Consider the following 1,054,525-nt stretch of genomic DNA (forward strand, 5'->3'; position numbering starts at 1 on the left):
TCACTGATACAGAGTGAACTGGATCACGTGATTAACTGGGTGCAAACAAACAATATGCATTTTAATACAGCTAAATGTGAAGTCATACATCTAGGAACAAAGAATGCAGGCCATACTTACAGGATGGGATGCGAGGGTGGGGGGAATTATTCTGGGAAGTGGTGACTCTGAAAAAGATTTGGGAATCATGGGGGATAATCAGTTAAACATGAGCTCCCAGTGCAATGCTGGGGACAAAAGGGCTAATACAATCCTAGATGCGTAAATGGGGGAATCTTGAGTAGGAGTAGTAGAGAGGTTCTTTTATCTCTGTTTTTGGCACTGGTTGGAATGCTGTTGGAGTACTGTGTCCAGTTATGGTATCCACAATTCAAAAAAGACGTTGACAAATTGGAGAGGGTTCAGAGAAGAGCCATGGGAAACGATTAAAGGATTGGAAAAGATGTCTTAAAACTAGTGATAGACTCAAGGAGCGCAATCTGTTTAGTTTAACAAACAGAAACATATAAGCAAAAAGAACAGGAGTACTTGTGGCACTTTAGAGACTAACAAATTTATTACAGCATAAGCTTTCATGGGCTACAGCCCAAGGAGTGACAAGTGCCTACTTGGAGAACAAATATTTGCTATTGGGCTCTTTAATTTAGTAGACAAAGATAGAACGAGATCCAATGACTGGAAGTTGAAGCTGGATAAATTTGGACCAGAAATAAAGTGCACATTTTTACAGATTACCATTTACCAAGGGTTGTGGTGGATTCTCTGTCACTGGCAATTTTTAAATCAGAAATGGATAGTCTTCTAAAAGATCTGCTCTAGTTCAAACAGGAGATAATTCAGGGAATTTTTATGTCCCATCTTATGCAGGGGGGCAGACTAGAATAGATGATCACACTGGTTACTTCTGGCCTTAGAATCTATAAATACATTCCGAGAGTCCTAATCCCCAAGCCCTTGCTCTCAGCAGCAGACAACACCATCTCTAGATAGAGATCTACACACACAGCACTGTGCATTGTAGCAGCACTGCTCATGCTGCTATAATTAAGCGTTTCCTCACTAGCTTTTATCTAACTTCTCTGACCTTAAAGGATCATAGTAGTTCTCTATTGCTGCCTTCACACGCACATGTATACCACCAATGAGAAATGCTGAAAATAGGTTCTGTCTTGTAATAATTTTAGTGGAGCATGAGCCACAGTGCTGCCTAAACCCATATGGACCATAATGAACAGGTGGCATATTTGGGGACCTATAACCCCTTTAGAGCCAAATGCTTCCCTTAAAAATATTGGGCCTGTTTCTGCTCTCACTTGCATTGGATTTACATCATTGTCCTCAGGCCTTCTTTGTTTAGTGGCACCTTCTCCTCTTGCCCAAAGGGAAAGGGCTGAATTTAAGGTAAGTTCACGAAGTGTAGGTATTTTAAAAGCCTGGGCCAATCAGGCTTATGACTGGGAGTTCTACAACTCTTCAAGCAGACAAGTCTAGGAGTATAATGGAATGCTAAACTGTATAGTGCTGTTCAGCCACTGGATAGTGCTGTGTGTAAAATACCTTATTTAAACTAACCTCAGCCACACCTAGCAGAGCACTAAAGAATCTTATGATGAACACAGCTGATGCATATCTCCCTCAGAAGTAAGCTCTGTAGTAAGTCTGTATCTGACACAAGAACATGGCATGGTGTCAAAAGTAAACTAAGAAGAGAAACAGAAGGAAAACAGCAACAAAGGTTGCAAACAGGAGGAACAAAGCAACAAAGGTTGCAGGATCTCATCAGCATGCCATTCTTCTATGACCCAGGGAATTTCGGCTTTGACAAACCTTCCCAACAGACATACTGGAAGCAATATTTTGCAAGGTTTCACATTGCAAATAAGCTCCACAAAGAAACTGGAAATATATGACTGTATTCTTCAATTTATGCTATGCAGAAGCAGGCAGTGCATATCTTTGAATTCTTTGACTTTTGAAGATAGTCACAGAGATGACTGTGAAAGGGTTCTGGTTGTGTTTGATGCATGCTTTATACTTCAAAGAAATTTGGCTTGTGAAAAAGCATGTTTTCACCAGAAAATTCAAGAAATGGGGGAAATATTGAATGTTTATAAGAGCTCTGCATCCATTGGCTGAAAATTGATTTTTTGGGGAATGCAAATTATGAAAAGATAAGAGACAGGCTAGTTATTGGGTTAACATAAAAATCTTTCACAGCAGTTACAACTGAAGTCAGACCTAATCCTAGCCACAGATGTACAGAAAGCAAAGCAGTCTGAATTAGTCAAACAACAGAACAAAAGGCGGGAGCAACTTGAAAAACCTGAAACTAGCTTAGACGCTATAGACAGATACTTGAGTGTTAAAAGACATTATCGTAAAACCCCTGAGGCCAGAAGAGAGAATGCCCAGACTAAGAGGGACAAATTTCAGCCTACGTGCACAAGTATGGAAGAAGTCATGTCCCCAGAGATGATGCATGTTCTACCAGAGACACACAGTATAATAAATGAATGAAATATGGACATTTTCTAGCTGTTTGCTTTACCAAAGCAGTCAGGAAGTTGACTCATATTACAGACAACCAGGAGCCAGTGTTTCTGGAATCTGTCACTTGCAGTGACACAGAGCTTGCTGGAGAGTGAAACTGAATATTCATGGCAAGATTATTGACTTTAAAATTGGCTCAGGAGCAAATTTCACAGCCATCTCGGACGGGATTTACAATAATCATCAACCCCTCCTAGAGCTGAAGTCACCTAACACAGCTCTGACTAGCCCTGGAGGTATTCTGAACTGTGTGGGCCAGTTCATCATAGAAACAACTTGCAAAAGCTATGCATTTAGAGTGTACATGATCAAAGGATTACACACCAACAGCCTTCTCAGCCACAGTGTGGTAGCCATGATGGGCTTAGTGAGAAAGGTGGAAGAACTTTATGAAATATTCAGTGATATTGAACTTTTGAAAGAAAATCCAGTACAAATAACCTAAAGAGGCAATGCTGAACCATATAATGTACATACACCTCACATGATTCCAATCCCAGTACTTCATAAAACAGAAACTGAGTTAAAGAGAATGGAATGGATTGGCATAATCGAGAAAATCTCTGCCAACAGCATGGAGCGCCACAGTGGTACCATTTATGAAGACAAATGGGAAAATACAAATCTGTGTGGATCTTAAAAGACTTAATGAAGCAGTTGTGAGAGAAAGCTATATCCTCCCAAGACTGGATGACTTCCTCCCCAAAGTGAAAGGAGCTACAGTATTCTCCAAGCTGGATGCCTCGAGCGGATTCTGAGAAATTCCTTTAGCCAAAGAAAGCACTAAACTGACTGCATTTATCACATCCTTTGGGAGAGTTTGCTTTCAAAGATCACCATTTGGGATTACCAGTGCACCTGATATTTTCCAAAGTATGTCAAAGAATATCGGAGTTGCAGTTTTCATGAATGATATTTTGATATATGGATCTTCGATGGAAAAACATAACAAAACCCTCAACAAAGTCCTAAGACTAATCAGTCATTGTGGACTGAAGCTAAACAAGGAAAAATGCATTTTTCACCTACCCCAAAGCGAGTTTTGGGGACAGACAATAAACAAAGATGAAATCAGTCCTAGCCCTGAAAAAGTAAAAGCAATTTGAGAATTGAATGCACCAACTAATGTACCAGAACTGAGACAGCTCACGAAAGCTTATGCTCAAATAAATTTGTTAGTCTCTAAGATGCCACAAGTACTCCTTTTCTTTTTATCCTGGGGATGGTAAATTACCTTTGTCAATGCTCACAAGACCTTTCTACAGTGATAAAACCATTGAGGTAAACAAAATTATCTCAATAACTCCAGTTCTCAAGTACTATGTTGTGAACAAACCCACCATGGTCAGTGTGAGTGCAAGCAGCTATGGCCTAGGGCAGTGGTTCTCAAACTTTTGTACTGGTGACCCCTTTTGCATAGCAAGCCCATGAGTGCAACCCCCCCCTTATAAATTAAAAACAATTTTTTATATATTTAACACCATTATAAATGCTGGAGGTATTGGGGTGAAGGCTGACCGCTTGCAACCCCCCTTGTAATAACCTTGTGACCCCCTGAGGGGTCCCAACCCCCAGTTTGAGAACTTCTGGCCTAGGTGGTGTATTGTTGCAACAATATGGGTCTGAGTGGAAGCCAATTGCATTTTGCTCTCGCATACTCACAGAAGCAGAAAAATGATATGCACAGACTGAAGAGGGGTGCCTGGCAAGCGTATGGGCATTAATTACAGATATCTGTGTGGATTGGATTCATTTATACTGATGATAGACCACTAACCGCTTGTAACCCTCAACAATGGAAAAGACTTGAATCAAACACCACTGAGATGATAACATCTATTTTTCGGGTTAATGTGATTTAACCCTGTTGCTAAATATGATCCTGGGAAAAAACTGGTAGTAGCAGATACTCTGTCATGGAGCCCTGTGTCAGAAAAGAGACTACACCAGTTATAGAAAGCAACCTTGACAGACACACTACTTCAGGAAGTTCTAAGTTACATTAGAGCCAGCTGGTCCAACTATCTAAAGGACAACAAGGAAGTGACAAGAGACTGCTTTGCAAAGCATGGACAATTAAGTGAATCAAAATGGACTTACAATTAAAGGCAATTGCATCTTAATTCCAAACAAAATGAGAGGAGAAATCCTAAACCTTATCCATGAAGGACGTCAAGAATTAACTAAATGCTGCTAATGGACCAACTAGTCAGTGTAGTAGCTAGGAACCAGCAAAAACATAAAGAATAAAGTATCTGCATGTGAACACTGCAGAACTAACAGACAAATACAACACAAAGAAACTTTAATAACAACTTCTCTACCAGAGAGATCGTTAAAGAGACTAGCTGCAGATTTATGCAGATTCAGAGAACACCATTACCTGATCGTCGTGGACTATTTTTCCAGGTATATAGAAATAATGTGCTTGAAAAACATAACATGTCATAATGTTATTGAGAAACTGAAGTGCGCTTCATTATTCCAGAACAACTAGTGACGGATCTTATGATGAACATGCCTGGTGTGTATCTTCCTCAGAAGTAAAAGCTCTTTAGTCAGTCTGTGTCTGATGCAGGAGCATGACAGGGGAGGGGACTGGATTTCTCTTGGGTTCTTGAAGCAAGCCTTTAACTCTTGTTCTGACATGCCTTTGGGCTGTGCATGTTCCAAGCCTAATTCAGAGCTTTGCACACCACCGTCCCCCACCTTACTTCTGCCTGGTTTTCATTTGGGTGGCGTCATCCAAGTGGTTGTTTTTTTTGTGTGTGTCATGCTACACAGAAGCCAGGTCCTGAGAAAAAGCAAAGAGCTTCTTTTTTTTCAAACTAGTTTCCTCTTTAAAATCTCCTCACCCTGCTGTGTGATTGGGCGGCTGGTAGAGGAGTGACTCGGCTTTTGTCTTGTCTGATTTCCTGGAAGATTCCAGCTATTGGCTAAAATGACTACGGGGAGAAGAGGGGAGGCACAGGATGTTCTGCAGAAAGCTGATGGCAGAGCGGGGAGATATTTCTTAGAGCTCATTATGTTATATTGCCACAGTCTAATGGAGAAAGGGGAAAGAATGATAGGAGATATTTCTTAGAGCTCATTATGTTATATTGCCACAGTCTGATGGAGAAAGGGGAAAGAATGCTGCACATAGGCTGTGCCAGGTCACTCGTCATCACACTGTTAGAGCCCCTACAGCCTCCCCAGATAGGCTCTAGCTTAGTGCTTCCAAGTCTCATTTAAGAAACTATATCAGAGCATCCTCACAACGGAGACACTCCAGTCTGGCTCTTAAAGGCATCAGCTCTGGGCATCTTTCAACACTGTAGGTCACATACCCATTACCCCTCTGCCTCCCATTTCATTTTCACCATGTTTTCTCTGCTCCACATATTTTATTCTTGTCTTTTGAACCCATTCCCCAGTGATGTGACTCAGACCATATTGCCATCAAGGAAGGGGGGACATCCAAATGTTTTGGCAGCTGGATAGGGTACAGTTGGGGCTTTTGGCACCTGGGGACGTAGTTCAGGATTGGAAGATGAACACATGAGCTGGCTGTTTAAACCATCAGCAGTGAGATATTTACCACTGACATTTACATTGTCATTTTTAAGTTTCAGTGTGAACACTGCAGTTTACAACACTATTGCTTCAGGCTCCCTGCAGACTCAGACAAACAGCATTGCATCAGATTATGCTTAGCTCATGGTTTTTGAGGTTTTCTTCTCAGCCGTAGGGGCTAGTAACACTTTTATTTTAATAAATGCTTAAATCTGGGTGCATAGTTCTGTGGGAAGGGGTGCATTGTGTGGCAAATTCTGTGGCTGCAGGGTCATGGTATACACAGGCCTTGAATAAAGTCAAGAGAGGATGAAGACTAAGCTGTGAAAGGGAAACAGAATCTCTGAGTGGTAGTAAAGGCAATCTTGGTGGCGAAAAACAGCTTCCTGAGAAATTATTTTGAACTTTATTTTAAGTGTTCAGTCACTAGCACTGGTGCGGGTACTAAGCCGTATGAGGTTCACCAGTGGCTCACGTGGTATGTAGAAAAAGGAGGTGATAGTTTTTTTTAGAACATGGGGTAATTGAGGAGGGACTGTACACATAGGGAGGGAATTGAGAGACAGGACTGGAAGGCTGCAAAGAATAAGAGGGAAGAAGATACTGCTTTCCAGAGAAAGAGAAAACAGTACAGAGAGTGGTAAACGAAGAAAGAAAAAAGAAACAGTGAAAGGAGAGAATGAAAGTGGGAGAGGGATAGAAAAAACAGCCTTTGCCTAAAACATGGCAGCTCTGTGCAGTGCTGGGTTAGGGCTGAATATTCCCACACTCTCCCTTTGGCCATGAGATCTTGGCTATCGCTTCTACAATTCATTGTGTGATCTTTAAAGCCCACTATAAACCTTAAACACCGGCTCTCCTATCACCATACTGCTGGGAATCTTACTCCCATAGGAATGGTATAAAATGTAAGTTTCTGGTTGACCCAACCATGTGGTAGCAGATGGGCAGTGCTGTCACCACCATGTAGATTGGAATTAAATATTGATCCCGGGCTGGGAGTGTTGCAGAAGCAGCACATGCAGTGCCAGCTGGTAGGAAGCGGGGATCTCACCCAGTGCCTCAGAATGAAGTGCACAGGCTAAGAATGGAAGCCCGTTAAGTTGTGTGAGGCTGGAAGGAGTGTTGCCACCACCACGGTTATAAGAAGGAATAAAGGCCAGAAATAGGGGATTATGGAGGACTGCAGCTTCCACAAAAACTTGAGTTGATTGGGTGAACTGGCATTGGCAATGGGCTGTACAGACCATATTAGGAGCTCTTTACAGAAAGGTCAGATTTCAATTTTGTTTGTGCAATTTGCTTCCTATGAAAAAAAATCTGTTTTGTATTTCTGAGCCTTTTACAGCTGGGGCTCAGTACATAAGCCAAATCTGAGCAAAGAGTGAGAAAAATATCTGTTTTCTGCAATGGATGAATAATAATTTCTGGGCTGCCCCATCCATCCTCTTTCTCCTCAGTCAGCCAACCTGATGAAACCATTTTGCTGAGATCTGGTTCGTTTTCCTCTTACATTTTTAATTTGTATCTAGTTTGTAGATGTATAACAATCAGGAAAACCCTGGAAGAAGGCAGGTTCAAGGATGTGGTCTTAAAGAGGCAATGTCAGTCTGAATCTGTGGCGGAACCAAGCAAGGAGTACCTGCTATGTAAGGGTGACCAATCATAGAGAAAAAAAGAAAAGGAGTTTTGTGGCACCTTAGAGACTAACAAATTTATTTGAGCATAAGCTTTCGTGAGCTACAGCTCACGTCATGGGATGCAGCTCACAAAAGCTTATGCTCAAATAAATTTGTTAGTCTCTAAGGTGCCACAAGTACTCCTCTTCTTTTTTGCGAATACAGTCTAACACGGCTGCTACTCTGAAACCAATCATAGAGAGAACAGCATATGTAAGGAGAGCTGATCACTGCCAATTGCAATACCCTGTAGAGTAAAGGAACTTCATAACACTGTAGATCAGCCCTCCTGATAATCTTCTCTTGCTGCCCCAGAAAAGGGTTGTTTATATCATTCTGTCTTATTGTAAGATGATGAGGATGTGCTAAGCCCTCCCCTCCTGGAAATCCAGCACTAGCACTGTGGGCATAGACTATAGGAGGTCCTGTCTTGCTCCATCATCTAGCAGAACATGTGAGAGAGGCTACAGAAAGGGGGATGCTCATTCCTTCTGACACTGCCTCTGGTGACATCAGCGTGACTTTTTACTGTTTCCTGTCCCCCTTCCCTTTTGCACTCTTCCATTTTGTGTCAAGAGAGGGGATTGGCTGCTAGGGAGTAGGTGACTCAGTCTCCAGAACTTTGTCTGCATCACATCCTGATAGTGACCTCAGTGGCCTGTGTTAGGTGGAAGTGCCGTTCTACCCAGAGATGACATGACTCAAGTTCTAGGACCAGCATGTGGCTACATGTTCTTCCCTTACACGAAGTCACGTGATACTGGCCTCTAGAGGCAGCCCAAGGGTACAGGCTTTTCCATCTGTTGGTTTAAACTCACTTTGCATTGGTTTCCATAGGAAGAGTGGGGACTAGATGTGGAGCAATGCCAGGTTCCTAATCCTGCTTCTCATGGCCGACTACCCCAGTGGTCACTCCAAATGGGCAAAGGACTATAGCTAAACTGACAGTGGGAGTCTAGTGGAGGGGAGCAGAGTACCTTTCTTTTGGACTTAAAAGGCTTTAGGATATTGGCATACCCAAAATAATCTTGAAGCCTCTTGTTATTATTGCCATTGGATTTCTGTCTTTAAAAATGTATATTTATTTTCGAAAGCCTAAAATGCATTTACAACGGTTCAGCATTTGTCAGTATTTGACAGTGGATAATGGCATCTCCCAGTGCAAAGGGGAACTGGGGACCAGAATGAGACTGTCTGAGTTACTATCTGGTTCCTGATCTACACTAAGAGTAATGAAACTAAGTACTACTCCTTGCCCAGCACTTGTGTCAAAGCCACAATTTAGCCTTTTAGGTACATAATAATTCATACTGCTGACTACTTCCCTGTTGTCTATGACACCAGTGGCTGGATAGGCTCAGTGGCATGGCCTGAAAATATTCTCAGGCTATAGGTCTGAATAATTTCCTCTTCTTTTTTTTCATTTCCCTGTCCCTGCAGAAACCAAATGGCTAGGACCCACATAGGAGAGCAGTTAGAGAGAGAATGAGAGATCTCCTCCCTATTCCCTTTCATAGCTCCCGTTCAATGTACTTGAGCAACAATAAATATTTTTCCTGGACACTGGCACAGTCAGTTGGAGATCCTGAGGGTGAAAGTCCATAGTAATTTCTCTCTGCTACACAAACTTCCTCTCTCAACCTTTTGTAAACCAAATAAACACACAGGATTGTGACCTTGGGGACAGGATAGGAAATGGAACCAAGTTGTCACCTTCCACCACCATGCACACAATTGGAAAGAGAAATTGGTAAAGGAGGAGCAAGGAAATCCATTTAGCTTATTACCATCTTTCCCAGTCTACTTTCCTCCTGGCTCCTCCCACATCTTTTGCTTTTATTTTTCAGTCAGTTAATTATTTTAAGAGCTCTTCCCTTCCAACACTACCTTTTTCTGGTAACCCCAAACCCATCAGCAGGTGTGTCAACTCTTTTGTATTAATATATATATATATTAATACAATGGGATATACATGCAACTTCTATGAGTAGGACTAAGAGGAGGCAGCTCCCATTTGAATGTATTGGAAAGCATTTATATATATGTATAAATACTTTCCAATACATTCAAATGGGAGCTGCTTCCTCTTAGCCCTACTCCTAGAAGTTGTATGTATATCCCATTATACATTTGGCTGTAAAGTGCATTTCTAGGGAATGAATGTCTACAACGTTAGCCAGTCACATCTGGGGACAAATTCTTTTCTTAGCTCTCACGTGCTTCCTCCCTCATTTCCATGAAGTTGTACCAGTATAGTGGAGAAGAGAATTTGGCCCACAGTCCAGTTTATTTACCAGCATTCCATTTGGTTGGTTTCTGATTCACACACATGCATTCTATGTCACAATCTCAGGGCAACTGCACCTGTTTTCCCCGTCCATGGTCCCAAAGGGCACCCTGTTTACTCCTCTGGCTCCCAGCTCTCACCTCTCTTGGGTGGAATAAATCCATGTCTCCCTCCCTCTTGATTTGGGATTTTAAGTCTGCACAGCTCCCTGCCTTATACTGTGATATCCCCAGCAAGCCAGACTGCCTAAAATGGCTAGCACCTGTACTTTGCTTTCTCTCCAAGGGCTATGACTAGTGTATGACCTGTAGTTATATGTTACCACACTGCTCCTTCTAATATTCTTAAGGTAAAAGTATTATAGAGAAAAACATTAAAACAATAAAAGATCCTGCACACATGCTAGAAGGCTTATCAGAGGTCACTTTCAACTCCAAGCTAGGGCTCTGGTAGGTTTTAGTCCTTCAGAACCCCCAGCTGGGTTTTCGCCATGGTTACAAATTCATCTGTTTTAGATCCACAATCAGAACAAAGGCTGGGCAGATCAACCATTATTTTATACTGCTCGGGCCTTTGATTTTGGCCTCTTGTGACAGGTAAATCAGAAGATAGTGACCCTCTCCTGATGGCATAGCTTCAAAAGGCTAGGTTTTTTCATCACCAGAATTGGGGAATTTGCATTAACCTCTCCCTGGGGATTCCCCAGGAAATCCACTTAACACTTATTGTCCCAGAAGTCCATACCTGTCTGGCACACTTTCAGAAAAGTTTTTTGAGCTCCTTTACACTTCCCAGGTCTCACATCTGTCACATTTCCCCCCAGGGAAGTTACATACAATCCTGACCGACCTTAATACATAAACTTCATACAGTATGGTCTTCTGAGGATATTTCAGGAAATTGCCCTATCTGTCACAATAGAGACACAAAATATGGGAAACTGGTTACTTTAAAAAGCCAGGAAGTTTGTTCTATAAAACAGTTTATTTTCAATGTGTTAATCACAGGTTTCCTTTAACACACATCACAGGCATTAGCCATGAAATCTGCCAGCAAGTGAAAGCTTATAAAGGATATAATCCCTTGGGGGAAATCCATCCCAGCACAGATCTTCCTCACAGGGCCCAACACACAGTTTAAACCCTGCTGCATTGGGGTCCCTTTCACCCTAAACTATTCATACCCAAGACAACACTTTGCATAATGTTCTTTGAACACTGAGAATAAAATCCAGTTTGAGAGACCATCAACACCCAGATATTGCTGCCTCCTGTCCCTGAGTCATTCTTAAATTTGAGAGACGTGATTACTGAAAGCAAGCTCCAAGACATGCCAGCAGTGGGGAGTAGAGCCAGCTGGGAGAATTCCTTCCAGCATGGGAAGAGTGGGAATGGGTGGCAGCCTGCATGAGTGGATGGCCCAGACAGGCTGCAGCTGGGCTCACAGCTCAGGTTCATGCACTTTCTGATATTTAAAAATAAAATGAAAATAATCCTGCTGAATAAAAGAGGAGGGACAGATTCTGGTATCCTTGGAACATGGGTGGTGAAGGGGTAAGGCAAATGCTGCCTGTTTTCTGTGATTCTTCTCTCTCCACTTGCACCCCCTTCACCCCTGACTTCTAAAATGTTTTCTCGTTTTCTTCCCTCCTTTAGAATGAGTTCCCCAGCCCTGGGAGGTGACCAGAGGCCCAGCTGTTCTAGGAAAGCTCAAGCCAAGTCAGCAGCTGTGAATTCCAGTTCTAGGAATTGCAGTTGTGGGTCCTGGCGGAAACTTCCTAGAATTCTCTCTGCTGTTCGAAGGAAAGCAAAATAACTATTTCAGTGACCTTAAACTTTCGAAGACTTAGGAGCAAGAGTTTGGAGGCAGCAGAGATAGAAGGGGTTAATATTTTTCTCCTGTAATTCAGTAGGTTGTTTGGTTTTTGCACTTTATGTAACGTCAGGGCAACTGGCATGAAAAAGCGAGCAAGAGAACTTGCTACACAGACAGAAGGAGATAGCTGTACTGACCACAGGAATTTTTAAAAGGGAGGTACGGTAAAAAGGTCAGAGTTTTCAGACATCAGCCACAACCTCTTTGTGAAAGGTCAGTGTCAGTGTCAGACCTGGGAGACACCCATAACCAACCTCACACAACCACATGGCCATGAATAAAAGGACCCAGAAAGCCTCCAACAGAAAATGGTCCTGTTGTTTAAGCTATAACTCATGACAGCAGGTGCCACCTGGCACTAAGTTGCCTCTGTTAATTCTCCACCCATTCTCAGCCCAGTCAGGGATTTGTCACTTGCTCTCTCCAAACCAGAAATGATGGGGAGATTTCTCCAGTCAACCTGCAAAGCAGTTAAGGAAACAGACTCAGCATGGCATGTACAAAGTAACCCTGTTTTGCTCACTGAGCAGCCATATGCACATCTGCTCCACAGTATGGGGGAAGAGTGGTCTCACCATCCTAAGTTATTTTAATAGTCCATCTCCCTTCTGTGCAGCACCACTTAGGTACCCTGGGGTGACTTAAAATCAGCAGCGGCATTACGGGAAAATTTTTTTACAAGTGGGCATTCAGCTCAAAAGCACTGTCATAGGTTATGTGCAGCCCTGTTACAAGTATACACATTAGTACCTATTTTTCTTCTCTTACAAGTTTTAACTCCCAGATGATCGGGCAGCCCCTCTTAATGGATTCTGAAAGAGATATTCTAGCTCTGCCATAAGTTATTGAGCTTGAGGCAGGAATCACGGTTTGAAATTCTCTGGCCTATGTTATGCAAGAGGTCAAGCTAGATGCTCAGAATAGTCTCTTCCAGCCTTAATGTCAAAGGATCTATTCATTTAACCTGGCTGTTTCCACTCAGCACTTGTTCCTTAGTTTAGATTTACCCCCAGTCACTCTCTGAGGGTCAGATGACAGATTTTGGAGACTTCACATCCAAACCACGACCTTAACCCCCTTCTTGCATTTCACTGTGTGTCTGTACATAATGGGATGGATTTGCTATGAGATGGCAACTGACGCTAGGCAGATGCAGGCTTGAAATAAGGTATACATTTATAACAATGAAGGTAATTAACCATTGGAACAACTTAACTAGGATTGTGGTGGATTCTCCATCACTGGCAATTTTTAAATTAAGATTGGATTTTTCAAAAAAAAGATCTGCTCTAGTTTGAAATTATTTATTCTGGGGAAGTCGTGTGGGCTTTGCTATACAGAAGGTCAGACTGGATGATCACAGTGGTCCCTTCTGGCCTTGGGATTGCATTTCACTGCAGCTGAATGAGAACCAAGGCTCCTTGTGGCATCCTAGGCAGCAGTTCTACTACGTGAACCAAAGGACACCTTCCCATTGGCCAAGCCAGCAGGAGCCATGCTGAGCTACTGTCAGGAGAAGCAGAAGTAGGTATGTTTAAAATAATTTGCTTTTGCTGCTTGTTTCTTTCCTTTCGAGAAAAGAACAGGATGGAGATTAGGGGAGCCAGACAATTTCATACTGAGTTTAAAAGCAAACCAAGCCCAGGATTCTTTGTGTTTCAGTTCCTTTCGCTGGTGTAAGTAGCTACAGGTCTCACATTTTACAAATTTGCTCAGTAGTATGCAAAGTTATTAGCAGCTAATGCTCATGTTGGTGAAGAACCAATCAAGGCTTCAGATATTATTTACATGCAAGAAAGTCTCCAATAGTGATATGTTTAAAGGAAAACTTTTTGCCTTTATGGCAAACTAAAAACAGACAGAAGCTACGAAGTGGCAGTCAGTGTGATGAATTCATATATTCCAAGGCTGGAAGGAACCAGTGTGATCATCTAGTCTGACCTCCTGTATAACACAGGCCAGAGAACTCCCCCAAAATAATTCCTAGAGCAGATCTTTTAGGAAATCATTCGATCTTGATTTCCTAAAAGTTATCAGTGATGGAAAATCCACTACAACTCTTGATAAATTGTTCCAGTGCTAATTACCCTTGCTGTTAAAAATTTACACCTTATTTCCAGTCTGAATTTGGCTAGCTTCAACTTCCAGGCATTGAGTCATGTTATACCTTTCTCTGCTAGATTGAAGAGCACATTATTAAATCCTTGTTCCCCATGTAGGTACTGTGACAAAGTTCCTCCTCTACCTGGTGGGTCTTGTGCTTATTGGCGGATTTGCTCGCCTCGGAGATTCACAGAAGCCCTCAGTTTGGCCGTTTTCGTGAACCCACAGTCCAGGTCAACTCCTCCTGTGTCTGATCAGGAGTTGGGAGGTTTGGGGGAAACCCGGCCCCGCCCTCTACTCAGGGTTCCAGCCCAGGGCCCTGTGGAATGCAGCTGTCTAGAGTGCCTCCTGGAACAGCTGTGCGACAGCTACAACTCCCTGGGCTACTTCCCCATGGCCTCCTCCCAACACCTTCTTTATCCTCACCATAGGACCTTCCTCCTGATGTCTAATAATGCTTGTACTCCTCAGTTCTCCAGCAGTATGCCTTCTCGCTCTCAGCTCCAAGTGCCTCTTGCTCCCAGTTCCTCACACGCACACCACAAACTGAAGTGAGCTCCTTTTTAAACCCAGGTGCCCTGATTAGCCTGCCTTAACTGATTCTAGCAGCTTCTTGGTTGGCTGCAGGTGTTCTAATCAGCCTATCTGTCTTAATTGTTTCCAGAAAGTTCCTGATTGTTCTGGAACCTTCCCTGTTACCTTACTCAGGGAAAAGGAACCTACTTAACCTGGGGCTAATATACATGCCTTCTATCACTCTCCTGTAGCCATCTGGCCAGACCCTGTCACAGTACGTGTAGCCTGTAATCAAGTCACCCCTTAACCTTCTTTTTGTTAACCCAAATTGAGCTCTTAGAGTGTGTCACTATAAGGCATGTTTTCTAATCCTTTAATCATTCTCATGGCTCTTCTCTGAAACCTCTCCAGTTTACCAGTGTCCTTGAACTGTGTCCAGTTCTGCTGCCCACTGAAGATTCCCCTGTTTATATGTCCACAGATTGCATTAGCCCTTTTGGCTGCAGCGTCGCATTGGGAGCTTGTGTTCAGCTGATAATCCACCACAACTCCCAATCTTTTTCAGAGTCACTGCTTCCCAGGATAGAGTTCCCTATCTTGGAAGTATAACCTACATTCTTTGTTTCTAAATGTACACATGTACATTTAGCCATATTAAAATGCATATTGTTTGCTTGTGCCAAGTTTACCAAGAAATTGAGATAGCTCTGAATCAGTGAACTTCCTATTTACCATTTCCCCAATTTTTGTGTCATCTGCAACCTTTATCAGTGTTGATTTTATGTTTTCTTCCAGATCATTAATAAAAATGTTAAATAGCCTAGGACCAAGAACTGATATCTGTGGAACCCCATTAGAAACACACTCATTCTATGCTGATTCCACATTTACAATTATATTTTGAGATCCATCAGTTAGCCAGCTTTTAATCCATATAATGTCTGCCATGTTTATTTTATCTTACTAGGTTCTTAATCAAAACGGCATGTGGTACCAAGTCTAACACCTTACAGAAATCTAAGTATATTATGTCAACACTATAACTTTTATCAGACAAATTTGTAATCTCATCAAAAAAAGATATCAAATCAGTTTGACAGGATCTATTTTCCATAAACCCATGTTGATTGGCATTAATTATATTACCTTCCTTTAATTCTTTTTGAATCGAGTGTGCTAAATCCTGGGCATGGCATTGGTGAAATTGTTCTAAATGGTTGGCTCTTAACTGAAAGAATGGTGGTTTGGCCCCCTCAGGGATGAAGACCGGGATGGGTACCTGAACCTGGCATATGGCTCGCACTCAGGTGAGGGAAAACTGGGATTGTTCTTATGATTACCATATATCACCACATGCATGAGTCCCTCATAGGAAGGATACAGTATGAAGGATATATGTAGCCTGCTTTGGGAGGTGATGATGTGCAAAGCACTTAGCAAAACTCAGCTCTTTCTGCAGGTAAATCTCCAAAGTAAGTGGCTTAATCTCAGAGAAAGCAGAGGAGAGCTTGCATCCTTTCCTACAAGGAACAGATGTTCTAATGGCAAGGATTTACCTCTCTACACTGTTATAAAAGCCGCTTGGGCAGCAAAAGGAGCATTCCTCTTTCACTGGCATTGCATTGAATAGGGGATGGGCACTGTAACATTCCATAGGGAACCTGGATTGAGCTACATAACTCAGAGGAGCCCCTTGAGCTGACTAAAGGATTCCATGGACCCTCTCAGTCCCTGGAGCAGCCTGGAATTTGGGTCGCACAGGGATCAAATGTGGAGTGACACTGCCTTGCCCCGCTTCCTGCTATGCTCTGAGTTCTGCTCTGAGCATAGCAGGGACGCAACACAGAATCTCACCCAATGTGTGTAATGGCACTTGCACACTGGTGACAGGACCCCTTGACAATGTGAACATGGTGGTGGTACAGGGAGGAATTTTGGCAGTTAGAAAGAAGTGAATATTGGTGGCAGCACAACACTGAAAAGCCTTCTGTCTTTGTTGTGACCTATGCCAGGAGCAAGGAACATGAGCTTCCCCATCCGTTCTGCCATATGAAGCTTCCATCTCCTCTTAAATTAGCACAAAATAAGGAAGTGGCTCATCCCCTGCATGCACATTCTAAATTCTTTTGCAATGTTCTTGCTTGGTAGTTATTGGAAATTATAAAAGATGCTGGCTGTTGCACCACCCAGGGAATAAACTGGTGGGTTACCCTTGGTTGCCAGTGAAGTCCCTTAGTTTCACCCACTTCTTTATGGGGCCGATGTGACAGATGTTGCAAGCCCATGCAATGTCTTTAGGGACCAACTATATTGCTGTTATGAATGGTTTAAAGTGATTTAAATGGATTCAAAACTGGCTGATGGGTCTCAGTGTGTAATTGTAAATGGGGAATCATCATCTTGTGGGTATGTTGCCAGTGTGGTCCCTCAGGGATCAATTCTTGGGGATATTCTATGGTCTGTGTGATATGAGAGGTCACAATGGTCCCTTCTGTCCTTGGAATCTATGAATATGTGATTGCATTCTGTTCCATGGAGGGCGGGTTATCATAGCAGTGGGGCGCGTTAAGGTGAGTCACTGAGACTAAACAGTGCTAGAGAGGTGCCACCCCCTGAACTGGTTGGCTGGGTCATTCAAACTATGGAGGAGTTACATTAAGGATGAATTTGGCACATATTTTATGAAGCCTTTTGAGATCCTCAGCTGAAAGGCTCTATAGAAGGACAGAATATTATAAGTACATGGGAATTCGGCAAGCTACCTCCCCCTACTAAAATGAACTATGTGATGTGTATTGTAGCTATGACCATATGCCCTATCTACTGTATCTTTATCTCCAGCAGGCATCTGCTGTTTTGTTTTGAGTCCAGATGCATTATGCTACAGAGGGGAGAGATGCACTCTTTGTTCTCTCAGGGAGATTTTCCTTTGTTGGTTTTTCCTTAGTGTCAAATAAGAAGTCATTGAAACTGAAAGTATACGGTGGCTTTTTCTGTCTGGCAAAATATTAGGAGTGCGATTCTGTGCTGTGGCTCTAAGCCCAGGGAAAGTGAGGGCTGAGATGTGCTCATTACTGCCAAATGAGGTGTATGTGCAACAGAAACCCTTCTCCCAGTGTGAACTCAAGGAGTTATTTCCACCCCGAAAGTCCACAATGAAGCCTACAAGTAAAACTCCACCACTGTTTTCCCAGGTCTTCAACTGAGACCCAACAGATGAGCTGTAAAGTGAAGGCCAAGAATATGTCCCTATTCCCCGTTCCGAAAGAGAGAGCACAGTTGTTCATCAGAACAACGCCCGCAGTACCCTCATGCCCAGGCATTTCCCTGTATTGTGTTTGTTTCTCATGCATCACCTAATTCATTCATAAAACCAGAGGTTTTTTAATAAAACATATTTATTTAGCTTCCTTTCAAAAATCTCCACTCCCTGCAATCTGATGCGCTGCTGGCAGAGGAATAACTCGGCCTGCTGCACGTCTAGGTCCCTGGAAGAAGCCGAGTGCCAGTGAAAATGACTTCAGGGAGGAATGGGCGGGAGCAGAAGGAGCTGACTGAGAGGAGATAGGTCTTGAAGCTCATTTTGCTTCCTTTCTGCAACCTGACAGAGAAAGGGAGAGAAGGGGAGAGCTGCACACAACGTCTGCCAGGTCACTCATCATCTGAGTCCTGGAGCTCCCAGCCTCCTGCTTGCCAAAGGCAACAGCTAACCACTCCGTGTTTCAGTAAAGACGTTGTATCAGGGGTATTCTTGGGGGGGATCAAGCAATACTTCAGCCTAGCTCTGACCATCTTAAATCCTATAGGTCAGACATTCCTTACCCCACTCCACATTTTCTCTTTCTTACCTACACCATAGATTTTGTTCCTGTCTTTGGGATATTTCTCTTCACGTGTTTATTTTTGGTTCGTTAACAGACAGACTTTGAGTTGCAACTTTCAGCCCCTACTGTCCTTATACTTTTGAGGTTTTCTGATCATGGGGTTGGGTTAAGATGGTTCCATGGCCCATTATGGAAAGAGGATTTTGTTTCCACCTTCACCAGCACGCAGACTTTGACGAATGGTGGGATATGGGGGGTAAGGGGTGGTTCAGGCTCATATCAAGTTTCTTGCCTCTAAAATCTAAATGTCTCTTAACTGGTGGGTGGAGACAAATTCCACCTGTCATTTCAGAGAATGGAGAAATAGCCCCTCATCTGAGGGCTGGGCAGGTACATGAAATGTAACATTAAATAGCAAAGCAATATACACTCTGGTTTTGGAATTACAGGCAGATGGAATTGGGGAGCTGAAACCTGATCTCTAGCCCACATGCTGTCTCTTTATCTTCTTGCGAAGTGCATCTTTATCTTCTCTAGTCCCTGTGGGAAGGATGGAAGCCGTTCTCTTCTCCTGCTTCCAAAGCAAACGCCTATCATTTTTGAGTCATGACTCAGAATGCTGTGTGGCTTATGAGGAAGTGATCAAACAGCTGGCACCTACAATTTGGGCTCCCTTACTTAGACTCACAGACCAGTCCTTGCTTACAGACAGCCCCCCAATCTGAAGCAAATACTCACCAGCAACCACACACCACACAACAGAACCACTAACCCAGGAACCTATCCTTGCAACAAAGCTCGTTGCCAACTCTGTCCACATATCTATTCAGGGGATACCATCATAGGGCCTAATCACATCAGCCACACTATCAGAGGCTCGTTCACCTGCGCATCTACCAATGTGATATATGCCATCATGTGCCAGCAATGCCCCTCTGCCATGTACATTGGCCAAACTGGACAGTCTCTACGTAAAAGAATGAATGGACACAAATCAGACGTCAAGAATTATAACATTCAAAAACCAGTTGGAGAACACTTCAATCTCTCTGGTCACTCGATCACAGACCTAAGAGTGGCTATACTTCAACAAAAAAGCTTCAAAAACAGACTCCAACGAGAGACTGCTGAATTGGAATTAATTTGCAAACTGGATACAATTAACTTAGGCTTGAATAGAGACTGGGAATGGATGAGTCATTACACAAAGTAAAACTATTTCCCCATGGTATTTCTCCCTCCCACCCCACCCCCCACTGTTCCTCTGATATTCTTGTTAACTGCTGGAATTAGCCTACCTGCTTGTCACCATGAAAGGTTTTCCTCCTTTCCCCCCCCTGCTGTTGGTGATGGCTTATCTTAAGTGATCACTCTCCTTACAGTGTGTATGATAAACCCATTGTTTCATGTTCTCTGTGTGTGTGTATATAAATCTCTCCTCTGTTTTTTCCACCAAATGCATCCGATGAAGTGAGCTGTAGCTCACGAAAGCTTATGCTCTAATAAATTTGTTAGTCTCTAAGGTGCCACAAGTACTCCTTTTCTTTTTGCGAATACAGACTAACACGGCTGCTACTCTGAAATTTAGGAATCCAGTTGGAGTCTAAATACAGCAGGTCGTATGCATCCCTGGTGAACCTCCCATTGACATCAGTGAAGTTATATCAGGGATTAATTTGGCTCACTGACTGTACAGTATTTTAAAACCAAAACTGGGGCCCTCTCTGGCTCTGAGGCTATGGTGCATGAAGTTTTTTTCCTGGAGAGCACCGCTAGACTGGTAGTGACTGAAAGCTATCGCTACCCGAGCAAAGACTGTTTCAGAAATTACTTGGTGAGCTCATTCCTGTTCCTAGCAATCTGGTGTCAGTGTCATCACTGTTAGTCTCTGGTCAAGGACTAAATGGGATAAAAGATGAAATTATCTTCTTGACTCCAGAGGTGTTCCCTTCAGATTTAGCATAAGCAACATGCCGATACTTACGTTATACTTCCTTTGTGGATAAAGAGCTTCAGGGCTGGCAAGCCAAAACTTTTTCTCAATACCAAATTGCAAATATTTAATTCTCCACTTAGCCACTGAGAAATCTGAAAAAGGTACACACTTCTTTTTCCCATAGATTACACGAGCAACCCAGCAACGCATGAGTTCACCCTGCTGGCTCTCCAGTTCCCAGTCATTGTTGATTGTGGTGCATACTCAGAGGATTGACTCGCCTCTCACTCAGCTTGTTTCATATCCGTGAAGCTCCACCATCTTCTGTGGAGTCCCTTCTGATTTACACTGGTAAACATGAGAGGGGATTGAGGTTCAAAGTATTCAATAGGGGATTAAAATAGGTAACATAAAACAGCAGGAGGAAGACACTCTAGTGTAACTGACTACCTTCCAGTGATGCCAGTTAGCAGTTAAAGTCATGTTGGAATAGGCATTCTCTGTCACATATAAAAAGGGTGTAGCTAGGACCAAAGGGTGTAGCTAGGATCAGTTTTCCACGAAAAGCTCATTAACCAGCATAGGTATTAACCCTGTTCAGGAATTCTGTTGCTGTAAATAGGGAGTGCTACTCCAGCCACGTCGTGTAATAATGGATTACCAACCAGCAATTATGTTGTATTGTATTCGGCTCCTGGCTGCCAAAAGATTGGGGATTGCAGGGCTGAGTTTAAGACTCAATCAAGAAAAAAGCTCATGAAGTAATCATAGCAACTCATGATCTGATTCCCTAGTGGAGGGGAGGCACTGCCTGATTTTCCTCCCCATTCTAGGGGAAAGAACCAGAGGGAAACCCTGTGCTTAAGGAAGCCATTGTGGCAGCTTTACTGCCTGAATATTCTAAAGCCATCGCTGGAGAGAGTGACTTTTTCTCCTTGTGATATGTAGCAGATTTCTTCAGCAAGAACGGAGGACAACATTTAGCAAAGTCCCCTTTGCTCTCTCTTTTCTCTTCTATCCCTTTGCTCCCTTGTTGCCCTTCAGTGGGCTTGGACCAGGTGTAACCAAGGATAGAAAGGGGGTCCAGAGGGTCTACAATGAATAGTCCCCACTAGGACTTGAGCCAGTGGCCCTACTGTTGGTTTGGTAGAGGGATACAGAGGTATTCACCTTCATGTAGAATGCTTTGTGCCTGACTCTAGATCCTGTTGCCCTGTCCTTTGCCCATTTGATGTCAGTGGAGTTCCACTGCCATAAAACAAATGGAACAAGGTGGAAAATTGGGCCCTCTGTTTTACTCTGCTAGACAGAATCCTTCCTTAAGAATTAGATTATTTTTAGGTTGCACTGGACCAGACCTTGAGCTGATGTACATTGATGTAGCTTCAGTGACTTCACAGGAGCCATACTGGTTTATGCCAGCTAGAGATCTGGACCAGTGTGTCCAGAAAGTGTCCCAGTTGCTTCAGTTCTTACCTTGTTCCCAGCCCAAATTTCTGGCTGGGATGCTGTACTGAGCTTCTTAGGGTACGTCTATATAGCAAAAACCAAAAACCAAACAAACCTGCAGCAGGGAATCTCAGAGTCTGGGTCAACTGACTTGGGTTCACGGGACTTGAGCTGCAGGGCTAAAAATAGCAGTGTAGCAGTTCAGGCTTGGCCTGGGGCCCAAGCTTTGAAACCTGGTGTAGGGGGTCGGTCTCAGAATCCAGGCTCCAGCCCGAGTGGAATCTCTACACTGCTCTACTTAGTCTCATAGCTCAAGCCCCACATGCCTGAGTCAGCTGACCCAGGCTGCTGCAGGGTTTGTTTTTTATTTGCTGCATAAACGTACCCTTAGACTCAGAACAGCACAGAACTCATAGCCCAGGGGTAAGGGTATAGGGAACCTTCAAGCCACCCTTGACTTCTCCCAGACCTGAGCTGCTGCAGGGGCTGGAGATGCCCCCATATATTTTAGTCATCCCCGGGCCCCTTCCATCCATTTGTTTGGTGGCTGACAAACGTGCAATATATCAAGAATCTGGAGGTTCCTGGCCTTTCAGCCGGTAGTGATTAGTGTAGGATATGAAATGTGCTGGTTGTAATCCTTTCACTGGCCTTAGTCTATGTTCTGTGTTATATTAAATAGATGAAATATGAATAGCCAGCTTAGACGTATGTTACCTCTTTAAGTAAAGGAGTGATTTAACCACACCCTTTGCTCCAGGATTATTCACTGCAAAGGATTATTTTGTTTAAAACAAACCGGAATTGCCTAGTAACTGGAATAACCGGTTAAAACAAACATAGCTATGCTCTGCATCGCACTGAAATTGATGTTGAAGAAATGACCTACTTTCTGCAGAGAGAGCTGTCATTTTAAAGCAAACATGTTGTTAAATTGATACTTCGTAATATTCCTGCTTCCTTCTCAGTTGCTCAATTTTATAACATCTCAAGGTCAGGCTGAAATGAAGCAGGTCACCAGATGAGGAATTTGGATGGGTAAATCTCTCAGATCATTTTCTAAAGATTCAGAGACAGATTACCAGTACAGGAGACGCAGACAATGCTCACCCCATCTCTTCATCTCTTCATATTAGTACATAGGAGATGTTCATTCAAGCCTCATATTGGTTTTTATCTCCCCAACTGAAGCTCCTGCATCACTCTGACTCTGATGAATAATGGAACAAGCTTTTGTTATCTACTGGTAATCCTGAGTTCCAGGACATGCAAAGGGATGCAGTGTGTACCCTGCTCAGTTGTAGAAGGTCCAAGCACCACTCATCTGTGCAGAAATGAAAGCTTATTTTTGCTGGTATTTTTATTTATTTACTTATTTAATCTATTTTTAAAAATATTTTTTGTTCAAAGACCAAAGCTAGGTTCTTCTTTATGCAAATAGCACCTCTTTAACAGTAGCAGACGCAGTTGCCCCGCTACTTATCGCTCATCAACCATACCCTAGATTTATAGACTATAAAGTCAGAAGACACTATTGTGATCATCTTGACTGACCTCCTGCATAACACAGGTCATAGAACTTCCCTGAATTAATTCCTGGATGAACTAGAGAATACCCTCCTCTTTCTCCTCTTTGCTGCTAAGAGGAGAGACAATCACTTATATATTCTGATGGTTTATTTAGTTCAGTAAGGATGTCTGCCTTTCTCGACTAGACCATAAGAAGCTTAATTGTATTTCGTCAGTCACACTCAGGCTAGGTGAGATCCCTACTTACTTCTCAGCAGGGATTCTGCTCACACGGACCCAAGAGAACATTAGGGCCTGGACTGGAAGGTATACTCAAGCCAAAGAGATCCTCCAGGAAGAGTAGCTGGTTTCCTAGATCCATACTGGTGGTTTGGATGGAGGTCTTCCACATTAAGAAGCTAGGTTCTGTCAGCTAGAGAAGGTTGACCCCGCAGAGTCTGGACACCCTGTTGCCACAATGCTGATGGAGCTGGAAAAGGACATGATCTTATCCTGTTAAATTTTTTTTTAGTTTTTCAACTGTTTGTAGCTAAAAGGAGTCAATCATATAATTCCAGGCCCCTCTACCCCCCAAACACAGCTGTGTCAGGCGAACCCACTTGCCAGATAGGATTGATTTAAAACATAGTTGGTTGAAACTATAGTAAAGAACATGATTATGGGCCATATATATGAACATGATATGTTGGGGAAGAGTCAACATGGCTTTTATAAAGGGAAATCATGCTTCACCAAGCCATTAGAAGTCTTTGAGGGTATCAGCAAACGTGGACAAGGTTGATCCAGTGGATATAGTGTACTAGGATTTTCAGAAAGCTGTTGACAGGATCCCACATCAAAGGCTCTTAAGCAAACTAAGCAGTCATGGGACAAGAGGGAAAGCCCTCTCATGGATCAGTAACTGACTAAAAGACAGGAAACAAAGGGTAGGACTAAATGGTCAGCTTCCACAATGGAGAGAGGTAAATAGCAGGATCCCCTAAGGAACTATACTGGGACCTGTGCTGTTCAACATATTCATAAATGATATTATGAAGGGGGTGAACTGTGAGCTGGCAAAATTTGCTGACCATACACAATTACTCAATCTAGTTAAGTCCAAAGCTGACTGCGAAGACTTACAAAGGGATCTCACTAAACTGGGTGACTGGGCAACAAAATGGCAGATGAAATTCAGTGTTGATAAGTACAAAGTAATAATGCACATTGGAAAACATAATCCCAACTATAGGTACAAAATGATGAGGTCTAAATTAGCCATTACCAGTCAAGAAAGAGATGTTGGAGTCATCAGAGATAGTTCTCTGAAAACATCAGCTCATATTAGAAGAGATCAAAAAGCCTGGGACTGTTCATCTTAGAACAGAGACGATTAAGGGGGGAGATGATAGAGGGCTATAAAATCATGTATGGTATGGGACAAGTGAGTAGAGAAGTGTTATTTGCCCGTTGACATAACACATGAACTAGGTATCACCTGATTAAATTAAAAGGTAGCTGATTTAAAACAAAAGTATTTGTTCACATATCACACAGTCAACCTGTGGAACTCATTGCCATGGTATGTTGTGAAGGCCAAAGCTATAACTGGGTTCAATTAGCCAAGATGGTCAGGAATGCAACCCCATTCTCTAGGTGTCCCTAAACCCCCCACTGCCAGAAGCTGGGATTGAGCAACAGGGGCTGGATCACCTGATAATTGCCCTGTTCTGTTCATTCCCTCTGAACCCTGTCAGAAGACAGAATACTGGGCTATATGGACCAGTGGTCTGACCCAGTATGGCCGTTGCTACATTCTTATGACTCGTGGTATTCAGGATCTGATAAAAATGTTCTCTTTACCATGTGTAGTTTATTCTTTACTCTGGGTTCATTTGCCAGGAGCACAGAGGTGGCTACACAAATACATATACTGAAGTGTACAGCATGCACATCAGAATAAACATATATCAGTCTGGCACCAGAGATACATCGATTATTAGTGACTGGTTGCAATAAAGATTAGTGGGTATTTTACCCCCATTTGAATTTGTGAGAGTTTAGGGTGGGTGAAAGGTGCTGGATTGCCAGTCCTCGATACTAAGACCTCAGTTCCCAGAATAGGTACAAAACCAGCCGGGACAGGGCAACACATTGGCCCCCCCCAATGTGCACAATCCCTGATCTGGAGGGACCATCACTAAAGGAGAAAGAGGCACTCGTTGCACATTGTCTGTTTAATTTTTGGCCCTTCTGCTGAAACTGCCCACAAAGATGCCAATTAGCACTACATTTAATGTCAGTTCTTGATGTGGACATTTGCCCACTGGGAATTAGATCGACAGGACTGAGCACTGGGCCATCCTAATCAAGCTCATTTCATAGGCCAGTAAAGAACAATTTGATGGTGACACAACTGACTTGGGCTATATTTGCACTAGTGACCTGTGGCCTAAGACACATTCTAAAGCTCCTGGGGCATCCCCCCCATTTTCTTATTTGTTGGACCTTTGTTGCTAGCTCTGTGTAGACTCACTGATTGGGACCCCTTACCTGATTGGGAAGATTTAATATTCTCAATCATAAGGATCGTCTTGTGAGAATTGAATGCTCACTTCCTCTGTCACAGCAGCATGATTCAAAATCAAGTTGAGAGCTGGCAGTGCCGTCGGGATATGGTGCTTGTCAGAAGTTATTCAGCTTGGTCATGATCCCTCCCATCATATAAACGTCTTAACATTCATTGCTAAACCTTGGAGAGACAGAGTTCAAAGTGCTACGTGTAAGCCCATATGCACTTGTTTTCTGGCACTTTGCACAGCAGATGTGGTGTGTGTTAGAGAGCATGTGTGTGAAATACTTAACTATTAGCAAACACGCTGTTGTGGTACCTATCAGACTGGGACACTGCCCTTGTGGGAAAACCTAAACTGTGACTGACTTTCGTTATTTTCTTGTCTCTTTTTTTGCAAAATCCAGGTAACACTTTATATGAAGGTATGTGAAAGATGCACAAGGGGCAGAGCATAGTTTCAAAACAAATGCTTCAACACTCTTGTCTTCAGATTGTTGTTCACATGCCTCCCAGACCCCAAGGATTCCTTTGTCCTTCACCCACCTCCCATTTGTTTGTAGCTTATTGCCCACCCTGTGTCATGGCGCAGCGGGGCTGGGTAGAATACCCCTAAGAAGTGTGAAGTTCTCACCAGGAGCTGAGTATGCTGCTTCCACACTACCTTTTAGACACGGAGGAATAAGCTAACAGAGGGCACCTAAGTCCTTCCTCAGTATGGAAGGACCTATCATGCAGTCCTTACTACAGAAGGGCAGAGTATTACAGAGTGACTTGACAGGCTTTTGACCCAGGGGCGCTCACATACTCCAGTTCCGAGCTGATGTAATAACCTCAGTGCCTCAGGGTGTGCGAACTAGCTGGGAAGAGTAGATTGGTCAATAAAGTAGCAGGGAAGCACCCTGTTGCAGTGATGTTGTTGTAAAGTACACAGCTGAAAAGATGCACCGTATTTATTTTACTTTTCACATTCTGTAACGATTATTCTGGTGGCACAGACCAGATCTAATTACTTCCACAAACTGCTCTGCACTGTCTATTATCCAGCTTTACCCAGCTCTCACCCATCTGACACATGTTGAATCCTTCATGCACCTCCAGGCAGCAATCCAGATGCAGTCTGCTGGCTTGGCTCTGCTTTAAGAGCAGGGTTTTGCTGTACGTTGATAATCTGTGTGCCAGATAATCACAGAACATAGCCAGATGATCTTCACATATAGTTGCATGCAGTACTTTTTATTTTTTTGATATGCCACTGGGAGAGGATATTGCTATTTTTAAACCTTCATTCTGATCATTTATCCCTACTCTTTGTTTCATGTCTTTTAACCAGTTGCTGATTCATGAGAGGCCCTTCTCTCTTAGCCCAAGACTACTTCCTTTGCTTAAGAGCTTTTGGTGAAGGACCTTGTCAAAGGCTTTCTGAAAGTCTAAGAACACTATACCCACTGGATACCTTGTCCACATATTTGTTGACCCCATCAAAGAATTCTAAAAGGTTGATGAGGCATGATTTCCCTTTACAAAACCCCTGTTGACTCTTCCCCAACATATCGTGTTCATATATGTTGTTTCAACCAGTTTGCCTGTTAGTGAGGTTAGGCTTACCAGCCTGTAACTGCCAGGATTGGCTCTTTTTTTTTAAATTAGGTGTTACATTAGTTATCCTTCAGTCCTCTGGTGCAGAGGCTGATTTAAGTGATTGGTTACATACCACAGTTAATAGGTCTACAGTTTCATATTTGCAAAAAGAAAAGGAGTACTTGTGGCACCTTAGAGACTAACAAATTTATTAGAGCATAAGCTTTTGTGAGCTACAGCTCAATTCAAGTGAGCTGTAGCTCACGAAAGCTTATGCTCTAATAAATTTGTTAGTCTCTAAGGTGCCACAAGTACTCCTTTTCTTTTTGCGAATACAGACTAACACGGCTGCTACTCTGAAAAGTTTCATATTTGAGTTCCTTCAGAACTCTTGGGTGAATGCCATCTGGTCCTGGTGATGTGTTACTGTTGAATTGATCAATTTGCTCCCAAACCTCCTCTATTGACACTTCAGTCTGGGATAGTTCCTCAGATTTCTCACCTAAAAAGAATGGCTCAAGTGGGATCTCCCTCACATCCTCTGCATTGAAGACTGATGCAAATAATTCATTTAGTTTCTCTGCAATTGCCTGTCTCCCTGAATGCTCCCTTAGCACCTTAATCATCCAGCGGCCACACTGATTGTCAGGCTTCCTGCTTCTAATGTACTTAAAATTTGTTTTTGCTGTTAGTTTTTGTGTCTTTTGGTAGTTGCTCTTCAAATTCATTCTTGGCCTGCCCAATTATACTTTTACACTTGACTTGCCAGCGTTTATGCTTCTTTCTATTTTCTTCAGTAGGATTTGACTTCCAGTTTTTAAGAGATGCCTTTCTGCCTCCCACCACCTTTTTCACTCTACCATTCAGCCAGGGTGGCATTTTTTTTATCCTTTTCCTGTTTTTGCTTTTTTAACTTGGGGTATACATTCAGTTTAAGTTCTTGTAATATTGTTTTTAAATAGCCTCCGTGCAGGTTCCAGGTATTTCACTTTTGTAAATGTTACTTTTAATTTCTATTTAACTAGTTTCCTCATTTTTGTGTAGTTCCCCTTTTTGAAGTTAAATGCTACTGCGGTGGGTTTCATTGACATTTTCCCCTACAAGGATGTTGAATTTAATTAAATTAGGGTCACTGTTTCTGAGCTGTTCAGCTATATTCACCTCGTGGACCAGATCCTGTATGCCATTTAGGACAAAATCAAGAGTTGCCTCGCCCCTTGTGGGTTCCAAGACAAGCTGCTCCAAGAAGCAGTCATTGATGGTATCTAGAAATTGTATCTCTGCATCCAGTCCTAAGGTGATATATATCCAGTGAATGTGAGGATAGTTGAAATCCCCCATTACTATTGCATTTTCTGCCTTTGTAGCCTTTCTAATTTTCTTGAGTCTTGTTTTGGGGTGTCTGAGAAGCGTGGTTGTTGCTGTAACATTTCATTTCCTACACTGTGTTACCTGCTTTTACAAGATTTTTAAACATAATTTAGAAATAGGTTAAAGGAACGTAAAAATATTTGCGTAATAAGAAGATAAGACTGCATTCAACCCCCGCATAATAGGTGCATCTTCCATTAAATTTGATGGGAATGTATCCAATTTGATGGGAATGGTAGCCGTGTTAGTCTGTATCCACAAAAACAATGAGAAGTCTGGTGGCACCTTAAAGACTAACAGATTTATTTGGGCATAAGCTTTCGTGGGTAAAAAACCCACTTCTGCATTTGAAGAGGTGGGTTTTTTACCCACGAAAGCTTGTGACCAAATAAATCTACTAATCTTTAAGGTGCCACTGGACTCCTCATCGTTTTGATGGGAATGTGTTTACTTGAGGGCTGAATATAATTTGTTTAGTTTTGCAGATTTCACAGGTAGGGATGCTTCAGGAAGAGCATCACCCAGTTTAGATTCATAGATACTAAGGTCAGAAGGGACCATTCTGATCATCTAGTCCGACCTCCTGCACAGCGCAGGCCACAGAATCTCACCCACCCACTCCTACGAAAAACCTCACCTATGTCTGAGCTATTGAAGTCCTCAAATCGTGGTTTAAAGACTTCAAGGAGCAGAGAAGCCTCCCTCAAGTGACCCGTGCCCCATGCTACAAAGGAAGGCGAAAAACCTCCAGGGCATCTCCAATCTGCCCTGGAGGAAAATTCCTTCCCGACCCCAAATATGGCGATCAGCTAAACCCTGAGCATATGGGCAAGATTCACCAGCCAGATACTACAGAAAATTCTTTCCTGGGTAAGTTTTTTTTCTTTTTCAGTTCTGGTGGATGCTCACCCACCAGCAGCTGCACCCAGAAAAGTTCAACAGGTGAGAGGTTGTGCTGTGTGCCCTGCTTCACAGGCGTGTGGTGTGGTTCAGTGAATAGGGCACTTGCCAGGGACCTATGAGCCTTGGGTCCTATCCCCTGCTCTGCCATAACCTGTTGGGTGAATTTGGGCAGAGTGACTGCAACTCTCTTTGCCCTCTGTCTCTCTTGTCTGATTAGATCACCAGCTTTCTTAGGCAAGGCATGTCTCTTACATTGTGTTTGTACAGCATTTTGCAACGCCAGTGCCCCGGACTTGGCTGGAGACTTTAGGTGCTACTGCAAGACAAATAATAACAGTGATAATTGTCTGGGGCAGAGCGATGGAGCAAGTGAGTTACCTGCATAGATGGAATCCTCTCTTAAAATGCCTGTGATATAAAAAATGAAAATCACAGACATAAGGGACGCCTCCTGAATCACATCCATTTGTGCATACTCTGTCACAGAGCTTGCGCTGCTACAGGCCCCAGCTTCTTCACCATAGTCAGGCACTTCAGGGCCTAGCACAAAAGGTCATTAGTAAGGGTCAGAGGGGCACCTTAAAGCACTGAAGTCCATGTGTCTGGTATATGTGCCAGTGATTGGAAACCGCACCGACCTAACCCAATCCTTTGTTGAGGTGGGACTGTTCCCTATATTATATCCTCCAGTGCTTTGCCCTGCCCTATTTTAAATTGGTCAAGTGACGGGGCTTTCCTAGGAACATTGGAATTGCCAGACTGGCTCAGACCCAAGGTGCACCTAGTCCTTGACAGGGCCCTGCACCAGATGCTACAGAGGAAGATGTTAGAACTCCACGGCAGCATATGTGGGATAATCTTCCCCCACCCCCATCATGTAAAGTATCATCCAGATCTCTAGTAGTTAGAGATTGGTTTATGCCTTGCAGAGTGAGGTTTAATTTCCCTTCCCAAATGTTTATTAACATTAATGTAATATTGGATATTATTGTTATACATACAAATGTCTGATCCCTTTCATGGATTTCCTCTGGAGATTATTTCACAGTCTAATGTACTTTAACATTAGGCAGATTTTTCTTTTATCCAGTCTAAATTTTCTTCTACCAGTGCCTCCCCTGACCAATAATGTAATAACCCATTTTGACTTTTAAAGCTGCAGTCAGTCTGTGGAATAAGCCTCATTCACTTACGCGCACACACACCCTTGCCAGTAATAGATGCTTTTAATCTAATTTTCTTCCTATTCCCAGCTTGTGTTTTTTCTTTAAGCCTTTTTTGCCTTACACCACAGGAGACTTTGGCCTATTTGCTTTATCAGATGCATAGACTTTAATGCCAGAAGGGACCATTATGATCATCTAGTTTGACCTCCTGCACATCACAGGCCACAGAACCTCACCAACTCCCTCCTGTAATAGATCCCTAACTTCTGGCTGAGTTACTTAAGTCCTCAACTCATGATTTAAAGTCGTCAAGTGACAGAGAATCCACCATTTACATTAGTTTAAACCCGCAAGTGACTCATGGCCTCTGGCAATCTGACCCCAGGGAAAATTCCTTCCCAACCCCAATATGGTGATCAGTTGGACCCTGAGCATGTGGCCAAGACCCTCCAGCCAGACACCTGGGAAAGAAATCTCTGTAGTAACTCAGAGCCCTCCCCACCTAGTGCTCCATCTATGGCCAGTGGGATATTGCTACAAACAGTCACAGATAAGCCACATGCCATCAGAGGCAGTCCCATCGTACCATCCCCTCCATAAATTTATCAAGCTCAGTCTTGAAGCCAGTTAGTTCCCACCCCCTCCCTCCCCCGCCCCCGCTCCACTGGTAAGGCTGTTCCAGAACTTCACTCCTCTGATGGTTACAAACCGTCATCTAATTTCAAGCCTAAACTTTCTGATGGCCAGTTTATATCCATTTGTTCTTGTGTCAGCATTGGCACTTAACATAAATAACTCCTCATCCCTCCTTGTGATGTTTCTATAGAGAGCATCATATCTCCCGTCAGCCTTTGTTTTGTTAGGCTAAACAAGCCAAGCTCCTTGAGTCTCCTCTCATAAGCTAGGTTCTCCATTCCTCTGATCATCCTAGTAGTCCTTCTCTGCACGTGTTCCAGTCTGAATTCATCTTTCTTAAACAGAGGAGACCAGAATTGCACAAGTATTCCAGATGAAGTTTCACCAGTGCCTTGTATAATGGTACTAACACTTCCCTGTCTCTACTGGAAATACCTTGCCTGAAGCATCCTAGGATCGCATTAGCCTTTTTCACAGCCACATCACACTGGCGGCTCATAGTCATCTTCTGATCAACCAATACACCCAGGTCTTTCTTCTCCTCTGTCTCTTCCAGCTGTTTTGCAACTTCACACCTACTCCCAATGGCCTCTTTCCCTGCCTAGCATGCAGCATGAGGGACAAGGTTTGTTATCTTCCAGTATAGTTCTGAGTGGAGAATCCACGTGAGGCTCAAGTGAGGTTAACCATGATGTTCTACAGCGACTGAGAGTATGTTTTGAGCCTCCTTTAATTCCTGCTTCCCCACACTCAAGTGCACTTGGAAAAAAGGTGTGGGACTGGGGTGTGGGTGGAGAATGGATGTGTCTGAGAAAAAATGGTTTTGAGCAGGATCCTTAGCATATTATCAAGACCTTTAGCTCCTGTCAGGGTTCCTTCCCCACTCTGAACTCTAGGATACAGATGTGGGGACCCGCATGAAGACCCCCTAAGCTTATTCTTACCAGCTTAGGTTAAAAACTTCCTTTCCTACAAACTTTGCCTTGTCCTTGAACAGTATGCTGCCACTGCCAAGTGTTTTAAACAAAGAACAGGGAAAGAGACCACTTGGAGACGTCTTCCCCAAAAATATCTCCCCAAGCCCTATACACCCCCTTTCCTGGGGAGGCTTGAAAATAATATCCTAACCAATTTGTTACAAAATCATCAAAGACCCAAACCCCTGGATCTTGGAACAATGGAAAAATCAGTCAGGTTCTTAAAAGAAGGATTTTATTAAAAAAAAAGAAAGGTAAAAATCATCTGTAAAATCAGGATGGAAAATACTTTACAGGGTATTCAGATTCAAAACACACAGGATCCCCCTCTGGGCAAAACCTTAAAGTTACGGAAAACAGGAATAAACCTCCCTCTTAACACAGGGAAAATTCACATAAAACAAAAGATAAACTAATCCGCCTTGCCTGGTTTATCTATACTGGTTGCAGTATTGGAGACTTGGATTAGGATGGGTTGGAGAAGATGGATTTCTGTCTGGCCTCTCTCAGTCCCAAGAGAGAACAACCATGTAAACAAAGAGCACAAACAAAAAAGCCTTCCCCCCCACCAAGATTTGTAAGTATCTTGTCCCCTTATTGGTCCTTTGGGTCAGGTGCCAGCCAGGTTAGCTGAGCTTCTTAACCCTTTACAGGTAACAGGAAGTTGCCTCTGGCCAGGAGGGATTTTATAACACTGTATACAGAAAGGTGGGTACCCTTCCCTTTATAGTTATAACAGCTCCATTGCCCCATTTTCTGGTATCCTGCTATGGGGGAAAAGTTACTTGGTGCAGGACAGTAGCATCAGGTGGCCCTGCTTTCCCTGTGCTGCAAATCTAACTGGCTTCTGTCTGGCTCTTATACATGAAACACTCTGCTGCTGCTAATCTAACAAACCAAGAGGTGCCCAGGTGCTCTGCAGAATGGCAGGGCATACTCTGGGAATGTAGCCCTGGGAATGAAGGATGGGCAAGGAGCTGTGATGGGAAGGCTCCATTCCCTGGATAATTACACATTCAGGAAGATTTGATCTTATTTTTTTATTATCTCTCATTTTTCACTCTTGGCTGGTTCTCTAATTATGGGCTGCCAAGTTTAATGGTTTTAAAAATTTCCCACCTGTGGAGCTAGGGGCAGGGCTTGCTAAAGTTGATGCATAAAACGTTTTAACTTTGCAATTAGGAATGGGGATGAGATGCAAAATTCTGATCTGCATCCAAAACTGGGGGTTGTTCAGACCATCTCTACTCTCTATTCCCCTCCCACATATTCCAGTCCCTTGGACAGCAGGTGAGGTGGGGGAGGGAGACATTAATGGTGGTACCATCCATTGTATATGCGCCAGTGATCGCTAAGGAGATATAGGAAGCAGTAGATAGACAGGCTTTCCACGGACTTGACCATTAGTAAACTGCTGGGCCGAGTGGAAGAACTGTATGTGGAGTATCCAGTTATTTTGCTTTTTGAGTCTCCATTTCCTCTGATAACTGGTGAAAATAGCAATGGATGGTGGCCCAGAAATGCAGTGTAACAGGCCAGCGGGGTTTGCTAGAAACATCTCACCGCATCTGTGGGTGTTGGTTCTGCCTCAGAAGGGTTAAGTGGATTGTAGTGATTCATTGAGAGTTTTGCTGACTAATTAACCGATCTGACTATAAGGGACTGCATCTTCAGAGAGACGATCCTGGGAATGGGCTGAGCAGTCCAGGGGAAGGAACCCTTGAGCAGCGAAACCCGGAAAGAAGGTTGAAACTAAACCATGTTAATGTATAATTGGTTCCCTGGTTAATAATAAAGCTAAGCCCCAGGAGAAGGGGTGAGATTTTCCTGTGTTTGAGAGCAGGGTGGGAAAGATGTCTGTGCTTGCGCTCACGTGCACACACGCACACGCACACACACACACAGTCTGCTCAGAAGGGTGATTTCTTAAGGCATGAAGTGAGACCATAGAGCTAGTGTGGAACATAGTTTACCTGCTTATTTCATTTTGAAGCACTGCAGGGCATCTCTGTAGCACATTTTCAGACATGGATTGGAGGATCTGTCACATATCCTTCCAGCCTGCTTAGAGATCTGCTTCAAATGCTCTGTGTGCATTTGTATGCATCTAGCCAGAAATAATATGCATGCAGAAAAGAATGCCATGCGCTGGCCCGACAGCAACGATACTTAGCACACTACATAAGCATCGCAGGGAGAGATATTAAAGCAGCAATTTTCATGATGTTATAATTAACGTGCTGTCTGGGTTTTCATTCACACCCCTATTTTCAGAGATGTATAACTCAGCTGTAAAAATAAATTAAATCTGGGTCAAAACTTGGCACCTGGGCTCTCAGAGCATGAACACATTTTCCTTGGCAAAATGTCCTGAAGATGCAGGAGTGAGAAATAGTAATTACAATAACATAGGGTATCAGTAAAACCACCTGTGAGCAAAACCACCCATGACTACCTTTGTGTGTTAGTGGGCCATATGCATATCCCAGATGACCTACCTCCAACTTCAAGGGGTTGCATACCTGTAAATGAGGGAAGAATTTGACTTCAGAGTATTTAAAATCATATTCAAGTAATTTCTTAGTGCTTTTCTTCTTTCTTTTTAATGCTCTCCATTGTTTGCAAATATTTCTTCCAAGTCTGGTCACAACTTCCCTCCTGATTTTATTTTTCCATTAGACTTGCCTTAATTTCACCACCCCTCCATCCCTCCAATGGAACCAATAGAGACATATCTGTTTATGTTTAACAACTTCAGCTTGAGCAGCAGCATTGCCCTGCCCACATATCCTCAGTGTGCAGTGGAAGTTTCCTCATGCGTGTGGTACTGGCAGGAGTGTTCTTTAGTGAATGACCATTCCAGGGCCAGTGTAGCAAGAACAAAGTGTGGATTTTTGGGGGCCCCATGAAAACAGAAGCTAATATTCTTGGCTTTCAGACAGTGGATTTTAAAAAGAAAAAAAATCCCAGATTGGGATCCAAATTCTACTCCCTTACACGGGTGAATCTGGAATACAGTAGAACCTCAGAGTTATGTGCACCAGAGTTGCGAACTGACCAGTCAACCACACACCTCATTTGGAACTGCAAGTACACCATCAGGCAGCAGCAAAGACCAAAAAAAAAAAAGTTTAAAAAATGCAAATACAGTACAGTACTGCATTAAACGTAAACTACTAAAAAAAAAAAAAAGGGAAAGCAGCATTTTTCTTCTGCATAGTAGAGTTTCAAAGCTGTATTAAGTCAATGTTCAGTAGTAAACTTTTGAAAGAACAACCCTAACATTTTGTCAGAATTACAAACAACCTACATTCTGAGGTGTTGCGAGGTTCTACTGCAACTCCATTTAAGTGCATGCAGCTATTCCAGATCAGTATCAATGTAACTGAGAGCAGAGTTTTATCCTTGGGGCCTGTGGTGGGGCAGGTCCCCACCCTCAGCAGGAAGGAGTTAAAGAGCTCCTCTGGGCACAGTCAGCCTCAGCCTGGCATGCCTGTGAAGCTTGTCAAGCCTGGAGATGGGCAGGTCCTGAAGCGTTGGTGTGCACTGCAGCTGGAAGATGTGATTCCCAGCAGAGGCAGGCAGATGTGTGCCATTTCAGTTCAAGGTAGTGCACTGAGAAGAGCAGTGTGGACATTGTGGTAAGGGCTGTGGCTCAGGATAGCCTGGCCAGCCTCCTGGGTCCACACCTGGGCAACTAGCCTGAGCCAACACTCGCACTGCAACATCCCCACTGCTATTTTTAGTGAGCTAGCGTGAGTCTGTTTACCCATGCTGTGAACGAAACCACACAGCTGCAATATAGACATACCCTAAAAGGAAGGGTCCCTGCTTGGTGCAGGGTAGCTCTCTGGAGCAGGACTGCAAGTCAGAGCTCCCGCTGCCACTGGAATCAGGGGTTGCTGACCAGGGAAACACCTTGAGAGTATTGGCCACCCAGGCCCTCTCAGAAAGAAGAAGAGCTGGTACTTTTTCTTTTCTCTTTGGCTTCCCTAAGGCCTAGGATTCTGCTCTCTGTGGGCTGCGAAAGCATGATGACTTTTTGTTTGGATTAATTTAGGTCCCCCTGCAAGGGAGCAGAGACCCTGAACAGCATGGCCAGAGGGCTATGCCCCAGACTCCAGTACAGAAGAGGAGCCTACCATCTCCCCAAGGGAGTGCTAGAGGTGTATAGCCTACAGTAGGGCCAAATTCAAAACTGGTGTAAAAAGGTGCACTTCAAAAGACTTCTAGTTGCATTGCACCTACTTACACCCAGATTTTAGACTCTGGAGGGTTTTCTCTCCCAGATACTAGCAATATTAAGATGGGTCAGATGCTTTCATAAAGTATTTGAGAGCGTTCCTTCCATCCCTGGCAACTGGAGACCTGTGATTTTGCTGCCCGTAAGTATTGAGTATGGAGTGGCAATCAGATTCTTATTCACCTTGTGATGTTCAGATCAGAATTTTCTAAAACTCTGAACTCTCCTGATATCTACAAAATAAAAACTTGGGTTTGTGTGTATTTGGCAGGACAGGGAGGCTGGCTAAGAGCTTGTTCCGTGTTCTCAGACTCGGTTTTTGAAAAGATTAAATGAAGAGTCACTGTTTGATGATCCTACTTGGATATGACCAGAGATTTTTAGATTGAACGGCTTTAAAATATCAGACTTTTATTTAAAATCCAGTCAAATGATTTAAAAAAACTGTTTCAAGGTAGAAGAAAGTGACTTTTTGGAGTCTATGTATATTATTATTTATATTGCAATAGAACCCAGAGGCCCCATGTGCTAGGTGCTGTACAAACATCACAGAGAGCACCCTTGCCCATAAGAGCCTCCAGCCTCCAGTTGTCCCTGTGCATCCACTCACTTTCAGATGGATCAAGCATGCCACATTGTTACCCTCTTCTCCCACCCACTCTTCCTACCCAGGAGCCCTTTGGGCAAGAGCTCCGAAACCTGCAGGCTCGATTCCCGCACCAGCCCCACAAAGGAAAAAGGTCGACTGTTGGGACACAGCTGAATGGGAGTCACCAGGGGTTGGTTCAGAAAGCAGAACCACCTACCCGCACCCTACTGTAGTGACTGAGTCTCTCCCAGAGAGCTGCCACATATGCAGCTTAGCTTGGCAAGTCATACGGGTTTCCCAAGATCATTATTGTGAATTCCATAGCTGGAGTTTCCCGATCTCCAACCCCCCCACCCCCTCCTCCACCCAGCAGACAGATGAGCTTGTCTAAAAGGAAGCCTTGTTCAGTGGTCTTATGGGGTTTTTTTAAATGTATTTTCTATTTGTTTTTAATTTTCTATTCTCATTTGATTGCCTTTCCACAGCCCCTACGTGGGGGCAGAGGTGCAGTAACAGAGAAACCTGACCTCACACACGCATGCTGTCAATCATCAAAGTATGGAAAACAAAGCCAGCAATACTACCAGTGTGCAAAAATGTGACAAGAAATGAATGTTGACTAAATACACTGTGCCGTGTTGCCCCTTAGGTAGGATGCTCCTATCGAGTGGAGAGGAAACTCCACAGGTTTCCTTCAGACTATTATCCCCTGGGGTGTTGTCCCATCTCTTCCTCCCCTTCCAGCTCTGTGAACAAGCTGGGATTTCTCTCCCCAAATACACCCAGCCCTGGGACCTATGGAGGTCAGGGCCTACTGCCTGCTAAAGTCCTGAGGGTTCAGAGGTGAGGGAAGATGCTGTGGAGAGGAGCAGCCCCCCTAGACCTATGTGTCCCTTTCCTAGCTGCATCTTCCTCACACACACACCCCCCCCACCCCCACACCCCTGTAGACTGGTCTCCATGAGGTTGGGCAAGTGGTGGGAGATAATGATGGTTCCGAGGAGGCAGTCTGCCCCCTTCCATGTTCATTGCTGTGCAGAATCCACTCACTCTGTGCCCCCTCCTTCTGCAGGGGATGATACGGCCCTTTGTGACCGATTTGCTGTGTGGGGGCGGAGGCAGAGGGCTGGGGTCAATAGCTTCATTTTGGAACCCAAGGGTCAGAACAGACATTGATCAAAGATTCCACAGATAGAGATCTGGGGGAGGGAGAAGGCAGGGCTGTAGGGTGTGGATACTGGCAAAGGGAGGAAGCTCAACTGCTGTGTCTATTATGGGATGCAAAAGCAATACTGGCATCAGAGTAAGTCTCTTTCAAGTGAGAAGATGCTACCAGCAAATTAGACAGGGGATAACAAAATCATTGAATTGATTGAAGCTGCCTGGTGATGGTTGGCTAGTTATTTAGTGCTGAATGGGGCAGAGGGGCTGGTTATTTGGCAACATGGTGATGATGAAGCAGGGACAGGTGTTTTTTTTTTCTCCCTTTGCCACTGAAATAATAAATAAATAAATAACCTCAAACCATGTGTCATCAGTGCAGCTCAGCAGAGCCAGCTTTGAGCCAGGACCAGGATGCCACCACTCTTCTCCCTGCTTCACCAAGGCAAGGGCAGTGCCAAGAGATTGACACTGATGGGAAGAAAACACAAGTCATGCGGGATAGATGCCCACGACCCGCAATGCCTGAAGATAATCAGCTGGGGACTTGGGTTGCCAAGGACTTGATTTAAAAGTGTTACTTGGAACTTCCTTTTGAAATGGGAAAGAGGATGGGGGTAGGGAGGGGAACAGAGTGGGGCCTCCTTGTCCCAAACTCAATATCCAGAACCTGTGAACTTGCAGGGGAGAGGTGTTTTTGTCCAAAAATTCTTCCAACCTTGGGCCATCTTCCAACCTTGGTGACATCCCAGTGAAATATATAGATGCCTGCCATACATACACTCTGAGGTCACAGCATTTCCAGCCCTTTCTTAGTTTGTGAAGAAAGGAAATAGACCATATGTTTCAGAGATAGGGCCCAGGTGCCAAAGTTTGGATCCAGACTTTCATCTGAATCTCAGTTTCCCCCATGGTTCCAGGGGTGTTTGGATGTGGAATTTAGAGTGGCCTACTACAAAGACAGGGTCAAAGAGGTGACACTCAAATCCAGATCTGAATCCAGATCCAAACTTCCCTGGAGTTTTGGGTTTGGTCTGGGTTGAGATCCTTTATTCCAGCCCAGGTCCATCCCTAATTCCTTGAAAGGAAAAGAAACAAAAACGGACTAAAAGGTGCCTTAAAATATCAGGAGAGAGGCTAACAAGGAAATAAATAGTGATAAGAACAATGGTAATACTCCTAACATCATGGCAGCTCTGAAATTCAAGTAGTGTGCACGTGTCAAGAGCACTTCCTTCAAGCCTCTGAGGCTCGGAGGTGAGATTGTGTCCCACAGTTCACTGGTACAATCAACCCTCTCCCTGGTGTAGGCATGGAATTGGGGGAGGGGAGAGAAAAAGTGGATGCAGTAACTGCTGATAACCATGTCTTTACTGTACCCCCTTGATGCCATGCTTCAGCAAGATAAAAAGACATCAAGATTCTAGTCTGTTGGTCAGAGGCCCGTCAGCTGCACCTCAGAGGTGGAAGGGATATTGCTTCAAATAGTACCCCATCCTCCTGGGCAGTGGCAGCTGGTCCACCTCCATTGTTGACTTGTTGATCTGTAGCCGGCACAGGTGCTGTAGGCTGGGGGCACTGTCATTGCGGCTGAGCGGCCGTATCAGCTTCAAGTGCACTGCCGCAGCCACTATCTCCTTTTGCACGGGGGACAGGGGTGAGGGCGGTGGATAAGGGGCCTCATTCTTGTTCTCCACTGTGCAGGACATGACATAGTGCTGGATAAGGCTGACCACATCTGGGAAGGCCAGGATGCGGGGTTTGGACAGGCAATTCGAGTCGAGCCGGAACTTGCTGTCAGCGTATTCAATGCGCACGTTGGTGGGACCCCGGTTGGTCTTGACAGAGAGTGTGAACAGGTAGCTGGGGTGGGTGCTGTCCCGTACCAGGAAGGTACCCTCAGGCATCTTCTGAAGATGCTGCTTGGCCTCGCTGGCTGTGATAGATCCCCAATACCAGCCTGGAAAGGAATCCCAGAAAGAGAGAGTTAATTTAGGAAGAAAGAAAGAAAGAATCATCACTAGACTGAAAACACAGGCTGCTCATAACAGGGAGGCAGGAGCAGGCTATATGGGAAATACAGTAGAGATGGCATAGCCAAGCCCTGCAGGGTTTCCAGCGTATGTTTTTCATCAGTGTGCTCAGGCTGGAGGAGGCCATGCTGCAGTGTTTGGGGCTTACAGAGACAGAGGAGCCAGTTCCCCTTTCTGTCGATGGAGCAATTAAAGGCAAAGCTCCCGTGTATGCTAGTGGTGGGCTACTTTGTGATACAAACACTGGCTGTGTGGTGGCTGAGACTGGGACCACTCATTGCACTGATAAGTTTCCGCTGTAACAGTTTGTGGGGCAAGACACTTACAGCAGACCAACCTTATTGCCCAGCAACCTTCCTAGGAGAGGAGTTTCTTCTTGGAGGTGGCTCACAGAGAGTTCTTCCCCACACCCTGTGGCCTCCTCACCCAGTGACCTCATGTTGGTGGGTAGAGCCTTACCGGATTCTCGCAGGTAGGAGAAGGTTTTTGCAATGCATAGCAGGTCTTCTTCAGGATCTCGCATCTGAGGCAGGTTATTCTCAGGAGCAGGTGCCATGAAGGCAGGAACAGAGTCTCCTTGGAAGACCGTAACGGAGCGAGGTTGCATGATCTGCTCTGACAAATCCACTGCAATGCCTCTGAATGACTGTCTCCTGATCTTCTCCTCTGCGAGCAAAGGATGGGGTCTAAAACAAAGGACACATTGTATGATTTTTAGCTTGCCTTGCCTAGGGCTGCATTATCAGCTCAGAGACTGCTACGCGTGCTACAGCACGTGTTCTGTAAACAGATCCTCACTACGGTTATGTTTCCAACAGAAGTAGAAAAGGGAAAAAACAAACATCACAGAGCTAAAGATGAGCCCCTCGATGCAGGGAGGGATGGGTGGCTTTTTCCACAAATCAGATTCCTGAAAGGGGTACAGTAGTCTGGAACGGTTGAGAGACACTGCTCTAATATATAGGATATTGCATTTTTAATAAGGCTGTGGGGAGGAGATACATATAGGGTTCCTGATGACATACAGTGGGCCTGATTCTGTTTCACTGGTGTAAACTTCACTGGAGTTACTACAGATTTATGACAGTGTGTCTGAGAGGAGAATCAGCTCCCCCACGTTATCCTCCTGTCACTGCAGGTTGGCCTGATCTTGTCATGCCTCTTAGAAGCTAAGCGTGTGCTGATATTGAAATGCCATCACAGAGGAATAACTAGCCAGTCCCTGGGATCAAATGGCATGAAGGAAACATAGTGTAAAGTGTAACTACCCAGCCCCTGGCATATTTATAATGGTAGAAGGGTTCCAACAAGGTAGTGCCATGGTGAGCATTGTTCAGTGTGGTTATAAATCTTCAAAGGGAGCAGTATTGTAGCCTTCTAGCAATTAGCTGTAATGTGTCCCATTGCCCTGTGGTCTGTGGCAAGTCCTTCTGTGCACCACGGGGAATGCTAAAAGAAGGTGTGACCTCTGGTGAGAGTACAGGATGATGGAGTGTGAGGAGGGAGCTCTCATTCCCAATCAGACTTCTAAGTCTCAGGAATCAGCCCAGAGTTTTCACTGCCAAGGGAATGTACAAAGCTGCGTGTCCTGCAGAAGGAGTCTGAAAATAAGCAGCACGTGTCTCGGTGCTCTAGGTGAGCAGCACCCCACATGCATTGCTCCTGCATGTTAAAATCCTACAGAGCTGGCAAGAATGAAATGCAAAATTAAAGGAAAGAGAACAAAAAGAGAGCAGCTGATGGGAGGATCTGACTGGGCCTGGCTTGGGCCTTCCATCTTGTGGCACTCTTCACCCTCACTCAACCCTGTGCCACAGCATATCTCAAATGTTTATCTCTACTGCACCTGGCACCAAGGTGACCTCTCTAGGGTAAAAAAATATAAGGTAAATGTGTTCCCAAGGAAATGCAATACAATCCCCAACTTGAGACTAGGGACTGACTGAAGCTAATGGAGATTAAAAAGGCAGCTGCAGCATTCTCCACGTCATAGGAAAAAGAGGGGGAGAGAGGACGGATGTCCCTGGCATTTCTTCTCCAATCTTATCAACTTTGTCCTTTGTATAGACAGTGACATTTAATGGGCACACAAACGTGGATGAGGCAGGGGATAAGGTTACAGACTGATCTTCCTCACCCTACCCTGACTTGGCCCACTCCTCTCTCCAGCCCTCTCGCCAAGCTGTGTCCTAATTGTGGGACAAGGACCCAAAAGGAGAGACATATGAAGAACAATAGCACGGAGGAGATTGAAGGGGAGTTTTTCCTTTAAGAGAGAGAGCAAGCTGCAGCCAGAGTTCCATGGTTTTGCATTTCGAATGTAGCTACGTAGAGAGTTTTTATGGGGCCATAGGTAAATCTGGCTCTAAAGTGAGGGACGCTCAGTGTTCTCAAACAATGAAGGGCAGTCAAGGAGGACACACTGATCCCGCAAAATCAAATGCTCCACAGACTTTCAGAAGAGACTGTTATGAGTTAAAACATCAGCCAAATACATCGCTGGTCTTCTTCAGCCAATCCCTACTTTAGAAAAAGCAAGTTATGACATACATGGATTTTGAATCCTGCCTATTAATTTCTATCCTAGAAGACCTCACCTGCTAAATTTTTGTTCTAGCCCCTAGTCTTCACCAGTATTCTCTGATAACTAGTATACAAAGCGTTTCTCTGTGGTTCTTGTCTTGCAGGCAATGTCTCTGGATAAGATTCCCTTCCATGGTAGCACTGTCATGAAGGAAGCCCAGACACTTTCTCCAAGGAGAGTCTCACCTGGGTATTATTCAGTAGCTTTTGGGCACTACCTGTGCTCTTTCAAAAAGAAGCAATACAGGCCTGATCCTCCATTGCCTTGCACCTTGTGTAATCACTGTACAAAGTGGATGTCAAATGCAACTCTCAGTGGAGGATTCAGATTTGGTAGCTTTCAACACCAGCAGTTTGTGTTGCACAGGTATAAATGACTGCACAAGGTGAAAAGTAAAGGAGAAGGAGTCCCATGGTGCATAGGCCCCATTCCCAGCTCGAGAACAATAACACTGCAGCTTGGATTCCAAAATTGAGCTTGCTTCTTCTTGGAAATGTTTCTGCTATGCCCTCAGGCAAAGTCTTGTGTTTAAAGAAATGTTTTCTTGTTGCTAGCATGAAAACCATTTTGCTTTTTAGACACCTGATTTGGGACAGGTATTAAGATTTGTCTGAGGGAGATGGAGAGATCAGGAAGCGGTTTTGAATGGAATCTTTAGACAATCATTAGGTACCTTAACTGATCATTTATTAGAAAGTTCTGCTCCTGCTTTCACTATGCTGCTTCTGTATCTTCCATTGTCTCGTGGAATGCTGTCTCTGAACCTCCAGAACTCATCTTGAAGCCACCCTGGGGAAGCACTTTCACTAAAGGAAGCAGTGAATCCATTCACATTTCACTTCAGAGATGTAGAAAGGACTCAAGTCTTTAAACTCTATGTAAAATCATAGGTGCTGGAACTAGGAGTGCGGGAGGTGCTGGCGCACCCTCTGGCTTGAAGTGGTTTCCATTATATACAAGGTTTACAGTTTGATTCAATGGCTCTCAGCACCCCTACTATAAAAATTGTTCCAGCACCACTGTGTACAGTCTCCTCTCTGTAGTCACAAGGGCTCTTGTGAACTGGGGCCAGTGTGAATTGGAGAAAGATGAGTTCACCTACAGTGCTCATCCTCTGGCTCCCATATGCTCCCTGACTATCCTGCCACCTAAAACCCATGGAGCCCAACCCCCATGCATTTCCAGTGGGGGTTCTTCCACAATATCCAGGGAAAGGTCACAGGGGATGCTGCGTGGATTTTGCTCCCCTGTCCCCTTCCATACATATAAAAAAGCCTGGGGTGACACAACCTCTAGTGAGCACAGTGCAGTGAAAGAAAGTTTTAAAATCCATGTGTGGCAGGAACGTGGACCCATTAATGGAGTCTAATTAATGATGAATCAAAGGTGGCTGAGCTACTAAACAAGACAAAAAGAAAAGAGGTCAAGGATCAGGAATGAACAGAATACACTGTGACTATAGCTGCTATTATGAACCAGATAAAGAACTATGTGGAAGAAACTGTATTTATAAAAATCAGCAGGTCCAGTTGATATGCATCTTTTTGTCCTAAAAGAAGTAGCAAACAAACTTTTTCTGACACCTTGAGAAAAGCCCTGGAGAACTGAGAAGATACAATAGTGCAGAAACAGACGGTACCAATTAGAGTGATCTTTGCCATTCCCTCTGTGATAAGTCAAACTTCATAATAACACGCACAGTGAAACAGTACATGAAGAAGGGTCCGGTCCTACACTCCTTATATTGGCAAACTCCCATCAACTCCCACAAGACTTTTGCCTGAGTAAGAAGGGCAGGATTGGATCCAAAATGCATACAATTTTAGAGGACAATGGAACTTAGAGCAATAAACAAGCAGCTTTATAAAGACAAACAGTGGCCAAACCTCCCCCATTTGAATGAAGTACAGGTTATTAATGGATGATAGATATACTGTAGATATGATATATTTGCACTTCAGTAAAGCATCTGATACTGTCCTGCAAAGCTTAACCTGAAACATTAATTTCAAACAGCTTGACTATGAGCACTGTCATGTGGGCTGAAAACATGGGAGAAATCAAGCAAAGGAAGACATAGGTTGAGCAGCAGGAAAATATTTGTAATAGTGAGCTCTATGAGACATCGGAGGCTCATAGGAGAAATGGTGGAAATCCCCACACTTGAGTCACTTAAAAGTAGACAGAGCAGAAATATAACACTGTGAGGAAAATCTTCTAGTGGCAGACAGGATGGTTAAAATGACATCATGGCCAGACATTAATGAAGGTAGGAGCTTGCAAATATTTCCAAGTGCACAAATGCCTGATATATTCATGCAGATCGTACGCACATATGTAGATGACCCATGTAGTGCCTAACTCGCCATGTGAGCATGCAAATGCCAATATGCATGCACCAGACAGGGGTACTTATATGATAAAATTAGGCATGCACAAGAATTTATTTGCACCTTATTGGATATCTGGGGCACTAGGGCTTTTCCCCATCTTAAATTTTTCTAATGCACTGTATGTATACACATGTATGTGTACATACACACAATCTTGTATAGAAAAGCTATGCAAGAAGAAATATGCATTCATTCTATATATTCATTTGGAATTAGACAGAGACAGTTTTAAAAAAAATTCCTGAAAAGCTTTTCCCTGTAAGTAGTTTGTTTCTATGGCGAAATCGGATAGCTCCTATTATTCTGTACTTCTGTCCTCTGTAGTTTTACATATGATACATTGTATAGCATAGTCAGAATTTTCCCCTAGCTAATTTTTACCCTGTAAGGACCTTGAGTGCCATGTGATTTCTCAGCTATAGAGAGAGGATGGATATCAGGATGTCTTTTTTCAGAGTAGCAGCCGAGTTAGTGTGTATTCGCAAAAAGAAAAGGAGTCTGTTCATGCCCTTCTTGGACAAAAGATATAAAAACCAGAAACACAAGACACTCACATGTACTGAGTGCCAGATACTCAGCTGGTGCAAATCAGCATAGCCCCATTAACTTGAATAGAGCAACGCCAGTTTATACCAGCTGAGGATCTGCCCCAGAGTCTGTTATTGACAATTCTCAAATCAAGCGTTTAAAATGAAGGCTGCAAGGAATCTTACCCCTGAACACAGAGGATCATGTCACTCCAGGACCAGGAAAAACGCATTAAGTCTTCAATAGGATGGGAAAACGGTCTTCCCCTTTTTCTTGCCTTCTTCTTTTTTGTTCCCCAGAGGAGCTAGGACAAGTCTTTAGTTAGGAATTCACAGGAAGAAAAGACTGGACTGCTCCCAACAAACCTCTCCCACGGCACTCTGGAGTTCACACACCGGGAGAAGCCAAGCAGAAAGCAAATCAGGCTGCCCAGAGAAAGACTTTACTGATTTTTCAGCAACTTTAGCTAGGAAAATATGCGCAGTCTTGGTACTTTTGAAGATAAGAAAATATATTCTTGCTCTGATTAAAAAGAAAAAAAATTAAAAATGACCAGAGAAAAGGAAAAACGATTTTAAAAGAAGGAATGAAATCTCCTTCAGAACGACCTTTCAAGTCAGGATAAAGCACCTCCAAAATAGCAATAAATAAGTATCAATAAATAATCTCCCTGAATGTAGAACTGGGAGAGCTGCAACCTACTTGAACGCTGGCTCCAGGAGTAATGAAGCTCTGGGAAAAAACACAACTAAGTAATCTTTTGTTTGCCCCTTTTAATCTGTTCCAGGAAGTGACGGATTCCTGGAATTGTATTGTATTCACATCACTGTTCTGACATTAAAAAACAAAAAGTATAAATAGACGTGTCCATAATGGACATCTTGATATCAGCACTGCACTCCAGAGAATTGCCGGGGAAGGGGAAGGGAAGAGCCTCCAAAATATACCAAAATCCCCAAGGAAAAAGGCAGGATCAGCTGAAAAGTTGTAAACTGTTTTCTGTTTTATAAAGCATTTGGCTTCTGTCCCTCTATGTGTTCAAAGAAATACCTTTGATAGATTTCCAAGAACTTTCCAGGAAAGCTGGGCTGGACCACAGAGCTCTGCCAATCAGAGCAAACCGAGGCTGGGCTGGACCTCAGAGCTCTGCCAATCAGAGGCGAATGAGGCTGGGCTGACGCTGGAGGCTGCAACGAGCCCAGCCCCACAGTCACAGAGAAACGCACGCACACAGCAGAAAAGAGGGAGGGAAATGCAGGCAGCAGTTGCAATCACCAGGGTCCCTTTATTCTCTGGAGTGCATGTGACTAGGAAAAAGCGAGATTAGAAACCTCGCTGACCATTCCCAGATGGCTATGTTAAAACAGAGAGCCGCTGTAATGCACCCCCTGCTGCAAATATCAGCAAGTAACCTCCTTGTTAGGCTGGTATGTACCACAAGGCTGTGATCGAGAAATTTCCCCTCCCCTAGCTTTAACTTGAAGCATCAACCTTGCCAATACCCCCTGCTTTCTCATAAAAACAAACAACCTTTCCCTTTCCTCAGTAACCTGGCAGTGTCTGGCCAGACAGGCTGAGATTTCAACACTGAGATTCATGTTTTCCAAGTGGATTTGGTGAAGGTGAAAGGTGCTGAGTTGAGAGCCCCAGAGATAATTCCTCTTTAATTCACAACACAAGGACAGCAGGGGCAACAGCTAAGCAAACACCTTCTAAGGAATATAGAAGGTAAGACTGGAAGGAACTTCCTGGGTCATTGACTCCAGTTCCTGCTATTGCAGGCAAGCCCATCCTATAATCCCATTCATAAAGTTATCATGTTCCCTCTTCAAACTAGTTAGTTTGTTTGCCCCCATTCCTCCTACTAGGAGGCTGTTCCAGAACCTCACTCCTCTGATGGTTAGAAACCTTTTTCTGTTTTCCCTCTTAGATTTATTAATGGATAAATGAATAAATTCAATACCACCCAGGCCAATGCATCTCTGTCACTGACCCATGGGGACCACCTTAAGGGATAAGACAGTAAGCAGGTTGAGCTCTAGAGCAGTAGTCAAACTCGTTACCTCACACTCCCCTTTACTCCTGTCCGTGCCCCTCCCGGCCGCTCTGGGTGGGGGGTGGGGGGCGGCGGAGGCAGACAGGAGTAAGGGGGCCAAGGCTGGGGCCACAGCTGAGGGTGGAAGAGGGGGCATAGCCTCAGGCATAGGCCAGGGCCAGGACCAGAGTTGGGTGGTGCTCCCTTCCCACCCTTTGTAAGGGCTGGCCTGGCCCTAGCCACACCTCCCCCCCAAAAAATGTTCCTCCATGCCCCCCTGGGAGAGTGCGCCCCATAGTTTGGGGACCTCTGCTCTAGAGAAATTGAATCCTTGGAACCTCCACTGGGACTGTCTACAAGAATGCCAGTGAACAGTCTCTTATAGTCAGAAAGACAGCTGAACACTAGACACTGGGCTATATAGGGTGGCCAAGTGCCCTTGTAACCTGGGAATTTCCTAGTCTTTGAAGGCCATCCTAGCCTCTGGGTAAGGTTTATAAAACCAGTGATTCCCCCTACCTTCAGAGACACTTTTAACATAGCCGTGTGGCCTCAGGAAAAGGGAGGGGGGAAGAGAACAGAGCAGGTCCCCTACAAGCTGCCAAAAAATTCCATTTGCACCTTCCTGACTTTCCAGGTAGTAGTCTCTGGCAATGACTAATTAACCTTTACATTCACAGTGCATCTTCCTCTTCAGTTATGAAGGGGAGTTAAGAGCATAAGAATGGCCATACTGGGTCAGACCAAAGGTCCATCCAGCCCAGTATCCTATCTACCGACAGTGGCCAATGCCAGATGCCCCAGAAGGAGTGAACGTAACAGCTAATGATCAAGTGATCTCTCTCCTGCCATCCATGTCCACCCTCTGACAAACAGAGGTTAGGAACACCATTCCTTACCCATCCTGGCTAATAGCCATTAATGGACTTAACCTCCATGAATTTATCCAGTTCTCTTTTAAACCCTTTTATAGTCCTAGCCTTCACAACCTCTTCAGGCAAGGAGTTCCACAGGTTGACTGTGCGCTCAGTGAAGAAGAACTTCCTTTTATTTGTTTTAAACCTGCTACCAATTAATTTCATTTGCTGGCCCCTAGTTCTTATATTATGGGAACAAGTAAATAACTTTTCCTTATTCACTTTCTCCACACCACTCAAGATTTTATAGGTTTCAGAGTAGCAGCCATGTTAGTCTGTATTCGCAAAAAGAAAAGGAGTACTTGTGGCACCTTAGAGACTAACAAATTTATTTGAGCATAAGCTTTCGTGAGCTACAGCTCATTTCACCAAATGCATCCGATGAAGTGAGCTGTAGCTCACGAAAGCTTATGCTCAAATAAATTTGTTAGTCTCTAAGGTGCCACAAGTACTCCTTTTCTTTTCATGATTTTATATACCTCTATCATATCCCCCCTTAGTCTCCTCTTTTCCAAGATGAAAAGCCCTACCCTCTTTAATCTCTCCTCATAGCCTCTAATCTCTCCTCATCGAGATTATAGAGTTATTATATTTTAGGCAGGAGCACTGCAGCTCCAGAAGGACATGGAAAAGGCATCTTCACAGATTTCTTAGGTTTGTAATCAGGCTCTATCTAGTGGCCATTTTCTGAAAAAAACACTTCTCTCTCTCTCTCTCTCTCTCTCTCTCTCTCTCCCCGAGGAGTAGGAGTACATAACTAAGTACTGAGGGCAAATGCCCCAAAATCAACAAATGCACTCAATTTGATAACTCAGTTCTTTGGTGCTGTGGGAGTGGTGGTATGTGGGTGTGCACATCAGTAAAGAAGTGTACTGGTATGTGTATATATAACTCAGTTTGGTAATCCCCTGAGAGGTGGTGGGTAAATCTGTTCCAGTGAATGTCCTGTTTCTAAGTACTGGATCTATTACTAAATCCTGTCACCGAAATATGGAAGGAGAATAGCCACATTTTAGTCAGATCTACACACACTCCCTCTTCTGTCTGTATTTAACTTACAGATGGTGAGGCAGATCCTCAAAGTTCCATTGACTTCAGTAGCTCTACATCATGATACATCAGCTGAGAATCTTGCCTCTCATTCCGCTCTTGACATACCTGATGCTTGCACCAATGCACAAAAAACAGTAATAAACAAAACAGAGAGCCTGATTCACCATTGTCCTTCACCTTGTGTAGTCATCTACTCCTGTGCAAAGCCAGTGTAACCCACTGCCATTCTGATTAGGTAGGATTCTATACCCTCTTTGCGCTCACTGGTGTAAATGTCTGCAAAAGATACAAGTCAATGGAGAAGAAGGACTTTGAATTGGGACTTAAAAGACACAGCATTACTTACTGCTGACCAAATGGAAGAGAATTTGTTTAAGAGAGAATTTCAAAGGATATCAAAGCTCTGGGAGGGTTTATAATAATGATAATGGGAAGTAAAAAATATAAAAGTGAATAAGATGATAAGATGACAACCTCCCTTAAAAAGAAAAGGAGTACTTGTGGCACTGACATCTCCCTTAGGAAATTCCACCAACACACTATCACCATCTACTGGTAAATGCCTGTATATACAAAAAGATAAATGGGCCTGACTCTTCTTTTCACTGACACTTTACACGACTCTAGTTGTGCAAATGGCTCTTAAAGTGGGTTTAAATATAATTGTTGCCCACTTTAAAGTTGCTTCACTCTGCCAGAGAGGTGTAAAGTGGCCTTACTGTAAATGAGAATCAGGCCCAGAAATGTTTCACGTGCAAGATTTACCCCTAAATGTAAAATGTTATACCCACAAAGGACAGAAAATTCATAGGTCAGGTTTTCACAACAGCCTTAAATCTAACCCAGCTGCTCAAGTCTGCTATCATTTGATCCCTAATCCCTGTAGGATCCCTTGACAAGGGGGCAGAGCTAACTGCAAGTTTAACAAGCCACCTCCTAAGCCACCAGAGGAGCTAGTGAACAGGAGCATGAAACATCGGAGTTTTGCAAGGGAGTGTGAGAGCCAGTCACGCCTAACAAACACACTAAATTTAGGCCAATAATCCCCCCCAAAACTAAGAATGAAAAAAAAAATAGTAAAAATAATGCAGGCAGAAATGCAACATCAGATGGGGGCTATCCAATTCATTGCACTGAATGCAGCATGTACAATTTCCTGCCTTGTGAGCAGGTGGCATGTGTGTACATTTGGTGCGATCAACTCATGGCCCTCAGAGACTGAGTACTGGCTCTTGAGAACAGTGGCTGAACGGGAGGAGCTAAGGGAGACAGAGATGCACATAGACGAGACCAGGGGTCGGCAACCTATGGCACACGAGCCAAAGGTGGCACGCAAGCTGATTTTCAGCGGCACTCACACTGCCCGGGTCCTGGCCGCCAGTCTCTGGGCTCTGCTGCTGACCTGGGGTTCCATCCGCCAGCCCCCTGCCAGCCAGAGTCCCGGGCACCAGCCCCACTCAGCCTGCTGCTGGCCTGGGGTTCCGTCTGCCGGCCTCCTGCCAGCCGGGGTCCCGGCCATTGGCTCCGGGGGCTCCCCTGCCAGCCGGGATCCTGGCCACCAGCCACACTCAGCCCGCTGCCGGCGTTGGATTCCAGCCGCCGGCCCCCTGCCAGCCGGGGACCCGGCCGCCGGCCTTGCTCAGCGTGCTGCTGGCCTGGGGCAGGGCCAGCCCACAACATTTTGGCACCTGAGGCAGGGAGCTCAAATGACACCCCATGCCCCCTCGCTTGGGCCAAAACTTTGAAAGGTCTCTAGTCTGCCCTCTTCCTGTTCTACTCCTCTCATGGTACTGCTTTGCTACCTACCCCAATAAAGAAGAACTAGTAACTTAAAATGCCTTGTTCAAAAATGTTAAGGAACACTTAACTTTCAAATACCTAAACAGCAAATGTAACTTTTCTTGTCTGAATAGTAAACACTGGCATTGAATAATCAAAGTGGTGCTTTCCGTACGTTCTTGGTTGCAAAGTTTTGAACGGCTTTCTGAAGGTCCACAGTCTGGGCCAGCTCATGCTTGATTGAGATGGTTGCAAGGTTGACCAGCCTCTCCTGTGTCATTGTGGAGCGTAGATATGTTTTTATTAACTTCAGCTTGAAGAAGCTGCGTTCTCCACTGGCAACTGTTACAGGAAGTGTTAGAAGTATGCGCAGAGCAACAAAAGCATTTGGAAAGAGGGTGGTCATCTTATTGTGCACATATATTCCAGAACAGCCTTTGGAGTTGATCCTGCTGAAATGTATCTTGAAAAAGAGCTTTCAGTTCATCACCTAAATCACTCTCATCAATATCGCGCATGTCATCACTGTCTCTAGTGCCCTGCATTGCTGGTGTAGGTTTTCTTCAGGTATAGTGAGGAGTTTTGAAATAAGCATACAACATCCCAAATATACTGCTGTGTTTCTTGAGCTGCATGAAACGTTCAACTGACTATATTGCACAATCTAGCAGCTGGTTAAAGAATTCAACTTTGAATTGTTGTTTGGGTCTCTTATGGGATTATCCCATGCCTCGTAATCAAAATGTCTTCTTCTTCAGTGACTCTTGAATTGTTGAATGGGTGGGAAAATAGCTTCAGTGTCAAGTTCTTCTGCCAACTTCTGTGCACTCTTCAAAATGTTTTGAAATCCCTCATCTGACCGGTAAGACTGTAGGTATGACTTTGCTTTATCCAGTTGTTCCATTGCTCCAGATATATTAAGGTCAACACCTTGGAGTCTCTTGCTTACAACATTTATTTCAAACAGTACGTCATGCCACAACACTAAGACATACAGGAATTTGAAGTTATGTATATTTCTGGTTATTCCATTTCCCACTGCCACTGTTCTCCCATGAACAGTTCCTGTCGTAGCATTTTCCTCCATAATGTCAACTATGGCATCAGCTGTCTTCCCTATTTGGTGTTTGATAGGCTTTATCGCCTCCACTCAACTTTCCCATTGTGTGGCACTCAATAGTTTCAGTGTCAAAGAGGATATCCCCAGATGTTGCTTCAAAATTTGCCATTGATGCAGAGAAAAATACACAGGTGCTTTGAATTATGTTAAAAAATTCAGCAGCCGCACTAGAAGCTGATGCTGCATCACTGACCACCAAGTTCAATGAATGAGAACTGCATGGGACAAAAAAAGCTTGAGGGTTTAACTCTCTGATCTGTGTCTGCACTCCTCTGTTCTTTCCTCTCACATTGGCACCATTATCGTAGCCCTGACCTCTCATGTCAGCTATTGCAATTCCCATGTCTTCCAGCTTTTTAAGAAGCACATTTGTCATATCAGCCCCTTTAGTATCATCAATGTCAATAAATTCTAGAAAATACTCTCTGACAGTCACCATTGCAGGGACATTTTCACTAGGTTCTGTTGTAGTTACAAAACGCACCATTAAAGTCATTTGTTCCATATGGCTGATGTCAGGTGTGCAGTCCAGAATAACAGAGTAATATCTTGCTGACTTCAGATCTGCCACAATCTTCTGTTTGACTTTTGTTGCCAGTAACTGTATGATCTCATTTTGAATTGTTTTTCCAAGATAGTGGTGTGTGTACATTTCTTGGGTGGTGACTCTTCTTAGATGCTCCTGGAATACAGCATCAAACTCAGTCATCGACTCCACAGTTTTAAGGAAGTTTCCATTGTTTGGCACATACAGCTGATCTGAAGTGCCACGCAGTGCTAGGTTTTGGGTAGCAAGCATTCTCACAATGGCAATGAGACTTTTCAGAACATTTTGCCAGTAAAGAGACTCTGATGCAATCTTCTCTTGATGCTGATCATCTATGGTGGCCTTTAACCTTAGTCTCACCTCAAGCTCTTTCCATCTAAGGAATGTTCTCTGGTGATTTGCTGACTTCTCGTGGCATGCCAGATTTCTAGACAGATTTTTCCAGTCCTTTGTTCCTGTCGAACCCAATGTGGCTGGAACATTAGACTGGAAGAGTTTGCAACAAAAACAGTATGCAGCATTCTGGGTTTTTGAGTACATAAGCCATGGTCTCTCCACTTTGTCACCATTGGGGATTTCACACCACTAATGTGTTGGATGGAAACTTCTATTTTCATTGTCTTTGGGGAACATGAAGTTTTTCACTTGCTGTGGCCCATGCAGTACAAGGAAGTCCCTCAGGCTACTGCTCAAGTGGGTCCACAGTCCTGGATCATCTAGACTTAAGGAATTCAGCCTCAGCTGTTTCTTGTGCCTCCACTACACTCTTCTCTGATCTACACTTTTCTTCAGGAGTGTGCAGGGTTACATCCATTTGAGATGGAGATATGAATGCTGCAGTAGCTGCCAGGTCACCTGCACTCTGACTAACTGGAAGATCAGGCATCTCCTCACCATTCACATCCTTACTGGGGCCAGAAGGATCACCACGAATATTTGTGTCTATGTATCTCAGGAGAGCTCCTTCCTGCTTCGATAGAAAAGCTTCCTTTGCTTTCTTTCTTTTTCTGAATGCTGCCCCAGAGGGGCATTTTCTTCTTTCACTCATGACTGCTGTTGTGTGCCAGCTATAGTGGCTCTCAACACTCAGTTGAAAGGGACAAATAAGCAGGCTGGTAGCCGGGCCTGAATGAGGGAAGATATCAGCGTTTTAAGAACACAATTATCAGACACATAGATGAACATAATATGTTGGGGAAGAGTCAATCCAGCTTTTGTAAAAGGGAAATCATGCCTCACCAATCTATTAGACTTCTTTGAGGGTGTCAACAAACATGTGGACTAAGATGATCCAGTGGATATAGTGTACTTGGACTTCCAGACAGCCTTTGACAAGGTCCCTCACCAAACAGAGTAAGGAGTCATGGGCTAAGAGGGAACATCTTCTTGTGGACCAGTAACTGGTTAAAAGACAGGAAACATAGGGTAGGAATAAATGGTCAGTTTTCACATTGAAGAGAGGTATATAGCAGGGTCCTTACTGGGACCTGTGCTGTTCCATCTATTCATAAATGATCTGGAAAAGGGTGTGAACAGTGAGGGGGCAAAGTTTGCAGACAATACAAAATAAGATAGTTAAGTCCAAGCTGATTGCAAGGAGTTACAAAGAGATCTCACAAAACTGGGTGACTGGGCAACAAAATGGCTGATAAAATTCAATGTTGATAAGTGCACACTGGAAAACATAATCCCAACTATACATACCAAATGATGGGATGTAAATTATCTGTTACCATTCAAGAAACAGATCTTGGAGTCATCATGGATAGTTCTCTGAAAACATCTGCTTAGTGTGCAGCAGCAGCCAGAAAAACTAACAGAATGTTAGGAACCACTTGGAAAGATACAGATAATAAGTAAGGCTACAGTTTAGTCATGGGTATTTCTAGTAAAAGTCATGGATAGGTCACAGGCATTAAACAAAAATTCAAGGCCTGTAACTGGTCCATGACCTTTACTATAAATACCCCTGACTAAATCTTAGTTGGGGGGCCCCTGGGTGCCACTGCTCTTAGGGCCCCCGAAGGCCAGCCCCACTGGCTGCTGCTTGGACGGTCCCCGGGGCCAGGAGAAAGGGGCTGCCGAGCAGCAGCTGGTGCAGCCGCCCTCAGGGTCACTGCTCTGTCCGCCTCCAGGACCGCTACTCAGGCGGTCCCCGGGGGCCAATCACCCTGGCTGCTGCTTGGGCGATCCCCAGGGCCAGCTGCCTGGGGCCGCCTGAGTGGCTGGCTGCGAGGCTGCTCCAGCAGCAGCTTTTGTGGCTGTTCCAGTGGGGTCAGCCACACTGGCCGCTGAAGAAGTCACGGAGGTCACAGAAAGTCATGGAATCCATGAGTTCTGCGACTCCTGTGACAGACATGCAGCCTTAATGATAAGACAGTAAATATCATAATGCCATTGTATAAATGCATGGTACACCCACACCTTGAATGCTGCATGCAGTTCTAGTCATCCCATCTCATAAAAGAAATATTAGAACTAGAAAAGGTACAGAGAAGGACAACAAAAATTATCAGGGTTATGGAACAGCTTCCATAAGGAGAGATATTAAAAAGACTTGGACTATTCGGCTTAGAGAAGAGATGACTAAGTGGGGATATGATAGAGGACTATAAAATCATGACTGCTGTGGAGAAAGTGAATAAGGATGTGTTATTTACTCTTTCTCATAACACAAGAAGTAGGGGTCACCAAATGAAATTAATAGGCAGCAGGTTTAAAACAAACAAAAGGAAATATTTCTTCACACAATCCACAGTTAACCTGTGGAACTTGTTGCCAGGGGATGTTGTGAAAGCCAAAACTATAACTGGATTAAAAAAAGAATTAGGTAAGTTCACAGAGGATAGGTCCATCAATGGCTGTTAGCCAAGATGGTCTGGGATGCAACCCCACCTTCAACTGCCAAAAGCTGGGACTGGACGACAGGGGATCACTCAAAATTGTCCTGTTCTGTTCAGTCCCTCTAAAGTATCTGGCACTAGCCATTGCTGGAAGACCATTCTTATGCTTGAGCTGTGATGGATTGTTTCAATAATAAGGCCACAGAACACTGGGGAAGCTGACCTCCTTGTCAGCAAATGTTTATTTTACAGATATGGGTGAACAATGAGCAGGTACAGAAATATGTCATACTGCACCCAGTTAGACTATCTGGATTATATGACACAGGAAAAGTTGCCCCGTCCCTTCACCTGACTCCTACTCCCTTCCTCTGCTCCTGCCCCTCTCCCCACCTTATACCTGTATTCATTGGCACCGACTTCCTTTCTACTGGGGGAAGGGGTACTCAACCCACCCTCTGCCCCAGACCCTCCCCCCACTCCATCCCTTCTCCTAAGCTCCTGTCCCGCCCCACCCCACCTCTCCCATCCCCGCTCTGCCACCACCCTGCCTCTTTCCACTCTCTCCACCGCGCATGCCCCGTCCCTGCTCCTTTCCCTCTCTCCCAGCGCCTCTTGCACAACACAGAACAGCTGATCATGTGGGCCAGCAGGCACTTGGAGGGTGGGGGAGGAGTTGATCAGCAGGGCCATGGGTGGGCGAGAGGTGCTGCGGAGAAAGGGAGTGGGGGGGACCTTGGCTTAGCACCCACTCATTTCTGTCCCTGCCTCCAGCTCCTAACTCCCTTTCCCCGGATTCCTATCATCCTTCCCCCCCACACACACACGGGGTTCCTGTTCCTGCCCCCCTCCCATTTCTTCCCCCTTGCCACAGTCTTTCTCATTCCTGTGCATTAGAGAATCAGGCTGAATTCCCCTTCTCCAGGCCACCTAGGTGCCAGCAGGGGGAGCATTAAGAGCACAGAAGAGATTTGCAAAAAGAAAAGGAGTACTTGTGGCACCTTAGAGACTAACAAATTTATTAGAGCATAAGCTTTCGTGAGCTACAGCTCACTTCATCGGATGCATTGTTTCCCTGCTCTCAGTTCTGATGCCTGATGCCACAGCAGGCCTGGCAGCTTGCAGGATCAATTGCAGGGAAAGCCCTGCTAAGTTTCTGCAGCCCCAGGATGGAGCACACTCAGTTGCTGTGTAAGGACGGCACTTTTGGCACATGTGCAGTCCAGCTGGTATGCAAGAGATGCAAGGGGAGGGAGGATGTTCCGTGCAGATGGAATCTTTAGAGAATTTAACTGCCAAGCTAATGAGTCTCTACTGAGCATGTGCAAACTGAGATCTTTCAGAGGCAGATAACTTGGCTAAATGTAATGAATTTTAATGGAGGTGACAAAAGGCATATAACTGACAGCATGCCAAATATCAAGTCCCTCCAACAAAGGATAGAGGTGGTAGATCTTCTCAACTAAACAGTTGTAAGGATATTTTCATGTGGGCAAAATAATGTATTTTTCCCTAACTTCAGTTTCAGGTATAGCAGAACCATTTTAGCTTAAAATTTCCCCAAAAATTCAGCCTTAGGCAGATACCTGGCATAGAAACTTTAAGACTGAATGGTTTGAATTTAACAAAATTATAAGGATTTGAAAAATGGGGTCTTAAAATGGAAAGCGTCAGGTAACCTTAACTATAGGCATTACTAATTGCACCACATATTATATCGTTCTTATATACAGTAGAACCGCAGAGTTATGAACACCTTGGGAATGGAGGTTTTTCATATCTCTGAAATGTTCATAACTTTGAATAAATTATTAGGGTTGTTCTTTCCAAAGTTTACAACTGAACATTGACTTAATACAGCTTTGAAACTTTACTATGCAGAAGAAAAATGCTGCTTTTAACCACATTTAAATGAAACAAGCACAGAAACAGTTTCCTTACTGTGTCAAATCTTTTTTCCAAACTTTTTCTTTCCTTTTTTTCAGTAGTTTTCATTTAACACAGTACTGTATTATATTTGCTTTTGTTTTTTGTTTTTGTTTTGTCTCTGCTGCTGCCTGATTGCATGCTTTCGGATCCAAATGAGATGTGTGGTTGACTGGTCAGTTTGTAACTCTGGTGTTTGTAACTCTGAGGTTCTACTGTATATATAGTCTGTTATATTCTCCAGTCACTACTCACTTATTTGCAACATGACTAAGGAAAAGTACGAAGATCAGGCTGAGGGATGGATAATAGTTGGGGAGACTTTCAATGACATTATCTTCACAGACTGGGGAGATGGAGACACACAGAAAAATGTCCAAAGCTCCTGCAGGTAAGGGTTCTGTTCCCTTGCCCTGGCAACACTAATGGTGGGCAAAGTATCCATGCCCTCATGTACTCATTCATTACCCTTTCCCTTCCTTATTCCTGCTGGTTTCCCCTCCCTCCTCAAACATCCTTCCGTCATCGCTGTTAATCCCTCGAGGTCAAGGATGATCTCTTTCACAGGTTTTATTTTTTATGGGTCCTTTGGTGCCTGAGGAGTCTGATCCTTGAGCCGCAGGCTTATTGGCAGATGTTACAGGTAGCGTTGGAAGTCAGGGTTGGGCCACAATTGCTGCTTGATGGTGGTCTGTCCTTTCTTTTCTGGCATTTTTCTGTGACCAGGGCAGGGAAATTGCCCTCAAAAGTGGACATTTCTTCTCTGACAAGTCTTCACCAGTTATCCCTGTCCTGGGCTGCTGTCTCCCACCGTGTTGTGTTGATGCCACATCTCTTGATGTTTATCTTGAAGATGATTTTAAAGCATTTCTTTTGGCCTCCTGTTTCCTTTCTCCTTTGTTGAATCGGGCATACAGCAGTTGTTTTGGTAAGCATACCTCAGGCATGCACACACAGTGCCCGCTCCACCTCAGTTGGTGCTGGATAATCAGGGCCTCAACACTGAAGATGTTGGCCTCTCTGAGGACCCTGACATTAGTGTGGCGATCCTCCCACTTTATGTTGAGGAACTTCCAAAGAAAGTGCTGGTGCTGGCTTTCCAGGTTTTTCAGATATTTTCTGTAGGTCACCCAAGTCTCACAGCTGTAAAGGAGAGTTGGGATTACTGCTGCTTTATAAACTAAAAGTCTAGTGTGTGTTCTGATGTTGTGATCATTGAACACCCGGCGAGACAGTCTGCCACAGCATAGAAGGAATCAACTCTGCCCTCTAGCATTCTTTTTCTCCCCATGCAGCCACCACAGAAATGCCCCCTGGCCTCAAGGGACGTGATTTCCCTCCTCCTCAGGTAGTGCCTTTCTGATGAGCTTCCTTTTGGCTTGTCAGACCAATAGTCTCCCTGGTTGATTATCCTGCAGAAGGCCTGCCTGTTGAGGAAGCTGTGTAAGGAGCTACGGTAGCCCCAGAACTACTGTGACAGCCCCAGGGATAAGGCCTCTTCCTGCCTCCACACTAGCAGCCTTGCTCCTCAGGTAGCTTGCTGCAGCTGGAGCTGCAGGATAAGCTGAGCTATTAGCTATTCTCCTGACAGAGTTCCAGTACTGCTCCTTCCCTCTCCATGCTCCCTGTCTGGTTTGGAGATTGCAGAGAGAGGGAGGAGCCTCAGGATGCAGAGTACTAGCAGGCTGTGGATTACCAGCAGTCTGTCATAAGAACATAAGAACGGCCATACTGGGTCAGATCAAAGATGGACCTATCCAAAAGAGCTAGAGGATAGGTCCATCAATGGCTATTAGCTGAGATGGACAGGGATGGTGTCCCTAGCCTCTGTTTGCCAGAAGCTGGGAATGGCGACGGGATGGATCACTTGATGATTACCAGTTCTGTTCATTCCCTCTGGGCACTTAGCATTGGCCACTGTCAGAAGACAGGATACTGGGCTAGATGGACCTTTGGTCTGACCCAGTATGGCTGTTTTTATGTTCTGGCAAAAAGTTCCACAGGTTGTGTGAAAAATTACGTCCTTTTGTTTGTTTTAAACCTGCTGCCTGTTAATTTTATTTGGTCACCCTTAGTTCTTGTATTGTGAGAAGGAGTAAATAACACTTTGTTATTTACTTTCTCCACACCAAACTATGATTTTATAGACCTCTATCATATCCCCCTTAGTCATCTCTTTTCCAAACCGAATAGTCCCAGTTTTATTAATCTCTCCTCTTATGGCAGCCGTTCCATACCCCTAATCATTTTTGTTGCCCTTTTCTGAACCTTTTCCAATTCCAATATATCTTTTTTGAGATGGGGCAACCACATCTACACACAGTATTCAAGATGTGGGCCTACCATGGATTTATATAGTGGCATCATAATATTTTGGGTATTATTCTCTATCCCTTTCCTAATGATTCCCAACATTCTATTAGCTTTTTTCACTGCCACTGCACATTGAGTGGATGTTTTCAGAGAACTATCCACAATGACTCCAAGATCTCTTTCTTGAGTGGTAACAGCCAGTTTAGACCCCATCATTTTATTTATATACTTGGGATTATGTTTTCCAATGTACATTACTTTGCATTTATCAACATTGAATTTCATCTGCCATTTTGTTTCCCTATCACCAAATTTTGCCACCTCACTGTTTACCCCTTTTTCCAGATAATTCTGGAATATATATTGAAAAGGACTGGGCCCAGTACAGATCCCTCTGGGACACCACTATTTACCTCTCTCCATTCTGAAAACTGACCGTTTATTCCTACCCTTTGTTTCCTATTTTTTAACCAGTTACTGATCCATGAGAGGATCTTCCCTCTTATCCCAAGGCAGCTTACTTTCTTAAGAGCCTTTGGCGAGGGACCTTGTCAAAGGCTTTCTGAAAATCTAAGTACACTATATCTGCTGGATTCCCCTTGTCCACATGCTTGTTGACCCCCCTCGAATAATTCTAGTAGATTGAGGCATGATTTCCCTTTACAAAAACCATGTTGGTTCTTCCCCAACAAATTATGTTCATCTATGTGTCTGACAATTTTGTTCTTTACTATCGTTTCAACCAGTTTGCCCGCTACCGAAGTCAGGCTTACTGGCCTGTAATTGCCGGGGTCACCTGTGGAGCCCTTTTTAAAAATTGGCTTCATGTTATTCATCCTCCAGTCATTTGGTACAGAAGCTGATTTAAATGATAGATTACAGACTACAGGTAGTAGTTCTGCAATTTCATGTTTGAGTTCCTTCAGAACTGTTGGGTGAATACCTTCAGGTCCTGGTAACTTATTACTGTTTAGTAGGGCTGTTGATTAATCACAATTAACTCATTTTGTTAACTCAAAAAAATTAACTGCGATTAAAAAAATTTATTGTGATTAATCGCACTGTTAAACAATAGAATACCAATTTAAATTTATTAAATATTTTGAACGTTTTTCTACATTTTCAAAAATATTGATTTCTATTACAACACAGAATACAAAGTATACACTACTCACTTTATATTATTTTTATTACAAATATTTGCACTGTAAAAATGATAAACAAAAGAAATTGTATCTTTCAGTTCACCTCATACAAGTACTGTAATGCAATCTCTTTATCGTGAAAGTGTAACTTACAAATGTAGATTTTTTTTGTTACCTAACTGCATTCAAAAACAAAACAATGTAAAACTTTAGAGCCTACAAGTCTACTTAGTCCTTCTTCTTGTTCAGCCAATTGCGAAGACAAACAAGTTTGTTTACATTTATGGGAGATACTGCTGACTGCTTCTTATTTACAATGTCACCTGAAAGTGAGAACAGGTGTTCCTATGGCACTTTTGTAGCCAGCGTTGCAAGGTATTTATGTGCCAGACATGCTAAAAATTCATATGCGCCTTCATGCTTCGGCCACCATTCCAGAGGACATGCTTCCATGCTGATGATGCTTATTAAAAAAATAATGTGTTAATTAAATTTGTAACTGAACTCCTTGGGGGAGAATTGTATGTCTCCTATTCTGTTTTACCCGCATTCTGCCATATATTTCATGTTATAGCAGTCTCGGATGATGACCCAGCACATGTTCGTTTTAAGAACACTTTCACAGCAGATTTGACAAAACGCAAAAAAGGTACCAATGTGAGATTTCTAAGGATAGATACAGCTCTTGACCCAAGGTTTAAGAATCTGAAGTGCATTCCAAAATCTGAGAGTGACGAGGTGTGGAGAATGCTTTCAGATGTCTTAAAAGAGCAACACTTCGATGCAGAAACTACAGAACCTGAACTACCAAAAAAGAAAATCAACCTTCTCGTGGTGGCATCTGACTCAAATGGTGAAAATGAATATGCGTTGGTCCGCTCTGCTTTGGATCGTTATCGAGCAGAATCTGTCATCAGCATGGACGTATGTATTCTGGTGGTTGAAGCACGAAGGGACATACGAATCTTTAGTGCATCTGGCACATAAATATCTTGCAATGCTGGCTACAACAGTGCCCTGCGAACACCATGCGAAAGATGTGGGCAGCATTATCTCCTGCAAATATAAAGAAACTTGTTTGTCTGAGTGATTGGCTGAAGTAGGACTGAGTGGACTTGTAGGTTCTGAAGTTTTACATTGTTTTATTTTTTAATGCAGTTTTTTTCCTACATAATTCTACATTTGTAAGTTCCACTTTCATTATAAAGAGATTGCACTACAGTACTTGTATTAGGTGAATTGAAATATACTATTTTTTTTGTTTTTTAATCAAAAATAAATATAAAGTGAGCACTGTACACCTTGTATTCTGTGTTATAATTGAAATCAATATATTTGAAAATGTAAAAAAATCCAAAAATATTTAAATAAATGGTATTCTGTTATGGTTTAACAGTGCGATTAATTATGATAATTTTTTTTAATCGCTTGACAGCCCCACTGTTTAGTTTATCAATTTGTTCCAAAACCTCCTCTAATGACACCTCAATCTGAGACAGTTCCTCAGATTTGTCACCTAAAAAGAATGGCTCAGGTTTGGAAATCTCCCTCACATCCTCAGCCGTGAAGACCGAGGCAAAGAATTCATTTTGTTTTTCCACAATGGCCTTATCATCCTTGAGTGCTCCTTTAGCATCTCGATCGTCCAGTGGCCCCACTGGTTGTTTAGCAAGCTTCCTGCTTCTGATGTACTTAAAAAATGTTTGCTATACTTTGAGTCTTTGGCTAGCTGTTCTTCAAATTCTTTTTTGGCCTTCCTAATTATATTTTTACACTTCATTTGCCAGAGTTTATGCGCCTTTCTATTTTCCTCACTAGGATTTAACTTCCACTTTTTAAAGGATGCCTTTTTGCCTCTCACTGCATCTTTTATTTTGTTGTTTAGCCACAGTGACACTTTTTTGGTTCTCTTACTATGTTTTTTAATTTGGGGCATACATTTAAGTTGAGCCTCTATTATGGGGTCTTTAAACAGTTTCCATGAAGCTTGCAGGGATTTCACTTTTAATTTCTGTTTCACTAACCTCCTCCTTTTTGTGTAGTTCCTGTAGTTATGCTGCTTTTTACTTCCAAAACCAAGATCTGATACGTTTTTATATTTCAAATGTTAGACCTTGCTTTTGCAACCACACACTGGATCTTATCAAGGGGAATCTAATGAGATATGTTTGCTGTGTTCCTACTTATTGTTTTTTCCGTAGCTGTTCACAAAAAGTGTTCAAAGAATTTTGTACCTTTAAAACAGCTGATTTTTAGGGTGCCTTATCTTGGGAACCTCTTGATCAAAGGAATTCAAAGTTTCCCTCGCTCCAGATCCGACCTACTAATTTTCAAGCTGATTTTAAATTTCCTGTGGATTTTAGAGAGGATGCAAAAATTCAGCTTTAAACAGAAACTTAGCTGCAACCGTAACTGTGGAGTGAATAGCAGTCACTCCGTCATAATTGTCCTGTGAGAGGATGAGAACAGAATCCCATTTGTTTGAGTTTCTTGCCTGTCCAGTGGCTCTTCAGATGATGATGTGAGACAGCCACTACACTGAGGCTAGCTGGAGCCAGCACAAAAGTCCTGCAGGCTAAGTGTGGCAGATGGCAAAAGTCTCAGCTGGCTCTCTAGGTCAGCACATTTGCCATGTGGACTAGCAGTGTGAGGTGGCAAAGAGATGGAAGCCTCTGCACGTTAGCACAGCTCTGGACACGATAGATGCATATACGTGTTTGGCAACCTGCTTGCAGATGTCTCTCTGTGATGCAGGGCATCCCTGCAGGTTATGAGTGTGAGATCTCAGTCACGGGAACTGGGTCATTTCAGCCTACTGGATTGCGATACAGCCATCCGTGCAGAACTTACATTCAGTTCCTCTGGGTGAGCTTGGCATACAATGTGATTTGAGAGACGACTGCAGTGTGCTGCTACTGTCTGCTGTTAAAAACACCACTAATATTATATGGCAGGGGGGCCAAACTGCGACTTGCGATCTGCATGCGGCTCTTTTACAGTTAAAGTGTGGCTCGCGGAGGTCCCCCCTCCCCCAATACTCCACCTACCAGACTTGCAGGGAAGGGAGCTCAGGACCTCTGCGTTGCAGCAGGGTGGTGAAGTAGGGGCTTCTGCCCAGCAGGGAGTGGGATATCAGGGCTTCAGCCCCATGGGGCATGCCCCAGAAGGTGTGCCCGAGCTCTCGAACTTCTGAAGATTGTTTTATGCGGCTTGGAGGGTCAGTAAGTTTGGCCACCCCTGTTATATGGGTTGGAGACAAGGTAGTGAGGTGGAGTGGCAATTGGAGGAGGAGATAAGAGAGGACAGATTGAAGCAAGAAAAAAAAAAGGTTAGAGGCAAAGTAAAATCCAAGGAGACAGAAATTGGGAGAGATGCTGCTAGTGACACAAGAAATGACAGAATCCATCCCTTCAGAAACTTTTCCTCTTGTTAATCCCATACAAGAAACACAGTTTCTAAAGAAATCAATTCAGGAGTGATGCAGAAGGCCATGCCAAGCCTGTTCAGACAGTGCTGCCATACCTGCAGTTGTACAGTCCCCTGGAGCCACATAGTCCCACTCCATCAGGGGCAGGTGATGCTGCTGTGAGTCACTGCTCATTCTCTATTGGTGTGTGGTATGGCGCACAAGCTGCTACGGTTTGACTGGGAGCTTTGTGAGGATCACTTGAGACCCCTGGGGAATGTTTCCCCTTTATTGCTGGTTTCCCAGCTGCTCCTCCTTTTTAACTGGAACAGTATAATGACCCCACCTCTACCCCAGCTCGCTCCATGAACACACATACACAGTTTGCTAAGGTAGCACCCACCTGAGATTGGGGCCTTAGCATACTAGGTGCTGTACACACATTGTGAGACAGTCCTTGCCCCAAAGAGGTTTGAGTTTAAATAGACAAGATAGAGTGAAGGGAAAGAGAAGCAATGATTTGCTAAAGGTTAGACAGTACCATGGAGCAGAGGCAGGCTGGTCTCCTGATTTATAATCCAGGGCCCTTTCCTCTAGAAATGCTGCTGGACATGTATTGCAGCTTGTCTCCCCCTGTTCCTGTCCCCATGGGATTAAAGCTCCTCAGTTGGCATTGGTATTTAGGGCAAGTGGGTGAAGGATAGAGGCATATCAAATTGTATGTTTAAATCTTGATCCTGGTAACAGGAGGCCAAGTTTGCTTGCATTAAGCCTTGGGACACCTCAGGCAGGAAAACAGGAGGCAATGGAGAGTTATGACCCTTACTTTCAATTCCTGACCCCCATTTTTCTTCACCCATGTACTCTATCATGGAGTGGCACTGTAAGAGAGAGCAGGGCCATTGCACCTGTGCCTGGCCAGCTGACCCCTGGTGGGCTATAAGAGAAGGCATCTGGGCCTTGCAGAGGGGAAGTGTGGGTGAATTATATCTGAGAGAGTGGACGAAGGGCTGCTCATTGCCAGCTCCCTGGGAATTGGGAGACAGGCCTGAAAAATTCCCTGAAGTGACTGCCAGAGTCCTCTGGGAGATGAAGCAGCAAGAGCCTGTTGAGAGAGACGTGGAGAATCAGGTTGCTGCAAGAAGCAGGAAGCTTCCTGGGAGATGAGGCAATGGGAACCTCCTGGGGGAAAGGAGCTTCTAGGGAGAGAAGCCTGGGGATTGTGCTGTGTGAACAGAACATCAAAATTTCCTGCAGGAAGGGCTGAGTGGTACAGGGGAAAACCCCGTGGGAGCCGTAGTGCAGGGTGGACTGAGGAACTGGTTTTGTTAATTTTGTCTGTATTGGGGAAAATAAAACTGCCAGGAAAGAGACTCTGGGTATGGTAGTGGGCCCTTTGCCAGCGGCGCAGAAGGCCAGCTGGTTACGCTGTCCTCCTTGGTGATATTTCTAAACTGAACACTCAGGCCTCCTCCTATGCCGAGTACTGGAATTTCCATTACCAGTACTGCTGGCTAGATGTGTGTGACTGCCATGGCACAGGTGCCTTTCCAGGACCCACAACATTTGCGGCAAGGTGTGAATACTAGCATGATCACAGGCACAAGCCCAGGTCAGCACAGTAGCCCCACAACCCAACCACATGAGATAGCTACCCTCACAAATATTGCAGTTTGTGTGAGACATCTCTGACCTCAGAATGGGGTAGCTATCAATAGAGGAGCAAGAGTGGGAAATAGTAGAGCCTTCTGGATGACTAGTGGGCCTGCCTTTAATAGACAGGTTTCAGAGTAGCAGCCGTGTTAGTCTGTATTCGCAAAAAGAAAAAGAGTACTTGTGGCACCTTAGAGACTAACAAATTTATTTGAGCATAAGCTTTCATGAGCTACAGCTCACTTCACCAAATGCATCCGATGAAGTGAGCTGTAGCTCACGAAAGCTTATGCTCAAATAAATTTGTTAGTCTCTAAGGTGCCATAAGTACTCCTTTTCTTTTTGCCTTTAATAGAGTGTATGAGCCCAGGGTTATAAAGGGAAATCTCCTATAGTAGCTTAGACAGCTACCACCCTGTCCTAGGTTTTCCTAGAATAATATTTTGATGGCATGTACCAGGTGACTTTCCTCCCCTTCATGCATCCTACCCAAAAGGAGTCCTTGAAGGGGAACAACTCCCTGAGTTTAGGAACTGCTTAGGAAGGCCACCCAGGACAGATGTAGGTGGAACCAATGAGAATTGGTCCTCCAGGGACTAGAAGGACTGGGAGCAGGCAGAGGCCAATCAAGACCCACATGCAGGATAAAAACGGCTGGCTGCTTCTTCTAAGGGATGAATTCTCAGCAAAGCTAGGACCAGGGAGGAAGGTTTGCCACCCATTAGCCAAAGAAGCCTGGCCTAGTCAGGGCTAAATCTCTGACTGCACCTTTGTTTCAATCACTGAAAGACTACTTTGCGGAAGGAAAGGCCTAGGTGTGCCATGCTGAGTTAATATTCATTTGACTGTTGTACAACTAAGGAAGCATACTTTGGGAGATGGTCCACTGGCTCAGGCAAGTCTGTGACAAATAGCTGTGTGAATGTGAATATGGACACTGATGGGGAGGAAGCAGTGTGGTGTTCATAAAACAGCTCATGCTGTTCATTTGTTTTTAGGACAAAAGGGTAATTCAGTAGGCTGGCACTCCTGACTCTCCTCAGTTTCCAGTTAGTGTCTTCCCTGAGATCCCAGGAAACAGTCCTTGTCCAGGGCCAGGCATGCTGAGAAGGGTATACATTTTACAATTAGCTAAGATTTTTGCATCAGATCAACCTCAGCAGCTATGTTATTGCAACTGAACAGAAGTGGAGTAAGGCTCTGCTGATAGGTTTTCCTGGAAGCTGTGGGTAAGAGAAACTACTCACTTTGGTTTTTTTGTTTTATTTTTTCTTGTCTTTGTAAAGGGTTTGAGGCAAATGCAGAAAATTCTTCTATATAGGATAGACTGGAAAAGAAGATCCCAGGCAGCAAAATACTTTTTTCCTGTTTTTATAAATTCTACAAATGTGCCTTCCCCTATACCTCCCTCCCCCCAAACCCCATAAAACCTTGGTCTCTAAGAAAGCCTCTCCTGCATTAGGAGTGGATAGCAACAGGCCTATTGTCTGGCCTCTCTGAAGACAAGAGGAGGATAGATTGGTTCCTAAAGGCATCAGAACTGAAGGGGGTTGTAGACCATCAGGCTGTCCTGCCCCTTCTTCTGGAAGGTTGTGTCATAGTTTCAAGATAACTACATCTGTATCGCTCTTCTCCCCCTCCCCCTGGCTCCACCCCAGGAAGGCCCAGTCAGGTCTCCAGCACCTGTTTTTCTCATTCCTTTCTGAACGGGAAGTTTTAAAGCTTCTGTAATATCCCCAACAAGCCAGTCTGCCTAAAGGCCAGCGCCTATCTGTTGCTTTCTCACTCAGTGAGCAGTGTATTGCCAGTAGTTGCAAGTTCCCATACAGCTCTTTCTAAGCAAGCACATTTATTCTTGAGGTAAAAGCATTACAGAGAAAACAAACAGATTTAACCACACACTAAACATATTAGGAGTCACCCATCAGGTCAAAGTTTTTCCATCGCTTCTGCAGGGGTTGGGTCCTGTCCGTTTGTCCGAGTCCATTTAAAACTAGCTTTGTATACCAAAATAACTGTTCTTTGTGTGTTGGTCTCTGGAAAACCCACTTTGAACCAGTATATGCAAGCTGGGCCAGGAGGGGCACCTCTCTGGAGGTGGTTACAACCTAAGTGACTCACATTAATCACTCCCTAACATGCTGGGTTTTTTTGGTTCCTGGAAGAGCTGTGATAACCATTTCTCCCTTCCCCGCATCGAGTTGCATACAATTCCTGACTCACAGAGATGCAGAAATTTAATACAATATAGTCCCCCAAGATAGTGCATGGGATTGAAATACTTGGCACAGGGTGTCTAACGTATGGATTAGGATACAGAGTATATGAAAATGCACAGACCTTAGGGATCTGCACTTAAGAGGACTTCCAAAAGGCAATATCCCATTTTAAAATATACTCATGATTTCCAGTACACATTTTTTGCCATTGAGTTGGCATCTCAGTTTAGTGAGGCAACTGACTTTTGTTGGTCCTAAGGATAGGTGCAGAAGATTTCATTGTATTAGATCACATGGCCTCTGACTGGCTAAATCTTTAGCAAGTCATGTGGAGGATGCTGATGCGGTAGATAGTATAGTTTTGAAAATTTGCTGCTTTTTCAAATCCTAGATTTAAAATATTTTGTGAATTGATTAATGATCCAATGACTGAGGGCTTGTCTTTACCACTGCGCTAAATCGGTGCCACAGTGATTGATGCAATGGTGTCGATTAGCGCACCTGATGAAGACAGGACAGGAACATGCTCTGCTATCGATGTAATTAATCCACCTCAACGAGAGTCAGAAGCTGGCAGGGACCGTCTCCCGCCAACTTAGCGTGCTGTAGACACCACATTAAGTCGATGTGAGTTATGTTGCTCAGAGGGGTGGTTTTTTCACACCCCTGAGCAATGTAACTTACATCAACTTAAGTGGTAGTGTAGACAAAGCCTGAAATGTTCCTCCTCCTCCATGGGGATGCTTCTGTCAACCTTCATAGGAAAAAAACCCACCCATTTTTGCAGAGAGAGAATTTCTGTCACTATCTACAACCATCACAGATACATCGCTTCCCGAAGAACCTCCTGGGAAAGTTTAACAAGGATATAGTAATTGCCCAGTCAGCTAAAGATCTGTCCTCACTTGATCCCAGAAAACAGAGTGCATCAGCTGCCTAGTGACAGCCTACATCACGCAGCCTGGATAGTGGATTTCCCACAAGACAAGAAAAAAAAATACAGAGATTGCTCAGAGGAGGTGATATTCGAAAGAAACAAGTCAATATGTTTTCTTCCGTTGGTGTTTTCTTTACTGAAACTACCATTATCCCCTCAGGAAGTTGCCACTGAAGGATAAATTTCTGAATAATTCACCATTTGTAGACATAAAGACCTAGATGACTTCAGAGTTTGCATAAGAGAAGGAAGACATGATGACTTTAGATCTTCTGGCTTTCCAGATGATTGTGGGATGAGAAATCTTATTGCTTTTCTTGAAAAGAACACAGTGTCTGAACAGGTGCAGAGTACAGATGTTTCTCAATAATCACTGAATGGATATTGCCTAGTGAAAGGGACATGCAATGTGTGATAGCCAAAGTTAGCCCCCCCCTTCTGTTTAAATATTATTGCCTCCCTATAAACCTAGATGAACTCTAATTGGACACTCCCACACCAATTCCTGTATCCAATCACTCACCCATCTACAATAGCAATCAACTCAGAAGTGCACAAAACAGAGCACTCAGATATTTTAAAAAAACAACTTGTGAAAAAATGTAAATAGCGGGCCATATTTAGAGGGGAATTTAAGAAAATCTAGAGGAGAACTAAGTTGGTGTAATGTATGCTGTCTTCTGCTCTTCTCAGTGTGTATGCTACACTAATTTAGGACCCCTCTAGAAGCCTATAAACTGACTTAAATTCCCATAGGTTTACCGGTCCTGATAAATGTAGAACTTACTCTGCTCTTACTCCTTATGCAGCACCTATAAATTTGGCTTACTGAGTCCAGGCTGCTGTAACAGACATGCTGAGGTGCCAAAATGTTTGGCTTGTTAAATGGTGTGAGGTCACAGACCTTTCTAGTTAAACACAGACTCTGCTGCTACCACTCCAAAGCATGCTGAGGAGAGCACAGCAACCTGCCAGGCTGAGACACTGAGGATTGCCCGATATAAGAACACCACCACTCCAGAATATGAGCCAAATTCAGAAGTGGTGTTCAAAGAGCTGTAAACTAGATTCCATTACAAGAGTTAGACTCAGAGTTCTTCAGTCTCACTGGCACCCATTCACCAATGCATAACTGTAAGGGGATCTAAACTGGTGTAATGTAACTTGTGGGGGAGCCAGAAGAAAGTGGAAGTTTAAGTGCACTTTCTTATACTCTTGTTTTGTTTCTTCTTCTCCTGACAATGTTTCTTCCTTCAGGTGTTGAAATTTTAATTACCCATTTAGACTCCCTTGCCCTCTGAGTTAGTGGGCCAGATACAGAGATGATGTGTAAGGTGGGATACAAGTTATGCTCTGGAAATTGAAAGTCAAGTCTGGTAAGAACCAGTTATTACCAGTTGCGATGGAAGTTTTTTGACATGGAAAGTGCACTTAAACTTATACCTTCTTCTTGCTCCTCAGTGAGTAATTAGGAAGCCATCTTGTTGCCTACATTGTATGCCATCAGAATTTTGACTTCTTAATAATAAATGCTTTGCCTCGTGTTTTAAAATCATGTGTATTATTCATTTTTAGTTTGGGATGATAAAAAAAATCTAAAATGGCAGCAAATGTAAAATAGTATAAACATGACAAAATTCCAGTATGAGAGGAATTTGGTCATAGAGACCCCCTTGGGGCTGTCACCTGATGTGCCAAGACTACCTCGGAGTCCATTTTCTCTGCCAGTTTGGGCCTCCAGAACCCTGTCTTATTGAGCCAGATAAACTCATCTGCTGCAACACATACCCAGGGTCTGACCTATGCCCCCAAAGCTGCAGACATAACTGAAAATGGCTCACCAAGTGCTCCTGTCTCTAGCACCCAGTTCCCAATGGGATGCAAACCCCAAATAAATCTGTTTTACTCTGTATAAAGCTTATACAGGGTTGTGACGGTGTTGGGACTCACCACCGTGGCACCTCCTGTTGGTAACTCTGGGAATTAGCTCAGTCCATGTGGAGTGCCCTCCACTGGTGGTGTCCCATCCATCTCTTGCCCTCTGTTGGCATCCAGACTCGCATTGCTCCCTTCCCGCAGCATCCACTTCAGGACTCAGCCCTCTGGCAGTGCCCCCTAGTCCATGCTCACCCCCTTCTGGGGAAGGGGGGCATTAACATCAGTCTTTTTGCTTCACCCCAGCCACAGTGACCAACCACATCCCCAAAGTCTAACTCCTTCTATCAGGGGGTCAGGTGCAGTCCACTAGAGCCACTTCTAGTGGCCGGGCATAGTACAAGGGGGAAGTGGGGGACCCAGGCCCACCCTCTACTCTGGGTCACAACCCAGGGACCCTTTGGCAGCAGCCTTCCTGCCTTCCTTCTCTCCCTTTGTCCATCTCTGTCCCTGGGTCATTTCCCCTTCAACCCCTTTGCACCAGCTAGGCCCTTTCCTCAGGGCATGCAGCCTGGCAGGTACCAGGCTGGAGTTCCCATCTGCTCCCTCCGGCTGCGCTGGTCTCCTCACACAGGAGACAGACCTTCACCCTCTGAAACCCTAGGAGAAACTCCCTGCCTCTTACCTGGGCAGCCTTTATATAGGGCCTAGCCTGGCCCTGATTGGCTGCCTCTTGCTCAGCCCTGATTGGCTGGCTATCTGCGCAGTCACTCTGGCCTGCTGTAGCCCAATCTGGCCTGGGGGTGGGGCACCACCCCACCACAAGGGTAAACTCATAAATTGTCCCCCCTCTATAACACAGAGAGAGAGATGCACAGCTGTTTGCTCCCCCAGGTATTAGTCACTAACTCTGGGTTAATTAATAAGCAAAAGTGATTTTATTAAGTATAAAAAGTAGGATTTAAGTGGTTCCAAGTAATAACAGACAGAACAAAGTAAATTACCAAGCAAAATAAAACAAAAGATGCAAGTCTAAGCCTAATACAGCAGGAAACTGAATACAGGTAAATCTCACCCTCAGAGATGTCCCAATAAGCTTCTTTCACAGACTAGACACCTTCCTAGTCTGGGCCCAATCTTTTTCAGACCAATCTGGTTGCTTATGGCCTGGACCCAGCAATCACTCACACCTCCATAGTTATTGTCCTTTGCTCCAGTTTCTTTCAGTCATCTCTTTGGGGTGGAGAGGCCATCTCTTGAGCCAGCTGAAGACCAAAATGGAGAGGCTTCCAGGGCCTTTTATATTCTCTCTCTTGTGAGTGGAAACCCCTTTGTTCTTCTGTGCAAAGTCACAGCAAGAAGATGGATTTTGTACCCACCTGGGCAAGTCACATGTCCATGAATGATTCAGCTTTTTGCAGGCCAATGCCGTTGTTTACATGTTAGTTTGAATGTTCCCAGGAAAGCTCAGATGTGAATTGGTATCTCCCAAAGTCCATTTCAGTTAAATGTTTCTTGACTGGGCACTTACTGAGAGTAGTCCTTTCTCAAGAAACTGACCAAATGTTTCACTGAGGCTACTTAGAATAAAACACATTGAGATACAAGTACATAGCCAATATTCATAACTTCAAATACAAAAATGATACACACAGCATAATCATAACCTTTCCATAGACACTTTACTTGACCTCCTTTGTACAAGATTTGGTGCAACTATAGGACCTGGGTTGCAACAATGATCTATATGGTCACAGTTCATGTCAATAATGTCACAAAGAGTACCACTAAATATCCAACAGGAAAAATCTAGAGCCTCACTGGGATTTCATGCAGGCTGAGGGATCTGCTGGCACATAGCTCATTGCAGGATTGGGACCTATACTTGCTCACCACCACCCACGGACTGCAAGTTTTGAGGCAATAGCAGAAACAGGCTGACTTTTAAATTCTGTGATTAAAATCTGTGGTTTATTTTGAGTAAAACCTGGATTAATATTTAACGTGCAAGCTTAGGTTTGTTCTGTTTAAATAAGGATGAAAGGACTCTTGCCCCTGCTGGGCTCTTATCCAACAACAGTAATGCTCTTCAGAGAGCAATAAAAAAAATGCTATCCAAAAGAAAAATGCTCCCATTTTCTCTGCCTCTGAGCTGCAGTGGGCCTGTCAGCATCCCCTTCATTAGTATCTCAAAAGGATTCTAAGCCACTAGACCTGCCAGAAGCACAAGGGAAGCAGTAGGATCCACAGTGCAATTTCTCAAAAAGAAAAGGAGTACTTGTGGCACCTTAGAGACTAACAAATTTATTTGAGCATAAGCTTTCATGAGCTACAGCTCACTTCATCAGATTAGCTCACGAAAGCTTATACTCAAATAAATTTGTTAGTCTCTAAGGTGCCACAAGTACTCCTTTTCTTTTTGCAAATACAGACTAACACGGCTGCTACTCTGAAACCAGTGCAATTTCTGGATCACATTTAATATCATCAGTCCCCAGGAAATCTAAGACTAATATTTGAGGGCGGGCACAGCACAGCACATATTGTAGAGGTTTCTACAGCCTAAGGTGCAGAGAACATGATGGTACAAAAGTTCCATTCTCTTCTCTTGCCCCAAATGTGTGGGGTGGGGTTAAACTGCATCCTCAGGTATTTATTGACCCAACATGCTTGCTCCTTCAGAAAGCTTGGCAGAGAAATTATAAAATGTTAACTGGCTCAAGAGAAGAATATTGCACATATGAATATCTGTACTTAGATTGGAGAAGTGAGGATTTTATGATCAAAAGAATTCCAGAATGGTCATTCCAGCACAGAGAGCTGCATGGATTATAACCTTAAAAAGCATGAATTATTCAGTATGGCTGAATCATTGTAACACTGTTATGCCTAAAACAAATGATTATTGGTTCTGCTTCATTTTGGCCAAACTAACACGAAATGAAAAGCACTAAGTGGGAAGGGAAATCAGGTTGAATAAGCTGCTGTTCTGGAGGAAAAGGAGTTTTAAGGAGTTAATAGGAGAGGATTCAGTCTATGAGCAACAGGTGTCTGTAGCTGTCATGAGTTGCTCATTAGAGACAAGTAGCTACACTCCACAAGTGCTTAAAAACAGCCTGCTGAAGAAGGAGGTTAGAGGAACTTTTGATTTAACAGTATTAAGGAAAGAACATTATTGCAACCAATTGTAAGGACTTTGTACTAACTGGGTGAACTATTTGTGTTTGGAAACCTGCCTAAAAAGAGCAATTTCTGTGCAGAGCAAGATAACAAGTGTCTTATCTGTTCTCTGGCAACAAATTTGGGCACAATAGCCCCAAGTGGTGAGGCTATTAAATACTTGTGCTGATGCTGGAAGGGATTCTTCAGAGTATACAAAAGGTGAAACTCACTCCTGTGAAGAGGACTGCTATAAAGCCCTCTTACTAAGCACCACTCAAGGCTGCACGAGATGCAGCCGGTCTGCTTTCAAACCGCGCCCAGAAAACATCTCTACACGCTTGTGCTCCACACCCTTCACGCCCGCACCCTCGTGTCCCACCCCGATACAAAATGGCAGGACCTCCTGCCACCTTTGGAGGGTGAGGAGCCCCGGTGGGCCAGCCTATATTCCACCTTAGTCCCAAGGCCTGGGGATGTCAGTTGGCGGCTCCTTCACAGAGCCGTGAGCACGGGCGTGTACTTGGCGCGGTTCACTTCAATCCCAGACACCTGCCCCTTTTGTGGCGTGAGGGATACCTTGGCACATGTATACCTGGAGTGTGCCAGGCTGCAGCCCCTATTCCGGCTCCTCACCAATATTTTATTACGTTTTTGGTTGCACTTCTCCCCTCACCTTCTCATTTATGCACTCCCTATCCGTGGCCCCACAAAGTCACGGGATCTCCTGGTCAACCTCCTCCTGGCCCTAGCTAAAATGGCCATCTACAAAACCAGAGTGAGGAGGTTGGCCGATGGAGTCTCCTGTGACTGTGGGGCCTATTTCCTATCCTCGGTCCGTTCACATATCCGGGCAGAGTTCCTCTGGGCGGCGTCCTCTGACTCCCTTGACGCCTTTGAGGAGCCGTGGGCGCTGTCCGGGGTTCTCTGCTCGGTGTCCCCGTCCGGTTCCCTTCGTTTGACCCTTTGACCGCACTCCTGTCCCTGTTATTTTATTAGTTGTCCCCCGGAATTTTTTGGGTATCTAGGTCCTTTGGATCCCCCTTTTAGGCTGGGGGGATCCTTTAGCGGTGGACGGGCTTCGCCCCCCCACTTTCCGGATCCCAATAAGACTAAGCATCACTCAAGCCCTATGTTGAAGATGTAAGTGGTGCATAGCCTCTATTCTGGCTCTCAGCAGAAGGACATGTTTTACCCGCTAAGAATATATCCTTCTAACATCCAGCCATGAACTCAAACCAGTGCTTGAGAGCTATTTCTGTGATACAGCACTTCAAATAGTGACGTCATAACACCTGCCTATAAGGGACTGCTATTTAAATTTGTCCTGTTGAGAAACTATTTGTTTGCCACTTATGAAAAGACTGTTCCTCTCTAGTTTGTTTAGAACCAGGAAACATCAGAGAGTGGAAGACAACAATCTCATTCCATCATTTTATTTTGTATGGGCAACTCTGTACTGTGTGCATTTATTAGTCTCTCATAATACTTGGTTAGAAGAAATGGTGACTTGTTAATTAACTTTTTGGCTGAAGATTCACCTTATGGGTACCTTAACACCAGTGATTTCCTAGGGAGGTTCCAGTTTTGGATTCATGCCTTCTCTTGTGATTGACATTGTGCTGGGCAGGGTACAGATCATCTTGTGCTAGCATTAAACAGGGTTAGCTGCCTGGGCTTTGATCAGGTTGAACCTTTCAGCACTTTTTGATATGACTGACCATGTGGTTTTACTTTGGTAATGAAGGGAAGTTTGTGGCTGGAATCACTCTCCAGTGGCTCTAGTTGCACCTTTCAACATAGTGATGGTAGACAACTCATTGCTGAGGGAGTTCAGATCTAGTAATCCATCAGTTCTCCTTCATCTCTCATGCTTCCCAACATGTGAGCCTCATGGCAAGGTCATTTCTCTGCATCAAATATGGCTGTATGGCTCATATTTTGAGATTGGAGCTGTGACTAGACAGTCCCTCTTTGTCCCACCAGTGGGACTGATGGTATAGAAAGGCTTCCGGGCAGTAGTCTGCATTTAAACACCATGTCACTTAATTCTGTACAGGATGGTCTTCATGACATGATACTTCAAATACTAGCATTTGTCAGCACATTGTCTATGGATAGTGAGAGCTGCACTGGTTGGAAAAATCAGGAAAAACTTCTTAGTGTACACATTATTGTAAATGCTTCTGCAACAAAATGGGGGATTGAGGGGCCCACAGAGGGAGAGAAAACTAACCATGTAGGAATACTCTGCTTCTGGTTGCTCCAAGGCATGGCTCTGAACTTGTTTAAATCCAACTTCTATTTTGATCCTGAAAATCACTTTAAAAACAAAACAAAAACTTACTGTACACACCCCTGCATACTGCAGGAATGCTCAAAAGCAAAGTGAGGCAGAACAATGTGGTTCTTACTATCCAAGTTAGACCTTTGATACAAAGAAGAGACAGCTGTAATAAATTTAACACATGAACACTGTGATACAGTTGTGATCACAGCTAAATGTTAATGCCTGTCAGAGGATGCTGATTTCAGTGATTACTGTTACCACATTTGCTTTTCATGAGGTATACATAGCTTTCTCTTTGTGTACAAAAGGTAACTTTTGGGGAGGACTGAGAGGGCAAGTAATGAACTGGCTAAATAAAATACTTAAATTAATTTGATCCACAGTGAAGTGTGTGCACTCAAAATTAGACCAGCTTGTAGTTGGGAGTGGATAGTTTGGAGGCACAGATGAATGAATTGTGCACAGAATGACACTGTAACTGCAGCCCGTACTCTACACTTTTGAACTAGTTAATGACCTATGCACTCAAAATTATTGAAACCTCTTTCTTGTGGGGCATGATCTCATTGAAGTCAATGGAAACAGGCCCACAGATCTCTGGATGCTCCTAACCAATGCGTTCCCAACATTAGCATTTTGGTGGAATAACTCACTGTGGCTAAGGGAGACCACCTCAGACAATACGAGAATCCAGACTCCTCATCACGTTAAAAGCATGTTGGAAAAGTGAAAAATGTCATGCTTTGAGTCTAAATCTGTCCATGTGCCCAAGAGGAGGTGAAGGAGGATGGGCTGTCTAATGGATAGGGTGCTATCCTGGGACTTGGGAGACCAAGATGAATTCCATGCTCCACCACAGACTTCTCTCCATCTGTAAAATGCGGATAATAGTACTTTCCTATCTCCCAGGCACTGAGGATAAATGCATCAGACAATGACGTGCTCAGATCATACAGTAATGGGATCTATATAAACACCTTAGACAGAAAATGGAAGGCATATTAGAACAGAGATGATATATCTAATAGTACACACTACCCCGATAGTTGACAATGCTTCAGAGGAAGGTATATAACCACTATGGTGCACCTAAATGTCTACAGCCAAATGCAAAGGATTCTTCCTAACTGTAACAATGTGTAACTGTCTCTTTTAAGGGGTGTCAGGCCCAGGGGCCTGCCAAACCCCTGTGCCAAGATAAACCTCTTTAATGGCAAGTATTTCATTGGAATGGGGGCCAGGTCTTTTAATAACATGCCTACAGTTCTTAGCAGGTAAAAAGACGGGGGCAGGGAAGAGTCTGGAGAGAGGTTCCCTGTAACCTGATAAGGGTAAACTAGGGAAGCCTGTGAGGATTACAGCACAGTCTCTGTGGGGGGAGGGGGCTGTGATAATCTTGTCTCAAGACAGAAGGAAGTTTGGGCTGAGGAGGCGGCGCTGGGAAGGAGAAACAGGACAACTTGAGGGGCAGAAAGACTGATTATTTAGGATTTCCAGGTCTGGGAATTCATGGCAGAGGGAGGGTGTGGATTCTCCCTAGGCTACCAGCCTGGTAGAGAGTGCAGCAACAGCTGCTGCTAAGAGGAGGTAGAAGGAACTAACCAGAGCCCAGGAGGGCTGAAATTTGAGCCTGGGAATAGAAAGCCAAAGCCTGTTATGTGACCGGTGCAGGTCCAAGATAGAAGACAGATTTTTTTTGGACTTTGATTACCCCAGAAGGGTTGGACTTAGCCAGAAGGCCAAGCCACCTCAGAAACTGAGTCACTGAAAACCCAGGAGGGAAACTGAGGCAGGTTGACTGCAGTGCCAAACCACACAGGAGCCTGCTCTGGAACTGTGCCCTGCTATGTTAATCCCATCTTATACCCTGGGGGATTCATGAACCACTGTAACTGTTATCCTACTCACTATAATTGCAGATGCTGTTATTTTATGTAAAATGTGAAATCTCCCTTTTAATCCATAAGGAATGGATACATGGAGATCCTTGCATTGAAACAAATACAGCTACTTTTCAATGGAATGATTAATATCTTCACATGTACAAAAAGCTCAGCATCTCACATCTACATAACAGCACTCTGTGCAACAGTCATGAGTGATGGTGTGAGAAGTATCATATTTTTAATATCCTGATTGATCATTCAGATGTGTAATGAAACATTGCACAGCTGAGGAGGGTTGTGTGTGAATTGGAGGGAGTATGTGAATTGGATATCAATGTTGAATATTCCAGTAAGCTGTGTATCCATGGAGATAAAGCCTGTCCAAATCGCTTTACTGATTCCTTTTGCTTAGCTGTGTAGAAGAAATGTTACAGGTTAATAAACAGACTTTATTTAGACTGAATGTGACAATCCTTTCTCACTTTTAAAATAACAGGTGCAGGATACAAATTTGATGCAGGCTTTGAGAAGATTGCTTCAATCTTCCCTGTTATGCTTTACCAGTTTGCTGTTGGACTTGTTCTAGAGATATGCCCATTATCACCAGAAGGTGTCATACTGCTACCATATCAGAAGTGGTGTGATTCCAAAATTCAAAGAAGGCTAATGCAGCTGTGTTTTGTAAGTGGTTTCCTCCCCTTTACTGATCAATCTGTGCCTCAAGGAAGAGTAAAAAGAAAAGGAGTACTTGTGGCACCTGATAGACTAACAAATTTATTAGAGCATAAGCTTTCGTGAGCTACAGCTCACTTCATCGGATGCACCAAATGCATCCGATGAAGTGAGCTGTAGCTCACGAAAGCTTATGCTCTAATAAATTTGTTAGTCTCTAAGGTGCCACAAGTAGTCCTTTTCTTTTTGCGAATACAGACTAACACGGCTGCTACTCTGAAACCTGTCAAGGAAGAGTGTTACTGCCGGTGGTACTTGGAATTCTACTCCTCCCCCCATTTTTTTTCCCTTTTTTTGGAATATAGTTTTTCTTCCCAGGACCTATTGCACTGATACAGCTACTGACTCATCTGTTAAGGGAACAGGGCAAAAGCATCTGTAAGCTGGGCTTCTTTGCCATTAGTAAGCCTTCTCTGCAGCTGAGGGTGCCCTAAGAAAGGAGTGACAATTCCTTTGCTGCTGTTATAGGGTCTCAGGTTTTGTCACAGTTCCTTCTAGTTTTGGTCTGCTGCTCATTGGTCTTCTAACAGCTTCATCATGCATGCATGGTATCCCCATCGTGTAACTACCGTGACACCTGTCTTAAAAGACCATCCCAAATTATCTCCAGCTATACTGAACACATCTTCCTTCCCCTTGCATCCCAAAGAGTGGGCCATAGAGCTGTTGCTGGAGCCTTTCATCTCAGAGTATGCAATGCAAGCCTGAGTGCCTGCTGCTGGAGAAGCATGTCTTTGGCTTTCTTAGTGAGGAAGAAATACAGCTCTTTTGTTATTGCCTCTCTCGTACATGTTGCCTGCAGCTGCATACAGGCACTGAAGTGACAACTGGGTCTTGTCCACCCAAGGGTCACTTTGCAAAAAATCCACCGAGTTCAGCTACACTGCTGTGAACAATATTGGGATGCCTATAAGGATGGGCTGCTGCAGTGTCTGAACATATTGATTAGAGCTGGTCTGAACTGGGTTACTGGACACAGTGGTAAAAATACTCCAGGTGTGTCTGTTCCCTACTCTCTACTATCGTATCCTCTGGGGAAGCTGCAACAGCAGAGAATACAGTACCTCAATTTCCCATTGTAGAAGAAAGCAAAAGAGAATTGAGTCATAATGCTCCCCATGGAAAATTATAGCTTGATCAGTTCTGTGAGCAATACTTTATTGGCATTACAAGTGTTGCCAAAAAAAAAAAAAAGAAGCAAACACAATTTTAAGGAAGAACCCTCGTGAAATTTGTCAGTGCTACATTACAGCAGGCACGGGGGCCTTCAGCGTGGGTTTGTGTCTTTATTTTTATTCCCCTGTCCCTACTAGTCATTCCTGCCTCACTCACCAGTGATAAGGTTCTCCCTGCCCTCTGACTCACCCTTTTGCTCTCTACCAGGAGGAGATTTCACTTCAGTGCTTTTTGCCTCAAAGCTGATTTCTGCCTGTTCCCCCATCCAACTAATTAACCCATAATCCTTGTGTCACTTCCTACCACAACCCAGGCAATGTGTCCCTCCTTCCAGGAGGAAGGTACATGTACCCCTTCATGATACCACCTCTTCTTCTGCTATCTTGTGTGTCTGACCTGGCAATGCCCCTGTGGCTAATGCCCCCTGCCCTTTGCATGTATCCTAGTGAAGAGGCTGGTGCTTGGTCCCTGCTCTCCCTCCTAGGCTGGCGGGTACCCTGTGTGGTTCCCCCTCTCCCCACCTGGCAGGTATACTGTGTCCCCCCACCTGCCTGCCTGGCTCATACCATGTGCATTCCCCCCTTGGCTAGGGGGTACCCTATGCTTCTCACCCCTGGCTTGCTGGTACACTGTGCACCCCACCCTTCTCAGTTAGCTGGTACTCTGTGCATCTCCCCCCATCAGTCCACTCCCCATGGTTGGCTGGTACCCTGTGCACCCCCCCATCCTGGCTGGCTGGTACCCTGTGCGCCCCACTCCCCCCTGGCTGGCTGGTACCCTGTGCATCTCCGACCCTCCCCCCCCGCACACTCCCCCCTCATGGATGGCTGGTCACTGTGCATCCCCCCCACTACCCATGGCTTTCTGGAACCCTGTGCCCCCCCCCCCGACACACACACACACTTTGCATAGCTGGCTGGCACCCTGTGCATCTCCCCCCTCCACAGCCCACTCTTCATGGTTGGCTGGTATCCTGTGTATCCCCCCTGCCCCGGCTGGCTGGCACCCTGTGGCCCCCCACTTCTCCCCACGGCTGGCTGGCACCCTGTGCCCCCCGCCCCGCCTGGCTAGTACCCTGTGCATTCCCTCCCCTTCCCCGACAGCGGGCGCAGCACGTGCTCCTGCCACTCCCCTGGGCCGCGTGTCTCCGCCCGGACCGGCTGTGGCAGGAAGGCGGGACCGGGACGTCACATGAACAGCCGCCGCTCCTGGCTGCTGGGGGCACAGACCGCGCCGGACCCTGTGCGGGAGGCGGCCCGGGGCTGCACCAGCCCCGCCCCCCCAACTCACACGCGGCGGGCACATCAAGGTAACCCCTCCCCCCCCACAGTGCGGCGGGCAGGCTCACCTGGGCCCGTCCCGCCCCTAGCTCTGCGCGGGGCAGCCAGGTAACCTGCCCGGCTCTGCCCCCCCGCCTGTGTCCTGCGGGAAGCCCAGATGGGCCCTCCCCCTCCCGCGTCCTAGGGGAAACCCAAGTGGGGCCTCACCTGGGCCCCTCCTTTCCCCCTGGCTGGGCCCACGCCTGTGTCCTTCCCCCCCACCTCTGTGACCTGGCCTAGAGGAAGCCCAGAGGGGCCCTCACCTGCCACCCAACTGTGCCCCAGGGGAAGCCCAGGTTAATCTCCCCTCCTCCCCCTATGCCCCAGGGTGCTCTAATTGTGGTAACTAGGTAACACCTCACCTGAGGTCTCCTCTCCTCCAGTCTGCTGTAGGTTAGCCAGGTAACTTCTTACTTTGGGGCTCTCACCCATGATTCTTCACCAGGGCAGTCATTACCACCTCATCTTGGGGCCAGCTTTTCCACACACACACACACATATATAAATATATATACACACACACACACACACACACACACCCCAGCCTTTGATGCTGAATTGGGGGTAGTCATTCGTCTAGGGCCTTCACCCCCTTGAATTCTACAATAAAGCAGCTGGGTAAACCCACACTTGAAGGCCTTCTTCCCCCATACCCTTGACCTGTGCACCAGGATGGCCACATAACTCCTCACATGTTTTACCCCTAGCCCTGAATTCTTCACCAGGGCAGCCAAGTATATCCTTAGGTGAAATGAAATACATGGATATCACCTGCCCCTCTTCTTGACCCAGCACTGGAGTGGCCAGGTGATTCTTCACCTAAGGTCCTTCTCCCCCCAATCTGACTTCCCCTAGGGACTACTCTTGCACTGGAATTATCACGTAACCCCTCAGCTGGGGGCTTCCTTCTCCCAGCAACTTGTTCAATCCTATATCTTGGGACTTTCTTTCTTTTGACCTGTGCATTGGGATAGCCAAATTGCCCCTCAGTGGGGACACCCTCCCCCCTGCTTTTTCTCCAGCTTATGTACCAGGGCAACTAGGCAACCTCTTATTTAGGGCTTCCTTCTATCTCTCTACCAAGTCCTGTTCCTGAGTCGGTGATCAGTGACTCATTTGAAACCAGGTTCACTTAGGCCTGTAATTAATTGGGTGATTTTGAACCTTTCAGTCATGGTTCAGTCCTGTAAGGCTGATATTCAGATCATAGGTACAACTGTCTTCAACATTTGTTATTAGAGATTGTACGCTCCTTGGGGTATAGGGACTAGGGTGACCAGATGTCCCGATTTTATAGGGACAGTCCCAATTTTGGGGACTTTTTCTTATATAGGCACCTATTACCCCCCACCCTATGTCCTGATTTTTCACACTTGCCCTCTGGTCATCCTAATAGGGACCATCTTTTTGTTGTGTTTGTACAGCACGTGGCACAGTGGGGTCTGGGTACATGGCTCAGGCCCCAGGCTCTGCCACAGCGTAGATAAATAGTGATTGACTGTTACCTGTGAATAAATGATTCAAGAGAACTTGGTCAAGTTCTTTATGCTGATAGGCGAAAGTTACTTTTCTGATGTGAACAGCCATCTTCAGTCATTTGTAAGTCTGGTATTGCCAAATGTCTAAATAAGAAGAAGGGAGGAGAGAGAGGAGTTTGTGTAGGAGCGGAGTTTGATTCTACTAAATAAATTGCTAATATTTATTTGCGTTCTTGTTTAGGAAAACTGAGTGAAATACAACCAAATGGACTCCTCGAAGCACTTGCTTTGATCTGCTGAGTTGGGGGGAAATCGTACTGAGGATCTGGTGTCTACCTCTGTAACCTCTAACTTCTCAGTGCAATGGAACAAAGTGAGGGCAAGCAGGCACCCCAGCCAGAGAGTCATGAGGACAGCAAGAGCAATGTGAAATCCTTGCCTGGGGGAGCTGTCCATGTCTGGGGAGAAATAAAAAAACATGCAGTTACAGATGACTACAAGCTCTCCAAACGGGTGCTAGGTTTGGGTGTTAATGGCAAAGTACTGGAATGTTTTAACAAGGTGACAGAGCAGAAATGTGCTTTAAAGGTACGTAGACATTTCCTTGTATACATTGTTGAGGCCAAAGCTCATCTCTCAAAATCCCATAGAAGGCCATCTTTTCTGTTGATGCCTAGGTAAAACAGGGTTGGATGCATTAGAGATTCTTGGATATGTAGAGAGACAGTCTAGTGTAGCAGTATGTTGGTCCAAACTCGAGAGGTCTTTTTCAGACTGTTCCTGAGTGAGTTTCTGTAACAATTATCATTTATATAACTGACTGTGCTTTTCTACCTGGACTGAAAAACCCCAACCCCAGAGTGGTTTAGCCAGGGTTTTTAATATGGATACTATGCAATCAACAGTCAGGAATCTGTTGCAATAGGTCTAGGGCCTGATGCCTTTATGTGTATTGCCAGTCTTCTGGTTTTTCGTCTTCAAAAAAAGTACTAAAGGGCAATTTGGATCCTGGAGTCCAAGACTTACAGTTCTGATGGAAAGGAGTCCCTGACAAATATGTCTTTTTTTCTTATAAAATATTTCTTAGGACTTTAAGGAGATTTTCTAGTTGTTGAATAAAAATTGCAGGGTGAGTGAGTAACTCCATTTTCTTATCTACTTCCAAAAGAGTAGGGTATCTGAAAACAGATCAGAGATATCAGGTTTGGGCAGATGTGTTTACCCACTTACCAATGATGATCCAATATTAGGGTAATAAGTGTCGTTTATATAAATAGAGCAGGAAACCTGCACTAATAAGTATAGGGCTTACCTATTGGTTTGTGCAGTATTTAAGATTTCTTTTTTAATTATAAATTTAACCCTAATAGTGACAAAGTTAATCTTCACTTAGTCTGTAAACAAGCATAAGCAACAAAATTCTGTGAACTGCCTCAGAATGCACTACTGCTTCTTTTGCATTAAGTGGGATAACTAGAGTATCTAGAAGACTTCAGATACCCTTTTCTGTCCCCACCCTCAAACCCTGAATGCATTGGCAGAGAGTAGGACAAATCTGCTAGTGATCTTCTGGATGACTTGTCGAGGTATAGACAAGACCTTGTCTCTAGCAGGCTGGACCTGAATTCTACAGCAAGGTTCTTGCATTCTGTAGTATGCTGGTTGGACAGTTTCATTTAAATTTTAAAAAAGAGACTTTTAATTGATTAAACATGAAAACATCAATTTGTACAGAAATGTGGCCTCAAAATAACAAAGGGACTAATTAATGCATTCCTCGCATTTTCAGTTTTCCTACTGATTTCTGTATTGACAATGCATGGTTGAATTGCAGAAGTTTATTAGGATGGAGTTGCAGGTTTTGGCAAGTGGGTGGGAGACTGTTGAGGCTTCTGGCACACAGGAAGGCATAGGAGGGTGTTTGAGATTGTCAAATAAGTACATTAGCTTGTTGTTTCTGATTAAAATGACCAGCAGTGAATCATGGAGTGTAGTTGTAGCCATGTCTGTCATAGTGAATTAGTTAATATTGACACTTATTTAATTTTCAGACCTAACTCATTAAAATGAAGGGAACAATTTAACATTCAAAGCTGTTTCATCATGTCTGCAGACTCAGGCAGGCCTCATTATATAAGTTTATGCTTGGTTCATATTTTCAAGGTTTTCATTGCAGCTCTAAGAGTTAGACATTTTTAAAATGTGAGCTTACTTTCTAGAGCAGTGGTTCTCGACCAGAGGTACACGTACCTCTGTGGGTGCGCAGAGGTCTACCATGGGGTACATCAACTCATCTAGATATTTGCCTAGTTTTACAACAGGCTACATATAAAGCACTAATGAAGTCAGTACAAACTAAAATTTCATACAGACATTGACTTGTTTATACTGCTCTATATACTATACACTGAATTGTAAGTACAATATTTATATTCTAATTGATTTATTTTATAATTATATGGTAAACATGGAAAGTCAGCAAGTTTTCAGTAATAGTGTACTGAGACACTTTTGTATTTTTATGTCTGATTTTGTAAGCAAGTAGTTTTTAAGTGAGGTGTAAAGTGGGGTATGTGAGACAGATCAGACTTCTGAAAAGGGTACAGTAGTCTGGAAGGGTTGAGAGTCTCTGTTTTAGAGCATGGTTCTGTGGTAATAGATGAATTTCAAAGCAAATTCTGTGACTCTGGAATCATGTAATAAACTGCGTCCTGGATATAGATGTAATATTAAAAAGCTAATTCAATACTGATGAAGCTACAAAGAAGAATGTCAGAAATTAAAGGTAATGTGCTTTTTAACAGGCTTCCCTCTTCCTAATGAGCAGGAAGAACTAATGATGGAGGAAGGGATCTGAGGCATCCAATTTAGAGGTTCTCTGTAATCAAAAATGAGGCTGAAAAATCAGTTAATCCCTTCAGTGCTAACATACTTAGGGCACAAAAAACCCCATCCCCTATCTCACCTCCCACATACACATACACAACCAAAACTATATTCTCTGTGATGTACCTGGTATATCACTGAAATCCTGTTGTTATGTTCCAGTGGAATGTCTGCACTTCAGGGAGTGCTCCCTTGTTCTGCTGAAATGGCCAGAAAGGTGTTAAGATGTGTGTAAAGGCCATGGGGAGCTAAAACAGCAGCTGATGCCTTATTCTGTGTATACAGTTTTCACCACTATGGATCAGACTGCTGAATACAAAATGAAATATGCAATTAGGTAAAACTGCCAGTGGCTCAGAGTGCAGCCACTCCCAAAAATGGCAAAGAAAAAAAATAACCATGGAAGGAGAGACAAAATGGTTTAATTGTCCTGAACAGAAGAATCTTGTATTGAGCCCTGAAGATACTTACAGAGGTGGCAATGTTCAGGGAGATGTTGTCATTGTTTCACGGGGATCCTGAACCAAGCAGTACAAGTCCCTCTCCTGCTCCTCATGGGACCTCAGAACAGCCCATCCAGACAAAATAGCTGTGTAAAACCTTCTGGAAATATGTTCTGTTCAGAAACTCTGCGTTTATATTGTACAGTGTAGGGCTTGTCCTCCTTTTGGAAGAAAATAGGCTCAAGAGTTCTGAGTTTACATTGCTTTCTATTCCCAATCTGCATGTGATTGTTTTACATTGGTGGGGTTAAACAGTAGGTGCGGATGAATTATTATAAAAAGACTCCCTATTTGACATGTAAATGTCAAAAGTAGAGAAATGCAAACGTTACCTTGTGTGTAAATAGTACATACTTTTTTGTATAAGGAGCCAAAAGCTGCAAAGAGGGACAGAGGTGGGTATTTTTAAGGCTTTATTTGTGCATGTTGTATAATACATAGTGTTTTATACATATGCATGTGCACGCGCGCACCCACTTCCTCCATTACTTCTTTGCTCCCTGTAACCAAGTCCCATGAACAAAATCAAAACATTGTCTTGCTGCTGAAGGTAGAGCTTATCAACAGTAGGTTCTCTTTACCACCAACCTCTCCCATCAAAGCTGCCCCTGACTTGGCAGATGGCACTGCTTTCTGCCTGCAGGTTTTCTTTCACAAGGGAACAAAGCCAGCACAGAGCTTACTCAATGGAAGGAATTTTTACGGAAGTACTCAAGAGAAAAACTCTTGAAGAGGCAGAAACATTCATCCACAGAGCCATGTGTCAGTCAAGCACTACATATTGTAATTGGGAGGTCTCTGTTGTCTCCTTTAGTCCATGCCTGTGATTGCAACTAGTTAGAATTTCACTCATCATTTTAGACTGGGAAAACATAAGGCATCCTCCCAGGATGCTGCAGGGGCTCTAACTATGGCGTTACTTATTTTTCCGAAGTGTTATGTGGCTTCGTTTACTCTGCTTGGCATAGTGTTCTGTTATATGCTTTTTAAAAGTGCTGTCACCTTTGTTTCCATTGGATTGAAATGCCACCCACACTGCTGCCACAGTTCAGAAAATCTAATCTGGCTACTTGCTTATATATGTAATGACGTGTTGGCTGTACAGCAATGTTTCCAAACAATAAGGGTGGAGGAGTAAACAAACTGGTCTGCAGGACAGTGGTGTTCTAGAAGGCAATTTTGAGTAGTCCACATATCTGTTGTTTTTCTACCGGGTAGGCAACCAACCCTAGATTCACTTCCATAATTTACAAGTTATGTTGTTACAAGCCCTCCTGCATTTTTGTCCCTTCCTTTGTGTCCTGACCCCATTCTTCATAGTTCTACTTCCCTGTGGAGCTAGACTTGGAGAAAATGCTGATACTTAACTTCCCTTCTCCTCAGAAGCTCTCTATTATGTCCCTTCCTTATGGGGATAAAGAAATCTGGGCCAGCTTTCTACCTGGGACAAAGATGATAAACCTGAGGGTTACTGACAGTTACCTTCTTGAAAAAGGCCAGTGGTTCTCAACGCTTCTTTTTTTCTTCTTCTGTGGAATGAGACTCACAAAGTGGTCAAAAAATCATCCCATGACCACCCTATCCCACAAAGCTCTGTGGAACTGAGTATGATGTGATTTAGGTTTATAGGATGGAGATTGTGGATCAAAAAAGGTGAGGAGGCTGGAGGGACTTCTGGGTCATGGAGACTTTTCTGTGTTTGCACAGTGCTCAGTTCCAGAGTGGTGACGAACTGCTGCTAGTGGATGAGAAGCTGGTCAGACAGATCGTTAGAGCACTGCTTCCTCTTGCCCTGGAGCCTAGCACTGTGTGGAGGGAGAAAACAGCTTTCCTCAGACTGTGGGGAGGCTGTGCAGGGATAGCATCAGCAGGAGTGAGCCTCTTCTTTCCTTTTGTCACTGGGCTCTCACTGTATCCTAGTGAGTTTGAACATTTTAATACACTACGAAAAAAGGACTGAAATGGCAGAGTGGCTGCCTGTGACTTCCTGCACACACACGCGCGCACACACAATACGCTAACAGCCTCCTCATCTTGGTTAGGGCAACGTGAGTTGGGTGTATGTATGGGCCTGCTCCCTCAGGTCTTCTAGCCTAGAACAAACTAGGCTGTCACCTTCTGGCTGCTGGAAAAGTTAAGAGTTAGAGATTATGGCTCCCCATATGCTAATGGCCAGATATCCTGCCCTGAGAATATAAGGACATATAAAAATATGAGAGGCCATACTGAGTTAGACCAAAGGTGCATCTAGCCCAGTATCCTGTCTTCTGACAGTGGCCAATGCCAGGTGCTCCAGAGGGAATGAACAGAAAAGGTAATCATCAAGTGATCCATCCCCTGTTGCCCATTCATAGCTTCTGGGAAAGCAGGCCTGGAATTCACATCAGAACAGCTCAGCAACAGGAAACTTACCTATATTGCAGGTAACCTTTGCTTTCTTAAGTCCTTTTTTATTATTACCTGAGAGGGTAATAAGTTTGAGAGAGAGAATACAAAGTTCATATGAGGGCAGCATTTACAGTGTGCAAAAAATGTGCAGTTTTACATGCAGTGAATCAACATTTTTAAAGTGCAGATGTAGGCAACGGTTATGATTGTAGTGCATAAAATCATTGCCATTTTCCTGAGATGTTTGGGCTGGCATTTTCCTGTGAAGGATCAATACCTTTGCTTCTTGAAGAATGTGGAAGTGATTTTCAGCTGATGAATTGCTACAGAACGAGAAATGTTAGCAAGTTTCCTGGTTGATAGAAGTTGGTATTAAATCATCCTTTAGAGTGAAGAATTCTAACTGCGTAACAGTGCAAAACAACACTGTGCAACATTTTAGGACAGGAAATAAGAATGCTGTGTCATACTGAAACTGCAGGGGAATTCAGGGTGTCAGAATATAGTTATCAGAGTTGGAATTTTGTGAAAGGTGTAAGAGTGATTGTGTTTTGTAGGTGGAATTTTAGGACTTCTGACTACAGGACGCTTCATCGTAATCTCATCTTTTTTTTTTTTTTTTTTTAACCCTTGCCATCTGTTTAAACCAGTCTGTCTCATTGGTACAGGACTCCTAGAATCATTATCACAAACGATAACATGTAATGAGCTCCAGCTCCAAGGAGCTAATGGGATGAGGGAGAAGGCAGATGCTGGGTGAAACAAGCATACTTCAGGAAGATTCCACCTGAACTGGAGCAGAACCTAAAATATGGATAGGTTTCAGAGTAGCAGCCATGTTAGTCTGTATTCGCAAAAAGAAAAGGAGTACCGGTGGCACCTTAGAGACTAACAAATTTATTAGAGCATAAGCTTTCGTGAGCTACAGCTCACTTCATCGGATGCATCCGATGAAGTGAGCTGTAGCTCACGAAAGCTTATGCTCTAATAAATTTGTTAGTCTCTAAGGTGCCACCGGTACTCCTTTTCTTTTTGTAAAATATGGATAGTGTGAGACAGGTACCCTTTGTTCTTAGGTGCCAAGCCCAGAACATGTGTGAAATACCTAAAATAAACATCCACTGGGTGGATAGTGGATTATTTTATCAGTTCCAAGAAACTTTTTTGCAAATCAATGGGTTACTTGAAAGACCAGGATCATTCAATCACTTACCTGTCTGCAATTGTTCTAGAACTGCTGCATCTTATGGGCCAGTTGTTTTGGTTTGGTTTGGTTATCAATGGAGTTTGTCAATTGGCTTGCACTTTACAGATGTAAATAAGTGGTTAGTCTAGTGGTCTCTTGTGCTTATTGCCAGCTTGGGCTGATTTCTAATCATAGAAGAGTTGTATAATAGGGGTATAGCAGGTGGATGCTAACTCATCAAGCCTGTAAAGTGGAAATGCAGAAAGGAAGGGGATGCTATAAAATGATTAAGGTCTCTGAAAAGCAAGCTATATTGCTGCTTCCTCTGTGCTTGTTATGTTCTCTTCTAGTGTGCCAACAAGCTGAAACATGTTCCATCCATACATGTGTAGTAACAAAGCTTAGGAAGATCAAGGCGTGTCCCTGTGGTTTCAAACAGATTTGAAGATCTGAAAAACTGTTACAGATACAAATCTTATCGTGTGCATCTGTCTGTCTGTCCATCAGACCTGACTAAGATCTCTCTGTTTTAGGAATAGATGACCCTTTCTCCCCATCTCTCCGCCTTTATAGTCTAAATCCTTCTGTTCCATTTAACGACAGTAGAACCTCACTAATTCACACTGACTGGGCGTCTCATTACAGATAACTGGATTTTCATATCAGCTTTAATGTAAGCACCCAGTAAGCTAGAATAACAAAATGTTCATTTATTTAGCAAGTCTGCTTCAGTTTTAATTACATCTGGTAATACGTCGCAGCAGAGGGATGCCTGAACAGGAACATCTGATCCAGCCTTCTGCAATTTGAGGAAAATCACATCCTCCTTTGAATGTCAAGGCTCAGGCCCATTTCTCCTTCATAGTGCACTAGTAAACGTGGTACAGTATCTTGTGTACAAGTAATGCAGTCTTAGAAAAATGAGAAGTCCTGCTAGCCCTCTGCTATTAAATCTCTGCCCAAACAATGGGGAGAGAGCCCAATTTTCCTGTGTTAAAGTGATAGGGAGCACAGATTAGCAACATTCTGCGGTAATTGGGACCGACATGCACCTAAGGCACTTAAAAGTGCTTAGCATACATAGAATGTTTAATATTTTAATTGTATATTAAGTGAACCAATTTTAAAGCAGATGTAAATTGATCAGTTCACATCTGTACAACACTCCATTCTAAAATATTTTGCGAACTACATTTCATTCACTCTTGAAAAGCAGCCATTGTTAGCATGAAATGTTTGTTGTTCCATATTATGGGATAATAGCTACACTCCCATTTTTTTTCTTGATTTTCCTGACTTAAAGATGTATTTAATTTAAAAAGTCAAACTGTTTAGGACTGTGTGTAACGTGGCAATGGTAATGATTGCTGTTTAGCAGTCCTTATTTCTTTTGCCACAATAAGAGTTTGTTGAACTGCTCAGCTTCATGGTTTTAATACTGCACGTATCCACATGGAAACCTTCTTGAACAGCAATGTGTTGTACATGTGTCCAGTGATGGGACTAGAGTAGAAACCTATTTGACTGGAAAACTGTGAGAACGTCTCTCTTTTCTAACCAATGGAACCAACAGCCTCTCAGGATTAGAGCATATAAATTGTCTGGATTCTGATACTTTTACACAGACTTCCTAAGTATTTAAGATGATTCAGAGCTCTCTTAATGAGATTAAGCTATAACTCCCTTGCATTTTAATACCTCTAAACTGAAAGGAGGAAAGAATTCTAGTTCAGCCTGCTAATCGGCTCCGGGCTTCCTATTTTCTGAATCTTTACAATATGGCATTTCATGCTGAGGCGTTTGAAAACTGCTTTGAGAGAAATAGCAAACACAAAATGTTAAAAATTAATTTATTCCAAAGCAACTTTAACAATGCCAAACTTTTGATAAAATAGTCTGAATGTTTCATCTTTAAAATGTAATTTCAGACACCAACCAAGCTGGCCAAAGAGCCAAAGCTTATTAAAGTTGCACTGTTCTCGGGTCTGACCTATTGTCAGTTCAAAATCTGGCTCTTCTCCACAGGCCTTTTCCCAAAAATATTAGTTCTTCCCAATTCCTGTTTTGAGTGTGCTAATGGTTAAGTAAAAGGCCCTCGAGCAGCTTGTGGCATTTGAGTCAGCTACTGTCTGGGACAGATTTATTACGCCTATTTCAAGAGTGGAGTTGAGAAGTGCAGAATTCTGTTGGAATGCACTGCTAAAACATATAAACTCAGGGCCCCCATCTCTGGAAGCCACAGAGAGTAGCTAGAATGGTACCGTTTGGTTGCTCTCCATTGAGATTTTGGCTACTGAGAGTGATTTGCCTTGTGAACTAGCTGTGATGCCCCTTATAGTCAGTATCTCCGTTATCCCTTACAAACACGTGAGTAGGTAAGGTAACTTAGAACCCTTTTTCAGTTAAATATTTTTTTGAGGGAGAGGAGAGAGGGAAATGCCTGGATGGTGAACTACTAGTGTCTTTCTTGCACACTGTGCTGTGCCTATATATCCTGAAAATCTAGGATCTCTCTAAGGTTTATGGCAGATTGGATATTACTGTTGTGGGATATTTAAAGCCCTGTTCACAATACCATAGGGTTTAGTGCACAATAGAAGCCCTGCTACCAAAACATTCTCCTCGTTTGCAAGTCTGTGTGTCTGTTTGGGGGCTTTATTGTTGTTTTTACCAAAAACTTAAAATCCTAATTTTTTTCTTTTAAGAATTCATTTCTCACAGGGCTTTATAACGATTCCGGTTTCCCACATGTTGCTTTCAGTCAATGTGGCTTTGTCAAAAGCCGTCTGGTTGCCACAGCAACAGAGTTGTTAATAGCAAAGATGTCATTGCCTGAAGGTGGGGAGAGGGGGAGGGTGGGTTTCTCTGGCTCAGCTGCCTCTCCACAGTAGAAGCTCCGGCTGGAGCCACACTACAGTACAAGGTCTCCATTGTTTTTGTGAGGAGTAAAAGCCTTTTATTTTGTTCTCTTCCCTTTCCAATCAATTTACAATCAAAATTTGACACATGGGAGGGTGACGGGGCTTGACATTGGCTTGATACTCTGAAGCGTTCCTGTTCTTTCACACTCTCCAGTCTCAAGGATACTGCTGTTGTCCTCTGTGTTTAAAAGAAAGTTTCTGTGAACAACAAAGCACTTGCATACATACAGAACCTGCAGCATTCAGTTTGTGTTTATAACTAAAATAACACACAGATGCGCCATCCTCTTTCACTTTAGCTAACAGCCTTTTTATGAAGGTAGTGTGAAAAATGATCTATCCCTTCACCCCATGCTGTAATATGAAACCAAGAGGACGCTTAAAGGGCATTGGGCTTTCAAAGGAACCTAATGATGGGACTTGGACACCTAACTCCCTTAGGAAAATCCCATTCTTAAACAGCGTGTTATTTTATTAATATTTAGTGAACCTGTAGAATTCTCTGCTCCAATAAGCCATTGAGACCAACGCTATGAGGATTTTAAATGGGATTGGGTCATGTTTATGAACCTTAATGAAATGTGTATCTCTGCAAGAAAGTTGTACAAACTTTTGTGTTTTGAAACTAATAAAGTGCTATGAAAGTCCTTTGTGTTAGCTTGCAGTGATATTACCCATGCTTCAGGGAAGTAGCTGATTCTCTGTCTTTCCCTGCTGCTAAATATATCACATCAGCAAGTATAGCATTCTGCTAGCCAAGGAAAGAGAAGGAAGCTAGGCTCTGATTTTGCAAGTGCTTATGGACATGAGTAATGTCATTCACATGCATAAAGTTATGCACGTGTAAGAGCTTGTCCACAGGGAGAAGTTATTCTGTACTGTAGGAATCCTCCAGTTATGTACACAATAATCTGGGTAGCAAAAGGGAAAATCTGTGCATTGTCTGCATCTGTTATGCTGGAATTTGTTGTTTTACAAGGTAAACCTCTTGCAGGATTAACTGGGTTGTGTCTCATTAGGTTCTTCACTTTACAGTATTTGGAAATTGACAGGATTTCCAGCACCAGACAGAGAGCGAGAGCTGGGGAACGGTTGATTAATGTAGAAACCGTCTCAGTTGTGTAGTTGTGGCTATGTCAGTCACAAGAGCTGTGTGTGGCTGGAAAACTTGTCTCTCTCACCAACAGAAGTTGGTCCAATAAAATATATTACCTCACCTCCTTGTCTTTCTAGAATTGTACTAGGTAATTTGCCTTAACCATTTTGTAGTGTTCAGTCTTTTACAGATTTTTTTAAAATATATTTGCCAAGAAATTGTGTGTATCCTGTAATGTGGGGTGGAGTGCCTAGGAGAAATTTTAGGAAGGACATGAAGACTTGAAGAGGAACAGTGGTCCAAGACTGGACCCTAGGAAGAGGGTATTAGTATAAAGTGAGAATAGACTGGGTGGAAGTTCATTAACAATAGGAGGTGAAAGTATTGATAATAGCTGCTGAGTGTGTTGTTTCTCACATGTCAGTTTTTGCACGATTAATGGTACGAGTGCTGTGATCTCCAAATGCAGATGATGTTGGTATTGGAAGGATTGAGGGGAATTATGTGTGTTTGTTTTGCTTTTTATTTTTTATATTGCAGTATACCATTTTAATTCAAGCCTATGGGGACATTCAGTGTATATATTCTAAACAACTTTATTTTGTTACAAAACAACAACATTGTGTATGTTCTGCGTATGCCTACTTCACCCCACTGCAGCTTCTCTGTGGAAACCTTAATCAACTAGAGACAAGGTGGGGGAGGTAATATCTTTTATTGAACCAACTTCTGTGGATGATAGACAAGCTGCTCCTCAGGTCTGGGAAAACTACATGAAGTGAATTTAAGACACTCCTTTCTCCCTTCTAGGATTAGTCTAGTGACCTGTATTTGAGCATTCTTAGACAGGGGTTTCACCATCATTCCTCTCTTGAGCTTCTGTTAGTCGGTAGCCTGTCCTATACTGATAGCCAGTCAGGCTCCTCCTTTCTCTGTTGCTTAATGAAATGCTAATTGTCTGGTATTGGGAAGGAGAGGGAAATCAGTTATTACGCTCTGACTTGCACTGTGGTTCAAATGGTTCTTCATTTGAACAAACTGAACCAGAACTTCAGGTAACTTGTTTCAGTTACATGCAGTTTCTTTTACATATGCTGTTGTGTGCAAGTGATGGGTATGGCAAATATCCAACATGCAGTTGGTTAGAAGTAAAATAGTAATGGCTGTGTTTTTAATTAGAAAGTTTAGTGCCATGTGTATGACAACCTAGCCATGTAAGGGAATATTTAAGTGTGTGAAAAATCCCAGAACAGATTTTACAGCATTTTAAGAGATAGAACTTCAGAATCTGAACAAAGTGAAGACAGCTATTTTACTCATGGTGTGGGAATGGGTGCTTCTGACTATGCTGCTTTAGTCACAAAGGGAAGAGTATAAATATGTTCGTGGAGTAAGTGGGGGAAATGGAGAGGGAGACACTCTTAAATACATTTCCTAGAGCTGTGCAACATGTCTAGTTTCTTCCTTGCAGTAGGTTGGGACTGAAGAGATTGGAAAAATGTTCCGTATTCTTTGAGATTTTGTTTTACTGCCACTACCTTTTTGGACTTGTTTGCAAAGTGGTGCAATGGAGAGGGCATTGGACACCCTGGCAACAGACACCCTTAAAATATTTTAAATTTTAAATAATTGCTGCATCTCAGATTGCGAGAAAGCAGCATTTAGTAATTCTTTAGGGTAGCATTTTAAAATATGATTTATTGGCAGAGCTGTTAGTCTACTGTGTTTACTGTAATGAAACGGAAACAGTTGATGCACATGGGATTCTGAGATTAGGTTTAAATGTAAAATACACAGAGGCTGAGGACAATAGGCTTTTAAATGTTGAAGACAGTAGAAAACCTGAGATGGTAACAAAATTTGGTGGCTAGAAGTAGTATACAAGAGGGCAAGAGATCAGACCAGGAATAAAATTGACTGGAGGTAGTGGGAGACGGGATAGGCAGCAGTGGAAGATTTGGCTAGCCAAGGGCAATGCTCATCTAGGATGGCCTAGTCTAGGTTTCATAGCATGAAGAGTGGACCATAGTGTACTGCATGGATACTTAGGCCCCAGTGTTTCAGATTTACATACATGCTCAAGTTTAGTGACATGAGTACTCCCACTGAAGTAGACTCAAATACTAATGTCTAAAGATAAGTATATTGTGTATATCTTTGCAGGACTGGGGCTTTAGTTTACATTTTCCTGTTGGTTCTATTGAGTATTATTATTCTTCACAACTCAGATAGATGTAGATTTCATTTTTAGAAGGTACACAATATACATTTTTAAGTGATTTATTTTGAAAACTTTTCAGATTAGTTTTACAGCTATATCAGAAAATGAATGATTGTTTGGTTATTTTATTTACCACAGGTAATTTGAAGAAGATATTTATGAAGTCATTGGGAGGTGAACTATCTCCAATTCAACAGGTTAATCATTAATATTTGGAGGATTTTCTTGCCATGCTGTATTAGGAGGAGAACATCACCACACAGACATTTAAATTTGTTTTATTTAACTAAAACAACATCATTATGTATTCTGGACTTTTTTTCTTCAACAGCAAACATAATATTTTAACAAAACAAGCATATGAATTTTTGAATGTAGTGTGACAAAGTTCCTCCTCTATCTTGGTGGGTCTTGCGCTTGTTGGCGAATTTGCTCACCTCAGAGATTCACGGCAGCCCTCAGTTTGGCTGTTTTCATGAACCCACAGTCCAGGTCAACTTCTCCTGTGTCTGATCAGGAGTTGGGAGGTTTGGGGGGAACCCGGGCTCGCCCTCTACTCTGGGTTCCAGCTCAGGGCCCTGTGGAATGTAGCTGTCTAGAGTGGCTCCTGGAACAGCTACAATTCCCTGGTCTACTTCCCCATGGCCTCCTCCCAACACCTTCTTTTTCCTCACCATAGGACCTTCCTCCTGGTGTCTGATAACGCTTGTATTCCTCAGTCCTCCAACAGTATGCGTTCTCACTCTCAGCTCCTAGTGCCTCTTGCTCCCAGATCCTCTCACGCACCACAAACTGAAGTGAGCTTCTTTTGAAACTCACATGCCCTGATTAGCCTGCCTTAATTGATTCTAGCAGCTTCTTGATTGGCTGCAGGTGTTCTAATCAGCTTGTCTGCCTTAATTGTTTCCAGAAAGTTCCTGATTGTTCTGGAACCTTCCCTGTTACCTTACCCAGGGAAAAGGGACCTACTTAACCTGGGGCTATATATCTGCCTTCTGTCACTCTCCTGTAGCCATCTGGCCAGAACCTGTCACAGTAGTTAAACATTCAGGTTTTTTAAAATCAGGTTTATTTTTGTTAAAATTGCTTCTAACTGAAATAGTTAAATGAAATATTTATTTAAAAAAAATTAAATTGACTGTTAGCCAGGTCAACATGAGAAATTTAAAATATTGACTTCTGCAGCTAACTCAGTCATTTTCACCTTCATTTTCCTGTTTGTTCATAGTCTGGAAAAGAAAATAAGCTTTCCTGCTTTTTCAGGTCCCAAAAGATTTCTCCATTTGGAATGAATTAGTCCAAAGGAAGAAAATTATTCTTTCTACACCAGCAGAAGAAGCTACTGCTGTTAAAAGTGAGATTATCCCTTCAACAGTCTCTGAATCCAAGTGCTTAAGTGACTTCCATCAGCTCACTGGTGTGATTGTCTTTAAAACATCATCGGCAAAGATATTTCTTGAATGGTTCACCCTTAGCTCTGAAGTTTATTATAGTTGGCATTATGGAGGGATGATTGCTGGATGTCCATGTCACAGCCAACTCCTCTTCTTCAGCAGTTAAGGTTTGACCCTGGTACTGAGTATTGAGAATATGTGCAAGAAAATGAGCTGAAGATAGTGCTTGTCCCATTTGTTTTTTTAATGCTTGTAATGTAACACTGTCATTGCATATTTCTCTTTTTAAGATCTCACTCAGTTCCTTCCAAATTTCAGCAGCATCAGCAATAAAACAGCTATTTCCCTGCATTTTGTTCAAGGCTACAGAAATAGGCTTCAGGGTACTCGGCATGTGTTCAACATTTCTCTTAAGCCCAATGTTGAGAACTCTGGCTGTGACAGTGCCATCTATTTTTTCACAATTTTGTTCACAAAGTGTCATCAGATTAGGCCAGTTCTTGATCTAGTGCTCAAAACAGTCCACTCCTGAGTTCCATCACACATCTTGTGGGAGAGTTAGCTTGGTTCCTCCTACTGTTTTCAGAGCAGCTGCAGCAAAGTGGTTGTTAACGGAAGTATTTTGCAATTTCAACAACATTAGCCTTTATTTCTGGAACACTGAAGCCTTTGGCTAGGAGGAGCATCAAATGAGCACTGCAACTGTATGTTGTTAGCTTGGGACTCTCTTCACTCCTAAACCATTTCTTTTCATCTTGGATACATTTGCAGTATTGTCTGTGACCAAGCTGCATACTAGACACTTGCATTTTTTTCCCACAGTTTGTTATAGCTTTTGATGCTGCTACTTGTAAGTATTCTGCTGCGTATGCATTTCCTGATGTATCAATTGTTTCTGTAAGGAAGACATTCCCTTCTTCTGTTGTCACACAGGCACATACATCAGGATCATTGTGGACATTGCTCCACCCATCAAGACTTAGGTTAACAATTTCACCCTCTAAACCTTTTGCACGCTGCTCAATTTCTCTTTTATACAGTTTATCCAGCAATTTGCTTGTGACATCTGTTCTGTTGGGTGCACTGTATCCTGGTCTTAATGACTGAACCATATTAATGAATGTGGGTTCTCAATCATATGGAAAGGAGAGTTTGTTGCATAAACAAACGAGGCAATTTTTTCATTAATTACCTCTTTTAGTAATCTGCTGGTTCTTATCACAAACTTATCGATGGTTGTTTCTGGATGATGGAAGTTTTTTTTGTCTTTGCTAGAGGTGATATACTGTGGCTATGTGACATACATGGTGTGACTGAAACACTATCATTGGCAGATAACTCTGAAACTATAGAAAATGATGGTGATCTGGAAGGTAGGTAGTCTTCAGAATCCTGTATGTTGAGGATGGATTCTTCTAAAGAAAATAAGTCAGTGCAGTTATTTAATTATTATTACCATACTGCTCATTTAGTATTATTTAGTCATTGAATTCACTGACACTCAATACTACTTTAAAGGTGAAATTGTAAAAGGAAGATCTACCTATTTCAGCTTTTTTTTTTTTTTAATCACAACTGCATCTAAATGATAGTACCATAGAGTAACAACTATATTTTTTTGCTCAAACATGAGAATTCAAGAATAGTTCAGAAGGAAGACAGGTGGTCCTTAAGAAAGAAGTATGAAATAAAAAAGTTTTGCCAACCTGAAGAGCCTGTATGATCAGACATGTTCCTTTCATCGTCTTTCAACACAGCTTCCTCCTGAGGGGGAACACTTCTCATGATGATGATTCATTTGGGCAATCAGGCCTTGCATTTCTTTATTCACTGTTTACATTTTGCATACATGCCTGTCTTACCCACAGGCAGAGGAACTTCATTAAAATATTCCCAAACTGGGTTTCTTTTATGGCCTGCTGCCATTATAGATTTTCCCTTCTAGTGAGAGAATGGTATGGTAGATCTCACATCAATGAAGGCTGCACTCAGAAAGACCTCAAGACTTCTGGAATATGCTGCTCAAACAGTTTCACTTTTGTTACTATTGCCTGTCCCTGCCTTCTCACATTTATCTCCAGACTTCTTCTCCTTGTCCAGATCTATTCCTCCCCCATTCATTGAACTTTTTGAAACTTTGCACTTTTAGAGAGAGGTAAGGGATTGACTCTATATACACAAATTTGCAGAGGGACAATGGGGTCGAGGTCTGTTATTTCTCATCTCTATGTATTTATTTATTTATTTAATAACATTTTTACTGTTAACAAGCATGTTATCTCTGGAGACACAAATTCCCAGTTTGAGAACTGCAAAACTAATGATCTCTGATGGTATCTTCTAGACTGAGCACTGAGTCCCATTGGGTAGGTAGAAAGATTAACCTAAATAATCTATATAGAAGCCCCTGGAACCCCATAAGATTGGGTCCCTAATCCATGAACTATTGGAACTCATTTAGAAAACTTTTCTTAAACATTAAATGAATATATTGTCTCATACTATAGAATTAGAATTTATAATCCATGATCTCATCTATTCCATGATGAGATATCTTTGAGCTATAATGAATCTTCAGATTGGTTTTTTCGTTAAAAAGCATTTTACCAAAAAAATCCGATTTAAATAAAAAAAATTGGATTTTTTTTAAGCTCATTGATTTTTATCCACCCAGGTATTATCATTAAATTCTGGCACTCAAATTATTCAGTGCTCATCTACCGCCTTCCACCGCCAATACTTGAAATTTCTGAGTATTCTTATTCATGAAACCCTAGTTTGAGTTTTTAATACATATACGTGTATTTCTAAGGCACTTATCATTGTATCTATATTAGACAATATAGTCTAGATACATACAGTTGTTAACCCTGCCTGGAAGAGGCAAATTGAACTTTTTTTTTTCTTAAGACTGCAGTAGAGTGCAGAAAGGCCAGTGAAGAGGTCTGCAGAGTTGATTTGCATTGGCTTCCCATGTTGTTCCTGCTGGTTTCTAGATGATATTTACACGCCTCTTTATTTTGCCATGGATACTTTTCAGGTGCTGGTGGTATGTGAGGCTTTGGTCTAATATCATGTCACAACAGTTCAAGTTCGGATAACAAAAAGCTCCTAGCCACCAAAGTGCATGTGCAGCTCCATCCTAGCATCTCTATTGCTTATATGAAATGCTGACATGACATTCTTAGTAAGTTTTGGTTTTAGCCTCCAATATAAGAAATATTCTGTGTTTTTAATGCCCTTTGGTTAGAGTTTGTGCTATAGTAGGTAGATTTCATGCCTGTGTAGTCAGAGCAATTTTATCAGCATAGACTGATTTCCATGATGTTTGGGGAAGGTCAGTGGTGCAGATATCAAGATTGGTGCTAAACCGGTTGCTGAGGTAGGCCATCATTGTGAGTGCATTGCCTGCTGATCTGGTCACCAATAAAAAAGCAAAAACTATAGCTGGCCAAAACATCTTGGAGGAGTTTTATCATAGCAAAATTATCTCAATCAGCGCAGGCTTTCAAGAGAAGGACATTCCCTATGGTGTCATAGGCATCAGATAAGTCTAAGAAAACTGCCCCAGTCTTGTGTTTTCACTGGAACTGCGCCTCAGTGTGTGGTGGTCAAGCTAATACTTGGTCAGTATAGCTGTGGCCTGATCAGAAACCTACTTGTTTATTTAGTAACATTGCTTCTACAAGCAGCATAATCTTTGCCAATAATAGTCTCTCCATGACTTTGTGTAACATGCAGAGGAGTGACATGGGCCACTACATTGGTTGGCTTGTCAATGGTTATGACCACAGCCTCACACTAGATCCCTCGGACAAGTCATGAGGAATGGATATTGGAGAATAGTGCTTCCAGCCATTTCTCTCCTTTAACTCTGAGGTTTTTAAGAAATTCTGGAAAGAAGCCATCAGGCCCTGCAGCTTTCCTAGCTTTTTTGAGTGAGAGAGTCGTCTTCACCTTTTCAGTGTTGAAGGGCAATGATGCGGGGAGGAGGTGGATAGTGTTTGTCAGTGCTCTCTGAACACGTTGTGCTTATTGGACTTGTCCCCTAAGCTTACCATTCAGAAGGTCTTCAAGAGGCACCAGTCTGTCTCTACTCCACCTCCCTGCTTTCCTCTGCTTCCCCACCACACCTCAAAAAAGAGGAAACAAGTAGGGAAACATTCTATATCTAAAGTGCTAGGGGTTATGGGGTGCTATTTGATACTGGTTTAATAGAATACTTTGTTCTTCACCCTATCCCTTAAGGAAAGATGAAGCTTAGGGTGTAGTGATTACCCAGTGGCTGGAATTTTATCTTGAGGTTCAGGTACTGTGGAACCCAGATCCTCCAGTGAACTTGCGGGAGCTGAACTGGCACCCACACAGGCCTTGTAGATATCAATCCTATTGTTCACGTGAACCAAATACTGCAGGATCCGTTTGAGGCTCATGAGTGCCCCCACTTAGTGCCAAGAGTAGTTAACTGGCTGGTCAGGATTGTGCCTGTGAGTTTGGATAAGAAAATTCAGTCTCTCTCTCTCTCTTTTACTCCCTTTTATGAAAGGGTGAGGATAAACCAACTGATGCTCTCTCTGTTTAAAAATGGGGGTAGTTTTGTGTGTGTGTGTGTGTGTGTGCACCCATATATGTACCTAACAGTCAGTGTAAATAAAGAAGGAGATTTTTACAAGATGTGGAACATATGAGAGTTGAAAATGACCACCACCATTTAGATCCAGGGAGAGAGAACCTGCAATGGGTAGATAATGTACTGAGTCTCATGAAAGCTGTACAGTGATAGATCAGACTCTTCTTCCCCAACTTGACTTGTCTCTGTGATCCTTCTCTTGCACAGATGGAATAAACATCACTGGCAGCTTCCTCCTCCTCCTCCTGCCACTTGTCTGGTGTGAAATGTTAGCTCAGCTCTGTAGAGAGGGACTTGCAGCTGCACCAGTCGGACAATCTGCCTTTCTGTTAACATGGCTTTAGTGTGGGTGTTTCCCTGATTCCCCGGCACATCATGTCCAGGAGAATGATAGTGGATGGCACATCATGTCAGTGAAATCCATCTCTTCAAAAAGCATTTTACAATTTCATGAAGCTGCTGCTGCTGCAGCTCCCCCTGCTAGGTTTAGAATAAGAGAGGTGACTTTTGATCATACTCTAAGCAAATCAGTGCTATTTCTCCCTTTCCCCCACCTCCCTGCTCCTCTTTCTCCTTCTCCTAAACCCACAGTTTTATCTTAGAAACACACTGACTTTTGGAAATGAGCCAGCATTGCAGGCTGACACAGAAAGAAACTGCTGCAGGGAGAGGAGGAGAAGGGCAGGGTCCTGTAAGAGGCAATTGGAGGTGTGTTTCACAGCTTGCTTAAGAAAGGGTTGAAACTCCTAGAATGGCATTTGTTTTCCACCTTTGCGATGTCTTACTTTTCTTCCCTCTGTTTTATCCCCAGTTTAATGAAGGAATGAACATTAGTCTTCCAAATATTCTTGGATTTTTTCCCTTTCCTCTAATGTGCATGGTCATCGAGTAGGCATCCAGTGGCAATACTATAGAGCAGTGGTTTTCAACCATATCTCATTTGCAGACTCCTAATACATTTCAACTGGAGGTGCGGACCCCTTTGGAAATCTTAGACATGGTCTGTGGATGCCCAGATATCCTCGAACCACCGGTAGAAAACCACTGCTGTAGAGGAATGGAGAGGAAATCTATTTAGGAACATTAAGAAACCTCTTTTGATTATAGCAACATATTCTTTTCCATTTGAATTGCCCTGTTCAGACTTCGCTGTGTTTGACTCTCTGCAGCCCTATAATCCAATAGCAGGGAGTGCAAGGGAGATTGCTTTCTTTCTAATGCCTGGAAAATTGGATCACAGATCTTGGAGTGGGCGGAAATCACTGCCTCCCCTCCCTCCTCCACAGCATGATCTTGGCTAGGGAGAGACTTCAGAAGAAGGTCACAAGGATGGAAACTGCAATAAGGTGGGGAGGGGAGTCAAAATTACATTTCCTTCCTGTGGGGTTTGAAAACTGCTCACCGCAGGGCAAGTGGAAAAGGAGACTGGGGATCTGAGGGGTACTCTGTATGTCTACATTCCTATGGATGATGAGCATTTGATTCAAGGCCAGAAGGATCCATTTTGATCATCTAGTCTGACCTCTTGTCTACCACCGGTCATATAACTTCCCCAAAATAACTCCTAGAGTAGATACTTCAGCAAAACATGCAGTCTTGATTTAAATATTGCCAGTGGTGGAGATCCTCCATGACTCTTGATAAGTTGTTCCAATGGTTAAGTACCCTCACTGGTAAAAATGTATACCTTATTTCCAGTCTGAATTTGTCTAGCTTCAACTTCCAACCATTGGATCATGTTGCATCTTTTTCTGCTAGATTGAAGAGCCCATTATCAAATATTTGTTCCCCATGTGGGTACTTACAAACTGTGATCAAGTCACCCCTTAACCTCTTTGGGTACGTCTACACTATGGAGACTATACCAACGTAGCTATGTCACTGTAGCTATGCTGACATAACCCCATAGTGTAGACATAGCCTATACTGACAGAAGATGTTTTTCCCGTCAGCATAGGAACACCATTCCCTCAAGCAATGGCAGCTACATTGACAGAAACATTCTTCTGTTGGTCAGGGACATGCATTTTTCATACTCCTGACCAACATAGCTATGTCAACCTAACTTTTAAATGTAGACTCATACCTTTGTTAAGCTAAATAATTGAGCTCCTTGAGTGTGTCATTATAAGACATGTTTTCTAATCCTTTAATTATACTTGTGGCTTTTCTCTGAATCCTTTCTATTTTATCAGCATGCTTTTTAATTGTTGTCACCAACACTTAAGAACATGCATAAGAATGGCCATACTGGGTCAGATCAATGATCCATCTAGCCCAGTATCCTGTCTTCTGACAGTGGTCAATGCCAGATGATTCAAAGGGAATGAACAGAACAGGGCAATCATCAAGTGATCCATCCCTTGTCGGCCAGTCCCAGCATCTGGCAATCAGAGGCCTAGGGACACCCAGAGCATGGGGTTACACCCTGACCATCTTGACTAATAGCCATTGATGGACCTATCCTCCATGAACTTATTTAATTCTTTTTTGAATCCAGTTATACTTCTGGCCTTCACAACATCCCCTGGCAAGAAGTTCCACAGGTTGACTGTGCGTTGTGTAAAGAAGTACTTCTTTTGTTTTAAACAGGCTGCCTTTTAATTTTATGGGGGACCCCTGATTCTTCTGTTATGTAAAAGGGAAAATAACACTTCCTTAGGCCTGGGCTACGCAGGCGGGGGGGGCGGGGGTTCAAACTAAGATATGCAACTTCAGGTACGCTATTTGCGTAGCTAAAGTCAAAGTATCTTAGTTCGACTTACCTGGCCGTCCTCACGGCGACGAGTCGACCGCGGCGGCTCCCCCATCGACTCCAATTACTCCTCCTGCTGAGGTGGAGTACAGGTGTTTATTTGGGGATCGATTTATCATGTCTAGACAAGACGAGATAAATCAATCCCTGATAGATCGATTACTACCCGCCGATCCTGCGGGTAGTGAAGACGTACCCTTATTCACTTTCTCCATATCATTTCATGATTTTATAGCCCTCTATCTTATTCTCCGTTAGTAGCCTTTTTTCCAAACTGTCCCAGTGTTTATTATTTCTTATTTATTATATGGAAGCTGTTCCATACCCCTAATCATGTTGCCCTTTTCTGTACCTTTTAAATTTCTAATATATCTTTTCTGAGATAGGGTGACCAGAACTGTATGCAATATTCCAGGTGTGAGCGCACCATGGATGTATATAGTGGCATTATATTATTTTCTGTCTTATTAACTATCCCTTTCCTAATGGTTTCTACCATTCTGTTAACTTTTTTTGACTGCACATTGAGCAGATGTTTTCAGAGAACTATCCACAATGACTCCCAAGATCTCTTTCGTGAGTGATACTGGCTAATTTAGATCCCATCATTTTGTGTGTATAGTTGGGATTATGTTTTCCAGTGTGCATTACTTTGAATTTATCAACACTGAATTTCATCTGCCATTCTGTTGCCCAGTCACCCAGTTTAGTGAGACCCCTTTGTAGCTCTTTGCAGTCTGCAGTGGACTTAATTGAGTAAATATCCCATCTTGTGCTTTATCTGTTAGGACATTAATCATAATTATTCAAGATCGTGTTCTGCCAAGTTGTGAGTGACTCTGAAACAGGTAATGCCATTTTTGACAGAGTATCACTCTCCCTCCCCTTTGGATCAGCTGGATCTTGAGAGGTATCTTTTGCAATTTCCACTTTGAGGACCTGGTATTGACTGGAAATTCTAGCTGTGTGGAATTCCTCCTGGTCATCTTCTCTTTGGTGGCCTCAGCCTTCCCATTCTTAACCGTCTCCCACTGTGCAGAACTTGTTGCAGTTCATAGTCACAACACTATGTGCTGTTTCTCAATCACTCCTGGCTTCCTCCCTCTTTCATGCCCCATTACCTGACTTGGAGTGATGGAGAGATAGCTGAGGAGCAGCAGCATAGAGAAAGCTAAGCTCCAGAGAGCAGCAAATTGGCAGGAGACCAGCAGGAAGTAGGCAACTGAAGGGAGCAGAACAGAGCACTGGACAATTAACCATCTAGAGAAGGGAACGAAGCAGTGGGGAAGCCCTGAGCCTGTAAGGACCCAATCGGTGAGAGAGATGGGCCAGTGGAGCTCTAGACAGTTGGAACCCACCCGGCAAAGAAATCAAGTTCTTCTCCTTTTCCACTCTTTGTTCTCTCCACTCCTTTTCTGAGAAAGATGCTTTCTAGGCTACTTACTGCAGGGACCTATTTCAAATGCTTTCATTGTCTGTCTGTCTCTGGAAATCCTGAGCTGTAGATAATGTCCTGAATGCTACTGTGACGAATCTGCTGAGTGGTTTTAAGTCAGGAAAGTGCATTGTTATGAATCTGCTGCTGCTCTTTTCCTCCTGCTTGTGAAGGTTTTAGGCCAGGAGTGCAAGATGGTTATGTGGCAGCTGGTGAGGAGAGGGTCATAGAGACATGGTATCTGGGGACCTTGCTGGAGTATGGTGTTTCTGGAGGCAGTTGGTGAAGGTGTCCGGAGGACCTGCCAGTTGTTAGACCCTATCAGGCTTACCAGTTGAAGCAGCTAGAACACTTCCTAGAGTCATGGTGTACAGAGCATGGTGTGACATCCTGTTCAGGACACCCAGAATTATGAGCTGCTGTGTTACCCCTCTCTGCCTCAGGAAGGGAGAGTGTTTTTCTGTTGCTAAGCTGTGTCAGCCCCCTGACACACCAGCCTGTCTGTTTTGCTGGGAAACTCTTCTGGACTCTGCCAGTCCAAACCTTGCCTTGCAGGTAACAATCAGTGAACCCAAATTCCCCAGAGATGTGTCTCTGCTGTGTCCAGTCCCTCTCACTGTGACATTCTCAGAAATGATCAAGTTTGCTGCCTCCAAAAGAGATAGAACATGCACAAGTGTCAGTTTTGCTGAGGACTCGCATAATACACAGCAATGAGGTGGTTTTGTAATAAAACAAGAATAAGTTTGTTAGCAAAGAATAGAGATTGAAGTGATACTAAGTATGATGTTCCCCTCTGGTGTTATCTGGACCGGTGACCTGCTAGGCCACTCCAATCCTTGACTCTGGAAGCCAACCTTACCCTCCTCTGCTTTGAGAACCCCCACTCCTGGGCTGTTCATGCACAGCCTCTGGCATGTAAGCTGCTCCCAGCTACTTGCGAGTGAATGACACTAGCCAATATCTCTGGTCCCAGACACAACTCTGGGAACCTCCATCTTGCAGTGTCCAGTTATACCTGCAGGACGCTGCAAGCTTATAGAAGTTCATCAGTTTAACAAAGAAATTGATATGTACTAGGCTTATTCTCCCAAGGGGAGTCTTTGACATACTGCAAACCAAATGCACTGCTTCAGGTAGAATAAGCAAACAGATTTATTAACTTTAAAGGTAGATTTAAGTGATTATAAGTCAAAGCATAACAAGTCAGATTTGGTCAAATGAAATAAAAGCAAAATGCATTCTAAGCTGATCTTAACACTTTCAGTATCCTTACAAACTTAGATGCTTCTCACCACAGGCTGGGTGCTCTTCAGCCAGGCTCTCCCCTTTGATCAGCTCTTCAGTTGATTGGTGGTGTTGGAGTCTGTAGATGTAGGTGGAAGAGAGAGAACATGGCAAAATGTCTCTCCCTTTTATCATGTCCTTTCTTTCCTCCTGGCTTTCCCCCCCCCCACCTTCAGAGTCAGGTGAGCATTACCTCATCGCAGTCCCAAACTGCCCAAAGGAAGGAGGATGGCTCCCTCAAGGATCTAACAGATTCTTTTGTTGCTACCTAAGCCAGTGTCCATTGTTCCTGTGAGGCTGTGCTGGGTTTGTCCCATCCATGCCCTGACGAGTGTGAACTGCCTCTCTGTTCTTGGAGATTTTGCATGGGCTTGCTTTAAGCCATGAGGATACATTTTCAGCCTCATAACTATGTAAATGAAATTATAAACTATAACCTCACTATAACATTACTGTAACAATTACCATAACATCACTATCCCAACTATGCTCAGTGCATTATGAGCCTTCTGAAGACACCCCACATGACACACTTTGCATTGGATACCACACAATCATTTTATAAAGATGAACATGGGGGTTTAGGGTGTTCCCCAAGGTACAGAACGTCACACTAAGTAAGAATATAAAAGACAGGTATGGTTATAAGCAAAACAAAGCATTCTTTTTATTGACGAAAATGTAATTTCAGCAAATTACGATAGTTGGTTAAGCAGATTTCTCACTTGCATGAGTTTCCAGTAGCTCTTCTCTTTTAGGCTAAGAGGATCCAGGTTCAAAGGCACAAAGGGTTCTGTACCGTATTGTCCCCTCAGTGATGGATCCCTAAAAGGTCTTTTTGCTCCCCTTATATTACTCAGAGTCCATTGTTTCTGCCTCAAGAGCTAGGATGTCTTCCTTGGATTCTGTTCTCCAGCATGAAGGGATTGGGCCAAAAGAAATCTGATGAGGTTCAACAAGGACAAGTGCAGAGTCCTGCACTTAGGACGGAAGAACCCCTTGCACCGTTACAGGCTGGGGACTGACCAGCTAAGCAGCAGTTCTGCAGAAAAGGACCTGGGGATTACAGTGGATGAGAAGCTAGATATGGGTCAGCAGTGTGCCCTTGTTGCCAAGAAGGCTAACAGCATATTGGGCTGCATTAACAGGAGCATTGCCAGCAGATTGAGGGAAGTGATTATTTCCCTCTGTTTGACACTGGTGAGGCCATATCTGGAGTATTGCATCCAGTTTTGGGCCCCCCACTACAAAAAGGATGTGGACAAATTGGAGAGAGTCCAGCGGAGAGCAACGAAAATGATTAGTGGGCTGGGGCACATGACTTATGAGGAGAGGCTGAGGGAACTGGGCTTGTTTAGTCTGAAGAAGAGAAGAGTAAGGGGGGATTTGATAGCAGTCTTCAACTACCTGAAGGGGGGTTCCAAAGAGGATGGAGCTCAGCTGTTCTCAGTGGTGGCAGATGACAGAAAAAGGAGTAATGGTCTCAAGTTGCAGTGGGGGAGGTCTAGGTTGGATATTAGGAAACACTATTTCACTATGAGGGTGGGGAAGCACTGGAATGGGTTACCTAGGGAGGTGGTGGAATCTCCATCTTTAGAGGTTTTTAAGGCCCGGCTTGACAAAGCCCTGGCTGGGATGATTTGGTTGGTGTTGGTCCTGCTTTGAGCAGGGGGTTGGACTAGTTGACCTCCTGAGGTCCCTTACAACCCTAATCTTCTATGATTCTATTGTAAATAGTCTTCTCCCCTGTTCATTTAGCTTGATGACTTTATTTACCTTATATATGTAAATGTACTTCTATTGTCCTCTGCCTGTAACTAAGCCGGTCAGATGGGTAAATACACATTCCTTTGTCTAGGGCAGGCTGAGCTCATGCTCTGCCTGCCAAACACATTTTAAGAACATATTCCTGGCACACATTTATATCACTTTGTACACAACCCATACATACATCAAATAATGATTTTTGGGACCAGCTTGTCAGCAGTTTACACATATCTTGCCCAATGCCTATGATTATCTATCAGAATATTACGACAACAGTGTATTGGGGCAATGAGTGTCAGGCCTGATGTGAGTTACGGTATGGGAGGGGGGCCCTTTGCCTTTGGCACTGATGTGCTCCCAAGGTCATAAGAGAAAGATTGACAATCACTAATGTGTTCTGCTTCTCCAGGATAACTAGGGTTTTGGAGATGAATACTGGCAAACCAAACAAATATCAAAGTTAAAATCTGACACCTCCTTAGAGATAAAGTGTGTGTGTGTGTGTGTTTGTGGATTTAGAGCCACTTTTGGGAATATAGTGAATAAAGTATCTGCTGCAAGAACACGTGGCTTGTGTTGTTGCTGTGAGAAATGTAGGATTAATAATCTAAGTGAAACAGTGAAAACTGCAACAGGGGTTCACATGGATAGTCCCAACAGCATTCTATTTAAATTTAGATTTCAAATTTCACACTGCTTGCAAAGAATCCTTTAGAAATCTCTTCAGTATTGGATGAGTGAAGAGAATATCCCTTTCAGAGATACATGGTAATCTCATGTTGCTCCTGTGCACTTTGAGCAAAAGACATTGAGGAAACAGAATCTTTCAACTGAAGTAGATAATCTTGAAGATATCTGGAACCGACTATGAAACAAGATAGAATTATTTTCTCTCTTCCCTATTTGGATGAATTGTAGCCATTTGGAAGAAGCTATGGATGGAGGAAAAGGCAGTGCAGGCTGGACTAGCCTGGAGAATGCTCTTTTCCCTGACAGCAAAGGCAGTAACTGACATGGGCTTGCAGTTGTTGTACTGTTAGTAAGCTCAGATGCTTCTCTGGTTTAGCCATACTCAAATCCAATGCTGCATAAAAGCCCCAACAGGCTTCTAGGCCTAGAATTTGAAGGGGGTATGTGTGTGAGAAGAATCCTAAAGCTACTTTCAGCTAAAACGAACTGAATATCTAGGACTATACAGTACTACAGTGCAGTTAATCACAAGAATACTTTAAGCCTAGATCCCCAATTTTGGAGCAAAATTAGTTGGACTGTCTAGCTTGCTCCAAGCCTCCGAGCTTTTGCAGTAGTTGGCTGTGAAAAGGAAACAAGGTGACTACAGGAGCTACACCTCGTTTATAGCATCTCATAAATTCCATGCACAAGGAACTCATGGCTTCAACAGCCACTGTCAGCAAAGGGTTCCAGACACATGGCTAACGGCATATGCATCCTAAATGTAAATGTGGGGATTTTTGTGATGCAATTCTCAAAGCATCTGTTGCCTTGTAATACAGGTTAACTGTTAAAATGCATTTGCAAGGCAAGTTCATATTGTGTAATATATGTGCAAGAAATAAAATATGATTAAGAAATGTTTTGACCTTCTTACAGGAGGGTGAAGGGTTTGTTGCTTTAACCTAAAAAACAGATGACTGCTTATGTTCATAGTTAAACACCAACCCCAATGAATGGATTATTGCATGTGTGAATGATTTGATAGTGTATTAACACACCAGAACATGGGTTTGTTTGTTTTTTAGTACTATTGGGCACACAGTCATCTTCTGAAGTGCGTGTTTGCAAATTGCTGTCCTGTAAATCTGAGCTTATTTCCCATATCTGCACTTTCTTCTCTACACTTCAGGTTAGCATAGGTTCTGACTGACCACGTAAATGTCATGCTTTCCAGGCCTAGTTAAGACTTCCAAGCCTGGGCTTTGAGAGAGTGGGAAGTATGGGAAGGGACTGTGCATTGAAACCTATGCTAATAGTTACCTCATAACCATCTCTTCTGTCCTAATAGTAAAACCTTATGCCGTGCAAGATGCTTCATATTAATTGCATTCTTGGGTGATTGCCTATTAAAAACAGCCCCTTGGACATGATTAATAGTCTTACTGTACTGTCATCCATGTGAACTGAGTCCACCTTTGACTTTTCTTTGAAATTTTGTTTTCTTCTCTTTGAATTTATTAATATTCTTGGCTCTAGAAGCTGCATACTCAGAAAAGCAAGCAAAAGCAGAGGTTTGGAGAGAGTTATTTTCACCAAAGGCATTCCTACTTTTCGTGTTTGCTCTCTTGAGTAGCGATACAGAAATGGCACCTGCATTTGGACTAGTTCTGATTTTCACCCCTTGCTGTGTCAAGTGTGCCATGTACAAGATGTGCAGATCCTGGTGATCCTCTTGATCTGTTGCTCTAATGCAATGGTTTTCAACCTATTTACCATTTTGGTACCTCTCATATGCAGCTCTCTCTGTGTTATGTGGGCTGCATCCACACAATATATATACTACATGTATGACCCTGAGGATATCACATGGGCCACAGCTCTGTGCTGACTGGGCTGCGGGTTGAGAACCACTGTTCTAATGTATTACTCTAGCTGTAGGCTGGGTTGTGACTTAGAGATAGGCATGATCTCTGCTTTAAAGCACTTACAATCTAGTTCACTAGAACACAATTCTGCAAACACATACAGTGCACATCAGATGATGGTATGGGCTCAAAGTGATGGAGAAATGTGAATAGTCCCATTGTTGAAAGATTTTTGCAGACGAGACTTGATGCAAGAGAGGTAGTTCACACATATGACACATTGCAAGAGAAAATGGTGCTGCACTGCACTGGATCCAGTTGGACAGATACCAGAGAGTAATGGTGGGCAGCTGTTCCACGTTTCCTGGATTACATGGAGTCCTACAAGATTCTGCACCTCTCCTGTTAGAGATTGTGAGATTCCACGGACCACCAGGCCACCAATATTTGGACTGCATTCAGCTGTATATCTCCTCTTCCACCAATGGAGCCTCTGGCATAGACATCCCAATGCCTGGAAGAAATAAATGGATGGATGAAGAGCAGGTGGTTCAAGCTCCATCCAGGAGAGAGGAGACATTTCAAGGAAGTTGATGGTAATCTATCCTCCCCATTGACTGAGAGCATCAGGTCATAGACAGTCAACATTTTGTTAAGCCACAGACTCATGCAGAATTCCTTGCTCCTCCTGGACATGCACATTGCTCTAGTAATGAAGAACAGTGTTTTCTTCAACTATCCACTAAACTGCTCCCTTTCTGCTCAGAAATCTACCCACTGGGCTTGAACATAACTATCACACAGGCCCCACTTAAACTGATGCATGATAGCATCATGTCATCAGTAATAAAGGAATAATATCTCACAAATACCACTGCTCTGTCCATTTTGAAAGCCCTGATCTAAGACAGAAACCACTTATTTTGGTCCCAATCTGTAATCTTAGTGACTGCCTCATTCTCTGCAGCCATCTCAGACAGCTGCAATACACAGGGATAATGCAGCTTGTCAGCTCTAGGTTTAGATTAACAAACATCATGCTGGGGGCAGAGTATCCTCCCTGAAGATAAGGACCAAGACCTTGAACTTGATTTACTGGGTAGCCAGTGAAAAGAGTGGAGGGCAAGTTTGATGTGTTTGTAGTAACCTATGTTGCTGAGGAGACATGCTGCAATATATGGTACTTATGGAGTTTCGTAAGCCTTCATGGCCAGGTATATTGCATTGATTTAGTCCATCTGCAAGGAGAATAACAGAGGACAGGTCATTGCTTGTCAGGGATGGCATGATTCCTTATTATCAGGGATTTATAAATTGGCAGTAGTGATATTTTTTTTCTCCTATGAGGAAACTTTTATTTCAATTTCCAGAGTAGGACCATAAGTGAAAAGTGTAATTATTTCAGATGCGATTTTAAACTTGAATAGCAGTGGTGGAGCTGCATTTGAGGTCATTTCATTGAGAAGCCCAATTTACTGCACATAGGCACTCACTTTCCCCCTGCAGTAAATATCCTTGGAAGGTTTACCACCAGCAATTAGGTCGAATATGCTGCAGTCAGAACAGTAATGGTCTTGCAGGTGAAACAGGCCAGGATTTCAGGTGGCTCGGTTGTCTAACACACTAGACTTTTATCTCTAGATGCTAGTTCAAATCCTGGCTTTGGTCAGGTGGAAATGAATTTGGTCATCTCCAAACAACCTAATTTATGCACACAGCTGGAGCTGGCTGAGATCCCCCCCAGTGATGAAAGACCAGGGGCATCCTTACCCAGACACAAACTATGCGGCTGCATAGGGCATTCTGCATCCTGTCTGTTGGTGGAGATGAGGGAGACTAGAGAAGCCTCGGATTACTTTGGTGACAGGCAGCCAGTCTTTGTCTACTACTGTGTTAATGGAAAGAAGCTTGTCCGTGGCAGGGCTTTGAGACAGAGGATTCTACCTGGGTGATGACTGTTGAGCCTAGAGTTATGATAGTACTGTGTGCATACATCATCAGTAGCATATCTTGCTAATAGTACTTGAGAAGCAAGTCCATCCTTAGGCATAAACAGCATATGTGGCTGCATAGGATACCTGAAAATTTGGGGCACCACCAGGACCATAGGCGCCAACTTCTCATCTTGCCGGGGGTGCTCGACACCCCCCCCGTCCACTCCAGGGCCTTCCCCCCCACTCCACCCCTTCCCCAAGCCCCCGCCCCATCTCAGTGTGTGAGAGGCATGGGCGGAGGGGGTCGGGGAGCTTGGCGCCAGTGCGTGCTCTGCACCCACTAAATTTTCCCCATGGGTGCTCCAGTCCCACAGCATCCACCCACAGTGTCCATACCTATGACAGGGACAGCAGGTAAGAGTGGGTTTGCTCCCACACATCCAGCGCATGCTGCAGCCTCCTTACTAGGCAGAAGGCAGGGGCCATACTCACAGAGCCAAATGTGCTGGCGTAGGGGCACCAGTTGCACTCATAAGGAAACCAGTATTGGGGCACCCGTATTCACAGAGCCGAATGTACCGGCGTAGGGGCACCAGTTTAATAATAATGCGTAGGGCCCCATAAATCCTAAGGGTGGCCCTGAGAGAAGTAAAAGTGGACTGGGAAATGGAGCCCTAGACCTTCCTGAACAAATTGTCAGTCTAAGAATTTTGTGGGAGAAAAAAATTTGTGGCTGTGGCTTTTTAAACTACAGTGTTTAGAATAACATAGAAACCATTAGAGTTTCATAGAAACCGTCTGTGGGCAGCTTGTAGCTTAAATCTTATTCTGTTCTAAAATGCTAAGAAAAGTGGTGGAGGAGGTGGAACAAGATTATTCTATGCAAACAGCACTAGAACGCCACTTTCTTTTTGGCTTATGGAAAATTGGAAGCTTTTCAACAAAGGGCTAATATTTATCAACATTTGAATTTTTTAATGTTGAGAAATGAGAGAGCCTGAGCTGTGAAGTCGCCTTCCTTCATTCTTTCCTATCCCACCACCACCTCCCTCTTGACCCACCTTTCCTCTCTCACCACTACAAATGAATGTAACTTTTATTCTTATGGCACCTATCAGATGTCTTTATCCAACTTGCAAAGCAAGTATAGTGCTAAAACGCAAATATACAGTACTTAACAAAAAATTAAATGGAGATGAGACTTTTAAATCAAATTATATATGCAGTGTGGTATAAAACATAAACCTGAATAGTTGGGTCATCCTACTTCAATGAGGAAAACACACTCATACTATTAAATATAACAGCTCATTGGTTTGTGTTAATATAAATTATGGTTTTTTTGCTTTACTCTATGCTAACCTCATGTGCAGAAGATACCTTTGAAATATATATTCAGCTGTTATTTTGCCATTTCAGTTGCCCTTGCCCCATCTCTGCTGATGTTATGAGCAGAGCCACTTTACCTTTGTAGAGTGGCTAGCGGTATGTCTAATTAGAGTTAATAGCTGTACGTTTATTTATTTATTTATTTATTTATTTTATTTGTACAATCATATTGCTGGGCACCCAGGCCATCTTCTGGGTACCTCAACAATAAAGTATACTGTGACATACATTAAATAGATATATTTGAAGCGACTGCCCAAAATTACCCACCAAGGAAACCAGTTATACTCAGAGGACTCCTTAATTCCTCATACCAAATCCAACCTAACTCCCAAATGCTTGGGAAAACAGTTGGACTTTTGTAGTGTGTCCAGAAGGCTAATAAATCATCCTCTCCGTAAATGCACAGAGATCCTTGCATTATTCTAAAAATAGAGGAATCTTGACATACAACTTCTGTCCCTCCCATCTCTGCTGCTGCTGAAACATGTGAGTGTTCCTTACTGTGCACCTCATAAATTGACCCCATCTGGTCTCAAGCAAGTTTTACAAAGGGTCAGATTTATAAAGGATCATACCTCTTTCTGCTTGTCTGTCGTCTTCCCCTCTTTGCCTCTTTTTGTTTTTCTCTTAAATGTGCTCTTTAAAACTTCTTATGGAACAGAGTCCAAGGTTTGAGTATCCACATCTAAGCGAGTTCAGTCTTCTTCTGACACCACATGCAAATACTTCTCTTTAGCCCCCTTCACTCTGGCTCATTCTGGCAGGACACTGAATAGCAGTCTTCCAGCTTTTGCCTTTAGAGTGATTAGCTCGGTATAAATTGGAAAAACAGAGACAGGAGGAGGAGGAGGGATTCCTAAAAATGATTTATGGCGGGGTGATTTAAAAATGACTGCATCCAAACAACCAACCCCGTTTCGTCGAACTAAAAGGCTCTTAAAATTGACTTCTGTACTCCTCCCCGACAAGGGGAGTAGCGCTAAAATCAACCTTGCTGGGTCGAAGTTGGGGTAGTGCGGATGCAAATCGACAGTATTGGCCTCCAGGAGCTATCCCAGAGTGCTCCATTGTGCCTGCTCTGGACAGCACTTTGAACTCCGATGCACTAGCCAGGTACACAGGAAAAGCCCCAGGAACTTTTGAATTTCATTTCCTGTTTGGTCAGCGAGGCGAACTCAGCAGCACAGGTTACTATGCAGTCCCCCCAGAATTGTAGAGCGTAGAATGTTCTACGCTCCCCCTATCATCTCCGTCCCTGAGGTTATTGCAGATTAGAAGGCAAAAAAACCGCACTTGTGATGACATGTTTTCCGAGCTCATGCAGTCCTCCTGCACTGATAGGGCACAGCTTAATGGATGAAGGCATTCAGTGGCAGAGGCCAAGAAATAATTAAGTGAGCATGAAGAGTGGAGGCAGGATGTGATGCTGAGGCTAAGGGGGAGCAAATGGACATGCTGAAGCGTCTGTTGTGGGAGCAAATGGGCATGATGAAGCGTCTGTTTGAGCTGCAGGAAAGCCAACAAGAGCACAGACCCCCTGCTTCATCCACTGTATAATGGCTTACTCTCCTCCCCATGTTCCATAGCCTCCTCACCCAGATGCCCAAGAATGTGGGGCGGGCCTCCGGGCACTCAGCCACTCCCCTCCAGAGGATGGCCCAAGCACCACAAGGCTGTCATTCAAACAGTTTGATTTTTAGTGTGGCTACAATTAAACAATGTGGCCTTGTCCTTCCCTACCCCATTCGGCCTAGCTTGTCTGTTATCTTTTTTTTTTTTTAATTAATAAAGAAAAAATGCCTGGTTTCAAAACAATAGTTACTTTATTTCGAAGTGGGGAGGGTGGTTGGCTTACAGGGAATTAAAATCAACAAAGGGGACGGGTTTTTATCAAGGAGAAACGCACACAACTGTCACACCAAAGCCTGTCCAGTCATGAAACTGATTTTCAAAGCCTCTCTGATGCTCAGCACGCCTTGCTGTGCTCTTCTAATCACCCTGGTGTCTGGCTGCTCAAAATCGGACACCAGGTGATTTGCCTCAACCTCCCACCCCGACATAAATGTCTGCCCCCTTACTCTCACAGATATTATGGAGCACACAGCAAGCAGCAATAACAATGGGAATGTTGGTTGTGCTGAGGTCTCACCTAGTCAGCAAACAGCGCCAGCAAGCTTTTAAACATCCAAAGGCACATTCTACCACCATTCTGCACTTGCTCAGCCTATAGTTGAACTGCTCCTCACTACTGTCCAGGCTTCATGAACCATAGGAGCAAGGGGTAGGCTAGGGTAGGTGCCACCGTGCGGTGCTGCTGGGAGAGCAGCCTGAAGCAGAAGCCTCTAGCTCTCATGATATTCCAGGCAGGACTGAATCTCCATAAAACGAAACTTAAAGAGGAGAATGACCTGGAGTCTCTGGCTCCTATTTGGTGCTCTAAGAGGAGAATAGCCATGTCTGTCCAGGTGCCCCTGATCGACCTCACCGAGGTCTGCCAGGAGCACCCAGGAGACGTACAACAGCTATCAGTCTTACTGCACTGTCTGCCATGAAGTGGGGAGGGATAGCTTGGTGGTTTGAGCATTGGCCTGCTAAACCCAGGGTTGTGCGTTCAATCCTTGAGGGGGCCATTTAGGGATCTGGGGCAAAAATTGGGGATTGGTCCTGCTTTGAGAAGGAGGTTGGACTAGATGACCTCCTGAGGTCCCTTCCAACCCTGATATTCTATGAAGGCAAGGAGCTCATGCTGTGTAGCAATGCAGTACCACATCTGCCAGCAGCACCCAGGAGACTTACCGTGATGGTGAGCTGAGTAGGCTCCATGCTTGCCATGGTATGGCATGTGCATGGGTAACCCAGGAAAAAAGGCAAGGAATGATTGTCTGCCGTTGCTTTCACGGAGGGTGCGGGGGCCTCACAACAACCACCTGCGACAATGTTTTTGCCCTATCAGGCATTTGGAGCTTAACCCAGAATTCCAGTGGGCAGCGGAGACTGCGGGAACTGTGGGATAGCTACCTACAGTGCACCACTCTGTAAATTGATGCTAGCCACGGTAGTGAGGATGCGCTCTGCTGACTTAATGCGCTTAGTGTGGACATACGCAATTGACTGTATAAAATCAGTTTCTAAAAATCGACTTCTATAAAATCGACCTAGTTTTGTAGTGTAGACATACCCAAAGAAAACCCTTGATTTTTGTGCTTAGAGGCATTGAGTAGGTTAGGTACAAAACCAGAGCCATCTTCTAAACCTGTTCTAGATACCTTGGCATTGTTCAGGTTTTTAATGACTTTATCCCTGTGTAGGCTTACGAAAGGTGAATGACAGCTCTTGACCAAACTCCCCTGTGTAAAAGTATAGCACAGGCAGGAGCGATGCAAGCTTGTTTACTGCACAGCACTTCTTTACTAACCTAGAGGGACCACCTATTGGGTTGGTCTTTCCACTAAGGGTATCCATTAGTGCCGACTGCAATGGTAGCTTTGGTAACGTGGACAGTTCCTCTGGAATTGGACTAGAGGTTCATTACACTTAGGCCACCAAACAGTTTTGGTTACTAAAACACCCTGGTTTAGAGACCTAGAAGTGAAAGGCTTTGTGAGCCACTACCAATCCCCTGATCCATCCAATCCACCTGGTTATTTTTAAATATCCCACAGTCACTGAAAGATTTTTAAAAACCCACTTCTTTGGGGGTTTGCCGGCATGTGTTGTCTGCTGGTTTAACTGCCACAGCTAACATGCCTTTGCTAGATCTCTTCTGGCTGATGCTGATGCACAAACAAGGAAGTAAACATTCTTGTTAACATCAGCTCCATTAGGAATGTAGCACAAAGGAATACTTTCACCATCCTAATGGACTGTTAGAAATCATGATGAAATTTTGGGTGGTGGTTTTGTTTTGTTCCCGCCGAGAGTGGAAGAGAAACGTATTCAGAGGGATATGTTCAACTACTGCGTTTTTCCCCTTTCCCCTCTGTTTAAGGGAGAATATGGACACTTCACCACCAGCTGAGGCTCTTCTCCTATAAGGATTTTTTCACCTCTATGGGTAACTGTCTTGCTTCCATCTACCTAGCACTAAGGCTATGTTTTAGTCATGAGTATTTTTAGTAAAAGTCATAGACAGGTGACAGACAGTAAAGAAAAATTCACTGCCCATGATCTGTCCATGACTTGTACTATATACCCCTGACTAAATCTTGGGGGCAGGGGTACCGCAGGTGCTTGTGGGGAGTGGCCCAGGACCCCCACTGGAGTAGGCAGGACTGGCAGGCTTCCTTCCTGGCTCCTTCTGGCTCCCCAGAAGCAGCAACATGTCTCTCCCTTAGCTCCATGCACTGCCCTTGCCCTAAGCACCAGCTCCACAGCTCCCATTGGCCATGGTTTCTGGTCAGTTGGAGCCGCAGAGGTGGTGCCTGCGGGCAGAGGCAGCGAGTGGAGCTAGGAGCTGAAGGAGGGACATGTTGCTGCTTCCGGGGAGCCCACCAAGATAAGCACCGTCCAGAACCCTCACCTCCTCCTGCGCTCCAACCCCCAGCCCTGAGCCCCCTCCCACATACATGCAAACTCCTTCTGCTGGGGGAGGGGGACAGTGGCCCAGGACTGACCCAGCAGCAGCTGGTGCGGCTGGCCAGGGGTGCCCGAGCTGCTCAGGTGGCCCCTGGGCCAGCCGTACTGGCTGCTGCAGAAGTCATGGAGGTCCCGGAAAGTCATGGAATCTGTGACCCCTGTGAGAAACTTGCGGCCTTACCTGTCGCTGTCTGTTCCTCACCACCTCTCCAGTTGAGAAGTGTCTTGAAAAAATAGTGAGTGAAACAGCATCTCACTGATACCTGAGTTTCCCAATAGAGTTTTCTGTTTTCAAGGTCAAAAAGCTGTTAATGTTAAGAGCAAGCAGTAAAGCAAAATGCAAAACACTATCCTCTTTGGGGAGTTACAGCACTTAGAGAAAGACAGTGCGGTATCTCTTAGTGAATGGCATTAATCAATGGTCTCTCCTCCATTCCCTTTCCCTGCTGTACCTTTTAGGCACCAGATTTCACAGTCTTTGCAAAAACCTTTTCAAGGTTTCCTGAATGAATAAAAATATAATTTAACAACCAGTGAAGTAAAGCTATCAGAACATGCCTTTGCTGAAATTGAGGTGCAATCATCTTGTTAAAAACCTTTATGGTTGATTCAGTGTCTTTTTCTCTTTCCACTCTAATGGCACACAAGTGATCTCCCCAGCATGTTCACATTCATTATGCATTAGACCATCCACATGTACCTTTTATAGAGGTAGTGTAGAAATAAGGAATTGACTGCAAGACAACATGTGGTCCAAAGCCATGGTGGTAGAGACATTTTGTGGGTGGGGGTAGAGGAAAGGGACAAGTAAAAGGTGCATTAATCATACATAACTATACAGGCCTCTTTGTGACAACAGCAGCTCTTGAATAGAAAATGAATGGAAGAGCAGCTGTGGAGCAACTGGTGTTAGTTCATGCACTTGAACAAAGCCCTGATTTTGAGGCATGTTTCTTTAATCCACGCTCATAAAAGCACATGCAAAGAGGAAAAGAAGTAAATTGGGGTAGACATATGTCCATCATTTGCACGTGGTGGGTGACTTTGTCTGACTGCTAAAATATAAATTGCTGCAAACAAAGTTTGGATCTGGATTCAGGTTTCCCCCAATTGAGTGTTAGGATCTGGACATTTAGTTCAGGCCCATCTCTACTAATCTTACAGCCCTATCTCTGACTGAAATGAACCACAGAAAGGTGAGGACACTTAGTTTCTGTTTGCAGGCGAGACTAGATGCTGGGGATGGGAGTAAATGAGTGAACCTAGAGAGGACCACTTGTAAAATCAGATGTTACTGTGACAACTAAATTCAAGTGCAGATGCCTAAAGTAGTAGTCAGTGAGTCTGCTAGAGGTCTAACACAAGTCCCAGAACTTGGTGGCATCACAGGGACTTGAGAAAGAGGAAGATTTTTCTTAATGTACTATAGAGGGACAATGTCAATGGATATGTCTACCCTGCAAAAGAAGACCCACAGCAGCTACTCTCAGTTGACTTATGTTCATGCTATGAGTTCAACTTCGGTCTGAAGCTCGGGCTTCAAAACCTGGCGAGGGGGGAGGGTCTCGGAGCCTAGGTTCCAGCCTGTACAGGAACGTCTACACTGCTATTTTTAGACCCTTAGCGTGAGTCCCAATCAGTTGACCCAGTCGCAATGAGTTTTTGCAATGTAACTGTATCTTTAAGCCCCAGAAATCAGATGAAATAGTAAAATCACTTTCCATGGAAATGTTACACACCAATCACCTAGTAGTTCTTAGTATACATTGATGGGAAATCACACGGTTGTCATAGTATGCTGTCCGATGCTCCATTTCCTACTGCACCAGCCTACGGATTCCATTACTACCACTCATTGCACAGAATGCTGCATATGTTTGTACCTGTATATAGTATGCAAAGGGCTTATTTTTGGTATCTGTGTACCAAATAAATACAAAGGATATTTTCCAGAGTTTAACCCTCACCCTCTAAAAAAGGCTTTTGGCAGGCACTTTGACATGTAATGATTGCTACATCTCCTCCTTTCTTCACTTCTGGCCAACAGCCTAGGTGTGATCCCTAGTGCCAGACTTGACTGTGGTAATGTCAAGATGATAGCTGGAGGGAGTGGGAGAGGGAGAGAGAACACAGAAAAATCGAGAACAAAAATGTGGGGACTTGATTCACATTTCAGGGGTGGTTTGATTTATATTAACTCTTCATGGTCAAATCTTTACTGGTAAGAGTGCTACAAAAAATAAATTCATCTTTGGTTTCAAACATAAAATGAGATGACCTTATCATACCTTGGAATAGGACTTGGAAAAACCACTCACCTGTGCCAAGAGGGAAACTTTCCTTGGTGAGTGCGGGGGCTACAAACGATTTCTGCAACATTTAGGCTGTCATTTAAAACCACTGTTAGGATTCTAGCTCTTATGGGTGCAAAGAAAATTTTCCAGATTTGCACTAACTATAAACTGGAGCAGTGTCATCTTCCTGAGTCTGTAGAAAGATGACATTGGGCCTCCTGCTGCTAATAGCCTCATTAAACAACAGCAAAGCAAACATGATAAGACTGGAAATCAATTTCACTGATGATTTTCAGAGCTCTGAAGACATCAAGGAAACTAAAGTATCATGTTGGTTTTTTCATGCTGTTGGTTCAGAGAGGCAGCTGAAACAAGAACCAGAGTTCTTCATGGGAAGACCCAAAAATGGAGGCTAAGAGAAGTGTAAAGTAATAGAAATCTATTTCCTTGGCCTCCCCTCAGCTCTTTGCAGCAGCCAGGAAGGCTCTGAGGGAGAGGGAGAGGTTCAGTGTATATGACAGGAACAAGGCCAGGACCCTGGTAGAAATTCTAGCACACATTCCTATTCCAGTAGCTGGTGGTGGAGACAAGGCTGAGCTTCTCCCAAGGGCATTGTCCCTAGGACCTTGCTTGTCATCTTTTGTGTCTTCTACCTCTGGCTAGCAATTATGTGCTTAAAAAAATAATTGAGCCCTGCCTCAGAATGCCTGTTCTAGCCTTGCTCTGTGAAATTTCTTTTGATCATTTCTGCTGGAAAAAAAAAAGGAGACTGGGAAATTACACTGTATCTGCATTTGCTAATTGAACTTGCATTGATTTAGCGTTGTGTAAAAGGGAAGAATGGCAGGAACTCTCACACCTTAATCGTCTGATCTTTTCCGGAAATAGCCTTCTAAGAACTCCAGTGAGAGGCAAGTTTCAGAGAGGTAGCTGCGTTAGTCTGTATCAGCAAAAACAACGAGGAGTCCTTGTGGCACCTTAGAGACTAACAAATTTATTTGGGCATAAGCTTTTGTGGGCTAAAACCCTGTCATCAGATTCATGGAGTGAAAAATACAGTAAGCAGTATATATATATACAGCACGTGAAAAGATGGGAGTTGCCTTACCGAGTGAGGGGGTCAGTGCTAATGAGGCCAATTCAGTTAAGGTGGAAGTGGCCTGTTCTCAACAGTTGACAAAAAGAGGTGAATATCAAGAGAGGGAAAATTACTTTTGTTGTGCTAATGAGGCCAATGCAATCAAGGTGGATGTTGGCCATTTCCAACTGTTGACAAGAAGGTGTGAGTATCAGCAGAGGGAAAATAACTTTTTGTAGTGACACATTGTGATGTTCCCCTCTGGTGTTATCTGGACCAGTGATCTACTAGGCCTCTCCAATCCTTGATTCTGGGAGCCAGCCTTACCCTGCTCTGCTGTGAGAACCCCCACTTCTGGGCTGTTTATGCACAGCCTCTGGCATATCAGATAATCCCAGCTACTTGCAAGCGAATGACACTAGCCAATATCTCTGGTCCCAGACACAACCCTTGGAACTTCCATCTTGCAGTGTCCAGTTATGCCCACTGGACGCAGAAAGCTTATATGAGTTTGTCAGTTTGTCAGTTTAAGAAAGAAATTGATATGTACCAGGCTTGTTATCCCAAGGAGAGTCTCTGCCATACTTCAAACAAAATGCACTACTTCAGGTAGATTAAACAACCGGATTTATTAACTATAAAGATAGATTTTAAGTGATTATAAGTCAAAGCATAACAAGTCAGATTTGGTCAAATGAAATAAAAGCAAAACGCATTCTAAGCTGATTTTAACACTTTCAGTGTCCTTACAAATTTAGATGCTTCTCACCATAGGCTGGCTGGTTACTTTTCAGTCAAGCCAGTGTCCATTGTTCCTGTGAGGCTGTGCTGGGTTTGTCCTATCCATGCCATGACGAGTGTGAACTGCCTCTCTTTTTTTTGGAGAGTTTTTGCATGGGCTTGCTTTAAGCTATGAGGACACATTTTCAGCTCATAACTATGTACATGAAATTATAACCGATAAGCTTACTATAACATTACTGTAACAGTTACTATAACATCACTATAACAACCATGCTCAGTGCATTATGAACCTTCCGAAGGCACGCAAAAGATGAACATGGGGGTGCTGGGTGTTCCCCCAAGGTACAGAACATCACACATCCCCTCTCAGTTTACTGCAGGAGGGTTAGTCACTGACTAGCTTGAAGGCAATTTTTTGTTATAGTTCTCTTGGCATCCAGCCATTAAGCCATGAGGCTGTGTTCCTCAGTTTCCCCATTCACACACAGCAAACCAGTTTTTTTTATGGTTTCTCTGCTGTGATAAGCTTTAAACCTGTTTATAGGTATTAATTGAAAAGTAGTATTATCATAAGGTTTAACATCCATGTCGAAATTCTTATCCCCAAAACTTAACATTAATACCAACATTTTTATCACAGATGGATGTTTACAAGTATCTTTATGATACCATGCCCTCTGTTCAGTTAGTGTAATTTGAGGTTAGTTTGTTCATTATCCGTGGTGTCCTTTGACTCTCTCCCATGTAATCAGTCACTGGCTTCTCTTTCCCTCCAGTGTTTCCCTTTTTGTTGGCTCTTAATTTAATCATGTTTCTGGCATTTTGATGTCTCAGGGTCTGGTAAGATAAGGGTCCAGGGGGATCCTGCACATTGGCTGGCCCTTTGGGGAGCAGTCTCCCAACCCCAGGACTGTACATATGTAGAAAATCCAGCTCCCCTTTTGGGGTTACCCTGTGTTTCCCCCTCCCAGCACTAAGTCTTTCCCTGCCCCCTAGAGGGCTGTGATCTGTGCTCTCTGGGCAAGGTATGTTTACCTTTTGATCAGATTCACCTTTTCCCAGCTGCTTTCCCATAACTCCTCTCTGTGTCTCACCAGCCTGGGGAAAAACACTCCCTTCTCTGTCATTTGGGTTATTTGTATTCTGGCAGACTACCACCTGGCAATTTTCTGGTCCCAACTCCTCTGTTATCACAAGCATGGGAGCTGCATCTTGATTTAAAGAGACTCGGTTACTTTCATAGATTCATAGATACTAAGGTCAGAAGGGACCATCTGATCATCTAGTCCGACCTCCTGCACAGCGCAGGCCACAGAATCTCACCCACCCACTCCTATGAAAAACCTCACCCATGTCTGAGCTATTGAAGTCCTTAAATCATGGTTCAAAGACTTCAAGGAGCAGAGAAGCCTCCCTCAAGTCAACCATGCCCCATGCTACAGAGGAAGGCGAAAAACCTCCAGGGCCTCTCCAATCTGCCCTGGAGGAAAATTCCTTCCCGACCCCAAATATGGCAATCAGCTAAACCCTGAGCATATGGGCAAGATTCACCAGCCAGATACCTAGGAAAGAATTTTCTATAGTAACTCAGATCCCATCCATCTAATATCCCATCTCAGGGGATTTGGCCTATTTACCCTGAATATTTAAAGATTACTTTCCAAAACCTTATCAGAAATAGCATTCTGAAAAACTGGGACCTGGATTGGGGTACCCTCCATCACCCCTTTCTCTGTCCCCAAGAAGTCAGCTGTGTGACTGCTTCCCTCTAGGAGGTCAGTTACAGTTCCTCCTCAAAACTTGGGTCACAGGCAGAGTGCCCTCGTGCACAGATGCTGACACAGCTATCTTCCTAGTGTCCTAGGTATCCTGCCCCAAGTGACTAGTGAGGAGACATTCCTGTACCCCCACTATTCCTTCCCCAGTTTCCTCCTCTGGGCCCCCTCCTAAGACACAGTTCTTTGGGCTGCCTAAGAAGGGTTCTGTCTTTTGTTCAGCTGCAGAACTCTGCCAGCTAACAACTGGGACAGTTTCCGTAATCACCGATAACACCTCTCCTGCCCCTGCGCCTGAGATCATGTTGCCTTGTGCTGGAAAGGAGCCAGTCTCAGCCCCTTCCATACGTGGAAGCACCCTGCTTCCCTGTGTTACGGAGTCACAGGAATCCTCACCCACCTCAGTGGTTTCTGAGATACCCTGCCCCTTCTCTGGGCTCTCCTCTGGGACACATTGCTCTATGCTCCCTAGAGCCGGTTTTGCCGCTGTTTCAGCTGTGATCTGCTGGCAGCTAACAACCAGGACAGTTCTTTCATAGATTCATAGATACTAAGGTCAGAAGGGACCACTCTGATCATCTAGTCCGACCTCCTGAACAGCGCAGGCCACAGAATGTCACCCACCACTCCTATGAAAAACCTCACCCATGTCTGAGCTATTGAAGTCCTCAAATCATGGTTCAAAACTTCAAGGAGCAGAGAAGCCTCCCTCCAGTCAACCATGCCCCATGCTACAGAGGAAGGCAAAAAACCTCCAGGGCCTCTCCAATCTGCCCTGGAGGAAAACTCCCTCCCGACCCCAAACATGGCAATCAGCCAAACCCTGAGCACATGGGCAAGATTCACCAGCCAGATACCCAGGAAAGAGTTTTCTATAGTAAATCAGATCCCATCCATCTAATATCCCATCTCAGGGGATTTGGCCTATTTACCCTGAATATTTAAAGATCAATTACTTACCAAAATCCCATTATCCCATCATACCATCTCCTCCATAAACTTATCGAGTAGAATCTTAAAACCAGATAGATCTTTTGCCCCCACTGCTTCCCTTGGAAGGTTATTCCAAAACTTCACTCCTCTGATGGTTAAAAACCTTCGTCTGATTTCAAGTCTAAACTTCCTGGTGGCCAGTTTATACCCATTTGTTCTTGTGTCCACATTGGTGCTGAGCTTAAATAATTCCTCTCCCTCTCCTATATTTATCCCTCTGATATATTTAGAGAGAGCAATCATATCTCCCCTCAACCTTCTTTTAGTTAGGCTAAACAAGCCAAGCTCCTTAAGTCTCCTTTCATAAGACAAGTTTTCCATTCCTCGGATCATCCTAGTAGCCCTTCTCTGTACCTGCTCCAGTTTGAATTCATCCTTTTTAAACATGGGAGACCAGAACTGCACACAGTATTCTAGGTGAGGTCTCACCAGTGCCTTGTATAACGGTACTAAAACCTCCTTATCCCTACTGGAAATGCCTCTCCTGATGCATCCCAAAACCGCATTAGCTTTTTTCACAGCCATATCACATTGGCAGCTCATAGTCATCCTATGATCAACCAATACTCCAAGGTCCTTCTCTTCCGTTACTTCTAATTGATGCATCCCCAATTTATAACTAAAATTCTTGTTATTAATCCCTAAATGCATAACCTTACACTTCTCACTATTAAATTTCATCCTATTACTATTACTCCAGTTTACAAGGTCATCCAGATCCTCCTGTATAATATCCCGATCCTTCTCCGAATTGGCAATACCTCCCAGCTTTGTATCATCTGCAAACTTTATTAGCACACTCCCACTTTTTGTGCCAAGGTCAGTAACAAAAAGATTAAATAAGATTGGTCCCAAAACCGATCCCTGAGGAACTCCACTGGTAACCTCCCTCCAACCTGACAGTTCGCCTTTCAGTAGGACCCGTTGCAGTCTCCCTTTAACCAATTCCTTATCCACCTTCTGATGTTCATATTGATCCCCATCTTCTCCAATTTAACTAATAATTCCCCATGTGGCACGGTATCAAATGCCTTACTGAAATCTAGGTAAATTAGATCCACTGCATTTCCTTTATCTAAAAAATCTGTTACTTTTTCAAAAAAGGAGATTAGGTTGGTTTGGCACGATCTACCTTTTGTAAAACCATGTTGTATTTTGTCCCATTTACCATTGACTTCAATGTCCTTAACTAATTTCTCCTTCAAAATTTTTTCCAGGACCTTGCATACTACAGATGTCAAACTAACTGGCCTGTAGTTACCTGGATCACTTTTTTTTCCTTTCTTAAAAATAGGAACTATATTAGCAATTCTCCAATCATTTGGTACTATTCCTGAGTTTACAGTTCTTTCCTGGCAGGCATTACACCCCCATCCCTTCCTGATATGGTGCTGCTGCCAGCTGCAGTGTAGGAGTTGGTCTCAACCATCCTCCCACCTGGAAGCATGTGACTTCCCCCAGCTGCAGAAGAATCAAGGAGACTCTCTCCCATTCTCTCAGCAGTTCCTGAAACCTTACCCTTTCCCTCGGAGGTCCCAGTATAACACTCCCGCCTGCTGCAGGCAAATACTTTAACCTGAGCTACACAGAAAAAATCATTACCAAGGAGCAGGTCGAATAGGAAGTGATCCATCACCCCCACAGTCAAAACACTTTCCAAACCTTCCCAAACCACATGGATTTTTAGCTAGTGGTATGAGGAATCTGCTTTTGCCCATCCCCACAATCTCTGCCATTTGGCCAGGCAACATACTGGCCTTTGGGACCACACTCTGCTTAACCAGAGAGATCTGGGCCCCTGTATCCCTCTGCCCCAAGTATTCCCTGTTATCAATTTGGATAGCCTTAACATGCTCCATATCTGGTTCTGCAGAGGCTGACCTCACAGAACCAATATGATAGGTTTCAATTGGTTGGGGGGCTTCTGTGTTGAGGACAGCAGAACTAACATGAGCTATTGGTTGCCCGCTTCCTCCTAGCACAGGGCAGCTATTCCTCATGTGATCAGTGGAATTACACTGATGGCACCTTTTGGGCTCTTCTACTTTTACAGATTTGGGATAGGAGTTACCAGTAGAGGAATGTTTTTGGATAAGAGAATGTTTAGGCTCCCAGGCCTCTTCCCAGGGGCAAAATGGGATCCTCCCTTCCCACCAGTTCTAAACCCCTCTTTCTGTGGCCTGCCTTCAATAGAGGCTGGATTCTGTTCGAAGGCATCAGCTAAAAAAGCCATCTCATCCACAGACTTTAGATCTTTGACCCATAGATACTGCTTTACCTTAGCCTTACATATGCTTAGGAAATGCTCTTCAGCAACAAGATCCAACATTCCCTCAAAACTTGCCACCTCTCTACCCCTCACCCATTTTCCCAACAAATCTTTCATTTTGTTTACATATTCCCCATTACTCATACCAATATCCCTCTTAAGATTCCTACATTTAACTCTGTATGTTTCAGGGGTAATCTGAAAACTTCACAAAACAGTATCTTTAAATTTACAATAGTCTAAACTAAAGCATCTTCAATAGGCATTCCATTGAATACATTTCGAGCTTTGCAAGTTAATTTCGCAATCAGGGTAGGGACTCTCTTATCAGGGATTTCATGAATTACACACAGCCTTTTGAAGGTAGTCAGCTATTTAGCAATATCATCAGTCTCACTATATGCAGGACATAAGTGTTTTCATTTGTGTGTAAGGGGACTGTTGCCCCCTTACTAACATTCAGTGGGGGTGTTTTAGTTGCTAGCTCCCAGTACTCAAAGGGGAAGGGTCGATGGGGAATCATGATGCTGAGACTGACAGTCCCCAGGAACAATGGGGAGAGGCCAATGCTCCAGGTCAGCCTGAATGACAGGGCAGGCAGGCTAATCAGGGAGTCAGGAGGCCAGGGAGGTCCTGTTCTCCATGTGAGCTGGAATTGCCGGGGTCAGACAGAGTGGGGCCGAGCTAAGGAGAAAGCAGGGGTCTGAGCAGAGCTGTGCCAGATCCGATGTCTCCCTCCTCCCTGCATCCAGAACAGGGGCTGCTGCCATGGAGAAAGGGGCGATGGCTAAGGATCTCAAAGTACTTCACAAATATTTAATTGATTTATGCATAACAAGGCCCCGTGAAGTAGTTTTGTATTGCTGCCCCCATTTTACAGAAGGGAGAACTGAAGCACAGAGGGTAAATGGCTGGCCCAGTGTCACATGGAGAGTCAGTATCAGCGCCTGGAAAAGAAACCAGAACTGCTGCTATCAGTTCCTTGCTCCAACCTTTAGAGCATGCTTCTTTCTCTAAGTGCCTAGTGTATTAATGACAGAATACATATCGATACTTGTTCTCAACAAGTGTCTTCAGTTCCGTTTTGATCTAATATAATAAATGAATGAGACATGAGGTACGCTGTCGCCTCATAAAGCCAATGATAATGATGTTGCCAATTTTTCTGAAAATATTTCACCTCCTATTGCTATACTTAACTTCTAAGGCCCCAGTGACTGAAAGAAATTAGAAAAAATTATTTTCTTTTTCCTTTTTTTACTTTGTGCATTTGAAAGTAGTGTGTGAAGAGCCAGTTTCATTATTTCTCCAGTCCTGTTAATGCTAATATTACATTAGCACTGAAAGGCATCAACCAATATCAAGACCCCATTATGCTAATCACTGTACTGATGCACTGTATGAGACAATCCTTGCCCTACAGAGTTTACAATGTCTAAATAGACAAAACAGGGGGAAGGAGTGGAAGAGGAGTCAAAACTGAAGGTTTGTCTATATGGGGCTATCCAGTAAAGTTAATCTGAATTAACTAAAGGTATGAATTTGAAGGGGATTAATCAAACTGCATTAAATCCCTGTGTGGATGCTGTTATTCATAATTAAAGTGGTCTTAATTCAGTTTATCTTAATTCACTTTGGAAGTGAATTAAGGTAAACAGAATTAAAGCCACTTCAGTTCTGAACAAGGGTGTTCACACAGCACTTTAATGCGGGAGTTTCACTAATCTACTTCAAACGCACCTTTAATTAATTTAGATACGTTTTCCTGGATGCCCCAGTGTAGACAAGCCCAAGTGAAGTGACTTGCCCCACGTCACGCCACAGGTCAGTAGAAGAGTCTGGAATATAACTCAGGTCTCCTGCCTGCAGTATACAGTTGTGTTTCATGCAGAACACTGGGCATTGGATCTGGCTCGCACAGTTCATTTTCAGTCATGGTGTTTTCTGGCAGATGAATAATAAGAATAGTAATATCAGAAAGCTTCTCAGAATATTTTTGGGGAGGGAGGGAATATATTTCTTATTGTGCAGAGCTCCCTGTGGTCAGGAAAGCTAATCTCTAACCTAATTTACCTTCTGAGGGGGTTATAATATTATATGTCACCGCATATAATAGAGAAGAAGCTTGAGTATCTAGCCAGCCCTGGGAACATTATAGGTTTGTTAATACTCAAGGAGCATACTCACAAATGGAGGACTGTATACACAGTCACTCCACACTTTTAAAATCTCACTACATTTTAGGGCTCTGTAGTGCACCTTGTATTTTCCAGGCTCTATGGTGGCTGGATTGGGGAGGAGGCTAACCTTCAAAATCATCTGGACAGCTGTGGCCTCCTCCTTCATTCACGCTACCAATTGTTTCTATTATGAGAAGCCCAAGAGCAGTGCTAGCCTCTCACTGCTATTAGATGCTAATGCTTTAACCCTTAGATCCCTAAGGATAGGTTTCAGAATAGCAGCCGTGTTAGTCTGTATTCACAAAAAGAAAAGGAGTACTTGTGGCACCTTAGAGACTAACAAATTTAGTAGAGCATAAGCTTTCGTGAGCTACAGCTCACTTCATCGGATGCATTTGGTGGAAAAAAATATGTATCTCCCTTCTGTTTTTTCCACCAAATGCATCCGATGAAGTGAGCTGTAGCTCACGAAAGCTTATGCTCTACTAAATTTGTTAGTCTCTAAGGTGCCACAAGTACTCCTTTTCTTTATCCCTAAGGCTGTGTCTGTTTTTCTTAAGGTGAGGGACAGGAAACAAGTCAATGCTGCTCCAGCTCCCTCAGCAGACCTGGATCGCTTACCCTGCCAGCTACACGAAACTACTTCCTGCCCCTCTGTTGCCCCCACTCCCTCCAGCCTGTGAACAGCATCACATTCTTTCCCCACCTGTCCTACTTCACTGGCTGACTAGCCTCTCTGCATGGTGCCTCTTCTGGGCTCATGCCAAGAAGTCCCTTCTCACAGCTGCTGCTCTGAGCAGAGTCGCTTCTCTATGTGTGTGGCAGAGTTAGGATCGCACACAAGCCAGTGAGGAAGGGAACGTTCCTAGCAAGGAGTGGGTAGGGTAGGACTGCCTCCATCTAGGAATCCCAATGGTGCCCCTCCTCCTTGCAGCCACAGACCCTTTCTTCTCCAAGGAACAATAGCCCTTTATAGCCTTCCCACTAGTCTAGGAAGCTTGTCGGTCCTGATAGCATAAAACATCTCAGGATGAGCTAGCATCCTATGGGCTGAGAGGACAGCCAAAGAGGATTCCTGCCACAGTCTTGAGTGCAGCTGCTGTTTGAACCCTAGGTACTAGATTTAAGCAGAATAGCTTAGACCAATGGTTCTCATATTTACTTGATCGGGCCCCCCCTTCTTTTTGTCTGTAGTCGTTTGCGCCCCTCTCCCACAAGTACATATACTGCCACCCAGCTCTGAAGGCAGCACCACACCAGTAGCAGCACAGAAGTAAGGGAGGCAATGTCAAAAGTGACATTTGTCAATATCACTTTTCACAGCGGACTTAGCACCCCATTGCCACCCTTACTTGTGTGCTGCTGCTGCCAACCGGAGCCCCACCGCATTTTCTCTGTTCCCAGTGTTATGGGTGAGGGATTGTGGGGCTGGGAGGAGAGCCCAGGAGCTATGGCTGTCCTGTTCATCCCCACATCCAGGGTGTGTACGCCTGGGGCTGACAGAGCTCTTAAAGCAGGGTGGGGGAGAGAGGGGAGCACACAGTTCACACCTGCCATGACACATTCCCATGTCTCCCTTGGGAGGCCTGCCGCATAGTTTGAGAACACCTGGCTTGGACTGATAGCATTGCTCTCTCCTGTCTCCTTACAGCTCCTGTATGACAGTCCGAAAGCACGACAGGAGGTGGATCATCACTGGAGGGCGTCAGGGTGTCCCCATATTGTCCACATTCTGGATGTATATGAGAACATACATCAGGGGAAAAGATGCCTCCTCATCATCATGGAATGGTACGAACCAGGGAAGTCCCTTCCACCTGATCCACATTCCGGAGAGTAGAGGGAATGTGACCGCTGGATGTAAGAGCTGGGAGCAGTCCTGGCTGCACAGCCTTGCCATGCAGTAGCCTAGTGCATCTCTCTCTTTATAGGATTTATGGGGAAACCTGCAGCTGCTCCAAACAGCCGCTCTGTGGGAGGAACAAGAAAACTAATCATGAAACTAACCTTCCTTTGCACTCAGAAAAAAGTATCTTTATGGAAACATGGGTGTATTTAATACATATATTCAAACATGCATCTGTCACTTTCCTCAATACATTCTCGTGGGGGCTGACTGTCCTTATAAGGTCATTTGGCTCCCCTCAGGCTATAACTATACCTAAATCTTCCCACTGTCCTCTACCCTCTTGGTGCCACTGTTGCAATGGTGACTTCCTCTGGGGGGGAGGGAAGTTTAATATCTCTTAACAGTTCCTTATTTGCTTGCTTCGTTTGTTTTTCTCATCCCCAAATCTTAAAGAACTTTTTTGCAGTGCAGTAAGACCACAAGAATTGCTATCCGCCTTCTGAACCAGCATCTGACCTGTCATTTCTGGTCTCCCAGCAGAGATGAGTGGCATGTTGCCAATGTCAGTGATTCTGTTTTCTGGGAAATGCCTCACTACATATTAATTCACAGGCCTCAAAACTTCTGTTTTGTTGTTGTTGTTGTTTGTTTTTTAATTTAATGGTAGAGCAGGACAGCAATCTTCACTGGACCTATCAGGAACAGATTATTTAGCAAGTTCAAGTCTCAGAGACAGGCAGGCAGGTTACCTAGATTACATAAAACCATAGTTGCTGCAAGTCCATGCACACAAGATGATGCACACTCTGATGGAGATTTTCTTTGGCTCATTCCCCTGATTTTGTTTTGTATGTGTTCTCTGTTTCAGCATGGAGGGAGGGGAGCTGTTCAGTAGGATCCAGGAGAGAGGAGATCAAGCTTTCACGGAGAAAGGTAGAATGTCATGAGAAAGTCTGTGAGGTTTTATTTCCTTCACCCTCCCTCCCTACTCAAAATAAACGGAAAATGTTTGCGTAGTTTCTGCAGGAACTTTACTGGGTTCAGTTTTGTTTCCTGTTGTTTTAAATTTCTATTTTTTTATATTTAAAAAAATTTAATGTCACAGCTCAAGAAAATGAGAAGCTACCAGAATTGGCTAGATTTAGGCATAATGTGGAAAGCTAGACAAAAACTTCCTGACATACATCTGCTTATACACTTCAGTACTAAACTGCAGCAGCCCCTGATGTTCTAATTCCTGGTCCTCACACAGCTCTGCCAGCATACCCCCATCCTGACATGCAGTCCCTCCCTTGAGTAGCATCAGTTGTGTTCAGCTGTGTTGTGAATAAATGGCTATAACAAACACTTAGTACAGAAAGGCAACATGACTTGTTTAAGGTCCCACAGTGAATCAGTAAGAGGGCCTGGAACACAACAGGTTTGTTGTTGTTTATTAATTATTATTATTAGTTATTATTTGGACAGTACCATAAATGCACATGACTGCAAAATTCTACTTGCCCACTCACTGCTGGAGAAGTGGCTTACTTTTATTGAAGAGTAAAATATTATTAGAGTTGTTTCATTATTGTCCTCACGAAATGGGTAGGTGAGTGGAATTTATACCTGGGTTGTAAATTATCATGACCATTGTGCAAGGCTGGTATAGACGCCAGGTTTTCTGATTCCCAGTTTCCTATGCTAATCTCTAGTCTATGATGAATCTCTCAAGAGGCATGAGTGATTCATGTGGAGCACATGAACTGGATGCAGTTCTAAGGAGTGTACTGTGTAGTTCTGTCAGATACAAGACTCCAGAGGGAAAGAATGGTGCTGTGACTGTAGGTGATTCTACCCTGATAACAACACGACTTTTATGCATTATATACCTAGAGTGTTTTCTCCCAGATACCCATTCACAAACCTTTGGGGGACTACAAGAGAAAAATACTCCACTTGCGCAACAGGTGTGAGAAATTAATATCCCTCCTTCTTTGAGAGACCTCCCAAGATCCCACTCTCCACCCACCTAGCAGTTAGCTTCACAGTGCTCAGGGCCTAGGTAGTAAAGGAGAAGGGTATGCAAGGTTTTAACCTCACAGCTTCCAAATGGGATGCATTTTTCCCCCCTTTGATGTTTCTGCCTGACAAGGCACAGTTTGTGCCCTCAAGCAAGACATTTCTATCAGTCCAGACCTGGATATTCCAGCCAAAGCAGGAGACTTGCTTTATACCCAGATGGGTCTATATAAACTAGGTTTGCCTGGTTACAGTAAAATAATCTTGGCTTTCCCCTCCCAGCCTCTGAAGCTGAGAGCATCACTTTATTTATGCTCCTACCTGTGCAGAAAACGAACAGCCAAGTTAAAGATATTAACTCTGACCTCTGTTAATTCAGACAATGTTGAATAATATAGATATTTATGTAGTCTTGTGAATTTAAGATAGTGTTGACCCATAACAGTGGGAACAGAGAAAATGAGAGAGAGACTGCAGGTGAAGTACCTTAGGGGGTTGAAGCCAAAACCAGCACTTGCTCTAGAATAGCTGTTCAGCACACAGAACTGGGGGTGGCCACAACCCTCTTTCTCTGAAATGACCTCCCACATAAAGCTCTTCTGGCTGCCGCAAGTTGATGAACTCTTCCAGGCTCCACTTCACAAAATCTGTTGCTGGGGGGACAGTCAGCTCACTGGCCACTAGAATTTCCTGCTGGAGTATGTATCAAGTGCAGAAATTAGACATAAAAATAAAGTGGTGAAAAAATATACTAGGATAGGCGGTGCAGCATGAAATGGCTAATTCACTTTAATTTTTATATGAGGAGACACTGTTAAGGCTGCTGAGGACCAAAAATGTAACCTACCATGCTATTATTATATTATGATGTTGATCTGATGCTAAAAGAATTTTTAGCCCCTGCAGAAGTAGGTGTGCACTGTTAGTTAAGCTTCTCTGCTGGGCAACCCAAAAATATATCCAGGGGCACTTTCTTCATGATCTTGCACATTGCTCCATGCTCTGCTATGCCCTTAGTACTCTGTTCTGATGAGCACAGCAAAGCATTAATTTACAAGTACACACTGAGCAGGAGTCTCACCTATTTAAGTTACTGTGCCTGCTCATGAGAATGGCTGAGCTGCCGGGGGATTGTGGGGTATGATTGCCTTCAAAACAAAAACACAGCTGTTGAGGCTAATTTTAGGTTTTTCTGCACTGACGCTAGCCCTGTATACAGACAAGCTGGATGTAACTCAGAAACATTCCCAAGCACGTCTCTGAGCTACGGTGGGAATGTTAATATGACCTTTCTCTAAAATTATATTTATAGAGGCCTCTGAGATAATGAGAGACATCGGAACAGCCATCCAGTATCTGCATGCAATGAACATTGCCCATAGAGATGTCAAGGTGAGGCCTGAATGTGCCTATGCAGGGGAGAAAAGTTAAACTAAAAACAAGTGGATGGTGGTGATCTATATAACATTTACGAATACAGTACAGCATAGGTGCTGGAAGTAGGGGTGCTGCCACACCCCCTGGCTTGAAGTGGTTTCCTTTTTATACAGGATTTACAGTTTCGTTCAATGGCTCTCAGCAGCCCCTCTGTACAAATTGTTCCAGCACCCCTGCAGTAAGGTGGCCAAAGTGTTCCTGTTTCACGCCAATGCGGGGAGGATCTGTTCATACCCAATCAGTTCAGGGTCTGAATACCTACCCACATCAAGGCCAATGGTTTTCAGTTACATATGCAACACAGAAAGATCTAGGTAGTCATAACTGGTATTAAAGAGACATTCAACTTGAAGTCTAGTTAATTTAAAAAATATATTAAATTGTTTCAGATACTGCACCCGCACCTGAAGTCCCCTTGTCAGTTTTTGTAGTTTCAGAATCATATTTTCCTATTTTATGTTTTCAAAAGACCACAAAAAAAGGAGAAAACTGCCTGTGTAGAGGAAAGTATGAAACCAGTTCCACACAAAATAAACAAAACGGGGAGGCGGAAGAGAAATTAATATTAGACTTGATCCTAACAGGGAGGTATTGGTTGCAAATCTGAAGGAGGAAGGCAACTTGGGTGAAACTGATCATGAAATGACCGATTTCATGATTCTAAGGAAAGGAAGGAACGAGAACAGCGGAATAAGGACAATGGGCTTTGAAAAAGCAGATTCAGAAAACTCAGAACTAGTAGGTAAGGTCTCAAGGGAAGAAAATCTAAGGAAAAAAGAATTCAGAAGAGCTGGCAATTTCTCAGTGACAATATTAAAGGCACAACATGTAAACTATCCTGTTGCGAAGAAGAGACAGTAGGACCAGCAAGAAATCAGTATGGCTGCTTTAATGACCTGAAGATCAAAACGGAATGCTACAGGGAAACATGGACAAATTGCTAAGGATGAATACAAAAGAACAGTGCAAATCTGTAGGGACAAAATCAGAAAGGCTAAGGTACAAAATGAGTTACATCAAACAAAGAATATAAAAGAGAGTAAGACGAGGTTTTATAAATATAGTAGGAGCAAGAAAAAGATGAAGGAAAGCATAGGTACACTACTTAGTGGGAAAAGAGAGCTAATGATGGAAGAAATGAAGAAGATTGGGGTGTTTTGTTTTGTTTTAGTCGTCACTAAAAAAGGTTTCAATGTAACCAGATGCTTAACACAATATTAACAACAAGGGGAAGGAACACAAGCCAGAATAGGAAAAAAATAGGTTAAAGAATATTTAGATATTTAAGATGTATTCAGATTGGCAGGGCCTGATTAAATGCACCCTGAGGTACTTAAGGAACTCGCTGAAGCATTCTGAGAACTGTTAGCAATTACCTTTGGGACCTCACCTGTCCCCCATGAGTTCTCAGAGGACTGGAGAAGGGAAAATCTTTAAAAAGGGGAACAAGAGGAGCTGGGGAATTATAACCAGTCAGCTTAACTTTGATACCTGGAAAGATACCGGAATAAATTAGTGAACAATCAGTTTAGAAGCAACTAGAGAATAATAAGGTGCTAAATAGCAGCAAATATAGATTTGTGAAGAACAAATCATGCCAAGCCAACCTAATTTCCTTCTTTGACAGGGTTACTGACCTAGGAGACAGGGGAAAGCAGTAGATGTGATATATCTTGATTTTAGTAAGGCTTTTAACACATTCCCACATGACATTCTCATAAGCAAACTAGGAAAATGTGGCCCACACTATAAAGTGGGTGCACAGCTTGTTGAAAGGTCGTACTCAAAGAGCTATTGAGTTATCAATGGTTCGCTGTCAAACTGGGAGGGTATTAGGGGTCAGTCCTGGGTCTGGTACTGTTCAACATTTTCATTAATGACTTGGAAAACAGAGTGGAGAGTATGCTTATAAAATTTACAGCTGATACCAAACTGGGAGGGGTTGCAAGCACTTTGGAGGACAGGATTAGAATTCAAAATTACCTTGACAGATTTGAGAATTGGCCTTGTATTGAATTTCGTCTTATTGATTTCAGACAAAGTACTACAAAGTACTAAACTTAGGAAAGAAAAATCAAATGTGCAACTACAAAATGAGGAACAACTGCTAGACACAGTACAGATGAAAAATATCTGGTGCTTATAGTGGATCACAAATTGAATATGAGTCATCAATATGATGTAATTATAAAAAAAGGCTAATATAATTCTGGGTTGTATTAACAGGATTGTTATATGTAAGACAAGGGAGTAGATTGTCCTGTTCTATTCAGCACAGGTGACGCTCCAGCTGAATATTGTATCCACTTTTGGGCAACACACTTTAGGAAAGATGTAGACAAATTGGAGAGAATCTAGAGGAGAGCAACAAAAATTTTAAAAGGTCTAAAATACTAACCTATGAGGAAATATTAAAATAACTGGGTATGTTTTGTCCTGAGAAAAGAAAACTGAGGGGAACCTGATAAATCTTCATATATGTTAAGGAATGTTATAAAAAGGACAGTGATCAATAGTTCTTTATGTCCACTGAAGGTAGGCCAAGAAATAATGGGCTTAATCTTCAGTAAGGGAGATTTAGGTTAGATATTAGGAAAAGTTTTCTATCTATAAGGAAGTTGAGTAGTGGGATGGGTTACCAAGGGAGGTTGTGGAATCCCTGTCACTGGAGGTATAGGAGAACAGGTAAGAGAAACACCTGTCAGGCTTGGTTCTGCTTCAGGGTGTGGGGGCTGGACTAGATGACCTCTCAAGGTCCCTTCCAGTCCTACATTACTATGATTCTATGATTTTTTTAAAATCTAACCACTTTTCATTGGCAATCTGAGGTGTTGTAACAACAGCAGGTAAAAAAATTTTTTTGCACTCCTGTCTGAATATTTCTTAAGTTGTCTGTCTCTCTTCAAGAATGTTTTAAAATTGCTAATGAAAATGAGGATGATGTTGGAAGGTCTGGCTGTGCTTGAGCATCATGTATTGCTAGTACCTGGTAATTATTTGTGGCACAATACTGAAGAGAATCATTCCAGAAAGCAGGTCTGGATTTCAGACCCTGATTTAGAATAGTGGTAAGAACCTCAGGCTATTCCAGAGAAGAAAGAATGCCTGGCTTGCATAGAGTATACACACTTGCAAAACAGGTGTTGGTGCACTCAGCCATCCTCTCCATAAGGCCATGTAGAACTATACTCCTGGCTATTTAGTGTTCCTCAGCATCAATGAAATGCCTCAGTCCCATTCAGCAGAGGACATACAGCCTGTCCTGAAATAGACGTTTGACACACTTGTACCATTTCTATGCAAGCCCACTTTATATGTAGGATGTGTTTTATAGTTATGGCAGTGGCACTGCTTACAGCTCTTGCAAACTCAGCTCTGAGGTAGTCCAGATGTAAATTCAACTTTTCAAATATTCGTAATGTTATTGCCGAGTTCAGAATCAGGAGGAGTAGGAAGAGCTCATTCAACACTACCATGCAGAACTGAATTAAGGTACTAGGTAATATTTGCCAGCCTCTTTAGTGGGGGAGATTTGGCAGGCTTTTGCTATTAAATTACTGTATTTACATAGTATTTGTAGTTTGCTAAGCACTTTACAGACAAAATAAAGACAAGACACATGCCCCCAAAGAGCTTACAATCTAAATACTCAGTGTACATATGAGGGATGGGATGTAACAAAGAACAAGTGATTTAGTGGTGGGGGTTAGTACCTATCCTATTCTCATTCCACAACTTATTTATGTGTGTGTTTTCTAGCATGTATTTCTGTTCACATTTAGTTGAGAGGAGGACTAGGGTTTATAGGGCTCATGGAAGGAGTGTGTTTTAAAGAGGGACTTGGAGGATGATTTACAAGTTAAGGGACTAAATTCCATGTACTTTGGCATGACTGAGTTTGTGCCAATGCCAAACATAAACATGAGAACTAGATGCTGGCTGGCTACACAACACGTGCCAATGCACAGCAGGCTAATGCAGAAATAGTACAAACTGGTTAGCTATCCCTCAATTCCTTCCTCCCTCAAGTCCTTCCTCAAAACATGTTTCTTCCATCCTAATAACCCCAGTGTGTAAGAGGGCATATCTGTGTACAGAACTCAGGTATCAGAGGGGTAGCCGTGTTAGTCTGTATCCACAAAAACAATGAGGAGTCCGGTGGCACCTTAAAGACTAACACATTTATTTGGGCATAAGCTTTCGTGGGTAAAAACCCACTTCTTCAGATGCATGGAATGAAAATTACAGAAGCAGGCATTATTATACTGACACATGAAGAGAAGGGAGTTACCTTACAAGTGGAGAACTAGTGCTGACAGGGCTAATTCAGTCAGGTTGGATGTGTTCCACTCCCAATAATTGATGAGGAGGTGTCAATACCAAGGGGGAGAAAGTTGCTTTTGTAGTGAGCCAGACAAATGAATTTTAGTTCTGCAGTTTCTCTTTGAAGTCTGTTTTTGTTGTTGTAGTATGGCTACTTTAAAGTCTGTTATAGAATTGTGATCACAGAAAACCCCTTGGGAACTGCCAGCTGATATGCTGGGACTACCCCTAAGCCTGTTTTCCCCTCTGCCAGCTTGGGACTTCAGAATGCTGCCTGATTTGAGCCAGACACACTAGCCTGCTACAAACCCAGACCCAGGTCTGAACCACTTCCCGCAAATGCTGCAGGCTTAACTGAAAACAGCTTAAGAAGTGTTCCTGTCTCCAACACTCAGGTATCCAGCTCCCAATGGGGTCCAAACCCCAAATAAATCCGTTTACCCTGTATAAAGCTTATACAGTATAAACTCATAAATTGTTCTCCCTCTATAACACTGATAGAGAGATATGCACAGCTGTTTGCCCTCTGAGGTATTAATACATACTCTGGGCTAATTAATAAGTAAAAAGTGATTTTATTAAATACAAAAATTAGGATTTAAGTGGTTCCAAGTAATAACAGACAGAACAAAGGGAATTATCAAGAAAAATAAAATAAAACACGCAAGTCTGAACCTAATACAGTAAGAAAGTGATTACACATGAAATCTCACCTTCAGAGATGTTCCAATAATCTTCTTTTACAGACTAGCCTCCTTCTGGTCTGGGTCCAGCAATCACTCACACTCCTGTGGTTACTGTTCTTTGTTCCACTCTCTTTCAGGTATCCTTTGGGGTGGAAAGGCTATCTCTTGAACCAGCTGAAGACAAAATGGAGGGGTCTCCCAGGGGCTTAAATAGACTTTCTCTTGTAGGTGGAAACCCACTCCTCTCTCCTATGCAAAATCCAGCTCCAAGATGGAGTTTTGGAGTCACATGGGCAAGTCACATGTCCATGGATGACTCAGTTTTTACAGGCAGCAGCGCTTGCCTACATGCTATCTTGAATGTCTCCAGGAAGACTTCTTATGTGGATTGGAATCTTCCAAGATCCATTGTCAGTTAAGTGTTTTCTTGATTGGGCACTTAACTTGCACATTCCTTTCTCAAGAGCTGACCAAATGCTTTACTAAGGCTACTTTAACTCAAACAAGTACACAGACAATTCATACCTTTGAATACAAAAATGACACATACATACAAATAGGATGAATATATTCAGTAGATCATAACCTTTGCAGAGATATTACATGGCATATGTAGCATAAATCATTACAGTTATGTCATATATACATTCATAAGCTATTTCCATAAAATTGTTGGTTGCAACGTCATAAGAATGTCCAGGGAGATGGAAGTATTCTCCTACTGGCTTTTGTATGTTACCATTCCTGATGTCTGATTTGTGTCCATTTATTCTTTTCTGTAGACTGTTCAGTTTGACCTATGTACATGGAAGAGGGGCATTGCTGGCACAAGAAAGCATATATCACATTAGTAGATGTGCAGGTGAATGAGTCCTGATGGTGTGGCTCATGCGGTCCTCTGATGGTGTCGCTAGAGTAGATATGGGGACAGAGTAGGCAACAGGGTTTGTTACGGGGATTGGTTCCTGGGTTAGTGTTTCTGTGGTGTGGTGTGTAGTTGCTGGTGAGTATTTGTTTCAGGTTGGGGGGCTGTCTGTAAGTGAGGACTGGCTTGCCTCTCAAGATCTGTGAGAGTGAGGGATCGTTTTCCAGGATAGGTTGTAGATTGTTGATGATGTGCTGGAGAGGTTTAAGCTGGGGGCTGTACATGATGGCCAGTAGTGTTCTGTTGTTTTCCTTGTTGGGCCTGTCCTGTAGTAGGACTTCTGGGTACCCGTTTCGCTCTGTCAGTTTGTTTCCTCTCTTCCCCAGGTGGGTATTGTAGTTTTAAGAATGCTTGATAAAGATCTTGTAGGTGTTTGTCTCTGTCTGAGGGATTGGAGCAAATTCGGTTGTATTTTCGGGCTTGGTTGTAGACAATGGATGATGTGATGTGTCCTGGATGGAAGCTGGAGGCATGTAGGTAAGTATAGCGGTCAGTAGGTTTCCGGTATAGGGTGGTGTTTATGTGACCATCACTTATTGGAACTGTAGTGTCCAGGAAGTGGATCTCTTGTGTGGACTGGTCCAGGCTGAGGTTGGTGGTGGGGTGGAAATTGTTGAAATCCAGGTGGAATTTTTCAAGGGCCTCCTTCCCATCTTCATCATATGGACCCACGGGTTAAAATGAAGAGGAACAGCGCAGCAACTACACACCCCGCCAGAGAAACTCTAATCCAGGAACCAATCCCTGTAATAAACCCCGTTGCCTACTCTGTCCCCATATCTACTTTAGCGACACCATCAGAGGACCCAACCACATGAGTCACACCATCAGGGACTCATTCACCTGCACATCTACTAATGTGATATATGCCTTCTTGTGCCAGCAATGCCCCTCTGCCATGTACATTGGCCAGATTGGACAGTCTCTATGTAAAAGAATAAATGGACACAAATCAGAAATGGTAACATACAAAAGCCAGTAGGAGAGCACTTCAGTCTCTCTGGACATTCAATAACAAGACTTCAAGTAGCCATACTACAATGAAAAAACTTCAGAAACAGACTTCAAAGAGAAACTGCAGAACAAAAATTCTTTTACAAATTTAACACCATTAATTTGGACTTGAATAGGGACTGGGAGTGTCTGGTTCACTACAAAAGCAACTTTCCCTCTCTTGGTATTGACACTTCCTCATCAGTTATTGGGAGTGGACTACATCCAGCCTGATTGAATTGGTCCTGTCAGCACTAGTTCTCTACTTGTTAGGCAATTCCCTTCTTTTCATGTGTCAGTATAATAATGCCTGCATCTGTAATTTTCACTCCATGCATCTGAAGAAGTGGGGTTTTTACCCACGAAAGCTTATGCTCAAATAAATCTGTTAGTTTTTAAGGTGCCACCGGAATCCTCATTGTTTTTGTGTACAGAACTGTAATTTCAGAGTGTTTTCTTCTCCCTCCCAGTGAAGTTAAATAAAGTCCTTACTTACTAATACTTGAACTCCCAGTTCCCTTTGACTCAGTGCTTAAGAACCTTCCTCCTCTTCTCTCAGAGTGCACTGTGCAATGATGCTAGTACACAGATTGGAAGGGCAGAATTAGTTCAGTTTTGGGGGAAAAGCTGTATCTTGGTGTTAGTTTTAATAGAGTAGTATCAGACACTGGCCATGGATCTAGATTTTAAGATGAGCTGTTACCAGTACCCTGGTTCTTAGCTCCTACTGCCTCATGGAAACACAAAGCATGGATTGATATCTTCATCAGCTTAGATGCCATGTAGGTCAGAAAGAATAATCCCCCAAAGTGTAATGTTCTAAAGAGGAGTTCATAGAAAGCCTGTTCCTGCACCCATTGAAGTCAATGGGAGTTTTGTCATTGACTCCAGTGGGTGCAGGACTGAGCCCATTTTTCTGTGATTATTGGGTTGGGAAAGATTTTGATGCCTGCTGTAGGCAAAGATGCTGTCAACTGTGAAACAGGAATGATCCTAACTATGGGGTGGGGAAGTGAGGAGAGAGAGAATGCAGCAGTTTGTGGCCGTGTGGATGAATTAGGAGTATAGCCCAATAGAATTTATTTTGAGACCCTTCTCCTGTGTTGTTGCAATTACCTTTTCTCTTGGTGCCATTCCAGCCTGAAAACCTACTTTACACATCCAAAGAAAAGAACGCAGTGCTCAAGCTCACAGACTTCGGGTTTGCCAAAGAGACCACTGTACAGAATGCACTGCAGACGCCCTGTTACACTCCATATTATGTGGGTGAGTCTTCTGGGGGGCCCTCCTCCACATGTATAATCATCCCAGCAAGCCTGGAGACCTCGGGAAAGCTCCCCATGCTGTGAAGGGCACCTCTTCTCTCCCACAGAGATGAAAAGGAGGAACCAAGAATTTTAATTGAGGTCATACTTGGAAACTAACCTAGTCCCAACACAGAGTTCAAGCCCTTTTACGTGGGAAGGAGAGAGAAAATGTAATGGCACACTTAGCTACACAGAAGTAATGTTGGCTTTTTCACTGTGGTTTGATGTGATAAAATCCATAATCCGAACCCAGCCTTCACAACCATTGGATGTTTTCTTGCAAAACTTCGCTTAATATAAAAACATGGTGAGAGAAAACAGGGTGATTGATCATTCCCCTAACTATAAAGGTGCATTTTTAAACTAGGAAAATGGAGGAATTAGTAATCCAAGAACAAAATTTAGTCTTGGTTGAAATGTTGCCGTCCTTGCATCCAGCAATGTGTACAAACGTACTGAATGTCTCATTATGCTGTACTTGTACTAATTCTAGGGTACACCCGCTGCAATCTTTAGGATAGTGATTTCCTCAAGATAGGATGAAAAGTCACTCTCCCTTGTATGGCTGAGTCAATTTGCACTCATAACACCTCTTTGGGGATGAGAAGGGATAATAAAAAGCCTTCACTATTTTGGCAGAACTGGTCCCCTTTGCTATACAGATGAAAGCCTATTTGATGTTTTTAATGGGGTAAGTATCTTCGGGGGGAGAGAGGGAACTAAAGTGATAATGGCAAAAACCATGTAAAGAAAAACAGCACTAGGAAAACAACATTGGACTGTACTCACCATGCATAGGATCAGCACACTGATGTGTTAAAGGAATTAATATCCACATATTTTAATGTCCTATATATTTGCACATGACCAGACTGACACTTCCCTTTCCATACCTCTATAAACCAGCATGAATTGCTCATTTACCCAGAGAATCTTTTTCTTACTAAGCAAACCTAAAAACAATTTGTTTTGCCTAAGAAAAAAAAATTTCCCCATCTCCTGAGTCCCTGACATCTTTTTTCTCATTTTTGTACTTTTGTAAGAATTAGATGCTGTGGAATATAATAATTCTGGCTGGAGCCAACCACAATCCAGGCAGGTGCTGTTCACGACTTCCCCACATAGCTCTGTCAGTGCGCTTCAGTTCCAATCTCTGCAATATGCATTCCTGTTTATTCCAATCCTGGATCCCCATAAAGTCCTCAGCTGCAGCACCCTCTGCTACTTTAGCTCAGGACTTCTCTTGAGCAGAGATTTGCCAATCAGGAATTGTGCGGTTTTTCAAATTGACACCTGCACATTTGGAGCTCCATAGAGACCACACGGCAGTCTGTAAATAGAAAAGATTACCCAGTGATAGCAATCGCTTATTTTTTTCCTGCAACAAATATTTGTTGTCATTTTATACTACTACTTGCTTTTTAGAGGTGAGGAAAATATCTGGCAATCAATTGTTTCTAATTTTTCCCTTCTTCAGCCCCAGAAGTCCTCGGTCCTGAGAAATATGACAAATCATGTGACATGTGGTCTCTTGGTGTCATCACATATATTCTGTAAGTATAAGATATGGGGACAGATGAATAAACAAGAGTAGGCCAGCTATTAGCAGACTTTCGACCCATATGTCCTGCCCTACCTCCATCCCAGACACCATTGCTGCATTAATAACTTTTTCATGATATTTGCACTACTCATCCCATCTTTGGAAGAATCATAGGCTGTTGGATTTTATATGGGAGAAAGGAATGTGTGGATTTCCTAGGTATAACCATTCCATGCACCTCTCTTACAGCCTGTGTGGGTTTCCTCCATTTTACTCCAACACCGGACAAGCCATTTCCCCAGGGATGAAAAGGAGAATTCGGATGGGGCAATATGGGTTTCCCAATCCAGAATGGTCTGAAGTATCAGAAGAAGGTAACTGAACTAGCCTGTGTCTCTGTTGCTCACACATACACACTGGATGGTGAGAGGGGTATGTGTTTACATTTCAGACTGTTTCTAAGGAATCTTTCTTTTGTGATGCTCTTTAAATCAAGACTTTATGAAATGATACAGGGAAGGACTAGGGATTGATGCATTTCCTGAGCAGTGTCGAACATAAACAACAGAAAACTTTTATTGAAGGGCACTTAGTGCTGGTGAGAGGTGTTAGATAAGCATCCCTGGAAACTGAAGACCTTAATCCATAGAACAGTGTGATGCAAGGTGAGCTGCAGGGGAGAACTCAGACATTGGCCTCCTAATTGATACTGCCAACTTCTCAAAATAATTTTTGTGATGTGGATGCTTATCATCCAGGTATTAGACTGAGGTAAATGATCTATTTCAGCTAAACTAGTGACCAAAGTCAGCTGTTGAGTGGTGACCTGGAATGAATTAAAATCAGTGTACTAGAAGTGGAAGGCTCTGGTTCCCTATTACTACACCAATTTCCTAGATCACCTACTCTCACTTGCCAGACCATGAAATAAGGAAAGGGAAATAAGTTCAGCAGCTTCTGATCATACTTCTAATGATAGAATGGCTTGTTAGAAAAGAAGTGGGTTATGCTGTGATAACACCCTTTAATTTTTACTTACTGAGTGAAAACCAGGTATCATCACTGTGTCACACTGTGAGATGTGGTACAGCTGTCCATTAATGGGATCTAATGGATGTGCATGCGGAGTGGGCCACTGTACATTTAATGTGAAGGAGGATGCATCAGTTGTTTGTCCCTATGTGAATACTCATTCTCCCCTGGATTCTGTTCCTATCCTGTCCCAGGATAGCAGTTATTAAAATGCTAGAGGAAGGTGGAGAGAGATAATTTATTTGGAAAACTTGTTTTCATATGATGATGAGGAGTTGCCTCCTAATTTGAACCTACTCAGTGCTGTCTACAAACCAAATTTAGCAGTGGGTCCCCTTGAACCAGTGCTGAAAATTGTTTAACTGCTAGTATGGATGGGACAAAACTGATTACAGAAAGAATGACTGATACTCCAACAGTGCTGAGGACAATTTTGTCTGGTATATGCCATGGTCATTAAAGGTTTAGATATTATGTTGATGTAGAGCTACAGAAAACCTTGTGTTAGACAACAGCCAAGGTGTACGGTTTTCAACATGGGACCCACTGCTGACTACCCACCTGTAGTCAGCAACAGGTTAGTTTCAGGGTGTAGACTGGCTCATAGAATCCCTAACCCTCTTGTCTCCTCTTCCTACTACCTTTCCTCTGTGTGTGTGTTTGTGTGTACACGTATGTATGTTCTCTCTCTGTCTCTCCCATCTCCTCTGCTTTTCAACATGAGAGCAGACACAGGTAGGTGTCCTGAGCTGTATACAATTACCCTTCTTAATGCAGGTTCCTTGTTCTGAAGATTGTGCTGGATATAGCTGAATACAGTGTGCCATGTTGGTCCTTGTCTTTCAGCCAAGCAGCTGATTCGTCACTTGCTTAAGACAGACCCGACTGAGAGAATGACGATTTCTCAGTTTATGAATCATCCTTGGATTAATGTGAGTCCTGCATGATTTTTACAAAGGAGAGGGATGGATTCTTATATGCAGAGCCCAAAATGCTGCTCTGCCTGGCACAGGAAGAGAGGGCACTGTTATTGTTATTACTCATTTTTAATTAGCAAAGACTCTACCCAATGTGCTCTCTGTAAAAGGACGCCTGTCTGCAAGGACACAGTTCCTTATTGTGGTACCAGAGGACACACCTTACAGTTTTTGTGAGCAAGAACCAAGTACATCCCTACCTACTCTCAGCCAGACGTTGCTACTGACTGTAGCATGCGCTATCCTCCTCCCTTTAAAAAAAGCCATGGTTATCCTATACAATAACCTATACAATCCTTTCTCCAGGGATGGCTGTTCTAAGGAACTTCCCGTCTGTGCTTATCCCAGGAGGAAGAGACACAAACAGCAACTAACTTTCATATAGTGTCTTATTTTATGTATTCATTGCTGAAGATAAGTCTGCACTTTTGCAATGCCTTTCATCTGAAGATCTCAAAGCCCTTTACAAACATGAAGGAATGTAGCCTTATTAGTCCCCTGTGAATCAGCTGGGTGTCCTCATTTTGTGTTTGAAGCATGGATGAGGGCACCATTATTGCAGCTCATGCATCTAGTCAAGAGGATGTGGTTTGTAGTTTAGAAGGAGCATGTTGTCCTCCAGTCAGTTGGTATGGAAATGGCAGTCAGCAAGCAGTAACTGTCAGCTGGTGGGGGCATGCTCAGCTCCTGCTCAGAGGAACTAAAATGCACTCCATGGTTGCCAGTTTTCCATTCCTCCTCCCCAGCCTATCCTTGACCAAATCATGCCTTGGTCAGCAGGGGACTTTTTCCAGAGAAGGCATCAGCCTAGCTTTTGGCTTCCTCTCGCCTATTAACTAGAGCAGGATTAATGTTATGGCACCCTGACCTGGGTGGTCTATTAGGCACTACTACAATCTAAACGTTAAATGATGATAAACATGCACAGGGATCTTTTCACCCTTTCGCTGAAATGCAGCCTGCTTTGGTATGGAATGCAACAGCACTTCATACCATTGTGGACAGAAAGTGAAGGAGAATTCTGTGCCCAGCTGAGACTACAGATGTAGAGCTGTAGACAGGCACAATGTCATTGCTCAGCTGGAATTTAGCAAGGGAATTGAGCTACAAACCCTACTCTACCAAAAGATCTAAAAGACCTTCTTGACAAGAGATCATGGGCCCTCAGTCTTATATCTTATCTGAAAGAGCATCTCAAGCAAAACAGTTGTTGGGGCATTGAATGTGTACTTACTCAAGATAATAAAAACTATTCATTGCTCTTCTGTAGCACCTTGCAGCCAAGAATCTCAACTATTTTCAAGCATAATTGAGCCTCCCAACCTTTTCCTGTGAGTTATTTTGTACCTATTTTACATTTGGATGAATAATAATCCCTACTCATATATAGCCACTTTTCATCAGTAGATCTCAAAGTGCTTTACAAAAGGAGGTCAGTATCATTGTTCTCATTTTACAGATGGGAAACTGAGGCACAAAGTAACCTTGGTTATTTGCCCAGCATCACGCTGCAAATACTGAGCAGAGCTGGGAATAGAACCCAAGTGACCAAATTCTCAATCACCTGTTCCAAACATTGGATTGTGTTTCCACCTGCCAATTCATCCAGACCTGACCTTTTCCTGAAAGGTTTTCTATGGGTGTATTACTGTGTCCCTCCCTACATTTAAGGTCTGATGAGATCATACCAAGTAGTACTATATGTGCAGAATGAAATTTCCTCTATCACCAAATGCTAAAGAAAATAATGAACTGCTTTGAATGGGATACTTAATGAATGAATGGGTTGTTAAAACAAAGTATAATAAGAATACACAATATATGGTTAAAAAAACCTAGAAAAGAATAAAATAACAAATGAATGCCAGATTGTGGCTTCTACATCCTCTTTGCCTTAGTGATATTATTTTAGGGGGATAATAGTACTTCTCTACCTTACAGGGTGAAAAAGAATAATGCATTTGATTGTTGGGCATTCAGATTCTAAGGTAATGGGAGGCCAAGTATCTTAGATAGGTCTTCTGCCTCACATACATTCATGAAAGTAAGTGATCATTTCACACAGCTAGCTTTGCAGAATGTTTTTTTCTGGTTTTATTTCTCTCCTTAGAAATCAATGGTGGTACCACCAACCCCACTTCATACTGCACGGGTCCTGCAGGAGGATAAAGACCACTGGGATGAAGTGAAGGTCAGCCAAAGAACAGCTGCATGAATATTAGTTTTGTGGTTATTGGGGATTCTTCCCAGAATGGGGTTGAGAAGTGATGGAGAGGCCTTTCTTTGCTTGGAATGAAAGAAAGCCAAACTGTTAAGGTATGGAAATGCACATTATGGGCACCTAAACAACCTTAACTCTGCCCTGAGACACATGAGGGAAAAAAGTGAAAGATCTAATTTGTCTTTTTAAAAAAAATCATTTTAATCTTATCTGGGACTCCAAACACTGTTGTGCATTGATCATAACTGTATGGTTATTACACTGTCTTTATAGGGCAGACTTAAGGTTGTTTGGATTCTCTAACTCTGTTTCCATACTTTAACATATTTGCATTTCTTTTAAGGTTAACTGTATTTTATAATATTTGGGTTTGGGATAATTGCAACATCCCTGTAATGTATTTACCCTAAATTACTCATACATTCTCCCAATCTTTAAACTACATTAAGATGGAGTTTTGTCTGCGAAATGAGTTAAGGCAAGGCCAAGACTCACATATAAAATGTCATTAAAGGGACTGAGATGATAGTTTAGTTTATGATTTTTCAGTCCCATGTCTCTATTTGATTGTATGTATTTTGTTCAGGCCTCTTGGTTGTTCTCTGATCACTTGACCACTAGTCTGGTGCATTCTCCTGTAAACTTGAACTATTTTCTGTTTGCAAAATTCATTGACATTCACATAGGCAGCCTACAGTGAGTGGGAGTACGATTTTTGCTCCCTTACCTTGTTAGCAGGCAATAACACTTTTAGTCTTGCCCAGGCAACAGAAAGGTCTAATTTATTATTGATTCTAATATAACCTACAACAGGGCTCTATTCTGTCAGATAGTCACTCACCAGTAGGATGGAATGGCTGTTTTGCCTATGTCTGAGTTTTCACAATTGTTCAGTGTGGTTTCAGGAAGAGATGACGAGTGCTTTGGCTACCATGAGAGTGGACTACGACCAAGTGAAAATCAAAGACTTGAAAACATCCAACAATCGCCTCCTCAACAAACGCCGCAAGAAACAGAAACAGGCAGGCACCTCCTCCGCAGCCCCAGGATGTAACAATCAATGAGAATAAAGGAGAGGAGGCTGAGGACTTGAGGGTTAAAATTAAAAGGAACAAATAAAAATGAGCAGGGTCAGCTTACCCTATGCCACAAAGGGGCTGGCCTTGAGAAAAAGAGGAACCTGGTCTGCAAAGGGGGGAAGTGTTAAAGACTACATCATTCTAGAATGTTATCTGGGCTTTGCTTTTTAAGGGGGATTTGTTCTTGTCATATGATTTTTGCATTTTGCCAGGGGTACCTAGCAGTACCAGAAATTGGGGACTTTTGACACAGCTTTAGCTGTTTTGGGGCTGCAGAGGGTACAGGAGATCAAGTCTTAGAATACAGATACAGGAAAGTTTTAACCACAGCCTGTGAGAGTGACTTCTACTGTGATTTTAAGCTTGTGAAGGGGAAGACCAAAATGTTCTGGTAGGTTCAAGACTTCAAACACAGGCACAGGGAATGGAGTGAAATGTCACTGCTCTCTTTACACATGCAGCACAGTCTCAACTCTTGGTGTTGCTGGCGCATCTGAATCGCAGCTCATGCTGGCATTGGTGAGAACAGTGAGTGTTTTCCAGGTTTAACTCCTACAGCTGCACATCATCTGAACAGGGAAGCACTGTCCTTGATTTAGGAAAACCTTCCTGTGCCGCTAATGGATGGAGTAAGGGTTTCTTCTTGCATTTCCTTATTCACACAGATCCTTAGACTCATGTGAAATTCAGGTTTTGTAGCACTTTTCTAATTCAGTAGTTTGTTCATTTTCTACAGTTACAATGATGCCATGTCTGTTCTACTGGCATATCTCTCTTGCATTTTTTGTTTTTGTGATCTATGTCAGTATTTTACATAAAGCTGTTTGTTTTTAATTAGGACTCAGAACACGTCATTAATCCTTCTGAGTCTGTGAACCTTCAATGAACGCAAGTGGATAACTATCATATACACACCTCTGCTCTAAAGGGAGGTATCTGAAGTCCACAAAGAAATGGAAACGGTTGTTCTCTGTAGGAAATCCCATTGTCTGACTTCATCCAGTCTGTTACATGCAGGTCTTATGCCTGGTGTAAGGTGCTCATTTCTGTTAGGTTTTACCTGCTGTGCTTTAACAATCAAACTTTAAACCTTGGGGAGTATTTTGACCCATTCTGACACTAGAAAGTGTAAACCTATGTCAACAATACTGCTGGATCCAGAGTCCCAACATGGATACGCACCTATTTTTTTTTCCTAACTCAAACTTCTGGTTTAGATATTCTGGCTGTGGTTTGTTAATTTGTTCTTCTACTTTGTGTTCAGATTGTTTCTTCTTACTACATTACGGGTTTTATTTGAGGTGAACAAAATATCAGTGAGAATGTTGAGAGTTTTTAAGGTGAAATTAAATGCTTCCAATGCTGCAAATAAACACATTATAACATGGGAAATGAGGGGCTGAAAGGGTCATACAAGAGGACAGCAGTGTACAGGAGGCAAAGCAATCCTGCCAAACATGGTCTCGATCTTCCAATTTATTTGAAAACCACACTGAATTTGTTACCTCTCCACTGAAAGATACGCTTGATGCTTCAACCTTACAGATGGGCTCTGGTCCCATGTAAGAAGCACTGGCTATCCCTACAACCATCCACTTTTCTTTGTGTAATCTTTGGATTTTACAAAATGATTTTAATAAATCATGATGTTCCAGCATTTCTTCCTACAGTAGTCCCTGTTTTCATTGAAATGTTGTGTGGTTTCATGATACAGTACCAGGTACAGTCATCTTTGAGGATTTTAGCAGGAAAGGAAAAGTTTAAAAAGGAAAAATACCACCTGCACTCAAAGGCTGGCCAGCTTAAGTTATCTGAACACCTTTTTGCTCTCAAAGCTTGGTTTTTGAATAGAAATCTTAGTGTAAATGCAAGCACTGAATGGTTATTTCATGTTATCAATCTAGGTACTCCCATGAACATAGTTCATCTCACATTAATTGATTTAGCCTCATAAGGGTCTGGTATGATAGGGAGACATTACTCCCCTAGCTATAAAATGGGATAATAAGGCAGAGAGCGATTAAGTGACAAACATGGTCACAAGGATGGGGGTCTGTGTTAGAGCTAGGAATTGATCTCCTTAGTCCCAGTTTAGTGCCTTTACCACAAGAGCATCCATCCTTCCTCCCAAAAGTTCATCTGTTTTCAGAGGGTAGCTACCACATCATTCCAGCCATCTGAGTTGTACACCTCTTCAAGTTGAAATTTGTTCTCCCATATCCCAGCTAGTAGGGTAAGAAGTGCAAAGGTTGACTTTCTAGTAATCTGCCTCTTTTTGATTATATAGAAATATGACAGCCATCATGGTCCCAGTGTTATTCATCCTGTGCAGTGGGTTTCCCATCATCTAAAGATTAAAAGTCTGAGCCGTTGGTCTCCTGAAAAGCAATGGCTCATGTTTTCTCTTAACTTGTCAGTTCAAGCAGTCTAGAGCTCTTTAATGCAGTGGTTCTCAACCAGGGGTACATGTACCACTGCGGGTATCCTGAGGTCTTCCTGGGGGTACATCGACTCATCTAGATATTTGCCTATTTTTACAATTGGCTACATAAAAAGCACTAGTGAAGTCAGTACAAACTAAAATTTCATACGACTTGTTTATACTGCTCTATATACTATACATTAAAATATAAGTACAATATTTATATTATAATTGATTCTATAATTGTATGGTAAAAACGAGAACTTAAGCAATCTTTCACAGATAGTGTGCTGTGACACTTTTGTATGTTTGATTTTGTAAGCAAGTAGTTTTTAAGTGAGGTGAAACTTGAGGGTGTGCAAGACATATCAGACTCCTGAAAGGAAGGGGTACAGTCGTCTGGAATGGTTGAGAGCCACTGGTTTAAGGCATGTGCTTAAGCACTGGTCATTTCTGATGGAGAACTCCAAAGTATACTAAGGGCCCAATTCATCACGACATTACCCCAAGTTTACAGCAGTGTAATTCCCTCAAAATCAATGGAGTTACGCTACTGGAAAACTGGAGTGACAAAATGGTGAGTCAGGCCCTCAGGTACTCAAATTCCAGTCCCTGGACAGTGGAAGCTGTGACATATTATTTTTCTGATTAATGCCATCACATTCTGTTGTACTGTGACACCTAGGAATGGACTAAGTTAAACCACAAGGGGCAGCTCCAGGAAGGTCTCCAAAGTACAGTGTGAAAATGGGGAGGGGAGGCACGAGGGAATATTTCTCCGTAACTTCTTTTAATGAGGGAAGAAGAACATGTGAGATAAATACCATGTAATATATGTCAAGCCTTCAGGCCCAAATGTGCTACAACTTCAGCCATATAGGGGAAACTGGCTACAGCATGGTTGTGTTACAACCTGGTTCCATTTACAATATAGACAAGATTTGTTTTAACCATGTTGCTGAGCCACACCAAAGCCTTGGATACATCAAAGATTTCAGCAGGGTTTGGGCATGTAGTTAACGTGCCATCCTCACTGAAATATGCAAGTATTTTGTAACTGAATCTGGGGAATCTTATGTTGTAACCCTTCCTCCCTCTTCCCCTCCCCCACCACATGGCTAAAGACGTAGATTAGACAAAACCTTGGAAAATGAAGACTTTTCATTTCAAAGTTTTTTTTGTGGATGTGGAGCTACCTGCTGGTCCTTCAGCATCATTGCACTTGTTACAGCAAAAAGAAGTGGTGAGTATTAAGAGTCTCAACATCAGTAAGAAGCAAGTAGGGGATTAACATGAACAAAGTGAAACAAAATTGCTTTTAGTAGGTAACAGCCACACCCTAAAGATTTTTGTTAACGATACTGAAATGTTGCAACTTTTTGAAGCTCTTTTGTGTTTGTGTGTGCCTACCTTAATGTAGGTTACTCTGCCATGGAAGAGGTTTGCAAGACAAGGCATGAATGGTGCTCTGCATTCTATACATTCTCATGTTTCACAGAAAACCTTTCCCTTGTGGTTTTTAGCTCAGTTATACAAAATACCCATCACAACACTCTCACACATCATAAAGTGCTCCCATTATTAGCTATGGTACTTTGATCTTACCTCCATGAACCCTACCCTCATCCCCATGCAGTCCTCCCACTTGGTATAATAATAGCTTCTTTGGAACATACTGCTTGGGAGTCCAAATTTATCGCCTGTTTTTAAAGAGGATAGAGGATTATAAAACTGGTTCATTTGTATATTCATCAAGCACATGGATGAGGTGACACAGCCAGGAAGAGAAAGAAGTGAATGGCCATTAGGACAGTCTGCAAAGAAAACATAGATTCAAAAAAACAAAAACCTTTTAGGCAGAAACTGAATAAGAACTGTATGCACAATTCCTTGCCCGTTTCTTTTAATGATTACTTATGGGCTGCCGCTTCCCTTGTGCGTGTCTCCTGCCCATCTCTCCCTCTCATGTGCACACTCTCACACACACATACAGTAATTCCCTCCCACAGCTTTTCTCTGCGTGTTACACATCTGACTCCCTCCTTGTCTTTGATCAAATGTACATTGTGATGAACCTTTTCTGACACACTACATTTCAAAACTAATTTTAATTGTAAGCCATTGTTCTACTTCTGTGTCTTCTAATTGAGAAAACACAGCATGCAGTCTTGGGATTGCATGTCTTAACTCTTCATTGGCTGGGGTTTGGAAGCCTACTTTTATTGCAGCTCCTGACTTGCCTGAAATTGGGGAAAAATAAGGTGCTATATACTCAGTTTGATCTAATTTTCTGTTCTCATTTCAATTAACTTGAGGCTTTTTGCCAGTGTATGACCAAGTTCTGATTTCAGAGTAGCAGCCGTGTTAGTCTGTATTCGCAAAAAGAAAAGGAGTACTTGTGGCACCTTAGAGACTAACAAATTTATTAGAGCATAAGCTTTCGTGAGCTACAGCTCACTTCATCAGATGCATTTGGTGGAAAAAACAGAGGGGAGATTTATATACACATACAGAGAACATGAAACAATGGGTTTATCATAAACACTGTAAGGAGAGTGATCACTTAAGATAAGCCATCACCAGCAGCAGGGGGGGGAAAGGAGGAAAACCTTTCATGGTGACAAGCAAGGTAGGCTAATTCCAGCAGTTAAGAATATCTGAGGAACAGTGGGGGGTGGGGTGGGGGGGAGAAATAACATGGGGAAATAGTTTATATATATGGGGATATAGTTTGTATATCACCCCTTCTACTTTTCTGCCAGACTCAGACTTGCGATATGCCTCCCTTCCCTGTAATACAGGTTTGTTTCATCTTTGCTTCTGCATCTTCCTTCCCATGCCTTTGTCTTCTTTCACTTTGGCTATTGCAATTCCATCATGTAAAGCTTCCCTGTGTCCTGGTTCCATAGACACCATCATATGCTGGATACCCCCTGTGTTTTTTCACAGGTGGAAAGAAGCATTGCCCCATCACTCCCCTACATACACACACACACCATTCCCCAACTCTGTGAATTCCCCATTCATGTCAAGAGCCAGATCAACCTGTGACGTTGCACCCCATAAGGCTTTATGGAAATATGCTTATTAATGTATATATGATATAACTGGAATATGTTTTATGCTACATATGCCATGTAGCGTATCTCTGTAAAGGTTATGATCTACTGAATCTATTAATCCTATTTGTATGCATGTGTCATTTTTGTACTCGAAGTTATAAATATTGGCTTGTAGTGGTTTAATTTTATATTGCCTTAGTAAGGCATTTGGGCAACTTCTTTAGAAAGGAATTTGCAAGTTAAGGGCCCAGTCAAGAAACACTTAACCGACAATGGATCTTGGAATGCTCCAATCCACATAAGAAGTCTACTTGAGGACGTTCAAGGTAGCATGTGAACCATGGCTGTTACCTGTAAGTTCTGAGTCATACATGGACATGTGACTTGCCCATGCGACTCCAAAACTCCATCTTGTAGCTGGGATTCTACACGGGGAGGGATGGGTGTCCACCCACAAGAGAAAGTCTATTTAAATCCCTGGGAGACCCCCTCCATTAGGTCTTCAGCTGGCTCAAGAGATAGCCTCTCCACCCCCAAAGGATACCTGAAAGAAAGTGGAACAAAGGACAGTAACCATGGAGATGTGAGTGATTGCTGGACCCAGACTAGAAGGCGACTAGTCTGTAAAAGGAAGCTTACTGGGACACCCCTGAGGGTGAGGTTTTATCTGTATTCAGTTTTCTTACTGTATTAGACATAGACTCGTGTGTTCTATTTTATTTTGCTTGGTAATTCACTTTGTTCTGTCTGTTACTACTTAATAAAATCTATTTTTACTTTTACTACTTTTTACTAAATACTATTTAATAAAATCACTTTTTACTTATTATTTAACCCAGAGTATCTATTAATCTGGGGGGGGGGGCAAATAGCTGTGCATCTCTCTTTATCAGTGTTATAGAGGGCAAACAATTTATGAGTTTACCCTGTATAAGCTTTATACAGGGTAAAACGGATTTATTTGGGGTTTGGACCCCATTGGGAGTTAGGTATCTGGGTGTTAGAGTCCGGAACATTTCTTAAGATGCTTTCAGTTAAACCTGCAGTTTGTGGGACATGGTTCAGACCTGGGGTTGTGTTTGTGGCCAGCAAGTGTATTTAGCACAACCAGACAGGGTTCTGGAGACCCAAGCTGGCAGGGAAGGCAGGGGCAGAAGTAGTCTTGGCACATCAGTTGGCAGCCCCAAGGGGGTTTCTGTGATCAAACCCGTCACACAATCTCTACCCTCTTTTTACTAAAATCTCTATGAACTTGCTGCCACTGACTTCCCTTACTTACCAACCCCTGTTCATTCGTTAAACCACAGTGGGGTTAAGAGAGAAAGGAAAAGAATAATTATGCACTTAGAAAATGGACCTAACTCCCTCAAAAAACCCATACTTTTTTCCTCTGATCAGAACCAGGGTCCTCTTTCTCCTAAACTCTTGTTCTATCTCCTCTCACCTTGCTATTTTTAGTGGTCTAGTCTGCAGGCTCCTTGCTTAAGCTGCTTGAAGAAGAACCATCACAGGATATCTATCCTGCTAAGGGGAATCAGGCTCAACCTTGCCTGTGACCTACCAGTTAACCCCCAGCTGATCCTGCTCTGATGGCTTAATTACCATTAGTGACCCCAGCTGTGAAAGGGTCAGGGAGGACTATGTGCAGAAAGAGGAAGGAAATCTAGGAGAGCAGTACAAGGTGTATTTCCTCTCTCTCTCTCTCTAGGGAAGGTAATCTGGAGAGATCTACAGGGAACAGGTCAAGCTCTTGTGGAAGGCCCTGAGGTAGGGATTATAAGAAGCTGAGATGTCCTTGGGAGAAGGTACTGGAGTCCCCAGGGAAGGAGGTTAGTGGGAAAATCTAATAGGAAGATGTGCTTGTAGGTAAAAAGCCCTGAGGGATAGTGGTTAGCCAAAGGAGCAAATGTTGAAACAGTTGAAACAGTAGAGTTAATCTCAGCTATTAAAATAAATTGATGAAATGTGTTTTTCATTAGAAAGAAAAACACTTTCTGTGACTGAAATGCAGCCTTAATAATGAGATTATCTTTTATGCAGTGGGCTGTTAAGAAAAGGTAATATGAGGTGGGGGAGGTGGAAACACCTCATGGTGAAAAGGGAGTGAGAATTGAAAAATGGCTAGTGTCATGAGTGCTGTGCTATACCCCAGATATGCTTTATTTATCTTGTTTTAGTGCAAATATCTAGAGCTGCACACTGCAGCTGACTGGCTTGGTCATCCTGAGAATGCTGCCCCTAGGATCTAAATGTATCCATAGCTGTGGACAATTAAGCAAGAAATGTGAAAGTCAAAGTTCAAGACTCAAGCAAGTGGAGGTTAACACAAGCGCTACGATATAACCGCATTTGCTCCAACCCCTCAGACAGAGACAAACACCTACAAGATCTCTATCATGCATTCCTACAACTACAGTACCCACCTGCTGAAGTGAAGAAACAGATTGACAGAGCCAGAAGAGTACCCAGAAGTCACCTACTACAGGACAGGCCCAACAAAGAAAACAACAGAACGCCACTAGCCATCACCTTCAGCCCCCAACTAAAACCCCTCCAACGCATCATCAAGGATCTACAACCTATCCTGAAGGACGAGCCATCGCTCTCTCAGATCTTGGGAGACAGACCAGTCCTTGCTTACAGACAGCCCCCCAATCTGAAGCAAATACTCACCAGCAACCACACACCACACAACAGAACCACTAACCCAGGAACCTATTCTTGCAACAAAGCCCGTTGTCAACTCTGTCCACATATCTATTCAGGGGATACCATCATAGGGCCTAATCACATCAGCCACACTATCAGAGGCTCGTTCACCTGCGCATCTACCAATGTGATATATGCCATCATGTGCCAGCAATGCCCCTCTGCCATGTACATTGGCCAAACTGGACAGTCTCTACGTAAAAGAATGAATGGACACAAATCAGACGTAAAGAATTATAACATTCAAAAACCAGTTGGAGAACACTTCAATCTCTCTGGTCACTCGATCACAGACCTAAGAGTGGCTATACTTCAACAAAAAAGCTTCAAAAACAGACTCCAACGAGAGACTGCTGAATTGGAATTAATTTGCAAACTGGATACAATTAACTTAGGCTTGAATAGAGACTGGGAATGGATGAGTCATTACACAAAGTAAAACTATTTCCCCATGGTATTTCTCCCTCCCACCCCACCCCCCACTGTTCCTCTGATATTCTTGTTAACTTCTGGAATTAGCCTACCTGCTTGTCACCATGAAAGGTTTTCCTCCTTCCCCCCCCTGCTGTTGGTGATGGCTTATCTTAAGTGATCACTCTCCTTACAGTGTGTATGATAAACCCATTGTTTCATGTTCTCTGTGTGTGTATATATAAATCTCTCCTCTGTTTTTTCCACCAAATGCATCCGATGAAGTGAGCTGTAGCTCACGAAAGCTTATGCTCTAATAAATTTGTTAGTCTCTAAGGTGCCACAAGTACTCCTTTTCTTTATGGTTGCTATGGTCATCTTTATGTGGCATAGTTATAATTTCTTTAAAAGATTGAAGATTTAGAAAATGGACAGAGATGTAATAGCCACCGGAATACTGGCCTCCTTGAAGGTAGCTAGGGATCTGATGAAACAATTTCCCCCTCAAGAAATAGGACCCTGAGTCCTGAAGAACCTCATCAAGCAAAATCCTAATTTACTATGTGCAATGCTCTGTATGTGCAACCTTACTAATGGAACAAGACCCCTGCACACATGTGGGTACATCCCTATCATGACAAGTGATGTTATAAGCCCCTTTCCAGCAGAAATGTTCTGACTGGCTAAATCTAACTTTATTTCCAAACCTGTCCAGCAACTTCCAGATGCAGAGAACTTTCAGATCCATTCAAGAAATTCACCTTGCATTCATGCACCGATCATTCCTCAAGAGTTTGGAATCTAACTGTACTAACCACTTCCAAATCCAAAAGTATACTCTAAATATATCAGTGGAGAAAGATTACAGGTGCAGTTGTATTATGAAGCACTATTGTTCTTTGTTTCAGAGCAGCAGCCGTGTTAGTCTGTATCTGCAAAAAGAAAAGGAGTACTTTTGGCACCTTAAAGACTAACAAATTTATTTGAGCATAAGCTTTCGTGAGCTTCAGCTCACTTCATCATTCATCATTCCACTGAATGCATCCGATGAAGTGAGCTGTAGCTCACGAAAGCTTATGCTCAAATAAATTTGTTAGTCTCTAAGGTGCCACAAGTACTCCTTTTCTTTTTATTGTTCTTCGGTGAAGTTTCCTTCTGAGAGTCTTTCTTGTGTCTGGCTGAGACATTCCTTGGGGTCCCAATTCAGGTGCCAGTGTCCTTGCCCAGAGCAGTCCTGCTTGTCTTTCCAATCTTCCCCTATCTAGCAGAAGAAAGTTTTAATTTTTTTATTATTCTGTTTTCCCCTTGTTACCTCATGTTTTCTGATCATTGGCTGTGCTGTGGTGTCCTTTACATGCTCCAGTAGCGTAAATGGGCTATAAAGCCAACTTAGCCATCCAACTGTGGATTCCCCTGGCATAAGGGAATCTCCAGGCAGCACTGATAGCATTCTCCTCACCACATCCTATGTCGTAGGGGTAGAGACAAACAAGGTGGGAGTGCTACTGAATTCTAGCAATCCCTGGCTGCTGGAAAGGCCCCTTGGAGCTATAGTCTGTCAGGCATAGAGAGTAGCCCTGAAACAGCTGTAAGTATCACAATGAGCCAATGTATCCCCTACCTGACCAAAGGAGAAGTGGAACTCAAAGATGGTATAGGTACCTCTGCCATGTCACCTCCTCTACCTTCTAAGTCTGGCATGAAGCAAAGCATTGTTAGTAATGTCCGTCAAGTGGATGGGGTATTATTTTTCATTGTTAGCTTGGGCAATACAATTGAACTCCATAAAATAACTGCCAATCATGGACTGTGTGGAACATAAAGAATCCAAAAAGTGGGAGTTGCATGGTTTTCTTATGGTTTTCCTTGGCTTGTGCTGAATTCCAACGTGTTGAAGTTAATTACAAATGTTTTTTGTTTCACAACCATTTCTGATCACTTTATTCATTAACAGGAATTATAGATGCTCCTTCCTTTTTTGCTGCATCAGTTTTATTCGGGTCCTTGCAATTAAATGGAATGGTTATTTGGACTATAATTGCTCTCCTGAAATTTCCTTGCATAGCACTTTGAGAAGCTTGGAAAACTGTTCTTGGGAGACATTTCTTATTGCTTAACTACTGAAACACCTGCTAAAACTGAGCTCTCTGAAACTGAAAATTATTTAAATGTGAAAAGGGTGGGTAGATCTGGAAGAGAAACTTCTTAAAACACTAAAATTAGAATAAAATGTGTTGGTGGAGAAACACTGGTGGGTGGGTGGGGAACTCAGATTTTTAAATCTAAAATGTATTGCTTCACTAATGAACCAGGAAAATTCTGGTTCGGATATTAGCTGTTGCCCCATCTCAGAGCAGTTCCTGAATTCAGAAGTAATTAAATCTCCCTAAAGACAAGTACAAAATGGTATTCTACCTATTTCTGGAGAATTCTAATTCTCCAGAAGGCTGTGCCTTATGGATATGAATGAGTCATTTGAGTAAATACCTTCATTTACCTAATAATCAGGCTCAATTTTTAGAGCAGCTGATAACACATGGACAGTGCATTTGTTCAGTTATCAGATACAGTCCCACTCTCCCAAAGTTACTTGGCTGATCTCGCTCTTTGTTTTTAAAGAAAGATGTATGATCAGGCAAAGTAGACCTTCCCTTTTTAATGATCCTTTGTCAATCTTACAAATTTCTGACCTGGATGAAGATTTATTTAGTTTGTCTCAAGCCTGAGACCTATTCCATGATGTTTCTTCCTTTGTTTTGACTCAAGAGACTGCCTGCTGCTCCATCTCTTACAATCACATAGGGCAGGGGGAAATATTATCATTATATTGTTGCCTGGCAGGAAACTTTCAAAATAGGAACCTATATTATGTGCAAAGCAGTGAGGAGGAAAAGTTTAAAATACCTATGAATGGAAGGTGTATCCCTGTGCCATGCCAAACTCCTGAGACCTCCCCTGCATTTGCACGCCAAACCCAGAGACAATGGATGACTCTCCCAATGAAATTAGCCTAGTTAGAGCTCTGGGTATTGCAAGTGTGAGGGATGGTTCCTCTGTGGCAGCTTCCTCCGGGTCACCCTGAAAGAATGTTGCCCCCATCAGCAACCATCTTACTCTAAAAAAACCCAAGATTATGGGACACAAGGATTGGTTGCTTTCAGCTGCACAGCATTACCTATGGTCTGTGGAGGCAAGGAGAGGTCAAGAAACAGTGGAAGCACAAGGCCTCTGTATGAAAGGTGCTGGTGAGCATCCCAGATCTATGGTTTTACAGAGGTGGATCTATTTCACGAGAGGACAAGCAATTGCTATAACTGTATAAATGTATAAAGTGTATAAATCAGTAGACCTGGTTGAAAACTTTGTCAGAACAGTTTTCTGTCAGAAAGTGCTGCTTCATCAAAATGTTTCATAGGAACATGACTACTTCAATGGAAAAGTTGACATGATTTGAATGATAATGGAGTATTTTGTTTAACTTTATCATTTCAGTATGACTTTCTCATTCTGTTTGTTTGGAGTTTCTTGTTCCATTTTTAATTTCATTTTATTGTTGCATTTTGACTTGATGTGGAAAAATTTCATTTGAGGGATTGTGTACTGGGATTGACCTGTCACATATTGCTGTGTGTCGTCTTTCACTGGATCTGACTGCACATTGCTTCAGATTTTTTTTCAGCTGACCCATGTGATGTCAGTGTGAGCAGCAACTTTCTGTTTAGTGCCAGGCTCAGCCTTTGAGTGAGGCTGTGACATTTGCATGACATTTTTGCTGAAAGGAAGCAATAATTGCCAGCTATTACGCATCTCTGCCCTTCCCCTCCTCCCAGGTGCTCTGGGCTTCTGTGAAACATATTTTCAGTGATTTCACCTCAGAAAGCCTGCCCCCCTACTCTGAAAGATTTAAAGAGGGAGTGGAAGCAGTTCAGGTCACACTCAGCAATTGTCTGACTCTCAAATAATAAAAAGGTCTCTTTGACACTGCTTCCACTATAAATGACAGTGCCACATCCCCTGTCACTTCTAAGAACATAAGAATGCCCATATTAGGTCAGAGCCATGGTCCTTCTAACTCAATATCCTGTCTTCTGACAGTGGCCAGTGCCAGATGCTTCAGAGGGAATGAACAGAACAGGACAATTATTGAGTAATCCATCCCCTGTTGTCCAGTTCTAGCATCTGGCAGTCAGAGGTTTAGGGACCCCCAGAACATAGGGTTGCGCCCCAGACCACCTTGGGGGGTAATAGTAATTGAACTTTAGTTCTCTTTTGAACCCAGTTATGCTTCTGGCCTTCACCACATCCCCTGGCAATGAATTCCATAGGTTGACTGTGTGTGTGAAGAGGTGCTTCCTTATGTTTGTTTTTAAACCTGATACCAGTTAATTTCATTGAGTGACCCCTGGTTCTTGTGTTATGTGAAGGCATAAATAACTTTCTCCACACCATTCATGATTTTATAGACCTTTATCATACAACCTCTAGTCGTCTCCTTTCTAAAATGGACAGTCCCAGTCCTTTTAATCTCTTATATGGAAACTGTTCCATACTACTAATAATTTTGGTTGCTAATCTCTGTACTTTTTCCAATTCTAATATATCTTTGAGATAAGGCAACCAGAACTGCATGCAGTAGTCAAGGTGTGGGTGTACCATGGATTTAGACAGAAAATATCATAATGCCACTCTATATCTATCCATTTCCTAATGGTTCCTACCATTCTGTAGGCTTTTTGGACTGCTACTGCACATTGAGCAAAGATTTTCGGACAACTATCCAGTGACTCAAAGATCTTCCTGAGTGGTAACAGCTACTTTAGACCCCATCATTTTGTATGTATAGTAGGGATTATGTTGTGCATTACTTTGCACTTATCAACATTCTATGTCATCTGCCATTATGTTCCCAGTCACTCAGTTTTGTGGAATCCCTTTGGAACTCTTTGCAGTCAACTTTAGACTTAACTGTCTTGAGTAATTTTGTATTGTCTGCAAATTTTGCCACCCCACTGTTTACCCCTTTTTCCAGATCATTTATAAATGTATTGTACAGCACAGGTCCCAGTACAGCTCCTTGGGGGATCTGCTATTTACGTCTCTCCATTGTGAAAACTGACCACTTATCCTATCCTGTGTTTCCTATCTTTTAATCAGTTACTGATCCATGAGAGGACCTTCCCTGTTATCTCATGACTGCTTACTTTGCTTTAAGAGCCTTTGGTGAGGGACCTTTTCAAAGGCTTTCTGAAAGTCCAAGTACACTACATTCATTGAGTCAGTGTAAGTGGAACTAGCAGACCCCAGCATGAGGCTGCCCAGAAGCTGCCATCTTTAATGGAACAATTTAGGGTGGAAAAATGACTTGCTCTTGAGTCTTGGGCTTGTGCAGTAGAGAAGCTGTTGTGGATGCTCTGCACCATGCTCTGCACCAAGCACAGGGGGGACCCAGGTTGCCAAGAGGAGGGGTCAACAGAATCCATTTTGCCTGAGTCAGGCAGCTCTTCCAGAGAGGAATATTTCCCTGGGAGTACACTTGACCAGACTGAGTGCATGGGGTGGGGAGAGCAGTGAGTAGGAAGTTACTGTAGCTCCAGCTAGTCCAGCCACCTATATTGTTGTTTCTTCTCTAGAGGATGATTTCTAGCATACATCAGCTACAGCTCCCTCTAAAACTTTGTTCCACTAGTCACTTCTGGCAGGATGTAGTTGTCAGTCACAGCTCCCAGCAGGGGCAATCCAACGCTGCTGTGCATAGTTCTGGTGGGAACACTGTGTGGGGGAGGGGAAGGTAGTGCTCCCACGTAGCATCTCTCTCGGCAACAATACTCCCCAGTTAAAATTGCCCACCCCACCCCTGCAAAACACATTAAAGCAGACATCCTCCTGGGGATGGCAACATTTCCAAATTGATTCTGGGGATGTAGCAGTGCCAGCTTTCCATCAGTAAGGTCTGTCTGGGCCCTGAACCCTAAAAAGACTGGATACAGCAGGTTCACAGCGCACACATGCAACAGCAGGCTCGATCAGCAGAAAAGCAAACAAGCACTGGGTGTACTATAGAACAGAGGCTGACACAACCAGGGGTTTCCATGATATTGTCAGTTAAGTCCACCAGAGCATAGCAAGGTGTATTCACATGGGCCAAAAGTATCACAGCCCCTCTAAGGCCATGTTACTGAGCACAAAGGGTTTATGACTGCAGCTGCTCCCAGGTGGCAGATACCTAGCCACTCCTATATTGCTAAAAAGGCAGTGCCAGATCTGTGGCAGTACAGTGTGCCCTGGGTAACTGTGAAGGTAGGAGGGTGCACCTGACCACAGACGTGGACCAGCTGTCGGACAACTTGTCTGTTATGGCCCACTGAGTGAGCAGCAGCAGACAGACAAGCAGTGGCACTGACACCACATGCACACTCAGTTGACAGCATGCCATTCTGTCCAGGTGTAGGTTTGAAAAACACCTCCAGGAACATCCTGGACAAACTGCATGCTGTCCGGGGAGTAGCTAAGGCCCCTCGCTCTGCTGGATTTGTGCAATGAACAATGAGCTGAACAGGAAGATCTGTGCCCATTTCAGCTGGTGCAGTGCAGCACACTGAGACATGTTCAGGACATGCATTCTTTGCCACACCACCAGATGAAGAATGAGGTGGTGACCAAGTCAAGGTCCTGCTTTTACATGCTGGATCATCTGTATGAGTGGAGAGCAGCAGTGCAAGTATGGTGCATCATGGCTCCATATGAGCACAGACACAAGACGAAAGTGAAAGATGAAAGTGCGCAATGCAAATTGTTCTCGACATCCAGTCGATTCCTGTTTCATTTTTATTACGACTAAACTTGAAAAGCTTTTTTCACAGAGGTATGATGACAAAAACGGAAGAATAATAAGTAGTGCTACTTCTCCAACTTTCGGGTAAATTGGGAAATATTTTATCCAAAATTCCTCCAGGCTTAAGTTTTCGAAAATATCTTTCGCACTTGAATCGTATTTCATTTCAAGTGCTTGTTCTTGCAATACTTCTGGCAATGAATCAACGTCAACGTTGAACGGATTACGTGCTAATTTATGAATGGGGTTGCCAGAAAAGTTGTCTGGAAAATAGCAGATGAATTCATCAGCAAGGCAGTCCAGATGAAACACAATTTTGTTCTTCGCATCCTCTTGACAAAGTTCTCGGAAACCTTCATTTTCAGCGAGTGATGAAAATGTTGGAAAAGACTAAAAGTTAGAAGTCTGAGCTTGCATTCGACTTTTCCAAAGCTTGATTTTTTTTCTGTAAATGCTTTGATGGCATTGTGGTGTACTATAATGTTTGCAGCATTGTTTCCTTGAAGCTTCAAATTGAGATTGTTCAAAGATTCAAAAATGTCCACGAGGTATGCCAGTGGAAACTTTTGGTCCGTAAATGCACGATATAACTCTTTTTTCTGTTTCAGGAAAATTTCCACTTAATCTTTCAGTTCGAATAATTTCGAAAGCATGTTCCCTTTTGGAAACCCATCATACCTCTGTGTGAAACAAAATAATTTTATGATCCACTCCCAAATCCATGCAAAGAGCTGCAAAAAGTCTTGTATTTAAAGCAATGGTCTTCACAAAATTGACAACTTTGATGGCCAAATTCAACGAATCACGTAGGTCATCTGTAAAGGTTTTAGCAGCCAATGCTTGTCTGTGTATGACGCAGTGAGTCGTGGTTATGGCTGGATTTTTTTTCTTTCACCAGTGTCACAAATCCAGAGCGAGAGCCAAGCATTGCTGTGCACACACCAACCAGTTTTTCCCATGAAAGTCCATTTTCTTCAAAAAAGTCGGAAACCATTTTCATAACATCAGAAGCCTTTGATGTAATCGTCAATTCCTTCGAAAAAAGCAGTTTTTTCACAGTTCCATCGTTAATTAATCGAATGTAGACGAGCAACTGACAGCATTGTGCTACATCAATGGTATCATCGCGCTAAATTGCGAAAAAAGAAACTTTCACTGCCTTCACAACTTGAAGTTTTAGATCTTTCGCCGTGTCATCGATGCGACATTTCACGGAATTGTCGAAAAGCAAAATTTCTGATGGTTTTTTTTTCTTGCTTTTGGCACCAAGCACAATATCAGTTGCTTTCAACAAGCAAGGCTTCACAAGAGTTTCTCATATTATGTGCACTTTCTTGGCTTTAGCAATGAGCAATGACAGGTCATAAGACACTTCTACCACTTTGCCCGACGCTTCATGAAAAGCTCCAGTACAGTCCAGCTTCATGCGTTTTAAATTTTGAAATTTAGCAGCAAAAAACTCTTTTTTGATTTGTCTTTCAAAGGGCTGTGGTTCTTTGTCAAGTGTCACTCAACACGACTAGGTCTCCAAGACATCATTGCTGAGAACTGCATGGCATGCTACGCATTGACGTTGATCGATCCTGTTTTTTTCCATGACAATGAAACCATACTTAATGTAGTCTTCATCGTACTTCCTTTTCTTAATCGAGGCCATAATATACTAATAAAAAAAATCTATAAAAATTTTCCTGATTCATGAATAATAGCGGATGCAAGTTAATTTGAGCTATCACAAATGTTTATTTACTACTACTACTATTATGTACGGACATGTGCTGCCCTATATATACCCCACCACCAGTCCAGCAAGTAGCTGGTATTGCGTGGTGAGTGGTGGAGGTAATCACTCCCATGATAGAACAGTCTCAAACACTCTCACAAGCGAGGTAGAAAGCTTAAAGTTCCATCACTTTCTACATCTTTATTCGGCCTTCCCACCGACTGAAACGGCACACATACACTTTGAAAGGTAAAAAAATAAAAAATATTTGCATTTCATGGTATGAAATTTGATAACATTGCAGTTATATATTTTTATTTATAGTTGTATTTTTATTATTGTACTTATACCTTTATTCTTGTCTACATATATTCATAATAAAAAATGAGAATATTGTTAATACTTTATTGTCGTTAAATAATGTAGGCCTGTAATTGGACAATTTTATGAATAGTTATTATTACGTATACAGAATATGTATAATTTATTGTCTGGTCTATTTAATTTAAAAAAATTATGCTGATAATTTTTTTTTTGTTATGAAAATTTCACAGCCTCGTGCCCCCCTTGGAATTTCTTCATGCCCCTCAAGTTGGGAACCGATCATTTAGTCCTTTTGGGGGTAGAGGGTTAAGAGGATTTGTATGAGCAATTGCACTTTTTTAACCCCTATTTAATTGTGGATTATTTTTTCTGTTTGTTTAATAAAATCAAAGTAGCAGTTGGGTACTCTGAAGATTTTGGATCAGCTATAACCTAAATAAAACTTATATTGATTTATGGGCTACAATTTTTTTTATCTATAACAAATTTTGTTTAAAATGAGAAATTGACTCTAGAACATTTTAAATTGTCTGTCTTTAGGAGCCTAACAAAGGAGTGTCCCTGACCATCACTCCCACCCACCCACCCACCTGCAAAATAGGAAGAGTAGATCCTAAGCAAAGCATAGTTGTTATGTTGTAGGTGCCAGTAGTATAACGCATGCAAGTGCACAGTATGTGCATGGTTGGGAATGAGCATCATCATAATGCAACTTTAGGTATCAGCTCTATAAATCAGTGCTCTAGGGGTGTGTGTGTGTTTTTCTAAATCTCTAGTTCCCCTCCCCCACTTCTCTCCAACTGGCAAGCGTTCTCCAGTGTCACCTCTTTAGATCTTCATATAAAATGTTTCCCACCCTATCTCATTGGGGAAATCAGACCGGGTAGGGGTAAAACTTTCACTGATGTCATTCTCTCTTTTACACTAACAAACTTTGTCTAGCCATGATATCTCTTGTTTTACTAAATGAGTCCATTCCTTTTCTCTGTAAATGATAGGATCATTTCTATCAAAGGCTTAGTTTTATTTTTGTGGATGTGTAAAGGTCCCATAGTAAAATACATACACCATACCTAACAGGAGGGAAGGATTACATTTCCTGATTTAAAGTGACTCTTTTAGGTCTAAATCCTTATTACACAATAGACTAGCTTTACCCCAAACATATCCTTAGCTGGCTCTAGGTAGAGCCATCAAATGTTTTCCTGGTTAATTTGTCATTCTTGCTTACAATCAATTGCTAAACCATTCCTTAAGGGTCCAAGAACAACTAGCCATTTAGCACTCCTCAGATTCTGGAGGCAAATGCTTTCTTGTCATAGGGTATCTGGAGATATTTGAGACCTTCCTCACCTCAAATTATGAAACTATGTTTTCCTAACAGGGGTGTTAGCAGCTGAGTTCCTAGCGCACCCCCCCACACACACACACAAAAGCCTGCCTCCCCACAATTCCAGACTTAAATCAAAAGTTGCATTATTGCTATGAGAACTCTATCATTGTTATAAGAAAGTAATTTGGTCTTGTACTCCAGGCTAAAAAGCATCCCCCCCCCAATAGGGTTCTTCCAAACACTTAATATTTCACTATACAGCACTCTGTACTCCCCAATTCAGAAAACTACTTCCACCCATTTTAAGGTTAAAGGGAAAGTTGGTCTGCAAACAATACTTGATTAAACACACTGAAAAAGATGTGTTGCTGAATATGCAACTCCTGTCCAAGCAGCCAAGTGCATTGTTATACTAGGTCTGGTTTGTTAAATTAAATGCCACCTCCTATTAACACAAAATTTAGTCCTAAAGCAAATCTCTATTGCCCAAAAGTGTTGTTCTGCTCTGCATTGTGACTTTGTGAAAATGACACACAAACATAGGATCTCAGGGTATCAGTGATTGCCATGTAAGCACATGTGAAACACTGTGCAGGAATGTGGCCCAAATGTATTCGGTTTAGAAGCAGAAAGTGTGGTTTGGGGTTTTGAGAGAGGATGTGGAGTTCCAACTGTCAAGATTTTTTTTTTTTTAAAGGAACCTGGACTCTCAAAGTGAGGATCAGTCTTCTTTTTTCCTGCATCAACACTAATAACAAAGGTTTTGTGGAGCAATTTAGGCTTTCACTTCTGTATAGTCCCATTGCCTTTAAATTATGCCCACCAATGTCCCTGCAGTTCCATTGCCTTTAGTGAGTTTTCACAGATATAACTATTGGAACTTAGAACAAATGCTGATGATGATGCATGTGAAAGAGTAGAACTCCTCTCACTTTCACTTAGCTAAGTTAGCTCTGCAGTGCAGGGAGGCAATAAACAAAGCAGATTACTGCACTAAGTGCATACAGAAAGCAAATCTATTGAATAAAAAGATTCATTTCAGAATATGTGTGCTAAAATGTAAAAATTTTAAGCCCACATTCATCCTTACTCTTCTAATATATTCTCGGAGGGGCAGAATGTACTAGATGTGGGGAGGTGAAAAGTTGGCTAGATATGTTGCATTTTGCTAGTAGTTCCTTTGCAACTGCCTCTCTTGAGGAATAAATAGTAGGGGTGAGTGTTTCAAATCTTTCAGGATATTCATATTAATCAGAACAGTAGAATCTAGTGTTTTTAAAAGACTTGCTAGGTCATACAGGCCATCTTTTTGCCAATGCAAGATTGTTCTCCATTGTATTGAATGGTTTTTACCTCAGCTCTTCAGATAGTTACCGTCTAGCTCATTATACAAGATGTATCATCTCATACTTCTTTGGAAACATGGTTTCAATAATTCCTCAGGATTTATTATGGTGGTGACATTGCAAATCTCTCACTATGGAGTTCTCTTAATAGGAATTAAACCTCTTTGTTGTGTATAGTTTCTACTCCCCAAAGTTACAGCAATTACTCCAAGTATAGAATGAATTTTCTGGAAATTTACAAGTAAATCTGTTAAGCATTAAATGTGACCCCTTATTTTTTTCTTTTAAGAATTGTTACTTGTAGACTATTCAAAACATCTAAGCAACAGGCTATTAAGATTATTACTGTGCATACTTATCTATGAACACTTAGTCATAACCATTTTAAGTATGCTGATTTTTTAAATCAAATTTGTCATAAATATATTTAACAGTGACTACTGGGTGCATACAACTGACTTTTGTACTGGTCACTTGTGTTTGGAGAAGAGGTTATATAATATACTTTTACAGGCTATTTCCTAAAAGGAAGCTGACAGTAAAGAAGCATTCTTTGTCAAAAGGACTGTCTTGCAGATCATTATGCATCCAATGAAGTGAGCTGTAGCTCACGAAAGCTTATGCTCAGATAAATTTGTTAGTCTCTAAGTACTCTAAGTACTCCTTTTCTTTTTGCAGATCATTGAGGTAGAGCTTCAGCAATCTACTTTCTGAGTAATATCCAAAGAATCTTCTTGTCTCCTGGACTTCCTCATCCTTTGTAAATCTTCTAGGAGGGAAACTACCCTCCTGCAGGCTTCCTATCATACTCAGGTGAAGAGCTTCTCTTCTGTTCATTACCTACGGAGCTCTTCTAGAGAATTTGGAAAGAGCCTTGCCCATTGCACCACTCCTCTGATCAGCATCTCACCCAATCCAATGCCTACTGCTACCACCCCTCCTCCTCCTCTGCCTCATCCAGTGTACTTGTAAACTGTTAGCACCTTACATTTTAACATATAAAAGTTACACTTGCAATATATATGCCAAAATATTTATTTTGCATAAGTGTTTATAGTTCATAGGAAGAAAACTGGATGAAGCAGTGGACATGTAGCAATGGGGATGGCAAAAGATATCTACTTAGGTCTGAGAGCATAGGATGGAGACAAATACAGGGTTCCAACGCTATCAACACTTAAGAGCTGGTAGGGTAAAAAAATCATATCCACTTCTCACATTCGGTGGAGAAAGCTTTAAATAACATCCCCAGCACCAATCTTGACTTGGACTACAGCCAGGGAAGACTGAAGTGATGCTGATGGAAGGGGGAAAACACTGCATCCTCTGCTCCCACACTTATGCATGTAATAGACAATCTTAAGTTAATGATATTTTGCATGGAAATTTGTTTGTCTAGTTTCTCACAACAATACACACACCAAACTACAAGGAATCATAAGTTAAGACAATATATACCCAGTGCAGTACCCTTCTCCAAGCACAAGAAGACCTTCAACCACAACATGCCCCCCACAATGTCTCTAATATGTTGAAGAACTGACAGCCACAGTACAGCTTATGACATATATATCTTGCATATAAAAAAGTTGAAAGAATTTTAAGTTGCAAAGTTTAACACACCAAAGTTAGAAAATTCCTGTTTTATGGCTATCTCTATACATTTTCCCCATATCATGTGCAGCCGGTGTCCTGAACTAGGCAGGGGTCCTTTGGGGAAAAAAATAGTATGTGATCATACAGTGTAATGACTGTATTGTAACGCATAGAAACATGAGGGCAGTATTCAAGTTTCACAGTCAACTGTAGATCTGGCACTTCCTAGCATGTGTTCTTGACTTTGCAACCTTATATAATGTTCTTTTAATATATTTTGTATGTAATTTCCTAAGGGTTTTTTAATGGAAAAGAATAAAAACAAGTTCTACTTTTACACAACTATACCACCCTCCCAGTCATGCATTATCAGCAGAGCTCAGACCCTGCACATTCAACATTGCAACAAAGACTGCTACCACTTGAGCTACAGGATTAAATATGTTATCTATCACCAAGAGAAGTGTATTATTCCAGGGCATGGGCCATCCCACCCTGATGTGTGCTTGCTCTCCTTCACTCTGGACTTGGGAGAGCTCCTGCCCCATGTGGTACCTTCAGAGACGGGGAGAGACTGCTGGCACCATGTGCTGGGTCTGTTGGATGGTTGTAGGGAACCTGGTCTAGCTATTTCTTGGCACTCCCCCACTACCCTTGGGAAGTGGGGGAGTGCCACCTCCATGTAGTGCCCTAAGGAATGGGGGGGAATGTGCTGCTGGGGTGAAACAGCATGCTGAGTCTGTGGGGATAAGGTGGAGAGAGAAGTCTGGCCCATTTCCTGCTGTATGTTGTGCCCCAAGGGAAACATAAGCCACTGTGACCATGTGAGGGGAGTCCAGCCTGGCTATCTTCCTTCTGCCCATAGTTGCTCTGGCAGTTCCCAGCTGTTCCAGAACATAGTCTCATCTGCTGCTGTTGCGGTGGTACAAACCCCGTGTTCAGATGTCTGCACGTTTAGTTGGTATTTTGGTAGGCACCTCAACCCTCTGTCCCAGCCCAGAGCCTGCACTCAGCACCCAAACTCTCTCCCAGAGCCTGCAACCCAAACCCCCTCCTTTTAACAAATCCCCCTCCTGGATCCTGCACCCCTAAACCCCTTCCTGCACCCAAACCCTCTGTCCCAGCCCACAGCCTGCTCCCAGCACCCAAACTCTTTCCCAAAGCCTGTACCCTGCCTGCACCCCAATTCCCTCCCAGACCCTTAGCCAGGTGCGTGTGTGTGTTGGTGGTATGGGGGCAGGGGTGGCAGCGGTGGGACTTGGACCCATTCTGGGCACGACCAAAAATTAGACAAACCTGCCACCTCTTCTGTAATCTGGCAATCTGTGCCAGTATAGTGGCCTCTTTTGGGCAGGAGGAGGTGGAGTCTAAGAGGAGAGAAATACATGCCATTGTAGTTCAGAGTACAGAGGATGGAGACACTGGAAAACAAGCCCCGGGACTGGGAGTGTCAAACACGCAACTTGTGGGAGGTGAATGAAGGGTCAAGTGCTACTCTTGCAGGGTCAAGTGCTCTCAGCAGTCAGCCTGGGCTGGGAGAGGAAGGGTCAAGGCCAGAGCCGGAAGGGAAGAGGTGGGGCCAGAGCCTCTCCTCTTCCAGCCATGGTGCCTGGGATGCTGCCCAGTGTAGTGCAGCGGCTGACTGGGAGAGCTCCTGGTTGCAGCAGTAGCAGGCTGCCCCCCACCTAGACTCGTCTTCTGGGGACAGTGGCTGAGACAGCCAGAGCCCCCTGCCCCTCCAGCAAGCTCAGAGTTGGCTCCTGAGCCTGGGCTGGGAGCAGGCTGAGCCTGGGGACAGGAGCCAACTCTGAGCATGCCAAGGGGGCGGGGGTACTCCAATTCGCTCAGCCCATGTCCCAGAAGTTAAGCCCAGGCAGGAGGCAGCCCACTGCTGCTGCAGCCAGGCACTCTCCCAGGCAGCAGCTGTGCTGCATGAGGTAGCATCTGGGCATGGTTCCGAAGCCTGGTTGCCAGGAAGAGCAGCTGAACATGCCAGGGGAAGCCAGCGCACTGGGAGGACAGAGTGTGTCTTCATCCTCACCCTGTGTCCCGTCTGTCAGAGGTTGCTAGCACATAGCTCATTAGGAATCTCTTCTTTGCTGAAGACTCAGCTGTTTACATGTTTCAGATTGGCAGCCGTGTTAGTCTGTATTCGCAGAAAGAAAAGGAGTACTTGTGGCACCTTAGAGACTAACAAATTTATTAGAGCATAAGCTTTCGTGAGCTACAGCTCACTTCATCGGATGCATTTGGTGGAAAAAACAGAGGAGAGATTTATATACACACACACACACACACACACACACACACAGAGAACATGAAACAATGGGTTTATCATACACACTGTAAGCTGTTTACATAGTCATTAAGATGGTTTGGCCTTCACACCAGTAGTGACCCCTCCCTGTCTTTGAGTCTAGCAAACTCTCTCTCTGTGAAGCTCTCTATGAAACTCTTTCTGTGCAGCTGGCCTCTGGATGGTTCTCTCTCTGTTCTGTGATGGTCTCTATATCTCTCTAGTCTCTCTGGGTGTTGAAGTATCTTCTGTTCCTTCAGATCACTTGTCCCTCTTGTGTAATCACCTTGTATGACCTGGGTGCCACTTTACCCCTTAGACCTCCTTTAGTCCACTCCTTCTAGTGTCTCTCTAATGGCTGCATCCTCAAGGAGTACCTGTCTCCAGGACCAGCAGGTCCTTGGCTGACCTGTCATATTCTAGTGCCTTCTTTTTCTGATTGTTGGCCAAGGCTCTAGGTGGTAGCTTCATCTTTCTGGCTGTAGCAGGTCTCCCCTCCCTGATAGCAGCGTTGCTGATTGCATCTTACCATTACTCTGTGAGAATGCCAGGCAGAAAGTGTGGTGGTCAAACTTCCATTTGTATGCAAATTCCTTAAATTTTTCCAAGCCAAATTGGGATCCATTGGTGGTGAATACAGAATCTGGAATGCCATATCTTGTTAAGTGGGCCCTCAGTTTGCCAATCCCTGACTTGCTTCTTGTATCAGGCAGGGCTCAACCTCCCAAACGTTAGAATAGCAGTCCACTTTAATCAAGTACTGCTTTTCCTTGAAATTAAACAAGTCCATTCCCACCTTTTCTCACGGTCGGATGGGCAGCTCATGTGGTAAGATTTTCTTTCTGATGGCAGTAATCACATGACCTAGAGGTGTCAGATTCATAGATACTAAGGTCAGAAGGGACCATTCTGATCTAGTCCGACCTCCTGCACAGCGCAGGCCACAGAATCTCACCCACCCACTCCTATGAAAGACCTCACCCATGTCTGAGCTATTGAAGTCCTTAAATCATGGTTCAAAGACTTCAAGGAGCAGAGAAGCGTCCCTCAAGTCAACCATGTCCCATGCTACAGAGAAAGGTGAAAGACCTCCAGGGCCTCTCCAATCTGCCCTGGAGGAAAATTCCTTCCCGACCCCAAATATGGCAATCAGCTAAACCCTGAGCATATGAGCAAGATTCACCAGCCAGATACTACAGAAAATTCTTTCCTGGGTAACTCAGATCCCATCCATCTAATATCCCATCTCAGGGGATTAGTCCTATTTAACCTGAATATTTAAAGATCAATTACTTACCAAAATCCCATTATCCCATCATACCATCTCCTCCATAAACTTATCAAGTAGAATCTTAAAACCAGATAGATATTTTGCCCCCACTGCTTCCCTTGGAAGGCTATTCCAAAACTTCACTCCTCTGATTGTTAAAAACCTTCGTCTGATTTCAAGTCTAAACTTCCTGGTGGCCAGTTTATACCCATTTGTTCTTGTGTCCACATTGGTGCTGAGCTTAAATAATTCCTCTCCCTCTCCTATATTTATCCCTCTGATATATTTATAGAGAGCAATCATATCTCCCCTCAACCTTCTTTTAGTTAGGCTAAACAAGCCAAGCTCCTTAAGTCTCCTTTCATAAGACAAGTTTTCCATTCCTCATCCCAGATCATTCCTTCCATCCCAGATCATCCTAGTAGCCCTTCTCTGTACCTGCTCCAGTTTGAATTCATCCTTTTTAAACATGGGAGACCAGAACTGCACACAGTATTCTAGGTGAGGTCTCACCAGTGCCTTGTATAACGGTACTAAAACCTCCTTATCCCTACTGGAAATGCCTTTCCTGATGCATCCCAAAACCGCATTAGCTTTTTTCACAGCCATATCACATTGGCAGCTCATAGTCATCCTATGATCAACCAATACTCCAAGGTCCTTCTCCTCTTCCGTTACTTCTAATTGATGCGTCCCCAATTTATAACTAAAATTCTTGTTATTAATCCCTAAATGCATAACCTTACACTTCTCACTATTAAATTTCATCCTATTACTATTACTCCAGTTTACAAGGTCATCCAGATCCTCCTGTATAATATCTTGATCCTTCTCCGAATTGGCAATACCTCCCAGCTTTGTATCATCTGCAAACTTTATTAGCACACTCCCACTTTTTGTGCCAAGGTCAGTAACAAAAAGATTAAATAAGATTGGTCCCAAAACCGATCCCTGAGGAACTCCACTGGTAACCTCCCTCCAACCTGACAGTTCGCCTTTCAGTAGGACCCGTTGCAGTCTCCCCTTTAACCAATTCCTTATCCACCTTCTGATGTTCATATTGATCCCCATCTTCTCCAATTGAACTAATAATTCCCCATGTGGCACGGTATCAAATGCCTTACTGAAATCTAGGTAAATTAGATCCACTGCATTTCCTTTATCTAAAAAGTCTGTTACCTTTTCAAAAAGGGAGATTAGGTTGGTTTGGCACGATCTACCTTTTGTAAAACCATGTTGTATTTTGTCCCATTTACCATTGACTTCAATGTCCTTAACTAATTTCTCCTTCAAAATTTTTTCCAGGACCTTGCATACTACAGATGTCAAACTAACTGGCCTGTAGTTACCCGGATCACTTTTTTTTCCTTTCTTAAAAATAGGAACTATATTAGCAATTCTCCAATCATTCGGTACTATTCCTGAGTTTACAGATTGATTAAAAATTCTTGCTAATGGGCTTGCAATTTCAGGTGCCAATTCCTTTAATATTCTTGGATGAAGATTATCTGGGCCCCCCGATTTAGTCCCATTAAGCTGTTTCAGTTTCGCTTCTACCTCTGATATGGTAATATCTACCGCTATATCCTCCTTCCCATTTGTCATGCTACCATTATCCCCAAGATCCTCTTTAGCCTTATTAAAGACTGAGGCAAAGTATTTGTTTAGATATTGGGCCATGCCTAGATTATCTTTAACCTCCACTCCATCCTCAGTGTTAAGCGGCCCCACTTCTTCCTTCTTAGTTTTCTTCTTATTTATATGGCTATAGAACCTTTTACTATTGGTTTTAATTCCCTTTGCAAGGTCCAACTCTACTCGACTTTTAGCCTGTCTCACTTGATCCCTACATGTTCTGACCTCAATTAGGTAGCTTTCCTTGCTGATCCCTCCCATCTTCCACTCCCTGTATGCTTTCTGCTTCTTCTTAATCACCTCTCTAAGATGCTTGCTCATCCATCTTGGTCTACAACTCCTTCCTATGAATTTTTTCCCCTTTCTTGGGATACAGGCTTCCGATAGCATCTACAGCTTTGATTTAAAGTAATCCCAGGCCTCCTCTACCTTTAGATCCATAAGTTCTTCAGTTCAATCCACTTCCCTAACTAATTGCCTTAATTTTTGAAAGTCAGCCCTTTTGAAATCAAAAACCCTACTTGCAGATTTATTTTTGTTAATCCTTCCATTTAGTTTGAACTGAATTAGCTCATGATCACTTGAGCCAAGATTGTCTCCTACAACCATTTCTTCTATGAGGTCCTCGCTACTCACCAAAATTAAATCTAAAATGGCATCCCCTCTAGTCGGTTCAGCAACTACTTGATGAAGGAATCCATCAGCCATCGCATCTAGGAAAATCTGAGCCCTATTATTATTACTAGCACTGGTCCTCCAGTCTATATCTGGGAAGTTAAAGTCTCCCATGATCACGCAGTTTCTATTAGTATTTACTTTAATAAAGACATAAAAAAGGGCTTTATCCATATCCAGATTAGATCCCGGAGGTCTATAGCACACCCCAAGCACTATCGTAGGAGAGGCTTTACTAGTTATCTTCACCAATGTAATTTTTGCCCACACGGACTCTGTCTTATCCATTGCATCGCTTCTTATTTCTTTACATTCTACCTCATCATTGATATACAATGCTACTCCACCCCCTTTACCTTTTTTTCTGTCTTTCCTAAAGAGCACATACCCTTCAATACCTGTAGTCCAGTCATGACTACTATTCCACCATGTTTCTGTTATCCCTATAATATCTGGTTTCACTTCCTGTACCAGTAGCTCTAGTTCCTCCATTTTGTTACCTAGACTCCTCGCATTGGTGTACAAACATCTTAATTTTTGCTGTTTGGCCTCGCTCACATTTTGTACCCTATTAGGCACAGTCATTCTACAGCCAGTATAACCTATTAGACTAGTATCCACACCGCCCTCGCTCCTTATATACATTCTCCTACCCACGGCTGTATCCTTTCTTACTTCATCTTCTTCCCTCTCAATGCTAAAATCTGGCGTGGAGATTTTCTGGACATCTCCCATCCATCTCCCCCCAATTCCTAGTTTAAAGCTCTCTTTATCAGTTGTGTCAGCCTCCATCCTAGAAGTCTATTTCCTTCCTTACTCAGATGAAGTCCATCCTGAGAGAACTGTCCTCTGTCCGTGAATGCCTCCCAGTGGTCATACATCCCAAAGCCCTCCTTATAGCACCACTGCCTAAGCCATCTGTTGACAGTCATAATCTTGTCAGACCTTTGTTGCCCTTCTCTAGGAACAGGAAGGATCCCGCTAAAGATCACCTGAGCCTCAATTTCCTTAAGCATCTTCCCCAGCCTAGCATAGTCTCCCTTAATACTTTCCAGCGAGAATCTAGCCATATCATTTGTTCCCACATGAAGGATAATTAGGGGATTCTTTCCCGCTCCCTTTAGGATCCTTTTCAACCTCAGGTCTACATCCCGTATCTTAGCACCCGGAAGACAGCACACCCTTCTATTCTCTGGATCAGCTCTAGTTACAGGCCTGTCTATTCTTCTCAATAAAGAGTCCACGATCACATAGACCTGCCTTTTCCTGGTGACAGTGCTATTCTCCAGTCTTTCCCCTGTTCCCTCTGGCTGCAAGTTCTTTCCATTCCTATTTTCCCTTACAATCTTCTTCAACCCATCCTGTATCCTCCTGGGGCTCATATTTGATGTAGTCTCCCTTGACTCTTCCCCTTTTTCTATAGGGCTAGCCTCTCTTCTCTTCTTCCTTACCCTTCCACCTTCAACAAGTACCTGCTGAGCCCCTTCTTCATTTTCCAACTCTGCAAACCTGTTCCTAAGCTCTATTTCTCCTTCACTAGCCTGTCTTTTTCTCTGCCTGGTTCTTTGAGTCACATGTTTCCACTGACCACTTTCCTCATCCAGTCTCTCCTCAAAATTCCCCAGCCCTGCTTCCATCTGTGAGTCTGACCTTTTCCCTTCAGATACCTCATATCTTTGCTCCATCATCTGCTCAAACCCCTTCCTAAACTCAACCAGACTTTCCACCTGCATCTCCAAACCTCGGATCTTTTCCTCCATCAGACGACATTTCATGCAGAAAAAACTCTTACCGGTTTCCCCCCTCCAGGATCATGTACATACCACAGCTTCCACATCCAGTCATCCTTAATGTGTCTTTCACTACAGGAGTCACTCCCACAGCTGCCTCTGTATCTGTCATCTCCTTCCCACCTAAATCCTGTTAATCTGGGAAACAGGAGCCACACCAAAAAGACCACCCCCCCAGCAAAAACAAACCCCAAACAAGCACTACAATACAAACTCCTCCAACAGAACTCCCACTCAAACTCCCCTGTTTAGAGCTCTGTTTGCTAGCTCCTGTGCCACTACAGCTGTCTGTGCTGCTGCCTGACTGGCTGGCTACCTTTATAGGGCCCCTAGTCAGAAGCCCCACCCCCTAGGCAGGGCTCAGCTGCTCTCTCAGCACAAAGCCCCACCCCCTAATCAGGCTCAGCTGCTCTCCCAGCACAAAACCCCTACACACACACACACACAAATACTAAAAATACAAAACCAAGTACAACTACCTTCTCCTCCAACAGAACTCCCACTCAAACTCCCCTGTTTAGAGCTCTGTTTGCTAGCTCCTGTGCCGCTGCAGCTGTCTGGAGTGTCACATCCTTCCATCAAGGAGTGGACTCGTATATTCATTCTTGGCCTATAAACACAGGTGAGCCCATCTAAGACAGCTGTCAGGACCCAGGTGTGAGGCATGTATTTTCTTCAAGACATCCTTACATAATGTGGTGGAAAAAGAGCTCTCTGTCCTCAAAATAGGATTCCGTCCTGCACACTCAGCTCATCTTTAAATTGAAAATATCGTTTTGTTCCTACTTACTTGGCTTTTGTCTTCTGGCCATCCTGCTAGTATTGCTCTCTTGATGCCCATAGCTGGACATCCTTTTCCATAGCCTCTTTGATTTCCATCAGCTTCACTGTTGACTACTACTAAGAGTGTTAGCTAACAACAGTAATCATCCTGGACAATATCTGATCTCTATCTGGTAGTACTGGAGGCACATCACCATATGCTGCCATGTCTTTGGCGCACTAAGGAATTTTGCCATGATTGTCTCTAGGGGTGTGTGGTCTGATTGCTCTATTATTGGGTGGCTGCAGATGTGCTGCTGGAATTGCTACACCCCAAATACCACAACCAGAAGCTCTGTTTCTATTTGGGCCTACCTCTGATCAATCTCTGACTGGCATAAGTGACTGACTGCTCCTGCAAAAGAACTACACTCAATCCTTTTTCCCATGCATCACACTGGAGTGTCAATGGCTCACCAGGCTGATTGTACTTCAGGACAGGGGCATGTCATCATTTGTTTCAGCATGTCAGATGCTTGCTGTTGGGGATCTACCCAATCCCAATGCACATTCTACCTTATGAGCTGATATATGGGTTCCATTACTGCAGCCAGTGGGGATAGAACTTAGACAGAAAATATATCCTAGTTTTGCAAGAATTAGGTTCCAAGCAGTTGTTGTTGTTAACTTGGACTCTGGCTATACCATGTGAGTTCATAAAGGGATCCCCTCTATTTCTTTCTCCACCTCATCCCTAAATGCAATTTGCAAATAAAAAAAATTAAAATCTAACTATGGAATCTGCTGCTGTGAGAATTAAGCCAGACATGCAGCTAAATAATAAATGAAACTTTTGTAAGGCAGTTGGGATAAAGTTTATTATACATGATTCCTCAGGATAGCCATATATCTTTCTCTTCATCCATCCAGGAACAGACTTATGTTTGCAGGCTTCAGGTAAGAATGGGTTCCAATATTCTGGCATGAGGGAATCAGATCATGAGTTCCTTCCCCTCCTGTTGTTATGGAGGGCAAAACTGAATTTTCTTTTTCCTCTCCATTTCTGCTGCTAGAGCTAGGATCAGTCTTCCTGTAGTAAAGTAGTCATAACTGGGTTACCCAGAGTATTAAGGGCTGGAGCCACGTTCCACTCCTCCCTTACTTTCTGTTTTGTGAGTCATCCTCTTCCCCTCCGCTCCAATACACTGTGAGGTATTACGCCATAAAATAAAGCAGCAAGTTCCCAGCCTGCAGTACTGTGAGTAGAGCTTGGTTTGTGTTGTCCTGAGCCTTCCCTTAACTATCACTTGCAAAATTTTCATGAGAGCATGGAAAGTTTCAAGCAACTGCTTGAATAATTTGTTGAAGAAATGTCTCACTCCACCATGTTCCTCTCCCGTCCCCCTCTATATCCAAAAAAATGTACTGAGGGCCTCTGTTTAATCACATGATTTACTATATGCTAACTAAAAAACCTGATCTTGCCACGAGTTCAGGCTTGATCCTGGGCCTGACAATATTAGAGCTCTATCTCTAATTTCGTCATGTGTGTCATTGTTCAATGGTATTTGTAAAGAAAAGATGCAGTTATAGGTGCCAACTCTGTGGGTGCTCTGGGGCTGGAGTACCCATGGGAAAAAAATGCTGGGTGCTCAGCACCCACTGGCAGCCTCACGGATCCACTCCTTCCCCTACCTCCTCCAGCCATCCCACCTGCTGGTGGGCCTTCCCGATCAGCTCCTCCCTAGCCCTCCCAGCACCTGCCATGATCACCTGTTCAGCAGCATTCAGGAGGCACTGGGGGGGAGGGGGCAGGAAGAGGTGGGGAGGGGGTAGGGCAGGAAGGGGAAGGGGTGGAGCGGGGGCAAGAAGAGGTGCGGTAGGGGCTTGGGGGATCTGGGGCAGAGCAGGGGTCGAGCACCCCCCAGGAACTGGACAGTCAGTGCCTCTGGATGCAATCATTTTGGAAGCCTTATTATCTACCCTCTATTCCTTGACTTGTAGATACGTTTCCTCTGTTTTTTACACCAAATGCATCCGATGAAGTGAGCTGTAGCTCACGAAAGCTTATGCTCTAATAAATTTGTTAGTCTTTAAGGTGCCACAAGTACTTCTTTTCTTTTTGCGAATACAGACTAACACGGCTGCTACTCTGATTCCTCAAACTGTTTTCCTTGGAAAAATTTCAGAGTTATACTGCCTTTGGTTGTGAGCCATTAAATATCATCTTCTGACAATACAGTGTAATCCTTGGCAGGACCCATGCAGCAGCTTTTGACAAAGAGCAAACAATGCCCTTTGAAGCTGCTGCCAATTTGAATAATTTTGTTTTAGCTGTTCATTCATTAGCAGAGAAGTAAATAGTGCAGGCAGACGGTTGTGAAACAGGGTGTTTGTTCACTTGTTTTCTGTCCTTCTCTGGATTAATAAAATGACTCATAGGTACAATTATATGCTTGGAGGAAAAAAACCTGTAGGTGGGATGTGTATTGAGGCTACTGTTTTTTTTTGCCAAAACACCCCCATTCCACCATGCCCACACTTGTGAGGTGATTCCTCTTAGAATGGCTACATGATGGAGCAGTTTGTTGCTAAGGGGACCAGAACACCAAAGCTGACAGAATCAAAGAGCATCTACCAGGATTTGGGTGGTTCACATTCATTTGAAAGGAATGGCTGGTAGTTGAGCAGTGAAGAGCACAGAGTTGCCTATGAATGTCTGCATCCTGCAGAAACACTTGGAAAGAAGCACTATAACAAGTTTTATGTCTTAACTTCTCTGTTGTGCCAAAATGGGGGTGCCAATAGAAGGAGCTGAGGGGAGACAGAGAGGTTTTCACAAGAACATATCTGCTAGCTCTCTTTCTTCTGCAGTGGCCTCCATCACTGTAGTAACCAAGCACTTCAGTGTAGTTATCTGCATAACACCCCTGTGAGGTAAAAAAAAATATTCTGTTTTACACATGAGAAATGGGGGCATAGAGAGACTAATGTTTATATCCACAAAAGGACTTAGGTGCTTAACTTCCATTTCTATGGGTGTTAGGCACCTAATACCTTTGCGGGTCTGGGCCTAAGTGACTCGCTCACGGTCACATATGGAATCTGTGACAGAGCAGGGACTTGCCCTGGTACTCGGCAGACTGAGATTCAACACCTTAACTATTGGAGCATCCTTCCTTTCTATATAAACATACATCATCTCTATGGCAGGCCAGGTATTTGCTGTAAAGTAAGAGAGGATTACTTAGCAAGATCCCTATACTACAAATGAAACTCTAATTACAAAGAGGATTCACAAAAAGAAAAGGAGTACTTGTGGCACCTTAGAGACTAACAAATTTATTAGAGCATAAGCTTTCGTGAGCTACAGCTCACTTCATCGGATGCATTTCCACCAAATGCATCCGATGAAGTGAGCTGTAGCTCACGAAAGCTTATGCTCTAATAAATTTGTTAGTCTCTAAGGTGCCACAAGTACTCCTTTTCTTTATGAGAAAAGCAGGAAACTGACTGATTTTTCTTTTTCTTTTTTTAAAAAAAGACTATAATATAATTATGAAAAAAGAAACCAGTGACTACAATGCAGCCACCGAGTTTTCAAACAGCAAATTACATATTCAAAAAGTGTTATCCACATAGATAGGAGTACATTTCATAGCAACAACTCCCCCAATAAACCAGCTCATACTTTACTCCTATAACCACTCAATTCATGAGTGGTCCTAACATTAGAATTTACCTAAGAGATCCTAAATATATTATTTAGTTATTTAAGACTGCTGATGTTGGCAACTGCTCTCTTTTAATCACGTGCCATTCACTCTTAAAGAGGAGCCTGTGTTGCTAGAGAAGATGCTTGGGTCTAAATCCACAAAGGGACTTAGGCATTGAAATGCCTCTTTTCCCCTGGCCCAATGACTATTTAAATATTTATCCCAGTCAAATGGTCACTGGGCCAGAGCAAAGGAAGGGAATGATGCTGTAGCCTGGTGGCTAGGGCATCTACTTTGGAGGTGAGAGACCCAGAGTCCAGTCCAATTGCTCCAATGACTCTTTTTTTATATTTATCCACAGTGAAACAGCTTCAGATACTGAGGAAGACTGAGGGAGCCTCACATCATACTCTCCCATAGCTCTGTGGTTAGCGAACTCTCCTGAGAGGTGGGAGACCCTAGTTCAAGTCTTTTCTCCCCCTCAGACAAAGGGGGGAATTCAACCTGCATCTCCCACATACTAGGCAAGCACGCTAGCCACTGGGTTAAAACTTATAAAATGGGAAGTGACAGTATACTTCCTCATCCTCCTGCCAGATTTTGAATGGGACCTGATCCAGTAAATGACCTCTGATTGGGCTCCACATGTGGGGGCATTTGTCTGCCTATCTTCCCCAGTTGGTGGATCGCTCTTAGGCTTATGTGAGAGCTAGGCAGCTGGATGCCTAGAAGGAGACAACAGTGGATGTGCCTGGTAGCAGAAATTTAGGTATCAAGGAAACTTTCTCCCTGAAAACTTAAGCACCAAGTAAGTTTAGGCACCTACAGTGTTCAGCGAGAGTTTTGTGGATCACAGTGGAGCCTAAAACTGGGGCCTAAGTATCTTTCTGGATCACGGCCTAGGGCTGTAGGAAGCAAAGAAGTGAAGGAGCAGGCTGGATCTAGAGCCAGGAAAGGGAAGAGTGGAATGGGATCCAGGAGTTTGATCAAAGATTGAGGATAATTAACAAGGCAAAGAGACTCAAAAAAGGGTGGAGAACTGGTATGCCCAGGGAAAGGTATAAAGGAATATAAGGTCAAGGAATCAGAAATGTATGGATGGGAGGGGTCTCAGGAGGTCATCTAATATGTCTTGCTTATGCTGAGGCAGGCCCAAGTAAATTTAGACCATCCCTGAAAGGTATTTGTCTAACCTGTTCTTAAAAACCTCCAATGATGGGGATTCCACAACCTCCCCTGGAAGCCTACTCCATAACTTAATTAGGTAAGTAAGATAGAAAACTTTAAAACAAGAGAAACAACAATAACAGGGCAATGTATACATAAGATGAGGGGGAAAACCCCAAACTGAGTCATTATACAACTAGCTCTACAAAGAGAGAAATCAAAACAAGACAGCAGTAAAATGCTTAGGCTTGAATGGTGCAAGGTTCATTAACAAATAGACCCAATGGCAGTTGCTAAAAATAGCAGACAATGATGATCCCTCACAAGTATAGGAATTAAATAATCAAAATAGATGATGTGATTGAAGAGTCCAGATAGTGCTGTTAAAAATGGATATGTATAGAAAACATTACATTAGGGGAGAAAAATATACATTCCTCTGCTTTGTTCGCAACATAAACATTGTAACATTTGGGTTACTAAAGGAGAACCCATGGAAAAAAATAGACTGAACCTCAGTTTATAAACAAAAGTGAAACTGATTTGCTTAGTCTTCTTTTCCAAGCAGAGGGCCTTCTAAGGCTGCTGGGGGAATGAGCCCCATTTTCTTGCTTCAAGAGAACCTCTAGCTACAGGCCACTGTCCTTGCCAAATCCAGAAGAGTCTTTGAGGGGCTGGAAGCTGAATGACACCCCTAAAAAAAACCTGGAGCAGCAGAATTGTGCGGAGTATCCACTAATTTTTCCCCATGGGCGCTCCAGCCCTGCAGCACCCACAGTCAGTGCCTATGGCCTTACTACACCAACATAAGCCCTGTGCCTCTTGACAAGAAAGCCAGACTGTCACCAGGGTGGGTGGAAGGGTCTGGTTAGATCTGGGTGACCCCAAGCTCCCGGAGGGGACTGCATGAGGAGCTGAGAGCCCAGGCTTTCATCCCCCAACACTATCCCTCTTAAGTCAGTGGAAGCGCTTCTGGTGAGGACACTCACCACTGACAGAATAACGGTACTGTGGACATCAACCACCTTATAGGTAGACTTAAGATTTTAGTGTCCTGAATCATTCAGCTCCCATCATGCTTATAGACCTGGGCTGATTGTTTGTGGATAGGGCTAAAACCAATACCCACTATCATTTTTGCAGCTGATCATGGTTCTAGCTGAACTGTTCTGGCTTAGACTTAACAGCAATATGTCTGGAAAAACTAGCAACCACCTAACTGAAATAATTTAATTTAAAAATAGCACCTAAGTCTATTCTCTGATCCTTAGAACAGCAGCAACAAAAAGATTCAGATTGTGCTTCATTAGGACAGGGGATATAGTTAGCACTAAGTAAACCCATGGAGCCAATTTTGGCCCCAGTATGCATTTTTTTTGGCTCAAGACACCTATACCAGACATTCTAAATTGGCTCCAGCAGAGACAAATGTGTATTTTGAGCCAATGAAATGTCCGTGTCTAGTAATTGATATTAAATAACTCTATTTATCATGGCCACAAAGGCATTAGCAGCCGATTAAGATGGTCCACAGGTGTCCCCATCCCTGTATACAAGGAAAATGTTTTATACAGTTGTCTAATGCATCCATCTTATTTTAAGAATATTAGCATCTTTACACTAATTAGGAGCCAGCCTTTCAGGTAGGAAATCAAACACTAATCTCTCTTCAGGTGTTACCTTGGAATGTGCTATTTAATTGTGCTTTTTAGAAGTGGAATAAGCAAATTACCTAAAACATTAGATCATTGTTCAGCCTCTTTTTCTCAGGAAGGGAATTATATTTGGCTGTTTCATCTTTCTGGTACTGTCCTGAGTTTAGAGTTCTTCAGCTACCAATCCAATTTCTATCTGTAAACTAAGTCTGCAAGGTGGATTTTTCTTTGGCACCACAGTCTCCCATCTGTCTTTGTGGAGCTAACTCAAGGTATGTTTGAAGTTCCTGCCTCACCTCAGGTAGTAGGAGACAGGTGTGGAATTATGTACAGGATATTTGCAGTGGCTCACCTCTCCCCTAAAGTTCAATCCAGGCATGGGAAGAGAGGGCAGAAAATACCCATTACTTCTCAGAGTAGAGACTAGAATAGGTTAACCAAGGGAAATTTATTTTTGTGCATTAGTCCCTAGCTGAATTCTTTCTCTTGTAGCTGCTTTGAAAGCTTTGTGGTCCCTCATTGGCTAGTGACCAGGGGCCAGATTTTTAAAGGTATTTAAGCATTGCTGCACTCAGGAGCTTAAATCTTATTTTCAAAAGGGATTTAGGCACATAGGAGCCAAAATCCCACTAACAGTTGATGGAATTTAGGTGCCCTAGGTGCCTAAATCACTTTTCTAAATGAGAATTAGATGCTTCAATCAGTTAGGTGTTGCAACTAAGTGCAGCAATGTCTAAATACCTTTAAAAATCTGGGCACTGCTATATATAGTACATGGGGAAATAAAACCATCATTCTGCTGTGTCCTACATTCCCCTTATGGCAGATAAGCACTAAACTATATCATGTCTAATCATGAACCTAAAACTTTACTGTTGATCTTCCTAATTTTTCTTTTAATTCTTCTACTTTTTAACCTATTTATTCCCAAAAATTGTAGAGTTATTGTCCCTACTGACAAGCATGCTGTGTTGATGGACAAGCTTCCACCCCTGAGATCACATCAACCTCCATTAATGCAGAAGTCCAGGATCTTGTCTATACCTTTTTTTCATATGAATTTAGTACTGGTAAAAAGAGCAGACTTGAAAAGCCTTGGAGACAAAGATGCTCTGCTTAACCATAGAATAGGAAAAGCACAAACAGGAGCAGTACACGGTTCCTCCGCCTCACAAATGTGCTTCAACCCTGACTTGCAAAGACTGCCATTCAAGAGGTCAGAGTGCACTTTGAATTCCATACCCAGTCAATCCTTAGCATCTATGATGACACTATCAATAAGGTGCTAATTATAGTGGTGGCTTTAGTGATGTGACTGCCTATCCAATGGGCATTGAACTAACACAATTAAAGCCATTTCATATAGGAGTCGCTGCCCTGAAAGTAATAAATTCTGATCACTTTCAACCTGCACTATATTTGAATGGCAATCTAGAAGTGAGTCCAGTATCTTTTAAATTACCTTTCTCCCTTCATGAGCAACCTTTCAAGTGGGCTCTACAGTTCAAATTCATAAGGGCAAAAAAAGCCATTATATACTAATAGTTTTTAGGCTATCACCTTTATGTCCAGATTGTTACCAATACTCAAAGTGTGACAATCTTTTTTTTTCCCCCTTCAAGGGAAGTTGTAAGCCCTTTATCACCATGTTAAATTATCAATGCAGAAGATTTAAAGCAGTCATGAACCATTAATTTGCTTTAAAATGAACCCCCAGAACTATCAAAATAATGCATATATGAGAAAAATCACTTCCAGAAGGGAGTAGCTTATCTGTCTCTGTTCATCTAATAAATTTTCTCGTCACTTGCTTCTAGTTTGAAGCACTCCACAAATGATGCAATTATGCCCTACAGAACGTCAAAGATCTCAGAAGATGGACCAACACTTTGCAAACAATGGCTATAAATTTTTTGGGTCAAACAGGTTTTCTAGAGAAGGTTCAGCCTTAGTCATATACAGGCTAATGTTTTACACTCATAGTTCACTTCCCCCTCCCCCCCAATACAAACTTTCCTTTCTATATGAAATATTGAGCAAACACATACTACTAGCTTTTTGTAAGGAGCTAGGAATTCTAGCCTTGGGCCAGGGAACACTGAGCAGTGATCTTACAGCATCACCTAGAAACCAGAAGTATAAGTTGCAAAGTCATCTTTTACAGGCTTACGCTTACCTTGCTGACAGAGATCTGGTGAAGATTGCCTTTCAGACAAAAGATGTGCTACAACTCACAGGAGCAATGAAAGGATTTTTGTACAGGAAGAATGAGGACTGAAAATGGGAATAATAGTATTTCTCTACCTTATAAGGGTATTGTGAGGATATATACATTAAAGATTGTGAAGTGCTTTGAGATATACTGAGGAAAGGCACTCTGTAAGAGCCAGATATTTATTATTATTGTTAGGTGGAGAAATGGCATCCCAAGTTGCACAAATCTTCCTGTGATCCCACCAGAAAGGAAATTATTCCCAAAATGTCAGTTAGTCTACCCTGAAGGTGACTATTGGAGTCCAGATCATCTCTGCAAACATGCTGGGGGAGAACTTTATGGTGCACTGAGGGCACATCTGCACTGCAGCAGGAGGTATAATTTCCAGCTTTAACTGAGCTCCAATGTAGCCAAAGCAGCACAGGCAGTCAAGTGACTGGAATGGCTAGCCTGTGCTGCTGCCCACTATGCCATGGCTACACTGGTGTTGTTATCAGATGTTTGTCTACCCAAGCTGGAAATTGCACTTCCAGATGCAGTACAGATGTACTCTGAGTCTATTGTTGCTGTGTATTGTTTAGATTTAGTAAATGACCAGTAAATGGTAGCTTACAATATGATGATTTTCACATATATTCCAACTGCTCCCATCTGTAATAAGGAAAAATAATTCTCTCAGTATGTCTCATGTTTACTTCATGTGACAGTTGGAAGTGAAAGGATCACTTCATTTTCCCACTTCACTTATATGATAGAGTTTGAATTCTGCAGGAGCTCAGTTTCAATATTGAGCTGCCTGACTTGAAAGCTGCATTTGAGGTAGCATGTGTGTACTAGGTAGAGCAAACTGAGACGCCAATCCTGAAAGCACTTGTGTAATATGCTTAATTTTAAGCACACAAGTAGTCCATTAACTTCAGTGTCACTACTCAAGTACGTTAAAGCATATGTATAAGCATTTGCAAGACAGGGACCTGAGTCAACAGTTTCCCTTACAATATATTCTGGGATATCAATAAAAGATCACAGCAGCTCAGCAGCAGCAGACAGTTGAGAGGAAGCTTAGAGAAATAGTGTAAAGCCTGTAAGAGTGAACTCAATAGACTACTTTTTGTTTTTTTTTGTCAAGTTTTATTTATTTCTTGTTAAAACAACTGCATTGTAGCTAAAATATTCTAGCCACTTTCTGTGTCAGCATTCCACATCTCACCCATCAGAGTGTTAAAAAGAAAGGATGATTACTATTCTTTTTCCTCCTCCTTTGTGATTATTCAAAGCTAGGGAAGATTACCCTGAAGATTTAGCCTGAGTTATCCATTCTTGGTAATGTGCTGCTCTTAGAATTAAAGTGAGAAAGATCAGGGAAATAACCCCTTTCCCTAAGTAATAAGGACCCTATTAGGCATTTGTTGGCAACATTTAAACTCACTTGACAACCCTCCAATTACTTCTTACAGGCAGTTTTGGCTGTGACATCCTATTAATGGATTTTACCTTTTTTATTTTATTTTATTTTAATTTTTTTATTATTGCTGCACTAGAGCTTACATCAGCTGGGAAACTTTCACACATTACCCTAAATTAACCCTAAATGCATCCGATGAAGTGAGCTGTAGCTCACGAAAGCTTATGCTCTAATAAATTTGTTAGTCTCTAAGGTGCCACAAGTACTCCTTTTCTTTTTGCGAATACAGACTAACACGGCTGCTACTCTGTACCCTAAATTAGTTATTCTTTGAAGTGCCTCTTTTACCCTTGCTGTTTTCTTTCTTCTTTCTATATCTTACCTTTATTAATATTTAAAAAATCACTTTTAGAACTTTTTAACTTCAAAACACTGTAAGTTGTCTAAAATTTCGGTGAGGAATACACATATGAGTAAAACTCAATTAGAGAAGTTAAGTGACTTGCCTGGGTGGATTTGGTATTAGTGCCAGGATTAGTAATCAGGAGTCCCTAACTCTCAGTCTTGTGTTTGAACCACAGCTTTATCCTCTTTCCTTTCCTGTCTTCATCTCCTTTTCCCTCCACCCTGTGTCTTTTTCATAACTCTTCACCCCACAAACAATTCTTTTACTTCCTTTTCTTGTGTGAGTAGTTTGATTAATTCAGACAGCAGCACTCCTGTGCAGGGACTTTGCCAGCTACCTTCATGAACTAAAGAGATGCTAGTGCTGGAACTCCTGATTTAATGCAGCAGGAAAGGGATGGCCTAGCAGCAGCAATAATATTCAGTTAAAATGGGTGGGAAATCTGCTTGAACTGGAAAATCACAAAACACCGTAATTGCACAGCTCCAATTCTTATCAAGCCACTGATTCTTTCCAGTGGTCTTGCTTAATGAAGATATTCGCTTTCAAAAGGAAACGTTTTTTTGCATATGCTGAGGTTCCACTGTGTTTCTTCTTAAATCTAAAAAAGGTCAGTTTCTGTATCCAAACTGTCAAGAGCTCTCAGAAAAGGGATCCAAAGGACTAAAGAACATGATTAGACTACATGTTAACCTACAGTTCAGCTATGTGCCCACAGACAAGTCTTCAGCTTTTTGTCTCCCTGCTGTGCACTGCATGGAGTTTTTACAATCAATTTCCTTTTGGCTACAGCTAGCAACCTTTTTATTTAGAATTAATGCTCCTATTACCTACTGAAATCAAACAGATGCCCTCTCTTTCCCCATAAGAAATTAGGTTAGTGGATAAAGAGTTCCTCTCAATTTTTGTTTGTTATCACAAAAGGTTTCTTTCAGCTCCAATCTGGGAGAGGAAGGTTTGCATATTTCTGAGCTCCTTTGTGCTTACTGACTTTATTAATTAGTTAAACTGACCTAAACATGGAGGCTTGCATTAAAAGGAGTTTCCCCAGTAGCTTATAGTATTTCCTGGGAAATGCACTATTGCAAAGTAGGGTAAAAATAAAATACTGTGTTTAAAAAAAAGAAAAGAAAGCACAGTAGAACCTTGTTGTCTCCCACCATGTATCATTTGTATCAGAAAATTTTCTCTGACTTTTCTGAATAAATTTCATAACTCAAATTTGACTTGATTAAACTCAAGGACCTTGTGAAGGGAAAAACTGTCAAGATTCTGCCCCTGCTACTGTAAGAAGGTCATGTCTACACTATAAAGTTTGGTTGACAAGTTACATCAGCATAAAACTGATGACTTTTGTATATTGTTCAGGCAAGGGCACGCTTGGCTACTTGCATTGGGGCTGCGCATACTCGTCACAAATTGCTATGTGGATGGAAAATGGACCATTGGCAGGTATCCCAGCTTGGCCCTGCTGCTGTCCAGAGCAATGCCTTATGGGACATTTTCACAGTGCTTTATGGGATAGCAGTTATTTGCCAGGGATTTCTGGGAACTGGGTGTCAAGTTCCCACAATGTTGTTGTCTCCATCCCATAATTTTAATGCCTTATTTTAAAACTTCCACAGTCCAATGTGTCACCCTTCAGTTTCTGTCATCTCTCTGGCAGAAGCCTGGATCCTGAAGAACTCAGTGCAATTTTAATGACTACTGGCTAGTACAGGACACATGATTCTCCAGTATTTGCAGTACTTCAACAAGTACTACTACAGCAGGATGTGTACGAGGAGAAAGAAGAGGTATTCAGCAACGATGACTGTATGCTGATGGACACAGCGAATAAAAATGCCAGGTTGTGCTGGCATTCCCAGAGCAGCTCTACATGGTGGCTTCCTGCTTCTGGGTTTGAAAAACAAGCACTGATTGGTGTGATCACATTGTAATGCATGATTGGAATGATAAACAGTGATCGGCAGAATTTGTGGATGCAAAAGGCCACATTCCAGGTTCTGTGCACTGAGCTTGTTTCAGTGCAGGGACACCAGAATAAGAGCTGCATTGGCAGTGGAGAAGCAAATGGTGATCACGCTGTGGAAACTTGCACTGCCAGATTGTTACAACTCAGTGATCAAACAGTCTGGAGCTGGAAAATCCACAGTGGGGGCCATCTAAATCTCATCCAAGTATGCAAGGCCATTAAGCATATCCTGCTACAGATGACTGTGACTCAGCAATGTGCAAGAAATAGTGGATGGACTGGCAACAGTGGGGTGCCCAAGTTGTGCTGGTGTGACAAGTGGCACTATTATCCTTATTCTGGCACCACCCCACCTCATCAGTGATTATATAAACAGAAAGGGATACTTTCTCCATGGCTATGCAAGTGCTAGTGGATCACTGGGGATGCTTCACTGATGTAAATGTGGGCTTGTCAGGGAAGGAGCATGATGCTCATCTTTAAGAACACAGGACTTTTCCAAAAGCTGCAAACTAGGACATTATTTGCTAACTGGTGGATTACCATTGGTGATGTTGAAATGCCAGCAATGATTCTGAGAGACACAGATTACCCTGGTTCATGAAGCCTCAACAGTGCCAAATAAAGATTAAACTAGTGACTCAGCACTGCAGGATGGCTGTTGAATGCACTTTTGGTAGACTAAAAGGTTGCTGGCACGTGTTCCCTTTATAATAGTGATGGGATGGTATTAACAGTGGTCTCTAAGACCACAGTGACCTGTGTCTAAGGTTCAAACTCCTAAATGACAGCAGTATCAGGACTGGCAAGTTGAGAACCACCATTAGAAATATCCTTAGCTTTGGAGGCTTTAGGGGCACGAGGAAGAGTGACCACAACATGTTCACAAGTCATCAAACATCCTTTTTATTAACAATTTTATTAAGAAGACTAACAATGCCACAACTACAGTAACTCCTTGCTTAACATTGTAGTTATGTTCCTGAAAAATGCGACTTTAAGCAAAATGATGTTAAGTGAATCCAATTTCCCCATAAGAATTAATGTAAATAGGGGGGGTTAGGTTCCAGGGAAATTTTCACCAGACAAAAGACTATATTTTACACACACACACACACAGAGTATAAGTTTTAAACAAACAATTTAATACTAGTACACAGCAATGATGATTGTGAAGCTTGGTTGAGGTGGTGAAGTGAGAGGATGGGATATTTCCCAGGGAATGCCTTAGTGCTAAATGATGAACTAGCAATTGGCTGAGCCCTCAAGGGTTAACTCATTGTTGTTAATGTAGCCTCACACTCTACAAAGCAGCACTAATGGAGGAAGGGGAGACAGCATGGCAGACGGAGACACACACCCTGTGTGTGAGAGAGATGCACATTGCTCCTTTAAGTACACTGACCCCACTCTTAAATACACTGCCTTATTAAGTTAATCAGCAAGCTGAGATGGCAGCTGCCAGAAAAGAGTAATGGAGAGGGTCCTCCAACCTGCCTAGAGTGGCTGCATGCTACACAGCCAATCAGAAGGAGCTGCAAGGAGCCCAGCGGACTAGTATAAAAAGAGGTGCAGGGCCAGAATGAGTTTAGTTACTTGCTGGAGCTGAAGGAGTGTGAAAAGTGTGCTATGGATGGCTGAAGGAGCTACTGGACCTTGTACAAAGCAGTGCTGGCAGAGACAGGGGTGGGGATGAAGAAGGAGCTGCTGGCTGGCTACCAGGACAAACCCCTGAGGTAAGAGTGAAGAATGTGCTGGGGCTGTGGAGAAATAGCTCAGGGAATTGTAGCAGTGATGCACTTTGTTTAAAGGAATGCAGTGGATGGCTGCTAACTATAGGGTTGACTACCTGGGATCCAGAGTAGTGGGCAGGCCTGGATTCCCTCCCATACCCCTGGCACAACAGCCACTGGGGAAGTTGCCTAGACGTTGTTGCACCCTAGAAGGGGAACTGAACTCTGTGGCCCAGCAGGAGAGTGGGGGCTAGAAAGGTCAAGAGGGAGTGAAGACATTGCCTCCAGGGAGGGCGTCCTTAGGCACTGCTTCATACCAGAGCAGTGACAATTTGAGAGAGCCCAGAAGGGTTTGAGGGACAGTTTGAATGAGGGTACTATGATAGATCCTGTTGGACTGATTTGAGGATCAAGCCCAGGGATAGGGCTGGAGATAAAGTGACATTACAGTGGGCACTGAGAGAAACCCTCTATTGGACTTGTACTGTGGAAGGGATTTTTATTTCACATACAGACTGTGTGTGACTCAGCTGGAGGGCTGAGTCATCAAAGACCCACCACAGAGAGAGAGAGAGAGAGTGCAGGCACATGCACTTGGACAGTGGGCACTTGCCATAGGCATTGGCTTCCTCTGGGCCTAGTGGGGGGGTGCTCAACCCCCCACTCTGCCCCAGGCCCCACACCACCTCTTCCCCCAAGTCCCCAACCCTGCCCCACCTCTTCCCTGCCCAGTTTTGCTCTCTCCCCCAAGCGTGCCCCATCCCCACTCCTCCCCAGTGACTCCTGCACACCGCAAAACAGCTGATTGCGGTGGGCAGTAGGCGCTAGGAGGGAGGGGGAGGAGTTGATCCTTGGGGCCACTGGTGCAGGGGAAGTCCTGGGGGGGGTGGGGGGAGCTTGCTGCCAGTAGGTGCTAAGCACTCGCTAATTTTTTTCCATGGGTGCTCCAGCCCTGGAGCACCCACGGAGTTGGTGCCTATGGCACTCGCGAGACGTGAGTGCAACCCTATTACAACCCTGTTACTGTTTTGGCCTTCACAACATCCATTGGCAACAAAGGTCCACAGCTTGACTGTGTGTTTGAAGCCTGCTGCCTATTAATTTCCCTGGGCTCTTGTGTTATCTGAAGAGGTAAATAACACTTCCTTATTCACTTTCTACATTCACGATTTTATAGACCTCTATTATACCACAGAATCATAGAATATCAGGGTTGGAAGGGACCTCAGGAAGTCATCTAGTCCAACCTCCTGCTCAAAGCAGGACCAATCCCCAACTAAATCATCCCAGCCAGGACTTTGTCAAGCCTGACCTTGAAAACCTCTAAGGAAGGAGATTCCACCATCTCCCTAGGTAACCCATTCCAATGCTTCACCACCCTCCTAGTGAAAAAGTTTTTCCTAATATCCAACCTAAACCTCCCCTACTGCAACTTGAGACCATTACTCCTTGTTCTGTCATCTGGTACCACTGAGAACAGTCTAGATCCATCCTCTTTGGAACCCCCATTCAGGTAGCTGAAAGCAGCTATCAAATCCCCCCCCCCATTCGTCTCTTCTGCAGACTAAACAATCCCAGTTCCCTCATCCTCTCTTCATAAGTCATGTGCTCCAGCCCCCTAATCATTTTTGTTGCCCTTCGCTGGACTCTTTCCATTTTTCCACATCCTTCTTGTAGTGTGGGGCCCAAAACGGGACACAGTACTGCAGATGAGGCCTCACCAATGTTGAATAGAGGGGAATGATCATGTCCCTTGATCTGCTGTCCTCTTAGTTACCTCTCTTCCAAGCTGAAAAGTCCTAGTCTTTTTAATCTCTCCTCGTATGGAAGTTGTTCCATACCCTTAATCATTTTTGTTGCCCTTCTTTGTATCTTTTCCAAGTCTAATAATCTCTTTTGAGATGGGGCAACCAGAACTGCATGCGGTATTCAAAGTGTGGGGGTACCATGGATTTATACAGTTGCATGATATTTTCTGTCCTATCTGTACCTTTCCTAATGGTTCTTAATATTCTGTTAGCTGTTTTGACTGCTGCTGCACACTGAACAGATATCTTCAGAGAACTAGTCACAATGACTCCAAGATCTTTCTTGAGTGGTAATAGCTAATTTATACCTCATTATTTTGCATGTATAGTTGAGATGATTTTTCCCAGTGTGCATTACTTTGCACTTATCAACACTGAATTTAATTTGCCATTTTGTTGCCTAGTCACCCAGTTTTGTGAGATTTCTTTTAACTTTTTGCAGTCTGGTTCAGACTTAGCTATCCAGGGTAATTCTATATTGACTGCAAATTTTGACACCTCACTGTTTACCCCTTTTTCCAAATCATTTACTAATATGTTGACTAGCACTGGTCCCATTAGAGACCTCTGTGGGACACCACTATTTACCTCCTTCCATTCTGAAAACTGACCATTTTGTTTCCTTTCTTTTTACCAGTTACTGATCTATGAGAGCCTTCCCTCTTTTATCCCATGACTGCTTATTTTGACAAGGTCCCTCATCAAAGGCTCTTAAGCAAAGGCTTTCTGAAAGTCCGAATACACTGTATCTACTGGGTCACCCTTGTCCACATGTTTGTTTGACCCTTTCAAACAATTCTAGTAGATTAGTGAGGCATGACTTTCCTTTACAAAGCCATGTTGACGCTTACTCAACAAACTGTCTTCATCTAAGTGTCTGATCATTCTGTTCGTTACTATAGTTTCAAGCAGTTTCCTTGGTACTGAAGTTAGGAGTGCCAGGATCTCTTCTGGAGCTATTTTAAAAAATTGGTGTCACATTAGCTATCCTCTGCTCATCTGGCACAGAGGCTGATTTAATCGATAGGTTACATACCAGAGTTAGCAGTTCTGAAATTTCATATTTGAGTTTCTTCAGAACTCTTAGGTGAATCCCATCTGGTCCTGGTGATTTATTACTGTTTAACATATCAATTTATCCTAAAACCTCCCCCCCCCCCGACATCTCAATCTGGCCAGTTACTCAGATTTGTGACCTAAAAAGAATGGCTCAGGTGTGAGAATCTCCCTTGCATCCTCTGCAGTGAAGACAGATGCAAATAATTCATTTACTTCTCTGCAATGGCTCTATCTTCCTTGTGTGCTCCTGTAGCACCTCAGTCATCTAGCAGCCCCTCTGAGTGTTTGGTAGGCTTTGTGCTTATGATGTACTTAATGTAGTATAGCAACTTGAGGTTATTGCAGAATCTCCTCGAATCATAGGACAGGAAGGGACCTTGAGAGGTCATCTAGTCCAGTCCCCTGCACTCATGGCAGCACTAAGTGTTATCTAGACCATCCCTGACAGGTATTTGTCTAATCTGCTCTTAAAAATCTCTAATGATGGAGATTGCCTCACCTCCCTAGGCAACTGACTCCAGTGCTTAACCACTGTGACAGTTAGGAAGTTTTTCCTAATGTCCAACCTAAACCACCCTTACTGCAATTTAAGCCCATTGCTTCCTGTCCTATCCTCAGAGGTTAAGGAGAATATATTTTCTCCCTCCTCCTTGTAACAACCTTCTATATATTTGAAAATTTATCATGTCCCCCTCCCCCCCCCCCCGCCACTCTTCTCTTCACCAGACTAGACAAACCTAGGGTTTTTTCAACCTTTCCTCAGAGGGCATGTTTTCTAGACCTTTAATCATTTTTGTTGCTCTCTGGACTTTCTCCAATTTGTCCACATCTTTCCTGAAATGTGGCGCCCAGAACTGGACACAGTACTACAGTTGAGGCCTAATCAGCACAGAGTAGAGCAGAAGAATTAATTCTCTTGTCTTGCTTACCACACTCTGGCTAATACATCCTGGAATTATATTTGCGTGGCTTTTTTTTGTTTTTTGCAACCGTGTTACACTATTCACTCCTTTTTAAGCTTGTGATTCACTATGACCCCCAAATGCCTTTCTGAAGTACTCCTTCCTAGGCAGTCATTTCCCATTTTATGTGTGTGCAACTGATTTGTTCCTTCCAAAGTGGAGTACTTTCATAGAATCATAGAATATCAGGGTTGGAAGGGACCCCAGAAGGTCATCTAGTCCAACCCCCTGCTCAAAGCAGGACCAAGTCCCAGTTAAATCATCCTAGCCAGGGCTTTGTCAAGCCTGACCTTAAAAACCTCTAAGGAAGGAGATTCTACCACCTCCCTAGGTAACGCATTCCAGTGTTTCACCACCCTCTTAGTGAAAAAGTTTTTCCTAATATCCAATCTAAACCTCCCCCATTGCAACTTGAGACCATTACTCCTCGTTCTGTCATCTGCTACCATTGAGAACAGTCTAGAGCCATCCTCTTTGAAACCCCCTTTCAGGTAGTTGAAAGCAGCTATCAAATCCCCCCTCATTCTTCTCTTCTGCAGACTAAACAATCCCAGCTCCCTCAGCCTCTCCTCATAAGTCATGTGCTCTAGACCCCTAATCATTTTTGTTGCCCTTCGCTGTACTCTTTCCAATTTATCCACATCCTTCTTGTAGTGTGGGGCCCAAAACTGGACACAGTACTCCAGATGAGGCCTCACCAGTGTCGAATAGAGGGGAACGATCACATCCCTCGATCTGCTCGCTATGCCCCTACTTATACATCCCAAAATGCCATTGGCCTTCTTGGCAACAAGGGCACACTGCTGACTCATATCCAGCTTCTCGTCCACTGTCACCCCTAGGTCCTTTTCCGCAGAACTGCTGCCGAGCCATTCGGTCCCTAGTCTGTAGCGGTGCATTGGATTCTTCCATCCTAAGTGCAGGACCCTGCACTTATCCTTATTGAACCTCATTAGATTTCTTTTGGCCCAATCTTCCAATTTGTCTAGGTCCTTCTGTATCCTATCCCTCCCCTCCAGCGTATCTACCACTCCTCCCAGTTTAGTATCATCCGCAAATTTGCTGAGAGTGCAATCCACACCATCCTCCAGATCATTTATGAAGATATTGAACAAAACGGGCCCCAGGACCGACCCCTGGGGCACTCCACTTGACACCGGCTGCCAACTAGACATGGAGCCATTGATCACTACCCATTGAGCCCGACAATCTAGCCAGCTTTCTACCCACCTTATAGTGCATTCATCCAGCCCATACTTCCTTAACTTGCTGACAAGAATGCTGTGGGAGACCGTGTCAAAAGCTTTGCTAAAGTCAAGAAACAATACATCCACTGCTTTCCCTTCATCCACAGAACCAGTAATCTCATCATAAAAGGCGATTAGATTAGTCAGGCATGACCTTCCCTTGGTGAATCCATGCTGACTGTTCCTGATCACTTTCCTCTCCTCTAAGTGCTTCAGGATTGATTCTTTGAGGACCTGCTCCATGATTTTTCCAGGGACTGAGGTGAGGCTGACCGGCCTGTAGTTCCCAGGATCCTCCTCCTTCCCTTTTTTAAAGATGGGCACTACATTAGCCTTTTTCCAGTCATCCGGGACTTCCCCCGTTCGCCACGAGTTTTCAAAGATAATGGCCAAGGGCTCTGCAATCACAGCCGCCAATTCCCTCAGCACTCTCGGATGCAATTCGTCCAGCCCCATGGACTTGTGCACGTCCAGCTTTTCTAAATAGTCCCTAACCACCTCTATCTCTACAGAGGGCTGGCCATCTCTTCCCCATTTTGTGATGCCCAGCACAGCAGTCTGGGAGCTGACCTTGTTAGTGAAAACAGAGGCAAAAAAAGCATTGAGTACATTAGCTTTTTCCACATCCTCTGTCACTAGCTTGCCTCCCTCATTCAGTAAGGGGCCCACACTTTCCTTGGCTTTCTTCTTGTTGCCAACATACCTGAAGAAACCCTTCTTGTTACTCTTGACATCTCTTGCTAGCTGCAGCTCCAGGTGCGATTTGGCCCTCCTGATATCTTTCCTACATGCCCGAGCAATATTTTTATACTCTTCCCTGGTCATATGTCCAAGCTTCACTTCTTGTAAGCTTCTTTTTTATGTTTAAGATCCGCTAGGATTTCACCATTAAGCCAAGCTGGTCGCCTGCCATATTTACTATTCTTTCGACTCATCGGGATGGTTTGTCCCTGTAACCTCAACAGGGATTCCTTGAAATACAGCCAGCTCTCCTGGACTCCCTTCCCTTTCATGTTAGTCCCCCAGGGGATCCTGGCCATCTGTTCCCTGAGGGAGTCAAAGTCTGCTTTCCTGAAGTCCAGGGTCCGTATCCTGCTGCTTACCTTTCTTCCCTGCGTCAGGATCCTGAACTCAACCAACTCATGGTCACTGCCTCCCAGATTCCCATCCACTTTTGCTTCCCCCACTAATTCTACCCGGTTTGTGAGCAGCAGGTCAAGAAAAGCGCTCCCCCTAGTTGGCTCCCCTAGCACTTGCACCAGGAAATTGTCCCCTACGCTTTCCAAAAACTTCCTGGATTGTCTATGCACCGCTGTATTGCTCTCCCAGCAGATATCAGGAAAATTAAAGTCACCCATGAGAATCAGGGCATGCGATCTAGTAGCTTCCGTGAGTTGCCGGAAGAAAGCCTCATCCACCTCATCCCCCTGGTCCGGTGGTCTATAGCAGACTCCCACCATGACATCACTCTTGTTGCACACACTTCTAAACTTAATCCAGAGACACTCAGGTTTTTCCACAGTTTCATACCGGAGCTCTGAGCAGTCATACTGCTCCCTTACATACAGTGCTACTCCCCCACCTTTTCTGCCCTGCCTGTCCTTCCTGAACAGTTTATAACCATCCATGACTGTACTCCAGTCATGTGAGTTATCCCACCAAGTCTGTTATTCCAATCACGTCATAATTCCTTGACATCACCAGGACCTCCAGTTCTCCCTGCTTGTTTCCAAGGCTTTGTGCATTTGTATATAAGCACTTGAGAACCTGTTGATCGCCCCTCATTCCCAGTATGAGGCAGGAGCCCTCCCCTCACAGACATTCCTGCCTGTGCTTCCTCCCGGTATCCCGCTTTCCCACTTACCTCAGGGCTTTGGTCTCCTTCCCCCGGTGAACCTAGTTTAAAGCCCTCCTCACTAAGTTAGCCAGCCTGCTGGCAAAGATGTTCTTCCCTCTCTTCGTAAGATGGAGCCCGTCTCTGCCCAGCACTCCTCCTTCATGGAACACCATCCCATGGTCAAAGAATCCAAAGCCTTCTCTCCGACACCACCTGCGTAGCCATTCGTTGACCTCCACGATTCGACGGTCCCTACCCAGGCCTTTTCCTTCCACGGGGAGGATGGACGAGAACACCACTTGCGCCTCCAACTCCTTTATCCTTCTTCCCAGAGCCACGTAGTCCGCAGTGATCCGCTCAAGGTCATTCTTGGCAGTATCATTGGTGCCCACGTGGAGAAGCAGGAAGGGGTAGCGATCCGAGGGCTTGATGAGTCTCGGCAGTCTCTCCGTCACATCACGAATCTTAGCCCCTGGCAAGCAGCAGACTTCTCGGTTTTCCCGGTCAGGGCGGCAGATAGATGACTCAGTCCCGCGGAGGAGAGAGTCCCCGACCACCACCACCCGCCTTCTCCTCTTGGGAGTGGTGGTCGTGGAACCCCCAACCTCAGGACATCGCATCTCATGCCTCCCAACCAGCGGAGTCTCCTTCTGCTTTCTCCCCCCAGACATATCATCTGGTCCACTCTCCGCATTGGTACCTGTGGAGAGAACATGAAAGCAGTTAGTTACCTGTGTCTGTGTTACTGGAACCCGGACATTCCGCTTACCTCTTCTGGAGGTCACATGTTGCCAAGCTTCTTCACTGGCCTCTTGGCTCCTCTGTGCAACCTGCTCTATATCTTTAGAGCTTTGTGCCCCTAGAAGGCTATCCTGAGTTTGGTCCAGAAAATCCTCAGTCTCTCGTATACAACGCAGGGTCGTTACCTGTTGCTCCAGACCTTCAATCTTCTCTTCCAATATGGAGACCAGCTTGCACTTTGTACAGACAAAGTCGCTTCTGTCCTGTGGAAGAAAGACAAACATGGCACATCCAGTGCAGGTCACAACAGCTGAACCCCCCCTTCCATATCACCTACCTACTATGAGCTTCCTCAGAGACGTTGGCAAGATGTAAGCCTCACTGGGCTCACTCCAGGCGAACTCCCAGGCAAACTCCTGCTGTGAGCTGCTCTGCTGTCCCCGCTGCTCCGCTGCTCCGCTGCCGCTCAGCTGGTTCGCGAGGCTCCGGCTATTTTTAAACAGCCAGGCTTCCCTGACGCAAACACACAGACACCCTAATGCCCGCCCCCTGCAGGCTAGCAGCCAATCAGACACTCACTCAGGCTCCCTCCCAGCAAACACACGCTCGGATACTTCCTCAGCAAGCAAACACACACACTCGGATACTTACCAGTCCCAGGCAAACTCCTGCTGTGAGCTGCTCTGCTGTCCCCGCTGCTCCGCTGCCGCTCAGCTGGTTCGCGAGGCTCCGGCTATTTTTAAACAGCCAGGCTTCCCTGACGCAAACACACAGACACCCTAATGCCCGCCCCCTGCAGGCTAGCAGCCAATCAGACACTCACTCAGGCTCTCTCCCTGCCCTCCCAGCAAACACACGCTCGGATACTTCCTCAGCAAGCAAACACACACACTCAGATACTTACCAGTCCCAGGCAAACTCCTGCTGTGAGCTGCTCTGCTGTCCCCGCTGCTCCACTGCCGCTCCCCGCTGGTTCACTGCTACTTTGCATTTGTCCTTATTGAATTTCATCCTGTTTACTTCAGACCATTTCTCCAGTTTGAATTTTAATCCTATCCTCCAAAGCACTTGCTCCCAGCTTGGTATCGCCTGCAAACTTTATATGTGTACTCTCTATGCCATTAACTAAATCACTGATGAAGATATTGACCAGAACTGGACCCAGAACTTATCCCTGTGGGACCCCACTTGATATGCCCTTCCAGCTTGACTGTGAGCCACTGATAAATACTCTCTGGGAACAGTTATGTACCCACATTTATAGTAACTCCATTTAGGTTCACAAAAAGAAAAGGAGTACTTGGCACCTTAGAGACTAACAAATTTATTTCAGCATAAGCTTTCATGAGCTTCAGACTGACACGGCTGCTACTCTGAAATCCATCTAGGTTGTATTTTCCTAGTTAAGTTGCTATCCAGCATCTTGAGGTATTAACTGGTATATTGCAGCATACTGTCTAGTCTATTATTGCACAGTTGCCAGAACATCAGCACTTAACACATCTTACTGTAATCTTACAATTGACTAATACAGGGTCATCTCTCAATCAACTATTCGTACCAACCTGTTTCAGGCCTGAGGCCTTCCATGGCCAGACTACATATCTTACAGACCTAAATCCTGTTTGCAGTGTTGTACCCATGTTGGTACCAGTATATTGGAGGGAGACAGTGGGTGAGGTAATATCTTTTATTGGACCAACTTCTGTTGGTGAAAGAGAACCTTTCAAGCCACAAAAATGTCTTCTTCAGGGAAGGTGCTCTCCAGTTTGTTTAGAAGGGTATGTATACACCCCAAATTCATAATATTTCCCAGAAGCTACAGCATAGAGCTCTTCTCACAAACCATATTTTGTCCCATTGAAGTAAATGAGATTGCACATCTGTATAAATAAGGATGGAAGTTTGGTTCAAGGGCTTTCGTGGGAAGAAGGGGAACGAGGGTTCCCTTTCCTCACATTCCCATTTAACACCCAAATAATGGTTAAATTGGATTGATTCTGCACAGATTGTGAGATTCATATGGCCAACATATTTTCTTTTCCTTTGTGTGTAAATTTGAACCTGTTTTACAAGCATCCCAGAATCTTTCCCTGAAACAGTGTATTAAAGATGCACAGACACCTTACCTTTGTTCCTAAGTTTCCCCTCCTGTTTAGCAGATAACACAACAGTAAAAGTAGTTCCTTGGAGCTACATCCTCAGAAAATTCCAATTTAACATTAGTATGGAATAAACTAAACTAGCTACTCTATAAAATACCCATCACAGCCCTGATAAAGCTTCCCCTCCTGGCACTTATCAGGGCTGCTGTGTTTTGCACCTATGCACTCCATATTGCCTCTGGTTTTTAAGTGTCTATGCACACTCTTGTGGTGCAGATCTTCTGTCTTGCACTTCCTTCTTGAGCTAAGACTCCACAATCCAGCTACTTAAGACGAGTGTCTAGTACTGTCTCTCCCAGGCTCCACAGAACTTTAGCACCCAATCTCAGAACTCCAAACTTGTGGGCACAGCAGCTTACTGTTTACTTCTTCAGGAGGGACATGTGATAGTTGAAGCACATAACAGAGCCTTTGGAAAAGTTCCAAAACCAATCATTCTACTTTAGATAGCACAAGAAACAGATCCAGACTGGAAAGGGATGTTCACTCCACACCAGCCCTGAAATTGTTAAAAGTGGCTCAGAAGGGGCCAATTAACCTTTAGGCTGGACCTGGGGGGGAGTCAGGCTTCATTTTTATTCAGTAAATAAAAATGAATATCAGCTGGGCAGGAGCAGGCTGAGCTCATAAGCTAGGAAGTTGAGTACAAAAAGCAGCTCCAGGGAGGATATGAGCAGTTGCTCTCTGGGTACAGAGGTGGGTAAGAATAAACCCAGGGGAGAGCAAAAGCTCTGGGATCCTAGGTCTGTGGGAAGATTTACTCAGAGGTGTTGTAGGGAAGAGTCTGTGGAAGGCAGCATAGGAAGAAGCCCAAGGAAAGCACAACAAGGGCTAAGACGATGTAGACCTTGGCTGCTGATTATAGGGGCCATCAGCTTGAATCCAGAGCAAAGATAAACCCAGGTTCCCCTACCAGCCAATGGGGAAGTGGCACATCCTGGGAACTGGCATAGAGGACTGAATGGGAGAGCACATGGGCATATTATCTGGTGGGACTTGGCTTCCCCTGAAGAGGACACTACAGTGACCTGACCTGAGTGCTAAGTCTGGAGAATGAGAGGCCATAAGGTGAAGGGGTGTTTCTCTCCCCCCCCCAAAGTGGTGAGTGAAACCCCATTACAGAAACAAGAAAAATCCTTATGCCATTCGCAGCTTCAATTTCCGTACTATACTTGAGTGCTCAGGAGTTGTCAGTATCTCTTGAAGTTCCAGGTACCTTCTCTAGGACTCCACTTATCCAGGTTGGGCTTCTCTGAATCATGGAGTCTGTGCTCAATCCTCTAGCCAGCTTCTTTTGACCATGGCTGATTGTCACTATCAAAAACATTCCCCTCTCCTTCTAAAAGCCTATGTCTTTGTTCCTCCAGTGAGTCCTTCCTCTTAGCCCCACCCAGATGCTCTGTGGTTTTTAATAACCAGCACTAAAACTTGATCGGCTTCTTGGGAAACTCCACTCCTTCAAACCCCATCCCCCTGCAGAAAAATTGGTGAAAACTGGTACTACTAGCTTCACTCAGCCCATCCACTGTCTTAAGGTGCTTCCCTTGAATGGGCAACCATCGACGTTTAAAAACTCTCTATTGTCCCTGATCTGGAAGATATATGCCACAGCCCTGAGAGCATTGGTGGAATCCATATACACTGAGGCTATCAATGCAGCAATTTCTTAAAATTAACCAGAATTCATAAGTTGTATTCAGAGCGGTCCCCCTGCCAAATCATCACAATATTTTCTTTAAAAGTTGACAAAAATATGCTAATTTACTCCACTAAACCATTTCCATTGGCTCCCAGTCTCCTGCACAGTATGCTATAGAACTTTGACACATGTCAAAGTAAAATCACCTACTGATGCACCTCTCTGAAAAACAGTTTCTGGGGTGGGATGCTATTATTACATTGACTTCCTTTAGTAATATGTTATCTCTCATGCTGCTACAGCAAAAGCAATAAATTATGTATTTCTGCAGAAATTAAACTATGGTTGCCTATATACTATGCAAATGCCTGAAGCATGCCAATGGCATTTCATGCATATATAAGAATACATGTAAAGCATATTTTTCAGCAAAACTACTCTGTGCTGAAGCACAAAATAAAACCCCACCACCTTCCATCAAGCTTTCATAATTTGAGTAGAATTTGGGGTTTTTTGGATTGATAACCTTAAATTAATTAGTTAATAGTGAATAGCTGATTTATTGTCCTAGTGACTGGGAAACTCTAGATAAGATAGACTAAAGCATTTCACATGTGCCAAGCAGGAAACTGCATTTATTTTGGTTGAAGTCCCTTTTTATTTCTACAGCTTATTTTGAAATGATGATCCTTTTCAAGGATCAAGAAAAGGATATGTTTATCCTTTTGTAACACTTGTATTCATCTGGCCTCTCTATCTCCCTTGGAAATCATATTCTCTGCTGAATAGATCTGGATGTACAATAAACCAATCAAAAGTTCCTATGCTGTATGTTAAAAGTGGCCTTGGTTTTTCAAAGTGGGTCAACTGGTGACCAACTGAGCAAGGGGTTCATGGGCTCCTACTGGAACATAATTACTCTGTGCAGCTTCCCTGAACACTTTTGCTTCATTTAAAAAAAAAAATGATGTAGATGGCAACCAGAAGAGTTTAGCAAGTGTAATTTTGTGTTTGATTCCTTTGTTTGGAAGAGAGATTAAATTTATTTCTCTTGTAGGTATTATGAAATTAGAATAACTTTCAAATCAAATTTTTGAGGAGGTGGAAAGGTGCAACATCGCAAGCACTCGATACTGAAATATAGAAATTTGATAGAGAGGAAAAACATAACTGGTACATGACTTTTTGGTTGCATCCCATCACAGAATGGACTAATTTAATCGTATCACTTTTTGCAGAGCCTTCACTTGAAGGTTCGCAAAGCACTTTGCAAACTGTGCAACAAACTATAGTTAAGGATCACTTCATTTTCCATTCAAATGCCAACTTCTGTGATAGGAAGTAAAGACTAACTGCAGGGGGAATTTAGGGACAAAAAATGTAGTTGGCTAAGTTGGAATCTGGCCAGAGCACTAATCACAGCGGTCTGATTGAATGCTCATGTAGTTAATAGAAGATACTGTGCTTTCTCTCAACTAACCTGACCCCAGAGTGGTTTTAAACCGTAAGCTTTGATTTTTAAAAGGAGCCTAACACTCCTAGGCTCCTTCTAAAATTCCTATTTATAATTGATTCCAGTTTTGTGTCCTATAATAGTACTTCAGTAGCACAATGCTCCTGCTTGACAAAATGCTAGGGCATTGATCCTGTGCTGACCCTGAGGAAAGACTGCTCCTTACTGAATTTCCAACCCCACTTCCTGGAGCATGTAGGTGTTCCTGGATACCCATTCAGATACAGAATGGTATGATCTTGCATTGGTTGCACAATCTCCTGGTATCAAAGGAAAGATAGTATTGCTACAAGTCATAATTACTCATCCTTCTCTAAAACACCCTAATGCAGATTTAACACTTAGTCATTCTATTTGGAGGAAGATTAACAATCTAAAATACAGTAATAAATTGAACAGTATATGCTGAAGAATTAAAGTATAGAGGAGCAGTTATTTCAGAAGTAGATAATTGGGGTAGCTTTAGAATAAATCCTTGAGGTTTTACAGTTCTAGCTTCTGAAAGAGCAACATTAAAAGAAGTTCCTATACTTGATGGGAAGGGAATATACTTCACTTTTCTCCCAATACATGCACATAACTTCTATTAACACTAATTGGAATGCTGTGTGCATTTCAAGGAGGGGATAGACCCAGAAGTGGTGTTTTCAGGCAATGGTGGTGGCAGCATCATAGCAGATTCTGCAACAATTATGTATTTGTAATTGCAGCACTATGAGCCCTGAAGCAAGCAAAAGCAGTTCAAGAATTCCTTTACTGTAGCAATTTTTCTCACCCATGGTGCTATGCTGGGAAGTACAGCCGCTTAGCTGCATACTGCTTTCAGAATAAGGTGTATGCACTGGCAGGGAGGAAGCCATGATAATAAAATGCCCACTTCACTTCAAGGATTTATATGTAACCCTTCTGTGAGGAGTCAATAGCAGTAACAAGGGTTCAATATGACATTTCAGGATCCCCTTTAATAACAATAATTTGACTCAAGTCTCCATTGTACTCAGATTCTAGTTCTAGGAATATAAAATCTAAATACCTTGGGTCACCTTTAATAGTAATTTTCTTTCCCTCATGCAAATCCACACAATCTTATTAACCTGGGAGCACAATTAATTTTATTGGGAAGAAATTAACAAGTTGGCTTAAACTCTGGCTCCTAGCAGAAGACCAACTTAAGTCTTATCTACAAATCCAGTCTGACCCCACTTCAGTCAAGCAGATACAGGGGCTTTCCTCAGCTGTGGTCTTTCACTAACTTACTGAAATTGCCTCCATCCAGTCTGCCACTGCCTGATCAGGCCTTCTCTAAACCTCTGGGGGCAGCTCCCATCCAGTTCACTGCCACCATTCAACCAGGTCAGATCCAGTCCAGTGCTGCCAGCTCTTACCTAACCAATGAAGTCCACTATGTTTGGTTAGAACTAGGGGTGTTGATTGATTGCAGTTAACTCAAACGATTAACTCAAACTTAACTGCAGTTTAAATTGCATTGTTAAACAACAGAATACCAATTGAAAATTATAAAATATTTTGGACATTTTTCTACATTTCATATATATTCTGTGTTGTAATTGAAATCAGTGTATTTTTATTACAAATATTTGCACTGTAAAATGATAAACAAAAGAAATAGTATCTTTCAATTCACCTCATACAAGTACTGTAATGCCATCTCATTGTTGTGAAAATGCAACTTACAAATAGAAGGGTAGGTGTGGTGATGCAAATGGCAGGAGGAGCTAGCCACCTCAAGTTACATATCTGTCCAAGCCATACCTCATGTTCAGTTTGTGACCCCATTCCTTATTTAGTGCACACTATTCAAATGCTGCAATGAAGACTGAATTATTCACGTCTTCATGGGCTTTTCTGTGGTGATCATCACTATAGTATGGGGTTCTCAAACTGGGGGTTGTGACCCCTTGGGGGTTGCAAGGTTATTACATGGGGGGGGTCCACGAGCTGTCAGCTCCCACCCCCAAATCCCACTCTGCCTCCAGCATTTATAATGGTGTTAAATAAAAAACACCTTTTTATATATTTATAAGGGGGTCACACTCAGAGGCTTGCTATATGAAAGGGGTCACCAGCACAAGATTTTGAGAATCACTGCTATAGTACCTGAGTATTTCACAAACATTAATGAACTTCTTTTGATGCCCCTAAGAAATGAAGGGTTGTTGTTATCCTGATTTCACAGATGAGGAACTGAGGCACAGAGAGTAAGTTGAATCTAGCAGATATTTTACCTATCTTAACCAGGAGACCTTCATTTCTCTTCCTGCTATTCCTTGCCATATTCGCTACAAACCTTCCAGCTTCTGCAAGAAATGAAGCAGAGGTCCTACAGCCACTAGTCATTGTCACTACAGTCTTGATTTATCCCCAGAGCAGGTCTAGCCTGTAGACTCAATGAGCCAGGGTCCCATGGAGAAAATAGTATGTAATCATGTAATTAAAGACTGTATCATAGTGCATATACACAAGTGTCAAGGCTAATTCCCCACTCTAGCACTTCGCGTGCAGAAGGTGGGGGGCCCGCAATGATTCTAAAAATTAATACTGCCCACTCTAGGTTTGTATCAAACTCCCAAGGTTACAGCTTTTCTCTGACCTTGGATTGGTAGATGCTGCCACCACCCACGTGCAAAACCCCTTTGAGAGCTCAGGAAGATGCACTTGGGAATTCTTTCCTATGGGGTACCCTCAAGCCCTTTCACCCCCACCCTGGGGAAGAGCTGAGAAAGGAGGAAAATGGGAAATGAGCTGTTGCCACCAGCTAATTAAACATGTGCACAAACCTCAAGACACAAATCCAATTCCGTTCTTAAAGGTAAATTTTATTAATAAAGAAAGTAAATACATCTGCGAACTCAGGCTATTGCTAAACTTTAAAAGAACAATTACAAGGATTAAGCACCAAGAATAGCTTTCCTGAGGTCCAGTTTAAAGGTTACAAGCTAAACAAAAGCACCTGGGGTTAGCACAGAAGAATCCACAAGCCATAACAAAATAAAAGGGATAAACCTAATCACATCTTTCTAGACACTTCCTGATCTACTTACATATTTGGGATTTTAAATGAGTAGTTTTTAGGCATGATACTGATTTTTTTTCCATATATGGACCAAGCTTCTTACAGCATAGCTGCTGTCCTGTCCATCTCTCCCTGGGAGAACAACAGACAAACAAAAGGGAAGTCCCCCCCCCCCCCCCCATTTAAAAAAGTTCTAGCCTTCCCATTGGCTCTTTTGTTCAGGTGCCATAGGCACTGACTCCGTGGGTGCTCCAGGACTCTTAAGACACAAAGGACTGGAGCACCCACAGGAAAAAATTAGTGGGTGCTCTGCACCCACTGACAGCCAAGCTCTCCTTACCCTGCTCCCCCTGAGCACTCTGCATCCCTGCTCCTCTGCCTACCTCCCAGTGCTTCCTACCCAGCCGCTGCCAAACACCTGTTTGACAGCGTTAGCTTGCTCTGGGAGCAAGGGAGAGGAGCAGGAATGTTTACTAAGCTGGCATTGTTAAAGCAGCACCATTTTTAAGTAGTGTGGATTTGATTTAAATCAAATTGATTTAAAAAATTAGTCAGGAAGACTCTATTTAATCATGGATTTCTACATAAAAGTAAAAAGAAAAGGAGTACTTGTGGCACCTTAGAGACTAACAAACTTATTAGAGCATAAGCTTTCGTGAGCTACAGCTCACTTCATCGGATGCATTTGGTGGCTACCAAATGCATCCGATGAAGTGAGCTGTAGCTCACGAAAGCTTATGCTCTAATAAATTTGTTAGTCTAAGGTGCCACAAGTACTCCTTTTCTTTTTGCGAATACAGACTAACACGGCTGCTACTCTGAAATACATAAAAGTACATTCTTGTTGATTGGTATAACCTTAAAACTTATTCTTCAGAAAGAGATGTAGATTTTATTTTTAGAAGGTACGCACTATACATTTTTAAAGTGATTTATTTTGAAAACTTTTCAGATTAGTTTTACAGCTATATCAGAGAATAACTGATTGTTTGGTTATTTTATTTACCAAAGGTAATTGAAGCAGATAGTTCACCTCCCAGTGACTTCATAAATATCTCCAATTCAACAGGTTAATCATATTAATATTTGGCAATAAATCACTGCAGGCAATGAATCACTGAGTTCCCCTATTCTTCTGCAACACTTTGACTCTAATATTGTATTTTGCACAAGTTCTACTAATAAAGGGTTTTGAATTTTCTGCTTATGTAGCATCCATATGTTTCTTCTATGAAATTCTTCCCACAGGGAAGTCTTCCCTTACTGTCAGCCTATTACACATCCAAATTTCTCACTGTAGAGTGGTGCCTTGCTTTATAATTTTGCTTTTTCATTTAAGCTTCTCTGAGAAAAGATTCTCTATGTATTTTTAACATTTTATTTACACTTTCATTTACAAACATCAATAATTGTATACTTAAACTGGTAACGCAAACTAGAAAAAAATTATATAATAAAAACAAGTTGCAATCTATATAATATTCCAGGATTCTTGTTCTGTGTGTTACTCTGAAGCCTAGAATGTCAGAGTGAGTGGGGAAGCAATGGAAACAGCTACAAGCATGGTGGAGAGTTCTTTTGGTTCAGAATAGCATCAGGTTGAATCATAACTGGGTTTTGCAGTCTGTTCCTGTCGAAAGTTTATTGATATCATTGCTTATTCCCATACCACTATGATCCCAATTCAACCATAAATTCCTTTATTCATTGTAAAGGCTGAATGGTATTTGTACAATTGCTCAAAGCATGTCTAAATAAGCAATTGCTACATCCATACAGTAACAAACATTCCTAAGCATTTGATCAGAATACTCATGAAAGGATTAGTATTGGGGATAGCTCTCTCATCCTGACCTGCTCAAGCATAATCAGGTAGGATCTGATAAGTACCCATTGCAAGTCTGGTTCTTTTTACACAGTGCAACAAACAAGTGATGCCATACTGACTCTTACTATTTTAGCTAAAAACCAGGTTTTGGCTAGTTTGGGATTACTACAGGTTAAACACTACATTGTTCAAAGTAGTAAGAATGATTTCTGAGTGTGACCTTTTTTCCCCAAGCACTTTTCCTCCTACCTTATCAGTTACTTTTCAAATTCAGTTTTTCCACTTAAGCCACTGTGAAATTACCCAGGGTACAATCTGGACTGATAACACTCCCCCCTCAATTCCCCAACCTGGGGTGCCTTTTACACTGCTTTGCTGCAAGACCAACCACTGCTAGTCTGCTCTCAAACAGCCTCCACTATGTAACTCATTGCCAGCTATACTGTATGAGTGCTATCATGACCCACTCATGTATTACACTTCAGAGCAACACCAGCAAACTCCCAAGTTCCAGATTTCCCCCCAGAAATTGTACCGCCCAGCACCCTCTTGGACAACACAAGCTCATATAAAGTTATCATTTTCTGTTAATAATGACATGCACAAATCTTGTTATCCCAAATGGAGTTTCCCAAACACTTCAATCCAAACACACTTTTAGATAAAACAACAAAATACTTTTTATTAACTACAGGAAGATAAACTTTAAGTGACTACACGTAATGAGGCATATAAGTCAGAATCAGTTTCAAGGAAATAAACAGCAAAACACAGCTAACACCTGACTTAACAAGCCAAATTAATATAAAGCAAAGGTGTGTCTCTCTCACCACACGTTCCAGCAGTCTTACTGGTTGAACCTCTTTCAGTCAGGCTCTCTCCTCTAGTCCAATACTGCTTCCTTTGTTCTCTAGGTATTGATGATGCTGTGGGGAGAGAGAAAGGGAGAGATGATGTGGGGGTATCTGCCCTCTCCTCTTTATAGCCCTTTCTCTTGCACAAGAATATTTCCAGCTGATCAGGAGACAGAAAATCTGTGTGGTCAGAAACCTTAAACTGCTTCTTTGTCACTATGTAGATTTGGTTGGGTGTTTTTTTGGGCACCACCCTTACCTTTACCCTTACCCAAGAGTGGCCACTTAATCAGGTGATGGTCCATTTGAGCATGTTGACAGCTGGCAGAGGGGTTGGCTAGCCTTTTGTCTCTGGGGAACTTGTTTGTGACTGCCCTCCCAAAAATGTTGGAACATGTCTTGGTAAAATCATAGAGTAGAATCTTCCATCTTTACACAATGTTGTCACACATACTTTACCACAACAATAATCAGCAAATCTTGAGTTTTCAAATAACATTTTCCAGTCTGCTTTGTACATAGTCTTATAAAAGGGGTGAACATAGGGGTACAGCCTGTCACAGCCACATTCCAAGTCCACAATTTCTAATCAAGCCTACCATCTTTCAAGACCTCTCCACAACTAACTGCAAACAAAGCCATATATTTTTTCCAACTAAGCTAATTTAACCCTTTTATATCTATCTAATCCTACAGTTACGATCCAGTTTTTAAGTTCTTACAGCTGGGTGACAGAAAGGCATGTAGCTATACTATATATAATATGTGTGTGTGTGTATCTATACAGCAAGGATTCTAGTCCATTGTGACATCAGAAGTAATGCAATCAATCATCACCCTCACTCTACTGCTAAAGTTTCGTTGGTCATATGAGGGAGATGGCACATCTGGTGGATTACATGGCCCAGCTGCCCAACCCATACGACAGCATGGAACTTTGGTAACTAGTTTTAAGCAATTTGAAAAGAAAGTACAAAATTTTACATGATACAGTGAACACAAACAATAACTAGACATTAGACAAAGGCATTAAAACAAAAGCAGTATTGCTTGTTGGGATATTCCTTTTTTATAAATAGAATTATCCAGTATAGTTAATTGAATTCGGGTACAATAGAATGTCATTAGATCTTATTCTGATGTATTATGGACCTAATCCTGTTCTCATTAACATCAATGGACCTGACTCCCATGTTTCCAGTGTTGTCGTAGTGTGTCCCATGGGCCTTGAACCAGGCTCTAAAGTGCTCCATCCTCATGTCTTCCACCTTATTTGCATAAATGAAAAGAGATTTGGCATCATTGTAATCCATAAAATGTTAATTGCTTTCAATCAAAGCATAATCGCATGTTAACAGGTTAAAGTGCCAGTTTAGATATAGCTACAGAAGCAAATTCTTACCTTTAAATTCAGCAATATTCTCCACTGTAACTAAGTTGCTCCGGAGACAGCCAAACTTGAAGTCATAGCTCTATTCTTAAATACAGAAAGAAATGTAATAAAAGTGAGCTACACTATAAGGAAAAGTCAGAAATAACTGGTGAAAGAGGCTTACTGGGCATTCTAAAAGCTTTGCCTATTTGTTAAAAATTGATCCTTTTTTCTTTTGTGCATGTGTGGCTTCCAATAATGAAGAGACTGTGGGGCAAATCAATTTACATAGCTTTCTAAAATTCTAATATTACGTGACTTGATCCTATTTTCAATTTCAATTTTGCAATGAAGCAAATCATTATCCTGTATGAAGACTCCATCCAGTGAGTAATTTAAATTTCATACTGTGATTGCAATTCAGATGTCTTCCCTCTGATTTTTGTAATGTTTTGATTAAAAAAAATCTTAGAACTAAATAAGCTGATTCAGTTTCAGACTCAGTGCAACAAGACTCTGAAGCTTGTATTAAAGGAAACACAGATGAATGATATCTTTGAAGATAGAAGACAATGTATATACAGAACACACTGGGCCAGATTCTCAGCTAGTATTGTCTTCAATGGAGCTATACTGATTTACAGGCGCTAAGGAGCTGACTTGCTGCATTCAGTGCTGCTCTGGCCAAAGAAGAATATGATGGGGGGCAAATTCCCATTTTTTTTTTTTTGTCTGGATGTCTCCTATAACTGTCCATTATTTTTTAAATACCTCAAGAATCAAAAGGGGAAAAGATGTATTCAAAAAGGACCTCAGCAAAGAAAAGCAAGACATATAAATAACTATCTAGCTAATTACAGAAAACATTCAACAAAATGGTCCTTGCGGTACTGGGTGAAGAGAGTTCCAACACGGAATGTGTGGGCCATTAGCAAAGGCATAGAAGCAGCATCAGCAAGAACAGCAATCTGTCAAGGGAGAGAAGCTTTAGGGAAATCTTCTCTCCTAATATCGCTTTTTGATATTTCACTGTAACTCTGCATCCACTCCCAACTTTTACAACATATATATCAGAAGATTTGTGCACCCAAGTCAGGCCCATACAAAAGTATATCTATTTTGAAAATGTGTTCCACCTGCCCTCTCAAACTAAAAAATCAAATGGTGCAGAAGGGAGGAAGGAAGAAACAAAACATTTATTCTTTGGAGTTATCCAGAACCAGGGGACCTTTGTGCATCCACTTACATGATCATGGCTAGTTTAAGGTCTGGAGTGCTGTGTAGCTCCTTGGCTCAGCATCCTTCTCACTTTTGTACATACACTGGGTACAATTCTGTGCTGCACCTCGTGGAAACTGGCTGCTCCAAGCACTGGCATAGCCCCTGTTGGTATATTACAACACCCAGTGGCTAATCTAATGTATGGCAGCCCTCTAAAGACTGCCTATGGGCTGTATCACAGCCCAGAATCTCTGTGAATTCATGCACTCCAAAGAGACCATCAAAATCCCCCTTGCCCCTGCAACATGCTCACTGTGCCAGAGCTTGTAAGTGGAGCAGCACAGCACCATTTCTACTGGCTACTGCTCCAATTGGGGGAATATTCCCTAGGATTATCTTCATTTCTTCTGAAACCTCAAATTGATTAAATTAGATCACTGAAAAGCCACTAAGGACATGTTTTGTAGGGCAGCAGCATGTTAATTTCCTTGGATTTGGAGTCTGAGTTTGAATCCCAGAGTAGCTGGTAGTTCAAAGGAGCAAAATGTCAAGGTCTACACATGCCAGTTCAGTGAGGCTTCTATCTACAGCTATTAAGAGACAAAACAAAGATGGGAAGTAAAGACCTATGATCCTCCTGCATAATCATATATGTAGTCATGTAAGTGTTTTTTTTTAATTAAAATAATTTTCCTAAGTAGTGCTAACTGGAAATTCATTGACCTGCTAAGATTTGTAATTCTGATGCACTGTTTCTCAAGAGTCATTGTAGTGACTCCTCTAAAATTTGAAAAATATACCTATGTGAGACTGCACTTTTAGGATAAATTCAAGGTAAATTGATAATCATTGTATGATGAACATAATGGCCATACTGGATCAGACCAAAGGTCCATTTAGCTCAGTATCTTGTCTTCCAACAGTGGCCAATGCCAGGTGCCTTAAAGGGAATGAACAGAACAGATAATAATCATCAATGATCCATCCCTAGTTGCCCATTTCCAGCTTCTGAGAAACAGAGGCTAGGGACACCATCCCTGCCTCCATGAATTTATCTAGTTTGTTTAATTTTTTTGATGACAAACAGAATTTTTTTTTATTTTAGATTTTTTTCAAACAATAGATTATACACACACACACACACACACACACACGACATATTTTCACAGCTGCCTGTGAACAGGCAGGGGACTCATGCCATAGCCTTTGAGTGGAATCACCACATGTCTAAGATATCCCTCCTCCTCCCTCACAATCTTTTCACTTCAGCTTCACTCCACACCTGCCCTTCTTTCCCTCGCTCTGCCCTGTCCCTCTTATTCCCTTCCCTTCAATGTCTCCTCTCCCTTCACTTTTTTTTCTTTCAGTTTAGCTTATCCCCTCCTACCTAAACCTGCCCCCCCAAATAACAGCAGCCGTGGAACTAACATGATGTTTGATGCCATTACATGATTCACTCTGCTTGGTTATTATATATTCTTTTCAGCAACCCTTTTCAGCAACCTTTTCAACGTCTGCTCTTTCTTTAGATTGTAAGCTCTTTGCAGCAGTGACTGTCTATTACTCTATGTTCATGAATTGTATAGCACAATGGGACCTCAGGCTTGGTTGGTTCTTAACCACTACTGTAGTAAATATTATTAATATTGTGACAGGGTCGTACCGGATGGCTACAGGAGAGCAATCCTATTGGGATCCGGGAAGTGGGCGGGCAAAGCCCATCCACTGTTAAAGGATCCCCCCCAGTCTAAAAGGGCGATCCACAGGACCTAGATACCACATAATTCCAGGGGACAACTAAAGAAATAACAAGGACAGGAGTGTGGTCAAAGGGTCAAATGAAAGGAACTGGACAGGGATTCCGAGCAGAGAACCCTGAACAGCGCCCACTGCTCCTCAAAGGCGTCAAGGGAGTCAGAGGACGCCGCCCAGAGGAACTCTGCCTGGATACGTGAACGGATCGAGGATCGGAAATAGGCCCCACAGTCACAGGAGACTCCATCGGCCAACCTCCTCACCCTGGTTTTATAGATGGCCATTTTAGCTAGGCCCAGGAGGAGGTTGACCAGGAGATCCCGTGACTTTGTGGGGCCACGGACAGGGAGTGCATAAATAAGAAGGTGAGGGGAAAAGTGCAACCAAAAACGTAATAAAATATTGGTGAGGAGCCGGAATAGGGGTTGCAGCCTGGCACACTCCAGGTATGTGTGTGCCAGGGTTTCCCTCATGCTGCAAAAGGGGCAGGTGTCTGGCATTGAGGTGAACCGCGCCAAGTACACGCCCGTGCTCACGGCTCCGTGAAGGAGCCGCCAACTGACATCCCCGGCAGGCCTCAGGATTAAGGTGGAATATAGGCTGGCCCACGAGGACGACAGGAGAGCAATCAAAGAGAGAGCTACTGGTCCCCGATTAACCAGGTCCCTTTTCCCTGGATAAGGGAACAGGGAAGGTTTCAGATCAATCAGGAACCTTCTGGAGACAATTAAGACAGACAGGCTGATTAGAACACCTGCCACCAATCAAGAAGGTGCTAGAATCAATTAAGGCAGGCTAATCAGGACACCTGGGTTTAAAAAGGAGCTCGCTTCAGTTTGTGGTGTGCTTGTGAGGAGCTGGAAGCAAGAGGCGCTAGGAGCTGAGAGTGAGAATGCATACTGTTGGAAGACTGAGGAGTATAAGCATTATCAGACACCAGGAGGAAGGTCCTATGGTGAGGATAAAGAATGTGTTGGGAGGAAGCCATGGAGAAGTAGCCCAGGGAGCTGTAGCAGCGCACAGCTGTTCCAGGAGGCACTCCAGACAGCTGCATTCCACAGGGCCCTGGGCTGGAACCTGGAGTAGAGGGCAGGCGTGGGTTCCCCCCAAACCTCCCAACTCCTGGTCAGACCCAGGAGGAGTTGACCTGGACTGTGGGTTCATGAAAACGGCCAAACTGAGTGCTGCCGTGGAGCTCCAATGCAAGCAAATCTGCCAATAAGCGCAAGACCCACCAAGGTAGAGGAGGAACTTTGTCACAATATCTACTACAGATTTTTCAAATATGCCATGCTGAGTAAAATTTCAAAACTTTTCATCCTAGCGGGTATAATGAGCCATTTAATTTTTTTTAATATATATAGGAGCAGGCAAAAAGGGCAGTGAGCACCCAACTCCCATTGATTTTTGGTGGCATTTGGGCAACTAACTTCCATTAGAACCTTTGCAAATCTCCCCATATCTTTCATATCTCTTTTCATCTCCAAACATTTTTGGAATAAGGCCAAATTCAGAGATGAATCTAAACTAAGGCTGTCAAGTGATTAAAAATTAATCACAATTAATTGCACTCTTGTTAATATAATACCATTTATTTAAATATTTTGGATGTTTTTGCATTTTCAAATATGTTGATTTCAATTACAACACAGAAAAGTGTACAATGCTCACTTTATATTTTTTTATTACAAATATTTGCACTGTAAAAAACAAAAGAAATTTTTTCAAATCACCTCATACAAGTACTGTAGTGCAATCTCTTTATCATGAAAGTTCAATTTACAAATATAGAATTATGTACCAGAAAATTACTGCATTCAAAAATAAAACAACGTAAAACTTTAAAGCCTACAAGTCCACTCAGTCTGACTTCTTGTTCAGCCAGTCACTCAGACAAACAAGTTTGTTTACATTTACAGGAGATAATGCTGCCCGCTTGTTTACAATATCGCCTGAAAGTGAGAACAAACGTTCGCATGGCACTGTTGTAGCAGGCGTTGCAAGATATTTACATGCCTGATGTGCTAAAGATTCATATGTCCCTTCATCTTCAACCATCATTCCAGAGGACATGCGTCCATGCTAATGTTGGGTTCAGCTCGATAATGATCCAAAGCAGTGCAGACCGACGCATGTTCACTTTCATCATCTGAGTCAGATGCCACCAGCAGAAGGTTGATTTTCTTTTTTGATGGTTCAGGTTCTGTAGTTTCCACATCAGAGTGTTGCTTTTTAAGATTTCTGAAAGCATGCTTCACACCTCGTCCCTCTCAGATTTTGGAAAACACTTCCGATTCTTAAACTTTGGGTCGAGTGCTGTAGCTATCTTTAGAAATCTCACATTGGTACTTTCTTTGCATTTTGTCAGATCTGTAGTGAAATTGTTCTTAAAACGAACATGTGCTTGGTCATCATCCGAGGCTGCTATAATATGAAATACATGGCAGAATGCGGGTAAAACAGAGCAGGAGACATACTATTCTCCCCCAAGGTGTTCAGTCAAAATATAATTAATTTTTTTTAAGCATCATCAGCATGGAAGCATGTCCTCTGGAATGGTGGCCGAAGCATGAAGGGGCATACGAATGTTTAGCATATCTGGAACGTAAAAACGTTGCAATGCTGGCTACAAAAGTGCCATGTGAACTCCTGTTCTCACTTTCAGGTGACATTGTAAATAAGAAGCATTCAGGATTATCTCCTGTAAATGTAAACAAACTTGTTGTCTTAGTGATTGGCTGAATAAGAAGTAGGACTGAATGGACTTGTGGGCTCTAAAGTTTTACATTGTTTTGTTTTTGGGAGCAGTTATGTAACAAAAAAAATCTACATTTATAAGTTGCACTTTCATGATAAAGAGATTGCACTATGGTACTTGTATGAGGTGAACTGAAATACTATTATCTTTTTTTATAGTGCAAATATTTGTAATAAAAATAATATAAAGTGAGCACAGTGCACTTCGTATTTTGTCTTGTAATTTAAGTCCAATTATATTTGAAAGTTAATAAACTTCTATTGGTATTCTATTAACAGTGCAATTAAAACTGCGATTAATCCCGATTAATTTTTTCAGTTAATCGCGTGAGTTAACTGTGATTAATCGACAGCCCTAGCCTAAACTAATACATTTTACATTTTCTTGCAACCAACCCCATATAAATTACACTAATTTAGACTGATATGTAAATTACATCTCTATATGCACCACAATTGCCATTTAATTTAACTAATCCTGACAATAGCTTGAGAGGGTAGGTCCATTTTATAGATTGAAAAATTGAGGAACAAAAAAGTGAAGGCCATAATTCTCAAAAGCATTCACTAATTTTGTGTGCCCAGTTTTAGAAACGTAGAGGCTAGAGTTTCACTTTGCATATAGGCACAATATGTGGGCCAATACTTTTAAAGATTTTGACTTAAGTGACTTTCTAAAGACAGATAACAAATGCATGACTGTGCTAGAATTAGAATTAATGAGTGTTTGTTTTTTTGATGATACATTTATAAGATTATTCACATCTACTTTTCCAAATTCAACAGCAACAATATAACAAAAATAGCTTAAACATTTTAAAAAAATTAAATTATGAAAAGCAACTCTGGCATTTTTAAAACTGTTGATATTAAAACTCAAAATATTTAACGGGTCACTCATTTGTATCCACATCGGTTTCTGAACAAGACTGTGTAGCAGATCTAGCCTTTTTTTTTTTTTTTTTTTTTTTTTGTTCTATATGATCTTTCATGGCAAATGTGGAATTTAAGTAAGTACAGGCCCAAAGCCTCCACAAATTATCTTTTTATGGGAACTTCTTCCTGATGCTTCTCATGTCATGGAATTGATATCTATAAACACAAACACTTATTCACCCTTAAATAAATCACACTTCTTTCTAGCCATGGGAATGATTCTCTGTCACTAATAATAAAGATCAGATTGCTTCCTTGAGGATTCCTTTGTATCTACTTTTCTGTCCTTTTTATCAAACTCCTGAAGGCCATTTTTCATATAAATTAGCTCCTTGCTTTCAAACAGCAGAGCTATAGAAAACCAGGACTCCAGAAATCCTGCATGGTCCTCCCACTCTGCACTGCCTGGCAAGCCAATTAGCTTGATATTTTTATCACTAATCTGATTTGGAACTAATTATAAATCAGTATTTTACCAATCTCTTTTCTGTGATAAATGCCTCAGTCAACTATTATTAGATCTGTTCCTAGGACAGCTAAGTAGCCTCACATCCACTCCAAATCTTAGCTTTTCTTTATTCCCTATCCTGACCTCGAAGGTAGAGGGGGGAAACACACACATGCACAAACAAAAACAAACTCAGGGCTGGCCAGAAGTCTTATGGGTTCTTCTATATTCATGGCTGTAGTATCTGAGTGCTTTCTAGTAGTGCATTAAGTAATATGACTAGCATCACACACTTGTACTCTCAGCCTCCCTCGGGGAGAAGTGCATGCAGTGGATTGTTGCTTTTTGGAAATTTGTGTGTGTGTGTGTGTGTGTGTGTGTGTGTGTGTGTTTATAAAATACACGTTTTGCTAGTAAATCTGTGGCTACCTAGTACTTCATGGTCATCAAGCCCTATGAAATGCATGGTCATAAGTGGAGATAAAATGTAGGTGCTTCTTTTTGCTCCAAAATCATAGACTCATACCATTAGAAGGGGGAATGTAATGGGGTTTACAGACCCCAAACTAAGGTTATAGGAATGATGGAGTAATATTGGGCCAAGAACGCCCCACCTCTCAGCAGCTGCTGGGCATGTTCCCTATGGAGGACCTGCTTAAAAGGGAGCTCTGGAAGTTAGGTGGTGTGGGAGGAAAGGAGAGACTGGCTTCAATAAGGCTGGCTATAGTTGCTCAGACAGAGTGATTGACAGGAGAAGGCCTGAGACTGTGAGTAAGACTCAGGAGGAGCCCTGACCCCTCTCCACTTCTCCCTGACAAGGAGGAACAACTGGACTATGTGAATGAGCTGGGGAGCTTCCCCCTCACTCCCACTCAGCTGAGAATTGGGGTAATGAATTGTGACTTGGCTGACAGGCCTCCTGGACTGCCTGGAAGATCTATCCCATGACACAGAGAGACTGTTTGGCCGTGGCTTGACCACTAGGCCTGCTGTCACTCAAGCAAAACCTACTACAGAGAGATTTCCAGTTGGCCAGTAATTAAAGCACTTGTTTCTAGCTTTGAAAGTTCCTAAGATATCCAGCTTTATAGTCACAATATTTTCAGATACAGAAAGGCTATTTTAAGGTCACTATCAGAGTCCTGTACAACTGGACTTTGGCTTCATAGGTGGAAGGATGCAAAAAAGTCACCAAAATGTGTTTGAAGTCTTTCCAACATTTCTAAAACTGTTTCCCCTGAAAAATGTGTGTATTATTATTAATTATTATTATTTATTATTATTGAAGTAACTAGGGGTCTCAGTCATGGACCAGGACCCCATTGTGCTAGGTCAGGGGTGGGCAAACTTTTTGGACCGAGGGCCACATCTGGGTGGGGAAATTGTATGCAAGGCTGGGGCAGGGGGTTGGGGTGCGGGAGGGAGTGTGGGAGAGGGTGAGGTGTGCAGGAACGGCCTCAGGGCAAGAGATTGGGGCAGAGGAAGGGTGCAGGGTGTATGAGGGGTCTCAGGGAAGGGGGTGGGAGTGCAGGAGGGGTGTGGAGTGCAGGAGGGGTCTCAAGGCAGGGGTGCAGGAGGGGGTGTGGACTGCGGGAGGGAGCTCAGGGCAGGGGTTGGGGTGCAGCAGGGGGCTTAGAGCAGGGAGTTGGGGGGCGGGGTGCAGGAGGGGTTCGGGCTCTGGCCTGGCGCCGCTTACCTAAAGCGGCTCTGCGGTGGCAATCGTGTGCATTGGGGCCAGGCTCCCTGCCTGCCCTGGCCCCATGCCGCACCACTCCGGGAAGCAGCCGGCACCATGTCCCTGCACGGCCCCTGGGGAAGAGGGGGCACAGGGCCCCCGTGTGCTGCCCTTGCCGCGCCTCCAGGTATCTCCCCTGAAGCTCCCATTGGCTGCGGTTCCCTGTTCCTGGCCAATGGGAACTGTGGGGGGCGGTGCCTGGAGGCAAGGGCAACGCACGGAGCCCTCTGCCCGTCCCCCACCCGGGGCCGCAGGGACGTGGTGCCGGCCACTTCTGAGAGCGGTGCGGGGCCTGCGGCATCACTGGGGGCAATCCCGCAGGCCGGATCCAAAGCCCTGATGGGCCATAGTTTGCCCACCCTGTGCTAGGTGCTACACATACAAAATACATGATGTGTAGGTTGATACAATTTTTAAAAACACCTCTTTTTATTAATATAATGAAAATATGTATATATACTTTTTTTTTAAATAACAAATGTAAATCTAAGTGAGGGTGATACTATACTTATATAATCTCTGGCTTCATTAAATTTAAGGCGATAGGGCAGTGGCTATCAACCTTTTTTTTTTTTTTTTTTCATTTGCAGACTCCTACAAAATTTTGAATGGAGGTGCAGACCCCTTTGGAAATCTTAGGGGGTCCACAAACCACAGATTGAAAACCACAGCCATAAGGGGATGATTGTGATTATCTAGTTTGACTTCCTCCAAAACACAGGGCATAGAATATCTCCCAGTAATTCCTGCATCAAATCCATAATGTCTGGTTGAGCTAAAGCATATCGTTTTAGAAAAAACACCCACATTTGAGTTAGACTGCAAGTGATGGATAATCCACCACATCTCTTGGTAAATTGTTCCAATGGTCCTCTTGATTAAAAGTTTTACTTTATTTCCAGTCTGAACATGTCTCACTTCAACTTCCATCCATTTGATCTTGTTATGCCTTTGTCCACTAGATTAAAGTGCTATCAGAAATCTCCCCATGTAGGTACTTACACACTGTAATCAAGTCATGCTTTAACCTCCTCTTTGATAAAGCTAAATAGATTGAGCTTCTTAAATCTCTCACAGTTAGGGAGATTTTTCAGACCTCAAATCATTCTTGTAGCTCTTTTCTGAAGCCTTTCCAAGTTTGTAGGATCCTTTTTGAAAGTGTGGATACCAGAACTGGATACAGTATTCTACAATATCAAAGGGACACCAAGCTGTATGGTAAGATTAGGTCTTTGTAATTTTGTTTTTAAATAATTGATTATTTCCTATTTCCTTTTGAACTGGTCCATGTTCTGGGTTGCTTTTACTGAGGCTTGCTCCATTATGAAGGGTTTCTGAGTAGCAGCCGTGTTAGTCTGTATTCGCAAAAAGAAAAGAAGTTCTTGTGGCACCTTAGAGACTAACAAATTTCTTTGAGCATAAGCTTTCGTGAGCTACAGCTCCCTTCATCGGATGCATTCAGTGGAAAATACAGTGGGAGATTTATATACATAGAGAACATGAAACAATGGGTGTTACCATACACACTGTAACGAGACTGATCATCCGATGAAGTGAACTGTAACTCACGAAAGCTTATGCTCTAATAAATTTGTTAGTCTCTAAGGTGCCACAAGTACTCTTTTTCTTTTTGCGAATACAGATTAAGCACGGCTGCTACTATGAAACCTGATCACTTTCGGTGATTATTACCAGCAGGAGAGCGGGGTGGGGGGAAACCTTTTGTAATGATAATCAAGGTGGGCCATTTCCAGCAGTTGACAAGAAGTCTGAGGAACAGTGGGGGGAAAATGAACATGGGGAATTAGTTTTACTTTGGGTAATGACCCATCCACTCCCAGTCTTTATTCAAGCCTAAGTTAATTGTTTCCAGTTTGCAAATTAATTCCAATTCAGCAGTCTCTCGTTGGAGCCTGTTTTGAAGTTTTTTTGTTGTAGAATTGCAACTTTTAAGTCTGTAATCGAGTGACCAAAGAGATTGAAGTGTTCTCCGACTGGTTTTTGAATGTTACAATTCTTGATGTCTGATTTGTGTCCATTTATTCTTTTACGTAGAGACTGTCCAGTTTGACCAATGTACATGGCAGAGGGGCATTGCTGGCACATGATGGCATATATCACATTGGTAGATGCGCAGGTGAACGAGCCTCTGATAGTGTGGCTGATGTGATTAGGCCCTATGATCGTGTCCCCTGAATAGAAATGTGGACACAGTTGGCAACGGGCTTTGTTGCAAGGATAGGTTCCTGAGTTAGTGGTTCTGTTGTGTGGTGTGTGGTTGCCGGTGAGTATTTGCTTCAGGTTGGGGGGCTGTCTGTAAACAAGGACTGGCCTGTCTCCCAAGATCTGTGAGAGTGATAGGTCGTCCTTCAGGATAGGTTGTAGATCCCTGATGATGCGTTGGAGAGGTTTTAGTTGGGGGCTGAAGGTGATGGCTAGTGGCGTTCTGTTATTTTCTTTGTTGGGCCTGTCCTGTAGTAGGTGACTTCTGGGTACTCTTCTGGCTCTGCCAATCTGTTTCTTCACTTCAGCAGGTGGGTACTGTAGTTTAGAAGAATGCTTGATAGAGATCTTGTAGGTGTTTGTGTCTGTCTGAGGGATTGGAGCAAATGCGATTGTAACGTAGAGCTTGGCTGTAGACAACGGATCGTGTGGTGTGGTCTTGATGAAAGCTGGAGGCATGTAGGTAGGAATAGTGGTCAGTAGGTTTCCGGTATAGGGTGGTGTTTATGTGACCATCACTTATTAGCACTGTAGTGTCCAGGAAATGGAACTCTTGTGTGGACTGGTCCAGGCTGAGGTTGATGGTGGGATGGAAATGGTGGAAATCATGGTGGAATTCCTCAAGGGCTACTTTTCCATGAGTCCAGACGATGAAGATGTCATCAATGTAGCGCAAGTAGATTAGGGGCATTGGGGGACGAGAGCTGAGGAAGCATTGTTCTAAGTCAGCCATAAAAATGTTGGCACACTGTGGGGCCATGTGGGTACCCATAGCAGTGCCACTGATTTGAAAGTATACATTGTCCCCAAATGAGAAATAGTTACAACCTATCCTTGCAACAAAGCCTGTTGCCAACTCTGTCCACATATCTCTGTCCACATAGGACATACTCAAAGATCCAAAGCAGTGCGGACTGACACATGTTCATTTTTGTCATCTGAATCAGATACCACCAGCAGAAGGTTGATTTTCTCTTTTGGTGTTTTGGGTTCTCTAGTTTCCACATCAGAGTGTTGCTCTTTTAAGACTTATAAAAGCATGCCCCACACCTCATCCTTCTCAGATTTGGGAAAGCACTTCAGATTCTTAAACCTTGGGTCAAGAGCTGTAGCTATCTTTAAAAATCTCACATTGGTACCTTCTTTGCTTATTATCAAATCTGCAGTGAAAGTGTTCTTATATCGAAAAATATGTGCTCGGTCATCATCCGAGACTGCTATAACATGAAATATATAGTAGAATGCGGGTAAAACAGAGCGCGAGACACACAATTCTCCCCCAAGGAGTCGTCACAAATTTAATTAACACTTTTTTTTTAAATCAAGTGTCCTCAGGAATGGAGGCCAAAGCATGAAGGGGCATACAAATGTTTAGCATATCTGGTACGTAAATACCTTGTAATACCTGCTACAAAAGTGGCATGCGAAAACCTGTTCTCACAGTTAGTTCACATTGTAAATAAGAAGCGGGCAGCATTATCTTCTATAAATGTAAACAAAATTCTTTGTCTTAGCAATTGGTTGAACAAGAAGTAGGACTGAATGCACTTGTAGGCTCTAAGGTTTTACATCGTTTTGTTTTTGAGTGCAGTTATGTAACAAGTCTACATTTGTAAGTTGCACTTTTACGTTAAAGAGATTGCATTATGGTACTTGTATGAGGTGAATTGAAAAATATTATTTCTTTTGTTTATCTTTTTTATAGTGCAAATATTTGTAATATAAAGTGAGCACTGTACACTTTGTATTCTGTGCTCCCCTCAAACTGCAGCACAAGAGCAGGGCCGTCCCGTATTCTGTAATTGAAATCAATATATTTGAAAATGTAGAAAAACATCCAAAAAATGTAATAAATTTTAATTGGTATTCTATTGTTTAACAGTATGATTAAAACTGAGAATAATCGTGATTTTTAATCGTGGTTAATTTTTTGAGTTAATCGCATGAATGAGTTAACTGCAATTAATCGACAGCCCTAGTTCTTTTTATTCACTAAATTCTAGTGCCATATAATCAGTTTCTGTAACTCTCTATAGCAGTTGGTAGTGATATTAACAGCAGTCTGTTTCTTTACTGTTTTCAACCAAGTAACTATTTTCTACAAAAAAAAAACCAGGAGTACTTGTGGCACCTTAGAGACTAACAAATTTATTAGAGCATAAGCTTTCATGGGCTACAGTCCACTTCATCAGATGCATTGAATGGAACATATAGTAAGAAGATATATAATATCACAAATACAGAGAAGATGGAATTTGCCATAAAAACTGTAAAAGACTAATTAAGATGAGCTGTTATCAGAAGGAGAAAAAAAACTTTTGTAGTGATAATCAAGATGGCCCATTTAGACAGTTGACAAGAAGGTGTGAGGATACTTAACATGTGGAAATAGATTCAATATGTGTAATAACCCAGCCACTCTCAGTCTCTATTCAAACCCAAGTTAATGGTATCTCATTTGCATATTCATTCAAGCTCAGCAGTTTCTCATTGGAGTCTGTTTCTGAAGCTTTTCTGTTGCAGAATTGCCACCCTTAAGTCTTTTACTGAGTAGCCAGAGAGGTTGAAGTGTTCTCCTACTGGTTTTTGAATGTTATGATTCCTGATGTCAGATTTGTGTCCATTTATTCTTTTGCATAGAGACTGTCTGGTTTGGCTAATGTACATGGCAGAGGGGCATTGCTGGCACATTACTCTACAGAACCTCTGCAAATTGTGACAATTGACATGAACTCCAGACTAACCACTGAAGCCGGGAGCAGCGGAGCTGAGTCTCAAAGCCCTAAGTCCTGTTGCTCCCTGAGCCCATGGGCAGAGTTGGGAGGCATAGAGGGTGTTGCCCCCCTCAAACTGCAGCACAAGAGCAGGGCTGTCCTAGAGGCAGCTCCACCCCCCACCCCAACTCCTTCTCTCCCTGCCCTCTGACCAGGTAATAGGTGGGAAGCCGGAGCTGGGCAGAGCGGGGCAGCTGCTGCGGCTGGTGCCATGGAGCAGGCAGCTACAATAGTCCCTCGTCTCCCGCTGTTGCTCGTGCTCAGGGTTGAAGCTGCTGCTCAGCTCCCAACCCCCTTTGCTCTCGCAGAGGCAGCTGATAAGAGCCACCAAGGTGTGGGGATCCTGCTCTGAGGCTGGCAGAGTCCTCCGGGAACAGGGACTGCAGGGGAGTCCTCCTGGCACACAATCCCTAGTATCTTCTGTGACGGGTTGGATAATAGAAACCCCTTTGGGACTGCCACCTGATGTGTCTAGACTACCTCTGAGCCTGTTTTCCGTGCCAGCGACTTCATTACCTTGCCTTGTTTGAGCCAGACACGCCTGCCTACTGCAAACACAGATCCAAGTCTAAACCACATCCTCCACAAGCTGCAGGCTTAACTGAAAACAGCTTAAGAAGTATTCCTGTCTCCAGCACTCAGATACCCAGCTCCCAATGGGGTCTAAACCCTAAATAGTTCCATTTTCCCCTGTATAAAGCTTATACAGGGTAAACTCATAAATTGTTCACCCTCTATAACACTGATAGAGATATGCACAGCTGTTTGCCCCCCTTCCAGGTATTAATACTTACTCTGGGTTAATTAATAAGTAAACATTGATTTTATTAAATATAAAAAGTAGGATTTAAGTGGTTCCAAATAATGACAGACAGAATAAAGTGAATTACCAAGCAAAATAAAATAAAACATGCAAGTCTAAGCCTAATACAGTAGAAAACTGAATATCGAGAAAATCTCACCCTCAGAGAGGTTTCAGTAAGCTTCCTTCACAAACTGGACTCCTTTCTAGTCTGGGCACAATCCTTTCCCTTGGTACAGTCTTTGTTCCAGCTCAGGTGGTAGCTAGGGGATTTCTCATGACTGCAGCCTCCTTTGTTCTGTTCCACCCCCTTATACATCTTTTGCACAAGGCAGGAATCCTTTGTCCCTCTCTGGGTTCCCAGCCCTCCTTCTAAATGGAAAAGCACCAGGTTTAAGATGGATTCCAGTACCAGGTGACAAGATCACATGTCACTGTAAGACTTCATTACCCACTTGTCAGCACACAGGTATACAGGAAAACTTACAAGTAAACAGAGCCATTTACAACCAGTTGTCGTGGTTAATGGGAGCCATCAAGATTCCAAGCCAAGATTAATGCTCACACTTTGCATAATTACAATAGGACCTCAGAGTTATATTTCATATTTCTAGTTTCAGATACAAGAGTGATACATTTATACAAATAGGATGACTACACTCAGTAGATTATAAGCTTTGTAATGATATCTTATAAGAGACCTTTTGTATGAAGCATATTCCAGTTACATTATATTCACACTTATTAGCATATTTTCATAAAATCATATGGAGTGCGTCACACCTTCTTCCTACACCCTGAGCTACCCCCCTGCCCTCACACAGCCCCTAGACACTCCTCTTCCAGCTCCCTGAGCTACCTCCCTGTCTGCACACAGCCCCTAGCTATCCCCTTCCTACACCTTGAGCTACCCCCTTCCTGCATGCAGCCCCTAGTTACCTCCTTCCTGCACCCTAAGCTGTTTTCAAACTTTTTGAGCTGAGCCCACCACCTTTGAATTATAATTTTTGATTGCACTCCCCCCAACTCAGACAGGCTGGATGGCCTGCTAAGGTGAGTCAGGGGATGGAAGTGGCACCCCTCCCTGGACTCCACCGTGCGGAGCTAGCTCAAGCCCTGCTGGCCTCTGCTCCCCCTAAAATAGAAGCCAAACTACGCCTATGCCCCAGGCCCCTGCCCCGAGGGCCCCCCCCCATGCTGGGTCCTGGAGTTTTTATAGCATGTTGGGTGAGGGGGGGAGGCTCGGAAAGAAAAAGGTTGAGAACCCCTGCTCTAAGTGTCCCTACACTCTGTTTGCCAGAAACTGGGAGTGGCCAACAGGGGATGAATCACTCGATGATCGCCTGTTCTATTAATTCCCTCTAAAGCACCTGGCATTGACCACTGTCAGAAGACAGGATATTGGGCTAGATCAGAGATTCTCAAATGCGGACACTGTGGCCGCATGTGGCTACCAGGGGCTTTTCTTGCGGCCACAATAGCCTCCTGGAAGTCGGGGGAGGAGCAAAGCAATGGAGCCTCCCCTAGGGCCACAAGCAGGGCCCAGCCCCCCTCTGGAGCCACAAACGCCAGAGGAGCAGGCAGCAGTGAGTTCCCTACCTTCCTGGGGGTGGTGAGGTGCAGGCTTCTGATGTCAGCCCTGGGGTGAGAGGCAGCAGGATCCAGTCATGGGTCTTTGGATTCTGGCCCTGGACCAGGTCCTCGGCTCACCCGCCCCTGGCCCCTGCTGTCTCCCTACCCACCTCCCCATCCAGGGCTTAATTTGTCCACTGGTTTGCCAGGGCTGAGTAAGTCTGCTGTGGAAATTGATATTTGTATGTTTGTTCATATCACTTTTCACTGCAGACTTACTAGCTAGCTGGGAGGCTGTGAAAAGCGATATTAATATACAAATATTACTTTTGGCAGCACCAGACTTACTAACAGTCAAGTCTTTTTTTTAAAAAAAGCAACCAAATAGCAAAGAAACAACAAAAAGAGATACGAATGTGCAAAGCACCTTATTGGTTTTCTATCTGTTTAGGTCCAATAGAGAATAGAGACAACTGTACATTATTTTTATTATTGAATCTGAAAAAACCCTACATAAATAACTTACACTGATTTGGACATGTATATGTGCTATTTGTTTGTTTGTTTTTCTAAAGTTAATTAAGTATTTTAGGAAAATTGTCAGAGCAGCCTCCAGAAAGAGTTGTTAGCCGCACTTGAGGCCACCCAAGATTTGTTGAGAGAATCCCATGGTTAGATGGACCATTGGTCTGACCCCAGTATGGCTCTTCTTATATTATACTAGCTGAGTGTGAACTCCTGGCCCCCACTGAAGTCAATGAAGATTATTGACTGCATGAGGCCAGGCTTTCATCTTAAATGTTTAAAAGTATACAGGGGATTAACAGACAAAACTGGTACAGTTTAACAAAATAAAACACAAGAATGAATACTTTTGACAAGCATGTGTATTAAATGTACATTATATCCAATACTATTTTTATGGGTCCCCTGCCTCATTCAGTGAACAGAGTGGACAGTGCTCTGGGAATGAATAGTAATTAATGATGCTGTGGAAAAAATAATATGTGAACATGTAATTAAAAAGTGTATCATAATGCATACGCATAAAGGGGGGTGAATTAAGAATGCATTGGCATTTCCTAATGTTTGAGTGCTGGTCTTTTCAGTTTCAATGTTCTTTTAACATAGTTTTTTAAAATGAAATTTCGTAGATTTTTTAAAAAAAGTATACCGGAAAAAATAAAAAAATTCCACCACGTGGAAACACATTGACTCCCACATGGTCCATCAGCAAGGTTAGAACCGTTAGGTCCACAGCACAGACCTCTGCCACTTGAGATAACAGAGTAACTGTTAGCAACAGCAGGTTGTCATAATTTAAAGGGGTCAGCCACTAGTGGAAGATAAGGCATTTTGCTAGTGGGTTTCACAGCTATTTGCTGACAGCACAGGAATGTTGAAACTCAGCAATCCTGGGTTCTATTCAGGTTCTGAGGGGAGTGTACTGTATGCCCCTCCCCAGCTGACTCCTTCTGTCCAGGCACATCTAGCTTTTCCTTGTCCCAGTCTTCCCTGATTCCCTTGGCTCCTTGTCACAGTCCCAGCCTCACACCAACTCTCCCCTTGGCTCATTGTTCCACTCTCAGTCCCCCTACCTCATCTCCATCCTCCCACCCCAAGTTCCACATCCCCAGTCCTTACTCTGCTTCCTCATCACCAGTCCTCCTCACCCTCTGGATCCCGCAAGCTTGGATCTTTCACTCGTATGCATTTCAGACTTGCAACATCCTCATTCGTCTCCTCATGGCAGGGCACCAGCATTAGGACTATGGCAGCACAGGAGAGACAGGACTCCTGCTGTCCACCCCATGCTCAGAGCCAGTGGCCCTGTGCTCTGCCCAGCTGCCATTACAGGGAGTCCTGCTATCCCCTGAAGCCTTCGGCGGCACATGCTCAGTGCAGATTGAATCTTTGGAGCATTTAGAGCCAACTTTGGAGGCTCCAATGAGCAGTTGTAAACTAAAACTTTCAGATATTTATAACTTTACCATTTTGTGCAGATTCTGATGGAAAAGACACATTCTTGACACAAGGTACCCCATATGCCAAATTACAAGTCCCTGTTCCAAAGCATGACACAGTGGAGCTTTTCAATTAAATGTACAAATCTGCAACATTGGCAATGTATTTTACCCTATCCTTGTTCTCAGGAATGCTGAAACTATATGTGTGCTGAAATCAAAAAAAAATCAACATCTGGCATGGAAAAATTCAGTTAAATTTTGGCAAAATTATAAGTAACCGAGAAATACAAAGAGAACTAACTTAACTATAGGCATTGCTACCCATGCCATCTATAATTTGTGTGTGTGTGTGTTCGGATCTGCTGCTTACGTTGGAATTGGAGAGCTAGATACTGTACCAATCATTGCCCTGCAGTACTTTATAACTGGGGAAGCACCTCTTCGGTGAGGCAAGGGACTTTTTAATGGTCTGCTCTTGGTGATGAAGCATTTCAGAGGGATTCATGGAAACTGGTGCTTCTGATGGACCATTACTTTGATGGATGGTGTAGTACTCTTTCTTTTGTTTTTCATCATCAATTAGTTGGCTCCCTGTCATCTTCTTCCTTTGTTTCATTGTCACAGGTCTTCTTGGCTTTTTGATTATGTGCAAACTGCTGGAACTTATGGTGGACATTCAGTGCGGAAGGTAATTGACTACACAAGAATTCTTAAGATTTTATTAGAAGATTCTGTTCGAGAAAAAAGGGTTTTTTTCCTTTAACACAGCATATGCAATATCTTGGACAATAGATTTTTTTCCCCCGTTTTTGCCCTCAGGGATTGATTCAAGCATCGCCCATCATGAAGAAATTTGTTATTTTTTGTAGAGAAATAATTTTAATTTTGACTGAGCTGTCTGCATCCAGGGCAGCCGAGCAGCATATTGAGGTAACTGCTTGAGTTTGCACCAGTGTTGGTCACTGAGGTTCTGAATGTTCTGGGATAAATTAATTCTACAACCCATATTTTGAGCCCATCTCCCCCTTGCTGGAGAAAACTATTAGGATTGTTAGCTAGTGGAGATTGTCAATAACCCCTTTAAGAAAGGCAGAGTACTGAGCACTCTTAAGAACATGTGTGATGAGCTTTCCTCAAGAAAACATCATTTCATGACTATAATTTGGCCAACTATAGACCAATATATAATCTTGTACTTTTGATTAAGAACATGGAGCGAAGACAATTATGGTGGGACAGTTCCGAGTATCTAGATGTGTTAAATGGCCTTGTCAATCTGGTTTTATACTAAATTTTAGCATTGAGACTGCGCTCATTGATTATCTTGTCCTGATGACAGACGAAGATGAGGTGTCCATGCTATTATTGTTAGATCAATCAGTTGCCTTTGATAATGTTTTTCGTGTGCCTTTGATGCTGTTGGTCACAATGTGTTGACTCATTTATAGAGCGGATCAGGAGTAGATGGGATTGTTTTCTAGAGGCTTCATCTTTTTCTCTCAGATTCCAAAGGACAGTTTAAGGTAATTGCTGCTGTGTCTGTGGGTTCTTTATGTTATGTTCCAGAAGGTTCTACTTATCTTCCCTCTGGTGAACATGGGATCATTAGGAAGGTTACTGAGGAGGCACAGATTGAGGTGCTTTTGATATAATATCGCTGTATGCTATCTTTCCATTTCAACTGACTCTAAGGGCGCAGCTAATTTTCTTCCTCAGTGTCTATTGGTGATTAGGACATGGATGAGAGCAAACTGGCTGAAGCTCAATCCAGAGAAGACTGAATGGTGTTGACAGGTTGGGAGAAAAAAACTAGGAGATAAGGTAAAGGTTAGATTGGCTCTTCTTATTGAAGATGTGTGACCAACTTTTCAGTCAAGCTTTCAATTTGTGGGTCTTATTAAGTCTCACATCTGTAGCAGGATACTACTGCCCAGCAACCTGTGTTGGCTAGCTTGTAGGATTCCAAGTGGGGCTTACATTTTCTTATTTCTTCATTTTAAATTATAAACTTAATGTTATTTCTATTACATTTTTAGTGTTCATATCAGGTATGTATTGTCTGGTTTTTATTTTGACAAGTACTTATATCTGCACCTATTTGAAAAAATTGAGAGGATTTTAAATTTAAACCGGGGTCTTTTTGCTTGTCAAGTTTTGTGTCTAAAATGTCTCATAAAATCTGTGACTAATACTATAAATATAGTAACTATGATTGAATACAGTAGGTCACTGGTAACAGCACAACAGAGAAGGAACAGTGTGCAAACATGACATCATCATAATATAAATGTCACAGTTCTTCATATAGGGATAATTTACTAGCGCACACTAGCACCATGGATAGCTCCTTGCCATTTATTCTCTCTCTTTGAAGAAGTATGCTGTATTTTGGAGGGATTTATGCAAGCAACATAGCTTTGTTCTGATCTATTATATGTCTTACAAAATCGAAGGTGCCCAAACATTTACTGCACTAGCTAGGGTAAGGAAGAATTCTTCTAAAAATAACTACATGAATATTTAATTTGATAGTAAGCGTGCTGTGACTAACCTGTGGAACAAAGAGGCTGTGAGATAAGTGACAGCACAATAATAAGAAGGTATTCTTGTTTGACCTTTAAACGAATGCAAAATGAAATAAATTTGCTGTATCCTTGTTGTACAGCTGAACATTAATAAAGGTATATAATAAATATTATTCTACAGCCACTAGTTCCAGGAGGTGTATTGATTCACTGTAGGGAAAAAAACCTAACATTCAATTTTCCGTGAAACAAGGCAATATCATTAGAGAAAGCACTTTTAGAAATGAATTACTCTGTGTTAAATTGTAGAGAGTTATGCTAGTAATGGGCTAAGTGACTACTAGTGTCAATTAAGACAAGCTCTGGAATGCTAATCTGGTTGCATTTTCAGATGCAATGAAAGCAGCTCTCAAAGGCTTGCTTCAAATGGAACAAAATTAATGGAATGAAAGGAAATATATCCTTTAAAAATAAATAAGTACATGGTAGAAGTAACCAAAAAAGATTTCTGAACCCTGCCACTTGAAAAAACTAAATGCTAACAGTTTGCCATGATCTCTCAAGAATGCAGAAAATCACTCATATCCTAAAACATTACAAGAAATAAAAAGTAAATAGTATCTATTTGTCAGAAAATTGCTAATCTATCTTTTATGATTTCTCTTTTTATCACCATGCAATCTGCTGCAGTGAGAACTCTAGAGTTCCAAAGAGGAAAAGCAAAAATAAGGCCAGAGTAGCATTTCCCAGAATTTCTCCATTATTTATGGAACACACATGAAAATTTGGAAGAATCTTCTTTAGTAGTAATTGGAGAACAAAATATTCTAAATTTCTTAGTATCATAAAATGTATTTGTTTAGCGTAATCTTTGATATTTTTCAAATCAACGTCTAACAGACTAAAGAATCCTAGGCTATACTATGCATTTATATACTTGCATTTGATGATGTTCGCTTTGTATTAAAGTAGTAAACTGAAATAATTTTAAATTTGTAATTTAATGTAATGCTCATAAAAGTGAAGAGTGGATAGCCATCATTTGATTCCAGGCATAGGAGAAGCAAGCATCATGCAAACTTTCCATGAACAGCTGTGCCAAGGCACCCCAAGCTTGACCCATAACAGCTCTTCCTATCTGAGTCCTGATCCTCTCTCATTTTATTTTCATTGGAGATAAATTTTATTACATGATGACAAAAACAACATTGCAAATATAGTACATGAAATTTTTGATATTTGAATATAGTTATATTAGTTTTATTATTTTTTTAATTAATCTTCTAATGTAGTGTTGAAATTCAACTATATAGTGCTTTCCCAAAAATGAAAAAAACAAACCAAAAAAACCCAACAAAACACTCAGATATTTTAAATCTCGGTTGGAACATTTTTATTCTGACCTCACTTGGTATAAAGCGAGAATTGTGTTGCTAGATAAATATTGGTATTTTTAGAAAATGATTATTTTAATGTAGGTGTTTTGGGGACTTCTAAGAGCCCCTCTTCTTTTTCATTTGGGTGAAAACAGGTAAGTTTGAGCCTATTTCCAGCTGTATCTCCCCCCCCTTGAATCATGAGTCTGGGGCTCCCACATAAAGCCCCTGATCAGAAGGTGCATATGATGGCAGAGTCATGTGACTTCTATAAGAAGTGGCTGCCTTTCTCACCTTCAGAGACCAGGATTGGGATGTAAGTGGAATAGGAGTCAACTTTATCACTGTGCCACAGTGCCAGTTAGATTTTAAAGCTGAAATCTAATAAACTAGATTTGTCAATTGATAAGTATTATAACCAATATTTGAATGAAATTTAATTAAAATAATTTTTTTTATTGAATCCAGAGAGTGCTAGCTTATAACTTTTAGCACTAGGTTCTTTTCAGGTCTACTTTTACCTTGGACAGTATTTCTCAGATCAAGACATTTGGTTATTCTTAATGAATCAACAGCTTACTAACTCACCCAGAACAATCAAAAGTTCATCAATCAAATGTAGATACAACCAACTATCTTGGCATGTACTGAACAGAAAATATACATGCAGTCTTGTAAGCAATTAACACAGGTCAGTGCTGGGGCCCAGCAGCTATACCAAGGAACACTACAAATCTCCAAGATTTCTTAAAACATTTATTTATAATCATCAGATATCAATTCTTTAGTTGCTCTAATACATTTATTACTCTTCCAGGAATTCTCCAATGAGAAAGGATGCATATGTCTATTTTAATGGCATGTTACAAAAGGGAGTACTTTAAAACATCAAGAGCAATTGCTTAAAGTTATTGGTTAATTCTCCCTTAGGCCAATTTGCTTGTGTGTATAAAGAAGAAACATACGTTAGTTGGTTAAAATCCAAAGTATGGTTACTTGAGGTCTCACTTGAAAGAGTAGACTCAACAAGATAACTCTTATTTATATTAAAGAACACAAAGAAAAATACAATCTCTGAAATGAAATTTCTCTGCTGCTGCTTCTTCTTTTGTCTTATTAACCCTGGAAGAGGGGAGAGCTATCCATGAGGCTGGTCTAAGTGTCTGATAGCACTTCTGGATTCTGCAGCTTATTTGTGTGTTTAGTTAACTCTTTTCTTAGTATTTTACCCTGGAGGAAGGGAGAACCATGTGGTTCAGCTAGTTCTGGGGTCCCACATAGTGACTTCAGTTTTACAGGTTTCAGAGTAGCAGCCGTGTTAGTCGTATTCGCAAAAGAAAAGGAGTACTTGTGGCACCTTAGAGACTAACAAATTTATTAGAGCATAAGCTTTCGTGAGCTACAGCTCACTGCATCGGATGCAGTGAGCTGTAGCTCACGAAAGCTTATGCTCTAATAAATTGTTAGTCTCTAAGGTGCCACAAGTACTCCTTTTCTTTTTTCAGTTTTACATACATTGCCTGGGATTTTGTCAGAGTGGGGCCACCTTCTTGTTTTTATCAGACATTTATCAACTCAGAGCTCAGATTTCCTCTCTCTCTCTCTGCTGCTCTTGTCGGTATATAACAAATGTCTTCAATAATTTTCTTAGTCAGGGATTTTTTGTTTGTTTGTTTAATTTCAAGGATTGTATTTCAGTAATAGCCTGGACTATGAACTGGAATATCACTTTTTAAGCAATTTCTTTCAACATTTCCCAGTTATACCCTGGTTATGTGCTTATATCTTTCAACATTCCTTTTTTTCCTTCTTGTGCTGTACCATTCATTCTACTTCCGCAGTACATCAATCATTTAGAATTAAAACAAAAATCCCTTAAATTTCCTCTCAATTTAGCTGATGTAGTCTGTGCATTGTTTGGTTATATCTTTTACCTTTCTTTTCACATGGTTAGGGCTTAAATAACATGAGACATTATTGACATACATAGAGATGGTTTATCTGATTCATAAGGAAGAGAAACTTACTGCTTCTAATTTGGGGTGAAAGACATACTGAAGGAACAAAACAGATTATTCACCTATGGAAAGATGGTGCTTTTGAGTCAGAAAGCAAACACATGTAGTTTCACATTTGGGTGAAAGCTAGGTTGGTTTGGACTTCTTAATTTTTCCAGTTCCCACAGTAAAGTTATTTCTAGTTGGATTAACTCCTACAGTTTCTTTACTCATCTCTGGTGCTTGGTTAACACATATACTCTGCACAGTAAAAAAGGGCGGTTATTGTTGTCTGTCACCCTGTAGCTAGACCAAGGAAGAGATGGAATATTCATCCACCAGTAAATTATTAGTCTTTGGTCTGAGGATCTAACAATAGTTGGAAGACTCGTTATCAAACTTTCTCTTCATGGGGAATGTGTACTTCAGCTTCAGTTTAACTGATATTCCCCAGACAAGATGACCCACCTGTTGGATGTGAATATTGGTTCCCAGTGCCTTTAGCTCCAACAAGAAGCTAGTTTTGGATAATCCATAGGGGCGTGTGGTTGTAATGTTGGCTAACACAGATAGATAGTTTCCTGATGAAAAGGGGCAGAAAGAAAAGGGGCTGTTAATCTTTTCAGGGCATATTTGACAACTATACTTCTTCCAGGCGAAAGGTCATGGAAAAGGCTTGTTTGTGAAGGTCTTAGCTAGAAAAGGCCTAGGAAGATATGTGTAGAGGAGCTGAAGGAAGTCCTGGGGTAAAGACCTAATATAAAAGGCAACCTAAGCAATGTCAAAAGTAGCTCTGATGGAACAATGACATAGATGCATGAGCTTAGAGCAGATGGCTATTTCACTAGTTAGGGCCTTAGAGGGAGGGTCTGAGCTACCTTGTATCTTTTTGCAGTGTCCATTGTAAGAGATGAGTAGATAACTCTCTTACCAAAGGTGATGGATTGATTGCAGTCCTAGGGAGAAGTCTGTGAGGAGCACCTGTAGTAAGAGGAGAAAGATTACTGTGGATTGAGGCCATAAGAGCTGAGGAACTCTTTTTAAACATGGGGAAAAGGGCTTACTTCAGCACAGGGAAGGGTTATGGGGAGTAGCATTCCCTGAAGCTGGGACAAGGGCCCAGCCATTGAAACAAGGTTAACAGATTCATAGATTCCAAAGCCAGAAAGGACCATTCTGATCATCTTGTCTGACCTCCTGTATAACACTGTCAAGGTTCCTTCCCCACTCTGAACTCTAGGGTACAGATGTGGGGACCTGCATGAAAGACCCCCTAAGCTTATTCTTACCAGCTTAGGTTAAAAACTTCCTCAAGGTACAAACTTTGTCTTGTCCTTGAACCTATGCTGCCACCACCAAGCGGGTTAAACAAAGAACAGGGAAAGAGCCCACTTGGAGACGTCTTTCCCCAAAATATCTCCCCAAGCCCTACACCCCCTTTCCTGAGGAAGGCTTGTTAAAAATCCTCACCAATTTGCATACGTGAACACATACCCAAACCCTTGGATCTTAAGAACAATGAAAAAGCAATCAGGATCTCAAAAGAAGAATTTTAATTAAGGAAAAAGTAAAAGAATCACCTCTGTAAAATCAGGATGGTAAATACCTTACAGGGTAATCAGATTCAAAACATAGAGAATCCCTCTAGGCAAAACCTTAAGTTACAAAAAGACCCCAAAACAGGAATATACATTCCAGAACCTATTTTACCAGCCATTAACGCAAGGAAATAACACATTTCTAGCTAGATTACTTACTAACAAGTTCTAATACTCCATTCCTGTTCAGCTCCCAGCAAAAATATCACATAGACAGATAGACAGAACCCTTTGTCCCCCCCACCCCGCTTTGAAAGTATCTTGTCTCCTCATTGGTCGTTTTTGTCAGGTGCCAGTGAGGTTATCTTAGCTTCTTAACCCTTTACAGGTGAAAGGGTTTTGCCTCTGGCCAGGAGGGATTTTATAGTTCTATATACAGAAAGGTGGTTACCCTTCCCTTTATATTTATGACATCTCCTCATTGGTCATTTTGGTCAGGTGCCAGTGAGGTTACCTAAGCTTCTTAACCCTTTACAGGTGAAAGGGTTTTGCCTCTGGCAGGAGGGATTTAAAGGTGGTTACCCTTCCCTTTATATTCATGACAAACACATACCATAGAACTTCCCCAGAATAATCTTGATTTAAAAATTGTCAGTGATGGAGAATCTACAACAACAATTGGCAAGTTGTTCCAATGGTTAATTATTCAGTTAAAAATGTATGCCTTAGTTCAGTGGTTCCCAAACTTATTCTGCTGCTTGTCCAGGGAAAGCCCCTGGTGGGCCGGGCCGGTTTGGTTACCTGCTGCGTCTGCAGGTTCGGCCAATCGCGGCCCCCAGTGGTTGCGGTTCGCTGCTCCAGGCAATGGGAGCTGCTGAATTTGTCTAGCTTCAACTTGAAGAGTCTCTGCATTTAGCGGCCCAGGGGAAGACCTCTGTCACAAACAGGAGAATACTTTGGGCATGAAGACAACCATTGTGGCTGTGAAAAAGAGTGGACTTGTTTTGTTTATTTGCTTAGATCCTTTGATTTTCCCTGGAAGGGGAGATTTATAATTTAGCTGGAGAACCAAGCTGCCTCAACAGACCAGACCAACCTACAAATAGGGAGAGACTGTGTACTTGAAGGGAAACAGAGATGCAGAGTGTGGGAAACTGAAGCACGGACAACTTGCTTATCCTATTCTGGGATCTGATTTATAGGGGAGAAACAAAATCAACCTCTTGTTTACTATGTTAGCAGGGGTAGGCCAGTAGCAGCCTGTCTTGAACACAGACTTTAATCACTGATGCCTTCATTTAGTACCATCACCAACCTTAAGGACTGAAGGGATTTGTGTTGGGCTGGTAGAGGACTCATTCAGTTTGTGAATGCATATCAATGAAACAGGTGTAAATAAATTTGATAACTTTAAATTATGTAAAATTGCATTCCATCTACTGTGCTATAGAGGATAGTGATTTCTTAATCAGGATATCTGCCCCTCATGTCACTCTTCGGGAAGTACAAATGTACTAACTAACAAGATAACTGTATCTGAGGAGATAATTGGGGATTAAATATCTAATCTGCAGAATATTGCAAATAAATCTTAAAACGTTTCAATACTTAAAGAATCACTGGAACGGCTGATGCCACCTTTTTATATAATGGTCAAGATATACAAATGACCAATCTGTCTTTAAAACAAAATATTTTGGTCCTCTGAAGGCTTTGTCTGTCCCCACTTCTAATTACTAGCCCCACCATCTCTTTAGAGTTTGTTTTCATCTCATCTTGTGTGGTGTTATACACCCTCAATCTGTATTGTCTTCAGAGGGTGAGGGTCCTCAGAACCGCCCTGCATATAGCATCATCATCCTGCTGAATTCTCCCTCAAAGAGAAGCAGCACTGGGGCTGTGAGAAGGATTTGTCACCTCTGTAAAGAACAGGGCAACTAGGAGAGGGCTAGGAAGAATCTCTGAGAGCAGAGAATAGAGAGATGGCCATAGCAGAGGGACTGTCTCTTGTCTTTAAAAAATATAGGATCAGTAAAATGTCTAATATTTAAAATTCAGCTGGTACAGTTAAAAATTAAAGATTAAGTGTTATATTATGAATGTTAAAGTGACAGAAAAATCCTAAAAGCTAGTAGCATCCTATCCGTAAGAACAGAAATCTCATGATTTCTCAATTTTTGTTACGACTAAAAGCTACTCTTGCACGCTATGAGAGTTCTTAGGAAGATAAGTAACAAAACTAATGCAAAATATGTATGCTTACATTTATGTATAGAGTAAGGTTTGATAAAATAACTGCAGTTTTCTAAATCAAGAATGTAAGAGCACATTCCTGCCTATTGGCCTTTGTATTTGTACTCTTATAAAATGCTGTCAGTACATCAATGTTAAAAATTTAATTGCACAAAAGTCAGAAAATTCATAATAAAGGTTTCTATGGCAACCTCAGCTCAGTAGCTCAATTCAGCAACCTTTATTATTTCATTACATAATTGCAGAACACATATTTAGTAAAACAATGTTATATTACAAAAGTACTATGTAACCATAAAGTTGTACATATATCACATCTTATTGATAGATTTTCTGGAAGGGCTGTACAAAAAGAGCAGTTCTCTTCAATTATATTAGGGACAGTATGTATTAAAAAAATAGTTAAATTATCAGGACATTGAAGTGATAAATCCAATACCAAACTAACTGAAATCCTGGGAAACATCTAGACTGACACATCCTTCAACTTCTAAGGCTCTGTGAAGAATTCATATCTGATATCTTGACATCAGAGATAAAGTAGAAGTCATAAGTGAAGTCTAACACTTAATACAAATGATAGATATTTGCTTTTCCAATGATTTGCATAAACACCCGTTACTTCTAGTTAGAAACTTGTCAAACTGTTCACAATCTCCACATTATAGGATTACATAACTTCCAGAAGAGTGTCACATTAGCTAGTGTTAGCTGAATATATTGTGAAAGCCCCTATTGTAATGCATTAAAATCGAAAATTTACCTATGCAACTACAATCTCAGGCTTAATGGTGCAACACCATGTTTACTTTTTTAAAGAAAAACAGACTGGAGAAATAATGATTTTCACTAAATACTCATCAAACAAAGCAAAAATTACAGTAAAATCTGCCTTAGAGACTACCTCTGAAGAGAGGTCCCTGTCACGACCGACTACTTGCAGAGGCCACAGAACACAGCTGCTCTCTGGTCTGCAAACCTTTGAAGAGGACCATCTCTTACAAGAGGCCACTTTTGCTAACTCCCATGCGTGGTAGCTCTTGGAAGGTTTTACTGTACTTGGAAAACTTTCCACTAGTCCCTGGGCTAAAAATCTTTGAAGTTCCATCCTGAAAGGTCTCTCATTGAGAATAGGAGTGCAAAACGGAAATACTATTTCAATTTGTAAAGCCACTGAATAGGATGGAATATCAATGTTAAAGTTCATATCAGGAGAATAATAATCCAAATTGTTAGTTTTTTCCCCTCATATAATCTGTATTAGGCATTTGTACCAGGACTGAAATACTGAATATGAATTTGAACTTAACTCCTATGATGCCTGCATACTGAAAGAGTATGCCTTTCCTAGACCACGAATATTCATATGGTACTCACTGTACCACACGGACGTTCTATAGTATATGACCTGAGGAGACTGAAATTCCTACACCCCTGGGAGCAACAACTTTGAATCCTAGTAGTCATCTTGGTTTATTCTTCTGAAATAGATACATTGAATATGATGAAGTTTCCTGTGAAGTTTTTCAGATGAGATATAAACAAAAATCTAAGATTCTAAATAACCCTCTTATTCTTTCAAGTAAGCATTTGTCCTTGTGTGTGTGGCCAAAATTCCCTTCGCTGTGTGTCCTGTCTGCTGTTCATTTGCCACATACCTGCAATCTGAAGGAGCTTTTATTATGGATTTAGTTAGGGAAGCACTTTGAGATGCTGTAAGAAGAAATCAGCAATATAAATGTGAGTTAATAAAGGCCATACAGTGTATGTGCCTATTAAAAAGTGTCATAAACTAAAGGTTAGAGCAAGGGTTGGTTTATCACTTCACTGTTAGTTGAGGTACACACTTGTGTACCGCTTCTCCTGGGCAGTACTGGTGGAAGAAATCAGGTTAAGTACTCAGCATGGACAAACACAATACTGATTATCAAACAGCAGCCGTGTAATAGTGACACACACACACACACTGTTCTGAATGAAACAATAGCTTTGTTTACAAACAAAATGTTAAAGTTCACACATTCAAATTACATAACTTAGACATCTCTAGACATATCCGTGCTCCCCACTACCTGGCAGAGCCCTGGTTCAAAAGAGGTAGAAGGAAAAACAAAAACTCACAGCTCTAGTTTGGTGGCTGTCCACAGAGGCGGCTGCTGGCGGGGGTAACCTTTGGCACCTCCAAACCTGCAGTTTTCGCTGTTGCCAGATCTTGCCATTTGTTTTAGCAGAAGAGGTGTGATAGACGGAGTGTGTCTTTTCTCCATGCAGCCCCAGCTCCTGGAGGCATTTTTCCTTATTTCCCCTCAGCATCTGCTGTGGCGCAGGACCACTAACACCTCGCGCGTGTGCCCCCATTTCCCGCCCTTTTCGTTCCCCTCTGCGGGTACCGTGCGGCCCCGGGAGCGCTGGAAGGCCGGGGAGGTGTCTGCGTCTGCGCGCGATGTGGAGGGGGCGGCGGGCGGCGGCGCCAGTCCTTCGGCGACGGCGTCGGCAGTGAGGAGGCTGGAGCTCATGATAGTGACCCGAGGGAGGGCGGGCAGTGGGGACCCCTACAGCCGAGGGGCTGGACTGTGAGAAGCCGAGAGCCGCCGGTACCATTCTCATCACCGCGGGCCATTCGCAGCTCCGTGCTGGGTGCTGCCGAGCCCGGAGGGATCCCGCACCTGGCGCGGCGGCTCCCCGGGGTGTGGACCCCCCCTCCCCGCACCTGCGCCTGGCCTGAGAGAGAGCGAGGAGGAGACGCTGCCGTACCCGGGGGACTGTGCGGAGCAGCGGCCCCGCTGTCAGCTGGGGAAACCGCCTCCGCTCCATGAGCGGGGCTCGGCTGCTGCGCTCCGTGAGGGGGGCACCGCGGCCGCCGCCGGCACCAGCATGTGGACCCCGACCGAGGAGGAGAAATACGGCGTGGGTAGGTGCCGAGCCCCCTTTTCCCTTCCCCTGCTCCCCTGCCATTGGCAGCACGGCGGCCCCCCTTTACTGCCTCAGTGGGCTGGGGAGCGCCTCACTGGGTACGGCGCACTCCGTACTGTATCCTTGAGGTCCGGGGGTGGCGATGGGGCTGCCCCTCTTCCGAGCAGCCCCAGCTCTTGTGCCGCGGGCGGGCTTTGCACACTGAACCCAAAGTTGCTGTAGCGGGAAGGGTCGCGGTGGGCCGCAGGTGGAGGGATGCGGGGGCGGGGCGGCTGCTGCTGCTGCATGGCAGCGGTCGTCTCTCCGCCTTTTGAAAACAGTAACGTGTGCAGCAGTGTTCGCATCCCACTGTTCCCAACTGCACCACAGGCCTAGGCATCCCCCCACCCCCATCGCCTTGCAGGTACAGTAGGGAACGAAGGGGGCCATGTTTTGGGGCTGGCCCCATTTCCCATGTGCGTTGAAGGGCTGCCCGCTAAAAATAAGATTAATATCGTGAGGTCTGGGTGTGAGGTGAAACATCTGTTTGGGACTTTAGTCCTTTCGGTTTTTTGAGCCTGGAGTCCAGTGTTTATATGAATTGGAAGTCCAATTGAACTGTGCATGTTTGGTTTTTGTGTGTGTGTGTGTGTGTGTGTGTGTGTTTTTTTTTTTTAGGCGGTAAGGAAGTGGAAGGAGAGGAGTAGGCTTCCAGGATCTACTTATAGGTTCTGTTTGCGGAAATAATCAGTGAACAAGTCTCTCAACCTTAGTCTATTTATCTGCTATTCTTTTTTCTCTCTATTTTAATCTGTGGTCTGTGGTGTTCTTGTTTATATGGTTGAGTTTAGAGAAAGGGAAGGATTATGATGGTATGTCATTAGGGGGCGCCAGCGATGCACCTGCTCTGAGTCCTGGTATCCTTCCAGGAAAAGAGATACAAGATGTAACATATAGATAAATGTTAAAACCTGGTATTGTACTAAGCCCTGGCCACGATATTGAAAGCTGATGAGCATTTTTGGATTCTGGCAGCACTTAACAGTAGTAACCCAGAGCTAGTAAAAAACCAAAATGAATGAAAAAAACCCCAACCCTTTAATGGTGAAACTAAGTATGGTGTTATGTATAATATGAAGGGGCTATATATACTCAGGTGACCATTTCAAAATTTGTAAAAAATTCACATCTTGTGTAATATCCCTGAAAATGTCAGTAAAAATACATTATACTTTCTGCTAATGTTATTTTCCTGGGTGTTTGATATCGCTTATTGTACATTGTTAATAGTAGATGCGGTTTTGGTCAGATGCCATAATGCACATCGAATAACACATACTTGTTATAGTCAACATTCATTATATTTTTACAAACATGTCTTGTTTCTTGTAAACTTGGTATATTTTAAATACTTTTTGTCAAAACTTGATATTTTATCATGAAAATTGGTATCTCTAGGATGTGGGGAAACTGCACCTTCTGAAGTGACAGTTCACTTCTGCTCAATTATAAAGTTTAAAATGTTAATGATTTAGCATAGGTGGCAAGTTATATGGACCCATGGTGCCCCTGCTCCACCAATATTCAGGAACATGGGCCCAGCTCCACCAATGTTTGGGCTGATATTTTCAGAGCCATCCCATCCATAGGGTGGACCTGGGCAACCGAGTCGCTTGCTGGTGCCAGGCCCCCTGCTAACCCCCCAGGCTGCCCTGGACCCCATGTCCCCCTGAAGTGCGGGGGCCCCCCGAAGCGCTGGGCCCAGGGCAGTTGCCCTGGTCCGTCCTATGGATGGGATGGCTCTGCTTGGACTTGTTCTGGGCACCACCAAAAATTTTATAAACCTGGCACCCATGTGATTTAGAGCAATTTTTGAGCGGTGTAGAGGACCAGTAACATGACAAAGAATTCTCAATTAATTTATCGTGTTATGCAGCTGTGTAGTAGTTTTATTACAGCTAGATTTATACATGTGGTAAAAACAAATTTTATGTGCTTAGAACAAGCATCATAGAACTTATTAATGTATAGACACATAAGGAATGCAGCTTTATAAGAAAAGCAATTAAATCTGGTGTATGTTACTACCAGAGATGCATGTATTAAATGCAAAAACCTATGATAATGGATGTAAATTTACTACTAATTAATTAAAAACCCAGGGGAAAATTCAGTTTAGGTACCTGCAGCAGTATTGTTACCACAATGTGTATACTGTGTAAAATACACATTTTAACCTCTAAGAAGAGCCTATATTGTAATCGGTAATATTATATATGGTTTTTGTGTTGAGAACCTTAAGTGAATCTTCTGATATGTTTAACTTCATATTAGCAACTGCAATGTTGTATTAAATTAAGCTTTTTGTATTTTAAGTTTATATATAAAAATTGGATAGCAGAGGTACCATGTTTGTTTGTTAGTTTGTTAATGTTTTTTGGGTAACTGTTTAACTTTGCTTTAAATTGACTGTAAATGCAGGAAAATCCCAGCTGCAGAACTATGAAGTTCCACAATGTGGCAATAATGTAACTAAAACCTTTTCTTACTCTAATGTGAAAGTGAATTTTTAATCATTTTCCTGAATTGTCATTCTATCCCATTTATAAACTGGTTCTTCCTCACTGTGGACTAACAGCACATGAAGTTTGATGGTTTTAATACTTTCTCTTTTGAGCATTGTATGTAGTCATGGTGATCTTTGGGGAAAAAAAGGTTTCAGAGTAGCAGCCGTGTTAGTCTGTATCTGCAAAAAGAACAGGAGTACGTGTGGCACCTTAGAGGCTAACAAATTTATTAGAGCATAAGCTTTCGTGGGCTACAGCCCACTTCATTGGATGCATATAATGGAACATATACACACACACATACCGATAGGTTGGAAATTACCATACAAACTGTGAGAGGCTAATTAGTTAAGATGAGCTATTATCAGCAGGAGAAAAAAAAACTTTTGTAGTGATAATCAAGATGGCCCATTTAGACAGTTGACAAGAAGGTGTGAGGATACTTAACTTAAGGAAATAGATTCAATATGTGTAATGAGCCAGCCACTCCCAGTCTCTATTCAAACCCAAGTTAATGGTATCTGGTTTGCATATTAATTCAAGCTCAGCAGTTTCTCATTGGAGTCTGTTTTTGAAGCTTTTCTGTTGCAGAATTGCCACCCTTAAGTCTTTTACTGAGTGGACAGAAAGGTTGAAGTGTTCTCCTACCGGCTTTTGAAAGTTATGATTGCTGATGTCGGATTTGTGTCCATTTATTCTTTTGCATAGAGACTGTCCGGTTTGGCCAGTGTACATGGCAGAGGGGCATTGCTGGCACATGATGGCATATATCACATTGGTAGATGTGCAGGTGAATGAGCCCCTGATGGCATGGCTAATGTGATTAGGTCCTATGATGGTGTCACTTGAATAAATATGTGGACAGAGTTGGCATCGGGCTTTGTTGCAAGGATAGGTTCCTGGATTAGTGTTTTTGTTGTGTGGTGTGTGGTTGCTGGTGAGTATTTGCTTCAGGTTGGGGGGCTGTCTGTAAGCAAGGACTGGTCTGTCTCCCAAGATCTGTGAGAGTGATGGGTCGTCCTTCAGGATAGGTTGTAGATCCTTGATGATGCGTTGGAGAGGTTTTAGTTGGGGGCTGAAGGAGATAGCTAGTGGCATTCTGTTAATTTCTTTGTTGGGCCTGTCCTGTAGTAGGTGACTTCTGGGTACTTTTCTGGCTCTGTCAATCTGTTTTTTCTGCAGGTGTGTATTGTAGTTGTCAGAATGCTTGATAGAGACCTTGTAGGTGTTCGTCTTTGTCTGAGAGATTGGAGCAAATGCGGTTGTATCTTAGAGCTTTGCTGTAGACAATGGATCGTGTGGTGTATTCTGGATGGAAGCTGGAGGCATGTAGGTAAGTATAGCAGTCAGTAGGTTTCCGGTATGGGTGGTGTTTATCTGACTATCCCTTATTAGCACAGTAGTGTCCAGAAAATGGACCGCTTGTGTGGATTGGTCTAGGCTGAGGTTGATGGTGGGATGGAAATTGTTGAAATCATGGTGGAATTCCTCAAGGGCTTCTTTTTCATGGGTCCAGATGATGAAGATGTCATCAATGTAGCGCAAGTAGAGTAGGGGTGTTAGGGGACGAGAGCTAAGGAAGCGTTGTTCTAAGTCAACCATAAAATATTGGCATACTGTGGGGCCATGCGGGTACGCATAGCAGTGCCGCTGACTTGAAGATATATATTGTCCCCAAATGTTAAATAGTTGTGGGTGAGGACAAAGTCACAAACGTCAGCCACCAGGTTTGTTGTGACATTATTGGGGATACTGTTCCTGATAGCTTGTAGTCCATCTTTGTGTGGAATGTTGGTGTAGAGAGCTTCTACATCCATAGTGGCCAGGAGGGTGTTTTCTGGAAGGTCAGCGATGGATTGTAGTTTCCTCAGGAAGTCAGTGGTGTCTCGAAGATAGATGGGAGTGCTGGTAGCAGAGGGCATGAGGAGGGAGTCCACATATCCAGACAATCCTGCTGTCAGGGTGCCAATGCCTGAGATGATGGGGCGTCCAGGATTCCCAGGTTTATGGATCTTGGGAAGCAGATAGAATACCCCTGGCCAGGGTTCTAGGCAAAAAAGAGTATATGTGTGTTCTGCCGCCTTAACTCAAAAGCAACTGTATTGATTTTGCTTAATCTGAGGCAGAGAGGGATCACTGTTGGGCTCTAAACAAGCCTGTAAAAGTCAACCTAAAGTGAGAAATGAGTAAGTGACAACAAGGGGGAATATAATGAAAGTTTCTGGAGTCTTGGACATCTTCCTGTAACACCTGTTCTCTTATCTGGGCTATAAAGACAGAGGGTATGAACCTCAAATGATAAACAATTGAATTAAATGATTGTATACAAAATTACTGTAATTATAAAAGTTTATCAAGTGAGGTGTTTTATGAAAGCCTGTTACACGCTGGTGATTAAACCTGTAAAATGTATGTTTTAACACTGTATAAAGAATTATGGATACTCATTGGCTTTTCAATCTGTCCTCAAACAAAGAGAAAAACAAATCTCTTCCAGACAGGAAGGAATATCACAGCAATTTACCAGTCTCCTATGTAAATTAAGCATGGTGGAATCAAAACAATGGAAGCCCCATTTACATTGAGGAGGGTGGGAAGCCTACGGGAAGGGAAAAATGGAAGAAGGTCATTCTAACAAGTGAATTGAACTTTGGAAGATAGATTTTTTTCTTTGCATATATTTTTGTCATCTTTCACTAGATGTACACAAGGGGTGAGAGCTTTTGCAAGCTGAAAAAGATGTGTACGTTAACCAAGGAGGGACTGAAGTCTTTATGAACGTAGTATAGGTGAGAAACCTGCTAAGGCATAGATCTTTCACCTTGGAAGACAAGGGAAGCTAGCATCTTGTACTCCTGTGGAAGGTCCTGACTGAGAGAAAGTCAGCTATGGTTGAAAAGAATGATTGAGTGATTAAGAGAAATCATTTTCAACAAAGCCAGTACCATGGTTAAGATTAAGTTTTAGACGTTTAGATGCATTCTCACTTTCATTTGCTTATAATCCTTTCTAACTTTATTCCATTTATTTAACCTATATCCTGTTGTTAAATTTGTTTTATTTTTACTATAGACCTACTTAGTGCTGTGTTTGAAGGGAAGGGTATGTTTACCCCAGTTAAGTTAATAAGCTGTAATGTGCTTTCCTGTCTTTAAAGGAACAACTGACATTATTTCTCTGAGTGATCCAGGTGAGGTCTGGATACTTAGGGCACATTGTTTCAAATACATTTGGGACTAGAAGTATGTTGGGGTCATCTTGCTAGTTGTAGTGAAGACTGGTAGAAGCCAGAGTAGGACTGTGGGTCTGTAAGCAGGCTGCTGAGATCAGAGCTGCTGAACCAGGGCCATCTATCATCCGGACACTCAGCGTGTGACGTGCATGATTATAGGCTGGCTGTGAGCTATAGCAGCAAAGCATTGTAAGGCACACAGAATTGCAAGGCCAGTGGTTGCACAATCTCTTTCTGGTCTGAATTGCAACCCAAAGTGTGCCTGTGTTGTTCCTAGCTACCTCATTTGGTCCCATTGATCAGATTAGAGGGGCCAATTTTCTTCATTAGCTAACTCTCTCAGGTGTTCTTGAAGCCTCTTTGTGCAGCAGACTCACTTTTGGACAGGTCTTATTTTTTGGTGTTGGGTTCCATTATCCTGTTGATGACCCATTGCAAGGAATCATAGGCTTTTCTTGAAGTCACATGGCGTCTGGAGCTATGATATTTTGGACAATGATATTGAATTACCTTCTGCTATCAGTTTTAAGGATTCTCAGGTACTTCTCTGGAGTACTTGAATAAACCACCATCTCTTATTAAAATCAAAACATTTTCCCCCTAACTGGGTGGATGTATTCTGGAAAAATCCAGCAGACTCAAACTAATCTGTAATTAGGCAATTGAAAGTCAGCATTTTCCTTTAAGATTTCCAAAATATGTATCTGCCTAGGTGGATTATGTCACTTGAAACTGGATCACAAGATCTTTCCACCATAAACTTGATGAAAGCTTGACCAATAAAAATTGTTGGCATTTTATAAAAGCTCTAATTTAAAATAAGAAAAAATAAACATTTTAAAATTAAAAAATTGAAACTGAATTCTGTGGCTTAATTATAAATATTCAAAACTCCAATTATATTTTACTTCCTTTAATCTCAGGGCTAGCAAATGAGCAAGGCTCTTGTGTCAAGCAGTGACTTATCTTCATTTTCATCTAACCCAGGGAGAAATCAAAATAGCTATTTAAAATATTTTTATTTTTTTTAAAAAAGGGATGGGGGAAAGGGTTTTTTTTTAGAAAGTTGACATTTTAAATCTTCACACAGTGTACTCATTTGAATAGTCATCACAACAGAAAGATTGATTATGCTTTGGAAAAGATGTTGACTTCCTAAATTAATCTTTGGTTCATTCCTTGTAAGCAACCAGAGCCCTTGTTGAATGGGATGCTAATATTCAGAATGGAGAGTTCCATTCTTCCTGTAGATCTGGAGTCAGGGTTTCTTTGAGAATGCTAGACAAGAATTTCTTCATATTAGCCAACATCCATGATGCTGCCCAAAACTTCTTTAGACTATTAGTTAAACATATAACATGCATTTTAGTGGCCCAACAGACTCCTTGGCTTTTTCTCTGATCTGATGAACTGACTATAAGATTATAGCTAATATTTCCTCCTTTGCAAGAGAAAGAGATTGTCATTTTAAGACCCTGTCTCACTTCTTGAAGAAAATACTTTTAAAACAGAGTTTCACTTTTCTACCATGCTAAAAGCTGGGCCAGCATAGTCTTCTAGAAGACATTTCAAAAACTACTACTCTTAAAAGTTTCCCTCCAGTCTCAGAGTCATGATTTCTTGCTTGGAGGAAGCTCTTTTGAGGCTGAACATCATATCAGAATGCCTGTGCTTTCTCTCCTACAACAGAGATCCATAGTGTTTTGTTTGTTATGGGTTGGTAGAGATCAGCATGACAGTTTCATGGAGATGCAATAAAATAACATTGCCATGTGATAGTTTGTTGCTATGGAATGTAGGGTACTTGCTACAGAATTTGGTCCCATTGTGCTGAAGAATACTTCTCATACTTTCCAGAGCCATCCATGCTGGGGAAGTTATGGGAAGGAGCCACTGGTGCCATTAGTGCAACCTTTGTTCTCTCCAAGGGAAGAGTCACTCAGAATGGGCAACTGTTTGAAGAGAGGCAAACAGCCATTTTCTCCCTTACCATCCCTGATTTGTGGTATGCTGCCTGTCTTCCTCCATCAGCCTGGACACACTGCTTAAAAGAGAGTCACTGACTGCTTTCCGGGTTGCAGTTTGAACAGGTACTAGTGAGTGCTTTTGTAATGGTGACAGGAGTATGGCAGTCTTCCCACCTCTGCCATTTTGTCCTTCAGACTTTACTATCATTTTTGTCAGTTTTCTTTAACTTGTCATTCATTGTCAGTACTGCAAACTGAGTGCTGCTGATGGGCATTTGGAGCTAGAATATTGCATACCTTGATGTGGATGAACACTCTGCTTTATAGTTAAATACATGAAAACTCATATTTTTCTCAAAGAATCAATCAGTATCCTATATGGCTGCCTCACAACACCATTTCTCCTTTCACCAACTCCCTGGCCTTTAATCTATTGGTTGGTAGCAGGAGCGAAAGTAATATGCACCCTGGCTGAACAGCACAGAGGTGCAAAGGAAAACGAAGTCCGAGACTCAGTTTTAGCAGCAGCTCCTGGCCCTGTTGGGACGGGGTTTCGTAACAGACGCTGATGAGGGAGATGGTGTTAGGGGAAATTAGAGAAAAGAGCTAACAGGAGAAAAGTCAAGCTTTGCAGCATGGATTAGAGGGAAGTAGAAATAATGGCAGTATGTCCCAGCTATTGAATTAGCCATCTGGCTAGTGAGTGTAAAGTTGTGAAGCTCTGCACATAGCTTCTGGTGTGAAGTAGAGAACCTATATTGTTTTGAACTCTATCTTTTATATTCTGTTTAATCTTTTCCTGTGATATTTCTACTGCATATGTGAACCAATATCATTGCTATCAGTGGCACTTGTGAATTTCCATTAATATTAACTAGGATTGTATACTTAAAATCTAGTTTATTTGTCTTACATGTCAAAGGAATAATGTTCAAATCATTTGGATGTGGTGTGTTAGTCAGAATTTGACAGAACTGTCAAATGCTTACAACAACTTCTACGCAGTGAGGCTTTCTTTTTTTTTTTACCAGCCCTTCACCTTGGAAAAAATTAGGGTCCGGGTCAGTTATCCAATCTGATTGCATTACATTTCTTTTAAGAACCAGAGGCTTTTCTCCTTAAGTCAAATCAAGTAGATGCTTTTATAAATAAAATTTGAGTTTTCAACTAACTGTCTCACAGTGGAGGGATTTCAGAGCAAAATAAAAACCCATAGATTTGTAGGTTTCAAAACCAGAAGGAACCATTGTAATAATCTGGTCTGACCTCCTGTACAATACAGGCCATAGTACTTCCCCAAAATAATTCACAGATCATGTCTCTTACAAAAACATCCAATCTTGATTTAAAATGATGATTTCCCCATTTGTAGTTGTATTTTGAGACCTATCAGTTAGCTAGTTTTTAATCCATTTAATGCCATGTTAATTTTATATCATTCTGGTTTTTTAGTCAAAATATTGCATGGTACCAAGTCAAATGCCCCACAAAAATCTAAGTATATTACATCAACACTATTAGCTTTATCAACCAAACATTTAATCTCATTTAAAACAAAAGTTAATTGACAGGATTTATTTTCCATAAATCCATATTGATTGGCATTATTTATGTTGCCCTTCTTTAATTCTCTATTAATTGAGTCTGATATCAGCTGCTCCATTATCTTGTCCAGGATCAATTTCAGACTGACAAGTCTATAATTACCTGGATCATTCCTTCTACCCTTTTTAAAAATTGGCACAACATTAACTTTCTTCCAGTCTTCTGGAACTTCCCTAGTGTTCAAAGACTTATTAGAAAATCAGTATTAAAAGCTCAGGGAGTACACCAACCAGCAGTGTAAAAACTCTTGGAAAAAGTTATCTGGACCTGCTGATTTAAAGATATCTAACTATTGTAGCTGCTGTTTAACATCCTCCCAAGTTTCTAGGCAAATAAAGAGTTGTCGTCATAATATAATATGTATTTTCCCAAATGTAGAACAAAATATTTATTGAACACTTTGGCCTTTTCTGCATTATTATTGATAATTAAACCATGTCCATCTAGTTATGGACAAATAAAAATTTGTAAAAAGTATATTGGGAACAAAAAGAATCCTCTCTCTTATTCTTAATTCTGCGGGTCATTGAGAAATCTGTGTCTCCCTTTGCTTCCCATATACATTTTTCTACAATTCCTAGCTTGTATTCATTACTATCAACTTCCCTTTCCTTTCATTTGTTATATATTTTTTTATAGCTGCTTTCACTTCCCTCTTCCTTGATTGTGACTTTTTTGGCATCTAGTAACATGTTCTTAAGCAATTCTCAGTTACTCACATTTTTCTGATTAAGTTCTTCCTCCCAGCTGATTTGGTTCATGATGGTTTTCAGCTTTGTGAAACTGGCCCTTTTAAAACACCAAGTATATCTATTACTGGTTTGGACTTTATTCTGTTGGCACATTATAAATGCGATCAAGTCAGTATCACTTGTACCTAAGCTACCATTAATTTTTACTTCTGTGGTCAGTTCCTCTTTATCTGTCAAGACTAGGTCTAATGTAAAATTCCCGTGTTGGATGAAATACTTTTTGAGTAAGGAAATTGTCATCTATAATGTTAAGAAAGTCTTTGGATGTTTTAGTACTGGCAGCATGAGATCTCCAAAATATGTCACTCAAATTGAAGCCCCTCATGATCGTGTGTCTTTTTAACTTAAATATTACACATACTGTGTAAGGAGCTGGTTATCCCATTCCTTAGTATAATTTGGTGGTCTATAGCAGACACCGACTAATACCCGATCTTATGCTTTGTCTGTTAGGACATTGATCCATAAGCATCAGTGTCATTTTTTTTCCAAATTATCAGAGACTCAGAAACAGGTTATGCCATTTTTGACATAAAGTGCCACTCCCTCTCTCCTTTGGCCCATTCAATCCTTCCTACATAGGTTATAACCATTTATTTTTTTAATATATATAACTTAGTTACAACTTATAGTTACTAGAAGTAGAAAGGTTTCAGAGTAGCAGCTGTGTTGTTCTGTATCCGCAAAAAGAAAAGGAGTACTTGTGGCACCTTAGCGACTAACAAATTTATTTGAGCATAAGCTTTTGTGAAGTGAGCTGTAGATCATGTAAGCTTATGCTCAAATGAATTTGTTAATCTCTAAGGTGCAACAAGTACTCCTTTTCTTTTTGTAGAAGTAGAAAATATCAGTTTGTCAGAAAGGATTGATACATTCTGCTATTGAAGTAGCAGTGCATTCTGCATGCGTATATAGACTTTCTGTGATGGTAGGTGGTGACTGGGGAAAAGCAGCCTTCCAAAGGATAAGGTAACTTTGTCAGCTCAACAGTTCCTAAATGTAGACAATAGATCAAACACTTGCTTTTCTCCATCTGGATTGATTCCACTTCCGGCAGCTAGGTTTTAAATGTCATATAAAAGAGGGCACCTTAGAGAATTTAAAGAGATCGTTCTTATTCTTTCTCTCCTCTGATAAAGAAATCATATTGATGATTTAAAAACTTTACCAAATATCCATTACATATTAGTATACATGAAGGACAGCTGTTTTCAGGAGCAACCCATGCAGTGTTGTGAACTCTCATGATTGTATCTCCATTTCTTTAAAGCCCTAGCTTCTGAAGGCATGTGATGAGGTGGAAATCTCAGCTTTTATTTAAAACTGTATTATTTTTTTAAGCCCTCATGATTGTAAAAATATTTAAAATGTGACACATGCACTCTAAAGACTCAAAGCAGAAGGAAAATAAAAAACACCAAATGTATTACCTGATTAAAATATCATTATTTTCAGTGCCCCTCGGTGATGGGAATGTGTATGGGAAACTGATGGGAATGAGTATGGTGTTGAGATTTTTACTAGAGTGCTGTCTTTGGATTCTGATACAAGAATCTGCCTCTGGCTATGAAGTCTTTTTTTATAAATTTGAAGATCAACCCCTTTCTACTTGCTTAAGGATGAAAGGAGCTCCCACTGGAGCTTCTTAGACTTCAAGGCCAGAAGGGGATACTAGGGTAATCTAGTTTGATCTCCTGCATAATACGGGCCATACAATGGCTATTATGAGAGAGGGATAATTTCCATTATTCTAAATACATAAATTGCCAGAGTGGAATAAACAGCATTACTCAGAATCCTCTCATTGGGAAATTGGGGATTGTCTATTTGAGGAGCATGTTCCAAGACAAGATAAACTTCAAAGCCATTGACTCAGTTGTGCTCTGGCAGCGGGCAAGTGGGAGATGAACCAAGGTATCAGCAATAATCTGTCCACTAAGTGGTCTCTCCACAATGTAGTCTTATTTGTAAACTGCAACAACAGAAAGATGCCAAGAGTTTGCTCTTGATGCTGAAATCTCTGAACCTGGAAGACAGACTGTCTTTTCACCACGAAAAAAACCCATCAGTGGCCTACAAAACAGGCCAAATGTAATTCTGAAGACCTGTTGTTTGCCATGCGGACTGTCATAAATATAAAGGGAAGGGTAACCACCTTTCTGTATACAGTGCTATAAAATCCCTCCTGGCCAGAGGCAAAACCCTTTCACCTGTAAAGGTTAAGAAGCTAAGATAACCTCGCTGGCATCTGACCCAAAATGACCAATGAGGGGACAAGATACTTTCAAAGCTGGAGCGGGGGGGATGGGGACAAAGGGCCTGTCTGTCTGTGTGATGCTTTTGCCAGGAACAGATCAGGAATGCAGCCTTACAACTCCTGTTGAGTTAGTACGTAATCTAGCTAGAAATGTGTTAGTTCCTTTTGTTTAATGGCTGGTAAAATAAGCTGTGCTGGATGGAATGTATATTCCTGTTTTTGGGTCTTTTTGTAACTTAAGGTTTTGCCAGAGGGATTCTCTATGTTTTGAATCTGATTACCCTGTAAAGTATTTACCATCCTGATTTTACAGAGGTGATTCTTTTAACTTTTCTTTAATTAAAATTCTTCTTTTAAGAACCTGATTGTTGTTTCATTGTTCTTAAGATCCAAGGGTTTGGGTCTGTGTTCACCTGTACAAATTGGTATGGATTTTTATCAAGCCTTCCCCAGGAAAGGGGGTGTAGGGCTTGGGAGGATCTTTTGGGGAAGACGCCTCCAAGTGGGCTCTTTCCCTGTTCTTTGTTTAAAACGCTTGGTGGTGGCAGCATACTATTCAAGGACAAGGCAAAGTTTGTACCTTGAGGAAGTTTTTAACCCAAACTGGTAAGAATAAGCTTAGGGGTTCTTTCATGCAGGTCCCCACATCTGTACCCTAGAGTTCAGAGTGGGAAAGAAACCTTGACATGGACTATGGGTCTCCAGGTTCACAAAAATGGAAGTCTAAAATCCCCAGAAGATTGCAGTTTTCAGTGATTGCTTTCAGGTACCTTAAAGTTAATAGTGAATGAACATGTGTAGCATAACTACAGATGAGAAGAAGGCTCCTGTTATCCATCCAAATAACTTGTTGTGTTGTTCGTGTAAACGCTGTTGTTTACGTCGACTGTTACTGCTTTTAGAAGCTGTCCCTCAATGCCCTCCACTGACAGTACAGTTGGTGCAAGCACTTCTGGTGAGGATGTGCACTGTCAACCCAAGGAGTGTAGTGTGGATATGCATAAGTGATTTAATGGTAATGTAAATTAGATTGATGTAATTTTGTAGTGTAGACATGGCCCCAGGGTCAGAGCTAAAAACAAGATGAAACGGATAGTTTGGCACATATTCTATCTAAGGGAACATTCAAGGTGAAGTGGCCTGTTAACGCTCCTGTCATAGGACAAAAAGGGGGGTCAGTAGATTACAGATGGTTATTTAGACCATGATTTTTAGTGTCCAGCAAAATTATCAGTTTAAGCTCCCAGGCTTGTCTTTTGAAAGTGTTGTGCAGGTTTCCTTTGAGGATGAGGACTGATAGGTCAGATATAGATTGATCGTTTTAAGAAAAGTGTTCACCCAGAGGGAAATGGCATTCAGGGTGGATAAAAATCAATGACTTTATCAAAAAAATCGGATTTTTTTGATAAAATGGTTTTTGAGGGAAAAACCTATCTAAAGATAGTTTTAATTAAGATACATTATAGCTCAAAGATATCTCATCATGGAATAGGGATTATACATTCTAATTCTATAGTATGAGACAATATATTCATGTAATGTTTAAGAAAAATTTTGTAAATGAGTTCCAATAGTTCATTGAATATGGACCCAATCTTCTGGGGTTCCAGGGGTTTCTGTATAGATTATTTAGGTTAATATTTCTAGCTACCCAATGGGACTCAGTGCTCAGTCTAGAACGGGGTGGCCAACCTGAGCCTGATAAGGAACCAGAATTTATCAATGTACATTCCCAAAGAGCCACACTAATACATCAGCAGTCCCCCATCAGCTGCCCCACCCTGCTCCCAGTGCCTCCCACCCACCAGCAGCCCCACCGATCAGCGATTCCCCCTCTCTCCCCGCACCCTGATCAGTTGTTTCATGGCATGCAAGAGGTTCAGGGAGCACGGGGAGGAGCGAGGGCACAGCAGGCTCAGGGCAGGGGGCGGGAAGGGGTGGAGTTGGGGCAGGGCCTGTGGCAGAGCCAGGGGTTGAGGAGTGAGCACCCCACAGCATATTGGAAAGTTGGCGCATATAGCTCCAGCCCCATAATATGGTGCCTATACAAGGAGCCGCATATTAACTTCTGAAGAGCCGCATGTGGCTCTGGAGCCACAGATTGGCCATCCCGATCTAGAAGATACCATCAGAGATGCTTAGTTTTGCAGTCTCAAACTGTGGATTTGTGTCTCCAGAGATAACATGCTTGTTAACAGCAAAAATGTTTTAAATAAATAAATAATATATAGAGGTAAGAAATTACAGACCTCAACCCTATTGTCCCTCTGCAAATTTGTGTACAAGTCAACATGGAGAAGAAGTCTGGAGATAAATGTGAGAAGGAAGGGACAGGCAGTAGAAACAAAAGTAAAACTTTTTGAACAGCATATTCCAGAAGTCTTGAGGTCTTTCTGAGTGTAGCATTCATTGATTTGAGATCTACCATATCATTCTCTCACTAGAAGGGAAAACCTATAATGGCAGCAGGCCGTAAAAGAGACCCAGTTTGGGAATATTATAATGAAGTTCCTCTACCTGTGGGTAAGACAGGCATGCGTGCAAAATGCGAACTGTGCAACAAAGAAATGCAAGGCGTGTTAGCCTGAATGAAACAACATCATGAGAAGTGTTCCTTCTCAGGAGGAAGCTTTATTGAAGATGATGAAAGGATTATTTCTTTTTTTTATTTCATACTTCTTTCTTAAGGACTGCCTCTCTTCCTTCTGGACTATTCTGAAATTCTCGAGTTTGAGCAAAAAATATAGTTGTTACTCTATGGTACTATCATTTTACATGCAGTTGTGATAAAAACAAAGAGTTGAAAAAGGTCGATCTTCCTTTTACAATTTCACTTTTAAAGTAGTCCCGAGTGTCAGTGAATGCAATGAGTAATACTACATGAGCAGTATCTTAATAATAATTAAATAACTGCACTGACTTATTTTGTTTAGGAGAATCCATCCTCAACATACAGGATTCTGAAGACTATCCACCTTCAAGAACACTATCATTTTCTATAGTTTCAGAGTTATCTGTCAATGATAGTGTTTTAGTCACATCATGTTTGTGAGTTCAATCCTTGAGGGGACCATTTAGGGATCTGGGGGCAAAAATTGGGGATTGGTCCTGCTTTGAGCAAGAGGTTGGATTAGATGATCTCCTGAGGTCCCTTCCAACCCTGATATTCTATGATTCTATGTCACATAGCCACAGTATATCACCTATAGCAAAAAAAAAATCTCCATCATCCAGAAACAACCATTGATAAGTTTGTGATAAGAACCAGCAGAGTACAATAAAGAGGTAATTGATGAAAAAATTGCCCGGTTTGTTTATACAACAAACTCTCTCCTTTCTCTCTGATTGAGAACCCACACTTAATTAATATGGTTCAGTCATTAAGACCAGGATACAGTAGTAGATGTCACAGGCAAATTGCTGGATAAACTATATGAAAGAGAAATTGAGCAGTGTGCAAAAGGTCTAGAGGGTGAAGTTGTTAACCTGAGTCTTGATGGGTGGAGCAATGTCCACAATGATCCTGTTGTATGTGCCTGTGTGACAACAGAAGAAGGGAATGTCTTCCTTACAGAAACAATTGATACATCAGGAAATGCACACGCAGCAGAATGCTTACAAGAAGTAGCAATAAAAGCTATAACAAACTGTGGGGAAAAAATGCAAGTGTCTAGTACGCAGCTTGGTCACAGACAATGCTGCAAATGTGTCCGAGATGAGAAGAAATTATTTAGAAGAGAGTGAAGAGAGTCCCAAGCTAATAACATACAGTTGCAGTGCTCATTTGATGCACCTCCTAGCCAAAGGCTTCAGTGTTCCAGAAATAAAGGCTAATGTTGTTGAAATTTCAAAATACTTCTGTTAACAACCACTTTGCTGCAGCTGCTCTGAAAACAGTGGGAGGAACCAAGCTAACTCTCCCACAAGATGTGTGATGGAACTCGGGAGTGGACTGTTTTGAGCACTAGATCAAGAACTGGCCTAATCTGATGACAGTTTGTGAACAAAATTGTGAAAAATAGGTGGCACTGTCACAGCCAAAGTTCTCAACATTGGGCTTAAGAGACATGTTGAACACATGCCGAGTACCCTGAAGCCTATTTCTGTAGCCTTGAACAAAATGCAGGGAAATAGCTGTTTTATTGCTGATGCTGTTGAAATTTGGAAGGAACCGAGTGAGATCTTAAAAAGAGAAATATGCAATGACAGAGTTAAATTACAAGCATTAAAAAAACGAATCGGACAAGCACTATCTTCAGCTCATTTTCTAGCAGATATTCTCAATGCTTGGTACCAGGGTCAAACCTTAACTGCTGAAGAAGAGGAGTTGGCTATGACATGGAGATCCACCAATCATTCCTCCATAATGCCAACTATAATAAACTTCAGAGCTAAGGGTGAACCATTCAAGAAATATATGTTTGCTGATGATGTTTTAAAGAAAGTCATACCAGTGAGCTGGTGGAAGTCACGTAAGCACTTGGTTTCAGAAACTGTTGAAGTGATAATCTCACTTTTAACAGCAGTAGCTTCTTCTGCTGGTGTAGAAAGAATATTTTCTTCCTTTGGACTAATTCATTCCAAATTGAGAAATCGTTTGGGACCTGAAAAATCAGGAAAGCTTGTTTTTGTTTTCCAGATTATGAACAAACAGGAAAATAAAGGTGAAGACGACTGAGTTAGCTGAAGAAGCCAGGGGTCTGTCGGTGTTACTCTTGCTTCTGATTATAAGCTTTGAGAGGTTGGTGGGGTATTTGAAGATCAGAAGAGGGGGTTTAGGAAAGCTTTCTTTTGGGATGGGGGTCCCCATCAAGTATGGGTGGTTGTTGTTTGATACCTTGTATGGGTTCTAGCATGAGGTGACAGGTGACAACTGTGGGTGTGCAGTCAGAAGATTTTATTTCTGTATTGAAGCAGGTTCTCTCACCATCCAAATACCCTGAGAGAACCTGCTTCTATACAGAAACAAACCCTCTGATAACCTGATCACGCCCTGAGGGAGGTACTCCCCTCACTTTGAAAACTTATGAACTAAACTATTTGAGGTTAATTCAGTGTAATGAGAGAAAAATGAAGGGTCATACAATGGACTTTCACACAAAGTTAGCAGACTGACTGTGCATATGATATCAGCGAGCTATTTCATATCCTTAGAGACATGCAAGCCAAAACAAATGATCTCCATACTTATGTAGATAATTATATCCTGCCTGAGTCAAAATAGTGAATTCAGCCTGTGCTGAGTGCAGTTTACTGGGTTTTTATCTACAGCTAATCAGGGATTGGAGCGACTTTGGAGAGGGACTGTGACATAAAACAAATCAAGCTTTTACTTATTTCTCAAAAACCATCATATTTTCTCCATGTTTCCTCCTCTTGGCAGATGCAAAATTGATATTACTATTCTACCTCTCAAACGGGCCTTTAGTATATCCGAGAATTGCCTGCTAGAAAATGTTGAGGGTGGCTTCTTTTTTCAATACAGTTTTTGAAATGAGGATCTAATAAAAGCAAAGAATTAAATCTTCATCAACACGGCTTTTCTGACCAGCATCTGTTGCTATTTGAAGAGTTGTAGGGTCATGATCAGAGACTAGATTGGCATCATTGGAGGAGTCAGTTACAGAATTAACCAAGTCTCTGGAGATCAAAAAGAAATCCACACAGGAATAGGACCCATGTATTGGGTCAAAGTTTGAATGAGTATGGGTATGGATATATGAGTCACCAAATATCACATAGTCTTAGACCTTCAATATGCAATTCCAGGGCCATTCTAGTTTCGGTCGGTTTATGACACTGAGTATGAGATTTATTCACAAAAGAATCAAGCACTTCATTCATAGCCTTAGGAATCACAACAGGAATATGAGGTTCTCTGTATAATTTAGTAAAAAAACCTCTGAAAGGTTTCAGGATCATCAAGGCTTCATGCCTATTAGCAGTAATTAATTCAGATTTATTTATGGCAACTTTAAGGATTAAAAATCTGCCCTGATAGTGTGAAATTGACTTAGACTGTCACTACCAGTGATTTATGGAGTAGAATGGCTACCTCTATGGATTTGGATGAGAAGTGGCAAGACGCTGCTTTTCCTACCCAGTCTCATTCTAAATGAGCAGTCTGATCTGTGGTCAAGTGTGCCTGCTGCAAAAGCACTACATCTTTTCCGTTTTTTAGTAATTGGTATACTTTGTTTCTTTTAATATTGGTTTAGAATCTTTTTACATTCCAGGAAATAAAATTGAGATTCAGGACCATTGGCTATGTTAAGAATTTTTGTCTTCTCTGACCTTATAAATGAGGGTGACGGAATATTTGTTTGTGTCATTTGCTCTACTGCCTCCCATCCTACTCACCTCATAGAATCCCTTGGGGAGCAGAGTGTCGTCTATGAATGAAATACTTCAGATGCTTACTCCACAGACTTTTGGATTACCTTGCCACGTGCTTGCCACTTGCCAGACGGTGAAGTACTGGAGTCAGGTGGAGTACTGGAGTTCACTGGAGAGCGCTCTGCCATCAATTTAGCGGATCTTCACTAGACCCGCTAAATCAACACCTGCTGCATCGATTGCAGCAGCGCCAATCTACCAGTAAGTGTAGATATGGCCTTAGTTGCAGCCACCTGCAGAAGCTTGATGCAATTCACTGTCATGTATGGTGCAATTTTCCTGAGTGATGTTGGTCTAGAGAGAGGTGGAAAGGGGTGGGCAAGAGTGGGGGTGATAAGGAGAATATAGGAGAGGGCTCTGAAGAGGGAAAGGGAAAAGCACAAAAAGACATTAAAGCAAAAACATAAAAACACCCTAAGTTGACATATTGCAAAGTATGATTTGCTGGTTTTGGGATGTGGTATTGGGCATCATGGGCCCACTTTAAAGGTAAATCTGAGTGGAAAAAGCAAGAATTGTCAAGTACTTAAAACTATAAACAAAGCTAACCCAACTGTAAATTCCAGAGGGCGGACTGGCAAGGCACACCCATGCAGGCTGGTAGTTTCACCAAATACCTACTATTTAAATTATATTTTCCAACAGGCATCCTATATTTCCCATACTGCAACAAAGTAAGTACACATTAAAGAGATAGAAAGGGATCACATGCTCTGCAAACATGACTTTTCTTAATCTGGTATGTCAAGGATATGCCTGAGTATATTGTACCACCTGAAAGTCCAACCCTTTCTCCAAGTAGTGGGACAGTGGAAATGGGGCAAGTAGGGGATTGCTTTGTAGGGTGAAGTATTATGTTGAACTCTGTTACAGTAGCCATTAAGGTGTACAGGGATTTACCCTGAAACACCCTGGCTAACGTGGCTTTGGTCGAGCAGATTAGGCTCATTAGTATGGGCAGCTGAGCAGCTGGTCTAAGAGAAGCTCACTCTGAAAATAAACCTGCTGCCAGCAAGTCCTTCAGTTGTTTTGGTTTACCTTGCCACTGGAAATGGTCTTGTTGGTCAAGAGAGTGTGTGAGTTGGTACGCAACTGCTAATCCATTTTTAAAAAAATTCTCACACAGCCTTTGAAAATCCAACAAGTCTGGCAGCGATGGAACAATGGTGAAAGTGACATGCAGTGGATATTGCTGGCAGTCATAGATGTGAACCTGCATGAAGGGAAGGTCAAGGCTTTGGTTACTCTGCATTGACCTGGGGTGATACTGAAGTCCAGCAGAATCTTGATCAACTTGGCTGCTCTGTTCAGGGACAACACAGCTGCCCTCAGTCTGAGGAGCCCTAACCAGCTTACCCTGGCTGGAGGGTGTCCCATAATATGGTCAAAATTCAATCGAGCCTTGAAAAGTTTCCTTTTATTTCAGTGTTGTGACATGGAATGTTTGTACGCTCCTTGAACTCCCAACCAAACCAATCATCTTGCCTGGTGTACTACTCTAGTTGTGTGAGGGTTTGGAAGATATTGTATAGACCAGTGGTCTCCAACCTTTTTACGCCCAAGATCACTTTTTGAATTTAAAGGCAACCCAGGATCTACCCCGCCCCTTCCTTGAGGTCCCACTCCCCTCACTCCATCCCCTCCTCTCTCCGTTGCTCACTTTCCCCCTTCCTCCCTCACTTTCACTTCTGGGGGTTTGGGGTTTGGGAGGAGGTGTGGCCTCTGGGCTGGGGCTGAAGGGTTCTCAGTGTGGGAGGGGACTCTGGGCTGGGGCTGGGGGTTGGGGTACAAGGGTGGGTGAGAGGTCAAGCTCTCAGAGGGAGTTTGGATGCAGGAGCGAGTTCCAGACTGGGGCAGAGTGTTGGTGCAGGAGGGGGTGTGGGAGGGAGTATGGGTGCAGGAGGGGGCTCTGGGCTGGGTCTTGGGGTGCAGGCTCCCACCGGGGGGCACTTACCTCTGGGGCTCCCGGTTGACAGTGTAGCGGGACTAAGGCAGGCCTGCCTGCCTGCCTCGGCCCCACTCAGGCACATCAGCATCTACTCCCCATCATGAGCACCCCACCACTCTGCCAGCCAGTTGTGCACTATGTGGCTATGCTGCTCCTGGAAGGGGCCAACACATGCTGCCCCTCTCTGCAGGCACTGCTACCATAGCTCCCATTGGCCACAGCTCCCTGTTCCCAGCCAGGGGGAGCTGCGGGGGCGGTGCTTGCAGGCAGCCCTGCTGCACCACCGCAGCCAGAGATTGTGATAGACTGGGAGAGTCCCCAGGATCGACCAGCTGATCACGATCGACGGGTTGGTGACCACTGGTATAGACATTACAGTGCTGAGTGAGATGCAACTTGCTGAGGAGGGTCAACTAACTGAGGAGAATGCTGGGTACCTGGTTTTTCTGGAAGAGACACCTACAAAACAAGCCATGCGTCCCAGGAGTCGGCTTTCTTATCAGCAAGACTCTTGTCTCATTTGTAGATCCTACCCGTCAGGATAAATGATAGACCGATGAAGCTCTGCCTGCCCCAAGAGATGTACATTATGCTTCACTAATCAGTACTTAGGCACTGACGATGACTAACTGAGAGTAAGGAGGAGTTTTGTTCGAATTAAATGACCTGATCTGATTGATTCCCCATGAAAAGCTGATTATTTTAGGTGACTTTAGTGGTCATGCTGACTGTAATGATTCTACATGGTGTGGGATAGTTGGCAAATGTGGTGTCAGCAAAATGAACCTCAATGGCCTACTTTTGCTGATGACTTGTTGAGCCCCACTCTCTTCCAACTCCCTGACAAATATAAAACTACTTGGATGCACTCTTGCTCATATCACTAGCCTCTGATCGAGTGTGCGTTGGTCCAACAGCCTAACATACGAAATGTGTTCGCAACTTAGGTATTACACGGAGCTGATTGTTTGACTCATCACCATCTTGTTCAATCAAAGCTTTCCCTATTTATTTGGCCAAAAATCGGGGGAAAAGTCAGTTAAGCACATAAATACTGCCTGGTTGAAAGATTTGATGATCGTTGAACAACTTTCAACACAGCTAACGACTGTTTTTAGAAACTCTTCCAACAGCTAGTGATGATGCATCTGCCAAATGGCTTTTCCTGCATGACACACTCTCTATAATGCTGTTGTGGACTGTGTTGGGTATATGAAATGCTGTTATCCAGACTGGTGATCCTGAACTATCAAATTGCCTTGATATCAAATGACTAGCACAGTTGCGCTCTTAGATGAGCCTTTCTGAGTCAGAAAAGGCTACATACTGGGTATATTGTAGCACGCTCCAATGCACACTCTGCCAAATGCAAAATATGTGGTTTGACTGTAAAGCAGATGGAACCATAGGCTCTTGCTGATAAACATGACTCCAAAGGTTTCTGTGATAGGATCAGTGCTGTGTGGCCCTGCCCAATCTGCCTTGTCACTGCTGACAAATGCTAATGTTGCATCTCTCATCACAGATTGCACTGTCATCAATCAATGGTGCTGTGAACATGTTCATTGTTTATCTGCTGTTTCTGATGAATCATTGGACAGTGTCCACAAATTGTCCACATCTAAGATGCTTGGCAATCCACCCACATGAGCCGAGGTGTTGGACAGAGATCAAAGTCAGAGGTGGTGTGTGTGTGTGTGTGTGTGGGGGGGGGGGGGGTGCATGTGGGGTCAAATGCCCCCCCTCCCAGATTGCTCGGTCATATGTTGTGGCCAGGCCCCCTCCCTGTGGAGCAGCTGACCTGGGGAGCTGCATCAGACATGGAGAGGCTGCCACTTTAACTCTGCTGGGAGAGGTGGAGGAACAGCTGGGAACTGCACGGAGAGGCCGTCGCTCTCCAGAAGCGGGAGGGGAGTACGTAAATCAGGCTGTTATGGGATTGTGCCCCCCCCTCCACTGTCAGTAGGCACAGGTCATCTATGGTTCAAGTAAGAAAGAATAGTAAGTCTTCTGGTCCCAATGCTATTCCAAACTCAAGCTTTCAAACATGGAGAAACTCTTATTGATGGGTTTGTTGAATTTTTCTTACATGTCTGGCTTCAAAAAATCATACCACAACAACCGAAAAATATCAACTTCAGCAACATCTCTGAGCATAAAGACTCAAAAAGCAACTGTGGTAATTACAGCGGTATCTCTTTGCTGACTGGGGCCAGCAAGATTCTTGCCCAGATATGCCTGAAATGACTCCTGACCCACATCATCAGCAATGTTCTATCTGAGTCACAGTGCTACTTTTGTGCTCAGAGGAGTACTATTGACACTATTTTCTTCATTCAACAGTTACAGGAAAAATGATGTGAACAGCACCAACCTTCGCACATCATGTTTTTCAAGCTAACCAAAGCATTCATAGAATCATAGAATATCAGGGTTTGAAGGGACCTCAGGAGGTCATCTAGTCGAACCCCCTGCTCATAACAGGACCAACCTCCAACTAAATCATCCCAGTCAGGGTTTTGTCAAGCCGGGCCTTAAAAACCTCTAAGGAAGGAGATTCCACCATCTCCCTAGGTAACCCATTCCAATGCTTCACCACCCTCCTAGTGAAAAAGTTTTTCCTAATATCCAACCTAAACCTCCCCCACTGCAACTTGAGTCCATTATTCCTTGTTCTGTTATCTGCTACCACTGACAACAGTCTTTGGAACGCCCTTTCAGGTAGTTGAAAGCAGCTGTCAAATCCTCCCTCATTCTTCTCTTCTGCACACTACATAATCCCAGTTCCCTCAGCCTCTGCTCATAAGTCATGTGCTCCAGCCCCCTAATAATTTTTGTTGCCCTCCGCTGAACTCTTTCCAATTTTTCCACATCCTTCTTGTAGTGTGGGACTCAAAACTGGACACAGTTCTCCAGCTAAATGTGGAGGGGAATGCCAAATAGAGGGGAATGATTACGTCCCTCGATCTGCTGGCAATGCTTCTACTTATACATCCCAAAATGCCATTAGCCTTCTTGGCAATAAGGGCACACTGTTGATTCATATCCAGCTTCTCGTTCACTGGAACCCCTTGGTCCTTTTCTGCAGAACTGCTGCCTAGCCACTCCCTCACTAGTCTGTAGCAGTGTATGGGATTCTTCCGTCCTACGTGCAGGACTCTGCACTTGTCCTTGTTGAACCTCATCAGATTTCTTTTGGCCCAATCCTCCAATTTGTCTAGGTCCCTCTGTATCCTCTCCCAACCTTCCAGTGTATCTCCTTCCGGTTTAGTGTCCTCTGCAAACTTGCTGAGGGTGCAATCCACACCATCCTCCAGATCATTAATGAAGATATTGAACAAAACCAGCCCCAGGACTGACCCTTGGGGCACTCCTCTTGATACTGGCTGCCAACTAGACATGGAGCCATTGATCACTACCCATTGAGCCCGATGATCTAGCCGGCTTTCTGTCCACCTTATAGTCCATTCATCGAGCCCATACTTCTTTAACTTGCTGGCCAGAATACTGTGGGAGACCATATCAAAAGCTTTGTTAAAGTCAAGGAATAACTCATCCACTGCTTTCCGTTCATCCACAGAGCCAGTTGTCTCATCATAGAAGGCTATTAAGTTAGTCAGGCATGACTTGCCCTTGGTGAATCCATGCTGACTGTTCCTGATGACATTCTTCTCCTTGAAGTGCTTCAAAATTGATTCCTTTAGGACCTGCTCCATGATTTTTCAGGTGAGGCTGACTGGTCTGTAGTTCCCCGGATCCTCCTCCTTCCTTTCAACGTGGTCAACCACAGTGCTCTCTGGAAATTACTTGCTAAATTTGGATGATCAGAGAAATTTATTAACATTTTTGGCAGTTCCATGAATGCATGGCTGGAAGAGTTAGCATTGATGGTGATCTAACAGACTCATTTCCAGTCATGAACAGGGTGAAGCAAGGATGTGTCCTTGCTCCTAGACTTTTTGGTCTATTCTTTGCTAAGATGCTAGAGGAAGCCCTTCGTGGCTCTTCAAATGGTTTCTTTATGCACTTCTGCAGTGGTGAACTCTTCATTCTACGTTTACGTGGAACAGCAAGGTGATAGAAGTGTTGATCCAGGAACTGCTTTACTCTGATGGTTGTGCCTTGATGGCACACTCTGATGCAGCACTACAAGATCTTATAACCTGCTTTGTTGTGGTGGCTAAAAACTTTGGCCTCAGCCGAATGAAAATCACTCCTCAACAACGCTACTAAGATCTGTCAATACGCTTGAAAGATTTCATGCTCCAGGCTTGAAAACAGTTCACTTATCTCAGCAGCATGTTGAACAATGAAGTGACAATTGACCACAACATAGATACATGAATTAAGAAAGTTGCAATGGGGGAGGTTTAGATTGGATATTAGGAAAAACTTTTTCACTAAGAGGGTGGTGAAACACTGGAATGCGTTACCTAGGGAGGTGGTAGAATCTCCTTCCTTAGAGGTTTTTAAGGTCAGGCTTGACAAAGCCCTGGCTAGGATGATTTAACTGGGACTTGGTCCTGCTTTGAGCAGGGGGTTGGACTAGATGACCTTCTGGGGTCCCTTCCAACCCTGATATTCTATGATTCTATGAAAGCCAGTGCTGCATATGGTAGCCTCCATCACCAAATCTGGAAGCAACGTGGAATTTTTCTGCAGCCAAAAGTCAAAGACTGTAATGCTGTTGTCCTCATGACATTGCTTTACGAGTGTGAAACATGGACCTTTTTATCAACAGCACATAAAAAACCTTCCGTTTCCATTTGTGACACCTACGATGATTTCTGGGCATCATGGAAGTCCTGGTGACAGCTTGTTTGATTGGGATTGAGTCTGATTTGATCTTCACCCATTTGAGATGTACTGGCTATGTAATTAGGATGCCTGAGACCCATTTAACAAAACAACTCATATTCCGAATTAAGCACTGGCAGTTGTAAATGTGGAGGGCAGATAAAATGCTTCAGACACCCTGAAACAAAATCTGCACAAAACTAATATTTCTGACTTGATCTTTGAACAACTGGCTATTGAGCGTATTGCATGGTACCGCTCTGTAAGTGTGGGCATCCCTGACTTTGAGAAGAATGGTGTTGAACAGCTGGATACACGGCGCCGGGCACAGAAAGAACGTGCAGCTCAATCAATGGAACTTGGCAATGGGCTCTATGGCCAGTGCGGTAAACGTTCTTCCTGAATTGGGTGTATGGAGTCACACACAGACCCATGAACACAATCTATGATTGTTGGTGTTGTCATCCTTGAAATGGAGGTGACAATCACCATCATTCCTTAACTGTAATATGTTTAATTTGTCAAATTGAACCCCAGAGTATTGGTAATATAGGTTGGTGCACTGAGTGAGATATATGTTGGGTTATTTTTCCAGATCCACATGCCCCCCTCCCTTTTGTTTACAACCAAACATTCAGTTTCCTTTCCTCATATTAAATGAACTTATAACTGACAGGGAAGAAATCTGACTGCTCCCTTTAAATTGTAAATTGCTGCAGCAGAGAATGCAAACAATCCAATCCGGCAACTGAATTTTCTGTACAAATGTCATACTCCATGTACTCAAGGTCTGAGTTTGTAGAAGATGTTAGGTTGGGGAAAGGAAGCTAGTCACAGTTACTAGATAAGTTTTTATGTGCAAGTAGGGCAGAAATAACTTTGATGTAAAGCAGAAAAGGTACTGAGTACATTGCAGGCTGTTTTGTTTTTGTGTTTTTAAAAATCTTTTGGCTTCTTTTGGTTTTTGGAAGACATGCACTTCCTCACCAACTCTGACATGGAATTGAGCTAGAAACTTCATAAAATATTTCAACCCTTGCTGCATGGCAAGTTCCCTAGTTCTTCTAAAGGCTGATGTCTGTTTAACCGCATATTTTGCAAAATCATGAAAAATCATTATCTTAGTACATGACCTCCCTTTAAATGGTATTAATCACCACATTTTGGAAGGGTCTGCCGTCTTTTTGGATAAGGGTAGAAGCATTGTGATCTTGTTAGAGAACTTTTTTTTTTGTTTCATGCTTTAGTAGATGTAGTACTCAGACTTATTTAACTTTGTTGTATATAACAGTACAGTCAATAGTAAAATGTTACATTTGTGATAAATAGGTTCTATGAATACATACAATGCTGTTGTCTTTATTATGTGTAATTGAGTACAAAATTAACACTATATTCATCTTCAGTAGATGGGAAGATAAAGTAGTGTTCTTGTTTTAAAAACATTCTAGCATCAAGGTCCACTTACCTTTACACTTCCTATTATATCAAAAACTATACATAATTTGTTTCATAGTTAATTTTATTAAGTGTATTGATTCAATTATTTATTAAATTTATTTACTGTATGTGGACATTTTTTGCAATAGCTAATATAATACATATTTCCATGTGATAATACCTCTTTTTTTTATCATCCCATTTCTTCCCAAATACACTCAACTTTTTACCCTGAGGAAAAAACGCTTGAAAGATATATCTAAGTCTCATTCCTGTTTATGATCACCATAAGTGGGTAGGGATACTGCCAGGTTGAGTGTTCTAGTATCTGAATTAACCTTCTTGCATATATTGGGTGTAGCTCAATGAAAACATTAAAGGCCTAAATAAAGGTATTATAGGGGAACCTATAACAATCTTTTTTTAGTTTTCTAAGTTTCTATTATAAAAGACTTGTGTGCTTTTTTTAATACCTCCATTTGAACCAAGCATTTAAAATTTTGGCAGGGGAAAGGCTTCTGGCTAGAAAGGTGTCTTTTTTCCCCTTTGTCCTGTGAAATTCCAGTCAGGCTTTGCTGAGTTATAAACTGTTGAAAATTGCTATTTTCTTTTTATTACTTGCATTCCCCAGGAAAACTTTGGAGCCTAGCAAAGTAACCACTGAACAATAACGTTCTAAGGCTGGTTTCACACCACTGCGCTAGGAATGCCTGGGAACAGCCAGAGCAGCTGAAGAGTGTAGGGAGAGCCAGGCACCCAGCACAGGGCCCGCCTCTTCGTCTGGGAACACTATGTGGGGAAGGGGAAGGGTGGGCTGGTCTGAGCTCCACTCCCCATGTCTATCCTCTGAACAGAGCACCTAGTCCCATTCTCCCTGACCTCACAGTATCCGTATTCTCCTATTGCCATCTAACTGTTAGTCCTGTAGGTTAAGTGATTGTCTACAGTATTGAAGTTTCAGGGTTCATTTTAAACCACGGTTATGTTGTTTGGGGGGAGGGGGTCAAGAGTGGGGTTGTTGGTTTTACATAATATAATTTACTTTTTTCTTTAAACAACAAAACCTAAAACAGGGCATTAGTTACAAAAACTGTTAGTTATTTAGGTAGCAAAAGCAAAGACTACAAAGATAGGATATGCCAGTTTGTGATAACACAGGTAACTTTAAGGGCTTTAAACTAGGTTCACCGGGGGAAGGAGACCAAAGCCCTGAGGTAAGTGGGAAAGCGGGATACCGGGAGGAAGCACAGGCAGGAATGTCTGTGAGGGGAGGGCTCCTGCCTCATACTGGGAATGAGGGGCGATCAACAGGTTATCTCAAGTGCTTATATACAAATGCACAAAGCCTTGGAAACAAGCAGGGAGAACTGGAGGTCCTGGTGATGTCAAGGAATTATGACGTGATTGGAATAACAGACTTGGTGGGATAACTCACATGACTGGAGTACAGTCATGGATAGTTATAAACTGTTCAGGAAGGACAGGCAGGGCAGAAAAGGTGGGGGAGTAGCACTGTATGTAAGGGAGCAGTATGACTGCTCAGAGCTCCGGTACGAAACTGTGGAAAAACCTGAGTGTCTCTGGATTAAGTTTAGAAGTGTGTGCAACAAGAGTGATGTCATGGTGGGAGTCTGCTATAGACCACCGGACCAGGGGGATGAGGTGGATGAGGCTTTCTTCCGGCAACTCACGGAAGCTACTAGATCGCATGCCCTGATTCTCATGGGTGACTTTAATTTTCCTGATATCTGCTGGGAGAGCAATACAGCGGTGCATAGACAATCCAGGAAGTTTTTGGAAAGCGTAGGGGACAATTTCCTGGTGCAAGTGCTAGGGGAGCCAACTAGGGGGAGCGCTTTTCTTGACCTGCTGCTCACAAACCGGGTAGAATTAGTGGGGGAAGCAAAAGTGGATGGGAATCTGGGAGGCAGTGACCATGAGTTGGTTGAGTTCAGGATCCTGACGCAGGGAAGAAAGGTAAGCAGCAGGATACGGACCCTGGACTTCAGAAAAGCAGACTTTGACTCCCTCAGGGAACAGATGGCCAGGATCCCCTGGGGGACTAACATGAAAGGGAAGGGAGTCCAGGAGAGCTGGCTGTATTTCAAGGAATCCCTGTTGAGGTTACAGGGACAAACCATCCCGATGAGTCGAAAGAATAGTAAATATGGCAGGCGACCAGCTTGGCTTAATGGTGAAATCTTAGCGGATCTTAAACATAAAAAAGAAGCTTACAAGAAGTGGAAGGTTGGACATATGACCAGGGAAGAGTATAAAAATATTGCTCGGGCATGTAGGAAAGATATCAGGAGGGCCAAATCGCACCTGGAGCTGCAGCTAGCAAGAGATGTCAAGAGTAACAAGAAGGGTTTCTTCAGGTATGTTGGCAACAAGAAGAAAGCCAAGGAAAGTGTGGGCCCCTTACTGAATGAGGGAGGCAAGCTAGTGACAGAGGATGTGGAAAAAGCTAATGTACTCAATGCTTTTTTTGCCTCTGTTTTCACTAACAAGGTCAGCTCCCAGACTGCTGTGCTGGGCATCACAAAATGGGGAAGAGATGGCCAGCCCTCTGTAGAGATAGAGGTGGTTAGGGACTATTTAGAAAAGCTGGACGTGCACAAGTCCATGGGGCCGGACGAATTGCATCCGAGAGTGCTGAGGGAATTGGCGGCTGTGATTGCAGAGCCCTTGGCCATTATCTTTGAAAACTCGTGGCGAACGGGGGAAGTCCCGGATGACTGGAAAAAGGCTAATGTAGTGCCCATCTTTAAAAAAGGGAAGAAGGAGGATCCTGGGAACTACAGGCCGGTCAGCCTCACCTCAGTCCCTGGAAAAATCATGGAGCAGGTCCTCAAAGAATCAATCCTGAAGCACTTAGAGGAGAGGAAAGTGATCAGGAACAGTCAGCATGGATTCACCAAGGGAAGGTCATGCCTGACTAATCTAATCGCCTTTTATGATGAGATTACTGGTTCTGTGGATGAAGGGAAAGCAGTGGATGTATTGTTTCTTGACTTTAGCAAAGCTTTTGACACGGTCTCCCACAGCATTCTTGTCAGCAAGTTAAGGAAGTATGGGCTGGATGAATGCACTATAAGGTGGGTAGAAAGCTGGCTAGATTGTCGGGCTCAACGGGTAGTGATCAATGGCTCCATGTCTAGTTGGCAGCCGGTGTCAAGTGGAGTGCCCCAGGGGTCGGTCCTGGGGCCCGTTTTGTTCAATATCTTCATAAATGATCTGGAGGATGGTGTGGATTGCACTCTCAGCAAATTTGCGGATGATACTAAACTGGGAGGAGTGGTAGATACGCTGGAGGGGAGGGATAGGATACAGAAGGACCTAGACAAATTGGAAGATTGGGCCAAAAGAAATCTAATGAGGTTCAATAAGGATAAGTGCAGGGTCCTGCACTTAGGATGGAAGAATCCAATGCACCGCTACAGACTAGGGACCGAATGGCTCGGCAGCAGTTCTGCGGAAAAGGACCTAGGGGTGACAGTGGACGAGAAGCTGGATATGAGTCAGCAGTGTGCCCTTGTTGCCAAGAAGGCCAATGGCATTTTGGGATGTATAAGTAGGGGCATAGCGAGCAGATCGAGGGACGTGATCGTTCCCCTCTATTCGACACTGGTGAGGCCTCATCTGGAGTACTGTGTCCAGTTTTGGGCCCCACACTACAAGAAGGATGTGGATAAATTGGAAAGAGTACAGCGAAGGGCAACAAAAATGATTAGGGGTCTAGAGCACATGACTTATGAGGAGAGGCTGAGGGAGCTGGGATTGTTTAGTCTGCAGAAGAGAAGAATGAGGGGGGATTTGATAGCTGCTTTCAACTACCTGAAAGGGGGTTTCAAAGAGGATGGCTCTAGACTGTTCTCAATGGTAGCAGATGACAGAACGAGGAGTAATGGTCTCAAGTTGCAATGGGGGAGGTTTAGATTGGATATTAGGAAAAACTTTTTCACTAAGAGGGTGGTGAAACACTGGAATGCGTTACCTAGGGAGGTGGTAGAATCTCCTTCCTTAGAGGTTTTTAAGGTCAGGCTTGACAAAGCCCTGGCTAGGATGATTTAACTGGGACTTGGTCCTGCTTTGAGCAGGGGGTTGGACTAGATGACCTTCTGGGGTCCCTTCCAACCCTGATATTCTATGATTCTATGATTCTATGAACTTCGATTCTGCCACCTTGTGCATATGCATTATGATACAGACTTTAATAACAAGACCTGAATGTGTGCTTTCTACAGGACCCCACCTCATTTAGTGTATAGGTTGGACACACAAGAGGGTGCACAGGCAACTGTAAATCTGCCTGTTACGGGGGGCTCTACTGATTAGCTTTGTGTGGTCGAAGCCCTTCCTGTGGTAGCACTCCATCTCTCCCTCCTTCTGCGGCCCCTCTCTTGCTCCAGGAACTGCAGTGTCCTCTTAGTGATTTGGCCCTCCTCTTCCAGGGTGGTGTATCAAAGTCCCTGCTCACCAGCTGTCTCAGGCAGTCCTTCCATTCACTGCACCAGGTGCCACTCCCTCAGTGGCTGATGGGGGACCTGGATCCACCTTCTACTCCGAGTTCCTGATCAGGAATCCTTTAAACAGCAGCCAAGACATAGTTCCTTCTGGCGCTTTGCTGCCTTTTCTTGAGCCTTTTCCTTATCTCCTGGTTCTCCCCACTCCTCTGGGTTTGCCAGCCTCTCAACTCCCTTCTCCCAGGGAGTGATTGCAGACTACCTTCCTGGAGCCCCCTCTGCTTCTAATTTCCTTTTAGCTAAGCCCCACCTGTTCTCTTACAAGTGAGCCTCCCTCCAATTAACTTCCTCCAGCCTAAATGTCTTATTTGTCCAGCATCGAGGGCTGATTGGGCCTACTTGTCTTAATTCAGGTCTTGGAGGGCCAGTGTGGGGAGTACACCCCCATCACACTGCCATTTGCTAATTTTGGAGTGCCTGATTTTACAGTCTAAGTAATTTAATGTTATTTATGGATGTTATAGCCTATGGATCTTAAATGTTTGCCATACTTGATTTTACAAGTGTGTGTTTCAATGACTTTGCTCAACTTGTCTTGGATTCTTGATACAATTGGATTTTTTTCCGTTTTTGATTAAGCTTATGAACTGATTCAGGGTTAGATTATGAGTTAATGATTTTCCCTGAACAGGAAGCAGCATGTTGTTGTGCTGTCTATGAAGCTATCTAGAAGGGAGATTGTTATTTTGCTGAATCACAAATCTGCTTCCCAGTCAACCCATTGCACCAACAAGGAAGTAAACTGTGCAAGGTCTATATCGGGTGTAGTGTATGTCTGGGGCAGGATTGGCTCACAGTGGCTATATGGAGAGTGCTTCACCTTCTATGCTGTGGGTAGTTGGGACAAGGCAGTAAGCAGGCTTTGTAAAGAGGCATGGATGCATGATTGTGTAAGCCAGGTCAAAAGTTTATTCCTTAGTAATTGCTATTTTTAATATCCTTTAACATAATGAAATGTAATTTCTCCCCAATTCCTACACCCTTTTTTCTTTGTGGTTTGGTTATATGTGTGTATTTTATTTGATAAAATACTTTGCTAGTTATATAATAGCATTCTCAGGTTGTGGTCTAATTGATTTTTCTACTGACATAGGTTGGGGGCGAAGGGAGCTATATTTTTCCTTGTCAGAAAATCTTTATAATAGAATGGATTCTTCTGTGTCCATTCCTCAAATATTTTCCATTCCTGTAGGGAAGTTGGGATCATTAAATAGAGTTGATACTTAAGAAACAAATTTATCTTAAATTTTCTTTTGTAAATGGCTTTCCATACTTGTAGACATCCTCAAAGTACTGTGTGGGTAAATTTTATCCGAGCAGTTTACTTTTTGTATGCAGTGTAGTTGTAGCTGTGTTGGTCACAGGATATTAGAGTGACACGAAGAAGAGCTGTGTGGCTTGAAATCTTGTGTCTCTCACCAACAGAAGTTGGTTCAGTAAAAGATATTCCCTCAACCACCTTGTGTCTCAGTTTAGTTTTTATTTTACTAAACATAATCCAAAGGACGATGGGAAGCAGTCCTTACACGTACTTGTTCATTAGGCTAAAAATGTTAATTGCTAAGATGAAGTTTACCAGTACAGTATAGTTCTGTTTTAGTTCAGGTGGAATTGTTTTCCTGTTGTCCATCTAGTAAGATTTCATAAGGGCTAAGCAGAAATATAAATAAAATTTGGAAAACCAAGGTCTCCTTTGATTTACCTGTATCTTACCACCTGCTTTTTTATTATGTTTTTTTTCATTTGGTTTGTTTTTAGGTGAGCAAGGGTTTTATTTCACAAAGTATGTGGTCTTAAATCTATATGAGAACACTTTATATTTGATGTGAAATCTGGGGAAGAATGTTCACTTTTATTTGGAACCTCTTTTCATAAATGTTATACTGATTGTCACCCATCTTTTACTGAGCATGGAGGGAGAGTGATAGAATGGCATTCTTCACCGCAGAGGTATGGGGAGAGAGAACTGTAAACTTTCCAACATCTGTAGGAGTAAAGAGGGGATAAGTGGCACCCTTCTCTAAGTAGCTAGTTCGAGTCTTATATTTTGCCTTCACATGTAAGGTTGAATTTTGAACTTGAAGTAATTTCAAAATAATTGGGGGGTATGTGTCAGTGGTTTCTCCCTAAAAACTCAACGATCAGAAGACAGACAAATGTCATTCATAAGTTTTAAATATAAATAATTTAACAGCCAGTCATGGGGTCTGATTCATGATCTTTGAATGCTGGGGGTAGGCAATACTGCTTTTCTTGGCCTTCCTCGTTCTTCCCTTCCACCCACCACCATAATCCATTGCATCTCTCCAGTGCTTGAACTCCTCCAACCACAAAACAATGGCAGTCTTTGGCTGATTAATTTAACATGATACATCAATTATTATGGATTAAGAACTGATGACAGATCTCAAAAAGTAGCTGTCAGTGGGAAATAATCATCAAATAGGGGTATGGTAGTAGTGGTGTTCCCCAGAGTTCATTTATAGGCACAACACTATTCAGTCTTTGTATCAGTCTGCAGAAGAAAAGAGTGAGGGAGGATTTGATAGCAGCCTTCAACTACCTGAAGGGGGGTTCCAAAGAGGATGGAGCTTGACTGTTCTCAGTGGTGGCAGATGACAAAACAAGGAGCAATGGTCTCAAATTGCAGTGGGAGAGATCTAGGTTGGATATTAGGAAATACTATTTCACTAGGAGGGTGGTAAAGCACTGGAATGGGTTACCTAGGAAGGTGGTGGAATCTCCTTCCTTAAAGGTTTTTAAGACCTGGCTTGACAAAGCCCTGACTGGGATGATTTAGTTGGTGTTGGTCCTGCTGCAAGCAGGGGGTTCGGACTAGATGACCTCCTGGGGTCTCTTCCAACTCTAATCTTCTATGATCTGGAAGTAGATATAAAATCATTGCTGATAGAATTTGAGGGTGACACAGATTGGCAGAATGGTAGGTGAAGACAGGACAGTCATACAGATCAATTGGGATCACTTGTTAAGGTGGGCCTGTTCAAACAAAATTCTTTTTAATACAGCCAAATGCAAGGTCATATATAGGAACAAAGAATGTAGGTCACACCTACACAATGGGGGACTGTATCTGAGACAGCTGTAACTGAAGCAGTCTCATTCAGAATGCAAAAATAACATCTTTTGTCAGAAATTGAAAGTAATTGGGAATGCCATGAAATTTCTCATCCCCTTCTCAACCTCTTTATTCTTCCTGCTACTGCAATTGTATGGTCAGACTTTATCTTACCAGCAGGGGAAGCAAACATTCAGTTTACTGTTGAGAATGGAATCCCTTAAAATTCTTATCTGGGCAGAAGTCATAATTTTAGTTCCATATGTTCAAGACAAGCTCAACATTCAAATCAACTGGTTGAATTGTCAAACAATGCCTTCAGAAGAGGATTTAAATAGCAAAGTGTTTCAAAAATTACTTGAAGTAGGGAACTCTGTAAATGGATTTGTTTCCAATACAAATGACGATATGAATGTCTGTTGTCTCAGATATTGTGAAAGGCAAGCATGGAGGACAAAATATCTTCTGATTTAGCTGGTCAGACCATCTGATATATGCTGTCTTTCCTTTCTTGCTTTTAACTTGAATGGCCAAGAAGACTGAGGAGGATAAGGCCAGCGTACTTCTAATAGGTCCTTTCTGGCAGCTCAGACTAGTTTTTATATCAGAAGGAAATGTTTGGTGTCCTTTTCTCTGGGAGTTTCTCTTCATCGAAGATTTTCTGAGACTGAGTTTTTTATGCCACCAAGATCCAGACATATTTCATTTGCCAGACTGGAACTTGAGAGGATAAATCTTCTAGATTTGGCTATTTGGAGCAAATGGTAGATGCCTTGATTCAGTGCAGCAAGGACAATACATCAGAGCTGCTATCATATTTGGAAAGTCTTCAGATCCTGGGTGCTTTAAACATAGTCTTAATTCAAAATTAACTTCAGTCAGGACCTGGGTTAATTTATTTTTTGATGGATTCAGTAATAGTACTTGGCCTCAGCACATTTGAGATCCATGTGTTGGCTTTGAGAGTCATTTGAGTATTTTTTTTGGAAATAGTTTTGCTTCACATTTTCATGTTGCCAGATTTATTAAAACAGTAGTGATGTTTTGTCTCCTGTCAAGACTCCTATTGCCAGCTGGAAGCTAAATCTAGTCCTGGAATAATTGATGGGGCAGCCTTTTTGAACTGGTGGCTCCAGCATCTGTTTTTCTATTTCTGTTAAAGTGGCCTCTCTTGTAGCAATTATTCTGTAAAAAGGGTCAGTGATTTGAGTGCTCTTTTAGTTAATACTAATTTTACTCCTCTCTTCAGTTTTTCTTTGACACAATAGTACTTCACACTACACAAGAATTCCTGTCTAAGGTAGTCTCTCCATACTGTCTGAATAATTACTTCACCTTTATTTTTGTCTTTATTTGTCTCGGAGAGAAGTGAGATGGCATTACCTGAATATTTGTAGAGTCATAGGACAGTATCCTTCAGGAAGTCTGATAGCAAAATCTGAAGGCTTTAAAAGCAATTAAAGGAAGGCTCCTTTTTATTTTGTTTGGTTTGGACTGCTTCCTAAGTCCCAATGGCCCTTTCCCCTGCAAATTAATTTGACTGTATGTGAATAGACCATCTTGTTCTTTTTTGTTAATTTCTCATACCAGGAAATCTATTAATCTGAAATTTCTCTCTCTCTTGTAAAATATGTGTGTAATTATTTCTCTCTGTCTTGTAAATTATGTGTATAATTAGTATTCTGAACATGGGAAGATGGCTACTGGAGCTGTGATACAGTGAACAGACATAGATAGGAAATTTGTTTTCATGCAAAAATCATCACCACTGAGCTGCCTCTGTGGGTACAGATGGACATGGTCAACCGAATAGTCTGCTTGCCATGAGAAGACAAATTTGAAATAATAAAATTTAATTTTGTGCTGCACTGGCCACCATTTTTATTGGAAAACCTGAATACGCAAAATTAAACATGATGCTAAGACTTCTTTTCCTTGGCTACTATCTCTCATGTAGGTGGTTTTATTATGCCTATGAGAGAGCTCTGTCCCATCTGTCTTCACCAGAGGCACTACAGTGGCACATCTGCATCAGTGCAGCTTCGCTGCTGTAGTGCTTCTAATGTAGACTAGCCCTAAGTCTTGTTGGAAGCCTGCTCCAAGTGGGTTTTCCTTGAGCATGGAGGTGTAGGACACAACCACCTCCAGCACTGGGCAAAAAAAAAAAAAGAAAAGACCTGATAGACCCTCCCATCACAACTTCACTTCTGCTTTCCTCCTATCAATTCTTTCCTACTTTTTTTCTAGAAAGCTCAAATCCCTTTTTCCTAGACTGACTGTGCAACTGTAAACCTATCTAAAATCAAATGTGTATTTGAAAATAAATATATAAAAATTAAAAATAAAATAAATAAGATCTATACCAGAAGGAATTTCCCCTTTCTCAGAAATACAAGACATGTCCAAATGAAGATTTAGGAGGACCAAAACTTGCAAAAATATTCCTTTGAATGGAAATCAGGTAGTACACTTAAGGTAATACATTACTCTTTGTTTCCAGTGCACCTATAAAAAAAAATTCAAAATAAATTGCAATAAAGTTTAGAGTCTCTTCAAAAAGCTTATTTTTTTTCCTGTTTAAAAAAATCCCACTCAAACAGACCTAATCCACACCTCCATTTAGAAGACAAGTAAACCATCACTGCAGTATGAACAATTATAATTATGGCTCCAAAGAACTACCTGTGTAGGTTTTTGATGCAGAAATAAAAGTTATTAAATGGAAATTCCTCTTTATTAAAAGGATAACTATTTTGTTTTATGTATTAAGCACTGAAGTAATGAACATATACTGCAGTGAACTGTACAGTCAACAGTTGAAGTTAACCATACAATATTTCTTTTACTGAAGATACACAATACTTGGAAATTTTACCAGTGATATATTTTTATGGAGTGTCCAGTTACTCAAGTAAATTACATTATAACTATATCAATACACTTATTAGGTAATCAAATACTATATAGAATATTTTTTCAAACTATCATTTCCAAAAGTTGTCTTGCAGTGTTATGTATTGATGAAAATAAATGTATTCTACAAAAGACTGTGTTTAAGGTAGTTTACTATGTAACAAATTATAAAAACATCTTTTTTATTCTTCACTTCTGAATCATCTTGGACAATGCCCCTTAGACTGGACTTGAAATTTGCTTAAGTTCATATTTTCAAAATATGTCAGCACAGCCAACTTTTAAGTTTTTATAAACTTTACTGACTTCTTGATAGTAAAAGTACTCCCTGGCAACACATTTAAATCATACCAAAACCAACAGAACTCATTGTCGTAGAAGCAGAACAGGCAATGCACCTTCTCAGGGTGAGTATGCAAAACAAACAAACCCAGAAAGGAAGGAAACAAGGATAGGAGGAGTCCCAGAACACAGAAGAGAGGCTTTTAAAAAAACAAAAAACAACAACAAAAAGAGGGACGATGACCAAAAGAGAAGGGCACAAAGTGAGAGTAAAGGGAACTAGAGGAGGCATTGAATAAAGAAGGCCAAAGTAAAAAATATAACTGAAAAATCCAAACTTGAAAAGACTAAGAAATGTGCACTTTTCAAAAATCAGCATTTTTCTAGAGAATACAAGAGATACATGAGAATACACAAGAACCTATATACAGAGAAACTGAGCCTAGAGAGAATGTGAACAGGGAATGAAACAATAAAGCCTATAAAGGAGAGATGCATTTTAAGTCAGGGTAATATAATACTTTCTGTTTATCCTATGTTGGTGGGAGAAGCTCTCCTGCCGACATAGCTCTGTCCACACTGGCTTATTCGCACCCCTGAGCAACATAATTTAAACCAACATAAATGGTAGTACGTACAAAGCCCTCAGTCCTCCAGAGGCATAGAAGTGCCAGGAGGAGATGCTGACCAATCAGGAGCCAGCAGGCCAGTTAAAAAGGCTTGTTTGCTTCTCAGGAGCATTGCTGGATGAGACTGGGACAGAAGAGGAGCTCATCAGTACCAGCTCAGGGCCTTCCCTTCAAGCAGTGCAACTAAATGCTTGCCTTTCAAGTTGTGCTTATTTACTGGAGGGAACGTAGGCCTGACACAGGACAGTTTGGGATTACCAGGGACTGGCTGATTATTATTAAGCCATGCCGTGGCAGAGGGTTGGAGAGCTGGGTCCTAAGAGTGCGCAGATGAATAACCTCAGAGAGGCTGAGTAATGAGCCCAGCTGGAATAAAGTCATCTTTATTTTTCCTTATTTTTGGATTGTTATTTTGGACTCTGCTGCCCCAAAAGTGAGGATTGAATTTTTATAGTGACTGGCAAGCCAGCTAAGCCATCAGTCCCCAAAGCGGGCTGGAAACTCTGTCAGGGAAGCTGAGGCAGAGAGGCTGCAATGCTGGGTCAGTGATCATGGGGACAGTGATCTGGTGACAGGAGAGGAGTGTTCCCACAGGGTGTTCAATGAATAAAGAGAAGTAGTAAAAGTAGTAGCATCATGTAGATGTTTATACATATAACAATGGATCACTGATATTAATCAGTATCAAAGAGCAAAATTCATATGCCTTCTAATGTTTTTGAGTCTCAAATTTGTATTTCCCCCCTTCTGAATGAAGTGGTTTTAAAGTTCACAGTCTCTATCATCTACGTGTGGGGGCATTTGAGACCTTTTCTCTGTAGCACTGGTTTTAGATATTAGTGGCATGGATAAACCAGCGTTCTTCATAAATATGAGATCTAGAGACCTTGGAATTGCCCTCAATCTGAATAGCTTGGGCCTGAATGAGACACTCTCGGTGGATGATGGAAATCCTGGAATGCAACACCACTCAAAATCCTTTAATCATGGAATATTCTCAAGAGCATATATGGCAGGATTCTTGGAGCCTAACATCATCATCAGATATTACTCTCCTTTAGTGTTTTGGTGGGAGGCCAATGGAGGAAAAACTGTATTTTCTGTTTGAGTCTGTGATGGAAGTGTTAGAAAGACCTTTCAGTTTAAAAACAAGGCTAATTATAGACTACAGTTAATTTTAAATAAAGGTCTGTACTTTTGTGTTTTTAAAGGCTCTTGGGTGATTTCTGTGGTAATCATAATGGAGTTGATGGCAGAGCCATCTTGATTAAAACTTAGAATAGGTTCAGAAATTTCCTTCTCTGATGTCATGTTTCTTCTCAATTTTATTTTTAAAATAAGAATCCATTAATGATGGTCCTACATAACACACACAGCCGTTATATTTCTGTTATAAATGTCCTTCGTTTTTTTAACAGAGAGGATGAGACCAGTCATAGTTAAAATGGTCAAACCACGTAATTTAGAAGCATTTCAGAAAGGTGACCTACCTCTCCCGTAAATCTTTCTAGCTATTTATTAATTAGAAATAAATCTAACAATGAAGAACAGACCATCAGTGCTTAAGTAATTATTAACCTCTTGATGAGGTATTAAAAAACAAAGTATTAGACTGCTAGTTGCCTAGAAATAAATGGGTTAAGATGTGTGACTTGTAGGTTGCGGTAAATCTGGATGACCTGTTGTTTCAGACTGACGATCATTGTAGGATCTAGTTCTGTACACATTTTCTGAGCAGATGCCAGGCTAAAGGGCATCAGCTGGAGTCAGTAGTGGCCATCTCCCACTGGAAAGCATAAAAGCATTTGACAGGCTCCTTGGCACATAGGGATCTCTCCTGGAGGTTGTTGAAACATAAGAAGTCTTGGGGGACTCTTTCTTGGATCAGAGAGAACAGTGTTTTAATCTTGAAATGAATCTTGCATATTGAGAAATTGAGGATAGACTGGTCCAGAATAAGATGAGAATTTCTAGATGTTTTGAATATTAGAAGGAACCTGGATTAGATAATACTGGAATGATTGCCCTGAGCCAGAGAAGTTTTGTTACACTGTCTAGAATAGTTTGCTTTTTATTAGGTCAGGAAATTATTAGGAAAAAGGATGACAAAGATGATGGGGAGAGAGGGTTGATAAAAATATATGAGGTGGCTTTGCTTCAGGTGCAAGAAGGATGACTCTTGGGTCAGAGAAAAACTTGATAGATCTTTCCTTTATTCGATATAGTTTCTGGATACCCTTGTTTATATTTCTTTTCTGTTGCTGTAGAATCATTCAGAGTCTGCAGTCTCTACCAAAGATTTTCCTTTCCTATGTCTCATTTTGAGGGGGACCTGAGTGGGAGTGGGGAAGATAGACCATTGATTGTGCTTGGATCAACTGAGATTTCCATGTCCTTATTTAGGAAAAAAAAAGTGACATGTTTGACTTAGAATGGGAAGAGTTCCGCATCCTTAAATATGAGAAAGTGTTACCTGTGCTGTCTGGAGAACCTTTGAAGGAAAAGGCTGGCTTGCTTCCCTGGAAGTGGATGCCTTGGGGAGCAATTACCTTGCTACCTGTAGTGATCAGATTGCAGGGGATCAGAGCAAACTATCTGAGGAGAATGAAAATACCCATAACTGGAGTGTACGCTTAGCTTGATGACTGAGAGGATTGTGGGATCAGACAATGTTGTGTATGAAGAGTTTGGATCTTAGAGGTTTTTTGGGAGGGGATGGGGTATAACCAATTAGTTCATTTTATCATTTAATTGTTGTTGTTAATTCATGTGCTATTTCATATGTAATCAATGTGTGATGAATAGATGAGTAGAGTAGGATTATAGGAGTTTGACAAGTGTCTATTAGGGATATTAGCTCGTGAACAGGGGGCCGCAAACTGGAATTTGAGAGGGGGAGAAGGAGATTCCCCTGCTGAACGAACATGGTGCGAGTACTAATCATGGGGTGAGTGAATCTGTTTGGCTGTTTTGGGTTTTTCTTTCTCTTTCAGGTTATTTCAGTTACAGGGTCAGTTGGGATTGTGTGTCTGGGGACTGTTTGAGCCTTTGTTCCCGGGATCATCCTTGATCATCTTTGATCAGCTTCAGTCAGCCTTGTGATCACCCTCCCCCTGTGTGACTAACGAGGGTTAGGGCTGACCTAGGAGAAAAGGCCTTAAATGCCAGAGACTAAGCAACCAATGGGAGCTAGTGAACTGGGGACTGCAAAAGAGGGAGTTTGGAAGGGAGATGTAATATAATCACTATGGTTAGGAAGGGCTGCGTAGTAAGTGCCAACACTGCTCTTATCTCCTCCACCCGTGCATGTATCTAGACAGACAACCTAACCATGGATGCCTCTACCCAGATGCTGGTGTGGATTTGCAGAGACTGTGGCCTGCATTTCCCATTCACAGAAAGCCATGCTGTGGGGACCATCCAGTGTGAATGGTGCCTGCTGGTGGAATTTCTCAGGAAGCAGGTGGGAGAGCTACAGGAGGAAGTGGCTAGATTTTGAAGTATCCAGGCCCAAGAGGATTTCCTCAAGAGTATTCATATGGAGACATCCAAGGCTGAGGAAGCTATCCAGCTACAGAGGACTGCTTTCACACCACTGGGGGAGGAGGATATGGCTCAGTCACAGGGAGGACACTGGCTGCTGGTTACTTCTGGCAGCAGGCAGTGCTCCAGCCCTACTCCCAACCCACCCACCATGGTAATGAAAAACAGTTATGCTGCCCTGGCAACGAGTGATGACGAATCACCCCCAAAGGTGGAGGAGGAGAAGCTATGTGCCCCCAAAGCTGGGATGATCACAGTCACCACTCCCAGGAGGAAATATAGGGTAGTGGTGGTTGGTGACTCTCTTTTGACAGGGACGGAGGCACCCATTTGTCATGCTGACATGGCATCCCAGGAGGTATGCTACCTGTCTGGGGCCTGTAGCCGAGACGTTAAGGAGGGACAGTCGAGGGTCATCCAGCCCTCTGACTACTATTCCATGCTACTCATCCATGTGGGTACTAATGATACCACAAGGTATGACCCATAGCAGATCAGAAGTGACTACAGAGCTCTGGGAGTAAGGGTGAAGGAGTTGGGGGCATAGGTGGTGGTCTCTTCAATCCTTCTGGTCAAAGGTAGGGGCCCAGGCAGAGACAGATGCATCCTGGAGGTGAATGACTGGCTGCAAGGATGGTGTTGCCAGGAGGGCTTTGGCTTACTTGACCACAGGATGCTGTTCCAAGAAGGAGGACTGCTAAGCAGAGATGGGGTCCACCTATCTAGGAAGGTATCATAAATATAAAGGGAAGGGTAACCACCTTTCTGTATACAGTGCTATAAAATCCCTCCTGGCCAGAGGCAACATCCTGTTAACTGTAAAGAGTTAGGAAGCTCAGTTAACCTGGCTGGCACCTGACCCAAAGGACCAATAAGGGGCAAGATACTTTCAAATCTTGGTGGGGGGGAAGACTTTTGTTTGTGCTCTTTGTTTACGTGTTTGTTCTCTCTTGGGACTGAGAGAGGCCAGACAGAAATCCATCTTCTCCACCCCATCCTAATCCAAGTCTCCAATGTTGCAACCAGTATAGAAAGCCAGGCAAGGCGGATTAGTTTATCTTTTGTTTTATGTGAATTTTCCCTGTGTTAAGAGGGAGGTTTATTCCTGTTTTCTGTAACTTTAAGGTTTTGCCCAGAGGGGGATCCTCTGTATTTTGAATCTGAATTCCCTGTAAAGTATTTTCCATCCTGATGTTACAGAGGTGATTCTTCTACCTTTTTTTTAATTACAATTCTTCTTTTAAGAACCTGATTGCTTTTTCATTATTGTTAAGATCCACGGGTTTGGGTCTGAACAAATTGGTGAGGATTCTTATCAAGCCTTCCCCAGGAAAGGGGGTGTAGGGCTTGGGGGGATCTTTTGGGGGAAGAAGTCTCCAAGTGGTCTCTTTCCCTGTTCTTTGTTTACAACGCTTGGTGGTGGCAGCATACTGTTCAAAGACAAGGTAAAGTTTGTACCTTGGGGAAGTTTTAACCTAAGCTGGTTAGAATAAGCTTAGGGGGTCTTTCATGCAGGTCCCCACATCTGTACCCTAGAGTTCAGAGTGGGGAAGGAACCCTGTCAGAAGGGGAAGAGCATATTTGGATACAGACTGACCTAGTGAGGAGGGCTTTAAACTAGGTTCGAAGTGGGCAGGTGACCAAAGCCCACAAGTAAGTCAAAGACATGGAGAGCTGGAAGAAAGGTCGGAATTTGGGGGGAGCATGGGCTGTTATAGCAGGGCTAAAGGAGGGACGAGACAGAATGTGTGTGTGGGGGGATCAAATCAGTATCTTAGATGTTTGGATACTAATGCAAGAAGTATGGGGAATAAGCAGGAAGAACTCGAAATACAACTAATAAACACAACTGAAATTGCTGGCATCGCAGAGGACTCAGTGGAATAATAAAGGTGACTGGAATATTGGTATAGGAGAGTACAGCTTGCTCAGGAAGGACAGGCAGGGAAAAAGGGAGGAGATGTTGCCTTATATATTAAATGTATACACTTGGACTGAGGTGGAGATGGAACTAGGAGATAGACTTGTTGAAAGTCTCTGGGTAAGGATAAAAGGGGTAAAAAACAAGGGTGATGTCATGGTAGGGGGTCTACTACAGACCACCTAACCAGGAAGAAGAGGTGGATAAGGCTTTTTTTTTAAACGATTAACAAAGTCATCCAAAGCACAGGACTTGGAAAAGGACAAATATAGTGCCCATCTATAAAAAGGGAAATAAGGACAACCCAGGGAATTACAGACCGGTCAGCTTAACTTCTGTACCCAGAAAGATAATTAAGCAATCAATTAGCAAACACCTAGAAGATAATAAGGTGATAACAGTCAGCATGGATGTGTCAAGAACAAATCGTGTCAAACTAACCTGATAGCTTTCTTTGACAGGCTAACAAGCCTTGTGGATAGGGGGGAAGAGGTAGATGTGGTATATCTTGACTTTAGTAAGGCTTTTGATACTGTCTTGCATGACCTTCTCATAAACAAACTAGGGAAATGCAACCTACGTTAAACTATTATAAAGTGCGTGCATAACTGGTTGGAGAACCATTCCCAGAGAGTAGTTATCAGTGGTTCACAGTCACAATGGAAGGGCATAACAAGTGGGGTCCCACAGGGATCAGTTCTGGGTCCGGTTCTGTTGAATATCTTCATCAATGATTTAGATAACGGCATAGAGATTACACTTACAAAGTTTGTGGAGGATACCAAGCTGGGAAGGGTTGTAAGTGCTTTGGAAGATAAGATTATCATTCAAAATGATCTGGACAAACTGGAGAAATGGTTTTAAGTAAATAGGATGAAATTCAATACGGACAAAGTACTCCGCTTAAGAAGGAACAATCAGTTGCACACATACAAAATGGGAAATGACTGCCTAGGAAGGAGTATTGCGGAAAGGGATCTGGGGATCATAATGGATCACAAGCTAAATATGAGTCAACAGTGTAACACTGTTGCAAAAAAGCAAACATCATTCACGGATGTATTAGCAGGAATGTTGTAAGCAAGACACAAGAAGTAATTCTTCCACTCTACTGTGTGTTGATTAGGCCTCAACTGGAGTACTGGTGTTCAGCTCTGGGCACCGCATTTCAGGAAAGATATGGACAAATTGGAGAAAGTCCAGACAAGGGCAACAAAAATCATTAAAGATCTAGAACAGGCGTTCTCAAACTTCATTGCACCGCGACACCCTTCTGACAGTGTAAATTACTACATGACCCCGGGGGGGGGGGCAAAAGCTGAAGCCCCGCTGCAGTGGGCGAGGGGGGCCAAAGTTTGAGCCGCACTGTCCTGGGCGGGGAAGCCGAAGCACAACGGGTTCAGCTCCAGGCTGGGGGCCTGTAACCTGAGCCCTGCCACCCATGGCTAAAATCCTAGGGCTTCGGCTTCAGTCCTGGGCAGTGGGGCGCGGTCTTTGGCTTCGGCCCCTGGCCCAGCAAGTCTAACGCCATCCCTGGTGACCCCATTAAAATGGGGTCATGACCCACTTTGGAGTCCCGACCCACAGTTTGAGAATCACTGGTTTAGAAAACATGACCTATGAATGATGCATCCGATGAAGTGAGCTGTAGCTCACGAAAGCTTATGCTCTAATAAATTTGTTAGTCTCTAAGGTGCCACAAGTACTCCTTTTCTTTTTATGACCTATGAAGGGAGATAGAAAAAAAAATTAGGTTTTTTATTCTGGAAAAAAGAAGACTGAGAGGGCACATAACAGTTTTCAAGTACATAAAAGGTTGTTACAAAGAGGAGGGAGAAAAATTGTTCTTAATTTCTGAGGATAGGACAAGAAGCAATGAACTTAAATTGCAGCAAGGGAGGTTTAGGCTGGACATTAGGAAAAACTTCCTAACTGTCAGGGTGGGTAAGCACTGGAATAAATTGCGTAGGGAGGTGGTGGAATCTCCATCATTGGCAATTTTTAAAAGCAGGTTGGACAAACATCTGTCAGGGATGGTCTAGATAATACTTAGTCCTGTCATGAATGCAGGGGACTGGACTAGATAACCTCTTGAGGTCCCTTCCAGTCCTATGAGTCTATGATTATTAAGGTAAAACAGTAATGCAAGACCTGCAGGCTAACACCTGTGAGATTTCAGCTTAATGACACTAGGCCACGGGCTTAAAGAGACTTGACATAAGTGGATGACCTAAGACTGACCTATGTAAATAAGACTGTAGAAGATGTGCCAGTTGTTGATATTATGGAAAAATAGACTGCAGTAGATCACAAAACACCTGATTGTAACATCACGGAAAGTTGTGTTCTGATCGCAGGTTATCCGGGAAACAGGTTGACATAAATGTTACTTAGATGCTGATAAGGAAAAGGGGAACTAAGAGTACAACCTATGGAGTATAGGGCATCCCAAAATTTAAGGAGTTAGGCATGATCAGAACAATAGTATATGAGGATCCCTGATTGGGCAAAAGTGGGAAGACCCCAGCAGGAATCACCCCTATATCAATGATCACCTGTTGAGAGATTCACCAAACTCTCAAATATCTTTGGGGATGTGAGTATGAGTACAGCTTTAGGTATTGCTTGGGCTCTCTCGGGTTAGACAGAAATTTATGGGAGTGTAATGACTTACTTTTAATACAAACAAGACAGTTTACTTGTAACTGTTTGTGGTCCACTATATTCATTCTGTGTGTGCTCCTAAGAATCTCAAAATCTAAGAGAATCATAAATGGTAACTTTTGCCATATTGAATTGGAAACTAGCAACAGGAGCTGAATCCATTGTAAGTTAACACAGAACTGTCTATCAATTCAATTTAAAATAGAGGGTATGCGGGTGGGGAGGGAGGAGAATCTGTGAATCATTCTTTGAGTCAAGTAAGTTATTGAAGTCATGGATCACTTGAGCTTTAACCGCCCAATTGGGGTGAGGGAGGCTGTGTTGGGCACTCAACCAAACTGGGCACAGAACATTGGGAGGAGCTCAGGAAAAAAACAAGATTTAGCCTTTAAACAAGCCAAAAAGACATGAACTGGCTGAAATGCAGCCCCCCAGACTGCTGATATGCAGCCCCCCAGGAGATGAGAAAATGGGATGAGAAGTGCAGGAAATTGGAAGTAGACTTGGGTAGACTTCTCTGGATTATATCCACATGGTTCTTGTGTGGTTGTGCTGTCATAAAGACCATGGGTAAAATTTTCAAAAGCATCTAAATTATTTAAGCATTTAAATCACTTTAGAAAATGGGACTCAGGATCCTCAGTCACTTAGACACCTTTGAAAAGTTTACTCTTTGAAAATTGTCCCTCAGTATCCTAAAACTGTGTATGGCCTGTTAAGGGTAGAAATGTGAACATCTGGAAAGAACTCGGAAACTTTCAGGAAAAAAAACTGTTTTCTCACCCTCATTTTTTTCCTGAGGCCTGGTGTGGGAAAATTGGAAATTTTGGGCAAAATTTGAAAAAACTTATATGTGGAATATTTTCTCTCAGAATGAACGGTGAAAGAATTTTTAGGCTAATGTTTAAAATGATATTAATACCGCTGCACTTCAGTCCTTCAAAATGCTTTCTAATAATTAATAAGTAATTCAAATGAAGTTACTTTATTTCAAAAACTTATAGTATTAGGCAGTTGCAGTTCCTATATGCTGAAGGCCTTTCTACCATAAATATCAGTTCTGTTAGCATACACATTTATGCTTGAAACCAGCACACTGGTAAAATAGTAAAGAGTGAATTTACACAATTTCAAAAATTTCCTCAAGTAAATTGTAAATCTTGATAGTAAGTATGCCCATAATCTCTCATAAGGGTCTGATCCTGTGACATGCTGAACTGATTTGGAGCTGAAGATGTTCAGCACCTCTGCTGGTTAGCCTCAGTATATAGTCGGTGCTGTTGAAATACCTTATCGAGTGTAGCTTATTGGTCTCTTGTGGGAAAATACGGTTTGGGGAGAGGACTGAGACTTTTTTGTTTCTCTGGTATTGTCCCTGATAGTTGACATTGTCTACTTGTACTACATATAGGAGTATGGAGAGATGGCCCACTTTGAAAATTATTTTGCTAGAATGGTGTTAAATTTCTAAGCTTGTAGAAATTCAGAATCATAAACTTAACTTCATATTCAGTTTGTGGAACAGAAGTGGAAGCAGCTAGTGATCAGGGAAAGCTCTGCTTGCAATTTTTAGGCCTCTTGCATTCCCCACAGAGCCTAAATCCTAAACTAGCACGTTAATGATGACTTCGATTTCTGTGGACAAAAAAATATTTTAGTCAGATGAAGTGATGACAGTAAAGAGGTTGTAGTAGTTTAGAGCTGCCTGGTTACTTTTTAAATCTTTCTAAAGGATGAATCAAGCACAGAAGGAAAAGTAGCCACCATGTCTGTCTGCCTTAAAATTTTCTGTGCCCTCCATCATCATAACTATTGATTAATATGATAATTGCTCAATTATCTGCATTACTCAGCAGTTTCCCTTCTTAGCTTTCACTCCCTTGTTCCTGATCAGCAGTTTTCCCTCTTGACCTCAGATCAGGTTAGGAGCCCTCCTCCTTTCTCTTATCCTTCATCCTGCCTGCACTTGAAAGAAAGAGATCACTGGCTATAGGAGCTGCCATCAGCACATCTCTTCTATCTAGAAACTCCTCAGCCTTGCCAACCTTTGGAATCCAAGTCTTTGAGGAGGCGCTAGGTGTCATCTTCTCAGTTGCTGCTAAGCCCTTTCTGCGGCTTTGCTGGTTTCAATTTCCTTTGCTCGTTAAGGAGGAACAGAGGAAAAGGGGTTAAAATAAAATGTGTTGTTTCCAAATAAAAGTTCAGAAATATTTCTTTTACTTCCCAGGGGGGTTCCCAAATCTGCAGAGTGCTATTAGGAAGTAGAACCACAGTAACATTACTTACATTTTAGTTTTGGAAGTCTTGGGACATGCAGCATGTGGTGGGAGGGCTGGAGAGGGGAACAACTGCATTTTGCTAAGCCTTAGATTGACAGCTCTGATTGGCCTTCATTTTTTATAACTGTTTGTTTAGAAGGTATAAACAGCTTTACAAATAATCAGATAGGAACCAAAATGAAATATTAAAAATTACACAAATGAGTATATTTTGCTTTAAAAAAATACAGTGACAGTCAAGTGTCTGTTGGGCAGTGTGTTACCATTTTACAGGATAACTTTCTTTACAATACTTACTGCATGCTGTTTTGTGAGGATTTCCTTATACTGAAAAAAAATTCTTTACTCATTAACCAACCACAGTAAATCTTTTATAGTTATTAATATTAACTGTCAAATGTCATGGCATTTTTGTTGGCACTCTGGGTATTTAATAATGGGTAATCCAATATCAGTGTCTTTTCTGCTGTGTTCATTTTTCTATAACAATTATCTTTCATATTATTTGAAATTATTCCTTTAATTTGGGGGGAATTTTTCTTCTCCAGCGAGACACATGAAAGATCAGTTCTTTATCTTTTTGACTGTAATAGTTTTCACTAGGAATCCCCATGAGGATTATCAATGGATGATTTGGGAATAAATGTCTAATAGTTTGTAATATTTGGTTATCACATCCCATTAATCGTCAATAATTTGACATCTGCCCTGTATGCATAAAATCACTTTTACACAGTTTCTCCAACACTTGTTCCCCCCCGACTGTCTTCGTGTTTTATATAAGTTGGAGCGACTCATTTGAAGTGATTCCTTGACCTATACATTTGTTGAAAATAAATGATCAGCTAAAAGCATATCACGAAGAACACTTAATTATTAATTCCAGGAGATGAATCGGTTTAGGCTAAACATGAATACAATATGTAACAGCTTTTTGTCCTCTGTTTTTCATGCATTCTGATATTTGGCCTTTTCAAAATGTTAAAATTACAGTTGGAGTGTATATTTTAAAATCACTACTATGGTAAATGAATAGACTAACTGGAGTAATTTGTTTTATTGGATCAGATGGACTGATATAAATGAATATACGCTAATTATCATTAATTATTTGGTACCTATCAGTTTGATTTTCTAAATACTGGATTTAGTGCATTTTGTGTGAACAGTACAATCTCTTTCCATTTTTCCAGAATTTTCAATGCATGAATAACGAAAGAATGTCAGGAATGTACAGTCATGAAAATTTAGTGCTAAAATCCGTTGAATCAAATGCCAGAATCAAATGGAATGAATAACAGGTACTTGAAGAGACTATTTAAACTGATTAAGAATGTAGTGAATGAAATCATGCAATCTGTTAAGTGTAAGATATATAGCATGAAAATATAAACCATTTTCAAAGCCTGTATTCTGCTAGAAAATGGCTCTACCAGATACCTCCTCACATAAAAAAGCATATGGAAAGAGATTACCTGATTAATTTTTTTTATTTTTTCTTTCCATATAAGTGTTACACTACCTTTTCTAGGTAAAGTATAAAACTGCTTTTGGAACTGTTCTGGAATAAATACCTGATGGTTTTGAAGAATAAAAACCTGCAGTTGTTTGGATTAGATCTTTTGAGCAATGGGTATTCTTTCTAGCCCTGAATACAGGTGGATGGGCCAAAGGGTGTAAATCCATTGGGACATATAACAGTTATAGGTGAGCTCAGTTTACAATCTGAGCATTTAAATTCCCATTTAAATGTTTTCCTAATGTTGGACAGAAAATATCTTTTTGTAGTTAGTACCCAGCAACCAGTGGAGGTTGGACCTTACGAGGGAGGTTTATTTCCCATCAGATCAGAAGGACACCTCTGCCTCCATTCAATACTTCCTCCACATCCGCTGATGAGGCAGCTTGTTGCCTTGAGGAGGTGGCAGTGTGTGACTTGATGAGATCATACAGGCTACATGCACATATGGTGGAGTGGAGACAGCTGATGCATTTTTAATAGCTGCAATCCCACTATGCTGACCTATGATTCTGGAGTAGGAGCAGAAGCACAGAATGGGACTACATTGTCATCCTGACCTGGGATGAACAGCGGTGGCTCCAGAATTTCTGTTGATGGACACCTTCATGAAGCTATGTGAGGAGCTTGCCCTGACCCTTCAGTGCCAAGGCATGCAAATGAGAGAAGCCATACATTTCCCCAGAAGCAGGTAGCTATTGCTATCTGGAAGCAGGCTACCTTAGACGGCAGTAGGTTGGTGGCTAATCAATCTGGCGTTCATCAGTCAATTGCTGGTGCTGTAGTGATGGAGGTTTGTGGGGCAGTTATTGCTGTGATTTTACCTATGGGTGGTGAAGATTGCTAATGTTCCCAAAATAAATGGCTTTGAGAGAAAGAGGCACCTGAACTGTGCTGGGGCCATTGATGGCACAAATGCACATTAGCTGCCCCCACAAGATGCACATGAGTGTCAGCTGGAAAGGATACTTGCTCGCTCATTGTGCGGGCCTTGGTTGAACACAGAAAGAGGTTCATCAATGCCAACATGGGATACAGATGCAATGTATGATGCCAGGGGATTCTGAAGGTCTGGTGTTTATATATTTGGACAACAAGGGACTTTATTCCTTCCCAATAACAATTATGAATGTGGTGTTTTTGTGCCAACTTATTTTAGGGGACCCAGCCTATCCTCTGCTGTCCTGGCTTATGAATCCCTACCTAGATCAAGAAATCATAGAACTGGAAGGGACCTTGAGAAGTCATCTAGTCCAGTCCCTTGCACTCAAGGCACAACTATGTATTATCTAGACCATCCCTGACAGATGTTTGTCCAACCTGCTCTTAAAAATTGCCAATGATGGAGATTCCACCACCTCCGTAGGCAATTTATTCAGTGCTTAACCACTCTGACAGTTAAGAAGTTTTTCCTAATGTCCAACATAAAACGCCCTTGCTGCAATTTAAGACCATTGCTTCTTGTCCTATCCTCAGAGGTTAAGAAGAACAATTTTCTTTCTCCCTTCTTGTAACAACCTTTTATGTACTTGAAAACTGTTATCATGTCCCCTCTGTCTTCTCTTCTCCAGACTAAACAATCCCAATTGTTCAGTCTTCCCTCATAGCTCATGTTTTCTATACCTTTAATCATTTTTGTTGCGCTTCTCTGGAGTTTCTCCAATTTGTCCACATCTTTCCTCAAATGTGGTGCACAGAACTGGACACAATATTCCAGTTGAAGCTTAATCAGCATGGAGTAGAGTGAAAGAAATTACTACTTGTGTCTTGCTTACAACACTCCTGTTAATACATCCCAGAATTATGTTTGCTTTTTTTGCAACAGCGTTACACTGTTGACTCATATTTATGATCCACTATGACCCCCAGATCTCTTTCAGCAGTACTCCTTCCTTGGCAGTCATTTCCCATTTTGTATGTGTGCAACTGATTGATTGTTCCTTTCTAAGTGGAGTACTTTATTGAATTTCATCCTATTTCCTTCAGACCATTTCTCCAGTTTGTCCAGCTCATTTTGAATTATAATCCTATCTTCCAAAGCACTTGCAACCCCTCCCATCTTGGTCCACAAACTTTATAAGTGTACTCTCTGTGCTGTTTTCTAAGTCATTGATGAAGATACTGAACAGAACCGGACCCAGAACCAAACCCTGTGGGATCCCACTTGTTATGCCCTTCCATTGTGACTGTGAACCACTGATAACTACTCTCTGGGAATGATTCTCCAACCAGTTATGCACCCACTTTATAGTAGTTTCATGTAGGTTGCATTTCTCTAGTTTGTTTATGAGAAGGTCATGCAAGACAGTATCAAAAGCCTTACTAAAGTCAAGGTATACCACATCTACCACTTCCCCTCATCCACAAGGCTTGTTAGCCTGTCAAAGAAAGCTATCAGATTGTTTTTGACACGATTTGTTCTTGACAAATCCATGCTGACTGTTGTTTATCACCTTATTATCTTCTAGGTGTTTGCAAATTGATTGCTTAATTATTTGCTCCATTATCTTTCTGGGTACAGAAGTTAAGCTGACCGGTCTGTAATTCCCTGGGTTGTCCTTATTTCCCCTTTTATAGATGGGCAGAATATTTGCTCTTTTCCAGTCTTCTGGAATGTCTCCCGTCTTCCATGACTTTTCAAAGATAATTGCTAAAGGCTCAGATATCTCCTCAGTCAGCTCTTTTTGAGTATTCTAGGATGCATTTCATCAGACACTGATGATCTGAAGACATCTAACTTGTCTAAGTAATTTTGACTTGTTCTTTCCCTATTTTAGACTTTGATCCTACCTCATTATCACTGGCATTCGCTATTTTAGACGTCCAGTTGCCACCACCTTCTTGGTGAAAACCGAAACAAAGAAGTCATTAAGCACCTCTGACGTTTCCACATTTTCTTTTACTGTCTTTCCTCCCTCATGAGTAATAGGCCTACTCTGTCCTTGATCTTTCTCTTGCTTCTAATGTATTTGTATAATGTTTTCTTGCTTTCTTTTATGTCCCTAGCTAGTTTGATCTCGTTCTGTGCCTTGGCTTTTCTAATTTTGTCCCTACATAATTGAGTTATTTGTTTATATGCATCCTTTGTAATTTGACAGAGTTTCCACTTTTTTGAATTTTTGATCATTGAAGATCTCCTGGTTAAGCCAGCATCGTCTCTTGCCATACTTCTTATCTTTCCTACGCAGTGGGATAGTTTGCTCTTGTGCCCTTAATAATGTCTCTTTGAAAAACTGCCAACTGTCTTCAATTGTTTTTCCCCTTAGACTTGCTTCCCTTAGGATTTTACCTACTGTGACAGGGTTGGGCCAGATGGTTACAGGAGAGTGATAGAAGGCAGGTATATTAGCCCCAGGCTAAGTAGGTCTCTTTTCTCTGGGTAAGGTAACAGGGAAGGTTCCAGAGCAATCAGGAAATTTCTGGAAACATTTAAGGCAGACAGGCTGATTAGAACACCTGCAGCCAATCAAGAAACTGCAGGACCCACCAAGGCAGAGGAGGAACTTTGTCACAACTGGTGTCAGCTGTGGGATTTGGTGTGCACAGCGCGGCAGAAGAAGAAGTGTGGTGTTTTTGTTTAAAAAAAAAAGAGGGGTCTTCCCCCCCCCCCCCACAATAGGTAGGTAGTGCGGGCACTGATACAAGCCACGGCTGCCCAGCAGGAGGCTACCCGTGTCTAGGCAGCCGCCCAACAGGAGGACTAACTGCCTGCTGATGAACCAGGCTGCTCAAGGCTGTGCTATGTTGGGGGAATTGGTAAATCAAGTGAAGGCCCTTGCGGAGATGAACCACGGCCATGATGGGACGCGGATCCTATGGGCCAGCAATTGCCTGCAGAAAATGACGGGGAGGATGACATAGAGGCATATCTCCTGGCCTTTTGAGAGGACAGGGCTACGGAAGGCCTGGCGTCGAGATCAGTGATCTGGCATCTTCACCCCATTCCTGTGTGGGGAGACCCAGAAGGCCTACTATGATCTGCCTGAAGAAGCTGCAGCAGCCTACCCCCGGCTGAAAGCAGAGATCCTGGCCAGATCTGGGGTAACGACCGCAGTGCGGGCCCAGCGGTATCACAAGTGGAGGTACCAGGAAAACAAAACCCAATAGTCCCAAATGTTTGACCACATCCATCTCACATGAAAGTGGTTGCGAACTGAGTCCCGGAGTCCGGAAGAGATACTAGAAGTTTTGGTCATCGACCGGTACATGAGGGGACTACCGCCAGACCTTCGTGCTTGGGTAAGCCAGAACGAACCCTCCACCTACGATGAGGTTGTTGCACTGGTAGAAGGGCAAAGGACAGCGAGGGAGCTGAGCCGACCAGTTAAGGAAGAAGCACCCTGGGTTAAACTAGCAGCACCAAGCCCTAGAGCTTGGGTGACTGGGTCGGAAGGAGAGTCCAGGTGGAAAAAGAGAGGGGCTGAAGACCCACCAGAAGCCACAAAGAGTCGGAGCACTGAGAGGGAAGAGGATTGTGATGTTAGACTGCCGAAACCAAGAGAGTGGGGAATGCCTAGGGCTCCATACAGATGTGACACCTGTGGGGAGTGGGGACACATAGCTGCACAGTGTCCCAATGCCGAGGAGCATATGCAGTGTAACCTGGGGAACTGGGCAGACCCATGCTCCCTAATCCACCTTGTAGGGGTCTCACTAACCCCACATATGTACACCAGACCAGTGAAGCTAAAAGGGGTAGAGACCACGGCACTGGTTGATTCGGGGAGTGCTATTGCACTTGTCTTGGGGAAGCTCGTGAAGCATAGTCAGCTGCTGTGGGCTAAGCGTACAGGGATAACATGCGTCCATAGGACAGTTGGTTATTACTCCACCATCCCAGTAAAAATCGAGATTCAGGGGAACACTACTGAGGTAGCAGCAGGTATAGTCCCTAAACTCCCATACCTGGTGCTCATAGGGAGGGACTTCCCAGGGTTTGGCGACTTACTCCTGGTAGGGGAATTGAAACCCTGAAGTCAGTGAGACATCAACCCCGAATATTCTCTGAAATATCCCCAGATTTGTTTTCCATTCCAGACAGGGTAGAAAGTCAGCAAGGGAAAGGAAGGCAGCTAAGGCCTTGGGAACCCGAATACTGGCCCAAAGCCAGAAGGTCGCTCTCATAGGTAGGCAGACCCGAGCAGCTGAAAATGAGGCCACCCAGGAGGGAGAAGCACCTGAGTCTGACCCACACCCTAACACCTCTGAACCAGTAGAGGCAACAGAGACTGACTCACTGGATCTCAGGCAGATTAGCTCCGGGAGAGGAAATTTTGGATGGGATCAGGCTGAAGACCCAAGGTACGACAAGATTAGGAAGGAGGTGACTGAAATAAATGGGGCCCCGTGGAAGGGAAAACCCAGGGACCAGGACCCTACTTCATAACGAAGAAGAATCTCTTATACTGGGTTGCACCAGTACAGGGGCTGAAGGTACAGCAGATCCTAGTACCTCAAAAACACCATAATGCTGTATTAAGTCTGGCCCATAGTCATCTTTTTGGGGGGCATTTGATGGTAGAGAAGACCCTGACATGGGTTCTGTGACGATTCTTCTGGCCTGAGTAAATGAAGAAGTGCGGAGGTACTACGTGTCCTGCCCAGAGTGCCAGCTGCACAGTCCTCGTCCCCACTTGAGGGCACCTTTAGTACCCCTTCCTATCATAGAGGTCTCCTTTGAGTGAATAGTCATGGACCTAATGGGATCCCTGTAGAAGACAGTTCGGGGCCACCAATATATACTTGTCGTTCTGGATTTTGCTACTCGCTACCCAGAAGCCATCCCCCTGTGGAACACGGCCTTTAAAATGATAGCTAAAGAGTTGGTGGGGATCTTTGCCTGAGTCGTGCTACCAAAGGAGATACTAACAGACCAACGTACCCCATTTATGTCAAAGCTAGTGAAGGACCTCTGTACGCTGCTCCATATCCATACCCTGAGAACTTCAGTCTATCATCCGTAGACCGATGGGCTGGTAGAAAGGTTTAACTGAACCCTCAAGGCAATGATAAGGAAAGTGGTAAGTCGAGACGGGAAGGATTGGGACACCCTACTACCCTATCTTGTGTTCGCAATCCGGGATGTACCTTAGGCCTCAACTGGGTTTTCCTCCTTTGAGTTATTATACAGACGCCACCCCTGTGGCATACTAGATATCGCAAAAGAAATCTGGGAAGAGGAACCCAATGAGGGGAGAAATATAACTGACCACGGCAATGCAGATGGCTTGTCACGGATACACTGCCTGATGTCCCAAGTTGCCCAAGCCCGTGGTGTTGAGCGGGGGGAGATATGTAACAGGGTCGGGCCAGATGGCTACAGGAGCGTGATAGAAGGCAGATATATTAGCCCCAGTTTAAGTAGGTCCCTTTTTCCTGAGTAAGGTAACAGGGAAGATTTCACAACAATCAGGAACTTTCTGGAAACAATTAAGGCAGACAGGCTGATTAGAACACTTGCAGCCAATCAAGAAGCTGCTAGTATCAATTAAGGCAGGTTAATCAGGGCACCTGGGTTTAAAAAGGAGCTCACTTCAGTTTGTGGTGTATGTGCGAGGAACTGGGAGCAAGAGGTGCAAGAAGCTGAGAGTGAGAAGGCGTACTGCTGGAAGACTGAGAAGTACAAGCATTATCAGACATCAGGAGGAAGGTCCTGTGGTGAGAATAAAGAAGGTTTTGGGAGGAGGCCATGGGGAAGTAGCCCAGGGAGCTGTAGCTGTCATGCAGCTGTTACAGGAGCCACTGCAGAGAGCTGCAATCCACAGTGTCCTGGGCTGGAATCCAGAGAAGAGGGCGGGCCTGGGTTCCCTCCATTCCCCCAACTCCCTACTTGATACCGGAGGAGTTGAACTGGACTGTGGGTTCCACAAGAGGGGAAGGTCTCTGGCCTGTTCCTCGATACACTAGGTGGATCAGCAGAGACTGTGGGGATTGTTTTTCCTTTCCCCATGCTGGCCAGTGATGAGGCTAACTTAGTGAACGGCAGATTTGAGCCACGAAAGTGGCCAAATGAGGGCTGCTGTGAACCTCTGAGGTGAGAAAATCCGCCAATAAGTGTAGGACCTACCAAGGCAGAGGAGGAACTTTGTCACACTACCAATGCCCTGAGTTTGCTGAAGTCTTCCTTCTGGAAATCCATTGTCTTTATTGTGCTGTTTTCTCTCCTACCATTCCTTAGAATCATGAATTATACCATTTCATGATCACTTTCACCCAAGTTGCCTTCCACTTTCAAATTCTCAACCAGTTCTTCCCTATTTGTCAAAATCAAATCTAGAACAGCCTCCCCCCTAGTAGCTTTCTCCACCTTCTGAAAGAAAAAATTGTCTCCAGTACATTCCAAGAACTTGGATAATTTGTGCCCTGCTGTGTTGTTTTCCCAGCAGATGTCTGGGTAGTTGAAGTCCCCCATCACCACCAAGTCCTATGCTTTGGATGATTTTGTTAGTTTTAAAAAAAACCTCATCCACCTCTTCTTTCTGGTTAGGTGGTCTGTAGTAGACCCCTATAGTGACATTACCCTTGTTTTTTATCCTTACCCAGAAATGTGAAAGGACATGGTGAAAGAAGTTTTAATTACACACTGAGCAATTGTAGAATGGTGGTGGAATGTGCAGCTGGCTGACCATGCAAAATGATGCTGCTTATAAACCCATTTGGATGCCAGAGTATAAAATAGCATTTGTGTTATTGGGGCATGCTAAATACTGAACAGCCTATTTGAGGATAAGGGGGAGGACTTTCACCAGAAGTGGTTCACAGACATTGCTGGCATACAGGCCAGGTACAGGCAACTAGAAAGAGTGCCTCTGATAACTGGGGCTGGGACCAGGTGAGTGAGGGGAGCAAGGGATGTTTGTGTGCCCACATCCTTGCTTTGCAGGGAGAAAATGCTCATGGAATTGTGCTACTGTGGAGTTATGTGGTTCACCTGTACTGTACATATGAATAATACATATCAATTTGTCTTTTGTTAGTCTGACTGTATTAAAAGCTTTGCCTTGAATTTCATGTGTCTTTGTTTCCCAGGTACTCACACCAATTGATTGTGCAACCATATATTTCAGTTAGCAAAAACAAATCAAAACAACAACAAAAAAACTATATTCCAGCTGACGCTGCATTATGCAAAGTGCTGTCAAAATCTATAGTGAGGTGTAAACAGAACTGACAGTTAAGCTAATTAGTGCAATATGGTGGGAAATGGAATTGCACATTGCCAGTATACCTGTTCTCCTTTCCCCGTGGGTACATGGAGATAGAGGAACAGAATACGTCTACTCACGTATACTCAGGCCCTCTCAGAGGTCCAGAAAGGACTGGGCCACTTCCAGCTTTTGAGGACGGTAGCCATAATAAAAATAAAAAATGACAACACATGGAAACAAAATAAGACACCAAAAATAGTGGCACATATTTGACTATTTTTTTTATTTAAAAAAATGCTTTTCTAGCCTTTTTCTGTGGAAATGCACTAATTGAGGAAAAATCTAGCTTTCGTGCACATAAAAACAAGTTGTGAAACTTATCAAATGCCAAAAGATTAACAAGTGTCTAAATTTGAAGCCTCCTTTGAGCTTGAGGCACAGGCCAAATGGCCCTCCTGCCCTCCCTGCCCCCGTGATTGGCCCTGCGTATACTTCTTCTCCAGGAGGACTTTGATTGGCTCATTCCCCAGCCAGAATTTTCCCATAGCTGCAGTGACTCCATGACATGATAGTGTGAAGGGGTGTCTGTCTAAATTATTACAGTGGGGCATGATGTAATGGCTTACATAGGTGCAGCTATTAGAACTGGGGTCTGCTGCCTGCTAGCCATCAGGGGTTCTCAAACTGGGGGTCAGGACCCCTTAGGGGTTTGCAAGGTTATTACGTGGAGGATTCTGAGCTGTCAGCCTCCACCCCAAACACCACTTTGCATCCAGTAGTTATAATGGTGTTAAATTAAACACAATTTTATATATTTATAAGGCGGGGTTGCACTCAGAGGCTTGTTATGTGAAAGTGGTCACCAGTACAAAATTTTGAGAACCACTGGGCTAAGCATCTCTTGTCAGTCCTGCTCCTTTATCATGCTTCATGTACTCCACAGCTATTCCTGTCCTGCATCTTCCTCTGCATTTCCTGGAGTTGATATGAACTTTAGGTAAAGTCATTATGCATGTGCTGCAGTAGGTTACCTCTGACCCTTTTTTTTGCCCTCTGTTTAAGGGTCCTTGGCCGAAGAAGCCTGGATAGGTGCCTTTTTCCAGCTGAAGTAGAAGGTACTGCAAAGGCAATGAAAAATCATATGTTGTTTTTTTTGTTAGAGAGAGAGAAAAAAAGCTTTCCCTTTTTAATGTTCTGTGTCACAACAAGGCCAACATTCGCAATACATTTTCCTGCTCAGAATCTGCTACAACCGAGGTTACCAGCCCATCAGGACAGGGATAAATATTTCATATTTATTTTACTAAAAATGCCCCAAAATATTTTTTGGCCTGGGTGGGGATGTTGGGTGATGGGGGGAACAGACCAGGGTCATTATTTCAGGCAGTGGTGGCACTGGAAGATGTAAATTTTCTCAAGATTACAAATTGGAAGAGTGAACAACTTTTCCTTGCTTGCAATAGAATTCCTGCTGTCTATATCAAGGAAATATTGTGTTGCCTTGTGATTTAGCAGTAAATTAATGGCTAAATTAAGTAAATTAAGGTCTAGTAAGCTACAGTCTTGAGTTTCTTGTCTCTGAAAAGTTCTCAAGCATCAATATCCAGGAGTGGACTAAACTTCAGACAAACATAAGCAAGCTTCTGCATCCTGTTTATAACAGATGTGCCTTTGCAATACCTCCTCCTCCTCCTCACTTTTCCACTTGCGGCCAACAGATAGCAGGATGGCAGCACCAAGAGATTTTCCAAGTGCTCTGGACTTTCTACATCTTCAGGTCATACAATGGGACTTAAAATCTAGGCAGCTTCAGACAATTCTCTAATGCTAGAACCAGTGTAAGGAAGAACTGTGTGTGTGTGTGTGTGTGTGTATATATATATATATATATATATATATATATATAAAGCATATAGGTATCCTTGTGGTGTACATATTCCTTCTCCTGCAGGCATTGCTAGGCTTGTACGAATAATCCCTACTTTGCATACCTAAAACAGTGTATTCTATAATAAATTAGTAGTTGCATTCTTAATTTTTCTGTCCTGCTAGGAATCCATCTTGGATTGCATGTAGCGGGGAAAGGAGATGGTCCAGGGAAATGGCATTTCTTCTATCCTGTGGAGGATAGAGGAGTTTAGACTAAAACCTGGATAAAAGCCTGGGTTGTTCTTTGAGTGATGGTCCCTATTGTATTCCACTGTCGGTTATGCATGTGCCCTTAGAGAATTTGAAAGTAATTTCTGTTGGTCTGTACATGTGCCCTGGTTCACCTCAGGCTCCCAACCAAGGCGACAAAGGGCAGGACAGACCATCTGCTTCTTCATCTCACTAAGATGAAGTTCATCTCACTTAACCCCTGGGCTTCCCCTGCCCGAGCACCTGGGACGCCCCCCATAAGCACCGATGGCACTCCCAAGATTTAGTCAGGGGTACAGTACAAATCATGGACAGGTCATGGGCTGTGAATTTTTGTTTACTGCCCATGACTTTTACTAAAAATACCCATGACTAAAATGTAGCCTTATTTATAACATTTCATCTGAACTCTGGCTCACTTACATCTCTTGCTGAGGATGTGTAGGACGTGCAGAAGTGGTAGTTTTTGTTAAAGCTGTACAGAAAGCATCTGAGTATATTCAGCAACTACCACATCCTCCTTCTGGATGTCTGTGAGCACTTCTGAGTCTCCTACTCTGCTCTTTGCACATGTGCAGAGACGGATGATTCAGACAAATCCATTCCTCTTTCCTACTTATTTTTTCTCTTTCTTGGACTTAAAAAGCACTATAAAAATGCTGCTGTTAGAGTGGCTGACCCTTTTTGGGAGGTTGGACCCATCCTCACTTGTGATTGCTTGGCGACCTCCCAGCTGAGTCTGATCCAAGTGATTATTAAAGCCAGCAAGTGGCTGAGTTCAGAAGGAAGGAAATTGGTTTCTGTGGCAGGAGCTGGAGTAGGGGGACTCCCAGGGAGACTGCATGTAGGAGGACTGGGGAATAGCTTTGTTTTGGTTTACTATGTGAGTTTAGTGTTTGAATAATAAATTAAGCCCTGAGGAAAACGCCCTGATTCAGACTCTGGGAGTAATGTTAATCATTCCAGGGCTGGGGAGATTGGCAGCAGCCTACAGCTGCATTGTAAAGTATGTGAGTTACACTGATTGAAATAGCTTTCTTCGGACAGCAGTGAGTACCTGTTTATCCATATTTGGACAAATGGCTCATGAGAGCACTTTCTTTGCAATAAATTTTATCAGCCCTCAAGCCTGTATGCGCTGTATTTTAATCTTGGGAGTTACAAATAGATTATGAAAAGTCTCACTTTCAACTTGTCTCAGATGGCATAGTTTGTAGAGGAATTGGAGTTGCTCATTTATGAGCATAAATTTGACCTACTTGGCATTACTGAAATCTGATGGGAAGATTTGCATGTTTGGAATGTTAAATAGGTTATAACCATTTTTTTTAAAGGGAGGATTGAGAGGGCAAAAGGGAAGTGATGATACCACTGTCAAAATGGCATTATCTGTTTCCAACTTGCTGACAGCTGGGAAGCAGATCATTTTTAATGCTTATGGATCAAAGTCCTAACAAGTAAAGCACATGATGGGGCTCTAGTGGCTATCTGCTGTAGTCCACCAAGTGACGCTTGAAAACAGCCTGTCTGGCTCTTGAAATTCCTATCTGTAACATTAAGCATAAGGCAGAAGTGCCAAAGGGACACATTAGAGTTAAAAATTACAATTGTGTTTTAAAATTTTTGTGAAGTAGTGTTACGAGTAATACCTAATATGAGAATTATGGTAATGGACGGTATGAACCACACTCCTAGGTGGGTTATTAGATTCTTTTTGTTTTATATCACTTGTTCTCAGTTCTAGAGAGCCCTGACATCTGGGGAAGAAACATTGCCAATTTCCAATTTTATATAAATAAGTAACAATAAACCTACATAAAACATGTTACAAAATGAATGAATATATAAAAAAAATAAAAATTCCTAACTTAAAAATGCAAATCAAACTAAATAAGTTAGATTAATTTGATTTTAACTTTATCAAGTTAATTAAATGATTCCAAATAAGCCAATAGGTAAAGCTTTTGAGGAAACTAATAATTAACCAGAAAATAATGTCACATTATCAATGTCAATCAATATGAATTTATATTCTAGCCAGATGGTTAATGCATGAAGGGTTGAATAATTGAATAAAGCCAATAATTAAACCACACTTTGATGCCATTTGAAGCTGCCTGCCCTAATTTTAGTGGTTAGGTGCTAGCTAATTTTTGTTCTCCATATATAATTATATAAAATATTTTCGTACAAATAAAGATAATACAGCTTATTATATTTAACAAATGTTTTTAGGTGAACATGGCAATTTCTTAAGATTTAAGCATATAATCTCTAACCTGTGAAATGTACTTGTATAATCTCCCAGTACAGTGACATTATCCAATTTAGACCTTTCTTAAATGTTTGAGAAAGTAATTCCTTTGGTGTCATTTTCAGATGCATTGAAGGTTTTAACCACACGCACTTGCCCATACATACATGCTCACTACCTGTCACTTAGTGGGATTAAAAAAAAAAGCAAGAATGCTGACTCAGAGGTATCCTCTGCTGGCAAAAAGAAAAGTTTTATACTTTTACAAGTTTATTTTGTGATACTTGTGGTTTCCTGCAGCTTTTTAAGAAGCTGACCTGTGGAAAAGACTAGTTGGTTGTTTTTATTTTCTCAGCTAGTTCACATTGAATCATAGAATCATAGAATATCAGGGTTGGAAGGGACCCCAGAAGGTCATCTAGTCCAACCCCCTGCTCAAAGCAGGACCAAGTCCCAGTTAAATCATCCTAGCCAGGGCTTTGTCAAGCCTGACCTTAAAAACCTCTAAGGAAGGAGATTCTACCACCTCCCTAGGTAACGCATTCCAGTGTTTCACCACCCTCTTAGTGAAAAAGTTTTTCCTAATATCCAATCTAAACCTCCCCCATTGCAACTTGAGACCATTACTCCTCGTTCTGTCATCTGCTACCATTGAGAACAGTCTAGAGCCATCCTCTTTGAAACCCCCTTTCAGGTAGTTGAAAGCAGCTATCAAATCCCCCCTCATTCTTCTCTTCTGCAGACTAAACAATCCCAGCTCCCTCAGCCTCTCCTCATAAGTCATGTGCTCTAGACCCCTAATCATTTTTGTTGCCCTTCGCTGTACTCTTTCCAATTTATCCACATCCTTCTTGTAGTGTGGGGCCCAAAACTGGACACGGTACTCCAGATGAGGCCTCACCAGTGTCGAATAGAGGGGAACGATCACGTCCCTCGATCTGCTCGCTATGCCCCTACTTATACATCCCAAAATGCCATTGGCCTTCTTGGCAACAAGGGTACACTGCTGACTCGTATCCAGCTTCTCTTGACAGACTTCTTGGTTGGCTAGAGACTGTTTGCTTGTGAAGACTTAGATATTGCAGGTTGCTGGAATCTTCTTGATGACCAAGCAGTGTCTGGAGAAAACACAGGCTGCTTGTCAACCATAATAATACATTACCAGAAACCAGAAGCAAGAATTTTCACTTTTCATCCAGATTTTAAAGATGTCGACTTTACTGGCTCCTCCCTCTTGTCAAGATGCCTCAAGAATTTCTTGACAAACCAGATTAGGGTATCGTCCAATGGGGTTCAAATAGATCATCTTATTCATTTCAGTAAATATTAGCTTGGAAAGTTTTGCAGTATCAGCATTTTACAAATGCATGGTGAGACAATCACTCAGCAAATAAATTAGTGGTGACAGTCTGGACCCTTATGTTCATCCCTTTCACAGGTCTATGATAATTTTTGAACAAAGTATGGCTTGTGAAGTATCATTTTAAAACTCATAATTTGCTGATCATTATTGTCCCAATAAAATATATGTGGCAACATTGTATGTAAAGTTAAGATTCTACTGTATAACATTACTGAGACATGTTCCAAGTTTAGAAAAGCAGGCACAAACCAGTTCCGCAAAGACAAAAGGCAAACTGATGCCTCAGCCAGGGTCAGCAAAATCAGATGGACTATCATCTGGTTAAGTGGCCATTCTTTGGCAGGGAAAAGGGTGTGATAGAAAAATATACATTTTGGCAAAGAAGCAGGTGAAGGTTCCTGGACCCTCAGACTTCCTGTCTCTTGAACCTCAGCTCGAGGTGATTTTCAAAGGGAAAAAAGAACTATAAGAAAGGGGAACAGACACCCCAAAAGACTCCTTCTTTTCTCTCTGCCCATAGCATCAACAACATACGAAGGATAAGGAAATTAACACTGAACTGGAGGAGAGGTTCTGGCTTATAGGAACCCAGGCGGTAAGATTGCTAAAGCATGTGGTGAGAGAAACCTTTGCTTTGAATTAATTTAGTTTGTTAAATTAGGTGCTAGTTGTGGTTTACCTTTTATTCCTTTGTAACCAATTCTGACTTTTATGCCTCATTACTTGTAATCATTTAAAATTCTTCTTTTTGTAATTAATAAACTTGTTCCATCCAAGCACACTGGTTTAGATAAGTGTTGGGGAAACTCCATTTGAGGTGCAGATCATTTTCTATTAATAAATTGAAGGACTTTATATGAGCTTGTGTTGTCCCAAAGAGGGCTGGGCAGTACAAGAGACATGTTTCTGGGTGAAAGTCTGGGACTGGGAATTTGCTGGTGTTGCTCTGCAGTGTAATTCAAGAGTGGCTGGCCATAAGCACTCCTACAGTATAGCTGGGAGTAATTTACATGTTGGAGGCTGTGTGTGAGCTGACCAGGAGTGGTTGCTCTCACAGTGAAGCAGTGTAAAAGTCACCCCAGGTTGGATAATTGAGACGACACAGCTGTTCGGCCATCTAGATTGTGCCATGGGGAATGTCACACTGTCTGAGAATAATTTTTATAATTTGCCAATTTGGAGAAACTGTCATAAGTTTTTCTTGGTAATCAGGATTTGCATCATCTTGCACAAACTTGCAAAAGTATTTTAAAAAAACCCCAAACTTAAAAATACAACGCAAGTATAAAAGTTGGAACTGCAATAATTCCACACTCAACCTCACATTCACTCAATATTACATTTGCCCAGCAAACACATGGGATGAACTTCCATATTGTAAAATTATAGGCACTGTGTGTTCTGCATAAAAATGCATAAGCTACCCTTTTATAATTTGATGCATAGTTGAACTTTAAACAATATTTCTGGCAGAAATGTCAGTGAAAAATTAAGTATATTTTACTTGATATGTGACTCTCACTTTAATTATTGTAACTAAAATAGAAATACTAGACAGAAAATATTTTTCTATATTTTTCACTTTGTGCATCTGATAGCACTTTCTGGATTGTCAGTTTCCCTTAATGTTTTTGTAGGGCTTTAAATGCTTTTCTCTTGTTGCTTGTGTTTAAAAAAAGAAAAAGAGAGAGCAAAATATAATTGTAGGACTACACAAATATGGGCACAAAAAATCAGGAGCTATATAAGGGACATAGGGGGGAAGAGAGCTCCTAACCACCTGTATTCTAGATACTCTCTTGACATTACTTTAACGCTTTTTTGAGCGATACTAAATTTCAAGCTGACCTCATCCCTTTTAAAAGAGATAAGAAACTACAGGCAGACAAGGAAAAAGCTTTTTTGCCAAAGCAAATTCTCATTTTGGCAATTAAATTCTAATGCACCATTGTATAAGCTTACCTTGGGAGCTAGTTCTTAAGTCCTTCAGGAATCCAGTTTATGAACTATTATTTCTGAGCACCTCACCATAGAAAATAATTCAGTCTTGAAGGTGTCAAACCGATTTAGGGATTTGGCTTATTTTATGATGTATATTCTTGTAGTATGTATAATAAATAAAATCCAAGCCTGTGTTGATGAGAGATCATTCAGTGGTGACAGGTCATTAGGGAGTCTGTTTTTGGATTATTTTTCTCTGAGAAAATAATGAACTTGTGTATTTTTGAAAATATTTTGTCTCTCTAACTTTGTTCTTTATGTACAGTAGTTCCTATTGAATGTGGAAATAGCAACTGATTACAGCAGTACCAGAATAGAACTTCTGCAGCCTCTCAGAATTGTACAAAAGACCTATCGAGTCTGTGTTTTGAGTTAGAGGATGATTACTATACTTTATGAAGAATTTGAAATTTCTGTGACAGTTTGAACATAAGAACGGCCATACTGGGTCAGACCAAAGGTACATCTACCCCAGTATCCTGTCTTCTTAAAGTGGCCAATGGCAGGTGTGCCAGAGGGAATGAACAGAACAGGTAATCCATCAAGTGATCCATCCCCTGTTGCCCATTCCCAGCTTCTGGCAAACAGAGGCTAGGGGTACTATCCCTGCCCATCCTGGCTAATAGCCATTAATGGACTTATCCTTCATGAATTTATCTAGTTCTTTTTGGAACCCTGTTATAGTAGTGATAAAATGTATTGTAGGATTAGTTGACTGTTTTTAAAAAGTGTCATTTGACAAAAATGTTTCTACTGTTTGAAGTGTTCTTTAAAAATTAGGGCTGTCAAGTGATTAAAACAATTGCGATTAATCGCGCAATTAAAAAAAATTAATCGTGCTGTTTAAACAATGATAGAATACCATTTATTTAAATATTTTTGATGTTTTCTACATTTTAAAAGATATTGATTTCAATTACAGCACAGAATACAAAGTGTACAGTGCTGACTTTCTATTTATTTTAATACAAATATTCGCACTGTAAAAAATAAAAAAGGATATTTCAATTCACCTAATATAAGTACTGTAGTGCAATCTCTTTATCATGAAAGTTGAACTTACAAATGTAGAATTATATAGAGAAAAACTGCATTCAAAAATAAAACCATGTAAAACTTTAGAGTCTACAAGTCCACTCAGTCCTACTTTAGCCAATCTCTCAGGCAGACAAATTTGGTTACATTTGCAGAAGACAACGGTGCCTGCTTCTTGTTTACAGTGTCACCTGAAAACGAGAACAGGCATTCGGATGGCACTGTAGTAGCCTGCGTCGCAAGATAGTTACATGCCAGATGAGCTAAAGATTCATATGTCCCTTCATTCTTCAACCACTATTCCAGAGGATATGCATCCATGCTGATGATGGGTTTTGCTCGATAACAATTCAAAGCAGAGCAGACGACTCATGTTCATTTTCATCATCTGAGTCAGATGCTACCAGCATAAGGTTGATTTTTTTTCCCTCTGTAATTTCTGCTTCAGAATGTTGCTCTTTTAAGACTTCTGAAAGCATGCACCACTCACCATCCCAAAACAGATATTTATGAAGTTATTAGGAGGTGAACTATCTCCAATTCAACAGGTTAATCATTAATATTTGGAGGATTTTCTTGCCATGCTCTATTGGGAGAGAACATCACCAGACAGACATTTAAATTGTTTTATTTAACTAAAACAACAACATTATGTGTTCTGTTTTTTTTCTTCAACAGCAAACATAATATTTTAACAAAACAAGCATATGAATTTTTGTATTTAGTTAAAGTATTCCAGTTTTTTAAAATCAGGTTTGTTTTTGTTTAATTGTTTTAAACTAAAATAGTTAAATAAAATATATTTTTTAAAAAAACAGAAATTAAATAGACTGTGTCAGCCAGGTCAACATGAGAAATTTAAAATATTGGCTTCTGCCGCTAACTTGGTCATCTTTACCTTCATTTTCCTGTTTGTTCATAATCTGGAAAACAAAAACAAGCTTTCCTGATTTTTCAGGTCCCAAACAATTTCTCCACTTGGAATGAATTAGTCCAAAGGAAGAAAATATTCTTTCTACACCGGCAGAAGAAGCTACTGCTGTTAAAAGTGAGATTATCACTTCAACAGTCTCTAAATCATAGAATCATAGAATATCAGGGTTGGAAGGGACCCCAGAAGGTCATCTAGTCCAACCCCCTGCTCAAAGCAGGACCAAGTCCCAGTTAAATCATCCCAGCCAGGGCTTTGTCAAGCCTGACCTTAAAAACCTCTAAGGAAGGAGATTCTACCACCTCCCTAGGTAACGCATTCCAGTGTTTCACCACCCTCTTAGTGAAAAAGTTTTTCCTAATATCCAATCTAAACCTCCCCCATTGCAACTTGAGACCATTACTCCTCGTTCTGTCATCTGCTACCATTGAGAACAGTCTAGAGCCATCCTCTTTGAAACCCCCTTTCAGGTAGTTGAAAGCAGCTATCAAATCCCCCCTCATTCTTCTCTTCTGCAGACTAAACAATCCCAGCTCCCTCAGCCTCTCCTCATAAGTCATGTGCTCTAGACCCCTAATCATTTTTGTTGCCCTTCGTTGTACTCTTTCCAATTTATCCACATCCTTCCTGTAGTGTGGGGCCCAAAACTGGACACAGTACTCCAGATGAGGCCTCACCAGTGTCGAATAGAGGGGAACGATCACGTCCCTCGATCTGCTCGCTATGCCCCTACTTATACATCCCAAATGCCATTGGCCTTCTTGGCAACAAGGGCACACTGCTGACTCATATCCAGCTTCTCGTCCACTGTCACCCCTAGGTCCTTTTCCGCAGAACTGCTGCCGAGCCATTCGGTCCCTAGTCTGTAGCGGTGCATTGGATTCTTCCATCCTAAGTGCAGGACCCTGCACTTATCCTTATTGAACCTCATTAGATTTCTTTTGGCCCAATCCTCCAATTTGTCTAGGTCCTTCTGTATCCTATCCCTCCCCTCCAGCGTATCTACCACTCCTCCCAGTTTAGTATCATCCGCAAATTTGCTGAGAGTGCAATCCACACCATCCTCCAGATCATTTATGAAGATATTGAACAAAACGGGCCCCAGGACCGACCCCTGGGGCACTCCACTTGACACCGGCTGCCAACTAGACATGGAGCCATTGATCACTATCCAAGTGCTTACGTGACTTCCATCAGTTCACTGGTGTGACTTTATTTAAAACATCATCAGCAAACATATATTTCTTAAATGGTTCTTATTCCCAAAATGGGTCTCTTTTACGGCCTGCTGCCATTATAGGTTTTCCCTTCTAATCGAGAGGATGGTATGGTAGATCTCAAATCAATGAAGGCTATACTCAGAAAGACCTCAAGACTTCTGGAATATGCTGTTCAAACAGTTTCACTTTTGTTTCTACTGCCTGTCCCTCCTTTCTCACATTTATCTCCAGATGTCTTCTCCTTGTCCAGATCTATTCCGCCCCCAACTATCTTCTATTCATTGAACTTTTTGAAACTTTGCACTTGTAGAGAGAGGTAAAGGATTGACTCTGTGTACACAAATTTGCAGAGGGACAATGGGATTCAGGTCTGTTATTTCTCACCTCTCTATATTTATTTATTTATTTAAAACATTTTTGCTGTTAACAAGGATTTTATCTCTGGAGACACAAATCCACAGTATGAGAACTGAAAAACTAAGCATCTCTGTTGGTATCTTCTAGACTGGGTAGATAGGAAGATTAACCTAAATAATCTATACAGAAGCCCCAGAAACTCCATAAAATTGGGTCCCTAATCCATGAACTATTGGAACTCATTTATAAAACTTTTCTTAAACATTACATGAATATATTGTCTCATACTATAGAATTAGAATGTATAATCCCTATTCCATGATGAGATATCTTTGAGCTATAATGTATATTAATTAAAACTATCTTTAGATAGATTTTTTTTTTCCTCAAAAAGCATTTTATCAAAAAAATCTGATTTTTTGATTTTTTTTTAAATCATTGATTTTTATCCACCCTGGTCACAAATTTAATTAACGCACTATTTTTTTAATGAACAGCAGCAGCATGGAAGCATGTCCTCTGGAATGGTGGCTGAAGCATGAAGGGGCACATAAACGTTTAGCATATCTAGCACGTAAATACCTTGCAACACCGGTTACAAAAGTGCCTGTTCTCACTTTCAGGTGACACTGTAAATAAGAAGCAGGCAGGAGTATCTCCCGTAAATGTAAACCAACTTATTAGTCTTAGCAATAGGCTGAACAAGAAGTAGGACTGAGTGGACTTGTAGGCTCTAAAGTTGTACATTGCTTTGTTTTTGAGTACAGTTATGTAAGAAAAAAATCTACATTTGTAAGTTACACTTTCACAATAGAGATTTCACTGCAATACTTGTATGAGGTGAATTTAAAAGTACTATTTCTTTTATCATTTTTACAGTGCAAATATTTGTAATAAAAATAATATAAAGTGAGCACTGTACACTTTGTATTCAGTGTTGTAACAGAAATTAATATATTTGAAAATGTAGAAAGACATCCAAAATATTTAATACGTTTCAATTGGTATTCTATTGTTCAAGTGTGATTAATTGTGATTAATTTTTTTAATTGCAGTTAATTTTTGAGTTAAGTGCATGAGTTTACTGTGATTAATTGACAGCCCTAATAATTAGTTACTTAAGGTATAAAAAAGATACTGTTTTGAATGTGAACATTGATGACACAAGGTATAATGGTGGCTTGAGTGTTTGTTGACATGTTATTGAAGACTGAAGCTATGATGATAGCACTGCCCTCATCTGAACATGACAGATTATTTAGACACAAAATGTGTCAGATACACTATTTACTATCATGCTACAGGACTAAAGACATTGCAGTTGTAACTCACCCTAATGCGAAGAGGTTCTTTGTCCTCCTCTGTGGGCTAGAGTACAGATAATGGTTTGAGCATGTTCCTTTCTTTGAGCTGGTTTTTTATCTTAAGCACCTACAGGGTCATGGTTTTAGATCCAGAGGAACTAATTTCAGCCCCCACAGATGCATGTAGGTGACTTAAATTTCTGGGGAGAAGGAGAAGGTTTAGGAGAAGGTTTCCTGGCCAGGGTGAGTGTGCAACTTATACTAACATTAACAACGAGGAGTCCTTGTAGCACCCCAAGGACTCCTCATTGTTTTTGCTAATACAGACTAACACGGCTACCCCCTGAAACCTTATACTAACATTTGGCTTTTTCACTGCTCTTATGGCTTGATAATATGTAACATTGCTCCTAGTTGGGTGATCTGTGGACCTCTGATTTTAAAAGCATGAACTGCTACTGTTTGAAATAAAGGACAGAGGCCATTAGTTTAAAGGCAGGAACAGACTCAGGAATCTTAATATGTGGTGTAATCAACATGTGGATTACAGTGTTTTCAGTGGAGAAGGAAGTTCAGGGCATTCTGGAGTAACTTATTATGTTTGACCCCATTTTGTGCTTCATGTGTTAAACTCTGACAATACTTTGGAAACACATTTGCTAATGTCTTTCACTGCAGAATGTCCGCAGTGGGAGGCACAGCCTCCTCTGTAAGAGTTGCCCATCCATGTGGGGAAGAGTTCTTCCTCCAACCCCTGTCTCTACAGGCAGATTGACTAGCTTCATTAAGCTCACTGGTGATCCAAAAGAAGGATGCCAGCAGAAGTTACGTTTATATTCTGTTTGTGTCAGTTAGGACCTTTACAAATGTAAGTATTATACTTAATCCACACAAATAGCTGCAGAAGCTGAAGATGATGATATAACATTCTGGGAATTTTCTTCTTTGGAGTGCTGATGTCAAAATTGGCAAATTCAAAGGTGGAGAGGTATGTTTTTTGTGCTGGCAGAGATTGGGGGTGGGGTGGGGAGGAGGAGAGATCCAGATGGAGAGTGATTGTTGTAGGCACACCTGCTACTGCAGCTGTTCTTGGCTGTATCCACATAGAGTCCAGTCCCCTGTTATTTCAACCAGTCTAGTCACATAATCACTTTAATAAACTTTATCGAGTTCTATCATGAAACCAGTTTAGCTTCTTGCCCCCACTACTCCTACTTGGAAGGCCATTGTAGAACATCGTTCCTCTGAGAGTTAGAAACATTTTTCTAATTTCCAGCCTAAGTTTACTCATGGCCAGTTTATCCCCATTTCGTTCTTGTCCCAACATTGTCCTTTAGCTTAAATAGCTCTTCTCCCTCCTTGGCGTTTACCCCCAAATGTATTTATAAAGAACTGTCATACTTCTCCCCCACCCCCCGCCTTCATTTTGCTAGGCTAAACAAACCAAGCTCTTTTAGTCTTCCCTCATAAGATAAGCTCTTCAGTCTCCTGATCAACCTAGTAAGCCCTTTTCTGCACCTGTTTTAGTTTGAATTAATCTTTCTTATAGGTTGGTGACCAGAATTTTACACTGTATTCCAAGTAAGGTCTTATCAGTGCCTTGTACGATGGTATTACTGTACTTCTCTATCTCTACTGGAAATGCTTTTTCTGATACATCCTAGAATGGCATGTGCCTTTTCATAGCTGTACCATATAGGTGTAATAGTTGATCACAAGATGACTGTAGGCCACCAAAGTCTCTCTCTTCCTCTCTAATTTCCAACTGATGAGCCCTCAGTTTATAGAAGAAATTCTTCTTAGTTCCTAAGTGCATGACCTTGCACTTTGTGGTGTTAAATTTCATCCCATTTCTGTTACTGCAGTCCTTAAGGTCATCCAGCTCTTCCTGTATGATGATCTGTGTTGATAATGCCTCCTAACTTGGGTCATCAGCAAATTTCATACATTTTTGTGTCAAGGTCATCCAATGAAAATATTTTCATAAGATTAGTCCCAAAATTGACCAGTGGAGTTCAAGAATAACTTGCAATTGTTTTTCTAATCCACATTTTCTCCATCCTAACTCATAATTTCCTATGTGGCACTGTATCAAATGCTTTACTGAAGGACATCTAAATTAGATTTATTGCATTTCTCTGGCCTACAAATTATTTTAATCCTAATTGAAAACATTAACCAAACTGCATGGTGTGGCTAGCTGATATATATAATTATTTCAGTGTGAAAATGGTGCACCCAGATATAAGTTACCGTAGCAGTTCATTGGTTGGTCAGCATTCTGTCAGAACTCTGGAACATAAGAGTTAGTTAATTTCAGGAGCTGCAATACAGCATTCTGATAGGAATGAGTTTAGGCCCAGAACTCAGGCTGGACAAAGAGGTTCTGAAAATGACAAAAGTGTAATTAGTGAACTTCAGATATCCAGACCTATGTTCAAAATCAGATTACAATTTTCTCCATTACTTAGATCAAGTCAGTCACTTCCACTGTGTTTTATTAAGTCTAAAAATGCTGCAGTCTCCTTTTCTTAAGGTCGTTCTTTGGTAAGCATCATTCTGGATCATTCAAAGCAGTAAGTTACCTAGCATGGTTAAATAACACCTTGTCATTGAAAAAAGAATAGAATTTTTTCCTCCGATATATTAATGTCTTTTTGTAACCCAGCTGGGCACCCATTTGCCAAATAAGGAAATAGGGATTTTAATTTCTGTATTTCAGTCTCCTAGAAAATTATAATGACTGCAACTGATTTCTCCACAGCTGTTCTTTCTGAGACATTACTTGACTTGCCTAGAAGCAATTTGCTGAGCCTGACTAGCGTAATGCAAATGTTTTGTTCCTGGATGGAAACAAAAGACAAATGCAATTAATTTTGCTCATCTACAATTTGAAGTCTTGTTTTAACAGAAAGGGGAGACATTGATTTGAAACAATTTGCTCTTATTATTAATGAACTCCCCTTAGGCACCTAAGGAGAAAGCTAAATCATTCACCTTAGCACCAAAGGCTAATCTGAATGCAGATGTCTGAGGAAGTCTTTGTGAAATCTGTGTCTGTGAAAAAATATATCTTACCTTTCATTATGTGCATGTGTAATGCCTCTGCACGCTTTCAAATTCTCAGGCTACTTCAGAATCAAAATCTGATTTGTTACATTATGTATTTCATTAGAAATATAAATACTAACTACATATTATTCTGGAGCTTGTTTATTGTAAGCAATATAGGATGGATAATGGATAGGGCGTTGAGACCTGGGAGAACTTTTTTAATTTTTTGTTTAGCCACAGACTTCCTCTGTGACCTTGGGCAAGTCACTTAATCTACCCTGTGCTTCAGTAGTTCTTCTGTATAAAATGTTGATAATGCTTCTCTACCTCTTGGGTATATTGTGATTAAAATCCATTAGTGATTCTGAGGGGCATAGATATCACAGTAGTCTAAGTACCTAGATAGATATGTATAAATTATTTTTTTCTGTTTGTTTTGACCTGGGATATTTCCCTGGAGTAGTTCCATTAAATGCACATGCTTGTGTATGATTTTGTGAAATAGATTTATATCAAGAGTTTTGAATGAAATTGAAAATAAAAAAAACATATAATACACACGTCAAGGTAGAGAAAAAGTCTTTACTGTTTTAACTCAGGAGGTTCTCATTATCCATGTAACTGTCCAGTCCTTTTAAAAATTCTGCTATATTCTTGGCCTAATTGGCAACGAGTTCTACATTGCAATTGTAAAAACTTGTTTCCTTTTCTCTGTTTTAAATGTGCTGTCTTTCACTTCCATAAAATGTAGTTTTGTTCTTGAATTATGGTAATGGCTGCTTCTAGTCACCTTATCCACCTTACCTATTCAAGTCCTTATTTTGTATGCCTTTATCAGTCTGCTCTGAAATGAGCTGTCTGAATCTTTTCAGTCTCTTTGTATGGAAGTTTTTCTTGTTGTTATTGTCTATCTCTGAACCTCCTCTATTTCTGATGTATACTTTTTTAGGTAGGATGAGCATAACTGAACACAGCATTTCAGATGAGTATGTACCATTTATTTTTATAATGGCAAGATATTTTTAGTAGTATTTTCTATCCCACTCTATATACATTCTAACACGTTGGATTTTGACTGCTGCTGCACATTGAGTAGAGGACTTGATTTAGCTCTGTACCATGACAGGTGTTTTTCTTGAATTGGTATGGTTAATTTACATTTTCTGCATCAATTTTGATGGTTTTGAGGATTGGCTAGATAACATTTTTTCAAGGAGATTGGAAGATTGGAATGAGGCATTGAGCATTTCTGTTGTGAATGGGCTTACTTGTTCTCTGCTGGCATTCATCAGCCAAGAGGGGCACAGATGTAACACTTCAGGATTTCTTGTTCTTATTTCATGGTATGGGACAGAACCAAATTTATGTGGAGGTTATCTATGCCACCAGTTTAATGTTTTCTAACTCAGCAATGTCATTAATTATTTGTGTTGATCTTTTTCTGAACAGTAGCATGAGAGCTTTAAAGCAGTGCTTGATGTTCAGGTCTAGTATTTTGGAGTGTACGTTCGTTATGAATGGCCTAACTACAATGGGCATGGTTTCGCTTCTACAAGTGAGGCTACACCTTAGTTTCCTTTTTTGGAGAGCTGAGTGGATAAAAATCAATGACTTAAAAAAATAAAAACAAGTTTTTAAAATTTAAATCAGATTTTAAGATTACGTACAGGTTTATATTTTAAAAATAAACCAATTTGAAATTGATATCGTATGTTACAATCTATTACAGTCATATACATTAAATACAAAAAATAATATTAAGCAGTACATATCTTCTGACAACTTTTAAAGAAAGTCAGACCGCTGAGCTGGTGGAAGTTAGTGGCTAAGCAACAGGAACCAGAGTTTGTTGAAGTGCTAAACTAGATTTTGACAGCAGTAGCCTTTTTTTCAGGTATAAATAGAATATTTTCTTAATTTCAGTTTATTCAACTAATTCAGTTTGATGATTAGTTCATTTAAAGTTAAGAAGCCAACTGGGAGTTGAAAGAAAAGGAAAGCTTGTTTTCTTCTTCCAGTCTATGAATAAAAACTATGTTGAGAGGGTGAGATCTATTAGTTCAAAAATCTTGAAGGACTGTTAATAATCATTAACTACAAATTGCAAAAAAAAAAAAAAAAAAAGGGCTGCCGCTTGCGTGCCGCCAAAGACGGAGCGGGGAGAGCTGGGCTGCCGCCTGCATGCTGCCGAAGAATCAAAGGTCCAGGAGCACTGCTGCCCCCATGCCGGTGGCGCTCCTTCTGCGCACCCCCAAGGATGGTCTTGCGCACCCCCGGGTGTGCGTGCACCCCACTTTGGAGACCACTGTCTTAAAGTAAAATGATTGTGAAAGGCAAAGCTTGCAAGATTGAAGATAAATACCAATGAAAGACAGTTCATTACTCAAGTCGTCTACTAGGCTGCAATAGTTTAAAATAAGATGTGATCTGATTCACCTGTTGTATTTGGTGTCATAAGAAAATATTTAACTTATGAGTTCATAGTTTCACTTTTATTTCTATGGTTAATATTCAAATGAAGCAGGTTTGTGTGCAGATGCTTAGGTCAAAGCTAATCCCTTTTCAATCAACTGATTGTTTCCTTGAACGATATCTTCCTTTCCATCTCTTTTATTCCCAGTATGGTGAAGAAAAGTCAGCTAGGCTCAAGACAGGACTGTATTAGCAATCTTATGAGCCCTTTTATCTGAGGCTTCTAAATTGTCTGTTTTTGTGAAAAACACAATTCTGGAAATTACTTTTCCTTGGTCAAATTTTATTATGTAGCCTAAACATACCAGAGCTAAAACCACAGCATTGGAATCTTGATTAATTAGAAGAAATCTAGGCGGATGATTACAACTGCAGTACTTTATCTACAGTTTAATTAAAAAGTAATTTAAACTATCGTTTGTTTGGTGTAGAGAATAATAGATAAAAAATAAAATTGGGGGATGGCGGAGGAGTTGGCACCTGACACAGGACTCTCTACAGTGGCTCTTTTGTCATATGAAAATGCCTGTATGAAGTAAAGAAGTGAGAAGCAGCTCAACTGAATAGGAGAATTAGGCCCATAGTCTTGTTTAATTTTAAAGGAAAAGATATTTGCTTACTTATGGGCAAACGTCTGAACTTTTAGCCTAAGTACATTATTCCCCACTGGAGGTCACTATTTCAACTCACGGTTTCCCATTATAAATCTCAGCTGTGTGTGTGTAAATATATATACAAGATGTGTTTATTGTGAGTATATATATAAATCATGTTAAAGTTAGTTCTCCAGGAGAAAGTGGGTTTTCTGTTTTCTCCATTTTTTAATAAACAAATCTCTGATGTGTCCATAATGACAATAATAGATACAAAGGTTTTTAAAAGAATGATTATATTTATATTTAATCCTAGTTACTGCTGACATGACGTATTAATGTTAAAAATAAAAAATACAACCATTCCCCCTGCAAAAAAACCCGCCAAACAAAGAGTAGCCATACCACTATGGTATTAACAAGTTTCAGAGTAGCAGCTGTGTTAGTCTGTATTTCCAAAAAGAAAAGGAGTACTTGTGGCACCTTAGAGACTTACAAATTTATTTGAGCATAAGCTTTTGTGAGCTACAGCTCACTTCATCGGATGCATTTGGTGGAAAATACAGTGGGGAGATTTATATACACACACAGAAAACATGAAACAATGGGTTTTATCATACACACTGTAAGGAGAGTGATCACTTAAGATGAGCTATTACCAGCAGGAAGGGGGGGCGGAGGAGGAAAACCTTTTATAGTGATAATCAAGGTGGGCCATTTCCAGCAGTTAACAAGAACGTCTGAGGAACAGTGGGGGGTGGAGTGCGGGGAAAAATAACATGGGGAAATAGTTTTACTTTGTGTAATGACCCATCCACTCCCAGTCTCTATTCAAGGCTAAGTTAATTGTAACCAGTTTGCAAATTAATTCCAATTCAGCAGTCTCTCGTTGGAGTCTGTTTTTGAAGTTTTTTTGTTGAAGAATTGCCACTTTTAGGTCTGTAATCGAGTGACCAGAGAGACTGAAGTGTTCTCCGACTGGTTTTTGAATGTTATAATTCTTGACGTCTGATTTGTGTCCATTTATTCTTTTACGTAGAGACTGTCCAGTTTGGCCAATGTACATGGCAGAGGGGCATTGCTGGCACATGATGGCATATATCACATTGGTAGATGCGCAGGTGAACGAGCCTCTGATAGTGTGGCTGATGTGATTAGGCCCTATGATGGTGTCCCCTGAATAGATATGTGGACAGAGTTGGCAACGGGGTTTGTTGCAAGGATAGGTTCCTGGGTTAGTGGTTCTGTTGTGTGGTGTGTGGTTGCTGGTGAGTATTTGCTTCAGGTTGTGGGGGCTGTCTGTAAGCAAGGATTGACCTGTCTCCCAAGATCTGTGAGAGTGACGGGTCATCCTTCAGGATAGGTTGTAGATCCTTGATGATGCGTTGGAGAGGATTTAGTTGGGGGCTGAAGGTGATGGCTAGTGGCATTCTGATATTTTCTTTGTTGAGCCTGTGCTGTAGTAGGTGACTTCTGGCTCTGCCAATCTGTTTCTTCACTTCAGCAAGTGGGTATTGTAGTTGTAAGAATGCATGATAGAGATCTTGTAGGTGTTTGTCTCTGTCTGAGGAGTTGGAGCAAATGCGGTTATATTGTAGAGCTTGGCAGTAGACAATGGATCGTGTGGTGCGATCTGGATGAAAGCTAGAGGCATGTAGGTAAGTATAATGGTCAGTAGGTTTCCGGTATAGAGTGGTGTTTGTGACCATCGCTTATTAGCACCGTAGTGTCCAGGAAGTGGATGTCTTGTGAGGACTGGTCCATGCTGAGGTTGATGGTGGGATGGAAATTGTTGAAATCCTAGTGGAATACCTTAAGGGCTTCTTTTCCATGGGTCCAGATGATGAGGATGTCATCAATGTAGCGCAAATAGAGTAGGGGCATCAGGGGACGAGAGCTGAGAAAGCGTTGTTCTAAGTCAGCCATCAAAATGTTGGCATACTGTGGGGCCATGCGGGTATGCATAGCAGTGCTGCTGATTTCAAGGTATACATTGACCCCAAATGTGAAATAGTTATGGGTGAGGACAAAGTCACAAAGTTCAGCCATCAGGTTTGCCGTGACATTATTGGGGATACTGTTCCTGACGGCTTATAGTCCATCTTTGTGTGGAATGTTGGTGTAGAGGGCTTCTACATCCATAGTGGCTAGGATGGTGTTTTTAGGAAGATCACCGATGGATTGTAGTTTCCTCAGGAAATCAGTGGTGTCTCGAAGATAGCTGAGAGTGTTGGTAGCGTAGGGCCTGAGGAGGGAGTCTACATAGCCAGACAATCCTGTTGTCAGGGTTCCAGTGCCTGAAATGATGGGGCGTCCAGGATTTCCAGGTTTATGGATCTTGGGTGGCAGATAGAATACCCCAGGTCGGGGCTCCAGGGGTGTTTTTGTGCTTTTTCAGGGAGTTTCTTGAGCAAATGGTGTAGTTTCTTTTGGTAACCCTCAGTGGGATCAGAGGGTAATGGCTTGTAGAAAGTGGTGTTGGAGAGCTGCCATATTCCGATCTATTCATGATGACGGCAGCACCTCCTTTGTCAGCCTTTTTGATTATGATGTCCGAGTTGTTTCTGAGGCTGTGGATGGCATTGTGTTCTGCACGGCTGAGGTTATGGGGCAAGTGATGCTGCTTTTCCACAATTTCAGTCCGTGCATGTCGGCAGAAGCACTCTATGTAGAAGTCCAGTCTGTTGTTTCGACCTTCAGGAGGAGTCCACCTAGAATCCTTCTTTTTGTAGTGTTGGTAGGAAGGTCTCTGTGGGTTAATATGTTGGTCAGAGGTGTGTTAGAAATATTTCTTGAATCGGAGACATCGAAAATAGGATTCTAGGTCACCATAGAACTGTGTCATATTCGTGGGGGTAGAGGGGCAAAAGGAGAGGCCCCGAGATAGGACAGATTCTTCTGCTGGGCTAAGAGTATAGTTGGATAGATTAATAATATTGCTGGGTGGGTTAAGGGAACCACTGTTGTGGCCCCTTGCGGCATGTAGTAGTTTAGATAGTTTAGTGTCCTTTTTCTTTTGTATAGAAGCAAAGTGTGTGATGTAGATGGCTTGTCTAGTTTTTGTAAAGTCCAGCCACGAGGAAGGTTGTGAGGAAGGTTGGTTCTTTATGAGAGTATCCAGTTTTGAGAGCTCATTCTTAATCTTTCCCTGTTTGCTGTAGAGGATGTTGATCAGGTGGTTCCGCAGTTTCTTTCAAAGTTGTGGCACAAGCTGTCAGCATAGTCTCTGTGGTATGTAGATTGTAATGGATTTTTTACCTTCAGTCCTTTTGGTATGATGTCCATCTGTTTGCATTTGGAGAGGAAGATGATGTCTGACTGTATCTGTACGAGTTTTTTCATGAAGTTGATAGATTTCCACTCCATACGGCTAAATTCAGTGCCTTGCATAATGACAGGTTTGAGAGTAGCAGCTGTGTTAGTCTGTATTCGCAAAAAGAAAAGGAGTATTTGTGGCACACCTAACCCCTGTAGTGTAGACCAGGGCTGAATTACAAATACTCACTGCACTAATTCAGGAGGAATGAAACTATGTAATCTCACTTTAATATGTTGCACAGTTGGAGGACACTGGAGTTGTACAGTTGTATTTAGCTTGCAGACTCTTGATTACTGATAAGGATGCATGAGCAGGTAAGAACTTGGTTTGCTGTAGGATCCCAGGCCAAGTTTGCAGAGATGGCAATTATGAAAAACATTTCTGTACTTATAAACAAAACAAAATTGATAGGGAAAGCATTACTACAACACACGGAATCAGACGTCAAGAATTATAACATTCAAAAACCAGTCAGAGAACACTTCAGTCTCTCCGATTACTCGATTACAGACCTGAGAGTGGCTATCCTTCAACAAAAAAACTTCAAAAACAGACTCCAACGAGAGACTGCTGAATTGGAATTAATTTGCAAACTGGATACAATTAACTTAGCTTGAATAGAGACTGGGAGTGGATGGGTCATTACACAAAGTAAAACTATTTCCCCATGTTATTTCTCCCCCCCCACCCCACCCCCCACTGTTCCTCAGAAGTTCTTGTTAACTGCTGGAAATGGCCCATCTTGATTATCACTATAAAAGGTTTTCCTCCCCCCCCCACTCCTGCTGGTAATAGCTCATCTTAAGTGATCACTCTCGTTAAGGTGTATATGATAAAAACCCATTGTTTTATGTTCTTTGTGGGTATATAAATCTCCCCACTTTATTTTCCACCGAATGCATCCGATGAAGTGAGCTGTAGCTCACGAAAGCTTATGCTCAAATAAATTTGTTAGTCTCTAAGGTACCACAAGTACTTCTTTTTTAACAAGTATCATGGGTAAGGAAGACTGTTACGCATTTCCAACAAATAATTCCTTTCTTGTTAGATTTGATGTTCTGAGTGGTGATTTATTTTATTTATATTTTCCTATGTTCATTTTTAAGATAGGACATTTCCTAAAGTGATTTTTCTTAATTCAGTTCTACAGTAATTAACCAATAAAAAACCTGGAAGAAAAGACACAACAATTAAAGCTGTCATCTCTAAATTATTAAAGCTGTATAACATATTCAATATTTCTAAACAAAAAACATTCTCTAATAGCCTTAAATCATAAGTATCTAAAAATAACAGCTTTCCTATATTAAATTAGTGCCAGACCATGTCTGAACATGAATAGAAATGTTGGAGAAGAGTAATCTCTGCAATCTACCTCCCTTTTATGTACATTAATGCTCAAGAAGAATAATCCTGATCCAAATAAAATCAGTGCTGTTTCTTGCACTTGGTAAATTGTATAGATGAAGTAAATCTTGGTATATAGCATGAGTTCATCTGGGATCAATTATTAAAAATGGTTGAGGTCTTCTCGAACTAGATTTTCCCCCCACCCCCAAGAGTATGGATAATTTTTAAACATAATAGAGTTGAAGGTTGTGGTAAGAGGGAGAAGGATGTACAAGAGGAAGTAATAGTGAAATGGTAAAGGTTTTTTTTGAGCAGATATGTAACAGCTCTTTGTGTATAAATAAATTAAGCTAATGTGAGTCTCCTTTGTTTTAAGAATAAAACAAGACAATATGTAACCTTTATCTTTTGTTTTTTCTAGTAATATGCAGCTTCCGAGGATCTATACCACAAGGCTTAGTCTTGGAACTAGGAGAAACTGTTCAGATCTTGGAAAAATGTGAAGGTTAGTATGATGGATTGGAATGTGGGTGTGTTTCCCAAAGATGAATCTTATTTGCAGTAGAAATAGATAAACAAATTGACAGTTCTGGATTTTAATTAATTATTTTGGGACCATGATGTATCAGATCATCACAATACTCTGATAAAACCTCATTTGACCCACTTTCCATAGGAAAGACTAGAGCATTAGTGGCAGTAATCCATTCTGATAGGAGGTCAGCGTGTTTAAGTAAACCATCTGTCCAGAAAATGTTCGAACTCTGACTTGAGAGTTTTATAATTATTGAGTTCAGTGGTAAATTTTCATCATGTTGGCTTTTGAACAAATATCTAGATTTCCAATTATATTTTGTAGTTTTTATCCCCTTCCTATTAAATTTGTTAGTCTCTAAGGAGCCACAAGTATTCCTTCCTATTAAGTTGAGCTTACCACTATTATTTATTTTCCATAAGTATTTGAAAATGTGCTTAATGAAATATATTAGTGATTTGGTTGGGACCAAGACTGAAAAAGAATAGTTTGTGGAAGTTATTGATTTATGTAGGAGAGTGTTTTATAGTTAACCTTCTTTACCTTCTTTTTACCCTTAAAAGTAAATGCCATTTCCAGTAAATTACAGCAATAGCAGTTGTTCTCTCTCTTTGAATGCATACATATAGGGTCCAATCCGGTTGCTTTTTTACTCATGGGAATAAACCAGTTGAAGTCAGTGCTGCTAATCACATGTGAAAAGGATTTGTCTCCTATCATACAGAAAAAGTTAGCAACTGTAAATTATTTGTTTGTAATACCATTGAGGCATACTTTTGACAACATAAAACATGAGAGGACATGTTTCACTAAAACCTCTGAGATGGAATTATAGATCCTTAATCCAAACATGTCTTCAAAAAAATTAATCCAGGTCCCAGATCTAGTTATGAATCTGAGCTGCAGATCCATAGGCCATGCAGTCTTTGGTTTTGTCTCTACCTTTCAGGAATAGGAATGTAATTCGTGAATGTTGCATCACAGCAAAGAACAATTAGGATTTTTTTAAAAAATATAGATTGCAGTGCATTAAAATTTGCTCAGTCAGTAGTTTAGCATAGTTTAACAATATACCATTTTAGCCATAAACCACTGAGCATACTACAGTAAATACAAATTTTAAATTGATAACTCCAAAAAAAAAATTAGAATTTTAAAAACACAAGATTTAACCTTCCCCCATATCAATTATACCTTTAAAATTGCTACTCCTAAAACATTGTAAGAAAATAAGATGAAAAAAATTAGGAGTACAATATTTCATTTTGGTTTAGTGGCCTCTCTCTCACATATTTGTTCTTATGTTATGGCCAACCAGGCAAATAAGGTAACACTCTTGTATAACTGAAATCTTTTCAGTGCATAACAAGTATACTGATTTCTGAGCTGATGCAGTAAAAGGCATCTAAGCCAAGAATGGAAATAGCCATTTATTTCTCAGGTGGCAGTATAGGTTACAAGACTATAAATAGATTTCAGAGTAGCAGCCGTGTTAGTCTGTATCTGCAAAAAGAAAAGGAGGACTTGTGGCACCTTAGAGACTAACAAATTTATTTGAGCATAAGCTTTTGTGAGCTACAGCTCCCTTCATCAGATGCATTCAGTGGAAAATACAGTGGGGATATTTATATACACAGAGAACATGAAACAATAGGTGTTACCATACACACTGTAATGAAAGTAATCAGGTAAGGGGAGCTATTACCAGCAGGAAAGCGGGGGACGGGGTAAACCTTTTGTAATGATGATCAAGGTGGACCATTTCCAGCAGTTGACAAGAACGTCTGAGGAACAGCGGGGAGGGGGGCCAGCGGGGAGAGCGAGAATAAATATGTGGAAATAGTTTGACTTTGTGTAATGACCCATCCACTCCCAGTCTTTATTCAAGCTAAGTTAATTGTATCCAGTTTGCAAATTAAGTCCAATTCAGCAGTCTCTCGTTGGAGTCTGTTTTTGAAGCTTTTTTTTGTTGATGAAGAATTGCCAATTTTAGGTCTGTAATCGAGTGACCAAAGAGATTGAAGTGTTGTCCGACTGGTTTTTGAATGTTATAATTCTTGATGTCTGATTTGTGTCCATTTATTCTTTTATGTTGAGACTGTCCAGTTTGACCAATGACCATGGCAGAGGGGCATTGCTGGCACATGATGGTATATATCACGTTGGTAGATGTGCAGGTGAATGAGCCTCTAATAGTGTGGTGTGGCTCATGGGATTAGGCCCTATGATGGTGTCCCCTGAATAGATATGTGGACAGAGTTGGCAACGGGCTTTGTTGCAAGGATAGGTTCCTGGGTTAGTGGTTCTGTTGTGTGGTGTGTGGTTGCTGGTGAGTATTTGCTTCAGGTTGGGGGGCTGTCTGTAAGCAAGGACTGGCCTGTCTCCCAAGATCTGTGAGAGTGATGGGTCATTCTTCAGGATAGGTTGTAGATCCTTGATGATGCGTTGGAGAGGTTTTAGTTGGGGGCTGAAGGTGATAGCTAGTGGCGTTCTGTTATTTTCTTTGTGGCGCCTGTCCTGTAGTAGGTAACTTCTGGGTACTCTTCTGGCTCTGTCAGTCTGTTTCTTCACTTCAGCAGGTGGGTACTGTAGTTGTAAGAATGCATGATAGAGATCTTGTAGGTGTTTGTCTCTGTCTGAGGGGCTGGAGCAAATGCGGTTGTATCGTAGAGCTTGGCTGTAGACACAACAGCAGTTCCCTTAATCCACCCAGCAATAGTGTTAATATAGCCAACTATACTCTTAGCCCAGCAGAAGAATCTGTCCTATCTCGGGGCCTCTCCTTTTGCCCCTCCACTTCCACGAATATGGTACAGTTCTGTGGTGACCTAGAATCCTATTTTCAACATCTCTGACTCAAGGAATATTTCCAACACACCTCTGACCAACATATTAACCCACAGAGACCTTCCTACCAACACTACAAAAAGAAGGATTCTGGGTGGACTCCTCCTGAAGGTCGAAACAACAGACTGGACTTCTACATAGAGTGCGTCCGCCGACGTGCACGGGCTGAAATTGTGGAAAAGCAGCATCACTTGCCCCATAACCTCAGCCATGCAGAACACAATGCCATCCACAGCCTCAGAAACAACTTGGACATCATAATCAAAAAGGCTGACAAAGGAGGTGCTGTCGTCATCGTGTATAGGTCGGAATATGAACAAGAGGCTGCTAGGCAGCTCTCCAACACCACTTTCTGCAAGCCATTACCCTCTGATCCCACTGAGGGTTACCAAAAGAAACTACACCATTTGCTCAAGAAACTCCCTGAAAAAGCACAAGAACAAATCCGCACAGACACACCCGTGGAACCCCAACCAGGGGTATTCTATCTGCTCCCCAAGAACCATAAACCTGGAAAACCTGGATGCCCCATCATCTCAGGCATTGGCACCCTGACAACAGGATTGTCTGGCTATGTAGACTCCCTCCTCAGGCCCTACGCTACCAGGACTCCCAGCTATCTTTGAGGCATCACTGATTTCCTGAGGAAACTACAATCCATCGGTGATCTCCCTGAAAACACCATCCTAGCCACTATGGCTGTAGAAGCCCTCTACACCAACATTCAACACAAAGATGAACTATAAGCCGTTAGGAACAGTATCCCCAATAATGTCACGGCAAACCTGATGGCTGAACTTTGTGACTTTGTCCTCACCCATAACTATTTCACATTTGGGGTCAATGTATACCTTGAAATCAGCAGCACTGCTATGCATACCCGCATGGCCCCATAGTATGCTAACATTTTGATGGCTGACTTAGAACAATGCTTCCTCAGCTCTCGTCCCCTGATGCCCCTACTCTACTTGCGCTACATTGATGACATCCTCATCATCTGGACCCATGGGAAAGAAGCCCTTGAGGAATTCCACCATGATTTCAACAATTTCCATCCCACCATCAACCTCAATCTGGACCAGTCTACACAAAAGATCCACTTCCTGGATACTACAGTGCTAATAAGCGATTGTCACATAAACACCACCCTATACCGGAAACCTACTGACCGCTATACTTACCTACATGCCTCTAGCTTTCATCCAGACCACACTACACGATCCGTTGTCTACAGCCAAGCTCTACGATATAACCGCATTTGCTCCAACCCCTCAGACAGAGACAAATACCTCTAAGATATCTATCAAGCGTTCTTACAAGTACAATACCCACCTGCTGAAGTGAAGAAACAGATTGACAGAGCCAGAAGAGTACCCAGAAGTCACCTACTACAGGACAGGCCCAACAAAGAAAAGAACGGAACGCCACTAGCCATCACCTTCAGCCCCCAACTAAAACCTCTCCAACGCATCATCAGGGATCTACAACCTATCCTGAAGGACGACCCATCGCTCTCACAGATCTTGGGAGACAGGCCAGTCCTTGCTTACAGACAGCCCCCCAACCTGAAGCAAATACTCACCAGCAACCACACACCACACAACAGAACCACTAAATAAGGAACCTATCCTTGCAAAAAACCCCGTTGCCAACTGTGTCCACATATCTATTCAGGGGACACCATCAAGGGCCTAATCGCATGAGCCACACTATTAGAGGCTCATTCACCTGCAATCTACCAATGTGATATATGCCCTCATGTGCTATCAATGCCCCTCTGCCATGTACATGGGTCAAACTGGACAGTCTCTACATAAAAGAATAAATGGAGACAAATCAGACGTCAGGAATTATAACATTCAAAAACCAGTCGGAGAACACTTCAGTCTCTCCGGTCACTTGATTACAGACCTGAGAGTGGCTATCCTTCAACAAAAAAAACTTCAAAAACAGACTCCAACGAGAGACAGCTGAATTGGAATTAATTTGCAAACTGGATACAATTAACTTAGCTTGAATAAAGACTGGGAGTGGATGGGTCATTACACAAAGTAAAACTATTTCTCCATGTTTATTCCCACCCCCCTCCCCCCGCTGTTCCTCAGACGTTCTTGTCAACTGCTGGAAAGGGCCTACCTTGATTATCACTAGAAAAGGTTTACCCACTCCCTCACCCCTGCTCTTCTGCTGGTAATAGCTCCCCTTACCTGATCACTCTCGTTAGAGTGTATATGGTAACATCCAATTTTTCATGTTTCTGTGTATATAAATATCCCCACTGTATTTTCCACTGAATGCATCTGATGAAGTGAGCTGTAGCTCACAAAAGCTTATGCTCAAATAAATTTGTTTAGTCTCTAAGGTGCCACAAGTCCTCCTCCTTTTCTTTCTAAGTCTATAAATAGTGTGTTAAGTCTGCAGCCTGGCCAAACCTACATGGACAAAGATGATGGTCTCTCAAAACCAGCATAACTCCCTTCCTTCCAAATAAGCCCTTTGCAAAGTTTGAAACAGATACCTCTAAACATAGAGTTTGAAATACTCACAATTTCTCATAACTATAGATATTTTTTGTTGGAAAGTCAAGGAGACATTTGTTCTATGAACAACTGCCATCCAATTGTTTACAGTTATATTCTGCTCTGAGATTATTAAGTTTTTCTCACTTTTGCCGACAGTGCTAACCGAGACAAATTCCAAAAAGCCCAAATAATGGAGGGATAGCAAAAGCCAAGGGAATGTCAGAAGTTATACCTTGCTGAGCTTTTCTTCCACACATAACTATGGCAGGTACTGTCCATTCGTATGCTGCATACAGAGCCAATAAATATTAAGGCATTTGGCTTTTTTTGAAATAGCATATTCTTCTTCAAGTGCTGTCCCTGTGGGTGCTCCACTCCAGGTGACGGTGTGTCCTGGCACCGTTGATTGGAGATCTTTTGTAGCAGTGCCTGGTTGGGAGGCACGCGCTCAGCTTCTGTCTTGCGGTGTCATTAGGGTGCGCATCCTGCACCCCCCTCAGTTCCTTCTCAACCGTCCTTGGCTGAAGACGGGACTCGGGGCAGTGCTCCTCTCTTCCCTGGTTGCTGTAGAAAATAAGTAGAGAAAAATAGAAATAGTTAGCTAGCGATTTCCCAGTTCTCCCTTTCCTTTAGCATAGTTTGTTAGTTTCCAAAAAAAAAAAAATCCTCAAGTTAGGCCTTGTCTACACTATGAAATTAGGTTGAATTTATAGAAGTCGGTTTTGTAGAAAGCGTTTTTATACAGTCGATTGTGTGTGTCCCCACACAAATGCTCTAAGTGCGTGTAGTTGGCGGAGTGCGTCCACAGTACTGAGGCAACCGTCAACTTCCGGAGTGTTGCACTGTGGATAGCTATCACACAGTTCCCGCAGTCTCTCCCGCTCATTTGAATTCTGGGTAGAAATACCAATGCCTGATGGGGCTAAAGCATTGTTGCAGGTGGTTCTGGGTACATATCATCAGGCCCCCATTCCCTCCCTCCCTCCATGAAAGCAACGGCAGACAATCGTTTTGCGCCTTTTTTCCTGGGTTACCTGTACAGACGCCATAGCATGGCAAGCATGGAGCCCGCTTAGCTTACCGTCACCATACGTCTTCTGGATGCTGGCAGACATGCTACTGCATTGCTATATAGCAACAGCTTATTGCCTTTTGGCAGCAGACAGTGCAGTATGGCTGGTAGCCGTTGTCGATGTAGTCCAGGATGCTCTTTTACCTGACCTCGATGAGGTCAGGGGTGCCTGGGCAAACATGGGAGTGACTCAGCCAGGTCATTTCCCTTTGAAGTTTCATCTCATGGTGATTCAGTCCTGCCGCCAGTTCTACTGCACTGTCTTCTAATGAGCAGCCAGGAGACGACTATGGCCAGCAGTCGTACTGCACCGTCTTCTGCCGAGCACCCAGGAGATGACGATGGCTAGCGGTCGTACTGCACAGTCTGCTGCCAGCAAGATGTATAAAGATAGATGAAATGGATCAAAACAAGAAATAGACCAGATATGTTTTGCATTAATTTTCTCCTCCCTTCCTCCGTGAAATCAATGGCCTGCTAAACCCAATTTTGAGTTCTATCCTTGAGGGGGCCATTCTGTTTCTCGCAAAGCCACCCCCTTTGTTGATTTTAATTCCCTGTAAGCCAACTCTGTAAGCCACGTTGTCAGTCGCCCCTCCCTCGGTCAGAGCAATGGCAAACAATCGTTTCGGGCCCTTTTCCCTCGATTGCCCGAGCAAGAGCAGACGCCATAGCACAGCAAGCGTGGAGCCCGTTCAGCTCACCACTGCAGTTGTGACCATTGTAAACACCTTGCCCATTATCGTGCAGTGTATGCAGAACCAGCACCTGAAAAAGTAGGTGAGGAGGCAATGGCAGCACAGTGATGAGGACATGAACACATATTTCTCTAAAACTGCGTTCCCCCGCAATTTGGAGATCATGATGTTACTGGGGCAGGCTCATGCCGTGGAATGCTGATTGTGGGCCCAGGAAACAAGCACAGAGTGGTGGGACTGCGTGGTGTTGCAGGTCTGGGATGATTCCCAGTGGCTGCAAAATTTTCACGTGTAAGGGTACTTTCATGGAACTTTGTGACTTGCTTTCCCCTGCCCTGAAGCGCAAGAATACCAAGATGAGAGCAACCCTCACAGTTGAGAAGCGAGTGGCAATAGCCCTGTGGAAGCTTGCAATGCCAGACAGCTACCGGTCAGTCGGTAATCAATTTGGAGTGGGCAAATCTACTGTGGGGGTTGCTATGATGCAAGTAGCCATCACAATCATTGAGCTGCTGCTATCAAAGGTAGTGACTCTGGGAAATGTGCAGGTCATAGTGGATGGCTTTGCTGCAATGGGGTTCCCTAACTGTGGTGAGGATATAGACGGTCCCAAGATAGGGATATGCGTTCCGGACCACCAGGGCAGCCAGTACATAAACCGCAAAGGGTACTTTTCAATGGTGCTGCAAGCATTGGTGGATCACAAAGGACATTTCACCAACATCAACGTGGGATGGCCGGGAAAGGTGCATGATGCTTGCGTCTTCAGGAACTCTGGTCTGTTTAAACGACTGCAGGAAGGGATTTACTTCCCAGACCAGAAATGACTGTTGGGGATGTTGAAATGCCTATAGTTACCTTGGGGACCCAGCCTCGCCCCTAAATGCCTTAGCTCATGAAGCCGTACACAGGCACCCTGGACAGTAGTCAGGAGCTGTTCAACTATAGGCTGAGCAAGTGCAGAATGGTTGTAGTGTGTGCATTTGGACGTTTAAAGGGTCACTGGCGCAGTTTACTGACTCGCTCAGACCTCAGCAAAACCAATATTCCCATTGTTATTGCTACTTGCTGTGTGCTCCACAATCTCTGTGAGAGTAAGGGGGAGATGTTTATGGCGGGGTGGGAGGTTGAGGCAAATCACCTGGCCGCTGAATACGTGCAGCCAGACACTAGGGCGGTTAGAAGAGCACAGCAGGAAGCTCTGCGCATCAGAGAAGTTTTGAAAACCAGTTTCATGACTGGCCAGGGTACTGTGTGACACTTCTGTTTGTTTCTCCTTGATGAAGACCCGCCCGCCTGGTTGCCTATAAATTCCCTGCCCGCCCTCCCCCCTTTGATCACAGCTTGCTTGCAAAGGAAATAAAGTCACTATCATTTAAAAAAAACATGTATTCTTTATTAATTGATTATAAAAATAGGGAGATAACTCACAAGATGGCCCAGGTGGGGTGTGGAAGGAGGGTAGGAGGGAAAGAAAAGGCAACTTTAAAACTTGTTGAATGCCAGACTTCTGTTGCTTGGGCTGTCCACTGACGTGGAGTGGTTGGGTACCCGGAGCCTCCCATCCCGCGTTCTTGGGCATCTCGGTGAGGAGGCTATGGAACTTGGGGAGGATGGAGGGTGGTTAAGCAGGGGTTGCAGCAGCAATCTGTGATCCTGCAGTTGTTCATGAACCTCCACCAGACGCTGGAGCATGTCCATTTGATCCCGTAGTAGCCCCAGCGTTACCTCATGCCTCCTCTGATCTTCCTGCTGCCACCTCTCCTCACATTCATCGGCCACTGTCGTGTACTTTGCTATTGTGTCCCTCCACACAGCTCTGTCACTGCCGAATGACTGCATGAGCTCAGCGAACATGTCATCGCACGAGCGTTTTTTTCACCGCCTTATCTGAGATAGCCTTTGGGACAGTGGAGGGAAGCTTGAAACATTTTCAGCTGCTGGAAGAAAAAAGGGAGTGAAGTATTTTAAAAGATACATTTTACAGAACAATGGCTATACTCTTTCACAGTGAACAACACTATTCACATTATGTAGCACATGTGATTTTGATAGAAAGTCGCATTTTGCATCTTATATTGAGTGCCTGCGACTTTGCTGTTAGAGATCACACACGCAGTGCCGGGTAACAGAATTCGGCTTGCAGGCGGCCATGGTAAGCCATAGTCTTTCAGCTTCTGCAGCCTTCATAACAGCAGCGCCCTCCTATCCCATACCAAGCAAAGCATGTTGAGTTGGCCATTTAGTGCTGTGGTTTTCCTGTTAACGTGCAACAGCAGAAACCAAACTAACCCCCGCCCCCATCCAATTCTCTGGGATGATCACTTTACCCCTCCCCCCACCGCATGGATGTTGTCCGGGAAGATCCCTGCTAGTTAAAAGCAAACAGCTCGGTGCCAATGCCCCCCCCCCGCCAACCGTGTGGCTAACTGTGGGGAGGATTTCTTTTCAGCCATAGGCAAACAGCCTAGTAGAACGGCCACCTCTGCATGTCCCCTTAATTAAATTCCCCTATTTCAACCAGGTTACCATGAACAATATCACTCTCCTGAGGATAACTCAGAGAGATAAAGAATGGATGTTGCTTGAATGCCAGCAAACACTGGGACCATACGCTGTCAGGCTTTGTCATGCAATGATACCAGATTACTTGCTACTATCATGGCATGGTAAAGTGCCCTACCGTGGAAGACGGAATAAGCCTGCTCTCCCCAGAAACCTTCTGCAAAGGCTTTTAGAGTACCTCCAGGAGAGCTTCATGGAGATGTCCCTGGAGGATTTCTGCTCCATCCCCAGACACATTAACAGACTTTTCCAGTAGCTGTACTGGCCATGAATGCATCCGAAGTCCTCAGGGCTACTTAATCATTAAAAAATGCTTGCTTTTATAACAGTCATTATATTTAAAAAGGTACACTCACCAGAGGTCCCTTCTCCGGCTTCGTTGGGTTGGGAGGGTATTTCAGTCAGGGTGATAAAAAGATCCTGGCTGTCAGGGAGAACGGTGTACTGTGTGCTCTCCCCAAGCTTGTCCTTCTCCTCATCTTCCCCGACTGCAAAATCCTCAGTCACGGCGGAGAGTACCCCATCATCGGAATCCACGGACAAGGGTGGGGTAGTGGTGACAGCGGCCCCCCCTAGAATTGTATGCAGCTCAGCATAGAAGCGGCATGTCTCAGGCTCTGTCCTGGAACTTCTGTTTGATTCTTTGGTTTTCTAGTATGCTTGTCTGAGCTCCTTAAGTTTCACGCGGCACTGTGTTGCGTCCCTGCTGTAGCCTCTGTCCCTCATGGCCTCGGAGATTTTTTTGAAATGTTTTGGCATTTCATCTTTTGGAACATAGTTCTGATAGCATGGATTCCTCTCCCAATACAGCGATCAGATCCAGTACCTCCCGTTCGGTCCATGCTGGAGCTCATTTTCGATTCTGGGACTGCATGGTCACCTGTGCTGATGAGCTCGCCTGGCCAAACAGGAAATGAGATTTAAAAGTTCCCGGAGCTTTTCCTGTACACCTGGCCAGTGCATCTGATTTCAGAGTGCTGTCCTGAGCGGTCACAATGGTGCATTGTGGGATAGCTCCCGGAGGCCAATACCTTCGAATTGCGTCCACACTAACCCTAATTCGAAACTGCGATGTCGATTTCAGCACTAATCCCGTTGGGGAGGAGTATAGAAATCGGTTTTAAGAGCCCTTTATCTCGAAAAAATGGCGTTGTTGTGTGGACGGGTGCAGGGTTAATTCGGATTTAATGCTGCTAAATCTGACATAAACTCGTAGTGTAGATCAGGCCTAAGTCTCTTGTTGAGACTTCCCCAGCTGCTCATACTTTCATTATGCCAGGGTTGCCAGGCTTTAAGAAATGTGGCTCCTGCAAGGAGTTTATGCCACGGTCTGACGGGCACTCACTCTGCGTTAAATGCCTTGGCGAGACACACGTCCCTGCCAAGTGTCTCCACTGCACCAACTTAAAAACTAGAGCTCGCTGTGACAGAGACTTGCGGCTAAAAATGCTCCTCATGGAGAAAGCTCTGCAGCCATCAACGGAGAAGGGCGGTAAACCCTCTCCCTCATGCTTCGCTGCCAAGTCAGAACCAACCAGGAGCACGGCTCCACCCTCTCATGCGAAAAGGCAGGGAGCCCTCATGTTTCCTCTCAGAGACACTCAAAAGGGTAAAGGATCTCCCGCAAGGTCTTTACCCTGGGTGCTGACAGAGCCGAGATCAGGCAATTCAGACCATCCCAGCACTTCAGCAGCAACTCACATGGGGTGCAAAAGCAGGGACCCGACTTCCTGCAGGAGAAAGCTCTCCTTGGCAACGGTCCTTCCGGCATCGACAATGGTGCTGGCAACACATTCCACCCTGGTGCTGACAAGAACATCGGCACCGAGCCTGCCTGCCACCGCCGGAGCAGATTCAGACCCCCTGTGGAGCTCTCACAAATGTCTCATGGTTCTTACAAAAGTGAAACTCTGGGCTGCCACTCACACTTCATGCTCTCCAGCACACCAGTCTAGGGAGCAGCAACAATTCTTGCAGAATATCTCTATGGCCCCTGAGCCTGACTCTCCGCTCCTCGACATGGAGCACTCACTGTTTGAACAGCAGCTCTCATTATCTGACCTGGCTACTTTCACTGATTAGTGAGAACGACACACAATAGCAGGCAGAGTTCTCCCTGCCTGAGTCTCCCCCTCCATTGGAACCATACATACCCCAAGATATGGCGCATCATAAGAATCAGCCTCAGTTCCCCTATTTTATCCCCCAGTGGCCGGGACCCAACTTTTCCTACCTGGTGCCCTGGCCTCAGTGGTTGGCTTCTACCCCCGCTCCTCCTTGCGCCCCTTCTACCAGACCGCAAGCTTGTCCCACATCTATATCCCCGGCTCCATCAACATCTAGAGCTCCTGAACCCCCTCTTGAGGAGGTGGGCTATCGCCATCACCTGCAGAGCACGCCCTCATGCCTTCACATCCACAAAACATGGATGACATTAAGCAATTCCAGTGGAACTTTTCAAGAGAGTGGCACTCAGCCAGGACATCCCTTTGGAGGAAGTCCAGGAGACGCAACATAGACTGCTCAAAATCCTCCAACCCTCTGCACCCTCAAAGATCGCACTACCCATAAATGAAGCTCTCCTATAATGAGGTGATGCTCTCTGCCAGACCCCTGCCTCCATCCCACCAACATGCAAGAAAGCTGAACATAAAACTACGTGCCTGAGAGGGACATTGGGTTGTGGGTGGGAAAATAAGAAATCAGTTATCTTCTGGTGGATGCAGCGATGCAGAGAACAAAGCAGCCACACTACCGGCCCACTCCACAGGACAAGGACCTCAAACCCCTTGACATCCTGGGCCGCAAGGTTTATACCTCTTCTACTCTACAATTTAGAATTGTAAATTATTCTGCCCTTGCAAGCTATGACTATGACAACTTCAACAAGCTCTTTGATTTTGCCTCCCATATACTGGAGGACACGAGAGCAGACTTCAAGGAAGTCCTCTTCCAAGGTCAATTTGTGTCTAGTATGGCACTACAAGCATCCATGGACATGGCTGATACAGCAGCCCGCACCACTGCTACTGCAGTGATGATGTGCTGGTCTTCCTGGCTCTCTGCATCCGGTATCCCCAAAGATTTGCAGACCAAAGTGGAGGATCTCCCCTTTGACAAAGATAAACTCTTTTCCAAAAAAACCAATGAAGTCCTTCACACTATGAAAGACTCTAGAGGCACTTTGCGCACATTGGGCATATACCCATCCATCCCCAGGAGACCACGATATCAACCTTATCAGAGGTCCCAAGCACAACAATATCACCGACCCCAGTCTAGACTGTATGACACTAGGTGAAACTGCAACAGACCTCCTAGGCGCAGGCAAAACCAGGTGCAACCAACTACTTCCCACCCATCAGGTAACAAACAACAATTTTGAAGTGCTGGTTGGGGGTCTGCGCGGCCACCCCTTGACTCTGCCTCCTATTTGCCCATTTGGCTACTGCCTGCAGGCTTTCCACCATGTCTGGCAACAGATCATGCAGGACTGCTGGGTCCTGGAAATAGTTCAGTCAGGTTACTCCATCCCTTTCTTATCTTTCCCATCCACCCTTCCCCATCCCTCTTCATGAACCTCTCTCACGAGTACCTTCTCCATGTGGAGGTGGCTCATCTCCGCCTAGGTGCAGTTGAACATGTACTGACGCAACATCGAGGAAAAGGGTTCTACTCCCACCACTTTCTAACCCAAAAGAAAGGGGAGGGGGTGGAGACCTATATTAGACCTACGCCGACTGAACAAGTTTGTATGTATACAAAAATTCAAGATGGTCACATTGGGCACAATAATACTCACGCCTGAACAAGGGGACTGGTTCACAGCCCTTGACCTGCAAGACACCTATTTCCATATATCCATTCATGCAGCACACAGACGCTTCCTGTGATTCACACTCGGACACGACCACTTTCAATACAGAGTACTTCCATTCGGTCTCTCCACAGCACCGCAGGTATTTTCCAAGAACCTTGCTGTAATTGTAGCCCACCTCCGCAAACACGGGATTATACTTTCCCCTACTTAGACGACCTCCTTATTAAAGCCAGCTCCTATAACGAGACTTTAAAAGTGACAAACTTTACCATCATCCTTTTCCACAGTCTAGGCTTGCAAATAACTTTCCAAAAATCCACTCTAATACCTACACAGCAGATAGAATTCATTGGAGCTCACCTGGACTTTAGTTCAGATGATCTCTGTAAGTAGACTCCACAGCTGATTTCATGTTGACAAAAGCTGCATACATTTTTTCCTGGGAACTGGTTTTGAAGGCTAATAAAATACTCTGGTCAGATGTCTGAGATAAATCTTAATTATCTGATGTGACAAAAAGTGTCTAGTCCGAAACTACATAGTTCTTGGGCTAGAAGGCAAAATAATGTACATATTTATCATTTTGTGAATGGTTACAGTGCACATCTTTGTAGGCCAGATTCTTGAATACTGCAAGTGCAATATAAGGTTATTAGGCCATTAACACTATGGACTTAAAGGAAAGAGTTGCTTACTGGAATTTCTCTGCTCAAATGTAGATAATTTTTCCTGAGATGGCATATATTAATGATGGTACCTGTTTTAAGAGTCTTTGTTCTATGCAACTAAAAGATACTATCTGACCCACTTTTTCTCTCTACTATCCTGGGACCTGCATGGCTACAAAAACGCTTCAAATGCAGTGGCTTGTAATTAAAAGCTAATACTCCAATTCCATGGTATATATCTACCTCTCTTCAAAGGCCAGGTTAAACAAATGGGCCCTTTTGCAACATGTCTTGAAAGTTGACTAGTCTAATCTGTTTTGAACCACAGATGGTGGGAATTCTAGAGTCATATCAGCTGGCCCCTATTTGTAATGTCAAGGAGGATCTAGAGTAGCAGCCGTGTTAGTCTGTATTCGCAAAAAGAAAAGGAGTACTTGTGGCACCTTAGAGACTAACAAATTTATTAGAGCATAAGCTTTCGTGAGCTACAGCATAAGCTTTCGTGAGCTACAGCTCACTTCATCGGATGCATCAGTACATCTGCTGTTCATATTTGTCGGTGTATGGCAGGAAGAGACACAGGCGCAGAGTTTCTAATCTGCTGGGGGTGGGCATGCTCCTCCCTGGCCCTGCCCCCACTCCATACCTTCCCCAATGCCCCACTCCTGTCCCGCCTCTTCCTCACCCAGTTCTTCCCCTTCCCCCGAGCGTACTGCACCCTCGCTCCTCCCCCCACACCAGCGCCTCCAGATGCCACAAAACAGCTGATCCATGGCAGGTGGTAGGTGCTGGGAGGGAAGGGGAGGCACTGATTGGCGGATCCTGCCAGCGGGCAGGAGGCTCTGGGGGAAGAGGGAGGCATTGATAGGGGGGCTGCTGGTGGGTGCTAAGCACCCACCGTAGTTGTTGTTATAGACTTTTATGTTCCCAAATCTAGAACAAATCCTCATTACTTAGGACTTGCCAGTTTATTTCTATTTTATTTCTGGAACTTTTCCAGGAATGAAGGCAGATAAAGAAAATAGACTTTAGACTCAGTTAACCTAATTTGATGGTTTATATCCTGGATTAACAAGGACAGTACATATCAATTGCTTGATCCACACTTAACATAACGACATAGATTATGTGTGTATGTTTAGAGATCTGTAAAACTGTAGAATCCCATTTTGGGTTCATCCAGAAATTTTCGGTGGCTGACCACTGAATGTGTCTGTGTCGTTTAAACATTGATAGCTATCAGTTATTGGAAAGATTGTCAATGGCAGCTTTTAGCTGTTCTTGAAAACATTCCTCAATAAGCATTGCACCATCTATATATATTTAAGTACTTCAAAAGCTATTTCAAATAATTATTAGATTTAAAAGTGGAATTCTTTTCAAAAGACATTTCTTCTCCATTGGAGTTTTGCAGACACTTTTATGTAAACACTTACTCTTTCTGTATCTTTCAAAAGAAATTATTAGAGATTAACCAAAGATTTTAACCAGTGAAGATTTCAATCATTAGTATGATCAGTATGAAAAATCAACTGTTTTTTTTAATGGGAAAAACCAGCCCAGGGCATTTTGTTGAATTTTCTGGATTTTTCACCTGTTTACTTTTTTACTTTCTATTTCTGAAGAATTCAATATTATGTAAATTTACACATATGTATACAAATATGTAAAACAGAACCTGTAGTTTTTTGCTAGCAAATGTTGACAGGTTTGTAATTGCATATTCCTACCATACATATGTTAAAATGTGCAATGAACATAATGAGGACTTTTTATCACATATAGTAAAGTGTGTATATAACAACTTTACAAAGAGGCACAAAACTTACAAAAGTAATTGCAGGAAATTTAAAGGGAAATTAGGAATTACAGTTGAAACTACTGTTCCAGTCTCAGTGGAAATCTGATTTGATTTAATTAATAAAGAAGTGGAACCACAGAAGAAAAACATAAAAAAATGAGAGAAATTATGAAACTTTTCCATTACTTAGCCAACTTGAATGATCCCACATAAAAAATGTCATTTGGTGAGCCCAGAACAAGAAGATGCTGAAATATGACTGATGGAACACATTTCATCATCTTTGCTGTCTTCTATTCTGCTATTTAAAATTCAAAGTCCAACTTCTCTCCCAAATCTTTGTCACATTTTGTTGGGAGGAAATTGTGGCAGTCGCAGGAGAAAGGACAGGAAAATTAATTTTTTCTTCAGTATTTAAAAGCCTGGCACACCTATCGACCAATAGCAAAGACTTTTCAAGTATATATTATGTTCATAGTAATGCTTTACAATGATGAAGAAAATTTAAACAAAAAAAAAAAAGAAAAAAAAATTAGCGTGAGAGCCTCATTCCTGCGCTGGCTCCTTTTCTTGGAGTAAATTAGACTGAGAGGTGTATATGGGCCTTTAAAGCCCTAATTCTGTCCAGGGAAGGATTTCCCCCAGTGCAGGAAATGAGGAAGATAACCGTAAAGTTGTCAAGTAGTGTCCCTATGGTTGCTCCACTGTAGGTGTGCTTGCATCCCTGTGTTGCTGATTGGAGAACTTTGGTAAGTATCCATTGTCTCTCCTCATGCTGCGCCATGAGGCAAGTCAGTGCCCATGCTAACCCCTCTCAGTTCCTTCTCAACCGCCTCAGCTAGAGATGGAGCTGTTTGCAGTCCGTTAGGATCTTTACTTTCTATTTGCATTTCTATAGTTAGTTAGTCTCTAAATTCGGATAGTTGTAGCTTTTTCTTTACCCTGTTTTTTCTCTTAAAATAAAAAGAACTTCACCTCCCCTGCTTTTTCTTTGTTGTTGGAGACTCTTTACCCTACTGGGTATGTCCAGTTCACCAGGCTTCAAAAAGTGCCTCACTTGCAAGGACGCAATCCTGGTTGAAGACAAGCACTCCCAGTGCATTTGCTGCATTGTGGAAGGCCACATCCAGCAGAAGTGTGGTCTCTGCTAGCAGCTCAGGCCAAGTTCATGTAGGGTCAGAGAGCTCTAGCAAAAGATTATCTGCATGGAAGCGGCTTTCAGACCCTCTGAGGACCTGCAGTATGAGTCACTTGGCAGACATGAGTCTTCTCCACAGTCCTCTACATCTAAAGGCTGTGAGTCGAAGAAGCAAGCTGCTGACCCTTTTCACAAATCATCAGAGAAGAAAGCGGGAAGCCCCTATAGTGAGCCACGAGATACCGTGCACGATGGGGATCTCTTATGGCTATCTTTGGCACTGTTGGCACAGAGACCTTCCCAGTCAGGTACCCATGGCTTACAGAAACCGACAGCAGCAAGTACCTGTTGACATTTCCACCGAGTCATTGGCACTGAGGGACAGGAGTAAGCACTCCACTAAAAAGGCTCTCCCATTATGTGAGTCTGTTTCAGTACTGTTATCGATGCCTCATCCAGCACCAGTGCAACCAGAACAGGCAAGATCCCCAGCACCACCATCAGCATCGAGCCATTTGGTACCGGCGGAATTCCACCACTCTAGAGTCTTTCGCATATTGGATGTACCAGAGTCTTCGCTTCTCGGTATCGGAACCTCTACACCAAGCCTCTGGGTAACATGGTAGTCATCTCCACTACCATGCCACACTCCCCTGCTCTCTAGCAAGGGTTCAGATAGTGAGCCAGAGGAGGTGGCATGACACTACTCCTCCCAGGCTTTGTATGGTGCCCAATATCAACAGGCCCCTAGAGTATGCCCTCAGATGGCCTCACCAACACCATCGTGGCATGAGCACCACTGCCGGGCTCTAGGCCACCACAACCCCAGTGGCCATATTGGGACCCTTGGGTGGCATATCGCCAGCATGCCTCTCAAGCTTCAGGCCTTACCTGAGAACTCTTAAGGCATACCCCCTTGGCTGTAGCATCTGGAGCTTCGGCGCCTCCAAAAGATATCCATTGAGGAACATGAGGGCAGTGCCAAGGAAGAAGTGACCCTGAGGACCATATCCTCCTCCTTGCCAGACAAAGCCATCATGCCATCCCCACCATTTCTGGCTGATGTGGTAAAGAGAGTTACAGACACTCTTCAGATACAACTGGAAGTTGTCAAGGACACCCACCATTGTCTCCTTGGCATTCTCCATTCATCCTCTTCCTCAAAGATCGTCTTTCCTATTAACAAGGCTATCTTGGACCCGGGAAGAACCATCTGGCAAACCCCCGCTTTGGTAGTGCCTACCTGCAAGCAGGTGGACAAAAATACTTTGTCCCAGCTAAGGAATCTGAATTCCTCTTCTCCCACCCTCCACCCAACTCCATTGTGATGGACACTGTCAACTCCTGCGGCCATCAACACCAGATGAGATCCACTCCCTATGATAGGGACTGGAAGCACCTGGACCTTTTCAGAAGAAAAGTGTACTCCTCAGCCACGCTTCATTTACGTATAGCCAACTACCAAGCCCTCATGGCAAAATATGATTATATAAATTATTCAAAACTGAATGATTTTATTGAATGGCTGCTGGAATCACATCGTGAACAATTTAAGGCCATTATCCAGGAGGACCAGTTAGAGGCAAAGACTACACTGCAGTCTGCCCTCAATGCTGCTGACACAACAGCTAGGTCCATCTCCACAGTAGTGGTGGTGTGACGAACATTGTGGCTCCATCTATTGGGCTTCCTGAAGGAGGTATAGTTGACTGTTAAAGACTTTCCTTTTTGAGGGCACAAAGCTCTTCTTAGAAAATATTGATGCCTCCCTTCACGCTCCGAAGAATTCTAGGGCCACTCTCCGTTTTCTGGGCATCTATATGCCAGGATAAAAAAGGAGATTCAGTCCCCAATCCCAGCATAGATCACACACATCCCAATATCTGACTCAATGCCACTACAAGCTACAGAGAAAGAAAAGTAAATTTTTTAGGTGTAAACCATCTGGTCAGCAATCTTTCTCATCCCAGCCATCTGCTTCCAAACACCAATTTTGAAAGGCTGATTGAGATGTCGATAGACCACTTTCCCCCAACCACTACAGCTGAAAATGCTATACACCCATTTCGCCACTGATTGGCAGCGTTCTGCAGTGTCTGGGAATGCATAACTTCAGATCAATGAGTGTTAGATATCGTTCACATTGGGTACTCCATCCATTTTACCTTCATACCCTGGACCCTTCTCATGAGAGTTTACTATAACAAGAAAGAGATCACCTCTTCCAGTTAGGAGCCATAGAACTGGTACTTCAACATCTACAAGGCAAAGGGTTCTACTCTCAGTATTTCTCAATATCCAAGAGGAAGGGAGGCTGGAGACCCATGTTTGACAAACTTGTTGAGAGCTCTGAAGTCTAAGGTCAAAAATTCAAGATGGTCACTCTAGCAACAATCATTCCATTGTTGGAACAGGGAGACTGGTTTTCAGCCCTTGACCTTAAGGATAACTACTTTCATATCTTAATCCTATCGGCTGTGATTTCTTAGATTCACTCTAGGATAAGAGCACTACCAATACACAGTGCTCCCCTTCAGACTATCATTGGCCCTGAGAGTATTTTCCAAGGTTCTCTCAAGAATTATAACATTAAAAAACCTGTCGGAGAACACTTCAATCTCCCTGGACTCTCAATAATAGACTTAAAAGTGGCAATTCTTCAACAAAAAAACCTTCAAAAACAGGCTCCAACAAGAAACCGCAGAACTGGAATTAATTTGAAAACTAGACACCATCAAATTAGGCCTGAATAAAGACTGGGAGTGGATGGGTCACTACAAAATCTAATTTCCCCACACTAATTTTCCCCTACTGTTACTCACACCTTCTTGTCAACTGTTTGAAATGGGCCACCCTGATTACATTGTCCTCATTACCACTACAAAAGTGATTTTTCCTCTCTTGGTATTCTATCATTGAGAATAGCCCACTTCCACTTCAATTGAATTGTCTCATTAGCACTGACCCCCAACTTGGTAAGGCTACTCCCATCTTTTCATGTACTGTGTACATATACATTCCTACTGTATTTTCCACTCCATGCATCTGATGAAGTGGGTTTTAGTCCACGAAATCTTATGCCCAAATAAATGTGTTAATCTCTAAGGTGCCACAAATACTCCTCGTTGTTTTTTCAATAGTAGCTGTGCACTTAAACTCCCAAGGAATCCTCATTTACCCTTATCTGGACGATTGTGTCCTGAGAACCCCATCGCTCCTGGAGGCTCAGCAAGTCACCAAGGCTACAATATGCCTTTTTACAGAATTGGGCTTACAGATCAATGCCCAGAATTCAACCCTTGTTCCAGTAGAGTGCCATGAATTCATAGGTGCAGACCTCGACTCGCCACAGGCCAGAGCTCTTCTACCTCAACAAAGATTTCTCTTCCTGGTTACACTCAGAGATCCCACAAATATCAGCCAGATACTGCCTCCAACTCTTGGGGCATATGGCAGTGAACACAGCAATAATACCACATCCCCGGCTTCATGTGTGATGCCTTCAGATGTGATTCAGCTCAGTTTACAGACCAAACAGGGACAGGTTAGAGAAACCCCTGTCACTATCATCCAGGATCAAAAACTCCTTAGACTGGTGGAAAGACCCGGACAATGTTTGCAGAGGGATTCCCTTCTCGCAACTTCACCTGTTGTTGCTTCTCATCACTGATTCATCACTCAGAGTGGGGTGCACATCTAAAGACCTCACCACACAAGGCAAGTGGTCACCCACAGAGATGTCCCTTCACATCAATCTTCTTAAGCTCAGAGCAGTTGGGAATGCCTGCACCCACTTCCTGCCATTGATGAAAGGATCTGTTGGGCCAAAGGGAGCTCGGATACGCTCAGTGAAGCCACACCAGGTGCATAAGTATAACCGGTTTTATTGCCAAAGTATAATAAGCTTCCCAGCCTTCACGTGTTACTAAATATGTGCTTTCCAGCAAGCAAGCAAGCATCAATGCTTACACCCCTTCTGCTATGGACGGTCCCGGACCCTCCAGCCATGTCCTTGAGGGCTCGTAGCAGGCACTGCTCCAGCATGGGGAATTCCTGGGCCACCCACAAGGCCTAGGTCCGCAGGTGAGATTGTTCATCTAAAGTAATTCTCATAGCCGTTTTTTATCATCATGTCTTTCTAAGGGGGGCGTATACATCGACAAGCAGGCTCTGGCAGGAAACACTACTGCTTTCTATTCCCACACTTAACACTCTGAGGCCCTTATTATCTCTTTACTTGTTTATCCAGTCGAGTAGCTGCAAGCCAGCCCGGCCGGTCAAAGCCAGTTCACTACTAGCCTCCCCCCCCCCCCCCCCCCGAACTATTCTGTAACAGGCCAAGGTAACTTGCGGTCAGTCCCAACAGGATCACACATGAGAGTTCCAACAGACAACATAGTCTGCATGTACTACATAAATCAACAAGAGGGAGCCATGGCACCCTGCCTTTGTACAGAATCAATTAGACTATGGTACTGGTGTATCTCCCATGACATCACAATGTCAGCAGCCTATCTGCTAGGCACACACAACTCCATAGTGGACAGCCTCAGTCACAAATTCCCACATGACCACGAATGGGAGCTAGACCCAGTCCCAGCTAGACCTATGATCTATTCAGGCGGTGCAGGGGCGCTGATCAGAGATTTGTTCACTACAGTACTTAACTGAACAAGAAATGTCCACAGTGCTGCTCCAGAATGGGGATAGGGCAACACTTCTTGGACAATGGTTTCCTCCTCCCCCTGGGAGGAGGACTGCCTTTGCACCTTTCATCCTTCTCCCCTGCTATCGACGGTCCTGCTGAAAATAAAAAGGGAGAGAGCACGTCATTCTAATTGCTCTTTCTTGTCCATGACAGATCTGGTACCCTTACCTGTTACCTCTCTCTCCCAGTCACTCTGGACCTCCTCTCTCAGGACTGAGGATGTACCCTACATCCCAACTTGGGAGTTCTCTGCCTCAAGGCTTGGCTCCTTCTTGGTTCAAACACCTAGAAAACTCCTGTTTGAAGGAGGTGTAAGAGGAGGTAGTACACAGTAGAAAGTCCTCGACACAACATACCTATCTGCAAAAATGATCCAGGTTTCAGATTTGGTGTACTTCCCATCAAATCTCCCCGAAATCCTCTACTCTTCCACATATTTTAGACTACGTTCTTTCCATAATAAAAAAAAATCAGGGCTACCTCTAAGCTCTGTGAGTCCACCTAGTGGTGGTAACAGCCATCGACCTACCAGTAGAGGGATACTTGGTGCTGTCACACCCAACTACTAAACGGTTCCTCAAGGGTATAGTAAACCTCTTCCCATAACCTCGACCTCCTACTCCCACATGGGACCTAACCCTGGTACCGAAAGGACTGACTAGGCCTCTCTTCAAACCTATGGCCACCTGTTCGCTTATGTACCTCTCAGTGAAAAACACCTTCCTGATAGCAATCACCTCGGCTAGGAGAACAGGAGAAATAACAGCTCTAATGGCACATCTCCCCTACATGATATTCTTTTGGGACAAGATTACGCTCAAGCCACATCTGAAATTCATTCCTAACATAATCTCCCCATTTCACATGAACCAATTGATTCATCTTCCAACCTTCTATTCCAAGCCTCACTGAGACAATAGAGGCTATCTTACACTCTCTAGATATCAGGAGTGCCCTAGCCTTTTACCTGGACAGGATGAAGGTTTTCCTCCCACTTGTGGAAAGATCCAAGGGCTCAGCAATATCAGCACAAAGACTCTTCAAGTGGGTGTCAAACTTTATCAGACACTGTTACCAAGTTCGCATACTATTCATACATACTGCACCAGGTTGATTTCCTCATTTGTCGCCTTCTTCAAGAGTGTCCCTCTCTCAGATCTGGAGAGAGGCAGCATAGGCATCAGTTCACACTGTCGCAGAACATTATGCTATCACTGGGGATTCTGCCACTCATGCCATCTTCAGCTTCACAGTGCTGTCATCTGTGACTGACCTGACTCTGAAGTCCCAGTCCTCCAGAGGGAGTCACCTACAATAGACCACCTATAGGGACACTACTCGAAGAAGAATGATGGTTGTTCCACAACCTAGCCTCCTCCCCTCTACTTTGGAGGTCAATAACTCTGCGATAGAGAAGGGACTGAGTGGGGTTAGCCCACACGCGCTGACTAGCCTCTTGGTGCAGCACGAAGAGTGACGGCACATGCGTGGGCCCAACGGACACTATTACTGAAATTCTCCGATCAGCAGTGCAGGGACACTTACACTGGAGCATCCATAGGGTCACACATCTTGAAGAATCATCGTTACTGTACAAGGTGATTAACTTAGTCTGAGGATTGCCTCACAAGCCCTGATGTATGGGGTTTGGTGGGAGCAGGGCTTCAACATGCAGTGTTGCAGAGATTCTAGGCAATACTTGGTATCTAATGGTAGTTCTAAGTAGATTGTAAGTTGGGGAATCTACTAGCATGGTCTTGTTTTTTATTTAGAGAATTGCAAGCTTTACATTTTGGAAAGTGTGTGTTGTCTTGTGTTTGAGGAATAATTATGCTTATGAAGTGTATTTTTGTGTATTATTTGATAAAACCTAATAATTCTGAGGCCTGTTTTTTTTTTAGTGGGAGTTTTCAGTAACATAAACAGTCTTCCTTCCCCACTTTTCAGGTTGAGAAAAACCACAATTTGTAGCTTCAGAAGCCGGATTGTATACAACTGACTTAATGTGCAAGGAAATATCTTTTTGATAATTAAATAAATATTTATATATTTATATTTTTCATATTTTCTATGCCATTTATTTTTAAAACATTAAAACACTTATTTTACAACATCACTTGGTTATTGAATATTTTAGTGCCATTATGGGTTGTATGTAACCTTAATGCTACTTACGATCTTGATTAAAATATATAGTGCAGTTTTTTTGTTGCACTCTAAAAGTGGTCTTCTCAACCTCCTTGGGAATTTAGTTGTGATAATAAGATTCAAGAACACCATAAACTTTGAAATTTTCATTAAACCTTAAAATGGACAGCATTTAAAAAAGAAACCCTTGTATAGAATATACATAAAGCAAAAAGATAAAGAGGATTAGAATTGAAAAATATAAAGATCGTATTGCATGGACTATTAACATTTTTGTTATAGTAGGTTATTGAATGTAATTGCTATTTTCAGGCAATGCCTGCAAACAGAAAATGTATCTAAATGTCATTAGATTTAAATAATTAAACAGCATCAGGTAAAACGATTACTGTATCTTCTAGCCTTGTGATATTTTTGTACTTCTGCCACATGGAATATTAGGAGTGTTTTCTGTTAAGTCATCATGTAACTGATAGTATTAGCTGGATAGTGTTGGTTCATATTTTGTGTTTGTGCTTCTAGAGGTGCAATTTTTGTAGTTTATAGACTATCACCCTTACAATAAAGTAAGTTTAGCACATCTAATATATTAGCCTTACAGTTTAGAACAGTGTTAATAAAGCACACAACATTTTATTGTAAGACGCACAGATGACAATTTCAGACCTCTGAACAGATTTTTTTTTAAACAAAACATTAAATTAAAGCAACACTTTATGTAAGTGAAGGAAGACTGAGGCTTCAACAGACATTTCTCAGTAAAACTCAGAATTTGAATTTATAGTAAAAAGAAAAGGAGTACTTGTGGCACCTTAGAGACTAACAAATTTATTTGAGCATAAGCTTTCATGAGCTTAAGCTCATTTCATTGGCTGCATGCTGTAGCTCACAAAAGCTTATGCTCAAATAAACTTGTTAGTCTCTAAGGTGCCATAAGTACTCCTTTTCTTTTCGTGAATATAGACTAACACGGCTGCTACTCTGAAACCTGAATTTATAGTGTTTCTCCAGATATGAAATGTCATTGGCCCATCTAATTATGACCTCATCACTGGGAGAGGAAGTAAAAAATGCTGCTGCTTGGGTATGTGCGTAGCTGTTGCTCTTGGACTTCTTTTCTTTTTAATATAGTGATGCAGTTGTTTTATTCCCATTGGTCTTATCATTTGAGAATTTGGAAGTGATTTCAAGGAAATTAGGGGCTTTGTCTCCTGCTGCAGTGGTTTTTTATCTTTCATTGTAAATCACTACTGAATTTACATCATATTCTTTTCCTTATTTATCTTGAGCGGATTTCCCAATGCGGCCTACCATAATTTTCTTATTCTATTTAAGTGGTTTTATTTCCTTTATATTGTTAGCATTGTAATCTCAAATTTGTGTTTTATGCCTTTTCGCAAGACTTCTTTGCTCCTTGTCATGATTGTATCTCGATATAAAGGGAGAAAATTGAGGGAGGTATAAGAGAAAAATGAGTATAAACTGACTTTATTATTACACTTAAGTGGGTCTAGTGATGTGTGACGCATGTTTGTTTCTCTCCTTCCAATCCTTTTCACACTCTCCAACTACTTGTTACTGCTTTTGAGGCAATCCAGTTAGTGGATCAGAGACCTACTCCTGTACAGATGAAAAAATGAGTCACTTAAAAAGTCTCACTAGAAACCTATGGACACCAGGGCCCATCAAGACCTACTCAGGAGGGTGGCCCAGAACTTGAACTTGCAGGCAGAGGAGGTCTCTAAGGAAACACATGGTGGATATTCTGGTCCTAGAAGAACCCTTGAGGGTGGCTCTGCCCCTCATCAAAACTATACAAAATACTACCAAAGTGCTGTGGCACACGCCTGCCTCTATCCCACTGGTAGCCAAGGGAGTAGAGCACAAGTACTTTGTGCCTTCTAAGGGTATGAGCACCCACACCCAACCCGGACCATGGTGGTGGAGACAGCAAACCACAAAGAATGCTGGAGGCAACAGGCCTCTCCCCAAATCGAAGGATGCTAAGAAGCTGGACCTCTTTGGTTGGAAAGTCCACTCCACCAGGGGGCTCCAGCTTCATATAGCAAATCAGAAGTGGCACGGAGCCTCTGTGCTTATAACTCCTGGAACTCTTTGGCCAAATTCCAAGAATTGCTTCCAGCGGTCTCCCGTTCGGAATTTGGAGTGGTTCTGGAGGAGGGAAAGGTGGTGGCCAGGACCTCTCTTCAGGCCGCCCTGGACTCAGTTGACTCGACCACCTGTTGTGGCCATGAGACGCAGCTCTTGACTAGAGATCTCAGGGCTCCTGCACAAGGTTCAGAATACAATTCAGGACCTGCCCTTCGACTGCTCCGGGGCTTCATACACCAGCCCTGCAAAGAAAGACATTCAAGCCCCTGGCCACCCAATGTTTCTACCCTGCCCTTCCTAGACAAGACTACAAAAGGAAGCAGGGCAGAAGCAACAGGAGGTGCCCATATCAGTCCTCCTCCAGCCAAGGGCAGGACTCAGCTAAGCAGCCCTCGGGCTCGAAGCCAAACTTTTGAAAGTGTGACCGAGGACGGAGTACCAGTTCAATACTGGATCCTTCCCCTCCCTTTGTGAACTACCATGCCTGGGCTCAAATAACCTCAGATCTATGGGTCCTGAGCATGGTAGAATTGGGATATTCCCTCCCATCCTCTTACCCCCCTCCCTTCTCACGAGCAACTTCTAGTGCATGAGATGTAAATGCTTCTACAGCTGAGTAGGGTAGAGGAGGTTCCTCTGGAGTTCTGGGGCAGGAGTTTCTAATCCCCTTACTAATTAATCCCCAAAGCCAAGGGGGAGGGAGGGCGCTCAGGCCCATTTTAGACCTGTGAAACATCAACAAATTCATGAAGAAACTGAAGTTGCGCATGGTCTACCTGGCCTCCATCATTCCCTCTCTGGATCTGGGGAACTGGTATGCCATCCTCGATTTGAAGGACGTGTACTTCCACGACTCCATAATCCCGTCCCACAGATGGTTTCTGCAATTTGTGGTCACCAACACCAATGAGTTCATGGTCTTCCCCTTCGGCCTATCAGCAGCCCCTCAGGTGTTCATCAAGTGCATGGCGGTCATGGTGGCCTGCCTTCAGAAGCATCAGTCCATACCTAGACGACTGGCTCATCAAGGACTGCATCTAAAACGATAGTACCATAGAGTAACAACTATATTTTTTGCTCAAACATGAGAATTCAAGAATAGTTCAGAAGGAAGAGAGTCAGTTCTTAATAAAGAAGTGTGAAATAAAAAAGTTTACCAACCTGAAGATCCCGCATGTTCAGACATCTTTCATCATCTTCAATGCAGCTTCCTTCTGAGAAGGAACACTTTTCATGATATTGTTTCATTGGGGCTATCAGGCTTTGCATTTCTTTCACTGTTTGCATTTTCACACATGCCTGTCTTACCCACACGTAGAGGAACTTCGTTAAAATATTCCCAAACTGGGTCTCTTTTACAGCCTGCTGCCATTATAGGTTTTCCCTTATAGTGAGAGAATGGTATGGTGGATCTCAAATCAATGAAGGCTACACTCAGAAAGACCTCAAGACTTCTGGAATATGCTGTTCAAACAGTTTCACTTTTATTTCTACTGCCTGTCCCTCCCGTCTCACATTTATCACCAGACTTCTTCTCCTTGTCCAAATTTGTTCCTCCCCAAACAATCTTCTATTCATTGAACTTTTTGAAACTTTGTACTTCTGAGTGGTAAGGGATTGACTCTGTGTACACAAATTTGCAGAAGGACAATGGGGTTGAGGTCTGTTACGTCTCACCTCTATTTATTTATTTATTTATTTAAAAACATTTTTGCTGATAACAAGCATGTTATCTCTGGAAACACAAATCCACAGTTTGAGAACTGCAAAACTGAGGGTATATCTACACTATGAAATTAGGTCAATCTTATAGAAGTCAATTTTTAGAAATCAATTTTATGCAGTCGATTGCGTATGTCCACACTAAGCGCATTAAGTTGATGTAGTGCATCCTCATTACCTTGGCTAGCGTCGACTTTTGGAGTGTTGCACTGTGGGTAGCTATCCCACAGTTCCTCCAATCTCCGCTACCCATTGGGAATTCTGGTTGAGCTCCCAATGCCTGATGGGGCAACAACATTGTCACGTGTGGTTTTGAGTACATGTCATCAGTTGCCCCACCCTCTGTGAAAGCAACGGCAGACAATCGTTTCGCACCTTTTTTCCGTGCAGATGCCATACTGCTGTCAGTAGGTGTTGCAGTAGGACTGCTAACCGTTGTCATCATCCACCGCTTCCGCTGCAACTCTCTGGCAAGCATGGAGCCTGCTCAGATCACCACTGCTGTTGTGAGCATTGCAAACACCTTGTGCATTATCCTGCAGTAGGTGCAGAACCTGCAAAAGCAGGCGAGGAGGCGACGACAGCGCGATCACGATAGTGATGAGGACATGGACACAGACTTCTCTCAAAGCACGGGCCCTGGCAATTTGGACATCATGGTGGTAATGGGACAGGTTCATGCTGTGGAACACCGATTCTGGGCCTGGGAAAAAAGCACAGAGTGGTGGGATCGCATAGTGTTGCAGGTCTGGGATGTTTCCCAGTGGCTGCAAAACTTTCGCATGCATAAGGGCACTTTCATGGAACTTTGTGACTTGCTTTCCCCTGCCCTGAAGCGCAAGACTACCAAGATGAGAGCAGCCCTCATAGTTCACAAGCGTGTGGCGATAGCCCTCTGGAAGCTTTCAACGCCAGACAGCTACTGATCAGTCGGTAATCAATTTGGAGTGGGTAAATTTACTGTGTGGGCTGCTGTGATCCAAGTAGCCAACGCAATCACTGAGCAGCTACTACCAAGGGTAGTGACGCTGGGAAATGTGCAGGTCATAGTGGATGGCTTTGCTGCAATGGGGTTCCCTAACTGTGGTGGGGCAATAGACGGAATACGTATCCCTATCTTGGGACCAGATGACCTTGCCAGCCAGTTCGTAAAGCGCAAGGAGTACTTTTCAATGGTGCTGCAAGCACTGGTGGATCACAAGGGACGTGGCTAGAGGCAAAACCCTTTCACCCGTAAAGGGTTAAGAATCTAGGATAACCTTGCTGGCACCTGACCAAAATGACCAATGAGGAGACAAGTTACTTTCAAAGCTGGAGTGGGGGGGAAACAAAAGGTCTGTCTGTGTGATGCTTTTGCCGGGAACAGAAAAGGAATGGAGTCTTAGAACTTAGTAAGTAATCTAGCTAGATATGCGTTAGATTTCTGTTTTGTTTAAATGGCTGGTAAAATAGCTGTGCTGAATGGAATGTATATTCCTGTTTTTGTGTCTTTTTGTAACTTAAGGTTTTGCCTAGAGGGATTTCTCTGTTTTGAATCTGATTACCCTGTAAGGTATTTACCATCCTGATTTTACAGAGATGATTTTTACTTTTTCTTTAATTAAAATTCTTCTTTTAAGAACCTGATTGCTTTTTCATTGTTCTTAAGATCCAAGGGTTTGGTTCTGTGTTCACCTATGCAAATTGGTGAGGATTTTTATCAAGCCTTTCCCAGGAAAGGAGGTGTAGGGCTTGGGGGGATATTTTTGTGGGGAAGACATCTCCAAGTGGGCTCTTTCCCTGTTCTTTGTTTAATACGCATGATGGTGGCAGCATAGGGTTCAAGGACAAGGCAAAGTTTGTACCTTGAGGAAGTTTTAACCTAAGCCAGTAAGAATAAGCTTAGGGCATCTTTCATGCAGGTCCCCACACCTGTACTCTAGAGTTCAGAGTAGGGAAGGAACCTTGACAACTGCAATAATTTTAAAGAGGATATGCTTTGTTTTTCTGTCCCTAACAAACCTGTGTATGCCTCCTTTATGTGCTAGAATCAATTGAGTCTCAACTATGGAGTCAGTATTGATGCCCTCATTAGTTCTGTAATATTTTACTTTTTTTGGCCAGAGGAACTGGGTATGAATATTTATTTTTGATTCTTTAACATACTATAGTATGTTATAGTATAGTAACATACATAAGAAAGCCAAGGAAAGTGTGGGCCCCTTACTGAATGAGGGAGGCAAGCTAGTGACAGAGGATGTGGAAAAAGCTAATGTACTCAATGCTTTTTTTGCCTCTGTTTTCACTAACAAGGTCAGCTCCCAGACTGCTGTGCTGGGCAACACAAAATGGGGAAGAGATGGCCAGCCCTCTGTAGAGATAGAGGTGGTTAGGGACTATTTAGAAAAGCTGGACGTGCACAAGTCCATGGGGCCGGACGAATTGCATCCGAGAGTGCTGAAGGAATTGGCGGCTGTGATTGCAGAGCCCTTGGCCATTATCTTTGAAAACTCGTGGCGAACGGGGGAAGTCCCGGATGACTGGAAAAAGGCTAATGTAGTGCCCATCTTTAAAAAAGGGAAGAAGGAGGATCCTGGGAACTACAGGCCGGTCAGCCTCACCTCAGTCCCTGGAAAAATCATGGAGCAGGTCCTCAAAGAATCAATCCTGAAGCACTTAGAGGAGAGGAAAGTGATCAGGAACAGTCAGCATGGATTCACCAAGGGAAGGTCATGCCTGACTAATCTAATCGCCTTTTATGATGAGATTACTGGTTCTGTGGATGAAGGGAAAGCAGTGGATGTATTGTTTCTTGACTTTAGCAAAGCTTTTGACACGGTCTCCCACAGCATTCTTGTCAGCAAGTTAAGGAAGTATGGGCTGGATGAATGCACTATAAGGTGGGTAGAAAGCTGGCTAGATTGTCGGGCTCAACGGGTAGTGATCAATGGCTCCATGTCTAGTTGGCAGCCGGTGTCAAGTGGAGTGCCCCAGGGGTCGGTCCTGGGGCCCGTTTTGTTCAATATCTTCATAAATGATCTGGAGGATGGTGTGGATTGCACTCTCAGCAAATTTGCGGATGATACTAAACTGGGAGGAGTGGTAGATACGCTGGAGGGGAGGGATAGGATACAGAAGGACCTAGACAAATTGGAGGATTGGGCCAAAAGAAATCTAATGAGGTTCAATAAGGATAAATGCAGGGTCCTGCACTTAGGATGGAAGAATCCAATGCACCGCTACAGACTAGGGACCGAATGGCTCGGCAGCAGTTCTGCGGAAAAGGACCTAGGGGTGACAGTGGACGAGAAGCTGGATATGAGTCAGCAGTGTGCCCTTGTTGCCAAGAAGGCCAATGGCATTTTGGGTTGTATAAGTAGGGGCATAGCGAGCAGATCGAGGGACGTGATCGTTCCCCTCTATTCGACACTGGTGAGGCCTCATCTGGAGTACTGTGTCCAGTTTTGGGCCCCACACTACAGGAAGGATGTGGATAAATTGGAAAGAGTACAACGAAGGGCAACGAAAATGATTAGGGGTCTAGAGCACATGACTTATGAGGAGAGGCTGAGGGAGCTGGGATTGTTTAGTCTGCAGAAGAGAAGAATGAGGGGGGATTTGATAGCTGCTTTCAACTACCTGAAAGGGAGTTTCAAAGAGGATGGCTCTAGACTGTTCTCAATGGTAGCAGATGACAGAACGAGGAGTAATGGTCTCAAGTTGCAATGGGGGAGGTTTAGATTGGATATTAGGAAAAACTTTTTCACTAAGAGGGTGGTGAAACACTGGAATGCGTTACCTAGGGAGGTGGTAGAATCTCCTTCCTTAGAGGTTTTTAAGGTCAGGCTTGACAAAGCCCTAGCTGGGATGATTTAACTGGGACTTGGTCCTGCTTTGAGCAGGGGGTTGGACTAGATGACCTTCTGGGGTCCCTTCCAACCCTGATATTCTATGATTCTATGATTCTATCATAGTAGAGACTGGGAACATTTTATAATCCAGGGCAGGGATCTCCTCTTTATTGGTGTTTGTTTGTAAAATGCCAAGCAGTAATATTATATTAGAATTGCTGATTATTTAAAAAATTGCTATGTGTACATTTTTATAAGAAGAGATTATTTTAAAAAGAAAAAACCTCAGTACTATAGTAGTAATAATATACAAAAACAACAGTAAAAGAATCTTAAGGTTGCAATGTCAAGACCTCCGTATTTAGGAAATGCCAGAATTAAGGTTATCTGTGATTCATTAATTTACTCGTTGTGCATATCCATTATGATAGTCTGCAGTTACACCACCTCATTCGCAATACACCTTCTGATTTCTACAACATTGAGGCATGAGTCCTACAGACAACAGCCTTATTCACTACACATCCATGATTCGTTCCCTGAGCACTGTCCATTCTGTGCACTGAATGAGGCAGAGGTCTTATGGAAACAACAGTAGATGATCATATAATTAAAGACTTTATCATAATGGATATGTACAAAACCACAGGTTAACAAGTAACTGTTGAAGACGGTTATCTGTGTAGACTTACCTTCTAGAGGGGTATGAGACACAAACTTTGGGTTTTATAATTATTTGCTAGACAGCAGAGAAAAGTTGAGACTCAGGAATCCTGGGTTCAATTCGAGTTCTGGAGAGGAGTGTGCTCTTGTGTTTACAAACCCTCCTGTCTCTCTCCCCTCCCCCCCATCTGGTTCCATCGCTGCTTCACCTCAGAGCTCTTAACCTTGTCTCCAATTCCCACGGCTCCTGTCCTCATCCTCTGCTCCTGCTCCTATCCCTGCCTTCTTTAGTTCCTGCTCCTATATCCTTAGTCCCTATGCTCCCCCATGCTCCTATCCCTTCCTCCCTGGCTCCTATCTCGTCCCCCAGTCTGCTCCTCTTCCTCTTCCTCAGCCCCCATACCTCTGCATGTCAATCAAGCTGCTTAATACTTTTCCACACTGCCTTTTTGCCAGCAAGGAACATTGAGAACACAGGAGAGGTCTCCCTGTTGTCAGTTCTGGTGCCTGATGCCACAGTGTTCCCCAGCAATGAGGAGGAGTAATTGCAGTAAAAGTTCTGATCAGCCCAGGTTTCCTGGGGTGGAGCATGCTCAGTGCAGATGGATTCTTTGGAGAATTGAGCTGCTGAACTGTAAGAAATCTCTTCTGAATATGTGTAAATATGTGAAACTTTTAATTCAGAGGTTTATAACTCAGTCAAATTTGGGCAGCTTTCCTTGGGATAACAAAAGGCATGTGTCTGACACCAGAGCAATCCCAATTGCCAATTTTCTGCTCCAGAGCATGGAGATACTAGAATTTCTCAATGAAGTGATTGAGAAAAATTTTTACATAGGCAAAACACATTTTTTCTAATCTTGTTCTCAGAAACGGCTAACCCATTTTGGTTGATTACCCTGAGGCAAATACCTGGCATATAAAATTTCAGCCTGAATGGTTGAAGTTTGAGAAAATTTAAGCAGCTGAAAACAGGGTCTTAAAATGGAAAAGGTTAAACAACTTTAACTGTAGGCATAGCTACCAGTTCTGCCTATAATAATAAATGGTAACAACCAAAATATATTACATTTGTGGCACAAAAAGGGAAAAAAGAAAAGGAATCTGTGCTTCACTTCCCTTGGCTAGATATATTTCCTAGGGTTGACTGTTTTCTCATAGTCTCTGTCCATTTGTTTCTCTCACTCAGCTCTCCAGTATCAACCTTGTTGGTCTTTCAGCACCATCAGTTTTGATTTTTTCCTGTTTTTGTTGCTGATGCTAGCTTACATAAGGTGAAATTATTTTCACCTGTTGGTGAAGCTCAGGTAGCTTGTGGAGAATGAAATTTGAACCCCTTGTAGCCCTTACTGCAGGCTGTTGTTGGAATACTACTATCTGGAGCTCTTGTGTGACACTTGAATGGGATTTAAGAGTAATAATTGGATTTGTGCATTTGTAGATCCTGAGGTCCATTCCTTGACTTGTTTCCATCACTGTCCTTTAGAGACACTGCCACTGAGTACCCCATCCAAGCATAGTGCAACTGCAGTGTTTAAGTAGTGTGAATGGCCTTGCTGACTCCTGTCATTGAAGATACAGCTCCTGGTGTTCCCATTGTGACCTTTGGCATTGTTTGTGCAACTTAACTGATCCCACACCAGAGAAACCGTGACAGGGCAGTGTTTACACAGTATACATCCTTTCCATAAGTTTGTTTTCCTGATTAAATGTTGAACCTATAAAATTCAAGTGTGTTAGAAATGTACTGGAATGTCTTCTACCATGTAGGAAAGATAATCAGGCTGAATTATTGCATGTGTGCTGAATGTGTACTCACCACAGCTGCCAATGGTTCCAAGTAGTTTAAAGAGACTACAAACACTAAGCTGTTTCTGTCCTTCATGGGAATAAGCAGGAGTACAAGATTCTTATGGCTTGTGGTCACGGCAGAGTAAAAATCTTTCAAGAGTTAATAACCTATGTGAGCTATAGTGACTGTTTCAAAGATTAGTCCTGGGGGAATTCTGTGCCACTGTGCATGCACAGAATTTATGTCCCCCGCAGATTTTTGATTCTCCGCAGAAGAATGACTTTCTGCTGAGGAAGCAAAGGGAAGTGTCAAGAGCGGTCACGCAACCTTCCCCAGCAGTATGTTTTGGGTGCCCAAGGCAGCCGGCAGAGTGGTAAATCACTGTGGGCAAGAGGTGGGACTGGGGAAGTCCTGGTTGGTATCTCCTACCCTGTGCTGGACTCGGCTGCTAGTCCGGGCTGGGCTGGGGAGGACGGGACTTAGGCTTCCCCTGCATGGCATCTGGGGCTGGGTCAGACCCACCCCCAGATTTCTCCCCTGGCTGCAGGAAGCTCTGCAAACCCCATCTCTCCCCCCGCTTCCTGCACCCATTGCTCCTCAGCTGCAGGGGGAGGGATCCATGTACAAGGAGCTGCTCTGCCATCCACCCTACCTCTGTGAATCCAGACCCCCACCCAGTCTTACCCAGACTCTCTCACCGAGCCTAACCCCCCTGCACTCAGAACCCACCTTGATGGGCCCGACTACCCTGATGAGCCACCCGTATCCCCACCTCACTGAGCCCCAACCAGTTGCACTTGGATCCCCACCCCACTGAGCTCCACTCCCCCCAGCATCTGGACCCCACCACTGAGCCCACACACCCAGACCCCCCCCGCCAAGCTCTATACGCCCACACCCAGAAACTCCCCACTGCTGAGCCTCAACCACCTTCACCTGGACCCCCCAACAAGCCCCCGGGCATCCAGATCCCCCACTGAGCCACCTGCACCCAGATTGCCCCACACAAAACCCTCTCAACCCACACATGGATCCCTCCCCCCACACACTAAGCCCGCCCACACTTGGATCCTGTCTTGTTGAGCCTGCCTGCTCACATCTGGTGCACTGGCACGAAGGCGCAGGCCCAGTCCTTGCACTGTGTTAGGGTTGGGTGCAGCCTCCCTGCTGAGTCCGTGTCCTGGGGTGGAGGAGCTGTACTGTGATATCCCACCTCTGTGCAGCTAGTGGCCTATGCTCCCCAATGCTATGCTGGAGCCTCCACATTTATTTGACAAATAATAATTGCAGAATTTTGCAGAATTTTAAAATATTGTGTGAGAATTTTAATTTTTTTGGTGCATAATTTTTTGGCACAAAATACCCTCAGGAGTAAAAGATGACCTGAGCATTTGGACGGTTTTGCCAGTGGCAGTCAGATTATGTCAGTATAAAGAAATGCAATGCCACAATTTAATACAGTATATTTTGTCCTGTTTTAGGCTGGTACAGAGGAGTTTCCATTAAGAAGCCAAATGTAAAGGTAAGTGTAAATATAGTCTCTATTTTTAACAATTATTTGAGAATGAAGGTTTTCCACCTTGCTGTTGCAGCCCTAACCCATATTCTCCCTCACTCTTAAGACTCCACTTCCCTTTACAATTATTTTGGCATACATAATTGTACTGAATTTTCTTCTGAATTGCTTCTTAGTCATCCCAAAGGTTCAGAGACCTTTTCCATCTGCATACATGTAGGCTGGATCCATTTTGACTTTTTTTTTTTTTTTCCAAAAAAGCCCAAATGCCTAAATAAGCCTGTTCGATCTTAATTCAGGATTTTTTAAACAAATTTAAATAATTCACTTTATCAAAATATAAATATGAGAATTTTTAAAATAAAGCTAATTGGGGAAAAATATGGTTAATGTTTTATATTTCACAGATTTTATAGTCTAATCAAGGAAATTTTGCAACAGGAGGGCTCTGTATGCTGGCTGTGAATTTTTGTGTGTGTTCGTGTACGCTTAAGCATACAAAGACACCAGCTATTTCCAACATTCAACTGGCTTTTGTTTAAAATACTGTAATTTTCAATGTAATTTATAAAAATATATTAATGAACATTAGTGTCTAATGAATGTTGTTTTTTCAAAAATATAACCTACATAATCAATTAATTATATTTTTCTTCTAATAAAACTTCCCTAAGTTGTTGAGCATTTCATTCATTTGTGCATTTGTTGTTACATTGTACACTGCATAAATCTGTGTTCACAGTTCTGACACAAGAGCCATTCAAATCTACCAGTTTCCTAGGTAACCAACACAGTGCCTCAGAAACAGACTGCATAAAGTGGGAGTAAATCAGATGAAGTAAATCCAAGTTGCATTTCCACCTTTCCAGTATTTCTGTATGGTTAAAATGTGTGTGTTTGCTATTGACTTTCTTGGTGAATTCACTCTTGTTGGGAAAACCTATGGAAGAATCTGCTTCAAGTTTATATTTCAATGGAAAGCGATTTTTCTTCCTCATTTTTTTCCTTGAAAATACTTCATTTTAGTACTTCAGTGAGTGTTTAAGAATTGTTGAACTAGTTTATTGTTTAGCTCCTGTGTGTATTGCCTGTTTACTAGCTTTTGATCTCTATGTGGATGGCTTGTATATTTTCTTGATGCTGAGCAACTGTGTATTTTGAATCTTGGCATCTTTTCTAGGGATACTGTGAAAAGTAGGTTTCAGAGTAGCAGCCGTTTGGTATGACTGGATTTAAAATTGTGTGTGTACAACTTATTGTAGGCAAAGCTGGTAGCTGTGCTTGTCGTTAAAGATGCAATGCTTTCCATTATGAGACCTTGTTTTCAGTTACTTATAACTTTGCCAAACATAAGCCGTTCAGATTTCCTGTGTCAGTTGTTTCTCTCAGGATGAATGTTTTTGGAAAGTTTCAGTTAAAATGTTTCAACCATTTCTTACAGCAAGGTGCTCACATTAAAAAAAATTCTCAACCCTTTCTTTGAGATACTCTAGCACAGGGATTCTCAAACTTTTGTACTGGAGGCTCCTTTCACATAGCAAGCTTCTGAGTGTGACCCTTCCCTTATAAATTAAAAACATTTAAAAACATATTTAACACCATTATAAATTCTGGAGGCAAAGTGGGGTTTGGGGTGGAAGCTGAAAGCTTGCGACCCCCCCCGCCCTGTGTAAGAACCTCATGACCGCCTGTGGGGTCTTGACCCCCAGTTTGAGAACCGCTCCTCTAGCACTTCCATGCTTTGCAGCAGACATTTGAAATTTGCAAAGGGGTCAGAGATGTCGTTTGTCCCAGTGAAAATCTTCTCAAATTTGGCCAAGTTTACAAATCCCTGGAAAATCACAGTTTGGACATGATTAGTAGAGTTTTGTTAAAGGTTAGCAGCATTATTTTCTGAAGATTCAGTCTGTACAAAATGTGCTCCACCACTACAGAGCTCCTATGTACTGGCAAGGTTGTCTGTGCCGTCCTGACAGAGCAACTGAGCATGCTGTATCCTAGGACTGCAGGAGCCATGCAGGACTTTATCTGCAATTGCTCCTGCTGGCAGCAAAGGGACACTGGCACCAGACTCTCTCCTTTGCTCTCAATACTTCTGCTTCTATAGTGGCAGAATGGAAGAGAATGAGAAAGCAAGTTGACTTGAAAGTAGAGGCTGAGGAGCAGAGGGGAAGTGTGGAAGTCAGGATGTTGAGTAGCAGGGGTGAAGATGGGAGAGAGAGGAACAGAGAACAGAAGAAGGGAGTGAGAAGGTGAGCAGACTGGGACAGACGAAGTGAATCCAAGTGGACAAAGTAAACAAAATATAAAGTGCCTGCTTAATGAGCAGCTATTTGATATTGTTTTCTCTATTTTTTGTTGTGTGGTCCCATGGCTTATTTACTACACATAGAATCATAGAATATCAGGATTAGAAGAGACCTCAGGAGGTCATCTAGTCCAGCCCCTTGCTCAAAGCAGGACCAATCCCCAACTAAATCATCCCAGCCAGGGCTTTCTCAAGCCTGAACTTAAAAACCTCTAAGGAAGGAGATTCCACCACCTCCCTAGGTAACCCATTCCAGTACTTCACCACCCTTCTAATGGAAAAGTTTTTCCTAATATCCAACCTAAACCTCCCGCATTGCAACTTGAGACCATTACTTCTCGTTCTGTCATCTGGTACTACTGAGAACAGTCTAGATCCTTTGGAACCCCCTTTCAGGTAGTTGAAAGCAGCTATCAAATCCCCCTTCATTCTTCTCTTCTGCAGACTAAATAATCCCATTTCCCTCAGCCGCTCTTCATAAGTCATGTGCTCCAGGCCCCTAATCATTTTTGTTGCCCTCCGCTGGACTCTTTCCAATTTTTCCACATCCTTCTTGTAGTGTGGGGCCCAAAACAGGACACAGTATCCAGATGAGGCCTCACCAATGCCAAATAGAGGAGAATAATCACTTCCCTTGATCTGCTGGCAGTGCTGCTACTAATGCAGCCCAATATGCCGTTAGCCTTCCTGGCAACAAGGGCACGCTATTGACTCATATCCAGCTTCTCGTCCCTGTAATCCCCAGGTTCTTTTCTGTAGAACTGCCTCTTATCCAGTCGGTACCCAGACTGTAGTAGTGAATGGGATTCTTCCATCGTAAGTGCAGTATTCTGCACTTGTCCTTATTGAACCTTGCTGAACCTCATCAGATTTTCTTTTTTTTTTTTCTATAATATACCTCCTGTTGGATGTTCATATTTAAGGGATGATCCTGCTTCCTATCCTGGGGGCAAACTGTTGTACAAATCCCATTGTAATGGATCTCTGGATCTTATTACTCAAAGAATAAGATTTTTCTTTATCTGTGCTTTCAGGTAAGCATAGATACATTTTCCCTAATTTTTGGTGACATGTTCTTTGAAAAATTAAGAGCTGCTAGCTAAAAGACCTGTGAGAGTCTGTGAAAGGTTTTTGGAAGGTAATACAGAAGAGTTGCTCTCCTATAGTTGGAGTTCTTTGAATAGATTAACTGTATATATTCATGGTCTTGGTTTTCACCTGCACACTACCACCCCAATGCTGGGCTCTCTAAAAAGCTGATCATTGCCAGGCTATGAGGATCCTGTTTGAAGATGTGGAGTCCTTCAGGTAAGGTTATGTAAGGAGGCATGGCCTCCACGTACTTTAATTTCTTTCTACTTCCTCAGAGGCTAATATGGACTCCAAAGAAGTCAGGCGGGAGGAGGAGGAGGAAGTCTAGATCTATTGTCAGTCTATGTGAATTCCAGTCAGAAGTGTGTATCTTTTCTTTTGAGTATTGCCTATATAGATTTCGGCTCTTGGTTATTGCTTGCACATCTTCCAATCATTAGGAGGTATGAATGAGAGGGATATTTAATTGAACAACGATTGCAGAATTGCAATGTTCTACAATTTGGACTTCTTTACATCAGTCATCTGTTTTTCTTTGTGCTGCTTTGCATTAGTTAATATCTGATACATTGACTCCTTTTAAGTCACTGCCTACTCGCTACACTAAGTACTGCCTTACTCAATTGCTATTGTGTTACCTAAAATTTATCACCCAATTAATTGCAATACTCTCTGCAAAAGTCTCTCTCACTTATTGAGATGACTCCTCCAGATCAAAATCTTTTCAAGGCCTTCTTTCAGGGCATAGTTTATTCTTTGAAAGCCACCCCCCCCCCCGGTTTAACACAAGTTTCACATATAAACCTTGTCTTTCCCCTCAACCTGGGGTCTTCTGCAAGGCCCAGAGACTTTTTCCCTTGCATCTCTATCCCCTTGTTCAGGGCCTGCCACAAGAGCCAGTCTCGAATCTGCAGACCTACTTCCAACTGAGCCACTTGCTGGCTTTTAGCTGATCAATCACAGGTGAAGCTAGGCCTAACTTCCCTTCAAGAGCCAACCACTCTGACAAACGCTAATGGCAATAAATATATAGGTAATTTTCTCTGAAAATATAACAAATCTTAACATGACTTCTTTAAAGGCTTTTAAAAATTACCTGAAGAAGCATTCCAAAGAAATGTCTCTGAAAAGGATATCCTAGTCACATGGAGCATATTCTACATATGGACTGTTACTGATAGGTCTTCAAAAAAAATCTGTTGTTTCACATTTTTTCCCACTTTCCTGATGACCTACAATAGCAAACTGGGACCACAAAATATTATATCAGAGAGAAAGATACCACAAGTTATTAGGGCCCCAAACATGCAAACATTTAAGCATGTGGAGAAAGCTACTAGGGGAGAGGCTGTTCTAGATTTGATTTTGACAAATAGGGAGGAACTGGTTGAGAATTTGAAAGTGGAAGGAGACTTGGATGAAAGTGATCATGAATGGTAAAAACAAGGAAATGGCACCTTAAAGACTAACAGATTTATTTGGGCATAAGCTTTCATTGGTTAAAAAAAAACCCACTTGTTCAGGTGCATAGAGTGAAAATTACAGATGCAGGCATAGATATACTGACACGTGAAGAGAAGGGAGTTACCTTACAAGTGGAGAAACAGTGTTGACGGGGCCAGTTCAATCAGGGTGGATGTGGCCCACTCCCAATAAATAAACCCAGTAAGGAGGGCTTTAAACTAGGTCCACTGGGAGAAGGAGACCAAAGCTCTGAGGTAAGTGGGGAACTTGGATACTGGGAGGAAGCACAAAAAGGAAAGCATGAGAGGGAAGGACTCCTGCCTCATACTGAGAAAGCGGAATGATCAGCGAGTTATCTTAAGTGCCTAAACACAAATGCAAGAAGCCTGAGAAACAAGCAGGGATAACTGGAAGTCCTGGCACAGTCAAGGAATTATGATGTGATTGGAATAACAGAGATTTGGTGGGATAACTCACATGACTACAGTACTGTCATGGATGGATATAAACTGTTCAGGAAAGACAGGCAGGGCAGAAAAGGTGGGGGAGTTGCATGGTATGTAAGAGAGCAGTATGACTGCTCAGAGCTCCGGTATGAAACTGCAGAAAAACCTGAGAGTTTAAGTTTAGAAGTGTGAGCAATACGGGTGATGTCGTGGTGGGAGTCTGCTATAGACCACCAGACCAGGGGGATGAGGTGGACAAGGCTTTCTTCTGGCAACTAACAAAAGTTACTAGATCACAGGTCCTGATTCTCATGGGGAACATCAATCACCCTGATATCTGCTGGGAGAGCAATACAGCAGTGCACAGATAATCCAGGAAGTTTTTTGAAAGTATAGGGGACAATTGCCTGGTGCAAGTGCTGGAGGAACCAACTATGGGCAGGTTTCAGAGTAGCAGCCGTGTTAGTCTGTATTCGCAAAAAGAAAAGGAGTACTTGTGGCACCTTAGAGACTAACAAATTTATTAGAGCATAAGCTTTCGTGAGCTACAGCTCACTTCATCGGATGCATTTGGTGGAAAAATGGGCAGAGAGCTGTTCTTGACCTGCTGCTCAGAAACAGGGAAGCATTAGTAGGGGAAGCAAAAGTGGATGGGAACTTGGGAGGCAGTGACCATGAGGTGGTCGAGTTCAGGATCCTGACACAAGGAAGACAGGAGAGCAGCAGAATACGGATCACAAAAGCAGACTTTGACTCCCTCAGGGAACTGATGGGCAGGATCCCCTTGGAGAATAACAGGAAAGGGATAGGAGGCCAGGAGAGCTGGTTGTATTTTAAAGAATCCTTATTGAGGTTGCAGGAACAAACCATCCCAATGTGTAGAAAGAATAGTAAATATGGCAGGTGACCAGCTTGGCTTCACAGTGAAATCCTTGCTGATCTTAAACACAAAAAAGAAGCTTACAAGAAGTAGAAGCTTGGACGAATGACCAGGGAGGAGTATTAAAATATTGCTCAGGCATGCAGGAGTGAAATCAGGAAGGCCAAATCATACTTGGAGTTGCAGCTAGCAAGGGATGTTAAGAGTAACAAGAAGGGTTTCTTCAGGTATGTTAGCAACAAGAAGAAAGTCAAGGAAAGTGGCCCTTACGGAATGAGGGAGGCAACCTAGTGACAGAGAATGTAGAAAAAGCTAATGTACTCAATGTTTTTTTTTGCCTCTGTCTTCACGAACAAGGTCAGCTCCAAGACTGTTGCACTGGGCAGCACAGCATGGGGAGGAGGTGACCAGCCCTCTGTGGAGAAAGAAGTGGTTCAGGACTATTTAGAAAAGCTGGGCGAGCATAAGTCCGTGGGGCTGGATGCACTGCATCCAAGGGTGCTAAAGGAGTTGGTGGATGTGATTGCAGAGCCATTGGCCATTATCTTTGAAAACTCATGGCGATTGGGGGAGGTCCCGAATGACTGGAAAAAGGCTAATGTAGTGCCATCTTTAAAAAATTGAAGGAGGAGGATCCGGGGAACTACAGGCCAGTCAGCCTTAGCTTAGTCCCTGGAAAAATCATGGAGCAGGTCCTCAAGGAATCAATTCTGAAGCCCTTAGAGGAGAGGAAAGTGATCAGGAACAGTCAGCATGGATTCACCAAGGGCAAGTCATGCCTGACTAATCTAATTTCCTTCTATGATGAGATAACTGGCTCTGTGGATGAGGGGAAAGTAGTGGATGTGTTATTCCTTGACTTTAGCAAAGACTTTGATACGGTCTCCCATAGTGTTCTTGCCCGCAAGTTAAAGAAGTATGGGCTGGATTAATGGACTATAAGGTGGATAGAAAGCTGGCTAGATTGTCAGGCTCAATGGGTAGTGATCAATGGGCTCCATGTCTAATTGGCAGCCGGTATCAAGAGGAGTGCCCCAAGGGTCTGTCCTGGGGCTGGTTTTGTTCAATATCTTCATTAATGATCTGGAGGATGGTGTGGACTGCACCCTCAACAAGTTTTCAGATTACATTAAACTGGGAGGAGTGGTAGATATGCTGGAGGGTAGGGATAGGATACAGAGGGACCTAGACAAATTAGAGGTTTGGGCCAAAAGAAATCTGATGAGGTTCAACAAGGACAAGTGCAGAGTCCTGCACCTAGGACGGAAGAATCCCATGCACTGCTACAGACTAGGAACCGAATGGCTAGGCAGCAGTTCTGCAGAAAAGGACTAGGGATTACAGTGGACGAGAAGGTGGATATGCGTCAGCAGTCTGTCTTTGTTGCCAAGAAGGCTAATGGCATTTTGGGATGTATAAGTAGGGGCATTGCCAGCAGATCGAGGGACGTGATCATTCCCCTCTGTTCGACATTGGTGAGGCCTCATCTGGAGTACTGTGTCCAGTTTTGGGCCCCACACTACAAGAAGGATGTGGAAAAATGGAAAGAGTCCAGCGAAGGGCAACAAAAATGATTAGGGGCCTGGAGCAGATGACTTATGAGGAGAGGCCAAGGGAACTGGGATTGTTTAGTCTGCAGAAGAGAAGAATGAGGGGGGATTTGATAGTTGCTCTCAACTGCCTGAAAGGGGATTCCAAAGAGGAAGGATCTAGACTGTTCTCAGTGGTACCAGATGACAGAATGATGAGTAATGGTCTCAAGTTGCAATGCGGGAGGTTTAGGTTGGATGTTAGGAAAAAAGTTTTCACTAGGAGGGTGGCGAAGCACTGGAATGGCTTACCTAGGGAGGTGGTGGAATCTCCTTCCTTAGAGGTTTTTAAGGTCAGGCTTGACAAAGCCCTGGCTGGGATGATTTAGTTGGGGATTGATTCTGCTTTGAGCAGGAGGTTGGACTAGATGACCTCCTGAGGTCTCTTCCAACCCCAATATTCTATGATGAGAAGGTCTCAGTACCAAGAGAGGGAAAATGTGCTTTTGTAGTGAGCCAGCCACTCCCAGTCCCTATTCAAGCACAAATTAATGGTGTTAAATTTGCAAATCAATTGTAGCTCTGCAGTTTTTCTTTGAAGTCTGTTTTTGACTTTTTTTTTTGTTTGAAGTATGGCTGCTTTTAAATCTGTTATAGAATGTCCAGGGAGATTGAAGTGTTCCCCTACTAACATGAAATGGTAGAGTTCATGATTCTAAGGAATGGTAGGAGGGAGAACAGCAAAATAAAGATAATGGATTTCAAGAAGACAGACTTTAGCAAACTCTGGGAGTTGGTAGGTAAGATCCCATTGGAAGCAAGTCTAAGGGGACAAACAATTGAAGACAGTTGGCATTTTTTCCCAACAGACATTATTAAGTGTAGGCACTGACTCCGTGGGTACTCTGCACCCATCGGCAGCTCCCCGCCCTGCCTCCCCACCCAAGCTTGCTTCCACCTCCGCTCTGCCTCCTCCCCTTAGCACGCTGCTGCGTCCTGCTTCTCCCGCCTCCCTCGCAGTGCTTGCGCCGCGGAACAGCTGTTTTGCGCCACAGGTACTCAGAGGGAGGGGTGAGGAGGAGGAACATGACATGCTCAGGGAAGAGGCAGGGCCGGAGCAGGAATTTGGGGAGGGGTCCAATAGGGGCAGGGAGGGAGTGGAGTTGGGCCGGGGGCTGGGGGCGCTAGCACCCACCGGTGCCAAGGAAAGTTGGTGCCTCTATTATTAAGGGCAAAAGAGAAAACTATCCCACTGCTTAGGAAAGATAAGAAGTGTGGCAAGTGACCACCCTGGCTTAACCAGGAGATCTTCAGTGATCTAAAAATCAAAAAAGAGTGGTACAAAAAGTGGAAACTGTCATATTACAAAGGATGAATGTAAAAAAATAACAAGTATGTAGGGACAAAATTAGAAAGGCCAAAGCACAAAAGGAGATGAAACTAGCTAGAGACATAAAGGGTAACGAGAAAACATTCTACAGATACATTAGAAGCAAGAAGAAGACCAAGGAGAGGATAGGCCCATTACTCAATGAGGGGGGAAAAACAATAACATGGAAATGTGGAAATGGCAGGGGTGCTTAATGACGTCTTTGTTTCGCTTTTCACCAAGAATGTTGGTGGTGATTGGATGTCTAACATAGTGAATGCCAGTGAGAATGAAGTAGGATCAGAAGAGGCTAAAATAGGGAAAGAACAAGTTAAAAATTACTTAGACAAAGTAGATATTTTCAAGTCACCAGGGCCTGATGAAATGCATCTTTGAATACTTAAGGAACTGACTGAGGAGATATTGAGCCATTAGCGATTATCTTTTAAAAGTCATGGAAGACAAGAGTGAGTCCAGAAGACTGGAAAAGGGCAAATATAGTGCCAATCTATAAAAAGGGAAATAAGGACAACCCGGGGAATTACTGACCAGTCATCTTAACTTCTGTACCCGGAAAGGTAATGGAGCAAATAATTAAGCAATCAGTTTGCAAACATCTAGAAGATAATAAGATGAAAAGTAACCGTCAGCATGAATTTGTCAAGAACAAATCGTGTCAAACCAGCCAGATAGCTTTCTTTGACAGGGTAACGAGCCTTGTGGATAGGGCAGAAGTGGTAGACGTGGTATATCTTGACTTTAGTAGAGCTTTTGATACTGTCTCACATGACTGTCTCATAAACGAACTAGGGAAATGCAGCCTAGATGGAGCTACTATAAGGTGGGTGCAAAACTGGTCAGAAAACCGTTCCCAGAGAGTAGTTATCAGTGGTTCACAGTCATGCTGGAAGTTTTTGGTCTGGTTCTGTTCAATATCTTCATCAATGCTTTAGTTAATGACCTAGAGCAGAGGTGGACAAACTATGGCCCACGGGCCAGATCCGGCCTGTCGGGGCTTTGGATCTGGCCTGTAGGATTGCCACCTCCATGGTGCTGAGGGCCTCGCGCCACTCTCAGAAGCATCCAGCACCATGTCCCTGCGGCCCCTGGGGACAGGGGGCAGAGGGCTCTGTGTGCTGCCCTCGTCTGCAGGCACCGCCCCCTGCAGCTCCTGTTGGCCAGGAATGGGCAACAGCAGCCAATGGGAGCTTCGGGGGAGGTACCCACAGGCAAGGGCAGTGCGTGGAGACCTCTGCTCTCCCTCCCCCAGTGGCCGCAGGGACGTGGTGCTGGCTGCTTCCGGGAGTGGCACGGGGCCAGGGCAGGCAGGCAGGGAGCCTGCCCTGACCCCAGTGCGTGCCACTGCCACCCCGGAGCTGTTCCAGGTAAATGGCACCGGGCTGGAGCCTGGGCCCTGAACCCCTCCTGCACCCCAACCCTCTTCCTTGAGCCCCCTCATATACCCCGCACCCCTCCTCTGCCCCAGTCCCTTGCCCTGAGCCCTTTCCTGCACACCGCACCACATCCCACACTCTCTCCCACACCCCTGCCCTAGCCCTACATTCATGGCCCTGCATGCAATTTCCCCACACAGATGTGGCCCTCGGGCCAAAACGTTTGCCCACCCCTGACATAGAGAGTACACTTACAAAGTTTGCAGACGATACCAAGCTGGGAGGGGTTGCAAGTGCTTTGAAGGATAAGATTAAAATTCAAAACGATCTGGACAAACTGGAGAAATGGTCTGAAGTAAATACGATGGAATTCAATAAGGACAAATGCAAAGTACTCCATTTAGGAAGAGTAAAGATCAGAGGAGAAAAAGAGGGATGATACATTTTCAGGGGTGGAGTGTGAAGGAAAGCAGTTTAATTCTGAGGATTAAGTCCACAATTTGACAGTCAGAGAAACCACAACAGATAACAGCATAAATATGCTTTGAATTAACTCAACAGCAAAAATTGAAACTCTTGTAAAGAGCAAAGAGGAAAAAATAGGAAGTATTGTTGGAGCCCAGAATTCTATTTCAAACTAGAAAGTTAATGATTTTAAAAGCTGCTTTTTAGAGTTATAGTGCTTTCAGATGTTTTGATCTGTTTGCTGTGATATTTTTGTTTGATACATACACAAAACTTCCCCATAATGAAGTTATTTTCCCCAAGAATGAACGGTTATATGTTACATTATTGTCAAATCAACATACTGTCCTATTCTGAGATAAATTGAAGCCATCTGGTGTTACTATCATTTGAATATTGATTTTGACAGTGATAGCTTATTTCGCACTATAGATGAAATTGGAAAGTTGGCAATTATCAAATGTTTGCTAATTTTGTTAGAATGAAAACTGTTCAGAACTATAATTGTATTTTTCTGACAAGTAGAATTATTATTCTCTCTTGCAGGGGATCTTTCCTGCTAACTATATTCACTTGAAAAAGGCAATCGTCAGTAACAGAGGGTGAGTATTTTTCTTGATTTATTAAGAAGTTGCCTCATTTGTGTAAATGGAGAGGATCTGAGAAATGATCTGGTTGGAATTTTGAAAGGATATTGTCAAAAACTCCCCCCCCCAATTTATTATTTTTCTTTCTTGTATATGATACGTAGGGCTCTACCAAATTGACAGCCATGAAAAACGCATCACAGACTTTGAAATCTGGTCTCCCCCAGTGAAATCCAGTCTTTTGTGTGCTTTTACCCTATACTATACAGATTTCATACAGAGACACCAGCCTTTCCCAAATTGGGGGTCCTGACCCAAAAGGAAGTTGCAGGGAGGTTGGAAGCTTATTTTAGGGGGGTTGCGGTATTGCCACCCTTACTTCTGCACTGTCTTTAGAGCTGGGTGGCTGGAGAGCAACAGCTGTTTGCAGGGGGCCCAGCTCTGAAGGTAGCATCCCGCCAGGAGCGATGTAGAAGTAAGGGTGGCAATACCATGCCACCCTCATTTCTGCTTTGCTGCCTTCAGAGCTGGGTGGCTGGAGTGTGGCAACTGCTGACTGAGGACCCAGCTCTGCAGGCAGCAGCACAGAAGTAAGGGTGTCAATATCATACCATGCCATCCTTACTTCTGTGCTGTTGCTGGTGGTGGCTCTGCCTTCAAATGTGGGCTCCCAGCTAGCAGCTGCCACGCTCCAGCTGCCCAGCTTTGAAGGCAGCACTGCCGCCACCTGCAGCAGCACAAAAGTAAGAGTAGCAGTATCGCAACCCCCCATACAATAACCTTGTGACCGCCCCCCATACTCCTTTTTGGGTCAGGACCCCTACAATTACAACACCATGAAATTTCAGATTTAAATAGCTGAAATCATGAAATTTATGATTTTAAAAATCCTGTGAGAGTGAAATTGATCAAAATGGACTGTAAATTTGGTAGGGTCCTAATGATACTCTTTGAACTGTTTTTTCCACCAAATGCATCCGATGAAGTGATCTGTAGCTCACGAAAGCTTATGCTCTAATAAATTTGTTAGTCTTTAAGGTGCCACAAGTACTCCTTTTCTTTTTGCGAATACAGACTAACACGGCTGCTACTCTGAAATCTTTGAACCTTGAAAATCAAATGTCATTCTGTGGGGTTCTGTCCTCCATTTATCAAATGTCCCAATTGTATTTTTAATATTGGAAGAACAAAAATGGCTCTGTTTACACTCCTCTGGTTGTGCACTGGAAAAATAACATATGGATGATGTCATCAGTAATATGTACACTTTTAAGAAACCATTCACACTCCCACACTTCTCTAACTTACATGGGCTCACTATTTTATTCATTATAGTATGCTAAGGGAGCACAGATATGCAGCTAGCACCTCTTATTTTGCTATGATCAGACCTTCAATTACTTCTAATGATTCTTAGCCTCCTAAGTGCTTAAGTTACTTTTGAAAATTGAACTAGGAGTTTAATTTTCAAAAGCATCAAAGATCCAAAGTCCCCCTTTTTTTCAAAAGGGACTTAGTCAGGCACTTTTGAAAATTTTACTTTGTGTGTGTAAAAAGAGTGTCCTGATGATGAAGTCAAGGTATTGTCATCTAGGAGCAGAGTTTGATATTAATATACAATAACTCAGGGCACATCTTTAAAAACTTGATCAGCTGTACACAGTCAAAACTTGGGAATAGAAGGCCTTGCTGTTCTGTGATCCCTTTCATGCAATATTTTGTTTCAAAAAGAAAAGGAGTACTTGTGGCACCTTAGAGACTAACAAATTTATTAGAGCATAAGCTTTCGTGAGCTACAGCTCACTTCATCGGATGCATTTGGTGGAAAAAACAGAGGGGAGATTGATATATACACACACAGAGAACATGAAACAATGGGCTTATCATACACACTGTAAGGAGAATGATCACTTAAGATAAGCCATCACCAGCAGCGGGGGGGGGGAGGAGGAAAACCTTTCATGGTGACAAGCAAGGTAGGCTATTTCCAGCAGTTAACAAGAATATCTGAGGAACAGTGGGGGGTGGGGTGGGAGGGAGAAATAACATGGGGAAATAGTTTTGCTTTGTGTAATGACTCATCCATTCCCAGTCTCTATTCAAGTCTAAATTAATTGTATCCAGTTTGCAAATTAATTCCAATTCAGCAGTCTCTCGTTGGAGTCTGTTTTTGAAGCTTTTTTGTTGAAGGATAGCCACTCTTAGGTCTGTGATCGAGTGACCAGAGAGATGAAGTGTTCTCCAACTGGTTTTTGAATGTTATAATTCTTGACGTCTAATTTGTGTCCATTCATTCTTTTACGTAGAGACTGTCCAGTTTGGCCAATGTACATGGGACAGGGGCATTGCTGGCACATGATGGCATATATCACATTGGTAGATGCACAGGTGAAGGAGCCTCTGATAGTGTGGCTGATGTGATTAGGCCCTATGATGGTGTCCCCTGAATAGATATGTGGACAGAGTTGGCAACGGGGTTTGTTGCAAGGATAGGTTTGTGGGTTAGTGGTTCTGTTGTGTGGTGTGTGATTGCTGGTGAGTATTTGCTTCAGACTGGGGGGCTGTCTGTAAGCAAGGACTGGCCTGTCTCCCAAGATCTGTGAGAGCGATGGGTCGTCCTTCAGGATAGGTTGTAGATCCTTGATGATGCGTTGGAGAGGTTTTAGTTGGGGGCTGAAGGTGATGGCTAGTGGCGTTCTGTTATTTTCTTTGTTGGGCCTGTCCTGTAGTAGGTGATTTCTGGGTACTCTTCTGGCTCTGTCAGTCTGTTTCTTCACTTCAGCAGGTGGGTATTGTAGTTGTAGGAATGCATGATAGAGATCTTGTAGGTCTCTATCATGCATTCCTACAACTACTGGTACTTCAGATCGTTGAGATCTAGGGGAGTTCTAGCCTTTCTTATGCTAGGGAGTTGAGATCCAAGAGTAGGAATCTAGTTACTATTCACAGACAAAAACCTATATTAAACTAAAGTGAAAGTTGAGAGTACACATCAGGTAACATGGGATAAAAAAAATTCAAAGAATGTTGTAATTATCCCCAAAATAAACATTGCAAACCCAGGACCACAACCACTAAAATGTCTTAATCATGATTGAATGGTTGCTCCATGGTATCACTTTTCTGTCAACGTACATGCCTATATTGTATGTAGCATTTTGATTGTGTATAGACGTGCCATCATATAATCTAAAACCTTACTGTAATGCAGAGATGTTAAGTGATTGAGGCTGATATCCTCAAAAGATATTTAGGCACCTAACTCCCACTGATTTCAATGGGAATTAGGTGCCTAAATGCCTTTGAGGATCTGGGCCTCAGTGTTAGATGTGCTGTGGAAATATTGGCCAAGATTTTCGGAAGTGTCTAGTGATTTGGGGTGCTTCCAAGTTTTCAGTGACCAATTTGAGACACCATAAAATGGCCTGATTTCAGAGGGCAGGTGCTCAACACTTTCTGAAAAGAGATTCAAATTGAGCACCAAAATCTTGAGGCACCGAAAGTCGCAATGTTTCTGAATTTATAATTCTGCATTGTACACTCCTTAATCATCAGAATTGCTCCCAGCCAGCCAAGAAGATATTATGGGGAGATGTAGGAAGGATCTGATAGAGGGAGGGATCCTATTCCTGCATTCCAAACCAGTGCACTGATATCCTAGTTCAGCGGTTCTCAAACTGGGGTCCGCGAGGGTACTCCAGGGGATCCGTGGGCCCCACTGATCAACTACTCCGCATCCCTCCCTCAGTTCCTCCTGCTCCCTCCCAGGACCTCCTGCATGCCAGAGAACAGCTGTTCAGCGGCTTGCAGGAGGTGCTGGGAGAGAGTGGGAGGAGCAGGGACAGAGTGCTCTCAGGGGAAGGGGTGAAATCATGTTTGGAACTGCCAGCCCTGCTGATCAACTCCTCCCCCTCCCTCCCAGTGCCTCCTGCATGCCGGGGAACAGCTGTTCAGCAGCGTGCAGGAAGCACGGGGATGGGGCATGCTTGGGGGGTGGGGGCAGAAAGAGGCAGGGAAGAGGAGGGACGGGTGGGGCAGGAGCAGGAAGACGTGGGGCAGGGGTGGGGTCTTGGGGGAAGGGGTGGAGTGGGAACGGGTCATTGGGCTGAGCGGGTGTCCGCAAAAATATTTAAATCAAAATGGGGGTCCTCGGGTTGCTAAAGTTTGAGAACTGCTGTCCTAGTTCATTGTGTGTATGGTTTGGAGCTAGGCAGTTCTAAGATGAGTTCTCACTTCTTTCCCATCAGTCTTGATAATTCATCGCACTTCAAAATCCTTATTTAGAGAGGCTTCACATCAATACATCTAAAAGACTCAGCTGTTGTTCTTTTTCAGGTACTGGTCCCTCTGGGTATTCTCTGTGGGGTATGCATGCACTCTGTTCACTTGGGACCAAAAGTTCGTCAGTAGCAGTGTCTGTTAATGTATACCTACATGCCGCCTCATGTTGAAAACCATAGGTGTAGATGGCATTGTGGACCAAGTACCTCTTCAGTTCCTTTTCTACAGCTCACGGTCTGGGATGAGATACTCCTGTGTCTGTATTCTCTTCTTTCACTTGACATTTATCTTTAAATAATTGTAAATAATTATTTCATTTTTACTTTGTTATCTTAAGTCTAGTTTATTAGGGTTAAGGTGGGTTGCGGGTTCCTTTCTCACTGTGTCCCTCCACGACAATGGGGCCTTATCCTTCAGGATTCTGCCAGTTCAAAGCTTGCCTTGCAAGTAACAAACAGTGAACCCCAACACCCGAGTCCCCCAGAGATGTCTCCCTATTGTGTCTAGCCCTTTCCTGAAACATTCGTAATAGTTATTAAGTTTGTTGCTTTTTTAAAGACACAATATACTGTAGCCTGTTTGCTTAACTGGTGCACTGAATTGGTTTATAGTAAAAGTTTATTTAACAAAAAGATGTAGGATTAAGAGATACCAAGTATAAGGAATAAAGGGCTACAAACAAAAAGAGTAAAAATACCCTTCTAAGACTGAAATTTAATTTCAGCAAGTTACAATCTTTCCCTAATCAGGTTTCTCATCTAAATTGAGTTCCCAGAGACTTCAACCTCCTTAGTTGAAGGATTCACTTTTCTTAGATATACAAGAACTCTGGCCTCTCATATCTGCCCAGTAATGCGTACCAAAATGGCTTTCTGTTTCTGCTGATGTCTCCCAAAGTTTATTGACCCTGTTACAAAAGAAAGGAAGGCTTCTTGCTGTTCTTCCCTTCCTGTTGACTTCCCATGCCCCTGCTGATTCTTATGTGAATAGGGCTTCCATTATTTTGATTCCATAATGTTTAATTTACATTGGAGACAGAGCCCTTCTGTGCAGGAGAAAACTAGTTTTTTCTTGTGTTTGGTCACAGACTTTGAAGCATAATATCAGTAAGTATCCATAATTCCTCATATAGTGTTAATGTGTACATTTCACCATGATATGCATCACCATTGAGTCATAGGCTTTCTTAAAAGACCTTAACTGATGCACTTTTATTTCATATAAAATCAGTATATTTAATTGCTTATCATTTGAGGTTCAGACTCCCTGTCTTTATAGACCAGTAAACCTGTGAAATGTATTCTCAGATTAAGTTGTTCTCTCCTAGTGGGGTATAGATGACATGCTGTCTTCCCTCCACTTGTTAGCTTATATGTAAATGTATTTGCATTGTCTTTTCCTGATGACCAAGATGGTCAGACAAGCATATACACATTCTTTTGTCTAAAGCAGACTGGGATTATGCAATGCTTGCCAAACACATTTTAATAACATAATTCTAGCACATATTTATAAATTTGCACATGCCCCATACATACATCATGCAAGAATATTGATGATCAGTGAGTTAGTAGTTTTCCAGTGAGATACTGCATACCATGTTTTGAGTATCTATCATGACAACAGTGCGTTAGGTGTAGTGAATATGTCAGCTCTGACAAGAGTTGCTAACACACAGTAGTACAGTAACTCCTTGCTTAACATTGTAGTTATGTTCCTGAAAAATGCAACTTTAAGTGAAACAATGTTAAGCAAATCCAATTTCCCCATAAGAATTAATGTAAATCGGGGGGGGGGGTTAGGTTCCAGGGAAATTTTTTTCACCATACAAAAGACTACACACACAGAGTCAGTATACGTTTTAAACAAACAATTTAATACTGGTACACAGTGATGAAGCTTGGTTGAGGTGGTGAAGTCAGAGGGTGGGATATTTCCCAGGGAATGCTTTATTGCTAAATGATGAACTAGCAATCAGCTGAGCCTTCAAGGGTTAACCCATTGTTGTTAATGTAGCCTCACACTCTACAAGGCAGCATGAATGGAGGGAGGGGAAACAGCATGGCAGACAGAGACGCACACCGAGAGAGAGATGCGCATTGCCCCTTTAAGTACGCTGATCCCACTCTAAGTACACTACCTTTTTAAGTAGATCAGCAATTAGAGACAGAAGCTGCTGCCAGGAAGCTCCCTCCATCCTGAGCCCTGTCGTGCCCACCCCCCACTCTATGGCAATGGGGTAAGCAGGGTGCAGGAGTCGGGGGGAGGGGAACACCCTGACATTAGCCTTCCTCTTGCCCCCCTTCCCTCCCCTGCACAGCAAGCAGGAAGCTCTGGGGAGTAGCTCCAAGGCAGAGGGCAGGAGCAGCACATGGTGCGGGGTGGGGGCGCATCTGAACTGTTGGCAACTGATAGCCTGCTGGGTGGCTGCTGCACAGGGAACTTAGGGAAACGGGGAGCTGCCGGTCCACCCTGGTTCCAAGCACCCACCAGCTAGCTGCAACGGGCTGCTCTTCCTGCAAGCAGTGGACAAAGCAGGCAGCTGCCAAACGACAGGGAGCATTGCGCAACTTTAAACGAGAATGTTCTCTAATTGATCAGCAACGAAACAATGTTAACCGGGAAGACTTTAAGTGAGGAGTTACTGTAAACCACTAATGGGTCTTTGTGTCACAGAGACATCTGGGGCCAGATTTACACAATTGCTGAGCACTCTCAATTGCAACCAAAGTTGATTGGAGCTGTGCTTTGAACATATAAAGTGCTCTAAAGTGCTAAGTGCTTTTGAAAATCAGGCCTTAGTTGCCTGTAGTTGGACACCCAATATTATTGGACAGTTTTAACAGTTCTGGCCTTAATCATTTTGTGCCTCAGTTTCTCATCTGTAAAATGTAGATGATTATACTATCTAATCTCACAGAGGTGTTGCAAAGACAAATTCATTAATGTTTGAGAAGCACTCAGTTACTGTGATGAGAATACTACAGAAATGCCCATTAGTAAATACATTTTGTGTTCAGTGCAGGATTTGGATAGTATCTGTTAAATAAGGCCTGGGGCTCTACACTGAATATGGAGACTAAAAAGAAGTGTTGAATAAGTACCCATTCACTGAAGGAGGCAGGGGTCCTATGTGGGTGTGTAATTAAAGATTGTATTGTAATGCATTGTTACAAGGGGGCAGAATTAAGATTGCATGGGTGGCTTTAATACTGGCATTTCCTAACTTTTGAAGGGTTGATATTGCTATCTTAATATTCTTTTAATGTACTTTGAGGATGGAATATAATATATATAGTACACTGAATTCCTATCTGTGTTTTTTTCCTCTAGGAGGCTGCAAGTCTCTTATAATCCTTAGTTGTTACAGCTTTACTGCTTATTTGCAAATTATTAATTTAGTTTTAAATCTGTAAAAGGCATCCAGTTTAATATCTCTAGGTTTTTTGTATAATATATAATGTAGTATGGATTTTTAAAACAATGTCTTCCAAAAATATGCTCACTAACTGATCCAATACCCATAATTATAGTTATCACTTATTAATGCCCTGTTTCTGATAAACATTTGTAAACCGAGTAGAAAGGGTCTTGGAGGGAATCCCAACAATATCTAAAGACAGACACAGTATATCGTAACTTACAGTTTCTGGATAAAAGTTCCCTTTAACTAATCTTTAGTGAGAACTATTTCTTTTTGTACCCAGTTTTATTTTAGCTTAGTTTCTTTCAATGCCCAGCTTGTAAGTGTATTTCATTAGAAACATTCTGGCATTCAAGGCTGGGGAAGCTAAAGGGAGCCTCAAGACAACCTGCATTGGAATTTAAACATTAGTTACTCATGCTTATTCAAGTGTGACGTACATGAAAACCTATCTATTTAGAGTCTGACCTTGTCCATTGAAGAAATGCAATTTACAGGTTAAAAAAAATGTTCATGATGTTATAAAGTAGACCAGTGAAGACCTTTATTAAATTGTACAGTAGGACATTTGACCAATTTAAGATTTAGACAGACACAACATGACATTTCATTGAAAGTGTAGGTGTAGCGTAGAGAAGAATGCAAGCTTATAGGAATCTGAGCCATGATGCTTAAATGGTTTAACTGTAATCCTGTTATGCACTCTCTTTAAATTCAACCACATACTTGAAGGTTAGATTTAATCTAGCAGAATGTACTTTCTTGTCAGTAATGAAAGAAGCTTGCAAACCATTTTCTAAAAAGAATCTTTAGGAAAAGTTTTCTTTAGATACAGTGAAATTATTATTTACCTATTCTCATGTAAGACATATTGTCTGGGGTTTTTTCTACCTCCAGAAGATTTTTTTAATGTATACTGGGTTATTTTTCAACCCCTCTTTTGTAGTTCGGTGACATTTTACGAAGAGCCCAGCAGAAACTAGATGATTTTCAGCTTTCCTGATTCCCAGTTCTCAAGTTGTTGCCAACAGGCAATCCTTTTGTTTCTCCATTTGGTGTACATTTTCAGTGCAAGCCACTGATATGGTCTTTGACTTACTGTTTAAGATCTCGGTTCCATGTAAAAAGCAACATTAGTCTAAGTGTTTTATAGGCTGATAAAGAAACTTCTTTAACAGGGATCCTGAAGGCACACTAAAATGATAAATGGACTACAGAAAATAATTTGTCAGAGGCAAATATGAACTTTTCAAACACATTAAGAATGGGATTATTAATTACAAGACTCTCAGGTCCCTGTTCTTCCTTCAGATATACCCATGTAAGCGGCGGAACTTTCCTGACTTCTGCACCAGTGAAGTGGTCTAGCGAAAGGATCTGAGTCCTCGCTTCCACTTCCTTTACCCAATGGCCTCCCTGCCCTTGATGACTCCCCTTCCACTCTCCTCTCTGGTAGAGTCCTCGTAACCCCAACAAGGCTGGGCCCAGGATTCCTGGGGGGCTCGACCCCCAACCCTGCTGCGGTCACCTAGGACAGGGGCTAGGGTGTCCCCACTCAGGGATACTCTCTCTGCACTGGGCACTTCTCTGACCCACTGACCATTACATACAAGTTAAAGCAAATGCAAGTTATTCAATCAACAATTAATTTTAAAAAGAATAAGGAAAAATAGGAAAGGCTAAAGGAAACACAACAACCCCGCTCTGTGGCAGGGAACATCACAAACAGTGTCTCTGGAATGTCAGGGCAGTTCACAGTCTGTTCTTGTAAGTCCCAGGCCTTCTTCTCAGGCCTTGGCTGTGCTGTAGGGATGCTGTGGGTTGGACACTTGCTCTGGTGGTGGCCATACGCTCTCAGGCTCTAAGTGGTAGGACCCTTCTTTCCAGTGTCGCTCCCGCCCTGTCGGGATTATGATCCAGGCCTGGCCTGCAGAGCTTCTTGGCTGAGGCGTCTCCCTGTGCTGGGCCCATTGCCCAGGGTCCCCTTCGCTCTCCCCAGCTGCTCATCGCACCCAGCTCCAGACTGCTCGAGCCCCAGCTCCACCACTCTGTCTCTGCACTGCTGCTGCTCTCCCTCCAGCTCCCTGGGTTGCTTCTTTGGCCCCTCTGGCTCTGGTTGCTGCAGCTCTGCTCCCAGGACAGGTCTGCTTCCTGGGCTGCTTTTCTGGTCCCTCTGGCCCTGGTTGCTGCAACTGTCCTCCCAGGGCAAATCTGCTCTCTCTGGGCTGTGCCTCTGGCTTTGGGGCTGCAGCTCTGCTCCCAGGACAGGGTCTGCTCTCTCTGGGCTGCTTTTCTGGTCCCTCTGGATCTGGCACAGCTCCCCAGCTTAGCTTGGACCCTGCTTTCTCCTTAGCTCAGCCCAATTCTGTCTGACCCAGGCAATTCCAGCTCACACGGAGGACGGGACCTCCCTGGCCTCCTGACTCCCTGCTTTGCCTGCTCACCCTGTCATTCAGGCTGACCTGGAGCATTGGCCTCTCCCCATTGTTCCTAGGGGCTGTCAGTCTCAGGGTCCTGATTCCCCATTGACCCTTCCCCCTTTTTAGTACTGAGAGCTAGCAACTAAAAGACCCCCACTGAATATTAGTAAGGGGGCAACAGTCCCCTTACACATGCAAACCTTTAAAATCAAGGAGTTCATACAAAAACCAGTGCATAGTTATGCACATTATTTACCTGGGCCATGATCACCACTGATACAGATAGATGGAGTTTGTGTATTTGGTCCATCAGACACATGGTGTCCAATTAGGATACGGGAATTTTTGTTCCCAGTTCCTCCCTTTCTAGGCTCCCCCATCATTCCTTGACTCGGGACCAAAGAAACAGCTAGTGTATCATGCTGAAATGCCATTTTGGATCCTCTACTGCCTTAATCTACAGAATGTAAAACAGGTAAAAGACAAGCCAGCTGGGAGCTACAAGCACTGTGCTGGATGAAAGTCTACTCTTTAGTTCCCTGTTGTGGGTTCCTTGTACATGAGTTCTCAGATACAGAGATTTTGCTCCTTTGTCTTCTCCATGTGGAGCCTCCTGTGGGGGAAAAGCCAAGTAAAATGCCACTGTGCTTCATCTCCCCCTGCAGACAGGCAGTTTCTTTCAGGCCACGCCACAGCAGAAGGAAAATGGGGAGAGTTCCTGTGAGGTGCCAGTGATTCAAGAGGAGGCAGTCATGATAACTGAGTGGTCTTTTCCTCACGCTGAATTCCATGACCCCTTCCAGGACTGATATGTTCACAAGAGATAGGCAGAAGATGCATGAATGGTGCACGGTGTGAAATGGAGTCAGTGAGGGCAAGCTTTGAAGAGGGGGACAGAAATGGAAGAGGTGTGGATTTACAGTGCTGTACACCAGCACCCCCTGAAATTCTCCCTCTTTTTCCAAGTCTGCGCCAAAAAGTTATGAGAATCTGAAAACGTGATGAGCAGTTCATGTTAGAAGGGCTATGTATAATTTAACCCCTTGACCAGTTGACCCAGTGACTTGCTTTGCTTTGATCTCACTAAGTCACACAGGAAATGGTTGAACATGAATAAGGCTGCAATTTAGTCATGGAGGTCATGGAAGTCACAGATTTTGTGATTTCCAAAGACCGCCGTGACTTCAGTCAGCACAGGCTGGGAGCTGCAGGGTTCTCTGCTGCCTGCAAAGGCATGGAGCTGTGGGATACCCCCACCGCTGTGGTGGCAGGGGGACCCGCGGAGGCAGGAGGGGACCCCACAGCTTGAAGCTTCCAGTGGAGGGGGACCCTGGAGCTCCCAGCCTGCCCACAGCTTCCCAGGTGCCTCATTTTGTCATGGATATTTTTAGAAAAGTCAGAGACAGGTCACAGGCTTCCATGAATTTTTCATTGTTGCCTGTGACCTGTCCATGACTTTTAGTAAAAATAGCTGTGACAAAATCTTAGCCTTAAACATGAGTCATGATTGTATTACCTTGTTTACTAGTCTTTCATCTCCCCTGTATTTAATCACAGCTATTTTCCTTGATAATTCTATTAAAGTAAAAATAAATAAATAAAATCTAAAATCAGGGTGTGCATGTTGCATGTTGATTTTTGAGCATTTTAAAATATTGCTCTTAAACCAAAACTTTTGATCTCAGATCAAAGTATCCAAAAGCAGCCCCTTCAGGCAATGAACAAGTAAAACACACATTCCATGAAAGCTGCCAAGGGTAGAGCTCAAACTTATAGTACTTCAGTGTAGCTCAGTTTCAGTGGCCACAGTATGTCACCATGTACATTTCACTCTTAGTTAATCCTTTTACTCCATGTTGGAGTAACAGATTCTGTCCTCAGTATCTTTTCACTATTACTTCCTCAAAGGGGCAGTGGTTGCTGATCAATAGCTGAGATAAATCCCAAGGGATGATACCAATTTGGGGGGAACAGAGCCATAGTTTTATTAAAAAAAAAGTTATAAGAACCATGTGGTGTTCTCGTCCATCCTCCCCGTGGAAGGAAAAGGCCTGGGTAGGGACCGTCGAATCGTGGAGGTCAACGAATGGCTACGCAGGTGGTGTCGGAGAGAAGGCTTTGGATTCTTTGACCATGGGATGGTGTTCCATGAAGGAGGAGTGCTGGGCAGAGACGGGCTCCATCTTACGAAGAGAGGGAAGAACGTCTTTGCCAGCAGGCTGGCTAACCTAGTGAGGAGGGCTTTAAACTAGGTTCACCGGGGGAAGGAGACCAAAGCCCTGAGGTAAGTGGGAAAGCGGGATACCGGGAGGAAGCACAGGCAGGAATGTCTGTGAGGGGAGGGCTCCTGCCTGATTCTGGGAATGAGGGGCGATCAACAGGTTATCTCAAGTGCTTATATACAAATGCACAAAGCCTTGGAAACAAGCAGGGAGAACTGGAGGTCCTGGTGATGTCAAGGAATTATGACGTGATTGGAATAACAGAGACTTGGTGGGATAACTCACATGACTGGAGTACAGTCATGGATGGTTATAAACTGTTCAGGAAGGACAGGCAGGGCAGAAAAGGTGGGGGAGTAGCACTGTATGTAAGGGAGCAGTATGACTGCTCAGAGCTCCGGTACGAAACTGTGGAAAAACCTGAGTGTCTCTGGCTTAAGTTTAGAAGTGTGTGCAACAAGAGTGATGTCATGGTGGGAGTCTGCTATAGACCACCGGACCAGGGGGATGAGGTGGATGAGGCTTTCTTCCGGCAACTCACGGAAGCTACTAGATCGCATGCCCTGATTCTCATGGGTGACTTTAATTTTCCTGATATCTGCTGGGAGAGCAATACAGCGTGCATAGACAATCCAGGAAGTTTTTGGAAAGCGTAGGGGACAATTTCCTGGTGCAAGTGCTAGGGGAGCCAACTAGGGGGAGCGCTTTTCTTGACCTGCTGCTCACAAACCGGGTAGAATTAGTGGGGGAAGCAAAAGTGGATGGGAATCTGGGAGGCAGTGACCATGAGTTGGTTGAGTTCAGGATCCTGACGCAGGGAAGAAAGGTAAGCAGCAGGATACGGACCCTGGACTTCAGGAAAGCAGACTTTGACTCCCTCAGGAACAGATGGCCAGGATCCCCTGGGGGACTAACATGAAAGGGAAGGGAGTCCAGGAGTGCTGGCTGTATTTCAAGGAATCCCTGTTGAGGTTACAGGACAAACCATCCCGATGAGTCGAAAGAATAGTAAATATGGCAGGCGACCAGCTTGGCTTAATGGTGAAATCCTAGCGGATCTTAAACATAAAAAAGAAGCTTACAAGAAGTGGAAGGTTGGACATATGACCAGGGAAGAGTATAAAAATATTGCTCGGGCATGTAGGAAAGATATCAGGAGGGCCAAATCGCACCTGGAGCTGCAGCTAGCAAGAGATGTCAAGAGTAACAAGAAGGGTTTCTTCAGGTATGTTGGCAACAAGAAGAAAGCCAAGGAAAGTGTGGGCCCCTTACTGAATGAGGGAGGCAAGCTAGTGACAGAGGATGTGGAAAAAGCTAATGTACTCAATGCTTTTTTTGCCTCTGTTTTCACTAACAAGGTCAGCTCCCAGACTGCTGTGCTGGGCATCACAAAATGGGGAAGAGATGGCCAGCCCTCTGTAGAGATAGAAGTGGTTAGGGACTATTTAGAAAAGCTGGACGTGCACAAGTCCATGGGGCCGGACGAATTGCATCCGAGAGTGCTGAAGGAATTGGCGGCTGTGATTGCAGAGCCCTTGGCCATTATCTTTGAAAACTCGTGGCGAACGGGGGAAGTCCCGGATGACTGGAAAAAGGCTAATGTAGTGCCCATCTTTAAAAAAGGGAAGAAGGAGGATCCTGGGAACTACAGGCCGGTCAGCCTCACCTCAGTCCCTGGAAAAATCATGGAGCAGGTCCTCAAAGAATCAATCCTGAAGCACTTAGAGGAGAGGAAAGTGATCAGGAACAGTCAGCATGGATTCACCAAGGGAAGGTCATGCCTGACTAATCTAATCGCCTTTTATGATGAGATTACTGGTTCTGTGGATGAAGGGAAAGCAGTGGATGTATTGTTTCTTGACTTTAGCAAAGCTTTGACACGGTCTCCCACAGCATTCTTGTCAGCAAGTTAAGGAAGTATGGGCTGGATGAATGCACTATAAGGTGGGTAGAAAGCTGGCTAGATTGTCGGGCTCAACGGATAGTGATCAATGGCTCCATGTCTAGTTGGCAGCCGGTGTCAAGTGGAGTGCCCCAGGGGTCGGTCCTGGGGCCCGTTTTGTTCAATATCTTCATAAATGATCTGGAGGATGGTGTGGATTGCACTCTCAGCAAATTTGCGGATGATACTAAACTGGGAGGAGTGGTAGATACGCTGGAGGGGAGGGATAGGATACAGAAGGACCTAGACAAATTGGAGGATTGGGCCAAAAGAAATCTAATGAGGTTCAATAAGGATAAGTGCAGGGTCCTGCACTTAGGATGGAAGAATCCAATGCACCGCTACAGACTAGGGACCGAATGGCTCGGCAGCAGTTCTGCGGAAAAGGACCTAGGGGTGACAGTGGACGAGAAGCTGGATATGAGTCAGCAGTGTGCCCTTGTTGCCAAGAAGGCCAATGGCATTTTGGGATGTATAAGTAGGGGCATAGCGAGCAGATCGAGGGACGTGATCGTTCCCCTCTATTCGACACTGGTGAGGCCTCATCTGGAGTACTGTGTCCAGTTTTGGGCCCCACACTACAGGAAGGATGTGGATAAATTGGAAAGAGTACAACGAAGGGCAACGAAAATGATTAGGGGTCTAGAGCACATGACTTATGAGGAGAGGCTGAGGTAGCTGGGATTGTTTAGTCTGCAGAAGAGAAGAATGAGGGGGGATTTGATAGCTGCTTTCAACTACCTGAAAGGGGGTTTCAAAGAGGATGGCTCTAGACTGTTCTCAATGGTAGCAGATGACAGAACGAGGAGTAATGGTCTCAAGTTGCAATGGGGGAGGTTTAGATTGGATATTAGGAAAAACTTTTTCACTAAGAGGGTGGTGAAACACTGGAATGCGTTACCTAGGGAGGTGGTAGAATCTCCTTCCTTAGAGGTTTTTAAGGTCAGGCTTGACAAAGCCCTGGCTGGGATGATTTAACTGGGACTTGGTCCTGCTTTGAGCAGGGGGTTGGACTAGATGACCTTCTGGGGTCCCTTCCAACCCTGATATTCTATGATTCTATGATTCTATGTTTTATAAAAAGAAAAGGAGTATTGTGACACCTTAGAGACTAACAAATTTATTTGAGCATAAGCTTTCGTGAGCTACAGCTCACTTCATCGGATGCATTCGGTGGAAAATACAGTGGGGAGATTTATATACACACACACAGAGAACATGAAACAATGGGTTTTATCATACACACTGTAAGGAGAGTGATCATTTAAGATGAGCCATCACCAGCGGGGGGGGGGGGGAGAGAGGAGGAGGAAAACCTTTCATAGTGACAAGCAAGATGGGCCATTTCGAGCAGTTAACGTCTGAGGAACAGTGAGGGGTGGGGGTGGGGGGGAAATAACATGGGGAAATAGTACTCCTTTTCGTTTTGCGAATACAGACTAACACAGCTGCTACTCTGAAACTTGTCATTATGTTTTATAAACACATTTTTTTAGGTGGAGTTGTACCTCAAAAAGCCCTCTCTCAAATGACCTCATAATTGTACCACTAACCCTGTGCTCCTTGCACCCCCTATGATTTATGACAAACTGCAAGACAAACTGAACCAGCATGTGGATTTTTAGAGTACTTACTATAGTCATCTTTTAAACAGTAAGCCACTCTCCACTTTAACTGTAGGAAAGCTGCCACTCCACTATAATGACTAGGCCAAATGGCCACATCCAAAATTGTTAAATGCCATCAAATAAGAGGTTGACAACTTCTTGGATCGTAAGGCATAAGCATCTGCCTCAGAAATTTGTGAGGTGACTACCTGGTCATCTCACACCTTCATCTGGCATTAAAAATTGTATCAGTCTTTGCTGACATTTGTTGATCATTGTGTGCACCAACCACTGCTGTAAGGTACATCGGCCTCCTTTAGCTCATTGGTGACAAAATCTGCAGTGAGAACCCCTACTCCTGTGCTGTTCACACACAGCCTCTGGCATGTAAGCTGCTCCCAGCTACTTGCAAGTGAATGACACTGGCCAATATCTCCGGTCCCAGAAACAATCCTAGGAGCCTTCATCTTGCAGTGTCCAGTTATGCCAACTGGACGCTGCAAGCTTATATAAGTTCGTCAATTTAACAAAGAAATTGATATGTACCAGGCTTGTTCTCCCAAGGGGAGTCTTTTACACACTGCAAACCAAATGCACTGCTTCAGGTAGAATAAACAAACAGATTTATTAACTATAAAGGTAGATTTAAGTGATTATAAGTCAAAGTATAACAAGTCAGATTTGGTCAAATGAAATAAAAGCAAAATGCATTCTAAGCTGATCTTAACACTTTCAGTATCCTTAAAACTTAGATGCTTCTCACCACAGTTTGGGTCTTCAGCCAGGCTCTCCCCTTTGATCAGTGGTTCAGTCAGTCGTGGTGGTGTCTGTAGACGTAGGTGGAAGAGAGAGAGCATGGCAAAACGTCTCTCCCTTTTATCATGTCCTTTCTTTCCTCTTGACTTTGTTTCCTGCCCTCCTCTTCAGGGAGCATTACCTCATTGCAGTGCCAAATGCCCAAAGGAAGGGGGTGACTCCCTCAAGGGTTTAACAGATTCTTTTGTTGCTGCCTAAGCCAGTGTCCATTGTCCCTGTGAGGCTGTGCTGGGTTTGTACCATCCATGCCCTGACAAGGTGTGAACTGCCTCTCTGTTCTTGGAGAGTTTTTGCATGGGCTTGCTTTAAGCCATGAGGATACATTTTCAGTCTCATAACTATATACATGAAATTATAATCTATAACTTTACTATAACATTACAGTAACAATTACTATAACATCACTATAACAACCATGCTCAGTGCATTATGAGCCTTCCGAAGACACCCAACATGACAAACTTTGCATTGGATACCACACAATCATTTTATAAGATGAACATGTTCCTTCGAGGTACAGAGCATCACACTGGGTATTTAGAGAAATACAAATTGACTAATTATTGTAACCATTTTTTAACATTAGCTTTAGTTTGTAGTGAGGCACAATTATAAAACTCTTGGATAAATGGATTAAAATTAAATGTTGCAAGGATGGTGGGAAAACCAAATGAAAGTTTGTTTTGAGAATTTGGTTTTATATGTAAAAAATGCAGTCTTTTATTTAAATAAATCTTCAATTTCTGTTATTTATTAGGAGCTAGCATGAGTACACAAGGGGAAGGTGAGGGGGAAAATGACTGCTTTCTTTCTCTCTCTCTTTCCCACCCTGCATAAGGGGGAGACAGCAAATAGCCTATATTTGGTGAGGAGTAGGTGAAACCATGGCCCTACCTGTCGCAAAAGTTCACAGAGCTGGCTAGGTGCAGAGAGCAGGGAGAAATGTGTATCCTCCAAGAGGAAGGGCAGTGAGTGCATGCCTCTAGTGTTCTTTGCAGTGCTGGGATTGTGCCTCCTGAAGCAGTTTCTCCTGGAGCTTCTTTAGAGTCAGTGTAGCTCTTACATTAGTCCTCTACTCAGATCTGTGAATAAATTCCACAGTCTAGCACTTGATATTTCAAAAACACTGATGCCTGTCACAGATTTTTTGTTTTTTGTTTTTTAATTTCTAGAATAGTAGAAGCTTGAGATACACTTTACTTTCATAGTTCTTGCTAGTTGTTGTACAATACCTAACATTTGTATTTGTTCCATTTAAAAGGCCAAGTAAAGGAACTGATGGCTCCGATAATATAAAAAACAGATTATTATACTAAATCACATTATATTATTACCATACCTTGTGCTCAGATGGTGTGGAGGAATCCTGCTTCTCCTTCTATGGGTGCGGAAGACCCTGAACACAGTGGAACTAGTGTGATTCTTCTCCTTAGTTGGTGGACAGGAAGCCCACACAGAGACTTTGTAACCCACTGCATTAAAGGGTCTCGGGGCTGAGGAAGGAACATAGCTAGTGGATCCATAGAGTAATGGATTCGTTTGCCAGAGTGCTGAACATAGGGGAGAGGATCAGCATAGTCTTGAGGAGAAACCTTATTCCTGTGGAACTCCCCAGGCACAACCTGGTTACTTTGGCTGTGGGATGGGCATAGGATGGCGCATAAGGGATATTAGCACATCATAATCAGGAAGACTCTAATATTGAACTTTACTAGAATGATAATTAAATAGTGCCCTCATATAATTAGGAAATATTCCCTCTCTTTGCAGGTTCCTTGCAGGGAGATAATGGAGTGACAGTTGTGCTACTTCCTGAAGATGATATGTAATGGTGTTCAGCATAATAGAGGGCTATTGCTAGAATATTATGTTTAAAAATTCTTAGAAGTGTTTAACATTTAATGGACTAAATCTATAGAGATTAGAAATGCAAAGTGCCTATTTTTCTTTAATTGGCTGTAATATAAATAATAATAATGTCTTTGTATCACAAAGTAAATTTGATTAAAAAAAAAGAAAACAATGTAAACATTCCTATGGGCTTCAGAGCTCAATTTACAGTCCCTGGAAAGGCAGGCTGATTGCCAGTTTTTGGAGAGCATGTTGTAATAATTGTTCTTTTCTCTATATATTGCTTACATGGATTTCAGGTCATTTTTGTTGTTTTCTACCTTTTCATGAGAGCCTTTGTAAACAGTATTTTTCTCTGTTTTACAGACAATATGAAACAGTAGTTCCACTTGAAGATTCTGTTGTGACTGAAGTCACAGCAACGCTCCAGGAATGGGCTATCCTCTGGAAACAGCTGTATGTGGTAGGTACAGCAAGAACATTGTTTTTTTATTCCACCATGTGTAGAAACAAGTGTTGTGTTTCACACCATTTACTCCATCTAAGAAATGATTGTGTGACATGTTGGGAACCTGTGGAATAATGTTAGCAAATTATTCTGGGAGTGACTTTTAGAGGTAGTGAGCATTTGCGGCTGCTATTGACTACATCTGAAATTGTGGATGGTCTCAACTCTTCTGTTGTCTAAAATTTCCATTGCCAAAAACTGATGGTGATTTTTATAGATTAATCATTCGACATTTTAAGGATCCTTATGGTATCTCTGTGTGAATAACTCTGTTTAATAACACATGAACTTCAAGGACTACCTTTAAGAACTTTTCCATAAATGACTCTGAAGGATTATTCAAAACAGTTTGTAAATGTAAATATTTCCTATAGCATAGCATCAGCTTTGTCAAAACTTACCTAATTGATGCTCGAAAACAGAGAGAGCCCTAGCAAAATAAATTCTGAGTTAGATCATTGTTTCCCTTCAGAAATAAAAATGTGTTAAATAAATTAAGAGGAGGCTTGTTGAGTTGATTTTCTTTTAAAATTAACTTTCTTGGTAACGTTCTTGTTTTCATTTGATGCTACATTTGGTTCAAGTTTTCTGGCCACACACAATTTTGAGAAATGACTGGCCTGATCCCATTGTCAAGAAAGGCAGCTTGCATATTTGAAAATTTCTTTTCCTTTTCTTTTATTGTCTATTTATCTATGATTACTGTATCTGCTGCATTAGGGCCAGAGACACCAGGTGAGCCATGCATGAAACTTCCCTTGACTTAAAAGGAATTTCTCCATCTGTTGCTGGTATGGCTTTGCTCCTTTATTAAGCCTGAATACTAGTAGTCTGTTTTCCATCTACAGTACATAGAACGCATCCGATGAAGTGAGCTGTAGCTCACAAAAGCGTATGCTCAAATAAATTTGCTAGTCTCTAAGGTGCCACAAGTACTCCTTTCCTTTTGACAGTACATAGTGTTACTCCTGGGGGAATTCTGCATCACTGCGCATGTGCAGAATTTATGTCCCCTGCAGATTTCTTTGATTTCCCACAGAAAAATGACTTTCTGATGGGAAAGCAAAGGGAAGCCCCAGGAACAGTCATGCGACCCTGCCCAGCAGTATGTTATGGGTGCCCAGGGCAGCCAGAAGAGAGGTAAATCACTGAGGGGCAAGGGATGGGTTTGGGGAAGACCTGGCTGATGGCTCCTTCCCTGCTTCGGGCTCAGCTGCTGACAAGACTTCCTCTTAACCTGCATGGCATCTGGTGCCGGGTCAGACCCACCTCCAGATTTTTTCCCCAACTGCAGGAAGCTTTGCAAACTCCCCCTTCCCTTGCCAGTGGCCTGTGCTGCCTAATGCCATGCTGGAGCCTCCAAATTTATTTGACAAATAAAATTTGCAGAATTTTGCAGAATTTTAAAATATTGTGTGCAGATTTTTATTTTTGGCGCAGAATTTTTTATTTTCTGCATAGAATGCCCTCACGAGTAATAGTGTAAAGCTTGAAGAAATAGGCTAGGTAGGAAAGTACTAGCTGGGACTAACCACCTGCTGCACAAGGACCTGCAGCTACAGAGCTGTACCCAGACATATTGAGTCTCTGGATTCTAAAAGTCTTAACATAAAAAAAAAGAAAGATTAGTATTGAATAAACAGAACAGAAGAACAAATTACCCAAAGTATTAAAACATACTACAGAGTAAATAAAGAAACAATAGCAGATGGCTCTCTTCTTCAGTCATAACCACTCAGAGATGACAGGTTTCAGAGATGAGAGGTCTACAGTCAGTCAGGTTAGCTTCCAACATCTGGCATCTCATGCCTCAGCTATGAGTGTGAGAATGGTTGGTGCACAGGACCATGTTTCCTTTCTGTAAATGATCTCTCATCTAGTCTGCCCTGTGTACCATTAACTAAGACATTATTATGTCACGATTAATCTGTCAGTAAGAACTTAGTGTTTTTGTATAGCTTTGGAAGTAATCATCTAGTACAGGCGTAGAAACAAAATAATTAGTGGGGGTCTCACAGACAATCCAATTTGTCTCTGGTAGTTGTAGAAAGTGAGGCACTGCCTAGTTATCTTGGATTGAGAGGTTATTCTTAAAAAGGAAATAATCAGGTAACAGACTTTTCAAATTAATATTAATGTATCACTATATCTCTTCATATATGTAAGAAGCATTATCAAAGCTGCACAACACTTGTGTATAGGTTCAGAAGTGAGTATTATCCCCATTTTACATATGGTGAAACTGAAGCATGGAGAAGTTAAGTCATGGCTAAATTGGTTAAGGGCACACATTGAATCAGTGACAGAGCCAAGACTAGAATTCAGGAGCTCCTGGCTTTCAGGCCCACATCCACACCACAGGGCCACATTGGCACTCAATTATCTTGAAATGTTCATTGTAAACGCTAGAGTGCCATTAGGTCTGGCTCTAAAGAGGGCCGGCAGAAATATTTAATTATACAAAAACTGTAACTTGAGCATTTAAAAATCTCATTTAATTAATGTACTATTTAGCTTCCTTAGTAATGAGATATATTGTTGCTCTACTGGGTCAGCCTTGTAGGAAAGTCCCATACCATGGGTGTCATTAAAAAGCTAAGTTTACCATTCAGTTATTCTAAGGATTTGTCTATTCCTGTGATACTCAGATGTCAATTGTTCAGAGCCAAAATTAGCAATCAACATTATCCAAAAGAGCAACAGTAGTGTGAATTCATTGTTTCATTTATTATAGTACTATATATTCTTATTTAAACAGTATGACGGGAAATATTTAGTGTGTATATATGTATAAAATATAAAATTCTCACTGCAAAACTACAATTGGTTATTAACATAGTAAAAGCATCCTGATTGATTAAAAACTTAGATTGGGTAATAATTAAATCACACAGTGTTTTAATATCATGTGCTGCAGAGAGCCACAGGAGACACATTAAAGCGCCACTTGCGGCTTGCAAGCCTCAATCTGAGTATCACTGGTCTACACAATGAAAGCTATGTACAGGCTAGCCTACTTGAATCTAGCTAGGGCAGGTGATAATAGCAGTGAAGACATTGCAATGTGGGCTTCAGAGTATGCTCATGAGTAGGGCCCTACCAAATTCACAGTTCATTTTGGTCAATTTCATGGTCATAGGATTTATAAAATCATAAATTTCATGATTTCAGCTATAAAAAGCTGAAAATCCACAGTGTTGTAATTGTAAGGATCCTGAGAGCAATACAGCGGTGCATAGACAATCCAGGAAGTTTTTGGAAAGCGTAGGGGACAATTTCCTGGTGCAAGTGCTAGGGGAGCCAACTAGGGGGAGCGCTTTTCTTGACCTGCTGCTCACAAACCGGGTAGAATTAGTGGGGGAAGCAAAAGTGGATGGGAATCTGGGAGGCAGTGACCATGAGTTGGTTGAGTTCAGGATCCTGACGCAGGGAAGAAAGGTAAGCAGCAGGATACGGACCCTGGACTTCAGGAAAGCAGACTTTGACTCCCTCAGGGAACAGATGGCCAGGATCCCCTGGGGACTAACATGAAGGGAAGGGAGTCCAGGAGAGCTGGCTGTATTTCAAGGAATCCCTGTTGAGGTTACAGGGACAAACCATCCCGATGAGTCGAAAGAATAGTAAATATGGCAGGCGACCAGCTTGGCTTAATGGTGAAATCCTAGCGGATCTTAAACATAAAAAGAAGCTTACAAGAAGTGGAAGCTTGGACATATGACCAGGGAAGAGTATAAAAATATTGCTCGGGCATGTAGGAAAGATATCAGGAGGGCCAAATCGCACCTGGAGCTGCAGCTAGCAAGAGATGTCAAGAGTAACAAGAAGGGTTTCTTCAGGTATGTTGGCAACAAGAAGAAAGCCAAGGAAAGTGTGGGCCCCTTACTGAATGAGGGAGGCAAGCTAGTGACAGAGGATGTGGAAAAAGCTAATGTACTCAATGCTTTTTTTGCCTCTGTTTTCACTAACAAGGTCAGCTCCCAGACTGCTGTGCTGGGCAACACAAAATGGGGAAGAGATGGCCAGCCCTCTGTAGAGATAGAGGTGGTTAGGGACTATTTAGAAAAGCTGGACGTGCACAAGTCCATGGGGCCGGACGAATTGCATCCGAGAGTGCTGAAGGAATTGGCGGCTGTGATTGCAGAGCCCTTGGCCATTATCTTTGAAAACTCGTGGCGAACGGGGGAAGTCCCGGATGACTGGAAAAAGGCTAATGTAGTGCCCATCTTTAAAAAAGGGAAGAAGGAGGATCCTGGGAACTACAGGCCGGTCAGCCTAACCTCAGTCCCTGGAAAAATCATGGAGCAGGTCCTCAAAGAATCAATCCTGAAGCACTTAGAGGAGAGGAAAGTGATCAGGAACAGTCAGCATGGATTCACCAAGGGAAGGTCATGCCTGACTAATCTAATCGCCTTTTATGATGAGATTACTGGTTCTGTGGATGAAGGGAAAGCAGTGGATGTATTGTTTCTTGACTTTAGCAAAGCTTTTGACACGGTCTCCCACAGCATTCTTGTCAGCAAGTTAAGGAAGTATGGGCTGGATGAATGCACTATAAGGTGGGTAGAAAGCTGGCTAGATTGTCGGGCTCAACGGGTAGTGATCAATGGCTCCATGTCTAGTTGGCAGCCGGTGTCAAGTGGAGTGCCCCAGGGGTCGGTCCTGGGGCCCGTTTTGTTCAATATCTTCATAAATGATCTGGAGGATGGTGTGGATTGCACTCTCAGCAAATTTGCGGATGATACTAAACTGGGAGGAGTGGTAGATACGCTGGAGGGGAGGGATAGGATACAGAAGGACCTAGACAAATTGGAGGATTGGGCCAAAAGAAATCTAATGAGGTTCAATAAGGATAAATGCAGGGTCCTGCACTTAGGATGGAAGAATCCAATGAACCGCTACAGACTAGGGACCGAATGGCTCGGCAGCAGTTCTGCGGAAAAGGACCTAGGGGTGACAGTGGACGAGAAGCTGGATATGAGTCAGCAGTGTGCCCTTGTTGCCAAGAAGGCCAATGGCATTTTGGGTTGTATAAGTAGGGGCATAGCGAGCAGATCGAGGGACGTGATCGTTCCCCTCTATTCGACACTGGTGAGGCCTCATCTGGAGTACTGTGTCCAGTTTTGGGCCCCACACTACAGGAAGGATGTGGATAAATTGGAAAGAGTACAACGAAGGGCAACAAAAATGATTAGGGGTCTAGAGCACATGACTTATGAGGAGAGGCTGAGGGAGCTGGGATTGTTTAGTCTGCAGAAGAGAAGAATGAGGGGGGATTTGATAGCTGCTTTCAACTACCTGAAAGGGGGTTTCAAAGAGGATGGCTCTAGACTGTTCTCAATGGTAGCAGATGACAGAACGAGGAGTAATGGTCTCAAGTTGCAATGGGGGAGGTTTAGATTGGATATTAGGAAAAACTTTTTCACTAAGAGGGTGGTGAAACACTGGAATGCGTTACCTAGGGAGGTGGTAGAATCTCCTTCCTTAGAGGTTTTTAAGGTCAGGCTTGACAAAGCCCTAGCTGGGATGATTTAACTGGGACTTGGTCCTGCTTTGAGCAGGGGGTTGGACTAGATGACCTTCTGGGGTCCCTTCCAACCCTGATATTCTATGATTCTATGATTCTATGACCCACAAAGGAGTTTGGGTGTGGAGGTGTCACAAGGTTATTGTAGGAGGGTTGAAGTACTGTCATCCTTACTTCTGTGCTGCTGCTGTTAAGGCACTGCCTTCAGAGGTGGGCACCTGGCCAATAGCTGCTGCTTTCCAGTTGCCCAACTCTGAAGGCAGTGCAGAATTAAGGGTGGCAATATCGTGACCTGCCTTAAAATAACAGTGGGTCCCCTCTGCAACTACCTTTTGGGTCAGGACCACCAATTTGAGAAACGCTGGTTTCCCCTGTGAAATCTGTATAATATAGGATAAAAGCACACAAAAGACCAGAGTTCATGGAGAAAGACCAGATTTCATGGTCTGTGACATGTTTTTCATGGCTGTTAATTTGGTAGGGCCCTACTCATGAGTCAGGATCTGTGTTGCATTTTTAATACCTGTGTTGAAGCATGTGCTGTGGTGTCTTCACTGATGTTTTTACTTGTGCTAGCTGGATTCAGTCTACATCAGACAGGCTAGCCTATGCACAGCTTTTGCTGTACAGACATACCGCAAGTATGAGGAAAAAACTGTTGTGTATCACGTACCTGTGTGTGATAACTATTAGCAAATTATTACTTGATGATGATAGTGATCGTGGTTCTTAGAGACATGCAAAGCAAAATATGTAGTATCTCTCAGGCTCTATGAATAGGCTCAGCATTTTTAATAGTGTTCTTTACATAGATTTTGATTTGAAAGGCCAAGTGCATATTAATTTAAGAAGTCCTCGAACAATTAGGATGCATTGTAAGATTTGGATCTGTCTTCTGGATTTGTGAGTTAAACAATAGGAATAAAGATGTGACCTTCCATGTAAAATTCTCTCGGTCAAAGTTGCTTGCCTTCAAATGTGTTGATTCATTTTTATATATATATAATATATATATATATTTTTTTCTGGAAAAAATATTTTTGGTATAATGCAGAAATATGTAAATACTCATATTTTGAGTTAATTAGGTCGTTGGTGAGAAAAAAATCTTCATAGAAAAGCTAAGAGGCTCCTCTGTTTAAATAACTAAATGCATATTATATCTGTACTTTTTCATTTTTCTTTGGTTAAAAGACTGTTTTCTTGAATCAACACCAGGCTGAAATGTTTGAAATACTATGAGGTAAATTTTCTTTCTAGATATAGTATTTTTGCTATTGTGAGAAGCAGCAATGGATATTGGGTTTTAAGAGAACTCACTCTTGCTTCTTTGAAAACATGCCATTCTAACAATAGTGTTTGAAGAACATAATTTAATGTGCCATGGCTTCTCATAGAAATATCATCTCCCTTCACAAAACATTTTCCTGATATTCTTCTTAGAATTCTATAAACCTTGGCTGTGAATCCTGAAGAGTACTTAGTGCACTAACATGCTTCCCTTCAAAAAGCAGCCCCCACCTGTGTCTATTTGAACTCATAGCTTCTAGCTGCAGCCCTATTAACTTATAGTGAGCCCATATGACTAGCCACTTTACTGACAACAGAAGAATTTTAACAGCTAGAGGGACACTTATAACATCTATGGAAGTAGTTATTAAACTCTATCCATCAAAATATATGGAGTCAGGGAAATTTTCTACTTGTTTTCATAAAATCTTAACTGTTCTCTTCTTTCCCTGTGCCCCTTCCCCACACACAATGTTGACCCCATGTAGTCCGTTATGGGGAGTGGCTCTGTGACATTGCACTCTATATTTTTATAAAAATATGTTTATAAGTGTGGAAATGATATAACTGGAATATGCTTTATGCAAAAGGTCCCTTGTAAGGTATCATTACAAAGCTTATAATCTGAGTGTGGTCATCCTATTTGTATGAATGTATCATTCTTGTATCTGAAACTAGGAATATAAAATACAACTCTAAGGTCCTATTGTCATTATGCAAAGTGTGGGCCATTAATGGTGGTTTGAAATCTTGATGGCTTCTATTAACCAGGACAATTGGTTGTAAATGGCTCTGTTTACTTGTAAGACTTTCTGTACACATGTGTGCCAGTGAGTGGGGTAATAAAGTCTAACAGAACGTGATCATATAACCCGAACTGGAATCCATCTTTAACTTGGTGCTTTTCCATTTAGAAGGAGGGGTGAGAACCCAGAGAGAGACAAAGCATTCCCACCATGTGCCAAAGCTATTAAAGGGGGTGGAACAGAACAAAGGGGGTCCCATTCATGTTGAATCCCCTGCTTTTCACCTGAGATGCCTGCTGGAACTAAGAAGGTCTGTACCAGGGGAAAGGACTAGGAAGGAGTCTAGTCTGTGAAAGAAGCTTATTGGAACATCTCTGAGGGTGAGATTTATCTGTATTCAGTCTCTTAATGTATTAGGCTTAGACTTGAGTGTTTTTGCTTTATTTTACTTGGTGACTTAATTTGTTCTGTCTGTTATTACATGGAACCACTTAAATCCTAATTTTTAGTCTCAGTAAAATCACTATTGTTTATTATTGAACGCAGAGTAAGTGATTAATATCTGGGGGAGCAAACATCTGTGCATATCTCTCTATCAGTGTTATAGAGGGTGGACAATGTATGAGTTTACCCTGTATAAGCTTTATACAGAGGAAAATGGATTTATTTGGGGTTTGGATCCCATCGGGAGCTGGATGTCTGGGTGCTGGAGACAGGAGTACCTGCTGAGTGGTTTTGAGTTAAAGCCTTAGCTTTGAGGATGTGGTTCAGACCCTAGGTCTGTGTTGCAGCAGGCTTGTGTGTCTAGCTTAACAAGACAGGGTTCTGGAGTCCCAAACTGACAGGGAAAACAGGCTCAGAGGTAGTTTCAGTACATCAGGTGACAGTCCCAAGGACGTCTCTGTGACTGAATCCGTCACAGGCTCCTCTGCCTCTGGGTCAGTGGGTGGCCAATCCTACGTCTCTGGGGGTTGCCTGACATGAGGAATCAGTGGGGCAACGGGAGATGTGAGCTCAGGCCTGTGATCAGGGCCAAACAACAAACCCAGTTACGGAGCCCCAGCCCCAGGTCAGGGCAGGACAACAAAGGGTCTCGGGTTTAGGCCTATACTCAGGCTGGGCAGCAAACAGCCAGTTAGCCCAGGCCCTTGATCAGGGCAGGGCAGTAGAGAATCTGAGGGCACAGGCCTGCACTCAGGCTAAGCAGCAAACAGTCGGGTCTCCTAACTCTGGTGGAGGCCGACAAGTGCAAGCTTCTTGCCTAGGAAAGGGGGAGACTGCCACCCATGGATTGGGGTGGCAGGGGGAGGATGCAGGTCCACCCACTCCACTGCTTCCCGGCCCAGGGCCCTAACAGTGACAGTGCGGTCTGCCACTGGGTCAGTGGGGATCCTGACGGCAACACGCTGATGTGCGTTGCCGCCAGAAAGGGATTGGCTACCCTTGGGCCACTTCCCAACTCCCCCTCAGGGTGTACCTTGCTCTGTAGAGGGTCGTCCTGAGTTGTTGGGGAAGAAGGCCTCTGTCTGTGCTTGCAGCTTCTCCGTGCTTGGGTCCGTAAATGGCCCTGGTGGTCCTGGCCAGTCCTCGGCTCCCTCAGGGTCTGCAGCGGCCTCCTAGTTTGAGAGCTCGCAGGAGACGTCTGGCTCCTTCAGTGGCTGCCTCCCAACTGAGTTCTCCGGCATGTCTTTTGTACTTCCAGTCCCGCCCCACTGACTTCCAACAGGAGGGTTGAGCGTGGCATAGCTCCGCCCACTGGGGTTCAATGAGGGGTTCCTCCCCCTCCGGGTCTGTGAGCGGGCAATCCGCCCCACTACACCCTGTTATAGAGAAACAATCCTGCAATGAAGTCTTGGTGGCCGAGTAAAAATTTACAAATACTTTGTTTTAAAGAGTAAATCGATTAGTAACATTTCCCCTACATGTAGTTTGTTTTTTATTTTGGATTTTCAAAGTTTATTTTTTTAATAAAATATTTTCAATTCATCTCTAAAGGAATTAACTATGAGACAAGTGAAAAGAATACATTTGCATTAGAACAATGAACTGCTAAAGGTCCTAATCTGTTAAATAGATTTTCCTTGTATAAAATGAAACTATATTTTCTTCTTTGAGTGCTGGTCTCTATGTGACTGTGCTCCATGTGCTTGGAGTCAGAGAATTTTTGCAAACCATGTCTGGTCCATGCATACATCCTTGCTTTTCTCATATTTCCAACCAAAGGCATGAAGTGCAGAGCGGACCAACCCCCTCTCCAGTTTCTTCTTACCGCTGCATGGCCTGGGTTGGAACCTACAGTGTCCAGAGCTTTCCTTCAATTACTCCTATCTGTAAATATTTCAAAGATTTCCTCAGCGTCTTATATATAGTTCTTTATAATGAGCAAGTTTGTAATAGTTTTTATAGCCATTTAGCAGAGTTTTTTCTAGTTAGATTCCTTGCCTTGGGGACTGCCTACCTCCCCTATTACGGGTATTGGATGGTGCCCAGAGCTCCAGGCTTCAGAAATTGTGTGTCCTGCCCCTGTTGCATCTTGGTCAGCGATGATCACCAGCACTGTTTATACTGTTTCAGGAAGGCACAGAGCATGGCTAGGTGAAATATCTGCCACTATTTCCCCTGAAATATCTGCCACTTTTTCCCCTAGCCAGACCTGTGAGATGAGGGAACTCTGGCTTAGAAAACACCTCATGGAGAAGGCCATGCAGCTACAATCAGACCCAGGCCGAGAACCACCCCCCTCCCATAGTATGTTGGCCTGAATTGATGTGGAGCATGCCTCCTGCCACGAGGTCCAACTCTGTTTCAGGCAAATCCATACCTATGGATCCCTCCCCCTATTGTGCAAGCGTCCTCTGCCTTTCCAAGCATAAAAGCAGGTCTCTCCCTAAGTCTGCTTTGAAGATGTCTGATACGGACATACTACATCCAAGGGTCATGACTTTAAAGTCCTTAAGACCAGGGCTCACCAGTAGCAGATCCCCATACCAGCCAAGTCTACTCCACCAGTACGGTCCAAGTCAAAAAGCCAGGATCCGTCAGTTCTGGCATGATCAGAGCTTCTACCACTGATGGTATTATCATGTCTTAACACTCCAGCCTCATGAAGCCCCCCTCCTCCAACCCATTTGACATGAGTGGATTGGACCCCTCACACACCAGGGATATCAGAGACTTATGCTATACCAAAGCCTCAGTTTCCACCATCATCGGGCCCTTCTCTCACTAGGGAGACTTTGACTCCACCAGGGGATGCTACCTTTGACAGAAGCCTATCCCCTCTTCTATCTGCCAGCTGTGCCTTTCTTTTGTTCGAACTGTTGGTACCACCATTGGATCCGGACCCTTTCTTCTCTTCCTTGGGAGAATCAGAAACACCAAAGGAGCAATTTTCTTCTCCTCTGAGACGTGTTAGTCCAGACAGGAGAGCCAGAGCCTCCTGGTACCAACCTCCGTCTCAACATTTATCACTTTGGGGATTCCCTCCTGAACCATCATACAGGCCATAATGGGAAACAGGGTTCTGTATGACCATTCCCTTTTGAGGGAACTGTCAGAGCCTCTTCCTGACCCTATAGAAGAGGAAGAATATGAACTGGTTCTGTCAGTGCAGAAAAGATTCTTCGTTTCCCAAAGAAGCTCTCACCCCAGCATCCCAGTCCCCTCCAGATGACCACACACAGTTTCTGGATTTATTGTGAAGGTTGCAGAGGAACTCCAGATCTCCCTAGAGGAGGTCTAGGACCCTCAGCACAAACTCCAGGATATCCTACAAACCACTAGATACAGTCAAATACAATTCCAGTTCATGAAGCTGTTCTGGAACCTCCAAGCACAGTCTGGCATACACCAGCCTCAGGTACCTCTATTCCCAAGAGGGCAGAGAAATGCTGTTTCATTCCAGCTAAGGGAGCAGAATCTTTCTTTACCTACTCTGCATCAAACTTTCTGGTCATCCAGGCTTCCACATAGAGATCTAGATATCTCAAATCCACTCCTCCTTCTTTGAGGAGTGTCCCTGTTGGTGCTCCACTTTAGGTGTTTTGGTACCCTGCACTTATAATCAGAGATTTGTAGTAGCAGTGCCCTGGTTGGCTGCACATGCACGAGATGGCTGCTACCTAGCATGTGCAGCCAATTGGCCCCCAGTTCCTTCTCTACTGCCCTTGGTTTGAGTTGGAGCGACAGCAACGCCCCTTCAACTTCATAGAAAGTTTATATTCCTTCCTTTTTCTTTTATCCCCTCTGTTCTAGTTAACTTCGGTTACCATTACCTTTAATTTCTTCCATATTTAAAAAACAACAACAACTTTTTAGGGTAGTTTTTCCCCGCCCGCCCCTGGCGGGCCTCTGCGAACAACAGCAGCTTAAACACGGGCTGCCTCATTTTTCTCCAAAGATGGACCTTCCTCAGATCGCATACCTCTTCAACACCAAGGACAAGATTTTTACTCTGCCTACTTCATAATCCCCCAAAGAAGGGAGGTTGGAGACGTATCCTTGATTTGTGCATTCTCAACCACTTTATTTGCAAGCTTGAGATTTTACATGGTCCCTCTGGCATCAATAATCCTCATGGGATGGGGAGCTCACCTGGGCAACAACAAGATCCAGGATCATTGGCCAGCAGCGGAAGCAAACATATATAAACATACTAGAACTAAGAGCAGTCAGAAACACATGCGAGCATTTCCTTCCTCTAATCCACAACACTGCTATCAAAGTCCTTATAGACAGCACAGCATGCATGTTCTACGTAAACTGCCAAGGGGAAGCCCAATCATACCCTCTGTGCATGGAGACAATATGTCTCTGGAATCTGTGCATCACCCATAATGTAGCATCTCAGCATCCTACCTGCCAGGACACCAGAACACCACAGCAGACCAATTGAGGAGAGACTTCTTACAAACCCACGAGTGGGAGATGGACTGCGCAACCCTCACCACCATCTTCAACCTTTGGGGGTTCCCTGCTATAGACCTATTTGCCACAGCTCACAATGCAAAGTGCCCTCAATACTGTTCCCAGGCGGGGCTGGGACGCCACTCCCTGGGCGACACCCTCCTTATGAAATGGGAGGTGACGCTAATGTTTGCATTCCCTCCAATTCCACTTCTGAGTCAGGTTATACACAAGATCAGGCAAGACAAGTCCAGGGTCATTCTCATTGCCCCTACATGGCTCAGACAAACATGGTTCCCACGTCTTCGACAGATGGCAGTGAAACCACCTCGAACCCTCCCTTTAATACGTCACCTCTTGATAAAGGACTCAGGACATGTTAGTCACCCCAACCTAGCTCTTCTCCATCTCAAGGCCTGGGTTCTCCATGGCTGACAGGTATTGACAAAGAATATTCCAACAAAATTAAAGACATACTCTTGAATAGCTGCAGACTAAGCACACGGAAAACATATACATAGAAGTAGACATGATTTCACACCTGGTGCGAGATTACCCATATTTCTCCATAGTCAGCTCCACTGCCCAGGGTCCTTGAATATATACTGGGTCTTAAAAAATGGGGACTATCCAGCAGGTCCATCAGAGTACATCTCGCTGCAGTCACCTTGTTCCATGATAAGCATTATCTTTCCTCATCCAATGACTACATTTTCTAAAAGACATGATGAATACTTACCCAATGCTAAAAGACCCTATACGCATGTGGGATCTTAACTCTGTCCTCCATAGCCTCATGGAGAAACCATTTGAACGCTTAGCGACTTGTTTATTGCTACATCTATTGATGAAAGTGGCCTTCCTCATTGTCATCACGTCGGCGAGAAGGGTAGGACAGCTAGGTGCCTTAATGGCACTCCCACCTTATACCACATTCTATAAAGACAAAGTGATCCTACAGCCGCAAATTCATACCACACCTCAAATTCATAGCCTCGCTCTTTCATCTAAATCAACCGATATACTTACCTGTGTTTTTTTCCAAAACCACATGCCAACAACAGGGAGGCTTCTCTTCACATGCTTGACGTCTGCAGAGCACTAGCCTTTTACCTAGAAAAGAACAATCACTGGGAAAAGACAGGTTTCAGAGTAGCAGCCGTGTTAGTCTGTATTCGCAAAAAGAAAAGGAGTACTTGTGGCACCTTAGAGACTAACAAATTTATTAGAGCATAAGCTTTCGTGAGCTACAGCTCACTTCATCGGATGCATTTGGTGGAAAAAACAGAGGAGAGATTTATATACACACACACAGAGAACATAAAACAATGGGTTTATCATACACACTGTAAGGAGAGTGATCACTTAAGATAAGCCATCACCAACAGCAGGGGGGGGAAGGAGGAAAACCTTTCATGGTGACAAGCAGGTAGGCTAATTCCAGCAGTTAACAAGAATATCAGAGGAACAGTGGGGGGTGGGGTGGGAGGGAGAAATACCATGGGGAAATAGTTTTACTTTGTGTAATGACTCATCCATTCCCAGTCTCTATTCAAGCCTAAGTTAATTGTATCCAGTTTGCAAATTAATTCCAATTCAGCAGTCTCTCGTTGGAGTCTGTTTTTGAAGCTTTTTTGTTGAAGGATAGCCACTCTTAGGTCTGTGATCGAGTGACCAGAGAGATTGAAGTGTTCTCCAACTGGTTTTTGAATATTATAATTCTTGACGTCTGATTTGTGTCCATTCATTCTTTTACGTAGAGACTGTCCAGTTTGGCCAATGTACATGGCAGAGGGGCATTGCTGGCACATGATGGCATATATCACATTGGTAGATGCGCAGGTGAACGAGCCTCTGATAGTGTGGCTGATGTGATTAGGCCCTATGATGGTATCCCCTGAATAGATATGTGGACAGAGTTGGCAACGGGCTTTGTTGCAAGGATAGGTTCCTGGGTTAGTGGTTCTATTGTGTGGTGTGTGGTTGCTGGTGAGTATTTGCTTCAGATTGGGGGGCTGTCTGTAAGCAAGGACTGGTCTGTCTCCCAAGATCTGAGAGAGCGATGGCTCGTCCTTCAGGGTAGGTTGTAGATCCTTGATGATGCGTTGGAGGGGTTTTAGTTGGGGGCTGAAGGTGATGGCTAGTGGCGTTCTGTTATTTTCCTTGTTGGGCCTGGTAGTGTAGTAGGTGACTTCTGGGTACTCTTCTGGCTCTGTCACAGTATGGATTATGCTAAATAAGACACTTGGACAAAATCTCCTCTGGCTGGCTCAGTGAAAGAGAACAGAAATGCAGTCCTTTATGCCTTCTGCCTTTAGAGATCTTGCTGACCATATCATGATTTCTTAATGAAGGTTGGTGACACTGCATTTGTGGTGTATTTTGCTGTTAAAAAGCAACATGCACAAACACCACTTTCTCCTAGTGGCTGAATGCATGCTAGCAGGCTTGTGTGCTTGGTCACATCTCTTAAGCCATATTACACATCCCTTTGGGGATGTGGTGAGCTAGAGGGCATATTGGGCTAATTTTTAGTGCACTGTTTTCTGCTAAGGAGTGATCGTGACCTGTTGATTCCATGAAGGGAGGAAGAGGGTTCCTGCATTCTCTTCTCCCCCACACCTTATGTCTCTAAGCATGGCACAGTAGAGGTTTAGTATATTTCTCTTTCTGCATAACTAGTTTTCTTCATGTTGATTGAAACCAAAGATGCCCATGGAGGCTCTCATGACACTGGATAATGACCTCAGAGTGAGGCTCTAATTCTTTTGAAAACTATATCTGCCAAATAAATGTACAGTATTTATTGAGGTTTGTGTGACTTTTATTTGGGACTGAGATTTTGTTTCATGGGACCATAATATATACAGTCTTCAGAAACTATTCTAGGGGTCACAGGGACGGTATTTGGAATTTACTTGGAGCATGAGTCTGTGTAACACCAGTATACTCTGTTTTGTTGTTTTGACTAAGAAATTTTTCTGATCATACAAGCTCAAGGTGTTCATGTTATTTTTCTCTTAGATGAAGTTCAGAATGAGGAAATGTGTAATCTTATGAAATATTAAGACACAGCATGTGAATTCACACTATGTCATGCCTGCTTTTTGCAACTGGAAGTTGTTTTGTCATAGCAAGCAGGAGCCACTAAACAGAGGTGGTCATGTTTCTGTTATTGTTTTATTGTGATAATGTGTAATTTAATGAATTTCACTCTTGTAATATCCTTTTTATAAAATAATTTCTATGAGGTATAAAGGCGGCGAACTAAAAGTAGACCATTATTAACCATTAAAAATCGAGGAGAGGGAAGAAGTATGCAGATGGTAACAATACCATCCCCTCCACCACGCACACACAAATTAACTCGGTAAATTTGGTGCATTTCTCTAAGTACAGTTTCTGTATTTCAGAAAATTAAGCACCGAGTGATGTCAGCTGCTTTAGTAACAATTACTGCACCTCTTCAATAATTACACAAGGCTCACACAGCTTTAAGATCTAAATTACAGTTGCTCTATTGCTGCATTAGCTTACACACATGCACGTGCCCTCTTCTACCCTAAAGAAGTTTTTGCCTAAGGGCTGTCAAGCCATTAAAAAATTAATCACGATTAATCGCATGATTCATTGCGCTGTTAAACAATAATAAAATACTATTTATATAAATATTTTTGGATGATTTCCACCTTTTCAAATATATTGATTTCAATCACAACAAAAAATACAAAGTGTACAGTGCTCGCTTTATATTTACTTTTTATTATAAATGTTTGCACTGTAAAAATAAAATAGTATTTTTCAATTCACTTAATACAAGTACTGTAGTGTAATCTCTTTATCATGAAAGTTGAACTTACACATGTAGAATTATATACAAAAAAACTGCATTCAAAAATAAAACAATGTAAAACTTTAGTGCCTACAAGTCCACTCAGTCCTACTTCTTGTTCAGCCAGTCGCTCAGACAAACAAATTTGTTTACATTTGCAGGAGATAATGCTGCCCGCTTCTTGTTTACAATGTCACCTGAAAGTGAGAACAGGCATTCACATGGCAGTGTTGTAGCTAGCGTCGTAAGATATTTACAGGCCAGATGCGCTAAAGATTCATATGTGCCTTGATGCTTCAACCAGCATTCCAGAGGACATGCGTCCATGCTAATGATGGGTTCTGCTTGATAATGATCCGAAGCAGTGCAAACCAACGTATATTCATGTTCATCATCTGAGTCAGATGCCACCAGCAGAAGGATTGTTTTCTTTTTTCGTGGTTTGGGTTCTGTAGTTTCTGCATCGGAGAGTTGCTCTTTTAGAACTACTGAAAGCATGCTTCACACCCTGTCCCGATCAAATTTTGGAAGGCACTTTTTGGGTCGCGTGCTGTAGCTATCTTTAGAAACCTCACATTGGTACCTTCTTTGTATTTTGTCAAATCTGCAGTGAAAGTGTTCTTAAAATGAATAACATGCTGGGTTATCATCTGAGACTGCAATAACATGAAATATATGGCAGAATGTGGGTAAAACATAAAGCAGGAGACATACAATTCTCCCCCAAGGAGTTGAGTCACAAATTTAATCAACGCATCCTTTTTTTTAATGAGCATCATCAGCATGGAAGCATGACCTCTGGAATGGTGGCCAAAGCATGAAGAGGCATATGAATGTTTAGCATACTGGCACATAAATACCTTGCAATGCCAGCTACAAAAGTGCCAGGTGAACCTCACTTTCAGGTGACATTGTAAATAAGAAGTGGGCAGCATTATCTCCTGTAAATATAAACAAACTTGTTTGTCTTTGTGACTGGCTGAACAAGAAATAGGACTGAGTGGATTTGTAGGCTCTAAAGTTTTACATTGTTTTGTTTTTGAGAGTAGTTATGTAAAAAAGAAAAAAAATCTACATTTGTAAATTGCTCTTTCACGATAAAGAGATTGCAATCTGGTGCTTGTATGAGGTGAATTGAAAAATACATATCTCATTCACCCATTTTGAACTGAGCATCTTCCCTGTGATATGTAAATGAGAGGTGAGCAGTTGTTGCATATGGAGAGAAAAGAGGATTGATGAGTACAGAAAACAATCTCTTAGCTAATTACGTTTTATAATTTTTTGCACACAGTTGACATTACATTATCATTGCAATCCAGCAAACTTTTTAAAAATAAATTGGAATGGTTATATGTTTAGCATAAATACATGTGCCCTACTGGTAAATAAGGAGATTAGTTTTCAGTGTCACAGATGTTACATTATTTTTCATTATCAGTTTAAATGTATGAGAGCTAACATTTGTTGGAAGACAAATGATTCTATGGAACACCTTTACTAAAGTATATAATCTGAACAAGAAAATGATAACCACCTTGGTAAATCTCTAGACAATATTTCTTTTTTTGAGTGACAAACTCCAAGTGGAATTCTCGTAGAAAATACTTCCATAAATATAGGAGCAATAAGTTTCCTATATTTTTAAAATGTTCATCTCTTTCTTCGTTCGGGGAAGAAACTCTTCTCAGTTGCTGGCTTACACAGCACTGTAGACTTTCCAAGATGAGAGTTCAGGAATTTTGAATGTTTCCCTCTTTGGCTGATCCGATTTTCCCCCTTCCACCACAAAACCCATAGGTCTGCCCAGCCTGCCAATGTCACTAGGTACTCCTTGAGCATACAAAGTGGACTCATACAGATATCATTGGCTGTTGTTTGATTGCCATACAGAGCTTTGACCTGGTATAATTAATGTTCTCTTTAACCTTTATTTTAAATGTTGACTTTTTAAACTCCTTTGTGTGTGAGGGAATGACACTTGCCTTACAAAACTATCAGAGGTAGGTAGAGATGTGTGTAATATGTATAGACAAATGTGCAAGTCTTAAGATACCACAGTAGTTGGTGCATGAAGAGTAACTTAGATAGATAGGCCTTGTAATAGAGTGGCTTGCTCCTTAAGGGCTGGAGGGCCTGGTGCTGGCCAACCCTGATTACTGAAGAGTTACACCTGGGTTGGATCAGGGACTGCCCTGTAAAGGTTGCAGAGAAGGTGAAAGCTCAGGAAACAAGAAAGGCTTCTGCAGAGAAGAGCCTGCTAGGAGGGGGTTTGGAAATCAGAAGTAGAAACTGAGAGTCCAGCCAGGTAGGGCCTGGGAGTGGCCAACCACAGAAGGTAAAGCCTGGGGGTAGGATGAACTGAAGACTGCTGGGAATGAACAGGCTCCAGGAGAAGGACCCATGACATGAGGCCTCCTTACTGAGACTACAGGCAGGAAAAGCCTGGGAGTGACCTGACAAGAGGGTAAAAATGATGGACTGTGATTTGCAACTTTTATTATGAGTTTTATGTAGAGTTTTATTTGTATTAATAAAGTTAGAGGCCCTTCCCCCCCTCCCCCCGCCCCAATCCAAGAAGGGATGGGGAATGGACAAGAAAAGTCTTTGTGGAATTTGTTTTAAAAAGCCTGTGAGGGAGAAATTGTTACCAGGGCACTGCAAAGGCACCCCTGGCCACAAAGGGCCACATGGGAGGTGTCTGACTCTGCTACAGGTCTCTTCTCAGTTCAGTCATTCACCTATATCTGCCTTTTCAAAGGAAATAATATAACAGCAAGGTGAAGAAAAAACCCATTTTGTAAGATTCAGCATGCTCTTATTGATGCAGGTCATCTAGGGACACAAATACTTGTTGGTTATTTTAGGCTGAGCTGATTTTACACATCAGAGGCTCCTGGCACCCTTGCAGTCTCTCTCTTAGATTTTATTTGTGTTACTCTCCCATCCCTGTATTTCATGGACTTCCTATAGCCCTTCACCACCTCACACTTCATGCCAGGGGCTCTGTGTGCATCCTTTTCCCTATATGATAGTGGTCTCATTCTTTCCCCTATCCAAGGGGGGAGGCCTCTGTGTTGTACCCTAATTCCCCCTTACTCCCTCCATACCAATATCCCCATTGTCCTCTGCATCAGAGGTTCTGTGTGCTTCCCCATCTCCCATTCTACCTCCTACCAGAATGCTGTGTGCTCCCCATGACAGGGTTCTTCATTCTTACCCTTCCGCCACCGCCCGCGCGCGCACACACACACACGCATTAGAGCTTCTGTGTTCACCTTCATTCCTCCATGACAGGATCCTACAATTCACCCTCCCCTCCAAAGTTTTTGGGTCACCCCTACTTCCCCATCTCCCCCGTCAAGGTTCCTTCCCCACTCTGAACTCTAGGGTACAGATGTGGGGACCTGCATGAAAACTCCCTAAGCTTACTTTTACCAGCTTAGGTTAAAACTTCCCCAAGGTACAAACTATTTTACCGTTTGCCCTTGGACTTTTGCTGCCACCACCAAACGTCTAACACCGGTTACTGGAAAAGAGTTTGTTTGGAAATGTCTTTCCCCCCCAAAATCCTCCCAAATCTTACCCCCCTTTTCCTGGGGAAGGTTTGATAAAAACTCTCACCAATTTGCATAGGTGAACACAGACCCAAACTCTTGGATCTTAAGAACAATGAAAAAGTATTCAGTTTCTTAAAAGAAGAATTTTAATAGAAGTAAAAAGAATCACCTCTGTAAAATCAGGATGCTAAATACCTTACAGGGTAATTAGATTCAAAACATAGAGAATCCCTCTAGGCAAAACCTTAAGTTACAAAAAAAGACACAACACAGGAATATCCATTCCATTCAGCACAGCTTATTTTCTCAGCCATTTAAAGAAAACAGAATCTAACGCATATCTGGCAAGATTACTTACTAAGTTCTAAGACTCCATTCCTATTCTGTCCCTGGCAAAAGCATCACCCAGACCCTTTGTTTCTCCCCCCCTCCAGCTTTGAAAGCATCTTGTCTCCTCATTGGTCATTGTGGTCAGGTGCCAGCGAGGTATCCTAGCTTCTTAACCCTTTACAGGTGAAAGGGTTTTTCCTCTGGCCAGGAGGGATTTTAAAGGTGTTTACCCTTCCCTTTATATTTATGACACCCCCCATACTAAACTCCTCCATTCTTTCCTTCATGCCAGGAGCTCTGTATGTACCCCATTGTGATGTTATTGACATAATCTGTGACCATATAGATTATTGTTGCAACCAAAGTACTATAGTTGCACCAAATCTTGTACAAAGAAGGTCCAGTAAGGTGTCAATGGAAAGGTTATCTGCTGGTTATGATTATGCTATCAGTGTGCATGTAACAATTTTGTAGTTGAAATTATGAATATTGGCTATGTACTTGTATCTCAATGTGTTTGATTCTAAAAGTGGCATTAGTGAAGCATTTGGTCAGCTTCTTGAGAAAGGAATTTGCAGATTAAGTGCCCAATCAAGAAACACTTAACTGACAATGGATCTTGGGAGACTCCAAACACTTAAAGTGGCAAAGAGTCCTGTGGCACCTTATAGACTAACAGACGTATTGGAGCATAAGCTTTCGTGGGGGAATACCCACTTTGTCGATGCACATAGGGGAAATTTCCAGAGGCAGGTATAAATATGCAAGCAAGAATTAGGCTAGGGATAACTAGGTTAGTTCAATCACGGAGGATAAGGCCCTCTTCTAGCCGTTGAGCTGTGAACACCAAGGGAGGAGAAACTGCTGTTGTAGTTGGCTAGCAATTCACAGTCTTTGTTTAATCCTGAGCTGATGGTGTCAAATTTGCAAATGAACTGAAGCTCGGCAGTTTCTCTGAAGTCTGGTCCTGAAGTTTTTTTGCTGCAGGATGGCTACCTTTAAATCTGCTATTGTGTGTCCAGGGAAGTTGAAGTGTTCGCCTACAGGTTTTTGAATATTGCCATTCCTAATATCTGATTTGTGTCCATTTATCCTTCTATGCAGGGACTGTCCATGTCGATGTACAGAGCAGAGGGGCATTGCTGGCACATGATGGCGTATATCACATTGGTGGACGTGCAGGTGAATGAACCTGTGATGGTGTGACTGATCTGGTTAGGTCTGTGATGGTGTCGCTGGTGTAGATATGTGAGCAGAGTTGGCATCAAGGTTTGTTGCATGGATTGGTTCCTGAATTAGAGTTACTGTGGTGCGGTGTGTAGTTGCTGGTGAGAATATGCTTCAAGTTGGCAGGCTGTCTGTGGGCGAGGACTGGCCTGCCTCCCAAGGCCTGTGAAAGTGAGGGAATGTTGTCCAGGATGGGTTGTAGATCACTGATGATGCGTTGGAGAGGTTTTAGCTGAGGACTGTATGTGATGGCCAGTGGAGTTCTGTTGGTTTCTTTCCTGGGCTTGTCTTGCAGCAGGAGGCTTCTGGGTACATGTCTGGCTCTGTTGATCCGTTTCCTTATTTTCTCGTGTGGGTATTGTAGTTTGAGAATGCTTGGTGAAGATCTTGTAGGTGTTAGTTTGTGTCTGAGGGGTTGGAGCAAATGCGGTTGTACCTCAGCGCTTGGCTGTAGACAATGGATCGTGTGGCGTGTCCAGCATGGAAGCTGGAGGCATGAAGGTAGGCATAAGTCGGTGGTTTTTCGGTATAGGGTGGTGTTAAAGTGACAGTCACTTATTTGCACCATGGTGTCTAGGAAGTGGACCTCCTGTGTAGATTGGTCCAGGCTGAGATTGATGGTGGGGTGGAAGCTATTGAAATCATGGTGGAATTCTTCCAGGGTTTCCTTTCCATGGGTCCAGATGATGATGTCATCAGTGTAGCATAGGTAGAGAAGGGGCATGAGTGGACGAGCTGAGGAAGCGTTGTTCCAGGTCAGCCATAAAAATCTTGGCATATTGTGGGGCCATCCAGGTGCCCATAGCGGTGCCACTGGTCTGGAGGTATATATTGTCACTAAATTTGAAATAATTGTGCGTAAGGATAAAGTCACAGAGCTCAGCAACCAGTTGTGCTGTGGCATCATCAGGGATACTGTTCCCGACAGCTTGTATTCCATCTGTGTGTGAGATGTTTGTGTAGAGAGCCTCTACATCCATGGTGGCTAGGATGGTGTTTTCTGGAAGATCACTAATGCATTGTAGTTTTCTCAAGAAACTAGTGGTGTCACAGAGATAGCTGGGAGTGCTGGTCGTAGGGTCTGAGTAGAGAATCCCCATATCCGGACAGTCCTTCAGTGAATGTGCTAATGCCCAAGATGATGGGGTGTCCAGGATTTCCGGGTTTGTGGATCTTGGGTAGTAGATAGAATAACCCCAGTCGGGGCTCTAAGGGTATGTTGATTTGTTTCTGTGTTAATGTAGGGAGTGTCCTGAGTAGATGGTGCAGTTTCTTAGTGTATTCCTCAGTGGGATCTGAGGAAAGTGGCCTGTAGAATTTGGTATTGGAGAGTTGTCTGGCAGCCTCCTTTTGGTAGTCAGACCTGTTCATGATGACAACAGCACCTCCTTTATCAGCCTCTTTGAGTATAATGTCAGGGTTGTTTCTGAGGCTGTGGATGGCATTGTGTTCTGCACAACTTAGGTTATGAGGCAAGCTATGTTGTTTTTCCACAATTTCTGCCTGTGCACGTCAGCTGAAGCATCCTATGTATAGGGCCAGACTGTCATTTCGACCCTCAGGAGGAGTTCATGTGGAGTTCTTCTTGTGCTGTTGGTGGAAGGGTATCTGTGTATCAGTGTGCTGTTCAGTGTTATCTTGAATGTATTTTTTGAGTCGGAGACAGTGAAAGTAGGCTTCCAGATCACTGCAGAACTGTATCATGTTTGTGGCAGGGCAGAAAGAGAGTCCCCGAGATAGGACAGACTCTTCTGCCAGGCTGAGTGTGTATTTGGATAGATTGACGATATTGCTGGGTGAGTTAGGGGTACAACTGTTGTGGCCTCATGTGGCAGGTAGGATTTTAGACAGCTTACGGTCCTTTTTCCTTTGTAGAGAGGTGAAGTGTGTAATGTAGATCTCCTGTCTTATTTTAGTAAAGTCAGTTTGTATGTAAGGTTGGTTATTTATGAGAGTCTCCAGGTTGGAGAGCTCTTTTTTTGATGTTTTCCTGTTTGCAATATAGGATGCTGATCAGATGGTTCCTCAGTTTCTTTGGTAGCGTGTGGCATAATCTCTCACTGTGGCCTGTGCAGTATATAGATAGCAATGGATTTTTCACCTTCAGTCCATTTGGTATGATGTCCATCTGTTTTGCATTTGGAAAAGAAGACAATATCTGTCTGTCTGTGCAAGTTTCTTCATGAGGTTTATGGATTTCCACTCCATACGGCTAAATGCAGTGCCTTGCATGGTGTCAAGTATCAGAGGGGTAGCCATGTTAGTCCAAACACTTAACTGACAGTGGACCTTGGGAAACTCCAATCCACATGAGAAGTCTTCCTGGGAATGTTCAAGGTAGCATGTGAGCAATGGCTGCTCTCACTGCAAAGAGCCGAGTCTTGCATGGACATGTGACTTGCCCATATGACTCCAAACTCCATCTTGCTGCTGTGATTTTCCACAGTAAGAACAAAGGGTTGTCCTTCCACATGGCAGAGGATATAAAAGGCCCTGGAAACCCCTCAATTTTGTCTTCAATCCTGCTTCTTACCTCTGGAGGAACTTTGCTACAGTAAATTTCTGAACAGAGGACTGAATGACCTATCCAAGCTGTGGATGTACTCCAGAGACTTGATTTGAACTGTAGTTTACTCCATCACTGCTACAAGCCTGAACCAAGAACTTTGCCATTACTGTATGTAATTGATTCCATTTAACCAATTTTAACTCATCTATATTTCTTTCTTTTTATGAATAATCCTTTAGGTTTAGATTCTAAAGGATTGGCAACAGCGTGATTTGTGGGTAAGATCTGACTTGTATATTGACCTGGGTCTGGGGCTTGGTCCTTTGGGATCGGGAGAACCTTTTTTGGCAGAGCTCTGACCTTGTCCCCCTGGGTCCCGCGCTTCCAGGCAGTTTCTGCTTGCCTCAGAGGCTCACTGCGACCCCCCACGTAGCCCTTCTCTCTCTAGGGACAGGGTTACAGTCTGCTGAGCCCTTTTCATCATAAGCCAGCAAGGAGGTTAGTGAGAGAACTCCCACAGTCTCTGTTGTCTCTACAGGCTTATTCCATAATAGTTTAGCCTCCTGTCCTGACAGGGGCCTATCTTCCCCTCCCAGGAGGTGTTTCTGTAGTGGCGGGTTGGGGGGAACACGGGCCCGCCCTATATTCCGGGTTCCGGCCCAGGGACCCTAATGGCAAAAGCTGTTGGCAGCTGACCTTTCACTGCCAGAGTTGCTACTTTTCCCTGGGCCACGTCCCCACAGCTCTCCCGCTTCTCTCTTCTTCACCCTTACCAATGATTTGAGGGTGTCTTCATTAACCTGCCCTTCAGCCACACTTCCTCTCCTCTGGCTTCCCTCAGCCTGACTGGAGTGAGTCCTTTTATAGTATCAGAAGGGCCTTAATTAGAGTCAGGTGTTCACATTAACTTAATGGCTTCACCTGACTTTGCAGATTAATTGGAATCAGGTGTTCTCATTATCCTGGTGCTGGTGGTGATACAAGGGAACTGGAGTATCTGAGGGAATTGCTTGTATGACTTCTGGTTAGCCAGTAGCGTAAAACCGAAGTCTTCTCTGTTTGGCTGGTTTGGTGTGCCTCAATAGTGGAGGAACCGCAGCCTTGGGCTGTGACTGCCCTGTAGTCTAATCAGTTTGTCCTGAATTGATACTCAGTTGTGTCCCCACCAGAAGCCGCTTCATTACACCCATAGTCACCTTTCCTCCCATGCCTTCCCCTTCCTCTTGCCATTCTTATTCTCCTTTTCTTTTTTAAATAGCTTCAAGAGGATGGGCAGAGATAAGATGGGAGGTATCACTTACAAATTTTAGACAAATCGCTCACTTTTTCATTCATTGTTTCCAAATTTTGAAAAGGAAATGCAGTCCTTATATGCTGCTTCTGATGGTGGTGGTGGTGGTATGTGGATCCAGCTGGAGCGGATTCCTTGATTTGCTTACTACCATGGCAAAACACCATTCAAAATGTTTTAAACCTTTCATTAAAGGTACAGGGTAGTCTGGGATGGGGTTGGGGGAAGAAAAATAGTTCAAGCATTTGAAATATAAAGTATTAAGTAAGATTTTCCATTATTCCTTTTCCCTTTAGGTATATGGGAAAAAAAGGGGAAAAACCCTACCTGACAGTCTTTAGATGGTGTTTAAAGATGGTAATGACTGTCTTTTTTTGTGGGGGCAAGGACAGAAACAGTTGAGAAGGGATGGAGCTATTGTTATTGCTGTTCAAGTCTGATCCCATTTCGTAGAAGACAAACACATACAAAAGGGGGAAAGAAAAGATCAGCAAGGTAGAGAGAATGCAGCTTCAGTCTTTGGTGCTGACTCTTGCAACCTCACTGCTAGAGAAATTGAGAGTATGTCTACATTGCATTTGAACACCCACGACAGTCCCATGCCAGCTGACTCAGGCTCATGGGGCTCAGGCTAAGTGGCTGTTTAATTGTGGTGTAGACGTTCAGGCTTGGGCTGCAGCCCAAGCTCCAGGACCCTCCCACCTAGATCCTGGGCTCCAGCCTGAGCCTGAATGTCTGCACTGCAATTAAATAGCCCCTTAGCCCGAGCTCCTTAGTCCAAGTCAGTTGGCACAGGCCAGCCGTGGGTTTTGAATTGCAGTGTAAACATACCCATAGGGTATGTCTTCACAGGGATAAAAACCTGTGGTTGGCCCAAGTCAGCTGACTTAGGCTCGCAGGACTTGGGCTCTGGGACTGAAGGACATAGAACGTCAGGGTTACGGACATCTCGGAAATGGAGATGTCTGTAGCTCTGAAATGTTCGTAACTCTGAACAAGACTTTATGGGATGCTCCTCAGGGCGGACTGCTTGGAGCGGGGGCTCACAGCTGTGCCTGCGAACTTCAACATCTTCACCTCCTACCAGTGAGTGGCTGCCCACTGGGTGGGGGTGGGGACAGGCAGCTGGTTCTAGCCCCCTGGCTTCAAAGGTGATGAGTGAGGCATCCTGGAGCACTGTGGCATCAGTGGGCGCATGGTGCAGGCTGTGGCCCTTTAAAACTGAGCTGCTCTTCCAGAGTGCAATGTGCAGGCAGGAGCTCGGGCTCGGGCTCCAGCTCCAGCAGCTTCTGCCTCAGCAAGGGCAGCTTCCTTGCAGCATCTACATCTGGGCGGGGAAGCTTCTTTCCCTGGCTCTGTCAGAGCTTGCAAGCTTGTTCCCTTCCCAGCCGGGGGGAGCATGGGGAGGGAAACAGTGCCCGTGTCTTACAGGAAAGCAGTGCAGATCCCTGCGCTGGTCCTGCTCGGGGATCGCAGCTTGGCCTGTGAAACTCAGTGTCTTCACCTCCTACCTGTAAGTGGCTGCCTCGCGCATGGCGAGTAGAGGGTGAAAGTGGGGACAAGGCAGACCAGATGTGCCTCCCTTTAAGATGCAATACAGGTACAATACAGTACAGTATTTGCTTTTTTTTTTGTCGTCTCCGCTGCTGCATGATTGCTTACTTCTGGTTCCATATGGTGTCCGGTTGAAGAGTTGGTCTGTAACTCTGGTGTTTGTAACTTTGAGGTTCTATTGTACTAATCTAAGTGACAGAGATTCTCACTTGAGAGCAGCCTGACATAGTCTGGACCTGGCCCAAGCCTTGATACCTAACATCCTCGACTATTTGTTGCACTTGAAACAGACTGGCCTTTCATTAAGCTCTATTAAAGGTCCACATCACAGGATCTCAGCTTGTCATCCACCTGTACAGTCATGCTAAGTCTTTTCTTACCACACAGTACTGAAGTTTCTCAAGAGGCTATTACAGGCTCTCACCTATCAGAGAAACTGCTCCTACTTGAGGCTTCAGTTTAGTCTTCTTGGGCTCATGGATCCTCCATTTGATCCTCTCTCAGGATATTCTTTAGACCACTTCATGCAGAAGATTGTCTTCCTGGTGGCTACCACTTCAGCCAGGAGGGTGAGTGAGCTACAGGCCCTCACGGCCAAACCTCAATTTGTGACATTCCATAGTGAAAAGAGGGTGCTCAGAACTCATCCAAAGTTCATTCCTAAATTGGTCTCAGATTTTCATCTAACCAATCAATCAACCTATCTGTTTTCCTCCCAAAGCCCCACTCATTACTGGGGAAAAGAAATTCTTCAAATGATTGCACGTCATTTCCACTGCAGGTGTGGGCATGCTTTGTGCACAGATGTCAGATTTTTTTTTTATCAGAAACATACACACTTGAAGAAAGAATGATTACTTTTCTACAGTAACTCTGGTTCTTGAAGAAGAGGTGGTCAGTATGAATCCTGTGATTTGCCCTACATCCCTGCTTTTCAAAGTCCTCAGATACAAGCTTTGAGGGAACCAAGAGAACGTTGTGGTTGCTCCATCTATATGCCCTCACATGGGAGCCTAAGGAGGTGCAGGACATATGCATGTTGTTTTAAATATCTATATATCTATATCTCCTCACTTGCCTGAGGCATATGCACGCCCAACGATGGACTCTACAGTTGGATCCATACTGTCTACAACATATCAGAGAAGCAGAGTTAGTATAGGGTAAGTAACCATTTTCTTTCTGGCCAAGGGCTGCCTCCGTGAAGAGATTCTAGAAGCTTCCTATTTTGCTCTGTAGGATCTGCCAGTTCTGGACTAGATTTTAACAAGTGTCAGGTATTTTAAAAAAATATTATGGGAAGATCTATATCTCTATGTTCTGACAGAGCATATCACTAATATCTGAGTATTCTTCATTCTCTTCCTCCACATCTTCTGTTACAAATTATACAGCTTGAACACAGTACTATACTATCAGTACAATCAGTGTAGTGTTTAGGAACAAAATGTAATCACTCCCACCAGTTGAGCTTAATGTAAGTTTGCCCAATGATATTGCCTTTGTGCTTGGTTATGTTATAAGAAGGTAGTTTTATTTAGTATACTTGCCCTTTCTGTGTGAAAGCATACATACATCTGAGTTTCTCATACAGTAAGTGGGAAATTTTTGTTGGAGCCCCTTGTTAATGTATTGGTATCACATCTGCTCACTATAGTGTCACAAGGCATTGATATAGCAGTTGGCCTCAAGCATAGGTTAGATTGTAATTCTCTTTGCCTATGTGTCTCAGCTTATATTTGCAGGTAAACTTGGAGAAAGCATTGTTTAGGTGTTCAGTTTTAATTGGGAAATGCTCCAGTTCCAGTTACCTACTTGCTTCTATTTTGAAACAAAAAACTGATGAATTCCAGTGGCATAACATTTGCTAGCTAGGTAGCAAAGCAGAGGAGTGCACAAATCAGGCATGTGAAAATTAAATGTTTGCTGAGAAAGAAGAGCTAGCAGTTCCTCTAGAAATCATTTTAATAGATTGTTATGGCTGAGAAATTCTGAATGAGGATTATGTGTTGCAAGCTGCCATAATGTTACTATCCCTCTGTGTGACCTAATTTTTAGACAGTGGTATCCAACAAAAGAAGAGTTCTCAGTATTACTGGTTTTTATTGTGCAGTGATATTAATATATTTAAACACCAAGAAGACTTTGCAGAAAATATTCATGGTCTTCACATGTGAGTCTTAATGGTTTTTATCTGACTGACACCCTGGCACCCCAATATTCACCTCTGTCATGTAATTATGATATGTTTTTCACGAAGTATGCCTTGCGAGGTATCATTCTAAAAGTCTTGGTATTCTAGACATTAATATCTTGTTGGATTTTATGTGCTATTGTCATATGTGAAGTTATGAACTTTGGCTGTGTATGTGTTACTGAAACATGTTGGGAGGTTGAAAAAACCCACAAGCAGCCTTTCAGGTACAACAGTAAAAAGGCCCAACAATGTTAATGGCTTATTGAGGAAATGCACACAAGGGTTACCCCAGGACCTGTGTGCAACAGAAACCTCTCAGAGATAGCGTTACACAATGGGAACTGTTTGAGCCAGGTCACAGCAAAAAAAGCTTTCCAGCAAGTGGGAAGAAGATATAAAAGAGGGAAATGACATGATGATACCTCACACTCCCTACAACAACCCCCCTGGAAATACCTGAGGAACAAAGACTGAACTGGGGGAAGTGATGACCCCAGGCTAAAGGGATTTCTAGCCTGTGTATGAAAACCTGGGAAACCCAAGCTGCAAAAGAAAGGCAGCTTGTGCCTTAAGAATCTGCCAGCCTGTTTATCACTCAGGGTGAGAATTTGCTAATTTATATCCTTCCTATCTAGTATGTTAAGCTCAGTTTGCTGATTTATTTATTTATTAGATAATCTGCTTTGATCTGTTCACTATTACTTATAATCACTTTAAAATCTATATTTTTGTAGTTAATAAACTTATTTTATGTTTTAATCCAAACCAGTGTGCATTTGACTAAGGTCTGGGGAAAATCTCAGCTTGGTTATCACAAGTGTGCATGGTCCTTTTCACATTGAGGGAGAGGCAGACTGGGTGTTAAACCCATATACGGGTCAGATTTGGCCAGGGCAGGACAGTACTGCTCTGGGGTCCTAGGCTGGGAGGCTGGTTGTTAGTGAGCCTGCATGTAACTGCAGTTGGGTATGTTTCTACCTGTGTGAATGCTGGTGAAAGTGCAAGCTTGGAGGGCTTTTCAGCTTGTCACAGCAGCATGGTGTGAGAGGTAGCCCAGGCTGGTGGATCAGAAGGCTCAGTGGTATCCCAGTTCCAGGTTGCACCCCGGAGGGAACCCGTCACACTGACATAATTGGTAACATCTATAGAATCATAAATCTAATTAATCACAGAACAGAAACAATGGCCAGAGTCAATAGGGCTGCCCTTCTGCTCAGGGCAGCGTAGCCCAATTTTTCAGAGTCTATACGGCCACCCTTCTCTTCATGGTAGCAGGGCCCAATGGCCACAGTCTGTATGGTAGCCCTTTTCTTAAGGGCAGCATGGCCCATAGAGTCAATAGAGCTAGAATCTAAGAGGCCACCCTTCTCTTTTTTCAAATCTATGAATCTGTGAATTGACCTTTGTTCTCTTGGTATCTTGGTTGGGCACCTCCATGCTCGGGTGGCGAATCAGTCTTGACAGCTTGGCACGACCCAGATACACTTGTGCTGCTGCAGCTTATCCTGGTGTGTCCGGGCCTCTGAAGCTGGATCCCGAGGCTCACATACTTCCAGGATCTCTCTCTGCAGAAAAGGACCTAGGGGTTACAGTGGACGAGAAGCTGGATATGAGTCAGTGTGCCCTTGTTGCCAAGAAGGCCAATGGCAAGTAGGGGCATTGCCAGCAGATCGAGGGATGTGATCGTTCCCCTCTATTCGACATTGGTGAGGCCTCCTCTGGAGTACTGTGTCCAGTTTTGGGCCCCACACTACAAGAAGGATGTGGAAAAATTGGAAAACGCCCAGTGGAGGGCAACAAAAATGATTGGGGGACTGGAACACATGGCTTATGAGGAGAGGCTGAGGGAACTGGGATTGTTTAGTCTGCGGAAGAGAAGAATGAGGGGGGATTTGATAGGTGCTTTCAACTACCTGAGATCTGAGTTACCCAGGAAAGAATTTTCTGGTGAATCTTGCCCACATGCTCAGGGTTTAGCTGATCGCCATATTTGGGGTCGGGAAGGAATTTTCCTCCAGGGCAGATTGGAGAGGCCCTGGAGGTTTTTCGCCTTCCTCTGTAGCATGGGGCACGGGTCACTTGAGGGAGGCTTCTCTGCTCCTTGAAGTCTTTAAACCACGATTTGAGGACTTCAATAGCTCAGACATAGGTGAGGTTTTTCATAGGAGTCGGTGGGTGAGATTCTGTGGCCTGTGTTGTGCAGGAGGTCGGACTAGATGATCAGAATGGTCCCTTCTGACCTTAGTATCTATGGAAAAAAAAATGTGGTCCAATGGCCGGAGTCAACAAAACTGTCCTTTGACAGTAAAACCTACCCCTTCAGCCGGTGATTACAACTGGTGGCGTGTGCAGTCAGGGTAAGGGGGCCCCAGGCCCACCCTTCTCCACCAGGTCCCGAGCCAGGACCCTCAGGAACCTGTATTTCTGTGATCAGTCTTGGTCTCCTATTGCTACAGTCCTGTTTCCTGGGTTGCTTCCTACTCTTACTTCCAGTGATAGCAATCTCACAGCCTCAGTGATTTCTTCTCTTTTGGGGTTGGCTAGGTGTCCATCGTGGTCTCAGCATGGCTGGCCTCTGTGGCCAGGGGTTCTGGCAGCTTCCTGGTAGGAGCCTGCAACACACCTCAGGTCTCTTCCATGATCAACCCAGATTGAGCTGAGCACTCTCTTTTATACTCTGGTTCTGAGCATGCCCAGTAGGTATGTGGGGGCATGGCCTCTTCAGCCCACACAGTGCTGTTAACTCCTGTGGGACCAGTGCAGGGTAGGTACACCCTGTCACAATGCGGGAAACATGACAGCAATTGAATAAAATGTTTATTGTCCTAGTATGAGGAATTAAGGTGTTGAGAAAGACAGAAGTCAAGTGAAGAAGCTGTGGTGTCCCAAAGGAAGGAGACTTTTAAACACACTTGCTTGTTTTTCAAAGAATCAGCATTTGCAAATCTTTGAATTATTTAGCAGTAGGATGACTCACTTCTCCTGCTGATTTAAATAAACATGTTTGCGTGCCCAAAAGGGATGGAGGTAAACATCAAAGTTTCTTCTGCAATTTAGCACTTTATGAGAATGAATTGTGGTAGATAGAAACAATTCCTATTTAAAAAGGTGTCATTTGTTGTACATCATGACAGTTTCAGTATCAGTAATTTGAAACAGTTTATGATTTTCATCACAGTATGAATGGAGTCTCTGCAGAACATCTGTCCTTAAGGAAAGTGAAAAATCAAAATGGGCTGCTAAAAAAAAATTATAAATGTTATTCCTGTTAATGTCTTTCACTGACATGGAAGGTATGCCAATAAGAAAACCTTCTAAAAATGTCCTCTAATTAAAATGTCCATTTGGGGATAGTCCACAGTGCTCAGGTTTTTCTTTAACTATGGGATTTTACCCCCTGGACTGTCTGAGTCTGGGAGAACTGCAGAGATAAATAATGTTCTTAAGGTTTGAGAATGTTGTATTTAGAGAATCTCTTTGTGTTGAGTTGGGGATTTTTTTATAGAAAGTAGAGGGGTTCAGGATTGAAACAGTAGTTCAAAATGATGGGATCGGTAGAAACCCTGCAACCCCATTTGGGGCTCTTGTCTCCAGATATTGTTTCTCAGGCATATGTCTGTAATCCTCGCTGGTATAAAATAGGCCTATAAACAGCCCATGGACCGGTGAAGGAGTTAAATTAGGAATTTCTTTGGGATGTCTTCTAATATATTACTCATGAATGTGTATGAATATGTTACTTGTTACTTCATATCAGATAATTTACTCTGTGACATGCCTAATCTGTAATATGTTACATGGAAAAAAACCTCATACCAAATTCATTTTACCACTGTCTGTCTGATCTGTACTATTACCCATTGCTCTGAGATTCCTTAAGTACTTGGGCACATGTAGGACATTCAGTTGGAGTCCTACTTTTGATTCTTCTCGAACTGTATTCAGAAATAATGCTAAATATTGTTGGTTCAAGATAGATCTGAGCAAACTGCTGAATTGTTCTAAGAAAATTGAACTATTTTTAAAATGGTAAGTTAGCACTTTTCATGTGGCCTGTCTTCCTAATGCCATAATGAAGTTCCAATTTTTTGGTAGTTATTGGAAGTATACTATTTTAAATATTATTCAAAAGTTTGTTTAATGAATGAGATTATGTACAAAATTTATATTTCTATACCATTGAAATATATTTCAAACAAATACAAATATAAAATAAAAGCTGATATTTTTCCATAAAATGACAAAAATACGTTGCCAAGGTTTTCAGAAATATTCTTAAATCGGGATTGTGCATCCATATTAGGCACCCATATAAATGGCCAGATTGAAATTAATGGGAGTCGCCTGGTTGGCTTTTAAAAATCTCAACCTTGGTGCCTAAATTTAAGTAGCCACTTTAAAAAATCTTAGCCTGTTTGTATTTCTAGTTGCTAAGTAATATACTGAACAGCAATAGTATTTTTACAGTAATACATATTAATGAACTATCATAGATAATATTGCCATTATGGAAAGGGTTAATGTGGTAATTTCATTCAGAACCCTAGAGCATGCTAAAACATGTTCATTATCTAAGCATAGTTTTATTATATATTTATCATATAAAGGATTTTATTGAGCTTTGTTTCTCTGGCATACTCTGAATAGTAAACACTGTAAAATACCTTACATGTATCTAAGGTTGTAGGAAAAACAATGTATGATGCTGTGTTGTATTATCTGAGAAATAGCATGTGATCATGCAGTTTATGATAGTGGGCCCAATTCTGCTGTCACCACAGAATACATCTGGAATAAGCGTGCAATGAGTTTCCTCAGCTATAGGGAGCATATAACCCATGGTAACACAGTGTGGCTCTTTGTCGTGTGGTTCCGCCCCTCACCCCTGCTGGAGCTAGATCGCTTATAAAGGTATGAGTGTTAATTGGTGTGGGCCAGCGGGTTTGGTTAATTATTCAAAGTAGCAGAGGTTATGCTTTGCGATCCAGAGGATCTAGTTTCAATTCCTGCAGGTAACCCAGTGAAAGGTGTTGTTACAAGTCATTGAAGTGTCTTTGGATATACCTGGATGTAACTGAAAGTGTAGTTTGGCTCTGTATCGTAATGCATACACACATGGGAGTCAAGTTAGGATTGCACATTCAGCCTTAGCATTGACATTTCCTACTAATTGAGGAGTACTTGTGGCACCTTAGAGACTAACAAATTTATTAGAGCATAAGCTTTCGTGAGCTACAGCTCACTTCGGATGAAGTGAGCTGTAGCTCACGAAAGCTTATGCTCTAATAAATTTGTTAGTCTCTAAGGTGCCACAAGTACTCCTTTTCTTTTGCGAATACAGACTAACACGGCTGCTACTCTGAACCTACTAATTGAGGGGTTTAACAGTGCAACCTTTAACATTGTGTTAACTTGGGTTTTTGCATTTTATTTACTAATGTGTGGGGTGTTTTGTTTAATTTTATTTTAAGAAAAATGGTGGTGAAAAAGGGTAAAAAAATCCCCAAAAACCTGAAAAGTGAGATTTTTCCAGTCTTCCAACTTATGCTAAGTTGCAAAATTTGTAATAAGAACCCCTTGCATTTCCCCACATGTAGCAAGTGTGATTCTTTCCAGTTCCTGCCCAAGCCATATATACAAGATATGTAGAGTGTCAGAAGGCCTTTAACCAGCTTAAAGCGACACTCATGTCTGACCACGTGCTAAGGGCCCCAGACTTTGACAAACCGTTCCTAGTAACCACAGATGCGTCCAAGCGTGGTGTGGGAGCAGTCTTAATGCGGGAAGGACCGAATCAAGAATTCCATCCTGTCGTCTTTCTCAGCAAGAAGCTTTCTGAGAGGGAAAGCCACTGGTCAGTCAGTGAAAAGTAATGCTACGCCATTGTCTACGCTCTGGAAGAGCTATGCCCATACGTTTGGGGACAACGTTTCCACCTGCAAACTGACCATGCTGCGCTACAGTGGCTTCATATCGCCATGGGAAGTAACAAAGAACTTATTCGGTGGAGTTTAGCTCTCCAAGATTTGATTTCGACATACAACACATTTCAGGAGCTTTTAACAAAGTGGCTGATGCACTGTCCTGTGAAAGTTTCCCAGAATCAACTAGTTAAAATGATCCTTGAGATGTGGAAAGTATTGTTAGCCTTTATACAGTTAATAGTATATTTAGAGATGCATGTGTCTTATTAACTCTGTTTCCTCCTAGAGCTCCAGGAAGAAATCACAGCCAGTGTTTCACCCTATCTGTGATTTGGGGGGCGTGTCATAAATTTAAAGGGTAGGGTAACCACCTTTCTGTATACAGTGCTATAAAATCCCTCCTGGCCAGAGGCAAAATCCCTTCAACTGTAAAGGGTTAAGAAGCTAAGGTAACCTCGCTGGCACCTGACCCAAAATGACCAATGAGGGGACAAGATGCTTTCAAATCTGGAGTGGGGGACAAAGAGTTTTGTCTGTCCTCTGTGATACCTTTGCCGGGAACAGATCAAGGATGCAAGCCTTCCACTTCCTGTAAAGTAATCTAGCTAGAAATGCCTTAGATTTTCTTTTGTTTTTGGTTTGTAAAATTCGCTGCGCTGGAGGAATGTGTATTCCTGTTTTTGTGTCTTTTGTAGCTTAAGGTTTTGCCTAGAGGGATTCTCTATGTTTTGAATCTGCCTGCCTGTGAGATTATCTTCCATTCTCATAGACTCATAGATATTAAGGTCAGAAGGGACCATTATCATCATCTAGTCTGACCTCCTGCACAATGCAGGCCACAGAATCTCACCCACCCACTCCTGCAATAAACCTCTCACCTATGTCTGAACTATTGAAGTCCTCAATAATGGTTTAAAAAACTTCAAGGTGCAGAGAATCCTCCAGCAAGTGGCCCGTGCCCCATGTTACAGAGGAAGGTGAAAAACCCTCAGGGCCTTTTCCAATCTGCCCTGGAGGAAAATTCCTTCCCGACTCCAAATATGGCGATCAACTGAACCCTGAGCATGTGGGCAAGATTCACCAGCCAGATACCCAGGAAAGAATACTCTGTAGTAACTCAGATCCCATCCCATCACAGGCCATTGGGCCTATTTACCATGAATAGTTAAAGATCAATTAATGCCAAAATCATGTTGTTCCATCATACCATCTCTTCCATAAATGTATCGAGTTTAATCTTGAAGCCAGATAGGTCTTTTGCCCCCACTGCTTTCCTTGGAAGGCTGTTCCAGAACTTCACTCCTCTGATGGTTAGAAACCTTCGTCTAATTTCAAGTCTAAATTTCCCAATGTCCAGTTTAATGGGTCCTAAAAAACCCAAGCTGGTCTGTGCTCAACTTGTTTATTCTGAAGCCTCCCCAGGAAAGGGGGTGTAAGGTCTTGGGGGGGATATTTTGGGGGAAGACATCTCCAAGTGGTCTCTTTCCCTGTTCTTTGTTTAAATCGCTTGGTGATGGTAGCATACTGTTCAAGGACAAGGCAAAGTTTGTACCTTGAGGAAGTTTTAACCTAAGCTGGTAAGAATAAGCTTAGGGGGTCTTTCATGCAGGTTCCCACATCTGTACTCTAGAGTTGAGAGTGGGGAAGGAACCTTGACAGGGCTCCTTACTGCCATACCCTTTATTCCACTCTGTGCCTGCATAAAGGCAAGCCAGAATCAAGCTCTAAGTGAAATGCCCATGTCACACACTTGGAACAGCCTCTTTCTTCCATTTGCCAAACAGCCTTACTATCTAGATTCAGTCTTTCTTTACTTAAGCTTTGTGGCTCTTGGATGCTGTGACCAAATGACACTTCTGCGTCAGAGGAAGCACAGAATATTCTTTAAACTTGTAAATGATCACTTTGGAAGTCTCTTGGACTTCTCGCTCATTCACTTCTGAGGAGTACATCTGTTAAGATTTTTCTAAAGACTGTTTTGCCTTCTGAGTCACCGGAACAGAAAATTGCATTTGCTCACCCTCAGATGAAACAATTCATGAAAGGCTCCTTCGTCTTTATCCACTGGTGAAATTCTCTAATCAGTCCTTGGGGCATGAATCTGAACCTCATTAAATTTTTGATCCTTCTTCTGAACTGTTCAGGAAATGTTCATTCTGCTCCTCTTCCTTGAAGATAACTTCTAACTCCCCTAAAAATCCCTGATAGCTTATTCTCTTTTCTCTGCTTTCCATAAGGACAAAAGTTCTTAACCCTAAAATTCTTTCTAAAGTGTTCATCTAATTAACCCTTAATCTTATTGCCCTTACCTTCCAGTTTTTTCCTTGGGATGTGACTCTTCTAGCACAATTCAACAGAAGTTTGATATGAAATTAGTTCTTCATCTTTACGCTAAGAGAATGAAAAGCTTTGTCATCTCTTCTATATTGCTTACAGGATAAAATCCAAGAGGAAATCCAACAACTATTTGAGCAGATAGTGCAGTGAATTGAAGCTTGCTATAATAAGATGGCTCATGTTCTAGTACAGAAAATGTTGAAGGCTCATTCTAAAAGAAATATGGCAATGCAGAAGATTTCCCTTAGCAAAGTTCCTTTTCCTAATTTGGTATCTGCAAGGTAGCTCCTTTCAGTTTAGTGAACATAACTTGAAGCAGAATTTACACATTATCATCTACAGTAGTTTCAGAGGCTCAGTCAGTAATTGGGATCAGGATGTCAGTTTTGTAGGCCAGATCTACACTAGAAACTTTTGCCAGTATAATAATGTCAGTTAGGGATTGTGATTTTTTTTAAAAGACCTTCCAAAAGACTTATTGAAGATACTGTTATACTGGGGCAAATGTGGTTTTTCCCCGAATAGCTTACTTTGGGGGAACTGTTGAAAGCTATATGGGCAAAAGCATACTCAAATAATTAGAAATAACTTTTAAATATCAGGGCAGTTTTTAATTTACATTGAAAAAAATATGCTAGCTTGGAAATGATAGTATTGTTACAATCCTATTTTAAATAAATCACAGAATGTCATCATTAAAATACAGTTCTAGAGAGGACAGATAAAGGTTAAGCTTCTTTTCCTATAGTACGCTTTATCTGTGAAACTACTTAAATCCTGAAAACGCCCTGAAAAAGCACAAGAACAAATCCACACAGACACACACCCCTAGAACCCTGAGCAGGGGTATTCTATCTGCTACCCAAGATCCATAAACCTGGAAATCCTGGACGTCCCATCATCTCAGGCATTGGCACCCTGACAGCAGGATTGTCTAGCTATGTAGACTCCCTCCTCAGGTCCTACACTACCAGCATTCCTAGCTATCTTTGAGACAACCATTGACTTCCTGAGGAAACTACAATCCATCGGTGATCTTCCTGAAAAACACCATCCTAGCCACTATGGATGTAGAAGCCCTCTACACTAACATTACACACAAAGATGGACTACAAGCCGTCAGGAATAGTATCCCCGATAATGTCCCGGCAAACCTCGTGGCTGAACTTTGTGACTTTGTCTTCACCCATAACTGTTTCACATTTGGGGACAAATGTATACCTTCAAATCAGCGGCACTGCTGTGGGTACCCACATGGCCCCACAGTATGCCAACGTTTTTATGGCTGACTTAGACAATGCTTTCCTCGCTCTCGTCCCCTAATGCCCCTACTCTACTTGCAGTACATTGATGACATCTTCATCATCTGACCCATGGGAAAGAAGCCCTTGAGGGAATTCCACCGTGATTTCAACAATTTCCATCCCACCATCAACCTCAGCCTGGACCAGTCCACACAAGAGATCTACTTCCTGGACACTCCGGTGCTAATCAGAAATGGTTACATAAACACCACTCTATACCGGAAACCTACTGACCATTATACTTACCTACATGCCTCCAGCTTTCATCCAGACCACACCACACGATCCATTGTCTACAGCCAAGCTCTACAATACAACGGCATTTGCTCCAGCCCCTCAGACAGACAAATACCTACAAGATCTCTATCAAATGTTCTTACAACTACAATACCCACTTGCTGAAGTGAAGAAACAGATTGACAGAGCCAGAAGAGTACCCAGAAGTTATCTACTACAGGACAGGCCCAACAAGGAAAATAACAGAATGCCTCTAGCCATCACCTTCAGCCCCCAACTAAAACCTCTCCAACTCATCATCAAGGATCTACAACCTATCCTGAAGGACGATCCATCACTCTCACAGATCTTGGGAGACAGGCCAGTCCTTGCTTACAGACAGCGCCCCAACCTGAAGTAAATACTCACCAGCAAACACACACCACACAACAGAACCACTAACCCAGGAACCTATCCTTGCAACAAAGCCTGTTGCCAACTGTGTCCACATATCTATTCAGTGGACACCATCATAGGGCCTAATCACATCAGTCACACTATCAGAGGCTCGTTCACCTGCACATCTACCAATGTGATATATGCCATCATGTGCCAGCAATGCCCCTCTGCCATGTACATTGGTCAAACTGGACAGTTTCTACGTAAAAGAATAAATGGACACAAATCAGACGTCAAGAATTATAACATTCAAAAACCAGTTGGAGAACACTTCAGTCTCTCTGGTCACTCGATTACAGACCTAAAAGTGGCAATTCTTCAACAAAGAAAAAACAAACTCCAACGAGACTGCTGAATTGGAATTAATTTGCAAACTGGACACCATTACATTAGGCTTGAATAAAGACTGGGAATGGATGTGTCATTACACAAAGTAAAACTATTTCCCCATGTTTATTTCCCCCCCACACACACTGTTTCTCACATGTTCTTGACAACTGCTGGAAATGGCCCACCTTGATTATCCCTATAAAAGGTTTTTTTATTCTCCTGCTGGTAATAGCTCACCTTACCTGATCACTTTTGTTATAGTGTGTATGGTAACACCCATTATTTCATGTTCTCTGTGTATATAAAATCTATCCCCCTGTATTTTCCACTGCATTTATCCGATGAAGTGAGCTATAGCTAACAAAAGCTTATGCTCAAATAAATTTGTTAGCCTCTAAGGTGGCACAAGTACTCCTTTTCTTTTACAAATACAGACTAACATGGCTGCTACTCTGAAACTTAAATCCTATCATTTCATAATGTCCCAGTAGCCTTTTATTTTTGACAGAAACATTGTATGTTCTAAATTATAATTACAGTAAAAGCTGTGTTGTTCGGCATTTTACCAACCAGAAAGCTCTAGAAACCGGCATTTCTGATATCTCCCAATACAAATTGAAACTCCAGTTGGCGCAGGGCCAGCAGGCTTCCTACCTGGCTCTGCGTGGTATGCCGGAAGCGGCCCCATGTCCCTGCTGCTCCTATGTGGAGGAAAGACAATGGGGGCTCCATACACTGCCTCCGCCCTGAGTGCTGGCTCCGAAGATCCCAGTGGCTGGGAACTGTGGCCAATGGGAGCTGTGGGGGCTGTGTGTCCGCCACGTAGGAGCAGCAGGGACATGCCGCCACTTCCGGGGAGTTACCCAAGGTGAGCGCCGGCCGGATCTGGCACCCCGAAACCCTGCCATGTCCCAACCCCCAAGCCTCCTCCCACACCCAAACTCCCTCCCTCCATTGGTAAGTATAACTCTTATTTAACTGGAGTTTTTGACTAACTGGCACTCCCCATTCCCTCAACATGCAGGATAACAAAGCTTTTACTGTACTTGTATATTTATATATTTACTACTAAGTAACATCTCCCCCATTTTCCCCCAGTGCCCAAGCCTCTCTTATAGTTGAATTGGGTAATTTTATATTACTGCATGGGTCAAGAGTTCAAGAACACAGAATTTGAACTTTCTGACATATGAATGATGGTCTGTGACTTTTCCACACAGTGCACTCTATGTGGCTCTTTAAGGTATGCTGCCATATTGATATTATTTCTTTGTTTGAGACCCACGATATCCATTTGTCAGGCATATTTTCTAGGTTTTTGCCTGTGTTGTGAGAAATTCTAATTCAGCTGCTAATCCATGTACTATACAATAAAAAACACTGATACTTTTACATGACAAGAATAATTAGTGTTGGTACAGTTTTAATGTTATTGTTACTCCATGTTTTCTTACGGTTTTGATGCTAGTTGAATATTTTGAGGATGTTAGGTCACTTGGATTTAAGTGAAGGAATAGGCCTACTGAACATAACTACCTCCTACGTACACTCTGATCATCTTTAATTGTAGCTCTGTTTAAAGTCATATTTCTTTACTGTGGCTTTGGGAATCGCAATTTAATCAGAGGGGATAGCATTATTTAAATAGGAAATTCTGTGACCAACAGAGCTTGTGGTTTGAAGTGTAAATAAGAACTAAAGAATGGTCTAATATTTCATACATTATGGTGATTTCTGAAATATGTACACTGGCCAGAGATTTTCAAGGAATTCAGTTATATTGTTTTTACATATGGGAAAGAAGGTTATTTCCTCTAACATAGTTAGACCTTTCCAGTCTCATACATCTACATCATTGCTTCCTCTTTTGGCTTTGTCAAATAACCAGGCTTTTGCAGGGTAGCTCAAGATAGTTTGAGGCTTTGGATTTAGAGTCCAATCATCTAGGGCTTTAATTTTTCAGCTTCATGACAGGCTGCATTAGCAGTACTTCCTCCACCACTAATTGCACAACAGTAGCTGTCCAACATGAATAGAATAAAGCTTATTTATTACTAAATGACAATGGACAGATAATCATTCTTTGCCTGAAGTAGGGTGAAAGAGAATTGAAACAGAAGTAATCAATATTTTCTTCAATAGAGGTTTCTAAACCTTCAAATGATATTACCTACCAACAAGAGGATGCTGTCCTTACTATAGCATATATGTCAAAGGATGGAGAAGGGTTAAGTACCAGAGAATTTCTCTGAAATCATAGTTTTTATTATGGCTGTCAAGCAATTAAAAAAATTAATTGCGATTAATCACACTGTGAAACAATAGAATACCAATTCAAATTTATTAAATATTGTTGTTTTCTACAATTTCAAATATATTAATTTCAATTACAATACAGAATATAAAGTGTAGTGTGCTCATTTTATTTTTATCACAAATATTTGCACTGTAAAAAACAAAAGAAATAATATTTTTCAATTGACCTAATACAAGTACTGTAGTGCAATCTCTTTATTATGAAAGTTGAATTTGGAAATGTAGAATTATGTACAAAAAATAAAACAATCTAAAACTTTAGAACCTACAAGTCCACTCAGTCCTACTTCATCCAATTGCTCAGACAAACAAGTTTGGTTACCATTTGCAGGAGATAATGTTGCCCATGTCTTGTTTACAATGTCACCTGAAAGTGAGAACAGCCATTCTCATGGCATTGTTGTAGCCGGCATTGCAAGATATTTACGTGCCAGATGTGCTAAAGATTCATATGTTCCTTCATGCTTCAACTACCATTCCAGAAAACATGCATCCATGCTGATGACTGATTCTGCTCGATAACAATCCAAAGCAGAGCAGATTGACACATGTTCATTTTCATCATCTGAGTCAGATGCTACCAGCAGAAGGTTTATTTTCTTTTTTGGTGGTTCAGATTCTGTAGTTTCTGCATCGGAGTGTTGCTCTTTTAAGACATTTGAAAGCATTCTCCACACCTCGTCACTCTCAGATTTTGGAAGGCACTTCAGATTCTTAAACCTTGGGTCGAGTGCTGTATCTATCCTTAGAAATCTCACATTGGTACCTTCTTTGCATTTTGTCAAATCTACTGTGAAAGTGTTCTTAAAACAAACATGTACTGAGTCATCATCCAAGACTACTATAACATGAAATATATGGCAGAATGCAGGTAAAACAGAACAGGAGACTTACAATTCTCCCCCAAGGAGTTCAGTCACAAATTTAATTAACACATTATTTTTTTAATGAGCATCATCAGCATAGAAGCATGTCCTCTAGAATGGTGGCTGAAGCATGAAGGGACATTTGAATGTTTAGAATATCTGGCACATAAATACCTTGCAACACTAGCTACAAAAGTGCCATGCGAATGCCTGTTCTCACTTTCAGGTGACATTGTAAATCAGAAGCAGGCAGCAGTATCTCCCGTAAATGTATACAAATGTATTAGTCTTAGCAATTGGCTGAACAAGAAGTAGGACTGAGTGGATTTGTAGGCTCTAAAGTTTTACATTGTTTTGTTTTTGAGTGCAGTTATGTAACAACCAAAAAATCTACATTTGTAAGTTACACTTTCATGATAAAGAGATTGCACTACAGTACTTATGAGGTGAATTTAAAAATACTATTTGTTATTTTTACAATGCAAATATTTGTAATTAAAAATAATATAAAGTGAGCACTGTACACTTTGTATTCTGTGTTGTAATAGAAAATATATTTGAAAATGTAGAAAAACATTCAAAATATTTAATTTGAGTTGGTATTCTATTGTTTCACAGTGTGATTAATCGTGATTAATTTTTTGAGTTGATCACTTGAGTCAACTGCAATTAACAAACAGCCCTAGTTTTTTTATACATGTTTGAACATCTAAATTAATATTGTGTGGAACAAAAGTTAGTTTTTTATTTATTTATATGCTGTGAGGAAATTGGAATCTGAGATTTGGAGCAATGGAACTAACTGCCCCTGTTCTGCTACTGTAGAGCAGTCTACAGTTTCTGTACTCATTTGAAATTAATATTTTATTCTGAGGATCCACCATTTTTAAACCCATCTAATCCTGTCAATCGTAGCAATCATTTGTTATATGTCATAGAATTATAGAAGGTTAGGCTTGGAAGAGACCTCAGGAGGTCATCTAGTCCAATCCCCTGTTCAGAGTAGGACCAACACCAACTAAATCATCAAAGCCAGGGCTTTGTCAAGCCAGGCCTTAAAAGTCTCTAAGGATGGAGATTCTACCACCTCCCTAGCTAACCCGTTCCACTGCTTCATCACCCACCTAGTGAAACAGTGTTTCCTAATATCTAACCTAGACCTCCCCCACTGCAACTTGAGACCATTACTCCTTGTTCCATCATCTGCCACCACTGAGAACAACTGAGCTCCATCCTCTTTGGAACCCCCTTTCAGGTTGTTGAAGGCTGCTATCAAATCCCCCCTCTCTTCTCTTCTGCAGACTAAATTACCCCAGTTCCCTCAGTCTCTCTTCATAATTCATATGCCCCAGCCCCCTGATCATTTTCGTTGCCCTCCACTGGACTCTCTACAGAAGGGATGTGGACAAACTGAAATGTGAGGACCAAAACTGGATGCAGAACTCCAGGTGTGGCCTCACCAGTGCTGAATAGAGGGGAATAATCACTTCCCTCGGTCTGCTGGAAATACTCCTACTAATACAGCCCAATATGCCATTGGCCTTCTTGGCAACAAGGGCACACTGCTGACTCATATCCAGCTTCTCATCCACTGTAATCCCCAGGTCCTTTTCTGCAGAACTGCTGCTTAGCCAGTTGGTCCCCAGCCTGTAGCGGTGCATGGGATTCTTCCTTCCTAAGTGCAGGACTCTGCACTTGTTCTTGTTGAACCTCATCAGATTTCTTTTGGAACAATTCTCCAATTTGTCTAGGTCCCTCTGTATCCTATCCTAACCCTCCATCATATCTACCTCTCCCCCCATCTTAGTGTAATGTGTGAACTTGCTGAGGGTGCAATTAATCCAATCATCCAGATAATTAATAAAGATGTTGACGAAACTGGCTCCAGGACTGACCCCGAGGGATTCCGCTTGATACTGGCTGCCAACTAGACATCGAGCATTCCATGCTATCTGGTAAACTTCATGCTCAGTATTATAGTTTTGTGGCCAATAAAATAGTAAGTTGCCAAATCATCATGAATTGGCCTAATTAGAGCTCTCTGCACAAATTGCTCCTTATCTGCCACACATTGTTCTCCCTGGGTTTTGAGGCCCCTAAGCCTCAGACGTGCAGAGACCAACCCTAAGTGCACTGGTATTTATTAATTTGGTTTTGAAAGATTATTCAGTTGCTCCATGGGACTGGAGCTCCCTGATTATTCAGTAGTGTTTTGTGGTTGGCGTTCTGAGTAGATAAAGCACTGGCTGATCTTTTTTGTCCAAGATTTCAAATTGAAGTTCCTAATGTAAGTGAAATGACAATGGTACAGCCAGTAATTTAGATTCAGTTGCAGGAAGGAATGCAGTCTAGATCTGAAAAGCTCTGCATTTAAGTTGGTAATAATTTTTACTGACGTTTTAAAATTAACATATAAACTTGTGAAATTAAATAAAGAAGCAGAACTACAAAATACCAATGTGCTCTTCTAGAAGGAGGAAATTCACTCATATGATTTATCTCAGTGTTGGAAAAAAATGTACCATCTATTAATCCGTATACATACTAATGTTTGGCTAACTTCTCTTTCACCCTAATTACAATAAATTTGTGTCAAGATTTATCAAAGAAGGAAAAGTAGGAGTTATAATTACAGCTTATTTTACTATTTCATTTTATATGATCAGTTAAGGAAAATATTTTTAAAGAGTTTCTTGTGTTGAAATTCATAGAGTACAGATAAGGCTATACGAAGTGGTAAACATATCTATAATTCTTCATGTAAAAACGTAAATAATACTTTCACATTTAGCACTTTTTCTGTTGGTTTTGAATGATTATGAAAACCAAAATCAGAAAGGAAGTGAGAAGAAATATTCTCCCAGTAAGAACCAGAGTGAAGAATAACAGCAAGTTTTATATTGGAAAAAGACTGTGCGCAATATGTGGATCCATATTGACAAAAGATCTCAAATCTACAGTTATTATAAGAAGATTCTTGTTTTTTTTCATTTCACCCAAAGATGTATGCTCTTTTGAATAAGCCAGTTTCACTCCTTCAAAAGGAGTAATTTCTATTGGAAGCTTTCCATAAGTAGCACAACTGGAAACAAAGCTTGCAATTTAGCTCACTTGATCCTGGTTTGCTCCTTGTACTTACTTACTATTTTTATTTGTAAAAGAAATAAGTGGATAAATCTGAGCTGTTTTGCTTATCTACATCAGATATATGTGATAAATAGAGGCATCATGCCCATAAACATTAATTAAAATAAATAATTACTAATTATTGGTCTACAAATATTTTTTCTGCAGAGCATATTTTATGTGTTTTAATTTTAATCCATTGAAATGCTAAAAAGGACATTCTTTTATATATTCTACAAACTCTAAAATTAAATACAAGTTCTTACAATTTGTGCATAAACATTCTGTCACGGTGGTACTGACTGTTGAAGAAGGAAGAGGCCAGTGCACACGTTACTGAACAGCTTCCCAACTGGGATTAAAAGAAAACACCTAGGCCATAGGGAGGGACTGAGACAGTAGAGGAGTCAGGAAAAGGGGGAGGTGAGAGTTGTCTGAGTTAGTCAGGAAAAGAACAGGCAAGAGACATGCCTGGAAGTGAGAGATTGGAACTTGAGAGCTGCCAGAGAATAGGAGGCTATACGAGATCCCAAAAGGAATTTGTAGGTGGTTCCTGGGGAAAGGCTGAAGGGAGGAGAGCAGTGAATGGAATTTGCTGACTGACCTCCACAAGCCAGAAAGTGAGGGCTGGAGAGGGCAGAAGGCCAGAGAACAGCAGAGAGACTTGGCTGCTGTCTTATGAGCTAGAGAGCTGAAGCCTAGGGCTGAAGACAGGGGAGCAGCTGAGGGGCTTACCTGCTGATGTCTCCATGTTGGAGAGCTGGAGCCAGAAGGCTGGAGAGCACTGAGTGGGAGTGATCTAAACTTCCCTGGTGAGAATGAACTCCCAACAAGAGAGTATTCTACTTGGGTATTGTACTTGGAAAAGTAGGGTTGCACTCCAACTGGAAGAGTTAGGGTGTCTGTCCTGAAAAAAGGACAGGAAATGACTGAAGAGCCTGAATGTATGGAAGATGCTGGAGCGCCGTATGAGCTGTGTGGGGTTTTAAGGACTGCATTCACTGGGTCTGAGAAATGTACTGTGTTTGAGACTTTTGTCATCGATTATCTGAACTATTGACTAGCCTTTCCTAATCTCAAACACATCTGTGTGTTCAGAGAGTGAATTGCAGGGTGTGTTCACCTTAACTAATGGAGATAAAAAACTATTGGAGACATTTTGGTGCCAGACAGCCTTATGTATTATGACAACGTTCCTCCTCTGCCTTGGTGGGTCCTGCGCTTATTGACGGATTTGCTTGCCTCAGAGATTCACAGCAGGCCTCAGTTTAGCCACTTTTGCTAGTGTCTCAAACCTGCCGTTCCCTCAGCTAACCTCATCACTGGACAGCAGGAGGAAAGAGAGGAGAATAATCCCCACAATCTCTGCTGACCCACCTAGTAGGTCGGGGGATAGGCCAGGGACTTTCCCCTCTGGTGGAACCCCCAGTCCAGGTCACTTCCTCTTGTATCAAATAGGCAGATGAGGAGGATGGGTGGAACCCGGGCCCACCCTCTACTGGGGGTTCCAGCCCAGGGCCCTGTGGATTTCAGCTGTCTACAGTGTCTCCTGAAACAACTACATGACAGCTACAACTCCCTGGGCTACTTCTCTATGGCCTCCTCCCAACTCCTTATTTATCCTCACCACAGGATCTTCCTCCTGATGTCTGATAACGCTTGTACTCTTCAATCCTCCAGAAGTACACTTCTCACTCTTACCTTCTTGCACGCCTTCTGCTCCCAGCTCCTCGCATGCACCTCACTAACAGAAGTGAGGTCCTTTTTAAATCCAAGTACCCTGATTAGCCTGCCTGTCCTAATTGATTCTGGTAGCTTCTTAATTGGCTCCAGGTGTCCTAATTAGCCTGCCTTAATTAGTTCCAGCAACTTCCTGATTGTTCTGGAACAGCCCATTATCTTACTCAGGGACAAGGGACCTGCTTAATCTGGGGCTAATATATCTACCTTCTGTCACTCTCCTGTAGCCCTCTGGCCTAGAGGTAGGCAGGATGGAGAGGGCTGCTGCTCCTGCTGGCGCTGCTGCTAGTCCCTGGGCTCTCCTTGCTGCTCCAGCTGCTCCCCTGGCTAGGCCAGACACCACCCCCACTTCTCTGCTACCTGTTTGCTAGCCAGCTTCTGGACCCTCCCCCACCGTCAGGGCTGCTACTGCTCCAACTGCAGCCCCTTGGTGGGGGAGCCTGCTGGTCCGCTCCCCACAGGAGGGGCGTGAGGGACCCCGGCCCCAGCCGTTGCTGTTGTGAACACCACCACCACCCCCACCAACTGAGAGGGGTCCTTTCTGCCTGCCTGGACCACCACCTAGAATTCCTGGAGCTGCTGCTGCGGAATCTGCTGCCTGGAGCTGCTGAAGCCCCAAGGAGGAGAAGAAGAGGGCCATCTGCCATTGAGGCGAACCTAGAGACTCTGCAGAACACTGTGGAGGGGGCTATTGTGGACTGAATAACTTTCAAACTGTGCTCTGTGTGGTGGGGTTTTGACTGTTTTTGTAGGGACACGGGGTGTGGCATGGAGCTACCCCCGATCCATCTGTGTCCCCCCTAACGCCCACCACTGCCACCACTGCTGCCCCCTCCACCACCCCCACTGGCTGTTTACCCTTTGCCTCAGATCCTGCCTCTGGACTCAGCTGTTTGGTTGGTTTGCTATGCCCTATTTCCACCATTTGGGCCAGAAGCAGCAGCCAGCCCAAACTGAGTTTGTGCAAGTGCACGTGGGTGCACGTTCCCCCCCCCCCAGACTGCCCACCCCACAGCTTTGCCCTTCACTACTTGCCCCATTTGCTCCTTGCAGCCTTCCCCCCTTTTCACCCCAGCCCCCTTACTAGTTTGTTTGCCCCGCCCTAACCTCTGAAGCTAGCCCTTGGTTCCCTGACCTAACTCCAGCCCGTTTAGCCCCTTGCTCTGTGCGCCCATCCCCCTCCGATGCATTTGTGCCACTCTCCTTTTTAGTTTCAACCCTCTTCACTGAACCCCCAGTGTTGTTGTATCCTCCCTCCCCTAGTGCAGCTAGAGGAGCCGGAATCCCACCCCGTGTTGGTCATTGACCCCTCCTAACCCCTGATTGCCTCCCCATCCAGCCCACCCCCTTTGGCACCCTCCTCCCCTGCCTGCAGCCTGGCAGGGAGGAGTGGTCGACCGCTTCCTCTTTTTCCCCTTCTCCTTCTGGTGTCTCTCTTCCTTCTGCTTACGATGGCAGGGGCTGAGACGGGTGGGGCCCCTCCAGAAAACCCCACCGACCCTCCCCACCTACCGCCCCATTGCTCCCCCAAGCCTTACTTCCGCTACCACAGCTGAACGACTGCTACTGCCCCCGCTGAGGGCACCGGCAGTGGTGGACACCAGAAAGACCTCTGTTGCTGCCACGTCCCTCACCCCCTCCGACTCTGGGGAACCCCCACCCAGCCAGCATGAAGGGCCAGGGTAAAAAGAAGGGTAAGGGCCCCACAAAAAAACCCAAAGCCTCCACGGCGGGGCTGCCCCCACTGCCGCAGCCCCCCACTGGTTGTGGTATCCCTCCCCGCTGTTCCCTCCACCAGCTCTGCGGGTGTCCCTCCGGCCCAGGGCATATGTCCACGTGGGGGCAGCCCCCCGCCTGCTGCTGTGTCATCTCTCCCACCCACTGCCTCTGCTACCATCTATAGCGGCTGGGACCCCTTCCCAACCTTGACCAGGAGGCACGGCGTCCGTTGCCTCCTGGTGCTCGCCTCGCCCCACGTAGAAACCTACGTTCTCTTGTTCCGCCGGCAGATGCAGCTTCAGCTGCCGCCAGTGGCAGGTGGCGGAGAGGTGCTCGAGGGGTCATTCCTGGTCCCCTACCAGGGGGCACTACTCCACGGGGGAGGCCCGGTGCTACCTCTGCTGGGCGATGGGACATGTCTGGAGGGACTGCCCCTTGGCCTGGCAAGGAGGGGCATCCACGACCCAAGCCCAGCAGGTCGCCGGCCTAGTCATCGCCAGCGCCCCTGGCTGCCCAGCACCCGAAGCCACCCCTCCTCCTTTCCAGTCCACCATTGCTTCCGCTCGTGCCCAAGGGGAACCTCCCCCACTATGCCCAGACGAGCGGGAGAGCCCTGCCTCCGCTGCATGCAAGCTGGTGGGGCCTGTGGAGGAGGGGAGGGTAAAACGACGGGGAAGCAGGCTGCTGCAGCCTACCAACGGGTCCGCAGCTTCCGTGATTCGTTACTCACCTACAGGGTAGGTCACGGTTTGCTGCGTGGCCCAATGGGGGCTGCAAGCATCTCTGCCAGCGAGGATCCCCCCCAGCCCTCCTCATGGCACCGCTCATCATTACAACATTGAACACCCGGGGCTGTAGGATGGGTCTCCGCAGGTCCCAGGTGCTCTCCTTCCTTCGGGACGGGGGTACTCCGTGGTTTTCCTGCAGGAAAATATAGATCCGGCCACCGAAGACAGCTGGCGGCTGGAATGGGGGGACAGGGTCTATTTTATCCATCTCGTAGTTTGTATGGCTGGAGTGGTGACCCTGTCCTCCCCCAACCTACGGCCCGAGGTGCTGGGAATCGCTGAGGCTGTGCCAGGTCACCTGCTGCACCCCTGGGTCCATATGGAGGCGCTCATGGTCAACCTCGTTAACGTCTATGCCCCAACATCAAGCCCAGAGTGGCTGCGATTCTATCGGCAGGTGTTCGCCTTCCTCAGCACCTTGGATCCTCACGAGTGCCTGGTTCTGGGCAGGGACTTCAACACCTCCCTTGAGGATGGGACTGCTCAGGGACCGAGCAGTGCCCGGCTGCCGCGGACATTCTCCAGGAGATAGTGGAACATCACTCCCTGGTGGACATCTGGTGCAACCACCACCCGGATGACACTTCCACGTTCACCTTTGTCCGGGTCGAGTCCCATTGGTCATGCCACTCCCAGTTGGACCGCATTTATTTATCATGCTTCCATCTTTCACGAGCCCACTCCTCCAGCATCCAGCCGGTCCCATTCTCTGACCATCATTTAGCCACCGTGACAGCCTCCCTCTGCACGGAGAGGCTGAGGCCGGCCTATTGGCATTTCAACAACAGCTTGTTGGAAGATGTGGGCTTTGTGGCGTCCTTCCGGGAGTTGGCTGGCCTGGTGAGGACAGCGGCATGCCTTTCCTTCGGCGCAGCAGTGGTGGGACCTGGGGAAGGTGCGTACCCAGCTCTTCTGCCGTGACTACACCCGGGGTGCCAGCCAACAGAGGGACGCAGCGATAGAGCAGTTGGAACGGGAGGTCTTAGAACTGGAGAGGCGTCTGGCTGCGAGCCCAGAGGATCCGCCCCTCTGCGAAGCGTGCCGGGAGAAGCAGGAGGAGCCCTGGGCCCTCAAAGGTTATCGGGCCCGGGGTGCCTTTGTTCGATCCCGCATCCGTCTCCTTCGGGAGATGGATTGCGGCTCCCGCTTCTTCTACGCCCTGGAGAAAAGGAGGGGGGCCAAGAAACACGTCACCTGCCTTCTGGCAGAGGATGGCACCCCCCTCACAGATCCGGTGGAGATGTGCGGGAGGGTGAGAGCCTTCTACGCAAGCCTTTTCTCCCCGGATCCGACCGATCCCAACGCTTGCAGAGTGCTCTGGGAGGAGCTCCCTACGGTCAGTGCGGGTGACCGAGACCGGCTAGAGCTGCCTCTCACTCTGGCCGAGTTCTCGGAAGCCCTCCATCGCATGCCCACCAATAAATCTCCGGGCACGGATGGACTGACAGTGGAGTTCTACTGCGTGTTCTGGGACGTCTTGGGCCCAGACCTAGTCACCGTCTGGGCTGAGTCTTTGCAGAGCGGGGTCCTCCCTCTTTCGTGCAGGCGAGCCGTGCTCGCCTTATTGCTGAAGAAGGGGGAGCTCCACAATTTATGAAATCGGCGTCCCGTCTCGCTCCTCAGCATGGACTACAAAGTCATGGCAAAAGCAATCTTTCTGCGGCTAGGGTCCATGCTGGTGAACGTGGTCCACCCAGACCAGACCTACACCGTCCCGGGCCGCAGCATCTTCGACAACCTATATCTGGTCCGGGACCTTTTGGAATTGGGTTGAGGGATCTTCTGTTGTTCGCCCTTCTGTCCTTAGATCAGGAGAAGGAGTTCGACAGGGTGGACCACGGGTATCTCCTGAGCACTCTGCAAGCGTTTGGCTTCGGACCCCAGTTTGTGGGTTTTTTCCGGGTGCTGTACGCCGCCTCAGAGTGTCTGGTCAGGCTCAACTGGACTCTGACTGAACCGGTCAGCTTCGGGCAGGGGTGCCCCCTCTCGGGCCAGCTGTACTCTCTGGCGATCGAGCCCTTTCTCTGTCTCTTCCGAAGGAGGTTGACAGGGTTGGTGCTGTGGGAGCCGGAGCTGCGGCTGGTCCTGTCGGCGTACGCTGATGACGTGCTTCTCGTGGTCCAGGACCCGGGCAACTTGGCGCGGGTGCAGGCTTGCCAGGCCATCTGTTTGGCAGCCTCCTCCGTGCAGGTCAAGTGGGTCAAGAGCTCTGCCTGGTGGTTGGGGATGGCTGGCAGGCGAGCTCCCTCGCACCCGCTCTTCAGGCCATCCGGTGGAGCGTGAGTCCGCTGCTCTATCTTGACGTTTACCTTTCTGCCACACATCCGTCTCCGCCAGAGAACTGGCACGATTTAGAAGGCAGGGTGATAGAGTGGCTCCGGAAATTGACAGGACTACTCCAGTGCCTCTCCCTTCGAGGGAGAGCACTGGTGCTTAATCAACTAGTCCTGTCCATGCTCTGGTACTGGCTCAATGCCCTGGTCCCGGCCCCGGGTTTCCTGGCCAACTTCCGGACATCGATTCTGGAGTTCTTTTGGTCAGGACTGCACTGGGTCCCTGTAGGGGTTCTCCATCTACCCCTGGAGGTGGGAGAGCAGGGCCTGAAGTGTCTGCACACTCAGGTCCATGTCTTCCACCTCCAGGCCCTGCAGAGGCTCCTTTATGGTGCAGGTAGTCCAGCGTGGAGCATACTGGTGCATGCCTTCCTGCGCCGCTTCTGAGGGCTCCGATACGACCGGCAGCTCCTTTATCTCCATCTGAGAGGTCTACCGCGAGACTTCTCCGGGCTGCCAGTCTTCTACCAGGACCTTCTCCGGACCTGGAAACTGCTTTCAACGACCAGGTCCGTGGCGGCCACCGAGGGGGCAGATGTCCTCGCGGAGCCCCTGCTACACAACCCCCAGCTTCGAGTGCAGGTGGCGGAGTCCCAATCGGTGCTCCAGAGCTTGGTCCTGGCAGAAGTCACAAGAGTCGGAGACCTCCTGGACTACAACCGGGGAGACTGGCTGAATCCTCTGACACTTGCTCAGCACATGGGGCTCTCCAGACCTTGTACTCCCCGGCGCGTACTTCAGAAAGTGAAGGCCACTTTGCCGCCCGCTGCTCGGGTTTACCTCGACCGGGTCCTGCATGTGGGTGTGCCCAGCCCACCCTCCACCCCAGGCCCGCTGGACCTTTTCATTGGGCCCTTGCCCCATGGACTCAACCATCCCCCCCCCCCGCACCGTGAGCTGGCTGCACGAGCTGCAGCCAGTATGCTTCCACACCGCGCCAAGGAAACATCTATACACGATTGTGCTCCACACTGTTCACGCCCTCACCCTCTTGTCCCGCCCCAATACAAAATGGCGGGACCTCCTGCCACCTTTGGAGGGTGAGGAGCCCTGGTGGGCCAGCCTATATTCCACTCTGGTCCCGAGGCCTGCTGGGGATGTCGGAGCTGTGAGCACGTGCGTGTACTTGGTGCGGTTCACCCCATCCCAGACACCTGCCCCTTTTGCGGCATGAGGGAAACCCTGGCACACACACATTTGGAGTGTGCCAGGCTGCAGCCCCTATTCCGGCTCCTCACGAATATTTTATTATGCTTTTGGTTGCACTTTTCCCCTCATCTTCTTATTTACGCACTCCCTATCCGCAGCCCCACAAAGTCACGGGATCTCCTGGTCAATCTCCTCCTGGCCCTCTATGGCCATCTATAAAACCAGAGTGAGGAGGTTGGCCGATGGAGTCTCCTGTGACTGTGGGGCCTATTTCCGATCCTCGGTCCGTTCACGTATTCAGGCAGAGTTCCTCTGGGCGGCGTCCTCTGACTCCCTTGATGCCTTTGAGGAGCAGTGGGTGCTGTCCAGGGTTCTCTGCTCAGTGTCCCCGTCCGGTTTCCTTCGTTTGACCCTTTGACCACGCTCCTGTCCCTGTTGTTTCATTAGTTGTCCCCTATATTTATTTGGTGTCCAGGTCCTGTGGATCCCTCTCTTAGGTTGGGTGGGGTTCCTTTAGCAATGGGTGGGCTTTGTCCGCCCACTTCCCGGATCCCAATAGGATCACTCTCCTGTAGCCCTCTAGGTAGGCAGGAGGGAGAGGGTTGCTGCTCCTGCTGCTGCTGGCGCTGCTGCTAGGTCCTGGCCTCTCCTTGCTGCTACTGTTGTTGCTGCTCCAGCGGCTCCCCTGGCTGGGTCAGACACCACCCCCTCCTTCTCTGCTATCTGGTTGCTGGCCAGCTGCTGGACCCCCCCCCACCCTCGGGTGCTGCTACTGCTCCAACTACAGTCCCTTGTGGCGGGGGGCCCTGCTGGCCTGCTCCCCGGAGTGGGGGAGTGAGGGATCCCAGCCCAGCCATTACTCTTGCAGATAGAACCACCACCACCTGAGAGGGGTCCTTTCTTCCTGCCTGGACCACCACCTGGAGTTCCTGGAGCTGCTGCTGCAGAGCTTGCTGCCTGCAGCTGCTAAAGCCCCGAGGTGGAGAAGAAGAGGACCATCTACCAGTGGGGGAGCACCTAGAGACTTTGCAGACCACCGTGGAGGGGACCATCATGGACTGAGTAACTTTCAAACTGTGCTCTTGTGGTGGGGATTTTGACTGTGTTTGTGGGGACATAGGGGGTGTGGCATGGAGCCTGCCCCCCAATCCATTTGTCACCCCCCCCAACCCCACCACCACTGCTGCCCCCTCCACCACCCCCACTGGCTGTTTACCATCTGCCTCAGCTCCTGCCTTTGGACTCAGCTGCTTGCTTGGCCTGCCAGGCCCTGCTTCCACTGTTTGGGCCTGAAGCAGCAGCCAGCCCACATTGACTGACTTTGTGCAAGCGCACATGGGCGCATGTGCCCCCCCCTTGGACTGCCCATCCCATAGCTTTGCCCCTTGTTTTGTAGGTCCTGTGGATCCCCCTCTTAGGCTGAGGGGGGGATCCTTTAGCAGTGGGCAGGCTTTGCCTGCCCATTTCCCGGATCCCAATAAGATCACTCTCCTGTAGCCATCTGGCCTGACCCTGTCACAATATATAAGCCCTGGCTGAGTGCCTAGAAATTCCTTATAAGATTTATTAGTGTGTTGATTAGACTCTGAGTGGTAGTACTGCCTCTAAACTAATGGACATGTGAATGAGACACTTGATTTTTAAGGTACTGTGTGTCACTTAGAGCGGGAACCTGGAACAGGGGAGGAAGGAAGGTCAGGACATACTTCAGAACTCAGTAATACCTGAGGAGCTAACTCTTTATGGTTTCTCAAATGTTGACAAAGAGCAGATATTTTTCCTGAAAATAAGTATGTTTCTCTATGAACTGTGGTTAAGTTGTAGACATCAGTGTTTGACACATCAGCCGTGTTGAGAAAAATCGTTATCCTTGTTGCAATTTCAGACCCTATCATTTGCTTTAACCCATCTGAATTTTTAACTGTTTTTTGTCATATAAGGTATAACTTCAAGCAGATAATTTGAATTATTGGAATGTGTGGGTAATTCACTTCCCTCACCTTTTTAGTAAAAACTTAAAGAAATGCTTCTTCAAAGTAAAAACAAAAATAGTTCTTGACACATTCTAAAAATTGACAAGTGAGGTGAAGTAAATTCTCCATCATATTCAAGATCGCCTCTCAGATTTGAGTTTTCCTTTACTCCACAGATGGAATAATTTTCAATCCTAAGAAGGATGTTTAGCTTTTATTTCTGGGAAAATCCCCTGTTTGTTCTGCCTTCTGGCAGTTTTAACATACAATTTTACACAGTTCCCTGATGATGGAGAGGCCCTCCAAAAATAAGAAGAAATACAGAAGCTTGCACTTCAGCCTAGTTTGGAGGGAAAAAAATTATTTCCTTTTCCTCTGACAGGAAGTCCCTGCTAGTCATTCCTTCATTGGCTTCTGCTGAAGGGACAGTGAGTGAGTGTCTCTATCAAATCCTCCAGCAAGGGTGGCCTTTTCAGACAGAAGCAACATAGCTTCCCCTTTGCCTACAGTACCAGAAGGCCAGCAGCTCCAGAATGAAGTGGTTCTAGCAGAAGGTATTTGAATGTCTACAGGAGAGTTGCAAGCCTCATTTCTCCGCCCAAGTTTTCAAGTTTTCTTGGCTTTTTTTAGGACCTGGAACATTGCCTTGAGGTTCAGCAAAATATAAATATGCTAGAGTTCAGAGCAGTTGAGCTATCCCTTTTCATGCTGGAAAGAATATATGATGTAGCTAACACATTTTGGAGTGAGCAATAACACCATGGTTGTGGCCTGTGTGAGCAAATGGGGGGACACACAGTCATCATGCCTGCACAAAATGGTGGTTATTAATGACATGGTGTGATGGAATGTGTACTCCACATAGGTCCTACAGGGGTTAATGTGGCTTGAGAGGTCAGTTCACATACCTGGCAGCACCTGTGAGAGAGAAAGCCAGGCTTAATAAATAAGGAAGCCAAGTTGGGGAGGGGCTAGATGGTGATTATAAATCCAGGACATTTGTAGAAGAAAGGAGAGTCTGCTGTCTGTCTCTGAGCATGCAAATGGAGGAGCCTGCAGAATGGACTCTTTGTGAGTCTTTGTACCGTTACCTGACACACACATTCAGAACACTAGTGTGAAATGTTTCTCAATCAAGCAGGATATCTAAACCTACAGATTCTTCTCCAGTCATTGCAGTCAAGAGGTAAAAGTGCTGTATGTGTTGTTCCAGTTATGGACAATAGTTTTTTACATGCTTTCCCTTGATATTCAGGAAAATAAAATAAGAGATGACATAAGTAATTTCAGTGTTTCCATCTTTGCCCTAGAGATCCTGGGTTTTGGACCTATTGTAACTATCATCCACATTGTCAATTTCCCAATGAAAGGATATAATAAGAATTTAAATCCAGACTTGGGAAAATTGTGTCTACCCTAACTGAGTGCTGAACAACTAAGCAGGAAAGGGAAATTTTGACCCTGTAAATTGCTTTTCTGCAAGAGGCTCCAAATAATCCAGGTTGATTCTCCTCCTTTGCTTAATCAGGTAACTTGACCAATTGAGGGGTAGATGACTTTGGTGCCTTTTTCTCTGCAGATAGAAACTCTCCCTCACTAACCATCTGAAACTTCCGTAGCTAGACTATATATTCTGAAATATAACCTGAGAATCAAAAACAAAAAGCAAGATTCCTGGAATGGATTTCAGATTGTTAGAGCCTCTCACAGAAGTGTAATTTATAAGTATCAATAGGAATCAAAATTCTGCTTTCTGTTCATGAGGCTTCAACAACCTGCAAAGTGAATTTCGTCTAGTAATACCTAATACCAAGACAGTGGGGAACCTATTTAGGGAATTTACTGGAAGATTCTTGGACTACAGCATTCAGGACCATATGCCCCAAAAGTGCATTTAAGGACTCTATAGAAGTATGTGTGGAGCAACAAAAGGCCACTTCAGACTTTCACTGTTGAGGCAGATTATATTTCTCTTTGCCCAGGAGGAGGCTGTTTTATGAATGGAGTGAGCTGAAATACCTTTGGTAAATGGGAGACCTTCTGCACCAAATCTTTCCATGATACATGCTCTTATTTATTGAGCAATGACCAAATAGGAAGAAGATTGCCCTTCCTTCGGTTCAGAATATAGGACCTGACTCTCTGTAAAAGTAAAATTTCAGAGCTCTAAAAAAATCTAGGGAATGTCAAACCTCTTCTGTATCTGAGGCCAAATGAGAACAAAAGGAGGGGGAAGATTGTCTAGAGTCCAGTAGAATTCAGAATAAATCATGTGGTAAAGCCTCCCTCACAAGAGGTTACTAAAGAAACCAAGTAGTCATGGGGTAAGAGGAAAAGTAGTATTATAGATCAAAAACGGACTAAGAGATAGGAAACAATGAGTAGGAATAAATGGACAAATTTCATATGGAAAATGGTTAACAACAGGATGCTTCAAGGTTCAATATTGGGTCCAATATTTAATAGATTTATTAATGTTCTGTAAAGTAGGGGAAGTAGTGAGGTAGCAAAATTAGAAGAGGACAAAAAGTTACTTAGGTTAGTCAAGTCCACATAATTTCGAGAGGCAGTTCAGAGAGACGTAACCATGCTAGGTGAATAGGCAACATGATGACAGATGAAGTTCAATTTTAATAAATTCAAAGTAATGAATTTTGGTTGAAAAAAAATTTAACTTATACAATTTTCAGGGTTTTTAATTAACTGTATTGACTCAGGAAAGGGCCTGAGCATCACTGAGGATAATTCAGTGGAGATTCGATCAATGTGTAACTGCATTAACTTTTTTTTTTTAAGATGTCTGTGGAATTGAATGAAGAATAATACGCATGCTAATACCTTATAGAAACTGATGGTAGACCCTCATCTAGATATGGTGTGCCAGTGATGGTCAAGCTACTTAAAAATAATATTGGAAATTAGAAGGGGTCGAGAGGGCATCAAATTTAGAGATAAGGAAAAACAGAGATTTGGAAAATATTGGAATGTTTGTTTAGAACGGAGACAGATAGGTGACAGACACTAGCCTGTAACTCCAGAAGCGACCATTCAGATGACCACTTGCCATCGCAGGCTACAGATCCGCACTACCCATCATGTAATAGGTCCGTAATTCTGGCTGACTTACGGATTCTCTGTAACTCAAAGTCTTCAATCAAGATTTGCGGAATACACCATTTGCTCTCGTTCAACCACCAAGTGATGCATGCCCGGTGTAGAGGAAAGGGAACTCTTTACTCCCACCCCCCTCCGGCCTCTGTTACCCAGGGTTTTCAGAACCCATAACAGGGCAATTTAACTATTTCACTCCAGGCAGTGTAAGGAATAAATCAACAGAAACATAATAATTCTGTCTGATTAAGATTCATGCGAGTAAGCTTGCTGTAACTAAAACTGCAGTTTATTAGATTTAAGCACACACAAATATAAGCAATAGGTTTAGACCATCCCAGATATTTACCTAACATCTGGAATGGTACTGAGTAATTAACAGCAGGTTTGCAATGGCCTGTTGCTCACCCATGGGGGAGAAAGGGTGTCAGGAAAAATGTGTCTCAAGATGGCTTCAGAGGACTGCTCAAAAGTACACTCTTTTATAACTATCTTCTACAAAACACATAGGTCATAATGACACCTACTGTATCATCGCTTTTCTAACTTTTAATAAACTTGTAATATCAATGGGATCTAGACTCAAGGTTTTCTAACCACCAAGATTTTGAGTCTCAATTATTTACTTGTTTGTCCACTCCTCCCATTCTGATTAGCAGAAACTGCCAGCTAAATATGACCTTGCTTCTAAAAGCCTGTCTCCAAATTAACCCTTAACTATGTGGTGTTCTATTTCATTACTTCAGAGTGTCTGAATGCACATAATATGGTTGTAATTAGCTTGATCACATTCTGGGGTATACACACCCCTCAAATCCAGGGCAACATTTCTGCTAATTTGACTGGGTGGGAAATTCCTCCCAAACCCCAAATTTGACAGTCATTTAGGCTGGGTGAGACCCACTAGACAGATACCTGGGAAATAATTCTCTTTAGTAACTCAGAGCCCTTCCCATATGGTGTCCCATCTTTGGCCATTGGAGAAATTTGATTACTACAGTCATGAATGGACCATAAGCCATTTTAGGCAATCTCATCATACAATTCACTCCATAAACTTATCAATCTCAGTCTTAAAACAAATTAGGTTTTTTGTCCCCAATACTCCCCTTGGAAAGCAGTTCCAGAGCGTCACTCCTCTGAGCATCAGAAATTTTCATCTAATTTCAAGCCTAATTATTCACTTTTCAGTCTGACCCTTTGTAGTCTCCCCTTTAACCAATTTCTTAGTCACCTTTTGATTCTTGTATTAATCCCCATCTTCTCCAACTGAACTAATAATTTTTCTTGTGGAACAGTATCAAATGCTTTCCTGAAACCCAGATAGATTCAATCTACTGCATTACCTTTGTCTAGAAAATCAGTTATCTTCTCAAAAAAGAGATCAGTTGGTCTGGCACAATCTGCCTCTTGTAAAATCAAGTTGTATTTTATCCTAATTGCTGTTTACCTCTATGTCCTGTGATATACCCAGGCCAGTTGGGTACAGCAGAGTAGCAGAATGCAGATATACTGGCTACTGGATTAACAGTTTTCTGTTCCCTGACTGACCAGAGCAGGGGCTGCTCCAGGCTAATAAGAACACCTGACTCCAATTAACCTGCAAAGAGTCAGGTGAGGCCATTAAGCTAATGTGACCTCCTGACACTAATTAAGGCCTCTCTGATACTATAAAAGGGCTCACTCCAGTCAGGCAGAGGAGAGCAAGTCCGGCTGAAGGGCTGGTTAATGAAGATACCCTCAAGTCATTGGTAAGGGTGAAGCAAGGGAGAAGCAGGAGAGCTGTTGGGAAGTGGCCCAGGGAAATGTAGCAACTCTGGCAGTGAAAGATTAGCTGCTAACAGCTGTTGCAATTAGGGTCCCTGGGCTGGAACCTGGAGTAGAGGGCGGGCCCAGGTTCCCCCCAACCCACCACTACAGAAACACGTCCTGGGAGGGGAAAATAGGCCCCTGTCAGGACAGGAGGCTAAACTGTTTTGGTATGAGGCCGTAGGAGCAATAGAGACTGCAGGAATTCTCTCACCAATCTCCTTGCTGGCTTATGATGAAAAGGGCTCAGTAGACACTATTCCTGGCCCTAGAGAGAGAAGGGCTATGTGGAGGGTTGCAGTGAGCCTCTGAGGCTAGCATAAACCGCCTGGAAGTGCGGGACACATGGGGACAAGGTCGGAGCTCTGCCATAGTCCTTAACTAGTCTCTCTAAGACCTTTCATGCAATTGAGGTCAAACTAAAGAGCCTGTAGTTTCCTGGATTACTTTTTTTCCTTTCTTAAATATAGGTACTATATTTGTAATTTTCCAGTCATAGGGTACAATCCCTGAGTTTCTAGATTCATTAAAAATCCTTGCTATTTGGTTTACAAATTCATGTGCTAATTCCTTTAATATCCTTGGAAGGAGATTATCTGGGCCCCTGATTTGATCCCGTTTTAAGTGGTGCGAGTTTGGCTTCCAGTTCAGATGTGGTAATTCTACTTCCATATGCTAATTGCCAAGAGCTAACTTGCACTGTCCCCAACCTCCTCATTACTCTTATTGAAAATGGAGGCAAAATACTCATTTAGGAGTTGGGCCATTACTAGATTATCTTTAATCTCCACCCTGTGATAGAAGTATGTAAAATAAATTAATAGTGTAGAAAAGGTAGATCAGGAACTTTTGTTCTTCCTGTCTTACAAAACAAGAACAAGAAGACATTTCATTAATTTGAAAGGTAACAAATTCAGAACTGAGAAAAGGAAATACTTTCCCACTCAACCTTAATTGATCTGCAGAATTTACAGCCAGAGGATGTCACTGAGGCCAATAACTTAAAAACATTCAAGAGGGATTATTTTCAATGTTATTGTAGCCATGTTGGTCCCAGACCTGAAGAAAAGCTCTATGTAAGTTTGAAGGCTTGTCTCTTTCATCAATAGAAGTTGGTCCAGTAAAAGATATTACCTCATGCATCTTGTCTCTCAGTAGAAGGATAACAAAAATATCCAGTTACTACAATTAAGGCAAAATGAAGATTTTGGAAGGGATAAAAATGTCTTGTTTCAAGGTTTAAACTAATCTTTAACTATTAGGGATTATATTGAGACCTTTATGGGTCAGATTATACCATATTTGCCTGCTCTGTGGTTCTTGCACCTCCTTCTCAGGCACCTGGTACTGGCCCCTGTTGATGGCAGGATGCTAGACTGGACTAGGTGGTCCATGGATCTGATCCAATATGCCAATTCCTATAATGGAAAACTAGAAATATTTTCCAGCAAAAGAGAGCCACAAGCTCACTCGCTCTCCAAAAAGAGGTAATAGTTATGGAAAAGGCTGCTTTTAGTGAGAGCCAAAATAAGGATTCTAATGCCAGGGCTTAAAGGGTCATGTATAGAGGCTATTAATCACCATGTTTAGGCTCTAAGAAGGGATGATCCTTCTAGGTCTCAGTGAAATCTGTTTTATTGCCCTGAAAAAATAAATCGAGTTATTAGATTGGGAACCCACTGAGTGTCCAGCCTTGCTGAGGGGGCCAGGTGTTTGCCAATGCTGAACTTTTCAAGCTCTGTTGAAACCAAATCTTTAATTTTGCTCCATCGTATAAAGGCCTATTGTTCTTGCCAGTGCTGGAAATGTATTGTAGTTATGAAATCCTTCCATATTTAATCCTAGCTGAGCAAATAATGCACATCATTGAACACTGCATTACCAATTCAATGGCATTTAAGTGAAATCATTTTCAAAAATAAGTCAAAAATATAAGTGTGAGCTCTCTTCCAGCATTTTATGCTTATGTTTTTTCCCTCGGGCCTTCAGCACAGCAGTACAAACGCATAATTTCACTGTATTCTGCTTAAAGGATTGCAAAATACAGAATTGTTCCGTAGTGTCTAAATGAGGTTTGAGTGATGGTAAATTTTCATGCAGATTAGTTTTGGGAACAAGGGTTCCATTATATAGGGAACTGTAGAGCATAAATCTTTCTTCTCCAATTGTTTTGTTTCAAAGGCATAATTACAGGAAAGTACACAACTGAGTAAGCAGTTACACTTTCAGAACATACGTAGATAAAATCACATTTCCTTAGAATGCAGGAGTTGTTTTATGTTTGCATTGTCTTTTTGGTCTGAGATTGGGGTCTGTTGGTTTATGTTCTTTTATGTGGTGCAAGTGCTAGAAGTGCTAAGGCTCATCTTTCTTTAACTGGACCTAGGATGGTCTCATTTAGGCAGTAATTTGTTCCATATCTTGTTTTTTGTCCAGACACATCTTAATAGTAAGACTGTTGTGAGCCATAGTATGATGATACCTGTTCTGATACCTACTATCCTAAAACTGAGAGAAGTACCTGCTTTACAAGCAGTGGTGAGACTACATTCACTGATGATTGTAAACTGCTTTGATGTGTTTAGATGGAAGTGGCTAGAGAAATACAAAGTACAGTTGTCTTCCTCTTCTTTCTTGCCATTTCCCTATCCCGGGGCCATGACTTTTATAGCCTTCTTCCAAAACCCATGATTGGACACTGACTGTCACGCAAATTGGTCTCTCTAAGGTCTGCTGATATCCAGTCTGTGTACTGAGTCTTTGGCCTCCCACTTGGTCATCTTCCTTCCATGATCATTACAAGGGCTGTCCTACCAATATAACTCTCATATCTCCACTATACATGTGCATACTAACACAGTCTAGCCTCCCAAAACTTGTCTTCAATTGGGGCAACCTGCATTAGGCCCTCACAACTTCATTTTGCTTCCTATCATGGAGTGTCTACCCATTTGACCACTCAATATTTTCATTACTGCAGTGGAGAGCATAGTGATTTCTTTTCTTGGTCCAGTCTCTGCTCTGTACATTAGGCCTGGTCAAATTATAGTTTTATACACTCTACCTTTTAACTTTATTAGTATCTTTTTATTACAGAGAACTGAGATCAGCCCCTGATATTTGCACTAAACCATTTTGGTGCATAGCTGGCATTGCTCAGGAGGGCACAATTGTCAGCAACCATTGATTCTAGGTATTTACATTCTTTAACTCTTTTAAGCTCTCTACCTGTAATGTTCTTTATGGTGGGGGGTCCTCCATCAGTTATCATAGCATCAGTCTTACAAACATTCATTCTAAGTCCCGCAGTTCAAAGTTGGTTTGCAGGGTCTCTTAGTTGTCTGTACGTATCACTAAGTCATCTGAGAATAGCATATTCCAAGGTGGTTGCTATTCTCATTTATCACATCCAAGACAACCACAAACAAAAGGGCTTTAACTGTGACTCCAGGTGCAGGTCACTGTTTGTTCTCTGCTGTAGCGCCATTTGGTTTTGATTATGGTAGTTACTCCCATCATCATCATCATCCTGGATAAGATGGACATATCCTTCTGGCACACCTGTAAACTCCACCAAACAAATTCTCTTGGCACATGATTGTATGCCTTCTCCAAGTCCACAAAGACCATGTCTAGTTACCGTCCCTTTTCTCTGACCTTCTTCATGAGGGATTCATAAAGTAAATATGGCATCAGATGTACTCCTTCCCGGCATAAATCCATACTGAACCTGTGACTGGTTTTCCCCCCCCTTCTGCGGGTTTCCAACTGGGACTGGGTACCACTGAGCCCACCTGACCACCAGCCTGGGCTTCCTTTCTCCCTGTAATGCTGTGACAAGCTGCAGACATGCTCCTGGTTGCACACTTTTACCAGCACACCGGTAAGGACACAACCAGCTGCAGAAACACACAGACACTGAAATCAGCTCTGCATGGGAAGACTCAACTAAGGAATTGTGCAGTACTCAAGTGCACACACCCCTCTAGAGGATAAACCCAAAATTATACTGTTTTGCGCTGCACAGAGAACTACACAGTGTAAACTCATGAAATTCGTCCCCTCAATATGGAGAGAGAGATGCTACAGCTTTTTGCCCCCCCAGTTATGAATTCCACACACTGGATTTTAGACAAAACAAAAACAAGTTTATTAACTATAAAAGATAGATTTTAAGTGATTATAAAGGATAGCAAACATCAAAGCAGATTACCTAGCAATTAAAACAAAACTGCAATCTAAGCTTAAGATACTAAAGAAACTGGTTACAAGTAGCAATTTCTCACCCTAAATGTTGTTTTAGGCAGATTGCAGAGATTCTTGAAGGTCAGCTGGACTTGCCTGCAGTTTAAACCTTCAGATATTTATTCACAGGCTAGTCAACCTTCCAACCTGGGCTCAGTCTTTCTCCCCAGGTTTGGTCTTTGTCTTAAAATTAATTAATTTGTGATCTATCATTTCTTCTTGTTAAAAAAATAAATCAGTTTGAGACTTGTCATCCACTCACATAAGTTATGAGGTGGCTTTTCCTCCTCTGAAAGTGTGTTTGCAATCACCATGTCTAGTGCTTCACAAGTCTGAAGGGCTGTTTCCTCTTTGGAGTTTCTGGCTCCAATGTCATGCCTGTAACTGGACAATTTCTTGCAATATCCTGAACAAACCTTATTGAATTGAGTTTACGTTATATTGTGGACCAGAGAATGTGTAATTCCATTGGGGAGAGGGACCATGGACTTCCAAGGACTAAAAGCAGTGGGGGGGGTAGTTAGGCAAATTCACTCAGGTTGTAGCATCTCAAGATAGGTATCACCACCTGGAGAGAGGTTCACGTATGCTGGATTCTCTAGGGACCAATAGACAAAGAAAGGACTTTTAGTTAAATAACCTGAGTAGAAACTGATGCAGGACCTTTTTTTCTGATCCAACAAATGGTTGGTTAATTTCCAGTTCCTCATCTTCTGTTTTTACCAAGCATGATTTCAACATAGTGTTTTGGATCATATCAGTGTGGCTTTTTGTTTGTTTGTACTAATTTAATCTCTCTATCCTTTTTTTCTTGCATCTTTTTGATAACATTCATTATTGAAAGCAGCTTGACATACTTTCATTCAACATTTGTTATTATAGGTTATTCAGTTCATGAAATTTAATATACTTTTTACAATTGAGTTTATATTTAGGGTAAATTTGTAGACACAATTATCACAACTCCAGTCTGGTTTTGCAATTATTTATTCTTCTGCTTCCTCTTTTAGACACTGGCTTCTCTATTGCGATTTACCTTTTCTTTGAAATCTTGAATGCTGCCATCCTATGAATTATGGGATGCAATCTTAGATACCCACATAATCCATAATTCTAGGTAATTAAAAAGAGATAGTTGCTGGCTGCAGAAAAGCAGACAGTGCATGCAAGCTCAGCTATCAGAGAAGTGGGCCTATCTGAAGTTAAATAGGATGCACAAGTATTTAAAATAGTGTTTATGACTGGGCTGAGGAGTATGGTGAGAATCGGACCAAAGCTTGATGAGGTGCCAGGACTTGCAGAAACTTTTGGGACAGATATGCGTTGCCAGCTCTTGAGCTCTTATCATGAGTTTCATGATATTTGTTATTTTTCTTAAAGCCCAAGATCATGGAGTCCTGTGATTATGTGAGAATGTAAGCTTTCATTGGAAAAAAGAAAAAAATTCAAGCACTGATGCAGAGAAGAGCTTGAAAACACAAACCATAATGGTTCAACCAGGTGAATAGAAAGGATCAACAACTTGTTACTTTTTAAAATCTCATGATTTTTTAAGCCAATATCATGAGTTTTGGAGGCCTGACTTGCGATGTTAGAATATTTAGGATTTGCAATACTGGTACTGCTGCCCGAGTTGACTGGCTGTTCTGCCTCTTTTCACTGCTGGATGTCTTCTCAAGCCATCTGCAAGAACTGCACCATGCTTCACCAGTGCTTCAGGGGGTGTAAGACTACCTGCTTTTCTGTGTTTTCCCATATCGCCACAGTATTCCTAATGCCAAGTGTTTAAAAATCATGACATTTAGAAACACCAAATATTACAGCACTTGCAATAATGTCCCCAGAGTTAATAAATACTGCTCTCTCCACCTTCCCATGCTGCAGAAAATGGAGCGGCGGGGGGGCTACAGCCCCTCACTCTCTTCTCCATCCTCCTATGGCAGCAGCAAGTAGATCCTCTTTGGGGCTACAGCCCCCAGGCTCTCTACCCTGGGACTACAGCCCCAGGCTCTCTACCCTGTCCCTCCATGGACATAAAAAGCAGGCTCTAAGTTCCCTTAGGCTCATCAGCAACAGGAGAAGAAAAGTGAGAGAGCAGGGATGCGAGGGTGACTTAGGAGCTTGGCTGCAAGTGAATGTAGGGTGAGTGGAGAGCTGTCTTGGTGAGAGGGGAATTGAAAGATCAAGGAGGACAGATTGCAAAAACAAGGAAGGAATGTATTTCCGAGTGGGAAGGGCTACAGGGGATGATGTCAGAGATCGCCAATATGCGGACCAGGTTGCTCCAGCAGTGGGTTTGTAAGAGGGCCCTAAGTTGACATGTTGTCCAAGGCCCTATAAATCCTCACTGACATCCTGATGCTGGATGGGGACTAGGAGGTGGAGGGGGATCTGCACAATGAGAAAGTAGCTATGTGAATTGCAGTTTAATACTATTTTATTAAAACAAAATTGAAGTTAATCTATTATTAGAAGAAGTAACAGCAATCTTAACCTCCTTTTGTAATGTCATAATAAAGTATTAATAAAGCATGAGGAAATGGAATTGAAGGGGATAGTTGCTTGGGCATAAAATTTACTTAATTTCTGATTCATCAGGACAGGCCCAACAAAGAAAATAACAGAATGCCACTAGCCATCACCTTCAGCTCCCAGTTAAAACCTCTCCAATGCATCATCAAGGATCTACAACCTATCCTGAAGGACGACCCATCACTCTCACAGATCTTGGGAGACAGACCAGTCCTTGCTTACAGACAGCCCGCCAACCTGAAGCAAATACTCAACAGCAACCACACACCACACAACAGAACCACTAACCCAGGAACCTATACTTGCAACAAAGCCCGTTGCCAACTCTGTCCACGTATCGGTGTCCCCTGAATAATCATAGGGCCTAATCACATCAGCTACACTATCAGAGTCTCGTTCACCTGTACATCTACCAATGTGATATATGCCATCATGTGCCAGCAGTGCCCCTCTGCCATGTACATTGGTCAAACTGGACAGTCTCTACGTAAAAGAATAAATGGATACAAATCAGACATCAAGAATTATAACTTTCAAAAACCAGTCGGAGAACACTTCAATCTCTTTGGTCTCTCGATTACGGACCTAAAAGTTGCAATTCTTCAACAAAAAAAAATTTCAAAAACAGACTCCAACGAGAGACTGCTGAATTGGAATTAATTTGCAAACTGGATACAATTAACTTAGGCTTGAATAGAGACTGGGAGTGGATGGGTCATTACACAAAGTAAAACTATTTTCCCATGTTTATTCCCCCCCTCCACCCTTCAGTGTTCCTCGGACATTCTTGTCAACTGCTGGAAATGGCCCACCTTGATTATCACTACAAAAGGTCCCCCCCCCCGACTCTCCTGCTGGTAATAGCTCACCTTAAGTGATCATTCTAGTTACAGTGTGTATGGTAACACTCATTGTTTCATGTTCTCTATGTATATAAATCTCCCCACTGTATTTTCCACTGAATGCATCCGATGAAGTGAGCTGTAGCTCATGAAAGCTTATGCTCAAATAAATTTGTTAGTCTCTAAGGTGCCAAAAGTACTCCTTTTCTTTTTGTGAATACAGACTAACACGGCTGCTTCTCTGAAATCAGTAAAATTAATGTCATTCTTGACCATTTCTCTGGTTTCAAATCCTACAGTGCAGCCCGTCCCAAATCCTTTACTTATTAAATACATTACATTTATTTTCATTACCATAAGAACAAACAGATTTGCAAATTACCATGTGCCAATTTTTGATTGTTGAATCAAAGAGAATGTCTTGGTTTTTGTGTTCTCCCACTTCAACCTGTATGGTTGCTGGTTTTATTGTATCAGTCATCAAAATAACAACACATAGGACAGAAAATTAGCACAGCTGCACTTCACTCTGTTTGCCTGTGTTTTGTTGTGTTTGGGAATACTTTTGAATAAACAAATCTGACAATCAGTTTTCTGGGTAGTGTTGATCCATATTATCTTTGATAGAGCCCCACATGAAGTGTGAAGGCAGCTATATGTGGTATGTTCCTTTCTCCCCACCATGTAGCCACCAGCAGTCTTTGTGCAAGCTCAGCACCACAGCTAAAATGGAAACATGTCTGGGCTGAAGGTGAAAAAGCTGGGGAACTGTAGTTTTTTGTGGCTTGCTCTAGAAATACCTCAGATGTGCCCTGTGATTGTTGCTGATGTGGAAAAGCTCTGTATCCTGCACAGATGAGGTGGACCCCCTTTTATACCTAAGGAGTGCATTTGTAAATCATGGCATTCATTCCAGTGCTTTAGGGATCTTTTATGTATCTTGGACCCAGACCACTGAATTCCCTGAAGATAAGCACTGAGACCTTGAATTTGACTTGATATTCTATAGAGACCCAGAATAGTGAGCAAAAGACTAGTTCAAGTGCTCATGCTAGCCTGTGTTGCTGAGGGGAGGCACTACAATGTGCTCAGCTACTAGGGTGATGAGCACAATATAAGAACTTATATAGAATATAAAAATATTCACAATCCCCTGGTGCCTGGTTCCATTGGACAATGCAGGGAATATAGAATCATAGAAATTTAGGGCTGGAAGGAACCTTGAGGGGTTATCTAGTCCATTCCTCTGTGCTGAGTCAACATTTAAGTATGCTTAGACCATGAGAGATGTTTGTCTAGCCTGTTCTTAAAAACCTCTAATGCCAGGAATTCTAAAAATTCTCTACATAACTTGTTCAAGTGCTTAAGTGCCCTTAAGTCACTTGGGGTAAAATTTTCAAAAGCACATCTATATGCCCAGTCTTGCTCCTCATAAAGTCAATGGAGAATTTTGCCTTTGACATTATTGGGATTGGTAAATTTGTGTAATTTATGTGAGAAAATTACATACGTTTTTGTTTCTTCAAACTGTCTTGAAAGCTGATCTGCCTGGGTTATAAATAAGGAGAAAACAGAGCCTTTGATGATAGTTTAATATTTTGTAATATGGGGATTATTGGCACATTTGCTAAAACTGTCTTTGAGAGGGAAAAGTTGCTTATATAAGAATGGAAAGAATGCTGAGGTTTTGTATTCTGTGCCTTATGCTTCTTTGAGAGCAGTTTTCATCTGATATTTTGATTTTTAAAATATGGAAAATAAGAGTAAAGGCTGTGTTTCTAATGCAAAGACTTCTCCAGAAGTAGAGCAAGCTTATGTAATTGCCATCTCCCTTGTTTGTTTTTTCCCACAGCTCAAGGAAAGCCTTATATCTGTTTATTTTTTCTTTAAAAAAACTCTATTAATTTTATGAATTCCTTCTTTCACAATTTACAGACTATATTGTGATGTGCAATTTGTTTACTTTTGTGAATTTTTTAGCACCCTAGTGTAGTTATTGCTGTTTCCTTTCAAAATTAATATTTAAATGGGAAAAAATGAATAAACTTCAGGAATGTGGGCCTGCTATATGCCCTTAATTATTAGTGTCATATATGAGGATCTTGTCCCTCACAACCAGCACAAGTTGTGTAGTTAACACATGATGGAACAAAATCTGGCTTGTTCCTGTACCATTTTGATTATAGTAGTAAATAACATTTTAATTTTGAAAAAGTTTTGAAAGGATCTGAATGAAATAATTTGTAAGGGAAATGTGGTTTAGATGTTTGAAGCATGAATACGAAAGAATCTACCATTTTTCATGTGAGGAAAGAATGCAACTTGGCATGAATCCCTTGTAATTTAATTTCTCTTGCTAATAATGTGAAAAAGCTTGAACTTCAGACTAAGTTGACTTGTTAATTGCAGAGTACTGTGATAATGGGCTTGAGTATTAGTCATTTGCCCCACTGTTCTTTGTAGTCAGATAGTAATGAAGGAAGGAAAAAAAAAACTTTTCAAGGAATTATTAGTTTTTAGAAAACCATGGAATCTCTCTCTCTGCTCTCATTCTATGTAATTTCCTTGAATTTTGTTATTGGAATAACGTTACCAGGAACCCTTTCTGAATCATATTTATAGCAGCCAAGAGTCATAACTTAACATTGTTGGTTTGGTGTGATGCAGGTACACTAAATCCCCCAGATGTATTCATCCTGTTGGTAGATGGCTTTGATTATAGATGAACACACTAGTTTATTCTTGCATCAAATAATTAAGATTTTTCATTTGTCATATAGAATTTTAGTTTAACTGGGTTTTATTTGTTTTGTGTAGTGCAGAAATGTGCAATGCTTAGAGAATTGAAAAAATGTTTGAAGGAGTCATTTGCTGCTATAGCACTGTAGAGAAATTACTGTGGAGCAGAGCATATAAAATTAAAATATCATAAAGAGTTAAGTTTGTGCAAGTTATATAGGCCTTAAATATTTTTAGAAAACTGCTTTTGATGGTGGTAAGGAGAATAGATCAGTCAGGATTCCCACATATAATGTTCTTTAAAACCTCCTGTTCCTCACATTTCAAGACTTCTTCACATCACTATGATCATAATTCTTTAATCAAAAGATAGAATAGGATGGAAATCCCATTATTTTTTCTCATAACTCAAGGAAAGCGAAATAAATATTTTTTGCATTTTTGCACCACAAAATTCTGTTTAATTATCCAGAGGCATTGGTTTTGAGTGACATATGAGGTGCTCCCTCAAGGAAGGAATATGTCTAATTTGCAGCATTCCTAACTCCGGGCTGTGCAGTTCCAAATGTATTCAGAAGTAAGTATTCTGACTACTTTATAAGAACAATATAGTGATGCAGCCACATGAGTTGCATTAACATAAATGGAAATTATGTAAACAAATCTCTGCTTTGTATTTTACTCAGTTTTCATTTACTTCAATGTAAGTAATACATTGTATACTATCAGCAATGAGAAATAATTTTTTCTGTCACTTTATCTTGCTTTAATGCAAACTGAGGTGCCCTCCTCCTCTATTTATGAAGACAGTTGAGAACCAAATAAACAACAGATATATAGTACAATAAATTGATGATTCCTTCCTGAAGGAAAAGATCTTAATTATATGGAGTAGGAGTAAATAAAATGCATGCAGGTTAATGCATTTTATTCACTAATTGCATATAGAACATATAAAAACAAAGACATTTCAAAGTTATGATGTCCCTTTTCATGCATTTATTAAGGGGATGGATGCCTACACTGGAAGGAAAAAGGGAGGGGGTTCTTAGGTTAGCTCAGGTTAGCTAACCCACATTATCTACCTCAGGTCAGAATAGAAGTGAAGGCATGGAAACTTGGCTTTTAACTTGAGTTAGCAGTTCAAGGTTGACCCCAGGCTTCCCTATAGCCTTTAACATGAACTTCTAAACCGAGTTAAGCAGAGTTGTCAGGTTTTCACTATTATCTCAGTCCGAGTTAGCTAACACAGCTTAGCTGACCCAATTTCAAAACACTTTTTTCCCCCCAGTTTGGCATACCCTAAAGATTCAGGTTTCAGAGTAGCAGCCGTGTTAGTCTGTATTCGCAAAAAGAAAAGGAGTACTTGTGGCACCTTAGAGACTAACAAATTTATTAGAGCATAAGCTTTCGTGAGCTACAGCTCACTTCATCGGATGCATTTTACATTTTACTAAAGATTCAGTGTCCCACTTCCTAAGAAATGGGATATCAGCCATGGACTCATGTCTGAATTCCAGAGTTGATATTTAAATCCTTGTAAAATTCACCTTATAGTTTTAAATTGGAGAAGTTAGTATTGACTTCCTCTCTTTAAATCTGTTGTTTAGTGGTGGTCAGCCGTGTTAACAGTCACTGCATTTTATCAGACCTGACTTCATTTTAGTGGAGGTGAAAGTGATTCCTCTGTCTCTCAAGCTAATCTACTATTTCTTTACTATTTAGAATGTAAAAAAGGGTCTGAATGAGCTCTCCCCTGACTTCTAGTGATGAAGTCGGGGGAAGTAATTTGGGAGCAGACTGTATTTGCACAGACATATCTAGTCTGCCTACGTATGCAACAGATGAAGCTGCTTTTCCAAAATTATCAATTTTGTCTGGTTTTGGGTTACAAATCACTCCTAGTATTTGAATGTAGGAATAGTGAAATTTTGCTATACTTATTGTCCGAGTAAAGGACAGCCAACTGTGCTTAGCATGCCCTGATTGAGGGGGATCATCCTAAACTGAACCTTGCTTGCTAATTAGGGATGCCAATTCCCAGTAAGGAGAGAGTGGGTGGGAAAAGTGTTTCTACATGATGGTATGAACACTGCCTAAAGAGTCCTAGACACCACTTAACCTGCCCTGTTCCAGCTTTTAAAGACAGAGTTGATTAGACTCGGTTGAAAATCCTTTTTTCTGGTTGGTGATTCCTGGAGCTGATATCACCGCTCAGCAGGTCTAGGGGCTAAGCCTCAGATTTTGTGTGGGAACAGTGCTGCAGCAACACAGCAACTATGCTGGCAGTGAGGTTCTCCACTACCTCCTGAAATCCAGGAGAGCTGCAATCACTAAGAGCTGTGTAAAGTGGTGGAACCTCAGAATGTGATGTTGCAGTGCATCGAAACAGAAGAACAGTGACAACAGCGGCCGATGGGTTAGAGAGTCAGTGGTGGCCAGTGGTAGCAGATAGGCAGCAGAAAGGCATCGGCGGTCAGCAACAGCAGAGAGACAGCAGCAACTGTGAGCCAGTTGCAGAGGTGGCAGCAGCAGCAAAGACATTACTCAGCGCCCCCCAGGGGTGGGAGGTGAACCCCCATGAATGCACCTCTGAACTCTGGGCCTTCATTAACCAAGGGCTAGTAACTGTGAGTGGGATACAGCGGCAGGAGAAGGGATTGGTCTGTTAAGGAATGTTTGTTTGTCAGTCTTTATTGCCTTTTGGAGCTTCACATTGCCATCAAGTACAATATCTGACACTCCTTTCTTCCCTGAATGTGTGAGGGGCAAGGGCCCCACCTGCAGAAGCACCTCGTGGAGCAGGCTATGAGGTTCCATTTGGATCCAGGCTGGAGAGATTCTCTCCCCTCCTCCCACCGCCATGCAACGCCTCAGACTGCATGCAGCGCCCTTCCGAGTATGAGCTCTGAAGTAGAGGCTAAAACACTTAAGTCTAGGGCCATGTCTACACTTCAAAATTAGGTCGAATTTATAGAATTCGGTTTTGTAGAAAGCATTTTTATACAGTCGATTGTGTGTAGCAAATTCTCTAAGTGCATTTAGTCGCTGGAGTGCGTCCACAGTACCGAGGCAACTGTCGACTTCCAGAGCGTTGCACTATGGGTAGCTATCCCACAGTTCCTGCAGTCTTTGCCGTCCATTTGAATTCTGGGTAGAAATCCCAATGCCTCATGGGGCAAAAACAATGTTGCGGGTGGTTCTGGGTACATATTGTCAGGCCCCCCTTCCTTCCCCCCCTCCCTCCCTCCGTGAAAGCAATGGCAGACAATCGTTTTGCGCCTTTTTTCCTGGGTTACCCATGCAGATACCATACCATGACAAGTATGGATCCCACTCAGCTCAGTCACCATATGTCTCCTGGGTGCTGGCAGATGCGGTACTGCATTGCTACACAGCAACAGCTCATTGCCTTTTGGCAGCAGACAGTGCAGTATGACTGGTAGCCATAGTTGCCGTACTCCAGGATGCTCTTTTAGCCGACCTCGGTGAGGTTGGTCGGGGCACCTGGGCAAACATAGGAGTGACTCAGCCAGGTAATTTCCCTTTGAAGTTTCATCTCATGGTGATTCAGTCCTGCCGCCAGTCCTACTGCGCTGTCTTCTGCTGAGCACCCAGGAGATAATGGCCAGCAGTCGTACTGCACCGTCTGCTGCCAGCAAAATGTAAAAAGATAGATGAAGTGGATCAAAACAAGAAATAGACCAGATTTGTTTTGTATTAATTTTCTCCTCCCTCCTTCCGTGAAATAACAGCCTGCTAAACCCAGGGTTTTGAGTTCTATCCGTGGGGGCCATTCTGTTTCTCCTTGATGCAAAGCTACCCCCTTTGTTGATTTTAATTCCCTGTAAGCCAACCCTGTAAGCTATGTTGTCAGTCACCCAACCCTCTGTCAGAGCAACGGCAGATAATTGTTTTGTGCCCTTTTCCCTGGATTGGCCGAGCAGACGCTATAGCACAGCAAGCATGGAGCCTGTTCAGCTCACCGCAGCAGTTCTGACCATTGTAAACACCTTGTGCATTATCGTGCAGTTTATGCAGAACCAGCACCTGAAAAACCAGGTGAGGAGGCAACGGCAGCATGGTGATGAGGACATGAACACAGATTTCTCTAAAACTGTGGTCCCCAGCAATTTGGAGATCATGGTGTTACTGGGGCAGGCTCATGCCGTGGAACGCAGATTCTGGGCCCGGAAAACAAACACAGAGTGGTGGGACTGCATAGTGTTGCAGGTTTGGGATGATTCCCGTGGCTCCGAAACTTTCACATGCATAAGGGCACTTTTATGGAACTTTGACTTGCTTTCCCCTGCCCTGAACCGCAAGAATACCAAGATGAGAGCAGCCCTCACAGCTGTGAAGTGATTGGCAATAGCCGTGTGGAAGCTTGCAATGCCAGATAGCTACCGGTCAGTCGGTAATCAATTTGGAGTGGGCAAATCTACTGTGGGGGTTGCTGTGATGCAAGTAGCCAACGCAATCATTGAGCTGCTGCTATCAAAGGAAGTGACTCTGGGAAATGTGCAGGTCATAGTAGATGGCTTTGTTGCAACGGGATTCCCTAACTGTGGTGGGGCTATAGATGGAACGCATATCCCTATCTTGGGACTGGACCACCAGGGCAGCCAGTACATAAACCACAAGGGGTACTTTTCAATGGTGCTGCAAGCATTGGTGGATCACAAGGGACGTTTCACCAGCATCAACGTGTGATGGCCGGGAAAGGTTCATGACGCCGCGTCTTCAGGAACTCTGGTCCGTTTAAACGGCTGCAGGAAGGGATTTACTTCCCAGACCAGAAAATGACTGTTGGGGATGTTGAAATGCCTATAGTTATCCTTAGGGACTCAGCCTGCCCCTTAATGCCTTGGCTCATGAAGCCATACTCAGGCACCCTGGACAGTAGTCAGGAGCTGTTCAACTATAGGCTGAGCAAGTGCAGAATGGTGGTAGTGTGTGCATTTGGACATTTAAAGGGTCACTGGCGCAGTTTAGTGACTCGCTCAGACCTCAGCGAAACCAATATTCCCATTGTTATTGCTGCTTGCTGTGTGCTCCACAATCTCTGTGAGAGTAAGGGGGAGATGTTTACGGCGGGGTTTGAGGCAAATTGCCTGGCTGCTGAATACGCACAGCCAGACATCAGGCCGGTTTGAAGAGCACAGGAGGAGGCGCTGCGCATCAGAGAAGCTTTGAAAACCAGTTTCATGACTGGCCAGGGTACTGTGTGACACTTCTGTTTGTTTCTCCTTGATGAAAATCCGCCCCCTTGGTTGACTCTAAATTCCCTGTAAGCCATGTGCCCTCCCCACTTCGATCACAGCTTGCTTGCAAAGGAAATAAAGTCACTATTGTTTAAAAAACATGTATTCTTTATTAATTGATTATAAAAATAGGGAGATAGGCCGGGTGGGGTGTGGGAAGAGGGAAGGAAAAGGCCCCTTTAAAACTTGTTGAATGCCAGCCTTCTGTTGCTTCGGCTGTCCACTGGGGTGGAGTGGTTTGATGCCTGGAGCCTCCCCCCAACACACTCCGTGTTCTTGGGCGCCTGGGTGAGGAGGTTATGGAACCTGGGGAGGAGGGAGGGCAGTTAAACAGGGGTTGCAGTGGCAGTCTGTGATCCTGCTGCCATTCATGAACCTCCACCAGATGCCAGAGCATGTCCATTTGATCCCGCAGTATCCCCAGCATTGCCTCATGCCTCCTCTGATCTTCCTGCCACCACCTCTCCTCACATTCATCTGCCACTTTCCTGTACTTTGCTATTGTGTCCCTCCACACACTCTGCTGAGATCTGTCAGTGCTGGACGACTGCATGAGCTCAGAGAACATTTCATCGTGCATGCATATTTTTTTTGCTGCCTTATCTGAGATAGCCTTTGGGATGGAGGAGGGAGGCTTGAAACATTTGCAGCTGCTGGAGGAAAAAAAAGGGAGTGAAGTATTTTAAAAGATACATTTTACAAAACAATGACTGTACTCTTTCACGATAAACAACACTATTCACATTACATAGTACATGTGATTTTGTTACAAGGTCGCATTTTGCATCTTGTATTGAGTGCCTGTGGCTTTGATGTTAGAGATCACACACGCAGTGCTGGGCAACAGAATTCGGCTTGCAGGCGGCCATGATAAGCCATAGTCTTTTGGCTTCTGCAACCTTCATAACAGCAGCGCCCTCCTCTCCCATACTAAGCAAAGCACGTTAAGTTAGCCATTTAGTACTGTAGTTTTCCTGTTAACATGCAGCAGCAGAAATCAAACTAACCCCCGCCTCCATCCAATTCTCTGGGATGATCGCTTTACCCCTCCCCCCACCGTGTGGCTGGTATCAGGGAAGATTCCTGCTAGCTAAATGCGAACAGCTCAGCACCAATGTCCTCCCCACCGCAGGGCTAGCTGCGGGGAGGATTTCTTTTCAGCCACAGGCAAACAGTCCAGTAGGAAAGGCCACCTCTGCATGTCCCCTTAATTAAATTCCCCTATTTCAACCAGGTTACCATGAACAATATCACTCTCCTGAGGATAACACAGAGAGAGAAAGAACGGATGTTGCTTGAATGCCAGCAAACACCAGCACCATACGATGCCAGGCTTTGTCATGCAATGATACCAGATTACTTGCTACTAGTATGGCATGGTAAAGTGTCCTACCATGGAGGACAGAATAAGCCTGCTCTCCCCAGAAACCTTCTGCAAAGGCTTTTAGAGTACCTCCAGGAGAGCTTCATGGAGATGTCCCTGGAGGATTTCCGCTCCATCCCCAGACATGTTAATAGACTTTTCCAGTAGCTGTACTGGCCATGAATACATCCGAAGTCCTCAGGGCTATTTAATCATTAAAAAATGCTTGCTTTTATAACAGTCATTATATTTAAAAAGGTACACTCACCAGAGGTCCCTTCTCTGGCTTCGTTGGGTTGGGAGGGTATTTCAGTCAGGGTGATAAAAAGATCCTGGCTGTCAGGGAGAACGGTGTACTCTCTTCAAGCTCCTCCTCCTCCTCCTAGAATCATAGAATATCAGGGTTGGAAGGGACCTAAGGAGGTCATCTAGTCGAACCCCCTGCTCAAAGCAGAGCCAATCCCCAATTTTTGCCCCAGATCCCTAAATGGCCCTGTAAGGTTCCTTCCCCACTCTGAACTCTAGGGTACAGATGTGGGGACCTGCATGAAAGATCCCCTAAGCTTATTCTTACCGGCTTAGGTTAAAAACTTCCTCAAGGTACAAATTTTGCCTTGTCCTTGAACCCTATGCTACCACCACCAAGCGTGTTAAACAAAGAACAGGGAAAGAGCCCACTTGGAGACGTCTTCCCCCCAAAAGATCCCCCCAAGCCCTACACCCCCTTTCCTGTGGAAGGCTTGATAAAAATCCTCACCAATTTGCATAGGTGAACACAGTCCCAAACCCTTGGATGTTAAGAACAATGAAAAATCAATCAGGATCTTAAAAGAAGAATTTTAATTAAAGAAAAAGTAAAAGAATCACCTCCGTAAAATCAGGATGGTAAATACCTTACAAAGGGTAATCAGATTCAAAACATAGAGAATCCCTCTAGGCAAAACCTTAAGTTACAAAAAGACACAAAAACAGGAATATACATTCCATTCAGCACAGCTTATTTACCAGCCATTTAAACAAAAGGAAATCTAGCACATTTCTAGCTAGATTACTTACTAACAAGTTCTAATACTCCATTCCTGTTCTGCTCCTGGCAAAAGTATCACACAGACAGACCCTTAGTTCCACCCCCCTCCAGCTTTGAAAGTATCTTGTCTCCTCATTGGTCATTTTGGTCAGGTGCCAGTGAGGTTATCTTAGCTTCTTAACCCTTTACAGGTGAAGGGGTTTTGCCTTTAGCCAGGAGGGACTTTATAGTTCTGTGGTTACTCTTCCCTTTATATTTATGACACACCCCCTCAAGGATTGAACTCACAACCCTGGGTTTAGCAGGCCAATGTTCAAACCACTGAGCTATCCCTCCCCCCTCCACATCTTCCCTATCCGCAAAATCCTCAGGCATGGCGGAGAGTACCCCATCATTGGAGTCCATGGACAGAGGTAAGGTAGTCGTGGCAGCCCCCCCTAGAATTGCATGCAGCTCAGTATAGAAGCAGCATGTCACAGAGTCTATCCCGGAGCGTCCGTTTGATTCTTTGGTTTTCTAGTATGCTTGTCTGAGCTCCTTAAGTTTCACGCGGCACTGTGTTGCGTCCCTGCTGTAGCCTCTGTCCCTCGTGGCCTCGGAGATTTTTTGAAATGTTTTGGCATTTCATCTTTTGGAACGTAGTTCTGATAGCACAGATTCCTCTCCCCATACAGCGATCAGATCCAGTACCTCCTGTTCGGTCCATGCTGGAGCTCTTTTTCGATTCTGGGACTGCATGGTCATCTGTGCTGATGAGCTCGCCTGGCCAAACAGGAAATGAGATTCAAAAGTTCCCATGGCTTTTCCTGTACGCCTGGCCAGTGCATCTTAGTTCAGAGCACTGTCCAGAGCGGTCACAATGGTGCACTGTGGGATAGCTCCCTCAGGCCAATACCTTTGAATTGTGTCCACACTAACCCTAATTCAAAACGGTGATGTCGATTTCAGTGCTAATCCCCTCGTTGGGGAGGAGTACAGAAATAGCTTTTAAGAGCCCTTTATGTAAAAAAAAATGGTTTCGTTGTGTGGATGGGTGTGCAGGGTTAATTCAATGTAACGCTGCTAAATCCAACATAAACTCGTAGTGTAGACCAGGCCTAAGAAACCCTGTCACAAGAGATGGCGACATGATGGTTGGCATAAGGACAAGTCCCCATCCAAACCTGCCTTTAAGAAAAAGGATCCCTATCTACCTTGGTCTAAGTCGGTTGAGTCCTTGCATGCCCATCCTAAGGATTTAGGTTCACATAAAACTTCCATTCAAGAAGATAAAGCACAAACGTAGAAGGATCTGTTGATACCAGGTCCAGCTCTGTCCCACAAACCAAAAGATCGATACACAATAGTCCTGTCTGGGAGCTCCACACTGGACCCCCCCATTCAGTGGAGTATCTGACATACTCTATGGGGATCCTCCATATATTAGACCATCGGATGCCCCAGAATCTACCAGTGCCTTCCTCAAGAGCTCCCCAAACTTTACCTCAATGGAGGATATTGTCGGAGAAAAACACAATTCTCATTCTCAGGTTGGGTGCAGCAAATCAGATACACTTTATTACCTCAAGCAATTGCACCGAGGGAGAGAGTGCACTAGGACACAGGGTTTCCCCCACCTAGGCAGGTCTCTTCAAGATAAACAATTAGAGCAAGTATTTATACCTTTATTACAGACAGTAATAAGCAACAACTGCATATTGTTTACACATTTCCCTTCATGATATCTTATTTTTCTTACCATTTCTCTTATAGTCTGCATTCTATTCTTATCTAATACGAGGTCACAACAGTCTCTTTCACAGTTGTTTTCCACTCACTTCGTATTATCCCTGCTTCTACAAATCTCGCGTTATTAAAGCGTGACTCCTGCTCAATATAGAGGCCTGCATCCAAATTCCCTTTATCTACTTCCACAATATTTTCACTCTCCTACCCACAATTTCCTATTCTATTGGGGCCTGGTCCTCCATAGAGGCATCTCTATGCCTGAAGAAACCACTTGGAGGAGAAGGGGATCTTCACGTACTTTGTCCACAACTCGGAGTATCCTCTCACCAATACCGATGGCAGGTAGAGCAGGAGCCTATTATTTCATGGACTGAATCTGAGGCTCTAGATGAATCTCTCCTCAGCAGAAGAAAACCTGGACAGAACCTACCAAAGGTACTGGAATAGTCCACCGCCTTCAGGATATAGCTAACCAGGGAATCCCTGGTACCTGATGCCTTGGGTCCTCCTCCACCGGACAATTCTTCTTACTGGCTGTATTGGACCCTGTGGGATCTGTATAACAGATGTCCTGGATCTATGCAAGAATCATTCTGGCCCTTCTCTCCTAGCTGATACTAACTGGCTCCATGGGAGTTTGCAGAAGTCGTTGTGGTGGATCTACCGGTTCTGACAAATGTGTCATCCTCCTCACCTCATGAGGTGGCTGCTGCATTCTCTCTCTTACTGCCCAACAGCCACAAACTATACCAGGGTTACAGAGCTTAGCAACTGAGCTCCAGATACCACTTCAGGAGGTCCAGGAAACACAACATGGTCTAGTGGACATCCTTCAGTCCTCTGGTCCTTCTGGGATGGCCCTTCCAGTCAATTGGGACATTTTGGAACCCCCCAGAGCTGTATAGCATACCCCTGCCTCCAGTGCCCCTATTCTGAAGTGGGCTGAAAACAGTACTTTGTGACAAAGGTACAGAGATTTTATTTACTCATCGAGCACCCAATTCCATAGAAGTGCTAGCAGCTACAGAAAGATCCAGGGCACAGCACCCCAAGACTACCTTAATTGACAAAAGTGCTAAACACCTTTAACTCTTACGGAGGAAAATATTTTCAGCATCTAGTCTCCAGAGTTCCTAACTACCAAACACTGCTAATGAAATATGATTTCCTGAACAGTTCAAAATTTCTAAACATTAAAGACAAACTCACTTAGGAAGGCAGAGACCTGTTCCAAGCGCTCATTGATGAAGGCTGTCTGGTGGACAAGAAATCACTCCAAGTGGCAGTAGACGCAGGTGATACTGCCCCTAGAGCCATAGCGGTAGTCATGAGACATGAATCGTGGTTGCAATCTTCAGGGTCTGGAATACTGAGGACATTCCCTTTGATGAGTAACTACTTTAATGAAAAAGAGCAATGAGTCTCGACACTCTCTTACAGACTCTAGGACAACCCTCCGCTCTCTGGGCATTTACACCTCCGCCTCAGAGAGGAAACATCATAAGCAAACCTACGGGCCCAGACCTCCCGGTCAGGTGTTCTGTCACCAGTGTCCTTATAAGCTTGCACGCAAAAGACAGTGTTCAAAGACACAGATATGCAGCTTTTTTCACTCTACACCTGGTACCAACCTCACCAGCTGTCCAATGGGTTCTTTTGATGGCACTCGCAAGGACCTGGTACCAATATTGATGCCTTATTGCCCCCACAAACTTTGGTGGCTGCCTTGCCCACTTTGATCTCAACTGGGAGGCAATAACAACAGAGAAGTGGATGCTGGAGATCATCCACTCTGGCTACACAATCAAGTGTATCACACATCCTGTAATGTGTTTGGGTTCAACCCAGACCAGTGAGAAGCTGTCACCATATGTCCTGTAACCGGGGGTGTTTTAAATGCTCATCCACCAACAGCCAGCAGACAAGCATGTAGTTTCCTGCATGTCTGTGTACTGTGCAGCACTGGGTTAGTGCTCGGACTCCAGCAGCCTTTGTATAACACAGCAGACCCACCATGGTCTGCACCAGGCTTTGTTACTACTTGCAGGGTGACCCCAACAGATCCACAGTCTCAAAATTTCTCCCAAAACATCTGCCCTGAAGTATCCAGTCTTCTCCAGGAACACTCAAGGAAGTAATAAAGTTTGTTGGTCCTTTAAAGAGACAAAAGTAGAGTTTATCGCTTTAACTGGAATTAACAATCCTTTCAATTCAGACACAGCACTGAGTTGGATTATAGTAAAAATAAAACAGGTTATTAACAAAAGGGCATAGGTTGTTATACCAAATAGAAGGGATTACAATAGGATGGATTACAATCAAACAAAAGTAAAAATACACTTTCTAATGTTTAAGAACTAACTTAATGAGCTACAGATGTTACTCAACGTTGTTTTCTCACCAGTCATTCTTTGTCCAGAATGTCTGACAAGACCCTGGCCAGAACCCAACACATGGAGCTTTGTTCTAAAAGTGAGGAAGGCCTCCTTAGGGATTCAGTCTCCTTTGTCTCTCTGGGGTGCAGGAGCCATGTTAATTCCCTGTCTCAAGTTCATTCTCATGATAACCCCAGTGTTTTAAGCTGGATGGCTTTGTTTTCTGCTAATATGTAAATTGAGGTAAACCCACATTCCTTTGTCTAGGACAAACCTATTTATTACCTTTGCCTAGGCTGGACCATCTGGTTTTCATCATGTTTTAGTAACATCACACAGAGAGAATTTATAGCTTTACATGTAACTCGGGCCTTACCAAATTCATGGTCCATTGTGGTCAATTTCACAACCATAGGATTTGAAAATTGTAAATTACACATTTTCAGATGTTTAAATTTCACAGTGTTGGTTGGTGGTTTAGACCTAAAAAAGGATTGCGGGGGGTGGGAGAGGTCATAAACCTGTTGTACGGCGGTCATAGGATTGCCATCCTCACTTTTGTGATGCCTTCAGAGCTGGACAGAGTGGGGAGGAAGGGGGACAGACAGCTGCAGCGGCACAGGAGCTAGCAAACAGAGCTCTAAACAGGGGAGTTTGAGTGGGAGTTCTGTTGGAGGAGTTTGTATTGTGGTGCTTGTTTGGGGTTTGCTTTTGCTGGGGGGTTGTGGTCTTTTTGGTGTGGCTTGTGTTTCCCACATTAACAGGATTTAGGTGAGAAGGAGATGACAGATACAGAGGCAGCTGTGGGAGTGACTCCTGTAGTGAAAGACGCATTGAGGATGACTGGATGTGGAAGCTGTGGTATGTACATGATCCTGCAGGGGGGAACCGGTAAGAGTTTTTTCTGCATGAAATGCCGTCTGATAGAGCTGATGGAGGAAAAGATCCGAGGTTTGGAGATGCAGGTGGAAAGTCTGGTTGAGTTTAGGAAGGGGTTTGAGCAGATGATGGAGCAAAGACATGAGGTATCTGAAGGGAAAAGCTCAGACTCACAGATGGAAGCAGGGCTGGGGAATTTTGAGGAGAGACTGGGTGAGGAAAGTGGTCACTGGAAACATGTGACTCAAAGAACCAGGCAGAGAAAAAGACGGGCTAGTGAAGGAGAAATAGAGCTTAGGAACAGGTTTGCAGAGTTGGAAAATGAAGAAGGGGCTCAGCAGGTACTTGTTGAAGGTGGAAGGGTAAGGAAGAAGAGAAGAGAGGCTAGTCCTATAGGAAAAGGGAAAGAGTCAAGGGAGACTACACCAAATATGAGCCCCAGGAGGATACAGGATGGGTTGAAGAGGATTGTAAGGGAAAATAGGAATGGAAAGAACTTGCAGCCAGAGGGAACAGGGGAAAGACTGGAGAATACCACTGTCACCAGGAAAAGGCAGGTCTATGTGATCGTGGACTCTTTATTGAGAAGAATAGACAGGCCTGTAACTAGAGCTGATCCAGAGAATAGAAGGGTGTGCTGTCTTCCGGGTGCTAAGATACGGGATGTAGACCTGAGGTTGAAAAGGATCCTAAAGGGAGCGGGAAAGAATCCCCTAATTATCCTTCATGTGGGAACAAATGATATGGCTAGATTCTCGCTGGAAAGTATTAAGGGAGACTATGCTAGGCTGGGGAAGACGCTTAAGGAAATTGAGGCTCAGGTGATCTTTAGCGGGATCCTTCCTGTTCCTAGAGAAGGGCAACAAAGGTCTGACAAGATTATGACTGTCAACAGATGGCTTAGGCAGTGGTGCTATAAGGAGGGCTTTGGGATGTATGGCCACTGGGAGGCATTCACGGACAGAGGTCAGTTCTCTCGGGATGGACTTCATCTGAGTAGGGAAGGAAATAGACTTCTAGGATCGAGGCTGGCACAACTGATAAAGAGAACTTTAAACTAGGAATTGGGGGGAGATGGATGGGAGATGTCCAGAAAATCTCCACGCCAGATTTTAGCATTGAGAGGGAAGAAGATGAAGTAAGAAAGGATACAGCCGTGGGTAGGAGAATGTATATAAGGAGCGAGGGCGGTGTGGATACTAGTCTAATAGGTTATACTGGCTGTAGAATGACTGTGCCTAATAGGGTACAAAATGTGAGCGAGGCCAAACAGCAAAAATTAAGATGTTTGTACACCAATGCGAGGAGTCTAGGTAACAAAATGGAGGAACTAGAGCTACTGGTGCAGGAAGTGAAACCAGATATTATAGGGATAACAGAAACATGGTGGAATAGTAGTCATGACTGGATTACAGGTATTGAAGGGTATGTGCTGTTTAGGAAAGACAGAAACAAAGGTAAAGGGGGTGGAGTAGCATTGTATATCAATGATGAGTTAGAATGTAAAGAAATAAGAAGCGATGCAATGGATAAGACAGAGTCCGTCTGGGCAAAAATTACATTGGGGAAGAAAACTAGTAAAGCCTCTCCTACGATAGTGCTTGGGGTGTGCTATAGACCTCCGGGATCTAATTTGGATATGGATAGAGCCCTTTTTAATGTCTTTAATCAAGTAAATACTAATGGAAACTGTGTGATCATGGGAGACATTAACTTCCCAGATATAGACTGGAGGACCAGTGCTAGTAATAATAATAGGGCTCAGATTTTCCTAGATGCGATGGCTGATGGATTCCTTCATCAAGTAGTTGCTGAACCGACTAGAGGGGATGCCATTTAGATTTAATTTTGGTGAGTAGCGAGGACCTCATAGAAGAAATGGTTGTAGGGGACAATCTTGGCTCAAGTGATCATGAGCTAATTCAGTTCAAACTAAATGGAAGGATTAACAAAAATAAATCTGCAACTAGGGTTTTTGATTTCAAAAGGGCTGACTTTCAAAAATTAAGGCAATTAGTTAGGGAAGTGGATTGGACTGAAGAACTTATGGATCTAAAGGTAGAGGAGGCCTGGGATTACTTTAAATCAAAACTGCAGAAGCTATCGGAAGCCTGTATCCCAAGAAAGGGGAAAAAATTCATAGGAAGGAGTTGTAGACCAAGCTGGATGAGCAAGCATCTTAGAGAGGTGATTATGAAGAAGCAGAAAGCATACAGGGAGTGGAAGATGGGAGGGATCAGCAAGGAAAGCTACCTAATTGAGGTCAGAACATGTAGGGATAAAGTGAGACAGGCTAAAAGTCGAGTAGAGTTGAACCTTGCAAAGGGAATTAAAACCAATAGTAAAAGGTTCTATAGCCATATAAATAAGAAGAAAACTAAGAAAGAAGAAGTGGGGCCGCTTAACACTGAGGATGGAGTGGAGGTTAAAGATAATCTAGGTATGGCCCAATATCTAAACAAATACTTTGCCTCAGTCTTTAATAAGGCTAAAGAGGATCTTAGGGATAATGGTAGCATGACAAATGGGAATGAGGATATGGAGGTAGATATTACCATATCTGAGGTAGAAGCGAAACTGAAACAGCTTAATGGGACTAAATCGGGGGCCCCAGATAATCTTCATCCAAGAATATTAAAGGAATTGGCACCTGAAATTGCAAGCCCATTAGCAAGAATTTTTAATGAATCTGTAAACTCAGGAGTAGTACCGAATGATTGGAGAATTGCTAATATAGTTCCTATTTTTAAGAAAGGAAAAAAAAGTGATCCGGGTAACTACAGGCCAGTTAGTTTGACATCTGTAGTATGCAAGGTCCTGGAAAAAATTTTGAAGGAGAAATTAGTTAAGGACATTGAAGTCAATGGTAAATGGGACAAAATACAACATGGTTTTACAAAAGGTAGATCGTGCCAAACCAACCTAATCTCCTTTTTTGAAAAAGTAACAGATTTTTTAGATAAAGGAAATGCAGTGGATCTAATTTACCTAGATTTCAGTAAGGCATTTGATACCGTGCCACATGGGGAATTATTAGTTAAATTGGAGAAGATGGGGATCAATATGAACATCAAAAGGTGGATAAGGAATTGGTTAAAGGGGAGACTGCAACGGGTCCTACTGAAAGGCGAACTGTCAGGTTGGAGGGAGGTTACCAGTGGAGTTCCTCAGGGATCGGTTTTGGGACCAATCTTATTTAATCTTTTTGTTACTGACCTTGGCACAAAAAGTGGGAGTGTGCTAATAAAGTTTGCAGATGATACAAAGCTGGGAGGTATTGCCAATTCGGAGAAGGATCGGGATATTATACAGGAGGATCTGGATGACCTTGTAAACTGGAGTAATAGTAATAGGATGAAATTTAATAGTGAGAAGTGTAAGGTTATGCATTTAGGGATTAATAACAAGAATTTTAGTTATAAGTTGGGGACGCATCAATTAGAAGTAACGGAAGAGGAGAAGGACCTTGGAGTATTGGTTGATCATAGGATGACTATGAGCTGCCAATGTGATATGGCTGTGAAAAAAGCTAATGCGGTTTTGGGATGCATCAGGAGAGGCATTTCCAGTAGGGATAAGGAGGTTTTAGTACCGTTATACAAGGCACTGGTGAGACCTCACCTAGAATACTGTGTGCAGTTCTGGTCTCCCATGTTTAAAAAGGATGAATTCAAACTGGAGCAGGTACAGAGAAGGGCTACTAGGATGATCCGAGGAATGGAAAACTTGTCTTGTGAAAGGAGACTTAAGGAGCTTGGCTTGTTTAGCCTAACTAAAAGAAGGTTGAGGGGAGATATGATTGCTCTCTATAAATATATCAGAGGGATAAATATAGGAGAGGGAGAGGAATTATTTAATCTCAGCACTTATGTGGACACAAGAACAAATGGGTATAAACTGGCCACCAGGAAGTTTAGACTTGAAATCAGACGAAGGTTTTTAACCATCAGAGGAGTGAAGTTTTGGAATAACCTTCCAAGGGAAGCAGTGGGGGCAAAAGATCTATCTGGTTTTAAGATTCTACTCGATAAGTTTATGGAGGAGATGGTATGATGGGATAATGGGATTTTGGTAAGTAATTGATCTTTAAATATTCAGGGTAAATAGGCCAAATCCCCTGAGATGGGATATTAGATGGATGGGATCTGATTTACTATAGAAAACTCTTTCCTGGGTATCTGGCTGGTGAATCTTGCCCATGTGCTCAGGGTTTGGCTGATTGCCATGTTTGGGGTCGGGAGGGAGTTTTCCTCCAGGGCAGATTGGAGAGGCCCTGGAGGTTTTTTTGCCTTCCTTTGTAGCATGGGACATGGTTGACTGGAGGGAGGCTTCTCTGCTCCCTCGAAGTTTTGAACCATGATTTGAGGACTTCAATAGCTCAGACATGGGTGAGGTTTTTCATAGGAGTGGGTGGGTGACATTCTGTGGCCTGCGCTGTGCAGGAGGTCGGACTAGATGATCATAGTGGTCCCTTCTGACCTTAGTATCTATGAATCTATGAGCTATCTGCAGCTGGGAGAGATACCAAAGAGCAAGTCCTGTCCTGCCCCAGCCCTGCCAAGGCTAACAGCTAGGAACCTCCTTTCTGGGTGTTTCCAGCAGCACTGTGAAGATCGGACACAACTCGACTTCAGCTGCAGGAACCTCTGGGGCTACTACCGAGTCCCAGAGTGTCCTGCAGTAGGGTAAGGTACCTGGAGTTGGGTCTGGTCTCCCCCACCCCTCCTGGGCAGCTGTGCAGGTTATGGACAAGTCCTGTCCCTCCCGAGTGCAGCTGGAGCTAGAAGCCCCCTTTACTGGGCTGCTCCTAAGAACAAGGGGACATCAGATTTCATGGAGAAGAGTTTATTTCATGGTCCGAGACGTGTTTTTCATTGCTGTGAAATTGGTAGGACCCTACATATAATGTTATGTATATTTTACAATGATTTATAGACCAGTGTGGTGTTAATTTTCAACTGATAGCTCATAAGTCATATTTTGTACAAATATCATTGCAGTCGTGTGTAGGATATGAATATAGCAGTGTCTAGGGTCACACTTCCCCACAAACCACCTTCCTGGGCCCTTCTCAGGGGCTAGCTTATGAGTAGATTCTTTGTCAAAAGGTTTCAGAGTCGTAGCCATGTTAGTCTATATCAGCAAAAAGAACGAGGAGTACTTGTGGCCCCTTAGCCACTAACTAATTTATTTGGGCATAAGCTTTCATGGGCTAAAACCCACTTCATTGGATGCATGCAGTGGAAAATACAGTAGGAAGATTTTATATATATATACTGTGACAAAGTTCCTGCTCTACCTTGGTGGGTCTTGCGCTTATTGGTGGATTTGCTCGCCTTGGAGCTTCACGGCAGCCCTCAGATTGGCCGTTTTTCTGAATTCACAGTCCAGGTTGACTCCTCCTGTGTCTGAGCAGGAGTTGGGAGGATTTGGGGGGAACCCAGGCCTGCCCTCTACTCTGGGTTCCAACTCAAGGCCCTGTGGAGTGCAGCTGTCTAGAGTGCCTCCTGGAACAGCTGTGCGACAGCTACAACTCCCTGGGCTACTTCCCCATGGCCTCCTCCCAACACCACCTTTATCCTCACCATAGGATCTTCCTTCTGGTGTCTGATAATGCTTGTACACCTCAGTCCTCCAGCAGTCCGCGTTCTCACTCTCAGCTCCTAGCGCCTCTTGCTCCCAGCTCCTCACACGCACACCACAAACTGAAGTGAGTTCCTTTACAAAACCCAGGTGCCCTAATTAGCCTGCCTTAATTGATTCTGGCAGCTTATTGATTGGCTGCAGGTGTTCTAATCAGCCTGTCTTAATTGTCTCCAGAAGGTTTCTGATTGATCTGGAACCTTCCCTGTTACCTTACCCAGTGAAAAGGGACCTAATTAGTAGCCTGGGGTTATATATATATATATGCCTTCTATTACTCTCCTATAGCCATCCGGCCGGACCCTGTCACATATCCCTCCCGCTCAACACTACGGGGTTGGGCAACTTGGGACATCAGGCAGTGTACTCATGACAAGCCATCTGCATTGCCATGGTGGCTTCCAGCCCGGTGTTGTATGGTGAATTGGAAAGGTTGTAGGGACAGGAACCATCTGGTCACCTTTGCATTCTTCTCTTTATTTCGCTGCATCCACTGGAGGGGTGCATGGTCGGTCACAAAGGTAAACTGTCGTCCCAGAAGGTAATAACGTAGTGTTTCCATGACTCATTTCACAGCTAGGCATTCTCTTTCAACCACGGCATACTTCTCTCTCAGGAGGAGTTTCCTGCTGAGGTAGAAGATTGGGTGTTTTTCATCTCCGACCATCTACAATAGGACAGCTCCCAATCGTACTTCAGATGCATCTGTTTATAAAATGAATTCTTTGTTGAAGTCTGGGGCTATAAGTATGGGGTTACTGCAGAGGGCTGTCTGTAGATTCATGAATGCTTTCTCTACGGCATATGTCCACTTCACCATGTCTGGACGCCGGGCTTTTATCATGTCTGTCAGGGGACTCGCTCTGGTAGCAAAATGGGGAATAAATCGTCGGTAGTACCCCACCACACCCAGGAATGCCCGGACCTACTTTTTCCAATTCGGCCGGGACCAATTTTGGATAGCCTCTAGTTTGTTTAGTTGGGGCTTGACCATGCCCCTTCCTACAATGTAGTCAAGGTATTTAGCCTCGGCTAGCCCTATAGCACACTTGGCTGGGTTGGCTGTGAGGCCAGCCCGTCTTAGCGTGTCCAGAACTGCTTCCACCTTTCCTAAGTGGATTTCCCAGTCGGGGATGTTAATACAGCATTCTGGTGTTTTTGAGGTACTAGGATCTGCTGTACTTTCTGCCCCTGTACTGGTGCAACCCAGTATAAGAGATTCTTCTTCATTATGAAGTAGGGTCCTGGTCCCTGGGTTTTCCCTTCCACAGGGACCCCATCTATTTCGGTCACCTCCTTCCTAATGTTGTGGTACCTTGGGTCTTCAGCCTGGTCCCGTCCAAAATTTCCTCTCCCGGGGCTAATCTGCCCAAGATCTAGGGGGCCAGTCTCTGTTGCCTCTGCTGGTTCAGAGGCGTTAGGGTGTGGGTCAGATTTGGGTGCTTCTCCCTCCTGGATGGCCTCTTTTTCAGCTGCTCGGGTCCGCCTACCTAAGAGAGCAACCCTCTGGGTTTGGGCCAGTATTTGGGTTCCCAGGGCCTTAGCTGCCCTTCTTTCCCTTTTCATCTTTCTATGCTGTCTGGGAGTGGAGAACAAATCTGGGGATATTTCAGAGAAGGTTGGGGGTTGACAGTCTACTCTGGATGCCTCACTACTTTCAGGGCTTCCCCCTTTCTACAATTCCCCTATCGGGAGTAAGTCTCCAAACCCTGGGAAGTCCCTCCCTATGAGCACTGGGTATGGAAGTTTAGGGACTACACCTGCTGCTACCTCAGTAGTGTTCCCCTGAATCTCAATTTTTACTGGGATGGGGAGGTAATAACCAACTGTCCCATAGACGCATGTTATCCCTGTACTCTTAGCCCACAGTAGCTGACTACGCTTCATGAGCTTCCCTGAGACGAGCATGATAGCATTCCCCGAGTCAACCAATGCTGTGGTCTCTACCTCATTTAGCTTCACTGGTCTAGTATACATATGCGGGGTTAGTGAGACCCCCACAAGGTGGATTAGGGAGCATGGGTCTGCCCAGTTCCCCAGGTTACACTGCATAGGCTCCTCGGCATTGGGACACTGTGCAGCTATATGTCCCCACTCCCCACAGGTGTAACATCTGTATGGAGCCCTAGGCATTCCCCACTCTCTTGGTTTGGGTAGTCTAACATCATGATCCTCTTCCCCCTCAGTGCTCCGATTCTTTGTGGCTTCTGGTGGTCCTTCAGCCCCTCTCTTTTTCTACCTGGGTTCTCCTGGTGGCCCAATCACCTGAGCTCTAGAGCTTGGTGCTGCTAATTTAACCTGGGGTGCTTCTTCCTTAACTGGTCGGGTCAGCTCCCTCACTGCCCTTCGCCTTTCTACCAGCGCGACAACCTCGTCGTAGGTGGAGGGTTCGATCTGGCTTACCCAGGTGCGAAGGTCTGGAAGTAGTCCTCTAGTCGATGACCAGAACCTCTAGTATCTCCTCCGGACTCCAGGACTCAGTTCGTAACCACTTTCATGCGAGATGGATGAGGTCATATAATTGGGACTGTGGGATTTTGTTTTCCTGGTACCTCCACTCATGATATCGCTGGGCCCGCACAGCGGTCGTTACGCCAGATCTGGCTAGGATCTCCGCTTTCAGCTGGGAGTAGTCTGCGGCAGCCTCTTCATGCAAATCATAATTGGCCTTCTGGGCCTCCCCACACAGGAATGGAGCGAGGATGCCAAACTACTGTTCTCCTGGCCAAGCCTCCCACAGGGCTGTCCTCTCAAAGGCGAGGAGGTATGCCTCTACATCATCCTCCCACGCCATTTTCTGCAGCCAACTGCTGGCCCGCATGATCTGCGTCCCATCATGGCCGTGGTTCAGCTCTGTAAGGGCCTTTACCTTGTTTACTAGTTCCCACAACATAGCCCGGTCTTGAGCAGCCTGGTCTATCAGCAGGTGATTAGTCTTTTGCTGCAGCCCCACTGCCTCCTGTTGGGGAGCTGCCTGGACATGAGTAGCCTGCTTCTGGGAAGCTGTGGCTTGTATCAGTACCCGCACTACCTCCTCCAATGTGGTGAAAAAAAATAAAAATAGACTCTTTCTTTTTTGTTTTTTTTTTTCCTTCCAAACACCCTCCTTCTTCTGCTGCTTTGTGGACACCAGATCCCACTTCCGACACCAGTTGTGACAAAGTTCCTGCTCTACCTTGGTGGGTCTTGCACTTATTGGCAGATTTGCTCACCTTGCAGCTTCACAGCAGCTCTCAGATTGGCCGTTTTTCTGAATTCACAGTCCAGGTCGACTCCTCCTGTGTCTGACCAGGAGTTGGGAGGATTTGGGGGGAACCTGGGCCCGCCCTCTACTCCGGGTTCCAGCCCAGGGCCCTGTGGAATGCAGCTGTCTAGAGTGCCTCCTGGAACAGCTGTGTGACAGCTACAACTCCCTGGGCTACTTCCCCATGGCCTCCTCCCAACACCACCTTTATCCTCACCATAGGATCTTCCTCCTGGTGTCTGATAATGCTTGTACACCTCAGTCCTCCAGCAGTCCGCGTTCTCACTCTCAGCTCCTAGCGCCTCTTGCTCCCAGCTCCTCACACGCATACCACAAACTGAAGTGAGCTCCTTTTTAAAACCCAGGTGCCCTGATTAGCCTGCCTTAATTGATTCTGGCAGCTCTTTGATTGGCTGCAGGTGTTCTCATCAGCCTGTCTGTCTTAATTGTCTCCAGAAGGTTTCTGATTGATCTGGAACCTTCCCTGTTACCTTACCCATGGAAAAGGGACCTACTTAGCCTGGGGCTTATATATCTGCCTTCTATTACTCTTCTGTAGCCATCCTGCCCAATCCTGTCACAATACGGAGAACATAAAACAATGGGTGTTGCCATACCAACTCTAACGAGACTAATCAATTAAGGTGGGATATTGTCAGCAGGAGAAAAAAACCCAAACAATTTGTAGTGATAATCAGGATGGCCCATTTCAAACAGTTGACAAGAAGGTGTGAGTAACATTAGGGGAAAAATTAGTATGGGGAAATAATTTTTAGTTTGTGTAATGACTCATCCACTCCCAGTCTTTATTCAAGCCTAATTTAATGGTATCCAGTTTGCAAATTAATTCCAGTTCTGCAGTTTCTCATTGGAGTCTGTTTTTGAAGGTTTTTTTGTTCAAGAATTGCAATTTTTTGGTCTGTAACTGAGTGTCCAGGGAGGTTGAAGTGTTCTCCGACTGGTTTTTGAATGTTATAATTCTTGACGTCTGATTTGTGTCCATTTATTCTTTTGGTAAAGAATGTCCAGTTTGGACAATGTACATGGCAGAGGGGCATTGCTAGCACATGATGGCGTATATCACATTAGTAGATGTGCAGGTGAATAAGCCCCTGATGATGTGGCTGATGTGATTAGATTCTACGATGGTGTCCCTTGAATAGATATGTGGACAAAGTTGGCAACGGGCTTTGTTGCAAGGATAGGTTCCTGGGTTAGTGTTTTTTGTTGTGTGGTGTGTGGTTGCTGGTGAGTATTTGCTTCAGATTGGGGGGCTGTCTGTAAGCAAGACTGGCTTGTCTCCCAAAATCTATGAGAGCGAGGGATCATCCTTCAGGATAGGTTGTAGGTCCTTGACGATGAGCTGGAGAGGTTTTAGTTGGGGGCTGAAGGTGACAGCTAGTGGTGTTCTGTTACTTTCTTTGTTGGGCCTGTCCTGTAGTAGGTGACTTCTGGGTATCCCCCTGGCTCTGTCAATCTGTTTCTTCGCTTCACCAGATGGTTATTGTAGTTTTAAGAATGCTTGATAGAGATCTTGTAGGTGTTTCTCTCTGTCTGAGGGATTGGAGCAAATTCGGTTGTATCTTAGAGCTTGGCTGTAGACAATGGATCATGTGGTGTGGTCTGAATGAAAGCTGGAGGCATGTACATAAGTATTGCGGTCAGTAGGTTTCCGGTATAGGGTGGTGGTTATGTGACCATCGCTTATTAGCACTTAGTGTCCAGGAAGTGGATCTCTTGTGTGGACTGGTCCATGCTAATTTTTCCCCTACTGTTACTCGCACCTTCTTGTCAACTGTTTGAAACGGGCCATCATGATGATCACTACAAAAGGTTTTTTTCTCCTGCTGATAATAGCCCACCTTAACTGATTAGTCTAGTTAGAGTTGGTATGGCAATACCCATTTTTTCATGTGTGTGTGTGCGTGTGTGTGTGTGTGTATATATCTTCCTACTGTATTTTCCACTGCATGCATCTGATGAAGTGGGTTTTAGCCCACGAAAGATTATGCCCAAATAAATTTGTTAATCTCTAAGGTGCCGCAAGGACTCCTCATTCTTTTTGTCAAGAGGTAAATTCTCTCCTTCAGAAAGGGGACATAGAATCGGTGCCATCCCAGCATAAAGGGAAGGGATTTTATTGCCCAGGTTTCTTGGTCCCCCAAAAGAAAGAGGGATAGAGACTGATTCTTGATCTATGTCAACTATTCCTCTGGAAATTAAAACTCTGCATGGACACATTAACATCTATAATCCCCTATCTAGGAGACATAACATGGTTTGTGGCTCTTTTCATGAAAGATACTTTCCCATAGACATTCGCCTGTCCCATAGATCTCAATCTCATCTTTTTCCTTCTTACCAAACCTGCATTTGAACCATTAGCCATCTGTTCTAGGTCCCATCTCTTGATTCAAGTTGCCTTCCTAATCACATCGTCCAGGAGGGTGAGCAAGATGAGAACATTCATGACAGATCCACCATATAGCATTTTTCATAAAGAGAAACGACTCCATCCAAAATTCATCCCTATTATATTCGGAGTTTCACATCGAATCATAGAATATTAGAATTATAAAAGACATGAGGTGGTCATCTAGTCCAATCCTTTACTCAAAGCAGGACCAATTAAATTATCCCAGCCAAGGCTTTGTCAAACTGGGCCTTAAAAACCTCTAAGGAAGGAGATTCCACCACCTCCCTAGGTAACCCATTCCAGTGCTTCACCACCCTCCTAGTGAAATAGTGTTTCCTAATATCCAACCTAGACCTCCCCCACTACAACTTGGGATCGTTGCTTTTTGTTCTGTCATCTGCCACCACTGAGAACAGCCTAGCTCCATCCTCTTTGGAACCCCCCTTCAGGTACTGCTATCAAATCCCCCTTCACTCCTCCCTTCTGCAGACAAAATAACTCTAGGTCCCTCAGCCTCTCCTCGTAAGTCATATGCCCCAGCCTCCTAATTATTTTGTTGCCCTCCGCTGGACTCTCTCCAGTCTGTCCACATCCCTGCTGTAGTGGGGGGACCAAAACTGGATGCAGTACTCCAGGTGTGGCCTCACCAGTGCTGAATAGAGGGGAATAATCACTTCCCTTGATCTGCTGGAAATGCTCCTACTAATACAGCCCAATGTGCCATTGGCCGTCTTGGCAACAAGGGCACACTGCTGACTCATATCCAGCTTCTCATCCACTGTAATCCCCAGGTCCTTTTCTGCAGAACTGCTACTTAGCCAGTTGGTCCCCAGCCTGTAGCGATGCATGAGATTCTTCCTTCCTAAGTGCAGATCTCTGCACTTATCCTTGTTGAACCTCATCAGATTTCTTATGGCCCAGTCCTCCAATTTGTCTAGGTCCCTCTGGACCCTTTCCTTACCCTTCAGCATATCTGCCTCTCCCTCCAGCTTAGTGTCATGTGCAAACTTGCTGACGGTGCAATTAATCCCATCATCCAGAACATTAATAAAGATGTGGAACAAAACCAGCCCCAGGACTGACCCCTGGGGCACTCCGCTTGATACCAGCTGCCAACTAGACCTCGAGCCATTGATCACTACACATTGAGCCCGATAAGCTAGCCAGCTTTCTATCCACCTTATAGTCCATTCATCCAATCTATACTTCTTTAATTTGCTGGCAAGAATACTGTGGGAGACAGTATCAAAAGATTTGCTAAAGTCAAGATATATCACATCCAATGCTGTCCCCATATCCACAGAGCCAGTTATTTCATCATAAAAGGCAATCAGGTTGGTCAGGCATGACTTTCCCTTGGTGAATCCGTGTTGACTGTTCCTGATCACCCTTCTCTCCTCCAAGTGCTTCAAAATGGATAGCTTGAGGACCTTCTCCATGATTTTGCCGGGGACTGTAGTGAGGCTGACTGGTCTGTAGTTCCATGGGTTCTCCTTTTTCCCCTTTTTAAAATATGGGCACTATATTTGCCTTTTTCCAATTGTCCGGGACCTCCCCCGATCACCACAAATGTTCAAAGATAATGGCCAATGGCTCTGCAATCACATCAGCCAACTCCCTCAGCACCCTTGGATGCATTAAATCTGGACACATGGGCTTGTGCATGTCCAGCTTTTATAAATAGTCCTTAATCTGTTTCACCACTGAGGGCTGCTCACCTACTCCCCATGCTGTGTTGCCCAGTGCAGTAGTCTGGGAGCTGCCCTTGTCTGTGAAGACCGAGGCAAAAAAAGCATTGAGTACTTCAGCTTTTTCCACATCTTCTGTCACTGTGTTGCCTCCCCCATTCAGTAAGGGTCCCAAACTTTCCCTGACCACCTTCTTGTTGCTAACATACCTGTAGAAACCCTTCTTTTTATCCTTCACATTGCTTGCTAGCTGCAACTCCAGTTGTACCTTGGCCTTCCTGATTACATCCCTGCATGCTCTAGCAATATTTTTATACTCCTCCATATCCATCTGTCCAAATTTCCACTTCTTGTAAGCTTCCTTTTTGAGTTTAAGCTCACCGAAGATTTTGCTGTTAAGATAAGCTGGTCACCTGCCATATTTGCTGTTCTTTTGCACTTCGGGATGGTTTGTTCCTGCACCCTTAATAAAGCTTCTTTAAAATACACCCAGCTCTCCTGGACTCCTTTCCCTTGCATATTAGCCTCCCAGGGGATCCTGCCTATCAATTCTCTAAGGGAGTCTGTCTGCTTTTCTGAAGTCCAAGATCCTTATTTTCCTCCTCTCCTTTCTTCCTTTTTTCAGGATCCTGAGCTCAACCGTCTCATGGTCACTGCTGTCTAGGTTGCCACCCACTTCTATTTCCCCTACCAATTCTTCCTTGTTCGTAAGCAGCAGGTCAAGAGGAACACGGCCCCTAGTCGGTTCCTCCAGCACTTATACCAGGAAGTTGTCCCCATCACTGTCCAAAAACTTTCTGGATTGTCTGTGCACTGCTGTATTGCTCTCCCAGCAGATGTCAGGATGATTGAAGTCCCCTATTAGAACCAGGGCCTGTGATCTGGAGACTTCAGTTATCAAATCATCCATTTGCCAGTATTTTTTCCAAAACCTTGTGCCTCTGATGAGGAGAAAAGGTTTCGCTCTCTAGACGTTTGGCAGGGACTGGTGTTTTACCTACCGAGAACAAAAGAATTAGGAAAACACCTAGACTTTTTATCACCCTAGCAGAGCAATCAAGGAGACACTCTAAGTGGATCTTGCTCTACATCATCTTTTGTTACCAACTAACTCAAATTCCTGACCCAGATGAGGTGAGAACCCATTCCACCACAGCACAAGTGACCTCTGAACCATCTCTGCCGGATGTACCCTACTTAGGATTATGAAGGGCCGCTTTCTGGAGGTCTATACACACCTTTACATGTTTAATGGGATCCCCGGGGTGCAGCGTGGGACTGTGGGACAACTGTGCCCCCTTAACTCTTCAGCCTGTGATGTCTCTCACAATGGTTTGCTAGTGACAAGCAGCAAACCTCTCCAGGTGCTGTTATCACTCAGCACAACCACATGTGGAGCCCTACACCCAGCTAGATAGCATGAATGTTCCCAGAGCCACTCATGAATCAGAGTAAGACACCAGCCAAATGCCCCCCCCGTCCCAGTCTTGTATCTCAGAAATATACCGTCTTGCACTGCTCAAGATGAGCAGTGTGAATTTATTAAGTGGTTTACAATGGAAAGTGGATGTACGCCAGCCTTTGCAAACTTGAGCAGATTCACCAGACACTTCAGGCAAACTCACTGGTAAAGATAAACAGTTAAACAAATATATTGACTACAAAAGATAGATGTTAAGTGATTTATAAGTGATAGGCAAAAAGTCAGAGTTAGTTACCAAAATAAAATATAAGCATGCAGTCTAAACTCTCATCCCTGTTAGACTGGGCAACATCTAAATTAAGCAGTTTTTCTCCCTCCACTGGATATTGCAATCCTTAATATACAGGTTTGTCTCTTAAACCTGGGCCAGTCTTCTCTGTTCGAGTTTTCAGTCTTTGTTGCTTGCGGCATAGGTGGGGGCAGGAGAAAGGCCAAGCAGTGGGCCCCTTGTGTTCTCCTGTATACCCTTAGTCCATGTGCTTGGAGAAAACAAATCCAGGCATGTCTGGTGGGCATTGCTGAGTCCCGAGGCAAGGTACAGCAATTCCCCATGTGTGGACTTATGCAGGTGAGTCATTGAATTGTAGCTCTCTTGCTGGACAATGGTTGTTGACGGGTTGTTTCACACCCCGCCTGGACATTGGTTACTTTCCTTGCTGTGGCTTCTGGTGAGCTAATATCTGGCAGAATCCCCAACTTAGAGTATGTTTTAGTGATAACCATACAATACAATCTCATAACTTCATATGCACTAATGATATACATATTTAGCTAGAATAGTGACTTTTAGCAGATCATAACCTTTCCCCTGATACTTAACACGGCATGCTTTATATGCAAGATCACAATTATATATAAATGAGGAATATGGGGATTACAGCGCCCTCTCCAATGTTATAGACTGACACAACATGACATTACACATTGGTCCAGACTTCTACTGTAGGTACAGCTGTGGAAATGGCAGTACTACAGACATCTATGGTATCTGCATCCTCATACCCGCCTACTGTTTGACTTTGCTTACTAATCTTCCAAATGTGGAATATAGATAGGGACCATCACTCGAAGAAGAAACAGAGGTTACTCACGTGTAACTGAATGTCCTTCAAGATGTGCAGTCCATATCTGTATTCCATTACCCCTCCTCCATCCCCTCTGGTGTGGATTATGATTAGATTTGCAATAAAAAAAGGAACCAGAGAAGTGTTCCGCACTGCCTTTTATGTCCTCGGTTTAGAGCACAAGGAGAAAAATTGCACATGAGCAGACCAAAGGTCTTACTAAAAAATGTCTGTAGCAGGCACATGGTGCACATGTATATTTCCTTGTGGAATACAGGTAAGGACCACACATGTCAAAGGAACTCTAGTTACAGGTAAGTAACCTCCATATACCCAGGTCATCTTGTTTACCCTTTTTAAAAATTGTCATGTTAGCTTTCTTCCAGTCTTCAGAAACTTCTTCAGTGTTTGAAAACTTATTGAAAATCAACATTAATTGTCCAGAGAGCTCCTTATCCAGTTCTTTTAAAATTGTTGGATGCAAGGCCATTATATAGGACCATTAATTTCAGTAGACCTTGCTGATTTACATCGGCTGAAAATCTTGACCCATGTGTCCTAGGCTCTTTACAAACTTCTATCTATCTATCTATCTATCTATCTATTTATTTATTTATTTATTTATTTGTATATCATATAACAGGGGTGTCAAACTCAATTTACCTTAGGGCCAGTGCCAGTCCTCAAATCCTCCCAGTGGACCAATGCACTCATGCTGCCAGAACCCGCCCCCCAAAAGGAAGGGGGAGTGGGTGCAGGCTCTGCGAGGGTGTTTGGGGGCTGGGGGTGTGTGTGGGAAGGGGGAGGGGTGCAGGTTCTGGGTGGGAGATTGGGGGCTGGGTGTGTGTGGGGAAAGGGTGGGGGTGTAGGCTCTGGGAAGGGGTTGGGGAGTGTGTGGTGCTTACCTGGGGCTCCAGGGTGGAGCAGGCCAGGGGCCTCCACGTGCTGCTGCCCCACAGCTTCCCATTGGTTGCAGGGGTGCTCGGGGTAGGGGCAGCGTGTGGAGGCCCAGCCCTGCCCTGCCTGCCCTGCCCTGCCCTGGGGCCACAGCGAGGGCCCAGCAGCCATGTGGAGCGAGCAGGCAGAAGCTGCTCAGTTCTTCTTCACTGCGGATGGTGAGTGAGCCCTGGGCCATTGTGGGGAGCGCCCGGGGGTGGCAGGCTGGGCGAAGGGAGAGACCTGGATCCAAAATTGCTGGAGGCCTGTGGGCCACATTGGGGAGGTTCTCAGGTTGCAAATGGCCCATGGGCTGGGAGTTTGAGACCTCTGTCATAGAACTTAGGAGCCCCAGTCGTGGACCGGGACTCCATTGTGGTAGGCACTGTACAAATACAGAACAAAAAGACAGTCTCTGCCCCAAAAATCTCATAATTTAAGTATGAGACAAGAGAGAACAGATGGGTATAGACAGACAGACTGATCGGGGAATACAATGAGACAATATTGGTCAGTATCACAAACTGTGGTGTCAAAATGCTAACCCAAGACCGTAAATAAGCATAGTAAGACAGAGAGCATAACATCAATTTAGATAGCATATAAAGGACTGGGGGGAAAGGGTATACGTTTTTTTTGATACTTTACATATTAGCCTCTGTAATTTCTATGGAGCCTTCAGCCCTTACTTTACAATCCATTTTAAATCCATATCTATATATTTTACATCATTGTTACTACCTTTTTCCCCTTGATGGATCTTCTGAAATTTTGCCCCTCAAAATGGTAGACAGGTCACCAAAGAACTTGTTCACCTTCCTTTTGTGAAGTCTAATAGATTCTTCTGAGTATACAAAATAGCTTCTTTAGCACTCTGTATTTGGAAAGTGCATTTTTGTGGAGACCTCCCTGGGCTTATTTATCTCCAGGAGTAGGAATCAAGACAATATGAGGTCTTTTAAAAAAAAAGAAAATGATTTACCTATGGTTTGGTTACTCTCAAAATTATTTGACTAGATTCCTGCTTACCTGTCTGTCTTACTCTTAGAGTTTGGAAGTGAAAGAATTTCAGTGACTCCTTTTTGGTGTTCATCTGGTCATATCCCTCTTTGAAAATTACATTTAGAATTTGGGGACTCTTTGCATCCTGCTTTTCAGGAATTGAGGTGAAATATTCTGGGGAAACTGAGGCACGGGCACTTGATGTGTCTTTGTAACACATACCTCAAGATCTGTCACACCTGTGCCATTTCCTACTTATCTGCTCTTCTCTTTCCCTCCATCCCCTCTGCTTCACTAAGAACACCACCTTTAATCTCCTATTTGTCTGCTTCTCTCCCAATCAGATTTATACTTCCTTACGCTCCTTCCCTTAACCCTGGAACAACCTCCCTGAATTGATTTGTAGAGCCTTTTAACTTTTACTACATCAAATTCCTCTTCAAGGCCCACTTCTATTGTGATGCCTCAGAGAAATTAATTAACTCCTAATGGCCAGCTAGAGAGGCAGTTGCAGATAATTGTTACTTATTTAAACAATTTGTACAATAGATTTTATCTCTTTTATCCTTCTTCCTTGCTTTGCATGTAGCTTGTTTCTTTTTAGATCATAAACTCTTGGGGCAGTGTTTATGGACAAAATCTAGTATGTTGGATACACTATGAGAACATAAATAACAATTTTCCCAGTAATATCTGAGCACCTAGTTCTGAGCCTGAGACTCAGCTTCTGATACCCCAAGTTATGTCTTCTATAACTAAAGGTGTTCACAAGAGCACAGAACCCAAGAGCAGGGATCTAGTCAAATGATATATTCAGAATTGCCAAATTACATGCTAGTAATTTACCCTTCTTTGTTCTTTATAAGAATGTTTTGTCTTTCTGCATTAAAACATATTCTTTTAATTGTTTAGTTCTACTGTGCATAATCTGAGATTAATTCTCTGTTGATGGCAGGAAGCCTCATGGTAACATTACTACTTGGAAGTTGGTTGAACAGTCAGACACAGTATTATATATAAAGATTTTTAAATATCTTTTGTCGTGCTTAAGGGTTTCAGTTGCATTTATAACATTAGAGACTTGCAATAAGTTTTAAACCATAAATAAGGCACAACACTCTATATTCCAATTGAGTTTTATTGAGAGAGGATTTGTTCAGTGGTTAAAACTGAGAACATGGAGGCATGAAGTCTGTATTCTGTTCCCAGTTCTGTTACTATCTTGCACTCACATTATCATTTTTCAGACTTTAATGTGGAAAGTTAGACACCTAAATCCATATTTAGACATCAGAAAGTTTATTAGCCTAGGGACAAAATCTAATAATCCATTCTTATAATAATTAGGATAAGAAAAAAATTATATTTAACTCACCTTTTAAAAAAATTATACCCTAGACAAGTGTCAGTAGAATTTTTCAGATTGCAGTATAGAAATGCAAAGATGTTTTCTTTACAGTTCCTTTAAATATAGTTATGATGATAAGAAGTAACTATTAACATGTCACCTTCCACAATACACTTGCTTCCTATGTGTCTTCATGACATACAATATCTGTGTATCTTAGTGACAAAAAACAAGTATAGACTCTCTGTAGCATTGCAAAGCTAGATATGGAAAAGTGAGATGTTTCATGCATAAACACAATTGGCAGCCAAATTCTAATTTTTGAATCTTTATTATGAGTGCTTGAGTAAGAGGCAGAAAATGCTCATTGTGATTTTGGAAACCAAGGCTGAGTTTTTAAAGAACTGTCTGTTAGAAAAATCGTCTTTTGATTTGTAAACTCCACAAATTTTTTATAGAATCACTGAGAGAGAATTAAGATGGAACCTCACAATGTAACTTTTCTGAATATCACTGCACTTAAGATAGTCTTAGCAGTGCTGATGCTGTGTGTTGTCAGTAGTAATAGATGATGCCATAGAAGCCTAGGAAATGGTCTGTATCTGGAACATAAAACATGACAACAAGATTTGGTGGACAATAGACTTGTGCTGCATGTGATATGAGATTCAGCAACACATGATATCAAGTCTGACCAGATACAATTAGCCCTTAGCCATCTTTTATTATTATTACTATTATAAAAATTTTGTGTATATGTTTACTAAAATATCCTAGGTACAAGAGAGATTTACAGAATTTGTTCATGCAAGTGCAGTGTAGATCACTGTAGACAAACTGACAAGACTTCTGTTGCCTGGCAGCCCATGACATGACAGAGTGGCCTGAAGTGAAAGCTATAATAAGTTACATGAGAGACAACTAAAAACATAATGAATAGTTACAAATAATATCTGACTGATTTGAAGAGGGCTGATTAGCATGTTTGATTTATCAAGAAAAAACATTTTATTTTTATTATGAGATTACTCTTTTGACTAAAGTTTCCCCATTTTAATGACTAATGAACTTTGATAGTTTGTCAGAAAAGATGGTGTTCAGGATCATGTTTGGTAATGCAAGCAATTTTCTCTTCAAATAGGGTGGGGTGTGGGGAATCCAGATACTGCTAGCATGGTAGTGAATTTTAGGGGTTTCTTCTTAGAAAGTTAACAGAAAAAGGCAGAGAAAATTAACTGAAATTCACCAAAATGTGTGCAAACCCCTCTGTTGAATGGACCCTAGCAATCCCCAGATTCCTGATTTATTTAAAAAAACCCCACATTGATTATTTCATCCCTCACATTACTGTCTTCAGTCCCTCTTTTCAGAACTACCTCAACTCTTCCAGATTTCCCTCCTCCAGTACAGCTCTCCTTCTTTACTCCACTTTCATGACTCCCCAGTCTTTGCTGTACTCCGTAGCTTCTGGGCTGTCACCATAAATTCTCTTATTCCTACAGAGCCTCACCCACAACTACCCCTCTTTCTTCTCCCCTTAGGTGGAGATTAAACTTCTATCTTCCTTACATGGGCATAATCTTCTCAGCTCCATCAACATCTACCTCTCCTACTGACAATGGCTGAGAAATAATCTGCTAAAGAACAGCATTGGCTGCTGCAGACAAAAGAGACAGGGGATTGGAGTAGCTGAGCACTAAGAGGCCCTTCTGTTCTTACAATACTTCATCTGGAGCTCTGTGTGTTAGCCAAATCTATAGTGTAGAATTTTCAGTAGAAATTACTCCTTGCAGCAGAATTGTGCTCCAGAATCTCATCTTTAATTTAAATTATATATTTGCTTATAATTCTGAAGACAACATTGAAAATGTTGTTTTAATTTAACCAATGTAGTGTTTGTGTGAGTTTACCAATAACTTGAAACAATAGCATGAGAGTTTTCAAAGCCCCATTCATCTCAATAGATTAATTCTGAAACCTGAATAAGACAATTTTAATGTCATGGTTCTTAACTATTATTTCACTGCTGATCATTTTCACAGAAATATGCAGCTAACTTACTTATCCCACAGTCCCAAACTGTCTCCACTCCTCCCTATGTGTCACCAAAAGCTTCAATTCTGTCCTCTACCCAACTGTATACAGCTCCAGTTTTGTCCATGACAAATTCTGATACAATTGAGTGTTACAAATACAAAAAAGTATGGCATGTTGAAAACTGAAAATATTGGAACAATATAAAGTGAATTGAATCTCATATAAAAATAAATAAAACAGAGGCTATTGTGCTGACCACTGTTTATTTGTAGAGTTACTTAAAATCTCAAGTCTTTTAATTTATCTGAAGCTGCTGCATAACTTCCACCCAAGTGCTGCAGAAACCAGAGACCTTGCCACAGGGTGTTTACAGTCTTCTTCAGAACTTGATCAGTCTTTGGACATTGCCTGGGACTGCATGTACTTGGGACAGAATGGGAAAATTCATCATGTCAGAACTCTTGTCAGCTGTGCAGGATATGCTGTTAATAATATTTGTTTTTATCTTGAAAATGTGGCCTACAGCTGAACACTGCATTCAATTCCAGAAATCTACAGTAATTGTTCTCTGGTTGCACCATATTACAAACAACTTAATTTCACAAGATTACTGTGTTTCAGAAGCTTAACAGTGCCATTTCCAGAGGATGGACAAACCTTTGATATGGAATTAAAATCTTCACATACTACTCAGCTGGATGGGGACATTGGTGTAACGTCATGCAAACATCTCTTTCACAGTTATTTTCTTCTTCAGTATAGGGAACCCTCTACCCCAGCTTCCAAGGGTATTCAGTAGAGTAATCTTTCTTGACAAAGTAGCATGAGATAACATGTCTTTAGGAGACCATCAGGATGCTTGTAGTTCAGCCACATTTGGCACTGAAGAACTACATAGCAGAGATGACCCGCGCCTGCCAATGGTGGGGGGGCAGAGTGAGGGCAGCCAGCTTCAGCAGTGTTACTGAGCATGCTCAGTGTGTGTGCATGCTCACAGGCCAAGCAGCAAATCTGGGGGGAATGTGACCCTGCTTCCCCCCCCCCCCCACAATGTATTGCCTCTGCTACATAGTAAGGTGTGCATAGGGAGTAAGAAATCTGGCTGATTGGGTCTTTTGAGGTCACTTCCATGGCTAACCTCATGGGCAAACAACGGGACCAGTTATTTTATGTCTTATTAGGATAAAGCTATTTCTAGAGAACACATTGTGTCTCTGAACCACAGTCTACAGTGGGAGGAGCTGGATGAAGAGAGATTGGGCAATTTCTGTTCAGCTTTTAAGCACGGATTCCTAAACTTTTGAAAGCTGATCCCTCCTTCAGGCAATTGAAAACAATTATATACCCCATTACAGTCTCATCATGTGTTGCGAAAGGCCTACATTTTTAATTTATACATCTTCTGTGTCCCCCTTCCCCTTTTCATTTGTCCACACACTTTTTGGCTCTGGGAAACACTGGTGTAAATATTCCTCTCCTTTCTTACATGCTTTGATGGGCATTAACATGGTTAATAATATTCACATCTGAAGAATCACCCATTACAAAGAATGGGACATTTCACACCTCAGAGTTGTCAGAACTATTGTTTCTTCTAGTGCTGGTCCCTATGTGTATTCCACACATGGACATGCATACTCTCCATGCGGAGATGGAGATAGCAGCAAGCAGTGTCTGTTCGTTCGCGTCTCCGCAGATGCTCTCCTTGTGCTCTAATCCAAAGGCATAAGTGGTGGTGTGGATTGATGCTTCTCCGGTTCCTTCTTACGACTGCATGGCTTGAGTTAGAATCCTCAACATCCTCAGCTATCCTGGCATGGCATGGAGCAACAGACACTGCTTGCTTACAAAGCACCAGTCTCAGGTGCATAGAGCCCATGTATATGCATGTGTGGAGTACAAACAGGGTCATAGGGACCACACATTTCTAAAAACCTCCTGTTATGGGTGAATAACCTTTATTTCAGGCTCTCTCAAACTCAGGCAGACATTACTTCATTGGTTACAAGTGGGTCACATTGTCAAGGTTTTCTGCACAATTGTAATAGCTAGAGACTTGCAAGAAATCTGAAACTGGAGAGCAATTGAGAAGTCTGTCCAGGCATTCTGTCTAGTCATTCACACACCTCTGGGGAGGAGGGTGCGCCCCTCACTTTGGGGAACACTATTTTGCTGGAAGCAATGTGTTCCTGTGCTGTGTGCCTACTCAGGTACTCTAGTTTGGGGAACAGGGTCATAGCCCTGCCCAAGCCCATACCTTTTGCCTCCATGGGGGAGTCTAGTGCTGCCAGTAGTATTGTACTCATGCAACCCTTGTTCTCACATGAGTGGAAGTAATGGGACTATGCTGGCCCCTGTAGGAGATGCCTTGAGCCCTTTCCCCTCTCTCTGCCAATTTGTAGAGGGCTGTCTGTCTTGTGGCCCAATTATTTATAAATGTGATGTTATTTTAAAAGCATTAACACCATTACTTTGCCTTTTCTGTTTTTTTTTCTGTTTTTCCTTTGGCTTTTTGTATTCAAAGCATGTATCTTGTACAGGAAAAAAGGGAGGAATAGTTTTTATATCACTTTGTACTGGCTGAATGGCTAGAGTAGCTCAATATGTATATTTAGTACACATTTTTTTATACTGGCAGAATCATTTCTGTCATTCTTTCTCCTGTGTACTTTCTCCAGGGAGAGAATGCAATGACTTAACAGATGCTGTGTGCTATATGAAAAACTAAATCTTCTCTAGGGCATTCATCTGCCCTGGAATTCATTTCATTTCTTACCCGTTCTGAGAATGAGATGTAAAATTTGCTCCCTTCTTAATGTTTGTTTTTGCTTTGTTAGGGTATCTCTTTAGTGGAAACTGTATAAAATTAATTTTTCATTACTTAAAGTAATAAACTGCAGTTGTCATCTCTATTTTGTGTGAGACATTTCTCACTGGTTTGTGTTTTTGGAAGTTCATAATTCTATCTATATAGTGCTTTTATAACCAAAAGGAAATTTATATCTGTATATTTTCAAGTCCTTGTGTTACTCCATTCAACAAAACCACCATTTTATTCTTCCAGATATAATAGGTATTTCTTCTTCGAATAGTGTCCCTCTGGGTGCTCCACTGTAAGTGTGCTTGTGTCACTGCGCTGCTGATCGGAGGACTTAGGTAGCAGTGTTTGTTAGGCCTGCACATGTGCTGAACCCCCTCATGCTGTGCCATGAGGCTAGTCAGCGCAAGTAGGCTAACCCCCTCAATTCCTTCTCAACCACTCCTAACAAGAGACATAGCAATTCACAGTCCATTAAAAATATCGCTTTAATTTACATATCCATAGTTAATCTCCTAGTTATAGTTATAGTTTTGTTTTCTAATTTTATCCTTGAAAATGAAAATTTAAAAAAAAAAGACTTCAATTTCTTTTCCCACTCTTTTTTCCCTGCTGGGGTCCCTTCCATCCAGTGTGGTATGCCCAGGCTTTAAGGACTACCTCACTTTCAATGAGACCATCCTGATTGCAGACAAGCACTCTGTGCAATCGCTGCCTCAGACTGAGAGCTTGACAGAAGATCATCTTCATGGTGGCTGCTCTCAAGCCTGAGTCACCTGGCAGATGTGAATCTTCCCCTTAGCCCTCTACATCTAAGGGCAGTGGGTCGAAGAAACAAGCTGCAGACTTCTTTCATAAATAATCTAAGAAATGAGTGGGAAGTCCCCACAGTGAGCCCTGACATAATTGTAAGTAGCACCTACCTGCAAGCAGGCAGACAAAACGTACTATATACCTGCCAAGGAATTTGAATTCCTTTTTTTCCATTGAACACCTAACTCCATTGTGGTGGATGCCATCAACTCCTGCGGCTGAAAACACCAGTCGAGGGCTACTCCCAGTGATAGGGATTGGAAGTGCCTGGACCTTTTCAGAAGAGAAGTGTACTCCTCAGCCACTCTTTCATTCCGTATTACCAGCTACCAGACCCTCACAGCAAAGTATGACTACATAAACTATTCAAAACTGAATGACTTTATTGAATGGGTGCCAGAGTCACATTGTGACCAATTTAAGCTCATTGTCCAGTGGACCAGGTAGTGGCAAAGACATGGGTGCAGTGTGCCTTCAATGCAGCTGACACAGTGGCTAGCTCCATTTCTACAGCTGTGGTTGTGTGACAGGTGTTTTGGCTCCATCTGTCGGGCTTCCCAAAGGAGGTACAGTCTGTTGTGGAAGACCTCCCATTTGAGGGCACAAAGCTCTTTGCCGAGAAGACTGATGCCTCCCTTCACACCTTGTAGGATTCTAGGACAACTTTCTGGTCGCTGGGCATCTATACGCGAAATGCATTAATTTATAAGGGGTCTCACCGTAATTAGCACATATTATCAAGGTGACATACCAAAGGATCAAACCCTAGGCCCACTGACAGATGGAACAAAATAGGAAATATAAAGGGCTGAGGCTTTTGCTTCTCTTTTATACACTTGGGCCCAAATGTCTCTTATGACCTGGACCCAAATAGCTTTTTTTGGCCTGCACCATTGGAGAGATAATAAAAGGAGAGGAAATGACATATGGAAATACCCCCAGCACATGGGGCTTCCTGGCTGATGTAAAGCTGTCAGAACAACTGTGTTCTGGCTCTCAGTAAATGGCTGGCAGAGATGGGGATGAGGTGTATCCCAAGGGCTACTGCATTCCAGCTGTCTGTGCTCAGATGGCTGGGAGCCCCTAGGAGACCATGGCCTGGTCAAGCATTAATTAGAGCAGTCTAACTTAATCTCAGGTGTGGACATGTCCCTGGGAAAGCCCAGAATACATGAAGCACAGAGGTGGTTTAAAGGCCCTTTTGCCCCTTCCATTCCTGCACTGATTTCAGTAACAAAGGAACTAATAATTAGGCTCAAAATCTTTGCAATATGCAGCTTATGTGTCATTGTCCAGATTTCCTAGCTAGCTAAAGCTTTTACTGGTTCCAGTGTTGCTTGCCGATGAGCACATAATTCCAAAAGCATATCTATGGAGGCAGTAATTTGGAGTACCCAATTTACTAAAAAAACAAAAAACAAAACCAAAATCCTAGTGTATTTAAACTTAGCAAAGATCGCATTTCTAACTGAGTACTATGAATATGCTGACAATTAAGTTTTAAAGTAAAACTGTTTTTAACTATGTAATGCAGATATCTGAAATTTTTGTTAATGAAAAGTATGGATTTTTTTCATCTTCACATAACTTAAAGATAGCTGAACTGTCTTTGTTCAGGCCTGAGACCAAGCATTAAAAATGTCATTTTAGTACATATTTGTTAAAATTAAGAATCTTTTTTAAAATATTGGATTAGAGCGGAATGATCTTTCCAATGTCTCTTCACTGATGCAGACAACAGACAGCTTCTCCCCAGAATAAATTGCCTTTATAATCTCAAGTCTCGTTTAGTGCATGTGCTTACCATACATTATTCTTGAAAAGCACACAGAAGATTCAGCTAGCATGTAACATAACAGCTTTTGAATGAGTCATACTGTTTATCAATGCCAGCTCAGCTCTACATTAGCTATTTCTGCTTCTGAGAGTACAGCTTGAGGTGAGGTTTTCAGTTGATAAAGACTTAAATTATATGTTTTCTAAAGGATCACCTTTCTCCCCCTGTTCTGTCAGGGTAGTTATGATCTTCTGGGTTGCTCTTTCTGATAGGTATCATGAACTTTCCAGAACTAGCTTTCTCAATCTTTCAGAGCCCAAGTTGACAATCTTTAGGGTGCAATATAAGATACAAAGGCTCAGACCTTCCTTTATTAGTATAAATACTATTATTCTTTTCTTTCTTACACATTAAAAGTTTTTAACAAGAAACACAGCAAACTGAAGGTGTGCTCACAATCTAAAAGAAGGACTTCGTAGAAAATTGAGAAATAAAACACAAAATTTTTCGAAAGACATTCCAGGTGTGCAGAGGATGAAAGAAAGTACAGAGACTTTTGTGAGAAAATGAAATGGATATTGATGCTGGCATCAAGGATGGATTATTTTCTGAGAGTTTGGGGGAAGACAAGGGTGCCGATTTATGTCAGGGTTGCATGCACTAGCGCAGGGGTGCTAACTTGTGGCTCCGGAGCCACATGCAGCTCTTCAGAAGTTAATATGCGGCTCCTTGTATAGGCACCAATTCCAGGGCTGGGGCTACAGGCACCAACTTTCCAATATGCTGGGGGGTGCTCACTGCTCAACCCCTGGCTCTGCCACAGGCCCTGCCCCCACTCCACCTCTTCCCGCCCCCTCCCCGAGCCTGCTATGCCCTTGCTCCTATCCCTCCCCCCCAGAGCCTCCTGCACACCACAAAACAGCTGATCGGGGAGGGATGGGGAGGCGCTGATTGGCAGGACTGCCGGAGGGCAGGAGGCATTGGGAGCGGGGGGGAGAGAGAGCTGATTATTACTGCGTCTCTTCGGCAATGTGCATGGTAAATTCTGGCTCCTTCTCAGGCTTAGGTTGGCCATCACTGCAGTAGTGCCTTAAAAACAAGGACAAGAAGTTTGAACTTAGTTCACAGTGCAAAAGGAAGGTGGTAAAATTTCGGAAAGAAAGGGATGGAGGTGTGTGAGGTATTTTAAGATGTGAGTGAGAAAGATGATTTGGCAGTGGTAATATGGACAATTTGGAGGGAAAGACAAATTGAATATAGGAAAGACCTGTTACAAACAGTATGTAGTAATCAAGTAAGGCAAATGACTGAAATATAGAGCAGCGATTTAGCTTTTAGATTTTGGAAAAGTTGTGAAGGAAAAAGGGACAGGGCTTGGTCCTTTGTTCGAACATAGAACTAATTTTAACAACTTGGTTGGATTAGAATCATAGACTTTAAGGTCAGAAGGGGGTATTTTTAACTGCATCTTTGTTTTAGAGTTTACTTTGCAAATGTATATGCATTTTAACTGGTGAGGATGGCCACCCTTGGGTGCCATTTATGAATCTTTAAATAGTTAACGCTAACTAGAGCATCACTTTGATAATATAAAAACAGACCAAAATGTTATATAAAAATATTCCATCTTATTTCTCCATTTTTATGGCTTAAATTGTCAATACCATTTGATAAAATTGAGCTTTGTCAGTGTCTCTATTATAGTAACATATTATTGAGCACTGCTATATAAGGACAAAACATCACATTCCTCCTTACGCTTTTACTCTTCTAATGAAGCTTAATTGGTCACTCCCATTGTTTCCTTTTTCCCATTGGTTTTTGTGCTGCCTTCCATGCTTCACTGTATGTTTAGGATATCTTCTCTATTCTAAGTGTGTCTTCATTCAAAGTCGTCCTGAATATTCTTGGTGAGATCCTGAATCCTGTTTTGACCCCTTTACACTATACTGGAAAGGCATAAAGTAACCCTAAAAGGTCCTGGTCATGTTTAGAGAGGGGGAAATAAGGGAAAAGATAAGAAAGCTGCCTCTTGCAGACCCTCTTGTGAGCACTGGTGTAGGAGAGTGCTGGAGTGAGGCTGGGATTAGGAGGGACAAATCAGGGACAGGCATGCACCATGCAGCACTGTGGACATTCCAGGCAGCTCTGCATCCCGCAGGGCAGACTGGAGAAGCTGCTGTAATTTAGACAGGTCCCCAACAATATTCTTAAATTATGCTGGTGTCCTCTCCAGCTTCCAGAACAGCCCAGAATCAGGAAGCCAAAGGTGGCTAATAGATCCCTTATACCTCCACCGTCCTGAGTGGAGAGTTCTGTGCTGCATCACTTTGAGGCACAGCACAGAATCTCACCTTAGTGTCACTTTAATGTCTTATGCGAAGTGCATAATTGCTGATTCATAGCCATAAAATCTGACACTTCACAGCAAACAATATCCATTTTCAAGTTAGCATCATCCTCTAAATCAGGGATCTCAAACTTAAATCACTACAAGGGCCGCATGACGACTTGTACATTGGCCCGAGGGCCGCATCACTGACTCCTTTTCATATAAAGATACAAAAGCCCCCATTCTGCCCCTGGCCCTGCTCCCACTCCATGAGGCCCTGCCCCTGCCCTGCCTCTTCCCACCCCTTCCCCGACCTCATTCAACCCCTTCCCCATGTCCCCACCCCAACTCTGCCCCCTCCCTGCCCCTATTTCAACCCCTTCCCCAAATCCCTGCCCCGCTTCTTCTCTGCCTCCTCCCCTGAGCGCGCGGTTCCCTGCTCCCCCCCGCCTCCTGGAAAGCGCTAATCACTGCCAAACAGCTGTTTGGCGGCGGGAAACACTTGGAGTTAGGCAGAGGAGCGGGGACATGGCGCGCTGAGGGGGATGTGGGGCAGCAGGTGAGGGGAGCTTGGTGGCTGCAGGAAATGATTCCGGGGGGGCAGGGAACTTGGAGCAAATAACTCCACGGGCTGCATGCGGCCCACAGGCTGCGTGTTTCAGACCCCTGCTCTAAATCTTCCAAATATTCTTCTGAGGCTTGTGTGTTTAGATTGTAAACTCCATGGGCAAGCGAATGTTTTTTCCTTTGATTATTAGTCAGTACCAAGTAAAATTTGAGTGCTTTAAAATAATTAATATTATTATAGTTTAGTGAGAAATTTTATTAATTGCAGTATATTTATAGATATTTCTCTGCTGGCTACCTTCCAGGCCTCAGTACCTCTAAGACATGTATTGTTTCAAATGACTAATGATGGATAGGTCAACTTAAATAATTGTTTTGTGGGATATGTTGATTATATTTGATGGTTTTAGTCTGCATGATATTTGCTAGTTTTGAGTTACCTTTGTCAATTGATGCACAAGATACAGTTCCATAGGTAATGTTGAGTTGAGTGTTGCACTTAAAGTTGGAATTCAACCTCTTTATTATTCATGAAAAAATACAGCATATTGTCCCTTGGCCAAAATGATACCACTTAAAATTTCAGTAATGCATAAACTTTGGGAGAAAAGTCACGTAAATTTATTAGGTAATTTGAGCTATAATTAATTTTATTCGGGACTACACACTTCATAGCTCGTGTGGACTGAGCTTATTGCCCATGCCAGGGGCTCCTTGCATTCCTCCATTCCTCTCCACAAGCTCCCTGTGTGCCATCCTTCCATCCCCTTCTGTTTCAGGGACTCCCTGTAATTCTCCCAGTCTCCCCACTGCCAGGGGTTCTGTTTGCCTCCCATTTCCCACCTCCTCCCATACCAGGGTCCCCATTCTCCCTCCAGGCACCACCGTTCCTATTTCCCCCCATGCTGTCTATTCCTCCTTTTCCCCCACCCATATTAGGATCCCCCCATTTCCCTGCCCATCGGGGGGTTCTGTTAACTCTCCCCCGTTCCAGGGTCCCCCATTCCCATTTTGCCCCATACTAGAGTCCCCCAATCTCTCCCCCACCAGGGGTTCTGAGTGCCCCACATTACCTCCTCACCCTATACCAGTGTCCTCCATTCTCCCCATTATGTCAGGGTTCTGTGTCCCCAGATCCCTCTCTTCCTCATTCTCCACCCCATGCCAGGAGCTGTTTGCGTCCCACCATGTTTTGTCTGGGTGAAAGTCATTTAGGATGTCATCGTGTGAAAAACTATTGGGAGAATCAACAGAGATCAGATAAGGTATTGTTATGTTGAAAGTCTTTAATGAGTGCCATTAGTTTATTCCTTGAAGACAATTGTTGAGTGCTTGAAGCTGTGGCTGTGTTAATCGGACGGACGGCAGGGATTCCATGTGTCCCCTGTTTTCTGGTTTACCCAAAAATCAATATAATTCTGGCCACTGATACCAGGAACAGTCTTTGAAATTTTGAATTTATCAGATAGGGCATTCAAAAGTTACTGCATTACAGACTGATAGAAAAGTGCTATCAAGTGGATAGTAAGATGTTCACAAGCTTGGCCAAAAAATGTAGCCTCTCGTGTCAAATCTTTTTTTCATGGCATTATTTTAACAGTGGAATAAGACAGACTCTTCAGACTTCCCATATAATTAAATGATCGAAATCTTTTGTTTTAGACTACTTCTAAATATTTTTTAAAGGATTAATAGTGTTTTTTCCTGTATTCTTACCCTGGTTTGAGGATTGCACTGGGGCTGAGACATGATATGTGTCTAGAATGATGCCTACAGTGAAGCAGCAGTGCACATGTTTAGAGGCAGAAACTTAGAAGCCTATGGAACTTTTACAGCCGAAAATTTACATGTTGGTTGAGTTCAGTCAGGCAGCAGCTGAGTGGCGGTTTTGTGGATCTCAGTGGTGCTTACTTTGAGACTGAGACACCTAAGTCCCTTTGTTGATATGGCCCCATTGATATTTGTTGCCTATATTTGTTACAGGCACTGTGAAGAATTATTTTGTTGTGATTTACTATTGCCTATGTTGGTATTGACCTAAATGTTTTTCATTCTTTTGATTGAGATAGATAAGTTTTGGGGACCTTTGCCTGTGTTTTTAGTTTATACTAGGTACAACAATTAAATTCTGGACCTTAGTAACTTAAGAGTTACGGATGGGACTTTCAAAAATGTTTGGTATGAACTGAGTTCTGCTCCCAGTGAAGTTAATGGTAAAATTCCATTGACTTCAGTAGGGCCAGGATATCACCCTGGGAGTTTTACCATTGACTGTAAACAGAGCAGAGTTAGACCAATGCTGAATACTTCTAAAAATCTTACCCTATGTGCATCCCACCCTTAGGTGCCCAAATATGGGCTTCAGAGCCTAACTTTAGACTCCTATCCTTGAACTTTTTGGTTTATGTGCATAAAAGAATTTACAGTAATTTTGTTTATGTACTGAAGGTCTAAATAACTTCTAATTATTAAAAAAGAAGAAAATTTATTTTGGTATGAAGATTTTATGCCATTAAGAGAAAAAATTCTAAAAATACAGTTTTTATCCCCTGATGCATATGCTTACTTATAAGTAGTCCCATTGAAGTCAATGGGATGATGCATGTAACTAAAGTTATGTACCCACTTAAGTGTTTGCAGATAGCCTCCTACTAGTGGCATTAAAAACAAACAATATTTATAATTTTGTGTATTATAAATTTTAATCTAAAGATGCTATAGAGCAATTTTTCAAATTAGTTTTAGAAAGACTGAACCTGATTTAAATCAATTATTGCGGGGGGAATCAAGTGATTTAAATTGGGTTGTTTTAAATTGCTCCATCTTGAAGGTTAGGTACACTTTCAAGAGTAGGATGGAATTACATACATATAAATTCATGGTTTTTTCCATTCTCTTTCTGTGATTTAGGCCTCAGGTAAGAAAACAGTACCTAATTCTGCCTTGTGGTCCATGTACCTTTCTAGTACTGCTAAAATACAGTAATCAGCATACAATTCAATTTCAAGGTTTACAGTTGATTGCCTTTTTGTTGCCATAATACTTAAAATGGAAGCTGTTCTAGAGTCTTTTTTACTTTTTGAAGCAAAACAAACTGCAGAAAAAACGGAATGGAATGACTGTGACGACCTGGAAAGGGAACCAGGAGTTTATATTTTATTTATTTTCTGGAAGCATCATGACACTGATGCATATATGGGGAAAAGAGTGATTCTTTTGTGAGTTTTTTTTTTCTTGGAAAATTGATGAAAATCTCATTTGATTTTTTTAATCTCTCTCTCCCCTTCCCCCCCCCCATCACCAAAATGTACTTTTACAGAAGCATAAGATAGATCTTTTCTACAAACTGCGCCATGTGATGAATGAACTCATTGACCTGCGTAGACAGCTACTGTCAGGTCACTTGACACAAGATCAGGTGCGAGAGGTCAAGAGACACCTTACAGTGCGACTGGACTGGGGTAATGAGTAAGTACAAGTACCATCCGAGTGCCATCTGTTTTAATTAATATGGAATGTTTTTTATGTAATGGAATTTGCAAACAGTTGAACTATCTTCAAGTTGTTGGCAACTGAAACCAAATATCACTTTTTACATTCTGAGTTTATGGTGTACTTCCTCCCCCATAGATATACATACTGGAATTAAAAATTCTAAAAATGTATGATTTGCTTCTATTATTAATTCCTTTCTGAAGGAGTCTTTATTTTTCAACGTGTTTTAGGCCTTTTCATTTAAGTTGTACAGCGAATATTAACTCTGAGGTATTCTATACATTGTAACTTATCTGCATTATTATTATTGTTACCATTTTGCCATTTCAAAAATTGTTACTGTCAGTGGAACAGCTGTAAAGTTGGGTGACACTGTAGAATAGCCAGAACTGACACTGTCTGATCAAATGATTAACACTGTGGAGCTGAGGCTTATAGTATTCAGATTTAATTTTGTTTTATGTCTTGTAATCTATATAATTCTCTGCTGATGCTTTCTCAGATTTTGTTCCCTGATGATCAGTCCTGTTGTAAAGAGGTGACCATTTGAATCTTCTTTTTATGGAGCCAAAGGGATTTATAGTAATTTAGAGTTGAATATGGAATTATAATTAATTACTTAACAAAAAAAACTAGCCCTATCCCAGAATCGACTCTTGGAAAACAACAAGTAAAAAGCTTGGCTTGCCTAGTTCTAAGGTAAAGTGTCATGAACAGATATGGAGTACTTGTGACATCTTCATCATCTGGACCCATGGAAAAGAAGCTCTTGAAGAATTCCACCATGATTTCAACAATTTCCATCCCACCATCAACCTCAGCCTGGACCAGTCCACACAAGAGATCCACTTCCTGGACACTATGGTGCTAATAAGCGATGGTCACATAAACACCACCCTATATCGGAAACCTACTGACCGCTATTCCTACCTACATGCCTCTAGCTTTCATCCAGATCATACCACTCGATCCATTGTCTACAGCCAAGCTCTACGATATAACCGCATTTGCTCCAACCCCTCAGACAGAGACAAACACCTACAAGATCTCTATCATGCATTCCTACAACTACAATACCCACCTGCTAAAGTGAAGAAACAGATTGACAGAGCCAGAAGAGTACCCAGAAGTCACCTACTACAGGACAGGCCCAACAAAGAAAGTAACAGAATGCCACTAGTCATCACCTTCAGCCCCCAACTAAAACCTCTCCAACGCATCATCAAGGATCTACAACCTATCCTGAAGGACGACCCATCACTCTCACAGATCTTGGGAGACAGGCCAGTCCTTGCTTACAGACAGCCCCCCAATCTGAAGCAAATACTCACCAGCAACCACACACCACACAACAGAACCACTAACCCAGGAACCTATCCTTGCAACAAAGCCCGTTGCCAACTCTGTCCACATATCTATTCAGGGGATACCATCATAGGGCCTAATCACATCAGCCACACTATCAGAGGCTCGTTCACCTGCGCATCTACCAATGTGATATATGCCATCATGTGCCAGCAATGCCCCTCTGCCATGTACATTGGCCAAACTGGACAGTCTCTCTACGTAAAAGAATGAATGGACACAAATCAGACGTCAAGAATTATAACATTCAAAAACCAGTTGGAGAACACTTCAATCTCTCTGGTCACTCGATTACAGACCTAAGAGTGGCTATCCTTCAACAAAAAAGCTTCAAAAACAGACTCCAACGAGAGACTGCTGAATTGGAATTAATTTGCAAACTGGATACAATTAACTTAGGCTTGAATAGAGACTGGGAATGGATGAGTCATTACACAAAGTAAAACTATTTCCCCATGGTATTTCTCCCCCCCACCTCACCCCCCACTGTTCCTCTGATATTCTTGTTAACTGCTGGAATTAGCCTACCTTGCTTGTCAACATGAAAGGTTTTCCTCCTTTCCCCCCCCTGCTGCTGGTGATGGCTTATCTTAAGTGATCACTCTCCTTACAGTGTGTATGATAAACCCATTGTTTCATGTTCTCTGTGTGTGTATATAAATCTCTCCTCTTTTTTTTCCACCAAATGCATCCGATGAAGTGAGCTGTAGCTCACGAAAGCTTATGCTCTAATAAATTTGTTAGTCTCTAAGGTGCCACAAGTACTCCTTTTCTTTTTGCGAATCCAGACTAACACGGCTACTACTCTGAAACATGAACAGATATGTTATGCATGGCATGCACATGACCTTTTCAGAGGAAATGTCACCCCCTTAGGCTTACAACAACCTTTCTTCAACCAGGATGATGGATAAGTTATAATTTAAGTACAGAGTAAAATTCTGTGTAAGATACCAAAAACAGAAAAAAATCAAATTTTCCTCCCTAACTTATTCTAGTCATGTCCACATTCCTTGAACACCTGTGTCAGGACTCCCATGGAGAAGGGTACTGGAATGAACTGTCAAAAACTTAACTGGCCTCTCTTCTTAAATTAATATATTAGTCTCTTTTTAGCTGAAAAAAGAGGCTCTGAAAGATGTAGACTAACAGAATTACTTAAGTGATTGTCTTGCATTTTAACTCCCATTGATGTAAATGGAACCCAATACACCATCATGATGCTTTGGGATTCAACCCAGACTAGCAAAGGGTTGTTTCACCACCTGCCCAGCAACTCTAGATGCCTTAGATGGTCTTGCTGTGGCTCACAGCCCTGACAACAACAGCCAACAGACAAGCATGCAGGTCACACCCTGGTTTCCACTGCTCAGTTACTTTTGCAGAGTGACCCCAACATCTTCCCAGTTCTGAATATCCCTAAAATCATCTGCTAATGTGGCAATCTGCTGAGGTTCCAAGAATTGTGAACTCCTGTGTTATCCCTCTCAGCCTCAGTAAGTGAGAGTTTTGCTACTGCTAAGCTGTGTGACAACTCCCTGACAGATCAGCTTGTCTGTCTTGCCAGTAAACTCTTCAGGACACACCTTGTCTTGTATGTAACAAACAGTGAACCCCCAACTCCCGAGTTCCCCAGAGATGTCTCCATGCCATGCCCAGCCCTCTCCTGGAAAACTCTCAGAAGTTAATAAGTTTGCTACTCCTTTAAAGAAAATATGCACTGCAGTTCATTAATTTAATTAGAGTTTGACAACACTCTTATTTCAATCATAGCACAGAATTGGTTTTTAGTAAAAGTAAAACAAATTTATTTAACAAAAGGACATAGGATTAAGTGATACCAAGTAAAAAGAATAAAGATAAAAAGGGTTAAATGCAAACAAAAGTAAAAATACATTTCTAAGGTTAAAACTTAATTTCAGCAAGTTACAGTCTTTGCCTAAGCAGGTTTCTCACCTAAACTCAGTTCCCAAAGACTTCAACCCACTTGTTTGAAGGATCCAATATTCCACGATTTCAAGAGCTCTGGTACCTTTAATTTCCCAAATGATCGATAATTATGAGGGTTCTCTCCCCATTCTTTTTAAAGTCCAGTAAACCTTTGAAATGTATTATTTGACAAGTAAGTCCAGACAAAGCTTCTCTCTCTTCCTGGGCTGTAGATGCCATGATGTCTTCCTAAAGTTCATTGTCCCTACTTCAAGAGGCAGGAAGGCTTTCTGCTGTTCTTCCCTGCCTGTTGACTTCCCATCATATGGAAATGGGGCTTCCGTTGTTTTGATTCCATAATGCTTAATTTCCATTGGAGACAGATAGGTAGCTGTCTTCCCTCCTGTTGGGGAGAAAACCTATGTATTTGGTCACCAACTTGAAAGCATTTCATCAGTGAGTATCCATAATTCCTCATATAGTGTTAATGCATATGTTTCACAATGAAATGAATTACCAGTGTGATAAGACCTTGATACACTTTTATAATACAGTAATATTGTATACAGACAGTTGATTCAATTGTATCTTTGAGGTTCAGCCCCCCTGTCTTTATAGTTATAGTCTCCCCCACTTGCTGTTTTGATGACTTTGTTTACCTTGCATGTAAATGCAATTTCATTCACTCTGCGTGGTTATCAGGTTGGTCAGACAAACAAGTACACATTTCTTTGTCTAGGGCATACAGGGCTTATACATTGCTTGCCAAATATATTTTATGAACATAATTCTAGAATATATCCATAATGAGGGGTGAAAGTAATATAAAATTTTTACTGGTATGGTGGCAGCAGCCTGGAGCCCCGGGCCCTTTTAAATTGCCGGCCCTGGGGCAGCTGTCTCTTTTGAGCCCCCGCTTCTGGCGACCTGGGGCGGGGAGGGCGGGCAAAAGAGGCAATGACGTTAAAACGCTACCAGCAGGGCCGCTCACGGGGGGGGGGGAGCAAAAGGAACAGCGATGTTAAAGCTCTGCCACAGCAAAGGATCCTCCTTAAAGTGCTGCCACAGCAGCGCTTTAACATCATCTGCGTATGGGCTGGTACCATCTTCTTACCGGTACACCATACCAGCCCGTACTGGCCCATTTTCACCCCGTCCATAACTCTTTTTGTACACATCTTGTATATACCTTACACAAGAATATTAATGATCAGTGAGTTTAGTTTTTCAGTGATATATTGCATACCACCTTTTGGATATATGTCATGACAACAGTGTGTTAAGTGCTGTGGGTATGTCAGGCCTGACAAGAGTTGTTGACACAGAATAGTGAACCTCCTAAGGGCATCTGTGTCACAACTATACAGGAGCTTTATCCCTAGATATTCTTGCTGAGAGAGGCAGCAGACAGAGTGAGCAAGATGAAGTAAAAGAGAGAGTACTGAGAAGAAAGGAATTTGGACTAAATGGTAGTTCAGCACTGAAGGGAGTAGGTTGCTCAATTAGTTGTTAGTGGACCAAAGAGGAGAAGTTCTGTTAAATAAATAATACAATAAATAAGCGTAAAACTTCAAGATAAAACCCATTACCCAACCACCTTATAGAAATGAGCAATTGAGGTAAATGATAGTTAAATGTAACATCTGCTAGGTATACCAGTAATACAGTGGTATTCTGTTTATGGTGGTAGAGAAAGACAGAACTTATACTGTGCTAGAGAAAGGGATGGGTTGAAATCACGGAGACAGAAATAGAACAGGATATTAGATAAAAGTAGGCATGTGGGATAGTGTGTGGTGTCTGTGTATGTAAAAATCTGTATAGCTGTGTGAGAAACATAATAGAAAAATAAATGAGCTGTACTGGGATAAAAGACATGTCTGAGGTATAGTTGGATGAAAAAAATCAATGGGCTATTGTAATACCAGGCCATAGACTATATAGGAAGAATGGATTAGGTTATAGAGATAAGAGCATATCACTGTATCTAAAAGATGCCATAAAATTTAATTAAATACAGTGTCTGAGTAGGGAGGATGATACAGTAGAATCCATATAAATTCAAATCCCATGTCACAATAATACAAATATATTAATAGAGTTATACAATGAGTCTCCAGATAAGGAAAGGTATGTTGAGCACATAATGTTGAGGGAGATCAAAGAGCCAATTAAAGATAATAAAACAGTAATAATGAGTGCCTTCAAGTATCCACATACATATAGGTCACGTTGGGGGACAGTTTAGAGAAGTAACTTCAGAATTTGCTTCTGGGAATAGCTAGCTCTATGGCAAACAAGAGGAGAAGCTATCCTCAACATAGTCCCTGGAAACACTCGGAAGTTGTTTCAAAAATGACTATAGTAACAGTAACAGTAATCACAATATTATTAAGTTGTTTATACTGCCACGTGACAGGGAAGAGCTGCAAGGGTTTCAGAAATCAGTTCACATAGTCTTGGTCACCAAGATTCCATGAGAACTGGTGTGTGGGAGCGATATCCACAACTTTTTCTGCAACCTCCACTCTTAGAGTAGTAGAATTTAGATGGAATTCCAAGAAAGGGGATTTACCAAGGTTTCTTCTCTTGGAGCATCTCCTTTTCAATTGAATCATGGAGGGCATGATTATACCCAGAATTATTATTATTATTGTTGTTTTATTAATTATCCCAAATCAAATGTTTCTTATTCCTTTTGAAGACTGAAGTAGTACTTCGTTGTTGTTTTTATTTTGTTAAAATAGTAAATAGTAACATTCACTGTGAAATAGTGACAGCCTTACAATAGTTTGGAGATCAGCATATTAACTTTAAGAATCAGCAAAAAGAATTTAGCAACACATGCTTTTTTCAGAAACTGTCTGTTAACTGACTTGACAGTTTTGATACTCGGAGATCTGTATTCATTACAGCTATGTCTGTGTGAATTTTTTCCTGTGTCAAGAACCTGCTTTTTTAAACAAAATCTGTCTCAAAATATTGCAAACTGTAAATGTGATTTAAATATTATATCTCTCTTCCCTGTATTTCAATTCTCACTAATCTTTAAGTTCTTTAACCCCTTTTTGAGCAATATTGTCTGGTATCTAGAACAAAGGAGTGAGTGTCATGATTCTCATCTTTTATTCTCAAGTTTGTCACTTTCTTAGTGTGTAACTTAACCACACTGTGCCTCAGTTTTCCCATGTGTAGAATGCTGTAATAATGCCATCTCACAAGGGTTTAGGAGGCTTAATTCATTAATGTTTGTACGGCATTTTGAGATCATCAAATGAAAGGCACTGTTATTAATATGTGAATTACATAATTATTAACAAAGAATAAATATCAGTGCACACAGTTTAAGCAGCTCCTTAGTTCCCCAAGGCAATGCTGAAGGATGGCACTCCAGGGGCAAATATTTTACAATCAATTGTGTAATTTAATATTTCTGAGATGTACTATGTATAGGTAATCAGTTTGACTCATAAATACCACAAATAGAGCTGACTATTAATTGCAGTTAACTCAAGCGATTAACCCAAAACAAATTAACTTGATTAAAAAGATTAATTGCAGTTTTAGTCACACTGTTAATCAATAATAAAGTACCAATTATTTAAATATTTTTGGATGTCTTCTATATTTTCAAATATATTGATTTCAATTACAACACAGAATACAAAGTGTACAGTGCTCACTTTATATTATTTTTGATTACAAGTATTTGCATTGTAAAAAAGAAAACAAAAGAAATAGTATTTTTCAATTCACCTTTTTACAGGTACTGTAGTGCAATCATGAAATCATCATGAAACTGCAACTTACAAATGTAAATTTCTTTTGTTACATAACTTCACTCAAAAATAAAACAATATAAAACTTTAGAGCCCACATGTCCACTCAGTCCTACTTCTTGTTCAGACAATTGCTAAGACAAACAAGTTTGTTTACTTTTACAGAAGATAATGCTGCCGCCTCCTTATTTATAGTGTCACCTAAAAGTGAGAACAGGCATTTGCATGCAACTGTTGTAGCTGGTGTTGCTAGGTATTTATGTGCCAGATTTGCTAAACATTCGTGTGTCCTTTCATACTTCTGCCACCATTCCAGAAGACATGCTTTCATGCTGATGATGCTCATTTAAAAAAAAGTGTTAATTAAATTTGTGACTGAACTCCTAGGGGGAGGATTGTATATCTCCTGCTGCGGTTTTACCTGCATACTGCCATATATTTTGTGTTATGACAGTCTTGGATGAAAACCCAGCATATGTTGTTCAATTTAAGATCACTTTCAGTGCAGATTTGGCAAAAAAGGTACCAATATGAGATTTCTAAAAATAGCTACAGCACTCCACTCAAGGTTTAATAATCTGAAGTGCCTTCTAAAATCTGAGAGGGACAAGGTGTGGAACATGCTTTCAGAAATCTTAAAAGAACAACACTCCGATTTGGAAACTACAGAACCCGAACTACCAAAGAAGAAAATCAACCTTCTGTTGAAGGCATCTGACTTGGATGATGAAAATGAACATCTTTAGTTTCTCCATCAACACTCTGCAAGGTGTAGAAATGTCTGTTTCAAATTCATACAATTTACACAAAGTCTGCCCAGGTTGTTTGATGCTCTTTAAACTTATTTTAAAAGTCATTATACAACGCAAAGTCACTTCAAGAACTCACCAGCAACCACACACCACACAACAGAACCACTAACCCAGGAACCTATCCTTCCAACAAAGCCCGTTGCCAACTCTGTCCACATATCTATTCAGGGGACACCATCATAGGGCCTAATCACTTCAGCCACACTATCAGAGGCTCGTTCACCTGCGCATCTACCAATGTGATATATGCCATCATGTGCCAGCAATGCTCCTCTGCCATGTACATTGGTCAAACTGGACAGTCTCTACGTAAAAGAATAAATGGACACAAATCAGACGTCAAGAATTATAACATTCAAAAACCAGTCGGAGAAAACTTCAGTCTCTCTGGTCACTCGATTACAGACCTAAGAGTGGCTATTCTTTAACAAAAAAAACTTCAAAAACAGACTCCAACAAGAGACTGCTGAATTGGAATTAATTTGCAAACTGGATACAATTAACTTAGGCTTGAATAGAGACTGGGAGTGGATGGGTCATTACACAAAGTAAAACTATTTCCCCATGTTATTCCCCCCCCCCCACACCCCACTGTTCCTCAGAGGTTCTTGTCAACTGCTGGAAATGGCCCACCTTGATTATCACCACAAAAGGTTTTCTTCCTCCCCCCTCCTTCCTGCTGGTAATAGCTCATCTTAAGTGATCACTCTCCTTACAGTGTGTATGATAACACCCATTGTTTCATGTTCTCTGTATATATAAAAAATCATCTCCCCACTGTATTTTCCATTGAATGCATCTGATGAAGTGAGTTGTAGTTCATGAAAGCTTATGCTCAAATAAATGTGTTAGTCTCTAAGGTGCCACAAGTATTCCTTTTCTTTTTGTGAATACAGACTAACACGGCTACTACACTGAAACTTCAAGAACTGTTACTCCCCAGGAGGCTGGAACAAATGTGTATAAATCTTCCTTTTCCATTCTCTTTGTTTTAACAACAGTAGGGGACCTTGGTATGCATGGCTGAGCTGAGTCTGTGCATTATTAACCAGTTACGTATCTGATTATTCCACTTTGTTCTAGTGTCTTTATAAAACACACTATTTATTTGGTTTTAGTTCCTTTTATTTACTGCCTCTTTCAGCATAGTTGTATTTCACTAACTTGCTACCATAAGCATGCTTGTTTGCAAACATTAGTCTTACGTCTTCATTTTGTCACTTAAAGTAAAAGAAATCAATATGAATGCAACCCCTTTCTTACCTAAGAGGATTACCCGTGATGTAAGCTCTGCCCATAAAGTTTACAATATATTGCCCAAAGCTGTATCACTTATAGTTCACTTTGTTTTTGTATACATTTTAATCAGATTAGTTTCCATCACATTCCCCATTTTACTACTGTATCTGGCACATCATATATTGATATTAATTTGTATGATTTTTAATTCATTTATATATTCACAGACCGGAAAAAGGGGAAGTCTGTTTAGCTGCACAGGTAGTACACACTTGTGAAAGGCTGCAGCAACTCTGAGTTTCCTTACACTTGAAGAAAGCTAGATCTTGTTGGTTTTTATTCTTTTAGACCTCCATTGTTTCTTTTTTCTAAAATGCCTTAATCTGTGGGCAGTTCTTAAATAGTAATAACTCATAATTTTGTGACCTTAATTACTACATATGCTTTGTGTCCAAATTCTTCCTGGCTGGTTAAGGCCATCAGGGAAGAATTGGATACTGTTAAAATCTCCCTGGGGAAGATCAGGTTGCTGGCTTCTTTAAGGAAGGTGTTGTACAACTATCACTCAAAAAAAACTGTTTGATATTCACAATCTGGCTAACTATTGTCCAGTATCTAATCTTCCCTTTCTAGTTAACATTGTTAATGTTATAATGGGACACCTCTCAACATATCTGGTTGCCTCAGATCTCCTTAACGCTTGTCAGTCTGGTTACAAATCTGAGTATGGCACAGAAACTGCATTGGTACATTATTCACCTTCCGGCTATAGATAAATATCAGATGTCCATACTGATACTGTGAGATCTATTCACTACCTTTGATATTGTTGATCATGAGATGTTGTTGACTCAACCCCATATGGGGGATGGTAGAAAGGTTGAGCTTCAGTGACTTTGGTCTTATCTCTCTGAGAGATCCCAAATGATAATTTTGGACAGTTGCTCTTCTGCTGCAAGGGTACTCTCATTTGGAGTTCCTCAGGGGTCCTCTTGTCCCCTCTCTTGTTCAGTAGATGAGAGGATTAGTGAGGAAGTGTAAGCTCTAGTGTTTTTAGTATGCTTATGACTCCTCATTTTGTTTTTTTTATTTCATTTAGTCCAGCCACTGCTGTTAAAGACCTTATTTAGTAGAGGTGGGTCAGGGTTAGCTGGATAGATAAGGTGGTGGACAATTTTAGCTGTGTGGCAAGTCTCCAAAGAAGGGTCTATTTTTGGAGTTTTAATGAACCTGCTCTATGCCAATCCACATCATATATCATTTAAAAACTTATTTTATGTATTTTGTGGTACTTTATGTGGAGCTGTCAAACAGTGCTGTAAATCTGTAGACAAGGTTAAACTATGATTCTCTTAATTTTTTCCACAGTTCCAGAAACACTGCAGTATTACTATGACTACAGGTTTTTTCTCTTTAAATTAATTTCAACACCTTAATATGTTTTTATTGGTCAAAGCTACCAAACAGCAATGTATGAAAATATTTTTATTGGTTTTGCATGGACATGTATTTTTTTCAGAAATGATTCATTCTTAATCAAAGTAACTCTCAATCATAAGAGTTTTCTATATTTTCACTTGAAATTTGCTGACCACATCACTCTCACTGAAGGTTGTACACCTGTAGCAGTAGACTGCATAGTTTGTACTGCATAATGGATTGATAAAAATGTATGTGAATTCCTAATGAAATGCTTCTCTATTTGTACGCTTTTGTACATACAATGTAGCATCTAGTTCTAGATTATAATTGCCTATGTATGCAGTACTAGCCTTTGAAGTATTTTAGAAACTAGTTGTTTAATTCAGTGAGACTTATTAGAGGTTAGTATTAGTGTTAGAGAGAGAATCTTAAGACTGGAAGAGACCTTAAGAAGTAATCCTCACGGCAGGACTAAGTGTTATCTAGACCAGGGATGGGCAAACTTTTTGGCCCAAGGGTCACATCTGGGTATAAAAATTGTATGGTGGGCCATGAATGCTCACACAATTGAGGCTGAGCTCAGGAGGGGGTGAGGCTCTGCCTGGGGGTGCGGGCTCTGGGGTGGGGCCAGAAATGAGAAATTCAGGGTACAGGGCAGGGTTCCAGGCTGGGGTAAGAGATTGGGGTACTGGGAGGTGAGGACTCTGGCTGGGGGTGAAGGCTCTGGGATGGGGCTGGGGATGAGGGGTTTGTGGTGCAGAAGGGTGCTCCGGGCTGGGATCAAAGGGTTCGGAGGGCGGGAAGGGGATCAGGGCTGGGGCAAGGGGTTGGGGTATGGGAGGGGCTCATGGGTACAGGCTCTCTGTGGTGCTTACCTCAAGCAGCTCCTGGAAGCAGCAGCATGTCCCCCCTCCGACTTCTACACGGAGGTGCGGCCAGGCATCTCATCCGTCCACAGACGCCTACCCTGCAGCTCCTATTGGCCACAGTTCCTGGCCAATGGGAGCTGTAAGGGCGGTGCTTGGGGAGGGGGCAGTGCACGGAGCCCCCTGGCTGCCCCTAAACGTAGGAGCTGGAGGGGAGACATGTCGCTGCTTCCAGGAGCTGTGTGGAGCTGCACCGTGCGCGTGCAGAGCGGACCCCGACCCCGATCCCTGGCTGGAGCACAGGTGCGTGACAAGCCCCAGACCCTGCTCAAACCCAGCAGGAGCTCAAGGGTCCGATTAAATTGGCTGGTGGGCCGTAGTTTGCCCACCACTGATCTAAACCATCCCTGACAGGTGTTTTTCTAACCTGCTCTTTAAAATCTCCAATGATGGTAATTCCACAACCTCCCTAGGCAATTTATTCCAGTGCTTAACCACCATGACAGTTAGTACTTTTTTCTAATGTCCAACCTAAACCTGTCTTGCTGCAATTTAAGACCATTGCTTCTTGTCCTATCCTCAGAGGTTAAGAACAATTTTTCTCCCTCCTCTTTGTAACAACCTTCTGTTTACTTGAAAACTGTTATCATGTCCCCTCTGTATTCTCTTTGCCAGACTAAACAAACCCAGTTTTTTCAATCTTCCCTCATAGGTCATGTTTTCTAGACCTTTAATAATTTTTGTTGCTCTTCTCTGGGCTTTCTCCACATCTTTCCTGAAATGTGGTGCCCAGAACTGGACACAATACTCCAGTTGAGGCCTAATCAGTGAGGAGTAGAGTGGAAGAATTACTTCTTGTGTCTTTCTTACAACACTTCTGCTAATACATCCCAGAATTGTTTGCTTTTTTTGCAACAGGGTTACGCTGTTGACTAATATTTATCTTGTGGTCCATTATGACCCCCAGATCCCTTTCCACAGTACTCCTTCCTAGGCAGTCATTTCCCATTTTGTATGTGTGCAACTGATTGTTCCTTCTTAAGCGGAGTACTTTGTTCTTATTGAATTTCATCCTATTTACTTCAAACTATTTCTCCCAGCTTGATATCATCCACAACTTTGTAAGTGTACTCTCTGTGCTATTATTTAAATCATTGATAAAGATATTGAACAGAACTGGACCCAGAACTGATCCCTGTGGGACCCCACTTATTATGCCCTTCCAGCATGACGATGAATCACTTATAACTACTCTCTGGGAACTGTTTTCAACCAGTTTGCACCCACCTTATAGTAGCTCCATCTAGGTTGCATTTACCTAGTTTGTTTATGAGAAGGTCATGCGAGACAGTATCAAAAGCTTTACTAAAGTCAAGATATACCACATCTACCACTTCCCCCCATCCACAAGGCTTGTTACCCTGTTAAAATAAGCTATCAGGTTGGTTTGACATGATTTGTTCTTGACAAATCCATGCTGACTTATTTATCACCTTATTATGTTTGCAAATTGATTGCTTAATTATATGCTCCATTATCTTTCCGGGTACACAAGTTAAGCTGACTGGTCTGTAATTCCCCAGGTTGTCCTTATTTCCCTCTTTATAGATTGGCGCTATATTTGCCCTTTTCCAGTCTCCTGGAATCTCTCCCGTCTTCCATGACTTTTCAAAAATAATCGCTAATGGCTCAGATATCTCCTCAGTCAGCTCCTTGAGTATTCTAGAATGCATTTCGTCAGGCCCTGGTGACTTGAAAACATCTAATTTTTAAATAATTTTTAACTTGTTCTTTTCCTATTTTAGTCTCTGATCACTGGCATTCACTCTGTTAGACATCCAATCGCCACCTTTTTGGGTGAAAACCGAAACAAAAGTCATTAATCACCTCTACCATTTCCACATTTTCTGTTATTGTTTTTCCCCCCTCATTGAGTAATGCGTCTGCCCTGTCCTTGGTCTTCCTCTTGCTTCAAATGTATTTGTAGCATGTTTTCTTGTTATCCTTTGTCTCTAGCTAGTTTGATCTCGTTTTGTGCCTTGGCCTTTCTAATTTTGTCCCTACATACTTGTGTTATGCTGTTTATATTCATCCTTTGTAATATGACCTAGTTTCCACTTTTTGTAGGATACTTTTTAGGTTTTTAGATCATTGAAGATCTCCTGGTTAAGCCAGGGTGGTCTCTTGCCGAACTTCCTTTCTTTCCTACGCAATGGAATAGTTTGCTGATAATACACAGCTTTATATCGGGCTTCAGTCAATGTGCTCATTAAACAGAAATGACAATTTTGATACTAATATAGGTCTAGTTTATATCTAATTTAACACAAGTCTGTTTACTTGTATAAAATTAAAAATGATGGTAAGGTTAACAATATACTTTGGGAATTTTACCTCTATAGGTATGTTACAATATAGAATCATAGAATATCAGGGTTGGAAGGGACCCCAGAAGGTCATCTAGTCCAACCCCCTGCTCAAAGCAGGACCAAGTCCCAGTTAAATCATCCTAGCCAGGGCTTTGTCAAGCCTGACCTTAAAAACCTCTAAGGAAGGAGATTCTACCACCTCCCTAGGTAACGCATTCCAGTGTTTCACCACCCTCTTAGTGAAAAAGTTTTTCCTAATATCCAATCTAAACCTCCCCCATTGCAACTTGAGACCATTACTCCTCGTTCTGTCATCTGCTACCATTGAGAACAGTCTAGAGCCATCCTTTTTGAAACCCCCTTTCAGGTAGTTGAAAGCAGCTATCAAATCCCCCCTCATTCTTCTCTTCTGCAGACTAAACAATCCCAGCTCCCTCAGCCTCTCCTCATAAGTCATGTGCTCTAGACCCCTAATCATTTTTGTTGCCCTTCGCTGTACTCTTTCCAATTTATCCACATCCTTCTTGTAGTGTGGGGCCCAAAACTGGACACAGTACTCCAGATGAGGCCTCACCAGTGTCGAATAGAGGGGAACGATCACGTCCCTCGATCTGCTCGCTATGCCCCTACTTATACATCCCAAAATGCCATTGGCCTTCTTGGCAACAAGGGCACACTGCTGACTCATATCCAGCTTCTCGTCCACTGTCACCCCTAGGTCCTTTTCCGCAGAACTGCTGCCGAGCCATTCGGTCCCTAGTCTGTAGCGGTGCATTGGATTCTTCCATCCTAAGTGCAGGACCCTGCACTTATCCTTATTGAACCTCATTAGATTTCTTTTGGCCCAATCCTCCAATTTGTCTAGGTCCTTCTGTATCCTATCCCTCCCCTCCAGCGTATCTACCACTCCTCCCAGTTTAGTATCATCCGCAAATTTGCTGAGAGTGCAATCCACACCATCCTCCAGATCATTTATGAAGATATTGAACAAAACGGGCCCCAGGACCGACCCCTGGGGCACTCCACTTGACACCGGCTGCCAACTAGACATGGAGCCATTGATCACTACCCGTTGAGCCCGACAATCTAGCCAGCTTTCTACCCACCTTATAGTGCATTCATCCGGCCCATACTTCCTTAACTTGCTGACAAGAATGCTGTGGGAGACCGTGTCAAAAGCTTTGCTAAAGTCAAGAAACAATACATCCACTGCTTTCCCTTCATCCACAGAACCAGTAATCTCATCATAAAAGGCGATTAGATTAGTCAGGCATGACCTTCCCTTGGTGAATCCATGCTGACTGTTCCTGATCACTTTCCTCTCCTCTAAGTGCTTCAGGATTGATTCTTTGAGGACCTGCTCCATGATTTTTCCAGGGACTGAGGTGAGGCTGACTGGCCTGTAGTTCCCAGGATCCTCCTTCTTCCCTTTTTTAAAGATGGGCACTACATTAGCCTTTTTCCAGTCATCCGGGACTTCCCCCGTTCGCCACGAGTTTTCAAAGATAATGGCCAAGGGCTCTGCAATCACAGCCGCCAATTCCTTCAGCACTCTCGGATGCAATTCGTCCGGCCCCATGGACTTGTGCACGTCCAGCTTTTCTAAATAGTCCCTAACCACCTCTATCTCTACAGAGGGCTGGCCATCTCTTCCCCATTTTGTGATGCCCAGCACAGCAGTCTGGGAGCTGACCTTGTTAGTGAAAACAGAGGCAAAAAAAGCATTGAGTACATTAGCTTTTTCCACATCCTCTGTCACTAGCTTGCCTCCCTCATTCAGTAAGGGGCCCACACTTTCCTTGGCTTTCTTCTTGTTGCCAACATACCTGAAGAAACCCTTCTTGTTACTCTTGACATCTCTTGCTAGCTGCAGCTCCAGGTGCGATTTGGCCCTCCTGATATCTTTCCTACATGCCCGAGCAATATTTTTATACTTGATTTTTATATTTGAAGACATGGAGGAAACAAGCCTCTTAAACCTTACACCAAAGGAAAAAACACTCTCCACAAATGTTGAAAAATGTGTTATTTGTCAAGAAAATCAAAAGAATGCAAAACTGTCAAAAGCCAACATTGCCAGATAGAATTCTGTGATGCAGCTAGCAGAAGCCAGGAGGGATGAACTGCATTGGCAGCTAGTGGATGAATTTTCTAGTTTATATGATGTGCCACCAAAGCTCTATCAGAGGAGTTGCTTTCAGAAATACACAAGCAACTAGAATTTGGGACATGTCAAAGTTGTACTGAAACCAGGAAAGAAAACAGACTGAATCTGATCAGAAAGTATCGTGTTTGTCTGCTTCCATAGCCATCAGAGCAGGCATATGCTCCAGTGATTGGTCCTGTTGCATTGTTTGCTTGAGAAAAACACAAGAAAGACAAGAAATTGTATAAAATAAGAACATTTGAGAAAGCAATTAATCTAAGTGAGGCAACACTTCAAAGAGGAGATGATTGTGTGTTGCACAGAATATCTGTGGAAGACTCATTTGCTAAGGATGCAGTTAATCACTCACTATGCCTTTCTTCCTACTTGAGTAAATCAAATCTTAAAGCTAAAACATTTATTTATACTGCAACACTTCAGTCACCTTTTGGCATTGTATTTTATCAGGTGACTGAAGAGATAGTCAATGATCTTATGTACCACAAGAGGACTCTTCTCCTGACCAAGCTTCTGTAAAGATACAAAGTACTACTTACCTCAAAAGAAGAAACTGTAATCTATTCCAGTAGCAAATTATAGGCAAGATTAAAAATCACAATGGTTCTGCAATTTCATTGCATGCATAGCATGGACACAGCAAGACTACCATTGTTCAGTTCAGCACAAAAGCATTAGTTGGTGCTATTCAAACTGCTAGTAATCTGAAGCAGGAACTTAAGTCATCCAAATGTTTAGAGGGTGTTCTTCAGGTGGCTGAGCCTGAAGAACAGCTTTCAAATGAACAAGTGGTTTTATATCATGTTGCTTCAATCCTTTGTTCTGAAATAACCAAAACGAAAGTCTCAGAATATTATCAAAAGCCAGATTATTGTTCACAGAGGTCAGCTACTTTTGTACCCCGGTTGGTACAAGGAGTTTGTCCTTTGGTTGATAGACAGAGGCATATAATTCATCCAGCAATTAGTATCATCCTTCAGAAGGCATTCAAAGAGGGTGTCTCTCAATTGTGGAGTCCATAGTATTTAATAGTTCCAAAGTTATCACAACCACTGTACATAAGTCTTGCTGCACAGCTACACCATGAGTTTGTTGCTCAATTTAACTGACTTACTACACTATCATGGATTCTGCATTAATTATGATTAGCTGAGGCGGTTCCTTGCTAGCGCAGGAAAAAACTGATGTAGAAGGACACCAGGGAGGTATGGTCATTCCAAATGGAATTGTACCATTTAATGCTTGTGAAAATCTCATCCATGAAGGAGATGATAATATAGACATTAACATAGACACCATTTATGTAAAGAATGCCTTCCGTTCAATAGCTAGAGTGGTATTTCATGAACAATCTGCAGATAGTCCAGCATCACAAGAAATATCACTGAAGCATGGGAATTGGAGTCTCTAATGTAGTGCGTCATTTGAAAAACCTAGAATACATTCAGAACTGATTCACCATGAAAAAGTACTTGAGAAAATAAACTCTTGTCACCTGCAAATGAGTACTGTCCAAGAACTCCCCTGGTGTCTTTTTAGCACTGCTGCATTTTGATGTCCTAACAATACTAAATGTCACTGCTGTTGTTCACTCTCAGGTGATTCTATTTTGGACTGGTTTCAACCAAAAGCTTGCAACAAAGAAGAGCACCTACACAACAGTTATATATGTAACTATTGAGGGTGCCAAACCGGCTGATATGGCCACATTCTATACTACACTGCTGAAATGTAAGGAAATGTCAGGACCTCTAAAACAGCAGCATGCTATTTAGACCATGGATAAGAAACTTTATGCTGTTGCACAGCAAGTGAAGTAGACTCTCCAAAGTGAACGTGGTGCCAATGTGATTTGCCTGGGTCATTTTCACACCCTTTGCTGTTTTATTGTATGTATTGGAAAATTTTGGGGAGATGCAGGTTTGCTAGACTTTCTTGTTGATTCTGATATGCATGTATCTTGTACTGCCGCTCAAATGCTTGCTGACAAATAATTGTGTTTTGCTCCATGTGGCTTGACTTTAGCATTCGTGGCCCTGAATGCTCTGAAACTTTATTCATTTGTTCAATGTGTGAGCAGGGAGAGGTACTCTTGTAGTTCCAGCATTTGTCTGGTAAATGTTGGCTGGCACTCAAAAGATGTTTAAGTTTGAAGATGCTGACTCCTTAAAGAATTTGATGATGATGTAACTGAGTAAATGCTATTACTACTGGAGGAATTTCAGACATGAGGGCATGCCTAGTCTTCTATGTTCAAGTTCTGGGATCATTTTCTCCAGGTTATGCAGATCTAAATGTCCTTGCAGAGAGATGGTGATTGGAAACTTCACCTGCAAACAGCGTGCCATGCTTTCATAATTCTTTACTACAGCTAGGCCCAGCTATCCCGGTGGATGTCAATCTACATTTGTGATACGTTAAATCTCCCTGAAAAAATAAACAGGGCTTTTGAATCAAGGGAATTTGCTGTGTGTCAGATTACTAGTTCTTTTATTGGAATGTGCCATCAAAGACTCAAAGGGCAGTAGTGGGATTGTAGGACTGACAAGAAAGAAGCTAGCCCTTGTCAAGTGGACCCTCAAAAGACAGGTCATGAGTGAATATGCAAAAGATATGAGAGAAAGATGTGACCTTACAAGAAATAGTGAAGACAAAGTCCACAAACAAATCCTTTCCTCTGCACTGAGATGGATGAAGAGTGTGTTACAGCATTTACTAACCATGTCATCAAAAATATGAAAAACCCAGTTGACCCTGAATCATATTCAGAAATGCTTATCAATCTAGCCGTTGGACTTCAGGGAACATCAGATGTATAAAAAATAGCAGATGTTGGCATAGAAGAAATGGAAAGATTTGTGAGAGGTCCTTTTGACTCTGATGGGACATGAAGCTTCTTCAACCTAGTCAAGAAATCAGGCTTCAAAACATTTGCTGACCTGGCCAAGAAGACCCAATTTAAGTCTGGCAAGGGAGGGACAATTACAGCAGCTGAGTCCTGAAATGGTTTTCCTTAGAACGCTGTTTGTAGCAAGATGCAGAGATGATATGTCAATGCATGTGCATTAACAAGATGTGACTCTGTGTCATCCCTATTTGGTATTGGAGAGAAAAAATCTGAGTTTGATATTGTCATAGTAAAGGAAGATTACTGCCTCAGAGATCTTGCCAAATTGGGAGAGAATGATGGACAAGCTGCAATTTCTTCAGCAAGGAAGTTGGTAGCAGTGATGCATGACCAGAGTGAGAGAGAGAAAAAAGGAGAACCACAAATATCAGAATTGCTTGTACCTTAATCTGGCCATGAAAAAGGTCAAATCACAGGCCAAACTCCCACTATGTGAGGACAGTTTTGAAGGGCATATCAAAAAAGCATCTTGACAAACAGAGATTTGGATGTCTTTGCACATAGGTAAATCAGATATTGGATCACCATTGCAATATGGATGGAAAAATGTGGCTGATGAACTACTTCCCGTATTCTTCAAGGGCTGAATGGCATCTGAGCTTCTACAAGACCTCATTTGTACCTGTACAGGTTGAAGGGCGCTGTACAATCAACTGTATCTGTAGTCTGAACAATCTTCCCTGCAGAGAATTGTATATATGACAAGATAACAAAGGCTGTGGTAACCCACGTGCTCTTGACAGAGATTAAAATGATGAATAATATGATGATGATGTTAACTAGAAATGTTACAAGTGGTATTACATTTCAATGATACCGGCACAAATTTTTATTATTAGATTTTGTTTTACCCTTTAGATTGTTGTGATGGTTTGAGGTCACAAAGAAATCCAATTTTATGTCTTGAAATAATACATAGAGTCATTAACAAACAGAAATGAATGCAAATATTTCAGAGTGGTCATTTTAGCATGTTGGTGTATGTAACGGTGTGGGACTCACCCCTGCGGTGCCTCCTGCTTATCTCTCAGGGAATTAGCTCTTCCAGCCTGTGGAGAGCCCTCTGCAGGCCAGTGTCCTACTTGCCGCTGGGCCCGAGTCCCTCCTGGACCCTGGTGCCCCTTTCTCTGGGGTGCTGCCAGATCTGGGTCTCTTCTCCCAGGGGAACCCCCACCCCCACATCACTTCAGTCTTTGACTACTGCCAGTCATCATTGAGCCCCCGCACACTGGGGCAGACTGCAGTGTATAAGCCAATCATCACAGGCAAGGGTGGTTTGGACCTGCTGCCTTTGCCTACCAGTGGGCTGCCCCCTGCAGCACCATTACCCTTTTTGGCCTTCCACTAGGCCTGCAGCCTGGGGGTTTCCAGGCCAGAGCTCCCCAGCTCCCTTGGCCTTCCCCCAGCCTTGCTCCACCTCAGGTACTCTGGTACACTCCCCAGCTAGAAGAGACGGTCTGTCTGTTCCTGGCCCACTGTCTTATAAGGGCCAGCTGAGCCCTGATGGGGGGGGCCACAGCTGAGCCTGCTTCCCCAAATCAGCCTGGGAACTGCTGGTTCCCAACATAACCCTCTCCTGGGCTGTTTTAAGCCCTTTAAGGCCGGAGCGGGTGACCACCCCACTACAGTTTCATTGTTGATCTCCATTTCTGTTGTAAAGGCACCACTTGACAGCTCCATATCATGTCTCTCTCTTTAAGTAGACATAAGCTTTCAAATGATGTTCATGTGTTTAGAGAGGGTATATTAAGTCAATTAGTAGGAAATGTCTACCACTCAACTACTTTATCTGGAAAATTCCAGTATCTTCATGCAAAATATCTTGTCCCATACTAGTTTATGTAAGACATTTTGGACCATACAGTGAACACCTGCTGGCTTAGCTTCAGACAGCAACATATTTCTGCAAATTATTTTTTGTGGGCATCCTCTGGTCCTTTGGCCAACTTTGCACAACTCCATGCTCTTTCCATCAGCACTTTTAGTTGTCTGCAGCAATGTCCATTTTTAATTTAGAGCAGAATGTCTATTGACAATTCATGATGGTTCTGCCCTTTAGTAGTTTTCACTATTCAGCAATATAAAAGCATTTGACTCATTTGATTTGTCAGTCAACAGTAGTCAATCAAAACAGCTGTACACATCTCCATACCAGTGCTTGATTATTTCTTATACCTCAGTGATAAGGGTGGTAAGATTACTTCCTATGTAAAACTCTCTCTGTGCAACTGCCTGTCATACACTTGATCAGGTCTTAGGGCCTTATAACATTCTGGTTGGTTCACTTAAAAGGTTTACACTTCACTTTGTATTCTCAACATATTACGTGAATGGATCAGCTTCTTTAATACAAAACAAATATTTTGTTAACTATTACTTTTAGTCAGGAGTGAAAGTAACTTAAAGAACTTACCGGTACTTTGGAGTCCTGATGAGGGGGTGGGGCCTCAACTGGAAGAGACGGGACCTTTAAATCCCCAGGCGCTTTAAATCAGGATTTAAAGGGCCTGGGGCTAGGGCTGTGGGAGCAGCAGCTGGGAGCCCCAGGCCCTTTAAATCACCCCCTGAGCTCCCAGCTGCAGAGGCAACTGAGAGCCCTGGGGTTTGGGGGTGATTTAAAGGGGGCTATTTAAAGGGCTTGGGGCCACCAGTACTGCCCCAGCCCTTTAACTTGTCACCAGAGCCCCACTGCCGCTACCCCAGGGCTCTGGCAACAAGGCTCCAGGGACAATTTAAAGGGCCCGGGCCAGATTAACTTTTTGTGGGCCTGGCGCCAAACATATTTGAGGGCCCTCCTGGGGAAAGAAGAGGACAGGGGCAAGAGCACAGCGGGGCATGGTGGTGGTGGGGGAAGGATTGGTCCCCAGCTGGAGCAAGACAGGGGCCGGGGTAAGATGAGCACAGTGAGGCATGGGGGGAGAATTAGTCCCTGCTGACTGGAGCAAGGCAGGGGCTGGGGGCAAAAACACAGTGGGGCGGGAGCTAGGGTTGGTCCTTGGAGCAAGGGAGGGGCTGGGGGTAAACTGCAAGGGCAGCAGGTCTGGGGAGGGGGTAAACAGGATCCCCCCACACCCCTGCTCACATAGAGCGGGTACCTACCTTCTTCCTGGTTCTAGCCCATTCTCTTTGTCTCTCTCTGCACCAAGCTGAGGGTGTGGGTGCACTGAGAACAGGGCCAGGGATGCAGGGTCTGGGAGGGAGTTAAGGTGCAGGAGCAGGCTGGGGGTTGGGGTGCAGGGTCTGTCCAGGAACTAGAATGAGGGAGGGGGCTCAGGGTTGGGGCAGGAGGTTGGGATGTGGAGCGCTTACCTGGGGCAGCTCCCATTCGGTGCGAGGGGTGCAGGTGGGTATGTGGGTGAGGGAGGGTGCAGGAGCTCCTGTTTGGTGCGAGGGGTGGGGGTGGGGATGTGGGGAGGTTCAGGAGTCAGGGCATGGGGTCTAGGAGGGTGCAGGAGTCAGGGCAGAGGGCTGGGGTCGCTCCCAGCTCCCTGCCCTGAGCGACTCACGGCAGGGGGCATGCCAATTCCACTCCCTTCCCCAAGGCCCCGCCCCTGCCTCTTCTCTGCTTCCTCATGCCAGCAAACAGCTGATTGGCAGCAGAGAGTGAGAGAGGGAACACAGCACACTGGGGGAAGAGGCGGGGGAGGGGGGAGCTGGGCTGTCAGCGGAGCCTGCCCTGCAGCAGCAGGACAGAGCCCCGGGAGAAGGCAGCACCAAGCTTCTGCCCCCATAGGAGAGAGCAGGGGGTGAAGAAGAGCAGCCAGGGCCCCTTCTGAGCATGGGCCCTTTAAATAGCCACTGGAGCCCCACCACCGCTACCCCAGGGCTCCAGCAGGGGGGCTCTGGTGGAAATTTAAAGGGCCCGGGGCTCCAGCCACAGGCCCTTTAAATTGCCGCCTGGGGAAGCCGGTCCACCCTGGTACGGTGCACCGGCTCTTGCCGGTACGCCGTACCGGGGCGTACCGGCTTACTTGCATCTCTGCTTTTACTCATATATTTATTTGAAATAGAAAATCCAATCGACAGCATGCTCTGAACTATTTGCAGTATTTTATGATGAGGTTGACTAGGGGGTGAAAAATCCTCAAACTTGAAGGAGTCTGACATAATGCCTGTAGGCATAGCTTTAATTTTCTGATATCATTTCTTAAATCTGTATTGATACCTGTTAATTTCTTTATCTATTAAAAACATTATACCTTGGCATACTGTATCAAATAGTACAGTTTGATCTATGGCATCTCTATTACCAATTTTATAGGCATAGAAGAGGAAGTTACTTCACAGCTTAGTAAGAATTTGTGGTTAGGTCTAGCTAATTAGCTGTTATAGTATAGCAACCTACATCTCCTCTGCAGTATCTGCTCTTCTATATCTAGATGTAAGTTTTGACAAGATTGCAGCCTGTGTGTGGATGTCTATAATATTGTTAATAAACTCCATATTTTCTGTATCATTGCTATGGAAGGAACATTTGAAGAGGTTTCAAAATAAATCAAACTCCCAAATTGTGTGAATATTTAGAAAGGCCTTACTCCGGAGTTATATAGAACTTTGCAGAAACCTGTAGATCGCTACTGATCATCACAGAGTACTCACAATGGGCTGGATATTCATACCCTTATATTAAGTTGTACCTCACTCTACAACTAGTTCCACTAATTTCAGTGAGGCTATTCATGGTATAAAGTTTTCCCAATCTGAGGATGGATATCCCAGTCTAGCCCTATAATTCAGGAGAGAGGTCAGAAGAATAGAAATGTGAATTTGGCATTCAAAATGAGTGTGGCTGAGGAGATGGATAATCAGTATGGCTCAGTAAATTGCAGGCAAATTGCCTGGATATCTACATAGTGCAAATGAGACATGATTGGTGAGGCAGTATCTTTCATTGATCTGACTTCTGTCGGTGAGAGGGACAAGCTTTTGAACGTACACTGAACTTTTCATCAGTTCTCAAAATATACTCAGAATGTCACGGCTAAATACAAGGTGGAACAGATTGTTTAGCGTAAATAGTTAACACATATTTCAAGGGACCATTCAAGGTTAAGTGGACTTTGTGACAGGTTGTCACCCCTGGGGTGCAGTCTGGGAGCCGGGGGAACCGCTGCACCCTTCTAAGACACACATCTGGGATGGTCCTGCTTTTCCTCTGTGTTGGAGAGACAACCAGCCTCACCAAGCTCTGTTATCGCCCAACACAACAGCAAGTGGCACCACTCACCCAAACTAAGCTACCTGAGGGCAAACAGCAGACACCAGCCAATTTCCCAACTTCCCAGGTACATCCCCCCACCACTGGAGTATAAACCCAAAATTATACAGTCTTGCACAGCACAGGGATCTGTACAATGTAAGCTCATAAATAGTTCACCCCTCCTTCATGTGAAGAGGAATATGCAACAAGCCTGTGTTAACCAAACTGAGATTTTTCCCCATACATTTCACTAAACAGCATACTGGTTTAGATAAAGCAAAAAACAAGTTTATTAACTACAAAAAGATAGATTTAAGTGATTATAAGTATTTTCAAACAGGACAAAGCAGATTACCTAGTAAATGAACAAAATCACAAACTAAGCCTAAATTACTAGAAAGATTGGATATGAATTAGCAATTCCTCACCCTAGCTGATGATACAAGCAGTCCACCAGGTTTCCATACACAGGCTAGAAATCCCTTTAGCCTGGGACCAGCACGTCCCCCAACACTGAGGATGGAATGGAGGTTAAGGATAATCTAGGCATGGCCCAATATCTAAACAAATACTTTGCCTCTGTCTTTAATAAGGCTAATGAGGATCTTAGGGATAATGGTAGCATGACAAATAGGAATGGGGATATGGTAGAACGTATCTGTACATATATGGTACATATCTGAGGTAGAAGCGAAACACGAACATCTTAATGAGACTAAATCAGGGGGCCCAGATAATCTTCATCCAAGAATATTAAAGGAATTGGCACCTGAAATTGCAAGCCCATTAGCAAGAATTTTTAATGAATCTGTAAACTCGGGGTCCGTATGTTGTACCGTATGACAGAACATTGTACCATATGACTGGAGAATTGCTGACATAGTTCCTATTTTTAAGAAAGGAAAAAAAAGTCATCTGGGTAACTACAGGCCTGTTAGTTTGACATCTGTAGTATGCAAGGTCTTGGAAAAAATTTTGAAGGAGAAAGTAGTTAAGGACATTCAGGTCAATGGTAAATGGGACAAAATACAAGATGGTTTTACAAAAGGTAGATCGTGCCAAACCAACCTGATCTCCTTTTTTGAGAAAGTCACAGATTTTTTAGACAAAGGAAATGCAGTGGATCTAATTTACCTAGATATCAGTAAGGCATTTGATACGGTGCCACATGGGGAATTATTAATTAAATTAGAAAAGATGGGGATCAATATGAAAACTGAAAGGTGGATAAGGAATTGGTTAAAAGGGAGACTAAAGCGGGCCATACTGAAAGGTGAACTGTCAGACTGGAGGGAGGTTACCAGTGGAGTTCCTAAGGGAACGGTTTTGGGACCAATCTTATTAATCTTTTTATTACTGATCTCGGCACAAAAAGTGAGAGTGTGCCAATAAAGTTTGCGGATGATACAAAGCTGGGAGGTATTGCCAATTTAGAGAAGGACCGGGATATCATACAGGAGGATCTGGATGACCTTGTAAACTGGAGTAATAGTAATAGGATGAAATTTAATAGTGAGAAGTGTAAGGTCAGGCATTTAGGGATTAATAACAAGATTTTAGTTATAAACTGGGGATGCATCAATTAGAAGTAACGGAGGAGGAGAAGGACCTTGGAGTATTAGTTGACCACAGGATGACATTGAGCCGCCAATGTGATATGGCCGTGAAAAAAGCTAACGCAGTCTTGGGATGCAACAGGCAAAGTATTTCCAGTAGAGATAAGGAGGTGTTAGTACCATTATACAAGGCACTGGTGAGACCTCACCTGGAATTCTGTGTGCAGTTCTGGTCTCCCATGTTTAAGAAGGATGAATTCAAACTTGAACAGGTACAGAGAAGGGCTACTAGGATGATCTGAGGAATGGAAAACCTATCTTATGAAAGGAGACTCAAGGAGATTGGCTTGTTTAGCCTGACCAAAAGAAGGTTGAGGGGAGATATGATTGCTCTCTATAAATATAGCAGAAGGATAAATACCAGAGAGGGAGAGGAGTTATTTAAGCCCAGTACCAATCCGGACACAAGAACAAATGGATATAAACTGGCCATCGGGAAGTGTAGACTTGAAATTAGACGAAGGTTTCTAACCATCAGAGGTGTGAAGTTCTGGAATAGCCTTCCAAGGGAAGTAGTGGGGGCAAAAGACCTATCTGGCTTCAAGATTAAACTTGATAAGTTTATGGAGGAGATGGTATGATGGGATAACGTGATTTTGGCAATTAATTGATCTTTAACTATTCATAGTAAATAGGCCCAATGGCCTGTGATGGGATGTTAGATGGTGTGGGATTTGAGTTACTACAGAGAATTCTTTCCTGGGTTTCTGGCTGGTGAATCTTGCCCATATGCTCAGGGTTCAGTTGATTGCCATATTTGGGGTCAGGAAGGAATTTTCCTCCAGGGCAGATTAGAAGAGGCCCTGAGGGTTTTTTTGCCTTCCTCTGTAGTGTGGGGCACGGGTCACTTGCTGGAGAATTGTCTGCACCTTGAAGTCTTTAAAGCATGATTTGAGGACTTCAATAGCTCAGACATAGGTGAGAGATTTATTGCAGGAGTGGGTGGTTGAGATTCTGTGGCCTGCATTGTGCAGGAGGTCAGACTAGATGATCATAATGGTCCCTACTGACCTTAATATCTATGAGTTTATGAGTTCAGTCTTTGTTCCTCAGGTGATTCCAGGAGTTCTCTTGTGTGGAGAGTGAGGCCCCTAGATGATGTATATCTTATATACCAACCTTGTATATCTTTAACATATGGTGGTAAGCCTTTGTTCTAAAAGCAGTTCCCAGCCCAGTTTGTGGAAAAATACAGGTATCAAAATGGAGTTCAGTGTCATGTCACCCGGTTACATGTCCTTGCTGAGTCATAGTAGCCATTACTTACAGGCTGTCTGGAGCGTTCTCAGTAAGGCTCACCAGGTGGAGGATAAGCTTCTCATAAGGCCTATTGTTTTCTCTAATGGGCCATTACCCTGAACAGGCCCTTCACAACCAGCTATGTAGACTGGAAGCCTTTTGCATAGTGGGTGTTACCCAGGTGTAACCACATTTGAAATACAGATACATACTCAGTTTTCATAACTTCAGATACAAAAATGATACATGCATACAAATAAGATAATCATATTCAGCAAAACATAACTTTTCCATAGACACCTGACAAGACACATCTTGTATGAATTGCATCATAATTATATTATAACCATACAACTATGAAAAATATGGGATGCAATTTCACAGCTTCTTAACATGATACAAGTCCATCTACCATAGGACAAACTAAAAAAAAAAAAATGAGAGAGCCATGCAGAAAAAGCATTAGTACTCTGTTGGAGGGGTTGGCCAGTAGATCCCTATGGTACAGAATTTTACCCTAAGCCTCACAAAAGTCTCCTCTCTATAAAGTAGTGTCATGAAAACCTCTATAGAAATCTATGGCATGCAAGGAGTGTGGTCTCCCCACAGTGTAATCTCCATATCTATAAGAGTAAGTAGACAAGATTTGCTCCAAAAAGAGAATTTAATCTCTTTGACATTGTTGGCAGTAATAAAATAATATTTTTAAAAAGTAAATTCATAACTCAGCAGTTAGCTTGGATGCCATAATAAAGTACTTGATCTTCTATAATCTGTGCATTATCATCTGGAACAAAGAACAGCAAATTCAATTTTGGTTCAGGCAAACTAATACCAGTTCCTTAAAGATTGATTTAGCACAGAATAACTTTGAATAGGGACATGCAATTTTAGTAAGTTTCTCTTAAATAATTTCAGCCAGGAGTGTAAAATCTCCCACACTTCATCCACTTCCCTGTACAGTGCTTAGTTAAAAAGTCAGACTAAAAGAGAATAAAGTTTTGGAAAGACTTGTTAACATTGTACAGTGGGAATACAGTGAAAGCATTGTTTTTATTTTTGACATGTGCATATGTAAAAAAATATACCATACTGAAATGATAAAGGACAAAGTGTCAATTAAGAACTCAGAAATTGAGTTTAGGAGCATTTCAATAAATATGTGTTAACTGAAATTCTAAAATGTAATATGCTATGTGATGGTAGGATGATCAGATCGCAAGAGTGAAATATCAGGACACATTGGGCGAGGGAGACGGTGAGGAAAAGAGAGCCACAAGTGCACAGCCCCAACCGGAGCCATGAGAGGGAGCGCACAGCCCTAGGAAGCTGCAATAGGGGCACAGGTTTCTCTTCCCTCCCAGTGTCCCTCCCCACAGCCCCACCACCACAACTACACACAGACCCCCAGTGCCCTGACACACAAAGATCTCCCCCACTGCCTAGCTCCCCAAAACACACAAACCTCCCCCACTGCCCAGCGTCCGTCACACCCTCACAGCCCAGCATCCCACACACACCTCCCAGACACTCACTCCATCACACCCTGCACCCTTTCCTGGCCACACTCACAAGCCCTGCTGGGAGGTCTCTGGCTCCTAGGGTCAGAGCGGCGAGGGGGGTCTCCAGACTCTCCACGTGCTGCGCCCGCCATAAGTGTGAGCTCTGTGGCTCCCATTGGCCAGGAAAAGCGCCAATGGGAGCTGTCGGAGCCACAGAGCAGTGCTTGCAGGCACCAGCAGCACGTAGAGAGCACCCCGCCCCGACCCTAAGAGCCAGAGGGACCTGCCGGGGGACGAGGTGGGGAGTCCCGGCGGTGCTTACCTGGGGCGGCTCCCAGGAAGCATCCAGCAGGTCCCTCTGACTCCTATAGGGTAGGGTAGAATTGGATGGAGTGGGGTTGCGGGGCGGAGGGCTCTCTGCCCGCTCCCAGCACCTGCAAGCCCCGCCCCCGCAACTCTGATTGGGCAGGAGGGAGCCGGTGCAGCACGTGGAGACCCCCCTCCGCCTCTGGGCCCAGGGGCTGCCCGCACTGCAGCTTCCTGCTGGTGGGCGAGCACCGGGAGCTGCCCCAGGAAGTGCCGCCACGCCAGCCCCCAGGACTTTGGTGGTGATGGTGAGCAGTCTGTCCCTGATATCGGGACAAAGGGTGTCCTGACTGATGTGCGGTCTTGACGCGGGACAAATGGGTTAAAATCGGGACTGTCCCGATAATATCGGGACATCTGGTCACCCTATGTGATGGCTTTCTGATTTCAGCCAATAATCAGATAAGAGGTATATAAACGCACTACACAGGGTATTACATTACATAAATATGTTGTGTCAAATTCTGAAGTAAGTCCAAGTGATTATAAGGTGATATAGCTTATCACTTCCAGCCTCCTTAGTGTGTTACACTAACTTACACTCCCTTTGACTTAAAAATATGCCCTTAGATTCAGACAGACTTATTGATGTGCAACTTACACCTTCTTAAACATTGCCTCTGGATTTGTCCCCTGAACCTGAATATAAGGGAGATCAAGTAGTTGTAAATGCCATATTGAGCAGCCAAAAGATAGAAGTTTATACTAAGAAAACAGCTAACAGAAAGCTAAAAGACAAGGAGTACTTGTGGCACCTTAGAGACTAACAAATGTATTTGAGCATAAGCGTCTGTGAGCTACAGCTCACTTCATCGGATGCATTCAGTGGAAAATACAGTGGGGAGATTTATGTACACACACAGAGAACATGAAACAATGGATTTTATCACACACACTGTAAGGAGAGTGATCACTTAAGATGAGCTATTACCAGCAGGAAGGAGGGGGGAGGAAGAAAACCTTTTGTGGTGATAATCAAGGTGGGCCATTTCCAGCAGTTGACAAGAACCTCTGAGGAACAGTGGGGAGTGTGTGTGTGGGGGGGGAAATAACATGGGGAAATAGTTTTACTTTGTGTAATGACCCATCCACTCCCTGTCTCTATTCAAGCCTAAGTTAATTGTATCCAATTTGTGAATTAATTCCAATTAGTCAGTCTCTCGTTGGAGTCTGTTTTTGAAGTTTTTTTGTTGAATAGCCACTCTTAGGTCTGTAATCAAGTGACCAGAGAGATTGAAGTGTTCTCCAGTTGGTTTTTGAATGTTATAATTCTTGACATCTGATTTGTGTCCATTTATTCTTTTACGTAGAGACTGTCCAGTTTGACCAATGTACATGGCAGAGGGGCATTGCTGGCACATGATGGCATATATCACATTGGTAGATGCAAGGGTGAAGGAGCCTCTGATAGTGTGGCTGGTGTGATTAGGCCCTATGACATATGTATTCAGGGGACACCATCATAGGGCCTAATCACATCAGCCACGCTATCAGAGGCTCGTTCACCTGCGCATCTACCAATGTGATATATGCCATCATGTGCCAGCAATGCCCCTCTGCCATGTACATTGGTCAAACTGGACAGTCTCTACGTAAAAGAATAAATGGACACAAATCAGACGTCAAGAATTATAACATTCAAAAACCAGTAGGAGAACACTTCAATCTTTCTGGTCACTCAATAACAGACCTAAGAGTGACTATTCTGCAACAAAAAAAACTTCAAAAACAGACTCCAATGTGAAGCTGCAGAACTGGAATTAATTTGCAAACTGGATACTATCAGATTAGGCCTGAATAAAGACTGGGAGTGGTTGGGTCATTACAAAACCTAAACTTAATTTTCCCAATACCAATTTCTCCCTTCTGTTACTCACACCTTCTTGTCAACTATCTGTCATGGGCCACACTCATTACCACTTCAAAAGTTATTTTTCCTCCCTCGATATCCTGCTGTTAATTGATTTATCTTGTTAGACTGACCTCACACATGGTAAGGCAACCCCCATCCTTTCATGTATTTATACCTGCTCCTGTATTTTCCACTCCATGCATCTGATGAAGTGTGTTCTAGCCCACAAAAGCTTATGCCCAAATAAATTTGGTAGTCTCTAAGGTGCCACAAGGACTTTTCATTGTTTTTGCTGGTACAACAAAGTGACTTCACTGTAACCTGTTTAGATCATTTGTCTATGGGCCATCCAGTCCTCAAAATTTATTTCTTCTTCTGCGAGTGCTTGCTTATGTTGATTCCAAGTAGGTGTGCAAGTGCCACATGCAGTTATTGGAAGATCCCCTAGTGGTACACGTTGGGATGGCTGTGGATCCCTCTGGAGTCCCGCCTTCATTGCAGTGTATATGGGTCCCAGGCGTCCTGCCGCCTCTCCAGTTCCTTCTTATCACCGTGACAGTCGTTGGAATAGTGGAAAAGTCATCTGTTGCTATGGCAGGCAATCCCCTAGTGAACTTTCTTGTTATTCCTACAAATAGTTAAAAACTTTGTATTAGTTATTCATGTAGTTCTTAGTTAGTTTAGATAAGTTTCAGTTGGGAGTTTTCCCCCACTGTTTCCCATCCTGGGGACCGGGGCATGCCTCGGTGTTAAGAGTTTAAGTCATGCGGGTCCTGTCTAAAGCCCATTTTAAAGGGAGACCCACACGACTCCTGTTTAAAGTATTTGGGGGAAGCCCATCAGACTGAGAAGTGTTAAATCTTCAGAGGCTTCCGCCCAAGACTAAGAAGGAAAGGGACTTCAGGCTGAAATTGCTCTTCATAGAGTCAACCCTTCATCCCCAGTTGGCGCCGGTGGCTTCCAATCCCAGGCCCAGCACTTCCGTGCGCAGTGCACTGGCCTCGGTAAGGGAAGCCATGGCGCCGAGAAAGGACTCAGGCTCTAGGGTGCCAACGTTCCCTAGAGCCTGAGTCTTTTCTCAGCTGCGCCAAAGATGTCCTCCAGTGCGAGCGCCTGGCACTGCTCCCATTCGTCGGTGCTGCACAAAAAGAAGAGGTCCGACAGAGGTCACTCTCCGGGGCACCAGCGGGGTGTGTCCCGCCCTGGGACCTGCTGCTCCAGCTTCTACTCAGCTGGCACCATTGACTCTGACTTCAGAGGGAGATCTGTCAAGTCCAGTTCTAATAGACTCCCCAGAGCGGTAGTGTTGGAAGGAGGATTTAGACCTCCCCTACATAATAGTCACCTTTGAGGCTGCCAGAGATCTCATAGCAATGATGGCACAGCCCCCCATCTGGACAGGTGATGGACTCAGTGCAGCCACACTTCTGAGTACAATCACTCTCCCCATTATAATGCTGAGAGATACTTACTTTCTTATCCTTTAAATATAGGAGTATTATTCCTTAAACTTAGAAACAGAGTAGGGAAGGAGGAGCCATCAGTAATATGGGACTTGAAATGGGACCATAGGAATTAACAAGTAAAGATTGCTCCACGGGTTTGCATTACTTGAGAGTAAAAGGTTATTTTTCCTTATAAAATGCATTACAATTATTTCTTAAATCACTCCCATCATAGCAGTAAATAGCTGGAAACATCTAGAAAGAGCACAAATGGCCAACAGTTGCAATTCAGCGAGAATTGCTAAGGAAAAGTATAGTCTTTTACACTGTGGTCTGAGTGAAATTAAACTCTGCTTTGAAATTCATGGCCTTTCCCTGCTCTTCACTTATATGAAAATTATTTTACCCACTGGCAGTTGCAGTATTAGCACTTACTGAATATTGAAATGAGTAATATTGTATAGTTAATGAAGGGCAATGTGATCTAGTGACCTAAGCAGATAATTGGGAGCTAAGAACTCCCCAGTTTTAATCCTGGCACTAACATTAACTTTCTCTGTGGGTTTGGGACTTGCTCTATCTGTCTGCATTTATTTACCTCACATCCCTTGACCATCTTCTGGTTTGGAACACAGGCTGCATTCTACCTTCTTCATTCCCCTAACTCCTCGTTGTTTCTGGGAGCCATATATTTTCAATTATAGTTGCCTAATACTTGTATTGCTTGAATATTCAGCTGCCAATCTAGTTGCCAAGTTGGTTGCTATCCGCTCTGTAAGCTATGTCGTGCCACTCTCATATGGCTGGTTTCAGAGTAGCAGCCGTGTTAGTCTGTATTCGCAAAAAGAAAAGGAGTACTTGTGGCACCTTAGAGAATAAATTTGTTAGTCTCTAAGGTGCCACAAGTACTCCTTTTCTTTTCTCATATGGCTGAATGTTTGACTAGCACAAATGTCAAACAAAAATATTCTAAAATATTTGGATCACCAAATATTGCTGATATTTACATGATTTGGGCAAATTAATAATTCAATTCACACTTCCCTAATAAACTGTTCTATTACATTATATCTATTCTAAGATGGCTTCCAGCTTAGCAACCTAGTACTTTTAAAGTTTTGTTAATTTTTATAAGTCACTGCATAACTCTTAGTTATTCAAATTATCTCTTTATCTTCTTGTCTCTGGGAGATATTAATTCTGTGTTTTATCTGAACTAACAAATACCATAAGTTTGGATGGTGTCATCTGCTATTTCATCCTTTCTTGCTATGCTCCACATCAGCAGAATCCCTTAGCATTGTGTATAATTTCAGAGCCCTTAAAATTATTAAACTATTAAAAATCTTCTGTCTCAGTGGTACACTTTACATTCCTTCAGTACAACACCTTCCGTGCTGTGCAAAATAGTCATCAGTTCTACATTCTCCCCTTCTCCACCTCTTCCCTAAAAGCAAAACAGAAAAACTCCATGAATTCTATACTCTCCCACTTCCCAGATTCATTAGTCCTTCTACCACCATCACCCTCTGGGCCAGTTCACCATACTGCTCTCTCTTCAGTGCCTCATTGAGGCCCCTCTAAACATCTCTCCTATATGACATCCTTTGCTCACTGCAGCAATAGCAGTGCAGACAAGTTGTTCTGTGGGCTGTGGCTGTGGGGTGGAGTGGATGATCAGGTGAGGAATGGGTTCCTTTTGATGGTGGACTGCATGGTCATCGGAGGAATAGGTCCCCTTTGGTTCATGAAGTAGGCAATTCTGCTTGAACTGCTGAAGATCTTCCTTAGCTGGGGCAAAAGAGTGGGAGTGGGGCTGGGAAGAAAAAGTCTCTCATCTTATGAGTGGAGGCTTTAGGCTCTTCCCTAGCATGAGCTCCACAGACTCTAGGCTAGGAGTGGGGCTGGGTAGGCACCAGTGGGGAAAACTGGTGGACTAGAGTGGCTATAGTCACTATAATATGGCAACTTGGCCCCTCTCTTTCCGGGGTGCTGCTGGTTTGGCTGATGGGAAGAGTTTGTGAGAAATGCATGGTGTATGATTCACTGCAGGTTGGCACCTGTGATAAATGAAGCGGGGTAGCTCCCTTTTTTGGACACCCAGCCAACCAGTTAGCTATAAAATTCCTCTTAGTAGCTTTTCTCTACTTGCTTTACCTGTAAAGGGTTAACAAGCCAACAGGTAAAAGAAAGGAGTGGGCACCTGACCAAAAGAGCCAATGGGAGGGCTAGAACTTTTTTAAATTGGGGAAAAAACTTCCTTTTTTCTGTGTGTTGTGGTTCTCTGGGTAAGAGGGGTGTTAGGGGGCTTATTCCTTCACACACTTACTTCCCTGGTCCTTCTCGCATGAACAGAGAGCAACAATACCCGAAGTCCAAAGGTGCAAACAATTCCATGTTTATTGGGATGAACTTCCAGCAAGCATGATTCCAGTTTCCTTCCTTAGTGTCCCCCTTCCCAGCTCTGACACCACAGAGGCTTACCTTTGTCCCTGTTCCCATTTCCCCCTTTAGCAAAACATGATTCCAATTTCCCCACCCCCATTCCCTGTTCCCATTTCCCCCCCACACACCCACCCTCCCATTTCCTGATTTACTGCAGACTATATAGTAAAACTTGAGTTCTGCTTAGCTATACCTTAACCAATCATTTTCCTGAAATTTAACTAACCAATCCTAACATACTGTAACATGATTATGTAACCAATTATATCCCACTACCTTAATTAGTTTACACCCAGCAAAATTAATTGTACAGTGGACAGAAACAATCACAGAACCAGACAGAGATTATACAGACAAACAATAGCAAAGTGCATCCGATGAAGTGAGCTGTAGCTCACGAAAGCTTATGCTCTAATAAATTTGTTAGTCTCTAAGGTGCCACAAGTACTCCTTTTCTAATAGCAAAGTGGGAACTATAATGACAAAACAATACAGAAGTGAGGATTTCACATCCCAGCTATTGATAAGTGAGTTCTTGCCAGACAGGATGCTATCAAACTAAGTTTCCTTTTACATTTTCTAGGCACTTCCCTTTCTCTGGAGGCGATAGGCATTATCAGGACAGGACTGTATTCCTAACAGCCCAATAGCACCTTATTTCAATGTGACTAGGTTGGAATGTGAGGATGTGACCGGTCGCTTCCCAGTTTATGGCTGCCTCTGTTGCTTAGCCAAAGGCCTTAGCCTAAGAACAGGGCCTCAGATTGTCACAGTAAGAGAAGGACCTTACATAGGCAGACAGTGATTTTGATTCTTTTTTTATACCTCTATAACTAGCCAAGTGATAAGAATACACCTAAATTCTTAGAGTATAGGCCTTTACAGACAGGCCTGAATATCTATACCCTAACAAGGGGAACAGAGCAGCAGTTATGCTGTGAGAAGCTTTAAGCCAGGTATGAAAAACCATCGGATCATACCTAGAGATTGCATATCTGAAACCCCAGATATGTAAGTAAATTAGGGAATGTCTAGGAAGATGCGATTAGGTTTATTTCTGTTTATTTCATATTGGCTTGTGGACTCCTCTGTGCTAACCCCAAATGTTTTTGTTTTGCTTGTAAACTTTAAGCTGGACCTCAAGAAGGTTATTCTTGATGTTTAATTTTTCTAATTGGGTTTTTTAAATCTAGCAAAAGCCTAAGTTCCAGATGTATTTTCTTTCTTTTTGTTTTTAATAAAATTTACCTTTTTTAAAGAACAGAATTGGATTTTTGGTGTCCTAAGAGGTTTGTGCATATATTGTTTAATAAGCTGGTGGCAACAGCTGATTTCCTTTGTTTTCTTTCTCAGCTCTTCCCTGGAGGGGTGTGTGAAAGGGCTTGAGGGTACCCCAGAGGGAGGAATTCTCAAGTGCACCTTCCTGAGTCCCAAAGGGTTTGGGCTTTTTTGCACTTATGTGGTGGCAGCATCTACCCATCCAAGGTCAGAGAGAAACTATGACCTTGGGAGTTTAATCCAAGCCTGGAGTGGCCAGTATTAATTTTTAGAATCCTTGCAGGCCCCCACCTTCTGCAGTCAAAGTATCAGAGTGGGGAAATCAGCCTTGACAGCATCCATGAAGGGATTCCTTTTACAGTAGTTTCCATGGTCACAACAATAATGATCTTACTTGGGGCTGAAAATTTTAACAATTAGAGCCAACCATTTTTGGAAAGGTTGTCAAACAAATTTTTGCAGCCTACCTCTAAATATAATCAGCTTCTCTCCCCAATTATCATACCACTTTTTATAGGCCAATTTAAGATGTGTGTCTAAGTAGCTTCATGGTGAGAATGTACTGGGTACTAAAGGTCACTTTAATCTAACACAATAAAAATCAATAACTGGGTGTTAAAGCCAGATAAATTGAAATTATAAATTAGCCAAATAAATAAAAATTGAAATTAGAACACATGTTTTTAACAGTGAGGAACAACCAACCAAGGGAAGTGGTGGATTCCCCATCTTTTATTGTCTTTACACCAGTGTGGGGTACCTTTTTGGCTTTAGTCAAACACACATTATTAGGCTTAATATAGGGGTAACTGGATGAAATTCTATGATATCTGTTTTATAGGAGGTCAGACTAAATAATCTAATGGTCCTTGCTGGCCTTGTAATCTATGAATCCATGATTGTGCAGATTGTTATTGAGGTCATATCTTGAAATATAATGCAAACTTAACTGACTTGTGTTTTAATAAAATCTTTTGGGGATGGGTTTTCACATTCCCACTCAACCTCCTACTGCAGAATCATAGAAGATTAGAGTTGGAAGAGACCTCAGGAGGTCATCTAGTCCAACCCCCTGCTCAAAGAAGGATCAACCCCAGCTAAATCAAAAGATGAAGCCCAGCTGCATAGTTCCCTTCAGTCTTAGCAATTGTTTAGCATTGCTTTGTGACAGTTTCTTTTTTGAGATAATCTTTGCAAGGAAAAGGGCCAGAGATTTAAATATTGTTTTCAAAGGAAGCTAAGACTCTCCTTTTACAGGGTCCAAAATCTGGCTCCATGGAAAAAGAGACTTGCACAAACTCCTGCCAATTCAATACTGACTTTGTCCAACACTGATGTCATTCAGAGAAGCTGTCTGTCATCTCAGGAATTTTTCCTAAGTGACTTACTTGTAGAATTGCTTCAAAGAGTAATCAGACTATGAGGCAAAAGTAGAAAGAGAAAGTCCTATGCAGAGAGGACTACCCAATAAATGGAGCTCCATGTCATCTAATTCTCATCTGTACCAGGGAACTTTTCCAAAAAATTTCCTTCTGTTGATTAATCTGCCTCAAGGCCATCACTGCTAGCAACAGGGGGAGCTTTAGTGTGAATGGCCTATTGATGGTCTCTGGCATTTTAAGTATTGTGTCATCTGACCCCACACAGAGCAGGTCTTATCAACCCAATTAAACATTTTACATAATATGGATTGAACTTCAATCCGCATTACAGATAAGAACATGTTAGGTTCTTAAGAGCTAGTACAAAAAGGTTTAATTCAGTTACTATGGCACTGCACACAGGTAGGCTTATTGGGAGTAGGTATCGTGCAGGATTACCATAGCATTAGAGGATGAGAATCCTCTAGACTGGAAATCCATGGTGTTAGAAGATTTTACTAAATTTAGAGTACCAAATAAGTTTCAAAGGTAATAGTTTCAGCTTGCTACTATGGCTGTTGTGTCAAATGTTATTAACGAGAGGATAGCATCTGTCATAAATATAAAGGGAAGGGTAACCACCTTTTTGTATACAGTGCTATAAAATCCCTCCTGGCCAGAAGCAAAACCCTGTAAAGGGTTAAAAAGCTAAGATAACCTCGCTGGCACCTGACCCAAAATGACCAATGAGGGGACAAAATACTTTCAAATCTGAAGGGGAGGACAAAGGGATTGTCTGTCTGTGTGATGCATTTGCTGGGAACAGATCAGGAATGCAGCCTTACAATTCCTGTTGAGTTAGTAAGTAATCTAGCTAGAAATGCATTAGAGTTCCTTTTGTTTAATGGCTGGTAAAATAAGTTATGCTGAATGGAATGTATATTCCTGTTTTTGTGTCTTTTTGTAACTTAAGGTTTTGCCTAGAGAGATTCTCTGTTTTGAATCTGATTACCCTGTAAGGTATTTACCATCCTGATTTTACAGAGGTGATTCTTTTACCTTTTCTTTAATTAAAATTCTTCTTCTAAGAACCTGATTGCTTTTTCATTGTTCTTAAGATCCAAGGGTTTGGGTCTGTGTTCACCTGTACAAATTGGTGAGGATTCTTATCAAGCCTTCCCCAGGAAAGGGGGTGTAGGGCTTAGGGGGATCTTTTGGGGAAGACGTCTCCCAGTGGGCTCTTTCCCTGTTCTTTGTTTAAAATGCTTGGTGGTGGTAGCATAGGGTTCAAGGACAAGGCAAAGTTTGTACCTTGAGGAAGTTTTTAACCCAAGCTGGTAAGAATAAGCTTAGGGGGTCTTTCTTGCAGGTCCCCACATCTGTACCCTAGAGTTCAGAGTGGGGAAGGAACCTTGACAGCATCTTTGTCACATACTGAATAACATATCCTGCCACTGTTTGAGTTGGCAGTTCCAAAGAGAGTTAAAATCATGAGAATGGAACAGTTTTAAACGGTCATTAGCTTTGGCAGCCTTTCCTGTAATGCTGTAATGGTAGTCTGTAACTCCGCATAAAGGATAGTTCTGTGTATTCTGTTCTTTTGATGATAATAATAGAAAGCATCTGTTTATTTTTTGTCACCTGAGATCCACATGTTTGGGAGGGATCACTTCTTATACATTTTAACATGTGTATGCATTGGCCTTTTAGACTCAGGAAAACTTTCTAATCTATGGTATTTATATGATGCTAACTGTTGAAACAGATCTTTAATTGCCCACAGCTGGGCAGATTGTTACCTGTACCAATGAAAATTCACATTAAGTTTGCACAATGCACAGCAGTTTATTTGAGAAAGAATCACACAAGCAGTAAAAGGTTATATAGTACATCTTCCTTATACGCCTCAATTCTCCAAGCGTAAACCCTCAGTAATTATGTTGGCCTTACACAGTATCCTGACTGGCAAACAAAGCAGATAGAGCTACCGGTTCTAGATGGAGACTTCTTTTCTTCTCTTCTCTTCCCCTTTCAGGGGGACAGTTGGTCTGTCAAATGTCCCCTGAAGCAGGGTCTTGGTTACCCCAAGGGCCTCTGGTTCCAAAGTCCTACAAAAGTCCCTCATAGCAAGGTGTTGGCTACCCTGAGACCCTCTATCTCACAGTGTCACAGACCTCTTCAGATGTTAATTGGGGAACTAACTAACTCTCCTTAGCATTTATACCTCTTGTTTTCAAAGGAGTCACATGTCGCAGAAATATGCCCTGTTGGGTGTTCCATTACTGTTTTTTTTAAATTAATATTTTAGAAGGGATTGCAAAATGGACAGAGACCAAAGATCAGTTGATGTTTACCCTCTCATTAATCATTCACCTGAGCTCTTGGTGCGGTGCTATCCTAAAGAGTCATTTTGACCCAGATCGGCCTGTACTAAGCTCACTGATCCCGTGTCTTCTACATATTTACTTTTGTGAGCTGGCCATCGGCTGATATGTTTCAAAGTTCCATGTTGAAACCCACACACACAGATAGAGCCTTTGATTAACCAATTCCAGCACTTTCAGTAAATTTCCATACCAACTATCTGATGCTAAGAGTACCCTGCTCCCAGAATCCTCTAGCAAATTCAGACGTACCCAGCCATAACAAACTCATGTTTACTACATTGATTCATATCAAATACAGCAATTCACAATAATAATTTGGCACGGTCCCAACACTAATCACCATAATTTCTACATGCTGACATCAATGCATATTATACTTAAAATATAAACACTATATCATTGATTATATCTGGCACTCTAGTGGCAGCACATTTTAAGATTGCCTAAACAGTTCTATTATAAACCCCCATTTTCAGTTGCTAACGAAGGTCAGCATTTTTCATCTTTTGGCCTGTACAAAGGTGAAATATATTTGGTAAGTTTCAGCAAAAACAGGTTAGCCATTTTTGAGAATGAAGACAGTGGTGAAAAATATACATTTCCTATTATTAAAAAGCATAAATAAATTGTGCCACCATTTTTAACATGATTAGCTCCAAAGTGTGCTTAGAGTAGAAATTGACGTTTGACAGGTAATACCTAGGAAGGAAGATTGCCTTCAATGTCCTGGTGTAAATCTAATTGTATCTGGCAAAGATATGAGGGTTTGAAAATTGTAGTTTGCCTACCTTCAGTAGTTTTATAAAAATTATAGCATTTTTTAACAACTGTCTTCCAATGGTATAAATGAAAGAGGGCTGTACAGTGCTTCTGTGATTAGATAATTTAGGACCATAAAAAAAAATTTCTTGAGTCCTGCCTTATTCATTGGGAGTGAGTTTTGTGCCTCATAGCCAAATGCCCCAGTCGGCCATTCTGGATGCTGCTGATAGCTAAAACATAGCAATGCTGCTTCCTTAGCTATGTGGAGATATGCCTTATACTCTAGGGGACTCAGCTTGCCAAGTAAGATAGCTTTTCAGCCCATTGAAACCACTGGACCCTATTTTGCAAAATAAATAAATTACTCAGTGTTAAGGTTGGGTTTTAGTTGCACAAGAGTCATGATGTTCAGAATGAATTTCCTACGCTGTTTCCTTGCATGTATACCTTTTATTAAAAGATTACACAATACTGAAACAATGTGATATACTAGTTGGCAAATCAAACCTTAAAATGAAAAGAATGTGATTTTTTTTTCTAGTCCTGCAAAAGTAAATTGAATTGAATACTATTTTTAAAATATATATACATACATGAACATTCTTTGTTACTCTATATATGTTGTTAATCATGTAACAAAAGAACCTGCTGAAATTGTGTGGGTGAGAACCTTAACTCTAAATTTTCCAACTTTTGTGAAATTAACTCACCCATCCCATTGCATCAACATAGCGGCCCAGATCCTCAGCTGATATACATTGGGATAGCTCCATTGAAGTTAGTGGAGCCAGCTAATTTACACTATATGAGGAGCTTGACCCTATGTTTTTGTCTGGTTTTGTTTTTCATTTTTATGTTTAAAGGATTATCTATGTTGAAAACCAACAGTACTTGAAGGATAGCATGCGCCTTAGAGGTTCAAGTATCATTGTTCCTGCATGTAGAGTAGATAGATGTGCTAACAGTTGTTCCATCTGCCTTTCTCTTTCATAGACATTTGGGCCTGGATCTAGTTCCTCGGAAGGACTTTGAGGTGGTGGATTCAGATCAGATCAGCATCTCAGATCTTTATAAAATGGTAAGAAACCTCAGGTGAAAGTCCTTTGTTTGTGTATAAACATGGGGAAGAGATTTTTCTTTTCTTATTTATGTTGCTTGTTTGGGGAGGGGGGGAATTAAATCTTTTTTTTATTGTTTTCAACATTACTAATATTGGTGGGGGAGAAGGGGAGCAATTGGTGCTCATCCTTAGCTGATGCTATGAAAGATGAGTATTTCTGGGTTTGTTACATATCACTCTATAAAGCTTCCAGCATCACAGAGTCTCATTATTTTCAATATGAACTTTTTTTTAAATGAAAAATCAGGTAAATAGTGATATCAGGGTTCTTTCCTGAGAGTGGTCTATAATAAGTGTTTTTCTCTGTGTGATCACTAGACTAGGCATATATGTACCACAACATGCTTGATTTATCAAGTTCTGCTTTTCAATAGGAAAAGAGGCTTTTTCTGTGAGGTTTTATTACACTGGCTGTGTTAATTTTATTCTTTCCCTTTATTTTCTTGATTCACTGAGTATGTTGTAGTTTAAATTTGGCATTTCTTTTATCTCTTTAACTCATTGATTATTCTGGTAGTTACTGTCTTTATTTGTCTTTATTACTCTGACTTCTTGTTAGTTAAAACAACCCATATTTTCTTGTTCAAAGGACATAATTTTCTATAAATTTGGCAAAATGGAGAGAAAGAAGGGCTGGGAAAGAGAAGAATGTTGAATACTCTGGTAAAATATAAATGGAGTATACAAACCAGTTCTGGAGAATCAATAATAACTTGGCATTGGTTTCAAAACCTAGCTGGTGGCTTAGAATGTGATTTCAGCCCATCTGCAGTTTAATCTGTTTGCTTGACACATTCATCTGGGCACCTATGGAAAAAGCATTAGGGTATGTCTATACTGGAACTGGAGGTGTAATTTCCAGTTTAGGTAGATGTAGCTGCGTTAGCTCTCATTGAAGTAGCGTGCTAACAATTGCACAGTAGCCACAGGTGCGCTGGTAGTGGGATGGGCTAGCCATCCTGAGTACATACCTAGGTTTTCAGAAAGGCTTGTACTCTGGGCAGCTAGCACAGATATGGAAATTACACCTTCAGCTACAGTGGAGACATACCATACCAGTAGGGGAGCTACTGAATTTAAGCCTTTTAGGACTTCATGAAGAAAGAGACAAAACTATCAGGCGTAGCTATAGCAATAACATTATAGTCTCCGTCATTCTTATGTCAGTACTCCAGAACCAGCAGCAATTCCTATCCACTCATTTATTTTCTTATTTTTATTTATTTATGCTTCAGATATTATATAGAGAAATCTGCCATTTATATGCTGTGGCGATAAGATCTGTTAGTGTTCTATAAGGTGAGGAAGTACTACAGGATCTGTCATAACACCCAGTTTGTTAGTATCTTGCTCACAAATTGTTGTTTTTCTCACTTTAAAGCCCCATGCGCCAGGCAGAAGTTTCAGAATGCCATACTGACCGATAACAACATGGTCTGACTGGAAAACAGGTTGACTTCTATAGCCTTCTACGAATAAATAAAATCCTACTTTGGGAATGTAAAATCACACGTCATTGTTAGTCTTGTTGAATATGTCATAGGCTTCTCTCAGACTGTCCTTAATCAGTTGAGAACATGCAAAAGATTACAACTCCCTGAAATTATCTTAAGTGGGCATTAATTTTGTTTAATAGGTGCTGTGGATTGGACAGAACCACTTTTTTTACCATTTAATTGAATACCAAATAATCAGCAATAGTATTCATCAAACACTAGACACAAATACTAATAGTTAACATTCTTTGGATGTTGTAAAATCACACTGGTAGCAAGATATAGACTTGATTAGCATTAGGCCTCCTCTAGTAAATATACCTTCTGGAGCAAGGAGTCCATCAAGAATTTGTGCATGTGTCCAGTACATTCAGGAGAGCTACTATTTGATGAAATTGCAAATTTCTATTCTTCGTATTCAAAAAACGCCATAGAGATGTTATGATGGATTTGGTGACAGGTCAGCTGCCAGTTTTTTAATAAGGGGCTCACATTAAAAATATATCTCTTGCCTGAGCAAGATGATGCGTATCACAGGTACTTGAACTCCCAGAGAGGCTGGATATAAGGGACTATGGAATACATTAATTTAAACAAAACCATTTCATTGTGAACATAATTAATGATGGAGGCAATATCGCTAAACTAAACAAAGCAAAAATAACATGCATTTCACTGGAAATGTTTATACTCTTTTCCTGATAGTATAGTACGGGGTGGGCAAATTTTTTGGCCCAAGGCCACATCGGGGAATAGAAATTCTTCTTCGAGTGCTTGTTCACATCCATTCCACATTAAGTGTGCGCGCTGCGTGCACGAGCATCGGAAACTTTTTCCCTTAGGAGCTTCTGTCGGGCCGGCGGGGCCCCCCGAGTGGCACCACTGCGCCTTGCATATATACCCCTGCTGGCCTGACCCCCTCCAGTTCCTTCTTACCGTCCATGGCGGTGTTGGAATAACCTCTCTTTTTCTCTTCTAGAAGAGCAGTCCCTTAGCCTTTAGAGTAGCTGTTATCAGTTAGTTAACATACCTTTATTGTGGACACTTAAGGAATTAGGTGCTTGGAGGCTTCCAGCACCCGCCATGGGGCATGCCGCAGGCCCACAGCTTCAAGGCTTGCGCCACGTGCCGCAAACCTATGCCAGGTAGTGACTACTACGACTCGTGTCTACGTTGCCTGGGGGATGGACATCAAACTGAACAGTGTAGGATTTGCAAGGCGTTTAAAATAAGAACAAGGAAAGAAAGAGACATCCATTTAAAGCAGCTGTTGATGGAGGCCACATTGCAGCCACCGTGCCCGGAGCACCCAACGCCAGCTCAGGCTTCCTGGGTGCATAGTACCCCGGTGCCGTTGAGAGACCCGGCACCGGCTAAGCACCATAAACTGTCGGCCCCAGAGCACCAGACTAGGCCCCAGCACCACTCATCCTTCCCAGTGCGGCCCCCGGCGCAGCCAAAAGGAAGGCACAGTCATTCCCCGCACAGGAGGCCGGCGCCTCCCAAGGCCCTGAGCACCAATAAGAGTGGGAAGGCCGCTATACCAGTACCGGCACCGACACCGGCGGTCCCGGCAGCACAAGCCCCACCGAGCCCAGATCTAAGTGAGCTCAGTGCGGATGATGGGCTCGAGGGCATAACGGATCAGCCCTCCACGCCTGGCACCTTTGAGGCTGCAAAGGACCTCATCGAGCTGTCAGGGGTGAGCCCCCTCCCGTATGGGGAGAAACCTCCGGCACCCATGCTTTGGGTGCCTTCGAGGGGTAAGCCGGCAATGGTGTGCCGCTTGAGGACACCGTCCCAGCACCGCTCCTAGAGTTGGTCCCGGTCGAGCTCCGACTCCACCGACTCACAGTTGCCAGCGGCCCAGAAGGAGGTTGCAGCACCTGGAGTGGGTAGGCACGAGGAAGCACCGGAAAGGGCACACCGCTCTCCAGCACTACCCAGAAACTGGCACGGAGAGGAGTGGAGATGGCCCTCGCCAGAGGTCTCCCACAGAGGGTCCCAGTCCAGGGAACGCCGGTCCCGGTCCAGATCCCGGTCCCAGACCCGGGTATACCGGTACCGCTCCCTCTCAGCCAGGAGTTGCTCGTTCTCCCGCCGGCACAGATCATTGGCACTGCCGTGGCCTTCACGATCGGTGTCACCGCAGTCTGGCGCTGACTTCGGCCACTATAGCTACCCGCACTGGGCCCCAGACAGCAGGGCCCCTCAGGTGGGCTGGCAATCCCAACGGGGGCCACCAGGCCATTGGTCCTTCTGGACCCCCTGGGCCTATCAGGAGTTCCAAAGGGCCCCGCCCAGGCCAAGTTACTCAGTGCAGCGGTCCCGATCCCCGCATTGATGCCAGACAGTGCCAGAAGCTGCAGTATCCAGGCCTCCAGCATCCCCTCAGGATAAACCTGAGAGACTGGCATCGAGTCCGGTGCCGTCCCATGGACTCCCGCCCTGGCCCGAGCCGGAAGCCCCTCCAACAGGAGAAGGGGAGCAGGAGGACCAACCAGAGGGGGTCGAGCAGCAGCTAACCTCATTGTCATCCCTGGATGAGGCGGTGGCGGGTACAGAGGTGTCCGGCCCTCCACCAATAGACCATAGAGCCCACCAGGAGTTGCTGCGCAGGGTCGCCCAGAATTTGTGGTTGCAGGCCGAGGAGTCAGTTGAGCAGGAGGACCCCATGGTGGACATTTTGAGCCCCAGAATAGCGCTCCCGCTCATTAAGACCATTCAGTCCAACTATAAGGCCATATGGCAGACCCCGGCCTCCAGCACTCCAACAGCCAAAGGACTTTACCCCATCTAAGAGCTATGAGTTCCTATTCTGCCACCCGAGTCCATGCTCCCTAGTGGTCTCAGCGGTAAACGAAAGGGAGCGCCATGGACATCAGGCCCCGGCCCCTAAGGCCAAGGAGGCCAAATGCCTGGACCTTTTTGGCAGAAATGTGTACTCATCTGGGGGCCTTCAGTTGAGGATTGCGAACCAGCAGGCCATCCTCAACAGGCATAATTTCAACTCCTGGACGGTGGTGGGGAAGTTTAAGGACAACCTCCAGCAAGGTTCCCAACAGGAGTTCATTGCCCTGGTGGACAAGGGCAAGGCAGTAGCCAAGACCTCTCTCCAGGCCTCCCTGGATTCGGCAGACACAGCAGCTAAAACAATCGCGTCAGGGGTGGTCACGAGGCACTTGGCATGGCTCCAGGAGTCAGGCCTGCCGCCTGAGGTCCAGAATACACTCCAGGACCTCCTGTTCGAAGGGTCCGGGCCCTTCTCGGACCAGACAGACACAAGGCTGCACAGCCTTAAGGACTCTCGAGTTACACTTAAGTCGCTGGGTATGCATACCCGGGCGACCCAGAGAAATCCCTTTAAGCTGCAGCCTCCCCTCAACACCAGTACCAGCCTCGCCATAGGCATGAGCCTTACCGTAGACAAGGCAGGGATAACAGGCGACGGTGCAACAACAACAGTAACAATAATCCGCGGGGCCAGAACCAAGGCCAGCACAAACCCCAGCTGGGCACTAAGCCAGGGTTTTGAAGGTGCGCTTGAGGGCAGCGTACCAGACCAGTCACCGGATCCGTCCCTTTGTTTCCTGAACCGCCTGTCCCGTTTTCCCGTGTGTGGTTCACCATTACGTCAGACCGTTGGGTCTTATGCATGGTGCGGAACGGGTACTCACTGCAGTTCGCCTCCCTCCCACCCTCCTTCCCCATCCCTCTTCTCATGAGCATCTCCTAGAGAAGGAAGTCCACTCGCTGCTAGACGCGGGGGCGGTAGAGGCGGTGCCGCACAGCCTAAGGGGGAAGGGGTTCTACTCCTGGTACTTCCTCATCCCCAAGGCCAAAGGGTGCCTTCGCCCCATCCTAGACCTGTGTGGGCTCAACAAGTTCCTGGTCAAGGCCTGGTTCCGCATGGTTTCTCTGGGCACCATCATCCCTTCCCTGGATCCGGGGGACTGGTACACTGCCCTTGACATGAAGGACGTGTACTTTCATATTGCCATCCATCCAGCACATTGGCGGTTTCTACACTTCACTGTGGGCCAAAAACATTACCAGTTTGCGGCTCTCCCATTCGGTCTAGCCACGGCCCCACAGGTATTCACGAAGTGCATGGCGGTGGTGGCAGCCTTCTTATGGAGGCAGAGAATTAGGGTGTACCCATACCTCGACGACTGGCTCCTGGTGGGCCGATCCGAGGCAGAAGTGCGGGGCCTTATGGAGGTGGCCCTGAAATTATTCCGTGAGCTGGGGCTCCTGGTCAACATCCTCGAGTCCACGCTTGTTCCCACGCAGAAAGTGGAATTCATGGGGCAGTCCTGGACACAGTGCAGGCCAGGGCAAGCCTTCCAGTATCCCGATTCTGGGCTATCCAGCAAGCAGTGGCCTCCCTGCGCCAGTTTCCAACAATGGCCAGGTGCTGCCTGCGGCTGCTCGGCCACATGGCAGCATGCACAAACATGGTCAGGCATGCCAGACTGAAACTCAGGACTCCGCAGGTGTGGCTCACTCGGGTGTACTGCCCAGGCAGGAACCCCCTCTACTTGGTAGTGACAGCCCCAAAGGACGTGCTGGAGTCCCTGCTGTGGTGGCAGTCCCAGCCTGTGGTTTGTGAAGGCATCCCCTTTGCCACCCCACAACTGGACCTAACATTGGTGACGGACGCGTCAGACCACGGATGGGGGGCTCACCTGGGGGACCTCATGATGCAGGGGTTATGGTCTGGAGCAGAGCGGTTACTCCATGTCAATGTGAAGGAGCTCAGGGCGGTTCGTCTCACCTGCCAGACTTTTCACTCCATTCTGAGTGGTCACAGTGTGACAGTTCTGACAGACAACACTACTGCCATGTTTTATATAAACAAACAGGGCGGGACTCATTCCTCTCCACTCTGTCGCGAGGCTCTCCTCCTCTGGGACCTTTGCATAGCCCACGCAATTCACCTCGAGACGTCCTATCTCCCGGGGGTACGAAACGAGCTGGCGGACTCCCTCAGCAGGTCATATCGCATGTATGAGTGGACGCTCAGGGCGGACGTCATGCTTTCGTTCTTCCGCAGGTGGGGGTTTCCCCGGGTACACCTGTTTGCCACCAGGGCCAATGCCCAGTGCCCGCGGTTCTGCTTGTTCCAGAGCCGCAGACCGGGTTCACTCACGGACATGTTTGCGATCCCATGGAGGGGGGCTTGATGTATGCCTGCCCCCCGCTCCCCTTGGTACACAAGGTCTTACTCAAGGTGCGCAGGGACAGGGCAGTGGTGATCCTCATCGCCCCATCCTGGGCCCGTCAGCACTGGTACACATCGCTCCTAGAGCTGTCCGTGGAGGCCTCAGTAGTCCTGTCCCTACACCAGGACCTCATTATGCAGGACAGTGGGCGGCTTCTCCACCCCAACCTACAGTCACTGCACCTAACAGGGTGGAGGCTCTGTGGCTAAACGCTCCCTTCCTGTGCAGCAGATTCTGTTTGGCAGTAGAAAGGGCCTACCAGGGCGATCTATATGGCCAAGTGGAAAAGGATCTCATGTTGGTGTGAACCCTGACAGGTGCGGCCATGCCAGGCCCCGGTGCAGGCCATGCTGGAGTACCTCCTGCACCTCAAGCAGCAAGGGCTAGCCCCGTCCTCACTCAGAGTACACCTGGTGGCCATCTCTACCTTCCATCCGGGGTTCTCGGGGGGCTCGATGTTTTCAGTCCCAATGGTGGGACGATTCCTTAAAGGATTGGAGAGGGTGTTTCCGTACTTCCACCCCCTAGTCACTCCATGGAACCTAAACCTGATCCTCTCTAAACTCATGGGACCCCCTTTCAAGCCCGTCGCTTCCTGTTCTCTCCTCCACCTTTCCTGGAAGATGGCATTTCTAGTTGCCATTACCTCGGCCAGAAGGGTGTCCGAACTGAGGGCCCTCACCTCTGAGCCACCATATACAGTATTTCACAAGGACAAGGTGCAGCTCCGGCAGCACCCCAAGTTTCTCCCTAAGGTGGTCTCCCAATTCCATTTGGGCCAGGACATTTATCTGCCGGTGTTCTTCCCAAAACCCCATACAGACCCGAGTCACCGCAGCTTGCACACCCTGGATGTGCGTCGAGCACTGGCATTCTATTTGGAGTACACCAAGCCCTTTCGCAAATCTGTGCAGCTGTTTGTGGCTGTAGCTGAGAGAACGAAAGGCCTCCCAGTGTCGGCACAGCGGATTTCATCTTGGATTAAAAGCTACATCCGGGTGTGCTATGAGCTCACAGGTGTTCCGGCCCTGGCGGTCACAGCCCACTCGACCAGGGTGCAAGTGACTTCTGTGGCATTCCTGGCACAGGTCCCAATCAAGGAGATCTGCAGAGCAGCCACCTGGTCCTCACTGCACACCTTCATGACCCACTATGCGGTCAACCAGCAGCCCAGAGAGGATGCGGCGGTTGGCAGAGCGGTCCTCCGAGCAGTTGTTCTGTGACTCCTACCCTCCTCCAGAGGTAAGCTTGTGATTCACCTAAGGTGGAATGAACGTGAACAAGCACTCGAAGAAGAAAAAAACGGTTACTTACTTTCTCGTAACTGTTGTTCTTCGAGTTGTGTTGTTCACGTCCATTCTACCACCCACTCTCTTACCCCTCTGTCGGAGTTGCTGTCAAGAAGGAACTGGAGGGGGTCAGGCTGACAGGGGTATATATGCACAGCACAGTGGCGCTACCCAGGGGGCCCCAACAGGACCTGGGGAAAAGTTTCTGACTCTCATGCACGCGGCCCACGCACACCTAATGTGGAATGGACGTGAACAACAGTTACGAGAAAGTAAGTAACCGTTTTTTGTATGGCAGGCCATGAATGCTCACAGAATTGGGGTTGGGGTGTGGGAGGGGGTGAGGGCCTTGGTTGGGGGTGCAGGCTCTGGGGTGGGGCTGGAGATGAGGAATTTGGGGTGCAGGAGGGTGCTCTATGCTGGGACCGAGGGCTTTGGAGGATGGGATGGGGACCAAGGCTGGGGCAGGGGGTTGGGGCATGGGGAGAGGCTCAGGGGTGCAGTCTCTGAGTGGCGCTTACCTCAAGCAGCTCCCGGAAGCAATGGCATGTCCCTTCTCCGGTTCTATGCAGAGGCTCAGTCAGGTGGCTCTGCACGCTGCCCCATCCACAGGCATTGCCCCTGCAGCTCCCACTGGAGCACCAGAGGGGGCTATTGGAGCATGTAGGAGCTGGAGCAGAGCCATGCTGAGGCTTCTGGGAGCCATGTGGAGCAGCCCCAGACCCAGCGCCTTGGCCGGAGCACCGGAGCAGAGCCAAGCTGCATGGTGTGGCCCCTGACCCAACACCCTCGCTGGAGCTCCAGTGCGGGGCAAGCCCCAGACCCTGTTCCCCAGCGGGAGCTCGTGGGTCGGCTTAAAACGGCTCACAGGCTATAGTTTGCTCACCCCTGGTATAGTATAATATAAAGTAGATTGATAATATAGTAGAATGTTGGACTTGGGTATTTGTTTTATAAAAATTTCTTCATTTCAAGGAGTTCAGACTTTCAGCATTTTTAGGCATTGATACACTGATACATACAATGAAGTAAAACTACAATTTCACAGGCCTAAATAACTGTTTGGTGGACTATGGAAGTACTGAGTTGTAGACTCAATAGCACAGTTTAAAATAAGGGAACCCAAGTTCTCCCCTCTCTCTAGGACCACAACATTTTAATACCCATCTTCTCAAATAAAGTGACTGGTAAGAGAATTAAACTTCTCAAATGTGAATATCCTGAATAGTGGGATCCAACTTTGGTCCAAGGATGACAAGTTGAACAGTAGGGCTGGAAGGGAGAACCCCTAAATAATATCCCTTTGCTAAGCTGTAGTATCAGGAACTGCTTGTGTAATTTGAAAGGGGTGGTAAGACATTACTATTATTTATTATTTGTATTACTATAGCACCTAGAAGTCCTAGTCGTGGACCAGGACCCAATTGTAGTAGGTGCTATACAAACACAAAGCAAAAGATATTCTCTGTCGGGGACCCCCTCACCCCAGTAAAATATTTGAAAATACCTAAAATGCAATCTAGTGCATTCCAAAGAAAATAGTAATTGTTTGTCATAACTATTTTTATGAGTGCCAGGGATAAGCTATCTCAGGCAAATATTTTTATTTCCCAATTTAAAGTTTTCAATGGCTTTTAGATTTACCATACTTAAATTTAGATTTTAGAACTATAAAAATATACAATTAGTCCAACGAATAGAGGATCAGTTCCCAGAAAGAAGGAATGAATTGGCAGCAAGAAAAGAAGAAAGCAAGAAACAAAGGAGAAGAGGGGACAGTCCACTGAGCATTCTATGAATGAAGACATTGTCAATTGGAAGTGTCATATAGAGATTTCATCATGTAACGGTAGATTGTTGTTCATACATGGAAAGAAATAAAGACCATATGTTTTCAGAAACTTAAAATCTGTAAAGATTTGTCTGTGCCACCCTTTTCAAAGTGTCGTCATAGTTTGTAAGTCCATTTCTCTATGCAAGGGAAATATTGAGGCTTTCCATTCTGCATCACTGGTTTTTACTATTAACTTCTCATTTGCCAGAGACTGTACAGGGTCTCCGTGCCCTGTATTAAAAAGTATTAGTACAGGCTTCATATCAAACCTTGCATGACTCAGAAAACACCCAATACAGATTTTAACTTTATGACTTGCTTGATTTCCTTGCACTTCATTCAAAGTATCTTTCTTAATTTGAATATTTGTGACATAATGAATGTTTAAATTGATTAATGTAACTAAGATTCTATTGTCCTGGCAGAGACATTGATTCAGTTACAATGTGAAAGTTCCAGTGGAATATTTCGAGGTTAAAAATCCAACACTTGAGTGTTCTGGTGCAGTGAAATTTGAGTGGCCTTGCTCCAGCACACTAGTGTCTCAGGTTATAGATTAAGTTTTTTGATATCCTGATTAACTTGGAGGTTATTTACACCTGTCTTACACCTGCAGCAAAGCCTGCGTCCTCCTCTTGTGACTATGTAAGATGCTTGTAGTAAAACTAATATGGTTCAGCCATGCAGAGGGTAGCACTTAGGACAGAGGTCTCCAATGTGTGGTGCGTGTCCCCCTAGAGGGGCAAGGAGGACCGACCAGGGGGGTGCAGTGGGGCCCCATGCCAGCCCTCACAGGGAAGGGGAGGGAGCACCACTCAGCCCATCTCCGCCCCCAGCCAGGGGTGCTGGAACCATTTTTATAGTGGGGCTGCTGAGACCCATTACACCAAACTGTAAACCCTGTATTTAATGGAAACTATTGCAAGTGAGGGTGTGCAGCAGCACCCCCATCACCCCTTGTTCTGGCACCTATGCCCCCAGCTCTGCCCCAGTCCGGCCGCTGGACATGGCTCCATTCCTGGCCTGGGGCTGACGCTGGGGCAAGGTCAGGAGTGGATGTGCACCTGGCTGTAGACCTGGCTGGTGGCCTCTACCACAGCCTGGCTGTGGCTTCGCTCCTGCCTCTGGCCACATCCTTCACCTCCCACAGTGTCCCCGCACCAGCTCAAGGAAAGCTGGGGGGCGGAAATGACCCTGGGTAAGGGGGGGTGCAACCCTCAAAACAGGACCGCTGAGTTAGGGGATGTGCACCTTCTGCACTCCACATTCTGTAAGGATGCCCTGCACATTCCTGCACAGCAGGTATTTAAGAGAAAGAGCAGTGAATCTGCTAGTACGTGGATCCATTGGCCATTCCCCTTGACCTAAATTTGTGGCAAATTGCTCATAGTTTATTTTAGCCATAAGGCTGGAGTAGCAGCCAGAGAGCAACTCCACAACCACAAAATAGTCCAGAGTAAATGATTCCTTCTCCCATCTTGGCTCTGAAGGAACTTTCCAGAGCACGGTTTGCAGCTCATGTCATGTGTTGGGGTCAGGACTTGGCCCTTAGTCAGTTAGACTCCCTTTTCCATCTGGGAGCTTTAAAACCAGTAATTTCTCAGCACAAACAAAAAAGATTTTATTCAAGATATTTCCTCATCCCCCAGGAAGAAAGGAGACTGGAAGCCTGTACCAGATCTCAAACAGCTGAATATTTTTATCTACCATCTGCAGTTCAGAATGATCACCCTAGCTTCTGGAACCCCTTCACTGGACAATAACTATTATTTCACAGCTTTCAATTTAAAAGATACTTATTTCCACATTGACATCCACCCTGCATGTAGGAGATTCCTCTGATTCACCTTGGCCCTAGATCATTATCAACTGAGAGTGCTCCTCTTAGAAAGAAAAGGAGTACTTGTGGCACCTTAGAGACTAACAAATTTATTAGAGCATAAGCTTTCGTGAGCTACAGCTCAGTGAGCTGTAGCTCACGAAAGCTTATGCTCTAATAAATTTGTTAGTCTCTAAGGTGCCACAAGTACTCCTTTTCTTTTTGCGAATACAGACTAACACGGGTGCTACTCTGAAACCTGCTCCTCTTAGGACTCTCACTGGTAGTGAGACTATACATGAAGGTACTGTCGGTACTGGCAGCTCATCTCTGGTGTCATGGCTTGTCAGTGTTCCCTTTCTTCAATGACTGATTGTTCACGGGGGAAGTCATATCAAGACTCTTCTGAGGGCTCCAAGTAAATGTAGAAAAGTCCATTTTAGTTCCCACACAGACTACAGACTTTATTGGGATGGCCCTAGACTCAATGAATGCCAGAGCATACCTACCTGAGGTCATATTCCAAGTTCTGAGGGATTTAATCACTCAGCTACAGCTGAGCCCCCAGATGACTGTTTTATCATATCTGCTCCTCCTAAGTCAGGTGGCCAAGTGTACCTATGTGACATCTTTTGTGAGAGTTTGCCATCTATGTCTATAAGCTTGGTTATGGAGTATTTAAGTAAGCACAGTCTGCGCAAACTGATGCCGCTCTCCCACAGAGTTCTGGCTTCTCTCTCCTGTGGGAGAACGGAAGGATGGTATGCATAGGGGTTCCCTTCATCCCTCTACTACCCACAGAAAGACTGATTACAGATGCCACCCTACTAGGGTGAGAGCCATTCTGGATGAACACGTAGTGCAGTATAATCTGGACTCACCAAAAATCACATAAATCTTCTGGAGCTGCATGCAGTACACAAAGCCTACAAAAAATTCCTACCATTTATGCAGACTTTGCATGTTGACGTCATATCAGACAATATGACAGTAGTTTACTATATGAACTAACAAGGGGGAGCAAAGGTCAACCCCTCTTTTCATAGAAACAGTCAATCTCTTGGAACTGGCTCATTCACCACCAGATCACCCTGTTAGCCATGCACCTTTCAGCAGATACTTCTCCAAACACCACTAATGGGAACTATACAACTTGGTGATACAGAGAGTAGTTTATATCAGTGGAGATTCCCATTTTGGGATCTCTTTGCATCTCAACAGAACAAGAAATATCCAACCTACTGCTCCAGAGTAGCTCAAGGGCATGACTCTAGACAGGACACATTTCTAGTTTAGTAGTCGAGGCAACTGATGTATGCTTTTTCACCCATCCCACCTTTACCTCAAACTCTGAGGAAGATCAAAAAAGAGCGCTTGTGATCCAGATTGCAGCTAGGGGTGGCCTAGGCTGTTCTGGTTCCTGAGTCCTTGTGCCTGTGCATCCATATTCAGCTCCTCTCCGACCTACTGGCTCAGGACAAAGGCAAGATGAAACACTCCAACTCAGGCCATGTCTAATCTACAGGGATTATAGTGGCATAGTTACGGCAACATAGCTGTGCTGGCATAACTCCATTACATAGATTCAGTCTACAGCGCAGAGGTTTTTTTCCCTTTGCTGTAGGAATACCACCTCCCTGAGTGACATTACCTAGGTTGATGGAAGCATTTTTCCATTGACCTAGCTGCACCTACATCAGGGATTATATCAGCATGGCTATGGTACTCAGGGATGTGGATGTGTAGATGTGTATGGATGTCCTTCCATACAGCAGCATGATATTTGGATGGATGACAGACCTAGAAAAATCGTGGTTAGAGGCAGTACAATCCATCCTTAGCAGTAGTAGAAAAGATTCCACGAGGAAATATTACACGGCAAAATGGAAAAGATTTTCTGTCTGGTGCCATTGTTGTTCAATATCACCCCCGAGAAGATGCTGATATCCCTACTATTCTGGATTACCTCTTCTTTCTAAAAATGTCAGGACTATCTCTCAGCTCCTTGTGGGTATGCTTGGCAGCTGTTAGTGCCTTTCACCCTCTGGTGGGCAGCCATTCAGTCTTTGCCCATCCTACTACAATACTGCTTCTGAAGGGACAGACTCTTTCCCCTGATACTGAAACCTACCCTGATATGGGATGTCCACCAAGACCTGTAGGTGTAAATAAAAGCTCCATTTCAACTCTTAGCCTTGTGTTTCTTCTTTCATCTATCTATGAAGATTGCTTTGCTGATTGTGATCACCTGAGCCAGAGAGTAGGTGAGCTGGGGGCTTTTGTGGCTGTACCAGTTTATACTGTCTTCCATAAGGACAAAATTTCCCTGATGTTACCCCCCAAATTCATCCACAAAGTAACCTTATCTAAACCAGGTCATCCATTTACCTGTCTTCTATCCAAAACTACATGCCACCAGAGAAGACAAGAAACTACACTCTCTGGATGCATGATGACCCTTGTCATTCTATCTTCAGAAGTCAAAACGCTTCAGGAAATCTCCTGAACTGTTGTCTCTTTTATGGTACATATGAGAGGGCAAGCAGTCTCTTCACAGAGATTTTCCAAATGTATTTGGGTTGCACCATCCTTTGTTACGAGTTAATGGCAGCCCATCTGCCGCAAGATATGAGGGCCCACTTGACCAGAGCCCAGGCTGCATCTGTTGCTTCACTTCAAGATGTCCCTCTTCTGGAGATCTGTAGAGCAGCTCTGTTCACACTTTTGTGAACCATTATGCTCTTGTACAATCTTCTACGTAGTCAGCAGAGCAGTCCTCCAACTGGTATAGAGCAGATGCAGACCAACCTACCCTCCTCAACTAATACTGTTTGTGAGTCACCTTGAGTGGATACACATAGGGACCATCACTCGAAGAAGAAAGGTTACTTACCTTGATCAATAACGAGTTCTTTGAGATACGTGGTCCCTATCTGGATTCCAGTATCCACCTTCCTTCCCCTCTACTGCAGAGCCCTGGCCTATGGCTATTTGTAGTAGAAAGAGAACAAGAGAGGCAGTCAGTACACACTGCCCCTTATGCCCTCAGTTCAGAGCACAAGGAGAAGAGTGCAGCTGTGGACCAATGGAGTCTAGTAGCAGAAATTTTCCAGTCTTGGGCACGTGGAGTAATAGAATACAGATGGAGAACCCCACATCGAAGATAAACTCCAGTTATTGTACAGGTAAATAACTTTTCTTTTTCATCTCCTCTCTTGTCAGAATCACTTTGTCTTAGGCCTTGTGAATTTTTCTACTTCAGGTTACTGATTATGAAGCTGAACAAAGTGGCTTAACATGAATAAAATTTATCTAAAATTGATGTTGTTTTTTAAGAAAAACAAATTACCCTTTCCATATGAAAATGTGCATGATTTCTTAAAAAATGATATAAGCTGAATAGTATTTGTTGGTATGTACATCATTTTTAACCTGTATAACATTGTGGGGAAATGTATTCTGAGTTGTTAAACTATTCTATGGGGCTTCCTGTAAATCAGCTTGCAGTTGGAATTGCCACTAGATTTAATCTACATCGGTCAGTGATATAGGCCCAGCAGCACAACAGTAACAGTGGGACACTGTTATTTAGCAAGAATGGGCACAGGAAAGAAATAAACAGTACACACATCTCTGGAGATATCTGCAGATCTTTAGAAGGGTTTAAATCTAGCTTCTAAACACTTGTTTAGCCTTCCTTTTGATTAATTGATCATTTTTTATGCATCATTCTGAAGTGCCTACAGGGTGAGTCCTGTAAATGGGCAGACGACAGAGCTACTGCCCATATTTCTTCCAGACCTCAGCTGTTTGTCTTTAAATTGAACTATTTTATTTTTAAATTAAGATAAGTCATATATCAGGATTTCTTACAAATACACTAGTTTTGAAGGGAGTTTTGAAGTGGAGAGAAATTAGAAATAGACTTGCAATGAACATAGCATTTGATGTCAAAACAGCAAGGTACATAGGGAGAATTCAAAGAGAGATGAGCTTGGCAGCTTTTATACATCTGTTATGCAGAGCTGGAAACCTCTCTAAGCTTTTTAAAAAATATTTGTAAATATATAACAGAAATGAAAATGGCTTGTATACACTAAAAATTCCCCACAATGTGAATCATTTTGACTTTGCATGCAAGTAGACACAGTGTGGATGCTCATCACCTAGAACGCTATTGACTGGGGCTTTGTAGATGCCCTGAGGGAGGCAAAAAACCTCATCTTTGCCTCCATCACAGCCACAACATAAGATTAAAAATGTTTTATAGAAGTGAGACTCAGATAAGGATATTGTGTGCCAAATTCTAGCCATCTTCCATTTCATGTCATTTTTTGCAGGTCATCTGTGATTATTATAGTGATCTGTGAGGGTGACGGAGGGGAGAGACTGTTTTGACAGCCGAGTAGTGTATAGATGTATTTGTAGTGTATAGGTAGGAATAGTGTTAGTCCAAATGAAAATTTTAATGTGCTGTTTGGACTTTTTTGATGATTCCATAGTCGTATACCAAACTCCCTATAGGCACATTGACACCTCATCATTGAAACTCACTGAAAACACCTGTTCCCTACTTCTGCGGGTAGGGATGGAGTGGGAGGAGGGGAAGAGGATACAAACAGTTCAGGGAACAACTTTTTAAAAGAGAGAGTGGGTTAGAAAAATAAACAAACAATAAATATATTCAAAATGAGGATTGAAACTATCATTTTTCACTGTTGAAGGATACACTGCATAAAAACCCTCACAAAATGTTAGGAAGGGTGTTCAAAAATAATGACGTATAAGATTAATAAACAATACTCTAATAGCCCTATTAGTCATTATAATGTATCAGTAAGCTATAATGAGTCAGAAATAGTAGTGGGTGTGCATTAGTAGGCTATTGCTTCAATTCTCTGATGGTTAAAGAAGATAAAAGGTCTTGGGCTAGATCCTAAAAGAGGACTTAGGCTAAGCATTGCAGTGCCTAAATTTTAGACACCCTGCTGTCTAATGGAATTTATAACACTGAACCAGGTACCCTGTATAACTCCTGGGGAGAGTTAAGTACCTAAGAATGGGATCCACAAATGCCAGCAAGTTGAGTGGGAGCTGTCTAAACGAACTAATATGAAATGCTGAAGACCTAAGCCCTGCCCCTCAAAGGAAGTTAGGCACCTAAGTCCAGGTCTGAGGGAAATGCCTATTTTTGTTTGAGATTCACAGCCATGAACCCTCTCCAGGAGTTAGGTACCTAAGTCCTTTCTTGCAAAAAGAAGGTGGTGGGGCTGCCCTTTTTAGCCCAGTAGTTAAATCATTCACCTGGGTTGTGGGACAGGATTGGAATGGAGACTCAAACTTAGGTCTCCCACATACTGGGTGAATGCCCTAGCCACTGGGTTAAAGAGTCATTCTTGCTCTTTCTTTGGCTCAATAAATACTTAATTATTTATAGAAAGTAGAGTGGCTTCTACAGGAGAACTGGAGAGAGACCCAGCCCAGACAATCCGGGTGGAGGGGGGGCAGTTGAGCCCAGGTCTCCCATGTCCGTGGGGCATGCTCTAACCATTGGGCCAAATGTTATAAGGTGGAAGCAACATCACCACCACCACCTCCTCTAGATCGGTTTTGCGTGGGATCTGATCTGTTAGGCGACCTCTGAAAATGCCTGCCAGATCAGTCCCTGCAAGCAATATAGGAGAGAGAATACCTAGTTTGAGGATCCCAACTGGGCACAGGACTGAGATTGTCATGCATGTGCCCAGTGGCAGGTTTAAGGGGATTTTACCAGCAGACACTTAGGTGCCTAAATCCCTTTATGGATTTAACCTCTTGTGCCTCTTAGTGCATCTGAGGCATGCAGCAGTGGCTTACTCATTTGCACTTTTTTTTGTAGGTCATTGCTGTGTCCTGTCAGATCATCAATACAGTGGCCCACTGGCTGAACAGTGTTCTTCCTCAGAGCTATCTGAGGCTTATACTTATAACCCCATTGTACCTTTGCCCGACTGCATAGATTTAGAACTACATCTATTTTTTCAGGAAGTAACAACAAAACTCTCATCTCCTTGCCCATGGATTAAAGCCATTCACTTGCAGTGGGCAAGCACACGTTAAATCTGTATTGTTTTTGGATGGCTGTCAGGGTCAGCCCAAAGCAGAGAGTATTGCATTAGTGCAGCCCTGAAGCATCAAAAGCATGGATTGTCATGAAATCCAGTCTCCTGGCCAACCAAAGATGCAAAAAGGATATTCAGCCCACTACTGTTAAAATGCAAATTCATTGACCTCCAATTGTATTATTTAATTTCAGTCTCTTGTAGAGCTTATTCTTTTATATAGCATATATTTCAATCACCAAAATAAAATGGCCTTTTTCCTCTGTTTTTATTCATTTTTTCTGACTGCAAGACTCATAAGAATGCCATGGTTTGGAGATGCTGTTGCTGAAGCTCTTGGTTTGTTGAATTTCTGTTCCTGCAACTGCTGTCATGTTGACCAACAAATCATGCAGATCCTGCTAAGTAGTGACAGGTTTCAGAGTAGCAGCCCTGTTAGTCTGTATTCGCAGAAAGAAAAGGAGTACTTGTGGCACCTTAGAAACTAACAAATTTATTAGAGCATAAGCTTTCGTGAGCTACAGCTCACTTCATCGGATGCATTTGGTGGAAAAAACAGAGGAGAGATTTATATACACACACAGAGAACATGAAACAATGGGTTTATCATACATACTGTAAGGAGAGTGATCACTTAAGATAAGCCATCACCAGCAGCAGGGGGGGAAAGGAGGAAAACCTTTCATGGTGACAAGCAAGGTAGGCTAATTCCAGCAGTTAACAAGAATATCAGAGGAACAGTGGGGGGTGGGGTGGGGGGGGAGAAATACCATGGGGAAATAGTTTTACTTTGTGTAATGACTCATCCATTCCCAGTCTCTATTCAAGCCTAAGTTAATTGTATCCAGTTTGGAAATTAATTCCAATTCAGCAGTCTCTCGTTGGAGTCTGTTTTTGAAGCTTTTTTGTTGAAGGATAGCCACTCTTAGGTCTGTAATCGAGTGACCAGAGAGATTGAAGTGTTCTCCAACTGGTTTTTGAATGTTATAATTCTTGACGTCTGATTTGTGTCCATTCATTCTTTTACGTAGAGACTGTCCAGTTTGGCCAATGTACATGGCAGAGGGGCATTGCTGGCACATGATGGCATATATCACATTGGTAGATGCGCAGGTGAATGAGCCTCTGATAGTGTGGCTGATGTGATTAGGCCCTATGATGGTATCCCCTGAATAGATATGTGGACAGAGTTGGCAACGGGCTTTGTTGCAAGGATAGGTTCCTGGGTTAGTGGTTCTGTTGTGTGGTGTGCGGTTGCTGGTGAGTATTTGCTTCAGATTGGGGGGCTGTCTGTAAGCAAGGACTGGTCTGTCTCCCAAGATCTGTGAGAGTGATGGGTCGTCCTTCAGGATAGGTTGTAGATCCTTGATGATGCGTTGGAGAGGTTTTAGTTGGGGGCTGAAGGTGATGGCTAGTGGCGTTCTGTTATTTTCTTTGTAGGGCCTGTCCTGTAGTAGGTGACTTCTGGGTACTCTTCTGGCTCTGTCAATCTGTTTCTTCACTGCAGCAGGTGGGTATTGTAGTTGTAGGAATGCATGATAGAGATCTTGTAGGTGTTTGTCTCTGTCTGAGGGGTTGGAGCAAATGCGGTTATATCGTAGAGCTTGGCTGTAGACAATGGATCGAGTGGTATGATCTGGATGAAAGCTAGAGGCATGTAGGTAGGAATAGCGGTCAGTAGGTTTCCGATATAGGGTGGTGTTTATGTGACCATCGCTTATTAGCACCGTAGTGTCCAGGAAGTGGATCTCTTGTGTGGACTGGTCCAGGCTGAGGTTGATGGTGGGATGGAAATTGTTGAAATCATGGTGGAATTCCTCAAGAGCTTCTTTTCCATGGGTCCAGATGATGAAGATGTCATCAATGTAGCGCAAGTAGAGTAGGGGCATTAGGGAACGAGAGCTGAGGAAGCGTTGTTCTAAGTCAGCCATAAAAATGTTGGCATACTGTGGGGCCATGCGGGTACCCATCGCAGTGCCGCTGATTTGAAGGTATACATTGTCACCAAATGTGAAATAGTTATGGGTCAGGACAAAGTCACAAAGTTCTGCCACCAGGTTAGCCGTGACAGTATCGGGGATACTGTTCCTGACGGCTTGTAGTCCATCTTTGTGTGGAATGTTGGTGTAGAGGGCTTCTACATCCATAGTGGCTAGGATGGTGTTTTTAGGAAGATCACCAATGGACTGTAGTTTCCTCAGGAAATCGGTGGTGTCTCGAAGATAGCTGGGAGTGCTGGTAACGAAGGGCCTGAGGAGGGAGTCTACATAGCCAGACAATCCTGCTGTCAGGGTGCCAATGCCTGAGATGATGGGGCGTCCAGGATTTCCAGGTTTATGGATCTTGGGTAGCAGATAGAATACCCCAGGTCCTGGCTCCAGGGGTGTGTCTGTGCGGATTTGTTCTTGTGCTTTTTCAGGGAGTTTCTTGAGCAAATGCTGTAGTTTCTTTTGGTAACTCTCAGTGGGATCAGAGGGTAATGGCTTGTAGAAAGTGGTGTTGGAGAGCTGCCTAGTAGCCTCTTGTTCATACTCTGACCTATTCATGATGACGACAGCACCTCCTTAGTCAGCCTTTTTGATTATGATGTCAGAGTTGTTTCTGAGGCTGTGGATGGCACTGTGTTCTGCATGGCTGAGGTTATGGGGTAAGCGATGCTGCTTTTCCACAATTTCAGCTCGTGCACGTCGGCGGAAGCACTCTATGTAGAAATCCAGGTTGCTGTTTCGACCTTCAGGAGGAGTCCACCCAGAATCCTTCTTTTTGTAGTGTTGGCAGGAAGGTCTCTGTGGGTTAATATGTTGGTCAGAGGTGTGTTGGAAATATTCCTTGAGTCTGAGACGTCGAAAATAGGATTCTAGGTCACCACAGAACTGTATCATGTTCGTGGGGGTGGAGGGGCAAAAGGAGAGGCCCCGAGATAGGACAGATTCTTCTGCTGGGCTAAGACTATAGTTGGATGGGATACCATCATAGGGCCTAATCACATCAGCCACACTATCAGAGGCTCGTTCACCTGCGCATCTACCAATGTGATATATGCCATCATGTGCCAGCAATGCCCCTCTGCCATGTACATTGGCCAAACTGGACAGTCTCTACGTAAAAGAATGAATGGACACAAATCAGACGTCAAGAATTATAACATTCAAAAACCAGTTGGAGAACACTTCAATCTCTCTGGTCACTCGATCACAGACCTAAGAGTGGCTATCCTTCAACAAAAAAGCTTCAAAAACAGACTCCAACGAGAGACTGCTGAATTGGAATTAATTTGCAAACTGGATACAATTAATTTAGGCTTGAATAGAGACTGGGAATGGATGAGTCATTACACAAAGTAAAACTATTTCCCCATGGTATTTCTCCCCCCCACCCCACCCCCCACTGTTCCTCTGATATTCTTGTTAACTGCTGGAATTAGCCTACCTTGCTTGTCACCATGAAAGATTTTCCTCCTTTCCCCCCCCCTGCTGCTGGTGATGGCTTATCTTAAGTGATCACTCTCCTTACAGTGTGTATGATAAGCCCATTGTTTCATGTTCTCTGTGTGTGTATATAAATCTCTCCTCTGTTTTTTCCACCAAATGCATCCGATGAAGTGAGCTGTAGCTCACGAAAGCTTATGCTCTAATAAATTTGTTAGTCTCTAAGATGCCACAAGTACTCCTTTTCTTTCTGCTAAGTAGTGTGTTCGGGTTTGTCAGAACAACAATATCTTAAACATGTCTGAAAGGGGTAGGGTAAGATGAGAGGGAAAAGGACGTAAGCTATTCTGTTGATCATGTTGACAAGATATTTCATTTTTTAAATACTAAAGTTTAAATGAATTTACATAACAAGGCATGGCAAAATCATTAACAAGACATTAAAAAAACAAACCTCTGAAACCTCAATTTAGATTCAGATTAATATTTAAATCTCTCCTCTGCAGATTAAACAGGCACAGTTAGAGACTTGCAGTCCACTTTCTGATTATAATGTTACCGTTTAGCATAAAAAACAGGATCATCCTTTGAGTTACAGTTTCAGAGATAAAAGAAAAGGAGTACTTGTGGCACTTTAGAGACTAACAAATTTATTTGAGCATAAGCTTTCATGATCACTTCATTGGATGTTGCTCTTACTACAAATGTTTTTTGTACAGATGTTTACTATTTGATATTAGTGAAAATGTCTTCAGATGTTTACTGGAATTTCATTTTGTATCACACAGTCCAAATCTGTGCAAAATTTGAACACGGAAAGTATCAAAATCACCTTCTTTCTAGGCTTCCATCTCTGTGGATGATTAAACAACTGTATCTGTCCTTAGGATAACACATACTAGATGGGGACTAATAACAGTAGGGTACTCCTGCATTTGGATACCTTAAATTACCTAGTGTAAGAAAAAGAAAAAGGGCCTTTTTAAATGACATACAAAGACAATTTTAAATGCTATCAAGTCTGTGAGAGCCTTTTACACTCAAAGGTAAGGCAACACCACCCCTAAATTATCTCGGTTAGGTATAAAAGGGTTTTCAGATAAAGCTAGTAGTATTGGTGTATGTCTTAATGAATAACACAAAAAAAAGAAAATCATTCTGAATTATGAAAATAAACTGAAAAATCAGTTTGCTGTGATCTCAGAAATGTCTAGCATGTTTATGATAAAGGACACAGTAACAATTAGAGGAATACATAGAGAGAAGATAGTACAGACAGGAGGATTTTAGGGTTAAAAATTAATTTTTAAAAATAGTTGTCCAATGCTGTATAAAGTGAATGCAAATGTTTCTCCTATAATAATCAATTTATATTTTTATTCTTTTTTCCTCCACAGCATTTATCAAGTAGGCACAGTGTCCAGCAAAGCACAATACAGGTAAGATGGCTGCAAAACCCTAGCATGATGTCTTTTTTTCTTTGAAATCTGTGATAATGTATCTGAATGTAAAGAAATAATGCAAATCGCAGACTGATATGTGTATAGAGCCTTTCATCCAAAGATCTCAAAGCATCATTCATCCTTCCCCAGGGTCCCTCTCCAGCCTATGTCTAAGGTTCCTTTTCCTCAACTCAAGCTGCTGCTCTTACCAGGGCTTCTGTCATGGAGACACCGAAAAGTAGCAACTACCTATCTAGGTCTCTCTCCTCTCCATCCTCACACCCTTTCCCCTGAAAGGCTGCCTTTTTAATTAGCCTTACTGTCACCTAGTTCCCTCTTGGTTACAGAATCTCTGGACTCGGAATGTTACTTCCTAACATTTCCAGCTTTAAATGACTGGGGCTTCTAACAGGTATCGTAGGTTGTGAATGCACCCTGTAATACCTTGATTTATTGTAAAATTCAGAGAATTTTTTCATTTAGATTGTAACTTTAAATATAGGGCAAATTTGGAAACCAAAATCTTAACATTGTCCCTGTAAGGAAATACATTCCCAGCTCATTCTGATCAGAATTGGCTCAAATTGATAGTTGACCTGCACATAGTGTTTTTATTTACATCAGTGCAAAATAGAAGTAAAACACTATCAAATCAGAATAGTAGTATTTTATATATGCTTTCCACTGGTATAAATGATATAATTGGTATTAGGCCCAAATGTACATCCTTCTTGGTATTTGGCTATTTTGGTTACTCAAATATCGATAATAAAAGATAACCCCGCAGCCTAAGCTTTCTCCCTAAATTGTTCCTAGAGTTTCCTAAAAGAGATCTTTCTATTTTAGATCTCATATCCCTCCCTCCCCACAATCTCACATCTCTCATCTCTAGGGTGGTTAATGAGCTGCAACTATTATAAAAAATCAGCAAGAAGCAGTTTCTGAAGCAATTTTTTCAGAATTCTAATACCTGCTAACTGTGAGTCAACAAGAATTGTACTTTCTGGAATCAGGAGCACTGGCTGAGAAACAGAACTGATGTAGTCTGTTTGATGGTTAGATAAATTGATTTCAGATTGGTAACACTACACATCTTCTTATCGCTGTTTCCAAAACCACTGCAATGAAAAACAAATATATAAGTTAAAACTAGAAAAACTGAAAACACATCTGCCATATGTCTCTGATGTAGCACCTAATTCATGAGGCTGAACTGCTACTCCATGGAGGAGGAAGAACTGAGTTATGACTCTGCCATGTGAATTATGTACCCCTTATTTGTGAAGAAAATAATACTTATTTTTGATTTTTAAAAATCAGGTGGATACAATTCGTCAGCGTCATGGGGAAGCTTGCCGTATGCCAGTGCCTCACCATTTCTTCATCAGTTTAAAGAGCTTCACCTATAATACTATTGGGGAGGACACAGATGTCTTCTTTTCTTTGTATGATGTTCGAGAGGGCAAGCAGATCAGGTAGGACAATATCAACCTCTTGTTTGCTTTTCATCACATGTGGAAGAATGTGAATTCAAAGAATACAAAGCTTGGAGAAAAATGTCTGAACTATCTCCTCTCACCCTTGTCATGAAGAATTTTGATAGATAAATTCAGTGACTGGCAGTTTTGTGATGCATACACCAAAATATCAAAGTATGGTGTTTTTTGCGTGAGAAGTATAGTTCTCATGACAGTGGGTGACTCAGAGCATTGACTGACAGTAGGCATAGCATGGGCAGCCATTGTACAAACTTCCAGATCAGTCCTAAAACTTAACCTTAAACAAGTTTTCTAATGTAGTCCAGGTCTTGTGCAGAGTGAAAGTTGTTACTCTGTAAAAAGTGATTATGCTGATTTGTGCCATGTTGTATGAGAGTTTTGAAAGGAGCCCAGCTGTTGGTTTAGGTGCTTGGCTGAGATCATCAAGCTCTCTTTCCCTTGTGGTCTAAGAAGAATCATAGTGGATTGGAGAGATGCTAGAATTACTATAATAACTTGTGTTCCTCACTCTGAGTTAGCTATAAATACTTAAATATGGCTGAAGGTATCCATTCTTCTGGCTAGTTTGATTGTACAGTATGTTATAGGCAGCCGCTAGAGCAGAGGTCCCCAAATTGTGGGGCAAGCCCTCCCCGGGGTGTGCAGAGCAGTGTTCAGGGGGTCGTGGCGGGGGTGGGGCAGGAGCGCCAGCCAGCCCTGCCCCCAGTTCTGTTCTGACCCCACCCCCAGTCATGTCCCGCATTCCCAGCTCCGTGTCTGACTCCGTCCCCAGCCTTGGTGCGGCTCTGCACCCAGCTGGGGGCCCAGCTGCCACTCCGGCCCCGCCCTCAGCCCCTGGCCGGGGAGGGAGCAGAGACAAACCCAGCTGCGGGCCTAGCTGCAGCTCCATTCCCAGCCCGGGAATGGGAGCGGAGCTAAATCTGGCTACAGGCCCGCCTGTGGCTCTGCTTGTGCCCCAGCAAGACTCCAGCCCTAGACCCACCCGCCACTGCAGCCCAGCCTCAGCCCCCTTACCCCATCCATGTTCCTCCTCCCCTTCCCCCACCCCCAAGCTGCAGCCAAGCTCCTGGCACTGGCTCCAGGGGAGGCCAGGAAGGCACACCCTCAAAAGTTTGGGGACCACTGTACTAGAGGTTTCAATATTACATGAAATAGGTCCTATTTTTTTCCTTCTTATAAGTGGCCTTTGGAAATACCAGGATGAAAATTAACAGAAAATGACCACATCAAGTGCCTTATCTCTGAGTAGTTCAGTTAGTATATGTCTTTATCAAGAGAAGTCATTGAGACACTATATGCTGAAGAAAATGTTGCAGGAAAAGGTCTAGTGCCACCGGGAGTCCTCAACTCTTAACTCTTATTGATGTCATCTTACTCCTGCGCAGTAAAAACAAGTGATGAAAACAGGTTAGAGAGAAAACTAAAGATTTCCAGACTAAAGCTTTTTTAAATTTTAATTATAGGATAAAAGGAAGCTATCATCTGCAATTCATTTGAAAAAAGCAGCACTTATGAATCATTCTTTTGAGCTTTGATTAAATTATATCTGGGTCCATGGACAGAGATATTTAACATTTTGCCTAAAGGAATTTTGTGCCACTGTGATAAAAACTGTCTTGTACATTTTGACAGATTTAAATGTGCCCCAAGCTGGGAAAAAACAGATTTCAGAGCTCTGTCTGCCTTTTGCTTCATTTTGAAAAAAAAATATTCTTCCAAAGAAGTTGTGGGGTAGAACGACTAATATTTGGGGCTCTCCAGAGTAGTAAAAAAGGAGAAATATTGGAATACCCTAAATGAATCAGTTAAGTTATATAGTTAAACAAATGTGTCTGCCACCAATTAGCTGGGCATCTTAAAGAACACTGTTAAGGAATGTAGGGAGGGAGTCTGACCTGATATTGAGTCAGCTGTTTGATTCCCTCTATAGAATCATAGAATATTAGAGTTGGAAGAGACCTGAGGAGGTCATCTAATCCAATCTCCTGCTGAAAGCAGGACCAGTCCCCAACTAAATCATCCCAGCCAAAGCTTTGTCAAACTAGGCTTTAAAAACCTCTAGGATGGAGATTCCACCACCTCCCTTGGTAACCCACTCTAGTGCTTCACCACCCCTCCTAGTGAAATAGGAGTTATTAAAATACTTATTTTGGTCTGGTCAGAGCACTCAAAGACATGGTCCTCCTCAAGAGAATAGAACAAAAACTATCTGTCATCAAAAGTTTAGAGTGAGAATGGCACATTTAGATACTTCAAACAAACAAAACTATTCAGTTTCTATAACAATTAACTGAATTGTCAGAAATTGTTGAGTTCAAGCGCAGCAATCGGAAACAGTTAAGACAGATGTGCAACTAGAAAATAAGCTTGTACAAGGCCTCCAATGGCTTCAGACAGAGAGAAGTTGTCACATAAGAGACCACCCTGGCTTAACCAGGAGATCTTCAATTATCTGAAACTCAAAAAGGAATCCTACAAGAAGTGGAAACTAGGTCAAATCACAAAGGATCAATATAAACAGCACAAGCATGTAGGGATAAAATTAGAAAGGCCCAGGCATGAAATGAGATTAAACTAGCTAGAGACATAAAGGGTAACCAGAAAACATTTTACAAATCTATTAGAAGCAAGAGGAATACTGAAGACAGGATAGGCTTGTTACTCAGTGGCGGGGGGAGACAGTAACAGAAACTTTTTGACAGGTTTCAGAGTAACAGCCGTGTTAGTCTGTATTCTCAAAAAGAAAAGGAGTACTTGTGGCACCTTAGAGACTAACAAATTTATTAGAGCATAAGCTTTCGTGAGCAACAGCTCACTTCATCGGATGCATTTGGAAACTTTTTGGTGTTTCAGTTTTCTCCAAAAAGTGTATTTGCGATTGGACTCCTAACATAGTGAATGACAGTGAAAGTGGGGTAGGATCAGAGGCTAAAATAGGCAAAGAACAAGTTAAAATTACTTAGACAACTTAGATGTCTTCAAGTAACCAGGGTCTGACGAAGTACATCCTAAAATACTCATGGAAATGACTGGGGAGATATTTGAGCTATTAGCAATTATCTTCAAAAAATCATGGAAAATGGGAGCGATTTCAGAGGACTGGAAAAGGGCAAATATAGTGCCAATGTATAAAAAGGGGAATAAGGACAACCTGGGAATGACAGACCAGTCACCTTAACTTCAGTACCTGGAAAGATAATGGCACAAATAATTAAGCAATCAATTTACAAATGCCTAGAGAATAATAAGGTAAGTAACAATGAGCGTGGATTTGTCAAGAACAAATTGTGTCAAACCAACCTAATAGTTTTATTTGACAGGGTAACAAGACTTGTGGATGCAGGAAAGTAGTAGATGTTATATATCTTGACTTTAGGAAGCCTTTTGATACTGTCTCTCATGACCTTCTCATAAACAAACGAGGGAAATACAATCTAGATGGAACTACTGTAAGGTGGGTGCATAACTGGTTGGAAAACCATTCCCAGAGAGTAGTTATCAGTGGTTCACGGTCAAGCTACAAGGGCATATCAAGTGGGGTCCCACAGGGATTGGTCCTGGTTCTGGTTTTCTTCAATATCTTCATCAATGATTTAACTAATGCCATAGAGAGTACACAAATAAAGTTTGCAGACGATACTGAACTGGGAGGGGTTGCAGGTGCTTTGAATGATAGGATTAAAATTCAAAATGATCTGGAAAAACGGGAGAGATGGTCTAAAGTAAATAGGATGAGATTCAATAAAGAGGAAAGCGAAGTACTCCACTTATGAAGGAACAATCAGTTGCACAAATACAAAATTGGAAAGGACTGCCTAGGAAGGAGTGCTGTGGAAAAGGATCTTGGGTCATTATGTCTTACAAGCTAAATATGAGACAACAGTGTAACACTGTTGCAAAAAAAGCAAACATCAATTCCTTGGATGTATTAGCAGGAGTGTGGTAAACAGGACACAAGAAGTAATTCTTCTGCTCTACTCTGTGCTGATAAGTCTCAATTGTAGTATTGCGTCCAGTTCTGGGCACCACATTTCAGGAAATATGTGGAGAAATGGAGATAATCCAGAGAGCAACAACAATGATTAAAGGTCTAGATAACATGACCTATGAAGAAAGATTGAAAAAACTCGGTTTGTTTAGTCTGGAGGAGAGAAGAGTGAAAGGGGACATGATGATAATCTTCAAGTAGCTCACAAAAGTTTATGCTCAAATAAATTTGTTAGTCTCTAAGGTGCCACAAGTACTCCTTTTCTTTTTGCAAGTACATAAAAGGTTGTTATAAAGCAGAAGGTGATAAAATGTTCTCCTTATCCACTGAGGACAGGACAAGAAGCAATGTGCTTAAATTGCAGCAAGGGAAATTTAGCTTGGACGTTAAGAAAAACTTCCTAATGGTCAGGGTAATTAAACACTGGAATAAATTGCCTAGAGAGGTTGTGGCAGCTCCATCACTGGAGAGTTTTAAGAGCAGGTTAGACAAACACCTGTTAGGAAAGTGTGACAGTGTATACCTGGGAGGAGCATCCTGGAACCCTCATATTCCTCATTTTTATATAATCATGATCTTACGTATAAAGCATGCCTTGTAATATATCAGGGGAAAAGTTATGATCTGCTAAAAGTCATTTTTCTATCCATATATGTATATCATTAATGCATATGAAGTTATTAGAATTATGTTGTATGGTTGTCACTAAAACATACTGTAAGTTGGGGATTCAGCCAGATATTAGTAACCCAGAGGCAACAGCAAGGAAAGTAACCAATGCCCGGGTGGGGTGTGAAACAACCCATCAACAACCATTGTCCAGCAAGGGAGCTACAATTAAATGACTCACCTGCCTAAGGCCACACCAGGGGAATTGCTCAGCCTTGCCTGGAGACTCAGCAGTGGCCATCCAGACATGCCTGGACTTGTGTTTTCCAAGCACATGGACTGAGGGTATAAAACAGACACTGTGGCCACATGCTGGGCCTTTCTCCTTCCCCCACCTATGCTGCAAGCAACAAAGACACTCAGAAGAAGGCAAGACTCCAACAAAGGAGATTGGCCCAGGTTTACGGAACAAACCTGTATATTAAGGACTGAAATATCCAGTGGGGTGAGAAAAACTGCTTAATCTATTTGTTGCCCAGTATAATAGGATTGAGAGTTTAGACTGCGTGCTTATATTTTATTTCTTTTGGTAACTAACTCAGACTTTTTGCCTATCATTTAAAATCTATCTTTTGTGGTCAATAAATTTAACTGTTTATCTTTTACCAGTGAATTTGTCTGAAGTGTGTGGCAAAACTGCTCAGGGTGCAAAGGCTAGTGTATATCCACTTTCCATTGATGAAGTGGTGAACCAATTAATAAATTTACACTGCTCATCTTGAGCAGTGCAAGATGGTGTATTCCTGAGGTACAGTGCTGGGAGCTGGGGGGATTTGGCTGTGGTGCCTTTCTCTGTGGGATTCATGAGTGGCTCTGGGAGCATTCATGCTATCTAGCTGGGTGTGGGGGCTCCACTTGCTGTTGTGCTGAGTGATCCTGGAGGGGCTTTCTGCTTGTCACTAGCAAAGCATTGTGAGAGACAGCCCAGGCTGGAGAGAGCAGTCCCACAGTCCCAGGCTGCACCCTGGGGATCCCATCACGGGGTGGTCTAGATAAAATGCAGTCCTGTCTTGAGTGCAGGGGACTAGACTAGAAGACCTCTCGAGGTCCCTTCCCAATCCTATGATCCTATCATTCTATGACCCAGTTCAGGAAAACATTTAAGTATATGCTTAAATCCTTTTGAATTACATGTGACTTCATGCTTAAGTGCTTTGCTGAATAGGGATGAAGTTACCCACAATCTTTGTTAATCATGTGCTTAAACACTTTGCTGAATCAGGGCCTGAATGGCAGCATCTGTGGGAATGTTGCACAAAGGAAAATGGGAAAGACCTGAAGAGGCTTTTTGTATAACTGGCAACCAAAAGAAGCTGAAAATAATGCTGACCATGAAGAGGAAAGTACATTGGCTTCTGAGATACCTGAATGCATACAAAAGTGCCTCAGAAATGCAAACAGTTGTTATCGTGCTCTTGGGGTTGTAGCATGCACCAGTGAGCATCTGTAGTGACAACAACATCAGTTTTAATATTCCCCTAACTTCCCAAAGGAAGAGGTGCAGGAAGACTGGGATGAGAGGCTGAGCTGCACTTAACTGCTTGAAGACAGGAAATTATCTTCCCTAAACCAGAAAAGAAAACAAAGATAAATGTTTCTTTTAAAGTAGATATAAAAACATCTTTTTAGTTTTCGATCAATAAAGATTTTCCCCCCTCTCAGTATGCCGTGGAAAATAGTCAAATATTCCGCTGAGCCAATGGCTCACTAGGTGGACATAGTTAAGGCATGTCAATGTCATAGCCAACAGTATACAAGGGAGTGATGCAGCCAGCATCATGTCTGACTGCCCTAACTGGATGGATCAGGTACCCATTTTGCAACTGAATGAACTGGAGGTGGCCTTTCAGTATGAGATTGAGCAAGACTTTAATCCACGAGCTTCTAGATTCTAGTCAAGTGCCTTAACCACTCAGCCACTACACCTATTTTCTATTGGAAAATAGTCAAAGTAAATCCAAGCAAAGTTTCTGTGCATTCAGTTCTCAATTAAGAGAACAGACTGATTTTCTTAGTCATTCCCAGGCTGAAGATGGGATGGTTCCCAGCAAGCATATCTTCAGCATATAGGCAGTCACAAACCTTGTTGAAGCTGGTGAGCATGATGGTTGCTTTGTTTGGTGAAGCTGTGTCTGTAAGTGAGAAGCTGCCAGAAGCAGACAGAGACAGAAGCAGAAAAGCCAATGAGTCATTAAGGAAAGCACTGGAAATGTGGCTCTGAGAGCGCTTTTTGGACAGAGTGCTGGCTGGAAAGAGGCTTGGAACAGTGAGCAAAAAACCTGTCTCCTTTGTTTGATTCCTATTGTATTCAGGGAAACAGGATTTGTAAATAATGGGATTGCATCAAAGAAACACCTGACTATATCATCAGTTTCTCGTCCTAATGGAAACAAACTGTAGGACCCTAAACATTGGCTAATCGCTCACACCAGTAATAGTGTGTTCTTTTGATATGTGTGAATCTCACTGTAGGTATGCACATGCTTCATGCAAGGAAGATCAGATTTTTTTGGCTAGCAGTGTATGTTGAGGCCGTGCATGGCCCAGGTTATTGTGTGAGGACATAAAGGGCAAAGTGACTGTGACCCTCCCTCAGTTCCATCTTACTGCCTACAGCAGTGAGAAAGAACCTTGTGGTGTACCACCTGCTCGCACTGTCTCAGAAGCTATTTTTGTTTAACTTTTGAAAATTTTCAGAATAGCCTTCAGTCCTTCAGTTTTAACATCTTGGACAATATAATCCTCTGTCTGGATCAGATTTCTTCAATCAGACCACCCTTGTACAGATTCCCTTCCCCCCTCCATACAAGGACCTCAAGATGGCAGACTGAAAATCTGCAGGCTTCAAATCTTGTTCGTCCTGTGATGGACTAATTCTTCTTACAGACAAGTTACGTGTGGGTGAATGCTATAGGGTTGCTTGATTTGCCTCTCCCGCATTCTTATTCAAAAATGGAAAGATACAAGACTGAAGCTCCATCTCTTGGAGCAGTCAATGAGATATCTGTTTGATATTTTGTCAGCCTCTGGATCAGCCATAAATGGGGGACTGTTAGACCTAGCAGAAGCTCTGTGGTAGGCGCTTGCCACTACAGCACTAATGGTAAAGTGTATCAAGAAAAGATACCAGGTGCTCCTTTCTGGGTTCAAGTACTTCTATTCACACTCTGACCCCAGATCTGTAGTGGTCTTCGATGTCCAAGAGAAGCTGCATTCTGCCACAAACACATCAAAAGATAAAGTTCCCAAAAATTGGATCTGTTTGGGAGAAAATCCCATACTTCAGCATGGTTCCAACTACAAGTGAATGTCAGGCTCTCCTAGACAAATACAACTTTTTAACTTGGGACAGAGTGATACCATTGATCAACAAGTTCCCTCTTGAGCTCAGAGCAAGGACATCATAAAAGAGGGATTGCTTGTATGGAAAATGGCCCTGCAAGCCACACTGGATTCAGTAGATGACATTACTAGGTCTGTGGCCTCTACAGTGACCAGGTTTTCCTCATGAAGTACAAACCATGACCAAGAATCTGCAACTTGAAGGATAGAGACTGCAGACTACAACTCCACTGAATAAAGAAAAATTGCAAGGGACAAACCATAATCATTAGTCTGTATCTCACACGTAGGGAAACCTATGCACTAGGGATATCTAAAACACACAAGTTGTACTACTTCAACTATACCAGAATAGTTAAAGCAATACAGCCCCCATCCCCAATGTGGATGCAGTGTAGAGGTGCTTTATAGTACTATACCTATTCCTGTATGGAAAGGGAAATAAGCTACACTGCTCTAAGGCACTGTGACATGGTGTACCTAGCTTTTGTGGCTCCCTACAGGAGGCCCCACAGTCATACTAAACCATCCCGATCCTTCTTCGAATTGGCAATACCTCCCAGCTTTGTATCATCTGCAAACTTTATTAGCACACTCCCACTTTTTGTGCCAAGGTCAGTAATAAAAAGATTAAATAAGATTGGTCCCAAAACCGATCCCTGAGGAACTCCGCTGGTAACCTCCCTCCAACCTGACAGTTCGCCTTTCAGTAGGACCCGTTGCAGTCTCCCCTTTAACCAATTCCTTATCCACCTTTTGATGTTCATATTGATCCCCATCTTCTCCAATTGAACTAATAATTCCCCATGTGGCACGGTATCAAACGCCTTACTGAAATGTAGGTAAATTAGATCCACTGCATTTCCTTTATCTAAAAAATCTGTTACTTTTTCAAAAAAGGAGATTAGGTTGGTTTGGCACGATCTACCTTTTGTAAAACCATGTTGTATTTTGTCCCATTTACCATTGACTTCAATGTCCTTAACTAATTTCTTCTTCAAAATTTCTTCCAGGACCTTGCATACTACAGATGTCAAACTAACTGGCCTGTAGTTACCCGGATCACTTTTTTTTCCTTTCTTAAAAATAGGAACTATATTAGCAATTCTCCAATCATTCGGTACTACTCCTGAGTTTACAGATTCATTAATTACAGATTCTTGCTAATGGGCTTGCAATTTCAGGTGCCAATTCCTTTAATATTCTTGGATGAAGATTATCTGGGCCCCCCGATTTAGTCCCATTAAGCTGTTTCAGTTTCGCTTCTACCTCAGATATGGTAATATCTACCTCCATATCCTCCTTCCCATTTGTCATGCTACCATTATCCCTAAGATCCTCTTTAGCCTTATTAAAGACTGAGGCAAAGTATTTGTTTAGATATTGGGCCATGCCTAGATTATCTTTAATCTCCACTCCATCCTCAGTGTTAAGCGGCCCCACTTCTTCTTTCTTAGTTTTCTTCTTATTTATATGGCTATAGAACCTTTTACTATTGGTTTTAATTCCCTTTGCAAGGTTCAACTCTACTCGACTTTTAGCCTGTCTCACTTTATCCCTACATGTTCTGACCTCAATTAGGTAGCTTTCCTTGCTGATCCCTCCCATCTTCCACTCCCTGTATGCTTTCTGCTTCTTCTTAATCACCTTTCTAAGATGCTTGCTCATCCAGTTTGGTCTACAACTCCTTCCTATGAATTTTTTCCCCTTTCTTGGGATATAGGCTTCCGATAGCTTCTGCAGCTTTGATTTAAAGTAATCCCAGGCCTCCTCTACCTTTAGATCCATAAGTTCTTCAGTCCAATCTACTTCCCTAACTAATTTCCTTAATTTTTGAAAGTCAGCCCTTTTGAAATCAAAAACCCTAGTTGCAGATTTATTTTTGTTAATCCTTCCATTTAGTTTGAACTGAATTAGCTCATGATCACTTGAGCCAAGATTGTCCCCTACAACCATTCCTTCTATGAGGTCCTCGCTACTCACCAAAATTAAATCTAAAATGGCATCCCCTCTAGTCGGTTCAGCAACTATTTGATGAAGGAATCCATCAGCTATCGCATCTAGGAAAATCTGAGCCCTATTATTATTACTAGCACTGGTCCTCCAGTCTATATCTGGGAAGTTAGTCTCCCATGATCACGCAGTTTCCATTAGTATTTACTTTATTAAAGACATTAAAAAGGGTTCTCTCCATATCCAGATTAGATCCCGGAGGTCTATAGCACACCCCAAGCACTATCGTAGGAGAGGCTTTACTAGTTTTCTTCCCCAATGTAATTTTTGCCCAGACGGACTCTGTCTTATCCATTGCATCGCTTCTTATTTCTTTACATTCTACCTCATCATTGATATACAATGCTACTCCATCACCTTTACCTTTGTTTCTGTCTTTCCTAAACAGCACATACCCTTCAATACCTATAGTCCAGTCATGACTACTATTCCACCATGTTTCAGTTATCCCTATAATATCTGGTTTCACTTCCTGCACCAGTAGCTCTAGTTCCTCCATTTTGTTACCTAGGCTCCTCGCATTGATGTATAAACATCTTAATTTTTGCTGTTTGGCCTCGCTCACATTTTGTACCCTATTAGGCACAGTCATTGTACAGCCAGTATAACCTATTAGACTAGTATCCACACCGCCCTTGCTCCTTATATACATTCTCCTACCCACGGCTGTATCCTTTCTTACTTCGTCTTCTTCCCTCTCAATGCTAAAATCTGGCGTGGAGGTTTCCTGGACATCTCCCAACCATCTCCCCCTAATTCCTAGTTTAAAGCTCTCTTTATCAGTTGTGCCAGCCTTGATCCTAGAAGGCTATTTCCTTCCCTACTCAGATGAAGTCCATCCCGAGAGAACTATCCTCTGTCCGTGAATGCCTCCCAGTGGTCATACATCCCAAAGCCCTCCTTATAGCACCACTGCCTAAGCCATCTGTTGACAGTCATAATCTTGTCACACCTTAGTTGCCCTTCTCTAGGAACAGGAAGGATCCCGCTAAAGATCACCTGAGCCTCAATTTCCTTAAGTGTCTTCCCCAGCCTAGCATAGTCTCCCTTAATACTTTCCAGCGAGAATCTAGCCATATCATTTGTTCCCACATGAAGGATAATTAGGGGATCCTTTCCCACTCCCTTTAGGATTCTTTTCAACCTCAGGTCTACATCCCGTATCTTAGCACCCGGAAGACAGCACACCCTTCTATTCTCTGGATCAGCTCTAGTTACAGGCCTGTCTATTCTTCTCAATAAAGAGTCCCCGATCACATAGACCTGCCTTTTCCTGGTGACGGTGCTATTCTCTAGTCTCTCCCCTGTTCCCTCTGGCTGCAAGTTCTTTCCATTCCTATTTTCCCTTATAATCCTCTTCAACCCATCCTGTATCCTCCTGGGGCTCATATTTGGTGTAGTCTCCCTTGACTCTTCCGCTTTTCCTATAGGACTAGCCTCTCTTCTCTTCTTCCTTACCCTTCCACCTTCAACAAGTACCTGCTGAGCCCCTTCTTCATTTTCCAACTCTACAAACCTGTTCCTAAGCTCTATTTCTCCTTCACTAGCCTGTTTTTTCCTCTGCCTGGTTCTTTTAGTCACATGCTTCCACTGACCACTTTCCTCACCCAGTCTCCCCTCAAAATTCCCGAGCCCTGCTTCCATCTGTGAGTCTGAGCTTTTCCCTTCAGATACCTCATATCTTTGCTCCATCATCTGCTCAAACTCCTTCCTAAACTCAACGAGACTTTCCACCTGCATCTCCAAACCTCAGATCTTTTCCTCCATCAGCTCTATCAGATGGCATTTCATGCAGAAAAACTCTTACCGGTTCCCCCCTCCAGGATTATGTACATACCACAGCTTCCACATCCAGTCATCCTCAATGTGTCTTCCACTACAGGAGTCCAAAGTTGCTTGCTTCCTAGATAGGCAACCTCCTGGTACCCTCCAAGAGGAAGCTTTCTATGATGGCATTGCTCTGCTCATTGCCTGGCTCCCAGCATCAATCCCTGACACTGACGGGATCACCTCTGCCATTGTCAGAGGAAAGGGAATCTTTGGGTCATATGAATCTCAACCATGAAGCAAGACCCATAGGTCTATGCAGAGATCCTTTCTTCCTATTTACCATGGCAACCCTTCAGTGGGACCCATAGGAATGCCCTGCCTCATATCAGTGGCTCTTTTGGAACTCTTGGAGATTTCCCCCAACTTCCTGATCTTCACCACACTGTGTGTACTCAGTGTCCTCATCTAGAAGGGCTGGGTCTACGCACTGAGCAGCTCTGTCCCCCAAGTTGAGTACCAGGTGCGGTACCGAGGATCAGGAGGAAGTTCCAGAGCCAAAGCAACAGCCAGTAGAGGAGATTCTGTCCCCTCCAGTCTTGGCTTCTTCTTTATCTTCACCAGACAAAGCCACTTTGTCCAGCATGATTTCACATCATCCCGATTTTAAAGTTCATCAGGAGTTGCTGAAGAGTGTGTTCCTTCTAAGGCACGTGCCTGCATGGCCACACAAGAGGGCATCAAAGGCCGCATCACCTAATTAGTGGAGATATGCAGGTGCACAGCCATAGGTATGCCTGGACCCTGGAGAGGACATGTGAGAAGGTGAGATGGAGGGAATAGGGGGTGGGTGGGTACAGTGGGGGGGGACTGGGGCATAGAGGGCTGAGGTGGCTGGGGAGAGACGCCTCTCCCCCAATCCCAGGGCTACGGCAGGGAGAGAGAATGAGGACACCCCAGCTCTGGGGCTGCGGCAAGGGAGAGACGCCTGTCTCTCCCAGCCAGGGCTTAGGCAGGGAGAAAGGGCTGGGGGGAGTCCTCTCTCCCCACTGCAGTCCTGAGGTTGGAGGTGCCCCTTCAAATCCAGAAACTTATCCCTCCCGGGGGTAGGGTTTGTGAGACCCCAACAGAGGTCAGTGTAGGTGACAGAATCATCCCTCTGTGTGACCACAGCTCCCACTAGCATCATTTTGCCACCACAGCAGTTTTCAGTGTGATGCTTTTTCTCTCTTGGGCTGCCTCAGCTTCATTATGGTTATAACTTTTTAAAAATATATATCTCGTATCTCGTTTTTTGTTTCTGCTGGTGGTGCACATCTGCATATTACCTCGATATTGGTGCTGCACAGAACAAAATTCATTCCACTCATGGATGGAAAAAATTAGAGGGAACATTGGTTTGAAGAGACCAGCTGCAGGCTTATGTATATAGGACAAAGAGGTCAGGCAGTCTTCACATCATCTGGTTGACATTTTATCTTTGGTCGGTCCTTCCAAGGTAGCTCCGCCAATTAACAAGGTGATATTAAAGCCTATAAAAGCTCTATGGCAAACTCCATGTTTACCTTCTTCCACCTCAAAAAGAGCAGAAAGAAACTATTATGTATCCTCCCCAAGCTTTGAGTACTTCTACACTCATCCACCACTGGGCTCATTAGTTGTGACAGTGGCTAGTGAAAGAGTATATCCAGGGCACCAAGCTGCCACCCCCAAATCAAAGAATGCTAAAAGGCTGCACTTATTTAGAAGAAAGATTTATTCAACACAGGGTTAACAGCTCCATATTGCTAACAAACAGGCTCTGCTGGGGCAGTATGACTTTAATTTATGGGGCTCCATGGAAATGTTCAGAAAGCTGCTACTGGAGAATGCTAGACAGGAGTTCTTTTTCCTAGTCAATGAGGGTAGTCTAATTGTGAGAACATCACTATAGCTGGTGCTACCCCAGGAGTTCAGTTCAATCCTTCACCCAGCACTATTTCCTGGGATGTGTATGGACAATCACTTGAAGAAAGAATGGTTACTTATCCTACAGTAACTATGGGTCTTAGAGGTGTGTTGTCCGCTTGTATTCCATGAGCTGCCCTCCTTCCCTACTATTGCGGAGTTCTTGCTAAATCAGGTTCAGTGTTAGGGAAGGAATTGGAAAGCCATTGTGGTTACCCTATCCTTGATGTCTGTGGCTTGTAGCATGGGAAGGCATGCAGGTCAGAGATGTAGCCCCAATGAACACTGCTGAACACAGTGAACAGAACACAATGAACACAAAGAACAGAAAAATTCTGGTCTTATGAGTGCATGCACACCAGAAGTGGAATATATGTGGACAACACATCTCAAATCACAGTTACTGTAGAGTAAGTAACCATTCTTTCCTAGCATCAGCTTGCACCCTCCTCACCCACCCCCCCTTTAAAAACAAGGATTCTGGAGCTATGGGGTTCTTGATATTTTTGATTGTATCATATTTGGACTGAAATGGGAATGATATGAGTTTTTTATTGTTAGTATATTTGGACGCCTAGCAACAGGCATATTAGGAAAAGACAGCTACAGAGGTCTTTACTTCCATAATGACAGATAAGTGACTGTGTACAAGCAAAGAAGCTGTCATTATGTGCTCAGCAACCTCCTATATTCAACATAGTGGTGAATTTCTGCATTTCTACCAGGTAATTGATGCTAATACAGAATGAGATAAAAAGAGAAACTGATGGCTAGGATCTCCATTGATCCCTCTCTACTTTTCCATGGTGTTATGACAGCCTTTACTTTCCCTAGAAATACATAATCTTAAAAAGTTTAAATGCATACACGGTTTTAGATTGGTGGGAATATGTCACTGGCCATTTAAGATGGAAGAGGCTCCTGTGACTGGTCAGCTGACCACTGGTTGGGCTTAAGAGGGGACCTGGGCCATAGAGGTACTTGATAATAGACACGGAGAGTCAGGAAGTGGCAGGTGAGAGCTGCCTGAGAAAGAAATGACAGGTCAGAGCTGCCAGAGACAGAGAAGTGCCATGGGAAGCTTGGGAGAAAACTGCAGAGGACCCTAGAGAGAGAGAGCTGAGTTCTGATAATAACTAGAAGAGAACTATTGATTGCAACTCACCATAGCTGGGGACCCCTCACAAGCAAACGGCTTGGGCAAAGAACCCTAGGAAAACAGGAAGATCCTGCTTGATCAGGGGAAGCTGAGCCCAGAAGCAAAAGAATTGTTATTGGAGGGTGCATCTCCAGGTTCACGCAGAAGACTCACAGTCAAGGAGGCCTGGGAAGTGGAACACTGCAGGAGGGGGAGCCCTCTGGGCAAAGACCTGAGTAGAGCTCTGCAGGAGGAGTCAGGAACAAGAGGTTGGTCCTGAAAGGACATTCCCTGAGCAAGGGTAGGACTCCCAGGCAGCAGGGCTGGGGAGTGGAACACTGCAGAGAGCTCTCTCATAAGAGAACTGTTTGGGGGGCTGTGGTAGAAGAGTCTCGTCACTCAGCTGGAGGCCTTGGAGAGTGGTGCCCTGGAACAGGAACAAAAGGAACTGGGAGCTGGTGAACTCTTGAGTTGGTAACCTGGAAGGTATGTCCTTGGAGATGGGAATGGAAAAGCTCTGTACCATTTATGTTTTACTGTGGTAACTATAAGGATTTTGGGGAACTACTGCACTGATGTATATGAATACATTATGCCCAAAGGTAGGACTTTGTATTGGACACTGAGAGAGACTGCATTCTTCTTATGGGTAAAATGTGGCAGATACCCATGTTGTGCTGTGGCCTGCTGCAGGAGGGTGCTCAAGGAGGGACCAGCTTGTCACAAAGGAAATGGATGAAATCTTCTTGAAGGTCTAGACATATAGCAGTTTTGAGATGTAAAACTAAAACAGATCCATAGGGCTTGTCTATTCTGGGTAAAATGCATTGTTTTAGAAACCATCTTTTAATCTGCCTAGTGTTAAACATGATGTTGTCTTTAGTGGCCTTGTCTAAACTTTTCACTTCCTTGCTTTTGTGGAGTTGTGTCAAGTGTGTAGTCTATGTAAGAACCTTAGCTGCTTCCAAACAAAAAAGTTTTTATATCTGTGTATTCTGTTCCATTCAGGTTCTGGTATTGCACTCATTACTGTGATATCTCATCACCACACTAATCTTTTTATTTTCTGGGTTCAATTCCAGTTACTTTAAGTAAAAATAGATATTTTTAGTGGACTGTAGAAAATAGAGACTGAACCATGAAATTGAATTTAGTTATACATATATTGTTAATTCCATAAGTCAAGAAAATGCTTCTAAGCAGACCCCCCAAATTAGTTACATAATATGGGTTAAGCAAGGCAAAAACTTGTAACTCAGCTACAGCCCTGTTTCCAGTTTGAAAGGTATGTGTAGTCCCCAGGAAGTCTTTCCAATGTAGCATGTCTCAAGGATTGAATGATCCAGGTTGAATTTCTGTGCTTTATAGCAAACACATCTTTGTCTTCCCTAAAACTCCTCCACTAACTAGGGTTAGTGGTTATTCATTATATCAGTGAGGTTTATTTCCTGCCACAAAAGTACTTGTATGATCTCAATGAATATTAGACCATCTCCTTTTTGGCACCTCTTTTTCAAAACTGCATGCTTAATTCTTGCTTGGCTTTCTTCAACCTAACAACTCCCAATTCACACCTTTGGAGTATAGACAGGTGCATAATATGCAATTTGTTCATCAGTTTTGGCATACAAGAAGAATGAAAAAGATACTCTAGATGCTGCCCAGAGCCTCAGCTAATTGGGGAATTGACTTCGTACATGCATGTCACAGCATAAGGGAGGGACTTACCAGTTTTTGGGCTGTGCTGCCTTTCTTAGACTTGTGAAAAAGAGAGAACATTTTATTTAAATACAGGAAGTTTTTATTGGTGGTAAACAGCAAGGTACTACTAACAACCTGTTCAGCTGTTTTTTTCTCACTTTCTTGACTGCTGAATACATTTGTTAGGAATAAAGTTGTAATGAAGGATGGGTGAACATTTGATATGTTTCCACCATGTGTGTAGGTTCCATACACTTAGGGCTTGTCTACACAGTGGGGTAATGCTTACTACAAGGATGGATTTCTAAAGCACATTAATATGTTTTGCATTAATTGGTGTGTGTAGACCCTACTTTTGCACACCAAAAATTGTCTACTGCGCTTTAACGTGGTACACTACGGAACTTTTGGTGTGTGCCAGCAGGGTCCACACAAACCAACTAATGCACAACGTCTTCATGTGCTTTAGAAATCATACCCCCACAGACAACATTATCCCACCTTACATACATGCCCTAAGGTTTTATTGAAGAATCGTGATATTCTTTGTTTATTTTTTCAGTTTTTTTGTCATTAAGAATCCAAGTATTTAATTAAGAGGTTATGTTCTTGTGTGTATGTAGAATCTTGACTGCCCTTTTGGCCTGACTTTTGAGGTGTTGATCTTTTGGGGATACACAGCCCCAGAGAAGAAAGTCACAGGGAAATAAAGGCAATTGAAATTAATTTAATTCCAAAACTAAGTGGAGCAGGTAATTTAGGCACCCCATGTAGATCTATTTTTCCAATAGGTGTATAATCTTATTCAGTCTGTGGATCAAAAGGCTGACGTGTTTCTATTGAAGATCAAAAAACTTGAATAATCTGTAGAAAGTATTGTAAATGAACAAGTAAAGGTTTGGACCAGGCTTTTGAGCATTGTCCAAAATGTACTTCTAATCTGAATAGTGATTCTATCAAATGGCACTTTCTTGTTCAACATATACGGTCCCTGCAACAAAAAAAGTATAATTTTTTATAGCTGTTGGCATAGCAGAGCTGCATGGCTATTTGGAAGTGATTCTAGTTCTTCTCACAGATCATCAACTGATTGCTTAAGTAATGCCAATGGCATGGCTAAATTATGCCCTCACTTACATCTTTGCAACTCTATTGAACATACTGGGGTTACACAAGACAACCAGAAATACTACATAACAGAGTAGGACTCTGGTTAAAATCCCTGTTTAATCCTGTTTTGAAGCAACCATCTTTAAACTTCCAAGTCCCATGAAAAGCTTGACAGAACATTTTACACATGCTCTGAAGAATTTATTTTTAAATTTTCACTTAATATAAAGATGTATGTATTGATGAAAAGAAGATCAAAATAAGATATGGGAATACAACTAGAAGATTCAGGTATCTTTTAATTGGAGTCAGATGTACCTCCAGAGTGTGTATGTGTGGATTGTTGTGACAGGACTGTTTGGGTATCTGCCCCACCATACATTTCTCACCACATTCAATTGACCACTAAAGCTCCAAACTATGTCTGGCTTTTAAATAGTGAAATACTATTTGTTATTGCCTTACACATTCCCAGCTTCCAGAAATGATGAGTCAGTATTGTTGGGTGGTGGGTAATATTAGGGGTGTCAGTAAGAAATGGCCATTTTAAATGTCTGAACATTTCTAGCCTACATGTTTTTAGCAGTAGTACCAATTTTGCTTTGCCTGATTTTTAGATACAGCATTACAGTGAAGATTGGCATTTAAGAACATTCTTAATGACAAAATAGCTAGACTAGAAAATATCTGTGCCAATGACAGCATCATGTTTGTAATTTTATATATATCTATATCTATCTATCTATCTATATATAATGTGTGTGTGTGTGTGTGTGTGTGTGTATACACACAAACACATATGTACACACATATATTATACAAGAAAGACATAAAATGTGCATTATTAAAATTGCAAAACCAAGTAGTCAAAAGTTAGCAAATGCCAATATAAAGGTTGCTTGTGCAACCTTAGTTCAGCCACCTTCTCCTTATGGATATTGATAAACATTTTAATTACATGATTACATACTGTTTTTCCCATAAGAATATATCTTATACAGTGCATAGAATAGACAGTGCTCACTTAATGAGTAGAATTCAATATTTTTCTCCTTATTATGTGTTCCTATGCCTTATTGACTGCTTACTACTCAAACCCTGCTCTGAAAACTGAATTATTAAATGCCTTATGGTCTTTTGTATGGCATGCATCACTATAATAGCTGAGTGCTTCACAAATATTAATACATTTATTTTCATAACACCCCAGTGGGATGAGGGAATATTATTATCCTCATTTTTCAAATGGAGAACTGAGACACAGGTTTAAAATATCCACTAATTTTAGCTGCCCAATTTGAGACACCTAGGACCTAATTTTTTCAGAGTACAACATTTTATACAGTACATTTTATAGTACTTATGTGTTTGTGATGTTCCCCTGGTGTTGTAGGACCGGAGCTCTGCTAGATCACTCCAATCCTCAACGCTGGGAGCCAGCCTTACCCTGCTCCGCTGTGAGAACCCCCACTCCCGGACTGTTCACGCACAGCCTCTAGCATGTCAGCTGCTCCCAGCTACATAAGTGAGCATTTTTGGCCAGCCACTGCTTGGATTGTGCCACCGAATGACACTAGCCAGTATCTCTGGTCCCAGACTCAACCCTAGGAACCTCCGTCTTGCAGTGTCCAGTCATGCTCGCTGGACGCTGCAAGCTTGTATGAATTCATCAATTTAATAAAGAAATTGATATGTACCAGGCTTGTTATCCCAAGGGGAGTCTCTGACATGCTTCAAACCAAACACACTGCTTCTGGTAGAATAAACAAACAAATTTATTAACTACAAAAGATAGATTTTAAGTGATTATAAGTCAAAGCACAACAAGTCAGATTTGGTCAAATGAAATAAAAGCAAAACGCATTCTAAGCTAATCTTAACACTTTCAGTGCCCTTACAAATGTAGATGCTTCTCATCACAGACTGGCTGGTTGCCCTTCAGCCAGGCTCTCCCCTTTGATCAGTGCTTCAGTCGCTTGGTGGTGATTTCTGTAGACAGAGGTGGAAGAGAGGGCATGTCAAGTGTCTCTGCCTTTTATCATGTTCTTTCTTCCCTCTTGGCTTTGCCCCCCCCCACTTCAGAGTCAGGTGAGCATTACCTTATCATAGTCCCAAACTGACCAAGGGAAGGGGGTTGATTCACTCGAGAGTCCAACAGATCCTTTGTTGCTGCCTAGGCCAGTGTCCTTTGTTCCTGTGAGGCTGGGCTGGGTTTGTCCCATACATGTGCTGATGAGGTGTGAACTGCCCCTCTGCTCCTGGAGAGTTTTGCCTGGGCTTGTTTTAAGCCATGAGGGCACATTTTCAGCCTCATAACTATATATATGAAATTACAACCTATAACATTACTATAACAACAATGCTAAGTGCATCATGAGCCTTCCAAAGACATCCGACATGACAAACTTTGCACTGGATACCACACAATCATTTTTTAGGATGAACATGGGGGTGCAGGGTGTTCCCCCGAGGCACAGTGTGTCACAGTGTTCAAAGCACATTTCTTCTTCAGGTGGTTGCAGACATGTATTCGATTCAGGTGTGTGTGCGCCCAGCAAAACAAAGCCAGAAAACTTTGTGCAGCAGGACTCATCAGGGCCACAGGCACTGACTTTCATTTTTCCGGGTGGGTGGCCTGCTCCACCCGGAGGCCCTGCCCCCACTCTGCCCTTTCCCCAGGCCCCTGCCCTCTCTTCACCTCTTCCTGCTCCCACTCCCCCCCCGACCACACCCTGCCCTCACTATGCCTCTTCCCGCTCCGCTCTCTCTCCCCACTGCCTCCTGCCCATCACCGAACAGCTGATCAGCAGGTGGCTCTTGGATGCTGAGCACCCATTATTTTTTCTATGGATGCTCAAGCCCGGAGCAGCCACAGAGTTAGCACCTATGATCAGGGCAGTGCATTTGCCCGCACAACTCCTCATGGCCGCCTCCTGAGGCTGTGTAAGGGTAGGTCTGCCCCAATCCTCCTCAGTTATTTCTCACTGCTCACAACCTAAGTCTGAGCTCCCCATGTGGGTTTTTTTTCACGGTTACTGCACCACAGCAAGATTTCTCTTTGCTTTGTAAATATTTAGTTTTAACTTAGTACTACTATTTAGTAAGATTTAGTAGTTTAATCAACTGCAACACTGCATATAATTAGTAGTTGGTTAGTAAAGCTGGTGCAATGCCTTCACCAGATTTTAAGCATTGTCCTTTGTTGAGGTGGCTATCCCAAGAAATGACCCCCACACACATACATTCAGTACTTGTTGTACCCAAGAGAGGAGCAAATTAAGGAAAATTGCACAATCTGCTGGTCATTCAAAAAGAAAACGTTGCCAGAGATCTGTGCCTGAAGCAGCATCAACATGGAGTAAGACATGAGGCCCACTTCAGCTCTGGGACCTTACACAAATTGCCTAGCCCCTCAAACTACGTCAGAGCCAGTGCAGGTCTTTTTTAGCCTGCCAACCTCAGATTTTTTCTCCATGGAGAAGTGTCTGTTCTCCTTCCTCTGGTTTGCCAAGAAGACAAACTAATCAGGGGTCAGAGAGACTCTTCCTCCATGTCTAAGAGGAGTGTGGGGCATCACAAAGATTCTTCAAGTACTCAAAATAGAGCAGGGCCAGCTACCCACTCCCCAGGACTGAGATGAGAACAGATTGATACCATACTGTCAATTCCTGGTACCCTCTGCGGGATGTCCATTGAGTCCAGTACCAATGACATTGGTTTTGGCACTGATGATATTGATCAGGGTCCTGCATGTATTGGCTGTGGGTCCTATGCTATTTAACATTTTATCAGTGACCTGGGAGAAAACATAAAATAAAACTGATAAAGTTTGCCGATAACACAAAGATTGGGGAGTAGTAATTAATTAATTACTCTCCGTTAATTCTTTATTGAGTCCCACATCAGCTGTTCCATTATTTTGCCCAGGATCTATGTCAAGCTGACAGGACTATAATTATCTGTATTGGCCTGTTTACCCTTTTTAAATATTGGCACCACATTAGCTTAAGTAGTAATATAAGACTCCTCAGTCTCTCCTATGTGGATTACTGCTTGATAGTAGCCACAAGTGGGATCCACATGGACAAGGAATCTGCTAGGCCCAGGGCTAAGAGTCAGGCAGTGGGGTCTTCTACCCACCAAGAAAGCCATGACTCCAGCAGGGGGGAAATGGACCAGGAACCCCAGTGCAGAGCAGGGAGAGCCTCCAAAAGCAAGGAATACCCTGACAACTGGAGTTGGGGCGAAGTCCCAGGGGAACCTTTCAGAACAAAGAGGGGAGGCTTGTGGGTCCCCCTAACTTCCCAAGTTTTAAAGTGGGTCCTGAGAGCTAGGGGAAAGAAAAAGGATTTCTAATCAGCCCTCCTCCTTCTCTAGCTGACTATGAGGACCTTGATAATGAGTTCCTCTCTTCCTATGCCCAGGGGGATTGGGACCCAGTGGGGGGAGGATTCTGAGAAAGACCTCTGGGCAGCGTTCCTGATCCTTAGGAAGGCAAGGTGAAAAAGGTCTCACCAAAGCCACAGCAGAGTTTCTATGCTCCAAGGCACGCAAAGAAAGTTTAAAAAATTTAAAAAGCCTAAAATGGAAAAGAAAAAGCACAAAAAATCCAGGAAATATGAGTCATCTGACTCCTCATCCCCCTTCTCCACTGAAGAAATTGAGCTCTCTGACTTTGAATCAGCAGGAGGGGAGAAAAATACAGAGATACCAGCAAAGGGTCAACAGATTCCCCAAGGGGAAACAGTGGAATCAGGGTTCCGGGGGAAAGGCCAAAGGGACCTCCGCTCCCCCAATCCACTTTGTAATACATATCTCACAGGTTTCTGCCTAGAACTGAAGTTAGGGGCAGGACTTCCCATTTCCTAGAGGATTGATTTTCATCGACCACCGACCAGTGGGTCAGGGAAATAGTGAGCCAGGGATACTCCCTAAAACTGGGGCTCCACCCATGCATTCTTCATCCAGTCACTCAGTTCCAATGACTCTATAAAACACAATCTGATCCAGAATGAAATATCTCATCTTCTGGATATGGGAGTGATAGTGTCCCCTCAAAAGAAAGGTTCTCAGAGTTCTACTCTGTCTTCTTTATTGTACAGAAGCGCCCAGGGGTATCAGAGTCATTCTCAACCTCAAAAGGTTCAACAATTGGATAAAGAAAAAAATGATGTTTTGGATGGAGACCCTGGCCTCTACAATGTCATCCCTGTTCTGGTGGACTTCTTAACTTTAGTAAATCTAGCAGATATCTCCATTTACCCATCATATCACGTCTTTCCTATGCAGAGAAAGGAGAGCATCCTAGAAGTCCAGAATTGTGGGAGCTGCTTAGCTGCAGAAAAACAAATACCTTGTAATGGCTTAAACCCAAATCTGCCCTCAGTTATATGCAAATGACCCATTGTCTTCAGTGGATTACACAGTTTATAAGTAAGTGCAGAATTTGTTCATTATTAATGATAGTATTACTTAGAACTTACATAGTGTTTTTCATTCATAGATCTCAAAGTGCTTTCTAAAGATGGGTAGGTGCTATTATCCATGTTGCATAGGGGATAAGTGACTTAGGTTTACTTACTTAATCAGTGGCTAAATTAGGAATGGTACTGAGATCACTTGAATCTCAGTGTTGTGCACAATCCAATGAATCACACTGCTTCCTGTACAATTAGATATCTGAATTAAAGCTAACTTGCCCAGTTCAGGTGCCAGGAAAGTTTAGGTCAAATTAATAACCTTAAACTGTTATCAGGACTGTACTTTTGTTTGGTTTCCTATATAACTCTGACCAGGTTTTGATTTTTTTAAATAATGTCGTACGTTTTCATTTTAAATTTAGTATCTTACAAAAGCAAATTACTGGTAAAAGAAATTATTCATATTCAATCTTTTAGCTGTTGTTAATTTATGCCTAATTGATGCAAAGGAACTGTCAAGCTGCGCTAAACAGGCAGTTGGAGATTCCCCAGGCACACACAAATTCCTGGCTGGTGTAGAGCTGGAATAACTAGCTTTATACCACCGCCTCTTCATACTCATTATCTGGGGTGTGCCATTGTTGTTACACATCAGCACATAGTAGAGCAGCTCTGAGGTGGTTCACATTTATATTGGGAGCCAAACCAATCCCCAGCACCCTTGGGGATCAGAGAAGTACACAGGTGGTTCTGACACATGTGATGATCTGGACTTTCTTGCCAATTAGAATTTCAAATAGTAGGACATAAACATTTATGTATAGTTCCACAGAAAAGAGACACATTACTTGTTTAGTATATTTTGCTCACATATCTCAGGTAGCAATACCCCAAACAAACACAAGAAAAAAGATAGTTGTAATGTAAGGATATTTATGATGTGCTCATGTTTATACATATTAACAGTCATAGCCAATCCCCTTCTCTTAGTATGCTTGTGTTGCTTGTTTTTGTTATGGAGTTTTCTTATACATCTGCCACTCCATACAAGTATATTTTATATGGAAACATTATTACTCCATCAGATACTGATTACATCTGCATTTTAAAAAAAGAGATACTAAAGTTCAACTAGTGCAGAATGTATACAATTTCCTACTAGATTTTAAATATTGAATTAGTTTATTTACTAGAAAGGATCAGCTTAATCTGCAAGAAGAGGTTATGTCATTAATACTGTGCTGCATTCTTGTGATGCTGCTGTTTTGGTGCTCATATTAGAAAAACAGGCCTTTGTAGTTACTTTCAAATCCACGCCCCCAAACCTTATAGCAAACCTTTATAGAGCCAGAACTAAATAAATGTTACAACTAGTGTACGACACCTGAAAACATGTTGGCAAATTAGAGGCTTGTGGCTTAAAGACTGCTTTAAAGGTTATAAAAAATGGGAACAGAAGAGGTCAGTATTATGAGGCTGGGGAAGATTTATAAATAGCTCGTTACAAAACAGCAGTACCTAAACAGGGTATCAGTGAACAGTCTGTGGTTTTAGAAACTGAAAAGAAAGTGAACAATCTGAATGTCAGAATGAAATGTGAAGACTAGGTTGTTGCCGAAAAAAGTTACAGAGAGGATTTCCACTTCAGTTCTTTCATTCCCATGGCGTGGATGATTTAAGTACCACAGCAAAATGCTGTGTAGCTTTCAAGGATATCAGTAGCATTTACAAATGTATGGTAAGGGTTACTGATGTATGAACTTTCTAAGGGGAATTCCTGCATAAATGTTTAACTTAATTGACAAAATGAGTTAACTACACAATTTATCTGTAAACAAATAAATGCCATTCTATTTCCCTTTGCTGCAACTATTGCTTTGCTACAGGCTTGTCTATACTACAAAATTAGGTTGACTTAAGTTAGGTCAACCTACAGCCACCACAGTAATTAAATCGGCTGTTGGTGTCCACCCTACCCTCCTGCTGTTGGTGTGCGTCCTCACCAGGAGCGTTTGCACTGACTGAAGTGGGGCATTGTGGGGCACTGACAGGGCCACACACTCCAGCTGACAGCCACACGGCTCACAGTCGGAGCCTCACACCCCCACCCTGGAGCTGGCAGCCACAGCTGTGAGCCAAGTGCAGCTCAATTTCACAGCAAGGAGCCTACCAGCAGTGAATTTGGCATTCTTGTCAGTTTCCTGGCTGCTGCTATTTCACATTTCTTCTCCAGCTCCCACTGTCAACCCACGCTGGGCTCACAGCTGGAAACATCTCTTCTCCCCCCACCCCACCCTGTTCTGGGGCTGACTGGCAGGAGCTGGAGACCAAATGTAAAATAATAGTAGCCAGGAAACTGACAAAAATATAAATTTCACTGCTGGTAGGCTCTCTGCTGTGAAATTTGTTGTCAGCCATAGGGTGCTCCCACTGTGAACCCTGGGGTGGCGGATGCGGTGCCTCTTATGGGAGCCCCACTACTGCTTCCTATAGAGGAAGAGGAGAAGCCAGGTCTGGCCGCCTCCGAGTGAGGGAGTGGGCAGGAAAGGAGAGCCCAAGCTCATCAGCAGACGGGCTCAGGCTTTCCTTCTCCCAACACCTAATCTGTCACCAGGAGGTGACAGTCCCAATGGCGGGGCTCCAGCTGTGATCCCCCGTGCACGGCCAACAGGCAATGTCAATAACAGTGTCTACATAGACAGCGCATCGCCCTAACTCATTGACTTAAGAGCTATGTGTCTTGCAGAGGCGATGTTATTAGGTCAATGTAGTGGGCTACTGTAGAGAGATTAGCCGGGGCTCGTCTCTCTCTGGGGCGGTGGGGAACCACACCGCCTCACTAAATTGGGGAATAGGTCTTGTGGGGGATTAGTCCAGCTGCAGGAGTCGTCCTCTGCAGCCTTTGTGAAGGTAGAAATAACACAGTAAGCCCAGTCCCTAGGTCAGGGTGAGGCAGTGGTGAGCCATGCCCTCAGGCAGGGGCAGAGCAACAACAGTATATAAATAGTAGGCCCAGGCCCTAGGTTCCAAAGGGCCTGGGAGAGGGGGAGACTGCCACCTGCGAGTTGGGTGGCAAGGAGTACTCAGGCCCTCCTACTCCACTGCGTCCCAGCCCGGGGCCTTAGCAGCAGCAGAAGACCCGCTGCTGCGTCAGTGTGGATCCTGGCCGCCACACACTGACATGGGTTCTGGCAGTGCTGCAGCCAGACTAGGGTCAGCTGCCCCCGGGCTACTTCCAGACTCCCCCTCTTGAGGTACCTGGGTCAGGGTGGTGTCCTCAGGGAGGTCCAGCATCATGGGTTCCTCAGGATAGCTGACAAGGGGTAGACTCGGCAACTCCTGGTAGATGGCACGGGGCAGGCTCAGCAACTCCTCGGGGTAGCTGGCGCGGGGCAGGCTCAGCAACTACTCCGGGTAGCTGCCACGGGGCAGGTCGGGCCAGTTCTTGGGTTTACTGCAGGTGGCTGGAGTTTCCCAATCACGAGCTAGGCCAGAGGCGTCTGGCCTCCCCGGCAGCTGCTCTCCCAGTGAGCCCTGAGGTCGGGCCTTAATACTTCCGGGGCAAGTATTAGCTCCCTGGCTCTGCCCACTCTGGTGTCCAGAGGGACTCGTCTCTCTCCCGGGTGGCAGGGAAACACACCGTCTCTCTACAGCGACTTACATTGGCGGGAGCACCATTCCAGTGCAAACATTTATATAGTTAAGTCAATGTAATCTGCCTTACGTCAACCTAGCTCTGTAGTGTAGACCAGGCCTAAATCTTTTATCCTTAATCCTGGTCTGCATCTAAAATTTAGGTCGATCTAGCTACATCTCTCAGGGAAACGGAAGAAGTCTTCTGACCTAAATACCGCTTCTTGAGAGGGTAGATTAACTACAGCAAGGGGAAAACACCTTCCATTGCTCTAGAAAGTGTCTACACTACAGCGCTACAGTGACACAGCTGCAGCGCAATCACTATGACACTGCAGCATCTATAGCTTAGACAAGCCCTTTCTTTTTGGAAGGCCTAACAGTCTGCTGCTTTCACAGTTGATACTGATGCCTCTAATTGCCTCAGTGCCACATACTGTTGTATGTAGAAAGCTGGTCAGCAGAAGGTCGATTTTCAGATAAACAAACCACCATGCCTGTCCTTTAGATTATTTTTCAACATTTTCTGCAGTCTAGTCAAATGCAGTTGCTTCTGATGTAAATCTGTTCACTGAACCACTAATGCTGCTTTACTGATGCCAGGACCATTGACATTGTGAGAAGTGATCATATTATGATGCTGTGGGGTTTTTTTCCCTGTCAGTTATCATAACTAAGAAGAGAGGTAATTTCTTGGTAGAAGAAAATGCAAAGCCTACCTAGATAGGTCTCGGTGAGAAAATGTGTAAACACCAGACAGTAACAGTCAAGACTTTAAAAATATAAAATATATGCTCAAATAAATTTGTTAGTCTCTAAGGTGCCACAAGTCCTCCTTTTCTTTTTGCGGATACAAACTAACACGGCTGCTACTCTGAAACCTATCATCCCTAAAATATCAGTAGTCATTGTTTAGAAGTCCTCTCCACAATCAAGTTTAGAATATTTCACATTTGGGAAAGCCTGCAGGATTGCGTCAAACACTTTTTTCACCACTTCTGAGTTGAGGGCCTCTGACAAGGATGGTAGAAGTGAGGGATCACATTTTGTGACTGACTTCTCTCTTTTGGAAGTCAGAACTCTTTTCCAACTAATGGGGAGGATTCAGTTTCCAGTGCCTTTCATGAATGTTAATATGAACCTTTCCTGATTTCAAATAACAAAAAAATGCTAATTAGAACATCAAATGTTGTTGTGTGGCAGACTTACGAGAATCCAAGGAGAATCTGTAATTGGTACTTGGTTATATTGCTTCTGCAGTCTTTAATACATCTTCAAGCTTTTTTTTTTTTTGTTTTTGCTTGAATCTGGGATGACAGGTAGTTATTTTAACTAATTTGTGTTTCTATGGAAACCCAGTATTTGCAGTGACAGTATTACCGTATGCTCTCTAATCCTCCCCTGTGGCTTTTAGCCAAGGTGGTAACTTAATAATTCATGAGCACTAAGCCTGAATTTGTTGGAAAGCAAACTGTGTTGCTTGGAGCTGTTTTTCATAGCCAAACTCATTTCCCTCACAAATTTGGGGTTCTTTTCTCCAAGATGTCTTTTTAAAGTACGCTCCATAAACCAAGGCAAATCACTTTTGTAGACTTGTTTTTGAAACTGGGGTTACTGCAGGTCATTTTAGCAAGGCAGCTGATGACAAAAAGAGAATGTGAACACTTGCGTGAAAATGAAGATTATAACAGTCTGTGAATCGTATTTCCTTTTAATGGTCATCATTATTTAGTCAAATAATTTTTAAACGAGGAGAACAGCAGAGGTGATACTTCTGGCTGTGAATGTGTGGAGGAAGGTGAGTCTCCTGTTCCTTGAGTGACTTCTGTTGGCTTATTAGAGACAATACTAAGTACTAAAGATTGTTCAGAATAGTGTGGCACCATAAAGTCTAGGTTAAGGGGCTGGGTAGGTTTGTAAATGGAATGTGAACTCTTCATAAAGATACAGTGTAATCCTGAACACACTCTTTGCCCTACATGACTTATTCTCTCTCACACACACACGTTGTGCTGGCTGAGGATTGGATGTCTTGATCATGTTCCATTCATCCTATGGAGAAGAGGAAGATAGTAATATTGGGTCATGTCAGACAGCAATTGGGACAAATTGAATAGACTTTTCTAGAAAAGGGTGGCCTAAAATAGCAAATCTAAAAGGTAAATATTTATAATAGAAAATGCACTATTATATTTACCGTAGGGAACAGTCATAAATTGACTCCTGAGAAATGGACTAATATATCTTTTCCAAATCTAATTTTTTGAGCCAGTGAAGGCTTTGCCTTTTAAAGTGGGGCAGATAACATATATTCACACTTCAGCATATTTGACAAAAGGGAACCTTTAAATGAAAATAAACTATTTCCCTGATTCTGCAATGAGATGTGTGGAGATGGCCTTCTGCAGAGCCCCAGTAATTTTTTAATGGACATCAACACTGAAGCCGTACTTTGTCATCTTTTGCCATAGTAGATATTTGTGCTTGCATTAGAATGTGTTCTCTTGCTGCTCATCATCTCCTTCTTTCATATCATTTATGCAGCTTCAATCCTGTATTAATGACATCAGGAAATTACTGGGGTGTCACCAGAAGTAGTTTATGATTTTATTGTGGAATTAGGTAGTCCCTTTTAAACACAAATATTTTTGTTAGTTGGAAAATGTGATAAGAAAAAAGTAGTAAAAACATTTGAATAATAAATGAGTCTAAAATTTAGTACAAGATCATCATTAACTCTACATGGGTGTGCAAGAGAGTAAGGGGGAGTAAAGATGGAGCCTTAGCTCTGCCCCTTCAACTTCATAATATCCCAATTACTTGTGTCAATGCACTGTGCTAGTTCAGTGTATTTCCTCCCCAAAGGCAGGGAAAAACTTAGTCACAATTAGCTTCCCAGACTGTACCTTGGACAGCACAACTACATGCTGCCCTTGGTTAGGGCAAACCATAAAGTGATAGTTTTGTTCCTATTTTGTTACATCTAAAAGTTTTCTCTAAACTAAATGTCCTCCTTTCACTAGGCCTCTACTTGCTTATACACATTCAGATTAGCAAGAGAGTAACTGTTGGTGCACCCCATAGGAACATTTACTGACACCAGTAAATTCCTAGTCAGACTCCAGAAGCTTGAAGAGCTGGCCATCAATGAGATACTTAATCCCAGTTCCAGAAGAAAGTCAATCACGAATAAGAATCAAGATTACAGCAAGATAGATGGAAAAAAGGGTTGTGGCAATAACACAGCCCTGCTTAACAACAGTACAGATGGTGAATGTGTCCCTCTCCAACCCATTACAGAGGATGGTGGCGATAATCTCATCATGAAATATCCTGAGAACACGAATGAACTTCAGTGGACAAGTGAACCTAGACAGCACCTTCAATAATGCTTCACGGCTGATGGAATCAAAGGCCTTAAGTCAATAAAGGCCATAAACAATGGCTGGTGGTATTCTCTACACTTCTCTGGCATCTGTCGTGCAACAAAAATCATGTCAGTGATGCCGTAAGACAGTCTGAACCCACATTGGGATTCCTGAAGGATGTTTTTAGCAAGAGGGAGGGGACGGTTCAAAAGGATGTGAGCAAGGATCTTCCCGGCAATGGAGAGGAGGGATTTCTAGGGTTAGGATTCCTATGGGTTGGACTCCCTACCCTAGAGTTAGGGTTCCAATGGATAGGGTTTCCCAGCCTAGGGTGAGGGTTCCTATGGATAGAATGCTTGGAGCTAGGCTTAGGGTTTCAGTGGGCGGGGTGCTTGGAGCTAGGCTTAGGGTTTCAGTGGGTGGGGTGCTTGGAGCTAGGTTTAGGATTTGGGTTCTTATGGGTGGGGTACTTGGAGATAGGTTTAGGGATCCTATGGATCAGGCTTCCCATCCTAGAGTTATGTTTTTTTTGGCTTGGATACTTGGAGCAAGGGTTAGGGTTTATATGGGTAAAATACTTAAAGCTAGGGTGAGGATTCCTGTGGGTAGAGAGTACTTGGAGGTAGGGTGAGGGTTCCTATGAGTAGGGTACTTTGAGATAGGCTATGACTAGCCTGCTGGAGGCCTTGCTGCCCTGCCACACTCCATCCCAGAAAAGGGTAGGGTGCTCGGAATTAGATTTAGATTTAGGGTTCCTATGGGTAGGGTGCTTGGAATTAGATTTAGGATTCCATGGGGTAGGGCTCCCCACCCTAGTGTTACAGCTCCTGTAGATAGGTCTGTCCTCCCCTGGGTTAGGGTTCCTATGGGTAGGGTACTTAGAGCTAGAATAAGGGGTTCTTCTTCAAGGAGTGTCCCTGTGGATGCTCCAATTTAGGTATCTTGGTGCCCTGCGCTTGTAATCGGAGATTTGTAGTAGCAGTGCCCCAGTTGGTCACGCATTGCGCGGCAGCCATCTCACACTGCTCCCAGTGGCCACTTAGCGTGTGCAGCCAACCATCCTTCAGTTCCTTCTCTACTGCCTTTGGCTTCAGTTGGAGCGACAGCAGCACCTGTCTATCTCATAAATTGCTCATATTCCCAGATTTGTTTATCCTTTTTGACAGTTTACTTCAGTTTTCCTGTCCTTATTTATCCATTAAAAAATATTATTTCATTTGCCCCCCACTAATGGCAGGTCTACGCTGACGTGACTGAACTACAACCGTTTTCTGTAAATCTGGATCTCCTCACGTATGCCTGGTTCCCCCAGCTTTAAACGTTGCCTGACCTGCAGGCTATCAATTCCTGTATAATTCATGCTCAGTGCATCTGCTGTCTTGGGGAAACCCATACACTACAGAAATGTCCACATTGCAAGAAATTATCTGCCAGGATACTGAAAGCCAGGGACCTTCAACTAAAATTATTAATGATGGAGAAATCCCTCAGACCAGCCTCCATCCCAGAGTCCAGGACTTCCTCCTGGCCAACAATCTGTAGCAGCAGCCTGAGACAAGGGCTCCATATAAACCGTGTCTAAGGACCCTGCATCTAAGAAGGCAACCAAACATCGGTCGCAGTCATCACCACAGAGAGATCCCCCTAAGAAGAAGCGGTCTCCTGGTGAGAAATCTGCCCTGCTACTGACTGCACCGAGAATCTCGGACTGAGAGGCACTGGGAACGTCCAGTACCGAGGCATCCTGAGGAACCAAGGCACCGATGCAGCCAGACTCTCTCTCAGGTGCACGAGCTAAAGCTAAGCTCCCTAGCTTGGCACAGCAGTGCCGAAGAATGTCTCAGCACCGACTAGTGTAATGGCGTCACCTGCTGCATATACACAGCCTCACAAGACCACGGCACCATCAGAGCATACTATGCTGCCATCTACGGCATCGAGTTTCCTGGTACCGCAACCCTTTACCAGACAGGTGGACCTGGCAATCTCCTCTATACCCAGAATACCCCTCTTAGGCATCGATGGTACCCCAGTCAGACCAGGACCGAGCCAAATAGGCACTCCTAGTGGATCTGCACCTCCACTATCTAGTGATGAGGATTATTCAGGTCTTTATATTCCTCATCATTTCTCCTCAAAACTGGGACCCTCTCACCAACAATCACCTATACAAGGGCAAAGCTGGCAGGCACAACCATGGATGCCACTGCCCATTGTTATGCCACTCAACTGGCCATACTGGGACCATGGTCAATCTACAGAGCCCAAAATCTTAAACCCCCCCAACCCACTAGCGTCAAGGGCCACCTGGTCCCCTTCACCCATGAACCCACCACCATTGGAGGCCCAGGAGGAAGAGGGAGAGGAGCCAGAAAAGGCTCCTGAAGATGACACACTGCCACCCACCCATATTTCATCTTCGACCCTGGATGAAACAGTTATGTCATAAGAACATAAGAATGGCCATACTGGGTCAGACCAAAGATCTATCCAGCCCAGTATCCTGTCTGCCGACAGTGGTCAATGCCAGGTGCCCCAGAGGGAGTGAACCTAACAGGTAATGATCAAGTGATCTCTCTCCTGCCATGTATATCAATGATGAGGTAGAATGTAAAGAAATAAGAAGCGATGCAATGGATAAGACAGAGTCCGTCTGGGCAAAAATTACATTGGGGAAGAAAACTAGTAAAGCTTCTCCTACGATAGTGCTTGGGGTGTGCTATAGACCTCCGGGATCTAATTTGGATATGGACAGAGCCCTTTTTAATGTCTTTAATAAAGTAAATACTAATGGAAACTGCGTGATCATGGGAGACTTTAACTTCCCAGATATAGACTGGAGGACCAGTGCTAGTAATAATAATAGGGCTCAGATTTTCCTAGTTGCGATAGCTGATGGATTCCTTCATCAAGTAGTTGCTGAACCGACTAGAGGGGATGCCATTTTAGATTTAATTTTGGTGAGTAGCGAGGACCGCATAGAAGAAATGGTTGTAGGGGACAATCTTGGCTCAAGTGATTATGAGCTAATTCATTCAAACTAAATGGAAGGATTAACAAAAATAAATCTGCAACTAGGGTTTTTGATTTCAAAAGGGCTGACTTTCAAAAATTAAGGAAATTAGTTAGGGAAGTGGATTGGACTGAAGAACTTATGGATCTAAAGATAGAGGAGGCCTGGGATTACTTTAAATCAAAGCTGCAGAAGCTATCGGAAGCCTATATCCCAAGAAAGGGGAAAAAATTCATAGGAAGGAGTTGTAGACCAAACTGGATGAGCAAGCATCTTAGAAAGGTGATTAAGAAGAAGCAGAAAGCATACAGGGAGTGGAAGATGGGAGAGATCAGCAAGGAAAGCTACCTAATTGAGGTCAGAACATGTAGGGATAAAGTGAGACAGGCTAAAAGTCGAGTAGAGTTGAACCTTGCAAAGGGAATTAAAACCAATAGTAAAAGGTTCTATAGCCATATAAATAAGAAGAAAACTAAGAAAGAAGAAGTGGGGCCGCTTAACACTGAGGATGGAGTGGAGGTTAAAGATAATCTAGGTATGGCCCAATATCTAAACAAATACTTTGCCTCAGTCTTTAATAAGGCTAAAGAGGATCTTAGGGATAATGGTAGCATGACAAATGGGAATGAGGATATGGAGGTAGATATTACCATATCTGAGGTAGAAGCGAAACTGAAACAGCTTAATGGGACTAAATCGGGGGGCCCAGATAATCTTCATCCAAGAATATTAAAGGAATTGGCACCTGAAATTGCAAGCCCATTAGCAAGAATTTTTAATGAATCTGTAAACTCAGGAGTAGTACCGAATGATTGGAGAATTGCTAATATAGTTCCTATTTTTAAGAAAGGAAAAAAAAGTGATCCGGGTAACTACAGGCCAGTTAGTTTGACATCTGTAGTATGCAAGGTCCTGGAAAAAATTTTGAAGGAGAAATTAGTTAAGGACATTGAAGTCAATGGTAAATGGGACAAAATACAACATGGTTTTACAAAAGGTAGATCGTGCCAAACCAACCTAATCTCCTTTTTTGAAAAAGTAACAGATTTTTTAGATAAAGGAAATGCAGTGGATCTAATTTACCTAGATTTCAGTAAGGCATTTGATACCGTGCCACATGGGGAATTATTAGTTAAATTGGAGAAGATGGGGATCAATATGAACATCAAAAGATGGATAAGGAATTGGTTAAAGGGGAGACTGCAACGGGTCCTACTGAAAGGCGAACTGTCAGGTTGGAGGGAGGTTACCAGTGGAATTCCTCAGGGATCGGTTTTGGGACCAATCTTATTTAATCTTTTTATTACTGACCTTGGCACAAAAAGTGGGAGTGTGCTAATAAAGTTTGCAGATGATACAAAGCTGGGAGGTATTGCCAATTCGAAGAAGGATCGGGATATTATACAGGAGGATCTGGATGACCTTGTAAACTGGAGTAATAGTAATAGGATGAAATTTAATAGTGAGAAGTGTAAGGTTATGCATTTAGGGATCAATAACAAGAATTTAAGTTATAAGTTGGGGACGCATCAATTAGAAGTAACGGAAGAGGAGAAGGACCTTGGAGTATTGGTTGATCATAGGATGACTATGAGCTGCCAATGTGATATGGCTGTGAAAAAAGCTAATGCGGTTTTGGGATGCATCAGGAGAGGCATTTCCAGTAGGGATAAGGAGGTTTTAGTACCATTATACAAGGCACTGGTGAGACCTCACCTAGAATACTGTGTGCAGTTTTGGTCTCCCATGTTTAAAAAGGATGAATTCAAACTGGAGCAGGTACAGAGAAGGGCTACTAGGATGATCCGAGGAATGGAAAACTCGTCTTATGAAAGGAGACTTAAGGAGCTTGGCTTGATTAGCCTAACTAAAAGAAGGTTGAGGGGAGATATGATTGCTCTCTATAAATATATCAGAAGGATAAATACAGGAGAGGGAGAGGAATTATTTCAGCTCAGCACCAATGTGGACACAAGAACAAATGGGTATAAACTGGCCACCAGGAAGTTTAGACTTGAAATCAGACGAAGGTTTTTAACCATCAGAGGAGTGAAGTTTTGGAATAGCCTTCCAAGGGAAGCAGTGGGAGCAAAAGATCTATCTGGTTTTAAGATTGTACTTGATAAGTTTATGGAGGAGACGGTATGATGGGATAATGGGATTTTGGTAAGTAATTGATCTTTAAATATTCAGGGTAAATAGGACTAATCCCCTGAGATGGGATATTAGATGGATGGGATCTGAGTTACCCAGGAAAGAATTTTCTGTAGTATCTGGCTGGTGAATCTTGCCCATATGCTCAGGGTTTAGCTGATTGCCATATTTGGGGTCGGGAAGGAATTTTCCTCCAGGGCAGATTGGAGAGGCCCTGGAGGTTTTTCGCCTTCCTCTGTAGCATGGGGCATGGTTGACTTGAGGGAGGCTTCTCTGCTCCTTGAAGTCTTTAAACCATGATTTAAGGACTTCAATAGCTCAGACATAGGTGAGGTTTTTCATAGGAGTGGGTGGGTGAGATTCTCTGGCCTGCGCTGTGCAGGAGGTTGGCCTAGATGATCAGAATGGTCCCTTCTGACCTTAGTATCCATGAATCTATGAATCTATCTCTACCCTCTGAAAAACAGAGGTTAGGGACACCATTCCTTACCCATCCTGGACAGGACAGGCAGGTTTGTTGGCTTCTCCTTTCACAGTGACTTAACAAATCTCACACACAGGTTTGGGAAGATTCACTGGATGTACCCCAGGGGCACAGAAAGGCTCCCAGCTCCCTTCCTTTCTGCTTCTCACCTGAGTTCCTGCCAGAGCCACCCTGTGGAACACTTAATTCCCTGGGCTTCTCCCTCTGTGCACCAGCCTCCTCCAGAGGGCTAGACATACTGCAGGGAGTGAACAGCACAATGTAGATGGGGTAGCTCCAGTTGGAGACACCCTGCTGCTGTCCAGGCTTACAGAGGCAATACCCCTCAACTTCCACCCTAGGACCAGGTGCGCTTGCTGCCACCGTGCACCCACCTCACATTCAGAGGGAGTCATCCAGACCGACAATTAGATACTCTTTTCCAGGAAACACCCACTTCTCTTCTCTCTCTTTCTCTCTCTCTCTCAAATCTTCAGAGAAAGACCATGTTCCTGTCTAAAAGTGGTTGGGGAATAGCTTGGGTGGTCCCTCTCCCCACTCCGCAGCCTATACTACTGAGCTGTGTGGTCCCTTTCAAACTGCCCAGCTCTATAGGCTACTTCTAAGTGCAAAGAGGACTAGCTCTGCCACTAGATATTATAATGCAAGTGAAGATGTGAGGCTTTTGATTTTTACATTAAGATCAACAATGGTGCCCCTCAATCTAATATATATTTTTCAGTGCAACAAAACAAAACAAAACCCCTACATTAATGGAGTTTTATGGTTGAGAATTTAAATGAACAAAAAGCAGGAATTTCAAAGCTGTTATAATTCTCCCAGCAGCCATAATTTGCCCAGCATAAAATGTAAGGGCATGTCTTGGAAGAAATATGTACACAAGAGAAAATTTATGATTGATATGCTAGCTGTAATTTTGAATGTGAGTGTCAGTTTTTTGAAGGTAGAGGCATTTTCCAGTAATTTTGTATGTGCTGACAGCATCTTATTGCAGAACATTTGAAGCATTTTGGCTTCCTTAGTCCATTCTGCTAAATGATATTTTAATTTAAAGAAAAATGTAATTTTTACTATTTCTCTGCTATATTGCATTCCTTTCCTAAGATAGGGTCATAATATATGCCTGTATCTGTAATAATGTATTGATTTATCAGTTCTTCATTCTGAAGAAAATTAAGAATATTAATATTAAGCAAAATCTCCAGTGCCCAAGCCTGGAATATCAAGCAGAATAAAATTGGACCGGATTTATCACTTTTTTAGACTGATTTCTTTATTTAAAACTCCTAAAATGCACAGCTTCTTTGAGTGTTTATTACCTTTTCCCAGAAACTCTCTAATTTTAGACTTCTTGGTTTTATGAACATTATCCTTGATTTTCTAGGTCAGAAACTTTAGAAGCATGCTGTAAGAATTCTTCAGAAACTTTAAGACCTCTGATTCTGAGCCTCCCTTTTATTTGCATTTATTTCTTTTGGAGTATAAGTATGATGCTGTCCTAAGGACACCCAGAACTGTATGCCACTATGTTACCCCTCTGCCTCAGCCAGGGAGAACTTTGCTGAGGCTTAAACTGTGTGTCATCTCCCTGCCATGCCAATCTGTCTGCCTCAACGACAAATTCCTTGAGACTCTATCAGTCTTAACCTTGCCTTGCAGGTAATAATCAGTGAACCCCAGTTCCTGAGTTCCATGGAAACGTGTGTCTGAAGTTTATTAATAAAGAACAGAGATTTAAGTGATACTAAGCAAGAGAAAAAGAGACGGATATAGTTAAAACAAAACAAAACTTAACTTTTGCAAGGTTACCAGCATCTCCAGCCTTCCAGGCCAGAAGATCCAACGTTCACAGAATCAGAGGTTGCTGTCCTCTTTTTGTTCTCTAAGTGATGTATAAGGCTACATTTTAGTCACGGGTATTTTTAGTAAAAGTCATTGACAAGTCATGGGCCGTTAACAAAAATTCACAGCCCATGACTTTTACTATATACCCCTAACTAAAACTTGGGCCGGGGGGCAGCAGGTGCTCAGTGGGGGCTTTCCAGGGCCACCAGGGTGTGGCCCGGGACCCCTGCTGGTGCTGGAGGGGAGGCGGGCGGCGGCCTGGGACCTCCACCGGCACTAGTGGGAGTAAGGGGCGGGCAGCGGCGCGTGGTACGGGACCCCTGCTGGTGCTGGGTGGGAGGGTTGGCGGGGCTGGCAGGCTCCCTACCCGGCTCCGACAGGCATATCACTGCAGGTCCTACGGGGAGGGGCGACCAGGGGAGGCTCCATGCACTGCTTCTGCCACAAGCGCCGGTTCCACAGTTCCGGTTGGCCAGGAACCACAGCCAATGGGAGCTGTGGGGGTGGCACCTGCAGGCCCGGGCAGCATGCAGAGCCCCGTGGCCCCTCCACCTAGGAGCTGTAGGGACATGCTGGTGGGAGCCGGGGATCACCCTCCCTCAGGTAAGCCCAGCTCGAGCAACCCCTGAGCCAGCACCAGCCAGTACAGAGCTCACAGAAAATCACAGAATCAATGACCTCCATGGCAGACACACAGCCTTAGTGATGGATCAGTAAGGGGTTCTCTCCCCTTCTTTTTTAGTCTCGTAAAACTTTGAAATGTATTCTTTGAAAGGTAAACCTAGACAAAGTTCCTCTACCCTGCTGGTGTGTAGACACCATGCTGTATTCCTGATTCTCTTATCAATTTGCTTTTTTCAATTAGCTTAATTATGTTGTTTACATTAGATGTAAATGTACTTCCGTTGTCTCCTTGCTCAATTCACATTGGAGACACAGGCAAACAGGTGGAACAGAATTAGTAGGGGAAGCAAAAGTGGATGAGAATCTGGGAGGCAGTGACCATGAGATGGTCGAGTTCAGGATCTTGACACAAGGAAGAAAGGAGAGCAGCAGAATACGGACCCTGGACTTCACAAAAGCAGACTTTGACTCCCTCAGGGAACTGATGGGCAGGATCCCCTGGGAGAATAACATGAGGGGGAAAGGAGTCCAGGAGAGCTGGCTGTATTTTAAAGAATCCTTATTGAGGTTGCAGGAACAAACCATTCCAATGTGTAGAAAGAATAGTAAATACGGCAGGCGACCAGCTTGGCTTAACAGTGAAATCCTTGCTGATCTTAAACACAAAAAAGAAGCTTACAAGAAGTGGAAGATTGGACAAATGACTGGGGAGGAGTATAAAAATACTGCTCAGGCATGCAGGAGTGAAATCAGGTAGGCCAAATCACACTTGGAGTTGCAGCTAGCAAGAGATGTTAAGAGTAACAAGAAGGGTTTCTTCAGGTATGTTAGCAACAAGAAGAAAGTCAAGGAAAGTGTGGGCCCCTTACTGAATGAGGGAGGCAAACTAGTGACAGAGGATGTGGAAAAAGCTAATGTACTCAATGCTTTTTTTGCCTCTGTCTTCATGAACAAGGTCAGTTCCCAGACTACTGCACTGGGCAGCACAGCATGGGGAGGAGGTGACCAGCCCTCTGTGGAGAAAGAAGTGGTTCGGGACTATTTAGAAAAGCTGGATGCGCACAAGTCCATGGGGCCAAATGCACTGCATCCAAGAGTGCTAAAGGAGTTGGAGGATGTGATTACAGAGCCATTGGCCATTATCTTTGAAAACTCAGGGGGATGAGGGGAGGTCCCGGTCGACTGGAAAAAGGCTAATGTAGTACCCATCTTTTAAAAAGGGAAGGAGGAGGACCCAGGGAACTACAGGCCAATCAGCCTCCCCTCAGTCCCTGGAAGAATCCTGAAGGAATCAATTCTGAAGCACTTGGAGGAGAGTCAGGAACAGTCAGCATGGATTCACCAAGGGCAAGTCATGCCTGACTAATCTAATTACCTTCTATGACGAGATAATTGGCTCTGTGGATGAGGGGAAAGCAGTGGACATGTTATTCCTTGACTTTAGCAAAGCTTTTGATACAGTCTCCCACAGTATTCTTGCCAGCAAGTTAAAGAAGTATGGGCTGGATGAATGGACTATAAGGTGGCTAGATTGTCAGGCTCAACGGGTAGTGATCAATGGCTCCATGTCTAGTTGGCAGCCGGTATCAAAAGGAGTGCCCCAAGGGTCGGCCCTGGGGCCGGTTTTGTTCGATATCTTCATTAATGATCTGGAAGATGGCGTGGATTGCACTCTCATCAACTTTGCAGAGGATACTAAACTGGGAGGAGAGGTAGATATGTTGGAGGGTAGGGATAGGATACAGAGGGACCTAGACAAATTAGAGGATTGGGCCAAAAGAAATCTGATGAGGACAAGTGCAGAGTCCTGCACTTAGGACGGAAGAATCCCATGCACCGCTATAGACTAGGGACCAAATGGCTAGGCAGCAGTTCTGCAGAAAAAGAGCTAGGGGTTCCAATGGATGAGAAGCTGGATATGAGTCAACAGTGTGCCCTCGTTGCCAAGAAGGTTAACGGCATTTTGGGCTATATAAGTAGGGGCATTGCCAGCAGATTGAGGGATGTGATCATTCCCCTCTATTTGACACTGGTGAGGCCTCATCTGGAGTACTGTGTCCAGTTTTGGGCCCCACACTACAAGAAGGATGTGGAAAAATGGGAAAGAGTCCAGCAGAGGGCAACAAAAAAGATTAGGGGACTGGAACACATGACTTATGAGGAGAGGCTGAGGGAACTGGGATTGTTTAGTCTGCGGAAGAGAAGAATGAGGTGGGATTTGATAGCGGCTTTCAACTACCTGAAAGGGGGTTCCAAAGAGGATGGATCTAGACTGTTCTCAATGGTAGCAGATGACAGAACAAGGAGTAATGGTCTCAAGTTGCAGTAGGGGAGGTTTAGGTTGGATATTAGGAAAAACTTTTTCCTTCGGAGCATGGTGAAACACTGGAATGTGTTACCTAGGGAGGTGGTGGAATCTCCTTCCTTAGAGGTTTTTAAGGTCAGGCTTGACAAAGCCCTGGCTGGGATGACTTAGTTGGGGATTGATCCTGCTTTGAGCAGGGGGTTGGACTAGATGACCTCCTGAGGTCCCTTCCAACCCTGATATTCTATGATTCTGTGCAACAATGTTCCTTTGTCTACCACAAACTTGTTTATCCACTCTAATCAGATGGATTGGTTTGAATATATTTTAGGAGTATATTTCCAGCACACATACATAATTCTTTACACACTAACTTTACATACGTCATGCAATAATATGAAAGACCAGCATGTCACTAGTTTTTAGATGATACCTTACAAGACACTGTTTGGCTAAATGTTCTGACAACAGAAAGGTGGGTGTGCCCTTTTCCAGTTGCCACATAGGGGTTCTTATGGTCATAATAAGTACAAGATAAATTCATATTATTTGCAGAGGTGTTATAGCTGTATTGGACCCAGGAAAAGAGAGAGATTAGGTTGATAAGATAGTATCTTTTATTGGACCAACTTCTCTTTGTGGAATGGACAAGCTTTTGAGCTTCATAGACCTCTTCCTCAGGTCTGGAAATAGTAACCAGAGTGTTCATGGTAAATAAAAGGTGGGGCATATTGCAAAGCATAAGGGGTTCACATGTTGTATTGAGACCATTTAAAATGAAGTGAGTAATTAACACCTCTGCATAGGACAAAGGAGATTAGTGGACAGCAGGGTGTGTTACAGATTCTTGTAATGAGCCATAAATCCACTGTCTGTTAATTTAAAAAAAAATTTAGTATCTAGTAGTGTTACGAATTTAAGTTCCCAGGCTTGTCTTTTGAAGGTGTTGTGCTGGTTTCCTTTGAGGACGAGAACTGAGAGATCAGATATGGAGTGATAGCTTTGTGAAAAGTAAAGGAGTACTTGTGGCACCTTAGAGACTAACAAATTTATTAGAGCATAAGCTTTCGTGAGCTACAGCTCACTTCATCGGATGCATTTGGTGGAAAAAACAGAGGAGAGATTGATATACACACACACAGAGAACATGAAACAATGGGTTTATCATACACACTGTAAGGAGAGTGATCACTTAAGATAAGCCATCACCCACAGCAAATACTCACCAGCAACCACACACCACACAACAGAACCACTAACCCAGGAACCTATCCTTGCAACAAAGCCCGTTGCCAACTCTGTCCACATATCTATTCAGGGGATACCATCATAGGGCCTAATCACATCAGCCACACTATCAGAGGCTCGTTCACCTGCTCATCTACCAATGTGATATATGCCATCATGTGCCAGCAATGCCCCTCTGCCATGTACATTGGCCAAACTGGACAGTCTCTACGTAAAAGAATGAATGGACACAAATCAGACGTCAAGAATTATAACATTCAAAAACCAGTTGGAGAACACTTCAATCTCTCTGGTCACTCGATCACAGACCTAAGAGTGGCTATACTTCAACAAAAAAGCTTCAAAAACAGACTCCAACGAGAGACTGCTGAATTGGAATTAATTTGCAAACTGGATACAATTAACTTAGGCTTGAATAGAGACTGGGAATGGATGAGTCATTACACAAAGTAAAACTATTTCCCCATGTTATTTCTCCCCCCCACCCCACCCCCCACTGTTCCTCTGATATTCTTGTTAACTGCTGGAATTAGCCTACCTGCTTGTCACCATGGAAGGTTTTCCTCCTTTCCCCCCCCTGCTGTGGGTGATGGCTTATCTTAAGTGATCACTCTCCTTACAGTGTGTATGATAAACCCATTGTTTCATGTTCTCTGTGTGTGTGTATATAAATCTCTCCTCTGTTTTTTCCACCAAATGCATCCGATGAAGTGAGCTGTAGCTCACGAAAGCTTATGCTCTAATAAATTTGTTTGTTAGTCTCTAAGGTGCCACAAGTACTCCTTTTCTTTTTGCGAATACAGACTAACACGGCTGCTACTCTGAAACCTGTCTTTGTGAAAAGTGTTTGTCCACAGGTGGTAGGGTGCTTTTGTCCTGAGGAAGAGCTCTGTGAAGCTCCAAAGCTTGTCCCTTCCACAAATAGAAGTTGGTCCAATAAAAGATATTATCTCTTCCACCTTATCTCTCTCAAACTCATATTACACACATAGTACATGAAACAGGGAAACAGGAATGGAAGAGTACAGAATTAGACAGGTTTCAGAGTAGCAGCCGTGTTAGTCTGTATTCGCAAAAAGAAAAGGAGTACTTGTGGCACCTTAGAGACTAACAAATTTATTTGAGCATAAGCTTTCGTGAGCTACAGCTCACTTCATCGTAACCCACTTCCCGTAACCCACCCAGCAATATTGTTAATCTATCCAACTATACTCTTAGCCCAGCGGAAGAATCTGTCCTATCTCGGGGCCTCTCCTTTTGCCCCTCCACCCCCACGAACATGATACAGTTCTGTGGTGACCTAGAATCCTATTTTCGACGTCTCAGACTCAAGGAATATTTCCAACACACCTCTGACCAACATATTAACCCACAGAGACCTTCCTGCCAACACTACAAAAAGAAGGATTCTAGGTGGACTCCTCCTGAAGGTCGAAACAGCAGCCTGGATTTCTACATAGACTGCTTCCGCCGACGTGCACGAGCTGAAATTGTGGAAAAGCAGCATCGCTTACCCCATAACCTCAGCCATGCAGAACACAGTGCCATCCACAGCCTCAGAAACAACTCTGACATCATAATCAAAAAGGCTGACAAAGGAGGTGCTGTCGTCATCATGAATAGGTCAGAGTATGAACAAGAGGCTACTAGGCAGCTCTCCAACACCACTTTCTACAAGCCATTACCCTCTGATCCCACTGAGAGTTACCAAAAGAAACTACAGCATTTGCTCAAGAAACTCCCTGAAAAAGCACAAGAACAAATCCGCACAGACACACCCCTGGAGCCAGGACCTGGGGTATTCTATCTGCTACCCAAGATCCATAAACCTGGAAATCCTGGACGCCCCATCATCTCAGGCATTGGCACCCTGACAGCAGGATTGTCTGGCTATGTAGACTCCCTCCTCAGGCCCTTCGTTACCAGCACTCCCAGCTATCTTCGAGACACCACCGATTTCCTGAGGAAACTACAGTCCATTGGTGATCTTCCTAAAAACACCATCCTAGCCACTATGGATGTAGAAGCCCTCTACACCAACATTCCACACAAAGATGGACTACAAGCCGTCAGGAACAGTATCCCCGATACTGTCACGGCTAACCTGGTGGCAGAACTTTGTGACTTTGTCCTGACCCATAACTATTTCACATTTGGTGACAATGTATACCTTCAAATCAGCGGCACTGCGATGGGTACCCGCATGGCCCCACAGTATGCCAACATTTTTATGGCTGACTTAGAACAACGCTTCCTCAGCTCTCGTTCCCTAATGCCCCTACTCTACTTGCGCTACATTGATGACATCTTCATCATCTGGACCCATGGAAAAGAAGCTCTTGAGGAATTCCACCATGATTTCAACAATTTCCATCCCACCATCAACCTCAGCCTGGACCAGTCCACACAAGAGATCCACTTCCTGGACACTACGGTGCTAATAAGCGATGGTCACATAAACACCACCCTATATCGGAAACCTACTGACCGCTATTCCTACCTACATGCCTCTAGCTTTCATCCAGATCATACCACTCGATCCATTGTCTACAGCCAAGCGCTACGATATAACCGCATTTGCTCCAACCCCTCAGACAGAGACAAACACCTACAAGATCTCTATCATGCATTCCTACAACTACAATACCCACCTGCTGAAGTGAAGAAACAGATTGACAGAGCCAGAAGAGTACCCAGAAGTCACCTACTACAGGACAGGCCCAACAAAGAAAACAACAGAACGCCACTAGCCATCACCTTCAGCCCCCAACTAAAACCCCTCCAACGCATCATCAAGGATCTACAACCTATCCTGAAGGACGAGCCATCGCTCTCTCAGATCTTGGGAGACAGACCAGTCCTTGCTTACAGACAGCCCCCCAATCTGAAGCAAATACTCACCAGCAACCACACACCACACAACAGAACCACTAACCCAGGAACCTATCCTTGCAACAAAGCCCGTTGCCAACTCTGTCCACATATCTATTCAGGGGATACCATCATAGGGCCTAATCACATCAGCCACACTATCAGAGGCTCGTTCACCTGCGCATCTACCAATGTGATATATGCCATCATGTGCCAGCAATGCCCCTCTGCCATGTACATTGGCCAAACTGGACAGTCTCTACGTAAAAGAATGAATGGACACAAATCAGACGTCAAGAATTATAACATTCAAAAACCAGTTGGAGAACACTTCAATCTCTCTGGTCACTCGATCACAGACCTAAGAGTGGCTATACTTCAACAAAAAAGCTTCAAAAACAGACTCCAACGAGAGACTGCTGAATTGGAATTAATTTGCAAACTGGATACAATTAACTTAGGCTTGAATAGAGACTGGGAATGGATGAGTCATTACACAAAGTAAAACTATTTCCCCATGGTATTTCTCCCTCCCACCCCACCCCCCACTGTTCCTCTGATATTCTTGTTAACTGCTGGAATTAGCCTACCTGCTTGTCACCATGAAAGGTTTTCCTCCTTCCCCCCCCTGCTGTTGGTGATGGCTTATCTTAAGTGATCACTCTCCTTACAGTGTGTATGATAAACCCATTGTTTCATGTTCTCTGTGTGTGTGTATATCAATCTCTCCTCTGTTTTTTCCACCAAATGCATCCGATGAAGTGAGCTGTAGCTCACGAAAGCTTATGCTCAAATAAATTTGTTAGTCTCTAAGGTGCCACAAGTACTCCTTTTCTTTTTTCAGAATTAGACAGTTACCCTAGAAAGTGCAACTGGAAATACACACACAGCCAAACTCCATATAGCACAACCTGAAACAGGAAGGAACTAAGCAGATAAGGAAAAAGGCATGACAGATTCTAGAGCTGATGTGACAAAATTATTTTTTTAATAATCCATGCTGGCTGGGATTCAGCAGAGTTGAACAGAGGCACCCGTGCTCAGCAAGCATCACACCTCAGTTATACAGAATGATGAACTACAGTGAAGACCCTGCTACTTCCGTGCATTTCCACTGGATGCATAATGGTAGACTCGGTTCATAAGTATTACACCTTAAGCCAAATAAACTTTCAGGTTAAATTTACCTACCTTAAAGAGACACGTCTGCAATTTACATAGTTTGTGTCATGAGGTAAAAAACTTAGCAATTATAAAGCTCTACTATTTCAAAACCACAATACAAACACTAATTATTACTGTGCTCAGTCCTATTGACACTGGCATGGATGGTACCTTTCTTTCCTTTTTCATTTTTTAGTTACAGTATTCTTCTTGTTTATAAATTAATTATTGTTTTTAATTGACCTGTCAGTTACAAGGTTTTGATAGTATTATTAAATAAATTTCTGGAACCTGACAATAAATTCTGAAAACAAAAAATACAGGTAATAGTGGTTATAATAGGCTCCCAGTCATATTCTGTACAGTTAGGGAATCTTTGTTTTATATACTACAATTCTGTTACTATTTACTCCAAAACCCATTGATGGCTGAGGCAGTTGTTGGCCATAGCACCTCATCAATTAAAGGGAAATTAAGGGTATGTCTATTCTACCCACTGGAAGATTGAAGGTACATACCCAAAATTGATCAATTCATTTTGTATTTTTGGCATGCTCCTGGATTCCTCACTGATGCTAAGCTCTCATGTAGTGGAAACATTACTTGGTGATACTGCTATCTCCAGTTGGCTAGGAGTCTCTGCCCCATCATGGCGAATGGTGACAGGCCTCAGTTATTCATGGCTTTGCCACCTCTGAGCTGGATTATGGTAATACAACATGCCTGGGCATGAGGCATTCTGCACCTGGGATACTCCAACTGGCACAGAATGCTACAGCATATCTTCTTAACATACTGGCTACTGCAAACACATCAGACCTGTCCTTCTTTCCCTACACTGGCTTCCCATAGAATATCATGTTCAAGGTCTTGGTCCTTATCTTCAAGATACTCACTGCTCTGTGCCCAGAGTGTCTAAATGATCAACTAAAGCCCTGGGATGAAGACTATGTCAACAACTTTGCTCCTCTGGCACAATGAAACTTTCTACAATAAAAGTAAAGCTCATTTGTGCAGATAGAACTTTCTTGGGAGCTGACCCAAAACTGTGGAGTGAACTCCCACAGAACCAGGGACTGTTACAAAACTCACTACTAAGAGCAAGGTGCATTTCTTTGACTTTGCCTTTTCTAACATAAACATATAGCTCTGTGTGTGTGTTTGTATGTGTTTAAAAAAATCCAAAACAAAATATTCAACTACACACCCAATTCACCCTTGGGAAGAGGATGAGAGAACATACCCATGTGAAACTCTGCTGAAAGGCACTCAGGGCTAGATCCACAAAGGTATTTAGTTGCCCCGTTCAGCGCCTAAGGACTAGTCTGCACTAGAATTGCTATAGTGGCTCAGTTGTACTGATCTGGCTGTGCCGCTGTATTGCTGCTAGTGCAGACCCTCTATGCCAAAGGGAGACAGCTTCTGCCACTGACATAGCAATGTCCATACTGGTGCTTGTCCGTTTTACTTGCATCACTCAAGGGGAGGCTTTTCCACACCCCTGAACAACATGAGTTATATGAAAGTAAGCTCTAGCATGTACAAGTCGAAGTCTAAAATTTAGATCCTCAAAAGCTCTACACATCTGCTGCCTAACTCTGTAGCACCTAAATACCCTGGTGCCTTTGTTTCTGCTGTTAAATTCCCCATGATACCTAAAAATATGCTATTGAGCATGCACACAGCCACCAAAGTCCCAATACCTGGGCACCCAGCTCATGCCTAAGTTCCAGGATGAGCCTCAAACTTGGCATTCCAACCCAGATCCTGAAAGGTATTTAGGCACCTAGCTCTTATTGATTTCAATGAGAGTCAAGTACCTAAATACCTTGAAATATCTGGTCCTCTCTGCCTATCTTGCTTATGGGGCCTAGTCTAGTAGGTGTTCTCAGAGGCTTCCTAAAACCATGTTTATTGTATCAGTCTCCATGTCGATGGTGCTGTTGGTCCCTGTGTCCCCTTTATAACCATATAAACTTTATCTCAATTGTTAGAGCGCTCACCAAGAATGTGAGATACCCAGGTTCAATTTCCCCCTCTGGAAAGAAATTGGAGCAGGAATTTGAACCCAAATCTCCCATCTCTTAGGAGAGTGCCCTAGTCGCTGAGCTATAGGCTATTCTGAGGTGGGTCTCCCTCAATCTCTCCTGTTGAAACTGTTCCACTTTGTATAAATAATTAAATTTATGTGGGTCTCCCACAACCTGTGTGAGTGCTCTAACCTTGGGATAAAGGTTATATAGAGGCACCAACACCACGTCCTGTTTGGCTTGTTTGTGAGAAAGGGCTTAGTGTCTTAATTCTAGGGAGGATTCATGGCTGTGAATCCAAAGCAGATATAGGCACATCACTGCAACCTGGACTTAGGCACTTAACTCCCTTTGAGGGGAAGGCTTAGGCCCCACCCCTCTCCTCAGTATTTTCTATTGACTAGCTTAGGCAGCTCTCCACTCAGCTTGCAGGCTTTTGGAGATTCCATTCTTAGGTATCTATTCTCATTGTGCATTGTATAAGAAGCCTGGGTGCCTAACTCAAAGCTGTGGATTCCATTAGGTAGCAGGGTACCTAAGTCCCCTTTGTGGATCTAGCCCTCAGATCCTATGAGCACTGTATAAGAACCTATATAGAACAAGAATGACAAAGAACTAAGTTTTCTCTTTTATGTCTTTGTTTTAGAAAGTGGGAGGAAGTTTAGAGGTCATGTTCTTACAACACATGTGGGCAAGAAGGGAAAGCTGTCGGATTAAGTAGATACATTGCATCAAGTTCACTTGTCAGAAGTCTTCCATTTAGATCTTGTTGATCCCAAATGAACACACTTTAGTATTTAATCACAATTTCTATCTTCTTAGTAATTAATGGTTTGATGTTCGCTTCCACTGAGATAAGAATCGGTTTAATGGACAGGGTGAAGATGGGCATCTTGCCTATGGCCACTTTGACTCTCATATCTGGTAAAAGACAAGAAGAGTGAATTGATAGGCAGGTTCCTTCTCACATTGTCTGCAGATGCTGCATCATTCTTTTCTCTCTCTCTTTTTTTTTTGGTCTTTCTTTTAAAATTGTTTAAAGTAGAATGTAAATCAAAGCTAGCATAGCCAACCTGGCCATTAAAGATGGAAAATTAATCTTTATTTCTGCTCCTAAGGTTTTTTCACATATTTTTGAATTCTATTTTACCTTTATACTGCTTTAGCACCTCACAGAGCTGTCAGGCCATAAATTTCAAGTTTACTATGAGTTGAATTGGAGAACAAATAATGGTTGGATAAATTATTAAGAATATTTCAACTTTAGCAGAAGGAATTATTCATTTGTTTCTCATATCACAAGGCAAATTCCAACAGAATGTATAGCCTTGAAAAAGAAAAACTACCTGAAAATTTGAGGCCAGTAAATAATAATAGTTTTATAAAAAATGGTTCAGACTCTGAAGAACATTAACCAGTTTGAATATGGAAGCATTGGATTGCATTTGGTGGAGTTTAGATTTTTTTTATTTGCTACAAGCCCAACATTTTACAAGTATTAGTATAGTCTAGTGGTTAGAAAATAGTACTTGACAGAGCCAAAACCGCTGTATTCTATTTCCACTTCTGCCACCAACTTGCTTTATATCTCTGGGGTAGCTCAATTAACCTTTCTGTGGGGTTAGTTTCCTCATCTGTAGAAGGATAATTCCTACCTTACAAAATGTTGAGAAGCTTAATGAATTAATGTTTGTAAAGTGCTTTGAGATCCATATATAAAAAGGCATTATAGAATACATTACAGACAAATAAAATGACAGGTTCCTACCCAAAAGAGCTTCCACTCTAAGGGCTAAATCCTTTCACTGAATCTGTGTAGGAGAACCCCAATGAAGTCAGGCACAGGGAACCGCTTCTGCAGATCCAATTGCAGGATCCAGGTCTATAGTATGGTTAACAAAGTGAGGTATGACAATAAACAAGAAGTGAGGGAGTTAGGTGTGGGAGGACAAGTATTAAATAATTAAAGAGTGTATTTTATGTCTCTCTAAGGATCTATATTTTAGGAAAGGAAAACTGTTTTAGAGTTTTTGGGTAGTGCCCAGAGTGAAGGCTGGTTTCGGAGGGAGTATTAAGATACACATTGTTGTAACTTTGCAACAAAACCCGGGTTTAATACATTCATTGGTTTGCAACTTGTAAAGTGAAATATTTTTCTGCATTGTTTTCTTATATGAAAATAAATTCTGTCATTAAAGAAGCTCACTCAGTACCTCCTAAGTACTCTCAGACAATTTACCACTGATTAATTAGTAAGCAACAGCACAACAAACATGAAGTGGCTATTCTAAGACATTCTTTTTAGGTTGACGGTTCTTTGATTCTCTAATGTTGAGGGGTTGATTTCTCCCTTGAATCCACCAGGGAAGCTTTACCAGTGGAGGCATTCCACCTCGGGGAGCAGTTTAAACTACAATGTGTCTTAAATTCAAGATGGCAGAGGTGACATAGTGGCTTGTTTCTCCCCCTCACTAACTGTTCCTGTTGTCTTTATGGGCTATGCCAGTGTGCTTCAAGGCCCTCAGGCAGAGCACAGGTTGATGGGGGCTTATGCCAGTGTGCTTCCTCTGAGTGGACTATCTGTCGCAAGTCTCTCGTAGCCTAGGTTTTGCCAGCTGAAATAAGAATGAAGCAGGCCTAAGATGTTGTCTATGAAGACAGCTGGGTATTCATGCATTTTACATCCTTATTCAACAAAATATGGGACAGTTAACACCTATGATGAGTAGTTATTATTTGTACTTTGCAATAGTGAAGTAAACCAGACATGCCAAACCTGCAGAAAAAACTCAGAAATTGGGCTTGTTTTTGGTTTAATTGGCTTGTGAGTTACTTGTTGGCTAGTTTTTGGCTTGTTGCTTGTTTGGCTTGTCTCTTGTTGTAGCTTGTTGCTTCCTTTTTTTGATCGGCTCCCAGCAAGCAGAGACAAGGCTGGGAGAGAGTCAGGAGTGCACAACAGACCCATCACAGTCCCAGACTGCATGCTGGGGGGATCTAGTCACATAGAGTGTTGGGGTTCTTAGGGATTGGCTTTATTTTGGTCTTGTTTTGAAATGGGATTAGCTTGATTCTTGGCTTAGTGTGAAAGTCGGGGTGCGGATTTTATCACGTGAAAGTTGGCAACTGTGCATTAGTCAGCAGTGGAAGATTTGCATCCAGCATTTACCCAAAAAAAGCTAATTTTTTTATGTATTGGAACTCTTTATAGTTTGGTGTGACAGAGTGTACCAGGTCCTTTTGAGGCCTTGTGGTCCTACCACATCCCGCCCCAGGAAATGAGCAGTGAAGGTGGGTCCTTCAGGCCTGCCTAGAAAGGCTGCAGAGAAGCAGCCAATTAGGGCTCAGTTAAAAGATGCTGCTGGGCCTGAGCAGTTCAGTCCTTGGTTGAGACCAGAAGGCTGAGGAAATCCTGGAAGATGGAGAAATTCTCCAGGCAAGGAGGCTTGGGGGAAGCCCTGCTCAAGCAAGGGTAGGACAGAAAATCTCTCCAGGCTAGAGGCCTGGAAGAAACCCTGCGCAAACAAGGAATGAGACAAATAGAACCCAAGAACTGTAATTTAAGGTAGAGTGAACATGATGTGACCGAGTGGGAAGCAGCCCAGGGAATAGCAGCAGCAACCAAGTAAAGGAAAGCAGTAAATGGCTGCTGTCTATAGGGTCCCTAGGTTGGGATCTGGAGTAGTGGGCGGGCCTGAGACACCCCTCCCCCCCCCAGCCACCGGAAAAGTGACCTGATCCCCAAGAAGGGGATAAGACTCTATTAAAAGCCCAAAATAGGCCCAAGGACATGGCTGAAGACCCTGGAGGGGCCAACCCTTTGTTGAACTTTGTTTCCCTCCCCCCCACCCTCATGAAGGGGACTGAAATTAAGGATTGACATGGCTGGAGAGCTGGGACACAAGAGAACAAGTAAAGACAAAGAGTCTCCAGGAAGAAAGCCCTGGGGGGTGCTGCTTTATAACAGGATAGAGACAGACTTAATGTTGGCCCAGAAGGGGCTGAGAACTGAGCCCAGATGCAGGGCTGCAGATACCAGTGACTACACAGTGATAGTTCTTGTTGGACATTTGTTACCGTGAAAGGGGTTCATCCATTTTAGACTATGTTTGACTTAACCAGAGGGCTGAGCCACTGAAGACGCGTCTGATGACCAGGAGCATTGTGAACTGAGAGAGTGCAGGTTCACACCCAGCTGACAGGTGGGTGCTCAGGAGAGGTGTGTGCATCCCATCACATTCAATTTTAGTGAGGAGTAAACACAGTCTTAGAACCTCTGCTACAAAAGTAGTCGTCATGTGTTTGAGAGTCATGATGGCTATCTGCAACAATCTTGATAGTTAATTCTAGGTCTTTTTGGATTTGTTGTTCTTTTCTTTGGAACTCAGGTTTTCCTTAATGAAACCAGTCAACCAGGTACAAAGCATTATGGAGAAGATACGTGACATGAATTATAATTACAAGAGAAATGAAAAAATGTTTTCTCATATAACTGCAAGACTGCATAATAAAACTGGTTTAAGAATTAAAATAGCTGCATCTGTTGAGATCAAAGTCTGTGCAGAGGTGACCTAATAACTATTTTTTAAGTCTTTCTGAAAAGTATTTTCGGGAACATAGGAAAAGTCTCCTCTATATAGTTCCTGCGGCTCAGGGAATGCAGCTACTTTAAGAAAGCTATCAGTTCATTCATCTCTCTTAAAATTAGTGCAGAACTTTAAAGCCACTTAGTATAATTCTTATCTGAATAGTGACCATATAAAAATGTGATATTCTGCCTCCTGTGTTTATCCAGAGTCTGAGTTTGCGGAAATGCTCAGGTCCACAACTTGAGTTGAACCTATGTCCATCCTGGCTTTTGAAGACCAGCGAAGAAGTACTGGGCCCATTTTGGATTGTGTGTGTCACTATGGGGGTAGAATAACAGCAGACCTTAAGAAATCTATTGGCTTTACTCTGACAATCTTGCTATTTATTGACTTCTGTCTAGTCTTCCTTTTCAGGAAAAATTGTTGAAAAGTTTGTGGCAAAACAGGTCAGATGATATTTGAGAGCCTTGAGCTCATCCAGGGCCAGCCTTAGGAAAAATGGTACCCTGGGCAAACTTGTATTTTGTTGCCGCTGCCCCCATCTCCCCAGGCTTCCCCATTACCTTGGGCCCCTCTGCCTCCCCAGGCTCTACACCCATCCCCTAATCACCCCGGGACCCCTCCACCTCCCCATCTATTGCCCCTGGCCCCTGCTTCCTTCATGGGCTTCCCCCCCATAGCCCCTGGCCCCCACTGCCTCCCAATCCCCAGACCCCACTGCCTACTGCCTTCTCCCCTCATTGCCTCAAGTCCTTTTTCATGGTCTCGCACCCCAGGCCCACCCTGCTACTTGCCTCTTGACCACAGTGACCTCCCTGACCAGGATACCCTGCGCGATCACCCACCCATAAGGCTGGCCCTGTGCTCCTCACCTGGCAGACCTGCCCCAACCACCCACCCAGCACCCTGGCTTGCCTCACAGGGAACGAGAGAAGGGCTCGGGGGCTGTCAGTGCCAGGAAGAAGCAGGCACTCAGGCCAGGCCTGGCCGTTACCTTGTTGGTCCTGATCCCAGTCATGGCATTGTCCAGGTGGAAACAGAACGGCACCACCAAGCTCCAATCCCTGCAGCGGCTGCAGATTCTCCAGGGGACCCAACAAGTATGGTGTGGTGACTCAAAGCAGCAATGGTCATGAACCCTCCAGCCATCCTCAGGGCCAGCCCCTTCTCCTTGCCCTCCCCGCACCACCTAGTGGCTCCGCTTCTCCTGCTGCCACCCACCGGGGGTACTGGGCTCCTCTGGCCCTGGGTGGCGGCCATCACCAGCCACCACTCCACTAACATATACTGCGTGGGGGGCATTGCTCCCCCAAGCCCTGCACATGGCTAAATTTCTGAGTGTCAAGGTTGGAATTTTTAAAATGCTTAATGTTGGCCTAACTCTGCTTCCATTAAATTCAATTAACTTCAGTGGGAACAGAATTACGCCAACACTGAACACTTTTGAAAATCACACTCCAAGGCTCTTGAGATTCACTTCTTTCTTACTACATCAGCTCCAGCTGTAAGAGCACTCTACTCCAATCAGCCAGAAGGAAGCTCCAGCAGAAATAAGAACAGCCATTCATGGAGAAATGGAAGTGAGAATTTTCTCTACTTATTTTTCCTTCACATATATTCAGAAGCTTAGTGGGTACAGAACTATCTTGTGCCCCTGGGAAATTTTAAAAGCATTTTTGTCACTTATTTTTACACCATTCGCCTTAATTTTTACCACATTGTTTGTGGCCTATATTGCAGCTGATACAAGCGTAAAAAGAAACAGAAGAGGCAGGAAATGTGCCCAAAATGCTTCATGTTCTGTGGAATAAGTTTTAATATCTGAAAAACATGGTCTTTTACCCTAAACATCTAGCAGGATGACATAGGCCCTGCTCTAAGACTTCTCTTTTTATGTCTTAAGAATTTTATTTCACAAAAACATCAATTTTACAGCATATTCTATATTACAGGGTCACACAATCCTGTTTCAGCCATAGACTGGCTAGTTGATAATTTTTGGTGCCAAAAATTATTGATAATTTACTAGGATATTTTAGTGCAGGGGTGGGCAAACTATGGCCTGCGGGCTGGATCCGGCTTTCGATCCGGCCCACAGGATTGCCCACCATGGTGCCGCAGGCCCCGCGCCACTCTCAGAAGCAGCCAGCACCACGTCCCTGCAGCCTGGGGGGGCAGGGAAGGGGGGGCACAGAGGGTTCCATGTGTTGCCCTTGCCTCCAGGCACCACCCCCTGCAGCTCCCATTGGCCGGGAATGGGGAACCGCGGCCAATGGGAGCTTCAGGGGAGGTACCTGGAGGTGCGGCAAGGGCAGCGCGCGGAGCCCTGGGGCCCCCTCCCCCGCAGGGGCCTCACAGGGATGTGGTGCCGGCCACTTCCCGGAGCGGCACGGCGTGGGGTCAGGGAGGCATGCAGGGAGCCTGCCCTGGCCCCAGAGCGCACCGCTGCCACCCCGGAGCCATTTTAGGTAAATGGTGCTGGGCTGGAGCCTGAACCGCTCCTGCACTCCGCATTCCCCCTTTACCCCAACCCCCTGCCCTGAGCCGCCTCCCGCAGTCCGCACCCCTCCTGCACCGCTGCCCTGAGCCACCTCCTGCACTCTGCACCCCTCCTGCAACCCCAACCCCCTTCCCTGAGCCCCCTCATACACTCCACACCCCTCCTCTGCCCCAGTCCCTTGCCCTGAGCCCCTTCCTGCATACCGCACCCCCTCCCTCACCCCAGCCTCCACCCCCACCCCAGCCCTGCATACAATTTCCCCACCCAGTTGTGGCCCTCAGGCCAGAAAGTTTGCCCACCCCTGCTTTAGAGGGATGGTGACTAGGAAACAAAGTGTTTCAGATGCCATCCCAAATCATGGAGCCACCCATATCTTAAGTTTAATAGTGCAAATAAATGTCTCACTTTAAGAACATTAATAATTAAATAATTGCACAAGATTGGAAAAGTTACCAAGGGTACATATTCTAATGTGCACAGCTGAAGGCTGAGAGTTATTTAGATGTGTATACGAGTGCAGTCACAAGCCCAGCAAATAATTAAATCTACTGATCTTGGTTTTGTGTATGTATATAAGTAACTTCTCTGTCATGACTTTTGTGTAACTACCATATTGTGTCCCCATTAGTGAGTAAATGATTTGGTTTACAACCCCATTTTGTTGATTTAGACTCCATCGTCGCTTTGCAATAGGGCTGTTCAATTTATGAATGATAAAAATTTTGGTAAATCAGGTCCTGAGATTCAAGAATTGCTACAGTATTTTATTGGATTTGTTTAAAATGAGTAAGCTTTCAGACATATTTTCCTCATCTCTGTATCCTTTTGTTTTGATTTCTTACATTTTTGAGTGAATTTCAGTGGTCATGAAAGTGAAAGGCAGACGGAACTAACTTGAACCAAGCATCATGCAGGCATGTGCTATGCAAGTTTCCTTTACACAGCTCTGCAAATGCGCACCGATTCTTACCTGAAATATCTTCTTACCCCAAACAGCTCTGTCAATAGACGTCAATCCTGCACTGCAGCATTCCTGCTATTCTAGTCCTGGATCACCAAACTCTGCCACATGCTTTTTAGTCCTTATCTGCAGCACATGTTCAAGTCCTGTGCTTTCATGAGACTTCATGTACTTGAAAAATAGCCTTTACACAAGTCTGTTACTTTAGTATGATAATCTGCCAGTATCAGCACTGCAGCTTTTCATGAAGAGTTACTTCCTGTAAAACAAAGCCTTCTACAATAATTACTCATGGCTTCACAATGTAATTCTACCTGAGTCACTGAATACAATTCCTTATGCTCTGAGAAATTAAAAAATGACAGGGTTTAACACACATTTTGAAATATTTATTCTTTTTTACTTACCTTTGTTGCAAGTAAGTTTCCTTTGTTTCCTTTGGTTTTTAGTGAGCGGTTTCTGGTGAGATTAAACAAGAACGGAGGCCCCAGGAATCCAGAGAAGATAGAACGGATGTGTGGCCTTTTCACAGTATGTATGAATTCTCATTCTCTTTCCCTATCTAACTGTGAACTGAGACTTCTCTTGAAGATTGTTTGACTGTAGATACAGTCACTCAAGGAACAAATAGAAATTCTTTCTTTCCTGTATACTGAGGAAAATGAAAACTGTATATTTCTGCTCAATTTAATGAAATGTTAACATTAGAAAATTGAAATAATCTTCCAGATTAATTGATTTTTTTCAAGTAAAGGAACATCAAATACTTTTCACATTTTTCATTTTTAAATGCCCATTGCATGTATTATACACTTGCAGAAAACAGAAGATGGGAAATTATTTCTTTTTTGACTGTTTGTGTGGATCCCACTCTATTTGTGCATGTACCTCATGTTCACAAAATAGGAATATTTGAATAGCAGTGTCTGCAGGGCCACACCTGTGCCATGTGTACCCTCCCTCTCCCCCATGCTGGCATAAAGGCCAGAGCCATCCCTCATTACTCTTTTACCACCCATGGCAGTTAGATGGAGCAAGCAGTGTCCACCTACTACCCTTACTAGAATCTGCTTCAGTTGCAAATTAAGTGACTAGTTAGTGTTAATGCCCTCTAAATTACTGGCCTCCCCCCTTTTTTTTTTAATTTTAAAACCCTCCAAAAACCTAAATTTAATTCGTGTCTTAGCACTCTAAGCCACTATCCAGGCCAAAATGATGGATTCAGAGCTTTCAGGCGTCAAACAGTTGCTGTCCTGGGATGTTCTTATTCCATCCATGGACAGCCACAGCCTATTTTGTCTCAGTGACAACTGTGTGCCAGACTGCTACTTAGTTTGTCATTTCTTCAGAACAAGAACAAGAAAGTCCAAGGACACTTGTTTGAAGTTATACTTCCTCAAACGATCAATGAGAAGAACTTCAGACCTTGAAGAGTGAAGATCAACTTCTAACATGGATCCTGCCTCTTCTAAGACTTTGTCAGACAGTTACCCTGCTAGCTAGCATGCAAAACCCAACATGTTGTCACCAGTCTGTTTCTTCCCATAAGGAGACCCAAATCTTTGCTCTCCCGGGAAGAGAGTACTAAGCTTGCTCATTCACCAGAGACAAGTGATGTCGGTTCAGCTATGGCTAGGTACTGAAGAAGCACAATGCCTGTTACTAGTACTTTTAGGCATGTGTACCAAATGCGATAACACTAATCCCAACATATGCACCAGAACCAATGTCAGCCCCGTTGATGGAAGTCTTAACAGCACCAGCTGATTTAATGTTGGTGGAGGTGACTTCATCCCAGTACCACTGTTGGCACCTGTATCTCTATATTTGGAACTAATGCACATTTCTGACCGGTACCAATGTTTGGGGGACACTTTTTCTCCATTATCCGTCAGAGAACCTTCTCCTCCTCAGATCACACAGGTCAAGATAAGACCTCTCTCTACAGATCAGGGACTCTTGCTTTAGAGCTGGAAGTCATCTGCTTCCAGCATGGTAATGGTCTGGTCAGCCCTGTCAGAACCAGCATTGTCAAAATGATGCTCCACCTTGGCCCTATGGGTCATACTGGAGACCACCATGCAGGAGCCAATCTCCTTCTTATCATTCAAGGAAATGGAGAGGGTCTCAATCCCCTTGACCGACCCCGTCTACAGACAGGGAAGAACAGCAGCCGGCAAAGGAGATTGGTTGCTCAGGGGCTGATATTATCAAGAGAGAAATGGTTGGCAGTACAAACAAGCTTGTTACTCCACAATAGGCCTCCAACTAAATTTTGAGAGGTCTGCTTTGACACCAGTACAGTGAATAGATTTCACAGGGACACTCTGTACCTCGGGGGAATACCCTACACCCCCATATACATCCTTATAAAATGATTGTGTGGTATCCAATGCAAATTTTGTCATGTCAGGTGTCTTCGGAAGGCTCATGATGCACTGAGCATTGTTGCTATAATGATGTCATAGTAATTGTTGTTAGAGTAATGTTATAGTAATGTTATAGGTTGTAATTTCATGTATATAGTTATGATGCTGAAAATGTGTCCTCGTGGCTTAAAACAGGCCCAGGCAAAACTTCTCCAAGAGCAGAGAGGCAGTTCACATTTCATCAGGGCATGTATGGGACAAACCCAGCCCAGCCTCACAGGAACAAAAGACACTGGCCTAGGGTCTGTTGGACTCTCGAGTGAGCAATCCCCCTTCCTTTGGTCAGTTTGGGACTAAAATGAGGTAATGGTCACCTGACCCTGAAGTGGGGGGCAAAGCCAAGAGGGAAGAAAGAATATGATAAAAGGGAGAGATGTTTGCCATGTCTTCCTCTCCCACCTCCATCTACAGACATCACCGCCAAGCGACTGATGTGCTGATTGAAGGGGAGAGCCTGGTTGAAGGGCAACCAGTCAGCCTGTGGTGAGAAGCATCCAAGTTTGTAAGGGCACTGAAAGTGTTAAGGTCAGCTTAGAATGCGTTTTGTTTTTATTTCATTTGACCAACTCTGACTTGTTGTGCTTTGACTTATCATCACTTAAAATCTTTCTTTGTAGTTAATAAATTTGTTTGTTTATTTTACCTGAAGCAGTGCATTTGGTTTGAAGCATGTCAGAGACTCCCCCTGGGATAACAAGCCTGATGCATATCAATTTCTTTGTTAAATTGACAAACTCATATAAGCTTACAGTGTCCAGCAAGCTTAACTGGACACAGCAAGACGGAAGTTCCTAGGGTTGTGTCTGGGACTGGAGATATTGGCTAGTGTCATTTGGTTGCACAATCCAAGGAGCAGCTTACATGCCAGAGGCTGTGCATGAAAAACCCAGAAATGGGGGTTCTCACAGTAGAGCAGGGTAAGGCTGGTTCCCAGAGTTAAGGATTGGAATGACCTAGCAGATCACCAGTCCAGATAACACCACAGGAACAGAATAGATTTCACAGGGACATCTCTGATTGCAGTGACAGGCAGGGCTTACTTTTACCTACCCTAAAGTATCTTAACAGTTCAGCTCAACCTCAAACCTGAGTGAGAAATTGCATTCAACTATTGGGCCATGTTTTTGTAACCCCAAACACTAGGTTATGTCTTTGATGCCTCCAGGGATGGCTTAGGACACACTACATACCAAACAAACAGTCTGGACAAGCAAGTGTCTGTAGTCAACCGAGTTCTGCAGTCACTCAACTGGTGGAAGGATCCTTCCAAGGTCTGTGCAGGAGTCCCATTTATTCACAATTTCACTACCATTGTGGTAACATCAGATACTTTCCTCTTGGGTTGGGGATAGGAACCTCACACAATCCAGGGCAAAGGGTAATCCAGAGCAGTTACTCCATGTCAACCTTCTAGAGTTGAGAGAGGTCAGAAATGCTTGCCTTCAATTTCTTCCTCTGATCAGACCAAATCAGTCAAGATCATGGCAGACAATGTGGCCTGTGTGTTTTATATCAATTGACAGGGAGAGGATGTTCTCCCTCATTCTATGCCGAAGCAATAAAACTCTGGAATTGGTGCATACCCAACCAGGAGTCATTTCAGTTTCTTACCTTCTTGATGTGCAAATGTGGCTGATGACCTCAGCAGGCATTTCTCCCAAAACATATTATTAACTTGGGTGCTTCCAGAGGTAGACCTCTTTGCAACTGCTGCAAACACGAAGTGCAAGAAATGTTGCTAAAAAGGAGACTAGACCTTCAATGACTATTGGGCCGTGTTTTTGTAACCCAAAACACTAGGTTACATCTTTGATGCCTCCAGTGATGGCTCAGGATACTCTACGTACCAAACTAACAGTCTGGTCAAGCAAGTGTCTTTAGTCAACCGGGTTCTGCAGTCACTCGATTTCTTCTTCGTCTCATGGATGAGAGGCCTTCCAACATTACTTTGGAAAGTACTGAACAAAATCAAACAAGACAAGGCTAGGGTCATTTTGATTGCAACAATCTGGTCGAGGCAAGTCTGGTAACCTTACATCATTCAACTTGCTTCTTGTCCACTGATGAGACTTCCAGCTAGTTGGCATTCTATTGTCGCAGCATGCTCATGAGATGCTTCACCCCAATCTGAAAGTTCCTCTATTCCAGGCATGGCTCCTGAATGGTTCTTGGGGACAGAGACCTCCTGTTCAAGATAGGTGCAACATATATTATTAAACAGCAGAAAACATCTACCAGAAATACTTGCCTTCAAAAATGGAAAAGATTTTATTACTGGTATACCTGTCAACAAGTCTCTCCTGTTCTCTTCTCTTCCCACCATCCTTGACCAATTAAAGACTTCAGGTCTCACTGCGAGTTTCATCAGGGTTGACTTGGCAGCTATTACAGCCTTTTACTCATCTGTAGAAGGTTTTTTGATCTTTGCTCATCCTGCAAACTCAGGATTTCTCAGAGGACTGATGAATCTTTTGCATCAGATTGGAGAACCTACTCCAGTATGGGACTTGAACCTGGTTCTTAATTGCCTTACAATAACACCCTTTTGTGCCATTAGCTACAATATGTTTTTTGCTTTATTTATGCTTGAAAACAGCTTTCTTGGTGGCCAGCACTTTTGCCCAGAGGGTAAGAGAATTGGGGGCTTTAATGTCAGACCCTCCTTTTATAGTGTTTCTCAAGGAAAAGGTAATTTGTGACCAGATCCCAAGTTTCTGCCTAAGATGTCTTCTTAATTTTATATTAATCAGACCATTTATCTCCCAGTTACTTTCCCAAAAGCATATCAGACTAGACAAGAAGCTGCCTTCCATATCCTTAATGTCAGAAGGACATTCGTCTTCTATCTGGACAGACTCAAACTGTTCAGAAGGTCTTCCACACTCTTTGCTTCAGCTATAGACATATCCAAGGGATCCACACTCTTCTCAAAGATTCTCAAGATGGATCTTGGGGTATATATTATCACATGTTATGATTTGGCTGATATTCAACCTCTTTCTAGAGTAATAACTCATTCTATTGGTCAATCTATGTCTGTGGCATTATTCAAAGACGTTCCAGTTACTGAAATCTGCAGAGATGCAACCTGGACCTCTGTACATACTTTCTCCAACCGTTATGCTCTGCTTTGCCTCTAGATTAGATATTGCAATTGGCAATGCAGTTTTTTCCTTCAGTACTGGACTCTGTTCCGAAGCTCCCTCCTTCTTACGGAGATACTTCTTGGAAATCACTTGAAATGGAGCGTCCATAGGGACACTACTCAGAGAAGGAGAGCTTAACTTCTGTAAAAAGAAAAGGAGTACTTGTGGCACCTTAGAGACTAACAAATTTATTTGAGCATAAGCTTTCCTGAGCTACAGCTCACTTCATCGGATGCACCTGTCATTAACTTCTGTAGTAACTGGAGTTATTCAAGATGTTCCACTACCCACTCTCCTTCCCTTCTCTTTGGAGTTTCCCCTGTGGAACTCTGTGGTAGAGAAGGAACTGAGAGCAGTTCGGCCATGTGGCCCTATATGTTCTTGAGATGGGGAATGAGAATGTGTAGGGCGCATGTGCAGGCCAAATAGGTGCTGCTACCAATAATTTTCAACCAAAGGTGCAGGGACACATGCACTCCTGAAGTGGAGCTACTACAAGGATACACACCTTGAAGAACTCCAGTTAAGGCACAAGGGTAAGTAACCTCTTCTGTTTGGATGTACGTCTGTCTTAGACAGGACTCTGTTGGCATAAGTGACTAACTGCTCCTGCAAAAGAACTATGCCCAATCTTTTCTGTGATGCATCACTCTGGAGGGTCAGTGGCTCTCCTACTTGGTGGTACTTCAGGAGAGGGGCATCTGTTATTAGTTTCAGCATGTCAAATATTTGGAGTTGGTGACCTTCCTAGTCCCACTCCACATCCTGCCTTGTGAGCTGACATATGGGTTCTACTACTGCAGCCAGGTGTGGACAGAGAATGTATCATTCCTCTGAAGTGCCATAACCCTTCTATATGCACTGAAGCTGATGTGTCTCTGATTGCCTTAATCTTGTTGGGATCTGCTTTCAGTGCCTCTGCTGTGATCAATTGGCCATTGTATCTCATCTAATGCTGTTTGAGTAACTTTTTTTCCTGGATTGTTTTTTTTTTCTGGTCCCTGCATGGCTATAGGAAATCTTGTAGTTCTCTACCATGGTCTCATTCAGCTTCTGTGTCACTTCTCCCTTTACCTACAATGAAGATAACAGCTGCAGTTATTTTCACCACTAGCAGGCCTTCCAGTGGTTTGGTGAGTCTTCTCTGGACCACCTCTGGTAATGAGCTTATGCCCATCAGCATGCACAGCCATTTGTAGCAACCAAATAGTGTTACACTTGACTCTTTATTCAGGCTTATGTGCCAAAACCTGTTCCTCACATCACAGATCATAAATATTCTGGCTTTGAAATGTTCTGGCAATATGTCATCAATTGTGAGCAGTGGACAATGGCATCTTGTCAATGCCCAGTTCAGTGGCTTTGGGTCTATGCAGATGCATAATTTCCCTGAAGGCTTCATTACCACCACCATGCTGCTGACCCAGGCTGTACAGCTTCTGCAGGTGCTATGATACCACTGCCTCTGCAGGTTCTATGATACATCTGCTCTGCAGACTTTTGTGTACTGGATTATGTCATGCCACTGGAAATTTCCTTAGTGGTAAGCACACCGATTCCACTGTAGGGTCTACTTACGGTCACAGATTTCCTCTGAGACACTTGTCTCTTTTGAAAAATCCTCATGTGCTTTCAAAATTGTCTCCGTTATCCATGGGATTCTCTCTTTTTCTTCTTGCACTGCAGCTATAAAATTCTGGTGCATGCCCTTTTATCAGATCTGTAGCTTGTATTGCTGTATTCCCCAAGAGGGATCTGTGGTTGTTGCCATTCACCACAACAACCAACAATTGTACCATCTGTTGTTTTTTATGTTAGTTACTGTGAAGTCACATTTTACTATGGGCTGTATTATGCTCTCGTTGTACATTAGGAGGGTGCACTACTTTTTCTAATGGGTGTGTTCGAGTCGAGTTCACACCGAGGAATCATGTTGCAGGAGGCCCTGCTATCCATCTGAAATCACACAGGGAGGAGGTTGATATTGTCGCTAGTTGCTTTTCTGTCCCGACAGTCTGTACCTAATAGTCTTTGGAGTCGAGGAAAAAGTCATGATGTCACCACAAGAGTCTGATATCCCCTCCCTTTCTTGTTCAAGTCTTATTGAATCTTTCTGAGACTTTCTCCTGTTCTTGTACATGCTGCTAAAATTGTTCAACTTGCCACATTCCTTGTAATGCTGTTCTAGTTTGGGGCACTTCTCGTTTTCCTGCATATGCCGTGTCCCACAGTAAATGCATTTCAGTATGCTTATGGAATCCTGGCCACCTGCTCTTCTTTGCTGTTGTTTCACTTCATATTCTTCTGGAGGTGTTGTGCCTCCTGGGGCTTTCATCCTTTGTCTTTATTTTCACTGCATGCCTCATCTATCTCATGTGAGATTGCCTTCCTGGAGCTTCCACTCCCACAGGTTTTGATCCCAAGTACTGCAGATCATCTGTTATTAGGGAGTCTGTCAAGTCCCAAAAATTGCATGGAACAGCCAGAGTGCATAAGGCAGTAACCATACGGGTTTATCCCTGCCCCTTCGGATTTGGCTCTAGTGAAAAACTTGTGTCATGCCACAGTTTCATTCTTTTGTGAGCAATAGTTCCCCCAGGCTCCTAGGACTGCTGTGAGGCTTGAGGCAGTGATGAGCTTTAGAGTGCAGCAGACCTCTCTGCCTTATTCTCAGTAAGGTAAAGTAACAGTTTTACTGCTCTGCTATTGTTGTTATCCTGCATGTGCATGTCTGTGTACTGCCCAAACTCCTCCTTCCACTTGCCCAGTCGCTGGGCTAGATTTGTATCTGCAAAATCCAAGGTTCCATGGTTCACATTGCTAGCTGCTGCACTTCAAAGAACTCACAGCTCCAACACGGCCACCATGTTTCATTCACAATGAATGAAGGTTACGCTGAACAAGTAAAACTTTATTAAATCCTGTGCACTGTTCTGTCCATGTGGATGAATTACTTCCAATCTAACTTCCTTGCTTCCCTGTTTCTATTGATGTCCTGTCAATAACAATCCCTCCAAGAAACATGGACATCTGACTCCAGTTCCACTGATCATGATAAAGGCAGAATACTGGTTTCAGGTCCTATGGCAGTTGGGCTGCAGAGTTCCACATCCCAAGGAAGGAGGATGAACAGGAGTTCTCCAGTTTTGTACCTGATCAGCCCAGAGTTTTAAACAGTGACCAGGTTTGGAAGTACATGGGATCCAAAGGCTGGTCCAGTTTCAACAGACTAGAGATCATTCACAACATGGAACACAGACGGTTATTTAACATAGGATATCCCCCTTTCTAGCTAAACTCCCACAAGACTTGACAGAAAAATTGAATCCCATCATTGTCATAAGTTAACTAATGGCTAAAACCTCATTGCAGACTGCAATGGATTTATCAACACAGCAGCTGATCCATGGCCACCATGGTAGCTGTGTGCAGAGGTGCATGGCTGTAAGCCTCTGGCATTCTGAGAGAGGTACGGAGTACAACTGTCAGTTTGCCCTTCAAGGGCACAGGTCACACACAGATGACACACTACACTTCCTAAAGGATTCCAGAGCCAGACTTCATTCATTGGTCATCTACATCTCAGCCCCAAATCATAAGTCCTCTAGATATCAGGGCAATCCAGGCAGAAGACGTCTATTTATACAATAGCCTTCTGAGTAGCTACCCTGGAAGATGTTAAGGTTCTCTCAAAGGAAACCATCTTTCCCACTTAATAGGCAGCCTTCATTTGCTTCCAGACTGCAGGTTTGACACAAGGATCAGGAGCCTCACTCAAGAGCCACCCCAAGCCCTACTTTTGGATGCCATTTAGCTTTCTTCCTTCACACTTGGACTGCAATAACAACAGACAAATGGATGCTGGAAGTTGTCTCTCATAACTATTCCATCGAATTTCAGTCCTTACCCCCTACCTATATTTCCCTTCCCTTTCATTCTTCAGGGACTCTTCTCAGGAAAATCAGCTAAAGGAAGAAGTGTCTTTTCCACTTTGCCAAGGAGTCAGAGAGGACATGGTACCTCTGGAGTACAGGGGAACAGGTTTCTACTCCTTATATTTATTTCTTTATCCTGAAGCAAAAAGGTGGTCTTCATCCTATCCTAGACCTGAGTAGACAGAATAAATGTATATGCCATCTCAGATTCAGGATGGCAAAGCTTACTTGGATCATCCTTTTTCTTTCAGGCTTAAGACTTGTTCATATCTCTCGAGCTGCAAGACACACACTTCCATATTGCCATCCATCTGTCTCACAGAAAGTACCTATAGGGCCCAGTCATTAGCAGTACAAGGCTGCCATGTGCCATTCAATCTCTCCATAACATGAAGAGACTTCCCAAAATGCTAATGACCAATATCAAAACAAATGGTCAACTATAGTAAGAAACTGCCTCAAACTTCTTGGCCTCTTGTTGGCTTGCACATATGTGATACTGCTAAGCAGACTTCATCTGCATTCGTAAGAAGTCTGGTTAAGATCATCCTCCAAGATATCAAATGAGCATGCGAGTTGTGTCCTAGTACGCATTCTATCCACACTGTTGGCCCAAGAACATTTTGAAGGGATTCCTTGCTCTGCTCCTTCTCTTGCAAAGTTGTTTCATGGTATATATATTCTAGAACTAAAAGTAATCAGATTAGCTTGCATAGCATTCCAACCTATTCTACAGAATTCCACTCTGCAGATTATCATAGACAACACATCCACAACATACTTTATAAACAAGCAAGGAGGTGCCCATTTATCTCTCTGTCAGGAGGCAGTCAAGTTATGGACATGGTGTCAGTAGCACAAAATGAACCCCAAAAGCTCTTAATCTACCAGGAGTGAGCAACAGCCCAGCAGAATTTCTGAAGCAGACACTCCATCAGCAACCACAAATGGTCTCTGGGCTGTCTGTTAGGAAGTATGCTAAGTTGTTGCAGACTCCTGGTAGATGAAGAGCTTTGGGGGTTTATTTTATCTTATTGACACCACGTCCATAACTTGACTACCTCAATTTCTTTTGTTTGACATCTCTGGTGCTCTTAGAGGTCAATCCACCTCCTTCCAGAGGCTACCAAAATAGATTAGATGCACTGTATTTCGATCTGGTGTTTTAGGACTGGTACACCTCTTCCTCCAAATATTAAAGCTCACTTCACTAGAGTGCAAATTGCATCCTCTCCATGCTTTAGAAACATCCCCATATCTGAAATATGCAGGGTAATTTCCTTACTTTAGTTCAGTACTATGCCCTTGACTTGGCCACAAGATCAGATGCCAAATTTGGCAGGGCAGTGTTAAGTCACTTGTAACGGGGTTCACTCACCACTATGGTGCCTCCAGCTGGCTGTCTTGGGAATTAGCTCTGCATGTTAGTGCACCCTCTTCAGGTGGTGCCTCGCCGCTGTCACTCCTGCTGTAGGACCCACGTCTCTCCAAGGACCAAAGCATCCTTTTCAGCGATACAGCCCTCTGACCGTGCCACACATTGTGCTCCCCCTCCGGGGGACCTGCAGTCCACTGTTCAGCTACTTCCCTTAGTGGCTACTGCAGCAAATTGTCTGTCCACTTCCTCATGGCACCAGCATCCTCTTTGCCCTTGCCTCAGGGCCTCAGCCTGCAAACCCCAGCAGCCATCCAGGAACTGTCTCTCGCTCCCCTGGCCCCTGTTAGCAACACTTCTCTGTGCTGGCAGTTCTCTCAGCCCTCCAGAGACACAGTCCTTCCTCCCTGGGCTCCCAGCAGAGAACAGGACTCCACTGCCCTGAAGCTCCCTTTTTATAAGGGCCCACTTGGTCCGGATAGGCTGCCTCCTGCGCAGCCTCCCTAGGGTTCTGTTAACCCCTTAGAGACCAGTGTGGGCCAGGTGCCCCATCACATCACTATTTAGGTAGTGGCAGTTAGGACTCCTTAATATTAATACCTCCTTCCAGTTGGGGCACTATTTATTGATCACATAGAGGGGATGACAACATCTTGAAGAACCGCTGGTATTATAAAGTTAAATAACCATTCTTTTTAATGAAAATTTGTTTTTTTTCTATTTGGCTAACTTTTTTTTTAACCTTTGTTCCTAATGAAGCATTAAATTATCATGGTCTTTTGGTTTACTTCTTTTTGTCTGTCAACCAACATCACTTGAAAATGTCAGCTCTATAGGGGGAATAGTTTACACCTACTGCAGAGGCAATATTGAGAACACAGTTCAACAAATCACTTCAGTTCCATGGGACACAAATAAGTAATTGGCTCAGATTGTCCCCTCCTACATTAAAAGCCAGGAGAAGGGGACTTTTTATCCTGAAATTTCTATGAGGATTTCCTCATAGATATTCTTGCATTCTCCTGTCAGAGGTGAGGCAGTATTTTCTCCCCTTGCAAAAAAGGTTTAAATATTTGCTTGCTTTAAATATTCTAATGATAATTATCCATAATTTTGATATTTTAAAATATGGTGAATTAACTTGCTTTTACATTTGTACTCCATTTTCACAAATAAACTGTGTGCATGAGGCACAATGAACAAAAACAACACACAAACGCTTCTTACCAGGTTTGGTCTATAATTTTTAATCCCGGTGTGAGACAGCGTTAGCAGGATAAGCATCCCCAGAACATTGGGGAATAGAAGAACCTTACTGGCTGAAGGTGAGCTAATGATAGCTGTGAAGATTAAAACTGCACAAAATCCCTTCTTATCATTGAGTTCATTTTTTCCAAGACACACAAGGCTAAATCTTGCCATATGCTGCACTAGACAGTAAAGAGAGTCTAGAAAGCTTACCCCTTATCTATGCAGCAGGAGAGAGAGAATACTGGGAAAATTTTATGCAGCTTCAATGCTGGCCAACACTCCACAGCCACAAAGAGGCATGATCTGCTAGCTAGAGAGCAGAGGCAGCACCGAACCTAGCAAACAGAACTGAAAACAGGGGAATTTGAGGGGAAATTTGCAAGGGGAGTTTGGAGGAGGGCATGAGTGGTATTTTTGTGGGGTGTTTTTCCTTCTTGACAGGAGCTTAGAAAGTGAGGCTACAGAGGCAGTTCTGCTACTGAACTGAAGAATGGAAGAGATGTTGAAGATGACTGGAGGTAGAATCTGCAGGATGTATATTATTCTTGAGTGGGTACCTGAAAGGTGCTTTGTTTGTATGAAGTTCCGGCTGAGTGGTTTGATGGAAGAGAAGATCCATAGTTTGGAGATGCCGCTAGAAACTGTGATTGAGTATTGAAGAGTACTTGAGTGAATAATGGAGGGAAGGAGATGGGAGGTTAAAGGGAAACCTAAACACTTGTGGATACATGATGGACCAGAAAACTGTGAGGGTAGACTGCTGAATGAGGGGAGTGGCCAGTAGAAGTCTTTGGCTATGAGAGCAAAGCAGAGGAAAGGACTAGCTACCAAAGGAGAAATAGAGCTGAGGAACAGGTTCAGTGAGTTGGAAAATGAAGGGGAGAGGCAAGCAGTAACAGAAATGGAAGAGCAAGGAAGAAGAGAAGAACTGCTGGTTCCCTATAAGAAGAGGGGAAAAGATTGGAGATAACCAGAGTTTGGAGCCCTAGGAGGATAGAGAATGATGAACAGAAGATAAGAAGACTTGCAGCCATTAAAAACAGAAGGGGGATGGACAGAGGATCACACCAACACTAGGAAGAAGTAGGTCTAAGTGACTGTGGACTCCCTATTAAGAAAAACAGACAGGCTTGTCACCAGAGATGATCCAGAGAACAAAAAGGTATACCGTCTGCCAGGAGCTAAAATACGGGATGTGGACCTAAAGCTGAAGAGGATCCTAATGAGATTAGGAAAGAATCCCCCAATAGTCCTTCACTTGGGAACAAACTATACTGCTAGATTCTCTCAGGAATGCATCAAGGAAGACTACACCCAGCTAGGGAAAACACTTAAAGATATGGAAGTAGAAATTACCATATCTGAGGTGGAAGCTAAACTCAAACACCTTGATGGGACCAAATGGGGGCACCCAAATAATCTCCATCTGAGAATATTAAAGGAACTGGCACATGAAATTTGTAAGCCCAATAGCAAGCGTTTTTAATGAATCTGCAAACTCAGTATCATATGACTGGAGAATAGCAAATATAGTACCCCTATATTTAAGAAAGGGGAGAAAAAGTGATCCAGGAAACTGCAGGCCCATTAGTTTGACCTCAATTGTATGTAAGGTTTGTAACCAATTTTGAAAGAGAGAATAGTTAAGGACATAGAGGTAAACGGTGATTGGGATAAAACACAACATGGTTTTCCAAAAGGTAAATTGTATCATACAACCTTATCTCTTTCTTTGAGGAGATAACTGATTTTCTAGACAAAGCAAATGCATTAGATCTAATCTATCTGGATTTCAGTAAAGCATTTAATACAGTTCCACATAGAAAATTACTAGTTCTATTGGAGAAGATTAGGATTAATATGAGAATCAAAAGATAAGTAAGGAACTGGTTAAAGGGGAGAATACAATGGATCAATCTGAAACATGAACTGTCAGCCTGGAGGGAGATTACTAGTGGAGTTCCTCGGAGATTGGTCATTTTCATTACTGATGTTTGCACAAAAAGTGGAAAGTCATTTGTAGATGACACATAGTTGGAAAGTACTGCCAATACAAAGAAGGAACAGACTATCATACAAGAAGATTTGGACAACTTTGAAAACTGTAGTAATAGAAATGGGATGAAATTTAGTAGTGCAAAGTGCAAGGTTATGAATTTATGGACTAACTAGAATTTTTGGGGACATACCAGTTGGAAATGAGAGAGGAGAAGAAAGACTTGGGTGTATTGGTTGATCACAGGTGAGCTGCCAATGTTAAGTGGCCATGAAAAAAAGGCTATTGCAGTCCTATGATGCATCAGGCTAGGTATTTCCAGTATAGATAGAGAAGTGTTATTACCATGATAAAAGGCACTGATGAGACCTCATCTGGAATACTGTGTCCCATGTTTGAGAGATGAATTCAAACTGGAACAGATGCAGAAAAGGGCTACTAGGGTGATCAGCGGAATGGAGAATTTACCTTATGAAAGGAGACTTAAGGAGCTTGACTTGTTTAGCAGATAATAAAATGAAGGCTGAATGGATATATGATTGCTCTTTACAAATACATCAGAGGGACAAATGCCAGCAAAGGCGCCGACTTCTTCTGGCACAAGTGGGTGCTCGACCCTCCTCTGCCCTCGGCCCAGCCCCGACTCCACTCCTGCCCCACCCCCTTCCAATCCCTTCCCCAAAGTCCCTGCCCCATTGGACTGCTTCCCCAAATCACTGCCCCAGCCCCGCCTCTTCCCCACCTCCTCCCCTGCGTGCGCCCTGTTCCCCCTCCTCCCCGCTCCCTCCCGGAACTTGTTACACCGCGAAAGAGTTGTTTTGCGGCAGCAAATGCTGGGAGGTAGGCGGAGGAGTGGGGATGCGGTGTGCTCACAGGAGGAGGTGAGGTGAGGTGAGAAGGAGCGGAGGGCAGGAGGGGAGCTTGGCTGCCGGTGGGTGCAGAGCACCCACTAATTTTTCCCTGTGGGTGCTCCTGCCCCAGAGCACCCACGGACTTGGCGCCTATGAATGCCAGGGAGGGAGATGAGTTATTTAAGTTAAAGGCCAGTGTTGGAGGGAAAAAACCCAACTCCAAACAAATGGATATAAATTGGCCATTAATACATTTAGGCTTGAAATTAGACAAAGATTTCTAACTATCAGAGGCGTGACAGCCTTCCAAGGGGAGTAGCAGGGACAAAAAACCTAACTTGTTTAAGACTGAGATTGATAAGTTTATGGAGGGGAAGGTATGATTGCCTACAATGGCATATGGCCCAACCTCCACTGCCTTTAGCAAATATCTTTATTGGTAGGAAATGGTGCACCAGCTGGGGAGGGCTCTGAATTTCCAGAGAATTTTTTTCCCAGGTATCTGGCTGGTGGGTCTCACTGATATGCTAAGGGCATAACCAATCACCATATTTGGAGTCAGGAAGGTATTTTTCCCCAGGTCAGATTGTCAGAGTCTCTGGTGGGGTTTTGCCTTCCTCTCCAGCATGGGGCATGAGTCACTTGCTGGTTTAAACTAGAGTAACAATGGATTCTCTGTAATTTGAAGTCTTTAAATCAAGATTTTGGGACTTCAGTAACTCAGACAGAGGTTTTGGGCCTATTACAGGGGTGGGTGGGTGAGGTTTTGTGGTCTACAATGTTTGGGAGGTCAAACTAGATGATCGTGATGGTCCCTCCCAGCCTTTAAAGTAATAGACATGGCCAGTCCCCAGCATTATATTTACAATAAGCATCATGCTCTAGCCAAGGAAATACACTATTTCTTTTCAAAGGAGTAAGTAGCAAGATATCCCCATCAGTTTATAGCTCTCCTTCAACCATCCTGCACTATGCTAGCAGAATGATTCTAATGCTGGAAATACAACTCTGGTTGACAACTTCCCCTTCCCTCTCTCCCCGTCCCTCTTTCCCCCCACTTGGCATGCATGGCCACTTATGTAAAGGGCAGAATTTTTCTCTTAGAATTTTGCTTATAAAATATAATCTTTGCTGTATAGTTAGAAGTGTAGCTGTCCATATGCATTTATTTTAGCTGTACTTCTATATTTCACTGTCTGTCTGCATTGCTATCATAAACCTCAATTTTTGAGATTTCCTCTCTCAAATCACATAGGACAGAAATCTGCCATGCAAGGTGACAGGTACAATTCATATTTTCTTTTCAACAAAAAAAACCCCTTTTTTAATTCTCTAAATTGATTTTAAGTTATAGAATTGCAAATCCAGAATTTCTCCACCTTTACCTTTACTAAAAAGTGTTTTTCTTTTCTTTTCTTTTCTTTTCTTTTCTTTTCTTTTCTTTTCTTTTCACAGTGGCTTTAGTGTCATTTGACTTAGGAATGATTTCATTTTGAAAATTTGCTCCTGAGAAATGAAGTTGAGTTTTTTATATTTTACAAAACTTAGTAGTAGAACAAGCCGCCTTATTGTATAAGCAAACCTAATAATGCTGTAACATTCTCTCACTCAAACATTTCAGAGTATGCCACCATCACTAGGATGGAGGCCATAGTTTAATTGAAGAGAAAGAAAACACGAAAAATTTGAATCCACAGCTGTTATATTAAAATAACATTAAGGGTCAGACATAAGCCCTCATAGCTTTTAGATTTGGAACTGCGGCTGCTACAACATCCTATTCTCATCTTGTTAAGTCTAGTGATTATAAAATGCATGGTTTTTTTTTCATCTTGGGTCATCAAATGAAGTGAGATGACTGTTCCCTCTTACTAGGAACAATAAGGATGAGTTAAGTTACAACTTTATTTAGAATCTCTTTAGGTATCTGTTTCTCCTTTTAGTATTACTATGACTTCTTTATATTTAATATAGTAACAGAACCAAAACCTCATAATTTTCTAAATATTTCATGAATGACAACTATTTAAATGACAGGTTTCAGAGTAGCAGCCGTGTTAGTCTGTATTCGCAAAAAGAAAAGGAGTACTTGTGGCACCTTAGAGACTAACAAATTTATTAGAGCATAAGCTTTCGTGAGCTACAGCTCACTTCATCGGATGCATTTCCAATCCGATGAAGTGAGCTGTAGCTCACGAAAGCTTATGCTCTAATAAATTTGTTAGTCTCTAAGGTGCCACAAGTACTCCTTTTCTTTTAACTATTTAAATGACTCTTAGACACTGTTTTCTTCTTTGAGTGCTGGTCCCTGTGTGTATTCCATTGTGGGTATGCATGTGCTACATGTGCCTGAGAGAGAGGGAATTCTTGCAAGCAGCGTCCGTTGGTCCGCTCCTGCGCCCTTGCCATCCTCATGCTTTGCACCAAGAGTATAAGGGGCAGGGTGAACTGACCACTGCTCCAGTTCCTTCTCTACCATGAATCCAATCATTATCTGAAGCAGAGGGGAAGGAGGGTGGGTAGTGGAATACAGACAGGGGCTACACATCTCAAAGAGCTACAGTTACAACCAGGTAAGTAACTTCCCTTCAAGTGGTGGTTCCTATGTGTATTCTACTCTGGGTGTTTGTCAAGCAGTAGTCCGAGAGGAGAGTGTGAGGATGCAGAGTATGACTGCTTGTAAAACTGCAGCCCCAAAGGATGTGTCAGCGGAGGAGTCTTGGACCAAGACATAATGCCTCATGAATGTATGGAAGGGATTCCATATAGATGCCCTGCAAATGGCAAGTGGCTAGTAGACAGAGCGGGGCAGTGCGGCAGAGCTGTCTAATTTCCTGATATTGTGTAGTACTGCAGATCATAGATTTCATCTCAAGTAGGGTGTGTTAGAATCAAAGGGTTAAATACATGTTTGAAAATGACTGTTGACAGAATTCCAACATAGTTTCACTCACCAAGGTAGACAGTTGATTTTTGTTTTTTCTTTTATAGAACTCTGCTAGCCAAAACATAATCTGTCTGTGCCTAATTTTTCTTCATCCATAACCTTCCCACCTTTGTAAAACAGATTTAAAGATGACAGGTTTCAGAGTAGCAGCCGTGTTAGTCTGTATTCGCAAAAAGAAAAGGAGTACCCGTGGCACCTTAGAGACTAACAAATTTATTAGAGCATAAGCTTTCGTGAGCTACAGCTCACTTCATCGGATGCTGTAGCTCACGAAAGCTTATGCTCTAATAAATTTGTTAGTCTCTAAGGTGCCACGGGTTCTCCTTTTCTTTTTTAGATTTAAAGATGGAAGGAGTTAAATATGTGAAAAATATTACTATTTATTATTATTTATGGGGTGTGTTTGTACGAGTAATTTTGCAGATCTGCTTTAAGGTCAAAAGTGTGTTGTGTTATTTGTTACAACTTCTATTTTTTTCCAATTTGTTAGGATCTCAGCAGCAAGGATACGAAGAGAGACTTGTACATAGTTGCACATGTAATTCGAATAGGTACAGTATGGTTTGTAACTAAATTTTTTTTATATTAGCTCAAAATGAAAAATATTTTAAAGCCTATCTTATACTGAATTGACACTGTGATGAATTTAACCAGTTAGAAAGCTCCATCACAGACCCTACCTCTTTGTAGAAACAGAATTTCAAATCATAGCATTATGGATAAGTGTTAATACATTTTAGTAATTGCTAGACAGTGATTTTCTTGATCTGGAACACAAGACTTGGGTAAATACTCATTTGGAAAGAGAAGATATCAGTTTTATCATGCACCCTTCTAAACTTTGCAGACAAGATGTAGGAAAGGGGGAGATAAAGCTCACTTTTTGGAGAGGATGTCAGCGTACCTGGTCATTCAGAATTATAAATCATTTGCAGATGGATAAACACAGGGAACTCTTTTCTGTTGTTTGCCCAGTGACCATAAATGGCAATAGCAGCTTTTTGAGACACACTGTTAGCAAAAAACCTGCTTAATGGGGATGCATTTAGCCAATGCTAAGGTGTTAAGATATCAGTGTTTTAATTGAGAAGAGGTCAGATAAATATTTCTTGTATTTGTGTTAAGTACAATATTTTATTTCTAGTTTTTTCAGGCTGTTTAAAAATCTCATCTTTTAATGGGACAATAATTTAATCAGAATAATAGTCAGTCTACAGAAATGGCACAGTTAAAAAGTTTCTATGTAACAATTGACTGCATAATTCATATATATAAGAATATGAAAAGAGGGACATAGAAAGCTTTATACTGTAGTTTGCACTGTATGTATGTATACACACTCACATAGAGACAACAGAAAGATAGGAGCAGAGAGAGCAACTGCATGTTAATTTCTAACCAAGCTGTTTGTTTCAGGTCGCATGCTGCTAAATGATTCCAAAAAAGGCCCCTCCCACCTACATTATCGTCGCCCCTATGGCTGTGCAGTATTGAGCATCATGGATGTACTTCAATCAATCTCTGAACTAAAGGAAGAAAAAGATTTTGTTCTCAAAGTTTACACGTGAGTAACTCACCAGAGGGAAAAAGAAATTGCATGAGTGATTAGTATAGCTCACGAAAGCTTATGCTCTAATAAATTTGTTAGTCTCTAAGGTGCCACAAGTACTCCTTTTCTTTTTGGTATAGGTTATGTGTCTTAATCCTTAATACATGAATACGCATGTGCCACAAACCAGAGATTCAGCACTGAGCTATAAATGACATGTAAAGGACTTATAATTTTTTGTGAGTTCCTCTCCCTGACAGGTTAACATGACCTGCTCTCATGCGTACAAACAAATAACCTAAATAACTCTCTTGCAGAAATGTGCAAGTGTGTGATGCTTACGTTGATCAATTCTCCAGCCTTCTAATTCATTTTACTTAGCTGCTGATGCTAATGCTGAGCTCTTTAAAGAATAACCATTGTACCCCACTTTTTAGATGTTTCTTTTCATAGGGAAGCAAACTTGGGGATGAGGGGGGAGAGCATGAGCAGGGAACTTTCTGCTTGCCCTTGCTTTTTCTTACAGCTGCAAGACAGCTAGTGAGCCTGTAGGAGACATACTAAAACTACATGCATCTTCATTTTAAAGATATGATGTTTCAGCCAGGTTGCATGACAGGAAGACAAATTTTGGAATATTCCTTGAATATACATAACTGGGGAGAATTCATAAACTGTTCTTTTTCCTGTTTCTTACTGATGTTGCTCTCAGTGCTACTAAGTGTAACTTTTAAAAGCTTAAAGAATGGCTGAAGCAGTATTCTGCAATCTGGGGGTGAGGGAGAGAGAAGCCTAGGTTTGGGCATGGGGGTGCAGGGAAGAGGAAAGGAGCAGTAAGGGTGGTGAAAGCTGCATGACCATGGATCCACTTTGAATGTCCACTGCAAAAGTGCTGCTGTGACTAAATCATTTGGCATCTCTTTGAAAAACTACATTCCGTCCCTGCACTTGAGGCTGTTTCCTAATGCACATGGCTATAGGAGCAACTCATGCATACAGGACTACAGTTTTAAGAAGCACATCATCAGCTGAAGCTTTGTCTCTGCTCCCACAAAAGAGTACGTCTTCAGGAGCATGTGTCCAGGTTTACAGATTTCTGATGAACACCCCCACTTCTGGTAAGGGGAGAAACAGGCAGGAGGGTGGGGGCCAGGAAAAGGCAGCAAAACATAAGAGAGCAAAAATGTATAAAAATGGAAAGCAGAAAAGGCGGGGGGAGATGAAGGGGTAAAAAAAGCATGTAAACAGGGAGATTAAGGGGAAAAAAGAGAGAATGGACAGAAAAAAGTAGAGATCCTGCCAAGCCATAAAGGGTTGTGGAGGCTTCCATGGAGCCCATAGACCAGTCTATCGCATATAAATAAAAGCCGGGGAACCACTGGGTTAAAGACTGAAATGTTGACTGTCTTTCATAATACGAGTGAAGACTTTGCTGATGGAAAAGCGTGAAAAGTTCAAGCATATTTCTATTGCTCAGTCATGTTTGTATATTGACATCTTATTTTGAACCTTTACTGTGCAGTTTACTTCTAGCTTTAACCTCAGTGGCATCGTCTGCCTTTGACTTGCTTAAGATAAATCTGTCAGATTCTCCAGGTTAAACTGAAATTGTCTGTTTGGCTTCTATTCACAACTGCTCACAGAGGCTGTTTTATTGGATCAATATTGCTTTCTGATGGTTAATTAAATAGAGAACATTGCCAGTTATTTCCTCGGTGTGCTGGGATTGTTCATAGACTGTCACTTTGCACAGGAGATCCACTAGTAGTTTACCTTCATCCTTTGAAGTATGCTAATCAGATTGGTGAATAAATACTCACACACACCTGACCCAAGACTTCCTTCTACCTGCACATTCCCATCAATACTCAAATTCCATTTCATACTAGTGTTTAAGTGACAGACTTTTTGAAAACATGCTGGCAGGTTTAATTGCCTTAAAAGGGTTTAGCTGATCGCCATATTTGGGGTCGGGAAGGAATTTTCCTCCAGGGCAGATTGGAAGAGGCCCTGGAGGTTTTTTGCCTTCCTCTGTAGCATGGGGCACGGGTCACTTGAGGGAGGATTCTCTGATCCTTGAAGTCTTTAAACCACGATTTGAGGATTTCAATAGCTCAGACATAGATGAGGTTTTTCGTAGGAGTGGGTGGGTGAGATTCTGTGGCGTGCGTTGTGCAGGAGGTCGGACTAGATGATCAGAATGGTCCCTTCTGACCTTAGTATCTATGAATCTAAAAGCAACCATGAGCTATTCTTTCGCCCCTGATAGATTGTTTTGCAATAACAAGGATTAGTATTTTAGCTGTTGCTTTCAAAGGTTTACAGTCTGAAATATTTTTAATTTTAAAAGGTAAAATTCTCAGATTTTCAAGATTGAAGGTGCTTTCTTGTTTTAGGAGCATTAATAGAGATTAAAATATATGTTTAGTTTGGGAATTATGGTAGTAAATTCAGATTATTTTCAAAGTGATTTGCTTGCAGTTCTGGAATTCTTTAGTAGATCTGTGTGGGATTTAAATCTACATGTACTATCAGTCTGTACAAGCTATACAATGCATTTGTTGTTGAAGGGCTCTGTTAACAGTGGCTGTAGGAGAAATGATGGATGGATATTGTGTTGGGTCAGAGGTTTAAGTGTCAAACAAAGTAAGGCTTTTGTACTGCTTAGCAGCTGATGGTCCTGCAGCACTCACTAAGGATGCTGAAAACTTACAAAAAATAAAATTTCTTCTGGATAACTTGCTCTCTGAAACAAGTGAGAAAATATTCATCAGTTCTCAGTCACCACCTCTTTAAATAACAGAACATGATAAAACGTGCAGAAGCTCATGCCAGCTTCCATTAAAGCAGATTCAGTCATTGGTGCACTTCTCCTTCAGTGATGTGTGTGTTTTCAAATACCTTTTGTTTAGATTCAGTTTTGTGTTCTTGTGCACTGTGCCTACTTCAGGACAAAAGGCTATTCATCTGTATTAGTAAATAAGGACCAGATTTTTAAAGATATTTATGTGCCTAAATGTATACATAGGAGCCTAACTCCCATTGGGACTTAGGCACCTGGAGCTTTCAAAAGTGCCTAGGTGCATACATCCAATGGGAGTTAGGCAGCTTTGAAAAATCGCACTAGGCTCCTGCCTGCATCTTTAGACACCTAAGTATCTTTGCAAATCTGGCCCTAAAGCATTGTCTGCATTTATAATGGCATAATATAACTTTAGGAACCATAGTATAATTGTATAGTTTAAACTGTATACTTTCCTTTCAGTCTATCAGCAGTTTATGTATCTATTAGAAAGTTGTGAATGCCAAAAGGAAGCTAGATTTGAAGATAAGAATGCTAATTTCTTCTTCCTCATTTAGCAGAGACACCACCAATAGTACAGGATGAAGTGCTCTATCTTTCTCTTCAAAAGTATCAGAATTTAGAATTTAAAATTTCACATGCAAAATTGTACACTCTGTTTAAAAATAGCCTTATCCTAAATGCACATTGAGACTTTGGTTAGTTTTTTTGTTTGCTTACTTTTTTTTTTTAATAAAGCACTATACAATATTGAAGTAAAAAATACAAAAGTTGCAGGGTCAGATGTAGTATCCTGATAGAATCCTCACTATTTTACTGGTGGATTTTATTGTTTTCTACTCCCTATGTGGGCTGGCATACCATAATTGAATTGATGCTTGCACTGTACCTAGAAGTATGTGTCATAGCATCCAGTGTTGTCATTTCTCTTGTGGTGTATACTGGTTCTTTTGACCTCCATTTTATATAGTCTATATTATAGGATATTTATATTTCTTTCATATTGCAGTAACCCTCATAAACATCACTGTTTAACATGGTACAGATTACCCCTCAGACCTCACAATTATTTAATTTCTTTTCTAAATTTTAAATTAATTTTTTTACTTATGAAAGATGTTGAATTGACAGTGCTGGGAACTGAAGTCCTCTATTTAACGACGAATCAGATAAAGCATGTTAGGCACTTCTCTACACTGTCAGCTACTTCTGTGCTTCAGCAGAGTTCCCATAAGTTTCTTTTCAGAGTCCTATGTGAAGTACTAGTAATACATGCAGTGACCTAGCCAGATCCTCCTTACCTATGACCAGGTGCTCACACTTTTGCATACCCAGAATGGCCAATTCTTGTCTATATGCTGTTTTCACAGTCACCATCACCCCACCCTTCAGGCTGCAGCTTTACAGCTTCAATTAATTCCCTGAATGGACCAGGCAGCCAGAAGGTTGTGCATAAAGTTAACTTTTCCATGGAAAGAGATGGGTAAATCATTTGGCCCCATTGACTGCAGTATCAGACAGAACTGTTGTTGGGAAATAAGCACTCTGGGTGCTGCATTAGCCATATGCACCTGGGTCAGTAAGAGCGGCTGTGTACATTTGCATGGCCCTAAGGTCACTAGCCAGTTTCAACCCTGGCCATAAGGGGCCATTCTGGGGCAAAAGTGTCATATGGTTCATGGTCTACACAAGATAGTTAAGTCCCAGGCAGACTGCGAAGAGCTACAAAAGGAACTCTCAAAACTGGGCGACTCAGCAACAAAATGACAAATGAAATTGTGTTGATAAATGCAAAGTAATGCACATTGGAAAACATAATCCCAACTATACATATAAAATCATGGAGTCTAATTTAGCTGTTACCACTCAAGAAAGAAATCTTGGAATCATTGTGGATAGTTCTCTGAAAACGTCCAATAAATGTGCAGCGGCAGTCAAAAAAGCGAACAAAATGTTGGGAATCAATAAGAAAGGGATAGATAATAAGACAGAAAATATCATATTGCCTCTGTAGAAATCCATGGTATGCCCACATCTTGAATACTGTGTGCAGATGTGGTCACATCATCTCAAAAAGATGTATTGGAATTGGAAAAGGTTCAAAAAAGGGCAACAAAAACTATAGGGGTATGGAATGGCTTCTGTATGAGGAGAGATTAATAAGACTGGGACTTTTCAACTTGGAAAAGAGACTACTAATGGGCGATATGATTGAGGTCTATAAAATCATGACTGGTGTGGAGAAAGTAAATAAGGAAGTGTTATTACCCCTTCTCATAACACAAGAATTAGGAGTCACCAAATGAAATTAATAGGCAGCAGGTTTAAAACAAACAAAAGAAGTAATTTTTCATACATCGCATAGTCAACCTGTGGAATTCCTTGCCAGAGGATATTGTGAAGGCCAAGACTGTAACAGGGTTCAAAAAAGAGCTAGATAAATTCATGGAGGATAGGTCCATCAATGGCTATTAGCCAGGACGGGCAAGGATGGTGTCCCTAGCCTCTGTTTGCCAGAAGCTGGGAATGGGCAACAGGAGATGGATCACATGATGATTACCTGTTCTGTTCGTTCCCTCTGGGGCACCTGGCATTGGCCATTGTCGGAAGACAGAATACTGGGCTAGGTGGACCTTTGGACTGACCCAGCCTGGCCATTCTTATGTCTCTCTGCCCAGACTATCAAGTTCGCCAGTTTGGTGGAGATTTTATGATGTGGATATCTGTGTGCTAGGAGTTAGACTAACACTATCAATCCATTGCAAATACTATAGATGCCACTAGATGGTACTAACTTTCAGTCACTATAAACTTGGGGTGGATTTAGTCCAATGACCTAAAGATGAAAGGTCTATATCTCATTATCTATCTATTCCTCCTTTTTTTTAAATTGGAGTTAAAGAGTTAAACGAGTGAGCTTGTCAACCTACTTTGCTCCATCATTACTCTTTGGGTGCATCCTCCCAGGTCTTTTAAGTTTAACTTAACACACACAGGGACATAGAATTTCTGTGTTCCAGCAGTACATCTAGTACTATGTTCTGTTTACAACTGGTCAGAACCAGAGATAAGAACCTTGCAGCAGGCATATTTGGAATAATCTGACCCACATATAAATCTCATCCTGATTTATGTTAGTTAGTGATTGTCTTAAGCTCTGAAGTACAAAGTTAATATCCCTTCCAAAAGTTATATTTTCATAAATAATAACAACTCTCAATATTCTTGATATCCATATAAATATCCAATTGCTTTTTGCATTTTGCTGATTGCTTGGTCTCAACAACTTTGTCTAGCGATAAATTCCACCATTTAACTACATGTTGTATGAAAAAACATTTCCTCTTATTAGTTTTGAATTTTCCACTTTTTATTTCATTGAATGTTAGCTTATTCTTGTGTTACACACACCCTGCAGACCTTTTAATAGAACAGTGTTCTGTTTCTGGATCTTGACCTTTTCCCCCATCCGAGATAGTTGGGCTGCACCTTTCTTCCTTATATACTAAAGGAAGTTCAGGCTTAACAATACTCTTTATGTCTTCATGGAAGATTCGCAGTGTTCTCAGCCACCATTGCACTCCCCAATCCTGGAACAGGTGTATTATGGACAGATCCCCTCAGCATAAGTTAGAACAGTCTGAAGGCCTCATACCAGCAGTCAGGGTGCTGCTCCCAGTGTAGAGGAAGCTGTGGGTGGGAAAATGGGAAGAGACTATGTGATAAATGATGATGGCTCCATGTCTAGTTGGCAGCCGGTGTCAAGTGGAGTGCCCCAGGGGTCGGTCCTGGGGCCCGTTTTGTTCAATATCTTCATAAATGACCTGGAGGATGGTGTGGATTGCACTCTCAGCAAATTTGCGGATGATACTAAACTGGGAGGAGTGGTAGATACGCTGGAGGGGAGGGATAGGATACAGAAGGACCTAGACAAATTGGAGGATTGGGCCAAAAGAAATCTAATGAGGTTCAATAAGGATAAATGCAGGGTCCTGCACTTAGGATGGAAGAATCCAATGCACCGCTACAGACTAGGGACCGAATGGCTCGGCAGCAGTTCTGCGGAAAAGGACCTAGGGGTGACAGTGGACGAGAAGCTGGATATGAGTCAGCAGTGTGCCCTTGTTGCCAAGAAGGCCAATGGCATTTTGGGATGTATAAGTAGGGGCATAGCGAGCAGATCGAGGGACGTGATCGTTCCCCTCTATTCGACACTGGTGAGGCCTCATCTGGAGTACTGTGTCCAGTTTTGGGCCCCACACTACAGGAAGGATGTGGATAAATTGGAAAGAGTACAGCGAAGGGCAACAAAAATGATTAGGGGTCTAGAGCACATGACTTATGAGGAGAGGCTGAGGGAGCTGGGATTGTTTAGTCTGCAGAAGAGAAGAATGAGGGGGGATTTGATAGCTGCTTTCAACTACCTGAAAGGGGGTTTCAAAGAGGATGGCTCTAGACTGTTCTCAATGGTAGCAGATGACAGAACGAGGAGTAATGGTCTCAAGTTGCAATGGGGGAGGTTTAGATTGGATATTAGGAAAAACTTTTTCACTAAGAGGGTGGTGAAACACTGGAATGCGTTACCTAGGGAGGTGGTAGAATCTCCTTCCTTAGAGGTTTTTAAGGTCAGGCTTGACAAAGCCCTGGCTGGGATGATTTAACTGGGACTTGGTCCTGCTTTGAGCAGGGGGTTGGACTAGATGACCTTCTGGGGTCCCTTCCAACCCTGATATTCTATGATTCTATGATAAAGAAAGGATTTCTTGTAAACCCTTGATTAAAGAATGAATGAGGTGAATTTGTGGTGAAAGTAGGTGTAGGAAACAGCCTTGTGGCAAAAGTAGCAGCTTGGGTTGAGATCTAGTGCGGGCACCTTCTACTGTTTAGGAGTTGTCTGGGGCTGAGGGTGGGAGAAAGCTTTTCCTTTGCAGTCAGGGGAGAAGTGTGCATAGACACAGGGGAAAGAATTGTTGCCTGAGCAGAGCAAAAGTTTGTTTTGTGCTTCTGGTTTGGCTGGAGCCTGACAGCTTTAGCTAGTCTCAGGGTATGTCTACACTGCAATTAAATACCCATGGCTGGCCCATGTCAGCTAACACGCACTTGTGGGACACAGGCTAAGGGGCTGTTTAATTGCAGTGTGTAGATCTTCAGGCTTGCTTTGGAGACTGGGCTCTAAAACCCTGGAAGGAGGAAGTGTCCCAGTGCTCAGGCTCCAGTCCAAGCCTGAACGCCTACACTGTAATTAAACAGTCCCTTAGCCTGAGCTCTGCAAGCCCAAGTCTGCTGTAGACATACCCTCACAGTGTACAATTGCCATAACTGAGCTACTCAACATAGGGCCAGATAAGCTTTTTCAGATGAAGAATATAGGAAATTCAAATGAGACTGAAAGGCATATAACATTTAAACAGAGATTTTACAGGTGTGCAAATCAGGATGATTGTACAAAAATTCAGTTTGTTACCATTCTTTTAGAGCCTACCTTCTTGTTGTTATAGATTTATGTCTGAATAAGATAGTTTATCTCACAATCCAGTTTTTCCTGCTTCTCAATCCTGCAGTCATGTTATAACCTTGCAAAGAGGATATAATACCACAGCTATAAGCTCATTACATAAACCATGAAAAGATTTACTTTATTAATAATACATTTTAATTATATACCCATAAAACTATTTTCAAAATGAAATAAAAACCAATAAATCTAAATGTATACATCATTTCTTATTTCATTTTTCCTGGTCGCCTGTATTTTTATATTTCTGTATGGTCTTTTTGTCTTTAATTCTTTTCTCCTTTTACCTTATCTCCACTGGTTTTCTTTTCCCTCTTCCTTAAAATGATCTCACTTTTTTTCTTATTCCTCCTTTCAGTTTTCCTTTTTGTCTTCTCTTCCACAGTCCTATTACTCTCTTCTCCTTTTTCCTCATCTGACACTGAACCTTTTGGCTTTAAAATTCCTTTCTCTCATTGCAAGTATATTGCCTAAATGCTTTTCCTCTTGCAACACTCCTTCATTGCTATTTGCCCAGCTGGGTAGAGCCTTCATTTTACTTCTGCCCCCACAGTGTTTGACATTATAGCCTAATGTTGTGTGTAAAACATTCAGCATTGTGAATTTACTATGGCAGCGACCAGCGAAAAAGGAAATTTGGACTGCAAAGGAGGAATTTTTTATTTAAATAGAAATATATTTGATCACTAGTAAAATGCCCAAAGAAAACTATGAAAAGTTTATTAATGATGAATGTATTCAGGTCTAAATTTTCAAACTTGGATGCCTAATATTAAGCAGCTAGAACCAGATCCTTGGCTCTGGCCAAAAAGTATACAGTGCAACTTAAAAGGGTGATTGGTGCAAAAATGGCTCTAGGCTTTAGATATTTGTGATACCTAGGTTTTGGGCCAGTTTTGTCTCAGACAGGTCCTCTGGCATAAGGTAGAGTAGGCTAAGGGCTGCTCTAACTTGCATGTGCTCTCCTAAGACGAGCCACAATACAGAATGCAGGGTAGCCAAGTGACATGGGGCTGCTTGTGGGTAATGTATTAAAACCATCTGCTCAATGTTTGCTTGTTTCAGAGAAAGCAAATAAAATCTTGCAATGTAGATAGAGGGGCATAAATTGGCAGTCGTATTCTTGAGTTATATAAATGGTATCATGTTGCAAATATTGTCTGGTATTCTGTTCATATATCATAGGGACGATCTTTCTTAGAATAGAACGGTATATTAAAGATCAAATTTATTAGATATTCTGGTGTAAGAAAGACCAGCTATATTTGTCTTTAGTAGTTTAGGAAGAAAGGGACCTGTGACAGGATTCCAGGATCTTGAAAGGAGAGGAATGGATTAATGCCATTCTCATGCCAATGAGAGAAATATAGTTTCAAAAACAAAATGTCAGTGAATGAAATTAATGAGGGATTATAGTATAAGCAGTTTGGGCCAGGTTTCTTAACACAAACGATGGCTGGCATATGGAACAAGCTGCCAGAATCAGCAATAGATTTAAACCAAAAAATCAATTCAAGAGGGAGTTGGACACATTCATGGAAGCCAGTGTTACCCAGGATTGTAGCACTATCCAATTTATCAGGTTAAAGGATGAGAGAATATAAAGTTGATTTGAAGTTCCTAGCTTTATCAGGACAGACAGCTATTTTCATTCAATAAAAAAGAAAAGAAATGGCCAGGAGTGTTCTCCAAGAAAGTACTTTGTCTCCTTATGCTATTGCTGGACAGCTTGGGGACATAGAAATGGCAAAGGGGTTTCTTGTTCATCATGCAGTGGGTGGGAAAGCTTTTAAATTGTATCTAAATTGAACAATTCTAAATGTACCGTGTAGGCCATATGAAATCTGCTGAATTATTGAATTTACCAGTATAGTACAGTGTCACACAATACAAAGAGAAGCATTTATTTAGACAATAGATATCAACACTGACATGGGGCAGAGATACAAATCTGCAGTATCTTAAGATAAAAAGTACAAAAATACCACTCTTTTTCTCAAAAGTAAATTTAATGCTGGAGAACGGAACAGTTCATCTCTGTAAACTAAAGTCCTGTACACTCAGAACAACATGGATAACATCAGTTCAAGCTTCCCTACACTGCCCCCCTTATGTACCTCAACCTTTTTTTTTTTTTTTTGCAGAGATTCTCTTTAAGAGTGAGAGGTAGTTCATTCTCCATACCTATCATTCTGCGACAGCCAACAGATATGCCAGATGTGACTTGGGAGAGGGATATTGACACCTGTACAACTAAGATTTAGATTGAGATCTTACAAATCTGGATGAAACCAGTGGTCTACAAGTGAAAGGGGTCCATACATACCCCACTACCAAACTTTTCAGTTATGTACTTTTGAACATATTCTGGGAAAATTTAGTTTTACTTTTTAATTCTTTTTTGCACACTCAAATGGTATGCTTGATATATAGCATCCTATTCCCTGTTGTCCACACAACTTTTTGCAGTTATAATATTCAGCATTTTCTTAAGGGCTGTCAGGCTAGAGCAGAGCTTCTGGTAACTCATTTTACCTGTCTGAACATGGGTTTGTAATGTGAAAGCTGTAGAAAATGACCAGTTACTTCTTTATAGTTAGCCTGTTACTCCTTATGCCATTGAGTGCTCAAGTTCCATGAACATAAATGCTGAAAAATTGCTGATGTTTTTGTCAGTCTTGACAGCAGCTGGTTTTTCTCCTGTCTAATTTTGCCAACATTATGTGCCTTTTTAAAAAAGAGGAAATAACATGCTTCATACAAGAAAATAGACCCTACAAGGAAAGCCTCGGCGTAAACTGCTTTTATCTTCCTGAAGTTTTGCGTCTTTCCAGCAGCTAAAAGGTATGGTCTGTAAAGATGAACAAATGAGGAAAATCAGTAGGGCAGAGGTTTAATTTAATAACAAGCCAACATTACTTCAAAATAACTAGGACCACTCTTTGCTGTTGAGGAAAAAAATATCATGACTTCAAAGGCATCTTAAGAAGTCTTGCAGCTGTATTATATTCAAAATAACCTGGCCAGTAGTCAGAATTGAGAAGATGGTCTAAGTTTTTGTACCAGAAGAACTATATCAGTTAGGAAGGATTGGGGTAGGGGAGTGGTTTTGGTTTTTTACTGATGTAGTTACAGTAGAACCTCAGAATTACGAACTGACCAGTCAACCACACACCTCATTTGGAACCAGAAGAACACAATCAGGCACCAGTGGAGATCAAAAAAAGCAAATACAGTACAGTGCTGGGTTAACATAAACTACTAAACAAAATAAAGGGAAAGTTTAAAAAAAAGATTTGACAAGGTAAGGAAACTATTTCTGTGCTTGTTTCATTTAAATTAAGATGGTTAAAAGCAGCATTTTTCTTCTGCATAGTAAAGTTTCAAAGCTATATTAAATCAATGTTCAGTTGTAAACTTTTGAAAGAACCACCGTATCATTTTGCTTAGAGTTATGAACATTTCAGAGTTACAAACAACCTCCATTCCTGAGGCGTTCGTAACTCTGAGATTCTACTGTATATACCTGTACAACCTCTAGTTTGAATGCTGTTATATCAGTGCAATGGTGCCTTATACCAGTATAGCTTATTCCCTTTCCAATACGGGAATAAGCTATACCACTATAAGGATTTTTATACTAGTATAACTTCATCCACACCAGGGAAGGTCGTACTGCTTTAACTATATTAGTATAGATAAAGCAAGACAACTTTAGTGATATAAAGACAAGTTCTTAGTGATATAAATTAGACAAGACAAGGAACAAGACCAGATCATTTATCTGTATCATCAGAACAATGGCACTTTATGTTAAGGTTCCATTTAAAAGTAGCTTCAAAAGGGTTAGTAAATGATTAAGCAAGTCCATAGAGTCCAAGAGGTCAAAGGGTTGCTTATAACTATGGCTTATACTTATAACCATCTATAACAATGGTTCTCAAACTTTTTTTTCGTGGACCACTTGAAAATTGCTGAGGGTCTCGGCGGACCATTTAATGATCTTTCCAAATGTTGTTTGTGCCATTAGCTATTGTAAAGCGCTTTGGATAAAAGCGCTATATAAAAAAAACTTAACGATAATTAACATTTTTTGTTCTACAAATAAAAGCACGCAACTCATATTTTAATATCAGTAGTCTTACCTTTCTAATGCCATGGATGTGCCCTCTCTCCTGCGCCGTGGCAGCCCCCAAGCTGGGGCTGGGAAGGAAGGGGGTCTTTCCTCTCTCCCCCGCCATGGCAGCCCTTGAGGTGGGGCTGGGAAAGAGAGGGTCTCCCCCACCGCAGCAGCCCCTGAACTGGGCTGGGAAGGAGAGGGCCATCTCTCCCCAACCACAACAGCCACAGAGCAGAGACTGGGAAGGAGGGCCATTTCTCCCTGGCAGCAGCAGCCCTGGAGCTGGGGAAAGTCGCCTCTTTTTCTGGCCGCTGCAGCCCTGCCTGTCCCAAATACCCCCCACCCCATCTTCTCATCCTATTGCTCCCTCCCACCTACCCTCTATTCCCCCCCAAGGCCACCATCTCACCTTACATGTGCATCTGCTCCAAGGTCCAGGCACCTAATTAGTAGAGCCATGCCTGCGTGGCTCTACTAATTAGGTGGGTGGCCCTTCATTCTCTTGTATGCGGCCACCCAGGTGTGCGGCTATCCGCAGACCACCTGAATGGAGCTCACGGACCACTGGTGGTCTGCAGACCACAGTTTGAGACCCTCTGATCTATAACACATTCTATGATGTGCTTATAACAATCTTTGACATGCTTTAATGTCTGTTAAGCATTTATTAACCCTTTATATTAAGGTTCCATTTCTAAATGTTTTATAAAGTGTGAGTATCAAAATATAAAGAAAACCCATAAAAAAGAGAGCTTAAAGAACTCAATTAGCTGTGTAGCATCACAGTATTGATGCTATAGTTAAAGCTCTGTTAGGTTTTTCAATTCAGCTTGCTGCTTTTGAAGGCAGTAGTTAAATGTAGATTGAAACAGGAGAGAGAGCTTGCACTGTGTAAGATCCTGCAGGGCTAGAACCTGGGACCATGGTGATGCTGGGCTGCTGTCATCTCCGGGCTTGGCAACTCTCCAGCATTGTCTTGGAGTCTCCAGGAATTTTAAAGATTAATCTTTAATGAAAGATTATATTATGTGATGAAACCCCCAGGAATCTGTCCTTTCAAAATTGGCAACCCTAATCACCACAAGTAGATCCCTGCCCGGATACAAAATGTGTATCACATCCAATCCATGATCCTCAAACATGTCCACGGATATAAAGCAGATATCTGCAGATTTGCAGGGCTCTATCACAGGAAGCTCCTGCAGGAGGACCTATGAGGCTGGGCCCAGCAGGAAGTACCAACCAGCAGGACCTGAGTGACAGCCCACTGATTGATTGGCTGGCTGGCTTATTGGCTGCCAGTACGTAAGACAGGAAGCCATGACAGGGAGTTGTCTGAGCAACAGTACATACTGCCTATCTTGCTTCACATCCTGTGAAAATATTCAGGGTAAATAGGCCTAATCCGCTGAGATGGAATATTAGATGGATGGGATCTGAGTTACCCAGGAAAGAATTTTCTGTAGTATCGGGCTGGTGAATCTTGCCCATATGCTAAGGGTTTAGCTGATCGCCATATTTGAGGTCGGGAAAGAATTTTTCTCCAGGGCAGATTGGAAGAGGCCCTGGAGGTTTTTCGCCTTCCTCTGTAGCATGGGGCACGGGTCACTTGAGGGAGGATTCTCTGCTTCTTGAAGTCTTTAAACCACGATTTGAGGACTTCAATAGCTCAGACATAAGTGAGGTTTTTCAAAGGAGTGGGTGGGTGAGATTCTGTGGCGTGCGTTATGCAGGAGGTCGGACTAGATGATCAGAATGGTCCCTTCTGAGCTTAGTATCTATGAGTCTGTGTGTGAGAGATCCCAGACTCTAGCTTCTGATTCTGTCTGCCTCCTGATGCCTGACACTTAATTTACCCTCCAGCCTATCTTGGTCTCTAACCTCCCAGTAACTGGACCCTGCCTGCGTACTGATGCCTGATTCCTGGTTTGCCCTCTGGCCTATCTTGGACTCTGACCCTCTGGTACCCAACTCGGCTTGAGTCCTAACTCTCACTATGACCACTAGATCTAGCTGCCCACGACCTAGTCATGACACACTTCATTATTTAAGAAAGAGTGGGAGCTTTGGGGGAGTGCTGGTTACTCAGAGGAGAGGAGGGAGTGTTGTGTTATGCATGTGACCAGGGAAGAGTATAAAAATATTGCTCGGGCATGTAGGAAAGATATCAGGAGGGCCAAATCGCACCTGGAGCTGCAGCTAGCAAGAGATGTCAAGAGTAACAAGAAGGGTTTCTTCAGGTATGTTGGCAACAAGAAGAAAGCCAAGGAAAGTGTGGGCCCCTTACTGAATGAGGGAGGCAAGCTAGTGACAGAGGATGTGGAAAAAGCTAATGTACTCAATGCTTTTTTTGCCTCTGTTTTCACTAACAAGGTCAGCTCCCAGACTGCTGTGCTGGGCATCACAAAATGGGGAAGAGATGGCCAGCCCTCTGTAGAGATAGAGGTGGTTAGGGACTATTTAGAAAAGCTGGACGTGCACAAGTCCATGGGGCCGGACGAATTGCATCCGAGAGTGCTGAGGGAATTGGCGGCTGTGATTGCAGAGCCCTTGGCCATTATCTTTGAAAACTCATGGCGAACGGGGGAAGTCCCGGATGACTGGAAAAAGGCTAATGTAGTGCCCATCTTTAAAAAAGGGAAGAAGGAGGATCCTGGGAACTACAGGCCGGTCAGCCTCACCTCAGTCCCTGGAAAAATCATGGAGCAGGTCCTCAAAGAATCAATCCTGAAGCACTTAGAGGAGAGGAAAGTGATCAGGAACAGTCAGCATGGATTCACCAAGGGAAGGTCATGCCTGACTAATCTAATCGCCTTTTATGATGAGATTACTGGTTCTGTGGATGAAGGGAAAGCAGTGGATGTATTGTTTCTTGACTTTAGCAAAGCTTTTGATACGGTCTCCCACAGCATTCTTGTCAGCAAGTTAAGGAAGTATGGGCTGGATGAATGCACTATAAGGTGGGTAGAAAGCTGGCTAGATTGTCGGGCTCAACGGGTAGTGATCAAAGGCTCCATGTCTAGTTGGCAGCCGGTGTCAAGTGGAGTGCCCCAGGGGTCGGTCCTGGGGCCCGTTTTGTTCAATATCTTCATAAATGATCTGGAGGATGGTGTGGATTGCACTCTCAGCAAATTTGCGGATGATACTAAACTGGGAGGAGTGGTAGATACGCTGGAGGGGAGGGATAGGATACAGAAGGACCTAGACAAATTGGAAGATTGGGCCAAAAGAAATCTAATGAGGTTCAATAAGGATAAGTGCAGGGTCCTGCACTTAGGATGGAAGAATCCAATGCACCGCTACAGACTAGGGACCGAATGGCTCGGCAGCAATTCTGCGGAAAAGGACCTAGGGGTGACAGTGGACGAGAAGCTGGATATGAGTCAGCAGTGTGCCCTTGTTGCCAAGAAGGCCAATGGCATTTTGGGATGTATAAGTAGGGGCATAGCGAGCAGATCGAGGGACGTGATCGTTCCCCTCTATTCGACACTGGTGAGGCCTCATCTGGAGTACTGTGTCCAGTTTTGGGCCCCACACTACAAGAAGGATGTGGATAAATTGGAAAGAGTACAGCGAAGGGCAACAAAAATGATTAGGGGTCTAGAGCACATGACTTATGAGGAGAGGCTGAGGGAGCTGGGATTGTTTAGTCTGCAGAAGAGAAGAATGAGGGGGGATTTGATAGCTGCTTTCAACTACCTGAAAGGGGGTTTCAAAGAGGATGGCTCTAGACTGTTCTCAATGGTAGCAGATGACAGAACGAGGAGTAATGGTCTCAAGTTGCAATGGGGGAGGTTTAGATTGGATATTAGGAAAAACTTTTTCACTAAGAGGGTGGTGAAACACTGGAATGCGTTACCTAGGGAGGTGGTAGAATCTCCTTCCTTAGAGGTTTTTAAGGTCAGGCTTGACAAAGCCCTGGCTAGGATGATTTAACTGGGACTTGGTCCTGCTTTGAGCAGGGGGTTGGACTAGATGACCTTCTGGGGTCCCTTCCAACCCTGATATTCTATGATTCTATGATTCTATGTTCCCATCCCCCATAGAATCCCATTTTACTTTAAACCTTGGCTAAAGGTATTTCATGTTTTTATATTTCTATCATGAATTTTATCCTAAAGAGCAGGACCCCAGGGTATTTTACAAATGCTTTAGGCCACCTTTGCAGTCCCTGATCCTTGGTTGACTCAGCACTGAGCTAGTTTCCCAGTATAGGTTAGTACAGTTTTAAACTGTGTCGTTTGCTAGAAACTCCAAGGGCCTGTACTGAGAGTTGGGGATCGCACATAGGGATGCCCTGGCCATGCCCCCTTCTCCCATTACAGACTAGAAGTGGAAGTGATATACAAGGCATTAAAGTGGTTCTATAACACTGGAAGTTTCCCCTATATAGGACAAATCCTCCATAGGCCAGATCTTCTGGGTTTAGAATACCTTTGCACTGGAAAACCAGTTTAAAGCAGCCCTAACCAATCAGAAAATCTGTCCCTATGTATTTGGTGTGGTTCTGTATTGTACCCTTGCTCAGATTTGCAGCCGTATATGGGATAGGATGGAGCTGTGGTTACTGATAAGAAGTGTTCAGAGACATTCTGCCTGTGTAAGGTGGAGGCAGGCACAGCAGTGCATCTCCTAACATTGTACTTTGGTTTGGTTTTGACTCAGAGGAAGGAGAATCAGACAGTCAATTTCTGCATGTCCTTGGCCTTTCTTTGGGACTCTTCCATCCAGGTCCTGCTCAAGCCCAGTTTCTGCTTAGTTATTAGATCAGGCAAGATCTGATTACATGGTAAGCTGGGTGCAAGCAAACAATATGTGTTTTAAATATGACTAATTGTAAAAATATACATCTAGAAACAAAGATTGTAGGCCATATATACAGGATGGGGGACTTTATCCTGGGAAGCAGTGATTCTGAAAAATCGTGATGGATGATCAGCTGAACATGAGCTCTCAGTGGCCAAAAGGACTATTGTGACCCTGGGGTGCATAAAAAGGGGAATCTTGAGTAGAGTAGAGAGATGTTATTTTACCTCTGTGTTTGGCGCTGCTGTGACCACAGCTGTAATACTGTATCCATTTCTGATGTCCACAGTTCAAGAATGATGTTGATAACTTGGAGAGGGTTTAGGGAAGAGCCACAGGGCTTCTTAAAGGATTAGGAAACTTGCCTTATAATGATGGACTCAAGGAGCTCAGACTAATAAAGAGAAGGTTAAGGGGTGATTTGATTAGTTTATTAACACCTATATGGGGAGCAAATGTTTGATAAAGGACTTCAGTCTAGCAGAGAAAGGTATAACACGATGCAATGGCTGGAAGTTGAAGCTAGATGAATTCAGACTGGAAGCAAGGCATAATTTTTTAACAGTGAGGGTAATTAACCATTGGAAGAATTTACCAAAGTGAAAAGTTCCCCTGGTGTTATCTGGACCAGTGATCTGCTAGGTCACGCCAATCCTTGACTCTTGGATTCAGCCTTACCTTGCTCTGCTGTCAGAACCCCCACTCCCAGGATGTTCACGCACAGCCTCTAGCATGTAAGCTGCTCCCAACTACGTAAGTGAGCACTTTTGGCCAGCCACTGCTTGGATTGTGCAACCGAATGACACTAGCCAATATCTCTGGTCCCAGACTCAACCCTAGGAACCTCCGTCTTGCAGTGTCCAGTTATGCCCACTGGACGCTGCAAGCTTGTATGAATTCATCAATTTAATAAAGAAATTGATATGTACCAGGCTTGTTATCCCAAGGGGAGTCTCTGACATGCTTCAAACCAAACACACTGCTTCTGGTAGAATAAACAAACAAATTTATTAACTACAAAAGATAGATTTTAAGTGATTATAAGTCAAAGCACAACAAGCAGATTTGGTCAAATGAAATAAAAGCAAAATGCATTCTAAGCTGATCTTAACACTTTCAGTGCCCTTACAAATGTAGATGCTTCTCACCACAGGCTGACTGGTTACCCTTCAGCCAGGCTCTCCCCTTTGATCAGTGCTTCAGTCGCTTGGTGGTGATGGGGGGGTGGAAGAGAGAGAGCATAGCAAACGTCTCTCCCTTTTATCATATTCTTTCTTTCCTCTTGGCTTTGCCCCGCTCCAAGTCAAGTGAGCATTGTAGTCCCAAATTGACCAAGGGAAGAGGGGTGACTCACTTGAGAGTCCAACAGATCCTTTGTTGCTGCCTAGGCCAGTGTCCTTTGTTCCTGTGAGGTTGGGCTGGATTTGCCCCATACATGCCCTGGTGAGGTAAACCTCCCATTATCCCAAATCATCTGGCATAGGCCAGCTGCAAGTTTTTAATTGCAGTTTAGACATACCCAAAGAGACCTCTTGGGTCTGTTTCATGATCAGTATTTACAGAGAAAAGATCCTTTGAATTATCTTGACTTGCAGTTATAAATAATTTAGCCAAGTGTAGAAATGGAGTTCAACCATAGCTTTTATTTTACATCAGTGGTTCTCTAACTCTGGGGCGGGTCTCCGAAGGGAGGTAAGGGAATGTATCAAGGAAGGCGTGAGGTGTGTGCCTTTTTTTGTTAAGAACTATGGCTGTCAGCCCCAGGTGGCTGGGGCTTGTGCAGAAGGACCATGCACACCTGGGAGCCAAGGATAAAGGGAACAGGCAGAGCCCGACGACCCAGGCTTGCACTCTCCTTCTCCTCATTCCCAATCCCTCACCAGGAGGTAGCCCAGGCTCAGGCTCTCTTCCATCCCCCAGTCACGCACCTGGAGGCAGCCAGGCTCTAACTGTCAGCACCAGGGTGGCAGCAGCAGTGCAGAAGTAAGGGTGGCAATTGGCACTTAGTCTTCTGTGAAATGTTGTTACAAATACCACTTTACACATTGCCTCCCTTATTTCTATGCTGCTGCTGGTGTGGCACTGCCTTCAGAGCTGGGCGCCCGGCCAGCAGCTGCTGCTCTCTTCTGTATCTTCAGAGCTGAGTAGCAGTTTATGTACTTGTGGGGGCGGAGGGCATAAATGACTACAGACACAAAGAAGGGGGGCCTGATCAAATAAGTTTGAGAAACACTGCTTTACATCAAGAGGAGAGTACTAATGAGAATTGGAGCTCCTAATTAGATGCTACATTTACATACTTAGTTAATGTAATAATTTATTGAAAATGTGTGCATTTTTATTGAGGACTGAAAGACTGGAAAGACAATCTCTCTCTCAGTTATATGTGAGTCCCAGGCTGAGTGAGTGTGGATGGATGTGGGTACTGGGTTGGAGGGGAAGGGGGCAGAAACAAGGGGAGAGTAAACCTACAGGGTCAGGACAGCCATTGGGTTGCTGTATAGGGCTGGTTTAAGAAGGAATCCTGTTTTGACCTGGGGAGGTGTTCTACTTGTTTTTAATATTAGAAATGTCACATATCAATTATGATCATCTTTGGTTTTGCTGGAGGACCACACAGATGTCTCAGAGAATGTGTGTTCCCTACTGTCATTGTTCAAGTGAATGGGTCCGGGGAAAGGGAGGGAAATCTTTAACAAAGCTGTATTTTCTCTAAAATGTTAATTAGTCTGACATAAAACAGGTGTTAACACAAATAGTCTTAAACAGTCTGACTAAAACTCCTTTCCTCTCTCAGTTACTCACCTTTCAGCCTCTTGAGACAAGGGCCTGGTCTACACTTAAAAGTTTTATTGGCATAGCTATGTCAGTTAGAAGTGTGAAAAATGACACCCCTAACCAACATAGCTATGCTGGCAAAAGCTCTAATGTAGATGCTGTTCTAGTGACAAAAAAGTATTTTGTTGGTGTGGAGAATGAGGAAGATATCTTGGATTTTTTTTATGAATAAGTGTATCTTATTTTACCTTTTTGGTATTACTCTACCTACCTGCATTGAGTTAAATCAAAGGAAGCTGCTAAGGAGGAAACTAACTGGAAATGAAACAGTGGCAGAGATGAGACTCCTTAAGGAACACTGGAGGGGGAGTTGTTAACTGGGGAAAGGCTCCTGCCCAGCTCCGTCCAGGCTAGCAAGTAGTGTCTTAGCTACAGTGGTGCAAGCAGTGCAGTTGTAGTAGGGCCCACTCGGTTGTGGGGGCCAACCAGCAGAGACCACTCTATCCTAGGCACCACTGTAATTATGCCACTGTCAACCTATAGGTAGACTAGGCAACCAGTGTGCCAAGAAGTAAGAAGTGGCCTCCTGCCAGGCTGCCTCAGTCCAGCAATTGCCACTGCCCTGTCTCCAGTATGAGTAAGATTGTGGCCACAACTCAGGCAATGGGCAACTTGTGGCTGCTCCTGGCAACACCACCGGAGTTGCCAGCACTTCAAATTGGTGTCCAGCCTGCACCTGTTATTCTGTGCCCGGTCCCCATAGGCCCTGCCACCCAGGCAGTCCCTGACCACCACCAACCTGAACTTGCACTGTGGCCACTGCTTCAGCAGTGAGGAGCTCATCCAGGAAGGTGCAAGAGGTGGACTGTGGGTCTACAGCATGTGGGGCCAGGCAGTGGGTGATGGCTGGGGTGGGCTGAGGGTGTGGAGTGCAGGCTGGGGGTACAGAGTGTGGAGGAGTGGAGGGCTGAGAGGCTCCAGGGAGGGGTTGTGTGGGATGGGGCCCTGATCCCAGGGGATGGAGGAGGTGGCCGGAGGAGGTTGCAGAAGGCAGGTGGGGTTCAGCCCCTGATCTGAATTAATCTCTCCACTATGTTAGAATGTGTTTCTCCTAACTGGGCTAGATGCACTGGTTAATTCTGGCTCCTATGCAACATTTTGACAACAGAAAACTATTGGCAACCTGCTCTGATCAGCCAGGTAAATTGAGTTTATGGAGTGGCCCAAAAGTAGCTGAAGCCATACCAGTGAATCTTGTACCATATGAGGTAGGATCATACTGTATCCAAAAAGTGTGTGTATCTTAGAGGTACTTAGAAGATGTTACAGTTGTTGGTGAGGGCTGGCTTTTTATCTAGGTCGGGTAACATTTCTATGATATATGCAGTTTTGTTGTAGCCGTGTTGCTCCCAGGATATGAGAGAGAGAAGGTAGTATTTTTTTTATTGTTAAAAGAAAAGGAGTACTTGTGGCACCTTAGAGACTAACAAATTTATTTGAGCATAAGCTTTCGTGAGCTACAGCTCACTTCATCGGATGCAACTGTAGCTCACAAAAGCTTATGCTCAAATAAATTTGTCAGTCTCTAAGGTGCCACAAGTACTCCTTTTCTTTTTGCAAATACAGACTAACACGGCTGCTACTCTGAAACCTTTTTTATTGTTGAAAGGGACAAGCTTTTCAGCATCACAGTTCTCTTCTTCCAGTCTGGAGAAGGTAAACAGAGTGTCTGAGCTAAATACAAGTTGGAATAGATTGTTAAGCATAAGGGGTTCACACATGCAGTAGGAGACTACTTAAAATGAAGTGGGCAGTTCAGGGTGTTGGACAAATGATGTCAGGGTGTTGGACAAATGATATGATATGGAAACAGACATACCATAAGTTACTCCTGGGAGAATTCTGCGCCAAAAAAATAAAAAATGCTGCGCACAATTTTGTAAAATTCTGCATATTGTATTTGTCACACCAATTTCAATTTGTCACACCAGTTTCAATTATTTCAATTATTTTGGTAATTTATTTCAAAATACCTGTCAGCAAGTATTTCTGTAACAATAGAGACAAAAAAAAGATTCAGGAAATGTTTTTTTGACAAATAGATTCCTTATTAGGCATATTAATACAGAACTTCGAGTAATTTATTTAAACTACAACACAGAAATGTATTTCCCACACCTCTCAGAAGCAGTGCAAAGGCTTGGGGGAGTCTGGGTAACAGAGGGAGAGGGAAGTGAAACTGAAGGATTGTTGGATGTGAATGGGAGAAGTATGGAACAGGGGTTTTTTGGGGGAGGGGAGGGATTGTTAGGGAGTTGAGGAGTCTCCCGCATGCAGACCCTGGCTGACCCCAAGCCTCTCCCATTCAGTCAGGCACTCTGCCCCTCTTCCCCATGAATTCCTGCAGTCCCCTACTCTCTGTCCCCATGTAGCCCTACAGCACCCCTTCCATTCAGCCCCTGGCTCAACACTGTACCCCCACTACCTCCTGAGCCTGTGCCCCAGTCTGTATCACCCACTAGCCCTTCTGAATCAGTCTGTGACCCCCCCAGCACCCCTATGTGCCCCACTCTGTCTCTCTTAACCTGGCTCTGTGGGCAGGATGCTGTGATGAACACAGCTGGCTGCTGACTGTTCTGGTGCCACAGTGGCCTCTGCTGGGTGAAAGGCAGAACTGAAGCACTTCTCCTGCCCTGGGGAAAAAATTCTGCACTGGACATGAATTCTGCACATGTGAAGTGGCACACAATTCCCATAGGAGTAATAAATGCCTGACTTAATCAGTAGTGTAAAATGGACTAGGTATCACAATCTTTGAAAAGTGCTGAAGATGTAGTTGTTTTACTAGTTAGTTTTGTTTTGCTTTGTTTTGTTTTTTATTGACATGGCAGTATGGATCTTTGTGCTTAGTTTCTGTGACACAGAGACCACATTTAGATTGGTCTATATGTTTGTGACAATACTTGTTTTCATTTGGTGCCCACCCACACATGATTGGTGAATGCAAATGCTGTGTGTGCTCAAATTGCAAGTTTTGCCATGGACAAAATTGTGCGTTCAGATAAATAAAGATTTGGGGCTTGATTTCCCATTGTATTACTCACCCATTGTAACTCTATTCACTCAGTTCCAGTAGAATTGCACCAACTTGAGACAGGAGTAACACAATGGTGACTCACATCTTTGTGCTTTTTGACAAACAACATGTATACTTTGGACATGCCTTATGCGTAGTTTAAAGTTTGACACACAAAACCTGAGTTACACATTTTTATGCTGATACAATGTGTTTATTACTAATGTGTGAAGCCTCATGATTGCTATTGTGCAGATTTTCAATTAGATAAAATTTACTAGTAAAATGATAGTTAGGTTTTGTATTTGGGTGCTTTATCTGTGATGACACAATATGCAGGCTGCATGTTTATGGATATGATGGATAAATTATGATTTTCCAAGATGATAAAGGTAAGCAAAATTTTAGATTTTGGAACCGGAAAGGAGACCTCTATCTATTCTTGCACCAGCGCCCTCTCGGGCCTTGCTATGCCACTGCTAGCAAGGTTTATACTTCCCAGGCCTGAGCCTAGGATCAAAGGGGATACTAAATCATTAAAGGACCCCAGGCCTAGAAAAAAGAAGATAAGCCTACATCTACACAACGCGCCACTGGCAGCAGCATGTATGGTATGTGATAGCTACGTGCTGCAGTGAAAAGCAGGTCGGTGAAAGGGTCTGGTGTGGGGAGATAGCATGGAAAAGGTTCAGCAGCTTCTCGCTGCCAGAGCCTTTCACTGTGATGAGAAAAGGCTCTGGGAGGTTGAGGCAGCTGGAAAAGGCTGAGCCCTGTGGCAGGGAAAGCCTGGGAGCTGCCCAAGGCTTTCCTTGCTGCCTCCCAATGCCAGAGCCTTTCCTGGCTGGGGGAGTCTTTTCCTGCAGACAGTAAAGGCTCCAGCAGCGGGGAGGCAGTGGGACACTACACTGCTAAAAATAGCCGCACAAACAGGGGGGCATGACTTGGGCAAGCAGAGAGTATGTGTGGTACTCGCATAACTCTTCAGGCATGTCTTTACTTACCTATGTTGTGCCTCCCATCTACGCTGCTATTTATACTTATGCTAGGAGAACTATACATGTATGTACTCCGCATAGTGCTGAAAGAAGCATGCAGTGTATATGTACCTAGAGAGACATACAGAGCATGATACAGCAGCACAACCTACTTTTTCCAGCCCAGAGCTGGAGATAACTGGACTGAATGGAACTTACCAGAAATTTCAAGGAAAGATTAAGGTTTAAGTAAGGGGAAGCATATGTGTATATCAGCCTTTATTGTTTTTACCCTTTTCTCTGTGTGCTCTATCTATTTGGGTGAATGAATAAATGCTTTGAAGAAGTTGTTTCGGAGTCACTTTAATCAGCTGCTGTCACAGACTCCTGGAAGAAAAGGGCTTTCAGATGACAAACGCAGCTGGGCCTGTCATGTTAACACAGTTGGTAAACAGAGAAGCTGTCACCGAGAGATCCTGTCCTAGGTTGTTTGAACTGCATGGGTCTATCCTTGAGAGAAGTAAAGGATGTTGGCCCTGTCACCTCAGGGAGAAAAAGGGATAAAAGGTATAGCTCATCCCACAACCATGACACCAGGATAGCTTTTGTTCAGGGTACTGGTATAAACTGCATCTCCACTAGCAGTTTTGCCAGCAAACTCTTTCTAGTGTATATTAAGGCCTAACTCTCCAGTTAACATAGTCCTATGTTATGGTCCCTTCCAGCTCTATTTTTCTATGGTTCAAGACTCACACAAGACTTGAGTTTCCAATATCAACAACCTGTTGTTTATTGTTTGGGCTGTTTTGTTTGATTAAAACATTTCGAGCCTTCCTTATATATCATATATATCAAAGAAGTGAAAATTGGCAGAAAGCCAGTTCCTCTCCCTGACATGTCCCAATATAGACTGTAATTCTCATCCAGTAACTAATTTCTCCTTTGTATCAATTTTAAGTTCTTGACAGGATAAGTTTGATCAGTCCCTAATGTTTCTATTAAAAAAATAATTAAGGAGTTATTTCACTTTAAAAAGTAAATAGGTACATATGCTTAGTAGTATTTAATAAATTGACTTTTTTCATAAGTGAAAGAACTATGCACAGCTCACATATTCACCCTATAATCTGAGCTATTACCATCTTTCCAAGGGTTAGAGGATGAAACAAGATGTACTGACACTCAGCACATCATAACTCATCCTTGACATGCTTTCATACAACTTCCAAAGATGTCATCCCACATGTCAGTTCCAAAATTAGATTTCATTCCTCAATTTTGTGCACTAAAAAAATTATCCATGAATGTAGATTGTCATAATTCCAAGACTAAATTTCTGCTGGAAGACAAAATTTTGAATCAGAAATTAAAAATATATGTTTTCAACACATTATTAATGGTCTCCATTTCACTTGGATATTTTACAATTAATTTTTTTGTGTGACTGCTTCACATTAGTCCCTTTGGATTGTTTTCATGTAGCATATGCTAGGTGACTTAATTTCTGAAAGTAAAGAGGTCAGCAGGAAAGTGGAAGGAACAGTGAAACACATACTGTACAAGGTTGCAGCAGCCCCTGCCCTGCAAGCTCCCAAGTCATCATAAAGTGTCTTATTAGTAAGATCTGTGAAAAACTGGTAAATCTACTCTTCTTATGAAGAATAATGTCAGCAGTCATTGAAATCATTAAACCCATATAAGCTGCTCTTCATCCAGGTGTAAATTTGTCTGCTTTGCTAAACTGTCTTTATAGAAGAGACCCATATTGTTCATTAAAACTGTAGAGCTGCTATATGAATGTGGAGATCAGAGGTCTTATGGGTTCTTTCTGCCCTGTGGCTATGTTACATTTATAGCAAGTGGCTCTTGCAATCTTGTAGACCTAGAAAGCTACAAGGAAGCCTGACAAAGAAGCAAGTCTGGTATTAGTATTTTTACACCTGTGTAACACTCCAAGGTATTGACTGATCTGGCAAGTCAAGAAGTTACAAGTGTCAAGCCTTTAAGGGACTGTAAAATCTGTCAGAGCCTCTCATTACTCAGTTACTGATGTGACTTCAGCAAATGGATGGTATTCACTCTTTAGACAACGTTCTGTTCTCCCTAGAGTCTGAGGAAAGAGGGGAGACCATGTGCTTTTTCTAAGTTGTATATCTCCTTGCTTTCCCAGTCTTCTATTGCATATTTTATGCTGGCTATTGTGGTTGCTTGTCTTACTCATTAATTGTGTTCCAATGGTTAGAGCAAAGACTGAGGGTCACCAACTCACTAAATGACCTTGGGTAGTCACTTACTGCTCAGTTCTTCAGCAACTGTAAGACTAAGTAAAATAGAGTAAGTAAAGTAGAGTTGCAGTAATCTCAGATAATTAATTTACCCACCTGATATACAAGAATCTAAGAAAAAAATACTGGCTACAATATCATCAAGGGCTGAGCAATATAAACAAACACTCGTATACAAAGTAATGCTCTGAAGGAATCCATCCACTGTAGAAAAGTTGAGTTTAATGGGTCAGACTAAAAGAGCATAAACCCATAGTGGGTTGTCCTGCATACGTAGATTTGCAAAAGAATTTGAAGTAAGAAGAAAGGTCTCAAGTACTAATGAACATACATTATTATTTTATGTAACTCAAAACCAACTGTTTACTATACATAGGAACTTTATTATATCAAAAAAATAAGTCATTGGGTTGTTGATATAGCCCATAGATAGGCATAGTGCTTTACAGTTTTTAAATAGACAAATCTCTGCCCCTAAAGAGTCTTACAATCTGTGTTAGATGTAACATAGTAGAGCAGATAATTGTTGTCAAAGGATGAGGGACAGAAGAGTGAGAGGAGATTGTGCCTGATTCTCCACTGCATTACACCAGTTTGAAGCCACTGTGAGTCCAGTGGCTTCAGTGTAGCTGTATAGTAATACAGTGGAGAATCCAGCCCATTCTTTATTATATATGTCTCTTAGTTGCCTTTCTAATTACTCATTATTAACATTCATTTTTAAGTTAATATTTGAGAGAACAAAGTTGAAGAAGAGGTCAGAAGTGGATGGGACCTAGAAAAGCGAACTGTAAAAAGTGGAAAATCAACAATCTGTAAAAATGAGAACAGGAGACATCATCTTTTACACATCCTGTGGATGTGTGCATTATTATATAGTCATTCTGCAATAATATCTGAAGCAGCTAGTACCATGGCCAAGATATATTGGTTAGAAAATATTTCAGAACATACCCTGCTCATAGGCATTATTTCTGCTAACACAAGCTAAGAAATGTATCTGGATTGTTTGTACTATTAAAGATCAGTCCAGCTGGATATTTTAGACAATTATTGTTAAATAACATTTATTCATAGAACAAATTATCAGTGTATCATTGACTGACATCAATAGTTGACTTTTTTATCAATCAAAAAAATAGACTTAACTCATGTACTAGTGATAGATGAGTAAACATATTGTAATTGCTATCCTGGAAACTTTTTGAAAATATATTGCTATATTGACTTTATAAGTACAATACTGTAATAGTATTTGCAGAACCTCATTAAATTACACATGCACGGGGGCTGAAGGTGAATAAATAATTGGAAGAAACCCTTTCCTCAGTCCCAGCAAAAGAAACTCTCTTTCTCTGTAGATTTTTGTTTGTTATCCCATAGTTTTTGGGATTTGTCTTATATTGCTAGATAGTCTGTTCAGCATAGTTTAGCATAAGACTTTTTGCAAATAACTGAAATACTCAAGAGTCTCTTTGTCATTTCACCTTTCAATTACCCAGTTTTAAGTTCTGGGATGTAACTTGATTAGTTGCCAAATGTGAAAGGGTAATAAATAGCAGCAATTAATTTTAGGATTAAATTGATCTTTTTTTTCAAAATTCAATTAAAATTTGTGCAAACCTTCCCCCGCTGTATCATAATGTGCAATGTGAAACTCTTCCCAGAAATACAGAATTCACCACAGACTCAAAAGTGTCCAAGATAAAGAGATTAATACTGGAAGATGAGACAAGAGTGGTTTCCCTTCTGGCCCAATGTCCCATTGTAGTCTGTTAAAAAGAGGCCTGTGTTGGATTTCTCCCACAAAACGGAATCATACAACATATGCAGTAAACCTTTCTCTCTTTTTATCATTTGGATAAAAAAGAGCTGGTAACTTTAACTAGTGTCCCTTTTATTTTAGGTGCAACAATGAAAATGAATGGTATCAGATCCATGAAAACATTATCCGCAAGTCCAGTACCAAGTACACAGCACCCAGCTCAAACTATGGTAATTTTTTTATTTTTTGGCTAGAGAACCCTTAAAGTGTATCTTGATGAAACTGAGAATTCTTTGTGGGCAGAGAAGTTCCACAAGATACGCTGTCACACCTAGCCCATTGCCAGTCATCATACATTCTTTCTAGTTGTTTGTTTATTTGAGCTGGTGTTAATATTTCATCAGGTAAAGATTTATAGTGCATTACAACTCTGATAAATGACTCTCTGAAAATGGCATTTTGGGGTTCCATGTTTGTGTTTTTAATAATTTCCATATAAAATTTATTCAGTTTACAGGTTAAAAAAAATCTCTAACTACCACTCCTACAAATTTGCCATGGATACAGAAAGTCAAGCTGGATTCTATCCTGCTCATGCACTGTTGGCAATATTAAAGATTCTGCATGTTAAAGTATCTCCTTTATTATATCTGTACAATGCCATTGTCTGTAGATCAAAGTGGAGACAACTAGTAGCTATCTCTGAGTTTTCATTTTTGGCTACTCTTAATTTTGTTGGGCATTTTACCCTTGCTTATGAAAACCGGTAGCCAAGGGAAGTGTACAATATCAGCAGCTAACTGCACTGGCAAAAATATTTTATATATCCATTTGGAGCAATGTTTCTTGTTAAGTGTTCCTAGATAGAAATTGAGGGAAGTTCTACAGGAGCTGAAGGATTTTTACAGGAGTCAAAAATTTAATTAGAATCTCTCTTTATTATTCTGGATCATACCACCTAACTATTCCCATGAAGATTCCCGCAGTGACACATACCTGAGACATGCTCATCTTAGGACACCATGAATCTATTTGTGAAGGGATAAATATTGCATTTCTTCAAGATACTTATCTGATTTTTCCAGAGAGAGGCCAGTGCATTTATACCTGAAGATTAATTATCATGAACACTAGCTCTGATAGTTGCAGTGCAGAGCGCTTCATAAATAGCCATGGGGAGTTATTGTCTTGGCAGAGTTCTTACTGTATTCTGAGTCCAGATTTATTAAATTAAATAAATCAATTAAAGATAAATTTGTAATTTGTTGAGTAAATTAACCTTTCTCCTTATCCTGTCAGCCACCTCAGTTTATAAGTGACAAAGATAGCTAATTTGGAAATGCAATTGCTATTCCATTCCATATGCTACTAGGGTGTTACCCTTAATGTACATGTGCATCCGATGAAGTGAGTTGTAGCTCACGAAAGCTTATGCTCAAATAAATGTGTTAGTCTCTAAGATGCCACAAGTACTCCTTTTCTTTTTCTAATACAGAATAACATGGCTGCTACTCTGAAACCTTAATGTACAGTCATTTAAAGGTACAGGCAGTTTTGCTTTTGTTGAAAAATACATTTATAATTCAGCAGGACCCCATTGAGGTTTAAATCCTAATCTCTTCTGGATTTCAGTTGTTTACATATCAAATACGCTGTCACTGAATTTGCAGTAATTCCCATTAGCATAAAGGGCACTAGGTACAACTGAAGGCAAATGAAACAGCTAGCAAGCAGGGTTATGTTATAGGTAGAGTTTGTAATGCCACCTATAGGTAAGGTTGCCCAACACTTCCTGTTATAAGACTCTGTTTACAGTTGCTCATAGCTTTGCTAAACTTTAACCACTTGGGCTGAAATTTTCAATATCAGGTGCCTGCCTCTGGCTTGATTGCTTAATTTTTTATTTGAAAGTTAAGCAAAAGCAGCTCCAAATTTTTTGAGAACAAGAATAGGGGAAAATATATTGTTCGCCCACGTTAAAAGAATATTTCTAACCATCTTGTTGAGAAGCTGTAGTGCCTCCATGCTTTACAACAGGCACTTAAATTTGACAGCAGTATTGTCCTGGTGTTAGGGATGCAGAGCTGCCACCTCTTACGATTTCATTGCAAGTAGCACAAATTTGCCCCTGCTGGAGCCAGTCTGGCAATGAGAGAATCTCCTGCCCTCATGCAAATTTCAGCCCTACCTGAGGGAAAGCCTCCTCTGATTGGCTGCCTTCTCCACTTCCCTATTTACAGGGAAAGAGCAGCCAATCATGACTGCTCTAGGAGCAGAGGGAGGACCCATGAGTAGGCTGGATAGCAACAGGGAGCACAGGTGTGGTAAATTGACAGAAGTGCAGAGAAGAGGTGGTGGTTGTAGTTTAATAGGAACAGAGATTGTGAGGAAAAGGAGCTGGGAGTGGCATAGAGGAATGGGGGGCAGAAGTCAAGGATGGGTAAACAGTCTTAGGGGCCACTGAAGCAGAAGGGTCTATAACTACTAGAGAACACTCCCCTACAGAACCTGAAATTGAAGACAGTCCTGAGTTACTATATTCTGGTCCTGCATTGAGCAGGGGTTTGGACTAGATGACCTCCTGAGAGCTTTTCCAACCCTAATCTTCTATGATTCTATTATTCCTCTGCTGTCAGCAAATAGCTATGAATCCCACTTGCAAAGTGTGTGTCTCATTCCCTTCTTGTGATTGGTCCACCATAGATAACAGCCTTCTGCTGCTGCCATTTACTCCATTATCCCAGGTGATCTTTGCTGTGAATCTAAAGGTTTGTACCCTGCTTATCATCCATGTTGGAAATCAGTGTGGTTCCATGTGATGGATTTTTTGCTTTTTCAGGTGTTTTTTTTTAAATTAGGAAATTACATAAAAATCCCTCAATTTGAAAAAGTGTTAAGATTGCAAAGTCAAGCATTCCAAAGTTAGGAAATGCCAGAATTAAGGTTGCCTATTCAGGAATTTGTATTCCATGCAGTGTTTGGATAGTGTGTGTTAAATAAGGCCTGGGATTGAATATGGAGGATAAAAAAAGTATTGAGTAACTACCCTAAACTGAATGAGGCAGGGATCGTGGGGCAAAAAAATAGTATATGATCATGCAATTAATAATGCATCCTCACAGGCAGGCTGAATTAAGGTTGCACGGGCAACCTACATTCTGACACTTACTAACTTGAGAGTGCTTGGCTTTGCAATGTTAACGTTATTTTAATGTAATTTTTATGATGCAATATAATATAAATAAAAAGCAATTAGAGAAAGATCTATGCAAACACTTGTGCTGAGATTAATTTATATAATTGATCTCTCTTCAACTCTTCAGTTGATGGAGAATAGAAAGGGCCACATAACAGGGCAGCAAGTTACCAAGTCACTCGTACTTTTCTATGTCCTGAGATTTCATTCAAATTGACCATTGCTTTTGCTGGGACAGTCCTAAGTATTGGAGGGAATTCCATTAGAGACAAACATTCTCACATCAGTTGGTTAAAGAAACAAAGTGTGAAAGTGAGGTCCAAGATTGTTGTGTGGTGTTAGGTTAGAGTGAAGACAGTTCAAGGAAACCCTATAGCATTGTACTGATGTGGCAATTAAGATAAAGGTTTACATTATTATTCCCAAGTGGTTCTAGCCTAGTGTGTACCAGGAAAAAACATAGTGCCTCATAAGTGTTTTACAGTCAACCTGCAATGTTTAATTTTTTACTCCAAATTCACAGTCCTGTATAACATTACATTACGCTCCTAGCTAGTTCTCTAGAACAGTTTGGTTTCTCCAGCATTACTTCAGATTTAGATACATGATATTATTCAAATAAAAAATGCTGTGTGTATTATTGTGTTGTACATACTGTAATACAAGCCATCATTTCCCACATATGTTTGATGTGGACTGAGTTATAACTCTCGGATCTGGAAAAATAAACAACTTTGTTTCTTGCAGGACTTATAATTTCTCTACAGCTTCTTCGTGGGGACATGGAGCAAATTCGAAGGGAGAACCCCATGATCTTTAACAGGGGGGTGTCTATTACCAGAAAACTCGGTTTCCCCGATGTCATAATGCCAGGTAGGTAGATCTCCTCTAACAATAAAATGCAGATGCTATTGTTCAGTCTTTCATAAGCATTGATAACTGGGATGGTTTTTTACTCAATGATGGACAATAATGTAAAATGTTCCCAGATTACAAACGTTCTAGATTACAAATTCTTGATTGCAGTAAAGCATACTGTGACAAAGTTCCTCCTCTACCTTGGTGGGTCTTGCGCTTATTGGTGAATTTTGCTCGCTTCAGAGATTCACGGCAGCCCTCAGTTTGGCCACTTTCATGGCTCGAATCTGCCATTCTCTCAGATAACCTCATCACTGGCCAGCATGGGGGAAAAAGAGTAAGAACAATCCCCGCAGTTTCTGCTGATCCACCATGTGGGTCGGGGACCAGCTCAGAGACCTTCACCTCTGGTGGAAACTCGTGTGTTGGGTCAGGAGTTGGGAGGTTTGGGGGGAACCCGGGCCCGCCCTCTACCCTGGGTTCCAGCCCAGGGCCCTGTGGACTGCGGCTGTCTAGAGTGCCTCCTGAAACAGCTGCACGATAGCTACAATTCCCTGGACTACTTCCCCTTGGCCTCCTCCCAACACCTTCTTTGTCCTTACCACAGGACCTTCCTCCTGATGTCTTTTAGTGCTTGTACTCCTCAGTCCCCCAGCAACACGTCCTCTCACTCCCAACTCCTTATGCGCACACCTCACTAACTGGAGTGACAGCCTTTTTAAACCAGGTATCCTGATTAGCCTTAATTAATTCTAGCAGCTTCCCAATTGGCTACAGGTGTCCTAATTGGCCTCCCTGCCTTAATTAGTTCTAGAAAGTTCCTGAGTTTCTGGAATAGTCCCTGTTTACCAGGGGAAAAGGGACCTGCTCAACCTGGAACTAATGTATCTACCTTCGACCACTCTCTTGTAGCCATCTGGCCTTAGCCTGTCACAATACCTATTGCCAATTTGAAGTATTTTTCATTGAAGCAGTACAGAACCATACTAGAATTCATTAAATTGACATATGTAACATATATTCAACAGGTTTCAGAGTAGCAGCCGTGTTAGCAGACTGTTTTGCTCTTTTTTTTTTTATTAGAAATCTCCTGCATAAGTATAGGGCTGTCTGTTTCAGAACCAGAGAGAGTTATCATACCCTTTCTTCCCCATAATAAAAAGCCTATGGAAACAGGAGAGTTTCCATATTGTGGAGCTGATTCTCAGGTTTAATATAGCCCTTCTTCATTGTTTGACATCACAAAGTGCATGTAAAACCATCTATTTCCCCTCCCCTCTTCCCCCCACCCCCAGCATCCCTAATTCTACACACACTCAACCCCTCCAATAGATGTCTTGGCCAGAGCACTGCAGCATTCTAGTTATCCCTGGCTGCCAGAATAGTCTCTTGTGTCCATTGTCATTTGGGCACAAATTAGAGCAGCCTTGAATCTACTGAGTTGATTTAGGGGCCAAACTAGCATGTGGCCAGTCCTATGGTCAATGAGCATGAAAGTTGGCATCATATAGCCTGATTCATGCAGTGTAATGAGGAACTGGCTAGAAACTCTCTATCATACATAAACTTCATATGCCAGCATTTTAAATGCTACTCCCTCACTTCATATTATGAATCAGACCCAATAACGATTTTTAGATTTGGGAAATTTTGTGTGAGCAGTGTTTGGGAGAAATGTTGGATTTCTGTACTGGAAAAACTGTGCTGACACATTAACATCTTTGGTTGGTTCAATCTCATCAGGCAGTCTTTATAGAAACTATAGTGAAAAGCTCAGCAGGGATTACGTGGGAAGTATTTTTTGAAAATTTAGTGTAAATGATATGATCAGAAGTTTAGAACCGTATATATTTTAACACTCTTGAAAGTACCAGGATTTCTTGCATTAAGATGGGTGAGAGAGGAGGATGAGGACACAGGGATGCTAACCTCCAAATTCTATATTGTGATAATTACATGGGAATTAAAAAAGAAACAATTTCAAATTAAAATTGTGGTTTATTGATCATAAATTTTTTTTTATAAATCTGAATAAAGCTAAAGAAATTTAATTAGTTGACACACATTTAATGTGAATGTCTTTTTAATGAATTTTCCAAAGACATTTTTTGGCCTAAGAGCATGCCAAAGAATTTCATTTATTTAACTATATTCTAACCTGTGTTCCATAAGCCAGGCCCAATGGCATGATGGTACCACATCACTCTGCAGTCTGCTATTCAAAAGGTTGTGTATCAGGATAAAATCACAACTCCCATTCAGTGGACTACTGTAGTTGACATCAGGGCCAGACTTTTGAAATTTCAGTGCTTAAATCCATATTTAGACACCTGGATAAGTGGCCTGATTCTCCTTCATGAATTACTCCAATGGATCCCCATTCTTGGGTATGTTGAACTGCCCCTTGGTTCCTTCAGATCACTAAAGGTGTAGCAGGTTCAATGAATAGCTCAATGGCCTCTATGCTTCCTCATTGTTTTTGCTCTTCCTGGGACACCAGTGCTGCTCTGGGGGTTGTCATAAAGTGGGGTTGCCCTTCCTCCTCCATGCCTCTCCTCTTTTAGGCAGTTTGTTTGCAAAGGAATCGAGGGGGAGCAGTCTCCATGCAAAAGGGCTGTCCCCAATCTAAGCCTAAGAGGTTTTCTCTAATAATATCAACTCAGTCTGTAAATCTTCTAGACTGTGGCTTATGGGGTTAGTCTAGCAGTCAGTCCATCTCAACACAAAAGCTGTCCAAATGATAAGATTATGTGTACATTATTGTTGTGACTTTGCTGGTGTTCAGCCACTGGGAGACATCAGGAATATTAAACTAAAGGCAGCTTCTACAGAATGCCTTCAGGGTGTTTCCATCATTGAAATATGCAAGGCTGTGACTTTCAGCTCCATATTCAGCTGTAATCCCTTGACTTGACCTCTAGATCTGGTGCCCAATTCAAGAGAGCCTGTCCTGCACTCTCTTTTCAGCTAATGCTCATCAGAGACACCTCGTGCTGCTGCCCCAGTAGAGTGGGAATCCATACTGTCAATCCTTGAGGAAGGAAAAACAGCATACCAGAGTAACTGTGGTTCTTTGAGATGATTGTGGATATGGATTTACACTCACCTTGCCACTTCTTTGGAGTCTCTTATTAAGGTTTCCTGAATTAAAAGAAGGATGCAGAGGGACAGTTGGGGCAATTATTAGTGAGTGGAGAGAGGTTGGGTGCAACCAAATCCTCATCAGATAGTGATTACTAGAACATCCATACTTGTGAACCAGGGGTGTGCATCTCCCCAAAGTGTGGGCCTACATGGACAGTCATCCTGAAGGACCACATTTATCACGGTAAATGATTGTTTCTTTCTTTTTAGAGGTACTGAACATGAGAACTCTGTTAAATCCAGTGGTGGCTGCAGATGTTCTGCATATCTGAAAATTAGGCCTCTTATTTAGGTGCCTAAATATGGAATTAGGTGCCTAACTTTAGGCACTCACATTTGAAAAATTTGGCTCAGGTATGTCAGAAATGGCGACAAGCCACATTGGACACTTCCTGACAACCAGTACCCTTCTTTGAAGAGTGCATGCACAGACGAAGAGTAGGTATAAAGAAGCACATGACCACAGTGTAAGTGGGTAGGAAGAAAGAAGCAGTCATATGTGAAGTGATGCATAATGCAAACACTTAATTACCTGGACAACTCTCCATCAGTAAAATCAGTATACTAAAAAAAATAAGGGAATTTCAATGGTGCAGGTTAGTTCCCCTTCACCCCTGGAGATGTACGTTTTACAAGTGAAAATGTGTTTGATTTCATCCATTCCGTAGCAGATATTTATCCATCTCGTGCAGTTTGACGCAACTGATAGACTCTGTTTAGAAGAGGTCCAGTATTAGAGAACCAGGGATATTATAAATCAGGATTGAATTAGCAGAACTACGAGAATAACGATTACATAATCTTTGGTTCCAGCGTTATCACTGTCAAATTCAAAAGTCTTCATTTTCTGACAACTTTATTTGTATTTTCAGTGATTTAGAAAAGACTTTACTGGTTACCAAGTGAAAACCTTTTGTGTGCTTTTGTTAGCTCTTGAGCATGTCCACATATTTGTTAAATCTCTCTTTCAGACAGCTTTCTCCCTGCTTTACTTCAGAGCTATTGCTGTGTTATTAATGACAAGGTTTCTTCTCTCTGAAACGATTAGCAGTGAGCCCAAAGGTTTCTATCAGAATCATACTTTGCAACTAGGTGCATGTTTTCAAGAGGTGACAGTCAAAAGAGGATTAATAACCATGTAGAGGCTGTGTCACCTAATGTTGCTCATATACACTGATCAGATTGTTAAGCCAAAAACTGTCAAAAGAAAGCAAATAACTTTAATGTATTCAAACCCATTTCAAATGAACTTTAACGTTCTTTTCTCTTCCTTTTTTATGAGGAGTCAGCAAGTTCCCTTTGCCCCCAGACATCCAAACATTAAAATTGTAAGGTTTCTACTTTTGTCCCAGTTTCCCCTCTTCCTCCCTGGCTTTTTTAATGGCACTGGTAAGGATTCTTCTAATAAACCTCTCTTCCCCCATCGACCAAGAATCTTGACTGATATCCAGCAATCATTAGGGAACAGAATTACTGGAACTAGTCAAGTCATGCATATGTCCTGCATAACTGTGCAGAGCATTGCTAAAGTCTCATTGGACAATCATATCTGTTTCAATGTTAAATTTAGAAGTTTTGAGATTTTCATTGTGTTGTGATCTGACAAGAGCATCCTGATGAACGTAATGCTCTTCTGTGTCCTTGTGAATCAGAAGGGATTCAGTCATACCAGGCTTTATGAAGTTTATTTCTAAATTGCTATTGGATTTAAGAATGTCCATTTAATCCTGATAATAATTTTACCTTTCCCCAGAGATAAATGCAATGAGGCATGTGCTGCTTGCCTTTTGGATTGCAACTTTATTTGTATACAGAATTTGCGATCAGAAATCTATTGCGTAGGCATGGTGTTTGTCAGTTTCCTGAAGGACATCCCTTCCGTTCCCCATGTGCTGATACCTAATCTGTCTTTTACTTTGATCCTCTGATGAAAAGTGCATGCTTCATCTTTTACTTGTGAGTGATGTTTCTTTCTTTTTTCTCTCTCTCTCCTTTCTAATTGTCCTGGTTCCTCTCTTTACTTTTCCTTCATTCTCTCCTCTTTCTTTCTGATGCAGAGCTGAAGATAGTTGGGTGTAAGTTTCTGCTTTTCTATGTAATGTTTGCTTATTGCTTGATTTTTCCCCATCTTTACTTCATGTTTTTTTCATGGACTGTTGGGGATTGGTAAAAGTAACAAACCATAATAGCATTGCGAGGAAGCTTTGGTAACAGATGGGCATTTTTGATAATGTATTATCAGTATTTCTTCACACTAATGTATTCCAGACAGAGTCACTAAGTATAACAGGATGAATCAGAATCACTGCTGAGAAAGCTTGGGGCATCAGTGCTTTGAATGTTCACTAAGTCATGGCAAGAGAAACATTAATAACAGGATATGACAGGGCTTGTCAGGTGCTCAGAGCACAATTATGCGAAGAGGGTTAACAAGAATAAAAAAAGGCATACATATGTTAAACAAGAATAAAAAAAGGCATAAATATGTGTTACAAAGAGAATGAAGACCAATCATTTTCATTAGTCAGAAAAAAAGAAAATAAGCAAGGGCTAAGATGGAACAAGGAAAATGTAGGTAAAATATTAGAAGAATCTGTTTGTAAAACCAGAGAGAAAAAATGGAACAGTCTGTTAAGGAAGTTTCTGGATCATTGATTGATATTCAAGGACAGAAAAGACACCTATCTAACCAGGACAGGAGGGATAATGAAACCAATCATTTATTTACACAAGGGCATATGCTGAATCATCCACTAGTGTGCCTTACCCACCCTGAAGATTGCATGATTTTATCAATATGAAAAAAAAAATCTTGTTGAAGGAAAGGAAAGAGAGTGGTCAACTTTCTCCAAATTAATCTGGGAGCAAAACCATGACACTAAATACAAATATTTGTGTAGGTATATCCTGCTGGCTCTATAAATCTATTTATAGAAGACATTGTATTAATTCCTTTGGATCCACAGGTCCAAAAATCTGTTATCAGAAAGCAGATTAATGTGACATTCTGTCTTTCCCTAGTTCCCCTCAGAAGCAGAACGAAATACAGTCTGACCATTTTCTTCACCAAAAGCCAGAGTGATCATCAAGGATTAAAATGCATGTACTAATCCCAATAATGATACCTTAATAGAAAGAATAAATAATAATAGATGTTGTGTGTCCACTTTCTACTTTCCCATTGTTCCTATTAACATTAATATAGTCTCATGCACATTTTTAGGAAAGAATAGGACCTGATACTCATTTATGTTATGACAAGATTATTTACACCAACGTTAAGGATTCTTTCACTGCCAAAACAGTGAAAAGTGTCCTTAGTGTAAATGCAAATCAGGCCCAGTAGACAGTTAACAGGTTTTCAGTGGTGACTAGAAGAACAAGAGAGTAATTATAAATCACATATAAATCATGATACTGTATAAGAGAATCTTTTGCTTAAGGGTTCCTATACATCATACAGATTACAGTTAATTGTGATTTGTTACAAGAAAAATCTAGTGAGGCTCAAAAGATACACAATTTATGATCATACTGCTAACCGTGGCCCTGATTCTGTCATCCTTACGTGTTTGAAACATTACCATACTAAGTAGCTCTATTTATTTCAATTGGACTATTCATGGATGAAGGTACTACCCACTGTAAGGATGGCAAAATCAGGCTGCCTAACATCAAAACTGAGATATGTTGATTTATACCAGCTGAGGATCTGAACCCTAATTTTTACGTGTGGTGTGTGGTCTGGGTTGATTGTTTCTTGGGTTTTTTGTTTGGTTTTTGTTTTTGTTTCAGAACCAAAGAACTGAAAAACAAATATATTTTGATTGCTCATTCTATCTCACTGTCTCTCCATGAGTACCAGGCATTCTTTTATAAAGTATAGGGGCTCAATCCTATAAAATACTATCACTTCCTATTGCTAAGCCCAAGTGACTTAAAATGGCATAGAGGGGGCTCAGTAACTCACAGGATTGGGCTCTAATAAATAGGGCCATTTCAACAGTTGGATATAAACAGACACACGTTAAGTTTTTAATTTACAGATAGTCCTTAATTGCCTGGCTTTGCAGGCCATGAGAGACTGGACTTTTACTTAATAAATCCTGTAAAGACTCCCTGGGTAAATACTCCTTTTTACTGAAGTATTCTTCAATTATTCAGAAAGCTGGGTGCATGTAAGGTACAAATAACAACCTAACTGAGCTGAGTTTTTTCCCCAAAGGACATTGATGTATTAAGTCCATTTCAGAAGGCTGCAAAGCTGGAGAAAGCTGGCCACTCTGTAAACAGATGTTGAGAGTCAAGATTTCAAGATTTTATTTACTGTTCTGTCTCTAGCTTATTCTGTGACCTTGAACAAGTCATGTAACCTTTTTACCTCATTTTTCCCATATATAAAACAGGGATAATAATCATTCCTTTCCTCAAAAGGTCATTGTAAGTGTAGTTAAAAAATTTTGAGATCCTCTAATGAGAAGTGCTACATAAATGCATAAAAGCTTATGCTCAAATAAATTTGTTAGTCTCTAAGGTGCCACAAGTACTCCTTTTCTTTTTATAAATGCAGACTGTTACTATAAGGTATAATTACTTTGTGGCCAGAACATCATGGTAAACCCTTTCAACAGAGAACATGAAAATCCCTTTAGCAAAAATCTCCTCCTTACTATAATAGATGCCAGCTACTAAGTTGTCACTAAACTAGAGTAGTTCATATTTTTAAGATATTTTTGTCTTAAAGCCATTAATACACAGGATGAGCATTAGCAATTTTCAAACATTCTGCAGTACACTTTTCCGTTTTTGGTACATATACAAATACAAAACCAATATATAGTTATAGCATCCTTTCATGGCATTTTTAGGTTAAAAGATAGAGGATTTCATTTTCATATAAGTGAAGTTGCCAAAGCGTGCTAGGTTTATAGCTTGATCAGGATTTGTTTTCTGAACCTGAGGCTTCATAAACAGTGGGGGGGGAACCTCCAGTGGAGGGAGGAAGAATCCATTGGGTATATTTTTCTGATAAAATACAGAAGAATATAATTTGGTTTTGTGTAACATTGTCCTCAAAGAATGAATCCTGAAGCACTTAGAGGAGAGGAAAGTGATCAGGAACAGTCAGCATGGATTCACCAAGGGAAGGTCATGCCTGACTAATCTAATCGCCTTTTATGATGAGATTACTGGTTCTGTGGATGAAGGGAAAGCAGTGGATGTATTGTTTCTTGACTTTAGCAAAGCTTTTGACACGGTCTCCCACAGCATTCTTGTCAGCAAGTTAAGGAAGTATGGGCCGGATGAATGCACTATAAGGTGGGTAGAAAGCTGGCTAGATTGTCGGGCTCAACGGGTAGTGATCAATGGCTCCATGTCTAGTTGGCAGCCGGTGTCAAGTGGAGTGCCCCAGGGGTCGGTCCTGGGGCCCGTTTTGTTCAATATCTTCATAAATGATCTGGAGGATGGTGTGGATTGCACTCTCAGCAAATTTGCGGATGATACTAAACTGGGAGGAGTGGTAGATACGCTGGAGGGGAGGGATAGGATACAGAAGGACCTAGACAAATTGGAGGATTGGGCCAAAAGAAATCTAATGAGGTTCAATAAGGATAAGTGCAGGGTCCTGCACTTAGGATGGAAGAATCCAATGCACCGCTACAGACTAGGGACCGAATGGCTCGGCAGCAATTCTGCGGAAAAGGACCTAGGGGTGACAGTGGACAAGAAGCTGGATATGAGTCAGCAGTGTGCCCTTGTTGCCAAGAAGGCCAATGGCATTTTGGGATGTATAAGTAGGGGCATAGCGAGCAGATCGAGGGACGTGATCGTTCCCCTCTATTCGACACTGGTGAGGCCTCATCTGGAGTACTGTGTCCAGTTTTGGGCCCCACACTACAAGAAGGATGTGGATAAATTGGAAAGAGTACAGCGAAGGGCAACAAAAATGATTAGGGGTCTAGAGCACATGACTTATGAGGAGAGGCTGAGGGAGCTGGGATTGTTTAGTCTGCAGAAGAGAAGAATGAGGGGGGATTTGATAGCTGCTTTCAACTACCTGAAAGGGGGTTTCAAAGAGGATGGCTCTAGACTGTTCTCAATGGTAGCAGATGACAGAACGAGGAGTAATGGTCTCAAGTTGCAATGGGGGAGGTTTAGATTGGATATTAGGAAAAACTTTTTCACTAAGAGGGTGGTGAAACACTGGAATGCGTTACCTAGGGAGGTGGTAGAATCTCCTTCCTTAGAGGTTTTTAAGGTCAGGCTTGACAAAGCCCTGGCTAGGATGATTTAACTGGGACTTGGTCCTGCTTTGAGCAGGGGGTTGGACTAGATGACCTTCTGGGGTCCCTTCCAACCCTGATATTCTATGATTCTATGATTCTATGTTCACACTCAAAAGCATTTTCAAGGCATTTCACTGAGAAATAAATTGCAGTAACTGGCTAGGTGAATGCTACAAACTTTATATGCTCAGTAACAGCTAATACCTAGCTTTGGAAATTAGATCCACTTTTGTTGAGAGAAGTAACACAAGCAGAGACATTCATGCTATGCTATTGAAAATGTCCATTACATATTTCATTTCAACCTAGACAGCCACCAAAATGAATCTTATAGAGGTATTATTCCTGCCTTAAAGGTATGAGGCTACAACTAATCCCATTTTCTAATCTGCAATATTCTCCTTACAAAGATACGCATCCTAAACAATCCAGGCTTCCAAGCCACACTGTTCTTCTCCCAAAACCATGAATAGAGAAATATCAGTTATTGCTGCTTCAGGGAGCCATTGCAATTTATAGGTTTGCCACACAGAGGAAATAGATTAGCTGGTACGTGAGAAAAGTCCTTCTTTGTTTGTTTATTTTTGTTTTATAAATGATGTGAAAGATCTGATTTAAAGAGCAGGAATTCTGTTAGCCAGGCCTTTTGATTTGAAATGTCATTGCCATTCTGTATTAAAGCTGACTTAGATCATTTTCTAAAGTCATTAACAAGACCTTTTTAGTCACGTGCAAGCTGCATAGGGTGACCAGACAGCAAATGTGAAAAATCGGGATGGGGTGGGGGGTAACAGGAGTCTATATAAGAAAAAAACCCAAAAATCAGGACTGTCCCTATAAAATTGGGACATCTAGTCACCCTAAAGCTGTGCTCTCATTTCCGTTTAAACATGTGTTGCGGAATAGCATCTCTTGCTTTCTAAGTGTAATTAATGAACATGGATAATTTCAGTTAATGAACTGATGTGGGACTGAAGACTTGCTGTGGTTTCTGTGCAACCCTTAGGCCTTGTCTACACTACAGAGTTCTGTCGATGCAACTTAAGCTGACAATCAAAAACGGTATAATTACATCACTTGTGCATGTTCTCACTATGCTCCTTCTGTCAGCAGAGTGCATCTATACTTGGTGCTCTAGCATTAACAGTGAGAGCAGTGCACTGTGGGTAGCCATCCCACTGTGTTACTTACCACCTTCTGCAGCTACGAGTTGTGGGAAGGCAGAGCGGATCACAGTGCATCACGGGTGCAGGCTCAACGTCCCGTGATGCAGGTCTTTCTATTCCAGCATTCTATGAGCTTCCGACTGCGTTTCCCAGCATTTTTCAATGGCCCCTTTTTACTGTGCACCCGCCATCTCTGTCTGGAAGGCTGGATCCTGCACTGCTCTCTGCTGTTGTGATCACTGTTATGAACATGTCGTGGATGGTCATGCAGTATGTCATGAGCTCCAAATCTGAACAGGAATCAGAGTTACCTGACCTGCTGTGTGCCATGGAAAGAAACAACGCCAGATTACTTTTGACATTCACAGAGCAGCTGAACATGGTGGACTGTTGCTTTTGGGCTCGGGAAACAAGCACTTAATGATGGGATTGCATCATTATGCAGGTCTGGGATGATGAGCAGTAGCTGCAGAACTTTTGGATGTGGAAAGCCACCTTCCAGGAACTGTGTGCAGAGCTCGCCCCAGTACTGCGGCACAAGGACTCCAAAATGAGAGCTGCCCTCTCAGCGGAGAAATACCTGATGATCGCTGTGTAGAATCTGGTTAATCCAGACTGCTACCAGTCAGTCGCAAATCAGTTTGGAGTCAGGAAGTTGACCACTGGGGCTGTGTTAAAGCAATTATGCAGAGCCATTAATTGCATCATGTTATAAAGGACTGTGACTCTTGTCAATATGTGTGAAAGAGTGGATAGATTTGCAGCAATGGGATTCCCTAATTGCGGAAGGGCAATAGATTGCATGCATATTCCAATTTTGGCCCCAGACCATCTTGTGATGGAGTACATCAATAGAAAGAGGTACTTCTCTATAGTATTGCAGGCACTTGTGGATCATGCGGACATTTCACTGACATCAACATGGGGTGGTCTCGGAAAATGCATGATGCATGCGTCTTCAGGAGCACTGGCTTGTACAGAAAGCTCCAAGCAGGCACTTTCTTTCCAGACCAGAGATTCCAGTGGGGGATGTTGAAATGCCAGTAGTGATCCTGGGAGACCAAGCTTACTCCTTATTCCCATGGCTCGTGAAGCCTTACATGGGAAATCTGGACAACAGCAAGGAGTGCTTCAAGAATAGGCTGAGCAGATGCAGAATGACTGTGGAATGTGCTTTTGGCTGATTAAAAGCATGCTGGCAATGCCTTTATGGCAGATTAGGCCTAAGTGAAGAAAACATTCCCATAATCATAGCCGCCTGCTGCATGCTCCATAATATTTGTGAGGCTAAGAATAAAAAGTTTTCCCCTGGAGTGGAATGCAGACTCGGCTTGCCTGCTTGCTGAATTTGAGCAGCCAGATACCAGGGTTATTAGAGGGGCAAAACAGGGGGCTATTCAAATCAGGGAGGCTTTGAGGCAAGATTTCGATGAGCACCAGTAATGTGTTTTTCTGTACAGCACTCTGCCATGCTTTGTTAACATGCTGCCTTGGATGAAAATTGTGATGATTCTTGACCAGGATTTGAGATCAGCAAATGATCAGACTGCCACTATGTATTTCTACCAGCAGCAACCACCATGAGTAGGAGACAAATAAAGATTGGTTATCTTTCAGAGAGTTTGTTTTTATTAAATACCAATTAGCAACATACACAAAAGGATTGGTGGGAAGGGAGATAAGAGTGCAGGGCAGTGTTGGCTCTCATAGCTATGTGTAAGTCCAGCTATCATTTTGGAAGCTGTCTGAAGGGGTGGAATGAATGTGGTACCAAGGTGTTCCAGGAAGTATCAAGGAATGTGTGGGAGGAGTTTGGGGAGGACATGGAAAACAGTTCTGTATCTGTTGCAGGGCAGCGGGGAGAGCATGCATGTGTTCTGTCTGGAGCGTGATTGGGGACTTCATTATCTCTGTTTGCTCCTCCATCACTTTTATCATCTGCTCCTGGCGCTTTACAAATGCGCTCCTTGGTCTCCTTTCTGTCCTGCCTTTCTATTTTAAATTTTTCCCTCAGGGTCTCTCTCCACTTCCTGCATTCTCTTTTTTCGGCCTCTGAGGATCGGGGCACCTCTTGGAACATGTTCTCCTTGCTCCACCTCGGTCGCTTCCTTATCTGGCGGTGGCACTTCGCTGGTGTGTAGGGGGTTCCCCTGAAGGCCACATCTGCAGGAGCACAAGAAAAAATACAAGGAAGCATGATTGTTAGTTCACACCCAGCATTGAATCTTTACAGTAAAATACATCTCTTTTAACATACGAATCACTTTCTCACTGTCCCTTGACAAGCACACGTCTTGGCGAACACCCTAAACATGGTGAGTTTGGCCCAGGTCGGGGTTGAGTGTTCAGGGTCGGGCAGAGGGTCTAGGTGAGTTTTTTTTTTTAAGTGGATCGGTGCAGGTGACTAAGGTCAATATTGTAAATTCTGCCACCATTTTCCTCAGGTAGGTTATCAAAGCCAATATTTCACTCCTGAGGGTAAGCAAGGGTGCATCTCTTGCACGCATGCAGCTTCAGACTGGGTCCCTATGCTGCTCGCTTGTGTGCTGCTTTGGTCCATGCACGAGTGATTGCCAATTGGTGTGGGAAAGTTTCCTACAATGGGGGAAGGAATAAAGCAGCTCTGCCAAGGAACCTTCAGCAGAAGATTGGTGAGTACCTACACAAAAGTTTCCTAGTGATCTCTCTGGAGGATTCCCGTGAAATCTTGGTGTACATGAACACATTGTTCCACCACTCTGCTTAGCTGCACAGAGGAATGTATAGCACACTCAAACACAGCTAGTCTTGTACATTTCTATCCCTTTACTCACTTCTAGAATATACAGAGCAAAGGACAGCTCTACCTCATATAATCAAGCAGCATCTACTCAAGAAGATCACTTACCAGAGCTCTCCTCTCCTATATCATGCACACCAGAGATGGACTGCTGGGACTGGCTAGACCCCTCTGGAATGGAAAAGAGGTCCTGACTCGGCTGTGCTACCAGATGACCCTGCCGTGTGTTGCACATCATCTTCCATCTTGACCTCCTCATCCACGACTTTCTCCTTGCCGTTGAGTTCACTGTCCATTGCCTCCAGCCCCACCAAAGTATCCACAGGGCTCTTGGTGGTGGTGGTAGAGTTGCCGCCAAGGATGGCATCCACCTCCCTATAGAAGTGGCACGTCTTTGGCGCAGCACCAGAGCGACAGTTTGTCTCCCTTGCCTTCCGATATGCCTGTCTCTTCTCGAGCATTTAAAGGGGGAGGAGTGGATGCCTGGGTGCAAGGCACCAGAGTTTGAATTGCTGACAAGAGCGATCAGGATGGGCATTGTGGGATATCTTCTGAAGGCCATTTACAGTGACATAACCAAGCGCAGTGTCTACACTGACACTTTGTCAATATAACTTAGCCACAAAAATCTCTACGCCTCTTGTGAAGGCAGTTTTATTTTATTGGCAAAGCAGGAGAATTTTGTTGGAAGACGGAGCATTGCAGTGTGTACACCTCCACTGTTTTGTCAACAAAACCTGACTTTTCTCAACAAAACTGTAGTGTAGGCAAGGTCTTAGTGCCTCTGGGCTTAGAAACCTCCTGCTGACAGCTACCATCTCAGAGAAATGTGACCCCCAACTCATGGGGGCCAGTGGCAGAGGTGGTAAACCAATGTAATATTTAAGTAAATATTTTCAAGACAGTAAAATTATTTTCATCGTTAAAGTGAAGAACTTAATTTAGTAGTTTAATCTTCTGACTTTGGAATAACTAGGCTCTCTGCAGTCATAGGTTCAATACCTGATCAAGTTAACTCATTCCTTCTGTCAGGGTTCCTTCCCCACTCTGAACTCTAGGTACAGATGTGGGGACCTGCATGAAAGACCCCCTAAGCTTATTTCTACCAGCTTAGGTTAAAAACTTCCCCAAGGTACAAATCTCTATTTGTCCTTGGACTGAGGAATGCTGCCGCCACCAAGTGATTTAGACAAAGAATCAGGGAAAGGACCACTTGGAGTTCCTATTCCCACAAAATATCCCCCCAAGCCTACACCCCCTTTCCTGGGGAGGCTTGAAAAATAAACAAGGTGAGCACAAGCCAGACCCTTGGGTTTGTAGGACACTAAAAACCCAATCAGATTCTTAAAAAACAGAACTTCATTATAAAGTGTAAAAAAAGTAAAAGAAGCACCTCTGTAAAATCAGGATGGAAGGTAATTTTACAGGACAATCCGATTAAAAATGCAGAGGATTTCCCTCTAGGCAAAACTTAAAAGTTACAAAAATCCAGGGATAAACCTCCCTCTAGCACAGGGAAAATTCACAAGCTAAAACAAAAGATAAACTAACGTATTTCCTTGCTTTACTTACAATTTTTGTAATCTAGATACTTAGTTCAAGTAGGGCTTTGGGAGATGTATTTTCCCTGTCCTGATTCCTCGCTGACCCGGAGAGAACAAACAAAGATAACAAAGCAAAAACCTTCCCCCACGGTTTTGAAGGTGTCTTCTCCCCTTATTGGTCTGTCTTTTTGGTCAGGTGCCAACCAGGTTACCTGAACTTCTTAACCCTTTACAGGTAAGGAGGGATTTTATGATACCCTTAGCTGTATGTTTATGACACCTTCTCTGTGCCAAAGTACATACATTTGCTCTCGTACCCTTTGCTGTGGGAAACACCTTATTTTTTAAAAGGTCCTGTTTGCTCTGCATTAACATTACAGACCCCAAGCAGGTTTTTGTAAATGCAGTTGCATCAGTGTGCTTGACTAAAATGCCTTCTCCCCTCATTTTTCGTTGTGATGTCAATCACAATATCTAAGATGTATGTATCTTATGGGTTTCCTTTATATATACCTATGTAAAGCATTTTGGAATGTTAGATGCTATGTCAATATCAAATATTGTTATTAAACCAGGCTAGGGACTGATTTGCAATCTGTCACTAGAACTCTGATTTCCAGAGTCAGTCTTCAGCAAGATGGGGTCACCAGCAAGAGGCTCCAAAATACCCAATTATAATTAGTAAAATGTATTTCCAGAAAGTTAGTTTATAGATGTAAATTAATTCCTTTCATCATATGACGTGTTCTGAGGAAAATGTGTGCAGTTTTCACTAAGGACTGATCAGGAGCAATTTCAATGCAAATAACCAATTCTGACCTACATTTCTTTCATGTCAACAGACTGTTACATTTCTTTAATAGTCCCATAGCAAGTGCATAAATGGCTCAGTCTGCATTTTGAGCAATGAGACTGATTAAAATGCATGATCACTCTCCCATCATTGTGGTTTGCTAGGTGTTATGTTTGACCACTAAACATTAGTAAGAAATGCTAGGTAAAATGCTTAAGGGTCTTCAGAAACCTCTGGTGTCGGTCTCCATATGACAATTCCCACCTCCCTCCGCCATTAATTAGCCTTGGCATTTTCAGATCTCTAATTGTGAGAAGCTTTAGTTTGCAAACTTCATGGGGCTACACAGTGGGAGTGGGGATAATGCAGCAAGGAGGAGGCCCTGTATAGATTCCCATTCATAAACAACTACCAACAGAAGTCTCAGCAAAATAATATAGCTCTATATCTAATATTAAGTGCTAAAGAGTTATACTTGTCACCAGCAAAAAGTGAGATAAAGACAAGGCTGAAAGCTCGTAATGTTGATCCATACAGAGGATTTAGGAAAGGGGTTAAGGAACATTTCTGTTTAGGTGTAGACTATGACAGATACAGAAGGATTTCCTTCACTGCCTCTTTCTTTGTGCTTCTGGTTAATAAACAGATTTAAATGCATCAGCTTCTCCAAGTACTGAAGTGGAAAAAACCATGCTTCCAAACAGGCTCTGCATTGCTGGATAGCCATTCCATTACTTCATTATTTAGTTTCTTTGGGCTGCTTAACACAATATTTGCCTGAAAGGGTTTGATTTTTTGTTTTTTAACCTTACACATTTTTCACACCGTGTTAGCATGAGCTATCCTCCATATGCTATATGGAAAACCAGCACAGATGAAAAAGTATTTCTTTAGAAGCCAGTGACAGTTAAAAATAAATAAATGAAAAACCTAAAGAAAAATGGGTGCTCTCTAGTCTCCTTTTGTTACAGAACATAAACACTTTAGAGTTGACTACATTAGATTTGAAAGCTGATTTTCCCACACCAGCAGTAAATACTAGAAAAGTGGACTAGAAGCTGTCAAATTCAAAGCAAGAAGGGGTTGACAGATTGTTACCCCCAATACCCTAGCATCTGAATTTCTGGATATAATCATCTGCTCTGAAAGCACTTGAAAACAAGGTGATGAAAAATTGGCAGGCATTTCTAGTTCTCTCTCCCTAACACTCCTGCATGGAGTCTGCAAGCTAGCCAGGAATGCAGCAGAAAGAAATGTATTAATTCTCACCCACTCCACCTCAGCAGAGGTTTGAATTACAAACAGATCTTCAAAACAAAGAACAGCTTTTGCTTTCGTTACAGTAATAATAAACATTAGTTTTGTTGCGAAAAGAATTACTTGAACTTAATTGCTACAAAATATCATATTTTTTAAAGCATACTAGAGACAGTTAATCAGGTCTTATTGACCATTGGTTAAAGTTACCTGGATCATTCCAAATCAGATGACTCAGCAAAAGAATGTGAGGTTATTTTCCCATTCCTTTCACTCCCCCCATAATAATGCAATTATTGATTCCAAATTCAGATTTAATACAAACGTTACTAACAACCCTCTGATTTAATTCATTGTTGGTCAAATATTCTTTTTTTTATTAACTTGCTGCTTGGAATGAGTTGAGCTCCAGTCAAAATCTTGAAGAACAAAGTCAGTCAGTTGCCTCCATAGAGGCACCATATCTTTGATGTGGTGTTTAAACATGTGACTTCTCTCTCTCCTTTCAGGTGATATACGTAATGACTTGTACCTGACACTAGAGAAGGGGGATTTTGAGAGAGGCGGGAAGAGTGTGCAGAAGAACATCGAAGTGACCATGTATGTTCTTTATGCGGATGGAGAGATCCTGAAGGTAAGCAAATTAGTTTGTTTCCGTGCTGAGTTACATCAATATCAGCCTACTTGTTCCATGTACATCTTCTCTTGTCTTCTCTAATACCCTGGAAAGTTTTGAATAAAATGATTTCCTTCAACGTTTTGGGGCTTTTGGGTTCTTTATTTACTACTATGATAAAGAGATTCAACTACCAGGCTTGAATTAATTTAGGGCAATTCTGCTAGTGGGGAAATAATGGTAAACCTCTGAATCTGGGCATTTGGACAAAACATTAATAAACAGTAAGTGAAAAGCTAATTTAGTTAAACTTTTCACTCAGAGTGGATCAAAACTCAAGAATTCCATGCCAGGAATGGGAGAGGAGAAAGGTGCGGCTGACTAAATATAAGTGAATGGCATTGCGCTCTGATGTGTGGGATCACAGCACTGCTCAGGTTTGGCCCAGCTGCCACTTTGTTAATGATGAGGGGCGGCTGCGCCAAATGTGAATGGGACTGTAATCCTGTGCACCAAGTCACAATGCCCAGAATGAGGAGCCAGGCCCAGCCCTGGGGAAGAAGCCACTGCTACAGGGTGTGTGGGACAGGCTCACAATTTTTAGTATCTAGCAAAAGTTATGAGGTTAAGCTCCCAGCTTGTCTCTTGAAAGTGTTGTGCAAGTTTCCTTTGAGGATGAGGATTGAATATGTTGCTCTATACCTGACTGAATAGAGACACTGGATGTATGGCTTATTAAAATAATCTATTTCCCACTGACAACCCCCACTTTCCTTTCCTCCCTATGACTGGAGGGGTGTTAATGGACCATTTCATCTTGAATGGTCCCTTGAAATGTGTGTTAGCTACTTATGCTAAACAATCTGTTCCACCTTGTATTTAGCTGTGAAACTCTGAGTGAGTTTCCCAGACCTATAGAAGAGCTCTGTGTAAGCTCGAAAGCTTATCTCTCTCACCAACCAGAAGTTGCTCCAATAAAAGATATTACCTCACCCACCTTGTCTCCGATATCTGGGAACAACACAGCTACAACAACAATACTGCATACAAAAATATGAGTAAGGATGACAGAATTGGGCCTTTCGGGAGAGATTGAGATGTCCTTAAAATTATTGTGTTGTCCCACTGAAGTCTGTAGAAGGCATTGTATTCAAATTTGAATTATTTTCCAAGTCAACATGTTTGGTGGTTTTAGTCTAATTTCTGTCTAATTTTAGTGGAAATTTCCTCACACTACTTTGTAATTTAGCACCCCTTATCACAACCAGTAATCTCTGTTCTGAATAAGCCATAGACCAGGAACAGCCAAATATATTTCAAATTGGAATTGTGGTGCTTTGACTGTGTGAGAGGAACTTGCGCAGTTCTGCTCAATTACTGTATGCTTGGAACAGAGAATTGCTATCAGTCTCTCCTCTCTATTAAGCACTAAAAGTTATTAAATTCACCCTATAATTAAAAGAAACTTGGGGAAGAAAATGGCTGCATCGCACTGCATAAGCAGCCTCAAGGAACTCAGGTGATCCTTCTGGGAAAACAAATATAAACATTGAAGATATTGGATCAAGCAGCTCTTTCAGAAACTCCTTACTATTAATGTTTACAATAAAAAATTATTAATCTTTAATGCATTCTTTTTCATTTTCTATTATGTTGAATTAGTGCAGCTGAAGTTCTCTGGCTGACAGTGTCTTTGCTGCAATAGCTTCTCCTTCTGTTTAATATCAAACTCCTATCTGACCTTGAATGACATCTGCTTCACTCCTGATGGGAAATGGCAGGGACGTCACAAGTATACAATTAAAAGCCCACTTGCTCTAAATGGCCAAAATGAAGATTAACTAGACCACATGTATGAAGTGTAAAGTAAAATACCTTGAAATTTGCGAATAGTTTGAAACAAAACAGAATGATTCTCAAGATAAAAGATAAAACAATATTAATTTAGTATCATACTGAAAACACCTAGGGTAATAAACCCATGTAGGTTTTTAGCAAATGGATGCCTAGACATCTTAAAATCCATTACAGAGCTGAGACTATTAAAGTGATAGATCTCATCATTCTCAGAGATCTTCACCTAAATTAAGAGGAAGACCTTGAAAGCAAACTTTTTGTCTAATCTTCACAGCATTCTGGAGGCTGACACAAACTGGAAACCTAATGTTTGAGGAGCTGAAGTTTTCTGTTTTTCAGGGTTTTTCTATAGATTTACACCAGTATACACTTAATAGGTCAACTGTCTTCTACAAGGACAAGGATATTAATGTGGAATGATAAATTACTCTACTAAATTAACAGTAATCCCAGATGACTGGTCTCATTTGCTTTTACTTTGGCAGATGAATTGGCAAAATTTTTACATCACACAGAAAACTTGACAGTGAGCAAAGAGATGAGACAGGATTAGTCTCCAAATTGAATGCCGTGTAGTGTGTTTCTGTTATGTGGTACTGATTATTTTTGCATATTGACGATTGGCATTTTTGAAGTGGTCTAAATTCAATTCAATAGATGTTAAATGTGATATGTTTCATGCGCTATTCTGAAGTATTAAACTATACAAATATCCAGATTAAAGGGAGCAGAGTTCTGCTTTCTCTTGTGGGCTCTTATTGCGCTAGGCTGGATATTTTGCGTACTTGTTATGAGGTATGTCACATCCCATAGTCCATATCCCATTTAGGAATCCTCAGTTGTTGTTATCAGTTCCTTTTTGGACAGCTGTTTGAACATTTGAAATGTTCTATAAGTTAGGGAACATTCTTTTGAATTTTGGGTCTGATCCTCAGCTGGTGTAAATTGAAATATCTCCATTGTAAGCTGTGTTGACTGATACCCGTTGAGAATCTGGCCTTATATGTTTCAATTAAATATTTGGTCTGAAGTTTAAAAACACATGAGCTTCTTTGTGCATTGAGCACACAGTATCTCCATTTTGAGAATGTGTCCACTTGAATTAATCTGTTTGGATTGTAAATTCTTTTGGGCAAGGACTGTCTCTTGCTATGGTATCCGTTTGTACAGTACCTAGTATAATGAGGCCCCAATCTCAGTTGTAGCCTCTAGCTGCTACTGTAATATAAATAATAACAAAGATATGGGTCAGTATTGAAATGGCCAATCCTGTTGAAATAAGGATGGTCAGAGAGCTCGGGATATATTCAGTTCATCTTACTTAGAATCAATGTATGCCCCATGGTTCAGCTATGCTTGCCAACATTACATGTTGATTAATTTTATAGATTTAGCATATTTATTATTATTGATATGTTTAATAATAATTATGGTTAAAGTTTCTCTTTTTCTTAATTAAACCTTTTAGAATATTTCCTTTGTTGGATGATGATGAGGTCATGTAAGGAACTAGGCAAAGGTTCAGCTATCACAGATTTGAGAGGTTAGAACCCATATAGATTGTTAGGTAGATTTTTTTTTATAAGTAACTGATTTTAAAAATATATCACTTCATTTCAAAGGTATCCCAAATCCAAGTAAATAAAAGAGCATTGGGTCCTCCTCAGAGAAGCCAGGACCACAAATCAGTTTCTTACAAGAGATCTACTTAATTTCTTACCAAATTACAAGTAAGAATGGATCTATATGAATCCAATGAAGTGAGCTGTAGCTCATGAAAGCTTATGCTCAAATAAATGTGTTAGTCTTTAAGGTGCCACAAGTCCTCCTTTTGTTTTTGCGGATACAGACTAACACGGCTGCTACTCTGAAATAAGTAGATTGAGTGACAATGATTTTGATACATGGGTACTTCAGTGTTAAGTCTCTTTTGAGAAACAGGATACTAAAGCCTTTTTATTGTAGTGGAGGGAAGGATAGGAGAGATGGAATTGTTATTAGTTAATATGAATTCCTATGCTTTGAATGCTTCAGGAACTGGCACCTTACAAATAAACTCTGTTTTTCTACTATATGTAGAAGCATGTGATATAACAATAAGCACTTATTAACAAAATTATTGATCATTGTGACAAAGTCAAACCTCACAGCTATAAGAGAGTGGTGAAAGTCATGTGTATCAATCCTATAACGGTAAAGACCCTTTTTCCTATGAACTGAAAAGACGTTACTTCAGGTTAATTAGAGACACTTGAGTCCAATTAATGGCTGCCGATGACCTTTAAAAACCCCTCCTCCAGTAAGAGAGTGGGAGGAGGGAGAAGAAACAAGCTTCAGTAGGGTTAGGAGCAGCAGGAAGAAAAGGGTTATCCTAGGTGAGAAAGCTGGTCTCCTCTGTACACGGGAAACATTGAATTTACTTCTGTTTTGGGGAAGGGCTAGTAACCAGAAACCAGCCTAAGAAGTTAATACTCTAGTCAGGGGTCCAGGAGATGTATTTCTTTTGTATTATGGGGTTCTTTTGCTTAAGAGAACTACTCTAGCCTACCCTGAGCCTGATCTTGTAAATATTGTAAATAAACCGAAGTTAAGAATTTAAAAACCTCCAGAGTAGGACTGACTTACTCCAGCCTGCCTCTCCCACCACAGAGAGAAATGCTGAGGCTGATGTGGGAAAAAAGATGCCTTGCCACATCATATACAGAAATCTGCTGTATGGGTAAGGGAACATGTAGAAAGAGAGAAACCTCACCTTTGATCTTCTTTCCTTCTGAGCTGCTGACAAATTGGAAAGTCCAGTTCCTCCACTGATTATGGTCACTCACTAGTTGTTGTGGTACTTCATCCCAGCTGATGCCAAATCAATCAGTGTCCTCTGGCACTGTCTTCAGTCAATTCTTCCTTGACCTTCCTCGCTTTCTTTTTCCGTTCTCAGATACTCATTTCAATACTTGCTTAGCATGTCTCTTGTCTTCCATATGGTATATATGTCCCAGGCAGCTGACCCATCTTTCTTCGATGATATTTTATAACCTGTCCTGCTCGCTTAGCTCCCTTACTCTTATATTTGTAATTTTGTCTTTTCATGAAATAGTCAGTATTTTTCTTCACCATCTTTGATTGGAAACCTCCAATCTCTTTTTGTTAGCCACAGTCATTGGCCGTGTCTCTGCTCTGTACAGAAACATGCTCAGTACAATCACATGATATAATCTGACCTATCATTTCGTGTGAAGATCTGTTTTACCAAATTCGGTCATCCTTCCAAAAGTGGTGTTTTTCTTGTGTGAATATGTTTATCACAGCCACCTTGGAATGACATCACACACACACAGGTAGCAGAACATTGCTAGCTGTTAAATTTCTTTTCCATCCATGTACACCTTTGTATCTGTTGTCCAGTTTTCTACTTTCATAATATTGGTTTTTCTCTGCCTTGATTTTCACCGTTCATGATGCATTATGTTGCCTGCTTCATCACCCAATCTACTGCCAATGCAAAGAGGATTGATGATAACACACACCCTTATCTAACTCTAGTCACAATATTGAACCATTCACCCAGGCCTGTATCCAGTCTTACTACACATCTACTTCCATGATATAAACTCCTTATAGTGCTGATCAGTTTATCTGCTATATCCTAGCTTCTAGCAATATTAAAAGAGATTATACTGTATTTATTATGTAGTGCCTAAGAGCCAACCAAGAATTGGCCCCATTGTTATAGGCACTGTGAAAATACACAGTAGTAGGGAGTCCCTGCCCCACAGAGTTTACAGTCTAAATAGACAAGACAGCACAGGGCAGGGGAAGAGGGTATAATACACAAGCTGAGTGAACAGTGTAATGGCAGCAAATGTCATGTTAGCTACATGATTATATTTATTTATTGTGGGGTTACTTAGAAGGAGATAAGCTAAATATAAAGGGTAGAGAAGGAGAGTGAGGCTGATAGGGAAGGAGGTAAGAGGAGCAGGTGTGGAGTGAAGCTAAGGTGAAGAGACTGCAAAGGAGAGAGAGGGTTGTAGTTAGAGCCCTGCAACTCTACAGATATCTGCCTTATATCCATGGACCATTTTGCAGATCATGGATCAAATGTGGATACAAATTTTGTATCTGCGCAGGGCTCTCATTGAAGCAAACAGCCAATCAGCATAGGGCACAGAAAATCCAGTCAAAGTTGTAGAAAGTTCTCTGAATGTCCAGTGGTCCCTGCTTTGGCTACTTCTGGCTGGTTCGTCTCTGCCGTTTTACCTGTGGGGAGGGGCACTTGAGTCCTAGTGCCCCCAGAGTATTCTGTTACATTATAATCTCATAGACTTTAGGTCAGAAGAGACCATAATGATCCTCTAGTCTGACCTCTTGCACATTGCAGGCCACAGAACCTCACCCACTCACTCCTGTAACAGATCCCTAACCTCTGTCTGAATTACTGAAGTCCTCACATCATGATTTAAAGACTTCAACTTACAGAGAATCCACCAATTACACTATTTTAAACCTGCAGGTGACTCTTGCCCCATGCTGTAGAGGAAGGCAAAAAAACTTCCCAGAGTCTCTACCAACCTGATCTGGGGAGAAAAAATCCTACCCCACCCCAAATATGGCGATCAATTTAGACCCTGAGCATGTGTGCAAGAACCATTAGCCAAACACCTGGGAACGAATTCTCTGTAGTAACTCAAAGCCATCCCCATCTAGTGTCCCATCACCAGCCATTGGAAATATTTGCTGCTAGCCATCACAGATCCACTTCATGCCATTGTTGTCAATCTCATCATACCATCCCATCCATAAACTTATCAAGCTCAGTCTTGAAGCCAGTTAGGTTTTTTGCCCCCCACTGCTTCCCTTAAAAGTCTGCTCCAAAACTTCAGTCATCTGATGGTTAGAAACCTTTGTCTAATTTCAAGCCTAAACTTGTTGATGGCCAGTTTATATCCATTTGTTCTTGTGTCCACATTGGAGCGTAATTTAAATACCTTCTCTCCCTCCCTGGCATTTATCCCTCTGATGTATTTATAGAGAGCAATCATATCTCCCCTCAGCCTTCTTTTGTTTAATCTAAATAAGCCATGCTCTTTGAGTCTCCTCTCATAAGGTAGGTTTTCCATTCCTTGGATCATCTTAGTAACCATTCTCTTCACCTGTTCTATTTTGAATTCATTCTGTTATGTTCCTTCCATATAAATATTTCAAATTGATAGAGAAGTTCAGAACATTAAAGGGAGGAACCTACCCCACCCAAAAATAAAAAATAAATAATCCAAAAAACTGGGTTACTATTTTCCTGGAGGAGTGGGGGTAACAAAAACAAAATCAGTTTTTCTTGGAAGTTATACTTGCAAATTCTTTCAACTGTCCTTTTTCTGCTGTTTTAAAATGTATGGTGTAGTCAGAGCTTCCAGGTTGCTTTGCAGGTGTCCAGCTAGTGCATGCATTTGTGCTTTACCTTTTTGTATATCTGTATTTCAATACAAACCCTGGAGTGTCTCCTTCTTGGCCCTGGTCTACACTACGAGTTTAGGGTCGAATTTAGCAGCGTTAGATTGATTTAACGCTGCCACCCGTCCGCACAACGAAGCCATTTTTGTCGACTTAATGGGCTCTTAAAATTGATTTCTGTACTCCTCCCCCAACGAGGGGGATTAGCACTGAATTGACATCGCCAGGTCGAATTGGGTTCGTGTGGACGCAATTCGACGGTATTGGCCTCCAGGAGCTATCCCACAGTGCTCCATTGTGACCACTCTGGACAGCACTCTCAACTCAGATGCACTGGCCAGGTAGACAGGAAAAGCCTCGCAAACTTTTGAATTTCATTTCTTGTTTGGCCAGCATGGCAAGCTGATCAGCACAGGTGACCGGGTAGATCTCATGAGCAGAGTTGACCATGGAGTCCCAGAATCTTAAAGTGCTCCTGCGTGGACCGAATGGGAGGTACTGGATCTGATCGCTATTTGGGGAGACAAATCCATCTATCAGAACTCTGTTCCAAAAGACTTAAGGAGGTCAGGAAAGCCTACCAAAAAACCCAAGAGGCAAATGCCCATTTGGGGTCAGAGCCCCAGACATGCCGCTTCTATGATGAGCTGCATGCAATTCTAGGGGGTGCCCCTACAACTACCCCACATCTGTACGTGGCCTCCTGCAAGGGAGTCTCACTCAACAGGGATGAGGAGGGGGAGGTTGAAGATAGCACACACCAGGCAAGCAGAGAAACCATTCTCCCTGACAGCCAGGAACTGTTTATCACCCTGGAGCCAGTAACCCTTTCAACCAGGGCTCCCGGACCTTGAAGGCGGAGAAGGCACCTCTGGTGAGTGTACCTTTGTAAATATAATACACAGTTTAAAAGCAAGCGTGTTTAATGATTAATTTGCCTTGAAGACTTGGGATGCATTCACAGCCAGTACAGCTACTGGAAATGTCTGTCAACGTGTCTGGGTATGGAGCGGAAATCCTCCAGGGACATCTCAATGAAGCTGCCCTGGAGGTACTCCCAAAATCTTTGTGAAAGGTTTCTGGGAGGGGCAGACCTTATTGCGTCCTCCATGGTAGGACACTTTACCATGGCAGGCCAGTAGCACGTAGTCTGGAATCATTGCATAAGAAAGCGTGACAACATATGGTCCCGCTGTTTGCTGGCATTCAAGCAACATCCATTCTTTATCTCTCTGTGTTATCCTCAGGAGAGTGATATCATTCATGGTCACCTGGTTGAAATAGGGGAATTTTATTAAGGGACATTCAGAGGTGGCCATTGCTGCTGGGCTGTTTGGCTGTGGCTGAAAAGAAATCATCCCCTCTGTTAGCCATGTGGTGGGGGGAGGGGTGAAGCGATCATCCTAGAGAATTGGGTGGTGGGGTTAGTTGGGTTTGTGCTACACATTAACCTGAAAACATCCGCCCCTCTTTTAAATGGCCAATATGTCTTTTTCAATTTTAATCTCCCTTTTTTCCTCCCGCAGCTGCAAATGTTTCAAAGCTGCGACTAGCATCTCTGTCCCAGAGGCTAGTGCAGATAAGAAGGCGAAAAAAAACGCACTTGCGATGAAAATGTTCTCTGAGCTCATGCAGTCCACCCAAACTGAAGAGCCCAGCAGAATGCCTGGAGGCAGACAATGGCAGAGTCCAAGAAAGCACAAAATGAATGCGAGGACAGTGGCAGGAGCAACTGAGAGGTGGTGGGATCAAGAGGAAAGGTGGTGGCAGCATGATGAAAGGAGGCAGGATGCAATGCTGAGACTACTGGAGGATCAAACAGATACGCTCTGGTGAATGGTTGAGGTGCAGGAAAGGCACAGACTGCCACTGTAGCCCCTGTGTAACCAACCGCCCCTCCTCCCCAAGTTCCATAGCCTCCTCACCCAGAAGCCCAAGAACGTGCAGGGTGGGAGGAGTGCTCTGGGCACCCACCACTCCACCCCAGAGAACTGCCCAAGCAACAGAAGGCTGGCATTCAGTAAGTTTTGAAGTGCAGTGTGGCCTTGTCCTTCCCTCCTCCCCGACCCCACCTGGTGCTTTCCTCCTCCTCCACCCCTCCCGGGCTACCTTGGCAGTTATCCCCCTATTTGTGTGACGAATTAATAAAGAATGTATGAATTTGAAACAACAATGATTTTATTGCCTCTGCAAGCGGTGATCGAAGGGGGTACGGGAGGGCGGTTGGCTTACCAACCAGTAGAGTGAACCAAGGGGGCGGGTTTTCATCAAGGAGAAACAAACAGAACTATCACACTGTAGCCTGGTCAGCCATGAAACTGGTTTTCAAAGCTTCTGTGATGCGCAGCGTGCCCTGCTGTGCTCTTCTAACTACCCTGGTGTCTGGCTGTGCGTAATCAGCAGTCAGGCGATTTGCCTCAACTTCCCACCCCACCATAAACGTCTCCCCCTTACTCTCACAGATATTACTCCCACAGAGCGCACAGCAAGCAGTAATAACAATGGAAATATTGGTTTTGCTGAGGTTTAACCGGTCCAGTAAACTGCGCCAGCGCACTTTTAAACGTCCAAATGCACATTCTACCACCATTCTGCACTTGCTCAGCCTATAGTTGAACAGCTCCTGACTGCTGTCCAGGGTGCCTGTGTATGCTTCATGAGCCATGGCATTAAGGGGTAGGCTGGGTCCCAAGGATAACTGTAGGCATTTCAATATCCCCAGCGTTGTTTTCTGGTCTGGGAAGTAAGTCCTTTGCTGCAGCTGTTCATACAGCCCAGAGTTCCTGAAGATGCGAGTGGCATGTACCTTTCCTGGCCATCCCACACTGAGTTGGTGAAACATCCCTTGTGATCCACCAGTGCTTGTAGCACCATTGAAAAGTACCCTTTCGATTTATGTACTGGATGCCTTGGTACTCCGGTCCCAAGATAGGGATATGCGTTCTGTCTATCGCCCACCACAGTTAGGTAATCCTATTGCAGCAAAGCCATCTACTATGACCTGCACATTTCCAGAGTCACTACCCATTGATAGCAGCAACTCAGTGATTGCGTTGGCTACTTGGATCACAGCAGCCCCCACAGTAGATTTGCCCACTCCAAATTGATTCCCGGATGACCCAGTAGCTGTCTGGCGTTGCAAGCTTCCAGAGGGCTATCGCCACTCGCTTGTGAACTGTGAGGGCTGCTCTCATCTTGGTATTCTTGTGCTTCAGGGCAGGGGAAAGCAAGTCACAAAGTTCCAGGAAAGTGTTCTTACGCATGCGAAAAGTTTCGCAACCACTGGGAATCATCCAGACCTGTAACACCGTGCTGTCTCACCACTCTGTGCTTGTTCCTGTGCCCAGAATTGGCATTCCATGGCATGAGCCTGCCCCATTGCCACCAGGATGGCCAAATTGCCAGGGCCCATGCTTTGAGAGAAGTCTGTGTCCATGTTCTCATTGCTTTCCATCACTGCGCTGCCATTGCCTCCTCGCCTGCTTTGCAGGTTCTGGTTCTGCATAAACTGCATGATAATGCACGAGGTGTTTACATGCTCATAACTGCCCGCGGTGATCTGAGCGGGCTTCATGCTTGCCGGATATGGTGTCTGCAGGAGAACAGCTGAGCAGAGTTGCAGGGGAAGCGGTGGTTGGATGACCAGTTTTGCAGACCTACTGCACCGTCTGCTGCCAGGACACAACAGCTGAGTGGGCTGCATGCTTGCCCTGGTATGGAGAGACAAGAGCAGCCGAGCAGAGTGGCAGTGGAAGCGGCCCTGCGAGACCACCAGGAAGAGCAGAGTGGCAGCGGAACCAGTGGATGACGACAGTCATATAGAGGACCTGTGAGGTGGATTGATAGCATCAGGAGAGCAGAGTGACAGTGGAAGCAGTCATTCGATGACGACGGTTAGCAGTCCTACTGCACTGTCTGCTGAAAGCAGTATGGCACCCGCACAGGAAAAAAAGGCGCAAAACGATTGTCTGCTGTTGCTTTCACGGAGAGAGGGGCGACTGACGACGTACCCAAAACCGCCCGCGAGCAATGTTTTTGGCCCCATCAGGCATTAGGTGCTTAACCCAGAATTCCAATGGGCGGTGGAGACTGCGGGAACTGTGGGATAGCTACCCACAGTGCAACGCTCCAAAAGTCAACACTAGCTTCGTACTGTGGACGCACTCCGCCGACTTAATGTGCTTAGTGGGGACACACACAATCGACTGTATAAAATTGCTTTCCAAAATATCAACTTCTATAAATTCGACCTAATTTTGTAGTGTAGACACCCTTTCTCCAGCTGTTTGCCACCTGCTCACTATTTCTCCCAACTGTCCTAACTCCTGTTATGAATGGGGGGTTCAGGAAGTTTCCATGATACTCCTTAATTAAATTGACTTGTACAGTTTTTGTCCTCCATGTGCTGAGAATGTATAGATTAATCAAGACTACCCTGGAGTTTTTTAGTCTCCAAGAGTGGGAATCCACTCTGGTATCTTTAGGTGGTAATTATTAACCTGTGTGTTCTTTGCTTGCCATTACTCAGTAAAATGAAATAAAACGTTCTATCTAAGGGCACTGGGGCACTGCATTTGATCTCAGAACAGGGCTGTATGGCCAGTGCTTCAAAGAGCAAAAAAAATTGAGAGCCTTAGAGAGTTCTTCCCTGCATTAAATTAGTGAGCTGAGACACAAAGTAGGAATCTAGCCAAATGATGTTTTCAGAGAAGCCTAATTACAAGTGAGTAATTATCTGTTACTTCCCATTTTTCCTTCTGATCCATTTGTTAATATATCCTGCACTTACTTGATGCAAAAGTAAAACTTAATAATAATCTGAGGAAAAAGGAAAGCAAACAACTCCTGTTTGAATGCTGCTTGAGACACAGGTCCGAGAACTGTACCTCTGATCCAAAGCAGTCTAAAAATCTCCCTTCAAAAAACTTCAGATTCCTTTGCATCAAGGATTCTCCTCCTATCTCTGTCCTTGTGTTTGCAGAAGGGGATGAATTATACAGAGAAAAAAAGAGACTAACCTCAGTAACCTCAGCATGAGGCTCTCTCAGTGTAATAAAATGACTTGTGTATAGGGTGTCCAGATAGCTAGTGTAAAAAATCAGGACGATGGTGAGAGGTAATAGGTGCCTATATAAGAAAAAGCCCCGCAAATTGGGACTGTCCCTAAAAAATCGGCACATCTGGTCACCCTACTTGTGTAGCAGAGGTGATGTCTTTTATTCTTTCTTTTGTGTTTTGTTCCAGGACTGTATCAGTTTAGGCTCAGGAGAGCCAAGCAGAAGTGCATACCACTCTTTTGTCCTCTACCACAGTAACAGCCCTCGTTGGGGGGAAATTATCAAGCTACCCATCCCCATTGACAGGTTTCGTGGGTCTCACCTTCGCTTTGAGTTCAGGCATTGCTCCAGTGAGTGCAACATAATCGTTTGTCCAAAACAAATCTAAAAATGTTGATTTCTTTCTATTACAAGTAGAGGATTAGGATGCCATGTGACTGGAAGAGTACAATACAATACAGTAAAGTACAATAAGTACAATGTTAAGAATCCTGGTGCTATCAAGAGTTGTCAGAGAATAGAAAAAGAGGTTCTAGCTTAGAACATGCAGTTCAGGACAACAGACTCCCATGTTGTTTTCCTACTGTGTCCTTTGACATATTGTCTTTACAAGTTGTGCATATGATTTACTCCGGTCAGCACAATCTTGATAAAGGCTTGTCTGATTTACATTTGTAGAGACTAATTGTGTGGTCCATAGCATAAACTGAGACCTAGTACAGTATGTGTGTGTGTGTGTGTATCTCTAATCTACAGATAGATATAAAAATGAATCCTGATGTGGCTTCGTGCATTGGTTGTTAGAAATACAGAGAGGCTAAGGAGTGAGTGTGAAGTATAGAGAGTGAGGGGAAAAAATTATACACACACACTTGCAGCATATGCAGAAATGTTTCTCTATGTTCTTTATTTCTTGTTGCAGCTAAAGACAAAGGAGAAAAAAAGCTCTTTGGCTTTGCATTTACTCCTCTGATGAGAGATGATGGCACCACCCTATCAGATGATATCCATGAGCTTTATGTTTATAAGGTACCATAGCTCACAACTCTTCTAATGCTGCACTGCAGAACTGCCACCTATTTATCCCTACTTCAGTATAGATACATTTGAGTAAACATCATTGCATTTCTGAAAATGCTGTTTTTCATTACATGAGGAAATAGTGATAGGATTATGAACCTATTTATAACAGATCCCAAATTATAGGACTTGGTATAGATGGGTTTCATTTTTCAGGTACAATTGATTTTTCTCCTCAAATTATAATGATTTTTGTGACTCCTCTCTGGTTTTAAATTCAATCTCACTAGTATTCATAACCACCCACGAATGCTATGAGGGTTTGTTATTACTATATGCTTTTATGCTCTGAAAACATGCTGTTATGGACTAGACTAGTAATGTGAGACACCATAATCCTGCTCAACAATACTCTAGCAGAGTAATTTTGTCCTTACCAGATTATCCTAGTTTTTTCCTTCAGTGTATAGATATAGCTCTCAAACAGATATATGTAGTGTATTTGAAAGGTCCTTAAAAGTTCTGAAGGGATCTGTGGGAGGGAGACCACATTTTCTTAAGCACAGGTGACCACAGAGACCACAAAGTTCTGAAGGGATCTGTTCTGAAGGGAGACAACATTTTCTTAAGCACAGGTGGGTGACTTAATGTAGTATACCTGACGATGGCAAGCATAGGTTTCTGGGTATAGATTTTCTGTGCACTCAGAGGATCGTACAATGGGATTCTGATCTATGACTAGGTATTATCAAATACAAATAATACATAATAATTCAGAGTACTTTTAGTCAGTTGCTAGCAAGGCATGAATGTGTGGAATAAAGTAAATCAACTAGGTAAAATTTAGTTTCCTTTCTGTATCTGCAGTGTGATGAGAACAGCACATTTAATAATCATGCTCTGTACCTGGGGCTGCCCTGCTGCAAAGAGGACTACAATGGCTGCCCTAACATCCCTTCTAGCCTCATTTTCCAGCGTAGTACCAAAGAGACCTTCTCGATCTCGACCCAGCTCTCCTCCACCAAACTCACCCAGAACGGTACCATGACTGTCCCTTCTGAAAACAAGGCCATTGAAACATGTTCTGTTTTTTCAATATAATGTTCCTTTTTTGTATGGTTTAATGTTAGCTGTGCTTATATTTACTAAGCTTCATTGCTACTGGAATGAGTAGAGACAGGGTTTTTTAAGGAAATGAGCATACTAACTTGTAACAAAGATAGTATGTATATTTCTGTAAATAGAGGCACAAAGGCTAGGATAAAACATTGTTAATTCTGATTAAACTCATGAGAATAATAAATTCAAAGTTAGCATGTTTACTCAATTCTAAATTAGCTCTGTTGGGCTTTATATTGAAGGTTTCTGTGATCAAGGCTTGATGTTGCTTTCTTCAAGTCCTCAGAGGCACCAAAGGGTGAAATGTGACTGCCCACAATGCAACATCAAGACAAAATGGGGAGAGATACAACCTTTACTTTTTAAACACCATTCATTTCTTTGGCAATAATGTAAGATATGTTTCTGAGATTTATTCCTTGCGTTTTCTCTTTGAGGTGAGGAGTAATTCATTGAACAAGTATCGCCTCTTCAATCTCTATCACATCTTGGGGGTGACTTCCTTCCTATCTTACTTGTTTATAAATTTTGACTGGTTCTGAGTGTGTTTCTAACGCACAAGTTTTTGTTATGGGAAGGATTCTTGAACTGTTGTTAGTATTTTAGAGGCTTCACTTAAACTTATACCATGTTTCAGTCTTTCATTATATTGTGTGAAAAGCAGGAGTGAGACCACAGACAGATCTAAACATGCAGTGGAAACTGAAACATTTCTTTCTTTTAGTGCCAGTCTGGCCCTCTATTGTTGTCATACTGATTCTGAACTTTAGTAACCTAGCCATGTAGTGCCTGTACTAGACATTCTTCAGTGTCCTTGTGCTTTACAGTATATCAAGTGCATGTTCCTTTCTTGTGTCATTTTGCAGTGGACTTGCTTGCCCTCTTAAAATGGAAGGCTTACCCAGACCGTGTAATGGATTCTAGGAAGACTGAGGCATGTCAATGGCGAGGAAATTGTTAAGGTACTGAGTCAACTAATGGTCAGTCTTACTGCTGGGAAAATTATTTTTTATGATAACAGTGTCTTTGAGGGAGCAACCAGAAGAGCCTTCCTGTGACTGACTCTCTGCTGTCAATTTTTAAGCCCAGATAATACGACTGTTATCTGATATGTTATGTACCTAGTATTTTTAGGGGCTCAGGTTTTGTGTCTATATATTTTCAGTGTGTAGATAAGAAAGTCATGTTTCTGCTTTATTTCTCTACCAAAAAAGTTAAATTGAGATAAACGTTGACCTTACGCATTAATCATAACAGCATTAGAATTGCAGTTTATTTGATATATTTGAATTTAGACAAGTTTAAGAAAATAAATGAATGAAAGCTGGGAATTTAAAAAACTGTAATTCAAAAATCCTAAACTCCGAAACACTCAATAATCGACATTATCCCTGCCAACTACAGCTTCTTCTTGGAGTTATTGTCCCAAAGGGCTCCACTTTACGCGGGCACACATCCAGACACTTTTATCAGAGATTTTTCGCTAGCAGTGTCCACATGTCTGTGCCTGCCCTCCACACATCCTTGTGCTCTGGACCAATGGTATATTAGCAAGGAGCAGACCCCTGCAACTCCAGTTCCTTTTCAACCACCTGTAGCTAGAGAGGGAGAGCATGTGGTGTCTGCTAGCTTAGCATACCTAGCTGACCATTTATTTTATTATTTTTGTTTCTTCTTCTTGGTACAAGCTGTGCTTTTGGAGGTTCCCCCACCCTTATTTTCACAGCAAGGGCCTCTGCCCTTTGACGTCCTTTTTCTGCAGCTTCCCTCCTTGGGCTATTCCCAAAAACCTGGGTTTTAAACCCTGCCAGACCTGCCACGGGTCCTTCCCCTTGGCAACGGCATTTCGGCTGCCTCAGAGAGTCCCACATCCTATCAAAGTGTAAGGTCTGCTCTGGCTTCAGGAGCACATCCAGGAAGCTGAGGGAGGACAGACTGAAGTTACTGCTTATGGAGCAGTCCTTGAGAGCCACCATCACTTCAGGGTCTGATTCCCCTGCATACATTGGCATCAACCTCTCAGAGCATTCCGGTGACGACTTTGGCTCCGGTCAGCAGAGAAAGGGTAGCTTCAGAGTGTTCAAAGCCCTCTAAAAAGAACAGACATCACTATCCCCATGTGTGGCATCTAAAAGAAGGGGAAGTCATCCCAAAGGCCAGGGATTGAGAGGCAGTATGGGTACAACTAGGCTTCTGCCTCCTCTGGTATCAAGATGTTGGTACTCATGAACAGACTTCCAGCACACATACTGAGAAGTCTTACGACCAACAGCCCTGTTCAGCATGATTGTTGGTACCCTTGGAGCCCTCCAAACCCAATGCCACCAACCCCAATCCAGGCTCTGTGCATAAGGAGCATATGGACTACCCATCCATACTGTATCCAGTACCTCTCAACTCACGTCAGCTTGAGGAGCAGTGCTAGAATTGCTGATACCAACCAGTTTCCCATATCATGAGGCTCTCTGAGTCACATCCGGAATCCGCTGTACTGAGAGGTACACAGGGATTTCCTACTGGTACCAATGTACCAACCTGTCCTGACATACTGCCCAGCTTCTGTGCACCTCCACACTACAAGTCAGTCACTGGTTGCAACTCAGAATCCAGTACCAACACAACCACCAGTACTGACATGGCAACAGTACCAACACTCCTAGTTCGTCCGTTAGATACAGGGGGGAAACACCTCCTTGGACTCAGACATTTCTGTCCAGGATTCCACCACATTACCTTCCAATAAATCCTTTTCCTCCAGAGGTGGCAGTTATGCTCCTTTCCCCCATCCTACATGGTTGATTTCAAAGTCTTTCAAGAACTAATAAGGTGGATGACTGAGATTTTACAGATTCCCCTAGAGAGGATACAGGAACCTCAGCATATCTTGAATACTTCTCCTCCAGGCGGATAACCATGGCCATTTGAAAACACTGGCTACCATCCGCCAACAAGCAGGAGTGCTGGCAAAAAGTACTATGGGCTGGCCAAGGGTTCAGAGTAGCTTTTTCTCCCACCTCTCCCCAAACTCTCCGGTGATCAACATGGTTAATGAGAGAAACAGGAGCTGTCCAAATCAGCTCTTCATGACCAGGATCTTAAGCACCTGGACCTCCTTGGCTGCAAGAGTTACTCTTCCGTTGAACTACAATGCAGGATTGCCAACTATTGTGCCTGTCAAAATATGACTACACACATTATAGAAAATTCTCTCATTTTATTGATCACTTGCCTCAGGACCTGAAGAACCAGTTTCAAACCATCATCTCCAAGGCCAGATGATACCAAAGCTTCTTTGCAGGCCTCTCTCAATGCTGCTGGTACAGCCTCTTGTTCATTTTGACCGTTGGTCAAGGGTCACAGATCATCTCACTATGAATCCTGGGGTGCACCACCCTGCCCAATTGCCCTCTGTGATGTACATCTCTCACAGATACATCAGATCAGACTGATGGATACTTGAAGTATTATATCGGGTTACACCATCCAGTTCAGCCCCATTCCCTCTTCTCCCTCATCCCTTTGAGGGACCCTTCCCACAAGGGTCTCCTAGGCAAGAGGTAGAATCTTTCCTGCTGCTGGGGAGCAATTGAACTGGTTCCTCATAGTTTACCTAAAAAGGCTTCTACTCCAGATACTTCCTGGTTCCCAAGAGAAAAGGGGGATGGAGACTGAACCTGGACTCTGACGCTTTCAAAAAAATGCAGAGATTCAGGATTGTATCCCTATCAGCAATAATTCCATCATTAACTCATCATTGATTAATTGATTTGTGCCCTTCCTATATTCCCTCAGTCCAAACCATGACTATGCATATGGTGCAGGTGGGACCCACAGATACTGCTGGTGAAAAATCTCTGATCAAAAGCTCTTGGGGCACGTGTGTACCTTTAGGGGCAAAACATCTCGAAGCACTTCAGTTTCTGTACCGGAAATTAACCCTCCTCTATTCCCTCTTACTCCTGCACCATGAAAAAGGAAAATCTTCCTGTTTTGTCTATGAATTAAAATAACCTGGATGGTCTTTTGTTATCTGATTATATAACCTGCACGTATCATTCTGGCCTGTAGGAGCTATGGGAGAACTCTCAGGTCTAGTCTGCTGGGGGTCTGCAGCCTGTGTTAGGATGAATGGATACAAACTTGATTCCTGTCTGTAATTGTAAAAGGGGTCTCTGGCCATAGAATCATAGAATCATAGAATCAGAAAATAATATCAGGGTGGAAGGGACCCCAGAAGGTCATCTAGTCCAACCCCCTGCTCAAAGCAGGACCAAGTCCCAGTTAAATCATCCCGCCAGGCTTTGCAAGCCTGACCTTAAAAACCTCTAAGAAGGAGATTCTACCACCTCCCTAGGTAACGCAGCTTCCAGTGTTTAACACCACCCTCTTAGTGAAAAAGTTTTTCCTAATATCCAATCTAAACCTCCCCCATTGCAACTTGAGACCATTACTCCTCGTTCTGTCATCTGCTACCATTGAGAACAGTCTAGAGCCATCCTCTTTGAAACCCCCTTTCAGGTGTTGAAAGCAGCTATCAAATCCCCCCTCATTCTTCTCTTCTGCAGACTAAACAATCCCAGCTCCCTCAGCTCTCCTCATAAGTCATGTGCTCTAGACCCCTATATCATTTTCGTTGCCCTTCGTGTACTCTTTCCAATTTATCCACATCCTTCCTGTAGTGTGGCCCAAAACTGGACACAGTACTCCAGATGAGGCCTCACCATGTCGATAGAGGGGAACGATCACGTCCCTCGATCTGCTCGCTATGCCCCTACTTATACATCCCAAAATGCCATTGGCCTTCTTGGCAACAAGGGCACACTGCTGACTCATATCCAGCTTCTCGTCCACACAGTCACCCCTAGTCCTTTTCCGCAGAACTGCTGCCGAGCCATTCAGTCCCTAGTCTGTAGCGGTGCATTGGATTCTTCCATCCTAAGTGCAGGACCCTGCACTTATCCTTATTAAACCTCATTAGATTTCTTTTGGCCCAATCCTCCGCCATTATTGTGTTTGGGGTGAATGTTGCCTTAACTTATGATTTCCTTGTTTTTTAATGTTTGCATTGTTGAGAGAAGTACAGTTAAGCAACCTTGCCCTCTAAATTAACCATGTTTTTTGTGTGGAAATATTGAAAAAGTGGCTGTCTCTGAACTCCCTTCCTAAATAAACAAGAATACTCAAAAATTCATTAGTTGCATGGAGGCAAGGATGGAACTGAAACTCCAGTTGACTATTTGATTTCTGAGCTAAATATGCAGCTCTGCTTGTTCACAAAGCAACAACCTGGTGGCTATTAGTTATGACTGACAAACCTCAGAAATTTTAACATTTGGACCTGAATAGGCTCAGAAAATGCCAATCAAATTTATTTCAACTTTTTAGGTTTCTTTTTTTATGTGTCTTGCCCAGATCCTTCCCTTCAGAGCAAGTAGATCATTCTCCCTTACCATGACTCCAACTGCTTCTTAACAATCTATAGGAGGCCTTCTTTATTTCTCTCCGCTTTTCCAAATCTCTCCTTAGGCCTCAAAATTAGAGCTGGTCAGAACATTTCTGACAAAATATTTTTCATCAAAGTAAGCTGTTTCACCAAAACTGAAATGTTTCACAGATATGTATATATTTTGATGACGTTTTTAACAAGAACATTTGCGAGGTCCAGGGTGGACTCTCTTGTCATTTCCACACAGAGAGAGAGAGAGAGAGAGAACCCCCAAACTGAAAACCTGGCCTTTTCAATCCAAACACAGATGTTTAGATACAATTTCATTTTGCAAAAAAATGAAAAAGGTTTTGTTTTCCTTCCAATACAGAACAAAAACAAATTTTGGCAATCTCTATTGTGCTGAGTTCCAACTCTTCTGTTATCTTACATGCCCCAGGTTCTCCAGATCAAAGATGATATATCAGAATACATTCACACATTTGTGAGCCTGGAGAAGGACACATCCATGCTAGATATGAAGACAGTGGCTATCCCTTCCACTAGTTCCAGAAAAGCAGAGAGCCCTCCCTGCAATTTATTTTTCAGAATTTAAGAATTGGAAGGAGGGTGTGTTTGGCCTCTGGGATAGTGAACCCAAAAACCTGCCCATTCTAATGGTACTCATTTTTGAATAATGCTACATATTCAATGTTGCCTTATATGATTATGAGCAAAACAAGCCTACTCCTTCATGTCCATATTTGACTTCTTCACCAAATTCCATAATTTTGAGAATAAATTTTGTCTTCAATGCAATACAGCATGGGTCTGCACAGGAAGAATTCTTCTTTAGGAATCTTAAAAAATATGTGGACTTAACATATTCCAAGTGAAATGGTGACTGACTCCCTTCTGGAATTCACTGCCATTCAGTGACAACTGTATCTTTTTTGGGGGGACTTCATAAATCATTATGGGTTTTTTTTCTTGTTTTTCCACATCAAAGAATCCGATGGAATAGATTGCACAAAGCTAGCCTACAATGCTAGCTATCAACTTCACCTATAGCACTGTCACTTCGTTATCATCTTCTCCAGTGGGTCCTATTTATTGAAATGGAAAGCAGTGGGAGATCAGCAAACTGAGCAGCCTGCCATGTCGTGGACAAAAGGGGCTGGCATTGTATAGCTAAATTGTTGCACAGATACTTGATAAAAACAACAACCACCACCACCCTGAATCTCTGTCCCGTAAAATACAACTGTTTTGTACTAACCATGTCTTGAAACACTTACTATTTACTGTGAATCAGTGGATATGCTTGTATCAGATGTGGAATGCTATCTCACATGCTTTTAGGACTGCAGAACAGTGAACGGTTTTGTCAGTCTTGGGCAATACTGTTGATCTGCCCAGAGACCGTGAAAGGCAAACACTAGTAAATTAAATGAAAATAGTTTATAATAAAATAATTTTTGTGTTTGTCATTTTCTTTTATAATTGTTCTTTGTAAAAGGACGGGAGACATTCTTGGCAATAAGTAATTTTTCTTACACCTACTCTGGGTGAATCTTAAAGTGGTCTGTTCCTGCAGAATGATGGTATAGGAAAGTATGTCACGTCTGAGAATAAAAGCAGTGCTCTTGAATGTAAGCAGGATTTGTAGATTTAAATTCTCTATCTCTTCCTGCCATTTCAGTTCCTGCAAGACATTCTAGACACTTTGTTTGTGATTTTGGATGACAATACAGAAAAGTATGGTCTGTTGGTCTTTCAGTCTTTGGTAAGTAGCCCCACTCCCATTAAATGAGTACTTTTCTTTCCCTGGTGGTCAGTATTTCCCATGCTCTTGTTACCTTACCACCATGCCTTATTGCTAGTATCTTATTACTTTAAAATGTCTGAGAGATTCTGCTGGAGGTTCTACCCCTGTAATTTTTTGTAATGTTATTGGGTGCAAGGAGTAGGATAACCATAGCCAAAATATGAGGAGAGAAGGATTACATCCATCAGTATGGGAGGGGCAAACAATAAGTCAAAGAGTAGCATTTCCATTGCCTGCATATGAAAAAACCCCCCATCATCTAACTGTTTCTTAGCCTGTTTAGCTTGTTCATTTAATCTCTGGTGACGTGTGTAGTTTGCTCTGTTATGGGTTCCCTTCTTTATCTTCCGCAGGTGTTCATTATAAATCTGCTGCGTGACAGCAAATATTTCCATTTCCGACCTGTTATGGATATGTACATTCAGAAACACTTTGCAGGGGCACTGGCTTACAAGTAGGTTGTGTTTTGTCATCACTTTGTATAGTAACACTCAGACTTTTGAGTGGTATGGGCACCAGAGTTATAACTTTTACACTAGCAGAGTATATCTGGTATTCAAAAGCAAACATTCTGGAGAAAAATTTTGTAGCATGACTTCTAAATCTAACCCCAGAGAAAAGCTGCTGAATGTCATGCCAGTCCTAGTCCCAGTCTTAGCCTGCAGGGGCTCGGAATGCTGAAAAGTGAGGAAGCACTTCATGTCACTCAGCAGCAACTAATTAGAAGCTGTATTGATGGGCCCCACAGAGCATCCACCCTTCCTATACTAGAAGGATGCTGGCTACTTGAGGCCTGCATGAAACTTAAGCAGGGATCATGAAAATGATTCTTACATTTCTTATCAGGAATGCATCCATTGGCATAAGACCAATAGCCTCCATTTAGGGAGACAAATCACCTATTCTCTAGTGCCTTTTCCTATGGCTAATTTCAAAGAAGAGGGCAAGTATTCAGATTAGATCAAGGTATTCTGTTCTGTGACATTAAAGGCAGAATGTTCATTTCAACAGAGAATTAGAAAATTAATTTCCAGTAACACTCAAAAAGAGTGGTGAGCCTTATTTTCCAATATATTACAATGAAATGTTACTTCATGAGTCAGATTTAGAAAGCAGTAGCAATTATCAGACAGGATTGTATTTTACCTTTCTTCCAGATTGCTTCTTGTGCATAATTTAGTGACTCCCAAATTGGGTCAAAATAAAGTGAACACAACAATCTTCCAGATCCATCATTCTTGGCCCTGGTATTATAGGGGACTCAAGCTATAGTGTATTGAAAAAAATCTTAACTAGATTACATTGAAAATGTTCTTTTAAAACAGATTGGAAACTGTATGGGAATCACAAAGCACAGTGAAGTTCAGAAGGACGAGGAAACAGTTTCACAATTTTTAATAATCAGTGTCATCTTTGATCTTAGGAAAATGTTATTAGCAGTTCTACTTTCTTCTGATGAGATGGTGTCTAAACAAACTTGTTCTTAAGCATATATAATGCTTCAGGGCATTCTAAACAGTTTTGTACACTTTAGGAAATTAGGTGAAGGTATTTTCTCTATGTTTTTACATAAGTTGGTCTTTTCCAGTTTCAAACAGTTTCTGAAAATTGCTTATCTATAAGAGCCTTACTCAGATTGTTTAGCCAAAAAGAAATACTACATGTATTTTATTTTCTGTAAACTGATTATTTTCTTTGTTTGAAGTGATTTGTTATAACCCCTTTTTGATTCTTTGTTTCTTTCCATTTGAGTTAATTATGGAGGGAGAGTTATTTTTTGGTGTCAGAAATTTCTTTTACATTTAAATTAATGTATATGTCATTACTGTAAACTTGGTTATTTAGACTAATATGCCTAACTATTAAAAGTGAGTGTAACAAGAGAGCATGTTGCATTTCTTGCTGTTTAAGGAAACAACTGCCAAGTCATTTAAAAAACCCAGAAGGTTTCAGGATTGTCTACTTTCAGATAATTGCTTGATGTTTCTGTCAATGTGTGTCTTACTCAGAGAACTGATCCGATGTTTGAAGTGGTACATGGACCGGTCAGCTGAGCTTGTACGACAAGATCATATCCAGGAAGCAATGAGGGTATGTGTTTGTCGTAAATACCTGTATGTTGAATGTGACTGTGGTTTCTACACAGCTGAGGCTGCTCTAAGGCACATGAAACGTGATCTTGAACGGACTTCCAGTACTCATTTGTCCAGAGCAAATTTCAACTTTGTCAAAAACTGCCCAAATTCTAATCTTAAGAATCTAATCTAATCTTGTGCAGAGGGCCAGTACAAGATCTATGCCTCCTTAACTCCTACCAAAACCCTATTTTGTGGATTTAAGTAGTATTTTTGTGGGGCACTGGCCTTGTGCTGGCCCTCTGCACAGTAGTAAATTTCATCTTTAAAGAAGTAACATTTTTATAGTCATTAGAGCACAGACTGGGAGTCTGAAGTTCTGGTTTTTATTTCTGGCAGTGACACAGACTGGATGAAGCTCTAGAATATTTTAAGAAAACAGTAAATGGGCCTTTGAGTGGACTGTGGTGTTGACAGATACCATCCCACAGAGCATGGATCAGTTGTCAATGAACAGAGCATGATTTTGAAGGAAAACACAGATTCCCATCCTGTGTGTGAACCAGGGGAATAGTTTTTGCACTAGTTCAGTTCCACAGAAAACAAATAAAATGCTACTTTTTTACTATAATTATATTATAACAGCAAGAACTCAGTCACCAAGATTAAGAGGTTTACTAGAGAAAGACCATTGAATTTGGAATTCAGATGTTCTTTAGGGGGAGAAACACAAAATTCTCTCAGTTGGCCTTTGTTGAACCCAGAGGAATGAAAGTTGGCTTCACTGACAGGTCCTCAAATAGATCATTTCATCTTAAGCAGGTCCACCTTTTTCAGCAGATTCTGGGACAGGCAAACAGAAATATGTCTCCCTTTCTCATAAATGACATTTCCAGCTAGTATACACCTTCACATTTGTGCTAATGATGCTCAGATGTTTCAGTAACTGTGGAAAGAGAAAAAGTTGTTTCTAAGGCTCTGACACAGATCAGGCTTTGAATCCTCATTTTCTTATGAAAGATGGATAGTTTTATGTCAAAGACCTATAAGGTCAAGGTCCATTTGTTGACTTCACATTTTAGAGTTCATTTCTGTATCTACATCCTGAACAGTAGCTTCAGTTCAGGACCTATGTGAAGCATCTGTATAGAGATAGGCAACTTGAAATGATGAAGATAGCAATAATGGTCTATGTAGCCTTTAGTAGAAGGTTTCACCAAGCAATAATCCAACAAAGAGTTCACACTTCTGAGTTGCTACTTCTTGAAGTCCCTATGATCACTGGACTGATATAAGACCTGAAGAAAATGTACTTTATTCCTGAAAAATTACTTTTTGTTTATTTCTCTGTACTAGTCTGACAGTCTTTCCCTTGCTTTAAATGTCCCCTACCACCTCCTTCAAGCTGGATTTCCAGTCTTTTGTGCTTCATAGTGTCTGTGCTGTAAAACAGACCGATTCATTGAGTATTTGAAGACTATAGCAGAGGGCTTTGGTGCCTATGGATTTGATTTTACACACACACACACTCTCTCTCTCATTTTGCCTTTGCCGCTTGTTGGCTTGACCAAACTTGCAGAAACTTAATTTCCAGTTTGGGACTGAAATCCCTTTTGTCTCTGTTAATTGTCAGACAATGCCTCCAAAATAATAGTGTTCAAGAAAACAGAAGGTCTCAGGGCATTTCAATTAATTTATACTTCTCTAAGGGCCTTACACTCTGCAACTGTGATTTTGTAGATTAACTGAGTCTCTAACATTTAACATAATTTGTTGGTGTTCATGCACCAGCTTTTCTGCCATCACAGCCATGTGTTTGCATCCACACCTAGCGCTCTGCCTAACTCCCTGAGGGCATTCTGGGCAGCCATAGCAGAAGCATGGGTCTTTTTAAGAACCCCTCTTTTCATAAAAAGAAAAGTAGTACTTGTGGCACCTTAGAGACTAACAAATTTATTTGAGCATAAGCTTTCCTGAGCTACAGCTCACTTCATCATGAAAGCTTATGCTCAAATAAATTTGTTAGTCTCTAAGGTGCCATAAGTACTCCTTTTCTTTTTGCGAATACAGACTAACACAGCTGCTACTCTGAAACCTCTTTTCATAGAGGATTATGGAACATCATATACAAATCCTATAATGCTCTTCCTTGGGTCACAGTGGCCTTTCCTTTTATGGAGAATTTCAAGTAACTTCACATTGCTGCATCCTCCAACTTCTGGAATTTGGTAGTTGACAGCCTGAAAGCAAAGTAGAGCAGAAATTGTAATCTTTACAGAGTGCTCTGAGTCTAACGAAAATGCAAATGAAGAGGTTTGTTGTATTTCCAAACTGGATCATGAGAAAAGTGGTTTCTGGGCCAGGTCACATGTTATGTGCTGATGAGATAGTGTTGTGGCTGTCTGGACCAAATGTGAGTGACTGAGACCCATGTGGATGACCAAGCCCAATTTTGACTTTCTGTGTGTGGAGCTGGCAGCAGACTTACACTTACAATGCAAAACTACTGTATGAGAGCTGATGTTCCTGTGGACAAAAGTTGCAATAGCAGTCTGAAAACTGATCAAGAGTAGAATATTATCACCTGGTGGAGCTCTTTGGTGTGAGGTATTCCTCAATGGATTATGTTGTATTGAGGTATAGATTAAAAGGAAGTTGAACTGGCCCGTGTGATCAAGGTTACCACTGTTCCAGAGATAATGGAGGGCTTTGAACATTGCGACTTCTCAAACTGTGCTGGGACTATTAATGAATCTCATTTCCCAATTCTTTGTCCTTAAAATCAGTTCACAGATTTCTACAAACATAAGTCTTACTGGCTGTGGCAAATCTTAGAGAGCAAATCCTGGAACTCACACTGGCTGACCAGGCAAGATGCATGATGTGAGAATGTTAAAGAATTCCGCTTGTGACAGGCAGGAAGAGTTTTCACCAGGACATTAATGATGTCTCTGTGCCAGCTGTGCGGATCCAACCTATTCTTTGCTTACTTAGACAATGTAGCTATTGGTATCCAGACTATGAGGATGGCATCAAACAGCACTTCAGCTACACCAAAATGGAAGACTGAAGGGAAGGGGGTGGTGCCTACTGAAGCAAAATGGCACAGGCCTGAAATACATTTCATTGCTGCTGCTTGTGTACTCCATGTGATCAGAATAGAGAGCATTATGTTTTCATATGGGATACTGGCACTCAGTTCTACCCATTTTCTCAGCTAGCTGAGAGCCCTGTGATTACTATTGTAGATATACCTAAGCTAGCTTTACTATTGCTGATTACGCTGGGCTGGTTAGCATAATAAAGGGTGCACTATGATAGTATTTTTTTCTTACACTGATACTTAGCTCACCCCTAGAGTCCATCTCTACCACTTGATATGTAGAATTATAGAATCATAAAAATACAGCTAGTCACCCTGTTTAGATCAGTGGTTTTTTTAAAATATTAGTTAAAGCATTTTAATAAACACATTTTTAAAATACACCATTTATCCTAGTCTATACAAACCATATTGTGAAGTTTCACTCTACTGTAAAAAACTCACTGGGGTAATCCTCTGGAATAGCAGTAATTATCACTCACTATATAGTGTTAAATGCTGTATTTCAAGGGGATTATTCCCCCTCTGCCTGGGCTAAATAGGGACAAAGAAAAGTTGCCATATGGGGAGAGAGAAAAAAAAATCCCTATCTCCCCTTGCAACTGTACTCAGCTGCGAGAAAAGGGAAGTTGGTTTGCTACTGTACAAACTGCTCCTTGCTGGTAGTAAAGTTATGGCCTTCCAGAGACCCTCACATCCTGCTCCTGCCTCCTTCCACACCCACAAACTGCTATTTCTACATGCAGTTGCAGGGGATAAAGAGAGGCCAGGCCATCATGTCCAGAGTGAAAAGCAGGGTTTTTCCCCCAAGTAGGCCCTCTTCTTTTACTCTAAGGGTACGTGAACATTTGGAGCTGGAGGTGTAATTTCCAATTCGAGGAGACATATCTGTGCTAACTCTGCAGCACAAGCATCAGTAGGGGATAGCCACCCCACGTACATGCCTAGCATATTATACCATCTTGGGTATCTCTACACAGCAGTCAGTGGTGTAGATATACCTAAGCTAGCTTTGATCTGGCTAGCTTCAATACCAATAGCGGTGAAGCTGCAGCAGCAGGGGCTATCCAAGCCCACCCATGGCCCTGGTATTTACTCAAGTGGCTAGCCTATGCATCCACAGCATCACTGCTGTCTTTTCTAGGAACAAAAAAATGTATTCTCAAGTTAGTTAACTCGCGGTAAAATCCTGTTGAAGACAAAGTAGTTTGTAGTTCTCATGTAAGTTAGAAAAATTGCTGAAAGATTAAGCCCCCCCATAGTTTTTAGCTCAACTGGCTAACTTGCATGAAAACTACCTATTGCATTATCTTTACTAGGATTTTGCCTTAATTCAGTTAACTTGAATTAAGAACACACCTTTTATCCTAATGAGAGATTTCCATAGTGAAGATTGTTGGTGAGGAGGGAACAATTAGCTATGAGCAGGTTGTATATAACTGTGTTTTAATTTACACAACCTGTTTTTTTCCCCCTGTTCTCTGTGAATGAAGAATTCCATTATTAATAATGTTATTAAAATCTTCCTGGCTCTCTTTAAAGCTCCCTTATCTCTCTATTCTTCTGTTACTCTCATTCCTCTCTTATTCATTAAGGCCTTGGAATATCTTTTCAAGTTCATTGTCCAATCTCGGATCCTTTACTCAAGAGCTACTTGCGGAATGGAGGAAGAACAATTTCGCTCCAGTATCCAAGAGCTTTTCCAGTCCATCAGATTTGTACTCAGCTTGGACAGCAGGAGCTCAGAGACTCTCATCTTCACACAGGTTAGCTATTTTCTATACTTGAATTCACCTGGAAGTGCAGAGGCAGCTATTTTATGCACAAGCAACATATTCCTCCAATAGTTAAGAGGCATAATTTGCCCTCTTTTACAGGCTGATTTTACAGAAATGAGTGACATAGTTCCACAGTAAGTTTAGACAGTGAACAGATGCAGAACAGCTGGGCAGTTTTACAGTGAAGGGAGGCGTATATTGTCATGTTATGTGGTTAGAGTAGACATTCCATATTCTTTTTGGTTTTATATTAAGTGTCTCATTCATAAGCATGTCTCAGAATTTGCACAGAGGAATTTTAATTTCTTTATTAATCACAAAGGAAAGGAAAGTTCAAGTTAATACAGTACATCACAGCAGCTGCGCATAGTGGAAAAGTTTTGATTGATGTGTAGTTAACAACTAGCAAACCCTAGAAAATTTCACATCCTCAATTTAACCATCACTACTGGAATTAATGGTGGATTGACTACAATCATATTATGATATCCTTATTTATGTTTGGTAGTGCCTCACTCTGCAAACAGTTCCATTGACTTCAGTGGGAGTTCATATAAGGTAATGACAGGTTTCAGAGTAGCAGCCGTGTTAGTCTATATTCGCAAAAAGAAAAGGAGTACTTGTGGCACCTTAGAGACTAACAAATTTATTAGAGCATAAGCTTTCATGAGCTACAGCTCACTTCATCGGATGCATTTGGTGGAAAATACAGTGGGGAGATTTATATACACACACAGAGAACATGAAACAATGGGTTTTATCATACACACTGTAAGGAGAGTGATCACTTAAGATGAGCCATCACCAACAAATCACTCTCCTTACAGTGTGTATGATAAAACCAATTGTTCCATGTTCTCTGTGTGTGTATATAAATCTCCCCACTGTATTTTCCACCAAATGCATCTGATGAAGTGAGCTGTAGCTCACGAAAGCTTATGCTCTAATAAATTTGTTAGTCTCTAAGGTGCCACAAGTACTCCTTTTCTTTTTGCATATAAGGTAAGGCGCTCCTCAGTGCGAGTAAGGATGTCATAGTCTGGCTCTGTGTTATTGTAAGGATCACTATACTAACATGTAAAACTCAACATTTTAAACAGTAGGATCTTTTGTTGTATGTACATACCCTATCTCAGAGGCTCTCAAATTGTGATATGCATAGAGCTGACTGGTAATGTCGTGCTGGTTCTCGACATTCTCAGGTAAAATGCAATAAAAGACAGTTACAGATACATTTAATATTGTCCTAATAGGATTTTCCATGGAAGCAATTGCTGTAGTTGTCACAATAAAGTTTAAGTGATTAAATCAAGGGAGGAAAAGTGGTCAGCAAGACAATCTCTCTCTCTCTCGTGATTTGGTCCACATTATGACAAAGTTTGAGAACCACTGCTGCAGCCTTTGATTTAATCACTTAGCAAGAGTATGGACCAAGGTCATCAGAAATCACTGCAACTTTCTACCAGGAAACTGACATTGGAGGAAAATAGTGTCTGGGGAAACCATTCTTTTGTTTTTCGTTTGGGCTATCGTAAATACATAAGGGAAACTGAACTGAGGACAGGATTGTTCTCTCTCTCTCTCTCTCTTTTTTGCCCTGTGTTACTACTGTCTTTCAAAATGTCTTCACTTCAGGCATTTGTATATTTATAAAACCTGTCCTGTTTAATATTTGAAAAGTTTACTTTTTGTTTCCCACTTGCCATTGTGTTGCCCCCTCGACCCTCATTGCCCCATAGGCCCCTCAGCCTGGAGGACAGGTGAGCGGAGCTGGGACATGTGCCCCACAAAAGTGTGGTGGTACTTCAAGGCCGTCGTTTAATTCTGTAAGTAATAATCACCTTGCCTGCACCACTCTTTCATCATGGATGTGCCCCGTAACTCTTCTTTCCCTACCCAAATCCATCTTTTCCTGCATATAATCTTGGAGTGCAGTGTAGAGCTTCAGGTTTTTTCATGATGTGAAATATTCTGATAATGGATTGAATACGTAGGATTTCAAACACTGAAAATACAGTAAAAGTGGTCATCAATACCTATGTGAGTCAACTTGTGCAGGAGAACCAACGATGAGAGGAAAAAAGTATATCCAATCAGTCATGAAAGAGAACAGATATTGGGTTTTATTCATCCTTTAGTAAACAAGATATATTTAATAACTACATGGTCATGAAAAACAATGATGAGAAAGAAAATATTATAGATCCAATATTGAAAGAGAAGAGAGATTGGATCTTATGCATCCTTCGTTATAAGGATGCTTAACATATTAATAGTTAGGAGAAGCAATGATCGGAGAGAAGATATTTTAGACAAATGATGAAAGAAGACTTATTTGGACCTTGCTCATCCTTTCTGCTTCTACCAGGATGATTGTGGCAAATGGCAATTTACAAGTTCAAGCCTTTTGTTATAATGATTAGGTTCTTTAAGTGCATGTATCATTGTATGATAGTAACACTAGTCCAGTGCTTGTCTGTTGAATATTTCATATCAATACTGATCAGTAATGTTCTAGCAAAGACTTAAATCTAATGGTGAAGATGGTAATTTAGAACAGCCCTGTTCCTGTTTCATTGTTTATATTTTCATACACTGATCCAGAGTTAGGTCTTTTGAGTGAATAAAAAGCAACCCAGATAACTGGAAAGCTATTAAGCCATGACAGAAATGCTCAAGACCTTAGCAAAAAAAAACCAACCAAACAAAAAACCTTCACACTTCTCCTTTCACCCAGGATGTTAGAGATCTCTCTCTCTCTCTCCATGCTCCTTTCCCAGCCATCACAGTGAAATTGATTCTGCCCTCTTTCCAGTTCAATGATCTGACAAGAGGAATATACCAGATCATTGCAGATACTTGTACAGAAAGCGACCATACCCTTCTAAGAATTAATAAACCACCACAGAGATCCCGCAGGTTATCTAGCATATTATTGAACTATTACTAGGTTTCCTAAATCATTACAGAAATCCTCCCACTCAGAAGATAGATTTATAGGCAGGCTTCAGGCAAACTGTTGCAAGAATACCCAGGGCCATAATACCTGATATCTCAGGCCATTATCCCAAAGGCTGTCTCAGACCTCCCAAAGTTAGTCTACAGAATCATCAGATTATCACAGAGATAAACTGATGTAGAGATTCACAGCCATTGTAATAGCCTTCAAAGAGATACCTTGAAATATTTAAAAAAACTCTGATTGTTATTAGTTTAATTAAACATGTGTATGTTGCATGTGATGGCACTTGTAAACTCTTTAGGCCACTATGTAATCTAAATTGATCACAATACAAGATGCTGGGGGAGATAACAGGCAAGAGAAATGGAGGAAAGGGTGAAGGAATATAGAGAATGTTTTGGACTATACAGGACAAATTGTTAGTTCTAAAAGGCTTTTGTTTTTATTTTATTCATAATTGCATTTTTTATTTTTATAGTGTAAAGGACATTAGTTAGAGGATCATTGTTTGTTGGAAGGATTGTGGATAAAAGTGTTTTGAAGAGGGAAATTGTGTAGTATATAGGATCAGGGAAGACATTCCAAGTCTAAGGGCCAGCATAAGAGAAGACACAGAAGTGCTTCTCGGAGGAAAGAAAAAGTATGTGGAGGGAAGAAAGATTGGCAGAATAGAGGAGAGTGGTGGACAGCCACTAATGAGATATAGGCAAGAGCAGACCTGGAAAGAGCCTAACAAATTGAGTTCAATTATTTTGAAATTGTTGTGCAAAGGACTGCAGAGCCAGTTAAGGGATTCATAAAAGGGGATAATGTGGTCAAAAAGTGAGTTTCGTGGTGATATTTTGGATAGATTGGATAGGAGTGAGGCAGTGTTGAAGAGAGACGAGGTTACAATAGTCCAGGTGGGATGTTATTAAGATGCACACAGGAATTTTGGATGCACCATAAAGGAGGAAACAGAGGATTTTAAAACATCCTGAATATGAGGGGTAAATGGGTGGAGTTAAGGATAACATCAGGTGTATGGGCCTGGAGATTGGGAGGGCTCATGGAATTATTTACCTTCATGGAGAAGTGAATAGAAAGGAAGGACAGGAGTGTGAAATGAAGAGTTCTGTTTGTGTTATGTTGAGATCCTTCCTCCAGTCCAGAGAAACCTTCAGGGATAATTCCAAAGTACTGAAGATATCCCCTTATCACAGAAATAAATTTTGCTCTATTATTTGCATGGTATGATGCATTATTTTAATGCAAAAATACCCTCACTGTTGTAAAAGTACAGTAGTATCACGTGGTGGTGCTTTTATGGGTCTCTCAGTATCTTATTTATAAACAACCTTTCAGAATGGTTTGTAACTTTCCCTTACTAAGTTGTTTCAGTGCAAAAATCTTTATAGAAGTTCTTAACTCAGAAGCACTTTTTTCATTAAAAGATAAAAATCAAGAAAAAAATATTTGGACCAGTTTGGGTTTTTTTTGTTTTGACAGGAGACCAAAAAGAATCTGTTTAACACCATTTTACAAACCGTGAGGCTATAATATAGCCAGTACTGTTTGTGTTTTTTTAAAATCACTTTGTGCTCAACTTATTATATAATATGTTGATATTGCAAAGCTTTCAGAACAAAGCATGATCTTACATACCAGAAGTGCTTTGCTTTTGTGAGCTGCAGGGTGTTGCAAAGATAGAACATCTGCCACCATTTTGAATGTAATAGCGTTTTAGGACCCTTAACTCTGTTTTACCATTGTTTATTTGTATTTCACACAAATATATCTATGATGTGCCATCCCTATTCTGTAGTTAGAGAACTCAAAACTGTCATAACTTCTTCATTTTCTTTTTTCAGGCTGCTTTACTGAATTCCTTCCCTGCAATCTTTGATGAGCTATTGCAGATGTTCACTGTGCAGGAAGTAGCAGAGTTTGTGAGGGGAACTCTAGGAAGCATGCCCAGTACAGTTCATATCGGACAGTCGATGGATGTAGTTAAGCTGCAATCCATAGCACGCACTGTGGACAGCCACCTGTTTTCTTTCTCAGGTAAGACAGTGGCATCCGTTTGTAACACTTGCAGCTGAATGCCCCTGGTAAATCCAGAGAAGTGATGGTAGGATTGTATTGCATTTTTTGCAGCTACTTTGTGGAGAACCATTCAGTGAAGAATACAAATAACTTGGAGAAGTTATTAGCTATGTTGTACTTATGGTGTATGTATGCTCTTTATGTATATATTGTTCTACATATATGGAGCTTTTCCTACAGTGAAGAATGTGGTGTACTGTATGTGATATGCCCCATAAATAGTGTCACCTCAGATAGTGTAGAAACATGAGATTTAGGGTACAGAACAATACTATTAACTAGCATATCCGTTGATTAAAAACATCTTATTAAGTGATCAATTATGATTATCAGTGCTCAAAGGAATACACTGTGCTACAACTCTAGTATTATTTCTTATTACAACTGCATTGAACAAGACACAGATATGAAGATAAGCCCTGCCCCAGCAAGCTTGCAGCTTGGAAGATACTCACTGAAAGAGGAGCTGGCAATGAGAGACCGGAAAGAGTCACTTTAGATAAGGATTTTTTAAAATATATCATCTGAATATTTTTATTTTCCACATTTATGGGTCTTATAAAAGAAGTGGGTATTTTGGAGCATTTTAAATGCGGAAAAGGTGAGAGCCTGGTGCACTGAGTTGGGGAGGTCATTCCATGTATAAGGGTCTGCTTGAAAGTAGTTATGACAGGAGTGGAAGAAGAAACAAAAGGGTTTTAGATGCTGGCATATTTTGTCCAAAGAAAGGGACAGAGAGGAAACACAATAAAAGGTGAGATCCAGTAGCCAGGGCTGAGTCTGCTAGGGCCTTGAAGGTGAGGAAGAGAGGATTAAACTTTACTAAGATGGGTGGCAAGGGGGAAACAAGTGAAGCAGATCAAGAAGAGGGCAGTGATGTCTGATTGGCAGGCAATGGATTCTGTTTCTTTAAATACTTTAACCCTATGGGTTAAGATATTTTCCTTAGGGTTCTAAAGCAGGAGCTAAGTAAACCTGACTCCCTCTCTGTTAGCTCTCCATCTCCTCCTCCTCCTCTCTTTAACAAGGGATTCTGGCATCCAAAGCCTCCTTTAGCTGCCGACCCCTACATCTTCTTAACCTCATTGCATTCCAATGAACAGAAAGCATCATTGTTCCTGTGTTCCTTTGCTACTGGCCTGTTTTCCTTGCACCTATCCACTCAAACGTGGGGCTGCCTTTGGTGCTGATTTCTATTTTCTCCTCCTGCTCATGAGTCTTTGCAGCCTTTCTACAGGGCTTCCCAGAATAAGGGAAGGCAGGGCCCTGCAGCTGGAGAAGGCAAGACCATTGGCCAGACATACTAGAGGAAGGAATGAGAAAATCCTAGCATTCAGGAGTCTGGGCCAATCAGAAGTCACTGCAGGCAAGAATCCTGATGTGGCCCTACCTCCCAAAAGCCAGACAACCTCCCTGCTTCCACCATTGCACCCTTTCCACTATTTTGTACAATAAATACAATCAGGTCCTTAAGGTGATGAACCCATAAAGATAAGCTAATTTCCTAAGAGTTAAATATATACAGAGTTTGACTCACTAAGCTGCTGTGAAAGCAGCATGAAGTGAACAAAAGGGCCACACAGCCGGAAATTAATTCTAGCAAATGGCAATTCACATCTGTTTGCAAGCACATTCACACTAGTCATCAGGCATGCCATTTAGATGTACCATTAATTCATTGTTTAGTGTCTTTAAAATGCATTGCACTGAAAATCTTTTCTGGAGCAATCCCACCAATTAAATCAGGCATGTTTATCAGGGGCCCAATTAAGTGAATTCTACTGTATCGGCATCCTATATTAATACTCATTCTTCGGTTTCCACATACAAAGTTTTTGGATAATATCAAGGTTGCTGAAATTCTGGTCTGTCCTAGAATAATTCTGAGTCTTGTTTCCATATTTTAGAATCCCGGCGAATCTTGCTCCCTGTGGTTCTTCATCACATTCACCTTCATCTGAGACAGCAGAAGGAGTTACTCATCTGCTCTGGGATCCTCAGTAGTATCTTCTCCATTATCAAGGCCAGCTCCTTGGTAATCTGCCACCTGTCTTCTCCATTCCAACATTAAATTACTGAAGCACAATCTGAGATATATCCAATAGAAACTATATCTTTTTCAGTGAATCTTTTTATAACAGAACTCTAACTTTATTAGCAGCAAGAGAATTCCTTAAGTGAATGGCTGCCTGTGTGTGTATGACTCAGAGCATTCTGGTTACAGCATGTTCTTGCTGTAAATCCCACCCCCAACAAAACCTCAGACAAACCCAGCAAGACTGATACTGTTTAATTTTCTTCACCCTAGCCTGGAACTCACTTATCTGTGGTGCTCAAAAGTCCTACCTAGTCCTGTCACTTGCAGTTCTGTAGAAAAAAGTAACTAGCACTTTATGAAAAAAGAAAAGGAGTACTTGTGGCACCTTAGAGGACTAACAAATTTATTGAGCATAAGCTTTCGTGAGCTACAGCTCACTTCATCGGATGCATTTCGATGCATCTCACGCTGTAGCTCACGAAAGCTTATGCTCAAATAAATTTGTTAGTCTCTAAGGTGCCACAAGTACTCCTTTCTTTTTGCGAATACAACTAACATGGCTGCTACTCTGAAACCTAGCACTTTATGGTGAAGTTAAGAGAACTCTGTAAAATTATCAATGAAATCATGCTTATTTTCAGACATTGCTGCTGATTTAAACAGCCAGCTTTAATCTTCTAGATACTCTTATTTTGAATGCCACCTCAGTTGTTTTTTAAAAATGTTCATAATTTCTTACAGGGTAGTGAAATATCCCAGGTTACTCCAAAGGAGGAAGTCTATGGTGTTTAAAATAAGTCACATCACTGAGTATTTGAAATGTGCACTGTAGTTCTGTAAATTTGAATGGGATAAAAGAAATGATAAAATAAAGTAATGTTTCCACAGAACTTAGGGGAATAGAAGTTGGTCCCACTGTGCCATGGAGTACACAGATGTCTCAGTATAGATTTATATTAGGTCTGTCAAGCAACTAAAAAAATTAATTGTAATTAATTGCAGATTAAATTAATCATGCTTAATTGCGCTGTTAAACAATAGAACATTTAAATATCTTTGGATGTTTTCTCCATTTTCAAATATATTGATGTCAATTACAACACAGAATACAAGTGTACAGTGCTCACTTTATATTTATTTTTGATTACAAATATTTGCAATGTAAAAAAAATATATTTTTCAATTCATCTAAGACAAGTGCAATTTCTTTATTATGAAAGTTGAACTTACAAATGTAAAATTGTGTCTAAAAAAACTACATTCAAAAATATATAAAAAACCATACGCGCGCGCGTGCGCCCGCACATGCACACACACACGCAACTTTAGAGCCTACAAGTCCACTCAGTCCTACTTCAGCCAATCACTCAGACAAACAAGTTTGATTATAATTTGCAGGAGACAATGCTGCGCGCTTCTTGTTTACAATATCACCTGAAAGTGAGAACAGGCATTTGCATGGCACTGTTGTAGCTGTTGTCGCAAAACATTTACGTGCCAGATGCATGAAAGGACGTATGAACCTTTAGCACTTCAACCACCATTCCAGAGGACATGCATCCATGCCAATGACGGGTTCTGTTCAATAACGATCCAAAGCAGAACGGACCAATGCATGTTCATTTTCATCATCTGAGTCAGATGCCACAAGCAGAAGGTTGATTTTCTTTTTTCGTGGTTTGGGTTCTGTAGTTTCCACATCTGAGTGTTGCTCTTTTAAGACTTCTGAAAGCATGCTCCACACCTCGTCCCTCTCAGATTTGGATGCACTTCAGATTCTTAAATCTTGGGTCGAGTGCTGTAGCTATTTTAGAAATCTCACATTGGGACCTTCTTTGTATTTTGTTACATCTGCTGTGAAAGTGTTCTAAAACGATCATGTGCTGGGTCATCATCTGAGACTGCTATAACATGAAATATATGGCAGAATGTGGGTAAAACAGAACAGGAGGCATACAATTCTTCCCCAGGGAGTTCAGTCATAAATTTAATTAATGCATTATTTTTTTTAAATGAGCATCATCGGCATGGAAGCACGTCCTCTGGAATGGTTGCCAGAGCATAAAGGGGCATACAAATGTTTAGTATATCCGAGACGTAAATACCCTGCAACACTGGCTACAAAAGTGCCATGCAAATGCCTGTTCTCACTTTCAGGTGACATTGTAAACAAGAAGCAGGCAGCAGTATCTCCCGTAAATGTAAACAAACTTATTCAGCCAGTCGCTAAGACAAACAAGAAGGACTGAGTGGACTTGTAGGCTCTAAAGTTTTACATTGTTACATAACTGCATTCAAACAAAACAACAACAAATCTACATTTGTAAGTTACACTTTCATAACAGAGATTGCACTACAGTACTTGTATGAGGTGAATTGAAAAAATACTATTTCTTTTGTTTATCATTTTTACAGTGCAATATTTGTAATAAAAAATATAAAGTGAGCACTGTACACTTGTATTCTGTGCTGTAATAGAAATCAATATACTTGAAAATGTAGAAAAACATCCAAAAATATTTAATAAATTTCAATTGGTATTCTATTGTTTAACAGTGCAGTTAATCACGAACAATTTTTTGAGTTAATCACATGAGTTAACTTTGATTAATCGACAGCCCTAATTTATATCTTTTGATGTGTTCCAATATCCTTCTATCAGGGAGGGAAGAGGTGAGAAGTCACATATTATAACATCGCAGCCATATGACAATGTCTTCTATGTAGGGCGGTGTTTATTTTCTCCCTCCGAACCTCCATCTCCAGGAATCTCTTTTGGTAACTGTCAGGGTTCCTTCCCCACTCTGAACTCTGGGGTACAGATGTGGGGACCCGCAGCTTAGGTTAAAGCTTCCCCAAGGCACAGATTCCTTTCTTGCCTTGGGATCACTGCCACCACCAAGTTATTTAACAAACAAACAATCAGGGAAAGGAACACTTGGAGTCCTATTCCCCCAAGCCTACATCCCCTTTCCTGGGGAAGGCTTGAGCATATATCTTCACCAATTGGTTACAAAGGAACTACAGACCCAAACCCCTAGGTCTTAGAACAATGGAAAAATCAGTCAGGTTCTTAAAAAGAACGATTTTATTTAAAGAGGAAAAAGGTAAAAGAACCACCTCTGTAAACTGAGGCTGGTAGTTAACCTTACACAGTAGCAGAAAATTCAAAGAGCACAGAGGAACCCCCTCTAGCCTTAGTTTCAAAGTTACAACAAAACAGGGATAAACCTCCCTCTAGCAAAGGGAAAATTCACAAGTTGAGAAAACAAAGAAACTAATACGCATTGCCTGGCTGTTACTTACAAGTCTGAAATATGAGAGACTTGTTCAGAAAGATTTGGAGAACATGGATTGATGTCTGGTCCCTCTTAGTCCCAAGAGCGAACGGCCACAGAAACAAAGAACCCAAAACAAAACCTCTCCCCCCACCAGATTTGAAAGTATCTTTTGTCCCCATTGGTTCCTTTGTTGCCAACCAGGTTACTTGAGCTTCTTAACCCTTTACAGGTAAGGAGGAATTTAGGCTACTCCTGTGGTTATGACAGTAACAATTTTTCCTGAGCTTCTCTAAAGTTATCAGAGTCCCATCATGAAGGCCGTTCCTAGCATGATTGGAGCTGCACATTTGGCGTGCCATTTCTGTCGTCAGCTACTAATTGAGTGTTTTCTTACTGCTCACTGTAGGAGGCAGATGTAGTGGAGGAGGTTGAGATGATGGTGGAGAGCCTCCTGGATGTACTTTTACAGACTCTGCTTACTATCATGAGTAAATCGCAGTCTCAGGAGGCGGTAAGAGGGCAGCGTTGCCCGCAGTGCACAGCCGAAATCACTGTTAGTAACTAACAATCAGGTTCTATTTCCTGCTTCTCTAATGTTCAGCTCTCTTTATCCCACTCCCTCACAACCACCTACACCTCATTACCATCTCTCCTGCATGAACGATCACAGCTTTCTCCTTCCCTTCCCACTCATGAAACCATTCCTTCCACTCTGGAAAAAAATCTGTCACAGTGCACTAGTCAGTCTGCATCACATTTATATCAGCAACTGATGGGGCCCAGGAAGCTTTCCTGGTTGCTATAGTTACTGTCTTGGATTACATTTGAAGTTATGATTGCAAATCATCATTTGGTAGTCTTTGGAATATGCCAATTAGGTGATGATTTAGGGCTCCACCTCTAAATGGGCACCAAAATAACATTGGGAATATCATGATTCCTCACCAGCAGACCAGTGCAATTCATTTCAGTCCCTGGAGAGATTCTGCTCAACTGATCCACACTTATCACTTCCCACAAATGAAACAGGTTGTTTCCTTCTCCAGAAGGGTGCACAGATAGGGAATCGAGTGTGTTGCTGAGCTGGGTGGGAGGAAAGGAACAAAGAGATGAAGATAGCACCAAGCCTGATCTTTTCAAAGGGTGCATACAGCTGGCCCAAATTATTCAGCAGCATGGGATAAAGAAGGAATGAGAATTCTTCCTTGTCTTTCACTAAAAGAGGGAGGGGAAAAGATAAAATTCCCATCCAGCCTTCTCCCTTCCTGGACTCATTGCACTGCATATTCTATCCTAACCCTATTTTTACTTGATTCAAAACACTGAGCAGATATCAGCACCACTTGTGTTGTCAATCTGTTCTCCAAAACACTTTCCACCCAGTGTTAATTTTCTTACAAATTGGCTGGGAATTTGAGTGGGTTATGCAGGTAGATGTACAGTCAGTGCCTCCACACTAGGAACAAAGATGTTTCCTAACCTCTTGTTAGCTATAATGCAGTAAGAAAACATGAGGTAAATTCCTAATGAAGACAAGGTAGTTTGTAGGGGCGAGTCTAGGTTTTACCTTCACTTGCTAACATGTGCTAATAAAGTTTGCGGATGATACAAAGCTGGGAGGTATTGCCAATTTAGAGAAGGACCGGGATATTATACAGGAGGATCTGGATGACCTTGTAAACTGGAGTAATAGTAATAGGATGAAATTTAATAGTGAGAAGTATAAGGTCAGGCATTTAGGGATTAACAACAAGAATTTTAGTTATAAGCTGGGGACACATCAATTAGAAGTAACGGAGGAGGAGAAGGACCTTGGAGTATTGGTTGATCATAGGATGACTGAGCCACCAATGTGATATGGCTGTGAAAAAAGCTAATGTGGTCTTGGGATGCATCAGGAGAGGTATTTCCAGTAGGGATAAGGAGGTTTTAGTACAGTTATAAAAGGCACTGGTGAGACCTCACCTGGAATACTGTGTGCAGTTCTGGTCTCCCATGTTTAAGAAGGATGAATTCAAACTGGAGCAGGTACAGAGAAGGGCTGCTAGGATGATCCAAGGAATGGAAAGCTTGTCTTATGAAAGGAGGCTCAAGGAGCTTGGCTTGTTTAGCCTAACTAAAAGAAGGTTGAGGGAAGATATGATTGCTCTCTATAAATATATCAGAGGGATAAATACTGGAGAGGGAGAGGAATTATTTAAACTCAGTACCAATGTGGACACAAGAACAAATGGGTATAAACTGGCCACCAGGAAGTTTAGACTTGAAATTAGACGAAGGTTTCTAACCATCAGAGGAGTGAAGTTTTGGAATAGCCTTCCAAGGGAAGCAGTGGGGGCAAAAGATCTATCTGGTTTTAAGATTAAACTCAATAAGTTTATGGAGGAGATGGTATGATGGGATAACATGATTTCGGTAATTAATTGATCTTTAAATATTGATGGTAAATAGGCCTAATGGCCTGTGATGGGATGTTAGATGGGGTGGGATCCGAGTTACTCAGGAAAGAATTTTCTGTAATATCTGGCTGGTGAATCTTGCCCATATGCTCAGGGTTTAGCTGATCGCCATATCTGGGGTCGGGAAGGAATTTTCCTCCAGGGCAGATTGGAAGAGGCCCTGGAGGTTTTTCGCCTTCCTCTGTAGCATGGGGCATAGGTCACTTGCTGGAGGCTTCTCTGCTCCTTGAAGTCTTTAAACCACGATTTGAGGACTTCAATAGCTCAGACATAGGTGAGAGGTTTTTTGCAGGAGTGGGTGGGTGAGATTCTGTGGCCTGCGTTGTGCGGGAGGTCAGACTAGATGATCATAATGGTCCCTTCTGACTTTAGTATCTATGAAAAAAAAACACAATTGTCTTTTCTTCACTATGATTTTACATTCTTTTACTTACATCTGTTAGCTAACATATACATGTAAGAACACACCTTTTTCTTAGTAAAGACACGGTATTAACGTTAAGTGGAGTAGCTCAGAAAAGTTTATATACATTCCTAAGCACATGGGCAGATACCTGAGTCCATCTGAAAAATGAACTTGCCCAGGAAACCCCCAGATATAAAATCTCTTCAGAAACATTCTTCATGAACATTCATATTTAGCACAGTATCTGTAATGTGTGACACAAGATTAGGTACTTAGAAAAATCTTTGCAATTGTTTAAAAATAAATTACTTCAATGGCTTAGAGACACAGTTGCTACAAGGAGACACGTTTGGTAGTCAGAGCAGGGAACTAGTAATGTGGAGACAGATACCATTCCTGACTGCAACTGACTTGCAACGTTACCTTTGACACAATGCCTAACCCCTTTATGCTGTACTCTTCAAATGTATAAAAGTGGGTGTAGCGGGGCAGGACTCACCCCTGTGGCGCCTCCTGCTGGTCGTCCAGGGAATTAGCATTCCAGCCTCCGGAGCTCCCTCTGCAAGCCAGTGTCCCACTTGCCGCTGGGCCCCTAGTCCCTTCTGGACCCCAGTGCCCCCTTTCATGCCTGGGTACTGCCACCTGCAGTACCCTGCACAGATCTGGGTCTCCCCTTCCCAAGGAACCCCCAACCCTCTACCCCCACTTCACCTCAGTCTATGACCACTGCCAGTCATCACCTAGCCCCCATTCCCTGGGGCCAACTGCAGTGTAAGCACCACTCATCATAGGCAAAGGGAGGTTGGACCTGTGCCTCTGCCTACCCCTTGGGCTGCCCTCTGCAACCCCAGCATCTATTTGGTTTTCCACTAGGCCTGCAGCCTGGGGGATTTCCAGGCTGGAGCTCCCGAGCTCCTCTAGCCTTCCCTCAGCCCTGCTCCACCTCAGGTACCTTGGTATGCTCCCAGCAGCCAGGTCCCTCCCTCTCAACAGGCTAGAAAGAGAGTCCTGCTTCTGGCTTCACTGGCTTTTATAGGGCCAGCTGGGTCTGTTTGAGGCATGGCCACAGTTGAGGCTGCCTCCCAATCAGTCCAGCTTTTCCCCTGCCCCAGCCCTCTGCCAGGGCTCTTTTAAGCCCTTCCAAGCTACAGTGTGGATTTTTACTCACCTTTGTAAAGCGCTTTGAGAGGCTGTGGTGAAAGAAACTGTATAATGGCAACGTATTATTTATTATGTAAGACCTTAATTTCAGAGCAGCTTCACTTCTCCTACATACTGGGAGAGAGAGAGAGACCCTTTGACTGTCAGTATTGACCATTTAAACTCTGATATTTGTAATAAGTCCTATGAAAGCTGAGCCTCTGAGATTTTTTGCTATGTATTAACAGGAAATAGAGATCATTTGTCATACAGTATTTTTAATCTCTGCACATGAGCTTTTCTTCCATATGCATTGGTGCCATTTCAGACCCCACCTTTTATCTCCTACCTCAGGTTGAATTTTACATCTAAAAGATACTTTGATTGTCTGGACTAAATAATTCTTCATTTACTTGACAGGGAGAGTATGTGTCCTGTCTCTTGTCTCTGCTTCGTCAAATGTCAGACACTCATTTTCAACATTTATTGGACAACTTCCAGAGCAAGGATGAGCTAAAGGTAGGACATAACATCATGGTTTTTAGAAGCAGCTATTAAATATTATCCTCAGAAATCAGATAGATGACAATGCAGAAGGTGTTTTCACTTACTCTACTGAGCATCCACATTCACTACAGATATAGTCACTATTTGTTTCATATACTTAGTTTATTATTATTATTAGAGAAAAGGATGGTCCAGTGGTTAGGACACTAGCCTAGGAGTTGGGAGTCCCTACATCTATCCCAGGCTTCCTGTGTGACTTTGAACAAGTCACCGAAGGTATGTCTACATTGCAAAGAAAAATCCATGGTGCCGAATCTCAGAGCCTGATTCCATTGGCTTGTGCTCACGGGACTCGGACTGCGGAGCTAAAAAGAGCAGTGTAGACATTCACGCTTGGGCTGGAGCTGAGGGGAAGGGTCTCAGACCCTAGGCTCCAGTCCGAGCAGGAACATCTAAATTGCTTTTTTTAGCCTGGCAGCCCAAGTCCTGCAAGCCCAAATCTGTTGACCCAGGCTCTGAGACTGTGCTGCAGGTTTTTCTCTGCATTATAAGCATACCCAGAATCTCTCTGGTATGTCTACACTGCAGCTCAGAGGTGTGTTTCCCAGTGTGGTTAGAAGAAAAGGAGTACTTGTGGCACCTTAGAGACTAACTAACAAATTTATTTGAGAATAAGCTCTCGCTTTGAGTTAGTGAAGTGTGGTTCTTGTGGCACTAGCAGTGGCTCAGGATAGCTGTCCAAGTCCGAGCCTGTTCAACCTCCTGGGTCTGCGCTCAAGTGACTAACCCGAGCTAGTGCCGCAACTTCCACACTGCTATTTTTAGTGTGCTAGCATGAATCTGTCCACCCGCACTGGGAATAACATCTCTCAGCTGCAGTTAATCATACCCATAGTACTTCCCTACCTCATGGCATTGGTATGAGGATAAATACATTAAAGATAGCAAGGTGTTCAGATCATATGATAATAGGGAACAGATAAGTACCTGGGATAGATATCATTATGGTACTTCATGTAACATAGCCTGAACTACAGACTAGTAGTCTCTACATACTAGAAAATCCAAAGTAGTTATTCTGCAACCTATTGAAGGGCATGGGATATACATAGGAGCTCACTTAAGAAAAGGTTTGAAGTTTGTTCTTATGTCAAAAGATAATTATATTCCAAGGCTGACTTTTGCATACCAAGCAGAGAAAAGTCAACAGCAAATTTTTCCTTGGTCTCTTGGAGTAGTGGCCAGCCTCCTCTACCTGGTATGCTTTGACAAGCTCCCCAAATTCCCATTTGTGAGTGGTGACCTAAATCATAGGTATTATGAACATTACGAAGAGAGAGTTGCTTAGTATACAGTTTATGTACCCTCACTGGTGGCTTCCCAACCATCATCTGCTTTGAGGTATCCATCTCAAAGGGAGAGAGGCCTATCTGTTACCTTCGCATCAGTATGAAGGCAGCACATCTCAGATCACAGTAAATGGCTCTGAAGTGCAGATTAACTTCAAGAAGCAATATATAAATCTGATGGAAGTAACAGTCATGCTGCCACTTTCCTTTCACAGTATAATGATGGGGTTATGTACAAAATGTTTTTGTGGCTTGTGTGACTGCTCAGTAATAGAGTGAATAGTAATACCAAAGTGACACCATGGTAGAAACCTGTTAAAAAACTGAACAAACAAGGTGGAACAGGATCTGAAGTGCTTTTGGAAGAGGTTGTCAACTTCCAATTATTGTATATACCAATGAAAATGTGTCCTGAGAAAGGCTGGGTGGCTCAGAGATACAGACTTTGGGATAACAGAGCCTCTTACCTCTAGGTTGCTAGGTTGAATGGAGCACAAATTGGTAGTGATCTAAAGTTAACTTTTGATGACTTTTTCAATAGTGCACATAAGAGTTGGCACTGTCATACTGAGTCTTAAGTAGACATGGAATATACATAGGAATAGAGCTTGTTGGAAATTTTTGTGGAATTTTTAACAGAAAATGCTGGTTTCATCATAATTGAAATATTTCTGAAAAAGTTGTCAGTTTTGATAAAAATTCTCTCAAATTTCAAAACAAACAAATATCATTTCAGTACATCTTTGTTTTAAAATTTAATTTCAGGTTTCCAAATTCTGCTTTGGAATTTCAATTTTTGCTTTGAAATTTCAAAATTTCATTTTGAATTTTATTTTATTTGTACCTGTTTTTATTGGTCCATTATTTTTATATTATGTTATGTCAGTAGTATTGCACTTTATGCACTGTAGCTACTGACTCATAATATTATATAATAGTTTAAATATTCTATTTTTAATATATTTTTTAAAATCATTAAGGGAAGCTACTAAGATGTTTCAGTCAATACTAAGAAGCAGCTGCCTTTAATGTTATTTACTACATCTACATGTCATGAAATAATTAAATATAATAAAAAATTAAAAATCAAATCAAATCAAATTTGAAACAAAGTTTTGAAATTCAAGAATAAAAAAACAAGCTTCCAAAACAGAACTGAGAAATCCAAATTGAAATTTCAAAATGAATGTCTTCCAAAACTGTATTTTTGGGGGATGGGGGGGAATTTAAGGTAATTAGGAAATTTCAAAAATATTTGTTTTCTACCTGAATCAGAAGAAAGGAGTTTTGAAATTTCCCATAAACCAGAAATTCCAAGTTTTGACCAGCTCTACTGAGGAGTTCACTTAAGAAAAGTTTTGAAGTTGTTCTCACCTGACAACACAAATACCACTGTCACAGCTGGCAATCTTCTTGATAGTCTCAGTAAAAAGACCTGTGATTACATTGGCTATGGAGATAGAGATTGAATTATGCTGGTGCAACAACAATAATGTATACCCCTTTTATGGGTTAAAAGAGGATTACTGTTATATAAAAGTGAAAAATGAGGCAGATAGTGAGTTGCTAAGTGATTTATTCAGAGTCTAAAAGTAAGTCATTGGCAGAGCCAGGATTTGATCTCAGGAGTTCCTCAATGCTTTGCTCAGGACTGCTAGACCACTCTTCTTTCTCCCTTAGGTTTCCTTGCATGATAGACACAGACACACATATACACTCTCTCTCTGAAGTGGTCCTTTTAGAAACAGACATCTGGGTGGGATGCCTTTAGCAAGTCCTTTCTTCTTCATCATAAATGGGATTTTTGTTACCATATTACATAACCTATAAAATAATTTATTTTTATTCCTTTTTTTATTTTATGACAGGGGTCCCTAGAACCATGAAAACATACCCTTTTCAATATAAATTAAATAAATAACAATTCCTCCAAAAGGCACACTGGGAACTCCGACCAGAATTCTGCATGACACTACTGAAATGTCATATGGAATAAAGTAAAATAAAGTTCTGCACTGTAAGCTTTAAAATATAGGAGAATGCATCTGCTGAAAACAACTGTATCTGCCTCAGTCCCATACATGCTGCTTCCATGTCCTAAGCTATGTAGCCTAGTGACACAGGGATCAAGCAAGGGAAACGTAATTAGATTAATTGTCTTGGCTGTGGCTAGAAAAGTACATTTGCCTACAGCTGCCGCTGCTTATTATTCTCTTTTTTCTGTGTATTAGGAGTTCCTGCTGAAGATTTTCTGTGTGTTTCGAAATCTAATGAAGATGAGTGTCTTTCCTCGGGACTGGATGGTGATGAGGTTGCTCACCAGCAAGTGAGTGAGGATATGTTTAAAGCACTGAAAGTTTGTATGAGAACTCTGTGGGTACTCTAAATTAGGGCTTCTCAATCCCAGAGAAACAGTGTGTTTTAGTGGATTGAGGGGTGGGACTCTAGGCAGGAACTCCTCCTGAGTACTAATCCTGGTTCTGCAAAGTTACTTAAGCTATCAGGGCCAAATTAGGGCTTCTGTCAATGAAGATCACTTGCATGTACAAGTTTTACATGCTACCAGAGGGCACACATACTATAGAGTTAATACTATAAACTGCTCTTTTTTCACGAAAACCAAGTGCAAATAGGCTTCCTGTATGTAAATTCTATCACTTATGCATACAAATGATAGCGAGCTAAAATGATCTGCCCAAAGTTGGTCACATATGGAGTTTATTTACTACTTTGAACATCTGCCCCTTTGTCTGTTTTCCCATCTGTAAAGTTTCGGTAATTGCTTTGTTTAGGTCCATTGCTTTCAAGACAGGCAACATTCTTTAAGTGCCGAGTAGAACTAGACACCAATTCCAGTTATCTATGACACTATCCTCAAGTACCCCTCAAATCCTTCCCTGACTGAGGGAGGCATGGTTTCCTCTTGCCATGTGATAAATGCACTTTGTCAATAGTCTGAGGTGCAAGGAGGGATAGCCAAAAAGACTGTCTCCACCATTTCAGCCAAGTTACTAAAATGGAAGAAGCTGCTGAGGTATACATAGCTCTTGGATATATAGTGCTTATGGTCTTAATTTTCCTTTATCTACATTGTTACCTCTGTCTTAATCATGGAATATCAAGGTTGGAAGGGACCTCAGAAGGTCATCTAGTCCAACCCCCTGTTCAAAGTGGGACCAATCCCCAATTTTTGCCCCAGATCTCTAAATGGCCCCCTCAGAGATTGGCCTGCTAAACCCAAGGTTGTGAGTTCAATGCTCAAACCACTGAGCTATCCTTTCGCTAGCTCTTCATTGTGTCTCAATTTAAAAAACAGCAACAAAACTCACCAAGGAGTTTTCTCGCAGTTTGTGCCTGGTGCACTGCCTTGGGCTACTGCTCCTGGCAGAAGCAGCATCCCTACTGGCTCTAAACATGCTCTTTGGGTGAAAGACCAGAGCAACTCAGCTTAGATCAGTGGTGGACAGGACCGGCTCTAGGCACCAGCAAAGCAAGCACGTGCTTGGGGCGGCACAATTCCAGGGGCGGCATTCTGGCCACCGGTTGTTTTTTTTTTTGTTGGTTTTTTTTTTTTTGCTTCGGCAATTGCTGGGGCAGCAAATTTTTTGCTTGGGCCCACAAAAACTCTAGAGACGGTCCTCAATTTTTTTTAGAAAAGGAGGGACAGACCGCAGTCCTTACACCAGATGACAAAGTATCAGATTGAAATCATTATTTCTTGATTATGCAGTTGTCATTTGGGCTTGAATTTATTTAGTTTTGTTTTTTATTTTTGCCATGTCAAGCTTTTTCTGTTGTTTTTAGGAGGTAGCAGCAGCAGGCTGAGAGCCAGGATTATACCCAGAGGCTGGGATTACCTACTAGTCTCATTTTATTAGCTAACCTAACTGTAGCATCACAGTTGACTAACTGAAGTACTGGAGAGGTCCACATTGCAAGATGATGTCATGGACCTCTTCCTGAAGGCTGATTGGTCAGTTGTGGTTGTTAGGGGGCTATTCCTTCACCCACTTACTTCCCTGGTCCTTCTCGCATGAACAGAGAGCAACAATACCCGAAGTCCAAAGGTGCAAACAATTCGATGTTTATTGGGGTGAACTTCCAGCAAACATGATTCCAGTTTCCTTCCTTAGTGTCTTCCTTCCCAGCTCTGACACCACAGAGCCTTACACCTGTGTCCCTGTTCCCATTCCTGCCCTTAGCCCAAACATGATTCCAATTTCCCCACCCCCATTCCCTGTTCCCATTTCCCCCTTTAGCAAAACATGATTCCAATTTCCCCACCCCTGTTCCCACTTCCCTCCCACCCATTTCCTGATTGACTGCAGACTATATAGTAAACTTGAGTTCTGCTTAGCTATACCTTAACCAATCATTTTCCTGAAATTTAACTAACATGATTATGTAACCAATTATATCCCACCACCTCAATTAGTTTACACCCAGCAAAATTAATTATACAGCAGACAGGAACAATCACAGAACCAGATAGAGATTATACAGACAAACAATAGCAAAGTGGGAACTATAATGACAAAACAATACAGAAGTGAGGATTTCACATCCCAGCTATTGATAAGTGAGTTCTTGCCAGACAGGATGCTATCAAACTAAGTTTCCTGTTACATTTTCTAGGCACTTCCCTTTCTCTGGAGGTGATAGGCACTATCAGGACAGGATTGTATTCCTAACAACCCAATAGCACCTTATTTCAATGTGACTAGTTTGGAATGTGAGGAAGTGACCGGTCGCTTCCCAGCTTATGGCTGCCTCTGTTGCTTAGCCAAAGCTCAGGGCCTCAGACTGTCCAGTTTGGCCAATGTACATGGCAGAGGGGCATTGCTGGCACATGATGGCATATATCACATTGGTAGATGCGCAGGTGAACGAGCCTCTGATAGTGTGGCTGATGTGATTAGGCCCTATGATGGTATCCCCTGAATAGATATGTGGACAGAGTTGGCAACGGGCTTTGTTGCAAGGATAGGTTCCTGGGTTAGTGGTTCTGTTGTGTGGTGTGTGGTTGCTGGTGAGTATTTGCTTCAGATTGGGGGGCTGTCTGTAAGCAAGGACTGGTCTATCTCCCAAGATCTGCCATGTACATTGGCCAAACTGGACAGTCTCTACGTAAAAGAATGAATGGACACAAATCAGACGTCAAGAATTATAACATTCAAAAACCAGTTGGAGAACACTTCAATCTCTCTGGTCACTCGATCACAGACCTAAGAGTGGCTATACTTCAACAAAAAAGCTTCAAAAACAGACTCCAACGAGAGACTGCTGAATTGGAATTAATTTGCAAACTGGATACAATTAACTTAGGCTTGAATAGAGACTGGGAATGGATGAGTCATTACACAAAGTAAAACTATTTCCCCATGGTATTTCTCCCCCCCACCCCACCCCCCACTGTTCCTCTGATATTCTTGTTAACTGCTGAAATTAGCCTACCTTGCTTGTCACCATGGAAGGTTTTCCTCCTTTCCCCCCCCTGCTGTGGGTGATGGCTTATCTTAAGTGATCACTCTCCTTACAGTGTGTATGATAAACCCATTGTTTCATGTTCTCTGTGTGTGTGTATATAAATCTCTCCTCTGTTTTTTCCACCAAATGCATCCGATGAAGTGAGCTGTAGCTCACGAAAGCTTATGCTCTAATAAATTTGTTAGTCTCTAAGGTGCCACAAGTTCTCCTTTTCTTTTTGCTAAATTCTTAGAGTATAGGTCTTTACAGACAGGCCTGAATATCTATATTATAACAGTGGTGTTGTATGCTCTATGAGTTCACTGTGCTAATGAGAAGTGAAAGAAGTAGCTATAGATGTTGTGAACTCCCAGGTTACATGCTGTACTACAGGACAAGAGAAATCCATATAAAGTAAAAAAGACCTGGTTACCTAGATAACCTCATCCTGCTGGCACCGCTTAGCTGGAAATCTCTTCAGGTGCATTTATCAATGTCACTGAAAGTATCACATGAATGAGATGCTGCGCTTTAGCCTATTTCTTTTTTATACCAAAGCAAATTAGACTTCATTAAATCTTGCATGTTGTTACATGATTTATTCCCATTTAATTAAAGGCATTTCATAGAATATCAGGATTGGAAGGGACCTCAGGAGGTCATCTAGTTCAACCCTCTGCTCAAAGCACCTACAAAAAAATTTAAGTTTCCCAGTGAACCCAGAGCTTACAAAATATTACCCAAAATGTACAGAGGAGATCAATTTACAGCAAAGTCCAAAAACTGTAGAGGATCGTGCATCCCTGAAAAATTTTACCTTTTTGATTAAAGAAATGCACAGAAACAAAAATAAATAATGACAGGTTTCAGAGTAGCAGCCGTGTTAGTCTGTATTCGCAAAAAGAAAAGGAGTACTTGTGGCACCTTAGAGACTAACAAATTTATTAGAGCATAAGCTTTCGTGAGCTACAGCTCACTTCATCGGATGCATCCGATGAAGTGAGCTGTAGCTCACGAAAGCTTATGCTCTAATAAATTTGTTAGTCTCAAAAATAAATAAGTTATGTTTGTTCTTTTATTTATTAAGTGCAGTACTGGACTTTTCAAAATAAACTCATCCATTACAAAGATACTCTTCAGTTTCCAAAATCTACAATATTTCAGGAAAACGTATTTGTGAATTTTGCCTTGCATTATTTAATTTGAAGTCTTTGTTAAAAAAAAAAAAAAACACAGTGACTTTTATGGTGATATCTAGAAATGACTGCATAAAGAAAGAGTGCCAAAATGCATTTTGAAATATAACAGAAAGCATTAGTGCTCAGAGCCATTCAAAAACTCTTTGAATGTAATTTGTACTGCATATTGAAAAGGATCTTTTTTTTTAATTATAGTATCATAGTTACAACAGTCCAGTACCTGTCCTCTGCCCTGCACAAGAACTTCACAGAAACAGACTTTGATTTTAAGGTAAGGATTGAGATCTAGAAAATTTCATGACAGCCTTTAAAACCAGCAGCAATGCAGGAACAGTGGCTACTCTATGTTAATGGATTATGTTTACTATGTTCGTTAGCTCAGAAAATAAACTAGCTGATACAGTCAGTCTTCAAACTCTGCTGAGGCTTTGACTAAACTGGAAAATCCCAGAAGAGCAGAAGCATTATGAATTCTAATGGTACGAAAAGTGAGACTGCTTGCATTGGCTAAAGTCAAGAATGTATAGTGTCTAATGTAATTCAAAGCACACTCTATGTTGTGGTTTAGGGTATGAAAATGTGTTCACTAGGAATATTTGAAACTGCCAAACTCATTTCACTTTTGGCCTAATGCAGAGTTGAATTCAGGTGTCAAGAGGTGAAAGGCCTATGTCTGAATCCCCACCACTCCCTTGCTGCTGGATTCTTTTAATTGTCATTCCCTCCAGTATTTGTATAATTCCTGGCACTGATTTAACTTAGTTTATTATTGCATCTGGTTTATTGAGACATAATTACCTATTTTCCTCTGACTTAAGGTGGAACAACCTGATGCCTTCTGTAAAATGTAAACATGGCATGTATGTTTGTGTTCAGAACTTGTTCTGCCTTTGGACTGTCATGTGTTTAATTTCCTTCCTGTTTTCTAGGTGTGGAACTCCTATTTCAGCTTGGCAGTTCTGTTTATAAACCAGCCAAGCCTGCAGCTAGAAATTGTCACTCCAGCTAAGAAAAAGAAGATTCTGGACAAGTAAGAAATGATCTCCTTGCCTCCAAAACTCTGATTTTTGACATCACCTCAAAAGTAGGATATAGGTTTTTATCACAAACTCCCATACATTACAGGCAGTGAGAGGAATCATCCCAGAAGAATCATAAGTAGAGGTCATAGGACAAGTAGTCATCAATTTGATGAATCCCTTGATGTTCTTAAAAAGTATAACCTTGGTTTAAATATTAATTTACTTTCATTAGATCACCAACTTGCTGCATTTTGTCCCATTAAGGGATTGTCTATGCCGTCTCTTTCAGATACGGCGACATGCGAGTGATGATGGCATATGAGTTGTTCAGCATGTGGCAGAACCTGGGTATGTCTCTCTGTCTCCTGTTCTCCTTCTAATCACCAAAACTAAAGTTGTTTAAGAATTGCATTACTAATATTCAGCTTTAGTGCTGTGACCCCACAGAGCTTATGCTGGGTCTTGTAGATTCTTCAGGAATTTTCAACTAAAAAAAATTACTTCCTGCATAGCTCTATGGTGATATTTTTCTCATTTGAAATAACTCATTCCTATGAATTTGAATACTTTACTCTCAAATCTTATAGTGAATGGTTTCAATAGCTTTTCTTTGGTATTCCCAGATGATGTACTGCATTAGCATTTGGATATCCATGCTGTTGTGCTGCAATCTAGTCTAACTTGAGATACGCTTGTATACTCTTGTCTTTAATCTGGTCTATGACTGCATCGCTGAAACTAAACCTTTACAGCTGTGTCCAATTTCATCCATTTGCAAATGGTACAACAGAACAAGTCAGGGTGATGCAGAATTCTAAAAGTGGACAGCTAGCGATCATGTACAGAAGTGACATGCAGTAAAGTGCATATTTATGAGTGCTTTATTAATGTGTCTGATAAGTATAATAACAAATTCTCTGTTACTGGTTAAAAAAACACAAAAGTTTGCCCACAATTATCCAATAGTTGTTTACCAGTTGTAATAGACTTCACATTTCTGTAAGTCATTTGAGTTTGTACCATGTGATATTTTGATTGACACTGGAATGTTACTAAATCAACACAGCATATATTGAATCTGCTAAAACTAGCTAACTGATAGCTCATAAAATGTGATTGTAAATGGGGAAGCATAATCAGGCAAGTGTGTTCTTAGCGGGGCCCTACAGAAATCATTTCTTGGCCCTATGCTATTTAACACATTTATCTGTCTGGGAAGAAAACATACAATCATTCCTGGTAAAGTATGTAGATGACACAAAGATTGGGTAGTAAATAATGAGGATAAGTCACTGCTACAGAATGATCTGGATCACTTGGTGAACTGGGTGCAAGCAACAAATAAGCTTTTAATGTGGCTACATGTAAAATCCTACATCTAGGAACAAAGAATGTAGGCCTTACTTCTAGGATGGGGGAATTCTGTCCTGGCAAGCAGTGACTCCAAAAGGACTTGGGGGGCATGGTGGATAATCAGCTGAACAAGAGCTCCCAGAGTAAAGCTATGGCCAAAAGTGCTAATGTGTTTCTTGATTATTAAAAAACAGAGAATGTTGAATAGGAGTAGAGGGGTTATTTTATCTCTATATTTGGCACAGGTGCAACCACTACTGAAATATAGTGCCCATTTCTGGTGTCCAAAATTAGTGAAAGACATTGATATTGATTGGAAGGGATTCAGAGAAGAGCCACAAAAATGATGAAAGGATTGAAAACATGCTATATAGTGAAGGACTCAAGGAGCTCAATCTGTTATCTTAACAAAGACAATATTAAGGGGTGACTTGATCTCAGACTATAAGAATCTACTTATGGAACAGGTAACAGAGGGCTTTTCAATTTGGCAGACAAAGGTATAACAAGGTCTAATGGCTGGAAATTGCAGCTAGACAAATTCACCCTAGAAATAAGGCATAATTTTTTAACAGTTAGGGTAATTATCCTTTGGAACAATTTACCAAGGGTTGTGGTGGATTCTCCATCACTGCCAATTTTAAAATCAAGATTGGATGTTTTTCTAAATGATATGGTCTAGTTCAAACAGGAATTAATTCAGGGAAATCCTGTGTCCTGTGTTATACATGAGGTTAGATTAGATGATCACAATGATCCCTTCTGGCCTCCTTATAATCTACAAAACTATGAATTGTGCTTATTTCTGATCTAAATAACATATTTTGGTTGAAGTGAGCTGGGGTGCAGCGTGGCATCTTATGGCATGTGCCACATCACATTGGCAGGGAATGTATCACATTGACTCCATTGTATTAGTTATGTTAGAAACACACTTTGCTTCTCATTATTTGTCTGAAAAGTAGATAGCAATATTCATGAAATTGTTAACAGGCTTAAACAAATGTCACATGCAGCTTAAAAGACAAAATCTAGTATGTCTAAATTGTAATAATCCAGATCATGATTTTGAGGAATATACCAAAGTGTCTGCTTTATGCTTCACATGCAGAATGACAGAAATGAAATAAGAAAAGGAGTACTTGTGGCATCTTAGAGACTAACAAATTTATTTGAGCATAAGCTTTCGTGAGCTACAGCTCACTTCATCCGATGAAGTGAGTTGTAGCTCACGAAAGCTTATGCTCAGATAAATTTGTTAGTCTCTAAGGTGCCACAAGTACTCCTTTTCTTTTTGCGAATACAGACTAACACAGCTGCTACTCTGAAACCTGAGAAATGAAATAGGAGTTTTAATATTGCAGAGTTAATGACATATGCTCCCCTAGGAATTAAAGTTATTATCTCTTTAAATCAAAATCATTCTTTTCTGCTTTTCCTGATTTATTTATTTCTCTTTTCCTACCCCTGTCTTTTTGCAATTGTAGGACCACCTAAGAGGCTGATTAATTTACTAGAGGAAAACCTCCAATATGTAGGTGTATGTTGGATTCCCAATTTAATCTGAAAGATAATTTTGCGGAGAAATGATATTTCAAAACAATATTGCCCTATCAATGTTTTTTTCAGATAATTTTGTTTTATTTACTAAAGTTTTACAGTGGAAGCACACTATAAAAATAATTGCGAACAATGCTGTATATTCCTGCTACCTAGAGGTGACACTGTTTGGTTCAAAGTCAAGGTCCTTGTCCATTCAATTGCAAATTTCACACCAATAAGGTTAAGGAACTCTAAAAAGCCTAAAGGACCTGTAGCTGATCCATTAAATACTATTGTCACAGTTCCTTTGAAAAATCCCTTTCTTCTTCGAAGCCAGAGCCTCCAAAACGGGAATGGGATCTCTCCATCTTCTCTGGCAGAATTAATACATCTGACACATAAAGGTGAAGCAGATATTGAATGAGTTTCCCTGTAGGATCTGCAGTTTCTGCTAAATGTAAAGATTAATTAATGTAAAGATAACTAGGCAGACTTCACCATGGAAAATGGAAAACTTAAAGTACCATTGATTTGATAATTTTTGGAGAAAGAACCTGTTTGCTTCTTTAGGCTTAATGCAGAGACAAGTTGCATGTGTCTTTACCATATAGTCTCACTTTCTTCTCAACAGGGAATAATAAAAAAGGAAGGCTTTCATTAAATATAAATTGCTTTGTGTTGCCCAGGTGAACATAAAATTCACTTTATTCCGGGAATGATTGGCCCCTTCCTTGGTGTCACACTGGTCTCACAGACAGAGGTCCGCAACATCATGATCCCCATTTTTCATGACATGATGGACTGGGAGCAGAGGAAAAATGGCAACTTTAAACAGGTGAAATGGTTTTCCAGGCTCTTGCTATATCCTCTCTGTTATTCTGCCCTTCTGCAACACTGTACTAGAAGTACTGCTAGTTTGTTTCTGAATGTGAGGGAGCAGTTGACGTGGATGGATGGATGGATAGATACTAATTAAAAAGTAACATCCTTTACAACACTGCTACCAAAGTCCCACCATTATATGAACATTTCCATAAGGCATTTTCTCCTATTAATACAGAACACAGTGTTGCACTCACTGCACAGGGAGCAAGGGAAAGTGGATTCTCCTTCCTAATGGTAAAAACAATGGATGCTTCTAAACCATATGTGATGAGGTATTCTAGTGCTTGCAGTGGTTTACTAGAAGTCAAGACTCCTATTCCTGGCCCTGCTGCTAACTTTCTGTATGATCTTGAGTTAGTCACCTAGGGCCAGATTTGTAAAGGTATTTAGTTTTCCCATCTGTACAATGAGTATACCATGTGATTAATAAAAATACATAGAGTGCTTTGAAATCTTTGGATGAAATACCCTGTATGGCTTTATGTGCATTGAGACTTTTTAACAATTTTTCTACTATTGGCCTATCAAAAGTACATCTCCACAGATGCTAGCTACAATGAGAGTGTAGCCTGATGTCTGGTTTTGTGTCTTTTAAACTATAAGCCCTCTGAGGCAGGCATTGTCTTATCTGTGGCACATATCTTACAAACACTTAAACACATGCTTGACTTCAAGCCCATGAGTAGTCCCATTGATCTCAATATTTACTAATACATGTTTACTAATGATAATAATAATGTTTCAGGATTTGGCTTATTGTTATGATTACTATTTACTAACAAAATCTACATTCTGTAGCAAAAGGCATCCACTTTAAAGAAGAGGGAAAAAATCAATAAAGGCACATTGCACTGAATGTAAAGAAATGCCACTTTACACTCTAAAGGGACTTAACAAAGGGCTACGTTCTCCTCCTTGCTCTTCTTTATGGCAACTGACCCATGTCATAGTAAAGTGTATCATTATGGTCAGAAACTAAACTGAAAATGTGCACCTTGTTAATACACACACCTACTCTCTGTGACTCTTCTGGAGCTTACGCTAGTGGCACAAATAAATGTTTTCTGCTGTGAGTACTGGAAAGCCAATGTGCTGTAATGATGGTAGAGCAAATGTGTTTTATTCTGTCTCATGCTCCGTCAACAAAATTGTCAAGTGAGTTATGATTCCAGAATCTTTGTTAGTGATCGCTAAAGCAAGAAAAAGCACTGCTTAGTGTTTTCCCTAACTTGGCTTATTATTATGCATCACAATTAAAAAGAGTGATCAGTTGGGTGACCATCTTTCTGTCCTTCTCCCCCCCCACCCCGAGCCTTTGGCTTCCTGCTCCCGGCTTCTACTCTCCTAGAAGCTTTCATTCCTGCTGACAATAACTTCTGCCCGCAGGTCTATGAGATTAGGGTGCTTACCTCGGAGCCTCCCTATTCGGTGTTTTACAAGGACAAGGTCCAGCTGTGACTGCATCCAGCTTTCCTGCCCAAGATAGCTTCACAGTTTCATACATGCCTGGACATATACTTACCTGTCTTCTTTCCAAAATCTCCTAAATCAGAAGAGGAGTGCAAATTACACTCTCTGGACGTCAGGAGCGCACTAGCCTGTTGCATTGAAAGAACCAAGCCATTCCATAAGTCGACACAGTTGTTCGTTGCAGTGGCAGTCAGGATGAAAAGTCTTCCAGTGTCCGCCCAAGAGACTTTCATCATGGATTACCACATGCATCCTTTTCTGCTATGATCTGACTAAAGTGCTTCCACCGGCTATTGTAACTGCCCACTTGACTAGGGCACAAGCCTCGGCAACAGCCTTCCTGACCTAAGTGCCAATTCAAGATATCTGCAGGGCCACTGGTTGTCCATCCACATGTTTACGTCTCATTACGCACTCACCCAGCAGGTCCATGACGATGCTCATTTTGGTAGATCAGTGTTGCAAGCCGCACAACTGTGAACTCTAAGGATACTGCCTGTGAGTCACCTAGAATGGAATTGACATGAACAAGCACTTGAAGAAGAAAAACAGTTACCTACCTTTCGTAACTGTTGTTATTTGAGATGTATTGTTCATGTCTGTTCCATTGTCTGCCCTCCTACCCCTCTGTCGGAGTTGCTGGCAAGAAGGAACTGAGAGGGCGTAGGGCCGGCAATGCCTATATACCGCAGCATGAGCGCGGCACTCCAGAGGACACCACAGCCAACCCTACGGATACCGCTAAATCAAAAATCTCTGATGACTGTGCATGTGCATGCGCACACATCTAGAATGGAATGGTCATGAGCAACACAGCTGGAAGAACAATAGTTCTTCTACAAGTGCTTGCTCATGTCCATTCCATATTAGGTGTGTGTGCTTGCCACATGCACCAGTGCCAGAAGTTTTTCCCTCAGCAGTATCCGTGGGGATACAATATCTTGTATCCTCTGGAGTGGCACCCTCATGGCATGGTACAAGGGGCGCCGCTGGCGCCTCCCACCCTCAGTTCTTTCTTGTCGCTGGTAACGGTGCTGGAATATCTGCTGCTTTGGCTAGCGTTGTTTCGTTCTTTGTTCTTGCAAACTTTGAAATCCTGTAAAATAATTATATATAGTTAGTAGTTTCTTAGTTACCTTTAGTAGTAGTTCTCAAACTTTTCATTAGTCACAAATGGGACCCAGACAGGGGTCGGGACATGCCACAGTCCCCAGGCTTTAAGCCCTGCGATTGCTGCAAACAGCGTATGCCCATCATCAATCCACATTTCAGTTGCCTAAGGTGCTTAGGTGAAGGGCACATAAGTGACAAGTGCCGTATCTGCAAGTCTTTCAAACCTAGGACGAAGAAGGAGCGCAATATCCATCTAAGAGCACACCTAATGGAGTTGGCGCTCACTCCAGCACCAGAGCAGCGGTCTAACTCCACACCAAGCACCATGGCCTCCATGTGCAATGCTCCCCAGGTGCTGTCCACAAGCCGGCACCGGTCTCCTTCCATGGCTCCAGTCAAGAAGCCAAAAAAGACTGTGAGGGGAAGATCTCCTACCTCTGGCAAGGGAAAGGAAAGGGCAGGGGGCGAGCCAAGATCCGTGCCAAGCAACTCAACATTCCCCTTGGGAAGTCGGGCCCCAGCTCAAGTTGAGTGGTGCAGGCCATCCAATGCTTTGCCTGCGACTCCAGATAGCAGTTCAGGCCCCAGCCAGCATCAGGTGCCATCAATACCTGAACCCCTTCAAGCAGCTCAGGAGAGCCTGACGCTCCCAATGCCACCCTCACCAGCTCCCATGGTACCCTGGTTGTGGGGAAAACCCGCGTTGGGATCTATGCGTGTGTCCCTGCCTCAGCGGTACCATTCCCCATTGAGATGGACATCCCGCCAGTGTTTGGCCACCCGCAGCCACCATGCCTCAGCACTGGAGAGGCAGGTTCAGCAGAGCCCTCTGCAGTCCCCACACAGGGGACACTGGTTGAGGGACTCGAGGCGTACCTCGCCGGTAGATAGGTACAGACCCTCTGAGGCACAAGCCTCGCAGCAAGAACTCCGGGACCAGCCCCAACTATCTCCAAGGGCTCGTTACCAATCCCAGGACTGATCAAACACGAGACGCTGCCGATCATTGGGCCATAATGGCCCATCTCCAAAAGGAAGGTCGCCCTACTCAGGACGATCCTCCCGGCAACTGGCCCATAGTAGCTCACGGTCCCTTTCAGGTTGTCCACCGAGGCCCAGCAGTCTATGCAGGACCTACCCTTCGATGGCCGGACCCTATTTGCAGAGCAAACAAACAGCAAATTGCATGGCCTCAAGGGCTCCCACCCTACCCTGAAAACCCTGGATCTCTACGTCCCAGCCCCAGCGCGTAAGCGGTTCAAACTGGAGCAGCTGCAGGGCCAGGGGAGCCAGCCTCGGCAGGACCAGCCCCATAAATGAGCCAAGGGCTACAAGTGCTGCCCGCGCCACCCGCCTCCACCCTCTGCCCAGTCGGGCTTGACCCATAATAAGCAGGGGGCCAAACGGTCATTTTGAGAGTGCGTCCAAGGGCGACCTAGCAGACTGTTCCCCAGATCCATCTTTCCCAGTGTTCTCCAATCGCCTTTCTCTCTTCCTGCCTGCCTGGACAGCTATAACCTCAGATGGAAGGGTCCTCAGCACAGTGGAACAGGGTTATACCCTCCAGTTCCTTTTTACCCCCACCCCTTCCCACCCGCCTTCCCCATCCCTCTTCAGGGACCCCCTCATGAAAGTCTCCTCACGCAGGAGGTAAAGGGGTTGCTACAACTGGATGCGATGGAAGAAGTTCCTCTCGAGCACAGGAACAAGGGTTCTATTCCCAGTACTTTTTAATCCCAAAGGCCGAGGGTGGTCTATGGCCCATCTTGGACCTGCGAGACCTCAACAAGTACCTAAAGAAGCTAACGTTCTGCGTGGTCTCTCTGGCTTCTATTATCCCCTCCCTGGATCCGGGAGACTGGTATGCCGCCCTCAACTTGAAGGACGCATACTTCCATATGGTGATCTTTCAAGGACACAGACACTTCCTCCAGTTATGGTGGGGCCCCACCACTACCAATTTGCGGTCCTCCCGTTCGGCCTGGCTACAGCACTGAGGGTGTTCACCAAGTGCATGTCGGTGGTAGCAGTTTACCTCAGGCACCAAGGTATCCAGATCTACCCAGACCTTGATGACTGGCTTGTCAAGGGCAGCTCCAGGTCTCAAGTGCAAAGGGATGTCACGGTGCTTCAAGCTATGTGCCGCTTTCTGAGTCTATTGGTAAACGACGGAAAGTTGATGTGTGTGCCAGTGCAGAGGATAGAGTTAATTGGCGCGGTCCTCGACTCAACCTGCACCAGGACGTTCCTGCTGCTGGAAAGGTTCCACACATTGACAAACCTCATCGCGGAAGTCTCCGCATTCCCTCTGACTAGAGCCAGGGTCTGTCTGTGCCTGCTGGGCCATATGGCAGCGTCCACTTACGTGGTCCGCTATGTCAGGCTTCAGATGCGGCCCCTGCAACAGTAGCTGCCGATGGTCTATTTCCCCAGTCCCAAGACACCCAAGAAAAGATTGTTACCATTCCCCAGGTGATACTTACCTCGCTGAGGTGTTGGACCAACCACAGAACAGTCCTGGAAGGGGTTGGGGCCTCAGACCTCAGCTGGGGAGCGCATATCTGTGTCCTCCAGACTCAGGGAATGTGGTCCCCGGATGAAGCATAGTTACACATAAACATCAAAGAGCTCTGAGCAGTCCGGCTGGCATGCAGAGTCTTCTTGCCCCACCTGTTGGGCAAGTTGGTACGAGTCCTGATGGACAACACAGCCTCGATGTTCTACTTTAACAGGAAAGGGGAGCATGCTCATTGGCTCTCTATCAGGAGGCTCTCTGTCTATGGGACTCCTGCATCGACCACGAGATCCACCTGGAAGCTTGTCACCTTCCCGGCATCAGAAATACGCTGGCAGACCAGCTCAGCAGGGACTTCTCCTCTCACCACAAGTGGTCGCTCCATCCAGAGGTAGCCTGAATGATCTTCCAAAGGTGGGGAACACCCCAAGTGGACCTGTTCACTACCAGACAGAACAGGAAATGCCACTGGTTTTGTTTTTGCAAGGTCTGAGCAAGGGCTCCCTCTCCGATGCCTTCCTCCTGTCGTGGACAGGGAGCCTGACCCGCAGCGTTCCCTACGCGTTCCCTCTGATTCCACTCATCAGCAGGAACCTGGCAAATATCAAGAGAGACAAGGCACAGGTCATCATGATCGCCCTCACGTGGCCTCTCCAGCACTGGTTCAGCATGCTCACGAGCCTGTCAGCAGCCCCTCCCTGGCCCTTGCCCAACCAACTGGACTTGCTGTCACAGGGCCACGGTCGACTCCTTTACCCCAACCTCGGGTCCCTTCACCTCTTGGCATGAATGCTGTGTGGCTGAACCCGAAGGAGCAGATCTGTTTGGAAGGAGTCCAACAGATCCTCCTGGAAAATAAGGAGCCCTCAACTAGACTGACTTACCTGGCCAAGTGGACGAGGTTTTCCCGCTGGGCGTCTGAATGGAGCATCTCTCCCTCACGTTTCTCCATACAGGCTTTTCTGGACTACCTTCTCCATTTGAGGAACCAGGGCCTGGCACACTCTTCCATTAGAGTGCATCTCACGGCCATCTCCGCTTTTCACCTGCTGATCCAATGACTGTTAGTGTTTTCCCATAACATGATGGTCAGATTCCTGAGGGGGCTTGGGAGACTCTTCCCGCAAGAACAGGCTCCTGTCCACCAGTGGGAACTTAACGTGGTCCTCTCTAGGCTCACTGGCCCATCCTTTGAGCTGCTAGGTTCCTGCTCCTTTTCCCACTTGTCATGGAAGGTCACGTGCCTGGTGGCAGTGATGTCAGTGAGATGGGTTTCCAAAATTAAAGCCTTGACCTCAGAACCTCCATACATGGTGTCAAGGTTCCTTCCCCACTCTGAACTCTAGGGTACAGATGTGGGGACCTGCATGAAAAAACCCCTAAGCTTATTTTTACCAGCTTAGGTTAAAACTTCCCCAAGGAACAAACTATTTTACCTTTTGTCCCTGGACTTTATTGCTGCCACCACCAAGCGTCTAACAAATATAACAGGGAAAGAGCCCACTTGGAAACGTCTTTCCCCTCAAAATCCCTGCAAGCCCTACACCCCCTTTCCTGGGGAAGGCTTGATAAAAATCCTCACCAATTTGCATAGGTGAACACAGACCCAAACCCTTGGATCTTAAGAACAATGAAAAAGCAATCAGGTTCTTAAAAGAAGAATTTTAATTAAAGAAAAAGTAAAAGAATCACCTCTATAAAATCAGGATGGTAAATACCTTACAGAGTAATCAGATTCAAAACATAGAGAATCCCTCTAGGCAAAACCTTAAATTACAAAAAGACCCAAAAACAGGAATATACATTCCATTCAGCACAACTTATTTTATCAGCCATTTAAAAAAAACAGAATGTAACGCATATCTAACTAGATTGTTTACTGACTTTTTACAGGAGTTCTGACCTGCATTCCTGCTCTGGTCCCAGCAAAAACAAAACACAGACAGAGAGAACCCTTTGTTCCCCCTCCCTCCCCCAAGCTTTGAAAGTATCTTGTCTCCTCATTGGTCATTTTGGTCAGGTGCCAGCGAGGTTGTCTTAGCTTCTTAACCCTTTACAGGTGAAAGGGTTTTTCCTCTGGCCAGGAGGGATTTAAAGGTGTTTACCCTTCCCTTTATATTTATGACACATGGTCTTCTACAAAGATAAAGTTCAGTTGTGACCCAGCCTTCTGGCCAAAGGTGGTCTCCACTTTCCACATGAACCAGGACATCTTCCTCCCAGCGTTCTGTCCCAAACCGCACAAAACCAGTGAAGAGAGGCGTCTTCATGCCCTGGACATCCAGAGGGTCTTGGTTTTCTGCTTAGAACAAACCAAGCCTTTCTGTAAATTGACTCAACTCTTCATCGCTACAGCAGATAGGATGAAGGGTCACCCTGTGTCCTTGCAGGGGATTTCCAATTGGATTATCTCATGCATAAGGACTGTTACGACCTGGCGGGGGTTCCGCCGCCGCTGATTGTCAGAGTCCATTCAATGAGAGCGCAGGCATTTTCAGCGGCCTTCCTGGTGCACATCCCTATCCAGGACATCTGTGGAATTGCAGCGTGGTCCTCTCTTCACATGTTTACCACCCATTATGCCATCACTCAGCAGGCCAGGGATGATGCTGGGTTTGGCAGAGCTGTGTTGCAATCTACACATCCGTGAACTTCTACCCACCTCCAGGGGTACTGCTTGGGAGTCACCTAATATGGAACGGACATGAGGAAGCACTCAAAGAAGAAAAGAAAGTTACCTTTTCCGTAACTGGTGTTCTTCGAAATGTGTTGCTTATATCCACTCCATGACCCGCCCTCCTTCCCCACTGTCGGAGTTTCCAGCAAGAAGGAATTGAGGGTTGGGGGAGCTGGCAGTGCCCCTTATGCTGCCCATGCAGACACCACTCCAGAGGGTGCCAGAGCTGGTCCCCTATGGATGCTACTGAAGGAAAAACTTCCAGCACCAGTGCATATGGTGAGCACACACACCTAATATGGAATGGACATGAGCAATACTTCTCGAAGAACACAAGTTAAAGAAAAGGTAACTGTCTTTTACAAAAGGTAGGTAACCATTTTTTTTTCTGTTGCTGACAGATAGGACAGGGTAAGATTCTACTTGATACATTCATTTATAGAAAGTCCATATCTATGTATTGATAAAAACAAAGAAAATGGATGACAAGAACTCCTGTAAGAAACAAAAAGCCTATCTCCACAGGGAAGCCCATTTTACCCCTCTGCTCAGCAAGAGGATAATTGAGCTCTGTAGTTCACCTCTTCCACTGACCCATCTGAGGCCAGTTGTTTCACTGAATCCGTTGAGCCATTATTTTGTAGATTTGAAAGGGGTCTGTTTTATTTCGGATGCTTTTTTATATCAGGGCAGAAATGGACCGTAAAATCAGGCAACTTGCAGAACATAAGAAATTATCCATAAAATACAATCTCAGCCTTCTTAACGTTTGAAATTTACCTTCTCTGCAAACACAGTTAATTTCTAACCCATTATTTCTCCCTGATCCAGGTGGAAGCTGAATTGATTGATAAGCTGGACAGCTTGGTATCAGAAGGAAAAGGAGATGAGAACTACAGGGAGCTCTTCAGCCTACTGTAAGCAATGCCACTCTCCCTTCATCTTGCATGTTACAAGGTCACCTTTAGAAGGCTTGGTAAAATTTCAAAGTAATTATTCATTGTAAAGTACCAGCAATGGAAGTGGCCTCCCTCAGAACACAGTAATGAACAGGGACTTCTGACAGGTTATCGTGACATCGGCCACAAATCAGAGAGAGGGCTATGAAAAAGCTTGCCATCCCTTTTACACTGACAAGAATATAAAAATATATTTTTGTATCTTTCATGCAATAAAATCTAGTATTGATGCTGCATAGGTTACAGTATACAGTGTGCCAAGTGGTGTCCATGTTCCTATTACAGACACACTAGACAAGCCAGTGCTCATCTTTGTGACATCAGCGTGTGAAGTCATAGTCTTCAGACTGTTCAGAGGGCCAGCTAAACCATCAAGCAGTTCAAAACTGCTTTGGGGCATTTAAAATTTCCCTCCATTTTCTCCCCTTGCTTACCTTGCTCTTGAAGGTCATACATTAATTGAAAGTTGGAAACTGCTCTCTCCAAAGCCTATCAGTGTACGGCATTTCCATTACCTTCCAACCCAAGAAACAATAATGATAGTTGGAGGCTAACCTGAAATCTCAAGATCTGTCCCTCCCACATGGTTAGTTCTCGGGTGCTGAGCTGTGTCCAAGTCTGATTTTCAAATGCCTCCCTTGGTGGATGCTGATCTTGGTTTGAAGGCATATATTGTGACCCACTCTGTAATCTCCACTGAGTTAAATCTTGAGACTTTAATTGATCCAATGGTCCCTCTGAGATCAGTAACAGAATACAGGGCAAATTTTCAAAAGGATCTCAATCCAGTCTCCATTTATGTGCATGCAGCTTGATGTATACAAACATCTACATGCATTTTTGGTGCACCAACACCTCTGCATGGAAATTATAGAATTTACTTGTGCACACCCATCATTTTGGGTATGCAGGTAAATCTATAACCTGTGCACCTTTATGTTAATATCGGGTGTGTATTTGAATGCACACAAATGGAAACCACTTTTTGAAAGGTTTCAGAGTAGCAGCCGTGTTAGTCTGTATTCGCAAAAAGATTCATAGATTCATAGATACTAAGGTCAGAAAGGACCATTCTGATCATCTAGTCCGACCTCCTGCACAGCGCAGGCCACAGAATCTCACCCACCCACTCCTATGAAAAATCTCACCTATGTCTGAGCTATTGAAGTCCTTAAATCATGGTTTAAAGACTTCAAGGAGCAGAGAAGCCTCCCTCAAGTCAACCATGCCCCATGCTACAGAGGAAGGCGAAAAACCTCCAGTGCCTCTCCAATCTGCCCTGGAGGAAAATTCCTTCCTGACCCCAAATATGGCAATCAGCTAAACCCTGAGCATATGGGCAAGATTGACCAGCCAGATACTACAGAAAATTCTTTCCTGGGTAACTCAGAACTCAAAAAGAAAAGGAGTACTTGTGGCACCTTAGAGACTAACAAATTTATTAGAGCATAAGCTTTCGTGAGCTACAGCTCACTTCATCGGATGCATTTGGTGGAAAAAAACAGAGGAGAGATTGATATACACACACAGAGAACATGAAACAATGGGTTTATCATACACACTGTAAGGAGAGTGATCACTTAAGATGAGCTATTACCAGCAGGAAGGAGGGAGGGGGAAGGAGGAAAACCTTTTGTAGTGATAATCAAGGTGGGCCATTTCCAGCAGTTAACAAGAACATCTGAGGAACAGTGGGGGGTGGGGTGGGGGGAGAAATAACATGGGGAAATAATGACAGGTTTCAGAGTAGCAGCCGTGTTAGTCTGTATTCGCAAAAAGAAAAGGAGTACCCGTGGCACCTTAGAGACTAACAAATTTATTAGAGCATAAGCTTTCGTGAGCTACAGCTCACTTCATCGGATGCATTTCCAATCCGATGAAGTGAGCTGTAGCTCACGAAGGTTATGCTCTAATAAATTTGTTAGTCTCTAAGGTGCCACGGGTACTCCTTTTCTTTTTATGGGGAAATAGTTTTACTTTATGTAATGACTCACCCACTCCCAGGCTCTATTCAAGTCTAAATTAACTGTATCCAGTTTGCAAATTAATTCCAATTCAGCAATCTCTCGTTGGAGTCTGTTTTTGAAGTTTTTTTGTTGAAGTATTGCCTCTTTTAGGTCTGTAATCGAGTGACCAGAGAGATTGAAGTGTTCTCCTACTGGTTTTTGAATGTTATAATTCTTGACGTCTGATTTGTGTCCATTCATTCTTTTAAAAGAAAACCAGTTGGAGAACACTTCAATCTCTCTGGTCACTCTATTACAGACCTAAATGGCTATCCTTCAACAAAAAAGCTTCAAAAACAGACTCCAACGAGAGACTGCTGAATTGGAATTAATTTCCAAACTGGATACAATTAACTTAGGCTTGAATAGAGACTGGGAATGGATGAGTCATTACACAAAGTAAAACTATTTCCCCATGTTATTTCTCCCCCCCACCCCACCCCACCCCCCCTACACTGTTCCTCAGATATTCTTGTTAACTGCTGGAAATAGCCTACCTTGCTTGACACCATGAAAGGTTTTCCTGCTTTCCTCCCCACCCCGCTGCTGGTGATGGCTTATCTTAAGTGATCACTCTCCTTACAGTGTGTATGATAAACCCATTGTTTCATGTTCTCTGTGTGTGTATATCAATCTCCCCTCTGTTTTTTCCACCAAATGCATCCGATGAAGTGAGCTGTAGCTCACGAAAGCTTATGCTCTAATAAATTTGTTAGTCTCTAAGGTGCCACAAGTACTCCTTTTCTTTTTGCACTTTTTGAAAGTTTGGCTCCATCAGTATACATGCAAAAATAGTAAATACATTTGAAAAGAAAATAATGGAAAATTTATTTTTCTTTTTATTTACCTGTCAAGAACAATGTTCTGTGTTTCCCTTGCTGCAGCTGATGATATCTCTGATAATAGTTGTGATGCAAGATGTTGATCTGGGATTGCTCATTAGAGACCAGAATTTAACAGTTTAACTGAGGGGATAAAATGTGTTACAGTGGGTTTAGGCTCCTTCCCAGTCATAGCTTTACATTGCTATAAGCAGCTACCATTAGCAGCTTGGGAACCAATTTTTGTTACGTGCAGTGTTCTCTTTCCTATGTTTGAAGCAGCATTGTGATGGGAAATTTTACCTTTTGCTGCCAATTCCATCTTTTCTTGTCTTTGCTTCATGCTGCATGGAGTAGAACCCAGCTCTTTGGGCCCTACCCCAGGTAAGACTGTAATTCTGTCAGTCTTCTGCATGAGAGAGAAACAAAGTTGCCCCTGGCTCTCTCCAGGATCTATACCATTTCCAGGAAAGCCTCATATGCTGCCTCTTCATTTCCAAACAGCCTGCTGGAGAAGATTGAACAAGAGACATGGCGGGAGACTGGCATCTCTTTTGTTACATCAGTTACTCGCCTCATGGAGCGTCTCCTTGACTACAGGTACCTGGTCACAACAGTAAAATGTTCTGAGTATAAGTATTCTAGCATTCTAGAAGAAGGATGTACAGAATTAGTAATGCACCAAATTATTTTTGTATAGAGAACTGTTTTGTATTGGTTTTGAAGCAATCAGTTAATTCAGTGCTGTGGAGTAATGTGAGAGCAACCATTACACAGAACTGTTGGTTTCTGAATTAAGATAGTGGATGCACACGTTCTCATTTACTTCTTGTTCATTCTTGATAAATTGTCAGAATGAAGAAACTGGTGTTTAGTTTACTTGATGATGAGGCTAAAGGATTATAGAACTGTTGGAAGTTATTAATTTAACTCTCTTCTTGGAATATTTGGTCCTGATTCATCAAAGTCTGACACAATACCTTCTAACTCAGCTAAGGGAGACTTTCTTAAAAGCAGGGCCCCATGTATTCCATGACTCAGTGACCATGGAATTTGCAGCAGATAGTGTTCATGAATCTCAACTTTCATTTATTTAAAAAAAAAATTCTAACCTTAATGGTTGTAAAGAAAATCTTGAAAGTGTGAACAGAACATAAACAGATGTAATGAAACAGTAGTGAACTGTCCCATTCATCTCAGTAGACTGTTATCTCTGGAACTTAAAGACAACAGTTTAACTAATAATTAGCTGTTTTGCTGCTGATCATTATAACAGAAACATTTGGCTAATGTGCTTTATTCAACAATCTCAAATAATTTCCCATGCTCATGTGCCGGAAGCCCCAGTTGTCCCCACCCACATGACAAAACCTCCAGTTCTTCTTCGAGTGATCGTTCATATCCATTCCAATTAGGTGTGCGTGCACAGTTGTTGGAAAGTTTTTTTTCATCTGGCAGCGCCCTTCAGGTTGTCTGTAGAGCCCTCTGGAGTGGCGCCTTCATGGAGCTCAATATATGACCCTGCCGACCTGGCGCCTCCTCAGTTCCTTCTTAGTGATAGTTACGGTCTTTGGAACTGTGGCATCTTGCTCAGCAAGTTCTACCACATTTCCCTAGCTTTGTTTGTGTTCTCTGTACTTATTAATTAGTTCTTAGTTGGTAGTTAGTAGTTAGCACTTGGGCTGGGGGGTTTACTCTCTATCCCGACCGCTTTTCCTTGGGAGGGCTTACATGCCCAAGTCCCAGGGGTTCAAGCCCTGCAAGTCCTGCAGCAAGCCCAGGCCAACGAGTAACCCCCACAATGCTTGTCTAAAGCCAACAGGTGCAGGATTTGTAAGGGGTTTCACCCCAGAACCAAAAAGAAGTGAGATTTTCTCCTCAAGCAGCTCCTTTTGGAGGCAATACTTAGACCACAGCCTCCATGGTGTGGCAATACCTGGCGCCAAGTTCATCGGTGTGTAGCACCCTGGCAACAGTGGTTGAAGCGGCAATGCAGAAGAACACTGACAGACACCCATGGCTAAGCCTCTGGTACCGCATCAAGTGGCACCGTCTTGAGGCAAACTCCCTCGGCATCGCTGATAGAATCGCAGCACTGCTCAGAGTCCCGGTACCGCTCGCAATCGCAGCACCGCTCAGACTCGCGGCACCAGTCCAGGTCACGGCAGCACTCCCGTTTGCGATGATGATCTATGCATCGATCCACGTCACGCAGCAGGTCCCACTCCCAGCACCAGTCCCAGTGCCACTCAGCAGCCCCACACAGCTCCAGATTGTGACACTGCTCCAGCCTCGCAGCACTGCTCTCCAGCCTTGCAGCACCACTCTCCAGCATTGCAACACTGCTCCCCAGTGCAGCGCTGCTTGCAGGATCAGCTCTGCTCGGCAATGCCCTGGCCACTGCAGTCCCGATCCCTGTCTTCTACTCGGAGATAGGATCTAGATACTCTGAGCAGGGTCGGCACTGGTTGGGCCATGGATGCTCTGAGGTGGGGACAAGGCCATGACCTACTCAGTGGCAAGGACCAGCGCAGTGGCCATTTTGGATGCCGTGGGCGTACCACCAAGCACAGGGCACCCAATCTAAAGGATCCCGATTGGCCACCTCTGAACCACAGGTGCCAGAGGCTTTCGTCAGTGGCCTCACCACTAGGGGTGCAGGGGAGATGCCATACCTGCACCCCCACCCACCCCCCATCCCGCCCACAGAACCAACTCAAGTTCCTGAGCAGGACCCTGGTCTACCTGGTCCAGCCAGCAAGACAGGACAGGAGGTCTCTGACGAGCAGGAGGGACAGGAGGACCCTGTTCCCCGATTAGCCTCTTTGTCCTCCTCCCCAGATGAGGCCGTTGCAAGCACTTCTGTCTCTGGACCACCCCTATAGACAGCTGTGCCCACCATGACCTCTTTCGCAAGATGGCATGCAACATGGGTCTGCAGTCCGAGGAGGTGGTGGAGTCGGAGGACCCAATGGTCGACATTGGGAGGAGAGGTAGATACGCTGGAGGGTAGGGATAGGATACAGAGGGCCCTAGACAAATTAGAGGATTGGGCCAAAAGAAATTTGATGAGGTTCAACAAGGACAAGTGCAGAGTCCTGCACTTACGACGGAAGAATCCCATGCACCGCTACAGACTAGGGACCGAATGGCTAAGCAGCAGTTCTGCAGAAAAGGACCTAAGGGTTACAGTGGATGAGAAGCTGGATATGAGTCAACAGCGCATCGTTGTTGCCAAGGCCAATGGCATTTTGGGATGTATAAGTAGGGGCATTGCCAGCCGATCAAGGGGCGTGATCGTTCCCCTCTGTTCGACATTGGTGAGGCCTCATCTGGAGTACTGTGTCCAGTTTTGGGCCCCACACTACAAGAAGGATGTGGAAAAATTGGAAAACGTCCAGCGGAGGGCAACAAAAATAATTAGGGGACTGGAGCACATGACTTATGAGGAGAGGCTGAGGGAACTGGGATTGTTTAGGCTGCGGAAGAGAAGAATGAGGGGGGATTTGATAGCTGCCTTCAACTACCTGAAAAGGGGTTCCAAAGAGGATGGATCTAGACTGTTCTTAGTGGGAACAGATGGCAGAACGAGGAGTAATGGTCTGAAGTTGCAGTGGGGGAGGTTTAGATTGGATAGTAGGAAAAATTTTTTCACTAGGAGGGTGGTGAAACACTGAAATGGGTTACCTAAGGAGGTGGTGGAATCTCCTTCCTTAGAAGTTTTTAAGGTCAGGCTTGACAAAGCCCTGGTTGGGATGATTTAGTTGGGGATTGGTCCTGCTTTGAGCAGGGTGTTGGACTAGATGACCTCCTGAGGTCCCTTCCAACCCTGATATTCTATGATTCTATGACATCTTGGCCCCGGAAGGTCCTTTGAGGGTGGCTCTGCCGCTCATCAAGACCATACAGGCCAATGCCAAGACTATCTGACAAGACCCCAGCCTCCATCCATCCCACCACCAAGGGTGTTGAGAGGAAATACTTCGTCCCATCGAAGGGGCACTGTAGCAGTGCGACAACTCACCAGCGCAGCACCTCCTCCTGGTAGTTTTGGGAATTAGCTCAACTCCAGCTCAGAGCGCCTCCTGGTGGCCAGTGTCTTGCCTGCCTCAGGCCCATGTGTCCCTCCTGGACACCGGCGCCCTTTACCTCGGGGTTCTGCCCCAGCAGTACCCACACTCTCTGTATTTCCCCTCTTAGGGGAACCCCCAACCCTTTGAACCCACCTTGCCTCAGTGGCTACAGTCATCATCTAGCCCCTTTCCCTGGGGCAGACTACAGTCTATAATGGCCACTTATCATTGACAAGGGGCTAGGACCTGCTGCCTTTGCCTATCCCCAAGCTGCCCCTCTGCAGCCCCAGTACTTTTTTGGGCCTTTAACAAGGCCTGCAGCCTGGGTGTTTACCAGGCTGGAGCTCCCCAGCTTCCTTTGCCCTTCCCCAGAACTGTTCCACTTCAGGTACTTTGCTCCCAGGCAACCAGCCCTTCTCACTCCAGGGCTAGAATGAGACTCCTTTCACCAGCTCCTGGCCCCCAGCCCTCTTATCAGGGCCAGCTGGGCCCTAATTGAGCTGGCCACAGCTATGGCAGCTTCCCCAATCAGCCTAGCTTGGCTGCTTTTAACCCCTGTTCTTCAGGAGTGGGGTAGTCTTCACACACTCGCAGCCTTGTTCATTGTTGATTGCGGCAGTGAATGAGAAGGAGAGGCAGGGGCAACAAGCCCCAGCGCCTAAGTCCAAGGACACCAAGCTCCTGGACTTGTTTGGGCGTAAGGTGTACTTGGTGCAGGGGGTTGCAACTCAGGATTGCCAATAGCTTCATCTCCTGGAACTTATGCTCAAATTAAAGGAGCTGGTGCCAACAGATTCCAGGGAGGAGTTTGGAACCATAGAGGAGGAAGGCAAGGTGCTGGCACTGACCTTTTTACAGGCCTCACTAGATGTTGCGGACTCGGCGGCGCGCACTTTGTCCTCCAGTATCGCCGTGAGGGGTAGCTCATGGTTGCAGGCCTTGGGCCTTCTGCCCAAGGTTCAACAAACTATGCAGGACCTGCCTTTTGATGGGGCAGGCCTGTTCATGGAGCAGACTGATTCTCAGCTGCATAGCCTAAAAGACTCAAGGGCTACTATGAAATCTTTGGGTATGCACACCCCAACACAAACATTTCAAGTCCTAACAGCAGCAGCAGTGCTCCTACCCTCCTCAAACGAGGCAGGACTTTTACAGGAGAAGGGGCAGGAACTGCAGAAGGAAGCCTTTCAACCCCCCTTCCGGGCAGGGCCAGGGCCCTACTAAACCATCATTGGGTTCCAAGCAGGCCTTTTGAAGGAGTGCCCAAGAACAGTGCATCAGCCTCGATTCCAGATCCTTCCCCGTCTTTTTTGAATCATCTGTTCCACTTCTACCGTGCTTGGTCCCAAATAACTTCGGACTGCTGGGTCCTCCGTATGATGGAAGTGGGATATTCTCTCCAGTTCTGCTCCTACCCTCCCTCCCACCTCCCTTCCCCGTCCCTCTTCAGGGACCCTTCTCAAGAGCAACACCTTATCCAGGAGGTGAAGACGTTCCTCGCCATGGGAGTTGTGGAGGAGGTTCCTCAGGAGCTAAGGGGCAAGGGATTCTACTCCCGATATTTCCTAATCCCCAAGGCCAAAGGGGTTCTCAGACCCATTCTCGATCTGCATGGACTCAACAAATTCATGGTAAAGTTGAAGTTCCACATGGTCTCCCTGGGCACCATTATCCCCACCTGGATCTGGGAGACTGGTATACCGCCTTCAACATGAAGGACGCGCGATTCATCCCGCACAACGGCACTTCCTATGCTTCATGGTCAACCACAATCATTACCAATTCACTGTCCTACCATTTGGCCTCAACAGTCCCCTGAGAATCTACCAAGTGCATGTCAGTCATGGCTGCTTTTCTCCGTCGATAGCAGGTGCAGGTATACCCCTAACTCGACGACTGGCTGCTCGGGGGCTGCACCAGGGGGCAGGTGTTGTCCCAAATCTGTTCGGTCAGGTACACATTCGAGCAACTGGGTCTCCTCCTCAACTTGGGGAAATCGACTTTGGAATCAACCCAAAGAATAGAATTCATTGGGGCGGTGTTAGACTCAGTTCAGGTGTGTGCACTTCTGCCAGAGACCTGATTCCAAGCCATCAAGGATACAATTCAAAGCCTCCAGCAATTCCCAACCACAATAGCAAGGGGGTGCCTGAGTTTCCTCGGCCACACGGCCACTTGCATTTACACTGGCACGCCAGGATGCAGCTCAGGCCTTTGCAGGCATGGCTCGCCTCAGCCTACTGCCCGGGGAACAACAGCTTGAATTAAGTGGTCATGGTGCCAGGGCAGGTCCTCACATCCCTCCACTGGTGGCTCAACCCTCAAGCAGTGTGCAAAGGAGTCCCTTTCCACAGCCCTCAGCCTGCCTTGTCCCTGGTTATGGACACATGAGCTTTGGGATGGGATGTGCATCTGGGAGACCTCCAGACACAGGGCCTGTGGTTGCAGGACGAGCTTTCCCTATATATCAACATCAAAGTGCTGTGGCAGAGCGCCTAGCCTGCCACGCCTTTCAGCCCAATTATAAGGCCAGTGCATAGCAGTTCTGATGGACAACACCATCGCCATGTTTTACATCAACAAGCAGGGTGGAGCCCATTCCTCTCCCCTATGCCAGGAGGCTCTCCGGCTGTGGGAGTTCTGCATAGCCCACTCCATTCACCTGGAAGCATCCGTTCTACCAGGAGTTCAGGACATGCTAGCGGACCACCTGAGCAGGTCCTTACACACACACGAGTGGTCCATCCAGCCGGATGTCATACACCTTGTTTTCCAAAGGTGGGGGTTTCCCCAGGTCGACCTATTTACCACCTGATGCAACAGGAAGTGCCCAATGTTCTGCTCCTTCCAGGGTCACAGTCCAGGCCCACTCATAGATGCATTCCTGCTACCCTGGAGAGATCGCCTGCTTGTACGCCTTTTCCCATTCCCTCTTGTGCACAAAGTCCTGCTCAAGGTCCGCAGGAAAGGGGCAGGTTTCAGAGTAGCAGCCGTGCTAGTCTGTATTCGCAAAAAGAAAAGGAGTACTTGTGGCACCTTAGAGATTAACAAATTTATTAGAGCAAAAGCTTTCGTGAGCTACAGCTCACTTCATCAGAGAAAATTCTGATAGCTCCAGCATGGCCTCGACAACACCGGTACACCACACTCCTAAAGCTGTTGGTGGATGCACTGGTGATGTTACCTCTCCTCCCCGACTTACTCACTCAGTACCACAGTCGCTTCCATCACCCTGACCTGTGGTCCCTCCACCTCACGGCTTGGAAGCTTCATGGCTGAACCCCTTGGAGCTTCTGTGCTTAGAACAAGTAAGGGAGATCCTTCTTGGCAGCAGGAAGCCCTCCACTAGAGCCACATATCTGGCGAAGTGGAAGAGATTCTCATGTTGGTGTGACCAGCTTCATACACCTCCCTCCAGGCACCTGTACCTCTCATCTTGGAGTACCTCCTACACCTGAAACAGCAAGGCCTGGCGGCATCTTCCATAAGGGTACACCTCATTGCTATCTTGGCCTTCCACCCAGGAGTGTCGGGTCGATCCATCTTCACCAACCCTATGGTTGGTCGCTTCCTCAAAGGTCTAGACTGCCTACGTCCCCAGATCAGGCAGCCTGTCCCCATGTGGGACCTTAACCTGATCCACTCCAGGCTTAAGGGGGGCCCCCATTCAAACCACTGGCAACTTTCTCCCTCCTGTATCTGTCATAGAAGGTCGCCTTCCTGGCCACCATTACTTTTGCGAGGAGGATGTCTGAGCTAAAGGCCCTCGCCTCTCACCCACCTTACACGGCTTTCCACCTGGATAAGGTGCAACTCAGGCCTCACCCAAGGTGATGTCGCACTTCCACATCAATCAGGACATTTTCCTGCCTGTCTTTTACCCTAAGCCTCACGCCAGTAACCAGGAGCAGAGGCTGCACTCCCTTGATGTTCGGCAAGCACTAGCTTTCTACATCGAGCGCACTAAACTGTTCAGGAAGTCAAACCAGTTGTTCATAGCAGTGGCAGACCAAATGAAAGGGCTCCCGGTCTCATTTCAAAGAATGGATCACGTCATGCATCCGTATGTGCTACGAGCTGGCCAAAGTACCAGCCCCTGCTCTTATGGCACGCTCCACGAGGGCCCAGGCCTCATCAGCAGCATTCTTGGCCCAAGTCCTGATCCAAGAAATCTGCAGGGCAGCAACTTGATACTCAGTACATACCTTCAGCTCTCACTACACCATCGTCCGGCACACCAGAGTTGATGCGGCTTTCGGCAAAGCGGTGCTACAGTCAGCGTTTCCTTAACTCCGACCTCACCACCTAAGTAAGGCTTGGGAGCCACCTAATTGGAATCGATATGAGCAATCACTCGAAGAAGAAAAAACAGTTACTCACCTTTCATAACTGTTGTTCTTCGAGATGTGTTGCTCATGTCCATTCCAAACCCACCTGCCTTCCCTTCTGTCGGAGAAACCAGCAAGAAGGAACTGAGGAGGTGCCAGATCAGCAGAATCATGTATTGAGCACCATGAAGGCACCACTCTAGGGGGCTCCACGGCCGACCTGACCGGTGCTGCTAGGGGGAAAACCTTTAGACGACTGTGCATGTAGCGTACACACACCTATTTGGGATGGATGTGAGCAACACATCTCAAAGAACAGTTATGAGAGGTGAGTAATCGTTTTTTTCTCCCCTGACAACTTCTGCAGTGCACTTACTCATCAAAACAAAAATCTGAAAATGTAAAATGTGGGGACATCTATTTTAATTGAATTTACTGTTATAATAGCACAGGATCTACTATATTGATTGAAGTATTAATTTTCTTATTCAATTCAGTTACAATCCTCAATTTTTTAATTTAAATTAATCTGGTAGCAAAATGTCAAGTGTGTTGCACCAACATGCTGCAATAGGTCATGCCTATTGTTCTCTCAGTATAGCATTTGTCAGCAGACAAATGGAGTCTCAGTTGTGATAGTTTTGCAGTCACACACAGAGCAAGTCTAGCCATGAAATGGAAGACTGCTAATTGTTTCTGCTGGCTGAAAGTGCTGGCCATCAGTTTGCTGACACAGTGGTCCCCAACAGCCTCTGCTGTGTCACTGGCTTTAGAAGTTGTTTTGTCTCTTCTTTGCAAATTTATAAAAGTCATTCTAGTCAAGCTTACTTAGTACTAAAGATTAACTTCTATGGTGCTAAACTATAAATCATTTCTAAGAACTGCTGGAAACTTAAACAGCTGGAATATTTAAATCTGGACACTGGATGGATTCAGAGCTTTTCACTTCTACAATAGGTCTTTAGTTCAAGTGACTATAGGCCATAATCATCTGATACCTGTTCAGGGTTCCCTTTAAAATTAGGAAGTAATCCCAGTCCGTTTCCTAGTGCATGGGAGCCAATAAACAACACCATCTCAACAGAGGACAAAGTCTGAATAACTCTGAAGATTGAACTCCTCTCTTTACAGCTGGTCCTTCCAGATCAGGGCTGTGGCACGTTGTTGGTGCACTTTGAAGAACCTGGCACTGCCATTGCTCATACTGCACGTGTGCTTAAATGGAAGGTCTCAGTCTCTAAGGCACTCAATCCAGAACCTTTTAATGGCACTAAATTAACTTTACACGTAAAGCTCATTTGAAGACTAACTTTCTTAAATAACTTCTTTAGATCTACACTGTATGGAGTCTCTTTTGAGGGGTGCTTTAAAAATAGACTTTAGCCTTAACTATTGTTTTGGCATTCTAGAACAGCTTCATCTTTAGTTAAGAAACACACTTTTGCAGTCTAAATGTCTCAACAGTGTTTCTCTTTTCAGGGACTGCATGAAAGGAGATGAAACAGAAAACAAGAAGATTGGCTGCACTGTTAACCTGATGGTAAGAACACTTCCTTTTTTTATTTTATTTACCTGTACATCATGATCCTATGCACAGTATTTTAATCTGGAATGGAAAGGTTTAGGTATGATGATCTGCAGAGGGTTAATAGTCTCAGAATCCTGCAGCTGAAAATTTAGGGTTTTTTTCATTTTGAATTTACAGTAGTGTGTAGTAAAATGGTTCCATTGAGACAGGAGGCAAGAGAGCACAGCAGATGAGCAAGTGTGACTCTTAGCAAAGAATATTTCTACAGGCATTTTATCCTTTTCCATTCCTCCTCTTTAATATCCTCCTGTACAAACACTCCCCAACTCATATCTCCTTTTCTGTAGATTCTAGAGATGGCAGTAGTATTTTTAGAGTGCAGAGGGAATGAATCACCAGTACATATTTGCGGGCATTCACTCTCTTGTACCTTGCTCTCTCACACTCATATTTGTATGGATACAATGGGCCTGATTCTTTTCTCCTTTGCACTCATGTTAAATCCAGCATAACTTCATTGAAGTTAGTGGAGTTACTCCTCATTTACATCAGTTTAAATTAATGCAGTATTGGGCCCAATCTTTCATATTATTAATGCACTTTCTTTGTATTATATGCAGCTTCTATTAGCTCCCTGGAAATAGGGGGTTATTTTACACTGACAGAGAATCTCAAGATTGTTTCTGAATATTATTTTTCAACTCTTTTTCAGAACTTTTATAAATCTGAAATTAACAAGGAAGAGATGTATATCCGCTACATCCACAAGCTGTGTGACATGCACTTACAGGCTGAGAACTACACTGGTTAGTAATGAGGAGGCTTTCTTCAGGGTCTGCTGTTAGAATCCAGGCCAGAAGTATTGAGTCTCCCAGCATTCTCCTTGAATATTCATCAAATACTTTTCTAGGAATTTTTGTGAAAATCAGCTACTGCAGTTAGAAGAGTTAGAAGCTCTGTTTTTTCGTATTGCTATTCAACCTGCTTTGATGCCATTTAAGAACAGACCAGTTTGTAAATTAAGAAACCAGGTGAAGAGGTTGATTTTTGAAACAGTACTTCAAGGAAAAAGAGTGTTGAAGGGACCTTGTGGATGGTGGCCCTTTGCTAATATTCGGTATTGGCAGAATCCACATTAGTCATGTATCCTATTCAGGAAGTGTTTATAAGAGAGGGAGAAAACCTATAGAAAAATGAATCATAAAAGCATTAGCAGTCTGATATGTTGCTATGTTTATATCTCAGTTGAAAGATGAGAATCTATTTTTAAATTATATACATCTGCACAACTTTAGAGAACTTGGAGGAAGTCAGAAAGATGACTTTGAAGGGGAAAGTACAAACAATAGTAAGGTGCTTTTTCCACTTCAGAGATCATTCATCAAAAAGCCAGGAAAGTGTAATTGGTGCTACAGTTAGACAGCAGTTGCGAAAACCCATCATGTTAGCTCCCTGGCCAGATGACAGGAATGGAGTCCAACACATTTTCCACTGAATGCCCAGGACATGTCATCTTTGTAATGCTGCAGCATGAAGTTGTTGATCCACTAACCAAGTAGCTTCCATCTCTCAGATGTTTCAGAAGGGGATCTTGGTTTTCAAGCACTTCGTTCCCCACTGGGTTATTCTGTAGGTGAATTTCGGATCATGATTTGCTTGACAAATCCAAATGAAAATCAAATCCATTAATTGTATTTATTTGTAGTAATTTATTCAGTCTTCATTGATTGCTGTTCTAACAGAGGCTGCATTTACATTGCTTCTGTACTGTGAGCTACTTCAGTGGGAGGACAGACCTCTGCGAGAGTTCCTGCACTACCCATCACAGACAGAGTGGCAACGTAAGGAGGGGCTATGCCGAAAGATTATCCACTACTTCAACAAAGGGAAGGTATGCCAACTACTGCTCTTCTCCAACATCTTCCCTCCATTTCCCTGACTTGCTTTTTTCCCTCCCAATCCATCATTTCAATTAAGTAGTATATTAAAAAATCTTATGCTAAGTGGACTTTCAGCATTGTAGACTAAACAGCAGATAGCTAGAGAGTAGCTGAGAAAATGAGTGGGGATAAACATAAAACTCAGGACTAGATGAGTTAGACCCAGAAAAAAGAATCCAGCAACTTCCTGCATCTTCTATCCAAATTCTGAATCAGCTGGACTGATAAAGAACTGTGTGAATTTCTGTTGCTTCATTTCTAAAAAGGCTCTCTTTATAGAAAGCTCTGAAAATTTCCATTTATATGTATTGTGATTCATATTAAGACTTGGTTGTTTTCTGATCTGCAGGGTTAAATACGAATGGTCAGCGGAATTTAAGTGTCACTGAAAAATAAAGACTAATCCTCCTCACCTCAACTGTTTTATTCACAGGTTTGGGGTTCCCATTGGACTCCATTGTCCATTCACTGCCTCAGAACAAAATGCAACAACTTGCAAACGTCACTTATTTGACTTATCTTTCCCACAGTAAATAAACAAATTTTAAAACTACTGTAGTGATATATGATCCCTTATGTTATGATACTTCAGGATGGTTTCATTAGGTGAGATTTAGAAGGTATTTATACAATTTTGTAAAAATTAAAGACCAGATTATCCCCTTGTCTACATTATCTCCATTCTCTAAAAACTCCTCCATAGGGCAAGACTAGTAGAATTCCCTGAATTTTAAGGATTTTTTGTTGCTGGGGTTTTTTTTCACCTAGGAGGGCAGTGGCTGCAGCATAAAGCACAAACACCATTGCACCATACAGAGAATGGGATTAATATTCCATTTAGTTCCGCGTTGGCCACAGTCAATGAAGGAGCTGTTGGTTGATTTAGTTAGGGTTGGTCCTGCTTTGAGCAGGAGGTTGGACTAGATGACCTCCTGAGGTCTCTTACAACCCTGATATTCTATGATTCTATGTTCTTTGGCAAAGACATATACTGCATGTAGCTATAATGGGAAAAGTCTATCCTCAATTTACCGGGGGAAGGGAGTGGCGTATTTACAAGGAATTTGTTACATTAACAAAGAAATCTTGTTCTCAGGGTAGTGTTCTTGTGTAGTAAAACTGACTGTCACCCCCTCTATAAAGCTTCAGATATACTCAATATTTAGCCAACTACATTCCAGAGATTTATCAACTTCAGCTAGTATCTCAGGCCTACCTGATTAGGCAAAGAGTACAGAGAGCATATATATAAAATAGTGTATTCTGTAACTATTAAAGGTTAGTAAGGTCTTGTTTGACACATTATCAATTGTATGAGACAATATAACACAAAAGTACTACTGGTTCTTGCACTGTTAGGCTTCTAGTGTTCTTCCAGATGGACATTTATGGGGTTGTCTCCTGTATGCTTGCTTCCTTTTACCTTAGACAGTAACTGAATCACTGAATTAGCCTCCCAAAATAAGTATTTTTTTCCTGAGTATGTAGCTTAGTTTTGCTAGAAACAGGAGTAAAACTGAAATGCCTTGAGCAGCAAAATCCTTTTGATACTATACAGCACATTTTTCCATTGCTGTGTAGCAGGGCTCAAGTCAGGGAATAGCAGAATTTTGCAGCTATCAGTTTCTGTTAGCTCTTTTTTTCTGGGCTGCAAGAAGAAGCCTTTCTCTGTCTCTACAACCAGTGGCTGCTATTGTGCTGCTTACTGTAATTTGTTCTGTCTGTCCTTTATAAGGGTTTCCTTAGCAGCATTCTATGGGTGAGATTCTCACCCTGTTCTAGCCTCTTAACACTGTGTAAAAGGTCTGCAGTAGCATAAAGGGGATCTAAAACCCCTGAATACAGCCGAGGGAGAATTCCTCCAGCACAGAAATTGAGGAAGACAAGAACTATGGCCTGTTTTCTGAGAGCCCCCTTGCAACCATTGACAAGAAGGGCATGCCAGGGCTGAGCTGAGGACAGGAGGGGTGTTTCAGGGCAGGGCCATAGCACTAAGTGATTGTGGGTGGTGCTGCTGCCCGTAAGCAGCCAAGGATAGGCTGCGAAAACTTAGACAGCCCCTATATGACTCTCTAAGTTATGTCAGGAGCCACTTCAGCCCATGGAGCCGCCCAGAATTGGAAAGGCATGAAGGTGGCTTAAAACCCACCCAGGCTGCAGAAAAGATGTTTTTTGTTCCATCACTTCTGCTCTGACTTTAATGCGTTTGTATCTCAAGAAGCCAGTAGTGCTAAGATTTTAGGCACTGGCTTGATTTTCTTTGTCTAGTCTGTAATTTGTGCAAAAACCTTGTTTTAACAGATTTTTTTAAATCTCAAGGATCTCAGTCACCATTTTGCCTTATTAAACTCCTTGTGTATCATTTTCACATTTGAGGATTTCAACTTACTCTCAGTAAATGAGAATTCTAGTGATTCCGCCTTATTTTTCAGTATTGAAATACTTCATCTAGGCTTGACTGCATCTAATCTGCATTCTTTGACAATGATTCTAGTAGCTTCCAGGTTGTAACATCTCCAGTTGCAGCAGAACGTGAGGAAGAAGAAGGGAATTCAGTAAAGTTACCAGTTTCTTACTTGCAGACATTTTTGTCCTTTTCTCTGTCTTTTTTGTTCTTCCATGAGGAAGAGCAACGTACAGTTAATTGGTATGTTATTAGCCAGGGTCAGAAATGTAACCTTTATGCTGGAAATCAAGATTTAAGAGATTTTATTCACTGTTCTCAGACCCAAATATTCATTGACAGCACTTTAGAAGCTACTGAGACTTTGTTAGTTTAAAGACAGTGAATGGAACAGACTAAATTTGATTCATTTTCTTGGTTGATAGAGATTTAGAATTAAGCAGCATTTTGCATCAAGTCCACTGCTAACCCCCATCATCAGTGATATGTAGTAGCCTAATGAAGCCCATCCTATTTGTAAAAAGAAAAGGAGTACTTGTGGCACCTTAGAGACTAACAAATTTATTTGAGCATAAGCTTTCGTGAGCTACAGCTCACTTCATCGGATGCATTCAGTGGAAAATACAGTGGGGAGACTTCTATACTCCCCACTGTATTTTCCATCGAATACATCCAACGAAGTGAGCTGTAGCTCACGAAAGCTTATGCTCAAATAAATTTGTTAGTCTCTAAGGTGCCACAAGTACTCCTTTTCTTTTTGTGAATACAGACTAACACGGCTGCTACTCTGAAACCTATCATCCTATTTGTGACATTTCAGTGTACATTCTTCTCGCTGACTGTTTTGAGCAGGGGTGCACAAAGCCAGATTTTCAAAAGAGCTCATGTTCAAATGCCCAGAACCCACAACTGGAGCTCAGCTGACATTTGTGCACCAAAATAAGTAGCCAAGTTTCCAAAAGATCTCAGCATATTGAGTTCTGAGGTCTTCTGAAAATCTTCCTCCAATTGTGCATGCTGAGCACTTTTGAAAATCTGCCACATAAATCCACTACAGCTCATATAAATAAATGTTGCAACTGTGAATTTTGAGATTTGCTTTATCAATGCCTCCTGAGTGTGTTTGGTGTCAATCAGTGGAGAACTGCTGGCACTGTAGAGCAAGGTTGTAATAAGGGAGTAGATGAGAGATGCTCAGCAAGTGAAGGAGGCTATAGAAGGTGAAAACAGATCAGGCACAAGGTGAGTGGAGGATCAGGGACAGATGAATAAGTCATGGTGAGAGAGGAAAAGAGAGAACAAAAACTTGCACAGGGCCTACAGCTAGAACTCAGAACTATGTATTATATAAAATTACAGATGGGTCTCATTTAAGTCATAGATTTTAATCAAGGGGACCTAATGTTTCAAGGGTCATTTCCATGTGTGACAGAATCCTTGATTGGAATTACAGCACCACACTTCAGTTGTCTGTTTATTCTCTCTCTATCCTTTTCAAATCTACACTCTCCTTCTCCCTTTCTTTCTTCTGTAAAAGATGGAGACAGTAGTCATATCCTGGAGTTTTCCTCCCTTGTATCTCAATTTGTAGTTACAAAATGTTCACCCAGTACAGTAGAATATATCTGTGTTGAAGTCTAACCAAAAGAGAGAGCTTGATTTAGGATGACAGGTGTAATATCAAAGTACATTTGACAGAGCTGGTAGAAATAATGAAAACAGAGATACAATTATAATAGCATTCAGATCACAGGAAAAAAAGGAACATGGAAGCAGGAGGGGAAGACATCTATAGGGTCAGGTCAAAGGAATAGCTTCCATTTTTTCACTGTCCTCTGTCTAAAACTAGACATTAGACATTCATATAAGCTTCAATCGTAACATCCCAGTTGTATCTCTGCATCTCTGGAGTCAGAAAACGACTCTTACTCCTTTCAAACTACTTTAGAATTCATTTTTCTGTTCTGTTCTTTTAGATAAATCCAGAATATCTGAGGAGGCAAAGGGTCCATATGTTGAAGTTTAAAAATGTTTGTGTGATAAATAAAAAATAAATGCCATTTGGATTGCAAATATAAACCCTTAACCACGTAATGTTTGAAAAAGAAATTTTTGACCTATAACAATGTATCAGTTCATTTGAATTGGAAACCCACAGCAAAGATGCTATTAATATGAGATCATAAAGCCTGAGTGATATGTTGAGCACCCAAGCAACTGGTTTCCTGTTGTGTTATTGACTATCTAAATATAACTCATGTCCTCAGTGCAAAAGATTTTCATCATTTAAATCTATAGATATTACCAGAACAACCAAAAAAGACCCTGAAAAAGCTGATGCAAAGAATCTTATATTAGTTTTTGCCATTCACAAAAGCTGGAGAAATTTAGGATGGTTATTTTTGTTTTTTTAATTCTTGGATTTGTGCTGTCTTTTCTAAATGTTCCTGAGGTCTCACTTACCATGTTTTGAGCTTCTTCAAATAAAAGATATAGCATCTCTCAGTTTTGTGACAACTAACGTTTTATTTCTGTTGTTTACATGACAATGATTTGTAAACCTGTTAAAACTTCCTAAATAAATAGATATAATGTAACATCTATTTGAGAACTGAAAAGAAACTAAATGTAAGTGCCTATAGTGCTCCCTTACTATAGACCTGTTTGGAGAATTGTCATGTTGTATTATAAAGAGGTCTTCCATGGTATTGAGGGTGAGAGACCAGAAATGGTAGAGGAGACATTTAGGAGAGCCTGATAAAGAGAGGTATGATGTACTGTATCAAGTGGTGTGGAGGTTCATTTTTTAAATAAAGGTGCATATAACAAGAAAAATGTTATCCACATGCATTACTACTGGTATTTTAGGACATGTCTACTCTGCAATAAAACACCTGTGGTTGACCCATGTCAGCAGACTTGGGCCCAAGGGGCTCAGGCTGAAGGGCTATAAAATTGCAGTGTACACATCTAGGCTCGGGCTGGAACCCAGGCTCTGAGACCCTTCCCCTTTGCAGGGTCACAGAGCCTGGGCTCCAACTCAGACACAAATATTAATACTGCAATTTTATATCCCCGCATTGCAAGCCCAAGTCACCTGACAGTGGCTAGCTGCAAGTGTTTTATTGCAATGTAGATATAGCCTTAGTTACTATTAAAAAAATGGTAGGATCAGATTCTGACTGCCATATTTACATTAATGTTGCTCTCAATGTAGTATTCTCCTTATGTGCAACAATTGAAGTATCTAACTATCTGTAGTTGTTAGACAGTAGTGAGAAGCAATCCCTGCCCAAAGAGCTTATAATCTAAATAGGCAAGATAGACAAGGGCTGAAAGACATCAACTTATGAAGCTCTCATCATCATAGTATCTGAGCATCTCCCAAAGTTTAAAAGAAGTAACAAAAAAATCTTTCTCTCTCTTTTCTTTCCTGCCTGTGGGAGTAAAAATTTGAATAGTCACCAGAATTTCATTGTGAGACAGTGGGTATACTGTATGAAAAAGTCAATTAGGCTAAGGTGAAGAAATGAGTTTTGCATTTAGTTCTGAATATACTGAGGTTAGCGGTTATAGTTCTGTTCCTTGGCAATGAGTTCAATAGTATAGGCCCAATGCCTGTGCAAGTTCTGGCTTTCAAGTTATTGTCCCTATGGGTGCTCCATCATAGGATGTCTATGCACCTGTGCACTCTTGACCAGATGCTTTAATTAGCACTGTCCACAGGTCTGTCCTGTGCACTATACACCTTGTGCTCTAGTGCAACGGCATCTAGGGAGGAGCAGAGCCATTGCCACTCCAGTTCCTTCTCAACTGCCATTGGCTAGAGACGGATCACTGGGGTGTATTTGTTCTTCTTTTGTTTTTAGTTTTTTATTTTAGTTTTAGTTTTGAAGTACAAGTTTGTGCTTCAGGGTGGTTCCCCCACCTCAAGCTTTCTTTGTTGCTTGTGACACTCTCTACCTGGCTCATGCCAAGGGCTGTAGGTTTCAAACCCTGCCAGACCTGCCACAGATCTTTCCCCCTCAGTGACGAGCACTCCAGCTGTTTCCGGTGCCTTGGATGGTCACATAACCCATCAAATTGCAAGGTCTGAAGAGGGTTCAAAAGCAGATCTTGCAAACTGACGGAGGATAGATTGATGCTCCTCCTAATGAGCAATCCCTGAGGCCTGGGGGATCCAAATTCTCTTCCATTTGTCGGCTTAGCCTCTCAGGCCTCACACCAGTGACTTCCTGAACTGTAGAGGCAGCTTCAGAAAAAAAGCATTCGAAGAAGAGAAAATCCCATTCCCCTAAGAAAGACTTCAGAAGGGGTAAGGTCACGTCTTAAAGCTGGGTTCAAGAAGACCACGCTTCCTATTATAACAGGGGTGGGCAAACTTTTTGGCCCGAGGCTACATCTGGTATGGAAATTGTACAGCGGGCCATGAATGCTCACAAAATTGGGGTTGGGATCAGAAGGGGGTGTGGGCTCTGGCTGGGGGTGTGGGCTTTTGGGTGGAGCCAGAAATGAGGAAGTCAGGATGCAGGAGGGGGCTCCAGGCTGGGGCAAAAGGTTGGGGTATGGGGGAGTGAGGTCTCTGGCTGGGGGTGCAGGCTCTGGGGTGGGGCTGGGGATGAGGGGTTTGGGGTGCAGGAGGGTGCTCCAGGCTGGGATTGAAGGGTTCGGAGGGCAGGAGGGGGATCAGGGCTTGAGCAAGGGGTTGGGGCGCGGGAGGGGCTCAGGGATGCAGGCTCCGGGTGGCGCTTACCTCAAGCAGCTCCCAGAAGCAGCGGCATGTCCCTCCTCCGACTCCTATGCTGAGATGCGGCCAGGCATCTCTGAGCACTGCCCTATCCGAAGGCGCCGCCTCTGCAGCTCCCCATGGGAGCTGCAAGGGCAGCGCTTGGGGTGAGTGCAGCGCACAGAGGCCCCTGGTTACCCCTAAACATAGGAGCTGGAGGGGGGACATGCTGCTGCTTCCAGGAGCTGTGCGGAGCTGCAGCATGCATGCACAGTGTGGTCCCCAACCCCCGGCTGGAGCCGGAAGCGGGCAGACTGGATGTGGCCTGCGGGCCATAGTTTGCCCACCACTGTATTATAGGTACTGCTGAAGCTCCTGCGGGCCTTAGTACCCAAGTGTCGGCACCTCTCAAAAAGACATCCCATTCCAAGAGATCTTCCAGTAAACAGCAATGAGAGGCCCCATCCTCAGTACTGGGAGCAGAAACCTCCAGGCACGGTAACTCATCTAAGATTAAGGACTCTAGAACAGTGTTTCTCAACCTTTTTTATACCAGGGACTGGCTGCTGCCTTTCAAAACTGTGTCAGGCAGATCTCAGGGACCAGTGCCGGTCCACGGACCAGTTGTTGAGAAATACTACTCTAGAAAAGCTGCCTCTAAGACATCAGTATCGTTACCTTCTCACAGCTACAGAACGTTCAGACTGGCTTCCTTCTGTCTTCAGTACCATCCTCCTTGCTATGCATCAGTTCAGACCGCAGGGACAATGGCCTTTTCAGGACTGGGTCTGGCCCTGATGTCCCCGGTTCCTCCTGTCCTCGACCTTAATCTGCTTTTACTCTCCAGGTTCCTGTCCTATGAGGATCTTCTCATCTCAGAAGAACTGGAATCTCCCCTCTTAAGGGGCACTGAGAGAGGTTCTTTCCCAGTTCCATTACACCAGCCAGTGAACAACCCTCCTTTCTCTGGAGCAGGACCCCGACCTCGGGTACTGACCCAACTTCCAGTATCACTTCCCAGTATCAATGTCTGGAGCCCCCTACAGGAAATGGGGGGAATGATACCACCTCAGATTCTGAGATTTCTGTGCAGGGCTCTGCCTCCCTTCCATAACATCCCACACCTTTGGAGCAGTTTCCCAAGGAGGACATGCCAGAGCCTAGCGGACACTCCTGGCAGGAGCATCTCTCGGGACCCTTTCCTTACCCACCACCACAGTGGGCCTATGGGAAACCTTGAACTCCCTATGGAGACCAGATTTATAGAGTACCCTCTCATAAGAGACCTCACTAAGAGTACCCACCAGTATCACAATGGTCTCTGGTTCTACACGTTCAATCACCTATACTGCTCCTTTACCCTGTCCAGGTGGAGACTCAGGAGGGACAGGAGCCAGCAGCTGAGGAGGAGACACCCCCATCATAAAAATCCTTCTCTTTCCATGCGGTGATGATGTCAGCACCACTCTTCTACAAGATGATTTCAGGGCTATTCAGAACCTAATGAAAAAACTGGCTGAATCCCCCTAAATTCCACTGAAGGATATTCAGAAGATGCAACGTTCCCTGGTGGACATTCTGCCCTCCAGAACAAGGTCTCCTTGCCTACTAATGAGGTATTATTGTCACCATCCGTACTGTATGGCAGACACCTGCCACCATTGCACCCACATGCAAATGGCCAGATACAAAAATTACATTCCAGCGAGGGGACTGGAATAATTTTTTCTCTCACCCCACTCCCAAATCCTTGATGGATACAGTCATTGAGAGAAACCAACAAATTCTCTCCCGTCCACACTCTTGGACAAGGAATCTAAGCACTTAGACCTTTTGGGTCAGAAGACCTATTCATCCATTGCTTTTCAGTTTCAGGTTGCAAACTGCCAGGTCTTGATGGAAAAATATTATTTCAATAGTTATTCTAAGTTTATTCATTTTATTGAATACCTGCCACAAGACCAAAGAGAGCAATTTTGAGCATTCATTTCAGAGGGTCAGTTAATCACTAAAGCTTCCCTTCTCTGCTGGTCTCCTTCAACGCTGCCAACACAGCCTCATTGTCCATGACAACCACAGTAGTTATGTGGCAAGCCTGATGGCTACAATCTTCTGATCTCCCCAACAAAGTTCAGAATACTGTTGAAGACCTCCCCTTTGAAGGGCCTAAGCTCTTTATTGGCGATGCTGACACTGTGATATCCACTACCTCAGAGATGCAAGGGCAATGCTTCATTCACTTGGAATTTATATACCTGGAACAAAGATATTTCAGCAAATCAGACAGCTTAACGCTCTTCACCCTTTCAGTACCAATTGTCCGGGGCTTATACAAGCTATCCAGGGTTGTCCCCACCACCTCACCTGAGGAGCCAAGTTGAAGCAAGAGCAAGCAGTGGCTATATTGAAAGCATCTGAGTGGCTGAGACAAGTGTGGTTCCTGGAGCTGCTTCACCACTCTCTCTGACAATACCTCAGTGTCTTCCTCTCATACCAGATTTCCTGACACAGCATGTGCGTACCATACCCACCTCAGGCTGTTCTCAAGAAATTCATTCAGTCCATGCTCTCGAGCACTAGAAAGCCAGCCACATGCAAAGCCTGCCTGCAAAAGTGGAAACACTTCCACCTCTGGTGCTCTTTCCATTTTATACCTTCTTCGGAATCTCCCCTCTTGAAGCTTCTTGATTAACTATTGGACTTGAAGGCGCAAGGACTCTCTAGAGCTCCATTAGAGTGCACCTGGCCACTATTACAACTTTTCACTCATCCATTGAAGAGTTTTCAATCTCCACCCATCCTACCATAGCCAGGCCCCTTAGAGGCTTATCCAATCTGTTTCCTCATGTCAGAAATTCCACACTACCATGGGACCTTAACCTGGTCCTTAGTGCTATGAGGAACCTTTCATTTAAACCAATGGATAGCTGTTCGCTACTTAGCCTCTTCTTCTAGACTTCAATCCTGATAGTCATCACTTCAGCCAGAAGGATAGGGGAACTAGGAGCACTCACGGCCGACCTGCCTCACACCATCTTTTACTGTGACAAGCCTTCATTACACCCCCATCCTTGTTGTTGGCCAAAGTTCTCGTCAGAGTTCCATATCAATTAAGACAGCCATTTCTGTGTTTTATCCTAAACCTTGAAAGAGGAGGCTAACCTACATGCCTTAGGTGTTAGAAGGGTGCTTGCCTTCTGTCTTGACAGGGCAAAGACTTTCAGGGCTTTCCCCCAACTATTTGTATCTTTCATTGAAAGGTTAAAGGAACAGCCAAGCTCTATTCAGAGACTGTCAACGTGATTTCAGGTTGCATTGTAGCCTTGTATTGTAGTTCAGGAAACACCAGTTCAAGGAAGAAAGGAGTTGCCAATAAAGAAGTCAGAGAAAGAAGAAGTCAGAGGGGAAGCTTGGCAGTTCATAATGACCAGAGGCAAGAGGTCAAGGTGACATCCTATAACGCTGGAGATAGACAAGGTGGCTATGAAGTTGTTGGGGTGCATCCCCTACCTAAAGTAACAGCCAACTCCATCAGGGCTCAATCCACGTCCATAGCCCTTCTTAAAGGCATTCCCATCATGGAGATCTGCAGGATCACAATCTGATCCTCAGCTCACATCTCCAAGCATTACTCCATCTTAACTGCTTCCAGGACTGATACAGCCCTCAGTGATGCTGTCCTCCAAACCATCTTGGATCTACCTTTTCAGCACCCGCATCCATCTCAAATTACTGCTTAGGAGTCTCCTACAGTGGAGCACCCATAAGGACAGTAACTTAAAAAAGAAGGAGAAGTTACTTACCTATACAGTAACTTGTGGTCTTTGAGATGGATTGTCCCTATGGGCGCTCCACCTACTATCCTCCCTTCCCTCTGCTGCAGAGTCTAGAAGACTTCATGGTTAAGAAGGTACTGGAGAGGCAGTGGATTTGCCCCTTCCTAAATGTCCTGATCCTGGAGCACAAAGTGTATAGTGCATAGGCATGGACCTACAGACATTGCTAATAAAAGTCTCCAGTCAAAAGTGCAAAGCATGTACATATCCTACAATGGAGCACCCATAGGAACAAATAATCTAAAACAACTCAAATTACTGTACAGGTAAGTAAACTCTCCTTTTCTGTGCTCAAGAGTCTTTTCTAGCGCTTGACAACATCACTGTTCCTGTGGAAAATAGCAGTCTGGGGGTGGGGTGGTCAGTCATATTCAGGGAGAGAGATGCAATCTTTCAGATAGCTAGGGCCAATCCCATGATTAAACCTGACTCTATTCCACTGGGCTTTAGGCAGAAGGTGGAGTAGCTATGCAGAGCTTCTTTTTTTTTTTTTTTTTTACAGTAAGCCTATTTGTTAGCTCTTGTATCTTTCTCTGAAGAAGTTCCTGATCTTAATTAGTGAATTAAGAATGATGTAAAACTCATGGAAACATAGGCATCTGTTAGCACCAAGTTGCTAAATGTCTTGCATCAGACATTTATATGAAGCCTCATAGAAAACCCTGCAGTGCATTGTGTTTTATGTGTGTTTGCTCCTTGGGTTTTAATCTCTAATGAATTCCACAAAAATGCAGTTCACTATTATAAACTGTTAAGAGCTTTAGTTGTGGCTGAGAATCCCAGTTGGTCTGAGTCTGGTTTGCTTTTGTAGAGCTGGGAGTTTGGAATCCCACTGTGCAGAGAGCTGGCCATTCAGTATGAAAGTCTGTATGATTATCAAAGCCTCAGCTGGATTCGGGTAAGTGAAACCAGCCCTTCTCCCTCCAAACTCTTTATCCATTTCTTAATGATTACTGCTGAAGTGTCAGAGAAGTCTGAATTAAAAAACAAACATACTGTTCCTCACACAGTTAGGATGGTTACTTTCTAAGAATGTCATTTTCCCCCCTCTGCTAAAGATTAGCAACCTTTACTAACAAATAGACATAACTATCACAAATAGGCTCATTGAAGTAACTTCTGATCCTGCCAGCTGTAATTACCAATAAATATATGGACAACTGTTAAATATATAAATATGAACTATGCTCACAAGCACAAATACATACTTATATATTTGTATTGCAGCATTAAATTTTATTTATTTATATATTTTCTTATATATATTATTATATATATGTATTGGTGGCCAAATTGGTCTCCTCCTCAGTGCTCTGGTATTTTATTAAATTTATTCTAAGTGCAGCAAGAGTAACATGTCAGTCTAGGCTTATGAGAAGATAAAGAGAGATAAATAGAATACAAAGCACAGTGAAGTTCATGGTATTCCTACCAACCATGTGGATTCTCTCATAAAAGCGAGTAATTTAATTGTCAAGGTGAATTTGTGTCATTGCAGCTTTTATCAAAAAATCTTAACCAAGGCATTAATAAGGATTTATTATTCTTTTACGTAGAGACTGTCCAGTTTGACCAATGTACATGGCAGAGGGGCATTGCTGGCACATGATGGCATATATCACATTGGTAGATGCGCAGGTGAACGAGCCTCTGATAGTGTGGCTGATGTGATTAGGCCCTATGATGATGTCCCCTGAATAGATATGTGGACACAGTTGGCAACGGGCTTTGTTGCAAGGATAGGTTCCTGGGTTAGTGGTTCTGTTGTGTGGTGTGTGGTTGCTGGTGAGTATTTGCTTCAGGTTGGGGGGCTGTCTGTAAGCAAGGACTGGCCTGTCTCCCAAGATCTGTGAGAGTGATGGGTCATCCTTCAGGATAGGTTATAGATCCTTGATGATGCGTTGGAGAGGTTTTAGTTGGGGGCTGAAGGTGATGGCTAGTGGCATTCTGTTATTTTCTTTGTTGGGCCTGTCCTGTAGTAGGTGACTTCTGGGTACTCTTCTGGCTCTGTCAATCTGTTTCTTCACTTCAGCAGATGCGTATTGTAGTTGTAAGAATGCTTGATAGAGATCTTGTAGGTGTTTGTCTCTGTCTGAGGGGTTGGAGCAAATGCGGTTGTATCGTAGAGCTTGGCTGTAGACAATGGATTGTGTGGTGTGGTCTGGATGAAAGCTGGAGGCATGTAGGTAGGCATAGCGGTCAGTAGGTTTCCGATATAGGGTGGTGTTTATGTGACCATCGCTTATTAGCACCGGAGTGTCCAGGAAGTGGATCTCTTGTGTGGACTGGTCCAGATTGAGGTTGATGGTGGGATGGAAATTGTTGAAATCATGGTGGAATTCCTCAAGGGCATCTTTTCCATGGGTCCAGATGTCATCAATGTAGCACAAGTAGAGTAGGGGCATTAGGAGACGAGAGCTGAGGAAGCGTTGTTCTAAGTCAGCCATAAAAAAGTTGGCATACTGTGGGGCCATGTGGGTACCCATAGCAGTGCCGCTTATTTGAAGGTATACATTGTCCCCAAATGTGAAATAGTTATGGGTGAGGACCAGTTCAGCCATCAGGTTTGCCGTGACATTATCGGGGATACTGTTCCTGACGGCTTGTAGTCCATCTTTTTGTGGAATGTTGGTGTAGAGGGCTTCCACACAAAGATGGACTAACCCAGGAACCTATCCTTGCAACAAAGCCCGTTGCCAACTGTGTCCACATATCTATTTAGGGGACACCATCATAGGGCCTAATCACATCAGCCACAGTATCAGAGGCTCCTTCACCTACACATCTACCAATGTGATATATGCCATCATGTGCCAGCAATGCCCCTCTGCCATGTACATTGATCAAACTGGACAGTCTCTACGTAAAAGAATAAATGGACACAAATCAGATGTCAAGAATTATAACATTCAAAAACCAGTCGGAGAAAACTTCAATGTCTCTGGTCACTCGATTACAGACCTAAAAGTGGCAATACTTCAACAAAAAAACTTCAAAAACAGACTCCAACGAGAGACTGCTGAATTGGAATTAATTTGCAAACTGGATACAATTCATTTAGGCTTGAATAGAGACTGGGAGCAGATGGGTCATTACACAAAGTAAAACTATTTCCTCATGTTTATCCCCCCCACTCCCACCCCCCACTGTTCCTCAGATGTTCTTGTCAACTGCTGGAAATGGCTCACCTTGATTATCACTACAAAAGGTTCCTTTCCCCCCCGCCGCTCTCCTGCTGGTAATAGCTCACCTTAAGTGATCACTGTGGTTACAGTGTGTATGGTAACACCCATTGTTTCATGTTCTCTATGTATATAAATCTCCCCACTGTATTTTCCACTGAATGCATCCGATGAAGTGAGCTGTAGTTCACGAAAGCTTATGCTCAAATAAATTTGTTAGTCTCTAAGGTGTCACAAGTCCTCCTTTTCTTTTTGCAAATACAGACTAACACGGCTGCTACTCTGAAACCAGTATATTAGTTGTTATTGCTGTTTCCTCATTGGTTGGATTTAATCAGTCAGCTGAAAAAATCTTGACTAGTGGGTAACAGCCATTCACCTGATTCTTATTCTCATCTCTTCTGTTAAAATCTGTTTTTGTTCAGGTTTCCTAAATCTGTATTTGACATGCGTTTCTCTGATGAGTTTCTCCCCGTCTTCTTTTTTTCCCCCAGTTTCTATCTTGCTCCTTCATTCTATTTCCACATCATTCTGTCTGTTCATTTCTTCTACCTGTAATGTTTTGAGGCTAAAGCCCCTTTTTCAGAAGAAGGGTTAATGTATGCAGGAATCAAGAAAGTTGACTCAGAGTTCTGTCTGGGCCAAAGTTGCAATTAGGTCCCCTGCACTGGAGGCTAGGATTCCAAACTGGATTTCTCTCTCCAAAAAAGTCACCATGGTTAATAGTGAACTTCCTGTGAGCCTTTTTGAGCTTTGAGTTGATGTGGCCCAGCTGGAGAATGGGGTCTGAGAGCCTGCTTTTGGCACAGGCCAGCATACTATCAGTAGAAAAGTACCATTTTTTCCCCCAAATAATTTTTTTCCTTCCTCTTGTTAAACTTATGGATGTCCAGAATTCCAGATAGTCTAGTCCAATTCCACTTCCTTTCATGCCCTTTGGTTCATTGTTTAATCTGTGGGAGAGAATATGGTTAAAACAGGAGACTGGGATTCAGGAGATCTAGATTTTAATCCCATTTTTGCCACTAACTAATTCTGAAACCCTGAACAAATCACTTTCTTAAATTGTATGAGTAACTCCAATAAAATTTAATTTAATGTAAAATGGGGATAATTAAATTTACCCATAATTAAATTTTCCCAGGAGTTTTGTTTAATTACTGTAATGTTTAAGTGTTTTGAAATCCTTACATAACAGGCACTACGTAAATGCAAAGTATTATTGTGAGGTTCTAATGTTGATTGAGATTCTGAAACAGTAGCAGGAGCTTTGAGTTAGATATCAACTGTTTTTTCCGTCCACAGAAAATGGAAGCTACCTATTATGATAACATCATGGAACAGCAGCGCTTGGAACCTGAGTTTTTCAGAGTTGGTTTTTATGGCCGGAAATTCCCCTTCTTCCTTCGGGTAAGGCAGTTCAGAAGAAAGTACAACATATCAACTAGGTCTGGGGTTTTGGTGGGAGAGAGGAATGTTGTGAATGTTGAATGTTAAAAATAAGGTTTTTCTTTGAAAGGGGTAGAACTGATTGATCCAGCTCAGAGACTTTTTTGTGTCATTTCCACTGGGCTATTTGCTACTCTCAAACTCTGTGCTTTAATATTTTGTATTGTTTTGTAACTATCAGGAACAACCAAGGGTAGCTTTATCAACACCAACCATTCTGGAAACTTAGAGCTGATTTTTGGTTATGCAGTAAACACAGCAATCTGGAAAACATCAAACCATGGTGGCAAGTTGGCCATATTTCACACTGATTGGTGTGAGATGTGTCAGGTCTTGCCATGTAATCTCTCTTGCTCCCTACAGTGAGAAATGGGTAGCTTGTTATATCTGCTCCTGTAAAGCCATCTTACTGGGTAAACTAAAGGAACTGGACCATTGGTAATAACTGATGGTGAAGACACAGAGGGGCAGATTTTCAGGTGCACAGATTTACAAGATTTGCATATCAGGAGTTTTGATACATACACATTTGTGCATGTGAAAAGTCTTATCCAGACTCAAGAGCATTTCTTTCTCTCATTCAGCACAGAACCCTGTTGCAGCAATTCTGGCTGTAGTACATTACAAACTTCCATTTTTTCATATCACATCATACTTACAAGGTCTCAAATGATGTTCAGAGCCTAATATCAATGTGGTGACTCTTCTAGGCTGCTTGTATACTAGAATTTTCAGACCTGTTCAGCCACAGCTGTAAAACACAACCCCTATTCTACATAAACTGGTGTCGATCCTCATTGTCCACTGGTCTGTACATGATCAACTGTAGTTGACTCCTTTTTTCTCATAGGGAATCAACACTAAAAAGCCTAGCTTAGCAAAATGAAGGCTCTGAGTGGATATGATTGCGCTCTATAAATATATCTGGGAAGTAAACACCAGAAAGGGAGACGTGCTATTTAAACTAAAGGTTAATGCTTATAAGAACAAGTGTTTCTAAACTGACTGTGAATAAATTTAGGCTGGAAATTAGAGGAAGGTTTCCAAGCACCAGAAAAGTGGGGATCTAGAACAGCCCCCAATAGGAATAGTGGGGATAAACAACCTAACTGATTTTAAGATGGAATTTGATAAGTTTATGAATGAGATTATATGATTGGGTTGCCTGTGATAGCAAGGGACTGGACTTGATGATCCAGGAGGTCCCTTCTAGTCCTGTGTCCCTAAAATGGGTGTTGCTGATTATCGTTTGACACCTCATATAAAACTTGTCTGACAGTTCTAGTGTAGGTAGAGCCCTAGCCGACTACATTGACAAGATAAACTAACTTGAGACAACTAGAACTCCAGATTTCTGGTTTTCTTCAAGGGAAGGTATGACGAGATTGTAATCAATTCTGTGGGGCATAGGAGGAAGGGAGGACAGAGCCTACAATGGTGAGAGCATGTGGGTGCTTTGTTAGTAATGTATATATTTTGAAATTATCTCAGTTTCACCTTTTGTATCTGGCAGTAGAAATTTCAGAACATGAACAATAAACTAGTCAGTATAGCAGAGGAATTGATCCTAAGGTCTGTAGTTCCATAAGTGAACCTACCCTGCTTTTCAGTTGTGGACATACAGCTGCATCTTGGATAGTAAGTGACGTGGCCTGAATGTTTACAAATATGCATTAGTTTTCGGTGGTACAACAATTACTCTTGATTAAATTGTATAAGAGTGTGGGAATTGCTGCTAGTGACAGTAACAGCAAATATACTGTATATAATTATAATCCCCATTAATTCTGTAATTATATTCCATAGCTGTGTTTCTGCTGGCAGAGTGGGAATTGATAGTGTAACAACCTCAATAAACTCCCTCTTTCTCTCTTAACAACCAATAGTGTACAGACATTTCAGAGACTGAGTCCGTTAGCTGACGTATCTGCATGGATCATATAGTTACATGGTTGATGAATGTTAATCTAAAGAAGAGTAAGATTTTCAGTGATTTAAAATAAAATATTATTCAGAATTCTCAGGGATCAAATAAGCACCCAACACTTTCCTCTGGTTTATTGTTCCCTTACTGCAGGTTTTAAAACAGGAAATTACCGTGCTTACTTCCACCTCTTCCACTTGGTAGCAAACATCATCTAAAAATGTCATTGTTCGTGTTGCTATGAATTCTGAATTTCTTTCTGTCCTGGCTATATAAAGGCCAGTTAATTAAAAACTGTCTGGCTTCTACATTACAGAAGTTCAAGTAAGGCTTGACAAACCATGTTTTGAGAGCTTGCACTGGTTTCTGCAGGGAAGAATCTGTTAAATGCAGATTTCAAGTATTTTTAGTGCATTATGGTTAGAACCATAATAATTTGGTGCATAGGCTCACAATTTCCCTGGGTTGCTACAGTCAAAAGGCACAAAGTAGATACAACAATTAGTAAAATGGGTCTCTACTTTGAAGGTGAATCTCTTCATGACAAAGTTAATAATAGCTGGGAACTTTGTGCATTACATGCAAAACTGTCCAGATCCATCATGTAATATTTCAACCTTTGCTGTGACTGATGTATGGTAAGTCAGATATGTCACAGATGGAACTTATATCTGTTGCAAATGATGTAGTGTGAGGCCATGGAATAAGCATTTATTTTGCCCATTGGACTTGGAGTGGTTTTACTTCAAGGTAACTAGAGTGTGCCCTCCTACTTGTATTACAGTGCTTCCAGAATAGCTGGTGATCTATCATAACCCACCAGAACAATCCATTTTCATTTCTAATTTTAGTACTTTCTAAAGCTCATCCACTTTCTCATATTCTATGCAATGTTTAAATACACTTCTACCCAGATACAATGTGATCCAATATAACACAAATTCGGATACAATGCGGTAAAGCAGCTTTTGGGGGCGGGGGCTGCGCGCTCCAGTCGATCAAAGCAAGTTTGATATAACGCGGTTTCACCTATAAAGCAGTAGATTTTTTTGGCTCCCGAGGACAACGTTATATCGGGGTAGAGGTGTATGCTGTAAGGCAATGAAAAAAGTGTTATTTAATTCTTTAGCAGAATTTCTTTTATTTATCTTGCCACATTTTGTCAAGACAAACAGGAGATCTGTTTTAGCTCCAATTATCTTCCAGCTGAAGGAAGACACACCAATTATTCACAACCACCTTAGCTTCCAGTTCAAGAGGAAGGCAGAGAAAGACTCACCCATTAAACAAAGGGTATTAAAATGTACCTCTTGCCACTACAACTGATGTACTGGTGAAACAGTGCTGTTTTTTTGGCTGACCTTAATATTCTTTCATTAACTTTTGTCCTTTTCAGACTGATCAAACAGTTAGTAAGTGTTGACACCCTAAACAGTTTTGTCTCTGCTTCACAATGAAGGTTAGAAATCTTTGCAAACTTCTTCTTGGAATGGAGGTTAAAACTCTTTATATGGGATTCTGCAAAGTGAATGGACAAAAGTAATGACTGCCCTAGTCCAGAACTAATAGCTGTTCAGTTGTCCTTCCATGTACAGGTAGGTGGATCTTTACAGAGAAGAAGATTCTAGTAGCAGGACCTCCCCTCAGAGCAACTCACATGTCAGTTACAGTTACAGTTCTCTGTCTACTACTCGGCGGAGTATGGCTCCATCCTTCTGCAGTCACGGGACTATGGTGGCCCCTTCAGAGGACAGAGGGATAGAAATGTTATGCTTGGAAATTAGAACAGTGGTCTCACAGGCTGTAGCCAGGGTGTCCTGTCCCTCCTGCCATCTCAGTCTTTCCCTGTGAACAAGGTTGTGGGACTCGGAGAGCTTTGGCTGGCATTCTGGGAGTACAGAGCTAGCTCCAGCTCCCTCTTGGGCACTATCCATGATCAAGACCATGCCTTATTTGATATGACTTTTTTCTGGGCACTGTGCGTGATTTATCAAGGCAGTCTATATGGCTATGCTGAAGTCAGGTTCCCACCAAGCTCTGTTGTGGTGAAGGGAGCTGCAGAAGCAGCAACTTTACTGTGATCAAGTAGCCCCATGCCAGAAGACATTTTTCCAGAGGTTCATCCAGTGGCCACTTGGCATTTGTCTTCTCCTTACCCTACAAAGTCTCCAAGGGATACATTTCTCAGTGCCAAACACCCAAACAGCAGCCTAGCCAAAAGCAGTCATAGTCAGACGTCCTACTACCAGAGATGAAGTTCCAGGAGAATGCAGAGACAAAATAAAAATCTTTATATTCCTCCTTCCATTACAATAATGTTCTTTAACATGAAACATAAAAAACCTCTCACCACCTTTCCCCTATCCCTGCAGGCAACAGTGATCAAGAGCTGTAGGCAGACATAGCTCCCCCCCTCCGCCCCTCCGAAAAGAAGTAAAATGCTTAAGGACGTCAGAGACATTGACATTTGGGGGCATAGTTGGTCGTACCATTTTACCACAGAGAACACCCATTTATTAACTGATGAAGTATTCAGGGTCCTGTACTTATCATCAGAGAAGGAAACTAGCAAAAAAGAAAAACCTGTCAGATGTTTCTTCTACTTTAAGACTAAAGAAGACATGTTTCTCCATACACCCAAATCTCCTTGACTTTGTTAAAGAGAAGGCTCACCCAGAAGCACTCCATCTTTTCCAAACTGTGAACTATATCTTGCCCAAAGAGGCATTTGAAGAATGGATTCCCAATGTGCACTTGTCAGCCTTCAGTATTAAAGAGAGCTCTGTTTGCTTTGCATGAACAGTGGCCATCAAGAATCTGTTATAGACTGGTGGATACCCATTTTAAGAATGACTAAGAGTATGTCTCAAAATGTGTTTCAGTCAGCATAGCCTCAGCATTTGGTCCCAAGGAAACAGACTAATAGAAGTCAGATGACAGAACAAGGAGCAATGGTCTCAAATTGCAGTGGGGAGGTCTAGGTTGGATATTAGGAAACACTATTTCCCTAGGAGGGTGGTGAAGCACTGGAATGGGTTTCCTAGGGAGGTGGTGGAATCTCCATCCTTAGAGGTTTTTAAGGCCCGGCTTGACAAAGCCCTGGCTGGGATGATTTAGCTGGGGTTGGTCCTGCTTTGAGCAGGGGGTTGGACTAGATGACCTCCTGAGGTCTCTTCCAACCCTAATATTCTATGATTCTATGTCAAATCTAGAACAGGGGATACCTAAGAAGTCATGCAGAATGAGGAAGAACTTGGAGATTTTCTAGTGTGCCACAAAGTATATCCACAAAGTTGCCTTCAACTTAGTCTTTGCCATTAGCTCTTCTTACTAACAAGGACAGGAGGGCTGTATGGCTTTATTCATAGCAACTGGATGTCCAGGCCAAACATTTTATTGTTCTACCTTTTCCAGGCAGTACTTTGGGGACAACTTAGACAAGGACCTAAAAGATAATACAGAACAGAAGTCCTATCTCCCAGAAAAGAAACACTCTTAGTCTTCCTCTCAGAATTTTGTTACTTTGGCTGCTCTCCAGCAAAGTCCAAGGTTAGCTCTTGTTTCAAGTGTGCCTTCTCATTCAGGTTGTCCAGAGACTGAGAACTACAGAGGCCGCCAACAGAATTCTCACATCAGAATATCAGCAGATCCCCTTCTCTCCCCAAAGACAGAATTCATGGCTGTAAACAAGACAGGGGAGAAATCCACCAGCAGTTAGTGTGTACCATCTATAATAACAGGTTTCAGAGTAGCAGCCGTGTTAGTCTGTATTCGCAAAAAGAAAAAGAGTACTTGTGGCACCTTAGAGACTAACAAATTTATTTGAGCATAAGCTTTCGTGAGCTACAGCTCACTTCATCGGATGCATTCAGTGGAAAATACAGTGGGGAGATTTATATACACACACAGAGAACATGAAACAATGGGTTTATCATACACACTGTAAGGAGAGTGATCACTTAAGATGAGCTATTACCAGCAGGAAGGAGGGAGGGGGAAGGAGGAAAACCTTTTATAGTGATAATCAAGGTGGGCCATTTCCAGCAGTTAACAAGAACATCTGAGGAACAGTGGGGGGTGGGGTGGGGGGAGAAATAACATGGGGAAATAGTTTTACTTTATGTAATGACTCATCCACTCTCAGTCTCTATTCAAGCCTAAGTTAATTGTATCCAGTTTGCAAATTAATTCCAATTCAGCAGTCTCTCGCTGGAGTCTGTTTTTGAAGTTTTTTTGTTGAAGGATAGCCACTCTCAGGTCTGTAATCGTGTGACCGGAGAGATTGAAGTGTTCTCTGACTGGTTTTTGAATGTTATAATTCTTGACGTCTGATTTGTGTCCATTTATTCTTTTACGTAGAGACTGTCCAGTTTGACCAATGTACATGGCAGAGGGTCATTGCTGGCACATGTTGGCATATATCACATTGGTAGAAATAACAGACTGGACTTCTGCATAGAGTGCTTCCGCCAATGTGCACGGGCTGAAATTGTGGAAAAGCAGCATCACTTGCCCCATAACCTCAGTGTGCAGAACACAATGCCATCCACAGCCTCAGAAACAACTCGGACATCATAATCAAAAAGGCTGACAAAGGAGGTGCTGTCGTCATGAATAGGTCGGAATATGAACAAGAGCCTGCTAGGCAGCTCTCCAACACCACTTTTTACAAGCCATTACCCTCTGATCCCACTGAGGGTTACCAAAAGAAACTACAGCATTTGCTCAAGAAACTCCCTGAAAAAGCACAAGAACAAATCCGCACAGACACACCCCTGGAGCCCCGACCTGGGGTTTTCTATCTGCTACCCAAGATCCATAAACCTGGAAATCCTGGCCGCCCCATCATCTCAGGCATTGGCACCCTGACAGCAGGATTGGACACCCTCCTCAGGCCCTACGCTACCAGCACTCCCAGCTATCTTTGAGACACCACTGACTTCCTGAGGAAACTACAATCCATCGGTGATCTTCCTAAAAACACCATCCTAGCCACTATGGATGTAGAAGCCCTCTACACCAATATTCCACACAAAGATGGACTACAAGCCATCAGGACCAGTATTCCCGATAATGTCACGGCTAACCTGGTGGCTGAACTTTGTCACTTTGTCCTCACCCATAACTATTTCACATTTGGGGACAATGTATACCTTCAAATCAGCGGCACTGCGATGGGTACCAGCATGGTCCCACAGTATGCCAACATTTTTGTGGCTGACTTAGAACAACGCTTCCTCAGCTCTCGTCCCCTAATGCCCCTACTCTACTTGCGCTACATTGATGACATCTTCATCATCTGGACCCATGGAAAAGAAGCCCTTGAGGAACTCCACCAGGATTTCAATAATTTCCATCCCACCATCAACCTCAGTTTGGACCAGTCCACACAAGAGATCTACATGCCCCTAGCTTTCATCCAGATCACACCACACGATCCATTGTCTACAGCCAAGCTCTACGATATAACTGCATTTGCTCCAACCCCTCAGACAGAGACAAACACCTACAACATCTCTATCATGCATTCTTACAACTACAGTACCCACCTGCTGAAGTGAAGAAACAGATTGACAGAGCCAGAAGAGTACCCAGAAGTCACCTACTACAGGACAGGCCCAACAAAGAAAATAACAGAACACCACTAGCCATCACCTTCAGCCCCCAACTAAAACCTCTCCAAAGCATCATCAAGGATCTACAACCTATCCTGAAGGATGACCCATCACTCTCACAGATCTTGGGAGACAGGCCAGTCCTTGCTTACAGACAGCCCCCCAACCTGAAGCAAATACTCACCAGCAACCACACACCACACAACAGAACCACTAACCCAGGAACCTGTCCTTGAAACAAAGCCCGTTGCCAACTGTGTCCACATATCTATTCAGGGGACACCATCATAGGGCCTAATCACATCAGCCACACTACCAGAGGCTCGTTCACCTGCGCATCTACCAATGTGATATATGCCATCATGTGCCAGCAATGCCCCTCTGCCATGTACATTGGTCAAACTGGACAGTCTCTATGTAAAAGAATAAATGGACACAAATCAGACATCAAGAATTATAACATTCAAAAACCAGTCGGAGAATACTTCAATCTCTCCGGTCACACGATTACAGACCTGAGAGTGGCTATCCTTCAACAAAAAGCTTCAAAAACAGACTCCAACGAGAGACTGCTGAATTGGAATTAATTTGCAAACTGGATACAATTAATTTAGGCTTGAATAGATACTGGGAGTGGATGAGTCATTACATAAAGTAAAACTATTTCCCCATGTTATTTCTCCCCCCACCCCACCCCCCACTGTTCCTCAGATGTTCTTGTTAACTGCTGGAAATGGCCCACCTTGATTATCACCACAAAAGGTTTTCCTCCTTCCCCCTCCCTCCTACCTGCTGGTAATAGCTCATCTTAAGTGATCACTCTCCTTACAGTGTGTATGATAAAACCCATTGTTTCATGTTCTCTGTGTGTGTATATAAATCTCCCCACTGTATTTTCCACTGAATGCATCCGATGAAGTGAGTTGTAGCTCACGAAAGCTTATGCTCAAATAAATTTGTTAGTCTCTAAGGTGCCACAAGTACTCCTTTTCTTTTTTGTGTACCATCTAGTTTCAGGTAGGCTGTATGTAGAATTCTTTCAGTTTCCACTCGAATGCATTTCATCACTTTACCAATTCCTTCAAACTTAAAACAAAATAAGATATTGCTGGCAGACATTAGGCACCTGGTCAACATTCAAGCAATAAATCAAGTTTTAATGTTAGAAAGATTCCAAAGAATGTGCTAATCCTGTTTGCCCTCTCCAGTAGATCAAAAGTGCATAATGTTGTCTAACTCTGCGCCCATTTAAGTCAGTGGGAGTTTTACCACTGACATCAGTGGGAGCAATTAAACCAATTCTGAGCATTTTTAAGAATCCCACCCCTGAGGTCTACTTGACTAGAGATCTCAAATGGATAAATTCTTTCATAGCCTGTAAGTAGTTCAAGATGAAAACACTAAGCAGCATGTAGCAGCAATGGAACTGGAACATTTCCCTGCATTCATCAATTTTAAAGATGCTTATGTTCACATTCCAAAAGTTGACTCCTATTTTAAATAACTTCAGTTTTTTTAAGTCTGAGTCATTGCCCATTGACATTTCTGTCCATCAGTTTTTTATGACACCCAGAATATCTTCCCTAAGATTTTCATCACGTTGGTCATGACACTGTGCCAGTGATATATCAGTCTTTAATATGACAACTGGTTGATTTGAGCACTGACAGTGGAAAAAGTATGTTTTGTAATGGGGAAGACTAAAACTCTTCTGTCAGCTTCCTGATGAATGTGGATGATTATCTTGTAATTAATTCAACAGCACACTTACCCACAGGTACAGCAAATGCAGCTTGTGTGTGCATTTTTTTTTGCCTTTAAGAAGTGAATCCAAAAGTCCATGAAGTTAGCAGCTCACCTTTTCTCATCTATCTGCCTATGACATCTTGCAGTTACTGGGACCATAGACTCCCTAACACATTTAGTGCTCAGTTACATGTCTGTTCATGGGGCTGTCCAGATATAGATAGTTTTTCAATAAGAGTGAGATTGATTTTTGAGTTTGTGTGCCAAAAGACTAGAGAAACTGAAATACTGTGGGAGAGGCAGTGTGGTCAAATGGATGAGGCACTGGACTGGAAATCAGGAGACGAGTTCAAATCCTAACTCTCCCATTAATTTGCTGTGTGACCTTGGGCAAGTCCCTCCATCTCCCTGTGTCTGTTTCCCCACTCACCTTTTGTTTGTCTTGTCTATTTAAATTGTAAATTTGTGGGGGCAGAGGCTCTAACTAACTATTTGTATAATTTATGACACCATGGGGCTTAGATCTTGGCAGGAGCCTGTAGGTGTTATTGTAATACAAAATAAAAAATAATAACTGTTGCTCTTCTAAAAGATGGCTGGAGACTTGCACATCAGCTTCCTGGTGGAAGAGAAATCAGTGAAGCAGAATCTGGGTGTATCCTAAATATGTTGGGTTTTTTTTGTAATAAATACCAGTCCTGGGACAGTGATGGTCACAAAAAGCATGCAGGCAATGCCTCAATCAGAATCTTCAGCCCAACACCAATCGGGTTGACTCAGGGGGCAATTCTGGCTCAAGAATTGACTCTTGCTGGTTGCACAGCTCCCTCCACAGAGAACCTTGCATAACAAAATGGACAACACCATATATGTTTTTCCTAGACTGAACATCTTCTCGCACTTTAAAGAAAAGAACTTGGAAGAGTGTAGCAATGATACCTGGTTACACCTGCCATAGAAGTACCACATTTTGTCTCTCTCAAGCACTCAGGAAGGTCTCTGATCTCATTTGTCCCAATAACATTACATACAAAACCTACATGTGACAGAATGTGAGTTGCCTAAGGCTGACTCCCCACTCTGTGCACTTTGGAAGTATGGCCACATGGGGCAAATGGATGAGGTATTATTTTAAATACTCAATGCTTAACTAATTGGTGGTGTCATTCAGCTGGAAGCAGTTAAGAGAGGCAGGAGGAAACAGTAGGGAGGGGGGAACGCTGGAAGAAAGGGCCAGAGAAGCCAAAGATCTCAGAGAGGTCAGATCTCTCTCTCCCTCTCCTGCCCTGTGCCTTGTTAGAAGTTAAAGGCTTGGGGGAAAGCCTATGCTGTGAGGAACAAGCATGTATAAAGCACATTATAATTACAGCACTTGGTATTGAACTTATCATTGGTGTGCATGAGGACTGTTTGCAGTATGAATCCAGGGTAAGGGAATCCCGCCCTGTGACACTACGTTAAATGAATGTTAAGGTTGCAAAGAAAAGCACATGAAAGTTAGAAAATGTCATTGTTACAATTGCCTGTGCAATCTTATTTTGACTTCATTGCATATGTGCATTATTATAGTCTTGCCCAACGTGATATAGAACCTAAGAACAGTCATACTGGGTCAGACCAGTGGTTCATCTAGCCCAGTATCCTGTCTTCTGACAGTGGCCAGTGCCAGGTGCTTCAGAGGGAATGAACAGAACAGGCAATCATCAAGTGATCCATCCCCTGTCGCCCATTCCCTGCATCTGGCAAACAGAGGCTAGGGACACCATCCCTGCTTATCCTGGCTAATAGCCATTGATGGACCTTTTCTCCATGGACATATCTAGTTCTTTCTGATCCCTGTTACAGTCACGAACTTCACAACATCCTCTGGCAAGGAGTTCCACAGGTTGACTGTGCATTGTGTGAAGAAATACTTCCTTTTGTTTGTTTTAAACCTGCTGCCTATTAATTTCATTTGGTGACCCCTAGTTCTTGTGTTATGAGATGGAGTAAATAACACTTCCTTATTTACTTTCTCCACACCAGTTTTGTTGCCCTTTTCTGTACCTTTTCCAATTCCAATATATCCAATATATAGAAAGTACATGGCAGAGCTTGGGATAGAATCCAACTTTCCTGGATCCCATTTCAGTGCTTGAAACACAAGGAAACATCTTTTCAATCCTAGTGCTTAAAGTTTGGTAGTTATAATTAACTAAAAACAGGGGCTTTTCATGGTGTTAAGCAACTTTAATTATGGGCATCTCTACAGCTCTACCTAAAATACCAATACAAAATGGATATAGCAAAAGTGTCTATGTGTGCTGTGGCTAACAACAGGGAACATTTCTGTTCAGCCACAGGCAAACAGCCCAGCAGGAACGGGCACCTCTGAATGTCCCCTTAAGAAAAGCACCCTATTTCAACCAGGTGACCATGAATATCATATCTCCTCCTGATATCACTCTCCTGAGGATAACACAGAGAGATAAAGAACGGATGTTGTTTGAACGCCAGCAAACATACGCTGCAATGCTTTGTTCTGCAAAGATTTCCAACTACATGTTACTGGCCTGGTGTGGTAAAGTGTCCTACCATGGTAGACGGAATAAGGCTGCCCTCCCCAGAAACCTTTTGCAAAGGCTTTGGGAGTACATCCAGGAGAGCTTTATGTAGATGTCCCTGGAGGATTTCCGCTCCATCCCCAGATACGTTAACAGACTTTTGAAGTAGCGGTACTGGCTGCAAATGCCAGGGCAAATTAATCATTAAACACACTTGCTTTTAAACCATGTATACTATTTAAAAAGGTACACTCACCAGAGGCCTCTTCTCCACCTGGCGGGTCCAGGAGGTAGCCTTGGGTGGGTTCAGGGGGTACTGGCTCCCGGTCCAGGGTGAGAAACGGTTCCTGGCTGTTGGGAAAACCAGTTTCTCCACTTGCTTGCTTGCTTGCTGTGAGCTATCTACAACCTCCTCATCATCATCTTCCTCATCCCCAAAACTTGCTTCTATGTTGCCTCCATCTACATTGAAGGAGTCAAACAACACGGCTGGGGTAGTGGTGGCTGAACCCCCTAAAATGGCATGGAACTCATCATAGAAGCAGCATATTTGGGGCTTTGACCCGGAGCGGCCGTTTGCCTCTCTGGTTTTCTGGTAGGCTTGCCTCAGCTCCTTAAGTTTCACGCGGCACTGCTTCGGGTCCTTGTTATGGTCTCTGTCCTTCATGCCCAGGGAGATTTTGACAAATGTTTTGGCATTTCAAAAACTGGAATGGAGTTCTGATAGCACAAATTCCTCTCCCCATACAGTGATCAGATCCCGTACCTCCTATTTAGTCCATGCTGGAGCTCTTTTGCGATTCTGGGACTCCATCATGGTCACCTCTGCTGATGAGCTGTGCACTCACCTGCAGCTTGCCATACTGGCCAAACAGGAAATGAGATTCAAAAGTTTGCGGGCCTTTTCCTGTCTACCTGCCAGTGCATCCGAGTTGAGAGTGCTTTCCAGAGTGGTCACAATGGAGCACTCTGGAATAGCTCCCGGAGGCAAATATTGTCAAATTGCTTCCACACTACCCCAAATTCGACCCAGCAAGGCTGATTTCAGTGCTAATCCCCTTGTCAGGGGTGGAGTAAAGAAAACAATTTTAAGAGCCCTTTAAGTCAAAAAAAAAAGGGCTTCATCGTGTGGACGGGTGCAGGGTTAAATTGATTTAACGCTGCTAAATTCGACCTCAACTCCTAGTGTAGACCAGGGCTAAGAGTGATTGGATTTATGGCTGCATCTGAGTGCAATTAACAGGAGCTCAGTAAGTGCATTCTGGTTGCTTATATGTTGGAAATACAAGGGGATCTTTTTGTGGAGATGAAAAGTCTGTCAGTGCTTTTGCTTATTGTGTTGTATGTATCAAGATGTATAAAGGTTACCTAAAATGGAAGTTTCCTTGCTTTGGCAGGTGTTTCACTTAAGTAACCTTAATTCTGATCAAAGTTTTTTTTTTATAGGACTATAGTTAGAAAACTGAAATATAATTTTCATGGGACTCAGGGCTTTAGAAGGTCACACTCCCTTTTTACATTGTTCAAAAGTTCCAAAAAAGATCATAAAAGATCCAAATACTCTCTGTCCAGATGGATTCATGATTTCAGTGAAGAGGCATACCTGACTACAGGGATTCCATGGATCATGACCCTTAGGAATTGTAGCTCACTCAGCAAAAGGGATAGCAGTTTTCTGATTTGAAGAGGAAGTTAGCTAAGCAGCCATTTAGAATTCAGTCCATAATTTTTCCTGACAGTACTACTGGATAGGTGGGAATGCTTCCTTGCTGGCAGCATTCTGATCACCAGTCCTGGATACCATATTCCAACATAGTAAAGACTATTTTTTGTCAGCAGGCCTTTCTATGGATAATTATTAAAATGCTAGACAGAGATCTTTAGTGCCAGGTCAGGGAGCAACAAGCCTTTTGTCCCTTACCTGTAAATTTCATTTTGACAAGAGACTTTCCCAATCCACAATGTCACATCTGGTGGTTCTGTGACAAATCCTGGATGATGTAGGGGTCAGAGGTGTTTGTGTGTCTATATATTTATTTGGGTTTAGTTTAATAAAAAAAAAAGCAACCTATCATTTAGCTAAGAAGCAATTCAGATGACTTCTGAGGGGTGGTCTTGTTGCTGAGCAGTTGTTCAGTGGGAAGGATCAATCTACTTATGTGTAGGAGGACAGTGGAACAGCCCATTAGTTCTGGATTAGAGGAGCTTCTTGCAAAAATATAATGTAGAGGTAAGGAACAAAATGTCCTTCTACAGTCTATGTTAAATGCAGCTTTCACCCATAGCCCATTCCGCCTGTATCTCTTGTGATTAATGCTAACAGGATGCAAATATCTTTCCTAGGGTATTGTATTAGCTTCAAGGTCTAACAATTTAATTGCCCAGCTGGTTTTAGAAAAGGAGAGCTCTATAAAAAAGTCATCATGTTTTTCTTACAGAATGGAAAGATCCCAAATAAGTGTAGAGGCTTTATAGATCTAAAGATTGTGTCAGCCTTCTTTTACCAATCTGGAAATTCTACAACTGAGCAGCATTAACTCTAGGATTGATTACAACTTGCAGAGATGAAAGGAACTGCTTCAAATTACCAGGGCCTCAAAGCCTCATTCTGTTTGCTGTATCATTTTTCCTAATTTAATTTACAGTAATGGAGCATTCTTTTAATGTAATCCAAACATGAATACCACACTGAAGGCTCAGACTATGGCAGGTTTTTTCCCAAAGTTACAGCTCAGTATTTATTTTGAAACTAGATTACGCTGCTTCTGCCCACACTTGCCTGGGCATAGAGGGCTATGGCTGCAGTGTGACCAGTATGGTTTTGCTGCATGGAAGAGGAGAATTCAGTGAGTCAGCTCTTTGGGGGCTACCTGAACTTCTTATGAAGAATGGAGATTTGGGGTCCAGGGATTTGGGGCACAGCCATTCTCTTCCATGAAAGAAGGTGTAGTGTTTGAAGGAGCAGCTGCAGAGCTGCTCTCCAAGTGTGGCATGGAGGATTCCTTCACCATGCTGGGTCCCTGCAGACCTTCTCAGTGCATTATTCAGTATGTGGGATGAGAATAAGATTTGCGCCTCTGTGCACAATTGAGGGAGTTTCCAGGCTTCTCTCCTGTCTTTAAAGATCCAGACAAAAAATGAAGAGAAGATAAAAGGCTGAAATATCTGGGAAATTGTTTTGCCACATAGCATAACAAGATTTTTGACCAGCTTAAAACTAAACAAGTGTCACCCAACAGAGATTTCTATGTGTATTTACAAGTTAGATGGGTTTAGCTGACTATATTCAAGAGAAGCAGCTATGTCTTATTTTTAAAAACATCATCTGGAAGAGTCACTCCTATCATGACAGGTATCTAAACAGCCTCTTTCTAAAATATATGGCCCTGTTATAAATCATGTTTTCAAATACATAAGCCTCAAATATCTATGGGAGTGAGATTTGCAAGGCTATCCTTGCACAATAAACCATGGCTTGAAGCCTTGGCTTACTCCTTTACTTCAGTTGTTACAAACACAATGTAAGTAGATGCAGTTGTTTTTATCTTTGTTCAGTGGCAGTGCTCCATCACTTTACAGCTGAAATACTAGCAGACTTCCTTAAGCATGGGGTGAAAAAAGTCAGCACATTGTTTCTGGGAGTGTCTCATAATTGGAATTTTCTGGACTTCACTGCAAAATTTTGTCAAATAAAAACAAGGTCAAATTTTTGGGGTGGATGTAGAAGAGATGCTGGATCCTATCCTGATTCCAATCAAATCATGCTGACGTTCACCATTGACTTCAGAGGATTCAACCCTTTATCTAGATTCATTTTTGAAAACGACAATACATTAATTTTGCTTGCAAAAAAGAAATTCTGCATTTCAGGACAAAACCTGTTGCTCCTACTCTGTCAGCTTGGTTGAAAGAATTTAAAACATATTTGTACCTACTGTGGATTAGTTTACATCTTTAATGGGACAAAAGAGGAAACTGGATTACTAGTAACATATGTCTTACTTCCAATAGTTACTCTAAACAGTTGCTTCAGTCCAAATTCCAAGTTTAATCTTGGACGCTGAGTTGTGGATTCCTATGTTTGATGGCATCCATATTATAGATAGACATAAAGTTAAACATTGTAAATAATTAATAGTAGTAATGAATAATTAAGTAGTTAAGATGTTTTTTAAGATGTTTTCATAACTTTATCATTTATAATTTTTATTTTTGATGTAATAAAACAAAAATTTAAAAATATATAGATTTGGGCCTGTTATTATGTATGAAGAAGACTTCTTCCAATTAAACAGCAAGGAAGGCAAAGAAAATGGTTTAGGAATTTAGTGATTTTCATGCCTGTTTGTTTTGCAGAACAAGGAGTATGTATGTCGAGGCCATGACTATGAAAGGCTGGAGACCTTCCAACAAAGAATGCTGAGTGAGTTCCCACAAGCCATTGCAATGCAGCACCCAAACCACCCAGATGACACCATTTTGCAGTGTGATGCTCAGTGTATCCTTTCATAAGGCAGCCTAATGTTAATCAAACTGTTGTAGGACACAAAGGGTATAGGGAAAGGAAAACGGTTTCATTTTAGAAGTTCTTGGTTCATATCATATTTAGTGATAGGTGTCATGATTTTCATCATCTCCAACTTGTGTTTAGCGGATATTTATCTACATCATTGCACACCAGTTGGACATAATTGTCATTTTTGCTTAGGGAATACTCCAGGTCATGGCTGATGTATATTTTCAGGACTGTGTGGGAAGATGTGCCCCGTGCCCAGTCTGGTCCGTGCTTTATTATAATCGTTACTGACACTTGCTCCCTTATTGAACATTACATTTCACCAGACAGCCACCTGGCTACCTTCTGCAATTCCACAAGAGAGAACCATGCAATTAGATTCATGCTTATTCTCGACATACTTTCCATTTTGTTTGTTTTCCACTTCACCTTCCTTTTATACTGCATGTTCCTTTCCATTCCATTTCATTCCATTCCTGTCTGCTCTTTTATGCAGTACATCAGACTTTGAGTCCACTTCATCCCATTGATACTAATCTGCATTGTGAATTTAAATGCATACAACTAAAGTAATGTTGCTGTGCAGTGTCTGAGGACTGGCCCACATGGCATTTGTTTCAGAGTGTGAACATTTTAGGTGAAATGGGAGGGGAAGATTGCCTGCTGGCTTCTATTTCGCCAGTTAGCATAATGAACAGTACTTTGACTTTACTGACTAATAGCCTCAAGTTAAATTTACCAGGAGTAGAATGGTCAGTATTTCCCATTCCCACTGCTGCCTTCCATCCCTGACAGAACCCACTTTTTCCTTGCTGTGTGATGCTGAACCACCAAATAACAAGGATTTGTTTTGGGTTGTAATAGTTTGGGTTTTCTTTGCTTTGCTTTCTAATGCCTTGTCTACATACAAGTTGCATGAGTTTAATTAAATCAGTTTCTAAACTGATTTTGTTAAATCAGTACAACCTGTGCATGTAGACAAAGCCTAAGTAAAGGCCAGATTTTCGAAAGTATTTAGGTGCTGAAAGATGCAGCCCAGATGCCTAGTGGGATTTACAGAAGTACCTAAGCAAGTTAGACACCTAACTTCCTTTATCATCAATGAGAGTCAACTGCTTAGGCACTTTAGCAAATCCTATTAGGTGCATATTCAGTTGCCTAAATACCTTTGAAATCCTGGCCTGAAGTTCCTACAGCACTCTAAGTCCCCTGGTTCTGGAGATGCTAGCCCAATGAGTTGCTCCTACCTTTGAAGCAGCAGTGAAAAGGAGAGGTGTGTAATGGAAGGAAAAGGGAAGCATGGATTTTACACTTTCGCCATCGTTTTTCTTTTGGTAACATATGACATCCCTAAGGGAGTCATGTTTTGTCTCATTCTTTTCTTATTTCATGCCTCCGTGTGTTTCTTTGACTCCTCGTTTTGCAGATTTACAGATATATGCAGTGACTCCCATCCCAGACAATATTGATGTGCTACAAATGGAACGTGTGCCTGATCGTATAAAGAGCTTTTATCGCGTCAACAACATCAGGAAATTCCGCTATGATAGGCCTTTCCACAAAGGTCCAAAGGACAAGGAGAATGAATTTAAGGTAGGAGCACTCGGTAATAGTAACTAAATTTTAATCTTTCCAGGGCAGGTAGAGTCTTCCTCTTCTGCATTTGTACAGTGCATCACACAGTGGGGCCTTAATCCTAAATTGGTGCTGCAAGATGTTGTTTTAATTCAAATAAAACACAGGACTGTAGAGCCCAATGTTTGCACACCTGGCATAAGCAAAGCCTACTCTGTTTAAAAGGTACTTGTGGCAGTGCCATGGAGAGGCAATGAGTGTGCCATGGGGCTTGCTTTGTTGATTGACATATTACCCAAAATGATCTCTTAGTTCCCAGCTAATTGATAGCAGACCTAGGGTGTGAGGTCTAGAAACTAACTGAAAGGTTTAATGCATTGCTTTAAAGCACACTGAGTTTTTTTTCTTTGTGTTTAAATGTAAAGCAAACTTCAGTTTCATGTTATATTCCATTGTGAAAAACATAATATCTGCTCAGAGTATCAATGCACTCTTCTATTCAGCTACACCTGAACAACTGCAGTGAGAATAAGAGTGTTCAGATTCTGAGTCACTGGGTCCCCCACTTACTCTATTCTTTGCAGAGCTTGTGGATTGAACGTACCACTCTGACACTGACTCACAGTTTACCTGGGATCTCTCGTTGGTTTGAAGTGGAGAGAAGAGAGCTGGTAACATTTGTTATACTTGTAATTAGGATTTGAATGGATAGTTTCTTCAGAATGAAGGATGGACAATTTAAAGTCTCTTGGCTGGGTCTAGCAGTTGAAAAAAATTCATCCTTCACTGGTGGATATTGCAGAATCCATTCCCTCAGCTAAAATATTTGCTAAACATAACAAGAGGAGCAGTGTGAAGGGAACAGAGCAGTCAGAGTAAATGACATGAGGTGCGATTCTGAATCTTGATAGCATCTTCAGTCAGTTATTCAGAGACATATGACAGCTATGGTAACTGCTAAGATGAGTGTGCAGTGAGATGAACTGAGATGTATTGCTGACACAACTGTTGTGAAAAGCCATCATAACAAAATGGCTAGCTGGTCTGCAAATCAGAAAAAAATTTGAATACTCATCAAGCAGTAGTAGGAATTGGTTTCATAGTAAGGAAGGGAATGTGGTGGCAATGAGGTGTCTGTGGCATTGAACTATTCTTTGTTGCCTTGTAGGTCGAGGTAAGCCCTTTGGAAAATGCCATTCAAGTTGTTGAGAACAAAAACCAGGAGCTGAGGACATTGATAAGCCAGTATCAGCACAAGCAAATGCATGGCAACATTAACCTGCTCAGCATGTGTCTGAATGGAGTGATTGATGCAGCAGTGAATGGTGGCATAGCACGGTACCAGGAGGTAAGCAGGGACTGTACCTCTGAGTTTAGTATCAACCTATTAGCAGTTCTTTCCCAGTAGCATTTCTCCTGCTGTGTTGAAAAGAGCATGACATAATAAAAAGTCAAATATAAGAAATTACCCCTGTGTGCCCAGTTTCATACTTGTGATCTAAACAGGATGCTGAAATCCCATGTTTAGTTGTTTATATATCAGCACTTGGACAAGTAAATCCTGTTGTATGTAGCTAAATGTTGATGTGAATGTCCAGATATGGATTCTGGATGTCCTGTTTAGATGGCTACAGTTGATAACTCAATTTTTCAAGTGTAAATTTTGATGAACATGGCAAAGCTGATCTTGTATGTACAATAGTGAAACAGGCAGTTTATATGCTGCTACACTGTAAACACATTTTGCAAAGCGGGTAGTGGGACTCGCTCTCTGTGCTGATGGAGACTGAATGTGATGAGGTCCCTGCTGAGGGAAAGTTGCTGGCTGGCACTTCCAAAGAGTTGTCTTTGCCAGACAGTGTCCAGTATAGCCTTAGTCCTAAGGGGACCTAATGTTCTGGTTCCTTCGCTAGGAGTTAGTTAAAGATATATGTTGCAAAAGGGAGCTACAGGGACACATACTGAAAAACGATTATGCTGGTTCACATTTTTGGGTTGTGTGTGCCCTGCAGAGAAGCATAGAAAAAGCTCTTCATCCCTTGCATTATTTACTACTTTAGTCACTTATTTCCTACAGTTTCTTGAGATACTTAAATGAAAGAAGCTATATAAAATTCAAGTAATGGGCTTAATGATAGTGCTCCGCGCTGTCATGTTAGGAGATTTGATTAGATTCATGATCCTTTGGGGCTGGGAGAGAATACCTTATGCTACTCAATAGCGATCTCTTTGACTAACTGAGGAGCAAAATTTTCTAGGCAGCTAAAATTGTGGTACTGTAGCTTCATCTAGGTCCCAAAATACTAGAAGAGATCAGTTAAATGGAATTTTCAGTTTGCTAAATGTACTTGGGTCCCCTAGGATTTCTGTTCCTTCTTCTCTCCCTCTTTGAGGTATGGACATAATCAGTGGTGAGCTGGAGCCGGTTCACACCAGTTCGCGTGAACCGGTTGTTAAATTTTGAAGCAGTTTTAGAACCGGTTGTTAACCCACTTCCCTGCAGGGGGCGCTGAGGCTTTGATGGGCTCCAGCTGGGAAGTGATGTAATTCCTCCTCCAGCCACCAGGGGGGCTGCACTGCGGGAGCCATGTGGGGTGCCGCCTGGCCCTAGGCACAAGCCCTGTTGCTGCTGCTGTTCCCCCGACCCCTGGCCCTGGGGCTCCCGCTGCTGCCTGGTGGGTCTCTGGCTGCTCTGCTGGGCCTGGGCTGCATCCTGCTGCTCGGGCTGCTCCGACCCGCTCTCCCCGTGAGCACCCACCACCCTGCCCGCAGCCAGCCCCTGCCTCCAGCTACCCCCGCACCTCCTGCCTTCAGCCAGCCCCTGCCTCCAGCCACCTCCGCACCCCCTGCCCTGCCCGCAGCCAGCCCCTGCCTCCAGCCCCTGCCTCCAGCCCCCCCTTGCCCTGCCTCCAGCCCCTGCCACAATCCCTGCCACACCCCCTGCCCTGCCGGCAGCCAGCCCTTGTCTCCAGCCAGCCCCTGCCCTGCCCACAGCCAGCCCCTGCCTCCAGCCACCCCCGCACCCTCTGCCCTCAGCCACCCCCGCACCCTCTGCCCTGCCAGCAGCCAGCCCCTGTCTCCAGCCACCCCCTGGCCTGCCTCGAGCCACCCCTGTCTCCAGCCAGCCCCTGCCCTGCCCGCAGCCAGCCCCTGCCTCCAGCCACCCCCACACCCTCTGTGTGCAGCCAGCCCCTGCCTCCAGCCACCCCCGCACCTTCTGCCTGCAGCCAGCCCCTGCCGCACCCCCTGCCCTGCCAGCAGCCAGCCCCTGTCTCCAGCCACCCCCGCACCCCTTGCCTGCAGCCAGCCCTGCCGCACCCCCTGCCCTGCCAGCAGCCAGCCCCTGTCTCCAGCCACCTCCACACCCCTTGCCTGCAGCCAGCCCTGCCGCACCCCCTGCCCTGCCAGCAGCCAGCCCGTCTCCAGCCACCCCCACACCCCTTGCCTGCAGCCAGCCCCTGTCGCACCCCCTGCCCTGCCAGCAGCCAGCCCGTCTCCAGCCACCCCCACACCCCTTGCCTGCAGCCAGCCCCTGCCGCACCCCCTGCCCTGCCTCCAGCCACCCCCGCAGCCAGCCCCTGTCTCCACCCTCTGCCGCCCGCACCCCCAGCCCTGCCCACAGCCAGCCGCTGCTGCACCCCCCATCTCCAGTCAACCCCTGCCTCACCCCCCTGCAGCCCTACCCTGCCTGCACCAGCCCCACACCCCCGCCCTGCCCGCAGCCACCCCCGCCTCCAGCCACCCCCGCACCCCCTGCCCTGCCCGCAGCCAACCCCTGCCGCACGCACCCCCTGTCTCCAGCCAGCCCCTGTCTCCAGCCACCCCCGCACCCCCTGCCCTGCCTCCAGCCACCCCCACACCCCCTGCCCTGCCCGCCCCAGCCCGTCTCCAGCCACCCCTGCACCCCCTGCCTGCAGCCAGCCCCTGCCGCACCCCCTGCCCTGCCCACAGCCAGCCCCTGTCTCCAGCCAGCCCTGAACTCCCTGCCCTGCCTGCAGCCAGCCCCTATCTCCAGTCAGCCCCTGCCCTGTCTCCAGCCAGCCCCACATCCCCTTGCCTCCAGCCAACCCCACATCCTCCTGTCTCCAGCCAGCCCCGCACCCCCTGCTCTGTCCGCAGCCAGCCCCGCATCCCCTGCCTCCAGCTAGCCCTGCCCCATGCCCCTGTCTGCAGCTGGCTCCATGTCCACTGGTGCCCTGCAGTTCCCAGGGCAGTAACCCTGCACACCTGCTTCAATGAGGGGGGCATGGAGCAGTTGGGACCCACATATGTGCACACCCTAGGGTGACCAGACAGCAAGTGTGAAAAATCAGGACTGGGGGTGGGGGGGTAATAGGACCCTATATAAGAAAAAGACCCCAAAATCGGGACTGTCCCTATAAAATCGGGACATCTGGTCACCCTAGCACACGCCTAGGGAGTGGCGGGGACCCACACATGTGAAACGGAGCTCATTTCTAGTTCAGGCCCATCTTTTTAAAAAAGAACTTTAGGCAGGGTTAACATACATCCGTATTTTCCTGGACAGGTCAGGCTTTTTGGTTCTTAAATCGCCGTCCGGGAGGAATTTTTAAAATTTACGTATACATAAATACGGACGTATGGTAACCCTGTTGGTACAAAAAATACATACTTGGGTATATCCCTTAAATCAGAACTTTTTATAGGGAACCGGTTGTTAAGATTTTGACAGTTCATCACTGGACATAATAAATTGTTTCCTAATAAGGAGATGATTTGTCTTTTTCCCACAGGCCTTTTTTGATAAAGATTATATCACCAAGCACCCTGGAGATGCAGAAAAAATCACACAGCTCAAGGAGCTCATGCAGGAACAGGTACTGCTGTGCTTTTAACGATGAAGGAAGAATGCTGTGATAATGTGTGGATTCCTCAGCAATCACTTTGCAAACCCAGAGCTAAATAATTCATTCGGAAGCAAAGAAACACAGGAGCTTTGCAGTGTATTTAAAGCATAGGGAGGTGAGAAGGCCAATAAATTAATAATGCACTAGCCTTTCACCTCTATAGACCTGAGTTGAAGCCTAATTTAGATTACAAATTAAATGAGTATGACTTCTCCTTATATTAAGCAATGGATGCATTTCTACATTACAAAACTACTGATCATTTTAGGACAATTAGCAACCTCTTCTCAGTGGAGTCTCAGGATAGACATAGTAAGGGTGGGTACAGATCATAACTGAGATATGTTTGCAGAGCTATGTGGGAAAGCATATACAGAGCCTACTTGCACTATCCCTGACTCTACCCAGTGTTCTCAGTGTCTCACTTGCACAAACATATAAAATCTCACCAGATAGGTTGTAAATCAGTGATGTGATAAGAAAGAAAAATCATGTCACTGTTAAATGAATGATTGGCAAAATATTTATCCCCTCCCATAACACAAGAACTAGGGGGTTACCAAATGAAATTAATAGGCAGCAAATTAAAAACATACAAAAGGAAGTACTTCTTCACACAATGAACAGTCCACCTGTGGAACTCATTGCCAGGGGATGTTGTGAAGGGTTCAAAAATAATTAAATAAGCTCATAGAGGATAAGTCCATCAATGGCTAGTAGCCGAGATGGTCTGGGATGCAACCCGGTGCTCTGGGTGTCCTAAGCCTCTAACTGCCAGAACCTGGGAGTGAACAATGGGATGGATCAGTCAATGATTACCCTATTCTGTTCATTCCCTCTGAAGCATCTGGCATGGCCACTGTTGGAAGACAGGGTACTGGGCTAGATACACCATAGGTCTGACCCGGTACGGTCATTCTTAAACTATATTCAAAAAGTCTGAATGGAGTTTTGGGGATTATTCAGCAGAGGTAGCATGGGCTTTGAGGGTCACTTAATCCCTGTGTATATCTCAGATTTTCCATCTGCAAAATAAGGATAATGTTTATTTTACCAATACTCAGGGGGAGTCGTGAGGATCAATTAGATATTACTTGTACATGATATAAACTATATAAATGCTAAGTATTATTATTATTACTGTGCTCTCTCATCTGAGAGTTTACATAACGCTACTCACTATTATATTCATGATCTTTAAAAATGGGACCTTTATGAATAAATAATGAGTAATAGAGAGCCGACAGTTAGTAGTGTACATGCAGCTTTGCCACTATTCAGATTAATTGTAGAAAATCCCCTTACAAATCTCCATTAGCAACTTTGATCCCTTGTCTGACATTATGTGAAGATATGGAGAAAGGGAATTTCCTGTGTCACAAAGAACTAACTGAGTGAGGACTCAACACTGTTTGCAGAGTGAATCAATTGTCATTTTTTTTTTTACTGTTCTCTCTTGCAACTGTAAATCCAACATGTCACAAACATGGTTGTCTCACATTTAAAATGTATGTTAAACACATACTTGTCAGCTTTCTTATGTTTATTAATTTTCAGCAATCTTGCAAATGAACAATAGACTATTTTACAGATATCTCTCACTCGCTGACCAAACTAGAGGATATAATTATATAGTGTCTTCTAGGCTGAATGAAGATGTTTTTGATTCATGATGTTATAATTCCTTTTTTTTAATAGGTCCATGTTCTTGGAGTGGGTCTGGCAGTACATGAGAAATTTGTACATCCAGAGATGCGTCCTCTACATAAGAAACTGATTGATCAGTTCCAAATGATGCGAACTAGTCTGTACCATGTAAGATAATCCCCACCACCACCACTTCCGAGTCGTTGTCAGTAGTTCAGAGCCATGATAAAAATTAATTCAGTTGCAATGAGATGCACACAGGAACTGGACAAAAGTAGTGTATATTAAACCTATGGGATTGTCTAACTCTTACAAGAAATCTTGTTTCCAGTGCAAGAATTAAAACCCAAAAAGATTTGCAAACTAAACCCTTAATATAGTCCCTGGGATTTTTCAAGGTCCCTCTCCTCTAATTTATATCACTGGTGATGTGGCAGAAGGTCTGTGAAGCTGAATACTCACACTGTCTTACATAACATAGGGCAAAATTTTGCCCTTATCATAGGGTGCTGTGCCAGGGGTGGGGAGAAAGATGACTAGACAATACTAGTTGCCCATCTCACAAAACAGCCATCCTGTTGCAACCTGTTGAATGCAGCATAGGTGCCACCCAGATGCGGGGCTGGACACATTCCCTGGTTGGCAGATCATACTCAGCAATGATCTGTGCAGACCAAGATGTTGATGGGATATGCCTTCTAGTCATCTTTTGTGGGAGAAGTCCTTTCCTGCTCCATGCACTGGGGGATGGAAGTCCTCTCACCAGACAAGGACATAAGTAGAAGGCAGAGGATCAGTCCCATAGTCAGAATGCCCTTATCTCCTGTAGGCTTTTTAGCCTGACAAGTCCTATCATTAGTCCAGTGCCGCAATGGTGGGAGAGCTAATGTAAACAGGACACCAACAGCTGCTGATGTTTTTACCTCCATAGAAATTTGCTCAGGATAGATAATTGGCAGTCACCATTTCACATATATGCATCATATTTTATATGTGTTTTATTCTACAACAATAGAAAGAACAAATAGGGCCTTCCACTTAAAATGTGCTTTAGGAAATTTCAGGGTTAAATTTCCAGTGTTGAACTAGTGGGGCCTGTTTCGTGTGTTGTTTAACCAAGTGTACATGAGTTGATTTGCATTTAGTTTTGTTGGAAGATTTAAAAAGAGCTTGCCTCTTGGAACTGCTCCTGAAGTCATTATTTTGTTAGCACATTTGCCACTCAGCTGTCCTTAGGAGGGGAGACATGTCCATTTCATGTAATTATCACTTCTTAAAATTCACTAGCAAAGGACATCCATGGCTATTTAAGAAGATAGAGACTAAAAGTTAGCTTCAGAGCAGTGGATGTGTTATTCCTTGACTTTAGCAAAGCTATTGATACAGTCTCCCACAGTATTCTGCCAGCAAGTTAAAGAAGTATGGGCTGGATGAATGGACTATAAGGTGGACAGAAAGCTGGCTAGATCGTCGGGCTCAACGGGTAGTGATCAATGGCTCCATGTCTAGTTGGCAGCCGGTATCAAGCGGAGTGCCCCAAGGGTCAGTCCTGGGGCCGGTTTTGTTCAATATCTTCATTAATGATCTGGAGATGGCATGGACTGCACCCTGAGCAAGTTTGCAGATGACACTAAACTGGGAGTAGTGGTAGATACGCTGGAGGGTAGGGATAGGATACAGAGGGACCTAGACAAATTAGAGGATTGGGCCAAAAGAAATCTGATGAGGTTCAACAAAAACAAAGTGCAGATACCTGTACTTAGGATGGAAGAATCTCATGCACTGCTACAGACTAGGGACCGAATGGCTAGGCAAGAAGGATGTGGAAAAATTGGAAAGAGTCCAGCGGAGGGCAACAAAAAAGAGGCTTAGGGAACTGGGATTGTTTAGTCTGCAGAAGAGAAGAATGAGGGGGAATTTGATAGCTACTTTCAACTCCCTGAAAAGGGGTTCCAAAGACTGTTCTCAGTGGTAGCAGATGACAGAACAAGGAGTAATGGTCTCAAGTTGCAGTGGGGGAGGTTTAGGTTGGATATTAGGAAAAACTTTTTCACTAGGAGGGTGGTGAAGCACTGGAATGCATTACCTAAGGAGGTGGTGGAATCTGCTTCCTTAGAGGTTTTTAAGGTCAGGCTTGACAAATCCCTGCCTGGGATGATTTAGTTGGGGAGTGGCCCTGCTTTGAGCAGGGGATTGGACTAGATAAGCTCCTGAGGTCCCTTCCAACCCTGATATTCTATGATTCAATAGCACATAATAAATAGGTATGTGATGCTTATGTGTTGTCACTCAGAAGAGTTGTGTGATCAGAAGTTTTTTCGTGCCAATTTGTTTGAAAGCTTAATAAGTTAATTATACAAAAAGCGAACTGTGCTGCCTCTCAGTTACTAGTGTCTCAAGATTTGGCTGCAGCTGTAGAACCAAACAACTCAGAATTAGAAAGGTGAATGCTGTGTAAGATAAAGCTCATTTAGAAGACTGCTCCTGTTCTGTTTGAAGAAATCTGATCTCATAGTAGTTTCATGGTCATATCCTCCCTATGGCCAATTTATCCCCTATACATCCCACCCTAATCCTCAGTATCCTGAGCCACATCACTGAAAAGGCAACACCTATTGGGATGCAGGGGGGAGGGAAGAGGAGAGGAGAAATAGAACAGTCATAGAATAATCATTGGTGTCTCAATAAGTGCTGATTGTCTGGTTAATGTTGGGGGGGGGGGTTTATCAGTGGTTCATGCAGAGTCAGTGAACCCAAGACAAGTCTAAATTTCTCTGCTTCTCAGATTGTTAATAATGTTGTCAGATATCATAGAGGAGCCATAGACTCCACTATCACTAAGAGTGATGTTGACTTGTCCCTTTATGCTGTTTTATTCTTCAGTGCTCTGGGACAGCTCCTTCAGGTGTTTGGGTCAAATGGATCCTAAGAAATGGCAGACCACTTATGTATTCACAGTACAGTATCATTTTCACAGATACCTTGACTCCCTCAAACATTTTAAAAAAGAAAGAAGGGGCAGCTTTTAAAGATTTAAGAAAACATTTTGAATTACATATGGTAGCATTTTATATTATATGCTGAAAGGCAAATCCACATTTTCTAAGTGCTATGTGAGGATGGCCACAAATGAGGCCTCCAAAATTCTACAGTATGGCCCACCTTTAATATGGAGATGTGGTCCCCATAGACTACAGCTCCCAGCCTGCCGTTCCCCATCTTTGTACAAGTGGCTGGACCACACTACATGCTGGTATTTGTATTCTCTGCACGCTATATCTTCATATTAAAAATGAAGGCAGTCACAATCTGATCCATTGTATGCCTAAACTTCCAGCAAATTGTTGAGGTGGTGCCTGGGAATTGTTGGTATCAAGCTAATTAGGTTGGGAGTGAAGGGGTCTGAAAGCTCTTGGACTAATTGCAGAACCATAATAGCTCTGTAAAGAATATAATCACAGATTTATCACCAGTCTTTTGAATAAAAGGGAAAGCTTATTCCCCTTTTCCCATGATCAAGCCCAAAATTTCTGAAGTAAATAAGTGATTTTGTGTTTCCTATGTAGGAGTTGCCTGGTTTGGATAAATTAAGTCCAGCATGTTCTGCTACCAGCACCCCACGCAGCAGTGTTCTTGTATCACACAGCCCTATGAGTCCAGAGAGCATCAAGCTGGTGCATCGACACAGGTACCTGTTTTTCTGCTGTAATCTCTAGAATTTCTAACAGTTTCAGCAGAAAGTTCTAAATGTATCATCCTGTGCTGGCATGGGTTCTCAAAACTCCATGGAAGGGCAGAGAGGGATTTTAATAAAGTTTATGGGCCCAAATAAGCCTAGCCTCATAGGTGGCTAGAAGTACTGTGGAGGCAACAACATCAGCCTTTGTAGAAAAGCGTCCCTTTTGTTTGTCCGCAATGACCACTGATGTTTAATTCAGAGTCATCATTGGAAAGCTTTGAAGTGAAGCCGTCTGTTCCTTCTCATGTTTAGGTTGGAAGCTGTGTTGCACTGAGAAGCTAGGGATTTAATAGAGATCTTAAACACTTGTTAGCTGGAAGCTGACACATAGCGACTCCACCACAATGTTTATACAAACGGATAAAATATCCTTAACTGGCACTTAGATTTTTCTTATAGCCCAAAATTCACAATGACTTTGAAAGTCCAAACTTTTAATATTTCTGACATGTAAATGAGGGATTGGCAGCCTGCTCAAGTTAAATAAAACACATATTTTGACAACCACAAGAGAAAAGTCTTGTTGCTTATTTTTGGAACTGAACTCAAACTGAATCTTTGTTTAAGATTCTAAAGATGTTCAGATAGTTGTGTTTACAATTCTGATTTCCAGCCTAGACTAGAACCAAAATACAATAAGAGAAGCTTTCAAGGTATTAGATCAGAATGGTATAAAATAACACAGGCCAATTTTCAGATTTAAGAGGCTTATAAAGTTTAGATAAGCATCTGAACTTCTTGATTCTGATTCAGACTGAGCACCCATTCCTAAAGCCAACCCTAGAACTGATGATAGCAGGACTTTCAGGATACAACATATATTTTTAGCCTCTATAAAATGTGCTGTTAGTTGAAAAGATTTATAGCCTCACAAGACAGAACAACAAACACAAAAATGCTAAAGGAGTTGTGAAGTCTAAGTTGCTATTCTCTGCTTTTTCCTTTTGAAGAGTGAGACCATGTAGCTGTTTTTAAAGCTTTTTTTTAGTAGGTGCAGCGACTCACTCTCAGGTGCGTAAATCCAAGAAGTTAAATTGTGTGGTAGAATTCCACATTCCACCACTCAGTGAAAGTGATGGCACTTTTCTCAAAAGTCATCAACTTGTAAAGGGCTTCCATGTTGTCGGTGTGATTTAGCAAGATTCTACTGTGTATATTGTGTGTGTGATTCAGAGTAAGAGAGGAATATATCAACGTGATTTTACATCACAAGAGATCAAAGTGCAGCCTGCAGGCCATTTGGGCCATAGAGTTCTACATTCAGCTGCAGTTGCCTTCAATTTTAATACATAGGTGTGGACCAAGGAGACTACAGACTACACAGGAAATGCTCCATCTTGATCTGAGTAGCCTCTGCTGCAGCTTGATGAAACATTCCTGGGAGCTGTCTCCACAGGTTGCATCTCAGCATTAAAACCGAGAGTGGTTTCAGTCTTCTCTGTTTGAGGCAAATTAGGTGTAGCACTCAGCTTCCTGGAAAGATGCCATCTTGGCCCCAGATTGAAGTTTGAATGACCTTGTTTTATACTGTCGGTGTGTAACTAACTGAAATGTAATAGTATTGGTTTCTTATTATCTTTGCCATGAAAATGTAAGGGATGGGCATATTTGCGTAAGCATTTATAGCCTGATTTTTCAAAGGTGTTCAACACAAAAGTCTGTGGGACTTGCAGGTATTCAGCACCTTTGAAGATCAGGCCTCACTACTTAAAACTAAGATTTGGAAAAGAATATTGTCTAACCTTTGCACCCAGTTTTTCCTCTGTCTCCATTTTTGTTTTAGCCCATTGAACTTGCTGGGTTCAGTCCGACACTCGTCATCCTCTCTTTCCTCCCATACTTCCAGTGAAACAGGAAACCTGGTTGTCCTAACAGACAGTTCTGTAGGGGAGACCGCTGAGGACATGTACCATATGCAGGTATAGCTGCCATACAACATCAAGGACCTGTTGCTAGGAATATAATTGAATATGCCCCGTAGGCTGTACTTGGGACAATAATTATTTACATGTACAATAGCCATACTTAGACCTCTTCTGTCTTAGATTTATCTATAGCTATGAACTGAAAAGATATAGCAGTAATCCCATGGAATCTGATCTGGTGTATAGATCAGTATCTCCTAAAGACTGATAGAAATGCCATGGAGGCAGAGATTGCTCCCAGTGATTTCTTTCTAAGGTAAATATGATTAACTCTTCTATAGGTGTAAATTAAAAGTTCCTAGTGCAGCCTAAGAACAGAGCAAAGTAAAGGTCATCTTTATAAGGGGTGTGTTATCACCTAGTGAGCAGAATAGTTAGTTTTTCTTATTGAGATGCTTATCTTACTACGTAATATCCCTTTCAATCCATGACAATCAATCTGAAAGGCCAAAATGGGTCCCACAGCCCTATGACTGTACAGTGTTAGTGAGTTTTATTGTAACTATTTTCTAGACAGAGGCCATATTCCCTATACATTTGATGATCTGAGGCAGGTGAATATATAATGCACCAGTCTGCTCAGTTTTCTGTCTTGCTGATTTCTCTGCCTCCTGCAGCTTATTTACCCTAACTCCAGGTACCAAGGCTCAGTCACCAACATCTCTGTTTTATCCTCGTCCCAGGCCAGTCCTTCCACTTCAAGCCTGAGCTCTACCCACTCTGCACCATCCCAGATGATTAACTCTGCCCCTCCCAGTGCACGAGGTAAGAATGGAGAGACTTTGAGTGAAGAGTTCAGGAACCCAAATGGCCTGACTTTTGTCCTATCAGTTTATAGATTGTGCTGCTGAGATGCTTGAAATATACAGTAATTTTACTGTTTCACTTTTGGAATTAGGGATTGTTTTTTTCAACAGTGACTTCTTCTGAAATGTTTTGTGTAACCCCCAAAGTGGTCTCAGTCATCTTTTTAGCAAAATTTGGTGGAGTGTATCTCTTTGGTACTTGCTGACTTCAGGCAGTTAACTATGTAATGGTTTTGAATGTGCTGCCACACAATTGAGCCAACCACTTGCATCACAGACATTGTAAGGGAAAGGATGCCATACTGCCCTATGGCAAACAATCTATTGAAGGTTGTAAATAGTTATTTGTTACAATACTTGCAAGAAGTGGAACATCAGGAAAAGGCAAAGTTCAATCTTGTGTCTTTAAGGAAATTAGACCATTCTAAAGAAGTCATGAGATAGGTTAACATTCATGTACACAATGAAGGTTGAAGGGCTTGGAAAGAGAGATACCAGAATTAAAAGAGGACTTTCATGCTGGATCATACTTGAAGACAAAAAGAAAAAAAAAACACAAAATACTTTGCCTCTTAATGTTTTGTTTTCCTTTACCTCTTAGGGTAACTAGGCTTAGTGCAGTGAATCCCCTTTTCCCCAGGCCTCAGAACTGCAGTGGAATCACTCCATGTCTGCTACTGCAGCCTCAGAGTTTTAGTAACCTCCATTCAGGTTGTTTCCTTCCCCTTTTGTGGGAGCTCTGTTGCATGTCCACCTGCCTCCACCCCAGCCACTGCTACATCTCCCTCTACATGCTCATGCAGAAGGCCTCTATAGTACAGGCTGTAGAGCTTGGCTCCACTTGCTCAGATCTCGTTCCTCTTCCCCACACAAGAGAATTCCACTGGCTGCACTGTGGCCAGGGGTCTCTGTAAACACAAAAGAGGGAGCAGAATTTGTTTCTTCTTAACTAGAATAAGAGCTTTTTTCTTCTCAGTGCAGTCTGTCTTTGTGCATGATCCTACAATGAAGTAATAAACCACAGTCTCTTGCCATATCAGAAATGCAGAAAGATGATTTAGCAGGAGGATCAGGTGAATAGAAAGCTGAGGAATGGGATTCTTTAGGTCAATAAAAATAGCTTTGTTAATTATTAAGAGCTGGAGGAAAATAATAACAACCCAACTAATAAAGTAATTAGAATAAAGGTGACATAGGAAAGGAAGGTGGAACTGAATATGGTGCTGTCATGTCAAGAAGGCTCTGTAAATGAACCTGCCCAGCTAGTTCTATGAGGCCTGAATCTTTTGAGGAAACAGTGTGAGATTCTGGTGCTTGCAGCATTTCAAGCTATTTTCCAGTTCAGAAATTTGGTATTCACAGCCCCAGGCTTTACCAGTCGTTCTGAGCTGTCTGACTTCCCAGCATCATCAACTGCCCCCTCAGGTTTCAGCTATGGTCTCTGCTGTTGCTTAGGAACTAAAGTGATGAACAATATAAAAGGATGTCTGGCTGATGCTTAAGTCGACAGCACCTCCCATAGATGAGAACTAGATAACTCTACTGACTACAAATAAGGAAACACAAGAGAAACAGTGATTTTAAAAGTGTATTATTTGAAGGGACAATTTTGGATATTATTTATTTTATTTTGTTTCACTTGCCATTCTTACTAATACATTTTGATAAATTCAAGATAAAACATTTCTTCCCTGCCAGTTTTGTCCATTTTCAGTTAGGCATAAAGCAGTGTTTACCTCCACAGTCTAATGAATTATTATGAAAGTCCTAGATCTTTTTCATACTTCACAATTTGCAAGTTTCTAATCTGGTTATTATGAAAGCTCTATTTAGAGTGAAATTGTTCAGCAGAAAAAACAACTTCACTATATAAAAGTTCCACTGTGTTAAAATTAACATGACTTTGGTTTCTTTGTTTGACTTTTTTGTTTGTTTGTTTTTGTTTTTTTTAATTGGGGGAATTTGATGCTTGTTAAAATGAGTGATGGCACTGGCTAGAGCAAATTACCATCAAACTTCACATGCAGCTCTGCCAATGCACCTCTATCCTTTTATATATTTATTTATATTCTTTTTAATTTAGTGCTGGTGAAAGGTGCTGGATTGACAACACTGGAGGCTGAAGCCCTCTATTTATCCACAGAACAGATACAGCACGGGCGGCAGCAGTGCAAGCTTCCCCACACTGCCCCCACCAATGTGCCTCATCTCTGTCCTGGAGGGACCACCTCTAGAGGTGAGAGGATAGTTCAGTCTCCATGACCCGTTCAATCCTTGGCCTTTCTGCTGAGACTGCCAACAAAGTTACCAGTTGAGATGCTGCATCAGTCAAGAACTGTACTAAGGCTATCAACTCATTTCACATGGCCACCTAGCATTTCTCAGATTTAATAGTTCTTGTCACCTCTGGTCCTGTTCCTTGAACATTGGTTACTTCTGTTTCTAGTTTTAGTATTTATCAGTTGTTAAAAGTTTTCATCTCTAGGTTCACATCTTAACCTAGAAATGAAAAACTGCATCCCATTTTCCTAATTCTTGCACCAGCTTGTCCCGTTAGCTGCAGTCCTGTCCAGCAGCATGCTTACTAACATCAGTCTGAACAGAGAGGTGGCTTTGTGAGGTGGATTAATTTCCACAGAGACCAAGAGACCATCCAGGTCATTTGCACTTAGGATTCAACTAGAATTTGAATCCCCCAGCCCTGGAGATGGGAGAGCTAATCCCTCACTCCCAAAATGTGGCACTGTTCACTGAAGGAGAAAAATACCAGTTTTTTGTGGCTCAACAATAAGCCAAGTAAACTACATTATAGAAATATGTATTAATAACTTAATATTTCATTTGCGGGAAAATGAAGATTTCATCAAGAAAATAGATTGAAAGTCATCAAGAAAATAGATTGATACTGATCATATCCACAAAAAACTGATTATATAGTATACAGCAAACCTTACAGTGATGTTATAATGCACATCACCTCCAGCCAGGATCCAGGGAGTTGAATCTTATAAAGAAATGTTGTAATCAAGATACAGTAAGAACTCCATTAGCCTGCAGTAGTGATAGAGAAACACATTACAAATTACTGTTATTTGCCAATTTAAAGAGGATGTTCCTCTCTGGTTTTGCCTGGCCTGACCCAACCCCTAACATAGCCTGGTGAAGCACTTCCTGTTTACCCGTTGGGAAGCACCACGTCCCAGCCCCAGCAGAAGAGCAGCACTGTGTTGTAGGCAAGGTCAATGAGAATTTTTGAGTTTGCATTCATTCCCCTTGAGATCACTCAGATGAGGCACTACTCTAATTCTAATTGGGTTAAAAGATGATATGAGCCAAGATTCCTTAACCAGGAATTATAACAGGGAGTCTTATAAGGAGGTATGTAATGTTGTTTTAAAAGGAATCATTTTTAAGTTGGTGTAGAGCATGTTCAGTACACTCTAAAGGCAGCTCATATTGAGCACTAGCTGTGGGAGCTGTCAAGTCATTCTCAATGCTTCCTCTAAACAGCCTTCTTCTCAGGCTTAGAGAGCAAAGGTCCCAGGTTCTTACTCAGCACGGTAAAAGAGCTTCTGTACTTGGCATTTAAAGTAAATTAAAATCTTTATCAGAGCTAAAAGTTCATGTTTGGGGCTGGAAGCAAATTGTTTCAAAATACCAATAGAAGTGGGAAAATTAAGGGGAAAATCAAGAAGGATTTAGCAGGAATTTACAGATTCCTCAATTAATTGAAAATGCATTGCTAAAACCAGTATTTTTGTGTCAATTTTAATATTTTATTTGGTTAAAAATGTTGGAGTAAAATGAAAAGCCTCCCCAGGCCCTGACAAACCAAGTTTTGCTTTCCTATAAACAGTGTGTAAAACAATTCACACATTGCATTTGCAAGGCTACAAGCTGAAAAGCACAGGAGACCAATGGTACATGCATCTGAGTTTTGTAAAGTCTGCAGGGCCACTGCATTGCAATGTTGTTCTGAAGGATATCCCTATGGCAGCTCTGGAAGCTTTTAAAAGATTTGAGTTTGAGATGCTCCTTAGCCAAGTCCAAGATAGTCCTGATTGTTAACAGGATCTTAAATGAGCCACTCTTTTTGCACCCACATTTTGCCAGCAAATCAGATGCTGAGACACTATTTATAATAACATTTCTAACCACAGTTATTTGCAATTCCAAACTGAGGGCACAAGAAGGAGGGCTGGTTTTAAAAATTAGATTCTGCCACCATAAAGCAGCATAGAGCAAGGGATTTTGAAGATCATACAATGCAAGGTCTTGTGGGATTTGTGATTCTTTCTAAACTAATGGCTCATATAGCTGCAATTTGCTCCCACAACAAGAAAAATGAGGATCAAATGATAAATAAAAGGGAAAAAAGTTGCAATGTTGTTTGTGCTGTGATGCAGTTCTTGGCACCCCTATAAGTTCAGTATTTTTATATTTGTCATGCAGAAATAGGACTATCTGTGATGTGTATGTGAGTAAAAGAGACTCAGCATAGTGTTAAAACTGTCTTTTTAAAGATAATGTGTATAAAAACTAAGAACGTCTAAATGTATTTGTTTTATGTCTGTGGCGAAATTGTGATTGGAGTGAGGTTGCAAATATTTTGCATTTACTTATGCAGTGCTGGGGTTTAGATTTATCTGGGCCTTATACCCCCTGATGAAATTGCTGCAAGTATAGGACTTCTGCACTCTGCTGGACACATTGTTCCCTCCACTGTGCTGTATATCAGTCCAAAAAGGTGCATGTTATGCTGCTGGTGGTGTAAAAGCTGCATTAACTAGAAAAAAAAAATGCCTCTGCTCAAATGTTGGAGTGCTGGTTATGCACATGGGGTTGTGGAAAGGGGGCATGTCTTTCGCAAAAGCAGGCATGGCTGGGTAATGCACTGTGTGCTGCTGCCTGTGAAGTGTGTGTTTGTGGCACAAATAATCAGTACAAGTTATAGCTCACTTCTGCAGCTTCAGAATGTTAACTTCTGCATATTATTGTGTATCCATGAGTGTGTGTGTGTGTGTGTGTGTGTGTGTGTGTGTGCATCAGTATTACCAGACACCCACAAGCCATCCCGTTAATGCTAATCTTTCTTGTGGCACAACCATTGTAGCTATATACATCAGCAAGCCCATTGGTGTGTGGTGTGCTCCTTGCAGAACATGGTGCCTAATGTAAAAAAACAAAGTAGGCTGGTAAAAAATGCTGTACTCCAATAAATATTTAACATGAAACACATAGACCCTATCATAATGTAATATCTCCTGGCAATTATCCAGATTACAAACAATTGCTGGATCACATGAGCAAATACCCTTATACTATATGCCAGCATATTGGCAAACCTCTGTTGATGTATTCTCAGAATAGCAGCATGCTGCTTCGTAAGCACAGTGATAAACAAAGTGCCCTCAAAATTCACAGAATGGTGGTTTTCAACCTCTGGTCTGTGGCCCCTGAGGGTCTGCAGACTATATCTAAGATTTCCAAGTGGACCTCACCTCCATTCAAAAATTTTTAGGGATCCACAAATGAAAAAGAGTTGAAAACCACTGCCAAAGAACATTCCGTTTTTATCTGGCTAATATTAATAAAGAGGAAACCAAGCATGGGAATCACCATTTATATGTACCATCTCTGACACACATGAGGAAAATTCCAGCATCAGTTTTATTTGTATCCCAACCTCATATCTCGTTCATACTTATTCAGTCAAAAAGTACACAGTTTTATGGCATCTGAATGCATACCTCTGATATCTTATTTGGCCACGGAAGAGTAGGCATATTAAAATCACAACAACTGCTGATTCCACACAGACAGTTACACTTATTTTAGGGGTAAGTGGCTTGTAATGTACAGCTAGTGACTTGCTGAGTTGTACATCCTAAACCTAACAATGTGTCCATATCTTAACTGTACAACAAGTGGATTATTACTGCACCTACCTACAGTCAGCTCCTAAATGGGCTCAGCTCCATATCTTCCTGGAGTCCTGTAAAATCATCATCCAAATTGTTGGGGTAATTCATAAGTCCCAGGAAAAAAGGAGGACTAGATCACTGGGCCAAGCTGAGATCTTTCTATGGTTTGTCATGTGTACGTGATTATTCTCACTTGTTTACAGGCTCTCCCTCTCTACCAGATAAGTACCGCCACACTCGGGAACTGATGATGCTGCTGCCAACCCACCGGGACCGACCAAGCAGTGCCATGTATCCTGCAGCTATCATGGAAAATGGACAGGTAATAGACTTACTATTCTTTCCTAGTACAGCAGCTGTGGCATTTGTGTATTTGTGATTAGCATATAGATCCACTCTTGTCATTTGTAATTATCTTCACTTCTTCCCTTTTTACCTTCCCCTGCATCCAGAAACCACTGACTTAACTACATTTACAGAGTGGCTCATCAGATTGTGCAGAGATTTTTATGTTTGTCTCTCTCCTCCTTTCAGACCACTATTTTTGATACAGTAAAATCAGCATCGTACTAGTATGTTGCAATTATGGGTCCTCATTGTGGGGATGGGGTCTTCTTACTTTAAACCTGACCAGCAAACGCTGACCCATCATAAACTATCACATGACTTGACTTTGTACATGGAGCCTAGAGCATGGGATGGGCATAATTTTAGAAATAGAAATAAATGAATCAACTTTATAAATGCCACCACAATTGATAAATGAAATATAGGACCCAGTCTCCCAGAATCAAAGACTAATTAATTCATGATTCAAAACCCAGAACTCTTCAAAGCAAAAAAAACCTTCAAAACACTACCATCATCCCGCATCTCATGAAAACCATCCAGAAAGGGCTGGGAGCACAGCTGAGCCTGGCAGCATGATATGAAGGTCAAAAAATCAAATCTCTCAAATGATGGGGGACGCAACTTCCATAGTTAATTCACCTTACTGAGAACAACCCATCCCTTCAGAAATAAATCTAGGGAGCAATGAGGTTGGTTGCATTAGCTGATCTTGGCTGCCGTGGAATATACCAGGGCCATGGAGGTCAAGAAGTGGTTTCTGGAGTAACCAGAACCCAACCCCTATGAGGCTTTAAGAGTTAAAATTTCCAGGGACATTTAACCAATAAATGGCTAAAATGGTTTCTAATAAGGCAGTGCCTCCAAACAGTCTCCCATCTGCCCCTTGCCTACTGACATTCATGTGAAAGCTCAGAGGCTAGAGCTTTCCATGGATTTTTATCTTGGGCTCTTCAGCTATCACAGGGTTCTGTATTGGCAAATCTGTAACTGTTTTCACATTTCTATGCTGTCTCCCCTCATCTTTAGCCTCCAAATTTTCAGCGCGCCTTGATCCAGCAAGTGGTTGGACCATGCAAACCTTGCAGTGATCCCAATCTATCTGTTGCTGAGAAAGGTATTCCTTTTCTTAATTATGTTCTTGCATCTTGTAGTACTGTTACTCTGTTCATGCTTGTACATCTATGAACTTCCACCTCTGTACATTCTGTCACACTCTTAGGCTGAGAATTTCACTAAACTGAGAGCTTCTGCCAGCCTAAAGACAGCTAAGCTGATGCTTTAGATCTACAAAGAGATGCACAAGTGCCTCCACTAAAGAAGCTCTTTACCATTTGTTAATGACAATGGGCCAAATCCTGCAGTCCTGACACAAACTCCCACTGAGTTCAGTGGGAGCTTTGCCTGAGTAAAGGCTGAAGGAGTTGGCCCAAAGAAAATACTTATGTGTATTGAGCTTTTTTTCTTCAAAAGATTCTCCAAATTACCCTGTGAGGTAGCTTTTGACATTTCATCCTCATTAGTAGAGACGAACATTTTGTTAAATCAAGTTGTCATGGTTTTTTTAAGTTACAAACATGAATCCCTGTTGGCAAAAACAAATGCCTCATGCACATATCAAGGTCAGGTGGTTGACTGGTTAGTCTCTTTCAGAAAGTTTTATAATCCTCTGTAGGGGATAATCAGGGAATCCCAGCTCCTGAGCCATGTTGTGAATGTAAATAAATGCAGCTGCAGGCATACGTGCAACCTTTTGAACCATTACCACTGTCTGTAAGTCAAGAGTGCCATTAACCAACTCATTTTTTGTTAATGTTCATGTCCTGTGAATTTGTCCAAGCCCGTCTCCAGTGAGAAGCCCTCTGCACTAATTCTCATTGACAGCAGAGTGACACTAGCTGCTGAAGGGAAAAACTGTTCAGCTATAGCTTCCTGTGACAAAGCTCTGTCCTTGCCTCCGTGGGTCCCGCGTTTCCTGGCAGATTTCGCTAGCTTCAGAGGCTCACTGTGACCTTGCACGTAACCCTTCTCCCTCTAGAGACAAGGGTCACAGTCTACTGAGCCATTTTCATCAAAAGCCAGCGAGGGAGGTGAGGAGAAGTTATCCTTCCTTGCACAGCCTCTGTTGTCTCCCAGTTTCAGTGATTAATCAGGGGGCAAAGGTGGGGGGGAAGCCCGGGCCCACCCTCTACTCTGGGCTCCAGCCCAGGGACCTTAATAGTATCAGCTATGGTAGCTGACCTTTTAGAAACATGACATTTACAATTCCCTGGGCTCCTTCCAGCACAGCAGCCCTCACTTCCTCAAGCTTCACTTCACCCTTACCTCAGGGCCTCCTTCCTTGTGCCTGATATGGTGTGTACTACTCAGCCTCTCCAACAGCACAACTTCCTCCTACGGCTCCTGACATGCACACCCACCTGACTGGCTGGGAGGCTTTTAACTACTTTCAGCCAGCCCCTGATTGGCTTCAGGTGTCCCAATCTAGCCTTCTCCCTGCCTTCTGGAAAGTTTTTAATTGGCCCCAGGTGTCTTAATTGACCTGAAGCAGCTGCCATTTCACTTAACCTGGTACGAGGGATTTGTTTAGCCTGGAGCTAATATATCTGTCTCCCACTACTTTTCTATAGTCATCTGGCCTTGCCCCATCACACTTCCCTACTGCTGAACTTGACCACCAAGTGCACTCGGCTCCACCAGATGGTTTGGCTGCCTAGGTCAATAGTAGCTTCCATGGTAATTTCCTCCCTGGAGCATAGCTGGATAAAGTATTGGTTCCAACAGGCAGAAACCAGGCTCTGAACCATCCATCAACAGGATCATGTACAGTAGTTCTAGGCACTGATATGGGCTGAGGAGCAGATCCACGTAGTGTAATGGGCTAGTGGACTAGATTTACATCTGTTTTTCAGATTCCCTCTGATCAGTGCTATTGATTTCTCCCTTTTAATAAAAGTGCCTCAAGGAAAGGAAAAGAAATAAACTCTACTTTAATGCTTGTGGTTATCATACTAGTACAGAATATTAGTATGAATGTCAATTTTAGTCCCATCAGGGAAAGATTACTGTTGATCAGTAAAACATTGTGTAGGTTCAACATTTGACTTTTGCTCTGTACTCTCAAGAAGCAACATTGTTGCTTGGTAACCATTTTGTGGCACACAACTGTTGCATATTATTTTTAATGGTGGCACTACGGTATCCATTTCAAGAGTCTGATTTGTCTTGCGCGCCCCCAAGTTTCACCGCTCTTAAAAACTACTTGCTTACTAAATCAGACATAAAAATACAAGTGCAAGCACACTATTACAGAAAAATTGCTGACTTTTTCATTTTTGCCATATAATTATAAAATAAATGAATTTGAATATAAATATTGTACTTACATTTCAGTGTATAGTATACAGAGCAGTATAAACAAATCATTGTATGAAATTTTAGTTTGCACTGACTTTTTATGTAACCTGTTGTAAAGCTAGGCAAATATCTAGATGAGTTGATGTACCCCTGGAAGATCTCTGAGTACTCTCAGGGGTATGTGTACCTCTGGTTGAGAACCACTGCCCTATACTATAGAGCACCAAACTGGTAAAAATACCTATGGCTGGTCTTGGTGGTGAAGAGCCAGCATAGAGGTTCTTATTCAACTCCCTTTTCCTGTTGCCAATGTAGCAGAGAAAAGGACACAGCTGCGATGACCCTGCACTACGCCAATCCCTGGCTGTGTTTTTGGCCACTGGGGCTGTCATAAACATACAGCTAAGGGTAGCCTAGAATTCCTCCTTACCTGTAACGGGTTAATAAGCTCAGATAACCGGGTTAGCACCTGACCAACAGAACCAATGGGGAAAGAAGATACTTTCAAATCTTGTGGGGGGGAAGGGTTTTTTGTGCTCTTTGTGTGTGTTCTGTTTCGGGACTGAGAGGGACCAGACAGAAATCCATGTTCTCCAACCTATCCTAATCCAAGTCTCCAATATTGCAACCAGTATAGGTAAACCAGGCAAGGTGGATTAGTTTATCTTTTGTTTTGCTTGTGAATTTCCCTGTGCTAAGAGGGAGGTTTATTCCTGTTTTCTGTAACTTTAAGGTTTTGCCCAGAGGGGAATCCTCTGTGTTTTGAAACTGAATACCCTGTAAAGTATTTACCATCCTGATTTTACAAAGGTGATTCTTTTACCTTTCCTTTAAATAAAATCCTTCTTTTAAGAACCTGACTGATTTTTCCATTGTTCCAAGACCCAGGGGCTTGGATCTTTGATCATTTTGTAACCAATTGGTTACGATATTATTCTCAAGCCTCCCCAAGAAAGGGGGTGTAAGGGCTTGGGGGGATTGCTGGGGGAAGAGGAACTCCAAGTGATCCTTTTCCCTGGTTCTTTGTTAAATCACTTGGTGGTGGCAGCATTACTTAAACCCAAGGTACAAGGGAGAATTTGTGCCTGGGGAGTTTTTAACCTAAACTGGTAAAAATGATCTTAGGGGGTCTTTCATGCAGGTCCCCACATCTGTACCCTAGAGTTCAGAGTGGGGAGGGAACCCTGATGGGCTATTTGCAGCTGGTATAAACTAGAGCAGTCCTCAGTCTATTCTAACCAGCAGGATTGGGTGAGTGCAGAACTGAACTTGATGCCATCTTTGCACATACTACCCTGACCTGCACTCTGTACTGATCAGGTGCATCCCTGGAGCTGGTCCACCCTCTTTTAGGATTCTCACTCTGTCTCTTCCCCCGTCTCCTTCCACTTTTGGATTGGTGTTTTTAATGCGTGTTTATCTTTACATCTTTCATGTTTGAGGGTCTAATTTTGCAATCATTTTGATTTTATAATTGGCTCATTTTTTTTTCTTGGGAATCCTTTGCTTCCTGCTGAATCAGGAACTAATTAAAAAGCTCCAAGAGCAATATTTAAACAGAATTGTGACACACAGCCTTGGTTGTGGGGTGATCTTTATTCCAATCCACTACCACAGACCTTTAGGGACCATAAAAAACCCTTAAAGCTTGGGAAGTTTTGCCTGTTTATACTAGGGAGCTGAGACTCAGGAGTGAGAATCCTGCAAGATGATGTGTTCAGAGAAGCAGATTTACAAGGTAAGTAATATTTGCTCATGCAGTTGAATGGCTGGTGAAATCATGAAGGAAGATTGGAATTTGGTCAGGTGCCTGGGGCTGATACTCATGTGAATAGAGGATATCTTTTGATGGGATGGTCCTCTGAGTAGTAAAATATTTTCCTGGACTGGGGAAAAGATTAGGGAATTTTTAAGCTTCTCCAAGATCACCAACCCTCTTACAGAACATACATGTGTAGTCCAAGGTTAGACATTGATGGATTTGAAGGTAGTTTTAAGAGGATTTGGAGGTAGGTTTAAAAAAAACCCTCACCAAGTACAGAAATATGGAAAATATACAATGCCTGTCATGTTAAGAGTGAAATATTCACAGGTCAGTGACTCCTGGGACTGAAAGGCATTTCTTCCCCTCTCCAAGATACAAGCTGTTTCCTGGGCATATCTCCTCTTCCTACCCCATCCCCCTCCCTCAGCCACCATTAACTTTAGTTAAGTTTAAGGCCTATAAAATATTCTAGGCTAGCTGAGCGTCTCTTTGATTATTTTTTGCCGGTGGAGGCCCTTAGCATCTACTACTTTCATCCAATTATGTCTCCAAATCAGATGCAGAGGAATGAGGATAAGGTCCCATTAGAAAAAAAAATGTAAAATTCCATTGGCATCTATTGCGTTACAGTCCCTGTTGCATTTTCCACTTGCTACTTGGCATTAGTAGCCACGAGATGGACTCACTGCTATATCATCAGCTTTTTGTAACCCCACATGTATTCGCATCTTCTACTGTCAGACATATTGTTAGAACACGTATTTTCTGTCACTCAGAGCCTGCAAGTAAGGGCTAATATTTTTAATCAAAACTAGTTTCAGTGTCTTTGTTAGGCTCTCCAAATCATTTTGATTCCCCCTTCAGATATTAAACAATTTTAGAATAACCAACACAGCAGTAAATAGATAAAGTCGCTGTTACGGCACATTGATTAGTATATTGGCTGCTTCTTCTGATCAAGAAAGTGGTGCAGTGAGTCTGAAAGCAAAAAGGGTGTATTTTCTTTAATAATGAGAGTTCACATCTTTCCAGACATTTCAAATGTCACTCAGTGTAGAAGGAACAAGCTATTGCTTCTCAGATCTGAATGTATTACTTTAGGTTTCTCTGCCTGATTCTTTTCCATGCAAAACTGAAGGCATTTAGAGATCGTAACCAGTATTTATTATATGATTGTGAAGACAGGAAAGCTTTCTTGTCTTCTTTGGCTAAAGAAAATCAGGTCTTCTGATGGTAATTCTGAAATAGGGTTTTCTGATTCCTTATAACCACATTTTGAAAAATAGTGATCATAGCTAGTGATTAATTCTTTGCCTAGTAAATTATGCCATTAAAGGTAATGTTTTTGTTGCATTATGTTTAGATATGATCAGCTTAGTCATCCTCCACCTAGCCATTATGGTGCAGTAACAGGTTTTGATGTGTTTACTGAGGTTTCTGCCACTTAAGCTTGTATTCTACTTCTCTTTACCCTTACGTTTAAAATAATCACCTTTCTGTAGATTGCAGCCTCCTAATTCACTCTGGCCTTGGAGTCTGGCCCATCCTTGCAGCCAGAGAGCACACAGCTTCTCTTATGCTTGCTGCCTTCAGGTCCACCTTATGGTCAGGTACTACATCAAATGGCAAGGAGCCAGATCCACATACTCAGTTGAGGAATGGAGAAATGCCATTGCCTCCATCCCCAAGAAAAACTTGTAATGCAATGTTACCCAAGTTCAATCTGTTTCCATCCTTCAGCTGTGCCAGCAGCGCCCAGCAGCTGGAGCCTAGACAGCGGAACCAGAGAGGCCCTGCCATTCCTGTCTGCCCACGTTGGGAGCATCTTGGCCCCACCAGTACCGCCCCGAAGCCTACCCCATGGTAAGGAAATCCCCAGGAGGTCCACTTGATACGTCCTGTGCTCATACACAGATAAACCTAGGTCACAAGAAAGCCAACATTGACTTGTATGAGCCTTTTGTAAGGAGTGCAGGAAGAGAAGGCTATTTGGTCTGCTTGGTTGACATTAGATAACACTTAAAATTTCATCAGCTGCAGCAATAAGGTCGTAAGTTTTGGGACTAGAATTAGGTTTATGAGTAGTGTAAGCTGTCTTGGCTTCTTGTTGGTAACTATCCTCAGCAGTAGCTTAAGGCTGTCAAGATATTAATTGTGTTTCCAGACATTCGGCATTTGAGAGCCTGCTGCCTTGCCATGAAATCCTTGATAACAGCGGTGGGTAGAATTCTGTTGTTGCTACTGAACTCCTCATTTGCACTTTGTAACAGATACACTTTGGGTTACCCATTACAAGGATTGCTTTACAAGATATATGGTAAGCTTTGGACTGGAAATGGGACTATCGGCAGTTGGACCTGGTTACCTGATGTTACAGAGGACTAGAACAATGAATTCTTACTGCCTTGAGGTTGTACAGATCTGTGAGCCCCCAGCTACAATTCTTTATTAGTATTTTATTCCTTGTCTCATTTCAGGTCACTACTCACTGCACTTTGATGCCTTCCACCACCAGCTCAGTGATGCTCCTCCAGCACTGCCAGCTCGGACATTGCGCAAGGTAAAATGACCTCTCAAGGTTGCAGGACACAGCATCCAGCTAATTTGGTCATTAGCAGTTATGATCAATTCCAGAATCTCCAGCTCTCGTATACTTTCTCCAGCCTGCCTTATTCCCGTTTTGTCTGAGCAGTAGAAAATACATCATCTATTTCTAAGAAACAGAAATTCAGACTGAAGGCTGACATGGTGATTGTCTACACCAAGATTTCCATTAAATGGACAGTTTGCTGCTGTTTCAGTAATCAAGTAGCCCATAGATATGTTTGTGCTCTCTTTTGCCCATAGGAGGCTTACCCTCTTTTACTATATATATGTATTTTCGATCCAAGAACACAATCTTTTGAATAGCCAGTTCTAATCACAGTTGGGACTCTCATGCCCCTCACATAGGGATTTTTGAGAGAGGTTGAAGGCAGACTAGCAGCATTTTTATCTTTTTGGCCTACTATCCCTTTTGATTCAAATTGATACAGAAATGGGGGGATAAATTGTTTAGTTGTCAGCTCTCTTTAGATTGCCCTCCAGAACAAAACAGAATATCAGTTAGTGATTTGGCAGGTCATCTTTTCTCTTCTTAAAGTAGATGCTTTCCACTCTGTGCCTCAAGAGGCAAGGGTTAGTTACTCTTTCCTGATACATACAGAAAAAAAAAGGGTCTATGACCTCATCTGGAACTCATTGTTTTGAATGAAAACAGTAAAACTAAAGCTTAGCCTGCTGTCTCTCCAATCAGTCCTTTTCATCAAATAATAAAAACCTCTAGAATCAATCTGCCAAAGAGAGTGTTATTTATTAGAGAGCAAACAAATTGCTAAGGGTGTTCATTCATTGCTATTCCCTTTAGGGCCAGATTTTCAAACATGCACACAACAGGTGCACCTGCATGTATGTGCTGGCAAATGAATCAGTTGGGCCAATATACATCAGTAGGCTGTATACTGATGCTTTCTAAAACTTGTCTCTCTCTGTGTGCTGCTTCCAGCAGAGCAGTAAACTGAAATTAACAAGATTTGATGAATGCTTTAGAAATTGCTCCCCCTTTGTTCTTTTTCCTTACTCCCTGCTCAGTGTGCATCAGCAGTGGAGTAGAGAGAGGAGCAGAATAGGTGATTGCAAGTGTGAAATTAACAAAACTCTCTGACATTTACTGCTATTAAGCTTCAGCTAACTTTTTACTTTTACTTCATCTCTGAGGAGCCAGGCAGCAGAGCAGCATGCAGGCTGGGAGGAGAAGCAGTAAAGGGAAGAGAAGAAGAGGGGAATAAAGTAGCACAGAGTACCTGGAAAAGAAGCAGAGGGAGAAGGGAAAGAGAAATGAGAGTATAAAGTCACAGACCAAAAATCCTTATGGCTGTGGAAGGTCCTGCTTGGGTGGAGCTACTTCCTCATAGCCTCAGAGAAGATTGGGGACAGGGCTGGATAGCCGCAGATCCACTTGCAAAACTGATTGATTCCCCATGAGACCCCATTGGACCTCACTTGCAAACAGTTTGGTTTCCAGGACTGGGAGATGGGGAGAGGACTGGACATGGAGAATAGAGAAACAACAGGAAAAATATAGACATAACCTCAGAAAAAAGACAGCTGAGAAAGATTAGAGAGAGAGGGAAAAGGAGAGAGAGGAGAGAAGAGAAAATTGGAAACTACAGAAATAAGATAAATGTGGAGATGCCCACAATGAGAGCTACAGGAATTGGGGGGAGACAGCATGCATTAGGCAGGGCAAGGATACACAGTGTGACATTAAATCTTTTAAAATAAAAAGACAAAAGGAAGCTAGTTAATATGTACTCTTGAAAGGAAAGGAAAGGAAATAGCTACTGAAACAATTTTAATAAATAACAATTACTAACTTCTAAATAGCAAAACTACTGAAAAAATAAATCAATGTATAAAAACTTGTAACACATTTTAATGTTTTCACTGTAATATTTGTGTTGCAAGATTTTACATAAATACCCTGATATTTACGGAATGTAGGAGATCCTAGCAAGGCAGGTGTGGTGAATGGAAGATGCTGGGATATAGGACAGGTTAAATAGGATTGGAGAAGAGGGTGTCACCACCATGACTGCTAGTTTTTTACTGTTTGATGATGCATCCAGGAAAAACACATTTGCCTGTACAAACAGGTATTTGTACATGGAAATCAGGTTGTGGGTGTACAAATGGCTCAGATTTCTTATTTTCTTAAATACAAAAGTAATTAGGCAGTAATTAATGAGCTGTAAACAATGAAACATGGCCACTGAGATGCAAAATTGCCTAATCACAGATTTTAACATGTGTTTTTCTTTAAACAGTCTCCTCTTCATCCAATTCCTGCATCACCCACAAGTCCCCAGTCTGGCCTGGATGGAAGTAACTCCACTCTGTCAGGCAGTGCCAGCAGTGGTGTGTCCTCCTTAAGTGAGAGTAACTTTGGACACTCATCTGAGCCCCCTCCTCGCACAGACACCATGGATTCTGTCCCTAGCCAGGCCTGGAATACTGAAGACGACTTAGAGACACCCTACCTCCCTGTCAGGTACAGTCTCTCTGAACCTGAAGTTCTGGAGTCACTCAAGTCCCAGCCATGTCGAAGTCACTCTGCTCCATCTGGAGTCATTCCTCAGGACACTATGGACCCTCCAGCTCTCCCCCCAAAACCATATCATGCTCGGCTCCCAAACATGGAGAATGAAGAGGAAATGATGCTGATGATGGAAGAGGAAGACAAACACCGGCCACTGCATCGCAAAATCTCCCAACCAGCTAGTGGTGGAAAGGAGGAGCAGGCCAGGGTAGCATGGGAGCATGGCATCAGTGAGCAGTAAGCCGGACTGCCTGGAAAGATGCTTGTGTAGTAATTCCAGGTGTGACCAGAAGAAAGATGTAAAAGTTTAGGACTCAGAGGAGAGAACAGTAATCCAATTCTTTACTTTCTACTGCCATGAGTTAATGTCTGGAGCCCATACAAAGTTTGGGCTGGCATGTGAGGTTGCTGCTTTCCTTTTTATTGTATTTTATACGTTTTGGTTTTATGTTATTTTTAATTATTATTTTTTGTGTGCAGTGGGTGCTTTATTCCTTCTGCAGTTTATCAGACCACACAAAGTGGCATGTAAGTTGTTAGCCATAGAGACTTGCAGAAACTGAAAAGAATTGAAATATTGAAGGGGGGATGTGGCTAATTGTTTTAAAAAGCTTTCCTCCCAGTTTTGAGATGCACACAAGTAGAAGCAGTTGCACTAGGGACATGTTTCTTTGCTGCATAGAAGTGAAAGCTCATTGCTGAATTCAGGGATTCCATGAACTGTCAGGCTGGAAGGTGCATTCTCTGCAGGCAATGGAAACTCGGCTGTTCTATGAAGAAACTGGCTTTTCCATGTTTGTGACCATAAACAGCTTTACAGTAGTCTCCTGCATTGACTCAGTTGTGATGAAATGATCTAACCAGTGCTGACAGGCTTCCATATTGATTTTTGAGGTATCATTTTAAACAAACTCTGCCTCCTTTGGTTGTTCATGGACATGTACTTGGTTTTTCATGTTTTTGTTCCTTAATTTCATTTTTTTTCCTGGGTAAGCCAGCTGCTTTTCCACTGGAGTCATAGTCCATATCCACCTTTACTGCAGGGGAAGAGAGGGTTATGTAGCCTTTAGGGCTGCAACCTAATTCTGAGCCTTTTCTCATGCTTAGCTCTGGGCCAGTGGTTGTCACCAGCACTTTTATTCCAGTCAAGGAACCAGCTGAGTGGCTCATGCAACAACTGCTTGATAACTCAGCAAGTGAGAAGAGAAGGCTTGAATACATCATATCCAGTCCTTGCTTCAGGACTGAAAGTCTGCACAATCCACAACAACATCCATTAACTGTGTTTGTTACTGTAATATCCTCTGTTCCCTTCTGATACATTTTGCTGCTGCTGCTACACAATGCCTCCATCTCTCCCTTCAGATAGGAAACCCTGTGAGCTGCAAGAAATGCCCAGTGTGTAGTGTGCACTCCAGCTTCAGGGATTTTAAAGATTAACTGTAAGAGGGAAGGGGGGAGATGTTTATTCCCTTTTTTGCTTCTTTATGGTGTGTAAAGAAGACTTGAAAAGTTTTTCTTTTTATTTTAAGGGTTTTTTTCCCTCTTTGTTTTTTACATTGCACAAATATCCAATCTGGACTTCCCTTTTTTGCTGACAGACTGTAGAATGAAGAACTGTAGAATTCAGTGCAATTATGATGTGACACAAAGCAAGAGATTGAGACCAGAGCAGTGGAGTGGGGAAGGGAATTTTAGTCAGGCTGTTCTAAGTTCTAGGGTTTTTTGTTTTCTTTGTTTAACACCTGCTTAGTACCTGACAAATGGGAGAAGAACTTTGTTGGTGAAAGATCCACTAAAACTGCCATTTTATTTGAGAGCTGAGAAATTTCCAATTTTTCAAGTCCTTTGAGAAATCTTCCAGCAAAAATAGGGAAGAAAATATCAAGTATTTTATATTCATGATATTTATAAGATAAATAAGCAAAAAATAAAACCCCTTATTTCAGCCATTCTTTATAATTTTATAATAATCCGTAGTACTTGTACAGCACTTTTCATCTGTAGATTGCAAAGCACATTCCAGACTAGGATCATAAGTAACAATGCCCCTCCTCTTTACAGTTGGAAGAACTGAAGCACAGAGAAGTTAAGGGATTTGCCCAATACTACACAAATTAGTGGCAGAAATGGGAACAGAACCAAGGTATCCAGACTCCCAATTCTGTGCCCCATCCATGCTGTTTCCTATATATCATAAACATTATAAAGAAGCAAAAAAGGAAACATTTCCCTTTGCAAGTCACCTTTAGCACTACCTCTATACAAAGTGATAGGACAAATATACCATTTCCAAATTCTCCTGAAAATGATAATCTGTATCAAGTTTGGACTCAGGTGGCCATTGTATAGAGGTGGGTGTTGAGATTATTCATTTATTCTTTCTTAAGCTCTAGCCCATGCAAAAGAAATATTCTTCTGTTTTCTTCATTGGCCTGCCTGGCTAGAAGAAGATCTATCCCGTTTCCTTTACTTTTGCTAGAGCAGGACACCTGGAATCATTGTATCCTTCACCATTGAAACACAGGTGTTAAAATCTGATCCACAATGGGCATTTCATCTCTTGCATAAATGCCAGGGCAGGTCTGAGTAGAAATGAAAAATGGTGAAGCTCTTAAGAGCCAGAGTCTCAGCTGGTGTAAATCAGGGTAGCTCCATTGAAATGAATGGAATATTCCGATCTACACCATCTGAGAATCTGGCCCAGGATCTTCATATGAAACTTTATTAGAACAAGACGCTTGTTTTCCTTTTTTGGTAGAAGGGTTAAACATTATTGTATCTGGAAATGTATTAAGCTCTCCTTTAGAGCAAAAAATAAGATGTCTGCGCATAAAGCTTTGTGTGTAAATTGGAGTTAACATTCGAGTGAGTCTAAACATCCAGCCAGTGTGACTGAGTAGAGCTAACTGCTAACCAGAGTTCTAAGGGACTTCCTAATGCATATCATGCTGCACTGATTAGAAGGACAGTGTCCGGCATGGAGATGCCCAGCTTTGATGTGTGATTTTATTTTATTTTTTGGTAAAGGCTTTTTCTAAAAGTTAGATGATCAGTTAGCTTATATAAACAAATGTCAGCCAATTTTACAGCAGGTCCATAGCCACCAAGTTTCATGAAGGAGCAAATTCAATTAACACAAACATATTAGATTTGAGTCTCCAAGGAATTATTCAGAACCATGGTCAAATTTTTGCAAAATACTTTTTATTCTTTTTAAATGCCTAATTTCAGAGGGCAGTGGCGATTGTGGTGGGGTGGAAAGAGAAGGAGGTGGGGGAGATTCTATTATAATTAAGATCTGGTGAGTGTGACACTCATACTACTCTCTGGGGCAAGTATGCTTGGCCAATAGCAGCATGAAAATTAAACCCAAATTAAGCCCTGGGATAAGTGGGCACAACTACATTTTCTGAGTTAGGGCTGAATTTGGCTACCAGGGTTTGTTTATTGTGCTCTGTGTAACTATAGTAAATAGAGATAATTTATAAGGAACATGGTCATTCCATACTCATGTAACAAGTTTGAAATTGAAAATGCTTCTTTTGGGTTCTTGGGCCACCACTTCTCTGCTGAAAGCCTGGGCTATTAAATTTTCCACCACTGGTGTTTACACCCTCTGTCTGGAGGAAAAGGAAAGGGCAGAGGCAATGATGGAAACAAAGCAATGAGAAGAATTGCATTAATCTGCCAGTTAGTTGCTTATTGATTGGAAGAATGTTTTGGTTGTGTTGCCAGGTGCAAGACCACGGGATTTTTTCCTCTTTTTGTTTGTTTGTTTTTGTTTTGTTTAACCTTTATTTCCCTCTTTGGGTGGGGAAGGGGTTATTACATATCTGTTGGGGGAGAGAAGGCAGCCAAATTGGAAAGGCTGTAGAGCAGAAGGAGAAAAAAAAGTGTGATATTTAATTTTTCCTTCATGCATTTTTTGTATATATCCCATTTGAATGCTGTGTATTTGTACAGGAAATTGAGCAAAAAATGTATAGATTGTGCTGTCTGACTGGTACTCTGCCCTGTAAATGTGTTTTTAACCTCTGGCATTCTGTGCTTATTTAAAAAAGGCAAAAACCTCTAACCACTTCTCTTTTGTGTATTCATGTTTAAAAAAAAATCAATAAAAGCTCTCTTAACTATAATGGAAAGCAAACATAAAAGAAAAAAAAGAATTTGAACAAGTGTCCTAAAGGTATTTCATTGTATATATTGTGATAGCATGTTTCCAGAACCAACAAATAAGTGATGTGAATTTTAGATGTAAATAGCTGCTGGGTTTTTTTCCTTCCCCATTCACTCGACTGCTGTGATGTGGAATTAAAGATTAATACCTGATATTAAAACATTGGGTTAATGTGTATTCATTATGGTCTTGCTGAGAAGGTTGTCCAGATGCTGCTCCTGGTGTTCGCAGGGTCTGTGTGTGCTAGAGACAGAAACAGATAGTGTATTTTTAATCCTGTTTATCTTGCTCTACCTTCTTCTTGCAGGTGGAATCAAAATCCACAACAAAGAAACCAGACACAACCCAGCATTTTGAGGGTGGGAAACTACTGAGGAGTCAAAAGGAAATCCAGGAACATTACATGGGGAGAGGGAACTGATTCCAAACTGCCTCCCTAATTGGATAATTGCTGCTGTTTGAATTAAGAAGACAGTTGTTGTTTTTTAAAATTTAAATCACCTAGTGCCAGGATGTCGGATCCAGCCAGATAGTTGTGTTTATGTGGCCAGCACAATATAATCAGATTGTGCATAACCTGATCTTTTTGTTTGTTTGTTTAAGTAAGTTTCTAGCCCTCATGGTCATGAGCAAGACCTTCCAATTGTCAAATGAGTGTAACTGATGTAATGCTCTCTGGCCAAGCCTGTGGACAACCTAAAAAAATTACTCAGAAGTGTGAAATAGATTGTCTCCCATTAATCTCATTGGAATGTCAACTTTAAAACAGAGAGATGGCATTTGAGTGTCAACTTTATGCATTTAATTACTAATTCATTAGCAGTGTGACAAAGCTCTGTCCTTGCCTCCATGGGTCCCGCATTTCCTGGCGGATTTCGCTAGCCTCAGAGGCTCACTGTGACCTTGCACGTAACCCTTCTCCCTCTAGGGACAAAGGTCACAGTCTACTGAGCCATTTTCATCATAAGCCAGCGAGGGAGGTGAGGAGAAGTTATCATTCCTTGCACAGTCTCTGTTGTCTCCCAGTCTCAGTGATTAAACAGGGGGCAAAGGTGATGGAGAGCCCGGGCCCACCCTCTACTCCGAGCTCCAGCCCAGGGATCCTAATAGTATCAGCTATGGTAGCTGACCTTTTAGAAATATGACATTTACAATTCCCTGGGCTACTTCCCCCACAGCAGACCTCACTTCCTCAAGCTCCACTTCACCCTTACCTCAGGGCCTGCTTCCTTGTGCCTGATATGGTGTGTACTGCTCAGCCTCTCCAACAGCCCAACTTCCTCCTATGGCTCCTGACATGCACCCCCACCTGACTAACTGGGAGGCTTTTAACTAGTTTCAGCCAGCTGCTGATTGACTTCAGGTGTCCCAATCAACCTAGCCTTCTCCCTGCCTTCTGGAAACTTCTTAATTGGCCCCAGGTATCTTAATTGACCTGAAGCAGCTGCCATTTCACTTATCCTGGTACCAGGGATTTGTTTAGCCTGGAGCAAATCTCTCTCTCTCCCCCACTGCTCTCCCATAGCCTTCTAGCTTGGAGGGAGGTGGGAAGCTGCTACTCCTGCTGCTAGGCCCTAAGCTCTCCCTGCTGCTCCAGCTGCTCCCTTGGCTGGGCCAGACACCACCCCTCCGGTTCTCTGCTACCTGGTTGCTGGACCCCCCACTCTCGGGTGCTGCTGCTCCAACTACAGCCCCGAGGCGGGGGGGGCTGCTAGCCCACTCCCCAGAGAGGAGGAGTGAGGGACCCCAACCATTGCTGTTGTGGATACAACCACCATCACCACCACCTGAGAGGGGTCCTTTCTGCCTGCCTGGATCACCACCTGGAGTTCCTGGAGCTGCTGCTGCTGTGGAGTCTGTTGCCTGGAGATGCTGAATCATAGAATCATAGAATATCAGGGTTGGAAGGGACCCCAGAAGGTCATCTAGTCCAACCCCCTGCTCAAAGCAGGACCAAGTCCCAGTTAAATCATCCTAGCCAGGGCTTTGTCAAGCCTGACCTTAAAAACCTCTAAGGAAGGAGATTCTACCACCTCCCTAGGTAACACATTCCAGTGTTTCACCACCCTCTTAGTGAAAAAGTTTTTCCTAATATCCAATCTAAACCTCCCCCATTGCAACTTGAGACCATTACTCCTCGTTCTGTCATCTGCTACCATTGAGAACAGTCTAGAGCCATCCTCTTTGAAACCCCCTTTCAGGTAGTTGAAAGCAGCTATCAAATCCCCCCTCATTCTTCTCTTCTGCAGACTAAACAATCCCAGCTCCCTCAGCCTCTCCTCATAAGTCATGTGCTCTAGACCCCTAATCATTTTTGTTGCCCTTCGCTGTACTCTTTCCAATTTATCCACATCCTTCTTGTAGTGTGGGGCCCAAAACTGGACACAGTACTCCAGATGAGGCCTCACCAGTGTCGAATAGAGGGGAACGATCACGTCCCTCAATCTGCTCGCTATGCCCCTACTTATACATCCCAAAATGCCATTGGCCTTCTTGGCAACAAGGGCACACTGCTGACTCATATCCAGCTTCTCGTCCACTGTCACCCCTAGGTCCTTTTCCGCAGAACTGCTGCCGAGCCATTCGGTCCCTAGTCTGTAGCGGTGCATTGGATTCTTCCATCCTAAGTGCAGGACCCTGCACTTATCCTTATTGAAGCCCTGAGGAGGAGAAGAGGACCATCTGCCAGTGGGGCAGCACCTAGAGACTTTGCAGACCACCGTGGAGGGGGCCCTAAGACTGAGTAATTTTCAAACTGTGCTCTTGTGGTGGGGGTTTTGACTGTGTTTGTAGGGACACAGGGGGTGTGGCATGGAGCTGTCCCCCGATCCATCTGTGTGTCCCCCCCAACCCCCACCACTACTACCACCACCGCTGCCCCCTCCACCACCCCCACTGGCTGCATACCATCTGCCTCAGCTCCTGCCTCTGGACTTAGCTGCTTGCTTGGCTTACCACACCCTATTTCCACCCTTTGGGCCAGAAGCAGCAGCCAGCTTAAAAAAGACTTGTGCAAGTGCACGTGGGCACATGTGCCCCCCCCGGACTGCCTACCCCCCAGCTTTGCACTTTACTACCTGCCCCATTTGCCACTTGTAGCTTTGCCCCCTCTTTTGCCTGGTGACTTCTGGGTACTCTTCTGGCTCTGTCAATCTGTTTCTTCACTTCAGCAGGTGGGTATTGTAGTTGTAGGAATGCATGATGGAGATCTTGTAGGTGTTTGTCTCTTTCTGAGGGGTTGGAGCAAATGCGGTTATATCGCAGAGCTTGGCTGTAGACAATGGATCGAGTGGTATGATCTGGATGAAAGCTAGAGGCATGTAAGTAGGAATAGTGGTCAGTAGGTTTCTGATATAGGGTGGTGTTTATGTGACCATCGCTTATTAGCACCGTAGTGTCCAGGAAGTGGATCTCTTGTGTGGACTGGTCCAGGCTGAGGTTGATGGTGGGATGGAAATTGTTGAAATCATGGTGGAATTCCTCAAGGGCTTCTTTTCCATGGGTCCAGATGATGAAGATGTCATCAATGTAGCGCAAGTAGAGTAGGGGCATTAGGGGACGAGAGCTGGTTGTTGAGCCAGAAGAGTACCCAGAAGTCACCTACTACAGGACAGGCCCAACAAAGAAAATAACAGAACGCCACTAGCCATCACCTTCAGCCCCCAACTAAAACCTCTCCAATGCATCATCAGGGATCTACAACCTATCCTGAAGGATGACCCATCACTCTCACAGATCTTGGGAGACAGGCCAGTCCTTGATTACAAACAGCCTCCCAATCTGAAGCAAATACTCACCAGCAACCACACACCACACAACAGAACCACTAACCCAGGAACCTATCCTTGCAACAAAGCCCGTTGCCAACTCTGTCCACATATCTATTCAGGGGATACCATCATAGGGCCTAATCACATCAGCCACACTATCAGAGGCGCGTTCACCTGCGCATCTACCAATGTGATATATGCCATCATGTGCCAGCAATGCCCCTCTGCCATGTACATTGGCCAAACTGGACAGTCTCTACGTAAAAGAATGAATGGACACAAATCAGACGTCAAGAATTATAACGTTCAAAAACCAGTTGGAGAACACTTCAATCTCTCTGGTCACTCGATTACAGACCTAAGAGTGGCTATCCTTCAACAAAAAAGCTTCAAAAACAGACTCCAACGAGAGACTGCTGAATTGGAATTAATTTGCAAACTGGATACAATTAACTTAGGCTTGAATAGAGACTGGGAATGGATGAATCATTACACAAAGTAAAACTATTTCCCCATGTTATTTCTCCCCCCCCACCCCACCCCCCACTGTTCCTCAGATATTCTTGTTAACTGCTGGAATTAGCCTACCTTGCTTGTCACCATGAAAGGTTTTCCTCCTTTCCCCCCCTTGCTGTTGGTGATGGCTTATCTTAAGTGATCACTCTCCTTACAGTGTGTATGATAAACCCATTGTTTCATGTTCTCTGTGTGTGTATATAAATCTCCCCTCTGTTTTTTTCCACCAAATGCATCCGATGAAGTGAGCTGTAGCTCACGAAAGCTTATGCTCTAATAAATTTGTTAAGTCTCTAAGGTGCCACAAGTACTCCTTTTCTTTTTGCGAATACAGACTAACACGGCTGCTACTCTGAAACCTCCTGACCTGGAAACTCTTTTCAATGACCAGGTCCATGGCGGCCACCGAGGGGGCAGATCTTCTCGCAGAGCCCCTGCTACACAACCCCCTGCTCCTTGTGCAGGTGGCGGAGTCCCGCTCGGTGCGCCAGAGTTTGGTCCTGGCAGAAGTCACAAGAGTCAGAGACCTCCGGGACTATGACCGGGGAGACTGGCTGGATCCCCTGACGCTCGCTCAGCGCATGGGTCTCTCCAGACCTTGTACTCCCCGGCGCTTACTTCAGGAGGTGAAGGCCGCTTTGCTGCCCGCTGCTCGGGTTCATCTTGACTGGGTCCTGCACGAGGGCACGCCTCGCCCACCCGCTACCCCAGACCCGCCGGACCTTTTAATTGGACCCCTGCCCCGTGGACCCAATCGATCCCCTCACCCCTTCACTGTAAGCTGGCTATACAAGATGCAGCCAGTCTGCTTTCAAACCGTGCCAGGAAAACATCTCTACACACTCGTGCTCCACACCCTTCACGCCCGCACCCTCGTGTCCCGCCCCGATACAAAATGGCGGGACCTTCTGCCACCTTTGGAGGGTGAGGAGCCCCGGTGGGCCAGCCTATATTCCACCTTAGTCCCAAGGCCCGCCAGGGATGTCAGTTGGCAGCTCCTTCACGGAGCCGTGAGCACGGGCGTGTACTTGGCGTGGTTCACTTCAATCCCAGACACCTGCCCCTTTTGCGGCGTGAGGCATACCCTGGCACATGTATACCTGGAGTGTGCCAGGCTGCAGCCCCTATTCCGGCTCCTCACCAATATTTTATTACGTTTTTGGTTGCACTTCTTCCCTCACCTTCTCATTTAAGCACTCCCTATCCGTGGCCTCACAAAGTCACGGGATCTCCTGGTCAACCTCCTCGTGGCCTTAGCTAAAATGGCCATTTATAAAACCAGAGTGAGGAGGTTGGCCGATGGAGTCTCCTGTGACTGTGGGGCCTATTTCCGATCCTCGGTCCATTCACGTATCCGGGCAGAGTTCCTTTGGGCAGCATCCTCTGACTCCCTTGATGCCTTTGAGGAGTAGTGGGCGCTGTCTGGGGTTCTCTGCTCGGTGTCCCCGTTCAGTTCCCTTCGTTTGACCCTTTGACCACACTCCCATCCCTGTTATTTCATTAGTTGTCCCCCGGAATTTTTTGGCATCTAGGCCCTGTGGATCCCCCTTTTAGGCTGGGGGGGGACCCTTTAGTGGTGGACGGGCTTCGCCCGCCCACTTCCCGGATTCCAGTAAGACTACTTTTCTATAGCCATCTGGCCTTGCTCAGTCACAGCAGATAGAATGGGGAAACAGGTGGGAGTGAAGACCATAAGGAAGTAGGAGATAGGATTTACTGAAGAAAATGAAATCCAAAGAAGATGTATGAATGAAGGGACTATAAGGAAGGAAAACTAACTAAAAGGTGGAAAGGTGGTGTTCCTAGAGGAGAGGGTATTTTTCACTGATGCTGAATGTGACAATAAGGTACTGAACAAATAATAGTATTAACTGCAAGTATAGTCACTAAATAAAGGCCATCCAGGCCCTTATAGACTTGTTGAGCTACAGTCTAGCTACTAGATTGACTCCTGTTCTCAGAGTCCTTAGCTCAAAAAAAAAAAAAAAACCCATGGAGAGATAACAAGGGTTTTGTACTTGTGGGGAATAAATACTTTACTTCAAGAGGCATTTGGCAGCAGACAGTTATATTGATTTGATTGTATCTGATTATTTTAGTTAGTTTTAAATAGATTTTTACTATTCTTCATTAGTATGTGGTATATTTCATTGTGTATTTTTCCCTAGAATGTATATTGAAATCAGTTCCCCCTACCTATGAGACTGGTATCATTATTCCCATTTTACGTATAGGGAAACTGAGGCACAGAAAGGTAAAATTACTTGCACAGTATTATGTAGCAAAGGCAGAACCAGAGTAGAACCCAGAAGCCCTGATTCATTGTTCCTTGCTCTCAGGCCAAAGTAAATGGGCACCGAATAAATAACATATACTGATACAGAATAATAGTTCTGTAAATATTGCTGGGAAGTTGAAACAATGTTTTAAAATGAGTCAGAGAAATGGAGGACTGTTCACTAAGGGTTCCAAGAAAGTGTGGTTATGCCCACGCCGACCAGCCACAGAGACATTACTATACAAGCAATAACATACTTCAAGAAATCAGGATATACAGGAAAAGAAGACCTGGTGTTTAACTTTAGAGGGTGGTTAAGTCACTTGGTCTTCTGCATCGTGTTTCACCATGCATAAAAGGCAATCTGTAACCCAGGTGTAAATGCCTACTATGTTACATGATTGCTTATGTACCCAATTGAAGGCATGCAGATACCATATGAGATGATCAACACCTGGCAGGATTGGGCTATCAGCTTGAGCTGGATGCTATACCAGGCTGCTGAGGGGCTCCTTTGAAAGGTTCAAATGTAAATATAGATGTTATTTATCTTCCAGGTACACATAGACAGAAAATAAGGGCCTCACCTTATTAATATTATGAAAGAGGGAGAATGAAGAGAGTTGCAGCTCCTCTATAGTCCACTGTAAAAGTAAGGAACCTCTGAAGAGAAAGTGAGCTGGAAGCCTGGTAATGTCCAAATCCTCTCTCTAAAGTGAGGACTGTGGATTCCCTTATTCTAGTATGAAAGAAATTAGAAGTTGAAGAACAGCATGAGAGGTTCTATTTCCCATCTTTTGGATGGAGTGTTTCATGCAGTGTGTTCACTCCTTAGCCGTGAGTTACAGAGGAAACTCTTCCCAGCCACAAAACAACAATTGTATATTGTCTTTGCTATGGGGGTGACATTATATAGTAGGGGAAAGCAACCCAGGCAGAAAAGGATGGTTTGATAGTCTAGATGCCTCAACACTAACAAGCTCAGCCTTTGCTTTGGAGAGCTGAGGAGCTCCAGCATATGCTTTTGCTATAATCAGTGAGATGAAAGAAAGCACGTGGATCCTATGGCTTTTCCACAGAAAACCAAAAATGTTAGGCTTTGGACATCTGGGGCCAGATTCCTCATTGGCCCTCTGACCCCTTTGTACCAGCAAGGCTGTAGCAAAGGGGTTGTTTTAGGCAAAACTCCTCTGGGGAATAGCTACTGGTGCACAGGTCCCTGCAATGGTTTCAGAGGTGTGTCCACCAGTTCTGATCCACCTCCACAAAGTTCAGGGCACAAATTGTTCCAGGGAAGAGGTAAGGAAGGAGCATGGCCAGGGCAGAATCTGTATCTCTACAGTAGTCCATAGTGACCATTGCAGTAGGGGCACAAGTTAGATGTAGCCTGCACTGGGGCCCAACACACTCCCACAGTCCTTGAATAGGAGAGCTGCAAGCCTCATCCCCTCTGTTCCCATGTCAGCACAGGGATGAATCTGGTCCCTACAAGGTGCACTGCTAGGTATCAAGCAAGTTACAGTGTCCTGTATGGAAAATGTTATTGGAGTTCATAGGTTCTTTTTCAGTCATACTGCTGGTTTGTGCCTTCAAGGGGCTTGCACTTGCTTCCTCCTTTGGATCTGGCACAGTGGTAAGTACAGCAGCTCTGAATCCACCTACTGGAATGTTTGAAGAGAGCCTTGAATGGAAGCCTACTTAAACCCCCTTATGGACCAGCAGCTAAACCCACACTGGGAGCATCAGGCACTGGGAATTTAGAATATAGTCAATTTTCATCATGGCAAAAGGTAACAGTGGGGTGTCCTGAGGATTCTATACTAGGACCTATGTTGTATAATACATTTATTAATTATCTGGAAAATGGGGTAAAGCAATGAAGTATCAAAATCTGCAGATGACACAAAATTGCTTGAGTGGTCAACACTGGAGAAGACTGAGGAACTTCAGATGGACTTACCCACACAAGGTACATAGACAACATGATGCCAGATAAAATGCAAAGCTGACAAATGCAAAGTAATGCACAGTGGAGGAAATAATCTGAACTACTTGTACAACTTACTAGGATCTAAATTAACTATTAATTCGGGGAAAACACTTGAGCCTCAGTGTGAACATATCTGCTCAATCTGCAGCAGCAGTCAAAACAAACAAAATATTAGGATGTCTGAGGAAAATTTTTTAGAAAAATGATAAATATTAAATATCATTATATAAGTCAATAATATGCTTTCACCTAGATTGCTGTGTTCAATTCAAGTCATCCCAACTACAAATGATGCAGCATAAGAAGAGGGGGTTCAGAGATGGACAATGCAAATTATTAGAGATATGGAAATGCTCATGATTGAAAAGAATGAGGTTATCTCAAGAGATGAAAAGGAGGACATGATAAATGTTCTAGAGAAGGTAGACTGGGAACTTCTATTCACTCTTATAACACAAAAACTGAGAGCTATTGAATGAAATTGAAATGTGGCAAATTCAAAACTGATGATGGGAAATTATTCTTCACACAACACAATTAGCCTGCGGAACACTGTAGCACATTTCATTACTGTGGCGAAGACCCTAGGATTAAAAAAAAAAGTCAACCTATATATGGTTAACAAGAATATTCAGAGTTGTTATAGCAAATATTAAAAGAATAAACAATAGTTTGGGAAGGAAAATAAACATACTTTAGGGCACAAGCAAATCTCTAATTATTGGGGGGGGGGGGTTAAAAGGAGAATCTCAGGGCAAGTTATCCCATAACTGCCTATTGAAGGGTTTCTTGCACCTTCCTCTGAAGCATCTGGTGCTGGACACTGTCTGTAACAGAATACAGGCTAGATGAACTCTTGATGAGATCCAGAGTGGCAATTCCTGTGTTCTAAAGGAGAGAGAGAGAGAGAGAGAAAGAAATACCAGGAGAAAAAGCTGGAGGTTTTGGATTCACAACCAAGCAAACGAAATGCAACACAGGGCTGCTGTTTGTTTAAATTAATGTCAGATACACCTTAAACTTCCATTTGGTGGTGATGAAGTACCTCCCTACAGTCGAATTACTATAATTAGTTGTTTGTTTTCAGTATTCATGCATCTACAAAAGGCAAGGGGTAGTGGGGGAAGAAAAATTAGTGAAGCAAATCTATAACACTGCACATAGATCAAACAACAGACTTACTGCAAAATCAATACATCCAATATAGCAACTCTGAACATGTATTTTGTAATAAAATAAGAATGGGGCCACTTCTGGCCCCTGCTATCCCTGTATGCAGTTACAACAGCATATGGAACCATATAAGAGCCAGCAGGAGCCAAGGAGAATTGCCCTTAGGCAGGAGCAGCATATAGCCAATGTACCCCTCATTTGCAAGCCCCAGCAGAGAGGGCAGTCCTAAAAGTGGAAGGGAGTGTGCCTATAGAATTGCATGTAGAACTGTCGATTAGTTGTAGTTAACTCACGCGATTAACTAAAAAAAATTAATCGCAATTAATCACACTGTTAATCAATAGAATACCAATTGAAATGTATTGAATATTTTTGGATGTTTTTTCTACATTTTCAAATATATTGATTTTTATTACAAGACAGAATGCAAAGTGTACAGTGCTCACTTTATATTATTTTTATTACAAATATTTGCATTGTAAAAATGAAAAACAAAGGAAATAGTATTTTTCAATTTAGCTCATTCAAGAATTGTAGTGAAATCTATTGTGAAAGTGTAACTTACAAGTGTAGATTTTTTTTGTTATATAACTGCACTCAAAAACAAAAAAATGTAAAACTTTAGCGCCTACAAGTCCACTCAGTCCTACTTCTTGTTCAGCCAATCGCTAAGACAAACAAGTTTGTTTACATTTATGGGAGATAATGCTGCCTGCTTCTTATTTACAATGTCACTGAAAGTGGGACCAGGCGTTTGCATGGTCTGTTCTCACTTTTGTAGCTGGCGTTGCAAGGTATTTACATGCCAGATATGCTAAATATTCATATGCCCCTTCATGCTTGGGCCACGATTCCAGAGGACATGCCTCCATGCTGATGATGCTCGTTAAAAAAAAAATAGTGCGTTAATTAAATTTGTGACTGAACTCCTTGGGGGAGAATTGTATGTCTCCTGTTCTGTTTTACCCACATTCTGCCATATATTTCATGTTATAGCAGTCTCGGATGATGACCCAGCACATGTTCGTTTTAAGAACACTTTCACAGCAGATTTGACAAAACACAAAGAAGGTCTCAATGTGAGATTTCTTAAAATAGCTACAACACTTGACCCAAGGTTTAAGAATCTGAAGTGCCTTCCAAAATCTGAGATGGACAAGGTGTGGTGCATGCTTTCAGAAGTCTTAAAAGAGAAACATTCTGATGCGGAAACTACAGAACCCGAACCACCAAAAAAAAAAGAAAATCAACCTTCTGTTGGTGGCTTCTGACTCAGATGATGAAAATGAACATATGTCGTTCCGCTCTGCTTTGGATCGTTATCGAGCAAAACCTGTCATCGGCATGGACGCATGTCCTCTGGAATGGTGATTGAAGCATAAAGGGACATATGAATCTTTAGCGGATGTGGCATGTAAATATCTTGTGACACCAGCTACAACAGTGCCATGTGAACACCTGTTCTCACTTTCAGGTGACATTGTAAACAAGAAGCGGGCATCATTAATTCCCGCAAATTGTAACCAAACTTGTTTGTCTGAGCAATTGACTGAAGTAGTATTAAGTGGACTTGTAGGCTCTAAAGTTTTACATTATTTTATTTTTGAATGCAGGTTTTTTTTGTACATAATTCTACATTTGTAAGTTCAACTCTCATGATAAAGAAATTGCACTACAGTACTTGTATTAGATAAAATTGAAAAATACTAATTCTTGTTTTTTACTGTGAATATATTTGTAATAAAAATAAATATAAAGTGAGCACTGTACACTTTGTATTCTGTGTTGTAATTGAAATCAATATAATTGAAAATGTAGAAAATACCCAAAAATATTTAAATAAATGGTATTCTATTATTGTTTAAGAGCGCAATTAATCGCAATTAATTTTTTTAATCGTTTGACAGCCCTAATTGAGTGCTACAGGAATTCTAGGCTACAGTGCACCACACAGGTAGTTCTAGAGATGCTGCTATAAGTTAGTGCAGCCCTAGGCTCTATCTTACTTCAGGAACTGTTTGACCCTTGCAACAGTGCAGACTCAAAAGAGCACAATGGTAGCATGAATCCATTTTTGCTCACACGCTTCTGCTCACCATGACCTGAGTCTTCTACGCTGTGTCTATCAGGAGGTACAGCGAGCTGGTAGTAACCCCTACATTTAAGTTGCCTAACCCTTTTCATTATAAAAGATTATTTTATTTGAGAAGCCCCGTTGTTGCCAGCAGTGCTTTGATATTTAACAGGGGAACAGACCCACCCTAGAACACTAATGTTTGTTTGAATAGGTCTACAACATAAATAGCAGAAATGTCCCTTTAAAACAAAACTGGGGTCGCGTTGACATGCAGGAAGGATTAGAGTAGCTCAGTTATAACAGTCTGCATCTAGGGACTGCCAAAAACATGCAAGTACAGTAAGAAAATGATCTAGCTAAGTTTAAAGGGAAGTTCATATCAGTTTAGTCTTGGGGATTCAGCCATTTACTTGTAGTGCTTGCAATCCAAATATTGCAATATGGTGGAAACGAAACTAACAGGAAATAAAAGTGAAACTGACTGGTCTGTTTCTATGGTCCAAGCTGAATGAAGTGCAAACAGAAAACAGCCTAAATCAACCTATATTAATTTTTAAAACACTTTCAGTTCTTGTAATCTAATTACCATTAATGACACAGGTGCCATTTTTGAAAAATATTACTATTAATGATAGAACGACACAGAGGCAGCATGATACAGAAGACTTGGCAATAAGGTATGGTTTAATGAGTAAGGATACAGTGGATTGGGAGCCAAGAGACCTGGGTACTATTCCTGGCTCTAGATTTCAGAGTAGCAGCCGTGTTAGTCTGTATTCGCAAAAAGAAAAGGAGTACTTGTGGCACCTTAGAGACTAACAAATTTATTAGAGCATAAGCTTTCGTGAGCTACAGCTCACTTCATCGGATGCATTCCTGGCTCTGCCACTGACCTGCTATGTGACTACAGGCAAATCACTTTGTTTCTCTGAACCCTACTCATCCTTTGTCTGTCTTTGGCTATTTAGACTAGAAGCTCTTGGAAGCAGGAACTGATCTGTGTGTGGGCGGTGCCTAGCACAATACCTCCTGATCTTGGTTCGGGTCTCAAGAAATAAGAGAATACAAATAATAATAATAATTGGGGAATTAGAAACTCCCAAGTTCCACTCCTCGCTTTGTGGCCTAGGGAAAGTCACAGATCCAACTTTTTAAAACTGGCTACTGGCTTTAAACTGGCCACTCAATTTTTGGGTGTCTAACTTCAGACAATTTGAGCCTTATTTTAGAGCTGCTGAGCCCTACTGAAGTCAATGGGAGCTGCAGAAAGTCAGTATCTCTTAAAATCAAGGCAAAGGTATATCTCAAGTTGGGAATCCAAAAATTGAGTTTCTTTTTCGAGTAGTGTCCCTATGGGTGCTCCACTGTAGGTATCTGTGCCCCTGGGCCTCTACTCACAGATTTTAGGTAGCAGTGTCCATTCAGCCCACACTGCGTGGGCAAACCCCCCCTCAGTTCCTTCTCCATCACCCTTGGCCTCATGGAGCGAGCAGTTGTCTCTTCCTTAGCTGCGTCATCAGAATAAGTAGTAGTTGTTTTTGTCTCTTTTATTCTCCTTAATGGTTCGTGTTTCCTTTTTACCCTGTTGGGATAAAAACAAAAGAGAAAATATAACTTTAGTTTACATTTCCCACCTGTCAGGGTGGGATTCCCCCCTCCCCCAGGGTGTTTAGAGTTCTTTCAGTTTAAGAAAAGGAGGAAAAAAGAATTTTCTTTGGCATTCCTCACTGCTAGAGGGTGATATCTCCCTCCTTCCCCTCTCCCTCCCCCTCCCCCCACGGCATGCCTGGGTTCCAGAGGTGCCTCTCCTGCAAGGAGTCAATTCCAACAACGGACAGACACTCTCATTGTGTTTGGTGCTTAGAAGAGTTCCGTATTCCTCAGAAATGCTCCCTCTGCCACCAGCTAAAGCCGAGGTCTGGCATGAACAGAGAGCTGAAGTTAAAACTCCTCCTTATGGAGAAGGCACTTCAGCCTCCAGGGGACTTTGGTGCTGACCCTGGATCCTCCCTGGAGCCTTCAACTTCAAAGGAGGTAGAGTCACGGAAAAGACCTGCAGAATCCCCCCAAAGGCTAAAAAAGAAAAAAAAAAAAAAAAGGGCTCCAAGACCCCAAACTGAGTCATTGGCCATCCAAATATGGCCACATCAGTATCGGCGGCTTGTATGCCTTTCCCCTCATTTCCTCTTCTATCCAAGGTTCTGTTGAAAATTCTACGAGATTAATCAATGTGAGGTCTGCTGCACTGCCTAGAGATGGCAGGGGCTCAGGCCATGAGACAGCAGTAGTGCCCCCTAAGGGAAAAGACAAATGAACCAGCACTGAGAAAACCTTTGTTACCAGGTGCAACACAGCTCCCATCTAGGGAACACGCTGCACCTTCACAGCCATCGGTACTGACAACATACCATGGACAGATCTCTGTGGTACCAAGTTTGCCAACGGTACCATAAGAGTTTTGGTACCCTAGAGACCTGATGGGGAAGAACCACAATCCCCATTATTCGGAACTGAGGCCCTGGTACCGAATACATTCTGGTGCCCGGAATCACCCTCGGCTCTGGGCCATGTACCACCAATACCCCGGTCAACACTACCCTTATCTGATGATGAGTCTGACAGTGACCAAGAGGATGTCATTTCCCTGGCTTCTCATTGTGGCCCACCATCACAATAAAAAGGTCCCCCTCAATTCCATTGAGCTAACCCATGATTTTGGTACAGGCCTCCTTGTGTACCCTACACCATCCATGTCCTTCACCCACAATGACCATAATGGAATCTTTGGGAAATGTACAGATCCCATACTTCACGGATATTTAGTGTCTCTCAGAGAGAGTCTACCAGATACTCTCCTACAGAATCACTGTCTAGAGCCCCTGACCCAGAGGAGACAGAAGCTTTTGAGGAACAGGAGGAAAGGTTCAAAAGAGAAGCTACCCCTCCAACAGACTTCTCCTCATCTTCACCAGATAAGGCTATAATCCTGCCCCCTCCTTCTCCCCACCCCCTATCACTAGCTGATGATTTCAAGAACTTCCAAGACATTACATGGAAGGTGATGAATAAGCTGCAAATTCCCTACAGGAGGTGGCAGGTACACAGCACAAGCTGGTAGATAGTCTGCACACCTCCTCCTCATCCAGAATTGCCCTCCCAATTAATGAGGCGATTCTAGATCCTGCCAAAGTCATCTGGCAGACACCAGCCTCCATCAGATCGACCAGCAACAGAGCCGACAAAAAAACACTACATCCCTCCCCAAGCAGACTTTCTGTTTCAACATCTGCAACCCAACTCCATCATAGTGGATGCAGTTAATGCATGAGGCAAGCAACAGCACGTCAAGTCGACCCCATACAGTCGGGATTGGAAAAGGCTAGATCTCTTTGGGAGAACGGCATATCAGAGTCACGAACTACCAAGCTGTCTTGGCCAAATATGATTTTATTAAATTTGGGAAACTCAAGGTTCCAGGCAAGTGACTCTTCATATCTATCTTTTGGAGCTAAGGGCCATCAGGAACACCTGTACACACTTTCTGCCTTTTATCAAGAAAACCCACTCAAAGATCACAATGGACAATATGACCTATATATTTTACATAATCAACAGGGGGGCCAGATCTCCCTCTGTAAGCATGGAAGCACTCAAATTTTGGAACTGGTGCATCCGTCACAATGTGCTCAGTTCAGCTGTCTGTCTACCAGGGATACAGAACGTGACAGCCTACAGTCTCAGTCGGAACTTTTCTCACGACCATAAATGGGAACTCAACTTAGAGGTGCTTCAAGATGTATTTGTCCTTTGGGGAAACGCAACTACAGATCTCTTCACTACTTAACAGATCAAGAATTGTCCTTGTTACTGCTCCAGGCTGGCCTGAGGAAGCATTCACTTGGAGATGCCCTCATCCTCCCATGGGACAGGGACTTCTTGTATGCCCTTCCCCTGATTTCCTCTTCTATCCAAGGTCCAGTTGAAAATTCTATGAGACAAAGTGAAAGTTATTCTGATTGCTCCCTCCTGGCCAAAACAAGTCTGGTTTCCTTACTTGACACAGATGGCAATATGTCCTCCAGTTCCATTTCGGCCCATTCCCCACCTGCTCTCTCAAAGTGACAGGCTGATCCTGCATCCCAACCTGCAGGTCCTCTGCCTCCAGGCTTGGCTTGTTCTTTGTTCCATAACTTAGAAACTGCTCTGATGAGGAGAAAGATGAGTTGCTGCCCAGCCGAAAGTCAACCACTTGATGTACTTACCTGCACCTTGGCAGGGGGTTAGACTAGATGACCCTTGCGGCCCCTTCAGATCCTATGGTTCTATGCCATCCCATAACTGGCAGTTCTGCTGAAGTACAGAAAAGGGAGTTCCTCTCCTGAGCACCATAGAAGACTGACTACAGCTCGTCAGTGCTTGCCCGAGGATGTTACCTGCACACATTAAGGTACTCCACCTTTTCCCAGTCCGTAGGGCTCCAGGCATAACCCAGTTAATTTAGGCATCCCCATCTTTTCCTAATTCATAGGGCTCCAGGTGAAAAGCACCTACCCTTACCCAATTCGTAGGGCTGAGGGCCGCCCATACCAAATTCATAGGGCTCAGGATGTAATTAACCTCGTCAATTTAAGTACCTACACCCTTTCCCAATACGTAGGGCTCCCGGTGTATACTACTTCAGCAGGTGTGCAAGACCTTTTATCAATGAAAGAGTCTTACACAGTAATATACTACATAACCTCTATTTATTAACAATTACCCCAAACAGAATGCACACACTACACATACAGTGCTCTCCACTCCCAATAAGACAGATGAACTTTTCTTGATGGCCAGTCAAGATCAGATCCATCTGGAGGACTCCAGTTTCTGCACGGTGTCATTGGCACAATGTTGAGATCTGGCAGCTCTGATCTTTGGGGCTGTGTCCTGGAGTTGATTCCCAAAGAATTTCCTTTTGGACCCCAGTTTATATAGTGAAATTTAAGTCCTTTTTAGCTATACCTTAACCAATCATTATACTAAAATTTTACTAATCAATCCTAACATCGTGTAACAAAATTCTCTAACCCATCCTACACCACCATCTTAATTAATTTACACCTAGCAAAATTAATTATGTAACAGACTGAAACAATTAAAGAACCGGACAGAGACTATACAGATAAACAATAGGGAAGTGGGACCATAATGACAAAACAATAAAGAAATGAGGATTTTGCAACCACAGCTATTGATAAGTGATTTCTTGACAGACAGGATGCTATCAAACTAAGTTTTCTTTAATCATCTTAAGATCTGTTTCTTTATCTGGTGACAGTGGGTGCCATTAGGACAGGGTCTCCTTCTTAACAGCCTGATATCACATTGTTTTAATGTAATTTAGATGGAATGTGAGGATGTGACTTCCTGCTTCTCAGCTAATGGCTGCTGCATGGCTGCTCTTTTAATCTGGCTGCAGAAGAAGGTGTCAAGGCTAATTTCCTACCCTGGCACTTCGAGTGCAGAAGGTGGGGGCCCGCAAGGATTCTAAAAATTAATACTGGCCACTCCAGGCTTGCATTAAACTTCCAGGGTTACAGCTTTTCTCTAGCCTTGGATTGATAGATGCTGCCACCACCCAAGTGCAGAACCCCTTTGAGAACCCAGGAAGGCGCACTTGGGAATTCCTTCTTGTGGAGTACACTCAAGTCCTTTATCTCCCCCCTCTGGGGAAGAGCTGAGAAAGAAAAACAAAGGAAATCATCTGTTGCCACCAGCTAATAAAACAACATGTGCACAAACCTCTTAAGACACAAAAATCCAATTCTGTTCTTAAAAAAGGTAAATTTTATTAATAAAAAAGAAAGAAAGAAAGAAAGAAAATACATCTGGGAATTTAGGCTTTTGCTAGATTAAAAAACAACAACTACAAGGAATAAGCATCAAGAATAGCTTTCTTGAAGTCCATCTTAAAGGTTACAAACAAAACAAAAGCACCTGGGGCTAGCACAGAAGAATCCACAAGCCATAACCAAATAAAAGGAATAAACCTAATCATGTCTTCCTAGACATTTCCTGATCTACTTACATATCTGGGGTTTTAAATTACTCTCTCAGCAACATTCACTTGTGGTGCCCAGGGGCCCAGCTCTACCAATGTTTGGGGCTGGGTCTCTCCCCCAGACCCACCTGCTGCCCCCCCTGCACCTTCCCTGAGTGTCCCCCAGACCCCACTTGCTGCCCCTGCTCACCTCCCCCAGCCCCGGAGTCTGCAGCTCACGCTGCCTCTGCTCCCCCTGCTCCCCACATCAACTGCTGCTGCAGGGTCCTAGTGCCCCCCATTCACTAATGACAGGGCAGGCTGCCCTTACACAGCCCTTCTGCCCTAGCCCTGATCCTCTCCAATGCCCCAAACCACTCAACCCCAGCTCCAGACAGCGCCCTCATCCCCCTGCACCCTAATCCTCTGTCCCAGCACTGAACCCCTCCCACACCCCAAAACTCTCATCCTCAGCCCTCATCCCTGTATCCCCTCCTATCCCCAAACTCCCTCCCAGAGCCTGCATCCCCTCCCCTTCCCACACCCCCCCTCCTGCCCCCAAACTCCCTCCCAGAGCCTCCCTCTGCACCCCCTCTGACCCCCAAACTCCCTCCCAGAGCTGCACCCCCACCTCCTCCTACACTCCATCCCCAGCCCAGAGCCTGCACCCCTCACCCCCTCCTGCACCCCTACACCCAGCACCCAAAGACCCCCTCTCCCACCCAAACTCCCTCCCAGAGCCTTAGGTAGGTGGGGGGCAGAGTTTTGGGGGGTGGGTTCTGAGCACCACCAAAATTTCTACAAACCTGCCACCCTTGATGGTGGTAGCTCAGGGTCCTGAGTATTGGAGACAGCACGATCAGTCAGGAGATGGAGTCCGAGTGGAACTGATACAGAGTTTGGGCCCATGCATCAGAACACTTACTTGAACATAGGTAGGGGTTTTTGTAGAGAAACAACAATGGTTCAAAGGAGAACACTAGATTTGTTTGTGGGTAAACTGATGACTCAAGGGTTTTCTTTAGGCTAGACAATAGGAGCTGATCGCTCTTGGCTATGAGTGGTGTTTTCTTCCAGGGAGCTCATAATGTAACTAGGCTGCTTCAGTATTTTCGATATCAATCAAGGATTCATTACTAGAATTGGTCTGATAATTGCTGAGCTGGGTGTGTGCAGGCATAGGTTCATTAACATCTGGAGCAGAGATTCCACATGATGCTGTGCTTCCCTGCTTTTCTGGTCTCAGAGTTCAGTGCGGTTCTCTGTTATCCATTCTGTATGCAAACTGAGATGTCTCCCTGTCCCATCTTTCATACAGATGAGGCAAGGGGACTTGTCTCTGTTTTCCATTCTGTATACTAATGGAGATGTCTTAATCTTGTCACTCTTGTCAGGAGGGGTCTAGTTGTGTCTCCCATCCACCCTTCATTGCTCTCTGCAAGTCTTTTCTCTGATGGGTTTTGGTTTAAGCAGAGGCTTGTGGGGCGTGTCTTTCATGAGTCAGACAAGCTAGATACTGTGCCCTGGTTCCCTAAGAACACACAGCTGACTGATATCACCATGAACACTTCAGAGCCCAGTTCAACAATGCAGGAGGAGGGGCAGCAAAGCGGAAGCAAGGGTGCTGAGGAGGAGAAAGACACCCCGGAATCCCTAGATGCAGGCAGCCAGGAGCTGTTCTCAAGCCAGGAGGAAGGCAGCCAGTCGTGGCGGCTGGTGCTTGAGTAAGGACAAACACCAGAGGAGGTCCATGGTAAGCAGCTTTTATTTTGGGAAGGAAGTTATTTGGTGAGGGCTCTTGGGGCGAGGAGGGTTAGGGCTGCTTGCATGCCTAGATGCAGAACAGGGCGTTGATGTGCTCTCTCACATCGCAGTAATCGGCCTCAGTGATCTCTTCAAAGGTGCCATCCAGGACTTGGGCAATGCGCTTGGGCAGGTTTCTTGGGAGAACCCCTGTGGTCCTTGTCCCAGTCAGGCTAACTTGTCCGCGGCACTGTGCCATGAGGGTTGGGGAGACCATTGCTGCACACAGACAAGCTGCATATGGGCCAGGGCGGAAGCCGCATTGTAGTAGAAGACCCTCACTTGCTTCCCAGGTCACCCTCAGCAGCAAGATATCTTCCAGGACAAACTCCTGTGGAAAATGTGGGGCGAGTGTTCAGTATAGGGGCCCCCTGCAGCTGTTGGCTCTCCCCAAGGCACAGAAACCCAGAGGACAGTATGGCCATGAAACAATCAGTCCCCCTTGACCCTGTGCTTACTCACCATTTTGGGGCTCCCGTAGGTTATGTGCACTCACTTTGGGATGGGCGAATTATGCTATTGTGTAGACTGTGCTTGCCCTTAAGTACAGGGGAATCATTGCTTTTACTGGTTGGAACAATGCTGCATCTGTTAAGTGTTGCATTTTGCCTTTACAGATGCAACCTTGAGATCTCAGCCATCCGTGTTATCACCAGCCGAAAGACTCCAAAGAATTAGGAAGAAGCCACGTAGAAGCAAAGAAGACATGCTGCATGAAGTAATGCAGCAATCCCTTAATGAGAATCTAAAAGTGCAGGAGTGGAGGGAGAGTGAAAGGAGGATCCACCAGCAGAATGAGAAGCGCTGGCACAAAAGCATGGAGTTCCGGCAGCAAAGCATGGATTGGCTGATAAGCATCATGGAGCTTCAAGTGGACTTGATCCAGGCTTGCAGGTTCCTGAACAGGCCAGCATTCCAAAAGATGCATGCGCCATGCACCTTTCCAGGCCAGCCTGCGTTAATGTCAATGAAATGCTCATGGTGATCCACAAGTGCCTGGTGAACCATAGAGAAATACCCCCTCTGATTAACGTACTCAGAGACTAGGTTGGCTGATACCAGAATTGGAATATGTGTCCCATCCATTGCCCCTCTGCAGTTAGGGAAACCCATTTGTGCAAAGCCAGCCACAATATCACACACATTACCTAGAGTTACGGTTCTTATAAGCAGGAGGCAATTAATGGCCCTGCAAAACTTGCATCAACATGATTCCAACGGTCGACTTTCCCACTCTAAACTGGTTCGCGACCGATCCGTAGCTTGCTGGAGTTGCCAGCTTCCAGATTGCAATAGCCATCCGCTTCTCCACCGTCAGGGCAGCTCTCAATCTCATATCCTTGCGCTGCAGGGTGGGGGTGAGCTCATTACACAGTCCCATGAAAGTGGCTTTTCTCATCCGGAAAGTTCTGCAGCCACTGCTCGTCATCCCAGACTTGCATGACGATGTGATCCCACCACTCAGTGCGTATTTCCCGAGCTCAAAAGTGGCGTTCCACTGTGGTGAGCATGTCCGTGAATCCCACAAGCAATCTAGTGTCGTATGTGTTACACGACTCGATATCATCGTTGGAATTCTCACTGTCAGTTTGGATCTTAAGGAGTAACTCGACTGCCAAACGTGACATGATGGCGAGACTCGTCAGAATATTCCTCAGCAGTTCGGGCTCCATTCCCGCAGACTGAAAGGGAAGACAGAGTGCACAGTACAAAAAATGTTGAAAGATGGCACCAAATGTGGACAGCAATTGCTGGGATGCTAACCGATGCATCACAGGGCGTTGGGACAGGACGCAGAATGCCCCACACTCCTTGCCCCCTTCCCACAAGCCACAGTGCCAGAATGGGAAGAGGAATATTTGTGGCACCTTAGAGACTAACACATTTATTTGAGCATAAGCTTTCATGAGCTGCAGCTCACTTCATCGGGTTGTAGCTCATGAAAGCTTATGCTCAAATAAATTTGTTAGTCTCGAAGGTGCCACAAGTACTCCTTTTCTTTTTGCGAATACAGACTAACACGGCTGCTACTCTGAAACCTGTCAGAATGGGAAGAGGTGATCTGTGGGAGAGCTGCCCATAATGCACCGCTCCCAATGCTGCTGCAAGTTCTGCAAATGTGGCCACGCCAGTGCGCTTGCAGCTGTCCGTGTGGACAGACTGCAGCGCTTTCCCTACTGCACTCTCCGAAGGCTGGTTTAACTCAAAGCGCTCTACATCTGCAAGTGTAGCCATGCCCTTAGAGTCAGTAGACAGTTTTAAAAAGTTTGTGCAAGCTTGAAAGCTTGCACCAAGAGAAGTGGGTCCACTAACAGATATTACCTCACCCACTTTGTGTTTCTATAATATCCTGGGGCCGACATAGCTACACCAACACTACAAACGAAAGTTTTAAATGGCCAAAATGAAATTAGAATGGAAACCATTTAGCAGCCTTAACTAGGGGTCATTGGTTTACAGGTTATTAAGCAACATTTTTTTCCTTGAGTAAATATTTGTGCTGCATCTTCTCATCCAACTCCAAAATCCTGTGGAAGGAAATATAGCTAAACTAGAAAATGGAGCATTTGCCAATTCTTGCAATTTTCTCTCAATTCTCTCAATATTTGGTGTTTTTCTTGAAGCCTTAACTCCTGGATTCATAAAATTATATGGAAATCTCACCTTTTTTTTTTTTAAGTAAGTTCCAGTTTACGGTGGCAAAGGAAAGTCTTTCAGAGTAGCAGCCGTGTTAGTCTGTATTCGCAAAAAGAAAAGGAATACTTGTGGCACCTTCGAGACTAACAAATTTATTGGAGCATAAGCTTTTGTGAGCTGCAGCTCACTTCATCGGATGCATTCAGTGGAAAATACAGTGGGGAGATTTATCCGGTCACTCGATTACAGACCTGAGAGTGGCTATCCTTCAACAAAAAAACTTCAAAAACAGACTCCAACGAGAGACTGCTGAATTGAAATTAATTTGCAAACTGGATACAATTAACTTAGGCTTGAATAGAGACTGGGAATGGATGAGTCATTACACAAAGTAAAACTATTTCCCCATGTTATTTCTCCCCCCCACCCCACCGCGCACTGTTCCTCAGACGTTCTTGTTAACTGCTGGAAATGGCCCACCTTGATTATCACCACAAAAGGTTTTCCTCCTCCCCAACCCCTTCTTGCTGGTAATAGCTGATCCTAAGTACTCACTCTCCTTACAGTGTGTATGATAAAACCCATTGTTTCATGTTCTCTGTATGTGTATATAAATCTCCCCATTTTATTTTTCACTGAATGCATCCGATGAAGTGAGTTGTAGCTCACGAAAGCTTATGCTCCAATAAATTTGTTAGTCTCTAAGTGCCACAAGTACTCCTTTTCTTAAAGGAAAGTCTGAAATGGTGATCTGTGTGAACCCCAGTGTCTCAAAAACAAATGGCAACTAAAAACACACAACAGCTATTACTATTTTTTTTAAATCTCATTTTTATGATAAAAATTTCAATCTTATGATTTTGAGTGCTGACAATTTTTGAGCATGTGGGGTTAGAAGCCTTGCTCGCTAATCCTTGTCCTTGTGCATATCTAGAGCCTGGGCTTTCTGAAGAGTGGCACAAACTCTCCTCTTCTTTTTCCTGGCCGCTTCCCCTAGTCAGGTTCTGGGGCCTTTAACAGCTTTCTTCTAAAAGTCATGATCATAGGCCATGCTGCCGTGTTGACCCGCTGAGATCCAGTCCATGTACCAAGTCTTTGGGGTCCCCTTGGTCCCTTCCATCCCCAATCACTGCAAGAGCCAACCTCACATGAAAGCTTTACTTCTTGAAAAGAATGTGAAGCATGGCACGGGGTGAGCCCATGAACCCAGGGCAGCTGGGGCCAGGGAGCCAGCCTGGTCCACAGCACTAGCCGAGTTGTCACCCAGCCAGCCTGGGCCGTGGTGCCAGGTCAGGCCGCCAGCCTGGGCCCCAGGGTGGCCAAAGGCCCTTTAGCTCCAACACCCACCTCCCCCGCCGCAGGGTGCTACCCAAGCCGGGGGTCCCGGCCCCGCCCGAAGTATCCCTGGGAGCGGCGACGTGCCTGAGACCCAGAGCAAAGCGCCAGCCGCTGCTCTCTGCCACCTCGTGGCTTCCAGCTGTTTACATGAGGGATTTGCCCCGCACAAAGATGGCGGCTGCACGAATGCCATTGCGCGTTCATGCTCCGCACAAAGATGGCGTTTCCTGGGGGTTGTTCCGTTTCCTGGACACCGGCGGCTGAAGCCATTCCGTGACCCTCGTCCAATCAGCGGCCGCCAACTCTCCCGTCTCGGCTGCCGACCGACCAATCGGGAAAGGGAGCGTGTAGGCCTATGGATGAGTGGGCGAATGGGAGCTCGAAGTGTGAGGGAAGCGCCAGGAACAGCCAATGGGGTGGGGGATGGGCGGGGCATGTTGTCAAGGCACGGGCGCGAGGGGGTCTCGCAGAGCGGCGCGTGCGAGCCGGGAGCGCAGTGGCAAGATGTGGGCGGCCAACGGGCTGTGGGCGGCGCTGGCCCTGATCCTGCTCCCGGGCGGCGGCCGGGCCCTGCGGGAGGGGGACTGCGAGGGTGAGCGAGGGGCCGGCGGGTGTCCCTGCCCGGGCTGCGGGGCTGCGCCGGGGCTGGTTCGGGAGAGTCCCTGGCTTCGTGGGGCTGCTCTTCACCGCAGGCTCGGTGGGCTGGCTGCCGGCCGCTGCGCGGGGCTGGGAGGAGTGGGGGCGCCGGGGGGGGGGGGGGCTCCTTGAGCTGCCTGGGGGCTCCTGGTGGGGGGAGGGCTCCTTGAGCTGCCTGGGGGCTCCTGGTGGGGGGAGGGCTCCTTGAGCTGCCTGGGGGCTCCTGGTGGGGGGAGGGGAGCTGCCCGGGGGCTCCCTGAGGTGCCTGGCAGTCTCCGAGGGAAACGGCCTTGGTGAAGAGCAGCCCAGGAAGGCGATGGGAAGCTGCCTCTTGTCATTGTCTGTTGGGTCTGGAGTGTATCCTGCCTACCTCGGTTCCCCGTCCCTGGGGCCGCATGATCTGGCTTGTCTGTGAAGTTACCTTGGGTGAGGTAGGGGCAGGTAACTGGCTTGCTATAAAGTGGGGAGAAGGGCTGAAGAAAATCTTTGAATGGTACTATGCCCTGGGGAGGAATAATGCAGGGGAGGTATGGCAAGAGATAGCACATCGAGAGGGGAATCTTCTCTGAGATCTTTTATTACTAACCGGACACACCTGTAGACATAACTGAGCTACAAAGCAAAAATTAAGCTTTGTCCTTCATAGCAGCTTTCTGTTGTCTCTGTCAGCCTGTTTTAAAACACCTAACCAAAACTTTTGCTTATTTATATCAGGAAGAGGGAGTCCTGATTTTGCAAAGATCTGTGGAGGCCCTCATAGTGATATCAGCCAGGACTGTAACTCTCTCTTACATGCACCCAGTTGAGAAGAGCAATTTTGAGATCAGGGTCCAAATATTTGAAGGTATTTTGATGACTGTCTTCAACTGTCTAAATACCTTTAAAAATCTGTCCCTAAGACTGATATTTAGTACTCTACCCCCTTGTTTTTTTAAATTGTTCTCATTTCACCTTCATTAAAGATCCATTTAATACTCAGTTCTTCACTTTTCTGTTCTATCCTAGGTTTAGGGTGTTTTCTCTGTAATAGCTGATGATCTCCAAATAAAGCAAAGTAGGGAGCATGAGGAATATTCTGATTAAAGGTTTTTTGATATGGAAGAACTTCCATAGGTAAGGAAGTGAATTCTGAACCTGAATGTTGGCAGGTCAGTAAAGGAGAAAGTGAATCTTGACTATTTTCAAGTGTATTTGTAAATTACAAGCCTGACCCCATAAGTGAAACATAATTTTAAAAAACTTTGTCTCCTTGCATATCATAAATGATACCATGGTGACTAACACAATAGAAATCATATAGGACTGGTCACCATTATTCTCTGGTTCAGGTAATATATATTGTTCCTTTTATGCAAAGGGTGCCAGTGTTCAGCTAATAATACAAACTGTGCACCCTGTTCCTTGACAACATACACACCCCATCTGCCACCCCATTGGGTGCTCCTGGTGCTTCCCTCACACGTTGATCTCCCGTTGGCCCACTCATCCATGGTGCACCACTGAAATGCATCAGCATCTTAGGTTTAAACTACTTAACAGCACAGAAGAATTACACAGCAATTCTTAAGTGAAGAGATTCTGCAGATGAAACTTTAAGGGGAACTTTAAAGATGAGTTATCCAATTTAGAATTTCCTTGCAGTTCTGGAATTTTGCACCACTACTGTTGCAAAAAATGCCATAGTCTCTTTAATCAGGGATTAATTTTTTCACCTCATCTGAAAGATGGCATCTCCCGTGCCCTATAACACCATGCTGGAACTCAGGTTCAAAAGTAAGTTAGTCACCAATATCATTCCCTGCAGCACCTGGAATCCAAATACCAGACCATAGCACAAGAACAGCGGACAGCACTATGTGGGAGAAGTAATGTGAAATGGCCAAAAAAGACACTGTGCATGTAGAAAAAGTTCAGCTACCTATTTAGTTCAGGTTATGCTTTCTGCCAGTTTTACATATTTGAAGTGCAAACTTATTCTTGGTCGTGTGCGGCTCAAATAGGTGATCCTGTATTTTCCAACTCCTTATGCCCTCCCTTGACTTTAGAATTGAGTGTAAAAGTTGCTGAACGCCATAGAGATTGGTTGATCCCTTCTCCTGGTATCAGTAAAATGTATGGAAGGCCTAACGTGTGCCATTTTTTCCACCAGAGATAGGGTCAGTGTTTGACAGCTTGTCTCATCATTGAAAGTAACAGGATTGCAAGAGTGCTGCTGAGGGTCTCATTTGGCCCACAGAATTTTTCATACTAGTGATGTTGAGGTCCAGGTTGAGTTTCGAAAGCTGATACTCTTAAACAAAGCATTTTTTCCTTTTGTAAACTGAGTTGGCACCCTTTAGCATAAAAGGAACAATATATATTACCTGAACCAGAGAATAATGGTGACCAGTCCTATATGATTTCTATTGTGTTAGTCACCATGGTATCATTTATGATATGCAAGGAGACAATCAAATATCACTCATATACTTATACACCTCACCCACTTTATCTCGCTAATACTTAGAACAGAAACAGATCCACTGAGATCCCAACTCAGTTTACAAAAGGAAAAAATGCTTTGTTTAAGAGTATCAGCTTTCGAAACTCAACCTTGACCTCAACATCATAGCAAATCTGCATTGTATACCCTCGGCTCAGTAGTTCTCAATTGGTACGAGATCCCATCAGTGGATCTGTTTCTGTTCTAAGTATTAGCGAGATAAAGTGGGTGAGGTGTATAAGTATATGAGTGATATTTGAGTCACCTGTCTTCATTCATGCTCTAAAACATATTCTATGGTGTAATGTGGGTGAGGTGTATAAGTATATGAGTGATATTTGAGTCACCTGTCTTCATTCATGCTCTAAAACATAGTGCCAACTCAGTTTACAAAAGGAAAAAATGCCATTGATGGGATCTCAGTGGATCTGTTTCTGTTCTAAGTATTAGCGAGATAAAGTGGGTGAGGTGTATAAGTATAGTGACAATTACACCATAGAATATGTTTTAGAGCATGAATGAAGACAGGTGACTCAAATATCTCTCATATACTTATACACCTCACCCACTTTATCTCGCTAATACTTAGAACAGAAACAGATCCACTGATGGGATCTCAGTGGATCTGTTTCTGTTCTAAGTATTAGCGAGATAAAGTGGGTGAGGTGTATAAGTATATGAGTGATATTTGAGTCACCTGTCTTCATTCATGCTCTAAATACTTAGAACAGAAACAGAGCCACTGAGATCCCATCAATGGCATCAGTAAAATGTATGGAAGGCCTAACGTGTGCCATTTTTTCCACCAGAGATAGGGTCAGTGTTTGACAGCTTGTCTCATCATTGAAAGTAACAGGATTGCAAGAGTGCTGCTGAGACCGCATCCAATACTACCTCTATGGCCCTGCAGATGTCACATGGGATGCAGCTCTGTGCTCATTGGGCCACAGGTACCAATTGAGAACCACTGAGCCGAGGGTATACAGTGCAGATTTGCTAGCAGCAAACAATAAAGGGAGCACTATAAGTGGTGGGTGGGAAGAGCCAACTTAATGCCCAGGCTTATTTAAAGTCTCATTTTCAGAATAGCATTGCATATTTAAAGTCCTTGAATTGACACTGAGTTATTGTTTTGGGAGGGAAGGATAAGAAAGCCTGGGCATTAAGTTGGCTCTTCCCACCCACCACTTATAGTGCTCCCTTTATTGTTTGCTGCTAGCAAATCTGCATTGTATACCCTCGGCTCAGTGGTTCTCAATTGGTACCTGTGGCCCAATGAGCACAGAGCTGCATCCCATGTGACATCTGCAGGGCCATAGAGGTAGTATTGGATGCGGTCCACAATGGTAAATAGGTTGAGAACCACTGCCCCAGCTGAATCTGTTCTGCTCTTCCAGTACAGTACATGAGTGCCATTGATGGGATCTCAGTGGATCTGTTTCTGTTCTAAGTATTAGCGAGACAAAGTGGGTGAGGTGTATAAGTATATGAGTGATATTTGAGTCACCTGTCTTCATTCATGCTCTAAAACATATTCTATGGTGTAATTGTCATGTGTGCCGCTTCAAGGGGATAGATTCTTGGTCACTAATGCAGTGTCCTAACATCATTCACAAACCCTTTCATTCTCTTGTTTTTGTACAGGAGTTTTCCCCAAGTGCTACTTCCAGATTAGTGCAAATGTTACAAATCTTTCCATCTTTTTTTCCCCGTTAGTTTGTGTTACGTTCCTGGGAAGGTTCTACCAGAGTCTAAATGACAAGGATGTTGAGTTCACACCAGCTAGTGTTGAAAAAGAACTCTTGAAATCCTGCAAAGAAGCAAAAGGCAAAGAGAACCGACTGGTAAGTAACAATGATCCATCACCATCTCTTTTGCGAATAATTTATAAAACACCTGGAAGGTAGATAGAAACTGGGAGTCTCTCACTGAATGGTTGTGTATAAGGTATAGGCCTATATAGGGAAGATTTGAGGAAGAGTGCAGTCCCTCTCCACCATAAAAATAAATACATAAAAAATAAATCCGTACCAGTTTTCCTATTGCTTGACCTCATTTCTGCCTGTAACTGAACTGCAGTGAGAGAGTTTTTCATTAATGATCTAGAGGATGGTGTGGATTGCACCCTCAGCAAGTTTGCACATGACACTAAACTGGGAGGAGAGGTAGATACGCTGGAGGGTAGGGATAGGATACAGAGGGACTAGGCAAATTAGAGGATTGTTCCAAAAGAAATCTGATGAGGTTCAACAAGGACAAGTGCAGAGTCCTGCACTTAGGACGGAAGAATCCCATGCACTGCTACAGACTAGGGACCGAATGGGTAGGCAGCAGTTCTGCAGAAAAGGACCTAGGGGTTACAGTGGATGAGAAGCTGGATATGCGTCAACAGTGTGCCCTTGTTGCCAAGAAGGCTAATGGCATTTTGGGATGTATAAGTAGGGGCATTGCCAGCAGATCGAGGGACGTGATCGTTCCCCTCTATTCGACATTGGTGAGGCCTCATCTGAAGTACTGTGTCCAGTTTTGGGCCCTACACGACAAGAAGGATGTGGAAAAATTTGAAAGAGTCAACAGAGGGCAACGAAAATGATTAGGGGACTGGAACATATGATTTATGAGGAGAGGCTGAGGGAACTGGGATTGTTTAGTCTGAGGAAGAGAAGAATGAGGGGGGATTTGATAGCTGCTTTCAATTACCTGAAAGGGGGTTCCAAAGAGAATGGATCTAGACTGTTCTCAGTGGTAGCAGATGACAGAACGAGGAGTAATGGTCTCAAATTGCAAGTTGGGGAGGTTTAGGTTGGATATTAGGAAAAACTTTTTCACTAGGAGGGTGGTGAAACACTGGAATGTGTTACCTAGGGAGTGGTGGAATCTCCTTCCTTAGACGTTTTTAAGGTCAGGCTTGACAAAGCCCTGGCTGGGATGATTTAGTCGGGGATTGGTCCTGCTTTGAGCAGGGGGTTGGACTAGATGACCTCCTAAGGTCCCTTCCAACCCTGATATTCTATGATTCTTATGAAATTTTACTTTCTACTGCACCCCTTGAGCATTACATGATGCATCTAGATTGCCATACAAACTATATTTAAATAATAATGCTTATCAACCCTTGAACTGAAAAATGGGCAAAGGAAATTAACCCAAAAGGAAGTGCTAACTGAAAGCAGTTCAAAATGCTTTCACAATTAAGTGACCCGAGTAGAAAGGCCTTCCCCTATCTTTTGAAGAGAACTAGGAATGACTTTTTCAGACATACTTAGGGACATACTGTACATCAGACAAGTTGTCCTTGAACTGAGAAAATTCTGCCTTCAGATACAGTGTCACTCGGGGGAACTAGGACAACCAGCCTCAACATAATGAGAAATTGGCTTTTCTCATAGCTCTAATAGGACTCATGGAGAAGTATTCAGTACCAATAAATGCGAAACTGCAAAACCATGCAACCTAGTCTGACAAAAATACATATGACAAAAGGCCAAATAAGCCATTTCTTGGTGGCATGTTCTCTCTCTTATGAGTGAAAATAAATCTTCCCCTGGAGCTGAGGTGCTTCCAGGAGGTAGAGTGAAAGTGGAGCTGTGTTTCCTGTTCCCCCTTCGCTTTGCTTGCTCTAGAAATCCAAAAAGGAGCAGATGGTTTCAGAGACTCTGCCAGTAGTATTGTCCTCTCCTCTGGATAAAATAAATTCTGAGATAAAATCATGGCAAGGCTGTGAGATTTGTATGGCAGAAATCTCAGGGTCTCTGGCACAGAGGAGGGAGGAAGCAACCAGGAAAATCAGCTGAATTCTTCTGAAAGGATTCTTTTCCCTCAGCATCACCAGACTCTTCATACTTTTCCTTTTTACCCCTCTAGTGCTATTACATTGGTGCCACCAGTGATGCAGCCACTAAAATGGTTAATGAGGTATCAAAACCTCTGAGTCACCACATCCCTGTGGAAAAAGTCTGTGAGAAACTGAAGAAGAAAGACAGTCAGATCTGTGAGCTAAAATATGGTGAGTTTGGGGAGACATTAGCCATCGGGTTAAATGATTGGATTTTTCTGCAGTATGGATCTTTGTTCTGATAGGTATCGTACTTGCACCCAATCCCTTGTATGGATCTGCTTCTAATCTAAAACAGCCTAAAGTGGGCTTCTTTTGAAAGCTAATGAGGTGAAGCTACTTGCTTTTAAATTCTTCAGCAAGATCAGCAGAGTAAATATTATGACAGATAACTTGAGCTGTTGGAGATGTTTGAATGGTCAGGCAGTAGCGCAATTAGGTGTACTAAATGTTCCTGGAGGCTCCTCCTGATGAGGTGAAAGTTGCTGTCTGGCACTAATCCAACTCCGAGGGTTCCTGCACAGACATGGGTTTGTCTAGTGTGCAGCATTGCTTATGCCCGGGATTAGCCCAAACCCTTGCGGCTAGACTCCTAAAGGGTGCCTAACTACCTGTATAGGTGCCGAGGTCCAATATTTAAGCACCACTGACATTCACAAAACCAGTGCTCAGCTGCTGCCTAACCCTGCAGAAGTCCTGATACTGCCCTACAGCTATCAAGTTGCATGGAGCCCTAGGTCATGCCTAAACCCTGCCAGGATTTTCAAACAAGGCAGCCCACACCTCTTGTCTGCAAGGCCCAATCCAGGAGGTGCTCAGAGCACACTCTTCATTTTGCTCTTGGCCATCTTAGGCAGCTTCCTGCTCAGGTTGCTGGCTTCTGAGAATCTCTTTCTTGGATGCCTAATTCTTCTCATACAATAGGGCTTCTTGTTACCAAACCCTATCAAAGACATTTACAAGAGATTCTTTTGTTTTTAAATGGTCCCTCCTTGGTTCCCTAAAAGTCTGGCTTCCAGTTCTACTCATGCCAGTCCATTAATGAGCTCTTCCTTGCCAAGCCTAATTAATGGTCAGTCTCGCAGCCCTCCATGATTGTCCTCTCCTAAGTGATCTCTACCTTGCTGGCCACTCCTTCAGAAATATCTCTTTTTAGTTTCTAGGTGTCTGTCCTTGACTCCATTTTTCTGTGCTTGTTCTCTGAGTATTCCTAGCCACTCTCTCATCACCTCTATTTTGATGATTCTCAGATCCATCTCTTCTTCTGTGCAGGCCACATCTTTGTTTTGTTCTGTTTCCTCATGGATATTTGTCTGTTTACTAAGAAGACTCATTTGTCATGTTTCTCTTATCTTTCCTCCTAAAACCTCTCCTTTCACCTCTTGAGATGGAGAATTCCACTGTCGTCTCTTATCATTAGAGTTTTTCAGCTCTTGGGATTACCCTTGAATCCTCACATCCAGGCTTTCACTAAACCTTATGTTTCTCTCTAATAGATCAGAATAAAAATCTGCCCTTTTCTTTCTGTGCTCACTGCCAAAACCCTAATTCATGCCTTGTTTGTCTCATTTGAACTCTTGTAACCACCACCACCTTTCTGGTGTCCCAGACTCTCTCCCCTTCACTGGGTCCAGTCTTCAGCAGCTGAATATAAGAATGGCCATACTGGGTCAGACCAATGGTCCATCTAGCCCAGTATCCTGTGTCTGACAGTGGCCAGTACCAGGTATTTCAGAGGGAATGAACAGCACAGGGCAATTTTGAGTGATCCATCTCCTGTCATCCTGTGCCTGCTACTGGCAGTTGGATGGTTATGGGCACCTGGAGCATGGGGTTGTATCCCCAACCCTTTTGTCTAATAGCCATTGATGGACCTGTTCTCCATGAACTTACCTAATTAACTTTTTTTTAAAGCCATTTATACTTTTGGCATTCACAACATCCCATGGCAAAGAGTTCCATGGGTTGAGACTGCATTGTGTAGACAAGTACTTCATTATGTTTGGTTTTTAAATCTGCTGCGTGAACCCTAATTCTTATGTTGTGTGAAAGAAATAAATACTTTTGTTCACTTTCTTCACACCATTCATGATTTTATAAACCTCTATCATTCATCTCTTTTCTAAGCGAAACAGTCCCAGTCTTTCTAATCTCTCCTGATATGGAAGCTGTTCCGTATCTGTAATCATTTTTGTTGCTCTCCTCTTCCAATTCTAATACATTTTTTTTTAGAGATGAAGCAACAGAACTGCACGCACTATTCAAGGTATGGACATACCCATGGATTTACATAGTGGCATGATGATATTTTCTGTCTTAGGAATCATTAGAAAGAGATAGATACCAACATTGTTACCTTTTTTGACTGCCACTGTGCATTTAGAGGATGTTTTGAGGGAATTATTCACAATGATTCCAAGATCTCTTTCTGGTAATGGCTAATTTAGACCCCATCATTTGGTATGTGTAGTTAGGGTTGTTTTCCAATGTGCATTACTTTGCATTTATCAACACTGAATTTCATCTGCTGTTTTGATACCCAGTCACCTGGTTTAGTAGCTCTTTTCAGTCAGCTTTGGACTTAACTATTTTGTGTAATTTTGTATCATCTGCAAATTTTGACACCTCGCTGTTTACACCTTATTTCAGATCACTTTTGAATATGTTGAACAGCACATATCCCAGTACAGATCCATGGGGGACCCTACTATTTACGTCTCTCCATTATGAAAACTATTTTTCTATCCCTCGTTTCCTGTCTTTTACCCAGTTACTGATCCATGAAAGCCCCTTCCTTGGTATCCTATGACTGCTTAATTTGTTTAAGAGCCTTTGGTGGGGGACCTTGTCAAAGGCTTTCTGAAAGGCCAGGGACACTATAACAACTGGGTCGCCCTTGTCCACATGCTTGTTGACACTCTCAACTAATTCTAATAGATTGGTGAGGCATGATTTCCCTTGATAAAAGGAGTGTTGACTCTTCTCCAACATACCGTGTTTATCTTGGTGTCTGATTTTTTTTTTTTTTTTTTTTGCTATAGTTTCAAATGATTTGCCTGGAACTGAAGTTAGGCTTCCTGGCTATAGTTATCAGAGTTGCCTCTAGAGCCTTTTAAAAAAAAAAACAAAAAAAACCAAAAAACCTTTCCTTTCCTGTTGCTCTGAATGCATCAGTCTGACACTGCCAGTCTCATCACTGATTCCATGTGTCCTTGTGCATAAAATTCAGTCTTGTTTGTCTTCCTTTGCGATTCTCCTTCTTGCCCTGCCTCATGGCAAAATAATAATCTTTGTACTTGTGTTTAAACCTCATTTCCATTTTCCCCCTCCCCCTGCTTTGTCTCTTTTTATATTCCATTTCATTTTAGTGTAGATTATAAAACTCTTTGAGGCAGGGATTCTCTTTAATCTCTACAAGAGTAGGCTTTCTCCAGTGAAAGACATTAAACACAAGCAACTCAATCAGTGAAGGTAACAAGCCAATCACGTGTCTTTAAGGGCATGGCTACACTTGCAGATGTAGAGTGCTGTGAGTTAAACCCGCCTTCGTAGAGTGCAGTAGGGAAAGTGCTGCAGTCTGTCCACCCTGACAGCGCATTGGCATGGCCACATTTGCAGCACTTGCAGAGGCATTGGGAGCGGTGCATTATGGACAGCTATCCCAGCATGCAAGTGACTGCAATGTGCTTTTTCAAATGAGGGGGTGGAGCGTGACAGGGAGTGTGTTGTGTGTATGTGGGGTGGAGAGAGAGTGGGTTTTTGGGGTGCTGTGTGTCAGCATGCTGTTTTGCAAGTTCAGACACCCCTCCGCCCCCTGCCTCTCTCTCACTCTCACTCAAAGCAAACAGTAAATGTTTGCTTTTTTCATGGGCTTCTCTAAAATGGAGCTTTGAAAGGGCATTTCCACATTCCTGCAGCTAATTTCACAACACTGACAAGTGGCCACTTGACTTAAGGGGATTATGGGACGTTTCCGGAGGCTGATCAGAGCACAGTAAACAAACACCTTGTTCGCACTAGTGCCACAGCGCTCCACCAGGGGTGCAGCAAACGTTATTCCACTCGCCGAGGTGGAGTACCAGCAGCAGTGTAGCTGCGGAGTCGGAGTGCACTACATGCCTTGCCAATGTGGATAGGTAGTGAGCTAGTTCGCCTGGGGCTCCTTTATTGTGCTGTAACTTGCAAGTGTAGCCAAGCTCTTAGAAACTGTCAAAATTAACATTTTTCTTATCAATTTGTTTGTTGCTTACTTTGAGTAACTGATATTCCCCTCTCTCTCCTTTCCTTAGACAAGCAGATTGACCTGAGCACTGTGGACCTGAAGAAACTGAGAGTGAAAGAACTGAAGAAGATCCTAGATGACTGGGATGAAACATGCAAGGGCTGTGCAGAAAAATCAGACTATATTCGCAAAATCAATGAACTGATGCCTAAATATGCACCAAAGGCAGCCAGTTCACGGACGGATCTCTGACCAATGTAGTGGCCTCCGTCATACTAGCACCTCATACAAACTACATTAATCTCTCTTTTGTTTCTTATAAAGCCTTTTTTGTAACTTATTTAAGTGGGCTCCTAAGGCTCTCACCGTTGGAGCGGGAGCAGGTGTGAAACGGTCATTCGACATCCCTGTTATGTCATGTCTCTAGTTTGTATTTCTCTTGGTTCTGGTTTAGTTTAGGACATCACCATCTGTATGGGATTTTTTTTATTAAAGTAAAAAGAAATCTTCTCTTTTTCTACTAAATCTGAGTTGAAAGGACTTCAGGAGAAGTCAAGAGCAGGTTTGACTAAAACTAGCAGCCGTGATGGTTTAGTGTGTAAAATTGAGCTTATCTAGCCCTGTGGGCATACGCACCTCCAAGCTGTGGCATAGGTGCAGTCAGACTTTGCTGGAGGCTGGTCTCCGGGGCGGTTAGAGGTTTGCTGGGAGTCACAGGCTCCAGTTAGGGTACGGACTGTGCCTCTAGGGCTGTGTCAGGCGGGGGGGGAGGGGTTAGCCTGCCTGTGTAAACGCAGCTTTACCCCAGCCCTGCCGTAGTGTGTTTAATGGGGGGGAGGGGGAGGGGGGTGTTCCTGGCCCGGCCCAGCACAGCAGGGGGGCGGGGGCGAGGCCTCCCACGTAGGGGCCGCCATCGCGCCCCCCCGGGCTGCTTGCAGGAGACAACGCCGCTCTCGTCAGGAACGGGCCTGGCCTCCGCCCCAAAGCAGGCTGGCGCTGTTGGCCGGTCTCGGGTAGCAGGGGCCGCTTCGCTCCTGTGTGCGGGGGCCGGGCCACCGCCCACTCCTCCCGTCACGCCAAGCCGGCGCTCTCCAAGTTGGTCCCCTGGCAAGAGGCGAAGCTGTAACTCGCTTTCTCCATTGGTCCTTCTACGTCACGTGACTCCGGCCGCGCGGGTGGCGGGAGCTTCTCCCCTGTCACGTGGCGGGTGCCTCGGCGCTAGGTCGCCATTACTCCTGACGCCACTGTGCGGCGAGGTGCGGAATGATGACGTGTGGCCCGCGCGGCGCGGCGGCCGCACTCCGGAGCCGCCTTCGTTCCCTTTTGTCCAAGATGGCGGCGGCCGCCGGAGGCGACTCCTGAGTCGCGGGCCCCGGAGCCATGAAGCGGGGCAGCGAGCGGGACTCCAGCCCGGGCGGGGCGGGGGGAGGCCGAGCCGCCGCCGCCAAGCGGCCCCGGGAGCGAGAACGGGAAAGCAGCAGCCGGCGGGGCCCGCACCGGAGCTCGGGCACCTCCCGCAGTAGCCGGGACAAGCTCCCGCCCGGCGGTGGCAGCGGCGCCTCTAGCTCCCGGAGCCACCGCGGTGACGAGCGGGCCGGGGGCAGCGACTCCAACCACCGCACGGCGGGAGGTGGGTCGGCCTCCAGCGCCCGCAGCAGCCAGGCCGCCCCTGCCTCCGCCTCTTCCTCGTCGTCGTCGTCGTCGCGGGCGCTGGGGGCCCCTAAGGCCAAGGCCCTCCCGGGGTCCGTGGTAGCCCCGTCACTGCTGCTGGCTGCCCCCCCGCCAGGGGCAGCACCCTCCCTGCTGCTGGCCCCGCTGGGGGGCTCGCCAGGGCTGGTGGTGGAGCCACCCGGCTCCTGCGAGTACAAGACGTTGCTGGTGAGTGGGCTGAGTGCAGCGCTGCCTGACCAGCTGCTGGAGGATGGGCTCTTCCGCCAGTTCCAGCGGTTTGCGAGTGGGGGTGCTGGCGACATCAGTGTCAAGCTCTCCCACACGCCCGAGCTCGGCCGTGTCGCCTATGTCAACTTCCGGCACCCAGGGGATGCCCGCGATGCCCGCAGACACGCCCGGGCCCGGCAGCTTCTTCTGTACGATCGTCCCCTAAAGGTGGAGCCTGTGTATCTGCGTGGGGGTCGCAGGAGCCGTACACCCCCACCTGTGCCCTCCCCAGAGCCTCTGGGCTACCTGCCACCCATCCACAGCGCTTATCAGTATAAGCAGAGGTCGCTCTCACCTGTTGCCAGCCCTTTATTGAGGGAGCCAAGGCCCCGGCATGCTCATGCCGCGGCTGCAGCCTTTGCCTTGGAGGCTGCTGCGCTTGGGCTCTCCCGGGAGCGGGAGAGGGCGCTGGATTACTATGGGCTGTATGATGAGCGTGGCCGACCCTATGGCTACCCCATAGTGGCTGAGGAAGACCTGATGCCAGAGGATGACCAGAGAGCCACCCGGAACCTGTTCATTGGGAACTTGGATCATAATGTCTCAGAGGTGGAGCTGAGACGTGCTTTTGAGAAGTATGGCATCATTGAGGAGGTAGTGATTAAGCGCCCTGCTCGAGGCCAAGGTGGGGCCTATGCGTTCCTCAAGTTCCAGAACTTGGACATGGCCCATCGGGCTAAGGTCGCCATGTCTGGCCGGGTTGTTGGCAGGAACCCCATCAAAATTGGCTATGGTAAAGCCAACCCTACTACTCGACTCTGGGTAGGTGGCCTTGGACCAAGTACATCCCTGGCTGCCCTTGCTAGAGAGTTCGATCGCTTTGGTAGCATCAGGACTATTGACTATGTGAAGGGGGATAGCTTTGCTTATATTCAGTATGAAAGCCTGGATGCTGCCCAGGCTGCCTGTGCGCAGATGAGGGGCTTCCCCTTGGGTGGACCGGAGAGGAGACTTAGAGTGGATTTTGCCAAAGCTGAAGAGACAAGATACCCCCAGCAGTACCAGCCTGCACCACTCCCAGTGCACTATGAGCTGTTACCTGATGGATATAGCAGGCACAGAAGCCTAGAGCAAGACTTAAGGGTGAGAGATAGGACTCCTCCACATCTCCTGTACTCGGACCGAGACAGGAGCTTTGCAGAGGTAGACTGGGCTAGCCCTGCCAAAAATGCTGAACGCAGAAATAACTTGGAGAGCTACAGCCGATCCGTGCGTAGCCGCAGCGGAGAACGTTGGGGTAGTGACAGCGACCGCAGCGTGCCCAAGCCTTGGGAAGAACGGCGGAAACGCCGGAGCCTTTCCAGTGACCGTGGAAGGACTGCTCATTCACCTTACGAGGACAGAGGCAGGACAAAGGCCAGTGGGCTAGCTTTAGATCGCAGCCCAGACAGGGTTCGCAAAGAGAACAACACTACAGAGTCTGGAACAGAGAGAGACCAGAGTAACTCCCTTCAGAACAACCGGCATGTGTCTGAGGAGAAACCCCATCGTGAAACTTCTGATCTTCCTCAGCCTAAAAAAAGGGACAGTGAACGCAATCATCGAACTGGTGAATCGGAATCAAAAACTCACGAGGAACCAAAATCTGAGACCAAAAAAGTAAAGAACTTATCAGAATTCGCTCAGACACTGCAACTTGCTTGGAACGGGCTTCTTGTGTTAAAAAATAGCTGCTTCCCCACGTCTATGCACATCTTGGAGGGAGACCTAGGTGTCATCAATGGGCTCCTAAAAGACCATTCATCTGGTGGGAAGTTAACACAGCTCAAGATTGCTCAAAGACTTCGGCTTGACCAGCCCAAGCTGGATGAAGTAACTCGCCGTATCAAACAAGGCAGTCCTAATGGTTATGCTGTGCTACTGGCTACCCAAGCCACCCAAGGAGGGGTAGGGGCTGAGGGGACCTTTCCTGTTGTGGAGCCTGGCTTGCAGCGAAGGCTTCTCAGGAATCTGGTCTCCTACTTGAAACAGAAGCAGGCTGCTGGGGTGATCAGCCTGCCTGTGGGAGGGGCGAAGTGCAGAGACAGCACAGGCATGCTTTACGCTTTCCCTCCCTGTGAATTCTCTCAGCAGTACCTCCAGTCAGCACTAAGGACATTGGGAAAGTTAGAAGAAGAACATATGGTGATAGTTATAGTCAAAGACACTGCCTAGCCCACACTGTCTCTTCAGATTTCATGTTTTCTTTGTGTGTGTCACAGCCCAGTTGTTTTTAAGGCCGATCATTTTGGTGGAAGCCCAGTATATCTTAAACAAAATTGTAAGATTTTTAGTTTCTAATTAATTTTAATACCATTTGAATAGATCCAATTTTAATATGTGACACTGTCCACTGTGTTCTGTATTTTTATTTTTTAACTGTATGGAAAGTTGTCAGTAAAGCCTTGTTCACTGATGGATTTTTAATCTTGTGCAGTATCTTGGTTTTTATGGCCCTACGAGGGGCTAGTTCCCTGTCTGCCCAAGAGCTAAAAGATAATGCCTCCTCCCTTTCCAGTTTCTCAGACCTATATTTCCCCTCCCTCTTTCCAGGTGCCCTGGAAGATTGGGGGAAGACTTCTTTATGATGTTTGAGAGACACTGAAATGTCAATTCATGTTTTTGGCCTGTTTGCTTTGAATATTACAAATTTGAAGCTTGACACTGCTAATTCTCCAATATTTGATAGAGGTGTCCCAGGTAGATAAGTTTCAAGGAAGTGAATCCTGATCAATAGAAGTGAATCTTATTCATAGTTTTAGATTTATTTTTTAAGAGAAAAAAGCTGCTTGTAAAAGGTTAATTTCCTTAGTTGCAAGCACTGACCAAGAAGCTTCAACAAAATCTAGGTAGACAAGGCTTGACATTCCTGATAATTTTTTAAGGGTGGGGAAAAAAAATTAAAGCAGGACTAAAAAAACCCATCCATTTGGAGAGAGAACCCTTTTGGGCCTCTGTTATACATAAACAAATAAAGGACACAAGTTTAGTTTTTACTGCCCTGCAGGTGCCCTTTTGTATAGGGCAGAGCTCAAAGTTAAATTGGTCGCAGGATTCTAAAGGAGGAAAAAATACCTTTGGCTGTTTAAAAACATAATTAAGTATTAATTTTCCTAAGATCTTGGGAAGTCGTGCTGCAGTAAGAGCATAAACAAGGAATGAAAATTGGAACTGAAGAAAGGGCAGTTCCTTCTGGTAGTCTGTGAGGTGATTGTCTGACAGAAGCTAGAACATTTGCCTCTCTAAATGTTGGGGGTTAACTATTATAGATTTGATTTTAAAATCCACAGAGTTCCATTATTTTATAATGCTGGTAGCCTTTAGCAGTCTTAGAGAAGCGTTTCTAGGATATAAAAAACCCCCAAAGTTTGCCTTTGAATTTCCAGACTTTTTTTGTTGTAAAACAACAATGCTGGAGGACCCCAAATCTCTTTTGCACATGTGGGTGTGAGCCTGACACTCAGTGGCAGAAAGTTGCCAAAGACCCTTTTAAAACGGTGCTGTCAGCTAATATGCTGGTATGACTGGGGGCAGAAGCTATGTAAGGGGGGGAGGTTAATTCACGCTAATAAAGCCCATTTATCCTGCAGTTTCAGACTAGGGACAGTATTGTTGGTGCATGGTCAGTTGCTTGTTTCAATAATGTAAACAATTTGTTGCTTTTATTTAATACTGCAGTTATATTAAAATAGAGCTACTGGGTGAGTTTAATAATGAGGCGTCAATAATAATGCTGCACCGCCCAAACATGTCTAAAAGTTCAAGGCTAGCTGGACTGACTAGGGCTTTCAGTGTTTTAACTGTTGTGGCCAAGTCCTGTTGATGGTTCCTATCAGCACCTTGAAGTGTTGCTTTTGTTTTTTGAAATGAACTGCTATTAAATATTCCACATGGTCAGTGTTAGAGAGCAACTCTAGCTTCTGTCACAAACATCCTGTGCATTGAGGTGGAGGAAAGCGCAGTTGTGAACTGACTCTTTATTGCTGTGAATTCTAGCTGCTATTGCTTCTGTGGTTGTTATATGATCTGCATTGGATGGTTCCAGAGACAGATGATTCCCTGAGGCCAAAGCCAGAAAAATGTTACTTGAGCTCTGCAGTGCCAAGGCCCAAGTAAATAGTAATTAGAACTTCAGATTATTAGTGCTTTAGCCTTGTGCCATTGCTTCCTGAATGGGTTTCTGTTCAGTAGAGTCCATCATTCCCAGGATGTGGTTGTGCCCCTGGTGTCATTCAGACATCTACCAAACTAAAAAATAAAGTTACTATAAAAACAGGTGCCTGTTATCTGTCTAGCATCAAATGTATGCTAGGTGCAGAAAAGGCATGAGGAGTTTACCGACAAGCAAGTAATAGCACATGGATGCTATTAGGTCTATGACATTTTTTTCCAGCTATGAGAACTCTTCCTTCACAGCAGGGCTCAGCAAAGATGCAGCAAGAGCATGGCAACACTAGGGAGGTGTGACAGGCGGTAATGTCATGTGACCTAATTGACTGTAGGAGACAGGCCCCAGGGTGTCTTTTAGATACATACAGGGCCACAAAAGCATGGTTCTTGGTAAATGTGAATCCTGCCTGATTTTGGGGGGGGCGGGGGGGGGGGGGGAGAATGACAATGGAAAATGTAAGCCAGTCTCTGCACTGGGGAAAAGACACCAAAACAATTACCACCTACTCTGAAACTAGCACTGGGCGTTGTAGTGTGGACATCACTCCAGCAGTGAACTTATTTTGGGCTGTTTTAGTAAATGTGCTGAAAAGCCTAACACCATCATGGTGGTAAAAATGGTTCCGCTTTGTCTACACTTAGGTTTTGTACTGGTTTTAGCAGCAGTGCAGTGGCCATTTTTGGGGACAGTACCCTGGGAAGAGCACCTGGTTGGACTGATTTCTAGTCTTTCTTCCTCAACTGGAGAATTGAGGTGGTAGGATAGAGCTGATGTAGAACACAAACTGGTTTAGGGAGCATGGACATACTGAACACTTACTGCAATGCCCCCTAGGGTACATATCCTGGCACTGCTCCCTGTGGAAGATTTCAAAAAGCCCTTGATGCACTGTTCACAACAGTAGCAGCATTATGTACTACTTGTACTGTTACTAGTAACCTCCTGCTGAAGTGGCACTGTAGGCATACTGTGAGGGTATTTAGCATGCATGTAACCTGTTTGAAAGTCTTGTCTCAAGATTAAGTGGACCAAATGGTTAATTTCTCTAGGATAGACAAAGTGAATTAGCAACTGTGGGAGGGTGGGAAGAGAGTAAAGGCCATCTCCCCTTGTAGTTAAAAACACTCTACTCAGGGTAGTGCAGGCCTGACTCTCTACCTGAGCCTTGAGCTAAGGAGGAGAGAGGAGCTCACTGGGCTTCCCTGCTCTCTACTAAACATCACTCTTTGTGTGCAAACTTCCCATTTTGAATTCTAGGAATAGGCAAGAGAGCAACCCAGCTGGAGCATTGCTCTGACTCATCAGGGTAAGTTAAGAAAGCTGTAAAAGTTTTCAGAAGAGAGACTTTTTCAACCACAGCCAAGTGGTGGCATGTTTTTTGAGCACCAGGCTGTATGTGGTGGGTTCTGTTGGGCCTGGATTTTCTGTAGCTTAGAGCCAAAAAGGCACCTAACCTAGGTGGTTTTTAAGGTGGGGCCCTTGCGATCTTGTAAACAGCAGCACTTCATTTGGCTTATCTCTATTCCTCTCTGGTGTTAACATCACAATGATTTTCTGCAACAGCCCTGTGGGGTTCCGTAGTGCCCATAACAGTGTAATAAGTGTTCAGGTATATCTTAAATCACAGTAGTAAAGCAGTAAAAGTTTTGTTTCGAGGAAGACCAAGTACGCTGTTAATCAGTAAATATTTGTTTCGATCTAACCTGGTAAAAAGAGGAATCTGGAAGAGTTGTCAGGGATGTCCAAGGCATAGCTCTGGTGGGCAGCCTTAAGTGAGTGAAGGACAAGTTCTGTCACAGAACTGAACATGTTTTATGTTAACAGTTCTTTGTAATTGCTGCACTGCTCCTTCCTCCCACCTGATTTACCTTGTCCTTTGTGTTGCAACTCAGCCATTTCGCCTACAGAAGGCTGCTTGGTGTGTCCTGGGAGATACTGTGCTGTGAAATACTATTTGGGCAGGTCTGAGGGGGAATACAGCTCACAGCCATAGGTAGAGACAGGACTTGTATTTTATTTTTTTAATAAATACACTTTACATTAAAGAAAGACCTTCAATTTGCAGTTTCCACAGAGGGTGTGAAAGGGAGAAAAAAAAGATTAAAAAAAACCCTTGAATCACAGGGGGGAAAAAGGGTCCAAACTGCAATCCCAGAGCCCCTTGACTCCATGAATACCAGGGTGTCAGCCTCCCCCTCTGGCTGCTATTACAGCAAGAACCTCTGCTTAAAACAGGCTGGAGGTTCAGTTACCCCCTTGGGCTTTTCTCTAAAGGCAGGTGACGCATACAGAAGCTAGCAGCAGATGGCAACACCTGTTTTAAAAAAAAATTCTCACTTCTCAGCAATTTTAGAAACCATGATCCTCTGATTCATTTAGTACTCTGAGTAAAAATGCCCCTTTTGTTCATTTTAAACAGTTTTTCTCCCCCAAAACCTGACCCATGGTAACAAGGTACTAGATTGATACAAAGTTCAGACTCTTTTTACTATAACACCTGCCTTTTTTTTTTTTTTTTTTTTCCTTTTTTGGTTTTATATAAAACTATTTTTGTTCTTTAGGAAAGAACTTTGTACAAAGAAAATATATTCTGAAATAGCTTCAGACGTTTCCGTGGAGAGGAGAGTCTCATCTCAGCCTAAAATTAAAACTTAAAAAAAAAAAAGGCAGAGAGAAAGAGGCCTAGCCCCTGGTCTGTTTATTCAAGCGCCTCAATCTGACCCAAACAAACACAACTGATGGGCTGGAGTTCCTTGGATATCCCAAGGGGTGCTCAGAAATTGCTTCCGAGTTGGTCTCTTGTCTTCTGCGAAGGGAACTTCTCCTGATGCCAACACCCTGCGTGGTTGTCACTCCTCACTCATTCAGAGACAAGATTATGTCGTCTTCCAAGTCAGAGTTATCTGAGCTGTCAGCTGGAAAGGGGACACATGGGTTATTTGTTTGGTGTATGTGAAAAAAATGCAGCTGTCAGGCCAGCTAAGTAACAGAGCCTGTTGTGCATCAGTCAGTTACTAGAGATGACCACCACCTGCTCAAGCAAACTGACCCCAGACCAATGAACTCCTTAGCATTAGGAGCTGGAACTTTCCACCAAGAGGTTATTCATATGCAAGATGTTTGCAGAATTTATTGGGAACATATAAATGACATAACTTCATGTTGTTGGGACAGGACAGATGTGGTTTTGCAACACAGTCATCCCACACATTTCAAGAAACTATATCCGACTTTGAAGTGTGGCTTCTGCATAAGTTACTAGTTCATTATGTAGCAAACTGGACACCAAAAGCTACATTCTTATTGAACAGTTGTTGCCTTTCCAGGCACTGCACTGCTGGGACCTCATTAGTGAGGAAAGTCAATAATTCATTATATTTATACTATCATTTATAGCACCTCCCACAAAGCACTTCACAATGAATTAGCTGCACAGCACTCATTAAAGGTGACCTGCAGAGGATTTCTAAAAACCAGGTTTTTGCCCTTTTTAGCTTTGTGAAGCAGAATGAAGACATGAAAGTATTTGCCAACAGTCCCACCTCCCCCATGACCACCACTTGCTTTAACTTTAAACAGGAAAGTCCAGTCTTCCTCAGTTGTGCTGCAGGGGAGTATAAAGTGGCAGAGATGCATATCATGAGTTCTCAGCCCTAGCTGAAGTGACATGGTTACTGAATCTTTAACAAAGAGGGTCTTTCTCCTAAGTATTTGTTGAGTGCTATAGTTAACTAGGTGTTAAAAGCAGTTTTAAAGCATAACCAAAACTCACTTCTCCCCTCAGCTTCCAGTCTCTTATGACCTCTTACATTTCACAAGCTCTCCGGAGAGCCTTCCAGTGTAAGCAAAGCCTCATAAAAACAGGGACAAACCTTTTAGGCCTTTAAAAAAAAAAAGGTGGGGGAGGGGAAAAAGTAGCTAAGGGCACAAGCCTGTTTTTTCCCCTTTGTAGGTACCTTTAATATGGGTAGGAAAAATGGGTTGGCAAAACTTAGTCAAAGAAATATTTTATATTCTGAACTATCCCGTATAACAAGCTCACTGCCCTGACAACTCAATGCTGTGTTGTCTCCTCCAGCCCAACTGGAGTACTTCACAAGCAGTGGGACTCCTTTCAACTCTTTCTTTTGCTTAAAAAGATGATCTGGGAGCTATTTCCATGGTCCTGGTTTATCCAGAGGAAATGTTTATAGCAACTCTCTGGTGCTGCTGATTTCTGTGGCCAGGCTGGGCCAAGATCTCTGGCCACTTTAGGAGAACCAGCTGCCACACATCTCAGAAGTTTCAAGGGAAAGTACAAGTCAACCCACCTGCATGTTCTGCCATGGGGCAGGGCTGGGCAAGGGACAGCAGCTGCTGGGTTGAAAAGTCAGGGGAGCTGAAGGAAAGCTGAAGCTCCAGAGGGTCCCTGCCCAAAATGCTTGGCTGCCCTTTCAGATGTGTGCGGTGATCCACCAGCCAATCAAGTCTCAGCCTCTATTGTAAAGCCTAGGAGAGCAGTAGCTATGGCAATGCAATGGGAACTGAGCCACAAAGTGCTGCTGTAAAATAGCAACTAGGTTACATGGGGAAGGAGGAGAGACAACAGATCTGAAGAGTACAGAAAACATGGAGAGGAAAAGAGGCAGAAAAATAAGTTATTAATAGCAGGTGGGAACTGAATGAGAGAGGGGCATCTTGATCTCATGGGGAAAGAATTTCAGCCTTCACCCATGTTCTTCTTAACAACTCAATGTATGCCTCAGTCCTTCTTAACAAACCACTATCACTCCACTGGCCAGACAGCACAGAACCTTTCAAGATGTTTGCAAGCACTTATCTTGTCAACTGTTCTCACACTGCCCAAGTGAGACCACACAGACCTGTTATAACTGCCATGAGGGAGAGCACAACGCTTCACTGGGTCCTGTAGGGCTCTTCCATTCAAACGCTGGCTGTTCTCAACACAAACCCTTAAATCTGCAAATACATACGTCTGTAAAGAACTCACATACAAGCTTGGCAGTCACCCTTCCAGATGTTAGAATAGCAGATCACAGCTCAGCTCAACACTCAAAAACAAGTCACTCTGCTGCGAGTTGCCAGTCACCAGCAAGAGAGACTGAAATGCCCATTTTCATCAGACACTTTTCTTGCAGATACCAGAGTTCAGCCTGTCAGCAAGAGGCTTCTCCCCAGGTCCTGGATGCGAATTCCTGCTGGGCTGCTTTCTGTAGGGCATTACAAAGGGGAGATAGCCCCACATCTTCTAGGAGTGTTTTCATAAGTACATCCCAGTGACTCAGACAGTGAAGCAAGCTTCTGCAAGAACCCCAGTGGGCGCAGAAATTGCCCTGGTCCAGAAAGGCCAAGCTTCAAGCTGCTTTGTGCAGATCCCCTCCAACCCAAGCGATGCATGAGGCTGAGAGGAACATCTGCACATTTTAAAGGTTTTCACAGGTCATTTCTGAAAAGGTGACTCCTCCCTGCCCGTGACATGAGTACCAGGGTCACTCACTTCCCCGTTTTCATTGTTCCTTTAATTATTACGTCCCCACACTGTACATGGGCATACTGTGCCAAGCTTAGGGAGGGTTGTCAAGAAATACCAGTATGGCCAGTAAGAAGCTCATCAGAGGGCCTGTACCACTGGAGGGCAGGGGAGAAGAAGCGATGTGTTATACATTGGATAGTGTATCTCAAGACTGGACTCTTAAGAAGCGAATTCAAGGATCAGAGTCTCTGAGGCTCACTGGTCTCCCCACGGCTGGGAACTTGTAAAACATGGCTGCAGCTTCAGGGAAGGCAGAGGAGAAGATTATGATTAGGTAAGTACAAGATGCATGCTGGACCTGGACCACACTAGCCTGACAAAGCTGAATCCAAAAAGAGGAGCTGTCACAGGACCCAGCTAACCATACAAGTGCAACCTGACCAGAGCATGGCTGTGAAGTTCCATTCTTAGCGAGAGACTCTGAGACGGCTGTGAAGTTCCCCTGCATCTTTGGAGGGCTAGCTGCAGCTATACAAGTTCAAAGTAGAACCCAAAATCACAGGGCACCTGCTCAGCAACTTCTGAGCAGGCAGCACACTCAGTGCAAGGGGTGCTAATGCTACTCATAAATGACCCCTTTGGCAGAGGCTTGGAACTTCTTCAGTGGGCCAGATGGAGCTGTGACAAGTCCCTTTCGCCTGGTGACTCATGTAGGCCTTGTGACTGATGGCAGTGGGAAGAAGTCTAAAGGAATTACCCCACAAACTGCTTTGGCTAGTTTCTGAACAAGAGCACCCCATAGTGCTGTATCTCTGCAAAGCTGTCCTTAGGAGCACTGTATCCATAATAGCTATGTATGTACAGAGCCAGAATGCCCCCTACTCCCAAACCTGTTTCCATCCTACCCCAACTTTAGCTGGCATGGCTAGTGAGGCGCCATTCAAAACTGCAGATGCTGAATTGAGACACAAAAAGCACCTGACTCAGGTATTTGCAGAAGCACATGGGCCAGCAGGGGGAGCCAGAGCAAGAAGAGAGCCAGCCAACTGCTACGGCTGTTCCTTCTCGCTAGGCTGTGGCTCTAGCTCCCTCCCCATGGCCCAGGCCACCACATACGCAGGAAAGGGATCAGCAACTCCTGGACCCCTATTTCTTCTGCTTCCTTTCTACCTCTTCCCTATTTTCTACTACATCAAGAAATGAAGTGGGCAACAAGGAGATGGAGTGAGGGATAGCTGGGAGGGGACATGTGATGGGGTGGGAACCAGTCATGGATAGTGCTCTGGTGGAGCATAGGTGTGTGCCAGCCTGTTTCCCTTCAATGTGCCCATTGGAAAGGGGTCTCACAAACCCCCACCACCAGTGTTCACAGGCTGCAATTTCACTGCAGGGTCGACAACCTCAAACCACCAGTCCAAATCTAGATCTGAAGAATAATAAACCAGAATAAACTTGATATCACATGCCCAATTGCCATATTAGTAACGCCCCACCCTTCACCACTCTACATTCATGCCCTTCCCCTTCTATAAACCGGAGGCTGCTCAGGAATGAGTGGTGAGTTGTCTCTAATTCCCTCGAGCATCAAGAGTTGGATGATTACTTTTAATACTGCTGTTACTTGCTGTCCTCTCTAATGGAAGCCTCTGCTTTCTCTTTCCCATGTAAGCTTGGAGTTTTCTATGTGCTTCTCAGTGCTCTAGACTGAATAGTTTCTAATACTTTAGGCATCAAGTCTAAATGCTTGGCGCCCATTTGAGATTTTGGAGCCAACTAGTGATCTCTGTGACCCCAGTATTAAAACAGGTAAAGTCCTGAGCAGGAAAGATGTACTCACATTGCCTGGATGTCAGATGATCACTTATTCTCTGCTGCAGGCGCCTCCCCTTCTACTGAGACTCAATCACAGATTGATGTAAATGCCACATGTACACACTACAGCTATTTATTGGAACTAAGAGCCAATTTACTTGCAAATGCAGAGGTTTTTTTAAAGACAGTCAAGTTAAAATAAGCTCCTTAAAAGTGTACAAATTTTCACCCATTTCTGTGTAACTTCCCCTCTCCTTCCCACCAGTGTCTGCTACCTACCTGTCCTCAACACCCATTCCCCTTGCGTCCTTACAAACCAAAGTGCAGAGATGTCAGGTTCTTGTGACTTCCTTACCATTCCTACTGGGTGTTCCCTGCACAGCTGCTGAGTGCTCACAGCAGCCCTGTAGCCCCATCAGAGGAAGCAGGAAGTTAGTGGACAGGCCAGAGGCAGCCCCACAGGACTTTGTCTTTCCTCCAACAGTAAAGTAAGTGGGGTGAGGCAGATGCAGCACAGAATGCCAGTCTCCCCCTCTGGCAGAAGGGCCAGAAAGTGGTGAAAAGGCCCTGCAGGACTGAGTTTTAGTGACTTCTCTTCCTGGCACTGGTGACTCCTAAACGGAGCTTTCCTTTAGTTTCAGTTTAGGGCCCTGTCATAGGTCAACCCCACTATCACAAAATAATACCATTAAGTATGTGTTAAAGTGCAATTCATTTTTAATTAGACCTATACAAATGTCCTGTTTGGACAAAATATCTATCACCTTCAAGAGAATTGCGGACTGACTGACATACATATAAGAAAATCTCTGGAGACCTGAGGGGACATTATTCCCAAATTCATGAGCCTGATCACAGAGGAGCAGGGCTGCACTACAATGAAACAGAAGAAGAGCATGGATGAGTCTGCCAGTGAGAGACTCTGAACTTAGTGTGGAAGGCCACACCAGCTCAGAAACTGAGAACTGCCACTTGAAGCCTTCCAACCTGCCACCAGAGAGGTCAGGTTTCCATCTTGGTTCCCATCCAGCCCCATCACTGCAATACTTTTTAGCACCTCAAACATCATTTATCTTCAACACTCATGTAAGGTAGGGCAGTGCTACTACCTCCATTTGACAGATGGGGAACTGCAGCACAGACACACTAAGTGAATACCTGAGATCACACAGGAAATCTGTGGAAGAGTTGGCAACAGAACTAAGATCTCCTGAGTCTCAATCCAGTGCCACTTTAACCGCAAGGTCATCCTCTCCTGATTGTTAAGTGTTTTCAAAACTGAAGTGCTAGACAAACTCCAAAACTGTTTGTTTATTTTTTTTTTAAATGAAGTCTCTGTTTCTCCAAACCAGGAGGGAAAACAACTTCAACCTTATGCGCAGACCTAGGTTAGCATTGGAACGGTCAGGGGCAATAAAGAAGCAAGCTCAGAAACGCCATGCTGGGTTATTCTCTAAGTAACTGCAGAAGGTGAAAGTACATCAGACAAATGGAAGAGGCTCAAACCAGCAAGGAAGAAAATGGCTTCCCATTTCCATGAGGGTATAAACAAAGCAGAGGAGAGGAGAGACGAGAAGTTACGGAGTGGTCTGGGTCCCTCTGGAGAGCAGGATTTGTGAGCATACATATAACAATCCTTCACAAGGAGTTGCAAAACCTGCTTTTAAATTCTCTCAAGTGTATCTAGGAATAAAGATGGAAACAGTTTTCTTCCTAGACCTAACAAAGGTGGTTCTGTCAGACTGTGGTTGGTATTTACCAGTGATGCACTTTGGGAGGCCTAAAGCTGATTGAGTGTGGGAACTGGTGCCTTTCATCCAGGGAGGGAAGGAGAGAAATCAATTTTTCCAGAGGGAAAATTTCTCTCTTTCATATTTGTGAGGATGGTACCACCTGTGACCACCAGGATAGAAGTATACTTACTATCACCAAGGATCAGCTCAACTTCCTCATCTGCATCAGAATCCTCATCTTCACCTTCATCCCCCTCTTCCAGCAAGTTTGCAAGCTCCTCATCATCAGAGGGAGAGAAATCATTGTCTCCATCCTCACCAGCATTCTCATTGTTCTCATCCTCCTCCAGCTCGGCCTCCAACAGCTGGTCAGTGTCTAGTTCATCAAGGTCATCTGTATCATCATCATCTTCATCATCATCCTCTTCCTCTTGTTCTTCTTCCTCCTGCAGCGACAGCAGAAGAGCCCATTAGGACATGCAAAAGTATATCGGGGAATGAGGGAAATGTATATCTCCCCAAACTAAAGGTCACTCAACATTAATTGTAAACTCTACCCTCTTCACCCTTAAATCACATGATAGAGGCTAGATTGACAGCCCTGGAAAAGTCCTTTTTACCCATAAAACAGGTATAATACAAGGTAGTAGCATCGCAAGCCTCCACTCCACGATGTTACTTGCCAACATGTCTCACACGGATCTGCAGAGGGACATGAGTTCAGTCCCAGCTCTATACAATTCCTGGCCTCATGCCAGTTTTATACAGACAGCTGTTTCTTGACAACTAGACTGAGACCATTAACTCAGTCAGAGTAACTGGTATTGGTCACTGCTGACCAGGATGAGATTTGAGGTCCTGTGAAAATCTCTATTATCCCATTACCAAACCACGAGCAACTCAATCCTCAGATTATAAATTCTTTTAAAGTGGCTCAACAACATCACTAATGAAATTTACACTGTGAATCAGGGTCTCCGTTCTACCAGTGTGCTGAATGAACAGCTTAAAGAAGAGAAAACAACCCATGGGAATTTTTGTTTGTAGTGATTGAATTTCACCTGGAGGTGGATGAGGCTTTCTTCCGGCAACTCACGGAAGCTACTAGATCGCATGCCCTGATTCTCATGGGTGACTTTAATTTTCCTGATATCTGCTGGGAGAGCAATACAGCGGTGCATAGACAATCCAGGAAGTTTTTGGAAAGCATAGGGGACAATTTCCTGGTGCAAGTGCTAGGGGAGCCAACTAGGGGGAGCGCTTTTCTCGACCTGCTGCTCACAAACCGGGTAGAATTAGTGGGGGAAGCAAAAGTGGATGGGAATCTGGGAGGCAGTGACCATGAGTTGGTTGAGTTCAGGATCCTGACGCAGGGAAGAAAGGTAAGCAGCAGGATACGGACCCTGGACTTCAGGAAAGCAGACTTTGACTCCCTCAGGGAACAGATGGCCAGGATCCCCTGGGGGACTAACATGAAAGGGAAGGGAGTCCAGGAGAGCTGGCTGTATTTCAAGGAATCCCTGTTGAGGTTACAGGGACAAACCATCCCGATGAGTCGAAAGAATAGTAAATATGGCAGGCGACCAGCTTGGCTTAATGGTGAAATCCTAGCGGATCTTAAACATAAAAAAGAAGCTTACAAGAAGTGGAAGGTTGGACATATGACCAGGGAAGAGTATAAAAATATTGCTCGGGCATGTAGGAAAGATATCAGGAGGGCCAAATCGCACCTGGAGCTGCAGCTAGCAAGAGATGTCAAGAGTAACAAGAAGGGTTTCTTCAGGTATGTTGGCAACAAGAAGAAAGCCAAGGAAAGTGTGGGCCCCTTACTGAAGGAGGGAGGCAAGCTAGTGACAGAGGATGTGGAAAAAGCTAATGTACTCAATGCTTTTTTTGCCTCTGTTTTCACTAACAAGGTCAGCTCCCAGACTGCTGTGCTGGGCAACACAAAATGGGGAAGAGATGGCCAGCCCTCTGTAGAGATAGAGGTGGTTAGGGACTATTTAGAAAAGCTGGACGTGCACAAGTCCATGGGGCCGGACGAATTGCATCCGAGAGTGCTGAAGGAATTGGCGGCTGTGATTGCAGAGCCCTTGGCCATTATCTTTGAAAACTCGTGGCGAACGGGGGAAGTCCCGGATGACTGGAAAAAGGCTAATGTAGTGCCCATCTTTAAAAAGGGAAGAAGGAGGATCCTGGGAACTACAGGCCAGTCAGCCTCACCTCAGTCCCTGGAAAAATCATGGAGCAGGTCCTCAAAGAATCAATCCTGAAGCACTTAGAGGAGAGGAAAGTGATCAGGAACAGTCAGCATGGATTCACCAAGGGAAGGTCATGCCTGACTAATCTAATCGCCTTTTATGATGAGATTACTGGTTCTGTGGATGAAGGGAAAGCAGTGGATGTACTGTTTCTTGACTTTAGCAAAGCTTTTGACACGGTCTCCCACAGCATTCTTGTCAGCAAGTTAAGGAAGTATGGGCTGGATGAATGCACTATAAGGTGGGTAGAAAGCTGGCTAGATTGTCGGGCTCAACGGGTAGTGATCAATGGCTCCATGTCTAGTTGGCAGCCGGTGTCAAGTGGAGTGCCCCAGGGGTCGGTCCTGGGGCCCGTTTTGTTCAATATCTTCATAAATGATCTGGAGGATGGTGTGGATTGCACTCTCAGCAAATTTGCGGATGATACTAAACTGGGAGGAGTGGTAGATACGCTGGAGGGGAGGGATAGGATACAGAAGGACCTAGACAAATTGGAGGATTGGGCCAAAAGAAATCTAATGAGGTTCAATAAGGATAAGTGCAGGGTCCTGCACTTAGGATGGAAGAATCCAATGCACCGCTACAGACTAGGGACCGAATGGCTCGGCAGCAGTTCTGCGGAAAAGGACCTAGGGGTGACAGTGGACGAGAAGCTGGATATGAGTCAGCAGTGTGCCCTTGTTGCCAAGAAGGCCAATGGCATTTTGGGATGTATAAGTAGGGGCATAGCGAGCAGATCGAGGGCCGTGATCGTTCCCCTCTATTCGACACTGGTGAGGCCTCATCTGGAGTACTGTGTCCAGTTTTGGGCCCCACACTACAGGAAGGATGTGGATAAATTGGAAAGAGTACAACGAAGGGCAACGAAAATGATTAGGGGTCTAGAGCACATGACTTATGAGGAGAGGCTGAGGGAGCTGGGATTGTTTAGTCTGCAGAAGAGAAGAATGAGGGGGGATTTGATAGCTGCTTTCAACTACCTGAAAGGGGGTTTCAAAGAGGATGGCTCTAGACTGTTCTCAATGGTAGCAGATGACAGAACGAGGAGTAATGGTCTCAAGTTGCAATGGGGGAGGTTTAGATTGGATATTAGGAAAAACTTTTTCACTAAGAGGGTGGTGAAACACTGGAATGCGTTACCTAGGGAGGTGGTAGAATCTCCTTCCTTAGAGGTTTTTAAGGTCAGGCTTGACAAAGCCCTGGCTGGGATGATTTAACTGGGACTTGGTCCTGCTTTGAGCAGGGGGTTGGACTAGATGACCTTCTGGGGTCCCTTCCAACCCTGATATTCTATGATTCTATGATTCTTATTCCATAAATTAAACCCTTTCCAGCCTGAATGCCATTTCTGGTACAAGCGTGGTTTTATAAGTGGGATGAGGAGGATGGTGGTCCTCCCACACAACTGAGAGGATACCAGCTGCACCAACAAGTCTCTGAACTTCAGTTCCCTTTTACATTCTTGCATCTGTATCACACTCACCCACACCCCTCTTCTCCAATGGAATATTTTCGCATGGTAGGAAAAGTACCTCGCTGATCCCTGGATTCTGAGGGGGTATATGAGACACACCGTGCAAGATTTTAAAGCAGTTGGGGAATATTTGACAAACCCATCAGAGACTGAGATATTCAACCCTGCCTCTTCTTGTGGCATTGATGGATTTGGGACTGTTTCATTTTCAGAGTTATGCTAAGGCAGGGATGGCCAACCTATGGCTCTGGAGCCACATGCGGCTCTTCGGAAGTTAATATGTGGCTCCTGGTATAGGCACGGACTCCAGGGCTGGAGCTATAGGCGCCAACTTTCCAATGTGCTGGGGGGTACTCACTGTTCAACCCCTGGCTCTGCTACAAGCCCTGCCCCCACTCCACCCCTTCCCGCCCCCTCCCCTGAGCCTGCTATGCCCTTGCTCCTCCCCCTCTGAGCCTCCTGCATGCCACAAAACAGTTTATCAGGAGGTGCGGGAAGGGAGCAAGAGGCACTGATCGGCGGGGCGTCCTATGGGGGGCTGCTGAGAGCAGGAGGAGAGGCCTATGGGAGGCTGCTGACGCATTACTGTGGCTCTTTGGCCATGTACATTGGTAAATTCTGGCTCCTTCTCAGGCTCAGGTTGGCCATCCCTGTGCGAAGGGAAGAGAAGCCCCATCTTCTTTGCGCCTCCACACCACACTTTTTTAAGTCTGTCTAATACACATACATACAAATGGTATTACGACTAAAAGCAGTAGGTAAATGCTCTCCAAAAGCATGTGCATTCACAGTATAAAGGGTTACTGAGTTCACTGCCCACAGCTGGAAATATAGGAATAGCAGCAAGCCCTGACATTTTATCCATCCAGAGAGCTCTATTATTTTTAGATTCATGAAAGGCCTCCAAAGTATGTCTCTCACTCACTGGAAGCATTTACATAATTTAAAATGGGGTGGATAAAAATAGATATTAATAATAAAGAAAACTGGATTTTTTAAAATCAGTTTTTATTTAAATTAAATACATTTTTCTTTTTCAAAATCAACCTGTTTAAGTTCAAAATGACAACCTAGGTAAAGGCATAAATTTACTAAAAATTGTTAAAATTTAAATAAATAAAAAACCCAATATGCTACATCAATAAGCCCTCCTCCAATTTCAATGAGTTAAAAGATGCAGCTTTAATAAGTATGTATAGAATCAGGGGGGAATATCTAATTTTTAGGTCAACTTGAGTTTTATAAATATGTCAGAATGTCATTACTGTATTATTGTGAGCCTTTACAACTGAGTGAATGCTAATATTAATATTTTTTCAAAAGTACTTTCAGTTTGTTGTGCAGAATTAACCTTAATTACTTTTGATTTCAGTTTAGCTGGCAGGTGGACAGATTTTTTTTTTAATTAATTAGAGCTAGTTCAAAGTTGAGACACCAAGTGGGAGCTGAAAAAGCAGGAAAGTTTGTTTTACTCTTCAAATCTATGAATAAAAACCAAGTAGCAGAAGATGAGCTCTACTAATTCTAAAACCAAGAGACAAGATTTTCAAAGGTATTTAGGTACCTAGATGCAGACAGAAGCCTAGTTCTAAAGCACTTAACTCCTACTGATTTCAATTCCAATTGTTTTCAATAGGAGTTAGGTACCTAGCCTGTTTAAGCATATTTGAAACTCTCTCTAGAAATCTATCTGCTCTTTTAGGCACCAAAATATTTTTGAATATCTGGCCCACGGTGATGAGAAACCATCAGTCAATTCACTAACTACAGTATATACTTCCATTATTTAATAAATCAGCTTTAAATGCAAAATATGCTTTAATAAACTTAGTTTTTTCTTATGCATCCAATACATTTAAGGTTGTTTCATTTAACTAAAAAACAAATTTTAAAATGTTGGTTTTGTGCATTTTTAATTGAATTCCAATTTCCATCCAAATGCAGCTTGACACAAAACATAAGTATACAAAATCATCTAGTAAATAAGAAATCACCCAACCTTTTCCAACAATAAAAAAAGGTAAAAATAAGAGTACATTGAGTAATAGAATTGCTTCAATGTGTATAGATATAGTTTATCCTAGTGGTTAGCAAAAAAAACCATCAAATTTAATGGAAAAGGTACATTTAGTTGCAAACCAACAGATTTTAATGTTTATATCAACTATCTAGCATGAACTTTTAAAGAAAAAAGAAAAGGAGTACTTGTGGCACCTTAGAGACTAACAAATTTATTTGAGCATAAGCTTTCGTGAGCTACAGCTCACTTCATCCGATGAAGTGAGCTGTAGCTCACGAAAGCTTATGCTCAGATAAATTTGTTAGTCTCTAAGGTGCCACAAGTACACCTTTTCTTTTTGCGAATACAGACTAACATGGCTGCTACTCTGAAACCTTTCAAAGAAAGTAACTAAAAAGTACCAGTGCGAAATAGGATTAAAAAATCAATTATTTAAATCAAGGTTTCTTGCTTACCAGTTTAAATCATTATTAAAATCTTTGATTTAAATCAGTCCACCCTGATTTTAAACACACCACAACAATACTGACTCGGCTACACAGATATCTCCCCAACCCCAGTAAGGCAGATTCATTTTTCAAGTCTCCCATTCAGGCTACAGTTTGATGAAAGCAATGAGCCTTACACTCTCCCACAAAAGTCAACGAATTCTGGTTGTGATGCTATAATTGAGGAACAAGCCCCAGAGCCAAGAGGCCTGCATGGAGAACACCTTGCATCCAGTCCCTAGATGTACAAGTTTTTTAGGGCAGCCAGTAGATACTAAATAACTATCTGAAAGCATGTGCAGTATTGTTATTACCATGTTGGTCCCAGGATATGAGAGAAACAAGTGCGGTAATATCTTTTACTGGACCAAATTCTGTTTGTGAGGGAGACAAGCTTTTGAGCTTACACAGAGAAGAAGAGCTCTGTGTAAGCTCAAAAGCTTGTCTCTCACCAACAGAAATTGGTCCAATAAAATATATTACCTCCCATACCTTGTCTATCTAAAAGCAGATATTCTCGAACTGTGATCTACCCTTGCCAGTGGGCCACAGAAGGAAACATTTTGAGACCCAAGCCATAGGGGGCTAGGGTGCTGAGAAGGGAGGTAATTCATGAAAGGAGTGCTGCAAAGGGTGGAACAGTTGGAGAATCTCTGGTCTAGGTGGACCAAGACAAAGTGCCCTATCTGATATGACAAAGGGGAGCGCCTCAAGTAACAGAACCAAACTATACAAAGATTAGGCCCAGATTGTTAAAAGTATTCAGGGGTTGCTGCGCTCAGTGATGAAACATCTAACTGATTTAAGAGCTTAAATCTCATTTTCAAAAGGAATGTAGGCAGTTAAGAGCCTAAATCACATTGACAGCCAATGGGATTTTGGCTCCTAAGTGCCTAAATCCCTTTTGAAAATGAGATTTAGGCATTGCAACACTGAGTGCAGCAACGCCTAAATACTTATTAAAATCTATGCCTTAAAGATCCAAAAGCAGCACTCTGAATTGCACACACAAGCAAACTGGAAGCCAGTACAACTTGGAAGAATAGATGCAATGTGGTACCCCCTAAACAACTGGCAGCTGTATTCTGCGTTGATATCTGAGCAGTCTTTAAACCTAACTCTTTGTACAGGACAATGTAGTAATCTAATCCACAAGTGAAAGGCCTAGCTAACTGTGGCAGAGTCTGCACAAGTAAGAGTAAAAATGGCTGCAATTTTCTAGCCAAAATAACTGGGGACGAGGGTTTCAGCCCTGGGTGGCAGGGCTTAGTTTAAGGCCCCCTGCTTGGGGCTGAAACCCTTGGGCTTCAGCTTTGGCCCCCTGCCCAGGGTGGTGGGGCTCGGGCATTGGCCCCACCACCTGGGGCAGCGGGGCTTGGGCGGTCTCAGGCCTCGGTCCCCCCTCCTGGGGTCATGTAGTAATTTTTAGTGTCAGAAGGGGGGTGCAGTGCAATGAAATTTGAGAACCCCTGCTCTATCAGACCATTACTTGGTCTGAGTTCATACCAGCTGATTCTAATGCAGGCCTTATCTTCATCAGGTGAGACCATCCACCTCTCAGAGAAAAGACAAAGCTTTGTCATCCATATGCAGATTAAAACCCCAACTCCAACCATGTGACAATCTTCCCAATGACCACCATACACACTGGATGTGAGTGACAGACAGAAGAAAACTCTGTTCTGGGCAGAAGAGCAAATTACCCTCTGGGATCTGAGAAGAACCAGCAAAGCCAGAATCTAACCCTGCCAACATCCCCAATTTAGCTGACCAACCCTCATGGTCAATGGAGATACCAAAAAACAGATCTAGAAGAATCAAAATGCACACCTGTCTCCACTGGAAATAAACTAACAAAACTTGTGTGTCTGTGATATAACCGGGTCTGCATCTGAGGAAGGAGAAATTCAACACTCCAAAGAAACCGGATGGGCAAATCAGCATGTTGTTACCCAATTCTCAAATATGGATTAAGCACCTTACAATTACCCATTTTAGGTAGTTACATGCTGGTTTAGGCAGCTAGGTCACCACACAGATGCCTAAAATGGGGATTTAGATGCTTAACTTTGATAATCAGGCACTAAGGTTGGGACCTCTACCAGCATCTAAGTAACTTAGGTGTCCAAATGCCATTGACTTTCAATGGGACTTATGTTCCCAAGTCACGTACATGCTTTTAAAAATCCTATTTCAAATGACTTGTCAAAGGTCATAGATGCCTCTTTTTGCTCTAAAAATCTAAATAAAAACACCACATTAGTGACAGAGATAAGAATACACCAGGTGTCACAATCACCAGGCCATTAGACAATACTGCTTCCCTTAAAAATGCTGTAGTAAGTTAAAACAGAAAGAGGTTCTGTTTATGAATGCTGAACACTTTTACTGAATGTCACCTTCATAGCACTGTACCAATATTTACCCTCGGCATCCCTGTGGTATAAATATGTGAACATGCATAGGCTACCATGGGAAATCCTTTGCAATACACAAAGAAATAGGGAATCAGCTCTTCCTGACAATCAAAATATGCACAGAACCATGCTAATCTATGGCCCTTGTGATTCATGCATAAAATGCCTGCCCCACTTTTCTACTGACATTTGATAGCAAAATGCTGACTTTACCTGGCATCAACAAAAGCCCCTTGTGATGCAGCAGGGAGCGAGGAGTGTTGACCTGGGAACGTGGCAGGGGAGTTTCATTGGGGATGGCATACCTGAGAGCCTGTAACCTGAGCCAGGAGGGGGAGGGAACACCTCTGCCCAGGAAACTGGACAAAGGCTGCAGAAGAGAGGGGAGAGAGAGAGAGAGAGAGTGTGTGTGTGTGGTTTCAGTTTTGTGCTGGGTGGTGGAACGCAGGGAACCAGTCTAAGTTTCCTGCCCCCCAGAAGGACTTGACTGAGGGGTCCTGGTTGTACCCACAAGCTCTGTTTTAGACTGTGTTCCTATTGTCCAATAAACCTTCCACTTTACTGGCTGGCTGAAAGTCACGGTGAATCCCAGGAAGAAGGGTGCAGGGCCTGGACTCCCCCACACTCCGTGACACCCCTGCAGGAGATTTGTAGTGTACACTGCTAGGCTTAACTGTGTTATAAGATGAACAGGAAACAAGATGAAATAATAAGTAACGGGCATTGTAAAAAAAAAAAAAAAAAAGACCCTGCCCAATGTTAACCAAAATGCATCTACACAGAGATTTGAACTGTTTTAGTGAAAGTGATGCAAACCCCTGTGTGGACACAGGGAGCGTTGTAAGCAAGACACGAGAAGTAATTCTTCTGCTCTACTCCATGCTAGGCCTCAGCTGGAGTATTATGTCCAGTTCTGGGCATCACATTTCAGGAAGGATGTGGACAAATTGGAGAAAGTCCAGAGAAGAGCGACAAAAATGATTAAAGGTCTAGAAAACATGATCTATGAGGGAAGATTGAAAACACTGGGTTTATTTAGTATAGAAAAGAGAAGAATGAGAGGGGACATGATAACAGTTTTCAAGTATGTAAAAGGCTGTTACAAGGAGGAGGGAGAAAAATTGTTCTTCTTAACCTCTGAGGATAGGACAACAGGCAATAGGTTTAAATTGAAACAAGGGGTTTAGACTGGATATTAGGAAAAACTTCCTAACTATCAGGATGGTTAAGAACGGGAATAAATTGCCTGGGGAGGTTGTGGAATATCCATCATTGGAGATTTTTAAGAGCAGGTTAGACAAACACCTGTCAGGGATGGTCTAGGTAATACTTAGTCCTGCCATGAGTGCAGGGGACTGGACTAGATGACCTCTCAAGGCCCTTCCAGTCCTATGATTCTATGACACTTATCTCAAGTTAGTTTAACCTAATTGACTAAAGCTCAACTGAAATAAGAGTGTCCACACAGGAGTTTGTATCAGTTTAACTAAAATGTTTTAAAATCAATCACATCTTAAAACTAAATTGGTGAACTCTGCATATAAACTAAGGTGGCAACGGCAGTACCAGCTTCCTAACAAAGCTCTCCTTTAGCAAGGGCAGATCAGCATTTGTAATCAAGCTGATACAAGACTGGAACAAAACTGAAGGCATCATGAATTTTGCTCAAAGAAATTCCTTCCCTCCTGAAGTCCAGCATCCCATACCAGCAACACCCATGGAAGGTGCACTTCACTTTACAGTCAAGTATAATAATAATAATAGGATTCCATATGATTTAACACTCTTATTGGCCCATGTTAGTACAACATCAAGCTTCATAAATACAACTAATAGATCCAATCATGCTGGTCTGGAGTAGCTCATCAAGATGGATATCATCTTCAGCTCCAGAATTTCACCTTTTATTTAAAAAAAATTAAATCTCTAGCCCTTATGGTTGTAAAGAACCACCTTTAAAATGTGACCTGAGTGTAAAAAGACACAGGTGATATCTGCCTGAGTCCTCAGACAGCCAGAAATGAGAGATCTATAGGAAGGATTATTGTTCCGATTCATCACAAGTGGGTATTGACAACGAAGCCTAATGACAACTTTAAATGCCAGTATTGTTTCTTTTTCTTGTACAATGTCGTCAGCAGTGAACTAAAATCTTACTATTTTTAGTAACCGATCTGACCCCTGAAAACTAGATTGCAAAAATAAGTGAACCCAAGAGGGATTATTATTATTACTACTACTACGATTCATGAATTCCCAAAATTCAGTTATTCACAAGGTGTCCCCTAGTCATTAGTACAAGTTAGCAAGATGCTATTGTATTTCCAACTCAAACATGGAGATAACGAAAAGCAAGCTGCCCCACTATCACACAAGATGCCAGCTACAACCTCAAAAAATATATATATTTTCTTAAATAAAAACCTTTCATTCATTCTATTCCAGGTACTGCTGTCATTATGATGGGAGAATAGCAGTGCTATTCAGATCTGCTTTGGGGATGAATCAGGGTTGTGTAGTGCACAAGACTATTGTCTGCAGAATCTCTGCCTTGTTTGTTGCAAAAGTTGGAAGGTGTGTAGTGAAGGAGGCAAGAGACTGCAAGAAGTAAAAGAACAGTCTCATGATAAAGGCAGTTGAATGCTGCTCTGGAGAATTGGACTGTCCCTGCCTCCGCCACAGAGTTCCTATGTGATGGTAGGCAAGTCACTTAATCCAAACTCATCACATGTGATCACTATTACTAATTGCATGCTCCGCATTTTCTGGGTGTCTGACTTGACACCCTGAGGACTAGTCTGCAGAAGCGCTGAGAACTCAAAGTTGCAAATAAAATCAGTTGGATCTGTTTTGAACATATAAAGTACTATAAAATGCTAAGTGCTGGGAAAAATCAGGTCCTACGTGCCTCAAATCGGGCAGCCCAAAAGGAGTGGATCATTTTGTCCTTAATCTCTGTGCCTCAGTTCCCCACCTGTAAAATGTGGATAATACCTCCTCATCTCACAGAGGTGGGGTGAAAATAAATTCATTAATATTTATGAAACACTCAGATATTGTAGTGATGGGCACCTCAGCAAAGCCCATGAGGAAATTAACAATTCTGTCTTCACATTAGGGTTTGGACAGTGTGCAGCAAATAAGGTGTAAGGCCATACATTGAACAATGAGAAAAAAAAATATTGAATAGCTGCTCATTAAGTAAGCACCGTCCATCCTGTGCACTGAATGAGGCAGGCATACTATGGAAAAGTAGTATGTAATTATGTAATTAAAGACTATCATAACGCATACTCCCAAGAGGGCCAAAGAAAGATTTTCATGGATATCCTTTATTGTGGCATTTCCAAACTTTTCAGTGTTTGACTTTGTATCCTTAATAATATTATTTAAACAGTTTTTTGTGTAATATCCTAGGTTTAAAAAAACAAAATTAAAAAGCTAATTCTATCATGTAGCATCATATCGACACCCACATGGTTCAGCAGCGGGCACGGAACCTTTAGATCGACCACTTTTGCTAGTGATAGCAATGGTGGGCTGTCATCCTCTACATGGACCAGCACTAGAGGGGGATGGAACACTTTGCCAGTGGGTTCCACAGATACTTGTAAGACTTGGGTTCCATTCCATGCTCTGGAGGGAAAAATTCTCTAGTGGACACAGGCTCTTTTTGACTGTTCCTCCCACAATCTTAACCCCCTTTTGTCCCAGTCCCTTGAATCTATACCTCTTTCAGTCCTGTTTCTTCCCCACCCCAATCCCTTGTCCCAGTCCTGTTCTTTTCACCCATCCCGGTCTCCACTCCTCAAGCTTCCCATCCCACCTCCTCATCTCAACTAACCCTTTGCCCCCAAATCTCTCTCCCCAGGCTCTTCAATTTCAGTACCTCCTACAGCTCCTTGTACCAGTCCCTTTGTCCAGCCAGTCCAAGTTCTCCCCCAACATCCCAACTCATCAGATCCAGCTCCCCTCCCTCCACCCACACCTCCTTCCCCCCATCCCAGTGTTCCACAGTGCCAGTCTTGCCCAATCAGACCCAACCCATTGCCTCCTCCTACCCCCGGTTCCCAGACCAGTCTCCACCGCTATCTCAGAGTCCCAGCTCCCAGTCTCCTTGCACAACCATTCTGTCTCCCCTGACTTACTCCAACTCCCAGTCCCAACCTCCCCTCTGTGACAGATGGGGGACATGTCCATGTCAAACTACTCCCAATTTACTCCCACTCCCCGCACCGGAAGTTCTGGCTGCTGCCCACTCTGCATTTAAATAAGGCAGCTTCCTCTTCCGCACTGCCTGGACCAGCAAGCTGGTCGATTATTTTCTCTCCTCTGGTCTCAGTTTATGTGCTCTCAGTTCAGGTGCTCAGACCAGCAGCAGCCCAGAAATGTCTTACTCTGTCCCAGGGTCCAGCACACTCAGTGTGGTCAGAATCTTCAGAGAATTTAGCTGCTAAAATCTAAAAAGACTTTACTGAGCACATACAAACTGATTTTTTCAAAGGCCAAATTTGGGTTGATTTTCACAGGGATGGTAAAAGGCACATCCCTAATACAAAGGGCATGCCCTGACAAATTTCAAGTTGCTGCTCCAAAAATGGGAGTGCTAGAGCTTTGCAAAGAAAAGATTGTTTAGATTCCTCCCTCGCCCCCCCCCCCCCAAAAAATGGCAAAACAGCATATTTTTCCTCAGCCCCATTCTTGGAAATGGCTGAAATTTCAACAAAAAATCTTCAGTCCACTCTGCGTGTAAAGTTTTCAGCAAAAACCATGAGACGTTTGGCAAAATTATAAACAATTAAAATCAGGGTCTTGTAATGGGAAAGGTGGGTAACCTTAATAAGATGCAGTGCTCTTAACTATATATTTTAGACCTCCCAAAGAGATACTACGATGGAATGAAAAACGAAGGCTAAGATATTTAAGTGAACTTTTAAGTGAGTCTCAAAGACTTTTTCCAGGCCCCAAGGCTTCTTTGAGAATCTGTCTGATCTATCAAAACCTTTAAATCACTATATTAAAAATGCTCAATCATGAACAGTGTAGTCTCTTCCTGTGCCCATGTACTATTATGATAAGAATTAAGAGAGTTAACACATGAGCTACAACTAATAAATTGGCTATTTACATGTCATTATGGAGAGATCTGGGATTTACTGCAGAGAGCCAGATTTAAAGGAATAAAGAATATAAAGAAAACAAGAGAAGCTGTAGATTTAAAATGTGGGATGAAAAAGGGATGGATTGCAAAGGATCAAGGCAAAATCATCTTAAAACAGATTTCTGGAGAGAGTAAGCTATCACAGCAAGGGAACACAAAGGCTATGTCTACACTACAGCCGGATTGATGCTCCGGCAACCGATGTACAGGGAGTCGATTTAGCGGGTCTAGTGAAGACCCACCAAATCAACTGCAGATCACTCTCTGGTCGACTCTGGTACTCCACCCCGAATGAGAAGAGTAAGGTAAGTCGACAGAAGAGTGTTTCTCGTCAACCCAGCGCAGCGTAGGCACCACAGTAAGTCGACCTAAGCTACATCGACTCCAACTACGTTATTCATGTAGCTAGAATAGCGTAATTTGGGCCGACTTACTGTGGTAGGTAGACAGACAAAGAGCATCAAAAATAATATACGTTCATATACCAGAACAAAATTACATCTTAGATATTACCAAACCAAATGGTCACTACAGAAAGTTAAACACTTATTATGCACTAAGAAAACCAAAGTTCGGGGAAGAAGGAGGAATGTTTTACATTAGCATTTAGTAACAAGAGAACCACACTTAGGACTTACCTACACTGGGATATATACCAGCACACTGCTACAGTTATACCTATATAGCTCCCTGTATAGACACTGTTATTCTGGAGTAAGAGGATGTTTTTCAAGTTTAGTGTATATTGCTCTGAAAGTGGTTTAACCTAAACCAGAAAACGAGCATTAACTCTGAAATGAAGGTGTCTACACAGGGAGATATACAGTCACAGTACAGTTGTACCAGTATAATTATGCCAGTATATTTCCCGGTGTAGACAAAACCTCAGTATAAAAGAAGCTTGTCAAGGAGTTTTCCAGATGTTATCAGTCTCCTGAGCTCAGTATCCAGAAAAGATATTGTTTTGCTAGTAGATTTGGAAAAACCACAAACTTACCAACAATGCAGATAATGAAGTCTAAAACTGAGGAAAGAGGGGAGAGGGAAAATTTACTCAAACAGACCTCCAGGCTGTTCAATAGCCTCCAAATGGAATATTAATTATCTTACTGTGAATCCTAATTCATTTTCCCGGGCCAGGAGTTTACACAAATGCATCCAAAGAGATATGACACCTATAAGGCTACATAATCTATATATTTTATGCTATTTCAGACTTAACTATTAGTAGACATAACCTTCACTTACACAGGAAGTTTCCCCAGTTACAACCAACAGTCATGGCTCCAAGACAAGACATGGATGTCAACCTGCATCAATGGAACTTCCCTGTGTTACCCAGTTAAGGAAATATCTCCTTTATCCTGGACCACACTAGATTGTAATCACATTTATATAAATTCCTGGACTGAGCACATAGCTGAACTGGATATCTTCTCTCCTGAGCCATGGAATACATACTGAGTGAAAGAGATTAACTCAGGACCATATCATGACATGAGCTGAATTATGGAACAAAGTTTCTGCAGGAAGACACTACCACCTGAAAAAAGAAAAGGAGTACTTGTGGCACCTTAGAGACTAACAAATTTATTAGAGCATAAGCTTTCGTGAGCTACAGCTCACTTCATCGGATGCATACGATGAAGCGAGCTGTAGCTCACGAAAGCTTATGCTCTAATAAATTTGTTAGTCTCTAAGGTGCCACAAGTACTCCTTTTCTTTTTACGGATACAAAGTAACACGGCTGCTACTCTGAAACTACCATCTGACTGTCTGATACAAGACAGTATTCCACGTTCTCTCTAGACAACTATTTGTCCAGATCTGATACAGCACCTGATTGTCTATATGTATTTTGTGTACACACACTCTCTCTCTCTCTCTCTCTCTCTCTCTCTCTCTCTCTCTCTCACACACACACACACACACACACACACACACACACACACACACTCTAAGATTGAGGGTAAAGCTGAGTTTTAGCATTTCTCTGCTGCAAGTTTTAAAGAATATAAGCATGTAAAGCAACCCATCATATGTAGCAGAAGTTGCCCTGTTATCTCTTAAAGCTGCATATCACAGACGAGCAATGATTGAGAAGCGACTTCCATTGAACAGACCAGATCCTAAGCTGGTGTAAGTTAACACATCTACACTGACTTCAATGGAGCTAACCTGATTTACATTAGTGGAGATCTGGCCCAACATGTTTTCTACACTTCCCACGCTTGAAGGACTAAACACCCTTTGGTTTGCATGTCATTAAGGAGTGTTGCACTTGTTTGATCCCGCCTCTTCTAGAGGCATCAAATAAACAAAGGGGACCCATTACCAGGATTGTTTTCACGAACAGAGAAGCCAGCTTTACACACAGATTGACACGAGGGTCTGATTCCCATTATCTGGAAGGCAGTTGAGCAGAAGAAGTGACCTACAGATGCTTGCTTTGACACCAACTCTTTCCAAAGATTTGATGGGCTTTGATCTGGCACAGATATTTCTGATTCAAGAAAAGAGCTTCCCATTCCCCCAGTGTATTGATGAGGAATCTGGTCTGCAAACTATCAGAGAAATTTAAACTCAAAAGATTGATTCATGACCCACCATCTCCAAATATTTAGAAGATTGTAGAAACTTCATATTTTGGTCTACGTGTTAGATTTCAGTCTTTGGGGATTTATTATTACCATTCTTCCCTTATAAACTGTGGGCTGTAGTGTATTTCACCTGCACATCTACCAATGTGATATATGCCATCATGTGCCAACAATGTCCCTCTGCCATGTACATTGGCCAAACCGGACAATCTCTACACAAAAGAATAAAATGGACACATCATCCATCAAGAATTATAGCATTCAAAAACCAGTCGGAGAACACTTCAACCTCCCTGGTCACTCAGTTTCAGACCTAAAAGTCACAATTCTCCAACAAAAAAAAGTCAAAAACAGACTCCAACGAGAAACTGCAGAATTGGAATTAATTTACAAACTGGACACCATTCAATTAGGCTTGAATAAAGACTGGGAGTGGATGGGTCATTACACAAAGTAAAAACTATTTCCCCATGCTAATTTCTTTTCCCCCTACTGTTACTCTCACCTTCTTGTCAACTGTTTGAAATGGGCCATCCTGATTATCACTACAAAAGGTTTTTTTTCTCCTGCTGCTAATAGCCCACCTTAATTAATTGGTCTCATTACAGTTGGTATGGCAACACCCATTTTTTCATGTTCCGTGTGTGTGTGTGTGTGTGTGTGTGTGTGTGTGTGTCTATTTCTATCTATATCTATATATCTTCCTACTGTATTTTCCACTGCATGCATTTGATGAAGTGGGTTTTAGCCCATGAAAGCTTATGCTCAAATAAATTTGTTAGTCTCTAAGGTGCCACAAGTGCTCCTTGTTTTTTTTTTGCTGATACAGACTAACACAGCTACCACTTTGAATCCTTCCAAGGTGTCTCTTCCCTCCATTAATGAGCTTTAGCAAATTAAATGGTTTTACAACAAGGCTTCAACAGTTAGAATTCCTTTCTTCACCACAATAGGTACTTTAGTTTATAAAAATAGGTCAGACTTTCCTCATCATCCCATTTCCAAAGAGCTTGTGGTACCAAACAAGTCTGTTGCTTAGTGGCTCATACAGAAGGTAAAGACTACATGAGGACTAACATACACCAGCTTGTTTTACTGTCACTAAAAAAACAAAAGGAGGACTTGTGGCACCTTAGAGACTAACAAATTTATTTGAGCATAAGCTTTCGTGAGCTACAGCTCACTTCATCGGATGCATCTGTAGCTCACGAAAGCTTATGCTCAAATAAATTTGTTAGTCTCTAAGGTGCCACAAGTCCTCCTTTTCTTTTTGCGAATACAGACTAACACGGCTGCTACTCTGAAACTAAAAAACCACTTTCTGTACTATATTTTCCTGTGAGAATTTTTAAAGTCTGGAAACACTTTCATAACGATTGGATGTCCAGAACCCAAATGAGATTCCTCAGTGGGAGGAGGAGGAAGAGGATATAGTCTCTCAGGCTTACATGTTTAGATTCTGGTTTTGAAATCAAATCAGAAGATCTCTCAAGGCTTTTTGTATGCTTGCTGCTGGATTTGCATTCCTCAGACAGCTTCATTTTGGGGATTACAGTATATAAATCTGTGTTTTAGGCTTTGAAATAGTTTCAGCTGTTACAACAAAATAAGTTCTGATCTGTAATTTTTTTGTCCACTTCTCCTTGCTCTGTGAGGAGATAATTTGGAGTCTGAATAAATTACATTTTGTATTACATTACTCAGTTGTGAATCCTCTGTTGGGGGTTGTTGTCTTAATACTTGGAAGTAAGAATTGTCCCTCATCCTGGAAATTATGCCTCATGAGGCCAGAGGAATAAAATAGTAGTGGAACTTTTCCACCTGCCTCAATCTTGCCTTTCATATTTAATTCACATCTCACTATTCCTATTTCACACATCAGGAAGTCTTCAATCATCTGCCAGTCACTACTTACTCTATGCATTCACATTTGATTCAGAAGGGTGTACACATTTCTTTTCTGATCCAATTTCAAAGGTTTTTGCCCACCCTCTCTCTAGGCCTCTAGAACATTATATTCCCCCTTATCACCCCCACCTCCCCTCGTTTTTTGAAGGAAGTTCCTTTCTCCTACAGTCTCAATTACTTTTGTAAGTTTACCCATTTCTTACACACAGACATCTTACTGTTTTTCTCTCTCCAGATTGTTCCTGTGGAAAAGCAAGCTCACTTTCAGCAATGTGAACCTTTCTAGAAGGTCAGTATTCTATTGGTATCCGCCTCTTTTCCTGATACCAAAGGATTTTGTTTTCCATACTCATCCAAAGGGTTGAACAAAGAATGTTTTTCTCCAGAGGAGGAAACCTCTCCCCATTTTAGTAAGTTATCTTGCTCCACAGGCAAGCTATACTTTATTCTTCTGACAGCTCAACACTCTGCTGCCAAAGCCGTAAGCAGCTCCACGTCCCTTTGTAACTGTCTCTCAAGGAGAGACAACTTCTGGTTTTCAGCTGTTGGAGCTGTTACCTAATTTACTCCCCAACCCCATTTTTTAGCTCCCCTAAACACTATATAGCAGCAAATGCTTAGTGATAGCAATTGTCATTCTGTCTTATTCATGTCATGACATCACCACATTTCCCTATCTACACTTTGCCCCCCTTTTCCCTCCCTACTCCAAATCTGAACCTATACCTATTATCTCCCTGACATAACATTCACTGTAGGCATCAGAGTCCTCCGCAACATGTGGCTACCCCTCCTTTCACCTTTACAGCTAGTTTGGTGTTGGAGCTTAACTTCTTTGTGGGGTAAATGATATGATTCAGGTAAAGACACAGAGCTCTGGCTATGTGTATTAGTACATGTAATGAGTAAGGATTCTTACCATGGGCTTCTATGCAGATGGAGAGGACATGGACAGACGTAATACAGGGAGCACAGCAAACACAGCATACAATATGTCACAGATGCAAAAATGGAGCGAAGAGATAAAACACAGTTATTCTCTTATTCTGTAAGAGCATCCTTAGCCAGTTTAACAATAACCACAGATCTACAGTAAAGAAAGAGGTTACCATTACACCTTTTTAACAAGTCAGCTAGACAAGACCTTGGAAATATTAGTCCAGTCTCAGAGAGACTGGCATCATGCTTTGTTATGTCTCACCTTTTAATGATCAATACCATTTACTTTACATGTGAAACGTGTTTGGTCACACATAGCCATATAGTTTGTCTACATACCATAATTTTTTTTAAGAATAAAGGAATTAAGAATAATCAACTTAAACAGAAACCATTGTTTCCTTAACTGTCTGTAAATAGCACAGTTAAGGCAATTTTTCCATCAATGGGAAGAGTATTTGTTACTGTTTTTTATATATAAACTTTATTACAGGTTAAAACTGTACCATCTCAAAATAATCAATACAATAATCAGCTGTTGTGTGGTTTTATTACAGAAAAGGTCAAGGCAGCTAACGGCCAGGTAGATCTTAAGAGTTGAAGTCTAAGAGTTAAGATTGCAAGTGTTCTCATTTTCAAGCCTGGCCAGTTTCCAGGGGTTTGCTGAGGCTCACAGGAAGTTGTTGTTGAAGGGGATGGAGAGGAACAGAATCTGGGGCAAGACTCTTGAAAAGAGTCCCATCCCACCCTGATATGTTTCCATCCTGCCAGGAACATTTCTAACTAGCTCTCCTACTCTGCCCCTTTTCCCTGTACAGCTAGTTCCATTCCCCTCCTCTCACACAAGTCAGAAATTGGGGAGGAAGGGAGAAGACAGACCTCAGAGCCGCCAGCAACAGCTTCCACCAATGGCAGGGCATGCCACAGACCCCCAAGTGGATCTGTGCTGAAGAGACAGCTGAACCAGAGCAACAGGTTCTCTACCCAATTGGGGAATGAGAGCATCTCTACCTGCTGCCCTCCCTCAGCTAAGAATCCTCTGGGGGAGTACATTTCTCCTTATGCGGTAAAGACAAACTCAGATGGAAACCAAGCAGGTTGTGTGGGGCTTATCAAAACACCATTATCCAACAATGCTACTGCTCTCTGGACTATCATTTATAATCAGCTAGTTACCTCCAACTTAAACATGAGTGTTTTAAGGTTAAATGTGAAGATGTATGGTGAAGTCAAGTTTTCTTGCCAAATTTCCTTGCTATTCTGAAATATTTTTATATGGTAGGATAATTGCCTGGAACAACAGATTTCCTCCCAATTCTGAAAATCACTGTCCTCACTGAGAATGCATCTGAAGCATCATGTGGCAGACATTGCACACCTCACTGCAGTTGGTAAATGGTAACAAGATGCCTATTCGCAAAAAGAAAAGGAGGACTTGTGGCACCTTAGAGACTAAAATTTATTTGAGCATAAGCTTTTGTGAGCTACAGCTCACTTCATCGGATGCATCCGATGAAGTGTGCTGTAGCTCACGAAAGCTTATGCTCAAATAAATTTGTTAGTCTCTAAGGTGCCACAAGTCCTCCTTTTCTTTTTGCGAATACAGACTAACACGGCTGCTACTCTGAAACCTGTCAAGATGCCTATTATATCCATAGATTTCCTTTATTGGAGAGCCCAGAAGTACTACTAGGTGTCCAGTGGTAGATGTTGCTGTATCCCTGGAATTTCTATAATCTATTAAATTATTCTCCCTCCCTATGAATTGGAGCCCTGCATGGGACTTGTGCAGAGCCCTAGAGGGATTGGGATCCTGCAGGTCCCTCAGGACCCACTCCCTTAATAGCAGGAATGGGTCGGAGCGGGTATTGCAGGGTCAGAGCGGGATATAAAATAGTCATGTGCAGGGCTCTACTCTGAACCCATATGTTCTTAAATATGTCCATCCCTCTGGTACCCATATGCCAGAACAGCAGCATTTGCAAACTGTCAATTTGGCACTAGTTTGACTTTCCCACCATAGATGGAAGCATGTTCCCTTATTTCCACACTCCTAGTTCCTGGTTTAAATTTTTTACTGCAACTGTAATAGCTTTTCCTGTTTTACATCACAGCTGCTTTGGAGTTGCAGGAATATCCTCTGGGCTATCTGGAAGCATCAACCTTTGATTTTGTGACTGAAGAGCCAGAACTTTCTTTTTTTCATTTCTGTTTTCAGCGGGAAAACTGCACTCTATGATATTAGAGCTAGAGGTTTAAGAAGTCTCAAGTATTGTACAGTAATTTCCTCTGTCTGTACCAGAGGGCTGCCACCTTCTGAAATTACAGCATAGTTCAGAGATGGATGCTAGCAACCCATACCAAGAACTAACAGAAATTCTTGTTGCCATGCAAAGATGTAGCAAAGGTGAGCATGTTGCTAAAAACTATCCTTTTAATCCATTACAGGTTGCCCTTCCCTAAACCCGTGTCTGTCACAAAAAGATCTTTAATCAAAGCCATCCCATCGCTAGCCTCATGGCTGAAGTCTAGTTTAAGATAGCCCTGTTAAGATATACGATCACAATGTATGATAATGTCAGTTCGAGGCCTCTATTCAGCGAAGATCTCTCCCAGAAACTATTATCCTGTAATCCAGTGCTGGACTTCACATTACACCTTATCTTGCAAGATTATAAGCACCTCTTATTACGCGTTGAGAACCGTCAACTCCCACTGAATTAAAAAAGAAATTGAGGGCACTCAGCACCTTGCAGAATTCGTGGGTTCTTAAACATGTCTGCTGATTTGGATGGAAGTTTTTCAGCAAGGATCAAAATGAAAACTACAGGCTTCTCTCTAACAGCAATGGGTTAAGCATAGGATTTTTGCTGTAGACAGAGGGGAAAGAGTCCTAAATAAACACACACAACATAACTAGAATCATAAGTGGCAGAATGTGAGCTGATAATGGAAAAAATAATACTATGAAACCACCACAAGCACTGAAAATCCAGCAGCTACAATTTCAGTTAGTGCAGAAGAGACATTTCATTGGCAGGATCCAATCTGCAAACCTAAAACAAGTCTCTCTCTAATCTAGATCTACAGAAGTTTATAAAAATTTCTATTGCATTATACCAGGGGCGGGCAAACTTTTTGGCCCAAGGGCCACATCGGGTTTCCAAAATTGTATGGAGGGCTGGTTAGGGGAGGCTGTTTCTCCCCAAACAGCCAGGTGTGACCCGGCCCCCACCTCCTATCCAACCCCCCCACTCGCCCCCTGACAGTTCCCCCGGGACTCCTGCCCCATCCAACCCGCCCTGCTCCCTGTCCCCTGACCACCCCCGGACACCCAACCCCTGACTGCCCCCTGCCGCCCCATCCAACTGCCCCATCTCATTCCTGACTGCCCCTCTAGGACCCCTGCCCCCATCCAACCCCCGTTCCCCACCCTCTGACCCCCCCAATCCCTATCCACACCCTCGACTACACCCCTGAACTCCCCTGCCTTCTATCCAACCCCCCTTTACTGCACTGCCTGGAGCACTGGTGGCTGGCGGCACTACAGCCACGTTGCCCAGAGCACCGGGTCAGGCCATGGCTCTGCAACTGTGCTGCCCGACCGCCCAGAGCGTTGCGCCGGCAGTGCGGCGCACTGAGGCTGCGGGGGAGGGGGAACAGCAGGAGAGGGGCTGGGGACTCGTCTCCCAGGCCAGGAGCTCAGGGGCCGGGCAGAAGGGTCCCGTGGGCCGGATGTGGCCCGCGGCTGTAGTTTACCCACCTCTGTGTTATACTGTAAAAGGTGAATGTCTCAAAAACCAGTATAATTTAAACTTGAATGACATTTACCAATTCTCTCAGTATAAATCCATATAACTACAGAGTATAAATAGATTTTCTCTATAATTTTAAATAGAGGATTCCACATTTTTTCCACTGCAATTAATGAAAAGGGTGAGAGAGGAAGATATTGGCTAGATTACCATTGGCTAGGGCTACAAAATATGGACATCTTAGATGTTCCTTGTCCCTGACACTAAGCTTCCACTCAAGAGTATACATAAAGACCACAGAATTTAGGAAATATTAATGAAGTACGTAAACATTATCTCCCTAAACTCAAGATATCTTTCCCACAATCCGCAACTCAGAGAGAGACCTATGCTAGCAATGGCAAATCTCTCTATTCTGTAGAGATATAAAAGAAGAAAAACAGACTATGCCTTTTAACATCAGAAAAGCTAGCCACATTTAGGTGATGATGGCACTGAGGGAGGAGGATGTATCCAGGAGATGTTTTTAAGGCTAAATAAAACAGAGCTACACAAATACACAAACACAAAAATAAAAAGATTGAAGACATACAGAGTTCCCTATTTGGCTAAACTAGACATTACAATAAGAATGATCCTTCCCCCAAATATTTGTTTCGTAGGTCCACACAATCAGAATTTCCAGGAGTTGAATAAAAATATTCAGAAATGTCATTTGAGGAAGGTATCCACACAAAAGCAAAAGCCAAATTATACACAGCATTCCTCCCACATAGAGAAACTTCTATTAGATACATACTGATGTGGGAGGATGACTAAGAAAAAACAGATTTTCAACACTGATGATTAAAAAGTACATCACATTTCAAGAGCAGTCTAGGAACAGTAACAGGCTACTAAGTTTTATAACCTGCCGTTCAAGATTTCAGTCTCTGTGAACATGACAGTTTAAGTAGGGAGAGACTCTCAAAACTCATGCATCTGTGTTGGAGTACCCAAATATTATATGTGATAACTCTTACAGTTATTAATGAGTATTACTGAGGGAAAAAAGTAATGTTTTCAATAGACAAAAATGCAAAAGCATAATAAATCAAACGGTTCTACTTGTAAATAGATACATTTCAGAGAAAACACCCAGAAAGTGGAATGCTAGATAGGGAGACTGAAAATTACACAACTAGTCACAAAACAGTAATGGTCCAGACCACAGACCTATTTAACTTGTAGATTTTGACTCTGCTCTCCCGTAATCCCTCCCCACTCCCATCTCTGGCCTTTTTAACTAACCAATATTTTTGGTTAGAAGTGGGTTTTAGCCCACAAAAGCTTATGCTCAAATAAATTTTTTAATCTCTAAGGTGCCACAAGTACTCCTCGTTCTTTTTGCCAATATTTTTAAAGTTTTCCTCTCCTGCCAGGGTGGATTTGATTTAAATCACTAGTCAGGAAGACTCAATTTAATCATGGATTTCTACATAAAAGTGCATTCTTGTTGGTTGTTATAACCTTAATACATATTCTTCACAACTCAGAGACAGATGTAGGTTTCATTTTTAGAAGGTACACTTTATACATTTTTAAAGCGATTTATTTTGAAAACTTTTCAGATTAGTTTTACAGCTATATCAGAAAATGAATGACTGTTTGGTTATTTCATTTAGCAAAGGTAATTGAAGCAGATATTTATGAAGTCAATGGGAGGTGAACTATCGCCAATTCAACATGTTAATCATTAATATTTGGAGGATTTTCTTCCCATGCTGTGTTAGGAGGAGAACATCACCAGACAGACATTTAAATTGTTTTATTTAACTAAAAAAACATATATTCTGGATTTTTTTTCTTCAACAGCAAGCATATAATATTTTAACAAAACAAGCATATGAATTTTTGAATTTAGTTAAATATTCAAGTTTTTTAAAATCAGGTTTGTTTTTGTTAAAATTGCTAACTAAAATAAATAAATGAAATATTTTTAAAAAAATAGAATGTCAGCCAGGCAACATGAGAAACTTAAAATATTGGCTTCTGCAGCTAAGTCTTCACCTTCATTTTCCTGTTTGTTCAAAATCTGGAAAAGAAAAACAAGCTTTCCTGCTTTTTCAGGTCCCAAACGATTTCTCAATTTGGAATGAACTAGTCCAAAGGAAGAAAATATTCTTTCTACACCGGCAGAAGAAGCTACTGCTGTTAAAAGTGAGATTATCCCTTCAACAGTCTCTGAATCCAAGTGGTTACGTGACTTCCACCAGTTCACTGGTGTGACTGTCTTTAAAACATCTTCAGCAAACATATATTTCTTGGTTCACCTTTAGCTCCAAAGTTTATTATAGTTGGCATTATGGAGGGATGATTGCTGGATGTCCATGTCACAGCCAACTCCTCTTCTTCAGCAGTTAAGGTTTGACCCTGGTACTGAGTATTGAGAATATGTGCAAGAAAATGAACGGGAGATAGTGCTTGTCCCATTTGTTTTTTTAATGCTTGTAATGTAACACTGTCATTGCATATTTCTCTTTTTAAGATCTCACTCAGTTCCTTCCAAATTTCAGAAGCATCAGCAATAAAACAGCTATTTCCCTGCATTTTGTTCAAGGCTACAGAAATAGGCTTCAGGGTACTCGGCATGTGTTCAACATTTCTCTTAAGCCCAATGTTGAGAACTCTGGCTGTGACAGTGCCATCTATTTTTTCACAATTTTGTTCACAAAGTGTCATCACATTAGGCCAGTTCTTGATCTAGTGCTCAAAACAGTCCACTCCTGAGTTCCATCACACGTCTTGTGGGAGAGTTAGCTTGGTTCCTCCCACTGTTTTCAGAGCAGCTGCTGCAAAGTGGTTGTTATGGAAGTATTTTGCAATTTCAATAACATTAGCTTTTATTTCTGGAACACTGAAGCCTTTGGAGGTGCATCAAAGAAGCACTGCAACTGTATGTTATTAGCTTGGGACTCTCTTCACTCTCTTCTAAATAATTTCTTCTCATCTTGGATACATTTACAGCATTGTCTGTGACCAAGCTGCGTACTAGACATTTGAATTTTTTTTTCCACAGTTTGTTATAGCTTTTACTGTTACTTCTTGTAAGTATTCTGCTGTGTGCGCATTTCCTGATGCATCAATTGGTTCTGTAAGGAAGACATTCCCTTCTTCTGTTGTCACACAAGCACATACAACAGGATCATTGTGGACATTGCTCCACCCATCAAGACTTAGGTTAACAATTTTACCCTCTATCTAGACCTTTTGCACACTGCTCAATTTCTCTTTCATACACTTTATCCAGCAATTTGCCTGAGAGATCAGCAATGTTGGGTGGACTGTATCCTGGTCTTAATGACTGAACCATGTTAATGAAGTGTGGGTTCTCAGTCAAATGGAAAGAAGAGTTTATTGCATAAACAAACCGGGCAATTTTTTCATCAATTCCTTTTTTTGTAATCTACTGGTTCTTACCACAAACTTATTGATGGTTGTTTTAGGATGATGATTTTTTTTTTCTTTTTGCTAGAGGTGATATACTGTGGCTATGTGACATACATGATGTGACTGAAACACTATCATTGGCAGATAGCTCTGAAACTATAGAAAATGATAGTGATCTTAAAGGTGGATAGTCTTCAGAATCCTGTCTGTTGAGTATGGATTCTCCTAAACAAAATAAGTCAATGCAGTTATTTAATTATTATTACCATACTGCTCATTTAGTGTTACTCATTGCATTCACTGACACTTAGTACTACTTTAAAGGTGAAATTGTAAAAGGAAGATCGGCCTATTTCAGCTATTTATTTTTTTTATCACAACTGCATCTAAAATGATAGTATCATAGAGTAACAACTATATTTTGTGCTCAAACATGAGAATTCAAGAATAGTCCAGAAAGAAGATAGGCAGTCCTTAACAAAGAAGTATGAAATAAAAAAAGTTTACCAACCTGAAGATCCTGCATGTTCAGAAATGTTCCTTTCATCATCTTCATTGCAGCTTCCTCCTGAGAAGGAACACTTCTCATGATGTTGTTTCATTCAGGCTACCAGGCCTTGCATTTCTTTGTTGCACTGTTTGCATTTTGCACACATGCCTGTCTTACCCACACATAGAGGAACTTCATTAAAATATTCCCAAACTGGGTCTCTTTTACGGCCTGCTGCCATTATAGGTTTTCCCTTCTAGTGAGAGAATGGTATGGTAGATCTCAAATCAATGAGGGCTACACTAAGAAAGACCTCAAGACTTCTGGAATATGCTGCTCAAACAGTCACTTTTGTTTCTACTCCCTGTCCCTCCCGTCTCACATTTATCTCCAGACTTCTTCTCCTTGTCCAGATCTATTTTGACCCCAACAATCTTCTATTCATTGAACTTTTTGAAACTTTGCACTTTTCGAGAGAGGTAAGGGATTGACTTTGTGTACACAAATTTGCAGAGGGAGAATAGGGTTGAGGTCTGTTATTTCTCACCTCTATATATTTATTTTAAAACATTTTTGCTGTTAACAAGCATGTTATCTCTGGAGAGACAAATTCACAGTTTGAGAACTGCAAAACTAATAATCTCTGATGATATCTTCTAAAATGAGCACTGAGTCCCATTGGGTAGATAGAAAGATTAACCTAAATAATCTATACAGAAGCCCCTGGAACCCCATAAAATTGGGTCCCTAATCCATGAACTATTGGAACTCATTTATAAAACTTTTCTTATACATTACATGAATATATTGTCTCATACTATAGAATTAGAATGTATAATCCCTATTCTATGAGGAGATCTTTGAGCTATAATGTATTTAATTAAAACTATCTTTAGATAGGTTTTTTCATCAAAAAGCATTTTATCAAAAACATCCAATTTAAATTAAAAAAAGATTTGATTTTTATCTACCCTATCTCTGGCCTACTGTAGCATGTGGGCAGCACCTGAGACTCCTTCACCCTTCCCTCCTTGGTTTCTCAGTGCATTCACTGCCCTCTGTATCAGTTCCTCCACCACTCCTGCTTTGTCTCTCATTACAAAAGACAGGTAATGAATTAAATGAGTAACTGTCCAGTGAAGGGAGAGGAGGGTGCCTTAGCGGCCAGTAGCCAAAAGATGTTCCAGCATCTGCATCAGTAGATCAGATGATCACTTGTGCAGTCAAAACCTCAGGGAGTGGGGAAACCTGAAGGAGCAAGACCAGGGGAACTGCAGTGAGAGGGGAAGGAGAGAAAGGGCTCAAAGCAGAGGTGCAAGTAAGCCGGTACACCCTGTATAGCGTACTGGCAAGAGCTGGTGCACTGGCAAGAGCTGGTGCACTCCCAGCTGTGGCTGGAGCCCCAGGCCCTTTAAATTTCCACCAGAGCCCCGCTGCTGGAGCCCTGGGGCAGCTATTTAAAGGTCCCACGCTTAGAAGGGGCCCTGGCTGCTCTTCTCCGCCCCCCGCTCTCTCCTATGGGGGCAGAAGCTTGGTGCTGCCTTCTCCCGGGGCTCTGTCCTGCTGCTGCAGGGCAGGCTCCGCTGGCAGCCCAGCTCCCCCCTCCCTTGCCTCTTCCCCCAGTGTGTTGCGTTCCCCCTCACCCTCTCACTCTCTCTCCCTGCTGCCAATCAGCTGTTTGCTGGCATGAGGAAGCAGAGAAGAGGCGGGGGCGGGACCTTGGGGAAGGGGGTGGAATCAGGGCATACCCCCTCCAGCCCCCTGCCGTGAGCCACTCAGGGCGGGGAGCGACCCCAGCCCACACCCCCAGCCCTCTGCCCTGACTCCTGCACCCTCCCACACCCCATGCCCTGACTCCTGCACCCCCCCACAGCCCCACCTCCACCCTGAGCACCAAACAGGAGCTTCTGCAACCCTTGCACCGAATGGGAGCTGCCCAGGTAAGCGCTCCACATCCCAACCTCCTGCCCCAACCCTGAGCCCCCTCCCTCATTCTAGCTCCTGGACAGACCCTGCACCCCAACCCCCAGCCTGCTCCTGCACCCTAATTCCCTCCCAGACCCTGCATCCCCAGCCCTGTTCTCAGTGCACCCCCACCCTCAGTTTGGTGCAGAGAGAGACAAAGAGAATGGGCTAGAACCAGGGAGAAGGTAGGTACCCGCTCTATGTGGGTAGGGGTGTGTGTGGGGGAGATCCTATTTACCCCCTCCCCAGCCCTGCTGCCCTTGCAGTTTAACCCCAGCTCCTCCCTTGCTCCAAGGACCAACCCTAGCTCCCGCCCCACTGTTTTTGCCCCCAGCCCCTGCCTTGCTCCAGTCAGCAGGGACTAATTCTCCCCCCATGCCTCACTGTGCTCATCTTGCCCCAGCCCCTGCCTCACTCCAGCTGGGGACCAATCTTCCCCCCCCCCCCACCATGTCCTACTGTGCTCTTGCCCCTGGCCTCTTCTTTCCCAGGGGGGTCCTCAAATATGTTTGGTGCCAGGCCCACAAAAAGTTAATCCGGCCGGGGCCCTTTAAATTGTCCCCAGAGCCTTGTTGCCAGAGCCCTGGGGTAGTAGCAGCAGCGCGCCGGTGGCAAGTTAAAGGGCTGGGGCGGTAGCGGTGGCCTTAGGCCCTTTAAATCACCCCCGAACCCCAGGGCTCTCAGTTGCCTCTGCAGCTGGGAGCTCAGGGCATGATTTAAAGGGCCCGGGGCTCCCAGCTGCTGCTCCCACAGCCCTAGCCACAGGCCCTTTAAATCCTGTTTTAAAGTGCCTGGGGATTTAAAGGCCCCGCCTCTTCCGGTTGAGGCCCCGCCCACTCATCAGGACTCTAGAGTACCGGTAAGTCCTTTAAGTTACTTTCACCCCTGGCTCAAAGGGAAGAAAGAGTGGGGAAATGGGCCTGCCACCTGCACCTAAAACTCTATTTACCTACAGACTCAGTATGCAAATGTTATGCAAGCAAGATTGCCAGGGTTTCTGATGGGCCTTTTCATCGGCATTATGATGAACTCACATTGAAACACACTAAATGCTAATGGCCAAAGACAGTTAGTAAGGCTAGGATTTTCAAAAGAGCCCAAGGATGCCAGGCATCCAACTTTAATTGAATTTCAGAGGGATCTGGGTGTCTAATTCCCTTGGCCTCTTTGAAACTCCCATCTTAAGCGGCAAAGGGAAAGAAAAAGGAATGGAAGTGTGCCAGTCAAAACATGTACCTGGCTCCCCCAAATCTGAGAGAAATAGGTTGGAATGGAAGCCATATTATATAAAGAAAGTGTTAATGCCACCTACTGGTTAGATGTGAAACTGAATTCATTTGTACATTTAGCATCAAACATTCATTATAAAGGCCTAATGAAAAAAAAAAAAGCCCACAACTTCACAATTGCTCTAACTGGCCATCAAAAACCCCTTTCTTCCTCATCTCCCCCTTACTTAATGTAGTAAACTCTCAGGAAACATATCTTAATGGTATAATACCAAAAGATTCACCTTAGATTTGCTTAATTGGGCTTGACATTCTGAAGTATTCCCCTCAGCTAGGACAAGAAGGCTTTCCAGAGGTCGAATATCAAGTCTAGCATGAGTAACCTAGGCAGAAACCCACCAGCTGCAGCAGCATTAACCTCAAATATTTTATAACAAAAACACTCAAGGATTTACAGCAGTGGAACTCTGCATAAAACAGCTAATCCATCCTGGTCACTGGGTTTGAGGGTAGCTTAAACAGCAGCAAGTCAGTTTGATTTTACCTTCTCCCACCCCTCCCAATCAAATCAAGGGAGGGGTGCAGAGAGATGCTTTGGGGGGAAAAAAGTGCTGCTGCTGGCAGCTTCATTTTACTGATTCCACAATGCCATTCTCTAATCAGAAACATCTAAAAACAGAGCTATTAGGTGACTTTGATGCTGAGATGTCACAATCTGAAGCTAAGAGCTTATCACAGTCCCCACCCACCTCCATTACTTGCTATGCATAACTTGCTGTGAACACCATTACCAAAATGAGCAGGATACCTTCAATTACTTCCTTCACTGCACTAAGGGGACTCAAACCAAAGAATTGGGAAACTTGCTAGCAGATCATTTACAGAAGAAATAGACATGAAAGCAAAAGGCCTGGAGGTGTAGATCCAAAGGATCTAGTACCAGAGCATCATTTAGAAAATCAAATTAAGAACATATGAACTATGAGTTCTGGTCAAAAGAGGAGACATCAGATTCATATGCTATAGAGAGGACATTGTGCATCAATTTTCAAGGAACTCGATGAGAAGACTTAACAAGGAGAAATCTTGAAGTACCTTTCTGATTTGTCAAGGCCTACGCAATGCAGTAGAACTGCGTAAGCACCCCAAACTTTTAAAACTATATTAGATATAGTAAGATACAAATTACCTTTTTTGACCAGCCTTAACAGACACACACAAGCCAGGAAGAAGAAAAGTGTGTGTGCTGGGGGGGCGGGGGGAGAGAGAGAGAGAGAGAGAGAAAGAAAGAGTGAGTGGGGGAAAAGGGCTGTGGCTCTCTGATCCTTCTAGCTCAGGGGTGGGCAAACTTTTGGGTATAGAAATTGTATGGCATGCCATGAATGCCCATGAAATTGGGGATTGGGAGGGGGTGAGGGCTCTGTGATGGGGCCAGAAATGAGGAGTTCAGGGTGTGGGAGGAGGCTCTGGATTGGGGCAGGGGATGAGGAGTTTGGGGAGCAGGAGGATGCTCCGAGCTGGGACCGAGGGGTTCGGATGGTGGGAGGGGGATCAGGGCTAGAGCTGGGGTGTGGGCTCAGGGGTGCAGGCTCCAGGAGGTGCTTACCGGAAGCAGCAGCATGTCCCCCCCTCCAGCTCTTACACGGAGGCACGGCCAGGCAGCTCCGTGCGCTGCCCTATCTGCAGGCGCCGCCCTCACAGCTCCCGGAAGCAGCAGCATGTCCCTCTTTGGCTCCCAGGCGGAGTCATGGTGCCTGCCCCATCTGCAGGCACCGCCCCTGCACCTCCCATTGGCCATAGTTCCAGGAGCTGTGGGGGGTGGCGCTTGGGGACGGGGGCAGGGGCAGCGTGTGGAGCTCCCATAGTCCTGGATGCCCCTATACGTAGGAGCTGGAGGAGGGAACATGCCGCTACTTCCAGGAATCGCACAGAAAGCCCCCGACCCCGCTCCCCAGCAGGTGCTCAAGGGCTGGATTAAAAGGTCTGACGGGCCAGAAATGGCCCGCAGCCTGTATTTTGCCCACACCTATCCTAGCTCAATACAGGAAGTTTCTATGAAGATATAAAGCTGTATCTTGAGGATCTGTAAACCTGCAAGTCAACGTACTGACCAAACAAAGAGAAGCAATGGAGAAAAGGTTTCCAGAAACAAAAAGGATGTGTGTTTCTGGTTTAGATTTTGCTAAATATACAGTGACTGGAATTTGGGTAGCTTTTATGTCGTTTACATTAAAACTAATCTCCCTCATACCCAAGACTGATGTTGACAGCCTCAAAAAGTGATTGTAAAAATGACTGCATTTTAATAAAGTCAAGGGACAAAGACAGTCAAGAGCAATAAATGCATACATCAACAGCATGCTCTTATTCTGCAATCGATGCCACAGTACCAAACGAAGAAGCAATTCTGCTTTGTTACTTCACAGGTTTTGTGATAGCTTTTCAGTACACAAACAGTGCCTGAGACCTAGATATAAAACAGAAGTTCATTTAGGGCACCACACAAACACACGTCACCACTGAAAAGTCAATGACTACCACCAGCCATCACCACGTGCTAGTATCTGATACTACAGTATTTTCCTATATTTAGGATAAGAGAACAATGATATTTGCCTGGTAACAACTGGTAAATGCTGTCTGTGAAAAATGGAAATAGCTATACAAAAAAAAGTTTTATAGTAAGTTTATTTTGTAGATTTGTCAAAATCATGATGAAGTTTACCACAAGGATTCTGAACACATTACATTAATTTAGGAGGAAACAGACATGAATATGAGGCACACTCACTGACTACAGACAGAAACCATTATTTTACACATACATGTGTTCCGGGATAGATGTTGGCTGGCTATTAGGTAGTCAAAATTTGGATTATTATTTGGAAAGGACAACAACTAGTATTTCTTCTATTAGAAAGTATTTTTGCTGTTCTAAAGAGTTACTAAACCAGATCCATCCAGTCTGGTGGTGTGCCTCAAACAGCGGCAGATAATTCCTACTTCATAATAAAGCACCCACTGTCCCATAACACAACATTTGAATCAATGTGGTATCAGGGATGAGAAAGAAAAGCATTCTCCCAATCTAATTTGTGTAGGTGATATGAGGTACTACCAATATTACAGAGAGCATAAATCCACTGATTCGACTGAAAATCCAGTCTCCATGGATGCTATTATCAAATGTTCCTCTGAAAGCCAGTAAAGCAGTTTTATTGTAACAAAAGGAGATTAAAAAAGTGGAATGAACACCAAAACCCCAGCTTTCTGTGTAGAAATCAAACTTCTCTTTACAGCCCTCTCACCATGCCAACACAGAGGAAAAAGGAAAAATCAGCTGTGTTTTCATGATGCAGACATCAATGTATCACAATACAAACACCAAAAAGATGACAATAAACCACTCCAGGTCTTTTGGGATATATTTCCCTTCTCCTCCAACCAAAGCAAAATGTGCTTGGCAGTTCTATGAAGCCGGGCACCAATAGGTCTCCTGAAAACTGACTATAGTATGTGCTGTAGCATAGCAGATAATTACCTACTGTATCCTGAGTAATAATAATTCTTCGCTCTTTTATAGATTGTCAGACACAGTGAATCCAGAGGTCAAATGCTTAGTTTAAGCCAGATATTAGTGCATCCCAATATAAACCTACAGATGTTACCAAATTTCATAAACATCTTTATTACACAGAAACACTGTGCAATTTCACAATGCAATACTGTGCTCCATATCCTATTTATACAAGGGTTACAAATCATAAATGACCAAGCCAATCTTAAACCTAAAGATTTGGAAATATGTACTTAAAGACAGCTAGAAAAAAAACGAACACATTCCTACAGAATTGCTATTTTATAGTAATATTTTAACTAGCAGAGCTTCCAGCATTTCAGCTATGAGTGAAAAGAGTTTCATTACAACTGGACTGCAACAATCAAAATGACTCTACAGTACTCACCTGATCTTCCTCTTCATCCTCTTCATCTTCTGCCAAACGCTGCCTGCCTACCTCATAGAGCCTGCAAACTGTATCCATGTTCATGGCATCCATGCTCCCTTGATTCTGAAGAAAACCCCCAACACAACAGTTAGTACTTAGTGGAATTGTTTATGCTTTCTTACGTAACTCAACTCTACCAGGATCTCTATTACAGAAGAGAGGTTATGAACAAGAACAAACAACAAAAAGGCATTTTATCTTTTTTATTTGCTACTTACATACATAGTGTAATTAGTACTAATGATTATCCTGTTATGTTGCAAGAATTATCTCAGGAGCAGCATAAAAGATTTGGCTTTGAGATTCTAGCATCTATGCCACTCCCAACAAAGATTCCTATCACAGCATTTTATACCTCATAAACCTTCATTTTGACCATTCAACACCCCCGTGTACAACTTTGGGTTTGTTTACACTCTCTGAAACTGCATGCCAGCTTCCCTTTAGATTCTCTCCCTCCTCTCCCACCTGAACTTTGCCAACAACCACTGCTTTAAAAACAAAGCAGTTTGTCCCAAGTGGGATTTTAACTCTCCACTCTTATAGGCCAACTACTGATACACTAATAGTTTGCATTAGGACCATGTCATTTCTGTTGATCATGCCCCTAAGCATAAACCCTGCTGCTGTGCCAGGAACAGCACAGTAATCCCAAAGCTAGTATTATGGTGCTACTCTGTATGAAGCATGAGGCGAGAGCCTTATCAAAAGTTAAAACTGCTTCTAAGTTGGGAAAGAAATGATTATATAATGATCCATAAATAGCTCACAAAACAAAAACAAAAAAAAGACAACTAATATAAGCCTGTTAGCCACTCCATCACTAGAGGTTAATGGAGAAACTCAGATCATTACAAGTTAAAGATGCATTGATTAAGGCCAGAAGGGACCATTGTGACCATCTAGTCTGATCTCCTGCATACACAGGCCATAGATTGTCACCCAGAAATTCCTGCATCAAGCCCCTAACTTCAAGAAGTCCATAGCTTCCTTCTTATCAAGAAGAAACAGGGAGGGTAAGAGAGGCCCAAATAAAAGCTCTGGGTGCACCAGACAGAGAAAGTTTCCTTTTTTGTGCAAGTTTCAACAACAAAAGACTAGAGAATCAGAATAAAAATGTATTTCTCCCTGCTTGTGAGGAGGACGCCTCCCTCTGCAGTATATTTCTTTTAAAGCAAGACAATGTTTGAGGAATGCAGGTGAAGAGTTCCAAGAAGTCCCAAAAATTTGCATATGCTAGAGAGACAGAGACAGCACTGCATTTAAGCATAAGGGATGGGGTATAGGGAACTGATCAGTACTCCCCTATCCACATCAAAGCATAAGACATCTGAGAGGGATAGTAGGAGCTCCAGAACTCTCAGCTCCAATAAAGGTAAGTGTTTATTTTTTTTTTTAAAAGCATTGCTCTCAGACCATAGCCACAAATACTGGTATTTACTCTTCCCCAACTGTCTCAGATCCTTTACCTCAATAACAGCCAAATAGCAATCCTTGCTGTCCGTGCACAAATCAAAGATATTCCGTTTTACATCAATGGTGGCTAGAAAACAACACAAAGTGAACTTAATGGTTACCAGCAGGTTATTCAATGCTTTGCCAAATATACAAATATGCCTGGACAGCTATAGCTAAAACAAAAGCATGTTTAGCACATCTATCTAATTTCAACCAGTAATGGAGAATATTTCTAAACTGATACACTACGCTAGTCAGTTCTCATACTGATTTCCATAGCGCCCCCATCTCTGTGCAAATATGGCTACTGGGTTTTCTGAGAAGGGGAGAGACCAAGTTGGCCCCTCAACTTCCAGTAAGATAGTGACTGAAATGGACAGAGGTGTGGGCCATCTTTTCTCATCTCAGCACATGAAAACCAGAGGCCATGTTTACTCACTCCTGTTGCTGCTGCACTGAGCTCAGCTCCAGGAGCGCTGCGGGCTGGAGGCTGAACTGACAGACATTTGAGCTAGAGATAGGAACAAATCCTGTTGGGAGAGGGGAATGTAGGGAGAGAAAAATGGGATCTTTCATGAAGCTGTGCAATTAAAGCCTAGACCATATCACTAACTATTTCTCAGATTCATGTCTGACTTGGTGGGAGGAAAGCCAGAGCCAGTGACTGTAGGCTACAGAGTGAGTGAGTGAGAAGAAATAATGTACTGGAGCAGAAATTCTATTGAAGCTAATTTAGTGTTGAAGACAAACTTTGTGCTTGGAACAGAGTACATTAAGCAGAATTTGTTTTCATAAGATATCGTGGGGAGGTAACAGGTGGGGTTAAATAAAGAAAAACCTAAGTCAACCTGCACCAAACCCACAAACCAAACCCTGGCAATTGCACCTTCATCCTCACCTATAGGTTTATAGTCCGTTGCATTGAATGTCCTGAAGGATGACCCAAAGGGGCTTCTCATCCTCTCCTCCAGTAGGTCATCTTCATCATCCGCCTGCAACATAGCTGACAAGGGAAAGACTATTAGGTAAGTCCAAGTCCCATTTATAACACTACCTCTAATAATTTTATGATCCTGTCAGGGTCCACACACTACTATGATGGGGTTTTTTTTTAGGTTTTTTGTTTTTAATAATTTGGCAAAACCCCATTTAACCAACAAGTACTATTCCCAAGTTGTCTTTCACAACATTGAAGGTTACGAAGATTAGCAAATAAATGGAAGCAGAGTCTTTCCCAAATCATTACAAGCCAAACTTCTGCATTACAAATCCTTCTCTTTTCAGAGAGCTGAACCTTAACCTTGCAAACTGACCATGGCAACACTGAGGTGATAGAAAGCTACCTAAAATATTAAATTTCCTAGTTGCCAGCAATAAAAGTAGTCATGCAGAAAAAATATGACAATTTCATGGAAGTACACTAGTCCTGATGTCATGTTAGGGACAAGAGAAAGGGTAAGATCTAAGTAAACATGAACATTAAAAAAAACAAATACAAAGGACAAACTATGAGGAAAATTTTCAAAGGCACAAATGGAGTTTGATGTCCAACTTCTATTGACCTTTGGTGGGAGTAGAGTGCCTAACTGTTCTTTGTGCCTCCTATTAAAGCTTACAAAATAAACAGATTTTTTTAAAAAATCTCTCCTTACAAATTATGAGTAGAGGATTTTGAGTCAGGACCCCTGGGTCTCCTCTGAGCAGGGAAAAGAATATCTAGTTGTTAGAACAGGAGATTCTGAATTTGTGACTAACGAATGTAATTAAAGACTATCATAATGCATATGCAAAGGAGGCGTAATTAAGATTGCACAGACCATCTTAATTGTGGCATTTCCTAACTTTGGACTACTTGACATTGCAACTTAATGTTCTTTTAATGCAGTTGAGCGAGTGTTCACTCACTCTGTTCCTTAAAGCAACTTGCTCACAGCCCAAAGAGTCACTGCTTTCTAGAGGATTCTGGGGGGAGGGATAACTCAGTGGTTTGACATTGGCCTGCTAAACCCAGGGTTGTGAGTTCAATCCTTCAGGGGGCCATTTAGGGATCTGGGGCAAAAATTGGGGATTGGTCCTTCTTTGAGCAGAGTATTGGACTAGATGACCTCCTGAGGTCCCTTCCAACCCCGATATTCTATGAATTTAATGTACTCCAAAAGGAAACAATCTGTATCATAATCTGACTATAGATTGGTTCAAAACTGCAAGAATTGGCAGTATATTTCCTTATGTTCCAAAATCCCCAGAAACTGCTAAAACCAGTGGTTCAGATTCCCCTTGAGGACCGCAACTGAAGTTCAGTGGCCATGTATCCTTAACACGTTGCTCTATCCAGAAGGGTCAGATTAATAGGAGCTGCACTGACAGTAAAGTTCCACACTGTCAAGTTAGATACCACTACTACAAGGACAGGTAAAGTGTAGCCAGTGAAGTTCTAAACAGCACCCTACAGAGCTGGTGGACACTACAGGTCCCCATCATGCAATGATTCACCATTGCTTTTATGAGTAGCAACCTCCCTTAAAAATGACTGAAGACAGCTACTGCACTCTTTCCTCTTGTAAGTTACAAAGTACAGCCATTGGCTGGAAAAAGTTTCAGTTTGTCTGCTTTACTATGAACATGAGGAAAAGAACATCCCCACCCTCAGCTTCTACTGCCAAATCCAAGGAGATTGAGGAGAACAATGCCATGGTGCAATACTAAGGGACATCCTACCTCCATACATAACTGTGCCAGTGTAGTTGAAGACTACACGGCACTGATCCAATGCTGGTACTGTGTGCAGCAAATGGAATGTTCGAAGATCCCACTGAAGAAAGAAGTTAAGGAATAACACATGACAAATTTTCCATTTTAACTCAATGGTGAGCAGCAGATTAATAGTGCCGAACTAATGAAGCTTACTTGCCAGGTCAGGCAAATGTTCAGCTCTCTTCATCACAAGCCCTCCAGCATGAACAAAAATATAATTAAACACGTTGCACCAAGTTCTCAGCTGTAAGCACGGTGGTTATGATGCAGTTTTTGGTGAGGAGAGAAATGATCCCCTGAATGAGATGAAAGTGGTAAAGCTACAAACACCTATGAGTGACACCTGAAAGGGCAGAATATAACAGACATCAATAGAAAACCCTCTCAACTCCCTCCCTTGCTGGAGAAGTCCATATTTCCCTCTCCTCTCCTGCCTCTCTTTCTGAAAGTCTTAACTCCTCACCCCACCCCCATCTCACTCAATGTTTAACATAACCAGTGTCTTACCACCAAGACTACAGAGATGTAAGAACCTTCACAATTAAAAAAGACTAAGAGTTAGCACAGGAAGTGTGGCCCAAGTGGAAGTCTGGTACTAAGGCAGATACGCTTCTAAACTAGTTCATTAAATCTAACACACAGAGGAAAAACTCCTGCTTAAATTATGGAAGCAGAATGTCAGCAGCAGATCAATCAAGATGAGGGGCACCCAGTTTACTGCATAGAGTGAAGAATATGTGACTGCTTGCCTTATGGCCAAATGCAGCACCCTGAGACTAGAATTATTCAAATAGAAATATTTAGAGACAAAACACTGAAAGCTTCTAGAAGCTTTTCAGAAGAAGTTGGACATATTTCTCATGGATTTGAGCTCTGGGAAGCTTTTGCATTTTATTCAATTCTACAACCATTGATCAGCACTAGAGACAGATCTGATCAGTCCTCTCATGACAAGCTGCCTTCAACAGTGACAGGACAACTTCAGCACCCAATTTAGAGATTTTTTTCATGCCAAAGGATGTAATTGGTTTTGTACATGATCTTTTCTCCATACCACCTGAGCATGACTTCTCATCTCACATCCACATGGTCCTCCCTGTAACAGATGAGGGGGTCCTGCAGCTAGAACTAGTCGACTTGCAGACCTCTGACATGCTGAAGAATGAATTCAAGAACTCCGAAATCATGACATCCTGGACACGTTATTTGGACACAGAAAAATACCCAAACCTTAAGAAACTCTCCCTCCTGATACTCTCAATTTTCAGATCACCATAAATGAACAAATCCAGATTTGTAGTCAGAAGCACAGTCAAGAATGATGCTCGAAACAAGCTCACAAATAAGTCTCTGGAGACCTACCTTTGCATAGCAGTCACTTCACTGAAGTCAAACTTAAACGAGCTAGCACATAGGAAGAAGTGCCATTTTGTGCACTAGTAACAACAGGTAAATAATAGGGCTGCCAAGCAATTAAAAAAATTAATTGTGCTGTTAAATAGTAATAGAATACCATTTATTTAAATATTTTTGGATGTTTTCTATATTTTCAATTATATTGATTTCAATTACAACACAGAATACACAGTATACAGTACTCACTTTATATTTATTTTTGATTACAAATATTTGCACTGTAAAAAACAAAAGTAGTAATATTTTTGGTTCACTTAATGCAAGTACTGTGGTGCAATCTCTTTATTATGAAAGTTTAACTTACAAATGTAGAATTATGTACAAAAAAACTGCATTCAAAAATAAAACAATGTATAACTTTAGAGCCTAAAAGTCCATTCAGTCCTACTTCAGCCCATCGCTCAGACAAACAAGTTTGGTTACAATTTGCAGGAGACAATGCTGCGCGCTTCTTGTTTACAATGTCACCTGAAAGTGAGAACAGGCGTTCGCATGGCACTGTTGTAGCTGTCGTCGCAAAACATTTACGTGCCAGATGTGCTAAAGATTCGTATGTCCCTTCATGCTTCAACCACATTCCAGAGGACATGCGTCCATGCTGATGACGGGATTCTGGGATATGGGTTCTGCTCCATAACGATCCAAAGCAGAATAGACGAATGCATGTTCATTTTCATCATCTGAGTCAGATGCCACAAGCAGAAGGATGATTTTCTTTTTTGGTGGTTCAGGTTCTGTAGTTTCCACATCTGAGTGTTGCTCTTTTAAGACTTCTGAAAGCATGCTCCACACCTCGTCCCTCTCAGATTTTGGATGGCACTTCAGATTCTTAAACCTTGGGTCGAGTGCTGTAGCTATTTTTAGAAATCTCACATTGGGACCTTCTTTGCGTTTTGTGAAATCTGCTGTGAAAGTGTTCTTAAAACGAACATGTGCTGGATCATCATCCGAGACTGCTATAACATGAAATATATGGCAGAATGTCGGTAAAACGGAACAGGAGATGTACAATTCTCCCCTAAGGAATTCAGTCACAAATTTAATTAATGCGTTATTTTTTTTAATGAGCATCATCGGCATGGAAGCATGTTCTCTGGAATGGTTGCCAGAGCATAAAGGGGCATACAAATGTTTAGCATATCTGAGATGTAAATATCTTGCAACACTGGCTACAGAAGTGCTATGCAAATGCCTGTTCTCACTTTCAGGTGACATTGTAAACAAGAAGCAGGCAGCAGTATCTCCCGTAAACGTAAACAAACTTGTTTGTCTTAGCAATTGGCTGAACAAGAAGTGGGACTGAGTGGACTTCTAGGCTCTAATGTTTTACATTGCATTCAAAAACAAAACAGTTAGGTTACAAAAATAATCTATATTTGTAAGTTACACTTTCATGATACAGAGATTGAGCTACAGTACTTGTATGAGGTAACTTGAAAAATACTATTTCTTTTGTTTATCATTTTTACAGTACAAATATTTGTAATCAAAATAATTATATAGTGAGCACTGTACACTTTGTATTCTGTGCTGTACTAGAAATCAATATACTTGAAAATGTAGAAAAAGATTCAAAAATATTTAATACGTTTCAATTGGTATTCTATTGTATAACAGTGTGATTAATTATTTTAAATCATAATTAAATTTTGAGTTAATTGCGTGAGTTAATTGCAATTAATTGACAGCCCTAGTAAATAACTCTCTATTAGCCACCTCTATGCCAATAAATTATGTGAAGAGGAGTAAAGCTTGTGGGTCACGTGTTAAATGACAGAAAACTTTTTATTTAGACACAACATTCAGTAAAACAAACAAAAAAAAGCTCAAAAAAGGCTAACAAAATGATGTGGTAATGAGGTTTTAAGTGTCAGATCGTAAACAAGAATGCAGGACTAAGGGAGAGCACTGAGTCAAAGTATCGAACATTATCACTTTAGCTGGGTATAGAGCTTTGACTCCCAATGTAGTCTGTCATCGTGGTCAGTGATTGAAAGAAATTTCAGTGTGAAGCTGCAGCTAAAATCATCATTTACCTTTATCCAAATGTCCAGTTATCCAAAGATAATAAATGTCCCCAAAGTTAAAAGTTTCACCTATGAATAGGCTAGCCCATAAGTGTCCACTGGGGGGTGGGAGGGTGGGGGAGAGTACATCATCTTCTGAAGCATCAGGGACTGGGTTAAGATCAGGGTTTTTCAAGCAAAATTGGGTTGCCAGAATGTTTCAAAAGGTGGAATGGCAGCTCCTGTGACTCCTGTCCCATGGGGTGGGCTGAGCTTGTCTCCCTGCTCCAGGCACTGCAGCCTCTGGGGTCCCAGTGCCATACAGATTTAGTCCAGCTGTCATGACGACAGGAGTCTGTGTAGGCCATTTGAGTGAATGGCATTGCAACCCCATGAGCCAGGTCACAACTCCACTCACACAAATTTGGTCCAGTCAGGGGGGCGGGGCCAAACCTGAGCGGCATTGCAATGCCCGGAGCGGAGAGTCAAGCCCAGCCAGCCCCACAACACAGGAGATGCAGGAGCCGCCACTGTGGGGTGAGTGCTGGGAAGGACCCAAGTCCCCAGAGGGGCAGGATCCAACCAAAACCATCCCAGTGCCTCCACCCCCAGACTACTTACTGGGTTGCAACTGGCACTAAACATTTGTAAATGGGTCCTCAGCCCAAAAAATTTGAGAACACCTGGTTTAGATGGACTACTGATCTAACCTGCATAATTCCTATGTTCACCCTATTTAACTTATATATTAAAGCTTCTGTTACTACTACAGTCTGTGAAATTCTATTTCTGCTTATCATATGTTGCAGCCGGACAGTTATACAGGCTTCTGCAATGAGACAAACTGACTTTTTGTCAGTCCAAGGTTTTATGTTTTCAGTGCATTAGTGTTACAACGGAGGTAAAAGGATACAATCTCTGTGTTGACTATGACCTCTAGCCCATTAGGATGAAAAACACCACTGATGGTCATGTTGAATTTGTCAAACTTGTGGATGGCCTGTGCAGAGCGGACATCCCAGAGCACCCCATCATTTAGGACAAGGTCATCTGTGGGGTTAAAGGTGGCGCAGTTCTTCTTGTAATTGTTGGCAAGATCTGGGTTAAACAGAGTCAATAGCTTGTTGCCAGTCTGAATATCATAGATCTTTTAGATTAAAAAGAAAAAGAAAGATTAGTTAAGATTTGTAGTTCTATCAGTGCCCAAGAACACTATCTACCGTCCCTTCCAGAATGTTTTTGGTGATCCCTCTCACCCTAGCTTTTCTTATGCATTGCAAACGAGAGCTTGCCAATGTCAGACTCTCTCTTCAAAGGCATCAAACGTTCAGACAAAGTTCTCCAGGCCAGGGTCTGTGTTTCCTCATACATTTGGACAATGCTTAGTTCATCTGAGGCTGTCTAACATGTTTAACAAGCTTGAGGTTGGTTAACAACTAACCCAGTTTTGAAAAATAGGTTGCACAGTTTTAGACAAAGGCAGCATTTAGCCAGTCTGCTACAGAAATATTTAAACTAACTTTAAAGGAGGTGATATTTATAGGCTACAAGCAAAGAAAGAGTGCATTAGGACACAGTGAAGAAAACCCTGAAATACAGGAGAAGGAGTTCAAGTTACTGGCAATTATTACACTACATGGTCTCACTAAACTGTGCCCCTATTTCCCTGAGAAGGATTTTCACAACCAAAGACAAAACCTTCATACTTTTTGTGCCTGTGACTATTTTCTCAGAGCTATTTCTCACAGCCTAGTTTCCTTCTGACCCTGCAATGAAGCCATAAGCCTTTTTTTTCGATATCAATCTGTTGCCAGATGATCACATTGCAAACTCAGATTTGATTTCCCTGGAGTGCCAAAACACTGGAAGAGTCGGATAAGGATGGATAACTCATTTGTTTAAACAAAAATGTACATGAAAATTAGCAAGAGTGGCACGGAAAATGATGAACAATTTGAATAAGTATGCTTTGTGACATTTTTTTGTCAATGCTTCAAGTGAGATAATCCCTGTAATGAATTCTGTCTAGCACTGGCACCTTCAGAGAGGAGAGAAACCCCTCAGACTGCAGAATTTTCATGGCCTGATATGTGCAAAATGCTGAAAGAGTATTATGCAAAATACACAGATAATTTAAACCAACTTATTTATCACTGTAAAGCAAGCTCATTCTGTGCATTCCTGCAGGAAAACTTCCAATATCCCATTTCCCACAACTGCTGCTGAAGTACTCTTTATGGCAAAACCTTTCATTTATAAAAAGCTGCCATAACTTCTTCACGGCTGCATGTGTTCCAGCACAATTCTCTGCAGAACATCTCTCAAATGAATGGCTCATCAGGCCAGACACTAGATATGCCCAATACAATTATGTCTAAAATACATATGTCTAAAAGGCAGGTGGCATACCATTCAATATTACAGCCTAACTCAATTTTCAGGTTAACCCAATGCTTTTAAATGCAGTGAATAAGCTAATTTACACTTTTGAAGCTGTACCTGTAAAGCCTTTAATTTGCCAGTTACATACAGCTCCACAGTACCCACATCAGTTAACAGATGGTACGGGTAGGGGCATAACCTTGTCATGGCTTCAAAGAATCAATTTCCACTGGTACTTACATGGGCAATGTCCCCTTTTGTGCCAATGACCCTATCCTGAGAGTGCTTGCTGAACTCCACGTAGTGATCATCTGGGAAGGAATGCCTGCACAACAACAATCAGTGATGAGGTCAATGAGCAGCAGATTCAGACTGTCCATTCTGAATCAGATACACACTGTGGAAATGCTTCTGGAAGAGGTTACAATTTTTAACACACAAGAAATAAAACCTAAAAGAGCCTTCTCTGCTCTACTGACCATAGCAAACGGTAGTGCTAAAATGTGCACAGCAGAGTTGGGAGTTGTCCATTTGTCCGAAGAGTATTTACTATCCACAGTCACAAACCGTACAGCTCTGAAACACACCAGCAGCAAGGCAACTTGTGATCAAAAGCCACCTCAGAACATTAACTGCAGCTGCTCAAGAATACAGAGGTGACATTATATTTGCTAAAGGCCAGTGGGAATGTAACATTTCCACATGAATCGAATTGAGCACATCAAAACTCCTATCCATATCATGCCTTCCAGTTAATTTAAACATGGTCACATTAAAAAGTTAATGCTATTGCCCCTAGTCTAGTAGGTAACGGTTAAACCTTTGAGAGATGGAAATCTCTCCCTTTTATTTCTAAAGGGACTAAAGAACGGTTAATATTGAAATGAATTTAACTTTGTCATGTTTGCAGTATCCATCTACACTACAAAATTTACCATGCAAATTACTGTGCTACGCTTTTTCAGTAGCTAGCCTTAAAAGATTGTCATGATAATTTGCCAATAGAGCAAAAAAAAGCGCAAAAAAAAAAAAAAAGATATTTATTTGCTTTTTATCAAAATCACAATTTTACTCATCTGTCTCAAGTAAATACCCTCCAGGCAAATAGAATTTTGTAAGGCTATCTGCATCCAATGAAGTGATGAAGACACAGCAACACAGGAACAGAGCCAGACTTTTTTATTCAAACACTAACAATTTGAATGTTCTGGTCATAGTTACGTTGCACTATCCTTTCACATAATATAACACTACCCACTTTTCCCCTTTGAAGTTATTTCATTTAACTGGTTTCCGGATAACTTAATTGTTCTAATTTTGTTTGATCATTTTAAATTAGTCAATACTGTGTGATCTGTCTTCTACAAAACCTGTGGGATTGGTAAGATTCCTTTTCCCTTATCCCTAAAGCTGAAGCAGTATTCATAAGCTTGCTTTCAGGATACACATCAACGACTCTGCTAAGAAACCAGGATCTGAAATGTTCTTTAATTTGGCCTTTGAGTACAAAATGCTCTCTTAAGAGAGTCAGATTTAGTGTAAATGTACATATTATGCTCTAAATATTTTCTCTTTTTATAAAAAAACTTGTTAATGTCTCAGAATATATGGATTATGGTGGGATTTTCCCCCACTGCCCCAAACTCATACGTTTGGTTGGAATTAGGCGGTCAATTAATTGCAGCTAACTCAAGCGATTAACTCAAAACAAATGAATTTGATTTAAAAAATTAATTGCGATTCATCACAGTTTTACTTGCGCTGTTTAACAGAATACCAATTTAAATTTCTTATAAATATTTTTAGATTTTATTCTACATTTTCAAAATATATTGATTGCAATTACAGCATAGAATACAAAGTGTGCTCACTTTATATTATTTTTTATTACAAACATTTGCACTGTAAAAAGGATAAACAAAAGAATAGTACATTTATGGGAGATACTGCTGCCTGCTTCTTATTTACAATGTCACCTGAAAGTGAGAACAGGTGTTCGCATGGCACTTTTGCAGCCGGTGTTGCAAGGTATTTATATGCCAGATATGCTAAACATTCACATGCCCCTTTATGCTTCAGCCACCATTTCAGAGGACATCCATTTTGATGACACTCATTAAAAAAATAATGCATTACATTAAATTTTGTGACTGAACTCCTTGGGGGGAGAATTGTATGTCTCCTGCTCTGTGGTTTTACCCACAGTCTGCCATATATTTTGTGTTATGGCAGTCTCAGATGATGAGCCAGCACATGTTGTTTGATTTAAGAACACTTTCACAGCAGATTTGACAAAACACAAAGAAACAAACTTGTCTGTCTTAGTGATTGGCTGAACAAGAAGTAGGACTGAGTGGACTCGTAGGCTCTAAAGTTTTACATTGTTTTGTTTTTGAGTGCATTTACGTAAAAACAAATTCTAGATTTGTAAATTGCACTTTCACGATAAAGAGATTGCACTACAGTACTTATACGAGGTGAACTGAAAAATACTATTTTTTGTACAAATATTTGTAATAAAAATATAAAATGAGCACTGTACACTTTGTATTCTGTTTCAGAGTAGCAGCCGTGTTAGTCTGTATTCGCAAAAAGAAAAGGAGTACTTGTGGCACCTTAGAGACTAACAAATTTATTTGAGCATAAGCTTTCATGCTCAAATAAATTTGTTAGTCTCTAAAGTGCCACAAGTACTCCTTTTCTTTTTGTATTCTGTTATTGAAATCAATATATATGCAAATATAGAAAACATCCAAAAATATTTAAATAAATGGTATTCTATTATTAACAGTGTGATTAAAACTGCGATTAATCGTGATTGTTTTAAATTGTTTGACATGATTTTTTTTAATTGTGCGATTAATCGCAATTATTGTTTTTAATTGTTTGACAGCCCTAGTTGGAATAGGTTTCCTAGCACATAGCAGCTCTCAGCTGCCAAGTACTTGAATACATTTTTGCAGTTTGCCATTCCAGGGCTTTTTGGGTACATTTAAACCAGGGTTTCTGAAACTGGGGGGTCTGGACCCCTCAGGGGGTCGTGAGGTTATTACATAAGGGGTCACGAGCTGTCAACCTCCACCCCCAACCCCGCTTTGCCTCCAGCATTTATAATGGTGTTACATATATTTAAAAATGTTTTTAATTTATAAGGGGGGGTCACACTCAAAGGCTTGCTATGTGAAAGGGATCAGAAGTAAAAAAGTTTGAGAACCACTGATTTAAAGGTTCTTCTTTAACTTTGTGCATTTCAGACTATCAAAGGGTATGTCTTTACTACTCGCCAGTTTGGCGGGCAGCGATCGCTCCAGCAGGGATCGATTTATCACGTCTAATCTAAATGCAATAAATCGACCCGAGTACTCTCCTGTCGACTCCTGTACTCCGGTGCCGCGAGCGGCACAGGCAGAGTCAACAGGGGAGTGGCAGCAGTCGACTCACTGCGGTGAAGACACCACAGTAAGTCGATCTAAGTATGTCGACTTCAGCTCTGTTATTCACGTAGCTGAAGTTGCGTAACTTAGATCGATCCCCACCCCCAGTATAGACCAGGGCAAAGAGTACCTACTTCATGTCAAAGACAGATTTCATCCCCCACAGCGCAGACAATGGTTGGCTCCAAGTAGCAGATGTTAGCAGTAAAGATCCATCCTGTTGTTCAATGGTGTGAGAAAATGGCAGAGCAATACAAAGTGGAGTTATTGGTACACAAGTGTATTTTCCTCACATGTACAATAGGGGTTTAGGAGAGCTCAAAGGACCCTTTCTCACTGCACTACTCAGGAATGGTGATCAGGTGGTAAATTATACCACTCTACAATATTCCTCAAACATTTTATGGACCAGTAAAGGAGCTATACATTATGATGGCAGCAGATGAGAAGCGGTTAATCCACTCTACTTTTTTTTTTTTTTTAATTTCTTCCTAGATTCTTACACATTACGTTTCTTCCGCTCTAAAGGAGAGTTCTTTTTTACAGAATCTTGTGTTTCTCCTATACATACACAAAGCCACTTCAATAGCCCTCTTCATCAGCCTTACAAACACAGGTTATCTATGTAGAAACAAAGCTATTGCATCCCTCTTGTGCTATCTGTTAGGTAGAATAGTATAAATCCTTTCTTTTAAGGGAGGAGAGCAAAAACTGTTCCACTATTATTCTGCTAGTACTTTTGTAGGCTATGCTGCATGCTAGCCAGTAGATGTGCTTTGGGTCCATGTAACCCATATGGGGCAAAAACAGGACAAGATTTAAACCACAGGAACTCAATGTTCAGATGAGGTCTTTGACTCCTTACCCTGGATGGCTCAAGGTGCGTGATGGCAGAGTTATGGCAGTTGTAACTGGCCTCCTCCTGCCCACTGAAAACATTGTAGAGCTTCAGCTGCCCAGTGCAAGTGCCCAGCATTAGGAATCGCTCCCGTGCAGAGAATGCACAGCAGGTAAAGCCACTTTCATCCTCATTTGCTTCCCGGAACACAGAAATTGGACGAAACCTGGGGAAGGAAAGAATGTAGAAAAGTGACCCAAAAGGGGGGAAAGAAAAGCAGCAATGAACAAGGGTGGGACGATCTTAAAACCTGTACTTGAAAGCTCAGGTAGCTACAGTTATTACTTCAGCTTTCTTTTTAGAGGAAGATTAGAGAGAATGACACCAGCAGAGCAGGAAGAAAACAGCTGACACCGGGGCTTGCAACATCTCAGGATTTGTGTCCTGCAAGATGAAATCCTTGAGTCATAACATCCTACCAGATATAAAATCTGGATTCAATACCTTCCAAGTTGGACTGGTGGAAAATCTGTGGCACGGTCACATGGGAAAACCTGGCCAGGTGGCTAAGACCTCATGAAAGAAGCACAGAACAAGCAAAACAAGGAGAGAGGGTACATCAGGTGTCTCAGGATCATAGATTTGTGAAGGTGGTAGTGTAGTTTTACTGCCACCAAAAAACATTTGCATCAACATATGATCATTTTACAGACTTATCAGCTCCTCCCATTTATTCCACATCTGAAGAAGTCACAGACTTCTGTGTAGGTAGGACAGCACTACTGGTGGCTGTGAGGAAGAGGAGATGGGGGGTAGGCTGCAAGAACAAAATAGAGATCCTGTATTCATTAATTTGCCAAAAGCCCTGGATCTGACAGATAACCTCATGCCTTCAGTAGCTCAGCCCTTTCTGCCTCAATTGCCTCACCTGCAAAGTGGGGATTACAATACTTACCTCCCGGGGTGGGGTCATGAGGCTTCATTAGTGTCTTTACAACAATCTGAAGCTTGAAGGTGCTATATTAAATGCTAATATCAAAGAAAAACAGAATAGCTTCTCAAATTGGATTTGCAAAGTTCTCCCAACTGTCACCATAGAAGGGAAATGTTTTTATCTGTCCAAGGAATGAGGATTCTGGGACCTGCGTCCACTTTTGTAGCAGGTAAGACCTTTTGGCACAGACCTCACCCCAAGAAGATTTGAGAAACATTCCTTTCTTCCTTACCTGCTGAATATAAGGTGTCTATCAAAGCATCCACCGTCCACCCCTCCATACTTCGGAAAGGCCGCCCTACGGGTCAGCCGCGAGGTAAAGTTAGTTGGCGCCTGGCGCCTCTGTTTTGGCTCAGGGCACTGGTGGGGAGTAAAGAGAGAGAAAGGGGGGCAGGTGGCAACAGGGTTCTTGCAGCGGGCATGCTGCTCCCTAAGGTACTCTGTAATTATACTGTCCAGCGTGGGTGGGGAAGGGAGGTGTCTGTCCAGCTGCTTTTTGATGGCTGGGCTCTGGCTGTAGGCGCCGTGGTCCGATTTTTGTCTCAGCACTCTGATTTTCCTGCCATTGCAGGGTGGTGGCCTCTCTCTGATGAAGCTAATCCTGCCAATCAAAGGGGAGTTGCTGGCATAAGAAGGACCTGGAAGGGCAAGTGGACCCTGGGATACAGAAGGCCTTGGTTGAGCATGGACAGAGGTGGCAGTAGAACCTACAGAAGCATGGCTACTCAGTCGGGCTGAGATACCGTTAGCTATACGAGGTGTGCGAGGCAGAGCCACAGGGGAGGCAGCGGCTGCAACAGGGGTGAAGGCGGAGGAGTGAGATGCCGCAGTCATGGGTAGATCTGCCTCTTTAGTGAGGACAGTAGCAGTTTCTCCTAGCCCCTTAGAGATGAGATGGTTCCGAATCAAAAGCAGCAGCTCCTTTTCAGGAAATGAGATCCTTGACTGGGCCACCACATCTGCTTTCTGCAACCGAGCCAAGGAGACATCTGTGCCAATCAGCAATGGCTTCCCTGAGACACGCTCTATCAGCTCGGCAGCATACTTGCAGAACTTGACATGGTCGCTGCGCTTGTCCTGGAGCACAGGCTCCTTCATCAGTTGCTGGATCTGACAGCTGCTGAAGAGGGGAAGCTTGCTGATGATCTGCCGGACGGTACTGCTACGGGACAGCCCCACCAAGGCCTTACAGGCTAACGCTCGGATCTGATCTGCATCCGTAATTGGCATCTTTATAGACAGCAATGACAGCAGCACTTTGATGCCATTGTTGGACTGCACCACATTCCACATCTTGGCCAGTGTGTGCTCACTGCTTTTGGGTGCCTGGGGGAGCTTTCGTCGGGGGGTTCCCGAGATGAATTTGCCAATACTGGAGATCCGATTATCTGGGCCACACACACAGTTGATAATGATCTGAAGGGCTGACTTCTGGATCTCTGCATCATGGATGAAGAATTCACCCTCAGCAACTCCCAGGATGATGCTGATACCTAATGAGAAATACTTCTATTACCATGCTAACATACTTAAACATTACACACTGTTCTACAAATCAGAGTATGAGACATTGCTCAGCTCTCCATCTGGGGCCCTCTGCAGTCACCTCATTCTCTCTGACCACCACAGCTGTTCCTCTATCTCCCCAGGCTAGATAATCCCCTCCACTAGTACCATCCACTGATATGCTCCGTGAATCACACCACAGCAATACTCAGTGATGGGTCAAATATGGTCTCTCACAGAAGGTGATCAGGCATGGTCCATGTTAGCTTTAGGCCAGGCACCTCACCAGACTGCAGCTATGACATGAGGATTTACACAGAGGAGTGCTTCTGGGATTGACATCACAGAAAGCAGCTATCTATTATGTACATAACAAAAGTGGAGGAGAGGGTAACTTTTTATACAAAAAGGACAATACACATCACCCCTCCAAAGTGACTCAAAGAAAAAAGGCTGGAGCTAGTTGCTTTTTGGTCAAAAAGCATCTATTATTTTAATTGTTCTTCAAATCCAACCTTCATTCCAGGAAGGACCAGTGGAAAGTGCTCACACATGAGAGATTCCCTCTCAGAGCTACACCAACTGCCCCCCACTCCCACCAGTTCTATAACATGCCAGGCCCCTTCCTCCTAACATTTAGAGCCCAGCAATCAGCCAGAGTTGATTCATTTGCAAGCTGTGAGCATGTGGCATGACTGACCCAAGACACTGAATCAAAAAGGGGCACACTCATCAGCCGTTTAATTATTTAACAGTCAGTACTCCCCTCCTACCGACTCCCAATGCCATATCCCATGAGGACACTAAGAGTCTGGGAAGCTGAGTGACCCTCACTCTCCCATTGGAAATGTGGATTTGCCAGTATTATTTGTTGAGCACTGACAACATGCTCTGGGTTCTTCAGAACAAGGAGGAGCCAAAGGCTGTGCCCCCCAGGAGTTTACAATTTAAGTACTATATCACAAGCTCCTCTCATTTATCTGCATCACTGGCTGTGACTATGAACGGAGTGCTGTAGCCATCTGTCTTACTGTGGGGGGTATGGAATAAGTCACCTAAATATCATTTAACTAAAGATATGATTGTTAAAGTATTTAAACCCTGAAGGCCAAGCTCAGCTTACCCACAGTGGAGACAGTAGATCCTGCTTCATCCAACACATCTACAGGTTCTGCCAGCTGCAACTGGATTTTAGGAACAACAGTAAGAATAGCCAGAACATCCAAAGCGTAGCGTACTGTGTCATTCCTGGAAGAGTATAACGAAAGAAATAATTAGAAATACTAGGATAGAGCATTTATAACACTTCAACAGGACTCCCTGCAGATTATTCTCTCTTTGGCTACAGGTTGGATACTGCAATATAGGATGAGGTCCGGGGGATGAGATGTTTCAGGAATTTACCGGAAAGTAGCTTTGCTCTGGCAGCATGCTGCTGTAGAGAGCCTATTGTCAAAAACAACAGACAGGCCTTTAGGACTGACATCTCCTAGGTTAGTTCTATGCAACTCTAGAGTTTGGTCACTATAGAATTTCCTCTGAGGTCTCCAGTCTAAGCATAATACAGTAAATCAGCAGCTTCCAACACCCCGTTTTTGACTGGCCAGATATTCATAATCTCAATACAGGCTCATATTTCAAAACACCTGGCAAATTCAGCAAAGTCAACAAAGAAATATGAGACGTATCCCTCCTTGACCCAGCTAATGGAGATTTGCCCTCTGCAGGGCAGCCTAAATAGTTGGTTTTTCCCTTCTCTCTGTGCTATGAAAGATTGTTTTCTAGTCTCCAACAATGCTTTGGTTATTGCTTTCTGTTACTAAGCAAACACAATGAAAAGTAAGCAAAGTTTGGGGTGGATGCGAAATGCAGTGAATTAAGACTGTGGTTAGAATCTATTCAGCTTCTATTTTACCAGTGAATCTTGAAGACTAGAGTATTCTGGCTCTGTAGAGCCCTTAAGGCATTCACATCTTCATGTTTCTACTGTGGTTCAGTGGTCAATAATACTCCCCCTTTCATACACATTAACTACAAGACTATAGCACAGGCTCGCTGCAGAGCAGGAGACACTGTGTATGTGTGCCCTTAATTAGATGTTGGGGCTCAGTTTAATGTAAAAATGGAAAATTTTCTTATTTAAAGTATTCATGCCCCGCTACAGAGTTGCGCCCTAGTTTGGGAAATGCAACAGTACAGTATAGTATCTACGGTCTCACCTGGCATAGTATGTCTTCCAGTTGCATGCGATGGAGATAAGCTGCAGCATGAGTTGCACACAAGACAATTTGAGAAAGACTTCTGCTGGCTCCCAGTAGAGCTGTGCTGGACCATACTCTATTAGAAACTCCATCATCTCCACAATCTGTTCATGAGTGTAGGAACAGGCCTATAGGGAGAGGAGGCAAGGTGAATTAAAGAGCTATCACAAAGGTTTTAAGCTTAGGAGAGAAGAAGCCAAAATAAATACAATTTCATTCATAGTTAACTTGCTTTTGTTTTTCAATTTATTCCCTTACTATACTAGCTACTGTACCTGCCACTACAATAGATGCTAGAGAAATTATTAAAACAATATCCTTCAAGTTTCCCACTAGACCTAGAAATGACAAATGAGTTTGAGAAAACTAAGAAAGAGGTTGTATCAAAATAAAGTTCTGGCCTCACAGGGCTAATATACAGTAACTCGTATATACTCGATCATAAGCCAGTTCGTTTATAAGCTGACCCCCCCAAGATGGATAAGTAAAAATGGAAAATTTTTATGACCTATTCATAAGCCGACCCCTATAAGCGTGGAGTCAACAAACTTTGGCTCCCAGGCCATCAGGATAAGCCGCTGGCGGGCTGAGATGGTTTGTTTACCTTAAGCATCCGCAGGCATGGAGGTAAACCTAAGTAAATAAAGTGTCCTGGTGCGCCAGCTGCTTACCCTGACGAGCAATTGGTGGGGAAATTTTTTGTGGGGGAGAAGCTGGGGATCAGGGGAGTAACTCCTGTGACCACCCCTCACTCCTAGCCCAGGACCCCCACACTCTCCCCATTCCATCCCTTCCCACCTTAGCTGGGGAGGGCCAGGCGAGGATGTCTCTGGCCTGGCTGGAGCTGCTCCGGCAGGCTGGGCAGCACGGCCGCAGCATGTTCCAGCGGGCTGGGCCGGGTGGCATGGCTGCAGTGTGCTCCAGTGGGCCAGGCGGCACAGCCACAGCCTGCTCTGGGGCGGGGCTGAGTGACACGGCTGCAGCCTGCCAGCCCCGGAGCTGCATCGGAGGCTGCAGGGAGAGCAGGGTGGCCAGAAGCAGAGACACTCTGGCCTCACCTCTTCCCTTCTGGCTCTGCTGCCTGTGCTGCCTCGCCTTGCTCCCTCTGTTGCGGGGAGGGGCTGCATCCCACCTCTCCCCCTCTCTATACCCGTTCATAAGCAAAGCAGACCCCCTTCTCCGATGCGTCCCTTTTTTACTAAAAAAATTTGGCTTATGAACGAGTATATACGGTACTACACAATTTAGAAAGAGTTCAGTAAAAATTTTACACTAATATAATTCAAACTCACAAAAGGCTGCAGTAAAATGGAGTTACAGTCCCTAAATTCCAACCATAAAAACCATTTAAAATAGAAAAAACCTGAATAGTCTTTTTTCTCAACCTTCGGCACTTCATCTTTCATACATTTCAATAAACATATTTTTAAAAGAAAAGAAAAGTGACTTTAACACAAGATTCCTGCATTTTTAATTCCTTTGTTGTTCTGAAAGAAACTTTACGTGTAATTTTTGTCACTCCACAGAAGTGGAAGTTGTCTTTTCAGTTCCCATCTAAAAACCCAGCAAAACACCAGATCAGAAACCACTGCTCCCTCAGGATTTACAATTTAAGATCAACTGGAAAAAATAGGAACTAAAGGTAACACAAGGATTTCTTAGCTTATTTCTAAAGACTATTGTTCTCCTTTGGCACAGAGAGGATTGTTCCACCTGTTGCCAGAGCAGAATCTCACAATGGGACCCAAATTCTCTTCAGTACCTTTAAAAACTTTCCTGATCATGCCCTTTCAGGGGTGAAAAACATGAGAAGGAAGTAGATATGTGATGAAAAAGTTCTGTTTAGATACTCTTAGCTTAACTCTCTGATGGGAAAGAAGTGGCCGCTCCCAATTAAATGGAAGCCAAATAGCACCTGAAACTTTGCTACAGACATTTTTCTATTGCCATGACACCTCACTGGGGAAAAAAAACAAACAGTCTGTTGTGCATCCTGTATGGATTCCACTGACTTCAGAAGACATTGTCGCAGACATGGAAATGAAATAATGTGAAAACGTCACACACAGAGCAGTATCAAAATCCTACGCATACTGCTCACCTTGTATGGTGGCTGCGGATGGACCAGAATGCCACCTTCAGTACGCTGGAGCGACTGCTTCACCTGTTCAAGTTTGATGGCAAGGTGAGCTTCAAAGTACCTGCGCAGGGCCATGCAGGTGTGTTTCCCAGTTTGACGACTGGCAAAGATCTCGTCGTCGCTCAGGAGGGCTCCCTGGTCTTCCAGGTTTAAGATCTCCAAGGTGCTGATCTATACAAAGCAAGTCAAGAAAGGGGAAGCATCTTTTCACTCGGCTCCTTCTTCAGGAGGAAGATGCCTACAACTGCCAACTGCACTTGTATGAAAAATTACCCTATAGAGCTAATCTCAGTATCAGGATGGATATCAAATATCACAGCTGAAACTGTAGATTTGTGTTCTTTCAGCTATTAAATGGAAGCCTCTTTTTGCAGAGATAGAGATATGACTGGGTGAATAGCAATATTCTCTGGGAAGAGTAGTTCCCTCTCCCCCGTTACACATAAAACCAAAGGCAAATCCAAAAGCCACATCAGGTCAGATCTGGAGAAGGTGTTTCTACACAATCACATGAGGATTAGAACACGTGTTGGTGGAATGGTATCACTCATGAGGTAAAAGGTCTGAGAACTAAGCCAAAGTTAGAATTTAATAGGCCATTGCCCAACAAAGGATCAGCACTAACAGGCTGTTTGGGAAGCGTCACCCAGTCCTCAGCCTTCTAGACAATAATCATAGGATCTTTGAGTTTGAGAAGAGAGTAAAAATGCCCCCAAAATGGGGAGGCAGACTACTCACATCCATCACACAGAATCCCCACATCTCACCTCCATCCATTCCAATGGGAGGGAGGGGAGCTCTTTACAGCTATAAAGGTCAGATCTAAAACTTGACACTAAAGCGATGTTTCAAAACATAAAAGGAGACTGTAATTGTTACCAAGTTCACTAAGCGACGGAGGCCATCATGCCTGTCGAAGAGCTCCAGGACAGCACGGAAGGAGAAGCAAATGGAGAAGAACATGGTAGCATGGCAGCAGCCCGAGGCATGGGAACATTCCATCAACCACAGGGTGTAGTTCACAACATCCGACAGCACGTTATGGGGATGCATGCACACCTACAAAGCAAAAGATGTAATGACAACCCTCCCATCCTGGGGACAGACATATTGAGTGCATACTTACACTCAGACAGTCACCACTGGCTACATAAGAAGTGAAGTAATTACTAATACAGTTGCTTTTATCCTGAGCAGCAATAAGCACAACCCCTGAATCCCAGAATGAAGGACACGACTCGAAAACATGTGCATGGCTCAAAAGATTTTACCCCATCTAGCCCACGGTGGCTGACTGCACCATGGCCCCACCTCTCTGAATAGGGAATGGGATTTTTAACAAGCTGTTTTATTAACCTGTAATCTTTAGTCATATACCATACTTTTTTAAAAAAATCCAAAAGCCTATTAGCCCTGCTAAGGTCAGACAACATGACCTTGTTTCAGAATGCATCCGATGAAGTGAGCTGTAGCTCACAAAAGCTTATGCTCTAATAAATTTGTTAGTCTCTAAGGTGCCACGGGTGCTCCTTTTCTTTTTGTTTCAGATTATTATTTATATTTATCAAGCACAGGAGAGACAGCTTAGACAAATAGAAATGTTCTTTGACCTGCAGAGTTTACATCTGAATATAAACCAAGAGCTTCAGAAAAGTGAGGTTTGGATCATTGGAAAAGTCTGTCGAACAGGTTCTCCTTATGAGGGGGGTAGGGGTGTACAGACACAAGAGGATCCTAAGTGCCAGTAACTAGAAGTGCTCTAGTTAGATCAAGCTAGCTAACTAGTTTTCCATCCCCTGCTCTGTTTTCTGGAACCTCTCCCCTTTGCTCCCTGCCAGACAGCTGAAGGACCTGGCTAGCACATCAGATGATAGTGATGTGCTGGCTGCCAATTATCCAGAGATTTTGGGTAACTGCCACCGCTTTTGAATAATGGTATTCACCATGCTATACTAGCAGAAATCCCTCTTTAGCTCCAGGTTAACTCTCATCATGCAGGATAACCACAAATCTGTACACTACTTGTTTACTGAAGTTGGCATCACACAGAAAAGAAATAAACAGAAATTCAGGAACAGCCAGACACTTAGGAATTTAATAGGCAGAAGTGTAGTTTCTTATGTTAACTACTAGTTCAGTTGCTACTGTCCTTAGTTGAAAAAGAATGCAAGAAGTTACAGTGATAAGGCCAGGAACCACATGTAGCCTACTGTCACTTTGAAAGTGTGGTACACCTGTAGGGTTAAATGCTGGATATCACCAAAACCTGTCTAAAGGGGCTCAAAGATGGTAGCCACAATCAGAGTGTTAAATGAAGGATATGATCTATGGTCAAGTCTCTTAACCATACACCCTTTCGAGACCAGCACTCCAGTACCACAATTTGGTACCTAGCACAACAGAGTATCATAGAAGAAACAATAGCAAGGCTCCTTGTTCCTTCCAGGAGCGACACTGTGAACAGCTTCAGTTACTGTGCAGTGACCTCTCTGGGCAACTCCGAACAACTAGTTACTGTATTCTGAGAGAATTATATCCAGCCCGTCTCATTTTAAGAAGAAGCCAGTCATTGCACAAAACTGCATTTGTAGCGGCCAATCTAAAAACAGACAAAAACTGGAGGGCAATTATGAGAATCTGCTAACAATTTGACAGGAGGAGACAAGGACAAATTTCCTAGTGGTAGATACAAGACAAAAATTCAGGTAGGGAAATAGCTCTCCTTAGCTACTCTGTTCATAGCTTCACAGATCTGAAGGCCAGGAGGGACCATTATGATCACCTGGTCTGACCTCCTGCATAACAAAGGCCATGCTGCTGTCCATGCTTTCACAGAATCACAGAAATGCAGGGCTGGAAGGGACACAAGAGGTCCCAAGTCCAGTCCACTGTGCTGTGGCAGAAGCAAGAAAACCTAGACCATCCTTGACAAACGTCCGACCTGTTCTTAAAAACCTCCATTGATGGGGATTCCACAACCTCTCTTAAAGCCTATTCCGGAGCTTAATATCATTAGAGTTAGAAAGTTTTCCCTAATATCTAACCTAACTCTCCCTTGTTGCAGATTAAGCTAATTAATTCTTGTCCTACCTTCAGTGGTCATGGAGAACAGTTGATCACTGTCCTTTTTGTAACAGCTGATCACTGTCCTTTTTATAACAGCCTTTAATAAATTTGAAGACTTATCAGGTCTCCCCCCTCCCAAATCTTCTTTTCTCAAGATTAAACATGCCCAGTTTTTTTTAACCTTTCCTCACAGGTCTGGGTCTCTAAACCTTTGATCATTTTTGTTGCTCTCCTCTGGACTCTCTCCAATTCATCTACATCTTTCCTAAAGTGCGGTGTCTGGAACTGGACAAAGTAATTCAGCTGAGGCCTCACCAGTGCCAAGCAGAGAGGGACAATTACCTCCATTATCTTAAAGGAAACACTCTTTTTAATACAACCCAGAATGATATTAGCCTTTTTTGCAACTGCATCACATTGCTGACTTGTATTCAATTTGTTATTCACTATAACCCTCAGATACTTTTCAGCCATACTACATAGCCTACAACCATTTTGTACTCGTGTACTTGATTTTTCCTTCCTAAGCATAGTATTTGGTAGTCGTCTTTACTGAATTTCTTCTTGTTGATTTCAGACCAATTCTCCAATTTGTCACATTTTGAATTCTAATCCCATCCTCCCAAGTGCTTGCAACCCCTCCAGGCATGGTGTCATCAGCACATTTTATAAACATATGCTCCACTCTGTTATCCAAGTCATTAATTAAAATACTGATTAGTACCAGACCCAGGACTAATCCCTGTGGATCCCACTAGAGAAACTCTCCCTGATTAACAGTGAACCATTGTTGCAGGTGAACTATATAGTGAAGTGTGGGTGTCCTCATTGCTTGTTTTGGAGTGCAATACAGCAGCCCCAAGCTTAGATTTTATGTGGAAAAGCAATCCCAGCAAATCAGTAGCCACGAATTCATAGATTTGAAAGGCCAGAAGGGAGCAGTATGATCATATGACCTTCTACATAACACAGATTACAAAACTGGGGAGGGGAGTTGGTGAATTTTCCTGTGATTTTATGTTCTGTGATTCCCCCCGTTATGAGTTGCACACCCCCATAGATAACCATAGTCAGTCAAACGCTCTCTCAGTGGCACTGTACATATTCCTTCATTTCACTCTTTCTCTATACAGGCCATGGCCTCAAAACAGTAGCTGGCTCTTCAGCTCTACCATTGAACTGTTCATTCACTGTTTGAACTGACAGTGACACAGAGCTTCTCGATACTGTGCGAACCATTACAACACTAGTAAGGGAATGTCTCTTACCCTCTCCATGGCATCCTGGTTGTAAGATAGATAATATAAGCACATGGAGACCCCTGTAGCTGCCATGGAAGGACGAGGAATCTCTAGAAGCTTCTGCACTCCTCCATGAGCAACAAACTCCGTAGCAAACTTGTTGTGGAGCAGCAACGATGCCAAATGCTAAGAAAAGAAAGCAAGTTAGAATGGGATTCCCCATACTTCTCTCAGTGCTCGGCAATACTTGAGAAAGATTCTGCCCTGCTACTTATATAAGGAGGTAGCAAAGAAATTTGGTTCCCTGATTCCTATTCTCCCCAGCATATGTGGAAAAACAACATGAACAAAAGACAGAGCGCCCAGAGTGTTTAAGATTTCTTGCAAAAGGGATACAAAGAAAAGTGAAACAATACAGTGAAAATTGCCAAAAGGGGTGTGCTGTTTTGGGGTTTTTTTTAAAATAACTTTTACTATTCTCTCTGTATCAATTTATTTTTCATCAAACCACCATGAAAAATGTAAATATTCAGTTATATATACATATACACACACTAGGTTCTGCCATTTAAATAGAGATTTTTTTACAAAATGAAGGTTGAAAGTTCTTGCTGAAACTGAACTCTGTAACACAACCTTAACGGTGGAGTAACTACTTCTCCACCATACCTACCACATAAAGTAGAATCAGAAGTTACTTAGGACATCATTAGTCCAATGATGTAACATAGGAGCTTCTAAGCAGGAGGTGTTTATGCCATTACCCTTCAGTGATGTCTTTCAGACTCAACAGAGCAGCCCAGTAATGCAATCTCAGGACAGCAGCAAACATCAGAGCTTCTGAGGAAAGAGGATTTTATGCCCCCTCTTCTCTGCAGAGAACATACGCAAGTAGTGGCGGGGAAGCATATATAAGCTCCCCCCCATAATGAAATCCTTCCCCAGGCAGTTAGGGGGATTGTCCACGGTGTCATTGTAGCAGCATAAGAGCACATTTTGGGACTTTGCCCCATGCAGATTTTTTTCTGTATAGTGGTAATCTGTCCTACTTTAGAAGCATATATCCCTATTAACTGCTCTAGCCTTTGAAGCCGTTCTCTCCCAATGCAGTCCCTCTGGTCTCTTCAGAGGGAAAGGAATCTTAAACACACAAAGAACTTTATAAAGGCTGGAAAGAATCCCCATTTTACACATAGGGCATCTTAAACCTAACTGCACTTCAGAGATTTGTTCAAGATTACACAACCAATTAGCAGTAGCGCCAGGATTAGAACCTGCAATGGATATTTATTCACTTGCTCTCGCCACTAGAAATCACTGCCCATTTATTTCATATGACAAATGGGAAGTGGTATCTCCCACTCATTGCTTGCTTTGTCCTTGCAGAGCGAGGAAGCATCTGATTCAAATTCATTCCATTTCCAATCCCAGGCCAGCCTGCAGGACATACAGGTGCCATTTACTGAAGGAGAAGAGCATTCACCTCAGAAACCCTGAGCCTGCAGAGCAACTAGCTGGTTCAATGCACCACAATTCAACACACAACTTCTTTGCTCTATGAGAGTAATTTACCTTTAGAGCTTCAAAGGTGAGCAGCACATCATTGGTCCGTTTCAGGTCAATGTAGAACATCATCAGCTCTCTTGATCCAAGTTGCATGAAAATAGGGAGCAGCTGAGAACAGTGAGAATTGAGACTTGCTCAATGTTTCACAGCATTTAAAAGGTCTCTGTTTTATTTTTTACTCTTTTCTCAAACCCCAATTTTCCCCTATTAGAGGATAGCTGTTATGAGAGGTCAAAGGTACCCATATCCATGCACAGGAAGCAATAAAGGTTAACAGACTTCTTGTAATACATCTGCTGACTGCAGCAAGATGCATGACAGCGGCCACATGGAAATCTTAAGACACTCCTTCAGTAAGAATATGACATGTCCACAGGGAACACCCTGGTGATAGATTCCATTTTTCAGCTGTGCAAAGACAACTACCCAATAACCGAACAAAAAACAGGAGAGCAGGGCAACAAAACCAAAAACCCTTCATATAAAATTCTATGTGCAACAGCTTTTGAGTATTAACTCAAAATTTTATATCTTATTTATTGCTGACAGACTCCATGCCATGCAGCAATACATGGGGATTATGACGACAGTCCCACAGTTTCTTTGGTTCTCTCAGAAGCAAAGAGTGCATATGCACATGTAAGGTATGCCATAAAGCAATTCTGAGTTGCTGGGTCGCATCTCACACCATGTTAATCAAGGGAAATTTTCTAAGCAAAGGTACAGCCTCTCACCAGACCTGTGCTAAATCAGGGCTCCTTGGTGAAACTGATCTGACACCTACTATTTGTGTCCAGATATACAACAAAACCAACAGCGCCATTTTCCAGCTTTGCACTTGCTTTAACACTTCACACATACATGGCATCTTTCCTCTTAAAGCACATTACAAATGTAGGGTGTTAATCTTCATTTTACAGATATCTTGAAATACACACAATTTCCCTACGAAACTTGCCCCGTCTCACACAACAAATCAGTAAGAGTTAAGAAAAAGGAATCTGATTCCCAGTGACCTGGTACTCTATAACCGTTAGCCAGGACTGCTCCTTAGTTTCACCTTAACCATTTATGTCTCATATTTTAAGTAAACAATTAGTCTGAAAATAATTTACTTTTTAGGGTTCTGTAGTGACCTCTGCCACATTCAGGACACATCCTGAAATGGAACAATGGCACTCAGATCTTTCCCCCTAATACTATACATAGGATTGGCAGAATTTGATTATTTTTTGGTTTTCATTTTGATAATTATTTCTATTCGTTTTTATTTTACTTTATTTTCTATTTTTAACTATTTTTATTTTTACAGTTGTGGGACATAGGGTTGGAGTTCATGTTAGGGCTGTGCTGATAGTGGGGCTGCAGGAGCTAACTGTGCGACTGAGGGGCCCAAGACACCAGGGCTCAGGGTGTGGCTGCAGTCATCCAGGTCTAGTGGAACAGAGACCCGCAGGCAGGACTGAGGAGGACAATGAGCCCCCAACCTGGGGGAGGCCATCCCACTGCTTAACAGTTCCTGCCCGGGGACAGCTCCCACACTCTTCACTGATGAGTGAGCAAGTGGGGCCGTGACAGCAGAGCTGAAGAGGGATCCCTTGATGGCCACAGGACTGGTGACAGTGGATCCCTGCAGGCGTGGGAAAGGCTCGGGTCCTGATGGGATACAGCAAAGACCCTTAGCCAGGGCCATGAGCACAACAATGAGTCCCAGCTGCAGGTGTGGACACCGCACAGCTGAATGGCATCTGTCCAGGAATAAAGCCATTCTGAAGTGAAGTGGAGTAGCATCCTCCATGGCCAGGAACAATGATGACTCCTCCTCGCAGTACTAGACAGGGGTCTCTGTTCTGCCAGGCCAGGACTGCAGTTTTCTCCACACCTTGCGCCTGCAGGGACTGGATGTCACTGATTCCACTCACTCACACACCTGCCAGAAGCATGGAAGCTGCCCCAGGCTGGAACTGCCAGGGGCTCAGCAACTTCCTTGCAGTCCTGACCAGAAGACCACAGCCTCCCTTGCACCTTGTGCCTGCAGGGATTAGATGTCATTGGTCCTGCAATCCATGCAGATTGCCCTCTGCAGTCCACTAGCACAGGAGTGAGGGAGCTAAGCAGTGACCACTGAGCTGCAAAGGATACCCTGCATGGTCACAGGGCCAGTGACACCCAGTCTCTGTGGGGTGTGGGGAAGGCTGCGGTTCCGGCAGGGCAAAACAGAGATCCCCTTCACTCCCAACTCACGAGCGAGAGAGTGGGTCTGTGACAGCAGGACTGCAGTGGGCACCCTCCAATGCCACAGGAGCCATTCAGCTGTGGCCAAGGGCTCATCTTCCTCCTCCTTGCAGACCTCACCAGGGATCTCTGCTCTGTCTTACCAGGACCACAGCCCCTCCCCGTATCTCGTGACTCCCAAAATCAGGTGTCACCAGTGCTGAGGCAGCACAGGAAGCCCTCTGCTGTCACAGACTTACTCGCTCACAGGGCCCATGACAGCGGATCCATACAGGCGTGCTGAGTGTCACCCATTGCTTTGTTTTAGTCTATTTCAGTGTGTCAACAGAAATCAACTTTCACCAACAGTTATTGATTAAAAGCAAATCTTGCCAAGCCTAAAGCATACAAACATCTCATCAAAAGAATTAAAACTCAGTCCGCTTCCTCCTCTCCCTTATATACTCACCTCTTGGTATTCTCCTAAGGGGGTCAAGTACTGCAGAATTAGTCTCTGCTCTATGGCAGGAGTCAAAGGGTAAAGGGTATAGTTGGTGCCAATTACCCATGGGGACATTTCTGACCAGCTGCTGTTGGATAATTCAACAAACATTCGCTCTGGCTCTGAAGAAGAGAAGCCCAGTTTTTGTTTGGCCTTCCGGAAGCTGTCTCTTTCATGCTGTTTCCCTGATTTGCTTTTCCTTAGTCCCATGTCCTCAAGCTTTGTGGCAGAGTTCACCCGACTGCTGGTCTTGTGGCTTGAATCAAGATGAAAAGAGATGTCCATTTCCCTAGCAACTTCCTCCTGTTCCCCATCTACTGCCATCTCCCCATAGTCCATATCCACAGCCTCTTCATCCAGAGGCAACAGAGGTTCCGAAGGCAGTTTCCGAGGACTGGGACGCTTGTTTTCCTGTTTCATGGTCATTTCATTACCCTGTAGCTCCCGTAGCCGTCGAAGAACCAAAGCTACCTGTCATGCAAAGAAACAAGTCAGAATGCATCCACTGATTTCATGTAGCAACCAAATAGTGCACCTAGCTTGCGCCAAAGATTGGCCAAAAAAAGCTACCAGATTTGTAAGTCTTCTCACACTTACCATACATCCAGCTCTTTAGCATAAGGTATCATGCATGCTGTGGCCTGCATTTGGGCCAGAAATAATCTGCCTTCAATATTTAAACCTAAGGAATTCTAATCAAGCAAAAGGGAAGGTACTTTTAGCCATTAATGGCTTCCTGTATCAATAAGGCCAACAGTATCCAACATCCTTAGGACTGACGAAGAGATGGCCTGGGAGTTGTAATCAACAGCAGAAATGCTATAGCCAAAATACATATGCTAGAAGATCCTTTGTGTCCCCTATGCACTTCCTCTACCCCCTTAGCCTGTGGCAAGTGCACACTACCTCTGCAGCAGTAATTATATCAAACGTGACTGAAGTTCTACAAAACTCACAAGCCCCAATTTCGCCTCTGTTGTGCAAGAATGAACTTTAATCCCACTTATACATTGATGCATCATATTCATTTGAGAGCTAATTTCACCTGTCCCATATGGATCTAAATTTATGCCACTTATATGTTCACAATTTACATAAGGCATCACAAAACTAAAGTAATAAAAGGCTTCATATAAAAAAAAATGTTATTTCACATTAAGTTGTTTCTTTGTTGTTCTGCCTTTCATTTTACAGCATGTGTCCCATATGTGAGCTTTGACATGTGATAGCTATGGACTTTGAGTGGAATATTCAAAAGCACTTAAGGGAGCTAGGAGCACAACTCCCATTGACAGTCAATGGTACTTGTGTTCTTAGCTCCCATAGGCACTTTTCAAAACGCCACCCACAGAACACAAGAAATTGGGTCACAAAACATACCGTCCAAAAATATACCTTTGGGGATAAGATGAATGAACCAAAAAGCATTTACTCCTGCAGTTTTACTATTAGCACGAGGGGCTGCTGACATTTATGAAATACTATTTTATGCACTCTTTCATAAATGTCAGCAGCCCCAGGCAAACAAAAAAGGTTTTATAATTTCATGCCCCCCCTCCCAAAAAGGAAAGCATCTCATGTGGACATTACCAGTTGCGAGTTCTCATCCCTGTAGTTGGCAGCAATATCTTGGTTTTCCATAGCACCTCCTAGCAACCCAGTTGCATACGTCCTCAATGGCTGATCCGCCTCTCGGGCCCACTTAAATAGATTTTCAACTATGCCTTCCTAAAGTAAAACAAAAAAGCCATTCAGACACTAAATTTTCCTCCCTTCCTTCCTCTCCCCACCCAAACTGTGTTGAGGCACAGTTCTCCTTACTTCCTATTATTCATGTTACACACCAACAATTTACATTACATAGTTTGGGTCAGGATTTCTGTGCATGCAGAATTCACTTAAGTGTTCATTTGGCTTATTGCCCAGAAAGTACCAGCACTCACTAGGTTAACACTGAGTATCTGGCCTAATTCTCTTCGCAGTTACACCAGCATAAACTTGAAGTAATTCCACTGATCTCAGAGGAGTTGCTTTGGATTTACACTCATATAATGATGCAGGATCTGGCCAAACGTGCTTTGCTTCAACAAGACATTTTATTATTCTTTATGGCAAGATTGTGAACCCCCTTATTCACACAAATAATCCCTTTGGAGCCAACAAAACTTTTCATGAAAACAATTGCTCACCAATGAAAATAAGGGATTCCTTGATCTGGCCCTAAATCCAGAATGGTTTGGTACAACAAAGACCTGTGGAAGTGTACAGATCATTTCACCAAGAAAGAGAAGCTATTTTTTTTTTAAAGTAAGAATGCCACCCTACATCTATTTGAACAAAATATCGACAGATAAGAGCCAATCTATACAGAATTAAAAAGTGAAAAGTAACAGCGCAAGAGCCTGCTTTTCTCTTGAAACAATCAATATCACTGACCCCAGAGCAGAACACAAAGTTTCATAAGCACCTACTAATATGCGGCTCTGATCCATAATTGGAATCCCTACCCTAGCACTACAATACAAATAATAGAGTAATAATAATTAGGCATCTGGAAGGTCATGTATTGCTGCAAAGAAATCAGAACCCTGAGTTTACCTCTCTAAATTTGAGTAGAACAGATTTTTAAAATGTTGCCTAGTTTTTATTTTAGTGAATTACTTATATGCACATGTTGCCAATTTTAGTTCTTTCATATTTTCTTCTTCAATAATGTTTTAAGAGCATTTAAATTAAATCTTTAAAATCCATGAAATATGAAATACTTTGACCACTAGAGGGCCATATTATTCCAGGAACAAACAAAACTATTAAATAGTGGCAAAAGTAACCACCACACAAAGAATGAAATGTAGTGTAGTTTACAAAAAAATCTGTATGACTGAAAAATATTATCAAAAAAATTAACAAATTTACTGAAGGGTTTCCATACCTTTGTAAAAATTCAGATAAAAAACAGAACCTTATGAAGAAATTATACGTTATTAAAATAAGCCTTGTATTGAAAAAAGCACAAAGTTCTAACATTTGCATCCAACGAAGTGAGCTGTAGCTCACAAAAGCTTATACTCAAATACATTTGTTAGTCTCAAAGGTGCCACAAGTACTCCCTTTTTATATTTATTTTATTTATTTATTTATTTATAAATAAAAAACATTTGCTAGTGTCAGGACAGATACCAAAAATTTCCTATTTAAGTTCAATCATATAGAGAGGGCAAATGTAGTGATTTTCCTTTCCAATTTGGCATAGAGTCACTACTGAGAATTAATTTTAATAGTAAGTAATATCACACTTGGTAGTTATGTAGCTTTTTATTAATATTAACTAGTTAACCTCATCACCTTGGGAGGTTGGTATTGTCTTAGGGCATGTCTACACCTACCGATGCAGCTGTGCTGCTGCAGCACGTCTCGTGAAAACACTCTATGCTGATGGGAGAGAGATTTTTTGTTGGCATAATAAAACCACCTCCACAAAAGGCAGAAGCTATGCCGCCGGGAGCAGCTCTCCTGTAGACATAACACTGTGCATATGAGCACTTGTCATCACTTAGGGCGCTGGTTTATTCACACCCTTGAGGGACATAAATTATGCTGGCATAGGCTGGCACATAGACATAGTCTCAGTTTTACAGACTGGGCAGAGAAGTGCAACTGACAATGTCTCCCAACCCTTTGTTTTTCATAGACTAACAGATTCCAAGGCCAGAAGGGGACCATTGTGATCATCTAGTCCAGGGGTGGCCAAACGGGGGCTTGTTCTTTTCCAGTTAAAAGTGCAGCTTGCGGAGCACCCCAAACACACACACACCCCCCATTCCCCACTTACCAGACCGGGGTTGGTGGGGCTTTGGGCTTCTGCCCTGCAGCAGGATAGTGGGACTAGGGGCTTCAGTCCCAAGGGAGGTGCTTGCTGGGGCTCGGGGGTTCAGCCCTACTATTGCAGTGCACCCAGCTCTCGAACTTCTGAAGGTTATCGTATGCAACTCAGAGGGTCAGTAAGTTTGGCCACCTCTGATCTAGTCTGACCTCCTTTAAAACACAGCCCATAGAAATTCCACAAAATAATTCCTAGAAAAGATCTTTTAGTAACATCTTGATTTTAAAATGGTCAGTGATGGAGAAAATCCACCACAACCTTTAGTAAATTGTTCCAATGGTTAATTATTCTCACTGTTATAAATTTAAACTATATCCAGCCTGAATTTGTCCAGCTTCAACTTCTAGCCATTGGATCACATTATACTTTTCTCTGCTAGACTGAAGAGCCCATTATTAAATATTTTTCCCCATGCAGATACTGTAATCAAGTCACCGCTTAGCCTTCTCTTTGTTAAACTAAACAGATTGAGCTGTAAAAAGAAAAAGGAGTACTTGTGGCACCTTAGAGACTAACAAATTTATTTGAGCATAAGCTTTCATGAGCTACAGCTCACTTCATCGGATGCATCGAAAGCTTATGCTCAAATAAATTTGTTAGTCTCTAAGGTACCACAAGTACTCCTTTTCTTTTTGAGGATACAGACTAACACGGCTGCTACTCTGAGATTGAGCCGTGAGTATCACTATAAGGCATGTTTCTAATCATGTAATCATTCTTGAGGCTCGTCTCTGAACCCTCTACAATTTATTTACATTCTCTTTGAATTGTTGGCACAGAACTGGACACAGGGTTCCAGCAGTGGTCACACCAGTGCCAAATACAAAGGTCAAATAACCTCTCTACTTCTATTTAAGATTCCGCTGTTCATGTGGCCCAGGATCACATTAGTTCTTTTGGTCACAGTATCACACTGTGAGCTAATATTCAGCTAATTATCCACCACAACTCTCAAGTCTTTTTTAGTCACTGCTTCCCAAGATAGAGTCCTCAATCCTGTAAGTATGGCCTACATTCTTTGTTCCTAGATGTATACATTTAGCCATATTAAAATGTATATTCCTTGCTTGCACCCAGTTTACCAAGCAATCCAGAATATTCTGAATATTTATTACTCCCCCCAATTTTTTGTTCATTCCTCCAGCCCACACCGCCGCATGCATGTGGGAGTATTCTTTTTAAAAATTGTGACCCGATATACATGAGACTACAACCCTCATAGATTATGCAGGAAGTTTTCTGGGCATTTTCAATATATTGACAAAAAAACCTGTAAATTATTTTGTACATGAATATGTAAACTAGAAACTATCAGAGTACTGACTCCTGTAATACTTGTTTCTCATAGGACCCAAACGTCTTAATGAGTTTATTCTTAAGTAAAAAACAAGTCTGTACACTATATGTGACATTGTTAGCAGACAAACTATAGCATGTGTGTGGCAAAGCTCTCTGCCTTGTCAGCAGGCTTTTGAACAGGACAACATTTCTGCACAACCAAGAAATTAAACTTCCTTATTAATCAAAGCTCCATCAGGAACACAGGGAGAAGAAAAGGGTGAAGGAAGCCAGAGGGCTCTGAACCCTCTGCAGTAAATAGTGCAGCACAAAAGCACTGCAGAAGCATGAAATGGCTCATTCATCTCAATGGGATGTTCTCAAATGAATCACCACACCCATGAAGAGTAATACAGCCTGACACAATAGCTCTGAGGAGCGAACTGACTAATTCATCAATGGGTTCTCTCCTCCCCTTCTTCCAAATTCTATCACAACCTCTATTGTGGAATATCAATTTTCAAGACAGTTTCACTATGCATATGGATTTTAGAACAATCTGAATATTAAAATCATTGCTTTATTTGAAGGGAGAGGGGTGAGGGATTGGGCCTGTATGTGCGAAACACTTTAACCAAATGACCCCAACTTACACCACCAGGTCTATCCTGGATCCTAATGTGACACAGCATTAAAATGGTGTGGTGGTAGCAGCAAAATTTCCATTTTAAAAGAGGTGAAAAAGATCTAAAAAAATTTGTCTTCTGGAGTGGAGTAACATTTTTATATGTTAATTATAGTTTATACACTGCTGTAAGGGCAAAATTTTCAGGAGCCCCTGCAGAAGCAAATTCAGAGAGCAAATCATTCTCAGAACATATTCTCAGGGTAGGTCTACACTACAGCTGCTACAGCGCCATAGCATAGACACTTCCTACATCGACAGAAGGGTTTTTTTTTCCTGTCATGGAGTTAATCCATCTCTCCAAGAGCCAGTATCTAGATTGACGAAAGAATTCTTCTGTCAACCTAGCCACATCTACACCGGGGGTGGGGTAGGGCAATCTACCTACAGTGCTCAGAGCACTAAATTTTTTACAGCCCTAAGCAAGGTAGCTAGGTCGACATAATTTTTAAGTGTAGACAAGGCCTCAATAAGCTGTATAGGGCAAGACTCAAACTCACAGTACATGGGTGCTGCTCAGGTTCAACCGCTACAGAACGGCACCTTGAGCAAACCACTAAGGCCAGGTCTACACTACAGACCTATATCAACGTAACTGTGTCGCTCAACGGTGTGAAAAATCCACACCATTAAAAGACAGTTATACCAACCTAACCCTCTGTGCAGACAGAGCTATGGCAACAGGAGAACTTCTCCCATCAACATAGCTACGGTCTCTCAGGGAGGTGGTTTAGCTACACCAACAAGAGAAGCTCTCTCATCAGCACAGGAGCATCTTCATTTAAGCACTACAGAGGCAAAGCTGCATCAGTGCAGCTGCTCCAATGCAGTGTTTTAAGTGTAGACCTGGTCTACACTATAAAATTTACTGGCATAGGCCAGGTCTACACTAAAAAATTTAAGTACGCCCACCTTCATCACTCATGTATATGACAATCGACACTCACAAGCAATGTAATTAAGCTAAACTAACCCCTGATGTAGACAGAGCTAGATCAATGGAATAATTCTTCCAATGACCTAGCTTCCGCCTCTCAGGGAGGTGGATTAACTACGACAGACGACCTCCTCCTGTCACTGTAATGAGCAGCTACACTGAAATGCTTCAGCAGCGCAGATGCAGCACTGCAGCTATGCTGCTGTAGCTGTTTAACTGTAGACATAGTTGTGTCAGCTGAGGAGGAGGGGGAAAATCACACCCCTAAACTGACATAGCTATCCCAGCGAAGTCCTAGTAAAGTTGCAATTATACCAACAAGAGTCCTTATTCCATTCAGGCAACCGGTTTAAACTGAACTTTTCACTGGCATATAAACTGTCTTTCCAGTGGCAACGGGATGAGGGGGTTTCTGGCATAGTTCTACTGGTACATCTATACCGACAAATCCTTTTAAGCGTAGACAAAGCTTTACTCCAACGTCAAGCTGCCTGCAACATTCTTGCTTGCAACAGAGCCCCAGTCTTGCAGCACGTGTGCGCAGAACTTTCTCTGGCTCAGCAAATTGGTTTAATTGTAGATCCAAGTTTCATTGTAGATCCAAATTTTATCCTAAAGAACTTTTAAAATGTTGCTTCTCAAAAAGGGCAGGGGATGCCAGACACTAGCTAAATTCAAGTCTAAATGAGTAATATCAGCTTGAGGAGGATCAGTCATAGTTTGAGCCCCAAGTGTGTGCAAAAATATGTTACAAATCCATAAAATATTGGCGGTATTCAATTTTTTTTTTTTAAGGGGGCTGTGTGTCAGGAGCCCGTTGCTCAAACAATCTCAAATATAGATAACAAGGGCTGTGATGCTGTGTATAAGAAAGATGACCATTCTATTCCTGTCAAGTATCGGGATAGCCATGTTAGTCTGTATCCACAAAAACAACAAGGAGTCCAGTGCACTTTAGTCTTTAAGGTGCCACTGGACTCCTCGTTGTTTTCATTTTACTCCTGAGAGCATTCTGCACCAAAAAATTAAAAATTCTGCACACAATATTTTAAAATTCTGCAAGTTTTATTTGTCAATAAATAAATGCAGAGGCTCCAGCGTGGCAGTGCATGAAGGTTGGAGACCACCCTGCAGCCTCCCCACCCCCCATCCCGGGGACACGGACTCAGTGGTAAGGCTGTAGCTGACTTTGACACAACACAACGCCTGGGCTGTCCCAGAAACACCCTGACGCCCTGCCCCTCGGCACCAGGTGTGGGACAGGCAGGCTTAACCAGGTGGGATTCAAGTGTGGAGGGGCTGGTGTGGGATGAATGGATTCTGTATGGGACAAACTGGGTGCAGGCAGCTCAGTGGGGGGGTCTAGGTGTGGCTCCTTGGGGTGGTTCCAGATGCAGGGGCAATGGGACTCTGCAGGGGCTTCCAGGTGAAAGTGGTTGGGACGCTCAGCAGCTAACTGGATGTCAGTGGCATGGGAGCCTGGATGTGGGGGCTCAGGGTGGTGCAGGGGGCTCGTCAGAGTGGGGATTTGAGTGCAGGAAGCTCAGTGGGGGGTGGTCTGGGTGCGGGGTGGTGGTCTGGAGGTCTGGGTGCAGGGTGTTCCAGATACAGGGGTTGAAATTCAATGGGATCGGGTTCAGGTATGGAGGGCTATGGGGGTTCCGGGTGTATGGGGTGAGGCTTGGCAGGGGTGTCTGGGTATGCACAGGGGTTGGGCGAATGGGGGAGCAGCTCCCCGTACAATGACCCCTCCCTCCCGCAGCTGAGGAGCAAGGGGGCAGGAAGCAGGGGAGGATGTTGAGCTTCCTGCAGCTATGGAAGGTTTCTGGGGGTGGGTCTGACACAGCACCAGCCACTCCTTGCAGGGAAAGAAGTCCCATCCTCTTCTGCCTCCAGCCCAGCCATGATTAGCAGCTGATCCGGGTTCAGGGTAGGAGCCACTGGCTTGGGTGTCTCCAGCCACGCAGTGATTTACCTCTCCGCCGGCTGCTCCGGGTGCCTGAAACAATGTACCCGCATAGCTAGGAAGTGGTGTGTTACTGCTCTTGCACCTTCCCTTTGCTTCCCTGTCAGAAAGTCATTTTTCTTAGGGGAAGCAAAGAAATCTGCAGGGGACATGAATTCTGTGCATACGCAGTGGTGCAGAATTCCCCCAGGAGTACCATTTGTATCACTGTTGCTACCACTGTTACACAATTGCAACAAATCTTGTACCAAGTATGTCAGATAAGGTATCAATGGAAAAGTTACAATTGCTAAGTATGATTATATTATTTATATCCATGTATCATTTCTGTATCTGAAATTATGAATACTGTCGATGTACTTATATCTTAAATGTGTTGTATTCCTGGGTGACACCCCCCAGAGAGAATTTACATTAGGGCTAGACAGTTTTGTGTTGATGGCCTATCAAGGACACTCCACTCTCTCAATGGGCCATTGAAGAAACTCATCCAGTCCAGATAGCTCTTCCAGAGGATGCCTCAGATGCCAACCACCACCCCCTGTGATTCAGCAAAACATTAAGGTCATGTAATATGCTCATGTGACCCTGGACACCATCTTGGGCCAGTAACTTTCCACATTCAGGGACTGTCAGCTTTGTTTGGGACAGTACATTTGAGTAAATAAAAGACCCTTGACATCCCTAATTTGCCTCTTTCCTGCTCTAATTCTCTGGACTGTGGATTTACAACTAAAAGAAGCATCTTGAACTATGGACTGAAGACCTTCCAACCTTTTGGAAGTTATCAGAGACACTTCACAAGCCTGCAGTCTATTCCATAACTGCTACAAACCTGATAGAAGGACTTTGCAATCATTTGTGTGAATATGATCTATTAACCATTTATTTACTAACCATTCTTTTATTATTAAATCTTTAGATAGTGTACTAAGGATTGGCTGACAGCATGATATTTGTGTAAGATCTAAGATTCATATTGATCGGGGGTAAGTGTCTGATCCTTTGGGATCAGTAAGAATCTCATATATGGTGAAATGGGTTTTCAATAACCTCTCACTATATCAGACTTAGCTGTGTGGATGGGAGCTTGGGGCTGGAATGCCTAAAGGGGACCACTTCTGACTTCCTGTCGACCAGTGTGATCACAGGCGCTGGCTTCCTCCTTGCTTCAGGGGTGCTCAACCACTGCTCTGGCCCAGGCCTTGCCCCCAACTCCACCCCTTCCACCAAATCCCCACCCTGGCCCCGCCTCTTCCCACCCCTACTCTGCCCCAGGCTCTGCCCCCACTCCACCTCTTCCCCCAAGCCCCCACCACCTCTTCCCACACCACCCCCTCACTGCCTCTTCCTGCCCAGTTCCAACCCTCCCCTGTCCCCACTCCTCCCCCTCCCCCCAGCGCCTCCTGCATGCTGTGGGAGGCACTGGGACGGAGAGGGAGGAGCTGATCAGCAGAGCTACTGATGGGTAGGAGGCACTGGGCGGGGGAGGAGCTGGCTGCCAGAGTGCTCCAGGGCTGGAGCACCCACGGAGTTGGCGCCTATCAGTATGGTGATACAGAATTTCTTTGTTACTGATTTAGTGAATCTAATTATAGAATAAATCACCAGTTTGAGGGGATTGTCTGCCCTATTTCTTGCAGTTTGCCCTGTGTGCACCATTCTCAGTATGGTCCATCTCAGGCACTCAGTCACAAGGGGATCCCCAAGGAGGCACAGTAATTTTCAAGACAGTCTGGGTAAGCATGTGGAGTTAAAGTTTAGACGACTAAACAGTAAACTTGTCACTACCTTAACTGTAGTGGTGCTACTGCCCCACTATAATGTTTGCATTTCAAGGAATGAGATTACAAAATCTAGAGAGTCTTAACAAGCTGATTGCTAGCACACTGCTGCTTTGTGTTATTGTTTATTGAATTTATATTCAGAACATTATGGCTGCAAGAGCTCCCAAAACAGATGACTTTTTGGTTCCTGTTCCTCTGATGTAGGATTCAGAGTAGCAGCTGTGTTAGTCTGTATTCGCAAAAAAGAAAAGGAGTACTTGTGGCACCTTTTTCACCTTTTTCGTGAGCTACAGCTCACTTCATCCTCTGCAGCCGATGAAGCGAGCTGTAGCTCACGAAAGCTTATGCTCAAATAAATCTGTTAGTCTCTAAGGTGCCACAAATACTCCTTTTCTTTTTTTCTGATGTAGGAGTATGCAAGTTGGCCTTCAACACACATTAGCAGCCTAGAAGTGCCTGAGGGTTTGATTAATTTAGCTTAACAACACTTCAACTATTAAAGTGCCCTTTTAAAATTAAACATTAATAAAATTGAGTAGAGATTGTGTCCAAGAAACCGCATTTTAAAACTTCCATTTGTACAGATTTATCCAAAACCAGCATGGGAGCTCCTAGAATGCTGAATACACCAAGCATTTATAACCAGTATTGCTATACATGGTACCTTTTCCTGAAAGACAACAGCAGTTTCCAGTCCTGGCATGATGTCCAGAAGGAGTCGGCAGGCAGCAGTATTTAATGGGGGCTCCCTGCTTGTCATCACGTAAGCATTCACCAGCTGGGGGAAGAATATCAGGAATAGGAGTGGCCTGAAATTCAACTCCTACTCAAAACAGTGCAGCACAGTGAAATCATTAGTGACTTCCCTAGCTTCACAAAACATGGGAGCAAAATGGAAGAGAACAGTAGTATTGTCAGTGTGTAAACCCTTGAACTACACTTTAGGGCTTGTCTACATATATCGCACTGCAGCTGCACTGAGTGGTTTATTTACATCCCTGAGCAACGTAAGTGATGCCAACATAATCTATAGTGTAGACATAGCTTCAGAGAGAGCATAGCCAACTGCCTGGTGACTCTTCCTCTCTGATGTATCAGAAAAGAAGTGGAAGGACAGCACAATTTATTTTTTTCTCAGCCAAATAAAGTTCTCTCTTCTATACTGCCCACTCTGGACTGATCTGTAAGGCTACAATGCCTATACGAAACCAGTTAGTCTATGATGGCTTGAGGCAGAGGAGAATGGTTATTTGTATGTCTTTTTACTGACCCTTTATAGTCTGACAAGCGATATGCAAGCAATTTGGGGCAGGGTCCATGTCTTAATGTGAGTTTTTAGAGGGCCAATACCAATTCAGGCCTCTGGGTGCTACTGCAATTTAAATATTAAATAAAAGATGTTGTAAGTACAAAGTGTTAGCAGTGCAGGAAAAGAGCCAGTAACTCTAGCTCTTAGTCCTCTGCTCAGTCCCCTAGAACTCATTTTCTTCCCCAGCTCCCGCAACCAGTCCAGAATGTAAAAGCATCCACAGGTGTAGCTGTATTACTAGTATTAGAGACTGTTTTAACAATTTACCTGGCGAATCTGGACCAGACTTGACTCCATTTTTGTTTTCTATATTACATCAGTATGCGTATGATGATCTACATTTAGAAAACGTCCTTCCCTCCACTTTAATAGAGGGAGGCAAATCACCTTTAATCCCGTTTTAAAACCAGCATTTGAAAGAAATATTCCTAACAGTAGAAAAACTCCAACATGGATTGGACTAAAAACAAAAAACACAAGCACTCAGGCTAACCAGCCCAGGGCAGATAAAGACAAACCATTACAGGTAACAGGGAAGTGTCATCATTTGCCAATTATAATTCTTAGGATAAATGCAAATGGAAAACCTACCGCATTCATGAAGTCGTCGTTCTTGAAAAGTATTCTCAGCAGATGGCCCAGCATACACTCTGGATCTGCTCGACCTGGCAAGGCACAAAGAAGGGGCTGACCTACTCATTCAAACCTCTTTAGCTAAACAAAATATTATAACCAAAAAAGAACGGAAGAGCAAAGAAAGGAGACAGTCACTTGGTAAACTTGACAGCTCTAAATGGCTTGTCGTTTAACAAGCTCTAGGCTTCATGGCCAATACTGAAGTATAAAACTAGGTCATGCCACAGCAAAACTGGCTGTGGGACACCTCAATTAGCAGGCTCAATCTTACACAAAAGACGACTTACATGAGAAATCATGGGTTTCAGAGTAGCAGCCGTGTTAGTCTATATTCGCAAAAAGAAACGGAGTACTTGTGGCACCTTAGAGACTAACAAATTTATTTGAGCATAAGCTTTCGTAAGCTACAGCTCACTTCATCGGATGCATTCAGTGGAAAATACAGCGGGGAGATTTATATACATAGAGAACATGAAACAATGGGTGTGACCATACACACTGTAACGAGTTTATCACTACAAAAGGTTCCCCCCGCCCCGGTCTCCTGCTTAATAGCTCACCTTAAGTGATCACTCTCGTTACTGAATGCATCCAATGAAGTGAGCTGTAGCTCACGAAAGCTTATGCTCAAATAAATTTGTTAGTCTCTAAGGTGCCACAAGTACTCCTTTTCTTTTTGCGAATACAGACTAACAGGGCTGCTACTCTGAAACCTGTTCTATGTCCAGCCACTAGAGGGTGCATGAGATTCAGACTGCAATCTCTAACCCAGGGGTCGGCAACCTTTCAGAATGGTGTGCCGAGTCTTCATTTATTCACTCTAATTTAAGGTTTAGCATGCTGGTAATACATTTTAACGTTTTAGATGGTCTCGCTATCTATATTATATAACTAAACTATTGTTGTATGTAAAGTAAACAAGGTTTTTAAAATGTTTAAGCAGCTTCATTTAAAATTAAATTAAAATGCAGATCTTATCAGTTTAGTGCAGTGGTTCTTAACCGGGGTTGCGAGATAGGGGAGATTTTTTTAGAAGGTAAATCATCGAAAACACAAATTAAGCACAAGCACATAAGTACAATTACTTTGTTTCATCAAACCTATGTATTTATTAACATTATACTTGTTTTAACAATTATTGTAATATACAAAGTTTTTAAGTTAATTGTAGTGTAATTTTTATAAGGGCTTCAGAGCGCTGGGCCCAGGCCACGAGCAGAGCCTTGGGCTGGCTGCCTGTACCCCAAGCCAGCAGGAGGGCTGAGCAGGGCCGGAGGTTCTGATCCAGGCTGGCAGGGGGCCAGGCGGCTGGAACCCCAGACTAACAGCAAGATGAGCGGGGCTGGCGGCTGGTATGCCAGGCCAGCAGCAGGCTGAGTGGGGCCGATGGCGGGACCCCGGCTGGCAAGGGGCCAGCGGCTGGAGCCCCAGACCATCAGCGGGCCGAGCTGGGTGGCGGACAGAATCCTGGACCAGCAGCGGCTCACCCACGGCCAGTCTGGAGTTCCGCCGGCTCCTGCCAGCTGGGTTCCCAGCCACCAGCCCCGCTCAGCCCGCTGCCGGCTGGGGGTTCCATTCACCCAGGCCGGTAGCGGGCTGAGTGGGGCTGCGGGCCGGGACCCCAGCTGGCAAGGGGTCAGCGGCCAGAACGCCAGACCAGTAACGGGCTGAGCGGCTCAGCCTGCTGATTGTCTGGGCTTCCATCCGCCGGCTCCTGACCACCGGCCCCACTCAGCCTGCTGCCGGCCTGGGGTTCCATTGACCCAGGCCGGCAGCAGGCCAAGCGGGGCCGGCAGGCAGGACCCAGTTGGCAGCAGCGTGCCAGTAAAAATCGGCACGTGTGCCACAGGTTGCCAACCCCCTGCTCTAACCTCTTCCAAATTGGAAATCTGGAGAACCAAGCCAGGTCTACATTTAAAATTTAGGTCAACAGAGGTAAAGGATCTGGAAAAAGAGTTAAACAGTGAGATGGAAAAATCTGCAGATGATACAAAACTACTCAAGATAGTTAAGTCCAAAGCAAACTGTGAAGAGTGCCAAAGTGATCTCAGAAAAATGGGTGACTGGGCAACAAAATGGCAGATGACATTCAATGTTGATAAATGTAAAGTAATGCACACGGGAAAACATAAACCCAACTGTACATACTACATGACGGGATCTAGATTAGCTGTTACCACTCAAGAAAGAAATCTTGGATTCACTGTGGACAGTTGTCAGAAAACATCTGCTCACGTGCAGGAGCAGTCAAAAAAGCTAACAGAATGTTGGGAATCATTAGGAAAGGGTTAGATAATAATATAAAAAATATCATATTGCCTCTATATAAATCCATGGTATACCCTCATCTTGAACACTGCATGCAGGTCTGGTTGCCCCATCTCAAAAAGATATTTTGGAATTAGAAAAGGTACAGAAAAGGGCAAAAAAAATTATTAGGGGTATGGAACAGCTTCCATATGAGGAGAAATTTAAAAAACTAGAATTTTTCAGCTTGGAAAAGTGGAAAAAAAAGGAGGAATATGATAGAGGTCTATAAAATCATGAATGCTGTGGAAAAAGTAAATAAGTATTAGTTACTCCTTCTCATAACACAAGAACTAGGTGTCACCAAATGAAATTAATAGGCAGCACGTTTAAAACAAACAAAAGGAAGTATTTCTTCAAACAACACAGTCAACCTGAGGAACTCTTTGCCAGAGGATGTTGTGAAGGCCAAGCCTATAACAGGGTTCAAAAAAGAACTAGGTAAGTTCATGGAGGATAGGTCCATCAATGGCTATTAGCCAGTATAGGCAGGGATGCAAAACCATGCTCTGACGTGTCCCTACCCTCTGTTTGCCAGAAGCTGGTAATGGGCGACAGGGGATGGATTACTTATCCTGTTCAATCCCTCTGAAGCATGTGGCATTGGCCACTGTTGGAAGACAGGAAGCTGGTCTATATGGACCATTGGTCTGACGCAGTATGGCCATTCTTTGTTCTTATGTTCTCATGAGCTCTGGTGCTCAGGGGTGTGAAAAACAGAGACCACTGTGCTCCATGGCTATGTCAACCTAACCCTCGGTGTAAACACAGCTAGGTCAACAGAAGAATGTTTCCATCAACTTAGTTATCACTCAGGGAGGTGGTGTACTTACAGTGATGGAAAAACACTTCACATTGCTGTAGGCTGCGTCTACACTATGGTGTTATGCCTACATAGCTACGGCAGGGTAGCTATTCTGCTATCATGCTTGCAGTATAGACAGAGCCCAAGAAAAGTATCTCCAAATTAGTCCCCTCATCAACACCCAAAAAAGCCGTTCAAAATTGTGCCTGGAGCCTAGACCTCTTACAGTCAGAAATGCCAGGTGACAAAACTATAAAACAAGGTTAGTAAGCTGAGTAGTGATGCCAGGACTTAACCAGCAGTGAGGACCTTCAGGCTAGTTTTTTGGGTATATTTTAAAGATATGAATGACTAATTTTCTCCTGAAACAGAGTGGGGTCACACACAAGGCATTGTGTTTACCAGAACTTACCAGGGTGTCTGTCATCAAACGGGTCCGGATCCCCCTTGCGGTATTCTTCAGTCTCCTTCTCAATTAACTCAGACATTCTAGGGAGGGAGTAAAAATCAAATAAACATGCCACATGCATTTTCTTTCCCCAGTGGACAGCTCCTAAACAGTCTATTTGCCAAAATCCTATAAACAACCCATCAAGTCACATTCAAACTGTACTCTGTCAACCACCAGAAGATTCCAGGCATCCACTGGTATAAGAGCAAGTTAGAGAGGATGCCTGTCCCTCCCAAAACACTGATCACATATCAATGTTCTAATGATATGCTAGCATGCTATACTGAAGTAGCTCGTCCGCTTCTCTTTGCCGAGTCCCAGCAATGGAGAGAAAGCACTTTTTCCTCCTCTGAAAGAGGCAGTGCATCCAGCTGAACTGCTTCAATGCTATGCATAAGGTGAGGATACAAAGAGAAAAACCATCCTGCCGTCATGCCACCTCAGAACTCTGGCACTGATGGCCTACAAGATATCAGGTAGGAAACTCCTGCCCATTCTAGCCTCCCCTGCACAGCATTTCAGATTGCTTTTTGTCTCCCTGACATATAGATGAGCCACTGCAATTCATAGGGCTTTATTATTTTTGCTCGGGGGGTTGTGGGAGGGTTAAAGAGGAGGGAATTTCTCATCACCACATACTCTACCTCAAGAGGTAAAGGAGACTAAATGTCACATGAGAAGGCTTTCCACCCGGTCCCTGCTCAGTCTGTTGGTGCCGCCCCCCCCACCGGAGCCTTACCCTAGAATAACTGCTCATCTGTACCAGGCAGGAGAGTTGTGGGAGCAGCTTTAAAGTTGTGCTTTCCCCTTGCCTGAGCCATGACATTAAAGCTTTAGGCAAAATTCCAGACTTAATGACTAGCAGCCTGAACAGTTATAAGAAATCCTATGTTCCTGCTCCTCTAGGAAGAGCAGAAGAGGTGCCTGAGAATGGGAAATGCTAAGTCATCAAAGAGACTGATCATTATTTTACATATTAAGGAAGACCAACACATTTTCTGGCTTTAAATGCTCCCCTAATTGTATCTATTTTTCTGAGGTTTTCCAGCAGAAGGTTACATGGATTAGGATAAAGTCAAGATTTGAAATTCAAAGCCTTCAGCAAATTCATCTTATTCCCAGGATGTCTTTCCTTCCCCCCTCAATTTAGGTCTCTCTGAGGCAGCTACAGAGTCTGCCTACAGCTCCTTGTCAGGATTTTGATATTTCAGGTGCTGACGATGACCCTATGGTCTATTACAGGTTAGGCAAGGTCACTCGAGCAGCTACATTCATTCCTAGAGGAGCAAATGCACTTTTCTTTTCCTGGGGATTTCCTCTAGAGTGTGCTGAAGGATTCCACTCTGTTACCATTACTTTTCAGTATATATCGGATGCTTCTGAGGAAGAGCAGAAAGGAGCAAAAGCATCTGTTGCATTCGTTCATCATGAACTGCACTGATTTGCCAAATCTGGGCATGTTTTACAATATTAACAATAGTTTAATATTGTAATCAGTAATGAGCAGGGAAATCCCTTGTGTTGCCAGAGACAATTAACTTTCACAAGACTCTTTGCCCTGTGGGGTTCCAATATTTCATGTTTGTCAGCCTGATTTTGAAGAGAAGTAAATTGCATCTTGCACTAAAAGGTTGCCGAATTTGGGCTGTGGTAGATTTCTAGCAACAGCAAGTTGTACAATTGGGTACACCTTTATATGGAACATCCTACTGTCAACTCTAACAATTTTTCCTTGGGACTTAACAGCTTGAAAGCACCTGCTGAGCACAGAGACCATGGGGAGGCAGAGGAGGAGATGTGATCTGAGAAGTCAGGTCTATGGGTTTGTCTACACATAATCCGCTACAGCACCACCGCTGTAGCACTTCAGTGAAGACTCTTACCTATGCTGACAGGAGGGTTTCTCACACCCCTGAGCAACATAGTTATACAGACATAATTTCCTAGTGTAGACCAGGCCATAGACTAGTTAGGCCTTTCTAGGGATGTAAATAGGGTTTAAAAATAGTAACCGTTTAACCTATTAAAATTCTATCAGTTAAACGGTTAACCGTTATGGCGTTCACATAGGCATGCATGACGGTGGCCTGAAAGAGTTCTTGCCTCACCCACAACCACTCTCCAAGAAAGTCTGTTTGATTTTCTTCCTTCCCCCTGACTACAAAATGCCTTGAGTGTTTAGTCCCATTTTCCTTTTTGGTTGGATAAATCAAATTTTGACAGGTGGCTCTGCCAACCCTTAACTGAAGAAGTGGGAGTGGCAAATAATTAAGAGTTTCCCTTCCCCTGCTTCCCAAGTGCTTAGTTCAATAGGTGTTGTTAAAAAAAAAAAAAAACACCCTCACGAGTGGCATAAGCTATGTCAGTGGGAGAAGCTCTCCCGCCAATGTAGTGCTGTGCATACTAGGGCTTATGTTGGTGTAACTTATGTCGCTCGTGGGTTGGAATATTTACAAAGCCTTAGAGTAGTCTCAGGGCTGCTTTAACTTTCCCTGATAACAACAACCCCCAGGGGCCTTTCCTCTAGCCCAGGATCATGATAGCAGTGTGCTGCAGCTACCCCTCACACCACAATATGCTCCATTCTAAGTGGGTAAGGAGACAGCCATGACGAGTCGTACAGAGCCACTGGCTTTACACCATCTAGGCATCCCCTTATGTAAGGGGTTTGAGAATCTAGCTCACAATAGATACAGAACTGGTTCATATGAGCTACATGCAGACCTTGAATGAATGCTGTTGCATCTTCTCATATCTAAGTATTCTAGAAATACTTGCTGATCGACATTGCCTTATAATCAGCCTCTTCACTTGTATTGTGTTTGTACCTTCTGACACTCTGGGATATCTATGATTATGATATGAGCCTATTTGGAAACATGATTTTATAAGCAGCCTGTCACTCTGTGAATCACTGACTAATTTACTGTCATTTAATTTTACTGTCCTATTAGTAATAGTTACCACAGATTACACTGAAGCCTTGATACCATGAGAGTTTTCCTATAGCTGACAAATCATTTTTTTCAGAGCATTTCTCATGATGCTTCAGTACAGCCTTCAACACCATACTTTGGTGTGTGCTGTCTGCACATTTCATGCAGTTTTGCCCCTGGAAGATTTCCTCTATGTCAACTCAGAAGGAGGAAGGAAGCAGAAAGATGTCACTCACTGACCAGCATGACCACAAGTTGCTCTGTCTTAGACTACAACAATACACAAAGGAGTCAAATGTGCCTTGAAACATCACCGAGCACAATCAATCTTTGTGGGGAGCATCTAATATCCAGAGAAGAGACACCCCAAAAGACTCCCTTAAATCTAGGCAGAAGCCAGTCTGGAGCACTTCTACGTTCTGTCCTCAAAGCAGATCATGGAGTAAAGCTATGCTGCTGAGCTCCTGAAAGTTGGGACTCTGTTATTGCTTTGTACAGCAATGTAAATTCAGCTACCGCTCGGTCAAATGGATCCTCTTCACCAGTTGCCTTAAAGTGATCTCTATATCGACCTGTCAACATGCCAGATCTGTACTGAGCTTTGGCATCACTTTCATAAAAACAAAGAGCAAGAGCCGGCTGCTCTCCAAAATCACTCTGCTGAAGCTATCAACTCCGAACAGCACTACAGTGAAGCCTCTGGAAACTACCCTCCCAAAAGGCTCAGTGTCTGCAGACTAACTTGGAGGAGCTTATTTGCAGCAGTGTATGCTCATGGAGTTAGTCAAGTCCAGCAGAGAATCAGTGAGGCTGCCTTGCAGGGAGCTGAGATCCATTAGAGCGGTCTGCACAGTAAAAGTACTCTTTGTGGTAAGTTCCAATAGTCAGTCTGTTCAGTGAAAGATGTGCTGACAACACTTAGATCCTCAAACCATTCACTCCAAACATCAGTAGTACTTGTGGCACCTTAGAGAATAACAAATTTATTTGAACATAAGCTTTCGTGAGCTACAGCTCACTTCATCGGATGCATTTGGTGGAAAATACAGTGGGGAGATTTATATACACACACATAGAACATGAAACAATGGGTTTTATCATACACACTGTAAGGAGAGTGATCACTTAAGATGAGCCATCACCAGCAGCGGGGGGGGGGGAAGAGGAGGAAAACCTTTCATGGTGATAAGCAAGGTAGGCTAATTCCAGCAGTTAACAAGAACATCTGAGGGACAGTGGGGGGTGGGGTGGGGGGGAGAAATAACATGGGGAAATAGTTTTACTTTGTGTAATGACTCATCCATTCCCAGTCTCTATTCAAGCCTAAGTTAATTGTATCCAGTTTGCAAATTAATTCCAATTCAGCAGTCTCTCGTTGGAGTCTGTTTTTGAAGTTTTTTTGTTGAAGGATAGCCACCCTCAGGTCTGTAATCGAGTGACCAGAGAGACTGAAGTGTTCTCCAATTGGTTTTTGAATGTTATAATTCTTGATGTCTGATTTGTGTCCATTTATTCTTTTACGTAGAGACTGTCCAGTTTGACCAATGTACATGGCAGAGGGGCATTGCTGGCACATGATGGCATATATCACATTGGTAGATGCGCAGGTGAACGAGCCTCTGATAGCGTGGCTGATGTGATTAGGCCTTATGATGGTGTCCCCTGAATAGATATGTGGACAGAGTTGGCAACAGGCTTTGTTGCAAGGATAGGTTCCTGGGTTAGTGGTTCTGTTGTGTGGTGTGTGGTTGCTGGTGAGTATTTGCTTCAGGTTGGGGGGCTGTCTGTAAGCAAGGACTGGCCTGTCTCCCAAGATCTGTGAGAGTGATGGGTCGTCCTTCAGGATAGGTTGTAGATCCTTGATGATGCGTTGGAGAGGTTTTAGTTGGGGGCTATTTCTCCATGTTATTTCTCCCCCCCAACCCACCCCCCACTGTCCCTCAGATGTTCTTGTTAACTGCTGGAATTAGCCTACCTTGCTTATCACCATGAAAGGTTTTCCTCCTCCCCGCCCCCCGCTGCTGGTGATGGCTCATCTTAAGTGATCACCCTCCTTACAGTGTGTATGTGTGTGTGTGTGTGTGTGTGTATATAAATCTCCCCACTGTATTTCTCACCAAATGCATCCGATGAAGTGAGCTGTAGCTCACAAAAGCTTATGCTCAAATAAATTTGTTAGTCTCCAAGGTGCCACAAGTACTCCTTTTGTTTTTGCGAATACAGACTAACACGTCTGCTACTCTGAAACCAAATATCAGTGTAATCCATGGGTTCTCAAACTGGGGATTGGGACATTTTTGGAGAGTGTTGGGGACAACTTCCTGGTACAAGTGCTGGAGGAACCGAGTAGGGGCTGTGCTCCTCTTGCCCTGCTGCTTACAAACAGGGAAGAATTGATAGGGGAAGTAGAAGTGGGTGGCAACCTATGCAGCAGTGACCATGAGATGGTTGAGTTCAGAATCTTGAAAAAAGGAAGAAAGGAGAATAGCAAAATACAGACCCTGGACTTCAGAAAAGCAGACTTAGACTCCTTTAGGGAAATGATAGGCAGGATCCCCTGAGAGGCTCATATGTGGGGGCAAGGAGTCCAGGAGAGCTGGCTGTATTTTAATGAAGCCTTATTGAGGGTGCAGGAACAAGCCACCCCGAAGTGCAGAAAGAACAGCAAATGTGGCAGGTGACCAGCCTGGCTTAGCAGTGAAATCTTTGGTGAGCTTAAACTCAAAAAGGAAGCTTACAAGAAGTGGAAATTTGGACAGGTGACTGGGGAGGAGTATAAAAATATTGCTAGAGCATGCAGGGGTGTAATCAGGAAGGCCAAGGCACAATTGGAGTTGCAGCTAGCAAGGGATGTGAAGGGTAACAAGAAGGATTTCTACAGGTATGTTAGCAACAACAAGAAGGTCAGAGAAAGTGGGGGACCCTTACTGAATGGGGGAGGCAACAAAGTGACAGATGATGTGGAAAAAGATGAAATATTCACTGCTTTTTTTGTCTCCGTCTTCAGAGACAAGGGCAGCTCCCAGACTGCTGCACTGGGCAACACAGCATGGGGAGGAAGTGAGCAGCCCTCAGTGGTGAAAGAACAGGTTAAGGACTATTTAGAAAAGCTGGACAGGCACAAGTCCATGGGTCCAGATCTAATGCATCCAAGGGATCTGGCTAATGTGATTGCAGAGCCATTGGCCATTATCTTTGAAAATTCCTGACGATCAGAGGAGGTCCCAGATGATGGGAAAAAGGAAAATATAGTGCCCATATTTAAAAAAGGGAGAGAAGAGAACCCGGGGAACTACAGACCAGTCAGCTTCACTTCAGTCCTCGGCAAAATCATGGCGCAGGTCCTCAAGGAATCTATTTTGAAGCACTTGGAGGAGAGGAAGGTGATCAGGAACAGTCAACATGGATTCACCAAGGGCAAGTCATGCTGGACCAACCTGATTGCCTTCTATGATGAGATAATTGGCTCTGTGGATATGGGGAAAGCAGCGAATGTGATATATCTTGACTTTAGCAAAGCTTTTGATACGGTCTCCCACAGTATTCTTGCCAGCAAGTTAAAAAAGTATGGATTGGATGAATGGACTATAGGGTAGACAGAAAGCTGGCTAGATTGTTGGTCTCAACGCATAGTGATCAACGGCTCCTTGTTTAGCTGGCAGCAGGTATCAAGCGGAGGGATCCAGGGGTCGGTCCTGGGGCTGGTTTTGTTCAACATCTTTATTAATTATCTGGATAATAGGATTAATTGCACCCTCAGCAAGTTTGCACATGACACTAAGATGGGGGGAGAGTTAGATAAGATGGAGGGTAGGGATAGGGTCCAGAGTGACCTAGACAAATTGGAGGATTGGGCCAAAAGAAATCTGATGAGGTTCAACAAGGACAAGTGCAGAGTTCTGCACTTAGGAAGGAAGAATCCCATGCACCGTTACAGGCTGGGGACCGACTGGCTAAGCAGCAGTTCTACAGAAAAGGACCTGGGGATTACAATGGACGAGAAGCAGGATATGAGTCAGCAGTGTGCCCTTGTTGCCAAGAAGGCCAACAGCATATTGGGCTGTATTAGTAAGAGCATTGCCAGCAGATCAAGGGAAGTGATTATTCTCCTCTATTCTGCACTAATGAGGCCACACCTGGAGTATTGCATCCAGTTTTGGTCTCCACACTATAGAAGGGATGTGGACAAATTGGAGAGAGTCCAGCGGAGAGCAACAAAAATGATTAGGGGGCTGGGGCACATGACTTATGAGGAGGGACTGAGGGAATTAGGATTGTTTAGTCTGCAGAAGAGAAGGGTGAGGGGGGATTTGATAGCAGCCTTCAATTACCTGAAGGGGGGTTCCAAAGAGGATGGAGCTCAGCTGTTCTCAGTGGTGGCAGATGACAGAACAAGAAGCAATGGTCTCAAGTTGCAGTGGGGGAGGTCTAGGTTGGATATTAGGAAACACTATTTCACTAGGAGGGTGGTGAAACACTGGAATGGGTTACCTAGGGAGGTGGTGGAATCTCCATTCTTAGAGGTTTTTAAGGCCCAGCTTGACAAAGCCTTGGCTGGGATGATTTAGTTGGTGTTGGTCCTGCTTTGAGCAGGGGATTAGACTAGATGACCTTCTGAGGTCTCTTCCAACCCTAATATTCTTTGATTCTATGGTCCCACAGGGGGTAGCGAGGTTATTACATGGTGGGTTGGGAGCTGTCAACCTCAACCCCAAACCCTGCTTTGCCTCCACCATTTATAATGGTGTTAAATATATAAAAATGTATTTTTAATTTATAAGTAGGGGTCACACTGAGGCTTGCTATGTGAAAGGGCCCACCCATAAAAAAGTTTGAGAACCACTGGAATCAGCCTCAACACCTGCAAGACAGTGTTGGTGCTTCTATCCTCTCTGCCAAACATATGTAATCAGTGTACAATGTTAAGTCCTATAAGCAGGATCGGGAGAAACTCTGAGGATAACTAACTTTGACACTGATGATAAGAGGACACAGAGACCAAATACTTCTCCGGAGCAGCAGGAATGCAAGACTGCTCTGAATGATATGACCTCCCCTCCAAACCTCCCAGATATATATAATTTTTAAGTGGACTAGGACAACTGGATACGTCTGAGATTCTTGTACAGGAATCCTCAAGGGCCAAGATAGATGCTATCCTATTGTTGCAAACTCTTAATATTTTGCACATCTGGTAATATTTGGTGTTTTTCTTAAAACCCTAGCTCTGGAAAGTGAGAGAACACGAGGTCTTGGCTTACAGTTAAAAAAGGAATAAGTTTCTAGCCCTTGTGGTTGCAGGGAAAAGCCTAAAATCACGAACTGAATGTACCCGAAGTCCCAGGAAACCAGAAAACAAATAATAAAAGCCCTCAATGTATTTTTTTTTTTTAACATCTCATGATTTTTTTAAAAAAACTTGTGATATTTTGGGGGCTAACTCATGATTTTTAAAGGCCTGAGAATGGTAATACTGCTGTCCATTTATTGAGTACCATTCTGCTCTTGCCCCCTACTTTTCATGAGTTAGTGAAGATGTGGAGGACACCTCACACCTCTCTCCTCCTACCCTGAGTTACTTGAGGCAATCAGTGCTATTACCTCTTCCCACCGTAACAAGAGCTTTAGTCAAGGCAGCAATGGTCAGGGGAAAGGGCATCTCTTCACATATACAACATATGACCTGCATCCTAGCCACAAAGTGCCACTGGTTCCCTGTTCATTAGAGGATCCTGCTAAAGGAGGGGGGAAAGCCACTGTTCATTTTCAAAACTCTCCACTGGAATTGGCAAGCCAACCTCACAAACTTTCTCTGTCTACTCACGTCAATTCATCTTATGTGAGTCTCTCACAATCTGAGCACTGTTACTGCGAGACTCTCTGTAACCTCAGCCAGATGGAATAAACTTGTAACTCTCCACCTCAGACTATGTTTTACAAGTGTCAGCAGCAGATCTACTTTTCTCCCTTGTCTAAATCTCAGTTAGTAGAACGAGAGAAACATTAAGTGTATTAAACTCAAATATTTTGGAGACAGTTTATATAAAATCTATACAAAGTAACACCATACTGTTTTGACAAGAACTGTGAAGTATTGCACATTCCTCAATTTTTAGGCCAAAAAGAAGGTAAGCTACCAATAACTGATCAGCTACTTTAACAACTTCAAGTATAAGTCACCATATGTCACAAGCTGCTGTCATGTCTCAGAGGTATTTGCATCTCAGAGCTTACTTAAAAGAGCTTACCTGGTGAGGATAGGGACCATGTCTTGCCCACTGCCATGTTCTTTCTCCCATTGCTCCAGCAAAGCAGTGAGTTCAGCCTTGGAGTCCACATGCCCAGACCCTGACGTCATGGCTTAGCCTAAGTGAGATGGGAAGAAAAAAAATAAAGTGAGGTTAAACTATCAAATTGTCCCACTCAGTTATGTTGACTCCTCAAAAAGAGTAAAAAAATCAGGGTTTACAAACCCACTTGGCAGCGGCAAGCAAACTTTAGCTGAAAGGCAGGGAGGCGGCTAAACCATCAAACTCTACAGAATTTGACATAAAAAAAAAGCAGAGGGCTGTCTTTCATCCCTCAGGTATATAAACAAATGCAAATCTACTTTGCAAACCCAAATCTGGACTAGTGCATGCAAATCCTCAACTGTGATGGGTAATAGCCACAAGTGTGTCCAAAATCAGAGGATTTTTTGCAGGTTAACATATGTCTCCACAGGCAGACTGCTCCTGTCCCTTTGCTGTTACACCTAGGTTTACCCAAGAAACTGCAAAGCAAAGCTGACAAGATTCTGATCAGTTTCATTGCTCCTCTTCAACACCCTCTGGGCATCAGGGAAAGTGACAAGAATCATATTCCCTTTAGATTGCTGCTGCAGTCCCACAAGATTTAAAGTAGCAGCAGAGGGAGGCACTGACAGTTGTTCACAGTGGACTAAGAACAAAAAGAGGTTCAGGGAAAGGATCTCTACCACTCTGCCCCTTCAAGTCAGGTGGCTCTAGTGAAAAAGAGGAACAGACAGAGACAGACACAGACACACGTTCTCCTTTCCAACAGCTTCATGGGAGGAAACAAGAAAGCAATAACTTCAAGATTATTAGACACCTACTTAGTGCAAACCAGAGGTTGATACAAAAGATTTGCCCCTATAAAGGCTTCAGGTACATTAGACTTTATATCAAGGTGCTGTTGCTCCTGGACCTCACTAAGGGTACCACCTCTCATCTTATGCATTCGTCTCCAGCTAGCAAATGTCAAAAAATTTTCAAGCCTTGTAAAAATGCGCCTAAGCCACTGATGCTTCATAATGTTGGGGATGGCTCAATACACAGCCACACTCTTTTTGCCCTCACTTTCTAATCTAATAGGTTTTGGATTACTGGGAAGGTAGACTACAGCCGTTCATGACATGGTTGCAGGACATTGAGAAGATCTCAAGGGAGCTGTACCCAGGCCTAATCTACAGAGATGGTCACGATGATGTGTGACTTTTAAGGGTGAAAGAGAAGGAAAGTGATTACAAAAGACATTCTCTCTCCTTCAAATATATTTTAAGATTTCCAGTATTCGATAGGTAACAGATGCCAGTGCTATCAAATCAACAATGAGTTTGTCATGATTAAACAACAGAACATAGACAGAACTTTGCTGAGCCATTTACAATGCAGACACCTAAAAGGAGAACACACACATATGGTGCCCATTCCACTTCCTCAAATATACATTACAGAAAGTCAATTGAGAGGAAGAACATGTAGAGAACCACAGTTTAGTCCATATTACAGATAATGCAGGTTAGCTAGAAGTTCAGAATGTCAACTGTCAGTATTTTAAATCAAATGGACCATTGGGCACCCCAACTGGCCTGGAATTTTTCTCGTGAACAGAATGAAGTAAGTTCTATTACTCAGAGACTCCTGTCTCATAGGTCCTTTTGAGTTTAATGTATTTTGATTGGTTGGCTTATTAGACGCAAGGCAACAATCAAACGGGAAACTAGTCATGCATGAAACTGGTAGGAATCTCAAGACAGGTCTACACTTAAAACTCTACATTGGTGCAGTGGTTAGGTTGATATAACTACATTATTCAGGGGGGTGAAAAATTCATAGTTATACTGATAGATCTGGCCACAGGGACACCACACAGACCCGAAGACGGTGGAAGATTAAAGTCACAATTACAAAATCCCCAGTCAAAGGTTATTTATTCTATATATTATGGTAGCTCCTTGGGGCACCATTGTGCTAGGCACCATACAAGAGTTAGTATCTGCTAGTGGATGTCCCAAACAAGCATAAAGAAAAGAGTACATAGCACATTTCAAATGACTGTATTAATTTTCGTCTTATCCTTTGTATTATGTGGAGCATTCATTTAACATATTAAGTTAGGCTGGGAGGTTTTAATGCAAACATGCAGATCACTTGAGGGAGGCTCTCTTTTAAGACTACACAAAATGAAACATACTAGAAAAGAAATCTGGTCCAAACCCATGAAGATTTAGATGAACAGCAGGACTCAGCATATAACAGATACATACTAGCCAGAGGCAGATATAAAAGATACTCTCCTTCCCCTCAAAGGGTCCTGGCACAGTGGCCTTTCTAGGAAAGTCAGCTCTTGGCTTGGGGAGGAAAGACAGGCTGGACTTCCCACCAGGATTCTAGTGCTGGATCCCACTTTAGGACAGTTCCCTCTCCTCTAAAACAACTCTGACTGGCCTTGGCAGATATTTAGTAAATATACAATCCTTCCTGATTGTTTCCCTGCTCACTCACTGAACTAACTAGCTACTGATGAATGCATTTTCAAGTCTTTGCACATTACAAATAAGAATTTCAGTCCATTACTTCCACAGAAGAACTATCTTTTTTACTACTGGGAATGCAAAGTGCTGGGCTTGTAATTGCATCCAATCTTTTCAGTCATCCCCACCCCAGTACTGTACTCCAGGGATACAAAGGTACTAAGTGACTCCCACAAGGCCTTCCCAGGTCCCTCTGTCATTGATTCACTATAACTGTGAAGAGCAGTTTACACTTCATTTTGGAGCCCTTCCCCATCAGCCACAGTAGTTCCAGCTGGAACAGCAAAAAGATTGCTCTGGAAATACTGGCAATAGATCAGCAAAGCTCAAGCTCAAGTCTGGAAGTAGTAAGAATGTACATTCTTCACCCTAGCCTACTAGACCAGGCCTGCACAACATGTGGCCCACTTGGGCTCACTGTGCAGCCTGCGGGGGGGTGAGTAGATGGGCTCACTGTGTGGCCCATGGGGGGGGGGGAGTGCAAGCCAAAGACTGGCTGATTGGCTGGCCGGCAGGTGGGCGGGGTGGTGAAGAGGCCAGTGGCAGGCTGGGGAGTGAGGGGGAGCCAGTGGCAGGGGCAGCGGCAGAAAATAAGAGGCCAGCGGCGGGCAGGCAGGTGAGCTGGCGGTGAGGGGAGCCGACGGCGGACAGGCAGGTGAGCTGGCAGGGCTGAGGAGGCGAGCGGGCAGCGGGTGAAGAGGCAAGAGGGGAGGAGGGATGACAAGCGGAGCGGGCGGCAGGTGAGCCAGCGGGCTGAGGAGGCGAGTGGGCGGCAGGGGGAGAGTAGGTGAGCTGCAGGGGTGGGGGAGATGACGAGCTGAGCGGGCAGACAGTAGTGGTGAGGCTTTATACTTGGAGCAGGGGGTGAGGAGGCGAGCAGCGAGTTGGTGGCTGGAGGGGGGCATCCATTTTCAGTATTTTAATTTTTGGTACTGCAGTGATTGACTGCTGTGTGCATTAATATAGTGACCCGCTGGGTCTTTGAATGAGGGTTTATACTTGGGGTTGGGGGGGAGGAGGCGAGCAGCGAGTCAGTGGCTGGAGGGGGCAAGTCTCCCAGATTCAAAATCTGGGACTGTGTCTGTTGGTCCTTTTTGTTGCTTTTCTCTGGGCTGGGGGTTGTCCCAATGCTGCAAAGAGGGTGTTCCCAAAGGAAGGTGCTTGCTTCTAACCCCCGAGGCCCTCAGTATGTCTGCTCGTCTCTAGTCAGCCCATTTAACAGGTTTGATTGTCCTTGGTCTGGCTCCCATCCCCTCTCCAAGGGTTGCAACTGTCTGGAGGTGCCCACCTTCCACGCTTTCCTCATTCACACCTCATTCATTCAACAGGGCAATTGATTACAAAGTGCGGGGAAGATCTTATTCTACTTCTAGCAAAAAGACATTTTTCTTTTACCTTAATTATACTACCTTAGGGGCCCACTATAACGTATTACCAAGGTTCAATACAAAGTCATATAAAAGTTATACAAAAATGCATAATGCAGAGATTTATCTACACCTGCATTGATTGACTGCTGTGGGCAGTAATATAGTGACCTCTGAAGAGGGGTGTCATGGTGGGACCGAGCGGGGAGGGGGTGGGTCCTATTTTACTGATGTGATCTGGTCACCCTATGCACCCCTCTACAGGCTTCCACACACTGTCAGTGCCTTGCTAGTGTGCCATGCGCCATGAGATATCTCTTCTCTTTGTGTGCAACTGTGAGTGTTTCCCTTGTGTGTGAATTTATTCAACAAAATCTTGAGCTTCATAATGGAATTGATTTAATTGAAAAATTCTTAATCAAGTATCACACACACATCCCAACCTTCCTTTTCGGCCCACATATGTTTCGGGGGGGGGGGGGAGGTGGCGCTGGGGAAGGAGGGTTTGTTTCTGCGGGGCCGGGTGGTGCTGAGAGGGGGGTTGTTTTGGCGGGGCGGCGCTGGTGTTTCGGAGGGGCTCGGGGGGTTTGGCCTCCAGCTGTTTTCTTTGGAGTAATATGGCCCTTGCTGCTTTACGAGTTGTGCAGGCCTGTACTTGACATACAGCACTGCCATATAACTCAAGACATCTAGTGAAAAACCAGGAATCCCAACTTTTTCTAGAAAATTAGGTCAGCATAACTACATCAATCAGATGTGCAAAAAAAGCACATCCCTGATTTTGGACACACTTGTGGCTATTACCCATTCCTGCAGACTGAAAGGGAAGACAGAGCATGCTGTACAAAAAACGCTGAAAGATGGCGCCAAATGTGGACGGAAGCACAGGGATTGCTGGGATACAAACTGATGCTTCATGGGGCGTTGGGACAGGATCAGAATGCCCCGCCTCCCTTGGCCCCTTCCCACAAGCCACAGAGCCAGAATGGGAAGAGGTGCTCTGTGGGATAGCTACCCATAATGCACCACTCCCAATGCCGCTGCAAGTGCCGCAAATGTGGCCACACCAGTGCGCTTGCAGCTGTCAGTGTAGACAGACTGCAGCGCTTTCCCTACTGCGCCAAAGGCAGGTTTAACTCAAAGCGCTCTACAGCTGCAAGTGTAGCCATGCCCTTAGTTAAGCCAACCTAAATCCCCATGCAGACAGTGCTAGGTCGACTGAAGAATTCTTCTGCAGACCTATCTACCACCTCTAGATGGGGGATTACCTATACCAACAGGAGAATCCCTCCCATCAGAGCAGGTAGCATCCACATTGAAGCTAGTGTAGTGTTCTAAGTGTAGACTTACAAGCACTAAGATTTACACAATGCTTGGATTCCAAAGGATTAACTGCAATATTCCCAGCACACACATTTTTACAGCACTTGTATGGCGCTGTTAGACACAGTACCCAAACCAATTCCTCCCAGAACTATGGTCACCTCATTCAAGTATTCAGTTTTAAATCAAAGGGGAGAGTTCAAAAGAAAGGGCAAGATCATAAACTGTGTAAATTGTAAGGTCATATCTATACTATCATTTATGCCAGCAATATTTATGTTGCCCAGGGTGTGAAAAAAACCACCTCCCTGAGCAACATAAGTTTTGCTGGCATAAGTGGTAGTGTGCACATCACCATGTTGGCGGGAGAGCTTCTCCCACCAACACAGCTACTGCTGCTCATTGAGGTGGTTTTATTCCGTCTCCCCATCATGGGAGAGCTCTCTCCCCATCAGCATAGAGCCGCTTCATGAGTGATTTTTAAAGCAGTGCAGCTGCTTCGGTACAGTTATGCTGCTCTAAAATCACTAGTGTAGATGTGGCCTAACTGTCGAGAAGTGCCCCTAGGCTACATGAGAGCAGCCCAAATTCTCATCTTTTCCCTTGAACAAGCCAGTTGACTATTTCAATCCTAAATTGCTTTCCAGGAACTGGCAGAACAGGGTTGCGTGATTTAATCATTAATTTAAACCCCTTTTTCTAAAAATCAATATTTAAATCAGATTGAGGACTTGTGAAACTAATCTGAAAACTTGTGCTATTGCAACTACAGATTCAAATTTATAATGAACTAAATTATACATGCAGTTTTTTTAATGCCATTCCTGGCAGGGTACCTTATTTGAATTTTATGAAGCTGCTATACACAAAATATTGAAAATTAAGGCCCTGATTCTGCTCACACTTAAATAGGTATGTAACTTTACAAACCTGAATAGTAACTGACTTCAGTGATATTCATGTGTTTAAATTTAAGGGTAAAGTTAAGAGCTAAAATGGTTTGTTTTTGTTTTTTATTAAAAACTTCTCTATTAAACCATATCTATACCATGGCACAACAGTGTAATCCACAGTGCAGATGGAGCCCTCTGCAACAGTTTTCCCGTCACTGTACGAGTGGCACCGCCTCAGTGGTAGTAGATAGGTCAATGGAAGCAGTCTTCTGTTGGCCTAGCTGCATTTACATAAGTCATAAGACCGGCTTGGGATAGCTACAACACTCGGGTATGGATTTTTCACACCCCTAAGCACCACTGCCATGTCGACCAAAGTTTTAAGTCTTAGTGGCAAAAAAAATCTGTCACCTCAAAACAAAATCGCTTCTGTTTTAACAATAAATAGTTATTTAGACTTTCAATTTATTAGCAAAGTTATTGTGAATACAGGCCGAAACATCAAAGCCTAAAGTTAGGCTCCTAAGTCCATATTTAAGCACTAAAGTTTGGATTTTCAAATGCACCTAAAGGACTTTGGGATCACAAGTTCCACTGACTTCTAATTGCAAATCCTGACAAAGTATAGTCTGGTCAAAACAGTTCAACTTTTTTGACTTGTGGAATTTCAATATACTGGAAGGTGTCACTGGCTGCAAGAACAATGCAGGACATTTGCTTATCAGTTTTGTGTTGTTCTCACAGTAAGGATGATAATGAAGCACTCAATTGGCTGTTTTCAGCATAGATAAGAATTGTAAATGTGAAACTTCTTAGAAAAAAATTGTGTACAATCTGAAATTCTGCTAACATCAGGAAACAAGTACAAAACATTCTTTTGGTAACTGAAAATTATAAAATGGGAAGTGAAAAACTAGAAACAAATTTTAAAGAAATTACGATTTAAAATAAAAAGTTTACATAATCATTTTTATTGAATCTGTAGCAGAACCATAAATATTTAAATTCTGAAATAGACAAATGGGCTTACAACAAGATCTGTAAAGGAGTACTTGTGGCACCTTAGAGACTAACAAATTTATTAGAGCATAAGCTTTCGTGAGCTACAGCTCACTTCATCGGATGTAGCTCACGAAAGCTTATGCTCTAATAAATTTGTTAGTCTCTAAGGTGCCACAAGTACTCCTTTTCTTTTTGAGAATACAGACTAACACGGCTGCTACTCTGAAACAAGATCTGTGTTCATCCTCCACAGATAGAGTCATACCACATTACAACAATTGCACTCTAATCTAGTTTAGACAATTGTGTTTAAAACTGTTCTCAAAGTCTCACTGTAGCCAAAGCCTAAAACAGCATTACTAAACTGTCATGAAAACCAGCCCAGACATAGGGTTCATATTGGGCATTTGGCAATAGATCAGCATACATGTATGTTTTTTTCCTAGAGATTGTATGCTTCAAATCATAATTTTGGGTTTTTTTAAAATAGGCCTCTACCTCTAACGGTTCAGAGGATATATTTCAAACAGTGAGTCCAAGGTAAACAGATGCAGTTACATCTGCCTGAGCTTGCACAGAGCTTGAAACAGCTCCAAAAGCTGTGAACTATCCCACTCATATTAGAGGGGGTTAACACTGAAGCCTGATGATGTAAACATCAACACAAGCTAACTATTTTATTGCTGGCGAAAGTATATAAGAAAGGAAGGAAAATCTTATGAAGCTGCACAATTTACTGTGAATTAAATTACACTCTGGTGCGATAAGTGGGCGGAGCTTAAAGAGCACCACCAATTACTTCCAGCTAGACAAAACTCTATTTACCTGCACTTACTGCAAACGTTAAATAATTATTTTTTAAAAATTATCAATATTTTACTTGCCTGTCAAAAAAAGGAATGTTTACTCACTCACACAAGTAAAATTTTGTAAGGCCCGCCTAAAATATTAAATCATTCAGTTGCCTAAATTTAAGTTTCTAGGAAATAAAACTTAAAATAGCTGTTACCAAATCATGACAAAACTTTATTAAAACCCAGAAGAAAAAAAAAATCACAATGAAAAGGCGATGCTCCAATTTCAGCTGCCCCATTTCTCAGGCCATAGATTTCCAAATTAATTCCTACATACATAATTGAAAAGAAATATTAAGGACTTCTCTACAACCAAAAGTTATACTGCTTTAACCATGCCTGTACAATTAAAGCAATACACACACAGAGAGTGTGCAATATACTTATATGAGTGGACACACTTATACCAGTACATCTTACTCCCATATGGGAAGAGGAATAAGCTAAATCAGTAGAGAGCTTTTATACTGGTACAACTGAGTCCACACTTGTACTGATTTAACTATTTTGGTACAAAAATCGTACCCTTAACTGAAATAGTTAAAATTGACACAAAAACTGTGCAGACCCGGACTTAGATGCTCCAATGCCCACTACAAAACACAACTATACTTTCTGCAAAGAGAGACAGCATACTTAATCAGTTCCACACACTCATCAGATAGCAAGGAGAAGACCGTAGTTGGAGAAGGTGAGTCTCCCCTTTCCTGGGGCTGGCATTCACATCCCCACCCAAAGCAGGTGAGGAGAAGATGAAGTATTAGGTGAGGGCAAGTGCTTCAGGGATACGTGGGGCACTAACACACACCTCATTAACAGGCACAAGAAGGGGTGAGACATGAGGTCACCTCAGCAATAGGTGTGCAGGGAAAAGCAATGCCACCCACAACAGCAGGCGGGGAAGGGGTGGGGAGATACATGGGGAGGTGAAACACCTCCCTCCCAGCAGATGGATAGGCTAAGTGCATGAGGAGAGCTGAAACTCCATTAGCAGTCGGCAGAGAATCACCCTGGCAAGAGGCTGAGATGAAGCAGCCCCCGCCTCCTCGTAGGGACTGGCGAGAGAAATAACACCTGCTCCACCCCGTGGGTGGGTAGGTGATGGGGTCGGGGGAAGGCTATAGCCCCCTACAAGTGGGAGAGGGGAAGCCCCCACCTGACTGGGGGGAGGGGCAGTGACCCTGGCGAGGCGAAGCCTGACACACGGGCGAGAGGAGTGACGCGCGGCAGGGGCGGGAAGTGAGACCCCACCCCACACACCCGCGTGTCTGTGGAAGCCACCCCCCCCCCGGTGGTGGGGGAGCAAAGTAGGGGAAGCCCCCGGCGGCGGAAGGGACTGATTGGGGGCGGCCCCGTGCGAGGCGGGAGGGGGAAGCCGAGCCCCCCCGGCCGGTGGCTGAGGTGAACGGCCCCCGGCGCCGGGGACTGGGCAAAGAAGCGGCCTGTGGGGCCGCGCCGGGGGCCGCGCCGTGCCCGCTCCCCCCGGTACCTGCCCGATGCCCCGCTGGGTCCCCGCCGCTGCTCTCGGCCCCGCACACACCGCGGCGGCGGCGATTGCTATGGCGGGCACACACTTTCCGCGTCACCGCGCTGCAGCGCCGTCACGGCGCGCGAAGGGAAGAAGCTCGCGCTCAGCCTCTAGGGAAACATAGTTCGAGATCAAACGACTCCAGCGCGCAGGCGTCTCTGCCTCACGGGCGGGAGGAGCCCAAGGGAAGCTGGGAGTTGTAGTTCTCCCCGTGGCTTTAGGCTCTAGTTGTCGTTTTCAGGGTAGGGGGACAGGAGCTACTGCCCTATGCCACCCCAGTTCCAAACGAATGGGGCAGCAGCCTCCTTCTTCTGTGCCCATCCTAGGCCCCTACCCACCACGTACACAGTCCCCAAAGTGCCCCCTCCTCACTGGGTCTGGCCTAAATGGCATCCCAGCCCCTCTGCCTCCAGTGCCCAGCCAAATCCACCCATCAGGCAAAGTCCTGCACTTGTAAAACTGCATCTCTGCACAGACGGTTGGAAGGGACCTCAGGAGATCATCTAGTCCAACCCCCTGCTCAAAGCAGGACCAATCCTAATCCCTAAATGGCCCCCTCAAGGATTGATCTCACAACCCAGGGTTTAGCAGGCCAATGTTCAAACCACTGAGCTATCCCTCTCCCTGCACAGAGGCTAGGTAGGTTCAGCATGGGAAGGAGTGAGGCAGGATTCCAAACCAGGACAGGAGAGCTAACAGATTCCAAACAGTATACTCTGATAAATCCCTACACCCCACCCCTCAGTGACACAAGCCATGTGGAACAGCCTTCCGGAATTCAAGAAGGCCAACCTCCCGCCAGCCTCCCCCACCCCATCATCACTCTCTTCCCTTTCCCCTTCACCCCCCTAGGAGATCTATGTGCAGCCAGAAGGAGTTCTACAACCAGTTCAGCAGCTGCAGGGGAGTTGGTTTGTTTGTTTTGACTAGAAGTCACTCAACTGAAAATGGAAACCATCCAAGACCTGTAGTGGTCACAGGCCACACCTCTGTTACAGACAAGACAAGAGCAGCTGTGAACTGATCCATTTTATGTAAATCAAGTATAGCCTCCAGCTCCTGGAAAGTTACCAACAGGGGCTTAGGTTGGGCATTGCCTGCAGAAGAACATCCAGCTCCTTTACCTGCTAAGTGCCAACACAGCCTTTTAAGGGCACAGGCCAGTTTTTTGTGCAAATATCTCAACTGCTGTTTGAGAACCACCTGCATGAAAATAAAATGAACATAAATAATAATTGGTTTTCCCTTGATTTTCTTTCCAAGTTTTACCTGTCCTGCACTTACCATCTATGGGACTGCATGATAATAGCTTGACATCATGCTCATGGATGTAGCCAGGTGTAAGCCATAATATACAAGTTTTAATTACCTGGGACTAATATTACCCTATTATTCACTATTCAACTGCACCTGCTCCATTACTGATCATGCTAGATCCCGTTTATCCCTGGAGTAACTTTATCAGTCACTCAAATTACAAGAGGGAGGGCCTTGGCACATTATGAGGACCCTACCAAATTCATGGTCCATTTTGGTCAATTTCAAGGTCATAAGATTTTTAAAATAGTAAATTTTATGATTTCAGCTATTTAAATCTGAAATTTCATGGTGTTGTAACTGTAGGAATCCTGACCGAAAAAGGAGTTGGGGGCGGGGGGGGTGTCACAAGGTTATTGTAGGGATGGTTGTGGTATTGCTACCCTTACTTCTGCGCTGCTGCTGGCAGTAGCACTGCCCTCTGAGCTGGAGAGCAGCAGCTGCTGGCCAGGAGCCCAGCTCTGAAGGCAGAACCTCTGCCAGCAGTAGCGCAGAAGTAAGTATGACATTGTATAGTATTCCCACCCTTACTTCTGCACTGCTGCTGGTGGGGTGCCCCCTTCAGAGCTAGGTGCTCAGCCAACAGCTGCCACTCTTTGGCCACCCAGCTCTGAAGGCAGCACTGAAGTAAGGGTGGCAATACCGCAGCTCCCCTAAAATAACCTTGGGACCACCTTTTGGATCAGGACCCCCAATTTGAGAAATGCTGATCTCTCTTGTGAAATCTGTATAGTAGAGGGTAAAAGCACACACAAGACCAGATTTCACAGGATAGCAGGAACTATCATTTACTGCATTTGTACAATGCCTAGACTGTGGTGGGCTTTAAAGAGCTACCATAATATAAATGCTAAATAAGTTGTGTACAAGGGCACATCTACTTTGGGATATTAAAGCTATATTGTAGGACAGTACAGAGGCAGTAGCAAATGGGGCAGCATGTACATTCCTTCCAAGATGGTTGACACCCCTTTGATAGTGCTGCAGCAGGGCACGTTCCTAATCTCTCAAAAGTTAAGTACATAAACTGCACTCATATTATAATACACGGAGATCCACACAGCTGAATAGACCCCATCATGCGTTGTATTCACCATAAAGCTTGGAATGGATTCTCTGGGATAGTCTCTGGTTGTTCCAAAGTCCTGTCCAGGCATCTGGGATAAGGACGATGGGGTCGGTACTTTACCAAGCAATGGATAGCTATATAATGCAGATAATAAAATCCACTCTCATTGTCACCATTTCACAATACCAGCCTCACTTGTTTCTTAATTCACGGCATTTGTTTGGTTTTGAGTTCCCTTTTATTCATCCCAATAATTTCTTTCCCTGCCTGTTTTGCTCCATAACCATGAAATGAGACATTGATGAATACTGGTCAATTTAGCCTTGGCTCTGTTCCCAGTGCCAGCAACTTTCACCCATTAACAGCAGCTTGCTTTGGCAACAGGACAGCTTTTCACCTGGCAGGGAACTGAACCCCAAGCAAGCCATTTAAATAGAAAACTATTAGATTTAAGAAGATGAATCTGCTCCAGTTCTGACTCTGTCCATGCACAGATCACTTGGGTATGGTTACTTTAATCACAGGGAGGAAACATGATCCAGTGCTTAAAGCAGGGGATGGAGTCAGGATGCTGGTTCTGTTCCAGCTTTGCCAATGACACACTTATGACCGTTAGTAGGTCACTTCACTTCTCTGACCCTTCTCTTTCTTATCTGTAAGATGGGAAATAACCTCCACTTCCAAGAGGATTGAGACACTTGATTAATTAATGGAACAGGCTATTCAGTAGAGGTGCTGAGTTACCATCTAGGCAGTAGTCTGTTCTTCTGCACATCCACCCTACAGGATAGGAGAGATGACTCACTGGAACACCCAAGAGGTTATCTCAGAGCGTTTTCAGTTTAACTCCAGAATGTGTCTGTTTTGTTCATCTACATAACCACTTCAAACTCCGCCTACTTTTCATTAACCTTATGCCAAAGACAAAGTGTACAGATTTTGTCTCCATGTCTTTGGAAAAAACAGATTAGCTCACCACCTAATACACATTTACTTGGCCCTCTCACCTGCCCACCACTGTACCTGAACTATTGCCCCCCCCTTCTCCATTTCGTCTTGTCTGTCAGATTGTGCACTCTGCAGGGAAGGGCTAGTGACTTATTCTGCATTTTGTAGTGTCGTGTACTTTGACAGTGCTATAGGATGCCCCTTCCTCCATCTATGACATGTTTAGGTTGTACACAGTAGCTCTAGATATACACACACAGCAAGGATAGCCAACAATCTTCCCTATGATCAGACCAGATTACAACATCTGCAGGACAATGAAAGAAAAACACTCCCTCAGAGCTAACCTACACTCAAGCAAAACTTGAGTCAGCAGAACCATGCAGTTTCCAGGAAGGGGAGAGAGTTCCAAACCAGATAGGGTGACCAGAAAGCAAATGTGAAAAATTGGGACGGGGGTGGTGGGGTAATAGGAGCCTATATAAGAAAAAGACCCCAAAATCATGACATCTGGTCACCCTAAAACCAGAATGCCCTGCCACTAGTCCCCAAATTCCAACTCTAGTGCTGCCAAGAGTAGCATCTCATCTGATCTCAATCATCAGGCAAGTTCACATGGATGTTTCATCTTCCCCTTTGAAAGCCCTGTGGGCAACATTTAGTTCTTCCCTATAATGCATTTGTCATCAGACACAGCCATCCCCACTGACTCCAGAACCACAGTTGCAACTCCCAATCTAGGCTGTAAATTAGGTCATTTAATGATGTCACAACATGGACAAAATGCTGAGACCCCATGTTGGTTGACAAGCAGCCTCTGAAAGGCCACAGAGACCAAGAAGCACAGTTCTAAATTGAAAGAGGCCAAAAGGGGTGATAAAGGTAAATCTCTCCTGTAACAACTTAGGCTAGGTTTCAAAGTAGCAGCCGTGTTAGTCTGTATTCACAAAAAGAAAAGGAGTACTTGTGGCACCTTAGAGACTAACAAATTTATTAGAGCATAAGCTTTCATGAGCGAGCTGTAGCTCACGAAAGCTTATGCTCTAATAAATTTGTTAGTCTCTAAGGTGCCACAAGTACTCCTTTTCTTTTAACTTAGGTTAGGTCTACACTATGCACCTTTTGGCGACACCGCTGTGCTGTTACAGCCGTGCGGCTAAAAGGCGCCCAGCGTAGCCACTGTTTGTCAGCGGGAGAGAGCTCTCCTGCCAACAAAGCGCTGTTCAAACCGCTGCACAATTTGTGTCGTTTGGGGGTGTGGGGGGTGTTTTTTCACACCTCTGAACAACAGAAGTTTTGCTAATGAAAGTCCGGTGTAAATAAAGTCTTAGTGAGCAGGATTGGCAAATACTTTTTCATCAGGCCCAGGGTGGCTGTTAAGCAATATGTCTACTCAGAGCATGGGGTAGGCATTAAACTTAGGAACTGCACAGATCCAAGGTCAAATGATAGGTGGATCCATGCAATTCTGCTTCTAGATCAGTACAACTGGGGCCTGGGCTTCACTGTGCAATTCCTCAGTTAAACCCACATTCATCATCTGCCTAATTATTTTTCACTGCTGCACCTTTAAAGCTGGTACTGGTGTGTTTCCCTTGTCACTTCACCTAGTTCTGGATCCATGTCAAATCAGCTTGGTCTGTGCCAACTGTATCAAACAGGCCATAACATAATTCAGCTACAAGTCCAGAACCAGTTTCTTTTGTTCTGGAGGAGGTATTCTTCCACCTAGATTATCCCTTCTCCTTGGAGGAGGGCTCTCATTCAGGATTTTATGTTTACAGGCGAGATTAAGCTCTCCTGGGCCTTGGACTGTTCCCTTCACCATCCTTTAATACAAAATGTAGAAAGCAAAATAAGACTCAGCTTCTGTAACAGCTATGCCCACTCAAAGGTATCAGAAGGAATCTTCCTTTCTCTGTTCTAGAGCACTATTGGATAAACCCACCAACCTCCCCAGACTGATGTTTACCTCTGCTCTGCAGCCTCAGGAATTTGAGGCATGGAAGTTCACTCTTCCTTTGAGGGCTTGTTAAGAACATAAGAATGGTCATACTGGGTCAGACCAATGGTCCACCTAGCCCAGTATCATGTCATTGGACAGTGGCTGGTGCTAGATGCTTCAGAGGGAACGAACAGAACAGGGCAATTATCAAGTGATCCATTTCCTGTCATCCAGTACTAGCTTTGTGACCATTGTTTTTCTGTTTAGTCACTAAACAAAGTCCCCAAACAAGTCCACTTTCCTTCTGATCAGTTTTGTAGGGCCAAACATCCGCCGCCAAGAGCTCTTCATCTTGCAAGGGGAAGTGATATCACGAAGGTTTTATGAGACCCTTCTTCCACTTCCTCTTGATTCTATGCTGCTTCCTTCAGCCGTCCTTGAGAGTGGACCCACTGAACCTTTAATGTGACATGGTATGTCATTTTCTTGTCCAGGGCTATGTATGCCATGTGGCCATCTTAACCAACTGACAGACTTTCAGAAAGAATGTTTTTTAATCAACCTTCCCTTAAGTGCCCACTAGATGGGATTCAATTCTTGAGGGTTTAGGTCCAATGGGATTAAGTCCCATTTTATGACAGTCTAGCCGTAGGCAGAGTCCAACAGTGCTTAGATTCTTGGCTTGCACTAGAATCAAATTGGGGGTAAGTAGGGGAGAGAACCCCATCTAGGGCTGTTCTATGATGCATCTCTCAAGGTGATGCTTCCATTCCACTGGAGGGCATCATCTATAGCAGGGGGCACTTCTCTTTCTTGCAATAGAAATACAAATTTTATAGTGCCTCGCTCTCTCCTACAGAGATGCCAAGGGGGTAAGATTGAGTCCTACCCAGCACAGGCCTCATCATTGCACAGCAAGGGGCTTACTTGGTCTAAGCTGAAAGGTATTGGAACATTTTATTTCCTTTAGGAGACAAAGTGGAGGGGCGCATGCTCTCTCTCTCTCTCTCTCTCTGTAATTTGTGCCTTCAGTTTTACCTCAGACTTGAGCAGGCCCAGATTACAGCCAAGGTGATCTACCACCCTTCCATTGACATCTCCACTTGTGGCTGAGTCTCAACCTAATGCTGGCACACCCATTCTTTCACTCCAAGAGGCAACATTTGCATTAATTGCTTCAAACCAATCAGTTCAGCCACCTGATGGGCAGACTGATTCTAGCTTTAACCATTTCTAGCCCAGATCATACAGTTGATAACTATGGCTTTGGGCCTTCTCCCAGCCTGGTCATTCTCCTCCTATAACTGATACTGAAGTCTCTAAGATTTCTAGATCATAGCATTTCAACCTGCAGAGGAATGTAGATATGTGTCATAAATAGGCACATCAAGGGTTGCAATCACCCAGTTCTTCCCATATTGCAATACAGAAGGCAAATGTTGGTATGGAAAAGCCAATGGGAGGGCAGTCCCCCAATATGGAAGAGGTTGAGTGGGAGAAAGATGACAGCTTTCACTTGCTGTGACTCCAACTGCCACATGCCTATTCAAGACCCAGTAAGCTGGCTTTGGGCTGCAGGGCTGCTGCAGATCAGATCTCTACAGATTCAAGAACCTGCAAGTACCTGTGGCCATTCATTCACAGATCTCTAGGAAGGCTTCTGGGTCATTGACTGGTCTCATCTTAGTTAAGAAAAGGCCCAGTGCCATGGAAATCATTCTTGCATAGTCACCCTGCTTGATGCATTTGGGTTGCATAAGAAGGCCATTTTCATCAACAGGACTAGTTATCGCTAGCAGCTGCACCTCCTGCTAGTTCTGTTCCACCTGCAACTTCTGCTACAGAATGGCAGCTTGTATCCATACCTGTTGCTATGGCACTTTGCATCTATTCTTGTCTTTCTTGGGCAACAGTTTGTTTCCTGGCCAGGAAGTACACTGGCTCTTAAATTTCACCTTTATGTCAAAACTTTCTAGGGGGTTCACTGACAGACAGCCCCACTTTTCCTGCCAGTTGGGAAAGCTCTGACCAGGGCAGCTGTTCAGTCCAGTAATACTATTCCTTTAAGAAACTGAATGAGTCCCTCTTGAGTGAAAGGTCCACTTATTATAAGTTTCCTTTGTTTTGCTTCAGTCCAAACTAAAATAGTAACAAGGTTCCAGAGCCAGCTTACTTTACCCAACCTCTCCTAGAAACCCTTCTCTCCTAGTAGCTGATAAATAGTTCTAAACAGCTACTTCAGCACTCCTTTCTTCAAGCTCAGAGAGACTAGTTCTTTGTCAGGCAGGCCTCTCCCTTCTGAGGATATAGGCTCTGTAATCAACTCCAGCTAAAGAACTTCCTGCTTCCCAACGTCTGAATTAACTCCTTCCTTCCTCCTTGGAGTATAAGCCCCTATCATAGACCTACTCTGAATAGGAATAAATGCTGCTACCAAAAATACTGAATCCAAGCATGAAATCTTCAGTTGCTGCAGGATACAGAATGCAAGAAGATCCGGTGAAATGGCATGAGATTCTTGATCATCTTTGATTCGAGGCTGGTGCAGATCTATTTTAATTAATTCTTTTGATATATCAGTTGAAAGCACACCCTGTCAAGCAAGCCTTTACCATGCACAGTAACGTGATAGCAAAAAAAAGTCAATACAAATAATAAAGAGTTAGATTTAAAAGAGCTAACAGGGTAGGTTCAAGAAATCCATATTTAGCATTGTTATACTACCTCAACACACCTGGTGATTAGGATCACCAGTTCAGACAAAAGAGGACAAAAACCTTAGTACCAGCCTCTAAGAAGTTTCTTGAGCCAAAGGCTCAAGGAACAGGAAGAACAGAAGACATCTAAACAGAATCCAGGAATACACTGGCTCTGTTTCCTAAGAATATCCAGAATACTACTGACAGTGTTCATGTTCTGACAGAAATACCTTTCTCACCAAGTCAGTCATTGACAAACATGAAGAGCAGCAAACACAGGGTCCAGGCAGCAGATCCACCTTAGTGACCGAAGAGGCCATGCAAAATGGACTGTTTTAAGAAAAAGAAGTAATCATGTCTTCAGAAAGCCACTGAGGTGCAGAGAGATTTTATTGACAGATGTCCAATAAGCAGCAGAATAATCCTTTAACCTCTTGAGAAGGTTCAGGTTCCTTAATCTAAATTCCAACCTAGACATCTCCATTTGTGTGCTGTGATGTGGTGTATAAATCCCACATTGGTTAACCATGGGTTAACAGGAGCTTGAGCCCAATTAGACCAGAGTGTCTCTCACCTGGAGGGGGTGTTAGGCACAACTGGAGATCAAACCCAGCTTGGGAGCCTGCATAAAGGAAGGAACACATGGCTATAGCAGAAAAATCAGGGAGGAGACCCAGATGAGAGGCAGCTGGGTGGGGTAGAAGTCTGAGAGGTCTGGAGGCTATGCTCTGAAATAAGAGCAGGAGAGAACTTTCCTGAGCTGCAGCAAGAAACCTTAGGGAAAAAAGGGTGTAGGACATGGCAAGGAAGCCCAGGGTGTCAGAGAAGGCCACTAGAGGTAGAGGAAAATCCTTGGTATAGATAATTAAAAGGCAAAGCTTCTTGGAGATGGTGATTCTTACTGCAGTGGGCCCAAAAGAGGATTAAAAATGGAGTTTCAAATGAGGGAGTACTAAAATGGCAGGCAATAAGGGGTTTTGTGGTAGGGAGTCTGACTACTTGGTAAAGTTCAGGGAGTTGGGATGGTGGGTTTTTTTTTTTTTTTAAATGGTCTAGCTTGAAGATCCCACGGGAGGACTAGTGTCTTAATAACTCCTGAGAAGAGGGGCTGAAACGACTGGGTATTGTTTTATGTGGGCTTGGAACTGAAGTACCACAGCAAGGGTAGGAAAAGTATGACTGGGCCAATGGGCTGAGTTACAAGAAGACATTGACTGCTGTGGGTCTGGAGTGACTGTCAGCAGGGGGCACTGGAGAGGACAGTCTGCTATGCTATGCCCAGCTAGGAGAAGGGGTGCTCTAGGAACGAGTCTACCCTTCCACAGGGCTTTATTAACTGACTACAATAGCCTGTAGATGCCATTTTTGGCTACTATTATTATTTATTTGCATTTGATTTGTTTTAAGGGAAGATATAACAGTAGTTATTGAGTCTGTGGATACTGACCCCGGCTATGTAACCCTATGTCAAGCGAGAGCGGATCAGATAAAGTTCAATCTCCTACTAGCACTTGTATATGTGTTAAACCTCTACTACAGTGCTATGCCCAGGTTGATTATGCTGGCATTTGGAGGAGGGATACAATATCAGGAGCTGAGCTACAAAGACCAAACTCTGATCCCATATTTGCAACCTAAAGGATCTAATTCTACAGATTTTGGTGCCACAGACTGCACAAATTAGCCTCTTTGGTAGGAAATATGAAGGATTGCCCATGGGAAATGCAGAGGATTTTCTCTTAATTGCCCACTAGAGGACACTCTGCCTCTACCCCAGTCCAGCTAATAGAGCAGCCCTCTGGCAGAAAAGCTTTGAAAGCTTTTCCCTGTTTTTGTGTATGCAAGGTATTCTTGGTTGCCTGGTGGAATGTATACTGCAATGGCAAAGCTCAGCCTCACTCCTGGTGCTATCCATCTTGACTCACCAACACCTGGAGCAGTCACAGTTGCGTGACACCAGAATATTGTTGGAGGGGGGGTTACATGGCATGTAGACCCTCCAACAGTATCAATTTTCCATGCACAATGCTAGGTTTCCAGGTACTGTGCCAAGGATATTGCTTGATGTATCAGATTCTGGCCACCAGAAGCCTGTGAAGCCAGCTTCCAGGATGTCCTCATTGCGTCTGCCCTGCCTTTGCACACTTTTGACTGGCCAGATACTTCAGTGGAAAGCTTGGGGGGTTAGACCAGCAATGGTGCGGTAGGGACAGCTGCCATGATACCCTGAACCTACCCCACCTAAATACAGCTGTACAAACTATAGGAGATAGGACAGCTGTCATGGGACAAAATTATTGCACACCAGATGACCCTATGTGAATTGAGAGTGGAGACCCCAGTCCAATCACAAGAAGGAGGCACACAAGAATCATCCCTTTAGTTTGAGGGGAAAGAGAGGGAAACAAACCTAAACATCTAAAAAACAAATATGCCAACCAACCCTTTGATATTCTAATAGAGCCAGGAATAGCCACACAAAACAAAGAGAGGAGGAGGAGGAGGAAGGGGGACAGACAAAAGCTTTGATAATTAAAGGACTCCGCATCCAAAAGACTGGCAGGGGCAGGGGGAGCCGTTGAAGGCCCCAGAGTCTGCCAACAAATTAAGTCCAATCTTCTGCTCACTGGGCTGTTCAGCAAGATCACAGGCGGCAGCAGGAGACAGGGAAAGGGGAGATGTACCAGCTAAGGAGCAGAGTGTGAAGAAACTGAGCACAGAAGAAAGTGGATGCAGAAGCTGGGGACCATGTGGCCTGGGAGAGTCATTCCTGCATTGGGATGTGCACGTGAACAGAGATCGTGTTGGGGTGATTCCTCCACCAGAAGAGTCACAGCGAAGTAGAGAGAGAAGCTTTCAGCAGCAGATCAAACCTTTCCACTCTCCAGATGGAGACAGACTGAGGCGAAGCAGTAGAAGGGAGATGTCAGAAAGGGCTTTGCTGAAGAAGGTAGTTCAGATAGTATTATTTGTGAGGAGAATATAGAGAAAAGGGGATTAAAGGAAAAGGAGTAGCAGGTTTCCCAGGGCTGCATTTTCCCGGGGCTTGAGTTGGCACAGCAGAACTAACCAAGACCAGCATCAGAATTTGGGAGTAGGGAGAGAATTTTAGGTCTGAGGCTATGTCTATACTACCATGGTAAATCAACCTACACTACGCAACTCCAGCTACGTGAATAACGTAGCTGGAGTCGACGTACCTTAAGTCGAGTTACTGTGAGGTCTACACCGCAAAGGGTTGACAGGAGAAAATCTCCCGTCGACCTACCTTACTCTTCTCGTTGGCGATAGAGTATGGGGGTCGACTGGAGAGCGATTTGGCGGCTTTTACTAGACCCACTAAATTGACCGCCAGTGGATCAATCTCAGAGCCTCGATCCCGGCTGTAGTGTAGGCCTGCCCTTAGATGGGACTCAACTATCAATTGTGACTTACCTTCTACAGTAAAGAATTGGTAACAGCTCATCCAACACATCAGTTTAGTAGCATGGTCAGTTACATTAACTCCTCTAGACAAACACAAGATCTGCAGGACTTGACATCAGATGAATAATGGACCTCGGGCAGTGCTAGGGTTTGCAGCAATTCAGCCACAGAATTTATCAGCCAGGTATGCCAAGCAAAGAGTTGGTTGAGAACTTAGTCTAGACTGGAGAGAGGAGCCAGATTTCTTCCTAGAAACACAGGAGAATGTAGTTCATCAGCTCCAATGCTAATGAACGTGAAGCTAATATCCAAATTACTTTGATCTAAATATATCCTGGTGCTAAAACCCCCACTCAGACTCCAAGTCAGATGCCAAATGTATTTATACTTAGCCTATCTGAACATTTGGATGATAATGTACCTGAGTTTAAGCGGTAGACGTTAATAGGAAAGTGGTTACGCAATTTAAACTATTGAACCATTCTGATATAAGAAGCAAATAATCAATATAATCTGCTTCTCTCTGGCAGTAGTGGGGTCTGGGGTGATTGAGTGGGAGAACAATTAGGGATTCAAGTGAATGCCCTTCCTTAAGATAAATTCAGGCTGGTCACCCACATACTTTTTTCCTTTAGAGATGGTCCTGAGCCCTAATCCTGGATTTGAACCCTGGATATGAGTTTAGCTAATAGTTCACAGTTCCAACTCTATCCTCTCTAATGGGACTGAATCTGAGCACACTAGCTGAATAGTGACATTTCAGAGACTAGATTTTATATCTACATTTCAAAACCTATTTGTGGTCACTGTCTCCTCCATTGCGTCTCTCTTTCTCCTTTATTGTTCTAGCCTACCAGTGACTATTTTAGCCTTTACATTTAATTAACAGCATGGGTTGGAAACTATCTCTTTTACCCATGAGAACTGGTTACAGGGATAGTCTGTTCCTCAGAGCTCCTGGGTCCTCAGTGAAGGCACCTTTCCCCGTGTACTTGTGTACAAAAATAATTGTTTACCTTATTAATGAAAACAGCCAGGAAAATAAGAGAAACAGAGGTCTTCAGAATGCTGTGTATTGAAGGGATGAATGCTATTTGGATATTGTGCAGAACTATTTAGATCATCATCTTGCCCACTCGCGCCCACCTCAAAAAAACCCTCATGCAACATGAGGTAGATTATTCATACTTCTTTGGTGCCTCAATACAGTGACTCTTCAAATTAGAGGGCACCAGAGATCTGCTTAACCTACTTTTGCTCATTTCTGAAATGCCATTTATTCACAGATCCTAAGGCCCAAAGGGACCACTGTGAGCATCTAGTCCAACCTCCTGTATAGCACAGGCTGGAGAATGTCCCCAAAATACTTCCTAGAGCAGATCTTTCATAAACACATTCAATCTTGATTTTAATAATGGCCAGTGATGGATAATCCACCATGACTCTTGGTAAACTGTTACAGGGGTTAATTTACATAGCATTGGTGGATTGGTTCTGAAACAGCCAACTCATAGATGTCGAAAAATCTTCCAAGAAATGAGGTCCAAATCCGGCTTGGCAAAATCACCATATATGGCACTATGAACAATTAAGAAGTCACCAGAGAGCCATCCAGAGATTAAAGGAGGAAGCACTTCCTGATGCACACTGGAATTTCTTGCTGTTCAGAATCATTTCCCACCACTATGCCTCAAGTATCTATAAATAGTTAAACCAAAGGCTAGCACCGCAGCTGTAGCTCAAGAAAAAATCCAGGAGGCCAAGCTGCAAAAAGTTTATTAAGCAATGGGAATAGTCTGTCAGCTTCCAGAATAGCTCACAGTTTCTGATGGATGGGCTCCAGGCCCAACCAACTGCTGTTTTTTCCCCATAGAATATAGTGGATGTCAACCCATTTAGGTCACCAGAAATATCATCCTTCTGACACCTGCTGGAAATGCTCTTCTGAAAAAGGGCATGGCTACAGATACACTGGGAGTGCCCCAACTTTAGGCCCTGTTAAATATTGTGCAGAGAATAAACCTCATAGGCATACTGTGTCCACCAAAAAACTGATGGACTAGAAAATGCCAACCCTGCCAATTATTGAGCCTGCCAGGTACAGTTAAAACCATAGCAAAATCCCAGACTAATTAAATTCCTAGACTACTGCATTGCAATGATCAGACTGGATGAGTGCTCAGCTAAATAAACATGGTGGGCGAACTCAAGACTATGCAAGAGATGGGGGCAGGCCAGGGATATGAGGAAGGCTGTGTCTGGCCATTCAACCAATCTGGATGCAAAGTGGCTGTTAACCCTGGTGTCCTGGTCAAATTCTAGCTCAGATAATTCTATTCTGCTTCCCGACACTATCCCAGCAGTTTCAAGTGAAAATGGTATTCTTTCCTTCCTTTCAAACTGTTGTATAGCATTACTACTCCATGCTGTTAGATAAGTGCTATATTTTACTCTAGAACAGGGGTAGGCAAATGTTTTGGCCTGAGGGCTACATCTGGGTATGGAAATTGCATGGTGGGACATGAATGCTCACAAAATTGGGGGTTAGGGTGTGGGAGGGGGGGCCAGAAATGAGGAGTTTAGGGTGCAGGAGGGGGCTTGGACTGGGACAGTGGGTTGGGGTATGTGGGGAGGGTGGGGACTCGAGCTGGGGGTGCGGACTCTGAGGTGGGGGTGGGGATGAGGGGTTGGGGGTGCAGGAGGGTACTCTGGGCTGGGACCGAGGGGTTCAGAGGGTGACAGGGGGATTAGAGTTGGGGCATGGGAGGGGGTCAGGAGTGCAGGCTCCAGGTGGTGCTTACCTCAAGCAGCTCACGGAAGCAGTGGCATGTCCAGCCTCTGGCTCCTACGCAGAGGCATGACCAGCCGGGCTCTGCATGCTACCCCATCCACAGGCACTGCCCTTGCAGCTCCCATTGGCTGCAGTTCCTGACCAATAGGAGCTGCGGGGGCGGCACTTGAGGTTGGGGCAATGTGCGGAGCCCCCTGGTTGCCCCTACACATAGAAGCCAGAGCAGGAACATGCTTCTGCTTCCGGGAGCTGTGAGGAGCCACAGCACATGTGGAGCAGGGCAAGCCCCAGAACCCGCTCCCCAGCAGGAGCTTGAGGGCTGGATTAAAATATCTGAAGGGCCGGATGTGGCCCCCGGGCTGTAGTTTGCCCACCACTGCTCTAGAGGTAGCTAAATATCAACAGTGGATGCAGTAATCCAGGCATAAGGTTGTAAAGAACTATGAGGTTGGCTGGGACTATAGAAATGCAAAGATAGACATTTTGGGTTCAAATAATAAAATATTCAAGAGAGACCATAAAGAAACAATGAGGTGGTAAGTACATTATCATAATCATACAGATAAGGGTAGCATAAAATCCCTCCATTACCTGTAAGGAGTTAAGAAGCTCAGATAATCTGGCTGGCACCTGACCAAAAGGACCAGTAAGGGAAGAAGATCCTTTCAAATCTGTGGTGGGAGGTTTTGTTGTGCTCTCTTTTGTTTTGAAATAGAAAGGTACATCCTAGATGGGAAGCCCAAAACTGTAATCGAGGCGGGGGAAATCAGAACCAAATGGGTGGAGGTGGTGGAAAAGAAAAAAGCTAGTAGCAGTTGGAGCGGAATCAGAAGGGGCAACCCAAGACAACACCCTACCACCGGGGGAAGCCCAAGGCCCACCTATATCCCAAGGAAAACCCCAAACATCTTATTATCCCACCACTGCCACCATGTCAGGGTTCCTTCCCCAGTCTGAACTCTGGGGTACAGATGTGGGGACCCGCATGAAAGACCCCCTAAGCTTATTTCTACCAGCTTAGGTTCAAAACTTCCCCAAGGCACAAATCCTTCCTTGTCCTTGGATGGGATTGCTGCCACCACCAAGTGAGTTAGACAAAGATTCAGGAAAAGGACCACTTGGAGTTCCCATTTCCCCAAAATATCCCACAAGCCTCTTTACCCCCTTTCCTGGGGAGGCTTGAGAATAATATACCAACCAAATACAAGGTGAGCACAGACCAGATCCTTCGGTTTTTAGGACACTAAAAAACAATCAGATTCTTAAAAACAGAACTTTATTATAAAGAAAAAAGTAAAAAAAACACCTCTGTAAAATCAGGATGGAAGGTAATTTTGCAGGGTAATAAGATTTAAAACACAGAGGATTCCCCTCTAGGCAAAACTTCAAAGTTACAAAAAACAGAAATAAACCTTCCTCTTAGCATAGGGAAAATTCACAAGCTAAAACAAAAGATAATCTAACACATTTCCTTGCTTTACTTACAATTTTTGTAATCTAGATGCTTATGCAAGGTAGGGTTTTAGGAGAAGTTTTTTTCTGCCTGGTCCCTCTCTTTGTCCTGAGAGAATGCAAAACAAAAGAGAGCACAACAAAACCTCCCCCCACAGATTTGAAAGGATCTTCTTCCCTTATTGGTCCTTTTGGTCAGGTGTCAACCAGCTTATTTGAGTTTCTTACTCCCTTACAGGTAAAGGCGGGATTTTATGCTACCTGTATCTGTTTGGTTATGACATATATAGAGAAGGGCATAACAGCAATTTTTTTGGGTTTGGTTAAACCTTGTTATGGGCTGGGCATACCCACTGCCTTTCACTCAGGATAAACGTAAACAAGCATCATTTCAGCCCCTAAATACAATAACCATAGCACCCAAAACACATGCACATGGAAAAGCTCAAGCAGAAAATGAATCACATGGCCTAAGGTGTTTCCCAGAGTTTTGATAGCAAATACAGGGGGTAGGACTTTGGCTGATGGAACTGTGTTTGTGACCGGGGGGCAGAGAAGGACAGAAGCAGTGGTAATGTGGCCTGAGAGAAAGCTAAGAGACATTGCTTTTTGGGCACAGGGTGCTGGCCAGGGTGCTCTGAACTTTGAGCAAAGGAATTGTTCCCTGCTGTTGCATTCCTATGATGTTCAGGGACACAGGATTTAGTGTATAATCTTTGTAAATAAACACAACTGCATCAAACATATGGCTCTATCATCAATGTCTCCTTCCAACTGCATAGCCCACAACACCCTGAATTTGGCAAACCACTCAGATCAAGAGGGATAACACAATTAACTGGCTAGCTTTAATCCTCATCAGTTTGCACTTCTCTTACTAGGAGCAAATTAAACGTTCATTTAGATACTAAACCTGCTCCAAAGTCCCCTGTCGATGTTTATGGTTTAACAATAGGTATTTTCCAGATGTTGTAAATGATCTTTCTCTGTCCTAGTACCATATGAAAGAGCCACACAAACAACAAGGGAAACTGACTACTCAGGTGCAAACAATGAAAGATAATACACAAAGTGTGCTCAAATGCCCAAAGTAAAAAAACTAGGAACAAAACAAATTCCCTTTATTCTCTTCCAATTACAATGACCTTAGGGGTTACTTGTAACAACATCAGCTTAAAAAAAAAAAAGAGGCAGCAGTGTGGTTTTTAAGTTGATGGGGCCTTTTTAGAAGTTCTCATGACTGTCTTCTCAAGAGCTATTAGAGAAGCATTAGTGTTCATTTTTGTATCTGCCCTCGTACATAATTTCTGTTTCCCGTGGCTTCTGCTTAAATGGGTCAATAGCCTGTATGTGGCAATTTTGACGTATGTGAAGACAATGAACAGATTAGAGAAATGAGGGCATGGCGCTTACAGGTGCTGTGGATGCACATAAACAAGTTAACTTTTGAATCATCAATCACTCCAAGGTCATTTCACCTTTGTGGGGTTTTCCTTAAATGATAACATGTACTGTGCCTGATGATGAGATTGAACGAGAAACAGAAATTAAGGCTGGAGAGGCTTTAGTAATTCAGACTTTTTCACATACAGGTACTTAAAATATTTACAAATAATAATATCTAGCTCTTATATAGTGCTTTTCATCTTTAGATCTCAAAGCACTTTCCAATACTATGTCTTACACTACCCTGGCTGAGGTACTGTACCACAGTAAGGGATAAGAGAGATGACTTCACCTCCCACTGAAATTAGCCACACTGGGGATGAAACATTGTAGCTGTTTAGCAGCATACAGCAATTCTGTGTTAAACTTCGAACAGGAAATAAAGAATAAATTGAAGTTGCAGATGGAATTTAGGGAGGCAGAATGCAATCACTTGAGCTGGAACGTGCCTGGGACAGTGTGCCAAATATCCCTTCTACCATATTTCTACCATGAAATATGCCATGGGCTCCTAACCTGAAAGGCAATCTCCACCACTAGTGATTCCTACTATTATTCTAGATGCCCTCATTCAGCAGTGATTCAGAAGGAAGAATGCCCCCAAACATCACTTCCTGCAGCACATAGGATTTCATGGAGGTCTCTCATCCAAGCACTAGTCACTCCAACCCAGCTTAGCTTGTGAAATATAAGAGGACCTCAGTCCAAAGTGGTAACAACTACAAGCCAAAATATACCTGGTTACGGTGTACTTCATAATGTGTCAGCTAGTCTTATGAGGTCACAAGTGCTGCCATCAAATGAGTTCTATTAGTGCCTTAGGATACTGTGTGTACCAGGACATGCACACCCACTCTCTCCCAACTCTCTTTTGCTGTATCTTCTGTTTATTATATTGGGTGGGTGATAGTGGAAAAAAACCCAACCTATGTGCTTGATAATCATATTAGAAGGCAAGCACATTTTCTTATCTAGAATATGTTCATAAACTTCTTTGCTCAATAAAAAAAAAAAAGGAGGATGCGGGGGAACCTGAATTTCCAGACGTCTGTTCTGATGCAAAGCAAATGAGTGCCTGCTATTGGGCTATGCACATGTGCACCACCAAGTCTGTACTAGCAAGTGCAATGAGGCATTTTCCATAGGCCTTGTCCTTCTGGGAATCTTCATATTTTGGCACACCTCCTTTCAGTTCTGTGTAAGGGGCTCCTCATAGAGTGGTTCGCTCATTATACTGAACAATTGTGTGAAGTAAATAATAGTATTGCCTATTAGAAATATCAACCAGCATTGATAGATGGTAACCAGAGATGTACCTGCCCTCCGTATTTGTATCCACATCCAAATTTTCGTCAGATCTGGAGGTGGAAAGGTGTTTCAAAGTCTAAGATTCCAGCTAGAACTCTCCCAATGGGTAATGCAAGGTAAATGTGTGACCTTGCACTCCGTATGTTTTATGAAAATATGCTTATGAATGTGCATATAATGTAACTGGAATATACTTTATGCAAAAGGTCTCTTGTAAGGTATTATTTCAAAGCTTATAATCTACTGAGTATGTTCATCCAATTTGTATGCATGTATCATTCTTGTATCTGAAGTTAGAAATATGAAGTATAATTCTGAGATCCTATTGTAATTATGCAAAGTATGGGCCATTAATGATGGTTTAGAATCTTGATGGCTCCCATTGACTAGGACAATTGATGGTAAATGGTTTATTTACTTGCAAGCCTTCCTGTGTATGTGTGGGCCAGCCTGTGGGTAATGAAGAATGAGGTCTCACAGGGACACGTGACCATGTCACCTGATTATGAAATCCATCTTAAATCTGGTACTTTTTCATTTAGAAGGAGGGGACCCAGAGAGACAAAAGATTCCTGCCTTATGCCAAAACTATAATAGGGGGTGGGGCAGGCCACAGAAGGCTGCCAGTCATGAGAAAGCCCCTGATTTCCACCAAAGATGTCTGCTGGAACTAACAAGGAGTGTACCAGAGGAAAGAATTGGGCCAGACTAGAAAGGAGTCTAGTCTGTGAAAGAATCTTATTGGAACATCTCTGAGGGTAAGAGATTACCTGTAATCAGTTTCTTAATGTATTAGGCTTAGACTTGCGTGTTTTTGCTTTATTTTGCTTGGTGACTTACTTTGTTTTGTCTGTGAATCACTTAAATCCTACTTTTTATACTTAATAAAATCACTTTTGTTTATTAGTAAACCCAGTGTAAGTGATTAATACCTGGGGGAACAAACAGCTGTGCAGCTCTCTCTCTCTATCAGTGTTATAGAGGGCAGACAATTTATGAGTTTACCCTGTATAAGCTTTATACAGAGTAAAAACAGATTTATTAGGGATTTGGATCCCATTGGGAGCTGGGTGCTGGAGTCAGGTAACCTGCAGAGCTATTTTCATTTAAAGCCTGCAGCTTTGGGGGCCTGGCCTGGACCCTGGGTCTGTGTTGCAGCGGGCTAGCATGTCTGGCTCAACAAGGCAGGGTTCTGGAAGTCCCAAGCTGGCAGGGAAGATGGGCTCAGAGGTAATTTCAGCACATCAGGTGACAGTACCAAGGGGATCTTTGTGACCAAACCTGTCACAATATGTTTTGGGGGAAAGCTCAAATATCTGGTATATATAAAGGCTTGCTTTCAGCTTATTGGCTTTCAAATTGCTCCCAGGACTGAGAGTACACACCCTATGAATACATAGCATGTCCACACTGATCTGATGGATATTGTTTAGACACCCAAATTGTGACATTTGAATTCACATCTTCTTTGCACTCCTACAGGATAGAACAATGGCTAAACTCTGACATGTTGTCTCTATAGGCTCACTCTATAGAGCCTAGAATGGAGAGAAAATGATCTTGTTATATGAAATGCATGGAGACTTTGCAATAGAAACTGTATACCAAAAAGCCAATAGCTGAAATGTCTGGTTCTCTTAGACAGAGAAGGCAATATGCATCTGTACGTCTGAACACCTATAACTGGATGCAAAAGATCTGAAAGACCCTTGCTTCATCTTTATCTTCTTGACCTCAGGATCCTGAGTTGGGAGTTTTGCTTGTGTGCTTTGCCTGGGATTCAGAAGGAATTTCTTAGAGTTCTGTGTTTTATGGCCAATCAGATTTTTAGTAATTTAACATAGCTTCTGTAAAGGAACCTAGGGAATAAACACATTTGCTCTGGATAGGAGGAACAAATGCCATGTCAGTATAGTTTTATATTGAATATAATCCTACTGTTTGATTTTGTCTTTTAACACTGAAAATACACTGAAATCTCTGCATTCCAAATTGTGTTAAGTGTCTTCAAATGTATTCACTTTAATGTACGTTCTCTCCTATAACATTATAAGCTTTTGTAATGTGCCCATTCTTATAGCATCTGGGCACATTTTTTCCTTTACGAATATTTACATGATTTGTTATTGAGGGTTTACAGGTGGTATTTTGGACGTCACTGTTTGTGAATTATATTTGCAAGGCAAAATTCCATCCTGATAACCACATCTGACTCTTGGCCACAATCTGAATCTATTTATTGCTATATGCTGGTTAAATACTGTAAAATACAACCAGTTATTTATAAAACAAATGTTTCTATTATTGACCCTTCCATGAAAAGAAGCTGGTATTTTAGACTAGTGACTTCTGGCTCTTACCACTGCATGAAGGGGCTAATATGCTCCCTTGTGATGGTAGGAGTCTCTCTTGGTGTTTCATATGACTTCTCTGCTTCAATCCCCTTGTCTCTGGCAAAGATCCACTCTCATCGGAAGTACCAGCGTTATCATCAATGAGCCTCCATTGTGATGTCACATGATGGGACATGATTTTTCCCTGTCTTTTTTTCCCTTTAACATTCATGTGTTGTTGTTGTAATATGAGAATTAAACAGTGAATTTTCATGCAATCTGGGAGCAAAAGCCTGTGTCTTTGGCTAACTGCTATAGAGGAGGTTAAAAAGGTGAGGTGGGGGAGGGGTGAAGTCTCTGTATGACTCAGGGGCTGTTTGGACTCATGTTTGTAGAGGATTTAGCAATCTGGCTGCTAGAAAGGCCCGTGACCCAGGGAGGGAAGGGGCAGGGGAAGCACATCCTCATCCTTGGATATTTCCATTCCATCTTTCTCAGATAGACAATGCTGCTACTGGCAATGCTTCCATGATACACACATTCAAATCACGGTGCATGTAATAGGAAATGGGGTTTATTTTGGTTTGTCTTTGGATTTTTGGGGTGAAAGCCTGATCTCACTGAAGTCATTGGGAGTTTACAATTGACTTCAATGGAGCCAAGATTTGTCCCTTGGACTCTTGAAATTGACTGCCACTTATCAGTTAATGCCATGTCGCCTCTAAATTTTCTGATCTGGATCCATTCCCAGCCACTCTCTCAGCAGACTTGCACTTCCCTTCCCGGCCGACAAATTCACACCATTTTATCTTGGATCCACTCTACTGCTGCCTAGTGTTAACTTACACCTTATATTTTCCCCTCATATCATATGAAATCCCTCCAAGTTGTGTGGGTTGCGGGCAGCAGCCAAAGCATGAGCCTAGGGGAAAAGAGTTCCAGCAGGGGCTGCTGCAAAGAAATGTGTCCCGGATAATATGGCTCACAAAAGAAACTTTGAAGTTACAAATCAGATCTGGCTACAAAAAATACAAGATAGTATTTGTATTACAGCAGCACATAAAGGTTCCAACTAAAATCAGGGCTCCATTGTACTCGGTAGTATACACACCTAGTTAGACAGCCTCTGTCCCCAAAATCTTGTAATCTAAATGGATAAAGCCTGGGGTGGGGAAACTGGAACCAAGAGGTGATGTGACTTTCCCAAGGTCACACAACAAGTCAGTGGCAGAGTTAGGATTAGAACCTAGGTTCCTGAGTACTAGTCTAGTACCCTACCCACTAGGAACAAATCACAGCTCAAATGGTAGAGGGATGCTTAAATTTAGGCCCACGCCCTCAAACATATTTGAAATCAATGGAAATTAGGAGCCTAAACGCCTTTGAGGATCTGGGCCTTAGCTTTCCTGACTTCAACATACAAGATAATAGTAATCCAAATTCAAATCATACTCTACTGCTGCCAGAAAAGATGTCAGTCTTTTCTTTATACATCAGTATCTGTGCAAAATTATTCTGATTACCTAACTCCAAACAGTTTATATGCTATCACCTTATGTATCTATTGCCTCAACATATCTACTCTACAGTGAGCAATTGTGCATACTCCTCTACATCTTTGTTGCATCAGCTGTGCATATATAATAAACTGTATATATTAACACTGGATCCAAAGGGTGTATTTACTCATGTATTTTCCTGCCTGTTCTCCTCTGTACATATTTGTATATTGGCTTCCATGCTCCATTGTAAATTCAGCTGAGTAACTACTGCTAAATGCTTTTCAAAATACATATGGATAATTATACATAAACTAAACAGGCCACTGTATCCTTCAGTTCCAGTTCTTTCCAGTTGTCTCAACTAGTTTCCCCCTCACCTGGGAAGTAATTAGCAAATCTGTCCCAGTTGCTTACCATTAGCTTCACTCACATTAAAGAAGAAAAACTTTACAAAAGGGGGAAAGGTATGATGGCGCTTCAAATTCAGCATGTGCAAAGTGAGGATCATAAAGACAATATACTGCTGGTGTACTGTAGAGATTCAATATTATCCCCTGTTCTTAGCTGTGCCTCTGAAGATCTTTGCCTACTACTGCTGACTTTCCCCTGCTTTCTCATTAGACTCCTGTGTAGTTAGCCGATCATCAAGACCTTTGATTGTTTGGACAAAAGAATGATCATTATTGGTTAAACCCATTTTGCTTTTCCCAGCAAGTCAGATATATTCGGACAAGTAAGCATTCTCTGTTCACTCACGTGTCATTAGCATTTTGTAAAGCTGATTTTCCAATTTAAATAACTTAAACATGCACTTGAACCTTGATGGACTGGATGTTATCAGGGAATGGAAACATAATGATAAGAGTTATTACCTTTTGCTGGCTGTTTGGTGTCTTTGCCATGTGAGATGAGTTGGAGAAGTAGTACCTACATCACAGACACCACCTTGACAATCAGCACTAATTGATCCCCTTGTTTGCAATCTCAGGATATCGGGCAAGAAATGGAACAGCCAAGGAGAATGAAGTACCTTCCCATTCCCAGAAATGGTTTGACCAAGTCAGAGCCAAAACCACATTAGGTCTGATTCTTCAATATCTTGCTATTTATACCTGTGCAAAGGGTCTAAAATATTAACAGACTCTTTAAGCAATTTTTCAGCCCTTGCTGAAGAAACCATCTTTGGACATTGGCCTTTTGCCTTACCAAAGATGCTTTGGAAGTAAATCCATCAATTCCTCCGATTTCTTTGATCCTGGCCTTGAGCTGGGTATTGTATGGAAACAGCATTGGTTTCGTTGGTCAATTATCTCCTAATGGTGATAGGTAAAAATTAGGTATTGTAACAGAGCTCCAACCTTATCCCCATGGGTCCTGCACTTCCAGGCAGTTTATGATAGCCTCAGAGGCTCACTGCGACCCTCCATGTAACCCTTCTCTCTCTAGGTACCAGGGTTACAGTCTACTGAGCCCTTTTCATCATAAGCCAGCAAGGAGGTTGGGGAGAGAACTCCCACAGTCTCTGTTGTCCCTATAGGCTTATTCCCAAACAGTTTAGCCTCCTATCCTCACAGGGGCCTATCTTCCCCTCCCAGGAGGTGTTTCTGTAGTGGCAGTTTGGGGGGAACCTGGGCCCACCCTTGACACCGGGTTCTGGCCCAGGAACCCTAATGGCAGCAGCTGTTGGCAGCTGACCTTTCACTGCCAGAGTTGCTGCATTTCCCTGGGCCACTTCCCCACAGCTCTCTCTTAACACCTTCTTCACCCTTACCTTAGGGCTCCCTTTCCAGTGGCTTGAGGGTGTCTTCATTATCCAGCCCCTCAGTTGTACTTCCTCTCCTCTAGTTCCCTGGCTCTCCCCAGCCTGATCGGAGTGAGCCCTTTTATAGTATCAGAGGGGCCTTAATTAGAATCAGGTGTTCGCATTAGCTTAACGGCCTCACCTGACTCTTTGCAGGCTAATTGGAGTCAGGTGTTCTCATTAGCCTGGAGCAGCCCCTGTTCTGGTCAATCAGGGAACAGAAAACTGCTTATCCAGTGGCCAGTATATCTGCCTTCTAGCATGGGCTAGTACTTGGCATGGTTTACTCCCCTCCCAGACACCTGCCCCTTTTGCGGCGTGAGGGATAACCTGGCACATATATACTTGGAGTGTGCCAGGCTGCAGCCCCTATTCCGGCTCCTCACCAATATTTTATTACGTTTTTGGTTACACTTCTCCCCTCACCTTCTCATTTATGCACTCCCTATCCATGGCCCCACAAAATCATAGGATCTCCTGGTCAACCTCCTCCTGGCCCTAGCAAAAATGGCCATCTATAAAACCAGAGTGAGGAGGTTGGCCGATGGAGTCTCCTGTGACTGTGGGGCCTATTTCCGATCCTCGGTCCGTTCACGTATCCGGGCAGAGTTCCTCTGGGCGGCATCCTCTGACTCCCTTGACACCTTTGAGGAGCAGTGGGCGGTGTCCGGGGTTCTCTGCTCGGTGTCCCTGTCCAGTTCCCTTTGTCTGACCCTTTGACCACACTCCTGTCCCTGTTATTTCATTAGTTGTCCCCCGGAATTTTTTGGGTATCTAGGTCCTATGGATCCCCCTTTTAGGCTGGGGGGGATCCTTTAGCGGTAGACGGGCTTTGCCCGCCCACTTCCCGGATCCCAATAAGAGCATGGCCGAGTACTTGGCATGGTTCGCTCCCCTCCCAGATACCTGCCCCTTTTGCAGCGTGAGGGAGACCCTGGCGCATGTATATCTGGAGTGTGCCAGGTTGCAGCCCCTATTCCGGCTCCTCAACAATATTTTCTTACGTTTTTGGTTGCACTTTTCCCCTCATCTTCTTATTTATGCACTCCCTATCCGTGGCCCCACAAAGTCACGGGATCTCCCGGTCAACCTCCTCCTGGCCCTAGCTAAAATGTCCATCTATTAAACCAGAGTGAGGAGGTTGGCCGACGGAGTCTCCTGTGACTGTGGGGCCTATTTCCGATCCTCGGTCCGTTCATGTATCCGGGCAGAGTTCCTCCGGGCGGCATCCTCTGACTCCCTTGATGCCTTTGAGGAGCAGCGGGTGCTGTCCGGGGTTCTCTGCTCGGTATCCCCGTCCGGTTCCCTTTGTTTGACCCTTTGACCACACTCCTGTCCCTGTTATTTCATTAGTTGTCCCCCAGAATTTTTTGGTATCTAGATCCTGTGGATCCCCCTTTTAGGCTGGGGGGATCCTTTAGCAGTGGACGGGCTTCGCCCGCCCACTTCCCGGATCTCAATAGGAGCATGGGCGAGTACTTGGCAAGGTTCACTCCCCTCCCAGACACCTGCCCCTTTTGCAGCGTGAGGGAGACGCTGGCGCATGTATATCTGGAGTGCGCCAGGTTGCAGCCCCTATTCCGGCTCCTCCTAGATATATTATTATGGTTTTGGTTTCACTTTTCCCCTCACCTTCTCGTCTATGCTCTCCCTATCCGTGGCTCCACAAAGTTGCGGGACCTCCTTGTCAGCCTTCTCCTAGCCAAAACGGCCATCTATAAAACCAGGGAGAGGAGGTTGGCTGATGGGGTTTTGTGCGACTGTGGGGCCTATTTCCGCTCCTCAGTCCGTTCACTCATCTGGGCAGAGTTCCTCTGGGTGGCGTCCGCTGGCTCCCTTGATGCCTTCAAGGAGCGGTGGGTGCTGTACGGGGTTCTCTGCTCGGTGTCTCCGTCCGGTTCCCTTCATTTAGCCCTGTGACCTCACTCCCGTCCTTGTTATTTCCTTAGCTGTCCCATGCAATTATAAAGGAAACAAACCAAAAACCAAAAACTACTCTTCTGTACCCAACTGGCCTGGGTCTATCACAGTATTCATATAGATTTTAGATCATAGAATCATAGGACAGGAAGGGACCTTGAGAGGTCATCTAGTCCAGTCCCCTGCACTCATGGCAGGACAAAGTATTATCTAGACCAGGGGTCTCGAACCTTTTTATTCCCACGATCATCTTTTGAATTTAAGTGCAACCCAGGATCTACCCTGTCCCTTCACCAAAGCCCTGCCCTGCTCACTCCAACATCCCCTCCCCCGTTGCTTGCTCTCCTTCACCCTCACTCACTTTCACTGGGCTGGGATAAGGGGTTGGGGTTCAGGAGGGGGTGCGGGCTCTGGGCTGGGGATGAGGGCTTTGCAGTGCGGGAGGGGGTTCCGGGCTGAGCATGGGGCAGGAGGTTGGGGTATAGGAGGGGGAGAGGGGTGCAAGCTCTGAGAGGGTGTTTGGGTGCAGGAGGAGGCTCTGGGCTGAGGCAGAGTGTTGGGGTGCAGGAGGAGGTGCGGACTCTGGGAGGGAGTTTGGGTGCAAGAGGGGGCTCTGGGCTGGAGCAGAGTGTTAGGATGGGGGGGCATGGGGTGCTGGCTCTGGGAGGGGGTCAGAGCTGGAGCAGGGGGTTGGGGTGCAGGAGAGGGTTTAGGGTGCCGGCTCTGGGAGGGGGATCACGGCTTGGGCAGGGGGTTGGGATTCAGGAGGGGGTTCAGGGTGCAGGAGGGGGTATGGGGTACTGGCTCCAGGAGGGGGCTCAGGGCTGGGGATTGGGGTAATGGCTCCAGGAGGGTGCATAGGGCTGAGAATTGGGGTGTGGCCTCCTGCAGGGCAGCACTTACCTTGGACAGCTCCCAGTCAGCGGTGCAGTAAGGCTAAGACAGGCTCCCTGCCTGCCTCGTCCCACGCCGCTCCCGGAAGGGGCCAACATGCCCCAGCAGCCCCTGTGGGGAGGCGGGGGGCATGTGGTTCTTTGCACTGCCCCTCTCTGCAGGCACAGCCCCTGCAGCTCCCATTGGCCACAGTTCTCCATTCCCGGCCTACGGGAACTGCAGGGGCAGTGCTTGCAGGCAGGAGCAGCGCGCGGAGACCCCTGCCCACTCCCACCCCTTATGGGGCCACGCTGGCTGCTTCCAGGAGTGGTGTGGGGCCTGGGCAGGGTGGAAGCCTGCCTTAGCGGCAGCTCTGCTGCACCCCCAGAGACTGTGATTGACTGGGAGAGTCTCTAGGATCAACCAGTTGATCACGATCGACAGGCTGGTGACCACTGATCTAGACCATCCCTGACAGGTGTTTGTCTAAACTGCTCTTAAAAATCTCCAATGATGGAGATTCCACAACCTCCCTAGGCAATTTATACCAGTGCTTAACCTCCCTGATAGTTAGGAAGCTTTTCCTGATGTCCAACCTTAACCTCCCTTGCTGCAATTTAAGCCCATTGCTTCTTGTCCTATCCTCAGAGGTTAAGAAGAACAATTTTTCTCCCTCCTCCTTGTAACAACCTTTTATGTACTTGAAAACTGTTATCATGTCCCCTCTCAGTCTTCTCTTCTCCAGACTAAACATACCCAGTTTTTTCAATCTTCCCTCAGAGGTCATGTTTTCTAGACTTTTAATCATTTTTATTGCTCTTCTCTGGACTTTCTCCAATTTGTCCACATCTTTCTTGAAATATGGCACCCAGAACTGGACATAATACTCCAGTTGAGGCCTAATCAGCATGGAGTAGAGCAGAAGAATTACTTCTTGTGTCTTGCTTACAACACTCCTGCTAATACATCCCAGAATGATGGTTGATTTTTTTGCCAACAGTGTTACACTTTTTGTTGTTGGCATCCTTTTGTCTGCGAGAGACGGTGGGAATTGCAACCTATGCAATGGTTTACAATGTCTCATGTGACTGAATAGTCCAATCTGAGATTTGCATGATCTTTAGCAGTTATTGTAAATGTATACATATATTGCAAATGTACGTATCTTGGTAGGAAGCTGCTTGCTTCCTTTGGACTCTTTTTCTCTTCAAGCTGTAGGAGCCAGCTTCTGTCATGGATTTTGATACCCTGATGGAGACAAGGGTACCACTTGTTACACTCACTTGTCAAGATTTCCCATTGGTCAGGATTAATTCCAAATTCCTTCATATCTTGCTTGCATGTGTCTTTATAGAGAAGCTTGGGATATCCTGTTGTTCTTGTTCCCTCTGACAGCTCCTTGTATAGCATGTCCTTAGGTATGCGTCTGTTTTCCAACCTATTCAGATGGCCCAACCAGCGCAGTTGTCTTTGCTGGAGCAGGGCTGTCACACTTGGTAAATTTACCCTTTGAAGAACCTCTGCAGTGATGACTTTATCTTGCCATTTGGTGTTGAGTATGCAGTGTAAACAATGTAGGTGGAAACGATTTAACCTTTTCTCCCGATGAGTTTAAGTTGTGCATGTTTCCCCATCATACATGGGAATGCTGAGGACGCAGGCTTGGTACTCTAGCATTTTGGTCTTGATGGTAAGCTTTGAGTTGTTCCATGCTCTTTTAGTTAGTCTGCTAAAGATGGTGGCAGCTTTTCCAATGCTGGGGGAGTGTAGCGGGGTGGTCACCCGCTCCCTGGTCTGGGAAGGGTTACAGACAGCCCTGGGAGAGGGCTGGAGCTGCAGGCTAAAAGCTAGGCTGATTAGGGAAGAAGCCACAGCTGGGCTACACCCCAATCAGACCTCAGCTGGCCCTAATAAAAAGGCTGTGAGCGAGGGGCTCAGAGACTCTCTCTCTAGCTTCAGAGGGAGAAGGACCTAGCTGCCTAGGAGCTGAGGGTGCAGGCAACCGAGCAGGGGAGCTCCTGCCTGGCAACTCCCCAGGCTGTAGGCCTTGTCAAAGGCCAAACCAGGTACTGGGGTTGCAGAGGCTGCAGCCCAGGAGTTAAACAAAGGCAGCAGGTCCAAACCCCCCTTTGCCAATGATGGATGGCTTGTACACTGCAATCTGCCCCAGGGAGCAGAGGCTAGATGGTGACTGGTAGTGGCCATAGACTGAGGCAAGGTGGGGATAGAGGGTTGGGGGTTCCCTGAGGAGGGGAGACTGCAGGGGGCAGAACCCTCCTGTAGAGGGGCACTGGGGTCTGGAAGAGACATGGGGGCTGGTGGCAGGTGAGACACCAACATGCAGAGGGTGCTCCAGGGCGGCAGAGCTAATTCCCAGGATGACCGACAGGAGGCGATGCACTGGTGAGTCATTGCATTGCTACAGGGAGCTATGGAAAGAAAGAAAACTAAACTTTAAAAATTCAGGGCTGGCGTCTCAGCTCTAGGAAGCTGATCAGAGGCAGAATGAGGTACTAACCCTAGACCAGTACATAGAGGAAGGCCCCTGTTCTCTTGAAGGGCATGAGGAGGCCCCAGAAGACCAAGACCAGAATCAATCCTCAGGCCCAGGATAGTCAGAGGATGAGTTCACAGAGTAAGGCATGGAGGATGATGATGAGAATGAAAGCAGCAGCGACCAGGCCCCATCCAGTCCTAGCTCCTCAAATCGGCAGAGGCTGGTGTGGAAGAGGCTACAGCTAGAGAGAGAAAAGCTGTCCCTAGAGTGACAGGAGAGAGCCGAGTTGGAGTGTCAGAGGCAGCACCAGAGCAAACAGGCAGTCTGGGATAGAACATGGAATGCCAACTCTGCAGGGAGTACAGGTGCTAAATTGTTGAGCTAATGTAAAGAATGGGGAATTTTGATGTCCGTCTCTCTCAGCCTTTGAGAAGGCTTGTGACCTGAAATGGGCTCCCCCTGCTGGTTGGCTGTGTTTTCTCAACCCCATTGGTGCGGGTAAAGGCACAAGACCTGACACCCGAGGAGGTGCACTCCGGGTATGTCTATAGCAAAGAAAAACCTGTGACTGGCCAGTACCAGCTGACTCGGGCCAAAGTGTGGTGTGGGCTTCTGAAGGCTTCCAGATGTTTAGGGTATTATTGAAATGTTTAAATTGTTTTGATAAGATATCATATATAATACTAAGGAAAGGATTTTCAACAGCACTGAACATTAGAGTTGGGTGGGAAACAATTTACCCATCCCAAATCAGGCCAAATCCCTCCCACACACCCCCAAAAAAGTAAACCAACAAAAAAATCTGAGAAAGATTCAATCAATCAAAATGCTCTTGATCATTTCAAAAATCTTTGTCTTGATTTCAACTTTTTTTGCATTTTTAAATTATAAATTAACTTTAATATAGAAACAAAAAATCATTTTGAACCAAAAACGTTCATTTTGAAAACATTAAAACAGGATATTTCAACACTTTTGCAACTTTTTTTTCTAACCTGATAATTCATTGAAACTGACCCTTTCCTGCAAACAGTTTTGATTTTGATGAATTGGCATTTTCCAACAAATATTTATTCAAAAAACCCCTACCAGTTCTATTCTCCTCAGTGCTGGCCTAGTTTTGCTGCCTTTGGAGCAAATGGGCAATAGGAAATGGGCAAAAGTGTTCAGCACTGGCTTAACTCTGTTCTCTCTGAAAATCCTGCCCTAAATCCAGCATTTTCTATTCACATTCTATGCTCTTATAAAGAAGCTATGACATGATTTCTCCAGGAAAGGTTCATGGATTCTTAGCAGTATTTGTGCATTTCCTTCTGCATGTTCAATTGGCTATCATTCCACAGCCTCGAGCTGAGCACAAGGGAATGATGTGACTGTTTCATTCTTAAAAAGAAAAGGAGTACTTGTGGCACCTTAGAGACTAACAAATTTATTTGAGCATAAGCTTTTGTGAGCTACAGCTCACTTCATTGGATGCATCATGAAAGCTTATGCTCAAATAAATTTGTTAGTCTCTAAGGTGCCACAAGTACTACTTTTCTATTCATGTTTGAGTTTCACATTAATTGGGGATTCTTAAGAACAACTAGACCTGAACACACCTCCACCGCAAATCTACCTTTACAGCACTTTTTAGTTTGTAGGCACTCCTCTGCATCAGCTGTTTTAGAAGGAAAGTATATTCAGGTTTTAGACTCTATTTAAACTTTCATGATTTACCTCACAATGTGGGTGTTGGTTGTACTACAGAAACTAACTACTACTGACATCAGGGCCCTAGTTCTGCACCACTAAAATCAATGAAGGTCAATGGAAGCTTTGCCATTGACTTCAATAGGCACCAGGTGTCAAACATGCAACTCCCCCTTTCCTGCTGATCTGAGCTGGCGTTGATATGGTGTCAAACATGATGGTTTTGGCAGTGTAAACAGGACCCTAAACATATTATTGATGTAGTCAACACTAAAACCCAACTGTTGTAAACCATTCAGATACTAACGAAACTGGAATTCAAGAATGAAACAGGTTTCAGAGTAGCAGCCGTGTTAGTCTGTATTCGCAAAAAGAAAAGGAGTACTTGTGGCACCTTAGAGACTAACAAATTTATTAGAGCATAAGCTTTCGTGAGCTACAGCTCACTTCATCGGATGCATTTGGTGGAAAATACAATGGGGAGATTGATATATGATATATCCGATGAAGTGAGCTGTAGCTCACGAAAGCTTATGCTCTAATAAATTTGTTAGTCTCTAAGGTGCCACAAGTACTCCTTTTCTTCTTGCGAATACAGACTAATACGGCTGCTATTCTGAAACCTGTCAAACATGAATGTGAAAATATCATTAATGCTGCTAATGAGAATCAAAATCATGAATGTGAATGTGACAGTTTGATTAAGAATGACAAAAAGCTACACTTATTCATGGCATCTCAATATCTGCCATGGGCATTGAATGACTTCATGAAGTAGTCAGTGATGTTTCAACTTAAAATACACTGCTAATGGGATAAATTTCCTATTACTTTCATGAACAGACTGTTTGCAGCATTTTTGCAGCCCTGTTGGTCCCAGGATATTAGAGACAAGGTGAGTGAGATAAAATCTTTTCTTGAACCAACTTCTGTTGGTGAATGAGACAAACTTGTGAGCTTACATAGAGCTCTTCCTCACGGCTGGGAGAGGTACCTGGGAAAAGTACCTTTCCCAGACCTGAAGACTACAAGCTTGGGGTAGCTCGAAAGCTTGTCTCTTTCACCAACAGAAGTTGGTCCAATAAAAGCTTTTACCTCAATCACCTTGTCTCAATGAAAAGACTGTCATCTGTGCAAACCTAGGGGGCCTTTCCCATGAGACAAAGGATAGACTTGTGGCTGATGCTCTAGACTGGGCTACAGTAAGTCTGGGTTCAATTTGCAGCTCTACTACAGACTTTCTGGGTTACCTTTGATGTGTCAATCAATTTCCCTCAATTCCATGTCTGGATCACCCTTGTCCACATGTTTGTTGACTACCTCAAAGAATTCTTATAGATGGTGTTGAGACATGATTTCCCTTTATCAAAGCCGTGTTGACTCAACCCTTGTGACAGCTACTTTTAATGTCCATCTAACAAGTGACCTCCCCAACAAATCATGTTAATCTATGTGTCTGATAATCTTGTTTGTTACTATAGTTTCAACCAATTTGCCTGATACTGAAACTGGGTTTACCAGCCTGTAATTGTCAGGATCACCTCTGGAGCCCTTTTAAACAAATCAGGCTTGTTTCAGCGATAGGTTACATACCACACTTAGTAGTTCTGCAATTTCATCTTTGAATTCTTGAGTGAACACCATCTGGTCTGGGTTAGTTATGATTTAATTTATCAACTTGTTTGAAAATCTTGTCTTTTAACACATCAGTGTGGGACAGTATTTCAGATTTGTCATCCACATCAGAGCTATCCGTTTTGGGCATCTCTGGGTTCGTCTACATTACCCGCTGGATCGACAGGCAGCGATCAATCCAGCGAGGGTCGATTTATTGTGTCTAGTCTAGACACAACAAATGGACCACTGAGCACTCTCCCATTGATTCCGGTACTCCACCAGGGCAAGAGGCGGAGTTGATGGGAGAGCGTCATCTGTTGACTTACCGCAGTGAAGATGCCGTGGTAGATAGATCTAAGTACATTGACTTCAGTTTTGTTATTCACGTTGCTGAAATTGCGTAACTTAGATCGATTTCCTCCCCAGTGTAGACCCAGCCTCCCTCACATTCTCTGCAGTGATGATTCATGCAAAGAATTCATTTAGCTTCTCTGCAATGGCCTTGTCTTCCTAGAGTGCTCCTTTAACTTTTGTCTAGTGGCCCCATTGACTGGCAAACTTCCTGCTTCTGATTTACTTACAAAAATTCTTACTACTAGTTTTTTGTGTTTTTTAGCAAGTTGCTCCTCAAAGCCATGTTTAGCCTGCCTTATTATACTTGTTACACTTAACCTGCCAGAGTTTCTACACCTTCTTATTATCCTCATTAGGACATGACATCCAAATTTTAAAGGATAACTTTTGCCTCTAACAACCTTCATTACTCTGCTGTCGAGCCATGGTAGAGAGAGACAAGGTGGGTGTGGTTAAAATCTCTTTCACCACCAGATGTTGATCCAATAAGAGAATAGCTTTCAAGCTACACAGATTTTTTTCAGGTCATAGCAGCATTGTTTTGGTCCTCTTCTCTGTTCTGATTTGGGGGTATAGACAGTATTTAATCTGAGCTTCTAGTATGGTGTTTTTAAATAGTCCCCACCAGGCATTTAACCCTTGTGACAGCTCCTTTTAATGTCCATCTAACAAGTGACCTCATTCTTGTGTAGTTCTCTTTTAAAAATTAAACGTTACCATAGTGCAGTTTTTTGGTATTATACCTCCTAAAAGGATGTTCAATATAATTATGTTATGGTCACTATTACCAAGTGGTTCAGCTATAGTTACATCTTGGACCAGATCCTGTGTTCCATTTAGGACTAAATCAAAAAGTACCTCTCCCCGATCTGACTCATTGTTTCTAATCCCATTTGACTCCAGTCTGTCATTTTGTGTCCTGTTCTCTCTCATCTTTCCTGTTTTCCTTTAATTTCCCTGCATAATTCTTGTTGCTATGCAACATTTCCAAGCTGAGCCATCTGTAACAATCCCATGATGGGTGCTTGTTGGTTGGCTGCATAGTGGACACTTTGCTTAATTTACTTTCACTTTTTGTATAAGGATTTTGAGGAGTTGGAAAGCAATTAAAAACAAAATTACAAACCCCCCACGCTCCAGTGAACCAAAATTAGCCTCAGTAAATTAAACCATTGAAAAACTGTCTCTAATGTAGCCTGGAATAGTGTGCACATGGCAAAGCAACCAAAAAATTAAAATGTGGAGCCTGACTCATCTTTAACTCCTGTTATCACTGGTGTGAACTGTAGAGAGAGGAGTAAATGCAGAATGGGAAGAAACAAAGGGGAGAAAATGGATGTGGGAGAGACTGCACTTGGAGGTTTTAAACTTGAGCGCAGTAGCCATTCCACAGAGGGAGGGAGTGAGGGAGGGGTATGCCTGAACCTGCCTTGAGCAGGGGGAGGGCAGGGGAGCCCCCAGCCCTCTCTCCCAGCCAGGATGCTGATGTCTCATAGTGCAGGAGCTTCCTTACACTGCAGACATTGATCAGCAAATTGCCAGCTATCTCAGTGCATGGCCTTGCAGCACAGGGGAACCTTACATGGACCTTATCTCTAGGAAGTGTGCAGGTGGCACTGGAGGGGGTGTCTGGGGAAAGGGGTGTTTAGTGCCAAGTGCAGCAGTGGGGGTGGATGTTGACAGTTCAGAGGATATGTCAGTGCCAGCTTCTGAATTCTATTTTGTTTTGGAAATGCCCTTGTCTACTGTAACGCTCTGTGGATTAGAGCATCCATTTTGTAGCAGGAACCTGACGCAGTCAAGGCTCATCAACAATGAATTGCTCTGCCCTGGTGGAACAATGAGGTTTCTGCCAGCAGGGCCTATGACTCTGAATGGCTCTTGAAACAGAGCCCTATCTGTGGGGAGGGGGTTGGATCTCTCCCCCATGCCCAGATCTAAAGAGGCTGGGATTTGGAGTCTCACCACTAGACTAAAGAGGGTCAGAGGCTGATTTAAAAGAGCTGTGCTTCCTAAGCAAAAAGTCATCTCATCACCAGAAGACTCAATTCAGGAGGCAGTTTAACCTCTGCTCAGGGTGCTGACCAAACCCAAATTCTTGCAGCGTGGTGAGGACACCAAGGTGGACAGTGTGCATGAGTGTGGTATTTTCCACAGATCTGTAACTCTCCTGAGCTCTCTAAGAGTAAAGTGTGTGTGACATTCCTTTGCTAAGCCTGTGTTTCCTTGCTTTACTGCCACACTGTACCTGAAGAGGCTAACTGAGGAAAAATAGAGCTTGCACAGCCAGATGGACAGTGCGGGGAAAATATCTAAGCAACTGGGGCACTCTGAAGGCCTAAGACACCAGTACCAAGGTCTAGGCTCTCACTGCCCAGGAAGGGTGTCATAAGAACAGCCATAGCGGCTCAGACCAATGGTCCATCTAATCCAGTATTCTGTCTTTTGACAATAGCCAATGCCAGATGCTTCAGAGGGAATGACCAGAACAGGAAATAGTGATCTGTCCCCTGGCATCCATTCCCAACTTCTGGCAAGTAGAGGCTAGAGCAGGGGTGGGCAAACTTTTTGGCCTGAGGGCCACATCGGGGTTGCGCAATTGTATGAAGGGCTGGGTAGGGAAGGCTTGCCTCCCCAAACAGCCTGGCCCCCACCCCTTATCCACCCACTTCCCACCCCCTGACTGCCCCCCTCGGAACTCCTGACCCATCCAACCCTCCCTGCTCCTTGACCCCTGACTTCCCCCTCTCAGGACCCCCCGCCCCCTGGGACCTCACCTCCTATCAACTCCCCCCATCTTTCATATCCTCTCTTAGTCGTCTTTTTTTCTAAGGTGAACAGTCCCAGTCTCTTTAACCTCTCCTCATATGGAAGCTCTTCCATACCTTTAATCACTTTTGTTGCCTATCTCAGTACCTTTTCCAATTCTAATATAACTTTTTTTTGAGATGGGATCACCAGAACTGCATGCAGTGTTCAAGATGTGGGTGTACCATGGATTTATATATTGGCATTATGATATTTTCTATCTTATTATCTATCCCTTTCCTAATGGTTCCTAACATTCTTTTAGCGTTTTTGACTGCTGCACACTGAGTGAATGTTTTCAGAGAACTATCCACAATCTTTCTTAAGAAGTAACAAGTAATTTAGATTCCATAATTTTGTATGTATAATTGGGATTGTTTTCCACTGTGCATTACTTCAAATCCATCATTAGTGAATTTCATCTGCCATTTATGAATATGTTGAACAGCACTGGTCTCAGTACAGATCCCTGGGGGACACCACTATTTAGCTCACTCCATTGTGAAAACTGACCATTTATTCTTGCCCTTTGTTTCCTGTTTTTTAAACCAGTTACTGATCATGAGGGGGCCTTCGCTCTTATCCCATGACTGCTTACTTTGCTTTAAAGCCTTTAGTAAGGGGACCTTGTCAAAGGTTTTCTGAAAGTCCAAATACGCTATATTGACTAGATTACTTTTGTCCACGTGTGTTGACTCCCTCAAAGAATTCTAATAGATTGGTGAGGCACGATTTCCCCTTACAAAAGCCATTTTAATTCTTCCCCAACATATTATGTTAATCTAACTGTTTGATAATTCTGTTCTTTATTATAGTTTCAACCAATTTGCCTGGTACTAAAATTAGGCTTAGCAGCCTATAATTGCCAGGATCACCTTTAGAGCCTTTTAAAAAAAAATTGGTGTCACATTAGCATTCCTGCAGTCATCTGGCACAGAAGATCATTTAAATGATAGGTTATATGCCATAGTTCTGCAATTTCATATCAGTTCCTTCAGAACTCTTGGGCGAATACCATCTGGTCCTGGTGACTTATTACTGTTTAATTTACCAATTGGTTCCAAAACCTCCTTCATTGATATTTCAATCTGGGACAGTTCCTCAGATTTCTCACCTAAAAAGAGAGGCTCAGGTGCGGGAATCTCCCTCACATCCTCCGCAGTGAGGACTGATGCAAAAAATTCATTTAGCTTCTTTCCAATGGCCTTGTCTTGAGTGCTCCTTCAGCACCTTGATCATTCAGCAGCCCCGCTGATTGTTTGGCAGGCTTCCTGCTTCTGATGTATTTTTTTTTTTAATTGCTGTTTAGTTTGAGTCTGTCTAGCTGCTCTTCAAATTCTTTTTTTTGACCTGCCTAATTATACTCGACTTGCCAGAGTTTATGCTCCCTTCTACTTTCTTCAGTAGGATTTAACTTCCAATTTTTAAAGGATGCCTTTTTGCCTCTAACTACTTTTACTTTGTTTAGCCATGGTGGCACTTTTTTTGGTGGGCTTACAATTTTTGTTTAATTTGGGGTATACATGTAATTTCAGCCTCTATTATGGTGTTTTTAAAAAGTTTCCATGCAGCTTGCAGGTATTTCACTTTTGTGACTGTACCTTTTAATTTCTGTTTCAGTAGCTTCCTCAGTTTTGTGTAGTGCCCCTTTCTGAAGTTGAATGCTACTGGGTATGCACCTGGGGTGTGTCTGAGAGACCCAGAGCTAGGGATAGTGACTAGTCATGCCCCAGACCTAGGGGCAGCACACAGGATTCAGCAGTTGGATCCCATCACAACCAACTGGGTTCATCCAGAGAGTGGGGCAGGGCCAGATTGTAACAGATGGGTGCTCCTGAGGTAACTGGGCTGTGGTAGCTGCCTAGGTTGAGTGCATGGTGAGGTAACTAGTTGAGTCGGGAGCCTAGGGTATTTTGGAGCGGCTAGCTGGCACAAGTGGCTGGGGGAACAGAAGTTGGTTATGTAGGGAGAAGCCTAGACCTACTATTCTATTCTTCCCTCCTCATGTTACCTTGCTGGTAGCCTCTGCCCTGCCTGCTCCTTAAATAGAATCGTAGAACCATAGGGTTAGAAGGGACCAGAAGGCTCATCTAGTCTAAGCCCCTGCCATGATGCAGGATTTCTTCTGTCTAAACTAGCGAAGACAGATGGCTATCAAACCTCTTTTTGAAAACCTCCAGTGAAGGAGCTTCCACAACCTTCCCAGGCAGTCTGTTCCTTTGTCCTACTGTTCTTAGTTAGGAAGTTTTTTTCCCCTGAAGTTTAATCTAAATCTGCTATGCTGTAGTTTGAACCCATTGCCTCTTGTCCTACCCTCCAAAGCAAGAAAACAACTTTTCTCCATCTTTTTTATGGTAGCCTTTCAAGTATTTGAAGACCGCTATCATGTCCTCCTTTAATCCCCTCTTTTCCAAATTAAACATGCCCAGTTCCTTCAATCTTTGCTTATATGGCTTGCACTCCATTGCTTTAATCACCTCTGGATCCTTTTTAGTTTCTCTGCATCCTTTCTATACATTGATGGCCAAAATTGGACACACTACTACAACTGAGGCCTAACGAGTCCTGAATAGTGGTACTATCATCTCCCATGGCTTGCATGCTATGCTTCTGTTAATGCAACCTAAAATTGCATTTGCAAGGTTTTGTTTGTTTTTTTTTTTTTTTTTGTTTTGCAACAGTATGGCACTGCTTATGCATGTTGAGGTTGTGATTCACCACAACTTCCAGAAACTTCTCAGCAGTGCTGCTGCCAGTTATTCCCCCATTCTGTATTTATGTATTTGGTTTTTCTCCCTTAAATGTAGCATCTTACATTTGTCTTTGTTTTGAATTTCCTTTTGTTGTCTATTGCCCGGTTCTCAAATTTATCAAGATCTGTTTGAATTTTACCTCTGTCCTCAAGTGTTTGCAACCCCTCTCCAGCTTTGTGTCATCTGCAAATTTGATCAGTATGCTCTGACACTGCACCCCATATTCTTCAGTGACATTATTTTGATACGAGTATGACATAATTATGTATTTTATGCAAGATAAGTCATGTGAGGTATAATTGGAAAGGTTATGATTTCCTGAATGTGATTATCCTATTTGTATGCATGCAACATTTTTATAGCTGAAGATATGAATATTTATTATGTATCTGTATCTCGCATGTAGTTGCATCTGGGTAATGCCCACTCAAGATGTTTTCATTCTAGACAGTAGGTGGGGATGAGCCTATTCAGTGCAATGGCCCATTAGGAGAACAATTGGCCTTAGATGCTTATCTCCCTCCGGGGAGCCTTCCTGAGGACGCTACAGACAGCATCTGAGTAATGGCTGCTGTGACACTATAGGGACATGTGATCAGGTCATCTGGTGCTGGAGTCCATTTTAGGATGTCGGTATTTTTCCACTGACTGGCATGGGAACCAAGTCTTGAAAGAAAGGGTTCCTGCCATATGCAAAAGCTTTATAAGGCAGGGAAGTGACATCATTGTGGTTCTTCACTGACTCACACCCAAGGAGACTCCAGGAAAGACCTGAGAAACAAAGACTGAACTGGGGGAAGTGCTGGACCCAGGCTAAAGGGATTTTTAGCCTGTGAATGGAACACCTGGGGATTCCAAACTGTAAGCAAGAGCAGTTTGCCCTTTAAGAATCTGCAGCCTGCTTGTATCATCACTTAGGGTGAGAATTTGCTATTCATATCTGATCTATGTATTCTATTAAGCTTAGTTTGCGTTTTTTGTTTATTTGCTAGGTAATCTGCTTTAATCTGTTTGCTATCACTACAAATTTATCTTTTGTAGTTAATAAACTTGTTTTTGCTTTATCTTCTAAAACCAGTGTTTGGGAGTCAGAACTCAGGCAGAAAGCTGTTGTATATTTCCTCTCCACATTGAGGGAAGGGGCAAATTTCATGAATTTATGCTGTAAAGTTCCTGGTGCAGCGCAAGGTGGTATAATTCTGATTTACACTCGAGGGCGTGTGTGCCTGAATAGCTGGGAAGTACCCTAGCTGGAGCCTTCCCATGCAGCAGCTGGTCAGAATGTCTGCATGTAACTGCAGCTGGGTGTCCCTACCTGTATAGGTGCTGGTGAAAGTGCAGGCTGGAGCCTGGAGAGAGACTGGCAGCTTGTCACAGCAGTAGTGTGAAAAGGAGCCCAGGCTGGTCTGACAGGGGCTCAGTGGTACCCCAGTTCCAGGTAGCACTCTAGGGGAAATCAGTCACATGCTCTCTATTCCTACATCCAGGTCACTAATAAAAATCTTAAATAAGACCAAACCCAGAACACATCCATGTGGAACCCCACTCAAGACCTCCTTCTAATCTGACATCATTCCATTAATAGTTACTCATAGTTTGTAGTTTAACCAGTTATGTATCTACTTAATAGTAGTTCCACTAAGCCTGCATTTCTCCAGCTTACTTATCGGAATGCCATGTGGGACTCTGTGAACAGCCTTGCTAAAGTCCAGGTATATTATGTCCACCACATTCCTACTATCCACCAAACCGGTTACATTGTCCAATGAAGGAAATCAAGCTGGTTTGGCATGATTTGTTCTTAATAAATCCATGCTGGCTGCTAATCAGTCCTTCATCCTCCAGGTATTTACAAACTGAATGTTTTATATATTCCTCTAGTTCGTCTAGTAGCTTCATAGGTATCGAGGTCAGGATGACTAGTCTATAGTTCACCAGCTATTCCTTTCCCCCCTTTTTAAAGATGGGCACTACGTTAGCTCTTTTCCAGTCTTCCGGAAACTTTCCATCAATGAGTTGGCAAATAATATTGCCAATGGTGCCGAGATTTCTTCAGCTAATTCCTTCAGCATCCTGGTGTGACTAGCATCAGGCCCCACTGACTTGAATTCATTCAAAATAGTCAGGAGATCTGTTTTACGTATCCTGATCTGCATCCCTTCCACTTAATTGTCTATGGTAACTTTGCTAGTCTTCCAATCACATTATTTTTTGTGAGAAGACTGAAGCAAAGTAGGCATTGAGCAGCTCTGTCTCCATTACCAGCTCTCCTTCTCCATTGATCAGTGGGCCCACACCATCCGTGATCTTTTTGTCTGACATATTTGTGGAACACCTTGTTGTCTCTAACGTTTCTTGCCAGCTATAACTCATTCTTTGTTTTGGCTTTCCTGATTTTTGTCCCTACATGCTAGCGCTATTCTCATGCATACTTCCTTGGTGACATGCCTGTCTTTCCATTACCTGTATGTATCCCCTTTGGCTTTTAGATAGCTTAAAAAGCTCCTTGTCCAGCCACAGTGATCTCCTGTGGCTCTTATCTCTCCTCTGCATAGGAATAGCTTGATGTTGAGCCTCTAGTATTATATCTTTTAGGGACTGCCATCCCCCTTCAACTCCTTTTCTTCCTAATTGGTCTTTCCATGGGACTATTTCTCTGATTTGGTTGAAATCTGTCTTTCTGAAGTTGTGTCCTTGTTTTGTTCTTATTCCTCTTTTCCTTAGGATCTTGAATTCTAAGTTCCTGACCACCTTTGCAACTAATTTATCCCTGTCAACACCCGATCCAAAATAGATGACCTCTTAGTTGTTTCCTCAACTTTCTGAATCAAAGTGATCCCCTACCACATGCTAAAAACTAACAAATCCATCTCAACTTGGCTCCAACATGGGGAGCAATGAGGGGGAGAGGCTGCCTGCTCAACAAGCCTCTATAGGCATAGCAGCCAGAGGCAGGAGGAAAAAATGCAAGTAACTGCCTGAACTTCCCTGCAGCCAAGCCCACAGTGTGACAATGGCACAGCTGCAGGAAAGCATAGTGGGGGCTGCTGGCATGAGTGTCACACAAGATGTCTGACAGTCCAGCTAGGAGTGGGGGCTATACACACAGGTGCACACCAAAATCCTCCTCTGTTGTGCAGTATGTTGGCATCAGTGTGGCAGCCAGCTGGTGCACTGGGGGTGTCTGCATTTCAGTGACGCTATGTGTATACTTAATAAAGGCCTATATATCACCTGCACCGGTGGGCCCATCAACAATAGCCCTCCAGTGCAGGTGATATAATTATAATTCAAAGGGCTATTATAATTCAAAGTTAAACCCGCCCTTGCCCAAATACTACTGTTATGGCAGGAATTAACACAGTGCCACAATGATAGTCTTACAATTTTCTTTAGGGCATGAGCAAGTTTTTAGTCTTGGAAGAAAATGCTGTGGCAATAGTTTTTGTGCTACAAGGTATTTTGGGGGAGCTTTGGCAAGCCTCAAAGAAGTTGCTCTCTGCCTCAATCTAACTAGTCAATTCTTGAATCAGAGATGCTTCTTGGTAACTGGGTATCCGCTACTACTTGGGAGAGGGGCGATACTATTCACCAGCTAGAAGCCCTAGACACAGAGGAGGGGGAGGGCTTTAATGCTGATGCCTTTAATATTAAAAATTGAATTAGAGAACATTTATGCTGTAAAAGGTTAACCTATCTCAAGAAGTCTAAAGAAACCACATGTTCACTTCCTTAGTAATAGAGAACAAAGAGTAGATTTAGCTTCTTCATTGAGCTCAAAGAACTTGAACAAGAACATTAAAAATGCCTTCCCATTTGACCACCAGGAATGAAATGTTTGCTGAGATAGCAGGAGCCAAATTCTTCAGTCATTTAGATTAATAGGCAGGTTCCCATGGACACAGACAACTCCAATATTTACTCTTTTAATGCAACACTAGAAATATACTGCTTCTTGTGACTGCCTTTCAGAGTACGCCCAGCCCCAGAAGTGTTTTACCAAACAATGAACGTCTTGCAGGAGTATAAATGTACCTTAAGAACATAATAGCCTACAGCAGCACCCTCCTGAACATTGGGAATGATTATGGAGAACATTGGAAACTGCAAAAAGAACCAACCTTATACCAATCAAAACCAAGTGTCAGTTTCAGACAACTGAAATTGCTTACTTTGGAGAGGAATTGAGCACACATAGGAATAATGTCAAGTTGTTCCAAAAGTCAAATGACAGTGAATGTGGTGGGACTCAGATTTGCAAAGAATGTTGAATTATGGCAGTAAGTTCATACCTACCTTGAAAAACTTACCTGTGAAAACTTTTAGAAAGACAGTGTCCCAGGATGCCAGAAGATGAAAGAAGTCAAGGATTTGAAGAGAATACTGACTTCTACATGAGAATTGAAGTTCTTTGGCACTGCTGAAAGAAATCCCAGCTCTGCACAGATGATTCAGAAGGAGGGCTTAGAGGAGTTGTGCTACAGAGACAAGGGACTTAATGACAGGTTTCAGAGTAGCAGCCGTGTTAGTCTGTATTCGCAAAAAGAAAAGGAGTACTTGTGGCACCTTAGAGACTAACAAATTTATTAGAGCATAAGCTTTCGTGAGCTACAGCTCACTTCATCAGATGCATTAAGGGACTTAATGTCTACTTGTAATGAATAGTGGGAGTGAGAGCTAAGAGTGGCAGAGAAAATGTAAGCGCAAATCACAAGGGATGCTAGGTCTTGCATGTGGCTGTATAGTCATAGCTTAAAAGCTGAAACAGACTGTAAATCACTGACTGCAATATAAACTTAAAATGCCACTGAGGGTACAGCATTTACTTCTGAAGGTAAAAAAAAAAAGTATGACACAGCTGCAGCATGCCAGCCAGAATGTTACCCAAGTAATTACAGATGTGCTGTCAAAGAATATGATACCATGTTGTCCATTCCACAAAAATCTGCAAATATTTCACCATTTTTGTTCATTTCACTGAGGGCTTGTTTCCTCACAATTACTTCCCTACTGATGTTGATCCCTACTTTAGCATTCATATCTTTAGGCACCCTCACTACTATAACAGCAAGTATTAGCCTAAATTAAAACTAAGGTCCAGGGCTCAAATGAACAAAGTAATGCAGTGTCACAGTCCTGGCTGAGTCCCCAACATGGATGGTCAACAGTCTGTTTATAATTGGATCCAACCTTTGAATTCCATGTGTGTCTAAGCCCGAGGGGTCTAGGTAGAGTCCATCACTGCTTCCAACTGCAGGGCTCCTAAAGCATTATTATTTTTTTTATTTTGTGTGACCCTTTTCCTGGGATGCAGGACTCTGTAGTCCATCTGCTGTAGGCCCCAAAGCTCCCAAATCTTTCCAGCCTCTGTGCACATTCTCCCAGAGTCCCATCTAGCTGTGGTTGCTCTGGTTTACAGTTTAACCCATTGAGGACCATGTGGCAGTTAAAGCAAGGAATGCAAACTTTGCAAAGGAGCTTCTTAAACATATAAATTTAATTCTTAGACAGCACAGGAGGGTTACGGATCTAGGCAAAACAATAAATGCCTAAATACCATCCCCCTTTAGAATTCTCACCACTGCCGAGTCTTTGGGTTTGGTCAGGGTCTTTGGGAAAGGCAAAAGTCCTTTCTGTCCCCACTCCTCCAGCTGTGTCTTCTGTTTGTGGTGATGGAATAGCACCCCTTGTTCAGACAGCTTGACTCTTACGAAAACAGTCTGATATTTTATCTTTCTGTTCTTCCACTGGGGATTTTCCATGTTTGCCACTGGAGGGAGGCAGGCAGGTAGACTTGTGTTGCTTTTTGTTTCCTTAACTTGAAGGTACAGGAAGAACACAACATGGGAGGAAAATGGCATGTTGCCAACACCACTGCTAGCTCTTCCTTTGCCTGCACCTGTGGGAGGCCCCTGCCAGACAGGCAAACTGCCCTTGGAGGCCAGCAAAAGCCAGGCAGGGGGAACCACCAGGTGTGAGAGGTATCTGTTGATGGAGTCTCTCAGGAAGCTGGTAAGAGCTGCAAGAGGAGGTGGCTTATACGTGTAGCATCCAGGAGCGTGAGGACTTCGACAGGATGCACACGGAGACATCTGAGATGGAGGAGGCTAGTTGACTACAGCAGCTCCAGAGGAGGAAGGAGAACTGGCTCCTCTGTGAGGAGGAGACTGGCTGCTGGCCACCTTGGGCAGTCGACAGTGCTCCACCCCCATTCAGGTCCCCAATCCACTGAGGTGAAGAACTAGGATGCCATACTGGCAACAGGAGGTGAGGAGCAGACTCTAATGGCTGATAAGTAGCTGCTTGTCTCCAAGGCTGGGAGGCTCACTGCCCCTGCACCTGAGAAGATGTAGAGTGCTGGTGCCAGGGATTCCCTTCAGCGGGGGAACAGAGACATCCATCAGTCAACCCGACTTGATGTCCCAGGAGGTGTGCTGCCTGCCTGGAGCCTGCATCAGAGATATTGTGGAAAGGTTGCCAAGGCTCATCCATCCCTCTGATCACTACCCCATGCTGCTCATCCACATGGGCATTAAAGATACCATCAGGCCTGACCCTTAGCAGATCAGCAGTGACTACAGGGCTCCGGGAGTGAGGGTGAAAGGGTCCGGGGTGCAGGTGGTGGTCTCGTCCATCTTCCCAGCTGAAGCTAAGGGCCCAGGCAGGGACATGTGCATCCTAGAGATGAAAGCATGGCTGCACAGATGGTGTCAATGGGAGGGCTTTGGCTTCCTTGACCATGGGATACTGTTCCAGAAGGTCTGCTGGGAAGAGATGGGGAAGAGCATCTGACCAAATAGGGGAAGAGCACGTTTGTGCACCAACTCACCAGCCTACTGAGGAGGGCTTTAAATTAGGTTCAAAAGGGGCAGGAGACAAAACTCCACAGGTACATGTAATAAAAGGCAATTTTTTAACAGATGGTTGGATGTTGGGGTGGGGTTAGACATGGAAAATTACAATAAGGTTATAGGAGCAACAAGAGGGAAATGAGTAAGGGAATCTGATCAACAGCTTAGATGTCTATATACAAATGCAAGGAGATTAGGGAATAAATATGAACTGGAAGAATTTGGCTTATGTACAAATGTCAACTGGCATCACAGAGAGTTGGTGGGTTAAATCTCCTAACTGTAATATTAGTCTAAAGGGGTACAGCTTGTTCAGGAAGGATAGAGAGGGTAAAAAGAGAAGAGGTGTTACATTATACATCAAGAATATATACACTTTTTTTCTGATGTTCAGAAGGAGGTGGGAGGCAGGCCAGCTGAGAGTCTCTGGGTAAAGATAAAAGGGATAGCCCCCCCTGCCTTCCTATTGCATGTGCTGCACCTGAAAAGACAAAGGAAGCAGCCATTGGGCTCTGGGGGAGGAGTCCTGACATAAATATTATGGTCGGTAAGACTTCTGAAAGCATGTGGTGAGAACTTTGCTTTGAATCTAATGTAGTTTGGTAAGTTACCAGTAAATGCTTTATCTTTATTTTTCTTGTAACCATTTCTAACTTTCATGCCTCAGTACTTGTACTCAAAGGCTATCTTTTTGTAGTTGTTAAACTTGTTTTATTGTCTTATCTAATCCAGTGTGTTCAAGTTGAAGTGTCTGGATAACTGCATTTGGGGTAACAAGTTGAGTGCATATTATTTCCTGAAAGAATTAACAAACTTAATATATTTGTACTGTCCAGGAGAGGGCTGGGCAGTACAGGACATACATTTCTGAGGGAAAATCTGAGACTATGGTAACCTTTAAGGCTGGTAAGAGCCAAGGTTGGGCGGGCTGGCTGGCTGTAGCACAAACAGTCATAATTGGGAGTGATTTACATGCTGTAGGCTGTTTGTGAGCAGTCTAGGATGGAGGTTACAGCAGCAAGGCACCATAAAGGGCACCCCAGTTACAGGGCAGGGGTGACACAGCCACCCATTGATCTGGATTGTGCCCTGGTATGTCACAGACACCAAACTGGGAGGGATTCCAAGCACTTGGGAGGACAGGATTAGAATTCAAAACAATCTTGACAAATTGGAGAATTGATCTGAATATAACAAGATGAAATTCAATAAAAACAAATGCAAAGTACTTCACTTAAGAAGAAAATATCAAATGTACAATCATAAAATGCCAGAATAACTGACTAGGTAGTAGTACAGCTGAAATGGAGGTTATAGTGGATGATTGACTGAGAGCCAACAATGTGGCTTCCCGCAGCTCCCATTGGCTGGGAACGGTGAACCACGGCCACTGGGAGCTGTGGATGGTCAATGTAAACAGTGTCTCACTGCCTGTCAGCGGAGTACCTTGACGGGCTGTAGGTTTCCCATCACTGGACTAGAGGCATCCACAATTTAAAATTCCAGAACTCAAACCAACAGATAAAACCTCCAACTGTCCAAAGTAACACAATGCCACGTCATCTCTGGAAAGCATTTAAATCGAGGACAAGCCCACAATTCAAGGGGATTGTAAAATGATCCTTGGTATTACAGGCAACTGATAAAATCAGGCATCAGAAGAATAAATACCTACATCTTAGTCAGAATCATGAAAGTTTCTGGAAACACTGTGGGTACAGGCTGAGTATTGTGATGTGACATCCAGACTGAAAATAACAATTCCACAACTTTAACCCCAGTATCATTTCAGGATGAAACAAGTTAAGAACTAGTTGACATAAAGTCTTTCAATGAGAAGCTTGATGTTATATTAGGAATCATGGCAATTAACCATTGGCAAGTGAGAATTTAAAATGGGCTGAGTCCTGCTAAGGGTTTCATTCAATGCCAGGAGTCCGAGAGCAGCCGAAGCTGCTGGAGGCAGGAAATGGGCATGAAGTTCAAGCCTGCTGTCATAAATATAAAGGGAAGGGTAACAACCTTTATATATGCAGTAACATCAAATCACTCCTGGTCAGAGGTACAGAATCACTTACCTGTAAAGAATCCGATGGCATCCGATGAAGTGAGCTGTAGCTCACGAAAGCTTATGCTCTAATAAATTTGTTAGTCTCTAAGGTGCCACAAGTACTCCTTTTCTTTTTGTGAATACAGACTAACACGGCTGCTACTCTGAAACCTGTCATTATGCAAGGCACTGAATTTAGCCGTATAGAGTGGAAATCTGTCAACTTCATGAAAACTCGCACAGATACAGACAGACATCATCTTCCTCTCCAAATGCAAACAGATGGACATCATACCGAAAGGACTGAAGATTAAAAAATCCATTACAATCTGCATACCACACAGACTATGCTGACAGTTGTGCCACACACTCTCAAAGAAACTGCGGAACCATCTGATCAACATCCTCTACAGAAACAGGGAAAGATTAAGAATGAGCTCTCAAAACTGGATACTCTCATAAAGAACCAACCTTCCACACAAACTTCCTCGTGGCTGGACTTTACAAAAACTAGACAAGCCATTTACAAAACACACTTTGCTTCTCTACAAAAGAAAAAGGACACTAAGCTATCTAAACTACTACATGCCACAAGGGGCCACAACAGTGGTTCCCGTAACCCACCCAGCAATATTATTAATCTATCCAACTATACTCTTAGCCCAGCAGAAGAATCTGTCCTATCTCGGGGCCTCTCCTTTTGCCCCTCCACCTCCACGAACATGATACAGTTCTGTGGTGACCTAGAATCCTATTTTCGACGTCTCAGACTCAAGGAATATTTCCAACACACCTCTGACCAACATATTAACCCACAGAGACCTTCCTGCCAACACTACAAAAAGAAGGATTCTGGGTGGACTCCTCCTGAAGGTCGAAACAGCAGCCTGGATTTCTACATAGACTGCTTCCGCCGACGTGCACAAGCTGAAATTGTGGAAAAGCAGCATCGCTTACCCCATAACCTCAGCCATGCAGAACACAGTGCCATCCACAGCCTCAGAAACAACTCTGACATCATAATCAAAAAGGCTGACAAAGGAGGTGCTGTCGTCATCATGAATAGGTCGGAGTATGAACAAGAGGCTACTAGGCAGCTCTCCAACACCACTTTCTACAAGCCATTACCCTCTGATCCCACTGAGAGTTACCAAAAGGAACTACAGCATTTGCTCAAGAAACTCCCTGAAAAAGCACAAGAACAAATCCGCACAGACACACCCCTGGAGCCCCGACCTGGGGTATTCTATCTGCTACCCAAGATCCATAAACCTGGAAATCCTGGATGCCCCATCATCTCAGGCATTGGCACCCTGACAGCAGGATTGTCTGGCTATGTAGACTCCCTCCTCAGGCCCTTCGTTACCAGCACTCCCAGCTATCTTCGAGACACCACTGACTTCCTGAGGAAACTACAGTCCATTGGTGATCTTCCTAAAAACACCATCCTAGCCACTATGGATGTAGAAGCCCTCTACACCAACATTCCACACAAAGATGGACTACAAGCCGTCAGGAACAGTATCCCCGATACTGTCACGGCTAACCTGGTGGCTGAACTTTGTAATTTTGTCCTGACCCATAACTATTTCACATTTGGTGACAATGTATACCTTCAAATCAGCGGCACTGCGATGGGTACCCGCATGGCCCCACAGTATGCCAACATTTTTATGGCTGACTTAGAACAACGCTTCCTCAGCTCTCGTCCCCTAATGCCCCTACTCTACTTGCGCTACATTGATGACATCTTCATCATCTGGACCCATGGAAAAGAAGCTCTTGAGGAATTCCACCATGATTTCAACAATTTCCATCCCACCATCAACCTCAGCCTGGACCAGTCCACACAAGAGATCCACTTCCTGGACACTACGGTGCTAATAAGCGATGGTCACATAAACACCACCCTATATCGGAAACCTACTGACCGCTATTCCTACCTACATGCCTCTAGCTTTCATCCAGATCATACCACTCGATCCATTGTCTACAGCCAAGCGCTACGATATAACCGCATTTGCTCCAACCCCTCAGACAGAGACAAACACCTACAAGATCTTTATCATGCATTCCTACAACTACAATACCCACCTGCTGAAGTGAAGAAACAGATTGACAGAGCCAGAAGAGTACCCAGAAGTCACCTACTACAGGACAGGCCCAACAAAGAAAACAACAGAACGCCACTAGCCATCACCTTCAGCCCCCAACTAAAACCTCTCCAACGCATCATCAAGGATCTACAACCTATCCTGAAGGACGAGCCATCACTCTCACAGATCTTGGGAGACAGACCAGTCCTTGCTTACAGACAGCCCCCCCAATCTGAAGCAAATACTCACCAGCAACCACACACCACACAACAGAACCACTAACCCAGGAACCTATCCTTGCAACAAAGCCCGTTGCCAACTCTGTCCACATATCTATTCAGGGGATACCATCATAGGGCCTAATCACATCAGCCACGCTATCAGAGGCTCGTTCACCTGCGCATCAACCAATGTGATATATGCCATCATGTGCCAGCAATGCCCCTCTGCCATGTACATTGGCCAAACTGGACAGTCTCTACGTAAAAGAATGAATGGACACAAATCAGACGTCAAGAATTATAACATTCAAAAACCAGTTGGAGAACACTTCAATCTCTCTGGTCACTCGATCACAGACCTAAGAGTGGCTATACTTCAACAAAAAAGCTTCAAAACAGACTCCAACGAGAGACTGCTGAATTGGAATTAATTTGCAAACTGGATACAATTAACTTAGGCTTGAATAGAGACTGGGAATGGATGAGTCATTACACAAAGTAAAACTATTTCCCCATGGTATTTCTCCCTCCCACCCCACCCCCCACTGTTCCTCTGATATTCTTGTTAACTGCTGGCATTAGCCTACCTTGCTTGTCACCATGAAAGGTTTTCCTCCTCTTCCCCCCCCCCCCCCGCTGCTGGTGATGGCTTATCTTAAGTGATCACTCTCCTTACAGTGTGTATGATAAACCCATTGTTTCATGTTCTGTGTGTGTGTATATAAATCTCTCCTCTGTTTTTTCCACCAAATGCATCCGATGAAGTGAGCTGTAGCTCACGAAAGCTTATGCTCTAATAAATTTGTTAGTCTCTAAGGTGCCACAAGTACTCCTTTTCTTTTTACCTGTAAAGAATTAATCAATTCAATTAACCTAGTTGGCACCTGACCAGAAGGACTAATAGAGAAAGAACATACTTTCAAATTGGCGGGGGAAGAGGGGGAAAAGATTTTGTTTGTTCTCTTTGTTGTTCCCTCTTGGGACAAAGAGAGACCAAGCAGGTAATCCAGCTCTACTGAAACGATGCATCTAAAATTATAGAAATTGGAAGTAATAGCAAAGAAATGTGTTAAATTCTCTTTTGTTTTAGCTTGTGAATTTTCCCTATGCTAAGAGGGAGGTTTATTCCTGTTTTTTGTAAATTTGAAGTTTGAGCCTAGAGGGGAATCCTGTGTTTTAAATCTTTTTATTACCCTCTAAAATTACCTTCCACCCTGATTTTACAGAGGTGCTTCTTTTACTTTTTTTCTTTATAATAAAGTTCTTTTAAGAACCTGATTGGTTTTTAGTGTCATAAAACCCCAAGGGTCTAGTCTGTGCTCACTTTGTTAACCTATTGGTTGGTATATTCTCAAGCCTCCCCAAAAAAGGGGGTGAAGGAGGTTGGGGAGATATTTGGGGGAAATAGGAACTCCAAGTAGTCCTTTTCCTGAATCTTTGTCTAAATCACTTGGTGGTGGCAGCAATACCATCCAAGGATAAGGAAAGGATTTATGCTTTGGGAAGTTTTTAACCTAAGTTGGTAGAAATAAGCTTAGGGGATCTTTTATGCAGTTCCCCACATTTGTACCCCTGAGTTCAGAGTGGGGAGGGAACCCTGACACCTGCCCTGCTGGGAGACATCCATTCAGCTGTGTGTGGGAGAGTGATGTGAAGTTGTTGCTGGACTCCTGTATGGGAGTGCTACCAGCTCTGAGGGCCCCCTGCCTGCTCCCCTGGGAAATTCCAGCAGAAACTGCTTCTAGATAATTCAGGTGAGTCTGTAACTTATTTCTTCCTTTAGGCTGAGCCAGCATCTTCATCTATGGAGTGGCACTGGGTGGAAAGAGGTTGCTTTGGATCAGTAAAGGTGGGGCGGGTTGGCTGGGTAATAGGGATGAACCGGGGAGGACAAGATATTTGTCCTTTGACTTCTGAGGATGTTTGACATTTTGCTGATAGGTTGTCTGTCTGTTGCTCTTTGTCTTATCTAGGTTGAGGCAGGGGTCATATCGCGGGAGCAGTTCAGAGTGGTGGTTAATTCAGCTCTGGGCTTAACGTTAGAAGTCAATGCTTCACTGCGGTGAAGGGGCTACTGTTTGCGGCATGAGATGAATAGGATAATGAGTTAGCTACCTTCTCCACGTGATTACAGAAAGCAGAAGGGAGATCATAGTTGCTGCTGCTGCTTCTGAGTGGAGACAATGTTCTGTCATGCAAGGTTGGGGATTGTGGAGGTCAACAGTTCCAGCAAGGCAAAGAAGTTGTTTGGCAGTTGCTACCTCTTCTATTCTTACAAGTACTGTGGCCCTTTCTAATGTTGGCTTTCCCCATTGCTATGAGCCATGAATCCCATTATCTGCACTTCTCTCATGGTCCTCTCAGGAAGGAAACCACTTAGGGTATGTCTACACGCAACCAACCAACCAACCAACCAAAAAACCAAACAGCAGCGAATCTCAGAGGCCAGGTCAACAGACTTGGGCTCAAGCCATGGTGCTAAAAATGGAAGTGTAGCCATTCCTGCTCACGCTGGAGCTTTGGCTCTGAGATTCACGCCACTCATTGCAGGTGGTTTTTTACAACGTAGACATACCCTTAGAAGCCATTGCAAACTTCCCTTGCTCACAGTCTGGATTGCTAAAGTTCAGTTGCAACCACCCATGAGAGCAGGTCAGGATGGCAGGTGCTTCCTTTTGCTGCCTCTCGTTCTGTCCTTTCAAGGGTAGGAGTGTAGGAGCAGCCACAGGAAATCAACTGAATTCCCCCTTCTAGGGGGAACCCCAGAACTAAGAAATAGACAGAGAGGAAGAAGGCAGGTAGACAAAATGGTAGGTGGAGAAGCTTTGTACTGAAGGAAGCAGGATCTGTATAGACTTAAACAGAGCAAATGGAGTGATGCAGCAACAGGGTTAAACAGTAAATTATGCTGTCATCTGCAGTGCTATATAATTATGGTAAACATCTGGACCCTGCCTGTAGACATTACACAGGCAAAATTTTCCCATTGCTTTCACTACAGGAATTTAGCCTATCTTAAGGCTGCAGAATGCAGGCTGCACTCCTGAAAGAAACCAAAGTCTCCAGACAACTTCAACAAGGCCCAGTGGCCCACCATGCAAGTGAGGATGTAGTTGCTCATGGCATAATAACAGACAAGCCCGTTTCCTCAAACACTGGTGGGACAAATTCACCAGCTATGAGTTTTGCTGTAATACCTACAGTGTTGTTACAAGAATACTTTAGGAATAGAGTGCTGTGATTTATGCTCCCACTGAACCCAATGTGGCTGTGCCAGTGATGGGGTTAGCAATTTATTGGTTTTAAATGGAGAGTAAGTTGATAACTCCCAGCTGCCATCGCCATAGAGCAGTACTCTGAGCCACTCCTTTAGAGTGTCTTTATGGATTGCACCTTATGAGAATCTGTATTGTCTCCATTTATTTTCTCACCTGCCACCACCGAGTGCCAGCTACCTTAACATCTTGGCAAAGCAAGGATGGGAAAATCAAGTGGTATTTAGGTGCATCCTGCAACATTAAGTCAGTGTAGTGCAAGAAGAGTTTTCTTGCCAATGAGATGCGCCCTGGCCTACAGATGACTCTCCGAGACTGCTCTATGGGATGGAGAGAGAACTGCTTTAAGGAATATTTCTACAAATAGAAAGGGAAGTTTTGCAAGTGCATTGTATAGTTTCAGTTCCCAACATATGGAACAATCTATCTTTGCATGGAACCACTGCACATCCATGAGTAGTTGGAATATGAGAATGCCAGAGAAAATCTATTGCTACACAAATCTTTTTGGACCTCTCCTCAACCATGTGCATGGGCTGTGTGTGCTAGGGCCACAGAGTCTACTTCAGGACTTAGGCTGGAGTAGCAGCTGTAGGGTAGTTTTACAGCCTTACAAAGGTGAATTTCTCCATACCTTTCCTCCTTGCAGTTCCCCAGTAGACAGCAAAGTCATTGCCTACAATTTAGGTGACTGATTAGTTCACTGCAAAATGAAGCTAGCTGCACATGCACATGTAGTGCATCCTTCCCAACGTGAAGGTCAGGAGCAAGCAAAAACAGGAGGTTAGAATGGAAAATGGTATGCAACCTTATAGTAGTCACTGCCAGGTCTCTGCTATAATACAGGTCCAGGTTTTGTTCCTTATATTTTTGCCTGTAAAGGCTGAACAACAACTAGCAAATAAGCAATGATTCCCTCTTCTCTTAACCCAATACTTTGTTTCTGGAAGATCTTTCCCAACTATTGCTGTCATCAGACTATGATGAAGCACTCTGTAAGATATTGCTTCGGCAGCTGTGAGTAGGGAGAGAGCCTGACGGGGCAGTCACTTTCCACCTTTTTTGTATTTTTAGAGAGTAATGATGGATATAGCCTTGCAGTGTTACCAGCAGTCCATAGGGACAATACACTGATTTCTGTAAAGCCACCTATCTCTGTATGCTTCACAAGAATAGCCCCCTGAAAAAGCTACCCCTCCACTGGGCCATACTTCATAATACAGTAATCTGCCAGTGTAGGACAGAATGTGGAACAAATGTATAAAATGTGATATTGTTTTTCCACTGTGAAGGTAATAGCTCCTCACCATCCTTTCTGTTTGGGGCTTTCCTGTCTCATTTAACTTACTGCTCCACTCTGCATCTCATTGTGCAGGGGGGAGGGGCCATAATCCCTCTTTGTGTTGGGTCTATCTTATTTCTGTAAAATGGGAGATAAATCCTTGACAGGTCTGTTTCTGATTTGTGTGTGTTTAGCAGGAAAGAGGGTAAAGCCTCTTTGTAATACCTTTCATTCGTTCTTTGGAAGAGCCTCTCTCATTCATTCTTTTGAAGAGTCTAGTGGTACACACTATTTCCATTATGAGGCACTCTTGTGTCTGCCCTTCTGTGGTCTGAGGACCCTTGTTCTTAGGCTGCTTTTCCTCCTTCCTTGGTTCCTGCATCTCTGGAATGTATGTGACCTCTGTAAAGGAAGAAGAGGTTGAGATACATTGATATTGGAGAGGCCACCAATTTGATTTCCAGAACAAGCAATTCATTTTGCCATTTTTTTTCCTTTTAGTGGAAGCCTAGCTTAGTACTGTACAAGATACAAACTAGATAGTCCCACTGCATAGTTTATACAATATGACCCATAGTAAACCTAGTGGGCTTCCTCGGATTTCCAGCTTGGGCCCAGTTTATTTTTTTACAGGGACAAGCACATAGTAGGTGTTCACTAAATAATAGGACTACCTGGCTGTTTGCTACAATCACACTCCATAGCAGCACAATAAAGTCTTATCAATGGTTCAATGCAAATACAATACTTACTTACTAGACAACATCAATTCTGGGATGCGACATCAACCGGGCTCTGTACTTCAGAGAAGTGAGGACAGTGGACACCTAAGCCACGGTAGTTAAAGAGAGCCATGTAATGCAACATTGATAATGCTAGAAATAAGCAGTCTGACATTACCAGGTCCAGCCCCTAGATGGAATTAAAGTGTTGTAATTCACAGTTGCCTATGCTCAGTTCTGCTTTTAATGGACATCGGTTCTGAATAGTGGCAGTGCGTTTCCTTTCTGTCTTGCCTTTCAGTAATTGTAGGGGTTGACTTGACGCCTAATGGAAGCTGAGTGGTAGGGTCAAGTGCTTCTTCAGGGCTGTGGAACCAGCACTAATGTGATGTGGTCAATTGTTTTCACAGAGCAGGGATATTCAAAATGCGACACTCCCTGGGCACGAGGCCTGTGGAATTCTCACATGCAACCAGTTGCTATCTCAGAACCTGCAGCGTGAGGCCAGATCTGAGCAACAGGCACTTGTAGTCCAACATGAACTTAAGGAGCCAGCACTTCCTAATAAACAACCAAGGGAGATCAGAGTATTTGGCCTGTGTGAGTCCAAGGTGGGGGACGGATGTTTATCTGCAGGATGGGTGATGCCCTCTGGTTCCGGGCCTGATTGACGCCCAGCCCTTCTGTGGCAAAGTTTGGGTGCAGCTATGAGAA

General features: G+C 43.1%; 6 protein-coding genes and 1 long non-coding RNA gene across 20 annotated transcripts; 4 read left to right on the forward strand and 3 right to left on the reverse strand.

Moving 5' to 3' along the window:
• Positions 1 to 37,123: 37,123 nt before the first annotated feature.
• On the reverse strand, positions 37,124 to 47,111 carry CISH (cytokine inducible SH2 containing protein). The gene is made up of 3 exons (XM_038408784.2): positions 46,206 to 47,111; positions 40,975 to 41,201; positions 37,124 to 40,442 (listed from the first exon to the last, which is right to left on the reverse strand). The coding sequence occupies exons 1-3, from the start codon at positions 46,250 to 46,252 to the stop codon at positions 39,940 to 39,942; spliced, it is 777 nt and encodes a 258-aa protein (XP_038264712.1). The 5' UTR covers positions 46,253 to 47,111; the 3' UTR covers positions 37,124 to 39,939.
• Positions 47,112 to 78,655: 31,544 nt separating this feature from the next.
• On the forward strand, positions 78,656 to 154,101 carry MAPKAPK3 (MAPK activated protein kinase 3). Of its 4 annotated transcripts, none has more exons than XM_043518506.1 (11): positions 78,656 to 79,804; positions 84,070 to 84,416; positions 133,723 to 133,862; positions 134,789 to 134,853; positions 137,234 to 137,313; positions 145,425 to 145,551; positions 147,070 to 147,145; positions 147,385 to 147,509; positions 149,014 to 149,099; positions 151,255 to 151,335; positions 152,271 to 154,101. In XM_043518506.1, exons 2-11 carry the CDS (start codon positions 84,192 to 84,194, stop codon positions 152,427 to 152,429), a joined length of 1,164 nt encoding a protein of 387 aa, XP_043374441.1. In that variant the 5' UTR covers positions 78,656 to 79,804; positions 84,070 to 84,191; the 3' UTR covers positions 152,430 to 154,101. The 4 variants fall into 4 exon arrangements, with proteins under 4 accessions (XP_043374441.1, XP_038267145.1, XP_038267147.1 ...); XM_038411217.2 differs by lacking the exon at positions 78,656 to 79,804 and adding an exon at positions 82,140 to 82,340; XM_038411219.2 differs by lacking the exon at positions 78,656 to 79,804 and adding an exon at positions 82,194 to 82,340 and having other exon boundaries at positions 152,260 to 154,101.
• Positions 154,102 to 213,671: 59,570 nt separating this feature from the next.
• Positions 213,672 to 247,294, reverse strand: LOC119859212. 2 transcript variants are annotated; one of them, XR_006282637.1, is made up of 5 exons: positions 246,962 to 247,294; positions 245,289 to 245,400; positions 241,981 to 242,030; positions 241,133 to 241,310; positions 217,849 to 217,929 (listed from the first exon to the last, which is right to left on the reverse strand). It is a non-coding gene; the product is annotated as an uncharacterized LOC119859212 (long non-coding RNA). The 2 variants fall into 2 exon arrangements; XR_005294143.2 differs by lacking the exons at positions 217,849 to 217,929; positions 241,133 to 241,310; positions 245,289 to 245,400 and adding exons at positions 213,672 to 215,661; positions 216,992 to 217,066.
• Positions 247,295 to 247,326: 32 nt separating this feature from the next.
• Positions 247,327 to 850,355, forward strand: DOCK3 (dedicator of cytokinesis 3). The gene is given in 56 exon segments (XM_043518507.1): positions 247,327 to 247,751; positions 330,006 to 330,089; positions 365,707 to 365,747; positions 377,235 to 377,290; positions 396,205 to 396,301; positions 512,293 to 512,441; positions 553,768 to 553,852; positions 576,484 to 576,525; positions 577,849 to 578,003; positions 634,358 to 634,439; positions 652,329 to 652,389; positions 653,255 to 653,402; positions 681,651 to 681,739; positions 685,453 to 685,578; positions 703,043 to 703,167; positions 715,699 to 715,861; positions 716,434 to 716,540; positions 717,399 to 717,570; positions 718,517 to 718,568; positions 718,570 to 718,612; positions 724,778 to 724,861; positions 725,257 to 725,357; positions 726,913 to 726,994; positions 731,677 to 731,847; positions 736,672 to 736,864; positions 738,814 to 738,941; positions 742,632 to 742,778; positions 746,651 to 746,749; positions 750,318 to 750,412; positions 754,947 to 755,022; positions 755,681 to 755,781; positions 756,063 to 756,121; positions 759,355 to 759,503; positions 768,160 to 768,245; positions 771,472 to 771,498; positions 771,619 to 771,714; positions 780,995 to 781,055; positions 781,756 to 781,849; positions 782,786 to 782,934; positions 794,761 to 794,847; positions 798,437 to 798,541; positions 814,765 to 814,906; positions 816,351 to 816,517; positions 817,084 to 817,170; positions 817,668 to 817,847; positions 821,254 to 821,337; positions 823,066 to 823,182; positions 826,581 to 826,702; positions 828,537 to 828,672; positions 829,362 to 829,443; positions 831,568 to 831,720; positions 835,612 to 835,730; positions 836,786 to 836,873; positions 842,619 to 842,741; positions 843,356 to 843,438; positions 845,744 to 850,355. Coding segments are annotated over 56 exon segments (6,300 nt in total). The 5' UTR covers positions 247,327 to 247,714; the 3' UTR covers positions 846,257 to 850,355.
• Positions 850,356 to 874,186: 23,831 nt separating this feature from the next.
• Positions 874,187 to 885,483, forward strand: MANF (mesencephalic astrocyte derived neurotrophic factor). The gene is made up of 4 exons (XM_038410275.2): positions 874,187 to 874,391; positions 878,634 to 878,761; positions 880,782 to 880,923; positions 885,042 to 885,483. Exons 1-4 carry the CDS (start codon positions 874,211 to 874,213, stop codon positions 885,224 to 885,226), a joined length of 636 nt encoding a protein of 211 aa, XP_038266203.2. The 5' UTR covers positions 874,187 to 874,210; the 3' UTR covers positions 885,227 to 885,483.
• Positions 885,484 to 886,207: 724 nt separating this feature from the next.
• Positions 886,208 to 889,318, forward strand: RBM15B (RNA binding motif protein 15B). The gene has a single exon (XM_038411508.2). The coding sequence runs from the start codon at positions 886,355 to 886,357 to the stop codon at positions 889,064 to 889,066; it is 2,712 nt and encodes a 903-aa protein (XP_038267436.1). The 5' UTR covers positions 886,208 to 886,354; the 3' UTR covers positions 889,067 to 889,318.
• A 3,738-nt stretch (positions 889,319 to 893,056) lies between these two features.
• DCAF1 (DDB1 and CUL4 associated factor 1) lies at positions 893,057 to 1,007,103 on the reverse strand. Of its 10 annotated transcripts, none has more exons than XM_038409175.2 (25): positions 998,725 to 998,858; positions 989,230 to 989,347; positions 980,007 to 980,083; positions 976,438 to 976,511; positions 975,202 to 975,315; positions 965,592 to 965,729; positions 963,969 to 964,472; positions 961,292 to 961,393; positions 959,747 to 959,905; positions 956,292 to 956,471; positions 955,374 to 955,583; positions 953,231 to 953,400; positions 952,135 to 952,259; positions 949,738 to 950,998; positions 948,539 to 948,737; positions 947,808 to 947,890; positions 944,480 to 944,564; positions 942,771 to 943,004; positions 938,400 to 938,493; positions 936,580 to 936,684; positions 935,693 to 935,766; positions 934,182 to 934,286; positions 919,329 to 919,337; positions 900,271 to 900,526; positions 893,057 to 893,977 (listed from the first exon to the last, which is right to left on the reverse strand). In XM_038409175.2, the coding sequence occupies exons 2-25, from the start codon at positions 989,337 to 989,339 to the stop codon at positions 893,919 to 893,921; spliced, it is 4,527 nt and encodes a 1,508-aa protein (XP_038265103.1). In that variant the 5' UTR covers positions 989,340 to 989,347; positions 998,725 to 998,858; the 3' UTR covers positions 893,057 to 893,918. The 10 variants fall into 10 exon arrangements, 9 of the variants coding, with proteins under 9 accessions (XP_038265103.1, XP_038265101.1, XP_038265102.1 ...); XM_038409173.2 differs by lacking the exon at positions 919,329 to 919,337 and adding an exon at positions 927,044 to 927,100; XM_038409174.2 differs by lacking the exon at positions 919,329 to 919,337 and adding an exon at positions 927,044 to 927,100 and having other exon boundaries at positions 998,729 to 998,851.
• Between the last annotated feature and the right edge of the window lie 47,422 nt (positions 1,007,104 to 1,054,525).

This window comes from Dermochelys coriacea, chromosome 7, assembly GCF_009764565.3.
Source record: "Dermochelys coriacea isolate rDerCor1 chromosome 7, rDerCor1.pri.v4, whole genome shotgun sequence".
In the NCBI taxonomy this organism is placed as follows: Eukaryota; Metazoa; Chordata; order Testudines; family Dermochelyidae; genus Dermochelys; species Dermochelys coriacea.

Bases quoted from the DNA above. Each gene is read 5' to 3' on its own strand.
- RBM15B (XM_038411508.2), top strand. From the start codon at position 886,355: ATGAAGCGGGGCAGCGAGCGGGACTCCAGCCCGGGCGGGGCGGGGGGA.
- MAPKAPK3 (XM_043518506.1), top strand. From the start codon at position 84,192: ATGGAACAAAGTGAGGGCAAGCAGGCACCCCAGCCAGAGAGTCATGAG. The intron at 137,314-145,424 runs GTGAGGCCTGAA...GTGCCATTCCAG, and splicing joins TTGCCCATAGAGATGTCAAG to CCTGAAAACCTACTTTACAC. The intron at 147,510-149,013 runs GTAACTGAACTA...CTTGTCTTTCAG, and splicing joins GTCTGAAGTATCAGAAGAAG to CCAAGCAGCTGATTCGTCAC.
- DCAF1 (XM_038409173.2), bottom strand. From the start codon at position 989,339: ATGACGTCAGGGTCTGGGCATGTGGACTCCAAGGCTGAACTCACTGCT. The intron at 961,394-963,968 runs GTGAGTATATAA...CACTGTTCTCAG, and splicing joins CCTTAGGAGAATACCAAGAG to CTGCTCCCTATTTTCATGCA. The intron at 943,005-944,479 runs GTAAGTACCAGT...TTAATCTAAAAG, and splicing joins CAAAAGGGGACATTGCCCAT to ATCTATGATATTCAGACTGG.
- MANF (XM_038410275.2), top strand. From the start codon at position 874,211: ATGGGGTGGGGGATGGGCGGGGCATGTTGTCAAGGCACGGGCGCGAGG. The intron at 874,392-878,633 runs GTGAGCGAGGGG...TTTCCCCGTTAG, and splicing joins GCGGGAGGGGGACTGCGAGG to TTTGTGTTACGTTCCTGGGA. The intron at 878,762-880,781 runs GTAAGTAACAAT...TTACCCCTCTAG, and splicing joins AAGGCAAAGAGAACCGACTG to TGCTATTACATTGGTGCCAC.
- CISH (XM_038408784.2), bottom strand. From the start codon at position 46,252: ATGCGTTTTTCCTGGTCCTGGAGTGACATGATCCTCTGTGTTCAGGG. The intron at 41,202-46,205 runs GTAAGATTCCTT...CCTTTGTTTTAG, and splicing joins ATGATCCTCTGTGTTCAGGG to ACCCCATCCTTTGCTCGCAG. The intron at 40,443-40,974 runs GTAAGGCTCTAC...ATTCCTTTCCAG, and splicing joins CTCCTACCTGCGAGAATCCG to GCTGGTATTGGGGATCTATC.